General features: G+C 45.7%; 16 protein-coding genes, 8 long non-coding RNA genes and 2 other non-coding genes across 30 annotated transcripts in view; 11 read left to right on the top strand and 15 right to left on the bottom strand.

Annotated features, from left to right (window-relative positions):
* Window positions 1-3879, bottom strand: part of LOC134201664 (uncharacterized) — a 6347-nt gene extending 2468 nt beyond the window's left edge. For both annotated transcript variants that reach the window (XM_062676907.1, XM_062676908.1), the window contains exons 1-3: window positions 2776-3879; window positions 2291-2404; window positions 1-2092 (exon numbers count right to left, since the gene is read on the bottom strand). The exon at window positions 1-2092 is cut by the window's left edge. In XM_062676907.1, coding sequence (XP_062532891.1) covers window positions 1-2092; window positions 2291-2404; window positions 2776-3020 — 2451 coding nt within the window. In that variant the 5' untranslated portion in view covers window positions 3021-3879. The remainder of the gene's footprint in view (window positions 2093-2290; window positions 2405-2775) is intronic.
* Window positions 3880-141571: 137692 nt separating this feature from the next.
* LOC134201722 (activity-regulated cytoskeleton associated protein 2-like) lies at window positions 141572-142787 on the top strand. Its single transcript, XM_062676969.1, has 2 exons — window positions 141572-142402; window positions 142758-142787. The coding sequence occupies exons 1-2, from the start codon at window positions 141572-141574 to the stop codon at window positions 142785-142787; spliced, it is 861 nt and encodes a 286-aa protein (XP_062532953.1).
* Window positions 142788-145761: 2974 nt separating this feature from the next.
* Window positions 145762-145834, bottom strand: TRNAK-CUU (transfer RNA lysine (anticodon CUU)). The gene has a single exon. It is a non-coding gene; the product is annotated as a tRNA-Lys (tRNA).
* A 1856-nt stretch (window positions 145835-147690) lies between these two features.
* LOC134201769 (uncharacterized) lies at window positions 147691-148713 on the bottom strand. Its single transcript, XR_009977028.1, has 2 exons — window positions 148537-148713; window positions 147691-148048 (listed from the first exon to the last, which is right to left on the bottom strand). It is a non-coding gene; the product is annotated as an uncharacterized LOC134201769 (long non-coding RNA).
* A 397-nt stretch (window positions 148714-149110) lies between these two features.
* LOC134201772 (uncharacterized) lies at window positions 149111-151822 on the top strand. The gene is made up of 4 exons (XR_009977031.1): window positions 149111-149443; window positions 149692-149776; window positions 150262-150536; window positions 151300-151822. It is a non-coding gene; the product is annotated as an uncharacterized LOC134201772 (long non-coding RNA).
* Window positions 151823-151996: 174 nt separating this feature from the next.
* LOC134201771 (uncharacterized) lies at window positions 151997-153580 on the top strand. The gene is made up of 2 exons (XR_009977030.1): window positions 151997-152413; window positions 152924-153580. It is a non-coding gene; the product is annotated as an uncharacterized LOC134201771 (long non-coding RNA).
* A 6485-nt stretch (window positions 153581-160065) lies between these two features.
* LOC134201721 (uncharacterized) lies at window positions 160066-160773 on the top strand. Its single transcript, XM_062676968.1, has one exon. It carries the CDS (start codon window positions 160066-160068, stop codon window positions 160771-160773), a length of 708 nt encoding a protein of 235 aa, XP_062532952.1.
* A 5862-nt stretch (window positions 160774-166635) lies between these two features.
* LOC134201720 (craniofacial development protein 2-like) lies at window positions 166636-167232 on the bottom strand. The gene has a single exon (XM_062676967.1). The coding sequence runs from the start codon at window positions 167230-167232 to the stop codon at window positions 166636-166638; it is 597 nt and encodes a 198-aa protein (XP_062532951.1).
* A 27665-nt stretch (window positions 167233-194897) lies between these two features.
* On the bottom strand, window positions 194898-195629 carry LOC134201719 (uncharacterized). Its single transcript, XM_062676966.1, has one exon. The coding sequence runs from the start codon at window positions 195627-195629 to the stop codon at window positions 194898-194900; it is 732 nt and encodes a 243-aa protein (XP_062532950.1).
* Window positions 195630-299600: 103971 nt separating this feature from the next.
* Window positions 299601-306884, bottom strand: LOC134201718 (uncharacterized). Its single transcript, XM_062676965.1, has 3 exons — window positions 306829-306884; window positions 305890-306219; window positions 299601-299802 (listed from the first exon to the last, which is right to left on the bottom strand). The coding sequence occupies exons 1-3, from the start codon at window positions 306882-306884 to the stop codon at window positions 299601-299603; spliced, it is 588 nt and encodes a 195-aa protein (XP_062532949.1).
* Window positions 306885-309254: 2370 nt separating this feature from the next.
* Window positions 309255-312248, bottom strand: LOC134201717 (uncharacterized). Its single transcript, XM_062676964.1, has one exon. The coding sequence runs from the start codon at window positions 312246-312248 to the stop codon at window positions 309255-309257; it is 2994 nt and encodes a 997-aa protein (XP_062532948.1).
* A 38148-nt stretch (window positions 312249-350396) lies between these two features.
* Window positions 350397-354169, bottom strand: LOC134201716 (uncharacterized). Its single transcript, XM_062676963.1, has 3 exons — window positions 352706-354169; window positions 350739-351287; window positions 350397-350579 (listed from the first exon to the last, which is right to left on the bottom strand). Exons 1-3 carry the CDS (start codon window positions 354167-354169, stop codon window positions 350397-350399), a joined length of 2196 nt encoding a protein of 731 aa, XP_062532947.1.
* Window positions 354170-380889: 26720 nt separating this feature from the next.
* On the bottom strand, window positions 380890-382143 carry LOC134201715 (uncharacterized). Its single transcript, XM_062676962.1, has 3 exons — window positions 382026-382143; window positions 381598-381981; window positions 380890-381008 (listed from the first exon to the last, which is right to left on the bottom strand). Exons 1-3 carry the CDS (start codon window positions 382141-382143, stop codon window positions 380890-380892), a joined length of 621 nt encoding a protein of 206 aa, XP_062532946.1.
* A 17354-nt stretch (window positions 382144-399497) lies between these two features.
* On the bottom strand, window positions 399498-405815 carry LOC134201714 (uncharacterized). The gene is made up of 4 exons (XM_062676961.1): window positions 405751-405815; window positions 402973-403089; window positions 400752-400944; window positions 399498-400655 (listed from the first exon to the last, which is right to left on the bottom strand). The coding sequence occupies exons 1-4, from the start codon at window positions 405813-405815 to the stop codon at window positions 399498-399500; spliced, it is 1533 nt and encodes a 510-aa protein (XP_062532945.1).
* Window positions 405816-419563: 13748 nt separating this feature from the next.
* Window positions 419564-420259, top strand: LOC134201713 (uncharacterized). Its single transcript, XM_062676960.1, has one exon. It carries the CDS (start codon window positions 419564-419566, stop codon window positions 420257-420259), a length of 696 nt encoding a protein of 231 aa, XP_062532944.1.
* A 63974-nt stretch (window positions 420260-484233) lies between these two features.
* LOC134201630 (uncharacterized) lies at window positions 484234-485315 on the top strand. Of its 2 annotated transcripts, XR_009977003.1 has the most exons (3): window positions 484766-484780; window positions 484864-485111; window positions 485216-485315. It is a non-coding gene; the product is annotated as an uncharacterized LOC134201630 (long non-coding RNA). The 2 variants fall into 2 exon arrangements; XR_009977002.1 differs by having other exon boundaries at window positions 484234-485111.
* Window positions 485316-535459: 50144 nt separating this feature from the next.
* On the top strand, window positions 535460-1123447 carry LOC134201789 (uncharacterized). Of its 2 annotated transcripts, none has more exons than XM_062677020.1 (2): window positions 535460-536384; window positions 1122476-1123447. In XM_062677020.1, the coding sequence occupies exon 2, from the start codon at window positions 1122580-1122582 to the stop codon at window positions 1123144-1123146; it is 567 nt and encodes a 188-aa protein (XP_062533004.1). In that variant the 5' UTR covers window positions 535460-536384; window positions 1122476-1122579; the 3' UTR covers window positions 1123147-1123447. The 2 variants fall into 2 exon arrangements, with proteins under 2 accessions (XP_062533004.1, XP_062533005.1); XM_062677021.1 differs by lacking the exon at window positions 535460-536384 and adding an exon at window positions 742739-743321.
* Window positions 688500-695786, bottom strand: LOC119630432 (uncharacterized). The gene is made up of 3 exons (XM_062676958.1): window positions 695731-695786; window positions 694792-695121; window positions 688500-688701 (listed from the first exon to the last, which is right to left on the bottom strand). The coding sequence occupies exons 1-3, from the start codon at window positions 695784-695786 to the stop codon at window positions 688500-688502; spliced, it is 588 nt and encodes a 195-aa protein (XP_062532942.1).
* LOC134201712 (von Willebrand factor A domain-containing protein DDB_G0267758-like) lies at window positions 699320-700288 on the top strand. Its single transcript, XM_062676957.1, has 2 exons — window positions 699320-699541; window positions 699764-700288. The coding sequence occupies exons 1-2, from the start codon at window positions 699347-699349 to the stop codon at window positions 700286-700288; spliced, it is 720 nt and encodes a 239-aa protein (XP_062532941.1). The 5' UTR covers window positions 699320-699346.
* On the bottom strand, window positions 970675-971916 carry LOC134201806 (putative uncharacterized protein DDB_G0285119). The gene is made up of 2 exons (XM_062677026.1): window positions 971244-971916; window positions 970675-971154 (listed from the first exon to the last, which is right to left on the bottom strand). The coding sequence occupies exons 1-2, from the start codon at window positions 971886-971888 to the stop codon at window positions 970828-970830; spliced, it is 972 nt and encodes a 323-aa protein (XP_062533010.1). The 5' UTR covers window positions 971889-971916; the 3' UTR covers window positions 970675-970827.
* Window positions 978513-979743, bottom strand: LOC134201768 (uncharacterized). 2 transcript variants are annotated; one of them, XR_009977026.1, is made up of 4 exons: window positions 979639-979743; window positions 979191-979298; window positions 978960-979096; window positions 978513-978743 (listed from the first exon to the last, which is right to left on the bottom strand). It is a non-coding gene; the product is annotated as an uncharacterized LOC134201768 (long non-coding RNA). The 2 variants fall into 2 exon arrangements; XR_009977027.1 differs by lacking the exon at window positions 978960-979096 and having other exon boundaries at window positions 978513-978792.
* On the top strand, window positions 987228-988390 carry LOC134201814 (uncharacterized). Its single transcript, XR_009977071.1, has 2 exons — window positions 987228-987435; window positions 987634-988390. It is a non-coding gene; the product is annotated as an uncharacterized LOC134201814 (long non-coding RNA).
* On the top strand, window positions 990977-996507 carry LOC134201711 (uncharacterized). Its single transcript, XM_062676956.1, has 7 exons — window positions 990977-991337; window positions 991812-991903; window positions 992237-994175; window positions 995031-995088; window positions 995131-995288; window positions 995718-995831; window positions 996491-996507. The coding sequence occupies exons 1-7, from the start codon at window positions 990977-990979 to the stop codon at window positions 996505-996507; spliced, it is 2739 nt and encodes a 912-aa protein (XP_062532940.1).
* On the top strand, window positions 1000172-1001555 carry LOC134201816 (uncharacterized). Its single transcript, XR_009977073.1, has 2 exons — window positions 1000172-1001040; window positions 1001145-1001555. It is a non-coding gene; the product is annotated as an uncharacterized LOC134201816 (long non-coding RNA).
* LOC134201817 (uncharacterized) lies at window positions 1001558-1002987 on the bottom strand. The gene is made up of 3 exons (XR_009977074.1): window positions 1002597-1002987; window positions 1002203-1002354; window positions 1001558-1001830 (listed from the first exon to the last, which is right to left on the bottom strand). It is a non-coding gene; the product is annotated as an uncharacterized LOC134201817 (long non-coding RNA).
* Window positions 1103562-1103657, bottom strand: Mir2772a-2 (microRNA mir-2772a-2). The gene has a single exon (NR_107362.1). It is a non-coding gene; the product is annotated as a microRNA mir-2772a-2 (primary transcript).
* Window positions 1123448-1153433: the final 29986 nt, after the last annotated feature.

Genomic DNA, 1153433 nt, shown 5'->3' with positions numbered 1-1153433 from the left:
TTCATATTTGTTAAATAATTTTTTTAAATTCTCATTGGTTATTTGTGGGTCATCATTCTGTTGTTCATTAAATATTTTTAAGTATTCTTTAATATTTTCCAGGTCCTGATCATGCTGCTGTAAAAACCTTTCCAAATGTAAATTCTGCAAAGCAAGAGAGAGTAAAGGATGAATTTTTCTGCATCGATTAAAGTGTTTTCCACTTAAAAACGAACTGATAGAACCACTGGCCAAAATTTCGCTATCTATAAGAATATTTGTTAACCCAGATCCACTTATAAATTTCCCGATAGCTTTCATGAATGATAACATTATGTGGAAAGGTCCAAAATTAATAAAAAGTTTTTCGAATTCATCCTCCGCACTCTGTATCCGTAAAGCAATCTTGGCCATGGCTAAATCGTAAGTAACGCTGAAGAAATCTTTTTGACATTCTGAAGCGATTTGCAAACTTCTACGCATCGTCTCTTTTACAACAGCTGGATCCGTGGGTGAATTATTAATTTGCGTTAAATACTCAATCTTTTGAATTCTACTGTCATCTTTTAAAATTTTGGCATTATATCCTACCCACATTGGCGTGTTTGAAATTTTTAAGTTATGGGAAAGTACCCATGTAAAATGCCTATGTTGAAAATTAATTAAATTTTGTGGTTCTTCAGGTGACGCTACACTACTACGCCAAAATTCTGGACGTCGTTGCTTCGCGTACAGTATATTTTCAAATGACTGTTCCTCAAACGAACGTTTTCTACGGCCAGCCAAATCACGAACATTACTTGAAGAATTCCGTTCAGCTTCTGTAGATGCATCGTTCCTTTTGATGATGTTCAATTCTTCTTCTGTAGGGATATTTTGATAAATGATACCCACTGTATCATGTAAGGTATTTTTACCAGAGCTTGTCTCTACATATCTGTCGTAATTATCCCACGCTACTCCAGATGATAATATAGAAGTTCGTTGAATGCTTGTTGGACATAATTGATTATTAGAAACACAACAGTATGCAGCAGACGTCTCCAATTCCAGTATACTTGGATAGGTGATGCAGTATCCTTGCCTGCTTAATATATCCACGACTTTTTTGCTTCCTGTGAGACTTTTTATGGTTATACCCAATAAAATATGCTTTCGCGGTTTAATATAACCTCTTGTAATGCTGTAGATAGAGTCCTGCGAAAAAGATGAAGACAATCTCCGAACCCGATCGCAGCTTTCTTTGCCAATACCGCTTAAAGCAGTAGTCCAAAATATATCTAACCATTTTGGAACATCGCACTCTCCTTCATTTAATACTTCACTGTCGATGAAATCTGTTAAAGGTTTTTTTTTTATTCCCAATATATTTTTTCGATATTTCAAGGCGAAATCTTTTGCTTCTTGTTCAAATAATATATCATTAATTTCTTCATCATCGATTGTTTCAATATCGATTTCAGATGATATAAAAAATTGTTGATTTGAAATATTGACCAATGATATTTTGTGTTTTAATTGAGTTTGTATATAGTCCTTGAGAGCTTGATTGCTAAATGTGGTAGCTTCTAAATTTGCGTGTTCATAAATTTCTTTTACAAATTCAGCATAACAATATTTCAAGTGAGCTAATGACATCACTCGTCGATTTGTAATAACTTCTTGCTGAATATAATTAATCAAGCGTTCTCTGGCAATTTTATGGCCATCTCGTTTCGTGGCCCAATCATTAGTTGGAGGTGGATTCATTTTCCTTTGGTATTTGGCAAAATAATTGACATTACATATATTATGATACGCCAAAAAAGTATCGTTAACAGAGTTATTTTCTTCTTGAATTTTCCGTAACATTTCTATATCGCCCAGTTCTGTAGAATAATTTTTAATTTTTTCTAGAAAGGGTATTTTGTTTTTAATTTTACGACAGTATATTTGTCGCCCTTTACGTTTTTTATTGACTTTTTGACAAAAAAAGCATTTCTTTGCTAACTCATCATCTCCAAAACTTTGTACTTCCGTTTCACAATCTACATTGTCCTCCTCAACAGTATTCTCCAAATCTTCAATATTACTGGTTTCATCATTAATTAATATCGAACTCTGGTCAATATTTCTGTAATTATGCAAAACAATTTTATAATTAAAAAATAAATAAATAATTTCAAGAAGCTTTTTAGAGATTTGTACTTTTACAGAAACAATAATTGAAAAAAAATTGTAATGGCATCATTTAAAAGAGTAGATTCAGATGAACTTGTTTTTAAAAATGAACAATTACTAACAAATAAAAAAAATTATTTAATTAACTAACCGTGAAGTGCCTGGCAATGGGTCCGGTTCTACATTTTCAGCAGACGTTAAAGATATCGAAGAATCAATGATTCCAGTAGATTGAGACGCTGATGATGTTGAAGCTGGCTCAGTGCTGTGTATGAGAAATTATTAAAAAAAAATTAAAAATTGTTTATTTGAGAAACATGCAAATAAATACAGTGTCTACATAAATATCACATAGAATCATCGATATTGAAAAAATTATCCCATATTAAATTAATATTTAGTCAAATAGTCATACAAAAACATAAATTTAAATGACAAAAAATTTAATAAGAAAATATTTAAAATATAATATACTATCAAAAATTATTGTTTAAAGAATGTAACAATAATACAATGCTACAATAGAATGTTACAATGCTAATGCTCGATTTCACATAATTACGTAAAAATATGAACTTAATAAATTATGTTTCAATTATTTTAAAAATAAAGTAAGTAAATATTCGATCGACTTACCTTTCATAAGACAAATATTTAGATTTCACTCGAAATTCTTTGTAACAAGAGGAATGATAACCTATTACTTCGTCATTCCAATTTTCAGGCAATATAACATCTCGATATTTATGTTGATGATGCTTTCGAGCAGATAGAAAAGTTTTGCAAGAAAGCCAAAAGTCTTTATTAAATTTCTTCACTTTTTCTCTTTTCTCTCGAAAAGTAGAGTTTTCACATAACGAATTACACAAAAAACACTCCATAATTATTTTGCAGCACAAAAAACATTTCTTGAAATTATTTATCAAGATAAAATAAAACACGTGGTCGACTGAGAAAATGTTTGCAGGCTTATGGTCAACACTAACGTGGGATACCTAATACGCAGTAAGCAATGCTCTGCGCATGCGTACCGCCGTACCGGTGTGACTCAGCTGTAGTAGCAAAATACAGAAACCCAAGCGGCACAACTTTTTTTTTGTTAATTTTTTGTTGAATTTACATTGACGATTATTAATTTTTTAATTTCTTTAAAATTTTTGAAAATAATCAAATCGACATATTTTATCATTGCTACCTCTGTTAGCTACCATCATTGAGAATTTTCGCATAGGAAATAGTTGGGCGACTCATCGAAACGAAGCTATTCACGAAGATTCAGCTTGATAGTAATTATTTTTACATCAAGGATCTGTACTACTACTTTTGAGCGTAGGACCAGGATAACGTACCGCGCAATTTGTAGGACAATATGTCTGTTAAATTACATAAATATTAACTAAGTAAAAAAAAAAAAATCAGCTGGTTAGTAATCATTTATGATGACCTTGTTATCGATACATGTCGGAAAGAGGGGACTCTTTGATCAAACCATAGATTTTGTAGGACAAATATTTTTTCGAATAATTTAGATAATTGTCTTGAGATTTAACAAAAAAAAATTCAGTTAGTAATAAATATTTGAGAATCATCAAATCAACATATTTTATCCTTGCTACCTCTGTTAGCTACCACAATCGAGAGTTTCGTATAGGAAATTATTGGGCGTCTCATCAAAATAAAGCTACTCACGGAAAATTAGCTTGATAGTAATCAAGTGCAAAAATGGGCGGTGGATCCTGGACTATTAGAGCTCTTCAAAATGTCGCAAGGACAAAGAGAGAAGACGGAGATCTTCGTTGCCAGAGCACGAGCCCTACTAGCTCGACTCCCACCTGGTGACCTTAGTGAGAAAGTTCAAATTGATATGCTTTACGGCCTTCTACACCGTCGTGTTCGTAAAAAATTAAGAAGAGACGAAATAACTTCATACGACACGTTATTAAAGAAAACGCGCCATATCGAGGACTCCATCTACGAGACCAGTCCGCCTGAATTTATTCATCATCCTCAGCGAGCGACGCCACGTTCATCGGGTAGTACCGTAGGCGAAGTTCCCACCGGTGCTTCGACTTCGCAGCATACATACGCGCGGATGACGCCGCGGAAAATATTCAACTCGGGCGCGGCTGGCGGCCCGCCACGCGACGACAGCGCTGCGCCGAGCACCGTTCGAGTCCCCGCGCCTCGCTACACGAACACTGATAATGTATCATCTACGTCGATTGTTAAAAGACTGTTCTGTGTTTATTGCAAAAAGTACGGACATATTCGTGATGAGTGTTTAAAATTAGCGTCAAAAACGAAATTCGACAACGAAAATACGCAAGCTGTATCCTCGTGTTACGGGTGTGGTACCAAAGGTGTTACTCGGTCTCAGTGTACAAAGTGTAACGCAAGTTATTACGCCGTCGACGCTGCACGGACCCGATCAGTCACATCCGATTTACCTATTGGTAAAGTAAATACACAGCTGTCAAGTTCAGTGAACTCTATTCATCGCGGCAGCTCGTTGCATACAGCTTGCACTTCAAACACCGTAAAGTCGTCCATTTATATTAATAATCGTAAACAATGTTTTGTTGATAATGAAAATAATTATTATCCTACCGATTTTAAGGCGATTCTTCCTCCGCGCTTTTTCGGTACTGATAACAAGGTTAGACTTCAAAATTATTCTAGACTTAATCATAATATAAACAATAATATTAGTTCTAGGAATAGGCCCCTGATGCGTTACTCGAGTGGTACCGAACCAAAACATAGTTATTCCGAGGTACCAAGTGGCCGCGATAGGGTGGGTGACCATGATGAACGAAAATAGTGTGACCATGGAAAACGTCGGACATTTTTCGACGATTAATTCTAATGTGAAAAGTGTTGCCCAGAGTAACTCTACTGAGCACCAGGTTAGGTTAAGACCAATTTTAAGTGTTCAAATTTTAGGTATACGAGGTAATGCTTTGTTGGATACGGGAGCTAAGAGTAGCGTTACCGGTGCGTTGCTTTATGAATTGCTGTTAAAGCATAACCATCCGTGTGAGGAAACCAGGCGTCGGGTGAGGCTTGCAGACGGTTCCGCGCGCACCCGCCGAGTTTTGCTCACTACTCTAGAAGTAAGGATAAGTCCCGAAAGGTCAGAAACCCTTGAATTTACTGTTTTTCCAGATGCTCAAAATAATGAAACTTTGCTTGGCATGGATTTTTTGGTGGCGGCAGGTATTGTGCTTGACTTTGCTTCATCCACTTGGCATTTTTCGGGAAAACGGGTTACCTATCCAATTGAATATGAGTGCCCTAAGCCATGCATGTTTGCTTCTACTGCTGACTTCCTGCGTGATGATAAGGGTTCTATGCTTGGCTCCGATGAACGGCAGCAGCTATCACATTTATTGCAGCAGAATGGAGACATCTTTAGGGTGGGGGGAGCCCCAACCCTTTACGCCGAGCACCACATTGATACCGGTGATCATCCGCCTATATCGGTACCGCCGTATAGGCTCACTCCTGTGCTTCAACAGCGAGGAGAGCTTCTCGCAATCGATTTGTTCGGGCCACTGCCAGAAGGAGAGCAGGGGGAGCGATGGGTACTCCTGGTAGAGGATGTAGCTACAAGATGGGTAGAACTCTACGCACTTGTTGATGCCACCGCCGTGGCTTGCTCCCGAGTCCTACTGGAAGAGTATTTCCTTCGTTATGGCTTGCTTATGCGTCTAGGGGTGTAACACGTAAGTTCATGCCACGACGGGATGGCCCGTATCGCGTAGTAAAAATAGTTAGTCCTACAACGTACTTCATAGCAGACTTGTCAAACAATGTCATCGGCAAGTATCACACCGCGGATTTAACCCACTCTCCGTCAAATTCAAGTACGGATCCAATTATGCCAAAGAGGCAAAGAGGAAGGCCGCCGCGTCTTCAGACTAACAGTCCCAAGTTGGACTCGGGACGCGTTCCCAACTTGGAGGGGGAGTATGTAACGCAACGTTCCGTTTCGCGGGGCAACAGCAGCCAAAGAGAATGTGACTCAGGTCCGTGCCGCGACGACCCACCCCGCGCTACCCGCGCCCGCGCATCTGTTGCATCATTCGCACCCCCAATTAGTGCGCGCCAGACTTTGAAGCAGAATACACGCGTCCCCGGTCGATACCGGAACTGACAACCCGAGAGTCTCATGCCAGTCGGGCACCTAACATTAAAACACTAATTAATTGAGCGTTTCATTAGCTTTTAAGCTGAGTGACTACATATTTATAATTTATTTTTAATTAGTAATAAATGAGCAAAAAATAATACTTAACAAAAAGATATGAAATCCGAACAAAAACAGTTTCACTGTAAAAAATTGCGCCAAGTCCACGTTTATAAAACTCATCTCAATAACATTTGCACTTTACAAAAAAAAGAAGACTTCAATAGCTTTCATTCTCTACAAAAATATGTGAAATACAAAAAAATACCAAGAAACCGTCATAAAGATGAAAAAATTAAAAAAAAAATGTTGAAAATTTAAAAATAAAAAAAAAAAAATTTTATCGTACTTGGCGCGCGTCATTGAGTACCCCAAAATTTTTCGGAAGAATTTCAACCCGAGAAAAAAACCATTTTGCTTTAATATACAGTGAAAGCTGAAAAAGTTACCCAGGTTATCTTTTTCGCTCTTGTTAGCGTTTTATGAGAAATTGAGACAGAACTACGGTAATTTTCAACAGCTCTCACTATATACCTATGGGCTATTATATGCCAAATCGACCACTTTTGCGTTCGACCCCTTTAGATTCAGCTGAAACTTTATTATTCTTTTCTACCCTTTGAAAAACATCTTTGAGAATTTTTTCAAATGTTTTGAAGCCAACGTATACATACGTATCGACTCGTAAGTAGCTTGTATTTGTATAAGCGAACACGAGAGGGTGTTTAGTTCAAATCATAAAAGATGAGTGGGAAATGAAAAAAATTCAAATAACATACGTATGAGATGTCGATTTTACTTAACTTTTGTAAAACTTATTATGAAATAATAATTCATTAATTACATTTATGCATTTCATAGGTTGACCTACTTATAAATTTCTAAACATTGAAAGGATGTTCATTTATCCTGAAAATTTTGGGGTACTCAATGACGCGCGCCAAGTACGATAAAATTTTTATTTTTTTATTTTTAAATTTTCAACAATTTTTTTTTAATTTTTTCATCTTTATGACGGTTTCTTGGTATTTTTTTGTATTTCACATATTTTTGTAGAGAATGAAAGCTATTGAAGTCTTCTTTTTTTTGTAAAGTGCAAATGTTATTGAGATGAGTTTTATAAACGTGGACTTGGCGCAATTTTTTACAGTGAAACTGTTTTTGTTCGGATTGAAATTACAATAAAAGGAACTGTTTAACATCAATTTCTTATCACAGAGTAATTAGTTGATGATCAGTAGGTAAATAGTCATATTTGCGCCGACACGGCCATACTGACAGGCGGTGCGCGCTCTGCACCAGCCGCCCATGTATGGTGTATTACCAGAGAGTTCTTGGAGTCCATCTGAAACAATGGAATGTCTGTTTCTGAGATTGGTATCTGTGTACCTTTTTATGTTACTTTGAAAGTAACTTATTTTGTGTAGTTTTATATTGTGACGTACACTGTGGTACTTATGTAGTGAACGTACACTGTGGTACTATGTAGTGGACGTACACTGTGGTACTTATGTAGTGGACGTACACTGTGGTACTTATGTAGTGGACGCACACTGTGGTACTTATGTAGTGGACGTACACTGTGGTACTTATATAGTGGACGTACACTGTGGTACTTATGTAGTGGACGTACACTGTAGTACTTATGTAGTGGACGTACACTGTGGTACTTATGTAGTGGACGTACACTGTGGTACTTATGTAGTGGACGTACACTGTGGTACTTATGTAGTGGACGTACACTGTGGTACTTATGTAGTGGACGTACACTGTGGTACTTATGTAGTGGACGTACACTGTGGTACTTATGTAGTGGGCGTACACTGTGGTACTTATGTAGTGGGCGTACACTGTGGTACTTATGCAGTGGGCGTACACTGTGGTACTTATGTAGTGGGCGTACACTGTGGTACTCATGTGGTGGCGTACACTGTGGTACTCATGTGGTGGCGTACACTATGGTACTCATGTGGTGGCGTACACTGTGGTACTCATGTGGTGGCGTAATTTTATTAATCAAAAATAAAAACTTATCCTTATGCCGATTGTTGATTTTGTTGTTCGACCATCCTGGTTTGTGAAGTAGATGGTAGAGGTTCATCGGCTGATGCTGGTGGGTAGTCTTCTTCCGCCGATACGGTTATCTGGTCTCCAGGTTGTTGCTCAGCGGAGGCGGCATGTGATCCCACTTGGGCGGTGCGCGCTCTGCACCAGCCTCGTTGATTCTCGTAGGTTTTCTTTGATTCCCATTAATCTGCAGGAATAAAAAGTTTCTCTGAGTAGCGCATCTGTTATACTTGCGTTACTTGTAACTATGTAAGTTTGAGACTATTAATGCGATTTTATTGTAGGGTTCTCGGAGGTTTTCGTAGATTTCTCGGAGGTTCTCGTAGATTTCTCGGAGGTTCTCGTAGATTTATTGAAGGTGGGATAAGAATGTGTAAGGTGTTGTTCGTTGTGTAAGGATATCATGGTCTTCAGATGAATTTTGTGGTGAAATTTTAGTAATCAAAAATAAAAACTTATCTTTTGTATTCATTGATCAGTTGATTGTTGATTCCGTCGCTCGACCATGCTGATTTGTGAAGCAGACGGTACAGGCTTATCGGCTGATGCTGGAGGGTAGTCATTATCCGCCGATACGGTTATCTGGTCACCAGGTTGTTGCTGAGCGGAGGCGGCGTGTGATCCCGCTTCTGATGACGGAGTAGGGACGTTTGTATTGTTTGTAAAAAGTGTGACGTCAGCACCGCTGACGTCGCGGTCATTACTTTCTTGACGAATGACTCATGTTTGGGTTTCCGAAACAAAACTTCACGAGAACTTCACGAGAACTTCGTATATTGCACGAGAAGCATAACAACGTTACAGAGATATCCGTATAGTACAACGGCTCGGACATGAATCAGTCAGTGCTAGACAGCACGGCCGTATTTATGGGGCTTCGTACCCGTGAGCGTGTTGACACGTTTTAAACACGTGAGCGTGTTTACACGTTTTAAACACGTGAGCGTGTTTACACGTTTTAAACACGTGAGCGTGTTTACACGTTTTTCAAACACGTGAGCGGGTTTACACGTTTTTCAAACACGTTTTAAAGTATTGTGTAAAGTATTGAAATTACAATAAAAGGAACTGTTTAACATCAATTTCTTATCACAGAGTAATTAGTTGATGATCAGTAGGTAAATAGTCATATTTGCGCCGACATATATAATTTAGGAACCAGAAGTACCGTAGAATTAAATAAAATTTCGCAACCTCAAAAAACCGTTCTGCTTACAGTAAACACAGTGGGTAGTCTAGCGCTCCGTTTACAACGGGATTTTTTAACGGAACTTGGCGCCAGTTTCTACCGAATCTGTGGATAAAATTTCGCAACCTCAAAAAACCGTTCTGCTTACAGTAAACACAGTGGGTAGTCTGGCGCTCCGTTTACAACGGGATTTTTTAACGGAGCTTGGCGCCAGATTCTACCGAATCTGTGGATTTCAGATGTTTCAGTCAAATAACTTAGATCCTAAGTTAGAAAATCAATGTAGACAAATTCTTGGATCTTTATTAATGTATGCTGTTTTATGTACTAGACCTGATTTATGTCCTAGTGTAGGATATTTAAGTCGTTTTCAAAATTGTGCAAATGAAGCACTGTTAAAAGCTCTAAAGAGAGTGCTCAGATATGTAAATGCTACACTTGACCTAAAGCTGACTTTCAATAGTAATGAAAGTACTGATTTGATTGGATATGTTGATTCTGACTGGGGAAGCGATATTAATGATAGAAAGTCAACATCAGGATATGTGTTTAAATTATTTAACACGTTCGCTGCATTACGAGATCTATCAGATCTCTTGCAGGACTTTTGTGTTGTGCGTTGAATATAATCGTGTTGTTTCACTCCTTGCGGGAGGATCTAACGTGTAAAGTTCTTTAAGTATGAGTACGACAAATATACATATTTGCTTCCTACTTAAAGCTGAATTCAAGGACATTAAAAAAGAAATTAGAGATGGATTAGGTCCCTAACGCACAGTACTGTAATTATATTCATTCCTTGCGTTAGGAGATATGTCGGTACTCGTGGAATCGTAGGCCTCGTAGACGCAAGAGAGCGAGGGTGGGCGGCGCGGGCGCTGCGTGACTCGTTTTAGTGTTGTCCTAGCATCGACGTGGGAGCTTTCGCGCACGTTTTGGAAATAACACTCGCGTATATACCTACGTGTTGATTATTTTTGATAAACAATGAGTTCTTTTAAAAGAAAAAAGTGTAAAAAATTCTATTTATTTTGGTGAGATTTCTAACAAAAAATCAAAGCCGGATTATACTGCTGCATCGTCCAGTAAAATAAAAATTTTGGAAAATGTTCAAATTTACAGGATTCCCCGAAGGAAGATGTACTGATCATATTTTCCAACGTGGCGACAAAAAAAGACGTTGTGTGGGTTGTTACGAAAAATTACGATGCACATTAAACAGCACTGACACTTCTAAAAAAACTAAACGAATTCTTACCATATGCGCGCAATGCAAGCAATCAATGTGCTTGCATGTTTTAATGAAAAACACTTTGCATAATTAATAAAACTATTTCAATCGACAACTGAAATATTATTTTATTCCCATCACTACTTACTACACATATTGAACTATCTTCGGTTGCGGTACGAGATACAATCGATATCAATTTTTTTTTTGGTATTTATAGTTTATTCAAATGTCATAACTGCGTGCGAACCTAGCAAAATATAAATCAATAGGCTATCTTTCATCCACAAAAACTTCAAAGTATATGTCATTGTTTTTTTGGAAGATATAAATTATTTTCAAAACTGTATCTTTAGGAGAATGATTAGGTCTCAAACGCACCAAAGGGTGGGTAAGTTTCGAGATCTTTTAGGTCTCCAAAGCACCAGCTGAAAGTTCTTTGATAATAATGGCGCAGTGAACGTGTTAATTGTCCTATTATGTGGTCATCTAGGAAGCAACCTACTGTTAGTTTGTCATCTTCTGAGGCAGAACTAAAAGCTCTGAGTTCTGCAGTTGTTGAGGCTTGTTGGCTTAAAAATATTTTAAAAGATTTTGAGATTTCTGTTTGTCCTATCACTATCTTTGTAGATAATCAGGCAGCCATAAATATTGGAAATAATCCTGAGAATAATAAAAGAGTAAAACATGTCGATATTAAGTTTAATTTTATTAAAGACAAAATTGACAGTAATATTGTAGTTCTGAAATTTATTAAAACAGATTGTCAATTAGCTGATTTCTTTACAAAGTCTTTACCTGTAAGTAAATTTAATAACTTTAGACATCTATTAGGTTTAATGTGAGTGAATGTTAAATGTATTTTAAATTAATAGTTATAAGTTAAGAATAACCATAGAATAAGATCTAAATAAGAGAGACCTTCTTTGTATTAGTATTAGCAGTCTACTATTACAGCCTGGCCACGGGACATTCGCCGATACGAATATTCGCGCGGTGCGAACGGCGAAGCGTCTAGCGACTAAAATAAGCGCATAGAAATGTACCTAACAAGCCACACGCACCGGCGACCGGCGAAGCCATAGTTTATACACTTAATATTATATGGCGAAGCGACCGGCGAAATGTACCGAGCGAATCGCGCGGGCGACTTACGATCAGGGCTGTCAGATGTAAAATTAAGATAATAGTATACCACCTTTAAAAAAGTAGTACATTTCGTAGTTTTGAATAAAAACAATAGTACACATCAAAAATATTTTTTACTATACATAATTACATATGCTTTTTATACAATACATTGCTTGTCATTTTAGCCATCATTTCTTTACTTGGTTTAAAATTAGCACATTTACCTGCTTCATTTAAAACATGTTGTTTGGCCAGCAAGGTACCATTGACTGATTAGGCTGCTAAATTAAAATATAAAAAAAAACACTGACAATAGTACAAATTATCACCGAATCCGCAATCACTGCAACAGAGTGTGTAGGGATGCACAACGCCAGCATATCCATAGTGCTATCGAAAATGGTGATCCAGCTAGAGTCTGGAAATTTCTTAAATCACTGGGGATTGGAAAATTACAACATGACTCTCATCTATCACATTCAAGTATTGATTTATTAAATCAACATTTCTGTGCGTCATCCCTTTATGACGGGACAATTAAATCTAATACATTAAATCACATTTTATCTCTTCCGATCCCAAATTGTTCTCCATTTGTTTTTAATCACCTAACGGCTTGTGATGTTAAGCGGAGCATATTATCCATAACTTCCAATGCTGTTGGAAGTGACTGTGTGGCCCGTAATATGATCCTTCCTATCCTAGACCAAATCCTTCCCATTATTTGTCATATCCTGAATGAATCATTATCTAGCGGCATCTTTCTAAAGGCTTGGAAAGAAGCGCAGATTACACCACTGCCAAAAAAGCCGAATCCTACATCCTTTTCAGAATACCGTCCAATTTCCATTCTACCATTTCTTTCAAAGGTTTTAGAACGCCTGATTCACAACCAGCTCAGTGAGTTTCTTACGAGAAACGAGCTTTTAAACCCTTATCAGTCCGGCTTTCGTCCTGGCCATGGCACAGTCACAGCCCTGGTGCATATTACGGATGCCATCAGATTTGGCATGGAGAGTGGGAAACTGACGGTGTTGGCATTGCTAGATTTCAGTAATGCTTTTGGCACCGTTGATTTCGACATACTTCTAGCCATCCTTAGCTCCATTAACATATCTCCAACCGTGGTTGATTGGTTTCGCAGTTACCTGTCTGGTCGCCGACAGCGTATTCACTGTGAGAATGTTTATTCTTCATGGTGTGAAACGCACGTAGGTGTACCGCAGGGTGGCGTTTTATCTCCTTTACTCTTTTCAATTTTTATAAATTTTATTTCTTTACAACTTACTTCTTCCTACCACCTGTACGCAGATGATCTACAGATATATACGCAAACTTCTTTACCAGAGCTGACCAACGCGATAAAGATCCTGAACAATGACTTATCGATATTGTCCCGTTGGAGTAAGTCTCATGGATTGAGGGTGAACCCGTCAAAGACACAGGTCATTGTTGTCGGTAGTTCAAGAATGTGTTCGAAAGTTATATGGTCGCAGCTTCCGGCTATTTTATTTGACGGCGCACAAATTCCTATCAGCGATACTGTGAAAAATTTGGGTATCTTAATTGATAAAAACCTTTCATGGAACGCACAAATAAAAGAGGTTAGCCGGAAGGTGTTTGCATCAGCTGGATAGTTGAGACGGTTACGAAATTTTCTTCCAACTGCCACTAAAACTGCGCTTGCACAGTCTTTACTTTTTCCAATTCTTGACTACGCTGATTCCAGCTATCCGGATCTAACCGAAACACAACTTGATAAACTTGAGCGGCTTCAAAATTTCTGCATAAGATTCATATTTGGGTTACGGAAATATGATCATATATCTGAATTTCGCACTAAGCTCAAGTGGTTATCAATTCGCCTTCGCCGCAATACTCATGTCCTTTCATTACTATACTGTACTCTCTTTAACCCCCATACCCCTACATATCTCAAAGAACGTTTCGAGTTCCTAGGTGATACGCATAATTTTTCTCTGAGATCATCGGATAACCTGAGACTGAAAATGCCGGTGCATTCAACATCGTTCTTTGACAATTCATTCACCGTCCAGGCGGTTCGATTGTGGAATGCTCTGCCGGATGCAGTGAGAAGTGCTCCAACTTTAAACTGTTTTAAAAGAATGGTGAAGGAACACTACTTATCTGCTTAGTGCTGTTTGTTGCATCATTATAATTTCCATACTGTTGATTTATTATGTGTGTGTAAGTATATTAGTATGTATTGTATGTAAGTATGTATATTAGTATATATTATATTATGTAAACGGTATATATCTGTTTATTATATGTATATATTTTCTACAATAATGTATTGTATATGGTACACCGCAACATACCTGCTATATTTTTTATATTTTACAGAATTTCTGTAAATTAAACGGTTGTCTGGAAGAGATCGCTTTTAGCGATAAGACCGCCTATTGTACATATGTGCTTTTTGACTGTTTTTGTTTTTGAATGTAAATTGTGTTGGTGTGCAATAAAGTGTATTCTCTCTCTCTCTCTCTCTCTCTCATTGATACTTTCATTGGATAAACTATTTCTAATTTTAGTGAAAATTGGGATATCGACTTATACTCTTCAAAATGTCTATTAACATCGCCCCAAAAGTTATCAGGGCTTGTTGTCAAATTAATCTTTTTATGTATTGTATTTGGCAGATTTCGCCATTCTTTATCAATTTTTTGCATCTCATTCTCATTGCCTACAATTCGAGGGACCAATATCATCAAAGGCTGTAGGGATGGGATCTTATTTCTGTATGAGTTAGATAGGTATTGCATTTGTGGGCAGTAAGCATTGCAATTTTGATAAAATAGGGTCATTTAAATCATATCGCAAAAAGTCTCCAACCAAATATAAAATATCATCCTTCCACAGACTACTAAGTGAACATAAGCCATAGACCATAGACCATAGACTTAGATGTTGACGAAGCGAGTTCGTTCGTTCTCTAACTGTATGTTGTTAACTACTTATATACTGTTACTGTAAATGTTTCCAAATATAGTATAAACTAGAATTTTTAAACATTTAAATAAAAGACAGCTAGGTTTTAAAAAGTAGTATTTTAGCCGTACGACTTTCGTATTGCGATTGTACAAGGAAAAAAATTTGAAATAGTCGTACAAATACTATTTAAATGGTACATCTGACAGCGCTGCTTACGATGCGGCGGGCGAGCAAAACAAATGCATGAATAAGGACGGCGCGAGCCACGGAGTCGAGCGGTAGTCGCGGCGAATAGTACAGTGATTAAATGAGTTTAGTTGTTTTCGCCGCGAAAAATGAACGCCGAAATTTTTATATTTTATATTTTTTATTTATTTTATATTTTTAAACTCGTCGTGGCCTAACGCATAAGACGTCCGGTGCAATCGTGTTGAGCGATGCACCGGTAGTCGAATATCAGGCGGGTACCAATTTTTGTAATGAAATACGTACTCAACAAATTTTAATGTTCACGATTGATTTCCACGGTGAAGGAATAACATCGTGTAATAAAAATGAAACCCTCAAAATTATAATTTGCGTAATTACTGGTGGTAGGACCTCTTGTGAGTCCGCGCGGGTGGGTACCACCACCCTGCCTATTTCTGCCGTGAAGCAGTAATGCGTTTCGGTTTGAAGGGTGGGGCAGCCATTGTAACTATACTTGAGACCTTAGATCTTATCTCAAGGTGGGTGGGGCATTTACGTTGTGGACGTCTATGGGCTTCAGTAACCACTTAACACAATTGAGAGTCAAGGAATTATTCGAGCTCCTGTGGAATTAGATGAAGAATCTCTTTTAGTAAATTTAAAAGCTACATGCACAATACTCGGAGTAAAAAGATTTTTCAAAAAACAAGAAAATGGAAGTGACAAGCCACTGCAAACTGTGCTGGTTACATTTTTGACATCTAGCCATCCTGATCATGTCACATACGAGCATATTTGGATGCCTGTTTCGGATTATATTAGACCTGTGTTACAGTGCTTCAAATGCTACAAATTTGGACATGGAAGTGGTGCCTGTAAAGCCACTCAAGTTTGCTCTATTTGTTCAGGCAATCATTTTTATAGGGAGTGCAGCACTCCCAACATCTTCAAGTGCTCCAACTGCAGTGGGCCACATTCTGCAGTTTCTTACTCTTGCTCAGTAAAGGCAGCCAAGGTTGCTGAAGTAAAAAATAAGATTATCGGCAAGCAAACATCATACGCAGCGATACTAAAGAATCCTGTTATTAAGAACCCCGTGACCTCTTCTGGCATACCTATATCTGCAAAGACCCCTCAAGGTAGGGCTTTAATTTCAGACATTATCAATTCAGAAATTGTCCTCAGAACCATTACAAAAACTTTAATAGAATTGTTAAAAAAAAAGGATTCTAAATCCCCTTCTGGACCTATATCTACTCAATTAATTACAGAAATGCTAGTAACAAATTTTACATCATAAATTATGGTTAGTTCTACTCAATCTTATATGCATAATTCTGTTGGTCAGTTTAATATCATTCATTGGAACTCTAGAAGTTTATTTCCTAAATTAGATCAACTTAAAGATTTCCTCAGTAAACTTGACAAGTGTGTTGATATGATTTTATTCAATGAAACCTGGTTAACTTCACATAAAATCATCAAATTACCTGGATTTAATGTTATAAGAAGAGATTCCAACCACCCACATGGTGGGGTTGCTATTGCATTACGCTCTAAGTATAAATTTAAAATAATAGACACAATTTCTCAATATCATTTTCAAAATATCTTAATTACAGTTCACATTAATAATTTTTCTTTTGACATTCTATGTGTTTACATTCCTCCACCACCAAATGGTAAGTTCACTATTAATTTATTGAAAGATTCATGTTCTAAATTTGTTTCAAATAATTATTTAATAATTGGTGACTTCAATGCACATCATGCTTCCTGGAGTTCAAGAGTCAATGATAGAAGAGGTAAAGCCCTTCATGATTATGTGGAAAGTTCTGAGTTAGTTTGTTTAAATGATGACACAATCACAACCTTTGCTCCATTTGGTCAACAAGGAAATGTATTGGATCTAGTATTCGCTTCCCCTGCTCTTAGCTCTAGTTGCACAGTTTCTGTCCTTGATGATTTGCTCAGTAGTAATCATTTCCCACTACTTATTGAAGTCTTTAACGATGCTTTTCTTCCTTTCCTTCCTTCCTTTGGCCCGACCACCTCTTCAATAAATCAAGTTGATACACTAGATAATACCTCTTTAGCTAACATAAATTTTAATAAGATTGACTGGTCAAAGTTTAATAAGTTATGTGAAAGTGAGTTTTCAAGTTTTAGCTTCGCTGATAACCCTCTTGAAAATTATAATATGTTTTTGAGTATTTTACATGACATATTAATGACTTTTGACAAAAAGTGTTACTCGCACAAAAAACGGAATTGTTCCAAAGCTGTTCCTTGGTGGAATGCTGATTGTGACCGCGTAGTTTTACAAGCCAAAGTTGCTTTATTATCGTACAAGCATTATCCAAATATGGAAAACTATATTATTTTCAAAAAGCTGGACGCTTTGAAGAAAACGTTTATATGAAATAAAACGTTCAAGCTGGATGAATCTTTGTTCATCATTCAATCGAATGACTTCGAGTAAAATTATTTGGGATCACATTCGTAGATTTAAACACGCTAAACTCAATAATATTTCTTCGTCTTCAAGTTTCTTTCAAAATCCCGCTAATGCATCTTTGTTTTTGGACTCGATAACTGGTTCTGAGAATGAAATTTCCGAATCTAAGTTACAAGATTTTTTTAACAGCCACGGAAAACCGGAGGCTCAATGGATGGGAGACCCATTCTCTATGGGCGAATTTGCGACTGCGTTAGAAAATAAAAAGGAAACCTCCCCTGGTCCTGATTTCATCCCTTATAAAGTAATCAAAAATCTTCCCCAGTACGCCAAGGAAATTTTATGTCAAATAGTTAATGATCTTTGGCAAAACAACTGTATTCCTCCGATTTGGAAAACTCAACATGTAGTACCGATTTTAAAACTTTACAAGGATCCCAACTGTATCAATTCCCACAGACCCATTTCTTTAACTTCTTGTTTTTCGAAAATTTTCGAAACTATTGTGGCATCATCCTGCCACGGCTACCTGAGTGCGGACCTGCGCGCAAAAATCAGGTGATGCGTGCGCGCGCCAATCAGGAGCCAACGCGCGGTCGCGTTATCGCAGGTGACGCCGGGCTGCTGCACCAGCAGTCCGCCACAAAGCCTCGTACTGATCGCGCGTTTCTCTCTCATTATTGTAAATTCATATATTTGTTAATCGTTTGTTTTGTGTCTCGTTAATTTGTTAATAATCTGTAGTGTATCGTGTTGTCGTAATATATATCTATTTCTCGTATTGTTTCGTTTAATTTACCGACATCGTTTGCTTGTGGTCGGACGCCGTTCGGGTTCGATTCCTGGACGTATCGACAGTTAGTGGGTTTATACCTGAATATAACCCGCTACAATTGGTGACCCCGACGTGATCACGGGTGCATCATGGCTTCCAAAAAAGATAAGAGCAGCGCGTCAACAAGTGAAGATACCGGCGGTAGCGGAGAAAACACAGGGCCGTACTCAGAGGTGAGCCGAGTGTCTGTACGAGTGCCGCCCTTCTGGCCTGAAGAACCGGAGGTGTGGTTTGCGCAAGTCGAAGGCCAATTTGCCCTCGCTGGCATAAATAGCGACAGCACCATGTACCACACGGTGTCATCACAGCTCAACCAGGAGTACGCTAGGGTGATGAAAGACATCCTAACTGCACCACCGCTTATGGATAAATACAAAACGTTTAAAGAGCAGCTAATCCGTCGGATAACCGTGTCCAGAGAAAAAAAAACGCTACAGTTGCTGCAACACGAGGAGCTGGGAGATAGAAAGCCGAGCCAATTCCTACAACATCTACAGTACTTGGCCGGACCGGACATTCCGAGCGACTTTCTACGGACGGTGTGGACCAGTCGGTTACCTGTAAACATACAGACTGTTGTAGCATCACAACCAAAGCTGGACCTCGAAGGCGCAGCCGAGCTTGCCGACCGCATCGTGGACATAGTGCAGCCGTCAACACCAGTAATAGCCAGTGCCGGATCAAGGACTACTTCGACAAGTACACCCAGTTCTACATTAGAGCTACGCATAGAAGCGCTGTCGAGGCAAGTAGAAGCACTTGTAAATATACAGAGCCGCCGTGGCAGACAGCATGGAAGACGCGACACCCGTTCCAGGTCAAACTCGCGCCACATACGCTCCAGGTCCAGAACTCAAACACGGCAACGACCAGACGACCATCCACACTGCTGGTACCACTTTGAGTTTGGAGATAAGGCAAAGAAGTGTAGACAGCCGTGCAGCTACGCCTCGGAAAACTCCAAGGGAAACCGCTAGTGGCCTCAACCGGTTGTCCCGCGCCATCAGGCCGAATCTTCGTCGTAGAGCGAAAAAGTAAGGTGCAGTACCTGGTCGATACAGGGTCGGACTTATGCGTTTACCCACGTACAGCAATACGAATTCCTGTACAAGCCAAAACAAAATACGAATTATACGGGCACGTTAACTTACACTTGGACCTAGGCCTTCGAAGAGACTTCCGATGGCGTTTCGTCATAGCTGATGTATCAAAGCCGATTATTGGCGTAGACTTTCTCAGCTTTTACAACCTGCTCGTCGATTGCAGAAACAAAAGGCTACTCGACGGACTCACATCACTTTTTGTCACAGCACCACACCGGGGACGGATCGACGAACTACAATCCGTTCGCACAGTACTGAGCCATGAAGGTACGAAATACCACGACCTATTACGCCAGTATCCAGATATTACTCGTCCAGCTGGTAAACACGTTGATCCCAAGCATACCACGGTGCATCATATAAGAATAACCCCGGGTCCGCCAGTAACCAGCCGCCCGCGACGTCTTGACCCAGAGAGACTCCAAATTGCTAAAAAGGAATTCGAAGAAATGCTACAGAACGGCACCGCTCGAAGATCCGAAAGTTCGTGGTCCTCTCCTCTTCACCTCGCACGTAAGAAGGACGACGGCTGGCGACCGTGCGGCGACTACAGGGCACTCAACGCTCGCACTATACCAGACAAATACCCTGTTAGAAATATTCAGGACTTCACATACCAGCTGGCAGGTAAGACGATATTCAGTACTGTGGACTTAATAAAGGCTTATAATCAGATACCAGTTCATCCTAACGACATCAAGAAGACGGCAATAACAACACCATTCGGCATGTTCGAATTTCCGTTCATGACGTTCGGACTTCGGAATGCCGCGCAGACATTCCAACGTTTCATGGATGAGGTACTCAGAGGCTTAGACTTCGCCTTTGTCTTCTTAGATGACATTTTGGTATATTCGTCATCCGAAGAAGAGCATCGCCAACATTTAAAAAAACTATTCCAGCGTCTTCAAGAGTACGGTGTTCTAATCAACGTTGCTAAATGCCACTTCGGCAAACCAGAAGTCACATTTTTGGGATTCCACGTATCTTCTGCCGGAATACGCCCGCTCGAATCGAAGGTGCAAGCCATTTTAGATTTCCCCTTCCCTGCAACGATTAAAGAGCTTCGACGCTTTTTAGGTATGATCAATTTTTACAGAAAATTTCTACCAAAACCCGCAGAAATTCAGGCACCACTTAACGCGCTGCTATGTGGAGAAAAGTGCAGAGGGAAACAGCCGATTGAAGCGACCCCAGCGCTACAGCAAGCTTTCGAGAACTGTAAACATTGCTTATGTCAATCCGCTCTTTTAGTACACCCGAACGTGAACGCTGAACTAGCCATCCAGACTGATGCCTCAGATAAGGCTATCGGAGCTGTGCTCCAGCAACGAACGACAAAAGGTTGGGCACCATTAGCTTTTTTCTCCAGGAAACTAACGTCATCCCAGAAGAGGTACAGTCCGTACGACCGAGAACTGCTAGCAGTCTTTTTTTTTTTTTTTTATGATTGAAAGTTTACTGGTGGCCCGAAGGCCTTTCCAGTTTCACCAGGACAGGTGGGCGAGCAAAGGCTCAGCCAAGAGGGGTGGGATTTGCTAACAACTGCCCGAGCGCCTCCGAAGGAGACCTAACAACTCAAGAGCAATTGTTTCGCGAATGAATCTACTACCGGATCGGAATCGCGACCCGCTGAGAAGATCCGGCGAGAAACTCAGTGGGCTGATGCATGGGTTAGGTTGCACGTCGACCTCTTTGTCGAGTTCGACGAGTACGGTTACCGGGGCCCCTAAGCCTGCCCCTAGTATTAGAGCTGAAGGCATCTAATGCAAAGGTTATTGGATCTGATGGATCCGTAAGGACGTGTCTAGGGCGTCGACGGTGACTGGCTCCTGCATGATCAGGATTCGGAGAGTAGTCAGCGGCGGCAACGATAAGGCGATTATCATGACGCATAGCCTTATCGAAGTATCGTTCCGACGCTGACTTCATGTATTTCCGAATTGATTCGAGGCCCAGGTCGTCGTGTAGGTCAACGTTCCTCACGAACCACGGAGCGCCGACAGCTAACCTGCAAAAGCGGGATTGTAGGGATTGGAGGGTGTCTATGTGTGTGCGGGCCGCGTGAGCGAACACCACACTCGCGTAAGTCATGACGGGCCTTATGCAAGTTTTGTAAAGTGTCACCTTGTTCCGAAGGGACATTTTACTCCGCTTACAGATCATGGGGTAGAGTCTACCGAGAATAAACGCGGCACGGTCACGGACTGATTTTATATGCGGGCGGAATGTCATCGATGCATCCAGGGTAACGCCCAGGTACTTGACCTTCCTGGCCCAGGGTATGGGTTGTCTAAAGAGAGTAATCGGGGGTGTGAGATTCCTCCTCCTAATCCGGGAGGAAATCCGTGTGGAGCTTCCCCTCTGAAATAGCACCGCAGTACTTTTCGCTGGGTTGATGTCTATGCGCCATTTTCGGAACCACTGTCCTAGGGCTAGGGCTGCGCTCTGAAGCTTCTTCGCGATTAGGGACTTATTTCTACTAGAATAGTAAACAGTCGTGTCGTCGGCGAATAAAGCTAAATGGGTCGGCGGCGACCGGGGAATATCGTTGACGAATAAGCTAAATAGGAGGGGTGAGAGGACAGAGCCTTGCGGGACTCCAGCTGTGAGAGGTCGTGGGGAGGAGCGGGTTCCCTCGACTCGATATCGAAAAGAGCGGTTCGACAAGAAGTCCCGTATGATGAGCACGAGACTATCCGGCACGCCCATGTTGAATAGTTTGAAAATCAAACCATTGTGCCAGACTTTGTCGAACGCTTTTGCGACGTCGAAGAAGAGAGCTCCCGTGTATAACGGTTTTGGTCGATTAAGCCCCACAAGAATGTGCTCCGTGAGGCGGTGCACCTGTTGAACGCATGAGTGATTTGTACGGAATCCGAATTGTTCATCGATGAGAATGCCCTTGGATGAGACGAAATCTCTGAGGCGCTTGTAGAGCAGACGCTCATACAGTTTGCCTAGAGACATGAGGAGGCTAATCGGGCGATAGCTCGTCGGATGATTTTTTGGTTTACCGGGTTTATGTATGCCGATAACGTCCGCTTCTTTCCACACCGCGGGAAAGATACAGTTCGCCATAGCGGCATTGAAAATAGATGCCAACATCACGATGAGTTGGACGGGTAGAAGTTTAATAACGCGGTTAGATATACCGTCGGAACCGGGAGCCTTGCGAGGATGTAGGTCTTTGATCAAGTCTTTAACTTCCATCGGGGTGACGGGTGGTAACGCATCCGAGGGTGGCAAGGAGGGTCTGCGTTCTACCTCACTGTCTACTAATTCTACATGAACAGGGTCCACGGATTGAGTGCTGGGCGTGCACTGGGTTTGCAATGTATCGGCCAGCAGCTCGGCTTTTTCGTCATCATCAAAGGCCGCGAGTCGGCCTGAGGGGTCTACGAGGGGGGGCATAGTTACTACCGTATCCGATTTGAGAGTACGAGCTAAGCGGTAGTAAGACCTTTGGGAGGGCGCGAGTCCTTCTAAGAAATCAGACCATCTGGCATCTCGGACTTCGGCGATGCGAGACTTTACGTCGCGTTGTAGGGCACGCATTCGAATACGATTTTCCGCGGTAGGATACCTGTCGTAGGCGCGTATCGAGGCGTTCTTAGCTCTAAGGAGTTCCCTAATATCGTCGGACAATTTGAAGCGGTGAAGGAAGTCCTCCGCTACAACTTGTTTCGATGACCTATCTAATGTCGAGGTGATGTGTGATGTTAAGATGTCTATGGCTTCAGCGGTATCCTGAGGAGATGGGGTAGAGTCCGGGTTAAACGGGAGCGATGGTGGATCAGATTCAGCCATGCTGATGCCCAGCGTGTGCCAATCCACCACAGTGCTCGTGACGGGAACGGAATCGGGAGCGCGACCGAGCTTCATGACGACGGGACGGTGGTCTGAATCTAACTCTGAAACTACTTCGATCGAGTGTAAGCGCAGAGTTACGTTTTTTAATAACGCTATGTCGAGTATATCCGGGCGATGCGCGATATTTAGCGGGTAGTGAGTCGGGGTTAACGGAGCGACGATATCGAAGGCGAGATCATCGACTAACGCGTCAAGCCGCCTGCCATTCGGGGTTGTGGTGTGTGAGTTCCACCTGATGTGTTTACAATTTAGGTCGCCCGCCAGAATGACAGAGCTCCCCATACCGAGCAGCGCTTGAATATCACTGCTTAGAACGATCTTATCCGGTGGAAGATAAACGGACGCGATAACGATCGGCGCGTGTCCCGTCAGTGAGATTCGGCACACTGATGCTTCGATATTAGCGAGCGCGGGAGGATCGAGCGGGACGCAATGCAGGGCTCTTCTATAGTAAATAACGGTACCACCACCACGGGCAGAGAGCCTGTCGTTCCTGACCATGTTATAGTTCGCGATTTTAGGGTCACGGCGCGCGGGCTTAAGTAGGGTCTCCTGCACTAAGAAAATGTCAATTTGATGGTCACGCAAAAAATCACAAACCTGATCACGTTGATTTGCGAGACCGTAAGCGTTAAAAAATCCTATTGTTACGGATAAGGGTTTTATTCTACTAATGTACGCCATTGATTACCGGCGGAGTGAGGGGAGGACGTACGTATTTAACGACGCGTATACGTCAGCGTATTCTTGCACAACGGCGATGAAATGTTGTGCAGTGGAGGCGGCGCGAATGGCGTCACCCAAAGCGTTAACACGCTCAAAGTTGATCGACTGAAAAAAGTCGATCGCTAGAGCGAGATTTTCGGACGCGGTCGGAGGGCAGGTCGCGGGGGAGGGACGTATCGCGGGGGTGGGACGAGTCGCGGGGGAGAGAGTTGTAGCCGTGTTCGTGTACGGCAACGGTTTAGCCCAAGCCGAGACGCTGGGCACCGACGCCGGCACGAAAGCAGGCTTAGCCTTCGGCACAGAGGGTACCGTGGCTTTGATGTCTGGGCCGGAAGCTCGGAGGCGGTTTTGACGGGCGACGCGGCGATTTATTTTTGGAGCTCGGGGGCATCCACGGTAGTTCGCGGGGTGACCTTGTGTTCGGCACAGGACACAGCTAGGCGGTTCCGTCGCGGTTTTTTGGTCGCGAGCGCAGAGGGCCGTGGCGTGATCGCCCAAACATTTAACACATCGGGGGCGCGCGTGACAGTTACGGGAAGAGTGCCCGTACAGTTGGCAGTTATGGCACTGACTAGGAGTGCCTTTTTTATGGGGGACTTCGACGGCAATACCGGAGAGCCTACAGACGGTCCGAATGTTAAAAATTTGCTTACCCTCGGGGGTAGGCTGGAGGGCGACTAAAACCATATTGTATGGCTCCCTACCGCGGCCGGTGTGCATGCGGTGCACAGAATTTACTGGTAGGCCTTGTTCTATCAGATCTGCCTTGACGAGATCGGCATCTAGCTCCTTCGGGATTCCACGTATGACATCGCGGAGTTCGCGCTCCTCCTGGAGCGTATAAGTGTGGAAACTTATACGCTCCTTTCGGAGGTAACTTGAGAGGGCCCTATGGTCGTCGGGTGTCGTTACTTTTATTTGAATCCCGTTGGCGAGATTACGGGCGCTGGCAAAATTAATATTTTTGGCCTTAAGGGCCAGGGAAACTCGGTCCCAAGCTGCCTTCTCTTGAAGGATAGCCGGGGGAGGGGTCTGAGTTTTAGATTGCGCCACCGGTCGCGGCGACGGAGTGGCACGGGCTGGAGGCGCAACGGGAGTCTGAGGGCGGGGGCGCGACGTGTTCGCGGCTTTGCTAATTTTAGCGGCCGCGAGAGCTCGAGACTCCGCGGCACGCTTCTTACCCTTTTGTACCAGGGTGAATCCATCCGTCGATGAGGCGGGGGCGAGGTCGACCTCCATCTCCGAGTCAGAGTCGGAGGACGAGGTGGCGGGCGCAGGTGACCTACAAGCAGGAGTTTTGGAGGGCGCGACGGAGGCCGCGGATGATCGCGCTGCTGGAACGGTGGCCACGGCGGACGACGCAGTAGTTTTACTCGCCAGTATAGGCGACGCGGGAACGGCAGGCACGACGGAGGCTGCGGTGCTCGATGTAGACGCTTTGCACGCAGGTACAGGCGACGCAGGAGCAGCGAGCACGGCGGAGTCTTCGAGAGAGCTCGCAGTGTGATTGGCCTTGAAAGCTAGAAACTCTGAGGCGAGCTGTGGGTGACGAAGTCGGAGGAATTCCACGAATACAGCGTCCATGATCGCTGAGTACCCAGGTGGGGCGGCCCCGGGTCTTGAAAACACTCGCCTTGCGGCGAGGCCCCAACTTCTCGGACCTGAGCGGTTCTATTGAACACAGGTGGCAATGCGGCGCGATTACTACAGGACAAAGAAAAAGCACAACAAAACAGAAATTACAAAAAGAAGCAAAACAAATAAATACTTGCAGGAAAACACTTTGTCGGCAAATGTTCCACGAACACAAAAATAACTAAAACAAAACAAATAAAAGCTTCCAGGAAACACACTTGGTCGGCAGATGTATCACGAACACAGGCCGCGCGAACAATGGCCGGGCTAACAAAAGCCGGGCGAACAAAGACCGGGCGATCGAGTGGACGATGAGCACGTCCGCACGTGACGGGTGCCTCTATCGGAATGCTAGCAGTCTACCAAGCGATACGATACTTCAGATACATGGTAGAGGCAAGGACATTCGCCGTGCTCACGGACCATAAACCGTTGACTTATGCCTTCACCACACGTCGAGACAGCTGTTCACCACGACAATACAGGTACTTGGACTACATTTCCCAGTTCTCAACCGACATCCGCTACATTCCTGGCAAAGACAACGTAGTCGCTGACACTCTTTCCCGCATCGAAGAGGTAGGAGCTGCGACGCTAGAGTACCAGTCCCTCGCCCAAGCTCAGAAAACCGATGCCGAACTCAATAACCTCATCCGAGAAGGCTCAAGTCTCACACTCAAAAGTGTTAGAGTACCCGGCACAGATGTCGACGTGTACTGCGACGTGTCAACATCAGTTCCACGACCATACATCACTGAGCAATTCCGAAGACAGGTATTCCATAATCTGCACAACCTCAGTCATCCGGGTAGGAAGGCTACAGTCAAGCTCATCACCGACCGCTTCGTATGGAAAGGCATACGCAAGGACTGCAGCAAATGGGCGAAGGAGTGTCAGAAATGTCAACGCTGCAAGGTGCATAAACACACAGCAGCACCTTTGTCCGAGTTTAAACTACCTACTGCTCGTTTTCGTCACGTACACATGGACATTATCGGACCTTTACCTATTTCTGATAGTTACAGGTTTTGTCTTACGCTTGTTGACCGTCACAGTAGATGGCCCGAGGTAATTCCCCTGCGCGACATCACCGCAGAGACCTGCGCCAGCGCCTTTGTCGCTGGCTGGGTCGCCCGCTTCGGCTGCCCAGAACACATCACGACCGACCAGGGTAGGCAATTTGAATCTCACCTGTTCAAAGCTATTGCTACCCTTTTTTTTTTTTTTTTCTCGGGTAGAGGGCCGAACCTCCTACGAGGTCCCCGCGCAAAAGGGGCGCGCGGGGTATGTGATACTCAACGATCTGCATGGTGTTGTGAGCAGACCGCGGGCCCAAGGATTTTAGAGCCCACCCACTAAACGACTCCCCTGCACTGTTACACCCGACGTCCGATCCCCTCCGAGGTCAGAACCCGGATGAGGTAGGGGGGCTACCGCGGTCAACACTACAACCAGACGGCGCGGCTCACCCCAAGGACGCCCAGCCGACGGAGCCTTCGAGGCGACTCGAAGGCTCTGAAACGTCGGCCGTCTCGGTACGGCAGCCCGTCGGGCCGCCCAGACGGTGCCGCTGGTGTCCCGGAATACCCCGCTGGACCAGAACCAGCCTGCCGGGTCGGGACGCGATACACCGTCGACCGGTCGCTCTAATCACTCCACGGCAGCGCGCTAGAGTGCTGGTAGCGCGCCGCGCGGCCTCACCCCCTCAGGTCGCCCCTTGACCTTCACCGGGGGGAGGCCGCCACCTACAGGGGCCGGGACGTACGGGCGTATTCCCGCCTCCGGCCCCCGGCTCGACGGCGACGGATCGGTGCGGAAAGGGAAGAGCTCTCCCTCTCTCGCTCCGCCGCCTCCTTCTGCGATATGGTGGACTCGCAGAAGTCGAGCATCGCCTTCCAGGACGCGTCGCTGCCGAGCATCGTAGCCACGACGCGCGGCAGCGAGAGGTCCTCTCCTATGACCGCGACGAGGGCGGCGCGTTGCTCGTCGAATCCAGAGCAACGCGCCAGCGTGTGTTCCGCTGTGTCTTCCTCGTCGCGGTCCGCGCAGTGGTGGCACTGCGCCGTCGGTTCCCTTCCGGCTATCTTATGCAAGTACCGGCCGAAACATCCGTGGCCGGTAAGCATCTGCGTCAGCCGGAAGGTGAGGCATCCGCGGTCGCGGCCCACCCAGTCCGCGAGAACCGGGCGGACCGCCTCGACGGTACGGAGGCCGGCCGATGGGTCCGCCAAGCGGCGAGACCACGCCTCCAGCACGGACCGCCGAGATTGGAGCCTCCGCGCTCGAACTACTCCTTCGCCGGGACGCCCTTCCCCCCTAGAGCGAAGGTCGCTACGCCACCGGTAATCGGCAGCGAGCGCCTCCGCCTCCAGGTCCCAGGGTGGCGCCCCGGCGAGCAAGCACGCCGCCTCGAAGGAGACGGTGCGGTATCCTCGGATCGCCCTGACCGCGATCGCGCGCTGCGGACGTCGCAGCGCCGCGATGTTCTTGCGGGTCAGGGCGTGGCACCATACGGGAGCCCCATATAGTGCCATCGACCGCACCACCCCCATGTAGAGGCGGCGCGCCACCTGATCGGGACCCCCGACGTTTGGAAGCAGCCGGCTCAAAGAGCCGGCCGTCGCCATCAGTCGAGGGCCCAACTTCTCAAAGTGAGCGCAGAAGTTCCACCGACCGTCCAGTTCGAGGCCGAGGTACCGAAGACCGGTCACCCCGACCCCGACGCGGACGCCTCCGATCACGAGGTGGGCGCCCAGAGGCGGCGCTCGTCCCGGCCCGTGAAACAACAGGGCCTGGGTTTTGTCGAGCGCCACCTCGAGCCCCAACCGTCGGATCCTAGTGACGACGTGTGCCACGCCTGCGCACGCCAGACGGGCAGACTCCCGGTAGTCCCTCCCCGGAGCCACGACCAACGTGTCGTCGGCGTAACATATTACGCTCAGCCCGGGAAGGGGACACCGTACGACACCCCGCAGGACCCAGTCGTAGCCGATGTTCCACAGCAGGGGGCCCAGGACGGACCCCTGCGGAACACCGCGCTCGACGGGGAAGCGGTACATCGCCCCACCGTGTCCGATGCACTGGATCGACCTGCCCTCGAGATAGGAGCCGATCAGTCGGCGGAGATATGCGGGGACGCCGTGATACTCCAGCGCCCCCGCGATCACCGACCAGGGCAGGGTGTTGAAGGCGTTCCTTACGTCTAAGGATAACGCCATCGCCACCCCGCCCCGGGAAACGGCTTCGTCGGAGAGGGCACGCACGCGCAGTATCGCGTCGATCGTCGAGCGACCCTCTCTGAAGCCGTATTGTTCCGCCGAGAGATCGGGACCCGTCTCGGTCAGGTGCCGGACGATGCGGGCCGCGACGATCCTCTCGAGCATCTTGCCCGCTTTACTGGTGGTAGGACCTCTTGTGAGTCCGCGCGGGTGGGTACCACCACCCTGCCTATTTCTGCCGTGAAGCAGTAATGCGTTTCGGTTTGAAGGGTGGGGCAGCCGTCGTTACTATACTTGAGACCTTAGAACTTGTATCTCAAGGTGGGTGGCGCATTTACGTTGTGGATGTCTATGGGCTCCAGTAACCACTTAACATCAGGTGGGCTGTGAGCTCGTCCACCCATCTAAGCAATAAAAAAAAAAAAAAAAAAAAAAAAAAAAACACGATGGGGCGATAGCCCGCGGGTGAGTCCGCGGGGCGCCCGTCCTTCCGCAGAAGGACCAGTCTGCCCGTCTTCCATTTCGACGGGAACCGTCCCGACTCGAGGCACGCTTCGAAAAGCCCCCCGAGCCGGTCCCCTAGGGCCTCGAAGGCCAAGCTCCAGACCCGGCCGTGAACGCCGTCAGGGCCGGGGGCCGCGTCCTTCGCTCTCATTCTGGACACGGCCGCATGGATCTCCGCCCCCGTGATAGGGGGAGGGGGCTCCTCGGCAGCAGGAACGCTCGGGGGACGCGGCGGCGTGCCCCACGTGGTGTCCATCTGGGGGGGTCAAAGTCCCCCCCCGCTGCCGGCGGGAAAAGCGCGGAAACTATTTCCCGCAGCTGCCGAGGCTGGAGCCGCTCGGTCACCGGGAGCGCCCACGGCTGCAGTTTCCTGCGAACCATCTTGTATGGGCACCCCCAGGGATCTTCGTCGAGCGACTCCAGGAGTCAAGGTGGGGGAGCTTCGGAGTACATATTCCGGAACTCGCTCTGTATGGGCGCGGTGCCCCGTACAGACAGCCACTCTACTGGCTACGCCTGCACAGGGAAAGCCCGCTGACACGCCCGGTAGGCTACGCGTGGGGTGGGTCATTGCCCACGTGCAGTTGCAGGAAGCTCGACCATGGCGATGCCTTCGATGTTTCGGCACCGGGCACGGCCTCGCCAAGTGCTCGTCAGCTGTTGACCGCAGCGGACTATGTTTCCGGTGCGGCCAATCTGGGCACAAGGCTGCTTCCTGCACTGCCGCCATGCCACACTGTGTATTGTGCGACGCGGAGAAGCGGCGGGCCAACCACCGGGTTGGTGGCCCAGCATGTCATTTTACCTCTTTCTCATCCAAGAGGAGGAAGGGTAAAATAAATAAAAAGAACTGCCGGACTTGTCGCTGCCGACTGTCGTGGCTACGATGCTCGGCAGCGATGAGTCCTGGAAGGCGATGCTCGACTTCTGTGAGTGCACCATCTTGCAGAAGGAGGCGGCGGAACGAGAGAGGGAGAGCTCATCCCTCTCCGCACCTATCCGTCGCCGCCGAGCCGGGGGCCGCAGAAGGGCTTTTGTCCGACTTCGGCCCCTGTAAGAGGCGAACTCCCCCCGGTGAAGGTCAAGGGGCGACCTGAGGGGGTGAGGCCGCGCGGCGCGCTACCAGCACTCTTCCATATTGGCCGGGGCAGGTGGCAGTGGGCGGGGCTGGGGGGTCGGGGCCGGTTTGGCGGCGTTGACGCCCCCCTTCTTCTTGGTCCGGCTCCTGCCGGGCCCCGCCTTCGCAGGCTGGGACGGGGCAGGAGCGGACACCGGTTTAGATGCAGGGGCCGTGGGTGCCGGCGCCCCCGCAGCCGCGGGCTTAGGTGCAGCCGCAGCGGGAGCTCGCGCGGGTGTAACCTTCTTCTTCCCGCTGTATGTTTTGGCAGCGGGCTGCACACTCCTGCGGGGTGCCGGCACAGGCGCGCTTCCCTTAGCCTCGTGAGCGAGGGGCGGTCTCGCGCGCTCCACCTTGGAGCTGCGCGCCTCCTGTATGAGGAGCTGCCGCCTCAGCTCCTCGACCTCAGTGAGGCCTTCTGCTTCGGGCGGAGGAGGGACATTCCCACCACCTCCCATGGTCCCACCAACCTTGCGGTTATTAGGACCGAAGCATGAACTTCACGGCACCAAGGTACCGATCGGTTCTACAAACTAACACCGTCCCCTTCACTCCACTAGCATTCTCCCCGTTCTGGGGCTGCTAAGGATTTTAGGAAGATATGGCAATGGCAATAGGAGCAAAAACGGACAACATTTGGTTAACTTCGGTTTAGAAAACAAACTAAGTATCTTGAATAGTTTCTTTAAAAAGAAAAAGAATAAGAAATGGACGTGGACCTCCCCAAATGGACTCTTTAAAAATGAAATCGACTACATTATGACCAATAAACCAAAAGTTTTTAAAGATCTATCAGTTTTACATAATTTAAATTTTAATTCGGACCATAAAATGATACGTGCAACGTTACGAGCGTCACATACAAAGAAAAGTCGAAGGCTGCAAACTGGATTGACTCCCTATGTGGACATTAAAAATAACTTAGAGATAATGAACAATTTAAAAGAATTTCTAGAGAGAAGAGAACAAAAGGAATACAATAAAACAATTGAGGCGACATACTGCTATTTTGTAAATACTCTCAAAACTGTTGCTCGAAAAGTGTCTACAAATAATAAATCCATACTATCTACCGAAACTATTATATTACTTAAAGAAAGAAAATTGCTTTTACAAGGCAATAAAGACAAAGAAACACGAAAAGAGATCGCAGAAATAAGTAAAAATATCAACAAAAATATCAGGAAAGACAGAAAACAAAAAAGGGCAAATACTTTCCAATATCATATTAAGAAAACAGGCGGAGTGAAGAAAGCGTTTAAAGAACTAGAATCGAAAAAGAATTGGATGCCAAATATTAAGGACAGACAAGGAAGAAGTACTACAAAAAGATCAGAAATATTAAATATTGCTACGCAATACTATAAGGAGTTGTACACAAGCAAAAATAAAAAACCTGCCACGACTACGACAGAAGACATGCAAGATACTGAACCTATACCACCTATTCTAAAAGAAGAAACAGAAAGAGCTATCACTACGCAGAAGTTAGGAAAAGCGCCCGGTCTTGATCAAATTACCAATGAACTTCTCAAAACATTCATGCCGGCAATAGTCCCTAAACTAAGCAATTTGTTTAACGAAATTATAACAGCAGAAGTCATCCCAGAAGACTGGGTGAGATCAGTGATAGTTTTGTTGCACAAAAAAGGAGACAAAAGAGACATTAACAATTATAGGCCAATAAGCTTAATGTCTAATATATACAAGATCTTTTCTAAAATACTATTGTTTAGACTAACTATTACCCTTGACGAAAACCAGCCAAAAGAGCAAGCTGGATTTAGGAGCAATTTCTCGACCATTGACCACATACACGTCCTACGCCAGATACTTCAGAAATATAGAGAATACAACAAAACATATTATTTGGGTTTTGTAGATTTCAACAAGGCGTTTGATTCCTTGGAACACCACTACATATGGGAATCATTAGAACAACAAGGGGTCCATAAAAAGTACATACGTATCCTAAAAAATATTTATGGGAAAAGCACAGCACAAATAAAACTTGAAAAATTAGGTGAAGAGTTCCCAATAGAAAGAGGCGTCCGTCAAGGTGATCCTATTTCGCCGAAAATATTCTCAGCAGTGTTGGAGTTGATCTTTAGGAAACTGGATTGGGATAATTTCGGACTTAACGTGAACGGAGACAAACTCAGTCATTTGAGATTCGCTGATGATTTAATACTTTTCTCCGAATGCCCGATGATTTTGGAAAGAATGCTACAACAATTAGCAGATGAAAGTGCAAATGCAGGGCTTACTATGAATATAACAAAGACAAAAGTAATGAGCAATTCCTCACAAAAAAACGCTATTGCAGTTAACAATCAAGAGTTAGAATACGTAAGTGAATACGTTTATCTGGGCCAATTAGTATCACCGACAGAGAGCATGCAGAAAGAAATAGAAAGAAGAATAGCAAACACTTGGAAGAAATTTTGGTCATTGAGTGAAGTAATGAAAAATAAGGAAATGCCTATGGCGGAGAAACGAAAAGTCTTCAATGTTTGCATACTGCCATGTCTTACATACGGATGCCAGACATGGGCCTTAACTGAAAAACAACAAAATAAATTGAATATATGTCAGAATGGGATAGAGAGAAGCGTATTGGGAGTAAGAAGAAGGGATAAAATAGAACTAAAAAAGATCAAAGGAGAGACTAAATTTGGAAAAGTTCAATCAATATGCAGAAAATTAAAATGGCGCTGGACGGGACATATGATGAGAAAAAAGAAAGAAAAATGGACCAGAATAATAACGGAATGGTACCCTAGAGAAAACAAAAGAATCAGAGGAAGACAGCCGAAGCGATGGGAAGACGACTTGAAGCAAGTAGCTGGGCCAGAATGGTTACGTACAGCAAAGGACAGAAGCAAATGGAAATCCTTAGAGGAGGCCTTTGTCGAAAGACAAGCTGTTAAGAGGAGAGATAAGCCGAATGCCGAGATATGTTTTAGTATAAGTTAATTTTATAGTTTTCTTACCTCTATTGTTATCATTTTATATTTAGTTAAATAAGTTAAGCTCTAACAGCAATAAAGGCTAATTTATTTATAAAAGACTTTATCCGGAGAACTCTGCTAATGCTGACTTTAAAGTATTTGTCGAAGCAACCAATAAGGACAGACAGGGCAACAAGAGCCCTATTTACATAAACCACGTTTTTGCAACGGAAATTAAAGGTTTTTTTTTTTTTGTATGATTGTAAGTTTACTGGTGGCCCGAAGGCCTTTCCAGTTTCACCAGGACAGGTGGGCGAGCAAAGGCTCAGCCAAGAGGGGTGGGATTTGCTAACAACTGCCCGAGCGCCTCCGAAGGAGACCTAACAACTCAAGAGCAATTGTTTCGCGAATGAATCTACTACCGGATCGAAATCGCGACCCGCTGAGAAGATCCGGCGAGAAACTCAGCGGGCTGATGCATGGGTTAGGTTGCACGTCGACCTCTTTGTCGAGTTCGACGAGTACGGTTACCGGGGTCCCTAAGCCTGCCCCTAGTATTAGAGCTGAAGGCATCTAATGCAAAGGTTATTGGATCTGATGGATCCGTAAGGACGTGTCTAGGGCGTCGACGGTGACTGGCTCCTGCATGATCAGGATTCGGGGAGTAGTCAGCGGCGGCAACGATAAGGCGATTATCATGACGCATAGCCTTATCGAAGTATCGTTCCGACGCTGACTTCATGTATTTCCGAATTGATTCGAGGCCCAGGTCGTCGTGTAGGTCAACGTTCCTCACGAACCACGGAGCCCCGACAGCTAACCTGCAAAAGCGGAATTGTAGGGATTGGAGGGTGTCTATGTGTGTGCGGGCCGCGTGAGCGAACACCACACTCGCGTAAGTCATGACGGGCCTTATGCAAGTTTTGTAAAGTGTCACCTTGTTCCGAAGGGACATTTTACTCCGCTTACAGATCATGGGGTAGAGTCTACCGAGAATAAACGCGGCACGGTCACGGACTGATTTTATATGCGGGCGGAATGTCATCGATGCATCCAGGGTAACGCCCAGGTACTTGACCTTCCTGGCCCAGGGTATGGGTTGTCTAAAGAGAGTAATCGGGGGTGTGAGATTCCTCCTCCTAATCCGGGAGGAAATCCGTGTGGAGCTTCCCCTCTGAAATAGCACCGCAGTACTTTTCGCTGGGTTGATGTCTATGCGCCATTTTCGGAACCACTGTCCTAGGGCTAGGGCTGCGCTCTGAAGCTTCTTCGCGATTAGGGACTTATTTCTACTAGAATAGTAGACAGTCGCGTCGTCGGCGAATAAAGCTAAATGGGTCGGCGGCGACCGGGGAATATCGTTGACGAATAAGCTAAATAGGAGGGGTGAGAGGACAGAGCCTTGCGGGACTCTAGCTGTGAGAGGTTGTGGGGAGGAGCGGGTTCCCTCGACTCGATATCGAAAAGAGCGGTTCGACAAGAAGTCCCGTATGATGAGCACGAGACTATCCGGCACGCCCATGTTGAATAGTTTGAAAATCAAACCATTGTGCCAGACTTTGTCGAACGCTTTTGCGACGTCGAAGAAGAGAGCTCCCGTGTATAACGGTTTTGGTCGATTAAGCCCCACAAGAATGTGCTCCGTGAGGCGGTGCACCTGTTGAACGCATGAGTGATTTGTACGGAATCCGAATTGTTCATCGATGAGAATGCCCTTGGATGAGACGAAGTCTCTGAGGCGTTTGTAGAGCAGACGCTCATACAGTTTGCCTAGAGACATGAGGAGGCTAATCGGGCGGTAGCTCGTCGGATGATTTTTTGGTTTACCGGGTTTATGTATGCCGATAACGTCTGCTTCTTTCCACACCGCGGGAAAGATACAGTTCGCCATAGCGGCATTGAAAATAGATGCCAACATCACGATGAGTTGGACGGGTAGAAGTTTAATAACGCGGTTAGATATACCGTCGGAACCGGGAACCTTGCGAGGACGTAGGTCTTTGATCAAGTCTTTAACTTCTATCGGGGTGACGGGTGGTAACGCATCCGATGGTGGCAAGGAGGCTCTGCGTTCTACCTCACTGTCTACTAATTCTACATGAACAGGGTCCACGGATTGAGTGCTGGGCGTGCACTGGGTTTGCAATGTATCGGCCAGCAGCTCTGCTTTTTCGTCATCATCGAACGCCGCGAGTCGGCCTGAGGGGCCTACGAGGGGGGGCATAGTTACTACCGTATCTGATTTGAGAGTACGAGCTAAGCGGTAGTAAGACCTTTGGGAGGGCGCGAGTCCTTCTAAGAAATCAGACCATCTGGCATCTCGGACTTCGGCGATGCGAGACTTTACGTCGCGTTGTAGGGCACGCATTCGAATACGATTTTCCGCGGTAGGATACCTGTCGTAGGCGCGTATCGAGGCGTTCTTAGCTCTAAGGAGTTCCCTAATATCGTCGGACAATTTGAAGCGGTGAAGGAAGTCCTCCGCTACAACTTGTTTCGATGACCTATCTAATGTCGAGGTGATGTGTGACGTTAAGATGTTTATGGCTTCAGCGGTATCCTGAGGAGACGGGATAGAGTCCGGGTTAAACGGGAGCGATGGTGGATCAGATTCAGCCAGGCTGATGCCCAGCGTGTGCCAATCCACCATAGTCCTCGTGACGGGAACGGAATCGGGAGCGCGACCGAGCTTCATAACGACGGGACGGTGGTCTGAATCTAACTCTGAAACTACTTCGATCGAGTGTAAGCGCAGAGTTACGTTTTTTAATAGCGCTATGTCGAGTATATCCGGGCGATGCGCGATATTTAGCGGGTAGTGAGTCGGGGTTAGCGGAGCGACGATATCGAAGGCGAGATCATCGACTAACGCGTCAAGCCGCCTGCCATTCGGGGTTGTGGTGTGTGAGTTCCACCTGATGTGTTTACAATTTAGGTCGCCCGCCAGAATGACAGAGCTCCCCATACCGAGCAGCGCCTCGATATCACTGCTTAGAACGATCTTATCCGGTGGAAGATAAACGGACGCGATAACGATCGGCGCGTGTCCCGTCAGTGAGATTCGGCACACTGATGCTTCGATATTAGCGAGCGCGGGAGGATCGAGCGGGACGCAATGCAGGGCTCTTCTATAGTAAATGACGGTACCACCACCACGGGCAGAGAGCCTGTCGTTCCTGACCATGTTATAGTTCGCGATTTTAGGGTCACGACGTGCGGGCTTAAGTAGGGTCTCCTGCACTAAAAATATATCAATTTGATGGTCACGCAAAAAGTCAGAAACCTGATCACGTTGATTTGCGAGACCGTAAGCGTTAAAAAATCCTATCGTTACGGATATGGGCTTTATTCTACTTATATACGCCATTGATTACCGGCGGAGTGAGGGGAGGACGTACGTATTTAATGACGCGTATACGTCGGCGTATTCCTGCACAACGGCGATAAAGTGTTGTGCAGTGGAGGCAGCGCGAATGGCGTCGCCCAAAGCGTTAACGCGCTCAAAGTTGATCGACTGAAAGAAGTCGATCGCTAAAGCGAGATTTTCGGACGCGGTCGGAGGGCAAGTCGCGGGAGAGGGACGAGTCGCGGGGGCGGGACGAATCGCGGAGGAGGGAGTTGTAGCCGTGTTCGTGTACGGCAGCGGTTTTGCCCAGGCCGAGACACTGGGCACCGCCGCCGGAACGAACGCTGGCTTAGCCTGCGACGCAGAGGGTGCCGAGGCTTTGATGTCTGGGCCGGAAGTTCGGAGGCGGTTTTGGCGGGCGACGCGGCGATTTATTTTAGGGGCTCGGGGGCAACCACGGTAATTCGCGGGGTGACCCTGTGTTCGACACAGGACGCAGCTAGGCGGTTCCGTCGCGGTTTTTTGGTCGCGAGCGCAGAGGGCCGTGGCGTGATCGCCCAAACACTTAACACATCGGGGGCGCGCGTGACAGTTACGGGAAGAGTGCCCGTACAATTGACAGTTATGGCACTGGCTAGGAGTGCCTTTTTTATGGGGGGCTTCGATGGCGATACCGGAGAGCCTACAGACGGTCTGTGTGTTGAAGATTTTCTTACCCTCGGGGGTAGGCTGGAGGGTGACTAGAACCATATTATATGGCTCCCTACCGCGACCGGTGTGCATACGGTGCACAGAATTCACTGGAAAGCCCTGTTCTAACAGATCGGCCTTGACGAGCTCTACATCTAACTCTTTAGGGATTCCGCGTATTACAACGCGGAGTTCGCGCTCCTCCTGGAGCGTATAAGTATGGAAACTTATACGTTCCTTACGGAGGTAAGAAGAGAGGGCCCTATGGTCGTCGGGTGTTTGAACCTTAATTTGAATGCCGTTCGCGAGGTTACGGGCATTCGTGAAATTTATATTTTTGGCCTTAAGGGCCAGGCAAACTCGATCCCAAGCTGCCTTCTCCTGAAGGATAACCGGGGGAGGGGTCTGGGTTTTATTTTGTGCCACCGGACGCGGCGACGGAGTGGCACGGGCTGGGGGCGCAACGGGAGTCTGAGGGCGGGGGCGCGACGCGTTCACGGCTTTGCTAATTTTAGCGGCCGCGGGAGCTCGAGACTCCGCGGCACGCTTCTTACCCTTCTGTACCAGGGTGAACCCATCCGTCGATGAGGCGGGGGCGAGGTCGACCTCCATGTCCGAGTCAGAGTCGGAGCACGAGGAGGCGGGTGCAGGCGACCTACGAGCAAGTGTAGGTGTTTTAGAGGGCGCGACGGAGGCCGCGGATGATCGCTCAGCTGAAACGATGGTCACGGCGGACGACGCAGCAGCTTTTCTCGCCAGTATAGGCGACACGGGAGCGGCAGGCACGACAGAGGCTGCGGTGCTCAATGCAGAAGCTCTGCACGCAGGTACAGGCGACGCAGGAGCAGCGAGCGCGGCGGAGTCCTCGAGAGGGCTCGCAGTGTGATTGGCCTTGAAGGCCAGAAACTCTGAGGCGAGCTGTGGGTGGCGAAGTCGGAGGAATTCCGCGAATACAGCGTCCATGATCGCTGAGTACCCAGGTGGGGCGGCCCCGGGTCTTGAAAACACTCGCCTTGCGGCGAGGCCCCAACTTCTCGGACCTGAGCGGTTCTATTGAACACAGGTGGCGATGCGGCGCGATTACTACAGGACAAAGAAAAAGCACAACAAAACAGAAATTCCAAAAAGAAACAAAACAAATAAATACTTGCAGGAAAACACTTTGTCGGCAAATGTTCCACGAACACAAAAATAACTAAAACAAAACAAATAAAGGCTTCCAGGAAACACACTTGGTCGGCAGATGTATCACGAACACAGGCCGCGCGAACAATGGCCGGGCTAACAAAAGCCGGGCGAACAAAGACCGGGCGATCGAGTGGACGATGAGCACGTCCGCACGTGACGGGTGCCTCTATCGGAATGGGCAATGCAAGGTGCTACCTTATCTCCATTATTGTATAATATATACACTAGTGAAATCTGCAACTTTATAGATAATGTAAATAATAATGTAAATATACTACAATTTGCTGATGACATCGTTTTGTATAGTAGTGACTATAATTTACAAGTAGCAATAGACAGTATTAATGTAGCTTTATCCCAATTGTTCTATTATTACAACGACATTCTACATTTAAAAATTCATTCCGATAGAGGCACCCGTCACGTGCGGACGTGCTCATCGACCACTCGATTGCCCGGCCTTTGTTCGCCCGGCTTTTGTTAGCCCGGCCGTTGTTCGCGCGGCCTGTGTTCGTGGTACATCTGCCGACCAAGTGTTTTTTTTTTTTTTTTCTGGAAGTTTTTAATTGTTTTGTTTCCTTTTGTTATTTCTGTGTTCGTGGTACATCTGCCGACAAACTGTCTTCCTGGAAGTGTTTAATTGTTTTGTGTCTTTTTGTTATTTCCGTTTTGTTGTGTTTTTTTCTTTGTCCTGTAGTAATCGTGCCGCATCGCCACCTGTGTTCAATAGAACCGCTCAGGTCCGGGAAGTTGGGGCCTCGCCGCAAGGCGAGTGTTTTCTAAGACCCAGGGTAGCCCCACCTGGGCACGTAGCCATCATGCACGCTGTATTTGCGGAATTTCTCCGGCTTCGCTACCCAAAGCTCACTTCCGAGTTTCAGGCCTTCAAGGCCGATCACACCGCGAGCCCTCTCGTGGACTCCGCCGAGCTCGCTGCTCCTGCGTCGCCTGTACCTGCGTGCAAAGCTTCTGCATCGAGCACCGCAGCCTCCGTCGTGCCTGCCGTTCCCGCGTCGCCTATACTGGCGAGTAAAACTGCTGCGTCGTCCGCCGTGGTCACCGTTCCAGCAGCGCGATCATCCGCGGCCTCCGTCGCACCCTCCAAAACACCTACTCGTAGGTCACCTGCGCCCGCCTCCTCGTCCTCCGACTCTGACTCGGAGATGGAGGTCGACCTCGCCCCCGCCTCATCGACGGATGGATTCACCCTGGTGCAAAAGGGTAAGAAGCGTGCCGCGGAGTCTCGAGCTCCCGCGGCCGCTAAAATTAGCAAAGCCGCGAACGCGTCGCGCCCCCGCCCTCAGACTCCCGTTGCGCCTCCAGCCCGTGCCACTCCGTCGCCGCGTCCGGTGGCACAAAATAAAACCCAGACCCCTCCCCCGGTAATCCTTCAAGAGAAGGCAGCTTGGGAACGAGTTTCTCTGGCCCTTAAGGCCAAAAATATCAATTTCACGAATGCCCGTAACCTCGCGAACGGCATTCAAATTAAGGTTCGAACACCCGACGACCATAGGGCCCTCTCTTCTTACCTCCGTAAGGAGCGTATAAGTTTCCACACGTATACGCTCCAGGAGGAGCGCGAACTCCGTGCCGTTATACGTGGCATCCCTAAAGAGTTGGATACCGAGCTCGTTAAGGCCGACCTTCTCGAACAAGGCCTACCGGTTAACTCCGTACACCGCATGCATACAGGCCGCGGAAGGGAGCCATATAATATGGTTCTCGTCGCCCTCCAGCCTACCCCCGAGGGTAAGCAAATATTCAACATCCGAACGGTCTGTAGCCTTTCCGGAATCGCAGTCGAAACCCCACACAAGAAAGGCACACCTAGCCAGTGCCATAACTGCCAATTATACGGGCATTCTTCCCGTAACTGTCACGCGCGCCCCCGATGCGTCAAGTGCTTAGGCGATCACGCCACGGCCCTATGCACTCGCGATCAAAAAACCGCGACGGAACCGCCTAGCTGCGTCCTGTATCGAACACAGGGTCACCCCGCAAATTACCGCGGATGCCCCCGAGCCCCTAAAATAAATCGACGCGTCGCCCGCCAAAACCGCCTCCGAGCTTCCGGCCCAGACATCAAAGCCTCGGCACCCTCTGTGTCGCAGGCTAAGCCAGCGTTCGTTCCGGCGCCGGTGCCCAGTGTCTCGGCCTGGGCGAAACCGCTGCCGTACACGAACACGGCTACAACTCCCTCCTCCGCAATTCGTCCCGCCCCCGCGACTCGTCCCTCTCCCGCGACTTGCCCTCCGACCGCGTCCGACAATCTCGCTTTAGCGATCGACTTCTTTCAGTCGATCAACTTTGAGCGCGTTAACGCTTTGGGCGACGCCATTCGCGCTGCCTCTACTGCACAACACTTTATCGCCGTTGTGCAAGAATACGCCGACGTATACGCGTCATTAAATACGTACGTCCTCCCCTCACTCCGCCGGTAATCAATGGCGTATATAAGTAGAATAAAGCCCCTATCCGTAACGATAGGATTTTTTAACGCTTACGGTCTCGCAAATCAACGTGATCAGGTTTCTGACTTTTTGCGTGACCATCAAATTGATATCTTTTTAGTGCAGGAGACCCTACTTAAGCCCGCGCGCCGTGACCCTAAAATCGCGAACTATAACATGGTCAGGAACGACAGGCTCTCTGCTCGTGGTGGTGGTACCGTCATTTACTATAGAAGAGCCCTGCATTGCGTCCCGCTCGATCCTCCCGCGCTCGCTAATATCGAAGCATCAGTGTGCCGAATCTCACTGACGGGACACGCGCCGATCGTTATCGCGTCCGTTTATCTTCCACCGGATAAGATCGTTCTAAGCAGTGATATCGAGGCGCTGCTCGGCATGGGGAGCTCTGTCATTCTGGCGGGCGACCTAAATTGTAAACACATCAGGTGGAACTCACACACTACAACCCCGAATGGCAGGCGGCTTGACGCGTTAGTCGATGATCTCGCCTTCGATATCGTCGCTCCGCTAACCCCGACTCACTACCCGCTAAATATCGCGCATCGCCCGGATATACTCGACATAGCGTTATTAAAAAACGTAACTCTGCGCTTACACTCGATCGAAGTAGTTTCAGAGTTAGATTCAGACCACCGTCCCGTCGTTATGAAGCTCGGTCGCGCACCCGATTCCGTTCCCGTCACGAGGACTGTGGTGGATTGGCACACGCTGGGCATCAGCCTGGCTGAATCTGATCCACCATCGCTCCCGTTTAGCCCGGACTCTACCCCGTCTCCTCAGGATACCGCTGAAGCCATAGACATCTTAACGTCACACATCACCTCGACATTAGATAGGTCATCGAAACAAGTTGTAGCGGAGGACTTCCTTCACCGCTTCAAATTGTCCGACGATATTAGGGAACTCCTTAGAGCTAAGAACGCCTCGATACGCGCCTACGACAGGTATCCTACCGCGGAAAATCGAATTCGAATGCGTGCCCTACAACGCGACGTAAAGTCTCGCATCGCCGAAGTCCGAGATGCCAGATGGTCTGATTTCTTAGAAAGACTCGCGCCCTCTCAAAGGTCTTACTACCGCTTAGCTCGTACTCTCAAATCGGATACGGTAGTAACTATGCCCCCCCTCGTAGGCCCCTCAGGCCGACTCGCGGCGTTCGATGATGATGAAAAAGCAGAGCTGCTGGCCGATACATTGCAAACCCAGTGCACGCCCAGCACTCAATCCGTGGACCCTGTTCATGTAGAATTAGTAGACAGTGAGGTAGAACGCAGAGTCTCCTTGCCACCCTCGGACGCGTTACCACCCGTCACCCCGATGGAAGTTAAAGACTTGATCAAAGACCTACGTCCTCGCAAGGCTCCCGGTTCCGACGGTATATCCAACCGCGTTATTAAACTTCTACCCGTCCAACTCATCGTGATGTTGGCATCTATTTTCAATGCCGCTATGGCGAACTGTATCTTTCCCGCGGTGTGGAAAGAAGCGGATGTTATCGGCATACATAAACCCGGTAAACCAAAAAATCATCCGACGAGCTACCGCCCGATTAGCCTCCTCATGTCTTTAGGCAAACTGTATGAGCGTCTGCTCTACAAACGCCTCAGAGACTTCGTCTCATCCAAGGGCATTCTCATCGATGAACAATTCGGATTCCGTACAAATCACTCATGCGTTCAACAGGTGCACCGCCTCACGGAGCACATTCTTGTGGGGCTTAATCGACCAAAACCGTTATACACGGGAGCTCTCTTCTTCGACGTCGCAAAAGCGTTCGACAAAGTCTGGCACAACGGTTTGATTTTCAAACTATTCAACATGGGCGTGCCGGATAGTCTCGTGCTCATCATACGGGACTTCTTGTCGAACCGCTCTTTTCGATATCGAGTCGAGGGAACCCGCTCCTCCCCACGACCTCTCACAGCTGGAGTCCCGCAAGGCTCTGTCCTCTCACCCCTCCTATTTAGCTTATTCGTTAACGATATTCCCCGGTCGCCGCCGACCCATTTAGCTTTATTCGCCGACGACACGACTGTTTACTATTCCAGTAGAAACAAGTCCCTAATTGCGAAGAAGCTTCAGAGCGCAGCCCTAGCCCTAGGACAGTGGTTCCGAAAATGGCGCATAGACATCAACCCAGTGAAAAGTACTGCGGTGCTATTTCAGAGGGGAAGCTCCACACGGATTTCCTCCCGTATTAGGAGGAGGAATCTCACACCCCCGATTACTCTCTTTAGTCAATCCATACCCTGGGCCAGGAAGGTCAAGTACCTGGGCGTTACCCTGGATGCATCGATGACATTCCGCCCGCATATAAAATCAGTCCGTGACCGTGCCGCGTTTATTCTCGGTAGACTCTACCCCATGATCTGTAAGCGGAGTAAAATGTCCCTTCGGAACAAGGTGACACTTTACAAAACTTGCATAAGGCCCGTCATGACTTACGCGAGTGTGGTGTTCGCTCACGCGGCCCGCACACACATAGACACCCTTCAATCTCTACAATCCCGCTTTTGCAGGTTAGCCGTCGGAGCTCCGTGGTTCGTGAGGAACGTTGACCTACACGACGACCTGGGCCTCGAATCTATCCAGAAATACATGAAGTCAGCGTCGGAACGGTACTTCGATAAGGCTATGCGTCATGATAATCGCCTTATCGTAGCCGCCGCTGACTACTCCCCGAATCCTGATCATGCAGGAGCCAGTCACCGTCGACGCCCTAGACACGTCCTTACGGATCCCTCAGATCCAATAACGTTTGCACTAGACGCCTTCAGCTCTAGGAGTAGGCTTAGGGATCTCGGTAACCGTACTCGTCGAACTCGACAAAGAGTTCGCCGTGCAACCTAACCCATGAATCAGCTCGCTGAGTTTCTCGCCGGATCTTCTCAGCGGGTCGCGATTCCGATCCGGTAGTAGATTCATTCGCGAAGCAGCTACTCTTGAGTTGTTAGGTCTCCTTCGGAGGCGCTCGGGTAGCTGTTAGCAAATCCCACCCCTCCTGGCTGAGCCTTTGCTCGCCCACCTGTCCTGGTGAAACTGGAAAGGCCTCCGGGCCACCAGTAATCCTTCAATCATAAAAAAAAAAAAAAAAAAAAAAAAAAAAAAAAAAAAAAAAAAAAAAAAAATTAATCCATCCAAGAGCAATGTAATATTCAGCAAGGATACACCAATCTATAATGTCATTTATAATGGTGAAATTATAAACAAGGTTACCAGTAAAAAATTTTTGGGAATAATAATAGACCAGAAATTAACTTTTGAAATTAACTAATCACATATTAATCATATTTCCAAAAATGCTTTAAGAGGTCTTAATGTTATGAAATGTCTTGCTGGAGTATCATGGGGTGCAGATCCCAAAATACTGTCTTTAATATACAAATCGATTGTCAGAAGCCATTTTGATTATAGCTCTCTAGCTTATTTGAATAGCCCACATGCAAGTAAACTTGATATATTACAGAACAGAGCTTTGAAAATAATATCCGGTGCAATGTGCTCAACTCCCATAAGGGCCATGGAAGTTGAGACAAAAGTTATGCCATTAATCTTGAGACGTCTCTTACTTGCACACAGATACTGTCTCAAATTACCAACTTCTAATAATAAGCAAATAGTTCAAAAAATTGCACCATACCTAGACATCACTCCTCCTTCATTATTAACTGGAATAACCCTTAACAAATATACACCACCTTTGTCCATAATATATCTGGAAATAGATAATAAGTATAAAAAGATCAGTAAACAGTCCCTTTGGCCATATTACTCTAATAGTTATCACTCCATTTCATATCCAGTAAATATAATCCCAAGTACAATTAATAGCAATTCTGATATGATTCAGTTCTTGTCACAAAATACATATTACACTATATATACTGATGGCAGCAAAGGGAATAATTATGTGCATGCAGCATTTTATGATTCAAAGGCTAGGTTTTCTCAAAGCTTTGTTTTGAATGAATCTTGTTCCATTTTTACTGCAGAGGCTTATGCTGTTTATCAAGCCTTACTGCGAATTACTGTGGTTAATAGCTGTAAAAACTTTTTAATAATAACAGATTCTTTAAGCCTGCTAGAGAGTTTAAGTAATATATCTGTAAATTATAAAACTAATTACGTCTTGTATATTATAAAAGAGCTTTTGTATAAATATCATCATAAGAATGTAAATATAACATTTATGTGGGTTCCTTCACATAGAGGCATAACGGGCAACGAAAAAGCTGACAAAGCTGCACGCGAGGCTATAAACAGTATTGACGTTACAGACTCATTACTCGTACCTTTCACTGACTATTTTCTAAATATTAAAGAAAACATTTACACTCTGTGGACGGAATTGTGGAAGAAAGATCAGGAAAACAAGGGAAAGTGGTATGGAAGTATCCAAGATAACCTGCCTGTTAAACCATGGTATGACAAATTGAAAACTAGTGAAAGTCGAGATTTCATCACAACAATAAACAGATTGAGATTTGGCCATAATACTGCGCCGTCACACCTAGCAAGACTTGGCATTATTTCAAATAACCAATGTATACACTGTCAAGCAGAAGAAGGGATGATCCATCACATTATTTTCGATTGCCAAAGTTTCTTAATTCAAAGACTTGTGCTGGCTAGTGAACTTAGTGATACCAATGCATTTAAGTGTGTCTCTTGCTCCCGCCCGCTGCCACTTAACTTTTTACTAAAAGATCCAACATCCTATAAACCTATTTATAATTACATAAAAAATACAATTCAAACAATTTAAATGACAAAATTTAGTGAAGTGAAGTGTAGTGACCCCAAAGTAATGAACGTTTTCCAAATAAGATATGACCTAAAGGTCTCTGTCACCAGGTCATAAAATAAAAAAAATAAAATAAAATGATGAAATGTTGTTTTGATAAATATCACAAAATGAAGGGTAGACTCCGTAACGCCACAGTATAAAATGGCGGTACGTGGACAGAGTCGTGGCATTCCGTGTCAGACAGTCATTCCGTCCGTCTCAGTCAGTGAATCTCTGGCAGTCAGTCAGTCAGTCAGTCAGTCGGTCTGTCGGTATGTGCAACGAAACTGTCGGTTTATCCTGTCATTGTGAAAGTTGTGTGTGGTGAGTTTCAATAATTATTATTCAAAAAGTTTTAATGACTAAACTGAGTTCAACCAAATACGAGTGATGACGGAAACTACCGCTCAGCCATCCCTGACGTGAGCCAACATCAGAAGTGAGATCAGGACTCTACTCTCACTGGCGTGACGTGTTTGAACATGTTCGAAGTACAGCAAAAAAACATGATGCAGATCAGAATACTAGTAGTGGTACGCCACAAGAGCATGAATGCAGCATACGTAAGTCGTGTAATAACGTCTCTGTTACCTCGATGGAAGATCTGAGCCACGAAGAAATCGTCACATCTTACGTTCTGGCTCATGTTGCCCAGTTTGACTGTCGACTTCATCACATGGCATTTACTAGCGGAAATACAACACGTAACAAGCTATTGCAAGAAATGAAACTTCGATCGCAATAATGGATCTGTCATGACGAGTGGGTAGTTCCGACACGAATCGTTTTTAAGCCAATGACTGCTAGAGTTACATGGCACTAGTGCAGTAAACCAGGACATGAGACTGTGAATTGTCGCTGAAACTTTAGAATCTACTAGATTCAATACCAATAACACTACACGTTCGATGACTTCGGGCTCCAGCAAGCAAGCAAACAAGAAAGCAAGCAAGTTTCCGTGGGGAAGAAAAATTGACACATCTGAAGTCGTCGTGACCTATAAGATAAGACGTCCGGTGCGTTCGTGTCTGGCGATGCGGCGGTGTTCGGGTTCCGCTGGCGGATGCAGGTTTTTCCGGTGAAGTGCGTGCTTGTGCGTACTTGACAAGTGTTCGCGGTTGGCTTCCTCAGTGTGGGAGTAACATCGTGTAGGAGAGGTGGAACCCGTAAAATTGTAGTTTGCGTGGTGGCTGGTAAGATTTGTTGCGGTAAGAAGTTTGCATGGTGGTAAAATGTCTTGTGAGTCTGCACAGGTAGCTGGAGGTGAGACTTCCGCGGTCGCGGCCCACCCAGTCCGCGAGAACCGGGCAGATCGCCTCGACGGTACGGAGGCCGGCCGACGGGTCCGCCAAACCACGAGACCACGCCTCCAGCCCGGACTGCCGAGGTTGGAGCCTCCGCGCTCCGGCCGCACTTGCGCTAGGGCGCGCCGCCTCGTAGGAGACTGTGAGGTATCCTTGAATGACTCTGACTGCGATCGCGCGCTGCCGGTGTCACAGCGCGGCGACGTTCTCGTGGGTAAGGACGTGGCACCAGACGGGTGCTCCGTATAGGGCCATCGACCGCACGGATACCATCACCCTGCCTATTTCTGCCGTGAAGCAGTGGTGTATTTCAGTTTGAAGGGTGGGGCAGCGGTTGTAACTATACTGAGACCTTAGAACTTCTATCTCAAGGTGTGTGGTGCGTTTACGCTGTGGATGTCTATGGGTTCCAGTAACCACTTAACACAAGGTGGGCTGTGAGCTCGTCCACACATTAAAACGAAGAGCGTAATCAAACGAAATTAGATCCGAAGTTTAAAGGGCCGTTTAAAGTAGTCTAAGTATTGGATGGTGACCGTTACACATTGAAAGCGTTAAATTCAAAACGTACTTACAAATACCCACACGATAGGCTAAGAAAAATGCCAGCAGGTCACATACCAGTCGAGGTTGATGTAAATGATGATGATGAAGAGCAAGCTTAAATTGGTGAAAACTCGAGTAAGGATAGTCTATCGGCCGTATTGTGTTCGACCGTACCAGTAGCTATTACGTAGTCGTAGCCCGGTAGAAATCGGTGTCTCTTGAGGCAACTCAAGTAGTCCGTGGGTGCGCGGTGCGCGTTTGGCTCTGGCGGAGGTCGGGGTCTGTAAAGGCCATCGTGTGTAGTCAGCGGGTGATGCACACGGGCGATCCACGCTGTTGTTTTGACCAAAACTTTACGGAACAAATCCTTTGCGATGGTTTATTGCTTACTCATTTTTATGTCATGTACTACCCGATAGTTTTTTTAATCGGTTCAGTGAGATTGAGCATTCAACGAAATAAGCACTTAAATCTAGTGTGTCCTTATTCGAAGCCCACACTTGCGTTATTGATGACCAAGCTCGCGATAAGCTCATGGAATTGTTCTTGACAAGAAGTGCTAGAAGCCGTACATCTTTTTAAAATTGTTCTACCATAAGAATAACAGAGGCGAGCCCCTTCGAATTCTTAATAGTTCGCGTGCCATATCCCTAAAGGTTTTTACTTAAAATGATACTGAAAGTAAGAGATTAACTTTGACGAGACCAGAACATTGGAAAGTTGCTTTAACTGGTAATAGAACCTATGATTACATAAGGATGCTCGTTGAAATGAAGATAGATGGCTTTAACTGGTAATAGAACCTATGAATACATAAGGTTACCTCTAAGCAGTGCTACTGACGAGACTGATCAGTGAGGTGAGAGTATCTCCATCGATTGGTGCAGCGGAGACCTGGGTCTCAATGGAGACTATTGTTGTGTTGGTCTAGTAATGACCTTGACTCTATATTGTGAAGTGATGTGTATTGGTTTTATCATTTGTTTTAATGATAATGTGGGTGGCAATGTCACTAGCTGCGCCGGCAGCCAGGCCAGGAGCGTTCTATACGATTTTGTTGACACTAGTGATGTAGAAGATGTAGGATCAAATGACCACGATACAACTGACTGATTAAAGTAAGGATTTTGTTGTCCTATTTTGTGTGATTAGTATTCAGAACAGTATTCGGTGTCATTTATGACTGGTAATTGAACACATCGCTCGATTTAGGTGATGTGTTCGTTTTATTGCCGGATGGAGGCATTGCGATATGTTTTATGGTTGAAGTGGGTACTGGATGGAAGTTCCACTTGCGTGCCGGATGGAGGCATTAGTGTTTTGTGTTGAAGTTGGGTACCGGATGGAGGTCCCACTTATTTGCCGGATGGAGGCAATAAGTAGTCAAGAGCTACTCGATGGAGGTGGCACTTGAATTGGGTTATCGTCACTCTATATAGGTGGCATGAGTTACTCTCAGTAGATGGAAGTAATTGTAACGATAGTTTGTGGCTGATACATAATACTGATGAAATACTGCTCAGATTGAGTTGTTTTGTAATAACTCGGGTTTCTTTATTGAGCATTAATGAAAATTTTCAGTTGTAAAGTGTATCACTAATAATTAGGTAATTAAGTTATCTACTCACACAGGTTAACATAGTCTGTTAAAGATCTTGTTGAGAGCTAACGTTATGGTTTGTAATGAAAGGAATCCCAATCCTCAATCGTGAATGAATCAGGAGTGGCCGAGACGAAACCTGTTTGATATTGTAAAAGGTTGTTTTCCTTGCAGGAGCGTCACACAGGGACGTGTGACGTGTCAGAATGGCCGTGTCGTGGATAACGACTTTTAGTTGTCGTGGATAACGACTTTTAGTAATATTAAGACGGTGGTTTTGATTATTATTTGAAATGATGAAATGTTGTTTTGATAAATATCACAAAACGAAGGGTAGACTCCGTAACGCCACAGTATAAAATGGCAGTACGTGGACAGAGTCGTGGCATCATTCCGATTCACGCACCCGCCGCGCGCTGACGTGCCCATCGACCGTTCGATCGCCTGACCTCGGTTCGGAGCACATCTGGCGTCTAAGTGCTTTCTCGGAAGTGACTACCTGTGTTAATTGCGTCGCATCGCCGTCTGTGAGCGGGCGGACCCCTAAATTCCTAGAATTCGTTCGGTAACTTAGTGGCTCGTTTTCAAGCAGACGACTGTGTGCTGTAATTAATTGCGATTATTATAATTTTGGGGCCTCGCCGTAAGGCGAGTGTGCTTAAAGTCCCGGGGTAGCCCCCCCTGGGCACGTGATAATGGAGTCCACGATCGACCTGTTTGCGGAATTCCTCCGCCTGAGGTACCCGTCGTTATCGTCGGAATTTTTAGAATTTAAGACCAATCACGCCGCGAACTCGCCCGCGGCCTCCGTCGCACCCGCCGCTCCCGTGTCCCCGATACTCGCGAGGAAAACTCCTGTGCCGACCGTTGCGGCCTCGGTTGTATGTATACTCATTTACATATTCTAATTTAGCTGTGTTGTAAGGTTTGATAGGGACTTTTTTGTAGTTTGTCATCAGCTTTGTTTTGTTTGTGTTCAATGATAGTCCAACTTTTTCACTTTCACATACAAGTTGCTCAATCATTTTTTGTAAAGTTTCTGGATTTTCGCTTATAAGTATGAGGTCGTCGGCAAATCTCAGATGATTTAGTAACACTCCATTAATATTAATACCGTAATCGTCCCATTCGAGCTGACGAAACACATGTTTTAGGGTTGCAGAGAAAAGTTTGGGTGAAAGGGGGTCTCCCTGTCTAACTCCTTTTTTGATGTGAAAGTGTTCTCCTAGCTTTTCTGTCCGTATTCTTGCTTTCATGTTTTCGTATATGTTTTTCAATAGACGGATGTACTTATTATGGACTCCTTGTAAAGCAAGCGCTTCATTCTGAATTTTTTTCTTCTTCTTTGCTTAAAGTAGGTGTTATTGATTGGTCATCGTAGAACTCTCGATAGAAATCGGTCGCGGTTTGGAGTATGTCACTTCTTTTCGATTTATGTTTTTTTGTCTTGTGGTGTGTTACGTTATTTATCCAAGTTGTATATTCTTGGAGTTCTTTCCATGCCTTCTTGAGCCCACCTGATTTATCTATATGAAGTTGTAATGTCTCTGTTCTTAATTTTTGTTTGTGCTTTCGTATTTCTAAGTTTATATTTTTACTAATTTTTGTTATCTCTTGCTTGTTGTTCTGTCTATTACTAAATAGAAGGCTCCTCTTTCTTATTAGGTCCCTTGCTATTGGTCCTAATCTATCTTTTGGTGTGTTTTCTCTTTCTAGCTGTTTGTTGATTTCTTTTAATACGTTTTCCAGAGTATTATATTTTTCTTGTGTCGTTTTCAGTTCTTTAATTGGTCGTAGCTTTATTTCTAAAGATTTTAATATATGATTTGGTACTGGTAGTATGATTGGCAGCTTTCTATTTTTTATAAATTTTCTTTGGTTTTTTGGTTGAAACATATGAAGGTGGCCTCGTAGTAATCTGTGATCTGTGTTAAAATTAAATCTGTTGAGAACTTCCACGTTTAAGAAAAGTTTCGGTTTATTTGTTGTAATAAAGTCAATTTCGTTTCTTGTTATGCCATCAGGAGATTGCCATGTCCATTTTCTTAGAAGATTTCTTTTATAGAAACTATTCATTACAGTTAAGTTATTCTCTGCCGCGTAGTTTATCAACCTTTGTCCATTATCATTTCGTTTGCCTATTGTGTAGGGTCCTATTATTTTATCTTCGTTTTTTCTCCTCTGACCAATTTGGCTATTAAAATCTCCCATTACAATAATGGTTTTGTATAAATTCTCCATTATTTCATTTAAGCTTTTGTAGAATTCGTTTTTAGTCTCTTTCTTTGCTGTTTCTGTAGGAGCGTATATCTGAACAATTGAAGTCGGATTTTTGTAGCCAGGAAGAGTGATATTTAAAATTGCTATTCTATTTGACACTCCTTTAAACTCTATTATATTGTTTTTAAGATATTTCTTAACCAAGAATCCCACGCCATATATTCCTGGTTATTCATTTTTGTAATATGTATAATATGTATTCATCATGTTCTTCAATTTTTTCAGCCGACCGTCTGACATCACTTATGCCGAGGATATCCCAATTGATGTGATTCAAAGCTTGTTCCAGTTCTAATAATTTTTCCTTCGATTTTAATGATCTAGTATTTAGTGTTGCTATATATATTCTATGTTTTCTATCCTTTGTATTTGCTTCATTTAACGTCTGGTTTTTAGTTGGATTTGGATTAGAGTCGAAATTTTCGAGATCTTGGGGGTAGTGGTCGGTAACCCCGCGGTGACCAGCCGTACTGGGGTTTTCATTATATGTATTGGATGGTTTTTCTATTCTAGTTGCGATTTCGTTACCGGTGTCTGTTAATTCCTATGATTTAAATTGTTTTTCATTGAAAGAGGATGATCTTGCCCTCATATATTCGAATGCATTGGTTTTGTGTAATTTTGGTGGTGCAATAATATGTTCCGAGTTTTTGGTGTGTGTAGGTGTATGCATGATATTAGGTGATGTCGAGGTTTCTCGCTTTCTTTTTTCGACATCCGACGTATCTCTTAAAATTATTTTATTGTTTCGAATGAATGCGTCTTTTCCATTTTGTTTTTCTTGTTTGAGTTGTTCTTGTAAGTTTTTGCGTAATTCTATTGTTTCTTTTGAAAAATCTTCTGTGATATAAGCATGTTTCGGCATTTTCATCTTATTTTTAAATATTTCTAGTTTCTTTAGAAATTACGTAAAAGATATGAGTATTGGTCTCACTTTTTCCTCATCATGCTTCTTTCCTAGTCTATAGTAGTTATTTATCTCATAGGAGTTGGTCACGCGCGGATTAGTAATGGGATGCTAATGAATTATTGGGATGGCGCCACCTTTGGAGTTTGTCAGTAACTAATTACCGCGACTATCCAAAGCGGGGTTCTACCCGATCGATCACGCTTTACCGCTAGCTGCCTAGATGGCGGCACTTGTATATTGTGTGGTGCTTGTGCTTATGAAAAGCTACGTGAGCTTCGTCACCCCCTCCCGCCGCCCGCGTGCATCCATCGCCGACGCCCGCACATCAGTCACTGGCAAGGTCTACAGGTGAGTGCAAGTTCTTTTAATTTATTGCCATTTTATTGCTGCTTCCGTGTAATCATTCGCCCGCCCGCTCGCTTATGTGTATTTAATTTATATCTTTAGTTTGATTACTAGCTTTTGTTTACCGCTATATAGTTTTACCGCTCCGCTAATTATAAGTGACAAACATTTGTCACATACCGCTTAGGACGGCTATTTACACGCCTTTCTACAACCCCGCTTTATATGCTCCCGCCGCAGGAGGGCTATTTACACGCCCCCTTGCTACCCCATAGTTTGGTCCTGCGAGCCTGGATTAGATCCAGCTTAAATTTTAATTAAAATTAGAATTAATTTATGATTACCCCCATTCGCCATTTTGTTACTGTATTGTATTGTATGTAAAAGTTAATTATATTCATCGCTATTAATAATAACTCGTAACCGCATATTGAATTATATTTATTAACGTAGTTCATTTAGTGTTATTTTTTAGTCAGTTATTTCATAACTTCATTATGGAAAATAGACAACTAAAGAAACTTATCGCGAAGAATAATTTAGTATTTGCACAAATTAATGATTTATATAATAAATCAAAAAATATTTCGGAGTTTGATTCGGAATTAATCGAAACTTTTCTTGCCGAATCAGAATCGATTGATGACATGCGTGTTAGATTTGAAAGCAATTTGGATGATATCAATGATTTAAATTTAAAGCAAAACCCCGAAGTTGAGCCTGAATACGCAGCTTTATCGTCTTTTGACACGTTATATAATTACGTAAGACGCGCTCGTAACAAAATTACAATTGGTAATTCGTCAAATGTAATGAGAACTACCGCCGCCATAAATGTAACATTGCCAACAATTTCACTTCCTTCCTTTGACGGACGCTCTCTTGAAGGATGGGAAACATTTTACCAGGCTTTTAAAGCTAACATTCACGATAACCCGCAACTGTCTGATGCGCAACGTGTGCAGTATTTAATGGGCAAATTAACACATAGTGCATTAAAGTTAACCGCTGGTATAATACCCACAGGTGAAACTTATAATATTATTTGGTCGAATCTAATTAGTAAATATCAGGATAAACGAGCTTTAGGATGTCATTATCTGAATAATATATTAGATTTAAAAAATTGTTCACCTACCGCAAATAGTTTAAATATGTATATTGAAAAAATTTCATCTTCGATTGCCGCTTTAAAACAATTAAATTTACTTGATTTGACTGATTTTATTTTATTACAATGCTCACTGAGAAGGTTGGATCCTCAAACTTTACATTCGTTTGAAGCATCGGTTCGTGGTATTGAAATACCCACAACTGAAATGTTTATTAAATTCATACAGGATCAGATAAAAATATTAGAACGCTCTGCACCGAAGTGTAACATAGAGAAATCTAAAAATCACAAATCGTTTATTTCTAGTAGTTATAATGACCCAGTCCGCACTGAAAGGGTTAACAAACCGGTTTCGTTATCTACGTGCGATCTTTGCTCGAGCTCGCACCACACGCAGTTATATCGTTGTAATGAGTTTAAAAATATGATTTCACCGCAAGCACGTTATGATTTTATTAAATCGCACAAGGGTTGCATCAATTGTTTAAGCTTATCGCATACATTAAAAGCATGTCAATCAAAGTTAACATGCAATAATTGTAAGAAATATCATCATACTTTGTTGTGTTTTGGTAATAAACGGGCGAATCGAAAAAGTAAAAGCGTACCCAGTCCATCGAATGACTACGCTGATATGGACAGGCAGGTCAGTCGGTCGCAGGTACATGGAATTCCGAGTGATGCCGCGCGGCCCGATTACGGTCGGTCCCAGGTTCAATCTCAACCTGTTGTTCAGAGTTACGATCATCATGATGCCGCTTCGAATACTTGTTTACACTCTAACAGAACGATACAACAACAAAATAATACGACCGCTACCACGTTGACTCACAGTTCGGAAATAAAATCGAATAGTAATATTTTATTATCAACCGCTCAAATATACGCTCACTCGAATAAAGGGGAACGTAAAATAGTTAGATCTTTAATAGATAATGGTTCCCAAAATAATTTAATAACTGTCAATTGTTGTAAATTACTTAAATTACCGATTATACCTTTAAATAATTCTTATATTAGAGGTATTGGATTAACCGCTCGCCCGATTCACGGATATGTTTATTTAAATATTGAATCTAGATTTTCTCCTAATAAATATTATATTCACGCTTTAGTAGTAGACTGTATTACAGATAAATTACCCGCTTATTTTATAAATTCCTCAAATATGAATCATATACGTAATTTACCGCTTGCCGATTCAAATTGGAACGTTCCAGGTGTGATTGATATGGTGTTAGGTGCTCAGTTATTTCCATATATATACTTAGGTAATCGTATAGATACTGGCTCACTAGCGCCACCTGCCGTAGAAACAACCTTCGGTTATGTTCTTATGGGTGACGTACCTGAAGTGAGTTACACCGGCATTATGAAACCGCAACATGATAATTTTTCTGTTATAAATGATAATAATACCTCTTTGTGACTATCTAGTACAGTTTATATTGATAATCCACCCGCTTTCGAAAATACTAAAATTCATTCTGCATTCACTTTAAATAAAACTTTTTCATCTATAACGCATAAAGACCTTGAGTCATTTTTACATAAATTTTGGGAATTAGAGGAGATTCCTCATGAGCGTCATCTTAGCCCTGAGGAAGCCGAGTGTGAAAACAAATATATTTCTACAATTACCCGCGATAATGATGGCCGATATACGGTTGAGTTACCATTTAGTAGAAATCCCGCCGACCTGGGCAAGTCTTATACTGTTGCTCACCGCCGTTTTCTTTCGCTCGAACGTAAGTTTGTTCAATTACCCTCACTCCGCGATGATTACGATATCGTTATACAGGATTACATTAGTAAAGGTTATTTAACTGAAATTAACGACACCGCTAAGGAAACCGATAACGGTTATTATATACCGCACCATGCAGTTATCCGCCCAAGCAAGACTACCACTAAACTACGTGTAGTTCTTGATGCTAGTGCTAAAACATCTAGTGGACTGTCACTTAATGACGTCTTGCATACTGGTCCAAATTTACAGGCAGACTTATTTTTGCTTTTACTACGCTTTCGTTTGTTCCCTGTGGCACTGTGCGCTGATGTGGAACAAATGTACTTACGCATTAGGGTGACCACAGACCACCATAAATATTTAAAAATATTGTACCGCTTTAAAAATGATAAACTTCGCATTTTCGCTTTTAACTGTCTGCCCTTTGGTTTAAAGTCATCACCTTATTTAGCAATGCGTACTATACGTCAATTAGCATCAGAAGAATGTTATCGTTATCCGGAAGCCGCTAGTGTAGCTGAGTCTCAATTATATATGGATGATCTCGTCACATCCCTACACGAAGATATTTCAGCTATCAAACTATCGAAACAACTAATTTCACTCTTTAAATCAGGAGGTTTTAATTTAACAAAATGGGCAAGTAACTCCACTGCCTTTCTTAATAGCCTTCCAGAAACGCACCGCTCTTCTGTAAGCTTCTCTGATGATGCTAATAATACCATGAAAGTTTTAGGCCTTGCGTGGCTTCCCGCTAATGACTCATTTTTTATGACGAGCTCAAACACTAATGAAAAGTGCACTAAAAGAACAATATTATCTTTAGTCGCACGCTTGTTCGACGTGCTTGGTTTAGTTGCTCCAGTTATACTGTTCGCTAAATTGCTTATTAAGGAACTCTGGAATTCTAAAATAGACTGGGATGATACACCTCCAGATACAATTATTTACCGCTACTCTTCACTAGTGAAAGAGCTTCCATTGCTTTCAACTATCGCAATACCGCGCCATATTGGAGTTTTTAAAGACTGTGAAGTAAATATTGTTGCATTTTGTGATGCAAGCTTGAACGCTTACGGTTGCGTTGTTTATTTACACATTACAGATCCCACAGGAGATATTACTTTAAGATTATTGTGCTCAAAATCAAAGGTTTCTCCGGTTAAGATAACTACATTAGCTCGCCTTGAGCTTTGTGCCGCTCTTGTTTTGTCAAAATTAGTTAAACTTATTTATAACGCTTATAATTCTTTACATCCTATCACCGCTATATACGCTTTCTCAGATTCTACAATTGCTCTTTCTTGGATTAAATCTTCCCCGCATAGATGGTCAATATTTGTAGGAAACCGCATCGCTCAAATTCAGGAGAATTTATCACCTGACCGCTTTTTTCATATTAATGGTAAGGAAAATCCTAGCGATTGTGTGTCACGAGGTCTTTTACCGTCACAAATTATTAATAACTCGCTTTGGTGGCAGGGTCCTTCTTGGGCCTGCTATCCTATTTCACAATGGCCTATTGAACCTTTTGTACCTTGTAAATCTGGAAGTGACATACCTGAAATGAAAAAATCTGTAACACTTACCGCTTTAACTGTTGTCGAAGATTCCCCAATATATCAACTTGGGTTGAGAATTTCGTCATGGTCAAAACTTCTTCGCTGTGTTGTTTATGTACTTCGATTTATAAGAAAATTACCGCGAAACAAGTTTGTAACCGCATTCGATTTAAATACTGCTGAGAAAGCTATTATTCGAGCTCTTCAAGCTAAATATTTTGGTCATGATATTGCCAGCATTAGAAAATTAGATTTACCTTCGAAAAATATTCGTAAACTTAGTCCATTTATTGACGAAGATGGAATTTTACGTATTCAGGGTAGACTTTCGAACTCTGATTTATCGTTTGAAAAGCAACACCCCGCTTTATTGCCAAAACACGATCACATAATAAATATTATTGTTGATTATTTTCATAATACAAACTTGCACACCGGTCCGGACCTTTTGATGTCCATTATTCGTCAACGCTTTTGGATATTGTCCGCTAGAAACGTTATAAGAAAAAGAGTGCATATGTGTAAATCATGTTTTCGTGTATCACCTTCACACCCAACTCCCATGATGGCTGACCTTCCGTCAAGCCGTGTAATGGAGGCCAAAGCTTTCTGTCACACGGGAGTAGATTACGCGGGCCCATTTAAGATAACGCTTGTACGCAAACGTGGTCATCATTCACAAAAGGCTTACATTTGCCTGTTCGTATGCTTAACGACAAAGGCTATACATATTGAGTTAGCCTCGGATTTGTCAACGGACTCATTTCTTGCCGCTTTCAAACGTTTTATATCTCGTCGAGGTCCAGTTTCTTTCATGTATTCAGATAATGGCACTAATTTTGTTGGCGCAAAGGCTCAGTTAGATGAAATGTACAAACTTCTAGTTTCAAATAATTTTATATCCGCATGGAATGATGAATTAACTAAATACCGAATCATTTGGAAGATGATCCCACCTCGGGCTCCACATTTTGGAGGTTTATGGGAATCAAACATTAAATCCGTTAAAACTCATTTAAATAGAGTAATAGGCGCACAAATTCTCACTTGCGAAGAGATGTTGACTGTGTTGAATCAAATAGAATGTCTTATGAATTCCAGACCTTTATGTCTTTTATCCGCAGATCCCAACCCCGAAATTCTCACACCCGCACATTTTTTGATGTCCACTCCTTTGCAGTATTTACCCGCGTCTGAATTGTCCGCAAATCAGATGAGTCTAACTAATCGCAAAGCGTTGTTAGATAGTTTGGTTAATTCCTATTGGAGGAAATGGAGATTAGAGTACCTGCATACGTTGCAAGTCAGACAGAAGTGGTGTACATCAGATAACCCCGTGAAGGTTGGGACAGTAGTTCTTATTCATCAAGATGACATTCCACCGCTCCGCTGGCCACTTGGCGTTATACAAGAGGTGTATCCGGGTGCCGATAACATTATACGCGTTGCTTTGGTAAAAACGAAATCTGGATTTCTTAAACGTCCAGTTGTAAAATTATATCCGCTACCGCTAGAATAAATTAGAGTACCGCATGTCATCAACCGCTTCAACTCTACTCGTAAACATTCATGATGGCTTATTATTAATTAAAATTTGTTTCTTTTCAAATAACTTCCCGCTATTTAAGCTTTATGCTTCCTATCTTAGTATCTTTATATATTTGTTGAAAGTCCTGCGAACTTTCAAGGCGGGCAGGATGGTCACGCGCGGATTAGTAATGGGATGCTAATGAATTATTGGGATGGCGCCACCTTTGGAGTTTGTCAGTAACTAATTACCGCGACTATCCAAAGCGGGGTTCTACCCGATCGATCACGCTTTACCGCTAGCTGCCTAGATGGCGGCACTTGTATATTGTGTGGTGCTTGTGCTTATGAAAAGCTACGTGAGCTTCGTCACCCCCTCCCGCCGCCCGCGTGCATCCATCGCCGACGCCCGCACATCAGTCACTGGCAAGGTCTACAGGTGAGTGCAAGTTCTTTTAATTTATTGCCATTTTATTGCTGCTTCCGTGTAATCATTCGCCCGCCCGCTCGCTTATGTGTATTTAATTTATATCTTTAGTTTGATTACTAGCTTTTGTTTACCGCTATATAGTTTTACCGCTCCGCTAATTATAAGTGACAAACATTTGTCACATACCGCTTAGGACGGCTATTTACACGCCTTTCTACAACCCCGCTTTATATGCTCCCGCCGCAGGAGGGCTATTTACACGCCCCCTTGCTACCCCAGGAGTTGATATCAACATTTAAACCTTTCATGATTTCTTTTATTAAATTAAACAGTTCTTGTCGATTATTTTCTATTTCTTTTATGCCGTGTAGAATCAGGTTATTTTTCTTACCTTTGTTTTCTAAGTATCTTGCTTTGTCATTCAACTTCTGTACCTCGTTCTTAAGATACTTATTTTCTTCCAATATTGGTTTTATTTTGTCGTCTATATTGCGCATGATACTGTCGGTTACACTCTGAGTAATCGTTGCAGTTTGTTTATCAAGTTCCAATTTCATCATCTGGAATAGTTTTGTCATATCCTCTGACATTTTGATCGAAGCCATCGTGATGTAAACAACTGTTTTGGTTTGTGTAGATTGGAACGTAATTTGCTAGTTGCGTTGGCACCACTGGGTGTCGTTGACGTTTTTCACTTTTTAAAGTCGTGACAGATTCTGCGTTTGATCTAGTTGTCAGTTGATATTTATTTATTTCTACCCTCAATGGAAATCTCAATGTGTATGTGTACCGTAATACAATCGATGTTAAAAGGTGCTTTCTTTTAGTTTTTTTGGTGTTTTCTTTTAGTTTTTCTTGGTGTTTTCGTCAATCTTCCTTTCCAAGTTTTTGTTATGTGATACACGTTTTATATTCGTTGGTTTTCACTGTGGTATGTAATAAAAACTGGGAGCACTATAACGTACACTGTTGTCCTTTTGACAGCCGGAAATATATAATTTATAAGTACCTTTACCTAAATAACTACAAAAAATAATACTTAACAAAAAGATATGAAATCCGAACAAAAACAGTTTCACTGTAAAAAATTGCGCCAAGTCCATGTTTATAAAACTCATCTCAATGACATTTGCACTTTACAAAAAAAATAAGACTCATTTCAATAACTTTCATTCTCTACAAAAAGATGTGAAATACAAAAAAATACCAAGAAACCGTCATAATGTTGAAAAAATAAATAAAAAATTGTTGAAAATTTAAAAATTAAAAAAAAATTTATATCGTACTTGGCGCGCGTCATTGAGTACCCCAAAAATTTTCGGAAGAATTTCAACCCGAAAAAAAAACCATTTTGCTTTAATATGCAGTGAAAGCTGTAAAAAGTTACCCAGGTTGTCTTTTTCGCTCTTATTAGCGTTTTATGAGAAATTGAGACAGAACTATATATACCTAGTCAGGTCATAAATTCTGTCACATGTTTAATGTAAAATAATTGAAACAAGTTTATTCATTATGTAACCATTCATATACCAAAATGAACTTAACAAAACATAGATTCTTATGACACTAAAGTTTATTCAAAATGACCTCCGTGATTTTGAATACAGGCCTTCAATGTGCGCGGCCAGTCGTCTATCGCAGCACGAACGAGGTCCATGTCAATATCGGCGGCTGCCTTAATCAAGGATGTCTTGAGTGACTCCAAATTGGGATGAGGCTTTGAGCACGTCTTTTCCTCCAAGTGTTGCCATATCTTGTAATCTAACGGATTCAAATCTGGACTGGAGGAGGGCCAGTCTTCGTGCCGGATGAAGTCGATTTCACACGCCGCCAGCCAGTCTTGTGTGCTCTTCGCTCTATGAGCTGGCGCCGAATCTTGTTGGAATACCCAGTGCCTGTTATTGAACATGGTATGAGAAACAGGTTCCACAAGGTTCGTCAGGACTGTATTTTGATACACAACTGCATTCGTTTTTACACCTTTCTCACAAAAATGTACCTCTGTTAAGCCCCAATAAGAAACTCCCAACCATACCATGAGCGAGGATAGAAAATGACCTCGTCGGACACGCGGAATACGATTGCTCGCTTCTTCACTACTGTGTGCGTACACCTTATCATTTTGTTTGTTGTAGCTCTCTTCTACGGTAAAAATTTTTTCATCCCAAAAAAGTATTTCCCGATATTTTTTTCCCGCGTACCGCTTCAACAAAGCGCGGCATCTCTTCAGTCAAAGGGCCATTAGACGAGCATTCAAACGATGTCCTGTTTTTCTTCGATATGCCCGAAGCCCTAAGTCTTCATTTAACACCCTTTTCACCGTGGTTCTGCTTAACCCCATCTGAAGGGCCAACAGTTTCTGCTTACGTTTGGGATTTCTTTGAATTCGCGCCTTCACAGCTTTTATCACTGCTGGAGTCCTAACAGACCGAGGGCGACCACTTCTTGACCTGTCATCTACACTAGAGTCTTCATTGTATCGTTTGATGGTACGATAAACGAATCTTTTGGTTATATTCAAATTTTTCAGTATGTTAAAAATTTAAATTGGCGCGTAGCCGCAACGATGCAACGCAATAACTGCAACACGGTCTTCTTTAAGCGTCCACTCCATATTTAAAAATGAGTAAAATTCTAAAAGTTATACATTTTTATTTTCATGAACAATTCGAAATTCGAATTCAATAAACTTTTTTGTGGCCAGCATTCTAAAAGAAAAAATTTGTGACAATACTTATGACCTGACTAGTTATATATGTCGTGGATAACGACTTTTAGTTGTCGTGGATAACGACTTTTAGTAATATTAAGACGGTGGTTTTGATTATTATTTTAAATGATGAAATGTTGTTTTGATAAATATCACAAAATGAAGGGTAGACTCCGTAACGCCACAGTATAAAATGGCGGTACGTGGACAGAGTCGTGGCATTCCGTGTCAGACAGTTATTCCGTCCGTCTCAGTCAGTCAGTCAGTCGGTCTGTCGGTATGTGCGACGAAACTGTCGGTTTATCCTGTCATTGTGAAAGTTGTGTGTGTTGAGTTTCAATAATTATTATTGAAAAGTTTTATTGACTAAACTGAGTTGAATCGAATACGAGTGATGACGAAACTACCGCTCAGCCATCCCTGACGTGTGCCAACATATATATATGTCGTGGATAACGACTTTTAGTTTTTGGAGTTTACTCCTTTAGAATCGATTTACATATATAGGCCCGGGGTATGAAAATTATGGGGACCAAAATCGTACTAGCATGTCACACGAAATGCGTTATGCGCCTGATTGGCTCCTGATTGCGTGATGCGTGCGCGCGCCAATCAAAATCGTACTAGCATGTCACACGAAATGCGTTATGCGCCTGATTGGCTCCTGATTGCGTGATGCGTGCGCGCGCCAATCAAAATCGTACTAGCATGTCACACGAAATGCGTTATGCGCCTGATTGGCTCCTGATTGCGTGATGCGTGCGCGCGCCAATCAGGAGCCAACGCGCGGCCGCGTTATCGCAGGTGACGCCGGGCTGCTGCGCCGGCAGTCCGCCACAAAGCCTCGTACTGATCGCGCGTTTCTCTCATTATTGTATTTTCATATATTTGTTAGTCGTTTGTTTTGTGTCTCGTTAATTTGTTAATAATCTGTAGTGTATCGTGTTGTCGTAATATAGAACTATTTCTCGTATTGTTTCGTTTAATTTTTTATATCCAGTAAACTCCAGTCGTGCGTCGGAGCGGACACACACACTTTTTTGGAGTTTACTCCTTTAGAATCGATTTACATATATAGGCCCGGGGTATGAAAATTATGGGGACCAAAATCGTACTAGCATGTCACACGAAATGCGTTATGCGCCTGATTGGCTCCTGATTGCGTGATGCGTGCGCGCGCCAATCAAAATCGTACTAGCATGTCACACGAAATGCGTTATGCGCCTGATTGGCTCCTGATTGCGTGATGCGTGCGCGCGCCAATCAAAATCGTACTAGCATGTCACACGAAATGCGTTATGCGCCTGATTGGCTCCTGATTGCGTGATGCGTGCGCGCGCCAATCAGGAGCCAACGCGCGGCCGCGTTATCGCAGGTGACGCCGGGCTGCTGCGCCGGCAGTCCGCCACAAAGCCTCGTACTGATCGCGCGTTTCTCTCATTATTGTATTTTCATATATTTGTTAGTCGTTTGTTTTGTGTCTCGTTAATTTGTTAATAATCTGTAGTGTATCGTGTTGTCGTAATATAGAACTATTTCTCGTATTGTTTCGTTTAATTTTTTATATCCAGTAAACTCCAGTCGTGCGTCGGAGCGGACACACACACTTTTTTGGAGTTTACTCCTTTAGAATCGATTTACATATATAGGCCCGGGGTATGAAAATTATGGGGACCAAAATCGTACTAGCATGTCACACGAAATGCGTTATGCGCCTGATTGGCTCCTGATTGCGTGATGCGTGCGCGCGCCAATCAAAATCGTACTAGCATGTCACACGAAATGCGTTATGCGCCTGATTGGCTCCTGATTGCGTGATGCGTGCGCGCGCCAATCAAAATCGTACTAGCATGTCACACGAAATGCGTTATGCGCCTGATTGGCTCCTGATTGCGTGATGCGTGCGCGCGCCAATCAGGAGCCAACGCGCGGCCGCGTTATCGCAGGTGACGCCGGGCTGCTGCGCCGGCAGTCCGCCACAAAGCCTCGTACTGATCGCGCGTTTCTCTCATTATTGTATTTTCATATATTTGTTAGTCGTTTGTTTTGTGTCTCGTTAATTTGTTAATAATCTGTAGTGTATCGTGTTGTCGTAATATAGAACTATTTCTCGTATTGTTTCGTTTAATTTTTTATATCCAGTAAACTCCAGTCGTGCGTCGGAGCGGACACACACACTTTTTTTTTTTTTTTTTTTTTTATGTTTGAAAGTTTACTGGTGGCCCGAAGGCCTTTCCAGTTTCACCAGGACACGTGGGCGAGCAAAGGCTCAGCCAGGAGAGGTGGGATTTGCTAACAGCTACCCGAGCGCCTCCGAAGGAGACCTAACAGCTCAAGAGTAGCTGCTTCGCGAATGAATCTACTACCGGATCGGAATCGCGACCCGCTGAGAAGATCCGGCGAGAAACTCAGCGGGCTGATGCATGGGTTAGGTTGCACGACCTCTTTGTCGAGTTCGACGAGTACGGTTACCGGGGTCCCTAAGCCTGCCCCTAGTATTAGAGCTGAAGGCATCTAATGCAAAGGTTATTGGATCTGATGGATCCGTAAGGACGTGTCTAGGGCGTCGACGGTGACTGGCTCCTGCATGATCAGGATTTGGGGAGTAGTCAGCGGCGGCAACGATAAGGCGATTATCATGACGCATAGCCTTATCGAAGTATCGTTCCGACGCTGACTTCATGTATTTCCGAATTGATTCGAGGCCCAGGTCGTCGTGTAGGTCAACGTTCCTCACGAACCACGGAGCCCCGACAGCTAACCTGCAAAAGCGGGATTGTAGGGATTGGAGGGTGTCTATGTGTGTGCGGGCCGCGTGAGCGAACACCACACTCGCGTAAGTCATGACGGGCCTTATGCAAGTTTTGTAAAGTGTCACCTTGTTCCGAAGGGACATTTTACTCCGCTTACAGATCATGGGGTAGAGTCTACCGAGAATAAACGCGGCACGGTCACGGACTGATTTTATATGCGGGCGGAATGTCATCGATGCATCCAGGGTAACGCCCAGGTACTTGACCTTCCTGGCCCAGGGTATGGGTTGTCTAAAGAGAGTAATCGGGGGTGTGAGATTCCTCCTCCTAATCCGGGAGGAAATCCGTGTGGAGCTTCCCCTCTGAAATAGCACCGCAGTACTTTTCGCTGGGTTGATGTCTATGCGCCATTTTTGGAACCACTGTCCTAGGGCTAGGGCTGCGCTCTGAAGCTTCTTCACGATTAGGGACTTATTTCTACTAGAATAGTAAATAGTCGTGTCGTCGGCGAATAAAGCTAAATGGGTCGGCGGCGACCGGGGAATATCGTTGACGAATAAGCTAAATAGGAGGGGTGAGAGGACAGAGCCTTGCGGGACTCCAGCTGTGAGAGGTCGTGGGGAGGAGCGGGTTCCCTCGACTCGATATCGAAAAGAGCGGTTCGACAAGAAGTCTCGTATGATGAGCACGAGACTATCCAGCACGCCCATGTTGAATAGTTTGAAAATCAAACCATTGTGCCAGACTTTGTCGAACGCTTTTGCGACGTCGAAGAAGAGAGCTCCCGTGTATAACGGTTTTGGTCGATTAAGCCCCACAAGAATGTGCTCCGTGAGGCGGTGCACCTGTTGAACGCATGAGTGATTTGTACGGAATCCGAATTGTTCATCGATGAGAATGCCCTTGGATGAGACGAAATCTCTGAGGCGCTTGTAGAGCAGACGCTCATACAGCTTGCCTAGAGACATGAGGAGGCTAATCGGGCGGTAGCTCGTCGGATGATTTTTTGGTTTACCGGGTTTATGTATGCCGATAACGTCCGCTTCTTTCCACACCGCGGGAAAGATACAGTTCGCCATAGCGGCATTGAAAATAGATGCCAACATCACGATGAGTTGGATGGGTAGAAGTTTAATAACGCGGTTAGATATACCGTCGGAACCGGGAGCCTTGCGAGGACGTAGGTCTTTGATCAAGTCTTTAACTTCCATCGGGGTGACGGGTGGTAACGCATCCGAGGGTGGCAAGGAGGCTCTGCGTTCTACCTCACTGTCTACTAATTCTACATGAACAGGGTCCACGGATTGAGTGCTGGGCGTGCACTGGGTTTGCAATGTATCGGCCAGCAGCTCTGCTTTTTCGTCATCATCAAAGGCCGCGAGTCGGCCTGAGGGGCCTACGAGAGGGGGCATAGTTACTACCGTATCCGATTTGAGAGTACGAGCTAAGCGGCAGTAAGACCTTTGGGAGGGCGCGAGTCCTTCTAAGAAATCAGACCATCTGGCATCTCGGACTTCGGCGATGCGAGACTTTACGTCGCGTTGTAGGGCACGCATTCGAGTACGATTATCCGCGGTAGGATACCTGTCGTAGGCCCGTATCGAGGCGTTCTTAGCTCTAAGGAGTTCCCTAATATCGTCGGACAATTTGAAGCGGTGAAGGAAGTCCTCCGCTACAACTTGTTTCGATGACCTATCTAATGTCGAGGTGATGTGTGATGTTAAGATGTCTATGGCTTCAGCGGTATCCTGAGGAGACGGGGTAGAGTCCGGGTTAAACGGGAGCGATGGTGGATCAGATTCAGCCAGGCTGATGCCCAGCGTGTGCCAATCCACCACAGTCCTCGTGACGGGAACGGAATCGGGAGCGCGACCGAGCTTCATAACGACGGGACGGTGGTCTGAATCTAACTCTGAAACTACTTCGATCGAGTGTAAGCGCAGAGTTACGTTTTTTAATAACGCTATGTCGAGTATATCCGGGCGATGCGCGATATTTAGCGGGTAGTGAGTCGGGGTTAACGGAGCGACGATATCGAAGGCGAGATCATCGACTAACGCGTCAAGCCGCCTGCCATTCGGGGTTGTGGTGTGTGAGTTCCACCTGATGTGTTTACAATTTAGGTCGCCCGCCAGAATGACAGAGCTCCCCATACCGAGCAGCGCCTCGATATCACTGCTTAGAACGATCTTATCCGGTGGAAGATAAACGGACGCGATAACGATCGGCGCGTGTCCCGTCAGTGAGATTCGGCACACTGATGCTTCGATATTAGCGAGCGCGGGAGGATCGAGCGGGACGCAATGCAGGGCTCTTCTATAGTAAATGACGGTACCACCACCACGGGCAGAGAGCCTGTCGTTCCTGACCATGTTGTAGTTCGCGATTTTAGGGTCACGACGCGCGGGCTTAAGTAGGGTCTCCTGCACTAAAAATATATCAATTTGATGGTCACGCAAAAAGTCAGAAACCTGATCACGTTGATTTGCGAGACCGTAAGCGTTAAAAAATCCTATCGTTACGGATAGGGGCTTTATTCTACTTATATACGCCATTGATTACCGGCGGAGTGAGGGGAGGACGTACGTATTTAATGACGCGTATACGTCGGCGTATTCTTGCACAACGGCGATAAAGTGTTGTGCAGTGGAGGCAGCGCGAATGGCGTCGCCCAAAGCGTTAACGCGCTCAAAGTTGATCGACTGAAAGAAGTCGATCGCTAAAGCGAGATTGTCGGACGCGGTCGGAGGGCAAGTCGCGGGAGAGGGACGAGTTGCGGGGGCGGGACGAATCGCGGAGGAGGGAGTTGTAACCGTGTTCGTGTACGGCAGCGGTTTCGCCCAAGCCGAGACACTGGGCACCGGCGCCGGAACGAACGCTGGCTTAGCCTGCGACACAGAGGGTGCCGAGGCTTTGATGTCTGGGCCGGAAGCTCGGAGGCGGTTTTGGCGGGCGACGCGGCGATTTATTTTCGGGGCTCGGGGGCATCCGCGGTAATTTGCAGGGTGACCCTGTGTACGACACAGGACGCAGCTAGGCGGTTCCGTCGCGGTTTTTTGATCGCGAGTGCAGAGGGCCGTGGCGTGATCTCCTAAACACTTGACGCATCGGGGGCGCGCGTGACAGTTACGGGAAGAATGCCCGTATAATTGGCAGTTATGGCACTGGCTAGGTGTGCCTTTCTTGTGTGGGGTTTCGACGGCGATTCCGGAAAGGCTACAGACCGTTCGGATGTTGAATATTTGCTTACCCTCGGGGGTAGGCTGGAGGGCGACGAGAACCATGTTATATGGCTCCCTTCCGCGACCTGTGTGCATGCGGTGTACGGAGTTAACCGGTAGGCCTTGTTCGAGAAGGTCGGCCTTGACTAGCTCGGCATCCAACTCTTTAGGGATGCCACGTATGACGGCACGGAGTTCGCGCTCCTCCTGGAGCGTATACGTGTGGAAACTTATACGCTCCTTACGGAGGTAAGAAGAGAGGGACCTATGGTCGTCGGGTGTTCGAACCTTAATTTGAATGCCGTTCGCGAGGTTACGGGCATTCGTGAAGTTGATATTTTTGGCCTTAAGGGCCAGGGAAACTCGATCCCAAGCTGCCTTCTCTCGGAGGATTACCGGGGGAGGGGTCGGGGTTTTATTTTGTGCCACCGGACGCGGCGACGGAGTGGCACGGGCTGGAGGCGCAACGGGAGGAGTCTGAGGGCGGGGGCGCGACGCGTTCGCGGCTTTGCTAATTTTAGCGGCCGCGGGAGCTCGAGACTCCGCGGCACGCATCTTACCCTTTTGTACCAGGGTGAATCCATCCGTCGATGAGACGGGAGCGAGGTCGACCTCCATCTCCGAGTCAGAGTCGGAGGACGAGGAGGCGGGCGCAGGTGACCTACGAGCAGGTGTTTTGGAGGGCACGACGGAGGCTGCGGATGATCGCGCTGCTGGAACGGTGGCCACGGCGGACGACGCAGCAGTTTTACTCGCCAGTATAGGCGACGCGGGAACGGCAGGCACGACGGAGGCTGCGGTGCTCGATGCAGAAGCTCTGCACGCAGGTACAGGCGACGCAGGAGCAGCGAGCGCGGCGGAGTCCTCGAGAGGGCTCGCAGTGTGATTGGCCTTGAAGGCCAGAAACTCTGAGGCGAGCTGTGGGTGGCGAAGTCGGAGGAATTCCGCGAATACAGCGTCCATGATCGCTGAGTACCCAGGTGGGGCGGCCCCGGGTCTTGAAACACTCGCCTTGCGGCGAGGCCCCAACTTCTCGGACCTGAGCGGTTCTATTGAACACAGGTGGCAATGCGGCGCGATTACTACAGGACAAAGAAAAAGCACAACAAAACAGAAATTACAAAAAGAAACAAAACAAATAAATACTTGCAGGAAAACACTTTGTCGGCAAATGTTCCACGAACACAAAAATAACTAAAACAAAACAAATAAAAGCTTCCAGCAAACACACTTGGTCGGCAGATGTATCACGAACACAGGCCGCGCGAACAATGGCCGGGATAACAAAAGCCGGGCGAACAAAGACCGGGCGATCGAGTGGACGATGAGCACGTCCGCACGTGACGGGTGCCTCTATCGGAATGACCACGGAGCTCCGACGGCTAACCTGCAAAAGCGGGATTGTAGAGATTGAAGGGTGTCTATGTGTGTGCGGGCCGCGTGAGCGAACACCACACTCGCGTAAGTCATGACGGGCCTTATGCAAGTTTTGTAAAGTGTCACCTTGTTCCGAAGGGACATTTTACTCCGCTTACAGATCATGGGGTAGAGTCTACCGAGAATAAACGCGGCACGGTCACGGACTGATTTTATATGCGGGCGGAATGTCATCGATGCATCCAGGGTAACGCCCAGGTACTTGACCTTCCTGGCCCAGGGTATGGATTGACTAAAGAGAGTAATCGGGGGTGTGAGATTCCTCCTCCTAATACGGGAGGAAATCCGTGTGGAGCTTCCCCTCTGAAATAGCACCGCAGTAGGAACAGTTATTTAACGAGGCAAGACGTGTTGTTTGTGAAGAGTGTGTCGATCTTTTCTCAGATATTGAGAACATTTGGTCGCCTTTAATTTATTATTTATCAGACAATGAAGAATTGTAACCTGTGCAAGATCCAATTCAGTGATGGTGTTCAATGCGGTACGTGCAAGAAGCATTTTGACTTCGGATGCGCTAATATTACAGAAGCTGGATATAGAAAACTGGGCCCCGAAAGAAGGGCGGCATGGAAGTGTTCTGCTTGCAGAAACCCTTCGCAAGCGGTTGCTTCACAGGCCAGCCCAGTCTCTCCAGTTCAGGGCTTAGTGACGCTAGAAATGATCCACGCTGAATTATGCGGCGTCAAAACGAAACTAAATAGTTTATCTCTGCTGCATCAGGAAGTAATAAATATACATGAAGAACTGTCATTGCTGCGTGAGTCCGTCACTCAAAACATAGAAAAGGTATCTGAGTGTGACGCTAGGCTTATTGAGATTGAAAGCAAGCTCCCAGTGATTGAGCGTACTCAGTCGTCTGTTGAATGTCTCGAATCAGCGATGCGGAAAATGCAGGGAAAGATCAAGGGCGTCCCTGTAAGGAAGAACGAAAACCTTTTTACAATCGTCGAGAACATCTCCCAGGGGCTGGGCGTGTCCTTTTCCAGGGCTGACATGTTACGAGGGTACCTACATTTGGATCGGCTGACAAACTTATCATACTAAACTTCCACAATAGGTACACAAAGGAAGATTTTGTCGCCGCTGCTCGTGCACTAAAATTTCTTAATGCCCAGGACATTGGTTTTACTGTTTCTAATCGTATCTTCGTGAATGACCACCTGACTAGTGATTCGAAGCAACTTCTCACAAAAGTGAAAACATGGGCCAAAAACAAGAATTTTAAGTACATTTGGGTTAAGTTCTGTAAGATCCATGTGCGAAGATCTGACTCGTCTCCGGTTATTATAGTACATACAGAGGCAGATTTAAACAAATTGACTTAGCTTGTGTCTTATTATTACTTTTTGTATTCTGTATTAGTTTCTATAGTAACTTTTTGTTGCAAATTCACGTATCACTGAACGTAGGTTATGTACACTTATTAATTATAATCGTGGTCCAAATGTTTACAACACATGTTGTTATTCACTGGCCGGCGCCTCGCCTTTTGCCGCTATTGTTCTCATATCTCGTTGCTTGTCTGTTTGAGGTTGTCATTACTGACATATATTTGTCTTGCTTTCACGAATGTATTGCATATCTACTACTTATTAACGCTGATCTAGTGTGTCAGGGGTTTATTGGTACTTGTTATATTCTTCGACTATTTTTATACTACCTACAATTTAATTTAATTTACTATTTTCACTTTTACTATTTAATGTCTAGAAATTACCACAGCGTAATATTAATTTTACTTACTATGTTATTAACTATTTTCTTACAATGGACAATGAATCAGTCCTGAATAGTATTCATATCTACTACCAAAATGTTCGTGGACTTCGGACGAAAGTTCTTGAGTTTAGCCGTAACCTGCTATTGTGTTCTTATGATGTGATTATTTTAACTGAGACTTGGTTGACTGATGGCATCTTAGATAGCGAATTATTTAATGAACATTATACAGTTTGGCGTAGGGATAGGAACAGTGACCTTACGGGTCAATCTCGGGGTGGCGGTGTTTTGATTGCGACTCGTAAAGATTTAAAAGTTAGTTTGCAGCCGTCATTTAACTCATCGGTTGAAGATTTGTGGGTTACACTCATCGTTAAGTTGAAACGTGAAACTATTAAACTGCATATATGTGTATTATACTTATGCAAACAGGGTTCTAGGGTTTCTTTCTCTGAACAATTAACTAATTATCTTACGAAACTCACCAACATTGTTTTGGATAATTCACTTGATAAATTCCTACTTGTTGGTGATTTTAATCTGAGCGGCATTACGTGGCTGCCGTCTAATCTTGGTTACTTTACACCTTATAATGCTCGTAGTAGTGATGAATTATTGCTTGTGGATGAAATGCATATTCACGACTTTGCTCAGTACAGTGGGATAACTAATAAGGATGATAGGATTCTGGATCTAGTATTTTCAAATGAATCATTGGTTGTGAGTAAGTGTGTTGATCCAATGGTCCCGATTGATCCGTATCATGAGGCTCTTGGTATTACGTTCAAATGTATTGAACTTGTAACTCTAAGAACTGCACCGCGCACTAACTATCGATTCAATAAAGGTGATTATTTGTCAATTAATAGAGAGCTTAATAATATTGACTGGTGTGTTGAGTTTCAGTCAAGATCTTTGGAGGGCTGTACTGATTATTTTTATGAGACAGTTAACGACTTTAAAGAGAGATATGTACCATCTCTCGTGACTGGCTCTGATCATTACCCAGTCTGGTATTCAGCTGCTCTTAAAAAAGCTATCAAAGAAAAATATAAATATAAACGTAAATATTCAAACTATGGAAATAAATCTGATCTAAACTCTTTTAATGTGCTTCGGGACAGGGTTAGAGTACTGGAAACTAATTGTTACAATGATTATATTGACTCTCTTGAAATTTCAATAGGAAATGATCCTAAAAAGTTCTGGTCTTACGTTAAATCAAAGTCTAAGTGTAATTCAATGCCAGGATCTGTCTCGTATACTGCAACAAGGGCAGCCGGCGAGTCAGTTCCCGCCGCGGCTATTGTCGAGCCGCAGGGCGGGACAGACGAGGGAGCGATGGACGTAGCCCCGTAATGGGTTGCGTCCACCGCTTCCTCCAGTGCAATGTGAACCACTCCGCCAGGGCACAGGATCTCCTCGTCCACACCATGGCGGAGTGGTCAATCGACGTCGCTGTCGCCGCGGAGCCGTACTTCGTCCCCACCGACCAGGACTGCTGGATGGGGGACGTCGACGGCTCCGTGGCCATCGTACTAAGACAGTCCGCGGCGTTACCCCCCTTGGATATGGTGGCCAGGGGACCCGGGTACGTCGCGGCTAGGATCGACGGGACCGTCGTGATCGGGGCGTACTTTTCTCCGAACAGGAGCCTCGCTGAATTCGAACGGTTTCTGGGCGGGCTCGAGGCGCTTTTACACCGCCTCGGGTCCCGCCCAGTCATCGTCGCGGGGGACCTCAATGCCAAGTGTACGGCTTGGGGCTCCCCCCGCACGGATTCGCGAGGCGAGGCCCTTTCGGAGTGGGCGATCGCGACCGGCCTCTGTCTCCTAAACAGAGGCACGGTCGCGACTTGCGTGCGGTGGAACGGGCAATCTCACGTGGACGTGACGTTCGCGTCCCCGTCCGCCGTGCGCCGCACCCGCGGCTGGCGCGTACTCGAGGGGGCAGAGACGCTCTCGGACCACAGATACGTCCGATTCGAGCTCTCCGCCTCCTCCTTGTCGTCGTCGTCAGCCGCAGGCGCCCGCGGCGAGGAGGAGCTCCCGCAAGGTGCGCCCCGTTCGTTCCCCAGGTGGGCCTTGAAACGGATGAACAAGGAGTTGCTGATGGAGGCGGCCGCTGTTGCTGCGTGGGCGCCAAAACCCGCGCGGCTCGCGGACGTGGATGCGGAGGTCGACTGGTTCCGGGGCACCATGGCAAACATTTGCGATGCCGCCATGCCCCGGGTCGGCCCCCGAGCACCACGTGGGGGTGCGTTCTGGTGGTCGCCCGAGATCGCAAGACTCCGAGAGGAGTGCGTGAGGGCGCGCCGCCGGAGCGCACGCCACCGCCGCCGCCGTCGTCGCGACGCTGCGTTCGCGGAGACGGCGGCCCAGCTGCACGCTGACTGTCGTCAAAAGCAGACGGCGCTGCAGCTGGCCATCGGCGAGGCCAAGAACCAGAGCATGAAGACTCTCCTGGAGTCGCTCGACGAAGATCCCTGAGGGCGCCCATTCAAGATGGTTCGCAGGAAACTGCAGCCGTGGGCGCTCCCGGTGACCGAGCGGCTCCAGCCTCGGCAGCTGCGGGAAATAGTTTCAGCGCTTTTCCCGCCGGCAGCGGGGGGGGACTTTGAGCCCCCCCAGATGGACGCCACGTAGGGCACGCCTCCGCGTCGCCCCAGCGTTCCCGCTGCCGAGGAGCCCCCTCCCCCTATCACGGGGGGATCCATGCGGCCGTGTCCAGAATGAGAGCGAAGGACGCGGCCCCCGGCCCTGACGGCGTTCACGGCCGGGTCTGGAGCTTGGCCTTCGAGGCCCTAGGGGACCGGCTCGGGGGGCTTTTCGAAGCGTGCCTCGAGTCGGGACGGTTCCCGTCGAAATGGAAGACGGGCAGACTGGTCCTTCTGCGGAAGGACGGGCGCCCCGCGGACTCACCCGCGGGATATCGCCCCATCGTGTTGCTGGACGAAGCGGGCAAGATGCTCGAGAGGATCGTCGCGGCCCGCATCGTCCGGCACCTGACCGAGACGGGTCCCGATCTTTCGGCGGAGCAATACAGCTTCAGAGAGGGCCGCTCGACGATCGACGCGATTTTGCGCGTGCGTGCCCTCTCCGACGAAGCCGTATCCCGGGGCGGGGTGGCGATGGCGTTATCCTTAGATGTAAGGAACGCCTTCAACACCCTGCCCTGGTCGGTGATCGCGGGGGCGCTGGAGTATCACGGCGTCCCCGCATACCTCCGTCGACTGATCGGCTCCTACCTCGTGGGCAGGTCGATCCAGTGCATCGGACACGGTGGGGCGATGTACCGCTTTCCGGTCGAGCGCGGTGTTCCGCAGGGATCTGTCCTGGGCCCCCTGCTGTGGAACATCGGCTACGACTGGGTCCTGCGGGGCGTCATTCGGGGTCCCCTCCCCGGGCTGAGCGTAATTTGTTACGCCGACGACACGTTGGTCGTGGCTCCGGGGAGGGACTACCGAGAGTCTGCCCGTCTGGCGTGCGCAGGCGTGGCACACGTCGTCACTAGGATCCGACGGTTGGGGCTCGAGGTGGCGCTCGACAAAACCCAGGCCCTGTTATTTCACGGGCCGGGACGAGCGCCGCCTCTGGGTGCCCACCTCGTGATCGGAGGCGTCCGCGTCGGGGTCGGGGTGACCGGTCTTCGGTACCTCGGCCTCGAACTGGACGGTCGGTGGAACTTCCGCGCTCACTTTGAGAAGTTGAGCCCTCGACTGATGGCGACGGCCGGCTCTTTGAGCCGGCTGCTTCCAAACGTCGGGGGTCCCGATCAGGTGGCGCGCCGCCTCTACATGGGGGTGGTGCGGTCGATGGCACTATACGGGGCTCCCGTATGGTGCCACGCCCTGACCCGCAAGAACGTCGCGGCGCTGCGACGTCCGCAGCGCGCGATTGCGGTCAGGGCGATCCGAGGATACCGCACCGTCTCATTCGAGGCGGCGTGTTTGCTCGCCGGGACGCCACCCTGGGACCTGGAGGCGGAGGCGCTCGCTGCCGATTACCGGTGGCGTAGCGACCTTCGCTCTGGGGGGGAAGGGCGCCCCGGCGAAGGAGTAGTTCGAGCGCGGAGGCTCCAATCTCGGCGGTCCGCGCTGGAGGCGTGGTTTCGCCGCTTGGCGGACCCGTCGGCCGGCCTCCGTACCGTCGAGGCGGTCCGCCCGGTTCTCGCGGACTGGGTGGGCCGCGACCGCGGATGCCTCACCTTCCGGCTGACGCAAATGCTTACCGGCCACGGATGTTTCGGCCGGTACTTACATAAGATAGCCGGAAGGGAACCGACGGCGCAGTGCCACCACTGCGTGGACCGCGACGAGGAAGACACAGCGGAACATACATTGGCGCGTTGCTCTGGATTCGACGAGCAACGCGCCGCCCTCGTCGCGGTCATAGGAGAGGACCTCTCGCTGCCGCGCGTCGTGGCTACGATGCTCGGCAGCGACGCGTCCTGGAAGGCGATGCTCGACTTCTGCGAGTCCACCATCTCGCAGAAGGAGGCGGCGGAGCGAGAGAGGGAGAGCTCTTCCCTTTCCGCACCGATCCGTCGCCGTCGAGCCGGGGGCCGGAGGCGGGAATACGCCCGTACGTCCCGGCCCCTGTAGGTGGCGGCCTCCCCCCGGTGAAAGTCAAGGGGCGACCTGAGGGGGTGAGGCCGCGCGGCGCGCTACCAGCACTCTAGCGCGCTGCCGTGGAGTGAATAGAGCGACCGGTCGACGGTGTATCGCGTCCCGACCCGGCAGGCTGGTTCTGGTCCAGCGGGGTATTCCGGGACACCAGCGGCACCGTCTGGGCGGCCCGACGGGCTGCCGTACCGAGACGGCCGACGTTTCAGAGCCTTCGATTCGCCTCGAAGGCTCCGTCGGCTGGGCGTCCTTGGGGTGAGCCGCGCCGTCTGGTTGTAGTGTTGACCGCGGTAGCCCCCCTACCTCATCCGGGTTCTGACCTCGGAGGGGATCGGACGTCGGGTGTAAGAGTGCAGGGGAGTCGTTTAGTGGGTGGGTCCTAAAATCCTTGGGCCCGCGGTCTGCTCACAACACCATGCAGATCGTTGAGTCTCACATACCCCGCGCGCCCCTTTTGCGCGGGGACCTCGTAGGAGGTTGGGCCCTCTACCCGGAAAAAAAAAAAAAAAAAAAAAAGGATCTGTCTCGTATAACAATGTGATCTCAAGTTCGGCTGAGGGAGTCTGCAGTGCATTTTCTAACTATTTCCAAACTACTTTTCTTGACTGTGATATCTCTGTTAATCTGACACCTAGAGTAGCCGATGAGCATTTTACCGCAACTTCTCACTTAAACAACATCTACTTGGACCAAGCCGAAATACATAAGTTAATTCTTAATCTTGATCTATCTAAATCAGCTGGTCCAGACCAGTTGCCTGCCAGATTTATCGTTGGTAGCTCTGATGGCATAGTTTTGCCAATATACCTTCTTTTTAAGCGTTCTTTACATGAGTGCACTGTTCCAGCAATATGGAAATCGGCCTTTATTACCCCAGTACATAAGAAAGGCTCTAAGTTCGAGGTTACCAATTACAGACCAATTTCCAAACTTTGTATTATTTCAAAAATATTTGAACGTGTTATTTATACTCAAGTATACGCGGCATTGCAAAATGTATTTAATTCAACTCAGCATGGATTTCTAAAAAATAAATCGACTGTTTCTAATTTAGTTATCTTAAATGATTATCTTACTGATGCCATGCATAGTGGTAAACAGGTTGATGTAATTTATACAGATTATAGCAAGGCGTTTGACAAAATTAACCATTCTATTCTGATTTCAAACGTGGGAATCTGTGGCAACTTATTACGATGGTTTATATCATATCTTGAGAAGAGGTCGCAAGCAGTCGTGATCAACAATTATATTTCTGCTTGGGTACCTATTCCCAGTGGCGTGCCTCAGGGTTCGTTACTGGGGCCCTTGCTTTTTATTATTTTCATTAACGACATCACTAAGTGCTTTCAATTCTCACGCCTTCTCTGCTTCGCTGATGACATGAAAATTTTTATGAAGGTTGCTTCCATCAATGATGACAAGTTAATGCAATCTGATTTAGATCGTCTTTGTCATTATTGTTAACTAAACAAACTTGATCTTAATCCAACTAAATGTCATGTTGTTACTTACACTCGAAAAATCAACCAAATAGCCTACAAGTATAAACTAAATGAACATGAACTAATTAAACTTAATAGTACACGTGACTTAGGTATTGTTCATGACAGCAAACTCACATTCGATGAACACGTTAACACTATAGTGACTAAAGCCTCTAAAATGCTTGGATTTGTTATGCGTAACTCTCAACATTTTCGTAAAGCTAAAACTATTAAAATACTATACTGTACTTTTGTTCGCAGTCACTAGAATACGCTTCACAAGTTTGGAATCCTCGATATAATATCTATATAGAACGAATTGAAAGAATTCAGCGTAAATTTATAAAGTACCTTTGTTTTAAATTAAATATTGCCTATAACTCTAATAATTATGATAACCTTTGTAAAAAACATCATCTACTTCCTCTTTACTTGCGGCGTGAGGTTTGCGACATTATATATTATTTAAAGATCGTTAAAGGTTTGGTGGATTGCCCGGAGCTCTTATCCAAAGTTGACTTCAATGCACAGAGAATATCTTTAAGGCATCGAAATCTAATTTCTTTGCCACTAGCTTCCACTAACTATAGGCAAAACTCATTCTTTTTACGTGTTGGTGGTGACCTCAACAGACTTGGCAGGTTCTTAGATATTGACCCATTTTATTCCTCTATCACAGGACTTAGACGTCAGCTTAGTGCCCGATTTTTCGTGGGCGATGAGGGGGCAGAGGGTGCGGGGCCATGTGCCGGTGATGTGTAGCACAACAGTTTTTAATTAATTTGTGACATTTATACATAAGTGTACATTTAAATTAGTCTGGTGTTTTCCTCCATTCCTTATGTTGTTTCTTGCTTGCTGATTGTTTTTAATTTTTTTTGTTTCTATGCTTTTGTTTCTCTAGTATTTTTAATTTGTTTATATTGGTGAGAACCTTTAATTGGCTTTTTGTTTCTATTGTTTGTTATATTATTAACTTTGTTAGTTGGCTGTTGGTTCTCCTTGTATTAAATAAATAAATAAATAAATAACTAAAAAAAAAGTACTTTTCGCTGGGTTGATGTCTATGCGCCATTTTCGGAACCACTGTCCTAGGGCTATGGCTGCGCTCTGAAGCTTCTTCGCGATTAGGGACTTGTTTCTACTGGAATAGTAAACAGTCGTGTCGTCGGCGAATAAAGCTAAATGGGTCGGCGGCGACCGGGGAATATCGTTAACGAATAAGCTAAATAGGAGGGGTGAGAGGACAGAGCCTTGCGGGACTCCAGCTGTGAGAGGTCGTGGGGAGGAGCGGGTTCTCTCGACTCGATATCGAAAAGAGCGGTTCGACAAGAAGTCCCGTATGATGAGCACGAAACTATCCGGCACACCCATGTTGAATAGTTTGAAAATCAAACCGTTGTGCCAGACTTTGTCGAACGCTTTTGCGACGTCGAAGAAGAGAGCTCCCGTGTATAACGGTTTTGGTCGATTAAGCCCCACAAGAATGTGCTCCGTGAGGCGGTGCACCTGTTGAACGCATGAGTGATTTGTACGGAATCCGAATTGTTCATCGATGAGAATGCCCTTGGATGAGACGAAGTCTCTGAGGCGTTTGTAGAGCAGACGCTCATACAGTTTGCCTAGAGACATGAGGAGGCTAATCGGGCGATAGCTCGTCGGATGATTTTTTGTTTTACCGGGTTTATGTATGCCGATAACGTCCGCTTGTTTCCACACCGCGGGAAAGATACAGTTCGCCATAGCGGCATTGAAAATAGATGCCAACATCACGATGAGTTGGACTTGTAGAAGTTTAATAACGCGGTTGGATATACCGTCGGAACCGGGAGCCTTGCGAGGACGTAGGTCTTTGATCAAGTCTTTAACTTCCATCGGGGTGACGGGTGGTAACGCATCCGAGGGTGGCAAGGAGGCTCTGCGTTCTACCTCACTGTCTACTAATTCTACATGAACATGGTCCACGGATTGAGTGCTGGGCGTGCACTGGGCTTGCAATGTATCGGCCAGCAGCTCTGCTTTTTCGTCATCATCGAACGCCGCGAGTCGGCCTGAGGGGCCTACGAGGGGGGGCATAGTTACTACCGTATCCGATTTGAGAGTACGAGCTAAGCGGTAGTAAGACCTTTGGGAGGGCCCGAGTCCTTCTAAGAAATCAGACCATCTGGCATCTCGGACTTCGGCGATGCGAGACTTTACGTCGCGTTGTAGGGCACGCATTCGAATACGATTTTCCGCGGTAGGATACCTGTCGTAGGCGCGTATTGAGGCGTTCTTAGCTCTTAGGAGCTCCCTAATATCGTCGGACCGAATATCGAATTTGAAGCGGTGAACCGCTTCAAATTTCCTGAAGGAAGTCCTCCGCTACAACTTGTTTCGATGACCTATCTAATGTCGAGGTGATGTGTGACGTTAAGATGTTTTTTTTTTTTTTTATGATTGAGAGATTACTGGTGGCCCGAAGGCCTTTCCAGTTTCACCAGGACAGGTGGGCGAGCAAAGGCTCAGCCAGGAGGGGTGAGATTTGCTAACAGCTGCCCGAGTGCCTCCGAAGGAGACCTAACAACTCAAGAGCAATTGCTTCGCGAATGAATCTACTACCGTATCGGAATCGCGACACGCGACACGCTGAGAAGATCACGTTAAGATGTCTATGGCTTCAGCGGTATCCTGAGGAGACGGGGCAGAGTCCGGGCTAAACGGGAGCGATGGTGGATCAGATTCAGCCAGACTGATGCCCAGCGTGTGCCAATCCACCACAGTCCTCGTGACGGGAACGGAATCGGGAGCGCGACCGAGCTTCATAACGACGGGACGGTGGTCTGAATCTAACTCTGAAACTACTTCGATCGAGTGTAAGCGCAGAGTTACGTTTTTTAATAACGCTATGTCGAGTATATCCGGGCGAAGCGCGATATTTAGCGGGTAGTGAGTCGGGGTTAACGGAGCGACGATATCGAAGGCGAGATCATCGACTAACGCGTCAAGCCGCCTGCCATTCGGGGTTGTGGTGTGTGAGTTCCACCTGATGTGTTTACAATTTAGGTCGCCCGCCAGAATGACAGAGCTTCCCATGCCGAGCAGCGCCTCGATATCACTGCTTAGAACGATCTTATCCGGTGGAAGATAAACGGACGCGATAACGATCGGCGCGTGTCCCGTCAGTGAGATTCGGCACACTGATGCTTCGATATTAGCGAGCGCGGGAGGATCGAGCGGGACGCAATGCAGGGCTCTTCTATAGTAAATGACGGTACCACCAACACGAGCAGAGAGCCTGTCGTTCCTGACCATGTTATAGTTCGCGATTTTAGGGTCACGGCGCGCGGGCTTAAGTAGGGTCTCCTGCACCTAAAATATATCAATTTGATGGTCACGCAAAAAGTCAGAAACCTGATCACGTTGATTTGCGAGACCGTAAGCGTTAAAAAATCCTATCGTTACGGATAGGAGCTTTATTCTACTTATATACGCTGAGGTGTGGGGCCTAGATGTTGTTGATTAAAACACGTATTGTCTGTGCGACGACTTTAATTATACTGAACTGACTTACACACTACACCACAGGGGTACAAGAAAAAAAAGAAAAAAAAAATCTAAACATTTATTTTTTTTTTTACATAAATCATCTTAAGAAAAACATATTATAGTAGTACATAGTGATTACTCTTAAATCTTAATGCTAAAATTCAATTAATGCTAAACATATTAAACATTATCTTTAAACAGCTTGGTTCTATTTTTATGCACAACTTCTATCTTATTGTTTTTCATAATTTTTACATTAGGTTCTAAATCTTCAATTACAGTAAATGGGCCGATATATCTAACTTTGTTGCAGGTTCATTTTTCAACAATATTAAATCATTTTTCTTATATAATACCTGATTTTTATTTTTGTCATAAGTACATTTTCTTACTTGTTTATTTTGTAACAAATTATTTCTAGCGTCTCTCTGTGCAACTTGCAAACGATACCTTAATTCTAAACTATAGTTATCTGGATTATACAAAGGTTCAACGTTTTTACTTATTCTACTCGGAATTTCACAAGGTTTCCCAAAAACTAACTCATATGGAGCATATTTTGTAGAAGAATGTACAGTGTTATTAAAAGCAAAACACCAGAATGGAAGCCAGTGGCTCCAAGTTTCAGAAAATTGGTTACATTGTATTCTCAGATATGCACCTAAATGTTTGTGTGCATTCTCAAGAGAACCTATTGATTCATGATGGTATGAAGTTGAATTTAATTTTTCAATCCCCAAAAGAGTACAGACTTCTGTCATAGTAGATGACATGAACTCTGTTCCTTTGTCAGTGGCTATCTGTTTCGGTATTCCGAACCTTAAAATAAAATTGTTAACAAATGCTCTAGCTACGGTTACAGTTTCCTTATTTTGAAGAGGGTATGCCTCAACGAATTTAGTTAATTCGCACTGTAATGTAAGTATATAACTATTATTATCTATATCTTTATCCAATGGACCAACTAAATCTAAGAAAACTTTTTCAAAAGCATACGAAGCTGTGGTTGTTATTACCATAGGCTCCTTAGTATTTCTTGAATGCTTTGAAAATTGACATTTATCGCATTTACTTACAAATTCTCTAACATCTTTCTCCATTTCTGGCCAGTAATATTTCCTCTTTATGTTATTAATCCTTCTGCGCACACCAGCATGACCACTTGTGGGCAGTAAATGATAGTCATTAATAATAAACCTTTTATCATTTTCGTCATTAATTCTTTCAACACCTCGCAAAATACAAATGCGTGGACCGGTCCACATTTCGTCATTTTTAATCTCGTCTACTAAGTCTTTAATAAATAACGCGTTATTATTTCCTTTTATTATACATATTTTATCTACGTCGACGTTTTTACAAAATAGACTTAATTTCTTCACAAAAACGGCTCGCGTGTATTGCGCTTTGAAATTAAGGTTAATGTATAACGTTTTCTTACTTTGAGAAAATGCAAAACACTCGGTTTCTACATTTATATTATTTTGTTTCTTTAATCTACTGATTTCCTTTCCTTCTGCTAAAACCATCTCGACAGCGTCACTCGGTATCCGCAACAATTCCACAACTTTCGGGTGATCAGTCCGATTGTCCGTGTCATTGCTATTGATATGAGTTTCTGTATCATCCTCCACGTCGCTTATTTTTTTCTTTTGTGCTCTAGTCATTAGGCAATATTGTTTACGACATAAATTATTTAATGGAATAGTTATCTCGGCAAATTTTTTAATAAACTTTCTATAGTAGTTACAAAATGCAACAAAGCGTTTTACTTCATCTGTATTTTTAGGCTTAGGGGGTAATTCTCAACTATTTTAATTTTGTTTTTATCAGGTAAAATTCCTTTTGCTGATACTGTATGACCTAAATATAATAATTCTTGTTTTAAAAAATTACATTTATTGGGATTTAATTTTAAATTTACCTTTCGAAGTCTTTCAAAAACATTAATTAAATTTTTATTATGACTTTCTAAATTTCGTCCAAAAATTACAAGATCATCAAGATAGATAAAACATTTCTCATAGTTTAATCCTGACATAGCTATAGTCATAGCTCTTGAAAAAGAACTAGGGCTGGTTTTAAGACCCATTGGCATTCTTTTCATCTGGTATTGTCCCGTATTAGTTGTAAATGCCGTAAGTTTTCTAGACTCTGGACTCAAGGTCACTTGGTAATATGACTGGCTTAGGTCTAAATGACTAAAATAAACTGCACCGGAAAGAGATTCTAAAATTTCCGTTATATTAGGCAATGGGAATTTATTGTCTTGAATAATTTCATTTAATTTACGGTAATCAATAATTAATCTCCACTTTTTATTAGTATTGTCGGACTTTTTTGGTACAAGTAAAATAGGACTTGACCATTCACTTTGAGTTTCTTCTATAATATCGTCTTTTAACAATTGCTTAATTTGTTTACCTATTTCTGGTTTTTGACTATTAGGTAATCTATATGGTTTTGTATAAATAGGATTGGCATTTGATTTTAAATAAATGTTATGTTCGTATGCATTAGTAGTTGTAAGCTTATCTCCTGGTAAATAAAATATATCGCTATACTTGGAACAAATGGTTTCTATAGTCGTCCGTTCTGTAAAGTGTAAATGATCTAAGTTCAAGGCTGATAACAAAGTACTAGCTCGATCTGCATTCGACTTACATGCAGTAAATTGACAGATTTGATATTCATTTAACGAATGTACTTCTGACTGAAAAGTTGGTATAGTAATTAGTTCCTCACCGGTATTCAATATTTTAATCGGTATAATACTATCTACAGGTTTAACTATTAAAGCTGCTAAGTACAAATTTTCTTGTAGTTGTTTTGGTAAAACAACGATATCATGGTTCAATCTATTATTCTGTAATTGTATATAATGGATTGATTCACTCCTAGCAGGTACAGTCAGACAGTTAAAAGAAATAGTAGGTGTCGTATAAAGTGATACGGTACACTCATGTACATTACGTAATTTTAATATATTATTTTCTAAGTCAATATGTGAATCAAAATTTGATAAAAAGTCTAGCCCAAGTATTCCTTCTGATTTACAGGGTAATTTATCAAACCAATAAAATTTATGATTAAAGCAAGTTCCATTTTGATCATATAAAGATAAATAAACAAATCCTTCAGATTGAGTTTTCCCCCACTACCATTTATTTCGATGTTGTCTTTAAATAGTGGAATTTGTTCCATTAATACTCTCTTGGTAACTGCTGAAATCGATGCTCCAGTATCTACTAGCCATGTACATTTGTTATTATTAACATTAAAATGAGCGTATCTAACATTTTCATTACAAGTCAGAATATTAAAATATTTAACACCGAAAAAACTGATTTTCATTTTCTAATTTTTCTTTTTGTGTTTCCGTATTGCCACACAATTGAACCGGAAACATTCTATGTTGTAAACTTCTAGGATTTCCTCTACCACGATAATATCTTGTTGATGAATAATTATAATTATTTCCCCTGTTATTACTTGTTCCACGGTAATATCCACCACGAGAATTATTATTGAAATGTTCTTGCTTAAAATTATTATATTTATTAACTGTGGCATAATTACCATATCCGAATGGTTTTTTGAGACTAAAATTGTTCTTGTAATAATTAGTTCGACCTCCTCTGTTATTATATCTGTTATTTGACCTACCTCTCATGTTGAAAATATTGCTAGATGATGAAGGTTGAGCCAACTCCTCCTCTTCCGCTGCTCGCACCGCGTCTTTTAGGTCCAAATAGTGGTGCGTGCTGAAATAATAGTACTTAATCGCCTATTTCTTAACCCATCAGAAAATCTTTTGATTGCAAGTTTTTCATTTATAGGTCTTAGTATTTCACATGCTTTTTCGTTACCGTCAGCTTGTGCGATAGTCAGGCCTATGAATAATTCTGATAATTTATTTCCATATTCGCTAATAGACATATTATTTTGACTTAAGTTATTTATTTGAGAAAGCATTGAATTTGCAGATTTTTTTGTAAGCAAATAAGATTTCATGTCTTTTACGAGACTTTCTATATCATTATATTCACTTTTTAATTTTAACTTAGCACATTTAGTAAGTCTGGTTTTTAACACGAAAGATATTAGTAACTTTACTTGATCTTTATTTTTTAAGCAATCACTATAATATAATTCCGTAGTGTCAATAATTTTTTCTGTTATTTCTTCAGAACCATCCATTATAGGAATTAATGATGTTGCCGTTCTTATCTCAAAGGTTTCCATTTTGTCAAAATTATTATATTTTAAGTTCGATTCAGTACTATAAGTAAGAATTTTTGAGTAAGATTTGTTTTACATTTTCTTCCATAAATTTTAATTGAGATTAAAATATACGCACTAATTATAAACTAAACTTAAAGTTCATTAAAAAAAACCGTGACGGAACCTTGTTCTGGAATCGTAGTAAGTAGCACACAAAACACAACCATAGCACTTTTAGCTTTATAGCTCACAGAAAAAAAAAAGATAATAAAAAAAATTATAATAATAAAAGCACTACACATCCTCAACTCCTTCTCCTTCGCCATGGATCCTTTTGGACAGCCGCATACGCATTCTTCTTATAAACTCAGTATTAATTCTTTTATCTATCCATTTCTTCTGTTTGTCCAGTACTTTTTTCATAAGTACAGCGAAAATCATAAGTATTATTATTCCCAAGGCCAACAGCAATATGATGTTGTTCCTCTCGATATGAGACTCTATCATAGTATTTTCTCCAACAATCACCTCTTTATCTCTTGCTTATTGTTTCCGTTGCCCATTGTATATAATTTTAATATAAAATTTCTGTTGATCGTCTTCAAACGACGTTGTCGGTGCAGTGGTTGGCGTCATTCTCTTTGTTTTAAAACTTTTATAATTCAAAAATATTAACTTCGTACACTGAGGCACACAGGAATTCGCTGATCTCGCGTATTAGTCCGTCGCGCCGTCGCCCGGTACCTGTCGCGAAACCCGATACCTAGGTGATTGCGCAAGGCAGGGTCACCATGAGGTGTGGGGCCTAGATGTTGTTGATTAAAACACGTATTGTCTGTGCGACGACTTTAATTATACTGAACTGACTTACACACTACATACATTGATTACCGGCGGAGTGAGGGGAGGACGTACGTATTTAATTTTTGGCGGGCGCGGTTTTGGCGGGCGACGCGGCGATTTATTTTCGGGGCTCAGGGGTATCCGCGGTAATTTGCGGGGTGACCCTGTGTTCGACACAGGACGCAGCTAGGCGGTTCCGTCGCGGTTTTTTGATCGCGAGTGCATAGGGCCGTGGCGTGATCGCCTAAGCACTTGACGCATCGGGGGCGTGCGTGACAGTTACGGGAAGAATGCCCGTATAATTGGCAGTTATGGCACTGGCTAGGTGTGCCTTTCTTGTGTGGGGTTTCGACTGCGATTCCGGAAAGGCTACAGACCGTTCGGATGTTGAATATTTGCTTACCCTCGGGGGTAGGCTGGAGGGCGACGAGAACCATATTATATGGCTCCCTTCCGCGGCCTGTGTGCATGCGGTGTACGGAGTTAACCAGTAGACCTTGTTCGAGAAGGTCGGCCTTGACGAGCTCGGCATCCAACTCTTTAGGGATGCCACGTATAACGGCACGCCATTCCGATAGAGGCACCCGTCACGCGCGGACGTGCCCATCGACCACTTGATCGCCCGGCCTTTGTTCGCCCGGCTTTTGTTAGCCCGGCCATTGTTCGCGCGGCCTGTGTTCGTGGTACATCTGCCGACCAAGTGTTTTTTTTTTGGAAGTTTTTATTTGTTTTGTTTCTTTTTGTTATTTCTGTGTTCGTGGTACATCTGCTGACAAACTGTTTTCCTGGAAGTATTTGACGGCGTTAACGATATTTATGTTATATAGCACGTGCAATAGGAGTGACTCACACAAGCTAGGTGCGCCGGCCGTGTCGTTCCACTCGTAAACAACAGCTTACATCAGAAGTGAGATCAGGACTCTACTCTCACTGGCGTGACGTGTTTGAACATGTTCGAAGTACAGCAAAAAAAAACATGATGCAGATCAGAATACTAGTAGTGGTACGCCACAAGAGCGTGAATGCAGCATACGTAAGTCGTGTAATAACGTCTCTGTTACCTCGATGGAAGATCTGAGCCACGAAGAAATCGTCACATCTTACGTTCTGGCTCATGTTGCCCAGTTTGACTGTCGACTTCATCACATGGCATTTACTAACGGAAATACAACACGTAACAAGCTATTGCAAGAAATTAAGGCAAGTGCAAATCTCAAGTGAAACTTCGATCGCAATAATGGATCTGTTATGACGAGTGGGTAGTTCCGACACGAATCGTTTTTAAGCCAATGACTACTGCTAGAGTTACATGGCACTAGTACAGTAAACCAGGACATGAGACAGTGAATTGTCGCTGAAATTTTAGAATCTACTCGATTCAATACCAATAACACTACACGTTCGATGACTTCGGGCTCCAGCAAGCAAGCAAACAAGAAAGCAAGCAAGTTTCCGTGGGGAAGAAAAATTGACACATCTGAAGTCGTCGTGACCTGTAAGATAAGACGTCCGGTGCGTTCGTGTCTGGCGATGCGGCGGTGTTCGGGTTCCGCTGGCGGATGCAGGTTTTTCCGGTGAAGTGCGTGCTTGTGCGTGCTTGACAAGTGTTCGCGGTTGGCTTCCTCAGTGTGGGAGTAACATCGTGTAAGAGAGGTGGAACCCGTAAAATTGTAGTTTGCGTGGTGGCTGGTAAGATTTGTTGCGGTAAGAAGTTTGCATGGTGGTAAAATGTCTTGTGAGTCTGCACAGGTAGCCGGAGGTGAGACTTCCGCGGTCGCGGCCCACCCAGTCCGCGAGAACCGGGCAGATCGCCTCGACGGTACGGAGGCCGGCCGACGGGTCCGCCAAACGACGAGACCACGCCTCCAGCACGGACTGCCGATATTGGAGCCCCCGCGCTCCGGCTGCACTTGCGCTAGGGCGCGCCGCCTCGTAGGAGACTGTGAGGTATAATTGAATAACTCTGACTGCGATCGCGCGCTGCCGGTGTCGCAGCGCGGCGACGTTCTCGTGGGTAAGGACGTGGCACCAGACGGGTGCTCCGTATAGTGCCATCGACCGCACGGGTACCATCACCCTGCCTATTTCTGCCGTGAAGCAGTGGTGTATTTCGGTTTGAAGGGTGGGGCAGCGGTTGTAACTATACTGAGACCTTAGAACTTCTATCTCAAGTTGTGTGGTGCGTTTACGCTGTGGATGTGTATGGGTTCCAGTAACCACTTAACACAAGGTGGGCTGTGAGCTCGTCCACACATTAATACGAAGAGCATAATCAAACGAAATTAGATACGAAGTTTAAAGGGCCGTTTAAAGTAGTTGAAGTATTGGATGGTGTCGATTTAATTTTGACTCTCACACATTCGCTTAAGGCTCGAGCTGCTACTTGCCTCACAAAAATACAGTCTGGTAAAATATCCTGGCCTACTATTAAAGAGATGCTGACAAAATTATCTAATGATGCAAGACCACTTCGACCTGGTTATTAAATTTGAAATGGAAAGCAAAAAGGGACCAGCTGAAGCCGGTATCCGGCTATGGCAACTTATAAAGAAGATTCCCGACGCTAATGTGCCAGAACAAATAGCCACCGGATTTGTTATATCAATACTGTCGCAGTGTGATGAAAGAATCCGTCGGGAATTGAACTCTGTCGTTATTACCACAAAAAAATCGTCTATTTCACACATTACGTGGCTTTACCCTCAAAAGAAAAAACGAAGATCCTGATAAAGAACCAAAACGCTCTCGAAGTTTTTTTCCGTGGAAGCTGCCATTTCTGCGGAAAACCTGGGCATCGTGCCGAAGGGTGTTGCGACAGATACTGCTCTCAAACTTTTTTCGATATTCCAGCAAAACCTGAACAACCTCCTCATCCGTGGGCACCCGGCTCTCGCCTGCAAGTCAGCTGTTACGTGTGCGGTGATGTGAGTCATGTAGCTTCTGGGTGTTCCATGCGCTACAAGAAGAAAAACGACACTGCTCCAGGTGCTGTGGCAGGTGCAACCAGAGACGTCAACGTGTGTTCCAGAGCTTCAGTGTGTTACAGATAAGTGGTTTTGGCTTCCCCTTTATGTTCCATTCAGGGTCAGAATGTAGTCTTATAAAACAAAGTCATAGTAATTTATTCAATGGTAAGCGGTTTCATGAACAAGTCACTCTTTGATCTGAAAGTAACTTAGACCAATCATGATGGCAAGAGCACTTAGGGGATATTCAACTCGCCCTTAATAGTGCACGTTGTCGAGTAACAGGGTTTACTCCAATAGAATAGACGTTTGCCGTTCAGGGTAGTTCACTTGAAATATCTTAAAGTTTCAACAGAGTGATAATCCCTCTAGATTAGATCTTGATTTAGCACGGTCGAAGACCGGCGAAAACATAAAAAAAGGGCACAAACAGAAGCTTGGTTTAGTCGAGGCAAAGCTAAAGTCAAACTCTTTTCCGCTGGGGATTTTGTTTTCGTAAGTTGACCGAAAATGTAAAGGTCCCTTCAACATTACTGCAGTTTTTGGAAAACGATAGGTATAAATTGAGACATGTAAATAGTTCTAATAGAGTGTACAAATTTCCCCATAAAAACTTACGTGAAATACCTCGAGGCCCGTCAGGCCTACTAGAAATTTCTGAAAATTATATGACGTGACGGCGTACACAGATGGGTTAATTAATCTTGTTCATGAAACTGATCTTAATGATGACGACTCTATCACTGGCAATAGAAACGACATTTTTGTTCGCAAATAGCGATACAACAAACATAGTCTGTGGGTAGTGATACAATGTCTGTAAGCTCAGGCACCTCAGGTGCAGGTGTTGGAAATGTAGAAAACGATGGTCGGTCTCGCACTATTTCTGAAGAAATTCCGTATAAATGTTCTGGTTTAATAAATGTTTTAACAAACGCTACCGTACACGCAGATTAAAAAAAAAAAAAAAAAGAAGAGAATTGTATGTGGCTAGAGAGATGTTAATCCGGACTAGCAAAAAAAAAAAAAGAAAAAAAAAAAAAAGTGTGAAGTCATTGAAGGGTCTGTCCGGTCCAATGGCTTGGCTTGATTTTCATCCAGATTAGCCACAACAATTAGCTACAGGGATTGCGATTCGGTCTAGCATTATCCGGTCCAGTTCGAAAAACTGAAGGGATAACAATTCAGGTCTAAAAGGGACATACTTACATACCTGAAGAGTTTTAAATGAACTGGCCCAGGTATGTAAGCAGTCTGAAGGTTATTTATAGCCAGTATAGGATTTTCTGAAGAATTATGGGAACCGAACCGTACTAGATTGTTAATATCATAGACTACGTTTTAAGTTGCATCCGTTAATGTCAGGATGAACGAACACGTTTGTTGTTCACAGACATACCATAAGAATGCGCGCACGAGGACGAGCGCACGTCAGTATGGCCGTGACGGCGTTAACGATATTTATGTTATATAGCACGTGCAATAGGAGTGACTCACACAAGCTAGGTGCGCCGGCCGTGTCGTTCCACTCGTAAACAACAGCTGCAACAGAAGTGACTCATAAGCCAGCTGCGCCGGCTAGTATAAAAAGGCGGAACGTGCCTTGAAATGAACATTCGTTGGACTGCGCTTGCCTGGTGCACTTACTATATCGTTGTTACGTTGTGTGATTCAGTGACTGTTGTACGTACTGGTTAAAGTTGGACAAGTGTTAAAGTGAATTGTTAAGATAACATATTGTTGATTAAATCAGGAATCAAAAAGTGACATCGTTTTACTTGGTGTTCAACAAGATAATGTCTACCTTCAAGCTTACATATTTATTTGTTTTGTTTCTTTTTGTTATTCCTGTTTTGTTGTGTTTTTTCTTTGTCCTGTAGTAATCGCGCCGCATCGCCACCTGTGTTCAATAGAACCGCTCAGTTCCGAGAAGTTGGGGCCTCGCCGCAAGGCGAGTGTATTCAAAGTCCCGGGGCAGCCCCACCTGGGCACGTATCCATAATGGACGCTGTCGTCGTGGCCTAACGGATAAGACGTCCGGTACATTCGTGTTTAGCGATGCATCGGTGTTCGAATCCCGCTGGCGGGTACCAATTTTTGTAATGAAATACGTACTCAACAAATGTTCACGATTGATTTCCACGGTGAAGGAATAACATCGTGCAATAGAAATGAAACCCGCAAAATTATAATTTGCGTAATTACTGGTGGTAGGACCTCTTGTGAGTCCGCCCGGGTAGGTACCACCACCCTGCCTATTTCTGCCGTGAAGCAGTAATGCGTTTCGGTTTGAAGGGTGGGGCAGCCGTTGTAACTATAATTGAGACCTTAGAACTTATATCTCAAGGTGGGTGGCGCATTTACGTTGTAGATGTCTATGGGCTCCAGTAACCACTTAACACCAGGTGGGCTGTGAGCTCGTCCACTCATCTAAGCAATAAAAAAAAAATAAAAAAATAAAAAAAAAATTCGCGGAATTTCTCCGGCTTCGCTACCCAAAGCTCACTTCCGAGTTTCTGGCCTTCAAGGCCGATCACACAGCAAGCCCTCTCGTGGACTCCGCCGAGCTCGCTGCTCCTGCGTCGCCTGTACCTGCGTGCAAAGCTTCTGCATCGAGCACCGCAGCCTCCGTCGTGCCTGCCGTTCCCGCGTCGCCTATACTGGTGAGTAAAACTGCTGCGTCGTCCGCCGTGGCCACCGTTCCAGCTGTGCGATCATCCGCGGCCTCCGTCGCGCCCTCCAAAACACCTGCTCGTAGGTCACCTGCGCCCGCCTCCTCGTCCTCCGACTCTGACTCGGAGATGGAGGTCGACCTCGCCCCCGCCTCATCGACGGATGGATTTACCCTGGTACAAAAGGGTAAGAAGCGTGCCGCGGAGTCTCGAGCTCCCGCGGCCGCTAAAATTAGCAAAGCCGCGAACGCGTCGCGCCCCCGTCCCCAGACTCCCGTTGCGCCTCCAGCCCGTGCCACTCCGTCGCCGCGTCCGGTGGCACAAAATAAATCCCAGACCCCTCCCCCGGTAATCCTTCAAGAGAAGGCAGCTTGGGATCGAGTTTCCCTGGCCCTTAAGGCCAAAAATATCAATTTCACGAATGCCCGTAACCTCGCGAACGGCATCCAAATAAAGGTGCAATCATCTGATGACCATAGGGCCCTCACCTCTTACCTCCGTAAGGAGCGTATAAGCTTCCACACTTATACGCTTCAGCAGGAGCGCGAACTCCGCGTTGTAATACGCGGGATCCCTAAAGAGTTAGATGTAGAGCTCGTAAAAGCCGACCTGTTAGAACAAGGCCTACCAGTGAATTCTGTGCACCGTATGCACACTGGTCGCGGTAGGGAGCCATATAATATGGTTCTAGTCGCTCTCCAGCCTACCCCCGATGGTAAGAAAATCTTTAACACACAGACCGTCTGTAGGCTCTCTGGTATCGCTGTCGAAGCCCCCCATAAGAAAGGCACTCCTAGCGAGTGCCATAACTGTCAATTGTACGGGCACTCTTCCCGTAACTGTCACGCGCGCCCCCGATGCGTCAAGTGTTTAGGCGATCAGGCCACGGCCCTATGCACTCGCGATCAAAAAACCGCGACGGAACCGCCTAGCTGCGTCCTGTGTCGAACACAGGGTCACCCCGCAAATTACCGCGGATGCCCCCGAGCCCCGAAAATAAATCGCCGCGTCGCCCGCCAAAACCGCCTCCGAGCTTCCGGCCCAGACATCAAGGCCTCGGCACCCTCTGCGTCGCAGGCTAAGCCAGCGTTCGTTCCGGCGGCGGTGCCCAGTGTCTCGGCCTGGGCGAAACCGCTGCCGTACACGAACACGGCTTCAACTCCCTCCTCCGCGATTCGTCCCGCCCCCGCGACTCGTCCCTCTCCCGCGACTTGCCCTCCGACCGCGTCCGACAATCTCGCTTTAGCGATCGACTTCTTTCAGTCGATCAACTTTGAGCGCGTTAACGCTTTGGGCGACGCCATTCGCGCTGCCTCCACTGCACAACACTTTATCGCCGTTGTGCAAGAATACGCCGACGTATACGCCTCATTAAATACGTACTTCCTCCCCTCACTCCGCCGGTAATCAATGGCGTATATAAGTAGAATTAAGCCCCTATCCGTAACGATAGGATTTTTTAACGCTTATGGTCTCGCAAATCAACGTGATCAGGTTTCTGACTTTTTGCGTGACCATCAAATTGATATCTTTTTAGTACAGGAGACCTTACTTAAGCCCGCGCGCCGTGACCCTAAAATCGCGAACTATAACATGGTCAGGAACGACAGGCTCTCTGCCCGTGGTGGTGGTACCGTCATTTACTATAGAAGAGCCCTGCATTGCGTCCCGCTCGATCCTCCCGCGCTCGCCAATATCGAAGCATCAGTGTGCCGAATCTCACTGACGGGACACGCGCCGATCGTTATCGCGTCCGTTTATCTCCCACCGGATAAGATCGTTCTAAGCAGTGATATCGAGGCGCTGCTCAGTATGGGGAGCTCTGTCATTCTGGCGGGCGACCTAAATTGTAAACACATCAGGTGGAACTCACACACCACAACCCCGAATGGCAGGCGGCTTGACGCGTTAGTCGATGATCTCGCCTTCGATATCGTCGCTCCGCTAACCCCGACTCACTACCCGCTAAATATCGCGCATCGCCCGGATATACTCGACATAGCGTTATTAAAAAACGTAACTCTGCGCTTACACTCGATCGAAGTAGTTTCAGAGTTAGATTCAGACCACCGTCCCGTCGTTATGAAGCTCGGTCGCGCTCCTGATTCCGTTCCCGTCACGAGGAATGTGGTGGATTGGCACACGCTGGGCATCAGCCTGGCTGAATCTGATCCACCATCGCTCCCGTTTAACCCGGACTCTACCCCGTCTCCTCAGGATACCGCTGAAGCCATAGACATTTTAACGTCACACATCACCTCGACATTAGATAGGTCATCGAAACAAGTTGTAGCGGAGGACTTCCTTCACCGCTTCAAATTGTCCGACGATATTAGGGAGCTCCTAAGAGCTAAGAACGCCTCAATACGCGCCTACGACAGGTATCCTACCGCGGATAATCGTACTCGAATGCGTGCCCTACAACGCGACGTAAAGTCTCGCATCGCCGAAGTCCGAGATGCCAGATGGTCTGATTTGTTGGAAGGACTCGCGCCCTCCCAAAGGTCTTACTACCGCTTAGCTCGTACTCTCAAATCGGATACGGTAGTAACTATGCCCCCCCTCGTAGGCCCCTCAGGCCGACTCGCGGCGTTCGATGATGACGAAAAAGCAGAGTTGCTGGCCGATACATTGCAAACCCAGTGCACGCCCAGCACTCAATCCGTGGACCCTGTTCATTTAGAATTAGTAGACAGTGAGGTAGAACGCAGAGCCTCCTTGCCACCCTCGGATGCGTTACCACCCGTCACCCCGATGGAACTTAAAGACTTGATCAAAGACCTACGCCCTCGCAAGGCTCCCGGTTCCGACGGTATATCCAACCGCGTTATTAAACTTCTACCCGTCCAACTCATCGTGATGTTGGCATCTATTTTCAATGCCGCTATGGCGAACTGTATCTTTCCCGCGGTGTGGAAAGAAGCGGACGTTATCGGCATACATAAACCCGGTAAACCAAAAAATCACCCGACGAGCTACCGCCCGATTAGCCTCCTCATGTCTCTAGGCAAACTGTATGAGCGTCTGCTCTACAAACGCCTCAGAGACTTCGTCTCATCCAAGGGCATTCTCATCGATGAACAATTCGGATTCCGTACAAATCACTCATGCGTTCAACAGGTGCACCGCCTCACGGAGCACATTCTTGTGGGGCTTAATCGACCAAAACCGTTATACACGGGAGCTCTCTTCTTCGACGTCGCAAAAGCGTTCGACAAAGTCTGGCACAACGGTTTGATTTTCAAACTATTCAACATGGGCGTGCCGGATAGTCTCGTGCTCATCATACGGGACTTCTTGTCGAACCGCTCTTTTCGATATCGAGTCGAGGGAACCCGCTCCTCCCCACGACCTCTCACAGCTGGAGTCCCGCAAGGCTCTGTCCTCTCACCCCTCCTATTTAGCTTATTCGTTAACGATATTCCCCGGTCGCCGCCGACCCATTTAGCTTTATTCGCCGACGACACGACTGTTTACTATTCTAGTAGAAATAAGTCCCTAATCGCGAAGAAGCTTCAGAGCGCAGCCCTAGCCCTAGGACAGTGGTTCCGAAAATGGCGCATAGACATCAACCCAGCGAAAAGTACTGCGGTGCTATTTCAGAGGGGAAGTTCCACACGGATTTCCTCCCGGATTAGGAGGAGGAATCTCACACCCCCTATTACTCTCTTTAGACAACCCATACCCTGGGCTAGGAAGGTCAAGTACCTGGGCGTTACCCTGGATGCATCGATGACATTCCGCCCGCATATAAAATCAGTCCGTGACCGTGCCGCGTTTATTCTCGGTAGACTCTACCCCATGATCTGTAAGCGGAGTAAAATGTCCCTTCGGAACAAGGTGACACTTTACAAAACTTGCATAAGGCCCGTCATGACTTACGCGAGTGTGGTGTTCGCTCACGCGGCCTGCACACACATAGACACCCTCCAATCCCTACAATCCCGCTTTTGCAGGTTAGCTGTCGGGGCTCCGTGGTTCGTGAGGAACGTTGACATACACGACGACCTGGGCCTCGAATCAATTCGGAAATACATGAAGTCAGCGTCGGAACGATACTTCGATAAGGCTATGCGTCATGATAACCGCCTTATCGTTGCCGCCGCTGACTACTCCCCGAATCCTGACCATGCAGGAGCCAGTCACCGTCGACGCCCTAGACACGTCCTTACGGATCCATCAGATCCAATAACCTTTGCATTAGATGCCTTCAGCTCTAATACTAGGAGCAGGCTTAGGGACCCCGGTAACCGTACTCGTCGAACTCGACAAAGAGTTCGCCGTGCAACCTAACCCATGAATCAGCTCGCTGAGTTTCTCGCCGGATCTTCTCAGCGGGTCGCGATTCCGATCCGGTAGTAGATTCATTCGCGAAGCAGCTGCTCTTGAGCTGTTAAGTCTCCTTCGGAGGCGCTCGGGCAGCTGTTAGCAAGTCGCGCCCCTCTTGGCTGAGCCTTTGCTCGCCCACCTGTCCTAGTGAAACTGGAAAGGCCTTCGGGCCACCAGTAAACTTTCAATCTGTATTGGAGTGTTGTAGGTGAAAATAAAAGAGAACTGTTCAAGTCGACAATTCGTGTAATACTCTTATAATTTAGTGTGTGCAGTTACAAATATAAGGTTAGGCGAGCTGCACACTACATCTCCCCTCTTTTAAAAAAAAATATTATTATATAATTCCTTTTTTTTTTACTTAAACTAAATTACACAAAATATTATTAAATTTCATACTTTACTAACAAAAAGCCAATAAAACAATATTTTAAGTTACAAACTTCTTTGTATTATTTTTATGAATGCTTTATTATCTTTATGCTTTATTATCTATATGCTTTATTATCCTTTAAAATTATCTACATCTAATGACCCCATTAAATCTAAACTAACTCTGTCAAAAGCAGTGGATGCCGTGGATGTGATAACCGTACGATACGTATTCTGATACTTCATTGGTCATTCCTGGCCAATAATAATACTTCCTAATATTATTTAACATTCTGTTTACCCCCGCGTGGCCACTCGTGGGTAACAGGTGGAAGTCATTTAGGATCACAGTCTTTGTGTCTTTGTCAGTAATTCTTGTCACATCTTTAATAACAAGTAACTTGGGAAAATCTTTCAAATGGCTTATTTCCTTTACAAAATTGTTTACAAGTCGTTCATAGCGCTTGCTTTTAATTATTATGAGCACGTTTATTTTGATTTGCTTGCAAAAACGTTATAATTCTCTCATTAACACACTTACGGTAGACAACGATTGAGAAGTTATAAAAATTGCTGATTTTTCAAGCACGAATTTGCAGTTACCATTATCACTAGTAAAATGTTTGAATTTTTCTATCTGTTTTAATGTATTTTTATTACAAAATAGCATCAATTGGTCGTTTGAGGATTTCCACTACTTTAGGTTGATCAGGCCTTGGAGTAGAGGATACCTCCGTAGTCATGTTATTATTGTCACAGTCAATTCGTAACCTACGAGCCTGTGCTCTTGTCATGAACGATACTACATGCTGTTGCATTTCCTTTAAGCTGTTCGATGTAATAGGTATCCGGCTCAATGCATCTGCAACTGCGTTGAGCAAAATTCACATGATTAATTATAATATTTAAATAAATATATCCCATCGACTCTAAATTACCACTAATTTCTTCTTTAACTATCTTATACTGTTGTACTAAATTCAATAAATTCTACTAAACTAGCTGCACTATCGATTAATAAATTAAGATCGATATTACTATTTTTAAGTTGACACTTAATTACACAAAAATTACTATAACTAAAAATCGAATGAGTGCACTGTTTAGGTACGAAAAAACTCTAAGTTGTCATAATTATTTGCGTTATCGTTGCGCAAGTTGTCTTGGACATTGGACTCTTGCGTATTATGCTGTACACGCTGATTATTCATCGTGCGCGTGCGGGCCCTCTCCGACGAAGCCGTATCCCGGGGCGGGGTGGCGATGGCGTTATCCTTAGATGTAAGGAACGCCTTCAACACCCTGCCCTGGTCGGTGATCGCGGGGGCGCTGGAGTATCACGGCGTCCCCGCATACCTCCGCCGACTGATCGGCTCCTACCTCGAGGGCAGGTCGATCCAGTGCATCGGACACGGTGGGGCGATGTACCGCTTTTCGGTCGAGCGCGGTGTTCCGCAAGGGTCTGTCCTGGGCCCCCTGCTGTGGAACATCGGCTACGACTGGGTCCTGCGGGGCGTCATTCGGGGTCCCCTCCCCGGGCTGAGCGTAATTTGTTACGCCGACGACACGTTGGTCGTGGCTCCGGGGACGGACTACCGGGAGTCTGCCCGTCTGGCGTGCGCAGGCGTGGCACACGTCGTCACTAGGATCCGACAGTTGGGGCTCGAGGTGGCGCTCGACAAAACCCAGGCCCTGCTGTTTCACGGGCCGGGACGAGCGCCGCCTCTGGGTGCCCACCTCGTGATCGGAGGCGTCCGCGTCGGGGTCGGGGTGACGGTCTTCGGTACCTCGGCCTCGAACTGGATGGTCGGTGGAACTTCCGCGCTCACTTTGAGAAGTTGGGCCCTCGATGATAGCGACGGCCGGCTATCTATGCGCCATTTTCTGAACGAGGGTTAACGCTGCGCTCTGGAGCTTACTCGCGATTAGGGACTTTTTTCTACTTGAGTGGTAAACGGTTGTGTCGTCAGCAAATAAGGCTAGCTGGGTCGGCGACGACCGGGGAATATCGTTGACGAATAAGCTAAATAGGAGGGGTGAGAGGACACAGCCTTGCGGGACTCCAGCTGTGAGAGATCGTGGGGAGGAGCGGGTTCCCTCGACTCGATATCGAAAAGAGCGGTTCGACAAGAAGTCCCGTATGATGAGCACGAGACTATCCGGCACGCCCATGTTGAATAGTTTGAAAATCAAACCATTGTGCCAGACTTTGTCGAACGCTTTTGCGACGTCGAAGAAGAGAGCTCCCGTGTATAACGGTTTTGGTCGATTAAGCCCCACAAGAATGTGCTCCGTGAGGCGGTGCACCTGTTGAACGCATGAGTGATTTGTACGGAATCCGAATTGTTCATCGATGAGAATGCCCTTGGATGAGACGAAGTCTCTGAGGCGTTTGTAGAGCAGACGCTCATACAGTTTGCCTAGAGACATGAGGAGGCTAATCGGGCGGTAGCTCGTCGGATGATTTTTTGGTTTACCGGGTTTATGTATGCCGATAACGTCCGCTTCTTTCCACACCGCGGGAAAGATACAGTTCGCCATAGCGGCATTGAAAATAGATGCCAACATCACGATGAGTTGGACGGGTAGAAGTTTAATAACGCGGTTGGATATACCGTCGCAACCGGGAGCCTTGCGAGGACATAGGTCTTTGATCAAGTCTTTAACTTCCATCGGGGTAACGGGTGGTAACGCATCCGAGGGTGGCAAGGAGGCTCTGCGTTCTACTTCACTGTCTACTAATTCTACATGAACAGGGTCCACGGATTGAGTTCTGGGCGTGCACTGGGTTTGCAATGTATCGGCCAGCAGCTCTGCTTTTTCATCATCATCGAACGCCGCGAGTCGGCCTGAGGGGCCTACGAGGGGGGGCATAGTTACTACCGTATCCGATTTGAGAGTACGAGCTAAGCGGTAGTAAGACCTTTGGGAAGGCGCGAGTCCTTCTAAGAAATCAGACCATCTGGCATCTCGGACTTCGGCGATGCGAGACTTTACGTCGCGTTGTAGGGCACGCATTCGAATACGATTATCCACGGTAGGATACCTATCATAGGCGCGGATCGAGGCGTTCTTAGCTCTAAGGAGTTCCCTAATATCGTCGGGCAATTTGAAGCGATGAAGGAAGTCCTCCGCTACAACTTGCTTCGATGACCTATCTAATGTCGAGGTGATGTGTGACGTTAAGATGTCTATGGCTTCAGCGGTATCCTGAGGAGACGGGGTAGAGTCCGGGTTAAACGGGAGCGATGGTGGATCAGATTCAGCCAGGCTGATGCCCAGCGTGTGCCAATCCACCACAGTCCTCGTGACGGCAACGGAATCGGGAGCGCGACCGAGCTTCATAACGACGGGACGGTGGTCTGAATCTAACTCTGAAACTACTTCGATCGAGTGTAAGCGCAGGGTTACGTTTTTTAATAACGCTATGTCGAGTATATCCGGGCGATGCGCGATATTTAGCGGGTAGTGAGTCGGGGTTAGCGGAGCGACGATATCGAAGGCGAGAACATCGACTAACGCGTCAAGCCGCCTGCCATTCGGGGTTGTGGTGTGTGAGTTCCACCTGACGTGTTTACAATTTAGGTCGCCCGCCAGAATGACAGAGCTTCCCATGCTGAGCAGCGCCTCGATATCACTGCTTAGAACGATCTTATCCGGTGGAAGATAAACGGACGCGATAACGATCGGCGCGTGTCCAGTCAGTGAGATTCGACATACTGATGCTTCGATGTTAGAAATCGCGGGGGGGTCGAGTGGGACGCAGTGCAGGGCTCGTCTATAGTAAATGACGGTACCACCACCACGAGCAGTGAGCCTGTCGTTCCTAACCATGTTATAGTTCGCGATTTTAGGGTCGCGACGCGCGGGCTTAAGCAGGGTCTACTGCACCAAAAAGATGTCAATTTGATGGTCACGCAAAAAATCACAAACCTGATCACGTTGATTTGCGAAACCGTAAGCGTTAAAAAATCCTATCGTTACGGATAGGTCGACCGGTCGCTCTATTCACTCCACGGCAGCGCGCTAGAGTGCTGGTAGCGCGCCGCGCGGCCTCACCCCCTCAGGTCGCCCCTTGACCTTCACCGGGGGGAGGCCGCCACCTACAGGGGCCGGGACGTACGGGCGTATTCCCGCCTCCGGCCCCCGGCTCGACGGCGACGGATCGGTGCGGAAAGGGAAGAGCTCTCCCTCTCTCGCTCCGCCGCCTCCTTCTGCGAGATGGTGGACTCGCAGAAGTCGAGCATCGCCTTCCAGGACGCGTCGCTGCCGAGCATCGTAGCCACGACGCGCGGCAGCGAGAGGTCCTCTCCTATGACCGCGACGAGGGCGGCGCGTTGCTCATCGAATCCAGAGCAACGCGCCAGCGTGTGTTCCGCTGTGTCTTCCTCGTCGCGGTCCGCGCAGTGGTGGCACTGCGCCGTCGGTTTCCTTCCGGCTATTTTGAAAAGGTACCGGCCAAAACAACATGGCCAAAACAACATGGCCGGTCAACATTTGCGTCAGCCGGAAGGTGAGGCATCCGCGGTCGCGGCCCACCCAGTCCGCGAGAACCGGGCGGACCGCCTCGACGGTACGGAGGCCGGCCGACGGGTCCGCCAAGCGGCGAGACCACGCCTCCAGGTCCCAGGGTGGCGCCCCGGCGAGCAAGCACGCCGCCTCGAAGGAGACGGTGCGGTATCCTCGGATCGCCCTGACCGCGATCGCGCGCTGCGGACGTCGCAGCGCCGCGACGTTCTTGCGGGTCAGGGCGTGGCACCATACGGGAGCCCCGTATAGTGCCATCGACCGCACCACCCCCATGTAGAGGCGGCGCGCCACCTGATCGGGACCCCCGACGTTTGGAAGCAGTTACGTCCACGTGGGATTCCCCGTTCCACCGCACGCAAGTCGCGACCGTACCTCTGTTTAGGAGACAGAAGCCGGTCGCGATCGCCTACTCCGAAAGGGCCTCGCCTCGCGCATCCGTGCGGGGGGAACCCCAAGCCGTGCACTTGGCATTGAATTGTATTCTGAATAATAAAGATTATCTGGTATTCATGGATTATTATACTAAATTCATTGAAGTATGTAAACTAGATAATTTGACAAGTGATTGTGTAATAGTGAACTGCAAATCTATTTTTGGAAGGCATGGCATACCATCACTTGTAGTTACAGATTGTGGTACACAGTTTACGTCAGAGAAATTTAAAGAATTTGCTTTTTATTATAAATTTGAGCACATAAAATCAAACCCAAAGCATTCTCAATCAAATGGGTTAAGTGAAAGTGGTGTAAAAATATTTAAAAATATTCTAAGAAAATGTAATGAGGATGGCTCAGACCCATACCTTGGTTTGCTAAATTATAGAAATACACCTAAACCTTATATGCCATCGCCTGCACAATTATTGTACTCTAGAAACTTAAATTCACTCATACCAGTACCTAGAAGCACACTTAAGCCTAAATTGTTTTATTGTGACAGTAAATATTATAACCATTTAAACTCTGTAAAAAAGAATTATGACAAATGTGCAAAAGAATTACCCCAATTAAAACTTCACCAAGAGGTATATTTCAAGAAAACATTAGATTCAAATTGGCAAAAAGGAAAAATTATAAAAAAATGTACTGAGCCCCGTTCTTATTTAGTAGCTGATAGTGAAGGAAAAATATACCGAAGAAACAGAAAATATATTTTAGAAAGAGTGCCAGACAGATCACCTGATACAAAAAACAATTGTAGAACAACTAAAGTAAAAAAATCATAATTTTGCTGTAGATATATATATACCTGATATTGTATTAGATAATAGCATGTGTCAGCCTTCAGCTAAATATGTTATACAAGAGCCTAGCTTAGAAAAAATAGTATGTGGAAGTAACATGGCAACCCAGGCGAGTCCAGCAAGATCACGGGAGAGAAGTAGGTCCTTGGATAGTTCTACAAATAATGCTAATCTACCTACTCCCAGCAGCAGGACCAGCAGGGGTGGCTTAAATGAACAATCTAGTAATGATAAAATAACAAGGAGTGGACGAGTAGTTAAGAAACCCACTAGATTTAAGGATTTTGTTGATATTGGCTAAATGTATTACATAATAGATAAAGGGGAGTTGTACTTTAAAAGGGGGGGATGTTTATAGGACTGGCAACACAGATAAAAATGTAACGTAAAAGATGGACGCTAAAGAAAATTAAAAATGAGTGATTTAAGTATTCAATTATAGTTTTATTATAATCAAAACAATGACTGAAACATCCACAACAAACACATCCCTATTTTAAAACCTGGAAAGCCCAGCTCTGACCCTTCTAGCTATCGGCCAATCGCTTTGTCCTGTACAATGGCTAAGATATTGGAACATTTAATCAAGAATCGTTTGGAATGGATTGTGGAAAATAGAAACATATTAGCTAAATCTCAATTTGGATTCCGAAAAGGTTTTAGTACTATGGATAGTTTAAGCATATTTGTAACAGACGTTCGTATTTCCTTCTCTAAAAATGAGTCTTTAGTAGGTGTTTTTCTGGACATATCATCTGCGTATGACAATGTTCTTCTTCCAGTGCTCAGGCAGAAAATGCTCCAGCTAAGTATTCCTGCGAAGATTGTAAACATAATTTTTAATCTCCTGTCTCCTAGATTCGTATATATTCGTGCTCCAAATTATTCTTCCTCTCCCAGACAGCTGTGGAAGGGGCTCCCCCAAGGGTCAGTCCTCAGCCCGTTACTTTACAGTATTTATACGTACGATTTAGAGCTTTCGGTTAATTCCTTTTGTCAAGTTCTACAATATGCTGATGATCTCGCACTCTACGTTTCTTCTAAGAATATTGATGAGGCCTCTTCTCGCCTAAATTCAGGTATAGGCTTGGGGTAGCAAGGGGGCGTGTAAATAGCCCTCCTGCGGCGGGAGCATATATAGCGGGGTTGTAGAAAGGCGTGTAAATAGCCGTCCTAAGCGGTATGTGACAAATGTTTGTCACTTATAATTAGCGGAGCGGTAAAACTATATAGCGGTAAACAAAAGCTAGTAATCAAACTAAAGATATAAATTAAATACACATAAGCGAGCGGGCGGGCGAATGATTACACGGAAGCAGCAATAAAATGGCAATAAATTAAAAGAACTTGCACTCACCTGTAGACCTTGCCAGTGACTGTGGTGCGGGCTTCGGCGATGGAAGCACGCGGGCGGCGGGAGGGGGGCGAAGCTCACGTAGCTTTTCGTAAGCACAAGCACTACATGCACTACGGTACATGTGCCGCCATCTAGGCAGCTAGCGGTGAAGCGTTATCGATCGGGAGCTAACACCACGCTTTGGATTAAATTACGCTCGCGGTAATTAGTAACTGACAAACTCCAAAGGTGGCGCCATCCCAATAATTCATTAGCATCCCATTACTAAATCCGCGCGTGACCATCCTGCCCGCCTTGAAAGTTCGCAGGACTTTCAACAAATATATAAAGATACTAAGATAGGAAGCATAAAGCTTAAATAGCGGGAAGTTATTTGAAAAGAAACAAATTTTAATTAATAATAAGCCATCATGAATGTTTACGAGTAGAGTTGAAGCGGTTGATGACATGCGGTACTCTAATTTATTCTAGCGGTAGCGGATATAATTTTACAACTGGACGTTTAAGAAATCCAGATTTCGTTTTTACCAAAGCAACGCGTACAATGTTATCGACACCTGGATACACCTCTTGTATAACGCCAAGTGGCCAGCGGAGCGGTGGAATGTCATCTTGATGAATAAGAACTACTGTCCCAACCTTCACGGGGTTATCTGATGTACACCACTTCTGTCTGACTTGCAACGTATGCAGGTACTCTAATCTCCATTTCCTCCAATAGGAATTAACCAAACTATCTAACAACGCTTTGCGATTAGTTAGACTCATCTGATTTGCGGACAATTCAGACGCGGGTAAATACTGCAAAGGAGTGGACATCAAAAAATGTGCGGGTGTGAGAATTTCGGGGTTGGGATCTGCGGATAAAAGACATAAAGGTCTGGAATTCATAAGACATTCTACTTGATTCAACACCGTTAACATCTCTTCGTAAGTGAGAATTTGTGCGCCTATTACTCTATTTAAATGGGTTTTAACGGATTTAATGTTTGATTCCCATAAACCTCCAAAATGTGGAGCCCGAGGCGGGATCATCTTCCAAATGATTCGGTATTTAGTTAATTCATCATTCCATGCGGATATAAAATTATTTGAAACTAGAAGTTTGTACATTTCATCTAACTGAGCCTTTGCGCCAACAAAATTAGTGCCATTATCTGAATACATGAAAGAAACTGGACCTCGACGAGATATAAAACGTTTGAAAGCGGCAAGAAATGAGTCCGTTGACAAATCCGAGGCTAACTCAATATGTACAGCCTTTGTCGTTAAGCATACGAACAGGCAAATGTAAGCCTTTTGTGAATGATGACCACGTTTGCGTACAAGCGTTATCTTAAATGGGCCCGCGTAATCTACTCCAGTGTGACAGAAAGCTTTGGCCTCCATTACACGGCTTGACGGAAGGTCAGCCATCATGGGAGTTGGGTGTGAAGGTGATACTCGAAAACATGATTTACACATATGCACTCTTTTTCTTATAACGTTTCTAGCGGACAATATCCAAAAGCGTTGACGAATAATGGACATCAAAAGGTCCGGACCAGTGTGCAAGTTTGTATTATGAAAATAATCAACAATAATATTTATTATGTGATCGTGTTTTGGCAATAAAGCGGGGTGTTGCATTTCAAACGGTAAATCAGAGTTCGAAAGTCTACCCTGAATACGCAAAATTCCATCTTCGTCAATAAATGGACTAAGTTTACGAATATTTTTCGAAGGTAAATCTAATTTTCTAATGCTGGCAATATCATGACCAAAATATTTAGCTTGAAGAGCTCGAATAATAGCTTTCTCAGCAGTATTTAAATCGAATGCGGTTACAAACTTGTTTCGCGGTAATTTTCTTATAAATCGAAGTACATAAACAACACAGCGAAGAAGTTTTGACCATGACGAAATTCTCAACCCAAGTTGATATATTGGGGAATCTTCGACAACAGTTAAAGCGGTAAGTGTTACAGATTTTTTCATTTCAGGTATGTCACTTCCAGATTTACAAGGTACAAAAGGTTCAATAGGCCATTGTGAAATAGGATAGCAGGCCCAAGAAGGACCCTGCCACCAAAGCGAGTTATTAATAATTTGTGACGGTAAAAGACCTCGTGACACACAATCGCTAGGATTTTCCTTACCATTAATATGAAAAAAGCGGTCAGGTGATAAATTCTCCTGAATTTGAGCGATGCGGTTTCCTACAAATATTGACCATCTATGCGGGGAAGATTTAATCCAAGAAAGAGCAATTGTAGAATCTGAGAAAGCGTATATAGCGGTGATAGGATGTAAAGAATTATAAGCGTTATAAATAAGTTTAACTAATTTTGACAAAACAAGAGCGGCACAAAGCTCAAGGCGAGCTAATGTAGTTATCTTAACCGGAGAAACCTTTGATTTTGAGCACAATAATCTTAAAGTAATATCTCCTGTGGGATCTGTAATGTGTAAATAAACAACGCAACCGTAAGCGTTCAAGCTTGCATCACAAAATGCAACAATATTTACTTCACAGTCTTTGGAAACTCCAATATGGCGCGGTATTGCTATAGTTGAAAGCAATGGAAGCTTTTTCACAAGTGAAGAGTAGCGGTAAATAATTGTATCTGGAGGTGTATCATCCCAGTCTATTTTAGAATTCCAGAGTTCCTTAATAAGCAATTTAGCGAACAGTATAACTGGAGCAACTAAACCAAGCACGTCGAACAAGCGTGCGACTAAAGATAATATTGTTCTTTTAGTGCACTTTTCATTAGTGTTTGAGCTCGTCATAAAAAATGAGTCATTAGCGGGAAGCCATGCAAGGCCTAAAACTTTCATGGTATTATTAGCATCATCAGAGAAGCTTTCAGAAGAGCGGTGCGTTTCTGGAAGGCTATTAAGAAAGGCAGTGAAGTTACTTGCCCATTTTGTTAAATTAAAACCTCCTGATTTAAAGAGTGAAATTAGTTGTTTCGATAGTTTGATAGCTGAAATATCTTCGTGTAGGGATGTGACGAGATCATCCATATATAATTGAGACTCAGCTACACTAGCGGCTTCTGGATAACGATAACATTCTTCTGATGCTAATTGACGTATAGTACGCATTGCTAAATAAGGTGATGACTTTAAACCAAAGGGCAGACAGTTAAAAGCGAAAATGCGAAGTTTATCATTTTTAAAGCGGTACAATATTTTTAAATATATATGGTGGTCTGTGGTCACCCTAATGCGTAAGTACATTTGTTCCACATCAGCGCACAATGCCACAGGGAACAAACGAAAGCGGAGTAAAAGCAAAAATAAGTCTGCCTGTAAATTTGGACCAGTATGCAAGACGTCATTAAGTGACAGTCCACTAGATGTTTTAGCACTAGCATCAAGAACTACACGTAGTTTAGTGGTAGTCTTACTTGGGCGGATAACTGCATGGTGCGGTATATAATAACCGTTATCGGTTTCCTTAGCGGTGTCGTTAATTTCAGTTAAATAACCTTTACTAATGTAATCCTGTATAACGATATCGTAATCATCGCGGAGTGAGGGTAATTGAACAAACTTACGTTCGAGCGAAAGAAAACGGCGGTGAGCAACAGTATAAGACTTGCCCAGGTCGGCGGGATTTCTACTAAATGGTAACTCAACCGTATATCGGCCATCATTATCGCGGGTAATTGTAGAAATATATGACGGCGTTAACGATATTTATGTTATATAGCACGTGCAATAGGAGTGACTCACACAAGCCAGGTGCGCCGGCCGTGTCGTTCCACTCGTAAACAACAGCTGCAACAGAAGTGACTCATAAGCCAGCTGCGCCGGCTAGTATAAAAAGGCGGAACGTGCCTTGAAATGAACATTCGTTCGACTGCGTTTGCCCGGTGCACTTACTATATCGTTGTTACATTGTGTGATTCAGTGACTGTTGTACGTACTGGTTAAAGTTGGACAAGTGTTAAAGTGAATTGTTAAGATAGCATATTGTTGATTAAATCAGGAATCAAAAAGTGACATCGTTTTACTTGGTGTTCAACAAGATAATATCTACCCTCAAGCCAACATATATTTGTTTTCACACTCGGCTTCCTCAGGGCTAAGATGACGCTCATGAGGAATCTCCTCTAATTCCCAAAATTTATGTAAAAATGACTCAAGGTCTTTATGCGTTATAGATGAGAAAGTTTTATTTAAAGTGAATGCAGAATGAATTTTAGTATTTTCGAAAGCGGGTGGATTATCAATATAAACTGTACTAGATAGTCACAAAGAGGTATTATTATCATTTATAACAGAAAAATTATCATGTTGCGGTTTCATAATGCCGGTGTAACTCACTTCAGGTACGTCACCCATAAGAACATAACCGAAGGTTGTTTCTACGGCAGGTGGCGCTAGTGAGCCAGTATCTATACGATTACCTAAGTATATATATGGAAATAACTGAGCACCTAACACCATATCAATCACACCTGGAACGTTCCAATTTGAATCGGCAAGCGGTAAATTACGTATATGATTCATATTTGAGGAATTTATAAAATAAGCGGGTAATTTATCTGTAATACAGTCTACTACTAAAGCGTGAATATAATATTTATTAGGAGAAAATCTAGATTCAATATTTAAATAAACATATCCGTGAATCGGGCGAGCGGTTAATCCAATACCTCTAATATAAGAATTATTTAAAGGTATAATCGGTAATTTAAGTAATTTACAACAATTGACAGTTATTAAATTATTTTGGGAACCATTATCTATTAAATATCTAACTATTTTACGTTCCCCTTTATTCGAGTGAGCGTATATTTGAGCGGTTGATAATAAAATATTACTATTCGATTTTATTTCCGAACTGTGAGTCAACGTGGTAGCGGTCGTATTATTTTGTTGTTGTATCGTTTTCTTAGAGTGTAAACAAGTATTCGAAGCGGCATCATTATGATCGTAACACTGAACAACAGGTTGAGATTGAACCTGGGACCGACCGTAATCGGACCGCGCGGCATCACTCGGAATTCCATGCACCTGGGACCGACTGACCTGCCTGTCCATATCAGCGTAGTCATTCGATGGACTGGGTACGCTTTTACTATTTCGATTCGCCCGTTTATTACCAAAACACAATAAAGTATGATGAGATTTCTTACAATTATTGCATGTTAACTTTGATTGACATGCTTTTAATGTATGCGATAAGCTTAAACAATTTATGCAACCCTTGTTCGATTTAATAAAATCATAACGTGCTTGCGGTGAAATCATATTTTTAAATTCATTACAACGATATAACTGCGTGTGGTGCGAGCTCGAGCAAAGATCGCACGTAGATAAGGATCTACCTGTGCACGAAACCGGTTTGTTAACCCTTTCAGTGCGGACTGGGTCATTATAACTATTAGAAATAAAAGATTTGTGATTTTTAGATTTCTCTATGTTACATTTCGGTGCAGAGCGTTCTAATATTTTAATCTGATCCTGTATGAATTTAATAAACATTTCAGTTGTGGGTATTTCAATACCACGAACCGATGCTTCAAAAGAATGTAACGTTTGAGGATCCAACCTTCTCAGTGAGCATTGTAATAAAATAAAATCAGATAAATCGAGTAAATTTAATTGTTTTAAAGCGGCAATCGAAGATGAAATTTTTTCAATGAACATATTTAAACTATTTGCGGTAGGTGAACAATTTTTTAAATCTAATATATTATTCAGATAATGACATCCTAAAGCTCGTTTATCCTGATATTTACTAATTAGATTCGACCAAATAATATTATAAGTTTCACCTGTGGGTATTATACCAGCGGTTAACTTTAATGCACTATGTGTTAATTTGCCCATTAAATACTGCACACGTTGCGCATCAGACAGTTGCGGGTTATCGTGAATGTTAGCTTTAAAAGCCTGGTAAAATGTTTCCCATCCTTCAAGAGAGCGTCCGTCAAAGGAAGGAAGTGAAATTGTTGGCAATGTTACATTTATGGCGGCGGTAGTTCTCATTACATTTGTCGAATTACCAATTTTAATTTTGTTACGAGCGCGTCTTACGTAATTATATAACGTGTCAAAAGACGATAAAGCTGCGTATTCAGGCTCAACTTCGGGGTTTTGCTTTAAATTTAAATCATTGATATCATCCAAATTGCTTTCAAATCTAACACGCATGTCATCAATCGATTCTGATTCGGCAAGAAAAGTTTCAATTAATTCCGAATCAAACTCCGAAATATTTTTTGATTTATTATATAAATCATTAATTTGTGCAAATACTAAATTATTCTTCGCGATAAGTTTCTTTAGTTGTCTATTTTCCATAATGAAGTTTTGAAATAACTGACTAAAAATAACACTAAATGAACTACGTTAATAAATATAATTCAATATGCGGTTACGAGTTATTATTACTAATAGCGATGAATGTAATTAACTTTTACATACAATACAATACTGTAACAAAATGGCGAATGGGGGTAATCATAAATTAATTCTAATTTTAATTAAAATTTAAGCTGGATCTAATCCAGGCTCGCAGGACCAAACTATGGGGTAGCAAGGGGGCGTGTAAATAGCCCTCCTGCGGCGGGAGCATATATAGCGAGGTTATAGAAAGGCGTGTAAATAGCCGTCCTAAGCGGTATGTGACAAATGTTTGTCACTTATAATTAGCGGAGCGGTAAAACTATATAGCGGTAAACAAAAGCTAGTAATCAAACTAAAGATATAAATTAAATACACATAAGCGAGCGGGCGGGCGAATGATTACACGGAAGCAGCAATAAAATGGCAATAAATTAAAAGAAACTTGCACTCACCTGTAGACCTTGCCAGTGACTGTGGTGCGGGCTTCGGCGATGGAAGCACGCGGGCGGCGGGAGGGGGGCGAAGCTCACGTAGCTTTTCGTAAGCACAAGCACTACATGCACTACGGTACATGTGCCGCCATCTAGGCAGCTAGCGGTGAAGCGTTATCGATCGGGAGCTAACACCACGCTTTGGATTAAATTACGCTCGCGGTAATTAGTAACTGACAAACTCCAAAGGTGGCGCCATCCCAATAATTCATTAGCATCCCATTACTAAATCCGCGCGTGACCAAGGCTATCTCCAAGACTGGCTCTCAGACCACGGTCTGTCCCTATCTATTCCTAAAAGCAAAGTGGTTGTTTTCTCTCGGTCCAGATCTTGTCCTAACGTTTCAATATCTTACGATCAACAAAATTTTTCGGTTGTAGACAATGTGAAATTTCTTGGTGTTGTATTAGATTCTAGATTAACTGGTGTCCATCATATTAATCATATTGTTAAAAAATGTGAAAAAAATATTAACATTCTGCGTTCCTTATCTGGTGTCTGGTGGGGCTGTCACCCCTATACTCAAAAACTTATGTATAACGCCTTAGTACGTAGTCACTTAGACTATGGCACTTTCCTTCTTGACCCTTGTAACAAATCTGCTATGAGTTCCCTTGACAAACTTCAATCTAAATGTCTGAGATTAATCTGTGGAGCTATGAAATCGTCACCTATTAATGCTCTTCAGTTAGAATGCGGCGATGCTCCCTTATTCCTTAGAAGACAATACTTATCTGACCGGTTCCTTTTTAAAGTCATTCAATCTCCTTATCATCCTCTTATCTCTAAACTCCATATCCTTTCTGATTATATCTCTTCTAATAAATATTGGTACCACAAGGATTATCGCTGCCTTTTCAATAGTTTTGTCAGCTATCTCCGCCTTCCTTGTCCTGTATTTCAGTATCAAAAATTTCCTCTTTTCGACATCTCTTTTAAGGCTCTTATCTTTCAGCCTCAAGTTCTTTTAGATCTCGGCATAGAAAAAAAATGTCATTCTGCAAATTCCCAGTTAAATAGATACATTGCCAAGCATTGGTCCGATTGGCTCATCATTTACACTGATGCTTCTAAGTTGTCAGACCAGGGTTGTGTTGGCTCCGCTGTCTGGATTCCCAAATACAATATGATTCTCAATTTTAAATGCCCCCCTCAAGCTTCAGTTTTCTCTGGTGAGTCCATAGCTATTCTGGAAGCACTATCATTCATTGAGTCCCATAAACTAAATAAATCTGTTATTCTTACTGATTCTAAGAGTTGTTTACAGGCTATCGTTGCTAACCAATTTAAATCAAAATCTAAATTTCCTTACATACTAAAAATTAAAAATTTACTTTTCAGCTGCCATTCTAAAGACATTGAAGTTGTCCTTGCTTGGTTGCCTGGCCACAGTGGCATTTTAGGTAATGAAACTGCAGATCTTTGTGCCAAAGACGCCACAACAACTGGCTGTATGGATCATTACAGAGTTTATTCTAATGATTTACTCCCAATAGCTAAACAACGACTGCTTTCTTCTTGGAATTCTTGTTGGCAAAAGACTAGTTTTTCTAAAGGTAAACACTACGCTGATATTCAAGGCTTTATTCCTCCCCGACCTTGGTTCTGCAACTTCAAAGATTTACATAAACGCGTTACAAGTACGATCTGTAGATTAAGGCTAGGCCATACGTGTACCCCCGTCCACCTGGCTAAGCTTCATATCAGGGATAGTTCTATTTGCGAATGTGGTCTTGACGAAGGCTCTCCAAATCACATGTTTTTCAGTTGTCCTCGTCTATCTTCCTCCCTCTATGATCTCCTTCCTCCTGATATTCCTCGCCCCATTGATCTCAAATCTCTTCTTTCCCTTGTCAACTCCCATTTCGTTTATATTCTTAGTTCATTCATTAACCAAAATAACATTAAGCTGTAGTTTGTCTGTCTTTTATCGAACTAACCCCTGTATATATATTGTGTGCGTCTTATTTGTTTTAGGTAAATCAACAGAGATCCTGTCATCAAACATTCTTAGCTACTCACTTAATTCTTAGTGAATATCTGTGACCTTGCTCGTTCACGAAGCCCGCTATAGAAAGCAGAGTATTATATACACTTGACATTGGCGAAATCTAAAAGGAAACGCCATAAACCTAAGAGATAGATAGACTAAAAATGAGATGTGTCATATTATTATACCTTTGCCATCTTGTAGTCAAGGTAGGTGTAACTGTCAATAATTAGTAACACTCACAGATCTCATAAGGACAAGTTTTCAGGGTGGAGTGTTTGAAGCAAGTGTTTTGGTTGTTTAATAATTTTCGGGTGCTTTATTGGCTTCTATTACCTGTTGATTAGCTAATTATTAGTTTTGTGTGTTTATATAAGTGTGTTGTCTTATTTGTAAGTATTATAATATAGTAGTTTAGTGTAAATAGTGTAATTATGAACGGCGTTGACCCCCCCGATCCCGGGGGAGGTTATATCCTTGACCCAACTAACTCATCAATCCCAATGGACACGGAGGTAATCCATCCTTCTAGAAAAAGGCAAACGCCTCCAAATTCTGATCATTCCTCTTTACCACCAAAGAAAAATACAGTAGCGCAAGTAATCGGATCTGTTCAATCTGTGTATACCTTACCAGAATATGACGGCAACAGAAAACGATATTTGGATCAGGATGTTGCTCCTTTTTTGATCCATGTAAGCAAAGATTGCGAGTCTTCGGCTAGTGTTACACTACGCCCAATTAAATTTGGTCACTTTTTACATCACAATAATATCAAGGACGTTGCTAAAGACGGCGTTAAACGTATCGGCCGAAACCGAGTCTCAGTACAATTTAAAACTGCTGTTGCCGCAAATTCTTTCCTAGATCACCCAGGTCTTGCTGCAGCTAAATATAATGCTATCATACCTTCGTATAATGTGACTCGCATGGGTATTGTAAGAGGCGTTCCCATAGAGTGGACCTTAGAAGAATTAGTTTCTTCCATTGAAGTTCCTGATGGCTTTGGACGTGTCATCAGAGCCCGACGGCTCAATAAAAAATCAACCGAAAACAACACTCCTATTTGGACTCCAACTCCGACAGTTGTTCTTACATTTATTGGCCAAAAGCTTCCTGATAGAGTTTACTGCTTTTTCAATTACCTCCCAGTTCAGACATATATATTACCAACAATACAATGTAATAATTGCTGCAGGTTTGGACATGTTGCTACGCAATGCGGTCAAATGCGCGTTGTTTTATCTGTGCGAAATCTCACTCTGGCATTGACTGTAATAGTTTATCTCCTATACCTACCTGTTTGTTTTGCTCTGGTAACCATAAAGCCATTGATACATCTTGCCCTGAATATTCTAGACAGAAATCTATCAAACTGGTGATGTCACAAGAAAATATTTCATACAATGAAGCATCAGTCAGGTTTCCACAAGTCAGAAGATCTTTTGCAGACATTTCTCGTACGCCTCCCCCCCCGTTTCCCACTCAATCTTCCCAAACCCTAACCCAATCTTCTCCCCACACCCAAGCCATATCCAATTCAGTCTCGTACCGTCGCACTTACTGTACCCAAAAATCCCCTCCAGCTCCGGCATCCAGTCCAGGTTATAATAGGCAAGCTCATCAAGCTATTGTTAGTACTCCCCCTTCTAGTCTCCCTAATGGGAGTGCCTATCCTTCAGATGATGTTTCTCCCAATGACAATCTCCTGGAACTCTTACTTTCTACAATTTTAAATATATTTTCCCGTTTTGGGGACTTTGAACTACCGAACAATGTCATATCTAAACTTACTGAGCTTAATAAAATTATTAAAAATGCCCAAATTCCTACAATGGAATTGTCACAGCATTCGTCACAAGAAGAATGATATCATCACCCTTATTAATAAACACAAACCTTCTATCTTTGCTGTCCAGGAGACATGGCTTAAGCCCGGATCCAACTTTAGGATCCCGGGTTTCTCATGTCTCCGGGACGATAGGTTAGATGGTTATGCTGGTTCTGCTATTTTAGTATCTAGAAATGTGATATTTAAACAAATCTCCCTTCCTTCCCACAGTAATAGCATTTTTGCTGTTGCTGTTAGAGTTAATAATATTTCTTTCCTCTCCACCTACATCCCTGAACCTAACTTAGCTATTCTCTCTGAATTAAAAACTATTTTGGAAATACTTAACGACGAAGGGAAGATCTTCCACCGAGCCGGTGATATTGCTCGGTAGACCGACGGTCCGAATGTTGTTGTTCGGAACTTGTATATATGCGCTTTATCTTGAAAATGTCGTAAGCGAGATTCAGGCATCTGTCAATTATCTTGCGTTGTATGATGGCTACCTGCCACATCACTCCCCTCCGAGACTGGAGGTCGTGTCATTTTTTAGTTAGCGTTGTCCGTGCTGAGATTAGCTTGCAAGGGCCAGTGCTGCTCGAAGCCTGCGGTGAGTCGAGGCTGAGCTTGAATGCTGCGTGCGTGTCGCCAGTGCTGCTCGAAGTTTGCAGTGAGTCGAAACTGAGCTGAATGCTGCGTGATTGTCGCCAGTGCTGCTCGAAGTCTGCGGTGAGTCGAGACTGAGCTTGAATGTTGCGTGCGTGTCGTGCGTAGTCCATGTGATGCAGAGCTGCCACGCCGGAGATGTGTGACCCCAAGCGTTGATGATCCGGTCGTGGGCTGCGATGAACTGTAGCGGCGTGATGAGGCAGTGAAGTTGCGTGCCGTAGGACCAGGAAGCGCGGTGAGTCGGCTGCGATGGTCCTGTTGAGGCTGCGGTGCTGGCTTGCTGTGGGACGACTGTCAATGACGTTTTATTTGCGAGAATGCGGGGATTGTGGTAGCCGAAATTCTTGATGCGCTGATGATGAATCAGAAGGTTGCGTGTTCAGATCACGTCGCAGGTCACCAGTTTGGAGATACTTAACGACGAAGGGAAGATCTTCCACCGAGCCGGTGATATTGCTCGGTAGACCGACGGTCCGAATGTTGTTGTTCGGAACTTGTATATATGCGCTTTATCTTGAAAATGTCGTAAGCGAGATTCAGGCATCTGTCAATTATCTTGCGTTGTATGATGGCTACCTGCCACAACTATTATTATAAGTCTTCCTCCACCTATCCTTATCCTTGGTGATTTTAATATTCACCATACATCTTGGGGTTGTTATTACTATGATTCTATTTCTTTTCCTTTTCTTGATCTCTGTGATGAACTAGATTTGTGTTTACTGAATGACGGGTCCCCTACTCGTAGAGTTCCTCCATCTCAGAATCCAAAGACTGCTGTGGACCTTTCCTTAACTTCTCCATCCTTGGCTTCTAGCCTCTCCTGGTCTGTCCTTTCTTCCACTCACGGTAGTGATCACTTTACTATCATTCTGTCAATTCCTGATTCCCTTCATTCTATTCCTACTGCTTCCCTTCCACCTCTCTTAAAATTTAATATTCACAGAGCTGATTGGTCTCAATTCAGATCTCATTTAGATCAAGAAATAATGAATATTCCTTTGATTAACCCTGTCAATGTCCTTTCTTCTTACGTATGTTTCAGAAACGCTCTTCTTTCTTCTGCTGCTAATTCTATACCTCTCAAAAACACTGCTAGATTTAAAATCCCTTCTCCCCCGTGGTGGGATTCAGAGTGCACTCAAGCTTGCCAGAACAGATCAGAGGCTGAGGATGCTTATTCGGTTGCTATGAGCTCGGAAAATTTCATCTCTTACCAGAGAATTGCAGCCAAGACTGTAAGACATTTATCAGAAAAGAAAAGATCTGGTTGGTTGCGTTTTTGCGAGGAGCTTTCTCCTTTTACTCCTCCTTCTAAAGTCTGGAAGAATATGAGACGATATCGCTGCTCTGTTCCTGCTCTTGTCATCTCATCTAACGATCCTTCTGACTGGGTTGAACATTTTTCCTGTAGGTTAGCCCCTCCTTCTGTACCTTGCTTGGAAGAAACTTTTCCCTCCACTTTACCCTGTAACCCTACTGATGATTTTGAATCTCCTTTTTCTTGGGAGGAACTTTCAGCTGCCTTGGAGCGTTTAAGTGATTCATCCCCAGAAATTGACGGGATTCCATACTCGTTTATTTCCAAAAGCAGTAACTCTGTAAAACAGGTATTCCTTTCCATTCTTAATAATATATTTTTATCTGGAACTCCACCTGACGAATGGAGGACTCAAATTATCATCCCTATTTTAAAACCTGGAAAGCCCAGCTCTGACCCTTCTAGCTATCGGCCAATCGCTTTGTCCTGTACAATGGCTAAGATATTGGAACATTTAATCAAGAACCATTTGGAATGGATTGTAGAAAATAGGAACATATTAGCTAAATCTCAGTTTGGATTCCGAAAAGGTTTTAGCACTATGGATAGTTTAAGCATATTTGTAACAGACGTTCGTATTTCCTTCTCTAAAAATGAGTCTTTAGTAGGTGTATTTCTGGACGTGTCATCTGCGTATGACAATGTTCTTCTTCCAGTGCTCAGGCAGAAAATGCTCCAGCTGAGTATTCCTGTGAAGATTGTAAACATAATTTTTAATCTCCTGTCTCCTAGATTCGTATATATTCGTGCTCCAAATTATTCTTCCTCTCCCAGACAGCTGTGGAAGGGGCTCCCCCAAGGGTCAGTCCTCAGCCCGTTACTTTACAGTATTTATACGTACGATTTAGAGCTTTCGGTTAATTCCTTTTGTCAAGTTCTACAATATGCTGATGATCTCGCACTCTACGTTTCTTCTAAGAATATTGATGAGGCCTCTTCTCGCCTAAATTCAGGCATAGGCCATCTCCAAGACTGGCTCTCAGACCTTTTTTTTTTTTTTTTTTATGATTGAAAGATTACTGGTGGCCCGGAGGCCTTTCCAGTTTCACCAGGACACGTGGGCGAGCAAAGGCTCAGCCAGGAGAGGTGGGATTTGCTAACAGCTACCCGAGCGCCTCCGAAGGAGACCTAACAGCTCAAGAGTAGCTGCTTCGCGAATGAATCTACTACCGGATCGGAATCGCGACCCGCTGAGAAGATCCGGGGAGAAACTCAGCGAGCTGATTCATGGGTTAGGTTGCACGGCGAACTCTTTGTCGAGTTCGACGAGTACGGTTACCGAGGTCCCTAAGCCTGCTCCTAGTGTTAGAGCTGAAGGCGTCTAATGCAAAGGTTATTGGATCTGATGGATCCGTAAGGACGTGTCTAGGGCGTCGACGGTGACTGGCTCCTGCGTGATCAGGATTCGGGGAGTAGTCAGCGGCGGCTACGATAAGGCGATTATCATGACGAGGCTTTCAGACCACGGTCTGTCCCTATCTATTCCTAAAAGCAAAGTGGTTGTTTTCTCTCGGTCCAGATCTTGTCCCAACGTTTCAATATCTTACGATCAACAAATTTTTTCGGTTGTAGACAATGTGAAATTTCTTGGTGTTGTATTAGATTCTAGATTAACTGGTGTCCATCATTAATCATATTGTTAAAAAATGTGAGAAAAATATTAACATTCTGCGTTCCTTGTCTGGTGTCTGGTGGGGCTGTCACCCCTATACTCAAAAACTTATGTATAACGCCTTAGTACGTAGTCACTTAGACTATGGCACTTTCCTTCTTGACCCTTGTAACAAATCTGCTATGAGTTCCCTTGACAAACTTCAATCTAAATGTCTGAGATTAATCTGTGGAGCTATGAAATCGTCACCTATTAATGCTCTTCAGTTAGAATGCGGCGATGCTCCCTTATTCCTTAGAAGACAATACTTATCTGACCGGTTCCTTTTTAAAGTCATTCAATCTCCTTATCATCCTCTTATCTCTAAACTCCATATCCTTTCTGATTATATCTCTTCTAATAAATATTGGTACCACAAGGATTATCGCTGCCTTTTCAATAGTTTTGTCAGCTATCTCCGCCTTCCTTGTCCTGTATTTCAGTATCAAAAATTTCCTCTTTTCGACATCTCTTTTAAGGCTCTTATCTTTCAGCCTCAAGTTCTTTTAGATCTCGGCATAGAAAAAAAATGTCATTCTGCAAATTCCCAGTTAAATAGATACATTGCCAAGCATTGGTCCGATTGGCTCATCATTTACACTGATGCTTCTAAGTTGTCAGACCAGGGTTGTGTTGGCTCCGCTGTCTGGATTCCCAAATACAATGTGATTCTCAATTTTAAATGCCCCCCTCAAGCTTCAGTCTTCTCTGGTGAGTCCATAGCTATTCTGGAGGCATTATCATTCATTGAGTCCCATAATCTAAATAAATCTGTTATTCTTACTGATTCTAAGAGTTGTTTACAGGCTATCGTTGCTAACCAATTTAAATCAAAATCTAAATTTCCTTACAGACTAAAAATTCAAAATTTACTTTTCAGCTGCCATTCTAAAAACATTGAAGTTGTCCTTGCTTGGCTGCCTGGCCACAGTGGCATTTTAGGTAATGAAACTGCAGATCTTTGTGCCAAAGACGCCACAACAACTGGCTGTATGGATCATTACAGAGTTTATTCTAATGATTTACTCCCAATAGCTAAACAACGATTGCTTTCTTCTTGGAATTCTTGTTGGCAAAAGACTAGTTTTTCTAAAGGTAAACACTACGCTGATATTCAAGGATTTATTCCTCCCCGACCTTGGTTCTGCAACTTCAAAGATTTACATAAACGCGTTACAAGTACGATCTGTAGATTAAGGCTAGGCCATACGTGTACCCCCGTCCATCTGGCTAAACTTCATATCAGGGATAGTTCTATTTGCGAATGTGGTCTTGACGAAGGCTCTCCAAATCACATGTTTTTCAGTTGTCCTCGTCTATCTTCCTCCCTCTATGATCTCCTTCCTCCTGATATTCCTCGCCCCATTGATCTCAAATCTCTTCTTTCCCTTGTCAACTCCCCTTTCGTTAATATTCTAAGTTCATTCATTAACCATAATAATATTAAGCTGTAGTTTGTCTGTCTGTTATCGAACTAACCCCTGTATATATATTGTGTGCGTCTTATTTGTTTTAGGTAAATCAACAGAGATCCTGTCATCAAACATTCTTAGCTACTCACTTAATTCTTAGTTAATATCTGTGACCTTGCTCGTTCACGAAGCCCGCTATAGAAAGCAGAGTATTATATACACTTGACATTGGCGAAATCTAAAAGGAAACGCCATAAACCTAAGAGATAGATAGACAGATCTCATAATCAAATAACAATATCAGAAAAAAGGATAATAGTTTGTTAGTTAGTGGAAGTAGCTAAAATGGGCAAGTGGACCTCAGTTCCTATTACATAAGGTACTAGGAAGTTTGTGATAATGAAAATTTATCACAGTGTAATATTGGTCACGCGCGGATTTAGTAATGGGATGCTAATGAATTATTGGGATGGCGCCACCTTTGGAGTTTGTCAGTTACTAATTACCGCGAGCGTAATTTAATCCAAAGCGTGGTGTTAGCTCCCGATCGATAACGCTTCACCGCTAGCTGCCTAGATGGCGGCACATGTACCGTAGTGCATGTAGTGCTTGTGCTTACGAAAAGCTACGTGAGCTTCACCCCCCCGCCGCCCGCGTGCTTTCATCGCCGACGCTCGCACGACAGTCACTGGCAAGGTCTACAGGTGAGTGCAAGTTCTTTTAATTTATTGCCATTTTATTGCTGCTTCCGTGTAATCATTCGCCCGCCCGCTCGCTTATGTGTATTTAATTTATATCTTTAGTTTGATTACTAGCTTTTGTTTACCGCTATATAGTTTTACCGCTCCGCTAATTATAAGTGACAAACATTTGTCACATACCGCTTAGGACGGCTATTTACACGCCTTTCTACAACCCCGCTTTATATGCTCCCGCCGCAGGAGGGCTATTTACACGCCCCATTGCTACCCCATAGTTTGGTCCTGCGAGCCTGGATTAGATCCAGCTTAAATTTTAATTAAAATTAGAATTAATTTATGATTACCCCCATTCGCCATTTTGTTACTGTATTGTATTGTATGTAAAAGTTAATTACATTCATCGCTATTAGTAATAATAACTCGTAACCGCATATTGAATTATATTTATTAACGTAGTTCATTTAGTGTTATTTTTTAGTCAGTTATTTCATAACTTCATTATGGAAAATAGACAACTAAAGAAACTTATCGCGAAGAATAATTTAGTATTTGCACAAATTAATGATTTATATAATAAATAAAAAAATATTTCGGAGTTTGATTCGGAATTAATTGAAACTTTTCTTGCCGAATCAGAATCGATTGATGACATGCGTGTTAGATTTGAAAGCAATTTGGATGATATCAATGATTTAAATTTAAAGCAAAACCCCGAAGTTGAGCCTGAATACGCAGCTTTATCGTCTTTTGACACGTTATATAATTACGTAAGACGCGCTCGTAACAAAATTAAAATTGGTAATTCGTCAAATGTAATGAGAACTACCGCCGCCATAAATGTAACATTGCCAACAATTTCACTTCCTTCCTTTGACGGACGCTCTCTTGAAGGATGGGAAACATTTTACCAGGCTTTTAAAGCTAACATCCACAGATTCGGTAGAATCTGGCGCCAAGTTCCGTTCAAAAATCCCGTTGTAAACGGAGCGCCAGACTACCGACTGTGTTTACTGTGAGCAGAACAGTTGTTTGAGGTTGCGAAATTTTATTTAATTCTACGGTACTTCTGGTTCCTAAATTGTATATTATATCAATCACTCACAACTTTATTTTACTCATATTAACTAGTTATATCAATTACAACAATTAATCTACTTGAAATTATTAATTTTATCACCACAAACTATGGCTCGCTCAAAAATTTCGATCCTGACTTTTTTCGATGTAAAAAGTGACATGCCACAGACTATAAATATTCGAGAATGGTAATCTACGGCCGCCAGGGTGCGCTGGAATTATTCCTATTTGTAATGGATTTTATGACCTGGTAACTGAGACCTTTAAGTCATGTCTTATTTTAATTTATATTCATATTTTTATGAAAAATGATATTATGGAGTGAAATGAAATGTGATATTATGGAGTGAAATGAAATGAAGATGATTAATTTGAGACATTAATCAAATGGGATGAAATGAAATGAGATGAGATGATATGGAATGAAATATAATCTTAGTAAAATGGTGGTGGTCATTTACTAAGATCTCAGTGGACTTTTTGGAGGAAACCGAGAAGCTACGTACAGCGACTTTGTTTAATTTTCCCACATTTGTGCACTTTCACAGATATTAAACAGTTAATAAACCACTATTATTACACATTTAAACCCGAAGAAACACTAAATAGACAAATTAAAACAAATCACACAACTTCACACCTCACGTTCCCGCCAAAAAGTCATTATTCCTACATAAACTGTAGCTTCAAGGGGATAGTTTGCAGTTCTTATTGAACGGTTTATACATTAAATAACGTTAATGTTGTTACTGTTAGTATTTTAGTTTAAGTACTGCCGAAGCAAGTACTGTTGTTACTGTTGGAGAAACAATTTTGTTTTGTAATGTAATACCGAAATACTTTACGAGATGGCGTTACAAAAAATCCCTTCCCAAAACTATAAAACCGTTGTGATTGTCTACGAATAATAAATAATATAATAACTAATATTTATTCGTAGGTGATTGTTTAAGATGCTATGAATATTTCGGTTTTGATTTCATCAAAATAACTTGAACTTTACTATTGAATTCCGAAGAAAATTCTAGTTAAGGCTGAGTTAAGTTCAGCTTTTTATTTAAGCCTCTTACTGTAGTTTTTAAATTACATTTATGTGGATTGATGTTTCAAGGCTTTCAGATTTTAATTTTAAATTCTGAAATAATTAAGAACAGCGTCATCTACCCTTCACATTTGAAACAAAATTTAATTCGGTTTAAATTTGTAAAAGTTGATGTTGATTATTATTACATTGTAACGCAGCGTTCCGTTTCGCGGGGCAACAGCAGCCAAAGGGAATGTGACTCAGGTCCGTGCCGCGACGACCCACCCCGCGCTACCCGCGCCCGCGCATCTGTTGCATCATTCGTACCCCCAATTAGTGCGCGCCAGACTTTGAAGCGGAATACACGCGTCCCCGGTCGATACCGGAACTGACAACCAGAGAGTCTCATGCCAGTCGGGCACCTAACATTAAACTGGCAGCCCAAGCGCGGGCCCTTTAACTAGTATTTCGGAGTGAATCTACGTAATTACGACACGTACTCGTCGTCAGTCACGGCGTCAATCCGATTTTCAAGACGTTGAAGAAGAAATTGGTTCAACCGCGGGACCGACGCCAACATTTACCGCAAACAACATGGCGTCATTACAAGAAAGTCAAATGGCAGCATTCGAACGCCTACTCGACCGAGTTTTTGAGCATAAAACTCAACTCGAATCATCAGCAACACCGACGTCGGAGCCGACATCGCCGCCTTCCTCGACGCCCGCTCACCATTCTGGGAACTTCGCGTCATGCACGGCGCGGTTCAGCGGAGCGCCCGGCGACTCACTCGACGGTTTCCTTGACGCGGTCGAATCATACAAAGATTGTGCTGACGTAGGACACGCCATCGCGTTACGAGGACTCTCGATGTTACTAACCGGAAATGCAGCCGTGTGGTGGCAAGGCGTTAAAGCTAGCATCACTTCCTGGGACGACGCTTTATCATCGTTACGAAGCGCTTTCGGTGATTGCAGACCGCCCCATCGAGTCTACTTAGAGCTCTTCAAAATGTCGCAAGGACAAAGAGAGAAGACGGAGATCTTCGTTGCCAGAGCACGAGCCCTACTAGCTCGACTCCCACCTGGTGACCTTAGTGAGAAAGTTCAAATTGATATGCTTTACGGCCTTCTACACCGTCGTGTTCGTAAAAGATTAAGAAGAGACGAAATAACTTCATACGACACGTTATTAAAGAAAACGCGCCATATCGAGGACTCCATCTACGAGACCAGTCCGCCTGAATTTATTCATCATCCTCAGCGAGCGACGCCACGTTCATCGGGTAGTACCGTAGGCGAAGTTCCCACCGGTGCTTCGACTTCGCAGCATACATACGCGCGGATGACGCCGCGGAAAATATTCAACTCGGGCGCCGCTGGCGGCCCGCCACGCGACGACAGCGCTGCGCCGAGCACCGTTCGAGTCCCCGCGCCTCGCTACACGAACACTGATAATGTATCATCTACGTCGATTGTTAAAAGACTGTTCTGTGTTTATTGCAAAAAGTACGGACATATTCGTGATGAGTGTTTAAAATTAGCGTCAAAAACTAAATTCGACAACGAAAATACGCAAGCTGTATCCTCGTGTTACGGGTGTGGTACCAAAGGTGTTACTCGGTCTCAGTGTACAAAGTGTAACGCAAGTTATTACGCCGTCGACGCTGCAAGGACCCGATCAGTCACATCCGATTTACCTATTGGTAAAGTAAATACACAGCTGTCAAGTTCAGTGAACTCTATTCATCGCGACAGCTCGTTGCATACAGCTTGCACTTCAAATACCGTAAAGTCGTCCATTTATATTAATAATCGTAAACAATGTTTTGTTGATAATGAAAATAATTATTATCCTACCGATTTTAAGGCGATTCTTCCTCCGCGCTTTTTCGGTACTGATAACAAGGTTAGACTTCAAAATTAGATTCCGATAGAGGCACCCGTCACGTGCGGACGTGCCCATCGACCACTCGATCGCCCGGCCTTTGTTCGCCCGGCTTTTGTTAGCCCGGCCATTGTTCGCGCGGCCTGTGTTCGTGGTACATCTGCCGACCAAGTGTTTTTCCTGGAAGTTTTTATTTGTTTTGTTTCCTTTCGTTATTTCTGTGTTCGTGGTACATCTGCCGACAAACTGCTTTCCTGGAAGTGTTTAATTGTTTTGTTTCTTTTTTTTATTTCGGTTTTGTTGTGTTTTTTTCTTTGTCCTGTAGTAATCGCGCCGCATCGCCACCTGTGTTCAATAGAACCGCTCAGGTCCGAGAAGTTGGGGCCTCGCCGCAAGGCGAGTGTTGTCAAGACCCAGGGCCGCCCCACCTGGGCACTCAGCGATCATGGACGCTGTATTCGCGGAGTTCCTCCGACTTCGTCATCCACAGCTCGCCTCAGAGTTTCTGGCTTTCAAGGCCAATCACACTGCGAGCTCTCTCGAAGACTCCGCCGTGCTCGCTGCTCCTGCGTCGCCTGTACCTGCGTGCAAAGCTTCTACATCGAGCACCGCAGCCTCCGTCGTGCCTGCCGTTCCCGCGTCGCCTATACTGGCGAGTAAAACTGCTGCGTCGTTCGCCGTGGCCACCGTTCCAGCTGTGCGATCATCCGCGGCCTCCGTCGCGCCCTCCAAAACACCTGCTCGTAGGTCACCTGCGCCCGCCTCCTCGTCCTCCGACTCTGACTCGGAGATGGAGGTCGACCTCGCCCCCGCCTCAACGACGGATGGATTTACCCTGGTACAAAAGAGTAAGAAGCGTGCCGCGGAGTCTCGAGCTCCCGCGGCCGCTAAAATTAGCAAAGCCGCGAACGCGTCGCGCCCCCGCTCCCAGACTCCCGTTGCGCCTCCAGCCCGTGCCAGTCCGTCGCCGCGTCCGGTGGCACAAAATAAAACCCAGTCCCCTCCTCCGGTAATCCTTCAAGAGAAGGCAGCTTGGGATCGAGTTTCCCTGGCCCTTAAGGCCAAAAATATCAATTTCACGAATGCCCGTAACCTCGCGAACGGCATCCAAATAAAGGTGCATTCATCTGATGACCATAGGGCCCTCACCTCTTACCTCCGTAAGGAGCGTATAAGCTTCCACACTTATACGCTTCAGGAGGAGCGCGAACTCCGCGTTGTAATACGCGGAATCCCTAAAGAGTTAGATGTAGAGCTCGTAAAAGTCGACCTGTTAGAACAAGGCCTACCAGTGAATTCTGTGCACCGTATGCACACCGGTCGCGGTAGGGAGCCATATAATATGGTTCTAGTCGCTCTCCAGCCTACCCCCGAGGGTAAGAAAATCTTTAACACACAGACCGTCTGTAGGCTCTCTGGTATCGCTGTCGACGCCCCCCATAAAAAAGGCACTCCTAGCCAGTGCAATAACTGTCAATTGTATGGGCACTCTTCCCGTAACTGTCACGCGCGCCCCCGATGCGTCAAATGTTTAGGCGATCACGCCACGGCCCTATGCACTCGCGATCAAAAAACCGCGACGGAACCGCCTAGCTGCGTCCTGTGTCGAACACAGGGTCACCCCGCAAATTACCGCGGATGCCCCCGAGCCCCGAAAATAAATCGCCGCGTCGCCCGCCGAAACCGCCTCCGAGCTTCCGGCCCAGACATCAAAGCCTCGGCACCCTCTGCGTCGCAGGCTAAGCCAGCGTTCGTTCCGGCGGCGGTGCCCAGTGTCTCGGCCTGGGCGAAACCGCTGCCGTACACGAACACGGCTACAACTCCCTCCTCCGCGATTCGTCCCGCCCCCGCGACTCGTCCCTCTCCCGCGACTTGCCCTCCGACCGCGTCCGAAAATCTCGCTTTAGCGATCGACTTCTTTCAGTCGATCAACTTTCAGCGCGTTAACGCTTTGGGCGACGCCATTCGCGCTGCATCCACTGCACAACACTTTATCGCCGTTGTGCAAGAATACGCCGACGTATACGCGTCATTAAATACGTACGTCCTCCCCTCACTCCGCCGGTAATCAATGGCGTATATAAGTAGAATAAAGCCCCTATCCGTGACGATAGGATTTTTTAACGCTTACGGTCTCGCAAATCAACGTGATCAGGTTTCTGACTTTTTGCGTGACCATCAAATTGATATCTTTTTAGTGCAGGAGACCCTACTTAAGCCCGCGCGCCGTGACCCTAAAATCGCGAACTATAACATGGTCAGGAACGACAGGCTCTCTGCCCGTGGTGGTGGTACCGTCATTTACTATAGAAGAGCCCTGCATTGCGTCCCGCTCGATCCTCCCGCGCTCGCTAATATCGAAGCATCAGTGTGCCGAATCTCACTGACGGGACACGCGCCGATCGTTATCGCGTCCGTTTATCTTCCACCGGATAAGATCGTTCTAAGCAGTGATATCGAGGCGCTGCTCGGTATGGGGAGCTCTGTTATTCTGGCGGGCGACGTAAATTGTAAACACATCAGGTGGAACTCACACACCACAACCCCGAATGGCAGGCGGCTTGACGCGTTAGTCGATGATCTCGCCTTCGATATCGTCGCTCCGTTAACCCCGACTCGCTACCCGCTAAATATCGCGCATCGCCCGGATATACTCGACATAGCGTTATTAAAAAACGTAACTCTGCGCTTACACTCGATCGAAGTAGTTTCAGAGTTAGATTCAGACCACCGTCCCGTCGTTATGAAGCTCGGTCGCGCTCCCGATTCCGTTCCCGTCACGAGGACTGTGGTGGATTGGCACACGCTGGGCATCAGCCTGGCTGAATCTGATCCACCATCGCTCCCGTTCAACCCGGACTCTACCCCGTCTCCTCAGGATACCGCTGAAGCCATAGACATCTTAACATCACACATCACCTCGACATTAGATAGGTCATCGAAACAAGTTGTAGCGGAGGACTTCCTTCACCGCTTCAAATTGTCCGACGATATTAGGGAACTCCTTAGAGCTAAGAACGCCTCGATACGCGCCTACGACAGGTATCCTACCGCGGAAAATCGTATTCGAATGCGTGCCCTACAACGCGACGTAAAGTCTCGCATCGCCGAAGTCCGAGATGCCAGATGGTCTGATTTCTTAGAAGGACTCGCGCCCTCCCAAAGGTCTTACTACCGCTTAGCTCGTACTCTCAAATCGGATACGGTAGTAACTATGCCCCCCCTCGTAGGCCCCTCAGGCCGACTCGCGGCCTTTGATGATGACGAAAAAGCAGAGCTGCTGGCCGATACATTGCAAACCCAGTGCACGCCCAGCACTCAATCCGTGGACCCTGTTCATGTAGAATTAGTAGACAGTGAGGTAGAACGCAGAGCCTCCTTGCCACCCTCGGATGCGTTACCACCCGTCACCCCGATGGAAGTTAAAGACTTGATCAAAGACCTACGTCCTCGCAAGGCTCCCGGTTCCGACGGTATATCTAACCGCGTTATTAAACTTCTACCCGTCCTACTCATCGTGATGTTGGCATCTATTTTCAATGCCGCTATGGCGAACTGTATCTTTCCCGCGGTGTGGAAAGAAGCGGACGTTATCGGCATACATAAACCCGGTAAACCAAAAAATCATCCGACGAGCTACCGCCCGATTAGCCTCCTCATGTCTCTAGGCAAGCTGTATGAGCGTCTGCTCTACAAGCGCCTCAGAGATTTCGTCTCATCCAAGGGCATTCTCATCGATGAACAATTCGGATTCCGTACAAATCATTCATGCGTTCAACAGGTGCACCGCCTCACGGAGCACATTCTTGTGGGGCTTAATCGACCAAAACCGTTATACACGGGAGCTCTCTTCTTCGACGTCGCAAAAGCGTTCGACAAAGTCTGGCACAATGGTTTGATTTTCAAACTATTCAACATGGGCGTGCCGGATAGTCTCGTGCTCATCATACGGGACTTCTTGTCGAACCGCTCTTTTCGATATCGAGTCGAGGGAACCCGCTCCTCCCCACGACCTCTCACAGCTGGAGTCCCGCAAGGCTCTGTCCTCTCACCCCTCCTATTTAGCTTATTCGTCAACGATATTCCCCGGTCGCCGCCGACCCATTTAGCTTTATTCGCCGACGACACGACTGTTTACTATTCTAGTAGAAATAAGTCCCTAATCGCGAAGAAGCTTCAGAGCGTAGCCCTAGCCCTAGGACAGTGGTTCCGAAAATGGCGCATAGACATCAACCCAGCGAAAAGTACTGCGGTGCTATTTCAGAGGGGAAGCTCCACACGGATTTCCTCCCGGATTAGGAGGAGGAATCTCACACCCCCGATTACTCTCTTTAGACAACCCATACCCTGGGCCAGGAAGGTCAAGTACCTGGGCGTTACCCTGGATGCATCGATGACATTCCGCCCGCATATAAAATCAGTCCGTGACCGTGCCGCGTTTATTCTCGGTAGACTCTACCCCATGATATGTAAGCGGAGTAAAATGTCCCTTCGGAACAAGGTGACACTTTACAAAACTTGCATAAGGCCCGTCATGACTTACGCGAGTGTGGTGTTCGCTCACGCGGCCCGCACACACATAGACACCCTCCAATCCCTACAATCCCTCTTTTGCAGGTTAGCTGTCGGGGCTCCGTGGTTCGTGAGGAACGTTGACCTACACGACGACCTGGGCCTCGAATCAATTCGGAAATACATGAAGTCAGCGTCGGAACGATACTTCGATAAGGCTATGCGTCATGATAATCGCCTTATCGTTGCCGCCGCTGACTACTCCCCGAATCCTGATCATGCAGGAGCCAGTCACCGTCGACGCCCTAGACACGTCCTTACGGATCCATCAGATCCAATAACCTTTGCATTAGATGCCTTCAGCTCTAATACTAGGGGCAGGCTTAGGGACCCCGGTAACCGTACTCGTCGAACTCGACAAAGAGGTCGACGTGCAACCTAACCCATGCATCAGCCCGCTGAGTTTCTCGCCGGATCTTCTCAGCGGGTCGCGATTCCGATCCGGTAGTAGATTCATTCGCGAAACAATTGCTCTTGAGTTGTTAGGTCTCCTTCGGAGGCGCTCGGGCAGTTGTTAGCAAATCCCACCCCTCTTGGCTGAGCCTTTGCTCGCCCACCTGTCCTGGTGAAACTGGAAAGGCCTTCGGGCCACCAGTAAACCTTCAATCATAAAAAAAAAAAAAAAAACTTCAAAATTATTCTAGAAATTCATAATAATTTAATATTATAAATATAAAATTCATAATATAAACAATAATATTAGTTCTAGGAATAGGCCCCTGATGCGTTACTCGAGTGGTACCGAACCAAAACATAGTTATTCCGAGGTACCAAGTGGCCGCGATAGGGTGGGTGACCATGATGAACGAAAATAGGGTGACCATGGAAAACGTCGGACATTTTTCGACGATTAATTCTAATGTGAAAAGTGTTGCCCAGAGTAACTCTACTGAGCACCAGGTTAGGTTAAGACCAATTTTAAGTGTTCAAATTTTAGGTATACGAGGTAATGCTTTGTTGGATACGGGAGCTAAGAGTAGCGTTGCCGGTGCGTTGCTTTATGAATTGCTGTTAAAGCATAACCATCCGTGTGAGGAAACCAGGCGTCGGGTGAGGCTTGCAGACGGTTCCGCGCGCACCCGCCGAGTTTTGCTCACTACTCTAGAAGTAAGGATAAGTCCCGAAAGGTCAGTAACCCTTGAATTTACTGTTTTTCCAGATGCTCAAAATAATGAAACTTTGCTTGGCATGGATTTTTTGGTGGCGGCAGGTATTGTGCTTGACTTTGCTTCATCCACTTGGCATTTTTCGGGAAAACGGGTTACCTATCCAATTGAATATGAGTGCCCTAAGCCATGCATGTTTGCTTCTACTGCTGACTTCCTGCGTGATGATAAGGGTTCTATGCTTGGCTCCGATGAACGGCAGCAGCTATCACATTTATTGCAGCAGAATGGAGACATCTTTAGGGTGGGGGAGCCCCAACTCTTTACGCCGAGCACCACATTGATACCGGTGATCATCCGCCTATATCGGTACCGCCGTATAGGCTCACTCCTGTGCTGCAACAGCGAGGAGAGGTTCTCGCAATCGATTTGTTCGGGCCACTGCCAGAAGGAGAGCAGGGGGAGCGATGGGTACTCCTGGTAGAGGATGTAGCTACAAGATGGGTAGAACTCTACGCACTTGTTGATGCCACCGCCGTGGCTTGCTCCCGAGTCCTACTGGAAGAGTATTTCCTTCGTTATGGCTTGCTTATGCGTCTAGGGGTGTAATACGTAAGTTCATGCCACGACGGGATGGCCCGTATCGCGTAGTAAAGATAGTTAGTCCTACAACGTACTTCATAGCAGACTTGTCAAACAATGTCATCGGCAAGTATCACACCGCGGATTTAACCCACTCTCCGTCAAATTCAAGTACGGATCCAATTATGCCAAAGAGGCAGAGAGGAAGGCCGCGTCTTCAGACTAACAGTCCCAAGTTGGACTCGGGACGCGTTCCCAACTTGGAGGGGGAGTATGTAACGCAGCGTTCCGTTTCGCGGGGCAACAGCAGCCAAAGAGAATGTGACTCAGGTCCGTGCCGCGACGACCCACCCCGCGCTACCCGCGCCCGCGCATCTGTTGCATCATTCGCACCCCCAATTAGTGCGCGCCAGACTTTGAAGCGGAATACACGCGTCCCCGGTCGATACCGGAACTGACAACCCGAGAGTCTCATGCCAGACGGGCACCTAACATTAAAACACTAATTAATTGAGCGTTTCATTAGCTTTTAAGCTGAGTGACTATTTATAATTTATTTTTATTAAGTAATAAATGAGCAAAAAATAATACTTAACAAAAAGATATGAAATCCGAACAAAAACAGTTTCACTGTAAAAAATTGCGCCAAGTCCACGTTTATAAAACTCATCTCAATAACATTTGCACTTTACAAAAAAAAGAAGACTTCAATAGCTTTCATTCTCTACAAAAATATGTGAAATACAAAAAAATACCAAGAAACCGTCATAAAGATGAAAAAATAAATAAAAAATTGTTGAAAATTTAAAAATAAAAAAATTAAAATTTTATCGTACTTGGCGCGCGTCATTGAGTACCCCAAAATTTTTCGGAAGAATTTCAACCCGAGAAAAAAACCGTTTTGCTTTAATATACAGTGAAAGTTGAAAAAGTTACCCAGGTTGTCTTTTTCGCTCTTGTTAGCGTTTTATGAGAAATTGAGACAGAACTACGGTAATTTTCAACAGCTCTCACTATATACCTATGGGCTATTATATGCCAAATCGACCACTTTTGCGTTCGACCCCTTTAGATTCAGCTGAAACTTTATTATTCTTTTCTACCCTTTGAAAAACATCTTTGAGAATTTTTTCAAATGTTTTGAAGCCAACGTATACATACGTATCGACTCGTAAGTAGTTTGTATTTGTATAAGCGAACACGAGAGGGTGTTTAGTTCAAATCATAAAAGATGAGTGGGAAATGAAAAAAATTCAAATAACATACGTATGAGATGTCGATTTTACTTAACTTTTGTAAAACTTATTATGAAATAATAATTCATTAATTACATTTATGCATTTCATAGGTTGACCTACTTATAAATTTCTAAACATTGAAAGGATGTTCATTTATCCTGAAAAATTTGGGGTACTCAATGACGCGCGCCAAGTACGATAAAATTTTTATTTTTTTATTTTTAAATTTTCAACAATTTATTTTTTATTTTTTCATCTTTATGACGGTTTCTTGGTATTTTTTTGTATTTCACATATTTTTGTAGAGAATGAAAGCTATTGAAGTCTTCTTTTTTTTGTAAAGTGCAAATGTTATTGAGATGAGTTTTATAAACGTGGACTTGGCGCAATTTTTTACAGTGAAACTGTTTTTGTTCGGATTCACGATAACCCGCAACTGTCTGATGCGCAACGTGTGCAGTATTTAATGGGCAAATTAACACATAGTGCATTAAAGTTAACCGCTGGTATAATACCCACAGGTGAAACTTATAATATTATTTGGTCGAATCTAATTAGTAAATATCAGGATAAACGAGCTTTAGGATGTCATTATCTGAATAATATATTAGATTTAAAAAATTGTTCACCTACCGCAAATAGTTTAAATATGTAGTATATTGAAAAAATTTCATCTTCGATTGCTGCTTTAAAACAATTAAATTTACTCGATTTAACTGATTTTATTTTATTACAATGCTCACTGAGAAGGTTGGATCCTCAAACGTTACATTCTTTTGAAGCATCGGTTCGTGGTATTGAAATACCCACAACTGAAATGTTTATTAAATTCATACAGGATCAGATTAAAATATTAGAACGCTCTGCACCGAAATGTAACATAGAGAAATCTAAAAATCATAAATCTTTTATTTCTAGTAGTTATAATGACCCAGTCCGCACTGAAAGGGTTAACAAACCGGTTTCGTGCACAGGTAGATCCTTATCTACGTGCGATCTTTGCTCGAGCTCGCACCACACGCAGTTATATCGTTGTAATGAATTTAAAAATATGATTTCACCGCAAGCACGTTATGATTTTATTAAATCGAACAAGGGTTGCATAAATTGTTTAAGCTTATCGCATACATTAAAAGCATGTCAATCAAAGTTAACATGCAATAATTGTAAGAAATCTCATCATACTTTATTGTGTTTTGGTAATAAACGGGCGAATCGAAATAGTAAAAGCGTACCCAGTCAATCGAATGACTACGCTGACATGGACAGGCAGGTCAGTCGGTCGCAGGTACATGGAATTCCGAGTGATGCCGCGCGGTCCGATTATGGTCGGTCCCAGGTTCAATCTCAACCTGTTGTTCAGAGTTACGATCATCATGATGCCGCTTCGAATACTTGTTTACACTCTAAGAAAACGATACAACAACAAAATAATACGACCGCTACCACGTTGACTCACAGTTCGGAAATAAAATCGAATAGTAATATTTTATTATCAACCGCTCAAATATACGCTCACTCGAATAAAGGGGAACGTAAAATAGTTAGATCTTTAATAGATAATGGTTCCCAAAATAATTTAATAACTGTCAATTGTTGTAAATTACTTAAATTACCGATTATACCTTTAAATAATTCTTATATTAGAGGTATTGGATTAACCGCTCGCCCGATTCACGGATATGTTTATTTAAATATTGAATCTAGATTTTCTCCTAATAAATATTATATTCACGCTTTAGTAGTAGACTGTATTACAGATAAATTACCCGCTTATTTTATAAATTCCTCAAATATGAATCATATACGTAATTTACCGCTTGCCGATTCAAATTGGAACGTTCCAGGTGTGATTGATATGGTGTTAGGTGCTCAGTTATTTCCATATAACTAGTCAGGTCATAAGTATTGTCACACAGTAAAAACTTTTCTTTTAGAATGCTGGCCACAAAAAAGTTTATTGAATTCGAATTTCGAATTGTTCATGAAAATAAAAATGTATACTTTTAGAATTTTACTCATTTTTAAATATGGAGTGGACCCTTAAAGAAGACCGTGTTGCAGTTATTGCGTTGCATCGTTGCGGTTACGCGCCAATTAAAATTTTTAACATACTGAAAATTTTGAATATAACCAAAAGATTCGTTTATCGTACCATCAAACGATACAATGAAGACTCTAGTGTAGATGACTGGTCAAGAAGTGGTCGCCCTCGGTCTGTTAGGACTCCAGCAGTGATAAAAGCTGTGAAGGCGCGAATTCAAATAAATCCCAAACGTAAGCAGAAACTGTTGGCCCTTCAGATGGGGTTAAGCAGAACCACGGTGAAAAGGGTGTTAAATGAAGACTTAGGGCTTCGGGCATATCGAACAAAAACAGGACATCGTTTGAATGCTCGTCTAATGGACCTGAGACTGAAGAGATGCCGCGCTTTATTGAAGCGGTACGCGGGAAAAAAATATCGGGAAATTCTTTTTTCGGATGAAAAAATTTTTACCGCAGAAGAGAGCTACAACAAACAAAATGATAAGGTGTACACACACAGTAGTGAAGAAGCGAGCAACCGTATTCCGCGTGTTCAACGAGGTCATTTTCCATCCTCGCTCATGGTATGGTTGGGAGTTTCTTATTGGGGCTTAACAGAGGTACATTTTTGTGAGAAAGGTGTAAAAACGAATGCAGTTGTGTATCAAAATACAGTCCTGACGAACCTTGTGGAACCTGTTTCTCATACCATGTTCAATAACAGGCACTGGGTATTCCAACAAGATTCGGCGCCAGCTCATAGAGCGAAGAGCACACAAGACTGGCTGGCGGCGCGTGAAATCAACTTCATCCGGCACGAAGACTGGCCCTCCTCCAGTCCAGATTTAAATCCGTTAGATTACAAGATATGGCAACACTTGGAGGAAAAGGCGTGCTCAAAGCCTCATCCCAATTTGGAGTCACTCAAGACATCCTTGATTAAGGCAGCCGCCGATATTGACATGGACCTCGTTCGTGCTGCGATAGTCGACTGGCCGCGCAGATTGAAGGCCTGTATTCAAAATCACGGAGGTCATTTTGAATAAACTTTAGTGTCACAAGAATCTATGTTTTGTTAAGTTCATTTTGGTATATGAATGGTTACATAATGAATAAACTTGTTTCAATTATTTTACATTAAACATGTGACAGAATTTATGACCTGACTAGGTATATACTTAGGTAATCGTATAGATACCGGCTCACTAGCGCCACCAGCCGTAGAAACAACCTTCGGTTATGTTCTTATGGGTGACGTACCTGAAGTGAGTTACACCGGCATTATGAAACCGCAACATGAAAATTTTTCTGTTATAAATGATAATAATACCTCTTTGTGACTATCTAGTACAGTTTATATTGATAATCCACCCGCTTTCGAAAATACTAAAATTCATTCTGCATTCACTTTAAATAAAACTTTCTCATCTATAACGCATAAAGACCTTGAGTCATTTTTACATAAATTTTGGGAATTAGAGGAGATTCCTCATGAGCGTCATCTTAGCCTTGAGGAAGCCGAGTGTGAAAACAAATATATTTCTACAATTACCCGCGATAATGATGGCCGATATACGGTTGAGTTACCATTTAGTAGAAATCCCGCCGACCTGGGCAAGTCTTATACTGTTGCTCACCGCCGTTTTCTTTCGCTCGAACGTAAGTTTGTTCAATTACCCTCACTCCGCGATGATTACGATATCGTTATACAGGATTACATTAGTAAAGGTTATTTAACTGAAATTAACGACACCGCTAAGGAAACCGATAACGGTTATTATATACCGCACCATGCAGTTATCCGCCCAAGTAAGACTACCACTAAACTACGTGTAGTTCTTGATGCTAGTGCTAAAACATCTAGTGGACTGTCACTTAATGACGTCTTGCATACTGGTCCAAATTTACAGGCAGACTTATTTTTGCTTTTACTCCGCTTTCGTTTGTTCCCTGTGGCATTGTGCGCTGATGTGGAACAAATGTACTTACGCATTAGGGTGACCACAGACCACCATAAATATTTAAAAATATTGTACCGCTTTAAAAATGATAAACTTCGCATTTTCGCTTTTAACTGTCTGCCCTTTGGTTTAAAGTCATCACCTTATTTAGCAATGCGTACTATACGTCAATTAGCATCAGAAGAATGTTATCGTTATCCAGAAGCCGCTAGTGTAGCTGAGTCTCAATTATATATGGATGATCTCGTCACATCCCTACACGAAGATATTTCAGCTATCAAACTATCGAAACAACTAATTTCACTCTTTAAATCAGGAGGTTTTAATTTAACAAAATGGGCAAGTAACTCCACTGCCTTTCTTAATAGCCTTCCAGAAACGCACCGCTCTTCTGAAAGCTTCTCTGATGATGCTAATAATACCATGAAAGTTTTAGGCCTTGCATGGCTTCCCGCTAATGACTCATTTTTTATGACGAGCTCAAACACTAATGAAAAGTGCACTAAAAGAACAATATTATCTTTAGTCGCACGCTTGTTCGACGTGCTTGGTTTGGTTGCTCCAGTTATACTGTTCGCTAAATTGCTTATTAAGGAACTCTGGAATTCTAAAATAGACTGGGATGATACACCTCCAGATACAATTATTTACCGCTACTCTTCACTTGTGAAAGAGCTTCCATTGCTTTCAACTATAGCAATACCGCGCCATATTGGAGTTTCCAAAGACTGTGAAGTAAATATTGTTGCATTTTGTGATGCAAGCTTGAACGCTTACGGTTGCGTTGTTTATTTACACATTACAGATCCCACAGGAGATATTACTTTAAGATTATTGTGCTCAAAATCAAAGGTTTCTCCGGTTAAGATAACTACATTAGCTCGCCTTGAGCTTTGTGCCGCTCTTGTTTTGTCAAAATTAGTTAAACTTATTTATAACGCTTATAATTCTTTACATCCTATCACCGCTATATACGCTTTCTCAGATTCTACAATTGCTCTTTCTTGGATTAAATCTTCCCCGCATAGATCGTCAATATTTGTAGGAAACCGCATCGCTCAAATTCAGGAGAATTTATCACCTGACCGCTTTTTTCATATTAATGGTAAGGAAAATCCTAGCGATTGTGTGTCACGAGGTCTTTTACCGTCACAAATTATTAATAACTCGCTTTGGTGGCAGGGTCCTTCTTGGGCCTGCTATCCTATTTCACAATGGCCTATTGAACCTTTTGTACCTTGTAAATCTGGAAGTGACATACCTGAAATCAAAAATCTGTAACACTTACCGCTTTAACTGTTGTCGAAGATTCCCCAATATATCAACTTGGGTTGAGAATTTCGTCATGGTCAAAACTTCTTCGCTGTGTTGTTTATGTACTTCGATTTATAAGAAAATTACCGCGAAACAAGTTTGTAACCGCATTCGATTTAAATACTGCTGAGAAAGCTATTATTCGAGCTCTTCAAGCTAAATATTTTGGTCATGATATTGCCAGCATTAGAAAATTAGATTTACCTTCGAAAAATATTCGTAAACTTAGTCCATTTATTGACGAAGATGGAATTTTGCGTATTCAGGGTAGACTTTCGAACTCTGATTTACCGTTTGAAACGCAACACCCCGCTTTATTGCCAAAACACGATCACATAATAAATATTATTGTTGATTATTTTCATAATACAAACTTGCACACTGGTCCGGACCTTTTGATGTCCATTATTCGTCAACGCTTTTGGATATTGTCCGCTAGAAACGTTATAAGAAAAAGAGTGCATATGTGTAAATCATGTTTTCGAGTATCACCTTCACACCCAACTCCCATGATGGCTGACCTTCCGTCAAGCCGTGTAATGGAGGCCAAAGCTTTCTGTCACACTGGAGTAGATTACGCGGGCCCATTTAAGATAACGCTGGTACGCAAACGTGGTCATCATTCACAAAAGGCTTACATTTGCCTGTTCGTATGCTTAACGACAAAGGCTATACATATTGAGTTAGCCTCGGATTTGTCAACGGACTCATTTCTTGCCGCTTTCAAACGTTTTATATCTCGTCGAGGTCCAGTTTCTTTCATGTATTCAGATAATGGCACTAATTTTGTTGGCGCAAAGGCTCAGTTAGATGAAATGTATAAACTTCTAGTTTCAAATAATTTTATATCCGCATGGAATGATGAATTAACTAAATACCGAATCATTGGAAGATGATCCCGCCTCGAGCTCCACATTTTGGAGGTTTATGGGAATCAAACATTAAATCCGTTAAAACCCATTTAAATAGAGTAATAGGCGCACAAATTCTCACTTACGAAGAGATGTTAACTGTGTTGAATCAAATAGAATGTCTTATGAATTCCAGACCTTTATGTCTTTTATCCGCAGATCCCAACCCCGAAATTCTCACACCCGCACATTTTTTGATGTCCACTCCTTTGCAGTATTTACCCGCGTCTGAATTGTCCACAAATCAGATGAGTTTAACTAATCGCAAAGCGTTGTTAGATAGTTTGGTTAATTCCTATTGGAGGAAATGGAGATTAGAGTACCTGCATACGTTGCAAGTCAGACAGAAGTGGTGTACATCAGATAACCCCGTGAAGGTTGGGACAGTAGTTCTTATTCATCAAGATGACATTCCACCGCTCCGCTGGCCACTTGGCGTTATACAAGAGGTGTATCCAGGTGTCGATAACATTATACGCGTTGCTTTGGTAAAAACGAAATCTGGATTTCTTAAACGTCCAGTTGTAAAATTATATCCGCTACCGCTAGAATAAATTAGAGTACCGCATGTCATCAACCGCTTCAACTCTACTCGTAAACATTCATGATGGCTTATTATTAATTAAAATTTGTTTCTTTTCAAATAACTTCCCGCTATTTAAGCTTTATGCTTCCTATCTTAGTATCTTTATATATTTGTTGAAAGTCCTGCGAACTTTCAAGGCGGGCAGGATGGTCACGCGCGGATTTAGTAATGGGATGCTAATGAATTATTGGGATGGCGCCACCTTTGGAGTTTGTCAGTTACTAATTACCGCGAGCGTAATTTAATCCAAAGCGTGGTGTTAGCTCCCGATCGATAACGCTTCACCGCTAGCTGCCTAGATGGCGGCACATGTACCGTAGTGCATGTAGTGCTTGTGCTTACGAAAAGCTACGTGAGCTTCGCCCCCCTCCCGCCGCCCGCGTGCTTCCATCGCCGAAGCCCGCACCACAGTCACTGGCAAGGTCTACAGGTGAGTGCAAGTTCTTTTAATTTATTGCCATTTTATTGCTGCTTCCGTGTAATCATTCGCCCGCCCGCTCGCTTATGTGTATTTAATTTATATCTTTAGTTTGATTACTAGCTTTTGTTTACCGCTATATAGTTTTACCGCTCCGCTAATTATAAGTGACAAACATTTGTCACATACCGCTTAGGACGGCTATTTACACGCCTTTCTACAACCCCGCTTTATATGCTCCCGCCGCAGGAGGGCTATTTACACGCCCCCTTGCTACCCCAAATATCACTTACTTACTTTAACAGTGAAGGAAAACATTGTGATGAAACCTGCACACCTAAATGTTCTTAGGATTTTCTTAGGTGTGTAATCCACCAACCAGCACTAGACCAGCGTGGTGGACTAAGGCCTAAAAACCCTCTCAATGGTAGTGGAGGTCAGTGTCCAGCAAGGGGATATATTATATGGGCTGATGATGATGACTAGGAAGTTACATACTACTAATACTACTACTATAGTACACATATAATGTTATATATTTACAAACTATAAGTTTGTTGGGTACCTAGAAATTGCTAACATTATTTCATATTTCCAGATGTCCAGCCACTTCAAAATAGGTGTAGTAATGACAAAGCTATCCAAGTAGCTCCAGCACAGGAACACAAAGGCAAGGCAAGTGTGTATTGCCACATCACCCCTTAATATATCTGAAGCAAGTACAAGTAAACAATCAGAACCAGCAAAAAGAAAACTGTTGTTCCTGAGGACAAATTTGACAGTGATGAGTCAAATGCACCAGCAACAGAAGGATCAACTGTTGACCTTGAACTAGAATTTTTGGACAAGTGTTTATAAATACTTAAAAGTTTTTTGTGTTTGATTTTTAAAGTACACATTTTTCTATTTTTAGTTGAATCCAAATAATTGAGTTTATTTCTTGTGTTTGTAGTAAACTTTTGAAATCTACACTCTTTTGGTATATTTTGTAATTTTAAATTAAGACACAAAATACTAAAAACTGAAAATAATGTAGCCAGTCCTAAGCCTGGTAAAAGCATGAAGGAAAGTTTTTTTGATATTTTTATTTTCATGTTCTTTTTATTACTTTAAAATCATATTATAAATTGATATCAGAAAACCAACCGTATAACGTTGACTTAAATCTATATCTACTACGATATTATATCAGCGTATCGTTTCAAATCTCAAATATCATGAATCGAGAAAATCTACTAGCTTCCGTCAATATATAGATTCAATATCCGATATTGATACTCAATATATAGATGCGATTCGATACGCGGCAAAACCGATATTACCCACTCCTACTTCAGACTATACTGACTATAGTCTTATAGTTAAAAATGAATGTGTTAACAACTTTATCTAAAGTGAAAAATAAACCACGTTTATATATTGGTCTTCCACAAGAATTATATTTCATAATAGGCTTGATTGAGAAACATACAAATGTTTCTGAACAAAATATTATATTATGTTTGATGAGAATAAAATTAAATAGAACATTCTCTCAATTGGCTGATGATTTCGATATATATGTAAGTCAAGCAAGCAATATATTTTTCAACAAACTCCCAGAAATTGCAAATGTAATATCACCCCTTGTTAGAGTATAAAAAAAACAATACAATAAATATATATGCAGGAAGGATAATTGATGTCAACTTGGTGGAAAATAGAAAGTTTTTAGATAGTTTGCCACCTACAAGACTCATTAATTAAATAAGTAATCCTTACTTATAAATAGGAATTTTTGTAAGTATTTTCACTCTTCATTCAAAAACTACTGAACAGATTTTAATAAGACTTCTATGCTGGTCTTCTATGGCTAGCAACTCATTATTATTTTGATTCTGTTTTCCACAAATGTGCTAAATATGGGCTTATATATATGAAAAGGAATAAAGATTAATGTTATGTAACCTTTGTACCTGTATGTTAAGAATATTTTTTTAAATAAAACATATTTAAATTGAAATATTATTTTTATTAAATCACATTCACTTTATACACATCAATATTTTGTACTCCCTAAAAGGAAAATAGGTATGAAGATTTTTTTAAGTATTTAACATTACATTTTTGTTTAAGATTAGAAAAATGTTATTCTTCCAAAAAGAAACTACATTATCTAACAACTGTGCAACTTACTCGGGATCAAAATCAATACTAATTATAGTGACCTGATTATTTTTTTCAAAGTTGCTGTTTGCTACACAAAAGTAGTAAGTTTTACTTTTAGCACAATACGTATGCATTTGAACTTGTGCATAATATCTTTCTTAAATTTTTTTTGTCTTTTTATTTATGGAAACATAGCATTACTCACTTGCTTTTTTGTAGATCTATCAAAAAAAACATAATTTATGATTTTTTTTAGCACAGTGGGCAATACCCTATTATTCATATTAATTATATACGGTGATGCGAAAATTATTTATTTACTGAATTATTTAAGAATGATAGGCATAATATAATATTTTAATACACTAACTTTGTTTATAATTTTTAATCTATTATTTAAAAATAAGTTATCTTTAATATTTTTAATTTTGTGATTTATGGGGTGGTCACAGTCATTATTATAAAAATAGAAATTTTGAGGATATACAAATGTTTAATACAGATTATTTTGATAATCGAAATAAATGCATATCAATCCAAATTCATATTTGAACTATGAAAATTATATGGTATATAAACAGAAATATATTTTATAATTATAATGTGTAACGTGCGGAACCGAAATATATAAAAAAATCCTCGCACGCTAAGCGGAACCCTAAAGTGTCGACCAACGCCGCGCGACCGACACCTGCGCAGGATTCGTAAAAATGCGGTCGGTGAGTTTCGAAAAATTTGAATAACGCGCATGCGCCGGTCGCTGCACAAATTTATTAATTTAAAACTATCTTACCTTGTTGTACCTTAAGTTGTAACGATTAAATAAATGATTAACATTAAATTGGCGCCTAACTAGTGGCCGTCATCGTATTTAAGTCGACGCGTACATAAATACTTACCCACTAGAAATTTCGAGAAGTACCTGAAAAATGCCGCCGCGAAAAATACGCCAACAGACGGATGACAATAGTGATTCTGGTGATGAAAAGGTGGACGCAGTGCCCTCGCCAGCACCAGTGCTCATGTCCGGGGATCAGCTGTCCTCGCTCCTGGCCGCCTTCTCAAAGTCGCAGGCCGAGGCGAACCGACAACTCGTCGAGTCCCTGTGGGCATCACATGGTTTGGGAAGTGGATCGAAGTTCACCACCCCGATAGTGTCACCGTCCCCGACGCCAACAAGTAACATGGCTAAATGCACCGCGCGTTTTGATGGCGTCGCTCGCCATCCGGAGGCCGTTGAAGCGTTTATCGACTCTGTGGAGGTGTACAAGGAGTGTGCGTGCGTCTCCGACGATATCGCATTGCGTGGACTACCAATGCTCATGGAAGGCGAAGCAGCCATATGGTGGAGAGGGGTCCGGAACGAAGTGTCCTCGTGGCCCGACGCTCTCAAAAGGTTACGAGCTATGTATGGTGTACCACGCCCTGCACATAAAGTTTTTCGTGACGTGTTTTCGTCTGAGCAAGGTGATGAGCTTGCTGACAGTTTCATAGTGAGGATACGTGCTATGCTGTCCAGATTGCCGTACCAGCTACCAGAGGAAGCCAGGTTAGACATAATCTACGGTCTACTTCATAAACGGATAAGGAAAAGACTACCGAGAGATGGTGTGAGCGACATAGAAACACTCATAGAGAAGTCGCGCATGGTGGAGGAGTCACTTGTGGAGTGCACGGCTGCCCTCAACATTCCGCCGCAGCCACACAAGTCGTTACCTACGGTGTTCAGCGAACGCAGCTCCGCGCCTGACGTGACAAGTGTGAGATCGCCGAGACCTGCCGGCGTTGCCGCTGCGCTAGTGCGCTCCTCCGTTGCTGTTGCACCGTCGTCGCTACCTCAACCGTCCCCATCCCCGCGTAGTGTGAAAAGCGAAACATTGGTTAAAAAGCTATTTTGTGTGTATTGCAAATCGCGTGGACATGTCCGTGATTCTTGTAACAAAATTAGTGAAAACAAATCTGTATCTTGTTATGGTTGTGGTGAAAAAGGTTTTATTAAAAGTAACTGTCCAAAATGTAACAATATTCCTAGCAATATTCAGAGTAATGTTATTAATAGAAACTCGCACGTTAAGGACAATGTATTCTATTCTGTAAATGTAAACACTTTCTCAGATTCACATTGTAATGATAAACATTTTGTAAGTCGACCTATATTGCATATAGGTATAATAACCGGCAAACTTCTTGAGCAAATGACCTTGACTGCGCAGAACCGAATTTTAGATCACTTTGGTGGTGAGGGTGAGGCGCAACGGCAGGGGAAATCGTATCGAGCGCGTTATTGGTAGATCAGTCGAACCTTGCGTCCCGCACCGCGCCCTCGTTTCACTTGCTCCTAAAAGTACGCTTGCGTACAGTGAAAAGTCTATCGTTATTAATCGTTAAGTTATTTGTTATAATTGCTTGTTGACTTTGTTGCCATTGCTATTTGTTGAGTGTTTGTTGATTTTTTATAAAAAATACACTATGCCGCGACAAACTGGTGTAGTATTCAAAAGAAAGGGTAGAAAATTTGTGTACGTCGTATATTGCTTCATTATAAAACAGGGGAAGAATGATATGGAAAAAGTAAAACAGACTTCGGAAGCAACAAAAACTGCTACTGTACTGTTAGGTGCATTATTAACGAAGCTAAAGGCTCTGGCTTGCTCGCCGTGTTTCGGACTCCGGGTAAGAAAAGATCAGGGAAGAAGAAAGTTACCGGAATGGATAGTTTCGTTCAATCTGTAATAAAAAGATGTAATCATAATAACTACATAACAAGCAGCGAAACTCCGTACCGTAGAAAGGCTTCGAAAATTTTAAAGAAGATATAAATTTTAATGGCTCGGTATGAAGTTTACGACGAATTATGAAAGAGCTAGGCTTCAGATGAAAAAAAAACAGAAAATAATCGGAAGCTGGTAATTGAAAAAAGTTACATTCGATTACTACGAATCGAATATCTTCAAAAAATAATTAATTATAGACAAAAAAGTAGACCGAACAGACCGAGTTGTAAACTACACCGATGATCCTATGTCGACTCATCACGATGATAGGAACTCGGGTGATAAAAACAGTGATGATGATGGTCAAGATTATGATAACGAAAAAAAAATTACAAATACCAACTTCGCTTCAACTGAACCAAGACCTGGCAACAGCTCTAGTTTTGACTTAATAGAAGGAATATCTATTTTACCCCAAGATTAAATTATTACAATTATTAACCTATATTTTTTGTTGATGTTCTCATAAATATATAAATAAATACATATGTTAATTTTAATAATTTAATTGCATTATGACGCAGAGTAAATAATGTTTTTGCACGTGAGTGTACCATGCGCAAACTTACCCCCACTACGTCAACAAATGCTCAAGAAGTTTGCCGGCTATTATATACAGGGTTATAATGGGACTGCTTTGTTAGATACCGCCGCACGGCGTAGTATCGCGGGTTACACACTCTACGCGCTTTTTCAACGTTTAGGTATGAAGTTTCGCACTGAAAATATGTCGGTGAGACTCGCGGATGGTACCACTCGGAACACTAAGATATTATTAACACATGCAGACGTTGAATTAAGTTCAGTATGTATACCTATTGAGTTTATTATATTCCCCGATTCTCAGAATAATGAAACCTTGTTAGGAATAGATTTTATTTTGAAGGCACGATTAATAATTGATTTCTCTTCTATGACTTGGCGCTCGGCTGATCAGCCCCGGGACATTCACCCTTTGTCATGTGAAAATTCACGTGACCCCATAAGTTGCGCTTCTATAAACTTGTTGCGCGAGGATGAAGGCAAATTCTTATCGGAGTCGGAAAAGGGGCGTCTGGTGGATTTACTAGGTGAATATACTGATGTTTTCAAGGAAGTCGGTGAGCCGACTCCTTTTTCAGAGCATCGGATCGACACCGGCGACCACCCTCCTATCGCTGTACCTCCGTATCGTGTCACGCCGGCGAGGAAAGAGGTCATGCGCGCCGAGCTCGACAAGATGCTAGCAGAGGATGTGATCGAGGAATGTGAGTCTGCGTGGTCCGCGCCGTGTGTCTTGGTGCCGAAACCTAACGGTACGTATAGGTTTTGTGTTGATTATAGGAAACTGAATGCGGTCACCAAGACCGATTCCTATCCCATGCCTCGAATTGATGAACTTCTTCAGTCTACCAATGGAGGTTGCGTTATGAGCTCGTTGGATCTTCGGAGCGGGTACTGGCAGGTTCAAACCCTGGACAGAGATAAAACTGCTTTTAGTACACCCTTTGGTACCTTTCGTTTTAAGCGTATGCCTTTCGGCTTGAAGAACGCACCGGCAACCTTTCAGAGACTGATTGATCGGTTTCGATCGGGCTCTTCTCTCCAGGAGGTAGCTATCCTGGTGTATCTCGACGATATTTTAGTGATATCAGAAAATATTGATAAGCATTTTTCAGATCTCCGTGCGGTGTTTGACCGGTTCCGCCTGTTCAAGCTGCGAGCCAATAGGGACAAATGCGCTTTTGCCCGGGAGCAAGTCAAATACCTTGGTCACGTGATCTCGAGGTCAGGTATATCTCCGGACAGAGACAAGGTAAGCGCTGTGTTGGATATGAAGGAACCTACATGTCTCCGACAACTTCGTACTTTTCTCCAGACGTGCTCGTGGTTTCGTAAGTTCATTCCGAACTTTGCGAAGATAGCCGAACCTCTCACACGATTGACCAAAAAGAGTCAGCCTTGGATTTGGGGCCTGGAGCAGGGTGATGCCTTCAAATCTCTTAAGAGGCTACTGACGACGTCTCCGATTTTGGTACAGGCAGACTATACTAAGCCTTTCATCCTTAGGACTGACGCGAGTGATTATGCTCTAGGTGCATGTTTGCTCCAGGGGGAGTCATCCAATGATGAGCGTCCCATTGAGTACGCCAGTCGTCTTCTGACATCGGCGGAGCGCAACTATTCGACGACCGAACGGGAGGCGCTCGCTGTCGTCTGGGCTGTGGAGCGATTCCGAGGCTACATCGATGGACATCAGGTGCACGTTCGTAGTGACCATCAGCCCCTGAAATGGTTGTTTTCAGTAAAGTCACCGAGCGGCAGGTTAGTTCGCTGGGCTATGAAGCTTCAAGCTTACGATTTGGCGCCCAACGTGGGGCTCGAACCCACGACCCTGAGATTAAGAGTCTCATGCTCTACCGACTGAGCTAGCCGGGCTAGCTGAACGAGGCTATCTCCTAACTCAAGGCGTTCTATACCGCTACGCCGAAGATTCTGAGTCTGAGGAACCTCAGCTAGTCGTACCAGAGAGCTTGCGTGGCAAGGTCATGTTCGAGTGTCATGACTCGCCCACAGCCGCTCACGGGGGGATTCAAAGGACCATTCATCGTATCACCCAACGATTCTATTTTCCAGGTTTGAGACGCTATGTTACTGAGTATTTGAAAACGTGTATAGAGTGCCAGCGGTACAAGCCGTCTAACTTTAAGCCAGCGGGACTACTCCAGACTCCAGTTCCAGCTCAGCGGTTTGAAGTTATTGCAGTGGATCTTTTCGGGCCTTTACCTAAAGGACCCTGCGGTGAGAGGTGGATCCTGATAGTCGAAGACACCGCCAGTAAGTAGGTTGAGCTGTTCGCTCTCATTGATGCCACTGCCGAGGTATGTGCAAAAACCCTCGTTAATGAAGTCTTTATGAGATTCGGAGTGCCTCGCCGGATGATTTCCGACAACGGAGTTCAATTTGTGGCCGATGTCATGCAAAAGGCTATGTTTGTTTTAGGGGTAAAACAAAATCTCATTCCTCTTTATCATCCCGAAGCCAATCCGGTTGAGCGGAAGAATCGGGACTTAAAGGCTCATCTTGCCATATTGCTTGAAGGCCGTCACCAGCAGTGGCCTGAGGTACTGTCGTTCGTCCGATTCGCTTTTAATAGTTCCGTCTGCACGTCAACCGAGCAAACGCCAGCTTATCTTACCTTTGGTCGTGAGCTCCGATCTCCAATATCCGCTCAGCTTGATCTTCGCGCCGTCGTAGAGTCCGAGAACTTTGTCCCCCAGATAAGCCCATACTTGTCCAAGCTTGCCGAGACCATCTCGACCGCTAAGGAGAATATTGAACATCATCAAGATATTCAAAAGACGCGCGCTGATCTAAGGCGCTGTGAACCTTACCAGTTTGCAGAAGGGAATCTCGTACTGATGAAGACCCACGTACTTAGTAATGCTAGTAAGGGTATTACGTCGAAGTTTAATCCTAAGCGGGATGGGCCATATGTGATTTCAAAAAAGGTGAGTCCTATTTCCTACCTTCTAGCATACGAGTCGTCGGGCGAAGTTTTTGGTAAGTATCATGTCTCGGATTTGCGACCTTATCATGCGAGGGAGGATGTATGTCCCGAGCCTGTGATTCCCAAGCGCCGCCGGGGTCGACCGCGTAGGGTGGTGGAGTAGACTGGGTCTCATTCCGCGTTGTTTGTTTGACCAGTCAAGTATTTCTCGCCAGGTCAAAAGGGGGAGTGTGTAACGTGCGGAACCGAAATATATAAAAAAATCCTCGCACGCTAAGCGGAACCCTAAAGTGTCGACCAACGCCGCGCGACCGACACCTGCGCAGGATTCGTAAAAATGCGGTCGGTGAGTTTCGAAAAATTTGAATAACGCGCATGCGCCGGTCGCTGCACAAAATTATTAATTTAAAACTATCTTACCTTGTTGTACCTTAAGTTGTAACGATTAAATAAATGATTAACATTAAAAATGATTATTTATTCCATGCAGTGTCGGTTAGAGAAGCTGTGCAAACTAGAATAAATTCTAATAAAGAATAAGAATAAACTTTGAAGAGAAGAAGAAAAGAGCTTTCTTCGAAGCTCAATTCTACAAGGTATTCAATCAGATAGCTATCTATCTCTGTCTTTCCTGTATGAAATTTTGGTATGTCGAAATCTTGGATAAATCCAGCAAAGCTAAATAAAGTATTTACCTAAAAAATATGTTTATGCTTAAAGTCACCTGTTTATGTTATTCGAAAATATTAACCAATTTTTCAATCGAAGATTAAAACAACATTAATACTGAGAATGAATATTTATTTATAAAATACACATATATGTTTTGACCACAAATTTTGCACGATAATTTAAGTTAATATTCATTAATATTAATTTAAATAAATATTAATTAATCTTCTTCTATAACTCATAGTCAACTGTTGATCCTTCTGTTGCTGGTGCATTTGACTCATCACTGTCAAATTTGTCCTCAGGAACAACAGTTTTCTTTTTGCTGGTTCTGATTGTTTACTTGTACTTGCTTCAGATATATTAAGGGGTGATGTGGCAATACACACTTGCCTTGCCTTTGTGTTCCTGTGCTGGAGCTACTTGGATAGCTTTATCATTACTACACCTATTTTCAAGTGACTGGACATCTGGAAATATGAAATAATGTTAGCAATTTCTAGGTACCCAACAAACTTATAGTTTGTAAATATATAGGATTATATGTGTACTGTAGTAGTAGTAGTATGTAACTTCCTAGTCATCATCATCAGCCCATATAATATATCCCATTGCTGGACACTGGCCTCCACTACCATTGAGAGGGTTTTTAGGCCTTAGTCTACCACGCTGGTCTAGTGCTGGTTGGTGGATTTCACACCTAAGAAAATCCTAAGAACATTTAGGTGTGCAGGTTTCATCACAATGTTTTCCTTCACTGTTAAAGTAAGTAAGTGATATTATACTGTGATAAATTTTCATTATCACAAACTTCCTAGTACCTTATGTAATAGGAACTGAGGTCCACTTGCCCATTTTAGCTACTTCCACTAACTAACAAACTATTATCCTTTTTTCTGATATTGTTATTTGATTATGAGATCTGTGAGTGTTACTAATTATTGACAGTTACACCTACCTTGACTACAAGATGGCAAAGGTATAATAATATAACACATCTCATTTTTAGTCGTCTCTTCAATCTCCTTGACAATAGTGAGTCTTTGCCGTTTCACAAATGCAGGCCGAGGTTCACTTTGGTGAATTTTCGTTTTCTATCTGCCCGACAATCGAATTTGGATGGTAAACAGTTTGGTTTCATTCAAATTCATTTGATGGAGCCTTGTCTTGTATTGCATATAATTCTCCATGTCGTTTTCCAGCTAAAACATGAAATAATTTTCCAACACTTTCAATACCTACATAACCTATAACAAAAAATTAAAATGTTATTTTACTAATGTTAGGAATATAATTGTGTAAAAAAGTTATTATAATGTATACCTACATTATCTCTTGAAAGATAAATAATGAACATATTTACTTTTTTCTTTTTTTTTTCTTTTTGGACCCAACACCAAGTGTTATTTGCCACTTTCAAAATAAAGTTTAGGAAGCAAAAATCAAATCAGAAAATATAAGTTAGATAAGGTTTAGGCAGGAAAATTGGATTAGGATTAATTTAATTAGGAAGAATAAATAATATATATAATTATAATTTTAGGTTAGAACTGTTGAGGAATAAGATCATAATTTTATAAATAACTGGGTCTACTGTATGTAATAAATAAGGTACAGATATAGGAAAAGGAATACTAAGTGATGATAAAGAACTATATAGAAGTGAATGATCAAAAAGGGGACATGAAAGAATAATGTGATTTAAATCGCCAATGTCCGCACCGCATTCACACTTACTGCTATCCAGCACTCCGATCGTCGCTAGATGTGCCGGACTACACGTGTGGCCTAATCTCATCCGTATCAAACTGGAAGTCTCGTGGCGTTTAAAATTATATTTGTAGAACCATGGTTTGGAAGGAATGGTTGGTTGTACCCTTCGGTAATATTTCGCTTTAACGCCATTATACCACTGTGCACTCCAAGCATTATTCAAATAAGTTTTAGGGAGGCTAACTAAATCATGACTATAATTTTTGAAACAATAAATATCACCACAATTGATAGCCTCGTTTGCAATTCTATCAACTATTTCATTTCCTTTAATTCCGCAATGGCTAGGTATCCATACAAATGAGACTGTAAGATTTTGATCCATACATTTCATTAACAGGTTTCTGCAGTCTAAGAGAATATGGTAAATCGGTTGAGATTTAAAAGGAAATTTTGCAAGAGCCTGTAAAGCACTCTTTGAATCGGTTAGTATTAAAGTTTTCTTTAGTTTAAATATCAAAATGTATTCTATGGCCTTGTATATTCCAAAACATTCACCAGTGAACACTGATGTTTCAGATGGTAATTTTATCTTTTCAACTATTTTTGATTGCGAATGATAGACTCCTACACCAACACAACCTTGAGGGTGTTTGGAAGCATCTGTATATATATGGTTATAGTCATTCCAATCTTGGTCTATTACAAAATTAAAGTTAGTATTTGGTTGGGGTTGATACTTAGAAACACCCATGTCAAGATGAATATCCGGTTTTAAAATCAATGCCATATAGTTTACACAAAATAGAGGGAAATTAAGAGAGTGATGAGTTGGAGTTTGAATAGACAAATATTTTCTGTAGCTAATTATTAAACATGGTAACTGTTTATGTTTCCAAAATGAAGAGGATTCTATGAGTTCATTTAAAGTTTTAAGTTTGGTAATAATGTGATTATTTTGAATTTGTAGGGATTTGAAAACGAACTTATCAGATAAATATTGACGTCTCAAATGAAGAGGAGGATCAACACATTCTACCTGTAATGCTGTAACAGGACTAGATTTCATGGCTCCAGTGATAATTCTGAGTGATTTAGACTGTATAGAGTCTAGTTTTTTGAAAGCATTCACATCCCCTGGTTGAAGTAAAAAAGTACCATAATGTAAAACTGATCTTACTATGGCATTATATAAAAGTTTTAAATTGAATGGGTGGGCACCCCACCATACACCGGCAAGAGAACGTAAGATATTCATATTACTCAAACACTTGTTTGTAATGTAATTACAATGCTGAATTCCATTCAATTTTGAATCTAAAATTAAACCTAAAAATTTAACATGACTATTTACAGAAATTAATTCATTCTCATACAATATATTAATTGGAGGAAGAGAACGTTTTCTAGAGAATACAACAATAGAACTTTTGGAGGCAGAAAGGGAAAGCCCATTAGTATCTAACCAAGATTTAAGAGTTAGAAATTAATTCCTAAGGGATAAGCAAGCAAGCTTTATTGCAAGTGTACATAAGGAGGTCATCAGCATATTGAAGAATTCTTACTTGATTTCCAAGGGTCTCTTCCAAATCACAAGTGTATATATTGTACAAAATTGGACTTAACACAGATCCTCGAGGGAGACTTCTCCATAAAGTTCTAGATTGTTGTGAATCTGAGGAGGTAGAGTTTAAAATGATAGTTTGATTTGACATTATAGTAATAATCAAGTTAGCTAGTCTAACAGGAACCCTTATTTTCTGTAGTTTGAAAAGGAGTGTAGGAATATGTACATTATCATATGCAGCGGAAATATCCAGAAATCCAGCTACAATAGATTCTGAGTTTGAGAAAGCTACCAAAATATCCACTATAAAGAGAGCAAGATTGTCCATTGTGCTTTTACCCCTTCTAAATCCGTTTTGACTGTCACTGAGTAAACTGTTACTTTCCACAAACCATTCCAGTCTAATTTTAATTAAATGTTCTAAAATTTTCAACATTACAGATGAGAGAGCTATGGGTCTGTACGACAATACATCCGATGAAGATTTACCAGGCTTGAGAATGGGTAAAATAATTTGTTTTTTCCATGACTCTGGGATAACACATGTAATGAACATAGAATTTATAAGGTTGAGGTAATATGTGAGACTAGAATCACTCAAATGGGCAAAGAAAGAATAAGGAATCTTATCATCACCTGAAGCAGAGTCCTTAAGATTCGAGATTACCCCCTTCAGTTCATTAAATGAAAAAGGTAAATCAAAATCTGAAACTGGATCTGAACATGAGAAAGGAAGGACAAACGGGATAAGAGCTAAACATTCTTCTGGAACATAAGGGGGAGCTAATTTATCAAGAAACTTGTCAGCCAGATCATAAGGCAAGTCTTTGACTGTATTTTCTTTATATGCAGATCTAAATCTTCTTATTTGGTTCCATACTTCAGAAGGTGAGATATTAGGACAAATCGAAGCACAAAATTTTTTAAAACCTTCTCGTTTCTTTTTTAATAAAAGATTCCGAGTACTATTTAGAATATCAAAATTTTCTGTAATAGTTTCTTCTAAATATAATAATTCGGCTGCCTTTCTCTCCTTTACCGCCTGAGTGCACTCCCGGTCCCACCAAGGAGGAGAAGGAATAAAAACACCAGAAGGGCTTTAAGAAGGGAAAACTTCATCAGCTGTTTATATAAAAGCAGAAGCTAAAATTTTTGCTTGTGCATCGGAATCTAAGTTATTAATATTTTCACAGTTGGCAAGTTTAATATCCAAACGCGATTGAAACGTTTTCCAATCCTCATCTGTTACTTGAGATAGATTGTACTTTATTGTAGACTTATGTTTAGAATGATCCTTAATTACTATGTTATTGTGTGAAAATGAAATAATAATAGGATAGTGGTCACTTCCATAACTTAATTTTAATGTTTCCCAGGTCAAAGATGGCACCAGAGATGGGGAGGAAATAGATATATCAGGAGCACTAACAATTTGATCAGGACCAGTTCTACGAGTTGGACTTCCGGAATTTAAAATACACAAATTCTGTTCATTAACAAAATCAAGAATTATATCTCCAAATTCATTAGATATTGAGCTTCCCCATGTTTGATGGTGAGCATTAAAATCACCCATTATTATGATTGGTCTAGGAAGATTTAAAATAATAGTTATAAACTCTTTGTAAATCTCTACAGAAGGGTGGGGAATATATACACTAACTATACATATATTATTTACAATTACCGCAATAATGGATAAACCAAAACTATGATCAGGTATATCTACAAGTTTAAAGCTAAGAACACTATTTACAAGAAGAGCAACACCACTGTACCCGTCAATACGATCTTCACGGATACAGGTATATCCTTTGATTTTGAAAGGATATATACTTTTCAACCATGTTTCCTGTAAAGAAACTATGATTGGAGAGTGTTTATTTATTAAGTGAATGAGATCAGACTTTTTACTTAGAATACTTCGACAGTTCCACTGAATCATCTTTTTTATTTGTGGAGCCATTGTATGTTTTGTTTAAAATTTGTCTTATGATATCAGCTGCGTTGGACGGTGTAGCGTTATTAGGAGCAAGTAAATTAATAAGAGCAATAATTATTTCAGCCACAGGAGATTCGGAATTTTCATTAAATTTTAAAGCACAGCCATTAGAAGGAGATGGAGCATCGTAATCTCTTGTAAGATTTCTATGGGCCCTTTGATCAAAACCTTTATCACCTTTAAAGGGAGATCGAGGTTTCATAAAAACTGTTTTTTTATATGACGATGGACTTTTACTGGCAATTACTGGGCTGGGGGCAATAGATTCATGAAACGTTGAATGATTCTTACGATCCGATGGAATTGAAGAAAGAACATCAGCATACGATTTATACACTGGAGGATGAAGTTTACATGCTTCCAAGTATGACACACAACTGTTCGCCATTGTCTGCTTTATGGCCCTTTGTCTTTCAAATTCTGGACATTTCTTATTTATAGCAAAGTGTAAGCCGTTACAAAGACAACAGGAAACATGTTCCTCCTCTACATTACAAGAATCTCCTGTATGATCTTGACCACATTTAAAACAACGCGGTTTCGATCTACACTGAGCTCTAACATGACCGAATCTACAGCAATTAAAACATTGAACTGTAGGATAAATGTACAAATCAACTGGTAATGATGTAAAACACATATATACTCTTTTAGGTAAAACCTGTCCATCAAATGTTATTACCACGGATTCTGTGTCAATAAAAGTTTTATTGTCATTTACAGTGCTTTTTCTTCTTAATCTCCTAATTTTTAGGATTTTTCCGCAGCCTAACGGAACACTGATGTTATTAATTATTTCTTCTTCCGACCATTCTGTAGGAATATTTCTAACGATACCCATGCGAGTAACTTGAAAGGTAGGAATGAATGCTTTATATTTATTCTTTAAAATATCTAAATCCATGAAATTGTTAGCCGCATTAAAATTTTCAAATGTTAGTGATAGCCTGTTTCTACCAATTCTCTTCAGACTGCCATTAACAATATTTTTAATAGAATAATTTTTCAAAAATTTGCCAAAAGAACTTGGGTGCAAAATGGTATTGTCATTAGATGCCTGTATTTGTTTTTGAATGTGAATGACGTAAGGGGCAGCATCCGAGTCACAATATTTATGTCTTCCTATAAATCTAGGACTGGCATCATTACTTTCCATTTGAGTCGGATGATTAGGAAATATATTAGTAGACACTGGATCATGAACAGAGCTATTAATGTTTAAGGCTTTATTAGGACCACTTTCCTCACATTGGCACTGGCAGACGGTGTTGCCTTTCGAGTCACACTTGCTCCTTTTCCTATTGCAGTGTCTACAAATTCTGCGAGATGCACGTTTGCGATTTACAGATGTTTGATGTCCGGAGTAATCGGTATCTACAGTAGAATCGTCATGCTCGACAACAACATTATGCGCCACTGCGGGCACTGACGATAAGTCACATTCGTCATTTACTTGTAAAATATTAAAACTATTAGAAGCAAGAGTCCCCCGGGATCTCCCGGGGGGTCCATTTTACGAAACAAGGTCAAAAAGACTTACCCGACGACGAAATTAAATACACTAAATAAAGAAAAATTAAATATATATAAAAATATGTATAAACTTATCCTAATCCAACTATACGATAATTTAAAAAATTTTTAAATAAAAAAACACGACCGCCAAATTTTATGCTTCCCGCGCTTTTTCAACATATTTACTTAAAAAAACCTTCATAACGATAAGTAGGAGGATGGAAAAAATGTATTTGGTCTAACTTTACGCCAATGCACATTATTTCATTTATTTATTTTTTAATTTTTTTAATTAAAACTGTATACCAATTAATTGCTCCTTCAGGATTTATATTTGTTTTTTTTTTCACGATTAAAACCGCATAGAAAGTTTAGGCATTATAGTTGACGCATGCGCAGTACACATATTTTGCAATTTTTGCATACATTTATTCAACTAATAAAAATAGTAAATTAAACAAAAAACGAGTAATTTCGAAAGAGAACAAACGTGTTTTATATAAGAACAATCAAAATTGGATATTTACGAGTCATTAAGGATGAAAAGATATAAAAAATTGCATTAGGGAGGCTAACTTTTAGGTATATTTTTAAATATTTTTTTAAAATAAATAAATGCAGAACAAACAATTATTAACAGTGAACAATCAAGAACAAATGATGAACAAACGAATTAATAGAAAATAAGTATATAACGTCGTTAACGATATTTATGTTATATAGCACGTGCAATAGGAGCATAGATTATACACTTAATATCTTGAATAGGAGTGACTCACACAAGCCAGGTGCGCCGGCCGTGTCGTTCCACTCGTAAACAACAGCTGCAACAGAAGTGACTCATAAGCCAGCTGCGCCGGCTAGTATAAAAAGGCGGAACGTGCCTTGAAATGAACATTCGTTGGACTGCGTTTGCCTGGTGCACTTACTATATCCTTGTTACGTTGTGTGATTCAGTGACTGTTGTACGTACTGGTTAAAGTTGGACAAGTGTTAAAGTGAATTGTTAAGATAACATATTGTTGATTAAATCAGAAATCAAAAGGTGACTTCGTTTAACTTGGTGTTCAACAAAATAATGTCTACCCTCAAGCTTACATATACAATAGGAAAAAAAATTTTTTTTGAGGGGCTAACTTCATTCACCTGTAGGAAACCTATGGAAATGAAACGTCAACAAAAAATTCGTGCCATTGTGACGTCATCTGGCCACAAAACATGGCGGTTTTAGTGCTGCCCAGAAGATTTTAATGTTAGTAGGTTTTATCGATAAACGTTCTTGGCTCATTTTATTATAAATATTGTTGAGTGAATGTATTTGTAGAATTTATACTTTAATAGGAAGTAAGTATATTGTTATGTGCAAAGATGATGTGATTTAGATATTATGTGAAATCTAAGACGAGTTCGTGCTTCAAATTTGCCAAGTAAACGATATGACGATTTTTAAAATTTGCTACACTGATTTTATAAAGTTGTCGTTTGCTGCAAAACATAAAGATATGGCGTAGTACAGTGCCATCTGCCCATTTCTAGCATGCTGAATGTCATCGTATTTTGAGTACGTGTTTTTCTTAGACTATTACAATCTATTTTAATTGTTTTGCTGACTCTAAAGTCCGTAACACACTGCCGCAGCGCACCTCAAGGAAGGTACGCCGCACCATTAAACTTATCAAGGGACCGCCTGATAAAAAAAACACCTACAGAACATTTATTCGTTAATAAAATTACAAACGTCATTCCTTGTGACTTCCTCTCTAAAATCACTTAATTATTAAATATTTAACGAGTTGACAATAGTGTTTCTTGAGATCCTATAAAATATGTTTTAATTATTATTTTTGTATGTTTTAAGCATGATAAAATAAGAAATTTTATTTAAGCAATCATATTAAATCGATATCAAAGTCAATAAATAATGTACAACCCAAAACAGACGGCCGAACTGACGTGACAATGACATTTGGCGCGCTAAACATGGCGGATTTTCGGCCTCATTAGACGGAGACGGAGACATTTACGTATATTTTTGTTTCATTTTATGTACGCACTGAAATACTGTTATATTGTTTTCCTGCGAGTTAAAATGCTGAGTAAGAACGAGATAGATATATGTTTATGTATGTGCCTTCAAAATGGGTGCTATTTATATAAGCAATTGTACGTACAGAACAATATGTCGTGTCCCTACTATATAGGTCTATGGTGCCAAGATAATTGTGACGTTGACATTGACATTCCCCTTTTACTAGAGGAATCCGTGGTGTAATCGATTACACCAAATCGATTATTTATATACTTAGAGAATCGTGGCACAACTACAATGGCGGTAATTCAAAATAATAATATCGTTAACTGGCAGCATTAAATATAACATGAAAGGTTAGTTTTGCATTTTTATATTAATGTAGCTACACCATAAAAAAACTCAAAAGTACCAAATCGGGTTTTTCATGTTATATTTAAGATTGCCAGTTGAAAATATTTTGAATTGCCGCAGTTGCCGACATAATTTCGGGTCATAACTAAATGACACAGTTATTTATTTCTTTTCATGATTTTTGTTAGTAGATTTTGGTGCTTTAAGTAACGTTATTCAATGAGATTTATGTTTATAGTCTGACCAGCGAATCATGGCACAACTAAATAACGGTAATTCAAAATATCTTCAATTGGCAACATTAAAGATAACATAACACGATTTGATACATTTGTGTTTTTCTATGGCATAGTCACATTAATATAAAAATGCAAAACTACCTTTCTTTCTATATTTAATGTTGTCAGTTGTAGATATTTTGAATTGCCGCCATTGTAAGTAGTTGTGTCACGATTCGATGGCCATACTCTATTTAAATTGATTATAATACCTTTAAAAACAGACATTAATTATCCTCAAACAAAGGAGTATTATTTATTTTTAAGACTATCGATTTCCACTAAATCGATCCTATTTTAGGGATGCTCTAATTCTAATCCGCACGTTTGTGGAGCTAGTTATATTGAAATAAGTGTTGCAGAGGTTTACAAAGATTGTTTAAAAACAAAAAATAGAATTCCTTATTTTCTACACTGGGCCATTGCCAATAAAGCTAAGATTTCAATAGATTAACCAAGCAAAATAGACGAATTTTTTGGTACATATCCCATTCGTATAAAGATGGGTTAATACCGATATTTGTCAATATTAGCGAATACTAATATATTCATGATGTAATATTATAATACCTTAACGAATACGTGAATATCCTGATATCTTAATATACTTCGATAAAACGGGTAAACGAGTTAAACTTAATACGGTATTCGTGAAATAAGTTAATGATTATTAATACACTTAATACGGTATTCGTTACCGTATTAAGTTTAACTCGTTTATCCGTTTTATCGAAGGATATTAAGATATCAGGATATTCATGTATTAGTTAAGGTATTATAATAATATAAAAATGAAATGCTGTTAGTTAGTCTCACTAAAACTCGAGAACGGCTGGACCGATTTGGCTAATTTTGGTCTTGAATTGTTTGTGGAAGTCCAGAGAAGGCTTAAAAGGTAAAATAAATATGAAAATGCTCGGAATGAAATAAAAATAACAATTTTGTTTTTCCTTTGATTGTCCCCCGTCGGACGGATTTCTTTTGTTTGTTTTAAGTTTATTATAGACAAAAGCTTAGGTCTTTTATTTATCGATTGAGGCACTACGAAGTCTGCCGGGTCAGCTAGTTAAAAATATAAATAGTATATTGTATCTAGGAATTTGACTTCATCTAAATATTTTACAAGTAATATTATGTACATTAAAATGAATATTATTATTAAATCAGAATTTGGTCAACATTGTACATTAATATAAACAACAAGTTAGTAATATTATTTATTTCTTATTGGTGCATAAAAACATCAGCTTTTTTACTTTTTCTACCGAAAGCCTGTTACGTCGGTCAGAAATGATTTTACCAGATTTTGAAAAAATCCTCTCACATGGTACTGAGGTGGCTAGTGGGTACACAACAGTTATAATATTATAATCCACGAACTGTTAGAAAGTCATTTCGATTCAAAAATCAAACTTTTATTTAAATATTGAAAAGTCCTTAGAAGATAATTAAATACCACCGCAAAAATATATTGTCATCATAATTTATTACGTAAAAACACTTACCGTACCTACTTTCGTTTTTCAAATCATCGTTTTAAAACCAACTAATTCAAAGGAAACAGAAAATAAAATTAAAATAATGAAAATAAAGCTCACCGATTTTATTCCAATAAATATAAAAATGCATTATTTTGCCTTGAGTAGAATCTTTAGTTGAATTAAGAAATGAAAGTTCAAACATTAAAAAGTAATGCATTTAAAAATTCCCACTAGCATCTTTGACATGTAAAATGTTGAATTAAAAAATAGTCCTTAAACTCATAATGATATGTACTTATTTTCATTGCTCAATATGTAAACATGTAGTTTATCTCGCTTACTCTTAGCGCATGCAGTATTGTTATGAATGTGATAGACAGATATCCGCGAGACACGTACGGCGTATGCCAGTATATTTTCGAGTGATAGATACAACCCGACCGATGTGAGTTGGCTAATATTATGAATAGAGTGAATACGGAATATTAGCATATCAGAATTCGACGGATTACCGATACATGAATATAGTAACCGGCAAACTTCGTGAGCAAATGACCTTGACTGCGCAGAACCGAATTTTAGATCACTTTGGTGGTGAGGGTGAGGCGCGACGGCAGGGGAAATCGTATCGAGCGCGTTATTGGTAGATCAGTCGAACCTTGCGTCCCGCACCGCGCCCTCTTTCCGCTTGCTCCCAAAAGTACGCTTGCGTACAGTAAAAAGTCTATCGTTATTAATTGTTAAGTTATTTGTTATAATTGCTTGTTGACTTTGTTGTTATTGCTATTAGTTGAGTGTTTCTTGATTTTTTATAAAAAATATACTATGCCACGTCAAACTGGTGTAGTATTAAAAAGACAAGCTAGAAAAATGGTGTACGACGTATATTGCTTTCTTAAAAAGCAGGGAAATAATGATATGGAAACGGTAAAAGAGACTTCAGAGGCAACAAAAACATCAGTCAGTACTGTTAGGCGTATTATTAATGAAGCGAAGGGCTCTAACTTGCTCGCCGTGTTTCGTACTCCAGGTAAAAAAAGATCAGGGAAGAAGCAAGTTACCGGAATTGATATTTTCGACCAATCTGCAATAAAAATATGTATTCATAATTATCATATAACAAACAGCGAACTTCCTACCGTCGAAAGACTTCGTAAAAAATTGAAAGAAGATATAAATTTTAATGGCTCGGAACGAAGTTTACGACGAATTATGAAAGAGCTAGGCTTCAGATGGAAAAGAACAGAAAATAATCGGAAGCTATTAATTGAAAAAAGTAATATTCGACTACTAAGGATCGAATATCTCCAAAAAATAATTAAATATAGGCAAGAAGGAAAACCGATAGTGTACACCGATGAGTCCTATGTCGACTCATCACACGCAAGTGGTATGTCGTGGTCAGATGGATCAACTGGGGGTTTAAAAAAACCAATTTCGAAAGGACAGCGTGTAGTAATAGTGCATGCTGGCTCCGAAGATGAATTTGTTCCCAATGCCCTTCTTTTGTTTAAAGCTGGCACAAAATCTGGTGACTACCACGATAACATGAACTATTTGAACTACGAAAAATGGCTGCGTTGTCAATTGCTACCAAATCTGCCACCAAATTCCGTTATAGTAGTCGACAATGCGTCATATCACAATAAACAGTCTGACCCCGCCCCAACTGCCAATGCCAAAAAAGTCTATATGAAGAAATCGTTACAAGAAAAAGAAATTCCATACGATGAAAACATGTTGAAACCCCAGCTTTTTAGCTTGATTAAAGCACATAAGGAACAACACAAAACATACAGCATTGATAAAATTTTATCAAACCACAACCATTCAGTGCTTCGCTTAGCTCCATACCATCCAGACCTCAACCCAATTAAAATGGCTGGGGCAGCTATTAAAGGGTATGTCAGTAGCAAAAATGTCAACTGGAGCACTGGCAAAGTAATAGAGCTAGTGAAGGAAAAGGTTGCGGCGATGGGTGCTCCGGAATGGGGTAGATTATGTCAAAAGATAAAAGAGATTGAGGCGGAGTATGTAAAAAGTGATCATGTGGTAGATTTAGTCACTGATGAGTTTGTAATTTTTGCTGACGATGATTGCGACACGGATGAAGAAAGTAGTGATGATGATGATGGTCTTGATTATGATAGCGAAAAAACAATTACAAATACCAGCTCAGCTTCAGCTGATCCAAGACCTGGCACCAGCTCTAGTTTTGACCTAATGGAACGAATATCTATTTTACCCCTAGATTAAATTACTACAATTATTAACCTGTATTTTTTGTTCATGTACTAATAAATATATAAATAAATACATATTATGTTGTTTTTAATAACATAATAACATTTTTGTACGTAATTGTACGATGCGCGAACTTACCCCCACTACGTCAAATAATGCTCAAGAAGTTTGCCGAGTATTATACAAGCTGTATTATGAATATCTTCCTCCTCCTCCTTCAGTCGATCGCTCATTGCTGAGCATCGTGATGCGCCCGCCTGTGACCTTTTTTTGTAATTTGTAGCCACTTATGTCGGTCTGTGGCACAGTGAAGTGCGTGGCTCAGTCTCATGTCCAGACACTCAGACACTTGGTCACTCCATCTTTTTCGGCTACGACCTCTGGATCGTCTTCCATCCACTTTACCCGTCACTATGAGTCTCTCCAGGTTGTCAGAGGGTTTTCTTGCTATATGACCAAAGTATTGGAGCACTCTATATAGACATTTGGTGGATAGCCTCTGGTCAACTTTTAGCTCGTTGAGGATGGAAGCGTTCGTCCGGAAAGCCGTCCAAGGGATGCGCAACATGCGCCGCCAGCACCACATCTTAAACGCGTCTATGCGACGCCTATCAGACTCTTTCAAGATCCAGGTCTCAGCCCCATACAAAAAGATTAAGAAAACGAGCGTCTCAACAATTTGCACTTTCGTCTTCTTGAGTATGTTTCGATCTCTCCATATTTTGTTTAGCTGGCTCATAGCGGATTTGGCCATTCCGATGCGTCGCCTTATTTCGATTCCGATCCACCTCTATTGGAAATAATCGAGCCGAGGTACACGAAAGTCTTGACGATGTCGTATTGGCCAAGAATATTACTCTCGTTAAGGGTGCCGTATTTATCCACGATCATGATCTTTGTTTTGGACTGGTTGATCTTTAGTCCCATTTCCTCGCTAACTATAACCAGACGTCGCAGCAGCTCCTCCATTTCCTCTTCTGATGACGCCACTAATGTGGTATCATCAGCGTATCGTAAGTTCGAGATCTTTACGCCCCCAACTGTGACGCCACCATCCCACTCCTCTAGGGTTTTGCGCATTATGTATTCGCCATAGATGTTAAAAAGTATGGGCAAGACGATGCAACCCTGGCGCACTCCTTTCTCAAATCGGAACTCTCTTGATTGTGCTGGGCCGATCCGTACCGATCCCCGTCCCGACAGGTACAGGGCTCTCATCAGCTTAATCAGATGCATGGGAACGCCCATGTCCTTAAGCACGTACCATAAATGCTTCCAACTAACGCAGTCAAAGGCTTTTTGGTAGTCGACGAAGCATAGAACGGCCGGGATGTTATACTCATAGCACTTTTCTATGATAAGCCTTACGTTGAGTATCTGTTCGCGAGTACCCTTTCCCTTAACAAATCCTGCTTGTTCTTGTGGAATTTGCCAGTCTAGGAAGTGTCTAAGCCTTGAGTTAATGACATGCAGCAGTACTTTGCTAGTGTGTGATATCAGGGCAATCGTTCTATAGTTGTCACACCTCCTGGTAGTGCCTTTTTTGTGTAATGGCAGTATCGCAGAGTGAGTCCAATCCTTCGGCCATTCACAGCTTCGCCATATTGAGTTGCATAAGTCTACAAGTTTCGCAACTCCCTTCTCTCCGAGGCCCTTCAAAACTTCGGCGGTAATATTATCGATGCCGACTGCCTTATTTGGTTTCAATTTTCCAATAGCGGCAGTTACTTCTGTGTATATAATATCCGGCTCCAGCTCCATGTTGTGTATATTGCATCCTTCCAGAGGATCAGAACCATCCATAGCGTGCTCAAGATGATACAAATCAGCGCAATATTCACTCCATCTCTCTGCAACTTTATCGATCTCCGTGATGATTTCCCCATCTCTATTCTCAATTGCCCACGACTGAGCGTTAAACTGTCGTGTTAATAGTCTTACTTTTTTAAAAAGATCCGCTGTTTGATATTTTTGCGCGTGTTGTTGTACTTCTGCACAAATACTCGTGAAGAAGCAGTTTTTGTCCTTCCTACAAAGTCTTTGGATGTCTTTGCACAAACTTCTGTACGTTGCCTTTTCGGCGGGTGTTGTAAGACCATTTGCTTTGAGTTTCCTTCTTTCATCAATGATGGTCCAAGTATCCTCACTAATCCAGCCTCTCTTTTTACCTTGTGGTTTCCGTCGCTGTTTGATACATTCAACAGCTTCGCTGATATGTCTTTTAAAGACCAGCCACTGCTGTTCAGTTGTGTGCTCCGCTACGTCTTCTGTCCTTAGAGTGGACTCTGTTATATGCTGGAAGTATTCTATCTCCCCGCTTGAAAGTCTTAATGGCTTTTTTGGTGGCTGTCTAGGTGATTTAAGACGGACGCGCACCTCCGCCATCAGCAGTTGATGGTCGCTACCGCAGTCTGCACCGGGTAGGGTCTTGGTGTTAATTATGCTCGATCTCCGTCGGAGGGTCGTCGTATCCCTTTGCAGGGGCACGGAGCGGGCCTCGGGGAAACCCCTCTGCCCGGGCATGTAACTCCCTGCCTAATAAGACAGGGGTGATGCGCTGCTGGATGGACTATCAGGCAGGCGTGATGATGATAGTGGGGTCGGCTTCTTTCTTCGTCTCTTCACTCTTCTCTTCTTTTCTTCTTCTTCCTTTCATCCTTTCTTCTTTTCTTCTTTCTTCCCTTCTTCCTGGGGCGGCTGCTGCTCTCCTCCATATATATGTATATATATTTTTTTTTTTTTTTTTTTTTTTTTTTTTTTTTTTTTTTTTTTTTTTTTTTTTTGTTTTTTTTGATATAATTCTTGGTGCCGGTTGAGGTCTAACGGCCGGTCGGGCAGCGTTAGCCGGTGCCATCAGTGTGGAGGCTGCTGGATTCGACTCCACTAGGTTGGGCTGCCGTAAGTGTAAGGTGGGAGTTGGGGCGAGAATTGGGGCTTGGGACGATTTCCCTTTGCCCTTGCCCTTACTTGATACGACTCTAGCGGCCGGAACTTGAGTCGAAGTTGCTTGAGATGGTGTTGGTACTGCAGGAGCTGGAGGCCTCCGGGCGCGCGGCACCGGTGGTACGGGAGGGGGGACGGTAACACCCAACATCCTCGCCCTCCTGCGGTAGGCCACGCACCGTTTGTCAACGGCTGCGTGGTCCTTTCCGCAGTTGGCGCAGGTGAAGGGCCCCTCCCTTGGCCTCGGGCAGTCCGCCACGATGTGCTCACCCGCACAACGCACACAGCGGACCGCTCGGTGGCAATTGGTGGAGGCGTGACCGAAGGCCTGGCAGCGGTGACACTGCGCCGGCCCACGGCTTGGCCGCCATCCCTCAACTGACACCCCCGGCAGGTACAGCAGTTCTTCAACTGCGTACAAGCGGGCGAGGCCTTCCTTAGAGAGGTGGTCGAGGGTAACGTAAAATACGCACCCCGGCCTCCCTCTCTTAGCCCGTATGCATCGGGCATAGCGAGCCGGAAACCCCAGCTCCTTCAAGGAATTTGTGATTTCTGCCGCGTCGGTGTCGGCAGGTAGTCCGCGAATAGCCACCCTTGTCGGGATGTCCTCCTCCAACGCGTAGCAATACCATTTGATGGCACTGTCCGCTGAGGAGGCCCCGGCAAGGTAGGCCTGGACCACTCTATATTCCTCTGCCGACGCTGGCAGAAATCTGAACCCTGTTCCGTAAGGGCGCACGGAGGGTGCCCTCCCCAAGCGCTCCCTGATGGCCGCCATATGGCGGGACCAATTTGGGAGCACTTCCACCATAATAGGTGGATGACGGCGGGGCTCCTCTTTAGTGCGCGACCTATTTGGGGCAGTGGAACTCTGGTGGGTGTGTTGTTGGTGTTGTTGGGTGGGTACGGGTCGCGTGGCTGCTACAGTCGCGTATGAGGTAGAGGGGACTGGTGAGGGGTTTGGGATAGGGATTGGTTTGGAATTGGAGACGGAGGGTTCAAGGTCCATGTACCTAGTCGATTCTAGGTTGCCCACCATGCAGCCTGTGGTGGGGGCACCTCTTGGCCTATCCGTTGGAATGGGGGAGATGGTAGGAGAAGGAGACCGAGGAGGCGTACGCAGCTGCTTGGCTGGTGGGCTCTCCACTGTCCCTAAACACTTCCTCGGCTTGGGAATTGGTTTGGAGGGGGGAGAGGACTCCACCCTCGAAGAGGAGGTACGCGAGGGGTTGGATGTCTTGTGTTCTGTGTCGGTGTCTGCCTCTATTTCGGACGTTTCGTAAGAGGAAGTCGTCGCCTCGCTGTCGTCGTCCTCGTCGTCCTCGACTAAGGATTTGGACGAAGGTCCAATACGGGGTCGTTTATCTACACCCTCTGCAGAACTTCGGTCGGACTCAGACCTGGCCTTCTTTCGCGGCCGAGAGGTCCCAGAGTTATCGGCCGGTAAGGGAAAGAAACTTTCCCCCGGACCGATCCTCGGAGACTCCTGGGCCGCGACCGAGGGCCCGGGCTTGTTGTCCGATGAAGTGTCTTGTTCAGGGCGGACGGGTACAGGGCGGTACATTGATGTACTCGCTATCACTTGAAGTCCCTTTTGAGACGGACCGGGTGTGCTGATGGTTGGGGGTGGTTTCCCCCCCGACATGATTTAGCCGTACCTGTGGTCGGTCACAGCGACTGTCGGTACATCCGTACTGCTACTTGCCTCAGACGGCCGACCCACTATCTCGTTAGGGTTCCTAGCAATATGTATTGTACGTGAGTATACTAATGTGTACTAATTTAATTAAACTAATATTAACTGTAAATAAGAAAATAGGACTGAAACTAATACTAATAAAAATAAAAAGAATAACTTACAGTTGGGCGCGACCAACGCTGCAGTCTCCCGTCGCGACCGGCTACCCGAGTTGCACGTAAATAAGCAAGAAGTGAAATAAAAACACAAACTTACCCTTAAGGGCTCCAACTCGATCGGAATAAATGCTAAATGATAATTAATTACTATTGGATAATGAAAACTACTACTATAATCTAATAAAAATAAAGGAAGAAAAAGAAAAATTACGATTCCACCCCAACTTAAAGTAAGACGGGGATGGAATGCTAGTAACTAGACTAATTAATTTAATTTAAAATCATACAAAATATAATATCAACCGGCAACGACGGGATAACCCACAGTACGTTACGCAATAATTATATAATTAGTTACAAAAAAAAACAAATTAAATAAAACAAGAACAAAAGAGCTATGAATGAGCAGAACGACTAAGGTGACCACTTAAGAAAGTCAGTCGGTTCGTCAGTAAGCAAATACGTAGAATATTGAAATTTGTAATTCATAAAATATTAAAGCAAAAGAGGGTATAATTAAAACTAAGTTAATAATTGCAAAAATCTGCCACAGTGGCGCTAGTAAGCGGTTTATTCTTAACTACCCTATAAAAATGAAAACTATAAATGAATTTAGTATGAATTAAATAAAATCTTAGGTTAATTATTAAAAAATGGGAATTAAATTAAATAACATAACAACTATAAACAACTATGATAACAAGTGTAAGGACAATACTATTGACCTAAGAGCGGAACTAAGTACGGGGTTCCCGACGCCGCCGCGATCCACCACCATGGTTCAGCTTACGCGGGTTTAATAGCAGCCCCTCCTAACCCCGGAGGGTAGGGGAGGACTGGGAACGGACACAGATGGCCAGACTCGAAGGCGCTAACGTAACTCGATTTTTATTCTTAGAATAAAATGAGTACGCAGCTTCTCCAGGCTGATCGACAACTACCCGCAATTAACTGATGTTAAAATGAAAGTGTCGAACAACTCACCTGGTCCCGGGTCCTGCGTTACGTTGCTCGGAACGTCTCCGCGCCGACACAACACCGCTAGATTCGCAACACACACGCTTTGGGCACACACTATCCGCACAGCACAACACAGTAGGGGCCTCGTAGCACTGGTGTCCCGGGCGATCTTTTTTCGCTCGATCTCCATCTTTGGTCAACAGTTATAAAATCTATTTGATTCCGGTATCGGTCACCTGGCGATTTCCATGTGTATAGTCGGCGTTTGTGATGCTGAAAAAATGTGTTGGTGATTGCGAGGCTGTTTCCGACGCAGAACTCCAGGAATCGTTCACCTCTATCGTTACGCGTTCCGAGTCCATAGTGCCCCACAGTTTTCCGCAGATGATCGTCTCTGCTAGTGTCGCCAATTTTCGCATTCCAGTCACCCTGCACGAAAAGCATTTCACGGCGTGGTAAAGCATTAATGCAGTCTTCCAGTGTCCCATAAAAACTGTCGGTTTCTTCTTCTGAAGACTGAGCCGTTGGTGCATATACTTGGACAATATTTATAGGTAGTGGATTTCCTCTAAGTTTAATAGTCATAATACGATCACTGATAGCGTTGTATCCAAGGACCGCATATTTAAACGTCTGTGAAACTATGATGGCCACCCCGTTCTGGCTTTTACTTTCGTGACCTGAGAAGTAGAATGTATTTCCTTCCGCCATTGTGAAGTGTCCTGAGCCCTTGACATGTGTTTCTTACAGTCCAAGTATAGTCAACCGACGAGTGATCATCTCCTTTTCGACGATTTCCAGTTTTCCCTCCTGTACTAGACCTCTTACGTTCCATGCTCCAATTCGGTGTGGATGTCGGGTCGGAAGCTTTCTCTTATGGTCATCAGTAGCATTTGCAGTCGTCCGGGCCTGATGCCGAGCCCGTACGGTGCCTTCGGTAGCCAATTTCACACGCGATGACCCGGGTATCACCGAGCGCCGATTGTCAGTCGGATCATCCGACCTCGCATATTCATTTACTGTACTCATCATTTAAGGTCGGGACATTCTCTAGGGAAATAGTCGTAGTGGTTTCCCTTTGCCTTCTACGCCAGGTTTTTTTGAAGATTTTTAGTTCTTCTAGGCCCCTGTAGCCTCTCCAAAGTGAGTTTCCCCAGTTTGGGGGTCGGGTTATCAGAATCCGCCGCCCGAAACTCGGCGTTGTCAAGCTCGTTTTGCACCACCCGGAGGACACGTGCAGGGTATTGAAGGTATTTCCTGCGGACGCGAGCGACTCCATCCTCCTGAATATCTTAATGAATACTAATATATCGGACTCACCCTTACATTCGTATAACGCTTAGGCCCAAAATGGGGTTTCTCCTTTAAGAAAATTAATTCAAGCAATATTATAAAAAGTTTTAATAGCCTTAATGTAAAAAATACAGCTGACTTGTGGGGAATATCAGTAAGGTTTTGAAGTATGTAATAGACATTATTGCTCCTCATCTTGTTAGTATTTTTAATGATTGTATTAGGTGTGGTGTATTTCCTGACTTAATGAAACATAGTAAAGTGATTCCTCTTTTTAAATCTGGTAGTACTGATGACCCCTCTAACTATAGATCTATTTCAGTACTCCCTACGTTGAGTAAAATATTTGAAAAAATTATTTTGACACAACTTTTAGAACATTTTAATTCAAATAACCTGCTTCTTAATAAACAATTCGGGTTTACCAGGGGTCGCTCTACAACTGATGCAGGTGCTTATCTAGTCAAAAATATTTTTAAATCTTGGGAGGAATCGCATGATTGTCTTGGAATTTTCTGTGACTTATCCAAAGCATTTGACTGTGTTGAACATGAAACATTGGTGAGGAAACTACATCACTATGGTATTAGGGATGGTGCATTGGAACTTATTACTTCCTATTTATCAGGACGGATACAAACAGTAGATGTGAAAGGTAATAGATCTTCAGGCACCTTGTTGAAAATGGGTGTACCTCAGGGTTCCATTTTAGGTCCTTTTTTATTTCTAATATATATAAACGATTTACCTAGTTTTATTGAGTCCCGACACGAGGTCGTATTATTCGCAGATGATACATCTTTATTATTTAAAATTAAACTTTTTGTGTTGTCCAGCTGGAGCACTGGGTATGAATACTCCAGAGGGTCCCACAAACAAGTTCGAAAAGGAATGGTAGCGAGCGAGGTGCGGACGTATTCTCGTGTGTATGCTTCGGTGGTTGCGGGTGAACTGTCGGCGCACGAAAAGGGGCGCACGCGGCTTGCCAAAGCGAAAGCCCTTCGGTCGCTACTCTTTGAGTCGCGCCGGGAGCCGACAACGAGAGTCCCTGATTGGTCGCGGCGCGCGATCAGACGCGGCTGCCGACGCGGCAGGCCTTAGGGTTGCTATAAACGACAATTACAAGTTTAAGACGAAGTGAATGATGCGATTTCGTGTGTGGTTCATTGGTTCCGTATCAATAACCTATTATTGAATAGTAAGAAAACTAAATGTATTAAATTTACTTTAAAATGTATTAAACCATCTTTAAATGTGAGACAAGTGGATAGTGATGTAATTGTTTCTGAGGAATCATTGGAGCTTGTTGAGTCAACCGTATTTCTTGGTATAACAGTGGACTCCAAACTGCAATTGGGACCTCATATCATAAATTGGCGAGTAAGCTCAGCTCTGCAGCATACGCAGTAAAAAAAATTTGAATGTTAACAAACGCGGACACGGCTCGTTTAGTTTACTTCAGTTACTTCCACAGTGTCATGTCCTATGGCATTTTGCTATGGGGCAATGCGGCCGATGTAGAAATGATATTTATTCTGCAGAAAAGAGCTATACGTGCTATTTATAACATGCACTCAAGGGAATCCCTGAGGGAGAAATTTAAAGAAATTAAAGTTCTCACTATGCCATCCCAGTACATTTTTGAAAATTTGATGATGTTCGTAAACATATTGAGGAGTTTCCTAAAAAGTCAGACATACATAATAGAAATACTAGGAACAAACACAAGCTTGTTGTGCCGATGAGTAGGTTACATAAGATACGAAATTCATTCGGAAGTTTGTCTGTGCGCCTGTACAACAAAATCCCACAAGATGTTCAGAACCTACATATACATAGGTTTAAGAAAACTATTAAAGAACATCTGTGCAATAAAGCTTACTATAAAGTCAATGATTATCTAGAAGATTGCACAAAGTGGGAATGAGTTGCTCGCTCCGGGCATTTCAATATTGTAGTAATTGTTATAATACTCATTGAAAAAAATTCATATTTAAAAAAAAATCTAATATTAAAAAATTAATAAATAATAATTTCTTATTAAAAAAAAAAGATGCCCGCTGAGTTTCTTGCCAATTCTTCTCAGGACGGAAGCTAGTTCTTGTGAATTGGCGGTAGTTCTTTTGACGTTCAACAAGTATGTACTTTCATTTATGTTGAATAAAAAAAATTTTGTTGATTTGATTTGATTTGATTTAATATGGTCTGCCGTGCTAAGACCCGTTCTGAAGCCAGCTTGCTCTATCGGCTGGTGTGAATCAATGCTGGAGGATATTCTTTCAAGTAGGCAGGAGGCAAATAATTTATATAAACAGGGCATAAGGCTAATCGGGCGGTAATTCCCTATGTCAGCTGGATTACCTTTTTTATATAGTAATATAATCTCAGACTCCCTCCATAGCTGTGGCACAGTTTCTTCTTCAAGTATTTTGTTCCATAAGATGGTGATTGGTGTCAATAGTAAGGTTCTAGCTAACTTGATGTATTCGTTGGTAATTCCATCTGGTCCTGGGCTCTTTTCTGACTTAAGTTTCTTTACTTGTCTTAAGACTTCAGACTCGGAAAAGTGTTGTACAGATGAGGTATTAGTATGACTATAGATATCTTTTTTCCTCAGTGGATTAATGTCTGGTTGACTGTATAATTTAGTGTAAAATTTGGTAGCTATATTTATAATCTCTGTTCGGGATTTACTATTCCGGACGGCCACCGCTCCGGTTTCGGCCACCACGTGTGATTTTTAGACTTCTTACTCGTTGAAACGTGGTGGCTCGAGTATTGCCGCAGTGGCTGTCGCGGAACGGGTGCTGGGATTGGTTCGAGGAAAATAACGAAGGCTTCAGTATGGCGTTCACACGGTCCTCGTGGCTTGACCGGCGCAGGGCGTAGGAGCGAGTCTCTTCTTGTTCGGTTGGCTCTCTCCTCTTCTTCTGGAGAGGTCTTGACTCGCCGGCTCGCTGTCTCGAACTGAATTTGCAGTCGTGGGGTCGTCGCGTCCCCTTGCGGGGGCGCGGAACGGGCCTCGGGGAAACCCCTCTGCCCGGACATGTAGCTCCCTGCCTAATAAGGCAGGGGTGATGCGCTGCTGGATGGAGTATCAGGCAGGCTTGAAGATGTGTGTGGGGTCGACTTCTTTCTTCGTCTCCTTCTTCACTCTTCTCTCCTCTTCTCTTCTTTCTTCTTTCCTCTTCATTCTTCCCTTCTTCCGGGGGCGGCTGCTGCTCTCCTCCATATTTTTTTTTTTTTTTTTTTTTTTTTTGTTTTGTTTGTTTTTTTTTTGGTTTTTTTTTTTTTTTTTTTGGTTTTTTTTTTTTTTTTTTGTTTTTACAATTTCATCTTAACCTAACTTAACCGAGAGTAAGCCTAACTTAATCTAACTTACATCTAAGTGACGGCAGCGCGCCGTTCCTGCACTCCGTGGAGTGCCGGGACAGCGCGCGCCGTCACACCTAAACTAATCCTAATCTAACTTAACCTAACATAACCTAGCTAACCTAATATGGGGGAGAGAGCGAATCCGCACTCCACGCTACAGTCCTCTCCCCCTCTCCCCATCGTTATACAATATTGATGGGGGGGAGGACTGTAGCGGGTAAGAACACCCCATCCCAAAAGGGGGTGGGGGGTGGGGTCAAAGCCCCTCATGGAAATGAGGCTGCACCTACGGGGTGCAGCCGCGGTCCCCATACGGGGGACCCGCCAAACGGGCAAGAGGCGTGGGGCTAGAGGCTGATGAAACTCAGCTCCGAGAGGGGCGCTCATAGGTCCTCCCCGGCCTCACAGCCGGCGAAGAGCTTTATCTCCGAACGATCGTCGGGGGTACCAATAGCTCCCGCGGCAACGCCGTACCATCCGGTGGTCTGGCGTGCAGCGGGGCTATGTTGTGGAGATGCTCATGGGGCCCGTTTTCGGCTCGCTCGTACATATTACGGGCGAGCCTAGTCACAAACTCCACGAGCGACTCCACACCTAGGTCCCGGGCAATAACGTCATTTCTGACGTACTGCCCGGCCCCGACGATAATGCGGAGGGAAAGACTCTGCTGGGCCTGCAACCTAGATCGCTGGGACGGCGACAACAGGTGATACCAGGCCACAGCAGCGTATGTGAGGCGGGAACGGACGTATGTCTTGTAAATGGCGAGTTTGGTCCTGGTCGGAAGCCCGGACGCAAACACCGGCCGCAACAAGAACCTGGCCGCGCGAGTCTGACCGATGACTCGGTTGACGTGCGCGACCATGCTCAAGGAGCGGTCGATGTCGCATCCGAGATACCGGACCGTGGTCCTAAACTCGACATTCACACCTCGGAGGCTGAGTTTCTTTGGGACGACTCTGATACGGACCGGACCGTAGAGTAAGGCCGCGGTCTTTCCCACATTGACCGCGACTCTCCAACGGTCCAGCCACTGGGGCAGTAAATCCAAAAGCCTCTGCATCCTCATAATGGCTGCAGAGGGGAACGGAGAGGACGAGAAGTAGGCCGAGTCGTCAGCGAACAAGGCCAACTTCACGTCCTCCTCCCACGCCCGAAGGTGACCCTCCAGGGTGGGGATGTCGTTGGTGTAGAGGGCGTATAGGATAGGTGATAGGACACTACCCTGGGGAACCCCGGCCGTAATGGGACGCACGGAAGACCGTGCGCCCTCGACCGCGACAAAGAAGGTTCTGCCCTCCAGATACGACCCGAGCAGTCGCACGTGAGCGTGCGGTAGGCCCGCGTCCCGCAGCTTGTGGACCAGCCCCTCGTGCCACACACGGTCGAAGGCCTTCTCGATATCGAGAAGGACCGCGACCGTGTATTGGCCCGAGTTTCGCCGGTCTGCCAAGTGATGCAGGACACGGGTCAGTTGCAGAGTCGTCGAGTGGCCGCTTCTAAAGCCGAATTGCTCCGGCCTGAGGAGAATATACGGCGATATTCTCCTCAGGAGCAGCCGCTCGAACAACTTGCCCACGTGCGAGAGCAAGGTAATCGGTCGGTAACTGGAGGGCTTTCTCCTGTCCTTGCCGGGTTTGGGCAAGACGATGATCTTGCCCAGTTTCCAAGTTCCAGGGAAGTGTCCTACCCGGAGAATGGAATTAAACAATCGTGTCATTGCTGACACGATTGAGGGAGGGAGGTTTTGCAAGGCGAGGGGAGGAATACCGTCCTCGCCGGGGGCTTTGCGCCTCTTCATCAACTTGATGAGGAGGCGCACCTCGCTGGGGGTGACTAAGTCGTCATCTCCCAGCTCGACTCCCGGCGATTCCGGTTTGAGGAATTGGATTACACCCTCTGACACCTCACGATGGAATGCAACCATCGAGGGTGCAGAGACATTCGGAGTGAACTGCCGCTCCAGCGAGTTGGCCAGGACTTCGGCACGAGCCAACGGTGTAAAACACCGTCTTCCCCCCTCGTCCTCCAAGGGGCAAGTGGGGGAAGGCTTGTTGGTGAGCCGGCGACAGATGCGGTGAAGGGGGGCCATCGTACGGTCGTCGGACGCGTCCAACAGTCCCCCCTCCCAGGAATCACCCCGGTAAGTCCGCATCTTAGTCGCCAGCTCACCCTCAAGTCGGTTAAGCTCGCGCTTAATCCTGGGACACCTAGATGTCGCCCAGAGCCTCCTCAGTGCCCTCTTCCGACGAATTAACGTCTTGAGGTGCACCGGGAGTTCCGCTCTGGGCCCCCCGCTGGGTACCAGAGTCGTCACTTGGTCCAGGGCTCCCCTGATTGTGTCGACGAGACGGGAAGCCGCCGTGTCGACCTCATCAGAGGTAGACGGGTCTTGAAACAAGGATTGGTCGGCCAGCAGTCCCGTAAAGGACTGCCAGTCGACCCTAGGCCTGAGAGGGGATGTCGCGACCCGAGTGAGCCCCAAACCCACCGTGACCAAGATCGGTAGGTGAGGGGTACTCAGGTCGTACAGTGCCTCTATCGCTAGAGGGCACCGTAGCCCCTTGTGAACACACACGTCCAATACGTCCGGTTGGTACCGGGCCAACGTTGGAACGTGGGTGGGTTCGTTGGGGCCGACCACGCAGTAGTCCCCCCTTTCGGCATCCTCGTACAATCGCCTTCCGGGCGGCGTGATGATTCGGGAGCCCCAAGCGACATGTTTCGCATTGAGGTCCCCGACCACCAAGGCCGGATGGCGATCATGGTTCAAGGCCCGTCTAATATCGTCCTCGACAAAATCAGGACCCGGGGGTCGATACGCGGCATAAATCCGCAATTCGGCCCCCGGTACGTGGACCCTCACCCCGACCGTTCTGGTAGAGGCGAAGGTCAGTAGCTCAAGCTCCTCGTGCACCACGTCCCTCCTGACGAGCGCCGCAGTGCCCCTGAACGGGCGCCCGCTGGAGGTCAGTTCGTCCCGTCGGTACACGAAGTAGTTGGGCATCCTAAAATCTTGTCGAGGTTTGAGCTTGGTCTCGCCCAGGAGGATAACCTGCGGGTCATACTCCTGGGCGAGTCGGATTAACTCCGACCTTCGGGACCCTATCCCGTCGGGGTTCCAATAGATGATGCGCAGCTCCTGGCTAGCCATTGAGCTGCGCAATCATCCGGTAGAACCCCGCGAGCAAGGCCCCGAAGGGACTGGCTCCCGAGGCGATCTCTCGGATTACTCCGGAGATCACCTCGGACAGTTTCTCCCACAGGGAGAGGAGCCAGGCAGCGAAGCCGGCAGGCTGCGTGTCCTGTCGGCCACTGCGCCGCTCTCTCTGCGGGCGGGGTGGTAATGGGGGCTGTGAGTCGCCCAGAGTGATGTTGACGTTCTGGGGCGGGTCGCTAGCTGTCGTCTCCATTGGGCATGGAGGTTCGGTAGCTGGCTCAACTTGGCCTTCTCTCAGGGCAGCTGCTTCTTCCATTGTTTTTTTTTTCTTTACTTTGGCTTTTAATTTTTTTTTCTTATTTTTTTTTTGAGTTTTTGTTATTGTTTTTGTACTAGTTAGGGCAGCTTGTAGATTGGGTGCTGCTCTGGAACGAGGGGCAGGTCGCGGCTTTATAGCCTGTCGCTGCGTGTTTGCTTCTGCCATCAGGGTGGCCGCTGTTGGGTTGGCCTCCACAGTGGCAGGTTGCTCTATAACCGGAGGGAGAGTAGGGGGTTGAGAGGTCTTCCCCTTGCCCTTACCCTTCAGAGATGGGCGTGGACCGAGACGTGGAGCGGGGGTAGGGGCTTGACTGGCACGCGTCGCTGCTTGCGGTACGGGGGGAGGAATAGCGACCCCCATCATCCGCGCCCTCCTGCGGTAGACCACACACCGCTTGTCAGTAGCGGCGTGGCCCTTCCCGCAGTTGGCGCAGGTGAGGGGTCCCTCCCTTGGCCTCGGGCAGTCCGCCACGATGTGCTCGCCCGCACATCGCACACAGCGGACCGCTCGGTGGCAGTTGGTGGAGGCGTGTCCGAAGGCCTGGCAGCGATGGCACTGCGCCGGTCCTCGGTTCGGACGCCATCCCTCAACTGACACCCCCGGCAGGTACATCAGTTCTTCAACCGCGTACAAGCGGGCGAGGTCATCCTTCGAGAGGTGGTCCAAAGTTACATAAAAGACGCAACCTGGCCGCCCTCTCTTGGCCCGTATGCACCGCGCGTAGCGAGCCGGAAACCCTAGCTCCTTCAGGGAGTTTGTGATTTCCGCCGCGTCGGTATCGGCAGGCAGTCCACGAACAGCCACCCTCGCCGGGATCTCCTCCTCCAACGCGTAACAATACCATTTAATGGCATTGTCAGTGGAAGAGACCTCGGCGAGATAGGCCTGGACAACCCTATATTCCTCTCCCGACGCGGGCAGAAATCGGAACCCTGTTCCATAAGGACGCACAGATGGGGCCCTCCCCAAGCGCTCCCTTAAGGCCGCCATATGGCGGGGCCAATTGGGAAGCGCCTCGACCATAATAGGGGGGTGACGGCGGGGGACCTCACTGGTACCAGACTTACCTGGAGCAGGGGGTTTAGATTGTTTTTTGGTGGGAATGAGTTGCTTGGCTGCCATAGCAGCGTATGAAGTTGAGGGGGTCGGGGACACGGCTGTACCGGTCGTGGGTTTGGAGTGTTCGAGGTCCATGTACCTTGTTGATTCAAGGTTGCCCACTGTGCAGCTTGTAGTGGGGGCACCTCTACGCGAGACTGGTGGAATGGGTGAGATTGGAGGGGAGGGAGACCGAGGAGGCGTGCGCAGCTGTTTGGCTGCTTGAACTTCCGCCGTCCCTATACGCTTCCTCGGCTTGGGAGTTGGTTTGGGGGGGGGAAGGGACTTCACCCTCGATGAGGAAGAACGAGAGGATTCGGTTGAATCGGTCTCGGATTCTGATTCGGTCGATTCATGAGAAGAGGACGTCACCTCAGTGTCATCGTCCTCATCATCCTCAATGATAGATTTGGACGAAGGTCCAATACGTGGCCGTTTATCCATCGCCTCGGAAGAACTCCGGTCGGACTCGGACCTGGCCTTCTTCCGCGGCCGAGGGGGCCCCGAGCGATCCGTCAACGGGGGAGACGAAGCTTCCTCCGGACGAATCCTCGGAACCTCCTGGGCCGCGACCGAAGACCCGGGCCGTTCGTCCTTTCCGGAGTCCGGTTCCGGGCCGATAGGTTGGGAGCGATGGGCGAAAATTCCCGCCATCGCTTGACGTCCCTTACGGGACGGGCCGGGTGTGCTGATGATGGGGGGAGATGACCCCCCAGACATGATGTTGCTAGTCTTATTAGCTTTTATGTTTGATCATCAGGTCCCACTCGGTTCCTATGCACATCAACAAAAAACAAAAAAAAAGCAGGAAAGCAGTTGTATCTTGCAGTGACCGACTTCGGCTGTATTAGCTATGGATTACTTACTAGAGAGAATGTACAAGTAAAAAAAAAAATAAAATAAAAATAAAGATAAAAATAGTAGTGGAGTGATGTAATTTTATTCTAATATGATCCAATACTAATACTGCCATTCATTAATTAATATGGTTCACTAACCCTCAGTCTCAGCACCCATGACATACCAGTGGGATTCATAAATTAAAATTAAAAATATATTGAAAATGAAAATGCAAATATACAAACTAATTCTATGTTATATAACTAAAGAGGGTAATTTGTTAATGTCTATGTCTATAGTGTACAAGGGTGCGATACCATCCAGTAGGGGACACTAACTTCAGCGTTGGCATCAAATCAATACCCCCGGACCGACCGGCGGCAATCGGACAGGGTGCCCCGGACTTTGGAATCCAGAAAATAATTTTTCGGGTTCGCAAAGGAACCTTGGCCCCCAGGCCGGCAGCCCCCGATCGCTCGGATGTTTGGAGTTCAAAACCCTGTTCTAATTATGTTAAAAGAAAAATACTAAGGCTACTTAAATAAGGAAAAATAATAATCATAAAACAAAGGGAAACAAATAAACGTACCAGACCACTGGGTCAGTCAGGGATGGTAACTAAGACTATAAGGAAGGAAATTATTAAAATATTATGCTACAACTATTGTACAACTATTAAACCTATTAATAAACAAATAATTAGTATAAAGAACTAGACAACACTAAAGTTACTAAGAAACATATTATGGCTAGTATAAGAACAGAAGGGAAACTTATGATTGTGGGGGCCGTCTGTCGGTACTACAATTTGTAAATTACCAGTTTATTGTAAAATTTCAATTGATAGAAAAAATATTAAACTTAATGGGGGTAGATGTAAAAAATTTTGAACTGCAATATAGAAATATTTTGCTAGGAAGTACAACGTTTCCCATTGGTTGGTAGCTCACGACACTATCTTATTGAGACTTTTATAAAGAACCTTACGGAAAAGAATAATTTAACACTATAATTACGATGAAATATACAAAATTGAAGACAAAATTTACAAATATTAGTTACTACAGCTACAACAACCTATACCCGACTGGGTCCCGACACCAACATTCCCTTGCGGGGCTAATAATTAGCAGACCGGGTTTAGCTACAGTCCCGCCTAGCCCCGAGGGGTAGGACAGGACTGGGAGTAGACACGGGAGGCCAGACCCTATTGGCGCTAACGTCCGCCGATTTTATTATTAAATAAAATGGTGACGCAGCTATACAGGCTGGACGACACCCACCCGTATTTAACTAATGTTAGGAAGAAGTGTCAATCCACTTACCTGTTCCCGGGTCCTGTGTACTGTTGTCCGGAACGTCTCCGCGCCGTAACAACTACACTAGATAGCACACTCTCACGATTTGGGTTCAACAAATTGTACAGCACAACCAATTTGGATCCTCTGCGCACTGGTGTCCCGGGCGAATTTGCAGCGAGGTAGGCCCTCTATTTATGGTCGCCCACGCGCACTCGTCCAGCGCTATTATGAGTCCGAGCACGGTGGGCGTCTATTGTTCTCTCGGCCGCCTCGCTCGCCTATTGTTTGCCTGGTCGCTCCATTAGCGCTCGCCCGTATTGTGACTCGCTCCCGCGTTCCCACGCCAAATTAAAGACCACGAGGACCAATCTTTATTTTCAAACAAAATATTTACAAAGTTACTTGTTTCCATGTTTAACTATCTATTTACATTTTTATGCTAACTTATTTTTAACGTACTGTCTATTTGGCTATTCTTTATTTCTATTTATTCTCTGTTTTATGTCAACTTATTTCTAACATAACTATTTATTACGGACATTTTCTATAACTATTTTTACGTATCTATTTATTTGTTATTCTAAAACTATTTCTAACTTTTCTAAATGTCCGTCGGGAACAACTATGATTTTTATGTTCGTCGCGAACATCCTCCCGACCGACCGATTAGTCTCCTCCCAGCGATAGGCAAAATTTACGAACGGCTCCTTCGGAAACGCCTCTGGGACTTCGTTACCGCGAATAAAATTCTAATAGACGAGCAGTTTGGATTCCGCGCCAAACACTCGTGCGTACAACAAGTGCACCGCCTCACGGAGCACATCTTAATAGGGCTAAATAGGCGAAAACAAATCCCGACCGGCGCCCTCTTCTTCGATGTAGCGAAGGCGTTCGACAAAGTCTGGCACAACGGTTTGATCTACAAACTGTACAACATGGGAGTGCCAGACAGACTCGTGCTCATCATACGAGACTTCTTGTCGAACCGTTCGTTTCGATATCGAGTAGAGGGAACTCGTTCTCGTCCCCGTCATCTGACTGCCGGAGTCCCGCAAGGCTCCGCACTCTCCCCGTTACTATTTAGTTTGTATATCAACGATATACCCCGGTCTCCGGAGACCCATCTAGCGCTCTTCGCCGATGACACGGCTATCTACTACTCGTGTAGGAAGATGTCGTTGCTTCATCGGCGACTCCAGACCGCAGTAACCACCATGGGACAGTGGTTCCGGAAGTGGCGAATAGACATTAACCCCACGAAAAGCACAGCGGTGCTATTCAAAAGGGGTCGCCCTCCGAATACCACTTCGAGCACCCCACTCCCCAATAGGCGCGTAAACACCTCCGCCGTTAGCCCCATCACTCTCTTTGACCAGCCCATACCGTGGGCCCCGAAGGTCAAATACCTAGGCGTCACCCTCGACAGAGGGATGACATTCCGTCCCCACGTAAAAACGGTACGCGATCGCGCCGCGTTTATACTAGGACGACTCTACCCAATGCTTTGTAGACGAAGCAAACTGTCCCTCCGTAACAAGGTAACCCTCTACAAAACTTGCATACGCCCCGTCATGACGTATGCAAGCGTAGTGTTCGCTCACGCGGCCCGCACCAACTTGAAACCCCTTCAGGTTATACAATCCCGATTCTGCAGGATAGCCGTCGGAGCACCATGGTTCCAGAGGAACGTGGACCTCCACGATGACCTGGAGCTCGACCCCGTCAGTAAGTATCTACAGTCGGCATCGCTGCGCCACTTTGAGAAGGCGGCACGACATGAGAACCCTCTTGTCGTGGCCGCCGGAAACTACATACCCGATCCTGTAGACCGTTTGGTAAACCGTCGACGTCGCCCAAAGCACGTCATCACGGATCCTCCTGATCCATTAACGGTGCTTTTAGGCAATACAAGCACCGGTCACCGTCCTCGCCGAACCCGTCGCTTGCGACGAAGGGCTCGACGAGCGAATTAACCCACAGACACAGCCCACTGAGTTTCTCGCCGGATCTTCTCAGTGGGTCGCGCTTCCGATCCGGTGGTAGATTCTGCGAAGCACTGCTCTTGCTAGGGCGGTGTTAGCAATTCTCCGGTTTGAGCCCCGCGAGCTCACCTACACAAGCTAGGGTACGCTGAAATAGCCTCTCAAGGCTATCAGCATAGGTAGGAAAAAAAAAAAAAAACATCCTCCCGCCGTGCAGCGTCGTTCACGTCGTTGCATCCTCCTTGGTGAGCGGCGGTCATCGTGGGCAGCACGATAATCTTCTTCGCCGGGCGTCGCAGGATACCGCCGGCGGTGCGCACGTCGACCACTCGAGTGATGCCGTCGGCCCCCGGGTAAACCTCCTGGATGATCCCACGTGGCCAGGTGTTCCGTGGGAGCGTTCCTTCTGCTATTATCACGACGTCGCCTATCTTCAGGGCGGGCCCGCGGCTGTGGGGCTCCCGCCGGTTCTGCAGGTCGGGCAGGTACTCCCGGAGCCAGCGACTCTAGAACACATCTGCCAGACGTTGAGCTGCGCGCCAGTGTGCGCGCCCTATGAGGTCGGCGTCGTCAAACTTGCCCGGCACGGGGACTCGCGCTGGGCCTCCCAGCAGGAAGTGGTTCGGTGTCAGAGGGTCGGGGTCGTCGGCGCTCACCGATACGTGGGTGAGAGGTCGGCTGTTCACTGTGAACTCTGCCTCTGCCAACAGAGTGTGAAATATTTCGGGCGTCGGGTGCCTCGGCTGCTCCGTGGCCGAGAGCGCGGCCTTTACTGCCCGTACCATTCTTTCCCAGGCGCCGCCCATGAAAGGCGCGCCCGGTGGGATGAAGCGCCATTGTATAAGCCTTAAGCTTGCTTCATGCTTGGTCGCCTTGTCCAAAGCTTGGCGCAGCTCCTTGTCGGCACCTCGTAAATTGGTGCCGTTGTCGCTCCATATTTCCGTCGGAGCTCCCCGGCGCGCGATCATGCGCCGGAGTGCCATCACCGCTGAGTCCGTGCTGAGGCTCGCTGCCGGTTCTAAATGTACCGCACGCATAGTGAGACATGTGAAGATGGCCACATAGTGCTTCTGGGTGCTTCTGCCGGTGGTAACTTGATAGGGCCCGAAGTAATCGAGGCCCACGTATGTGAATGGTCGCCGATGGTGTGCCAGTCTGCTCGGTGGGTGATCGCCTGTGGCTGGACGCGGTGGAGTGTCCTTGCGGATACGACACGGAAGACAGTTGTGGATTACGCTCCGTGTCACTGGGCGTAGGCGTAAGACCCAGTACAACTGTCGGCACTCGGCGATCGTAGCTTCGGTTCCGGCGTGGTGCATCTTTCTATGGATGAAGTCTATCATCAGTCTCGTTTCGCGTCGGGATCCGTCTAGCACGAGAGGCGAGGTGATGACGTCAGCTCCCTCTATGTTGCCGATGCGTCCGTTTATTTTCAATATCCCGTCCGTGTAAGTTACGGACAAGTTTCGCAGTCGGCTCGCTGGGGATACTTGTTTCCCTCGTTGGAGCGCCAAAATCTCTTCCTCGAAGGCCGCCCGCTGGCTCTGTTGCCAAATGAGCGTCTCGGCTCGTCGCAGTGTGTCGGCGTCTAAAGTCTTCCATTGAATGACTGCTTGCTCTGGGGTCCGCGGTGTGTTCAGCGGGGTCTTCGAAGTCGTCTTCTTTCTATTTCTCTCCCACGTCGGGTCCGAGCGCGGGTTCCGTCTGGTCCTCTTGTAATAAGTGCGCTCGCGACTTCTGCGGCATAGGTCGACGAATTGCAGTATTCGCCCCGTTGCACGCAGGTACTTTTCCCATTTCGAAAAGCGTCTCGGGCCCGGGATCGCTTCGCCGAGGCTCTCTCTGCTCACGGCGAGCGTCGCGCACTTCTCTTCGCCCGTCTCTTCTGCCCTTTTTGCAGTCCGTTGTACGGGCCAATCATCCGGATGCCGTCTCAGGTATTCCGGGCCTATGAACCAGCGGTGGTTTCCTTCAAAGCCGACGGGTATTTCTCTTGTGGCGTCGTCGGCGACATTTTCCTTTGTGGGGACCCAGCGCCATTCCTCCACATTGCTGTTCTCTTCTATCGCTGCAATGCGGTGAGCGACGAACGGTCTATACGACCTCGACCCCGTTCGTAGCCAGGTCAGTACGGTGGCGCTGTAAGTCCAGAACACTCTCGCGTCTGGTTTTCTATCGTGTTCTTCTGTGACAGCCGCGGCCATGCGGCTGCCCATGACGGCGGCTTGTAGCTCGAGGCGCGGTATCGAGGTGAGTTTCAGGGGCGCGACTCGGGCTTTGGCGAGTACGAGGGAGGTCCTGATCTCCCCGTCGGGCATTTCGGCGCGCCAGTATAACGCGGCGGCGTAGGCAGACTCACTGGCGTCTACGTATGTGTGGAGCTGGAGGTTGGCGGCGTCTGAGTAGCCGGGATAGCAGCGCGGCACTGAGACATCGCGCAGGCGTCTTAAGTGGTCGATCCACTCTCTCCATATCGCGCAGAGGTCTTCATCGAGGGGGGAGTCCCACGCCGTCCCTCGGCGCCACGTTTCTTGTAGGATCTTCTTCGCTCCGACAGTGACTGGTGATGCGATGCCTTGGGGATCGTAGACGGACATCATTATTCGCAGAGCCTGTCTCTTCGTAGGCCCGCTGCTCTCCAAGACTTCCTTTGGGATTCGCGCCATGTCCAGATTGAAGGCGAGGACGTCTTCAGCAGGTCTCCACACCAGGCCAAGTACTCGTTCTATTTCCGTTCCATCGGACAGCGTCACACTTGTAGGTGGGGCTTCGTCGGTCATGTGGCACCGTACCTCCTCGTTGTTCGAGGTCCATTTGCGTAACTCGAAATGGCCTTGCCATGCAATTCGGGACAATCTTGTGGGATGTGCCCCGGCTTCTGACATGCTGCGCATTTCCTCTCTTCCTTCGCTTGCGTGGTGTGCGTCCTCTGAGGCGTGTTCACCATCTTCCGCCGACCGCTGGTGTTCTCCACTCTCGTCTCTGGTTCCGGCTGTGCGTATGGGCTGCACAGGTCCGCCTCGCGCTGTAAGAAGCGCGACAGCTTGACGAGGTCCGGTTCTCCCGCCGGTTGAGTCGCTGAGAATTCGAACCAGCGGTGGCGTAGAGTGGACGGCAGCTTCTCTGATGTGATGTTGGTGAGCTCCGGGTTGTACATATAATGTACGCGGTCGAGGGCCCTCAGAGCGGCGACGACGTTGTTCACCTTATTCGCGAATACGCAGATGTCCCTCGGTGTGTCCGTGCAGCGTGGCAGCGCGCGCAGTCGTTCCAGCTCCGTTGCGGCGATTGCTTCTGGACGTCCGAAGCGCGATTCTAGAGTCCGCATGATCTCGGCGGGCTCGGTGTAATGCAGCAACAAGTTTTCGACCGCTTCTCTTGCTCTTCCTCTTAACGTACGCCGAAGTCTCGCAGTGTTCTCTGCGGCGCTGAAGCTGTCCGCTGATTCGGCGTAGGCGACCTTGAAGGAGAGCCATTCTTGGTGCGATCCACTGTACACTGGAAGCTCCCCGTAGTACCGATGCGATGGTCCGGGCCTGGCTTGGCGGGCGGCCGTCGCGATGGCAGCTGCTAGTTCGGCGATGTCGCTCTTCGGTGCGACAGGTACGGCAATCGGTGCCGCGGCAGGGGCCGGTAGCTTCAGCTGTTCTATTGGTGCGGGAAGTTCCAGTTGCGGTTGCTCGATGGTGGCTGGTGATCCGTGTGTTGGCTGCATTACTGTTTCTTCGACTCCGTGTAGCGCGATCGATCGTTGTTGACTGAGCCATGTATCGATGCGCTGTGATTGCTCGTTCTCGTCCTCCGTGAGTGTTGTGCGCGCATCTTCCTCCTCTTCAACGAGCGCTTCGGCTTCTAATGTTGAGATGCGGGCGGCGGCGAGCTCTGCTTGGAGTCGGGCTTGTTCTTCCTTGGCGCGGAGATGCTCTTCTTTGAGGCGCGCCATAAGCAACAGCCGTTGTGACTGTTGACTCGACTTTCTCGAAGATCCTCGTACTGGTGGCGCCATCCCGTCGCGGAGTGTGGAGCCTTCTTCTGTCGTCGAGATTTTGGCAGCGGCGTCCGTGATGTGGGACCCGTGTACAATCGGATTGGCCGTGAGCGCTGACTCTTTTCTGTTCTGGCTCGCGGATACGACGCTCTCCGTTGCTGCGTCGCCTGAAGTGGTTGCCGGTGTCGCGGTGCTGGGAGGTCTGACCACTCGACGACAGACCCCGCTGTTCGGTCCCGTTGGCGACGCCGGCGAGTATTGCGTAGGCAATATATGGCGGGAGGGGGGCATCGCTTGTGAGCCCCGCGGCACTCCCGGACACTTTTCCACTTGGGAGGAGGGTGCCGCCATCGGTGGCGGTCCCTGCGTCACTCCCGAACGCGGCGCGGTTAACTGGGAGGAGGTTGCCGCCAACGGTGGCGGTCCCTGCGTCACTCCCGAACGCGGCGCGGCCGTCACAGCTCGTTGCTGTGCGTCTTGCGATGTTGAGCCCGAGACAGCTTCGTTGCCGGGCCGGTCAAGGCGCGACGACCTCATCTTCTCGGACCGTGTGAGCACCATTTCTTCTATCTTCAAATTTCGATTTTCTTCGGTCTTCCCCAAATGAATCCGGCTCTCGAAGGACCAATATTCCGGACGGCCACCGCTCAGGTTTCGGCCACCACGTGTGATTTTTAGACTTCTTACTAGTTGAAACGTGGTGGCTCGAGTATTGCCGCAGTGGCTGTCGCGGAACGGGTGCTGGGATTGGTTCGAGGAAAATAACGAAGGCTTCAGTATGGCGTTCACACGGTCCTCGTGGCTTGACCGGCGCAGGGCGTAGGAGCGAGTCTCTTCTTGTTCGGTTGGCTCTCTCCTCTTCTCTTCTTCTGGAGAGGTCTTGACTCGCCGGCTCGCTGTCTCGAACTGAATTTGCAGTCGTGGGGTCGTCGCGTCCCCTTGCGGGGGCGCGGAGCGGGCCTCGGGGAAACCCCTCTGCCCGGACATGTGGCTCCCTGCCTAATGAGGCAGGGGTGATGCGCTGCTGGATGGTGTTTTGTAGGCTTGAAATTTGAAGTGGGCGCGACTTTATTCTTCTCTCTTCGCTTCTTTCTTCCACTTCTTCTTCCTCTTCTTTCTTCCCTTCTTCTTCCGGGGGCGGCTGCTGCTCTCCTCCATAATTTTTTTTTATTTTTGTTTTTGTTTTTTTTTTTTTTTTTTTTTTCCTGTACTATTTACAATTTCATCTTAACCTAACTTAACCTAAAGTAAACCTAACTTAATCTAACTTACATCTAAGTGGCGGCAGCGCGCCGTTCCTGCACTCCGTGGAGTGCCGGGACAGCGCGCGCCGTCACACCTAAACTAATCCTAATCTAACTTAACCTAACATAACCTAGCTAACCTAATATGGGGGAGAGAGCGAATCCGCACTCCACGCTACAGTCCTCTCCCCCTCTCCCCATCATTATACAATATTGATGGGGGGGAGGACTGTAGCGGGTAAGAACACCCCTTCCCAAAAGGGGGTGGGGGGTGGGGTCAAAGCCCCTCGTGGAAATGAGGCTGCACCTACGGGGTGCAGCCGCGGTCCCCTTACGGGGGACCCGCCAAACGGGCAAGAGGCGTGGGACTAGAGGCTGGTGAAACTCAGCTCCGAGAGGGGCGCTCATAGGTCCTCCCCGGCCTCACAGCCGGCGAGGAGCTTTATCTCCGAACGATCGTCGGGGGTACCAATAGCTCCCGCGGCAACGCCGTACCATCCGGTGGTCTGGCGTGCAGCGGGGCTATGTTGTGGAGATGCTCATGGGGCCCGTTTTCGGCTCGCTCGTACATATTACGGGCGAGCCTAGTCACAAACTCCACGAGCGACTCCACACCTAGGTCCCGGGCAATAACGTCATTTCTGACGTACTGCCCGGCCCCGACGATAATGCGGAGGGAAAGACTCTGCTGGGCCTGCAACCTAGATCGCTGGGACGGCGACAACAGGTGATACCAGGCCACAGCAGCGTATGTGAGGCGGGAACGGACGTATGTCTTGTAAATGGCGAGTTTGGTCCTGGTCGGAAGCCCGGACGCAAACACCGGCCGCAACAAGAACATGGCCGCGCGAGCCTGACCGATGACTCGGTTGACGTGCGCGACCATGCTCAAAGAGCGGTCGATGTCGCATCCGAGATACCGGACCGTGGTCCTGAACTCGACATTCACACCTCGGAGGCTGAGTTTCTTTGGGACGACTCTGATACGGACCGGACCGTAGAGTAAGGCCGCGGTCTTTCCCACATTGACCGCGACTCTCCAACGGTCCAGCCACTGGGGCAGTATGTCCAAAAGCCTCTGCATCCTCATGATGGCTGCAGAGGGGAACGGGGAGGACGAGAAGTAGGCCGAGTCGTCAGCGAACAAGGCCAACTTCACGTCCTCCTCCCACGCCCGAAGGTGACCCTCCAGGGTGGGGATGTCATTAGTGTAGAGGGCGTATAGGATAGGTGATAGGACACTACCCTGGGGAACCCCGACCGTAATGGGACGCACGGAAGACCGTGCGCCCTCGACCGCGACAAAGAAGGTTCTGCCCTCCAGATACGACCCGAGCAGTCGCACGTGAGCGTGCGGTAGGCCCGCGTCCCGCAGCTTGTGGACCAGCCCCTCGTGCCACACACGGTCGAAGGCCTTCTCGATATCGAGGAGGACCGCGACCGTGTATTGGCCCGAGTTTCGCCGGTCCGCCAAGTGATGCAGGACACGGGTCAGTTGCAGAGTCGTCGAGTGGCCGCTTCTAAAGCCGAATTGCTCCGGCCTGAGGAGAATATACGGCGATATTCTCCTCAGGAGCAGCCGCTCGAACAACTTGCCCACGTGCGAGAGCAAGGTAATCGGTCGGTAACTGGAGGGCTTTCTCCTGTCCTTGCCGGGTTTGGGCAAGACGATGATCTTGCCCAGTTTCCAAGTTCCAGGGAAGTGTCCTACCCGGAGAATGGAATTAAACAATCGTGTCATTGCTGACACGATTGAGGGAGGGAGGTTTTGCAGGGCGAGGGGAGGAATACCGTCCTCGCCGGGGGCTTTGCGCCTCTTCATCAACTTGATGAGGAGGCGCACCTCGCTGGGAGTGACTAAGTCGTCATCTCCCAGCTCGACTCCCGGCGATTCCGGTTTGAGGAATTGGATTACACCCTCTGACACCTCGCGATGGAATGCAGCCATCGAGGGTGCAGAGACATTCGGAGTGAACTGCCGCTCCAGCGAGTTGGCCAGGACTTCGGCACGAGCCAACGGTGTAAAACACCGTCTTCCCCCCTCGTCCTCCAAGGGGCAAGTGGGGGAAGGCTTGTTGGTGAGCCGGCGACAGATGCGGTGAAGGGGGGCCATCGTACGGTCGTCGGACGCGTCCAACAGTCCCCCCTCCCAGGAATCACCCCGGTAAGTCCGCATCTTAGTCGCCAGCTCCCCCTCAAGTCGGTTGAGCTCGCGCTTAATCCTGGGACACCTAGATGTCGCCCAGAGCCTCCTCAGTGCCCTCTTCCGACGAATTAACGTCTTGAGGTGCACCGGGAGTTCCGCTCTGGGCCCCCCGCTGGGTACCAGAGTCGTCACTTGGTCCAGGGCTCCCCTTATGGTGTCGACGAGACGGGAAGCCGCCGTGTCGACCTCATCAGGGGTAGACGGGTCTTGAAACAAGGATTGGTCGGCCAGCAGTCCCGTAAAGGACTGCCAGTCGACCCTAGGCCTGAGAGGGGAAGTCGCGACCCGAGTGAGCCCCAAACCCACCGTGACCAAGATCGGTAGGTGAGGGGTACTCAGGTCGTACAGCGCCTCTATCGCTAGAGGGCACTGTAGCCCCTTGTGAACACACACGTCCAATACGTCCGGTTGGTACCGGGCCAACGTTGGAACGTGTGTGGGTTCGTTGGGGCCGACCACGCAGTAGTCCCCCCTTTCGGCATCCTCGTACAATCGCCTTCCGGGCGGCGTGATGATTCGGGAGCCCCAAGCGACATGTTTCGCATTGAGGTCCCCGACCACCAAGGCCGGATGGCGATCATGGTTCAAGGCCCGTCTAATATCGTCCTCGACAAAATCAGGACCCGGGGGTCGATACGCGGCATAAATCCGCAATTCGGCCCCCGGTACGTGGACCCTCACCCCGACCGTTCTGGTAGAGGCGAAGGTCAGTAGCTCAAGCTCCTCGTGCACCACGTCCCTCCTGACGAGCGCCGCAGTGCCCCTGAACGGGCGCCCGTTGGAGGTCAGTTCGTCCCGTCGGTACACGAAGTAGTTGGGCATCCTAAAATCTTGTCGAGGTTTGAGCTTGGTCTCGCCCAGGAGGATAACCTGCGGGTCATACTCCTGGGCGAGTCGGATGAGCTCCGACCTCCGGGACCCTATCCCGTCGGGGTTCCAGTAGATGATGCGCAGCTCCTGGCTAGCCATTGAGCTGCGCAATCATCCGGTAGAACCCCGCGAGCAAGGCCCCGAAGGGACTGGCTCCCGAGGCGATCTCACGGATCACTCCGGAGATCACCTCGGACAGTTTCTCCCACAGGGAGAGGAGCCAGGCAGCGAAGCCGGCAGGCTGCGTGTCCTGTCGGCCGCTGCGCCGCTCTCTCTGCGGGCGGGGTGGTAGTGGGGGCTGAGTGTTATCCGGTTCTGGTATCTGTAATGGCGTGGTACTTACTTGGTTCTTTCCCTGGTTGATCGGTGCAGAGGAAGTGGGGATAGCCTCGGATTCGAGGACCTCCATTGGTTCCTCTTCCACCATAGGGGCCGTTCTCTCTTGGTGTACTATTGGGGGATTGGCGGCTAGTTTTAGTGCCCGCTTTTTTTCCTTAGTTTTTTGTTTTTTCTTTTTATTTTTGTTTTTTGTTTTTAGGGGGTTGGTTCGTGTTACGGGTTGGGGTCTGGCAGCCGGTCTCATGTCATTAGCCGGTGCCATCAACGTGGAGGCAGATGGAGCCGCTTCCACTACGTTGGAACGTTGAGCTGGTATGGAGAGAGTTGGGGCTTGGGTCGATTTCCCTTTACCCTTACCCTTGATTGAGACAGCCGGCGGGGCTGGGACTTGATTAACGGCTGCCGATGATGGCACTGGCCGTAGTGGTGGTACTGCGGGAGTTTGGGATCCCCGGGCACGCGGTGCCGGTGGCACAGGGGGAGGGACGGTAACTCCCAACATCCGCGCCTTCCTGCGGTAGACCGCACATCGTTTGTCAACGGCGGCATGGTCCTTCCCACAGTTGGCGCAGGTGAAGGGCCCGTCCCGAGGCCTCGGGCAGTCCGCCACGATGTGATCACCCGCACATCGAACGCAGCGGACCGCTCGGTGGCAATTGGTGGAGGCATGACCAAAGGCCTGGCAGCGATGACATTGCGCCGGCCCACGGTTTGGTCGCCATCCCTCAATTGCCACCCCCGGCAGGTACAGCAGTTCTTCAACTGCGTACAAGCGGGCGAGGCCTTCCTTGGAGAGGTGGTCAAGGGTTACGAAAAATACGCAACCCGGCCTCCCTCTCTTTGCCCTTATGCACCGGGCGTAGCGGGCCGGGAACCCCAGCTCCTTTAGGGCGTTTATGATTTCTGCCGCGTCGGTGTCAGCGGGCAGGCCTCGAATCGCCACCCTCGCGGGGATGTCCTCCTCTAACGCATAACAGTACCACTTTACGGCGCTGTCCGCGGAGGAGGCCCCCGCGAGGTAGGCTTGAACCACCCTGTATTCTTCTGCCGACGCGGGCAGAAATCTAAACCCTGTTCCATAGGGTCGCACAGACGGGACCCGCCCCAAGCGCTCCCTTATGGCTGCCATGTGGCGAGACCAGTTCGGGAGCGCTTCCACCATAATAGGTGGGTGGCGGCGGGGTGCCTCGTTAGCACGGATCCCTCCTGGAGCAGGGGACTTGGTTAACTCTGGTCTATGAGTCGTGGTCGATGGCTTTTGAGTTGCTGCTATTGCAGCATAGGAGGTGGAAGGTACTGGAGATGGAATGGGATTGGGTGTAATTTTAGGGTGGGAGGCGGTAGACTCAAGGTCCATATATCTAGTTGATTCTAGATTGCCCACCGTGCTGCTTAAGGTGGGGGCACCCCTACGTCTAACCGACGGAATGGGAGAAATGGCTGGAGAAGGGGACCGAGGAGGAGTACGCAGCTGTTTTACTGGGTGGACCTCCACCATCCCTAGACTCCTCCTAGGTTTAGGAATTGGTTTCTTTTTTGGGGAGGTTCTTTCCACACTCTTAGAGGTGGAGTGGGACGAGACTGAGGATTCGCTGTCGTAAGAGGACGAGTCCTCGGACGAGGTTGTGTCCTCGTTGTCCTCAGCCTCGTCCCCCTCCATCTCGCTTAAGGATTTAGATGACGGTCCTATCCGGGGGCGCTTATCTTTTGCCTCGGAAGAGCTCCGGTCGGACTCGGACCTTGCCTTCTTGCGCGGCCGAAGGGACCCCGAGCAATCTGCCGGTAAGGGAAAGAAACTTGCCCCCGGACCGATCCTCGGTGACCCTCGGGCCGCGCCCGAAGGACCGGGCCGGTCGTCCGTTCCGGTGCCTAGTTCCGGGCGAGCAGGTAGGGAGCAAAAAGCGGGTGAGCCCGCTATTGCCTGATGTCCCTTTCGGGACGGACCGGGTGTGCTGATATTGGGGGGAGGTGACCCCCCAGACATGATGTTGCTAACTTATTAACTGGTTGTTTTTATCATCAGGTCCCAGTCGGTTCAGTTGCAGTGTTAAAGGAGGTTTTTTTTTTTTTTTTGTTGTGGTAGCCGAATTCGGCAGTGGACACAAAAGCAGTAATAATATGAATATATGAATAGAATTAACTTAGAAATTTAATAAAATTTTGTTTTAATTTACTACTTGCCTAAAATTAATTAACTACTTTCTAATGCTACCACCCCCACCGTCGTTCTTCACCTTCTGTCAACGTCCATGGCCCGTCAGCGGACTTGGTAGTTAAAAATAACAAAGTTAAATAAAAATAACAATAAGATAAAAGAATAAAATAAAATGGATTGAAACGATTGAAGATGGTAGTTAATGTTAAGCAAATGATTTGGTGTGAATAGTTACTAATGTATTTTATTCCAAAGCATGATATCGTTCCATGTGGAATAACACTATTCCTGGATCGATAGAGATCACTTTATCCTAGTTGTGATAAATACTTGGACGCCTAACTTAATGAGTAATTTTGTAATAATTAATTTATAAATTGCAATTAAAACAAAGCCGCAATATTGGCCAAAGACGGCGACAGAACGATTAAGAAAAACAAAAACAACAAGTATATACAGATACTAGCAACTATCTTCAAATAACCTAAATGAATGCTACTGAAACTATAACTAATATAAAGAGAAAATAAGCAAAATAAAAATTTACAATCAATTATTAGGTGGAGGTTTACCACTGTGGGTGCCGTCTATCGGTACCACAACTATCAAATAATCTAATAATATTTACAATTAAAGACATAGAAAAAATTAAGGCAAATGAGGGTAGAACTAAAAAAAATATTAACTAGGCTATTGTAAAAATTTTGTAGAAAGAACAACGCTTCCTATTGGTTGACGGACTAGCGTCACTATTGTATCAAGAAGTTTTGAAGAAACTACTTGCGGACTTTATTGATTAAAACTAAGAAAAAATACAGAATTACAAGCTAATTTAAAACGTTAATATACTATTATGTACAGGCAAACTAACTAAACACTACTTACCGCTCCCGACTAGTTCCCGACACTACCGTTCCCTTGCGGGGCTAATAATCAGCAAATCGGGTTTAGCTTCGGTCCCGCCTAACCCCAAGGGGCAGGACAGGACTGGGAATAAACACAGGGGGCCAGACTCTGGTGGCGCTAACGTCCGCCAATTTTATCAACAAATAAAATGGTGACGCAGCTACACAGGCTGGACGACACCTACCCGTATTAGACTAATGTCTAGGAATAAAAAGTGTCAATCCACTTACCTGTTCCCGGGTCCTGTGTACTGTTGTCCGGAACGTCTCCGCGCCGTAACAACTACACTAGATTGAACACTCTCACGTTTGGGTTCGACAAATTGTACAGCACAACCAATTTGGATCCTCTGCGCACTGGTGTCCCGGGCGAATTTGCAGCGAGGTAGGCCCTCTATTTATGGTCGCCCACGCGCACTCGTCCAGCGCTATTATGAGTCCGAGCACGGTGGGCGTCTATTGTTCTCTCGGCCGCCTCGCTCGCCTATTGTTTGCCTGGTCGCTCCATTAGCGCTCGCCCGTATTGTGACTCGCTCCCGCGTTCCCACGCCAAATTAAAGACCACGAGGACCAATCTTTATTTTCAAACAAAATATTTACAAAGTTACTTGTTTCCATGTTTAACTATCTATTTACATTTTTATGCTAACTTATTTTTAACGTACTGTCTATTTGGCTATTCTTTATTTCTATTTATTCTCTGTTTTATGTCAACTTATTTCTAACATAACTATTTATTACGGACATTTTCTATAACTATTTTTACGTATCTATTTATTTGTTATTCTAAAACTATTTCTAACTTTTCTAAATGTCCGTCGGGAACAACTATGATTTTTATGTTCGTCGCGAACAGTATCTATTCTACATTTATTCATGTCCGTCGCGAACATTTACATTTATTAGTGCCGGCCTGTAGTGATGGGATCCAGATTTTTAATTTATTTAATTCTTGTCGACCTTTCTTAGCAGATCTTGATTTTTCAAGGTGCTTTTGTATTATGTTTGTCCTATAGATATCGTAACATTTTCTTATTTCTTTGTTAGTTAGTTTATAAAGTGATTTTAATTTTTCCCTGTCTATTTTATTCAATTTAGATTTGTTTTGTAGTTTGCTCCTTTCTTTTATAAGTTCTAGCACTTCCACTGACAAGATTCTGCTCTTTTTTGGCCTTTTTATTCCTTTCAAACTTTCCTTTATACATTTTACGATTCGTAATACGTACGTACGTCGTAATAAGTTCTGGTATGTAGCTCTTGAGGTTTTTGAGGTATATTTCTTGTTCGGCTATACTTTTTAGGTTTGTTGACACACTACAGAAATTGCGTCTATTTTTCTTTGTTGATTTTAGGTGAATTGTAGTTCTTAATAATCTGTGGTCTGATCCAAACGAAAAAGATGATAGTACTTCGTATTTAGAAACTATGTTAGGAATCGTGGTCATAATATAATCTATTTCATTTCTGGTATTCTTTTTTTTTTTTTTATTGCTAGATGAGTGGACGATCTCACAGCCCACCTGGTGTTAAGTGGTTACTGGAGCCCATAGACATCCACAACGTAAATGCGCCACCCACCTTGAGATACAAGTTCTAAGGTCTCAAGTATAGTTACAACGGCTGCCCCACCCTTCAAACCGAAACGCATTACTGCTTCACGGCAGAAATAGGCAGGGTGGTGGTACCCACCCGCGCGGACTCACAAGAGGTCCTACCATCAGTAATTACGCAAATTATAATTTTGCGGGTTTCATTTTTATTACACGATGTTATTCCTTCACCGTGGAAGTCAATCGTGAACATTTGTTGAGTACGTATTTCATTAGAAAAATTGGTACCCGCCTGAGGGATTCGAACACCGGTGCATCGCTTCAACACGAATTAACCGGAGGTCTTATCCGTTAGGCCACGACGACTACTATATCTTCTTGCGACGAGTTTTCAGTTGGGGCATATGCCTGGATAATTGCGAGACGTATCTTTTCTAGCACGATTTCTAGTTTGGGGCTTACGACAAAGGGAAGATCTTCCACCGAGCGGGTGATATTGCTCGGTAGACCGACGGTCCGAATGTTGTTGTTCGGAACTTGTATATATGCGCTTTATCTTGAAAATGTCGTAAGCGAGATTCAGGCATCTGTCAATTATCTTGCGTTGAATGATGGCTACCCGCGACATCACTCCCCTCCGAGACTGGATGTCGTGTCATTTTTAGTTAGCGTTGTCCGTGCTGAGATTAGCTTGCAAGGGCCAGTGCTGCTCGAAGCCTGCGGTGAGTCGAGGCTGAGCTTGAATGCTACGTGCGTGTCGCCAGTGCTGCTCGAAGTTTGCAGTGAGTCGAAACTGAGCTGAATGCTGCGTGATTGTCGCCAGTGCTGCTCGAAGTCTGCGGTGAGTCGAGACTGAGCTTGAATGTTGCGTGCGTGTCGTGCGTAGTCCATGTGATGCAGAGCTGCCACGCCGGAGATGTGTGACCCCAAGCGTTGATGATCCGGTCGTGGGCTGCGATGAACTGTAGCGGCGTGACGAGGCAGTGAAGTTGCGTGCCGTAGGACCAGGAAGCGCGGTGAGTCGGCTGCGATGGTCCTGTTGAGGCTGCGATGCTGGCTTGCTGTGGGACGACTGTCAATGACGTGCTTTTATCTGCGAGAATGCGGGGATTGTGGTAGCCGAAGTTCTTGATGCGCTGATGATGAATCAGAAGGTTGTGTGGGAATCACGTCGGGGTCACCAGTTTGTGAAGATATACGACAAAGGGAAGATCTTCCACCGAGCGGGTGATATTGCTCGGTAGACCGACGGTCCGAATGTTGTTGTTCGGAACTTGTATATATGCGCTTTATCTTGAAAATGTCGTAAGCGAGATTCAGGCATCTGTCAATTATCTTGCGTTGTATCATGGCTACCCGCCACACTAGTATGCACACTCTCTCAGATATACCAATGAATGATATGATATTTTCCTTGTGTATCTTCTTGATTAGGAAGCCTACCCCGTGTAGTCCTTTGGTTTGGCCTATGTGGTACATAATGTATTTGTCATCTTCGATTATCTTTTCACCAAAGCGGCGGACTTCGCACAGTCCTATTACATCGTGGTTGATGCCTTGTAACGCTGCCTTAAGCTCTATAAATTTTAATTCGGAAGCTAATGATTTTACATTGAAGGTGCAGATATTGAAGGTGCTGAAGGTATTGTTCTTTAAAGTGGTTTCCCTTAGTGGGTTTTGGTCGAACTCTCCCGCGGTGACCGGCCGTATTGGGAGATGATATGTGGGTGTGGGAGTTCTAGTGTTGATTGCTATTTTGCATTATCCTTGGAAGTCTTTGTTTGGTTTTGAGGTGCTTCTTTCTGGGCGAATACTAGTTTGGGCGTCTGTGTTATGTAGCTTTTCATGTTCCTCGCTTTGGTTTTCTTCAAAGGTTGTTTTTCAACGTGTTGAGTTTCTTGGCTAGCAGTCATAGGTGTCTCCGGGGATTCGGAAAGGTATCTCTTGTTTGGTTGATTGCGGGGAGAATGTTTTTTATTCAGTATGATAAGTTTGTCATATCTTATAATTGCTCTATTTCCTGCTTCTTTTTCTCTCTCTAACTGGGCTTGCAACTCTTTGCGCTTTTTTAAGATTTCAATTGGATAGTCTTCTTTTATGTAGTATGCGGTTTTTTGTAAACAATATTTGTCTTTCTGAATTTTTAGTTTTAATCCTAATGTGTTGAACGTTATTACTACTGGTCTGGTCTTCTCTCCCTTTTTTCCCAACCTACGTACTGCTTCAATGCTGTTAGTTTCGCAGGATACTTTAAAATTTGTATTTATTATGCTGATTATCATTTCTTCAAGTTCGTGGTATGAGTTTTCGCGCTCTTCTACACCAAACATGACCAAGTTTTTGCGTCTAGACTGTCTTTCTAAGTTGTTCATCTTTCTATTTTGTTCTTCAATTTTTTGTTCTAAAAGCTCGTTTTTTAGTTCTAAGCTGCTAAACTTCTCGGTAAGGCTGTTAAATATTATGTTTTTGATGTCTTCCTTCATCTTTACCATATCTTCTTTTTGTTGTTTTATGTCTTGTTGCAAATTCAAGAACATGTCTTTTATTTCTTCCATAATTTTTATTTTTTATGTTATTTTTTATTTTACTGAACTCTATTGGAAACGTACAGTACTTTTTCTTCCACTCATTAAGTAGTGTCGTTGTTTGTCACTAGATGGCAAGTTAGAATTTAACAAGGGGTTTGTCTCAGTTGTTTTGACAAAGCACACTAGATGTCGCTTATCAGTGTTTTTTTGGTCGTTGAGATTATAATTTAAAGGCGGAAATTGTCTTCCACTTAGATATTTTTCTTTCACTTACATACACGTAGGGATAGTAGATATAATATTCGTATGAGATGTCCCGGGGTTTTCGCGTACTTTGAACATCCCTTTGGTGGACCGTATTTATGCACCTTTGTTTGAATTTTGGTGGTGTATTCTCTGTTCCATATGTTTTCGGGATAGTCTTAACACCGTTCATAGTGTTACGCGGTGAGCGGTTTTGTAGTTTTAAAAAAAAACTTTATTTTAATATACACTGAATTTATTTATCCTTTACAAAAATCTGATGTTACACGGACAGAGTTACGATGTTATGAGCTTGAAGATTGATGACGAACTCCTCAGTTTCAAGGAGAAAGAGAATTTATACATGAATAGTATTTACTAAACAATTAGTAAATGAGTCATTTAGACTATGAACCGTATTGGTAAACATATTTAGAATCTTACGGGTTCTAAATATGTTTACCAATACGGTTCATTCGGACACAATTAGTAAATGACGGAATTTTACCAATTTTACCAATGTGTGTTAACTAATGTTCTAATTCCAAACGAATATCTGATGTAAAGTAAACAATATACATATGATTTAGTAACATGAGGAAATAAGTATGTTATATAGTAACAATGATTTAGAACTTAAGAACTAAGAGTTAGAGTACATTATGTGTTTATGAGAATTGATATATGACTTAGGTACTAGTGTGAGGGGCATAACATAACAATAGACTCTTGCACATTTCTCACTTTTATAAAGCACACAATCGTTCATAAATGTATTTAATTACGAGCACGACACTGACAACAGCACAGTCTGACTACCCACCCACCCCTCCTACTCGCGAGCTATAGGGCTCTGTAAATTTGGCCCCCCTTTTTTTATTTTTAATTATTTGTTCGTCGTTTGTTCGTTAATGTTCGAATGTAAAAATTGTTTGTTCTTCTTTTGTTTATTTATAATTAATTAAACAAATGATCACCGTTAAGTGAGCCTCCCTTACTAGCTATCTTTATTTTTATCGCTCAGATTAATTCATTTTGATCAATTATCGTTTGTTCGACGACTATTGGTGATTGTTCGATCATAAAAACAATTAAATTCCCAATTATTAATTATTTTATATTAATGTAATACCGAAATACTTTACGAGATGGCGTTACAAAAAATCCCTTCCCAAAACTATACAACCGTTGTGATTGTCTACCGAATAAATAATATTTATTCGTAGGTGATTGTTTAAGATGTTATGAATATGACGGCGTTAACGATATTTCTGTTTAGCACGTGCAATAGGAGTGACTCACACAAGCCAGGTGCGCCGGCCGTGTCATTCGACTCATAAACAACAGGTGCAACAGAAGTGACTCATAAATAAGCCAGCTGCGCCGGCCAGTATAAAAAGGCGGTACGTGCCTCGCAATGAACATTATCGTTATCGGTTTAATTAAATTAAACAATTAAATTATTACATTTATTCCAAATTATTAAACATAGATACATTAATTAATTTCTTTTACTTTTTTCTTTATTCTGATTTTATTTTACTTTTGTTTTATTTAGTCGTTGTATTCAGTGGTCTTCAACCGTAGTTGCCGTAGTCAACACTGCATTATCCCCGTCCTATTACTCATTTTTCTTTCTTCTTCTCGCATTGGGGCCGAGAGGGACCTGATGACCACAAATAAATAATAAGGTAGCAACATCATGTCTGGGGGGTCACCTCCCCCCACCATCAGCACACCCGGTCCGTCCCGAAAGGGACATGAGGCAATGGTGGGTTCACCCGCCTATTGCTCCCTACCTGCTCGCCCGGAACAAGGCACCGGAACGGACGACCGGCCCGGTCCTTCGGGCGCGGCCCGGGGGTCACCGAGGATCGGTCCGGGGGAAAGTTTCTTTCCCTTACCGGCAGATTGCTCGGGGTCCCTTCGGCCGCGCAAGAAGGCGAGGTCCGAGTCCGACCGAAGTTCTGCAGAGGGTGTAGATAAACGACCCCGTATTGGACCTTCGTCCAAATCCTTAGTCGAGGACGACGAGGACGACGACAGCGAGGCGACGACTTCCTCCTATGAAACGTCCGAAATAGAGGCAGACACCGACACAGAACACAAGTCATCCAACCCCTCGCGTACCTCCTCTTCGAGGGTGGAGTCCTCTCCCCCCTCCAAACCAATTCCTAAGCCGAGGAAGTGTTTAGGGACAGTGGAGAGCCCACCAGCCAAGCAGCTGCGTACGCCTCCTCGGTCTCCTTCTCCTACCATCTCCCCCATTCCAACGGATAGGCCAAGAGGTGCCCCCACCACAGGCTGCATGGTGGGCAACCTAGAATCGACTAGGTACATGGACCTTGAACCCTCCGTCTCCAATTCTAAACCAATCCCTATCCCAAACCCCTCGCCAGTCCCCTCCACCTCATACGCGGCTGTAGCAGCCACGCGACCCGTACCCACCCAACAACACCAACAACACACCCACCAGAGTTCCACTGCCCCAAATAGGTCGCGCACTAAAGAGGAGCCCCGCCATCATCCACCTATTATGGTGGAAGTGCTCCCAAATTGGTCCCGCCATATGGCGGCCATTAGGGAGCGCTTGGGGAGGGCACCCTCCGTGCGCCCTTACGGAACAGGGTTCAGATTTCTGCCAGCGTCGGCAGAGGAATATAGAGTGGTCCAGGCCTACCTTGCCGGGGCCTCCTCAGCGGACAGTGCCATCAAATGGTATTGCTACGCGTTAGAGGAGGACATCCCGACAAGGGTGGCTATTCGCGGACTACCTGCCGACACCGACGCGGCAGAAATCACAAATTCCTTGAAGGAGCTGGGGTTTCCGGCTCGCTATGCCCGATGCATACGGGCTAAGAGAGGGAGGCCGGGGTGCGTATTTTACGTTACCCTCGACCACCTCTCTAAGGAAGGCCTCGCCCGCTTGTACGCAGTTGAAGAACTGCTGTACCTGCCGGGGGTGTCAGTTGAGGGATGGCGGCCAAGCCGTGGGCCGGCGCAGTGTCACCGCTGCCAGGCCTTCGGTCACGCCTCCACCAATTGCCACCGAGCGGTCCGCTGTGTGCGTTGTGCGGGTGAGCACATCGTGGCGGACTGCCCGAGGCCGAGGGAGGGGCCCTTCACCTGCGCCAACTGCGGAAAGGACCACGCAGCCGTTGACAAACGGTGCGTGGCCTACCGCAGGAGGGCGAGGATGTTGGGTGTTACCGTCCCCCCCCCCGTACCACCGGTGCCGCGCGCCCGGAGGCCTCCAGCTCCTGCAGTACCAACACCATCTCAAACAACTTCGACTCAAATTCCGGCCGCTAGAGTCGTATCAAGTAAGGGCAAGGGCAAAGGGAAATCGTCCCAAGCCCCAATTCTCGCCCCAACTCCCACCTTACACTCACGGCAGCCCAACCTAGTGGAGTCGAATCCAGCAGCCTCCACATTGATGGCACCGGCTAACGCTGCCCGACCGGCCGTTAGACCTCAACCGGCACCAAGAAACCTATCAAAAAAAAATTAAAAAAAGAAAAAAAAGAAAGAGAAAGCAAAAGAGAGAAAGCGAGCGCAAAGATTAGCCGCCAATATCCCACCCACCCCAGTAGAGAGAATGACTCCAACTCCAATTCCTGTGCCAATGGAGGTCACAGAAGCAATGCCCCCCCCTACAATCAATACAACACCAACACCAATTACAATCCACGCTCAGCCCCAAGAAAATTCGGTCGACGTGGGCATGACTCAGCCCCCACTACCACCCCGCCCGCAGAGGGAGCGGCGCAGCGGCCGACAGGACACGCAGCCTGCCGGCTTCGCTGCCTGGCTCCTCTCCCTGTGGGAGAAACTGTCCGAGGTGATCTCCGGAGTGATTCGAGAGATCGCCTCGGGAGCCAGTCCCTTCGGGGCCTTGCTCGCGGGGTTCTACCGGATGATTGCGCAGCTCAATGGCTAGCCAGGAGCTGCGCATCATCTACTGGAACCCCGACGGGATAGGGTCCCGGAGGTCGGAGCTCATCCGACTCGCCCAGGAGTATGACCCGCAGGTTATTCTCCTGGGCGAGACCAAGCTCAAACCTCGACAAGATTTTAGGATGCCCAACTACTTCGTGTACCGACGGGACGAACTGACCTCCAGCGGGCGCCCGTTCAGGGGCACTGCGGCGCTCGTCAGGAGGGACGTGGTGCACGAGGAGCTTGAGCTACTGACCTTCGCCTCTACCAGAACGGTCGGGGTGAGGGTCCACATACCGGGGGCCGAATTGCGGATTTATGCCGCGTATCGACCCCCGGGTCCTGATTTTGTCGAGGACGATATTAGACGGGCCTTGAACCATGATCGCCATCCGGCCTTGGTGGTCGGGGACCTCAATGCGAAACATGTCGCTTGGGGCTCCCGAATCATCACGCCGCCCGGAAGGCGATTGTACGAGGATGCCGAAAGGGGGGACTACTGCGTGGTCGGCCCCAACGAACCCACACACGTTCCAACGTTGGCCCGGTACCAACCGGACGTATTGGACGTGTGTGTTCACAAGGGGCTACAGTGCCCTCTAGCGATAGAGGCACTGTACGACCTGAGTACCCCTCACCTACCGATCTTGGTCACGGTGGGTTTGGGGCTCACTCGGGTCGCGACATCCCCTCTCAGGCCTAGGGTCGACTGGCAGTCCTTTACGGGACTGCTGGCCGACCAATCCTTGTTTCAAGACCCGTCTACCCCTGATGAGGTCGACACGGCGGCTTTCCGTCTCGTCGACACCATCAGGGGAGCCCTGGACCAAGTGACGACTCTGGTACCCAGCGGGGGGCCCAGAGCGGAACTCCCGGTGCACCTCAAGACGTTAATTCGTCGGAAGAGGGCACTGAGGAGGCTCTGGGCGACATCTAGGTGTCCCAGGATTAAGCGCGAGCTCAACCGACTTGAGAGGGAGCTGGCGACTAAGATGCGGACTTACCGGGGTGATTCCTGGGAGGGGGGACTGTTGGACGCGTCCGACGACCGTACGATGGCCCCCCTTCACCGCATCTGTCGCCGGCTCACCAACAAGCCTTCCCCCACTTGCCCCTTGGAGGACGAGGGGGGAAGACGGTGTTTTACACCGTTGGCTCGTGCTGAAGTCCTGGCCAACTCGCTGGAGCGGCAGTTCACTCCGAATGACTCTGCACCCTCGATGGCTGCATTCCATCGCCAGGTGTCAGAGGGCGTAATCCAATTCCTCAAACCGGAATCGCCGGGAGTCGAGCTGGGAGATGAGTCCCGAGTCACTCCCAGCGAGGTGCGCCTCCTCATCAAGTTGATGAAGAGGCGCAAAGCCCCCGGCGAGGACGGTATTCCTCCCCTCGCCCTGCAAAACCTCCCTCCCTCAATCGTGTCAGCAATGACACGATTGTTTAATTCCATTCTCCGGGTAGGACACTTCCCTGGAACTTGGAAATTGGGCAAGATTATCGTCTTACCCAAACCCGGCAAGGACAGGAGAAAGCCCTCCAGTTACCGACCGATTACCTTGCTCTCGCACGTGGGCAAGTTGTTCGAGCGGCTGCTCCTGAGGAGAATATCGCCGTATATTCTCCTCAGGCCGGAGCAATTCGGCTTTAGAAGCGGCCACTCGACGACTCTGCAACTGACCCGTGTCCTGCATCACTTGGCGGACCGGCGAAACTCGGGCCAATACACGGTCGCGGTCCTTCTCGATATCGAGAAGGCCTTCGACCGTGTGTGGCACGAGGGGCTGGTCCACAAGCTGCGGGACGCGGGCCTACCGCACGCTCACGTGCGACTGCTCGGGTCGTACCTGGAGGGCAGAACCTTCTTTGTCGCGGTCGAGGGCGCACGGTCTTCCGTGCGTCCCATTACGGCCGGAGTTCCCCAGGGTAGTGTCCTATCTCCTATCCTATACGCCCTCTATACCAATGACATCCCCACCCTGGAGGGTCACCTCCTGGCATGGGAGGAGGACGTGAAGTTGGCCTTGTTCGCTGACGACTCGGCCTTCTTCTCGTCCTCTCCGTTCCCCTCTGCAGCCATTATGAGGATGCAGAGGCTTTTGGATTTACTGCCCCAGTGGCTGGACCGTTGGAGAGTCGCGGTCAATGTGGGAAAGACCGCGGCCTTACTCTACGGTCCGGTCCGTATCAGAGTCGTCCCAAAGAAACTCAGCCTCCGAGGTGTGAATGTCGAGTTCAGGACCACGGTCCGGTATCTCGGATGCGACATCGACCGCTCTTTGAGCATGGTCGCGCACGTCAACCGAGTCATCGGTCAGGCTCGCGCGGCCATGTTCTTGTTGCGGCCGGTGTTTGCGTCCGGGCTTCCGACCAGGACCAGACTCGCCATTTACAAGACATACGTCCGTTCCCGCCTCACATACGCTGCTGAGGCCTGGTATCACCTGTTGTCGCCGTCCCAGCGATCTAGGTTGCAGGCCCAGCAGAGTCTTTCCCTCCGCATTATCGTCGGGGCCGGGCAGTACGTCAGAAATGACGTTATTGCCCGGGACCTAGGTGTGGAGTCGCTCGTGGAGTTTGTGACTAGGCTCGCCCGTAACATGTACGAGCGAGCCGAAAACGGGCCCCATGAGCATCTCCACAGCATAGCCCCGCTGCACGCCAGACCACCGGATGGTACGGCGTTGCCGCGGGAGCTATTGGTACCCCCGACGATCGTTCGGAGATAAAGCTCCTCGCCGGCTGTGAGGCCGGGGTGGACCTATGAGCGCCCCTCTCGGAGCTGAGTTTCACCAGCCTCTAGTCCCACGCCTCTTGCCCGTTTGGCGGGTCCCCCGTAAGGGGACCGCGGCTGCACCCCGTAGGTGCAGCCTCATTTCCACGAGGGGCTTTGACCCCACCCCCCACCCCCTTTTGGGATGGGGTGTTCTTACCCGCTACAGTCCTCCCCCCCATCAATATTGTATAACGATGGGGAGAGGGGGAGAGGACTGTAGCGTGGAGTGCGGATTCGCTCTCTCCCCCATATTAGGTTAGCTAGGTTATGTTAGGTTAAGTTAGATTAGGATTAGTTTAGGTGTGACGGCGCGCGCTGTCCCGGCACTCCACGGAGTGCAGGAACGGCGCGCTGCCGCCACTTAGTTGTAAGTTAGATTAAGTTAGGTGTACTTTAGGTTAAGTTAGGATAAGACTAAATTGTAAATAATAGTATAGGGAAAAAAAAAAAAAAAAAAAAAAAAAAAAAAAAAAAAAAAAAAAAAAAAAAAAAAAAAAAAAAAAAAAAAAAAAAAATTGAGGAGAGAGACAGCCGCCCCTGAAGAATGAAGAAAGAAGAAGAAAGAAGAAGAACAAGGAAGAAAGAAGAGTGTCGAAGAAAGAAGCCGACCCCACACATAACATCACGCCTGCCTGATAGTCCATCCAGCAGCGCATCACCCCTGTCTTATTAGGCAGGGAGTCACATGTCCGGGCAGAGGGGTTTCCCCGAGGCCCGCTCCGCGCCCCCGCAAGGGGACGCGACGACCCTCCGTCCGCAATGAACATTCGTTGGACTGCGTTTGCCTGGTGCACTTACTATATCCGTGTTACGTTGTGTGATTCAGTGACTGTTATACGTACTGGCTAAAGTTGGACAAGTGTTAAAGTGAATTGTTAAGATAACATATTGTTGATTAAATCAGGAATCAAAAAGTGACTTCGTTTTACTTGGTGTTCAGCAAGATAATGTCTACCCTCGAGCTTATAAATATTTCAGTTTTGATTTCATCAAAATAACTTGAGCTTTACTACTGAAATCCGAAAAAAAAACGAATTAAGGCTGAGTTAAGTTCAGCATTTTATTTAAGCCTCTTACTGTAGTTTTTAAATTACATTTATGCAGATTGATGTTTCAAAGCTTTCAGATTTCAATTTTAAAATCTGAAACAATTAAGAACAGCGTCATCTACCGTTCACATTTGAAACAGAATTTAATTTGGTTCAATTTGTAAAAGTTGATGTTGATTTAAACTAATAAATTGAGCGTTTCATTAGCTTTTAAGCTGAGTGACTATAATTTATTTTTATTCTATTGTCTATTTTTATTAAGTAATAAATGAGCAAAAAATAATACTTAACAAAAAGATATGAAATCCGAACAAAAACAGTTTCACTGTAAAAAATTGCGCCAAGTCAACGTTTATAAAACTCATCTCAATAACATTTGCACTTTACAAAAAAAATAAGACTTCAATAACTTTCATTATCTACAAAAAGATGTGAAATACAAAAAAATACCAAGAAACTGTCATAATGTTGGAAAAATAAAAAAACGATCACCTACGAATAAATAGAAGACGACTATGATTTATAAACGTTATTTAGTGTTTGAACTAGCATATATATTAAAGGTAAGTCTCAGTTGTTATTGGTTTTAATGTATTTGATTAAATAAAAATACATGTAAAAATCTGTTGTTTTTGAGGATATTGGGGACGTCTTAGGTATAAATAACAACGAAAAAGGGGTCAATTGGGATGAGAATACGTGATATGGAAACGACCTAAGTATAAATAGGTACAGGTTTGTAGGGTTGTCTATGTAGTTATAACAATATTTTTTAAATTTGTTGGTAAAAATTTGGTTTATTCGAAGCGAAATTGGGAATAAGTCTTTAGTTGAAATAGATAATCAATTTAATATAAGTAAGTCGATTTTGCAGAGACATGTAACAAGATCAATGAAATCTCAAGGTGGACAAAAATGTCTAAGTAATACTTAATAAAATATTTTATATTTGTTCAGAGTGGGGGTATTCATCTGATTAATCCATGGAATAACCGACACACCAAATCTATTAACCCAGATAGAAAAATCAGCCCCTAAGTACTTACCAAGAACGGAGAAATATAAACCGTTTCTAAGAAAGCCCACTATATATGTATAAATAAGTATATATATATATATATATATTGTTGTTAATGCACTGTCGATTGCACCTATAATTGAGGTGATGTCTGCCATGTACTTTTGTCAGTTTTTCAAATTTTTTTATTGATGATCACTTTGTTGGTGCAACTAAATAAATAAATAAATTAAAACTATATATAAAAATAAAAGTAGTGCCAACCCTAGCAAATTTCTCATTTCGTCCCAATTAACCGCAATTTTCGGGTAAATAGGGATTACACCTATTTTTGCATTTTTTGCTTAAACTGGAATGTTAGTTGCATAATTTTAAATTAGACAACAAAGATGCCGCCAAGACTCAATCATTTTGATCCTGATATAGCATTATATACATCAACAACTACCTTAAAATTGGTCATAAAGTTGGAATTTGTCCCTAATCGCCCCATTTTACGGTACATACCAATCAATTGCTCCTTCAGGATTTATATTTGTTTTTTTTTCTCTCGATTAAAACCGCGTAGACGGTACAAAGTTTAGGCATTATAGTTGACGCATGCGCAGTACACATATTTTGCATACATTTATTCAACTAATAAAAATAGTAAATTAAACAAAAAACGAGTAATTTCGAAAGAGAACAAACGTGTTTTATGTAAGAACAATCGAAAATGAATATTTACGAGTCATTAAGGATGAAAAAATATTAAAAATTGCATTAGAGGGGCTAACTTGTAGGTATATTTTTAAATATTTTTTTTAAATAAATAAATGCAGAACAAACAATTATTAACAGTGAACAATCATGAACAAATGATGAACAAACGTATTAATAGAAAATAAGTATAAAATAGGAACAAAAAATTTTTTTGAGGCGCCAGGTCATAAAGCTTGGTCTACGCAGTCTTGGTTGGAAACGATCGTTTCGGACTTCATCAGAACTGAAGACTGGTCGTCGTCTAGTCCCGATCTTAATCCGCTGGTTTATGATTTATGGTCAGTTTTAGAGAGTACGGCTTGCTCTAAACGCCATGATAATTTGGATAGTTTGGCCTCAAAGTTTAAAGGACTGTATGGATACCACTGGATACCAATGGAGGCCACTTCGAATAAGCTTTTTATACTTTAAATTGTTTTATATTTATGTATTAAACTAACAGACTGTAAAAGTAATAAATGTTATTTGCCATAGTTTTTTTTTTTGTTTTCCTTTGTAACAGTATTTATGGCCAGACTAAGTATAACTTAGTTCTAATTCCTGATCGACTACAAAAGGTCAAACAAACGAAATTAATTATTGTTCGGTTTGTTAATTAACCGTGTTTAGTTTTCTAACTACATTTTTTATTATATTTCTATTAACCCAGTAGACCCAATGAGTAAATGTTTTTTCTTTTGCATTTAAAAATGAAACGATGCAAAGCCAACTGTTTTTAAAATAAGATAAAAATCAAAATAAAAGATAAATTCTTTAAAATGAATACGAGTATCCGTCAAAGGGAAAATAAACGAAGTCCTGGAACGTTTCATCTTTCTGGAAAGAATAACTAAATATACATCTAAAACAGGGGACACCAATAAGTTTCGCTCGAGATCTGTTTTAAGAAATAAAATGATAATTGCGGTCCGCACATTTTATAGATTTTTTTATTATTAAACAAACCTAAATACGGAAATAAAAATAATATTTTTTTACATATCTATGTCGGCGCGTGTTTTTATAAACCATTAGTTCATGACTAATAAAGATGGGACGACAAGCAACACGTGCAAGTATGTCGGCGCGTGTTTTTATAAACCATTAGTTCATGACTAATAAAGATGGGACGACAAACAACACGTGCAAGCATTCATCGAAAACAACACGTGCAAGATAAGAGTCGTAAACAACATCGTCCCACCACGATACCTTGCTATAAAAACGCTCCGTTGTTGTCTCTCGAGCTCAGCGCTCCCGATTCCGTTCCCGTTACGAGGACTGTGGTGGATTGGCACACGCTGGGCATCAGCCTGGCTTAATCTGATCCACCATCGCTCCCGTTTAGCCCGGACTCTACCCCGTCTCCTCAGGATACCGCTGAAGCCATAGAGATCTTAACGTCATACATCACCTCGACATTAGATAGATCATCGAAACAAGTTGTAGCGGAGGACTTCCTTCACCGCTTCAAATTGTCCGACGATATTAGGGAACTCCTTAGAGCTAAGAACGATCGATACGCGCCTACGACAGGTATCTTACCGCGGAAAATCGTATTCGAATGCGTGCCCTACAACGCGACGTAAAGTCTCGCATCGCCGAAGTCCAAGATGCCAGATGGTCTGATTTGTTAGAAGGACTCGCGCCCTCCCAAAGGTCTTACTACCGCTTAGCTCGTACTCTCAAATCGGATACGGTAGTAACTATGCCCCCCCTCGTAGGTCCCTCAGGCCGACTCGCGGCGTTTGATGATGACGAAAAAGCAGAGCTGCTGGCCGATACATTGCAAACCCAGTGCACGCCCAGCACTCAATCCGTGGACCCTGTTCATGTAGAATTAGTAGACAGTGAGGTAGAACGCAGAGTCTCCTTGCCACCCTCGGATGCGTTACCACCCGTCACCCCGATGGAAGTTAAAGACTTGATCAAAGACCTACGTCCTCGCAAGGCTCCCGGTTCCGACGGTATATCCAACCGCGTTATTAAACTTCTACCCGTCCAACTCATCGTGATGTTGGCATCTATTTTCAATGCCGCTATGGCGAACTGTATCTTTCCCGCGGTGTAGAAAGAAGCGGACGTTATCGGCATACATAAACCCGGTAAACCAAAAAATCATACGACGAGCTACCGCCCGATTAGCCTCCTCATGTCTCTAGGCAAACTGTATGAGCGTCTGCTCTACAAACGCCTCAGAGACTTCGTCTCATCCAAGGGCATTCTCATCGATGAACAATTCGGATTCCGTACAAATCACTCATGCGTTCAACAGGTGCACCGCCTCACGGAGCACATTCTTGTGGGGCTTAATCGACCAAAACCGTTATACACGGGAGCTCTCTTCTTCGACGTCGCAAAAGCGTTCGACAAAGTCTGGCACAACGGTTTGATTTTCAAACTATTCAACATGGGCGTGCCGGATAGTCTCGTGCTCATCATACGGGACTTCTTGTCGAACCGCTCTTTTCGATATCGAGTCGAGGGAACCCGCTCCTCCCCACGACCTCTCACAGCTGGAGTCCCGCAAGGCTCTGTTCTCTCACCCCTCCTATTTAGCTTATTCGTTAACGATATTCCCCGGTCGCCGCCGACCCATTTAGCTTTATTCGCCGACGACACGACTGTTTACTATTCCAGTAGAAATAAGTCCCTAATCGCGAAGAAGCTTCAGAGCGCAGCCCTAGCCCTAGGACAGTGGTTCCGAAAATGGCGCATAGACATCAACCCAGCGAAAAGTACTGCGGTGCTATTTCAGAGGGGAAGCTCCACACGGATTTCCTCCCGGATTAGGAGGAGGAATCTCACACCCCCGATTACTCTCTTTAGACAACCCATACCCTGGGCCAGGAAGATCAAGTACCTGGGCGTTACCCTGGATGCATCGATGACATTCCGCCCGCATATAAAATCAGTTCGTGACCGTGCCGCGCTTATTCTCGGTAGACTCTACCCCATGATCTGTAAGCGGATTAAAATGTCCCTTCGGAACAAGGTGACACTTTACAAAACTTGCATAAGGCCCGTCATGACTTACGCGAGTGTGGTGTTCGCTCACGCGGCCCGCACACACATAGACACCCTCCAATCTCTACAATCCCGCTTTTGCAGGTTAGCCGTCGGAGCTCCGTGGTTCGTGAGGAACGTTGACCTACACGACGACCTGGGCCTCGAATCTATCCAGAAATACATGAAGTCAGCGTCGGAACGGTACTTCGATAAGGCTATGCGTCATGATAATCGCCTTATCGTTGCCGCCGCTGACTACTCCCCGAATCCTGATCATGCAGGAGCCAGTCACCGTCGACGCCCTAGACACGTCCTTACGGATCCATCAGATCCAATAACCTTTGCATTAGACGCCTTCAGCTCTAACACTAGGAGCAGGCTTAGGGACCCCGGTAACCGTACTCGTCGAACTCGACAAAGAGTTCGCCGTGTAACCTAGCCCATGAATCAGCTCGCTGAGTTTATCGCCGGATCTTCTCAGCGGGTCGCGATTCCGATCCGGTAGTAGATTCATTCGCGAAGCAGCTGCTCTTGAGCTGTTAGGTCTCCTTCGGAGGCGCTCAGGTAGCTGTTAGCAAATCCCACCCCTCCTGGCTGAGCCTTTGCTCGCCCACCTGTCCTGGTGAAAGTGGAAAGGCCTCCGGGCCACCAGTAATCCTTCAATCATAAAAAAACCATCAGGTGGGCTGTATGCTCGTCTGCCTACAAGGGCAATAAATAAAAAAGGTTATTATTATTGTTCGAAACCAATCCGTTAGTTTTTGAATTTTTACCATGGCAACACGGGTCGCGATTTGACATCTGTCACTTTGTCTTGCTTCTCGAACGGGACGGTACCTGTATATTGACGGTCTACGCTAAAGTATTGTATCATCGCTAATCCTTATCCATTCCTGCCCTATACCCTTCTCCCTAAGTGATACGGCGTGAGAAGACGAAGGCATCGGTTCCGGTGAGTGATTGCATGATATTTTGCTAAAATAGTACATACGGCTCCGCGAATCGCGGCACATGTCAGACGCGCACCTCGTACTGGTTTCCGGAGCCCTAGGCTGCCACGAGGTCGCTGGGTTCGAATCGAACAATTAGATTATGATTAAAACAGCGAAACATATGCATCTTTCCGTTGCAATTTCAAGTAGAAGTAGGTAATAATTGATTACTTAGATTTAATTATAGGTATTACAAATTATAAAATTTGTTTGATCATTTTAATGCAGAAACCATCGATATTTCCAGAATAAAATGACAGTCCTATCAGAAACGACACACCCGTATCGGAAATTGGTCTGGTCAAAACAGAGAGATAGACCGACAAAAATTGCTTATTCGAAATTTGACGTTTGCAATTAACCAGCTTTCAAAGGCATTCATTTCAAAATCACAAACAAATTGTTGCTTTTCACATTACTTATGCAGTACCTCGCCTTTATTAATTCGAAATGATATTTTGTTTTCCCAATTTCATTATGTTTTCTTTTTTTTTTATTGCTTAGATGGGTGGACGAGCTCACAGCCCACCTGGTTTTAAGCGGTTACTGGAGCCCATAGACATCTACAACGTAAATGCGCCACCCACCTCGAGATATAAGTTCTAAGATCTCAGTATAGCTACAACGGCTACCCCACCCTTCAGGCACACATCACCATAGTCGATCATGGGGAAGACCAAAGTTTGAACGAGCATTGTCTTGGTCTCGGGCGGAAGGAAATTCTTCTGGCGGTAAAGCATACGGAGTGTAAGTGTAACTCGCTGACACACGGAGATGACCTGGGCTCGCCAACTCAGGCTGGAGTCAATAAGTAGGCCTAGGTCCTTTACAACTGAACACCAGTTGATGGTTGAGCCATCATATATAACCGATGGGACATATGCCATATCCAACCGATACAACAAGCGTTGACTTCCAACAATAATAGCCTGACATTTGGCGGGATTCACGCTTATGCCGAAACTGTCAGACCAGGATTTAATGTAGGACAGGTCGTTATTTATTTTACCAACTGCCGAAGACACACTATCGACTCCAGCCTGAGCATAAAGCTGCAAATCATCGGCATATAGATGGTACGCACATTGAAGATTATCGGTAATGAGATTAATAAAAATTGAAAATAGTAGAGGAGAAAGAATGCCGCCTTGAGGAACGCCAGAGTGCAGATCACACCAACTAGACGAAGACTCATTGATGTGTATCGACTGCTGACGACCTCGAAGATAGGACGAGAACCAATCCAATGCTCCAGATGACATCCTAAGATGGGAGAGAATGGATAAGAGGATGTCGTGATTGACGTTATTAAAAGCGTTTGAGAAGTCTATCAGAACCAATACCGTAACCTTTGTGTCCTCCATACCTGCTCTAATATCGCCAATCACTTTAAGGAGTGCGGTAGTAGTGCTGTGGCAAGGTCTGAAACCGGACTGCAATGTACTCAACAAATGCTGTGAATGAATAAAGTTGGACAGTTGTTTGTGCGCACAAGCTTCTAAAACCTTAGATATGAAAGGAAGTATGGATATAGGTCGGAAGTGAGTAACAAGGGTAGGATTCGGTATTTTAGGAAGAGGAATGACATAAGCCTTACGCCATTGGGAGGGAAACATGTTGGTACTAAAGGAGAAATTAATGATGTGGGTTATGGTGAGAATAAGATGGTCTAAAGCTGTGGTAATCATGCGACGGGTGATTTTGTCATAACCAACAGCATTAGATCTAATGGATAGGATAATCTTTTTAATATCATCTGAAGTCATTGGAGAAAATTGGAAGGGGTCAATGTCTGGTTTAGGTAACCCAGCTATAAATTCAATAGTGAGACTTTTGACTTGATGATCAATGCCGGCAGATGCGCTGAAATGCCTGTTAAGGTCATCTAAGCCAATGGTCCCCTGGAAGTCTTTATTCTTCTCCCTACCAATACCCAGAGTCTTAAGGAACTTCCAGATATTCGCTGAAGAAGCGGAGGTTATATTTTCGAGAATATGGCGGAGCTTAGCGTTCCGTACCATCTGATTACACCGATTCCTCGCAACCTTAAATGATGTCCAGTTTTCCTCCGTGCGGCGTCTCCTGAATTTTGCCAAGGCCCGATCCCTACGCTTCATCGCCATCCGAACCTCACTCGTCATCCAAGGTGCTGGAGGACGTTTCAACTTGAATTTCCTGACGGGAGCATGAGTGTCATAAAGTGCCAGGAGTTGAGCGGTAAATATAGTCACCTTGTCGTCAATAGATGTAGCTGCCGTCAGTTCATCCCAACTAATTTTAGCAGCATCCTCACAATGCGACCAAAACAACGCACGCGCAAAACTTTAGGCTTGGATTTGGGAGGTTTAAGGACATAGGATAAGTAAATGAGGTCATGATGGGATAAACCAGGAGCAGGAAACTGACCGTGAGAATGAACAAGATCGGGAGTGGAAGTGAGTATTAGGTCAAGCCAGTTATCCTCTCCTTCAATGTTGTGGTGAGTGACTTGTAAAGGGAGGATGTGTAAACTAACTGACTCAACAAGGTCAAGGAGTTTTCGTGAACGAGTGGACAAAGGGACAAGGAGGTCGGTGTTGAAGTCTCCCATGATGATGTGGTGTGCGTAATCCGACCCTAAAGATTCCAGAATTGAGTCAAGACTGGAGAAGTAATCAACAGAGGGAGGACAATAAACCACACCAAGTAAAGTTTTGACTCCCTTGACCCAAACCTCAAGGAAAAGGTATTCAGCGGAATTGGAACTCGTGGAAGAGGAAGAGGCTATGACTTTATAAGAAAAGGAGGATTGGAGATAGATAGCCACACCACCCCCTCTCCTGTCCACCCGATCATTTCGGATTAGAATAAATCCAGGTAGGGGGTATGCGGCGGAAGGAAGATGAGGTTTGAGCCAGCTCTCAGAAATAAGGACGGCGTGCACGTTAGCGTCGGTGAAAGTTACATCTAGTTCACTGTAGTGACTTGCTATACTTTGTGCGTTTATATGACAAACGTTAAAAGTAACGCGATTTTCAAGATTAAACTTACCACGTATCAGTTCTCCAGTAGTAGCAACCATCGAGCAAAAGCTGTCATCACTGCTAGTAGAGGAAGTAGATTCATTAGCAGAGTAAAAAGAGTCATCATCTGTATTCATAATAAATTAATAAAATTATTTAAATTTAAATATATGTATATGTATTAAAGTAAAATAAATATGTATATATTTATTGAAATAATACTTCAAAATAAATATAATATATTGATATGGCGCAGATAATAAATAAAAATATACTACTGTTACGTGTTCGATCACACTCTGCACCACCCGCCAGCTAACAACATACAGTAATAACAAAAGTAAATGTTACATAAAAACAAAAAGTAAAACTTATAACATAAAACAATAAATTAATGTGAAATGGAACGTAACATTAATATCACTCTAATGTCAAAATGAAAGTGACATAGAAAAGAAAGAGAGAGAAGAACAAAAAAAATACAAATAAAAAGTGGGTAGAGAAAAAAGAACAGGCAACCAATAACAATTAAATATGAAAACATGCTAGTTGACGCTCGACGATATTTTACGGCTTACGCGTTTTTAAGTCCGAGCGCGATGTTTCGGCCGCCCCGTGATTTCTTACTGCCGACGACGATAACTCTGCTGTCTTGGGAAACTTAGTTATTAAGTTGTTTAGTTCATCGACAGTGGTGACCTTGATTCGGCTTCCATCCGGGACTTTAACAACAATAATGCCGTCCTGAGTCCAGCAAGATCGCATACCAAAATACTGCCGACTTTTGCTAAACACAGTTTGTCGTGACTTTGTCAAAAACTCCTTTATGGATGCAGTTGAGCCTTTCAGCCTGGACTTGGCTCGCCAGACATCTGACCTGTGGCTTACATTCGCAAACCTAACCAGTATAGGCCGATGATGCTCTCTGTTCGGTGTCCCAATGCGATGACAAACTGTGATAGACGAGGTTGTGATCTCCTTCGGCGACATGGTGCCGTTCACCAGCGACAACACGGCCTGTGTGCAGTTCTCATTGTCAGCCTCAGGAACTCCGAGAAATAACAGCGCTTTTCTACGATGCCTGGTCTCCAATGCGTCCACCATGTTAGCGCACTCCAAGATTTGTTGCCTCAGCAGCCGAAGCATACTTAGCATGAACTCCTTAAAAGTCCTGAACTCTTCAGCAACTCGAGCCACAGTATCCTTGGCAGTGCCCCCAGTGTGTAGTTGTGCTTCTAGTTGGGCCACCCGCTTCGAGAAACTGTCCTCCAAATTCTTTTGTGCACTTTGGATGTCTGTGAGTGTTGACATAGCGAGTTTTGTATACCTCAGTGATTTTTCTCGAGAACGTGATGAGTGTTATAGTTTAGTGCTGGCAGAAGGTGCAGAGCAGGATCATACACCGTTGCTCAAATGTGAGTACATGGAATGCACTGTCTGTACTACAAAATACACAACTTTTACGAGTAAATTTACAATTTAAAAAGAACAATTTCAAATTCTAACAGAAAACACGTGTACTCGATACACCGACCACAGAAAAAAAAAACTGTACTACTGTACTGTGTAGTGAAAAAAAAAATAACTGTAGGTATTTCGTTTACAATTGGACGCATATTATTTTTTGTTCGTTTTTATATACGAATCCGAAACGAAATTTTTAAAGACTGAAATGGTAGACTCCTGTCGTGAAATCAGATGTAGTCCGGACGACGCAGACGTGTGCGGGATCCGAGAAGAGGGTTCCGGTTACCGCGTTAAATTGTTTAGAAATGAGTGTGAACTAATAAAGTACGGTTGCGATGTAGACTACGGAAAAGGTATGTAGTGACGTATTCAAGGGCTTAATTTCTGTTTTTGACTCAATGTGCGCTACTAAACACACGCGTCACGCTTTATTGGACATACTTTAATTTAGCTTTGATCCGATCTCTGCTTGCCAAACTTCAGTCAGGCCAGAATGAAGATTTCCTGAAATTTTCATCGAAGTACGCGTATACAAAATGATTTTATTTCTAAAATAGGGTTAACGCCTTTTTTTTATTGCTTAGATGGTGTAACGCTAGAAAATTGAAATTTTTTTTTTAAATTAACGCCATCTAGCGTATACGTGGCGCAGTGTGGGGAAATAATATAATTATGAAACACTGCTTAGTGCTCTTACTCGTCACAGCATGGCGCGATTGTGCTATCTTGTCTGTGGTTCGAGGGTGAGATTGGCACAGCACTATAGGCGGAACATTCGAGAACCGTAAGACTATTCGTTTAAAAGGACAAGTCACTTTGTCCGAAGCCTTTTTCAATCAACATCTCCCGAGCTGCAGTGCAAGTTTTGTTACGTATTTACCAAAGTCAATTTAACACTTCCTTGGTGTATTTTTATTCAACCAGGGTAAGTGTTTCATAATTTATTCTCCACACTGTGTCCACAACCTTTATCTAAATAGAAGTTAACACCACTTTGTCTTGTCGTGTAGGTCCTAATAACTGGTACATTACATGTTCATCAGTTAGGGTGCGGTGTGTGACTTTATTATCACCTTCGAGATCCCGCAGTACCTTTCTGCGTGGACGCTGCCGGAAGCGAGGTGCTCTGGCTAGGCGATCCAAGAAAGTACTTGACTACCGTAGAACAAGAAACACACTTGCATACACAACCTGGCTCGGATCCAGCAACCCCAGTTGCGGGGAAGCAATCCAGTGAACGTTCATCGTCCATTTGTGAACCGAACTGGTGATACCGTCTTTGTTTATAGTATTGTTATTTTAAATCTCACTTTCATTGAATACTTTCTCGTGTGTTCGGTATACCTACCGACACACATTTAACAAGGATACCTTACCACTAACTTAATCTGTGTGAACAATTATAATTATTAAAGCTGTATTAATTTGTAGTGAATAAACTCAAGTGTAATAGATTGTAATTGTTTCATTTATTGGCGTGAGTCTCCCAGAGCGGTAAGTGGTGGCGCCCTGAGATCCTCCTCACAGAGTCTCCTGTTCACCGGTTGTCTACCGGTGGTGACGTGTCAAGAAGTGGTGCTCGACCCATAGACCACCTTTTGGGGAATGACGCGACTGGGCCTCATGTAACATCGGCATACCAGGGACACCCTTAGACACAGACACGTTATAATGGGTGGACGAGCTCACAGCCCACCGGGTGTTAACCTATAGACATTTAAGACGTAAATGCGCCACCCACCTTGAGATGTAAGTTTTAAGGTCTCAGTATAGTTACAACGGCTGCCCCGCCCTTCAAACCGAATCGCATTACTGCTTCACGGCAGAAATAGAAATTTCTCCGTGGTTCGTGAGGAACGTTGCCCTACACAAAGACCTGGGCCTCGAATCAATCCAGAAATACATGAAATCAGCGTCGGAACGGTACTTCGATAAGGCTATGCGTCATGATAATCGCCTTATCGTTGCCGCCGCTGACTACTCCCCGAATCCTGATCGCGCAGGAGCCAGTCACCGTCGACGCCTTAGACACGTCCTTACGCATCCATCAGATCCAATAACCTATGCATTAGACGCCTTTAGCTTTAACACTAGGAGCAGGCTTAGGGACCCCGGTAACCGTACTCGTCGAACTCGACAAAGAGTTCGCCGTGTAACCTAGCCCATGAATCAGCTCGCTGAGTTTATCGCCGGATCTTCTCAGCGGGTCGCGATTCCGATCCGGTAGTAGATTCATTCGCGAAGCAGCTGCTCTTGAGCTGTTAGGTCTCCTTCGGAGGCGCTCAGGTAGCTGTTAGCAAATCCCACCCCTCCTGGCTGAGCCTTTGTTCGCCCACCTGTCCTGGTGAAAGTGGAAAGGCCTCCGGACCACCAGTAATCCCTTTATCTTAAAAAAAATATAGAAATTTAGAGGCGACTGAATTTTGAAGGCGATATCTTACACAATACTTTATGATATACCGGTTATTAATCAGAAGGTATTGTCATCAACCTCCTTCCACCAGATCTGATAGAGTAACCTCACAAAATTTTCCTACGTACATACTTATCTCTGGTAGTTAGAACGGCTTAGTCGTCGTGGCCTAATGGACAAGACGTCTGGTGCATAAGTGTTGAGGCGATGCACCGATGTTCGAATCTCAGGCGGGTACCAATTTTTCTAATGAAATACGTACTCAACAATTGTTCACGATTGACTTCCACGGTGAAGGAATAACATCGTGTAATAAAAATCAAACCCGCAAAATTACAATTTGCGTAATTACTGGTGGTAGGACCTCTTGGGAGTCCGCACGGGTAGGTACCACCACCCTGCCTATTTCTGCCGTGAAGCAGTAATGCGTTTCGGTTTGAAGGGTGGGGCAGCCGTTGTAACTATACTTGAGACCTTACAACTTATATCTCAAGGTGGGTGGCGCATTTACGTTGTAGATGTCTATGGGCTCCAGTAACCACTTAACATCAGGTGGGCTGTGAGCTCGTCCACTCATCTAAGCAATAAAAAAAAATAAAAAAAAACGTAGTGTTATGAACGCGCACGAGTAAAAAGTAGAAGAAAAGATCTTCCTGGCTGTTTTTGCGGCAAAACGCATTCCACTTTTAACGAGTATATATTATATGTACTTAGTCTGGCCATAAATACTGTTACAATTAAAAATAAACAAAATATTACATTTGAATTTGGAATCTGTCATTTTTATATGATTGCTCATTGAGTTTTCTCATTTTGGCGCCAATACATTGTACAATAGTTTGCGATATTAAAATGGAGTGGGGTGATAAAGAGAACCGAATCGCTGTGATTGCATTACACAAAGTAGGTATGGAGCCAAATGCAATTTTTAAAACTCTCCATACGCTTGGTATTAGTAAAATGTTTGTGTATCGGGCTATTAATAGATGCAATGAGACCTCTTCTGTTTGTGACAGAAAAAGATCTGGCAGTCCACGTAATGTTCGTACGAAAAAGGTGGTCAAAGCAATAAGGGAAAGAATTCGAAGACATCCTGTCCGAAAGCAAAAGATTTTATCTCGGGAGATGAAGATAGCACCTAGAACCATGTCGAGTATTTTAAAAGATGAGTTAGGACTTGCAGCATATAAAAGACGTACTGGTCATTTCTTAACTGATAATTTAAAAGAGAATAGGGTGGTAAAGTCGAAACAACTACTGAAGCGGCAAAGGGAGGTCATAGAAAAATTTTGTTTACGGATGAGAATTTTTTTACAATTGAGCAACATTTTAACAAACAAAATGACCGTATTTATGCTCAAAGCTCTAAGGAAGCTTCCCAATTAGTCGACAGAGTGCAACGTGTGCACTATCCGACTTCAGTGATGGTTTGGTGGGGTATTAGCTATGAAGGAGTGACTGAGCCATACTTTTGTGAAAAAGGTATCAAAACATCAGCACTAGTGTATCAAGATACCATTCTTGAGAAAGTAGTGAAGCCCCTTAACAACACCACGTTCAATAATCAAGAATGGTCCTTCCAGCAAGACTCGGCGCCAGTTCATAAAGCTCGGTCTACGCAGTCTTGGTTGGAAACGAACATTCCGGACTTCATCAGAGCTGAAGACTGGCTGTCGTCTAGTCCCGATCTTAATCCGCTGGATTATGATTTATGGTCAGTTTTAGAGAGTACGGCTTGCTCTAAACGCCATGATAATTTGGAGTCCCTAAAACAATCCGTACGATTGGTAGTGAACATTTTTCCCATGGAAAGAGTGCGTGCTTCTATTGATAACTGGCCTCAACGTTTAAAGGACTGTATTGCAGCCAATGGAGACCACTTCGAATAAGCTTTTTATACTTTAAATTGTTTTATATTTATGTATTAAACTAACACACTGTAAAAGTAATAAATGTTATTTGCAATAGATTTTTTTATTTTTTTATTGTAACAGTATTTCGTCATGATCGTAGAATAATGTCGGATTTGAAAAAAAATCCAAAATCCACTTTTTACCATATTTGGATACTACATTGTCTAAATATTATTGCCACATTTAAAAAAAAATTACATGTATTTTAGATTTCAAATTAAGCAGTCGGTAAAATGACGGATTTGATAGACGCTCATAGTAAAATGACGCTTGTGCATAATCGTCTCTACGCGACGTGCGCCCGGCCCTCCCACTCCTGACGTATCCACGCAGCCGACATTGTTCCTCGAAGTTGCCCACGCGTTGTCTTCAGATTCAATTTTTCTTAAGCATTTACACTAGATTACCTCATTTACCTGTTTATTAAGTATTACGTACCTAGCTTTCTTACGTACCGTCTTAAAAGGTGTGTCACAATGAAACCAGGACGATCAAAGCTTTGTTAAAACTGGTGGAAGAAAGAAGCAAAAATGCACAAATTACGAATTTTACTCATGAAGAGTGCACTGATGAGGAGGACTGTATACCACTGACTCCAGGTAGGTTAATCAATTATGTATTAACATCTGGTATTATTTAATTTTTGTGTTAAAACCATATTTTCTAAAGTAAATGATTATAGTATCGGTTCTGACTATCTGTCGGTTTTCTACGGAAAACTGTAAATCGTTTAAAATTTTTATTTACATAAAAATAATGTTGGCTATCGGATTATACATTATTCTGTTAAGTTTGTGTTATATTTAAAAAAAAATGGAATTTTAAAATTATATGTAACTCTACTACATTTTTCTATGGACATAATAGTGACGGGTGATCACAACCGACGTTATTCAATGAACATGTTTTTTTATCTAATAGTCGTATCTGACCATCCCACTTTGTTCTTTGCACTAAATTCAGATCCAGCTTTCTTCTACTTAAAAAAAATGATTATTTGTATATACTTAGGATTATTTTTTTAAAAAATAATCCTATGTGAGTAATATTTTACCTGTATAAATAAAAAGAAGTAAATTGTTTTATTTCTGTACTTTCGAATCTTTTTGTTCTGAATCAACTTAAGGGTGTAAAACCAATCATCTTAGGCGTAAACGTTGACTTGTGATATTAAGAATTTATATTTTTTACATACTGATATGTTTTCAGAATGCCATTCACCATTACCTCCGGGAGCACGCCATGCAATAGCAAAAATGAACGACGTTTATGAGAATGTCTTTGCAGACGATGTACACCGAGCAAACGAAAGTATTACAGATGAAAATAGGAACCTAAACATACCATCCTCTACTTGTTTTCTTAGAGAAAATCACTTTATCAAAAAAAATTCCTCACCAGATTTACTCTCGTCACAAAATCAACATGCCGTATCCCTAAATATAAGCGCAGCTTTAAGCCCTTTAAATACCTCTACCTTGATATCAGATCTATCACCTTTCCCACAACCGATTAACCGATTGCCATTACCAGTAAAAAGCCATTGTGAAGTCTGTAACGATTTTTTTGTTGCACTCATGATGATGCGGACTATAGCAACTGTCCTTCAATCAACACAGTTGTGTCCTCATGCCAGTCGTGTCCTCCAGTGCCTCGTATTCGATGTAGAGGTAAAAAATGTGTCCGAAATTACGATGATTGGAAAGAAGTTACTAGAAAGCGCTTGAAAATGCTGGGAAATAATACTCCTCCAAAAAGGGCATTTTTGTTCCTTCAAAAACTATGGGTAGGCCTTGCGCGTGTAAAAATAAATGTTACACTATGTTGACCCTCGAAGAAAGACAGGGTGCATTTGATAAGTTTTGAGAATTAGGTGAATGTGAGAAACAATGGTTGCATGTTGCGAATTATACTACAAAACGGCAAAAGAATCATCAATAACAGAGGATTGTAAAATCATGTTTTGAAGTACATATTCGATTAGCGAAAGGTTAGTTCGGACAGCTTGGGATAAGTATGACGGAAGCACTTTGATTGAAGAAGACATGAGAGGGAAACATAAAAATCATAATCGGATTGTTGACGATGAAATGGTAATGTGGGTTTGCACCCACGTTAAATCATTTGTACCAGTAGAGTCGCATTATAGAGCAGCGTCCAAATGGTGGTATTTAAGTGACTTGGGGGGTGACTTCAGCATCGGTCGGATATTCAATTTATACAAAGAATTGTCTGAACTCCAGCCTTAGACAAAGCTTATGTAGGTCTAATTCCAATCAGTAATGATAAATTTAACAATCTTAATAGTCTTTGCAGTTCCTCAATAATACCCACGAAATATCATAAAATTTTCAGAAGTTTAACTCATGGACGTAATGTTACTGATGCTGGTAATGAATCCGACTGAATAATTGTGCAGTAGGGTTTTATAATTTTATTTACTTTATTGTTATTATTTTGATCTATGAAGTTGTGATTTTTAAGTTTTTTTTCATTTTAATTAATGTTTTTTCTTTTTTTATAATTTTTATAATTTTAAAATGATTAGTATTGAAATTTTTGGTTTAGTAATTTACCAAAAAATAAGTAATCACATCCAAATAAAGTCAACATTATAGTCTGCTTAGTCTATATAGTAATAAAAGAATACTATTGATAATAAATACTTAATTTAACTTATTATTATATTCATTATTTTTAAAGCACATGCTATTTTTTGTAATGTCAAATATATCATAATTTTGTTTTTTTCTTTTCAAAAGTTGATGATCGGACTATTTCAGTTTTTTGAGAAACTTTTAAATGTTTCTTTAACTATTTTAATAACATTATTATGTAAGGCTTGTTATGATATAGCAACATACTTATTGTTTAGCATTGGAGAATTTTTTATATTGTTCGTTTGGAACTTTTACTCCTGGGGTGGGTGTTTGATTAATGTTGAGATCTATATTCTCGTATGTGTAGGTACTTATGTATTGACATGTCAATTATTATGCTGTGGTTTGAGCCGTGGACTATTAATACTGTTGGTTAATTATTTATATGATCTATTTTTTCTCTCTCTCTCTAATGGCTAATTTAAAGATTTTTTACCAGAACGTTCGTGGTTTACGTAGTAAAACTAATTTATTTTATAGAAACATTATTTTATGTGATAATGATATTTCCACAGATTCGGTAGAATCTGGCGCCAAGTTCCGTTCAAAAATCCCGTTGTAAACGGAGCGCCAGACTACCGACTGTGTTTACTGTGAGCAGAACAGTTTTTTGAGGTTGCGAAATTTTATTTAATTCTACGGTACTTCTGGTTCCTAAATTGTATATTATATCAATCACTCACAACTTTATTTTACTGATATTAACTAGTTATATCAATTACAACAATTAATCTACTTGAAATTATTAATTTTATCACCACAAACTATGGCTCGCTCAAAAATTTCGATCCTGACTTTTTTCGATGTAAAAAGTGACATGCCACAGACTATAAATATTCGAGAATGGTAATCTACGGCCGCCAGGGTGCGCTGGAATTATTCCTATTTGTAATGGATTTTATGACCTGGTAACTGAGACCTTTAGGTCATGTCTTATTTTAATTTATATTCATATTTTTATGAAAAATGATATTATGGAGTGAAATGAAATGTGATATTATGGAGTGAAATGAAATGAAGATGATTAATTTGAGACATTAATCAAATGGGATGAAATGAAATGAGATGAGATGATATGGAATGAAATATAATCTTAGTAAAATGGTGGTGGTCATTTACTAAGATCTCAGTGGACTTTTTGGAGGAAACCGAGAAGTTACGTACAGCGACTTTGTTTAATTTTCCCACATTTGTGCACTTTCACAGATATTAAACAGTTAATAAACCACTATTATTACACATTTAAACCCGAAGAAACACTAAATAGACAAATTAAAACAAATCACACAACTTCACACCTCACGTTCCCGCCAAAAAGTCATTATTCCTACATAAACTGTAGCTTCAAGGGGATAGTTTGCAGTTCTTATTGAACGGTTTATACATTAAATAACGTTAATGTTGTTACTGTTAGTATTTTAGTTTAAGTACTGCCGAAGCAAGTACTGATGTTACTGTTGGAGAAACAATTTTGTTTTGTAATGTAATACCGAAATACTTTACGAGATGGCGTTACAAAAAATCCCTTCCCAAAACTATAAAACCGTTGTGATTGTCTACGAATAATAAATAATATAATAACTAATATTTATTCGTAGGTGATTGTTTAAGATGCTATGATTATTTCGGTTTTGATTTCATCAAAATAACTTGAACTTTACTATTGAATTCCGAAGAAAATTCTAATTAAGGCTGAGTTAAGTTCAGCTTTTTATTTAAGCCTCTTACTGTAGTTTTTAAATTACATTTATGCGGATTGATGTTTCAAGGTTTTCAGATTTTAATTTTAAATTCTGAAATAATTAAGAACAGCGTCATCTACCCTTCACATTTGAAACAAAATTTAATTCGGTTTAAATTTGTAAAAGTTGATGTTGATTATTATTACACTGTAACGCAGCGTTCCGTTTCGCGGGGCAACAGCAGCCAAAGGGAATGTGACTCAGGTCCGTGCCGCGAAGACCCACCCCGCGCTACCCGCCCCCGCGCATCTGTTGCATCATTCGCACCCCCAATTAGTGCGCGCCAGACTTTGAAGCGGAATACACGCGTCCCCGGTCGATACCGGAACTGACAACCCGAGAGTCTCATGCCAGTCGGGCACCTAACATTAAACTGGCAGCCCAAGCGCGGGCCCTTTAACTAGTATTTCGGAGTGAATCTACGTAATTACGACACGTACTCGTCGTCAGTCACGGCGTCAATCCGATTTTCAAGACGTTGAAGAAGAAATTGGTTCAACCGCGGGACCGACGCCAACATTTACCGCAAACAACATGGCGTCATTACAAGAAAGTCAAATGGCAGCATTCGAACGCCTACTCGACCGAGTTTTTGAGCATAAAACTCAACTCGAATCATCAGCAACACCGACGTCGGAGCCGACATCGCCGCCTTCCTCGACGCCCGCTCACCATTCTGGGAACTTCGCGTCATGCACGGCGCGGTTCAGCGGAGCGCCCGGCGACTCACTCGACGGTTTCCTTGACGCGGTCGAATCATACAAAGATTGTGCTGACGTAGGACACGCCATCGATGTTACTAACCGGAAATGCAGCCGTGTGGTGGCAAAGCGTTAAAGCTAGCATCACTTCCTGGGACGACGCTTTATCATCGTTACGAAGCGCTTTCGGTGATTGCAGACCGCCCCATCGAGTCTACTTAGAGCTCTTCAAAATGTCGCAAGGACAAAGAGAGAAGACGGAGATCTTCGTTGCCAGAGCACGAGCCCTACTAGCTCGACTCCCACCTGGTGACCTTAGTGAGAAAGTTCAAATTGATATGCTTTACGGCCTTCTACACCGTCGTGTTCGTAAAAAATTAAGAAGAGACGAAATAACTTCATACGACACGTTATTAAAGAAAACGCGCCATATCGAGGACTCCATCTACGAGACCAGTCCGCCTGAATTTATTCATCATCCTCAGCGAGCGACGCCACGTTCATCGGGTAGTACCGTAGGCGAAGTTCCCGCCGGTGCTTCGACTTCGCAGCATACATACGCGCGGATGACGCCGCGGAAAATATTCAACTCGGGCGCGGCTGGCGGCCCGCCACGCGACGACAGCGCTGCGCCGAGCACCGTTCGAGTCCCCGCGCCTCGCTACACGAACACTGATAATGTATCATCTACGTCGATTGTTAAAAGACTGTTCTGTGTTTATTGCAAAAAGTACGGACATATTCGTGATGAGTGTTTAAAATTAGCGTCAAAAACGAAATTCGACAACGAAAATACGCAAGCTGTATCCTCGTGTTACGGGTGTGGTACCAAAGGTGTTACTCGGTCTCAGTGTACAAAGTGTAACGCAAGTTATTACGCCGTCGACGCTGCACGGACCCGATCAGTCACATCCGATTTACCTATTGGTAAAGTAAATACACAGCTGTCAAGTTCAGTGAACTCTATTCATCGCGGCAGCTCGTTGCATACAGCTTGCACTTCAAACACCGTAAAGTCGTCCATTTATATTAATAATCGTAAACAATGTTTTGTTGATAATGAAAATAATTATTATCCTACCGATTTTAAGGCGATTCTTCCTCCGCGCTTTTTCGGTACTGATAACAAGGTTAGACTTCAAAATTATTCTAGACTTAATCATAATATAAACAATAATATTAGTTCTAGGAATAGGCCCCTGATGCGTTACTCGAGTGGTACCGAACCAAAACATAGTTATTCCGAGGTACCAAGTGGCCGCGATAGGGTGGGTGACCATGATGAACGAAAATAGTGTGACCATGGAAAACGTCGGACATTTTTCGACGATTAATTCTAATGTGAAAAGTGTTGCCCAGAGTAACTCTACTGAGCACCAGGTTAGGTTAAGACCAATTTTAAGTGTTCAAATTTTAGGTATACGAGGTAATGCTTTGTTGGATACGGGAGCTAAGAGTAGCGTTACCGGTGCGTTGCTTTATGAATTGCTGTTAAAGCATAACCATCCGTGTGAGGAAACCAGGCGTCGGGTGAGGCTTGCAGACGGTTCCGCGCGCACCCGCCGAGTTTTGCTCACTACTCTAGAAGTAAGGATAAGTCCCGAAAGGTCAGAAACCCTTGAATTTACTGTTTTTCCAGATGCTCAAAATAATGAAACTTTGCTTGGCATGGATTTTTTGGTGGCGGCAGGTATTGTGCTTGACTTTGCTTCATCCACTTGGCATTTTTCGGGAAAACGGGTTACCTATCCAATTGAATATGAGTGCCCTAAGCCATGCATGTTTGCTTCTACTGCTGACTTCCTGCGTGATGATAAGGGTTCTATGCTTGGCTCCGATGAACGGCAGCAGCTATCACATTTATTGCAGCAGAATGGAGACATCTTTAGGGTGGGGGGAGCCCCAACCCTTTACGCCGAGCACCACATTGATACCGGTGATCATCCGCCTATATCGGTACCGCCGTATAGGCTCACTCCTGTGCTTCAACAGCGAGGAGAGCTTCTCGCAATCGATTTGTTCGGGCCACTGCCAGAAGGAGAGCAGGGGGAGCGATGGGTACTCCTGGTAGAGGATGTAGCTACAAGATGGGTAGAACTCTACGCACTTGTTGATGCCACCGCCGTGGCTTGCTCCCGAGTCCTACTGGAAGAGTATTTCCTTCGTTATGGCTTGCTTATGCGTCTAGGGGTGTAACACGTAAGTTCATGCCACGACGGGATGGCCCGTATCGCGTAGTAAAAATAGTTAGTCCTACAACGTACTTCATAGCAGACTTGTCAAACAATGTCATCGGCAAGTATCACACCGCGGATTTAACCCACTCTCCGTCAAATTCAAGTACGGATCCAATTATGCCAAAGAGGCAAAGAGGAAGGCCGCCGCGTCTTCAGACTAACAGTCCCAAGTTGGACTCGGGACGCGTTCCCAACTTGGAGGGGGAGTATGTAACGCAACGTTCCGTTTCGCGGGGCAACAGCAGCCAAAGAGAATGTGACTCAGGTCCGTGCCGCGACGACCCACCCCGCGCTACCCGCGCCCGCGCATCTGTTGCATCATTCGCACCCCCAATTAGTGCGCGCCAGACTTTGAAGCAGAATACACGCGTCCCCGGTCGATACCGGAACTGACAACCCGAGAGTCTCATGCCAGTCGGGCACCTAACATTAAAACACTAATTAATTGAGCGTTTCATTAGCTTTTAAGCTGAGTGACTACATATTTATAATTTATTTTTAATTAGTAATAAATGAGCAAAAAATAATACTTAACAAAAAGATATGAAATCCGAACAAAAACAGTTTCACTGTAAAAAATTGCGCCAAGTCCACGTTTATAAAACTCATCTCAATAACATTTGCACTTTACAAAAAAAAGAAGACTTCAATAGCTTTCATTCTCTACAAAAATATGTGAAATACAAAAAAATACCAAGAAACCGTCATAAAGATGAAAAAATTAAAAAAAAAATGTTGAAAATTTAAAAATAAAAAAATAAAAATTTTATCGTACTTGGCGCGCGTCATTGAGTACCCCAAAATTTTTCGGAAGAATTTCAACCCGAGAAAAAAACCATTTTGCTTTAATATACAGTGAAAGCTGAAAAAGTTACCCAGGTTATCTTTTTCGCTCTTGTTAGCGTTTTATGAGAAATTGAGACAGAACTACGGTAATTTTCAACAGCTCTCACTATATACCTATGGGCTATTATATGCCAAATCGACCACTTTTGCGTTCGACCCCTTTAGATTCAGCTGAAACTTTATTATTCTTTTCTACCCTTTGAAAAACATCTTTGAGAATTTTTTCAAATGTTTTGAAGCCAACGTATACATACGTATCGACTCGTAAGTAGCTTGTATTTGTATAAGCGAACACGAGAGGGTGTTTAGTTCAAATCATAAAAGATGAGTGGGAAATGAAAAAAATTCAAATAACATACGTATGAGATGTCGATTTTACTTAACTTTTGTAAAACTTATTATGAAATAATAATTCATTAATTACATTTATGCATTTCATAGGTTGACCTACTTATAAATTTCTAAACATTGAAAGGATGTTCATTTATCCTGAAAAATTTGGGGTACTCAATGACGCGCGCCAAGTACGATAAAATTTTTATTTTTTTATTTTTAAATTTTCAACAATTTTTTTTTTAATTTTTTCATCTTTATGACGGTTTCTTGGTATTTTTTTGTATTTCACATATTTTTGTAGAGAATGAAAGCTATTGAAGTCTTCTTTTTTTTGTAAAGTGCAAATGTTATTGAGATGAGTTTTATAAACGTGGACTTGGCGCAATTTTTTACAGTGAAACTGTTTTTGTTCGGATATGTCTTAGTGAGACATGGTTAATGCCGGGTATTTATGACTCGGAGTTGTTTGATGAGCGTTTTGTTGTTTACCGTTGCGATCGGAACTATAACTCTCGAAATGGTTCTTTGGGTGGCGGGGTACTTATTGCTGTGCGTAGAGGAATTACCGTTTTTAATTTAACCTGTCTCCCTTCCAACAGAAACCGATCAGCTGATATTATTTTGATAAAAATAAATATTAAGCACAATAACGTTAGTAAACTAATCCATCTTTACTGTTGCTATTTTCCTCAATGTTCCTCTAAGTTTGAAGATGAAATTGGTTTTTTTGAGGATATTTCTGACACAATTATTACTAATTCCGGTGACGAATTTTTGTGCATCGGCGATTTCAATTTATGGAATGCTTCTTGGGAGCTGATCGGTGTTGATGGACCTGCTAGACTCTTGAATGGTGATCGGTGGGACTCACTTGTCTTTGGTCTTTCTAATTTTTTAGCTTTTAATAGTTTTAAACAATTTAATTCGATTTCTAATATAAATAAAAGATGCTTAGATTTAGTAATAAGTAATTGTGCTTGTAAGGTTGTTCGTTCGTCCCTTCCTCTTGTATCTGAGGATGATCATCATCCAGCCTTAGATATTCAGATTCAGGGGTTAGACGTGAGACCCCTACGTTCTCCTGGCCGGTCCATATTGCTTTTCCATAAAAGTGACTACTCTATTATTAACGAGGAACTTTCGAAAACTGATTGGAAACAATCTTTTATGAATTTAGATGTCGACATGGCCGTGGGCAAGTTTCATGAAATCTTAGACAAGATTATTTCTGATAATGTGCCTGTGAAGGTCGTAAGAGGTAACTCCAATTTCCCTTACTGGTACTCCTCTGCTTTAATCAAGTTGATTAAAGAAAAAAGAAAATTTCACAGGAAATGGAAATGTTCCCGAGGGACCTGGGCGGGCCCCCCGGCGCGCACTCTGCGTGGCCAGGGGCTCCGTCTGTGGGGGAGTTTTGCTGGACTTCCACCGGGCGCGTCCGTAGGTGGCGGATAACGGGATCCTCTGGGAACAGTCCCACTCCCAGAGGTATCGTTCGGTCTTTTTCGTTGCAAGGATTCCTAGGTGTTAGGTAGGTAGGTTAGGTGTAGGGGTAGGGTAGCCTAGTTAGGCTTTGCAACGAAAGAGATCGGATGACGCGGACCAAAACCAGCAGGGGGAGTTGCGGGCTCTCCACGCCCTTCACTCACTGAAGGGCGTTCCTCCTGGAGACGCTCGGGCTCCCTCTCTTTTCCCCTTTCTTCCCCCTTTTTGTTTTTCTTCGGGTCACGTCCGACCCGTTTCGGACGTAACCCATGGGAGATGGTGGGCCACTTTTGGCCTTCCTTTCGATGGAGAAGTGAGCCGGCGTTGCTTACGCATCTTCCGGCCGCTGGTCGCCATGTCCCCGGCTTCGGCTACAGGGGCACGCCCTCCAGAGAGGGGTACCGGTATACCGGCGTGGCTTCGTCGTTGTTGCTCTTTTGAGCGTCGGGCGGTGGTCTGCCGTGTTGCTCGTTGCACTCGGCGGGACGCCGGCCAATCCGTAATCCTCACTGTGTGGGGGACGGGGGCACGGGCCGCGAGGCACGGGGCCGCGAGGACGTAAACCTCTTTAAAAAATGCCCCAATCCTAAGCTCTGTTGCCCGGCGATGGGATGAATGGCTGGAGGGAGTCCAGTCCCGAGGGTACCAACCAGACCCCAGGGGACCGACCCCTGGTTAAACAAAAAGGAATAATGAAGAAATGGCAACTGTTAAAAATGTATTACCCCAGGAGGGTACCTCCCGCTCTGGGGGGGAGAATCCCTCCGTGCGGTCGAGCGATCGGCCGCACGCTGCCCCACCGTTTCTGGGGGGGGCAAACACTGCCAAGACGAAGGGGGCGACAACACGGGTCGCGTAAGGGACAGAGTCCCAACCGTGCTTTTGGAGAGGTGTGACAGCTTGTTCTCGCTGCACTCGGCGCGAAGCTCCGTGAGGGGCGACGCATCCAGTGGGCGGGAGACACCGGCGCTGTTCACCGACACTCGACAGCGGACTCGGCGGAAGCGGAAATCGGCCCGACAGCCGGCGTCCTCCGCTCTGTCCGACTCGTTGGAAGGAGAGCCTGCCAGCGCCAAGTACATGGCGTTGGCGGAAGGGCCGGCGGTTGCTGCGGCGCCGCCCGCCACAGATTGTGACGCAGTCTCTTCTCGCGGACTGGCTGCTGCCTCCTCGGCGCAGTCCAGGGCCGCCTGCCGTGAGGCAAGAGAAAAAACAAAAATCGGAGAGGTCGCGCGTTTGGAACGCTACCTAACCGAGGTGGGTCCCTCTGACCCCCTCCGAGCATTCGAGGTGGTTGGGAAATTAGTTTCCGCAGTCGTAACAACATCCGGCGGTGGACTCAAGGACGTGCGGGCCTTAAAATCCGGAGCGGCCACCCTAGAAGAGCGTATGAAGGAAGTGGTAGACCGCACCACAACGACGGAGACGGCGGGCTTGCGGCAGGAAGTGGCCCTGCAGCACGCCCGCCTCGAGAAACTCTCGAACGAGAATGGCAAACTTCGGGCGGAGAATGGGCAGCTGCGAGTGGACATGGCCGAGTTGAGGACCATGGTTGCCGACCTCATCGAGCGGCAACGCAGCTCGGCCCCTGCCCCTCCTCCGCCCGAAGCGGAAGGCCTCAGTGAGGTGGACGAGTTGAGGCGGCAGCTCCTCATACAGGAGGCGCGCAGCTCCAAGGCGGAGCGCGCGAGACCGCCCCTCGCTCACGAGGCTAAGGGAAGCACGCCTGTGCCGGCACCCCGCAGGAATGTGCAGCCCGCTGTGAAAACATACAGCGGGAAAAAGAAGGCTACACCCGCGCGAGCTCCCGCTGCGGCTGCACCTAAACCCGCGGCTGCGGGGGCGCCGGCACCCACGGCCCCTACATCAAAACCGGTGTCCGCTCCTGCCCCGTCCCAGCCTGCGAAGGCGGGGCCTGGCAGGAGCCGAAACAAAAAGAAGGGGCGGACCAACGCCGCCAAACCGGCACCGACCCCCCAGCCCCGCCCACTGCCCCCAGCCCCGGCCAACATGGACGAGGCCTGGACGACGGTGGTGCGGCGAGGGCCCAAAAAGGTTGCGGCGCCTGTCGCGCCGCGCCCCGAGCCCGCCCCTACGGCCGCCGCTCCCCGCCAAGAGAGTCGAGCGGAGCCTAGGGGCCGAACTGGACGAAGGAGGCCGCGCGCCCCGCGGTCGGCTGCAGTAGTCGTGGAGCTGCTGCCGGCCGCCAAAGAACGGGGCATCACGTACCACGACGTGATGACCCAGGCGCGCGGCGGCGTAAATGTGGACGCCCTCGGCGTGGAGGGTGGCCTGAAGGTCCGGCAGACGGCCAACGGGGCCCGCCTGGTAGAATGCCCCGGCGCGAATTCTAGCGCCGCGGCAGAAAAACTGGCGGTCCGTCTGCGGGAAATCCTGCCGGACCCCGAGGTGGTGCGCATCGCGCGGCCCGTAAAAATGGCGGAGGTGAAGATTACGGGCCTCGACGAGTGCGCCACGAAGGAGGAGGTCGCCGCGGCCATCGCGTCGCAGGGCAACTGCGCCCTCGCCGACGTCAAAGTCGGGGAGCTCCGGGCGACGTACTCCGGAACCCGGACGGCGTGGGCACGTTGCCCCATCGCAACGGCGAACCTCCTGGTCACCCCTCCACAGGGTCGGCCTTCGGACAGCCCAGGATGGCTGCGCGTGGGCTGGGTAGTGGCCCACGTGCAGCTGCAGGAGAGCAGGCCGTAGCGCTGTCTTCGGTGCTTCGGCACCGGCCACGGCCTCGCCAAGTGCCCCTCGACCGTGGACCGCAGCGACCTGTGTTTCCGCTGATGCCGCCATGCCCCGGGTCGGCCCCCGAGCACCACGTGGGGGTGCGTTCTGGTGGTCGCCCGAGATCGCAAGACTCCGCGAGGAGTGCGTGAGGGCGCGCCGCCGGAGCGCACGCCACCGCCGCCGCTGTCATCGCGACGCTACGTTCGCGGAGACGGCGGCCCGGCTGCACGCTGACTGTCGTCAAAAGCAGACGGCGCTGCAGCTGGCCATCGGCGAGGCCAAGAAGCAGAGCATGAAGACTCTCCTGGAGTCGCTCGACGAAGATCCCTGGGGGCGCCCATACTTAATAATTAATTATGTTCGCATTGTCTATTTTAATATGTGACAGACTGTTCAAGTATACCAGAAATAGTGTAGGTCCAAGAATGCTACCCTGGGGTACTCCGAAGGAAACCGTAGAAAAGTCACTGATGTGGTCTCCTACCTTATACATTGTCTTCTACCTGTGAGGTAACTTGAGAACCAATTAAGGCAAAGTCCTCTAATTCCAGTGTTTTCTAATTTGCGCAGAAGGATGGGAACTGAAACGGTATCGAAAGCTTTTGCTAGATCAAGAAAGACACCCAGGCAGCATCTGCCCTCCTCGATATATTTACAAACAGAGTTAGTGAGAAGGCAGACTGCTTGCTCGGTTGATTTGTGCTGGCGAAAGCCATATTGCTGCTCTGAGATTAGGCGATTAGATTCCAAGAATGCTGTTAATTGTTTGTTTACGATTTTTTCAAGAAGCTTAGAAAATGAGGTGAGTAGGGATATGGGCCTGTAGTTTTTTGGATGATCGGAATTGCCTCCTTTGTGGATAGGGATAACCAAAGCTTCTTTCCAGGTTTCCGGAAAAACGCCCGATGAGAGACTCAGGTTGAATATTCTAGTCAATGGGGTTAAAATAAGAGTTTTAATACGTTTTATGAGGTAATTTCCGATTTTGTCTAATCCTGGAGCGCTTTTGGTATCTAGTTGTTGGAGTATTTCCACTTTCGGGTAGCGACATGGTAAGCGGGCGGTCTTCGTAACTCAATAAAACCAGAAATGAACTCAGAGCGCATATTACGCAGGAGCGCTCCGTCTGACACGGCGACTCGCTCGCTTCTGAGCTCGAGAGAGAAGAAGGGTCGTCGTACCCCCTGTCGGGGGCACGGAACGGGCCTCGGGGCAAACCCCACTGCCCGGGCTGAAACTCCCTCCTGCCACACAGGGCAGGGGTGATGTGGGTCGGCGGAGCGAGAGAGGGAGAGCTCTTCCCTTTCCGCACCGATCCGTCGCCGTCGAGCCGGGGGCCGGAGGCGGGAATACGCCCGTACGTCCCGGCCCCTGTAGGTGGCGGCCTCCCCCCGGTGAAGGTCAAGGGGCGACCTGAGGGGGTGAGGCCGCGCGGCGCGCTACCAGCACTCTAGCGCGCTGCCGTGGAGTGAATAGAGCGACCGGTCGACGGTGTATCGCGTCCCGACCCGGCAGGCTGGTTCTGGTCCAGCGGGGTATTCCGGGACACCAGCGGCACCGTCTGGGCGGCCCGACGGGCTGCCGTACCGAGACGGCCGACGTTTCAGAGCCTTCGATTCGCCTCGAAGGCTCCGTCGGCTGGGCGTCCTTGGGGTGAGCCGCGCCGTCTGGTTGTAGTGTTGACCGCGGTAGCCCCCCTACCTCATCCGGGTTCTGACCTCGGAGGGGATCGGACGTCGGGTGTAAGAGTGCAGGGGAGTCGTTTAGTGGGTGGGCTCTAAAATCCTTGGGCCCGCGGTCTGCTCACAACACCATGCAGATCGTTGAGTCTCACATACCCCGCGCGCCCCTTTTGCGCGGGGACCTCGTAGGAGGTTCGGCCCTCTACCCGAAAAAAAAAAAAAAAAAAAAAAAAAAAAAAAAAAAAAAAAAAAAAAAAAAAAAAAAAAAGGGGTGATGTGGGTGCAAGATGATATACGACGGGAGGCTGTTCGTTATGCGCGTCTCGGCGCACTACATCGACAAAAGAATATATACATAAACATAATACGATGGGCTTGAATGGCTCCAGGAATGACGCCCGGCAGCAGGATCCTCCGGCGTCGTGTTGTCCTCTATTTTTTTTTTTTTTTTTTTCCCCTTACTAACTAACTACAAGCTAACTAAAACTAAACTACACTACTATTTACACGGGGACAACAGTCAGCGGGTACGAGGGTCCCGCCACCGGCCCCATGCCGAGGCCCCACCTCTACAAACCAGAGGGGGAGCCTCGGCACTAGCTAAGGCGCTCACCCGCTCAGGGCTCCCCAGAAGGGGAAGTCCGTCACGGGGAGGGGCCGACTTAAAACACTCCCCAAACGGGGGAGTGGTCCACCCTCGGGGGTGGAAAATGGGTCCCCATAGGGGGGCACCCCAACAATGTGGGGGGAAGTGACGAGTGTGGACAGCTCAGTCCCATGGGGGCACTCATTATGAGCACTCCCATATCACTCCGGTTAAGCCGACTATCTTACCATAGAAGGGGGTTCCAGTAGCTCCCTTGGTAGCGCCAGACCATCAGGTGGTCTAGCGTGCAAGGGAGCTAAATTGTGGAGATGCTCGTGGGGTCCACCGTCAGCCCGCTCGTAAAGATTACGAGCTAGCCTCCGGATGAACTCCTCGAGCGACTCCACATCCAGATCCCGGGCGATTACGGCATTACTGACGTAACGCCCTGCTCCGACTATCGTGCTGTTAGAATTTAAACTAGGAACTTCTTTTTAAAAAACACTTTTAATACTCCCTAGACTAAATTTATAGTATTTATAGGGAAAGTGAGGAAAACTCGGTATACGTCCCACTCCGATGAAAGTCTGACCCGAACTGCTTTAAAAAGCTAGCTAGAAATCATCATCGGTGTTAGCGATGCGTTAAATATAAAATTGGAGCTGTGATTAGTATATTTGGTGTGTGTTTGTTTGTATGGTGAATTCGTTTTGTTAGGACAAGTTAACAAAAGTTTTAGCTTAGTTTTAAATTAACAAGATTTGTAAGAGGGAGTGCGCGGGGTTCAACGAGAGGTGAGGGGGCCTCGGACCGATGACCTGAGGCGAACGAAGTCAGTGCTGTGACCAAAGCAACGAACGCCGCGCGCTTCCTAACCACTAAAGTTTTGTCATCCGACGCCACTATAGATAATAAATATTTTTCTCACTAAAACCTCTGTTAGTGCATTCCACGAACCTGCGAACCAACATAAATTACAATTGGTCCTACGACCCGGATCGCGAATGTTCTTCACGCCACCGCAAAAGAAAAAAATGGTAAATACCCGCAGTACCGCCAACAAACAAAGAAAAATTGACGATGAGCATGATGCAAAAAGTTCTTGTGCCGCGAGTGCAGTGAAATCGGAACGAACCGAAAAACAAAATCCGCCTTCACTAGCATCACGTCAGTCAGTCAGGTCCAAGAAAATGTCATCATCAAAATCAATACAAATCCAGAAAAAGAAACTGGAACTAGAAGCAGCTCAGGCGAAGGCGCGTATTCAAATGGAACTCATTGATCAAAAGTTAGCGGCGGATCTAGCAGAACTCGAAGAAGAATACAGTCCACCATCAGAAACATCGGAGAAAAACAACGGCGGTGATATAGAAAAATGGTTAGAGCGTAGTCAACAGGAACTGCAGCAGGCCACTAAGCTCAACAGTGATAAACACAAGTCACACTCAAGCCCGGCCGACAACGACGCAGTTCAACAACTCACGAGCGCATTCAAAGAGCTTATGACGTCCTCCGCCATCCAGCAAAATACTAAGCTGCTTAGTCGTCTCAGCACTCCAAAAGAACTCCCTATCTTCAGCGGAGACCCAACAGAATGGCTTCATTTCGAGCAGGCCTACCTGGAATCGACTGAAGTCTGCAACTTCAGCGATAAAGAAAACCATTGGCGGTTACGAAAGTGTTTACGAGGTACCGCACAAGAAGCCGTCGCCGGCTTACTTATCAGTGGTGCTTCTCCTGCAGAAATAATTTCCACTTTAAAACTACAGTTCGGAAACGCGGACGTCATCCTATCTCGCATCGTGGTAGACGTAAAGAAGATGAACCCACTGCCTACGGACTACCACAAAGAAATAGTACCCTTTTCAGGCAAAGTGAAAAATTACGTGGCCGCTGTACGAGCCCTTGGTCGCCAAGAGTACCTGCAAGGCATGGAAGTGGCTAACATTATCTTATGCAAGCTACCCACGACCCTGCTCACCAAGTGGACAGATTATAGTTATCCGCTTATCACAGCTGAATCGCCGAAACCTAGACTAGAGGTGCTGTCAGATTTCCTCACCGAAGAAGCTGTAAAAGTATCAACCTGTAGTGCTACTTTATTGCAATCTAGGACGGACAATTTCAAACGTAAACTTTATGATAAAGTGAACAATATACAAACAATTTTAGTGCAAGACGGACAAAGTGTACAAAAATGTGGTTATTGTCGTACCGGTAGCCATAAATTAACTGAGTGTAAAAAATTTAAAAAATCACTAAGAAAGGACAGATGGTTCCATGTGAAGCGTTACGGCATTTGTTATAAGTGTTTATTAGCGCATCATCGCAGGGAAACGTGCTCCGCTCCAAGCTGTGACGCAAGCAATTGTGGACAATCGCATCACCGCTTACTGCATTATGTGCCGAGTCGAACCGACACTCAATCTGTATCAGCAGCACAATCTGAAACGCCACCTGAAACTGAAGTTCAGTCTGAAATAGTAACAAATATTAATATCAGCTGTTCCGTAATGTTAAAAATTGTGCCTATAAACATTCACGGACCGAACGGAATTGTTAGCACGACCGCCTTGCTCGACGATGGCTCGACTGTGTCGTTGATTAACGCTCCGCTGGCATTACAAGTGGGACTGCGCGGCCGCCACGAACGTCTTCGTGTGCGCGGCGCGTGGAACGACACTGAACTAGTGTGCGATGCGCAGCTAGCAAAGGTGACACTGTGTAGTAAGTGTAGTACCGATGACAAGATGTTTACAATCGATGCGCGGATTGTCGGAGAGTTAAACCTACCACAAAGTTTGCCTACAGTAAATGTTAAAAAATATATGCACCTAAATGACATCAGCCATAACTTATGCACCACAACACAATTGCATCCGCAAGTTTTAATTGGACAAGATAATTGTTACCTCCTGTTACCTCTGGAAATGAGAGTGGGTAAGCCCAATGAACCCTGTGCCACCCGGACTCCTCTGGGTTGGTGCCTCCATGGAAGAGTACCTAATGCTTACCTACCTAATTCTGCGGCACGTCACACTTCATTGTTTGTCTCCAGTGACGTCATAGAATCTGAATGTACTTTGCGAGAGATCCACGAGGAGGTGCGAAGGTCGTTCTCAATCGAGTCCATGGGCGTGTCTGGCAAACCAAGACAGAACTCGGAAGATTTACGCGCTGTTGAAATTTTAGAACGAACCTCCACTCTCGTCAATTGTCAATGGCACGTTGGCTTACCTTGGCGGGATGAGGAGTGTACGATGCCGGACTCGTACCTAACAGCTCTCCGTAGACTAAAAGGAGTCGAACAAAAATTAAAAAATAACAAAGAATATGCAAAAAGATACGAAGAACGAATACGACATTTATTTGAAAATGATTTCGCAAAAAAACTGATGCTCAAATGTTACACCGCTGAAAACTTGGTATTTACCTCATTTTGGTGTCGATAACCCGAACAAAAAGAAACTGCGCTTAGTGTTTGACGCCGCGGCCAAAACAAATGGTTTGTTCCTGAATGATTACTTATTGAAAGGGCCCGACCTACTAATGTCATTATTCGGCATCATGTTGCGATTTAGAGAAAATCGAATAGCCGTTTCTGGAGATATTAAAGATATGTTTCTCAAAGTAAAAATTCGACCAGAAGACCAGGATGCCTTCCGTTTTTTATATAGAGAAGAACCGGAGGGAAATTTAACACTTACGTTATGACGTCATTAATTTTTGGTGCTAATTGTTCGCCATATATAGCTCAGTTTGTAAAAAATAAAAACGCTCAGCGGTATGAGTCATCAATGCCCGCTGCTGCTTCCGCCATATATAGAAGTCACTATATGGACTATATGGATGATTACATAACCGAAGCGGTATTCCAGAATGGTTGAAATGGATTTATCTTCTGGAATCATTAAAAGATGTGAGTTTGCCGAGGTACTATCCGGCTGCTACCATACGAGTGAATGAGACGAATAATGAAACCCTTCTGCTATCATCCTCATACAACGCGATTTCAAGGACTACGGCTACGAACAATGCTACGAGCGTAGCACATGTCGAATCCGCTACGAATACTGCACAGCTACAATAATAATTGTGGAGACGATTACAGTGGAGTTGTAACTCGAACTGGCTATAGAAACTTACAGATGCATATATTTTGCGATGCGTCTAACAAAGCATACTGCGCCGTCGCGTACTGGAGATGTATTGACGACGAGTTTAACATACGCGTAGCATTCATTGCGAGCAAATCTCGAGTTGCAGGAAACAAACCTATTACCATCTCACGTTTGGAGCTTCAAGCCGCCATCTTAGCGGCAAGACTAGCGGACTCAGTCACTAGAGAACATATTATAAAGCCTGAGCAACGAATATTTTGGAGCGACTCGACGACAGTGCTGCAATGGATAAGAAATGATGCTCGCGACTATAAAGTTTATAAACATATGCAAGAAACTTACCTTTGAGTTCGACGATACTATGGAGAAAGCTGAAATAATGTTACTGAAAAAATCACAAGCTGAATCGTTTAAAAAAAAAAAGAGTTAACTGAAATAAAAAACAGTGGATATGTATCAAAAACAAGTAATATACTTACCTTGTCCCCTTACTTAGACGAGTATGGAGTTATACGAGTCGGTGGCCGCATCGGTGCTGCTACTGGCATTCTACCTGAATCAAAAAACCCTATTATACTAGACGGAAGAAGCTACATTGCTAGATTGATCGTGAAATATTATCATTATTACTACGAACACGGAAATCAAGAAACAATAGTAAATGAAGTCAAACAAAGATACTGGATCACAAGACTGAGACCTACCGTTAAACATATAACATCTAAATGCTCATTTTGTAGAATAAGAAAATCTAAACCAGAAGTACAAAGAATGGGTGACTTACCTGGCGCGCGAATGGCCCATCAGCAACGACCTTTTACTTATTGCGGCGTGGATTTATTTGGTCCCATGGAAGTCACGGTAGGAAGACGCCGCGAAAAAAGATACGGCGTCCTGTTTACGTGCTTGACGGTACGAGCTATTCATCTGGAACTAGTTAATAATCTTACCGCGGACTCATTTATTATGGCATTACGAAGGATGGCCGCAAGACGTGGATGGCCACAATATATGTACTCCGAAAATGGAACAAACTTGCGAGGAGCGAATACGAAACTGAAGAAGTCTATAAAAAATCTAGACGAAGATGTGTTGAAAGATAAGGCTTCCAATCACGGAATCAAATGGACCTTCATACCGCCCGCGAGTCCCCACTGGGGTGGAGCATGGGAATTTTAACTAGATCGGTCACGCGCATCGCTCGATTACGAGTTGAGAGTGAGTGCTGCTGAGGCAGCACTGGGGTGGGGCGTGTTAGCGATGCGTTAAATATAAAATTGGAGCTGTGATTAGTATATTTGGTGTGTGTTTGTTTGTATGGTGAATTCGTTTTGTTAGGACAAGTTAACAAAAGTTTTAGCTTAGTTTTAAATTAACAAGATTTGTAAGAGGGAGTGCGCGGGGTTCAACGAGAGGTGAGGGGGCCTCGGACCGATGACCTGAGGCGAACGAAGTCAGTGCTGTGACCAAAGCAACGAACGCCGCGCGCTTCCTAACCACTAAAGTTTTGTCATCCGACGCCACTATAGATAATAAATATTTTTCTCACTAAAACCTCTGTTAGTGCATTCCACGAACCTGCGAACCAACATAAATTACAATCGGGAATAAATGCTGATATTGATGTTTGGTAAGCATTATTGTATGCTATGTAGGGATATAACAACCCCCCGTTTAAGATGAAACTTATAGGTTTTTGAAAATAAGTTTCAAGTAGATATCCGAATTCTCGGAATTGGAATTTCTTTCATTTCTTGGACTTCATCTAATGCACTATCGGGCTTAGTTTTGTTTAGGAAAGTAGGACATTTACCGAATCTTTTACATAACCTATAAAATACAAAAAACATGAATAACATAAGTAAACAATAGGTAATAATAGGACAGTGCGAATCGTATTGTATAATTGGGTCAGGCGTATTCACAATATTATCAATGTTCGTCATTAATTGATGATTTGAAACACTTCCAAGTTTTTCTAAATGCATATCGTACAATTTTAAAGGTTCTAACTTCTGTTTGATTGACATATATTTCTTTAAATCACAACAAGGGTCATTGATAAGATTAAAATCAGAAATTACGGACTTAGTCGTTATGTTATAGCTAGGTTTGTAAATAAATTCCTTATCTCTACAGTACGCCTTACATTCCGGTTGGAGAACAATAACACCTGTACCTAGTAACTTATATTCTGAGATGCTCGAATTACAAACGATAGTGAGTTTGGTTGGTTCTGTTTGAACAAATAACCATTTATTACCTTTCAACTCCTGCCAGGTACTGATATGACCGTTAATTAGTCTAGTGTTGCATTGTTGCGGTAATTTGTTTATAATTTTACAGAGTATCTCTGTCTCACAGATGGGTACATCCTGAATAGACTGAACAAGAGAATCAATATTGTTACATATATAAACATTGTTCATATTCATTTTAGTGCACTTGTTTAAATCGATAGGGCAAACATATGTTGATTTATCTTTACTAATAGCTATATGATTACAATGGGGTACAATGAGAGCAAATGAGTTAGGGTTTCGCATATCATGCGGAATCGGTACCGGAATTGACTTATTATATAAGTCAATTCCGGTATATATTCTACCTTATATACTAACGGGACCTTAATGACAAATATTATCTTATGATCTATAAAATAGCAAGTCGTTTTAACTATGTCCATTAATACATGAATATTATCTAGGCTTAAACTAATAGGAAGTTCGCTATTTAAATCTTTTACATTGTTTGATAACTCTTTATAGAGCTGCGAAGGAGTTAATACAGAGGGATGAATAGTATGGCTCTTAGCAAACATTATAGCATTTATTATGTCGTCTAGTTCAAATGACAATGTGAGTAAACTGGACGATAATTCATTATACATTTCATTCAATTTTGATTCTATATATAGCTCTTTAGGGATATTAGATATGTTATTAAATACAGGAAAAAGATTTTCAATTGCAGTTCCCATTCGGGCTTCGTTAATCTTAATTATTTTAAAAGTTTCATTATAATTACGTAATGCGGTATCTGTTAACAAAATATTTTCCTTAATTATTGACGACAGTCTCTTATCATTATTATCTAAGTATTTAATTGCGGCATTATATTTGATCGAGTCGTCCTCATCCATAGTACCAATTATATGTTTAAAAACGGTACCTACACCGGCAAACCATGCAGATCTCTTGTTTCTATCTGATATCAAATGTGATATGGAACTGTAATCTCTAGTGATGTCATCGAGACGTGATGCCAAAGGTTGCAGGAAGTTATGACATTTTGAAGTACTTAATTCATTTTGCTGGCAAAAGAACCTAGTAGTACTAAGAGCTGTTTTTATATTTTCCAAGTGAGGTTGAATGTATTGACGTCAATTGGGACTAAAACGTGAAGGTCGTTGTTAGAAATCTTCAACGTTCCCATGGGATCAAAATATATACCCGTGGTATCTTTCATGGGTTCTACTCGTCTATCAGCATCAGCTTTGATATGAGTGAGGCACGTTGCTGCGATTCTGAAATTATATTTTATACTCTAAGCATTTAACTAAAATAGAAATAACCTAATCTTATTTAATATAATACGAAAGACTAAAATAATTAATTATTTGTTTCGGCTAACTTCAACTCATCGTAGTGATACTTGACATGCCTACGATTCATCAAAATTGTTAATGTGTTGTTTCCGTTTATACGAATTACTTTAAAAGGTCCCTTCCGAGGGCGATAATGCTTTGCGCAATCTCAGACGGTTTTTCACATATACCATATCGCCTATTTTGTATTTCGCTGGCTTTGCGCGTTTGTCATAGTAAGATTTTGACACTGATTTTGATCTCAGAATGTTTTCTATGGCTTTTTCTCTGGAAAATCGTAAACGCTGTTGTAACACTCTGACATAGCTATTATAAGTGGATTCCAGAGAGGAATCATAGATGGAAGAAGGTATGATTGCTTTATGGCCAAATACTAATTCATAAGGAGTAAAATTTGTTGTACAATGGACAGTTGTGTTGTATGTTAACATAGCGGTATAAACATATCTAGGCGAATTACTTTGGTTTTCATCTACAATGGATTTGAGGTACTCCTTAAGGGTTGAATGACTCCTTTCGAGAGCTCCCTGTGTCTGCGGATGATATGGTGTTGACCAAAGTTGTTTAATTTTTAAGAAACTACAAGTCTGTTTAAATAATTCCGCTGTGAAATTCGATCCTTGATCAGTAATTATTATTTTAGGAATTCCGAATTGGGTGATAAAATGAATAAGGCACTCGGATGTTTCTTCCGCAGTGCAATTAGAAATTGGATAAGCCGCTGAAAACTTTGTAAGGTCATCTTGTAATGTGAGAATGAACCTTAACTTGTTAATTCCGACCTCAGGTAGGGGGCCCACGATATCAAGAGCAACCCGTTCAAATGGTTGTGTTGATGTTGATGTGATTTGCATCGGGGCTCGGTTGGTTTGACGCAATGCTTTATTGGCTTGACAGGATTCACATTTATGAACGTAATTTTCAACATCTCGCTTCATATTTCGCCAGTAGTATTTCTCCTGAATCCTTTTTAACATCCTGTTAGAACCTAAGTGGCCTGATATGGGAATATCATGATTTTCTCTCAATATTTTTGTGATTTCAGTCATTGCTGGATACATGATTGTGTTCTTATATATATGTATTGTTATGTTGGTAGCATTAAATAGGTATGTATGCTTGAGGGTAGATATTATCTTGTTGAACACCAAGTAAAACGAAGTCACCTTTGGTTTCTGATTTAATCAACAATATGTTAACTTGACAATTCACTTTAACACTTGTCCAACTTTAACCAGTACGTACAACAGTCACTGAATCACACAACGTAACAACGATATAGTAAGTGCACCGGGCAAACGCAGTCGAACGAATGTTCATTGCGAGGCACGTACCGCCTTTTTATACTGGCCGGCGCAGCTGGCTTATTTATGAGTCACTTCTGTTGCACCTGTTTGTGAGTCGAACGACACGGCCGGCGCACCTGGCTTGTGTGAGTCACTCCTATTGCACGTGCTAAACAGAAATATCGTTAACGCCGTCACGGCCATACTGACGTGCGCTCGTCCTCGTGCGCGCATTCTTATGGTATGTCTGTGAACAACAAACGTGTTCGTTCATCCTGACATTAACGGATGCAACTTAAAACGTGGTCTATGATATTAACAATCTAGTACGGTTCGGTTCGCATAATTCTTCAGAAAATCCTATACTGGCTATAAATACTGACTGCTTATATACCTGGGTCAGTTCATTTAAAACTCTTCAGGTATGTAAGTATGTCCCTTTTAACTTTATCTCTTCAGTTTTTCGAATTGGACCGAATAATGCTAGACCGGATCGCAATCCCTGTAGCTAATTGTTGTGGCTAGTCCGGATGAAAATCCCTATAGCCAAGCCATTGGACCGGACAGACCCTTCAATGACTTCACACTTTGTTTTTCTTTTTTTTTTTTTTTTTTTTCTTTGCTAGTCCGGATCAACATCCCTTTAGCCAAGTCGTTGGACCGGATACACCCTTCAACAACCTACATTTTTTTTTCTCTTTTTTTATTTTTTTTTGCTAGTCCGGATTAACATCCCTTTAGCCAAGTCATTGGACCGGATACACCCTTCAATGACTTACAATTCTTTTTTATCTTTTTTTTTAATTTTTTTTTTTCTTCATTTTTTTCTCTCTTTTTTTTTCACTCTGCGTGTACGGTAGCATTTGTTGAAACATTTCTTAGACTAGAACATTTATACGGACTTTCTTTAGAAATAGTGCGAGACCGACCATCGTTTTCTACATTTCCAACACCTGCACCCGAGGTGCCTGACCTAACAGACATTGTATCACCACCCACAGACATAGTATCGCTATTTGCGGATAAAAATGTCGCTTCTATTGTCAGTGATAGAGTCGTCATCATTAAGATCAGTTTCATGAACAAGATTAATTAACCCATCTGTGTACGCCGTCACGTCATCGTCACTATAATTTTCAGAAATTTCTAGTAGGCCTGACGGGCCTCGAGGTATTTCACGTAAGTTTTCATGGGGAAATTTGTACACTCTATTAGAACTATTTACATGTCTCAATTTATACCTATCGTTTTCCAAAACTGCAGTAATGTTGAAGGGACCTTTACATTTTCGGTCAACTTACGAAAACAAAATCCCCAGCGGAAAAGAGGTTGACTTTAGCTTTGCCTCGACTAAACCAAGCTTCTGTTTGTGCCCTTTTTTTATGTTTTCGCCGGTCTTCGACCGTGCTAAATCAAGATCTAATCTAGAGGGATTATCACTCTGTTGAAACTTTAAGATATTTCAAGTGAACTACCCTGAACGGCAAACGTCTATTCTATTGGAGTAAACCCTGTTACTCGACAACGTGCACTATTAAGGGCGAGTTGAATATCCCCTAAGTGCTCTTACCATCATGATTGGTCTAAGTTACTTTCAGATCAAAGAGTGACTTGTTCATGAAACCGCTTACCATTGAATAAATTACTATGACTTTGTTTTATAAGACTACATTCTGACCCTGAATGGAACATTAAGAGGAAGCCAAAACCACTTATCTGTAACACACTGAAGCTCTGGAACACACGTTGACGTCTCTGGTTGCACCTGCCACAGCACCTGGAGCAGTGTCGTTTTTCTTCTTGTAGCGCATGGAACACCCAGAAGCTACATGACTCGCATCACCGCACACGTAACAGCTGACTTGCAGGCGAGAGCCGGGCGCCCACGGATGAGGAGGTTGTTCAGGTTTTGCTAGAATATCGAAAAAAGTTTGAGAGCAGTATCTGTCGCAACACCCTTCGGCACGATGCCCAGGTTTTCCGCAGAAATGGCAGCTTCCACGGAAAAAAACTTCGAGAGCGTTTTGGTTCTTTATCAGGATCTTCGTTTTTTCTTTTGAGGGTAAAGCCACGTAATGTGTGAAATAGACGATTTTTTGTGGTAATAACGACAGAGTTCAATTCCCGACGGATTCTTTCATCACACTGCGACAGTATTGATATAACAAATCCGGTGGCTATTTGTTCTGGCACATTAGCGTCGGGAATCTTCTTTATAAGTTGCCATAGCCGGATACCGGCTTCAGCTGGTCCCTTTTTGCTTTCCATTTCAAATTTAATAACCAGGTCGAAGTGGTCTTGCATCATTAGATAATTTTGTCAGCATCTCTTTAATAGTAGGCCAGGATATCTTACCAGGCTGTATTTTTGCGAGGCAAGTAGCAGCTCGAGCCTTAAGCGAATGTGTGAGAGTCAAAATTAAATCGACACCATCCAATACTTCAACTACTTTAAACGGCCCTTTAAACTTCGTATCTAATTTCGTTTGATTATGCTCTTCGTATTAATGTGTGGACGAGCTCACAGCCCACCTTGTGTTAAGTGGTTACCATAGACATCCACAGCGTAAACGCACCACACACCTTGAGATAGAAGTTCTAAGGTCTCAGTATAGTTACAACCGCTGCCCCACCCTTCAAACCGAAATACACCGCTGCTTCACGGCAGAAATAGGCAGGGTGATGGTACCCGTGCGGTCAATTCAATCATACCTCACAGTCTCCTACGAGGCGGCGCGCCCTAGCGCAAGTGTAGCCGGAGCGCGGGGGCTCCAATATCGGCAGTCCGTGCTGGAGGCGTGGTCTCGTCGTTTGGCGGACCCGTCGGCCGGCCTCCGTACCGTCGAGGCGATCTGCCCGGTTCTCGCGGACTGGGTGGGCCGCGACCGCGGAAGTCTCACCTCCGGCTACCTGTGCAGACTCACAAGACATTTTACCACCATGCAAACTTCTTACCGCAACAAATCTTACCAGCCACCACGCAAACTACAATTTTACGGGTTCCACCTCTCTTACACGATGTTACTCCCACACTGAGGAAGCCAACCGCGAACACATGTCAAGCACGCACAAGCACGCACTTCACCGGAAAAACCTGCATCAGCCAGCGGAACCCGAACACCGCCGCATCGCCAGACACGAACGCACCGGACGTCTTATCTTACAGGTCACGACGACTTCAGATGTGTCAATTTTTCTTCCCCACGGAAACCTGCTTGCTTTCTTGTTTGCTTGCTTGCTTGCTGGAGCCCGAAGTCATCGAACGTGTAGTGTTATTGGTATTGAATCGAGTAGATTCTAAAATTTCAGCGACAATTCACAGTCTCATGTCCTGGTTTACTGTACTAGTGCCATGTAACTCTAGCAGTAGTCATTGGCTTAAAAACGATTCGTGTCGGAACTACCCACTCGTCATGACAGATCCATTATTGCGATCGAAGTTTCACTTGAGATTTGCACTTGCCTTAATTTCTTGCAATAGCTTGTTACGTGTTGTATTTCCGTTAGTAAATGCCATGTGATGAAGTCGACAGTCAAACTGGGCAACATGAGCCAGAACGTAAGATGTGACGATTTCTTCGTGGCTCAGATCTTCCATCGAGGTAACAGAGACGTTATTACACGACTTACGTATGCTGCATTCACGCTCTTGTGGCGTACCACTACTAGTATTCTGATCTGCATCATGTTTTTTTTGCTGTACTTCGAACATGTTCAAACACGTCACGCCAGTGAGAGTAGAGTCCTGATCTCACTTCTGATGTATGCTTGAGGGTAGATATTATCTTGTTGAACACCAAGTAAAACGAAGTCACCTTTGGTTTCTGATTTAATCAACAATATGTTAACTTGACAATTCACTTTAACACTTGTCCAACTTTAACCAGTACGTACAACAGTCACTGAATCACACAACGTAACAACGATATAGTAAGTGCACCGGGCAAACGCAGTCGAACGAATGTTCATTGCGAGGCACGTACCGCCTTTTTATACTGGCCGGCGCAGCTGGCTTATTTATGAGTCACTTCTGTTGCACCTGTTGTTTGTGAGTCAAACGACACGGCCGGCGCACCTGGCTTGTGTGAGTCACTCCTATTGCACGTGCTAAACAGAAATATCGTTAACGCCGTCAGGTACATTATTATATTATATATTTTAACATAGGAATGACTATCGAATGGGTTACTAAAATCTGTTATGCTAAATTCTGACACGTTTTTTGACAATAAATAAGATTTCAAATTTTTTAAGCTTTTAAATATGTCGTCATATGTAGTTTTATCATAGTGGTATACTTTAACAAAGAGAAAATAGTGAAGAATGTCATTTGTTTCTGATATCAAAGGTGAGTATAAAGTTCTTTCTGCTGCAAGTAATTCTTTAGGATCAGGTATATTACCGATAATTTCAGGCACATAGCGGTTTGATTCATCGAGATCAATGGATGTAGGTATTACGATATGTTTTAATTTAGTCTTTAAAAGATTTTCATTATGTTCGAGTATTTTAGTGTCAAATATAACTGATTTGTTGTTTATTGATTTCAGACATTTGGAGTATGTGTCGTCATCGGTATCTTCCACAGATTGTGGAGTAGGGATATCGAAATCTTCCGGAAGCTCTAGGCTATCTGGTAGGACGAAATCATCGGGTAAATCTAATTCTGGTAAGTCATTGTTTATAGAGTCTAAGTTTGGAAAGGGTTCAACAGGAGAGATTTCCTCGTTACGTACTTGATTAGGATTAATATCTATATTTTCGGGAATTGGCATTGAGATGTCATCATTTTGTTGTAGAGGATTCATTGGATAGCGTGATAAAGCGTCTGCATTAGTATTTGTCTTACCTCTTCTATATTGAATTTCATAGTCAAATTCTTCTAGCTTGAGACGCCAACGGATAAGCCAGGACCCTGGATCTTTGCAATTAAAAAGCCAGTTGAGAGGTTTGTGGTCTGTTATTATTTTGAATTGACGACCAAAGAGATAAGGACGAAAAATTTTAGTTCCGTAAATTATAGCCAAACATTCTTTCTCAGTGACACTGTAGTTAGTTTCGGCTTTGTTTAGTGTCCTTGACGCGAAGGCGATTGGTTGATCTTTTCCAATATCACCCTGTGACAAAATAGCAGAAATCGCGTAATTAGAAGCATCACAAGTTAAGATGAATGGTTTTGTGAAATCGGGATAGATAAGGACTGGTGCTGTAACTAGTTTTTCTTTCAGTTGTTCGAAAGCTAGCTGTTGTGTATTGGTCCAGTTGAAAGGGACATCCTTTTTCAGGAGAACAGTGAGAGACTTTGCATATTTGGAAAATTCAGGTATGAATCTTCGGTAGTATGAGGCTAAGCCCAGGAAAGATTTTATATCTTTAGCCGACTTTGGTACTGGGAATTGCATTACCGCCTTTATTTTATCTGGATTTGGTTTAACGCCGTCATTGCTAATGACATGACCTAGGTAAGCAACTTCTTTACGTAAAAACTCACATTTATCGGGCTGAAGTTTGAGCTGGAATTTTTTTAGTTTTTCAAAGACAAGGGTTAGTTTTTCTATGTGTAAGGGTAGATCTGACGAGTACACGACTATATCGTCGAGATAAACAAAGCAGTGTACGCCTTGTAAGCCGGATAAGACTGTATTCATTGTTCTCTGGAAGGTTGCAGGGGCATTTTTCAAGCCAAACGGCATCCGGTTAAACTGAAAGTGACCATGGGGGACACTGAACGCTGTTTTCGATGCGTCTGCGGGGGACATTTTGAATTGGTGAAAACCGGAAGCGAGGTCTAATGTTGTGAAATATTTACTTTGACCCAATTGATCTAATATCTCATTAATTTGGGGAATGGGATAATTTTCACCGATAGTGATATCGTTCAGTTTTCTGTAATCTATTACTATCCTCCATTTCTTTTTACCACTAGCATCTTCCTTTTTTGGTACTATCCATATTGGGGAAGACCATGGAGATTTAGATGGTTTGATAATTTGTTGGTCTAGCATCTTGTTTATTTGAGAGTTAATTTCTTCTTTATGGATTTCTGGGAAACGATATGATTTTACATTTATAGGTTGGGAGGAATTAGTTTTAATCTCGTGTTGTATAACATCTGTACACGTTAATTGATCTCCTGGTAAATGGAATATATCAGCGTATTGAAAACATATTTCGTTAAGGTAGTACAATTCTTCTTGGTTCAAATGAGATGTTCTTAGAAGATCGGATAACTGGTTACATCTTTCGATACTGTTAGTAGATTGGTCATGTTGGATTGTATTGTACTCGGTTAGGTCAATCGGTGCTAAAGTAAGCATTAGATTAGCGTTTAAATACACTTGTTCATCAGACACATTGAGAATTGTCAAATTTATTCTATTATTGTTTTTTACTTTAACTACACAATTGGAAACGAGGAGGGAATCGCAAATGTGTTGGTCTACTATGATTCCTTCTTTCAGTTCTGGATTTTTCACAGAGCACTCTATTAGGGTTTCAGTGCGAGCATGAATAATATAGGATGGCTCATCGAAGGACAGTTTGACGTTAATATTATTTATTTCTAGGCAATTCGTTTGATAGTTAATACGACACTGATATTTGATGAATAAATCATTTCCAATTATGCCGTCATAGGGCAAGTCTACGTTATCAAATACGTGGAAAGTATGACTGATTTTTAAATCATCATTGAATTGTAAGGGTAAGTCAAAACAACCTACACTCTTTAAAGTATCATTTTTGGAATCAATTCCTTTCACTTTCACAATGTTTTCTTTTAATTCTTGGGAATTAATTATGCTTTTCTTTTTCAGGACACAGATGGATGCTCCAGAATCCATTAAAAATGTTAATGGGTTTTTGTTTATAGGTGTTTGCAATTGAACGTAAGGTAAGTATCGTTTTTGCGTTAGGATTTCGTAAACTTCCCGTACCTGGGCGGGCCCCCCGGCGCGCACTCTGCGTGGCCGGGGGCTCCGTCTGTGGGGGAGTTTTGCTGGACTTCCACCGGGCGCGTCCGTAGGTGGCGGATAACGGGATCCTCTGGGAACAGTCCCACTCCCAGGGGTATCGTCCGGTCTTTTTTGTTGCAAGGTTTTTTTTTTTTTTTGCGTGGGCGGGAGGAAATCCTCATGGATACCCAAGGGCCCGGGCCAAAGGGCATGCCCGACTCCACTGAGGAAGTGTCTCAGTGACTTACGGACTAAGACTTACGGACTAAAACCTCCCTCCTAGTTATCTGTCCCTTTTCATTATGGGACAACCTTTATTCCTGTGTTAGTCATTAGCCATTATTATTATTATTATTATTATTATTATATATATATATTATTTTTTTTTTATATTATTTATTATTATTATTTTTTTTTTTGTTAATAATAATAATAATAAAACATTTATTTCAGAAAAAATCCATAAAATAATAATAATACAATAGTCAGCACACAAACAGTTCAACAATACAAATAGAAAATGAACAATATACTAATTCAATTAATTAAATATACAAAGGAAATGAATTAGAAACACATAATTATATCAATACAGTAGTAACCACTCTATGTCAATATTAGCTATCATTATGTCAATCAGTCAATTAATTTGGAGAAAAAATAAAATAAAAAAGAAAATCATACACATTTCAATATTTTACTCTTCATTAGAAGAGTAAAATAATAATAAGGATATGTCAGTCTTGTCCGGTAATTATACACATCCATTTATGTTGGATCGGACAATCAGCGCGAGAAGCAATCATCCCGAGGATGCCATTACTACTGTCTCTCACTCGTCTTAAAAAAGAGGCAACCTTTTTTCGGATTATAGCTTGATAGCCATCCGTCCGGGCATCAGCAAACATTTGCGACGCACTGCAGTAGGGAGGCAGCCGCAATAGCACCCTGAAGATGTTGTTATACTGAACGCGCAGGACCCTGGCAGCCCGCTGAGTATGATTCACCCATAGACTGCTCGCGTAAAACGATTGGCAAAATGCCTTAAACAAAGAAATTTTTACTGGGGAGGAGCACCGAGCGAATCTACGGGCAACCATATTTCCTCGGACCGCCAATGCCCTGCGCTCCCGCTCCAAATCTGCGTCATCGGACAAATCATCCGTTACAATGTGGCCCAGGTACTTAAAACTGGTCACTCTCTGCAGTTCCTCATCATATTCATATCATATTCATATCATATTTAATTGAAGGAACACAAACTGGAACAGGTGCACCTGACTTACCCTTGAAAAGCAGAACTTTACTTTTTGCTTTACTGTAGGTCAGTCCATGCTCCCCAGCGTAGGTCTCGCATATAGCCAACATCTTACGAATAGCACCTACCGATGGTCCCAGCAGCACCATATCGTCCGTGTAGCTAATATTATTGACGCATACACTATCAATATGACAACCGGTATGAGTGCTGCTGAGCTCACCGATAAGGTCATTTATGTACAAGTTAAATAACAAAGGAGAGGTCAGCCCCCCCTGCTTCACGCCACACTCCATGCCATATGGCCCGGACAAAGCTCCCGCCCATCTCACCTGGTTCCGCTGGCAGTGGTACCATTCCTGTAACACTGATATGACCTCAACCGGTACACCCGCCCTGCCCAGTTTGTCCCAAAGCTTATCATATAGGACTGTGTCAAACGCCTTAGACAAGTCTAGGAAGCACGCGTATACCGGTGTTTTCCTGTCCGTATAGTACTGAACAGGTTGCTTAAGACATAATATCGCACTTTCAGTGGAAAGCCCATTTCTGAAACCGAACTGGGCTTCATGCAGTTTAATATGTTTGTTAAGAATGTTATTAAGCAAGCCGTCCAACACCTTGGCTAATATGGTCGCAAGAGAGATGGGTCGATAGTTATTCATATCCGAAACGTCCCCAGTTCTGTTCTTAATAATTGGAATCACTATAGTTTTAGTAAGTTCCTCTGGTAAGTAACTATGGCAAAGGCAGAGATTATAAAACAAGGATAGGACGCGTAGCAGGTGGACTCCAGCATGCCTAAGATGCTCGATGCTGAGACCATCATATCCAGGGGATTTACCTCTATGCATGCTGTTAATAACTCTTTTAACCTCCTTCGATGTAAAACTGATATCCCTTTTCTGGATGATGGTTCCAGCAACGGGCGACCGAAACACACCAGTATTACGCTGCGGTGTCACCTTGAAGTGTTTACTAAACGCATTTGCAATCAAGTGATGGTCAAAAATACCATTCATACTCACAGGAAGGCCAGGTTTCTGGTTAAATTTTCCGGTATCTTTCCAGAACTGTGGGAAATTATTAGCGGAATGATGGGATGCAAGTGAATCCATTTTAATTTGTTCCTGCCTATCCTGGCACCATCTTAACTTCTGCTTAAACAACTTCCTACTTTCTACCATGTCAACATACGTCTGACCATTCTTAGGCTTGCCATCCAGGCCAAAAACCTCGACCTGGCCTCCCTATGGTAGCTTACAACATACTTGTTCCATCCCGCAACATAACCACCCCTCCTTCGAGGCTTGACCCTTTTACAAGTAGCTGTTGCTGCATCCGACAACGTAGTGACCAGTCTTAAGTACATATTTTTTATTAATAACTTGTGCTCAGCATTGGAGCACATTCCATCACAGCAACTACTCATTTCCATCGGAAAATCAATTTCTCGCAGTTGAGCACAACATAGTTTGTTATATTTCCGGATTTGCTCAGCCGTACGTTCACCGCCGTTAATGATATGGAATAAAAATTATGTAAAAAATTGAATTACAATCAATTAGAATTAAAATTAGAATTAAATTAGAATTAAACTTAAAGTAACATTTATGGGTCCCAAGTCCAGGCCCCCGGACAGAGACGTTTACGTTATCATCACATTCTTCATTCATTATTAATCTATAGCGTATTTCATTATACTATTATTTCTGTTGTTGGCAATTTTTATACTGTTTATAGCGAATTTCAGGAACGCTTCTCTAGTACTGTCGTCCTCGATAATACTGGAGAAGTTTTGAGTGTCCATGGCAAAGTCCAAGATCTGTTCTGTTTCTATGCGTCTAAATCCGAATCTAGGACATTCTGTTAGAATGTGGAGGACAGTTTCACAGACCCCGCCATCACACTCACAGTAGGGATTGCTTCTGAGTTTGAACCTAAATAGATATTCGCCGAACCCACCGTGTCCAGTTAAGAAAGAGCTGTGCTATGATGTTGTTAACTTTCATTTTACTAAGTATCTTGTCGGCGCGGCGAACATCTACAAAGAACATCTTTGTAGTCATTCCCGTCGTTTCCTCAGTATATCTTTGTTGCCATTTGTCTATGGTGGTTTGCCTTAGTGTGTGTCGTACATATGATAGTGGGATTCCATCGTATTTTGGTGCCTGTTTGTTAGTTAAGGCTGCTTTTTTTGCTAGTTCGTCAGCTCTTTCATTGCCTGGTATCCCGGCGTGAGCCTTTATCCAGAACAGGTTTGCTGTCTTGTTCATATTGGCCAAGTTCCTCATGGTGGTTTGTATATTGAAGATTAATGGGTGAGTAGTGTTGGTGTTAATGATGGCCTGCAGCCCAGATCTCGAGTCACTAATGAAGTTGACTACTTTATGTTGTGATTTTGCTATCATCATTAGTGCTTCTTGTATTGCGACTATTTCCGCCTGGAAGACTGAGTTGTACGGGTTTAAACGGAAGCTTTTGGATTTCCTCTCTTCCCCCTGTTCCCACCAAGTTGCAGCTCCACCGACTCTTCCTTCTAGTTTACTCCCGTCGGTATAAATGGTCGGGGTTTTGTTTGTTACCTCTATCAGCTCTTCTTGGGTTTGTAATATCTTGAAGTGTAGGTCATCTCTACTGGCTGGATGGGGTAGTCTATATATGCTTGTTCTCTTTTCTATAGGTCTACCTGGTAGCATGGGGATCGGCGAGCCATTTTTGATTTTGTATAGCTCAGCAGCCTCCGCTATCCGGAGGTCGAGCGGTAGGATTCTTCCCAAAAGGAGCACTGATGTGTATGAGGCTGTCCTGTGAGCTTTCGATATTTTGATGGCGAATATCCTGGATAGATTGTCTAGTTTACGCCTAATGTACTCTCTGTTCGTAGCGATTGCCCATGAACTTGCTGCGTATAGCATAATGGGCGCTATGACTGCCGTGTATATAATTCTTATGATGTCGGGGTTCAGTCCCCAAGTTGCTTTTGCCGCTTGGGCTATTGCCTTATAGATATTTAGGGCTTTTCCTGTGATTCGTTCCAGATGGGGTCTAAAGTTTAGATTTCTGTCCTAGGTTAAACCCAGGATTGTCATCTTATCGGCCAATTTGATCGGAGTGTTGTTAAGGTAGAAACTAGGCTGGTCGTATTTTAGTTTCTTCGTAAAAATGACGGCTTGTGTTTTGTGATCGGCAAACTTCATTTTGTTGGTCCTTCCCCAGTTGGCTATCTTTTCCAGAGCTGTGTTGACTTTGTCGTTCAGCTCGGTAGTACAGTCCGCTGATGCTACAATGACAATATCGTCCGCGAAGGCCTGTATGTGTGCGTCCAGATGTTTCACTTCGGCCAGGAGTGGATCCAGCTGCAGGTTCCACATCAAAGGGCCACAAGTGGAGCCTTGGATGCAGCCCCTTTCTGTGTATCGGATTACTGTACATCCCGCATACTGGAGGTTGATTTTTCGATCACGCAAATAGTCATCGATGACCAGCCAGATTTGCGGGCTCCTCCTCCTTTAGTCGTTTCATTATCGCTGGCCACCAGGTGTTGTCAAATGCCCCTTCAATGTCAAAGCTCACCATAGCCACAATTTTTTTGTGTTGGTTCACATTTTGGGTCACCAGGTTCGTGAGTCTGTATAGCGCATCCTCAGTGCTTTTTTGGGGTCGAAAGCCGTATTGCCTATTACTGAGGTGGTTTCCATTTCCCAGGGTCCACTGGAGACGGTTGACTAGGGCCTTCTCAAAAACCTTGCCCAGTACTGGGAGCAGGCCTATAGGTCTCTATGATTTGGGAGTAATATATGATTCTTTCCCTGGTTTCCTGAGGATCCTTATGGTGGCTTGCTTCCAAATCTTCGGGAAGATTGTGAGGGTCAGACATTGATTCAGGATGGTGAGGAATATAGTTGTGTTTGCTTCTATCGCCTTGATGCAAATGTCTGATGTGAAGCCATCATAGCCTGGAGCCTTTTTCGGGCTCATATTTTCGATTACCGTTTGTATTTCTTTCGGTGTGAACGGCTTTTCTTTAAATGCTGGGTCCTTCTCTTCGATCATTTTCTTCCTCCATGCAGCTATCTCCTCTCGTATGCGGTGATGTTCTTCGTTTTCGATATCGTTGCAAGGATTCTAGGTGTTAGGTAGGTAGGTTAGGTGTAGGAGTAGGGTAGCCTAGTTAGGCTTTGCAGCGAAAGAGATCGGATGACGCGGACCAAAACCAGCAGGGGGAGTTGCGGGCTCTCCACGCCCTTCACTCGCTGAAGGGTGTTCCTCCTGGAGACGCTCGGGCTCCCTCTCTTTTCCCCTTTCGTCCCCCTTTTTTGTTTTTCTTCGGGTCACGTCCGACCCGTTTCGGACGTAACCCACGGGTGGTGGTGGGCCACTTTTGGCCTGCCCTTCGATGGAGTAGTGAGCCGGCGTTGCTTACGCATCTTCCGGCCTCTGGTCGCCATGTCCCCGGCTTCAGCTACAGGGACACGCCCTCCAGAGGGGAGTACCGGTATACCGGCGTGGCTTCGTCGTTGCTGCTCTTTTGAGCGTCGGGCGGTGGTCTGCCGTGTTGCTCGTTGCACTCGGCGGGCCGCCGGCCAACCCGTAATCCTCACCGTGTGGGGGACGGGGGCCGCTGCCGCGAGGCATGGGGCCGCGAGGACGTAAACCTCTTTAAAAAATTCCCCAATCCTAAGCTCTGGTGCCCGGCGATGGGATGAATGGCTGGAGGGAGTCCAGTCCCGAGGGTACGAACCAGACCCCAGGGGACCGACCCCTGGTTAATAAAAAAGGACAAAATGAAATATGGCACATGTACAAAAGTTATTACCCCAGGAGGGTACCTCCCGGTCCGCGGGGGGAGAATCCCTCCGTGCGGTCGAGCAATCGGCCGCACGCTGCCCCACCGTTTCTGGGGGGGGCAAACATTGCCACGACGAAGGGGGCGACAGCACGGGTCACGTAAGGGACAGAGTCCCCACCGTGCGCCTCGAACGCTGCGAGAGTCTGATCTCGCTCTACTCGGCGCGGAGCTCCGCAAGGGGCGACGCGTCCAGTGGGCGGGATAGTTACCCCCCTTGGATATGGTGGCCAGGGGACCCGGGTACGTCGCGGCTAGGATCGACGGGACCGTCGTGATCGGGGCGTACTTTTCTCCGAACAGGAGCCTCGCCGAGTTCGAGCGGTTTCTGGGCGGGCTCGAGGCGCTTTTGCACCGTTTCGGGTCCCGCCCTGTCATCGTCGCGGGGGACTTCAATGCCAAGTGCACGGCTTGGGGTTCCCCCCGCACGGATGCGCGAGGGGAGGCCCTTTCGGAGTGGGCGATCGCGACCGGCCTCTTTCTCATAAACAGAGGTTCGGTCGCGACTTGCGTGCGGTGGAACGGGCAGTCTCATGTGGACGTGACGTTCGCGTCCCCGTCCGTCGCATGCCGAACCCGCGGCTGGCGCGTACTCGAGGGGGCGGAGACGCTCTCGGACCACAGATACGTTCGATTCGAGCTCTCCGCCTCCTCCTTGTCGTCGTCGTGGTCGCCGTCTTCGGTGTCAGCCGCGGGCGCTCGCGGTGAGGAGGAGCTCCCGCAAGGTGCGCCCTGTTCATTCCCCAGGTGGGCCTTGAAAAGGATGGATAAGGAGTTGCTAATGGAGGCGGCCGCTGTTGCTGCGTGGGCGCCAAAACCCGCGCGGCTCGCGGACGTGGATGCGGAGGTCGACTGGTTCCGGGGCACCATGGCAAACATTTGTGATGCCGCCATGCCCCGGGTCGGCCCCCGAGCACCACGTGGGGGTGCGTTCTGGTGGTCGCCCGAGATCGCAAGACTCCGCGAGGAGTGGGTGAGGGCGCGCCGCCGGAGCGCACGCCACCGCCGCCGCCGTCGTCGTGACGCTACGTTCGCGGAGACGGCGGCCCGGCTGCATGCTGACTGTCGTCAAAAGCAGACGACGTTGCAGCTGGCCATCGGCGAGGCCAAGAAGCAGAGCATGAAGACTCTCCTGGAGTCGCTCGACGAAGATCCCTGGGGGCGCCCATACAAGATGGTTCGCAGGAAACTGCAACCGTGGGCGCTCCCGGTGACCGAGCGGCTCCAGCCTCGGCAGCTGCGGGAAATTGTTGCGGCACTCTTCCCGCCGGCAGCGGGGGGGGACTTTGAGCCCCCCCAGATGGACGCCACGTGGGGCACGCCTCCGCGTCGCCCCAGCGTTCCCGCTGCCGAGGAGCCCCCTCCTCCTATCACGAGGGCGGAGATCCATGCGGCCGTGTCCAGAATGAGAGCAAAGGACGCGGCCCCCGGCCCTGACGGCGTTCACGGCCGGATCTGGAGCTTGGCCTTCGAGGCCCTAGGGGACCGGCTCGGGGGGCTTTTCGAAGCGTGCCTCGAGTCGGGACGGTTCCCGTCGAAATGGAAGACGGGCAGACTGGTCCTTCTACGGAAGGACGGACGCCCTGCGGACTCACCCGCGGGCTATCGCCCCATCGTGTTGCTGGACGAAGCGGGCAAGATGCTCGAGAGGATCGTCGCGGCCCGCATCATCCGGCACCTAACCGAGACTGGTCCCGATCTTTCGACGGAGCAGTACGGCTTCAGAGAGGGCCGCTCAACGATCGACGCGATTTTGCGCGTGCGTGCCCTCTCTGATGAGGCCGTCACCCGGGGCGGGGTGGCAATGGCGGTGTCCTTGGACATAAGGAACGCATTCAACACCCTGCCCTGGTCGGTGATCGCGGGGGCGCTGGAGTATCACGGCGTCCCCGCGTACCTCCGCCGGCTGATCGGCTCCTATCTCGAGGACAGGTCGATCGTATGCGTCGGACACGGTGGGGCGGTCTACCGCTTCCCCGTCGAGCGCGGTGTTCCGCAGGGGTCTGTTCTGGGCCCCTTGCTATGGAACATCGACTACGACTGGGTCCTGCGGGGCGCCCTATGGGGTTCCCTCCCCGGGCTAAGTGTCGTCTGCTATGCTGACGACACGCTGGTCGTAGCCCCGGGGAGGGACTACCGGGAGTCTGCCCGTCTGGCTTGCGCAGGTGTGGCAAACGTCGTCGCAAGGATCCGACGGTTGGGGCTCGAGGTGGCGCTCGAAAAAACCCAGGCCCTCTTATTTCACGGGCCGGGACGGGCGCCGCCTGCGGATGCCCACCTCGTGATCGGAGGCGTTCGCATCGGGGTCGGGGTGACCGGTCTCAGGTACCTCGGCCTCGAACTGGATGGTCGGTGGAACTTCGGCGCTCACTTTGAGAAGTTGGGCCCTCGACTGATGGCGACGGCTTCTTCCAAACGTCGGGGGTCCCGATCAGGTGGCGCGCCGCTTTTGGGGGTTGGTGCTTCCCGCTTCCGTAGGTTTAACCCGCGATTCCCTACAAGTGACCCCAGGGTGGTGCTAAACGGGAGCCGAAAACATAACCGGTGGTAGGACTTAGTCCGACTGGCTGGCGACCACCCTCCAACTAGAGTCCGCCGCCAAATAGCCTAGCTGTGTTCCGGCGTGTGGGTTGGAGAGCCAGTTCTATCCCTTCCCTTTCCCCTTCCTTGTTGTGGGTGAGTCTTGGTGACGCCTGGAACTTGCGGAGCAGACGTGCGTGCGAACTCACGGGGCGTGATTGTTTGACGGGGGTATAGGGAGACCCAGTGAAACGGTACCCGCTGCCGCCCGCCGGTCGGTAGGGGACCTGAACCCGGGTGTCTCTACTAAACTCCGCCCCGGGAAGCTGTCCCGCCAACCGGTGTAAAATTCTGTCGTGTGGTCGTCGTGCCGGAGTCGGAGACCGGAGTGGATCCCGGCGATCGCACGCAGAGTGGACTGGGGGCCCTTCCATGCCCTGCGTCAGTCTCTCACGCAACCCGTGGTCGAGCACGTACTATGTTCCGCGCTTCATTCAGGTGTTGCCTCGATCTCACCTCTAACATCCTACCTCTCCTTATCCTACTCTCCGGAAATATAACAACTTAATTAATGAAGTCGAAAAAAAAGAAAAGGGTTTTACAGGCGGCTCCCCATTCCACATTTAATGTGGATTTCAGCAATGTCAGGGGCCTACATAGCAACCTTGACGCCGTACACCACCACCTTGAGACGGCGCAGCCTGCCCTGCTTTTTTTAACGGAGACGCAGATATCTGCTCCGGATGATACCTCATACCTTGAATACCCCGGCTACGTATTGGAGCACAACTTCCTGCGTAAAGCCGGGGTGTGCGTATTCGTCCGGGCTGATGTCTGTTGTCGCCGTCTTCGGGGCCTCGAACAACGGGACCTGTCCCTCTTGTGGCTGCGCGTAGATCACGGGGGCCGTAGCCGAATCTACGCGTGCCTGTACAGGTCCCACAGCAGTGATGCAGGTTCAGCTCTGTTTGAGCATGTGCAAGAGGGGACTAACCGCGTGCTTGAGCAGTACCCATCTGCGGAGGTGGTGGTTCTTGGAGACTTTAACGCTCACCACCAAGAGTGGTTGGGGTCCAGAACCACTGACCTCCCGGGTCGGACTGCCTACGATTTCGCCTTGGCCTACGGCTTCTCCCAGCTGGTGACACAGCCCACCCGTGTCCCAGATATCGAGGGGCACGAGCCTTCTTTGTTGGACCTTCTGCTGACCACAGATCCGGCCGGATACAGTGTGGTGGTCGACGCTCCGCTTGGATCGTCTGATCACTGCCTTATTCGTGCTGCCGTACCACTCTCTCGTCCTGATCGTCGAACGACGACCGGGTATCGAAGAGTTTGGCGGTATATGTCAGCAGATTGGGATGGATTGCGTGAATTTTACGCATCCTACCCATGGGGGCGGTTCTGCTTTTCCTCTGCTGATCCTGACGTCTGTGCGGACCGTCTTAAAGACGTGGTGCTCCAGGAGATGGAATTGTTTATTCCCTCCTCTGAAGTGCCCGTTGGGGGTCGCAGCAGACCCTGGTATAATAATGCCAGCAGGGATGCTGCACACCTCAAGCGGTCCGCATACGTGGCATGGGATAATGCCAGGAGACGTCGGGATCCTAACATCTCAGGGGAAAGGCGGAAATATAACGCCGCTTCCAGGTCCTACAAGAAGGTTATTGCCAGGGCGAAATCGGAGCACGTTGCTAGAATTGGCGAGCGACTGAAGAGCTATCCCTCTGGGAGCCGTGCTTTTTGGTCGCTCGCCAAAGCTGCAGAAGGTAACTTTTGCAGGTCTAGTCTCCCACCACTACGCAAGTCCGATGACAGTCTGGCCCATAGTGCGAAAGAGAAGGCTGACCTTCTGGTCAAACTCTTCGCCTCGAACTCGACTGTGGACGACGGGGGTGCCACACCACCGAACATCCTCCGGTGTGATAGTTCCCTGCCGGAGATCTGCTTTACACAGTGTGCAGTCAGGCGGGAACTCCGACTCCTGGACGTCCATAAGTCGAGCGGGCCAGACGGCATCCCTGCAGTGGTTCTGAAAACGTGCGCCCCTGAGCTGACGCCTGCGCTAACGCGTTTGTATCGCCTCTCTTATTGCACTAACAGGGTTCCGTCTTCATGGAAGACTGCCCCACGTCCACCCTATCCCCAAGAAGGGTGACCGGTCGGACCCATCGAGCTATAGGCCTATCGCGATAACTTCCTTGCTTTCCAAGGTGATGGAGCGAATAATTAATATACAACTCCTGAAGTATCTGGAGGATCGCCAGCTGATCAGTGACCGACAGTACGGTTTCCGTCACGGTCGCTCAGCTGGCGATCTTCTTGTATACCTTACTCACAGGTGGGCTGAAGCCTTGGAGAGCAAGGGCGAGGCTCTTGCTGTGAGCCTTGATATCGCGAAGGCCTTCGACAGGGTCTGGCATAGGGCACTTCTATCGAAGTTACCATCTTACGGAATCCCCGAGGGTCTCTGCAAGTGGATCGCTAACTTTTTGGATGGGCGGAGCATCACGGTCGTTGTAGACGGTGACTGTTCTGATACCATGACCATTAACGCTGGCGTTCCACAAGGCTCGGTGCTCTCCCCCACGCTTTTCATCCTGTATATCAATGACATGCTGTCTATTGATGGCATGCATTGCTATGCGGATGACAGCACGGGGGATGCGCGATATATCGGCCATCAGAGTCTCTCTCGGAGCGTGGTGCAAGAGAGACGATCAAAACTTGTGTCTGAAGTGGAGAACTCTCTGGGGCGAGTCTCCGAATGGGGTGAATTGAACTTGGTTCAATTCAACCCGATAAAGACACAAGTTTGCGCGTTCACTGCGAAGAAGGACCCCTTTGTCATGGCGCCGCAATTCCAAGGAGTATCCCTGCAACCTTCCGAGAGTATCGGGATACTTGGGGTCGACATTTCGAGCGATGTCCAGTTTCGGAGTCATTTAGAAGGCTAAGCCAAGTTGGCGTCCAAAATGCTGGGAGTCCTCAACAGAGCGAAGCGGTACTTCACGCCTGGACAAAGACTTTTGCTTTATAAAGCACAAGTCCGGCCTCGCATGGAGTACTGCTCCCATCTCTGGGCTGGGGCTCCCAAATACCAGCTTCTTCCATTTGACTCCATACAGAGGAGGGCCGCTCGGATTGTCGATAATCCCATTCTCTCGGATCGTTTGGAGCCTCTGGGTCTGCGGAGGGACTTCGGTTCCCTCTGTATTTTGTACCGTATGTTCCATGGGGAGTGCTCTGAGGAATTGTTCGAGATGATACCAGCATCTCGTTTTTACCATCGCACCGCCCGCCACCGGAGTAGAGTTCATCCATACTACCTGGAGCCACTGCGATCATCCACAGTGCGTTTCCAGAGATCTTTTTTGCCACGTACCATCCGGCTATGGAATGAGCTCCCCTCCACGGTGTTTCCCGAGCGCTATGACATGTCCTTCTTCAAACGAGGCTTGTGGAGAGTATTAAGCGGTAGGCAGCGGCTTGGCTCTGCCCCTGGCATTGCTGAAGTCCATGGGCGGCGGTAACCACTCACCATCAGGTGGGCCGTATGCCCGTCTGCCTACAAAGGCAATAAAAAAAATAAAAAAAAAAAAAAAAAAAAAAAAAACAAAAAAATGGGGGTGGTGCGGTCGATGGCACTATACGGCGCGCCCGTATGGTGCCAGGCCCTGACCCGCAAGAACGTCGCCGCGCTGCTGTCTCCTTCGAGGCGGCGTGCTTGCTCGCCGGGGCGCCACCCTGGGACCTGGAGGCGGAGACGCTCGCTGCCGATTACAGGTGGCGTAGCGACCTCCGCTCTAGGGGGGAAGGGCACCCCGGCGAAGGAGTAATTCGAGCGCGGAGGCTCCAATCTCGGCGGTCCGTGCTGGAGGCGTGGTCTCGCCGCTTGGCGGACCCGTCGGCCGGCATCCGTACCGTCGAGGCGGTCCGCCCGGTTCTCGCGGACTGGGTGGGCCGCGACCGCGGATGCCTCACCTTCCGGCTGACGCAAATGTTGACCGGCCATGGATGTTTTGGCCGGTACCTTTTCAAAATAGCCGGAAGGGAACCGACGGCGCAGTGCCACCACTGCGCGGACCGCGACGAGGAAGATACAGCGGAACACACGCTGGCGCGTTGCTCTGGATTCGACGAGCAACGCGCCGCCCTCGTCGCGGTCATTGGAGAGGACCTCTCGCTGCCGCGCGTCGTGGCTACGATGCTCGGCAGCGACGCGTCCTGGAAGGCGATGCTCGACTTCTGCGAGTCCACCATCTCGCAGAAGGAGGCGGCGGTGCGAGAGAGGGAGAGCTCTTCCCTTTCCGCACCGATCCGTCGCCGTCGAGCCGGGGGCCGGAGGCGGGAATACGCCCGTACGTCCCGGCCCCTGTAGGTAGCGGCCTCCCCCCGGTGAATGTCAAGGGGCGACCTGAGGGGGTGAGGCCGCGCGGCGCGCTACCAGCGCTCTAGCGCGCTGCCGTGGAGTAAATAGAGCGACCGGCCGACGGTGTATCGCGTCCCGACCCGGCAGGCTGGTTCTGGTCCAGCGGGGTATTCCGGGACACCAGCGGCACCGTCTGGGCGGCCCGACGGGCTGCCGTACCGAGACGGCCGACGTTTCAGAGACTTCGATTCGCCTCGAAGGCTCCGTCGGCTGGGCGTCCTTGGGGTGAGCCGCGCCGTCTGGTTGTAGTGTTGACCGCGGTAGCCCCCCTACCTCATCCGGGTTCTGACCTCGGAGGGGATCGGACGTCGGGTGTAAGAGTGCAGGGGAGTCGTTTAGTGGGTGGGCCCTAAAATCCTTGGGCCCGCGGTCTGCTCACAACACCATGCAGATCGTTGAGTCTCACATACCCCGCGCGCCCCTTTTGCGCGGGGACCTCGTAGGAGGTTCGGCCCTCTACCCGAAAAAAAAAAAAAAAAAAAAAGGATTTCGTAAACTTTATGTTTCATCTCGGTATTGTTAATATCGCATATTTTGTTAGGGGTTTGGTCACCCTTCAAATTGTCTTTATGACTGGAATAATTCGGATATTATTTATGGGACTGGCTACCCTGTTGCGCGGCCCTATTATTAGAGAGATTCAGACTTTCCTTATGGGACTGGCTACCCTGTTGCGCGGCCCTATTATTAGAGAGATTCAGACTACTTTTAAGGCCCTACTTTTAATATAAACGGCATCGTTTTTTTCGGAAGAGACTTGTCCCGTCCGACACCTACACGGGACATCTGTTAGTTTAAATAAGCGTTATTGCTTGGAATGTCTATTTCATCTCGTCCTTCATCTTCATAATCATTAGTGAAATGCACACGGGGACCGCTAGGTTTGAAATTTGTTTCTCTAGAAGTGGACGCCTGCGGTTGAGAAGGAGTAAAAGGTCGGGACCCGTTTGAAAATCTCTTATTGTTATATTCACGAAGTCTGCAATTTTCAAGAATATGCCCTGGTTTTTTACAGTATCTACAGATTGAAGGGTTCCTATAGAATGAGCTTGATTGATTATTGTTGTTATTAGTAAAAGGTCTTGACGGGGGCCCATTTACTCTTTCTGTTCTCTTATTTGAATTCTCAACAAATCTTGGTTTAGAGTAATTATTACGGAATGTGAATTGCTGAATTTTTTCTTCAGATATCGCGGCATTTATGGCTTCATTTAAAGTTTTGTAGTCGCGGCATCTCACCATGTTTGCAATTCTGGGAATTAGTCCTAATAGGAATGTATGGAGGGCAAGGTCTTCCATGGCTGCTATTCTACCCCTTTTTTTTTTTTTTTTTTTCGGGTAGAGGGCCGAACCTCCTACGAGGTCCCCGCGCAAAAGGGGCGCGCGGAGTATGTGAGACTCAACGATCTGCATGGTGTTGTGAGCAGACCGCGGGCCCAAGGATTTTAGAGCCCACCCACTAAACGACTCCCCTGCACTCTTACACCCGACGTCCGATCCCCTCCGAGGTCAGAACCCGGATGAGGTAGGGGGGCTACCGCGGTCAACACTACAACCAGACGGCGCGGCTCACCCCAAGGACGCCCAGCCGACGGAGCCTTCGAGGCGAATCGAAGGCTCTGAAACGTCGGCCGTCTCGGTACGGCAGCCCGTCGGGCCGCCCAGACGGTGCCGCTGGTGTCCCGGAATACCCCGCTGGACCAGAACCAGCCTGCCGGGTCGGGACGCGATACACCGTCGACCGGTCGCTCTATTCACTCCACAGCAGCGCGCTAGAGTGCTGGTAGCGCGCCGCGCGGCCTCACCCCCTCAGGTCGCCCCTTGACCTTCACCGGGGGGAGGCCGCCACCTACAGGGGCCGGGACGTACGGGCGTATTCCCGCCTCCGGCCCCCGGCTCGACGGCGACGGATCGGTGCGGAAAGGGAAGAGCTCTCCCTCTCTCGCTCCGCCGCCTCCTTCTGCGAGATGGTGGACTCGCAGAAGTCGAGCATCGCCTTCCAGGACGCGTCGCTGCCGAGCATCGTAGCCACGACGCGCGGCAGCGAGAGGTCCTCTCCAATGACCGCGACGAGGGCGGCGCGTTGCTCGTCGAATCCAGAGCAACGCGCCAGCGTGTGTTCCGCTGTATCTTCCTCGTCGCGGTCCGCGCAGTGGTGGCACTGCGCCGTCGGTTCCCTTCCGGCTATTTTGAAAAGGTACCGGCCAAAACATCCATGGCCGGTCAACATTTGCGTCAGCCGGAAGGTGAGGCATCCGCGGTCGCGGCCCACCCAGTCCGCGAGAACCGGGCGGACCGCCTCGACGGTACGGATGCCGGCCGACGGGTCCGCCAAGCGGCGAGACCACGCCTCCAGCACGGACCGCCGAGATTGGAGCCTCCGCGCTCGAACTACACCTTCGCCGGGGCGCCCTTCCCCCCTAGATCGGAGGTCGCTACGCCACCTGTAATCGGCAGCGAGCGCCTCCGCCTCCAGATCCCAGGGTGGCGCCCCGGCGAGCAAGCACGCCGCCTCGAAGGAGACGGTGCGGTATCCTCGGATCGCCCTGACCGCGATCGCGCGCTGCGGACGTCGCAGCGCGGCGACGTTCTGGCGGGTCAGGGCGTGGCACCATACGGGCGCGCCGTATAGTGCCATCGACCGCACTACCCCCATGTAGAGGCGGCGCGCCACCTGATCGGGACCCCCGACGTTTGGAAGCAGCCGGCTCAAAGAGCCGGCCGTCGCCATCAGTCGAGGGCCCAACTTCTCAAAGTGAGCGCGGAAGTTCCACCGACCATCCAGTTCGAGGCCGAGGTACCGAAGACCGGTCACCCCGACCCCGACGCGGACGCCTCCGATCACGAGGTGGGCACCCAGAGGCGGCGCTCGTCCCGGCCCGTGAAATAACAGGGCCTGGGTTTTGTCGAGCGCCACCTCGAGCCCCAACCGTCGGATCCTAGTGACGACGTGTGCCACGCCTGCGCACGCCAGACGGGCAGACTCCCGGTAGTCCCTCCCCGGAGCCACGACCAACGTGTCGTCCGCGTAACAAATTACGCTCAGCCCGGGGAGGGGACCCCGTATGACGCCCCGCAGGACCCAGTCGTAGCCGATGTTCCACAGCAGGGGGCCCAGGACAGACCCCTGTGGAACACCGCGCTCGACGGGGAAGCGGTACATCGCCCCACCGTGTCCGATGCACTGGATCGACCTGCCCTCGAGGTAGGAGCCGATCAGTCGGCGGAGGTATGCGGGGACGCCGTGATACTCCAGCGCCCCCGCGATCACCGACCAGGGCAGGGTGTTGAAGGCGTTCCTTACATCTAAGGATAACGCCATCGCCACCCCGCCCCGGGATACGGCTTCGTCGGAGAGGGCCCTCACGCGCAGAATCGCGTCGATCGTCGAGCGGCCCTCCCTGAAGCCGTATTGCTCCGCCGAAAGATCGGGACCCGTCTCGGTCAGGTGCTGAACGATGCGGGCCGCGACGATTCTCTCGAGCATCTTGCCCGCTTCGTCCAGCAACACGATGGGGCGATAGCCCGCGGGTGAGTCCGCGGGGCGCCCGTCCTTCCGCAGAAGGACCAGTCTGCCCGTCTTCCATTTCGACGGGAACCGTCCCGACTCGAGGCACGCTTCGAAAAGCCCCCCGAGCCGGTCCCCTAGGGCCTCGAAGGCCAAGCTCCAGACCCGGCCGTGAACGCCGTCAGGGCCGGGGGCCGTGTCCTTCGCTCTCATTTTGGACACGGCCGCATGGATCTCCGCCCCCGTGATAGGGGGAGGGGGCTCCTCGGCAGCGGGAACGCTGGGGCGACGCGGAGGCGTGCCCCACGTGGCGTCCATCTGGGGGGGCTCAAAGTCCCCCCCCGCTGCCGGCGGGAAGAGTGCCGCAACAATTTCCCGCAGCTGCCGAGGCTGGAGCCGCTCGGTCACCGGGAGCGCCCACGGCTGCAGTTTCCTGCGAACCATCTTGTATGGGCGCCCCCAGGGATCTTCGTCGAGCGACTCCAGGAGAGTCTTCATGCTCTGCTTCTTGGCCTCGCCGATGGCCAGCTGCAGCGCCGTCTGCTTTTGACGACAGTCAGCGTGCAGCTGGGCCGCCGTCTCCGCGAACGCAGCGTCGCGACGACGGCGGCGGCGGTGACGTGCGCTCCGGCGGCGCGCCCTCACGCACTCCTCTCGGAGTCTTGCGATCTCGGGCGACCACCAGAACGCACCCCCACGTGGTGCTCGGGGGCCGACCCGGGGCATGGCGGCATCACAAATGTTTGCCATGGTGCCCCGGAACCAGTCGACCTCCGCATCCACGTCCGCGAGCCGCGCGGGTTTTGGCGCCCACGCAGCAACAGCGGCCGCCTCCATCAGCAACTTCTTGTTCATTCGTTTCAAGGCCCACCTGGGGAACGAACGGGGCGCACCTTGCGGGAGCTCCTCCTCACCGCGGGCGCCCGCGGCTGACGACGACGACAAGGAGGAGGCGAAGAGCTCAAATCGGACGTATCGGTGGTCCGAGAGCGTCTCCGCCCCCTCGAGTACGCGCCAGCCGCGGGTGCGGCGCACGGCGGACGGGGACGCGAACGTCACGTCCACGTGAGATTCCCCGTTCCACCGCACGCAAGTCGCGACCGTGCCTCTGTTTAGGAGACAGAGGCCGGTCGCGATCGCCCACTCCGAAAGAGCCTCGCCTCGCGAATCCGTGCGGGGGGAGCCCCAAGCCGTACACTTGGCATTGAGGTCCCCCGCGACGATGACAGGGCGGGACCCGAAGCGGTGCAAGATCACCTCGAGCCCGCCTAGAAACCGCTCGAACTCGGCGAGGCTCCTGTTCGGAGAAAAGTACGCCCCGATCACGACGGTCCCGTCGATCCTAGCCGCGACGTACCCGGGTCCCCTGGCCACCATTTCCAAGGGGGGTAACGCCGCGGACTGTCTCAACACAATGGCCACGGAGCCGTCCACGTCCCCCATCCAGCAGTCCTGGTCGGTGGGGACGAAGTACGGCTCCGCAGCGACAGCGACGTCGATTGACCACTCCGCCATGGTGTGGATGAGGAGATCCTGTGCCCTGGCGGAGTGGTTCAAATTACTTTGGAGGAAGCGATGGACGCAACCCATTACGGGGCTACGTCCATCGCTCCCTCGTCTGTCCCGCCCTGCGGCTCTTCTCGTGCCGCGGCGGGAGCTGACTCACCGGCTGCCCTTTTTGCAGCCGGCTTCTTTTTCTTTCCGCCCCTTCTCGTTTTTGTAGAGGAGGGGGCGGATTTACACGCCGGGCCCCCGGCCCGGTGGTCGGCCTTCCTTTTGGCCGCGTCGCACAAGACGCAGTGCGGCGCGGCTGTGGTGCAGGAGGCTGCCTTGTGCCCCGGTTGGCCGCAGCGGAAACACAAGCCGCTGCGGTCCACGGTCGAGGGGCACTTGGCGAGACCGTGGCCGGTGCCGAAGCACCGAAGACAGCGCCACGGCCTGGCATCCTGCAGCTGCACGTGGGCCACTACCCAGCCCACGCGCAGCCTTCCTGGGCTGTCGGAAGGCCGCCCCTGTGGAGGGGTGGCCAGGAGGGTCGCCGTTGCAATCGGGCAACGCGCCCACGCCGTCCGGGTTCCGGAATATGTCACCCGGAGCTCTCCGACTTTGACGTCGGCGAGGGCGCAGTTGCCCTGCGACGTGATGGCCGCGGCGACCTCCTCCTTAGTTGCGCACTCGTCGAGGCCCGTGATTTTGACTTCTCCCATCTTCACGGGCCGCGCGATGCGCACCACCTCGGGGTCCGGCAGAATCTCCCTCAACCGGGCCGCCAATTTTTCGGCCGCGGCGTTGGTGTTCGGGCCGGGGCACTCTATGAGACGGGCCCCGTTGGCCGTCTGCCGGACCTTGATGCCCCTCTCCACGCCGAGGGCGTCCACATTCACGCCGCCGCGCGCCTGGGTCATCACCTCGTGGTAGGTGATGCCCTTTTCTTTGCCGGCCGGCAGCAGCTCCACTACCACTGCAGCCGACCGTGGGGCGCGCGGCCTCCTTCTTCCAGTTCGGCCCCTCGGCTCCGCTCGACCCTCTTGGCGGGGAGCGGTGGCCGCAGGGGCGGGCCTGGGGCGCGGCGCAGGAGGCGCCGCCACCTTTTTGGGCCCGCGCCGCACTACCGTCGTCCAGGCCTCTTCCATATTGGCCGGGGCAGGGGGCAGTGGGCGGGGCTGGGGGGTCGGGGCCGGTTTGGCGGCGTTGACGCCCCCCTTCTTCTTATTTCGGCTCCTGCCGGGCCCCGCCTTCGCAGGCTGGGACGGGGCAGGAGCAGTCGTCTTAGTCTTCCGCTGGCCGGTGACTGGTGCTCCTGAGGGGGCGGGTTTTGGTGCCCCCGTATTTTGTTGGTTCCGCGATGGTCCAGGCTTGGCCGGAACAGCAGCCGAGGCGACCGGGCGTGCCGCAGGTGTCGCGCCTTTTGTAGGGCCGCCATACGTTCTGACGGCCACTGTTTTCCGGGGTGCTGGCACGGGCGCACTGCCTTTCGCCTCATGGGCGAGGGGCGGCCTCGCACGCTCCACCCTGGAGCTGCGTGCTTCCTGTATGAGGAGCTGCCGCCTCAGCTCCTCGACCTCAGTGAGGCCTTCTGCTTCGGGCGGAGGAAGGACAGGGGCCGAGCTGCGTTGCCGCTCAATGAGGTCGGCAACCATCGTTCGCAACTCGGCCATGTCCACTCTAAGTTGCCCATTCGCCGCCTGAAGTTGGCCATTCTCGGCCGATACTTGCTCGAGGCGGGTGTGCAGCAGGGCCACTTCCTGCCGCAAGCCCGCCGTCTCCACGGTTGTGGTGCGGTCCACAACGTCCTGCAGCCTCTCCTCCAGTGTGGCGGCCGCCGATTTCATGGCCGACACTTCGGTGCCCTTGAGGCCTCCAGTCGATTTGGCTGCAATAGTCGCAACTATTTTGCCAACTATCTGACAAGATCGGAGGGGGTCAGAGGGACCCACCAACGTCAGGGCTCTCTGTAGGCGCTCAATCTCTTCTAGCTTCCTTTCCTTTTTATTTTTCGCCTCACGGCAGGCGGCCCTGGACTGCGCCGAAGAGGCAGCGTCCAGTCCGCAAGACGACGGCTTGTCAAAGTCAGTGGCGGGCGGCGCCGAAGCAGCCGCCGGCCCTTCCGCCAACGCCATGTACTTGGCGCTGGCAGGCTCTCCTTCCGACGAGTCAGACTGAGCGGAGGATGCCGGCTGTCGAGCCGACTTCCGCTTCCGCCGTGTCCGCTGTTGGGTGCTGTCCACTAGCAGCGCTGGCGTCTCCCGCCCACTAGACGCGTCGCCCCTCGCGGAGCTCCGCGCCGAGTGCAACGAGATCAAACTCTCGCAGCGCTCGAGTAGCACGGTTGGGACTCTGTCCCTTACGCGACCTGTGCTGTCGCCCCCTTCCTCGTGGCAGTGTGTGCCCCCCCCAGAAACGGTGGGGCAGCGTGCGGCCGATCGCTCGACCGCACGGAGGGATTCTCCCCCCGCGGAGCGGGAGGTACCCTCCTGGGGTAATAAGTTCTTCACAGGTGCCATTTTTCATTTTTCCTTTTTGATTAACCAGGGGTCGGTCCCCTGGGGTCTGGTTGGTATTCTTGGGACTGGACTCCCTCCAGCCATTCATCCCATCGCCGGGCACCAGAGCTTAGGATTGGGGCATTTTTTAAAGAGGTTTACGTCCTCGCGGCCCCGTGCCTCGCGGCAGCGGCCCCCGTCCCCCACGCGGTGGGGATTACGGGTTGGCCGGCGGCCCGCCGAGTGCAACGAGCAACACGGCAGACCACCGCCCGACGCTCAAAAGAGCAACAACGACGAAGCCACGCCGGTATACCGGTACCCCCCTCTGGAGGGCGTGCCCCTGTAGCCGAAGCCGGGGACATGGCGACCAGCGGCCGGAAGATGCGTAAGCAACGCCGGCTCACTTCTCCATCGAAGGGCAGGCCAAAAGTGGCCCACCACCACCCGTGGGTTAGGTCCGAAACGGGTCGGACGTTACCCGAAAAAATAAAAAGGGGAAGAAGGGGGAAGAGAGAGGGAGCCCGAGCGTCTCCAGGAGGAACACCCTTCAGCGAGTGAAGGGCGTGGAGAGCCCGCAACTCCCCCTGCTGGTTTTGGTCCGCGTCATCCGATCTCTTTCGTTGCAAGGCCTAACTAGGCTACCCTACTCCTACACCTAACCTACCTCCCTAACACCTAAGAATCCTTGCAACGAAAAAGATCGGACGATACCCCTGGGAGTGGGACTGTTCCCAGAGGATCCCGTTATCCGCCACCTACGGACGCGCCCGGTGGAAGTCCAGCAAAACTCCCCCACAGACGGAGCCCCCGGCCACGCAGAGTGCGCGCCGGGGGGCCCGCCCAGGTCCCTCGGGGGGAGGTACCCTCCTGGGGTAATACTATTTTAACAGATGCCATTTTCATTTTTCCTTTTTGATTAACCAGGGGTCGGTCCCCTGGGGTCTGGTTGGTACCCTCGGGACTGGACTCCCTCCAGCCATTCATCCCATCGCCGGGCACCAGAGCTTAGGATTGGGGCATTTTTTAAAGAGGTGTACGTCCTCGCGGCCCCGTGCCTCGCGGCAGCGGCCCCCGTCCCCCACGCGGTGAGGATTACGGGTTTTCCGGCGGCCCGCCGAGTGCAACACGGCAGACCACCGCCCGACGCTCAAAAGAGCTACAACGACGAAGCCACGCCGGTATACCGGTACCCCCCTCTGGAGGGCGTGCCCCTGTAGCCGAAGCCGGGGACATGGCGACCAGCGGCCGGAAGATGCGTAAGCAACGCCGGCTCACTTCTCCACCGAAGGGCAGGCCAGAAGTGGCCCACCATCTCCCATGGGTTACGTCCGAAACGGGTCGGACGTGACCCGAAGAAAAAACAAAAAGAGGGATGAAAGGGGAAGAGAGAGGGAGCCTGAGCGTCTCCAGGAGAAACACCCTTCAGCGAGTAAAGGGCGTGGAGAGCCCGCAACTCCCCCTGCTGGTTTTGGTCCGCGTCATCCGATCTCTTTCGTTGCAAAGCCTAACTAGGCTATCCTACCCCTACACCTAGCCTACCTACCTAACACCTAGGAATCCCTGCAACGAAAAAGATCGGACGATACCCCTGGGAGTGGGACTGTTCCCAGAGGATCCCGTTATCCGCCACCTACGGACGCGCCTGGTGGAAGTCCAGCAAAACTCCCCCACAGACGGAGCCCCCGGCCACGCAGAGTGCGCGCCGGGGGGCCCGCCCAGGTCCCTCGGGAGGGGTCCCTAAGCCTGCTCCTAGTATTAGAGCTGAAGGCATCTAATGCAAAGGTTATTGGATCTGATGGATCCGTAAGGACGTGTCTAGGGCGTCGACGGTGACTGGCTCCTGCATGATCAGGATTCGGTGAGTAGTCAGCGGCGGCAACGATAAGGCGATTATCATGACGCATAGCCTTATCGAAGTACCGTTCCGACGCTGACTTCATGTATTTCTGGATTGATTCAAGGCCCAGGTCGTCGTGTAGGTCAACGTTCCTCACGAACCATGGAGCCCCGACGGCTAACCTGCAAAAGCGGGATTGTAGGGATTGGAGGGTGTCTATGTGTGTGCGGGCCGCGTGAGCGGACACCACACTCGCGTAAGTCATGATGGGCCTTATGCAAGTTTTGTAAAGTGTTACCTTGTTCTGAAGGGACATTTTACTCCGCTTACAGATCATGGGATAGAGTCTGCCGAGAATGAATGCGGCACGGTCGCGGACTGTTTTTATGTGTGGGCGGAATGTCATCCAGGGTGACTCCCAGGTACTTAACCTTCCTGACCCAGGGTATAGGTTGGCCGAAGAGGGTGATCGGGGGAGTGATGTTTCTCCTCCTAATGCGGGAGGAAATAAGCGGTGAGTTTCCCCTTTGAAATAACACTGCTGTGCTTTTCGCCGGTTTGATGTCTATGCGCCATTTTCGGAACCACTGTCCGAGGGCTAACGCTGCGATCTGGAGTTTACTCGCGATTAGGGACTTGTTTCTACTTGAGTAGTAAACGGTTGTGTCGTCAGCGAATAAGGCTAGCTGGGTCGGCGGCGACCGGGGAATATCATTAATAAATAAACTAAATAGGAGCGGTGAGAGAACGGAGCTTTGCGGCACTCCAGCCGTGAGTGGTCGCGGGGAGGAGCGGGTTCCCTCTACTCGATATCGAAAAGAGCGGTTCGACAAGAAGTCCCGTATGATGAGCACGAGACTATCCGGCACGCCCATGTTGAATAGTTTGAAAATCAAACCGTTGTGCCAGACTTTGTCGAACGCTTTTGCGACGTCGAAGAAGAGAGCTCCCGTGTATAACGGTTTTGGTCGATTAAGTCCCACAAGAATGTGCTCCGTGAGGCGGTGCACCTGTACCATGACATGGGGTAAATTGGGATTCTGGGGTAAATTGGGACAAACCTGCGGAAGATTCTCAAAGTACTTGTAGCACGGAATCTACCTAATTTTCTTTAAGGTAATATTTATCAATGTATAGAAGAAAAACCAAGTTAACTATGGAAGTACTAGACATGAGTTAAGTTGGTCCCAAAAATTCGTCAAATTAAATTTAAAATAGTGGTTGAAAAGTGCGTTTTAAAACAGCTTAAAGAACTTTTAAAAAAAGTAATATTATCGTTGTTTTTTCAATAAGATCACAGTTTATATAAGTTTTTAATACACCTGGAAATACCACAACAAACGGTAAGTTGCAATATTCTTATTTTAAATACAATATTTCGACAAAATAAAAAATGTATATTTTTTCCATTCTTTTTGGGGAAAATTGGGACGTATGTAGGGTAATTGGGAACGAGACTGGAAAAATTAGGGACGAGAAAACACAAAATTGGAACGCCAAAAGACAAAATAGGGATGGCTTGTTAGGGTTGTCACTGATATCTTATAATAGATTTTTTAGCCTATACTATCACTTAATTGCGTGATGTAAAGAAGGTTAATGTGTTTATCAGTTAGTTTATGTAAGTATTATAGGTAAAAGAAAAGTATATATATAATTACTTTTTTTTCGCGACATTTACCTTGTAATATCTGCCCGGTCGTATGTTCTTTGTAGCAATAAAAAAAATTAAAAGTTAAAAGAACTCAAACGAATCAAAACTTTTGTTATTTCCGAATCTATTCACGCGTCGAATCATGATTTTGTTAACATTCACAACGCACACAAAATAAAAACAGGCCTCAGATTTTAAATGTAACATTAATTAAAAATCCGAGATATCCAATTATGAGTGAGTGAATTAATTGAGTTTAGTTATTTAGCTTAGAAAGAATTTCTTTTATTTTTGTTATTATTGGCAGTAATCAGATAAAGCTGTTTTTTTATCTTATTCACCTGATATCTTACTCTTGCTCAAAGATTATTTTGAAAATGTTGATTAAATAAAATTGTATTATTGCATTTCCAGTCCTTTTGTTTTCTATTTTTTATTCTATTTTATGATTTTGGTTCAGAGTTGTGATTTTTAAGGAAATTAAATAATAATTTTCTAAAATATAACATGCACATACTTTTTTTGATCAATGTATTGTTGATTATCATTCACGTCACATCGCTTCGGAATAGAAACTAGCTTAATTTACACTATGTTGTGTATTGTGCTTAAATTATGGATTGTATTCATCATTTCGGTCCATATAAATAATTATATGGCACCTACCTATATATCGCAGTACTACGAGTTGACAACCCTTACAAATATCCCAATTTAACCCTTAACCGTGTCAATTTACCCCGAACGCTGGGTAAATTGGGACGGCCATTATTTTACCGATTATTTCTTTAAATTGAATAATTAAAATAATGTAACGGTTTTTATCACCTAGGTACGTTCAAGACTCAACTTATTTCTTTGGTTGAGCAGTGACTATTTAATTGGAACTATTTTAAAATTCAATCTGAAGGTCGATTTTGTCCCTATTTACCCCATTGTACGGTACGCATGAGTGATTTGTACGGAATCCGAATTGTTCATCGATGAGAATGCCCTTGGATGAGACGAAGTCTCTGAGGCGTTTGTAGAGCAGCCGCACATACAGTTTGTCTAGAGACATGAGGAGGCTAATCGGGCGGTAACTCGTCGGATTATTTTTTGGTTTACCGGGTTTGTGTATGCCGATAATGTCCGCTTCTTTCCACACCGTGGGAAAGATACAGTTAGCCATAGCGGCATTGAAAATAGAGAGAGAGAGAGAGAGAGAGAGTATTCTTTATTGTACACCAAAAAACAAATAAACAGTGCGATACATTAAAAACAAAAAAGTACAATTGGCGGTCTTATCGCTAAGAGCGATCTCTTCCAGACAACCATCAGGTGGACAAGAATCATTTGGAAACGAACTACGCGCGGTGTACCATTCCAGTGAAATATATATACATATATGTACACATACATATACACAGACATATCTCCGTAAATATACATACAATTAATACAAAGTATTATAATATAATAATAATTATTAAAAATAAAAATAAATAAATAAAAATTTAATTTAAATTTTGCTTCTTTACACATAAATAAGAATAAGCAATTTACATATAAAAGATACTTAAAATACCTTTGAAACATATACAATTTAAGTAGATACCAATTTCAGAAATCTACCTTATCACATATTAAATCGGTTGACTAATATTTAAAAAATGTTCCTTAATGAGGCGTTTGAACGAATTTAATGTTTCAGCATGTCGTATACGTACCGGGAGAGCATTCCACAAACGAATAGCTTGAACAGTAAAGGAATGATCGTAGAACCTTGTCGAATGCACTGGCATCATTAATTGCATGTTGTCCGTTGATCTCAGGGATATGGTATGTGTATCACGGATAAACTCAAAGCGTCTTTTGAGATAAGAAGGAGAAGAAGGATTAAATAGAACAGTATAGAGCAATGAAAGAATATGAGCATTCCGACGAAGGCGAATTGGCAGCCACTTGAGCTTAACGCGAAATTCTGAGACGTGATCATATTTTCGTAAGCCAAATATAAATCTTAAACAGAAATTTTGAAGACGCTCTAGTTTATTTAATTGTGCTTCGGTGAGATCGAGATAGCTAACATCAGCATAATCAAGGATGGGGAGAAGAAGAGATTGTGCAAGCGCAGTCTTGGTGGCAGTAGAGAGGAAATTTCGCAGACGTCTTAAGGATCCTGCAGCCGCATAAATCTTTCGACAAGTTTCTTTAATTTGTGCATTCCATGACATATGCCTATCTACAAAGATACCCAAGTTTCTCACCTTATCACTTACTGGTATTTGAACTCCATCAATTGAAATTGGGGGAATTCGCGTCCAATCAACTTTCGCAAGCCTTCTAGGTGCACCGACAATAATGACCTGAGTTTTTGTCGGATTTACTTGCAGCCCATAAGATTTACTCCAATTTGTTATACTAAGTAAGTCATTATTTACTTTGGTGCAAGCAATTCTGCCACCGGGGCTTGCATATAAAGCTGGAGATCGTCTGCATACAAGTGGTAGGAGGAAATGAGATGGTTGGAGACAGAATTAATATATATCGCAAAGAGCAATGGAGATAAAACGCCACCCTGCGGAACACCCACGCATGTGTCACACCACGAAGAAAAATTATCTTCGATGCGAACATGCTGTCGGCGACCAGACAGGTAACTACGAAACCAATCAACTACGGATGGAGATGTGTTAAGAGAGCCAAGTGTAGCAAGGAGAATGTCAATATCAACGGTGTTGAAAGCATTACTAAAGTCAAGCAATGCAAGCACCGTCAACATTCCCCTCTCCATGCCGAGCCTAATATCATCCGTGATATTTACCAATGCAGTCGTAGTACTGTGACCAGGACGGAAACCAGATTGGAAGGGATTTAAGAGATTATTTTCATAAAGGAATTCACTCAGCTGTGCATGAATAAGCCGTTCTAAAACCTTGGATAGGAAAGATAAGATGGATATAGGACGATACTCGGTTTTTTTTTTTTTTTTTATTGCCCTTGTAGGCAGACGAGCATACGGCCCACCTGATGGTGAGTGGTTACCGTCGCCCATGGACTTCAGCAATGCCAGGGGCAGAGCCAAGCCGCTGCCTACCGCTTGATACTCTCCACAAGCCTCGTTTGAAGAAGGACATGTCATAGCGCTCGGGAAACACCGTGGAGGGGAGCTCATTCCATAGCCGGTTGGTACGTGGCAAAAAAGACCTCTGGAAACGCACTGTGGATGACCGCAGTGGCTCCAGGTAGTATGGATGAACTCTACTCCGGTGGCGGGAGGTGCGATGGTAAATACGAGATGCCGGTATCATCTCGAACAATTCCTCAGAGCACTCCCCATGGAACATACGGTACAAAATACAGAGGGAACCGAAGTCCCTCCGCAGACCCAGAGGTTCCAAACGATCCGTGAGATGATGATTGAAATGATTTGGGATTAGGCTTTTTAGGCAGAGGTGTAATTTGCGCGTCCTTCCAGGCAAAGGGAAAGGTACCATTACTCAAAGAGTAATTCATGATATGCGTAATTACAGGAAGGATTTCATCAAGGATTGGTAGGATCATATTTCGGCTGAAATTGTCAGCACCGACTGCATTAGAAGTAATAGATAAGATGCTCTTCTTAACACCACAAGCCGTTAAGTGATTGAAAATAAAAGATGAATAGATGCCAACATCACGATGAGTTGGACGGGTAAAAGTTTAATAACGCGGTTAGATATACCGTCGGAACCGGGAGCCTTGCGAGGACGTAGGTCTTTGATCAGGTCTTTAACTTCCATTGAGGTGACGGGCGGTAACGCGTCCAAGGGTGGCAAGGAGGCTCTGCGTTCTACCTCACTGTCTACTAATTCTACATGAACAGGGTCCGCGGATTGAATGCTGGGCATGCACTGGGCTTGCAATGTATCGGCCAGCAGCTCTGCTTTTTCGTCATCATCGAACGCCGCGAGTCGGCCTGAGGGGCCTACGAGGGGGGGCATAGTTACTACCGTATCCGATTTGAGAGTACGAGCTAAGCGGTAGTAAGACCTTTGAGAGGGCGCGAGTCCTTCTAAAAAATCAGACCATCTGGCATCTCGGACTTCGGTGATGCGAGACTACGTCGCGTTGTAGGGCACGCATTCGAATACGATTTTCCGCGGTAGGATATCTATCGTACGCACGGATCGAGGCGTTCTTAGCTCTAAGGAGTTCCCTAATATCGTCGGGCAATTTAAAGCGGTGAAGGAAGTCCTCTGCTACAACTTGCTTCGATGACCTATCTAATGTCGAGGTGATGTGTGACGTTACGATGTCTATGGCTTCAGCGGTATCCTGAGGAGACGGGATAGAGTCCGGACTAAACGGAAGCGATGGTGGATCACATTCAGCCAGGCTGATGCCCAGCGTGTGCCAATCCACCACAGTCCTCGTGACGGGAACGGAATCGGGAGCGCGACCGAGCTTCATAATGACGGGACGATGGTCTGAATCTAACTCTAAAAACTACTTCAATCGAATGTAAGCGCAGAGTTACGTTTTTTAATAACGCTATGTCGAGTATATCCGGGCGATGCGCGATATTTAGCGGGTAGTGAGTCGGGGTCAGCGGAGCGACGATATCGAAGGCGAGATCATCGACTAACGCGTCGAGGCGCCTGCCATTAGGGGTTGAGGTATGAGAGTTCCACCTGACGTGTTTACAATTTAGGTCACCCGCCAGAATGACAGAGCTTCCCATGCCGAGCAGCGCCTCAATATCACTACTTAGAACAATTTTATCCGGTGGAAGATAAACGGACGCGATAACGATCGGCGCGTGTCCAGTCAGTGAGATTCGGCATACTGATGCTTCGATGTTAGAAAGCGCGGGGGGGTCGAGTGGGACGCAATGCAGGGCTCTTCTATAGTAAATGACGGTACCACCACCACGAGCAGTGAGCCTGTCATTCCTAACCATGTTGTAGTTCGCGATTTTAGGGTCGCGGCGCGCGGGCTTAAGCAGGGTCTCCTGCACCAAAAAGATGTCAATTTGATGGTCACGCAAAAAATCACAAACCTGATCACGTTGATTTGCGAGACCGTAAGCGTTAAAAAATCCTATCGTTACGGATAGGGACTTGATTCTACTTATGTACGCCATTGATTACCGGCGGAGTGAGGGGAGGACGTACGTATTTAACGACGCGTATACGTCAGCGTATTCATGCACAACGGCGATGAAGTGTTGTGCAGTGGAGGCGGCGCGAATGGCGTCGCCCAAAGCATTAACGCGATCAAAGTTGATCGACTGAAAAAAGTCGATCGCTAGAGCGAGATTGTCGGACGCGGTCGGAGGGCAGGTCGCGGGGGAGAGAGTCCGTGTTCGTGTACGGCAACGGTTTAGCCCAGGCCGAGACGCTGGGCACCGACGCCGGCACGAAAGCAGGCTTAGCCTTCGGCACAGAGGGTGCCATGGCTTTGATGTCTGGGCCGAAAGCTCGGAGGCGGTTTTGGCGGGCGACGCGGCGATTTATTTTAGGGGCTCGGGGGCAACCACGGTAATTCGCGGGGTGACCCTGTGTTCGGCACAGGACGCAGCTAGGCGATTCCGTAGCGGTTTTTTGATCGCGAGTGCAAAGGCTCGTGGCGTGATCGCCCAAACACTTGACGCATCGGGAGCGCGCGTGACAATTACGGGAAGAGTGCCCGTACAACTGACAGTTATGGCACTGGCTCGGAGTGCCTTTTTTATGGGGGGTTTCGACGGTTATTCCGGAAAGCCTACAGACTGTTCGTACGTTGAAAATTTGCTTGCCCTCGGGGGTAGGCTGGAGAGCGACGAGAACCATATTGTATTGCTCCCTCCCGCGTCCTGTGTGCATGCGGTTCACGGAATTGACCGGCAGACCTTGTTCTAGAAGGTCGGCCTTGACGAGATCGGCATCTAATTCCTTTAGGATGCCGCGTATGACCGCGCGAAGTTCACGCTCCTCCTGAAGCGTATAAGTGTGGAAACTTATACGCTCCTTTCGGAGGTAGCTTGAGAGGGCCCTATGGTCGTCGGTTGTCGTTACCTTAATTTGAATCCCGTTCGCGAGGTTACGGGCGCTGATAAAATTAATTTTTTTGGCCTGAAGGGCCAAGGAAACTCGGTCCCAAGCTGCCTTCTCTTGAAGGATTACCGGGGGAGGGGTCTGAGTTTTATTTTGTGCCACTGGACGCGTCGACGGTGTGGCACGGGCAGGGAGAGCGACGGGAGTCGGAGGGCGAGGGCGCGACGCGTTCGCGGCTTTACTAATTTTAGCGGCCGCGGGAGCTCGGGACTCCGCAGCGCGCTTCTTACCCTTTTGTACCAGGGTGAATCCATCTGTTGATGAGGCGGGGGCGAGGTCGACCTCCATGTCCGAGTCAGAGTCGGAGGACGAGGAGGCAGCAGGCTCGGGAGCAGGCGACCTACGGGCAGATGCAGGACGTCCGTCGGACCCTACGGAACTCGCGGATGATCGCGCCAGGGGAGCGGCGGCCACGGCGGACGACGCAGCAGTTTTACCCACTAGTATAGGCGACGCGGGAGCGGCAGGCATGGCGGACGCTGCGGTGTACGACGCGGGAGCGACGAGCACGGCGGAATCCGCGAGAGGGCTCACGGCGTGATCGGCCTTAAAAGCCAGAAACTCAGAAGTGAGCTTTGGGTGGCGAAGTCGGAGGAATTCTGTAAATAAAGCTTCCATGATGTCTGACCCAGGTGGGGCTGTCCCGGGTCTTATACACACTCGCCTTGCGGCGAGGCCCCAACTTCTCGGTACTTAGCGGTTCGATTGAATACAGGTGGCGATGCGGCACAATTACTGCAGGAAAAAGAAAGAACAACAAAAAAAAAAGGAAACAACAAAAATAAACCAAAACAAAACAAACACTTCCAGGAACACACTTTGTCGGCAGATGTGCCACGAACAAAAGCCGGGTGAACAAAGGCCGGGCTAACAATAAAACCAGGCGAACAATGGCCGGGCGATTGAGTGGTCGATGAGCACGTCCGCAGGCGGCGGGTGCTTCTGTCGGACTGACGTACGTATTTAATGACTGAACATACTCAGTATACGGAACTTCATATATTTACCGACGCATCCCAGAGCGCGTACGGTGCTTGCGCCTATATTCGCACATACAGTGATGATTCGAAAATAACAGTTCGTTTGTTATGTGCCAAAAGTAAGGTGGCTCCCTTAAAATCGATTAGTATTCCTCGTTTGGAACTTTGTGGTGCGTTGGTAGGAGCCAAGTTGTATAAAAGAGTTAGTGAGTCGCTTAGATTAAAATATAACAAAGTTTACTTCTGGACAGACTCGACGATAGTCATGGGTTGGATTAAGACATCACCAAATTTGCTTAAAACATTTATACAGAATCGAGTAACCGAAATAAATGAACTCACAGGCGACTTGGTGTGGTCACACGTAAATGGCAAGGATAACCCCGCTGACTTTAATTTTTTTTTTTTTTTTTATTGCCCTTGTAGGCGGACGAGCATACGGCCCACCTGATGGTGAGTGGTTACCGTCGCCCATGGACTTCAGCAATGCCAGGGGCAGAGCCAAGCCGCTGCCTACCGCTTAATACTCTCCACAAGCCTCGTTTGAAGAAGGACATGTCATAGCGCTCGGGAAACACCGTGGAGGGGAGCTCATTCCATAGCCGGATGGTACGTGGCAAAAAAGATCTCTGGAAACGCACTGTGGATGACCGCAGTGGCTCCAGGTAGTATGGATGAACTTTACTCCGGTGGCGGGCGGTGCGATGGTAAAAACGAGACGTTGGTATCATCTCGAACAATTCCTCAGAGCACTCCCCATGGAACATGCGGTACAAAATACAGAGGGAACCGAAGTCCCTCCGCAGACCCAGAGGCTCCAAACGATCCGTGAGAATGGGATTATCGACAATCCGAACGGCTCTCTTCTGTATGGAGTCAAATGGAAGAAGCTGGTATTTGGGAGCCCCGGCCCAGAGATGGGAGCAGTACTCCACGCGAGGCCGGACTTGTGCTTTATAAAGCAAAAGCCTTTGTCCAGGCGTGAAGTACCGCTTCGCTCTGTTGAGGACTCCCAGCATTTTGGACGCTAACTTGGCTTTGCCTTCCAAATGACTCCGAAATTGGACATCGCTCGAAATGTCGACCCCAAGTATCCCGATACTCTCGGAAGGTTGCAGGGATACTCCTTGGAATTGCGGCGCCATGACAAAGGGGTCCTTCTTCGCAGTGAACGCGCAAACTTGTGTCTTTAACGGGTTGAATTGAACCAAGTTCAATTCACCCCATTCGGAGACTCGCCCCAGAGAGTTCTCCACTTCAGACACAAGCTTTGATCGTCTCTCTTGTACCATGCTCCGAGAGAGACTCTAATGGCCGATATATCGCGCATCCCCCGTGCTGTCATCCGCATAGCAATGCATGCCATCAATAGACAGCATGTCATTGATATACAGGATGAAAAGCGTGGGGGAGAGCACCGAACCTTGTGGAACGCCAGCGTTAATGGTCATGGTATCAGAGCAGTCACCGTCTACAACGACCGTGATGCTCCGCCCATCCAAAAAGCTAGCGATCCACTTGCAGAGACCCTCGGGGATTCCGTAAGATGGTAACTTCGATAGAAGTGCCCTATGCCAGACCCTGTCGAAGGCCTTCGCGATATCAAGGCTCACAGCAAGAGCCTCGCCCTTGCTCTCCAAGGCTTCAGCCCACCTGTGAGTAAGGTATACAAGAAGATCGCCAGCTGAGCGACCGTGACGGAAACCGTACTGTCGGTCACTGATCAGCTGGCGATCTTCAAGATACTTCAGGAGTTGTGTATTAATTATTCGCTCCATCACCTTGGAAAGCAAGGAAGTTATCGCGATAGGCCTGTAGCTCGATGGGTCTGACCGGTCACCCTTCTTGGGGATAGGGTGGACGTGGGCGGTCTTCCATGAAGACGGAACCCTGTTAGTGCAATAAGAGAGGCGATACAAACGCGTTAGCGCAGGTGTCAGCTCAGGGGCACACGTTTTCAAAACCACTGCGGGGATGCCGTCTGGCCCACTCGACTTATGGACGTCCAGGAGTCGGAGCTCCCGCCTGACTGCACACTGTGTGAAGCAGATATCTGGCAGGGAGCTATCACACAGAGGGATGTTCGATGGTGTGGCACCCCCGTCGTCCACAGTCGAGTTCGAGGCGAAGAGTTTGACCAGAAGGTCAGCCTTCTCTTTCGCGCTGTGGGCCAGATTGTCATCGGACTTGCGCAGTGGTGGGAGACTAGACCTGCAAAAGTTTCCTTCTGCAGCCTTGGCGAGCGACCAAAAAGCACGGCTCCCGGAGGGATAGCTCTTCAATCGCTCGCCAACTCTAGCGACGTGCTCCGACTTCGCCTTGGCAATAACCTTCTTGTAGGACCTAGAAGCGGAGTTATATTTCCGCCTTTCCTCTGAGATGTTAGGGTCCTGACGTCTCCTGGCACTATCCCATGCCACGTATGCGGACCGCTTGAGGTGTGCAGCATCCCTGCTGGCATTGTTATACCAGGGTCTGCTGCGACCCCCAACGGGCACTTCAGAGGACGGAATAAACAATTCCATCCCCTGGAGCACCACGTCTTTAAGACGGCCCGCACAGACGTCAGGATCAGCAGAGGAAAAGCAGAACCGCCCCCATGGGTAGGATGCGTAAAATTCACGCAATCCATCCCAATCTGCTGACATATACTTCCAAACTCTTCGATACCCGGTCGTCGTTCGACGACCAGGACGAGAGAGCGGTACAACAGCACGGATAAGGCAGTGATCAGACGATCCAGGTGGAGCGTCGACCACCACACTGTATCCGGCCGGATCCGTGGTCAGCAGAAGGTCCAACAGAGAAGGCTCGCGCCCCTCGATATCTGGGACACGGGTGGGCTGTGTCACCAGCTGGGAGAAGCCGTAGGCCAAGGCGAAATCGTAGGCAGTCCGACCCGGGAGGTCAGTGGTTCTGGACCCCAACCACTCTTGGTGGTGAGCGTTAAAGTCTCCAAGAACCACCACCTCCGCAGATGGGTACTGCTCAAGCACGCGGTTAGTCCCCTCTTGCACATGCTCAAACAGAGCTGAACCTGCATCACTGCTGTAGGACCTGTACAGGCACGCGTAGATTCGGGTACAGCCCCCGTGATCTACGCGCAGCCACAAGAGGGACAGGTCCCGTTTTTCGAGGCCCCGAAGACGGCGACAACAGACATCAGCCCGGACGAATACGCACACCCCGGCTTTACGCAGGAAGTTGTGCTCCAATACGTAGCCGGGGTATTCAAGGTATGAGGCGCTCGCTCCTGGCCTTTTCATTTTTCATTATTATTATTATTTTTTTAGACTTGTTTTTTCTTTTATTGTGAATATTTCTATTTATTTAAAAAAAAGAAAATATTTGAGAAAAAACAAAAAGAAAAAAAAGCCCGCTGAGTTTGTTTCGCCGGTTCTTCTCAGGACTGTGGCTTTTTTTGGAACCGGTGGTAGAGTTAACATTGTTATTTGTATTTTGACATTCAACAAGTGTGTCATACTGACATCTAAGTTGAAATAAATGATTTTGAATTGAATTGAATTTGAATTTGAGGTATCGTCCGGAGCAGATATCTGCGTCTCCGTTAAAAAAAGCAGGGCAGGCTGCGCCGTCTCAAGGTGGTGGTGTACGGCGTCAAGGTTGCTATGTAGGCCCCTGACATTGCTGAAATCCACATTAAATGTGGAATGGGGAACCGCCTGTAAAACCCTTTTCTTTTTTTTTCGACTTCATAAATTATATTTCCGGAGAGTAGGATTAGGAGAGGTAGGATGTTGGAGGTGAGATCGAGGCAACACCTGAATGAAGCGCGGAACATAGTACGTGCTCGACCACGGGTTGCGTGAGAGACTGACGCAGGGCATGGAAGGGCCCCCAGTCCACTCTGCGTGCGATCGCCGGGATCCACTCCGGTCTCCGACTCCGGCACGACGACCGCACGACAGGATTTTGCACCGGTTGGCGGGACAGCTTCCCGGGGCGGAGTTTAGTAGAGACACCCGGGTTCAGGTCCCCTACTGACCGGCGGGAGGCAGCGGATACCGTTTCACTGGGTCTCCCTATACCCCTGTCAAACAATCACGCCCCGTGAGCTCGTACGCACGTCTGCTCCGCATGTTTCAGGCGTCACCAAGACTCACCCCCAGCAAGGAAGGGGAAAGGGAAGGAATAGAACTGGCTCTCCAACCCACATGCCGGAACACAGCTAGGCTATTTGGCGGCGGACTCTAGTTGGAGGGTGGTCGCCAGCCAGTCGGACTAGGTCCTACCACCGGTTATGTTTTCGGCTCCCGTTTAGCACCACCCAGGGGTCACTTGTAGGGAATCGCGGGTTAAACCTACGGAAGCGGGAAGCACCAACCCCCAACACCGACTTGTTGTCGAGAGGTTGTAGTTTAGATTTATTAAGAGATAGTCATTTATGGTGGTATGGCCCGTCGTTTTTACGCGAGTCATATTCAATAAACATTAAAAATTCCGATATACCGAACTGTCAAACTTTACCAGAACTAAAATCTAAGCAAGTGAGTTTAATTTCTACAAAATACGATGATTTAATTGACTTTAAGCGATTCGAATCATTTACGAAATTAAAAAGAATAGGTGCTTATGTACTTCGATTCATAAATAATACACGCGCGAAGGATAGCCGTCAAACCGGTTCCTTATCTCTTAGTGAATTGAACGCGTCACAGCGAATGCTCATTAGATTAGTGCAAATAAGGTCGTTTCCGGACGTTTATAATAACTTAATCAACAAGATTCCAATTCGAACAAATTGTAAACAATACAACCGTATTTCTAGTTTGAATGTTTTTTTTGGACGATTATAAAATAATACGAGTCGGTGGTAGACTAAGTAACGCGTCGTGTTTCAACTTCGATAAAAAACATCCTGTTTTATTATGTAGTAGACATCCTTTCACGGTTAGCTTATTTAGATACGAGCATAAGCGATTGTTACATGGCGGTCCGCAGCTAATGTTGGCTAGGTACTATGCGTGAATATTGGTGGCCGCTAAATGCTAAAAATTTAGCAAAGAGGATAATACGAGAATGTGTGATGTGTACACGTATTAAGGGTAAGACACTGACACCTATCATGGGTAACTTACCTTCTGAGCGCCTGGAACCTAGTTTTCCATTCATGAAATCAGGTGTAGACTGTAGGTGTTTCTACTATATTTATGTATATTAGTTCATATTATTTATTAATTTACATTGCACACCTACTCAATATTTAATATTATATCATATTTAATTACGTATTCTATAACACACTCTCATACAGTACATAAATACGCCAAACAATCATACATTCACAACACTACTCAAAATTATATTATTTACACAAGCATAGTCGGGCGTAACCGCTAGTATGCAGCAAAGACCCCGACTATGTATAACTGCGTACGTACTACCGGTCGTCGCCTGCGCCACGACTCGGCCGCCGCCCGCGGCCAGTCGGGTTTGATCAACGCCACGCTAACACTGTGTCAATCCTCGACTTACGATTTATTGCTTTCGTCTATTTTGTATTATTGTGTTTGAACTTGCTACCGCTTTATCTGTGCCTTCTGTACTCCATAATTTCTCCTTCTAAATATTGCTATACTATCTGTGATTGGAAATAAACTGTCCATCCAATTACGGACTCGTTATTGTGCCGCCCGGCATTGGTGACCTTACAACCACCACCAACGACTACCAAACTGGTGACCCACGACTACGAGCACCCCGGAGGAATAGATGTCGGAACCCAGCGGATCGGACACGGCGCGTTCGCAGGTAACTACACGACCACGGCGACACGTCAAGATGGCGTCGCCTGTCGGGCCAGCGTGCCCGAATACAGAACTACCCTCAACACACATCAGGATACCACCGTTCTGGCCTGAAAAACCCGAAATATGGTTTGCGCAAGTGGAAGGACAATTTGCCATCATGCGAGTGACTAACGAGACGGCAAAATTTTATCATATATTGGCCAGCCTCGATCGCAGCCGATAACGGCATTGCATTTCGATTTATTCCGCCGTATTCCCCACATTTTGGTGGTCTATGGGAGAGTGGGGTGCGATCGTGTAAGTATCACCTAAGACGCATAGTGGGTAATGCGAGATTAACTTATGAAGAGTTCACCACGGTTTTGGATGATCTAGCAATACCAAGTACAACACAAGATGAAGGGCTGGATAAATTATTAACAGTTTTTAAGAGAGCTGAAGAATACGGATTAATGTTTAACTGGAGCAAATGTTTATTCATGAGAAGAGAAATAGAGTACTTAGGCTACATCATTCAGGATAATTTCATTTTAGTGATGAGTGTGAGAAGGCTTTCTATGATTTAAAAAACATACTGTGCAGTTCGCCCGTTCTGCGTATCTATGATCCTGATTTGGTAACGGAGCTACATACAGACGCGAGCGTAGAAGGCTATGGAACTGTTTTATTACAAAAGAGCCCAAAAGACAATCAAATGCATCCGATCTATTACATGAGCAAAAAGACGACATCTATCGAAAGAAACTATCATAGTTATTACCTGGAGATATTAGCAATTGCTGAAGCTGTTAAGAAATTCCGCGTATATTTTTTAGGAATTCGATTTAAAATTATCACAGATTGTTCTGCTCTGACTAAGACGTTACAAAAGAAAGATCTACCTCCGCGTGTTGCGCGCTGGGCTCTACTTCTTGAAGAGTACAATTACGACATAGAGCATAGGCCTGGAACAAGACTTAAACATGCTGACGCGTTAAGCAGAAACCCGATTTGTATGATATTAACGGAAACAGCAGCCCGACTTAAGAAAGCACAAGACGATGATCCGCATACTAACCTTTTAAAGAAAAAGTTAGAAAAAGGACCCTATCAATATTATCTTATAGAAAGAGGAATACTTTGTAAGGAAAAAGATGGTACGAGACTTATTGTAGTTCCAAAGAAAATGCAATATGAAATCATAAGAAAGAAACACGATCATGGACATTTTGGGATAATTAAGACGGAAGAACTTGTGAAAAGAGAATACTACATAGAGAACCTGAAAAAAAAGATTAGAAAGATTATAGATAATTGTGTGGAATGTATTCTTATTTCGCATAAGAAAGGAAAGAAAGAGGGATACTTACATCCGTTGGATAAAGGAGATGTTCCGCTGGCGACATATCATATTGATCACCTCGGTCCACTGACATCAACCCATAAAAATTATAAGCACATCCTAACTGTCGTGGATGGATTTACTAAATTCACCTGGATCTACCCTACGAAAACTTTGTCCACAGAAGAGACGTTAGATAAGTTAAGAATCCAACAACAAACATTCGGCTCACCACAAAAGATTATTTCAGATCGTAACGCCGCATTTACATCGACAAATTTTCAGGACTACTGTAAAGAGGAAGGTATTACTCATTACACTATTACTACTGGACAGCCACGAGGAAATGGCCAAGTCGAGAGAATCCACCAAGTAATCATAAGCGTTTTAAGTAAGCTTAGTGCTGATGATCCGACGAAGTGGTATAGACGAATTTCAGTAGTACAACGCTGTTTGAATAGCACGTACCAGAGAAGTATTGGTATGACACCTTTTGAACTTCTTTTTGGGACAAAGATGAAAGACAAAAATGAAGATATTATGAAGCTGATAGAAGAAGAGGAAATACAAAATTACAGTGCGAAACGAAATGAACTAAGAACTAAAGCTAAAGAATCTATCAAGAAGATACAAGAGGAGAATGTCAAAAGCTACAATATAAAAAGAAAAAAGGCTATAAATTACGAAGTAGGTGACTTTTGCTATCAAGCGAACTCAATTCACCCAGGGAAGTAAGCTGTATCCAAAATTTCTGGGGCCTTACGAAGTAGTGGCTAAGAAGCACCCTTACCGGTACGCTGTAAGAAAAGTCGGCGACGGTGAAGGTCCTATTAATACTACCAGCTCGGCTGACCTAATGAAGCCTTGGGTCGTGAATGAAAATAGTTCATCTGGGTCAGATGAATGACCAGGATGGCCGTGTGGGGAGTGTTATTTTTATTACGTTTTTTCAGTTTGTTTTTTTAATATTTATTTTGTGCCTGTTGCAATGGCAACATTCTATTAGATTCACAAAGGTATAGTAGCTTAAGGTTAGAGGAGGTAGTTCAAAATTGGAATAGTTTTAGAAAGACGTGTACGAAGTGATTGTGAAGTAAAATAAAGAATTTCGCTATATTCATCCCACTTTTACTTATGAACGATCCCACATATATGTTGTTTAGGATTTTGGTCTGTCTTTTATAAAAATTGTTAAATTAATGTATGTCGGCGGCAGCGGCGGGGATGGCTAAGCGGTAGTTTCGTCATCGCTCGTATTCGATTGAACTCAGTTTAGTCAATAAAACTTTTCAATAATAATTATTGAAACTCAACACACACAACTTTCACAATGACAGGATAAACCGACAGTTTCGTTGCACATACCGACAGACCGACTGACTGACTGACTGACTGTCAGAGACTCGCTGCTGAGACGGACGGAATCACTGTCTGACACGAATGCCACGACTCTGTCCACGTACCGCCATTTTATAACTGTGGCGTTACGGAGTCTACCCTTCATTTTGTGATATTTATCAAAACAACATTTCATCATTTAAAATAATAATAAAAACCATCGTCTTAATATTACTAAAAGTCGTCAACCACGACACGGCCATTCTGTCACTTTGACGTTTGTGTATCGTTGATATTCCGAACTATTGACCCGGATGCGACACGGCCATCCTGTGTTACACACGTCCTCGTGTGTTAATCTGAAACAAAAGCCAATACCGCACAGTATCATTCACGCTCGGCCATATCTGACCACTCTACTAAAATAAAAGTCTTGTGTCATCACAAATTCTATAACGACATTGAAAGATTACACAAACGAAAATAAGTGATTTACTACTGCTGCAAGTTCTTCCCGTACAATTCATGTACACAGTAACTAAGTCATCCCTGTGACTACAAGTGTTCAATGATAGTCATCCCTGTGACTACAAGTGTTCAATGATAGTCATCCCTGTGACTACAAGTGTTCAATGATAGTTATCCCTGTGACTACAAGTGTTCAATGATAGTTATCCCTGTGACTACAAGTGTTCAATGATAGTCATCCCTGTGACTACAAGTGTTCAATGATAGTCATCCCTGTGACTACAAGTGTTCAATGATAGTCATCCCTGTGACTACAAGTGCTCAATAATAGTCATCCCTGTGACTACAAGTGTTCAATGATAGTCATCCCTGTGACTACAAGTGTTCAATGATAGTCATCCCTGTGACTACAAGTGTTCAATGATAGTCATCCCTGTGACTCACATATCAACAGTCATTGTTCTAGAGTACTTGCAGCAAGTATCACATATCGGTAAAAAGCTTTGGGGGTATGGCACGCGAATTATTAAAAGCTCAAGAGGGCTCACCCTTTTTATACGTTGGATAGAACAATTAAAAAAAAGATATGCTCCTAGCACTTCTTGTAAAGAACAATTCCATGAGCTCATGCGAGCTTGGTCAGCAATAGCGCAAGTCTGGGCTTCGAATAAGGACACACTAGATTTAAGTGCTTATTTCGCTGAATGCTCAATCTCACTGAACCGATTAAAACAACTATCGGGTAGTACATGACATACAATAGGTAAGCAATAAACCATCGCATAGGATTTGTTCCGTACAGTTTTGGGTCAAAACAACAGAAACCTTTTATGAGAACCATCGTATAAAATTGCTGAATTATGAAGCTACTACTAATAGATTTCTTGACAAGAGAGCATTCGGCACCAGAATCCAAATAAAAATAATACGACTCGCCAGATTGTTCTTATTTACCAAAATTGCCCGATATTACGCAGCTACCGGCATGTCGCTCCGCTCGGCCGGTGAATAGTTGACCCATCGAGCGCCGACAGACGGCGCTTGCGTCCCATATCTCGTATTGGCTGCAGCAATCACGTGTTGATTGCGACACGGTCTTCCTGACTGTACACGTCCTCGTGTGATGGTTAACCTACAATCAAAAACATCCACGAGAACACTTGTTCCGCTCGATCACTCCTGACTACACTTTAAGACTTAACTGTTTTAATACCATTTTAACCAAATAAAACAATAGGGTATACAAAGTTCACTATTCAGCAGCCAGAGCACGTACCACAGTCGTTCATCAAACCTCAAATTTACTCTGTACAAATCAGGCATAGCTTACAGGAACTCAGATCAAAGAAAACTTCCGAGTAAAAATATCTAACGCCACGGCTCTCCAGCCGACCAGCAATCGCAATTGCCCTCATGATGCGCATCCACAGCGTGGATCGCCCGTGTGCATCACCCGCTGACTACACACGATGGTCTTTACAGACCCCGACCTCCGCCAGAGCCAAACGCGCACCGCGCACCCACGGACTACTTGAGTTGCCTCAAGAGACACCGATTTCTACCGGGCTACGACTACGTAATAGCTACTGGTACGGTCGAACACAATACGGCCGATAGACTATCCTTACTCGAGTTTTCACCACAATTTAAGCTTGCTCTTCATCATCATCATTTACATCAACCTCGACTGGTATGTGTCATGCTGGCATTTTTCTTAGCCTATCATGTGGGTATTTGTAAGTACGTTTTGAACTTAAAGCTTTCAATGTGTAACGGTCACCATCCAATACTTCAACTACTTTAAACGGCCCTTTAAACTTCGGATCTAATTTCGTTTGATTACGCTCTTCGTTTTAATGTGTGGACGAGCTCACAGCCCACCTGGTGTTAAGTGGTTACTGGAACCCATAGACATCCACAACGTAAACGCACCACATACCTTGAGATAGAAGTTCTAAGGTCTCAGTATAGTTACAACCGCTGCCCCACCCTTCAAACCGAAATACACCACTGCTTCACGGCAGAAATAGGCAGGGTGATGGTACCCGTGCGGTCGATGGCACTATACGGAGCACCCGTCTGGTGCCACGTCCTTACCCACGAGAACGTCGCCGCGCTGCGACGCCGGCAGCGCGCGATCGCAGTTAGAGTTATTCAAGGATACCTCACAGTCTCCTACGAGGCGGCGCGCCCTAGCGCAAGTGTAGCCGGAGCGCGGGGGCTCCAATCTCGGCAGTCCGTGCTAAAGGCGTGGTCTCGTCGTTTGGCGGACCCGTCGGCCGGCCTCCGTACCGTTGAGGCGATCTGCCCGGTTCTCGCGGACTGGGTGGGCCGCGACCGCGGAAGTCTCACCTCCGGCTACCTGTGCAGACTCACAAGACATTTTACCACCATGCAAACTTCTTACCGCAACAAATCTTACCAGCCACCACGCAAACTAAAATTTTACGGGTTCCACCTCTCCTACACGATGTTACTCCCACACTGCGGAAGCCAACCGCAAACACTTGTCAAGCACGCACAAGCACGCACTTCACCAGAAAAACTTGCATCCGCCAGCGGGACCCGAACACCGCCGCATCGCCAGACACGAACGCACCGGACGTCTTATCTTACAGGTCACGACGACTTCAGATGTGTCAATTTTTCTTCCCCACGGAAACTTGCTTGTTTTCTTGTTTGCTTGCTTGCTGGAGCCCGAGGCAGTCATCGAACGTGTAGTGTTATTGGTATTAAATCCAGCAGATTCTAAAGTTTCAGCGACAATTCACCGTCTCATGTCTTAGTTTACTGCACTAGTGGCATGTAATTGTAGCAGAAGTCAGCGGCTTAAAATAATTCTTGTCGGAACTACCCACTCATCATGACAGATCCATTATTACGATCGAACTTTCACTTGAGACTTGCACTTGCCTTAATTTCTTGCAATAGCTTGTTACGTGTTGTATTTCCGCTAGTAAATGCCATGTGATGAAGTCGACAGTCAAACTGGGCAACACGAGCCAGAACGTAAGATGTGACGATTTCTTCGTGGCTCAGATCTTCCATCGAGGTAACAGAGACGTTATTATATATAATAATATATATAATAATAATAAATATATATAAAGACGGAATATCAACGATACACAAACGTCAAAGTGACAGAATGGCCGTGTCGTGGTTGACGACTTTTAGTAATATTAAGACGGTGGTTTTGATTATTATTTTAAATGATGAAATGTTGTTTTGATAAATATCACAAAATGAAGGGTAGACTCCGTAACGCCACAGTTATAAAATGGTGGTACGTGGACAGAGTCGTGGCATTCGTGTCAGACAGTGATTCCGTCCGTCTCAGTCAGTCAGTCAGTCGGTCTGTCGGTATGTGCAACGAAACTGTCGGTTTATCCTGTCATTGTGAAAGTTGTGTGTGTTGAGTTTCACTAACTATTATTGAAAAGTTTTATTTACTAAACTGAGTTCAATCGAATACGAGTGATGACGAAACTACCGCTCAGCCATCCCTGGCCCCGCCCCCGACATATATATATTATATATATATATTTATATATATACTTAATCTATTTCCTCGAATCCATATCTAACTGGTGGCTTGCGTATTCTTACAGGACGTTCACGTTTGGGTGTCACATTTTCATTGATACTCTTACCACCAGTACTACATGCTCTCTTGTCTATCGGCACAGCGGGTCTCATAGGGCTGCCACGAATAGGCGATACAGCATCCTGTGCCGGTGTGCTATTTTTTGGTGGTGAACTACTCTTCCCCGAATCGTTGACCACCGCCACTGGTTCCTCGCCACTTGTCATGGGAAATGATAGCGACTTACGTGATTGTGTTCTTAAGTCTAAATTTTGCACGATCAGTTCGGGACTTATATTTTTACGAATCGACGCAAAGGTATCAACTTTATCTATATTTTTTGTAACCCTTAATTTTAGCTGATCGACGTGCCTATGATTCTCGGTTCCAAAACTAGATCGTACACAGTAATCACGACTACCTAATTGCTTGAGGATCGTCCCAGGTACCCATTTATCCAGACCTCGATAATCCCGATACCACACCTTAGTGCCCGGCTCGAGTTGTCGCTGCACACCCCCTGCGTTTTGCTCGCTCCGCTCTTGTTGCGCGATAACTCGGGATTGCCTTTCTGGTTTTAAATTATCTAATCTCATACGGAGACTTCGACCCTGTAATATATTGGCTGGACTATCGCCGGTAGTTGCATGTTCTGTATTTCTATAGGCTAATAAAAATCTACACAGAGCTGTATCTACGTTTAAATTCTGTTTTAATGCCTTTTTAATCGCACGTTTACAAATTTTAACTGCGTTTTCAGCGGCCCCATTAGAGGCGGGATGATAGGGAGCTGAATAAATATGTTTTATGCCATTATGAATCAGAAACTTCTGAAAATCAGAGCTCGAGAAAGGCGGTCCATTGTCACTGACCGTTTGCTTTGGCAGGCCGAATTTTGACCACAAGTCCCGCAGTACCGATATAACCGCTTGTGCCGTTGTCCTCTGCATTTTAATTGCCTCTATCCATTTGGAGCATGAATCCACTACAACTAGATAAGTGACTCCACCTATGGGGCCTAAGAAGTCTAAGTGTAACCTGGACCAGGGGCGTGAGGGCCAGGGCCACGAGCGGGGCGCGTGTGTAGAAGGTGCGTCTGCGACGGCAGCACACACGGTGCAAGCGCGACATTCCGTCTCGAGCGCTTCGTCGATTCCCGGCCACCAAACGTAACTACGTGCTAGCGATTTTGTTTTTACTATGCCCATATGCGGATCATGAAGCTCCGTTATTATTTTGTTTCTGCATGAAGAGGGTATAACCACACGATGACCCCACATTATACATCCTAATTCAATATAAAGTTCGTTTTTCCTATTATAATATGGTTTTAATTCATTAATTTCTATGTCTAAGGGCCATCCGTCCCTTATATAACTTAACACGCGACTTAAGATTGGATCACTACTAGTTTGTTTTTTAAGAACATTATAATCTATTAACAGAGCTTCTGTTGAGAAGTGTAAGTAGGTTTGCTCGGGTAAGTCTGTTTCCTCGGAAGCTACGTCATTTTTTTGAGACTCGATTAACCGTGAAAGTGCATCGGCTACATTTTTATCTGTCCTAACGTACTCGATTTCAAAGTCATATGCTGTGTTGCAAATGATGTGACAATAAAAACCAGCAGCGTAACGACAAGTTCTTTTATTTGTGCAAGAATGCAGAAAAGTAGTTAGAAATGGCTGGCATGGCTTGTTTTATTAACACTATCCCCCCTTCGTTGGCTTTGGCTGGCGGCGGTGGCGGTGGCTATGGCGGAAGGGGGCGTGTTAATATGGCTTGGCGGCTTGGCTGGCGGCAGGGCATGACAGCTGACGTCACGTCCGTTACATTCGGCCATCCTGCAACAATTGCTCCCGCAATGGGGAACACACAAAAACATTTAGTTCTCAAATAAATCAATAAGGTCTTCAGTTTCGAGCTGCTCATCGGAACTACTAGCGCTATCGGACACATGGGCTATACTTTTATAGGGCTTTAATGAATCTGTTGATACCAGGCCAGTGAAGTTTTTATAACTTCGTAAACCTTTTAGATATACTTCTAATTCGATAACAATTGTTACCTACTACTTTAGTTACTACATACGGACCTGAGTACAAATCGTCTAATTTGGTATTAATCCTAGCGGCGCTACTAACCAGTTGGCGCCTGTCTCTATGATACAAAATGCCTTTTCTTATAAACATGAGCTTTTTTTTATATTAATGTTGTGTGTACTCGCTTGTTTTATCCTAGCTGCAGCTATCTTACGCCGTGCGTCAACAGTTTCTGGTTCGAGACCAGGAATCGAAACATCACATATTGACCTACCAGAGCGCGCAAAGATTAAATCACAAGGCTTGTAGCCGCTGTTACTTTTAATTGTGTTGTTTGTGCCTCAATTAATGGAGTTCACTAAATTATTTGAAGCTTCACTAGGATCAGTTGCCCGCAACACAAAATTGTATGTTTAGTTTGTTCAACCTGGCCAATTAGCGCGCGGACAAGCAATACCGTTTAACGTATGCCTAAACTGTTTATCTTCTGATATATTTTTTTAAAGTACCTACTCGTAAAAGCTTTCCCGTAGTCTGTCACCACGTGATTCGGGTATCTGGACAAACCCTATTAATATATTTTTCAATGCACGAATGGTCCCGATTAAATTTACAGTACGCGTTAGTTCAGCTATCACAAATTTAGACAACGCATCTTTCATTACGATCATGTACTGGTTGGTGCCCTTTAGATGTCCTACAGAAGGGCATCATGTTATATATTTGTACCATGCGCATAGTATCAGATGGTTTAGAGATCGGATATAGACAGTCTTCTTTTTTTTAACATAGTTATCCTTCTCATGTGTACAATAAAGACATGCTGCCACGTATTTCCTAATAAAGCGTGTCATTTTAAGAAACCAATATTGGCTTTTAATCAGAGCTAAACGATGATTTAGATCCACGTGACAAATGTCGTCATAGTGCATTTGTACAATTTTCCATTTAGCCGAAGGGACTGCGAGTCTATTTCCCTTAAAAAATTTTCGAACTAGTTCATTCATAATTATCTTTAACATCAGCGCGACTTCGTCCGCGTGGAATATAGTTCACAAAGAATGCTTTATTTTAGTACAAATTGATTAGCATAAAAAAAACGTTATAGTGAGCCAACCTTAACATATGCTATCGCGGACATTTTTTTTTTAGATCTTTTAAAGGGGTACAATTCTGTCACATTATTTTAGCGAAACTTTAACAGTTTCTGCAGCGCACGCACCGGAAGCTCTCAAAAGGGAAAATAACCCGATTTTGAAACATTACTTACTGGTACTTCGCTTGTATTGGTCTTAGCTGACCCAGTGATGGTCTTAGCGGTGCTAGCGTTATATAGCCTATAACCTTTCTCAATAAATGGGTTATTTAACACTGAAAGAATTTTTCAAATCGGACCAGCAGTTCTTGAGATTAGCGCGTTCAAACAAACAAACTCTTCAGCTTTATAATGTTAGTATAGATTGCTTTATAATCGAACTAAGCTTTTCGTCCTGACATTGCACAGTACAGAATCAATCAGTAACTAAGACGATTCACGTTCATCATGTCAACAGGATGCCTATTAAGCGCGTCTACAAATTTTCCATACGTTCACCAGGTCTATACTCAACACTAATGTCATAATCTTCTTTCAAAACTCACCATCGCGCAATGCATGGTATAATGTCGCGTTTGGTAAGCGTAGCACAAACCACAGTACAATCAGTTTCTACTATATCATGTTTACCTACTTCATAAACACGGAACCTACGTAGCGATTGTACGACCGCCAGGTTATGAGCTCTTAACTATGATACACATTCTTCCTTCCTAGTAACCCGGCTAAAATAGTATAACAGGCCGCAGTGAGTTGTCAGTTTGTTTTTGTAATAGTATACCAGAAATTCCTAAGTTACACGCATCGGTTTGTATTTCTGTAGGAAGCATAGGATTATACAGAGCTAGCACAGGTTTGAAACGTAAGCTGTTTTTCAGTTGTTCGAAATTCGCGTTTTGTTCACGGCCCCACACCCATGATTTATCTTTTTTTTTTCTTTTTAAACCAATAAACTGTCGCACACTATAAGCATTATTTGGCACAGGACACTGCGAAACGGCCGTCAATTTTTGTTGCACCCGGCTGTATACCGTCTGAAGATATTTCATGACCTAATAAGTGACTTGTTCCTCCAAGAATGAGCATTTACTCATATTTAATTTTAAGTCTCCACCATAAAATTTCCCAAGTACTTTCTCAATAATTATTGAACCTGATTTTATACCAACTGAGGGTAGATGTAAATCGTTTAAAATTGCTAGTATCTCGATCTGACCTACATTTATTTTTACCCATTTCTTTTCTACCCACAGACTCAATTATTTTATTTATTAAACGCATTTAACTACCCCACCTAGTGGAATAAGGTGGAGATAAAGAAGAAACGCATGAATACAGATGGCGCATTTGCTAAACCAAAAGGAATTCTAGTGTACTAGAAATAATGACCTTGCGGTGTAATGAAAGCAGTTGTGTGTCTGGCACAATGCTCAATTGATGGTAGCCCTGGGCTAAATCTAAACTCGTGCAGTACTGTTCGGTGGATACTTTTATATTTTACCATAGCGTTTAACGCACGATAATCAACGCATAGCCTACTGTCGCCGTTCTTTTTCTTAATAAGACCACTGGTGAAGCATGACTAGATTCAGATTATTTTATAATGCCGATGTCTAAAAGTGGCGATACACGGGCTGATCACTAGTAAGCTTAATTTGCATTTGAACTAAATTGGCAATACCTAAATCATGTGTATTCGTAGCAAAGCAATGCTTATACTGTATTTTTTTTTAATCTGAATGACTCCTAATATTTAATGGCTCCTTTTAATTTTTTTTATTTCTACCCACAAATCTCGAAATATTTGTAATGGCATGGCTATGGCAAGTAGAAATGCAACACACCTGGCTGTTTGGCTGTGGCTCCTCGCAGCTGTTGGCCCTCAGCAGGACCTCGCCCGGCGGCCACAGGATGGTCTCCGAGCCCATGTTGATGTCTTTGATGTAGCTGTCTTCGCCGTTCAGCAGCGTCGCAGGCAGGGAGAAGGAAGCTCGTAGCCGTGAATCTCGTGAAGCGCCGTGAAGCTCGTAGTGCCGCAGTGGAGTAACCACGTTGCTGCTCTTTTAGTTTCCCTCTACGTGAACCAGAATGATGGAAGGACAGGGCGGCAGGCGCTTTTGGTCCGACGACGTCGAAGTCCCTTTGATTTGATTGTTCCAGGTTCTTCATCCTGTAGCTCAAGTATCGCCTTGTGGACCTCTTTCTGAAGCAATTTTTCAACACTTTCCTCGCCAGTGAAATAGGAGCTTCATCTTCTTCAAACTTGTCAGAAGACCGAGAGATCTGAGCGTGTATATGACGTTGTTTCATTTCTTTATGCCACTTCTGATTGTTGCAAATGATGTGACAATAAAAACCAGCAGCGTAACGACAAGTTCTTTTATTTGTGCAAGAATGCAGAAAAGTAGTTAGAAATGGCTGGCATGGCTTGTTTTATTAACACTATCCCCCCTTCGTTGGCTTTGGCTGGCGGCGGTGGCGGTGGCTATGGCGGAAGGGGGCGTGTTAATATGGCTTGGCGGCTTGGCTGGCGGCAGGGCATGACAGCTGACGTCACGTCCGTTACAGCTGATAGTTTGATAGCCCAGCGTTGCCAGTTCACCACCAAAAAATAGCACACCGGCACAGGATGCTGTATCGCCTATTCGTGGCAGCCCTATGAGACCCGCTGTGCCGATAGACAAGAGAGCATGTAGTACTGGTGGTAAGAGTATCAATGAAAATGTGACACCCAAACGTGAACGTCCTGTAAGAATACGCAAGCCACCAGTTAGATATGGATTCGAGGAAATAGATTAAGTATATAGTTATAGCCTCTCTTTGTATATGCAATCGTTTGCTCGGTGTCTCCTGTCTCCACATCTTGAACATTCATTGAAGTTAATTTTGTTAACTTCCTCAATTGGCGTACGTTCCACTGCAATCGCATCCCTCTCCGCAGCTTCTAATGACAAAGCTAACGTAACTGCACGCTTATATTCTAATTTCTCCTCGGCAAAATAACCTTTGCCGTATGATTTCGCTCTTTAATCCACAAACCATTTGATCACGCAGATTTTCATCCAGCGACGAGCCGAACTCACAATTTTTTGATAATTTGTTTAATTCTGTGACGTAGTCAGCTATTGACTCATTCAGCTGCCGACGCTGTCGAAACTTGTACCTTTCCGCCAAGATTGAGGGCTTCGGTTGCAGGTGAGCTGCCAACATCGCCACAGCATTAGCATATGTTAATTGTGACGGCTTCGAAGGGCTGGCTAATGTCGATAATAAATCGTACGCTTCCTCACCCATAATGGAAATTAATGTGGGTAATTTTAAATCGTCAGTCACTTTATTCACCAAAAAGTACATTTCCAATCTTTCAACATATGAGGACCAGTTTCCACTGTTTACCGCGAATTCTTTCAACTGTCCCACCGACATTATGTTCATATAATTTTAATTAGTCCAAACAAGAAACAAACAAGCCACAAATTGATTTTTTTTTCCTCGTCGCCACTAGTAAATAATAGACACGTACGTTGCGTTCACCGTTTATTGACACACTGAAGTGAATACTTACTTACAAACATAACACATCCAATGCCTTATTTTGATATAGTTACTTTTATTGCAAAACAACATGAACGATTATAAAAGTAGCTTGCTCGTATTTAGCATTGTGTCATTTATTGATTAAAATTCAAAAAACAGTTCCGATTGCAACACCATTTGGTCCGGACGCGTTTTTGTGAAAAATTGTCGCTGCCGTCGCGAACGTGAGTTGTGAGTTGCCCGACATTGTCGTTGTCGCATTGATCGCGACATTGTTGTGCATTCTCGACGCGCTGTCGCTGGCGTCGCGACCTTGAATCTCAAAAACAGTTCGAGCTTGTTGTTGTGCACTCGTAACGCCAACTCATTATCACTCATCCATTTCATATGACGGCGTTAACGATATTTCTGTTTAGCACGTGCAATAGGAGTGACTCACACAAGCCAGGTGCGCCGGCCGTGTCATTCGACTCATAAACAACAGGTGCAACAGAAGTGACTCATAAATAAGCCAGCTGCGCCGGCCAGTATAAAAAGGCGGTACGTGCCTCGCAATGAACAACTACCGCTACTATGCCTCCCCTCATACGCCCTTCAGGCCAACCACCGGCATTCGATGACGATGACAAGGCTGAGCTGCTGGCCGATGCACTGCAAGAGCAGTGCACCACCAGCACTCAACACGCGGCCCCCGAACACACCGAGTTAGTCGACAGGGAGGTCGAGCGCAGAGCTTCCCTGCCGCCCTCGGACGCGTTACCCCCCATTACCACTGACGAAGTTAGAGACGCGATCCACAACCTCCAACCTAGGAAGGCACCTGGCTCCGACGGCATCCACAACCGCGCGCTTAAACTCTTGCCAGTCCAACTGATAGCAATGTTGGCTACAATTTTAAATGCCGCTATGACGCACTGCATCTTTCCCGCGGTGTGGAAAGAAGCGGACGTTATCGGTATACATAAGCCGGGCAAACCGACAAACGAAACATCTAGTTACCGTCCGATTAGTCTCCTCCCGACGATAGGAAAAATTTACGAACGGCTCCTTAGGAAACGCCTCTGGGATTTTGTTACCGCGAACAAAATTCTCATAGACGAACAGTTCGGATTCCGCTCTAAACACTCGTGCGTACAACAAGTGCACCGCCTCACGGAGCACATTCTGATAGGACTAAATAGGCGTAAACAAATCCCGACCGGCGCCCTCTTTTTCGACATCGCGAAGGCGTTCGACAAAGTCTGGCACAACGGTTTAATTTACAAACTGTACAACATGGGAGTGCCAGACAGACTCGTGCTCATCATACGAGACTTCTTGTCGAACCGTTCGTTTCGATGTCGAGTAGAGGGAACTCGTTCTCGTCCCCGTCAACTGACCGCCGGAGTCCCGCAAGGCTCCGCGCTCTCCCCGTTATTATTTAGTTTGTATATCAATGATATACCCCGGTCTCCGGAGACCCATCTAGCGCTCTTGGCCGATGACACGGCTATCTACTACTCGTGTAAGAAGATGTCGCTGCTTCATCGGCGACTCCAGATCGCAGTAGCCACCATGGGACAGTGGTTCCGGAAGTGGTGAATAGACATCAACCCCACGAAAAGCGCAGCGGTGCTCTTCAAAAGGGGTCGCCCTCCGAACATCACTTCGAGCATCCCACTCCGTAGTAGGCGCGCAAACACCTCCGCCGTTAGTCCCATCACTCTCTTTGGCCAGCCCATACCGTGGGTCTCGAAGGTCAAATATCTAGGCGTCACCCTCGACAGAGGGATGACATTCCGTCCCCATATAAAAACGGTACGCGACCGCGCCGCGTTTATTCTAGGACGACTCTATCCAATGCTTTGTAGTCGAAGCAAACTGTCCCTCCGCAATAAGGTAACTCTCTACAAAACTTGTATACGCCCCGTCATGACGTATGCAAGCGTAGTGTTCGCTCACGCAGCCCGTACCCACTTGAAATCCCTTCAGGTTATTCAATCACGATTCTGCAGGATAGCCATCGGAGCGCCTTGGTTCCTTAGGAACGTGGATCTCCACGATGACCTGGAGCTCGACTCATTTAGTAAATATCTACAGTCGGCATCGCTACGCCATTTTGAGAAGGCGGCACGACATGAGAACCCTCTCATCGTAGCTGCTGGAAATTACATACCCGACCCAGTAGACCGAATGGTAAACCGTCGACGTCGCCCAAAGCACGTCATTACGGATCCTCCTGATTCATTAACGGTGCTTTTAGGCACCACAAGCACCGGTCACCGTCCTCGTCGAACCCGTCGCTTGCGACGAAGGGCTCGACGAGCGAACTAACCCATAGACACAGCCCACTGAGTTTCTCGCCGGATCTTCTCAGTGGGTCGCGTTTCCGATCCGGTGGTAGATTCTGCGAAGCACTGCTCTTGCTAGGGTCAGTGTTAGCAACTCTCCGGTTGAGCCCCGCGAGCTCACCTACTAACGTTAGGGCGAAGCTGAAATAGCCTCTCAAGGCTATCAGCATAGGTAGGAAAAAAAAAAAAAAAAAACGCAATGAACATTCGTTGGACTGCGTTTGCCTGGTGCACTTACTATATCCGTGTTACGTTGTGTGATTCAGTGACTGTAGTACGTACTGGTTAAAGTTGGACAAGTGTTAAAGTGAATTGTTAAGATAACATATTGTTGATTAAATCAGGAATCAAAAAGTGACTTCGTTTTACTTGGTGTTCAGCAAGATAATGTCTACCCTCGAGCTTATATCAGAAGTGTCGGACTCACCTCCACTGCAGTCATGAAATAATTCGGCCAACAATATGATGTTTGAACAAATGTCATTATTTTCATCTGGGATGGAAGCCATGTTACAAAGAATCACTGAAAGTATGTCAGTTTATCGACCTAGCCAGAGCTCACCAACCACATTGGTCAATTTTGACCCGGATGAACCGGAGGCTGATGTTGTAAATTGGTGTACGCTGAGCGAAATGATTATCGAACAGAAGAAATTGGATGGTGTAGATTTAATTTTGACTCTCACACATTCGCTTAAGGCTCGAGCTGCTACTTGCCTCACAAAAATACAGCCTGGTAAGATATCCTGGCCTACTATTAAAGAGATGCTGACAAAATTCTCTAAACCTATGATGATGGAAGACCACTTCGACCTGGTTATTAAATTTGAAATGGAAAGCAATGAGGGACCAGCTGAAGCCGGTATCCGGCTATGGCAACTTATAAAGAAGATTCTCGACGCTAATGTGCCAGAACAAATAGCCACCGGATTTGCTATATCAATACTGTCGCAGTGTGATGAAAGAATCCGTCGGGAATTGAACTCTGTCGTTATTACCACCAAAAATCATCTATTTCGCACATTACGTGGCTTTACCCTCAAAAGAAAAAACGAAGATCCTGATAAAGAACCAAAACGCTCTCGAAGTTTTTTTCCGTGGAAGCTGCCATTTCTGCGGAAAACCTGGGCATCGTGCCGAAGGGTGTTGCGACAGATACTGCTCTCAAATTTTTTTCGATATTCCAGCAAAACCTGAACAACCTCCTCATCCGTGGACGCCCGGCTCTCGCCTGCAAGTCAGCTGTTACGTGTGCGGTGATGCGAGCCATGTAGCTTCTGGGTGTTTCATGCGCTACAAGAAGAAAAACGTCACTGCTCCAGGTGCTGTGGCAGGTCCAACCAGAGACGTCAACGTGTGTTCCAGAGCTTCAGTGTGTTACAGATAAGTGGTTTTGGCTTTCCCTTTATGTTCTATTCAGGGTCAGAATGTAGTCTTATAGAACAAAGCCATAGTAACTTATTCAGTGGTAAGCGGTTTCATGAACAAGTCACTCTTTGATCTGAAAGTAACTCGGACCAATCATGGCAACAGCAGTAAGGGGATATTCAACTCTCCCTTAATAGTACACGTTGTCGAGTAACAGGCTTTACTCTAATAGAATAGATGTTTGCCCTTCAGGGTAGTTCACTTGAAATATCGAAAGTTTCAAGAATGATAATCCCTCTAGATTAGTTATTTATTTAGCACGGTCAAAGGCCTGCGAAAACATAAAAAAAGGGCACAAAGAGAAGCTTGGTTTAGTCGAGGCAAAGCTAAAGTCAAACTCTTTTCCGCTGGGGATTTTGTTTTCGTAAATTAGACCGAAAATATAAAGGTCCCTTCAACATTACTGCACCCCGAATCCGGATCACGCAGGAGCAAGTCACCGTCGTCACCCTAGACACGTCCTTACGGATCCATCAGATCCAATAACTCTTGCATTAGATACCTTCAGCTCTAACACTAGGAGCAGGCTGAGGAACCCCGGTAACCGTACTTGTCGAACTCTACAAAGAGGTCGACGTGCAACCTAACCCATGCATCAGCCCACTGAGTTTCTCGCCGGATCTTCTCAGTGGGTCGCGATTCCGATCCGGTAGTAGATTCATTCGCGAAGCAATTGCTCTTGAGTTGTTAGGTCTCCTTCGGAGGCGCTCGGGCAGTTGTTAGCAAATCCCACCCCTCTTGGCTGAGCCTTTGCTCGCCCACCCGTCCTGGTGAAGCTGGAAAGGGCTCCGGGCCACCAGTAATCTTTCAATCATTAAAAAAAAAAAAAAAACATTACTGCAGTTTTGGAAAACGATAGGTATAAGTTGAGACATGTAAATGGTTCTAGTGTACAAATTTCCCCATGAAAACTTACGCGAAGTACCTCGAGGCCCGTCAGGCCTACTAGAAATTTCTGAAAATTATAGTGACGATGACGTGACGGCGTACACAGATGGGTTAAGTAAGCTGATCTTAATGATGACGACTCTATCACTGACAATAGAAGCGACATTTTTATCCGCAAATAGCGATACTATGTCTGTGGGTAGTGATACAATGTCTGTTAGGTCAGGCACCTCGGGTGCAGGTGTTGGAAATGTAGAAAACGATGGTCGGTCTCGCACTATTTCTGAAGAAAGTCCGTATAAATGTTCTAGTTTAAGAAATGTTTCAACAAATGCTACCGTACACGCATAGTGAAAAAAAAAGAGAGAGAAAAAAAAAATGAAAAAAAAAAAAGAAAAGAATTGTAAGTCATTGAAGGGTGTATCCGGTCCAATGACTTGGCTAAAGGGATGTTAATCCGGACTAGCAAAAAAAAAAAAAAGAGAAAAAAAAAAATTTAGGTCGTTGAAGGGTGTATCCGGTCCAACGACTTGGCTAAAGGGATGTTGATCCGGACTAGCAAAGAAAAAAAAAAAAAAAAGAAAAAAAAAAAAGTGTGAAGTCATTGAAGGGTCTGTCCGGTCCAATGGCTTGGCTATAGGGATTTTCATCCGGACTAGCCACAACAATTAGCTACAGGGATTGCGATCCGGTCTAGCATTATCCGGTCCAGTTCGAAAAACTGAAGGGATAACAATTCCGATTTAAGTTAAAAGGGACATACTTACATACCTGAAGAGTTTTAAATGAACTGGCCCAGGTATGTAAGCAGTCAGTATTTATAGCCAGTATAGGATTTTCTGAAGAATTATGCGGACCTAACCGTACTAGATTGTTAATATCATAGACCACGTTTTAAGTTGCATCCGTTAATGTCAGGATGAACGAACACGTTTGTTGTTCACAGACATACCATAAGAATGCGCGCACGAGGACGAGCGCACGTCAGTATGGCCGTGACGGCGTTTATGATATTTCTGTTTAGCACGTGCAATAGGAGTGACTCACACAAGCCAGGTGCGCCGGCCGTGTCATTCGACTCATAAACAACAGGTGCAACAGAAGTGACTCATAAATAAGCCAGCTGTGCCGGCCAGTATAAAAAGGCGGTATGTGCCTCGCAATGAACATTCGTTGGACTGCGTTTGCCTGGTGCACTTACTATATCCGTGTTACGTTGTGTGATTCAGTGACTGTTGTACGTACTGGTTAAAGTTGGACAAGTGTTAAAGTGAATTGTTAAGATAACATATTGTTGATTAAATCAGGAATCAAAAAGTGACTTCGTTTTACTTGGTGTTCAGCAAGATAATGTCTACCCTCGAGCTTATACATATATTAAATTTATTTAGTTATTCGGCGTGCAAAACAGTCTCTTTAGAGACTAAACCCCACTGCGATCACCGCTTGTTGTGGCATTCTCACAGCCCAGTGGGGCCCCACCTTCCCAAACTCTCCACCCGAATCCCAGCTGACTGCCGTTTTCACGGCATAGGCATCCCCCCCCTGCAAATCACTGCTGGCAAGTACAGCGCAGGGGGTTTAAACTCCCACTCAGGGGACTCGCCTTTCGGCGAGTTGCTTTAAGTCCCGGGGACGCCCCCCCTGGGCACAACCACCATGGCGGACGACGACCCCGCCATGTTCGTCCTTTTCGTCCGGGAGTTTTGCCCGGACATTATGACTCAATTTAGGGCTCACAAAGCCAAATTAGCATCACAGTCCCTCGCACCGTTCACCGCCGCCGCGAACATCCCCGACTCGCCGCTGTCCCCCCCCACCCCCGCGCCCGCGTCGATCGCGTCTTGCGCGGCATCAGGCTCCGGCTCCGACACCGAGTCGGAGATGGAGTTTGAGTCGGCCGCAGGCCCGGAACCCGGACCCTCGGATGGGTTCACTACCGTCGTCGCGCGCGGCAAAAAACGCGCCCGCGCCGTGGAACCGTCCACGGCGCCGAAGCAGCCCAAGGCCGCGACCGAGTCGCGACCCAAGGTCGTGGTCTCACCAGACTCCCCCCGCCGCGCAACTCCGTCGCCTAAACCCGCGCCCGTCCGTAAAATCGCCGCGCCCCCGCCCGTAATCCTACGGGAAAAATCCGCGTGGAACCGGGCATCCCAGGCCCTTGCGGCCAATAAAATAAATTACTCCCAAGCGCGTAATCTCGCGCACGGGATCCAGATTAAGGTCGCAACGCCGGGCGACCATAGGGCCCTCACCTCATACCTCCGAAAGGAGAGCATAGGTTACCACACCTATGCACTCCAGGAGGACCGCGAGCTCCGCGTAGTACCAAAGGAGCTCGACGTCGAGCTAATTAAGGAAGACCTAATTGGGCAGGCATACCCGATCATAAGTGTGCACCGTATGCACAGCGGTCGGGATAGGTTCCCGTACAATATGGTTCTCGTCGTGGTAGAACCAACCGCCGAACGCAAACGAATTGCCTCAAGCCTCCGCACCGTTTGCGGCTTATCCGGGGTCACCGTCGAGGCCCCATACAAAAAAGGCACTCCCGGGTAGTGCCACCGCTGCCAACTTTACGGCCATTCCGCACGCAATTGCCACGCGCGTCCGCGTTGCGTTAAGTGCCTCGGCGACCACGCGACAGCCGACTGCTCGCGGGTCAAGGAGACAGCGACCGAACCGCCGAGCTGTGTGTTCTGCCAAAAGCAGGGCCACACGGCCAACTACCGCGGATGCCCCAAGGCCCCGCGGAAGAGTCTGGCCAACGCGCCACCGAAAACCATCGGCCCAAAGACTTCGGCGCCCCGCGCGCCGAAACCTGCCTTCGTGCCGGCACCGGTGCCCACCGTCTCCGCGTGGGCAAAACCGCTGCCGCTCACGTTGGCAGGAAAACCACCGGCACCCCAGCCCCTGCTCGCGCCGCGCCCCGCCCCCGCGCCCGCGCCCGGTCCCGCGCCTCGCCCCGGCCCCGCGCACGCAAACGACTTCTCGATCATACGCGACTACATCGCCGCGATTAACATCGACCGCATGCGCTCTGTTAGTAGTGAGAAGGCCGAACTCTTTTTAAAAAAGGATTTATTCGACACTACACAATATTTTTAATGAATAATTAATTATAATAAAAGAATTTAGAAATAGTGAGGAAAATTGGTAAACGTCTCACTTCAATGAATATCTGACCCGAACTGAGCCTGGTATGTTCTCATGAAATCACTGTGAGAGAGCTTATGATGAGTAAGGTGTTTGGTAAGCATTAGTCTATACAGGTTAGGGATATAACAACCCCCCCGACAAGATGAAACTTATAATTTTAAATGAGTTTCAGGATGAGATTCGAAGTCTAGGAATTGGTATTTCTTCCTGTTCTTGGACTTCATTCGAGATCTCATTTGGGTGAAAAGTATTTTTTGATATTGGACATTTACCAAATTTCCTAATAATCTTATAAAACATGAAAATCAAACTTATAATAACTAAACAATATAAAAGAATGGGGTAGTGTGATCTGTACTCTATAAGAGGATCTGGTTCCGTAATTATTTTATCTATATCTGACAATACCTGAGCATTGGAGACAGTTGTAAGTTTATCTAAATTCAAATCATACAGTTTTAAAGGTTCTAATTTAGGTTCGGTTAGTTTAAATTTATATTTGTCACAACAAGAATTATCTATAAGATTAAAGTCGGAAATTACAGGAGTAGTTAATATACTATAACTAAACTTAGGGGTGAATTCCTTATTTCTACAATATGCTTTACAATCTGGTTTTAGGTTAAAAATACCGGTCCCTAACAATTTATATTCTGATACTTGAGAATCACACTCAAGGGTAAGTTTGGTAGGTACTGATTTAACAAATAACCACTTATTACCCACTAATTCTTGCCATGTGTCAATATGCCCATGAATTATTCTCGTGTCACACTGTTGAGGTAGCGTATTAACAATTTTACATAATAGTTCAGTTTCGCAAATGGGTGCATCTTGGACAGAATATGTGTCCACATTATTACATATATAGATTGAATTTGTAATTTCAGAACACGTACTTAAATCGGTTAGACATACATATGTCAACTTATCTCTACTTACAGCTATATGATTACAACGAGGAATGATCATAGCGTATGAATTTGGATGTTCCACATCGTGTGGTATAGGAACAGGTACAGACTTATAGACTAAGTATTCTGACTTATATACTAGGGGAATTTTAATAACAAAAACTATTTTATTATTAATAAAATAACATGAAAGTTGGCTCACATCGCTCAACGAGTGGATATTATCTAAACTTAAACTAATAGGCAATTCATTATCCTTATTTAAATCCTTAATGCTATGTGTTAATTCATCATAGAGTTGTTTTGGGGTTAGTATGGAGGGGTGTATAGAATGGCTTTTAGTAAACATAATCGCGTTAACAATGTCGTCTAACTTAAATGATAATGTTAGTAAACTAGAAGACAATTCGTTATAAATTTCATTCATTTTAGACTCTACATACAATTCCTTTGGTAAATTACTTATATTATTTAATACAGTTGAAAGGTTTTCGATTGCGTTACCCATTCGAGCTTCATTAATACTAATCAATTTTAGTGTATCGTTATAATTTCTCAAGGCTGTGTTTGTCATTAAAATATTATCCTTAATTAGGGATGACAATTTTTTATCGTTACTTTCTAAATGTTGGATTGCAGCATTATACCGAAACGAGTCGTTTTCATCCATGGTGCCAATCAAATGCTTAAACAATGTACCAAAGCCAGGAAACCATGCTGATCTCTTATTTCGCTCGGGTATCAGGTGTGATATTGAGTCATAATCCCTTAAGATACCCTCGAGACGGGAGGTTAAGGGTTGCAGAAAATTGTGACATTTGGAAACGTTCAGGTCATGTTGCTGACAAAGAGTTCTAGCACCACCTAAAGCAGTCCTTATGTTTTGTATATGGGGTTTGATATACCCAATATCTATGGGTACTAGGACGTGAAGGTAATTATTAGAGACTCGTAATATTCCCAAAGGGTCAAAATGAATTCCTGCACTTTCTTTAATAGGTTCTACGACATCAGTTGTTGCAACGGAGAAACTGGTCGCGATGATTCTGGAACGATAGTATATAATATCTTAAGAATTACGTTTTAAGCATGTTTAATCTCGTCATAATGGTATTTTACATGTCTTCTGTTCATCAGTATGGTAAGTGTGTTATTGCCATTGATTCGAATGACTTTATAGGGTCCCTTCCAGATGGGTGATAAAGCTTTGCGGAGCCGTAAATGATTTTTGACGTATACCATATCACCTGCTTTATACTTCATTATCTTTGTGTGTTTATCATAATATGTTTTAGATGTAGTTTTGGACTTCAGTATATTCTCTATAGCTTTTTCTCTAGAGAGGCGTAAGCGTTGTTGTAAGACTCTAACGTAACTGTTATATGTGGATTCCAAAGAAGAGTCGTAAATGGAAGATGGTATAATGGCTTTGTGACCGAAGACTAGTTCATATGGTGTGAAGTTGGTAGTAGAATGAACGGTAGTATTATAAGTAAGCATAGCCGTGTACACATAGCGAGGCCAATTGCCCTGATTTTCATCGACAAATGACTTTAAGTACTCTTTTAGAGTCGAGTGACTCCTTTCTAGTGCTCCTTGAGTTTGTGGATGGTAAGGGGTTGACCACAGCTGTTTAATCTTTAGGAAGCTGCAAGTTTGTTTAAACAGTTCAGCTGTAAAATTGGTACCCTGGTCGGTTAAAATAGTTTTAGGAATACCAAACTGACTGATGAAATGGATTAGACATTCAGATGTTTCTTCTGCTGTGGCCTGAGATATTGGATAAGCAGCTGAGTATTTTGTGAGGTCATCCTGTAGTGTTAGGATGAACTTCAATTTAATATTACCAGCTTCAGGAAGTGGGCCTACTATGTCTAAAGCGACACGCTCAAACGGCTGGGTAGACGTGGAAGTTATTTGCATTGGAGCGCGGTTCGTCTGACGCAGTGCTTTATTAGCTTGGCAGTATACGCAGCTACGGACATAATTCTCAACATCAGTTCGCATATTCCGCCAATAGTACCTTTCTTGAATTCTCTTTAACATCCTATTGGAACCCAAGTGGCCAGAAATAGGGATGTCATGATTTTCCCTTAGAATTTTGGTAATATCGCTCATAGAGGGGTACATTATGGTGTTCTTGTAAATGTGTACACTAATATTTGTATTATGAAACAGATATGATATGATATTATATATTTTAAAGAAGGCGTGACAGTCGAAAGGATTACTAAAATCAGTAATACTGAATTCGTTTATTTTTGATATTAAGAATTGTGACTTTAGGTTTTTAAGGCTTTTGAAAACGTCGTCATAAGTTGTATTGTCATAATGATAAACTTTGATAAATAGGAAGTAATATTTAACATCGTTCTTATCAATTGTTATGAATGAATATAAAGTTCTTTCTAATGCTAAGAATTCTTTAGAATCAGGGATGTTGCCAATTATTTCAGATATGTACCGATTTGACTCATCTAGGTCAATAGAGGTAGGTATTACGATGTGCTTCGAATTTGTTTTTAGAATGTTTTCGTTATGTTCTCTGATACTGGTGTCAAATGCCATTGTTTTATTATTTATAGATTTCAAGCATTTGGAGTAAGTATCGTCATCATTACAGGATTCGGAGGATGGTGGACTAGGAATATCAAAATCATCAGGGAGGTCTAAGTCTTCTGGTAAAATAAAGTCGTCTGGTAGTTGCAGGTCAGGTAGGTCATAGTTTCCAATATCAGGTTGTGATGAGCACTGAGGGGGAACTTCTTCTTCAGTTCTTGCGGGATCAGAAGTATTGCTTCTAAGAGCCGATTCTGGATGATCGTCAGGTAGCCCATTTTCTGAATGATTATCGTCTACTTGTCTTTGCAATGGATTTAATGGGTATCGAGAGAGCGCGTCTGCATTGGTGTTAGTTTTGCCTTTTCTGTACTGGATTTCGTAATTATATTCTTCCAGCTTCAAGCGCCAACGGACCAATCGTGATCCGGGATCTTTACAGTTGAAAAGCCAATTTAAAGGTTTGTGGTCGGTAATTATGGTGAACTGTCGTCCAAAAAGGTAGGGTCGGAATGTTTTAGTTCCGTAAACAATAGCTAGGCACTCCTTTTCGGTAACACTATAATTGCATTCGGCTTTATTGAGTGTTCTGGAGGCAAAGGCTATAGGTTGATCCTTACCAACTGCGCCTTGCGAGAGAATAGCTGAGATAGCGTAGTTCGACGCATCACACGTTAGAACAAATGGTTTTGTGAAGTCAGGGTATATGAGAACTGGTGCTGTTACTAATTTTTCTTTTAATAATTCGAATGACAGTTGTTGTGTGTTAGTCCAAATAAATGGGACATCTTTCTTTAAGAGGTTTGTCAATGATTTTGCATGCTTTGAAAACTCAGGTATGAACCTTCGGTAATATGACGCTAAGCCTAGGAATGATTTTATATCTTTTGCACACGTTGGCACAGGAAATTGCGTTACAGCTTTAATTTTCTCTGGGTTAGGTTTAACTCCTTCGCCACTGATAACATGACCCAAATATGCGACTTCCTTCCTTAAAAATTCACACTTATCGGGCTGGAGTTTTAAACGGAAATTTCGAAGTTTATTAAAAACTAGGTTTAACTTTTCAATGTGAGACGGAAGATCATATGAATAGATTACAATATCATCAAGATACACAAAACAGTGTATCCCTTGTAGTCCAGACAATACAGTATTCATAGTTCTTTGAAAAGTGGCGGGTGCATTCTTTAACCCAAAGGGCATCCTATTAAATTGAAAATGCCCTTGCGGTACGCTAAAGGCAGTTTTTGGTGCATCAATTGGAGACATCTGAATCTGATGAAAACCGGAAGCAAGGTCTAGAGTTGTAAAGTATTTGCTTTGGCCTAATTGGTCCAAAATTTCGTTAATTTGAGGAATAGGGTAATTTTCTCCAATAGTGATATCGTTTAACTTTCGGTAGTCGATTACGATTCTCCATCGTTTTTTCCCTGTGGAATCTTCTTTCTTGGGTACCACCCAAATAGGGGATGACCATGGGGATTTCGATGGTGTGATAATTTGTTGTTCCAGCATTTTATCTATCTGATTCTTAACTTCTTCTTTGTGTATTTCAGGAAAACGGTATGACTTGACATTTATTGGTTGGGAGGTATTTGTTTTTATTTCATGTTGTGTTACATCTGTATAGCTCAAATGGTCACCAGGTAGGTAGAAAATATCAGAATATTGCTGGCAAACTTCATTCAGGTGATACAGTTCTTCTGCGTTTAAGTGGGATGTCCGTAAGAGTTTGGATAGCTGTTGGGATCTTTGGAGGCTATTGGAAGGCGGGTAGTCTGGTATCCTTTCAATTTCGGTAAGGTTGATCGGTAATAGGGTAAGCATTAAGTTGGCCTTTAAATTAATTTTTTCATCTGACATATTTAGTATTGTTATGTTAATTCTGTTGTTGTTTTTTACTCGAGCAACACAGTTTGATACAAGAAGGGACTTAGATATATGTTGATCGAGTATAATCCCTTCTTGTAATTCGGGGTTTTTCACTGAACACTCTATCACCGTCTCTGTCCGAGGTTCGAGTGTATACGACGGTTCGTCGAAGGATAATTTTATGTTATGATTGTTTATTTCAAGGGAATTTAATTGGTAATTAATGCGGCACTTGTGTTGCATAAATAAGTCGTTACCTATGATGCCGTCGTAGGGTAAATCTATGTTGTCAAATATGTGGAAGGTGTGTGCTATTTCCAATTTCTCGTTAAACGTTAAAAGTACGTTTAAGCATCCTATACTCTTTAAGGTTTCTTTCTGGGTATCTATACCCTTGACTCTAATAGAACTATTTTGTAATTGTGTAAAGTCATTAATTTGTTTTTTACTTAGAACACATATTGACGCTCCAGAATCTACCAAGAAGGTAAGGGGTTTTCGGTTTACTGATGTATGTATTTTAACGTAAGGTAGGAATCGTTTTCGGGTGACAATTTCATATATACTTATTTCTTTTACGGGTTCGTTTTTTTGTTTACATCTAGGACCTTCTTTGTGGGGCTGATAACCCTGCGGCTTGGTTTTATTATTAAGAGGAAGACCGTGAGCTTGGGGCTGGTTACCCTGTCCATTGGTCATACTTTTAAGAAGAGGGAGACTGTGAGTTTGAGCATTTCCTGTTTGGGACTGGTTACCCTGGCGTGTAATGCTTTTTGAAATGGGATTGGCACAATTTCCAGTTCGGGGCTGGTTACCCTGTCGTACAACGTGCTCATTTAGAAGTACCTTGTTCTTATAACTGTTTAAAGAGTTGTAAAATATTTGGGTGTCGGTTTTATAGGACTTTTGACCCGGACGACACCTACGCAGGTCAGGGCTTAGTTTAAAGCGTTTGATTGGTCAACCTCATCACGTGATTCAACTATTTGAGGTTCACTTGAGTTACCATGGATATATACGTTGTCGGTAAAATTTATGCGATTTTGATTGGTTTGAGGCCATTCTTGATAATTCTGTGGTTGGTTTTGGAATCGTTTATTATTGTATTCTCTTCTACGACAATTCTCTAGGATATGGCCATCTTTTTTGCAATAACGACAGAAAAGTCTTCCACTAGTACCCGGAGTTAAGTTATTAGATTGTGCGGTATTAATTTTAGGCCGAAATTGGAACTGGGTTTGTTGAGGGTTACGACTCAAAATTGGCGGGTTTCTGAATGAAAATCCAGATGAAAACGAGGGAAACTTTTTAACAGTTGTTTGTAGAATTTTCTCTTCTGAGACAGCGAGGTTTATTGCTTCGTTCAATGTGTCAGGATCGCGGCAACGAACACCAATAGACAATTTAGGGTCTAACCCAGTGATAAATGTATATAAAGCGAGGTCTTGCATTGCAGCGACACGGCCTGCCAGTTCGCCTTTATTACGTGACGGTAAGGAGATATTTATTTCTGTTAAAAGTCTTGCTAAACATGACTCTACACGTAAGGCGTATTGGTTGACCGGTTCATTATGATTTTGTTTACAACTTTGTAGGTCAGAGAGTAATGCAGCGTAATGTTTTTTATCGCCAAACTGTGCACGTAAAAATTCCGATAATTGTTCCCACGATTCGAATTCGCGTATGGCACATACTGATTCTGCTTTACCCTCTAACTGACTTAAAATATACTTAAATAAAATAGGTTTTTGTTGTGGATTAGCTAGATTATAGGCGTTTTGACAATTTGTGAGAAATGCACTTAAATTTTCTCTGTTACCATCGAAGTTTTTAATAAACTTTAATAGAATGTTCAAATCGATTTTCTCTTCACTCTCTGATTTTTGACCTCTCTGCCTAGTCTCTTCCTTTGTAGTCATCGTAATAATTTATCTTGAATTTATTCGATACCAAATACAGGTGAGCGGATGCGCTGAGCGAGATAAGAGTTCTCGGAACTGGACAATTGTAGCGATAGCGTGAGGTGTTTGTGGATTAAAGTTTATTTAGTTGAAAGTTTATTTCACTTTTGGTTTTGTGATTTATTTGAATATACACCACCGATGGAATGTGCACATGAATTAACTTACATGTATAAGATGTTCACGAACATGTTATTTTCACTTTTCACAAATGAGAGGTGCAGAACTCACAACGGCGAATACAGCCGAAATTAGTTTTTGAATTTACAACTTTTGTACACTGTTCACACACGAAGGCGTTTCCCGGATTTTCTTTACTTAAAATCCCTTAAGCTGCCACCAAATGTTAGTAGTGAGAAGGCCGAACTCTTTTTAAAAAAGGATTTATTCGACACTACACAATATTTTTAATGAATAATTAATTATAATAAAAGAATTTAGAAATAGTGAGGAAAATTGGTAAACGTCTCACTTCAATGAATATCTGACCCGAACTGAGCCTGGTATGTTCTCATGAAATCACTGTGAGAGAGCTTATGATGAGTAAGGTGTTTGGTAAGCATTAGTCTATACAGGTTAGGGATATAACAGCTCGTTCGCCGACGCCATGCGCAGGGCGGTCACGGCCGAAGACAGGATATACGCGACGTTCGATCACATGGACGTCATTGAGTCCGTCCAGCGCACGCTGGTTTAAATTACCGGTAATCGATGGCGTACAACGCGAGACTAATACCCCATTCTTTGAAGTTAGCATTCTACAATGCTAACGGACTCGCGCGTCAGCGCGACCAGGTTTATGAGTTTCTACGCGAAAATCTCATCGACATCCTTCTGGTGCAGGAGACCTTCCTAAAGCCCTCGCGTCGCGACTCCAAAGTCGCGAATTACGTCATGGTTAGGAATGACAGACTCTTCGCCCCCAAGGGCGGGACTGTCATTTACTATAGGAGGGCCCTGCACTGCGTCCCTCTCGATACTCCCTCGCTCTTACATATCGAGGCGTCAGTGTGCCGCATCGCGCTGACGGGACACCAGCCGATCGTCATCGCATCCGTCTATCTCCCCCCTGACAAACCCCTCCTGAGCAGTGACCTCGAGACACTGCTCGGTATGGGGGACGCGGTCATTCTGGCAGGCGATCTAAATTGCCACCACACTAGGTGGAACTGCCATCGTACGAATGTGAACGGTAGGCGTCTCGACGCGTTCATAGACGACCTCACATTCGAGATATTCAACCCCCCGACCCCCACGTGCTATCCGTACAACGCCGCGCGTTGTCCGAGCACAATAGATCTGGCACTGCTGAGGAACGTAACTCTGCGCTTGCGCTCCATCGAGGCAATGTCAGAATTCGACTCAGACCACCGACCTGTCGTCATGCAGCTCGGTCGCCCACTTAACCGCGAACCAGATACGAGGACCATGGTGGATTGGAAGAAGCTGAGCACGTGCTTAGCTGACACCGCTCCACCAATCCTCCCTTGCGGCCCGGATTCAACTCCATCCCCCGAGGACACCGTCGAATCCATAAACATCTTCACTGATCACGTCTCGACGGCGATCATAAGATCTTCGAAACAAGTCGATGTGGAGGACTGCTTCCACCGCATCAGACTTTCCCCCGATCTTAGGGACCTCGTAAGAATCAGAAACGCGGCAATCCGGGCCTACGATCGATATCCCACGGATTCAAACCGGACTCGGATGCGTCGCTTACAGCGGGAGGTCAAATCCCGCTTAAGCGACGCCCGAAACGAAAACTGGGATAGTTATTTAGAAGAACTCGCGCCCACTCACCAAGCATACTGGCGACTAGCTAGGACTCTCAAGTCCGAAACTAAAGCCACTATGCCGCCTCTCGTACGCCCCTCAGGCCAACCACCGGCTTACGATGACGATGACAAGGCAGAGTTGCTGGCCGATGCACTGCAAGAGCAGTGCACCACCAGCACTCAACACGCGGACCCCGAACACACCGAGTTAGTCGACAGGGAGGTCGAGCGCAGAGCTTCCCTGCCGCCCTCGGACGCGTTACGCCCCATTACCACTTCCGAGGTTAAGGAGGCGATCGATAGCCTACAACCACGGAAAGCTCCCGGCTCCGACGGCATCCGCAACCGCGCGCTAAAACTGTTACCAGCCCAACTAATAACGATGTTGGCCACCATCTTAAATGCTGCTATGACGAACTGCATCTTTCCCGCGGCGTGGAAAGAAGCGGACGTTATCGGCATACACAAGCCGGGCAAACCGAAGAACGAAACCGCGAGTTACCGCCCCATCAGTCTCCTCCCGGCGATAGGCAAACTATACGAACGGCTCCTTCGTAAACGCCTCTGGGACTTCGTATCCGCGAACAAAATTCTTATAGACGAGCAGTTTGGATTCCGCGCCAGACACTCGTGCGTCCATCAAGTGCACCGCCTCACGGAGCACATCTTACTAGGGCTGAATAGGCGGAAACCCATCCCGACAGGAGCCCTCTTCTTCGATATAGCGAAGGCGTTCCACAAAGTCTGGCACAACGGTTTGATATACAAACTGTATAACATGGGGGTGCCAGACAGACTCGTGCTCATCATACGAGACTACTTGTCGAACCGTTCGTTCCGATATCGAGTCGAGGGAACGCGTTCCCGGCCCCGACACGTCACAGCCGGAGTCCCGCAAGGCTCCGCCCTCTCCCCGTTACTATTTAGTTTGTATATCACTGATATACCCCGGTCTCCGGAGACTCATCTGGCGCTCTTCGCCGATGACACCGCCATCTACTACTCGTGTAGGAAGAAGGCGTTGCTTCATCGACGACTACAGACCGCAGCTACCACCATGGGACAGTGGTTCCGGAAGTGGCGCATCGACATCAACCCCACGAAAAGCACAGCGGTGCTCTTCAAAAGGGGTCGCCCTCCGAACACCACGCTGAGCATCCCCCTCCCGACTAGGCGCGTCAACACCTCCGCCCCCGCCATTCGCCCAATCACGATGTTCGACCAGCCCATACCGTGGGCCCCGAAGGTCAAATATTTAGGCGTCACCCTCGACAGTAGGATGACATTCCGCCCGCACATCAAGACGGTACGCGACCGTGCCGCCTTTATACTAGGACGTCTCTACCCGATGATATGTAGGCGAAGTAAAATGTCCCTTAGAAATAAGGTGACACTCTACAAAACTTGCATACGCCCCGTCATGACCTATGCAAGTGTAGTGTTCGCTCACGCGGCCCGCACTCACTTAAAGTCATTCCAAATTATTCAATCCCGTTTTTGCAGGATAGCCGTCGGAGCCCCGTAGTTCGTCAGGAACGTCGACCTCCATGACGACCTGGACTTAGAGTCCACCAGTAAGTATATGCAGTCGGCGTCGATGCGCCACTTCGATAAAGCGGCACGACTCGAGAACCCTCTCATCGTGGCCGCCGGTAACTACATTCCCGATCCTGCGGACAGAATGGAAAGCAGTTGACGTCGCCCAAAACACGTCATCTCGGATCCTCCCGATCCACTAACGGTGCTTCTAGGTACTTCAAGCACCGGTCGCCGTTCTCGTCGAACCCGTCGCTTGCGACGAAGGGCTCGACGAGTAAATTAAATCTCAGACACAGCCCACTGAGTTTCTCGCCGGATCTTCTCAGTGGGTCGCGTTTCCGATCCGGTGGTAGATTCTGCGAAGCACGGCTCTTGCTAGGGTTCGTGTTAGCAACGTCATCAGGTTTGAGCCCCGTGAGCTCACCTACAAAAGTTAGGGTTACGCTGATATAGCCTCTCAAGGCTCTCAGCTTAGGTAGGAATAAAAAGATTAAAATTATTTTTTAAATAAATAAAGCTAACTTAGACCTTTAATATGTAAATATTTTTAGGATGACTTCAAGGTCGAAAAAGATATTAGATATGATCAATTGTAGTACAACGCCACTCGATGAGCTTCATTCCGATGAAAACCAGGCTCCGAATGAGTGTTTGCTTCAAGCTGGTCATGTGGATTGTACTAAATCTCCAGTCCATGTGAATTTATCTAACCTTAATAAGGTACCAATGACTGCACTTGAAAATGTTTCAGCCCAAAATTGTGCTGTAGATGTAGTGGTAAATATTAAGACTATTTTCTACAATCATGCCATCACGTCCATGCCAGGTCCCTCTTTATAGAGACAACAGATTTCACTTTTCCAGTTTTTCCCTTTCACGACTAGCCTTCACGTAACAAAACGACTAGCCTAAAGCTTCGTGACCGTAGCGATTTTCATAAATGAAAATATAATATTTTATTAAATACAATTATTAGAATAATTTAAGCTATTGTTGTAGATGTTATCTGATATCATCAACAAACCCGAAAACCAGCGTTATTGTGATGTCAACACCTATTTTGAGCTAGATGAACTGGCACATAAAAAATACGTCAATAGAAAAAGAGACTATGTCAATTACAATGTGTCTCCCTTAAATTCTGATGAACCAGACGCAGATTTAAGTGATCCGACGTATGACCTTCAAAACGAGATGAAGAAAGTTAAGCACGTTCCTGCCTTATTACGACGAATATCTTCTTCCAGCAGCTCATCGTCATCTAGCAGCTCCTCTTCATCGAGCTCAAGCAACTCCTCGTCGTCAAATTCCAGAAGTTCTGATTCGCTAATTGCTCACTTACAAAATACTACGTTGCCCCAAATTTCTACCTTGTCCGAAAATATTATCTTGCCCGAAAATTCTAATTTGCCTGAAAATTCGAGGTATCTTAATGCAGTAGAGGATGAAACAGAGATAAAAAAAGAGGTAGGAAACGCACTAGTGATCCAAATAAATGGAAACAAAATATTAAAAAGTTTTTGAAAAATAGAGGACAATCTTTCGTGTCTTCTAAAAGAGGACAAGTACCTGCCCGCGAACTTAAGCCACCTTGCAATGTAAAGTGTAGGCTTAAATGTTCAGAAAAATTTACATCTATTGAAAGACAAGCTATTTTTGACTCTTTTTGGGAAATGGGTGACATTGATCAGCAACGATCATTTATATATTATAGTATGTCTGACGTCAATCCTAGGTATAAATACACTAACGCTGAACGTCCGAGACAGCCCAATAAGGCTTTTCACTTTACTTTGAAAGGAAAGTTGTTGGAGAATTGTAAACATAATTTATATTATCTGTAATGTCAAAAATGGTTCACATTTTTGTTCACGTGTGACGCCACCGTCCTTCCTTTTCCTAGCGTGTTTCATCTTGTTACTGTTTGCATTAAACCGTTACATTTTTTATTCCGGAGTATTTCAACAGGTTATGGGCCGCCCCATTAACTCAAAATAGAACTGAAATTAATTTTAGTGCAAATAAATAGCAAATTAAACCAATTAGTTGTAATTGCGGCGATAAAACTCATCCGATCCAGACATAATGGCTACGTCTAACCTTCAAATTGAGAAATTAGCCGGCCGGGAAAACTATTCGACATGGAGATTTGCTATCAAATCATATTTAGAACACGAAGAATTGTGGCAATGTGTTGATCCAGGCACTGATGTCGATGTTAAGAAAGATATTAAAGCTAAGTCAAAGATCATTTTGTTGGTGGAACCGATTAATTACATCCATATCGAAAATGCAAAAACATCAAAGGAAGTATGGATAAACCTTCAAAATGCTTTTGAGGACTCCGGGCTGTCAAGAAAAGTTGGTCTATTAAAAGATTTAATAAATACTTCACTCGACAATTGCTCCAGTATCGAAGATTACGTGAATAAAATTATGAGTACCGCACATAAATTAAGAAATATTGGTTTCGACGTTGGTGACGAATGGCTTGGAACACTCATGCTGGCGGGTTTACCGGATAATTTCAAACCTATGATCATGGGTCTGGAAAGTTCCGGCATTATCATTTCATCAGATTTTATAAAAACAAAACTTTTGCAGGAAGTGAAAGTTTCAGAGTTTACTGCATTCTTTACGAAGCACAGAAATACCTCTAACAATAATTCAAAGCCAAAAGGAAAAGGCCCCCGATGTTATAACTGTAACAAATATGGACATTTTAAAAATCAGTGTACAGTGAAGAAATCTAATAATCATAACGGTTTTTCAGCAGTTTTTTCAGCGTACACCACCCTACATCAGGACGAGTGGTTTATAGATTCAGGTGCTACCATGCACATGACAAGATGCTCTGAATGGATGTATGATTTACAACCACCTCCGATTACAAAAATAATGGTGGCAAACAGTGATTCCGTCTCCGTGCAAAGTATGGGTAATGTAAACATTCAAACCAATCTATGCAAGGAAAACTGCCCTATCCAGATTAGAAATGTTTTATTTATTCCTGAGCTAAGTACAAACCTGTTATCGGTCAGTCAGTTGACAAAAAATGGCTGTAAAGTAGAATTCACTGATATGGGGTGTAACATATACAATACCAACAAGGTCCTCATAGCAACTGCCCAACTAACTAATAACATGTACAAACTCAATACTATTAAAGGCAGTGCTTATGCTGTTTCATGTAAAAGTAGGACAGATATTGTTACATGGCATAAGAGAATGGCACACTTGAATATAGCTGATGTGAAGAGGTTGGAGGTATGTGTAGATGGTATTACTATAACAAATAAAGAAATTGATGCAGTTTGTAAATCATGTTGTGAAGGAAAACAAACACGACTACTGTTTCCTCAATCTGGTTCGAGAGCAAGTACTTTACTAGAAATAATACATACTGATCTATGTGGTCCGATGGAGACACCATCAGTTGGTGGTGCAAGGTACTTTGTAACCTTTATAGATGATTATTCTCGCAAAGTATATGTGTACTTTCTAAAGAACAAAATGGATATTAAATCTGTGTTTGCACGATTTAAAAGTGAGGTGGAAAATGAGTTGGAAATGAAAATCAAAATGTTAAGAAGTGACAATGGAAAATAATATTGTAATAAAGATTTCTCTGATTTTCTAGCAGCTTCCGGCATCAAGCACCAGACCAGCGCTCCCTACACGCCTGAACAAAATGGACTTTCTGAAAAAATGAACCGTAGTCTGGTGGAGCGAGCAAAATGCATGCTGTTTGAGGCAAAACTGCAGAAAATATATTGGGCCGAAGCAGTAGCTACTGCTGCTTATATCATTAATAGATCTCCATCACGAGTTCTGGCTGAGGTAACACCTTATGAAAAATGGACTAGTAAGAAACCAAACATTTCACACTTAAGGATTTTTGGCTCTAAGGCCATGGTACATGTTCCGAAGCAAAATCGTTTGAAATGGGATCGTAAATCACAAGAATTGGTTTTCGTAGGTTACTGTGAGAACACAAAGGGGTACAGATTAATTGATCCTAATAGTAAGAAGGCAGTGATTAGCAGGGATGTGATATTTATCGAAAGTTCCATAGATAATGTCACTCGGAAACCTAGCCTAAAGCCTCAGCTTATTACTTTACCTCTCAGTTCAAGTTTAAGTCGCGCACAAAAAAGCAATGAAATATCTTTGATGCCGGTTGATGATAGCTCTCAAACAGACACTGAAAATGTCACATCAACACCTTCAAGTACTGATACTTCTTTTGACAGCTGTGTGGTGAACAGAAATGATGATGAAACTTATTATCCCAGCTCAAGTGACAGTGATAACAGTTTCGGGAGGAATATCACTCTGAGATCACATCAAAAATGTAATGAGAAAAATAATAATTTAATGTGTGTTCAGATTATAGATCCACTGACTGTCAAGGAAGCCTTGTCGGGCCCTGATGCCCAACATTGGAAACGAGCAATGGATGAGGAGTATCAGTCCTTATTGGAAAATAATACGTGGGAAATGACTTCTCTACCAGCTAACAAGCGCCCTATACCATGTAAGTGGGGGTTCAAGAGAAAGACCAATGAAAATAGAGAAATAATAAAATACAAGGCACGTCTTGTAATTAAAGGATGTTCACAAAAACCTGGAATAGACTACACTGAAGTATTTTCACCGGTAGTAAGACATGCTTCATTGAGGTATTTGTTTGCCCTGGCAGTGAAATATGATTTAAATATATGTCAGATGGATGCTGTGTCAGCTTTTCTTCAAGGTGATATTGAAGAGGAAATTTACATGATGCAGCCACCTATGTATGAAAATGGTGATAAAGTATGTCGACTGAGAAAATCACTGTATGGATTAAAGCAAGCCAGCAAGCAATGGAACAAGAAACTAGATTTTACATTGAAGCAAATGGGTTTGTTACAGTCTATATTGGATCCTTGTATTTATTACAAAATTGTCAACAATGAAAATATGGTTTTCCTAGCGGTCTATGTCGATGACCTGATCTTGTTTTCAAATAATCAAGACTCAAAGCAAGAAATCCAAGAAGAATTATATAAAAAGTTTAAAATAAAGGATTTGGGTGATATAAATTGTTGTATTGGAATACATGTAGAGAGAGACAGGCCAAGAGGCATTATTTATTTGGATCAAAGAAAGTACATTGAAGAAGTGTTAAATAAATATGGAATGTCAGATTGTAAAACTGTTAATACTCCTATAAATATGAACACAAACGTACAAAGTAAATCTGAGGAGAATAAAATCTTAAATGATATACCTTATCAAGAGATTATTGGTTGCTTATTATATGTTTCACATATCACCAGACCAGACATATGCTATGTCATAAATATGTTGAGTAAATATAACAACAACCCTGACATGCGACATTGGACTGCCCTCAAGCGCGTCATGCGCTACTTAAAAGGTACTCTAGATTATAAATTGAGTTATAAGAAAAATCTAGAGGAGACAATGACTCATGGTTACTGTGATGCAGACTGGGCAAGCGCTGAAGATGACCGGCGCTCCTGCACAGGTTACACATTCTTGTTCCAGGGAGGAACAATTAGCTGGAACTCCAGGCGACAACCTACTGTAGCACTTTCCACGACTGAGGCCGAGTACATGTCATTGTCGGCATGTGTACAAGAAGCTATGTGGCTGAAGCAGTTTCAAGAAAGTTTTTGGCCTCAGTTGAAGAATGAGGCCTTGGTGATCTATAGCGATAATCAAAGCTCCATAAATCTCTCAGGTTCTGATGGATACCATCCTAGGACCAAACATATTGATGTGAGGCATCACTATGTCCGCAAAAAGGTTCTGGAGGGGGCCATTGAGGTACGTTACATGCAGACCGACAAGATGATTGCAGATGCTCTCACTAAAGCAACATCCCACACGAAACTGGCCTTCTGCTCATCTAGGATGGGATTATGTTTAAGGGAGGATGTTGGAGAATTGTAAACATAATTTATATTATCTGTAATGTCAAAAATGGTTCACATTTTTGCTCACGTGTGACGCCACCGTCCTTCCTTTTCCTAGCGTGTTTCATCTTGTTACTGTTTGCATTAAACCGTTACATTTTTTATTCCGGAGTATTATTTCAACAAAAGTCAGTCCGTGTCTGTAAACAATTTTTTATCGGAACTCTCAATATTTCGGATCGTACTATTCGCACAGTTAAAGAAAAAACTGATAAGCTTGGCGTTCTGCAAAAAGATCGCAGAGGAAGACATGATAACCATGCCACTAATGATGAAAGTCTTATTTCGGATATAAAATCTTTCATTGATGCCATACCGAGAATAGAGTCACATTACACAAGGCAGACGTCCGGCTGCGAATATATAGATGGAGGAAAAACCACCACTGATCTTTTCAAAGATTTTACAGAAGCCCAAAAAAAAACGCAATAAGCCATTTGGTAAATATTGCACGTTTTATAAAGTATTCACAAAGCAGTACAATATATCATTTTTTTGCCCTCGAAAAGACCAGTGTGATCTATGTTTGCAGTATATAAATTCTAGCGTTGCAGAAAAAAACCAGATTCGTGAAAAATATGAGCTTCATCTAGAAGAAAAAAACCTTACTCGTCTAGAGAAATACAATGATAGATGCAAAATAAACGATAAATGTAAAGTTCTGGTTTTCGATCTTCAAGCCGTTTTACAATCACCAAGGGGAAACACATCGGCTTTTTATTATAAATCGAAATTAAATAGTTATAACTTAACTGTCACTTTTTTAAACAAGAAGGTTGATGGACAAAGCAAAGACTCAACTGATGCCAGACGCGGTGCCAATGAAATAGGCTCCTGCTTACTAGATTGTTTTAAAAGGCTCTGTCATGAATCAAGTGATAGCAATGGCGATGGCTTAAATTTGATTCTTTATTCTGATAATTGCGTGGGACAAAACAAGAACAAATATATAATAGCTCTTTATCTCTATGCATTAACACAACTTAATATAGAATCTATAACACATAAATTTTTGATCAAAGGACACACTCAAAATGAGGCCGATAATGTACACAGCCTCATAGAGAAGGCAGTTAAAAAAAACTTGAAGTGCACCACAGCCGCGCCGCACTGCGTCTTGTGCGACGCGGCTAAAAGGAAGGCCGACCACCGGGCCGGGGGCCCGGCGTGTAAGTCCGCCCCCTCCTCTACCAAAACGAGGAGGGGCGGAAAGAAAAAGAAGCCGGCTGCAAAAAGGGCAGCCGGCGAGTCAGTTCCCGCCGAGGCTATTGTCGAGCCGCAGGGCGGGACAGACGAGGGAGCGATGGACGTAGCCCCGCAATGGGTTGCGTCCACCGCTTCCTCCAAAGTAATTTGAACCACTCCGCCAGGGCACAGGATCTCCTCGTCCACACCATGGCGGAGTGGTCAATCGACGTCGCTGTCGCCGCGGAGCCGTACTTCGTCCCCACCGACCAGGACTGCTGGATGGGGGACGTCGACGGCTCCGTGGCCATTGTGTTGAGACAGTCCGCGGCGTTACCCCCCTTGGAAATGGTGGCCAGGGGACCCGGGTACGTCGCGGCTAGGATCGACGGGACCGCTTCGGGTCCCGCTCTGTCATCGTCGCGGGGGACTTCAATGCCAAGTGCACGGCTTGGGGTTCCCCCCGCACGGATGCGCGAGGCGAGGCCCTTTCGGAGTGGGCGATCGCGACCGGCCTCTGTCTCCTAAACAGAGGCACGGTCGCGACTTGCGTGCGGTGGAACGGGGAATCTCACGTGGACGTGACGTTCGCGTCCCCGTCCGCCGTGCGCCGCACCCGCGGCTGGCGCGTACTGGAGGGGGCGGAGACGCTCTCGGACCACCGATACGTCCGATTTGAGCTCTCCGCCTCCTCCGTGTCGTCGTCGTCAGCCGCGGGCGCCCGCGGTGAGGAGGAGCTCCCGCAAGGTGCGTCCCGTTCGTTCCCCAGGTGGGCCTTGAAACGGATGAACAAGGAGTTGCTGATGGAGGCGGCCGCTGTTGCTGCGTGGGCGCCAAAACCCGCGCGGCTCGCGGACGTGGATGCGGAGGTTGACTGGTTCCGGGGCACCATGGCAAACATTTGTGATGCCGCCATGCCCCGGGTCGGCCCCCGAGCACCACGTGGGGGTGCGTTCTGGTGGTCGCCCGAGATCGCAAGACTCCGCGAGGAGTGCGTGAGGGCGCGCCGCTGGAGCGCACGCCACCGCCGCCGCCGTCGTCGCGACGCTACGTTCGCGGAGACGGCGGCCCGGCTGCACGCTGACTGTCGTCAAAAGCAGACGGCGCTGCAGCTGGCCATCGGCGAGGCCAAGAAGCAGAGCATGAAGACTCTCCTGGAGTCGCTCGACGAAGATCCCTGGGGGCGCCCATACAATGAAATACATGGTTCGCAGGAAACTGCAGCCGTGGGCGCTCCCGGTGACCGAGCGGCTCCAGCCTCGGCAGCTGCGGGAAATAGTTTCCGCGCTTTCCCCGCCGGCAGCGGGGGGGGACTTTGAGCCCCCCCAGATGGACGCCACGTGGGGCACGCCTCCGCGTCGCCCCAGCGTTCCCGCTGCCGAGGAGCCCCCTCCCCCTATCACGGGGGCGGAGATCCATGTGGCCGTGTCCAGAATGAGAGCGAAGGACGCGGCCCCCGGCCCTGACGGCGTTCACGGCCGGGTCTGGAGCTTGGCCTTCGAGGCCCTAGGGGACCGGCTCGGGGGGCTTTTCGAAGCGTGCCTCGAGTCGGGACGGTTCCCGTCGAAATGGAAGACGGGCAGACTGGTCCTTCTGCGGAAGGACGGGCGCTCCGCGGACTCACCCGCGGGCTATCGCCCCATCGTGTTGCTGGACAAGGCGGGCAAGATGCTCGAGAGGATCGTCGCGGCCCGCATCGTCCGGCACCTGAGCGAGACGGGTCCCGATCTTTCGGCGGAGCAATACGGCTTCAGAGAGGGCCGCTCGACTATCGACGCAATTCTGCGCGTGCGGGCCCTCTCCGACGAAGCCGTATCCCGGGGCGGGGTGGCGATGGCGTTATCCTTAGATGTAAGGAACGCCTTCAACACCCTGCCCTGGTCGGTGATCACGGCGTCCCCGCATACCTCCGCCGACTGATCGGCTCCTATCTCGACGGCAGGTCGATCCAGTGCATCGGACACGGTGGGGCGATGTACCGCTTCCCCGTCGAGCGCGGTGTTCCGCAGGGGTCTGTCCTGGGCCCCCTGCTGTGGAACATCGGCTACGACTGGGTCCTGCGGGGCGTCATTCGGGGACCCCTCCCCGGGCTTAGCGTAATTTGTTACGCTGACGACACGTTGGTCGTAGCTCCGGGGAGGGACTACCGGGAGTCTGCCCGTTTGGCGTGCGCAGGCGTGGCACACGTCGTCACAAGGATCCGACGGTTGGGGCTCGAGGTGGCGCTCGACAAAACCCAGGCCCTGTTGTTTCACGGGCCGGGACGAGCGCCGCCTCTGGGTGCCCACCTCGTGATCGGAGGCGTCCGCGTCGGGGTCGGGGTGACCGGTCTTCGGTACCTCGGCCTCGAACTGGACGGTCGGTGGAACTTCCGCGCTCACTTTGAGAAGTTGGGCCCTCAGCTGATGGCAACGGCCGGCTCTTTGAGCTGGCTCCTTCCAAACGTCGGGGGTCCCGATCAGGTGGCGCGCCGCCTCTACATGGGGGTGGTGCGGTCGATGGCACTGTACGGCGCACCCGTATGGTGCCACGCCCTGACCCGCCAGAACGTCGCCGCGCTGCGACGTCCGCAGCGCGCGATCGCGGTCAGGGCGATCCGAGGATACCGCACCGTCTCCTTCGAGGCGGCGTGCTTGCTCGCCGGGGCGCCACCCTGGGACCTGGAGGCGGAGGCGCTCGCTGCCGATTACCGGTGGCGTAGCGACGTCCGCTCTAGTGGGGAAGGGCGCCCCGGCGAAGGAGTAGTTCGAGCGCGGAGGCTCCAATCTCGGCGGTCCGTGCTGGAGGCGTGGTCTCGCCGCTTGGCGGACCCGTCGGCCGGCCTCCGAATCGTCGAGGCGGTCCGCCCGGTTCTCGCGGACTGGGTGGGCCGCGACCGCGGATGCCTCACCTTCTGGCTAACGCAGATGCTTACCGGCCATGGTTGTTTCGGCCGGTACTTGCACAAGATAGCCGGAAGGGAACCGACGGCGCAGTGCCACAACTGCGCGGACCGCGATGAGGAAGACACAGCGGAACACACATTGGCGCGTTGCTCTGGATTTGACGAGCAACGCGCCGCCCTCGTCGCGGTCATTGGAGAGGACCTCTCGCTGCCGCGCGTCGTGGCTACGATGCTCGGCAGCGACGCGTCCTGGAAGGCGATGCTCGACTTCTGCGAGTCGGATCGGAAGGAGAGCCTGCCAGCGCCAAGTACATGACGTTGGCGGAAGAGCCGGCGGCTGCTGCGGCGCCGCCCGCCACCAATTGTGACATTTCTTCCCGCGGACTGGATGCTGCCTCCTCGGCGCAGTCCAGGGCCGCCTGCCGCAAGGCACAGAACGGGACAGAGGTAGGAGAGGTCGAGCGTCTGGAGCGTTCCCTGACGGAGGTGGGTCCCTATGACCCCCTCCGTAGATTGAACATTATCCAGAAGCTTGTGTCCGCGGTGGCGACGAAGTCGAGCGCGGGCTTAAAGGGTGATTACCTACGGGCCCTCAAATCCTCAGCCACCTCGATGGAGGAGATATTGGCTGAGGTCGTGGAGCGCACGACGAATAAGGAGAACGCGGACCTGCGGCGGGAGCTGGACCTGATGCACGCCCGCTTTGCGCAGGTTAGCGAAGAGAACGGCCACCTGCGAGCTGAAAACGGCCAAATCAAGGTCAATATGGCAGAGCTGCGCACGGTGGTCAACGACCTGGTAGAGAAGCAGCGCAGCTTGGCCCCTGGTCCCCCTCCGCCCGAAGCGGAAGGCCTCACCGAGGTCGAGGAGTTAAGGCGGCAGCTCCTTATACAGGAAGCACGCAGCTCCAGGGTGGAGCGTGCGAGGCCGCCCCTCGCCCATGAGGCGAAAGGCAGTGCGCCTGTGCCAGCGCCCCGAAAATCAATGGCCGTCAGAACTTATGGCGGCCCTAAAAGGGGCGCGACACCTGCGGCACGTTCGGCCGCCTCAGCTGCTGTTCCGTCCAAGCCCGGACCATCGGGGACCCAACAAGTCACGGGGGCACCAAAACCCGTCCCCTCAGGAGCACAAGTCACCGGCCAGCGCAAGAATCAGAAGACTGCTCCTGCCCCGACCCAGCCTGTGAAGGCGGGGCCCGGCAGGAGCCGAAACAAAAAGAAGGGGGGCGTCAACGCTGCGAAACCGGCCCCGACCCCCCAGCCCCGCCCACTGCCCCCGGCCCCGGTCAACATGAACGAGGCCTGGACGACGGTGGTGCGGCGCGGGCCCAAAAAGGTGGCGGCGCCTCTTGCGCCGCGCCCCAAGCCCGCCCCTGCGGCCGCCGCTCCCCGTCAAGAGGGTCGAGCGGAGCCGAGGGGCCGAAATGGACGAAGGACGCCGCGCGCCCCGCGGTCGGCTGCAGTGGTAGTGGAGCTGCTGCCGGCCGGCAAAGAAAAGGGCATCACCTACCACGAGGTGATGACCCAGGCGCGCGGCGGCGTGAATGTGGACGCCCTCGGCGTGGAGGGGGGCATCAAGGTCCGGCAGACGGCCAACGGGGCCCGTCTCATAGAGTGCCCCGGCCCGAACACCAACGCCGCGGCCGAAAAATTGGCGGCACGGCTGAGGGAGATCCTGCCGGACCCCGAGGTGGTGCGCATCGCGCGGCCCGTGAAGATGGGTGAAGTCAAAATCACGGGCCTCGACGAGTGCGCCACGAAGGAGGAGGTTGCCGCGGCCATCGCGTCGCAGGGCAACTGCGCCCTCGCCGACGTCAAAGTCGGGGAGCTCCGGGAAACATATTCCGGTACTCGGACGGCGTGGGCGCGTTGCCCGGTAGCAACGGCGAACCTCCTGGCCACTCCTCCACAGGGTCGGCCTTCGGACAGCCCAGGATGGCTGCGCGTGGGCTGGGTAGTGGCCCACGTGCAACTGCAGGAGAGCGAGGCCGTGGCGTTGTCTTCGGTGCTTCGGCACCGGCCACGGCCTCGCCAAGTGCCCCTCGACCGTGGACCGCAGCGACCTGTGTTTCCGCTGCGGCCAACCGGGGCACAAGGCAGCCTCCTGCACCACAGCCGCGCCGCACTGCGTCTTGTGCGACGCGGCTAAAAGGAAGGCTGACCACCGGGCCGGGGGCCCGGCGTGTAAATCCGCCCCCTCCTCTACTAAAACGAGGAGGGGCGGAAAGAAAAATAAAAAGAGGAGAGAGCCGGCTGCAAAAAGGGCAGCCGGCGAGTCAGTTCCCGCCGCGGCTGTTGTCAAGCCGCAGGGCGGGACAGCGTCGCGGCGCTGCGATGTCCGCAGCGCGCGATCGCGGTCAGGGCGATCCGAGGATACCGCACCGTCTCCTTCGAGGCGGCGTGCTTGCTCGCCGGGGCACCACCCTGGGACCTGGAGGCGGAGGCGCTCGCTGCCGATTACAGGTGGCGTAGCGACCTCCGCTCTAGGGGGGAAGGGCGCCCCAGCGAAGGTGTAGTTCGAGTGCGGAGGCTCCCCTCTCGGCGGTCCGTGCTGGAGACGTGGTCTCGCCGCTTGGCGGACCCGTCGGCCGGCCTCCGTACCGTCGAGGCGGTCCGCCCGGTCCTCGCGGACTGGGTGGGCCGTGACCGCGGATGCCTCACCTTCCGGCTGACGCAGATGCTTACCGGCCACGGATGCTTCGGCCGGTACTTGCACAAGATAGCCGGAAGGGAACCGACTCCGCAGTGCCACCACTGCGCGGACCGCGACGAGGAAGACACAGCGGAACATACATTGGCGCGTTGCTCTGGATTTGACGAGCAACGCGCCGCCCTCGTCGCGGTCATTGGAGAGGACCTCTCGCTGCCGCGCGTCGTGGCTACGATGCTCGGCAGCGACGCGTCCTGGAAGGCGATGCTCGACTTCTGCGAGTCCACCATCTCGCAGAAGGAGGCGGCGGAGCGAGAGAGGGAGAGCTCTTCACTTTCCGCACCGATCCGTCGCCGTTGAGCCGGGGGCCGGAGGCGGGAATACGCCCGTACGTCCCGGCCCCTGTAGGTAGCGGCCTCCCCCCGGTGAAGGTCAAGGGGCGACCTGAGGGGGTGAGGCCGCGCGGCGCGCTACCAGCACTCTAGCGCGCTGCCGTGGAGTGAATAGAGCGACCGGTCGACGGTGTATCGCGTCCCGACCCGGCAGGCTGGTCCAGCGGGGTATTCCGGGACACCAGCGGCACCGTCCGGGCGGCCCGACGGGCTGCCGTACCGAGACGGCCGACGTTTCAGAGCCTTCGATTCGCCTCGAAGGCTCCGTCGGCTGGGCGTCCTTGGGGTGAGCCGCGCCGTCTATTTGTAGTGTTGACCGCGGTAGCCCCCCTACCTCATCCGGGCTCTGACCTCGGAGGGGATCGGACGTCGGGTGTAAGAGTGCAGGGGAGTCGTTTAGTGGGTGGGTCCTAAAATCCTTGGGCCCGCGCTCTGCTCACAACACCATGCAGATCGTTGAGTCTCACATACCCCGCGCGCCCCTTTTGCGCGGGGACCTCGTAGGATGTTCGGCCCTCTACCCGGAAAAAAAAAAAATAGGAAATGGAAATGTTATGGTCGATTGGCCGACTATTCAAGTTTTTCTGTTCTTCGTGAAAGACAAAAAGCTTTAAAAATTTGCTGTTACAATGCACACATAACAAAGTGTGAGGATGATATCTTGAAGTGCAGTAAGCAATTTTGGAGATTTGTTAAATCCAAGAGGAGTGCTGGGGATTTTCCTAACGAATTGTTCTTAAATGATAGGTGCTCATCTGATGGTTCTGAAATATGTAATTTATTTAATGTTCATTTTGGTTCTGCCTTTTTAACTAACAATACACAGTCAGCATCATCCTTAAGTTATACCCCTGCTTCTTACGACCTTAACTGTGCAGATATTTCTTCATTTTTTATTTCGGTGGGTAAAGTCAAGCAATATTTGAAAAATCTTGATATTTCCAAGGGTGCTGGTCCGGATGGTATTCCGCCTGTTTTTTTGCGACAATGTTACGCTCAGCTGTGTTACCCTTTGCATCTTCTTTTTAATCTCTCATTATCAACTGGTGCTATGCCCCGTATTTGGAAGCGGTCGTTCGTGGTGCCAGTCTTTATGAGCGGTGATAAACATAACATAGCTAACTACAGACCAATTTCTAAAATTTGTGCCATCCCTAAGATTATAACGTGTCTGTGTCTAAGGGTGTCCCTGGTATGCCGATGTTACATGAGGCCCAGTCGCGTCACTCCCCAAAAGGTGGTCTATGGGTCGAGAGACACGGGGCCGAGTCGCACCACTTCTAGACATTCCGATAGAGGCACCCGTCACGTGCGGACGTGCTCATCGACCACTCGTTCGCCCGGTCTTTGTTCGCCCGGCTTTTGTTAGCCCGGCCATTGTTCGCGCGGCCTGTGATCGTGATACATCTGCCGACCAAGTGTTTTTCCTGGAAGCTTTTATTTGTTTCGTTTTAGTTATTTTTGTGTTCGTGGTACATTTGCCGACAAAGTGGTTTCCTGCAAGTATTTATTTGTTTTGTTTCTTTTTGTTATTTCTGATTTGTTTTGCTTTTTCTTTGTCCTGTAGTAATCGCGCCGCATTGCCACCTGTGTTCAATAGAACCGCTCAGGTCCGAGAAGTTGGGGCCTCGCCGCAAGGCGAGTGTTTTCAAGACCCGGGGCCGCCCCACCTGGGTACTCAGCGATCATGGACGCTGTATTCGCGGAATTCCTCCGACTTCACCACCCACAGCTCGCCTCAGAGTTTCTGGCCTTCAAGGCCAATCACACTGCGAGCCCTCTCGAGGACTCCGCCGCGCTCGCTGCTCCTGCGTCGCCTGTACCTGCGTGCAAAGCTTCTGCATTGAGCAACGCAGCCTCCGTCGTGCCTGCCGCTCCCGTGTCGCCTATACTGGCGAGTAAAGCTGCTGCGTCGTCCGCTGTGACCATCGTTTCAGCTGAGCGATCATCCGCGGCCTCCGTCGCGCCCTCTAAAGCACCTACACTTGCTCGTAGGTCGCCTGCACCCGCCTCCTCGTGCTCCGACTCTGACTCGGACATGGAGGTTGACCTCGCTCCCGCCTCATCGACGGATGGATTCACCCTGGTACAGAAGGGTAAGAAGCGTGCCGCGGAGTCCCGAGCTCCCGCGGCCGCTAAAATTAGCAAAGCCGCGAACGCGTCGCGCCCCCGCCCTCAGACTCCCGTTGCGCCCCCAGCCCGTGTCACTCCGTCGCCGCGTCCGGTGGCACAAAATAAAACCCAGACCCCTCCCCCGGTTATCCTTCAGGAGAAGGCAGCTTGGGATCGAGTTTGCCTGGCCCTTAAGGCTAAAAATATAAATTTTACGAATGCCCGTAACCTCGCGAACGGCATTCAAATTAAGGTTCAAACACCCGACGACCATAGGGCCCTCTCTTCTTACCTCCGTAAGGAACGTATAAGTTTCCATACGTATACGCTCCAGGAGGAGCGCGAACTCCGCGTTGTAATACGCGGAATCCCTAAAGAGTTAGATGTAGAGCTCGTCAAGGCCGATTTGTTAGAACAGGGCTTTCCAGTGAATTCTGTGCACCGTATGCACACCGGTCGCGGTAGGGAGCCATATAATATGGTTCTAGTCACCCTCCAGCCTACCCCCGAGGGTAAGAAAATCTTCAACACACAGGCCGTCTGTAGGCTCTCCGGTATCGCCGTCGAAGCCCCCCATAAAAAAGGCACTCCTAGCCAGTGCCATAACTGTCAACTGTACGGGCACTCTTCCCGTAACTGTCACGCGCACCCCCGATGTGTTAAGTGTTTGGGCGATCACGCCACGGCCCTCTGCGCTCGCGACCAAAAAACCGCGACGGAACCGCCTAGCTGCGTCCTGTGTCAAACACAGGGTCACCCCGCAAATTACCGCGGATGCCCCCGAGCTCCGAAAATAAATCGCCGCGTCGCCCGCCAAAACCGCCTCCGAGCTTCCGGCCCAGACATCAAAGCCTCGGCACCCTCTGTGTCGCAGGCTAAGCCAGCGTTCGTTCCGGCGCCGGTGCCCAGTGTCTCGGCCTGGGCGAAACCGCTGCCGTATATGAACACGGCTACAATTCCCTCCTCCGCGATTCGTCCCGCCCCCGCGACTCGTCCCGCCCCCGCGACTCGTCCCTCTCCCGCGACTTGCCCTCCGACCGCGTCCGACAATCTCGCTTTAGCGATCGACTTCTTTCAGTCGATCAACTTTGAGCGCGTTAACGCTTTGGGCGACGCCATTCGCGCTGCCTCCACTGCACAACACTTTATCGCCGTTGTGCAAGAATACGCCGACGTATACGCGTCATTAAATACGTACGTCCTCCTCTCACTCCGCCGGTAATCAATGGCGTATATAAGTAGAGTAAAGCCCCTATCCGTAACGATAGGATTTTTTAACGCTTACGGTCTCGCAAATCAACGTGATCAGGTTTCTGACTTTTTGCGTGACCATCAAATTGATATCTTTTTAGTGCAGGAGACCCTACTTAAGCCCGCGCGCCGTGACCCTAAAATCGCGAACTATAACATGGTCAGGAACGACAGGCTCTCTGCTCGTGGTGGTGGTACCGTCATTTACTATAGAAGAGCCCTGCATTGCGTCCCGCTCGATCCTCCCGCGCTCGCTAATATCGAAGCATCAGTGTGCCGAATCTCACTGACGGGACACGCGCCGATCGTTATCGCGTCCGTTTATCTTCCACCGGATAAGATCGTTCTAAGCAGTGATATCGAGGCGCTGCTCGGCATGGGGAGCTCTGTCATTCTGGCGGGCGACCTAAATTGTAAACACATCAGGTGGAACTCACACACCACAACCCCGAATGGCAGGCGGCTTGACGCGTTAGTCGATGATCTCGCCTTCGATATCGTCGCTCCGCTAACCCCGACTCACTACCCGCTAAATATCGCACATCGCCCGGATATACTCGACATAGCGTTATTAAAAAACGTAACTCTGCGCTTACACTCGATCGAAGTAGTTTCAGAGTTAGATTCAGACCACCGTCCCGTCGTTATGAAGCTCGGTCGCGCTCCCGATTCCGTTCCTGTCGCGAGGACTGTGGTGGATTGGCACACACTGGGCATTAGCCTGGCTGAATCTGATCCACCATCGCTCCCGTTTAGCTCGGACTCTACCCCGTCTCCTCAGGATACCGCTGAAGCCATAGACATCTTAACGTCACACATCACCTCGACATTAGATAGGTCATCGAAACAAGTTGTAGCGGAGGACTTCCTTTACCGCTTCGGGTTGCCCGACGATATTAGGGAGCTCCTTAGAGCTAAAACGCTTCGATACGCGCCTACGACAGGTATCCTACCGCGGAAAATCGTATTCGAATGCGTGCCTTACAACGCGACGTAAAGTCTCGCATCGCCGAAGTCCGAGATGCCAGATGGTCTGATTTCTTAGAAGGACTCGCGCCCTCCCAAAGGTCTTACTACCGCTTAGCTCGTACTCTCAAATCGGATACGGTAGTAACTATGCCCCCCCTCGTAGGCCCCTCAGGCCGACTCGCGGCGTTCGATGATGACGAAAAAGCAGAGCTGCCGGCCGATACATTGCAAACCCAGTGCACGCCCAGCACTCAATCCGTGGACCCTGTTCATGTAGAATTAGTAGACAGTGAAGTAGAACGCAGAGTCTCCTTGCCACCCTCGGATGCGTTACCACCCGTCACCCCGATGGAAGTTAAAGACTTGATCAAAGACCTACGTCCTCGCAAGGCTCCCGGTTCCGACGATATATCCAACCGCGTTATTAAACTTCTACCCGTCCAACTCATTGTGATGTTGGCATCTATTTTCAATGCCGCTATGGCGAACTGTATCTTTCCCGCGGTGTGGAAAGAAGCAGACGTTATCGGCATACATAAACCCGGTAAACCAAAAAATCATCCGACGAGCTACCGCCCGATTAGCCTCCTCATGTCTCTAGGCAAACTGTATGAGCGTCTGCTCTACAAACGCCTCAGAGACTTCGTCTCATCCAAGGACATTCTCATCGATGAACAATTCGGATTCCGTACAAATCACTCATGCGTTCAACAGGTGCACCGCCTCACGGAGCACATTCTTGTGGGGCTTAATCGACCAAAACCGTTATACACGGGAGCTCTCTTCTTCGACGTCGCAAAAGCGTTCGACAAAGTCTGGCACAACGGTTTGATTTTCAAACTATTCAACATGGGCGTGCCGGATAGTCTCGTGCTCATCATACGGGACTTCTTGTCGAACCGCTCTTTTCGATATCGAGTCGAGGGAACCCGCTCCTCCCCACGATCTCTCACAGCTGGAGTCCCGCAAGGCTCTGTCCTCTCACCCCTCCTATTTAGCTTATTCGTTAACGATATTCCCCGGTCGCCGCCGACCCATTTAGCTTTATTCGCCGACGACACGACTGTTTACTATTCCAGTAGAAACAAGTCCCTAATCGCGAAGAAGCTTCAGAGCGCAGCCCTAGCCCTAGGACAATGGTTCCGAAAATGGCGCATAGACATCAACCCAGCGAAAAGTACTGCGGTGCTATTTCAGAGGGGAAGCTCCACACGGATTTCCTCCCGGATTAGGAGGAGGAATCTCACACCCCCGATTACTCTCTTTAGACAACCCATACCCTGGGCCAGGAAGGTCAAGTACCTGGGCGTTACCCTGGATGCATCGATGACATTCCGCCCGCATATAAAATCAGTCCGTGACCGTGCCGCGTTTATTCTCGGTAGACTCTACCCCATGATCTGTAAGCGGAGTAAAATGTCCCTTCGAAACAAGGTGACACTTTACAAAACTTGCATTAGGCCCGTCATGACTTACGCGAGTGTGGTGTTCGCTCACGCGGCCCGCACACACATAGACACCCTCCAATCTTTACAATCCCGCTTTTGCAGGTTAGCCGTCGGAGCTCCGTGGTTCGTGAGGAACGTTGACCTACACGACGACCTGGGCCTCGAATCTATCCAGAAATACATGAAGTCAGTGTCGGAACGGTACTTCGATAAGGCTATGCGTCATGATAATCGCCTTATCGTAGCCGCCGCTGACTACTCCCCAAATCCTGATCACGCAGGAGCCAGTCACCGTCGACGCCCTAGACACGTCCTTACGGATCCATCAGATCCAATAACCTTTGCATTAGACGCCTTCAGCTCTAACACTAGGAGCAGGCTTAGGGACCTCGGTAACCGTACTCGTCGAACTCGACAAAGAGTTCGCCGTGCAACCTAACCCATGAATCAGCTCGCTGAGTTCTCGCCGGATCTTCTCAGCGGGTCGCGATTCCAATCCGGTAGTAGATTCATTCGCGAAGCAGCTACTCTTGAGCTGTTAGGTCTCCTTCGGAGGCGCTCGGGTAGCTGTTAGCAAATCCCACCCCTCCTGGCTGAGCCTTTGCTCGCCCACGTGTCCTGGTGAAACTGGAAAGGCCTCCGGGCCACCAGTAATCTTTCAATCATAAAAAAAAAAAAAAAAAAAAAAAACACTTCTAGACACGTCACCACCGGTAGACAACCGGTGAACAGGAGACTCTGTGAGGAGGATCTCAGGGCGCCACCACTTACCGCTCTGGGAGACTCACGCCAATAAATGAAACAATTACAATACATATAACACTTGAGTTTATTAACTACAGATTTAATGATTATAATTGTTTACACAGTATAAATTAGTGGTACGGTATCTTTGTCAAATATGTGTCGGTAGGTATACCGAACACAGGAGTAAGAATTTAATGAAAGTGAAATTAAATAACAATATTATAAACTAAGACGGTATCACCAGTGGTTCACAAAATGACGAACGATTACTGGATTGCTTCCCCGCAACTGGGGTTGCTGGATCCGAGCCAGGTTGTGTATGCAGGTGTGTTTCTTTGTTTACTGTAGTCAAGTACTTTCTGGATCGCCAAGCCAGAGCACCTCGCTTCCGGCAGCGTCCACTCAGAAAAGTACTGCGGGATCTTGAAGGTGATAGTAAGGTCACGCTCCGCACCCTAACATGTACATATAAGCTTGAGGGTAGACATTATCTTGCTGAACACCAAGTAAAACGAAGTCACTTTTTGATTCCTGATTTAATCAACAATATGTTATCTTAACAATTCACTTTAACACTTGTCCAACTTTAACCAGTACGTACAACAGTCACTGAATCACACAACGTAACAAGGATATAGTAAGTGCACCAGGCAAACGCAGTCCAACGAATGTCCATTTCGAGGCACGTACCGCCTTTTTATACTGGCCGGCGCAGCTGGCTTATTTATGGGTCACTTCTGTTGCAGCTGTTGTTTACGAGTGGAACGACATGGCCGGCGCACCTGGCCTGTGTAAGTCACTCCTATTGCACGTGCTATATAACATAAATATCGTTAACGCCGTCACGGCCATACTGACGTGCGCTCGTCCTCGTGCGCGCATCCTTATGGTATGTCTGTGACCAACAAACGTGTTCGTTCATCCTGACATTAACGGATGCAACTTAAAACGTGGTCTATGATATTAACAATCTAGTACGGTTCGGTTCGCATAATTCTTCAGAAAATCTTAGACTGGCTATAAAATATAGACTTCAGACTGCTTACATACCTGGGCCAGTTCATTTAAAACTCTTCAGGTATGTAAGTATGTCCCTTTTAACTTAGACCGGAATTGTTATCCCTTCAGTTTTTCGAACTGGACCGGATAATGCTAGACCGAATCGCAATCCCTGTAGCTAATTGTTGTGGCTAGTCCGGATGAAAATCCCTATAGCCAAGCCATTGGACCGGACAGACCCTTCAATGACTTCACACTTTTTTTTACTCTTTTTTTTTTTTCTTTGCTAGTCCGGACCAACATCCCTTTAGCCAATACAATTATTATTTTTTCTCTTTTTGTTTTTTTTTTCACTCTGCGTGTACGGTAGCATTTGTTGAAACATTTCTTAAACCAGAACAGTCATACGGAATTTCGTCAGAAATAATGCGAGAACGACCATCGTTTTCTACATTTCCAACACCTGCACCCGAGGTGCCTGAGCTTACAGACATTGTATCACTACCCACAGACATAGTATCGCTATTTGCGGACAAAAATTTTGCTTCTATTGTCAGTGATAGAGTCGTCATCATTAAGATCAGTTTCATGAACAAGATTACTTAACCCATCTGTGTACGCCGTCACGTCATCGTCACTATAATTTTCAGAAATTTCTAGTAGGCCTGACGGGCCTCGAGGTACTTCGCGTAAGTTTTCATGGGGAAATTTGTACACTCTTCTAGAACCATTTACATGTCTCAACTTATAACTATCGTTTTCCAAAACTGCAGTAATGTTTCTTTTTTTTTTTTATGATTGAAAGATTACTGGTGGCCCGGAGGCCTTTCCAGCTTCACCAGGACGGGTGGGCGAGCAAAGGCTCAGCCAAGAGGGGTGGGATTTGCTAACAACTGCCCGAGCGCCTCCGAAGGAGACCTAACAACTCAAGAGCAATTGCTTCGCGAATGAATCTACTACCGGATCGGAATCGCGACCTACTGAGAAGATCCAGCGAGAAACTCAGCGGGCTGATGCATGGGTTAGGTTGCACGTCGACCTCTTTGTCGAGTTCAACGAGTACGGTTACCGGGGTTCCTCAGCCTGCTCCTAGTGTTAGAGCTCAAGGTACCTAATGCAAGAGTTATCGGATCTGATGGATCCGTAAGGACGTGTCTAGGGCGACGACGGTGACTTGCTCCTGCGTGATCAGGATTCGGGGTGCATTAATGTTGAAGGAACCTTTATATTTTCGGTCTAAATTACGAAAACAAAATCCCCAGCGGAAAAGAGTTTGACTTTAGCTTTGCCTCGACTAAACCAAGCTTCTGTTTGTGCCCCTTTTTTTTGTTTGTTTTCGCAGGCCTTCAACCGTGCTAAATCAAGATCTAATCTAGAGGGATTATAACTCTGTTGAAACTTTAGATATTTCAAGTGAACTACCCTGAACGGTAAACATCTATTCTATTGGAGTAAACCCTGTTACTCGACAACGTGTACTATTAAAGGCGAGTTGAATATCCCCTAACTGCTCTTGCCATGATTGGTCCGAGTTACTTTCAGATCAAAGAGTGACTTGTTCATGAAACCGCTTACTATTGAATAAATTACTATGGCTTTGTTTTATAAGACTACATTCTGACCTTGAATGGAATATAAAGGGGAAGCCAAAACCACTTATCTGTAACACACTGAAGCTCTGGAACACACGTTGACGTCTCTGGTTGGACCTGCCACAGCACCTGGAGCAGTGACGTTTTTCTTCTTGTAGCGCATGAAACACCCAGAAGCTACATGGCTCGCATCACCGCACACGTAACAGCTGACTTGCAGGCGAGAGCCGGGCGTCCACGGATGAGGAGGTTGTTCAGGTTTTGCTGGAATATCGAAAAAATTTGAGAGCAGTATCTGTCGCAACACCCTTCGGCACGATGCCCAGGTTTTCCGCAGAAATGGCAGCTTCCACGGAAAAAAACTTCGAGAGCGTTTTGGTTCTTTATCAGGATCTTCGTTTTTTCTTTTGAGGGTAAAGCCACGTAATGTGCGAAATAGATGATTTTTGGCGGTAATAACGACAGAGTTCAATTCCCGACGGATTCTTTCATCACACTGCGACAGTATTGATATAGCAAATCCGGTGGCTATTTGTTCTGGCACATTAGCGTCGAGAATCTTCTTTATAAGTTGCCATAGCCGGATACCGGCTTCAGCTGGTCCCTCTTTGCTTTCCATTTCAAATTTAATAACCAGGTCGAAGTGGTCTTCCATCATCATAGGTTTAGAGAATTTTGTCAGCATCTCTTTAATAGTAGGCCAGGATATCTTACCAGGCTGTATTTTTGTGAGGCAAGTAGCAGCTCGAGCCTTAAGCGAATGTGTGAGAGTCAAAATTAAATCTACACCATCCAATTTCTTCTGTTCGATAATCATTTCGCTCAGCGTACACCAATTTACAACATCAGCCTCCGGTTCATCCGGGTCAAAACTGACCAATGTGGTTGGTGAGCTCTGGCTAGGTCGATAAACTGACATACTTTCAGTGATTCTTTGTAACATGGCTTTCATCCCAGATGAAAATAATGACATTTGTTCAAACATCATATTGTTGGCCGAATTATTTCATGACTGCAGTGGAGGTGAGTCCGACACTTCTGATATAAGCTTGAGGGTAGACATTATCTTGCTGAACACCAAGTAAAACGAAGTCACTTTTTGATTCCTGATTTAATCAACAATATGTTATCTTAACAATTCACTTTAACACTTGTCCAACTTTAACCAGTACGTACAACAGTCACTGAATCACACAACGTAACAAGGATATAGTAAGTGCACCAGGCAAACGCAGTCCAACGAATGTCCATTTCGAGGCACGTACCGCCTTTTTATACTGGCCGGCGCAGCTGGTTTATTTATGAGTCACTTCTGTTGCAGCTGTTGTTTACGAGTGGAACGACACGGCCGGCGCACCTGGCCTGTGTGAGTCACTCCTATTGCACGTGCTATATAACATAAATATCGTTAACGCCGTCATATATGTAATGTACCAGTTATTAGGACCTACACGACAAGACAAAGTGGTGTTAACTTCTATTTAGATAAATGGTTGTGGACACAGTGTGGAGAATAAATTATGAAACACTTACCCTGGTTGAATAAAAATACACCAAGGAACAGATAAATTGACTATGGTAAATACTTAATAAAACTTGCACTGCAGCTCGAGAGATGTTGATTGAAAAAGGCTTCGGACAAAGTGACTTGTCCTTTTATATTAATTGTCTTACAGTTCTCGAAAGTTCCACCTATAGTGCTGTGACAATCTCACCCTTGAACCACAGACAAGATAGTACAGTCACGCCATACAGTGTCGGATAAGTGCACTAAGCAGCGTTTCACAATTATATATTTCCCCACACTGCGCCACATATACGCTAGAGGGCGTTAATTTAAAAAAAAAAATTTTAATTTTTCTAGCGTTACAAGATGTTTGAACGTATAGTTTATGATTTTTTATTTCCATTGATTAGGCCTCATATTATAGAGCAACAACATGGTTTTATAAGCCATAGATCTACTGAGACAAACCTCTGTGAGTTTTTGGATTATGTATTGAGCTCCATGGAGGATGGTCATCAGGTTGATGTGGTGTACACGGATTATTCCAAAGCGTTCGATCGAATAAATTTTGACATTTTGATTGAGAAATTGCATGGACTTGGGGTCCACGGTGATTTGCTGCGATGGCTTGAGTCTTTTTTTTTTTTTTTTTATTGCTTAGATGTGTGGACGAGCTTACAGCCCACCTGGTGTTAAGTGGTTACTGGAGCCCATAGACATTTACAACGTAAATGCGCCACACACCTTGAGATATAGTTCTAAGGTCTCAGTATAGTCACAACGGCTTCCCTACCCTTCAAACCGAAACGCATTACTGCTTCACGGCAGAAATAGGCGGGGCGGTGGTACCTACCCGTGCGGACTCACAAGAGGTCCTACCACCAGTAATTACGCAAATTATAATTTTGCGGGTTTGATTTTTATTGCACGATGTTATTCCTTCACCGTGTAAGTCAATCGTGAACATTTGTTGAGTACGTATTTCATTAGAAAAATTGGTACCCGCCAGCGAGATTCGAACACCAGTGCATCGCTCGATACGAATGCACCGGACGTCTTATCCTTTAGGCCACGACGACTTCAGAGATCGCAGAGATCGCAGTCAGGCTGTGACTTTCAATGGTTTTTGTTCTTCATTTGCACCTGTTCCCTCGGGAGTTCCTCAGGGCTCTCATCTCGGTCCTATGTTATTTAATATATATGTCAATGACGTTTCAAATGTTTTCAAGAAATCCAAATTCATTATGTACGCTGATGACAAAAAAGTGTATAAAGTTATAAAGTCCTTAAATGACTGTTTGGAATTACAGGATGATTTGAACAACTTATTTGTTTACTGTCAAAATAACTTACTCACAGTGAATACTAATAAGTGTACTATTATAACATTCTCACGTGGAAGATCGAATATCTTGTATGACTATTCTATTATTGGTCAAACTTTGGTACGCACCACAGTTGTTCGTGATTTGGGTATTTATTTGGATTCCAGTTAAATTTTTTATTTTCATGTTAACGAAATAGTAAATAAGGCTTTTCGAATGTTAGGCTTCATACTCAGAGTTGGTAAAGACTTTAAAAGACCATCTACTTTGATTCTGTTGTACAACAGTTTTGTACGGTCTATATTGGAATATGGCTCCATCACATGGAACCCCCAATATAATATTTATATTCAGCGACTAGAAAGAGTCCAAAAAAAGTTTTTTAAGCATCTTTTATACCATTGTCGTCGCTTTAACTCTCCAGAACCGACAGAATTTGTCTCTCTAGTCGATCGCAGGCTACTGAGGGATCAAATGTTTTTATATAAAATAATAAATAACGAGATTGATTCTAGCTATCTTCTTTCCAAAATTTCATTTAAATGTAGTCGTATTTCCGCGCGTTCTAAACAGACCTTCCACATGTCCACGGCTCGAACGAAATATGCTTCTAACTCTTTTGTCCGTAGATCTTGTAGGTTGTATGATGCTAAGTTCTCTAATGCTGACATCTTTTGCTTGTCACTTGTAGCATATAGAAAAGCTATTTTGGAGTGTTTATAGGGTGATTTGGCCCGATAAGTATTGTAGTTTTATAGTGTAAGTTAATGTATAAAATGATATGTGCGTATTGTGTTGCTTTTGTTTTTTTGTAATTTAAATTTCTAAATTTCTCTTCTTGTTCACTGTCTACTTATATGTGATTTTGATTGTGGAAACATATTTGGTTATTGTTTTAGCTATATTTTTTTAAATATTGTATGTTTGTATTGTACTGTTTGTTTCCCAAATAAATAAATAAATAAATAATGTATATCACGTTGATTAAAAAAGAGTAAGACCAATTAGTCTGTGTTTTATTTAAGACATCCTAATCTGGTTATTTACTGATCACTTGCCAACCTATAATACTAAACCGCGGTTAAAATTTAAAATAATATAATATGACAAATAACATATCCGCCAAAATATTACTCTGTAAGTTAAATAGAACATGATCGTAAAGTAACTTCCGTCATTCCTTCGACAGTAAATTTCCGAGGAACAATGTCGGATAATACTGTGTGACTGTGTTAACTCCAAAGTAAAATGAAGCATGTGATTTTTCTACAAAACTGTGTAATTTTAAGTTATTATTTTTATTTTGTTTTAAAACGAATCGTTTTGTTTGCTTGTATGCCAATTTTCATAATTACAGAATTTGAATTAAAAGAGTTATGACAAAAAATCTAACATGATTATTTGAAATGGCTGCCTTGTAAAGTTTAATATTTGTCAGATCCGTCACTATTCTACGACTATGACGATTTATGGCCAGACTAAGTATAATATATATGTCGCATCCGGGTCAATAGTTCGGAATATCAACGATACACAAACGTCAAAATGACGTGTACAGAGCCCTATAAATACGGCGGTGCTGTCTAGCGCTGATTCTCATCATACGAGACTACTTGTCGAACCGTTCGTTCCGATATCGAGTCGAGGGAACGCGTTCCCGGCCCCGTCACGTCACAGCCGGAGTCCCGCAAGGCTCCGCCCTCTCCCCGTTACTATTCAGTTTGTATATCAACGATATACCCCGGTCTCCGGAGACCCATCTGGCGCTCTTCGCCGATGACACCGCCATCTACTACTCGTGTAGGAAGAAGGCGTTGCTTCATCGACGACTTCAGACCGCAGCTACCACCATGGGACAGTGGTTCCGGAAGTGGCGCATCGACATTAACCCCACGAAAAGCACAGCGGTGCTCTTCAAAAGGGGTCGCCCTCCGAACACCACGCTGAGCATCCCCCTCCCGACTAGGCGCGTCAATACCCCCGCCCCCGCCGTTCGCCCAATCACGATGTTCGACCAGCCCATACCGTGGGCCCCGAAGGTCAAATATTTAGGCGTCACCCTCGACAGTAGGATGACATTCCGCCCCCACATCAAGACGGTACGCGACCGTGCCGCCTTCATTCTAGGAGGTCTCTACCCGATGATATGTAGGCGAAGTAAAATGTCCCTTAGAAATAAGGTGACACTCTACAAAACTTGCATACGCCCCGTCATGACCTATGCAAGTGTAGTGTTCGCTCACGCGGCCCGCATACACTTAAAATCCTTCCAAATAATTCAATCCCGTTTTTGCAGGATAGCCGTCGGAGCCCCGTGGTTCGTCAGGAATGTCGACCTCCATGACGACCTGGAGTCCATCAGTAAGTATCTACAGTCGGCGTCCATGCGCCACTTCGATAAAGCGGCACGACACGAGAACCCTCTCATCGTAGCCGCCGGTAACTACATTCCCGATCCTGCGGACAGAATGGAAAGCAGTCGACGTCGCCCAAAACACGTCATCTCGGATCCTCCTGATCCACTAACGGTGCTTTTAGGTACTTCAAGCACCGGTCACCGTTCTCGTCGAACCCGTCGCTTGCGACGAAGGGCTCGACGAGTAAATTAACTCTCAGACACAGCCCACTGAGTTTCTCGCCGGATCTTCTCAGTGGGTCGCGTTTCCGATCCGGTGGTAGATTCTGCGAAGCACGGCTCTTGCTAGGGTTCGTGTTAGCAACATCGTCAGGTTTGAGCCCCGTGAGCTCACCTACTAAAGTTAGGGTTACGCTGACATAGCCGCTAGGGCTATCAGCTTAGGTAGGAAAAAAAAAAAAAGCGCTGATTCATTCGTATCCGAGCCGTCGTACAGTACGGATCTCTCTGAAACGTTGTTACGCTTCTCGTGAAATATACGCCACGCACAAAGTTCTCGTGAAGTTTTGTTTCGGAAGCCCAAACATGAGTCATCGTCGAGAACCTAATGACCGTGACGTCAGCAATGGTGACGTCACACTTTTTAAAAACATTCCTTCAGCGTTTCTCCTCCGACATATATTATTTGTATATGTGGGCGCAAACGCCACTATTGGCAATAAATAACATAATAAATATATAGTTTAGTTTATTTACTTATGGATAACGACTTTAGTAATATTAAGACATTGCTATAATTATTATTCTAAATGATAAAATGTTGTTTTGATAAATATCACAATAATGTAGGGTAGACACCGTAACGCCACAGTATAAAATGGCGGCGCGTGAACAGTGTCGTCTCAGTCTGTCTTCGGCAGTCAAGTTGGTCGGTCGGTCTGCCAGTTTTATTGATTTTTATTGCAATTATTGCAATACACTGGGCTCAACGGAATAAGAGTGATGACGAAACTGCCGCTCAGCCATTCCTGGCGCCGTCATATACCTACCCATAGAATTAATTCATTAATACCAGAGATAAGTATCTTCTTTTTCTTCACCTTATCCCACAGGTGGGGTTGGCACAGCAAAATTTTCTCTTCCATTCATTTCCAGTTATCAATTTCTTCTTTGTACCCCAATTTTATTATGTATATATGTCGGCGCGTGTTTTTATAAGCCATTAGTTCATGACTAATTAAGATGGGACGACAAACAACACGTGCAAGATAAGAATCGTAATCAACATCGTCCCACCACGATACCTTGCTATAAAAACGCTCCATTTATAACGTGTCTGTGTCTAAGGGTGTCCCTGGTATGCCGATGTTACATGAGGCCCAGTCGCGTCACTCCCCAAAAGGTGGTCTATGGGTCGAGAGACACGGGGCCGAGTCGCACCACTTCTAGACACGTGTAGTGTGCAGCTCGCCTAACCTTATATTTGTAACTGCACACACTAAATTATAACAGTATTATACGAATTGTCGACTTGAACAGTTCTCTTTTATTTCACCTACAACACTCCAATACATGGCGACCCTTAGCCAGCAGTTAAAATTTTGCAACATACGTAAAATACGAGAGTAGCTGAATAAAATATGAAGAAATATAATTATGAAGAATATTATGAAGAATAGAAATTTGTGAAGACGAGAAATAAGAGGAAAGAAGATTTTCAAATTACCGAAAATGAAAAAAAAGAAGAAAAAAAGAAACCCTCACAGAAGATTGATTTGGATGAAGCGATGAGAACAATAGAAGAAGACAGAAAAGGGTGTTGCTGCCGGGAGCCGGGAGAATGCTCAAGCCTTATGATGAGAGGATATGCAGGGCGCCGGGAGATAAATTGTACGGGTCCGAGGTGGAGCAGCTAGGAGTCAGTTCGAGTCCAATGCTGAGGAGTTCATTCACCCATGCTACGTAAGACGTCATGATCTACTTATACGTTGACAGTAAATACGTGCTTACTGCAATGTAAGTTTTTGCTGTGATATTGTAATTTTTTTTTACGTTATTTTAATGTTGTGTATTAAACGTTATTATTAAGTTCATGCGGAATTACTTTATATTTAGTTTAAGGAAATTATGTCAGAATGATAGAATATTCGAATTGTGGTACAAAAATGTCAGACTCATTTGACATCAAAACTGCAATTTCCCTGTTGCCGGTAATGAGTGGCAATATTCAGTTTAAGGAAATCTATGTCTTTCTATCCACAAGAGCAGGTGCAACTACGAGAAAACTACAGAGGTTTCTGAAGCCGAGGAGATAGCCATTTTTATAACAATAAGACAAATTATAATCGTAACTATAATTGTTATGAAAATAGTACAGGTCAACGAACTTCACATATCGTAAATCGAGGTAAACACTCAGGCGATCAGCGCCAGCGTCAGCATTTTCGCGGACGGCCGATGAATAAACAGCGTGTACAGCATAATACGCAAGAGTCCAATGTCCAAGACAACTTGCGCAACGATAACGCAAATAATTATGACAACTTAGAGTTTTTTCGGACCTAAACAGTGCACTCATTCGATTTTTAGTTATAGTAATTTTTGTGTAATTAAGTGTCAACTTAAAAATAGCAATATCGATCTTAATTTATTAATCGATAGTGGAGCTAGTTTATGTGTACTTAAGTATGAATGGTTGTCGTGACATAGGAATTTATTGAATTTAGTACAACAGGATAAGATAGTTATAGAAGAAATTAGTTCTAATTTAGAGTCTATGGGATATATTTATTTAAATATTATAATTAATCATGTGAATTTTGCTCAACGCAGTTGCAGGTGCATTGAGCCGGATACCTATTACATCCAACAGCTTAAAGGAAATGCAACAGCATGTAGTATCGTTCATGACAAGAGTACAAGCTCGTAGGTTACGTATTGACTGTGACAACAATAACATGACTACGGAGGTATCCTCTACTCCAAGGCCTGATCAACCTAAAGTAGTGGAAATCCTCAAACGACCAATTGACGGCGTTGAATTAATTCTATTTTGTAATAAAAATATATTAAAACAGATAGAAAAATTCAAACATTTTACTAGTGATAATGGTAACTGCAAATTCGTGCCTGAAAAATCAGCAACTTTTATAATTTCTCAATCGTTGTCTACCGTAAGTGTGTTACTGAGAGAATTATAACGTTTTTGCAAGCAAATCAATATAAACATGCTCGTAATAATTAAAAGCAAGCGCTATGAACGATTTGTAAACAATTTTATAAAGGAAATGAGCCATTTGAAAGATTTTCCCAAGTTACTTGTTATTAAAGATGTGACAACAATTACTGACAAAGACACAAAGACTGTGATCCTAAATGACTTCCACCTGTTACCCACGAGTGGCCACGCGGGGGTAAACAGAATGTTAAATAATATTAGGAAGTATTATTATTGGCCAGGAATGACCAATGAAGTATCAGAATACGTAAAGAAATGTAAAAGTTGTCAGATTCAAAAGCATTCCAATAGACGTACAAAGGAGCCAATGGTTATCACATCCACGGCATCCACTGCTTTTGAGAGAGTTAGTTTAGATTTAATGGGGTCATTAGATGTAGATAATTTTAAAGGATAATAAAGCATATAGATAATAAAGCATAAAGATAATAAAACATTCATAAAAATAATACAAAGAAGTTTGTAACTTAAAATATTGTTTTATTGGATTTTTGTTAGTAAAGTATGAAAGTTAATAATATTTTGTGTAATTTAGTTTAAGTAAAAAAAAAAAAGGGAATTATATAATAATATCATTTTTTTTAAAAAAAGGGGGGAGGTGTAGTGTGCAGCTCGCCTAACCTTATATTTGTAACTGCACACTACACACGTCACCACCGGTAGACAACCGGTGAACAGGAGACTCTGTGAGGAGGATCTCAGGGCGCCACCACTTACCGCTCTGGGAGACTCACGCCAATAAATGAAACAATTACAATATATATATTACACTTGAGTTTATTAACTACAGATTTAATGATTATAATTGTTTACACAATAAATTAGTGGTACGGTATCTTTGTCAAATATGTGTCGGTAGGTATACCGAACACAGGAGAAATAATTTAATGAAAGTGATTTTAAATAACAATATTATAGACTAAGACGGTATCACCAGTGGTTCACAAAATGACGAACGATTACTGGATTGCTTCCCCGCAACTGGGGTTGCTGGATCCGAGCCAGGTTGTGTATGCAGGTGTGTTTCTTTGTTCTACTGTAGTCAAGTACTTTCTGGATCGCCAAGCCAGAGCACCTCGCTTCCGGCAGCGTCCACGTAGAAAAGTACTGCGGGATCTCGAAGGTGATAAGTTCACACTCCGCACCCTAACTGATGTACATGGAATGTACCAGTTTATTCCGGACGGCCACCGCTCAGGTTTCGGCCACCACGTGTGATTTTTAGACTTCTTACTCGTTGAAACGTGGTGGCTCGAGTATTGCCGCAGTGGCTGTCGCGGAACGGGTGCTGGGATTGGTTCGAGGAAAATAACGAAGGCTTCAAGTATGGCGTTCACACGGTCCTCGTGGCTTGACCGGCGCAGGGCGTAGGAGCGAGTCTTTTCTTGTTCGGTTGGCTCTCTCCTCTTCTTCCGGAGAGGTCTTGACTCGTCGGCTCGCTGTCTCGAACTGAATTTGCAGCGAGGTAGGCCCTCTATTTATGGTCGCCCACACGCACTCGGCCAGCGCTATTATGAGTCCGAGCACGGTGGGCGTCTATTGTTCTCTCGGCCGCCTCGCTCGCCTATTGTTTGCCTAGTCGCTCTATTAGTCGCCCGTATTGTGACTCGCTCCTGCGTTCCCACGCCAAATTAAAGACCACGAGGACCAATCTTTATTTTCAAACAAATATTTACAAATTTACTTATATCTATTTTTAACTATCTCTATTTATTACGGACATTTATATTTACTATGTTTACACTCTATTTTATGTTACAACTATTTTTAACATACAGTCTATTTACGGACATTTATAACTATTTTTTCTCTATTTTAACTATTTTCTAACACAATCTATGTCCGTCGCGAACAATATCTATTCTAATCTTATATTTATTCATGCCCGTCGCGAACATCCTCCCGCCGTGCAGCGTCGTTCACGTCGCTGCATCCTCCCTGGTGAGCGGCGGTCATCGTGGGCAGCACGATAATCTTCTTCGCCGGGCGTCGCAGGATACCGCCGGCGGTGCGCACGTCGACCACTCGAGTGATGCCGTCGGCCCCCGGGTAAACCTCCTGGATGATCCCACGTGGCCAGGTGTTCCGTGGGAGCGTTCCGTCTGCTATTATCACGACGTCGCCTATCTTCAGGGCGGGCCCGCGGCTGTGGGGCTCCCGCCGGTTCTGCAGGTCGGGCAGGTACTCCCGGAGCCAGCGACTCCAGAACACATCTGCCAGACGTTGTGCTGCGCGCCAGTGTGCGCGCCCTATGAGGTCGGCGTCGTCAAATTTGCCCGGCACGGGGACTCGCGCCGGGCCTCCCAGCAGGAAGTGGTTCGGCGTCAGAGGGTCGGGATCGTCGGCGCTCACCGATACGTGAGTGAGAGGTCGGCTGTTCACGGTGAATTCTGCTTCAGCTAGCAGAGTGTGAAATATTTCGGGCGTCGGGTGCCTCGGCTGTTCCGTGGCCGAGAGCGCGGCCTTTACCGCCCGCACCATTCTCTCCCAGGCGCCGCCCATGAAAGGCGCACCCGGTGGGATGAAGCGCCATTGTATAATTCTTAAGCTCGCTTCATGCTCAGTCGCCTTGTCCATAGCTTGGCGCAGCTCCTTGTCGGCACCTCGTAAGTTGGTGCCGTTGTCGCTCCATATTTCCGTCGGAGCTCCCCGGCGCGCGATCATGCGCCGGAGTGCCATCACCGCTGAGTCCGTGCTGAGGCTCGCTGCCGGTTCTAAATGTACCGCACGCGTAGTGAGGCATGTGAAGATGGCCACGTAGTGCTTCTGTGTGCTTCTGCCGGTGGTGACTTGATAGGGTCCGAAGTAATCGAGGCCCACGTATGTGAATGGTCGCCGATGGTGTGCCAGTCTGCTCTTTTTTTTTTTTTTTTTATTGCTTAGATTGGTGGACGAGCTCACAGCCCACCTGGTGTTAAGTGGTTACTGGAGCCCATAGACATCTACAACGTAAATGCGCCACCCACCTTGAGATATAAGTTCTAAGGTCTCAGTATAGTTACAACTGCTACCCCACCCTTCAAACCGAAACGCATTACTGCTTCACGGCAGAAATAGGCAGGGCGGTGGTACCTACCCGTGCGGACTCACAATAGGTCCTACCACCAGTGATTACGCAAATTATAATTTTGCGGGTTTGATTTTTATTACACGATGTTATTCCTTCACCGTGGAAGTCAATCGTGAACATTTGTTAAGTACGTATTTCATTCGAAAAATTGGTACCCGCCTGCGAGATTCGAACACCGGTGCATCGCAACAACGAATGCACCGGACGTCTTATCCTTTAGGCCACGACGACTTAAACGACGACTCGGTGGGTGGTCGCCTGTGGCTGGACGCGGTGGAGTGTCCTTGCGAATACGACACGGAAGACAATTGTGGATCACGCTCCGTGTCACTGGGCGTAGGCGTAAGACCCAGTACGACTGTCGGCACTCGGCGATCGTAGCTTCGGTTCCGGCGTGGTGCATCTTTCTATGGATGAAGTCTATCATCAGTCTCGTTTCGCGTCGGGATCCGTCTAGCACGAGAGGCGAGGTGATGACGTCAGCTCCCTCAATGTTGCCGATGCGTCCGTTTATTTTCAGTATCCCGTCCGCGTAAGTTACGGACAAGTTTCGCAGTCGGCTTGCTGGGGATATTTGTTTCCCTCGCTGGAGCGTCAAAATTTCTTCCTCGAAGGCCGCCCGCTGGCTCTGTCGCCAAATGAGCGTCTCGGCGCGTCGAAGCGTGTCGGCGTCTAAAGTTTTCCATTGAATGATTACTTGCTCTGGCGTCCGCGGTGTGTTCAGCGGGGTCTTCGAAGTCGTCTTCTTTCTATTCTTCTCCCACGTCGGATCCGAACGCGGGTTCCGTCTGGTCCTCTTGTAATGAGTGCGCTCGCGACTTCTGCGGCATAGGTCGACGAATTGCAGTATTCGCCCCGTTGCACGCAGGTACTTCTCCCACTTGGAGAAGCGTCTTGGGTCCGGGATCGCTTCGCCGAGGCTCTCTCTGCTCGCGGCGAGCGTTGCGCACTTCTCTTCACCCGTCTCTTCTGCCCTTTTTGCAGTTCGTTGTACGGGCCAATCATCCGGATGCCGTCTCAGGTATTCCGGGCCTATGAACCAGCGGTGGTTTCTTTCAAAGCCGACGGGTAGTTCTCTAGTGGCGTCGTCGGCGACATTTTCCTTTGTGGGGACCCAGCGCCATTCCTCCACAGTGCTGTTCTCTTCTATCGCTGCAATGCGGTGAGCGACGAACGGTCGATACGACCTCGACCCCGTTCGTAGCCAGGTCAATACGGTGGCGCTGTCTGTCCAGAACACTCTCGCGTCTGGTTTTCTGTCGTGTTCCTCTGTGACAGCCGCGGCCATGCGGCTGCCCATCACGGCAGCTTGTAGCTCGAGGCGCGGTATCGAGGTGAGTTTCAAGGGCGCGACTCGGGCTTTGGCGAGTACGAGGGAGGTCCTGATCTCCCCGTCGGGCATTTCGGCGCGCCAGTATAACGCGGCGGCGTAGGCGGACTCACTGGCGTCTACGTATGTGTGGAGCTGGAGGTTGGCGGCGTCTGAGTAGCCGGGATAGCAGCGCGGCACTGAGACGCCGCGCAGGCGTCTTAAGTGGTCGATCCACTCTCTCCACATCGCGCAGAGGTCTTCATCGAGGGGGGAGTCCCACGCCGTCCCTCGGCGCCACGTCTCTTGCAGGATCTTCTTCGCTCCGACAGTGACTGGTGATGCGATGCCTTGGGGGTCGTAGACGGACATCATTATTCGCAGAGCCTGTCTCTTCGTAGGCGCGCTGCTCTCCAAGACTTCCTTTGGGATTCGTGCCATGTCCAGATTGAAGGCGAGGACGTCTTCAGGAGGTCTCCACACCAGGCCAAGTACTCGTTCTATTTCCGTTCCATCGGACAGCGTCACACTTGTAGGTGGGGCCTCGTCGGTCATGTGGCACCGTACCTCCTCGTTGTTCGAGGTCCATTTGCGTAACTCGAAATGGCCTTGCCGGTGTACTGCCCTCACCTCATTTGCGATCCTGATCGCGTCTTCGCTTGTCCGGTAACTTCCCAGGTAATCGTCCATATAGTGGTTGCGTACGATTGCGTCGGCGGCGTCCGGGTACTGCAGTCGGTACTTCTCCGCGTTGGCGTTCTTCACGTAGATGGCGGTCGCGGGTGAGCTTGTCGCGCCAAAGATTATAGATTTCATCCGGTACTCTGTAGGCTCCTGTGAAGGGTCCTCCCTCCACAAGTACCGGAGCGCGTCGCGGTCCTCGCTTCGGACGCCTATTTGCATGAACATCTCCGTGATGTCCGCTGAGACGGCGACGGCGTGCTGCCTGAAGCGCATCATCACTCCAGGCAGAGACTGCAGCAGGTCCGGGCCGGTGAGCAGGAAGTCGTTGAGGCTCTTCCCCCTGGTCTTCGCAGCGGCATCGTGCACGATGCGAATCTTGTCCGGCTTCATCGGATGTGTTACGCCGAAGTGCGGCAGGTACCAGGTTCGGTCCTTCGTCCCCGTTGACGGAGCTACTTCGGCGTATCCTTTCGCTACCAGTGCGTCCATTTGTTGCTTGTAGCGCTCTTTCAAATTTGGATCCTTCTCCAGTTTCTTCTCTACGGACGTCAGGCGATTCAGCGCGGCTTCGAAATTGTTGGGCATCTTCAGGCCCTCCTCACGCCACAGCAGTGCGGTCTCGTAGCGGCCGTCGGGTTGCTGTTGAGTGGTCTCTCGCAGGATCTTCAGCGCGCGCTCGTCTGGGTCATTCTTCGGCGTCTTGGCGGCGACGGTGAGTCCCTCGATCGCGAAGTAGTGCCTGAGGGCTTCGTCCATGTTCGCGTCGGCCGTCGTCGCGTGTGCCACGAAGTTGACGCGCTGTCTCTTGCCTCCCGGGTGTGCTCCGTGCACGACCCACCCGAGCGGAGTACGAGACGCCACTGGCTGATCGCGTCGTCCCGTCCGCATCTCCTCCGTCACCAGCAGGTGCCAGTTGTCTTGGCCGATCAGTATCTTCGGCGAGGCGTAGCTCGTTTTGAAGTGATGGCGGAGGTCGGTGAGGTGATGGCACGACGCGAGGACTTCGATGTTCAGTCGCTGTGGTGTTAATTTTAAGCCGTTGACTGTCCGTAGATTCAGTTCTTGCGGTTCCCCCGTGCGTCCGCATAACTTCAGCGGGACGCGTCGTGAGCGTGTTGCGTCTATCTTGTTGTCTCCGATGGCAGTGATGAAGAGGGGTTCAATCGGTCCTTTGGCGCCGACTCGTCTCGCGAAGTCTTCGTCAATCAGCGAGATCGTTGACCCGTCGTCCAGCAGGGCCCATGTATCTGCCTCTCCCGCCGGTCCGATGACGGTGATCGGCGCCATCTTCAGGTAGGCTGTCGCACTGCTTGCGGCCCACGTCGAGGTGACCGCCTCTTCTTTTTCTTTCGGCTTCTGCCATGCTGGCTTCTTATGCAACAGCTCGTGGTGCGTGCGTTCACAGCTGTCGACGCCGCACTTCTTCTTTTTACATACGTGTCCCCGGGACCGGAACCGTAGGCACCGGAAACACAAATTCTCGCGCTTCGCCGTATCCCAGCGCTCGCTGACGGCTGCTCTCTTGAATTCGGGACAATCTTGTGGGATGTGCCCCGGCTTCTGACATGCTGCGCATTTCCTCTCTTCCTTCGCTTGCGTGGTGTGCGTCCTCTGAGGCGTATTCACCATCTTCCGCCGACCGCTGGTGTTCTCCACTCTCGTCTCTGGCTCCGGCTGTGCGTATGGACTGCACAGGTCCGCCTCGCGTTGCAGGAAGCGCGACAGCTTGACGAGGTCCGGTTCTCCCGCCGGTTGAGTCGCTGAGAATTCGAACCAGCGGTGGCGTAGAGTGGACGGCAGCTTCTCTGATGTGATGTTGGTGAGCTCCGGGTTGTACATATAATGTACGCGGTCGAGGGCCCTCAGAGCGGCGACGACGTTGTTCACCTTATTCGCGAATACGCAGATGTCCCTCGGTGTGTCCGTGCAGCGTGGCAGCGCGCGCAGTCGTTCCAGCTCCGTTGCGGCGATTGCTTCTGGACGTCCGAAGCGCGATTCTAGAGTCCGCATGATCTCGGCGGGCTCGGTGTAATGCAGCAACAAGTTTTCGACCGCTTCTCTTGCTCTTCCTCTTAACGTACGCCGAAGTCTCGCAGTGTTCTCTGCGGCGCTGAAGCTGTCCGCTGATTCGGCGTAGGCGACCTTGAAGGAGAGCCATTCTTGGTGCGATCCACTGTACACTGGAAGCTCCCCGTAGTACCGATGCGATGGTCCGGGCCTGGCTTGGCGGGCGGCCGTCGCGATGGCAGCTGCTAGTTCGGCAATGTCGCTCTTCGGTGCGACAGGTGCGGCAATCGGTGCCGCGGCAGGGGCCGGTAGCTTCAGCTGTTCTATTGGTGCGGGAAGTTCCAGTTGCGGTTGCTCGATGGTGGCTGGTGATCCATGTGTTGGCTGCATTACTCTTTCTTCGACTCCGTGTAGCGCGATCGATCGTTGTTGACTGAGCCATGTATCGATGCGCTGTGATTGCTCGTTCTCGTCCTCCGTGAGTGTTGTGCGCGCATCTTCCTCCTCTTCAACGAGCGCTTCGGCTTCTAATGTTGAGATGCGGGCGGCGGCGAGCTCTGCTTGGAGTCGGGCTTGTTCTTCCTTGGCGCGGAGATGCTCTTCTTTGAGGCGCGCCATAAGCAACAGCCGTTGTGACTGTTGACTCGACTTTCTTGAAGATCCTCGTACTGGTGGCGCCATCCCGTCGCGGAGTGTGGAGCCTTCTTCTGTCGTCGAGATTTTGGCAGCGGCGTCCGTGATGTGGGACCCGTGTACTATTGAATCGGCCGTGAGCGCTGACTGCTTCTTGTTCTGGCTCGCGGATACGACGCTCTCCGTTGCTGCGTCGCCTGAAGTTGTTGCCGGTGTCGCGGTGCTGGGAGGTCTGACCACTCGACGACAGACCCCGCTGTTCGGTCCCGTTGGCGACGCCGGCGAGTATTGCGTAGGCAATATATGGCGGGAGGGGGGCATCGCTTGTGAGCCCCGCGGCACTCCCGGACACTTTTCCACTTGGGAGGAGGGTGCCGCCATCGGTGGCGGTCCCTGCGTCGCTCCCGAACGCGGCGCGGTTGACTGGGAGGAGGTTGCCGCCAACGGTGGCGGTCCCTGCGTCACTCCCGAACGCGGCGCGGCCGTCACAGCTCGTTGCTGTGCGTCTTGCGATGTTGAGCCCGAGACAGCTTCGTTGCCGGGCCGGTCAAGGCGCGACGACCTCATCTTCTCGGACCGTGTGAGCACCATTTCTTCTATCTTCAAATTTCGATTTTCTTCGGTCTTCCCCAAATGAATCCGGCTCGAAGGACCAATATTCCGGACGGCCACCGCTCAGGTTTCGGCCACCACGTGTGATTTTTAGACTTCTTACTCGTTGAAACGTGGTGGCTCGAGTATTGCCGCAGTGGCTGTCGCGGAACGGGTGCTGGGATTGGTTCGAGGAAAATAACGAAGGCTTCAAGTATGGCGTTCACACGGTCCTCGTGGCTTGACCGGCGCAGGGCGTAGGAGCGAGTCTTTTCTTGTTCGGTTGGCTCTCTCCTCTTCTTCCGGAGAGGTCTTGACTCGTCGGCTCGCTGTCTCGAACTGAATTTGCAGCGAGGTAGGCCCTCTATTTATGGTCGCCCACACGCACTCGGCCAGCGCTATTATGAGTCCGAGCACGGTGGGCGTCTATTGTTCTCTCGGCCGCCTCGCTCGCCTATTGTTTGCCTAGTCGCTCTATTAGTCGCCCGTATTGTGACTCGCTCCTGCGTTCCCACGCCAAATTAAAGACCACGAGGACCAATCTTTATTTTCAAACAAATATTTACAAATTTACTTATATCTATTTTTAACTATCTCTATTTATTACGGACATTTATATTTACTATGTTTACACTCTATTTTATGTTACAACTATTTTTAACATACAGTCTATTTACGGACATTTATAACTATTTTTTCTCTATTTTAACTATTTTCTAACACAATCTATGTCCGTCGCGAACAATATCTATTCTAATCTTATATTTATTCATGCCCGTCGCGAACAAGTTATTAGGACCTACACGACAAGACAAAGTGGTGTTAACTTCTATTTAGATAAATGGTTGATTACACAGTGTGGAGAATAAATTATGAAACACTTACCCTGGTTGAATAAAAATACACCAAGGAACAGATAAATTGACTATGGTAAATACTTAATAAAACTTGCACTGCAGCTCGAGAGATGTTGATTGAAAAAGGCTTCGGACAAAGTGACTTGTCCTTTTATATTAATTGTCTTACAGTTCTCGAAAGTTCCACCTATAGTGCTGTGACAATCTCACCCTCGAACCACAGACAAGATAGTACAGTCACGCCATGCAGTGTCGGATAAGTGCACTAAGCAGCGTTTCATAATTATTTATTTCCCCACACTGCGCCACGTATACGCTAGAGGGCGTTAATTTCAAAACTTAACTTAAAAAAAAACAATTTCAATTTTTCTAGCGTTACACGTTGTTGTCTCTCGAGCTCAGAAGCGAGCGAGTCGCCATGTCGGACGGAGCGCTCCTGCGTAATATACGCTCTGAGTTCGTTTCTGGTTTTATTGACTTACGAAGACCGCCCGCTTACCATGTCGCTACCCGAAAGTGGAAATACTCCAACATCAGAAGTGGGATCACCACGTGACGAACAACGGCCTAATGGCGTGTAGACCTAAGTCTAAACACCAGCGCTTGGGCTTGGTTGTTGATGCCGTGTAGGCCAGACCTTGAACACCAGCGTGTAGGCTTGGTTGTTGCAATATGAGTAATGGCGTGTAGGCCTAAGTCCGAACACCAGCGATTGAGGCTTAGTAATTCTATTTCTAATTTCTATTCCCCTTCCTCCTTTGGATGTCGTATGTTACGGACGTGTCACAATTTTATTTAAATGTTAATTTAAATTCTTACTCCGTAAAATAAAGTGCATAAAATCATAAAGTACCAGGCGACCAAAACTACAAGGAAGTGGTGTCAACAAATAATATGAGTGAGTGAGAACACAAATTCAGACAAATATACGTTTCCTTGCATCGACCCGGGTGCACTGCTCACAGCCCCGCCCACCTGCTTCTGCGACACACGGGCTTACCGGACGTACAGTGTCCAATTACATTGTACCACCTAACATGGCAGCGCAAAAAAATCTGTCACCGACTTCTATAAGCTTACACACTACCACGTCTGAACCCTTTCTCCATATACAGTCAAAAGAACAAGACCTAGGGACAGAAAAATTTGTTAACTTCAGTCGGCGCACACGACGTGGACTCGATGATGATCATTTCGAGGATCACGTGACCGAATATCCTAAATTTCTAACTGAACTGACAAAATTATTCTCCGCTTTTGAATGTAAACAAGACCGGAAATTCGATTCCTTAAAAATTAAAATGGATGATATATTAGAACAAAACAACCAGATTCAACAGTCTATTGCATTTTTCTCCAACAAGTACGACGAACTATTAGTCCGTATGTCAGCGGCGGAAAGCGAAAACAACGAACTCAAAAAACAGATTGGCACACTGCATACGAAGATTGATTTGCTAGAAAGGAATTCCCGATCTGCTATGATTGAGATAAACAATCTACCAATCTCGAAACCTGAAGATAAGAACACCTTAAGCGAAAAATTATCTAAAATTGGCACAACTATTAATTATGATATTCCAACTACCCACATTAAAAATATATACAGAGTTAAACCAAAACATCAATCTTCATCTACTGGTACCGTCATCGTTGAGTTTGATACAGCTACTACTAAAGATAATATCCTGAAAGCTTCAAGATTATATAATAAGCAGAATGGAAAGTCTAAGCTCTCGACCGCTTCTATCCAGCTGCCTGGCCCACCAACACCTATCTATATAACTGAATTTCTGACCTCTCAAGCCAAGCATCTATATTTCCTGGGGCGCAAACTTCAGAAAGAGGGAAAATGTGACAGCTGCTGGCCAAGCCACGGGAAGATTTTAATCAAGAAAACTGCTAGTTCTGTTCCGTATTGTGTAAACTCCGAAAAAGATATTCAAAATCTAATGTCTACTGCTAAATGACTAAACAGTTACGTTCAACCACTGGTTTGTCTACTTTTCCATTATTTATGTTCAAACAATTTTGTAACTTTCTTTTTTATATATAAGATATATCAGATACCCACAGACTATTACACACACATACACACACCTACACTTAATTTCACACACAAAATGATTACACATACGTCTGCATCTACAATAACATGCTATTACTTAAAACATTTATACAGCACATGCTCCCCATTCATAATATTAACATTAACATTTAAAATTAACTATCTGTACACCTATTTTTATCTGTCATATAGTTTAAGCGACTCATATATTATTACTTTATATATACCCTGGGAAAAACAAACATTATCACAATTTAACAAAGCAACAAATTATATTTTCCTCCTAATTAAACTTATAAACTTAATCTTATACTCATACAATATACAAAATTCGATACCCTTAACCATTTACACATTGATTTAGATCGAGTATCGGTGGCCGACGTAGTGACTTGTTCGATAGAAGACTGTCACCATGTTGCCAGTCTACACCAGGGTGCTCTAAAGCTCCTTAACCAAAACATTAGAAGTATAAATAGAAATTTTGATGGATTAACTACCCTTCTTGAACGTAGTGGAACGACATGGGACTTGATTATACTCACTGAATGTTGGCTACTTCACTCTCCCCCTATACCAGTTATGCAAGGTTATAATTTGGCTGCTACTAGCCGTCACCGCACTCAAAATGAGGGAGTTATAGTCTATAGCCGCACCCAGCTTCAAATATATTTTAAAGAGCCGGAAATTCATGACGCTAACTGCCTCGCACTAACGATAAACAAGGATACCGTAGTTATTGCTATATACCGCCCACCGGCTCAACAAAATTTTACATTGTTTCTAGAATCCCTTAATGAACTTTTAAAGTCTTATTCTTCTTATAAAAATATTGTCTTGGCTGGCGATATAAACATTGATATTTCCGAGAAAAATATCGATTCGCGTTCTCACGACTATCTCACGTTGCTAACTTATCACGGAATGTTACCTGCACATGAACTCCCGACCAGATTAAATCGATCATGCCTTGACCATATTATTTTAAAATCAAAAAATCATGCTTGTTGTTTGGTTGCTGATACTTCGCTGACCGACCACGACACGACACTTCTATTTCTTCATACCTCAAGCCAGTATAATAATTTAACTCAAAATAATAAAACAAGAAAATTTATTGACTATGACAAAATTAATGAAAAATTACTTCAAATTGATTTTTCCCTTTTATACAACTGCACTGACGCTAACGTAGCTACTAATTATTTTATTAACACTCTTAATACCATCATTCTTGAAAACACGAGTCTAAAAGTTGTACCACATCGCAAAAGGCTCAGAAAATTGTGGATGACTCCGGGGCTTCTGAGATGCCTCCGAAACCGGGACAACTTACACAAAAAAGTGAAAAAATATCCTAACAATGAAGTTCTTCAATTAACTTTTAAAAGATATAGGAACTACTGTACATCTCTTTTAAAAAGCGCTAAGAGCAATTATGATAGGGCCCAAATAAAAAATGCTCAAAACAATAATAAGAAGCTTTGGGAAACGATTAAAACTATAACACATACCAAAAAACAAAATACCCATGCGAACGACCTTCTCACACACGCAGGACCCGCAAACTCTATTAATACGGTCAACCATTACTTTGCCAATGTCGGTAGTTCACTAGCTCTAAATATTCATGCAAAAAAAACACACTCAAAAGTACCTATATTGTTTTCTCATTTAAGAACTTTTGCTATGCTGGAAACTGACCAATCCGAGATAGAAACCCTAATAAATAGTCTCAGAACAGACTGTGCCACTGGATCGGTATCTCTGGGATAATTCTAAAAAAATTTAAACACATCCTTCTAGCTCCAGTTACGTTTTTATGTAATCTGGCTATTTCTACTGGAGTCTTTCCCGACGTCTTTAAGCTTGCAGTAGTTCATCCGATCTATAAGGGTACGGGGGACCGACGTCTGCCGAACAATTACAGACCTATTTCTATTCTGCCAACCCTCTCAAAAATTCTGGAAAAAATTATGAACCATAGACTCATAAAATTCTTAGACAAATACAACCTTCTCTCCCCCTCTCAATATGGTTTCCGCTCTGGTATATCGACTAGCGATGCAGTTTTAAACTTAACTAATGAAATTGTCACAAAACTAGATAAAAAGAACAAAGTAATTGGACTTAGCTAAAGCCTTCGACACGATTTCTATCCCAACTCTCATAACTAAGCTTGAAGCCGTTGGGTTGAGAGGCAATCAGCTTTCTCTTTTCAGGAGCTACCTTACGGGCAGACGTCAATGTGTCAAAATCAGTGACCTTATCAGTGACGAACTCCCTATAGCATATGGAGTGCCACAGGGCAGTATTCTCGGCCCTACCCTATTTTTAATATATATAAATGACCTATGTCAACTAAATATCACAAACGGGTCTATTTACACCTATGCTGACGATACTGCTCTCGTATTTCATGGCAGTTCTTGGGAGGCAGCTTTTAGTTTTGCTCAATGTGGCCTGAACACCGTAACTGACTGGCTGTCTAAAAATCTACTGACACTGAACGTGGATAAAACTAAGTACGTCACTTTTTCCCTGTCTACGCGTGGTAAAATATCATCTTCGCCTTTTTCACTTATAGCCCACTCCTGTAACGCTCTTGGACAAACTGCCTGCGGTTGCCCCTCCCTTGCCAGGACAAATTGCATTAGGTATCTGGGTATACAGATCGATGACCTATTATCCTTTCATTCCCATATTGACGTTCTGTCGTCCAGATTACGCAAACTCACTTACATTTTTAAAAATCTGCGTCATGTTACCGACAGGAACGTACTTACACTCGTTTATTTAGCGCTCTGTCAATCAGTCACTCAGTACTGCATAGTGGCATGGGGCGGGTCTTCCAAAACACACTTTTTAAAACTTGAACGTGCCCAGAGATGTATTTTAAAAGTTGGATGGCGGCTCCCTTATAGGTTTCCTACAAATGATCTTTACAAAACCTGTAAAGTCCTTTCTGTCCGTAAATTATTTATTCTTAATCTTATTATGACTACACACTCGAAAACTCCATACGATCCGACATTGCTCGTAAGTCAGCGGCGCAGGTATGGTGTGCGTCCCACAACACTTGTTTCTACATCGTTAGCTCAACGCTTTTATGGCTTCCTAAGTAGCTTCATATACAATAAAATCAATAAGCTCATAAATATATACCCCATGACACAGACCCAATGCAAACATGCACTAACAAATTGGCTTCACGACCTAGACTACGAGCAAACAGAGAACTTACTCCAGACTGTGAAGTAATCTGCTTTTTGTTTTCGAGCCCAATTAAGCAAATAATTATTTATATTATTATATTTATATTATTTATACCTATGTAATAGTAATAATAAACACGCATAGATGCAGATACTCACACATACACAATACAACATGCATGCGCGCACACGCTCATATATACACACACTCACACTCACTCACACACACACACACACACACACACACTCACACACCCAAATACACACACATTCACACACGCACACACACGTAAAATGACCTTCTTAAAATATAACACCTAATGATCTCTCAACACTAGTCCGCATCATCTGTTCACGACTTAACCTAACCTAATCTATCTTAAGAAGGAGGGAGCCTGGAGATCAGTAATACAGGTCTTTGAACCTAGTACAGACTTCAGCTCTTTCAAAGGCTTACAAAATAAATTATAAGGTTAATTTATTTCCATTTGAATTTGTATGTACCTTGTACCTTTAAGAGAGAAATAAATAAATTATTATTATTATTATTATTATTATAAGGCGTTAAGCCTGAGCACCAGCGTCGAGGCATGGTAGCTCTTCTGACATCTTAGGGCGTTGGAGCCTGGAATCTAACTGCCAGCGTCGAGGCTTGGTAGCTCTAGATTATTAAGGCTTCCAGGCCTGAAATCTGAACACCAGCGTCGAGGCTTGGTTGTTCTGGTATTCTAGGGTTTCGAGACCTGAAATTTGAGTGCCAGCGTCGAGGCTCGGTAGCTCTTCTGACATCTTAGGGCCTTGGAGCCTGGAATCTAACTGCCAGCGTCGAGGCTTGGTAGCTCTAGATTATTAAGGCTTCCAGGCCTGAAATCTGAACACCAGCGTCGAGGCTTGGTTGTTCTGGTATTCTAGGGTTTCGAGACCTGAAATTTGAGTGCCAGCGTCGAGGCTTGGTAGCTCTTCTGACATCTTAGGGCCTTGGAGCCTGGAATCTAACTGCCAGCGTCGAGGCTTGGTAGCTCTAGATTATTAAGGCTTCCAGGCCTGAAATCTGAACACCAGCGTCGAGGCTTGGTTGTTCTGGTATTCTAGGGTTGTGAGACCTGAAATTTGAGTGCCAGCGTCGAGGCTTGGTAGCTCTTCTGACATCTTAGGGCCTTGGAGCCTGGAATCTAACTGCCAGCGTCGAGGCTTGGTAGCTCTAGATTATTAAGGCTTCCAGGCCTGAAATCTGAACACCAGCGTCGAGGCTTGGTTGTTCTGGTATTCTAGGGTTGTGAGACCTGAAATTTGAGTGCCAGCGTCGAGGCTTGGTATCTCAAATAAAGGAGTCGAGACCTGGACACTAAAAGTCGAACTCGATAGTAATTTAGTGTAATAGTTAAGTGAGATGATTTATGTGACTTCACATAAATATACTTATATTATTTTGACGCAGGGACACGTCATAAGCAGAATGGCCGTGTCGGCGCGTGTTTTTATAAACCATTAGTTCACGACTAATAAAGATGGGACGACAAACAACACGTGCAAGCATTCATCGAAAACAACACGTGCAAGATAATATACGCTCTGAGCTCGTTTCTGGTTTTATTGACTTACGAAGGCCGCCCGCTTACCATGTCGCTACCCGAAAGTGGAAATACTCCAACATGTAGACTACGATTAATTATAATTTTCTTGGCTTCATCTTTTTGAATCAATAATTCGTTCAATAATAATGTATAAAGCAAAATGAATACGTAACGCTTTCATGTAAATTAATCACGGGAATTCATTTTGTAAAATCTATAACTGAAAATAATATTATTTTTTATGTAATGAGATAATTAATTTATGTTCGGAAACAAACCTGCATATGCAAAGTCCATTACGGAAGGTAAACAAAATACAATTTCTAAAAAGATATTAAAACTTACCTTTTTACTTATTTTTAATCATATTTAAATATAAGGATTCTAATGTAAAGCGAACAAACCTTGATGGCTATCAACAGCCTTACCATAAGCCATGTATTTCCCCTTGTTATAATACTATAAAATAAAATAAAAAAGTTTTTTTATTTAATAAACACTGTTTTTTAACGCTAGAGATTCCGATCGAGATCTATGAAATAAAAATCTAGAAATTTTAATTTAATTTTGATTAGATGATAATTTGGATACTTATGCAAACATGGCGCTGTATTAAAATGTAAAAACTTGGAAGATATGATATTCGAGTGCACTTCTTTTAGTGTTTGTGTCAGGAATCAAGAAATGGCCCACCAGACTTTTGTGAAAAAAAAAACTGAAACAAAACTGTTCGTTAGTCTCGCTAAAACTCGAGAACGGCTGGACCGATTTGGCTAATTTTAGTCTTAAATTATTTGTGGAAGTCCAGAGAAGGTCTAAAAGGTAAAAAAATAAAAAAAATGTTTTTCCTTTGATGTGTCCCCCGTCGGACGGATTTTTTTTGTTTGTTTTATGTTTATTTTATACAAAAGCTTAGGTCTTTTATTTATCGATTGAAGCACTACGAAGTCTGTCGGGTCAGCTAGTAAATAAATAAATAACAATTTTTCCTCAAAGAAGTCAGCGTGGAAATATGAGCCTGAATGTATGTGGAAAAAAACAGCAAAACAAGCAACAATGTTAAATAGTTTATTGTATAACAAACAACTTGTTTATCGGATCATTAGTAACTATTTATAAATATAATCGTTAATTGATTGTAATGAAATAAGTATTGGGGATATCAAAATATCTAACTTCAACCCAAATATGAATAACTTGAGGTAGCGTGACCATCATTTAGTTTTTCTATTGTTGTAATGTCAAATGGATCGTGGTGGATATTGTACGGAAAGCTTCATAAAATACAATTCGTCGATTGTTTGTTCAACAAATTCTTAAATTGTAAATAAAGTGTCGTCCGCGTAGCAAACTACACTCAGACCCGGGAGAGGAGCCCTAAGGGCGCCCCGCAGGACCCAGTCATAGCTGATGTTCCACAAGAGAGGGCCAAGGACCGACCCCTGTGGAACACCGCGTTCGACGGGGAAGCGGAGCACCGTCCCATCGTGCCCGGTGCACACAACCGATCTATCCTCGAGGTAGGACCCGACTAGCCGACGGAGATACGCAGGGACGCCGTGATACGCAGGGACGCCGTGATCGCCCCCGCGATCACCGACCAGGGCAGGGTGTTGAACGCGTTGGCGATGTCCAGGGACACCGCCAGTGCAACCCCGCCCCGGCCGACAGCCTCATCAGAGAGGGCGCGCACGCGCATCACCGCGTCGATGGTCGAGCGGCCCTCCCTGAATCCGAACTGCTCCGCTGACAGATCGGGACCCACCCCCGTCAGGTGCTGGACGATGCGGGCGGCCACCACCCGCTCGAGCAGTTTTCCCGCCTCGTCCAGCAACACGATGGGACGATACCCCGCAGGTGAGTCCGCAGGGCGTCCCTCCTTCCTTAGTAGAACAAGTCTGCCCGTCTTCCACTGCTTCGGAAACCGTCCCGACTCAAGGCAGGCTTCAAAGAGCCGCAAGAGCCGGTCCCCAAGGGCACCGAAGGCCAAATCCCAGACCCGGCCGTGAACACCGTCAGGGTCAGGGGCCGCGTCCTTCTTCCGCATCCTTGACACGGCCGCACGAATCTCCTCCTCCGATATGCTCGGAGGGACCACCTCAGCAGGGGCATCACCATTCACGCTATCGCTATCAAAAGTAACCTACCGTTAGCGAAGTACACCAGCCATTGTATCTATTAGGCAATAACAAATAATATATTAATTAGAACGTGGTAGAATTCTATAAAACGAAGTCTTTAGGCAATAACAATAAATATATTAGAAGGTGGAAGAATTATATAAATCGAAACCTTTTTATAAATCAAAATCACAATTCCAGCTGAAAGCTGAGATGCAGTCTCCTTAAACGAGTTAGCCAGAATATAACGATGTCGATAAATAAAATAGCGAAAAAAAGTCATTTATTTAGTTCGGAAGTTCGCATAAAGCTGTTACGATGACAAGTAATAACCGACAGGAGATTGCATTGGAGGGCACGGGACGTCTTGACGAGCTTTTATGAGTAGAGGAGGGTACCGCTTATAAAACATTGCTTGCACCTTTCCAATTTTATTTCAAACAGGTAATAATGATCGGTTTGTTTTATTTAAAAAGTATTCACATCTTTTTTTTTTTTTTTCTAGGTGGGTGGACGAGCTCTAGGCCCACCTGATGTTGAGCGGTTACCAGAGCCCATAGACATCTACAACGTAAATGCCGCCACCTATCTGGATATACAAGTTCTAAGATCTCAATATAGTTACAACGGCTGCCCCAGCCTTCAAACCGAAACGCATTACTGCTTCACGGCAGAAATAGGCAAGGTGGTGGTACCTACCTGCGCGAACTCACAAGAGGTCCTACCACCGGTAAACGTGTTACACGTGTGATAACAAATGTTGAACCTCGTATACCCAAATCGAAAATGCTCGAACAAAATTTCCACAAGTGCCATGCAATATATTGAACGAATAGGAAATCAAATTTTAGATGAAATTTTACACTGTTGATTATTTGAAAGGAAATTTACGTAAACATAGTTTGTGCGTTAAGTAATTGAGTGCAGGAGTTCGGCGGTGCTCCGCTTGCATCCGGCTTCGGTCCGAATTCAATTAACGTTGCCCCCCCCTGCTGTTTCACTCTATTAAAATATCAATGGTGTACATCGTACCTGATAGTTTAATTTTATTTCGTACCAAAGCTTTTGTAGTAAACAGTTTTGTATATAAGTACGTAACAAAAGTTATTTCGCATGCTAGTAAAATACTTACCCCCGTATCTTAGGTTTTTTTTAAATATCATTTTTATCTAAAACTTTTAAGTCAACCGATTTATGTATATTAGTTATTTTTTTAATGAGAGTAGACATAAAACCTATCGCATGGCCAGATAAAAAAAAAAAAACAAAAAGAAAAGGGACAAAAATAAAAAATAAGACTATCGCCGACCGCATCACACGCATTGTACACGTACACGCCGCTTGTTTTTCATCTCAATATTTTTATGGACTTTTACTACTGTTCTATTAAATTACGAACTCTTACTGTCGATCATACTCATCGCTGCGCGAGTGGTATACCAGTTTTGTAAACAAACAATTTAGAAGAGTGCCGTCAACTCGTCACGCCGGACGCCGCCATTACGCATCGTCCATCACTCACGTTCCCAGTATTCTGCAGCCTGTAAGAAGCCAACGACGAGTTGGCAGGTACGTCTACTTCTCATTACCTAGTCTCGGCCTGCCCCTCTTTTTTGTTCACTCTTTAGTAATACTCGCCCCCGCAGAAACTTACAAAATATAGAACCAGCCCACCGCCATGGTGAAAATTTATTAAGAGTTTTTTCCCACTATATATTATAGATAAACGAACTTGAAATTATGTTTATTTTATTTCTTCCACTACGTTCGTTATCGATTTTATTTGTTTATTTTTGTCGAAACAATGAAGGTTCATAAAGCATCTTATCATCTTATACCTTTAACAATTATGTGCAGCAAACGGAACGCCCATTTGTACATATGGTTACAAATATTTAACTTTAAACTTAGGACTACGCCGTGACTTCACCTGGCAATTTATAGTCGCCGACGTCACAAAGGCAATAATAGGTGTAGATTTCTTGTCGTTTTACAATTTAATTATTGATTGCAGGAACCACCGTCTTATGGACAATAATACAACACTCGCGGCCCCGGCTTCTCCTGCCTGCCCGTCTGATGTTGTTTGTTCGGTAAAGGTACTCATTGGTGACAGCACATACCATCACATACTAAGAGAGTATCCTGACATCACCCGTCCTTCAGGTATTCATCGCACACCAACACATAATACGTTACATTACATAAATACTACACCTGGGCCACCAGTTTCATGTACACCGCGTAGGCTGGCCCCCAACAAACTAAAAATTGCAAAAGAGGAGTTTGATGCGATGCTGCGTAATGGCACAGCCAGACCCTCAAAATCACCATGGTCATCTCCGTTGCACTTGACCCCAAGAAAGACACTGGATGGCGACCTTGTGGGGACTATCGGATGCTGAACGCCAGAACAGTGCCAGACAAATACCCAATCAGACACATTCACGATTTTTCACACAGTCTATCAGGGTGCTCTGTGTTTTCCACTGTAGGAACGATACCTACTCAGTACTCGTATTGTAAAATACAAAATCGCTTGCGCTCGGTCGCAGCGACTAGTCGAGCCACGATCTGACGGCGAACGCACGCACAATTTCAACTCGGCCACCACGTCTCAATATCACGCGATCTCATATTTAAGTTTTATTTTTGTGCACCGGAAAATTTTCATTTTTGATTTATTATAATATTTAAATAAACAATTGTGAAGTGAAAAGACTTTCATTCGAACTAGAAAGAACTTGTGAACTTCAATTGGTGAGCCCGACGTGATCTGATAGAAGATGAGTCGTGAGAAGGGACAACTTCCATCGGGAAGCAGATACACTTCTGGAGATCGTACAGAAGGAGGCATGGGTGAAACCGTAGGAATCTACAAAGTTGGAGTGAAAATACCGCCATTTTGGCCCGAGGAGCCCGGATTGTGGTTTGCCCAGGTTGAGGGTCAATTTTTAATCTCCGGCATCACATCAGATGCGACGAAATTCTACCATGTTCTCGCACAACTCGACCAGCAATATGCAGCGGAGGTAAAAGATATTATTATTTCCCCACCAGCTGAAAATAAATACATAAAATTAAAAACTGAACTGACAAAAAGATTGTCGGCGTCACAAGAAAAAAAAGTCAAACAGTTATTGATGCACGAAGAATTAGGAGATCGAAAACCCTCGCAATTCCTGCAACATTTACAAACATTAGCAGGACCTAACGTACCTGATTCGTTCCTACGCACGCTATGGTCGAGCCGTCTGCCACACAATATTCAAACCGTAATAGCGTCACAAACGGATGTACCACTCGAGACTGTTGCAGACCTAGCAGATCGCATTTATGAAATCGTTCCGATACCGGTTGCACCTGTGATAGCAGCAGCTGATGGCAGTAGTATTATAAACAACATGGCAAAACAAGTTGAAGCATTAACTAAAGAAGTGGCATCATTGAAGGCACGGCTGTCTCGCAGTCCAAGTTGGCATCGGCGTAATCAGCGAAGCCAGTCTCAAGAGAATCATCGTTCTCGCTCTCGCTCTCGCTCACGATCCAGAGATTGGAATATAAGCTACTGTTGGTACCACAACCGATTTGGTGGTAAAGCCACACGATGTACAACACCTTGCAAATTCAACGCGACTTCGGGAAACGCACCCGGCAGCCAGAGGTAGCGGCTAACGGCTGCCCATCTAAGCCAGGCCGCTTATTCATTACGGATAGAAACAGCAAGTTGTCATTTCTCGTCGATACAGGATCTGACCTTTGTGTGTATCCAAGATCTGCGCTGAGTCAACCTCGTACTAAAACCGACTACCAACTCTATGCTGCAAATGGTTCTCCGATCGCTACTTACGGTTGGATCCACTTACAACTCAACATTGGTCTACGCCGCGCCTACAGATGGCGTTTCGTGGTGGCCGATGTTTCTAAACCAATAATTGGTGCTGATTTCCTCCGTTTTTATGATTTGCTCGTAGACGTGAGGAACCACCGCCTGGTCGACGGGTTGACATCTCTCTGTGCTACAGCTACACCAGAAAAAGAGGCAAATGACATTGCATCAATTAAAGTGATATCTGGCGACTCCATATATCACCAGCTATTGCGTGAATATCCTGCAATTACACGTCCAGCTGGAACCCAACGAGAAATCAAACACGGAACAGAGCACCACATCCGCACGACACCAGGTCCTCCCGTTTCCAGTCGACCGAGAAGACTTCCACCTGACCGACTAAAGATTGCGAAGCAGGAGTTCAACGAAATGCTGGCGAACGGTACGGCGCGTAGGTCCAAGAGTTCGTGGGCATCACCGCTGCACCTCGCCCCCAAAAAAGACAACGGCTGGCGACCTTGCGGGGACTATCGGGCACTGAACGCGCGTACAATCCCGGACAAATATCCAATCCGCCACATTCAAGACTTCTCGCAGCAACTAGCAGGGACGAAAGTCTACTCAAAAATTGACTTAGTTAAAGCTTACCATCAGATACCGATTCACAAGGCCGATATCCCAAAGGCAGCAATAACTACACCGTTCGGATTATTTGAATTCCCATATATGACCTTCGGACTGCGAAACACGGCACAGACCTTTCAAAGATTCGTAGACGAAATGCTTAAGGATCTGCCATTTTGTTACGGGTTCTTAGATGATATTTTACTTGCTTCTCCAGATGAGACCTCCCACCTCCAACACCTTCGACAGCTGTTTCAGCGCTTAGCAGAATATGGCATGCTCATTAACACTAACAAGTGTGAATTTGGTAAGGCTTGTATCACCTTCCTGGGCCATGAGGTAAGCGCAGAAGGCATTAAGCCGCTACCAGAAAAAGTGCAGGCAATCATGAACTACCCAACACCGACAGCAGTAAAAGAACTTCGCCGATTTTTAGGAATGTACAATTTTTACCGTCGATTTGTACCCAATGCGGCCAAATTTCAAAGTCCATTAAACGACATACTAGCTGGACCTAAAACGAAGGGAACACAGAGCATTACAATGACTCCTGAACAACAGGAAGCTTTCAATAGCTGCAAGAAAAGTCTTTCCGAAGCAGTGATGCTCGCACATCCAGGACCTGCTGCACAGTTGGCCATATTCACAGACGCGTCCGATACGTCCATGGGAGCCGCACTTCACCAAAAGTGTAAAGACAGTTGGAAGCCACTGGGGTTTTTTTCACGACGCCTCTCTTCTGCAGAAAAGAAGTATAGCCCATATGATCGTGAGCTGCTGGCTATATACAACGCAATACGCCATTTTCGCCATATGGTAGAAGCAAGACCATTCACAGTTTTTACGGATCATAAGCCCCTGTCATTTGCTTTCTCACATAATCGTGAAAAATGCTCTCCAAGGCAATTTCGGTATCTGGACTACATATCCCAATTTACAACGGATATCCAGTATATCCAAGGAAGCCAAAACGTTGTAGCTGACGCGTTCTCCCGCATAGAGGAAATTAGTCGCATTATAGACTACATCGCACTCGCAGCATCACAAGACTCGGATCTAGAATTACAACAGCTGCTACAGAAAGGTTCAGCACTAGATCTGAAGAAAATTAAAGTATCAGACTCCGACAAGGAAATTTACTGCGATATTTCCACACCAAATCCACGACCATATATGACAGTAGCTTTCAGGAAACCTATTTTTGACGCGCTTCATAAACTGAGCCATCCAGGTGCAAAAGCCACTGCAAGAATGGTTACGAGGAGGTTTATCTGGCCTGGAGCACAGAAAGATTGCAGACAGTGGGTCAGTGAATGCACAGATTGTCAGAAAAACAAAGTCCACCGCCATACCCAATCACCCACTTCTACTTTTCCTGTTCCTTCCCAACGCTTTTCTCATGTCCATATGGACATCGTGGGACCATTACCGATTTCAGGTGGCTTTAGGTACTGCCTCACGGTCATCGACCGTTTTACTCGTTGGCCTGAGGCATACCCTCTTGAAGAAATCACGGCGGAAGCATGTGCCCGCGCCTTCGTCGCTGGCTGGGTGTTGTTACACACTACTCTACAAAGCAGCTTTGCCCTAATCAGCTCGTTTACGAGCTCATTGTGTTTTTCCATTAGAGTCATCATTTTTAGCTTTCATGTAAAATCAAATCATATTGAAAACCAGTTAGAATCTGGAAGCCGTCGCGAGCATACATAAGTTTGAGAAGTCAACAATAGTGTTGTAAAATTGTGAAGTCTAATAAAAGACAGTTTAGTCGTGAAAAGTTTTTGTGATTTTTTTTAAAAAGAAGTTTGAGAAAGGCCGTGTAACAAATTGGTGTCAGAAGTGGGATACCAGAGAAGAAATCTGAGACAGACCGTCAAAGATTCTGGTATCTCGAATCCGAGCCATCAAACTTCAAGAACGACCGACAGTAAGCCTTGCCCTAAGGACAAGCCTGCGTCTAAACACAACTCAAGAGGACGACGGTAAGCCTCCGCTGTTAAGCGTGAGCCCGCTCCAGCCGCGACGTGACGCACAGAGACGACAGACCAGCTGCTTCCAATTCTAACTCACCCACCATCAATCAGCATCCAGAACATAACTACCAGCATCCTGCTCGTGACGAGGCAATGCGGTACGGCGTGCTTCTGTGAGTGCTCTACACTTCAAATTCTCCGAAAATTTTCAAACTTCCTTAATCTTAATTTTAAGTTTCTAAATTTATATTTAATTCTAACCTGTATTTCAAGTGCTATATTTGTATTCCAATTTTATCCAGCACATCATAATTCAAACCTAAATGTCAGTCAAATCGGAATCTTCAAAGAAAGGCGAAATGACGGACAAAATTACCTTATCCTTTTTAACCAAATTCATCAAAACTTATAATGGGGACAGAGAATCACTCCCCGCGTTTTTAACTAATTGTGACAATGCAATGTCCTTAGCTAGTTCGGATCAACAGCCTGTCTTATGTAAATTTATCATCTCACAATTAGAAGGAAAAGCCCAAGTCGCATGTAGTCTAAAAACGTTTACTAAGTGGACGGAACTAAAAAACTTTTTAAGATCAACCTTTGGAGAGAAAAAACACTCCATTCATTTACTTTCTGATTTGCAACATTGTAAACAATTATTAAATGAGGATGTGACTAAATTTTCCTTAAGAATTGAACAAATATTAACACGTATTCATTCTAATATTCATTATAGTTGTAAGGACGAAAGGGAGCTTCTAGGCAGAACCGCAGCCATGGAGGATCTTGCCCTTAACACATTTTTATTGGGATTAAATCCATCACTATCTAATATAGTTCGTTGTAAAAATCCAACAACCCTCAGTGACGCCATACAATATGCCATTGATGAGGAAAAAATATTCAATTTATACAAAATTAACACAAGATCCCAAAAACAATGTTCAGTCTGTAACAAAGCGGGCCATACTTCCTCAGAATGTTTTAAAAATAAAAAACCTTTTTCAAAAAACGTTTTCCAAATTCATCATCAAAATAATTTTAATAAAAATCAAAAACCTAATTCAAATAATTCTTATATTAAAACGTGTAATTATTGTAAAAGAACCGGTCACACGATTACGGAATGTCGCAAGCGTCAATTTAACGAGAATCGCCGCGAAAACGCAAATTCCGCGCAAAACGATAACTCGTATATTAGGTCTCGTGTTGCACCTGCGCAACCGTGTGAACAAGAAAATTTAAACTAAATCGGATTTCGTTGCCGTGTCCTTCGAAATCCAATCAAAATCATAAAGACACGACTTATACTAAATTTTCTAAATTCACGACTCAACCAAAAGAATTGAGTTCTTCTAAATTCATGACTCAAGTAAAAGAATTGAGTTCTCCTAACTTCACGACTCAACCAAAAGAATTGAGTTCTTCTAAATTCACGACTCAAATAAAAGAATTGAGTTCTCCTAACTTCCCGACTCAGCCAAATAAACTGAGTTCTACCAAGTTTATACCTCGACCAAAAGAGTTGAGTTCTACTAAATTCACGACTCAGTCAAAAGAATTGACGAGTTCGACTAATGATAAAGAACTAAATGATAAAATAACAAACAAAAAATTTTACTCAAATTCAAAAACCAATCAATACAATTCTAATTTTATTAATTCTAAATTCACGACTCAATCAAGACAATCGAATGATAACAAAAATCAGGGCCTTACTCAGAGTCCGGATTCAAAAAATAATTTACCTAATTCTAACTTAGTTACAAATCCTAAATCTAAACTTATGTACGAAATTAACGATTACAGTAAAAAGGTGTCTTTACCTCATATTTACTTAAATTCTAAACATGCCTCTGAAAAACTATGTTTCCTAGTTGACACAGGATCCACCATAAGTATTATAAAAGGATCAAGTTTATTAGAAGTCCCGAATCTCTCGAACGAAATCGTGAAATTAAAAGGGATTAATAGTTCAGAAAATCCTGTTGAAACATTAGGTACTTTCGAAATGGAATTTAATTTATATAACGAAACTTTTAAATACAAATTTCACCTTACAAATGACGATATTAATTTAAATAATTACGATGGAATTATTGGTAGCGATTTTTGCAATTATTTTAAATCGAACATCAATTATTTTTCTAAATCCTTATCTGTAATGAATCATTCTATTCCTATCATTTATACTCAACCAACTTATATCATTCCGGCTCGTTCCGAAGCCGTCATTGAATGCACCGTGTCAAATCACGTGCCCGAGCTTTATCGTAATAACGAAGCTCTTGTTCTAGATCATACCTTATGTGAAGGTGTTTATGTCGCTAATTGCATAGTTACGATCAAACAAAATAATAAAATAAATATTTCTATTTTAAATACTACAGAGAGCGATATCGAAGTGAAAGATTATCACGTAACGTTAACGCCTCTCGAGCGCGAATGTTTTGATTACGAATCTTGTTTTAATATTAATTCTAATGTAACTTCTAAATCTGATCGTATTAACAAAGTTCTAAGTCTTATCCGATGTTCTCATTTAAATGATGAAGAGCGTAAAGTTTTCTTAGAGTGTTGTTCACAATATACAGATATTTTTCACATCGAAGGTGAACCTTTAACTTTCACAAGTGCTATTGAGCACACCATAAATAAAGGCAACGCACCTCCTATCCACGTTAAGTCATATCGTTTTCCTGAATGTCACAAAGAGGAGGTCGATTCTCAAATTCGTAAGATGTTAGAACAAGACATCATCCGACCTTCTATTTCACCCTGGAGCGCTCCGGTTTGGGTTGTGCCCAAGAAAATGGACGCTTCCGGTAAACGAAAATGGAGAATCGTTATAGATTACCGACGCCTTAATGACGTTACCGTTTCAGAGACTTATCCGCTACCTCTTATTACAGATATTCTAGACCAGTTGGGTCATTCGAAATATTTTAGTACGCTGGATCTTACAAGCGGATTTCACCAATTACGAACCAGCGCTCAGGACGCCCCAAAAACAGGTTTTACAATTAGCACTAATTCGAGCATGTCTGGACATTACGAATTCACCAGAATGCCTTTTGGGTTGAAAAATGCCCCTGCTACTTTTCAACGTCTTATGAACACTGTTCTATCAGGTCTACAAGGCCTCCATTGTTATATTTATTTGGACGATTGTATCGTGTACAGCCAAAATCTTAACTCGCACATTACCAAATTAAAATTGGTATTCGATAAATTTCGACAATTCAAACTCAAACTCCAACCAGACAAGTGTGAATTTTTAAGACACGAAGTCACTTATCTTGGCCATATTATCACCGATAAAGGTGTTTCTCCAAATCCCGAAAAAGTCAAGACCGTTTCACAATTCCCAATTCCGAAAAATCCTAAAGAGATAAAATCATTTTTAGGCCTCATAGGTTATTCACGCCGTTTTATCGAAAACTTCTCTAAGTTAACTAAACCACTTACTTCCCTCTTGAAGAAGGATGCTGACTTCCTTTGGAACAAGGAACAGCAACACGCATTCGAATTCTTAAAAGAAAAACTAGTTACTGCCCCTCTACTTCAATATCCAAATTTTTCAGAACCTTTTAATGTTACTACAGATGCAAGTAATTACGCCATAGGCGCAATTTTATCCCAAGGTCAAATAGGCAAGGATAAACCAATAGCGTATGCATCACGTACTTTAAACAAAGCCGAAGGCAACTATTCCACCACTGAGAAAGAGCTTTTAGCCATCTTATTTGCTGTTAAAACTTTTAGGCCATACTTATACGGCAACAAATTTAAAATCGTAACAGATCACAGACCTCTTGTGTGGTTATTTAATGTAAAAGACCCCGGTAGTAGGCTTATTCGCTGGCGTCTTAAACTCGAAGAGTATGACTATGAAATAGTTTACAAGCAAGGTCGTCTTAACTCTAACGCCGATGCTTTATCTCGTTGCCCTATCAACGCTATAAATATAAATAATTTGAACAATCTTAGTTATGAAAAATATTTTAAACTTCAATTTATAAACGAACTTCCAACATCAGACACAGTTATCGAAGAATGTACTGAAAGTCTACATTTATCTAAGTTTAATACAATCGCTTGCCCAGTTTCATTAGATTTTGATTGTTCTATACCTCACTGCGAGGATATCTTAAACCAACTCGAAAATACTGAAGAGTTACTAAATTCTGAACGCGAAGTTCTTACAATTAAAAGTATTAAAAATAAAAATAAAACTTTCTACTTCTTATACACTAAAGTTCATCATTACGAAGAGACTCATTTTAGAGATATTTATAATTTATTAATTAAACTAAGAAATATGTTAATAGAGTGTGAAAATATCACAGATTTAGCATTACCAGATTTTTCAGACCCATTCTCTAAATTAAATTACACGAAAGTCTATAATATAATATCCTACGTTTTCCATAATACTAATATCAAAATACATATTTATAAAAATAAATTAATTTATCCGACTCCAATAGAAGTCCCTAAAATTTTAAAGGAAAACCACGATTCACCTATCGCTGGTCACCCAGGATCACAACGCATGTATAAGCGCATTAAAGCTATGTACTATTGGAAAGGTATGCGTTCTGATATTGAACAATATGTAAAAAGCTGCAAACTTTGTCAAATTAACAAACCTCTACGTAAATCAAATAAAGCTCCGATGGAGATCACGTCTACATCTACTAAGCCGTTTGAGCGGTTAGCCTTAGATGTCGTAGGCCCTTTGCCCGACTCAGGTTTTCAAAATTTCAAGTTTATTCTAACTTTACAAGATGATTTAACCAAATTCACGAGTGCTTACCCTATGGTTACTTCTACTAGTGAGGAGATAGCTCGTAATATCGTACATTTCATGTTATGGGGTCTTCTGTGTGAGTCTTGGTTCAGACAATATGGGGTTTAGATCCGTTACCGGAATGATTATGTCCAATTTCACACACACAGCAATTTATTACATAAAAACGATCAGAAGGAGAAAAGCGACAAGCACAAGCACAGTTGAATAGTTTACAGCAAACAGTAAGAAAAAGTCCAGGCAAAGAAGGAGACGTAAAACTATACACACTAAACATTCAACATAAACTTAGTCAATCGAGACAGGCGTGTGCGAGTAAATGTGACGTGAGCTTCGCGGTCAGAGGTCTGCGGACGACTGGCGCAGGAAACTGCGACGGCGCACCTCGCGCCGTTCACACAAAGACTTGTGAACTACGCAATCATGTGTAAGTCACCACACCACTCCCCCTCAGAGACCACCTCAGGATGGGCGATAGTAGTCTGGAAATGTGACTTTTCTACCCGATCTTGTTCTGTGAGACGAGCGCGGCGATTCCAGACTTTCTTTTTCATCATAGAGTTGCTTAGGTATTTTTTCTGTGTTGCTATCTAATAAGTAAGCTGGTTTGATCCTGTCTATGGAAACGTTGATCTCTTTTCCGTTTATTAACAGCTTGTACACTTTGTTGTCTCTGTTAATAACTTTGTAGGGGCCTTTATACGCCGGTTGAAATCCACGTTTGACTGCGTCTTCTCTGACGAATACGTGCGAGCAAGATGCAAGATCTTTGTAGATAAATATCTTCTGGGTAGAATGATGTGATGTTGGGACTGGCTGTAAATTGCTGGCAAATGACCTGATGCGGGCTGAAAAATCAGTTATATCCGTGTCATGCTTGTCAGTTTTATGACCAAAAAATTCTCCTGGTAGGCGCAGGGGTTCACCATATAGTAATTCGGCTGACGAGCACTGAATGTCCTCCTTAAAAGCACTTCTTATGCCGAGGAGCACGATTGGTAAAGTTTCGGTCCAGTTGATGTCGGCATGACATGTAATAGCAGCCTTCAGCTGCCGATGAAACCTTTCAATGAGACCATTGCATTGAGGATGGTAGCTGGTAGTTTTGCGATGTTTAAACCCTATGAATTTGGAAAGTTGTTCGAATAGTGCTGATTCAAATTGTCTGCCGCGATCAGTGACGATGTCAGTGGGACAACCAAATCGGGCAATCCATCCCGATAAGAAGGCTTTTGCTACTGATTCGGCCGTAATATCAGTCAGTGGTATAGCTTCAGTCCACCGGGTAAAACGATCAATTGCTGTTAAACAGTACTTGTAATCACCGGAAGGAGGTAACGGTCCAATGATGTCTAGATGTACATGATTGAATCTTGCTTTTGGTAAATCGAAGGTGCCTAACGGTGAGCAAACATGTCGATTTATTTTTGAGCGTTGGCAAGATAAACACGCTCTAGCCCAGTCACGGCAGTCCTTCCTGAGTGAAGGCCATACAAATCGTTCAGCTACTAGTTTAGCACTAGCCTTTGTACCGGGATGGCTTAATGAGTGCAAGCTTTCAAATATTTGTTTCCGTAAGTGCTTTGGCACCAGAGGCCTGGGAGTCGGCGTGCTGACATCGCAGTACAGTTGTTTTTGACTTCCTGGTATATTTAGCTTCACGAGTTGTAACGAAGTGTGCCGTCTTAAGAAATTCACTAGTTCAGTGTCCGTATCTTGCGCTTTGGCTAATGTTTCGAGATTGACAGGATTTTGCAGTTCTTCAACTTGACCAGCCCTGGAAAGAGTGTCAGCCACAACATTATCTTTTCCGGATATATGTTGTATGTTAGTCGAAAACTGTGATATGTAATCTAAATGTCTATACTGACGTGGACTACAGTTTGCCTTCCGCTGATGGAATGCGAAGCATAATGGTTTATGGTCAGTATAGATGGTAAAAGTTGTTGCTTCTAACCAATGCCTGAAGTATTTGATGCTCTCGTAAATTGCCAAAAGCTCTCGATCGTAAGGTGAATATTTTTGTTGCGATGGGCTTAACTTACGAGAGAAGAATGCCAGAGGTTGCCAATTTCCGTCCTTCAGCTGTTGTAATACTCCACCAATAGCAAAGTCAGACGCATCAGTCACTAAGCTCACCCTGGCATCACAGTCAGGATGAGCAAGTAAAGCTGCGTTACAAAGGCTTTTCTTACAGTCTTCAAATGACTTTAGTGAGTCCCCCGTCACCTCAATTGGATGTGATGCTTTTATAGAACCTGTCAGCAAGGAGCTTAGAGCAGCTTGAATATTTGCAGCTTTGGGGATAAATCTACGATAGAAGTTTATCATGCCCAAGAATCTTCTAAGCTGCTTAGCTGTTTTAGGGACAGGAAATTCTTTGATGGCTTGTACCTTGCTTTCCAGAGGTTTTGTTCCATTCACGTCAATATGGTAGCCAAGAAATTCTACCTCCGATGCACCGAAGACACATTTTGCAGTGTTGATGAGCATTCCATATTCTTTCATTCTGATGAAAAGCTGATGTAGGTGCTCCAGGTGCTCAGATTCATTACTGGAAAATATGAGAAAATCATCGATATAAGGGAAGCAGAAATCTAAGCCACGTGTCATCTCATCGACAAACCTCTGAAAAGTTTGACTTGCGTTTCGCAACCCAAACGTCATGTACGGAAATTCAAAGAGTCCAAACGGGGTTGTTATCGCTGTTTTTGGTATATCGTCTTCAAAAACCGGTATTTGATTAAAAGCTTTAACCAGGTCAATGGTGGAAAATACACGACAGCCAGATAGGCTATGCGCAAAGTCTTGGATATGGCGAATCGGATACTTATCTGGTATCGTGCGAGCGTTTAGCATACGGTAGTCGCCACATGGTCGCCAACCGTTCTCCTTTTTAGCAGCGAGGTGTAGTGGTGCGGACCAGGGACTCTCAGAGGGTCGCGTGGTGCCGTTAGCCAACATTGCTTCGAATTCTGATCTTGCAATCTTCAATTTTTCAGGTGCCAGTCTTCGAGGAGTACAGGCAACCGGGGGGCCTGGTGTGGTGCGGATGTGATGAACTGTGTTGTGTTTTGGTGTATGGTATATGCCTGCCGGTCGTGTTAGCTCTGGAAACTTAGAAAGCAAAATATGATATTTAGAATTGCCGGTTACGACCTTTACACTAGATATTAAACTATCAGTTACAGCAGAAGGAGCTACGGTTGACAATTTGGTACTAGAATCAATTAAAAGCTTATTGCGTATGTCTACGATAAGGTTAAAATGAGACAGAAAATCTACTCCAATGATAGCTTTAGTTACATCAGCTACTGTAAAACGCCACACAAAATTTCTACGCAAGCCTAGGTTGAGATTAAGTTCAATGTACCCGTACGTGTTAATCGTAGAACCATTGGCCGCGCATAGCTCGTATTCTGTCTTTTCCCGTCGTTGACGAAGCGCAGAGCGAGGAAAGACGCAAACATCACTTCCGGTGTCGACCAGAAACTGAAGACGTGATCTTCTATCCGTCACGAAGAGGCGACCGGTGTTTAATGGGCAATCTTCAGTCGCCATTATCGACTGCCCCGAATGTTTTCCGATGGTGTGTAATCACAGGGCTGGATACATGTCTTTGCTTGTTGACCAAATTTGAAGTGGTACCAACAAAGGGGGAACCGCTTATAGTTGGACTGGGATCTTCTCGTAGGGGTTCGCCTACGATCGTGGAGCTGCTGACGATTGCGAGAACGGGACCGGGTGTGCACTTCCATCGTTAGGGCGCTGACTTGTTTTGTTAGTTCGGTTATTTGTCGAGCCATGATTTCCAGTGCCGAGTCTTCTCTTGAAGATGTTGCTGCCACCTGAGGTGCACTAGGTGCGATGTCATGGACTCTGTCAGCCAGATCTGCCAGTTCAATGAGAGACAAAGTCATCTGAGACGCGATGATAGTTTGTAGGTTGTCTGGTAGACGGCCTGTCCATATGGACCGCAGAAAATCGTCTGGTATTGTAGGTCCAGCTAGTTGTCGTAGATGTCGTAAGAATTGTGAAGGCTTACGGTCACCTAACTCTTCTGATTGTAAAAGCTGTTTTATCTTTTTCTCTTTAGACACGGAGAGCCGCTTAATCAGTTCGCTTTTGAGGTACTCATATTTTTTGTAGCCGGTGGTGAGGTGATGACGTCTTCCACTTCAACCGCGTACTGTCTGTCCAAGTTTGAAAGCACGTAGTAAAATTTAGTTAAATCGTCAGTTATTCTTGCCATGGTAAATTGGCCTTCTATTTGACAAAACCATATTAATGGTTTTTCCGGCCAGAAAGGCGGTATCCGTACACCAACCCGAAAAAGTTCCGCTGGATTACCGGATGGATCAACGGAAATAGGTACTTCATTTTTCGATATTTTTTTGTGTGGGGTAGTTTGCGAAAGAGTTGTGTCACTATCTTCACTGCTCATTTTGCTAGAATGTTCTTCTCGGGGTCACCAGTTATGGGGTCTTCTGTGTGAGTCTTGGTTCAGACAATATGGGGTTTAGATCCGTTACCGGAATGATTATGTCCAATTTCACACACACAGCAATTTATTACATAAAAACGATCAGAAGGAGAAAAGCGACAAGCACAAGCACAGTTGAATAGTTTACAGCAAACAGTAAGAAAAAGTCCAGGCAAAGAAGGAGACGTAAAACTATACACACTAAACATTCAACATAAACTTAGTCAATCGAGACAGGCGTGTGCGAGTAAATGTGACGTGAGCTTCGCGGTCAGAGGTCTGCGGACGACTGGCGCAGGAAACTGCGACGGCGCACCTCGCGCCGTTCACACAAAGACTTGTGAACTACGCAATCATGTGTAAGTCACCACAATGTCTTTGTTCGGTTTTCCAAAAACCATTTTAACTGACCTAGGTACTTGCTTTACGTCAGAATTATTTAAACAACTAACTGAAATCTTAAAAGTAAAAGCTTTATTTGCAACTCCGTATCATCCTCAAACAAACGGAGCTCTGGAACGCTCACACGCTACTTTAAAAGAATATTTAAAGTCTTTCGTTAATGAAAATCAAAACGATTGGCATTGCTATTTATTTACTGCAATATTAGCCTATAATACTACTCCCCATTGCACTACTAATTATACTCCACACGAGTTATTATTCGGTTACAAACCGTCCATTCCAAGTTCTTTATATGAAAGCACCAGTAACACAACCTATAATGAATATATTCGCGCATTACAATATAGAATGCGTTTTAGTCGCGAAAAAGCGATACAAAATATTATTAACAGTAAAGAAAGGTCTAAGCAATACTATGATACCAATTCTCGCGAAATTTTGTATAAAGCTGGTGATATGGTATATTTAAAACACCATCATAAATTGAGAAAAGCTCTATCGCCCATATGGAAAGGCCCTTACAAAATTACTAAAGTTCCCAATAAGCATAACGTGACCCTACAAGTAGGTCGTAAACAAATTAAATATCATACCAACGATATTAAACCTGCTACAATCTAACTTCTACGTCTAAATTTATTCTATGTGTTTATTTTCAGAAATAAAGTCTACTATAAATAATTTTAATACGACTATCTACAAACTTAATCAAAACGAGATCAAATTGAATTCTCAAATAAATAAAATGAACGAAATATGTTCCCAAATTACAAAAACTGATAATCTATTATTGTACAATTCTAAGTTAAATAATTTACTTAATATTATCGAAAGTTCTCTACTAACTATTTCAAATTTTCTAGACACTACATTAAGTTCTATATTATTTTCGAAGGTTAACATCCTACACCCTAGCGTAATTAGTCCCTTAGATCTTTATAACGAATTATTTAAGCATAGCAATCAAATAAATAAAAGGTTAGACTTTCCAGTCACCCTAAATATTCAAAATATTCATTCATTGATCGATGTTTCTAAGCTTAGTTCTTATTTCTATAATAATAAAGTCATATTCGTATTACGAATTCCTTTAATAACTCCAGACAAGTTCGTTGTTTATAAAAACATACCTTTACCTACACCTCACGATGAGTCACATCGCACTTTCGCTTTAATTAAACCGTCTAACTCGTACATCGCTTTAAGTGACGATAGACTGCATTATGCTATGCTGGATAATTTTGATAATTAATTTTAAAATGATAAACAATAACTATTCTATATGTGAATCAATAACTATATACTCAAGTGTAAGTAATCCTAATTGTGAATCTAAATTATTAACAGAGGTTATTCTTTCATTGCCCTCTGAATGTATTTCTAAAATTTTATATGGTCAAATTGATATTTGGCAAAAACTACTAAATAACAAATGGATATACGTTCAATCAAATAAAAGTAAACTTACTATCAAATGTAATGATGTCATCCATGATTATTCTATCGAAGGAACAGGAATTCTTAAGTTAACAAACAATTGTATCGGTTACTCTAAGACCATTCAACTTATACCAACGAATTCTTACTCTTTTATTATTAAATCTCCTTTAAATGTAAACTTTGATATTACATCCGATGATTGTTGTAAGAGAGACATACTTAATGAAAGTTTACCACATTTGTCGCCAATCTCTATTAGCAAAATAAATCTAGATTCCTTGAAATATGCGACGCACCAAATGGACAATTTAGAAAATGAATTAAACAATATTGAGAAACAATCTCATTTTATTAAATATGGCTCATACTATTCTACGTTTACTTATATCCTTATCGTGTGTTTGTTTCTATTTTTAATGTATAAGATTTACAGATATTTTAAAAACAAAACGTCCAATTATGTATGTTGTATTCAAATATTTAACGGATGTTATAACACAAAATCAACCAATAAAAAATCTAAAGTTTCAAATTCTATCGAGATGACTGAGATACCATCCAGTGATGAAGATAAAATGTCTATACAATCTTTGCCAATTAGGCAGAAGCAGAATTATAAATCTACTATTTATAATAAGGATCAATCCTCTTCAAACAGAAATCTAAATTTCTAATTTTTTTTTTTTTTTTTTTTTTTTTTTTTTATTGCCCTTGTAGGCAGACGAGCATACGGCCCACCTGATGGTGAGTGGTTACCGTTGCCCATGGACTTCAGCAATGCCAGGGGCAGAACCAAGCCGCTGCCTACCGCTTAATACTCTCCACAAGCCTCGTTTGAAGAAGGACATGTCATAGCGTTCGGGAAACACCGTGGAGGGGAGCTCATTCCATAGCCGGATGGTACGTGGCAAAAAAGATCTCTGGAAACGCACTGTGGATGACCGCAGTGGCTCCAGGTTTTTTTTTTTTTTTTTTTTTTTTTTATTGCTTAGATGTGTGGACGAGCTCACAGCCCACCTGGTGTTAAGTGGTTACTGGAGCCCATAGACATCTACAACGTAAATGCGCCACCCACCTTGAGATATAAGTTGTAAGGTCTCAGTATAGTTACAACGGCTGCCCCACCCTTCAAACCGAAACGCATTACTGCTTCACGGCAGAAATAGACAGGGCGGTGGTACCTACCCGTGCGGACTCACAAGAGGTCCTACCACCAGTAATTACGCAAATTATAATTTTGCGGGTTTTTATTTTTATTGCACGATGTTATTCCTTCACCGTGGAAGTCAATGGTGAACATTTGTTGAGTACGTATTTCATTAGAAAAATTGGTACCCGCCTGCGGGATTCGAACACCGTTGCATCGCTATATACGAATGCACCGGACGTCTTATCCTTTAGGCCACGACGACTTTACGGAGTACGGATGAACTCTACTCCGGTGGCGGGCGGTGCGATGGTAAAAACGAGATGCCGGTATCATCTCGAACAATTCCTCAGAGCACTCCCCATGGAACATACGGTACAAAATACAAAATATAAAATAATTTAATCACTTAATAAAAATAAAAAATATACTTATATTAAACATGAATAATATTTTATATAATTTTCTAATTCTAATTTTTCTAATTCTAATTTTGAATGTTTTATACATGTTTAAACATACATTGTAATGTTAATTTTAATACTAATTCCTAACTTAATTTCATAAATATTATTAAGAACGAATTTTCAATATTTTCTGTTTTATTTTCTATTTTCAATTTAATGATTTTGTAATGACTCCTCAAATTTTATATTATTTTCGTTTAACTACGCTTCATCTTATTGAGGATGAAGCTTCGTCAAAAAGGGGGAGCTGTTACACACTACTCTACAAAGCAGCTTTGCCCTAATCAGCTCGTTTACGAGCTCACTGTGTTTTTCCATTAGAGTCATCATTTTTAGCTTTCTTGTAAAATCAAATCGTATTGAAAACCAGTTAGAATCTGGAAGCCGTCGCGAGCATACATAAGTTTGAGAAGTCAACAATAGTGTTGTAAAATTGTTAAGTCTAATAAAAGACAGTTTAGTCGTGAAAAGTTTTTGTGTTTTTTTTTTAAAAAGAAGTTTGAGAAAGGCCGTGTAACAGGTTCCTTAAAAGCGGCTTACACCGGACCACATGAGGTAGTGCAACGAGGAGACAAGGGGTTCAACCTCCTTGTCAATGGCAAAAGAGTTACAGTTTCTATAGACCGACTTAAGCCAGCCTACACACTACACGACTCAACTACACATACTAATACAGCAACAACGCATACTAACACGGACATACCAATACCCACCACCAATTCACCTACTGAGAGAAGCAACATCAGAACGACGAGGTCTGGTCGTAAAGTACGATTCCCAAACTGTTATCGCCCGTAGGACGGTCTCTGGAGGGGGGTGATGTGGCGTGTATATATTTTGTGTAGCTTTAAGTTTATTTTATTGTATAGTGTTATTGTATTTAGTCTAAAATATATTTTATGTTAAATTAAATAATATTATTTCCGGACAAGCAGTTAAATTTTATATATATATATATATATATAGTGGTGGCTACGCATCCTCGGCGCCCGCGGCCCGATGGAGCGGCTCCGCTGCCGGCCGTGCAGTTCGATCAGTTGGCTCGCCACACGGAATAGATAAATAAGGTTGGAAAGGCCTTTGCTCTAATTTTGTATTAGAACCAGTGTCGCCGCTTCATCCCCACTATTTTAATCTCTACACATACACATACTGTGATTACAAGTATTTCGCACACAACAAAAACACCCACACATAAATCTCAGGACAGATATTCGTTCGCAAACTAGCACAAAACACACACTCACACACGCAAAAAGGCAATAAAAATGTTCTTACACGCTAGTGCTTGATAAAATCGATATTCTTTATCGATAAATTATCTGATGAATGAATGGAGAAAATTAAACATGAAATAAATATTGAAAAAGAAAACTATTTTACTTTTATTAATTACAAATAGTCACTGTTCCTGGAATAAAACGTATTTGTTAAGCAGTTGGCGCTTGCTATTAATTGCGAATGAATTTTTCAAAACTAAGTGTATTCTGATTTTTTTATGGTAAAATCATTTTCAGTAAAATGTTTAGAGCAAATAGTACTCGTCTTTGTCTCCAGTTTCCTCTACCTGTCACGTCAATCCATTGTTCCCTGGCGTTAGGTTCTTTAGGAAACCTAAAATTTTTAATTTACTGCATAAGTCAAATAGCATTTTACTACGTATTATTTTTTATTTATTTTAATACGTCTTAGACAATATAGTAAATACCCGTAAATGAGAGGTCTACATGTCCCTTTATATTATAACTTCACATTAATTCAATGATAATAATTCAATAATAATAATACATATTTATTTTACTCAAAATACGTCTCACTAAGAATATACTAGGTATCATTAATTAAATATAAAATAATGCAAAAATTATCCATGTTTTCCCCACCGAATGTAGTTCCGCCTTGTCGTGGCGGTGGGGCTTAAGCGTGCGTCCCTAAAATCGCGTGCAGAGGAATCTGTGTCGGACGCCGCGACCAAGAGAACTGCGCCCAGCTCTCCGCAGCCGCCTCCGCGTTCTGCGGGGGATGCCTTGAGAGAGAGTGAGGGACCCTCTCCCCACGCCCTTTGCATTGGCAAAGTGTGGCATTTAGGGGATGAGGGGTTGGCTCTCGGGAGCCTGATGAGCCGGCGGCACTTTGGTGTCTTCCGGCTGCGGGTTGCCATGTCCCCGGCTTTGGCTACAGGGGAAAGCCTTCCAGATATGGAAGGTACCGGCTCGCCGGCGTGGCTCCACACCGCGTTGTGGGCGACGGACAGGCTTCGGCCACCGTCGGCCAAGCCGTAAACCCCAGTCATGGGGAACGGGGGCTCCTGCCTTTACTGGTCGGAGCCGCGAGGACGCAAACCTCTTCAAAAATGCCCCAATCCCAAGCTCGACATCCGGCGATGGGATGTATGGCTGGAGGGTTTCCAGTCCCGAGGGTGTCATAGATCCCAGGGGACCAAACCCCTGGTTAATAAAAAAAAAGAAATTTCATGATGATGGACAATTGTACAAAGTTAGTACCCCAGGAGGGTACCGCCCGCGAGTCGGGCGGAGAATCCCTCCGTGCTTCTACCTCAGTGGAAGCACGCTGCCCCACGTATTCTGGGGGGGGCAACAATTGCCAGGATGAAGGAGGCTGTGCGACGGGCAGCGGGCAGGGAGGTGGCAGCCGCAATAGCCGCCCAGGGGGGATGTGCCCCGGAAAGCGTGACCGTGGGCGAACTTCGCTCAGGGTACTCCGGGGCCAGGTCGGCGTGGGCGCGCTGCCCTGTGGAGGCGGCCACTTCTTTGGCCACCCCTCCACCGGGAAGATCGACGGGGGATCCGGGGAGACTGCGCGTGGGCTGGATAGCAGCCCACGTGCGTCTCCAAGAACCACGTGCCTGGCGATGCCTCCGATGCTTCAGCACGGGGCACGGCCTCGCTAGGTGCACCAGCTCGGTTGACCGCAGCGGTCTGTGCTTCCGTTGCGGTCAACCGGGCCACAAAGCCGCGTCCTGCACGGTCGCCCCGCACTGCGCTCTGTGCGCTGCGGCCGGGCGCAGGGCAAACCACCGGGCGGGAGGCAAGGCGTGTTTCCCGTCCGGTGATAACACCGAACGAATCCGGCGCCGGAAATCAAAGCGCCGGCAAAAGAGAAGGTTGGCCAGAGGAGCACTGGCCGACGTTGTAATCCCCGTTGCGGCGCCGGTGCCTGAGAGCGGGGGCAGCGGTGAAGGGGAGGGGGCGATGGATGTGGTCCAACAGTAATGGACCGCACCTATCGCTTCCTCCAAGGAAACCTGAACCACTCCGCCAGAGCTCAGGACATGCTGTCTCAGAGCATGGCGGAGTGGTCAATAGATGTGGCTGTGGTCGCCGAGCCGTACTTCGTTCCCCCGGCAAATGATTGCTGGTTTGGGGACGATGGCGGCCTGGCGGCCATAGTCATAAGAAGAGACGCGGCGATCCCCCCCCTGGCGATGGTGACCAGGGGCCAAGGGTTCGTCGCAGTGCAGCTGGAAGGGACCGTCGTGATCGGCGCATACTTCTCTCCGAACAGGCCTACCGTCGAGTTCGGGCATTTCCTGGGCAGGATCGGGGCGATTGCTCGCCGCCTCGCTCCTCGCCCAGTGATTCTCGTGGGGGACCTCAATGCGAAGTCTGTCGCATGGGGCTCCCCCCGCTCGGACGCTCGGGGTAGGCTACTGGAGAGGTGGGCGAACGCGGCCGGCCTCTGTTTGTTGAATAGAGGGTCGGTTGCGACGTGCGTGCGGTGGCAGGGCGAGTTCATTGTGGACGTTACTTTTGCGAGCCCGGCCATCGCGCGCCGTATCCGCGACTGGAGGGTTTTGGAGGGGGCGGAGACGCTGTCAGATCACCGATATATTCGGTTTGATCTCTTCGCCCGCTCCGCAGTCGCGGACGCCCACGGGGACTACCCACATGGTGCGCCCCGGTCATTCCCCAGGTGGGCATTGAAGCGCCTGAATAAGGCGCTACTGATGGAAGCCTCTACGGTGGCGGCGTGGACGCCCATGCGTCCATATCCGGTTGAGGTCGAGGGCGAAGCGGGGTGGTTCCGGGACACGATGCGACGCATCTGCGACGTATCGATGCCCCGGATCAGCCCTCGGCCTCCCAATCGCCAGGTGTACTGGTGGTCGCCCGAAATCGCGCAGCTCCGCGTGGAGTGCGTTCGGGCGAGGCGCGAGTGCGCCAGGCATCGCCGCCGTCGCTTGCCGCGGCGCAACGATCCGGTTGCGTTCGCGGTGGTGGAGGCCCGGCTGTACGGCACATTTCGCGTCGCGCAGAGGGCTTTGCAGCTGGCCATCAGAAGAGCCAAGAACCAACACATGGAGGGTCTCTTGGAGACGCTGGATGAGGATCCGTGGGGGCGACCCTATCATATGGTGCGCAATAAAATGCGCCCATGGGCCCCCCCAATCACGGAGCGTCTCCAGCCTCAGCAGTTGCGGGACATCGTCTCGGCGCTGTTCCCGCAGGAGCGGGAGGGATTTGTCGCTCCCGCTATGGACGTCCCGTCGGAAAACGGCGGCGACACCCCTGCTGAGGTGCCCCACATAACGGGGGCGGAGCTCCATGTGGCCGTGCGTAAAATGTGCGCGAAGGACACTGCGCCCGGCCCGGACGGCGTGCATGGCCGGGTTTGGGCCTTGGCTCTTGGTGCCCTGGGAGACCGACTCTTGAGGCTTTACAACTCCTGCCTCGAGTCGGGACGGTTTCCTTCATCGTGGAGGACGGGCAGACTCGTGCTGTTGAGAAAGGAGGGGCGCCCGGCGGATACTGCCGCCGGGTACCGTCCCATCGTGTTGCTGGATGAGGTGGGCAAGCTGCTGGAACGCATTCTGGCGGCCCGCATCATTCAGCATCTGGTCGGGGTGGGACCCGATCTGTCGGCGGAGCAGTATGGCTTTCGAGAGGGCCGCTCAACGGTGGACGCGATCCTTCGCGTACGGGCTCTCTCGGAAGAAGCCGTCTCCAGGGGTGGGGTGGCCTTGGCGGTGTCGCTCGACATCGCCAATGCGTTTAACACCCTGCCCTGGTCCGTGATAGGGGGGGCACTGGAAAGACACGGAGTGCCTCTCTACCTTCGCCGACTGGTGGGTTCCTACTTGGAGGACAGATCGGTCACGTGTACCGGACACGGTGGGATCGTGCACAGGTTCCCGGTCGTGCGCGGTGTTCCACAGGGGTCGGTGCTCGGCCCCCTTTTGTGGAATATCGGGTATGACTGGGTACTGAGGGGTGCCCTCCTCCCGGGCCTAAGCGTAATCTGTTACGCAGATGACACGCTGGTCGTGGCCCGGGGGGGGAGTTTTGTTGAGTCTGCTCGTCTTGTCACCGCTGGGGTGGCGCATGTCGTCGGCAAAATCAGGAGACTGGGCCTCGACGTGGCGCTCAGTAAATCCGAGGCCATGTGGTTCCACAGGCCCCGGAGAGTGCCACCTGTCGATGCCCATATCATGGTTGGAGGCGTCCGTATCGAGGTCGGGGTGCAGTTGAAGTACCTCGGCCTCATTCTGGACAGTCGTTGGACCTTCCGTGCTCACTTTCAGAACCTGGTCCCTCGTTTGTTGGGGGTGGCCGGCGCGTTAAGCCGGCTTCTGCCCAACGTGGGGGGGCCTGACCAGGTGACGCGCCGTCTCTATACGGGGGTGGTGCGATCAATGGCCCTATACGGGGCGCCCGTGTGGGGCCAGTCCCTGGCCGTGGGGGTAGCGAAGCTGCTGCAACGGCCGCAACGCACCATCGCGGTCAGGGTCATCCGTGGCTATCGCACCATCTCCTTCGAGGCGGCGTGTGTACTGGCTGGGACGCAGCCTTGGGTCCTGGAGGCGGAGGCGCTCGCCGCTGACTATCAGTGGCGGGCTGACCTTCGTGCCCGGGGCATGGCACGTCCCAGCCCCAGTGTGGTCAGAGCGCGGAGGGCCCAATCTCGGCGGTCCGTGCTGGAGTCATGGTCCAGACGGCTGGCCGATCCTTCGGCTGGTCGTAGGACCGTCGAGGCGATTCGCCCGGTTCTTGTGAACTGGGTGAATCGTGACAGAGGACGCCTCACTTTCCGGCTCACGCAGGTGCTCACTGGGCATGGTTGCTTCGGTGAGTTCCTGCACCGGATCGGAGCCGAGCTGACGGCAGAGTGCCACCATTGTGGTTGCGACTTGGACACGGCGGAACACACGCTCGTCGCCTGCCCCGCATGGGAGGGGTGGCGCCGTGTCCTCGTCGCAAAAATAGGAAACGACTTGTCGTTGCCGAGTGTTGTGGCATCGATGCTCGGTGACGACGAGTCGTGGAAGGCGATGCTCGACTTCTGCAAGTGCACCATCTCGCAGAAGGAGGCGGCGGGGCGCGTGAGAGACGCACAGACCCGCCGCCGTCGAGCGGGGGCCAGGGAGGCGGATCTCGCCCAAGCCCTGGCCCCCTAAGTGTTTCGGGTCTCCCTCACATGCCGGCCTGGGGACCGGCGAAGGGGGCCTAAGAAGACGACGTGCAAGCTGCTCTGCACGCGTTTTATGCATGAGCATCCGGGTGATGGAAGGCCGGCTATCCTCAACCCACGCTGGTTCTGACCCAGCGGGGTATTCCGTAGGATAGACCATTCTAATCGGTGCCATCTAGGCGGGCTTCGGATAGCCTGCCGACCGAGAGGGCTGGTGGTCGTGGCGCCGACGACCGCCAGTCCGGCGTCCCGAGGGGGAGGGTGATGGGAGAGATGTGCTCCGCACTAAACGCTTCACTTTCCCCCACTTGCCTTTTCATGAGTTTTGTCTCATGCGAGGTTTGGACGTTGGTTGTTGAGAGACAGGAGGTTTTAGTCGGTTCGACTCCGACATGCCCCGCCCTCCATCCCCAGTGAAGGGCGGAAGTCCGGCGATTTCCTCCTGACAAAAAAAAAAATAAAAATTTCAAATGTAAATATAGTCGAGAATTCTGTCGATGATTTTATTTCACCACATGGTCACCTCACTATCGACAAAATGCACCACGGCCAATCAGGGCAAAGGCCGAAATTACAAAGATTGAAGTGTAGAGAACGCAATGCATGTAGTACATTGGAAGCTGACTGGGTCATTGCGTTCATTGGGCGAGTACACATCGCGCAATGTATGCTATTTATAACTTGCTGCAATAATATTATTAATGTTTGGAATTTCATAATGCTCAGTATATTTTTATGTTTTAGACAAATAATATTGTAATTAAATGGTAATTTCGACTTACCGATCGAAAGATATACCTCCTCGCTCTATACTTGAGGTCTGATTTTTTGTTGTACAAGTTATAATTGCACAACACGGCACTATAATTCGGAGATCTGTTCGCCAAAGTAGTCCGAAGCGCACTAAACGCGGTGAATGAAAGAATCGGTCGAGTTATGTTTGTATAATCATAACTGTGGCACGCTTGCCCCGCCTACATTACCATTCCAACCTTATTTATCTATTCCGTGGCTCGCCACTACGGACACGCGCGACGTATATGTTTTTTTTTTTTTTTTTTTTTTTTTTTTTATGATTGAAAGTTTACTGGTGGCCCGAAGGCCTTTCCAGTTTCACCAGGACAGGTGGGCGAGCAAAGGCTCAGCCAAGAGGGGTGGGATTTGCTAACAACTGCCCGAGCGCCTCCGAAGGAGACCTAACAACTCAAGAGCAATTGTTTCGCGAATGAATCTACTACCGGATCGGAATCGCGACCCGCTGAGAAGATCCGGCGAGAAACTCAGCGGGCTGATGCATGGGTTAGGTTGCACGTCGACCTCTTTGTCGAGTTCGACGAGTACGGTTACCGGGGTCCCTAAGCCTGCCCCTAGTATTAGAGCTGAAGGCATCTAATGCAAAGGTTATTGGATCTGATGGATCCGTAAGGACGTGTCTAGGGCGTCGACGGTGACTGGCTCCTGCATGATCAGGATTCGGAGAGTAGTCAGCGGCGGCAACGATAAGGCGATTATCATGACGCATAGCCTTATCGAAGTATCGTTCCGACGCTGACTTCATGTATTTCCGAATTGATTCGAGGCCCAGGTCGTCGTGTAGGTCAACGTTCCTCACGAACCACGGAGCGCCGACAGCTAACCTGCAAAAGCGGGATTGTAGGGATTGGAGGGTGTCTATGTGTGTGCGGGCCGCGTGAGCGAACACCACACTCGCGTAAGTCATGACGGGCCTTATGCAAGTTTTGTAAAGTGTCACCTTGTTCCGAAGGGACATTTTACTCCGCTTACAGATCATGGGGTAGAGTCTACCGAGAATAAACGCGGCACGGTCACGGACTGATTTTATATGCGGGCGGAATGTCATCGATGCATCCAGGGTAACGCCCAGGTACTTGACCTTCCTGGCCCAGGGTATGGGTTGTCTAAAGAGAGTAATCGGGGGTGTGAGATTCCTCCTCCTAATCCGGGAGGAAATCCGTGTGGAGCTTCCCCTCTGAAATAGCACCGCAGTACTTTTCGCTGGGTTGATGTCTATGCGCCATTTTCGGAACCACTGTCCTAGGGCTAGGGCTGCGCTCTGAAGCTTCTTCGCGATTAGGGACTTATTTCTACTAGAATAGTAAACAGTCGTGTCGTCGGCGAATAAAGCTAAATGGGTCGGCGGCGACCGGGGAATATCGTTGACGAATAAGCTAAATAGGAGGGGTGAGAGGACAGAGCCTTGCGGGACTCCAGCTGTGAGAGGTCGTGGGGAGGAGCGGGTTCCCTCGACTCGATATCGAAAAGAGCGGTTCGACAAGAAGTCCCGTATGATGAGCACGAGACTATCCGGCACGCCCATGTTGAATAGTTTGAAAATCAAACCATTGTGCCAGACTTTGTCGAACGCTTTTGCGACGTCGAAGAAGAGAGCTCCCGTGTATAACGGTTTTGGTCGATTAAGCCCCACAAGAATGTGCTCCGTGAGGCGGTGCGCCTGTTGAACGCATGAGTGATTTGTACGGAATCCGAATTGTTCATCGATGAGAATGCCCTTGGATGAGACGAAATCTCTGAGGCGCTTGTAGAGCAGACGCTCATACAGTTTGCCTAGAGACATGAGGAGGCTAATCGGGCGATAGCTCGTCGGATGATTTTTTGGTTTACCGGGTTTATGTATGCCGATAACGTCCGCTTCTTTCCACACCGCGGGAAAGATACAGTTCGCCATAGCGGCATTGAAAATAGATGCCAACATCACGATGAGTTGGACGGGTAGAAGTTTAATAACGCGGTTAGATATACCGTCGGAACCGGGAGCCTTGCGAGGACGTAGGTCTTTGATCAAGTCTTTAACTTCCATCGGGGTGACGGGTGGTAACGCATCCGAGGGTGGCAAGGAGGCTCTGCGTTCTACCTCACTGTCTACAAATTCTACATGAACAGGGTCCACGGATTGAGTGCTGGGCGTGCACTGGGTTTGCAATGTATCGGCCAGCAGCTCTGCTTTTTCGTCATCATCAAAGGCCGCGAGTCGGCCTGAGGGGCCTACAAGGGGGGGCATAGTTACTACCGTATCCGATTTGAGAGTACGAGCTAAGCGGTAGTAAGACCTTTGGGAGGGCGCGAGTCCTTCTAAGAAATCAGACCATCTGGCATCTCGGACTTCGGCGATGCGAGACTTTACGTCGCGTTGTAGGGCACGCATTCGAATACGATTTTCCGCGGTAGGATACCTGTCGTAGGCGCGTATCGAGGCGTTCTTAGCTCTAACGAGTTCCCTAATATCGTCGGACAATTTGAAGCGGTGAAGGAAGTCCTCCGCTACAACTTGTTTCGATGACCTATCTAATGTCGAGGTGATGTGTGATGTTAAGATGTCTATGGCTTCAGCGGTATCCTGAGGAGACGGGGTAGAGTCCGGGTTAAACGGGAGCGATGGTGGATCAGATTCAGCCAGGCTGATGCCCAGCGTGTGCCAATCCACCACAGTCCTCGTGACGGGAACGGAATCGGGAGCGCGACCGAGCTTCATGACGACGGGACGGTGGTCTGAATCTAACTCTGAAACTACTTCGATCGAGTGTAAGCGCAGAGTTACGTTTTTTAATAACGCTATGTCGAGTATATCCGGGCAATGCGCGATATTTAGCGGGTAGTGAGTCGGGGTTAACGGAGCGACGATATCGAAGGCGAGATCATCGACTAACGCGTCAAGCCGCCTGCCATTCGGGGTTGTGGTGTGTGAGTTCCACCTGATGTGTTTACAATTTAGGTCGCCCGCCAGAATGACAGAGCTCCCCATACCGAGCAGCGCCTCAATATCACTGCTTAGAACGATCTTATCCGGTGGAAGATAAACGGACGCGATAACGATCGGCGCGTGTCCCGTCAGTGAGATTCGGCACACTGATGCTTCGATATTAGCGAGCGCGGGAGGATCGAGCGGGACGCAATGCAGGGCTCTTCTATAGTAAATAACGGTACCACCACCACGGGCAGAGAGCCTGTCGTTCCTGACCATGTTATAGTTCGCGATTTTAGGGTCACGGCGCGCGGGCTTAAGTAGGGTCTCCTGCACTAAGAAAATGTCAATTTGATGGTCACGCAAAAAATCACAAACCTGATCACGTTGATTTGCGAGACCGTAAGCGTTAAAAAATCCTATTGTTACGGATAAGGGTTTTATTCTACTAATGTACGCCATTGATTACCGGCGGAGTGAGGGGAGGACGTACGTATTTAACGACGCGTATACGTCAGCGTATTCTTGCACAACGGCGATGAAATGTTGTGCAGTGGAGGCGGCGCGAATGGCGTCACCCAAAGCGTTAACACGCTCAAAGTTGATCGACTGGAAAAAGTCGATCGCTAGAGCGAGATTTTCGGACGCGGTCGGAGGGCAGGTCGCGGGGGAGGGACGTATCGCGGGGGTGGGACGAGTCGCGGGGGAGAGAGTTGTAGCCGTGTTCGTGTACGGCAATGGTTTAGCCCAAGCCGAGACGCTGGGCACCGACGCCGGCACGAAAGCAGGCTTAGCCTTCGGCACAGAGGGTACCGTGGCTTTGATGTCTGGGCCGGAAGCTCGGAGGCGGTTTTGACGGGCGACGCGGCGATTTATTTTTGGAGCTCGGGGGCATCCACGGTAGTTCGCGGGGTGACCTTGTGTTCGGCACAGGACACAGCTAGGCGGTTCCGTCGCGGTTTTTTGGTCGCGAGCGCAGAGGGCCGTGGCGTGATCGCCCAAACACTTAACACATCGGGGGCGCGCATGACAGTTACGGGAAGAGTGCCCGTACAGTTGGCAGTTATGGCACTGACTAGGAGTGCCTTTTTTATGGGGGACTTCGACGGCAATACCGGAGAGCCTACAGACAGTCCGAATGTTAAAAATTTGCTTACCCTCGGGGGTAGGCTGGAGGGCGACTAAAACCATATTGTATGGCTCCCTACCGCGGCCGGTGTGCATGCGGTGCACGGAATTTACTGGTAGGCCTTGTTCTATCAGATCTGCCTTGACGAGATCGGCATCTAGCTCCTTCGGGATTCCACGTATGACAACGCGGAGTTCGCGCTCCTCCTGGAGCGTATAAGTGTGGAAACTTATACGCTCCTTTCGGAGGTAACTTGAGAGGGCCCTATGGTCGTCGGGTGTCGTTACTTTTATTTGAATCCCGTTGGCGAGATTACGGGCGCTGGCAAAATTAATATTTTTGGCCTTAAGGGCCAGGGAAACTCGGTCCCAAGCTGCCTTCTCTTGAAGGATAACCGGGGGAGGGGTCTGAGTTTTAGATTGCGCCACCGGTCGCGGCGACGGAGTGGCACGGGCTGGAGGCGCAACGGGAGTCTGAGGGCGGGGGCGCGACGCGTTCGCGGCTTTGCTAATTTTAGCGGCCGCGAGAGCTCGAGACTCCGCGGCACGCTTCTTACCCTTTTGTACCAGGGTGAATCCATCCGTCGATGAGGCGGGGGCGAGGTCGACCTCCATCTCCGAGTCAGAGTCGGAGGACGAGGAGGCGGGCGCAGGTGACCTACAAGCAGGAGTTTTGGAGGGCGCGACGGAGGCCGCGGATGATCGCGCTGCTGGAACGGTGGCCACGGCGGACGACGCAGTAGTTTTACTCGCCAGTATAGGCGACGCGGGAACGGCAGGCACGACGGAGGCTGCGGTGCTCGATGTAGACGCTTTGCACGCAGGTACAGGCGACGCAGGAGCAGCGAGCACGGCGGAGTCTTCGAGAGAGCTCGCAGTGTGATTGGCCTTGAAAGCCAGAAACTCTGAGGCGAGCTGTGGGTGATGAAGTCGGAGGAATTCCACGAATACAGCGTCCATGATCGCTGAGTACCCAGGTGGGGCGGCCCCGGGTCTTGAAAACATTCGCCTTGCGGCGAGGCCCCAACTTCTCGGACCTGAGCGGTTCTATTGAACACAGGTGGCAATGCGGCGCGATTACTACAGGACAAAGAAAAAGCACAACAAAACAGAAATTACAAAAAGAAGCAAAACAAATAAATACTTGCAGGAAAACACTTTGTCGGCAAATGTTCCACGAACACAAAAATAACTAAAACAAAACAAATAAAAGCTTCCAGGAAACACACTTGGTCGGCAGATGTATCACGAACACAGGCCGCGCGAACAATGGCCGGGCTAACAAAAGCCGGGCGAACAAAGACCGGGCGATCGAGTGGACGATGAGCACGTCCGCACGTGACGGGTGCCTCTATCGGAATGGGCGACGTATATGTCTCTAAATAACGCTGCTTCCGATTAGCTATAATTTTCTATCTAACTTCAGCTTTGTTGCTTTCTCGTGTGCTTATACTCCTTCTTGTGGTGTTGACTATTATTGTGTTTAAAAAGAACAAATAAACTGTATAAACCTGTGGGAACTATCATTCAGTTTTAACACACTACGCTAACTAAAACCACACTAGAGATATATGTGTAATTACTACAATTATCTTTGATTGTTTGTATTATAGTCGTTTTAATATTTTTGTTAGGCCTAATGTGTAAAATTCTGTATGGAAAAAGAAGTAGACGCTCCCAGGCCGAAACAGAATTCTGTACTATAACGTTTTTCATCAAATTTGATAACGATTGTGATGCTGAAATCCTTGCACCACGGGGAATTCGTTTAAGAACTGGAACGTTCTTTTTTAATTCTGATTTTTTTTTCCAAAAAGGTTTATCTGATTGTGACGGAGAAGTTATAGGGTGTGAAGGACGAATTATGGTATGATTTGAGGAAGGGTTACAGGAATGAGATATTAAGTGATCATTTTTGGGTGTTTCCGACTGATATGTATTTTGAGACCACGATTTCCTTTAAAAAGCCTCACTTGGGGACATTTTGGACATTGCAAAAAATTATCCTGAGATGCAGAAGCACCCGCTAACCCTGATGAAGAAGAGCAACCGTCTAACTGAGGGCACCTATCCATACAGATCTTTTTACAATAAACATACTACACATTTAAAATAGATAAAAAAAGTAAACTTATACAAATAATATATATAGTATGCTATATTTATAGTTGTTCCTTGCTGGATGTCTTATTGTACTCTTCAATGAAACGATTTGGCTCGTATTTACAAGTATATTAAAAGATAAAAACTGAAGAACAAATAATAATGAGGTTGAATATTGTAGTAGATAATGTATGTAATCGTTAAAGATGTATATGCGTTCGCGATCGCTTGATGAAGTGAAGCTCGGTGGTGGGCGAGAATAAAAACTTGTTTGGAGGGGGATTTAGAGATCCTTAACATCCTCCGGGGCCTTGGAAGCATTTGCTTCCAATGAAGAATCTTCTGCAGTATCCAATAGAGGACAAAGATATCGAAGTCCACGCCGATAAACGCCAGTCGAAGTTTTGATTTCGGCTACTCGCACGATATTGTCCTTTCCTGGAAATAGGTTGATGACTCGACCCGTCCGCCATTGCATCGGTGGAATATTCTCGTCCTTCAGTAGAACTAAGTCACCATTCTGGATTGATCTTGCTGGTACGCGCCATTTGTGTCTTTGCTGTAATTCGTTCAAGTACTCTAGCTGCCATCGATTCCAAAAATGTTGACGAATCTGCTCCAAGTGTTGGTATCGGCTCAATCTAGAGGTACTAAGTTGCATGTAGTTAGGTGATGGCAAAGACGTCAAAGGTCTTCCAATGAGGAAGTGTCCGGGAGTCAGAGGAGCAAGGTCATCAGGAGAGGAAGATAAGGGACATAAAGGCCTGCTATTGAGTATGGCTTCGATTTGATTAAACAAAGTAGCTAATTCTTCAAATGTGCAGTGAGTGTTATCGAGAATTCTTTTCAAATGAAATTTGGCTGATTTGACTGACGCCTCCCATAGACCCCCGAAGTGTGGTGCATATGCCGGTTGAAATTTAAAATCAATCCCTTCACTAGAAAGGAATCCACCGACGCCATCAGCATGAGAGTTCACAAATTCTGTAATCTCTTTGGATGCAGATACGAAGTTTCTGCCATTATCGCAGAAAATCTCCTTCGGCTTACCTCGGCGAGAGATAAAACGACGCAACGATAATATGAATGCCTCTTTGGTGAGGTCGCTTACGGCTTCTAAATGCAAACATTTGTATCTGAGGCAGACGAAAACGCACATATAACATTTCGATATCTTACACCCTCTACCCTTCCTATCAGTTATTAAGAAAGGTCCACAAAAATCAATACCAGCACTTATAAAGGGGAAGGCAGGATCAACGCGTTGACTGGGTAATGCGCCCATCATAGGTGCAAGCATCTTAGCACTTGCCCGCCTGCATACAATGCATTGTCTCACAGTAGCACGTGCCAGATCTCTGCCCGCTATGGGCCAGACGAACTCTCTGACAGTGGACAGTAGTAACTGTGGGCCAGCATGCAGAAGACGTAAATGTTCTTGCTGGAACAATAGTTTTGTCAATTTATGCTTCGCATGTAGTAGCATAGGATGACGTTTGTCGTAAATCTGACAAGAATAATTTAAACGACCACCTACACGTAATATACCCTTATCATCAATAAACGGGCTTAAGGAAATTAAAGGATTGTTCGGACTCAGCACGCCTTTATTATCGATTGTGGCTAGTTCAGCACTAAAACTATCCTTCTGAGCTAATCTCACTAAAGTTTCAAATGAATTGATGAGCTCATCAGGCTGCAATATACCATTCTTTCTATTGAGTTTGTTTCTGCAATTTAAAACGAATCTTAAAATATATGCACAAGCTCTTTGCAATATGCGCAAATTAGAATACCTATCAAAATGTATTAATGTCTGTATCATGTTTTTAGATGTTTTCACTAAATTAATCTTTATTTCCGGCAAATCATCAGTGGGATGGCGGTGGTTAAACAATGCTGGCCACTCATTTTTCCTTTCTTTCAAGAACTTTGGGCCGTTCCACCAAAGATCCATCTGAGGAGGTGCAGACACATCCAAACCACGTGAAGCTAAATCTGCAGGATTACACGACGTTGGCACATGACGCCACTCAGAAATGTCAGTCGATTCCAAAATAGTACCTACGCTGTTTGCCACAAAGGTTTTCAGTCTATCACATCTCATACTCAACCAGGTCAGCACAATAGATGAGTCAGTCCAAAATATTTTGTGGGAAATTGCGCATCGCAATGCGCGACACACGGCACTCACCAACTGTGCGCCCAGGACGCACGCGCATAGCTCGAGTCTTGGAATAGTCATCGGATTCACAGAAGCTACTCGAGCTTTGGAACATAACAAGCGTACGCGCACGTTGCCTTGCGCGTCGTGAGATCTGAGATAAATGCATGCTGCGTAGGCAGACTGTGAAGCATCGCAGAAGCAATGCAGCTCTGTGTTAATCGACTCGGGACATAAGACATGTCTAGGAATTCGCAAGTGTTGGATTTCAGACACGCTGCAAAGAAATGATTGCCAGGCTCTGCTTATGTCGGCGGGAACAGGTTCATCCCAATCGATTTTAGTCAGCCAAAGTCTTTGTAGTATGATTTTAGGTTTAATTGTGAATAAACTCAGCAATCCAAGAGGATCGAAAACTTTAGAGAAGAACACGGACCTCCAGCACGCCTACGTGCGACTGCTGGGGTCGTACCTGGAGGGAAGATCCTTCCTTGTCGCGGTCGAGGGCGCTAAGTCGTCGGTGCGCCCAGTCACGGCCGGAGTTCCGCAGGGGAGCGTCCTGGCACCATTCCTCTACGCTCTCTATACCAACGACATTCCCACGCTCGAGGGCAACCTCGAAGCGTGGGAAGCCGACGTGAAGTTGGCGCTGTTTGCCGACGACAGCGCCTACTTCGCGTCATCCAACTTCCCCTCTGCGGCCATTTCGAGGATGCAGAGGTTATTGGACTTACTGCCCCAGTGGCTGGACCGATGGAGGGTCGCGGTCAACGTGGGGAAGACCGCGGCTATTCTCTTCGGTCCGGTCCGCACAAGAGTCGTCCCGGGACAGCTCAGTCTCCGTGGCGCTAATGTCGAGTTTAGATCCAGCGTCCGGTACTTGGGGGTCGATATCGACCGGAGTTTGAGGATGACCGCCCACGCCATGTCGGCGTTGGCGGCCGCTCGCTATGCGAGATTCCTCCTCCGGCCGGTGTTGGCCTCCAGGTTGCCGGTCAGGACTAAGCTCGGCATTTATAAGACGTATGTCCGTTCCCGTATCACGTACGCAGCTGCGGCCTGGTATCACCTCATCCCGCAGGTCATGTCAGGTGAAGTTACAGGCCCAGCAGAATCTGGCTCTTCGCACTGTTATGTATGTATATCCCTACATAGCATACAATAATGCTTACCAAACATCAATATCAGCATTTATTCCCGATGATGATTTCTAGCTAGCTTTTTAAAGCAGTTCGGGTCAGACTTTCATCGGAGTGGGACGTATACCGAGTTTTCCTCACTTTCCCTATAAATACTATAAATTTAGTCTAGGGAGTATTAAAAGTGTTTTTTAAAAAGAAGTTCCTAGTTTCAATTCTAACATTTGGTGGCAGCGGTGGGATGCGAATATCCCAGTGTCCTTAACCCAGAAGGAACTTTATATCAAGAAACCTGTGAAGTGAAATTTATAAAAGTACTAAAGTTGCATCCAGAAGTGAAAGAAAGAAGTTTCCGGACCCGAACTCATTATACCGAGATATATATACTCTCTACTCTTCAAGTTCCTGCAACACCGTGAAGCGGTATCCAATAGTCAGGAATCCTTTTGGCACACCTGACTCTCATATCCAGCACCGAATCGACGGTGATCTCCAGTTCCTGATCTAATCGTACATGGTAAGCGTATGCCATGCATCCTGAAACTATCACGAAGAGTTCCTGTAAGCTGTTCCTGTCAGTGTTATTTTCATCACCAATTAACCTTTGTAGTTTTGTGCAATTAATATTGTTCAGTGTTATAACTTTAGACGTTTAAAAAATAGAACTATATTAATTTTAATTCATAAGAGGCAGAAACTTGATCCGAGGTCGTTCTTATCAATCGTACTTAGTCTAAACAAAGCGCGCTGTAGGTATCGCCCACGTATTCCTGGCCATTGCAAATAAACTATACAACTAATATCCCGTGGGTTGGTTTCTTTATTTAATATTTTTATAAAATTAGTGTAAAATGTCAAAATCAGATTCGAAGAAAAATGTCAGAGAGCAAAGGGTTGATGAGGAGGTTGCGTTAAATGTGGTTCTGAAATTCATAAAACCTTTTAATGGTGATAGAGAAAAATTAACAGCATTTTTAAGAAACTGCGATAGCGCTATATCTTTAACATCGCCTCAGCAGGATGATATAGTTTTTAAATACATCTTAAGCCAATTAGAAGGTAAAGCCGAAAGCGCCTGTGCAATTAAAGATTTCGAGTCATGGTCATCTCTTAAAGAGTTTCTGAAAAATCAATTCGGTGAGCGGAAACATTACGCACACCTGCTCACCGACTTGCAAGATTGTAAGCAAAGAAACCAGGAGACCGTCAATCAATTCTCCCTCAGAATAGAAACCTGCCTACAAAAACTTTTAACGGAAATAACTGTTTCTAATCCGAAAAAGAGTGAAATTGCGGGTAGAATAGCAGCCCCGAGGGACCTGGGCGGGCCCCCCGGCGCGCACTCTGCGTGGCCGGGGGCTCCGTCTGTGGGGAAGTTTTGCTGGACTTCCACCGGGCGCGTCCGTAGGTGGCGGATAACGGGATCCTCTGGGAACAGTCCCACTCCCAGGGGTATCGTCCGATCTTTTTCGTTGCAAGGATTCTTAGGTGTTAGGGAGGTAGGTTAGGTGTAGGAGTAGGGTAGCCTAGTTAGGCCTTGCAACGAAAGAGATCGGATGACGCGGACCAAAACCAGCAGGGGGAGTTGCGGGCTCTCCACGCCCTTCACTCGCTGAAGGGTGTTCCTCCTGGAGACGCTCGGGCTCCCTCTCTCTTCCCCCTTCTTCCCCTTTTTATTTTTTCGGGTAACGTCCGACCCGTTTCGGACCTAACCCACGGGTGGTGGTGGGCCACTTTTGGCCTGCCCTTCGATGGAGAAGTGAGCCGGCGTTGCTTACGCATCTTCCGGCCGCTGGTCGCCATGTCCCCGGCTTCGGCTACAGGGGCACGCCCTCCAGAGGGGGGTACCGGTATACCGGCGTGGCTTCGTCGTTGTTGCTCTTTTGAGCGTCGGGCGGTGGTCTGTCGTGTTGCTCGTTGCACTCGGCGGGCCGCCGGCCAACCCGTAATCCCCACCGCGTGGGGGACGGGGGCCGCTGCCGCGAGGCACGGGGCCGCGAGGACGTAAACCTCTTTAAAAAATGCCCCAATCCTAAGTTCTGGTGCCCGGCGATGGGATGAATGGCTGGAGGGAGTCCAGTCCCAAGGGTACCAACCAGACCCCAGGGGACCGACCCCTGGTTAATCAAAAAGGAAAAATGAAAAATGGCACCTGTGAAGAACTTATTACCCCAGGAGGGTACCTCCCGCTCCGCGTGGGGAGAATCCCTCCGTGCGGTCGAGCGATCGGCCGCACGCTGCCCCACCGTTTCTGGGGGGGGGCACACACTGCCACGAGGAAGGGGGCGACAGCACGGGTCGCGTAAGGGACAAAGTCCCAACCGTGCTACTCGAGCGCTGCGAGAGTTTGATCTCGTTGCACTCGGCGCGGAGCTCCGCGAGGGGCGACGCGTCTAGTGGGCGGGAGACGCCAGCGCTGCTAGTGGACAGCACCCAACAGCGGACACGGCGGAAGCGGAAGTCGGCTCGACAGCCGGCATCCTCCGCTCAGTCCGACTCGTCGGAAGGAGAGCCTGCCAGCGCCAAGTACATGGCGTTGGCGGAAGGGCCGGCGGCTGCTTCGGCGCCGCCCGCCACTGACTTTGACAAGCCGTCGTCTTGCGGACTGGACGCTGCCTCTTCGGCGCAGTCCAGGGCCGCCTGCCGTGAGGCGAAAAATAAAAAGGAAAGGAAGCTAGAAGAGATTGAGCGCCTACAGAGAGCCCTGACGTTGGTGGGTCCCTCTGACCCCCTCCGATCTTGTCAGATAGTTGGCAAAATAGTTGCGACTATTGCAGCCAAATCGACTGGAGGCCTCAAGGGCACCGAAGTGTCGGCCACGAAATCGGTGGCCGCCACACTGGAGGAGAGGCTGCAGGACGTTGTGGACCGCACCACAACCGTGGAGACGGCGGGCTTGCGGCAGGAAGTGGCCCTGCTGCACACCCGCCTCGAGCAAGTATCGGCCGAGAATGGCCAACTTCAGGCGGCGAATGGGCAACTTAGAGTGGACATGGCCGAGTTGCGAACGATGGTTGCCGACCTCATTGAGCGGCAACGCAGCTCGGCCCCTGTCCTTCCTCCGCCCGAAGCAGAAGGCCTCACTGAGGTCGAGGAGCTGAGGCGGCAGCTCCTCATACAGGAAGCACGCAGCTCCAGGGTGCGAGGCCGCCCCTCGCCCATGAGGCGAAAGGCAGTGCGCCCGTGCCAGCACCCCGGAAAACAGTGGCCGTCAGAACGTATGGCGGCCCTACAAAAGGCGCGACACCTGCGGCACGCCCGGTCGCCTCGGCTGCTGTTCCGGCCAAGCCTGGACCATCGCGGAACCAACAAAATACGGGGGCACCAAAACCCGCCCCCTCAGGAGCACCAGTCACCGGCCAGCGGAAGACTAAGACGACTGCTCCTGCCCCGTCCCAGCCTGCGAAGGCGGGGCCCGGCAGGAGCCGAAATAAGAAGAAGGGGGGCGTCAACGCCGCCAAACCGGCCCCGACCCCCCAGCCCCGCCCACTGCCCCCTGCCCCGGCCAATATGGAAGAGGCCTGGACGACGGTAGTGCGGCGCGGGCCCAAAAGCCCTGGAGTATCACGGCGTCCCCGCATACCTCCGCCGACTGATCGGCTCCTACCTCGAGGGCAGGTCGATCCAGTGCATCGGACACGGTGGGGCGATGTACCGCTTCCCCGTCGAGCGCGGTGTTCCACAGGGGTCTGTCCTGGGCCCCCTGCTGTGGAACATCGGCTACGACTGGGTCCTGCGGGGCGTCATACGGGGTCCCCTCCCCGGGCTGAGCGTAATTTGTTACGCGGACGACACGTTGGTCGTGGCTCCGGGGAGGGACTACCGGGAGTCTGCCCGTCTGGCGTGCGCAGGCGTGGCACACGTCGTCACTAGGATCCGACGGTTGGGGCTCGAGGTGGCGCTCGACAAAACCCAGGCCCTGTTATTTCACGGGCCGGGACGAGCGCCGCCTCTGGGTGCCCACCTCGTGATCGGAGGCGTCCGCGTCGGGGTCGGGGTGACCGGTCTTCGGTACCTCGGCCTCGAACTGGATGGTCGGTGGAATTTCCGCGCTCACTTTGAGAAGTTGGGCCCTCGACTGATGGCGACGGCCGGCTCTTTGAGCCGGCTGCTTCCAAACGTCGGGGGTCCCGATCAGGTGGCGCGCCGCCTCTACATGGGGGTGGTGCGGTCGATGGCACTATACGGCGCGCCCGTATGGTGCCACGCCCTGACCCGCCAGAACGTCGCCGCGCTGCGACGTCCGCAGCGCGCGATCGCGGTCAGGGCGATCCGAGGATACCGCACCGTCTCCTTCGAGGCGGCGTGCTTGCTCGCTGGGGCGCCACCCTGGGACCTGGAGGCGGAGGCGCTCGCTGCCGATTACAGGTGGCGTAGCGACCTCCGATCTAGGGGGGAAGGGCGCCCCGGCGAAGGTGTAGTTCGAGCGCGGAGGCTCCAATCTCGGCGGTCCGTGCTGGAGGCGTGGTCTCGCCGCTTGGCGGACCCGTCGGCCGGCATCCGTACCGTCGAGGCGGTCCGCCCGGTTCTCGCGGACTGGGTGGGCCGCGACCGCGGATGCCTCACCTTCCGGCTGACGCAAATGTTGACCGGCCATGGATGTTTTGGCCGGTACCTTTTCAAAATAGTCGGAAGGGAACCGACGGCGCAGTGCCACCACTGCGCGGACCGCGACGAGGAAGATACAGCGGAACACACGCTGGCGCGTTGCTCTGGATTCGACGAGCAACGCGCCGCCCTCGTCGCGGTCATTGGAGAGGACCTCTCGCTGCCGCGCGTCGTGGCTACGATGCTCGGCAGCGACGCGTCCTGGAAGGCGATGCTCGACTTCTGCGAGTCCACCATCTCGCAGAAGGAGGCGGCGGAGCGAGAGAGGGAGAGCTCTTCCCTTTCCGCACCGATCCGTCGCCGTCGAGCCGGGGGCCGGAGGCGGGAATACGCCCGTACGTCCCGGCCCCTGTAGGTGGCGGCCTCCCCCCGGTGAAGGTCAAGGGGCGACCTGAGGGGGTGAGGCCGCGCGGCGCGCTACCAGCACTCTAGCGCGCTGCCGTGGAGTGAATAGAGCGACCGGTCGACGGTGTATCGCGTCCCGACCCGGCAGGCTGGTTCTGGTCCAGCGGGGTATTCCGGGACACCAGCGGCACCGTCTGGGCGGCCCGACGGGCTGCCGTACCGAGACGGCCGACGTTCCAGAGCCTTCGATTCGCCTCGAAGGCTCCGTCGGCTGGGCGTCCTTGGGGTGAGCCGCGCCGTCTGGTTGTAGTGTTGACCGTGGTAGCCCCCCTACCTCATCCGGGTTCTGACCTCGGAGGGGATCGGACGTCGGGTGTAAGAGTGCAGGGGAGTCGTTTAGTGGGTGGGCCCTAAAATCCTTGGGCCCGCGGTCTGCTCACAACACCATGCAGACCGTTGAGTCTCACATACCCCGCGCGCCCCTTTTGCGCGGGGACCTCGTAGGAGGTTCGGCCCTCTACCCGAAAAAAAAAAAAAAAAAAAGGAGGGTACCTCCCGCTCCGCGGGGGGAGAATCCCTCCGTTCGGTCGAGCAATCGGCCGCACGCTGCCCCACCGTTTCTGGGGGGGGCAAACACTGCCACGATGTAGGAGGCGACAGCACGGGTCGCGTAAGGGACAGAGTCCCCACCGTGCTCCTTGAGCGCTGCGACAGCCTCATCTCGCTGCACTCGGCGCGAAGCTCCGCGAGGGGCGACGCGTCCAGTGGGCGGGAGACGCCGGTGCTCCTCGTCGATAGCGCTCGACAGCGGACTCGGCGGAAGCGGAAGTCGGCTCGACAGCCGGCGTCCTCCGCTCCGTCTGACTCCTCGGAGGGTGAGCCCGCCAGCGCCAAATATATGGCGATGGCGGAAGGGCCAGCGGCTGCTGCGGCACCGCTCGCCACCGAACGTGACACATTGTCATCACGCGGACTGGCTGCTGCCTCCTCGGCGCAGTCTAGGGCCACCTGCCGTGAAGTGAGAGAGGTTGAGCGCCTAGAGCGCTCCCTAATGGAGATGGGTCCCTCTGACCCCCTCCGAACCACAACCGCGGAGAGGGCGGGCTTGCGGCGGAAACTAGATCTGCACGCCCGCTTTGAGCAGATTGCTGCAGAAAACAGCCGGCTTCGGGCCGAGAATGGACAGCTGCGTGTCGACATGGCCGAGATGCGTACGATGTTTGCCGACCTCATCGAGCGGCAACGCAGCTCGGCCCCTGTCCCTCCTCTGCCCGAAGCCGAAGACCCCAATGAGGTCGAGGAGCTAAGGCGGCGGCTCGTCATGCTGAAGGCGAGGAGCTCCACAGTGGAGCGCGCGAGACCGCCCCTCGCCCATGAGCTGAAGAACGGTCCCCCTGTACCGGCGCCTCGCAGGATTGCAAGGGCCGTGAACACGTATGGCGGACCGAAATTATACGTGACACCCGCGACACGTCCTGCCGCTGCTGTCCCAGCAAGGCAGCTCCAGACAACGGGGGCACCAAAACCCTCCCCCTCAAGGCCTACCGGCCAGTCTAAGACCCAGGAGGCGGCTCCTGTCCCGTCCCAGCCTGCGAAGGCAGGGCCCGGCAGGAGCCGTAACAAAAAGAAAGGGGGCGTCAACTCCGCCAAATTGGCACCAACCCCCCAGCACCGCCCACTGCCCCCGGCCCCGGCAAATATGAACGAGGCCTGGACGGAGTTAGTGCGGCGCAGGCCCAAGAAGGTGGCGGCACCTGCTGCGCCGCGCCCCAAGCCTACCCCTGCGGCCACTGCTCCCCGTCAAGAGGGTCGAGTAGAGCCAAGGGGCCGAAATGGACGGAGGAAACCGCGTGCCCCGCGGTCGGCTGCAGTAGTAGTGGAGCTGCTGAAGTGGCCTAAGAAAAGGGCATTACCTACCACGAGGTGATGACCCGGGCGCGCGGTGGTGTCAACGTAGACGCCCTCGGCGTGGAGGGTGGCCTGAAGGTCCGGCAGACGGCCAACGGGGCCCGCCTGTTAGAATGCCCCGGCGCCAATTCCAGCGCCGCGGCGGAAAAACTGGCAGTCCGCCTGCGGGAGATCCTGCCGGACCCCGAGGTGGTACGCATCGCGCGGCCCGTGAAGATGGGAGAAGTAAAAATCACGGGCCTCGACGAGTGCGCAACCAAGGAGGAGGTCGCTGCGGCCATAGCGTCCCCTCGCCGACGCCCTCGCCGACGTCAAAGTCGGGGAGCTCCGGGAAACATATTCCGGTACTCGGACGGCGTGGGCGCGTTGCCCGGTAGCAACGGCGAACCTCCTGGCCACCCCTCCACAGGGTCGGCCTTTCGACAGCCCAGGAAGGCTGCGCGTGGGCTGGGTAATGGCCCACGTGCAGCTGCAGGACGCCAGGCCGTGGCGTTGTCTTCGGTGCTTCGGCACCGGCCACGGTCTCGCCAAGTGCCCCTCGACCGTGGACCGCAGCGACCTTTGTTTCCGCTGCGGCCAACCGGGGCACAAGGCTGCCTCCTGCACAACAGCCGCGCCGCACTGCGTCTTGTGCGACGCGGCCAAGCGGAAGGCCGACCACCGGGCCGGGGGCCCGGCGTGTAAGTCCGCTCCCTCCTCTACCAAAACGAGGAGGGGCGGTAAGAAAAACAAGAAGAGGAAAGAGCAGGCTGCAATAAGGGCAGCCAGCGAGTCAGTTCCCGCCGCGGCAGTTATCGAGCCGGAGGGCGGGACAGACGAGGGAGCGATGGACGTAGCCCCATAATGGGTTGCGTCCATCGCTCGCTCCAGTGTAATTTGAACCACTCCGCCAGGGCACAGGATCTCCTCGTCCACACCATGGCGGAGTGGTCAATCGACGTTGTTGTCGCCGCGGAGCCGTACTTCGTCCCCACCGACCAGGACTGCTGGATCGGGGACGTCGACGGCTCCGTGGCCATGCTAATAAGACAATCCGCGGCGTTACCCCCCTTGGATATGGTGGCCAGGGGATCCGGGTACATCGCGGCTAGGATCGACGGGACCGTCGTGATCGGGGCGTACTTTTCTCCGAACAGGAGCCTCGCCGAATTCGAACAGTTCTTGGGCGAGCTCGAAGCGCTTTTACACCGCTTCGGGTCCCGCCCTGTCATCGTCGCGGGGGACTTCAATGCCAAATGTACGGCTTGGGGCTCCCCCCGCACGGATGCGCGAGGCGAGGCCCTTTCGGAGTGGGCGATCGCGACCAGCCTCTTTCTCATAAACAGAGGTTCGGTCGCGACTTGCGTGCGGTGGAACGGGCAGTCTCATGTGGACGTGACGTTCGCGTCCACGTCCGTCGCATGCCGAACCCGCGGCTGGCGCGTACTCGAGGGGGCGGAGACGTTCTCGGATCATAGATACTTCCGATTCGAGCTCTCCGCCTCCTCCTTGTCGTCGTCATCCTCGGCGTCAGCTGCGGGCGCCCGCGGTGAGGAGGAGCTCCCGCAAGGTGCAGCCCGTTCGATCCCCAGATGGGCCTTGAAACGGATGGATAAGGAGTTGCTGATGGAGGCGGCCGCTGTTGCTGCGTGGGAGCCAAAACCCGCGCGACTTGCGGACGTGGATGCGGAGGTCGATTGGTTCCGAGGCACTATGGCTAGAGTTTGTGATGCCGCCATGCCCCGGGTCGGCCCCGTGCACCACGTGGGGGTGCGTTCTGGTGGTCGCCCGAGATCGCGAGACTCCGCGAGGAGTGCGTGAGGGCGCGCCGCCGGAGCGCACGCCACCGCCGCCGCCGTCGACGCGACGCTACATTCGCGGAGACAGCGGCCCGGCTGCACGCTGAATGTCGCCAAAAGCAGGCGGCGTTGCAGCTGGCCATCGGCGAGGCCAAGAGACAGAGCATGAAGACTCTCCTGGAGTCGCTCGACGATGATCCCTGGGGGCGTCCATATAAGATGGTGCGCAGGAAACTGCAACCGTGGGCGCTCCCGGTCACCGAGCGGCTTCAGCCTCGGCAGCTGCGGGAAATCGTTTCCGCACTTTTCCCGCCGGCAGCGGGGGGGAGCTTTGAACCCCCCCAGATGGACGCAATGTGCGGCACGCTGCCGCGTCGCCCAAGCGTTCCCGCTGCTGAGGTGCCCCCTCCTCCTATCACGGGGGCAGAGATCCATGCGGCCGTGTCCAAAATGAGAGCGAAGGACGCGGCCCCTGGCCCTGACGGCGTTCACGGCCGGGTCTGGAACTTGGCCTTCGAGGCCCTAGGGGACCGGCTCGGGGGGCTTTTTGAAGCGTGCCTCGAGTCGGGACGGTTCCCGTCGAAATGGAAGACGGGCAGACTGGTCCTGTTGAGGAAGGACGGGCGCCCCGCGGACTCACCCGCGGGCTATCACCCCATCGTGTTGCTGGACGAGGCGGGCAAAATGTTGGAAAGGATCGTGGCTGCCCGCATCGTCCGGCACCTGACCGGGACGGGTCCCGATCTTTCGGCGGAACAGTACGGCTTCAGAGAGGGCCGCTCAACTATCGACGCGATTTTGCGCGTGCGTGCCCTCTCTGATGAGGCCGTAACCCGAGGCGGGGTGGCAATGGCGGTGTCCTTGGACATAAGGAACGCATTCAACACCCTGCCCTGGTCGGTGATCGCGGGGGCGCTGGAGTATCACGGCGTCCCCGCGTACCTCCGCCGGTTGATCGGCTCCTATCTCGAGGACAGGTCGATCGTATGCGTCGGACACGGTGGGGCGGTCTACCGCTTTCCGTCGAGCGCGGTGTTCCGCAGGGGTCTGTCCTGGGCCCCCTGCTGTGGAACATCGACTACGACTGGGTCCTGCGGGGCGCCCTATGGGGTTCCCTCCCCGGGCTAAGTGTCGTCTGCTATGCTGACGACACGCTGGTCGTAGCCCCGGGGAGGGACTACCGGGAGTCTGCCCGTCTGGCTTGCGCAGGTGTGGCAAACGTCGTCGCAAGGATCCGACGGTTGGGGCTCGAGGTGGCGCTCGAAAAAACCCAGGCCCTCTTATTTCACGGGCCGGGACGGGCGCCGCCTGCGGATGCCCACCTCGTGATCGGAGGCGTTCGCATCGGGGTCGGGGTGACCGGTCTCAGGTACCTCGTCCTCGAACTGGATGGTCGTTGGAGCGTCCGCGCTCACTTTAAGAAATTGGGCCCTCGGCTGATGGCAACGGCCGGCTCTTTGAGCCGGCTCCTTCCAAACGTCGGGGGTCCCGATGAGGCGGCGCGCCGCCTATACATGGGGGTGGTGCGGTCGATGGCACTATACGGTGCTCCGGTATGGTGCCAGGCCCTGACCCGCAAGAACATCGCCGCGCTGCGACGTCCGCAGCGCGCGATCGCGGTCAGGGCCATCCGAGGATACCGCACCGTGTCCTTCGAGGCGGCGTGCTTGCTCGCCGGGGCGCCACCCTGGGACCTGGAGGCGGAGGCGCTCGCTGCTGATTACAGGTGGCGTAGCGACCTCCGCTCTAGGGGGGAAGGGCGCCCCGGCGAAGGTGTAGTTCGAGCGCGGAGGCTCCAATCTCGGCGGTCCGTGCTGGAGGCGTGGTCTCGCCGCTTGGCGGACCCGTCGGCCGGCATCCGTACCGTCGAGGCGGTCCGCCCGGTTCTCGTGGACTGGGTGGGCCGCGACCGCGGATGCCTCACCTTCCGGCTGACGCAGATGTTGACCGGCCATGGGTGTTTTGGCCGGTACCTCTTCAAGATAGCCGGAAGGGAACCGACGGCGCAGTGCCACCACTGCGCGGACCGCGATGAGGAAGACACAGCGGAACATACATTGGCGCGTTGCTCTGGATTCGACGAGCAACGCGCCGCCCTCGTCGCGGTCATAGGAGAGGACCTCTCGCTGCCGCGCGTCGTGGCTACGATGCTCGGCAGCGACGCGTCCTGGAAGGCGATGCTCGACTTCTGCGAGTCCACCATCTCGCAGAAGGAGGCGGCGGAGCGAGAGAGGGAGAGCTCTTCCCGTTCCGCACCGACCCGTCGCCGTCGAGCCGGGGGCCGGAGGCGGGAATACGCCCGTACGTCCCGGCCCCTGTAGGTAGCGGCCTCCCCCCGGTGAAGGTCAAGGGGTGACCTGAGGGGGTGAGGCCGCGCGGCGCGCTACCAGCACTCTAGCGCGCTGCCGTGGAGTAAATAGAGCGACCGGTCGACGGTGTATCGCGTCATGACCCGGCAGGCTGGTTCTGGTCCAGCGGGGTATCCCGGGACACCAGCGGCACCGTCCGGGCGGCCCGACGGGCTGCCGTACCGAGACGGCCGACGTTTCAGAGCCTTCGATTCGCCTCGAAGGCTCAGTCGGCTGGGCGTCCTTGGGGTGAGCCGCGCCGTCTGGTTGTAGTGTTGACCGCGGTAGCCCCCCTACCTCATCCGGGTTCTGACCTCGGAGGGGATCGGACGTCGGGTGTAAGAGTGCAGGGGAGTCGTTTAGTGGGTGGGCCCTAAAATCCTTGGGCCCGCGGTCTGCTCACAACACCATGCAGATCGTAGAGTCTCACATACACCGCGCGCCCCTTTTGCGCGGGGACCTCGTAGGAGGTTCGGCCCTCTACCCGAAAAAAAAAAAATAAAAGGGACCCCAGTAACCGTACTCGTCGAACTCGACAAAGAGGTCGACGTGCAACCTAGCCCATTCATCAGCCCGCTGAGTTTCTCGCCGGATCTTCTCAGCGGGTCGCGATTCCGATCCGGTAGTAGATTCATTCGCGAAGCAATTGCTCTTGAGTTGTTAGGTCTCCTTCGGAGGCGCTGGGGCAGCTGTTAGCAAATCCCACCCCTCCTGGCTGAGCCTTTGCTCGCCCACCTGTCCTGGTGAAACTGAAAAGGCCTTCGGGCCACCAGTAATCTCTCAATCATAAAAAAAAATAAAAAATGTTCAGTCCTTACGTGACGAGGGATACGTATTTCCTTTAAAAAATCTTAATGAATAAATAAATTGTTTCCAAGCTTTAGTTATGTCTGCAGAAACAGGAGTATCCCAATCAATTCTGCTTAGCCACAAATGTTGTAATAATATTTTTGATATTATGACTGCTGGTGACAAAAGTCCTAAGGGATCATATATTTGAGATATGATAGATAGCATTATACGCTTAGTTAAATTTAATTCGCAATTTTTTTTTTTTTTTCCATAGGCTCGGCAGGACCTTATTATTCTATGTAACACATTCATACCATTTCTCGCTTGTATGCTTCTCGCACTGACATGCCTCATACTATTTCTTTCTTTCATCCATCACCTTACTTTCTTAGCCGGGTGGGACTCCCGCTACTTTGACTATCTTTTATTTTTATCTCTTGGGGGAATAATTTAACTACGTATGTGACCGTTTATTGTAACCGTGGTGTTAGTACATTAATTTTTTGTTTAACAGTTTTCCAACATTGTCCAATACAATATAGCTACAATATTTTTCAACTTCTATTTTTTTACAGTACAGTGTTCAATTGTTATGTCTACAGCTTACTATATATTTCTTATTTTATTCACCGTTTATTGTAATCACTCTTACTTAATTCTTAAAATCTAGTTCTGTACAATTTTTGTTTCTTATTCTATTCAACAATATGTTTTTAGCTTATTTCTATGGTTCCTTCCGGTATTAATTCTTTATAAAAATGTCTTTTTAGTTACCTTTATTTGAACTTTGGGATAGTGACATTTTGACTCAGTGTATCTATGATTTTCATTGTTTCTTTGTCAATAGTATATATATACTCTAGTATATATACTTATTGTCATTTCTTGTTGCGAAATTATTTCTTTGGCTGTTTTCTATTTAGTCCTTTGTATACGTGTTCAGTGTTTGTTTGCCTGTGTTGATATATCCATATATATTTATTATATACTTTTATATCGGTGTGTGTGTGTGTGTTTATGTGTCATGTGTGTGCGTTCCACTGAGTGAATGGGTCATATGTATGCCGTGTTTGATCTTGCCAGGTAGTCCCACTTTTTGCGGGTTGGGCAATCGACACTGAAAGCGTTGTGATCCGTACTCCGCAACTTGGAGTGTAGACAATTGCAGCACTGAGGTTCGATTCCCGCGGCATAATCGGCGCATTTCTCGCGTAGGTGTGGGCCTCCACAGTGACTGCACCTGTCCACACTCTCGGTGCATAATTTGCGACCATGTCCGAAAGCGAGGCACTTCGTGCACTGAATGAGCGGAGACTGGTCCTCTACCCTGACTCTTTGCAGGTCCAGATAGAGGGCGCCAGCCTCCGTCATCCTCTGCCATACCTTCGCCCGTACCTGGATGACAACGTGGGGGGTCTTAGGATTTCTGGTCCTCTTTTTATATTTGATTATCAAGTCCATCTCCTCTTGTGATAGGCCCATGAAGATATCGGTGTTTTGGGCGTAAAGGGCCTTTATCATTTCATCGTCGTCGTTGTCTATAAATACGTCTTTAAGGACGACGAGTGGGTCCTTGTTCTTCATGGGCTTTACGATTAACCCCTCGCCGTGGCTTTCTATTCTCTCTCTCACCTTTTCCAGTTCAATTTCCGTGTCGCGCTATTCTTGGCCTTTCTTACTTTATTTACCTTGAGGCCAGTACCCCCAGCGTCAACCGCCTTCTTTACTCTCGCGAGTACCTCTTCGGCAGTCTCTTGATCGTCTTCAAAGGTTACCGCCATCTAATAAAGCGCCGGACGACGCCCGGGCTTGGCTGCTGCGGCGTTGGCATACGTTTTGGGGATCGTGCTACTCTCAGATATCAACCCTTTTGCAATATCGCTTATTTGCATTTGGCTTCGGCAACATCTCCGGCGACAGTGCCAACCAGATCTTCGAGACGAGCTTGCGTCCGTCCCACGACCCCCTCGGTCGATTTGCCTATTGCAACCTTGGCCTCCTCAAATCTGTTGTAAACGTATTCCACGATGTTAGCGCCTCGATCGTCGTTTGTTGAGTTAAGCTCCGCTACTTCTTTCTTCAGGTTGGCTTCCGTTTGGCTAATCCGCGTGGTTATTGCGTTTTCCATCTCTGCCAGTTTTTCCAGCAGTTTTTGTTCTTTGTCAGAAAATAAAGCTGCTGTCTGTGTACTAGTCTCGGGCGCTGCTGCTTCCAGAGTCTTCATCCGCTTACTCAACTCAAAAAGCATGCGGATACATCTGTCCGATTGTACCTCCAGGAAGGACTTGATGTCCCGTCTCATCTGAGGGTACTGCTGAACCTTTGAGGGTATATCCTCAAATGTCTTCATTACTTCCAGGAGTAGTTTGTCGCTCGGTATCTCAGCGTAGTTCTGCTGCTGCCTTCTGTACAGGTCCATATTATCAAGCGACCTTCTTTTCGTTTCCGGTCTCTTGATAAAAGTCCTGGCAGCTTCCGATACTGCCGCAGGTGAAGTAGCGGGGCTGGGAGTAGTACATTTTTTGACAGCGCCAGTTGTTGTTGGTGTACGAAACTTTGTGTGTGTGTGTGTGTGAGAGAGAGAGAGAGTGCGATGTAGTGTGTAGTGCGAGTAACGGGGAAAGTTGTCAAGTGTATAGAATGTTTGTCTGGCCCTGTATAGGGGGGTCAGTGTTAAAGTGTAAATACAGTACAACTAAGATTAATATAAGAACTAATAAAAGAAAAATATTTTTAGTCAAGGTCTAGGTAGATTTCTAAATCTACCTAAGTCTATACTACAATTTTGTGTTGTACCTTACCCGTTTTAAATCGTATCGTAAATCGTAGTCTATTCAATAACAACAACACTGCCAGATGTATCGGGTAAAATTGTTTATTAAATTTTTGAGTTTAGGTCTATTTTTCTACTAAAAACGGAGCTTTTCCAAAAATTTAAAAACGTGGAGGGTGGTTTTTAACCATGCTCTATCCACTCCTTACAACAAGATAAAATAAAGTTTTTAAGTAGCAAAAACTTTGTCAAAATTGTTTACGCGCAAATCATTCAGTCAAAGACTGTTGGTTAGGTCCCTGTAAGAAGTGTAATAAAAAACACAACAGTCTAATTCACCGTGATGACAATAGTGACGACGTCGGCTCAACCGTATCGCCGGCGCCGCAGCTTGAGTCGAGCCCACACACTGGCGGCACAGCTTCACTACACTCGCACACACATCACGGTGACATTACCACATCAGCACATCCAACACTACCTACTGTGTTGTTGTCAACGGCATTAGTCGAAATCGCAGACAACAACAACAAATATCACACAATTCGTGCACTTCTCGATAACGGAAGTCAGCATTGCTTTATCTCGCAGTCATTATGTAATCAATTAAACATTCCATTGATACAATCCTCTATTAAAATCACAGGTGTGGGTAACTCCGTAACCCAGTCCACCCAATCATGCGATGTTCAGATGCGAGCTAAAACTAATAATTATAATACGCGCTTAACTTGTATAGTTTTACCTCGTATCACTGCTCAGATACCATCGTTAACACATACACACATCAACAACATTCAAATTCCACACAACATCACGCTAGCTGATCCAGATTTTCATTCACCCGCTGATATAGACTTATTAATCGGCGCAGATAAGTTTTGGGAACTTTTAAACGACGGATTAATTCGCTTAAAACATGGTCCGTATTTACAAAACACTAAACTCGGATGGATTATTTCCGGCTCATTTTATAATAAGAAATATTCAAATTCAACGAATAAAGTTCATTATGATAGTTCACAAAACATATACACAATTAAAAACCTTTCGGGAGCTGGAATAAATTCATCCAATTCATAACAAATATACAAAAGAGGAACGCGCATGCGAAACTTTATTCTAAACCACAACAAAACGCGACGATTCGGGTCGTTTTTCCGTGCGCATTCCTTTACAAGAATCAGCTGATGCGCTCGGCGATACATTCATTATCGCTGAGAACCGATTCCATGCACTCGAGCGCAAGCTAGAACGTAGTGCGGCTAACTATAAACAAATGCATATCGATTTCGTGAATGACTACATAAGCAGACACTTTAATTATATTACTTTATATTACTTTAATACACAACGTCACATTATTTTCTACCACACCACGGTGTGTTACGAGAACACAGTACGACTACTAAGCTTCGAGGTGTATTTGATGCGAGTGTCAAATCAAGCTCAGGTAAGTCGCTTAACAATATATAACCCGATCAACAAGACTATACGCTAAAATATTTCAATCCTTCAGATTGATGTTTTCTAAAATTTTTTTTTGGACTTATTCGACTATTGTTATGGGTTGGCTTCGTATGTCACCTAGATCATTAAAACACATACCTACAACCAGAATCATTGACCACAATGATCTACCAGAATTACAATCTGACGCGACGGCAATGGTCTGTCAGTCAAACGCAGTCATTTATTGAATTTGAACGTTTTTCTTCATATAATCGATTACGGCGTGCTATTGCGTATATGTTAAGATTTGTTCATAACATTTGTACAAAATCAAAATCACAGCGGAAGTCCGGCGCGCTTTTGACGGATGAATTAGACAATGCGACTCGTTTTGGCACGAGTGGTTCAACAACAATCGTTTCCGATCATGTATGATGCACTAGTAAACAACTTACCTCTGAAACCTACGCGTAATACCTATATCATTCTTAAACATATTTTTGGACAGTGATAAAATCATTAAGTCATCAGGCAGATTAAGTAATTCAGGACTTTCTCATTTGACAAAAAATATGCATACAGCATGAACATAAACAGCTACTCCACGCGGGGCCCCAGCTGCTACTGGCTTCAATCCGTGACAGCTGGTGGCCGCTGAGAGGTCGCGATCTCGCTCGTTACACCGTACATACCTGTGTTATCTATACGCGCATAACTGGAAAACTTCTTTTTCAATTCAAATGGGTAACTTACCAAAAGAGAGACTTGAAATAGAACCATCGGGGTCAGGTTTTCCATTTTTTTAGATGTGGAGTAGATTATGCGGGGCCAATGTTTATACTCAACCGCAAAGGAAGAGGTGCTAAATTAAAAAAAATGTTACATTATTTTAATCGTTTGTTTTCTCACTCGCTCGGTATATTTGGATTTGGTCACATCATTAACGACTCAAGCGTACATACTTGCACTTAAAAGGTTCATTTCTAGACGTGGGAAACCATTTCAAATTTTCTCGGACAACGCTAAAACTTTTGTAGGTGCTATGAAGGAATTTTCACAATTCATGACGGAAAATTCCGAAGAAATTGTCTCGCTAGCAGCCAAGGACAACATTAATTTGTCTTTTATACCGCCTTATTCGCCTCATTTTGGTGGTTTATGGGAGGCGGGAGTGAAGTATTGTAAGCATCACCTACGACGAGTTGTAGGTAATTCACACTTAACTTACGAGGAATTCAGCACGGTATTAGCACAGATAGAAGCCGTCCTGAATTCCCGTCCTATACACCCAATGTCCGCAGATCCAAACGATCTTCGTCCACTCAGCCCTGTTCATTTCCTCATCGGCCGACCGTTGACCGAACCAGCCTGCAGCGACCTCACGACGACGGCATCACACCGACTGACGCGCTATGATCGAGTGGAACAAATCCGACAACAATTTTGGCAGAGGTGGTCTAAGGAGTACATATCCGAATTGCAGACGAGAACTAAGTGGAAAACGGACAAGGAAGACATCGTACCGAATACCCTGGTTCTAATCAAAGAAGACAACCTGCCGCCACTCAAATGGCGTCTTGGACGAGTGCAGCAAACATTTCCTGGCAAGGACGGCATATCCCGAGTATCTAACCTCAAAACGGCGACTGGGATTGTACAGCGGGCATACTCAAAAATCTGCCCACTCTTACATAATGCAGAGGACTACAACGAGAGTCTCACAACACACATATCGTAATCAGCATCCTGTATTTACTTCATTGGAAGCTGGAGCTTCCAAGGCGGGGGCCATATGTTTACGCATCAACTCCTCTTTCGCGAAGTCGGGAAAGACGGAGGCAGCGCGGCGCGGGAGGGGGCGGCAAACCGGCGCACCGGCGAGCTCCGCAACGCGTAGAAAACACAACCATCTTCACTTCTGAACGGGACTCAACAGCTACAAGACGCGCAATATTATGTACAATATTATTTTGCATTAAAACCAAAAAGAATTCAATAGTATTTGTAATTTAACGGCAGACTTCACAAACCACCTAAGAAACAAAACACAAAGGAAATACAGTCTGAGAACTCACAATCAAGAACACTCACAAATACAAAACAAGTTATGATAATCGTCGTCGCCGCTTATAAGATCGTCGACAAAAATGTCTTGCGTGATGACGCGCGCGATGACGTCATCATCACACTCAAGCGCAAGTTGTCTGATGCATCTCATACTCAAGTACGGCGCTGAAGCGGTTCCGTACGTCACCGTATTGAGCTGATACGTCTCTAATGGATCCGTAGGATTTTCGCGCCATAATATTAGTTGAAGTGACCGTTGGTCAGATTGAATGAGAACTTGTCTGAACATCTTTTCTACATCAGCACAAGCTACGAATTTATATTGTCGAAACCGCAACAATATAGAGAAAATATCGTTTTGTAACGCAGGTTCCGGAAATTGTATATCATTTAAGGACTTATTCGAACTAGTTACCGCACTAGCGTCAGATTTCGCGCTGGTTTGCGGTACATTACCGTCATTTTTTTTTTGGTCTTCCAATGTTATGCCCTGCAGGATATGCTTGTTCTGTAGTATTATTGCCCTTACTATATCTTCATTAGAGTTGCAGGCCATGACGTCCCTTATGACGACTAAGGGATCCCTATTTCTAACATCCTCTACTTTCAGCTTTGTTCCGGCCTCGTTGATCCTATTACTGACTCTATCCAGTTCTGTTTGTTCCCTGCATCCCAATATTACTTTCCTATCTTTAACTTTTTTAACTCTATCTATCCGGATACCCTCTTCCTTAGCGTTCACTATATTCCTTATGTCCTGCAATACTTTATCTCCTGTTTCAAGTTTAACCTCCGACGAGACAATGATGGAGTGCACCGTCGTTTCATTGTTCAGAGAGTTAAGATTTCGCAGGCCTAGCCGCTATCGCTGCATAACTGTCTTGGATTACCGTCCTCTGTTCTCTTAATTCATGGTAGATCTTTTGTAATTCGTTATTCATTCTACTGTCCTCGCGCACGCCACCAATCACCGGGTCGAGCTCAACTTCCTCCAGTTTCTTGTTCAGTTGCACTACTTTGGTTTCATGCTGCCTGATCTGACTGCTGAGGGATGCTATGCCGTCCTTTTGTTATCGGGTGGTCTTCTCCATGGCTTGATTTATGCCTCTGATGTAGCTTTCGTGCCTTTTTATTTGGGCACTTAGTGAGGCAATGGTTTTTATAACGTCCCTTCTTATTTGATGTTCTTTCTCGTCTGCGAGTGCATCTGCTTTACTTTCTAGTTGCTTATTTGTATTTGCTGGTTTGGGACCCTTCTTACGTTCCTCATCGAGTTTCTTCGAGATGTCCTTCACCAGCTTAAGCAGCTCTTCAGTAGCATTTATTGCACCATCTCTGTATTCTCTCTTCATGTTGTTGCTTTTATTTACATTTCTCTTTATATCCTCAGCCAGCCTCTTCCCTTTCCCTATGTAGTCTTCAACGATATCTTGTTCAACCACAAACGTCTTCCGCCTCGACATACCAGCCTCCGTGGACGCTTGAACCGATGGTGGATTTGGTTCAGGTTTATTAACGGGTTTTGGCTTAAGGGTTTCGTCGCCCAGGGCACCTCTAGTGTTAGTACCATCATGTGTTGCAGTCGGTACGGATACGATGGGGTCACCATCGCTGTTGACCGAGACGTCAGGGGTCGAAAAAGGTAGATTCTCGGTAGCCGGTAGCCGGTGACTTAGCGGGCGTGCGAAACATGTTTATGTAAGATGAATCGGGTGTCAAAAAGACAGATAAACCACGTCAACGCGCAAATCTAATATAATCAATGGTATGTACGAATAAACGTCAATAAATATGACCAATTTACCGAATAAATCTCAATATGTAAGCAATTAACAATTAAATAAATCAATAACTCAAAACAAATGCAACAAATATAATTAACTTCAATAATAAAATTCTATAACTTACCGCGAGGGCTCTGTATTATGGATTAGTTTGATTAGCTGTTTCGGTAATTAATTCATAAATACACACATACCACACACACAACTACCATTTTGGGCCTAAAGGGATAAATATATTTATTGTTGTATGATAATTAATAATTATTTGATGGCTGTAATTCTATAGTTCTACTATCTACTGCAGGGGGCTCTGTACTATAGATTAGTTCAACCAGTAGTGTCGGATAGGTGAACTACGTGGTGTTTGCTGTATGATGTTCTCAAACTTAATAGTTCCACCATCCGCCGTTAGAGGACTCTCCAAAATAATATACAGATTGTGTTTATGGGGGATTTCTATTCAATTTAACTATAATTGAAAGATATATTAAGGTGTTTTGTGCAGGACTATATTGCACAACGCCGTACCACACAACACTGAACAACACAAAATTAAATATCGTACAATGTTGTTCAACGTAAATATTGTATTGTTTTTTACAATTGCAACAGTCCCACCGGTGTACAATTTTCGGCCTTTTATAATTTGTATGGTAGAAATTATATTGTTTCGGTAATTAATTTGTAAATATATTTTATGCAATTACTATTCTGGGCCCAAAGGGATAAATATATTTATTGGTTTATGATAATTAATAATTAGTTCTACTATTTACCGCGGGGACTCTGTAATGTAGATTAGTTTAACTAGTGGTGTCGGATAGATGAACTACGTTGTATTTGCTGTATGTTCTCGGAGCTAATAGTTCTACTATCTACCGTTAGAGGACTCTCTAAAATAATATACAGATTGTGTTTATGGGGTATTTCTATTAAATTTAACTATAATTGGGGGTTGATATATTAAGGTGTTTTGTGTAGGACTATATTGCACAACGCCGTACCACACTATTGAGATTATGTTGATAAACAAGAATTCTTTGAACTATACGTTTTATTGTTAATAATTAATTCACACACATTTACACACCGCATACAAGATGGCAAGAAGGAAGGATATACAAAAGTGGCGCCATCTAGTGTTACACTATAAATAAGAGCAGAGCATACAGCCTAAAATCAATAAAAATTTTCCAATACTCCCACTAAATTTTATAAACAAAAATCTCGCAAATTATGCCTGCCCTTAATAGAAAATAAACTTAACTTACATAACTGACAATATTTCATCTCTTATATGTTCAAATTTAGCAACAGGCAGAGCTTTAGTAAAAATATCCGCCAGTTGATCTGAACTTTGCACATACTTAATAACAATTAACTTCCTCTTAACTTTTTCTCTAATGAAATGGAATTTAACATCAATGTGTTTTGTTTTTTTATGATAGACAGGATTATTTATTAGTTTGATTGCACTTTGATTATCAATACATAGAATAGTACAATTTTGAGTGATACCAATTTCTTTGAAAAATTGTCTTAATCATAAAACATTCTTAGCAGCTTCACAACCTGCCACAAATTCAGCTTCAGTTGTTGATAAGGCAACACAAGGTTGTTTTTGACTAGACCAAGATATAGGTCCACCATTTAACATAAAAATATAACCACTGGTTAATCTTCTTGTGTCGTAAGTCCCCAGCAAAATCTGAATCTGAATATCCAATTAAACTTTCATGACCTTGGTACTTTATACATATATTTTTTGTTTTTATAAGATATCTAATAATCCTCTTAAGCTGATTAACATGATGTATACTAGGATTATTGATGTATCTACTTAACAGATTTACTCCATATGAAATATCTGGCCTAGTTGCTGTAGATAAAAACAATAATGACCCAATGGCTTCTCTGTAAGGAAAATCAATACGCTTTGTAGACGCGAGATAAGCAACTAACGAATATTTGAAATTTGGTCGTTGCAAATGAAGGACACAGACTGCGGGAAGAAACGATAGGAAGCGGCAGTTCTGCGTTAAAGGAAGGATGCACAATACCTTTATGTAGTCCTTACTGCAGACTCGTACCACTTCGCGTGAGGAACACCAACGATTTCACTTATTTACGTATTTAACATAACAAAGACACGAAGCGCGCGCGCGGTTGTTCAGCCATATTTTTTTCGTCTCGATGTCACCACACGATCTCGCTCGCACGCGTCCGTAGGTAAAGTGCCGGAGAGGGATGGGACAGGATTTGCAAAACCAAATTAAAATGTTGCTATTTTTCGAAACCTAAAACTAACTAAGTTTTAAACCAGCGCAACCATTCCCCCGGGCTTGAAGGGACGCCTTCAAAGTATTATCTAACTAAAACGTGTATTATCTAACTAAAAAACTAAAAAGTGTATTATCTAACAAACGAATAACAATAAATTCAAATAAGTACGCTACGTTTATCTACTACTACGCTATGTTCCTACAAGAATTAAGAATCTATACTATATCTATATACAACTAACCTAAATAATATGAAAAATCTAAATGAGCTACTGGTTGGGTAGTGGGCAGAGTCGCACCACGGGACGCAAATACGATCCGATCGCTGTCTTAACCCGCCGTGCAATGCGTGTAACTCCCGTAGAGTCCGGAAACACTTCTTCCACGACACCCAAAGGCCAGTGTAGAGGAGGCGAATTATCGTTAATCAGAATCACCACCGAGCCGACGACGACTGGATCGACCGGCGTGTTCCATTTGCGGCGTGATTGCAACGTATGAAGGTATTCCCGTCTCCAGCGCTTCCAAAACGATTGAACTAATTTGTCTAGCAAATCGTGTCTAGCAAGAGTAGTTAAATTTTCATCGATTTCTTCCGCAGGCAAGCATTTCAAAGGCGTGAGATTCAAAAAATGCGCAGGAGCTAAGGCAAGCGGTTCTGAAGGATCACTAGAGAGTGTTCTACATAAAGGTCGTGTATTCATTACCGATTCGATCTGAGTGAGAACAGTACATAGCTCTTCAAATGAAAGAATTGTATCACCTATAACGCGATATAGATGAGACTTTAAGCTTTTGATATTAGCCTCCCAATTCCCGCCAAAATGGCTAGCTGTCGGTACATTTAGGGACCATTCAATGCGATTTTCAGCTAAGACGTGACCAAACTCTGTATTATGATACTTTGAACAAAGAAATTCATGAAGTTCTGAAAGCTTGCGTTTAGCACCTATATAATTCGTTCCGTTGTCCGAATAAATTCTACCCACCGGGCCTCGTCTTGATAGGAACCGCTTGAAGGCTCCCATGAAACTAGCTGTGCTTAAATCACCAGCCAGTTCTATATGTACCGCGCGCGTAGTCATGCAAACAAATAAACACACGTAAGCTTTGGTAGAACGAATACCTCGCCCACGTGTTATGGTAACCTTGAAAGGGCCAGCATAATCTGTACCCGTGTGAATGAAGGGTTTAGCGGATTGAACGACACGACAAGAACGATGATCCGCCATTTCAGGGAATGTTGGCTTAGGACGAAGTCGAAAGCAAGGCATGCATTTGTGTATCCTATTCCTAATTAAATTACGAGCAGAAAGTATCCAATACCTCTGACTTAAGAGCGCCATCAGCAGGTCAGGACCGGCGTGACAATATAATATATGATGATATTCGACAAGTAAATTCAAGATCGGATCTTTTCTCGGAAGCAAAATGGGATATTTCTCGTCGTAGCTCAAGTCAGAGTTTCTTAAACGTCCCCCTACTCTAATTACTCCATCTTTAAGAAATGGTTTTAAGTGTCGAAATGCAGGGCTACAAACTTGACCTTCCTCGAGCTTCGCGATCTCAGCGCGAAAATAAAACCGTTGAAGTTCACGAAGAATTAATAACTCAGCGAACTCATAATCCGATGCTGACATGCGATATCTGTGAGGTAACAATTTTACAAATCGACAAACGAAAACTACACTGCGCAATAGTTTAGACCAAGATGAGATACGATCTCCTAGTGATAATATAGGAGATTTTTCATTTAAAGTAGCGGCGATAAAAGTCTGTTTCTTTTCTTCCGGCGCCTCAGGCTCTACGGAAGGATTAAAAGGAACAGCAGGCCACTGCGCGACATCCAAATGTGCCCAAGGGGGGCCACTAAACCAAAGCGGGTGATTAATTATTTGGGAAGGAGTGAGGCCACGCGACAAACAATCAGCGGGATTGTCTTTACCAGACACGTGATATAGATTTTGTGGAGATAAATAGCTTTGTATCTTCGTCACTCTGTTAGCCACAAAGGTGCTCCATCGATGAGGCGATGAATGTGTCCAACAAAGTGCGACTGTTGAGTCTGAAAACGCGAATATATTGCGAAAAACAATGCGATTTTGACAAGCGACTACTACATTTTTTATGAGCTGAGCGAGTATGAGAATCGCGCAAAGCTCAAGTCTGGCGAGCGACACAACCTTTTTAGGAGAAACCTTTGATTTTGCTGTTATCAAACGTATTGTATTATCATTGTTATTTTGAACGTGAAAATATATCACCCCCCCATATGCTTTCTCACTGGCGTCCGCGAAACCTAAGAAAGTCGCGATGCTGTCGACGTTCATACCTACGTGACGTGGGATCTTTATATGAGAAAGCAAAGGAAGTTCTTCTTTGAATCGGCTCCACATTTTTACTATATCTTCGGATGGAGTGTCATCCCAGTCACAATTGCTCAGCCACAACTGCTTAATAATAAGTTTAACGAACAGGACGACCGGTGCGACAAATCCCATGACGTCCCATATTTTAGCAACACATGACAGTATTGTACGTTTAGTACAAATTTCAATCGGAGTGTCAATTTTTATACAAAATTTGTCCGACGTAGGAGACCAACACAAGCCGAGTACTTTATGCTGGTTCGACTCATCGAACTCCTTGACACCTGGCAGGCGATGCGACGGCGGGATCGAATCTAACACTACTTGTGAGTTACTCGTCCACTTCACCAGCTCGAACTGACCGGCCTTCATGAGACCTATCATCTCAGAAGCGGTCGATATGCCGATGTCTTCAGTTCGAATTGAATAAACAAAATCGTCCATATACAGGCTAGTATCAATAATTTCTCTGGCCCGCGGGTAAGCGACACCTTCATCAGCTGCCAGCTGTTTAATAGTACGCAACGCATGAAAAGGACTAGACTTAAGCCCGAAAACTACACGATTAAATTCGTAAACTTGTAATGGTTGTTGAGGAGAAAAACGATATAGAATGCGTTGAAAACGCCTGTCAGATTCTCTGACTCCAATACTCAGAAACATCTGACGAATGTCAGCGGAAAGGGCAACCGAAAACAAACGAAAATTAATAATAATATTAAATAAATTTCCTTGGAAATTTTGTCCACGATATAACAGATCATTGAGCGAAACATTAGTAGTAGTCTTACAACTACCATCGAGTACGACTCTTAATTTGGTTGTGACCTTATCTTGTCTGATTACACCATGATGCGGAATAAAATAAGAAATATCTGAACTGTCACAATCTACAGCTGAGAGATAGTTCTTCTCTAAATATTCGAGAATGATGTTGTCGTACGCTAATTTTAGTTGCGGAGAAGCTTGCATCTTTCTTTCTAAGCAGTAAAATCGATTTTCACTCGCTTGACGCGAATTACCGAGAGTGTTAACATCACCTTTAAAGGGCAAAGCCACCACGTATCGTCCGTCACTATCTCGTGTGGTAGTACTGGTATAAAACTCCTCAGACATTTTGTCCTCGGGGCTGAGTACAGACGGCACGTCTACCTCCTCTAATTCCCAAAACTTCCGAATTGTGGAGTCTAACGGGTCTCGGGTACAGCAATATGAAACGCTCTCGTTGCTAGTTACACGAACGGGAGCGTCACCAACAATAACATAACCGAGGATAGTCTCTAACGCGATCGGCGAAGCATGCGAAGGCCGTCCTTGAACCTTGTTCGATAAGAGCAGATGCGGGAAAATCGAAGCTCCAATCAACAGTTGGATCGGGCCTGGGTTAAAGTAAGTATCGTCTGCCAATGCTATGTCTTCGAAATTCGATAAAAGAAAGGCATCAACTGTGGTAGTCGGTAAACGTTCAGTAATTTTATCTACTACTAACGACTCCATAGTATAATTTACGTTACGATCGAAACGAGAATAAAATTTTATTTCTACAGAACCTTGAATTGTTTTGCTAGAACCTCCTATTCCCTTTACTACGGAACAAGCAGGTCTATTATTTATGTTCAAACCCAATCGTCGACAACAATCACGAGTGACAAAATTGCTTTGAGACGCGCCATCCAACAACGCGCGTACACAATGCTCCCTACCACGTGAATCAATAATAACTACACGTGCGGTCGCAATTAGTACCGTAGTAGGACTGCGTAAGATGCGGTTATAACCTTTCGATAAAGTGCACAGCGTTACGTCATCCGTGCTGACGCGAGCTGGAGCAATGCCCATATCATTTAAGCCTACCGAAGAAGGCATGGAGGGCCGTGCGACAGCCGATGCTCGTGTACCTGGTGACTGCGTGCGTCTAGCATTCGAATGCGCTTTACTCGCGACGGGTTCAATTCCGAAACATAATAAAGTGTGATGCTTAGAATTACATTTTTTACATAAAGAGGACGACCTACACGCGGAAACACGATGACCGCTACTTAAACAATTTATACATAAATTGTTCGATTTGACGAATTGAAACCGCTCATTCGGTTTATAACTATTAAAAACCCTACATTTATAAATGTGATCATGTTTGTCACGACACAGACTACATACCGTTGACTCAGAACTAGATGTATAAGCCTGTGTAGATGATAACTTAGAGTCAAACTGCCCTTTGTTGGCAGCCTTGGGAACTGATGACGTGCGCTCTAATACTTTTATGTGATCACGAACAAAAGACACTAGATCTACAAACAATGGTATTTCGCATCTCTTATTATTTAAGCGCTTTTTTTTTTTTTTTTTTTTTCCTACCTATGCTGATAGCCTTGAGAGGCTATTTCAGCTTCACCCTAACGTTTGTAGGTGAGCTCGCGGGGCTCAACCGAAGAGTTGCTAACACTGACCCTAGCAAGAGCAGTGCTTCGCAGAATCTACCACCGGATCGGAAACGCGACCCACTGAGAAGATCCGGCGAGAAACTCAGTGGGCTGTGTCTGTGGGTTAGTTCGCTCGTCGAGCCCTTCGTCGCAAGCGACGGGTTCGACGAGGACGGTGACCGGTGCTTGTGGTGCCTAAGAGCACCGTTAATGAATCAGGAGGATCCGTAATGACGTGCTTTGGGCGACGTCGACGGTTTACCATTCGGTCTACTGGGTCGGGTATGTAATTTCCAGCGGCTACGATGAGAGGGTTCTCATGTCGTGCCGCCTTCTCAAAATGGCGCAGCGATGCCGACTGTAGATACTTACTAAAAGAGTCGAGCTCCAGGTCGTCGTGGAGATCCACATTCCTAAGGAACCAAGGCGCTCCGACGGCTATCCTGCAGAATCGTGATTGAATAACCTGAAGGGATTTCAAGTGGGTGCGGGCTGCGTGAGCGAACACTACGCTTGCATACGTCATGACGGGGCGTATACAAGTTTTGTAGAGAGTTACCTTATTGCGGAGGGAAAGTTTGCTTCGACTACAAAGCATTGGATAGAGTCGTCCTAGAATAAACGCGGCGCGGTCGCGTACCGTTTTTATATGGGGACGGAATGTCATCCCTCTGTCGAGGGTGACGCCTAGGTATTTGACCTGTGAGGCCCACGGTATGGGCTGGCCAAAGAGAGTGATGGGGCTAACAGCGGAGGTGTTTGCGCGCCTATTAGGGAGGGGGATGCTCGAAGTGATGTTCGGAGGGCGACCCCTTTTGAAGAGCACCGCTGCGCTTTTCGTGGGGTTGATGTCAATTCGCCACTTCCGGAACCACTGTCCCATGGTGGCTACTGCGATCTGGAGTCGCCGATGAAGCAGCGACATCTTCCTACACGAGTAGTAGATAGCCGTGTCATCGGCGAAGAGCGCTAGATGGGTCTCCGGAGACCGGGGTATATCATTGATATACAAACTAAATAATAACGGGGAGAGCGCGGAGCCTTGCGGGACTCCGGCAGTCAGTTGACGGGGACGAGAACGAGTTCCCTCTACTCGATATCGAAACGAACGGTTCGACAAGAAGTCTCGTATGATGAGCACAAGTCTGTCTGGCACTCCCATGTTGTACAGTTTGTAAATTAAACCGTTGTGCCAGACTTTGTCGAACGCCTTCGAGATGTCGAAGAAGAGGGCGCCGGTCGGGATTTGTTTACGCCTATTTAGTCCTATCAGGATGTGCTCCGTGAGGCGGTGCACTTGTTGTACGCACGAGTGTTTAGAGCGGAATCCGAACTGTTCGTCTATGAGAATTTTGTTCGCGGTAACAAAATCCCAGAGGCGTTTCCTAAGGAGCCGTTCGTAAATTTTTCCTATCGTCGGGAGGAGACTAATCGGACGGTAACTAGATGTTTCGTTTGTCGGTTTGCCCGGCTTATGTATACCGATAACGTCCGCTTCTTTCCACACCGCGGGAAAGATGCAGTGCGTCATAGCGGCATTTAAAATTGTAGCCAACATTGCTATCAGTTGGACTGGCAAGAGTTTTAGCGCGCGGTTGCGAATGCCGTCGGAGCCGGATGCCTTCCTAGGTTGGAGATTGTGGATCGCGTCTCTAACTTCGTCAGTGGTAATGGGGGGTAACGCGTCCGAGGGCGGCAGGGAAGCTCTGCGCTCGACCTCCCTGTCGACTAACTCGGTGTGTTCGGGGTCCGCGTGTTGAGTGCTGGTGGTGCACTGCTCTTGCAGTGCATCGGCCAGCAGCTCAGCCTTGTCATCGTCATCGAATGCCGGTGGTTGACCTGAAGGGCGTACGAGGGGAGGCATAGTAGCGGTAGTTTCGGATTTGAGAGTCCTAGCTAGTCGCCAGTATGCTTGGTGGGAGGGCGCGAGTTGTTCTAAATAACTATGCCAATTTTCGTTACGCGCGTCGCTTAGGCGGGAGTGGACTTCGCGTTGTAGACGACGCATCCGAATCCGGTTTGAATGCGTGGGAAGCCGATCGTAGGCCCGGATTGCCGCGTTCCTAACTCTTAAGAGATTCCTAAGTTCGGAGGATAGTCTGATGCGGTGGAAGCTGTCCTCCACATCGACTTCTTTTGAAGATCTAATGATCGCGGAAGAGATGTGATCGGTAATGATGTTTATGGATTCGACGGTGTCCTCGGGGGATAGATTCGAATCCAGGCCGTAAGGGAGGATTGGCGGAGCGGCTTCGGCTAGGCACGTGCCCAGCTTATTCCAATCCACCATGGTCCTCGTAACAGTGACTGGGTTGTGAGGGCGACCGAGCTGCATAAGGACAGGTCGGTGGTCTGAGTCGAGCTCTGACAGTGCTTCGATGGAACGTAAGCGCAGAGTTACGTTCCTAAGCAATGCCAGGTCTATAGTGCTCGGACGGAGCGCGATGTTATACGGATAACATGTTGGAGTTGGGGGACCGACTACTTCAAAAGTGAGGTCGTCTATAAACGCGTCGAGACGCCTACCGTTAACGTTCGTACGATGGCAGTTCCACCTAGTGTGGTGGCAATTTAAATCGCCTGCCAGGATGACGGAGTCTCCCATGCCGAACAGTGACTCGATGTCACTGCTCAGGAGGGGCTTGTCCGGGGGGAGATAAACGGATGCGATGACGATCGGCTGGTGTCCCGTCAGCGAGATACGGCACACTGACGCCTCGATATGTAAGAGCGAGGGAGTATCGAGAGGGACAACGTGCAGGGCCCGCCTATAGTAAATGGCAGTCCCGCCTTTGGAGGCGGTGAGTCTGTCATTCCTAACCATGACGTAATTCGCGACTTTCGGGTCACGACGCGAGGGCTTCAGACAGGTCTCCTGCACTAACAAAATATCTACAAGATTGTCGCGGAGGAATTCGAAAATTTGCTCGCGTTGCCGCTCGAGTCCGTTAGCATTGTAGAATGCTAACGTAAGGGAATACGGTTTTTCTCTACCTTTTTGCGCCATTGATTACCGGTAAAGAATTTTTATAACGTGCGAGACACGGACTCGTAGACGTCCATGTGATCGAAAGCGGCCGCGAGCCGCTGTTCGGGGGTTACCGACCTACGGATAGCATCTGCGAACGATCGCAGACGGTCAAAGTTTACCGCGGTGACGAAGTCGCGCACGAGCGCGAAGTCGTTGACGACTGAGGGTTGCGGGGGGCGGTACGCGGGCGCGGGGCGAGGTGCGAGCAGGAGCTGAGGCGCGTGACGTGTCGCAGGCGGGAGCTGGGGTACGTTTTGTGTTCCCTCCTTCGTATACGGCAGCGGTTTTTTCCACGCCGAGACGGTGGGAACCGCAGCCGGTATGAAGGCTGGTTTCGGCACTGAAGGCGCCGAAGTCTTTGGGTCGACGGTTCGGGGGGCTGGGTGGTTCGGGCGTTTACGCGGAGCCCTAGGACATCCGCGGTAGTTTGCCGGGTGCCCTTGCTTAAGGCATAGGACACAGCTTGGGGGTTCCGTCGCGGTTTCCCTAACACGCGAACATTCTGTGGTTGCGTGATCGCCGAGGCATTTCACGCAGCGGGGGCGCGCGTGGCAATTACGCGCTGAGTGGCCATAGAGCTGGCACCTGTGGCACTGCCCGGGAGTACCACGTTTATGGGGGGCTTCGATGGTGACCCCGGAGAGGCCGCATATCGTTTTGAGACATGAGATTCTTTTCTTTGCCTCCGGGGTTGATTCTAGCGCGACGAGAATCATATTATACGGCTGTCTGCCGCGTCCGCTGTGCATCCGGTGCACACTAATTATTGGGAGGGACTGACCGATCAGATCCTCCTTTACGTAGTCTATGTCGAGTTCCTTGGGGACTCCACGTATCACTACGCGGAGTTCGCGGTCCTCCTGAAGAGCATAGGTGTGATAACCTATGTTCTCCTTTCGGAGGTAAGCAGAGAGGGCCCTATGGTCGCCCGGCGTTGCGACCTTAATCTGAATCCCATGCGCGACGTTACGCGCATGGGTATAATTAATTTTGTTGGCCTGAAGGGCCTGGGATACGCGATTCCACGCTGACTTCTCCTGGAGTATCAGCGGGGGCGGGACAACTGTTTTAGGCGCGGGCGCGGTTTTTGGGCGCGGCGGTGGGATTACGCGGCGGGCGGAGTCCGACTCCGGCGTTACGACTACCTGCGGTCGGGAGGCGGTCGCGGACTTGGTTTGCTTCGTCATGGAGCTCCGGGACTCCACGACGCGAGTACGCTTTTTACCGCGCGTTACAGTTTGGAACCCATCCGAGGTTCCGGGTTGAGGGCTAGTCGCGGACTCGAAGTCCATCTCCGATTCGGTATCGGAGCCTGAACTAGACGCTATTGAGGTCGCGACGGACGAAACTGACGTGATTGACGCGGGTGCGGGGGTAGCGGGGGCGGGGGCGTTAGACGCTACGGCGGCGGCGTGCGTACGTGCGCTTGAACACGGACCGGCGCACAGTGGGTCGATACTATGATTTTAGTGACTTAGGGACCAACTTTGTTTTTTTAAATTTTTCTTTATGTAGATAGATAGAGCTCGTTAATCTCAATAATAATTGTTTTGGGCAAAAATTACAAAAACTTTATAGTTTGGTCAGAAAAATGTGTTTTGTGATTTTTTTGTATGGAGCGGGTCACATTAAATTAAATTCCTGCTAAGTACCGCAAGGTCCCGCTTTGAAACTTTATTTTCCTTACACCTTGTCTTGTCTACTATCATTTGATGCTATGAACATGTGCATAAAGTTGCAACTCTGCCAAATAAATGGATCGAAAAAAATGAATAAATAGATAGAATAAAAACCTTTATATTTTTTTTCGTAAGTGCTTTTAAGTTAAATTTGATATGGAATAGTAAGTAAAAGCACGTAATGATACCCATAATTACATAATACCTAACAACAATACATTTAATAGGTCTCTAATTAAGCAATCTCTCTAAGTTTTGTATATTTTGTTTCACCATTCGATCTGTGGGCCAGAAGACAAAAGAAGATTGTGTAAAATATCCTCATTAGTCTACGTTCTACTTATTTTTCTAGAATAACAACTCTGTATATTTCCGAAAATCTTTATTGAGAGCTTCCGCTGCCTCTTCCGCGAGCTTACCTATTCGAATGGCACCAAAGTTCTTCGTTATTGTATATCACCGCCGTGAGCCAACAATTTATGGACACTGGAAGGCATATAATAACAGGGATATAAATTAACATACAATTCTGCAGTATATCTACAAAATTCGGAAAAATTGGAAAGGTCCACGCGCTCTCCAGATGCAACAGTCTGAAGAATCAAGTGAAACCTCTCTATTCAATCTTTACGTATTCCTGTTATGCGGGCTGTTCCTACTGCATCCCTGAAAAATCTTCTGGCAGTATTGCCATCATTGGTTGTTCCTACTTCTTGCTTGACAACATCTATAAGTAAACCGCATTAATTTTTAAACGCTTGCTGTATAGCGCTCTTTCTGATTGATATTTTTTCTTTGTCATCCCCCCTTGCAACCCCATTTCTCGAAGTCCAAACGATAAGACGCAAACAAAAAAAGTGTCATATAAAAATAATCTCACAGGAAACTACATACGATGAAAAAATTGTGAAGTAATTATATTTACCGATATGAAGCACTCCATGCATCTATCCAGGCATGTAAAGATGGCATTCCATGCTGGAATATTTCTTCATTATTTTCTCTTTGACAAGCAAGTGACTCCAAAAAACTCTGACGGTTTTGCTTTGCAAATATCACAGACAGCAGAAAATGTTTCTGACAAATATGAGGTTATTTTGCCGTCTATCATCGTCATGTGCTTCATTCGTCATGATGCTTCACTTCAACTTGTTTGATTTTTGATGGCTGAACTCTTTCTATTTCTTTCTGTTATGCTAGCTTTTATAATTGCCACTGTTGACTGCGTTTCTTTTGTAAGTTTAAACATTATTGGACGGCAATAAAAAGTTGATTAGGGTAGATCGTTTTCCCAAAAACTGTTCCATCAAATTTCTGAAGCCTTATAGGAACTAGACTGACCATAAAAATAGATGAATCATTAAACTCTGATTCAGTGTTCTGTTTATAATTACTTTGACCTGGGGCTCTATCAAAGCCTATTTGATTATAAGCAGTAGCTCTCTTGCTGAGTCCGAATCCGAAGTAATCACATCTAAAAGCCTATATAGCGCCAAGTTTAGTAATGCTTGCATTTTAATAGCAGCTCCTTCTTCAGTAATAATTACCTCGTCGTTCCCTGGATAACATTTGGTCTTTTCTTGCTTAATTTTATATTAAGAAGGGTATAAATCAGACCCATTTTCACTTGCTGCTTCTCTTAGCTTTATATACTGCCACTTACTTAATTTAAGTGAAACTAATAGTGCCTTATCGGGAGAATATGTACTACTTTTCACTTTACTTGTACTTAAACACTCCTTAACTTTTTCTAGATCTTCGGGGTGATTTGACTAGTGGTTCATTATTTCTCCTACATCTTCATTTCCAGTGTTTCTCAAACTATCAATTGTAGTAGCTTTCATTTCATCCGGGGATAACGAAAGCGATTGGTAAGTTTGTTCAATGCGTCTTTGTTTTTGCCTGGATCCCAATTCTTCAAAAGGTTTTCGAGGTGTAAAAGTAGATGTCGAGGCTTCTGTAGTACATTTGAAGGTGGTACATTTTCAACATCTTCAGTATTAGAAATCTCGAGCCTTTCCTGTGCAGTGTTGATAGCTTCAGGTATCATTCGTTTTCATATTGCACTTATATTTGAACAAAAGTGCGTACAGAATTTTTGGAGCTCAATACTTTTCTCTTCGGTCACGTTTATTTGATGTTGTAGGAATTGAAAGAGTTTTTTATTATCAGACAGAGACTGTAGTTGCTCTCTTAAAATCATAAATAATTCTAAATAGTTAACAAAATTATTCATTATAACGGACAAAGGAAGATCACAACACAATCACGAGATGTCAGTAGTAGTACGAATAAACGAACACTAGTTAGTATATAATAAACATGGTCACTTTATACTTCCAGAGACAAACAAATGTTTACTATATTTTCTACTACCCAGTAATGGCTGCTTAACTAGTTATCCTCATTAAATAATGTTAACGATCCTAATAATTAGAGAGATTGCTTAATTAGAGACCTACTAAATGTATTGTTGTTAGGTATTATGTAATTATGGGTATCATTACGTGCTTTTACTTACTAATCTATATCAAATTTAACTTAAAAGCACTTACGAAAAAAAATATAAAGGTTTTTATTCTATGTATTTATTCATTTTTTTCGATCCATTTATTTGGCAGAGTTGCAACTCTATGCACATGTTCATAGCATCAAATGATAGTAGACTAGACAAGGTGTAAGGAAAATAAAGTTTCAAAGCGGGACCTCACGGTACTTAGCAGGAATTTAATTTAATGTGACATACAAAAAAATCACAAAACACATTTTTCTGACCAAACTATAAAGTTTTTGTAATTTTTGCCTAAAACAATTATTATTTAGATTAACGAGCTCTATCTATCTACATAAAGAAAAATGTAAAAAAACAAAGTTGATGCCTAAGTCACTAAAATCATAGTATCGACCCACTGTGCGGCGGCGGGGCACGCGAGGCATGCCTGCGAGGCATGTTTGGCGACGGCGGCGAGAGATGCGGGGGGAGAATATTTACCAAATGAGGCCCTATAGGCTTCGAATTCGGGCGCGATTGACGGATATTTTTCCCGAATGAAGTCGATGAAAAGTTTTTCCTCCATCTTTACGTGATTTTCGCCCAGGGGGGGCGGCCCCGGGACTTAAACACGCGCTCGCCTTGCGGCGAGGCCCCTGCGTCGGTAACACTAAATTGGCCGAAGCGAATCTAGGAATTTTAGAAATTTTAGTGAATAGAATAAATAGAATAGAATTAGAGTGAATAGAACCACTGCACAGTTCCCGGGCGGCAATGCCTTGCAATTAGGCGCAGGTACAAATTCCGAGAAACACTTGGGCCACAGATGTGCCACGAACAATGATCTATTATCACCGGTAGTCACTTCCGACAAAACAATGAGCACGTCCACGCGCGTCGGTTGCTCAAATCGGAATGTTTAAGCGCTGATAGGATTCAAACGCACGGGCAGTGTCTGTGTCTAATTTTTTAAGCGCAACATGCAAAAATGTAAAATCCGATAGGTCATTGACCTTCAAGTTTTTTAAAGCGGCTACCGACGATGCGAACTTGTCCAAAAACAATTCTAAATTACTAGGCTTCGCAGAAGAGATAGGTTTGAATTCAAATAATTGATCTAAATACGCAGTAGCAGATAGACGTTTATCTTCGTATTTGCTATTTAATAAATCAAAAATTAACGAATAGTTTTCGGCGCTTGGAGTAATTCCCGCGCATATGGAACGAGCCCTGCCGGTTAATTTGCCTATCAAATAATAAAGTTTCTCAGAGTCCGTTAACGATGTATTATTATGTACGACATTTCGAAAGCTAGAGATAAACAAAGGCCAGTTTTTTATATCGCCATTGAATTCGGGAATTTCTATTGGGGGTAGTTTTGGAATCCTATGTTGACCAGCCAGCGTAACGTGATCCCCCGCTTGCGATTGTAACCTTTTGGCAGCTCGTTTCACGCAGCCTAAGAGATCTTCAAACGCCGTAAGAGGTTGATAATTAACTAAATAATCGGGATTAGCCTTTAACTCCAACAAGATTATTTTATCGAGCACACCTTCAAAATCTTCACGCAATGAATCTACTGTTTCAAAGTCGCACAAAAAAGCGTCAGCGTTGAATGACTTTGAATCCATATCTCTAACTTGGCTAGAAATGCTTTGCATGCGGGAGAATATCCTATCTCTTTTAGCATATAACATCTTTAAATTAGTATCTGAAGGTGCCATTTTAAGATAAACGTTAATAAATATTTCAAATAAACTAACGATATTCGAAGCGGCGGGTAAGGTAAACACCTACCTACGAGTACAAATTTATGCGAATAGTACAAATGTTAATAAATATTTTAGAGTAAAAAACTAAAGATAATATTCGAAGCGGCGGGTGTTTATTAGCACACAGGAATACGCTACTACCCGTCGCCTGGCGTTTCCTATCTATCGCCTTTTACGATATCCCAGGAAGAGGCGGGAGTGGTGCTATTCTACGTAAGGTACCCGACACCACACGGGGAACCTACACTGAATACCTAAACTAATGTATGCGGCCGGCTCGAGGCGTACGCTCGACCGGTGATCTAAACAAAGAAACTACTGTTTGCAATAACCGATATAATTATGAAACCAGAACGCGGGTTTTCTATCTAGGTACCTAATTTGATATTGTAAATAAGTGAATTTTAAGAAATAATGTGAACGAAAACGATATTAAAGACGAAATCAGGAAAAGCGATATTTTTTCGAAGTACCTACTTGGTACGCGGTTCTAATTATATTAGGTAAATTAGGTAAACCTAGGCAATGGTTGGCGCTGATTTAATACGAATCCGGCTCGTTTGGACCAAAAAATGTAGACGCGAGATAAGCAACTAACGAATATTTGAAATTTGGTCGTTGCAAATGAAGGACACAGACTGCGGGAAGAAACGATAGGAAGCGGCAGTTCTGCGTTAAAGGAAGGATGCACAATACCTTTATGTAGTCCTTACTGCAGACTCGTACCACTTCGCGATGAGGAACACCAACGATTTCACTTATTTACGTATTTAACATAACAAAGACACGAAGCGCGCGCGCGGTTGTTCAGCCATATTTTTTTCGTCTCGATGTCACCACACGATCTCGCTCGCACGCGTCCGTAGGTAAAGTGCCGGAGAGGGATGGGACAGGATTTGCAAAACCAAATTAAAATGTTGCTATTTTTCGAAACCTAAAACTAACTAAGTTTTAAACCAGCGCAACCACGCTTATTGTCAATATTTCTAGTTAACTGAACATTTACATCAATTGGTGTACTACTTGAGTGTGCATTATTCATATTAAATTTACTTACTAACTGTTCAAGATATTGTCTTTGACTGATACAAACAAAATTATCATCTTTTATGATTTCTAAGCCAACAAACTGATTTAAAATTAACTCTTTGATATGAAAACTCAGCTTTAAATAACTAACAATTTGATCCAAGATTGAATTGGACTGTGACATTATTAGAGCATCATCAACATACAATATTAACAAAGCTTTAATACCATTAAAATTACCAACAAATACACTGCACATCTGCCCGTGATTGAACAAAACCAAACTTTAACAGAAAATCAGTAAACTTTTGATTCCAGCAACGAGATGCCTGTTTTAAGCCATATATAGATTTATTCAATTTACATATTTTATTTGCTGGTGCTTTCACTCCATCTGGAATTACCATAAAAATATCCTCTTCTAGCTCGCCATATAAAAAGGCTGTCTTGACATCTAGTTGCCTTAAATTCCAATTATATTCAGCACAGATAGACAACAGTACTCTTATTGATTCATACCTTGTAGTAGGTGAAAAGATTTCATTAAAATCTATACCTTCAATTTGTGTGAAACCACGGGCACAAAGACGAGCTTTATATCTTTCTACTTTACCATCTTTAGTTCTTTTAATATTGAAAACCCATTTGGATGTTATAGTTCTCTGGTCTTCATTATTCACCAAACTCCAGGTGTTATTAGTACGATGAACTTCTAATTCTTCATTTATGGCCTCTAGCCACAAGTCACTCTCTTTACTATTAATCGCTTCATTGTAACTGAGAGGTACATCCAATTCCATTAAATTTGCTTCAAAAACATTATTTCTACGTGGTCGCAAATTAATATTTGAACGATCCATATCTGTAAGGTCAGTTTCTTGTGAAAGTTCATAGGTCTCATCATTTTCATCATTGGTATTATGTGAGCTGTCATCACTTTGAGTCAACTCAGTGTTATCTATCTCCTCTTTCGCATTTTGTTTAGTATCATTCAATATAAAAATTTGAGCTTCATTCTGTTTTATTTCAAGACTTTTCTGTTCATTGAAAATAACATTCCTTGATATTGTAATTCTTTTTATAATTGGATCATACATTCTATAGTTTAAATTATCATATTCAACTAACATCATTTTACAGCTTTTACTATCAAGCTTCTTTCTCAACTGATCTGGCACATGAACATATCCTTCGCATCCAAACACTCTGACATAATCTAGACTAGATTTAACACCACTCCACAACTCCATAGGTGTAATATTTGGTGTCTGACTTGAAGACATGCGGTTCAGCAAATATACAGCACAATTCACTGCTTCTGCCCAAAGATTGAGTGGTACTTTACGAGCATAAAGCATGGAATGAGCACTTTCAACAATTGTCCTAATTTCTCGTTCTGCCCGTCCATTTTGTTCAGGTGTGTAAGGGGCAGTGAGCTCATGAGAAATACCCTCACAATCAAAGTCTTTGCTTATATACTCTCCACCATTGTCAGTGTGCAATACGCGTACACTATGTGAGAACTTATTTTTAATTATTATGTTATATTTCTTGAAGCAGTTTAACACATCACATTTATTCTTTAAAAAATACACATACTTAAAACTTGTAACAGCATCTTTAAAAATAACAGCATATTTCATACCTTGTACAGAAGGTACATTGAATGGTCCACAGACATCGCTGTATACAACATCACCTGGTTGCTGTGGTCCTCTGTTTGATTTCTTGAATGGTTGACGAGCATGCTTTCCATAAGCACAACCCTCACACACAAACTTGTCACAATCTGACAAGTCAACACCAGTAATTACATCATTTTTACACATTTTCTGTATTTCATTGACATTTAAATGTCCTAGACGTTCATGCCATGTCTTAAGGTCCAATTTTTGTACTACATTACACACTGGATTTTGAAGTGTTCTGACATTTAACTCATATAGATTGTTGCTTTGTAAGGATGCACACATCACTATTTTATTGTTCTTGTATATTAAAGCATCTGTGTATTTCTTTAAAATGTTATAACCTTGTCTTGTTACTACTCCTTCAGAAAATAGGTTTCTTCTCAACTTTGGTACATAAAGAACATTTTTCAGGATACATGTCTCCCACTGTCCATTGACACACTTATCTATCAATATATTTCCTTGACCAATTACTTGTATAGCTTCTTGGTTTCCAAGTTTCAGTGGAGATCCTGTATACTCATACAATTCAGCAAAATATTCACGCTTATAACACATATGAGCTGAGGCACCGCTGTCTAATATCCATTTTGAATCATCATCACAATATTTTAAATCTGTATTTGCTACATTGAATGCTAACATATTCTTTTCTTCTTGTTGTTTCTGTTTTTGTTTTGGAGCACGGCAATCTCTTGCATAATGACCACGTTTCCCACAGTTGTAACATATAAATCGATGTGACTTCTCATTAGACTCTTCATTTAATTTTTCTTTTAATTCTGTGTTAGTTTTCTTCTTCATACTTTGTTTTGCCACTATTAAAGCAGTTTCATTATCTTCTTCTACATTCAAACTAGCTTCCTCATCTAACAGACGAGCTGTCAGATTAATTATAGTTTGATTCTTCGGATCAAGCGACATCCGAGCCTGGGACGGTTTTGGTTTTAGAAATAAAAATTTGAAAATTTGAATTCAAACCAAGTTGTCTACAAGAAACAGTTATATAAATTCTGTTTTTTTTTCTTCGGGTGACGTCGAGTGTGAACACAAGTGTCTTCGAAGTTTCCCGGTGTTTTAATTAATAATATTTGTTTAAATTGCTGTTGACTTGCGCTACTGATTCGTGTTGGTGTTGGTATATATCTGTTGTGCCGTGAGTGTAAATATATTGTGTTTGTTATATTATTAAAAGGTAAGAATCATGGATGACCCGCACGATCCCGGGGAGGTTATAAAGGACCACGTGCGCCCCACTCACAAAACTTTTCTTCTCAGATGGATATAGATCCACCCAATTCCAGAAAACGACCACCACAGTCTGAGGAAAACATTCCCCCTAAAAAAACGATTACTAATCTTTCACAAACTTCGCCGTCGATTCAGTCCACGTACACACATCCCGATTTTGTTGAACGTAAGACCCGATACTGTGAAGATGACATTGCTCCTTTTTTAGTCCACGTTAGTAAGACGGTAACAGATGTGTCTGCTGGTCCCACCTTGAAACCCATCAAATTCGGACACTTTCTATTCAGAAACAGCATAAAAAATGTAATACAGGATGGTGTGAAACGCATTGGCCGCAACAGGGTTTCAGTGGAATTTAAATCTGCTGCTGCGGCTAACGCTTTTCTAGAACACCCAGCACTTCAGCCGGCTAAATTTGAAGCGAACATCCCATCTTATAATGTTACACGAATGGGAATTGTGCGTGATGTTCCAGTAGAATGGACTTTAGAGGAGCTGGTCCAATCGGTAGAAGTTCCTGCTGGCTGCGGTGCAGTCATTAAAGCACGCCGCTTGAATAGGAAGAAAATAGAAAATAATGTCCCTACCTGGATACCTACCCAATCTGTAGTTTTAACTTTCTCTGGTCAAAAACTTCCAAATCGGATTTTCTGCTTTTTTACTTCTCTCCCAGTTGAAGTTTATGTCCTTCCCATTATCCAGTGCAACAAGTGCTGCCGATTCGGCCATATTTCAACGCAGTGCCGATCAGCCCCTCGTTGCTTTATTTGCTCCCAACCCCACGAAGGAATTACCTGCTCGAAGTCATCCCCTCTATGCCTGTTCTGTTCCGGCCCCCACTCTGCCACTGACACATCCTGCCCAGAGCACAGTCGACAAAAATCGATCAAATTAGTTATGTCACAGGAAAGCATCTCATATTTAGAAGCATCGGCTAGGTTCTCACAGGTGAGAAGATCATTTGCAGATACTGCCCGAATGACTCAATCATTTCCGTCCACGTATCCTCCGACAATCCACACTGATCTCTCTCAGCCACTCCATCCCAATTCTCAGTCCTCTTCTTATAAGAAGACTGTTAATATAGCCCGACGCCCATATTCTGCTGCCCTAAGCCCAGGCTACGATAGAGAAGCCCACTGTCGTATTGTAGATACTCCAGCCTCCACCACCCCCAATGGATGCGCTCTGTTATCTCCCAACCCCCCTCAACAAGAAAATCTACTAGAACTTCTCTTATCCACCCTCATCAACATAATTTCGAAAATGAATGATGTAGCCCTACCGAACAACGTCTATCAAAAACTGACTCAGCTGATTTCGATTTTCAACAATGTTCCCAACAATCCTACAGTGGAATTGTCGCAGCATTAGATTAAAAAAAGCTGAACTGATTTTTCTCATAAATAAGCATAACCCCTTGATTTTTGCTGTCCAGGAGTCACGCCTACTCCCGGGCTCCCGCTTCAGGGTTCCCGGTTTTGCGTGCCTCCGGGATGATAAGAACAACGGAAAATGCGGTAGCTGCATTTTAGTTTCGAGATCCATCCCATATTCCCAGATCACCCTCCCTCCACATGACAGTAACTGCTTCAATGTAGTGGCTGTTAGAGCCTTAGATATATCTTTTTTATCCGTTTATATACCTGATCCTAACATGTCCATCCTAACAAATCTATTCTCAATCATTGGTGCCCTCCCCCCTCCTGTTGCTGTATTGGGTGACTTTAACATCCACCACAGTTCATGGGGCTGTTATCAGAATGATTCCCTATCCTCCGCCTTCCTTGACCTAGTTGATGACCACAACCTCTGCATCCTCAATGACGGCTCCCCCACACGTAGAGTTCTTCCTGGCCAGAACCCAAAATCCGCTGTAGACCTTTCTCTATGCACTCCAGCCACCTCTTCGCGCCTCACATGGCTTACGCTGTGCAATACGCATGGCAGTGATCATTTTCCCATCCTTATGTCCTTTCCTGACTCCTCTAATTATATACTCCCTCCTCGCAACCCTCGACTTAAATTTAATTTGTCTAAGGCGGACTGGACCCTGTTCTCTCAGTCTGTTGACGCTCTTTTGGTTAATCTTTCCCCAGTCCCCCATGAGAACACCCATGCTGCTTACTCCATCTTTAGGAATGCTTTACTTTCAGCAGCAGAGACAGCGATTCCTACTAAAAACGCTTCTAGGGGTAAAATCCCATCACTTCCCTGGTGGGACTCTGACTGCTCTGATCTATGTAAACAACGTAAAGAAGCCGAGATGGAGTACGCGTTACACATGTCTCCAGCTAATTACATAAGTTATAAAGAAGTAGCTGCAAGGACAGTCAGAACACTATCTGAACGAAAGAGACTGGGCTGGAACATGTTTTGTGAGTCTCTTTCTCCCAGTTCCCGCCCTTCTTTGGTCTGGAATAATGTCAGGAGATTTCGCGGATCCGTATCTGTAGACCACAATTCTTCTTCGAACGACCCATCGGTTTGGATCGATTCATTCTCATGTCGACTTGCTCCCCCTTACGTTCCCACCTTAGCTGAGTCCTCTTCCCTTCCCCCTCCGCTTTCACCTACTCCTGATACTCTTGTGGCCCCTTTTTCTCTGGACGAACTAACTGCAGTTTTGGAGTCTCTTAAGGACTCGTCCCCGGGAATCGATGGAATACCTTATTCATTCATTGTCAAATGTAGCTTTACGTCCAAATTAATATTTCTAAACATATTAAATAATATTTATTCTTTAGGAATCCCTCCAGATGAATGGAAAACCCAAATAATCGTCCCTATCCTCAAGCCAGCAAAACCTAATAACGAGTCAAGTAGCTACCGTCCCATCGCCCTATCATGTACCATGAGCAAAATTTTAGAACATCTTGTTAAAAATAGATTGGAGTGCTTTGTGGAGAGTAGAGGCATCCTCCCTGCAAGTCAATTTGGCTTTAGGAAGGGATTGAGCACTATGGATAGCGTAGGTTGCCTTGCAACGGATATACGCATTGCTCTCTCTAAAAGAGAGTCCTTGGTCGGGGTTTTTCTTGACATTGCATCCGCATACGATAATGTCCTTCTTCCTGTACTCAGGCAAAAAATGCTCCAGCTGAGTATCCCAGAGAAGATGGTTAACTTCATATCTAATCTATTTTCATCCAGAGCCATTTTAATTTCTTGCCAAAATTCTTTACTTCCTCCTAGACTTCTATGGAAGGGCCTCCCTCAGGGATCAGTTTTAAGCCCTCTATTATACAACTTGTATACCTACGACCTAGAACTTTCGGTAAATTCATTCTGCAACGTACTACAATATGCGGATGATTTGGCTCTATACGTCTCAGCCAGGGACTTAGGGGATGCCTCTGCTCGCCTCAACTCCGCTATTAACTATCTCCATGACTGGTTAGGTAATCATGGTCTATCCCTTTCAGTTGAGAAGAGCAGTGTAGTGACATTTTCTCGCATGCGATCTATTCCCGACGTCATTGTCTCGTTTGATGGCAAAATATTCCCAGTGCGAAACTCAGTAAAATTTCTCGGAGTCGTTCTTGACTCGCGTATGACTGGTGTCCAACACATTAACCACATCATCAAAAAGTGCGAAAAGAACATCCATATTCTTCGCTCCCTGTCAGGCGTATGGTGGGGATCACACCCCTACACTCAAAAACTGTTATATAACGCCTTGATTCGCAGCCATTTTGATTATGGCACTCACATTCTAGAACCTTGCAATAAGTCTGCCTTAACCTCCTTGGACAGGATCCAATCAAAGTGCCTACGTATCATAATCGGAGCAATGAAGTCTTCCCCCATTAACGCCCTTCAGGTTGAATGTGCAGAACCCCCCTTGCACTTGAGGAGACAATACTTATCGGACAGATTCATTTACAAAAATTTTCAGCTTTCTAACCACCCCCTTATTTCAAAGTTACATACTCTTTCGGAACACATCTATTTCAACAGTTACTGGAATCATAAGTCCCACCCATGCCTCTTCACCAGTTTTGTTAAGTTTATCAGCCTCCCCTGTCCCGTCTATCAATGTAGGTTAAATCCATTATTCCTCACACCTTATAATGCAATTCTATACCGTCCGGACATTGTTCTAAATATCGGAATAAATAAAGATGACCCCGGTGCAAACGCCAAATTTAACTCTGTCGTCAATAGTAAATGGAACGGTTGGCATACTATGTTCACTGACGCATCAAAAATAAAAGCTGACGGCTGTGTAGGCTTCGCTGTCTGGATACCGGAGTACAAAATCATTTTAAACTTTAAGTGTCCCCCTCAAGCCTCGGTTTTTACAGGAGAGGCGCTAGCTATCCTTGAAGCCCTGATGTATATAGAATCACATAAGCTACACAACACGGTGATATTCACCGACTCTAGAAGCTGTCTACAGGCAATCCTTGCAAACCAACTCAGATCCAAGTCAAAGCTCCCTTTTGTTCTGAAAATTAAAGAAATTCTTTTTCGGTGTCACGTGTCTGGCATAAAAATCACCCTAGCTTGGATCCCGGGACATAGCGGTATAGTGGGTAATGAGGGTGCTGATCAGTGTGCTAAGGATGCCACGACAATAGGTAGTGATATTCATTACACAACCTATGCACAAGATCTAACGTCTCTAGCCAAGGCCGATCTCATATCGCGCTGGAATGAAGCGTGGAACCTTTCGAAACGCATTAAAGGCAAACATTACGCGGATGTTCAAGACTCGTTGCTCGTTCGGCCTTGGTTTTTTAAATACAGGAAAGCCAACAAGAGAGTCACGTCCACAATATGTAGGTTAAGATTAGGTCATGCTTGTACCCCGGTTCACCTAGCTAAAATAAGGGTCAAGGATAGCTCCCTATGTGAGTGTGGGCTCGACGAGGGATCAGCAGAACACATTTTCTTTAACTGCCCTAGAAGACCTTCCCTTTACGAAGTACTACCGGACATTATCCCCACACCGACGAATTTCAAATCTTTGTTGAGCCTTGTACATACAACTTTTGTAAATATTTTATGTGAATATGTTCACCAGAATAACATTAGACTATAAGTTGTTTGTCCTTACTAATCTTCTGACAATCTTTTCTGTAACATATATATATATGTATGTATATGTATATATACATATATTGTTTGTCCTGTTTTAGGTTAGTAATTCAACAGTTGATTACTTTGTAAAATAATAATAATTAAAATGTGACCTTGTGCAATCACGAAGCCCACCCAACAAAAAAAAAATCCAAACTTCACCAAAAGACATCAGCTGAGCATAATCAAAACCACAGACTATAAAACTTGACTTTGGCGAAATCAAAAAGGACCGCCATTACAAAAGAAAATGAATGAAATGAACATCCAAGCCTGCCGAACAGATCTGTACTTTGGAGGTAATGTACTCAAAATTTTAGTTACGATAGCAGTTTCACTAATAACTTCTCCACTTTCTTTAAGTTACTTAGCCAAAATTTCTACTCTAGCTATATGCTGAGCTATGCTGTCTGTCGGTGACATTTTATATTGATAGAAACGCTCATGTATCATCATTTTAGTCATCTCTGATTTTTGTTCATAAATTGACTCTAGCTTGGTCATCACCTCTAGCGCTGATTCGCAATTTTCGATGAGTATAATATATTAGTATGAGTATAATATGTATGATATGTATAATGTATAATATATATAAAAATAATATGTATAATGAGTATAATATATTTGAGTATAATATATTTCGATGAGATAAAATTTTATCCAATACACAAATTTTCGGCCTTTTATAATTTGTATGGTAGAAATTATGTTGTTTCGGTAATTTCGCATCTATCGCGGGTAGTTGCAACAGTTACATTACATTGGCTCCGATTAATTTTGCGTTTAAAATATAAATTTTCATTACATCGATATAAAGGACAATGCCCAAAAGTCGGCCAACTTCATGACAAAACTATTTGTACTTGAAAAACTATGCCTTATTTTTTCATGTTGTTTAGTTTATGTATCAACATTTCTTTCACCCTGGCATTGTTTTGTAAAAAAATAAATTACGTAATTGATAACCTCCCAAACTGAGTGCCATAGTTTTTAAATTCGCCAATAGACAAAGGGAAAATTAGCCCATACAGCCTTATAGTAAACCTTTATGCTGACAAACAAAAGAGTTGTCTGTGACTTGAACAACAAATAAAAAAAATAGCTAATGGTTATAATTCACAGACTTTTTAGTTTATTGTTGTTCAATTCAATATTTATGTATTGTAATAATAATTATTACCTATAACCATGAATTATTTAATATTTTTATATATTAATGATTCCATTAGTAAAAATCTCAATAGCCTATCATTACTCTATTCTTATTATATATAATCAGAGAGTTTTGGCAGCAACCCGAGTGAAGCGTCACTTGAAATTTTATTTTAATGTTTTTTTAATAGCTTATTGTGATGTATAATATACAAATTGGGTGTTGTTTTGTGTATTAAACGTCAATATTGAGGCATTGGAATAAAACTGTGGCTAACATAGCAGTGACTGTTTTTTTTTTTCAAGATAAAAGGTCTGCGGAAATTCACGCTCACTCAATGTGCTATTCATGAAGTTGACGTCAAAACTCCCAAAAAACTACGACAGACTAGGCTGTATAGGCTACGCTCTTTGCCTGCTTGTTGGCGAATTTAAAAACAACAACAACAATATCGTTGCCGGCGTTAGGTGAATGAAGTTAGCCCATCAAAAAAATTTTTTTTTCCTATTTTATACTTATTTTCTATTAATTCGTTTGTTCATCATTTGTTCATGATTGTTCACTGTTAATAATTGTTTGTTCTGCATTTATTTATTTAAAAAAAATATTTAAAAATATACCTACAAGTTAGCCCCTCTAATGCAATTTTTTAAATTTTTTCATCCTTAATGACTCGTAAATATTCATTTTCGATTGTTCTTATATAAAACATGTTTGTTCTCTTTCGAAATTACTCGTTTTTTGTTTAATTTACTATTTTTATTAGTTGAATAAATGTATGCAAAATATGTGTACTGCGCATGCGTCAACTATAATGCCTAAACTTTTTACGCGGTTTTAATCGTGAAAAAAAAAAACAAATTTAAATCCTGAAGGAGCAATTAATTGGTATACAGTTTAATTAAAAAAATTAAAAAATAAATAAATGAAGTAATGTGCATTGGCGTTAAGTTAGACCAAATACATTTTTTCCATCCTCTTACCTATCGTATTAAAATGTTATTTTACTAATGTTAGGAATATAATTTCGACTGTGTAAAAAAGTTATTATAATGTATACCTATATTATCTCTTGAAAGATAAATAATGAACATATTTACTTATTTGTTTATATTACCTATGTGAACTCCCTATCTTTTTTATACCTTCATAACGATAAGTAGGAGGATGGAAAAAATGTATTTGGTCTAACTTAACGCCAATGCACATTATTTCATTTATTTATTTTTTAATTTTTTTAATTAAACTGCAAATCTAAACAAAAACGTCGCGGTGACAACACTAATACGTCTGTAAAAGACGCTGCTGGTAGCAGTACCGAGTTCGTCAATATATACCCCAGGAATCGGCTTCCAGAATGCGGTAACGAAGAAAGTTTGAGTGATGTGGTTGCCACTATAAACGCAGAAGTTCAACTTGCAATCCAGCAAGCCCTACCTGGTTTTTTAACAGAGGTCACTACATCGGTCACCAGGGCAATCGAAAAAAAGTTTGCCGAGTTTGAAAACTCTGAGAAAACATTAGGTAACTTATACGACATCGTCAAAAGTTCCGCCGCCAAAAACTCAGTCACCATCAAAAAAATGCAGTCAGAGAACACCAATCTTACCATACAACTGAAATCACTACAGTCTAAACTAAATGCTATGGAAGAAGCATCCCTAAAGCAAGAACAATGGTCCAGGCTTCAGAATGTCGAAGTAGTGGGGGTTCCTGAGAGTGCTGGTGAATCACTGCCAACTATTATAAATGGTATCGCGAAGCAGCTCAACATAAAAATTTGCCAACAGGAGCTGGACTTCGTCCATCGTATTCAAGCGAAGAGATCAGTAAAAGGAGCACCTCGTAATTTAATAATCAGATTCCATAGTCGTTCAAAGAAGGATGAGGTTTTGTCAGCCGCTCGGAAATGTCATGGTTTAACCTCGAAGGATATTGGAATGCAGGGTGAGTTAAGTAAGATTTACGTAAATGAGCATTTGTCTGTACATAACAAGCAATTATTAAAAAATTGCAAGGCAAAAGCTAAAGATTTCGGTTATAAATTTGTTTGGACAAAAAACTGCCGTATCTATACAAGAAAAGCAGAAAACGCACCGTACATTCTAATATCCTGTGAGGAAGATTTGAAAAAAATATTGTAATAGTTCATTCTGTTCTAATAACAAAATATATAATTGCACTCATTGTCAATTCTTCCAAAATTAATTTTAATTCTAATGATTTTTATTTGTCGCTTGATAACAACAGTATCTACTTACCACAACATTACATTTCATACACACAATCATCTACACTTTACTTAAACACCCCTGCGCTCGTTTTGAATTATAGTGGTTATCGCGGAAAAATAACATTTTTGGTCCTCGACAATTTGATTGCTTGTTATCTTATTTTTAATAATACTATTTTTAAATATAAAGTCCCGGAAATTACCAAAAATAAATACAAATATATCATATCATTGCTGTATACAAGTACTGAATTTAAACGTAAAGAAAGGCGCGTGCAATATTGTTGATAAATTAAATTTTTTGTATCAAAATGTTCGAGGCCTAAGATCAAAAACAATAGATTTCTACTATAACATTCTAAACTCGGATCACGATATCATTTTGATCACAGAAACTTGGCTTAATGACAGTGTTTTGAATTCTGAGTTTTTTTTTTTTTTTTTATGATTGAAGGATTACTGGTGGCCCGGAGGCCTTTCCAGTTTCACCAGGACAGGTGGGCGAGCAAAGGCTCAGCCAAGAGGGGTGGGATTTGCTAACAGCTACCCGAGCGCCTCCGAAGGAGACCTAACAGCTCAAGAGTAGCTGCTTCGCGAATGAATCTACTACCGGATCGGAATCGCGACCCGCTGAGAAGATCCGGCGAGAAACTCAGCGAGCTGATTCATGGGTTAGGTTGCACGGCGCACTCTTTGTCGAGTTCGACGAGTACGGTTACCGAGTTCCCTAAGCCTGCTCCTAGTGTTAGAGCTGAAGGCGTCTAATGCAAAGGTTATTGGATCTGATGGATCCGTAAGGACGTGTCTAGGGCGTCGACGGTGACAGGCTCCTGCGTGATCAGGATTCGGGGAGTAGTCAGCGGCGGCAACGATAAGGCGATTATCATGACGCATAGCCTTATCGAAGTACCGTTCCGACGCTGACTTCATGTATTTCTGGATAGACTCGAGGCCCAGGTCGTCGTGTAGGTCAACGTTCCTCACGAACCACGGAGCTCCGACAGCTAACCTGCAAAAGCGGGATTGTAGAGATTGAAGGGTGTCTATGTGTGTGCGGGCCGCGTGAGCGAACACCACACTCGCGTAAGTCATGACGGGCCTTATGCAAGTTTTGTAAAGTGTCACCTTGTTCCGAAGGGACATTTTACTCCGCTTACAGATCATAGGATAGAGTCTACCGAGAATAAACGCGGCACGGTCACGGACTGATTTTATATGCGGGCGGAATGTCATCGATTCATCCAGGGTAACGCCCAGGTACTTGACCTTCCTGGCCCAGGGTATGGGTTGTCTAAAGAGAGTAATCGGGGGTGTGAGAAGAGAAGTGTTGAAGTCGTCGTGGCCTAACGGATAAGACGTCCGGTGCATTCGTGTTGAGCGATGCACCGGTGTTCGAATCCCGCAGGCGGGTACCAATTTTTCTAATGAAATACGTACTCAACAAATGTTCACGATTGATTTCCACGGTGAAGGAATAACATCGTGTAATAAAAATGAAACCCGCAAAATTATAATTTGCGTAATTACTGGTGGTAGGACCTCTTGTGAGTCCGCACGGGTAGGTACCACCACCCTGCCTATTTCTGCCGTGAAGCAGTAATGCGTTTCGGTTTGAAGGGTGGGGCAGCCGTTGTAACTATAATTGAGACCTTAGAACTTACATCTCAAGGTGGGTGGCGCATTTACGTTGTAGATGTCTATGGGCTCCAGTAACCACTTAACACCAGGTGGGCTGTGAGCTCGTCCACTCATCTAAGCAATAAAAAAAAAAAAAAAAGAGATTCCTCCTAATCCGGGAGGAAATCCGTGTGGAGCTTCCCCTCTGAAATAGCACCGCAGTACTTTTCGCTGGGTTGATGTCTATGCGCCATTTTCGGAACCACTGTCCTAGGGCTAGGGCTGCGCTCTGAAGCTTCTTCGCGATTAGGGACTTGTTTCTACTGGAATAGTAAACAGTCGTGTCGTCGGCGAATAAAGCTAAATGGGTTGGCGGCGACCGGGGAATATCGTTAACGAATAAGCTAAATAGGAGGGGTGAGAGGACAGAGCCTTGCGGGACTCCAGCTGTGAGAGGTCGTGGGGAGGAGCGGGTTCCCTCGACTCGATATCGAAAAGAGCGGTTCGACAAGAAGTCCCGTATGATGAGCACGAGACTATCCGGCACGCCCATGTTGAATAGTTTAAAAATCAAACCGTTGTGCCAGACTTTGTCGAACGCTTTTGCGACGTCGAAGAAGAGAGCTCCCGTGTATAACGGTTTTGGTCGATTAAGCCCCACAAGAATGTGCTCCGTGAGGCGGTGCACCTGTTGAACGCATGAGTGATTTGTACGGAATCCGAATTGTTCATCGATGAGAATGCCCTTGGATGAGACGAAGTCTCTGAGGCGTTTGTAGAGCAGACGCTCATACAGTTTGCCTAGAGACATGAGGAGGCTGATCGGGCGGTAGCTCGTCGGATGATTTTTTGGTTTACCGGGTTTATGTATGCCGATAACGTCCGCTTCTTTCCACACCGCGGGAAAGATACAGTTCGCCATAGCGGCATTGAAAATAGATGCCAACATCACGATGAGTTGGACGGGTAGAAGTTTAATAACGCGGTTGGATATCTTTGATCAAGTCTTTAACTTCCATCGGGGTGACGGGTAGTAACGCATCCGAGGGTGGCAAGGAGACTGCGTTCTACCTCACTGTCTACTAATTCTACATGAACAGGGTCCACGGATTGAGTGCTGGGCGTGCACTGGGTTTGCAATGTATCGGCCAGCAGCTCTGCTTTTTCGTCATCATCAAACGCCGCGAGTCGGCCTGAGGGGCCTACGAGTGGGGGCATAGTTACTACCGTATCCGATTTGAGAGTACGAGCTAAGCGGTAGTAAGACCTTTTGGAGGGCGCGAGTCCTTCTAAGAAATCAAACCATCTGGCATCTCGGACTTCGGCGATGCGAGACTTTACGTCGCGTTGTAGGGCACGCATTCGTATACGATTTTCCGCGGTAGGATACCTGTCGTAGGCGCGTATCGAGGCGTTCTTAGCTCTAAGGAGTTCCCTAATATCGTCGGACAATTTGAAGCGGTGAAGGAAGTCCTCCGCTACAACTTGTTTCGATGACCTATCTAATGTCGAGGTGATGTGTGACGTTAAGATGTCTATGGCTTCAGCGGTATCCTGAGGAGACGGGGTAGAGTCCGGGCTAAACGGGAGCGATGGTGGATCAGATTCAGCCAGGCTGATGCACAGCGTGTGCCAATCCACCACAGTCCTCGTGACGTGACAATTCTGAGTTATCGGACGGTAGGTATGAGGTATTTCGTCGCGACCGTGGGTCGAACGGAGGTGGTGTTATGATGCTGTGCTCCCGTCGACTGAATTAGGAGTGGGTGATATAAATCGTATATAGATTCAATATCTATATATCGCAGCAATATCGTTGAATCCGATATCGCCCCGCACGAAATCTATATATCGATATCAGCCGATACACGATATTGCTCGATGTGATGCGCATCGCCATATCGTACCGATTCGTTAATATCAGCAATATTCGTTTGGTTCGTATCGAATCGGCCAGAGTGAGTGAGCGCACGATAGGGATATCATGTGATGAATGAAACAGAAACAGGCATTATCCATACAATTGTAAACCTTATATTTAAGTCCATATGTCTGTAGATTATTCTTAGCGTATCAGCAGGATACAATTAAGGAAAGAAGTTTCAACTTTCGACCCTAACTTGAATGCAGTATAGCCTATTTGCATCGTTGAATTTAATTTCACGCGCTTTGACCTTGAACTAGAATTTTTGGACAAGTGTTTATAAATACTTAAAAGTTTTTTGTGTTTGATTTTTAAAGTACACATTTTTCTATTTTTAGTTGAATCCAAATAATTGAGTTTATTTCTTGTGTTTGTATTAAACTTTTGAAATCTACACTCTTTTGGTATATTTTGTAATTTTAAATTAAGACACAAAATACTAAAAACTGAAAATAATGTAGCCAGTCCTAAGCCTGGTAAAAGCATGAAGGAAAGTTTGTTTGATATTTTTATTTTCATGTTCTTTTTATTACTTTAAGATCATATTATAAATTGATATCAGAAAACCAACCGTATAACGTTGACTTAAATCTATATCTACTACGATATTATATCAGCGTATCGTTTCAAATCTCAAATATCATGAATCGAGAAAATCTACTAGCATCCATCAATACATAGATTCAGAAAATATATAGATTCAATATCCGATATTGATCCTCGATATATAGATACGATTCGATACGCGGCAAAACCGATATTACCCACTCCTAGACTGAATGCGCGAGCGCGTACGGAATGGCAGCGCGATCATATCGAGTACTTGTGGGTTACGGTGGACGGGCGAACAATAGGCTCGGAGCATAACTTGCATATAGCGCTGGCTTACATGGCGCCAGACCGAGCGTTCCCTTCTCGTATAAATAGCTGCCGACAATTGGTGTCTGATGTTGCCGTGTCGCTAAGGGACGATTTGTTCGTATTGGCTGGGGATTTTAATTTGTTTTATATTGTATGGGGACCTTCTGGGCCGACACATTTGAGAAAGGGTTCCATTGAATTGCAGAATGCTGGAATTGATTTAGTAAACCAGTCCTACTTCCTTGGTCTGCATCAATACAATACTTATCTAAATAACGCGGGTAATACTTTGGATCTTTTCTTTTGTAATTTTAATGTGGAGGTTGCTAAATCGGCATTTCCATTGGTTAAGGAGGATATACAACACACCACTCTAGTTATTAAGGCGACTGACATACAAGTTAAACCCTTGAAAAAGTGCTCTAGAAAGAAATATATGTTTAGAAAAGCAGATTTCGAAGTCATTACAGATGAGATACGTATGGTCGACTGGGCTAGCTTAATGGCATCAGGCACAGTTGATGAGGCTGTTGACGTTTTTTACTCTATTTTGTATCGCATAATTAACCAATTTATACCAGTTATAGATACAAGCATATTGCTTAGATGGGTGGACGAGCTCACAGCCCACCTGGTGTTAAGTGGTAACTGGAGCCCATAGACATCCACAACGTAAATGCGCCATCCACCTTGAGATACAAGTTCTAAGGTCTCATTTATAGTAACGACGGCTGCCCCACCCTTCAAACCGAAACGCATTACTGCTTCACGGAAGAAATAGGCAGGGTGGTGGTACCCACCCGCGCGGACTCACAAGAAGTCCTACCACCAGTAATTACGCAAATTATAATTTTGCGGGTTTGATTTTTATTACACGATGTTATTCCTTCACCGTGGAAGTCAATCGTGAACATTTGTTGAGTACGTATTTCATTTGAAAAATTGGTACCCGCCTGCGGGATTCGAACACCGGTGCATCGCTTCAACACGAATGCACCGGACGTCTTATCCGTTAGGCCACGACGACAAAATGTGGTATGATCGTGCCCTCATTAACTTGCTTAGAGAAAAACAGAAAGCTCATCGGCGGTGGAAACGTTATAAGAATCCATTGGATTACGATACGTTTTCAATGGTCAGAGGGAGAATGAAGGTGATGCAAAATGCCTGTTATCTTAAATATTTAGCACACTGCCAAAAAATCATTAAATGTAACCCTAAAATGCTGTGGTCATACGTTAACTCTAAACGTAAATGTAATACAGGATATCCAGGTATAATGACGTTAGACGACAAGCAGTTAACGGGTAGCGACGACATTTGTGCAGCTTTTAATTGTTACTTTAAGAGTATGTTTGCTCGGCCAACTTGTTCTAGTTCTGTGGCGGGTCAGGCATATACCGGAGTAGACTCTAATAACTTCGCAGGCACTTTCTCAGTCACGCAAAAGACAGTTTTTAAGATACTTTCAAAGGTAGATATTAAAAAAGGCGCCGGTGGCGACCTAATTCCGCCATTTTTTGTGCTAAAATGTGCTGGGCCACTGTCCATCCCCCTGTGCATTATCTTCAACCGATCAGTTTCTGAGGGAGTTTTTCCTGCAAAATGGAAAGAGGCTAGTATAGTTCCTCTCCACAAAAAAGGTACTAAATGCAAAATAGAGAATTACCGCCCCAATATCGATTTTAAATGTTTTTGCCAAATGCTTAGAGCGAGTTGTTTACGATGAAGTTTACCCAATGATAATAAAAGGAATACCAGAAGAACAACATGGTTTCGTAAAGGGTAGATCGACAACGTCAAATTTAAGCCTGTTTGTTAGCGACGTACATAGAGGCATGGGTTTTCAGTCTCAGGTTGATGTGATATATACAGATTTCGAGAAAGCCTTCGACCGCGTTGATCATATCATACTACTGCAAAAACTCCAACAGCTTGGTATACACGTGGATCTATACAGGTGGGTAAAATCATATATTTTAAATCGTAAACAAGCGGTGGTTATTGGTGGCAATCATTCGGATTTTGTATCGATCCCTTCTGGTGTGCCGCAGGGTTCCCTTCTCGGACCTTTATTTTATATAGCTTACATAAGTGACATCGGATTATGCTTTAGACATGCTCAGCATTTATTATATGCCGATGACACTAAAATCTATATGAAGGTTAATACAATTGAGGATTGCATTAAACTGCAGGAAGATCTAGACAGACTATCACTATATTACATAACTAACCGTATCACAGTCAATGTTGCAAAATGTGCACATATTCAATTCACTAGACGTAAGTCTGAATAAAGTTTATTCTGTAAAAGATTTGGGGGTTTATCTTGATTCAAAACTTACATTTAATAGTCACTGTGAATATATAGTTAATAAGGCTTACAAAAACTTAGGTTTCATAATAAGAGTAACGCGCGATTTCACTGACATTTCTTGCATAAAAGTGCTTTACTATGCTTATATCAGAAGTATTCTCGAATACTGCAGTACTGTTTGGAATCCACAATACGTGACGCACGAGCATTCCCTTGAGCGTCTCCAAATTAAATTTGTAAAATATTTGAATTTCAAAAGCAAATTAAAAATTGATGGCTACACTGAGTCATGCCAAAAACACAGCCTCATAACTCTGGCTGAGAGATGTGAGATGCAAGACATGGCTGTATTTCATGATATATGTTCTGGAAAGCTAGATTGTGTTGAACTGTCAAATAGAATACTCAACTTGAATGCCCCTGGTAAAAGAACTCGTCACACGCATCTTTTTCATATACCGTTAGAGCGCACTAACTACGCGGCTAATGATATGTCTATTAGATTACCTAAGACCTACAATAAGTTTTATTCAGATATTGATATCTTTACAACATCCAAAACTACGTTCAAAACTGCAGTTCATAAGCTTAAGTTAAGTTAAGCTAAAGGTTTGCTATTGTTTGAATCTTTAAAATATTTACAATTTGAAAAATTATAATCTTTAAAGTATTTTGGGTGTTCTACAATTAACAATCAACGTTCATAATCAATGCGAGCGTCCTTGTAAACCAACCACTTTATGCACTCACACGCACTTACACGCACACACATCGACACAACACAATCAGATTCAAACTTATTCTGCAAGTTATCATTCGACAAAATTTATCTACCTATTTAATTGCCTTACCTTTACCTTAGTTGGACTACCTGTGTTCATTAATCATGTTAACATTTTTTGGAAACATAATGTGTTTCTTTAATTGGCTCATGTTTGTGAAAACATCCTCTGTACCCTGTGTCTAGTTAAGTGCTGTTGAAACATTGTTGATTAAATAAATAAATAAAAATAAATAAATAAATTAATTTGTAAATATATTTTATGTAATTACTATTCTGGGCCCAAAGGGATAAATATGTTTATTGTTTTATGATAATTAATAATTAGTTCTACTATTTACCGCGAGGGCTCTGTACTGTAGATTAGTTTAAGTACTGGTGTCGGATAAGTGAACTACGTTGTGTTTGCTGTATGTTCTCGGAGCTAATAGTTCTACTATGCACCGCTAGAGGACTCTCTAAAATAATATAAAGATTTGGGGGTTAAAATATTAAGGTGTTTTATGTAGGACTATATTGCACAATACCGTACTGCACAACACTGTACAACAAAAATATCGCACAACACTGCACGATATAAATATTGTACTGTTTTTTACAATTGCTACAGATCCATCGGTGTTCAATTTTCGGCCTTTTATAATTAATGTGGTAGATTTGTTGTTTCAATAATTAATTTATAAATATGCTACATATATAATTATTATTTCGGGCTCAAGGGGATGATATATTTATTGTATGATCTATACTAATATTATAAAGAGGAAAGATTTGTTTGTTTGTTTGTTTGTTTCGAATAGGCTCCGAAACTACTGGACCGATTTGAAAAATTATTTTTCCATTAGAAGCCGATATTGTCCCTGTGTGTTTTAATGTTTCCGAAGCGAAGCGAGGGCGGGTCGCTAGTAATTAATAATTATTTATTAATTAGTTTAACCAGTAGTGTCGGATAGGTGAACTACGTGGTGTTTGCTGTTTGATGTTCTCAGAGCTAATAGTTCTAAGATAAATAATTGGGGGTTAATATATTAAGGTGCTTTGTGCAGGACTGTATTGTAGAATACTATGTATATATATAATATAATTTTAGCATCAGAAGTGGAATGTTATAAAAAAAGAAATTATGAAGTTAACGAACGATCCGTATAATTACAACTCAAATCATAAAATCTAACCTATACAAGTACAATCAACACGATTATTACTAAACCAATTACTGCAAACTTCTTTAATCAATTTACAAAAATAATAACGAAATAGCTTACGTGACCTTGCTAGCAACCAACACTGATTATCGCAAGTCGTCCGTGCACTGCGAGTGTAACGAGCTTTTTTTTTTTTTTTCCTACCTAAGCTGATAGCCCTAGCGGCTATGTCAGCGTAACCCTAACTTTAGTAGGTGAGCTCACGGGGCTCAAACCTGACGATGTTGCTAACACGAACCCTGGCAAGAGCCATGCTTCGCAGAATCTACCACCGGATCGGAAACGCGACCCACTGAGAAGATCCGGCGAGAAACTCAGTGGGCTGTGTCTGAGAGTTAATTTACTGGTCGAGCCCTTCGTCGCAAGCGACGGGTTCGACGAGAACGGTGACCGGTGCTTGAAGTACCTAAAAGCACCGTTAGTGGATCGGGAGGATCCGAGATGACGTGTTGTAACGAGCAGAATGTGCGGAATTATTTAAGTACCCTCCTTATATAGGTTTGCCGAGTATTCGATGACGATGATTCGGAGGCTCCTTACAATAATATATATATATGTGTATATTTATATTGTGTTATGTTTTATTTAGATTATATGTAGGGGTATTTGTACTCTACTATATACATATGGTTGGATAAAATTTTTAGGTAATTATTTGTGTGGTTTATAAATCAATTTTAGGAAGAGTTTATATATATGTCGGCGCGCGGCTTAGATCACAAAGCGCATCCGCACCCTTTGTCAGCGAGCGCCGCCGGCACACTTTTTTTTTTTTTTTTTTCCTACCTATGCTGATAGCCTTTTTTTTTTTTTTTTCCTACCTATGCTGATAGCCTTGAGAGGCTATTTCAGCTTCACCCTAACGTTTGTAGGTGAGCTCGCGGGGCTCAACCGGAGAGTTGCTAACACTGACCCTAGCAAGAGCAGTGCTTCGCAGAATCTACCACCGGATCGGAAACGCGACCCACTGAGAAGATCCGGCGAGAAACTCAGTGGGCTGTGTCTATGGGTTAGTTCGCTCGTCGAGCCCTTCGTCGCAAGCGACGGGTTCGACGAGGACGGTGACCGGTGCTTGTGGTGCCTAAGAGCACCGTTAATGGATCAGGAGGATCCGTAATGACGTGCTTTGGGCGACGTCGACGGTTTACCATTCGGTCTACTGGGTCGGGTATGTAATTTCCAGCGGCTACGATGAGAGGGTTCTCATGTCGTGCCGCCTTCTCAAAATGGCGCAGCGATGCCGACTGTAGATACTTACTGACAGAGTCAAGCTCCAGGTCATCGTGGAGATCCACGTTCCTCAGGAACCATGGTGCTCCGACGGCTATCCTGCAGAATCGGGATTGAATAACCTGAAGGGGCTTCAAGTTGGTGCGGGCTGCGTGAGCGAACACTACGCTTGCATACGTCATAACGGGGCGTATGCAAGTTTTGTAGAGAGTTACCTTATTACGGAGGGACAGTTTGCTTCGCTTGCAAAGCATAGGGTAGAGACGTCCTAATATGAAGGCGGCACGGTCGCGTACCGTTTTAATATGGGGACGGAATGTCATCCCTCTGTCGAGGGTGACGCCTAGGTATTTGACCTGCGAGGCCCACGGTATGGGCTGGCCAAAGAGAGTGACGGGGCTAACGGCGGAGGTGTTTGCGCGCCTATTAGGGAGTGGGATGCTCGAAGTGGTATTCGGAGGGCGACCCCTTTTGAAGAGCACCGCTGTGCTTTTCGTGGGGTTGATGTCGATGCGCCACTTCCGGAACCACTGTCCCATGGTGGCTACTGCGATCTGGAGTCGCCGATGAAGCAGCGACATCTTCCTACACGAGTAGTAGATAGCCGTGTCATCGGCGAAGAGCGCTAGATGGGTCTCCGGAGACCGGGGTATATCATTGATATACAAACTAAATAATAACGGGGAGAGCGCGGAGCCTTGCGGGACTCCGGCAGTCAGTTGACGGGGACGAGAACGAGTTCCCTCTACTCGATATCGAAACGAACGGTTCGACAAGAAGTCTCGTATGATGAGCACGAGTCTGTCTGGCACTCCCATGTTGTACAGTTTGTAAATTAAACCGTTGTGCCAGACTTTGTCGAACGCCTTCGCGATGTCGAAGAAGAGGGCGCCGGTCGGGATTTGTTTACGCCTATTTAGTCCTATCAGGATGTGCTCCGTGAGGCGGTGCACTTGTTGTACGCACGAGTGTTTAGAGCGGAATCCGAACTGTTCGTCTATGAGAATTTTGTTCGCGGTAACAAAATCCCAGAGGCGTTTCCTAAGGAGCCGTTCGTAAATTTTTCCTATCGTCGGGAGGAGACTAATCGGACGGTAACTAGAAGTTTCGTTTGTCGGTTTGCCCGGCTTATGTATACCGATAACGTCCGCTTCTTTCCACACCGCGGGAAAGATGCAGTGCGTCATAGCGGCATTTAAAATTGTAGCCAACATTGCTATCAGTTGGACTGGCAAGAGTTTTAGCGCGCGGTTGCGGATGCCGTCGGAGCCGGGTGCCTTCCTAGGTTGGAGGTTGTGGATCGCGTCTCTAACTTCGTCAGTGGTAATGGGGGGTAACGCGTCCGAGGGCGGCAGGGAAGCTCTGCGCTCGACCTCCCTGTCGACTAACTCGGTGTGTTCGGGGTCCGCGTGTTGAGTGCTGGTGGTGCACTGCTCTTGCAGTGCATCGGCCAGCAGCTCAGCCTTGTCATCGTCATCGAATGCCGGTGGTTGGCCTGAAGGGCGTACGAGGGGAGGCATAGTAGCGGTAGTTTCGGATTTGAGAGTCCTAGCTAGTCGCCAGTATGCTTGGTGGGAGGGCGCGAGTTGTTCTAAATAACTATGCCAATTATCGTTACGCGCGTCGCTTAGGCGGGAGTGGACTTCGCGTTGTAGACGACGCATCCGAATCCGGTTTGAATGCGTGGGAAGCCGATCGTAGGCCCGGATTGCCGCGTTCCTAACTCTTAAGAGATTCCTAAGTTCGGAGGACAGTCTGATGCGGTGGAAGCTGTCCTCCACATCGACTTCTTTTGAAGATCTAATGATCGCGGAAGAGATGTGATCGGTAATGATGTTTATGGATTCGACGGTGTCCTCGGGGGATAGATTCGAATCCGGGCCGTAAGGGAGGATTGGCGGAGCGGCTTCGGCTAGGCACGTGCCCAGCTTATTCCAATCCACCATGTTCCTCGTAACAGTGGCTGGGTTGTGAGGGCGACCGAGCTGCATAAGGACAGGTCGGTGGTCTGAGTCGAGCTCTGACAGTGCTTCGATGGAACGTAAGCGCAGAGTTACGTTCCTAAGCAATGCCAGGTCTATAGTGCTCGGACGGAGCGCGATGTTATACGGATAACATGTTGGAGTTGGGGGACCGACTACTTCAAAAGTGAGGTCGTCTATAAACGCGTCGAGACGCCTACCGTTAACGTTCGTACGATGGCAGTTCCACCTAGTGTGGTGGCAATTTAAATCGCCTGCCAGGATGACGGAGTCTCCCATGCCAAACAGTGACTCGATGTCACTGCTCAGGAGGGGCTTGTCCGGGGGGAGATAAACGGATGCGATGACGATCGGCTGGTGTCCCGTCAGCGAGATACGGCACACTGACGCCTCGATATGTAAGAGCGAGGGAGTATCGAGAGGAACAACGTGCAGAGCCCGCCTATAGTAAATGGCAGTCCCGCCTTTGGAGGCGGTGAGTCTGTCATTCCTAACCATGACGTAATTCGCGACTTTCGGGTCACGACGCGAGGGCTTCAGACAGGTCTCCTGCACTAACAAAATATCTACAAGATTATCGCGGAGGAATTCGAAAATTTGATCGCGTTGCCGCGCGAGTCCGTTAGCATTGTAGAATGCTAACGTAAGGGAATACGGTTTTTCTCTACCTTTTTGCGCCATTGATTACCGGTAAAGAATTTTTATAACGTGCGAGACACGGACTCGTAGACGTCCATGTGATCGAAAGCGGCCGCGAGCCGCTGTTCGGGGGTTACCGACCTACGGATAGCATCTGCGAACGATCGCAGACGGTCAAAGTTTACCGCGGTGACGAAGTCGCGCACGAGCGCGAAGTCGTTGACGTCTGAGGGTTGCGGGGAGCGGTACGCGGGCGCGGGGCGAGGTGCGAGCAGGGGCTGAGGCGCGTGACGTGTCGCAGGCGGGAGCTGGGGTACGTTTTGTGTTCCCTCCTTCGTATACGGCAGCGGTTTTTTCCACGCCGAGACGGTGGGAACCGCAGCCGGTACGAAGGCTGGTTTCGGCACTGAAGGCGCCGAAGTCTTTGGGTCGACGGTTCGGGGGGCTGGGTGGTTCAGGCGTTTACGCGGAGCCCTAGGACATCCGCGGTAGTTTGCCGGGTGCCCTTGCTTAAGGCATAGGACACAGCTTGGGGGTTCCGTCGCGGTTTCCCTAACACGCGAACATTCTGTGGTTGCGTGATCGCCGAGGCATTTCACGCAGCGGGGGCGCGCGTGGCAATTACGCGCTGAGTGGCCATAGAGCTGGCACCTGTGGCACTGCCCGGGAGTACCACGTTTATGGGGGGCTTCGATGGTGACCCCGGAGAGGCCGCATATCGTTTTGAGACATGAGATTCTTTTCTTTGCCTCCGGGGTTGATTCTAGCGCGACGAGAATCATATTGTACGGCTGTCTGCCGCGTCCGCTGTGCATCCGGTGCACACTAATTATTGGGAGGGACTGACCGATCAGATCCTCCTTTACGTAGTCTATGTCGAGTTCCTTGGGGACTCCACGTATCACTACGCGGAGTTCGCGGTCCTCCTGAAGAGCATAGGTGTGATAACCTATGTTCTCCTTTCGGAGGTAAGCAGAGAGGGCCCTATGGTCGCCCGGCGTTGCGACCTTAATCTGAATCCCATGCGCGACGTTACGCGCATGGGTATAATTAATTTTGTTGGCCTGAAGGGCCTGGGATACGCGATTCCACGCTGACTTCTCCTGGAGTATCAGCGGGGGCGGGACAACTGTTTTAGGCGCGGGCGCGGTTTTTGGGCGCGGCGGTGGGATTACGCGGCGGGCGGAGTCCGACTCTGGCGTTACGACTACCTGCGGTCGGGAGGCGGTCGCGGACTTGGTTTGCTTCGTCACGGAGCTCCGGGACTCCACGACGCGAGTACGCTTTTTACCGCGCGTTACAGTTTGGAACCCATCCGAGGTTCCGGGTTGAGGGCTAGTCGCGGACTCGAAGTCCATCTCCGATTCGGTATCGGAGCCTGAACTAGACGCTATTGAGGTCGCGACGGACGAAACTGACGTGATTGACGCGGGCGCGGGGGTAGCGGGGGCGGGGGCGTTAGACGCTACGGCGGCGGCGTGCGTACGTGCGCTTGAACACGGACCGGCGGCGGGGCACGCGAGGCATGCCTGCGAGGCATGTTTGGCGACGGCGGCGAGAGATGCGGGGGGAGAATAATTACCAAATGAGGCCCTATAGGCTTCGAATTCGGGCGCGATTGACGGATATTTTTCCCGAATGAAGTCGATGAAAAGTTTTTCCTCCATCTTTACGTGATTTTCGCCCGGGGGGGGCGGCCCCGGGACTTAAACACGCGCTCGCCTTGCGGCGAGGCCCCTGCGTCGGTAACACTAAATTGGCCGAAGCGATTCTAGGAATTTTAGAAATTTTAGTGAATAGAACAAGTAGAATAGAATTAGAGTGAATAGAACCACTGCACAGTTCCCGGGCGGCAATGCCTTGCAATTAGGCGCAGGTACAAATTCCGAGAAACACTTGGGCCACAGATGTGCCACGAACAATGATCTATTATCACCGGTAGTCACTTCCGACAAAACAATGAGCACGTCCACGCGCGTCGGTTGCTCAAATCGGAATGTGTGATAGCCTTGAGAGGCTATTTCAGCTTCACCCTAACGTGTGTAGGTGAGCTCACGGGGCTCAAACCGGAGAGTTGCTAACACTGACCCTAGCAAGAGCAGTGCTTCGCAGAATCTACCACCGGATCGGAAACGCAACCCACTGAGAAGATCCGGCGAGAAACTCAGTGGGCTGTGTCTAGGGGTTAATTCGCTCGTCGAGCCCTTTGTCGCAAGCGACGGGTTCGACGAGGACGGTGACCGGTGCTTGTGGTGCCTAAAAGCACCGTTAATGGATCGGGAGGATCCGTAATGACGTGCTTTGGGCGACGTCGACTGTTTACCATTCGGTCTACAGGATCGGGTATGTAGTTTTCAGCGGCCACGACAAGAGGGTTCTCATGTCGTGCCGCCTTCTCGAAATGGCGCAATGATGCCGACTGTAGATACTTACTGACAGAGTCGAGCTCCAGGTCATCGTGGAGATCCACGTTCCTCAGGAACCATGGTGCTCCGACGGCTATCCTGCAGAATCGAGATTGAATAACCTGAAGGGGCTTCAAGTTGGTGCGGGCTGCGTGAGCGAACACTACGCTCGCATACGTCATAACGGGGCGTATGTAAGTTTTGTAGAGAGTTACCTTATTACGGAGGGACAGTTTGCTTCGCTTGCAAAGCATAGGGTAGAGACGTCCTAATATGAAGGCGGCACGGTCGCGTACCGTTTTAATATGGGGACGAAATGTCATCCCTCTGTCGAGGGTGACGCCTAGGTATTTGACCTGCGAGGCCCACGGTATGGGCTGGCCAAAGAGAGTGACGGGGCTAACGGCGGAGGTGTTTGCGCGCCTATTAGGGAGTGGGATGCTCGAAGTGGTATTCGGAGGGCGACCCCTTTTGAAGAGCACCGCTGTGCTTTTCGTGGGGTTGATGTCGATGCGCCACTTCCGGAACCACTGTCCCATGGTGGCTACTGCGATCTGGAGTCGCCGATGAAGCAGCGACATCTTCCTACACGAGTAGTAGATAGCCGTGTCATCGGCGAAGAGCGCTAGATGGGTCTCCGGAGACCGGGATATATTTTGGGGATAAGCGACGAAAGGGAAGATCTTCCACCGAGCGGGTGATATTGCTCGGTAGACCGACGGTCCGAATGTTGTTGTTCGGAACTTGTATATATGCGCTTTATCTTGAAAATGTCGTAAGCGAGATTCAGGCATCTGTCAATTATCTTGCGTTGTATGATGGCTACCCGCCACATTACTCCCCTCCGAGACTGGAGGTCGTGTCATTTTTTAGTTAGCGTTGTCCGTGCTGAGATTAGCTTGCAAGGGCCAGTGCTGCTCGAAGCCTGCGGTGAGTCGAGGCTGAGCTTGAATGCTGCGTGCGTGTCGCCAGTGCTGCTCGAAGTTTGCAGTGAGTCGAAACTGAGCTGAATGCTGCGTGATTGTCGCCAGTGCTGCTCGAAGTCTGCGGTGAGTCGAAACTGAGCTTGAATGTTGCGTGCGTGTCGTGCGTAGTCCATGTGATGCAGAGCTGCCACGCCGGAGATGTGTGACCCCAAGCGTTGATGATCCGGTCGTGGGCTGCGATGAACTGTAGCGGCGTGATGAGGCAGTGAAGTTGCGTGCCGTAGGACCAGGAAGCGCGGTGAGTCGGCTGCGATGGTCCTGTTGAGGCTGCGATGCTGGCTTGCTGTGGGACGACTGTCAATGACGTGCTTCTATCTGCGAGAATGCGGGGATTGTGGCAGCCGAAGTTCTTGATGCGTTGAAGATGAATCAGAAGGTTGCGTGTTCACATCACGTCGGGGTCACCAGTTTGGGAGGCTTAAACGACGGAGGAAAAGATCTTCCACTGAGCGGGTGATATTGCTCAGTAGACCGACGGTCCGAATGTTGTTGTTCGGAACTTGTATATATGCGCTTTATCTTGAAAATGTCGTAAGCGAGATTCAGGCATCTGTCAATTATCTTGCGTTGTATGATGGCTACCCGCCACAATATCATTGATATACAAACTAAATAATAACGGGGAGAGCGCGGAGCCTTGCGGGACTCCGGCAGTCAGATGACGGGGGCGAGAGCGAGTTCCCTCTACTCGATATCGAAACAAACGGTTCGACAAGAAGTCTCGTATGATGAGCACGAGTCTGTCTGGCACTCCCATGTTGTACAGTTTGTAGATCAAACCGTTGTGCCAGACTTTGTCGAACGCCTTCGCGATATCGAAGAAGAGGGCGCCGGTCGGGATTTGTTTACGCCTATTTAGCCCTATTAAGATGTGCTCCGTGAGGCGGTGCACTTGTTGTACGCACGAGTGCTTAGCGCGGAATCCAAACTGCTCGTCTATTAGAATTTTATTCGCGGTAACGAAGTCCCAGAGGCGTTTCCGAAGGAGCCGTTCGTAAATTTTGCCTATCGTCGGGAGGAGACTAATCGGACGGTAACTAGCGGTTTCGTTTTTCGGTTTGCCCGGCTTATGTATACCGATAACGTCCGCTTCTTTCCACACCGCGGGAAAGATGCAGTGCGTCATAGCGGCATTTAAAATGGTAGCCAATATTGCTATCAGTTGGACTGGCAAGAGTTTAAGCGCGCGGTTACGGATGCCGTCGGAGCCGGGTGCCTTCTTAGGTTGGAGGTTGTGGATCGCTTCTCTAACTTCGTCAGTGGTAATGGGGGGTAACGCGTCCGAGGGCGGTAGGGATGCTCTGCGCTCGACCTCCCTGTCGACTAACTCGGTGTGTTCGGGGTCCGCGTATTGAGTGCTGGTGGTGCACTGCTCTTGCAGTACATCGGCCAGCAGCTCAGCCTTGTCATCGTCATCGAAAGCCGGTGGTTGGCCTGAAGGGCGTACGAGGGGAGGCATAGTAGCGGTAGTTTCGGATTTGAGAGTCCTAGCTAGTCGCCAGTATGCTTGATGGGAGGGCGCGAGTTGTTCTAAATAACTATGCCAATTTTCGTTACGGGCGTCGCTTAGGCGGGAGTGGACTTCGCGTTGTAGACGACGCATCCGAATCCGGTTTGAATGCGTGGGAAGACGATCGTAGGCCCGGATTGCCGCGTTCCTAACTCTTAAGAGGTTCCTAAGTTCGGGGGACAGTCTGATGCGGTGGAAGCTATCCTCCACATCGACTTCTTTAGAAGATCTAATGATCGCGGAAGAGATGTGATCGGTAATGATGTTTATGGATTCGACGGTGTCCTCGGGGGATAGATTCGAATCCGGGCCGTAAGGGAGGATTGGCGGAGCGGCTTCGGCTAAGCACGTGCCCAGCTTATTACAATCCACCATGGTCCTCGTAACAGTGACTGGGTTGTGAGGGCGACCGAGCTGCATAACGACAGGTCGGTGGTCTGAGTCGAGCTCTGACAGTGCTTCGATGGAATGCAAGCGCAGAGTTACGTTCCTAAGCAATGCCAGGTCTATAGTGCTCGGACGAAGCGCGATGTTATACGGATAACATGTTGGAGTTGGGGGGCCGACTACTTCGAAGGTGAGGTCGTCTATAAACGCGTCGAGACGCCTACCGTTGACGTTCGTACTGTTATACGGGACTTTGAAAAACTCTTTTTAAAAAAAGATTTTATTCACTTTGAAGATACAAAAATTCTACTTAGAAAGAGTGTGGCTCATAGTAACGACGCAGAGTGACTGACCTCGAGCCAACGGGGCTCTAGTATATGTTAGGCCGGAACGTGCTGCTAGAGGCACTTTTCGGTCTTAGGTAAATTAATTAATATACTAGTTAATATTATAACAGCTCCCCCTTTTAAGCGAAAACTTACGGCTTTCCGAAGTTTTCGATGATTATTTTAATATAAAGTTTTAATGGATTCTTATTCGCGGTTGGGTATTTAGTTGAATATTTTCTTGTGGGGGTGTGTTTATTTGCGTCGTGTTTTCGTTTGATTTAGATTTACGCACAAAAGCCACGCACTTTCTATGACAAAAATAATAACATATAAAAATAACAAATAGTATTACAAGTAAGTATGTGACAATGGAATGGGGTGTGCTTATCGAAATAGATTCGTTCTGAGATTTTAAATGTTTTAAGGTTTGTAGCATGTTATCAGCTCTGTTGATTATTTGGTCTAAATTATTCGATTCTAAGTTATGCAGTCCTGTAATAGATTCGGTATAATTATAATTTTCAAACACTGCTGGGTTACAACATGTATCGTTTACTAAATTGAATTCTGAGTGTATGTGACTGAATTTATATTCAGGATAACTTTTACTTATTAATTTTATGTTTTTGCAGAATCCAGTGCAGTTTGGTTTCAGGGATAATATGCCTGTTCCTGAAACTATATATTCGGTAGTTTCGTCTGTGCACTCAATGTTGAGTTTAGTGGGTTCAGATAGTGTGAAGACCCATCTATTATTATTTAAGGATTGCCATATATTGGCATGGCCGTATAAAAATTTAGTTTTACACTGTTTCGGAAGTGATTTTAAGACTTTTGTCATTATTTCTGTTTCACAGATGGGGTAGTCTTGTATATCTATTTCATCTAATTGTTTACAAATATGAGTTTCCTTATTAATAGATTTACATTTAGAAAGATTATCGAGTTTAAGATACTTCGATTTTCTCTGATTTAAGGCCACATAAGAACATGTAGGTAGTATTAGTGCAAAAGATTTGGATGTTATATTATGGGGTACTGGTATAGGTACTGTCTTATACAAAGTATAAGTATCAATGAGTACTAGAGGAATTTTAAGACTAAATATAAGCTTATTTTCTAAAATACATGTAATAATTTCCGAGAGATTTATAAGTACATATATGTTTTCTAATTCTAAACTTACAGCTAATTCCGAATATCTAGGTAGATGTTTAACATTGTTAACAAGGTCATAATACAAATCTTTGGGTGTTATGACTGATGGATGTAGTGTATTGGTTTTTGAAAACAAAATTGAGTTTATGATGTCTTCTAGTTTATAGGACAAGTTTAACATATTTGATTGAATAACATTTATCATGTCATGTATTGTAGATTTAAACAACAAGGCATTACTTGCCTTTGTTAGGTTTTTAATACTGGAAGATAGGCTTTCATTCATTTTGTTTAATTTATGTTCATTAGTGTTGATTTCAATGATGGATTCGTTGAGTGTTATAATTGCCGACTTGGAGATGAGGATATTTTCTTTTATCAAATCTAGAGTTTTTCTATTATTATCTTTAAGTATTTGAATGGCTTTATTATATCTTATAGCATCATTCTCATCCATGGTGCCTATTATATGTTTAAGAATAGTGCCGATGCCGGAAATCCACGCAGACCTCTTTGATTTACTCTGGATAAGATGAGAAATGGCGTGGTAGTCCCTTGAGATATCATTGAACATAGATAAGAGGGGCATGAACATATTCTCGCACTCTAGGTCGTCAACCACATTGTTTTTAGTACAGAAGTATCTGGCTGAATGCAAGACCGTCTGAATGTTATCTATATGGGGTTTAATGTAGTCTATGTCCATTGGTACTAATACATGTAAATAATCACTAATTATCCTAACAGATCCCGAGGGATTAAAGTAGATGCCAGGGCTTTTCGTAATTTGTTCGATATTGGTAATTTCTCGAGTGCGTGATAGGCCTTGACATGGTGCCGACAGGCTGTAAGAGAATGTATTTATTATTATTTATGTTTTTCGATAAATGTTTTTAACTTAAAGGCTACTGAGTTAATTTATACTAGAGAGGAAATAAAACTAATAAAATAGTTAATCATATTAATTACACAATCATACTTATTAGGTTTCAACTTCTGCATGTTTAATTTCATCATAATGATGTCTTACGTGTCGTCGATTTATGAGAAGGGAAAGTGTGTGGTTTCCATGTATTTTTACCACTTTGTATGGTCCTTTCCATAAGGGTGATAATGCTTTCCGTAGACGTAAGTGGTTTTTTAGATATACCATATCACCGATTTTATACGTGGAAGGGCGAGACCTTCGGTCATAATAGGTTTTGGAGTTTTCTTTTGATTTCTGGATAATTTCTAAAGCTTTATCGCGTGTTAATTTGAGGCGATGATTTAGCATTTTAACATATTCATGATAGGTACCACTAGGACTAGGATCGTAAATAGAATCGGGTAGATAGGGTTTATGGCCGAAGAGTAATTCGTAGGGTGTGAATTTTGTAGTAGTATGTACATTAGTGTTGTAGGCTAGGACATAGGTGTAAACATATTTGTGCCAGTTGGTTTGATTTTCGTTAACGTATGATTTTAAATATTCTTTTAGTGTAGAATGGCTCCTTTCCAAGGCTCCTTCTGTTTGAGGATGGTAGGGCGAAGACCATAATTGTTTGATTTTGAGGAATTCACAAGTTTTCTTAAAAAGGTCGGCGGTGAAGTTTGTACCCTGGTCTGTTAATATTATTTTTGGTATTCCGAAAAGAGATATAAAATGTATGAGACATTCGCAGCATTCTTCGGCTGAGGCATTACTAATAGGGTAGGCAGTAGAGTATTTTGTTAGGTCGTCTTGCAATGTTAATATATATTTAAGCTTAACTTGACCAGTTCCCTGGTAATGGTCCGACGATGTCTAAGGCGATGCGTTGAAATGGGGCTGTTGAACTAGAGGTTATCTGCATCGGTTGCCTGTTTATTTGTCTTAGCGCCTTATTCGTTTGACACTGTATGCACTTTTTCACATAATTTTCAATGTCTGATTTCATATTTTTCCAATGATATTTTTCCTTCATACGATTATACATTCTGGATGTGCCTACATGACCAGCGATGGGAAGGTCATGATTTTCTTTAAGGATTTTTGAAATCTCGCTAGGGACTGGAAAAACTACTGAGTTTTTGTAGATTTTAATTGTAATATCTGTGTTGTGGAATAAAAAAGCAAGAATGTTATATATTTTAGAATAAGTTGGTTTAAAGAATGGATCATTAAAGTCTGATATAGCAATATTCACTGGAATGTCCTTTTCTATAAGTAAATGATTTCGGAGATTTTGTAAGGATTTAAATAGTTGAGGGTACTGAGGAGTGTCGAAATGATATACTTTTGTGAATAAAAAATAATAAGATTTATCTTTAACATTCAGGTTAAGGAATGAATGTAAGGTTCTTTCTTCATTAAGGAATTCAGAGATATTTTCTTGGTTATTCAGGATTTCTTCAATGTATGGATTAGTTTCATCCAGGTCGATGGATGTTGGAATTACTATGATTTTTGAATCGGTTGATAGTAATGAATTTGCATGTTCGCAAATTTTAGTATTGTAAGTATGGTTATTATTTGCTAAAGTTTTCAGAAAGTCTGAATAGGATTCACAATTTGGTTCGGGACTCAGAAGGTTAATTGATGAAATTCTTGGTGGGTTTTCATCATCAATCATAGGGTTGGGAGTATTGTTAGTCGGAGGATTTATGTTATCATTGTTATTAAGATTGCGGTCACCTATTTCATTTTCAGGATTGAACGGACTGTTTGGTAGGAGATCGATATCTTGAAGGGGTTCTAGTGAAGGTAAGTTGTAATCATCAGGGTTAAAAGGACTTGACGTAAGTAAACCATCTAGAGAAAGTGTTTCAAGAGGAGGTTCACTATTAGATGAGTTAGAGTGATGTGGATTTTGTTCGGGTTCGGTTATGATTTTGAATTTTTGACCATATAGGTAAGGTCTAAAAGTTTTGCACCCATACATAATTGCTAATAATTCTTTTTCTGTAACATTGTAATTTATTTCACTTTTGTTTAAGGTCCGGGATGCGTAAGCGATTGGCTTATTTCTATTTGGATCTCCTTGCGAGAGGATAGCACTAATTGCGTAGTTAGAGGCATCACAGGTGAGGGTAAATGGTTTAGTAAAATCGGGATATATGAGGAGAGGAGGAGAAATTAGATGATTTTTGAGTGTTTCAAAAGCGAGTTGTTGTTCGTTGTTCCAAGTGAAGGTGGTATCTTTCTTTAGTAGGGAAGTTAATGATTTAGCTGTTTTTGAAAATTCTGGAATAAGCTTTCGGTAGTATGACATAAGCCCTAGGAAAGATTTTAGATCTTTCGGGCATTTAGGAACTGGAAATTCAGATACGGCTCAGATCTTAGCTGGGTCAGGTTTGACTCCTTCATCAGTGATCAGGTGGCCAAGGTACGAGACTTCCTTTCGAAGGAATTCGCACTTATCGGGTTGAAGTTTAAGATTGAATTCTCGTAGACGTTTAAATACACTTTCGAGGTTATTCATATGAGAGTCAAGGTCATACGAGTATATTACAATGTCATCAAGATACACAAAGCAGCGAGTGCCTTGCAGACCTGAGAGGACAGAGTTCATTAATCTCTGGAACGTTGATGGTGCGTTCTTGAGTCCGAATGGCATTCTTTTAAATTCAAAATGTCCTTGTGGAATACTGAAAGCGGTTTTAGGAGCATCTTCGGCAGACATTTGGATCTGATGAAATCCAGAAGCAAGATCCAACGTGGAGAAATATTTTGATTTTCCGAGTTGATCTAGAATTTCATTTATGTTGGGGATAGGATAAGAGTCACCTATAGTGATGTCATTTAGTTTCCTGTAATCGATAACAACTCTCCATTTACGCTGGCCGGAGGCATCAAGTTTCTTCGGGACTACCCAAATAGGAGCAGACCATGGAGACATTGATGGTTGTATAATGTCATCTTTAAGCATTTTCTCTATTTGAGTTTGAACTTCATGTTTGTGACATTCGGGGAATCTGTATGATTTTACATGGATAGGATCATCGGTTGTGGTTTTTATGTTATGACGTAGTACGTTAGTTGATGTCAATGGTTCACCAGGTAAGTGGAATATGTCTGAATAGTCAGAGCATATTTGGTAAAGAGAATTAGATTCTTCAAAATTTAGGTGTGATACTCGAAGTTGATTTAGGACTTCTTTAGTTCGTTGGAAGGTATTTTGGGTTTGAACGGTATTTATTGAGTATTGTTCTGAAGTTTCTTTTGAATGTAAGACAAAAGGTTCTAGTGGAATCAAAGTTATGTTGAGGTTTGAAGTTAGAGTTTTAGGAGACTCAGAGATATTTACTACAGTTAAGTTTATTCGTTTGTTTTCTTTTACTTTAACTAGGCAATTTGCGATTAGGATATCCTTTAATTGAGTTTGATCTAATACACCTGTTTAACTTCAGGGTTTGAAACGGAACATTCGATTATCATTTCTGATCTAGCAGGTATAGTATAAGTTGGTTCATTAAAACGGAGTGGTAAATATGTTTTATTTAATTTAAGTTGATTTTTAGTATAGTCAATCATGCAGCCGAAATGATTCAGCATATCTGATCCGATGATGCCGTCATAAGGCAGATGAATCTTGTCTATGACGTGGAATTTGTGATTTATTGAGTCATGGGATGAACTATTTAGTTTCATTTTTAATGTGAAATGACCCATTGTCTTTGTAGTGTTCACTTCTGGTTCGATACCCTTTAAAGTTATTTGTTCTTCTATAAGTTTGGGGAAATTTTGGAAGCAAGAGTATTTTAATAAACAGATTGCTGAACCTGAATCAATGAGTAAAGAAAGTGGGACTTCCGATATGGGTGATTCGATTATGACGTAAGGAAGTAATTTTTTTGTAGGATCGACGTTTATTTCGAATATTTTATTGGTTTCTGTTTTAGATGACTCAGCGGATTTAGTGGATTCAGTGGACTCAGTGGACTCAGGGGACTCAGTGGACTCAGTGGACTCAGTGGACTCAGTGGACTCAGTGGACTCAGGGGACTCAGTGGATTTAGGATATGTGTTTGATTTCTTATTATTAGGTGACACTATGGTCTTAGTAGGAGCAGCGTCGAATTTGTTAATATTGTGGTGCCTCGCACGACACCTATACGGGCCACCTACTCGTTTTTTGGTTTATCGTTTTCGTGTGCGTTGTCATTGTTTTCAAGTTCAGTGTAATTGTTCTCGTAATTGTTTGTGTTATTTTCGTATTCACGTTTATCAACAAAATTTACGCGTTGTGGTCTGAAACCGGAAGTAGACGGATTTTCGAATTCACGAGCACGATTTTTAAATTCTCTCTTTTTGCAATTTTCAATAGAGTGTCCGGAGGATTTACAGTATCGGCAAAAGCTATTGTTAAAATTATTATTACAGTTAAAATTATTAGGATTAGGACGATAGGTCTGTGGACGATAGGGAGTTTGATTAAAATTATCAATTCTGTTAGATTTAGAAAACCTATTTTCCGTATTTACAGGGCGTTTGTTGAACATGCTTTGTTGAATGCGCTCTTCGGAAATTGCAATATTAATAGCTTCATTGAGAGTTTTGGGAGACCTGCATCTCACAATCGTTGCTATTCGGGGATTAAGTCCCATTAAGAAGTGGTGTAGAGCCAGGTCTTCCATGGCCGCTGTCCGACCAGGGAGTTCTTTTACTTTTGTGTTCGAAAGGGAGATTTCTGTTAAAAGTTGAGATAGATATGTCTCGATTCGTAGAGCGTATTGGCCGACATTTTCTTGTGTCCCTTGTCTGCTTTCTTGAAGGTCGGTTAAAAGATGTGAGTAATGTTTACGCTCACTGAATTGAGCTTTGAGAAACTCCTTTAACTGTTCCCATGTCGAAAACTCTTTGATGGAACAGGCAATTTCTGCTTTTCCATTTAATTGGCTAAGGATATACTTGAACAATATGTGTTTCTGTGATTCTGATGCTAAATCATATGCGTTGTCGCAATTAACTAAAAACGAGTTGAGGGTATCGCGGCTACCATCGTAACATTTAACAAATTTAAACAGAGTATTTAGGTCGAGTTCGGACATAGTGAGGAATGCGGCGGTCTTTCTTGTGACACGGGGAGATAGAGTAGGCGACTTAATTTCTATGTTGCTTGCAACCTGTTCCGGTTCTGGAATTAGTAAACTTAATTTACTTTCTTCAGTTTTAGGCACTTTTGGCATAGTATTTAAATTTAAATGTAGATAGAGGAGACGGAACAAATGGCAAACTACTACAACATTACATGGATTAGAATTCAATTACAAAAATTTGACAACCCTAGTTATAAAACGCAACAATGTCCGGAGACTTACAGAGTCAGCAGTATGTAGACGGCGGATATCGGCGCGACGAACAGGAGCATTCCGCAGCGATAAGGCAGGTAACAGGTAACAATTGCTTCGGCCTTGGATTGTTCACGATGAAAATTTTTTTAATTGGCAAGATTTTACGACGCACAGCCACCAACAGAATACAGGGTCTAAAGATGTTGCAGGATGAAATAGTAGATAGATTTCTTCGCAGGAGATTAAGGTGAATGTAGTACGCGCAGATCTTTTCCAGGATTTCCACGGGATGATGAGATTGGTATGTTCAGAATACTAGTAAGTATTTTCTTTTCACTTATTTCACTTATTTATTTAGTTATTTTCACTTTTAGTCGTTTTTTTTTTTTTTTTTCACTTTTAATAGTTATTCTCACTTTTGTTTTCGGAAGACGTTCCGGGGATTTTCTTTTTCAAATCCCACCGCTGCCACCAATGTTATACGGGACTTTGAAAAACTCTTTTTAAAAAAAGATTTTATTCACTTTGAAGATACAAAAATTCTACTTAGAAAGAGTGTGGCTCATAGTAACGACGCAGAGTGACTGACCTCGAGCCAACGGTGCTCTAGTATATGTTAGGCCGGAAAGTGCTGCTAGAGGCACTTTTCGGTCTTAGGTAAATTAATTAATATACTAGTTAATATTATAACAGTACGATGGCAGTTCCACCTAGTGTGGTGGCAATTTAAATCGCCTGCCAGGATGACAGAGTCTCCCATGCCGAACAGTGACTCGATGTCACTGCTCAGGAGGGGCTTGTCCGGGGGGAGATAAACGGATGCGATGACGATCGGCTGGTGTCCCGTCAGCGAGATACGGCACACTGACGCCTCGATATGTGAGAGCGAGGGAGTATCGAGAGGGACAATGTGCAGGGCCCGCCTATAGTAAATGGCAGTCCCGCCTTTGAAGGCGGTGAGTCTGTCATTCCTAACCATGACGTAATTCACGACTTTCGGGTCACGACGCGAGGGCTTCAGGCAGGTCTCCTGCACTAACAGAATATCTATTAGGTTATCGCGGAGGAATTCGTATATTTGATCGCGTTGCCGCGCGAGTCCGTTAGCATTGTAGAATGCCAACTTAAGGGAATAAAGTTTTTCTCTACCGTTTCGCGCCATTGCCGGTAAAGATTTAAAGCGTACGGGATACGGACTCATAGACGTCCATGTGATCGAAAGCGGCCGCAAGCCGCTGTTCGGGGGTTACCGACCTACGGATAGCATCTGCGAACGATCGCAGACGGGACCACCACCTTCTTTTCCTATTCTATCCTTTATTTTATCTCGTTCTTCCTTAGACTCAAAGCCCATTATTACTTTCCTATTTTTGGCCTTTCTTACCCTCTCCACTTTTGCCCATCACTCCTTAGCATCTATAGTCCTCCTTACTCTTTCGAGCACCTCTTCTCCTGTTTCCGTCTCCACGGTCGAGGTGACCGCGACCGAGTGCAGCGTGCGCTTTTGCAGCGCCCTGTCGCTCTGGGTCGTGGTCACCCCAGCGTAGGTAGGCGTTTCTACCTTTTCCATTTTTTCGGCATGCCTTTCAATCGTCGCCTTCAGTTCTTCCATTCTCCTGCCGCTTTCCCGCATCAGGTTTGTATGCTCCTCTAAACGTGCCATGATTAGGCTTTCGTTGGAGGTAGAGGAGGGAGAGGGGGCGGAGCTGCAAGAAGGAGCATCAAACGCTCTCACTCCCCTCACCGTTGTACTTCCCTTCGTCTTGAGCTCTTTTTCAGCTTCCTTGACTAGCTCAAGTAGTCGTGTGAGTGCCTTTTCAACCCCCTCTTTTATCTCTGTCTTAAGGTTTCGTGAGGCCCTCAAATGGGCCTTCGCCTTATTCAGACAGGCTGCCGCTTCTGCTGCTCTGCTAACGTAGAATTTTTTGGGGGACTCGTCATTTCCCGTTGATGCCCTGCGCGCGGCGGTGATGTTTTCAGCTGGCTTGGTGGCCGCCTTAGTTGTTTCTGTAGGGCCTGCCTGCGTTGTCGCATTGGTCTTTGTTATTTCTGGACATGTTTTCGCAGTCAGTTCTTCGCTTCGCTCAGCGGCCTCCCACCTGTCTATACTTTTGCGAACGATCACCTTTGAAAATCCTATACTGGCTATAAATAACCTTCAGACTGCTTACATACCTGGGCCAGTTCATTTAAAACTCTTCAGGTATGTAAGTATGTCCCTTTTAACTTAGACCGGAATTGTTATCCCTTCAGTTTTTCGAACTGGACCGGATAATGCTAGACCGAATCGCAATCCCTGTAGCTAATTGTTGTGGCTAATCTGGATGAAAATCCCTATGGCCAAGCCATTGGACCGGACAGACCCTTCAATGACTTCACACTTTTTTTTTTTTTTTTTTTCTCTTTTTTTTTTTTTGCTAGTCCGGATTAACATCTCTCTAGCCACATACAATTCTCTCTTTTTTTTTTTTTTTAATCTGCGTGTACGGTAGCGTTTGTTAAAACATTTCTTAAACCAGAACATTTATACGGAATTTCTTCAGAAATAGTGCGAGACCGACCATCGTTTTCGACATTTCCAACACCTGCACCTGAGGTGCCTGAGCTTACAGACATTGTATCACTACCCACAGACTGTGTTTGCTGTATCGCTATTTGCGGACAAAAATGTCGCTTCTATTGTCAGTGATAGAGTCGTCATCATTAAGATCAGTTTCATGAACAAGATTAATTAACCCATCTGTGTACGCCGTCACGTCATCGTCACTATAATTTTCAGAAATTTCTAGTAGGCCTGACGGGCCTCGAGGTATTTCACGTAAGTTTTCATGGGGAAATTTGTACACTCTATTAGAACTATTTACATGTCTCAATTTATACCTATCGTTTTCCAAAACTGCAGTAATGTTGAAGGGACCTTTACATTTTCGGTCAACTTACGAAAACAAAATCCCCAGCGGAAAAGAGGTTGACTTTAGCTTTAAACCAAGCTTCTGTTTGTGCCCTTTTTTTATGTTTTCGCCGGTCTTCGACCGTGCTAAATCAAGATCTAATCTAGAGGGATTATCATTCTGTTGAAACTTTAAGATATTTCAAGTGAACTACCCTGAACGGCAAACGTCTATTCTATTGGAGTAAACCCTGTTACTCGACAACGTGCACTATTAAGGGCGAGTTGAATATCCCCTAAGTGCTCTTACCATCATGATTGGTCTAAGTTACTTTCAGATCAAAGAGTGACTTGTTCATGAAACCGCTTACCATTGAATAAATTACTATGACTTTGTTTTATAAGACTACATTCTGACCCTGAATGGAACATAAAGGGGAAGCCAAAACCACTTATCTGTAACACACTGAAGCTCTGGAACACACGTTGACGTCTCTGGTTGCACCTGCCACAGCACCTGGAGCAGTGTCGTTTTTCTTCTTGTAGCGCATGGAACACCCAGAAGCTACATGACTCGCATCACCGCACACGTAACAGCTGACTTGCAGGCGAGAGCCGGGCGCCCACGGATGAGGAGGTTGTTCAGGTTTTGCTGGAATATCGAAAAAAGTTTGAGAGCAGTATCTGTCGCAACACCCTTCGGCACGATGCCCAGGTTTTCCGCAGAAATGGCAGCTTCCACGGAAAAAAACTTCGAGAGCGTTTTGGTTCTTTATCAGGATCTTCGTTTTTTCTTTTGAGGGTAAAGCCACGTAATGTGTGAAATAGACGATTTTTTTGTGGTAATAACGACAGAGTTCAATTCCCGACGGATTCTTTCATCACACTGCGACAGTATTGATATAACAAATCCGGTGGCTATTTGTTCTGGCACATTAGCGTCGGGAATCTTCTTTATAAGTTGCCATAGCCGGATACCGGCTTCAGCTGGTCCCTTTTTGCTTTCCATTTCAAATTTAATAACCAGGTCGAAGTGGTCTTGCATCATTAGATAATTTTGTCAGCATCTCTTTAATAGTAGGCCAGGATATCTTACCAGGCTGTATTTTTGCGAGGCAAGTAGCAGCTCGAGCCTTAAGCGAATGTGTGAGAGTCAAAATTAAATCGACACCATCCAATACTTCAACTACTTTAAACGGCCCTTTAAACTTCGTATCTAATTTCGTTTGATTATGCTCTTCGTATTAATGTGTGGACGAGCTCACAGCCCACCTTGTGTTAAGTGGTTACCATAGACATCCACAGCGTAAACGCACCACACACCTTGAGATAGAAGTTCTAAGGTCTCAGTATAGTTACAACCGCTGCCCCACCCTTCAAACCGAAATACACCGCTGCTTCACGGCAGAAATAGGCAGGGTGATGGTACCCGTGCGGTCGATGGCACTATACGGAGCACCCGTCTGGTGCCACGTCCTTACCCACGAGAACGTCGCCGCGCTGCGACGCCGGCAGCGCGCGATCGCAGTCAGAGTTATTCAATGATACCTCACAGTCTCCTACGAGGCGGCGCGCCCTAGCGCAAGTGCAGCCGGAGCGCGGGGGCTCCAATATCGGCAGTCCGTGCTGGAGGCGTGGTCTCGTGGTTTGGCGGAACCGTCGGCCGGCCTCCGTACCGTCGAGGCGATCTGCCCGGTTCTCGCGGACTGGGTGGGCCGCGACCGCGGAAGTCTCACCTCCGGCTACCTGTGCAGACTCACAAGACATTTTACCACCATGCAAACTTCTTACCGCAACAAATCTTACCAGCCACCACGCAAACTACAATTTTACGGGTTCCACCTCTCTTACACGATGTTACTCCCACACTGAGGAAGCCAACCGCGAACACATGTCAAGCACGCACAAGCACGCACTTCACCGGAAAAACCTGCATCCGCCAGCGGAACCCGAACACCGCCGCATCGCCAGACACGAACGCACCGGACGTCTTATCTTACAGGTCACGACGACTTCAGATGTGTCAATTTTTCTTCCCCACGGAAACTTGCTTGCTTTCTTGTTTGCTTGCTTGCTGGAGCCCAAAGTCATCGAACGTGTAGTGTTATTGGTATTGAATCGAGTAGATTCTAAAATTTCAGCGACAATTCACAGTCTCATGTCCTGGTTTACTGTACTAGTGCCATGTAACTCTAGCAGCAGTCATTGGCTTAAAAACGATTCGTGTCGGAACTACCCACTCGTCATGACAGATCCATTATTGCGATCGAAGTTTCACTTGAGATTTGCACTTGCCTTAATTTCTTGCAATAGCTTGTTACGTGTTGTATTTCCGTTAGTAAATGCCATGTGATGAAGTCGATAGTCAAACTGGGCAACATGAGCCAGAACGTAAGATGTGACGATTTCTTCGTGGCTCAGATCTTCCATCCAGGTAACAGAGACGTTATTACACGACTTACGTATGCTGCATTCACGCTCTTGTGGCGTACCACTACTAGTATTCTGATCTGCATCATGTTTTTTTTGCTGTACTTCGAACATGTTCAAACACGTCACGCCAGTGAGAGTAGAGTCCTGATCTCACTTCTGATGTAAGCTTGAGGGTAGATATTATCTTGTTGAACACCAAGTAAAACGATGTCACTTTTTGATTCCTGATTTAATCAACAATATGTTATCTTAACAATTCACTTTAACACTTGTCCAACTTTAACCAGTACGTACAACAGTCACTGAATCACACAACGTAACAAGGATATAGTAAGTGCACCAGGCAAACGCAGTCCAACGAATGTTCATTTCATTTTTTTTTTTTTTTCCTACCTAAGCTGATAGCCCTAGCGGCTATGCAGCATAACCCTAACTTTAGTAGGTGAGCTCACGGGGCTCAAACCTGACGAGTTGCTAACACGAACCCTAGCAAGAGCCGTGCTTCGCAGAATCTACCACCGGATCGGAAACGCGACCCACTGAGAAGATCCGGCGAGAAACTCAGTGGGCTGTGTCTGAGAGTTAATTTACTCGTCGAGCCCTTCGTCGCAAGCGACGGGTTCGACGAGAACGGTGACCGGTGCTTGAAGTACCTAAAAGCACCGTTAGTGGATCGGGAGGATCCGAGATGACGTGTTTACGGCGACGTCGACTGCTTTCCATTCTGTCCGCAGGATCGGGAATGTAGTTACCGGCGGCCACGATGAGAGGGTTCTCGTGTCGTGCCTCTTTATCGAAGTGGCGCATGGACGCCGACTGAAGATACTTACTGATGGACTCTAAGTCCAGGTCGTCATGGAGGTCGACGTTCCTGACGAACCACGGGGCTCCGACGGCTATCCTGCAAAAACGGGATTGAATAATTTGAAATGATTTTAGGTGTATGCGGGCCGCGTGAGCGAACACTACACTTGCATAGGTCATGACGGGGCGTATGCAAGTTTTGTAGAGTGTCACCTTATTTCTAAGGGACATTTTACTTCGCCTACATATCATCGGGTAGAGACGTCCTAGAATGAAGGCGGCACGGTCGCGTACCGTCTTGATGTGGGGGCGGAATGTCATCCTACTGTCGAGGGTGACGCCTAAATATCTGACCTTCGGGGCCCACGGTATGGGCTGGTCGAACATCGTGATTGGGCGAACGGCGGGGGCGGAGGTATTGACGCGCCTAGTCGGGAGGGGGATGCTCAACGTGGTATTCGGAGGGCGACCCCTTTTGAAGAGCACCGCTGTGCTTTTCGTGGGGTTGATGTCGATGCGCCACTTCCGGAACCACTGTCCCATGGTGGTAGCTGCGGTCTGAAGTCGTCGATGAAGCAACGCCTTCTTCCTACACAAGTAGTAGATGGCGGTGTCATCGGCGAAGAGCGCCAGATGGGTCTCCGGAGACCGGGGTATATCATTGATATACAAACTAAATAGTAACGGGGAGAGGGCGGAGCCTTGCGGGACTCTGGCTGTGACGTGACGGGGCCGGGAACGCGTTCCCTCGACTCGATATCGGAACGAACGGTTCGACAAGAAGTCTCGTATGATGAGGTTCATTTCAAGGCACGTTCCGCCTTTTTATACTAGCCGGCGCAGCTGGCTTATGAGTCACTTCTGTTGCAGCTGTTGTTTACAAGTGGAACGACACGGCCGGCGCACCTGGCTTGTGTGAGTCACTCCTATTGCACGTGCTATATAACATAAATATCGTTAACGCCGTCATGTACATCTAAGTCAGTGACAGCAAGTAACCAAACCGCTATCCAATTTCGTTCTATTTCCATTCGTCGCGCACACAATAGTTCAACAAGCCGGCTGTGTTATGTCCAATGTTATTTTATTTCAAATTTAGATGTTATAAAACATAAAGAAACAAAAGACGGGACCATATGGTGCGGCGCGTGACTCATCCGCTCACCTGCATGTAAACAACATCGATATCACGTCACCGCCGCGCTATTCTATTTGTCAACAAGTTCGCTCGGTTTCTTACGGCTTAAGATAAATGTTTTATACTCTTATTCTATTGTTCCGCTTTCGATGCTGGTCAAAAATACAATTGGTTCACGAATTAGTCAAACTCATAACTTATTCTAAGACATACATAACACGCACAGCAGAAGTATGTACAGTTCTAAATTTTTTAAGTTCCTACTTAATAATACAACACACAAATGAAATAAGCCAAAAATTAAAAATGGAAATAGAAATAAAATAATTTTAAGTATACTGTTCACCCTACGAGCCCCGAGTGGTCGCTTGTCGTCGTTAGTCCTTTAACACAATCTATTCTCGAGGCGACCGGCGGCTGTGCTACGTCGGCTGCTACGCTGCTACGCTGCGCGTCTACGAGGAGTTCTACGACGATATTTCTTGTTTGTGCGGCGTAGCACTGACTGCGTTGCTTCTTACGGCCGTTTTCAATAACGTATCTGAGTTTTCGGATAGATAGCTATCTCCGAATATCAGCAAGAGCGTATCTATCCTTAGTTTGCGTTTCACAATCACGGATAAGTGCTATCTCTCTTTAACCAACAGTAGATAGCTTCTTCCCTCCGATTTATCTGAGCCTCTTGATACGTTTCGTTCTACTTCAAATACGAAACAACATCAGGATCAAGACTTATTTTATTTTATTCTAAATTATAACTATAATTTAACCAGCATATTGTAGACTATCATAAACACATTTGTTTATAACAAAAAGTAATAAAAACATATGTAGATTTTTTTAAATTGGACGTATTGCTATTTTTATCCTAGTCGAAATTATGAAACGAAACGTTTTGACAGTCCGTTTGCCAATAAGCAGTGATCAGTTTCTTTTGTTTGTTTTTCTATTGTTTACCTACTATATTAGATGATGACTTACCTCCAAAACGCTTTAAAACTTTCGTTTATAATTCTAAGTGTGCTTATAATTAAAGAGCTACAGTGAAATAAAATGAATTCTGTAAGTATCTATGAACTACATTGATAATAATAATTTTACTTTGAAAACTTTGAGTTCAAGTTTAGAAAATATATCTTTTTCAGTCAAGAAAGGCAGCACCCATGACAAAAGATGAGACGATGATTCTAGCAGAATTTGTGGCGGCGAAAAAACATTTCAATAATAAGGCAACAAATGCCACAAACAATAAATTGAAGGAGCAGGCTTGGCAAACCCTTGTAAATGATTTTAATTCGTCGATTCGTCGTTTCCCACGAACTCCATCGCAGCTTCGACTAAAATGGGAAAACTTAAAGAACGCTACGGCAACATAAGAAACAACCTTAGTAAGGTTAGTATAATTAGTTGATTGTTTGTCTCTAATAACACATTGATAAACATGATTTTTTCTTCAGGTTGCCGTAGTATTTGAAATAATTATGCTCTTTGTTACAGGCTGGAGGTGGTAAGGATTGCAGATGAAATTTTGGATAAAGCATGCACATTGTTGTAGGTCACACATAATATTTTTAACACTTTTACAGCCAAGCGGAAACAAGATGGAAGAAAAGAAATGCAAGGCTAGCATAGGGACAATACATTAGCAGAATATCTAATAGCAAAAAAGAGACTTGACTTGGAAAATAAAGAAAAGGAGATTGTTGTAGCAAAAGTTAAGTTAGATTTAGATAATTTAAAAAATTAAAAATTACTTAAAAGGAATATTAAATTTCATAAATTAAGTAGGCAATAATAATTTTATGTTCGATAGTTTTTTAAGTATATGTACAAATTCTAAATTAAATATCTTGTATGTACTAACTACCATGTAATTATCATTTTGGAAAATAAAAAATAGTCAAATTATCTTTGGAGTTTATTTTATAAATTATCTTTGGAAGCAATTATTTATAAGTACATAGTTGTATTTCAGATGTAAGTTTTGAAAAATTGTTACGAACAATTATATTATTTTCCTGTAATGTATCTGCGACTGAAATTTCTGATTCTAATTCTTCTAAATTCATACTTCTGACGATATTATGCAGCATGGCAGCTATAATAACAGCTTGCATGTTTTCTAGTTTTAATCTACTTTTCAATGATATACAGGGAGTCTTCTTTTACAAACACCAATGCATCTGAAAATTATACATTATTCGCTTAAATTATTTTACAATACAGTATAACAAGCTCTTAACTAAAAAAAAAGATTACCTCTCTATAGTATTTCTTGTTTTAATATGTGATTCATTTTAAATCGTTCCGATTGAGTATGTGGGTTAATTAATCACGTTAAAAGATAGGGTTGTGGGGATAGCCTCTATCGGCAAGCAAATAGCAATTTCCAAGTCCACCTTGTTATCAATGTTCTCTTGATATGTAGATAATTTATTATAATAGTGTCATATTAAATTCATATAAACACCTAAATATATAATATAAATAAATAAAAATATAATAATAATATAATAATAATAATAATAATAAGCCCATTTTATTTCCAAAACACAAATAGAAAAAAAGAAAAAAAGAAAAAAAACACCTTATCAAATAAAAATTACAAAATTAAATATAAACTTGTGCTTGGAACCCCATTCGGGTATAGGCCTCCTCCAGCTTTCTCCACTCTTCCCTATCCTTGGCTTTGTTTCTCCATTCTTTTCCAGTTGCTGCTATTATTTCGTCGATCCATCTGCTTCTTGGTCGTCCTCTTCTTCTTTTGCCCGCTGGTCCTTCCCATGTTGTAATTTCTAATGTCCATCTTTTATCCGTATATCTCGCAAGATGTCCTGCCCAGCGCCACTTTTGTGTCAGAGCGTACCTGAGAGCATCTATCAGCTTTGTTTTTTCTCTAATGTATTCGCTTCTTATCCTTTGTATTTTTCTTATATTCAATATGCTTCTTTCCATCGCTTTCTGACAGGTCGCTAATTTTGTTTTTATTTTTGTGTTGTAAGTCCATGTTTGGCACCCATATAAGAGAGTCGGAAGAATACAGGTATCCATCACAGTCTTTTTCAGGTGAAGAGGGAAGGACCCTTTTAGAATTTCCTTTAAGCTCCAGAATTTTCTCCAAGTTATATTGATTCGGCGTTCGACTTCTTCTTCATCGTTGTTGTCTTTAAATGAAATTAATTTTCCGAGATATATATAGCTGTTTACGTACTCTAACGGTTTTCCATACAAGCTGATTCTATCAGTACTACTGTTTGTCATTACTTTGGTTTTGTCTTGGTTCATTTTGAGACCGACTTTTTCGCTTTCCTCGCTTAAAATATTTATCATTTTTTCGAGTTTTTCGTTTGTTTCAGCGAAGAGAACGATATCATCAGCAAATCTCAAATGTGTAAGTCGCTTCCCATTTACTTTGATTCCGTTCGATGGCCAGTGTACATTTTCAAAGATAAGCTGTAGTACTGCTATAAACAGCTTAGGTGACAAAGGATCACCCTGTCTTACTCCTCGGCAGATTTTTATGTCCTCTCCCCGTTTTTCCAGTTTGACTCTGCTGATACTTCCATCATAGATGTTTTTTAATATTTTTATGTTATTATCATGAACGTGACATTTATCTAGGGCTTTCCATATGAAATTATGTACGATTGTATCGAAGGCTTTAGCATAGTCGATGAAAGCTATGTACAGTGGTCTATTGAACTCTTTATATTTCTCTATAACTTGTTGTATAACATGTACATGATCTATTGTGGAAAAACCCGAACGGAAACCTGCTTGTTCGATTGGCTGGTGTTCATCAATTTTTGGAGTCATTCTGCTTTGTAAAATTGATGTGAATAGCTTGTACATACTCGAAAGGAGGCTAATAGGCCTGTAGTTGCCTATGTCATTTGGATCTCCCTTTTTGAGCAGTAAGATTATATCGGATCTTTTCCACTGTTCTGGCACTTCCCCAGTATCGAGTACTTTGTTAAACAAGTAAGTAAGAGGGTGAACTAACAAAGTAGAACCAGTCTTTATAGCCTCATTTTGTAAACCATCGGGTCCTGGGCTTTTGTCTTGCTTCATCTTTTTAATGTGTTTGATAATTTCCTTGCCGCTTATTGGTGCTATATCAACCTTCTCCGAAGCGATTTTACAATACTTGCAATCCTTACTAGAATAATAAGCAATTGAACTCGAAGAGATGTCAACTTTCCTGCCATATAGTACTTTAAAAAATTCTGTAGCACAATTTATTACACTGTCTCTAGTTTTGGTCTCTTTGGTGCTTGTTTTTAGGGTTTGGATCCAGTTTTTGTGTGTTGTTAGCTGTTTGTATGCTCTCTTGGAACTTCTAAATTTATGTAGGTTCTCCTCTATTATTCTATTTCTATGATTTTGGTAATCTTTTTTTATGGCCTTGCTTGTTGATTTATACAAAGTACTTAATTCCTTTTTCATTTCCTCAGTTTTTGTTTTTTTTTGTACTAGTTCTGTTCGTTTTCTGAGCATATCCAGTGTATGTTTACTGAGAATTTTTCCAACAGTATCTACTTTTGGCTCCTTCTTTTTTGATGGCATGCTCTTATTAATAACATTTTCTAATGTATTGTAGTATGTTTGTACGTCGTGTTCGTCGTTTTGTGTGTTCAATTCTTGTATGTTTTCTTTTAAGTTCTGCAAATAGCAGCTAATATCTTCTTCTGTTTTGAGGGGCTTAGGTTGTGATTTAAATGTTGTTCTGCTTTCCTTTTCTTTTTTCAGCATGTATGTAACTCTGACTAGGCGATGGTCTGATCTAAATCCTAAGGCGTTGAGAACATCTAACTTCCTTATCTTTTTTGGTTCGTTCGATAGAATAAAATCTACTTGATTTTTAGTATTTTCATCGGGAGACAGCCATGTCCATTTACGATTTTTCCTGGCTTTAAAAAATGTATTCATGATCGATAGTTTGTTTTCCAAGGCATATTGCACAAGCCTTTCCCCTCTCTCGCTTCGTTTTCCGTATCCGAATTTTCCCATGACTATACTATCGTTCGTGCTTGTCTGACCTACCTGAGCGTTAAAGTCGCCGATAAGAAGAACATGTCTGCCTGCCTGGCTTAGCGCTGTTTCTAGAGTTTCGTAGAATAGGTTGATATCCTCCTCTGGTGCTCTCTCTGTAGGGGCGTAGGCTTGTATTATTGACAGTGTCGTATTGTTACATTTAATCTGCAGCATAGCCACGCGTTCGGACAGGCCTGAGAAGCTTAGTATCTTGTTTTTATGCTCTTTCTTAACTAAGAAGCCCACACCATACAAGCCTGGCGTTTCTCCTTTGTAGCAGAAGATATAATCTTCGTGTTCTTCAATATTGCATCCCATTCTCCTGACTTCTGCCAAGCCTAATACGTCTATTTTTATTTTCTGTAGCGAGTATATCAATTCTACATATCTATGTTCTGATCTTAATGATCTAACGTTGAATGTGCCAATGTTGAGAGATGTATTTTTTTCTTTTAAGTTAGCTGGAGGGTTGCAGTCTACTGCTCCCACGGTGACTGGCCGGATTGGGAGATTCAAAGATTATAGATATATAGATTATAATAATAATATATAATAATAATAATATAAATAAGGTAATATAAATAAGAAATACCTTTTCAATCGGAATGGTTAATTATAGTTGTATCATGAGTAGACCCAGGCCATCAAGCAACAACATTTTGAAACATCAATGATGCATTGCACACAAATTACACATTCAAAATACTCTTTTTCTATTTCTAAATTCCTCTCCTATATTTGAATCTGTAACACAAATATAAAATGTAGAGGTATCAGTGTGTAATAAGAATGAAGGTAAATAGCCTACCAGGTTATTGTATTAGTATATGAATGTCATTTAGGGCACCATGGGAATCCAGCAGTATTATAGAATTCCTGTTGAGTGTGATTTTGTAACACAACAAAAATTAGGTATAATTTTGCTATTGCTATAAACAAATATAAGTTGTAATAACGAGTACTTTTATGGTTAAAATTTATCTTACCTTTTTGACGTTACACTCAAATATGGTCTCATTAAATTAATCAATTCATTCACAACACCTTTGCTCAGAAATCTATAGTCAAATTCGTAATTATTGATCTTCGCCATGTAATTCAGACGATCTTTATTTTCCTAACCATATGATATCGGCCTCACTATCACTATCTGCATCACAATCCATTATCATTTGAAATAATTCCATATCACTATCATCACTGCTACAATATGCCAATATGAAGAGAAACAATTATTAAATTATAGCGATTTACTTTCGAAAGATAAATATGTAACCGGCCGATTTTGACAGATAAGCGAATGCCCATACTAGAGATAGCGCCGCCTACCGGAGAGTTACTTAAAACTCATATTGAAACGGAAGTAAGCACGATTTGTATGAGCGTTCTATCTTTAGCAGGCTATCCGTCCTCCCGACGATGGATAGATAAATCCGATAGGAACTGCTGCCCGTCGATAGGTTATTGGAACGTAAGTAAGGACAAAAATATAGATTTGTCTATCTTTAGTAACCGAAACTAGGGATAGATAGGTTATTGAAAACGGCCGTTAATGTCAATAACAAATATCGCGCCACTTTTTGAGATGGTGATATATCGTTCTCGCTCGCTCGCACTCGTTCACAATTTATGTGACGTAGCCTACGCCTTCTCCTTGTTTATTACACGTATCGCGCCACTCGTTGAAACGAAGGATGTTGTTTTCTCCCTCGCTCTCGTTGCACTTTTATGTACACAAATTTAAAAATGTTTATATCTCAGTAACTCCTGGAGATAAAAAACAAAAAATTTTCAAGAGTGTTTGGAAAGGTTCAGACTACGTTAATCACTGTGAAAAAGGGGGGGAAAAGGCTCCCTGGGCTGTCTTTGAGAATAAAAAGTGGCGTCCAATGAACAGTGGAAGGGGGACCACGTGGCCACGCCGTTTTCACTTTTCAGCGTGTATCTCCGTCGATTTCCAGTGGAAAAATCTGAGATTCGGGTGAAGGGTGCGTGGTACCTTTATCCTTCGAACTGCAGTTGAAAAACACCACCTCACAGATCTAAATCGGGCGGCGCACGCAACTTTGTGTTTTGGGCATGTAGTTTTTTGCAGTTTTTCGGTTGTAACTTTTGATCCCGTAATCTCTGGATCACGCGGTTTACACTAATGTGTTGCCCGTCACCTTCCGCTTCTTTTGACACTACTTTCACTTACTTCACATATTTGCACTTTTCACTATTTTTGCGATTTTTCGCACGCGGAGCGATGTATTGTCGTGGCGCTCGCGGTTGCGTTGCGACTGGTTAGGTTAGGTTAGGTTAGGTTCGGAGGCGCTCGCTGCGGATTACGCGTGGCGATGCGATCTCCGCTCCAGGGGGGAGCCGCGTCCTGGCGCGGTGGAAGTTCGAGCGCGGAAGCTTCAATCTCGGCGTGCCGTGCTCGAGGCGTGGTCTCGCCGCCTGGCGGACCCCGCCTATGGGCGACGGACCGTCGAGGCGATCCGCCCGGTCCTCTCGGACTGGGTGAATCGCGACCGAGGACGTCTCACCTTCCGAGCGACGCAGGTGCTCACGGGACACGGCTGTTTCGGTCGCTACCTGCACCTCGTCGCCCGGAGGGAGCCGACGCTGAAGTGCCACCACTGCAGTGGCTGCAACGAGGACACGGCGGAGCACACGCTCGCGTACTGCCCCGCTTTCGCGGAGCAGCGCCGCGTCCTCGTTGCAAAAATAGGACCGGACTTGTCGCTTCCGACCGTCGTGGCTACGATGCTCGGCAGCGACGAGTCCTGGCAGGCGATGCTCGACTTCTGCGAGTCCACCATCTCGCAGAAGGAGGCGGCGGAACGGGAGAGGGAGAGCTCTTCTTCCCTCTCGGCGCCGTGCCGCCGCCGTCGGGCCGGGGGTCGGAGGAGGGCGTTTGTCCAGCTCCAGCCCCTATGAGGAGGCAGTCTCCTCCCGGTGATGGTCACGGGGCGACCTAAGGGGGTTGAGGCTGCGCCGCACGCTACCGTCACTCTAGCGCGCTGGCACCAGGAGGACGGGACGGCGCGTCGGCGGCTGCGGACTGCGATGCGGTCCGCATTTTCGTCGTCGCTGTCGTCGCCGAACATACTGTTGAAGAGCAACCCGGTCGGCGGTGTATCGCGTTCCGACCCGGCAGGCTGGTTCTGGCCCAGCGGGGTATCCCGGAACACCAGCGGCACCGCCCGGGCGGCCTGGTAGGGCCGCCGTACCGCGGAGACTGACGTCGTTGGTCGTCGACTATCGCCTCGGCGACCCGTCGGTCGGGCGTCCTCGGGGTGGCGCCGCGTGTCTGGTTGTAGTGTTGACCGCGGGAACCCCCCTACTCTGAACGGGTTCTGACCCCGGACGGAGATCGGACGTCGGGTGTAAGAGTGCAGGGGAGTCGTTTAGTGGGTGGGCCCTAAAATCCTTGGGCCCGCGATCTGCTCTCAACACCTGCAGATCGTTGAGTCTCACATACCCCGCGCGCCCCCTAGGCGCGGGGACCTCGTAGGAGGTTCGGCCCCCGGCCCGAAAAAAAAAAAAAAAAGTTTTTTTTTTTTTTGTATTATTATATTCTCGTCCCCTGACTACACTATTCTCAGGGTTCCTTTTTGCCCTATGCTCTGTTAATACACGTTTTACTTATTCACCTAATGGAATAAATATAATATATATACCTTTATATATACCTAATATATATACCTTTTGTGGAATTAGGACGTGTTGGGGTTATATCCTATGCTTCTACACTATCTTGCTTATCCTAAATAATTTTTTCAATGCCCTTTATTTTTGTGGGCGAGTACCAAGTACTCATTATTACTATTTCACGTGCATTTTATCTACATCTTATTTTTCTAGTTATAATGCTAGTATCTACTTTATTTATTCATTAATTACTGCCAATACAATATCTTTATCTATCTTAATTCTAATTTATGTTACTCTTAGGATAAGCTTTAACTTTATTTCTTAATGGCTAGTTTACAATTATTATTTTTACTCTTATTTCTATTTGTTTCTTACTATTACTTTTTTACAGACTTTTATACAGTATTCTAGAAACTGCTCTTGTGTTTCTTTTTGGGATATTAGCTTCTGGAAATTTTCTGTTTTAATTGTTAGGCCTATTAATTGTTCTATATTGAATCTCTCAGGCCCGGATATTGGGCACTCCGTTAATATGTGTGGGATCGTCTCCGGCGTACCATCGTCACAAGGACACGCTGGGCTCTCCTTGCACCTGAACCTGGCCAGGTACTCGGAGAAGCCACCGTGTCCAGTCAGAATCTGTGTCATAACACCTGTCGGTTTAACTGTGTCTATTATTTTCTTTGCAGCTGCTGCATTAGGGAAAAATAGTTTTGTAATTCGTCGATGGATTCTTCACGAATCCGTCTTTTCACGAATGCTATAGGGCACTTATCGTATTCAGGCTTTGCTTTCTTTTTCGCTGCTTCTTTTGCCAGTTGATCGGCTCTTTCATTTCCTTCAAGTCCGTTATGAGCTTTTATCCAGTGTAGAGTAATCTGCTTTTTCTGGAGTTTAATGTTGTTTATGTTTTTAGTGATTTTTGTGACTAGAGGGTGTGTGCTGTTCCCATTTTTGAGTATATCTAGCGAAGATCTCGAATCACTGAAGATTCCAAAAGAGTCCTCAGAACATCTTAGGATCTCTTCAGTGGCGCTATTTATCGCGAATAGCTCGGCCTGAAAAACTGTGCAGCAGGACATCAGCTTCAGCTTTTTGTGTTTTTGTTCTTTTCCCTCTATCCATTTAGTATATGCTGCGCCGACAAATCCGTCAATTTTACTTCCATCTGTGTAGAGCTGGACATTGCATTTGTCTATTGCAATCTTAGTTTGCTCGTCGTTTTCCAAGTTCTCATATTCGATGATTAGTCTCTCGGCAGGGTGTTCCATCACAGTGACAGGCTCCATCCTTTCTATTTCCCAATCGCCAATTATGGCTGTGGGGTAACCCTTTCTGGCCATGTACAGGTTTGCTGCTTCTTTTACCCTAAGGTCCAGTGGCAGCAGTCCTGTCAATAAGAGCCCCGCGTTGAGGGAGATTGTACGGTATGCTCGGCAAAGTTTTTGAACGAATCCCCTCTGTACTACGCCAAGACTCTTGCGAACCGATACCCTCTCTGCAGCCGGTGCCCAGGCACTTGCCGCATACAAGATAATGGGTTCCACCACCGCGGTGTAAATCACACGGATTACCTCGGGGTGGAGCCCCCAGCTTAATTTCGCCGCCCTGGCAACCTGTTTGTAGATCTGTATGGCTTTGTTTGTTGCTGTCTTTACATGGTTGTTGAATGTAAGCTTTTTGTCTATGATCAAACCTAAAATTTTTATTTCATCGCTCATTTGTATTGTTGTACCTCCCATGTTAAGTTTTGGTGCGTCAAATTTTTGTTTGTTAGTAATGAGCATGGCTTTGGTCTTGTGGGGTGCAAACTTCAATTTGTTGTTTTTTCCCCATTTTTCAACAGAAGACAGCACTCTGTTTGCTGTCCTCTCCATGCCCAACCCTGTCTCGCCATCAAATACAAGCACGACGTCATCGGCGAACGCCTGGCAATAAACACCCTCGTTCTCCAATTTCTTCAGCAGGGGGTCCAATAGCAAATTCCATAGCAGGGGTCCGCCGATTGATCCCTGCACACATCCTATCTCAGTTTTCTTTTTACATTCGTGACCAGCATATCTAACTCCGACTCTTCTGTCTTCCAGATAGCTATCAAGAACCTTCCGCAAATTTATTGGGCAATTTTCTTCGGCTAATCTGAGTCTAATGGCAGGCCACCATGCCGAGTCGAAGGCCCCTTCAATGTCCAGCGAGACCATAGTGATGAGTTTCTTTTCCTTCAACTTCTTTCTAATATGGCTCACCAAATCGTAAAGGGCATCCTCCGTACATCTCTGGGGCATAAACCCATATTGTCTTTTACTTAATTTTGGAAGGATATGCCATTTAATTCTGTTAAATGTCATTTTCTCCAATACTTTCCCGAGTACTGGTAGAAGGCCTATCGGTCTATATGCCTTGGGGTTTGTATAATCTGTTTTCCCGGGTTTCCTCAGCACAACTACAGTGGCTTCCTTCCAAATTGTTGGAAAGCAACCCAGCTCAAGACATTTGTTCATTGTAGCTAGAAGCAGATTTGGATCTTCTGACATTATCTGCTCACAAATGTCCGCTGTGATGTGTGAATGCGATCGGCAGCGGACTCGGCGGAAGCGGAAGTCGACTCGTCGGCCGGCGTCCTCCGCTCCGTCCGATTCATCGGAAGGAGAGCCTGCCAGCGCCAAATACATGGCGTTGGCGGAAGGGCCGGCGGCTGCTGCGGCGCCGCCCGCCTCTGATTTTGACAAGCCGTCGTCTTGCGGACTGGACGCTGCCTCCTCGGCGCAGTCCAGGACCGCCTGCCGTGGGGCGATAAAAAAGCATAGGAAGCTGGAGGAGATCGAGCGCCTACAGCGATCCCTGACGGAGGTGGGACCCTCTGACCCCCTCCGAGCTTGTGGAATAGTCGGGAAAATAGTCGCGACCATTGCGGCTAAATCCACTGCAGGCCTCAAGGGCTCGGAATTGTCGGCCATGAAATCGGCGGCTGCCACACTCGAGGAGAGGCTGCAGGACGTTGTGGACCGCACCACAACCGTGGAGACGGCGGGACTGCGGCAAGAAGTGGCCCTGCAGCACGCCCGCCTCGAACAACTGGCGGATGAGAATGGCCAACTTCGGGCGGAGAACGGACAGCTCCGCGTCGACATGGCCGAGCTGCGAACAATGGTTGCCGATCTCATCGAGCGGCAACGCAGCTCGGCCCCTGTCCCTCCTCCGCCCGAAGCAGAAGGCCTCACTGAGGTCGAGGAGCTGAGGCGGCAGCTCCTCATACAGGAGGCGCGCAGCTCCAAGGTGGAGCGCGCGAGACCGCCCCTCGCTCACGAGGCTAAGGGAAGCGCGCCTGTGCCGGCACCCCGCAGGAGTGTGCAGCCCGCTGCCAAAACATACAGCGGGAAGAAGAAGGTTACACCCGCGCGAGCTCCCGCTGCGGCTGCACCTAAGCCCGCGGCTGTGGGGGCGCCGGCACCCACGGCCCCTGCATCTAAACCGGTGTCCGCTCCTGCCCCGTCCCAGCCTGCGAAGGCGGGGCCCGGCAGGAGCCGGACCAAGAAGAAGGGGGGCGTCAACGCCGCCAAACCGGCCCCGACCCCCCAGCCCCGCCCACTGCCACCTGCCCCGACCAATATGGAAGAGGCCTTTTTTTTTTTTTTTTTCGGGTAGAGGGCCGAACCTCCTACGAGGTCCCCGCGCAAAAGGGGCGCGCGGGGTATGTGAGACTCAACGGTCTGCATGGTGTTGTGAGCAGACCGCGGGCCCAAGGATTTTAGGGCCCACCCACTAAACGACTCCCCTGCACTCTTACACCCGACGTCCGATCCCCTCCGAGGTCAGAACCCGGATGAGGTAGGGGGGCTACCGCGGTCAACACTACAACCAGACGGCGCGGCTCACCCCAAGGACGCCCAGCCGACTGAGTCTGAAACGTCGGCCGTCTCGGTACGGCAGCCCGTCGGGCCGCCCGGACGGTGCCGCTGGTGTCCCGGAATACCCCGCTGGACCAGAACCAGCCTGCCGGGTCGGGACGCGATACACCGTCGACCGGTCGCTCTATTCACTCCACGGCAGCGCGCTAGAGTGCTGGTAGCGCACCGCGCGGCCTCACCCCCTCAGGTCGCCCCTTGATCTTCACCGGGGGGAGGCCGCTACCTACAGGGGCCGGGACGTACGGGCGTATTCCCGCCTCCGGCCCCCGGCTCGACGGCGACGGATCGGTGCGGAAAGGGAAGAGCTCTCCCTCTCTCGCTCCGCCGCCTCCTTCTGCGAGATGGTGGACTCGCAGAAGTCGAGCATCGCCTTCCAGGACGTGTCGCTGCCGAGCATCGTAGCCACGACGCGCGGCAGCGAGAGGTCCTCTCCTATGACCGCGACGAGGGCGGCGCGTTGCTCGTCGAAACCAGAGCAACGCGCCAATGTATGTTCCGCTGTGTCTTCCTCGTCGCGGTCCGCGCAGTGGTGGCACTGCGCCGTCGGTTCCCTTCCGGCTATCTTGAAGAGGTACCGGCCAAAACACCCATGGCCGGTCAACATCTGCGTCAGCCGGAAGGTGAGGCATCCGCGGTCGCGGCCCACCCAGTCCACGAGAACCGGGCGGACCGCCTCGACGGTACGGATGCCGGCCGACGGGTCCGCCAAGCGGCGAGACCACGCCTCCAGCACGGACCGCCGAGATTGGAGCCTCCGCGCTCGAACTACACCTTCGCCGGGGCGCCCTTCCCCTCTAGAGCGGAGGTCGCTACGCCACCTGTAATCAGCAGCGAGCGCCTCCGCCTCCAGGTCCCAGGGTGGCGCCCCGGCGAGCAAGCACGCCGCCTCGAAGGAGACGGTGCGGTATCCCCGGATGGCCCTGACCGCGATCGCGCGCTGCGGACGTCGCAGCGCGGCGACGTTCTCGCGGGTCAGGGCCTGGCACCATACCGGAGCACCGTATAGTGCCATCGACCGCACCACCCCCATGTATAGGCGGCGCGCCGCCTCATCGGGACCCCCGACGTTTGGAAGGAGCCGGCTCAAAGAGCCGGCCGTCGCCATCAGCCGAGGGCCCAATTTCTTAAAGTGAGCGCGGAAGCTCCAACGACCATCCAGTTCGAGGCCGAGGTACCTGAGACCGGTCACCCCGACCCCGATGCGAACGCCTCCGATCACGAGGTGGGCATCCGCAGGCGGCGCCCATCCCGGCCCGTGAAATAAGAGGGCCTAGGTTTTTTCGAGCGCCACCTCGAGCCCCAACCGTCGGATCCTTGCGACGACGTTTTCCACACCTGCGCAAGCCAGACGGGCAGACTCCCGGTAGTCCCTCCCCGGGGCTACGACCAGCGTGTCGTCAGCATAGCAGACGACACTTAGCCCGGGGAGGGAACCCCATAGGGCGCCCCGCAGGACCCAGTCGTAGCCGATGTTCCACAGCAGGGGGCCCAGGACAGACCCCTGCGGAACACCGCGCTCGACGGGGAAGCGGTAGACCGCCCCACCGTGTCCGACGCATACGATCGACCTGTCCTCGAGATAGGAGCCGATCAACCGGCGGAGGTACGCAGGGACGCCGTGATACTCCAGCGCCCCCGCGATCACCGACCAGGGCAGGGTGTTGAATGCGTTCCTTATGTCCAAGGACACCGCCATCGCCACCCCGCCCCGGGATACGGCTTCGTCGGAGAGGGCACGCACGCGCAAAATCGCGTCGATCGTCGAGCGGCCCTCTCTGAAGCCGTATTGCTCCGCCGAAAGATCGGGACCCGTCCCGGTCAGGTGCCGGACGATGCGGGCAGCCACGATCCTTTCCAACATTTTGCCCGCCTCGTCCAGCAACACGATGGGGCGATAGCCCGCGGGTGAGTCCGCGGGGCGCCCGTCCTTCCTCAACAGGACCAGTCTGCCCGTCTTCCATTTCGACGGGAACCGTCTCGACTCGAGGCACGCTTCAAAAAGCCCCCCGAGCCGGTCCCCTAGGGCCTCGAAGGCCAAGTTCCAGACCCGGCCGTGAACGCCGTCAGGGCCAGGGGCCGCGTCCTTCGCTCTCATTTTGGACACGGCCGCATGGATCTCTGCCCCCGTGATAGGAGGAGGGGGCACCTCAGCAGCGGGAACGCTTGGGCGACGCGGCAGCGTGCCGCACATTGCGTCCATCTGGGGGGGTTCAAAGCTCCCCCCCGCTGCCGGCGGGAAAAGTGCGGAAACGATTTCCCGCAGCTGCCGAGGCTGAAGCCGCTCGGTGACCGGGAGCGCCCACGGTTGCAGTTTCCTGCGCACCATCTTATTTGGACGCCCCCAGGGATCATCGTCGAGCGACTCCAGGAGAGTCTTCATGCTCTGTCTCTTGGCCTCGCCGATGGCCAGCTGCAACGCCGCCTGCTTTTGGCGACATTCAGCGTGCAGCCGGGCCGCTGTCTCCGCGAATGTAGCGTTGCATCGACGGCGGCGGCGGTGGCGTGCGCTCCGGCGGCGCGCCCTCACGCACTCCTCGCGGAGTCTTGCGATCTCGGGCGACCACCAGAACGCATCCCCACGTGGTGCACGGGGGCCGACCCGGGGCATGGCGGCATCACAAACTCTAGCCATAGTGCCCCGGAACCAATCGACCTCTGCATCCACGTCCGCAAGCCGCGCGGGTTTTGGCTCCCACGCAGCAACAGCGGCCGCCTCCATCAGCAACTCCTTATCCATCCGTTTCAAGGCCCATCTGGGGAACGAACGGGCTGCACCTTGCGGGAGCTCCTCCTCACCGCGGGCGCCCGCAGCTGACGCCGACGACGACGACGACAAGGAGGAGGCGGAGAGCTCGAATCGGACGTATCTATGATCCGAGAGCGTCTCCGCCCCCTCGAGTACGCGCCAGCCGCGGGTTCGGCATGCGACGGACGGGGACGCGAACGTCACGTCCACATGAGACTGCCCGTTCCACCGCACGCAAGTCGCGACCGAACCTCTGTTTATGAGAAAGAGGCTGGTCGCGATCGCCCACTCCGAAAGGGCCTCGCCTCGCGCATCCGTGCGGGGGGAGCCCCAAGCCGTACATTTGGCATTGAAGTCCCCCGCGACGATGACAGGGCGGGACCCGAAGCGGTGTAAAAGCGCTTCGAGCCCGCCCAAGAACTGTTCGAATTCGGCGAGGCTCCTGTTCGGAGAAAAGTACGCCCCGATCACGACGGTCCCGTCGATCCTAGCCGCGACGTACCCGGATCCCCTGGCCACCATATCCAAGGGGGGTAACGCCGCGGATTGTCTTATTAGTATGGCCACGGAGCCGTCGACGTCCCCGATCCAGCAGTCCTGGTCAGTGGGGACGAAGTACGGCTCCGCGGCGACAACAACGTCGATTGACCACTCCGCCATGGTGTGGACGAGGAGATCTTGTGCCCTGGCGGAGTGGTTCAAATTACACTGGAGGAAGCGATGGACGCAACCCATTATGGGGCTACGTCCATCGCTCCCTCGTCTGTCCCGCCCTCCGGCTCGATAACTGTCGCGGCGGGAACTGACTCGCTGGCTGCCCTTATTGCAGCCTGCTCTTTCCTCTTCTTGTTTTTCTTACCGCCCCTCCTCGTTTTGGTAGAGGAGGGAGCGGACTTACACGCCGGGCCCCCGGCCCGGTGGTCGGCCTTCCGCTTGGCCGCGTCACACAAGACGCAGTGCGGCGCGGCTGTTGTGCAGGAGGCAGCCTTGTGCCCCGGTTGGCCGCAGCGGAAACAAAGGTCGCTGCGGTCCACGGTCGAGGGACACTTGGCGAGGCCGTGGCCGGTGCCGAAGCACCGAAGACAACGCCACGGCCTGGCGTCCTGCAGCTGCACGTGGGCCATTATCCAGCCCACGCGTAGCCTTCCTGGGCTGTCGGAAGGCCGACCCTGTGGAGGGTCGCCGTTGCAATCGGGCAACGCGCCCACGCCGTCCGGGTTCCGGAATATGTCACCCGGAGCTCTCCGACTTTGACGTCGGCGAGGGCGCAGTTGCCCTGCGACGCGATGGCCGCGGCGACCTCCTCCTTAGTTGCGCACTCGTCGAGGCCCGTGATTTTGACTTCTCCCATCTTCACGGGCCGCGCGATGCGCACCACCTCGGGGTCCGGCAGGATCTCCCTCAGCCGGGCCGCCAATTTTTCGGCCGCGGCGTTTGTGTTGGGGCCGGGGCACTCTATAAGACGAGCCCCGTTGGCCGTCTGCCGGACCTTGATGCCCCCCTCCACGGCTGGCACGTACTCGAGGGGGCGGAGACGCTCTCGGACCACAGATACGTCCGATTCGAGCTCTCCGCCTCCTCCTTGTCGTCGTCGTCAGCCGCGGGCGCTCGCGGTGAGGAGGAGCTCCCGCAAGGTGCGCCCCGTTCGTTCCCCAGGTGGGCCTTGAAAAGAATGAACAAGGAGTTGCTGATGGAGGCGGCCGCTGTTGCTGCTTGGGCGCCAAAACCCGCGCGGCTCGCGGACGTGGATGCGGAGGTCGACTGGTTCCGAGGGAAACCATGGCAAACATTTGTGATGCCGCCATGCCCCGGGTCGGCCCCCGAGCACCACGTGGGGGTGCGTTCTGGTGGTCGCCCGAGATCGCAAGACTCCGCGAGGAGTGCGTGAGGGCGCGCCGCCGGAGCGCACGTCACCGCCGCCGCCGTCGTCGCGACGCTACGTTCGCGGAGACGGCGGCCCGGCTGCACGCTGACTGTCGTCAAAAGCAGACGGCGTTGCAGCTGGCCATCGGCGAGGCCAAGAAGCAGAGCATGAAGACTCTCCTGGAGTCGCTCGACGAAGATCCCTGGGGGCGCCCATACAAGATGGTTCGCAGGAAACTGCAGCCGTGGGCGCTCCCGGTGACCGAGCGGCTCCAGCCTCGGCAGCTGCGGGAAATAGTTTCCGCGCTTTTCCCGCCGGCAGCGGGGGGGGACTTTGAGCCCCCCCAGATGGACGCCACGTGGGGCACGTCGCCGCGTCGCCCGAGCGTTCCTGCTGCCGAGGAGCCCCCTCCCCCTATCACGGGGGCGGAGATCCATGCGGCCGTGTCCAGAATGAGAGCGAAGGACGCGGCCCCCGGCCCTGACGGCGTTCACGGCCGGGTCTGGAGCTTGGCCTTCGAGGCCCAAGGGGACCGGCTCGGGGGGCTTTTCGAAGCGTGCCTCGAGTCGGGACGGTTCCCGTCGAAATGGAAGACGGGCAGACTGGTCCTTCTGCGGAAGGACGGGCGCCCCGCGGACTCACCCGCGGGCTATCGCCCCATCGTGTTGCTGGACGAAGCGGGCAAGATGCTCGAGAGGATCGTCGCGGCCCGCATCGTCCGGCACCTGACCGAGACGGGTCCCGATCTCTCGGCGGAACAATACGGCTTCAGAGAGGGCCGCTCGACGATCGACGCGATACTGCGCGTGCGTGCCCTCTCCGACGAAGCCGTATCCCGGGGCGGGGTGGCGATGGCGTTATCCTTAGACGTAAGGAACGCCTTCAACACCCTGCCCTGGTCGGTGATCGCGGGGGCGCTGGAGTATCACGGCGTCCCCGCATACCTCCGCCGACTGATCGGCTCCTATCTCGAGGGCAGGTCGATCCAGTGCATCGGACACGGTGGGGCGATGTACCGCTTCCCCGTCGAGCGCGGTGTTCCGCAGGGGTCCGTCCTGGGCCCCCTGCTGTGGAACATCGGCTACGACTGGGTCCTGCGGGGTGTCGTACGGGGTCCCCTTCCCGGGCTGAGCGTAATATGTTACGCCGACGACACGTTGGTCGTGGCTCCGGGGAGGGACTACCGGGAGTCTGCCCGTCTGGCGTGCGCAGGCGTGGCACACGTCGTCACTAGGATCCGACGGTTGGGGCTCGAGGTGGCGCTCGACAAAACCCAGGCCCTTTTGTTTCACGGGCCGGGACGAGCGCCGCCTCTGGGCGCCCACCTCGTGATCGGAGGCGTCCGCGTCGGGGTCGGGGTGACCGGTCTTGGGTACCTCGGCCTCGAACTGGATGGTCGGTGGAACTTCCGCGCTCACTTTGCGAAGTTGGGCCCTCGACTGATGGCGACGGCCGGCTCTTTGAGCCGGCTGCTTCCAAACGTCGGGGGTCCCGATCAGGTGGCGCGCCGCCTCTACATGGGGGTGGTGCGGTCGATGGCACTATATGGGGCTCCCGTATGGTGCCACGCCCTGACCCGCAAGAACATCGCGGCGCTGCGACGTCCGCAGCGCGCGATCGCGGTCAGGGCGATCCGAGGATACCGCACCGTCTCCTTCGAGGCGGCGTGCTTGCTCGCCAGGGCGCCACCCTGGGACCTGGAGGCGGAGGCGCTCGCTGCCGATTACCGGTGGCGTAGCGACCTTCGCTCTAGGGGGGAAGGGCGTCCCGGCGAAGGAGTAGTTCGAGCGCGGAGGCTCCAATCTCGGCGGTCCGTGCTGGAGGCGTGGTCTCGCCGCTTGGCGGACCCGTCGGCTGGCCTCCGTACCGTCGAGGCGGTCCGCCCGGTTCTCGCGGACTGGGTGGGCCGCGACCGCGGATGCCTCACCTTCCGGCTGACGCAGATGCTTACCGGCCACGGATGTTTCAGCCGGTACTTGCATAAGATAGCCGGAAGGGAACCGACGGCGCAGTGCCACCACTGCGCGGACCGCGACGAGGAAGACACAGCGGAACACACGCTGGCGCGTTGCTCTGGATTCGACGAGCAACGCGCCGCCCTCGTCGCGGTCATAGGAGAGGACCTCTCGCTGCCGCGCGTCGTGGCTACGATGCTCGGCAGCGACGCGTCCTGGAAGGCGATGCTCGACTTCTGCGAGTCCACCATATCGCAGAAGGAGGCGGCGGAGCGAGAGAGGGAGAGCTCTTCCCTTTCCGCACCGATCCGTCGCCGTCGAGCCGGGGGCCGGAGGCGGGAATACGCCCGTACGTCCCGGCCCCTGTAGGTGGCGGCCTCCCCCCGGTGAAGGTCAAGGGGCGACCTGAGGGGGTGAGGCCGCGCGGCGCGCTACCAGCACTCTAGCGCGCTGCCGTGGAGTGATTAGAGCGACCGGTCGACGGTGTATCGCGTCCCGACCCGGCAGGCTGGTTCTGGTCCAGCGGGGTATTCCGGGACACCAGCGGCACCGTCTGGGCGGCCCGACGGGCTGCCGTACCGAGACGGCCGACGTTTCAGAGCCTTCGATTCGCCTCGAAGGCTCCGTCGGCTGGGCGTCCTTGGGGTGAGCCGCGCCGTCTGGTTGTAGTGTTGACCGCGGTAGCCCCCTTACCTCATCCGGGTTCTGACCTCGGAGGGGATCGGACGTCGGGTGTAAGAGTGCAGGGGAGTCGTTTAGTGGGTGGGCTCTAAAATCCTTGGGCCCGCGGTCTGCTCACAACACCATGCAGATCGTTGAGTCTCACATACCCCGCGCGCCCCTTTTGCGCGGGGACCTCGTAGGAGGTTCGGCCCTCTACCCGAAAAAAAAAAAAAAAAAAAAAAAAAGGCTCGAAGTAGAATAAACGTCGGGGGTCCCGATCAGGTGGCGCGCCGCCTCTACATGGGGGTGGTGCGGTCGATGGCACTATACGGGGCTCCCGTATGGTGCCACGCCCTGACCCGCAAGAACGTAGCGGCGCTGCGACGTCCGCAGCGCGCGATTGCGGTCAGGGCGATCCGAGGATACCGCACCGTCTCATTCGAGGCGGCGTGCTTGCTCGCCGGGACCCCACCCTGGGACCTGGAGGCGGAGGCGCTCGCTGCCGATTACCGGTGGCGTAGCGACCTTCGCTCTAGGGGGGAAGGGCGCCCCGGCGAAGGAGTAGTTCGAGCGCGGAGGCTCCAATCTCGGCGGTCCGTGCTGGAGGCGTGGTCTCGCCGCTTGGCGGACCCGTCGGCCGGCCTCCGTACCGTCGAGGCGGTCCGCCCGGTTCTCACGGACTGGGTGGGCCGCGACCGCGGATGCCTCACCTTCCGGCTAACGCAAATGTTGACCGGCCATGGTTGTTTTGGCCGGTACCTTTTCAAAATAGCCGGAAGGGAACCGACGGCGCAGTGCCACCACTGCGCTGACCGCGACGAGGAAGACACAGCGGAACACACATTGGCGCGTTGCTCTGGATTTGACGAGCAACGCGCCGCCCTCGTCGCGGTCATTGGAGAGGACCTCTCGCTGCCGCGCGTCGTGGCTACGATGCTCGGCAGCGACGCGTCCTGGAAGGCGATGCTCGACTTCTGCGAGTCCACCATCTCGCAGAAGGAGGCGGCGGAGCGAGAGAGGGAGAGCTCTTCCCTTTCCGCACCGATCCGTCGCCGTCGAGCCGGGGGCCGGAGGCGGGAATACGCCCGTACGTCCCGGCCCCTGTAGGTGGCGGCCTCCCCCCGGTGAAGGTCAAGGGGCGACCTGAGGGGGTGAGGCCGCGCGGCGCGCTACCAGCACTCTAGCGCGCTGCCGTGGAGTGATTAGAGCGACCGGTCGACGGTGTATCGCGTTCCGACCCGGCAGGCTGGTTCTGGTCCAGCGGGGTATTCCGGGACACCAGCGGCACCGTCTGGGCGGCCCGACGGGCTGCCGTACCGAGACGGCCGACGTTTCAGAGCCTTCGATTCGCCTCGAAGGCTCCGTCGGCTGGGCGTCCTTGGGGTGAGCCGCGCCGTCTGGTTGTAGTGTTGACCGCGGTAGCCCCCTTACCTCATCCGGGTTCTGACCTCGGAGGGGATCGGACGTCGGGTGTAAGAGTGCAGGGGAGTCGTTTAGTGGGTGGGCTCTAAAATCCTTGGGCCCGCGGTCTGCTCACAACACCATGCAGATCGTTGAGTCTCACATACCCCGCGCGCCCCTTTTGCGCGGGGACCTCGTAGGAGGTTCGGCCCTCTACCCGAAAAAAAAAAAAAAAAAAAAAAAGGCTCGAAGTAGAATGCTACGACATACATTTCCCATGAAGCTATTTTGACTCTTACCATCGAGATGTTGTTTGTGGTAAAGTGTGGAATCATATTTACCTCGAGGTCTTTATTAAATACGGCTTGTAGGTGTTTCTACTATATTTATGTATATTAGTTCATATTATTTATTAATTTACATTGCACACCTACTCAATATTTAATATTATATCATATTTAATTACGTATTCTATAACACACTCTCATACAGTACACAAATACGCTAAACAATCATACATTCACAACACTACTCAAAATTATATTATTTACACAAGCATAGTCGGGCGCAACCGCTAGTATGCGGCAAAGACCCCGACTATGTATAACTGCGTACGTACTGGTCGCCTGCGCCACGACTCGGCCGCGGCTCGCGGCCAGTCGGGTTTGATCAACGCCACGCTAACACTGTGTCACTCCTCGACTTACGCGTACTCTTTTGCTTCGTTACGATTTATTGCTTTCGTCTATTTTGTATTATTGTGTTTGAACTTGCTACCGCTTTATCTGTGCCTTATGTACTCCGTAATTTCTCCTTCTTAATATTGTTATACCGTCTGTGATTGGAAATAAACTGTCCATCCAATTACGGTCTCGTTATTGTGCCGCCCGGCACTGGTCACATTACAACCACCTACCAACGACTACCAAACGTTTATTGCTGTTTTTACCGTTCCCTCGTCCGTCCCATTTCTTTGGTATATTTTTACGCCTCCGTAGTCCCTCATAAAGCTTCCTCCACCGACATAGGGTTCCTGGATCATAGCAATGTCAATTTTCTCCCTGTTCGCCTCAATCATTAATTCGTCAGTTGCTAGTTTTTTGCGCTGTAAGTTAATCTGGGCTATATTTATAGGGAGGTATTTTGTTGTCTGCTGTTCGTACCTGAGCGTGCCCTTAGCAATAGGCTACAGTCGATCGGGCCAAGTCATCCCATCTTTTCCTCACCTGACAGTTCGAGTCAAAAGCGTTATGCTCTGCGTTATCTATATCTGCCTTTGTGCAATTCCTACATTTGGGTGGTACCTTGGCCAACCAGTCAGAACATTCAGTTTTCAAATGCGGACCCCCGCAATGGCTACACAGGTCTACAGATTCAACGCAAAATCTTTTGCTGTGTCCATAGCCTAGGCAGCGCGTGCATTGCACCAGAGGAGATTGTCTTCTACTTTAATCCTTCGCAGATCTATGTGCACGCTTCCTCTTCCGGTTGCTCTTTGCCAGACGGTGGGCGAGACGCTGACTACCACGTGGTTTGTGTGTGGGTTTCTCGCCCTCCGTCTGTACCGGATCACCACTCTGTCCTCTCCCTCGCAGAGGTCGCGGAAAATATCTCTATTTTGGTTCCTCAGAGCTTTAAGGATGTCCTCATCCGAATGTATGGTGAGAACACTCCTAAGCATCATTAAGGGATCCCGGTTTTCCACTTCCTCGACGTGGAGCTGAGTCTCTGCATTCTCCAACCTATTTTTTAATTTGTCCCTTTCCGCCTTGGTACCTAGGCCTATGATAACTTTTCTATCTTTTGCCTTCCTAACGTTTTTTACCTCTATCCATCCCTCTTTTGCATCTACTGCCTTTCTTACTCTGTCGAGCACCTTTTCCCCAGTCTCACATTCGTCCTTTGAGGTGATCACGACGGAGTGTAGCGTTTGCCTCATTACTTCAGGCTTCTCATTTGTAACAGCCGGCTGTATCGCGGCTACGCTGGCGTAGCTTGCTGCCGTCACTGCTGCTTTCTCCATTGCTTCCTTCAGGTCTCCCATCATTTTTTTACTCTCTTGCAAGAGCTTGGCGTGCTCCTCCATTTTGGCTACATAAGTATTCGCGTCCATTGGGCTTACCGTAAAGGTCCTATCAGTCGCTCTTTGCCCCACATCACCCGTCTTCTCTTCTTTCGATTTCCCTTTTTTCCGGTCCATTTCGGCATCCTTCACCAATTGGTAAAGTTTGTCAAGTGCCGCTGTAACCTCGATTTTTATTTCTCTTTTAATATTCCCGGAGTTGCTTAAGTGCAGCTTGGCCTTTAAAAGGCAGGCTTTTGCTTCCGCAGATCTGTCCTGGCATTGGCCTGGACTTGTTGTTTTGCCGGCTTGCGAAGTTGTTGGTTTGGTGGCTACGACAGTCTGCGGGGCTAACTTAGTTAATGATGGGATGGTTTTTCCTTTGGAGGTTTCCCATTCATCTATTCTCACGCCTATGCTGCGTCTCTCGCCACCTTCTGGGGATTTAGGGTTTCGGGGTGATTTATCACTCGTCATCGCTTTCTGGACGGGGGATCGTATTCCGAACATGTTGTTGGAGGCGTTTCAGTATTTCTAGCGATTAAACTGTTGGTACAACAACTGTCTAGTCGGATAGTGATTAAGCCCAGTTAGTTAGTATGATGCAATGTAATGTGTTATGCGAGTATATCGGGGAAAGTTGTCCTATGGCTTAAATAAATGTATAGATGTAAATGTGTAAAATGTATATGACGGCGTTAACGATATTTCTGTTTAGCACGTGCAATAGGAGTGACTCACACAAGCCAGGTGCGCCGGCCGTGTCGTTCGACTCATAAACAACAGGTGCAACAGAAGTGACTCATAAATAAGCCAGCTGCGCCGGCCAGTATAAAAAGGCGGTACGTGCCTCGCAATGAACAGGCGAACAGCGATCTAGGTTGCAGGCCCAGCAGAGTCTTTCCCTCCGCGTTATCGTCGGGGCCGGGCAGTACGTCAGAAATGACGTTATTGCCCGGGACCTAGGTGTGGAGTCGCTCGTGGAGTTTGTGACTAGGCTCGCCCGTAACATGTACGAGCGAGCCGAAAACGGGCCCCATGAGCATCTCCACAGCATAGCCCCGCTGCACGCCAGACCACCGGATGGTACGGCGTTGCCGCGGGAGCTATTGGTACCCCCGATAATCGTTCGGAGATAAAGCTCCTCGCCGGCTGTGAGGCCGGGGAGGACCTATGAGCGCCCCTCTCGGAGCTGAGTTTTACCAGCCTCTAGTCCCACGCCTCTTGCCCGTTTGGCGGGTCCCCCGTAAGGGGACCGCGGCTGCACCCCGTAGGTGCAGCCTCCGGAACCCGGACGGCGTGGGCGCGTTGCCCGATTGCAACGGCGACCCTCCTGGCCACCCCTCCACAGGGGCGGCCTTCCGACAGCCCAGGAAGGCTGCGCGCGGGCTGGGTAGTGGCCCACGTGCAGCTGCAGGATGCCAGGCCGTGGCGCTGTCTTCGGTGCTTCGGCACCGGCCACGGCCTCGCCAAGTGCCCCTCGACCGTGGACCGCAGCGGCTTGTGTTTCCGCTGCGGCCAACCGGGGCACAAGGCAGCCTCCTGCACCACAGCCGCTCCGCACTGCGTCTTGTGCGACGCGGCCAAAAGGAAGGCCGACCACCGGGCCGGGGGCCCGGCGTGTAAATCCGCCCCCTCCTCTACAAAAACGAGGAGGGGCGGAAAGAAAAAGAAGCCGGCTGCAAAAAGGGCAGCCGGCGAGTCAGTTCCCGCCGCGGCTGTTGTCGAGCCGCAGGGCGGGACAGACGAGGGAGCGATGGACGTAGCCCCGTAATGGGTTGCGTCCACCGCTTCCTCCAGTGCAACTTGAACCACTCCGCCAGGGCACAGGATCTCCTCGTCCACACCATGGCGGAGTGGTCAATCGACGTCGCTGTCGCTGCGGAGCCGTACTTCGTCCCCACCGACCAGGACTGCTGGATGGGGGACGTCGACGGCTCCGTGGCCATTGTGTTGAGACAGTCCGCGGCGTTACCCCCCTTGGAAATGGTGGCCAGGGGATCCGGGTACGTCGCGGCTAGGATCGACGGGACCGTCGTGATCGGGGCGTACTTTTCTCCGAACAGGAGCCTCGCCGAGTTCGAGCGGTTTCTGGGCGGGCTCGAGGTGCTCTTGCACCGCTTCGGGTCCCGCCCTGTCATCGTCGCGGGGGACCTCAATGCCAAGTGTACGGCTTGGGGCTCCCCCCGCACGGATTCGCGAGGCGAGGCTCTTTCGCAGTGGGCGATCGCGACCGGCCTCTGTCTTCTAAACAGAGGTACGGTCGCGACTTGCGTGCGGTGGAACGGGGAATCTCACGTGGACGTTACGTTCGCGTCCCCGTCCGCCGTGCGCCGCACCCGCGGCTGGCGCGTACTCGAGGGGGCGGAGACGCTCTCGGACCACAGATACGTCCGATTCGAGCTCTCCGCCTCCTCCTTGTCGTCGTCATCCGCGGGCGCCCGCGGCGAGGAGGAGCTCCCGCAAGGTGCGCCCCGTTCGTTCCCCAGGTGGGCCTTGAAACGGATGAACAAGGAGTTGCTGATGGAGGCGGCCGCTGTTGCTGCGTGGGCGCCAAAACCCGCGCGGCTCGCGGACGTGGATGCGGAGGTCGACTGGTTCCGGGGCACCATGGCAAACATTTGTGATGCCGCCATGCCCCGGGTCGGCCCCCGAGCACCACGTGGGGGTGCGTTCTGGTGGTCGCCCGAGATCGCGAGACTCCGTGAGGAGTGCGTGAGGGCGCGCCGCCGGAGCGCACGCCACCGCCGCCGCCGTCGTCGCGACGCTGCGTTCGCGGAGACGGCGGCCCAGCTGCACGCTGACTGTCGTCAAAAGCAGACGGCGCTGCAGCTGGCCATCGGCGAGGCCAAGAAGCAGAGCATGAAGACTCTCCTGGAGTCGCTCGACGAAGATCCCTGGGGGCGCCCATACAAGATGGTTCGCAAGAAACTACAACCGTGGGCGCTCCCGGTGACCGAGCGGCTCCAGCCTCGGCAGCTGCGGGAAATTGTTGCGGCACTGTTCCCGCCGGCAGCGGGGGGGGACTTTGAGCCCCCCCAGATGGACGCCACGTGGGGCACGCCGCCGCGTCGCCCCAGCGTTCCCGCTGCCGAGGAGCCCCCTCCCCCTATCACGGGGGCGGAGATCCATGCGGCCGTGTCCAGGATGAGAGCAAAGGACGCGGCCCCCGGCCCTGACGGTGTTCACGGCCGGGTCTGGAGCTTGGCCTTCGAGGCCCTAGGGGACCGGCTCGGGGGGCTTTTCGAAGCGTGCCTCGAGTCGGGACGGTTCCCGTCGAAATGGAAGACGGGCAGACTGGTCCTTCTGCGGAAGGACGGGCGCCCCGCGGACTCACCCGCGGGCTATCGCCCCATCGTGTTGCTGGACGAAGCGGGCAAGATGCTCGAGAGGATCGTCGCGGCCCGCATCGTCCGGCACCTGACCGAGACGGGTCCCGATCTTTCGGCGGAGCAATACGGCTTCAGAGAGGGCCGCTCGACTATCGACGCAATTCTGCGCGTGCGGGCCCTCTCCGATGAAGCCGTATCCCGGGGCGGGGTGGCGATGGCGTTATCCTTAGATGTAAGGAACGCCTTCAACACCCTGCCCTGGTCGGTGATCGCGGGGGCGCTGTAGTATCACGGCGTCCCCGCATACCTCCGCCGACTGATCGGCTCCTATCTCGAGGGCAGGTCGATCCAGTGCATCGGACACGGTGGAGTGATGTACCGCTTCCCCGTCGAGCGCGGTGTTCCGCAGGGGTCCGTCCTGGGCCCCCTGCTGTGGAACATCGGCTACGACTGGGTCCTGCGGGGCGTCATTCGGGGTCCCCTCCCCGGGCTGAGCGTAATATGTTACGCCGACGACACGTTGGTCGTGGCTCCGAGGAGGGACTACCGGGAGTCTGCCCGTCTGGCGTGCGCAGGCGTGGCACACGTCGTCACTAGGATCCGACGGTTGGGACTCGAGGTGGCGCTCGACAAAACCCAGGCCCTGATGTTTCACGGGCCGGGACGAGCGCCGCCTCTGGGTGCCCACCTCGTGATCGGAGGCGTCCGCGTCGGGGTCGGGGTGACCGGTCTTCGGTACCTCGGCCTCGAACTGGATGGTCGGTGGAACTTCCGCGCTCACTTTGAGAAGTTGGGCCCTCGACTGATGGCGACGGCCGGCTCTCTGAGCCGGCTGCTTCCAAACGTCGGGGGTCCCGATCAGGTGGCGCGCCGCCTCTACATGGGGGTGGTGCGGTCGATGGCACTATACGGGGCTCCCGTATGGTGCCACGCCCTGACCCGCGAGAACGTCGCGGCGCTGCGACGTCCGCAGCGCGCGATTGCGGTCAGGGCGATCCGAGGATACCGCACCGTCTCATTCGAGGCGGCGTGCTTGCTCGCCGGGACGCCACCCTGGGACCTGGAGGCGGAGGCGCTCGCTGCCGATTACCGGTGGCGTAGCGACCTCCGCTCTAGGGGGGAAGGGCGCCCCGGCGAAGGAGTAGTTCGAGCGCGGAGGCTCCAATCTCGGCGGTCCGTGCTGGAGGCGTGGTCTCGCCGCTTGGCGGACCCGTCGGCCGGCCTCCGAACCGTCGAGGCGGTCCGCCCGGTTCTCGCGGACTGGGTGGGCCGCGACCGCGGATGCTTCACCTTCCGGCTAACGCAGATGCTTACCGGCCATGGTTGTTTCGGCCGGTACTTGCACAAGATAGCCGGAAGGGAACCGACGGCGCAGTGCCACCACTGCGCGGACCGCGACGAGGAAGATACAGCGGAACACACGCTGGCGCGTTGCTCTGGATTCGACGAGCAACGCGCCGCCCTCGTCGCGGTCATAGGAGAGGACCTCTCGCTGCCGCGCGTCGTGGCTACGATGCTCGGCAGCGACGCGTCCTGGAAGGCGATGCTCGACTTCTGCGAGTCCACCATCTCGCAGAAGGAGGCGGCGGAGCGAGAGAGGGAGAGCTCTTCCCTTTCCGCACCGATCCGTCGCCGTCGAGCCGGGGGCCGGAGGCGGGAATACGCCCGTACGTCCCGGCCCCTGTAGGTAGCGGCCTCCCCCCGGTGAAGGTCAAGGGGCGACCTGAGGGGGTGAGGCCGCGCGGCGCGCTACCAGCACTCTAGCGCGCTGCCGTAGAGTGATTAGAGCGACCGGTCGACGGTGTATCGCGTCCCGACCCGGCAGGCTGGTTCTGGTCCAGCGGGGTATTCCGGGACACCAGCGGCACCGTCTGGGCGGCCCGACGGGCTGCCGTACCGAGACGGCCGACGTTTCAGAGCCTTCGATTCGCCTCGAAGGCTCCGTCGGCTGGGCGTCCTTGGGGTGAGCCGCGCCGTCTGGTTGTAGTGTTGACCGCGGTAGCCCCCCTACCTCATCCGGGTTCTGACCTCGGAGGGGATCGGACGTCGGGTGTAAGAGTGCAGGGGAGTCGTTTAGTGGGTGGGTCCTAAAATCCTTGGGCCCGCGGTCTGCTCACAACATCATGCAGATCGTTGAGTCTCACATACCCCGCGCGCCCCTTTTGCGCGGGGACCTCGTAGGAGGTTCGACCCTCTACCCGAAAAAAAGAAAAAAAAAAAAAAAAAAGGCGTGACGGCGCGCGCTGTCCCGGCACTCCACGGAGTGCAGGAACGGCGCGCTGCTGTCACTTAGATGTAAGTTAGACTAAGTTAGGTTTATCTTATGTTAAGTTAGGTTAAGATGAAATTGTAAATAGTACAGGGAAAAAAAAAACAAAAAAATGGAGGAGAGAGGCAGCCGCCCCAGAAGAAAGAAGAAGAAGAAGGAAGAAAGAAGAGAAGAGAAGAGTGTCGAAGAAAGAAGCCGACCCCACACATAACATCACGCCTGCCTGATAGCCCATCCAGCAGCGCATCACCCCTGTCTTATTAGGCAGGGAGTCACATGTCCGGGCAGAGGGGTTTCCCCGAGGCCCGCTCCGTGCCCCTGCAAAGGGATACGACGACCCTCCGTCGTCGCAATGAACATTCGTTGGACTGCGTTTGCCCGGTGCACTTACTATATCCTTGTTACGTTGTGTGATTCAGTGACTGTTGTACGTACTGGTTAAGGTTGGACAAGTGTTAAAGTGAATTGTTAAGATAACATATTGTTGATCAAATCAGAAATCAAAGGTGACTTCGTGTTACTTGGTGTTCAACAAAATAATGTCTACCCTCAAGCTTATATCAGAAGTGTCGGACTCACCTCCACTGCAGTCATCAAATAATTCGGCCAACAATATGATGTTTGAACAAATGTCATTATTTTCATCTGGGATGGAAGCCATGTTACAAAGAATCACTGAAAGTATGTCAGTTCATCGACCTAGCCAGAGCTCACCAACCACATTGGTCAATTTTGACCCGGATGAACCGGAGGCTGATGTTGTAAATTGGTGTACGCTGAGCGAAATGATCATCGAACAGAAGAAATTGGATGGTGTAGATTTAATTTTGACTATCACACATTCGCTTAAGGCTCGAGCTGCTACTTGCCTCACAAAAATACAGCCTGGTAAGATATCCTGGCCTACTATTAAAGAGATGCTGACAAAATTCTCTAATGATGCAAGACCACTTCGATCTGGTTATTAAATTTGAAATGGAAAGCAAAGAGGGACCAGCTGAAGCCGGTATCCGGCTATGGCAACTTATAAAGAAGATTCCCGACGCTAATATGCCAGAAAATAGCCACCAGATTTGCTATATCAATACTGTCGCAGTGTGATGAAAGAATCCGTCGGGAATTGAACTCTGTCGTTATTACCACCAAAAATCATCTATTTCGCACATTACGTGGCTTTACCCTCAAAAGAAAAAACGAAGATCCTGATAAAGAACCAAAACGCTCTCGAAGTTTTTTTTCCGTGGAAGCTGCCATTTCTGCGGAAAACCTGGGTATCATGCCGAAGGGTGTTGCGACAGATACTGCTCTCAAACTTTTTCGATATTCTAGCAAAACCTGAACAACCTCCTCATCCGTGGGCGCCCGGCTCTCGCCTGCAAGTCTGCTGTTACGTGTGCGGTGATGCGAGCCATGTAGCTTCTGGGTGTTCCATGCGCTACAAGAAGAAAAACGACACTGCTCCAGGTGCTGTGGCAGGTCCAACCAGAGACGTCAACGTGTGTTCCAGAGCTTCAGTGTGTTACAGATAAGTGGTTTTGGCTTCCCCTTTATGTTCCATTCAGGGTCAGAATGTAGTCTTATAAAACAAAGCCATAGTAATTTATTCAATGGTAAGCGGTTTCATGAACAAGTCACTCTTTGATCTGAAAGTAACTCGGACCAATCATGGCAAGAGCAGTTAGGGGATATTCAACTCGCCCTTAATAGTACACGTTGTCGAGTAATAGGGTTTACTCCAATAGAATAGATGTTTACCGTTCAGGGTAGTTCACTTGAAATATCTAAAGTTTCAACAGAGTGATAATCCCTCTAAATTAGATGTTGATTTAGCACGCTCGAAGGCCTGAGAAAAAAAAAAAAAATGGGCACAAACAGAAGCTTGGTTTAGTCGAGGCAAAGCTAAGGTCAAACTCTTTTCCGCTGGGGATTTTGTTTTCGTAAATTAGACCGAAAATATAAAGGTCCCTTCAACATTACTGCACCCCGAATCCTGATCACGCAGGAGCAAGTCACCGTCGTCGCCCTAGACACGTCCTTACGGATCCATCAGATCCAATAACTCTTACATTAGATACCTTCAGCTCTAACACTAGGAGCAGGCTGAGGAACTCCGGTAACCGTACTCGTCGAGCTCGACAAAGAGGTCGACGTGCAAACTCATGCATCAGCCCGCTGAGTTTCTCGACGGATCTTCTCAGTGGGTCGCGATTCCGATCCGGTAGTAGATTCATTCGCGAAGCAATTGCTCTTGAGTTGTTAGGTCTCCTTCGGAGGCGCTCGGGCAGTTGTTAGCAAATCCCACCCCTCTTGGCTGAGCCTTTGCTCGCCCACCCGTCCTGGTGAAGCTGGAAAGGCCTCCGGGCCACCAGTAATCATTCAATCATTAAAAAAAAAAAAAAAAACATTACTGCAGTTTTGGAAAACGACAGGTATAAGTTGAGATATGTAAATGGTACTAATAGTGTACAAATTTCCCCATGAAAACTTACGCGAAGTACCTCGAGGCTCGTCAGGCCTACTAGAAATTTCTGAAAATTATAGTGACGATGACGTGACGGCGTACACAGATGGGTTAAGTAATCTTGTTCATGAAACTGATCTTAATGATGACGACTCTACCACTGACAATAGAAGCGACATTTTTATCCGCAAATAGCGATACTATGTCTGTGGGTGGTGATACAATGTCTGTTAGGTCAGGCACCTCGGGTGCAGGTGTTGGAAATGTAGAAAACGATGGTTGGTCTCGCACTATTTCTGAAGAAAGTCCGTATAAATATTCTAGTCTAAGAAATGTTTCAAGAAATGCTACCGTACACGCAGAGTGAAAAAAAAAAAAAGAAAAAAAAAGAAAAAAAAGAAAAAAAAAAAAAAAGAATTGTAAGTCATTGAAGGGTGTATCCGGTCCAATGACTTGGCTAAAGGGATGTTAATCCGGACTAGCAAAAAAAAAAAAAGAAAAAAAAATGTAGGTCGTTGAATGGTGTATCCGGTCCAACGACTTGGCTAAAGGGATGTTGATCCGGACTAGCAAAGAAAAAAAAAAAAAAAGTGTGAAGTCATTGAAGGGTCTGTCCGGTCCAATGGCTTGGCTATAGGGATTTTCATCCGGACTAGCCACAACAATTAGCTACAGGGATTGCGATCCGGTCTAGCATTATTCGGTCCAATTCGAAAAACTGAAGAGATAAAGTTAAAAGGGACATACTTACATACCTGAAGAGTTTTAAATGAACTGACCCAGGTATGTAAGCAGTCAGTATTTATAGCCAGTATAGGATTTTCTGAAGAATTATGCGAACCGAACCGTACTAGATTGTTAATATCATAGACCACGTTTTAAGTTGCATCCGTTAATGTCAGGATGAACGAACACGTTTGTTGTTCACAGACATACCATAAGAATGCGCGCACGAGGACGAGCGCACGTCAGTATGGCCGTGACGGCGTTAACGATATTTCTGTTTAGCACGTGCAATAGGAGTGACTCACACAAGCCAGGTGCGCCGGCCGTGTTGTTCGACTCATAAACAACAGGTGCAACAGAAGTGACTCATAAATAAGCCAGCTGCGCCGGCCAGTATAAAAAGGCGGTACGTGCCTCGCAATGAACATTCGTTGGACTGCGTTTGCCCGGTGCACTTACTATATCCTTGTTACGTTGTGTGATTCAGTGACTGTTGTACGTACTGGTTAAGGTTGGACAAGTGTTAAAGTGAATTGTTAAGATAACATATTGTTGATTAAATCAGAAATCAAAGGTGACTTCGTGTTACTTGGTGTTCAACAAAATAATGTCTACCCTCAAGCTTATATATATATTGTAAAAATAATTGTCAATGTCTTACTTAGCTTAATAATAATTAAGTCGTCGCAACACACTTATTCCGGCCAAAAAAGGCTTGTTTATTTGCCCAATAGGGTCAGTCAAATATAAACCGTGCTGTCTGTACTACCCAGATAGATATGTCTTATTGAAATGTATATGTAACTTTCTATTTCTTTAAATATTTTATTTTACTTTACAGGAGCTGTACTCTGCGTATAAAAGTTTGTCTATGTTTTTTTTGTTGCAGATTTCGTCAGACTACACGAGTACTGGACTCGTCGGACGTCGGTAAGAAGTTATTTATTTATTTACTTGTGTGTGTGTGTGTGTGTGTGTGTGTGTGTGTGCGTGTGTGTGTGTGTGTGTATATTGTGGGTTGAAAGCGGTCTCAACAGATGGCGCTTCGCGCGGCGTAGCCGTTCGAATGTTCGTAAACAAAGGATCGCCTCAGCGCGCCGCGAAATTCTGTTGTTTACAAGTTTTATCAGAATTCTTGCGGCTTTATTCGTCAAAGCTTGCACTCGCCGTGAGTATTTGGGACATTCTCGCTCACGACTCGGTCGTGTGCGGACGTGCTTTCCGATCCGTTGCTCGCTTGTGATCTACGTCTCGGAACTCATAGTTGTGCGCGACAGTGTAGTGACCGTGAATCCATACCAACTGTCTTTTTCAAGGCAAAAAGGATCGCTACGATCAGGCTTTCTGTGGCACTCTCACAGGCTAGCGATCTTCCCAAACCCTCTCTTACCCCCGCTGACTGCCGTTTTCACGGCATAGGCACTCCCCCCCCCCCTGCTCCTTGCTGTCTTTACAGCACAGGGGGGTTCTCCCAAACCAGGGGACTCGCCTTTCGGCGAGTTGAACAAAAGTCCCGGGGCCGCCCCCCCCGGGCGAAAATCACGTGAAGATGGACGAAAAAATTTTCATCGACTTCATTCGGGAAAAATATCCGTCAATCGCGCCCGAATTCGAAGCCTATAGGGCCTCATTTGGTAAATATTCTCCCCCCGCATCTCTCGCCGCCGTCGCCAAACATGCCTCGCAGGCATGCCTCGCGTGCCCCGCCGCCGGTCCGTGTTCAAGCGCACGTACGCACGCCGCCGCCATAGCGTCTAACGCCCCCGCCCCCGCTACCCCCGCGCCCGCGTCAATCACGTCAGTTTCGTCCGTCGCGACCTCAATAGCGTCTAGTTCAGGCTCCGATACCGAATCGGAGATGGACTTCGAGTCCGCGACTAGCCCTCAACCCGGAACCTCGGATGGGTTCCAAACTGTAACGCGCGGTAAAAAGCGTACTCGCGTCGTGGAGTCCCGGAGCTCCATGACGAAGCAAACCAAGTCCGCGACCGCCTCCCGACCGCAGGTAGTCGTGACGCCGGAGTCGGACTCCGCCCGCCGCGTAACCCCACCGCCGCGCCCAAAAACCGCGCCCGCGCCTAAAACAGTTGTCCCGCCCCCGCTGATACTCCAGGAGAAGTCAGCGTGGAATCGCGTATCCCAGGCCCTTCAGGCCAACAAAATTAATTATACCCATGCGCGTAACGTCGCGCATGGGATTCAGATTAAGGTCGCAACGCCGGGCGACCATAGGGCCCTCTCTGCTTACCTCCGAAAGGAGAACATAGGTTATCACACCTATGCTCTTCAGGAGGACCGCGAACTCCGCGTAGTGATACGTGGAGTCCCCAAGGAACTCGACATAGACTACGTAAAGGAGGATCTGATCGGTCAGTCCCTCCCAATAATTAGTGTGCACCGGATGCACAGCGGACGCGGCAGACAGCCGTACAATATGATTCTCGTCGCGCTAGAATCAACCCCGGAGGCAAAGAAAAGAATCTCATGTCTCAAAACGATATGCGGCCTCTCCGGGGTCACCATCGAAGCCCCCCATAAACGTGGTACTCCCGGGCAGTGCCACAGGTGCCAGCTCTATGGCCACTCAGCGCGTAATTGCCACGCGCGCCCCCGCTGCGTGAAATGCCTCGGCGATCACGCAACCACAGAATGTTCGCGTGTTAGGGAAACCGCGACGGAACCCCCAAGCTGTGTCCTATGCCTTAAGCAAGGGCACCCGGCAAACTACCGCGGATGTCCTAGGGCTCCGCGTAAACGCCCGAACCATCCAGCCCCCCGAACCGTTGACCCAAAGACTTCGGCGCCTTCAGTGCCGAAACCAGCCTTCGTACCGGCTGCGGTTCCCACCGTCTCGGCGTGGAAAAAACCGCTGCCGTATACGAAGGAGGGAACACAAAACGTACCCCAGCCCCCGCCTGCGACACGTCCCGCGCCTCAGCCCCTGCTCGCACCTCGCCCCGCGCCAGCATACCGCCCCCCGCAACCCTCAGCCGTCAACGACTTCGCGCTCGTGCGCGACTTCGTCACCGCGGTAAACTTTGACCGTCTGCGATCGTTCGCAGATGCTATTCGTAGGTCGGTAACCCCCGAACAGCGGCTTGCGGCCGCTTTCGATCACATGGACGTCTATGAGTCCGTATCCCGTACGCTTTAAATCTTTACCGGTTATCAATGGCGCGAAACGGTAGAGAAAAACTTTATTCCCTTAAGTTGGCATTCTACAATGCTAACGGACTCGCGCGGCAACGCGATCAAATATACGAATTCCTCCGCGACAACCTAATAGATATTCTTTTAGTGCAGGAGACCTGCCTGAAGCCCTCGCGTCGTGACCCGAAAGTCGCGAATTACGTCATGGTTAGGAATGACAGACTCACCGCCTCCAAAGGCGGGACTGCCATTTACTATAGGCGGGCCCTGCACGTTGTCCCTCTCGATACTCCCTCGCTCTCACATATCGAGACGTCAGTGTGCCGTATCTCGCTGACGGGACACCAGCCGATCGTCATCGCATCCGTTTATCTCCCCCCGGACAAGCCCCTCCTGAGCAGTGACATCGAGTCATTGTTCGGCATGGGAGACTCTGTCATCCTGGCAGGCGATTTAAATTGCCACCACACTAGGTGGAACTGCCATCGTACTAACGTCAACGGTAGGCGTCTCGACGCGTTTATAGACGACCTCACCTTCGAAGTAGTCGGCCCCCCAACTACAACATGTTATCCGTATAACATCGCGCTCCGTCCGAGCACTATAGACCTGGCATTGCTTAGGAACATAACTCTGCGCTTGCATTCCATCGAAGCACTGTCAGAGCTCGACTCAGACCACCGACCTGTCGTTATGCAGCTCGGTCGCCCTCACAACCCAGTCACTGTTACGAGGACCATGGTGGATTGGAATAAGCTGGGCACGTGCTTAGCCGAAGCCGCTCCGCCAATCCTCCCTTACGGCCCGGATTCGAATCTATCCCCCGAGGACACCGTCGAATCCATAAACATCATTACCGATCACATCTCTTCCGCGATCATTAGATCTTCTAAAGAAGTCGATGTGGAGGATAGCTTCCACCGCATCAGACTGTCCCCCGAACTTAGGAACCTCTTAAGAGTTAGGAACGCGGCAATCCGGGCCAACGATCGTCTTCCCACGCATTCAAACCGGATTCGGATGCGTCGTCTACAACGCGAAGTCCACTCCCGCCTAAGCGACGCCCGTAACGCAAATTGGCATAGTTATTTAGAACAACTCGCGCCCTCCCGCCAAGCATACTGGCGACTAGCTAGGACTCTCAAATCCGAAACTACCGCTACTATGCCTCCCCTCGTACGCCCTTCAGGCCAACCACCGGCATTCGATGACGATGACAAGGCTGAGCTGCTGGCCGATGCACTGCAAGAGCAGTGCACCACCAGCACTCAATACGCGGACCCCGAACACACCGAGTTAGTCGACAGGGAGGTCGAGCGCAGAGCATCCCTACCGCCCTCGGACGCGTTACCCCCCATTACCACTGACGAAGTTAGAGAAGCGATCCACAACCTCCAACCTAAGAAGGCACCCGGCTCCGACGGCATCCGTAACCGCGCGCTTAAACTCTTACCAGTCCAACTGATAGCAATGTTGGCTACCATTTTAAATGCCGCTATGACGCACTGCATCTTTCCCGCGGTGTGGAAAGAAGCGGACGTTATCGGTATACATAAGCCGGGCAAACCGAAAAACGAAACCGCTAGTTACCGTCCGATTAGTCTCCTCCCGATGATAGGCAAAATTTACGAACGGCTCCTTCGGAAACGCCTCTGGGACTTCGTTACCGCGAATAAAATTCTAATAGACGAGCAGTTTGGATTCCGCGCTAAGCACTCGTGCGTACAACAAGTGCACCGCCTCACGGAGCACATCTTAATAGGGCTAAATAGGCGTAAAAAAATCCCGACCGGCGCCCTCTTCTTCGATATCGCGAAGGCGTTCGACAAAGTCTGGCATAACGGTTTGATCTACAAACTGTACAACATGGGAGTGCCAGACAGACTCGTGCTCATCATACGAGACTTCTTGTCGAACCGTTTGTTTCGATATCGAGTAGAGGGAACTCGCTCTCGCCCCCGTCATCTGACTGCTGGAGTCACGCAAGGCTCCGCGCTCTCCCCGTTATTATTTAGTTTGTATATCAATGATATACCCCGGTCTCCGGAGACCCATCTAGCGCTCTTCGCCGATGACACGGCTATCTACTACTCGTGTAGGAAGATGTCGCTGCTTCATCGGCGACTCCAGATCGCAGTAGCCACCATGGGACAGTGGTTCCGGAAGTGGCGCATCGACATCAACTCCACGAAAAGCACAGCGGTGCTCTTCAAAAGGGGTCGCCTTCCGAATACCACTTCGAGCATCCCACTCCCTAATAGGCGCGCAAACACCTCCGCCGTTAGCCCCGTCACTCTCTTTGGCCAGCCCATACCGTGGGCCTCGCAGGTCAAATACCTAGGCGTCACCCTCGACAGAGGGATGACATTCCGTCCCCATATTAAAACGGTACGCGACCGTGCCGCCTTCATATTAGGACGTCTCTACCCTATGCTTTGCAAGCGAAGCAAACTGTCCTTCCGTAATAAGGTAACTCTCTACAAAACTTGCATACGCCCCGTTATGACGTATGCAAGCGTAGTGTTCGCTCACGCAGCCCGCACCAACTTGAAGCCCCTTCAGGTTATTCAATCCCGATTCTGCAGGATAGCCGTCGGAGCACCATGGTTCCTGAGGAACGTGGATCTCCACGATGACCTGGAGCTCGACTCTGTCAGTAAGTATCTACAGTCGGCATCATTGCGCCATTTCGAGAAGGCGGCACGACATGAGAACCCTCTTGTCGTGGCCGCTGGAAACTACATACCCGATCCTGTAGACCGAATGGTAAACAGTCGACGTCGCCCAAAGCACGTCATTACGGATCCTCCCGATCCATTAACGGTGCTTTTAGGCACCACAAGCACCGGTCACCGTCCTCGTCGAACCCGTCGCTTGCGACGAAGGGCTCGACGAGCGACTTAACCCCTAGACACAGCCCACTGAGTTTCTCGCCGGATCTTCTCAGTGGGTCGCGTTTCCGATCCGGTGGTAGATTCTGCGAAGCACTGCTCTTGCTAGGGTCAGTGTTAGCAACTCTCCGGTTTGAGCCCCGTGAGCTCACCTACACACGTTAGGGTGAAGCTGAAATAGCCTCTCAAGGCTATCAGCATAGGTAGGAAAAAAAAAAAAAAAAAAAGTATTTGGTTTTACTTATAATGATTTAATTTAAGTTATTCCGCTTCCAATATTGACCAACTAACTAAAATAAGCAGTCAAACTGTTAAACTATTTTAGAACATAACAGACACAATTAAATTACTCGCAGTTCTGGATTATAATATGAAATATATAAAATAAAATAGTAAAAATTAAAATAAAATAAAAACAAAACGAAACAAAACAATAACGTCCGCTCAGTTACACACTGTCCACAATTTCTAAGTAATACAGTGATGTAGGTAATTCACATTCACACTAAAACTAATATTATTATGCACTAAATATGTACATCTAAGTCAGTGACAGCAAGTAACCAAACCAAGCATTCAATTTCGTTCTATTTCGTTCTATTCGCTATTCAATACGCTGGCTGTGTTATGTTCAATGTTATTTTACTTCAATTTTAAATGTAATAAAACTTAAAGAAACAATAGACGGGACCAGTGTGCTTAGTGCGAGTTTTGTAACGTTCTCGATAGCGAGCCAGTTTGCTCAAGTATGCAATTGGAACAGCGCCCCTAGCGGCAAACGTACCCGGTGTTATTTTGTGAGTGCGAGTTCATATTAACGTTGTGATCTCGTAAACGAATAATTTTACCGAAATGAGTACCACGAATGACATTTGTGCGAGTGCGTGTTACAAATTAGTGGATTTTAACGTTTCGATCGAGTATTTCTTTAGTAGTTCTATTTTTCCAACTAGAGAGGCAAAAGAGCCTAATCTTTTTTTATGAAAAATGGCAATATGGAGTGAAATGGATTTGATTAATTTGAAGCATTAATCAATTGGCATGGAATGAAATGAAATGAAATCAGATAATATGGGATAAAATATAATCTCAGTAAAATGGTGATTATTTACTGAGATTTTTTCAGTGGACTTTTTCGAAGACTTCGAGAAGCTACGTCCAGCGGTTTTGTTTAATTTTTTTACATTTTTGCACTTTCACAGATACTAAACAGTTAATAAACCAACGTTATTTTTTTATTGCATAGATGGGTGGACGAGCTCCCGGCCCACCTTATGTTAAGTGGTTACCGGAGCCCATAGACATCTACAACGCAAATGCCGCCTCCCACCTTGAGATATTAGTTCTAAGGTCTCAGTATAGTTACAACGGTTGTCCCACCCTTCAAACCGAAACGCATTACTGCTTCACGGCAAAAATAGGTAGGGTGGTAATACCTACCCGTGTGGACTCACAAGACGTCCTACCACCAGTAATTACGCAAATTAATTTTGCGGGTTTGATTTTTATTACACGATGCTATTCCTTTACAGTGAAAGTCAATCGTAAACATTTGATAAGTACGTATTTCATTAGAAAAATTGATAGCCGCCGGCGCACACTGTATTATTATCGAGATCTAGCAGAACTTAATTAAAAAATAGTACTCTTCTAAATATTCCTAAAACTCCCTTTATTACACAGGTGTATAACTAAATAACCGATATTAAATAAAATTAATAAGTGTGTAACACCATACAACACAGGGGAAGTCTCGAAACATAGCTTATGCGTACTAGCATGTTACGTACCCTAGTTACATGCATTTTGCTAATTCGCGATTTCGCAATTAGCAACCAGTGGCGTACGGGACTACAAATTGTCGACGCAGCAACCTCATTCCATGTTCATGGAAAAATACGCGACTGGCGTCAAGTGCTGACACTGCAGCGTCGCTATGCCGCCCGGGCCGGGGCCCGCTGGCGCCACTTCGGTACTGACATCGTCCAAGTCCACTCAATAGCATCTTAGTTTAATTAATTGTTATAATTATATTTCTATAATAAATAAGTTCATAGAATTTTGGTTTTTTTTAAACGCTACGGCTGTAGTCTACATAATTGGCGCAGTCGGTAGGATATTCGAAGCAGTGCGCGGCGCGGTAAAGAACACCAAAAATCGTTGATTCTGCCGACTCCGTATAGTCGCTGCTCGTGCTATCAAGCCCTTATCGAATACCTGAATCGTGAAGACACGGCCGGCGTAGTATCTGGAAATCGATACGCGAGAAGACCAAAATGATATATCGTATGATTCTACTGAACCTCCTGACCCGACATCTGACGACCGCACACGAGATAAAACTTGAGACCCTCGAGAACGGACCTGGACTTTTACCTTTTAAACTCGGACAGACTAGACTCGTATCCCACTATCATTCCTTTTTACAATATATAGAATTAGCTGATGTAGACAACAGACTCGACTCAGTACAAACTCAACTAAAATATTTTAAAGACCAACTAGACGAACACACTTATCTCCTTTATGAACTGCAAATAAACTACCTAACTAGCAAAATCACTAAAATCAATTCTAAAATTAACAGCCTCAAACCCAATCGTGTAAAAAGAGGTCTCATTGATGGCTTAGGTTCAATTGTTAAAAGCATTACAGGTAACCTAGACCAGTCAGATGCCGAACTTTACAGTAAAGCTATTAAAATTTTGCAAAATAATGATAATCAGCTATCATCCGAGCTTAACCAATATATTAGTCTGAACAAAGCATGGATGACCGAACATACACAGCTACTTTCCGAAATCGCAAAGAATCAGGAAAAAATTAATGTTACCTTAAGCTGGTTATTAGACAGTAAAATATATGCCGATAGTAATCTGCTTAAATATGCTAAATTTGCCCAGTTACTAGCTATCATTAGTGAAAATATTGAGGATTTATATAACGAATTATGTAGGATTGAAAATATCTTAAGTTTTATCCGTGCATCAAGCACACACCATAGTATGATAAGCATAGATACGTTAAGTAATATGACAGATAGGTTAAGAAAATTATATACGGAAAACCGTATTTTAAACGTAGATTTAAGAGAATATTATAATATTATAAAACCAGGCTATTATTATGTAGGAAAGAAAATAGTTATTGTCTTTAAATTTCCTGTAATTTCTCCGGATGAATTCGAACTATATAAATTAACCATTGCCCCTAATAAGCATCAATTAACTTTCGTCCCTCCTTATCCTTTCATCGCAACAAATAAGAAAGCGTTCATGTACATAGAGGCTGAATGCCCGAAGTACAACAGGTACTACCTCTGCGAGGAAAATATAAATCACCAGCCAAGAGATGACCCTGATTGCATCCACGATCTTATCTACAATCAAGCCATGAACACTTCATGCCAGCCAACCTCTGTTTCTTTCACTAAAGAAGCCATGGAACAACTAGACGATAAGCATTACGTCCTTATTTTTCCCGAGACCACGAAGATCGAACTTCATTGTCAACGCCTGGAGTACAGTACGCTTCAAGGAAGTTATCTCGTTACCATTCCGCAAAATTGTAAGCTGCGAACCGGACGACTAACACTAGCAAACAATAATGATCAGATCAACGGACAGCCTCTGAAAATAACTGAAATCCCGAAGGATGCAAAAATCACAGGACCCATTAGACCTCATATCAAGCTCACCTCCTTGAACCTGGAGAAAATACACCAAATCCAAGATGATATAATCCAACAACATCCTGTGGACCTGGAACAAAGTGACGTCACGAACCAAGCACTCTTTCATACGACAATACCTTTTTACGGAGCACTCTGCGGCGCAATTGTCCTAGCTGTTGTAATCGCTGTTCATCGGCACAAGTCTTGCAACATAACCCTGGAAAAGAAGCCACGCGAAGAAACCTCAAAATTCCACCCGTACGAGAGTCCAGAAGAACCCCAGAAGAAGGACCGAATTCCGGCAACATTTGCCCTCAAGATTATCAAATAGTTGCCGAGCTAAGGGGGGAGGTGTTACGTACCCTAGTTACATGCATTTTGCTAATTCGCGATTTCGCAATTAGCAACCAGTGGCGTACGTGACTACAAATTGTCGACGCAGCAACCTCATTCCATGTTCATGGAAAAATACGCGACTGGCGTCAAGTGCTGACACTGCAGCGTCGCTATGCCGCCCGGGCCGGGGCCCGCTGGCGCCACTTCGGTACTGACATCGTCCAAGTCCACTCAATAGCATCTTAGTTTAATTAATTGTTATAATTATATTTCTATAATAAATAAGTTCATAGAATTTTGGTTTTTTTTAAACGCTACGGCTGTAGTCTACATAATTAGCACGAGTGTATTGTTTAGTTTTGCTTTTTGCAGAATGCGAACAGGTCTGTTCTTGTCGTTTAAAGTGCTGTAATTGGTCATTTTTATCGTTTGTTATATCATCGAGGATACGTTAAGGTAAGTTTGAACCTTATAATATTGAAATGTTATTAATTAATAACGTTTTTGTTGTAGTCCTTGAAAAAAAAATTCTTTTTGTATTAGTGTTGACTTTTAAAAAATTATGCAAGTGTATACACCGGGAAATCACTGTTATAGCATTCTACGGTTAATGTTCTTTGAAATTTAGTTGGAATCCCTTGCTCCTATTTGCCCCGCTCATACATTTTTTTTTGTTTTCAGTGCAATGAAAAGGCGTGATATTTTTAATATATGGTTCCCAAGTAATAAAAAAAAGGTCAAAATAACCTTATAATTGAAAAAATACTATAATATTATGACATAGAGGACTGTAGAAACCCTCCACGATCACTTCAAATGTTAATAAGTAGTCTTACCGCAAAAATACAATCTAAATGGGAGAAATGTAAGCGAAAATAACAGGGATCAATCTGGATTTAATCAAACATTTCTGTTATCTTGGAGGCACAAGACATATGCCGAAGAGACAAGAAAACTTTATTTAGTACATTATTCCTGGTACTACATGCCTTCTAGTATACACAAAATCCTCGCACACTCAAAAGAAGTAATTAAAACATGCGTTTTACCTTTGGACCAATTAGCAGAAGAAGCTCAAGAAGCGAACAATAAGGAATATAGGAGGAATCGCGAGTATTTCAGCAGGAAAACAAGCACAATTAACACCAATCGAGACGTACTTAACCGATTTCTGATAGGTTCAGTGTGCTTAGTGCGAGTTTTGTAACGCTCTCGATAGCGAGCCAGTTTGCTCAAATTTGTATGCAATTGGAACAGCGCCCCTAGCGGCAAACGTACCCGGTGTTATTTTGTGAGTGCGAGTTCATATTAACGTTGTGATCTCGTAACCGAGTAATTTTACCGAAATCCGTACCACGAATGACATTTGTGCGAGTGCGTGTTACAAATTAGTGGGTTTTAACGTTTCGATCGAGTATTTCTTTAGTAGTTCTATTTTTCCAACTAGAGAGGCAAAAGTATCATGCCATAAAGCCTAATCTTTTTTTATGAAAAATGATAGGAGTGAAATGGATTTGATTAATTTGAAGCATTAATCAATTGGCATGGAATGAAATGAAATGAGATCAGATAATATGGGATAAAATATAATCTCTGCAAAATACTGATTATATACTGAGATTTTTTTCAGTGGACCTTTTCGAAGACTTCGAGAAGCTACGTCCAGCGGTTTTGTTTAATTTTTTTAAATTTTCGCACTTTCGCAGATACTAAACAGTTAATAAACCCACGTTACTTTGTTATTGCATAGATGGGTGGACGAGCTCCCGGCCCACCTAATCTTAAGTGGTTACCGGAGCCCATCATAGACATCTACAACGCAAATGCCGCCTCCCACCTTGAGATATTAGTTCTAAGGTCTCAGTATAGTTATAACGGTTGTCCCACCCTTCAAACCGAAACGCATTACTGCTTCACGGCAAAAATAGGCAGGGTGGTGATACCTACCCGTGCGGACTCACAAGACGTCCTACCACCAGTAATTACGCAAATTAATTTTGCGGGTTTGATTTTTATTACATGATGCTATTCCTTTACAGTGAAAGTCAATCGTAAACATTTGATAAGTACGTATTTCATTAGAAAAATTGATAGCCGCCGGCGCACACTGTATTATTATCGAGATCTAGCAGAACTTAATTAAAAAATAGTACTCTTCTAAATATTCCTAAAACTCCCTTTATTACACAGGTGTATAACTAAATAACCGATATTAAATAAAATTAATAAGTGTGTAACACCATACAACACAGGGGAAGTCTCGAAACATAGCTTATGCGTACTAGCATGTTACGTACCCTAGTTACATGCATTTTGCTAATTCGCGATTTCGCAATTAGCAACCAGTGGCGTACGTGACTACAAATTGTCGACGCAGCAACCTCATTCCATGTTCATGGAAAAATACGCGACTGGCGTCAAGTGCTGACACTGCAGCGTCGCTATGCCGCCCGGGCCGGGGCCCGCTGGCGCCACTTCGGTACTGACATCGTCCAAGTCCACTCAATAGCATCTTAGTTTAATTAATTGTTATAATTATATTTCTATAATAAATAAGTTCATAGAATTTTGGTTTTTTTTAAACGCTACGGCTGTAGTCTACATAATTGGCGCAGTCGGTAGGATATTCGAAGCAGTGCGCGGCGCGGTAAAGAACACCAAAAATCGTTGATTCTGCCGACTCCGTATAGTCGCTGCTCGTGCTATCAAGCCCTTATCGAATACCTGAATCGTGAAGACACGGCCGGCGTAGTATCTGGAAATCGATACGCGAGAAGACCAAAATGATATATCGTATGATTCTACTGAACCTCCTGACCCGACATCTGACGACCGCACACGAGATAAAACTTGAGACCCTCGAGAACGGACCTGGACTTTTACCTTTTAAACTCGGACAGACTAGACTCGTATCCCACTATCATTCCTTTTTACAATATATAGAATTAGCTGATGTAGACAACAGACTCGACTCAGTACAAACTCAACTAAAATATTTTAAAGACCAACTAGACGAACACACTTATCTCCTTTATGAACTGCAAATAAACTACCTAACTAGCAAAATCACTAAAATCAATTCTAAAATTAACAGCCTCAAACCCAATCGTGTAAAAAGAGGTCTCATTGATGGCTTAGGTTCAATTGTTAAAAGCATTACAGGTAACCTAGACCAGTCAGATGCCGAACTTTACAGTAAAGCTATTAAAATTTTGCAAAATAATGATAATCAGCTATCATCCGAGCTTAACCAATATATTAGTCTGAACAAAGCATGGATGACCGAACATACACAGCTACTTTCCGAAATCGCAAAGAATCAGGAAAAAATTAATGTTACCTTAAGCTGGTTATTAGACAGTAAAATATATGCCGATAGTAATCTGCTTAAATATGCTAAATTTGCCCAGTTACTAGCTATCATTAGTGAAAATATTGAGGATTTATATAACGAATTATGTAGGATTGAAAATATCTTAAGTTTTATCCGTGCATCAAGCACACACCATAGTATGATAAGCATAGATACGTTAAGTAATATGACAGATAGGTTAAGAAAATTATATACGGAAAACCGTATTTTAAACGTAGATTTAAGAGAATATTATAATATTATAAAACCAGGCTATTATTATGTAGGAAAGAAAATAGTTATTGTCTTTAAATTTCCTGTAATTTCTCCGGATGAATTCGAACTATATAAATTAACCATTGCCCCTAATAAGCATCAATTAACTTTCGTCCCTCCTTATCCTTTCATCGCAACAAATAAGAAAGCGTTCATGTACATAGAGGCTGAATGCCCGAAGTACAACAGGTACTACCTCTGCGAGGAAAATATAAATCACCAGCCAAGAGATAACCCTGATTGCATCCACGATCTTATCTACAATCAAGCCATGAACACTTCATGCCAGCCAACCTCTGTTTCTTTCACTAAAGAAGCCATGGAACAACTAGACGATAAGCATTACGTCCTTATTTTTCCCGAGACCACGAAGATCGAACTTCATTGTCAACGCCTGGAGTACAGTACGCTTCAAGGAAGTTATCTCGTTACCATTCCGCAAAATTGTAAGCTGCGAACCGGACGACTAACACTAGCAAACAATAATGATCAGATCAACGGACAGCCTCTGAAAATAACTGAAATCCCGAAGGATGCAAAAATCACAGGACCCATTAGACCTCATATCAAGCTCACCTCCTTGAACCTGGAGAAAATACACCAAATCCAAGATGATATAATCCAACAACATCCTGTGGACCTGGAACAAAGTGACGTCACGAACCAAGCACTCTTTCATACGACAATACCTTTTTACGGAGCACTCTGCGGCGCAATTGTCCTAGCTGTTGTAATCGCTGTTCATCGGCACAAGTCTTGCAACATAACCCTGGAAAAGAAGCCACGCGAAGAAACCTCAAAATTCCACCCGTACGAGAGTCCAGAAGAACCCCAGAAGAAGGACCGAATTCCGGCAACATTTGCCCTCAAGATTATCAAATAGTTGCCGAGCTAAGGGGGGAGGTGTTACGTACCCTAGTTACATGCATTTTGCTAATTCGCGATTTCGCAATTAGCAACCAGTGGCGTACGTGACTACAAATTGTCGACGCAGCAACCTCATTCCATGTTCATGGAAAAATACGCGACTGGCGTCAAGTGCTGACACTGCAGCGTCGCTATGCCGCCCGGGCCGGGGCCCGCTGGCGCCACTTCGGTACTGACATCGTCCAAGTCCACTCAATAGCATCTTAGTTTAATTAATTGTTATAATTATATTTCTATAATAAATAAGTTCATAGAATTTTGGTTTTTTTTAAACGCTACGGCTGTAGTCTACATAATTAGCACGAGTGTATTGTTTAGTTTTGCTTTTTGCAGAATGCGAACAGGTCTGTTCTTGTCGTTTAAAGTGCTGTAATTGGTCATTTTTATCGTTTGTTATATCATCGAGGATACGTTAAGGTAAGTTTGAACCTTATAATATTGAAATGTTATTAATTAATAACGTTTTTGTTGTAGTCCTTGAAAAAAAAATTCTTTTTGTATTAGTGTTGACTTTTAAAAATTTATGCAAGTGTATACACCGGGAAATCACTGTTATAGCATTCTACGGTTAATGTTCTTTGAAATTTAGTTGGAATCCCTTGCTCCTATTTGCCCCGCTCATACATTTTTTTTTGTTTTCAGTGCAATGAAAAGGCGTGATATTTTTAATATATGGTTCCCAAGTAATAAAAAAAAGGTCAAAATAACCTTATAATTGAAAAAATACTATAATATTATGACATAGAGGACTGTAGAAACCCTCCACGATCACTTCAAATGTTAATAAGTAGTCTTACCGCAAAAATACAATCTAAATGGGAGAAATGTAAGCGAAAATAACAGGGATCAATCTGGATTTAATCAAACATTTCTGTTATCTTGGAGGCACAAGACATATGCCGAAGAGACAAGAAAACTTTATTTAGTACATTATTCCTGGTACTACATGCCTTCTAGTATACACAAAATCCTCGCACACTCAAAAGAAGTAATTAAAACATGCGTTTTACCTTTGGACCAATTAGCAGAAGAAGCTCAAGAAGCGAACAATAAGGAATATAGGAGGAATCGCGAGTATTTCAGCAGGAAAACAAGCACAATTAACACCAATCGAGACGTACTTAACCGATTTCTGATAGGTTCAGTGTGCTTAGTGCGAGTTTTGTAACGCTCTCGATAGCGAGCCAGTTTGCTCAAATTTGTATGCAATTGGAACAGCGCCCCTAGCGGCAAACGTACCCGGTGTTATTTTGTGAGTGCGAGTTCATATTAACGTTGTGATCTCGTAACCGAGTAATTTTACCGAAATCCGTACCACGAATGACATTTGTGCGAGTGCGTGTTACAAATTAGTGGGTTTTAACGTTTCGATCGAGTATTTCTTTAGTAGTTCTATTTTTCCAACTAGAGAGGCAAAAGTATCATGCCATAAAGCCTAATCTTTTTTTATGAAAAATGATAGGAGTGAAATGGATTTGATTAATTTGAAGCATTAATCAATTGGCATGGAATGAAATGAAATGAGATCAGATAATATGGGATAAAATATAATCTCTGCAAAATACTGATTATATACTGAGATTTTTTTCAGTGGACCTTTTCGAAGACTTCGAGAAGCTACGTCCAGCGGTTTTGTTTATTTTTTTTAAATTTTCGCACTTTCGCAGATACTAAACAGTTAATAAACCCACGTTACTTTGTTATTGCATAGATGGGTGGACGAGCTCCCGGCCCACCTAATCTTAAGTGGTTACCGGAGCCCATCATAGACATCTACAACGCAAATGCCGCCTCCCACCTTGAGATATTAGTTCTAAGGTCTCAGTATAGTTATAACGGTTGTCCCACCCTTCAAACCGAAACGCATTACTGCTTCACGGCAAAAATAGGCAGGGTGGTGATACCTACCCGTGCGGACTCACAAGACGTCCTACCACCAGTAATTACGCAAATTAATTTTGCGGGTTTGATTTTTATTACATGATGCTATTCCTTTACAGTGAAAGTCAATCGTAAACATTTGATAAGTACGTATTTCATTAGAAAAATTGATACCCGCCGGCGGGATTAGAACACCGGTGCATTGCAAGATACGAATACACCGGACGCCTTAACCTTTAGGCCAGGACGGTCTCAAAATTACACTTATACACGAAGAAATATTAAATACGCATTAACTAAGAAACATTAAATAAACAAAATAAAACAATTCCCGCGATTTAGCTTCTCGCGATCCCTCCAAAATGTCTTTTTATCTTTTTTTCGTAGTTGTTCAATTGTAAATGAATAAATCAAAATCAAATCGAGTTTACGTTCTATACGGTGAAAAATGAAGAATTGTAAGTGTGAGTTGAGATATGCTACTCGATTCGCAGGACGTTTATTCACCGAGAGCAGCAATAATATTATTTCTCGTATATTGGTAGCACGTGATGTTTTGGCATTAGACCGTCTAAATGAAATACAACGCATTTTAACAGCATTTTAATGGGAACCAACTACTTTCAAAATTATTCGGGTAATGTCACGTGTTCAATACTATTTTGTACCTTTAGAATTAAAGTGGCTCAACCCCAAAATTCTTAGTTTCTGGTAAACTTCAATATTGTAATACAATAATTGTATTTTTTTAGTTTTTCGGTTTAAACACTTTAAGACATGCCATTTTATTTGAAAAAGACAGAAAGAGTACTTTGTCCTTTTCTAGACTAAAAGAGACTGTTTAATTTTATAAGCTGATAGAATAATATAGAAAAGAATAATAGGATACCCTCTAATCGTCACATTGGAAAAAGGTATGGCTTTATCATTTTATCATTTAAATTATTTTTTATTGCACTTATAAAACTAATTTAATTTACAATATGTAACTACATATATCTATAACTAATCCGTACTTGTCAAATTCCTCATAAATTGTCAATATTCTTAATAAAATTCCTATTAATAATATACAAGTGCAAATGTTGAGCTGCTTGCCAGAAATGATATATTAGTGTTTTGTTTTTTTGTTGTTTCCTTGTAGGCTGCCTGTAATAATCTAAATCTGTGTGAAAGGCAATAAATGATTTTATAATTATCTACTAATGGTAGTCCAGTGGTCGAATTTGACCATAATTTATTTAAATTTTAAGTTTGAACATTATTATAGTTCTATTGTCACCTTTCTATTATCATCATTTCTATAATAATCATTGCTCTATGTCGCCAAGGCTACATTATAGAAAAATAATATTAAAGACAAAAAATATTAATCTATTCTCAATTTGACCACAGATTGATAAATCAATAAACAAAAAAAGTATAAATGCATGTGTGTGTGTGTGTGTGTGTCAAATACATGGTAATGTGTGTAAGGTTTTTTTTATTAATTTAGTTTATTTTTTTATTGTTTATGCACAATTAAAAAAAAAAATTAGCAATCTGCACTACTTCTCTATATTCTCTATAAGTGTGGGAAATTTCATACTTCTCCGTCCGCGCAATTTTCGTAAAAAGTGGTACAACATTTTTGCTTCACGTATTACCTACTTAAAATGTAGGTTCTTAATAATAATACATAAGTGTTTTGAAATATAAAACTAATCTTAATTTTTTTAGTTATACCACTTCCATTCTAAGGGTGATATTTCGTACACAAACTTTGCCGTAATGGCGTAACCTTTAAAATACACGAAAACTGCCCAGCATAAACATATTTTTTTAGTAACTTTAATAGAAGTATTAGAATTAGAAGTTTATTATAGAATTTATTTAATTGTAATTACATATTTAGACATCCTTAACATAATTAATCTTGGAATAGGTAATTATTTCAGCTTTTTTTAATTAAAGAAATTATGTTTTACATAGGTTTAATCATTTACCCGTTGAACGTTTATGAAATGATTGTATTTACGGTAATAGTGTTGATGATCTTCATTAGGTGGCCCAAATATACTAAAATTATTACGAGAATCCATCCTTATTTATAAATGTGTAAAGAAGCAAAATTATTATTACATTGTTCAAATTTCTATATAATTTATAAATATAAATCTGTACGTATGTACCTGTAAATATGTATATTGCGCGCGCGTGTGTGTGTGTGTGTGTGTGCGCGTGTGTATGTGCATGTGTGTATATATTTCTATAATAGATAGGTACACAGTGTGCAATTCATTTCGAAATTATTCTTGCCCATCTAATGGTTGTCTGGAAGAGATCACTCTTAGCGATAAGACCAAGAAAGAATGTTTCACAATATTTATTCATTTTGTGTACAATAAAGAATACTCTTTCACTGGTGGTAGGACCTCTTGGGAGTCCACACGGGTAGGTACCACCACCCCGCCTATTTCCGCCGTGAAGCAGTAATGCGTTTCGGCTCGAAGGGTGGGGTAGCCGTTGTAACTATACTGAGACCTTAGAACTTATATCTCGAGGTGGGTGGCGCATTTACGTTGTAGATGTCTATGGGCTCCAGTAACCACTTAACATCAGGTGGGCTGTGAGCTCGTCCATCCATCTAAGCAATAAAAAAAAAACAACTCTATCTCACTCTCTCTCTCTCTCATCAAACAACTCTTTAAAAAAAAGCAATGATTTAATAAGAATTAAATGAAAAAGCAAAGAATTAATATGTATTTACAACTAGCTAGACGTCTATAAAATTTTCTAACCGAAAAAAGATATGTGTATAAACCATTAGAATAGATAAAACCTTAAAAAACAACATTATTCTTAAAAACGAAAGAAAAAATCTTGATATTGTATTGGTTTCACGGCAAAATTTTTAGTGACTACTTAACTTGCTTGAAAGTGAAGAAATACTCTCAAAATCCATTAATTTGCAACTCGCACTCGCACATACATTAATCGAGAGGCTCACTTCGGTAAAGCTATTCGATACATGAGACAGCAACATAAACAAACCTTCTCTCTCCCACAAAATGAGATTCATAAACTTACCACTAGGTGGCACTGATACAACCTCACACAAATTAAACATAACATTAACATCGACTGAGTAATTAAAAAAACTCGCACTAAGCACAGGTACATTACCCATTACCCGACTAATTATAAATGTGGCAGGTAGCCATCATACAACGCAAGATAATTGACAGATGCCTGAATCTCGCTTACGACATTTTCAAGATAAAGCGCATATATACAAGTTCCGAACAACAACATTCGGACCGTCGGTCTACCGAGCAATGTCACCGCTCGGTGGAAGATCTTCCCTTTGTCGTATATATCTCCCCAAACTGGTGACCCGACGTGATCTGAACACGCAACCTTCTGATTCATCATCAGCGCATCAAGAATTTCGGCTACCACAATCCCCGCATTCTCGCAGATAAAAACACGTCATTGACAGTCGTCCCACAGCAAGCCAGCATCGCAGCCTCAACAGGACCATCGCAGCCGACTCACCGCGCTTCCTGGTCCTACGGCACGCAACTTCACTGCCTCATCACGCCGCTACAGTTCATCGCAGCCCACGACCGGATCATCAACGCTTGGGGTCACACATCTCCGGCGTGGCAGCTCTGCATCACATGGACTACGCACGACACGCACGCAACATTCAAGCTCAGTCTCGACTCACCGCAGACTTCGAGCAGCACTGGCGACAATCACGCAGCATTCAGCTCAGTTTCGACTCACTGCAAACTTCGAGCAGCACTGGCGACACGCACGCAGCATTCAAGCTCAGCCTCGACTCACCGCAGGCTTCGAGCAGCACTGGCCCTTGCAAGCTAATCTCAGCACGGACAACGCTAACTAAAAAATGACACGACCTCCAGTCTCGGAGGGGAGTGATGTGGCAGGTAGCCATCATACAACGCAAGATAATTGACAGATGCCTGAATCTCGCTTACGACATTTTCAAGATAAAGCGCATATATACAAGTTCCGAACAACAACATTCGGACCGTCGGTCTACCGAGCAATGTCACCGCTCGGTGGAAGATCTTCCCTTTGTCGTATATATCTCCCCAAAATAAACATCGTTAGAAAGCTTGGCATTTCAATTAAACGCCTTAAAAAAAACCCTTGCGTGCTACCAATATAAAAGAAAAAAATATCGCTTCTCAACATGAATAAACGTCCTGCAAATCGAGTAACTCGCACTCAGTGTGCTTAGTGCGAGTTTTGTAACGTTCTCACTAGCGAGCCAGTTTGCTCAAATTTGTATGCAATTGGAACAGCGCCCCTAGCGGCAAACGTACTCGGTGTTATTTTGTGAGTGCGAGTTCATATTAACGTTGTGATCTCGTAACCGAGTAATTTTACCGAAATGAGTACTACGAATGACATTTGTGCGAGTGCGTGTTACAAATTAGTGGATTTTAACGTTTCGATCGAGTATTTCTTTAGTAGTTTTATTTTTCCAACTAGAGAGGCAAAAATATCATGCCATAGAACCTAATTTTTTTTTATGAAAAATGATAATATGGAGTGAAATGGATTTGATTAATTTGAAGCATTAATCAATTGGCATGGAATGAAATGAAATGAGATCAGATAATATGGGATAAAATATAATCTCTGCAAAATGCTGATTATATACTGAGATTTTTTTCAGTGGACCTTTTCGAAGACATCGAGAAGCTACGTCCAGCGGTTTTGTTTAATTTTTTAAAATTTTTGCACTTTCACAGATACTAAACAGTTAATAAACCCACGTTACTTTGTTATTGCACAGATGGGTGGACGAGCTCCCGGCCCACCTAATCTTAAGTGGTTACCGGAGCCCATAGACATCTACAACGCAAATGCCGCCTCCCACCTTGAGATATTAGTTCTAAGGTCTCAGTATAGTTACAACGGTTGTCCCACCCTTCAAACCGAAACGCATTACTGCTTCACGGCAAAAATAGGCAGGGTGGTGATACCTACCCGTGCGGACTCACAAGACGTCCTACCACCAGTAATTACAAAAATTAATTTTGCGGGTTTGATTTTTATTACATGATGCTATTCCTTTACAGTGAAAGTCAATCGTAAACATTTGATAAGTACATATTTCATTAGAAAAATTGATACCCGCCGGCGGGATTAGAACACCGGTGCATTGCAAGATACGAATACACCGGACGCCTTAACCTTTAAGCCAGGACGGTCTCAAAATTACACTTATACACGAAGAAATATTAAATACGCATTAACTAAGAAACATTAAATAGACAAAATAAAACAATTCACACAATTTAGCTCCTCGCGGTCCCTCCAAAATGTCTTTTCACCTTTTTTTCCTAGTTGTTCAATTGTAAATGAATAAATCAAAATCAAATCGAGTTTACGTTCTATACGGTGAAAAATGAAGAATTGTGAGTGTGAGTTGAGATATGCTACTCGCTTCGCAGGGCGTTTATTCACCGAGAGCAGCAATAATATTATTTCTCGTATATTGGTAGCACGTGATGTTTTGGCATTAGACCGTCTAAATGAAATACAACGCATTTTAACAGCCTTTTAATGGGAACCAACTACTTTCAAAATTATTCGGGTAATGTCACGTGTTCAATACTATTTTGTACCTTTAGAATTAAAGTGGCTCAACCCAAAATTCTTAGTTTCTGGTAAACTTCAATATTGTAATACAATAATTGTATTTTTTTAGTTTTTCGGTTTAAACACTTTAAGGCATGCCATTTTATTTGAAAAAGACAGAAAGAGTACTTTGTCCTTTTCTAGACTAAAAGAGACTGTTTAATTTTATAAGCTGATAGAATAATATAGAAAAGAATAATAGGATACCCTCTAATCGTCACATTGGAAAAAGGTATGGCTTTATCATTTTATCATTTAAATTATTTTTTATTGCACTTATAAAACTAATTTAATTTACAATATGTAACTACATATATCTATAACTAATCCGTACTTGTCAAATTCCTCATAAATTGTCAATATTCTTAATAAAATTCCTATTAATAATATACAAGTGCAAATGTTGAGCTGCTTGCCAGAAATGATATAATAGTGTTTTGTTTTTTTGTTGTTTCCTTGTAGGCTGCCTGTAATAATCTAAATCTGTGTGAAAGGCAATAAATGATTTTATTATTATCTACTAATGGTAGTCCAGTGGTCGAAATTTGACCATAATTTATTTAAATTTTAAGTTTGAACATTATTATAGTTCTATTGTCACCTTTCTATTATCATCATTTCTATAATAATCATTGCTCTATGTCGCCAAGGCTACATTATAGAAAAATAATATTAAAGACAAAAAATATTAATCTATTCTCAATTTGACCACAGATTGATAAATCAATAAACAAAAAAAGTATAAATGCATGTGTGTGTGTGTGTGTCAAATACATGGTAATGTGTGTAAGGTTTTTTTATTCATTTAGTTTATTTTTTTATTGTTTATGCACAATTAAAAAAAAAAATTAGCAATCTGCACTACTTCTCTATATTCTCTATGAGTGTGGGAAATTTCATACTTCTCCGTCCGCGCAATTTTCGTAAAAAGGAGTCCAACATTTTTGCTGCACGTATTACCTACTTAAAATGTAGGTTCTTAATAATAATACATAAGTGTTTTGAAATATAAAACTAATCTTAAATTTTTTAGTTATACCACTTCCATTCTAAGCGTGCAATTTCGTAAACAAACTTTGCCGTAATGGCGTAACCTTTAAAATACATGAAAACTGCCCAGCATAAACATATTTTTTTAGTAACTTTAATAGAAGTATTAGAATTAGAAGTTTATTATAGAATTTATTTAATTGTAATTACATATTGAGACATACTTAACATAATTAATCTTGGAATAGGTAATTATTTCAGCTTTTTTTAATTAAAGAAATTATGTTTTACATAGGTTTAATCTTTTACCCGTTGAACGTGTATAAAATGATTGTATTTAAGGTAATAGTGTTGATAATCTTCATTAGGTGGCCCAAATATACTAAAATTATTACGAGCATCCATCCTTATTTATAAATGTGTAAAGAAGCAAAATTATTATTACATTGTTCAAATTTCTATATAATTTATAAATATAAATCTGTACGTATGTACCTGTAAATATGTATATTGCGCGTGTGTGTGTGTGTGTGTGTGTGCGCGCGTGTGTATGTGCGTGTGTGTATATATTTCTATAATAGATAGATACACAGTGTGCAATTCATTTCGAAATTATTCTTGCCCATCTAATGGTTGTCTGGAAGAGATCACTCTTAGCGATAAGACCAAGAAAAAATGTTTTACAATATTTATTCATTTTGTGTACAATAAAGAATACTCTTTCACTGGTGGTAGGACCTCTTGGGAGTCCACACGGGTAGGTACCACCACCCCGCCTATTTCCACCGTGAAGCAATAATGCGTTTCGGTTCGAAGGGTGGGGTAGCCGTTGTAACTATACTGAGACCTTAGAACTTATATCTCGAGGTGGGTGGCGCATTTACGTTGTAGATGTCTATGGGCTCCAGTAACCACTTAACATCAGGTGGGCTGTGAGCTCGTCCATCCATCTAAGCAATAAAAAAAAATCAACTCTATCTCGCTCTCTCTCTCTCATCAAACAACTCTTTAAAAAAAAGCAATGATTTAATAAGAATTAAATGAAAAAGCAAAGAATTAATATGTATTTACAACTAGCTAGACGTCTATAAAATTTTCTAACCGAAAAAATATATGTGTCTAAACCATTAGAATAGATAAAACCTTAAAAAACAACATTATTATTAAAAACGAAAGAAAAAATCTTGATATTGTATTGGTTTCACGGCAAAATTTTTAGTGACTACTTAACTTGCTTGAAAGTGAAGAAATACTCTCAAAATCCATTAATTTGCAACTCGCACTCGCGCATACAATAATCGAGAGCCTCACTTCGGTAAAGCTATTCGATACATGAGACAGCAACATAAACAAACCTTCTCTCTCCCACAAAATGAGATTCATAAGCTTACCACTAGGTGGCACTGATACAAACTCACACAAATTAAACATAACATTAACATCGACTGAGTAATTAAAAAAACTCGCACTAAGCACAGGTACATTACCCATTACCCGACTAATTATAAATATCGTTAGAAAGCTTGGCATTTCAATTAAACGCCTTAAAAAAAACCTTGCGTGCTACCAATATAAAAGAAAAAAATATCGCTTCTCAAGATGAATAAACGTCCTGCAAATCGAGTAACTCGCACTCAGAGCTCCGCACGTTTCACCGTGAAGAGCGTACACTCGATGCGAGTCAATCGATTCCATTTTTGAAACTCGCACTAAGCCTACAGAGCTCCGCACGTTTCACCGTGAAGAGCGTACACTCGATGCGAGTCAATCGATTCCATTTTTGAAACTCGCACTAAGCCTACAGAGCTCCGCACGCTTCACCGTGAAGAGCGTACACTCGATGCGAGTCAATCGATTCCTTTTTTGAAACTCGCATTAAGCCTACTGATCCACTTCTATCTTCCAAATCAACAGTTCAAAATAGAACATGGGAGAAGAAACTTACTCGACGGAGGAAGATGGGTAGAAGGTTATGCGAATTTTTTTTAGTCTAGAATATATTTAGGGGTGTAAAATATATTTCTTGTGTATTTAGAACAAAGTTGCAGTATTAAAAATAATATTTTTAAAGAAAAAGAAATAAATGATTTTTATTAATAATTAATGTTATTTATTTATTTAGAAATACGAAATAACATCTAATATTAACATTTTATGACACGTAAAATTAAAAAAAGATAAATTCACGCAAGATTGAATTAAGTTCTGCTAGATCTCGATAATAATACAGTGTGCGGCGGGGTTAGAACACCGGTGCATCGCAAGATACGAATGCACCGGACACCTTAACCTTTAGGCCAGGACGATCTCAAAATTTCATACTTATACCCGAAGAAATATTAAGAACGCATTAACTAAGAAACATTAAATAGACAAAATAAAACAATTCACACAACTTAGCTCCTCGCGGTCCCTCCAAAACGTCTTTTCATCTTTTTTCCTAGTTGTTAAATTGTAAGTGAATAAATCAAAATCGCCGCACGCAATGTTTTGCTTGGGGGATGCACTCGCCCGACGGCTACAGTACAAGACGAGCTTAGTATAAAGCATTGAATTTAAAATAATCCTATATTAAATATTATTGGATCGAATTTAAGAAAAGAAGACTCATAAGTTATTATACAAAGAATTGAAACAATCAACAAATTTAAGATTTTCTAAACGTTCTAGCTCGTTAGTGAAAGCAAGTTCTTTTAAAAACAAAGACAGTGAACAAATACACCAAAAAATATCACAAGCTTACTTTAATAACTCATAAAATTTTGTAAATACCTTTATTATGCATTCTTTCTTAAAACTTACCAACAAATCAAATTCATATTGGATTCTTTTCATTTTTACAAAATTCAACAAATGTGCTCTCAGTGCGAGTTTGGTAAAATACATCAAATAATATAACAACTGCGCAAATCGAGTTTACGTTCTACTCGGTGAAAAATGAAGAATTGTGAGTGTGAGTTGACATAATATGCTATTCGATTCGCAGGACGTTTATTCACCGAGAGCAGCAATAATATATTTTCTCGTATATTGGTAGCGTGGTGTTTTGGCATTAGACCGTCTAAATGAAATACAACGTATTTTAACAGTATTTTAATGGGAACACGCTGCTTTCAAAATTATTCGGGTAATGTCACGTGTTCAATATTATTTTGTACCTTTAGAATTAAAGTGGCTCAACCCAAAATTCTTATTTTATGGTAAACTTCAATATTAGAATACAAGAATTGTATTTTTTTAGTTTTTCGGTTTAAACACTTTAAGGCATGCATTTTATTTGAAAAAGACAGAAAGAGTACTTTGTCCTTTTCTAGACTAAAAGTGACTGTTTAATTTTATAAGCTGACTAGCGACCCGCCCTCGCTTCGCTTCGGAAACATTAAAACACACATGAAACCAAAAAAATAAATAAAAAAAAAGTAGCCTATGTTCATCAGGGACAATGTCGGCTTCTAATGGAAAAAGAATTTTTCAAATCGGTCCAGTCGTTTCGGAGCCTATTCGAAACAAACAAACAAACAAATCTTTCCTCTTTATAATATTAGTATAGATAGAATAATATAGAAAAGAATAATAGGATACCCTCTAATCGTCACATTGGAAAACGATACGGTATGGTAATGGTAATTTTATCATTAAAATTATTTTTTATTGCACTTATAAAACTAATTTAATTTACAATATGTAACTATATTAATCCGTACTTGTCAAAGTCCTCATAAATTGTCAATATTCTTAATAAAATTCCTATTAATAATATACAAGTGCAAATGTTGAGCTGCTTGCCAGAAATGATATATTAGTGTTTTGTTTTTTTTGTTGTTTCCTTGTAGGCTGCCTGTAATAATCTAAATCTGTGTGAAAGGCAATAAATTATTTTATTATTACCTACTAATGGTAGTCCAGTGGTTGAAATTCGACCATAATTTATTTAAATTTTAAGTTTGAACATTATTATAGTTCTAAGTCTAATACATAAGTGTTTTGAAATATAAAACTAATTATCTTAAATTTTTTAGTTATACCATTTCAATTCTAAGGGTGCTATTTCGTAAAGTAAGTAAGTAGTAAGTCTGCTAAAGTAAGTAAGTAGTAAGTCTGCTAAGTAGCAGAATTCATATATCTTGGGTCGCAAATAACATCCGAGGGTGGCTGCATGGGGGAGATACGCCGAAGATCCGGAATGGCTAAAAGTGCGATGGCCAATCTCAGGAAGATATGGAAAAATCGTAGCATCCGATGTATAACCAAAGTGCGCTTGGTGCGGGCACTGATCTTTCCCATATTCCTCTACGGGGCGGAGACATGGTGCATAAAAAGCCGGGATATCAAAAAGATCGATGCCTTTGAAATGTGGGTGTGGCGGAGGATGTTGCGAATACCGTGGACTGCCATGCGAACAAACGAGTCCATACTAAGGCAGCTAGGCATCCGAAAAAGGCTCTCTTCCATCTGCCGGGAACGTGTTATGAGCTTCTTCGGACACATCATGCGGTCTCCCAGACATGAATTAGAGAAGCTCATAATTACGGGTCGAATGGAAGGCAAGCGCGCCGTGGGCAGAACACCAGCCAGATGGTCAGATCTGGCAAGAGAAGCACTCGGTGGTAGTCTGTACCATGCAGTCCATGCCACCCATGATCGGGTGCATTGGAAGTACATCGCATGTGGTCGCGATCCTCAGTAGTGAGGGAACGATATAGAAGAGATTTCGTAAACAAACTTTGCCGTAATGGCGTAACCTTTAAAATACACGAAAACCGCCCAGCATAAATTTGATTTTTTAGTAACTGCCCAGCATAAATTTGATTTTTTTTGTGTATGTATATATTTCAATAGATAGGTACACCGTCTGCAATTCATTTCGAAATGATTCTTGCCCACCTAATGGTTGTCTGGAAGAGATCGCTCTTAGCGATAAGACCAAGAATTGAACTCTTTTTTTTTTGGTTAATATTGTTCGCAGTATTTATTCATTATGTGTACAATAAAGAATACTCTATCTCACTCCCTCTCTCATCAACCAACTCTTTCAAAAAAAAAAGCAATGTTACAAGCAGTATTTACAGCTAGCTAGACGTTGATAAAATTTTCTAACCGAAAAAATATATGTGTATAAACCATTAGAATAGATAAAACCTTAAAAAACAATATTATTATGAAAAACGAAAGAAAAAATCTTGATATTGTATTGGTTTCACGAAAAAATTTTTAGTGACTACTTAACTGGCTTGAAAGTGAAGAAATACTCAACATTCCGATTTGAGCAACCGACGCGCGTGGACGTGCTCATTGTTTTGTCGGAAGTGACTACCGGTGATAATAGATCATTGTTCGTGGCACATCTGTGGCTCAAGTGTTTCTCGGAATTTGTACCTGCGCCTAATTGCAAGGCATTGCCGCCCGGGAACTGTGCAGTGGTTCTATTCACTCTAATTCTATTCTATTTATTCTATTCACTAAAATTTCTAAAATTCCTAGAATCGCTTCGGCCAATTTAGTGTTACCGACGCAGGGGCCTCGCCGCAAGGCGAGCGCGTGTTTAAGTCCCGGGGCCGCCCCCCCCCCGGGCGAAAATCACGTAAAGATGGAGGAAAAACTTTTCATCGACTTCATTCGGGAAAAATATCCGTCAATCGCGCCCGAATTCGAAGCCTATAGGGCCTCATTTGGTAAATATTCTCCCCCCGCATCTCTCGCCGCCGTCGCCAAACATGCCTCGCAGGCATGCCTCGCGTGCCCCGCCGCCGGTCCGTGTTCAAGCGCACGTACGCACGCCGCCGCCGTAGCGTCTAACGCCCCCGCTACCCGCTACCTCCGCGCCCGCGTCAATCACGTCAGTTTCGTCCGTCGCGACCTCAATAGCGTCTAGTTCAGGCTCCGATACCGAATCGGAGATGGACTTCGAGTCCGCAACTAGCCCTCAACCCGGAACCTCGGATGGGTTCCAAACTGTAACGCGCGGTAAAAAGCGTACTCGCGTCGTGGAGTCCCGGAGCTCCATGACGAAGCAAACGAAGTCCGCGACCGCCTCCCGACCGCAGGTAGTCGTAACGCCGGAGTCGGACTCCGCCCGCCGCGTAATCCCACCGCCGCGCCCAAAAACCGCGCCCGCGCCTAAAACAGTTGTCCCGCCCCCGCTGATACTCCAGGAGAAGTCAGCGTGGAATCGCGTATCCCAGGCCCTTCAGGCCAACAAAATTAATTATACCCATGCGCGTAACGTCGCGCATGGGATTCAGATTAAGGTCGCAACGCCGGGCGACCATAGGGCCCTCTCTGCTTACCTCCGAAAGGAGAACATAGGTTATCACACCTATGCTCTTCAGGAGGACCGCGAACTCCGCGTAGTGATACGTGGAGTCCCCAAGGAACTCGACATAGACTACGTAAAGGAGGATCTGATCGGTCAGTCCCTCCCAATAATTAGTGTGCACCGGATGCACAGCGGACGCGGCAGACAGCCGTACAATATGATTCTCGTCGCGCTAGAATCAACCCCGGAGGCAAAGAAAAGAATCTCATGTCTCAAAACGATATGCGGCCTCTCCGGGGTCACCATCGAAGCCCCCCATAAACGTGGTACTCCCGGGCAGTGCCACAGGTGCCAGCTCTATGGCCACTCAGCGCGTAATTGCCACGCGCGCCCCCGCTGCGTGAAATGCCTCGGCGATCACGCAACCACAGAATGTTCGCGTGTTAGGGAAACCGCGACGGAACCCCCAAGCTGTGTCCTATGCCTTAAGCAAGGGCACCCGGCAAACTACCGCGGATGTCCTAGGGCTCCGCGTAAACGCCCGAACCACCCAGCCCCCCGAACCGTCGACCCAAAGACTTCGGCGCCTTCAGTGCCGAAACCAGCCTTCGTACCGGCTGCGGTTCCCACCGTCTCGGCGTGGAAAAAACCGCTGCCGTATACGAAGGAGGGAACACAAAACGTACCCCAGCTCCCGCCTGCGACACGTCACGCGCCTCAGCCCCTGCTCGCACCTCGCCCCGCGCCCGCGTACCGCCCCCCGCAACCCTCAGTCGTCAACGACTTCGCGCTCGTGCGCGACTTCGTCACCGCGGTAAACTTTGACCGTCTGCGATCGTTCGCAGATGCTATCCGTAGGTCGGTAACCCCCGAACAGCGGCTCGCGGCCGCTTTCGATCACATGGACGTCTACGAGTCCGTGTCTCGCACGTTATAAAAATTCTTTACCGGTAATCAATGGCGCAAAAAGGTAGAGAAAAACCGTATTCCCTTACGTTAGCATTCTACAATGCTAACGGACTCGCGCGGCAACGCGATCAAATTTTCGAATTCCTCCGCGACAATCTTGTAGATATTTTGTTAGTGCAGGAGACCTGTCTGAAGCCCTCGCGTCGTGACCCGAAAGTCGCGAATTACGTCATGGTTAGGAATGACAGACTCACCGCCTCCAAAGGCGGGACTGCCATTTACTATAGGCGGGCCCTGCACGTTGTCCCTCTCGATACTCCCTCGCTCTTACATATCGAGGCGTCAGTGTGCCGTATCTCGCTGACGGGACACCAGCCGATCGTCATCGCATCCGTTTATCTCCCCCCGGACAAGCCCCTCCTGAGCAGTGACATCGAGTCACTGTTCGGCATGGGAGACTCCGTCATCCTGGCAGGCGATTTAAATTGCCACCACACTAGGTGGAACTGCCATCGTACGAACGTTAACGGTAGGCGTCTCGACGCGTTTATAGACGACCTCACTTTTGAAGTAGTCGGTCCCCCAACTCCAACATGTTATCCGTATAACATCGCGCTCCGTCCGAGCACTATAGACCTGGCATTGCTTAGGAACGTAACTCTGCGCTTACGTTCCATCGAAGCACTGTCAGAGCTCGACTCAGACCACCGACCTGTCCTTATGCAGCTCGGTTGCCCTCACAACCCAGTCACTGTTACGAGGACCATGGTGGATTGGAATAAGCTGGGCACGTGCCTAGCCGAAGCCGCTCCGCCAATCCTCCCTTACGGCCTGGATTCGAATCTATCCCCCGAGGACACCGTCGAATCCATAAACATCATTACCGATCACATTTCTTCCGCGATCATTAGATCTTCAAAAGAAGTCGATGTGGAGGACAGCTTCCACCGCATCAGACTATCCTCCGAACTTAGGAATCTCTTAAGAGTTAGGAACGCGGCAATCCGGGCCTACGATCGGCTTCCCACGCATTCAAACCGGATTCGGATGCGTCGTCTACAACGCGAAGTCCACTCCCGCCTAAGCGACGCGCGTAACGATAATTGGCATAGTTATTTAGAACAACTCGCGCCCTCCCACCAAGCATACTGGCGACTAGCTAGGACTCTCAAATCCGAAACTACCGCTACTATGCCTCCCCTCGTACGCCTTTCAGGCCAACCACCGGCATTCGATGACGATGACAAGGCTGAGCTGCTGGCCGATGCACTGCAAGAGCAGTGTACCACCAGCACTCAACACGCGGACCCCGAACACACCGAGTTAGTCGACAGGGAGGTCGAGCGCAGAGCTTCCCTGCCGCCCTCGGACGCGTTACCCCCCATTACCACTGACGAAGTTAGAGACGCGATCCACAATCTCCAACCTAGGAAGGCATCCGGCTCCGACGGCATTCGCAACCGCGCGCTAAAACTCTTGCCAGTCCAACTGATAGCAATGTTGGCTACAATTTTAAATGCCGCTATGACGCACTGCATCTTTCCCGCGGTGTGGAAAGAAGCGGACGTTATCGGTATACATAAGCCGGGCAAACCGACAAACGAAACATCTAGTTACCGTCCGATTAGTCTCCTCCCGACGATAGGAAAAATTTACGAACGGCTCCTTAGGAAACGCCTCTGGGATTTTGTTACCGCGAACAAAATTCTCATAGACGAACAGTTCGGATTCCGCTCTAAACACTCGTGCGTACAACAAGTGCACCGCCTCACGGAGCACATCCTGATAGGACTAAATAGGCGTAAACAAATCCCGACCGGCGCCCTCTTCTTCGACATCGCGAAGGCGTTCGACAAAGTCTGGCACAACGGTTTAATTTACAAACTGTACAACATGGGAGTGCCAGACAGACTTGTGCTCATCATACGAGACTTCTTGTCGAACCGTTCGTTTCGATATCGAGTAGAGGGAACTCGTTCTCGTCCCCGTCAACTGACTGCCGGAGTCCCGCAAGGCTCCGCGCTCTCCCCGTTATTATTTAGTTTGTATATCAATGATATACCCCGGTCTCCCGAGACCCATCTAGCGCTCTTCGCCGATGACACGGCTATCTACTACTCGTGTAGGAAGATGTCGCTGCTTCATCGGCGACTCCAGATCGCAGTAGCCACCATGGGACAGTGGTTCCGGAAGTGGCGAATTGACATCAACCCCACGAAAAGCGCAGCGGTGCTCTTCAAAAGGGGTCGCCCTCCGAACATCACTTCGAGCATCCCACTCCGTAGTAGGCGCGCAAACACCTCCGCCGTTAGTCCCATCATTCTCTTTGGCCAGCCCATACCGTGGGTCTCGAAGGTCAAATATCTAGGCGTCACCCTCGACAGAGGGATGACATTCCGTCCCCATATAAAAACGGTACGCGACCGCGCCGCGTTTATTCTAGGACGACTCTATCCAATGCTTTGTAGTCGAAGCAAACTGTCCCTCCGCAATAAGGTAACTCTCTACAAAACTTGTATACGCCCCGTCATGACGTATGCAAGCGTAGTGTTCGCTCACGCAGCCCGCACCCACTTGAAATCCCTTCAGGTTATTCAATCACAATTCTGCAGGATAGCCGTCGGAGCGCCATGGTTCCTTAGGAATGTGGATCTCCATGATGACCTGGAGCTCGACTCATTTAGTAAGTATCTACAGTCGGCATCGCTGCGCCATTTTGAGAAGGCGGCACGACATGAGAACCCTCTCATCGTAGCCGCTGGAAATTACATACCCGACCCAGTAGACCGAATGGTAAACCGTCGACGTCGCCCAAAGCACGTCATTACGGATCCTCCTGATCCATTAACGGTGCTCTTAGGCACCACAAGCACCGGTCACCGTCCTCGTCGAACCCGTCGCTTGCGACGAAGGGCTCGACGAGCGAACTAACCCACAGACACAGCCCACTGAGTTTCTCGCCGGATCTTCTCAGTGGGTCGCGTTTCCGATCCGGTGGTAGATTCTGCGAAGCACTGCTCTTGCTAGGGTCAGTGTTAGCAACTCTCCGGTTGAGCCCCGCGAGCTCACCTACAAACGTTAGGGTGAAGCTGAAATAGCCTCTCAAGGCTATCAGCATAGGTAGGAAAAAAAAAAAAAAAAAAAAAAAAAAAAAAAAAAAAAAAAAAAAAAAAAAAAAAAAAAAAAAAAAAGAAATACTCTCAAAATCCATTAATTTGCACATACAATAATCGAGAGGCTCACTTCGGTAAAGCTATTCGATACATGAGACAGCAACATAAACAAACTTTCTCTCTCCCACAAAATGGGATTCATAAGTTTACCACTAGGTGGCACTGATACAACCTCACACAAATTAAACATAACATTAACATCGATTGAGTAATTAAAAAAACTCTCACTAAGCACAGGTACATTACCCATTACCCGACTAATTATAAATATCGTTAGAAAGCTTGGCATTTCAATTAAACGCCTTAAAAACAAACCTTGCGTGCTACCAATATAAAAGAAAAAAATATCGCTTATCAAGATGAATAAACGTCCTGCAAATTGACTAACTCGCACTCAGTGTGCTTAGTGCGAGTTTTGTAACGTTCTCGATAGCGAGCCAGTTTGCTCAAGTATGCAATTGAAACAGCGCCCCTAGCGGCAAACGTACTCGGTGTGCGCGTTGTGAGTGCGAGTTCATATTAACGTTGTGATCTCGTAACCGAGTAATTTTACCGAAATGAGTACCACGAATGACATTTATGCGAGTGCGTGTTACAAATTAGTGGATTTTATCGTTTCGATCGAGTATTTCTTTAGTAGTTTTATTTTTCCAACTAGAGAGGCAAAAGTATCACGCCATAGAGCCTAATCTTTTTTTATGAAAAATTATAATATGGAGTGTAATGGATTTGATTAATCGATTGGCATGGAATGAAATGCAATGAGATCAGATGATATGGGATAAAATATAATCTCTGTAAAATGCTGATTATTTACTGAGATTTATTTCAGTGGACTTTTTCGAAGACTTCGAGAAGCTACGTCCAGCGGTTTTGTTAAAAAAATTTACATTTTCGCACTTTCACAGATACTTAACAAACCAACGTTATTTTGTTATTGCATAGATGGGTGGACGAGCTCCCGGCCCACCTAATCTTAAGTGGTTACCGGAGCCCATAGACATCTACAACGCAAATGCCGCCTCCCACCTTGAGATATTAGTTCTAAGGTCTCAGCATAGTTACAATGGTTGTCCCACCCTTCAAACCGAAACGCATTACTGTTTCACGGCAAAAATAGGCAGGGTAGTGGTACCTACCCGTGCGGACTCACAAGACGTCCTACCACCAGTAATTACGCAAATTAATTTTGCGGTTTTGATTTTTATTACATGATGCTATTCCTTTACAGTGAAAGTCAATCGTAAAAATTTGATAAGTACGTATTTCATTAGAAAAATTGATACCCGCCGGCGGGATTCGAACACCGGTGCATCGCAAGTTACGAATACACCGGACGCCTTAACCTTTAGGCCAGGACGATCTCAAAATTACACTTATACACAAAGAAATATTAAATACGCATTAACTAAGAAACATTAAATAGACAAAATAAAACAATTCACACAATTTAGTGAAAAAATATCCAAAATATCTTTTCACCTTTTTTTCTTAGTTGTTCAATTGTAAATAAATAAATCAAAATCAAATCGAGTTTACGTTCTATACGGTGAAAAATGAAGAATTGTGAGTGTGAGTTGAGATATGCTACTCGATTCGCAGGGCGTTTATTCACCGAGAGTAGCAATAATATTATTTCTCGTATATTGGTAGCACGTGGTGTTTTGGCATTAGACCGTCTAAATGAAATACAATGCATTTTAACAGTATTTTAATGGGAACCAACTACTTTCAAAATTATTCGGGTAATGTCACGTGTTCAATACTATTTTGTACCTTTAGAATTAAAGTGGCTCAACCCAAAATTCTTATTTTCTGGTAAACTTCAATATTGTAATACAATAATTGTATTTTTTTAGTTTTTCGGTTTAAACACTTTAAGACATGCCATTTTATTTGAAAAAGGCAGAAAGAGTACTTTGTCTTTTTCTAGACTAAAAGAGACTGTTTAATTTTATAAGCTGATAGAATAATATAGAATAGAATAATAGGATACCATCTAATCGTCACATTGGAAAAAGGTATGGCTTTATCATTTTATCATTTAAATTATTTTTTATTGCACTTATAAAACTAATTTAATTTACAATAATAATATGTAACTATATCTATACTAATCCGTACTTGTCAAAATCCTCATAAATTGTAATAAAATTCCTATTAATAATATACAAATGCAAATGTTGAGCTGCTTGCCAGAAATGATATAATAGTGCTTTGTTTTTTTGTTGTTTCCTTGTAGGCTGCCTGTAATAATCTAAATCTGTGTGAAAGGCAATAAATGATTTTATTATTATCTACTAATGGTAGTCCAGTGGTCGAAATTAGACCATAATTTATTTAAATTTTAAGTTTGAACATTATTATAGTTCTATTGTCACCTTTCTATTATCATCATTTCTATAATAATCATTGCTCTATGTCACTAAGGCTACATTATAGAAAAATAATATTAAAGACAAAAAATATTAATCTATTCTCAATTTGACCACAGATTGATAAATCAATAAACAAAAAAGTATAAATGCATGTGTGTGTGTGTGTGTCAAATATATGGTATTGTGTGTAAGGTTTTTTTATTGATTTAGTTTATTTTTTTATTGTTTATGCACTATTAAAAAAAATATATTAGCAATCTGCACTACTTCTCTATATTCTCTATAAGTGTGGGAAATTTCATACTTCTCCGTCCGCGCAATTTTCGTAAAAAGGGCTACAACATTTTTGCTTCACGTATTATTTAAAATGTAGGTTCTTAATAATAATACATAAGTGTTTTGAAATATAAAACTAATCTTAAATTTTTTAGTTATACCACTTCCATTCTAAGGGTGCTATTTCGTAAACAAACTTTGCCGTAATGGCGTAACCTTTAAAATACACGAAAACTGCCCAGCATAAACATAATTTTTTAGTAACTTTAATAGAAGTATTAGAATTAGAAGTTTATTATAGAATTTATTTAATTGTAATTATATATTTAGACATAGGTACTTAACATAATTAATCTTGGAATAGGTAATTATTTCAGCTTTTTTTTAATTAAAGAAATTATGTTTTATATAGGTTTAATCATTTACCCGTTGAACGTTTATAAAATAATAATAATAATAATAATATTTATTCAAGCCTCTTAAAATACAAACACGTACAAAAATACTTAACACTAGTATAATAATATACATGGCTTTTTTATGAGGTATACAATAACAATATTCCCTGACTTTTATGCTAGGAAAAACCTGTGTTACAAAAGTCAGTGGTTCAGTGCTAGGTCACCAGGTAAAGAAAGTTAACCAGGAAGAACGATCTGTAAGAATATAGTACGTGCGTGTGTGTGTGTGTGTGAGTTTATGTGTGTTAGTGTGTTAGTGTGTTTGTGTGTGTGTGTATGTGTGTCATACAATAAAGTATAAAATATTATTATGTATTATATTATCTATTATTATATAAAATATTAATTTAAAATTAGCTACAATAAATCAACAGTATATCATACTATATATACATCATTATACATTTTTACAACACGACTTGTTCTGTTTCAAAATAGTCTAAGTTTAAGAGCCAAGACTTCAGATTATTTTTAACGTCATACCTATTTAAGCCATCTATCTGCTGAGATATATTTACTTTATTATAAATTCTGCTACCTGACGAATAAATCTGTCGTCTGGCAAATTCCGTCCTACAAACAATAGTGTCAAAGGCCGGTTTTCGTCTCCTCGTGGAAAGTGAAGTTTCTGGCATTGATGGGAGGCAGGAGTGCTGTCGCAGAACGGACCTGTGGATAAACAGTTGTCTAACCGTCAGCACTCCTGCGTCACGATACAGTTGTCTAGTAGAGTACCCAAAAGGCTTCCCCAGCATCACCTTAAGCACTGCCCTTTGCGCTCGTTCGATATTAATAAACTTTGTCTTGCAGGCACATCCCCAAATAGGGATGCAATAAGTTATAAGCGACTCGCAAAGGGAAGTGTATACGGTAAGCAATATTTGCTTATCTGCCGAGCCTCTTAGCTTTTTAAAAATAAAAATTAAGCTTCGAATGCGCGTCGTCACAAGTTCCAGTTGATCATACCAATTGAAACAGCTATCCACCAACACCCCCAAGTATCTGATATTATCAGTCCTAGCAATCTCCGAGCAATTACATGCGGAATATCGTCCATTACATACATGGGCCTTGAGAGTAATGGAATCACGCGGGGGTTGGACAGATTTTCTGCTTGCAAATGTTAAAAATTTGGTTTTGTCAATGTTTAGAGTTAATAGGTTGCTATATATAAATGACTATATTTACGGTAATAGTGTTGATGATCTTCATTAGGTGGCCCACCCTGTGTTCAATAGAACAGCTCAGGTCCGAGATGTTGGGGCCTCGCCGCAAGGCGAGTGTTTTCAAGACCCGGGGCCGCCCCACCTGGGTACTCAGCGATCATGGACGCTGTATTCGTGGAATTCCTCCGACTTCGTCACCCACAGCTCGCCTCAGAGTTTCTGGCTTTCAAGGCCAATCACACTGCGAGCTCTCTCGAAGACTCCGCCGTGCTCGCTGCTCCTGCGTCGCCTGTACCTGCGTGCAAAGCGTCTACATCGAGCACCGCAGCCTCCGTCGTGCCTGCCGTTCCCGCGTCGCCTATACTGGCGAGTAAAACTACTGCGTCGTCCGCCGTGGCCACCGTTCCAGCAGCGCGATCATCCGCGGCCTCCGTCGCGCCCTCCAAAACTCCTGCTTGTAGGTCACCTGCGCCCGCCTCCTCGTCCTCCGACTCTGACTCGGAGATGGAGGTCGACCTCGCCCCCGCCTCATCGACGGATGGATTCACCCTGGTACAAAAGGGTAAGAAGCGTGCCGCGGAGTCTCGAGCTCTCGCGGCCGCTAAAATTAGCAAAGCCGCGAACGCGTCGCGCCCCCGCCCTCAGACTCCCGTTGCGCCTCCAGCCCGTGCCACTCCGTCGCCGCGACCGGTGGCGCAATCTAAAACTCAGACCCCTCCCCCGGTTATCCTTCAAGAGAAGGCAGCTTGGGACCGAGTTTCCCTGGCCCTTAAGGCCAAAAATATTAATTTTGCCAGCGCCCGTAATCTCGCCAACGGGATTCAAATAAAAGTAACGACACCCGACGACCATAGGGCCCTCTCAAGTTACCTCCGAAAGGAGCGTATAAGTTTCCACACTTATACGCTCCAGGAGGAGCGCGAACTCCGCGTTGTCATACGTGGAATCCCGAAGGAGCTAGATGCCGATCTCGTCAAGGCAGATCTGATAGAACAAGGCCTACCAGTAAATTCCGTGCACCGCATGCACACCGGCCGCGGTAGGGAGCCATACAATATGGTTTTAGTCGCCCTCCAGCCTACCCCCGAGGGTAAGCAAATTTTTAACATTCGGACCGTCTGTAGGCTCTCCGGTATTGCCGTCGAAGTCCCCCATAAAAAAGGCACTCCTAGTCAGTGCCATAACTGCCAACTGTACGGGCACTCTTCCCGTAACTGTCACGCGCGCCCCCGATGTGTTAAGTGTTTGGGCGATCACGCCACGGCCCTCTGCGCTCGCGACCAAAAAACCGCGACGGAACCGCCTAGCTGTGTCCTGTGCCGAACACAAGGTCACCCCGCGAACTACCGTGGATGCCCCCGAGCTCCAAAAATAAATCGCCGCGTCGCCCGTCAAAACCGCCTCCGAGCTTCCGGCCCAGACATCAAAGCCACGGTACCCTCTGTGCCGAAGGCTAAGCCTGCTTTCGTGCCGGCGTCGGTGCCCAGCGTCTCGGCTTGGGCTAAACCGTTGCCGTACACGAACACGGCTACAACTCTCTCCCCCGCGACTCGTCCCACCCCCGCGATACGTCCCTCCCCCGCGACCTGCCCTCCGACCGCGTCCGAAAATCTCGCTCTAGCGATCGACTTTTTTCAGTCGATCAACTTTGAGCGTGTTAACGCTTTGGGTGACGCCATTCGCGCCGCCTCCACTGCACAACATTTCATCGCCGTTGTGCAAGAATACGCTGACGTATACGCGTCGTTAAATACGTACGTCCTCCCCTCACTCCGCCGGTAATCAATGGCGTACATTAGTAGAATAAAACCCTTATCCGTAACAATAGGATTTTTTAACGCTTACGGTCTCGCAAATCAACGTGATCAGGTTTGTGATTTTTTGCGTGACCATCAAATTGACATTTTCTTAGTGCAGGAGACCCTACTTAAGCCCGCGCGCCGTGACCCTAAAATCGCGAACTATAACATGGTCAGGAACGACAGGCTCTCTGCCCGTGGTGGTGGTACCGTTATTTACTATAGAAGAGCCCTGCATTGCGTCCCGCTCGATCCTCCCGCGCTCGCTAATATCGAAGCATCAGTGTGCCGAATCTCACTGACGGGACACGCGCCGATCGTTATCGCGTCCATTTATCTTCCACCGGATAAGATCGTTCTAAGCAGCGATATTGAGGCGCTGCTCGGTATGGGGAGCTCTGTCATTCTGGCGGGCGACCTAAATTGTAAACACATCAGGTGGAACTCACACACCACAACCCCGAATGGCAGGCGGCTTGACGCGTTAGTCGATGATCTCGCCTTCGATATCGTCGCTCCGTTAACCCCGACTCACTACCCGCTAAATATCGCGCATCGCCCGGATATACTCGACATAGCGTTATTAAAAAACGTAACTCTGCGCTTACACTCGATCGAAGTAGTTTCAGAGTTAGATTCAGACCACCGTCCCGTCGTCATGAAGCTCGGTCGCGCTCCCGATTCCGTTCCCGTCACGAGGACTGTGGTGGATTGGCACACGCTGGGCATCAGCCTGGCTGAATCTGATCCACCATCGCTCCCGTTTAACCCGGACTCTACCCCGTCTCCTCAGGATACCGCTGAAGCCATAGACATCTTAACATCACACATCACCTCGACATTAGATAGGTCATCGAAACAAGTTGTAGCGGAGGACTTCCTTCACCGCTTCAAATTGTCCGACGATATTAGGGAACTCCTTAGAGCTAAGAACGCCTCGATACGCGCCTACGACAGGTATCCTACCGCGGAAAATCGTATTCAAATGCGTGCCCTACAACGCGACGTAAAGTCTCGCATCGCCGAAGTCCGAGATGCCAGATGGTCTGATTTCTTAGAAGGACTCGCGCCCTCCCAAAGGTCTTACTACCGCTTAGCTCGTACTCTCAAATCGGATACGGTAGTAACTATGCCCCCCCTCGTAGGCCCCTCAGGCCAACTCGCGGCCTTTGATGATGACGAAAAAGCAGAGCTGCTGGCCGATACATTGCAAACCCAGTGCACGCCCAGCACTCAATCCGTGGACCCTGTTCATGTAGAATTAGTAGACAGTGAGGTAGAACGCAGAGCCTCCTTGCCACCCTCGGATACGTAACCACCCGTCACCCCGATGGAAGTTAAAGACTTGATCAAAGACCTACGTCCTCGCAAGGCTCCCGGTTCCGACGGTATATCTAACCGCGTTATTAAACTTCTACCCGTCCAACTCATCGTGATGTTGGCATCTATTTTCAATGCCGCTATGGCGAACTGTATCTTTCCCGCGGTGTGGAAAGAAGCGGACGTTATCGGCATACATAAACCCGGTAAACCAAAAAATCATCCGACGAGCTACCGCCCGATTAGCCTCCTCATGTCTCTAGGCAAACTGTATGAGCGTCTGCTCTACAAGCGCCTCAGAGATTTCGTCTCATCCAAGGGCATTCTCATCGATGAACAATTCGGATTCCGTACAAATCACTCATGCGTTCAACAGGTGCACCGCCTCACGGAGCACATTCTTGTGGGGCTTAATCGACCAAAACCGTTATACACGGGAGCTCTCTTCTTCGACGTCGCAAAAGCGTTCGACAAAGTCTGGCACAATGGTTTGATTTTCAAACTATTCAACATGGGCGTGCCGGATAGTCTCGTGCTCATCATACGGGACTTCTTGTCGAACCGCTCTTTTCGATATCGAGTCGAGGGAACCCGCTCCTCCTCACGACCTCTCACAGCTGGAGTCCCGCAAGGCTCTGTCCTCTCACCCCTCCTATTTAGCTTATTCGTCAACGATATTCCCCGGTCGCCGCCGACCCATTTAGCTTTATTCGCCGACGACACGACTGTTTACTATTCTAGTAGAAATAAGTCCCTAATCGCGAAGAAGCTTCAGAGCGCAGCCCTAGCCCTAGGACAGTGGTTCCGAAAATGGCGCATAGACATCAACCCAGCGAAAAGTACTGCGGTGCTATTTCAGAGGGGAAGCTCCACACGGATTTCCTCCCGGATTAGGAGGAGGAATCTCACACCCCCGATTACTCTCTTTAGACAACCCATACCCTGGGCCAGGAAGGTCAAGTACCTGGGCGTTACCCTGGATGCATCGATGACATTCCGCCCGCATATAAAATCAGTCCGTGACCGTGCCGCGTTTATTCTCGGTAGACTCTACCCCATGATCTGTAAGCGGAGTAAAATGTCCCTTCGGAACAAGGTGACACTTTACAAAACTTGCATAAGGCCCGTCATGACTTACGCGAGTGTGGTGTTCGCTCACGCGGCCCGCACACACATAGACACCCTCCAATCCCTACAATCCCGCTTTTGCAGGTTAGCTGTCGGCGCTCCGTGGTTCGTGAGGAACGTTGACCTACACGACGACCTGGGCCTCGAATCAATTCGGAAATACATGAAGTCAGCGTCGGAACGATACTTCGATAAGGCTATGCGTCATGATAATCGCCTTATCGTTGCCGCCGCTGACTACTCTCCGAATCCTGATCATGCAGGAGCCAGTCACCGTCGACGCCCTAGACACGTCCTTACGGATCCATCAGATCCAATAACCTTTGCATTAGATGCCTTCAGCTCTAATACTAGGGGCAGGCTTAGGGACCACGGTAACCGTACTCGTCGAACTCGACAAAGAGGTCGACGTGCAACCTAACCCATGCATCAGCCCGCTGAGTTTCTCGCCGGATCTTCTCAGCGGGTCGCGATTCCGATCCGGTAGTAGATTCATTCGCGAAGCAGCTACTCTTGAGTTGTTAGGTCTCCTTCGGAGGCGCTCGGGTAGCTGTTAGCAAATCCAACCCCTCCTGGCTGAGCCTTTGCTCGCCCACCTGTCCTGGTGAAACTGGAAAGGCCTTCGGGCCACCAGTAAACTTTCAACCATAAAAAAAAAAAAAAAAAAAAATAGGTGGCCCAAATATACTAAAATTATTACGAGCATCCATCCTTATTTATAAATGTGTAAAGAAGCAAAATTATTATTACATTGTTCAAATTTCTATATAATTTATAAATATATATCTGTATGTATGTAGTGTAAATATGTGTGTGTGTGTGTGTGTGTGTGTGTGTGTGCTTGTGTGTGTGTGTATGTGCGCGTGTGTTTGTGTGTGTATATTTCATATATATATTTCAATAGATAGGTACACAGTGTGCAATTCATTTCGAAATTATTCTTGCCCATCTAATGGTTGTCTGGAAGATATCACTCTTAGCGATAAGACCAAGAATTGTACTCTTTTTTTTTTTATTAATATTTTTGGCAATATTTATTCATTTTGTGTACAATAAAGAATACTCTATCTCACTCTCTCTCTCTCTCTCTCATCAAACAACTCTCTAAAAAAAAGCAATGATTTAATAAGAATTAAATGAAAAAGCAAATAATTAATATGTATTTACAACTAGGTAGCTAGACGTCCCGGGACCTGGGCGGGCCCCCGATGCGCACTCTGCGTGCCGTGGGTTCCGTCTGTGGGGGAGTTTTGCTGGACTTCCACCGGGCGCGTCCGTAGGTGGCGGATAACGGGCCTCTGGGAGCAGTCATACTCCCAGGGGTATCGCTCCTTCTCTCTCGTTGTGTTATGGCGGGAGAGATTGAGCGACGTGGACCAAAACCAGCAGGGGGGGTTCTGGGCTCTCTGCGCCCTTCACCTAGTTGAAGGGTGTTTCTTCCGGGGATGCCCGGGCCCCCGACTTCTTCCTTATTATTTTGAGTTTGTTTTTACTGTCTTTTGGTTTTCTTTATATTTTTGAATTAATTTATGTTGAGTTTGTCTGTCCTTATCTTCGTTATTATTTTGTTCTTTGTGTTTTGTTTGTTTACTATCTTCACTCTTGTACTGTTGGTTACATTTTTATGTTAGATTTTGTTATATTTTCCACTTCTTTCTTTCTTTATTCTCACCCAATCCCAAGTTTTGACGCCCGGCAACGGGACGAATGGCTGGTGGGAGACCAGTCTCGAGGGCGTCCTAGGGGACCGCACCCTAGGTAAATAAAAATAAAAAAGCATGAGCATGTCCAGCCTGAAAAAGTTATTACCCCAGGAGGGTACCTCTTGCTCTGCGGGAGGAGAATCCCTCCGTGCGGTCGAGAAATCGGCCGCACGCTGCCCCTCGTATTCTGGGGGGGGCACAAGCTGTTCCGGGAAAGAGTCCGAGAAGGACGGGGAGAAAAGGAAGAGGTCCACAAGGGACGAAAGAGAAACGGTGCAAAACGAAGACCGGAGGAGAGAAAGCAGCGTTTGCTCGGAGGACAGCATGGTGGTCAGCTCCTGCTGTTCATCACCAAAGAGAACGACGCGCAAAAGGGCAAAAGGCTCGAAGAACGCAAGCTCCGACAGCAGTACCGAATCGGAGGCGTCTAGGTCAGGATCGTTGGTGTCCAGGACCAGACCATCGAAGAGAGGCCGAGGTCGTCCTCCAACGACCGGCCAATACGTGGGATTGGCGGCGGCGAAGCAGGCATACTTAAAAGCTCAACGTGAAGAGCTGGAGCTTCGCGCTGAACAGGAGGCAGTGGAAAGCGTGCACAACCTGCGTGAGAAGAGGCGCGCAGTACATTTAATATCCGGGAACATAACAGCAGATCCCGCGACTAGGCTCCAGGAGACCGCCCAGATGGCCCTTACCATCGCGGCGAAAGCGCGCAACCCGAAGGGGACGTACATCAAAGCCCTTAAGGAGATGGCCACAACAATAAAGGAGGCCACGGAAGATCTAGCTTCCAGATCGGCCAACGAGGAAACCCTGAGGCTGCAGGCACTCAGCGAGAGACAGGAGGCGGAGATCCTGCAGCTCAGGAAGGAAGTAGAGGACGTAAGAGCGGAAATGGTGCGCCTCGCTCAGACGACAGCGCAGCCCACTCCCGCCCCAACACTGCCAAACGAAGACGACGAGCGACACCTGCAGATAATCATGCGAGCAGTCGGGTCCATGCTGGACGCCCGACTCGAGGGTCTGGAGGCCCGTCTACTCCCAGAGCCTCGCTTGCGACCACCTTTGGCCGCTGACGCAAGAAGGAGGAGCAGAGAGAGCGAAATCGATCCAGACACTGCAGGTCTTGTGTCGGAGGCGACGCCGCCTTATGCGGCTCTGCCCCAGCTTGAGATCAACAAGAAAGTGAAGCCCAAGAAACAGAAGGGCAATAACAAGAAGACGACGCCGTCAGCTCCACCAGAGCCGCCAGCTCCACCCGAGCCGCGCGCATTCCCTCCGGCCCCCGCTGCCCTTACGGTCAGTTGGGCGACCGTTGCGCGTAGAGGAACACGGCCGAGAAGGGAAAAGGAGCCAGCACCGACGACCAACGCGGAAGGCCAACGAGACAGAAACCCTGCCCCGCTCAAGCCTAAGAAGAAAGGTAGAAAGAAGAGACTTCGAACTCCGCGCTCGCAGGCCGTTATTCTGAGGCTGCACCCGGAGGCCATCGAAAAGGGGCTCTCCTACCGGGAGGTGCTCGCCGAGGCGAGGGCCAGCATCGACGCCGGAGCCTTAGGGATCCCCATCGAGAAGGTCCGGTCAGCAATAACCGGAGCCAAAATACTCATAGTGAGCGGCGAGGACCAGATCGCGAAGGCCGACTTGCTGGCCGAGAAGCTCAAGGAGGTTCTCTCTTCCAAGAGAGTAACGGTGACAAGACCGATGGTGACCGCTGCAATCCGCATAAGCGGACTTGACGATTCGCTGACGGAGGAGGAGATATGCACCGAGCTTGCGCGCATCGGCGAATGCTCCATCGATGCAGTCAAGGCTGGCTCTATCAAGCCCAGATCCGGAGGAATGGGCCAGGTTCTCGTTCGTTGCCCGATAGCAGCGGCGAAGAAGATTCTTACAGTGACGAAGCTGCGCATCGGGTGGAGCGTTGTTCGCGTCCACCTGCTGGAGGCCCGGAGGCTACAATGCTTCCGCTGCCACGCGTTGGGCCATGTGGGTGCGCGGTGCCCGTCGTCGGTCGACCGCAGCCACGACTGCTACCGGTGCGGACAGACCGGCCACGTGGCATCCGGATGCACACTGGCACCGCGATGCGCCGTCTGCGCCTCCGCCGGGAAACCAGCGGACCACACTTCGGGGGGCAAGGCATGTGCAAGGCCCCCGAGAAAACCGAGGAGAGAGGACGTCGCTGCACCCGCGGCCGCACCCGTTGCTGCAGACCGAAGTCAACTCGGCGAGACGACGACTCCGATGGACGTCCAGCCTCCGTCGGGCACAAGGAAGACCGGGGCTTTATGAAGCACCGGGCATGCCGATGAACCGAGGAGGAAGTCGTGAGGAGGAGGTCGTGGACCTCGGTTCGTAGGCAGTGAAGGCGGAGCGGGTGGTGCGGGCAGAAAGCCCCCACCCGGCTCCTGCAAGGGCCGTCGATTGCTGGGTGCGGGCGCGCCCGGTGCTCGGCACTAAGGTCCTGTGGGGTGGTGGTGCGCTGTGGCTCCAGTGCGCCCCTCACGAGTCGTGGAGATGAGAGGGGGAAGAAGTCCCCGGTGGCAGATCCCGCCCAACGTAACATTGGGGTGGGAGCCGGCGAAGGCGGGCCTATGGCGCGCACATGGCGGTACCTGGGTCCCCGCCCAGCCGGAGTGGAGGAGCTCGTTGGGGTTTAGTCGGTAGTCGTTAAGCTGGGCGGGTTTGGCGAGAGCTGAACTTAGCCCAGCGCGCCTTTCTAAAGGCGTAGTCTCCGTGGACCAATTGGTTGAGGGCGCGAACCTCGGTTCGCGACTTCTTCCTCTTTCTTCCACCGGAGGCGCGGAGTCCGACATAACCCGGTCCGACCCCCGTCGGCAGGGTATCCGTAAAGACTAGGATTCCCCATCGATACCAAAAAAAAAAAAAAAAGGTAGCTAGACGTCTATAAAATTTTCTAACCGAAAAAATATATGTGTATAAACCATTAGAATAGATAAAACCTTAAAAAACAACATTATTATTAAAAAGGAAAAAACAAAATCTTGATATTGTATTGGTTTCACGGCAAAATTTTTAGTGACTACTTAACTTGCTTGAAAGTGAAGAAATACTCTCAAAATCCATTAATTTGCAACTCGCACTCGCACATACAATAATCGAGAGGCTCACTTTGGCAAAGCTATTCGATACATGAGACAGCAACATAAACAAACCTTCTCTCTCCCACAAAATGAGATTCATAAGCTTACCACTAGGTGGCACTGATACAACCTCACACAAATTAAACATAACATTAACATCGACTGAGTAATTAAAAAAACTCGCACTAAGCACAGGTACATTACCCATTACCCGACTAATTATAAATATCGTTAGAAAGCTTGGCATTTCAATTAAACGCCTTAAAAAAAACCTTGCGTGCTACCAATATAAAAGAAAAAAATATCGCTTCTCAAGATGAATAAACGTCCTGCAAATCGAGTAACTCGCACTCAGTGTGCTTAGTGCGAGTTTTGTAACGCTCTCGATAGCGAGCCAGTTTGCTCAAATTTGTATGCAATTGGAACAGCGCCCCTAGCGGCAAACGTACCCGGTGTTATTTTGTGAGTGCGAGTTCATATTAACGTTGTGATCTCGTAACCGAGTAATTTTATCGAAATGAGTACCACGAATGACATTTGTGCGAGTGCGTGTTACAAATTAGTGGGTTTTAACGTTTCGATCGAGTATTTCTTTAGTAGTTCTATTTTTCCAACTACAGAGGCAAAAGTATCATGCCATAAAGCCTAATCTTTTTTTATGAAAAATGATAATATGGAGTGAAATGGATTTGATTAATTTGAAGCATTAATCAATTGGCATGGAATGAAATGAAATGAGATCAGATAATATGGGATAATATGGGATAATCTCTGCAAAATGCTGATTATATACTGAGATTTTTTTCAGTGGACCTTTTCGAAGACTTCAAGAAGCTACGTCCAGCGGTTTTGTTATTTTTTTTTAAATTTTTGCACTTTCACAGATACTATACAGTTAATAAACCCACGTTACTTTGTTATTGCATAGATGGGTGGACGAGCTCCCGGCCCACCTAATCTTAAGTGGTTACCGGAGCCCATAGACATCTACAACGCAAATGCCGCCTCCCACCTTGAGATATTAGTTCTAAGGTCTCAGTATAGTTACAACGGTTGTCCCACCCTTCAAACCGAAACGCATTACTGCTTCACGGCAAAAATAGGCAGGGTGGTGATACCTACCCGTGCGGACTCACAAGACGTCCTACCACCAGTAATTACGCAAATTAATTTTGCGGGTTTGATTTTTATTACATGAAAGTCAGTGAAAGTGAAAGTCAATCGTAAACATTTGATAAGTACGTATTTCATTAGAAAAATTGATACCCGCCGGCGGGATTAGAACACCGGTGCATTGCAAGATACGAATACACCGGACGCCTTAACCTTTAGGCCAGGACGGTCTCAAAATTACACTTATACACGAAGAAATATTAAATACGCATAAACTAAGAAACATTAAATAGACAAAATAAAACAATTCACACAATTTAGCTCCTCGCGGTCCCTCCAAAATATCTTTTCACCTTTTTTTCTTAGTTGTTCAATTGTAAATAAATAAATCAAAATCAAATCGAGTTTACGTTCTATACTATATATCTAATTATTTGGGTAATGTCACGTGTTCAATACTATTTTGTACCTTTAGAATTAAAGTGGCTCAACCAAAAATTCTTAGTTTCTGGTAAACTCCAATATTGTAATACAATAATTGTATTTTTTTAGTTTTTCGGTTTAAACACTTTAAGGCATGCCATTTTATTTGAAAAAGACAGAAAGAGTACTTTGTCCTTTTCTAGACTAAAAGAGACTGTTTAATTTTATAAGCTGATAGAATAATATAGAAAAGAATAATAGGATACCCTCTAATCGTCACATTGGAAAAAGGTATGGCTTTATCATTTTATCATTTAAATTATTTTTTATTGCACTTATAAAACTAATTTAATTTACAATATGTAACTACATATATCTATAACTAATCCGTACTTGTCAAATTCCTCATAAATTGTCAATATTCTTAATAAAATTCCTATTAATAATATACAAGTGCAAATGTTGAGCTGCTTGCTAGAAATGATATAATAGTGTTTTGTTTTTTTGTTGTTTCCTTGTAGGCTGCCTGTAATAATCTAAATCTGTGTGAAAGGCAATAAATGATTTTATTATTATCTACTAATGGTAGTCCAGTGGTCGAAATTTGACCATAATTTATTTAAATTTTAAGTTTGAACATTATTATAGTTCTATTGTCACCTTTCTATTATCATCATTTCTATAATAATCATTGCTCTATGTCGCCAAGGCTACATTATAGAAAAATAATATTAAAGACAAAAAATCTATTCTCAATTTGACCACAGATTGATAAATCAATAAACAAAAAAAGTATAAATGCATGTGTGTGTGTGTGTGTGTCAAATACATGGTAATGTGTGTAAGGTTTTTTTATTCATTTAGTTTATTTTTTTATTGTTTATGCACAATTAAAAAAAATATATTAGCAATCTGCACTACTTCTCTATATTTTCTATAAGTGTGGGAAATTTCATACTTCTCCGTCCGCGCAATTTTCGTAAAAAGGAGTACAACATTTTTGCTTCACGTATTACCTACTTAAAATGTAGGTTCTTAATAATAATACATAAGTGTTTTGAAATATAAAACTAATCTTAAATTTTTTAGTTATACCACTTCCATTCTAAGGGTGCAATTTCGTAAACAAACTTTGCCGTAATGGCGTAACCTTTAAAATACACGAAAACTGCCCAGCATAAACATATTTTTTTAGTAACTTTAATAGAAGTATTAGAATTAGAAGTTTATTATAGAATTTATTTAATTGTAATTACATATTTAGACATACTTAACATAATTAATCTTGGAATAGGTAATTATTTCAGCTTTTTTTAATTAAGAAATTATGTTTTACATAGGTTTAATCATTTACCCGTTGAACGTTTATAAAATGATTGTATTTACGGTAATAGTGTTGATGATCTTCATTAGGTGGCCCAAATATACTAAAATTATTACGAGCATCCATCCTTATTTATAAATGTGTAAAGAAGCAAAATTATTATTACATTGTTCAAATTTCTATATAATTTATAAATATAAATCTGTACGTATGTACCTGTAAATATGTATATTGCGCGCGCGCGTGTGTGTGTGTGTGCGCGTGTGTGTGTGTGTGCGCGTGTGTATGTGCGTGTGTGTATATATTTCTATAATAGATAGGTACACAGTGTGCAATTCATTTCGAAATTATTCTTGCCCATCTAATGGTTGTCTGGAAGAGATCACTCTTAGCGATAAGACCAAGAAAGAATGTTTCACAATATTTATTCATTTTGTGTACAATAAAGAATACCTACTCTTTCACTGGTGGTAGGACCTCTTGGAAGTCCACACGGGTAGGTACCACCACCCCGCCTATTTCCGCCGTGAAGCAGTAATGCGTTTCGGTTCGAAGGGTGGGGTAGCCGTTGTAACTATACTGAGACCTTAGAACTTATATCTCGAGGTGGGTGGCGGATTTACGTTGTAGATGTCTATGGGCTCCAGTAACCACTTAACATCAGGTGGGCTGTGAGCTCGTCCATCCATCTAAGCAATAAAAAAAAAACAACTCTATCTTACTCTCTCTCTCTCATCAAACAACTCTTTAAAAAAAAGCAATGATTTAATAAGAATTAAATGAAAAAGCAAAGAATTAATATGTATTTACAACTAGCTAGACGTCTATAAAATTTTCTAACCGAAAAAAGATATGTGTATAAACCATTAGAATAGATAAAACCTTAAAAAACAACATTATTATTAAAAACGAAAGAAAAAATCTTGATATTGTATTGGTTTCACGGCAAAATTTTTAGTGACTACTTAACTTGCTTGAAAGTGAAGAAATACTCTCAAAATCCATTAATTTGCAACTCGCACTCGCACATACAATAATCGAGAGGCTCACTTCGGTAAAGCTATTCGATACATGAGACAGCAACATTAACAAACCTTCTCTCTCCCACAAAATGAGATTCATAAGCTTACCACTAGGTGGCACGGATACAACCTCACACAAATGAAACATATCATTAACATCGACTGAGTAATTAAAAAAAAAACTCGCACTAAGCACAGGTACATTACCCATTACCCGAATAATTATAAATATCGTTAGAAAGCTTGGCATTTCAATTAAACGCCTTAAAAAAACCCTTGCGTGCTACCAATATAAAAGAAAAAATTATCGCTTCTCAAGATGAATAAACGTCCTGCAAATCAAGTAACTCGCACTCAGAGCTCCGCACGTTTCACCGTGAAGAGCGTACACTCGATGCGAGTCATTCGATTCGATTTTTGAAACTCGCACTAAGCCTACAGAGCTCCGCACGTTTCACCGTGAAGAGCGTACACTCGATGCGAGTCATTCGATTCGATTTTTGAAACTCGCACTAAGCCTACAGCTCTCGGAAAGGAAACATTGTAAGTACAATCTATGTCTGTTTGCATTTAAAAATATTCAACTAGGTAAATTCTTGTGTTCATAATTAAAAGTTGTAAAATAATTATTATGACTTATTTCTCATTAAGTAAAATTCCTCTGCATACTTTCCTTCTAAAGCTACGGTTTACTCATTTGTATTTCATGTAAATTACATACACTGAAATCACACTTTCCCTTTTATTTACACCCATAACCTTGTAATTTTGACATATACAAAGATATTATAGACTAAAGATACCGCCATCTCGCGTCTGCTGGTAGAACGAAAATTGGCTCACAGATCCTTCAAAACGATTTTGCGCCTCCTGTCGGAATTGTTACGGTACAAAGAAGTAAATAAAATTTATTATCAATATTATCATTTCCACAGCACTAATATAGGTAATGATTGGTTCTTTAGTAGTTTTAAGCTAATTGTACATTTAAGCCATTGAATCTCAGAGAATCTCGACGAAAAGTTACTAAAAGTGCAAGTACGGCAAATACCCACTTAAAAATAAAAATAAAAAGTAGAATAATTTTAGAACAGAAACATTTTCTACATAGTTATAAAATCATCCCTAGCTATTAACGATAGACATTTAGCAGATATAAACTTCAAATTGAAAAAATTTATTCCATTGTAGGGTACTCTCATCGTAAGTTCTAGAAGAAAGATTTTGAGTAGAAATATGTGGTGTGTATATGTACTTATATGATTTTTGTCATTCTATACAAAAATCAAATACTAATTATAGACCTCTCGCGCTACATAGCAGAACTATTAGATTAAAAGGATAAACCACAAACACTCTTTAATAAAATAAAAGTAGGTCAATGACTTAATTAATTGCAAAAAGCCGAAAATCCCACACCAGAGTAGATCTCCACTATTCATAGATTCCATCTCTAAATTGGTCAACATAATTATATAGTATATGTCGGCGTTAAGCCAGGATTTACACACATAAGTTCTTTTACAATGAAAATACAATACAATTCTATAAAACTTTAACATTACTTGTTTACAACAAAAAGCCACGCCTGAGTTATTCAGTGGTTTTTACACAATTAGCCATTTTGTGTTGGTCATAGCAACTACAACCTTTTATACAAACAAATGTAATTACTGCGAAACAATTCAAAAAACATAGCTTAATATTCAAAATACATATTTTAGTGATTTTACATGACTCACATTTAATTTATTTTACATGTATTACTTTTAAGTAATATTAACTAACATTGTTATTATCCAGCCTAATAATAGATGGCGCCAACAACATCATTGCATAACAATTACAATACTTAATAAAATTATTAGTACTGTTAATTATAATATAAATTATTATTAATATTTATGCTTTATTCATATTTAATCATTTATACAGTCATTTGTGTTTTTAAACAATAATATAAACATTAAACATATTCACATCAAAACAGTGTCTACTAATTATTAAATATGGTAGAATAACAGTTTTGTTGCTAATAATAAATAAATATTAACATAGAATAAATTAAACTATATATTATTATGTTAATTATTGCCAACAGTGGCGTTTGCGCCCATATATATGACGGCGTTAACGATATTTATGTTATATAGCACGTGCAATAGGAGTGACTCACACAAGCCAGGTGCGCCGGCCGTGTCGTTCCACTCGTAAACAACAGCTGCAACAGAAGTGACTCATAAGCCAGCTGCGCCGGCTAGTATAAAAAGGCGGAACGTGCCTTGAAATGAACCGTCACGTCACAGCCGGAGTCCCGCAAGGCTCCGCCCTCTCCCCGTTACTATTCAGTTTGTATATCAACGATATACCCCGGCCTCCGGAGACCCATCTGGCGCTCTTCGCCGATGACACCGCCATCTACTACTCGTGTAGGAAGAAGGCGTTGCTTCATCGACGACTTCAGACCGCAGCTACCACCATGGGACAGTGGTTCCGGAAGTGGCGCATCGACATCAACCCCACGAAAAGCACAGCGGTGCTCTTCAAAAGGGGTCGCCCTCCGAACACCACGCTGAGCATCCCTCTCCCGACTAGGCGCGTCAACACCCCCGCCCCCGCCGTTCGCCCAATCACGATGTTCGACCAACCCATACCGTGGGCCCCGAAGGTCAAATACTTAGGCGTCACCCTCGACAGTAGGATGACATTCCGCCCCCACATTAAGACGGTACGCGACCGTGCCGCCTTCATTCTAGGACGTCTCTACCCGATGATATGTAGGCGAAGTAAAATGTCCCTTAGAAATAAGGTGACACTCTACAAAACTTGCATACGCCCCGTCATGACCTATGCAAGTGTAGTGTTCGCTCACGCGGCCCGCATACACTTAAAATCCTTCCAAATCATTCAATCCCGTTTTTGCAGGATAGCCGTCGGAGCCCCGTGGTTCGTCAGGAACGTCGACCTCCATGACGACCTGGACTTAGAGTCCACCAGTAAGTATATGCAGTCGGCGTCGATGCGCCACTTCGATAAAGCGGCACGACATGAGAACCCTCTCATCGTGGCCGCCGGTAACTACATTCCCGATCCTGCGGACAGAATGGAAAGCAGTCGACGTCGCCCAAAACACGTCATCTCGGATCCTCCCGATCCACTAACGGTGCTTCTAGGTACTTCAAGCACCGGTCACCGTTCTCGTCGAACCCGTCGCTTGCGACGAAGGGCTCGACGAGTAAATTAACTCTCAGACACAGCCCACTGAGTTTCTCGCCGGATCTTCTCAGTGGGTCGCGTTTCCGATCCGGTGGTAGATTCTGCGAAGCACGGCTCTTGCTAGGGTTCGTGTTAGCAACGTCATCAGGTTTGAGCCCCGTGAGCTCACCTACTAAAGTTAGGGTTACGCTGATATAGCCTCTCAAGGCTCTCAGCTTAGGTAGGAAAAAAAAAAAAAAAAAAAAAAAAAAATTAAATGAACCATTCCGACAGGAGCCCTCTTCTTCGATATAGCGAAGGCGTTCGACAAAGTCTGGCACAACGGTTTGATATACAAACTGTATAACATGGGAGTGCCAGACAGACTCGTGCTCATCATACGAGACTACTTGTCGAACCGTTCGTTCCGATATCGAGTCGAGGGAACGCGTTCCCGGCCCCGTCACGTCACAGCCGGAGTCCCGCAAGGCTCCGCCCTCTCCCCGTTACTATTCAGTTTGTATATCAATGATATACCCCGGTCTCCGGAGACCCATCTGGCGCTCTTCGCCGATGACACCGCCATCTACTACTCGTGTAGGAAGAAGGCGTTGCTTCATCGACGACTTCAGACCGCAGCTACCACCATGGGACAGTGGTTCCGGAAGTGGCGCATCGACATCAACCCCACGAAAAGCACAGCGGTGCTCTTCAAAAGGGGTCGCCCTCCGAACACCACGCTGAGCATCCCCCTCCCGACTAGGCGCGTCAATACCCCCGCCCCCGCCGTTCGCCCAATCACGATGTTCGACCAGCCCATACCGTGGGCCCCGAAGGTCAAATACTTAGGCGTCACCCTCGACAGTAGGATGACATTCCGCCCCCACATCAAGACGGTACGCGACCGTGCCGCCTTCATTCTAGGACGTCTCTACCCGATGATATGTAGGCGAAGTAAAATGTCCCTTAGAAATAAGGTGACACTCTACAAAACTTGCATACGCCCCGTCATGACCTATGCAAGTGTAGTGTTCGCTCACGCGGCCCGCATACTCTTAAAATCATTCCAAGTCATTCAATCCCGTTTTTGCAGGATAGCCGTCGGAGCCCCGTGGTTCGTCAGGAATGTCGACCTCCATGACGACCTGGACTTAGAGTCCATCAGTAAGTATCTGCAGTCGGCGTCCATGCGCCACTTCGATAAAGCGGCACGACACGAGAACCCTCTCATCGTGGCCGCCGGTAACTACATTCCCGATCCTGCGGACAGAATGGAAAGCAGTCGACGTCGCCCAAAACACGTCATCTCGGATCCTCCCGATCCACTAACGGTGCTTTTAGGTACTTCAAGCACCGGTCACCGTTCTCGTCGAACCCGTCGCTTGCGACGAAGGGCTCGACGAGCAAATTAACTCTCAGACACAACCCACTGAGTTTCTCGCCGGATCTTCTCAGTGGGTCGCGTTTCCGATCCGGTGGTAGATTCTGCGAAGCACGGCTCTTGCTAGGGTTCGTGTTAGCAACATCGTCAGGTTTGAGCCCCGTGAGCTCACCTACTAAAGTTAGGGTTACGCTGACATAGCCTCTCAAGGCTATCAGCTTAGGTAGGAAAAAAAAAAAAAAAAAAAGTGAAATGAACATTCGTTGGACTGCGTTTGCCTGGTGCACTTACTATATCCTTGTTACGTTGTGTGATTCAGTGACTGTTGTACGTACTGGTTAAAGTTGGACAAGTGTTAAAGTGAATTGTTAAGATAACATATTGTTGATTAAATCAGGAATCAAAAAGTGACATCGTTTTACTTGGTGTTCAACAAGATAATATCTACCCTCAAGCTTACATATACAATCCAAATACACATTCAACATTGACTCTGTATTAAAAAATATTAACCTGAAACAGTATTACATAAAATAATACCTCATATATATGTAGGATGGCGGAATAACGAGAAATGGATCTCACCTTATTTATTTTTTATTTTTTATACAAAGAAACAACAACATATCACTTTTACATCTTACCACCACCACACACACTAATCTTTTTTTTCTGACTACCTACTGACTTTGACAGCCCATCCACAAATTGGGGTTATCAGATTTAAATAAAATTAAATTCTAAAAAATACTCCACACGGCCGTCCTGGTTAATCATCTGACCCAGATGAATAATTTTCTTCCGACGTAACCCATGGTTTCATGAAATCAGCAGAAGAAGTCGTGTTGATTGGATCTTCTGTATTTCCAACTTTCTTCACAACATATCGGTCATTTCCTTTGTTTTTTAAGACTTCGTAAGGTCCTAGGTACTTAGGAAATAATTTACTGCCTTGAGAGAACTGCGTTTTCTTGATTGCAACTAAATCGCCAACTTTGTAAGACGTCGCTTCTTTTCTCTTTCTGTTATAATTTTTTATGTTTTCTTCTTGTATCTTCAGTAGCGATTCTTTAGCTTTTTCTCTCAGCTCTTGTCTTTTTTCTTTAAACATTTGTATTTCTTCTTCCTCTATTAACTTCTTAAGTTCATCATCGTCTTTATCTTTTATTTTAGTGCCAAAGAGTAATTCAAATGGCGTCATTCCTATGCTTCTTTGGTAGGTACCATTCAGACAGCGTTGTACTACAGACACACGGCGGTACCATTTGGTCGGATCATCAGCGCTGAGCTTGCTCAACACGGCAATGATAATCTGATGAATCCTTTCGACCTGGCCATTTCCTCTGGGTTGTCCTGTAGTAATCGTATAGTGTGTAATATTTTCATTACGGCAATACTCTTGAAATTCATTTGCAGTAAATGCGGCGTTTCGATCAGTAATAATCCTTTCTGGTGACCCGAAAGTTTGCTGTTGCAGTCTTAACTTTTCTACCGTCTCTAGAGCGGTAAGAGTCTTAACAGGGTAAATCCAGGTAAATTTGGTATAAGCGTCAACAACGGTGAGGATATACTTGTAATTTTTATGAGTAGATGTCAAAGGTCCGAGATGATCAATGTGGTATGTTGATAATGGAACATTGCCTTTGTCTATCGGGTGTAATAGTCCTTCCCTTTTACCTCTCTTGTGCGATATGAGAATGCATTCAACGCAGTTATCTATAACTTTCCTTATCTTATCTTGTAAATTCTCAATATAATATTCTCTGTTGATTAATTCTTCTGTTTTTGTAATACCAAAGTGTCCTCTCTCATGGTTTTTACGAATGATCTCGTACTGCATTTTCTTAGGTATAACAATCAATCTATTTCCTTCCTTCTCTTTGTAAAGTATGTCTTGCTGTATTATGTAATCTTGGTAATTTTCTTTCTCTAAAATTGTTTTTATTAGTCTTATTCGTTCATCTTCATTCTGTGCTTTCCTCAAACGAGCCATCGTTTCAGTGAGAATTAAACAAACTGGATGTCTACTCAAAGCGTCAGCGTGCTTCATTCTTGATCCTGGTCTGTGTTCAATTTCATAATCGTATTCTTCGAGGAGCAGAGCCCAACGGGCGACTCTCGGTGGCAGATCCTTTTTTTGCAAAGTCATTGTTAGGGCAGAACAATCGGTTACTATTTTAAAATGTATTCCCAAAACGTAAACTCGGAACTTCTTAATAGCAGCAACTATAGCTAAAATTTCTAAATAATAGCTATGGTATTTCCTCTCAGCTGGAGTCGTTTTCTTACTCATATAATAAACAGGGTGCATTAGATTGTCTTTAGGGCATTTCTGTAATAGGACAGCTCCGTATCCATCCATGCTTGCGTCTGTATGAATTTCTGTTTCATAATCGGGGTTGAAAATTTGGAGAACTGGCGATCCACATAGTATCTTCTTTAGTTCAATAAAAGCCTTTTCACATTCATCGTCAAAATTGAACTCGGCATCGTTCTTCAAAAGATTCGTTAATGGTTTTGCGATCAAAGAGTAGTTTCTTACAAACTTTCTAAAATATCCAGTGAGTCCGAGAAATGATTGTAGTAATTTTACATTGTGTGGTATTTTAAATTTAGACACCGCGGCAATCTTTTCTTTTGATGGCCGAACCTCATTATCTTTGATGACATAGCCCAGATACTCTATTTCTTTTTTCATGAAATGGCATTTCTTGTAATTAAATTGTAAACCAAATTCTGCAGCTCTTTTAAATACCTTTTCTAACTTTATCAGTCCTTCTTCTTCTGACTTTGCTGGAACAATAAGATCATCGAGATATGCCAGGACAGTGCCATTTGAGATAAGATCTTGAAAGATGTTATTGATGAATCTTTGAAATACAGATGGCGCTGTGTAGAGACCGAAAGGCATTTTAAGAAATTCGTATTGGCCTTGAGGCGTAACAAACGACGTATACTTCCTGCTATCTTTATGGACGTTAACGTGCATGAATCCATTTTTCAAATCTAGCGTCGAGTACACTTTCGCTTCCTTTAGTTTGTCTATTTGGTCTTCGATCAGTGGTAATGGGAACCGGTCTTTTATTATCTTCTTATTCAGTCTTCGGTAGTCTACGCATAGTCGGTAAGTTCCATCTTTCTTATTAGCTAGTACCACAGGGCTTGCGTAGTCAGATTTGCTTGGTTGTATTATCTCTTGTTCTATCCATTCTTTTATCTGTTCATTAACCGTCTTCATTTCCAGGGGTGAAAGTCGTCGCGGATTTTGATGTATTGGTTCGTCGTCGGTAAGTATAATCTTCATTTCAACGTTACTTTCTCTCTTTACTTTGTTAGGTTTATATTCTTCTACTATTTTTCTAATTTTGTCTGAATTTTCTGATTTAATTGTATCATTTTCATTGTAGATATTTTTCTCTTCAGTTAATAGCGTGAGATATACAATTTTTTCAACAAAAATCCCATCCGCAGTAAAATTAACTTCAAATTCTCTCAATATAGGGTTTCCCAAAATCACATTTACAGGTATGTCATTATCTTGGACAATGTAGAATGTTATATCAGCGTAACAATCATCTATTTGTATTCTTGCATTAAAGACTCCTTTTGTGTATACCTCCTTTTCAGCTATACCTGTCAAGCATATCTTAGAGTTATTTTGATTATTCAGTGCGTCTTTCGTAATCCTTTCAGCTTCAGTCATCCTAATCAAATTAACATCGCTTCCTGTGTCTATTAGCGCTATCATTTCTGTTTCATTAATCTTTATCTTCTTGTAGGGAACTTTCTCTTCTTCACTTTTATTTAGAATGTTCAGAGTCTTCTTGATTTTATTACTTGTACAGTCTGTAGATTTGTGGCCAAATTCGTTACATTTAAAACATTTGATTCCTTTTGGACAGGCAGGTGCTTGATGGTCCAAGTCGCCACAGTTGAAACACCTTTTCACATGAGTCTTCTTATGGGTTATGTGACTTGCAGACGACTGGCCAGAATGAGAAGATCTAGCAGACATCTTCTTTCTAAATCCACTATAGATGTCTAACTTCTTTTGAAATTCTTTTATGTCTGCTGCACCGTACAGAATTGCTTTATTGGCTTCAATGTCACGAATGCCATCTATGACGTATTCTATTAGCGCAGCTCAACTTTACCATGTAGGGCTAATTCTTTCATCGACAAGAAGTACTGTTGATATGTCTCGTCATTCTTCATTTTACGCGAAGCAAGTTTCTTATGTACAACTGCGCTGTTAATTTTGGGACCGAACTCTTCTTTAAGAGCATTCTTCAAGGTTGCGTAGTCTTTTATCTTTCCCATAGATCGTAAGAAAAGCTTGGCAGTTCCATCTAAGAGTCTTTTTGCGTAAATTAATTTTTCGACTTTAGTCCAATTCATGATCTGTGCCACGTCTTCGAATTCGTCAAGAAATGTCTCAATCGGGTAGGTGTCATCTCCGGTAAATATGTTCATCGACTTCTCCAAGTCTTTGAATGAAATATGCACGTCTACTTCCTGTTCCTCACCTTCAGCGTCTTGTAAGTCTTTTTTCGGCGGCATCGTGATGCTTGTATTAATCTTAGACTTCTTTAGGGATCTACTTCTAATCTTAGGGCAAAACGATGGTCTTCCTGGACTTATTAAAGTTTTATTATATCTTCAACATCAGAAAATGGACGAAAATTATCACATCAACACATCATCAAAAACTATAATTTCCGTATTTTTTTGTAATGTGGCAACATTTTTCACCAGTGTGTCGGTAAAACAATTCTTCACCTGAAGTTATCAACTTTGAATGATTCAATGTTTTTCGTCTTCAGTCTTCGATCCACTTCAAACCAATATTTTAGCCAATCCCGGACGAGCCCCCAAAAGATGTAGGATGGCGGAATAACGAGAAATGGATCTCACCTTATTTATTTTTTATTTTTTATACAAAGAAACAACAACATATCACTTTTACATCTTACCACCACCACACACACTAATCTTTTTTTTCTGACTACCTACTGACTTTGACAGCCCATCCACAAATTGGGGTTGTCAGATTTAAATAAAATTAAATTCTAAAAAATACTCCACATATATATGTTGGAGTATTTCCACTTTCGGGTAGCGGCATGGTCAGCGGGTGGTCTTCGTAAGTCAATAAAACCAGAAATGTTAACTCAGAGCGTATATTACGCAGGAGCGTTCTGTCTGATACGGTGACTCGCTCCGGGTAGAGGGCCGAACCTCCTACGAGGTCCCCGCGCAAAAGGGACGCGCGGGGTATGTGAGACTCAACGATCTGCATGGTGTTGTGAGCAGACCGCGGGCCCAAGGATTTTAGGACCCACCCACTAAACGACTCCCCTGCACTCTTACACCCGACGTCCGATCCCCTCCGAGGTCAGAACCCGGATGAGGTAGGGGGGCTACCGCGGTCAACACTACAACCAGACGGCGCGGCTCACCCCAAGAACGCCCAGCCGACGGAGCCTTCGAGGCGAATCGAAGGCTCTGAAACGTCGGCCGTCTCGGTACGGCAGCCCGTCGGGCCGCCCAGACGGTGCCGCTGGTGTCCCGGAATACCCCGCTGGACCAGAACCAGCCTGCCGGGTCGGGACGCGATACACCGTCGACCGGTCGCTCTATTCACTCCACGGCAGCGCGCTAGAGTGCTGGTAGCGCGCCGCGCGGCCCCACCCCCTCAGGTCGCCCCTTGACCTTCACCGGGGGGAGGCCGCCACCTACAGGGGCCGGGACGTACGGGCGTATTCCCGCCTCCGGCCCCCGGCTCGACGGCGACGGATCGGTGCGGAAAGGGAAGAGCTCTCCCTCTCTCGCTCCGCCGCCTCCTTCTGCGAGATGGTGGACTCGCAGAAGTCGAGCATCGCCTTCCAGGACGCGTCGCTGCCGAGCATCGTAGCCACGACGCGCGGCAGCGAGAGGTCCTCTCCAATGACCACGACGAGGGCGGCGCGCTGCTCGTCAAATCCAGAGCAACGCGCCAGCGTGTGTTCCGCTGTGTCATCCTCGTCGCGGTCCGCGCAGTGGTGGCACTGCGCCGTCGGTTCCCTTCCGGCTATCTTGTGCAAGTACCGGCCGAAACATCCGTGGCCGGTAAGCATCTGCGTCAGCCGGAAGGTGAGGCATCCGCGGTCGCGGCCCACCCAGTCCGCGAGAGCCGGGCGGACCGCCTCGACGGTACGGATGCCGGCCGACGGGTCCGCCAAGCGGCGAGACCACGCCTCCAGCACGGACCGCCGAGATTGGAGCCTCCGCGCTCGAACTACTCCTTCGCCAGGGCGCCCTTCCCCCCTAGAGCGGAGGTCGCTACGCCACCTGTAATCGGCAGCGAGCGCCTCCCCCTCCAGGTCCCAGGGTGGCTCCCCGGCGAGCAAGCACGCCGCCTCGAAGGAGACGGTGTGGTATACTCGGATCGCCCTGACCGCGATCGCGCGCTGCGGACATCGCAGCGCCGCAACGTTCTCGCGGGTCAGGGCGTGGCACCATACGGGAGCGCCGTATAGTGCCATAGACCGCACCACCCCCATGTAGAGGCGGCGCGCCACCTGATCGGGACCCCCGACGTTTGGAAGCAGCCGGCTCAAAGAGCCGGCCGTCGCCATCAGTCGAGGGCCCAATATTTCAAAGTGAGCGCGGAAGCTCCACCGACCGTCCAGTTCGAGGCCGAGGTACCGAAGACCGGTCACCTCGACCCCGACGCGAACGCCTCCGATCACGAGGTGGGCACCCAGAGGCGGCGCTCGTCCCGGCCCGTGAAAGAGCAGGGCCTGGGTTTTGTCGAGCGCCACCTCGAGCCCCAACCGTCGGATCCTGGTGACGACGTGTGCCACGCCTGCGCACGCCAGACGGGCAGACTCCCGGTAGTCCCTCCCCGGAGCTACGACCAACGTGTCGTCAGCGTAACAAATTACGCTGAGCCCGGGGAGGGGTCCCCGAATGACGCCCCGCAGGACCCAGTCGTAGCCGATGTTCCACAGCAGGGGGCCCAGGACGGACCCCTGCGGAACACCGCGCTCGACGGGGAAGCATTACATCGCCCCACCGTGTCCGATGCACTGGATCGACCTGCCCTCGAGGTAGGAGCCGATCAGTCTGCGGAGGTATGCGGGGACGCCGTGATACTCCAGCGCCCCCGCGATCACCGACAAGGGCAGGGTGTTGAAGGCGTTCCTTACATCTAAGGATAACGCCATCGCCACCCCGCCCCGGGATACGGCTTCATCGGAGAGGGCCCGCACGCGCAGAATTGCGTCGATAGTCGAGCGGCCCTCTCTGAAGCCGTATTGCTCCGCCGAAAGATCGGGACCCGTCTCGGTCAGGTGCCGGACGATGCGGGCCGCGACGATCCTCTCGAGCATCTTGCCCGCTTCATCCAGCAACACGATGGGGCGATAGCTCGCGGGTGAGTCCGCGGGGCGCCCGTCCTTCCGCAGAAGGACCAGTCTGCCCGTCTTCCATTTCGACGGGAACCGTCCCGACTCGAGGCACGCTTCGAAAAGCCCCCCGAGCCGGTCCCCTAGGGCCTCGAAGGCCAAGCTCCAGACCCGGCCGTGAACGCCCTCAGGGCCGGGGGCCGCGTCCTTCGCTCTCATTCTGGACACGGCCGCATGGATCTCCGCCCCCGTGATAGGGGGAGGGGGCTCCTCGGCAGCGGGAACGCTGGGGCGACGCGGAGGCGTGCCCCACGTGGCGTCCATCTGGGGGGGCTCAAAGTCCCCCCCCGCTGCCGGCGGGAAAAGCGCGGAAACTATTTCCCGCAGCTGCCGAGGCTGGAGCCGCTCGGTCACCGGGAGCGCCCACGGCTGCAGTTTCCTGCGAACCATCTTGTATGGGCGCCCCCAGGGATCTTCGTCGAGCGACTCCAGGAGAGTCTTCATGCTCTGCTTCTTGGCCTCGCCTATGGCCAGCTGCAGCGCCGTCTGCTTTTGACGGCAGTCAGCGTGCAGCCGGGCCGCCGTCTCCGCGAACGTAGCGTCGCGACGACGGCGGCGGCGGTGGCGTGCGCTCCGGCGGCGCGCCCTCACGCACTCCTCGCGGAGTCTTGCGATCTCGGGCGACCACCAGAGCGCACCCCCACGTGGTGCTCGGGGGCCGACCCGAGGCATGGCGGCATCACAAATGTTTGCCATGGTGCCCCGGAACCAGTTGACCTCCGCATCCACGTCCGCGAGCCGCGCGGGTTTTGGCGCCCACGCAGCAACAGCGGCCGCCTCCATCAGCAACTCCTTGTTCATCCGTTTCAAGGCCCACCTGGGGAACGAACGGGGCGCACCTTGCGGGAGCTCCTCCTCGCCGCGGGCGCCCGCGGCTGACGACGACAAGGAGGAGGCGGAGAGCTCGAATCGGACGTATCTGTGGTCCGAGAGCGTCTCCGCCCCCTCGAGTACGCGCCAGCCGCGGGTGCGGCGCACGGCGGACGGGGACGCGAACGTCACGTCCACGTGAGATTCCCCGTTCCACCGCACGCAAGTCGCGACCGTGCCTCTGTTTAGGAGACAGAGGCCGGTCGCGATCGCCCACTCCGAAAGGGCCTCGCCTCTCGCATCCGTGCGGGGGGAACCCCAAGCCGTGCACTTGGCATTGAAGTCCCCCGCGACGATGACAGGGCGGGACCCGAGGCGGTGTAAAAGCGCCTCGAGCCCGCCCAGAAACCGCTCGAACTCGGCGAGGCTCCTGTTCGGAGAAAAGTACGCCCCGATCACGACGGTCCCATCGATCCTAGCCGCGACGTACCCGGGTCCCCTGGCCACCATATCCAACGGGGGTAACGCCGCGGACTGTCTTAGTACGACGGCCACGGAGCCGTCGACGTCCCCGATCCAGCAGTCCTGGTCGGTAGGGACGAAGTACGGCTCCGCGGCGACAGCAACATCAATTGACCACTCCGCCATGGTGTGGACGAGGAGATCCTGTGCCCTGGCGGAGTGGTTCAAATTGCACTGGAGGAAGCGGTGGACGCAACCCATTATGGGGCTACGTCCATCGCTCCCTCGTCTGTCCCGCCCTGCGGCTCGTCTGGTGCCGCGGCGGGAACTGACTCACCGGCTGCCCTTGTTGCAGCCGGCTTCTTTTTCTTTCCGCCCCTCCTCGTTTTTGTAGAGGAGGGGGCGGAGTTGCACGCCGGGCCCCCGGCCCGGTGGTCGGCCTTCCTTTTAGCCGCGTCGCACAAGACGCAGTGCGGCGCGGCTACGGTGCAGGAGGCTGCCTTGTGCCCCGGTTGGCCGCAGCGGAAGCACAGGTTGCTGCGGTCCACTGTCGAGGGGCACTTGGCGAGGCCGTGGCCGGTGCCGAAGCACCGAAGACAGCGCCACGGCCTGCTCTCCTGCAGTTGCACGTGGGCCACAACCCAGCCCACGCGCAATCTCCCCGGGCTGTCCGAAGGCCGACCCTGTGGAGGGGTGGCCAGGAGGATCGCCGTTGCAATGGGGCAACGCGCCCACGCCGTCCGGGTTCCGGAGTAGGTGACCCGGAACTCCCTGACCTTGACATCGGCGAGGGCGCAGTTGCCCTGCGACGCGATGGCTGCGGCGACCTCCTCCTTTGTGGCGCACTCGTCGAGGCCCGTGATTTTGACTTCTCCCATCTTCACGGGCCGCGCGATGCGCACCACCTCGGGGTCCGGCAGAATCTCCCTCAGCCGGGCCGCTAATTTTTCGGCCGCGGCGTTTGTATTAGGGCCGGGGCACTCCAAAAGACGAGCCCCGTTGGCCGTCTGCCGGACCTTGACGCCACCCTCCACGCCGAGGGCGTCCACATTTACGCTACCGCGCGCCTGGGTTATCACGTCGTGGTAAGTGATGCCCTTTTCTTTGGCGGCCGGCAGCAGCTCCAATACGACTGCAGCCGACCGCGGGGCGCGCGGCTTTCTGCGTGCTCCTCCTCTTCCTTTTTGGCCCCTCGGCTCCGCTCGACCCTCTTGGCGGGGAGCGGTGGCCGCAGGGGCGGGCTTGGGACGCGGTGCAGCAGGCACCGCCACTTTCTTAGACCCACGCCGCACTACCGTCGTCCAGGCCTCTTCCATATTGGCCGGGGCAGGGGGCAGTGGGCGGGGCTGGGGGGTCGGGGCCGGTTTTGCGGCGTTGACGCCCCTATTCTTCTTAGTCCGGCTCCTGCCAGGCCCCGCCTTCACAGGCTGGGTAGGGGCAGGAGCAGACGCCGGTGTCTTCGGAGGGGCGGACGTTGTTGCCCTCGCAGCAGCAATCGCGGCGGGGCGTGCCGCAGGAGTTACGCCCATTTTGGTTTTGGGGCCGCCATATGTTTTGGTGGCCCTTAATACCGCGTTAGAGGTGGCGGTCGTCTTCACGATCCTGCGGAGTGCCGGTGTTGGGGCTTCTCCCTTTCTCTCGTGAGCGAGGGGCGGTCTCGCGCACTCCACGTTGGAGCTGCGTGCCTCCTGTATTAGGAGCCGCCGCCTCAACTCCTCGGCCTCATTGGCCTCTTCTGTTTCGAGCGGAGCAGATGCAGGGGCCGAGTTGCACTGCTTCTCGACTAAGTCGATCACGAGCGTGCGCATCTCAGCCATGTCGACCTTCATCTGCCCGTTCTCCTGCCGAAGACGATCGTTTTCGGCACTGATTTGGGCCAGTCGGGCGTGCAGCAGGTCCACTGTTTCCCGTAGACCCACTGTTTCCTCGTTGGTGGTGCGGCTTACCGCATTCGCCATTTGCTCCTCCAGGGAAGAGTTAGCCGATTTTAGGGCCCGCACGCAGTCGCCCTTTAGGCCCTTGGCCGATTTCTTAACTACCGCAGCCACTAATTTCTGGGCGATATCACATGTAGGGACCCACCTCGGTAAGGGAGCGCTCCAGGTGCTCAACCTCTCCGTTTTTTATAGGTTCGCTGGCCTCACGGCGGGCGGCCCTGGTTTGCGCCGAGGAGGCAGCAGCCAGTCCGCGAGAAGAACGAGTCTTTAAATCAGTGGCGGGCGATGCCGCAGCAGTCGCCGGCCCTTCCGCCAACGCCATATATTTGGCGCTGGCAGGCTCACCCTCGGACGAGTCAGACGGAGCGGAGGACGCCGGCTCCGGTGCACACTAACTATTGGGAGGGACTGACCGATCAGATCCTCCTTTACGTAGTCTATGTCGAGTTCCTTGGGGACTCCGCGTATCACTACGCGGAGTTCGCGGTCCTCCTGAAGAGCATAGGTGTGATAACCTATGTTCTCCTTTCGGAGGTAAGCAGAGAAGGCCCTATGGTCGCCCGGCGTTGCGACCTTAATCTGAATCCCATGCGCGACGTTACGCGCATGGGTATAATTAATTTTGTTGGCCTGAAGGGCCTGGGATACGCGATTCCACGCTGACTTCTCCTGGAGTATCAGCGGGGGCGGGACAACTGTTTTAGGCGCGGGCGCGGTTTTTGGGCGCGGCGGTGGGGTTACGCGGCGGGCGGAGTCCGACTCCGGCGTCACGACTACCTGCGGTCGGGAGGCCGTCGCGGACTAGGTTTGCTTCGTCATGGAGCTCCGGGACTCCACGACGCGAGTACGCTTTTTACCGCGCGTTACAGTTTGGAACCCATCCGAGGTTCCGGGTTGAGGGCTAGTCGCGGACTCGAAGTCCATCTCCGATTCGGTATCGGAGCCTGAACTAGACGCTATTAAGGTCGCGACGGACGAAACTGACGTGATTGACGCGGGCGCGGGGGTAGCGGAGGCGGGGGCGGGGGCGTTAGACGCTACGGCGGCGGCGTGCGTACGTGCGCTTGAACACGGACCGGCGGCGGGGCACGCGAGGCATGTTTGGCGACGGCGGCGAGAGATGCGGGGGGAGAATATTTACCAAATGAGGCCCTATAGGCTTCGAATTCGGGCGCGATTGACGGGTATTTTTCCCGAATGAAGTCGATGAAAATTTTTTCGTCCATCTTCACGTGATTTTCGCCCGGGGGGGGCGGCCCCGGGACTTTTGTTCAACTCGCCGAAAGGCGAGTCCCCTGGTTTGGGAGAACCCCCCTGTGCTGTAAAGACAGCAAGGAGCAGGGGGGGGGGGGGGGGAGTGCCTATGCCGTGAAAACGGCAGTCAGCGGGGGTAAGAGAGGGTTTGGGAAGATCGCTAACCTGTGAGAGTGCCACAGAAAGCCTGATCGTAGCGATCCTTTTTGCCTTGAAAAAGACAGTTGGTATGGGGTATTCACGGTCACTACACTATCGCGCACAACTATGAGTTCCGAGACGTAGATCACAAGCGAGCAACGGATCGGAAAGCACGTCCGCACACGACCGAGTCGTGAGCGAGAATGAAGTAGCCTCTCAAGGCTATCAGCATAGGTAGGAAAAAAAAAAAAAAAGTGTGCCGGCGGCGCTCGCTGACAAAGGGTGCGGATGCGCTTTGTGATCTAAGCCGCGCGTCGACATATATATAAACTCTTCCTGAAATTGATTTATAAACCACACAAATAATTACCTAAAAATTTTATCCAACCATATGTATATAGTAGAGTACAAATACCCCTACATATAATCTAAATAAAACATAACACAATATAAATATACACATATATATATTATTGTAAGGAGCCTCCGAATCATCGTCATCGAATCACATTCCGATTTGAGCAACCGACGCGCGTGGACGTGCTCATTGTTTTGTCGGAAGTGACTACCGGTGATAATAGATCATTGTTCGTGGCACATCTGTGGCCCAAGTGTTTCTCGGAATTTGTACCTGCGCCTAATTGCAAGGCATTGCCGCCCGGGAACTGTGCAGTGGTTCTATTCACTCTAATTCTATTCTATTTGTTCTATTCACTAAAATTTCTAAAATTCCTAGAATCGCTTCGGCCAATTTAGTGTTACCGACGCAGGGGCCTCGCCGCAAGGCGAGCGCGTGTTTAAGTCCCGGGGCCGCCCCCCCTCGGGCGAAAATCACGTAAAGATGGAGGAAAAACTTTTCATCGACTTCATTCAGGAAAAATATCCGTCAATCGCGCCCGAATTCGAAGCCTATAGGGCCTCATTTGGTAAATATTCTCCCCCCGCATCTCTCGCCGCCGTCGCCAAACATGCCTCGCAGGCATGCCTCGCGTGCCCCGCCGCCGGTCCGTGTTCAAGCGCACGTACGCACGCCGCCGCCGTAGCGTCTAACGCCCCCGCCCCCGCTACCCCCGCGCCCGCGTCAATCACGTCAGTTTCGTCCGTCGCGACCTCAATAGCGTCTAGTTCAGGCTCCGATACCGAATCGGAGATGGACTTCGAGTCCGCGACTAGCCCTCAACCCGGAACCTCGGATGGGTTCCAAACTGTAACGCGCGGTAAAAAGCGTACTCGCGTCGTGGAGTCCCGGAGCTCCATGACGAAGCAAACCAAGTCCGCGACCGCCTCCCGACCGCAGGTAGTCGTAACGCCGGAGTCGGACTCCGCCCGCCGCGTAATCCCACCGCCGCGCCCAAAACCCGCGCCCGCGCCTAAAACAGTTGTCCCGCCCCCGCTGATACTCCAGGAGAAGTCAGCGTGGAATCGCGTATCCCAGGCCCTTCAGGCCAACAAAATTAATTATACCCATGCGCGTAACGTCGCGCATGGGATTCAGATTAAGGTCGCAACGCCGGGCGACCATAGGGCCCTCTCTGCTTACCTCCGAAAGGAGAACATAGGTTATCACACCTATGCTCTTCAGGAGGACCGCGAACTCCGCGTAGTGATACGTGGAGTCCCCAAGGAACTCGACATAGACTACGTAAAGGAGGATCTGATCGGTCAGTCCCTCCCAATAATTAGTGTGCACCGGATGCACAGCGGACGCGGCAGACAGCCGTACAATATGATTCTCGTCGCGCTAGAATCAACCCCGGAGGCAAAGAAAAGAATCTCATGTCTCAAAACGATATGCGGCCTCTCCGGGGTCACCATTGAAGCCCCCCATAAACGTGGTACTCCCGGGCAGTGCCACAGGTGCCAGCTCTATGGCCACTCAGCGCGTAATTGCCACGCGCGCCCCCGCTGCGTGAAATGCCTCGGCGATCACGCAACCACAGAATGTTCGCGTGTTAGGGAAACCGCGACGGAACCCCCAAGCTGTGTCCTATGCCTTAAGCAAGGGCACCCGGCAAACTACCGCGGATGTCCTAGGGCTCCGCGTAAACGCCCGAACCACCCAGCCCCCCGAACCGTCGACCCAAAGACTTCGGCGCCTTCAGTGCCGAAACCAGCCTTCGTACCGGCTGCGGTTCCCACCGTCTCGGCGTGGAAAAAACCGCTGCCGTATACGAAGGAGGGAACACAAAACGTACCCCAGCCCCCACCTGCGACACGTCCCGCGCCTCAGCCCCTGCTCGCACCTCGCACCGCGGCCGGGTACCGCCCCCGCAACCCTCAGCCGTCAACGACTTCGCGCTCGTGCGCGACTTCGTCACCGCGGTAAACTTTGACCGTCTGCGATCGTTCGCAGATGCTATCCGTAGGTCGGTAACCCCCGAACAGCGGCTTGCGGCCGCTTTCGATCACATGGACGTCTATGAGTCCGTATCCCGTACGCTTTAAATCTTTACCGGTTATCAATGGCGCGAAACGGTAGAGAAAAACTTTATTCCCTTAAGTTGGCATTCTACAATGCTAACGGACTCGCGCGGCAACGCGATCAAATATACGAATTCCTCCGCGACAACCTAATAGATATTCTTTTAGTGCAGGAGACCTGCCTGAAGCCCTCGCGTCGTGACCCGAAAGTTGCGAATTACGTCATGGTTAGGAATGACAGACTCACCGCCTCCAAAGGCGGGACTGCCATTTACTATAGGCGGGCCCTGCACGTTGTCCCTCTCGATACTCCCTCGCTCTCACATATCGAGGCGTCAGTGTGCCGTATCTCGCTGACGGGACACCAGCCGTTCGTCATCGCATCCGTTTATCTCCCCCCGGACAAGCCCCTCCTGAGCAGTGACATCGAGTCACTGTTCGGCATGGGAGACTCTGTCATCCTGGCAGGCGATTTAAATTGCCACCACACTAGGTGGAACTGCCATCGTACTAACGTCAACGGTAGGCGTCTCGACGCGTTTATAGACGACCTCACTTTCGAAGTAGTCGGCCCCCCAACTCCAACATGTTATCCGTATAACATCGCACTCCGTCCGAGCACTATAGACCTGGCATTGCTTAGAAACATAACTCTGCGCTTGCATTCCATCGAAGCACTGTCAGAGCTCGACTCAGACCACCGACCTGTCGTTATGCAGCTCGGTCGCCCTCACAACCCAGTCACTGTTACGAGGACCATGGTGGATTGGAATAAGCTGGGCACGTGCTTAGCCGAAGCCGCTCCGCCAATCCTCCCTTACGGCCCGGATTCGAATCTATCCCCCGAGGACACCGTCGAATCCATAAACATCATTACCGATCACATCTCTTCCGCGATCATTAGATCTTCTAAAGAAGTCGATGTGGAGGATAGCTTCCACCGCATCAGACTGTCCCCCGAACTTAGGAACCTCTTAAGAGTTAGGAACGCGGCAATCCGGGCCTACGATCGTCTTCCCACGCATTCAAACCGGATTCGGATGCGTCGTCTACAACGCGAAGTCCACTCCCGCCTAAGCGACGCCCGTAACGAAAATTGGCATAGTTATTTAGAACAACTCGCGCCCTCCCACCAAGCATACTGGCGACTAGCTAGGACTCTCAAATCCGAAACTACCGCTACTATGCCTCCCCTCGTACGCCCTTCAGGCCAACCACCGGCTTTCGATGACGATGATAAGGCTGAGCTGCTGGCCGATGCACTGCAAGAGCAGTGCACCACCAGCACTCAATACGCGGACCCCGAACACACCGAGTTAGTCGACAGGGAGGTCGAGCGCAGAGCATCCCTACCGCCCTCGGACGCGTTACCCCCCATTACCACTGACGAAGTTAGAGAAGCGATCCACAACCTCCAACCTAAGAAGGCACCCGGCTCCGACGGCATCCGTAACCGCGCGCTTAAACTCTTACCAGTCCAACTGATAGCAATGTTGGCTACCATTTTAAATGCCGCTATGACGCACTGCATCTTTCCCGCGGTGTGGAAAGAAGCGGACGTTATCGGTATACATAAGCCGGGCAAACCGAAAAACGAAACCGCTAGTTACCGTCCGATTAGTCTCCTCCCGACGATAGGCAAAATTTACGAACGGCTCCTTCGGAAACGCCTCTAGGACTTCGTTACCGCGAATAAAATTCTAATAGACGAGCAGTTTGGATTCCGCGCTAAGCACTCGTGCGTACAACAAGTGCACTGCCTCACGGAGCACATCTTAATAGGGCTAAATAGGCGTAAACAAATCCCGACCGGCGCCCTCTTTTTCGATATCGCGAAGGCGTTCGACAAAGTCTGGCATAACGGTTTGATCTACAAACTGTACAACATGGGAGTGCCAGACAGACTCGTGCTCATCATACGAGACTTCTTGTCGAACCGTTTGTTTCGATATCGAGTAGAGGGAACTCGCTCTCGCCCCCGTCATCTGACTGCCGGAGTCCCGCAAGGCTCCGCGCTCTCCCCGTTATTATTTAGTTTGTATATCAATGATATACCCCGGTCTCCGGAGACCCATCTAGCGCTCTTCGCCGATGACACGGCTATCTACTACTCGTGTAGGAAGATGTCGCTGCTTCATCGGCGACTCCAGATCGCAGTAGCCACCATGGGACAGTGGTTCCGGAAGTGGCGCATCGACATCAACCCCACGAAAAGCACAGCGGTGCTCTTCAAAAGGGGTCGCCCTCCGAATACCACTTCGAGCATCCCACTCCCTAATAGGCGCGCAAACACCTCCGCCGTTAGCCCCGTCACTCTCTTTGGCCAGCCCATACCGTGGGCCTCGCAGGTCAAATACCTAGGCGTCACCCTCGACAGAGGGATGACATTCCGTCCCCATATTAAAACGGTACGCGACCGTGCCGCCTTCATATTAGGACGTCTCTATCCTATGCTTTGCAAGCGAAGCAAACTGTCCCTCCGTAATAAGGTAACTCTCTACAAAACTTGCATACGCCCCGTTATGACGTATGCAAGCGTAGTGTTCGCTCACGCAGCCCGCACCAACTTGAAGCCCCTTCAGGTTATTCAATCCCGATTCTGCAGGATAGCCGTCGGAGCACCATGGTTCCTGAGGAACGTGGATCTCCACGATGACCTGGAGCTCGACTCTGTCAGTAAGTATCTACAGTCGGCATCATTGCGCCATTTCGAGAAGGCGGCACGACATGTGAACCCTCTTGTCGTGGCCGCTGGAAACTACATACCCGATCCTGTAGACCGAATGGTAAATAGTCGACGTCGCCCAAAGCACGTCATTACGGATCCTCCCGATCCATTAACGGTGCTTTTAGGCACCACAAGCACCGGTCACCGTCCTCGTCGAACCCGTCGCTTGCGACGAAGGGCTCGACGAGCGAATTAACCCCTAGACACAGCCCACTGAGTTTCTCGCCGGATCTTCTCAGTGGGTCGCGTTTCCGATCCGGTGGTAGATTCTGCGAAGCACTGCTCTTGCTAGGGTCAGTGTTAGCAACTCTCCGGTTTGAGCCCCGTGAGCTCACCTACACACGTTAGAGTGAAGCTGAAATAGCCTCTCAAGGCTATCAGCATAGGTAGGAAAAAGAAAAAAAAGTCATCGAATACTCGGCAAACCTATATAAGGAGGGTACTTAAATAATTCCGCACATTCTGCTCGTTACAACACGTCATCTCGGATCCTCCCGATCCACTAACGGTGCTTTTAGGTACTTCAAGCACCGGTCACCGTTCTCGTCGAACCCGTCGCTTGCGACGAAGGGCTCGACGAGTAAATTAACTCTCAGACACAGCCCACTGAGTTTCTCGCCGGATCTTCTCAGTGGGTCGCGTTTCCGATCCGGTGGTAGATTCTGCGAAGCACGGCTCTTGCCAGGGTTCGTGCTAGCAACATCGTCAGGTTTGAGCCCCGTGAGCTCACCTACTAAAGTTAGGGTTACGCTGACATAGCCGCTAGGGCTATCAGCTTAGGTAGGAAAAAAAAAAAAAAAGCTCGTTACACTCGCAGTGCACGGACGACTTGCGATAATCAGTGTTGGTTGCTAGCAAGGTCACGTAAGCTATTTCGTTATTATTTTTGTAAATTGATTAAAGAAGTTTGCAGTAATTGGTTTAGTAATAATCGTGTTGATTGTACTTGTATAGGTTAGATTTTATGATTTGAGTTGTAATTATACGGATCGTTCGTTAACTTCATAATTTCTTTTTTTATAACATTCCACTTCTGATGCTAAAATTATATTATATATATACATAGTATTCTACAATACAGTCCTGCACAAAGCACCTTAATATATTAACCCCCAATTATTTATCTTAGAACTATTAGCTCTGAGAACATCAAACAGCAAACACCACGTAGCTCACCTATCCGACACTACTGGTTAAACTAATTAATAAATAATTATTAATTACTAGCGACCCGCCCTCGCTTCGCTTCGGAAACATTAAAACACACAGGGACAATATCGGCTTCTAATGGAAAAATAATTTTTCAAATCGGTCCAGTAGTTTCGGAGCCTATTCGAAACAAACAAACAAACAAATCTTTCCTCTTTATAATATTAGTATAGATCATACAATAAATATATCATCCCCTTGAGCCCGAAATAATAATTATATATGTAGCATATTTATAAATTAATTATTGAAACAACAAATCTACCACATTAATTATAAAAGGCCGAAAATTGAACACCGATGGATCTGTAGCAATTGTAAAAAACAGTACAATATTTATATCGTGCAGTGTTGTGCGATATTTTTGTTGTACAGTGTTGTGCAGTACGGTATTGTGCAATATAGTCCTACATAAAACACCTTAATATTTTAACCCCCAAATCTTTATATTATTTTAGAGAGTCCTCTAGCGGTGCATAGTAGAACTATTAGCTCCGAGAACATACAGCAAACACAACGTAGTTCACTTATCCGACACCAGTACTTAAACTAATCTACAGTACAGAGCCCTTGCGGTAAATAGTAGAACTAATTATTAATTATCATAAAACAATAAACATATTTATCCCTTTGGGCCCAGAATAGTAATTACATAAAATATATTTACAAATTAATTTATTTATTTATTTTTATTTATTTATTTAATCAACAATGTTTCAACAGCACTTAACTAGACACAGGGTACAGAGGATGTTTTCACAAACATGAGCCAATTAAAGAAACACATTATGTTTCCAAAAAATGTTAACATGATTAATGAACACAGGTAGTCCAACTAAGGTAAAGGTAAGGCAATTAAATAGGTAGATAAATTTTGTCGAATGATAACTTGCAGAATAAGTTTGAATCTGATTGTGTTGTGTCGATGTGTGTGCGTGTAAGTGCGTGTGAGTGCATAAAGTGGTTGGTTTACAAGGACGCTCGCATTGATTATGAACGTTGATTGTTAATTGTAGAACACCCAAAATACTTTAAAGATTATAATTTTTCAAATTGTAAATATTTTAAAGATTCAAACAATAGCAAACCTTTAGCTTAACTTAACTTAAGCTTATGAACTGCAGTTTTGAACGTAGTTTTGGATGTTGTAAAGATATCAATATCTGAATAAAACTTATTGTAGGTCTTAGGTAATCTAATAGACATATCATTAGCCGCGTAGTTAGTGCGCTCTAACGGTATATGAAAAAGATGCGTGTGACGAGTTCTTTTACCAGGGGCATTCAAGTTGAGTATTCTATTTGACAGTTCAACACAATCTAGCTTTCCAGAACATATATCATGAAATACAGCCATGTCTTGCATCTCACGTCTCTCAGCCAGAGTTATGAGGCTGTGTTTTTGGCATGACTCAGTGTAGCCATTAATTTTTAATTTGCTTTTGAAATTCAAATATTTTACAAATTTAATTTGGAGACGCTCAAGGGAATGCTCGTGCGTCACGTATTGTGGATTCCAAACAGTACTGCAGTATTCGAGAATACTTCTGATATAAGCATAGTAAAGCACTTTTATGCAAGAAATGTCAGTGAAATCGCGCGTTACTCTTATTATGAAACCTAAGTTTTTGTAAGCCTTATTAACTATATATTCACAGTGACTATTAAATGTAAGTTTTGAATCAAGATAAACCCCCAAATCTTTTACAGAATAAACTTTATTCAGACTTACGTCTAGTGAATTGAATATGTGCACATTTTGCAACATTGACTGTGATACGGTTAGTTATGTAATATAGTGATAGTCTGTCTAGATCTTCCTGCAGTTTAATGCAATCCTCAATTGTATTAACCTTCATATAGATTTTAGTGTCATCGGCATATAATAAATGCTGAGCATGTCTAAAGCATAATCCGATGTCACTTATGTAAGCTATATAAAATAAAGGTCCGAGAAGGGAACCCTGCGGCACACCAGAAGGGATCGATACAAAATCCGAATGATTGCCACCAATAACCACCGCTTGTTTACGATTTAAAATATATGATTTTACCCACCTGTATAGATCCACGTGTATACCAAGCTGTTGGAGTTTTTGCAGTAGTATGATATGATCAACGCGGTCGAAGGCTTTCTCGAAATCTGTATATATCACATCAACCTGAGACTGAAAACCCATGCCTCTATGTACGTCGCTAACAAACAGGCTTAAATTTGACGTTGTCGATCTACCCTTTACGAAACCATGTTGTTCTTCTGGTATTCCTTTTATTATCATTGGGTAAACTTCATCGTAAACAACTCGCTCTAAGCATTTGGCAAAAACATTTAAAATCGATATTGGGGCGGTAATTCTCTATTTTGCATTTAGTACCTTTTTTGTGGAGAGGAACTATACTAGCCTCTTTCCATTTTGCAGGAAAAACTCCCTCAGAAACTGATCGGTTGAAGATAATGCACAGGGGGATGGACAGTGGCCCAGCACATTTTAGCACAAAAAATGGCGGAATTAGGTCGCCACCGGCGCCTTTTTTAATATCTACCTTTGAAAGTATCTTAAAAACTGTCTTTTGCGTGACTGAGAAAGTGCCTGCGAAGTTATTAGAGTCTACTCCGGTATATGCCTGACCCGCCACAGAACTAGAACAAGTTGGCCGAGCAAACATACTCTTAAAGTAACAATTAAAAGCTGCACAAATGTCGTCGCTACCCGTTAACTGCTTGTCGTCTAACGTCATTATACCTGGATATCCTGTATTACATTTACGTTTAGAGTTAACGTATGACCACAGCATTTTAGGGTTACATTTAATGATTTTTTGGCAGTGTGCTAAATATTTAAGATAACAGGCATTTTGCATCACCTTCATTCTCCCTCTGACCATTGAAAACGTATCGTAATCCAATGGATTCTTATAACGTTTCCACCGCCGATGAGCTTTCTGTTTTTCTCTAAGCAAGTTAATGAGGGCACGATCATACCACATTTTGTCGTCGTGGCCTAACGGATAAGACGTCCGGTGCATTGCTTGTATCTATAACTGGTATAAATTGGTTAATTATGCGATACAAAATAGAGTAAAAAACGTCAACAGCCTCATCAACTGTGCCTGATGCCATTAAGCTAGCCCAGTCGACCATACGTATCTCATCTGTAATGACTTCGAAATCTGCTTTTCTAAACATATATTTCTTTCTAGAGCACTTTTTCAAGGGTTTAACTTGTATGTCAGTCGCCTTAATAACTAGAGTGGTGTGTTGTATATCCTCCTTAACCAATGGAAATGCCGATTTAGCAACCTCCACATTAAAATTACAAAAGAAAAGATCCAAAGTATTACCCGCGTTATTTAGATAAGTATTGTATTGATGCAGACCAAGGAAGTAGGACTGGTTTACTAAATCAATTCCAGCATTCTGCAATTCAATGGAACCCTTTCTCAAATGTGTCGGCCCAGAAGGTCCCCATACAATATAAAACAAATTAAAATCCCCAGCCAATACGAACAAATCGTCCCTTAGCGACACGGCAACATCAGACACCAATTGTCGGCAGCTATTTATACGAGAAGGGAACGCTCGGTCTGGCGCCATGTAAGCCAGCGCTATATGCAAGTTATGCTCCGAGCCTATTGTTCGCCCGTCCACCGTAACCCACAAGTACTCGATATGATCGCGCTGCCATTCCGTACGCGCTCGCGCATTCAGTCTAGGAGTGGGTAATATCGGTTTTGCCGCGTATCGAATCGTATCTATATATCGAGGATCAATATCGGATATTGAATCTATATATTTTCTGAATCTATGTATTGATGGATGCTAGTAGATTTTCTCGATTCATGATATTTGAGATTTGAAACGATACGCTGATATAATATCGTAGTAGATATGTTGGAGTATTTCCACTTTCGGGTAGCGACATGGTAAGCGGGTGGTCTTCGTAAGTCAATAAAACCAGAAATGTTAACTCAGAGCGTATATTACGCAGGAGCGTTCTGTCTGATACGGTGACTCGCTCGCTTCTGAGCTAAGGATTTTTTTTCTTTTTTTTTTCCTACCTATGCTGATAGCCTTGAGAGGCTATTTCAGCTTCACCCTAACGTTTGTAGGTGAGCTCGCGGGGCTCAACCGGAGAGTTGCTAACACTGACCCTAGCAAGAGCAGTGCTTCGCAGAATCTACCACCGGATCGGAAACGCGACCCACTGAGAAGATCCGGCGAGAAACTCAGTGGGCTGTGTCTGTGGGTTAGTTCGCTCGTCGAGCCCTTCGTCGCAAGCGACGGGTTCGACGAGGACGGTGACCGGTGCTTGTGGTGCCTAAGAGCACCGTTAATGGATCAGGAGGATCCGTAATGACGTGCTTTGGGCGACGTCGACGGTTTACCATTCGGTCTACTGGGTCGGGTATGTAATTTCCAGCGGCTACGATGAGAGGGTTCTCATGTCGTGCCGCCTTCTCAAAATGGCGCAGCGATGCCGACTGTAGATACTTACTAAATGAGTCGAGCTCCAGGTCATCATGGAGATCCACATTCCTAAGGAACCATGGCGCTCCGACGGCTATCCTGCAGAATTGTGATTGAATAACCTGAAGGGATTTCAAGTGGGTGCGGGCTGCGTGAGCGAACACTACGCTTGCATACGTCATGACGGGGCGTATACAAGTTTTGTAGAGAGTTACCTTATTGCGGAGGGACAGTTTGCTTCGACTACAAAGCATTGGATAGAGTCGTCCTAGAATAAACGCGGCGCGGTCGCGTACCGTTTTTATATGGGGACGGAATGTCATCCCTCTGTCGAGGGTGACGCCTAGATATTTGACCTTCGAGACCCACGGTATGGGCTGGCCAAAGAGAATGATGGGACTAACGGCGGAGGTGTTTGCGCGCCTACTACGGAGTGGGATGCTCGAAGTGATGTTCGGAGGGCGACCCCTTTTGAAGAGCACCGCTGCGCTTTTCGTGGGGTTGATGTCAATTCGCCACTTCCGGAACCACTGTCCCATGGTGGCTACTGCGATCTGGAGTCGCCGATGAAGCAGCGACATCTTCCTACACGAGTAGTAGATAGCCGTGTCATCGGCGAAGAGCGCTAGATGGGTCTCGGGAGACCGGGGTATATCATTGATATACAAACTAAATAATAACGGGGAGAGCGCGGAGCCTTGCGGGACTCCGGCAGTCAGTTGACGGGGACGAGAACGAGTTCCCTCTACTCGATATCGAAACGAACGGTTCGACAAGAAGTCTCGTATGATGAGCACAAGTCTGTCTGGCACTCCCATGTTGTACAGTTTGTAAATTAAACCGTTGTGCCAGACTTTGTCGAACGCCTTCGCGATGTCGAAGAAGAGGGCGCCGGTCGGGATTTGTTTACGCCTATTTAGTCCTATCAGGATGTGCTCCGTGAGGCGGTGCACTTGTTGTACGCACGAGTGTTTAGAGCGGAATCCGAACTGTTCGTCTATGAGAATTTTGTTCGCGGTAACAAAATCCCAGAGGCGTTTCCTAAGGAGCCGTTCGTAAATTTTTCCTATCGTCGGGAGGAGACTAATCGGACGGTAACTAGATGTTTCGTTTGTCGGTTTGCCCGGCTTATGTATACCGATAACGTCCGCTTCTTTCCACACCGCGGGAAAGATGCAGTGCGTCATAGCGGCATTTAAAATTGTAGCCAACATTGCTATCAGTTGGACTGGCAAGAGTTTTAGCGCGCGGTTGCGAATGCCGTCGGAGCCGGATGCCTTCCTAGGTTGGAGATTGTGGATCGCGTCTCTAACTTCGTCAGTGGTAATGGGGGGTAACGCGTCCGAGGGCGGCAGGGAAGCTCTGCGCTCGACCTCCCTGTCGACTAACTCGGTGTGTTCGGGGTCCGCGTGTTGAGTGCTGGTGGTACACTGCTCTTGCAGTGCATCGGCCAGCAGCTCAGCCTTGTCATCGTCATCGAATGCCGGTGGTTGGCCTGAAAGGCGTACGAGGGGAGGCATAGTAGCGGTAGTTTCGGATTTGAGAGTCCTAGCTAGTCGCCAGTATGCTTGGTGGGAGGGCGCGAGTTGTTCTAAATAACTATGCCAATTATCGTTACGCGCGTCGCTTAGGCGGGAGTGGACTTCGCGTTGTAGACGACGCATCCGAATCCGGTTTGAATGCGTGGGAAGCCGATCGTAGGCCCGGATTGCCGCGTTCCTAACTCTTAAGAGATTCCTAAGTTCGGAGGACAGTCTGATGCGGTGGAAGCTGTCCTCCACATCGACTTCTTTTGAAGATCTAATGATCGCGGAAGAGATGTGATCGGTAATGATGTTTATGGATTCGACGGTGTCCTCGGGGGATAGATTCGAATCCGGGCCGTAAGGGAGGATTGGCGGAGCGGCTTCGGCTAGGCACGTGCCCAGCTTATTCCAATCCACCATGTTCCTCGTAACAGTGGCTGGGTTGTGAGGGCGACCGAGCTGCATAAGGACAGGTCGGTGGTCTGAGTCGAGCTCTGACAGTGCTTCGATGGAACGTAAGCGCAGAGTTACGTTCCTAAGCAATGCCAGGTCTATAGTGCTCGGACGGAGCGCGATGTTATACGGATAACATGTTGGAGTTGGGGGACCGACTACTTCAAAAGTGAGGTCGTCTATAAACGCGTCGAGACGCCTACCGTTAACGTTCGTACGATGGCAGTTCCACCTAGTGTGGTGGCAATTTAAATCGCCTGCCAGGATGACGGAGTCTCCCATGCCGAACAGTGACTCGATGTCACTGCTCAGGAGGGGCTTGTCCGGGGGGAGATAAACGGATGCGATGACGATCGGCTGGTGTCCCGTCAGCGAGATACGGCACACTGACGCCTCGATATGTAAGAGCGAGGGAGTATCGAGAGGGACAACGTGCAGGGCCCGCCTATAGTAAATGGCAGTCCCGCCTTTGGAGGCGGTGAGTCTGTCATTCCTAACCATGACGTAATTCGCGACTTTCGGGTCACGACGCGAGGGCTTCAGACAGGTCTCCTGCACTAACAAAATATCTACAAGATTGTCGCGGAGGAATTCGAAAATTTGATCGCGTTGCCGCGCGAGTCCGTTAGCATTGTAGAATGCTAACGTAAAGGAATACGGTTTTTCTCTACCTTTTTGCGCCATTGATTACCGGTAAAGAATTTTTATAACGTGCGAGACACGGACTCGTAGACGTCCATGTGATCGAAAGCGGCCGCGAGCCGCTGTTCGGGGGTTACCGACCTACGGATAGCATCTGCGAACGATCGCAGACGGTCAAAGTTTACCGCGGTGACGAAGTCGCGCACGAGCGCGAAGTCGTTGACGACTGAGGGTTGCGGGGGGCGGTACGCGGGCGCGGGGCGAGGTGCGAGCAGGGGCTGAGGCGCGTGACGTGTCGCAGGCGGGAGCTGGGGTACGTTTTGTGTTCCCTCCTTCGTATACGGCAGCGGTTTTTTCCACGCCGAGACGGTGGGAACCGCAGCCGGTACGAAGGCTGGTTTCGGCACTGAAGGCGCCGAAGTCTTTGGGTCGACGGTTCGGGGGGCTGGGTGGTTCGGGCGTTTACGCGGAGCCCTAGGACATCCGCGGTAGTTTGCCGGGTGCCCTTGCTTAAGGCATAGGACACAGCTTGGGGGTTCCGTCGCGGTTTCCCTAACACGCGAACATTCTGTGGTTGCGTGATCGCCGAGGCATTTCACGCAGCGGGGGCGCGCGTGGCAATTACGCGCTGAGTGGCCATAGAGCTGGCACCTGTGGCACTGCCCGGGAGTACCACGTTTATGGGGGGCTTCGATGGTGACCCCGGAGAGGCCGCATATCGTTTTGAGACATGAGATTCTTTTCTTTGCCTCCGGGGTTGATTCTAGCGCGACGAGAATCATATTGTACGGCTGTCTGCCGCGTCCGCTGTGCATCCGGTGCACACTAATTATTGGGAGGGACTGACCGATCAGATCCTCCTTTACGTAGTCTATGTCGAGTTCCTTGGGGACTCCACGTATCACTACGCGGAGTTCGCGGTCCTCCTGAAGAGCATAGGTGTGATAACCTATGTTCTCCTTTCGGAGGTAAGCAGAGAGGGCCCTATGGTCGCCCGGCGTTGCGACCTTAATCTGAATCCCATGCGCGACGTTACGCGCATGGGTATAATTAATTTTGTTGGCCTGAAGGGCCTGGGATACGCGATTCCACGCTGACTTCTCCTGGAGTATCAGCGGGGGCGGGACAACTGTTTTAGGCGCGGGCGCGGTTTTTGGGCGCGGCGGTGGGATTACGCGGCGGGCGGAGTCCGACTCCGGCGTTACGACTACCTGCGGTCGGGAGGCGGTCGCGGACTTCGTTTGCTTCGTCATGGAGCTCCGGGACTCCACGACGCGAGTACGCTTTTTACCGCGCGTTACAGTTTGGAACCCATCCGAGGTTCCGGGTTGAGGGCTAGTTGCGGACTCGAAGTCCATCTCCGATTCGGTATCGGAGCCTGAACTAGACGCTATTGAGGTCGCGACGGACGAAACTGACGTGATTGACGCGGGCGCGGAGGTAGCGGGGGCGGGGGCGTTAGACGCTACGGCGGCGGCGTGCGTACGTGCGCTTGAACACGGACCGGCGGCGGGGCACGCGAGGCATGCCTGCGAGGCATGTTTGGCGACGGCGGCGAGAGATGCGGGGGGAGAATATTTACCAAATGAGGCCCTATAGGCTTCGAATTCGGGCGCGATTGACGGATATTTTTCCCGAATGAAGTCGATGAAAAGTTTTTCCTCCATCTTTACGTGATTTTCGCCCGGGGGGGGGGGGCGGCCCCGGGACTTAAACACGCGCTCGCCTTGCGGCGAGGCCCCTGCGTCGGTAACACTAAATTGGCCGAAGCGATTCTAGGAATTTTAGAAATTTTAGTGAATAGAATAAATAGAATAGAATTAGAGTGAATAGAACCACTGCACAGTTCCCGGGCGGCAATGCCTTGCAATTAGGCGCAGGTACAAATTCCGAGAAACACTTGGGCCACAGATGTGCCACGAACAATGATCTATTATCACCGGTAGTCACTTCCGACAAAACAATGAGCACGTCCACGCGCGTCGGTTGCTCAAATCGGAATGTTGACCTAAGGATTTTTTTTTTTTTTTCCCTACCTATGCTGATAGCCTTGAGAGGCTATTTCAGCTTCACCCTAACGTTTGTAGGTGAGCTCGCGGGGCTCAACCGGAGAGTTGCTAACACTGACCCTAGCAAGAGCAGTGCTTCGCAGAATCTACCACCGGATCGGAAACGCGACCCACTGAGAAGATCCGGCGAGAAACTCAGTGGGCTGTGTCTATGGGTTAGTTCGCTCGTCGAGCCCTTCGTCGCAAGCGACGGGTTCGACGAGGACGGTGACCGGTGCTTGTGGTGCCTAAGAGCACCGTTAATGGATCAGGAGGATCCGTAATGACGTGCTTTGGGCGACGTCGACGGTTTACCATTCGGTCTACTGGGTCGGGTATGTAATTTCCAGCGGCTACGATGAGAGGGTTCTCATGTCGTGCCGCCTTCTCAAAATGGCGCAGCGATGCCGACTGTAGATACTTACTAAATGAGTCGAGCTCCAGGTCATCGTGGAGATCCACATTCCTAAGGAACCATGGCGCTCCGACGGCTATCCTGCAGAATTTTGATTGAATAACCTGAAGGGGCTTCAAGTTGGTGCGGGCTGCGTGAGCGAACACTACGCTTGCATACGTCATAACGGGGCGTATGCAAGTTTTGTAGAGAGTTACCTTATTACGGAGGGACAGTTTGCTTCGCTTGCAAAGCATAGGGTAGAGACGTCCTAATATGAAGGCGGCACGGTCGCGTACCGTTTTAATATGGGGACGGAATGTCATCCCTCTGTCGAGGGTGACGCCTAGGTATTTGACCTGCGAGGCCCACGGTATGGGCTGGCCAAAGAGAGTAACGGGGCTAACGGCGGAGGTGTTTGCGCGCCTATTAGGGAGTGGGATGCTCGAAGTGGTATTCGGAGGGCGACCCCTTTTGAAGAGCACCGCTGTGCTTTTCGTGGGGTTGATGTCGATGCGCCACTTCCGGAACCACTGTCCCATGGTGGCTACTGCGATCTGGAGTTGCCGATGTAGCAACGACATCTTCCTACACGAGTAGTAGATAGCCGTGTCATCGGCGAAGAGCGCTAGATGGGTCTCCGGAGACCGGGGTATATCATTGATATACAAACTAAATAATAACGGGGAGAGCGCGGAGCCTTGCGGGACTCCGGCAGTCAGATGACGGGGGCGAGAGCGAGTTCCCTCTACTCGATATCGAAACAAACGGTTCGACAAGAAGTCTCGTATGATGAGCACGAGTCTGTCTGGCACTCCCATGTTGTACAGTTTGTAGATCAAACCGTTGTGCCAGACTTTGTCGAACGCCTTCGCGATATCGAAGAAGAGGGCGCCGGTCGGGATTTGTTTACGCCTATTTAGCCCTATTAAGATGTGCTCCGTGAGGCGGTGCACTTGTTGTACGCACGAGTGCTTAGCGCGGAAGCCAAACTGCTCGTCTATTAGAATTTTATTCGCGGTAACGAAGTCCCAGAGGCGTTTCCGAAGGAGCCGTTCGTAAATTTTGCCTATCGTCGGGAGGAGACTAATCGGACGGTAACTAGATGTTTCGTTTGTCGGTTTGCCCGGCTTATGTATACCGATAACGTCCGCTTCTTTCCACACCGCGGGAAAGATGCAGTGCGTCATAGCGGCATTTAAAATTGTAGCCAACATTGCTATCAGTTGGACTGGCAAGAGTTTTAGCGCGCGGTTGCGGATGCCGTCGGAGCCGGATGCCTTCCTAGGTTGGAGATTGTGGATCGCGTCTCTAACTTCGTCAGTGGTAATGGGGGGTAACGCGTCAGAGGGCGGCAGGGAAGCTCTGCGCTCGACCTCCCTGTCGACTAACTCGGTGTGTTCGGGGTCCGCGTGTTGAGTGCTGGTGGTGCACTGCTCTTGCAGTGCATCGGCCAGCAGCTCAGCCTTGTCATCGTCATCGAATGCCGGTGGTTGGCCTGAAGGGCGTACGAGGGGAGGCATAGTAGCGGTAGTTTCGGATTTGAGAGTCCTAGCTAGTCGCCAGTATGTGACCTAAGGATTGTACAGCAGCTCTTTTTATAGTCAGCAAGTATGCCGGAAACTCGCGCCATCAAAGGGTGCCGCTGCGGTGTGTGATCCGAGCCGCCCGCCACGAACGTTGAAGTGTGCCGGCGACCCGCACCATCAAAGGGTGCCGCTGCGGTGTGTGTTCTAAGCCGACCGCCACGAACGTTGCAAGTGTACCGGTGACCGGAGCCGTCAAAGGGTGCCGGTGCGCTCTGTGATCCAAGCCGCCTGCCGTTGATCGTTGCAAATATGCCGGTGACCCGAGCCATCAAAGGGTGCCGACGCCCTCTGTGATCCAAGCCGCCTGCCGTCGACCGTTGCAAGTGTGCCGGCGGCGCTCACTGACAAAGGGTGCGGATGTGCTTTGTGACCTAAGCCGCGCGCCGACACGGCCATTCTGCAATTGACGCGTCTCTGCGGCATTAGTCCTGTAATGATAAATTACTTGAATCTTGGTAGTGGTACTTAAGTTGGGTATCGACACCATACATTGTAACAACTAAGCCTCCACGCTAGTGTTCAAAGTATGGCCTCAACACCATTGATAATTTTGCAACAACCAAGCCTCCACGCTGGTGTTCAAAGTTAGGCCTACACGCCATTACTCGTATTGCAACAACCAAGCCTACACGCTGGTGTTCAAACTCTGGCCTACATGCCATCAACAACCAAGCCTCCACGTTGGTGTTCAAACTTAGGCCTACACGCCATTACTCATATTGTAACAACCAAGCCTACACGCTGGTGTTCAAAGTCTGGCCTACACGGCATCAACAACCAAGCCCAAGTGCTGGTGTTCAGACTTAGGCCTACACGCCATTACTTATATTGGAACAACCAAGCCTACACGCTGGTGTTCAAACTCTGGCCTACACGCCATCAACAACCAAGCCTCCACGCTGGTGTTCAAACTTAGGCCTACACGCTGGTGTTCAAACTCTGGCCTACACGCTGATGTTTAAAGTCTGGCCTACACGGCATCAACAACCAAGCCCAAGCGCTGGTGTTCAGACTTAGGCCTACACGCCATTACTAATATTGCAACAACCAAGCCTACGCGCTGGTGTTCAAAGTCTGGCTTACATGTCATCAATAATATTGGAACAACCAAGCCTCTTCGCTGGCGTTCAAAGTTACAAAGAGAATCCTCATTCCAAAAATTGTATCTCATTGATCTCTTCTAATGGAAATTCATACGCCGACACGGCAATCTCATTCTGTTTTCCATAGTTTGGAGCTGCTTGTAATTTTCATGGGCTACTTTTGGGTCCACGTTCTGTGATTTTCTTGACCTCGTATCGGTCATTAGGAAGGACCTTCTTTATCTCGTAACCCCCGAACTTTTTGACTTACTTTGGTTCCCAACCGGAAGGGTTAAATCGTATTGACCCTAGTCAATTCCTTTCATTTTTGCTTTAGTGCTATCAAATTTAGCTTTAGTTTTCTCTGCCCGTTCGGTCATCCTTTCAGACACTATTTTACAGAAAATTTAGGATTAACTCTCATTTTCTTCATCAATAATTGAAATTAGCTCCATTCCATAGGTGCTTTCCCAGTTGCTTTGGATAGGTACTGTACAGTTAATAGCAAGTTGTGTTCCCAGTGATCCTGCTGAATATTACTAATGACAGTGAGTCCATCTTTAATGATGCGGAAAATTCTTTTGGCCTGGCCGTTTGATCTATTCGTGTATGCTACGATGTGGTGCAGTGTAATGCCGTACTGTTTACAGTATTGTTTATATTAGGACACGAATGCACCATTACCATCAACGATTATCCTCTTGAGAGTTCCAAAAAGAAATACAAATGTTGCAAGGCCGATTCTTGACTTTTCTTAGTAGCATGCTTTAATAAAACAATTTGGAAAAGGCAACAACCGTACAAAGACGTATTCTTTTTCAGGTCCACTCAATTTCCCAGAGATATCTACGTGAATTGTCTGTGCTGTGCCTGAAGTACTTTTCATAGTTTTACAAACCACGCAATTGTCTATGAAGCTGCGAACTTTTGAGCTCAATTTGTCAGACCAGAAGTGTTCTTTGAGTTTTTCGAGTGCTTTCTCCCAGCCAAAGTGTTTTAAAACTTTGTGGTAATTATTTATGATACTCCATTGGTAGCATTGTGGTACCGCTTTTAGAGTCTTGGTTCTTCCATTCTCCAGCTTAACTTTTTGGCACAAAACTTCGTCTCTGATTAAGTATTCAGTGTTTTTATTGCCGTTGTTCTTGATATCATTGATTAGGCTACTTAAAAAGGATCTCTGTACTGTTTCATTACTAACCAGTCTTTATCCAAAGTCAAGTTAAGGGTTTTCTGGGTAATATGGTTCTTACTAAAACAATTGACGTGTTTTAGTCTTTCTCTTTTACGATACTTGACATCAAAGTTAACATTTTGCAGAAAAGGCCACCACCGATGCACACGTGGCAGTAGTTCTTGCATATATCGAAAGGTTTTCAAAGCATTGCAGTCTGTGACAACAGTGAGCTTTCTGTCGTATAAAAAGTTACATAAAGGTTTTATGGATCTTACAACAGCCACAGTCTCCAATTCATATGAGTGATAGTTGGATCAGCATCACTTGCATCTGTATGAAGTTCAATTGGTACGCCCTCTTTGAACATGGTATGAAGCAGCGCGCAGGTACGGTAATCGATTATGTTTAATCTTGTTGCTTCGTGAGAGGCAGTCCATATCCATTTCGTTCCTGATTTTTTCAATTCCCGTAGTGGTGCCATTCGGCCCAAAGTACTTAGTACAATCTTTGTAAAGTTTCTTCTACCAATCTTCCAAGCATAAGGAGGCTATCCAAGTAAATCAGAGTCGCTTCTTCTATCAGTACTTTTAGTGAATTTCTGGTATACGAACGGGGCATTATGTAGAAGTAGAGTATTTTTATTTCTACTAGTTCATTTTGTAGGGCCGCTGTTCCACAACATTATTTAAATGAAATATTCAGTTCCCCAGAGGTCACTTTGTTTGTCGAAAGCCTTTCTCTGATGATTTCACTGAACTGAAAACAATAATTTGTAAGTGATTAGTGGTCTAGCTCAACACAAAATTCAAGACAAATGAAAATATCAATAATGTGCACTCAGATTAATTAATTGTGCGTGAGAGTAAGTCGGGACTGGACAGATTCCTTTCAAACACTTCGATGTATTTTTTCTTTGTCCCGAAAGCCACAATACAGATTTCTATGGCAGAAAAATCTGCCTCGCTCTTCCAATTTGTTTTGTTCAGTCTTTATCATGAAGGCATTAATATGTGCCTTAGTCTCAGTACTCCGTCATAGATTCACTCTTTTACTGTGTTGTTCGTCAGCAATTCTTTTAAAACATCTTTCTGTAGTGTGTCGAGTCCCTTTACAGTAGGAACACTCCTTAATGGATGGTACCGGCGAATCTCTTGATGAGAAAGAAGCTCCTGATCCTGATGCTGAAAACGTTCCACGTCGAATTGCATTTTCCGGGCAATATCCAGCAAAATGACCTGTTTTTCCACAAACATGACAAGTCAAGTTGGATCTATCACGATTAAAGTTCAAACGAGGTTGCTTACTGAACTCAGTCGGTTTAGTTGGTATATTCTTTCGTTTGCGAAACGTTTTGGCTATAGCAATTAACTCCGGAACAGTATTTGACTTGCTATTGAGCAGTTCTGTATGAATCCGTTCATCTCCAATGCTCCCAATGACAAATTCTACTGCATCCTGTTCCGTTGGATGAGGTTTTACTATCCTTTTGAACATACGCCACACGTTTGAAATAAAATCTTGAATGTTTTCTGCCTCGTCAATGGTGTAATTTCTATAACTCAGAATATCTGCAAAGTACCTGGATTCGGGTTCGAAAGTTTGCAACATGTCATCCCGCATTTCCGTCCAGGTTGTTGTCCTTAGGAGGCTACTATCTGCCCATGTCTTTGCACGACCTTTTAATACACTTGCTGCTTTTAATCGTACCTCATGATCTCGAAGTCCATATTCTGCTTGAGTACGTGTAATAAGATCTACCCAATCGTGTACATCGGTACTAGAATCGGGGTCATATGTAGGAAAATAAACGTCGGCAATGCGCACTCGCGTATTTTTTTCTGATTTCATGGTGCCGATCATTTCAGTCAAGGTTACGCGATGATCGTAAGACAGTTGAGTCATCATATCGTTCATCGTGGTTTTAAATGCGTCTGCCATAGCTTGAATTACGTCATTAGGCCGTTGTTCGTCACGTGGTGTTCCCTCTTCTGATGTTGGAGTATTTCCACTTTCGGGTAGCGACATGGTAAGCGGGTGGTCTTCGTAAGTCAATAAAACCAGAAATGTTAACTCAGAGCGTATATTACGCAGGAGCGTTCTGTCTGATACGGTGACTCGCTCGCTTCTGAGCTAAGGATTTTTTTTTTTTTTTTCCTACCTATGCTGATAGCCTTGAGAGGCTATTTCAGCTTCACCCTAACGTTTGTAGGTGAGCTCGCGGGGCTCAACCGGAGAGTTGCTAACACTGACCCTAGCAAGAGCAGTGCTTCGCAGAATCTACCACCGGATCGGAAACGCGACCCACTGAGAAGATCCGGCGAGAAACTCAGTGGGCTGTGTCTATGGGTTAGTTCGCTCGTCGAGCCCTTCGTCGCAAGCGACGGGTTCGACGAGGACGGTGACCGGTGCTTGTGGTGCCTAAGAGCACCGTTAATGGATCAGGAGGATCCGTAATGACGTGCTTTGGGCGACGTCGACGGTTTACCATTCGGTCTACTGGGTCGGGTATGTAATTTCCAGCGGCTACGATGAGAGGGTTCTCATGTCGTGCCGCCTTCTCAAAATGGCGCAGCGATGCCGACTGTAGATACTTACTAAATGAGTCGAGCTCCAGGTCATCGTGGAGATCCACATTCCTAAGGAACCATGGCGCTCCGACGGCTATCCTGCAGAATTTTGATTGAATAACCTGAAGGGATTTCAAGTGGGTGTGGGCTGCGTGAGCGAACACTACGCTTGCATACGTCATGACGGGGCGTATACAAGTTTTGTAGAGAGTTACCTTATTGCGGAGGGACAGTTTGCTTCGACTACAAAGCATTGGATAGAGTCGTCCTAGAATAAACGCGGCGCGGTCGCGTACCGTTTTTATATGGGGACGGAATGTCATCCCTCTGTCGAGGGTGACGCCTAGATATTTGACCTTCGAGACCCACGGTATGGGCTGGCCAAAGAGAGTGATGGGACTAACGGCGGATGTGTTTGCGCGCCTACTACGGAGTGGGATGCTCGAAGTGATGTTCGGAGGGCGACCCCTTTTGAAGAGCACCGCTGCGCTTTTCGTGGGGTTGATGTCAATTCGCCACTTCCGGAACCACTGTCCCATGGTGGCTACTGCGATCTGGAGTCGCCGATGAAGCAGCGACATCTTCCTACACGAGTAGTAGATAGCCGTGTCATCGGCGAAGAGCGCTAGATGGGTCTCCGGAGACCGGGGTATATCATTGATATACAAACTAAATAATAACGGGGAGAGCGCGGAGCCTTGCGGGACTCCGGCAGTCAGTTGACGGGGACGAGAACGAGTTCCCTCTACTCGATATCGAAACGAACGGTTCGACAAGAAGTCTCGTATGATGAGCACGAGTCTGTCTGGCACTCCCATGTTGTACAGTTTGTAAATTAAACCGTTGTGCCAGACTTTATCGAACGCCTTCGCGATGTCGAAGAAGAGGGCGCCGGTCGGGATTTGTTTACGCCTATTTAGTCCTATCAGGATGTGCTCCGTGAGGCGGTGCACTTGTTGTACGCACGAGTGTTTAGAGCGGAATCCGAACTGTTCGTCTATGAGAATTTTGTTCGCGGTAACAAAATCCCAGAGGCGTTTCCTAAGGAGCCGTTCGTAAATTTTTCCTATCGTCGGGAGGAGACTAATCGGACGGTAACTAGATGTTTCGTTTGTCGGTTTGCCCGGCTTATGTATACCGATAACGTCCGCTTCTTTCCACACCGCGGGAAAGATGCAGTGCGTCATAGCGGCATTTAAAATTGTAGCCAACATTGCTATCAGTTGGACTGGCAAGAGTTTTAGCGCGCGGTTGCGAATGCCGTCGGAGCCGGATGCCTTCCTAGGTTGGAGATTGTGGATCGCGTCTCTAACTTCGTCAGTGGTAATGGGGGGTAACGCGTCCGAGGGCGGCAGGGAAGCTCTGCGCTCGACCTCCCTGTCGACTAACTCGGTGTGTTCGGGGTCCGCGTGTTGAGTGCTGGTGGTACACTGCTCTTGCAGTGCATCGGCCAGCAGCTCAGCCTTGTCATCGTCATCGAATGCCGGTGGTTGGCCTGAAAGGCGTACGAGGGGAGGCATAGTAGCGGTAGTTTCGGATTTGAGAGTCCTAGCTAGTCGCCAGTATGCTTGGTGGGAGGGCGCGAGTTGTTCTAAATAACTATGCCAATTATCGTTACGCGCGTCGCTTAGGCGGGAGTGGACTTCGCGTTGTAGACGACGCATCCGAATCCGGTTTGAATGCGTGGGAAGCCGATCGTAGGCCCGGATTGCCGCGTTCCTAACTCTTAAGAGATTCCTAAGTTCGGAGGACAGTCTGATGCGGTGGAAGCTGTCCTCCACATCGACTTCTTTTGAAGATCTAATGATCGCGGAAGAGATGTGATCGGTAATGATGTTTATGGATTCGACGGTGTCCTCGGGGGATAGATTCGAATCCGGGCCGTAAGGGAGGATTGGCGGAGCGGCTTCGGCTAGGCACGTGCCCAGCTTATTCCAATCCACCATGGTCCTCGTAACAGTGACTGGGTTGTGAGGGCGACCGAGCTGCATAAGGACAGGTCGGTGGTCTGAGTCGAGCTCTGACAGTGCTTCGATGGAACGTAAGCGCAGAGTTACGTTCCTAAGCAATGCCAGGTCTATAGTGCTCGGACGGAGCGCGATGTTATACGGATAACATGTTGGAGTTGGGGGACCGACTACTTCAAAAGTGAGGTCGTCTATAAACGCGTCGAGACGCCTACCGTTAACGTTCGTACGATGGCAGTTCCACCTAGTGTGGTGGCAATTTAAATCGCCTGCCAGGATGACGGAGTCTCCCATGCCGAACAGTGACTCAATGTCACTGCTCAGGAGGGGCTTGTCCGGGGGGAGATAAACGGATGCGATGACGATCGGCTGGTGTCCCGTCAGCGAGATACGGCACACTGACGCCTCGATATGTAAGAGCGAGGGAGTATCGAGAGGGACAACGTGCAGGGCCCGCCTATAGTAAATGGCAGTCCCGCCTTTGGAGGCGGTGAGTCTGTCATTCCTAACCATGACGTAATTCGCGACTTTCGGGTCACGACGCGAGGGCTTCAGACAGGTCTCCTGCACTAACAATATATCTACAAGATTGTCGCGGAGGAATTCGAAAATTTGATCGCGTTGCCGCGCGAGTCCGTTAGCATTGTAGAATGCTAACGTAATGGAATACGGTTTTTCTCTACCTTTTTGCGCCATTGATTACCGGTAAAGAATTTTTATAACGTGCGAGACACGGACTCGTAGACGTCCATGTGATCGAAAGCGGCCGCGAGCCGCTGTTCGGGGGTTACCGACCTACGGATAGCATCTGCGAACGATCGCAGACGGTCAAAGTTTACCGCGGTAACGAAGTCGCGCACGAGCGCGAAGTCGTTGACGACTGAGGGTTGCGGGGGGCGGTACGCGGGCGCGGGGCGAGGTGCGAGCAGGGGCTGAGGCGCGTGACGTGTCGCAGGCGGGAGCTGGGGTACGTTTTGTGTTCCCTCCTTCGTATACGGCAGCGGTTTTTTCCACGCCGAGACGGTGGGAACCGCAGCCGGTACGAAGGCTGGTTTCGGCACTGAAGGCGCCGAAGTCTTTGGGTCGACGGTTCGGGGGGCTGGGTGGTTCGGGCGTTTACGCGGAGCCCTAGGACATCCGCGGTAGTTTGCCGGGTGCCCTTGCTTAAGGCATAGGACACAGCTTGGGGGTTCCGTCGTGGTTTCCCTAACACGCGAACATTCTGTGGTTGCGTGATCGCCGAGGCATTTCACGCAGCGGGGGCGCGCGTGGCAATTACGCGCTGAGTGGCCATAGAGCTGGCACCTGTGGCACTGCCCGGGAGTACCACGTTTATGGGGGGCTTCGATGGTGACCCCGGAGAGGCCGCATATCGTTTTGAGACATGAGATTCTTTTCTTTGCCTCCGGGGTTGATTCTAGCGCGACGAGAATCATATTGTACGGCTGTCTGCCGCGTCCGCTGTGCATCCGGTGCACACTAATTATTGGGAGGGACTGACCGATCAGATCCTCCTTTACGTAGTCTATGTCGAGTTCCTTGGGGACTCCGCGTATCACTACGCGGAGTTCGCGGTCCTCCTGAAGAGCATAGGTGTGATAACCTATGTTCTCCTTTCGGAGGTAAGCAGAGAGGGCCCTATGGTCGCCCGGCGTTGCGACCTTAATCTGAATCCCATGCGCGACGTTACGCGCATGGGTATAATTAATTTTGTTGGCCTGAAGGGCCTGGGATACGCGATTCCACGCTGACTTCTCCTGGAGTATCAGCGGGGGCGGGACAACTGTTTTAGGCGCGGGCGCGGTTTTTGGGCGCGGCGGTGGGGTTACGCGGCGGGCGGAGTCCGACTCCGGCGTCACGACTACCTGCGGTCGGGAGGCGGTCGCGGACTTGGTTTGCTTCGTCATGGAGCTCCGGGACTCCACGACGCGAGTACGCTTTTTACCGCGCGTTACAGTTTGGAACCCATCCGAGGTTCCGGGTTGAGGGCTAGTCGCGGACTCGAAGTCCATCTCCGATTCGGTATCGGAGCCTGAACTAGACGCTATTGAGGTCGCGACGGACGAAACTGACGTGATTGACGCGGGCGCGGGGGTAGCGGGGGCGGGGGCGTTAGACGCTACGGCGGCGGCGTGCGTACGTGCGCTTGAACACGGACCGGCGGCGGGGCACGCGAGGCATGCCTGCGAGGCATGTTTGGCGACGGCGGCGAGAGATGCGGGGGGAGAATAGTTACCAAATGAGGCCCTATAGGCTTCGAATTCGGGCGCGATTGACGGGTATTTTTCCCGAATGAAGTCGATGAAAAGTTTTTCCTCCATCTTTACGTGATTTTCGCCTGGGGGGGGCGGCCCCGGGACTTAAACACGCGCTCGCCTTGCGGCGAGGCCCCTGCGTCGGTAACACTAAATTGGCCGAAGCGATTCTAGGAATTTTAGAAATTTTAGTGAATAGAATAAATAGAATAGAATTAGAGTGAATAGAACCACTGCACAGTTCCCGGGCGGCAATGCCTTGCAATTAGGCGCAGGTACAAATTCCGAGAAACACTTGGGCCACAGATGTGCCACGAACAATGATCTATTATCACCGGTAGTCACTTCCGACAAAACAATGAGCACGTCCACGCGCGTCGGTTGCTCAAATCGAGCTAAGGATTGTACAGCAGCTCTTTTTATAGTCAGCAAGTATGCCGGAAACTCGCGCCATCAAAGGGTGCCGCTGCGGTGTGTGTTCTAAGCCGACCGCCACGAACGTTGCAAGTCCATTCCGATTTGAGCAACCGACGCGCGTGGACGTGCTCATTGTTTTGTCGGAAGTGACTACCGGTGATAATAGATCATTGTTCGTGGCACATCTGTGGCCCAAGTGTTTCTCGGAATTTGTACCTGCGCCTAATTGCAAGGCATTGCCGCCCGGGAACTGTGCAGTGGTTCTATTCACTCTAATTCTATTCTACTTGTTCTATTCACTAAAATTTCTAAAATTCCTAGAATCGCTTCGGCCAATTTAGTGTTACCGACACAGGGGCCTCGCCGCAAGGCGAGCGCGTGTTTAAGTCCCGGGGCCGCCCCCCCCGGGCGAAAATCACGTAAAGATGGAGGAAAAACTTTTCATCGACTTCATTCGGGAAAAATATCCGTCAATCGCGCCCGAATTCGAAGCCTATAGGGCCTCATTTGGTAATTATTCTCCCCCCGCATCTCTCGCCGCCGTCGCCAAACATGCCTCGCAGGCATGCCTCGCGTGCCCCGCCGCCGGTCCGTGTTCAAGCGCACGTACGCACGCCGCCGCCGTAGCGTCTAACGCCCCCGCCCCCGCTACCCCCGCGCCCGCGTCAATCACGTCAGTTTCGTCCGTCGCGACCTCAATAGCGTCTAGTTCAGGCTCCGATACCGAATCGGAGATGGACTTCGAGTCCGCGACTAGCCCTCAACCCGGAACCTCGGATGGGTTCCAAACTGTAACGCGCGGTAAAAAGCGTACTCGCGTCGTGGAGTCCCGGAGCTCCGTGACGAAGCAAACCAAGTCCGCGACCGCCTCCCGACCGCAGGTAGTCGTAACGCCAGAGTCGGACTCCGCCCGCCGCGTAATCCCACCGCCGCGCCCAAAAACCGCGCCCGCGCCTAAAACAGTTGTCCCGCCCCCGCTGATACTCCAGGAGAAGTCAGCGTGGAATCGCGTATCCCAGGCCCTTCAGGCCAACAAAATTAATTATACCCATGCGCGTAACGTCGCGCATGGGATTCAGATTAAGGTCGCAACGCCGGGCGACCATAGGGCCCTCTCTGCTTACCTCCGAAAGGAGAACATAGGTTATCACACCTATGCTCTTCAGGAGGACCGCGAACTCCGCGTAGTGATACGTGGAGTCCCCAAGGAACTCGACATAGACTACGTAAAGGAGGATCTGATCGGTCAGTCCCTCCCAATAATTAGTGTGCACCGGATGCACAGCGGACGCGGCAGACAGCCGTACAATATGATTCTCGTCGCGCTAGAATCAACCCCGGAGGCAAAGAAAAGAATCTCATGTCTCAAAACGATATGCGGCCTCTCCGGGGTCACCATCGAAGCCCCCCATAAACGTGGTACTCCCGGGCAGTGCCACAGGTGCCAGCTCTATGGCCACTCAGCGCGTAATTGCCACGCGCGCCCCCGCTGCGTGAAATGCCTCGGCGATCACGCAACCACAGAATGTTCGCGTGTTAGGGAAACCGCGACGGAACCCCCAAGCTGTGTCCTATGCCTTAAGCAAGGGCACCCGGCAAACTACCGCGGATGTCCTAGGGCTCCGCGTAAACGCCTGAACCACCCAGCCCCCCGAACCGTCGACCCAAAGACTTCGGCGCCTTCAGTGCCGAAACCAGCCTTCGTACCGGCTGCGGTTCCCACCGTCTCGGCGTGGAAAAAACCGCTGCCGTATACGAAGGAGGGAACACAAAACGTACCCCAGCTCCCGCCTGCGACACGTCACGCGCCTCAGCCCCTGCTCGCACCTCGCCCCGCGCCCGCGTACCGCCCCCCGCAACCCTCAGACGTCAACGACTTCGCGCTCGTGCGCGACTTCGTCACCGCGGTAAACTTTGACCGTCTGCGATCGTTCGCAGATGCTATCCGTAGGTCGGTAACCCCCGAACAGCGGCTCGCGGCCGCTTTCGATCACATGGACGTCTACGAGTCCGTGTCTCGCACGTTATAAAAATTCTTTACCGGTAATCAATGGCGCAAAAAGGTAGAGAAAAACCGTATTCCCTTACGTTAGCATTCTACAATGCTAACGGACTCGCGCGGCAACGCGATCAAATTTTCGAATTCCTCCGCGATAATCTTGTAGATATTTTGTTAGTGCAGGAGACCTGTCTGAAGCCCTCGCGTCGTGACCCGAAAGTCGCGAATTACGTCATGGTTAGGAATGACAGACTCACCGCCTCCAAAGGCGGGACTGCCATTTACTATAGGCGGGCTCTGCACGTTGTTCCTCTCGATACTCCCTCGCTCTTACATATCGAGGCGTCAGTGTGCCGTATCTCGCTGACGGGACACCAGCCGATCGTCATCGCATCCGTTTATCTCCCCCCGGACAAGCCCCTCCTGAGCAGTGACATCGAGTCACTGTTTGGCATGGGAGACTCCGTCATCCTGGCAGGCGATTTAAATTGCCACCACACTAGGTGGAACTGCCATCGTACGAACGTTAACGGTAGGCGTCTCGACGCGTTTATAGACGACCTCACTTTTGAAGTAGTCGGTCCCCCAACTCCAACATGTTATCCGTATAACATCGCGCTCCGTCCGAGCACTATAGACCTGGCATTGCTTAGGAACGTAACTCTGCGCTTACGTTCCATCGAAGCACTGTCAGAGCTCGACTCAGACCACCGACCTGTCCTTATGCAGCTCGGTCGCCCTCACAACCCAGCCACTGTTACGAGGAACATGGTGGATTGGAATAAGCTGGGCACGTGCCTAGCCGAAGCCGCTCCGCCAATCCTCCCTTACGGCCCGGATTCGAATCTATCCCCCGAGGACACCGTCGAATCCATAAACATCATTACCGATCACATCTCTTCCGCGATCATTAGATCTTCAAAAGAAGTCGATGTGGAGGACAGCTTCCACCGCATCAGACTGTCCTCCGAACTTAGGAATCTCTTAAGAGTTAGGAACGCGGCAATCCGGGCCTACGATCGGCTTCCCACGCATTCAAACCGGATTCGGATGCGTCGTCTACAACGCGAAGTCCACTCCCGCCTAAGCGACGCGCGTAACGATAATTGGCATAGTTATTTAGAACAACTCGCGCCCTCCCACCAAGCATACTGGCGACTAGCTAGGACTCTCAAATCCGAAACTACCGCTACTATGCCTCCCCTCGTACGCCCTTCAGGCCAACCACCGGCATTCGATGACGATGACAAGGCTGAGCTGCTGGCCGATGCACTGCAAGAGCAGTGCACCACCAGCACTCAACACGCGGACCCCGAACACACCGAGTTAGTCGACAGGGAGGTCGAGCGCAGAGCTTCCCTGCCGCCCTCGGACGCGTTACCCCCCATTACCACTGACGAAGTTAGAGACGCGATCCACAACCTCCAACCTAGGAAGGCACCCGGCTCCGACGGCATCCGCAACCGCGCGCTAAAACTCTTGCCAGTCCAACTGATAGCAATGTTGGCTACAATTTTAAATGCCGCTATGACGCACTGCATCTTTCCCGCGGTGTGGAAAGAAGCGGACGTTATCGGTATACATAAGCCGGGCAAACCGACAAACGAAACTTCTAGTTACCGTCCGATTAGTCTCCTCCCGACGATAGGAAAAATTTACGAACGGCTCCTTAGGAAACGCCTCTGGGATTTTGTTACCGCGAACAAAATTCTCATAGACGAACAGTTCGGATTCCGCTCTAAACACTCGTGCGTACAACAAGTGCACCGCCTCACGGAGCACATCCTGATAGGACTAAATAGGCGTAAACAAATCCCGACCGGCGCCCTCTTCTTCGACATCGCGAAGGCGTTCGACAAAGTCTGGCACAACGGTTTAATTTACAAACTGTACAACATGGGAGTGCCAGACAGACTCGTGCTCATCATACGAGACTTCTTGTCGAACCGTTCGTTTCGATATCGAGTAGAGGGAACTCGTTCTCGTCCCCGTCAACTGACTGCCGGAGTCCCGCAAGGCTCCGCGCTCTCCCCGTTATTATTTAGTTTGTATATCAATGATATACCCCGGTCTCCGGAGACCCATCTAGCGCTCTTCGCCGATGACACGGCTATCTACTACTCGTGTAGGAAGATGTCGCTGCTTCATCGGCGACTCCAGATCGCAGTAGCCACCATGGGACAGTGGTTCCGGAAGTGGCGCATCGACATCAACCCCACGAAAAGCACAGCGGTGCTCTTCAAAAGGGGTCGCCCTCCGAATACCACTTCGAGCATCCCACTCCCTAATAGGCGCGCAAACACCTCCGCCGTTAGCCCCGTCACTCTCTTTGGCCAGCCCATACCGTGGGCCTCGCAGGTCAAATACCTAGGCGTCACCCTCGACAGAGGGATGACATTCCGTCCCCATATTAAAACGGTACGCGACCGTGCCGCCTTCATATTAGGACGTCTCTACCCTATGCTTTGCAAGCGAAGCAAACTGTCCCTCCGTAATAAGGTAACTCTCTACAAAACTTGCATACGCCCCGTTATGACGTATGCAAGCGTAGTGTTCGCTCACGCAGCCCGCACCAACTTGAAGCCCCTTCAGGTTATTCAATCCCGATTCTGCAGGATAGCCGTCGGAGCACCATGGTTCCTGAGGAACGTGGATCTCCACGATGACCTGGAGCTTGACTCTGTCAGTAAGTATCTACAGTCGGCATCGCTGCGCCATTTTGAGAAGGCGGCACGACATGAGAACCCTCTCATCGTAGCCGCTGGAAATTACATACCCGACCCAGTAGACCGAATGGTAAACCGTCGACGTCGCCCAAAGCACGTCATTACGGATCCTCCTGATCCATTAACGGTGCTCTTAGGCACCACAAGCACCGGTCACCGTCCTCGTCGAACCCGTCGCTTGCGACGAAGGGCTCGACGAGCGAACTAACCCATAGACACAGCCCACTGAGTTTCTCGCCGGATCTTCTCAGTGGGTCGCGTTTCCGATCCGGTGGTAGATTCTGCGAAGCACTGCTCTTGCTAGGGTCAGTGTTAGCAACTCTCCGGTTGAGCCCCGCGAGCTCACCTACAAACGTTAGGGTGAAGCTGAAATAGCCTCTCAAGGCTATCAGCATAGGTAGGAAAAAAAAAAAAAAAAGGCTATCAGCATAGGTAGGAAAAAAAAAAAAAAAAAAGTGTGCCGGCGGCGCTCGCTGACAAAGGGTGCGGATGCGCTTTGTGATCTAAGCCGCGCGCCGACATATATATAAACTCTTCCTAAAATTGATTTATAAACCACACAAATAATTACCTAAAAATTTTATCCAACCATATGTATATAGTAGAGTACAAATACCCCTACATATAATCTAAATAAAACATAACACAATATAAATATACACATATATATATATTATTGTAAGGAGCCTCCGAATCATCGTCATCGAATACTCGGCAAACCTATATAAGGAGGGTACTTAAATAATTCCGCACATTCTGCTCGTTACAACACGTCATCTCGGATCCTCCCGATCCACTAACGGTGCTTTTAGGTACTTCAAGCACCGGTCACCGTTCTCGTCGAACCCGTCGCTTGCGACGAAGGGCTCGACCAGTAAATTAACTCTCAGACACAGCCCACTGAGTTTCTCGCCGGATCTTCTCAGTGGGTCGCGTTTCCGATCCGGTGGTAGATTCTGCGAAGCATGGCTCTTGCCAGGGTTCGTGTTAGCAACATCGTCAGGTTTGAGCCCCGTGAGCTCACCTACTAAAGTTAGGGTTACGCTGACATAGCCGCTAGGGCTATCAGCTTAGGTAGGAAAAAAAAAAAAAAAGCTCGTTACACTCGCAGTGCACGGACGACTTGCGATAATCAGTGTTGGTTGCTAGCAAGGTCACGTAAGCTATTTCGTTATTATTTTTGTAAATTGATTAAAGAAGTTTGCAGTAATTGGTTTAGTAATAATCGTGTTGATTGTACTTGTATAGGTTAGATTTTATGATTTGAGTTGTAATTATACGGATCGTTCGTTAACTTCATAATTTCTTTTTTTATAACATTCCACTTCTGATGCTAAAATTATATTATATATATACATAGTATTCTACAATACAGTCCTGCACAAAGCACCTTAATATATTAACCCCCAATTATTTATCTTAGAACTATTAGCTCTGAGAACATCAAACAGCAAACACCACGTAGTTCACCTATCCGACACTACTGGTTAAACTAATTAATAAATAATTATTAATTACTAGCGACCCGCCCTCGCTTCGCTTCGGAAACATTAAAACACACAGGGACAATATCGGCTTCTAATGGAAAAATAATTTTTCAAATCGGTCCAGTAGTTTCGGAGCCTATTCGAAACAAACAAACAAACAAACAAATCTTTCCTCTTTATAATATTAGTATAGATCATACAATAAATATATCATCCCCTTGAGCCCGAAATAATAATTATATATGTAGCATATTTATAAATTAATTATTGAAACAACAAATCTACCACATTAATTATAAAAGGCCGAAAATTGAACACCGATGGATCTGTAGCAATTGTAAAAAACAGTACAATATTTATATCGTGCAGTGTTGTGCGATATTTTTGTTGTACAGTGTTGTGCAGTACGGTATTGTGCAATATAGTCCTACATAAAACACCTTAATATTTTAACCCCCAAATCTTTATATTATTTTAGAGAGTCCTCTAGCGGTGCATAGTAGAACTATTAGCTCCGAGAACATACAGCAAACACAACGTAGTTCACTTATCCGACACCAGTACTTAAACTAATCTACAGTACAGAGCCCTCGCGGTAAATAGTAGAACTAATTATTAATTATCATAAAACAATAAACATATTTATCCCTTTGGGCCCAGAATAGTAATTACATAAAATATATTTACAAATTAATTTATTTATTTATTTTTATTTATTTATTTAATCAACAATGTTTCAACAGCACTTAACTAGACACAGGGTACAGAGGATGTTTTCACAAACATGAGCCAATTAAAGAAACACATTATGTTTCCAAAAAATGTTAACATGATTAATGAACACAGGTAGTCCAACTAAGGTAAAGGTAAGGCAATTAAATAGGTAGATAAATTTTGTCGAATGATAACTTGCAGAATAAGTTTGAATCTGATTGTGTTGTGTCGATGTGTGTGCGTGTAAGTGCGTGTGAGTGCATAAAGTGGTTGGTTTACAAGGACGCTCGCATTGATTATGAACGTTGATTGTTAATTGTAGAACACCCAAAATACTTTAAAGATTATAATTTTTCAAATTGTAAATATTTTAAAGATTCAAACAATAGCAAACCTTTAGCTTAACTTAACTTAAGCTTATGAACTGCAGTTTTGAACGTAGTTTTGGATGTTGTAAAGATATCAATATCTGAATAAAACTTATTGTAGGTCTTAGGTAATCTAATAGACATATCATTAGCCGCGTAGTTAGTGCGCTCTAACGGTATATGAAAAAGATGCGTGTGACGAGTTCTTTTACCAGGGGCATTCAAGTTGAGTATTCTATTTGACAGTTCAACACAATCTAGCTTTCCAGAACATATATCATGAAATACAGCCATGTCTTGCATCTCACATCTCTCAGCCAGAGTTATGAGGCTGTGTTTTTGGCATGACTCAGTGTAGCCATCAATTTTTAATTTGCTTTTGAAATTCAAATATTTTACAAATTTAATTTGGAGACGCTCAAGGGAATGCTCGTGCGTCACGTATTGTGGATTCCAAACAGTACTGCAGTATTCGAGAATACTTCTGATATAAGCATAGTAAAGCACTTTTATGCAAGAAATGTCAGTGAAATCGCGCGTTACTCTTATTATGAAACCTAAGTTTTTGTAAGCCTTATTAACTATATATTCACAGTGACTATTAAATGTAAGTTTTGAATCAAGATAAACCCCCAAATCTTTTACAGAATAAACTTTATTCAGACTTACGTCTAGTGAATTGAATATGTGCACATTTTGCAACATTGACTGTGATACGGTTAGTTATGTAATATAGTGATAGTCTGTCTAGATCTTCCTGCAGTTTAATGCAATCCTCAATTGTATTAACCTTCATATAGATTTTAGTGTCATCGGCATATAATAAATGCTGAGCATGTCTAAAGCATAATCCGATGTCACTTATGTAAGCTATATAAAATAAAGGTCCGAGAAGGGAACCCTGCGGCACACCAGAAGGGATCGATACAAAATCCGAATGATTGCCACCAATAACCACCGCTTGTTTACGATTTAAAATATATGATTTTACCCACCTGTATAGATCCACGTGTATACCAAGCTGTTGGAGTTTTTGCAGTAGTATGATATGATCAACGCGGTCGAAGGCTTTCTCGAAATCTGTATATATCACATCAACCTGAGACTGAAAACCCATGCCTCTATGTACGTCGCTAACAAACAGGCTTAAATTTGACGTTGTCGATCTACCCTTTACGAAACCATGTTGTTCTTCTGGTATTCCTTTTATTATCATTGGGTAAACTTCATCGTAAACAACTCGCTCTAAGCATTTGGCAAAAACATTTAAAATCGATATTGGGGCGGTAATTCTCTATTTTGCATTTAGTACCTTTTTTGTGGAGAGGAACTATACTAGCCTCTTTCCATTTTGCAGGAAAAACTCCCTCAGAAACTGATCGGTTGAAGATAATGCACAGGGGGATGGACAGTGGCCCAGCACATTTTAGCACAAAAAATGGCGGAATTAGGTCGCCACCGGCGCCTTTTTTAATATCTACCTTTGAAAGTATCTTAAAAACTGTCTTTTGCGTGACTGAGAAAGTGCCTGCGAAGTTATTAGAGTCTACTCCGGTATATGCCTGACCCGCCACAGAACTAGAACAAGTTGGCCGAGCAAACATACTCTTAAAGTAACAATTAAAAGCTGCACAAATGTCGTCGCTACCCGTTAACTGCTTGTCGTCTAACGTCATTATACCTGGATATCCTGTATTACATTTACGTTTAGAGTTAACGTATGACCACAGCATTTTAGGGTTACATTTAATGATTTTTTGGCAGTGTGCTAAATATTTAAGATAACAGGCATTTTGCATCACCTTCATTCTCCCTCTGACCATTGAAAACGTATCGTAATCCAATGGATTCTTATAACGTTTCCACCGCCGATGAGCTTTCTGTTTTTCTCTAAGCAAGTTAATGAGGGCACGATCATACCACATTTTGTCGTCGTGGCCTAACGGATAAGACGTCCGGTGCATTCGTGTTGAAGCGATGCACCGGTGTTCGAATCCCGCAGGCGGGTACCAATTTTTCAAATGAAATACGTACTCAACAAATGTTCACGATTGACTTCCACGGTGAAGGAATAACATCGTGTAATAAAAATCAAACCCGCAAAATTATAATTTGCGTAATTACTGGTGGTAGGACTTCTTGTGAGTCCGCGCGGGTGGGTACCACCACCCTGCCTATTTCTTCCGTGAAGCAGTAATGCGTTTCGGTTTGAAGGGTGGGGCAGCCGTCGTTACTATAAATGAGACCTTAGAACTTGTATCTCAAGGTGGATGGCGCATTTACGTTGTGGATGTCTATGGGCTCCAGTTACCACTTAACACCAGGTGGGCTGTGAGCTCGTCCACCCATCTAAGCAATATGCTTGTATCTTTAACTGGTATAAATTGGTTAATTATGCGATACAAAATAGAGTAAAAAACGTCAACAGCCTCATCAACTGTGCCTGATGCCATTAAGCTAGCCCAGTCGACCATACGTATCTCATCTGTAATGACTTCGAAATCTGCTTTTCTAAACATATATTTCTTTCTAGAGCACTTTTTCAAGGGTTTAACTTGTATGTCAGTCGCCTTAATAACTAGAGTGGTGTGTTGTATATCCTCCTTAACCAATGGAAATGCCGATTTAGCAACCTCCACATTAAAATTACAAAAGAAAAGATCCAAAGTATTACCCGCGTTATTTAGATAAGTATTGTATTGATGCAGACCAAGGAAGTAGGACTGGTTTATTAAATCAATTCCAGCATTCTGCAATTCAATGGAACCCTTTCTCAAATGTGTCGGCCCAGAAGGTCCCCATACAATATAAAACAAATTAAAATCCCCAGCCAATACGAACAAATCGTCCCTTAGCGACACGGCAACATCAGACACCAATTGTCGGCAGCTATTTATACGAGAAGGGAACGCTCGGTCTGGCGCCATGTAAGCCAGCGCTATATGCAAGTTATGCTCCGAGCCTATTGTTCGCCCGTCCACCGTAACCCACAAGTACTCGATATGATCGCGCTGCCATTCCGTACGCGCTCGCGCATTCAGTCTAGGAGTGGGTAATATCGGTTTTGCCGCGTATCGAATCGTATCTATATATCGAGGATCAATATCGGATATTGAATCTATATATTTTCTGAATCTATGTATTGATGGATGCTAGTAGATTTTCTCGATTCATGATATTTGAGATTTGAAACGATACGCTGATATAATATCGTAGTAGATATAGATTTAAGTCAACGTTATACGGTTGGTTTTCTGATATCAATTTATAATATGATCTTAAAGTAATAAAAAGAACATGAAAATAAAAATATCAAACAAACTTTCCTTCATGCTTTTACCAGGCTTAGGACTGGCTACATTATTTTCAGTTTTTAGTATTTTGTGTCTTAATTTAAAATTACAAAATATACCAAAAGAGTGTAGATTTCAAAAGTTTAATACAAACACAAGAAATAAACTCAATTATTTGGATTCAACTAAAAATAGAAAAATGTGTACTTTAAAAATCAAACACAAAAAACTTTTAAGTATTTATAAACACTTGTCCAAAAATTCTAGTTCAAGGTCAAAGCGCGTGAAATTAAATTCAACGATGCAAATAGGCTATACTGCATTCAAGTTAGGGTCGAAAGTTGAAACTTCTTTCCTTAATTGTATCCTGCTGATACGCTAAGAATAATCTACAGACATATGGACTTAAATATAAGGTTTACAATTGTATGGATAATGCCTGTTTCTGTTTCATTCATCACATGATATCCCTATCGTGCGCTCACTCACTCTGGCCGATTCGATACGAACCAAACGAATATTGCTGATATTAACGAATCGGTACGATATGGCGATGCGCATCACATCGAGCAATATCGTGTATCGGCTGATATCGATATATAGATTTCGTGCGGGGCGATATCGGATTCAACGATATTGCTGCGATATATAGATATTGAATCTATATACGATTTATATCACCCACTCCTAATTCAGTCGACGGGAGCACAGCATCATAACACCACCTCCGTTCGACCCACGGTCGCGACGAAATACCTCATACCTACCGTCCGATAACTCAGAATTGTCACGTCACGAGGACTGTGGTGGATTGGCACACGCTGTGCATCAGCCTGGCTGAATCTGATCCACCATCGCTCCCGTTTAGCCCGGACTCTACCCCGTCTCCTCAGGATACCGCTGAAGCCATAGACATCTTAACGTCACACATCACCTCGACATTAGATAGATCATCGAAACAAGTTGTAGCGGAGGACTTCCTTCACCGCTTCAAATTGTCCGACGATATTAGGGAACTCCTTAGAGCTAAGAACGCCTCGATACGCGCCTACGACAGGTATCCTACCGCGGAAAATCGTATTCGAATGCGTGCCCTACAACGCGACGTAAAGTCTCGCATCGCCGAAGTCCGAGATGCCAGATGGTTTGATTTCTTAGAAGGACTCGCGCCCTCCAAAAGGTCTTACTACCGCTTAGCTCGTACTCTCAAATCGGATACGGTAGTAACTATGCCCCCACTCGTAGGCCCCTCAGGCCGACTCGCGGCGTTTGATGATGACGAAAAAGCAGAGCTGCTGGCCGATACATTGCAAACCCAGTGCACGCCCAGCACTCAATCCGTGGACCCTGTTCATGTAGAATTAGTAGACAGTGAGGTAGAACGCAGTCTCCTTGCCACCCTCGGATGCGTTACTACCCGTCACCCCGATGGAAGTTAAAGACTTGATCAAAGATATCCAACCGCGTTATTAAACTTCTACCCGTCCAACTCATCGTGATGTTGGCATCTATTTTCAATGCCGCTATGGCGAACTGTATCTTTCCCGCGGTGTGGAAAGAAGCGGACGTTATCGGCATACATAAACCCGGTAAACCAAAAAATCATCCGACGAGCTACCGCCCGATCAGCCTCCTCATGTCTCTAGGCAAACTGTATGAGCGTCTGCTCTACAAACGCCTCAGAGACTTCGTCTCATCCAAGGGCATTCTCATCGATGAACAATTCGGATTCCGTACAAATCACTCATGCGTTCAACAGGTGCACCGCCTCACGGAGCACATTCTTGTGGGGCTTAATCGACCAAAACCGTTATACACGGGAGCTCTCTTCTTCGACGTCGCAAAAGCGTTCGACAAAGTCTGGCACAACGGTTTGATTTTTAAACTATTCAACATGGGCGTGCCGGATAGTCTCGTGCTCATCATACGGGACTTCTTGTCGAACCGCTCTTTTCGATATCGAGTCGAGGGAACCCGCTCCTCCCCACGACCTCTCACAGCTGGAGTCCCGCAAGGCTCTGTCCTCTCACCCCTCCTATTTAGCTTATTCGTTAACGATATTCCCCGGTCGCCGCCAACCCATTTAGCTTTATTCGCCGACGACACGACTGTTTACTATTCCAGTAGAAACAAGTCCCTAATCGCGAAGAAGCTTCAGAGCGCAGCCCTAGCCCTAGGACAGTGGTTCCGAAAATGGCGCATAGACATCAACCCAGCGAAAAGTACTGCGGTGCTATTTCAGAGGGGAAGCTCCACACGGATTTCCTCCCGGATTAGGAGGAATCTCTTTTTTTTTTTTTTTTTTATTGCTTAGATGAGTGGACGAGCTCACAGCCCACCTGGTGTTAAGTGGTTACTGGAGCCCATAGACATCTACAACGTAAATGCGCCACCCACCTTGAGATGTAAGTTCTAAGGTCTCAATTATAGTTACAACGGCTGCCCCACCCTTCAAACCGAAACGCATTACTGCTTCACGGCAGAAATAGGCAGGGTGGTGGTACCTACCCGTGCGGACTCACAAGAGGTCCTACCACCAGTAATTACGCAAATTATAATTTTGCGGGTTTCATTTTTATTACACGATGTTATTCCTTCACCGTGGAAATCAATCGTGAACATTTGTTGAGTACGTATTTCATTAGAAAAATTGGTACCCGCCTGCGGGATTCGAACACCGGTGCATCGCTCAACACGAATGCACCGGACGTCTTATCCGTTAGGCCACGACGACTTCAACACTTCTCTTCTCACACCCCCGATTACTCTCTTTAGACAACCCATACCCTGGGCCAGGAAGGTCAAGTACCTGGGCGTTACCCTGGATGAATCGATGACATTCCGCCCGCATATAAAATCAGTCCGTGACCGTGCCGCGTTTATTCTCGGTAGACTCTATCCTATGATCTGTAAGCGGAGTAAAATGTCCCTTCGGAACAAGGTGACACTTTACAAAACTTGCATAAGGCCCGTCATGACTTACGCGAGTGTGGTGTTCGGTCACGCGGCCCGCACACACATAGACACCCTTCAATCTCTACAATCCCGCTTTTGCAGGTTAGCTGTCGGAGCTCCGTGGTTCGTGAGGAACGTTGACCTACACGACGACCTGGGCCTCGAGTCTATCCAGAAATACATGAAGTCAGCGTCGGAACGGTACTTCGATAAGGCTATGCGTCATGATAATCGCCTTATCGTTGCCGCCGCTGACTACTCCCCGAATCCTGATCACGCAGGAGCCTGTCACCGTCGACGCCCTAGACACGTCCTTACGGATCCATCAGATCCAATAACCTTTGCATTAGACGCCTTCAGCTCTAACACTAGGAGCAGGCTTAGGGAACTCGGTAACCGTACTCGTCGAACTCGACAAAGAGTTCGCCGTGCAACCTAGCCCATGAATCAGCTCGCTGAGTTTCTCGCCGGATCTTCTCAGCGGGTCGCGATTCCGATCCGGTAGTAGATTCATTCGCGAAGCAGCTACTCTTGAGCTGTTAGGTCTCCTTCGGAGGCGCTCGGGTAGCTGTTAGCAAATCCCACCCCTCTTGGCTGAGCCTTTGCTCGCCCACCTGTCCTGGTGAAACTGGAAAGGCCTCCGGGCCACCAGTAATCCTTCAATCATAAAAAAAAAAAAAAAAAAAAACTCAGAATTCAAAACACTGTCATTAAGCCAAGTTTCTGTGATCAAAATGATATCGTGATCCGAGTTTAGAATGTTATAGTAGAAATCTATTGTTTTTGATCTTAGGCCTCGAACATTTTGATACAAAAAACTTAATTTATCAACAATATTGCACGCGCCTTTTTCTACGTTTAAATTCAGTACTTGTATACAGCAATGATATGATATATTTGTATTTATTTTTGGTAATTTCCGGGACTTTATATTTAAAAATAGTATTATTAAAAATAAGATAACAAGCAATCAAATTGTCGAGGACCAAAAATGTTATTTTTCCGCGATAACCACTATAATTCAAAACGAGCGCAGGGGTGTTTAAGTAAAGTGTAGATGATTGTGTGTATGAAATGTAATGTTGTGGTAAGTAGATACTGTTGTTATCAAGCGACAAATAAAAATCATTAGAATTAAAATTAATTTTGGAAGAATTGACAATGAGTGCAATTATATATTTTGTTATTAGAACAGAATGAACTATTACAATATTTTTTTCAAATCTTCCTCACAGGATATTAGAATGTACGGTGCGTTTTCTGCTTTTTTTGTATAGATACGGCAGTTTTTTGTCCAAACAAATTTATAACCGAAATCTTTAGCTTTTGCCTTGCAATTTTTTAATAGGTAATTGCTTGTTATGTACAGACAAATGCTCATTTACGTAAATCTTACTTAACTCACCCTGCATTCCAATATCCTTCGAGGTTAAACCATGACATTTCCGAGCGGCTGATAAAACCTCATCCTTCTTTGAACGACTATGGAATCTGATTATTAAATTACGAGGTGCTCCTTTTACTGATCTCTTCGCTTGAATACGATGGACGAAGTCCAGCTCCTGTTGGCAAATTTTTATGTTGAGCTGCTTCGCGATACCATTTATAATAGTTGGCAGTGATTCACCAGCACTCTCAGGAACCCCCACTACTTCGACATTCTGAAGCCTGGACCATTGTTCTTGCTTTAGGGATGCTTCTTCCATAGCATTTAGTTTAGACTGTAGTGATTTCAGTTGTATGGTAAGATTGGTGTTCTCTGACTGCATTTTTTTGATGGTGACTGAGTTTTTGGCGGCGGAACTTTTGACGATGTCGTATAAGTTACCTAATGTTTTCTCAGAGTTTTCAAACTCGGCAAACTTTTTTTCGATTGCCCTGGTGACCGATGTAGTGACCTCTGTTAAAAAACCAGGTAGGGCTTGCTGGATTGCAAGTTGAACTTCTGCGTTTATAGTGGCAACCACATCACTCAAACTTTCTTCGTTACCGCATTCTGGAAGCCGATTCCTGGGGTATATATTGACGAACTCGGTACTGCTACCAGCAGCGTCTTTTACAGACGTATTAGTGTTGTCACCGCGACGTTTTTGTTTAGATTTGCAGTTTAATTAAAAAAATTAAAAAATAAATAAATGAAATAATGTGCATTGGCGTTAAGTTAGACCAAATACATTTTTTCCATCCTCCTACTTATCGTTATGAAGGTATAAAAAAGATAGGGAGTTCACATAGGTAATATAAACAAATAAGTAAATATGTTCATTATTTATCTTTCAAGAGATAATATAGGTATACATTATAATAACTTTTTTACACAGTCGAAATTATATTCCTAACATTAGTAAAATAACATTTTAATACGATAGGTAAGAGGATGGAAAAAATGTATTTGGTCTAACTTAACGCCAATGCACATTACTTCATTTATTTATTTTTTAATTTTTTTAATTAAACTGTATACCAATTAATTGCTCCTTCAGGATTTAAATTTGTTTTTTTTTTTCACGATTAAAACCGCGTAAAAAGTTTAGGCATTATAGTTGACGCATGCGCAGTACACATATTTTGCATACATTTATTCAACTAATAAAAATAGTAAATTAAACAAAAAACGAGTAATTTCGAAAGAGAACAAACATGTTTTATATAAGAACAATCGAAAATGAATATTTACGAGTCATTAAGGATGAAAAAATTTAAAAAATTGCATTAGAGGGGCTAACTTGTAGGTATATTTTTAAATATTTTTTTTAAATAAATAAATGCAGAACAAACAATTATTAACAGTGAACAATCATGAACAAATGATGAACAAACGAATTAATAGAAAATAAGTATAAAATAGGAAAAAAAAATTTTTTTGATGGGCTAACTTCATTCACCTAACGCCGGCAACGATATTGTTGTTGTTGTTTTTAAATTCGCCAACAAGCAGGCAAAGAGCGTAGCCTATACAGCCTAGTCTGTCGTAGTTTTTTGGGAGTTTTGACGTCAACTTCATGAATAGCACATTGAGTGAGCGTGAATTTCCGCAGACCTTTTATCTTGAAAAAAAAAAACAGTCACTGCTATGTTAGCCACAGTTTTATTCCAATGCCTCAATATTGACGTTTAATACACAAAACAACACCCAATTTGTATATTATACATCACAATAAGCTATTAAAAAAACATTAAAATAAAATTTCAAGTGACGCTTCACTCGGGTTGCTGCCAAAACTCTCTGATTATATATAATAAGAATAGAGTAATGATAGGCTATTGAGATTTTTACTAATGGAATCATTAATATATAAAAATATTAAATAATTCATGGTTATAGGTAATAATTATTATTACAATACATAAATATTGAATTGAACAACAATAAACTAAAAAGTCTGTGAATTATAACCATTAGCTATTTTTTTTATTTGTTGTTCAAGTCACAGACAACTCTTTTGTTTGTCAGCATAAAGGTTTACTATAAGGCTGTATGGGCTAATTTTCCCTTTGTCTATTGGCGAATTTAAAAACTATGGCACTCAGTTTGGGAGGTTATCAATTACCTATGTAATTTATTTTTTTACAAAACAATGCCAGGGTGAAAGAAATGTTGATACATAAACTAAACAACATGAAAAAATAAGGCATAGTTTTTCAAGTACAAATAGTTTTGTCATGAAGTTGGGCATTGTCCTTTATATCGATGTAATGAAAATTTATATTTTAAACGCAAAATTAATCGGAGCCAATGTAATGTAACTGTTGCAACTACCCGCGATAGATGCGAAATTACCGAAACAACATAATTTCTACCATACAAATTATAAAAGGCCGAAAATTTGTGTATTGGATAAAATTTTATCTCATCGAAATATATTATACTCAAATATATTATACTCATTATACATATTATTTTTATATATATTATACATTATACATATCATACATATTATACTCATACTAATATATTATACTCATCGAAAATTGCGAATCAGCGCTAGAGGTGATGACCAAGCTAGAGTCAATTTATGAACAAAAATCAGAGATGACTAAAATGATGATACATGAGCGTTTCTATCAATATAAAATGTCACCGACAGACAGCATAGCTCAGCATATAGCTAGAGTAGAAATTTTGGCTAAGCAACTTAAAGAAAGTGGAGAAGTTATTAGTGAAACTGCTATCGTAACAAAAATTTTGAGTACATTACCTCCAAAGTACAGATCTGTTCGGCAGGCTTGGATGTCGCTTGATCTGAAGAATCAAACTATAATTAATCTGACAGCTCGTCTGTTAGATGAGGAAGCTAGTTTGAATGTAGAAGAAGATAATGAAACTGCTTTAATAGTGGCAAAACAAAGTATGAAGAAGAAAACTAACACAGAATTAAAAGAAAAATTAAATGAAGAGTCTAATGAGAAGTCACATCGATTTATATGTTACAACTGTGGGAAACGTGGTCATTATGCAAGAGATTGCCGTGCTCCAAAACAAAAACAGAAACAACAAGAAGAAAAGAATATGTTAGCATTCAATGTAGCAAATACAGATTTAAAATATTGTGATGATGATTCAAAATGGATATTAGACAGCGGTGCCTCAGCTCATATGTGTTATAAGCGTGAATATTTTGCTGAATTGTATGAGTATACAGGATCTCCACTGAAACTTGGAAACCAAGAAGCTATACAAGTAATTGGTCAAGGAAATATATTGATAGATAAGTGTGTCAATGGACAGTGGGAGACATGTATCCTGAAAAATGTTCTTTATGTACCAAAGTTGAGAAGAAACCTATTTTCTGAAGGAGTAGTAACAAGACAAGGTTATAACATTTTAAAGAAATACACAGATGCTTTAATATACAAGAACAATAAAATAGTGATGTGTGCATCCTTACAAAGCAACAATCTATATGAGTTAAATGTCAGAACACTTCAAAATCCAGTGTGTAATGTAGTACAAAAATTGGACCTTAAGACATGGCATGAACGTCTAGGACATTTAAATGTCAATGAAATACAGAAAATGTGTAAAAATGATGTAATTACTGGTGTTGACTTGTCAGATTGTGACAAGTTTGTGTGTGAGGGTTGTGCTTATGGAAAGCATGCTCGTCAACCATTCAAGAAATCAAACAGAGGACCACAGCAACCAGGTGATGTTGTATACAGCGATGTCTGTGGACCATTCAATGTACCTTCTGTACAAGGTATGAAATATGCTGTTATTTTTAAAGATGCTGTTACAAGTTTTAAGTAAGGTAAAAGCACTAATGCTAGACACTTTAAGGACAAATCAAACTTCATTCTCAGTTATCAAATGTATTTATCAAAAATTATATTAAATCTTTTTTTTTACTGTTAGAGCTACATTTAGAGATCAATTTTTTCATATAAAATATTTCAATACTGTTGTAGTTTCTACAAAAAATTACAAACTTGTTAGTTCTGCCATAGACACTAAAAGATGACAGCATCGAAAATCAAATCCACCAAAAGTTGACATCAGTTGGCACTAATAATAGACACGACTTTAACGTTAGTTTTATTATAAACAATTATAATCAATCTTAAGATCATCAACTATTTACTTAACGCTATCTTGTAAATTATCTTTTCATATTGGAAACCCTTGTTTGACCATAGCTTTTACCCATGTTACGAGTATTTTTTCTCGTTCTTTCCCTTGACTTTATTTAATAAAATTACTCGTGGAACTCCAAATTTCTTTGCCGCAGTAGCTGTCGGAACGCCCCGCCTCATACCCTGGACCAGGAAGGTCAAGTACTTGGGAGTCACCCTGGATGCATCCATGACATTCCACCCACATATAAAATCAGTCCGCGACCGTGCCGCTTTTATTCTCGGCAGACTACCCCATGATCTGTAAGCGGAGTAAAGTGTCCCTTCGGAACAAGGTGACACTTTATAAAGCTTACATAAGGCCGGTCATGACTTACGCGAGTGTGGTGTTTGCTCACGCGGCCCGCACACACATAGACACCCTCCAATCCCTACAATCTCGTTTTTGCAGGTTAGCAGTCGGAGCCCCGTGGTTCGTGAGGAACGTCGACTTACACGACGACTTGGACCTCGAACCGATCAGAAAATACATGAAGTCCGCGTCGGAACGTTACTTCGATAAGGCAATGCGTCATGGTAATCGCCTTATCGTTGCCGCCGCTGACTACTCCCCGAATCCTGACCACGCAGGAGCCAGTCACCGTCGTCGCCCTAGACACCTCCTTACGGATCCATCAAATCCAATAACCCTTACATTAGACGCCTTCCGCTTTAACACTAGGAGTAGAGATCCCGGTAATCGTACTCGTCGAACTCTGCAAAGAGTTCGACGTGCAACCTAACCTAAGCGTCAGCCCGTTGAGTTTCTCGCCGGATCTTCTCAGCGGGTCGCGATCCCGATCCGGTAGTAGATTCATTCGCGAAGCAGCTACTCTTGAGTTGTTAGGTCTCCCTTGGAGGCGCTCGGGTAGCTGTTAGCAAATCCCGCCCCTTCTGTCCTTGTGAAACTGGAAAGGCCTCAGGGCCACCAATAAACCCTCAAACATATATATTCTTTTATGGCTTCTTCAATATTGGCTTCAGAGTATTGAAACATCTGACCCTTTACTGGCGGCATCGTGCTCGAAACTTAAGCTGAAATTAATTGATACTAATAGTTGACATCTAGTATACCCTAATAGTTGACACTGTCTTCGTTTAGTTAGACTAGTGTAAAATGAACGAAACTCAGATTGAAACTTTTGTTTTACAACATAAAGGCTGAATTTGAAGAAAATTAAGCTAACAAATTCAGTTCGATGTAACCCTAGTAGAAGACACACGTGTCATCTTTTAGGTTTTGATTCATTTTTGGTACTAATAGTAAACACCACTTAAAATTTGTACAAAAACAAACCAAAATAACAAGGAAATGGTCCTAATAAGTCAATAATTTCATACATTTATAATATCGAAACCAACAGTAGCCAATAATTATAAATATAAGACAAAATCATACCTGTTAAAAGTCAGATGGCTTAAGGAAAATGCTAAGAATTACGCGCAAAACGTCAATCTGCTCACATTGTTTGTTGTCAACTGATGCCATTTTGAAATTTGCTTCTAACACTGTACGCAAGCTTTTGAGAATGTATCATACATGGTACTAGGTGTCTTTAACATCAATAGCAATGTTATTTAAGTGTTTAGTTTCCTTATTAGAATATTTTTTTTTAAAGTGTCATCTTTTAGTTCAATGTCCAGCATTAGTGCTTTTACCTTATGTGTTTTTTATAAAGAATAAATGTGATGTGTTAAACTGCTTCAAGAAATATAACATAATAATTAAAAATAAGTTCTCACATAGTGTACGCGTATTGCACACTGACAATGGTGGAGAGTACATAAGCAAAGACTTTGATTGTGAGGGTATTTCTCATGAGCTCACTGCCCCTTACACACCTGAACAAAATGGACGGGCAGAACGAGAAATTAGGACAATTGTTGAAAGTGCTCATTCCATGCTTTATGCTCGTAAAGTACCACTCAATCTTTGGGCAGAAGCAATGAATTGTGCTGTATATTTGCTGAACCGCATGTCTTCAAGTCAGACACCAAATATTACACGTATGGAGTTGTGGAGTGGTGTTAAATCTAGTCTAGATTATGTCAGAGTGTTTGGATGCGAAGGATATGTTCATGTGCCAGATCAGTTGAGAAAGAAGCTTGATAGTAAAAGCTGTAAAATGATGTTAGTTGAATATGATAATTTAAACTATAGAATGTATGATCCAATTATAAAAAGAATTACAATATCAAGGAATGTTATTTTCAATGAACAGAAAAGTCTTGAAATAAAACAGAATGAAGCTCAAATTTTTATATTGAATGTTACTAAACAAAATGCGAAAGAGGAGATAGATAACACTGAGTTGACTCAAAGTGATGACAGCTCACATAATACCAATGATGAAAATGATGAGACCTATGAACTTTCACAAGAAATTGACCTTACAGATATGGATCGTTCAAATATTAATTTGCGACCACGTAGAAATAATGTTTTTGAAGCAAATTTAATGGAATTGGATGTACCTCTCAGTTACAATGAAGCGATTAATAGTAAAGAGAGTGACTTGTGGCTAGAGGCCATAAATGAAGAATTAGAAGCTCATCGTACTAATAACACCTGGAGTTTGGTGAATAATGAAGACCAGAGAACTATAACATCCAAATGGGTTTTCAATATTAAAAGAACTAAAGATGGTAAAGTAGAAAGATATAAAGCTCGTCATTGTGCCCGTGGTTTCACACAAACTGAAGGTATAGATTTTAATGAAATCTTTTCACCTACTACAAGGTATGAATCAATAAGAGTACTGTTGTCTATCTGTGCTGAATATAATTGGAATTTAAGACAACTAGATGTCAAGACAGCCTTTTTATATGGCGAGCTAGAAGAGGATATTTTTATGGTAATTCCAGATGGAGTGAAAGCACCAGCAAATAAAATATGTAAATTGAATAAATCTATATATGGCTTAAAACAGGCATCTCGTTGCTGGAATCAAAAGTTTACTGATTTTCTGTTAAAGTTTGGTTTTGTTCAATCACGGGCAGATGTGCAGTGTATTTGTTGGTAATTTTAATGGTATTAAAGCTTTGTTAATATTGTATGTTGATGATGCTCTAATAATGTCACAGTCCAATTCAATCTTGGATCAAATTGTTAGTTATTTAAAGCTGAGTTTTCATATCAAAGAGTTAATTTTAAATCAGTTTGTTGGCTTAGAAATCATAAAAGATGATAATTTTGTTTGTATCAGTCAAAGACAATATCTTGAACAGTTAGTAAGTAAATTTAATATGAATAATGCACACTCAAGTAGTACACCAATTGATGTAAATGTTCAGTTAACTAGAAATATTGACAATAAGCGTATTGATTTTCCTTACAGAGAAGCCATTGGGTCATTATTGTTTTTATCTACAGCAACTAGGCCAGATATTTCATATGGAGTAAATCTGTTAAGTAGATACATCAATAATCCTAGTATACATAATGTTAATCAGCTTAAGAGGATTATTAGATATCTTATAAAAACAAAAAATATATGTATAAAGTACCAAGGTCATGAAAGTTTAATTGGATATTCAGATTCAGATTTTGCTGGGGACTTACGACACAAGAAGATTAACCAGTGGTTATATTTTTATGTTAAATGGTGGACCTATATCTTGGTCTAGTCAAAAACAACCTTGTGTTGCCTTATCAACAACTGAAGCTGAATTTGTGGCAGGTTGTGAAGCTGCTAAGAATATTTTATGATTAAGACAATTTTTCAAAGAAATTGGTATCACTCAAAATTGTACTATTCTATGTATTGATAATCAAAGTGCAATCAAACTAATAAATAATCCTGTCTATCATAAAAAAACAAAACACATTGATGTTAAATTCCATTTCATTAGAGAAAAAGTTAAGAGGAAGTTAATTGTTATTAAGTATGTGCAAAGTTCAGATCAACTGGCGGATATTTTTACTAAAGCTCTGCCTGTTGCTAAATTTGAACATATGAGTCATTATCAAAGGTGGCAATCTGTGCATTTGGACAAAAAAATGTTATTGATATGTCAATACAGATTGATTTGAATATAATCGTCTCCTTCAAAGAATACGGTTCAAAACCTGCATTAAATAAAGGTTAATACTTAACCTGTTATTTATCTAAGATGTCGTTCAGAAGAGTTTTGTGACTGCCAATGGAATACAAAGTCAATAATTCGTTTTTCTGATTTACCAATAATTTTCCAAAAGTCACATTGCCGGCTTTGTTAATAGTCGACTCATATAAGAGATGAAATATTGTCAGTTATGTAAGTTAAGTTTATTTTCTATTAAGGGCAGGCATAATTTGCGAGATTTTTGTTTATAAAATTTAGTGGGAGTATTGAAATTTTTTTATTAATTTTAGGCTGTATGCTCTGCTCTTATTTATAGTGGAACACTAGATGGCGCCACTTTTGTATATCCTTCCTTCTTGCCATCTTGTATGCGGTGTGTAAATGTGTGTGAATTAATTATTAACAATAAAACGTATAGTTCAAAGAATTCTTGTTTAACAACATAATCTCAATAGTGTGGTACGGCGTTGTGCAATATAGTCCTACACAAAACACCTTAATATATCAACCCCCAATTATAGTTAAATTTAATAGAAATACCCCATAAACACAATCTGTATATTATTTTAGAGAGTCCTCTAACGGTAGATAGTAGAACTATTAGCTCCGAGAACATACAGCAAATACAACGTAGTTCATCTATCCGACACCACTAGTTAAACTAATCTACATTACAGAGTCCCCGCGGTAAATAGTAGAACTAATTATTAATTATCATAAACCAATAAATATATTTATCCCTTTGGGCCCAGAATAGTAATTGCATAAAATATATTTACAAATTAATTACCGAAACAATATAATTTCTACCATACAAATTATAAAAGGCCGAAAATTGTACACCGGTGGGACTGTTGCAATTGTAAAAAACAATACAATATTTACGTTGAACAACATTGTACGATATTTAATTTTGTGTTGTTCAGTGTTGTGTGGTACGGCGTTGTGCAATATAGTCCTGCACAAAACACCTTAATATATCTTTCAATTATAGTTAAATTGAATAGAAATCCCCCATAAACACAATCTGTATATTATTTTGGAGAGTCCTCTAACGGCGGATGGTGGAACTATTAAGTTTGAGAACATCATACAGCAAACACCACGTAGTTCACCTATCCGACACTACTGGTTGAACTAATCTATAGTACAGAGCCCCCTGCAGTAGATAGTAGAACTATAGAATTACAGCCATCAAATAATTATTAATTATCATACAACAATAAATATATTTATCCCTTTAGGCCCAAAATGGTAGTTGTGTGTGTGGTATGTGTGTATTTATGAATTAATTACCGAAACAGCTAATCAAACTAATCCATAATACAGAGCCCTCGCGGTAAGTTATAGAATTTTATTATTGAAGTTAATTATATTTGTTGCATTTGTTTTGAGTTATTGATTTATTTAATTGTTAATTGCTTACATATTGAGATTTATTCGGTAAATTGGTCATATTTATTGACGTTTATTCGTACATACCATTGATTATATTAGATTTGCGCGTTGACGTGGTTTATCTGTCTTTTTGACACCCGATTCATCTTACATAAACATGTTTCGCACGCCCGCTAAGTCACCGGCTACCGAGAATCTACCTTTTTCGACCCCTGACGTCTCGGTCAACAGCGATGGTGACCCCATCGTATCCGTACCGACTGCAACACATGATGGTACTAACACTAGAGGTGCCCTGGGCGACGAAACCCTTAAGCCAAAACCCGTTAATAAACCTGAACCAAATCCACCATCGGTTCAAGCGTCCACGGAGGCTGGTATGTCGAGGCGGAGGACGTTTGTGGTTGAACAAGATATCGTTGAAGACTACATAGGGAAAGGGAAGAGGCTGGCTGAGGATATCAAGAGAAATGTAAATAAAAGCAACAACATGAAGAGAGAATACAGAGATGGTGCAATAAATGCTACTGAAGAGCTGCTTAAGCTGGTGAAGGACATCTCGAAGAAACTCGATGAGGAACGTAAGAAGGGTCCCAAACCAGCAAATACAAATAAGCAACTAGAAAGTAAAGCAGATGCACTCGCAGACGAGAAAGAACATCAAATAAGAAGGGACGTTATAAAAACCATTGCCTCACTAAGTGCCCAAATAAAAAGGCACGAAAGCTACATCAGAGGCATAAATCAAGCCATGGAGAAGACCACCCGATAACAAAAGGACGGCATAGCATCCCTCAGCAGTCAGATCAGGCAGCATGAAACCAAAGTAGTGCAACTGAACAAGAAACTGGAGGAAGTTGAGCTCGACCCGGTGATTGGTGGCGTGCGCGAGGACAGTAGAATGAATAACGAATTACAAAAGATCTACCATGAATTAAGAGAACAGAGGACGGTAATCCAAGACAGTTATGCAGCGATAGCGGCTAGGCCTGCGAAATCTAACTCTCTGAACAATGAAACGACGGTGCACTCCATCATTGTCTCGTCGGAGGTTAAACTTGAAACAGGAGATAAAGTATTGCAGGACATAAGGAATATAGTGAACGCTAAGGAAGAGGGTATCCGGATAGATAGAGTTAAAAAAGTTAAAGATAGGAAAGTAATATTGGGATGCAGGGAACAAACAGAACTGGATAGAGTCAGTAATAGGATCAACGAGGCCGGAACAAAGCTGAAAGTAGAGGATGTTAGAAATAGGGATCCCTTAGTCGTCATAAGGGACGTCATGGCCTGCAACTCTAATGAAGATATAGTAAGGGCAATAATACTACAGAACAAGCATATCCTGCAGGGCATAACATTGGAAGACCAAAAAAAAAATGACGGTAATGTACCGCAAACCAGCGCGAAATCTGACGCTAGTGCGGTAACTAGTTCGAATAAGTCCTTAAATGATATACAATTTCCGGAACCTGCGTTACAAAACGATATTTTCTCTATATTGTTGCGGTTTCGACAATATAAATTCGTAGCTTGTGCTGATGTAGAAAAGATGTTCAGACAAGTTCTCATTCAATCTGACCAACGGTCACTTCAACTAATATTATGGCGCGAAAATCCTACGGATCCATTAGAGACGTATCAGCTCAATACGGTGACGTACGGAACCGCTTCAGCGCCGTACTTGAGTATGAGATGCATCAGACAACTTGCGCTTGAGTGTGATGATGACGACATCGCGCGCGTCATCACGCTAGACATTTTTGTCGACGATCTTATAAGCGGCGACGACGATTATCATAACTTGTTTTGTATTTGTGAGTGTTCTTGATTGTGAGTTCTCAGACTGTATTTCCTTTGTGTTTTGTTTCTTAGGTGGTTTGTGAAGTCTGCCGTTAAATTACAAATACTATTGAATTCTTTTTGGTTTTAATGCAAAATAATATTGTACATAATATTGCGCGTCTTGTAGCTGTTGAGTCCCGTTCAGAAGTGAAGATGGTTGTGTTTTCTACGCGTTGCGGAGCTCGCCGGTCCGCCGGTTTGCCGCCCCCTCCCGCGCCGCGCTGCCTCCGTCTTTCCCGACTTCGCGAAAGAGGAGTTGATGCGTAAACATATGGCCCCCGCCTTGGAAGCTCCAGCTTCCAATGAAGTAAATACAGGATGCTGATTACGATATGTGTGTTGTGAGACTCTCGTTGTAGTCCTCTGCATTATGTAAGAGTGGGCAGATTTTTGAGTATGCCCGCTGTACAATCCCAGTCGCCGTTTTGAGGTTAGATACTCGGGATATGCCGTCCTTGCCAGGAAATGTTTGCTGCACTCGTCCAAGACGCCATTTGAGTGGCGGCAGGTTGTCTTCTTTGATTAGAACCAGGGTATTCGGTACGATGTCTTCCTTGTCCGTTTTCCATTTAGTTCTCGTCTGCAATTCGGATATGTACTCCTTAGACCACCTCTGCCAAAATTGTTGTCGGATTTGTTCCACTCGATCATAGCGCGTCAGTCGGTGTGATGCCGTCGTCGTGAGGTCGCTGCAGGCTGGTGCGGTCAACGGTCGGCCGATGAGGAAATGAACAGGGCTGAGTGGACGAAGATCGTTTGGATCTGCGGACATTGGGTGTATAGGACGGGAATTCAGGACGGCTTCTATCTGTGCTAATACCGTGCTGAATTCCTCGTAAGTTAAGTGTGAATTACCTACAACTCGTCGTAGGTGATGCTTACAATACTTCACTCCCGCCTCCCATAAACCACCAAAATGAGGCGAATAAGGCGGTATAAAAGACAAATTAATGTTGTCGTTGGCTGCTAGCGAGACAATTTCTTCGGAATTTTCCGTCATGAATTGTGAAAATTCCTTCATAGCACCTACAAAAGTTTTAGCGTTGTCCGAGAAAATTTGAAATGGTTTCCCACGTCTAGAAATGAACCTTTTAAGTGCAAGTATGTACGCTTGAGTCGTTAATGATGTGACCAAATCCAAATATACCGAGCGAGTGAGAAAACAAACGATTAAAATAATGTAACATTTTTTTTAATTTAGCACCTCTTCCTTTGCGGTTGAGTATAAACATTGGCCCCGCATAATCTACTCCACATCTAAAAAAATGGAAAACCTGACCCCGATGGTTCTATTTCAAGTCTCTCTTTTGGTAAGTTACCCATTTGAATTGAAAAAGAAGTTTTCCAGTTATGCGCGTATAGATAACACAGGTATGTACGGTGTAACGAGCGAGATCGCGACCTCTCAGCGGCCACCAGCTGTCACGGATTGAAGCCAGTAGCAGCTGGGGCCCCGCGTGGAGTAGCTGTTTATGTTCATGCTGTATGCATATTTTTTGTCAAATGAGAAAGTCCTGAATTACTTAATCTGCCTGATGACTTAATGATTTTATCACTGTCCAAAAATATGTTTAAGAATGATATAGGTATTACGCGTAGGTTTCAGAGGTAAGTTGTTTACTAGTGCATCATACATGATCGGAAACGATTGTTGTTGAACCACTCGTGCCAAAACGAGTCGCATTGTCTAATTCATCCGTCAAAAGCGCGCCGGACTTCCGCTGTGATTTTGATTTTGTACAAATGTTATGAACAAATCTTAACATATACGCAATAGCACGCCGTAATCGATTATATGAAGAAAAACGTTCAAATTCAATAAATGACTGCGTTTGACTGACAGACCATTGCCGTCGCGTCAGATTGTAATTCTGGTAGATCATTGTGGTCAATGATTCTGGTTGTAGGTATGTGTTTTAATGATCTAGGTGACATACGAAGCCAACCCATAACAATAGTCGAATAAGTCCAAAAAAAAATTTTAGAAAACATCAATCTGAAGGATTGAAATATTTTAGCGTATAGTCTTGTTGATCGGGTTATATATTGTTAAGCGACTTACCTGAGCTTGATTTGACACTCGCATCAAATACACCTCGAAGCTTAGTAGTCGTACTGTGTTCTCGTAACACACCGTGGTGTGGTAGAAAATAATGTGACGTTGTGTATTAAAGTAATATAAAGTAATATAATTAAAGTGTCTGCTTATGTAGTCATTCACGAAATCGATATGCATTTGTTTATAGTTAGCCGCACTACGTTCTAGCTTGCGCTCGAGTGCATGGAATCGGTTCTCAGCGATAATGAATGTATCGCCGAGCGCATCAGCTGATTCTTGTAAAGGAATGCGCACGGAAAAACGACCCGAATCGTCGCGTTTTGTTGTGGTTTAGAATAAAGTTTCGCATGCGCGTTCCTCTTTTGTATATTTGTTATGAATTGGATGAATTTATTCCAGCTCCCGAAAGGTTTTTAATTGTGTATATGTTTTGTGAACTATCATAATGAACTTTATTCGTTGACCAGTTCCGCGCGAGTGGTCACTGCGGACGCGCGTGCCTCGCTCTGTTCGACCCGTAATCGTGTTTTTTATTTTATTCGCGCGGCAAGTACATAATAACGTTATCGCTGTGAATTAACATAACTAGGGTAACTCCTGGTAACAGGAGACCCTTTAAATAATGTATCCAGCATCAACGTCACAAAATCCACCAATGTCACAACCACCCACAAAGTTACAATCAGCACCCAACGCATCAAGCTATGCCAATGTAACATCATCAACATGTTTCCCCAAGAAAGACCAAGCTATCATATTGGACTCCATTGATGGAATAACACTCAGGGAGTACCTTATTGCCTTATCCTCTATAACACCTACGGCATCTATACGGTTTATATCTCGCATCTCGAATGCACGTATATGTATTTATATGGACTCCAAAAAAACAGCAGATAATTTGATAGAAGAAAAGAAAAATATAACCATAAAAAATAATATTGTACAAATTAAACCCCTGATCACAAGAAATAAAAGAATTGTTTTGTCAAACGTGTGTCCCGTCATACCAAATTATGTCATAGAAGAAAAATTTCAAGAAATTAATATAAAAATGATGTCACCGTTAACATTCATGAAAATAGGTGTGACTGATCCAGGATTTTCTCATATATTAAGTTTCAGAAGACAACTGTATATTAGCCCAGATGATGAAAAACGCCTCCCAGAATCATTTCAAATAACATTTGAAGGGACCAATTACTGGATTTATACATCTACTGATGCTCTAAAATGTTTTAACTGCAATACACTCGGCCATCTAGCCAAAAATTGCCCTCAAACTATAATAAATATTCAAGACTACCCCCAAGCAACGGACACACAAAAAGCTAAAGAAATAAATGAAACATTTAATACAAACGATGATCTTATACTCGCTCGACCCCATACTGACTCTGTTTGCCCCGCATCGACGACGCACGATTTCCTACAACCATCCCAGATAAACTTAAAAGGTAAAAAACGAATACATTCACCAACAATAACCGAATCATCAAAAACTGAAATCTCAAAACAGCATACACAAGAAGATGACTCTGATAGAATGGAGCTTGAGACGGATGAAACGAGCAGCATTATATCGCTAGAAGATATAGAAATCCAAACAAAAACGAAGAAAAAATTAAAGAAGACAGACCCTAGAACTGACGAAGAAATTTGGAAAAATATTGAAGACCATATGACGGAATTAAATAACGAAAATTCATTCCCTATTAATTTAGATCAATATATTAGTTTATTAGATAGCTCTCGAGGGAAACAAAATATTAAAGAATTGGTGTATTCATATACAGATGATATTAAAGAACTCATTAAAATGTGCAACAAATTACACTGTAAAATGAACAAAAGTTTAAAAAATAGATGCTCACGTTTATCAAGGAAATTACATGAAATGTTGAATCCTGTCCCTAACATAACTTCGAACAAAGATCAATAAATACATAATATTATTAATTTATCTGTACTACAAATTTAAATATTTTTGTACTATTTATATAATTGGAATGGATATTTTACAGTGGAACGTAAATGGCTACTTCAGAAGATTCGAAAATATAAAACTATTGTTAAATCGTTTACGTCCAACTTGCATTTGTCTACAGGAAACAAATTTCACTTCTGATAAATGTGCCTCCCTATCAGAATACGAACATTTCTACAAAAATCGAATGCAAAGTAGTAGGGCTAGCGGTGGAGTAACTATTTTTATTAAGCCTCATACAATTCCAGAAGAAATAACTATAAACACAAATTTAGAAGCAGTAGCGATAAAAGTTAAATTTCCGTTACCTATTACATTATGCAATATTTATCTTCCCAATAGTAATCCGATCAACAAACAAGATTTAAATGACCTCGTCAGTCAACTTCCATCTCCTTTTATAATTCTAGGAGATTTTAACAGTCACCATTTTTATTGGGGCTCAGACAAATGCGATACCAGAGGTAGAATAGTTGCAGAATGGCTCGATCAACATGATAACGTATTTTTATTAAACAACGGACAGCCTACCCATTTTGATAGCAATACAGGTCGCACAAGTATTATAGATTTAACTTTGGCTTCACAAAATATAACATCATATTTTGAATGGAATGCCTTAGAGGATTTGTATGACAGTGACCATTTCCCAATTTTAATTAAATCTCAATTTTTTTATGATACCGAATCAAGTAATATCAGAGTACCCAAGAAATGGATATTTGATAAAGCAAACTGGTCCATGTTTAGTAAAGAGGTTGAGTTACATATTAACGAATTGACACCTTTACGTCATACACCTGACTATTCTGTCAATGACATTATTAAAAAGTTCACTGAAACCATTCTTAAGGCAGCTGACAAATCAATACCGAAGACATCTGGTACCCAAAAAAAAAATAATTTGCCGTGGTGGAATGAAGATTGCAAAATAGCAATTAAAGAAACAAAAAAAGCTCTTAAACTTTTTAAACGACACGCTACAAGTGACCCTAATTCAGTGTATAAAATTGAATATAAGAAAAAGAGAGCATACTACAGAAGACTTATTAAAGAAAATAGAAAGAAGTATTGGGAAAATTGGGTATCGTCTATTAACAGTAAGACTCCCATTGGGGATGTATGGAAAAAGATCCAAAAACTAAAGCACCGCAACACTAGATTCAACAATATTGTGCTCGAAAATATCGATGGAACATTTACATCCAACCCCATTAAAACCTCAAACCTATTAGCTAAAACCTTCGCAGCTAATTCTAGCTCGAATAATTACGATGACCAATTCATTGAATATAAGACCAAACAGGAAATTGATTCAAACTTTAATGTAGATAATAATTCCAACCCAATTAACAGAGAAATATCAATGCAAGAATTGTTACTGGTACTTTCTCAAATTGGCAATTCTAGTCCAGGGCCAGACAATATATCAAATATTATAATTCAACACTTGCCAAGCAGAGGACTTGACTATTTACTTCAGTTATATAATTATATATATAAGAAACAGGTATTTCCTGACAGCTGGAGAGAAGCCTTAGTAGTTCCAATATTAAAACCAGGAAAAATATCAATTTTACAATCTAGTTATAGGCCCATATCCCTAACATGTAATCTATGCAAAATACTTGAAAAAATTATAAGTAAAAGAATCAGATGGTATGTAGAATCGAATAAGTATCTTTCACCGTTCCAGTATGGATTTCGTCAATTTCGATCAACAGTGGACCATTTAATGAATATTGAAAGCGAGGTACTTGATAGCCTTGCAAATGATAATTATATTGTTATAGTAGCACTAGATATTGAGAAAGCCTATGAAATGGTTTGGAAACACAGAGTTTTAAAAGTATTACAAGACATTGACATTAATGGAAATGCCCTAGCGTTCGTCAGAAACTTCCTTTCAGAAAGAACAATAAAAGTAAGAATTAATGATACAATCTCTAACCCTATTCCTACAGAAAATGGTCTGCCTCAAGGATCTGTACTCAGTGTGATTCTATTTTTACTGGCTATTAACGATGTTCTTTCACATATTGAAAAACCAGTTAAAGGTTTTTTGTTTGCCGATGACCTAACCATGACTTGTAGTGGTAGAACATTAAATCCTACATTAAAACTTATTCAAAATACTCTAAATAATCTTCAGGAATGGTCTAAAAAATCTGGCTTTAAATTTTCGAAAATTAAAACTGAATTTATGATAGTGTCCAAAAAGAAAGACAGAAATAGAAATATATTATTAACTTTAGATGAACATAGTATTAAAGAGGTAAATAACTTAAAAATATTAGGATTAATTTTTGATAAAAAAATGTCTTGGAATTCACATATAAATAAACTTAAGTCTGAGTGCTATAAAAGGTTAAACATAATAAAGGTTTTATCATCAACAACATGGGGATCCGACAGTAAATGTTTGATTAATACGTATCGCGCTTTAATAAGACAAAAAATTGATTATGGCTCTGTGATTTATGATTCTGCAAAAAAATGTTCACTTGATGCCTTGGAAAGCATACAAAACACCGCTCTTCGACTGAGTATTGGTGCGTTCAAAACAAGCCCGATTAAGAGCATCTTAGCTGAAGCTGGAGAAATGCCACTAGGACTTAGAAGAAAGGAACTTGTAATTTCATATGCTATAAACATACTGTCTCAACCTGAAAATCCAACATACTATTACTACAATAAAACAACAGCCGTAGATACAGAATACGAACTTCAACCTCATTTACTGCAGCCTTTACGAATCAGAGCATCCAAATATTTAAACGAACTGAATCTTAAAATCCCAAAAATCTTTACTAAGAAACTACTCTCATCTGGTCCATGGGAAAACTTTGAATTCCCCATTAACCTTGAACTAGCTAAAAACAAAAAAGACGACACTCCTCAAGACATATATAAAAACTCATTCTATGAAATTAATAGTAGATATACTGGTTGTAACATTTTCTATACTGACGGGTCAGTTATGAACGGAAAATCAGGATGTTCAGTAGTGACTGGTGATAATTGTTATCGATATAAACTAGGAGATTTTAATTCCATTTTTAGTTGTGAAGGGATAGCTATTCTCAAAGCTTTGGAGTTGATACATAGTGAATCTAATACAAATAAGTTTGTAATATATACTGATTCAAAATCATGCTTGACAGCGTTACAAAACACAAATAATACGAACACTCTCATTAAAGAAATCCAGCAAAAAATGATAAATATGCTTAAAAATAACTACAAATTCGAAATTATATGGGTTCCGAGTCATCAAGGGATAGTTGGCAATGAAAAAGCAGATAGTGAAGCGAGAAATGCAATTAATGAGAATGAAAGGCATATAAATAAATCAACTCCAGTGGAATTACAAAAATATTTCAAACGTAAAATTAAAGTGAATTGGGATCATTATTGGAAAACAGACAACACAACAACGTTATTTAATATTAGAAAATCGATTTTTGACAAATCTCCTATTTCATACACCAGTAGAAAAGACCAAGTCGTTATCACCAGATTGCGTATTGGGCACACAAATATGACACATATCCATTTAATCACTAAAACAGATAGAAACAAATGCAAGTGTGGACACGACCTTACTGTTTTGCATCTATTAGTAGAGTGTACAGCATTTGACAATGAAAAAAGACTATGTAAAGTTCCTAATAACTTGAAAGACTGTCTAAATCAGGATGGATGTCTGCAAACCATAAATTTTTTGAAAATGTTAAATGTTTATAAACTAGTGTAATCTACTGTATTATGTAATGTAAATAGCCAATAGTGGTCGCTAATGACCTGAGATGTTAAAAAGCGACCTAAAATAAATAAATAAATAATAAATTTATTCGTTGAATTTGAATATTTCTTATTATAAAATGAGCCGGAAATAATCCATCCGAGTTTAGTGTTTTGTAAATACGGACCATGTTTTAAGCGAATTAATCCGTCGTTTAAAAGTTCCCAAAACTTATCTGCGCCGATTAATAAGTCTATATCAGCGGGTGAATGAAAATCTGGATCAGCTAGCGTGATGTTGTGTGGAATTTGAATGTTGTTGATGTGTGTATGTGTTAACGATGGTATCTGAGCAGTGATACGAGGTAAAACTATACAAGTTAAGCGCGTATTATAATTATTAGTTTTAGCTCGCATCTGAACATCGCATGATTGGGTGGACTGGGTTACGGAGTTACCCACACCTGTGATTTTAATAGAGGATTGTATCAATGGAATGTTTAATTGATTACATAATGACTGCGAGATAAAGCAATGCTGACTTCCGTTATCGAGAAGTGCACGAATTGTGTGATATTTGTTGTTGTTGTCTGCGATTTCGACTAATGCCGTTGACAACAACACAGTAGGTAGTGTTGGATGTGCTGATGTGGTAATGTCACCGTGATGTGTGTGCGAGTGTAGTGAAGCTGTGCCGCCAGTGTGTGGGCTCGACTCAAGCTGCGGCGCCGGCGATACGGTTGAGCCGACGTCGTCACTATTGTCATCACGGTGAATTAGACTGTTGTGTTTTTTATTACACTTCTTACAGGGACCTAACCAACAGTCTTTGACTGAATGATTTGCGCGTAAACAATTTTGACAAAGTTTTTGCTACTTAAAAACTTTATTTTATCTTGCGTAGATAAATTTAAAAATGCATTACATGAATAAAGCCCATGATTTGCGTTGCACATGCTACAAGGACGCGATCGCTTATTCGAATTTGACTGCCTATTTTCGTTGTTTTGTGTGGATAAATAAGAGTAACTGTGTGAGTTTGATGGTTGTATTTTAATGTTAGTATCAGGCGCAGGTTTAGCGTGAGATACTTTTATTGTCTCCAACACGTCGGCTTTGTCTCTTAGAAATTTAATTAAATGCGATAATGTTATCTTAGAATTTGACTCTGACTTCTGAATGTCGCTTTTATGAAGTTCCCATTCGCGTTCTGTCGACACATCTAATTTAGAAACCATTATGTAAACTATTAAAGTATCCCACATGTCAGTAGGTTCACCTAAGGTTTTAAGCGCACGAATATTTCTCAAAACACTGTCAATAAGTTTGCGTATAAGCGCAGATGATTCTTTGTTTATAACCTGCATAGAAAACAGCGCTTTGACATAATTATGCACGAGTAAACGATTATTATTATATCTATTTTGCAATAGATCCCACGCAATCACATAGTTTTCAGCAGAAAATTCTAATAATTTTATAACCTGCAGTGCGTCACCGGTGAGACTTGAACGTAGGTAATGAAACTTTTGAATGTTATCCATATCAGGTGAATTATGGATTAAAGAACTAAACGTGTCTCTAAATTCAAGCCAATTATCATAATTTCCATCAAAGGAGGGTAAAGAAATGGTGGGTAGTTTTATGCATGATTTCTTTGTGGAGCTCGATTTCTCACTTTTATTATTTAAGATACATTTAGCTTTGGCCACAATAGAATAATATTGATTTTCAAAAGATTCTCTGACAAGTAACTCATTCTCTAATTGAAGATCAGATACCGTCATATCAATGTCATCTTGAATATCAGAAAATTGTTCGAAAAGCTGTTCGATTTTTTGTATACGAACTTGCAATTCCGATTTTTGCAAATCAGTTAATGTGGAAATATCAAGTGCCTCGACAAATTTCGAGAAAAAAGTGAGCTTGCCTTTTAAAACACCTCGCCTTTTAACTAAATCTTTCACTATTTCCTCATCATCTTCCATCGAATGTTGCTTCCTTTTGGTCATTTTAGTGGTTTATGGGAAACAAAGGTAAAAACTCACGATTATTTCACCGGTACGACGAACTGCACGAATTGTTCACGTTTGCAGGTAGATTGCACACCGTGTTCACGTATTCGAAAATTTACTGGAATTGATTTAAAATTACGGTATTAGCACCGACGAGCACAGGATTGGGTTTGGATAAAAGGAAATACTGGCCTGACCGTATTGATGCTGGTATTCTTGAGTATCATCGGCGTCGAAGGACCATGTTCTTGATTGTGAGTTCTCAGACTGTATTTCCTTTGTGTTTTGTTTCTTAGGTGGTTTGTGAAGTCTGCCGTTAAATTACAAATACTATTGAATTCTTTTTGGTTTTAATGCAAAATAATATTGTACATAATATTGCGCGTCTTGTAGCTGTTGAGTCCCGTTCAGAAGTGAAGATGGTTGTGTTTTCTACGCGTTGCGGAGCTCGCCGGTCCGCCGGTTTGCCGCCCCCTCCCGCGCCGCGCTGCCTCCGTCTTTCCCGACTTCGCGAAAGAGGAGTTGATGCGTAAACAGTGAGAAAACTTCTCAAATATTACATTCCGGGTGTTTTCCTTTACGAAAATGGAAATTTAATTTAGACATTTCGCAGAATAAATCAGCAGAGCATTTTATAGGCGAACATGCACAAACTAAAACACTAGGGTGAGTCTGCTGGCAGCCACGACCGCGAGCGCCACGTTTTTTTTTCCACGCTCCGCAACTTAAAATTACGAAAAATGGTTTTTTCGCGCGAAGATACAAGTGTGTAGTATCAAAATACGCGTCTCAGTGAGAGGAACACAACCGAGAAAACCGCTTGGAAATAAGTGAAAGTGAGAGAAAGTTGTGGTTCAAAAACAACATTTTTTGTATGTTTTTGTGATACGCTGACAAAACCAGATCGACGACCCCCCACTTTTTTGGGGTCTAAATAATCGTCTCGTCGAGCCCTACCTTCTGGACTATATTCGGGATTTTTCCGGTGGAAAACAGCCCGTGTAATCCCGAATTTCTGATAACCACGTGTTACCGAGATCGACTCCTAGAACATCTGGACAGGCGTGTGGCACACCAATAGAAGCGTCTTGGCAAGACGAGTCTTTTGACACCTGGATCATCGAGATCAGACAACCCGGGACAAAACAGTGACGCATTAAAGGTCGGAAAAATTTTGAAAATCTTTGGTGTCATTTTCCAGCTAAAGTAAATCGACAACCCCCTTTTTTTCTTTTGGTACTATAAAGTAGACCCCTTAAACTCAAATTCCTTAAATTTTTAGATTTTTTGGTTGTGTAGTTTATTAAAATATTAATTTGGAATAGTGTACTAAATAATTAGCTTAATATATATGGAGTTACACCCCCCTATCGATAATATTTTAAAACCTAATTTTGTTAAAAGTGTTCAAAAACAGACCTCTGAAGAGAGTCTAAATTTATTTTTCTAATTAATCTAGTTATTTTATACAAACAAGGCTTTTTGCGGTTGGGCGGGAAAGTGACACTAAAGCAAACCCCTTTGAAGAGGGTGAAAAAAACACGGCGCGCAGATTATAATATAAGAATAGTATAGTTTAGGTCATAAGGAACATATTACTTTTTAAATGGTGAAATTTGGACAATCTTTCGAATCGCGATCTTCGTTAGCATCTTTGTTTGCATCAGAGTTCAGCCGCAAATTGAGGCTGTCGCGGAGATCGCGATCTGAAAATCTACTTTTTAAATAATAACAAATCCGAGTTTTTTTTGTAAGGAGTGGATAGAGCATGGTTAAAAACCACCCTCCACGTTTTTAAATTTTTGGAAAAGCTCCGTTTTTAGTAGAAAAATAGACCTAAACTCAAAAATTTAATAAACAATTTTACCCGATACATCTGGCAGTGTTGTTGTTATTGAATAGACTACGATTTACGATACGATTTAAAACGGGTAAGGTACAACACAAAATTGTAGTATAGACTTAGGTAGATTTAGAAATCTACCTAGACCTTGACTAAAAATATTTTTCTTTTATTAGTTCTTATATTAATCTTAGTTGTACTGTATTTACACTTTAACACTGACCCCCCTATACAGGGCCAGACAAACATTCTATACACTTGACAACTTTCCCCGTTACTCGCACTACACACTACATCGCACTCTCTCTCTCTCTCACACACACACACACACAAAGTTTCGTACACCAACAACAACTGGCGCTGTCAAAAAATGTACTACTCCCAGCCCCGCTACTTCACCTGCGGCAGTATCGGAAGCTGCCAGGACTTTTATCAAGAGACCGGAAACGAAAAGAAGGTCGCTTGATAATATGGACCTGTACAGAAGGCAGCAGCAGAACTACGCTGAGATACCGAGCGACAAACTACTCCTGGAAGTAATGAAGACATTTGAGGATATACCCTCAAAGGTTCAGCAGTACCCTCAGATGAGACGGGACATCAAGTCCTTCCTGGAGGTACAATCGGACAGATGTATCCGCATGCTTTTTGAGTTGAGTAAGCGGATGAAGACTCTGGAAGCAGCAGCGCCCGAGACTAGTACACAGACAGCAGCTTTATTTTCTGACAAAGAACAAAAACTGCTGGAAAAACTGGCAGAGATGGAAAACGTAATAACCACGCGGATTAGCCAAACGGAAGCCAACCTGAAGAAAGAAGTAGCGGAGCTTAACTCAACAAACGACGATCGAGGCGCTAACATCGTGGAATACGTTTACAACAGATTTGAGGAGGCCAAGGTTGCAATAGGCAAATCGACCGAGGGGGTCGTGGGACGGACGCAAGCTCGTCTCGAAGATCTGGTTGGCACTGTCGCCGGAGATGTTGCCGAAGCCAAATGCAAATAAGCGATATTGCAAAAGGGTTGATATCTGAGAGTAGCACGATCCCCAAAACGTATGCCAACGCCGCAGCAGCCAAGCCCGGGCGTCGTCCGGCGCTTTATTAGATGGCGGTAACCTTTGAAGACGATCAAGAGACTGCCGAAGAGGTACTCGCGAGAGTAAAGAAGGCGGTTGACGCTGGGGGTACTGGCCTCAAGGTAAATAAAGTAAGAAAGGCCAAGAATAGCGCGACACGGAAATTGAACTGGAAAAGGTGAGAGAGAGAATAGAAAGCCACGGCGAGGGGTTAATCGTAAAGCCCATGAAGAACAAGGACCCACTCGTCGTCCTTAAAGACGTATTTATAGACAACGACGACGATGAAATGATAAAGGCCCTTTACGCCCAAAACACCGATATCTTCATGGGCCTATCACAAGAGGAGATGGACTTGATAATCAAATATAAAAAGAGGACCAGAAATCCTAAGACCCCCCACGTTGTCATCCAGGTACGGGCGAAGGTATGGCAGAGGATGACGGAGGCTGGCGCCCTCTATCTGGACCTGCAAAGAGTCAGGGTAGAGGACCAGTCTCCGCTCATTCAGTGCACGAAGTGCCTCGCTTTCGGACATGGTCGCAAATTATGCACCGAGAGTGTGGACAGGTGCAGTCACTGTGGAGGCCCACACCTACGCGAGAAATGCGCCGATTATGCCGCGGGAATCGAACCTCAGTGCTGCAATTGTCTACACTCCAAGTTGCGGAGTACGGATCACAACGCTTTCAGTGTCGATTGCCCAACCCGCAAAAAGCGGGACTACCTGGCAAGATCAAACACGGCATACATATGACCCATTCACTCAGTGGAACGCACACACATGACACATAAACACACACACACACACCGATATAAAAGTATATAATAAATATATATGGATATATCAACACAGGCAAACAAACACTGAACACGTATACAAAGGACTAAATAGAAAACAGCCAAAGAAATAATTTCGCAACAAGAAATGACAATAAGTATATATACTAGAGTATATATATACTATTGACAAAGAAACAATGAAAATCATAGATACACTGAGTCAAAATGTCACTATCCCAAAGTTCAAATAAAGGTAACTAAAAAGACATTTTTATAAAGAATTAATACCGGAAGGAACCATAGAAATAAGCTAAAAACATATTGTTGAATAGAATAAGAAACAAAAATTGTACAGAACTAGATTTTAAGAATTAAGTAAGAGTGATTACAATAAACGGTGAATAAAATAAGAAATATATAGTAAGCTGTAGACATAACAATTGAACACTGTACTGTAAAAAAATAGAAGTTGAAAAATATTGTAGCTATATTGTATTGGACAATGTTGGAAAACTGTTAAACAAAAAATTAATGTACTAACACCACGGTTACAATAAACGGTCACATACGTAGTTAAATTATTCCCCCAAGAGATAAAAATAAAAGATAGTCAAAGTAGCGGGAGTCCCACCCGGCTAAGAAAGTAAGGTGATGGATGAAAGAAAGAAATAGTATGAGGCATGTCAGTGCGAGAAGCATACAAGCGAGAAATGGTATGAATGTGTTACATAGAATAATAAGGTCCTGCCGAGCCTATGGAAAAAAAAAAAAAAATTGCGAATTAAATTTAACTAAGCGTATAATGCTATCTATCATATCTCAAATATATGATCCCTTAGGACTTTTGTCACCAGCAGTCATAATATCAAAAATATTATTACAACATTTGTGGCTAAGCAGAATTGATTGGGATACTCCTGTTTCTGCAGACATAACTAAAGCTTGGAAACAATTTATTTATTCATTAAGATTTTTTAAAGGAAATACGTATCCCTCGTCACGTAAGGACTGAACATTTTTTATTTTTTTTTATGATTGAGAGATTACTGGTGGCCCGAAGGCCTTTTCAGTTTCACCAGGACAGGTGGGCGAGCAAAGGCTCAGCCAGGAGGGGTGGGATTTGCTAACAGCTGCCCCAGCGCCTCCGAAGGAGACCTAACAACTCAAGAGCAATTGCTTCGCGAATGAATCTACTACCGGATCGGAATCGCGACCCGCTGAGAAGATCCGGCGAGAAACTCAGCGGGCTGATGAATGGGCTAGGTTGCACGTCGACCTCTTTGTCGAGTTCGACGAGTACGGTTACTGGGGTCCCTTTTTTTTTTTTTTTTCGGGTAGAGGGCCGAACCTCCTACGAGGTCCCCGCGCAAAAGGGGCGCGCGGTGTATGTGAGACTCTACGATCTGCATGGTGTTGTGAGCAGACCGCGGGCCCAAGGATTTTAGGGCCCACCCACTAAACGACTCCCCTGCACTCTTACACCCGACGTCCGATCCCCTCCGAGGTCAGAACCCGGATGAGGTAGGGGGGCTACCGCGGTCAACACTACAACCAGACGGCGCGGCTCACCCCAAGGACGCCCAGCCGACTGAGCCTTCGAGGCGAATCGAAGGCTCTGAAACGTCGGCCGTCTCGGTACGGCAGCCCGTCGGGCCGCCCGGACGGTGCCGCTGGTGTCCCGGGATACCCCGCTGGACCAGAACCAGCCTGCCGGGTCGGGACGCGATACACCGTCGACCGGTCGCTCTATTTACTCCACGGCAGCGCGCTAGAGTGCTGGTAGCGCGCCGCGCGGCCTCACCCCCTCAGGTCACCCCTTGACCTTCACCGGGGGGAGGCCGCTACCTACAGGGGCCGGGACGTACGGGCGTATTCCCGCCTCCGGCCCCCGGCTCGACGGCGACGGGTCGGTGCGGAACGGGAAGAGCTCTCCCTCTCTCGCTCCGCCGCCTCCTTCTGCGAGATGGTGGACTCGCAGAAGTCGAGCATCGCCTTCCAGGACGCGTCGCTGCCGAGCATCGTAGCCACGACGCGCGGCAGCGAGAGGTCCTCTCCTATGACCGCGACGAGGGCGGCGCGTTGCTCGTCGAATCCAGAGCAACGCGCCAATGTATGTTCCGCTGTGTCTTCCTCATCGCGGTCCGCGCAGTGGTGGCACTGCGCCGTCGGTTCCCTTCCGGCTATCTTGAAGAGGTACCGGCCAAAACACCCATGGCCGGTCAACATCTGCGTCAGCCGGAAGGTGAGGCATCCGCGGTCGCGGCCCACCCAGTCCACGAGAACCGGGCGGACCGCCTCGACGGTACGGATGCCGGCCGACGGGTCCGCCAAGCGGCGAGACCACGCCTCCAGCACGGACCGCCGAGATTGGAGCCTCCGCGCTCGAACTACACCTTCGCCGGGGCGCCCTTCCCCCCTAGAGCGGAGGTCGCTACGCCACCTGTAATCAGCAGCGAGCGCCTCCGCCTCCAGGTCCCAGGGTGGCGCCCCGGCGAGCAAGCACGCCGCCTCGAAGGACACGGTGCGGTATCCTCGGATGGCCCTGACCGCGATCGCGCGCTGCGGACGTCGCAGCGCGGCGATGTTCTTGCGGGTCAGGGCCTGGCACCATACCGGAGCACCGTATAGTGCCATCGACCGCACCACCCCCATGTATAGGCGGCGCGCCGCCTCATCGGGACCCCCGACGTTTGGAAGGAGCCGGCTCAAAGAGCCGGCCGTTGCCATCAGCCGAGGGCCCAATTTCTTAAAGTGAGCGCGGAAGCTCCAACGACCATCCAGTTCGAGGACGAGGTACCTGAGACCGGTCACCCCGACCCCGATGCGAACGCCTCCGATCACGAGGTGGGCATCCGCAGGCGGCGCCCGTCCCGGCCCGTGAAATAAGAGGGCCTGGGTTTTTTCGAGCGCCACCTCGAGCCCCAACCGTCGGATCCTTGCGACGACGTTTGCCACACCTGCGCAAGCCAGACGGGCAGACTCCCGGTAGTCCCTCCCCGGGGCTACGACCAGCGTGTCGTCAGCATAGCAGACGACACTTAGCCCGGGGAGGGAACCCCATAGGGCGCCCCGCAGGACCCAGTCGTAGTCGATGTTCCACAGCAGGGGGCCCAGGACAGACCCCTGCGGAACACCGCGCTCGACGGAAAGCGGTAGACCGCCCCACCGTGTCCGACGCATACGATCGACCTGTCCTCGAGATAGGAGCCGATCAACCGGCGGAGGTACGCGGGGACGCCGTGATACTCCAGCGCCCCCGCGATCACCGACCAGGGCAGGGTGTTGAATGCGTTCCTTATGTCCAAGGACACCGCCATTGCCACCCCGCCTCGGGTTACGGCCTCATCAGAGAGGGCACGCACGCGCAAAATCGCGTCGATAGTTGAGCGGCCCTCTCTGAAGCCGTACTGTTCCGCCGAAAGATCGGGACCCGTCCCGGTCAGGTGCCGGACGATGCGGGCAGCCACGATCCTTTCCAACATTTTGCCCGCCTCGTCCAGCAACACGATGGGGTGATAGCCCGCGGGTGAGTCCGCGGGGCGACCGTCCTTCCTCAACAGGACCAGTCTGCCCGTCTTCCATTTCGACGGGAACCGTCCCGACTCGAGGCACGCTTCAAAAAGCCCCCCGAGCCGGTCCCCTAGGGCCTCGAAGGCCAAGTTCCAGACCCGGCCGTGAACGCCGTCAGGGCCAGGGGCCGCGTCCTTCGCTCTCATTTTGGACACGGCCGCATGGATCTCTGCCCCCGTGATAGGAGGAGGGGGCACCTCAGCAGCGGGAACGCTTGGGCGACGCGGCAGCGTGCCGCACATTGCGTCCATCTGGGGGGGTTCAAAGCTCCCCCCCGCTGCCGGCGGGAAAAGTGCGGAAACGATTTCTCGCAGCTGCCGAGGCTGAAGCCGCTCGGTGACCGGGAGCGCCCACGGTTGCAGTTTCCTGCGCACCATCTTATATGTACGCCCCCAGGGATCATCGTCGAGCGACTCCAGGAGAGTCTTCATGCTCTGTCTCTTGGCCTCGCCGATGGCCAGCTGCAACGCCGCCTGCTTTTGGCGACATTCAGCGTGCAGCCGGGCCGCTGTCTCCGCGAATGTAGCGTCGCGTCGACGGCGGCGGCGGTGGCGTGCGCTCCGGCGGCGCGCCCTCACGCACTCCTCGCGGAGTCTCGCGATCTCGGGCGACCACCAGAACGCACCCCCACGTGGTGCACGGGGCCGACCCGGGGCATGGCGGCATCACAAACTCTAGCCATAGTGCCTCGGAACCAATCGACCTCCGCATCCACGTCCGCAAGTCGCGCGGGTTTTGGCTCCCACGCAGCAACAGCGGCCGCCTCCATCAGCAACTCCTTATCCATCCGTTTCAAGGCCCATCTGGGGATCGAACGGGCTGCACCTTGCGGGAGCTCCTCCTCACCGCGGGCGCCCGCAGCTGACGCCGAGGATGACGACGACAAGGAGGAGGCGGAGAGCTCGAATCGGAAGTATCTATGATCCGAGAACGTCTCCGCCCCCTCGAGTACGCGCCAGCCGCGGGTTCGGCATGCGACGGACGGGGACGCGAACGTCACGTCCACATGAGACTGCCCGTTCCACCGCACGCAAGTCGCGACCGAACCTCTGTTTATGAGAAAGAGGCTGGTCGCGATCGCCCACTCCGAAAGGGCCTCGCCTCGCGCATCCGTGCGGGGGGAGCCCCAAGCCGTACATTTGGCATTGAAGTCCCCCGCGACGATGACAGGGCGGGACCCGAAGCGGTGTAAAAGCGCTTCGAGCTCGCCCAAGAACTGTTCGAATTCGGCGAGGCTCCTGTTCGGAGAAAAGTACGCCCCGATCACGACGGTCCCGTCGATCCTAGCCGCGACGTACCCGGATCCCCTGGCCACCATATCCAAGGGGGGTAACGCCGCGGATTGTCTTATTAGCATGGCCACGGAGCCGTCGACGTCCCCGATCCAGCAGTCCTGGTCGGTGGGGACGAAGTACGGCTCCGCGGCGACAACAACGTCGATTGACCACTCCGCCATGGTGTGGACGAGGAGATCTTGTGCCCTGGCGGAGTGGTTCAAATTACACTGGAGGAAGCGATGGACGCAACCCATTATGGGGCTACGTCCATCGCTCCCTCGTCTGTCCCGCCCTCCGGCTCGATAACTGCCGCGGCGGGAACTGACTCGCTGGCTGCCCTTATTGCAGCCTGCTCTTTCCTCTTCTTGTTTTTCTTACCGCCCCTCCTCGTTTTGGTAGAGGAGGGAGCGGACTTACACGCCGGGCCCCCGGCCCGGTGGTCGGCCTTCCGCTTGGCCGCGTCGCACAATACGCAGTGCGGCGCGGCTGTTGTGCAGGAGGCAGCCTTGTGCCCCGGTTGGCCGCAGCGGAAACAAAGGTCGCTGCGGTCCACGGTCGAGGGGCACTTGGCGAGACCGTGGCCGGTGCCGAAGCACCGAAGACAACGCCACGGCCTGGCGTCCTGCAGCTGCACGTGGGCCATTACCCAGCCCACGCGCAGCCTTCCTGGGCTGTCGAAAGGCCGACCCTGTGGAGGGGTGGCCAGAAGAGTCGCCGTTGCGATCGGGCAACGCGCCCACGCCGTCCGGGTTCCGGAGTAGGTTGCCCGGAACTCCCCGACTTTTACGTCGGCGAGGGCGCAGTTGCCCTGCGACGCTATGGCCGCAGCGACCTCCTCCTTGGTTGCGCACTCGTCGAGGCCCGTGATTTTTACTTCTCCCATCTTCACGGGCCGCGCGATGCGTACCACCTCGGGGTCCGGCAGGATCTCCCGCAGGCGGACTGCCAGTTTTTCCGCCGCGGCGCTGGAATTGGCGCCGGGGCATTCTAACAGGCGGGCCCCGTTGGCCGTCTGCCGGACCTTCAGGCCACCCTCCACGCCGAGGGCGTCTACGTTGACACCACCGCGCGCCCGGGTCATCACCTCGTGGTAGGTGATGCCCTTTTCTTAGGCCACTTCAGCAGCTCCACTACTACTGCAGCCGACCGCGGGGCACGCGGTTTCCTCCGTCCATTTCGGCCCCTTGGCTCTACTCGACCCTCTTGACGGGGAGCAGTGGCCGCAGGGGTAGGCTTGGGGCGCGGCGCAGCAGGTGCCGCCACCTTCTTGGGCTTGCGCCGCACTAACTCCGTCCAGGCCTCGTTCATATTTGCCGGGGCCGGGGGCAGTGGGCGGTGCTGGGGGGTTGGTGCCAATTTGGCGGAGTTGACGCCCCCTTTCTTTTTGTTACGGCTCCTGCCGGGCCCTGCCTTCGCAGGCTGGGACGGGACAGGAGCCGCCTCCTGGGTCTTAGACTGGCCGGTAGGCCTTGAGGGGGAGGGTTTTGGTGCCCCCGTTGTCTGGAGCTGCCTTGCTGGGACAGCAGCGGCAGGACGTGTCGCGGGTGTCACGTATAATTTCGGTCCGCCATACGTGTTCACGGCCCTTGCAATCCTGCGAGGCGCCGGTACAGGGGGACCGTTCTTCAGCTCATGGGCGAGGGGCGGTCTCGCGCGCTCCACTGTGGAGCTCCTCGCCTTCAGCATGACGAGCCGCCGCCTTAGCTCCTCGACCTCATTGGGGTCTTCGGCTTCGGGCAGAGGAGGGACAGGGGCCGAGCTGCGTTGCCGCTCGATGAGGTCGGCAACCATCGTGCGCATCTCGGCCATGTCGACACGCAGCTGTCCATTCTCGGCCCGAAGCCGGCTGTTTTCTGCAGCAATCTGCTCAAAGCGGGCGTGCAGATCTAGTTTCCGCCGCAAGCCCGCCCTCTCCGCGGTTGTGGTTCGGAGGGGGTCAGAGGGACCCATCTCCATTAGGGAGCGCTCTAGGCGCTCAACCTCTCTCACTTCACGGCAGGTGGCCCTAGACTGCGCCGAGGAGGCAGCAGCCAGTCCGCGAGATGACAATGTGTCACGTTCGGTGGCGAGCGGTGCCGCAGCAGCCGCTGGCCCTTCCGCCATCGCCATATATTTGGCGCTGGCGGGCTCACCCTCCGAGGAGTCAGACGGAGCGGAGGACGCCGGCTGTCGAGCCGACTTCCGCTTCCGCCGAGTCCGCTGTCGAGCGCTATCGACGAGGAGCACCGGCGTCTCCCGCCCACTGGACGCGTCGCCCCTCGCGGAGCTTCGCGCCGAGTGCAGCGAGATGAGGCTGTCGCAGCGCTCAAGGAGCACGGTGGGGACTCTGTCCCTTACGCGACCCGTGCTGTCGCCTCCTACATCGTGGCAGTGTTTGCCCCCCCCAGAAACGGTGGGGCAGCGTGCGGCCGATTGCTCGACCGAACGGAGGGATTCTCCCCCCGCGGAGCGGGAGGTACCCTCCTTTTTTTTTTTTTTTTTTTTCGGGTAGAGGGCCGAACCTCCTACGAGGTCCCCGCGCAAAAGGGGCGCGCGGGGTATGTGAGACTCAACGGTCTGCATGGTGTTGTGAGCAGACCGCGGGCCCAAGGATTTTAGGACCCACCCACTAAACGACTCCCCTGCACTCTTACACCCGACGTCCGATCCCCTCCGAGGTCAGAACCCGGATGAGGTAGGGGGGCTACCACGGTCAACACTACAACCAGACGGCGCGGCTCACCCCAAGGACGCCCAGCCGACGGAGCCTTCGAGGCGAATCGAAGGCTCTGGAACGTCGGCCGTCTCGGTACGGCAGCCCGTCGGGCCGCCCAGACGGTGCCGCTGGTGTCCCGGAATACCCCGCTGGACCAGAACCAGCCTGCCGGGTCGGGACGCGATACACCGTCGACCGGTCGCTCTATTCACTCCACGGCAGCGCGCTAGAGTGCTGGTAGCGCGCCGCGCGGCCTCACCCCCTCAGGTCGCCCCTTGACCTTCACCGGGGGGAGGCCGCCACCTACAGGGGCCGGGACGTACGGGCGTATTCCCGCCTCCGGCCCCCGGCTCGACGGCGACGGATCGGTGCGGAAAGGGAAGAGCTCTCCCTCTCTCGCTCCGCCGCCTCCTTCTGCGAGATGGTGGACTCGCAGAAGTCGAGCATCGCCTTCCAGGACGCGTCGCTGCCGAGCATCGTAGCCACGACGCGCGGCAGCGAGAGGTCCTCTCCAATGACCGCGACGAGGGCGGCGCGTTGCTCGTCGAATCCAGAGCAACGCGCCAGCGTGTGTTCCGCTGTATCTTCCTCGTCGCGGTCCGCGCAGTGGTGGCACTGCGCCGTCGGTTCCCTTCCGAATATTTTGAAAAGGTACCGGCCAAAACATCCATGGCCGGTCAACATTTGCGTCAGCCGGAAGGTGAGGCATCCGCGGTCGCGGCCCACCCAGTCCGCGAGAACCGGGCGGACCGCCTCGACGGTACGGATGCCGGCCGACGGGTCCGCCAAGCGGCGAGACCACGCCTCCAGCACGGACCGCCGAGATTGGAGCCTCCGCGCTCGAACTACACCTTCGCCGGGGCGCCCTTCCCCCCTAGATCGGAGGTCGCTACGCCACCTGTAATCGGCAGCGAGCGCCTCCGCCTCCAGGTCCCAGGGTGGCGCCCCAGCGAGCAAGCACGCCGCCTCGAAGGAGACGGTGCGGTATCCTCGGATCGCCCTGACCGCGATCGCGCGCTGCGGACGTCGCAGCGCGGCGATGTTCTTGCGGGTCAGGGCCTGGCACCATACCGGAGCACCGTATAGTGCCATCGACCGCACCACCCCCATGTAGAGGCGGCGCGCCACCTGATCGGGACCCCCGACGTTTGGAAGCAGCCGGCTCAAAGAGCCGGCCGTCGCCATCAGTCGAGGGCCCAACTTCTCAAAGTGAGCGCGGAAATTCCACCGACCATCCAGTTCGAGGCCGAGGTACCGAAGACCGGTCACCCCGACCCCGACGCGGACGCCTCCGATCACGAGGTGGGCACCCAGAGGCGGCGCTCGTCCCGGCCCGTGAAATAACAGGGCCTGGGTTTTGTCGAGCGCCACCTCGAGCCCCAACCGTCGGATCCTAGTGACGACGTGTGCCACGCCTGCGCACGCCAGACGGGCAGACTCCCGGTAGTCCCTCCCCGGAGCCACGACCAACGTGTCGTCCGCGTAACAAATTACGCTCAGCCCGGGGAGGGGACCCCGTATGACGCCCCGCAGGACCCAGTCGTAGCCGATGTTCCACAGCAGGGGGCCCAGGACAGACCCCTGTGGAACACCGCGCTCGACGGGGAAGCGGTACATCGCCCCACCGTGTCCGATGCACTGGATCGACCTGCCCTCGAGGTAGGAGCCGATCAGTCGGCGGAGGTATGCGGGGACGCCGTGATACTCCAGCGCCCCCGCGATCACCGACCAGGGCAGGGTGTTGAAGGCGTTCCTTACATCTAAGGATAACGCCATCGCCACCCCGCCCCGGGATACGGCTTCGTCGGAGAGGGCCCTCACGCGCAGAATCGCGTCGATCGTCGAGCGGCCCTCCCTGAAGCCGTATTGCTCCGCCGAAAGATCGGGACCCGTCTCGGTCAGGTGCTGAACGATGCGGGCCGCGACGATTCTCTCGAGCATCTTGCCCGCTTCGTCCAGCAACACGATGGGGCGATAGCCCGCGGGTGAGTCCGCGGGGCGCCCGTCCTTGCGCAGAAGGACCAGTCTGCCCGTCTTCCATTTCGACGGGAACCGTCCCGACTCGAGGCACGCTTCGAAAAGCCCCCCGAGCCGGTCCCCTAGGGCCTCGAAGGCCAAGCTCCAGACCCGGCCGTGAACGCCGTCAGGGCCGGGGGCCGTGTCCTTCGCTCTCATTTTGGACACGGCCGCATGGATCTCCGCCCCCGTGATAGGGGGAGGGGGCTCCTCGGCAGCGGGAACGCTGGGGCGACGCGGAGGCGTGCCCCACGTGGCGTCCATCTGGGGGGGCTCAAAGTCCCCCCCCGCTGCCGGCGGGAAGAGTGCCGCAACAATTTCCCGCAGCTGCCGAGGCTGGAGCCGCTCGGTCACCGGGAGCGCCCACGGCTGCAGTTTCCTGCGAACCATCTTGTATGGGCGCCCCCAGGGATCTTCGTCGAGCGACTCCAGGAGAGTCTTCATGCTCTGCTTCTTGGCCTCGCCGATGGCCAGCTGCAGCGCCGTCTGCTTTTGACGACAGTCAGCGTGCAGCTGGGCCGCCGTCTCCGCGAACGCAGCGTCGCGACGACGGCGGCGGCGGTGGCGTGCGCTCCGGCGGCGCGCCCTCACGCACTCCTCTCGGAGTCTTGCGATCTCGGGCGACCACCAGAACGCACCCCCACGTGGTGCTCGGGGGCCGACCCGGGGCATGGCGGCATCACAAATGTTTGCCATGGTGCCCCGGAACCAGTCGACCTCCGCATCCACGTCCGCGAGCCGCGCGGGTTTTGGCGCCCACGCAGCAACAGCGGCCGCCTCCATCAGCAACTCCTTGTTCATTCGTTTCAAGGCCCACCTGGGAAACGAACGGGGCGCACCTTGCGGGAGCTCCTCCTCACCGCGGGCGCCCGCGGCTGACGACGACGACAAGGAGGAGGCGAAGAGCTCAAATCGGACGTATCGGTGGTCCGAGAGCGTCTCCGCCCCCTCGAGTACGCGCCAGCCGCGGGTGCGGCGCACGGCGGACGGGGACGCGAACGTCACGTCCACGTGAGATTCCCCGTTCCACCGCACGCAAGTCGCGACCGTGCCTCTGTTTAGGAGACAGAGGCCGGTCGCGATCGCCCACTCCGAAAGAGCCTCGCCTCGCGAATCCGTGCGGGGGGAGCCCCAAGCCGTACACTTGGCATTGAGGTCCCCCGCGACGATGACAGGGCGGGACCCGAAGCGGTGCAAGATCACCTCGAGCCCGCCTAGAAACCGCTCGAACTCGGCGAGGCTCCTGTTCGGAGAAAAGTACGCCCCGATCACGACGGTCCCGTCGATCCTAGCCGCGACGTACCCGGGTCCCCTGGCCACCATTTCCAAGGGGGGTAACGCCGCGGACTGTCTCAACACAATGGCCACGGAGCCGTCCACGTCCCCCATCCAGCAGTCCTGGTCGGTGGGGACGAAGTACGGCTCCGCAGCGACAGCGACGTCGATTGACCACTCCGCCATGGTGTGGATGAGGAGATCCTGTGCCCTGGCGGAGTGGTTCAAATTACTTTGGAGGAAGCGATGGACGCAACCCATTACGGGGCTACGTCCATCGCTCCCTCGTCTGTCCCGCCCTGCGGCTCTTCTCGTGCCGCGGCGGGAGCTGACTCACCGGCTGCCCTTTTTGCAGCCGGCTTCTTTTTCTTTCCGCCCCTTCTCGTTTTTGTAGAGGAGGGGGCGGATTTACACGCCGGGCCCCCGGCCCGGTGGTCGGCCTTCCTTTTGGCCGCGTCGCACAAGACGCAGTGCGGCGCGGCTGTGGTGCAGGAGGCTGCCTTGTGCCCCGGTTGGCCGCAGCGGAAACACAAGCCGCTGCGGTCCACGGTCGAGGGGCACTTGGCGAGACCGTGGCCGGTGCCGAAGCACCGAAGACAGCGCCACGGCCTGGCATCCTGCAGCTGCACGTGGGCCACTACCCAGCCCACGCGCAGCCTTCCTGGGCTGTCGGAAGGCCGCCCCTGTGGAGGGGTGGCCAGGAGGGTCGCCGTTGCAATCGGGCAACGCGCCCACGCCGTCCGGGTTCCGGAATATGTCACCCGGAGCTCTCCGACTTTGACGTCGGCGAGGGCGCAGTTGCCCTGCGACGTGATGGCCGCGGCGACCTCCTCCTTAGTTGCGCACTCGTCGAGGCCCGTGATTTTGACTTCTCCCATCTTCACGGGCCGCGCGATGCGCACCACCTCGGGGTCCGGCAGAATCTCCCTCAACCGGGCCGCCAATTTTTCGGCCGCGGCGTTGGTGTTCGGGCCGGGGCACTCTATGAGACGGGCCCCGTTGGCCGTCTGCCGGACCTTGATGCCCCTCTCCACGCCGAGGGCGTCCACATTCACGCCGCCGCGCGCCTGGGTCATCACCTCGTGGTAGGTGATGCCCTTTTCTTTGCCGGCCGGCAGCAGCTCCACTACCACTGCAGCCGACCGTGGGGCGCGCGGCCTCCTTCTTCCAGTTCGGCCCCTTGGCTCCGCTCGACCCTCTTGGCGGGGAGCGGTGGCCGCAGGGGCGGGCCTGGGGCGCGGCGCAGGAGGCGCCGCCACCTTTTTGGGCCCGCGCCGCACTACCGTCGTCCAGGCCTCTTCCATATTGGCCGGGGCAGGGGGCAGTGGGCGGGGCTGGGGGGTCGGGGCCGGTTTGGCGGCGTTGACGCCCCCCTTCTTCTTATTTCGGCTCCTGCCGGGCCCCGCCTTCGCAGGCTGGGACGGGGCAGGAGCAGTCGTCTTAGTCTTCCGCTGGCCGGTGACTGGTGCTCCTGAGGGGGCGGGTTTTGGTGCCCCCGTATTTTGTTGGTTCCGCGATGGTCCAGGCTTGGCCGGAACAGCAGCCGAGGCGACCGGGCGTGCCGCAGGTGTCGCGCCTTTTGTAGGGCCGCCATACGTTCTGACGGCCACTGTTTTCCGGGGTGCTGGCACGGGCGCACTGCCTTTCGCCTCATGGGCGAGGGGCGGCCTCGCACGCTCCACCCTGGAGCTGCGTGCTTCCTGTATGAGGAGCTGCCGCCTCAGCTCCTCGACCTCAGTGAGGCCTTCTGCTTCGGGCGGAGGAAGGACAGGGGCCGAGCTGCGTTGCCGCTCAATGAGGTCGGCAACCATCGTTCGCAACTCGGCCATGTCCACTCTAAGTTGCCCATTCGCCGCCTGAAGTTGGCCATTCTCGGCCGATACTTGCTCGAGGCGGGTGTGCAGCAGGGCCACTTCCTGCCGCAAGCCCGCCGTCTCCACGGTTGTGGTGCGGTCCACAACGTCCTGCAGCCTCTCCTCCAGTGTGGCGGCCGCCGATTTCATGGCCGACACTTCGGTGCCCTTGAGGCCTCCAGTCGATTTGGCTGCAATAGTCGCAACTATTTTGCCAACTATCTGACAAGATCGGAGGGGGTCAGAGGGACCCACCAACGTCAGGGCTCTCTGTAGGCGCTCAATCTCTTCTAGCTTCCTTTCCTTTTTATTTTTCGCCTCACGGCAGGCGGCCCTGGACTGCGCCGAAGAGGCAGCGTCCAGTCCGCAAGACGACGGCTTGTCAAAGTCAGTGGCGGGCGGCGCCGAAGCAGCCGCCGGCCCTTCCGCCAACGCCATGTACTTGGCGCTGGCAGGCTCTCCTTCCGACGAGTCGGACTGAGCGGAGGATGCCGGCTGTCGAGCCGACTTCCGCTTCCGCCGTGTCCGCTGTTGGGTGCTGTCCACTAGCAGCGCTGGCGTCTCCCGCCCACTAGACGCGTCGCCCCTCGCGGAGCTCCGCGCCGAGTGCAACGAGATCAAACTCTCGCAGCGCTCGAGTAGCACGGTTGGGACTCTGTCCCTTACGCGACCCGTGCTGTCGCCCCCTTCCTCGTGGCAGTGTGTGCCCCCCCCAGAAACGGTGGGGCAGCGTGCGGCCGATCGCTCGACCGCACGGAGGGATTCTCCCCCCGCGGAGCGGGAGGTACCCTCCTGGGGTAATAAGTTCTTCACAGGTGCCATTTTTCATTTTTCCTTTTTGATTAACCAGGGGTCGGTCCCCTGGGGTCTGGTTGGTACCCTTGGGACTGGACTCCCTCCAGCCATTCATCCCATCGCCGGGCACCAGAGCTTAGGATTGGGGCATTTTTTAAAGAGGTTTACGTCCTCGCGGCCCCGTGCCTCGCGGCAGCGGCCCCCGTCCCCCACGCGGTGGGGATTACGGGTTGGCCGGCGGCCCGCCGAGTGCAACGAGCAACACGGCAGACCACCGCCCGACGCTCAAAAGAGCAACAACGACGAAGCCACGCCGGTATACCGGTACCCCCCTCTGGAGGGCGTGCCCCTGTAGCCGAAGCCGGGGACATGGCGACCAGCGGCCGGAAGATGCGTAAGCAACGCCGGCTCACTTCTCCATCGAAGGGCAGGCCAAAAGTGGCCCACCACCACCCGTGGGTTAGGTCCGAAACGGGTCGGACGTTACCCGAAAAAATAAAAAGGGGAAGAAGGGGGAAGAGAGAGGGAGCCCGAGCGTCTCCAGGAGGAACACCCTTCAGCGAGTGAAGGGCGTGGAGAGCCCGCAACTCCCCCTGCTGGTTTTGGTCCGCGTCATCCGATCTCTTTCGTTGCAAGGCCTAACTAGGCTACCCTACTCCTACACCTAACCTACCTCCCTAACACCTAAGAATCCTTGCAACGAAAAAGATCGGACGATACCCCTGGGAGTGGGACTGTTCCCAGAGGATCCCGTTATCCGCCACCTACGGACGCGCCCGGTGGAAGTCCAGAAAAACTCCCCCACAGACGGAGCCCCCGGCCACGCAGAGTGCGCGCCGGGGGGCCCGCCCAGGTCCCTCGGGGGGAGGTACCCTCCTGGGGTAATACTATTTTAACAGATGCCATTTTCATTTTTCCTTTTTGATTAACCAGGGGTCGGTCCCCTGGGGTCTGGTTGGTACCCTCGGGACTGGACTCCCTCCAGCCATTCATCCCATCGCCGGGCACCAGAGCTTAGGATTGGGGCATTTTTTAAAGAGGTGTACGTCCTCGCGGCCCCGTGCCTCGCGGCAGCGGCCCCCGTCCCCCACGCGGTGAGGATTACGGGTTTTCCGGCGGCCCGCCGAGTGCAACACGGCAGACCACCGCCCGACGCTCAAAAGAGCTACAACGACGAAGCCACGCCGGTATACCGGTACCCCCCTCTGGAGGGCGTGCCCCTGTAGCCGAAGCCGGGGACATGGCGACCAGCGGCCGGAAGATGCGTAAGCAACGCCGGCTCACTTCTCCACCGAAGGGCAGGCCAGAAGTGGCCCACCATCTCCCATGGGTTACGTCCGAAACGGGTCGGACGTGACCCGAAGAAAAAACAAAAAGAGGGATGAAAGGGGAAGAGAGAGGGAGCCTGAGCGTCTCCAGGAGAAACACCCTTCAGCGAGTAAAGGGCGTGGAGAGCCCGCAACTCCCCCTGCTGGTTTTGGTCCGCGTCATCCGATCTCTTTCGTTGCAAAGCCTAACTAGGCTATCCTACCCCTACACCTAGCCTACCTACCTAACACCTAGGAATCCCTGCAACGAAAAAGATCGGACGATACCCCTGGGAGTGGGACTGTTCCCAGAGGATCCCGTTATCCGCCACCTACGGACGCGCCCGGTGGAAGTCCAGCAAAACTCCCCCACAGACGGAGCCCCCGGCCACGCAGAGTGCGCGCCGGGGGGCCCGCCCAGGTCCCTCGGGAGGGGTCCCTAAGCCTGCTCCTAGTATTAGAGCTGAAGGCATCTAATGCAAAGGTTATTGGATCTGATGGATCCGTAAGGACGTGTCTAGGGCGTCGACGGTGACTGGCTCCTGCATGATCAGGATTCGGTGAGTAGTCAGCGGCGGCAACGATAAGGCGATTATCATGACGCATAGCCTTATCGAAGTACCGTTCCGACGCTGACTTCATGTATTTCTGGATTGATTCAAGGCCCAGGTCGTCGTGTAGGTCAACGTTCCTCACGAACCATGGAGCCCCGACGGCTAACCTGCAAAAGCGGGATTGTAGGGATTGGAGGGTGTCTATGTGTGTGCGGGCCGCGTGAGCGGACACCACACTCGCGTAAGTCATGATGGGCCTTATGCAAGTTTTGTAAAGTGTTACCTTGTTCTGAAGGGACATTTTACTCCGCTTACAGATCATGGGATAGAGTCTGCCGAGAATGAATGCGGCACGGTCGCGGACTGTTTTTATGTGTGGGCGGAATGTCATCCAGGGTGACTCCCAGGTACTTAACCTTCCTGACCCAGGGTATAGGTTGGCCGAAGAGGGTGATCGGGGGAGTGATGTTTCTCCTCCTAATGCGGGAGGAAATAAGCGGTGAGTTTCCCCTTTGAAATAACACTGCTGTGCTTTTCGCCGGTTTGATGTCTATGCGCCATTTTCGGAACCACTGTCCGAGGGCTAACGCTGCGCTCTGGAGTTTACTCGCGATTAGGGACTTGTTTCTACTTGAGTAGTAAACGGTTGTGTCGTCAGCGAATAAGGCTAGCTGGGTCGGCGGCGACCGGGGAATATCATTAATAAATAAACTAAATAGGAGCGGTGAGAGAACGGAGCTTTGCGGCACTCCAGCCGTGAGTGGTCGCGGGGAGGAGCGGGTTCCCTCTACTCGATATCGAAAAGAGCGGTTCGACAAGAAGTCCCGTATGATGAGCACGAGACTATCCGGCACGCCCATGTTGAATAGTTTGAAAATCAAACCGTTGTGCCAGACTTTGTCGAACGCTTTTGCGACGTCGAAGAAGAGAGCTCCCGTGTATAACGGTTTTGGTCGATTAAGTCCCACAAGAATGTGCTCCGTGAGGCGGTGCACCTGTACGCATGAGTGATTTGTACGGAATCCGAATTGTTCATCGATGAGAATGCCCTTGGATGAGACGAAGTCTCTGAGGCGTTTGTAGAGCAGACGCACATACAGTTTGTCTAGAGACATGAGGAGGCTAATCGGGCGGTAACTCGTCGGATTATTTTTTGGTTTACCGGGTTTGTGTATGCCGATAATGTCCGCTTCTTTCCACACCGTGGGAAAGATACAGTTAGCCATAGCGGCATTGAAAATAGAGAGAGAGAGAGAGAGAGAGAGTATTCTTTATTGTACACCAAAAAACAAATAAACAGTGCGATACATTAAAAACAAAAAAGTACAATTGGCGGTCTTATCGCTAAGAGCGATCTCTTCCAGACAACCATCAGGTGGACAAGAATCATTTGGAAACGAACTACGCGCGGTGTACCATTCCAGTGAAATATATATACATATATGTACACATACATATACACATACATATCTCCGTAAATATACATACAATTAATACAAAGTATTATAATATAATAATAATTATTAAAAATAAAAATAAATAAATAAAAATTTAATTTAAATTTTGCTTCTTTACACATAAATAAGAATAAGCAATTTACATATAAAAGATACTTAAAATACCTTTGAAACATATACAATTTAAGTAGATACCAATTTCAGAAATCTACCTTATCACATATTAAATCGGTTGACTAATATTTAAAAAATGTTCCTTAATGAGGCGTTTGAACGAATTTAATGTTTCAGCATGTCGTATACGTACCGGGAGAGCATTCCACAAACGAATAGCTTGAACAGTAAAGGAATGATCGTAGAACCTTGTCGAATGCACTGGCATCATTAATTGCATGTTGTCCGTTGATCTCAGGGATATGGTATGTGTATCACGGATAAACTCAAAGCGTCTTTTGAGATAAGAAGGAGAAGAAGGATTAAATAGAACAGTATAGAGCAATGAAAGAATATGAGCATTCCGACGAAGGCGAATTGGCAGCCACTTGAGCTTAACGCGAAATTCTGAGACGTGATCATATTTTCGTAAGCCAAATATAAATCTTAAACAGAAATTTTGAAGACGCTCTAGTTTATTTAATTGTGCTTCGGTGAGATCGAGATAGCTAACATCAGCATAATCAAGGATGGGGAGAAGAAGAGATTGTGCAAGCGCAGTCTTGGTGGCAGTAGGGAGGAAATTTCGCAGACGTCTTAAGGATCCTGCAGCCGCATAAATCTTTCGACAAGTTTCTTTAATTTGTGCATTCCATGACATATGCCTATCTACAAAGATACCCAAGTTTCTCACCTTATCACTTACTGGTATTTGAACTCCATCAATTGAAATTGGGGGAATTCGCGTCCAATCAACTTTCGCAAGCCTTCTAGGTGCACCGACAATAATGACCTGAGTTTTTGTCGGATTTACTTGCAGCCCATAAGATTTACTCCAATTTGTTATACTAAGTAAGTCATTATTTACTTTGGTGCAAGCAAGAGGCAATTCTGCCACCGGGGCTTGCATATAAAGCTGGAGATCGTCTGCATACAAGTGGTAGGAGGAAATGAGATGGTTGGAGACAGAATTAATATATATCGCAAAGAGCAATGGAGATAAAACGCCACCCTGCGGAACACCCACGCATGTGTCACACCACGAAGAAAAATTATCTTCGATGCGAACATGCTGCCGGCGACCAGACAGGTAACTACGAAACCAATCAACTACGGATGGAGATGTGTTAAGAGAGCCAAGTGTAGCAAGGAGAATGTCAATATCAACGGTGTTGAAAGCATTACTAAAGTCAAGCAATGCAAGCACCGTCAACATTCCCCTCTCCATGCCGAGCCTAATATCATCCGTGATATTTACCAATGCAGTCGTAGTACTGTGACCAGGACGGAAACCAGATTGGAAGGGATTTAAGAGATTATTTTCATAAAGGAATTCACTCAGCTGTGCATGAATAAGCCGTTCTAAAACCTTGGATAGGAAAGATAAGATGGATATAGGACGATACTCGGTTTTTTTTTTTTTTTTTATTGCCCTTGTAGGCAGACGAGCATACGGCCCACCTGATGGTGAGTGGTTACCGTCGCCCATGGACTTCAGCAATGCCAGGGGCAGAGCCAAGCCGCTGCCTACCGCTTGATACTCTCCACAAGCCTCGTTTGAAGAAGGACATGTCATAGCGCTCGGGAAACACCGTGGAGGGGAGCTCATTCCATAGCCGGATGGTACGTGGCAAAAAAGACCTCTGGAAACGCACTGTGGATGACCGCAGTGGCTCCAGGTAGTATGGATGAACTCTACTCCGGTGGCGGGAGGTGCGATGGTAAATACGAGATGCCGGTATCATCTCGAACAATTCCTCAGAGCACTCCCCATGGAACATACGGTACAAAAGACAGAGGGAACCGAAGTCCCTCCGCAGACCCAGAGGTTCCAAACGATCCGTGAGATGATGATTGAAATGATTTGGGATTAGGCTTTTTAGGCAGAGGTGTAATTTGCGCGTCCTTCCAGGCAAAGGGAAAGGTACCATTACTCAAAGAGTAATTCATGATATGCGTAATTACAGGAAGGATTTCATCAAGGATTGGTAGGATCATATTTCGGCTCAAATTGTCAGCACCGACTGCATTAGAAGTAATAGATAAGATGCTCTTCTTAACACCACAAGCCGTTAAGTGATTGAAAATAAAAGATGAATAGATGCCAACATCACGATGAGTTGGACGGGTAAAAGTTTAATAACGCGGTTAGATATACCGTCGGAACCGGGAGCCTTGCGAGGACGTAGGTCTTTGATCAGGTCTTTAACTTCCATTGAGGTGACGGGCGGTAACGCGTCCAAGGGTGGCAAGGAGGCTCTGCGTTCTACCTCACTGTCTACTAATTCTACATGAACAGGGTCCGCGGATTGAATGCTGGGCATGCACTGGGCTTGCAATGTATCGGCCAGCAGCTCTGCTTTTTCGTCATCATCGAACGCCGCGAGTCGGCCTGAGGGGCCTACGAGGGGGGGCATAGTTACTACCGTATCCGATTTGAGAGTACGAGCTAAGCGGTAGTAAGACCTTTGAGAGGGCGCGAGTCCTTCTAAAAAATCAGACCATCTGGCATCTCGGACTTCGGTGATGCGAGACTTTACGTCGCGTTGTAGGGCACGCATTCGAATACGATTTTCCGCGGTAGGATATCTATCGTACGCACGGATCGAGGCGTTCTTAGCTCTAAGGAGTTCCCTAATATCGTCGGGCAATTTGAAGCGGTGAAGGAAGTCCTCCGCTACAACTTGCTTCGATGACCTATCTAATGTCGAGGTGATGTGTGACGTTACGATGTCTATGGCTTCAGCGGTATCCTGAGGAGACGGGATAGAGTCCGGACTAAACGGAAGCGATGGTGGATCACATTCAGCCAGGCTGATGCCCAGCGTGTGCCAATCCACCACAGTCCTCGTGACGGGAACGGAATCGGGAGCGCGACCGAGCTTCATAATGACGGGACGATGGTCTGAATCTAACTCTAAAAACTACTTCAATCGAATGTAAGCGCAGAGTTACGTTTTTTAATAACACTATGTCGAGTATATCCGGGCGATGCGCGATGTTTAGCGGGTAGTGAGTCGGGGTCAGCGGAGCGACGATATCGAAGGCGAGATCATCGACTAACGCGTCGAGGCACCTGCCATTAGGGGTTGAGGTATGAGAGTTCCACCTGACGTGTTTACAATTTAGGTCACCCGCCAGAATGACAGAGCTTCCCATGCCGAGCAGCGCCTCAATATCACTACTTAGAACAATTTTATCCGGTGGAAGATAAACGGACGCGATAACGATCGGCGCGTGTCCAGTCAGTGAGATTCGGCATACTGATGCTTCGATGTTAGAAAGCGCGGGGGGGTCGAGTGGGACGCAATGCAGGGCTCTTCTATAGTAAATGACGGTACCACCACCACGAGCAGTGAGCCTGTCATTCCTAACCATGTTGTAGTTCGCGATTTTAGGGTCGCGGCGCGCGGGCTTAAGCAGGGTCTCCTGCACCAAAAAGATGTCAATTTGATGGTCACGCAAAAAATCACAAACCTGATCACGTTGATTTGCGAGACCGTAAGCGTTAAAAAATCCTATCGTTACGCATAGGGACTTGATTCTACTTATGTACGCCATTGATTACCGGCGGAGTGAGGGGAGGACGTACGTATTTAACGACGCGTATACGTCAGCGTATTCATGTACAACGGCGATGAAGTGTTGTGCAGTGGAGGCGGCGCGAATGGCGTCGCCCAAAGCATTAACGCGATCAAAGTTGATCGACTGAAAAAAGTCGATCGCTAGAGCGAGATTGTCGGACGCGGTCGGAGGGCAGGTCGCGGGGGAGAGAGTCCGTGTTCGTGTACGGCAACGGTTTAGCCCAGGCCGAGACGCTGGGCACCGACGCCGGCACGAAAGCAGGCTTAGCCTTCGGCACAGAGGGTGCCATGGCTTTGATGTCTGGGCCGAAAGCTCGGAGGCGGTTTTGGCGGGCGACGCGGCGATTTATTTTAGGGGCTCGGGGGCAACCACGGTAATTCGCGGGGTGACCCTGTGTTCGGCACAGGACGCAGCTAGGCGGTTCCGTAGCGGTTTTTTGATCGCGAGTCAAAGGCTCGTGGCGTGATCGCCCAAACACTTGACGCATCGGGAGCGCGCGTGACAATTACGGGAAGAGTGCCCGTACAACTGACAGTTATGGCACTGGCTCGGAGTGCCTTTTTTATGGGGGGTTTCGACGGTTATTCCGGAAAGCCTACAGACTGTTCGTACGTTGAAAATTTGCTTGCCCTCGGGGGTAGGCTGGAGAGCGACGAGAACCATATTGTATTGCTCCCTCCCGCGTCCTGTGTGCATGCGGTGCACGGAATTGACCGGCAGACCTTGTTCTAGAAGGTCGGCCTTGACGAGATCGGCATCTAATTCCTTTAGGATGCCGCGTATGACCGCGCGAAGTTCACGCTCCTCCTGAAGCGTATAAGTGTGGAAACTTATACGCTCCTTTCGGAGGTAGCTTGAGAGGGCCCTATGGTCGTCGGTTGTCGTTACCTTAATTTGAATCCCGTTCGCGAGGTTACGGGCGCTGATAAAATTAATTTTTTTGGCCTGAAGGGCCAGGGAAACTCGGTCCCAAGCTGCCTTCTCTTGAAGGATTACCGGGGGAGGGGTCTGAGTTTTATTTTGTGCCACTGGACGCGTCGACGGTGTGGCACGGGCAGGGAGAGCGACGGGAGTCGGAGGGCGAGGGCGCGACGCGTTCGCGGCTTTACTAATTTTAGCGGCCGCGGGAGCTCGGGACTCCGCAGCGCGCTTCTTACCCTTTTGTACCAGGGTGAATCCATCTGTTGATGAGGCGGGGGCGAGGTCGACCTCCATGTCAGAGTCAGAGTCGGAGGACGAGGAGGCAGCAGGCTCGGGAGCAGGCGACCTACGGGCAGATGCAGGACGTCCGTCGGACCCTACGGAACTCGCGGATGATCGCGCCAGGGGAGCGGCGGCCACGGCGGACGACGCAGCAGTTTTACCCACTAGTATAGGCGACGCGGGAGCGGCAGGCATGGCGGACGCTGCGGTGTACGACGCGGGAGCGACGAGCACGGCGGAATCCGCGAGAGGGCTCACGGCGTGATCGGCCTTAAAAGCCAGAAACTCAGAAGTGAGCTTTGGGTGGCGAAGTCGGAGGAATTCTGTAAATAAAGCTTCCATGATGTCTGACCCAGGTGGGGCTGTCCCGGGTCTTATACACACTCGCCTTGCGGCGAGGCCCTAACTTCTCGGTACTTAGCGGTTCGATTGAATACAGGTGGCGATGCGGCACAATTACTGCAGGAAAAAGAAAGAACAACAAAAAAAAAGGAAACAACAAAAATAAACCAAAACAAAACAAACACTTCCAGGAACACACTTTGTCGGCAGATGTGCCACGAACAAAAGCCGGGTGAACAAAGGCCGGGCTAACAATAAAACCAGGCGAACAATGGCCGGGCGATTGAGTGGTCGATGAGCACGTCCGCAGGCGGCGGGTGCTTCTGTCGGACTGACGTACGTATTTAATGACTGAACATACTCAGTATACGGAACTTCATATATTTACCGACGCATCCCAGAGCGCGTACGGTGCTTGCGCCTATATTCGCACATACAGTGATGATTCGAAAATAACAGTTCGTTTGTTATGTGCCAAAAGTAAGGTGGCTCCCTTAAAATCGATTAGTATTCCTCGTTTGGAACTTTGTGGTGCGTTGGTAGGAGCCAAGTTGTATAAAAGAGTTAGTGAGTCGCTTAGATTAAAATATAACAAAGTTTACTTCTGGACAGACTCGACGATAGTCATGGGTTGGATTAAGACATCACCAAATTTGCTTAAAACATTTATACAGAATCGAGTAACCGAAATAAATGAACTCACAGGCGACTTGGTGTGGTCACACGTAAATGGCAAGGATAACCCCGCTGACTTTTATTTTTTATTTTTTTTTTATTGCCCTTGTAGGCGGACGAGCATACGGCCCACCTGATGGTGAGTGGTTACCGTCGCCCATGGACTTCAGCAATGCCAGGGGCAGAGCCAAGCCGCTGCCTACCGCTTAATACTCTCCACAAGCCTCGTTTGAAGAAGGACATGTCATAGCGCTCGGGAAACACCGTGGAGGGGAGCTCATTCCATAGCCGGATGGTACGTGGCAAAAAAGATCTCTGGAAACGCACTGTGGATGACCGCAGTGGCTCCAGGTAGTATGGATGAACTTTACTCCGGTGGCGGGCGGTGCGATGGTAAAAACGAGACGTTGGTATCATCTCGAACAATTCCTCAGAGCACTCCCCATGGAACATGCGGTACAAAATACAGAGGGAACCGAAGTCCCTCCGCAGACCCAGAGGCTCCAAACGATCCGTGAGAATGGGATTATCGACAATCCGAACGGCTCTCTTCTGTATGGAGTCAAATGGAAGAAGCTGGTATTTGGGAGCCCCGGCCCAGAGATGGGAGCAGTACTCCACGCGAGGCCGGACTTGTGCTTTATAAAGCAAAAGCCTTTGTCCAGGCGTGAAGTACCGCTTCGCTCTGTTGAGGACTCCCAGCATTTTGGACGCTAACTTGGCTTTGCCTTCCAAATGACTCCGAAATTGGACATCGCTCGAAATGTCGACCCCAAGTATCCCGATACTCTCGGAAGGTTGCAGGGATACTCCTTGGAATTGCGGCGCCATGACAAAGGGGTCCTTCTTCGCAGTGAACGCGCAAACTTGTGTCTTTAACGGGTTGAATTGAACCAAGTTCAATTCACCCCATTCGGAGACTCGCCCCAGAGAGTTCTCCACTTCAGACACAAGCTTTGATCGTCTCTCTTGTACCATGCTCCGAGAGAGACTCTAATGGCCGATATATCGCGCATCCCCCGTGCTGTCATCCGCATAGCAATGCATGCCATCAATAGACAGCATGTCATTGATATACAGGATGAAAAGCGTGGGGGAGAGCACCGAACCTTGTGGAACGCCAGCGTTAATGGTCATGGTATCAGAGCAGTCACCGTCTACAACGACCGTGATGCTCCGCCCATCCAAAAAGCTAGCGATCCACTTGCAGAGACCCTCGGGGATTCCGTAAGATGGTAACTTCGATAGAAGTGCCCTATGCCAGACCCTGTCGAAGGCCTTCGCGATATCAAGGCTCACAGCAAGAGCCTCGCCCTTGCTCTCCAAGGCTTCAGCCCACCTGTGAGTAAGGTATACAAGAAGATCGCCAGCTGAGCGACCGTGACGGAAACCGTACTGTCGGTCACTGATCAGCTGGCGATCTTCAAGATACTTCAGGAGTTGTGTATTAATTATTCGCTCCATCACCTTGGAAAGCAAGGAAGTTATCGCGATAGGCCTGTAGCTCGATGGGTCTGACCGGTCACCCTTCTTGGGGATAGGGTGGACGTGGGCGGTCTTCCATGAAGACGGAACCCTGTTAGTGCAATAAGAGAGGCGATACAAACGCGTTAGCGCAGGTGTCAGCTCAGGGGCACACGTTTTCAAAACCACTGCGGGGATGCCGTCTGGCCCACTCGACTTATGGACGTCCAGGAGTCGGAGCTCCCGCCTGACTGCACACTGTGTGAAGCAGATATCTGGCAGGGAGCTATCACACAGAGGGATGTTCGATGGTGTGGCACCCCCGTCGTCCACAGTCGAGTTCGAGGCGAAGGGTTTGACCAGAAGGTCAGCCTTCTCTTTCGCGCTGTGGGCCAGATTGTCATCGGACTTGCGCAGTGGTGGGAGACTAGACCTGCAAAAGTTTCCTTCTGCAGCCTTGGCGAGCGACCAAAAAGCACGGCTCCCGGAGGGATAGCTCTTCAATCGCTCGCCAACTCTAGCGACGTGCTCCGACTTCGCCTTGGCAATAACCTTCTTGTAGGACCTAGAAGCGGAGTTATATTTCCGCCTTTCCTCTGAGATGTTAGGGTCCTGACGTCTCCTGGCACTATCCCATGCCACGTATGCGGACCGCTTGAGGTGTGCAGCATCCCTGCTGGCATTGTTATACCAGGGTCTGCTGCGACCCCCAACGGGCACTTCAGAGGACGGAATAAACAATTCCATCCCCTGGAGCACCACGTCTTTAAGACGGCCCGCACAGACGTCAGGATCAGCAGAGGAAAAGCAGAACCGCCCCCATGGGTAGGATGCGTAAAATTCACGCAATCCATCCCAATCTGCTGACATATACTTCCAAACTCTTCGATACCCGGTCGTCGTTCGACGACCAGGACGAGAGAGCGGTACAACAGCACGGATAAGGCAGTGATCAGACGATCCAGGTGGAGCGTCGACCACCACACTGTATCCGGCCGGATCCGTGGTCAGCAGAAGGTCCAACAGAGAAGGCTCGCGCCCCTCGATATCTGGGACACGGGTGGGCTGTGTCACCAGCTGGGAGAAGCCGTAGGCCAAGGCGAAATCGTAGGCAGTCCGACCCGGGAGGTCAGTGGTTCTGGACCCCAACCACTCTTGGTGGTGAGCGTTAAAGTCTCCAAGAACCACCACCTCCGCAGATGGGTACTGCTCAAGCACGCGGTTAGTCCCCTCTTGCACATGCTCAAACAGAGCTGAACCTGCATCACTGCTGTAGGACCTGTACAGGCACGCGTAGATTCGGGTACAGCCCCCGTGATCTACGCGCAGCCACAAGAGGGACAGGTCCCGTTTTTCGAGGCCCCGAAGACGGCGACAACAGACATCAGCCCGGACGAATACGCACACCTCGGCTTTACGCAGGAAGTTGTGCTCCAATACGTAGCCGGGGTATTCAAGGTATGAGGCGCTCGCTCCTGGCCTTTTCATTTTTCATTATTATTATTATTTTTTTAGACTTGTTTTTTCTTTTATTGTGAATATTTCTATTTATTTAAAAAAAAGAAAATATTTGAGAAAAAACAAAAAGAAAAAAAAGCCCGCTGAGTTTGTTTCGCCGGTTCTTCTCAGGACTGTGGCTTTTTTTGGAACCGGTGGTAGAGTTAACATTGTTATTTGTATTTTGACATTCAACAAGTGTGTCATACTGACATCTAAGTTGAAATAAATGATTTTGAATTGAATTGAATTTGAATTTGAGGTATCGTCCGGAGCAGATATCTGCGTCTCCGTTAAAAAAAGCAGGGCAGGCTGCGCCGTCTCAAGGTGGTGGTGTACGGCGTCAAGGTTGCTATGTAGGCCCCTGACATTGCTGAAATCCACATTAAATGTGGAATGGGGAACCGCCTGTAAAACCCTTTTCTTTTTTTTTCGACTTCATAAATTATATTTCCGGAGAGTAGGATTAGGAGAGGTAGGATGTTGGAGGTGAGATCGAGGCAACACCTGAATGAAGCGCGGAACATAGTACGTGCTCGACCACGGGTTGCGTGAGAGACTGACGCAGGGCATGGAAGGGCCCCCAGTCCACTCTGCGTGCGATCGCCGGGATCCACTCCGGTCTCCGACTCCGGCACGACGACCGCACGACAGGATTTTGCACCGGTTGGCGGGACAGCTTCCCGGGGCGGAGTTTAGTAGAGACACCCGGGTTCAGGTCCCCTACTGACCGGCGGGAGGCAGCGGATACCGTTTCACTGGGTCTCCCTATACCCCTGTCAAACAATCACGCCCCGTGAGCTCGTACGCACGTCTGCTCCGCATGTTTCAGGCGTCACCAAGACTCACCCCCAGCAAGGAAGGGGAAAGGGAAGGAATAGAACTGGCTCTCCAACCCACACGCCGGAACACAGCTAGGCTATTTGGCGGCGGACTCTAGTTGGAGGGTGGTCGCCAGCCAGTCGGACTAGGTCCTACCACCGGTTATGTTTTCGGCTCCCGTTTAGCACCACCCAGGGGTCACTTGTAGGGAATCGCGGGTTAAACCTACGGAAGCGGGAAGCACCAACCCCCAACACCGACTTGTTGTCGAGAGGTTGTAGTTTAGATTTATTAAGAGATAGTCATTTATGGTGGTATGGCCCGTCGTTTTTACGCGAGTCATATTCAATAAACATTAAAAATTCCGATATACCGAACTGTCAAACTTTACCAGAACTAAAATCTAAGCAAGTGAGTTTAATTTCTACAAAATACGATGATTTAATTGACTTTAAGCGATTCGAATCATTTACGAAATTAAAAAGAATAGGTGCTTATGTACTTCGATTCATAAATAATACACGCGCGAAGGATAGCCGTCAAACCGGTTCCTTATCTCTTAGTGAATTGAACGCGTCACAGCGAATGCTCATTAGATTAGTGCAAATAAGGTCGTTTCCGGACGTTTATAATAACTTAATCAACAAGATTCCAATTCGAACAAATTGTAAACAATACAACCGTATTTCTAGTTTGAATGTTTTTTTTTGGACGATTATAAAATAATACGAGTCGGTGGTAGACTAAGTAACGCGTCGTGTTTCAACTTCGATAAAAAACATCCTGTTTTATTATGTAGTAGACATCCTTTCACGGTTAGCTTATTTAGATACGAGCATAAGCGATTGTTACATGGCGGTCCGCAGCTAATGTTGGCTAGGTACTATGCGTGAATATTGGTGGCCGCTAAATGCTAAAAATTTAGCAAAGAGGATAATACGAGAATGTGTGATGTGTACACGTATTAAGGGTAAGACACTGACACCTATCATGGGTAACTTACCTTCTGAGCGCCTGGAACCTAGTTTTCCATTCATGAAATCAGGTGTAGACTGTAGGTGTTTCTACTATATTTATGTATATTAGTTCATATTATTTATTAATTTACATTGCACACCTACTCAATATTTAATATTATATCATATTTAATTACGTATTCTATAACACACTCTCATACAGTACATAAATACGCCAAACAATCATACATTCACAACACTACTCAAAATTATATTATTTACACAAGCATAGTCGGGCGTAACCGCTAGTATGCAGCAAAGACCCCGACTATGTATAACTGCGTACGTACTACCGGTCGTCGCCTGCGCCACGACTCGGCCGCCGCCCGCGGCCAGTCGGGTTTGATCAACGCCACGCTAACACTGTGTCAATCCTCGACTTACGATTTATTGCTTTCGTCTATTTTGTATTATTGTGTTTGAACTTGCTACCGCTTTATCTGTGCCTTCTGTACTCCATAATTTCTCCTTCTAAATATTGCTATACTATCTGTGATTGGAAATAAACTGTCCATCCAATTACGGACTCGTTATTGTGCCGCCCGGCATTGGTGACCTTACAACCACCACCAACGACTACCAAACTGGTGACCCACGACTACGAGCACCCCGGAGGAATAGATGTCGGAACCCAGCGGATCGGACACGGCGCGTTCGCAGGTAACTACACGACCACGGCGACACGTCAAGATGGCGTCGCCTGTCGGGCCAGCGTGCCCGAATACAGAACTACCCTCAACACACATCAGGATACCACCGTTCTGGCCTGAAAAACCCGAAATATGGTTTGCGCAAGTGGAAGGACAATTTGCCATCATGCGAGTGACTAACGAGACGGCAAAATTTTATCATATATTGGCCAGCCTCGATCGCAGCCGATAACGGCATTGCATTTCGATTTATTCCGCCGTATTCCCCACATTTTGGTGGTCTATGGGAGAGTGGGGTGCGATCGTGTAAGTATCACCTAAGACGCATAGTGGGTAATGCGAGATTAACTTATGAAGAGTTCACCACGGTTTTGGATGATCTAGCAATACCAAGTACAACACAAGATGAAGGGCTGGATAAATTATTAACAGTTTTTAAGAGAGCTGAAGAATACGGATTAATGTTTAACTGGAGCAAATGTTTATTCATGAGAAGAGAAATAGAGTACTTAGGCTACATCATTCAGGATAATTTCATTTTAGTGATGAGTGTGAGAAGGCTTTCTATGATTTAAAAAACATACTGTGCAGTTCGCCCGTTCTGCGTATCTATGATCCTGATTTGGTAACGGAGCTACATACAGACGCGAGCGTAGAAGGCTATGGAACTGTTTTATTACAAAAGAGCCCAAAAGACAATCAAATGCATCCGATCTATTACATGAGCAAAAAGACGACATCTATCGAAAGAAACTATCATAGTTATTACCTGGAGATATTAGCAATTGCTGAAGCTGTTAAGAAATTCCGCGTATATTTTTTAGGAATTCGATTTAAAATTATCACAGATTGTTCTGCTCTGACTAAGACGTTACAAAAGAAAGATCTACCTCCGCGTGTTGCGCGCTGGGCTCTACTTCTTGAAGAGTACAATTACGACATAGAGCATAGGCCTGGAACAAGACTTAAACATGCTGACGCGTTAAGCAGAAACCCGATTTGTATGATATTAACGGAAACAGCAGCCCGACTTAAGAAAGCACAAGACGATGATCCGCATACTAACCTTTTAAAGAAAAAGTTAGAAAAAGGACCCTATCAATATTATCTTATAGAAAGAGGAATACTTTGTAAGGAAAAAGATGGTACGAGACTTATTGTAGTTCCAAAGAAAATGCAATATGAAATCATAAGAAAGAAACACGATCATGGACATTTTGGGATAATTAAGACGGAAGAACTTGTGAAAAGAGAATACTACATAGAGAACCTGAAAGAAAAGATTAGAAAGATTATAGATAATTGTGTGGAATGTATTCTTATTTCGCATAAGAAAGGAAAGAAAGAGGGATACTTACATCCGTTGGATAAAGGAGATGTTCCGCTGGCGACATATCATATTGATCACCTCGGTCCACTGACATCAACCCATAAAAATTATAAGCACATCCTAACTGTCGTGGATGGATTTACTAAATTCACCTGGATCTACCCTACGAAAACTTTGTCCACAGAAGAGACGTTAGATAAGTTAAGAATCCAACAACAAACATTCGGCTCACCACAAAAGATTATTTCAGATCGTAACGCCGCATTTACATCGACAAATTTTCAGGACTACTGTAAAGAGGAAGGTATTACTCATTACACTATTACTACTGGACAGCCACGAGGAAATGGCCAAGTCGAGAGAATCCACCAAGTAATCATAAGCGTTTTAAGTAAGCTTAGTGCTGATGATCCGACGAAGTGGTATAGACGAATTTCAGTAGTACAACGCTGTTTGAATAGCACGTACCAGAGAAGTATTGGTATGACACCTTTTGAACTTCTTTTTGGGACAAAGATGAAAGACAAAAATGAAGATATTATGAAGCTGATAGAAGAAGAGGAAATACAAAATTACAGTGCGAAACGAAATGAACTAAGAACTAAAGCTAAAGAATCTATCAAGAAGATACAAGAGGAGAATGTCAAAAGCTACAATATAAAAAGAAAAAAGGCTATAAATTACGAAGTAGGTGACTTTTGCTATCAAGCGAACTCAATTCACCCAGGGAAGTAAGCTGTATCCAAAATTTCTGGGGCCTTACGAAGTAGTGGCTAAGAAGCACCCTTACCGGTACGCTGTAAGAAAAGTCGGCGACGGTGAAGGTCCTATTAATACTACCAGCTCGGCTGACCTAATGAAGCCTTGGGTCGTGAATGAAAATAGTTCATCTGGGTCAGATGAATGACCAGGATGGCCGTGTGGGGAGTGTTATTTTTATTACGTTTTTTCAGTTTGTTTTTTTAATATTTATTTTGTGCCTGTTGCAATGGCAACATTCTATTAGATTCACAAAGATATAGTAGCTTAAGGTTAGAGGAGGTAGTTCAAAATTGGAATAGTTTTAGAAAGACGTGTACGAAGTGATTGTGAAGTAAAATAAAGAATTTCGCTATATTCATCCCACTTTTACTTATGAACGATCCCACATATATGTTGTTTAGGATTTTGGTCTGTCTTTTATAAAAATTGTTAAATTAATGTATGTCGGCGGCAGCGGCGGGGATGGCTAAGCGGTAGTTTCGTCATCGCTCGTATTCGATTGAACTCAGTTTAGTCAATAAAACTTTTCAATAATAATTATTGAAACTCAACACACACAACTTTCACAATGACAGGATAAACCGACAGTTTCGTTGCACATACCGACAGACCGACTGACTGACTGACTGACTGTCAGAGACTCGCTGCTGAGACGGACGGAATCACTGTCTGACACGAATGCCACGACTCTGTCCACGTACCGCCATTTTATAACTGTGGCGTTACGGAGTCTACCCTTCATTTTGTGATATTTATCAAAACAACATTTCATCATTTAAAATAATAATAAAAACCATCGTCTTAATATTACTAAAAGTCGTCAACCACGACACGGCCATTCTGTCACTTTGACGTTTGTGTATCGTTGATATTCCGAACTATTGACCCGGATGCGACACGGCCATCCTGTGTTACACACGTCCTCGTGTGTTAATCTGAAACAAAAGCCAATACCGCACAGTATCATTCACGCTCGGCCATATCTGACCACTCTACTAAAATAAAAGTCTTGTGTCATCACAAATTCTATAACGACATTGAAAGATTACACAAACGAAAATAAGTGATTTACTACTGCTGCAAGTTCTTCCCGTACAATTCATGTACACAGTAACTAAGTCATCCCTGTGACTACAAGTGTTCAATGATAGTCATCCCTGTGACTACAAGTGTTCAATGATAGTCATCCCTGTGACTACAAGTGTTCAATGATAGTTATCCCTGTGACTACAAGTGTTCAATGATAGTTATCCCTGTGACTACAAGTGTTCAATGATAGTCATCCCTGTGACTACAAGTGTTCAATGATAGTCATCCCTGTGACTACAAGTGTTCAATGATAGTCATCCCTGTGACTACAAGTGCTCAATAATAGTCATCCCTGTGACTACAAGTGTTCAATGATAGTCATCCCTGTGACTACAAGTGTTCAATGATAGTCATCCCTGTGACTACAAGTGTTCAATGATAGTCATCCCTGTGACTCACATATCAACAGTCATTGTTCTAGAGTACTTGCAGCAAGTATCACATATCGGTAAAAAGCTTTGGGGGTATGGCACGCGAATTATTAAAAGCTCAAGAGGGCTCACCCTTTTTATACGTTGGATAGAACAATTAAAAAAAAGATATGCTCCTAGCACTTCTTGTAAAGAACAATTCCATGAGCTCATGCGAGCTTGGTCAGCAATAGCGCAAGTCTGGGCTTCGAATAAGGACACACTAGATTTAAGTGCTTATTTCGCTGAATGCTCAATCTCACTGAACCGATTAAAACAACTATCGGGTAGTACATGACATACAATAGGTAAGCAATAAACCATCGCATAGGATTTGTTCCGTACAGTTTTGGGTCAAAACAACAGAAACCTTTTATGAGAACCATCGTATAAAATTGCTGAATTATGAAGCTACTACTAATAGATTTCTTGACAAGAGAGCATTCGGCACCAGAATCCAAATAAAAATAATACGACTCGCCAGATTGTTCTTATTTACCAAAATTGCCCGATATTACGCAGCTACCGGCATGTCGCTCCGCTCGGCCGGTGAATAGTTGACCCATCGAGCGCCGACAGACGGCGCTTGCGTCCCATATCTCGTATTGGCTGCAGCAATCACGTGTTGATTGCGACACGGTCTTCCTGACTGTACACGTCCTCGTGTGATGGTTAACCTACAATCAAAAACATCCACGAGAACACTTGTTCCGCTCGATCACTCCTGACTACACTTTAAGACTTAACTGTTTTAATACCATTTTAACCAAATAAAACAATAGGGTATACAAAGTTCACTATTCAGCAGCCAGAGCACGTACCACAGTCGTTCATCAAACCTCAAATTTACTCTGTACAAATCAGGCATAGCTTACAGGAACTCAGATCAAAGAAAACTTCCGAGTAAAAATATCTAACGCCACGGCTCTCCAGCCGACCAGCAATCGCAATTGCCCTCATGATGCGCATCCACAGCGTGGATCGCCCGTGTGCATCACCCGCTGACTACACACGATGGTCTTTACAGACCCCGACCTCCGCCAGAGCCAAACGCGCACCGCGCACCCACGGACTACTTGAGTTGCCTCAAGAGACACCGATTTCTACCGGGCTACGACTACGTAATAGCTACTGGTACGGTCGAACACAATACGGCCGATAGACTATCCTTACTCGAGTTTTCACCACAATTTAAGCTTGCTCTTCATCATCATCATTTACATCAACCTCGACTGGTATGTGTCATGCTGGCATTTTTCTTAGCCTATCATGTGGGTATTTGTAAGTACGTTTTGAACTTAAAGCTTTCAATGTGTAACGGTCACCATCCAATACTTCAACTACTTTAAACGGCCCTTTAAACTTCGGATCTAATTTCGTTTGATTACGCTCTTCGTTTTAATGTGTGGACGAGCTCACAGCCCACCTGGTGTTAAGTGGTTACTGGAACCCATAGACATCCACAACGTAAACGCACCACATACCTTGAGATAGAAGTTCTAAGGTCTCAGTATAGTTACAACCGCTGCCCCACCCTTCAAACCGAAATACACCACTGCTTCACGGCAGAAATAGGCAGGGTGATGGTACCCGTGCGGTCGATGGCACTATACGGAGCACCCGTCTGGTGCCACGTCCTTACCCACGAGAACGTCGCCGCGCTGCGACGCCGGCAGCGCGCGATCGCAGTTAGAGTTATTCAAGGATACCTCACAGTCTCCTACGAGGCGGCGCGCCCTAGCGCAAGTGTAGCCGGAGCGCGGGGGCTCCAATCTCGGCAGTCCGTGCTAAAGGCGTGGTCTCGTCGTTTGGCGGACCCGTCGGCCGGCCTCCGTACCGTTGAGGCGATCTGCCCGGTTCTCGCGGACTGGGTGGGCCGCGACCGCGGAAGTCTCACCTCCGGCTACCTGTGCAGACTCACAAGACATTTTACCACCATGCAAACTTCTTACCGCAACAAATCTTACCAGCCACCACGCAAACTAAAATTTTACGGGTTCCACCTCTCCTACACGATGTTACTCCCACACTGCGGAAGCCAACCGCAAACACTTGTCAAGCACGCACAAGCACGCACTTCACCAGAAAAACTTGCATCCGCCAGCGGGACCCGAACACCGCCGCATCGCCAGACACGAACGCACCGGACGTCTTATCTTACAGGTCACGACGACTTCAGATGTGTCAATTTTTCTTCCCCACGGAAACTTGCTTGTTTTCTTGTTTGCTTGCTTGCTGGAGCCCGAGGCAGTCATCGAACGTGTAGTGTTATTGGTATTAAATCCAGCAGATTCTAAAGTTTCAGCGACAATTCACCGTCTCATGTCTTAGTTTACTGCACTAGTGGCATGTAATTGTAGCAGAAGTCAGCGGCTTAAAATAATTCTTGTCGGAACTACCCACTCATCATGACAGATCCATTATTACGATCGAACTTTCACTTGAGACTTGCACTTGCCTTAATTTCTTGCAATAGCTTGTTACGTGTTGTATTTCCGCTAGTAAATGCCATGTGATGAAGTCGACAGTCAAACTGGGCAACATGAGCCAGAACGTAAGATGTGACGATTTCTTCGTGGCTCAGATCTTCCATCGAGGTAACAGAGACGTTATTACACGACTTACGTATGCTGTATTCACGATCTTGTGGCGTATCACTACTAGTATTCTGATCTGCATCATGTTTTTTTTTTTTTTTGCTGTACTTCGAACATGTTCAAACACGTCACGCCAGTGAGAGTAGAGTCCTGATCCCACTTCTGGTGTCGGCGGCAGCGGCGGGGATGGCTAAGCGGTAGTTTCGTCATCGCTCGTATTCGATTGAACTCAGTTTAGTCAATAAAACTTTTCAATAATAATTATTGAAACTCAACACACACAACTTTCACAATGACAGGATAAACCGACAGTTTCGTTGCACATACCGACAGACCGACTGACTGACTGACTGACTGTCAGAGACTCGCTGCTGAGACGGACGGAATCACTGTCTGACACGAATGCCACGACTCTGTCCACGTACCGCCATTTTATAACTGTGGCGTTACGGAGTCTACCCTTCATTTTGTGATATTTATCAAAACAACATTTCATCATTTAAAATAATAATAAAAACCACCGTCTTAATATTACTAAAAGTCGTCAACCACGACACGGCCATTCTGTCACTTTGACGTTTGTGTATCGTTGATATTCCGAACTATTGACCCGGATGCGACATGTATGACTATATATGAGTTGAGCTTATTTTTGATAAATTACCACCTTGAATTTTTGGAACGATTTGTTGTTATTGGGAGTTAGATCTGTTTTATATAAAAGTATTTTAAACATCCTAGTAAATAATAGACACGTACGTTGCGTTCACCGTTTATTGACACACTGAAGTGAATACTTACTTACAAACATAACACCTCCACCCTTATTTACTACACATTATAAGCACAATATATACTTAATCTATTTATAGATATATATATGTCGCATCCGGGTCAATAGTTCGGAATATCAACGATACACAAACGTCAAAGTGACAGAATGGCCGTGTCGTGGTTGACGACTTTTAGTAATATTAAGACGGTGGTTTTGATTATTATTTTAAATGATGAAATGTTGTTTTGATAAATATCACAAAATGAAGGGTAGACTCCGTAACGCCACAGTTATAAAATGGTGGTACGTGGACAGAGTCGTGGCATTCGTGTCAGACAGTGATTCCGTCCGTCTCAGTCAGTCAGTCAGTCGGTCTGTCGGTATGTGCAACGAAACTGTCGGTTTATCCTGTCATTGTGAAAGTTGTGTGTGTTGAGTTTCACTAACTATTATTGAAAAGTTTTATTTACTAAACTGAGTTCAATCGAATACGAGTGATGACGAAACTACCGCTCAGCCATCCCTGGCCCCGCCCCCGACATATATATATTATATATATATATTTATATATATACTTAATCTATTTCCTCGAATCCATATCTAACTGGTGGCTTGCGTATTCTTACAGGACGTTCACGTTTGGGTGTCACATTTTCATTGATACTCTTACCACCAGTACTACATGCTCTCTTGTCTATCGGCACAGCGGGTCTCATAGGGCTGCCACGAATAGGCGATACAGCATCCTGTGCCGGTGTGCTATTTTTTGGTGGTGAACTACTCTTCCCCGAATCGTTGACCACCGCCACTGGTTCCTCGCCACTTGTCATGGGAAATGATAGCGACTTACGTGATTGTGTTCTTAAGTCTAAATTTTGCACGATCAGTTCGGGACTTATATTTTTACGAATCGACGCAAAGGTATCAACTTTATCTATATTTTTTGTAACCCTTAATTTTAGCTGATCGACGTGCCTATGATTCTCGGTTCCAAAACTAGATCGTACACAGTAATCACGACTACCTAATTGCTTGAGGATCGTCCCAGGTACCCATTTATCCAGACCTCGATAATCCCGATACCACACCTTAGTGCCCGGCTCGAGTTGTCGCTGCACACCCCCTGCGTTTTGCTCGCTCCGCTCTTGTTGCGCGATAACTCGGGATTGCCTTTCTGGTTTTAAATTATCTAATCTCATACGGAGACTTCGACCCTGTAATATATTGGCTGGACTATCGCCGGTAGTTGCATGTTCTGTATTTCTATAGGCTAATAAAAATCTACACAGAGCTGTATCTACGTTTAAATTCTGTTTTAATGCCTTTTTAATCGCACGTTTACAAATTTTAACTGCGTTTTCAGCGGCCCCATTAGAGGCGGGATGATAGGGAGCTGAATAAATATGTTTTATGCCATTATGAATCAGAAACTTCTGAAAATCAGAGCTCGAGAAAGGCGGTCCATTGTCACTGACCGTTTGCTTTGGCAGGCCGAATTTTGACCACAAGTCCCGCAGTACCGATATAACCGCTTGTGCCGTTGTCCTCTGCATTTTAATTGCCTCTATCCATTTGGAGCATGAATCCACTACAACTAGATAAGTGACTCCACCTATGGGGCCTAAGAAGTCTAAGTGTAACCTGGACCAGGGGCGTGAGGGCCAGGGCCACGAGCGGGGCGCGTGTGTAGAAGGTGCGTCTGCGACGGCAGCACACACGGTGCAAGCGCGACATTCCGTCTCGAGCGCTTCGTCGATTCCCGGCCACCAAACGTAACTACGTGCTAGCGATTTTGTTTTTACTATGCCCATATGCGGATCATGAAGCTCCGTTATTATTTTGTTTCTGCATGAAGAGGGTATAACCACACGATGACCCCACATTATACATCCTAATTCAATATAAAGTTCGTTTTTCCTATTATAATATGGTTTTAATTCATTAATTTCTATGTCTAAGGGCCATCCGTCCCTTATATAACTTAACACGCGACTTAAGATTGGATCACTACTAGTTTGTTTTTTAAGAACATTATAATCTATTAACAGAGCTTCTGTTGAGAAGTGTAAGTAGGTTTGCTCGGGTAAGTCTGTTTCCTCGGAAGCTACGTCATTTTTTTGAGACTCGATTAACCGTGAAAGTGCATCGGCTACATTTTTATCTGTCCTAACGTACTCGATTTCAAAGTCATATGCTGATAGTTTGATAGCCCAGCGTTGCCAGTTCACCACCAAAAAATAGCACACCGGCACAGGATGCTGTATCGCCTATTCGTGGCAGCCCTATGAGACCCGCTGTGCCGATAGACAAGAGAGCATGTAGTACTGGTGGTAAGAGTATCAATGAAAATGTGACACCCAAACGTGAACGTCCTGTAAGAATACGCAAGCCACCAGTTAGATATGGATTCGAGGAAATAGATTAAGTATATAGTTATAGCCTCTCTTTGTATATGCAATCGTTTGCTCGGTGTCTCCTGTCTCCACATCTTGAACATTCATTGAAGTTAATTTTGTTAACTTCCTCAATTGGCGTACGTTCCACTGCAATCGCATCCCTCTCCGCAGCTTCTAATGACAAAGCTAACGTAACTGCACGCTTATATTCTAATTTCTCCTCGGCAAAATAACCTTTGCCGTATGATTTCGCTCTTTAATCCACAAACCATTTGATCACGCAGATTTTCATCCAGCGACGAGCCGAACTCACAATTTTTTGATAATTTGTTTAATTCTGTGACGTAGTCAGCTATTGACTCATTCAGCTGCCGACGCTGTCGAAACTTGTACCTTTCCGCCAAGATTGAGGGCTTCGGTTGCAGGTGAGCTGCCAACATCGCCACAGCATTAGCATATGTTAATTGTGACGGCTTCGAAGGGCTGGCTAATGTCGATAATAAATCGTACGCTTCCTCACCCATAATGGAAATTAATGTGGGTAATTTTAAATCGTCAGTCACTTTATTCACCAAAAAGTACATTTCCAATCTCTCAACATATGAGGACCAGTTTCCACTGTTTACCGCGAATTCTTTCAACTGTCCCACCGACATTATGTTCATATAATTTTAATTAGTCCAAACAAGAAACAAACAAGCCACAAATTGATTTTTTTTTCCTCGTCGCCACTAGTAAATAATAGACACGTACGTTGCGTTCACCGTTTATTGACACACTGAAGTGAATACTTACTTACAAACATAACACATCCAATGCCTTATTTTGATATAGTTACTTTTATTGCAAAACAACATGAACGATTATAAAAGTAGCTTGCTCGTATTTAGCATTGTGTCATTTATTGATTAAAATTCAAAAAACAGTTCCGATTGCAACACCATTTGGTCCGGATGCGTTTTTGTGAAAAATTGTCGCTGCCGTCGCGAACGTGAGTTGTGAGTTGCCCGACATTGTCGTTGTCGCATTGATCGCGACATTGTTGTGCATTCTCGACGCGCTGTCGCTGGCGTCGCGACCTTGAATCTCAAAAACAGTTCGAGCTTGTTGTTGTGCACTCGTAACGCCAACTCATTATCACTCATCCATTTCATATGACGGCGTTAACGATATTTCTGTTTAGCACGTGCAATAGGAGTGACTCACACAAGCCAGGTGCGCCGGCCGTGTCATTCGACTCATAAACAACAGGTGCAACAGAAGTGACTCATAAATAAGCCAGCTGCGCCGGCCAGTATAAAAAGGCGGTACGTGCCTCGCAATGAACAACTACCGCTACTATGCCTCCCCTCATACGCCCTTCAGGCCAACCACCGGCATTCGATGACGATGACAAGGCTGAGCTGCTGGCCGATGCACTGCAAGAGCAGTGCACCACCAGCACTCAACACGCGGCCCCCGAACACACCGAGTTAGTCGACAGGGAGGTCGAGCGCAGAGCTTCCCTGCCGCCCTCGGACGCGTTACCCCCCATTACCACTGACGAAGTTAGAGACGCGATCCACAACCTCCAACCTAGGAAGGCACCCGGCTCCGACGGCATCCACAACCGCGCGCTTAAACTCTTGCCAGTCCAACTGATAGCAATGTTGGCTACAATTTTAAATGCCGCTATGACGCACTGCATCTTTCCCGCGGTGTGGAAAGAAGCGGACGTTATCGGTATACATAAGCCGGGCAAACCGACAAACGAAACATCTAGTTACCGTCCGATTAGTCTCCTCCCGACGATAGGAAAAATTTACGAACGGCTCCTTAGGAAACGCCTCTGGGATTTTGTTACCGCGAACAAAATTCTCATAGACGAACAGTTCGGATTCCGCTCTAAACACTCGTGCGTACAACAAGTGCACCGCCTCACGGAGCACATTCTGATAGGACTAAATAGGCGTAAACAAATCCCGACCGGCGCCCTCTTTTTCGACATCGCGAAGGCGTTCGACAAAGTCTGGCACAACGGTTTAATTTACAAACTGTACAACATGGGAGTGCCAGACAGACTCGTGCTCATCATACGAGACTTCTTGTCGAACCGTTCGTTTCGATGTCGAGTAGAGGGAACTCGTTCTCGTCCCCGTCAACTGACCGCCGGAGTCCCGCAAGGCTCCGCGCTCTCCCCGTTATTATTTAGTTTGTATATCAATGATATACCCCGGTCTCCGGAGACCCATCTAGCGCTCTTGGCCGATGACACGGCTATCTACTACTCGTGTAAGAAGATGTCGCTGCTTCATCGGCGACTCCAGATCGCAGTAGCCACCATGGGACTGGTTCCGGAAGTGGTGAATAGACATCAACCCCACGAAAAGCGCAGCGGTGCTCTTCAAAAGGGGTCGCCCTCCGAACATCACTTCGAGCATCCCACTCCGTAGTAGGCGCGCAAACACCTCCGCCGTTAGTCCCATCACTCTCTTTGGCCAGCCCATACCGTGGGTCTCGAAGGTCAAATATCTAGGCGTCACCCTCGACAGAGGGATGACATTCCGTCCCCATATAAAAACGGTACGCGACCGCGCCGCGTTTATTCTAGGACGACTCTATCCAATGCTTTGTAGTCGAAGCAAACTGTCCCTCCGCAATAAGGTAACTCTCTACAAAACTTGTATACGCCCCGTCATGACGTATGCAAGCGTAGTGTTCGCTCACGCAGCCCGCACCCACTTGAAATCCCTTCAGGTTATTCAATCACGATTCTGCAGGATAGCCATCGGAGCGCCTTGGTTCCTTAGGAACGTGGATCTCCACGATGACCTGGAGCTCGACTCATTTAGTAAGTATCTACAGTCGGCATCGCTACGCCATTTTGAGAAGGCGGCACGACATGAGAACCCTCTCATCGTAGCTGCTGGAAATTACATACCCGACCCAGTAGACCGAATGGTAAACCGTCGACGTCGCCCAAAGCACGTCATTACGGATCCTCCTGATTCATTAACGGTGCTTTTAGGCACCACAAGCACCGGTCACCGTCCTCGTCGAACCCGTCGCTTGCGACGAAGGGCTCGACGAGCGAACTAACCCATAGACACAGCCCACTGAGTTTCTCGCCGGATCTTCTCAGTGGGTCGCGTTTCCGATCCGGTGGTAGATTCTGCGAAGCACTGCTCTTGCTAGGGTCAGTGTTAGCAACTCTCCGGTTGAGCCCCGCGAGCTCACCTACTAACGTTAGGGCGAAGCTGAAATAGCCTCTCAAGGCTATCAGCATAGGTAGGAAAAAAAAAAAAAAAAAAAACGCAATGAACATTCGTTGGACTGCGTTTGCCTGGTGCACTTACTATATCCGTGTTACGTTGTGTGATTCAGTGACTGTAGTACGTACTGGTTAAAGTTGGACAAGTGTTAAAGTGAATTGTTAAGATAACATATTGTTGATTAAATCAGGAATCAAAAAGTGACTTCGTTTTACTTGGTGTTCAGCAAGATAATGTCTACCCTCGAGCTTATATCAGAAGTGTCGGACTCACCTCCACTGCAGTCATGAAATAATTCGGCCAACAATATGATGTTTGAACAAATGTCATTATTTTCATCTGGGATGGAAGCCATGTTACAAAGAATCACTGAAAGTATGTCAGTTTATCGACCTAGCCAGAGCTCACCAACCACATTGGTCAATTTTGACCCGGATGAACCGGAGGCTGATGTTGTAAATTGGTGTACGCTGAGCGAAATGATTATCGAACAGAAGAAATTGGATGGTGTAGATTTAATTTTGACTCTCACACATTCGCTTAAGGCTCGAGCTGCTACTTGCCTCACATAAATACAGCCTGGTAAGATATCCTGGCCTACTATTAAAGAGATGCTGACAAAATTCTCTAAACCTATGATGATGGAAGACCACTTCGACCTGGTTATTAAATTTGAAATGGAAAGCAATGAGGGACCAGCTGAAGCCGGTATCCGGCTATGGCAACTTATAAAGAAGATTCTCGACGCTAATGTGCCAGAACAAATAGCCACCGGATTTGCTATATCAATACTGTCGCAGTGTGATGAAAGAATCCGTCGGGAATTGAACTCTGTCGTTATTACCACCAAAAATCATCTATTTCGCACATTACGTGGCTTTACCCTCAAAAGAAAAAACGAAGATCCTGATAAAGAACCAAAACGCTCTCGAAGTTTTTTTCCGTTGAAGCTGCCATTTCTGCGGAAAACCTGGGCATCGTGCCGAAGGGTGTTGCGACAGATACTGCTCTCAAATTTTTTTCGATATTCCAGCAAAACCTGAACAACCTCCTCATCCGTGGACGCCCGGCTCTCGCCTGCAAGTCAGCTGTTACGTGTGCGGTGATGCGAGCCATGTAGCTTCTGGGTGTTTCATGCGCTACAAGAAGAAAAACGTCACTGCTCCAGGTGCTGTGGCAGGTCCAACCAGAGACGTCAACGTGTGTTCCAGAGCTTCAGTGTGTTACAGATAAGTGGTTTTGGCTTTCCCTTTATGTTCTATTCAGGGTCAGAATGTAGTCTTATAGAACAAAGCCATAGTAACTTATTCAGTGGTAAGCGGTTTCATGAACAAGTCACTCTTTGATCTGAAAGTAACTCGGACCAATCATGGCAACAGCAGTAAGGGGATATTCAACTCTCCCTTAATAGTACACGTTGTCGAGTAACAGGCTTTACTCTAATAGAATAGATGTTTGCCCTTCAGGGTAGTTCACTTGAAATATCGAAAGTTTCAAGAATGATAATCCCTCTAGATTAGTTATTTATTTAGCACGGTCAAAGGCCTGCGAAAACATAAAAAAAGGGCACAAAGAGAAGCTTGGTTTAGTCGAGGCAAAGCTAAAGTCAAACTCTTTTCCGCTGGGGATTTTGTTTTCGTAAATTAGACCGAAAATATAAAGGTCCCTTCAACATTACTGCACCCCGAATCCGGATCACGCAGGAGCAAGTCACCGTCGTCACCCTAGACACGTCCTTACGGATCCATCAGATCCAATAACTCTTGCATTAGATACCTTCAGCTCTAACACTAGGAGCAGGCTGAGGAACCCCGGTAACCGTACTTGTCGAACTCTACAAAGAGGTCGACGTGCAACCTAACCCATGCATCAGCCCACTGAGTTTCTCGCCGGATCTTCTCAGTGGGTCGCGATTCCGATCCGGTAGTAGATTCATTCGCGAAGCAATTGCTCTTGAGTTGTTAGGTCTCCTTCGGAGGCGCTCGGGCAGTTGTTAGCAAATCCCACCCCTCTTGGCTGAGCCTTTGCTCGCCCACCCGTCCTGGTGAAGCTGGAAAGGGCTCCGGGCCACCAGTAATCTTTCAATCATTAAAAAAAAAAAAAAAACATTACTGCAGTTTTGGAAAACGATAGGTATAAGTTGAGACATGTAAATGGTTCTAGTGTACAAATTTCCCCATGAAAACTTACGCGAAGTACCTCGAGGCCCGTCAGGCCTACTAGAAATTTCTGAAAATTATAGTGACGATGACGTGACGGCGTACACAGATGGGTTAAGTAAGCTGATCTTAATGATGACGACTCTATCACTGACAATAGAAGCGACATTTTTATCCGCAAATAGCGATACTATGTCTGTGGGTAGTGATACAATGTCTGTTAGGTCAGGCACCTCGGGTGCAGGTGTTGGAAATGTAGAAAACGATGGTCGGTCTCGCACTATTTCTGAAGAAAGTCCGTATAAATGTTCTAGTTTAAGAAATGTTTCAACAAATGCTACCGTACACGCATAGTGAAAAAAAAAGAGAGAGAAAAAAAAAATGAAAAAAAAAAAAGAAAAGAATTGTAAGTCATTGAAGGGTGTATCCGGTCCAATGACTTGGCTAAAGGGATGTTAATCCGGACTAGCAAAAAAAAAAAAAAAGAGAAAAAAAAAAATTTAGGTCGTTGAAGGGTGTATCCGGTCCAACGACTTGGCTAAAGGGATGTTGATCCGGACTAGCAAAGAAAAAAAAAAAAAAAAAAGAAAAAAAAAAAAGTGTGAAGTCATTGAAGGGTCTGTCCGGTCCAATGGCTTGGCTATAGGGATTTTCATCCGGACTAGCCACAACAATTAGCTACAGGGATTGCGATCCGGTCTAGCATTATCCGGTCCAGTTCGAAAAACTGAAGGGATAACAATTCCGATTTAAGTTAAAAGGGACATACTTACATACCTGAAGAGTTTTAAATGAACTGGCCCAGGTATGTAAGCAGTCAGTATTTATAGCCAGTATAGGATTTTCTGAAGAATTATGCGGACCTAACCGTACTAGATTGTTAATATCATAGACCACGTTTTAAGTTGCATCCGTTAATGTCAGGATGAACGAACACGTTTGTTGTTCACAGACATACCATAAGAATGCGCGCACGAGGACGAGCGCACGTCAGTATGGCCGTGACGGCGTTTATGATATTTCTGTTTAGCACGTGCAATAGGAGTGACTCACACAAGCCAGGTGCGCCGGCCGTGTCATTCGACTCATAAACAACAGGTGCAACAGAAGTGACTCATAAATAAGCCAGCTGTGCCGGCCAGTATAAAAAGGCGGTATGTGCCTCGCAATGAACATTCGTTGGACTGCGTTTGCCTGGTGCACTTACTATATCCGTGTTACGTTGTGTGATTCAGTGACTGTTGTACGTACTGGTTAAAGTTGGACAAGTGTTAAAGTGAATTGTTAAGATAACATATTGTTGATTAAATCAGGAATCAAAAAGTGACTTCGTTTTACTTGGTGTTCAGCAAGATAATGTCTACCCTCGAGCTTATACATATATTAAATTTATTTAGTTATTCGGCGTGCAAAACAGTCTCTTTAGAGACTAAACCCCACTGCGATCACCGCTTGTTGTGGCATTCTCACAGCCCAGTGGGGCCCCACCTTCCCAAACTCTCCACCCGAATCCCAGCTGACTGCCGTTTTCACGGCATAGGCATCCCCCCCCTGCAAATCACTGCTGGCAAGTACAGCGCAGGGGGTTTAAACTCCCACTCAGGGGACTCGCCTTTCGGCGAGTTGCTTTAAGTCCCGGGGACGCCCCCCCTGGGCACAACCACCATGGCGGACGACGACCCCGCCATGTTCGTCCTTTTCGTCCGGGAGTTTTGCCCGGACATTATGACTCAATTTAGGGCTCACAAAGCCAAATTAGCATCACAGTCCCTCGCACCGTTCACCGCCGCCGCGAACATCCCTGACTCGCCGCTGTCCCCCCCCACCCCCGCGCCCGCGTCGATCGCGTCTTGCGCGGCATCAGGCTCCGGCTCCGACACCGAGTCGGAGATGGAGTTTGAGTCGGCCGCAGGCCCGGAACCCGGACCCTCGGATGGGTTCACTACCGTCGTCGCGCGCGGCAAAAAACGCGCCCGCGCCGTGGAACCGTCCACGGCGCCGAAGCAGCCCAAGGCCGCGACCGAGTCGCGACCCAAGGTCGTGGTCTCACCAGACTCCCCCCGCCGCGCAACTCCGTCGCCTAAACCCGCGCCCGTCCGTAAAATCGCCGCGCCCCCGCCCGTAATCCTACGGGAAAAATCCGCGTGGAACCGGGCATCCCAGGCCCTTGCGGCCAATAAAATAAATTACTCCCAAGCGCGTAATCTCGCGCACGGGATCCAGATTAAGGTCGCAACGCCGGGCGACCATAGGGCCCTCACCTCATACCTCCGAAAGGAGAGCATAGGTTACCACACCTATGCACTCCAGGAGGACCGCGAGCTCCGCGTAGTACCAAAGGAGCTCGACGTCGAGCTAATTAAGGAAGACCTAATTGGGCAGGCATACCCGATCATAAGTGTGCACCGTATGCACAGCGGTCGGGATAGGTTCCCGTACAATATGGTTCTCGTCGTGGTAGAACCAACCGCCGAACGCAAACGAATTGCCTCAAGCCTCCGCACCGTTTGCGGCTTATCCGGGGTCACCGTCGAGGCCTCATACAAAAAAGGCACTCCCGGGTAGTGCCACCGCTGCCAACTTTACGGCCATTCCGCACGCAATTGCCACGCGCGTCCGCGTTGCGTTAAGTGCCTCGGCGACCACGCGACAGCCGACTGCTCGCGGGTCAAGGAGACAGCGACCGAACCGCCGAGCTGTGTGTTCTGCCAAAAGCAGGGCCACACGGCCAACTACCGCGGATGCCCCAAGGCCCCGCGGAAGAGTCTGGCCAACGCGCCACCGAAAACCATCGGCCCAAAGACTTCGGCGCCCCGCGCGCCGAAACCTGCCTTCGTGCCGGCACCGGTGCCCACCGTCTCCGCGTGGGCAAAACCGCTGCCGCTCACGTTGGCAGGAAAACCACCGGCACCCCAGCCCCTGCTCGCGCCGCGCCCCGCCCCCGCGCCCGCGCCCGGTCCCGCGCCTCGCCCCGGCCCCGCGCACGCAAACGACTTCTCGATCATACGCGACTACATCGCCGCGATTAACATCGACCGCATGCGCTCGTTCGCCGACGCCATGCGCAGGGCGGTCACGGCCGAAGACAGGATATACGCGACGTTCGATCACATGGACGTCATTGAGTCCGTCCAGCGCACGCTGGTTTAAATTACCGGTAATCGATGGCGTACAACGCGAGACTAATACCCCATTCTTTGAAGTTAGCATTCTACAATGCTAACGGACTCGCGCGTCAGCGCGACCAGGTTTATGAATTTCTACGCGAAAATCTCATCGACATCCTTCTGGTGCAGGAGACCTTCCTAAAGCCCTCGCGTCGCGACTCCAAAGTCGCGAATTACGTCATGGTTAGGAATGACAGACTCTTCGCCCCCAAGGGCGGGACTGTCATTTACTATAGGAGGGCCCTGCACTGCGTCCCTCTCGATACTCCCTCGCTCTTACATATCGAGGCGTCAGTGTGCCGCATCGCGCTGACGGGACACCAGCCGATCGTCATCGCATCCGTCTATCTCCCCCCTGACAAACCCCTCCTGAGCAGTGACCTCGAGACACTGCTCGGTATGGGGGACGCGGTCATTCTGGCAGGCGATCTAAATTGCCACCACACTAGGTGGAACTGCCATCGTACCAATGTGAACGGTAGGCGTCTCGACGCGTTCATAGACGACCTCACATTCGAGATATTCAACCCCCCGACCCCCACGTGCTATCCGTACAACGCCGCGCGTTGTCCGAGCACAATAGATCTGGCACTGCTGAGGAACGTAACTCTGCGCTTGCGCTCCATCGAGGCAATGTCAGAATTCGACTCAGACCACCGACCTGTCGTCATGCAGCTCGGTCGCCCACTTAACCGCGAACCAGATACGAGGACCATGGTGGATTGGAAGAAGCTGAGCACGTGCTTAGCTGACACCGCTCCACCAATCCTCCCTTGCGGCCCGGATTCAACTCCATCCCCCGAGGACACCGTCGAATCCATAAACATCTTCACTGATCACGTCTCGACGGCGATCATAAGATCTTCGAAACAAGTCGATGTGGAGGACTGCTTCCACCGCATCAGACTTTCCCCCGATCTTAGGGACCTCGTAAGAATCAGAAACGCGGCAATCCGGGCCTACGATCGATATCCCACGGATTCAAACCGGACTCGGATGCGTCGCTTACAGCGGGAGGTCAAATCCCGCTTAAGCGACGCCCGAAACGAAAACTGGGATAGTTATTTAGAAGAACTCGCGCCCACTCACCAAGCATACTGGCGACTAGCTAGGACTCTCAAGTCCGAAACTAAAGCCACTATGCCGCCTCTCGTACGCCCCTCAGGCCAACCACCGGCTTACGATGACGATGACAAGGCAGAGTTGCTGGCCGATGCACTGCAAGAGCAGTGCACCACCAGCACTCAACACGCGGACCCCGAACACACCGAGTTAGTCGACAGGGAGGTCGAGCGCAGAGCTTCCCTGCCGCCCTCGGACGCGTTACGCCCCATTACCACTTCCGAGGTTAAGGAGGCGATCGATAGCCTACAACCACGGAAAGCTCCCGGCTCCGACGGCATCCGCAACCGCGCGCTAAAACTGTTACCAGCCCAACTAATAACGATGTTGGCCACCATCTTAAATGCTGCTATGACGAACTGCATCTTTCCCGCGGCGTGGAAAGAAGCGGACGTTATCGGCATACACAAGCCGGGCAAACCGAAGAACGAAACCGCGAGTTACCGCCCCATCAGTCTCCTCCCGGCGATAGGCAAACTATACGAACGGCTCCTTCGTAAACGCCTCTGGGACTTCGTATCCACGAACAAAATTCTTATAGACGAGCAGTTTGGATTCTGCGCCAGACACTCGTGCGTCCATCAAGTGCACCGCCTCACGGAGCACATCTTACTAGGGCTGAATAGGCGGAAACCCATCCCGACAGGAGCCCTCTTCTTCGATATAGCGAAGGCGTTCCACAAAGTCTGGCACAACGGTTTGATATACAAACTGTATAACATGGGGGTGCCAGACAGACTCGTGCTCATCATACGAGACTACTTGTCGAACCGTTCGTTCCGATATCGAGTCGAGGGAACGCGTTCCCGGCCCCGACACGTCACAGCCGGAGTCCCGCAAGGCTCCGCCCTCTCCCCGTTACTATTTAGTTTGTATATCACTGATATACCCCGGTCTCCGGAGACTCATCTGGCGCTCTTCGCCGATGACACCGCCATCTACTACTCGTGTAGGAAGAAGGCGTTGCTTCATCGACGACTTCAGACCGCAGCTACCACCATGGGACAGTGGTTCCGGAAGTGGCGCATCGACATTAACCCCACGAAAAGCACAGCGGTGCTCTTCAAAAGGGGTCGCCCTCCGAACACCACGCTGAGCATCCCCCTCCCGACTAGGCGCGTCAACACCTCCGCCCCCGCCATTCGCCCAATCACGATGTTCGACCAGCCCATACCGTGGGCCCCGAAGGTCAAATATTTAGGCGTCACCCTCGACAGTAGGATGACATTCCGCCCGCACATCAAGACGGTACGCGACCGTGCCGCCTTTATACTAGGACGTCTCTACCCGATGATATGTAGGCGAAGTAAAATGTCCCTTAGAAATAAGGTGACACTCTACAAAACTTGCATACGCCCCGTCATGACCTATGCAAGTGTAGTGTTCGCTCACGCGGCCCGCACTCACTTAAAGTCATTCCAAATTATTCAATCCCGTTTTTGCAGGATAGCCGTCGGAGCCCCGTAGTTCGTCAGGAACGTCGACCTCCATGACGACCTGGACTTAGAGTCCACCAGTAAGTATATGCAGTCGGCGTCGATGCGCCACTTCGATAAAGCGGCACGACTCGAGAACCCTCTCATCGTGGCCGCCGGTAACTACATTCCCGATCCTGCGGACAGAATGGAAAGCAGTTGACGTCGCCCAAAACACGTCATCTCGGATCCTCCCGATCCACTAACGGTGCTTCTAGGTACTTCAAGCACCGGTCGCCGTTCTCGTCGAACCCGTCGCTTGCGACGAAGGGCTCGACGAGTAAATTAAATCTCAGACACAGCCCACTGAGTTTCTCGCCGGATCTTCTCAGTGGGTCGCGTTTCCGATCCGGTGGTAGATTCTGCGAAGCACGGCTCTTGCTAGGGTTCGTGTTAGCAACGTCATCAGGTTTGAGCCCCGTGAGCTAACCTACAAAAGTTAGGGTTACGCTGATATAGCCTCTCAAGGCTCTCAGCTTAGGTAGGAATAAAAAGATTAAAATTATTTTTTAAATAAATAAAGCTAACTTAGACCTTTAATATGTAAATATTTTTAGGATGACTTCAAGGTCGAAAAAGATATTAGATATGATCAATTGTAGTACAACGCCACTCGATGAGCTTCATTCCGATGAAAACCAGGCTCCGAATGAGTGTTTGCTTCAAGCTGGTCATGTGGATTGTACTAAATCTCCAGTCCATGTGAATTTATCTAACCATAATAAGGTACCAATGACTGCACTTGAAAATGTTTCAGCCCAAAATTGTGCTGTAGATGTAGTGGTAAATATTAAGACTATTTTCTACAATCATGCCATCACGTCCATGCCAGGTCCCTCTTTATAGAGACAACAGATTTCACTTTTCCAGTTTTTCCCTTTCACGACTAGCCTTCACGTAACAAAACGACTAGCCTAAAGCTTCGTGACCGTAGCGATTTTCATAAATGAAAATATAATATTTTATTAAATACAATTATTAGAATAATTTAAGCTATTGTTGTAGATGTTATCTGATATCATCAACAAACCCGAAAACCAGCGTTATTGTGATGTCAACACCTATTTTGAGCTAGATGAACTGGCACATAAAAAATACGTCAATAGAAAAAGAGACTATGTCAATTACAATGTGTCTCCCTTAAATTCTGATGAACCAGACGCAGATTTAAGTGATCCGACGTATGACCTTCAAAACGAGATGAAGAAAGTTAAGCACGTTCCTGCCTTATTACGACGAATATCTTCTTCCAGCAGCTCATCGTCATCTAGCAGCTCCTCTTCATCGAGCTCAAGCAACTCCTCGTCGTCAAATTCCAGAAGTTCTGATTCGCTAATTGCTCACTTACAAAATACTACGTTGCCCCAAATTTCTACCTTGTCCGAAAATATTATCTTGCCCGAAAATTCTAATTTGCCTGAAAATTCGAGGTATCTTAATGCAGTAGAGGATGAAACAGAGATAAAAAAAGAGGTAGGAAACGCACTAGTGATCCAAATAAATGGAAACAAAATATTAAAAAGTTTTTGAAAAATAGAGGACAATCTTTCGTGTCTTCTAAAAGAGGACAAGTACCTGCCCGCGAACTTAAGCCACCTTGCAATGTAAAGTGTAGGCTTAAATGTTCAGAAAAATTTACATCTATTGAAAGACAAGCTATTTTTGACTCTTTTTGGGAAATGGGTGACATTGATCAGCAACGATCATTTATATATTATAGTATGTCTGACGTCAATCCTAGGTATAAATACACTAACGCTGAACGTCCGAGACAGCCCAATAAGGCTTTTCACTTTACTTTGAAAGGAAAGTTGTTGGAGAATTGTAAACATAATTTATATTATCTGTAATGTCAAAAATGGTTCACATTTTTGTTCACGTGTGACGCCACCGTCCTTCCTTTTCCTAGCGTGTTTCATCTTGTTACTGTTTGCATTAAACCGTTACATTTTTTATTCCGGAGTATTTCAACAGGTTATGGGCCGCCCCATTAACTCAAAATAGAACTGAAATTAATTTTAGTGCAAATAAATAGCAAATTAAACCAATTAGTTGTAATTGCGGCGATAAAACTCATCCGATCCAGACATAATGGCTACGTCTAACCTTCAAATTGAGAAATTAGCCGGCCGAGAAAACTATTCGACATGGAGATTTGCTATCAAATCATATTTAGAACACGAAGAATTGTGGCAATGTGTTGATCCAGGCACTGATGTCGATGTTAAGAAAGATATTAAAGCTAAGTCAAAGATCATTTTGTTGGTGGAACCGATTAATTACATCCATATCGAAAATGCAAAAACATCAAAGGAAGTATGGATAAACCTTCAAAATGCTTTTGAGGACTCCGGGCTGTCAAGAAAAGTTGGTCTATTAAAAGATTTAATAAATACTTCACTCGACAATTGCTCCAGTATCGAAGATTACGTGAATAAAATTATGAGTACCGCACATAAATTAAGAAATATTGGTTTCGACGTTGGTGACGAATGGCTTGGAACACTCATGCTGGCGGGTTTACCGGATAATTTCAAACCTATGATCATGGGTCTGGAAAGTTCCGGCATTATCATTTCATCAGATTTTATAAAAACAAAACTTTTGCAGGAAGTGAAAGTTTCAGAGTTTACTGCATTCTTTACGAAGCACAGAAATACCTCTAACAATAATTCAAAGCCAAAAGGAAAAGGCCCCCGATGTTATAACTGTAACAAATATGGACATTTTAAAAATCAGTGTACAGTGAAGAAATCTAATAATCATAACGGTTTTTCAGCAGTTTTTTCAGCGTACACCACCCTACATCAGGACGAGTGGTTTATAGATTCAGGTGCTACCATGCACATGACAAGATGCTCTGAATGGATGTATGATTTACAACCACCTCCGATTACAAAAATAATGGTGGCAAACAGTGATTCCGTCTCCGTGCAAAGTATGGGTAATGTAAACATTCAAACCAATCTATGCAAGGAAAACTGCCCTATCCAGATTAGAAATGTTTTATTTATTCCTGAGCTAAGTACAAACCTGTTATCGGTCAGTCAGTTGACAAAAAATGGCTGTAAAGTAGAATTCACTGATATGGGGTGTAACATATACAATACCAACAAGGTCCTCATAGCAACTGCCCAACTAACTAATAACATGTACAAACTCAATACTATTAAAGGCAGTGCTTATGCTGTTTCATGTAAAAGTAGGACAGATATTGTTACATGGCATAAGAGAATGGCACACTTGAATATAGCTGATGTGAAGAGGTTGGAGGTATGTGTAGATGGTATTACTATAACAAATAAAGAAATTGATGCAGTTTGTAAATCATGTTGTGAAGGAAAACAAACACGACTACTGTTTCCTCAATCTGGTTCGAGAGCAAGTACTTTACTAGAAATAATACATACTGATCTATGTGGTCCGATGGAGACACCATCAGTTGGTGGTGCAAGGTACTTTGTAACCTTTATAGATGATTATTCTCGCAAAGTATATGTGTACTTTCTAAAGAACAAAATGGATATTAAATCTGTGTTTGCACGATTTAAAAGTGAGGTGGAAAATGAGTTGGAAATGAAAATCAAAATGTTAAGAAGTGACAATGGAAAAGAATATTGTAATAAAGATTTCTCTGATTTTCTAGCAGCTTCCGGCATCAAGCACCAGACCAGCGCTCCCTACACGCCTGAACAAAATGGACTTTCTGAAAAAATGAACCGTAGTCTGGTGGAGCGAGCAAAATGCATGCTGTTTGAGGCAAAACTGCAGAAAATATATTGGGCCGAAGCAGTAGCTACTGCTGCTTATATCATTAATAGATCTCCATCACGAGTTCTGGCTGAGGTAACACCTTATGAAAAATGGACTAGTAAGAAACCAAACATTTCACACTTAAGGATTTTTGGCTCTAAGGCCATGGTACATGTTCCGAAGCAAAATCGTTTGAAATGGGATCGTAAATCACAAGAATTGGTTTTCGTAGGTTACTGTGAGAACACAAAGGGGTACAGATTAATTGATCCTAATAGTAAGAAGGCAGTGATTAGCAGGGATGTGATATTTATCGAAAGTTCCATAGATAATGTCACTCGGAAACCTAGCCTAAAGCCTCAGCTTATTACTTTACCTCTCAGTTCAAGTTTAAGTCGCGCACAAAAAAGCAATGAAATATCTTTGATGCCGGTTGATGATAGCTCTCAAACAGACACTGAAAATGTCACATCAACACCTTCAAGTACTGATACTTCTTTTGACAGCTGTGTGGTGAACAGAAATGATGATGAAACTTATTATCCCAGCTCAAGTGACAGTGATAACAGTTTCGGGAGGAATATCACTCTGAGATCACATCAAAAATGTAATGAGAAAAATAATAATTTAATGTGTGTTCAGATTATAGATCCACTGACTGTCAAGGAAGCCTTGTCGGGCCCTGATGCCCAACATTGGAAACGAGCAATGGATGAGGAGTATCAGTCCTTATTGGAAAATAATACGTGGGAAATGACTTCTCTACCAGCTAACAAGCGCCCTATACCATGTAAGTGGGGGTTCAAGAGAAAGACCAATGAAAATAGAGAAATAATAAAATACAAGGCACGTCTTGTAATTAAAGGATGTTCACAAAAACCTGGAATAGACTACACTGAAGTATTTTCACCGGTAGTAAGACATGCTTCATTGAGGTATTTGTTTGCCCTGGCAGTGAAATATGATTTAAATATATGTCAGATGGATGCTGTGTCAGCTTTTCTTCAAGGTGATATTGAAGAGGAAATTTACATGATGCAGCCACCTATGTATGAAAATGGTGATAAAGTATGTCGACTGAGAAAATCACTGTATGGATTAAAGCAAGCCAGCAAGCAATGGAACAAGAAACTAGATTTTACATTGAAGCAAATGGGTTTGTTACAGTCTATATTGGATCCTTGTATTTATTACAAAATTGTCAACAATGAAAATATGGTTTTCCTAGCGGTCTATGTCGATGACCTGATCTTGTTTTCAAATAATCAAGACTCAAAGCAAGAAATCCAAGAAGAATTATATAAAAAGTTTAAAATAAAGGATTTGGGTGATATAAATTGTTGTATTGGAATACATGTAGAGAGAGACAGGCCAAGAGGCATTATTTATTTGGATCAAAGAAAGTACATTGAAGAAGTGTTAAATAAATATGGAATGTCAGATTGTAAAACTGTTAATACTCCTATAAATATGAACACAAACGTACAAAGTAAATCTGAGGAGAATAAAATCTTAAATGATATACCTTATCAAGAGATTATTGGTTGCTTATTATATGTTTCACATATCACCAGACCAGACATATGCTATGTCATAAATATGTTGAGTAAATATAACAACAACCCTGACATGCGACATTGGACTGCCCTCAAGCGCGTCATGCGCTACTTAAAAGGTACTCTAGATTATAAATTGAGTTATAAGAAAAATCTAGAGGAGACAATGACTCATGGTTACTGTGATGCAGACTGGGCAAGCGCTGAAGATGACCGGCGCTCCTGCACAGGTTACACATTCTTGTTCCAGGGAGGAACAATTAGCTGGAACTCCAGGCGACAACCTACTGTAGCACTTTCCACGACTGAGGCCGAGTACATGTCATTGTCGGCATGTGTACAAGAAGCTATGTGGCTGAAGCAGTTTCAAGAAAGTTTTTGGCCTCAGTTGAAGAATGAGGCCTTGGTGATCTATAGCGATAATCAAAGCTCTATAAATCTCTCAGGTTCTGATGGATACCATCCTAGGACCAAACATATTGATGTGAGGCATCACTATGTCCGCAAAAAGGTTCTGGAGGGGGCCATTGAGGTACGTTACATGCAGACCGACAAGATGATTGCAGATGCTCTCACTAAAGCAACATCCCACACGAAACTGGCCTTCTGCTCATCTAGGATGGGATTATGTTTAAGGGAGGATGTTGGAGAATTGTAAACATAATTTATATTATCTGTAATGTCAAAAATGGTTCACATTTTTGCTCACGTGTGACGCCACCGTCCTTCCTTTTCCTAGCGTGTTTCATCTTGTTACTGTTTGCATTAAACCGTTACATTTTTTATTCCGGAGTATTATTTCAACAAAAGTCAGTCCGTGTCTGTAAACAATTTTTTATCGGAACTCTCAATATTTCGGATCGTACTATTCGCACAGTTAAAGAAAAAACTGATAAGCTTGGCGTTCTGCAAAAAGATCACAGAGGAAGACATGATAACCATGCCACTAATGATGAAAGTCTTATTTCGGATATAAAATCTTTCATTGATGCCATACCGAGAATAGAGTCACATTACACAAGGCAGACGTCCGGCTGCGAATATATAGATGGAGGAAAAACCACCACTGATCTTTTCAAAGATTTTACAGAAGCCCAAAAAAAAACGCAATAAGCCATTTGGTAAATATTGCACGTTTTATAAAGTATTCACAAAGCAGTACAATATATCATTTTTTTGCCCTCGAAAAGACCAGTGTGATCTATGTTTGCAGTATATAAATTCTAGCGTTGCAGAAAAAAACCAGATTCGTGAAAAATATGAGCTTCATCTAGAAGAAAAAAACCTTACTCGTCTAGAGAAATACAATGATAGATGCAAAATAAACGATAAATGTAAAGTTCTGGTTTTCGATCTTCAAGCCGTTTTACAATCACCAAGGGGAAACACATCGGCTTTTTATTATCAATCGAAATTAAATAGTTATAACTTAACTGTCACTTTTTTAAACAAGAAGGTTGATGGACAAAGCAAAGACTCAACTGATGCCAGACGCGGTGCCAATGAAATAGGCTCCTGCTTACTAGATTGTTTTAAAAGGCTCTGTCATGAATGCAATGATAGCAATGGCGATGGCTTTTTACTGCGATATTTCCACACCAAATCCACGACCATATATGACAGTAGCTTTCAGGAAACCTATTTTTGACGCGCTTCATAAACTGAGCCATCCAGGTGCAAAAGCCACTGCAAGAATGGTTACGAGGAGGTTTATCTGGCCTGGAGCACAGAAAGATTGCAGACAGTGGGTCAGTGAATGCACAGATTGTCAGAAAAACAAAGTCCACCGCCATACCCAATCACCCACTTCTACTTTTCCTGTTCCTTCCCAACGCTTTTCTCATGTCCATATGGACATCGTGGGACCATTACCGATTTCAGGTGGCTTTAGGTACTGCCTCACGGTCATCGACCGTTTTACTCGTTGGCCTGAGGCATACCCTCTTGAAGAAATCACGGCGGAAGCATGTGCCCGCGCCTTCGTCGCTGGCTGGGTGTTGTTACACACTACTCTACAAAGCAGCTTTGCCCTAATCAGCTCGTTTACGAGCTCATTGTGTTTTTCCATTAGAGTCATCATTTTTAGCTTTCATGTAAAATCAAATCATATTGAAAACCAGTTAGAATCTGGAAGCCGTCGCGAGCATACATAAGTTTGAGAAGTCAACAATAGTGTTGTAAAATTGTGAAGTCTAATAAAAGACAGTTTAGTCGTGAAAAGTTTTTGTGATTTTTTTTAAAAAGAAGTTTGAGAAAGGCCGTGTAACAAATTGGTGTCAGAAGTGGGATACCAGAGAAGAAATCTGAGACAGACCGTCAAAGATTCTGGTATCTCGAATCCGAGCCATCAAACTTCAAGAACGACCGACAGTAAGCCTTGCCCTAAGGACAAGCCTGCGTCTAAACACAAACTTCAAGAACGACCGACAGTAAGCCTTGCCCTAAGGACAAGCCTGCGTCTAAACACAACTCAAGAGGACGACGGTAAGCCTCCGCTGTTAAGCGTGAGCCCGCTCCAGCCGCGACGTGACGCACAGAGACGACAGACCAGCTGCTTCCAATTCTAACTCACCCACCATCAATCAGCATCCAGAACATAACTACCAGCATCCTGCTCCTGACGAGGCAATGCGGTACGGCGTGCTTCTGTGAGTGCTCTACACTTCAAATTCTCCGAAAATTTTCAAACTTCCTTAATCTTAATTTTAAGTTTCTAAATTTATATTTAATTCTAACCTGTATTTCAAGTGCTATATTTGTATTCCAATTTTATCCAGCACATCATAATTCAAACCTAAATGTCAGTCAAATCGGAATCTTCAAAGAAAGGCGAAATGACGGACAAAATTACCTTATCCTTTTTAACCAAATTCATCAAAACTTATAATGGGGACAGAGAATCACTCCCCGCGTTTTTAACTAATTGTGACAATGCAATGTCCTTAGCTAGTTCGGATCAACAGCCTGTCTTATGTAAATTTATCATCTCACAATTAGAAGGAAAAGCCCAAGTCGCATGTAGTCTAAAAACGTTTACTAAGTGGACGGAACTAAAAAACTTTTTAAGATCAACCTTTGGAGAGAAAAAACACTCCATTCATTTACTTTCTGATTTGCAACATTGTAAACAATTATTAAATGAGGATGTGACTAAATTTTCCTTAAGAATTGAACAAATATTAACACGTATTCATTCTAATATTCATTATAGTTGTAAGGACGAAAGGGAGCTTCTAGGCAGAACCGCAGCCATGGAGGATCTTGCCCTTAACACATTTTTATTGGGATTAAATCCATCACTATCTAATATAGTTCGTTGTAAAAATCCAACAACCCTCAGTGACGCCATACAATATGCCATTGATGAGGAAAAAATATTCAATTTATACAAAATTAACACAAGATCCCAAAAACAATGTTCAGTCTGTAACAAAGCGGGCCATACTTCCTCAGAATGTTTTAAAAATAAAAAACCTTTTTCAAAAAACGTTTTCCAAATTCATCATCAAAATAATTTTAATAAAAATCAAAAACCTAATTCAAATAATTCTTATATTAAAACGTGTAATTATTGTAAAAGAACCGGTCACACGATTACGGAATGTCGCAAGCGTCAATTTAACGAGAATCGCCGCGAAAACGCAAATTCCGCGCAAAACGATAACTCGTATATTAGGTCTCGTGTTGCACCTGCGCAACCGTGTGAACAAGAAAATTTAAACTAAATCGGATTTCGTTGCCGTGTCCTTCGAAATCCAATCAAAATCATAAAGACACGACTTATACTAAATTTTCTAAATTCACGACTCAACCAAAAGAATTGAGTTCTTCTAAATTCATGACTCAAGTAAAAGAATTGAGTTCTCCTAACTTCACGACTCAACCAAAAGAATTGAGTTCTTCTAAATTCACGACTCAAATAAAAGAATTGAGTTCTCCTAACTTCCCGACTCAGCCAAATAAACTGAGTTCTACCAAGTTTATACCTCGACCAAAAGAGTTGAGTTCTACTAAATTCACGACTCAGTCAAAAGAATTGACGAGTTCGACTAATGATAAAGAACTAAATGATAAAATAACAAACAAAAAATTTTACTCAAATTCAAAAACCAATCAATACAATTCTAATTTTATTAATTCTAAATTCATGACTCAATCAAGACAATCGAATGATAACAAAAATCAGGGCCTTACTCAGAGTCCGGATTCAAAAAATAATTTACCTAATTCTAACTTAGTTACAAATCCTAAATCTAAACTTATGTACGAAATTAACGATTACAGTAAAAAGGTGTCTTTACCTCATATTTACTTAAATTCTAAACATGCCTCTGAAAAACTATGTTTCCTAGTTGACACAGGATCCACCATAAGTATTATAAAAGGATCAAGTTTATTAGAAGTCCCGAATCTCTCGAACGAAATCGTGAAATTAAAAGGGATTAATAGTTCAGAAAATCCTGTTGAAACATTAGGTACTTTCGAAATGGAATTTAATTTATATAACGAAACTTTTAAATACAAATTTCACCTTACAAATGACGATATTAATTTAAATAATTACGATGGAATTATTGGTAGCGATTTTTGCAATTATTTTAAATCGAACATCAATTATTTTTCTAAATCCTTATCTGTAATGAATCATTCTATTCCTATCATTTATACTCAACCAACTTATATCATTCCGGCTCGTTCCGAAGCCGTCATTGAATGCACCGTGTCAAATCACGTGCCCGAGCTTTATCGTAATAACGAAGCTCTTGTTCTAGATCATACCTTATGTGAAGGTGTTTATGTCGCTAATTGCATAGTTACGATCAAACAAAATAATAAAATAAATATTTCTATTTTAAATACTACAGAGAGCGATATCGAAGTGAAAGATTATCACGTAACGTTAACGCCTCTCGAGCGCGAATGTTTTGATTACGAATCTTGTTTTAATATTAATTCTAATGTAACTTCTAAATCTGATCGTATTAATAAAGTTCTAAGTCTTATCCGATGTTCTCATTTAAATGATGAAGAGCGTAAAGTTTTCTTAGAGTGTTGTTCACAATATACAGATATTTTTCACATCGAAGGTGAACCTTTAACTTTCACAAGTGCTATTGAGCACACCATAAATAAAGGCAACGCACCTCCTATCCACGTTAAGTCATATCGTTTTCCTGAATGTCACAAAGAGGAGGTCGATTCTCAAATTCGTAAGATGTTAGAACAAGACATCATCCGACCTTCTATTTCACCCTGGAGCGCTCCGGTTTGGGTTGTGCCCAAGAAAATGGACGCTTCCGGTAAACGAAAATGGAGAATCGTTATAGATTACCGACGCCTTAATGACGTTACCGTTTCAGAGACTTATCCGCTACCTCTTATTACAGATATTCTAGACCAGTTGGGTCATTCGAAATATTTTAGTACGCTGGATCTTACAAGCGGATTTCACCAATTACGAACCAGCGCTCAGGACGCCCCAAAAACAGGTTTTACAATTAGCACTAATTCGAGCATGTCTGGACATTACGAATTCACCAGAATGCCTTTTGGGTTGAAAAATGCCCCTGCTACTTTTCAACGTCTTATGAACACTGTTCTATCAGGTCTACAAGGCCTCCATTGTTATATTTATTTGGACGATTGTATCGTGTACAGCCAAAATCTTAACTCGCACATTACCAAATTAAAATTGGTATTCGATAAATTTCGACAATTCAAACTCAAACTCCAACCAGACAAGTGTGAATTTTTAAGACACGAAGTCACTTATCTTGGCCATATTATCACCGATAAAGGTGTTTCTCCAAATCCCGAAAAAGTCAAGACCGTTTCACAATTCCCAATTCCGAAAAATCCTAAAGAGATAAAATCATTTTTAGGCCTCATAGGTTATTATCGCCGTTTTATCGAAAACTTCTCTAAGTTAACTAAACCACTTACTTCCCTCTTGAAGAAGGATGCTGACTTCCTTTGGAACAAGGAACAGCAACACGCATTCGAATTCTTAAAAGAAAAACTAGTTACTGCCCCTCTACTTCAATATCCAAATTTTTCAGAACCTTTTAATGTTACTACAGATGCAAGTAATTACGCCATAGGCGCAATTTTATCCCAAGGTCAAATAGGCAAGGATAAACCAATAGCGTATGCATCACGTACTTTAAACAAAGCCGAAGGCAACTATTCCACCACTGAGAAAGAGCTTTTAGCCATCTTATTTGCTGTTAAAACTTTTAGGCCATACTTATACGGCAACAAATTTAAAATCGTAACAGATCACAGACCTCTTGTGTGGTTATTTAATGTAAAAGACCCCGGTAGTAGGCTTATTCGCTGGCGTCTTAAACTCGAAGAGTATGACTATGAAATAGTTTACAAGCAAGGTCGTCTTAACTCTAACGCCGATGCTTTATCTCGTTGCCCTATCAACGCTATAAATATAAATAATTTGAACAATCTTAGTTATGAAAAATATTTTAAACTTCAATTTATAAACGAACTTCCAACATCAGACACAGTTATCGAAGAATGTACTGAAAGTCTACATTTATCTAAGTTTAATACAATCGCTTGCCCAGTTTCATTAGATTTTGATTGTTCTATACCTCACTGCGAGGATATCTTAAACCAACTCGAAAATACTGAAGAGTTACTAAATTCTGAACGCGAAGTTCTTACAATTAAAAGTATTAAAAATAAAAATAAAACTTTCTACTTCTTATACACTAAAGTTCATCATTACGAAGAGACTCATTTTAGAGATATTTATAATTTATTAATTAAACTAAGAAATATGTTAATAGAGTGTGAAAATATCACAGATTTAGCATTACCAGATTTTTCAGACCCATTCTCTAAATTAAATTACACGAAAGTCTATAATATAATATCCTACGTTTTCCATAATACTAATATCAAAATACATATTTATAAAAATAAATTAATTTATCCGACTCCAATAGAAGTCCCTAAAATTTTAAAGGAAAACCACGATTCACCTATCGCTGGTCACCCAGGATCACAACGCATGTATAAGCGCATTAAAGCTATGTACTATTGGAAAGGTATGCGTTCTGATATTGAACAATATGTAAAAAGCTGCAAACTTTGTCAAATTAACAAACCTCTACGTAAATCAAATAAAGCTCCGATGGAGATCACGTCTACATCTACTAAGCCGTTTGAGCGGTTAGCCTTAGATGTCGTAGGCCCTTTGCCCGACTCAGGTTTTCAAAATTTCAAGTTTATTCTAACTTTACAAGATGATTTAACCAAATTCACGAGTGCTTACCCTATGGTTACTTCTACTAGTGAGGAGATAGCTCGTAATATCGTACATTTCATGTCTTTGTTCGGTTTTCCAAAAACCATTTTAACTGACCTAGGTACTTGCTTTACGTCAGAATTATTTAAACAACTAACTGAAATCTTAAAAGTAAAAGCTTTATTTGCAACTCCGTATCATCCTCAAACAAACGGAGCTCTGGAACGCTCACACGCTACTTTAAAAGAATATTTAAAGTCTTTCGTTAATGAAAATCAAAACGATTGGCATTGCTATTTATTTACTGCAATATTAGCCTATAATACTACTCCCCATTGCACTACTAATTATACTCCACACGAGTTATTATTCGGTTACAAACCGTCCATTCCAAGTTCTTTATATGAAAGCACCAGTAACACAACCTATAATGAATATATTCGCGCATTACAATATAGAATGCGTTTTAGTCGCGAAAAAGCGATACAAAATATTATTAACAGTAAAGAAAGGTCTAAGCAATACTATGATACCAATTCTCGCGAAATTTTGTATAAAGCTGGTGATATGGTATATTTAAAACACCATCATAAATTGAGAAAAGCTCTATCGCCCATATGGAAAGGCCCTTACAAAATTACTAAAGTTCCCAATAAGCATAACGTGACCCTACAAGTAGGTCGTAAACAAATTAAATATCATACCAACGATATTAAACCTGCTACAATCTAACTTCTACGTCTAAATTTATTCTATGTGTTTATTTTCAGAAATAAAGTCTACTATAAATAATTTTAATACGACTATCTACAAACTTAATCAAAACGAGATCAAATTGAATTCTCAAATAAATAAAATGAACGAAATATGTTCCCAAATTACAAAAACTGATAATCTATTATTGTATAATTCTAAGTTAAATAATTTACTTAATATTATCGAAAGTTCTCTACTAACTATTTCAAATTTTCTAGACACTACATTAAGTTCTATATTATTTTCGAAGGTTAACATCCTACACCCTAGCGTAATTAGTCCCTTAGATCTTTATAACGAATTATTTAAGCATAGCAATCAAATAAATAAAAGGTTAGACTTTCCAGTCACCTAAATATTCAAAATATTCATTCATTGATCGATGTTTCTAAGCTTAGTTCTTATTTCTATAATAATAAAGTCATATTCGTATTACGAATTCCTTTAATAACTCCAGACAAGTTCGTTGTTTATAAAAACATACCTTTACCTACACCTCACGATGAGTCACATCGCACTTTCGCTTTAATTAAACCGTCTAACTCGTACATCGCTTTAAGTGACGATAGACTGCATTATGCTATGCTGGATAATTTTGATAATTAATTTTAAAATGATAAACAATAACTATTCTATATGTGAATCAATAACTATATACTCAAGTGTAAGTAATCCTAATTGTGAATCTAAATTATTAACAGAGGTTATTCTTTCATTGCCCTCTGAATGTATTTCTAAAATTTTATATGGTCAAATTGATATTTGGCAAAAACTACTAAATAACAAATGGATATACGTTCAATCAAATAAAAGTAAACTTACTATCAAATGTAATGACGTCATCCATGATTATTCTATCGAAGGAACAGGAATTCTTAAGTTAACAAACAATTGTATCGGTTACTCTAAGACCATTCAACTTATACCAACGAATTCTTACTCTTTTATTATTAAATCTCCTTTAAATGTAAACTTTGATATTACATCCGATGATTGTTGTAAGAGAGACATACTTAATGAAAGTTTACCACATTTGTCGCCAATCTCTATTAGCAAAATAAATCTAGATTCCTTGAAATATGCGACGCACCAAATGGACAATTTAGAAAATGAATTAAACAATATTGAGAAACAATCTCATTTTATTAAATATGGCTCATACTATTCTACGTTTACTTATATCCTTATCGTGTGTTTGTTTCTATTTTTAATGTATAAGATTTACAGATATTTTAAAAACAAAACGTCCAATTATGTATGTTGTATTCAAATATTTAACGGATGTTATAACACAAAATCAACCAATAAAAAATCTAAAGTTTCAAATTCTATCGAGATGACTGAGATACCATCCAGTGATGAAGATAAAATGTCTATACAATCTTTGCCAATTAGGCAGAAGCAGAATTATAAATCTACTATTTATAATAAGGATCAATCCTCTTCAAACAGAAATCTAAATTTCTAATTTAATCACTTAATAAAAATAAAAAATATACTTATATTAAACATGAATAATATTTTATATAATTTTCTAATTCTAATTTTTCTAATTCTAATTTTGAATGTTTTATACATGTTTAAACATACATTGTAATGTTAATTTTAATACTAATTCCTAACTTAATTTCATAAATATTATTAAGAACGAATTTTCAATATTTTCTGTTTTATTTTCTATTTTCAATTTAATGATTTAATGATTTTGTAATGACTCCTCAAATTTTATATTATTTTCGTTTAACTACGCTTCATCTTATTGAGGATGAAGCTTCGTCAAAAAGGGGGAGCTGTTACACACTACTCTACAAAGCAGCTTTGCCCTAATCAGCTCGTTTACGAGCTCACTGTGTTTTTCCATTAGAGTCATCATTTTTAGCTTTCTTGTAAAATCAAATCGTATTGAAAACCAGTTAGAATCTGGAAGCCGTCGCGAGCATACATAAGTTTGAGAAGTCAACAATAGTGTTGTAAAATTGTTAAGTCTAATAAAAGACAGTTTAGTCGTGAAAAGTTTTTGTGTTTTTTTTTTAAAAAGAAGTTTGAGAAAGGCCGTGTAACAGGTTCCTTAAAAGCGGCTTACACCGGACCACATGAGGTAGTGCAACGAGGAGACAAGGGGTTCAACCTCCTTGTCAATGGCAAAAGAGTTACAGTTTCTATAGACCGACTTAAGCCAGCCTACACACTACACGACTCAACTACACATACTAATACAGCAACAACGCATACTAACACGGACATACCAATACCCACCACCAATTCACCTACTGAGAGAAGCAACATCAGAACGACGAGGTCTGGTCGTAAAGTACGATTCCCAAACTATTATCGCCCGTAGGACGGTCTCTGGAGGGGGGTGATGTGGCGTGTATATATTTTGTGTAGCTTTAAGTTTATTTTATTGTATAGTGTTATTGTATTTAGTCTAAAATATATTTTATGTTAAATTAAATAATATTATTTCCGGACAAGCAGTTAAATTTTATATATATATATATATATAGTGGTGGCTACGCATCCTCGGCGCCCGCGGCCCGATGGAGCGGCTCCGCTGCCGGCCGTGCAGTTCGATCAGTTGGCTCGCCACACGGAATAGATAAATAAGGTTGGAAAGGCCTTTGCTCTAATTTTGTATTAGAACCAGTGTCGCCGCTTCATCCCCACTATTTTAATCTCTACACATACACATACTGTGATTACAAGTATTTCGCACACAACAAAAACACCCACACATAAATCTCAGGACAGATATTCGTTCGCAAACTAGCACAAAACACACACTCACACACGCAAAAAGGCAATAAAAATGTTCTTACACGCTAGTGCTTGATAAAATCGATATTCTTTATCGATAAATTATCTGATGAATGAATGGAGAAAATTAAACATGAAATAAATATTGAAAAAGAAAACTATTTTACTTTTATTAATTACAAATAGTCACTGTTCCTGGAATAAAACGTATTTGTTAAGCAGTTGGCGCTTGCTATTAATTGCGAATGAATTTTTCAAAACTAAGTGTATTCTGATTTTTTTATGGTAAAATCATTTTCAGTAAAATGTTTAGAGCAAATAGTACTCGTCTTTGTCTCCAGTTTCCTCTACCTGTCACGTCAATCCATTGTTCCCTGGCGTTAGGTTCTTTAGGAAACCTAAAATTTTTAATTTACTGCATAAGTCAAATAGCATTTTACTACGTATTATTTTTTATTTATTTTAATACGTCTTAGACAATATAGTAAATACCCGTAAATGAGAGGTCTACATGTCCCTTTATATTATAACTTCACATTAATTCAATGATAATAATTCAATAATAATAATACATATTTATTTTACTCAAAATACGTCTCACTAAGAATATACTAGGTATCATTAATTAAATATAAAATAATGCAAAAATTATCCATGTTTTCCCCACCGAATGTAGTTCCGCCTTGTCGTGGCGGTGGGGCTTAAGCGTGCGTCCCTAAAATCGCGTGCAGAGGAATCTGTGTCGGACGCCGCGACCAAGAGAACTGCGCCCAGCTCTCCGCAGCCGCCTCCGCGTTCTGCGGGGGATGCCTTGAGAGAGAGTGAGGGACCCTCTCCCCACGCCCTTTGCATTGGCAAAGTGTGGCATTTAGGGGATGAGGGGTTGGCTCTCGGGAGCCTGATGAGCCGGCGGCACTTTGGTGTCTTCCGGCTGCGGGTTGCCATGTCCCCGGCTTTGGCTACAGGGGAAAGCCTTCCAGATATGGAAGGTACCGGCTCGCCGGCGTGGCTCCACACCGCGTTGTGGGCGACGGACAGGCTTCGGCCACCGTCGGCCAAGCCGTAAACCCCAGTCATGGGGAACGGGGGCTCCTGCCTTTACTGGTCGGAGCCGCGAGGACGCAAACCTCTTCAAAAATGCCCCAATCCCAAGCTCGACATCCGGCGATGGGATGTATGGCTGGAGGGTTTCCAGTCCCGAGGGTGTCATAGATCCCAGGGGACCAAACCCCTGGTTAATAAAAAAAAAGAAATTTCATGATGATGGACAATTGTACAAAGTTAGTACCCCAGGAGGGTACCGCCCGCGAGTCGGGCGGAGAATCCCTCCGTGCTTCTACCTCAGTGGAAGCACGCTGCCCCACGTATTCTGGGGGGGGCAACAATTGCCAGGATGAAGGAGGCTGTGCGACGGGCAGCGGGCAGGGAGGTGGCAGCCGCAATAGCCGCCCAGGGGGGATGTGCCCCGGAAAGCGTGACCGTGGGCGAACTTCGCTCAGGGTACTCCGGGGCCAGGTCGGCGTGGGCGCGCTGCCCTGTGGAGGCGGCCACTTCTTTGGCCACCCCTCCACCGGGAAGATCGACGGGGGATCCGGGGAGACTGCGCGTGGGCTGGATAGCAGCCCACGTGCGTCTCCAAGAACCACGTGCCTGGCGATGCCTCCGATGCTTCAGCACGGGGCACGGCCTCGCTAGGTGCACCAGCTCGGTTGACCGCAGCGGTCTGTGCTTCCGTTGCGGTCAACCGGGCCACAAAGCCGCGTCCTGCACGGTCGCCCCGCACTGCGCTCTGTGCGCTGCGGCCGGGCGCAGGGCAAACCACCGGGCGGGAGGCAAGGCGTGTTTCCCGTCCGGTGATAACACCGAACGAAACCGGCGCCGGAAATCAAAGCGCCGGCAAAAGAGAAGGTTGGCCAGAGGAGCACTGGCCGACGTTGTAATCCCCGTTGCGGCGCCGGTGCCTGAGAGCGGGGGCAGCGGTGAAGGGGAGGGGGCGATGGATGTGGTCCAACAGTAATGGACCGCACCTATCGCTTCCTCCAAGGAAACCTGAACCACTCCGCCAGAGCTCAGGACATGCTGTCTCAGAGCATGGCGGAGTGGTCAATAGATGTGGCTGTGGTCGCCGAGCCGTACTTCGTTCCCCCGGCAAATGATTGCTGGTTTGGGGACGATGGCGGCCTGGCGGCCATAGTCATAAGAAGAGACGCGGCGATCCCCCCCCTGGCGATGGTGACCAGGGGCCAAGGGTTCGTCGCAGTGCAGCTGGAAGGGACCGTCGTGATCGGCGCATACTTCTCTCCGAACAGGCCTACCGTCGAGTTCGGGCATTTCCTGGGCAGGATCGGGGCGATTGCTCGCCGCCTCGCTCCTCGCCCAGTGATTCTCGCGGGGGACCTCAATGCGAAGTCTGTCGCATGGGGCTCCCCCCGCTCGGACGCTCGGGGTAGGCTACTGGAGAGGTGGGCGAACGCGGCCGGCCTCTGTTTGTTGAATAGAGGGTCGGTTGCGACGTGCGTGCGGTGGCAGGGCGAGTTCATTGTGGACGTTACTTTTGCGAGCCCGGCCATCGCGCGCCGTATCTGCGACTGGAGGGTTTTGGAGGGGGCGGAGACGCTGTCAGATCACCGATATATTCGGTTTGATCTCTTCGCCCGCTCCGCAGTCGCGGACGCCCACGGGGACTACCCACATGGTGCGCCCCGGTCATTCCCCAGGTGGGCATTGAAGCGCCTGAATAAGGCGCTACTGATGGAAGCCTCTACGGTGGCGGCGTGGACGCCCATGCGTCCATATCCGGTTGAGGTCGAGGGCGAAGCGGGGTGGTTCCGGGACACGATGCGACGCATCTGCGACGTATCGATGCCCCGGATCAGCCCTCGGCCTCCCAATCGCCAGGTGTACTGGTGGTCGCCCGAAATCGCGCAGCTCCGCGTGGAGTGCGTTCGGGCGAAGCGCGAGTGCGCCAGGCATCGCCGCCGTCGCTTGCCGCGGCGCAACGATCCGGTTGCGTTCGCGGTGGTGGAGGCCCGGCTGTACGGCACATTTCGCGTCGCGCAGAGGGCTTTGCAGCTGGCCATCAGAAGAGCCAAGAACCAACACATGGAGGGTCTCTTGGAGACGCTGGATGAGGATCCGTGGGGGCGACCCTATCATATGGTGCGCAATAAAATGCGCCCATGGGCCCCCCCAATCACGGAGCGTCTCCAGCCTCAGCAGTTGCGGGACATCGTCTCGGCGCTGTTCCCGCAGGAGCGGGAGGGATTTGTCGCTCCCGCTATGGACGTCCCGTCGGAAAACGGCGGCGACACCCCTGCTGAGGTGCCCCACATAACGGGGGCGGAGCTCCATGTGGCCGTGCGTAAAATGTGCGCGAAGGACACTGCGCCCGGCCCGGACGGCATGCATGGCCGGGTTTGGGCCTTGGCTCTTGGTGCCCTGGGAGACCGACTCTTGAGGCTTTACAACTCCTGCCTCGAGTCGGGACGGTTTCCTTCATCGTGGAGGACGGGCAGACTCGTGCTGTTGAGAAAGGAGGGGCGCCCGGCGGATACTGCCGCCGGGTACCGTCCCATCGTGGACATCCACGGACGCCGTGGAAGGCGATGCTCGACTTCTGCAAGTGCACCATTTCGCAGAAGGAGGCGACGGGGCGCGTGAGAGACGCACAGACCCGCCGCCGTCGAGCGGGGGCCAGGGAGGCGGATCTCGCCCAAGCCCTGGCCCCCTAAGTGTTTCGGGTCTCCCTTACATGCCGGCCTGGGGACCGGCGAAGGGGGCCTAAGAAGACGACGTGCAAGCTGCTCTGCACGCGTTTTATGCATGAGCATCCGGGTGATGGAAGGCCGGCTATCCTCAACCCACGCTGGTTCTGACCCAGCGGGGTATTCCGTAGGATAGACCATTCTAATCGGTGCCATCTAGGCGGGCTTCGGATAGCCTGCCGACCGAGAGGGCTGGTGGTCGTGGCGCCGACGACCGCCAATCCGGCGTCCCGAGGGGGAGGGTGATGGGAGAGATGTGCTCCGCACTAAACGCTTCACTTTCCCCCACTTGCCTTTTCATGAGTTTTGTCTCATGCGAGGTTTGGACGTTGGTTGTTGAGAGACAGGAGGTTTTAGTCGGTTCGACTCCGACATGCCCCGCCCTCCATCCCCAGTGAAGGGCGGAAGTCCGGCGATTTCCTCCTGACAAAAAAAAAAAAAAAATTTCAAATGTAAATATAGTCGAGCATTCTGTCGATGATTTTATTTCACCACATGGTCACCTCACTATCGACAAAATGCACCACGGCCAATCAGGGCAAAGGCCGAAATTACAAAGATTGAAGTGTAGAGAACGCAATGCATGTAGTACATTGGAAGCTGACTGGGTCATTGCGTTCATTGGGCGAGTACACATCGCGCAATGTATGCTATTTATAACTTGCTGCAATAATATTATTAATGTTTGGAATTTCATAATGCTCAGTATATTTTTATGTTTTAGACAAATAATATTGTAATTAAATGGTAATTTCGACTTACCGATCGAAAGATATACCTCCTCGCTCTATACTTGTGCAGGACGAAATAGGGTTTTAAATAGTTTTATCAAACAAATAGAATTAATATAGTTCATAAGTAATTACGTAACATAAATGTATAATCTTAAGTTATTTTATAGTCAATATGTTAGTGTATCAGATCAGAGAATGTAAATAGACCAATAGGAACGATTTGTGGAGCGCTTTCACTACGGTAACATACAGATCAAGGGACCCCCGAAAGTGGCGCGTCGATAGCGCGTCGCGAGATGGGGTACTGAAATAAATATAAAAGGATGGCCATTTATAGGCAAAAACAGTTCCCAGTGAATCTTCGACAAAGAACCATCAGCAAGATAGAAACAGTTCTCAGCAGATAATCAAGACAGTACAGTTATCAGAAAACCACCAGTGAATCAGCTACCAGTGAACCAGACAGTTACCTGTGAAACCTCGCTACAGAAGCCGAAACCCATCGAAAGAAACAGCCGTCTTCTACCAGCGCACAAACAGACAGCAGAAAATATTATTACACGACTCGGAAACAGCCATACAGACCGGGTCGTGTACATTTCATGGTCCATTCGAGCCGGATAGAGGACACATTTCATGGTCTATTCGAGCCGGATCGAAGAAAATTTCATTATTCTTTCGAGCTGCGGGTAAAGGATACATTTTGAAAAAAGGAAACTGGAACAATGCCGATAACGCGGTCAACAGGAAGAGGTCGGATCGAAACTAAACAATCGCCGCCCTCAGAAACCACAGCTACAACACAGAGCATGTGGACAGAAACAACCGCGAATACCGTCATGAGTCTGGTAGCCCCCACAACAGAATCATCGTGCGCAACAGCCAACACGGAAGCCACGACGAAACTCGCAGAGAAACCTGGGAACTCAAAAACAGAGGCCGTCAAACAGTATATAGTCAAACAGAATGACGTGCCAACAAAACAGCGCGCCGGTACAGTCAAAACTGACCGGTCGCGAAACAGAAAAAAACAGAAGATAGCCAAAGCTAGAGAAGAGCTCGCCCGCCTACAGGTGGAGTTAGCAGCCGCCCGATTGGCCACGCTCGAAGCTGGATCTGATGACGAAAACAGCGAATCAGAATACAGTAAGTCAGAACTCGACGAAAGAGTGGGCACGTGGTTGGAAACCCAACCCACAAAAACGGAAAATCACGACCGACATAAGGAAACACCGGCGGGAGCCTGCGACAAACAAGACTTCTCAGATCTAACCGCAGCAATAACACTCGCCGTCAAAGCCGCCCGCGAACCAAGATACACAGAATTGCCATTATTTAATGGAAATCACCAAGACTGGCTATCCTTTCGTGCAGCCTATCACGAGACGATGAATTCATTTACAAAAACAGAAAATATAAACAGACTCAGAAGGAACCTGAAAGGAAGGGCAAAGGAAGCCGTTGACGGATTACTTATAACAAATGCTGATCCGTCCGACGTCATAAGAAGTCTAGAAGCGCGATTCGGAAGACCGGAAACGATAGCCATAACGGAGTTAGACACGCTACGAGCTCTGCCAAGACTAACAGAAACACCAAGAGACATTTGTATATTCTCCAGTAAGGTGACCAACGCCGTAGCTACGCTTCGTGCATTAAATTGCACACATTACTTATATAATCCGGAAACTACCAAAACAATGTTAGAAAAACTCACACCAACACTGCGTTACCGATACTACGACTTCACCGCGGTACAACCGAAGGAGGATCCGGATCTGATTAAATTTGAAAAATTCATGAAAAGAGAAGCCGAACTGTGCAGCCCTTATGCACAGCCCGAACAGGCGGGGCACTACTCGCAGCCCGCACAACACAACAGACGCACACAGAACGTGCACATAGTCAGTGAGAAGCCATCACGAGCTAAATGTCCGGTATGTAGCAACACTGAACACACCACAACAGGCTGTTACATCTTCAAGAAGGCAGACTCAAACACAAGATGGGACATCGCTAAGAATAAACACCTGTGTTTCCGATGTCTTAAGTATAGAAATAAAACCCACAACTGTAAACCGAACACGTGTGACATTAATGATTGCAAATATACTCACAACAAGATGCTACACTTCGACAGAAAAATTGAAAAAACAGACAAGAGTGACAAGGAAACAACAGAGAACATTAATTCCGCTTGGACCGGAAAACAGAAACAGTCCTATTTGAAAATAATACCAGTTCAAGTACAAGGACCGATAGGCACGGTTGATACATACGCGCTGCTTGACGATGGATCAACGGTGACACTCATAGACGAAATCATTTGCAAGAAGACTGGAATAACAGGACCAATCGATCCGTTACACATACAGGCGATTAACAACATAAAATAAACGGAAACAAGGTCAAGAAGAGTCAACCTCACGCTCAGAGGCCTCAACAGTCGAAAAGAAATAATACAAGCGAGAACAGTTAACGACCTACAAGTAACAGCACAAAAAATACCAAAGGAACAGATAGATGAGTATTCGCACCTACGAGACATCAGTGACATCATCACGTACGAGAACGCGAAACCTGGAATCCTGATTGGCCAAGACAACTGGCACATGTTACTAACTTCAAAAGTTAGACGAGGCAACAGGAATCAGCCAATAGCGTCACTGACACCTCTAGGCTGGGTACTGCATGGAGGTCGCACTCGTACCCTAGGCCACCACATAAACTACATAAATCATGCTAGCGAAACCCAGGAAGATGATAAAATAGAAAATCTGGTAAAACAGTATTTCGCTATGGATGCGCTATGCATCACACCAAGAAAACCAAAAACAGACCCAGAGGAACAGGCGCTTCGCATCCTCAACAGCAATACAGTCCACACAACAGATGGAAGATACGAAACTGCTCTGCTCTGGAAAACAGATAATGTCAGTCTACCAGACAACTACAATAACTCGTTAAAGCGACTGATAAATATAGAAAACAAACTCGATCGTAATCCGGAACTGAAACAGAAATACACAGAACAGATGGAAGCACTCGTCGCGAAACGCTACGCCGAGCTCGCTCCGAAAACAAAAACAGAGAACAGAACGTGGTATCTACCTCACTTCGCCGTCGTGAACCCTCTGAAGCCGGAAAAACTCCGAGTTGTCCACGACGCCGCCGCCAGAACAAGAGGGGTAGCTTTAAATGATATGCTGCTTAAGGCACCGGACCTACTCCAATCACTACCAGGAGTGATAATGCGATTCAGACAGCATAATATAACAGTAATAGCAGACATCAAAGAGATGTTCATACAAGTAAAATTGAGACCTGAAGACAGAGACGCGCTCCGTTATCTCTGGCGCAAAGATCAGCGAGATGACAAGCCCCCAGAAGAAAACAGAATGACCTCGTTGATCTTCGGGGCGTCAAGTTCTCCTTCCACAGCAATATATGTAAAGAACTTGACCGCCCAGAAACAAGAAGCCACGCACCCGGAGGCGGCAGTCGCAGTACAGAACAGACACTACGAAGACGACTTCTTAGACAGTTTTAAAGGTTTAAAAGTTGCAGTGCACATAACTACAGACTTTCGTCGAAAACACGAAAGAAAGCCGACCTCGAAGACCTTCTGGACCGACAGTAAGATAGTGTTGAGATGGACAAGAACGGGATCACGCTCGTACAAACCGTACGTTACCCAACGCCTGACAGCTATAGAGGACAGTTCAACAATAAACGGGAGGCGATGGTTTTCCACGAAGCACAACTTAGCCGACGACGTGACCCGAAACGTCCCAATGCCATACCAAAATGAACATAGATGGTTCAGAGGGACAGAATTCCTACGCCAACGAGAGGACTCCTGGCCGACGGAATCGGCGTCAGAAACTACAGAACCGACGGGTGAAGTAAATATAGCAGCTGCAGCACCGGCGGGAGCCTCATGGCCGAGGCGTCGCCATGAAAAGTGGAAGTGCCAGTCACGAAATACACACATGCGAGGGAAAAGTGATAGCGACATATCCAGGTCCCGACAACGTGGGGCGCACCGTAGACATCAGAACCAAGGGTGGAGTTCTACGGAGACCAGTACGAAAACTACTGATCCTGCCCATCGAAGAAGACCATCCTGCACCGAGAAATAATGCGAGGGACTCGCACGGCGGGAGTAATGTGCAGGACGAAATAGGGTTTTAAATAGTTTTATCAAACAAATAGAATTAATATAGTTCATAAGTAATTACGTAACATAAATGTATAATCTTAAGTTATTTTATAGTCAATATGTTAGTGTATCAGATCAGAGAATGTAAATAGACCAATAGGAACGATTTGTGGAGCGCTTTCACTACGGTAACATACAGATCAAGGGACCCCCGAAAGTGGCGCGTCGATAGCGCGTCGCGAGATGGGGTACTGAAATAAATATAAAAGGATGGCCATTTATAGGCAAAAACAGTTCCCAGTGAATCTTCGACAAAGAACCATCAGCAAGATAGAAACAGTTCTCAGCAGATAATCAAGACAGTACAGTTATCAGAAAACCACCAGTGAATCAGCTACCAGTGAACCAGACAGTTACCTGTGAAACCTCGCTACAGAAGCCGAAACCCATCGAAAGAAACAGCCGTCTTCTACCAGCGCACAAACAGACAGCAGAAAATATTATCACACGACTCGGAAACAGCCATACAGACCGGGTCGTGTACAATACTTGAGGTCTGATTTTTTGTTGTACAAGTTATAATTGCACAACACGGCACTATAATTCGGAGATCTGTTCGCCAAAGTAGTCCGAAGCGCACTAAACGCGGTGAATGAAAGAATCGGTCGAGTTATGTTTGTATAATCATAACTGTGGCACGCTTGCCCCGCCTACATTACCATTCCAACCTTATTTATCTATTCCGTGGCTCGCCACTACGGACACGCGCGACGTATATTTTTTTTTTTTTTTTTTTTTTTTTTTTTTTTTTTTTTTTTTTTTATGATTGAAAGTTTACTGGTGGCCCGAAGGCCTTTCCAGTTTCACCAGGACAGGTGGGCGAGCAAAGGCTCAGCCAAGAGGGGTGGGATTTGCTAACAACTGCCCGAGCGCCTCCGAAGGAGACCTAACAACTCAAGAGCAATTGTTTCGCGAATGAATCTACTACCGGATCGGAATCGCGACCCGCTGAGAAGATCCGGCGAGAAACTCAGCGGGCTGATGCATGGGTTAGGTTGCACGTCGACCTCTTTGTCGAGTTCGACGAGTACGGTTACCGGGGTCCCTAAGCCTGCCCCTAGTATTAGAGCTGAAGGCATCTAATGCAAAGGTTATTGGATCTGATGGATCCGTAAGGACGTGTCTAGGGCGTCGACGGTGACTGGCTCCTGCATGATCAGGATTCGGAGAGTAGTCAGCGGCGGCAACGATAAGGCGATTATCATGACGCATAACCTTATCGAAGTATCGTTCCGACGCTGACTTCATGTATTTCCGAATTGATTCGAGGCCCAGGTCGTCGTGTAGGTCAACGTTCCTCACGAACCACGGAGCGCCGACAGCTAACCTGCAAAAGCGGGATTGTAGGGATTGGAGGGTGTCTATGTGTGTGCGGGCCGCGTGAGCGAACACCACACTCGCGTAAGTCATGACGGGTCTTATGCAAGTTTTGTAAAGTGTCACCTTGTTCCGAAGGGACATTTTACTCCGCTTACAGATCATGGGGTAGAGTCTACCGAGAATAAACGCGGCACGGTCACGGACTGATTTTATATGCGGGCGGAATGTCATCGATGCATCCAGGGTAACGCCCAGGTACTTGACCTTCCTGGCCCAGGGTATGGGTTGTCTAAAGAGAGTAATCGGGGGTGTGAGATTCCTCCTCCTAATCCGGGAGGAAATCCGTGTGGAGCTTCCCCTCTGAAATAGCACCGCAGTACTTTTCGCTGGGTTGATGTCTATGCGCCATTTTCGGAACCACTGTCCTAGGGCTAGGGCTGCGCTCTGAAGCTTCTTCGCGATTAGGGACTTATTTCTACTAGAATAGTAAACAGTCGTGTCGTCGGCGAATAAAGCTAAATGGGTCGGCGGCGACCGGGGAATATCGTTGACGAATAAGCTAAATAGGAGGGGTGAGAGGACAGAGCCTTGCGGGACTCCAGCTGTGAGAGGTCGTGGGGAGGAGCGGGTTCCCTCGACTCGATATCGAAAAGAGCGGTTCGACAAGAAGTCCCGTATGATGAGCACGAGACTATCCGGCACGCCCATGTTGAATAGTTTGAAAATCAAACCATTGTGCCAGACTTTGTCGAACGCTTTTGCGACGTCGAAGAAGAGAGCTCCCGTGTATAACGGTTTTGGTCGATTAAGCCCCACAAGAATGTGCTCCGTGAGGCGGTGCACCTGTTGAACGCATGAGTGATTTGTACGGAATCCGAATTGTTCATCGATGAGAATGCCCTTGGATGAGACGAAATCTCTGAGGCGCTTGTAGAGCAGACGCTCATACAGTTTGCCTAGAGACATGAGGAGGCTAATCGGGCGGTAGCTCGTCGGATGATTTTTTGGTTTACCGGGTTTATGTATGCCGATAACGTCCGCTTCTTTCCACACCGCGGGAAAGATACAGTTCGCCATAGCGGCATTGAAAATAGATGCCAACATCACGATGAGTTGGACGGGTAGAAGTTTAATAACGCGGTTAGATATACCGTCGGAACCGGGAGCCTTGCGAGGACGTAGGTCTTTGATCAAGTCTTTAACTTCCATCGGGGTGACGGGTGGTAACGCATCCGAGGGTGGCAAGGAGGCTCTGCGTTCTACCTCACTGTCTACAAATTCTACATGAACAGGGTCCACGGATTGAGTGCTGGGCGTGCACTGGGTTTGCAATGTATCGGCCAGCAGCTCTGCTTTTTCGTCATCATCAAAGGCCGCGAGTCGGCCTGAGGGGCCTACAAGGGGGGGCATAGTTACTACCGTATCCGATTTGAGAGTACGAGCTAAGCGGTAGTAAGACCTTTGGGAGGGCGCGAGTCCTTCTAAGAAATCAGACCATCTGGCATCTCGGACTTCGGCGATGCGAGACTTTACGTCGCGTTGTAGGGCACGCATTCGAATACGATTTTCCGCGGTAGGATACCTGTCGTAGGCGCGTATCGAGGCGTTCTTAGCTCTAACGAGTTCCCTAATATCGTCGGACAATTTGAAGCGGTGAAGGAAGTCCTCCGCTACAACTTGTTTCGATGACCTATCTAATGTCGAGGTGATGTGTGATGTTAAGATGTCTATGGCTTCAGCGGTATCCTGAGGAGACGGGGTAGAGTCCGGGTTAAACGGGAGCGATGGTGGATCAGATTCAGCCAGGCTGATGCCCAGCGTGTGCCAATCCACCACAGTCCTCGTGACGGGAACGGAATCGGGAGCGCGACCGAGCTTCATGACGACGGGACGGTGGTCTGAATCTAACTCTGAAACTACTTCGATCGAGTGTAAGCGCAGAGTTACGTTTTTTAATAACGCTATGTCGAGTATATCCGGGCAATGCGCGATATTTAGCGGGTAGTGAGTCGGGGTTAACGGAGCGACGATATCGAAGGCGAGATCATCGACTAACGCGTCAAGCCGCCTGCCATTCGGGGTTGTGGTGTGTGAGTTCCACCTGATGTGTTTACAATTTAGGTCGCCCGCCAGAATGACAGAGCTCCCCATACCGAGCAGCGCCTCAATATCACTGCTTAGAACGATCTTATCCGGTGGAAGATAAACGGACGCGATAACGATCGGCGCGTGTCCCGTCAGTGAGATTCGGCACACTGATGCTTCGATATTAGCGAGCGCGGGAGGATCGAGCGGGACGCAATGCAGGGCTCTTCTATAGTAAATAACGGTACCACCACCACGGGCAGAGAGCCTGTCGTTCCTGACCATGTTATAGTTCGCGATTTTAGGGTCACGGCGCGCGGGCTTAAGTAGGGTCTCCTGCACTAAGAAAATGTCAATTTGATGGTCACGCAAAAAATGACAAACCTGATCACGTTGATTTGCGAGACCGTAAGCGTTAAAAAATCCTATTGTTACGGATAAGGGTTTTATTCTACTAATGTACGCCATTGATTACCGGCGGAGTGAGGGGAGGACGTACGTATTTAACGACGCGTATACGTCAGCGTATTCTTGCACAACGGCGATGAAATGTTGTGCAGTGGAGGCGGCGCGAATGGCGTCACCCAAAGCGTTAACACGCTCAAAGTTGATCGACTGGAAAAAGTCGATCGCTAGAGCGAGATTTTCGGACGCGGTCGGAGGGCAGGTCGCGGGGGAGGGACGTATCGCGGGGGTGGGACGAGTCGCGGGGGAGAGAGTTGTAGCCGTGTTCGTGTACGGCAACGGTTTAGCCCAAGCCGAGACGCTGGGCACCGACGCCGGCACGAAAGCAGGCTTAGCCTTCGGCACAGAGGGTACCGTGGCTTTGATGTCTGGGCCGGAAGCTCGGAGGCGGTTTTGACGGGCGACGCGGCGATTTATTTTTGGAGCTCGGGGGCATCCACGGTAGTTCGCGGGGTGACCTTGTGTTCGGCACAGGACACAGCTAGGCGGTTCCGTCGCGGTTTTTTGGTCGCGAGCGCAGAGGGCCGTGGCGTGATCGCCCAAACACTTAACACATCGGGGGCTCGCGTGACAGTTACGGGAAGAGTGCCCGTACAGTTGGCAGTTATGGCACTGACTAGGAGTGCCTTTTTTATGGGGGACTTCGACGGCAATACCGGAGAGCCTACAGACAGTCCGAATGTTAAAAATTTGCTTACCCTCGGGGGTAGGCTGGAGGGCGACTAAAACCATATTGTATGGCTCCCTACCGCGGCCGGTGTGCATGCGGTGCACGGAATTTACTGGTAGGCCTTGTTCTATCAGATCTGCCTTGACGAGATCGGCATCTAGCTCCTTCGGGATTCCACGTATGACAACGCGGAGTTCGCGCTCCTCCTGGAGCGTATAAGTGTGGAAACTTATACGCTCCTTTCGGAGGTAACTTGAGAGGGCCCTATGGTCGTCGGGTGTCGTTACTTTTATTTGAATCCCGTTGGCGAGATTACGGGCGCTGGCAAAATTAATATTTTTGGCCTTAAGGGCCAGGGAAACTCGGTCCCAAGCTGCCTTCTCTTGAAGGATAACCGGGGGAGGGGTCTGAGTTTTAGATTGCGCCACCGGTCGCGGCGACGGAGTGGCACGGGCTGGAGGCGCAACGGGAGTCTGAGGGCGGGGGCGCGACGCGTTCGCGGCTTTGCTAATTTTAGCGGCCGCGAGAGCTCGAGACTCCGCGGCACGCTTCTTACCCTTTTGTACCAGGGTGAATCCATCCGTCGATGAGGCGGGGGCGAGGTCGACCTCCATCTCCGAGTCAGAGTCGGAGGACGAGGAGGCGGGCGCAGGTGACCTACAAGCAGGAGTTTTGGAGGGCGCGACGGAGGCCGCGGATGATCGCGCTGCTGGAACGGTGGCCACGGTGGACGACGCAGTAGTTTTACTCGCCAGTATAGGCGACGCGGGAACGGCAGGCACGACGGAGGCTGCGGTGCTCGATGTAGACGCTTTGCACGCAGGTACAGGCGACGCAGGAGCAGCGAGCACGGCGGAGTCTTCGAGAGAGCTCGCAGTGTGATTGGCCTTGAAAGCCAGAAACTCTGAGGCGAGCTGTGGGTGACGAAGTCGGAGGAATTCCACGAATACAGCGTCCATGATCGCTGAGAACCCAGGTGGGGCGGCCCCGGGTCTTGAAAACACTCGCCTTGCGGCGAGGTCCCAACTTCTCGGACCTGAGCGGTTCTATTGAACACAGGTGGCAATGCGGCGCGATTACTACAGGACAAAGAAAAAGCACAACAAAACAGAAATTACAAAAAGAAGCAAAACAAATAAATACTTGCAGGAAAACACTTTGTCGGCAAATGTTCCACGAACACAAAAATAACTAAAACAAAACAAATAAAAGCTTCCAGGAAACACACTTGGTCGGCAGATGTATCACGAACACAGGCCGCGCGAACAATGGCCGGGCTAACAAAAGCCGGGCGAACAAAGACCGGGCGATCGAGTGGACGATGAGCACGTCCGCACGTGACGGGTGCCTCTATCGGAATGGGCGACGTATATGTCTCTAAATAACGCTGCTTCCGATTAGCTATAATTTTCTATCTAACTTCAGCTTTGTTGCTTTCTCGTGTGCTTATACTCCTTCTTGTGGTGTTGACTATTATTGTGTTTAAAAAGAACAAATAAACTGTATAAACCTGTGGGAACTATCATTCAGTTTTAACACACTACGCTAACTAAAACCACACTAGAGATATATGTGTAATTACTACAATTATCTTTGATTGTTTGTATTATAGTCGTTTTAATATTTTTGTTAGGCCTAATGTGTAAAATTCTGTATGGAAAAAGAAGTAGACGCTCCCAGGCCGAAACAGAATTCTGTACTATAACGTTTTTCATCAAATTTGATAACGATTGTGATGCTGAAATCCTTGCACCACGGGGAATTCGTTTAAGAACTGGAACGTTCTTTTTTAATTCTGATTTTTTTTTCCAAAAAGGTTTATCTGATTGTGACGGAGAAGTTATAGGGTGTGAAGGACGAATTATGGTATGATTTGAGGAAGGGTTACAGGAATGAGATATTAAGTGATCATTTTTGGGTGTTTCCGACTGATATGTATTTTGAGACCACGATTTCCTTTAAAAAGCCTCACTTGGGGACATTTTGGACATTGCAAAAAATTATCCTGAGATGCAGAAGCACCCGCTAACCCTGATGAAGAAGAGCAACCGTCTAACTGAGGGCACCTATCCATACAGATCTTTTTACAATAAACATACTACACATTTAAAATAGATAAAAAAAGTAAACTTATACAAATAATATATATAGTATGCTATATTTATAGTTGTTCCTTGCTGGATGTCTTATTGTACTCTTCAATGAAACGATTTGGCTCGTATTTACAAGTATATTAAAAGATAAAAACTGAAGAACAAATAATAATGAGGTTGAATATTGTAGTAGATAATGTATGTAATCGTTAAAGATGTATATGCGTTCGCGATCGCTTGATGAAGTGAAGCTCGGTGGTGGGCGAGAATAAAAACTTGTTTGGAGGGGGATTTAGAGATCCTTAACATCCTCCGGGGCCTTGGAAGCATTTGCTTCCAATGAAGAATCTTCTGCAGTATCCAATAGAGGACAAAGATATCGAAGTCCACGCCGATAAACGCCAGTCGAAGTTTTGATTTCGGCTACTCGCACGATATTGTCCTTTCCTGGAAATAGGTTGATGACTCGACCCGTCCGCCATTGCATCGGTGGAATATTCTCGTCCTTCAGTAGAACTAAGTCACCATTCTGGATTGATCTTGCTGGTACGCGCCATTTGTGTCTTTGCTGTAATTCGTTCAAGTACTCTAGCTGCCATCGATTCCAAAAATGTTGACGAATCTGCTCCAAGTGTTGGTATCGGCTCAATCTAGAGGTACTAAGTTGCATGTAGTTAGGTGATGGCAAAGACGTCAAAGGTCTTCCAATGAGGAAGTGTCCGGGAGTCAGAGGAGCAAGGTCATCAGGAGAGGAAGATAAGGGACATAAAGGCCTGCTATTGAGTATGGCTTCGATTTGATTAAACAAAGTAGCTAATTCTTCAAATGTGCAGTGAGTGTTATCGAGAATTCTTTTCAAATGAAATTTGGCTGATTTGACTGACGCCTCCCATAGACCCCCGAAGTGTGGTGCATATGCCGGTTGAAATTTAAAATCAATCCCTTCACTAGAAAGGAATCCACCGACGCCATCAGCATGAGAGTTCACAAATTCTGTAATCTCTTTGGATGCAGATACGAAGTTTCTGCCATTATCGCAGAAAATCTCCTTCGGCTTACCTCGGCGAGAGATAAAACGACGCAACGATAATATGAATGCCTCTTTGGTGAGGTCGCTTACGGCTTCTAAATGCAAACATTTGTATCTGAGGCAGACGAAAACGCAAATATAACATTTCGATATCTTACACCCTCTACCCTTCCTATCAGTTATTAAGAAAGGTCCACAAAAATCAATACCAGCACTTATAAAGGGGAAGTCAGGATCAACGCGTTGACTGGGTAATGCGCCCATCATAGGTGCAAGCATCTTAGCACTTGCCCGCCTGCATACAATGCATTGTCTCACAGTAGCACGTGCCAGATCTCTGCCCGCTATGGGCCAGACGAACTCTCTGACAGTGGACAGTAGTAACTGTGGGCCAGCGTGCAGAAGACGTAAATGTTCTTGCTGGAACAATAGTTTTGTCAATTTATGCTTCGCATGTAGTAGCATAGGATGACGTTTGTCGTAAATCTGACAAGAATAATTTAAACGACCACCTACACGTAATATACCCTTATCATCAATAAACGGGCTTAAGGAAATTAAAGGATTGTTCGGACTCAGCACGCCTTTATTATCGATTGTGGCTAGTTCAGCACTAAAACTATCCTTCTGAGCTAATCTCACTAAAGTTTCAAATGAATTGATGAGCTCATCAGGCTGCAATATACCATTCTTTCTATTGAGTTTGTTTCTGCAATTTAAAACGAATCTTAAAATATATGCACAAGCTCTTTGCAATATGCGCAAATTAGAATACCTATCAAAATGTATTAATGTCTGTATCATGTTTTTAGATGTTTTCACTAAAAATCTAATCTTTATTTCCGGCAAATCATCAGTGGGATGGCGGTGGTTAAACAATGCTGGCCACTCATTTTTCCTTTCTTTCAAGAACTTTGGGCCGTTCCACCAAAGATCCATCTGAGGAGGTGCAGACACATCCAAACCACGTGAAGCTAAATCTGCAGGATTACACGACGTTGGCACATGACGCCACTCAGAAATGTCAGTCGATTCCAAAATAGTACCTACCCTGTTTGCCACAAAGGTTTTCAGTCTATCACATCTCATACTCAACCAGGTCAGCACAATAGATGAGTCAGTCCAAAATATTTTGTGGGAAATTGCGCATCGCAATGCGCGACACACGGCACTCACCAACTGTGCGCCCAGGAAGCACGCGCATAGCTCGAGTCTTGGAATAGTCATCGGATTCACAGAAGCTACTCGAGCTTTGGAACATAACAAGCGTACGCGCACGTTGCCTTGCGCGTCGTGAGATCTGAGATAAATGCATGCTGCGTAGGCAGACTGTGAAGCATCGCAGAAGCAATGCAGCTCTGTGTTAATCGACTCGGGACATAAGACATGTCTAGGAATTCGCAAGTGTTGGATTTCAGACACGCTGCAAAGAAATGATTGCCAGGCTCTGCTTATGTCGGCGGGAACAGGTTCATCCCAATCGATTTTAGTCAGCCAAAGTCTTTGTAGTATGATTTTAGGTTTAATTGTGAATAAACTCAGCAATCCAAGAGGATCGAAAACTTTACATGAATCTGATAAAATTGATCTTTTGGTAGGAATATTTTTTGTAATTTTGTAATTGCTAGGAAAGCTAATGTAATCTTCGTTGGGGTTCCAGCCTATCCCTAAGGTATGTGACGATGAACTAATTATGAGTTCACGTTGAACAGACTGCGGCTCGATCAAGAGAGATGGTATATTTGAACGGTACTTACGTAGATTGAAACAGCCGGCTGCTAATGTACTCTCTACGGTTTTTTTAATATAATGTAGCTCAGTCTCACTGTCACTTCCGGTGAGCATGTCGTCCACCAGGAAGTCGTTCTGAATAATATTTTTAATTTTAGGTTCACAAGAGTCCTCGCCCAACTGCCACAAACAACGTGTGCTCAGGAAACTTGAACTAGAAAGGCCATAGGTAACTGTATTGAGCCGCAGTGATCTCAGTGCCTCCGTACTTGTATCACGCCAAAGTATCATTTGCAAATCGCGGTCATTGTTTTGTATTTGTACTTGTCGGTACATCTTTTCTATATCAGCTGATATTACGTAGGTGTATTGACGAAATCGAAGCAAAATGTTAAAAAGTTTATCTTGTATATTTGGGCCAACCATTAATAAATCGTTTATGGAAAATCCAGATGTTGTCTTCGCACTACCATTAAATACGACGCGCAGCTTGGTTGATTCGCTAGATGGTTTCAGTACCGCGTGGTGAGGTATAAAATAAGATTGCCGAGGAATCAATATCTCCGACTCAGACAAATGGCCTAGCACAGAGTATTCATGTATAAACTGCGAATATAAATTTTTAAGGTCACTGTTTTTTGACAAACGTCTCTCCAATGACAAGAACTGGTTTCTAGCTAGTGTGAATGAGTCGCCTAAGCAAGTGGGCTCTGAAACTAACGGCAATCTCACACAAAACCTGCCTTCATCATTACGATATGTGTTAGCAACGTAATGATTTTCACATTCTATTTCTTCGTCTGTTTTGAGGGAATCGTATTGAGGTACTTGCTCAACTTCCCAAAACTTAGCTAGTTGCTCATTAAGAGACCTATTTGAAACTCTCGACTCGCGCGATTGAATAAAAGCATAATTACAATGTACAGAATTCTTGTGATTGTTTTGATTGGTTGAGATTGGACCAGATAATATCCAACCTAGTTTGGATTTATGCATAACGGGCTTGTTGGTTCCTAAAGAAATTTGTCGCGGTTCAATTAAAGTCCAAAAAATATCGGCTCCTATTAGTAAATCAATAGGTGCCGAATAATTGAATTTAGGATCTGCAAGTTTTAAATGATATGGAAGTTGTATTTCTGAAATATCTACTGTCTTATTAGGTAGGTTGGTTGTAATTTGAGGCAGCACTAAACATGAAGTTTCAATATTATAATCGTTACACTTTGAGGCCAACACTATGTTGCAACGATTCAACGACTTCAAGCATGTGTTTTGATTACCAATCCCTATAATGTTTAATTTAGTCGGTAAAGAACTTAACTGTAATTTCAATTTTAAATTCTCTGTAATAATGGACGACTGACTGCCGCTGTCTAGAAGTGCACGAGCCGTGACATGATGTCTTGTGTTTGGATTGTATATTTCGACCATCGCCGTTGAAAGAAGTACATTTGATTTGGAACCCACTGACATACTGACAGCGCTAGTGCACGTAGCCTGCTCACCCTCAGACCCCGCCTCGGTTGTCGAGCTTTGTGCTTGAACGTTGGATATATTTGCAGCCTGAGAATTATCCCTATGTAGTAGGGTGTTGTGAAATAATTTGCAAATGTAACAAGGACCTAACCTACATTGTTGTACTGAATGCCCCTTGCGTAGGCAGTTAAAACATAGTCTTAACCTCACCACCCCGGCGGTCCTGTCAGCGATTGATTTTGCCAAGAAGGTCGCACAATCATATAAGCGATGATCACCACCGCACAGGACGCATATGGAAGTCGACGAGGAGGAGGATTGGCCAGCTGAAATCACAAATGATCTTGTTTGAGGCCGTTGACCTTTGCTCAAATCGAAGGAATTTAGCGGACGTTTATTAATTGAAGCGCGCTCTGTCCTATTCAATTGTATTGATTCCAAAATATCGGCTCGAGCTTTCAGGAAACAAAAAAAATCTTTAAGAGAAGGTGATCTCTTGAAATTGCTCCTGTGCTCCTCCCACTTAAAATTAGTGCTACTATCGAGTTTTGAAGTGACCAGATGTATTACTAGCGTATCCCACGACGCCGTTGGTTCGCCCAGGGTGTTGAGAGCCCGTAAGTTTTTCGAAATGTGATCGATTAAAAATTTTAAATCTTTAGATGAATCGCGAGACACGGGCTGAAGGTTACAGAGCGAGTTTAAATGATTGCTTATCAGTTGCTTTTCGTTGTTGTATCTCTCGCAAAGAAGTTGCCAGGCTTCATCATAATTGGCAGAACTAACTTCGAGATTGCTGATGACGTGAGCAGCCTCTCCTTCAAGATAAGAGTTGAGGTAATGAAATTTATGTACTGATTCAATTCTGTTGTTGCTGTGGATCAATGAAGTAAAAGTGTCTCGAAATTCTAGCCATTTAAAGTAAGTGCCGTCAAAGTTCGCAATTTTTATAGTAGGCAATTTGAAGCCTGATATATTATTATGTTGACTTGGGTTTGAACAATTGGAACAAATCTCAGAATTTGCGGGCCTAAAGTCCTCGCGTTGCGTCTGATTAGCCTCCAAAAATAATTGAGTTTTTGCGATAAGTGATGAAAAATCTGTCTCAATATCATCTCTTATATCTAGTTCAGCTTCTAGATTAGCAGTGTTCATTATTTCTATCTGCGTCTGCAATTCATCAAACTTAGAAAACATATCTCTCAAACTTTCATATCTTTGATTAAGCATACACAAATCAACCTGCAAGGCCGGCTGCGTTTCTGAGATCTTATTAAATAAATTTTTATATTTAGTAATACGACCCTTGACGGAACTACGACGAGCGTTGAGTTCTTTTAATGTGCTTACTGTGCTTGCACTGGGGACATCTAGTTTAAGACTCCCGATTGGCGAGATAGATCTCTCAGTATGAGACATAATGGCAAAGTAATGAGCAATACAAAATTGACAGCAAACGAGAAAAATAAATAAAATTAAAATAGAATGTTACGTAAATTATGCAATCCGGTCAATGCCCTCAATTAACAATGGGTCAAGGTCAGCGCAGTGTCTTATAAAGTGTAGTCGGCCAGATGCGGGAACGAACGGCTTTGAAATGACACACGTAGTGCGACACGAAGCGTTTACTGGAATGCAGAAATTGAACTATTCAAAACAAATGTTATGATTAAATGAATGCGTATGATGAATAATTTAATGTTAAATTTTTACGCTTGTTATTAAAGAATTATTTCGAAATGTATTGTAACAACTCGTTGTACTGCAATCTCAGCGTTAACAAAATGTAATATTATAATAATTTGTTGTATTTAATGAAGTATTGATTACGAAATGATATTTGACTTTACTAATGTGTAATAATCAACTTTTGACTGTATTTCACTCTTAGTTATTAAGATGGAGGTAGTTTGTTAAAGTTTAAAGTACATTAAGCTAACTTTCGTTCGAGTCTAAGGCCTATGGATGAATTTATGGATGATTTATGATGAGAATAGATATAAATCAGGAATGGACACTTCCCTGCTGTTTGATGTTGATCACGTTGATCACGTCGGGGTCACCAATGTTCCTTGCTGGATGTCTTATTGTACTCTTCAATGAAACGATTTGGCTCGTATTTACAAGTATATTAAAAGATAAAAACTGAAGAACAAATAATAATGAGGTTGAATATTGTAGTAGATAATGTATGTAATCGTTAAAGATGTATATGCGTTCGCGATCGCTTGATGAAGTGAAGCTCGGTGGTGGGCGAGAATAAAAACTTGTTTGGAGGGGGATTTAGAGATCCTTAACAATAGTATAGTAGCTATATCTAGAATGTATATAAATAGTTAGCTCAACAGACGTTAGTCCGCCCTCGTAAAAAAATAATATTAATAATAGAAATGTGGGGCTTTCCTTAAAATCTGTTCCTAGTGAGCGTTCATGACTTGAAATGAACAACGATGCTCAGTTTCAATTCAATCGGACATAAATCTTCGGAGGTCTTGTGATGAGTGAGCCAGTGGTACCCCGCTTACATATATACCGCGCCACGTCGACCAGTGTCCTCTTCTCGTCCGGGGATTATGAGGAGGATCTTGAAGATCTCACTCAAATAGGTTAAAGAATGAAGAAATGTTGGTTGATATGTATGCACTTTAACGTAGGTGAAGTTCCATCTTGAGTCCAATTTACTTTTTTATTTATTTCACTTTAAACATTATAGCAATATTTATAATATTGCGAATCCGCAATTAATATACGAAAATAATATATTGCGAAATATAATAATATAAATAATATAATATAAATATAATATAAATCATTTATTACTTAACAAAAATAGACAATAGAATAAAAATAAATTATAAATAGTCACTCAGCTTAAAAGCTAATGAAACGCTCAATTAATTAGTGTAATAAGAATCAACATCAACTTTTACAAATTTAAACCGAATTAAATTCTGTTTCAAATGTGAACGGTAGTTTTTTTATTTTTTTTATTGCTTAGATGAGTGGACGAGCTCACAGCCCACCTGATGTTAAGTGGTTACTGGAGCCCATAGACATCTACAATGTAAATGCGCCACCCACCTTGAGATACAAGTTCTAAAGTCTCAGTATAGTTACAACGGCTACCCCACCCTTCAAACCGAAACGCATTACTGCTTCACCTCAGAAATACACCACGACTCACAAGAGGTCCTACCACCAGTAATTACGCAAATTTTAATTTTGCGGGTTTGATTTTTATTACACGACTAGCGACCCGCCCTCGCTTCGCTTCGGAAACATTAAAACACACATGAAACAAAAAAAAAAAAATAAAAAAAAAATTAAAAAAAGTAGCCTATGTTCATCAGGGACAATGTCGGCTTCTAATGGAAAAAGATTTTTTCAAATCGGTCCAGTAGTTTCGGAGCCTATTCGAAACAAACAAACAAACAAATCTTTCCTCTTTATAATATTACTAGCGACCCGCCCTCGCTTCGCTTCGGAAACATTAAAACACACATGAAACCAAAAAAAAAATAAAAAAAAATAATAAAAAAGTAGCCTATGTTCATCAGGGACAATGTCGGCTTCTAATGGAAAAAGAATTTTTCAAATCGGTCCAGTAGTTTCGGAGCCTATTCGAAACAAACAAACAAACAAATCTTTCCTCTTTATAATATTAGTATAGATATATATATATATATATATATAATATTATATATATAATATATATTACACGATGTTATTCCTTCACCGTGGAAGTCAATCGTGAACAATTGTTGAGTACGTATTTCATTAGAAAAATTGGTACCCGCCTGAGATTCGAACATCGATGCATCGCCTCAACAATTATGCACCAGACGTCTTATCCATTAGGCCACGACGGCTACTATGACGCTGTTCTTAATTATTTCAGATCTTAAAATTGAAATCTGAAAGCTTTGAAACATTAATCCGCATAAATGTAATTTAAAAACTACAGTAAGAGGCTTAAATAAAAAGCTAAACTTAACTCAGCCTTAATTAGAATTTTCTTCGGAATTCAGTTCAAGTTATTTTGATGAAATCAATACTGAAATATTCATAACATCTTAAACAATCACCTACGAATAAATATTATTTATTATATTATTTATTATACGAATAAATATTATTTATTCGTAGATAATCATAACGGTTTTATAGTTTTGGGAAGGGATTTTTTTGTAACGCCATCTCGTGAAGTATTTCGGTATTACATTACAAAACAAAATTGTCCCTCCAACAGTAACAACAGTACTTGCTTCGGCAGTACATATACTAAAATACTAACTGTAGACGCGAGATAAGAAAACTAACGAATATTTGAAATTTGGTCGTTGCAAATGAAGGACACAGACTGCGGGAAGAAACGATAAGAAGCGGCAGTTCTGCGTTAAAGGAAGGATGCACAATACCTTTATGTAGTCCTTACTGCAGACTCGTACCACTTCGCGATGAGAAACACCAACGATTTCACTTATTTACGTATTTAACATAACAAAGACACGAAGCGCGCGCGCGGTTGTTCAGCCATATTTTTTCGTCTCGATGTCACCACACGATCTCGCTCGCACGCGTCCGTAGGTAAAGTGCCGGAGAGGGATGGGACAGGATTTGCAAAACCAAATTAAAATGTTGCTATTTTTCGAAACTTAAAACTAACAGTTTTAAACCAGCGCAACCACTAACAGTAACAACATTAACATTATAATATAATGTATAAACCGTTCAATAAGAACTGCAAACTATCCCCTTGAAGCTACAGTTTATGTAGGAATAATGACTTTTTGGCGGGAACGCGAAGTGTGAAGTTGTGTGCTTTGTTTTATTTTGTCTATTTAGTGTTTCTTCAGGTTTAAATGTGTAATAATGGTGGTTTATTAACTGTTTAATATCTGTGAAAGTGCACAAATGTGGGAAAATGAAACAAAGCCGCTGTAAGTAACTTCTCAATTTCCTCCAAAAAGTCCACTGAGATCTTAGTAAATGACCACCATTTTACTGAGATTATATTTCATTCCATATCATCCCAGGTGATTAATGTCTCAAATTAATCATCTTCGTTTCATTTCACTCCATAATATCATTTGTCATAAAAATATGAATATAAATTAAAATAAGACATGACTTAAAGGTCTCAGTTACCAGGTCATAAAATCCATTAAAAATGTAGGAATAATTCCAGCGCACCCTGGCGGCCGTAGATTACCACTGAAGTAGGAAACGTATGGAAATGAAACGTCAACAAAAAATTCGTGCCACTGTGACGTCATCTGGCCACAAAACATGGCGGTTTTAGTGCTGCCCAGAAGATTTTAATGTTAGTAGGTTTTATCGATAAACGTTCTTGGCTTATTTTATTTTAAATATTGTTGAGTATGAATGTATTTGTAGAATTTATACTTTAATAGGAAGTAAGTATATTGTTATGTGCAAAGATGATATGATTTAGATATTATGTGAAATCTAAGACGAGCTCGTGCTTCAAATTTTCCAAGTAAACGATATGACGATTTTTAAAATTTGCTACACTGATTTTATAAAGTTGTCGTTTGCCGCAAAACATAAAGATATGGCATAGTACAGTGCCATCAGCCCATTTCTAGCATGCTGAATGTTATCGTATTTTGAGTACGTGTTTTTCTTAGACTATTACAATCTATTTTAATTGTTTTGCTGACTCTAAAGTCCGTAACACACTACCGCAGCGCACCTCAAGGAAGGTGCATCGCACTACCGCACCGCACGCAAATTTTAAACTTATCAAGGGACCGCCTGATAAAAAAAAACACCTACAGAACATTTATTCGTTAATGAAATTACAGACGTCATTCCTTGTGACTTCCTCTCTAAAATCACTTAATTAATAAATATTTAACGAATTTACAATAGTGTTTTACTCACTGCGGAATAAAACTATTTTATTTAAATAGTTCCGACATTTTGTCGGTAGCCTTTTTCCCGAAATATCTAAACAGAATGTCTAAATATGTTTTGATGACATATTTTAAAGAGGTATTTATGATTAGTGTCATGATGAATAGATTCCGACCGAAAAATGGTGTCCGATATTTCGGATTCAAATATATTAAGTGTTATCTGTATTATATGTTATCTGTGTTATCTATGTTATCTGTGTTATAGTATATATATATGTTATATGTTATATTAAGTATATATGTTATATTATATCTATGTTTCGGATGAGGGCTCCATAATGAATTTAAATATATATAGATAATAGTTTTGGGGCATCGACTTTCTTGAGATCCTATAAAATATGTTTTAATTATTATTTTTGTATGTTTTAAGAATTATAAAATTAGAAATTTTATATAAGCAATCATATTAAATCGATATCAAAGTCAATAAATAATGTACAACCCAAAACAGACGGCCGAACTGACGTGACAATGACATTTGGCGCGCTAAACATGGCGGATTTTCGGCCTCATTAGACGGAGACGGAGACATTTACGTATATTCATGTTTCATTTTATGTACGCACTGAAATACTGTTATATTGTTTTCCTGCGAGTTAAAGTGCTGAGTAAGAACGAGATAGATATATGTTTATGTGTGTGCCTTCAAAATGGGTGCTATTTATATAAGCAATTGTACGTATAGAACAATATGTCGTGTCCCTACTATATAGGTCTATGTAGATTACCATGTATTCTCGAATTATTTATAGTCTGTGGCATGTCACTTTTTACATCGAAAAAAAGTCAGGATCGAAATTTTTGAGCGAGCTATAGTTTGTGGTGATAAAATTAATAATTTCAAGTAGATTAATTGTTGCAATTGATATTACTAGTTAATATCAGTAAAATAAAGTTGTGAGTGATTGATATAATATACAATTTAGGAACCAGAAGTACCGTAGAATTAAATAAAATTTCGCAACCTCAAAAAACCGTTCTGCTTACAGTAAACACAGTCGGTAGTCTGGCGCTCCGTTTATAACGGGATTTTTGAACGGAACTTGGCGCCAGATTCTACCGAATCTGTGGATCAAATTAATCATCTTCATTTCATTTCACTCCATAATATCATTTTTCATAGGTAAAAATATGAATATAAATTAAAATAAGACATGACTTAAAGGTCTCAGTTACCAGGTCATAAAATCCATTAAAAACGTAGGAATAATTCCAGCGCACCCTGGCGGCCGTAGATTACCATGTATTCTCGAATTATTTATAGTCTGTGGCATGTCACTTTTTGCATCGAAAAAAAGTCAGGATCGAAATTTTTGAGCGAGCTATAGTTTGTGGTGATAAAATTAATAATTTCAAGTAGATTAATTGTTGCAATTGATATTACTAGTTAATATCAGTAAAATAAAGTTGTGAGTGATTGATATAATATACAATTTAGGAACCAGAAGTACCGTAGAATTAAATAAAATTTCGCAACCTCAAAAAACCGTTCTGCTTACAGTAAACACAGTCGGTAGTCTGGCGCTCCGTTTACAACGGGACTTTTGAACGGAATTTGAACCCAGATTCTACCGAATCTGTGGATAACGGAATCTTTGAATATAATATACAATTTAGGAACCAGAAGTACCGTAGAATTAAATAAAATTTCGCAACCTCAAAAAACCGTTCTGCTTACAGTAAACACAGTCGGTAGTCTGGCGCTCCGTTTACAACGGGACTTTTGAACGGAACTTGAACCCAGATTCTACCGAATCTGTGGATAACGGAATCTTTGAATATGATTTTGACCCCCTTCAAAACGTCGGATTATCTCGAAATTTGGTATACTTATTAAGAACCGACGAAAATTAAATATTAAAAAAAATAATTGAAATTCAACTAAAAAATAAAAAATTAAAACCGTGTTTTATTTTATATTGTATTATAATATTTTTATAGAGTTCAGGCAACCCCCGACCGAGAGCCAGCGCTAAAACTATAAAAACGATCCCTTGCCTGCGCCTTTGCCTCTTTTTTGTGCGTGGTGTTCGTGTGTGCGGTTCTTGTTGAAACATGTTTGGGACTTGTGTAATTTTAACAGTTTTCGTTAATAGTAAATTGAAATCATTTTGTTAAAAGTTTTGTTAATTCAGTGAAATATAATTAGGCCAGTTCTGTGTTATTTATTTCTTTTTGTTAACTACCTCACTTCTGGTCGATAATAGTAGTAAATTAATATATATTATATATATGTGGCGGGTAGCCATCATACAACGCAAGATAATTGACAGATGCCTGAATCTCGCTTACGACATTTTCATGATAAGCTTGCATATATACAAGTTCCGAACGACAGCATTCGGACCGTCGGTCTACTGAGCAAATATCACCCGCTCGGTGGAAGATCTTCCCTTTGTCGTATATCTCTCCAAACTGGTGACCCTGACGTGATGTGAACACGCAACCTTCTGATTCATCATCAGCGCATCAAGAACTTCGGCTACCACAATCCCCGCATTCTCGCAGATAAAAGCAAGTCATCGACAGTCGTCCCACAGTAAGCCAGCATCGCAGCCTCAACAGGACCATCGCAGCCGACTCACCGCGCTTCCTGGCCCTACGGCACGCACCTACACTGCCTCATCGCGCAGCATTCAAGCTCAGATTCGACTCACCGCAAACTTCGAGCAGCACTGGCACTTGCAAGCTAATCTCAGCACGGACAACGATAACTAAATATGACACGACCTCCAGTCTCGGAGGGGAGTGATGTGGCGGGTAGCCATCATACAACGCAAGATAATTGACAGATGCCTGAATCTCGCTTACGACATTTTCAAGATAAGCTTGCATATATACAAGTTCCGAACAACAACATTCGGACCGTCGGTCTACCGAGCAATATGACCCGCTCGGTGGAAGATCTTCCCTTTGTCGTTAAGCTCCCCAAATATGAAGTATATCATTTTGACGCAGGGACGCGTCATGAGCAGGATGGCCGTGTCGGCGCGTGTTTTTTTATAAACCATTAGTTCATGGCTAATAAAGATGGGACGACAAACAACACGTGCAAGCATTCATCGAAAACAACATGTGCAAGATAAGAGTCGTAAACAACATCGTCCCACCACGATACCTTGCTATAAAAACGCTCCGTTGTTGTCTCTCGAGCTCAGAAGCGAGCGAGTCGCCGTGTCGGACGGAACTCTCCTGCGTAATATACGCTCTGAGTTCATTTCTGGTTTTATTGAGTTACGAAGACCGCCCGCTTACCATGTCACTACCCGAAAGTGGAAATACTCCAACATCAGAAGTGGGATCACCACGTGACGAAAAACGGCCTAATGACGTAATCACGTGACGAAAAACATCCCATCTGTGTCCGTTCCCAGTCCTCCCCTACCCTTCGGGGTCAGGAGGGGCTGTTATTAAACTCGCGTAGCTGAACTATGGTGGTGGTTTGCGGCGGCGTCGGGAACCCCGTATTTAGTTCCGTGCTTAGGTTAATAAGATTAGTCCTTATATAGTTCTATTGTTATTTGTCATTTTCTAATTTAATTGCTCTTTTCCTTTTTATTCATACAATTAACCTAAGATTTAATTAAATTTATTATTAGTAGTAATTAGTAATTATTATTATAGGGTAGTTAGTTCCAACTGCCCACTAGCGCCACTGTGGCAATTTATGTACAGTTAAATTATTTTTTTTAAGAGATTTTATGACCTGGTAACTAAGACCTTTAAGTCATGTCTTATTTTACTTTATTTTCTTAATTTTATGAAAAATGATAATATGGAGTGAAATGAAATGAAGATGATTAATTTGAGACATTAATCAACTGGGATGAAATTTAATGAAATGAGATGATATGGGATGAAATATAATCGCAGTAAAATGGTGGTCATTTACTGAGATTTTTTCAGTGGACTTTTTGGAGGAACCCGAGAAGTTACGTCCAGCAGCTTTGTTTCATTTTCCCACATTTGTGCACTTTCACAGATATTAAACAGTTAATAAACCACCATTATTACACATTTAAACCTGAAGAAACACTAAATAGACAAAATAAAACAAATCACACAACTTCACTCCTCGCGTTCCCCGTACAATTAAATTAGTTATAAATTTAGATAAACCCTCCATAACTTTAATTTTTTTTTTTAGTAAATTACAAATTGTGTTTTTAGTAAATTCCGTATGACCTTTACTGGTAAACCGACCGACTTTCATAAGTGACCATTTTAGTAGTAGTTCAGTCCAGTTTTACTTATTATTAGTTTATAATTTTGTGATCTTTTTCTTTCGCTTTCCACGGGACGTACTGTGGGTTCTCCCGTCGTGGCCGGTTGATTTTATTTTATTTTTATTATCATTAATTTTTTCTTTTCTATTAATTATTAATTTAATTTTCTCATATTTATTAAATTAATTAGTTTAGCTGATAGTATTCTATCCCCCTCTTATTTAAAGTTGGGGTGGAATCCTAGTTTCTTTTTACTACTAGTTTTTTATTTTTTTTATATAAGCCGATCGAGTTGGAGCTCCTGAGGGTAAGTTAGTTTTGTTTGTTTTATTTACTGTTCTTTTAATAGTTGTTTTACCCACGTACAACTCGGCAAGCCGGTCGCGGAGGGTGCCTGAGCGTGGCTCGGGCCCATTAGTTAGTTCCTACCTTGCACACTTCCATTCGTTTTCATATATTAATTCTAGTTGACTAATTTAATTATAGTATACCTACGTAATAAGGTGAGTCGGTCGTTTGTCACCAATAGTAAGTAGTACGGATGTACCGGCAGCCGTAGTGGCCGTTCATAGTTCGGCCAAATCATGTCGGGGGGGAACCCACCCCCAACTATCAGCACACCCGGCCCGTCTCATAAGGGACGACAGGCAATGCCGGAAGTTCATATACCAACACCAACACCTGCAATCCGTATGGCCCCGATGGGACCCGGTGCGGGCAGTTCGTCCGGGCCTTCGGCCGCGGTCACCCCTAAGGATCGTTCCGGTGGAAAGTAACTTGGCGGTGTCCGGTCTACCGCAAAAAGGCCAGGATGATGGGAGTAACCGTCCCTCCTCCTGCGCCAACGGTGCCTCGACCCGGGAACACAGCTCTTCCCTCTGTAGCTCCCATTCCGAAGGGGAAGGGGAAAGGGAAAGGGAAATCCTCCCAGCCCCAACCCCCTCCCCCGTCCTCACCCATCCCCTCCGCCGTGTCAGTGGAGGCCAATTCATCTGCGGCAACGCTGATGGCAGAGGCCAACGCTCCGCGGCGGGGTATACCTATTCCTACCCCACGTGGTTCACAAGCTGCAAGTAGACCGCCCCACTCGAAAAATAGCGCCCCAGCCCGTGCTGGAATACAAGCCCTTCCGATATCAGGTCCGAAAACAAAAAAAAATCGACTTAAAAAGTTAAAAAAAAAACAAAAAAAGAGAGCTCAACGGGATGCAGTGGTGAGTGCTCCTGCTGCACCGGCTCCCGCATTTTCGACAACAATGGAGGTGGACGTAAACCCCCCAATCGACCCAACTTCGCAACCGAACTTACAATCGGGAACGACTCCACTGCCCCAGGCTCAACAAGCCATCTCGGGCACATCTCAGCCTCCTCTCCCCCCCCGCCCACAGCGCGAGCGGCGCAGCGACCGACAGGCACCGCAGCCTGCCGGGTTCGCTGCATGGCTACTCGGATTGTGGGAGAACTTGACCGAGGTGATCTCCGGAGTAATCCGTGAGATCGCCTCGGGTACCAGCCCCTGGGCTATCCTGTCGGGGTTCTACCAGTTGATGGCGAGGCTCAATGGCTAGCCAAGAGCTTCGCATCATCTATTGGAACCCCGACGGGATAAAGTCCCGGAAAAACGAGCTGCTTGTTCTCGCCCGGGAGTACAACCCAGAGGTTGTGCTCCTGGGCGAGACCAAGCTACGTCCTCAGGATGCGTTCAGGATTCCAAACTACTTCATGTACCGACGTGACGAGCTTACCCCTGCCGGGCGGCCGTTCAGGGGCACTGCGGCCCTCGTCAGGCGGGACGTGGTGCATGATCAGTTGGATTTGCTGTCCTTCACATCGACAAGGTCGGTCGGTGTGAGGGTACACACCTCGGGGGGAGATATGCGGATTTATACCACGTATAGACCCCCGGGGCCTGAATTTCACCCTGAGGACATAAGACGGGCCCTGAATCACGACAGCCGCCCAGCTCTGCTGGTCGGGGACCTCAACGCGAAGCACGTCGCGTGGGGCTCCCGACTTAACTCAGCAGTGGGCAGGCGGCTGTTAGAAAATGCCGATAGGGGCGACTACTCCGTGGTCGGCCCCGACGAACCCACACACATCCCGACCGCCGCGCGCTATCAGCCCGATGTGCTGGATGTGTGTGTGCACAAGGGGCTACGTTGCCCCGTAACGATCGAGGCACTGTACGACCTGGGTACCCCACATCTCCCTATCCTGGTGACACTGGGAATGGGGCTCACCCGGGTTGCGACCTCGCCCCTACGACCGAAGATCGACTGGGAGCTCTTTAGAGGACTTGTCCACTCGTGGACGAGAGGGGCAACCGATGCTTCTCGGCTCAGGCCCGCGCCGATATCCTGGCCGAAATGCTGGAGCGGCAGTTCGCTCCAAATGACTCTGCACCCTCAGAGGCCGCATTCCACCAATCGGTGGAAGAGAGCGTAGCAAGCCTACTCTCCTCCCCGGTGCCACCGTTGGGAGATGGTGATCTCATCACTCCCAACGAATTGCGCCTCATCGTCAAGCGGATGAAGAGGCGCAAGGCGCCGGGCGAGGACGGTATTCCCTCCCTCGCTTTTTTCCACTTCCCTGAAACGGTCGTGTCATATATGACACGGCTGTTCAACTCCATTCTGTCCACAGGACACTTCCCGGGAATTTGGAAATTGGGCAAGGTTATCGCCTTGCCCAAACCCGGCAAGGACAGGAGAAATCCCTCCAGTTATCGTCCGATCACGCTGCTGTCGCACGTGGGCAAGTTGTTCGAGCGGCTGCTGCTGAGAAGGGTGTCGCCGCACATCCTTCTCAGACCCGAGCAATTCGGGTTTCGTAGCGGTCACTCGACAACGCTGCAATTGGTCCGCGTTATGCATCACTTGGCGGATCGGTCCAACGCGCGCCAGTACACGGCCGCAGTCTTTCTCGACATCGAGAAGGCCTTCGACCGTGTCTGGCATGCGGGACTGATCTACAAGCTGTTGCAGAACACGGACCTCCAGCACGCCTACGTGCGACTGCTGGGGTCGTACCTGGAGGGAAGATCCTTCCTTGTCGCGGTCGAGGGCGCTAAGTCGTCGGTGCGCCCAGTCACGGCCGGAGTTCCGCAGGGGAGCGTCCTGGCACCATTCCTCTACGCTCTCTATACCAACGACATTCCCACGCTCGAGGGCAACCTCGAAGCGTGGGAAGCCGACGTGAAGTTGGCGCTGTTTGCCGACGACAGCGCCTACTTCGCGTCATCCAACTTCCCCTCTGCGGCCATTTCGAGGATGCAGAGGTTATTGGACTTACTGCCCCAGTGGCTGGACCGATGGAGGGTCGCGGTCAACGTGGGGAAGACCGCGGCTATTCTCTTCGGTCCGGTCCGCACAAGAGTCGTCCCGGGACAGCTCAGTCTCCGTGGCGCTAATGTCCGCGGGGGGAGAATCCCTCCGTGCGGTCGAGCGATCGGCCGCACGCTGCCCCACCGTTTCTGGGGGAGGGCACACACTGCCACGAGGAAGGGGGCGACAGCACGGGTCGCGTAAGGGACAGAGTCCCAACCGTGCTACTCGAGCGCTGCGAGAGTTTGATCTCGTTGCACTCGGCGCGGAGCTCCGCGAGGGGCGACGCGTCTAGTGGGCGGGAGACGCCAGCGCTGCTAGTGGACAGCACCCAACAGCGGACACGGCGGAAGCGGAAGTCGGCTCGACAGCCGGCATCCTCCGCTCAGTCCGACTCGTCGGAAGGAGAGCCTGCCAGCGCCAAGTACATGGCGTTGGCGGAAGGGCCGGCGGCTGCTTCGGCGCCGCCCGCCACTGACTTTGACAAGCCGTCGTCTTGCGGACTGGACGCTGCCTCTTCGGCGCAGTCCAGGGCCGCCTGCCGTGAGGCGAAAAATAAAAAGGAAAGGAAGCTAGAAGAGATTGAGCGCCTACAGAGAGCCCTGACGTTGGTGGGTCCCTCTGACCCCCTCCGATCTTGTCAGATAGTTGGCAAAATAGTTGCGACTATTGCAGCCAAATCGACTGGAGGCCTCAAGGGCACCGAAGTGTCGGCCATGAAATCGGCGGCCGCCACACTGGAGGAGAGGCTGCAGGACGTTGTGGACCGCACCACAACCGTGGAGACGGCGGGCTTGCGGCAGGAAGTGGCCCTGCTGCACACCCGCCTCGAGCAAGTATCGGCCGAGAATGGCCAACTTCAGGCGGCGAATGGGCAACTTAGAGTGGACATGGCCGAGTTGCGAACGATGGTTGCCGACCTCATTGAGCGGCAACGCAGCTCGGCCCCTGTCCTTCCTCCGCCCGAAGCAGAAGGCCTCACTGAGGTCGAGGAGCTGAGGCGGCAGCTCCTCATACAGGAAGCACGCAGCTCCAGGGTGGAGCGTGCGAGGCCGCCCCTCGCCCATGAGGCGAAAGGCAGTGCGCCCGTGCCAGCACCCCGGAAAACAGTGGCCGTCAGAACGTATGGCGGCCCTACAAAAGGCGCGACACCTGCGGCACGCCCGGTCGCCTCGGCTGCTGTTCCGGCCAAGCCTAGACCATCGCGGAACCAACAAAATACGGGGGCACCAAAACCCGCCCCCTCAGGAGCACCAGTCACCGGCCAGCGGAAGACTAAGACGACTGCTCCTGCCCCGTCCCAGCCTGCGAAGGCGGGGCCCGGCAGGAGCCGAAATAAGAAGAAGGGGGGCGTCAACGCCGCCAAACCGGCCCCGACCCCCCAGCCCCGCCCACTGCCCCCTGCCCCGGCCAATATGGAAGAGGCCTGGACGACGGTAGTGCGGCGCGGGCCCAAAAAGGTGGCGGCGCCTCCTGCGCCGCGCCCCAGGCCCGCCCCTGCGGCCACCGCTCCCCGCCAAGAGGGTCGAGCGGAGCCGAGGGGCCGAACTGGAAGAAGGAGGCCGCGCGCCCCACGGTCGGCTGCAGTGGTAGTGGAGCTGCTGCCGGCCGGCAAAGAAAAGGGCATCACCTACCACGAGGTGATGACCCAGGCGCGCGGCGGCGTGAATGTGGACGCCCTCGGCGTGGAGAGGGGCATCAAGGTCCGGCAGACGGCCAACGGGGCCCGTCTCATAGAGTGCCCCGGCCCGAACACCAACGCCGCGGCCGAAAAATTGGCGGCCCGGTTGAGGGAGATTCTGCCGGACCCCGAGGTGGTGCGCATCGCGCGGCCCGTGAAGATGGGAGAAGTCAAAATCACGGGCCTCGACGAGTGCGCAACTAAGGAGGAGGTCGCCGCGGCCATCACGTCGCAGGGCAACTGCGCCCTCGCCGACGTCAAAGTCGGAGAGCTCCGGGTGACATATTCCGGAACCCGGACGGCGTGGGCGCGTTGCCCGATTGCAACGGCGACCCTCCTGGCCACCCCTCCACAGGGGCGGCCTTCCGACAGCCCAGGAAGGCTGCGCGTGGGCTGGGTAGTGGCCCACGTGCAGCTGCAGGATGCCAGGCCGTGGCGCTGTCTTCGGTGCTTCGGCACCGGCCACGGTCTCGCCAAGTGCCCCTCGACCGTGGACCGCAGCGGCTTGTGTTTCCGCTGCGGCCAACCGGGGCACAAGGCAGCCTCCTGCACCACAGCCGCGCCGCACTGCGTCTTGTGCGACGCGGCCAAAAGGAAGGCCGACCACCGGGCCGGGGGCCCGGCGTGTAAATCCGCCCCCTCCTCTACAAAAACGAGAAGGGGCGGAAAGAAAAAGAAGCCGGCTGCAAAAAGGGCAGCCGGTGAGTCAGCACCCGCCGCGGCACGAGAAGAGCCGCAGGGCGGGACAGACGAGGGAGCGATGGACGTAGCCCCGTAATGGGTTGCGTCCATCGCTTCCTCCAAAGTAATTTGAACCACTCCGCCAGGGCACAGGATCTCCTCATCCACACCATGGCGGAGTGGTCAATCGACGTCGCTGTCGCTGCGGAGCCGTACTTCGTCCCCACCGACCAGGACTGCTGGATGGGGGACGTGGACGGCTCCGTGGCCATTGTGTTGAGACAGTCCGCGGCGTTACCCCCCTTGGAAATGGTGGCCAGGGGACCCGGGTACGTCGCGGCTAGGATCGACGGGACCGTCGTGATCGGGGCGTACTTTTCTCCGAACAGGAGCCTCGCCGAGTTCGAGCGGTTTCTAGGCGGGCTCGAGGTGATCTTGCACCGCTTCGGGTCCCGCCCTGTCATCGTCGCGGGGGACCTCAATGCCAAGTGTACGGCTTGGGGCTCCCCCCGCACGGATTCGCGAGGCGAGGCTCTTTCGGAGTGGGCGATCGCGACCGGCCTCTGTCTCCTAAACAGAGGCACGGTCGCGACTTGCGTGCGGTGGAACGGGGAATCTCACGTGGACGTGACGTTCGCGTCCCCGTCCGCCGTGCGCCGCACCCGCGGCTGGCGCGTACTCGAGGGGGCGGAGACGCTCTCGGACCACCGATACGTCCGATTTGAGCTCTTCGCCTCCTCCTTGTCGTCGTCGTCAGCCGCGGGCGCCCGCGGTGAGGAGGAGCTCCCGCAAGGTGCGCCCCGTTCGTTCCCCAGGTGGGCCTTGAAACGAATGAACAAGGAGTTGCTGATGGAGGCGGCCGCTGTTGCTGCGTGGGCGCCAAAACCCGCGCGGCTCGCGGACGTGGATGCGGAGGTCGACTGGTTCCGGGGCACCATGGCAAACATTTGTGATGCCGCCATGCCCCGGGTCGGCCCCCGAGCACCACGTGGGGGTGCGTTCTGGTGGTCGCCCGAGATCGCAAGACTCCGAGAGGAGTGCGTGAGGGCGCGCCGCCGGAGCGCACGCCACCGCCGCCGCCGTCGTCGCGACGCTGCGTTCGCGGACACGGCGGCCCAGCTGCACGCTGACTGTCGTCAAAAGCAGACGGCGCTGCAGCTGGCCATCGGCGAGGCCAAGAAGCAGAGCATGAAGACTCTCCTGGAGTCGCTCGACGAAGATCCCTGGGGGCGCCCATACAAGATGGTTCGCAGGAAACTGCAGCCGTGGGCGCTCCCGGTGACCGAGCGGCTCCAGCCTCGGCAGCTGCGGGAAATTGTTGCGGCACTCTTCCCGCCGGCAGCGGGGGGGGACTTTGAGCCCCCCAGATGGACGCCACGTGGGGCACGCCTCCGCGTCGCCCCAGCGTTCCCGCTGCCGAGGAGCCCCCTCCCCCTATCACGGGGGCGGAGATCCATGCGGCCGTGTCCAAAATGAGAGCGAAGGACACGGCCCCCGGCCCTGACGGCGTTCACGGCCGGGTCTGGAGCTTGGCCTTCGAGGCCCTAGGGGACCGGCTCGGGGGGCTTTTCGAAGCGTGCCTCGAGTCGGGACGGTTCCCGTCGAAATGGAAGACGGGCAGACTGGTCCTTCTGCGGAAGGACGGGCGCCCCGCGGACTCACCCGCGGGCTATCGCCCCATCGTGTTGCTGGACGAAGCGGGCAAGATGCTCGAGAGAATCGTCGCGGCCCGCATCGTTCAGCACCTGACCGAGACGGGTCCCGATCTTTCGGCGGAGCAATACGGCTTCAGGGAGGGCCGCTCGACGATCGACGCGATTCTGCGCGTGAGGGCCCTCTCCGACGAATCCGTATCCCGGGGCGGGGTGGCGATGGCGTTATCCTTAGATGTAAGGAACGCCTTCAACACCCTGCCCTGGTCGGTGATCGCGGGGGCGCTGGAGTATCACGGCGTCCCCGCATACCTCCGCCGACTGATCGGCTCCTACCTCGAGGGCAGGTCGATCCAGTGCATCGGACACGGTGGGGCGATGTACCGCTTCCCCGTCGAGCGCGGTGTTCCACAGGGGTCTGTCCTGGGCCCCCTGCTGTGGAACATCGGCTACGACTGGGTCCTGCGGGGCGTCATACGGGGTCCCCTCCCCGGGCTGAGCGTAATTTGTTACGCGGACGACACGTTGGTCGTGGCTCCGGGGAGGGACTACCGGGAGTCTGCCCGTCTGGCGTGCGCAGGCGTGGCACACGTCGTCACTAGGATCCGACGGTTGGGGCTCGAGGTGGCGCTCGACAAAACCCAGGCCCTGTTATTTCACGGGCCGGGACGAGCGCCGCCTCTGGGTGCCCACCTCGTGATCGGAGGCGTCCGCGTCGGGGTCGGGGTGACCGGTCTTCGGTACCTCGGCCTCGAACTGGATGATCGGTGGAACTTCCGCGCTCACTTTGAGAAGTTGGGCCCTCGACTGATGGCGACGGCCGGCTCTTTGAGCCGGCTGCTTCCAAACGTCGGGGGTCCCGATCAGGTGGCGCGCCGCCTCTACATGGGGGTAGTGCGGTCGATGGCACTATACGGCGCGCCCGTATGGTGCCACGCCCTGACCCGCCAGAACGTCGCCGCGCTGCGACGTCCGCAGCGCGCGATCGCGGTCAGGGCGATCCGAGGATACCGCACTGTCTCCTTCGAGGCGGCGTGCTTGCTCGCCGGGGCGCCACCCTGGGATCTGGAGGCGGAGGCGCTCGCTGCCGATTACAGGTGGCGTAGCGACCTCCGATCTAGGGGGGAAGGGCGCCCCGGCGAAGGTGTAGTTCGAGCGCGGAGGCTCCAATCTCGGCGGTCCGTGCTGGAGGCGTGGTCTCGCCGCTTGGCGGACCCGTCGGCCGGCATCCGTACCGTCGAGGCGGTCCGCCCGGTTCTCGCGGACTGGGTGGGCCGCGACCGCGGATGCCTCACCTTCCGGCTGACGCAAATGTTGACCGGCCATGGATGTTTTGGCCGGTACCTTTTCAAAATAGCCGGAAGGGAACCGACGGCGCAGTGCCACCACTGCGCGGACCGCGACGAGGAAGATACAGCGGAACACACGCTGGCGCGTTGCTCTGGATTCGACGAGCAACGCGCCACCCTCGTCGCGGTCATTGGAGAGGACCTCTCGCTGCCGCGCGTCGTGGCTACGATGCTCGGCAGCGACGCGTCCTGGAAGGCGATGCTCGACTTCTGCGAGTCCACCATCTCGCAGAAGGAGGCGGCGGAGCGAGAGAGGGAGAGCTCTTCCCTTTCCGCACCGATCCGTCGCCGTCGAGCCGGGGGCCGGAGGCGGGAATACGCCCGTACGTCCCGGCCCCTGTAGGTGGCGGCCTCCCCCCGGTGAAGGTCAAGGGGCGACCTGAGGGGGTGAGGCCGCGCGGCGCGCTACCAGCACTCTAGCGCGCTGCTGTGGAGTGAATAGAGCGACCGGTCGACGGTGTATCGCGTCCCGACCCGGCAGGCTGGTTCTGGTCCAGCGGGGTATTCCGGGACACCAGCGGCACCGTCTGGGCGGCCCGACGGGCTGCCGTACCGAGACGGCCGACGTTTCAGAGCCTTCGATTCGCCTCGAAGGCTCCGTCGGCTGGGCGTCCTTGGGGTGAGCCGCGCCGTCTGGTTGTAGTGTTGACCGCGGTAGCCCCCCTACCTCATCCGGGTTCTGACCTCGGAGGGGATCGGACGTCGGGTGTAAGAGTGCAGGGGAGTCGTTTAGTGGGTGGGCTCTAAAATCCTTGGGCCCGCGGTCTGCTCACAACACCATGCAGATCGTTGAGTCTCACATACTCCGCGCGCCCCTTTTGCGCGGGGACCTCGTAGGAGGTTCGGCCCTCTACCCGAAAAAAAAAAAAAAAAAAAAAGGGTAGAATAGCAGCCATGGAAGACCTTGCCCTCCATACATTCCTATTAGGGCTAATTCCCAGAATTGCAAACATGGTGAGATGCCGCGACTACAAAACTTTAAATGAAGCCATAAATGCCGCGATATCTGAAGAAAAAATTCAGCAATTCACATTCCGTAATAATTACTCTAAACCAAGATTTGTTGAGAATTCAAATAAGAGAACAGAAAGAGTAAATGGGCCCCCGTCAAGACCTTTTACTAATAACAACAATAATCAATCAAGCTCATTCTATAGGAACCCTTCAATCTGTAGATACTGTAAAAAACCAGGGCATATTCTTGAAAATTGCAGACTTCGTGAATATAACAATAAGAGATTTTCAAACGGGTCCCGACCTTTTACTCCTTCTCAACCGCAGGCGTCCACTTCTAGAGAAACAAATTTCAAACCTAGCGGTCCCCGTGTGCATTTCACTAATGATTATGAAGATGAAGGACGAGATGAAATAGACATTCCAAGCAATAACGCTAATTTAAACTAACAGATGTCCCGTGTAGGTGTCGGACGGGACAAGTCTCTTCCGAAAAAAACGATGCCGTTTATATTAAAAGTAGGGCCACGCCACAGGGTAACCAGCCCCACAAGGAAGGTCTGAACTCTATTAAAAGTAAGACCACGCCACAGGGTAACCAGCCCCACAAGGAAGGTCTGAACCTTATTAATAGTAAGGCCACGCCACAGGGTAACCAGCCCCACAAGGAAGGTCTGAACATTTCCAAAAGTAAGACTACGCCGCAGGGTAACCAGCCCCATAAGGAAAGTCTGAATCTCTCTAATAATAGGGCCGCGCAACAGGGTAGCCAGTCCCATAAGGAAAGTCTGAATCTCTCTAATAATAGGGCCGCGCAACAGGGTAGCCAGTCCGATAAATAATATCCGAATTATTCCAGTCATAAAGACAATTTGAAGGGTGACCAAACCCCTAACAAAATATGCGATATTAACAATACCGAGATGAAACATAAAGTTTACGAAATCCTTTTTTTTTTTTTTTTTTTTTCGGGTAGAGGGCCGAACCTCCTACGAGGTCCCCGCGCAAAAGGGGCGCGCGGGGTATGTGAGACTCAACGATCTGCATGGTGTTGTGAGCAGACCGCGGGCCCAAGGATTTTAGGGCCCACCCACTAAACGACTCCCCTGCACTCTTACACCCGACGTCCGATCCCCTCCGAGGTCAGAACCCGGATGAGGTAGGGGGGCTACCGCGGTCAACACTACAACCAGACGGCGCGGCTCACCCCAAGGACGCCCAGCCGACGGAGCCTTCGAGGCGAATCGAAGTCTCTGAAACGTCGGCCGTCTCGGTACGGCAGCCCGTCGGGCCGCCCAGACGGTGCCGCTGGTGTCCCGGAATACCCCGCTGGACCAGAACCAGCCTGCCGGGTCGGGACGCGATACACCGTCGGCCGGTCGCTCTATTTACTCCACGGCAGCGCGCTAGAGCGCTGGTAGCGCGCCGCGTGGCCTCACCCCCTCAGGTCGCCCCTTGACCTTCACCGGGGGGATACCGCTACCTACAGGGGCCGGGACGTACGGGCGTATTCCCGCCTCCGGCCCCCGGCTCGACGGCGACGGATCGGTGCGGAAAGGGAAGAGCTCTCCCTCTCTCGCTCCGCCGCCTCCTTCTGCGAGATGGTGGACTCGCAGAAGTCGAGCATCGCCTTCCAGGACGCGTCGCTGCCGAGCATCGTAGCCACGACGCGCGGCAGCGAGAGGTCCTCTCCAATGACCGCGACGAGGGCGGCGCGTTGCTCGTCGAATCCAGAGCAACGCGCCAGCGTGTGTTCCGCTGTATCTTCCTCGTCGCGGTCCGCGCAGTGGTGGCACTGCGCCGTCGGTTCCCTTCCGGCTATTTTGAAAAGGTACCGGCCAAAACATCCATGGCCGGTCAACATTTGCGTCAGCCGGAAGGTGAGGCATCCGCGGTCGCGGCCCACCCAGTCCGCGAGAACCGGGCGGACCGCCTCGACGGTACGGATGCCGGCCGACGGGTCCGCCAAGCGGCGAGACCACGCCTCCAGCACGGACCGCCGAGATTGGAGCCTCCGCGCTCGAATTACTCCTTCGGCGGGGCGCCCTTCCCCCCTAGAGCGGAGGTCGCTACGCCACCTGTAATCGGCAGCGAGCGTCTCCGCCTCCAGGTCCCAGGGTGGCGCCCCGGCGAGCAAGCCCGCCGCCTCGAAGGAGACAGCAGCGCGGCGACGTTCTTGCGGGTCAGGGCCTGGCACCATACGGGCGCGCCGTATAGTGCCATCGACCGCACCACCCCCATTTTTTTTTTTTTTTTTTTTTTTTTTTTTTTTGTTTTTTTTTTTTTTTTTTTATTGCCTTTGTAGGCAGACGGGCATACGGCCCACCTGATGGTGAGTGGTTACCGCCGCCGATGGACTTCAGCAATGCCAGGGGCAGAGCCAAGCCGCTGCCTACCGCTTAATACTCTCCACAAGCCTCGTTTGAAGAAGGACATGTCATAGCGCTCGGGAAACACCGTGGAGGGGAGCTCATTCCATAGCCGGATGGTACGTGGCAAAAAAGATCTCTGGAAACGCACTGTGGATGATCGCAGTGGCTCCAGGTAGTATGGATGAACTCTACTCCGGTGGCGGGCGGTGCGATGGTAAAAACGAGATGCTGGTATCATCTCGAACAATTCCTCAGAGCACTCCCCATGGAACATACGGTACAAAATACAGAGGGAACCGAAGTCCCTCCGCAGACCCAGAGGCTCCAAACGATCCGAGAGAATGGGATTATCGACAATCCGAGCGGCCCTCCTCTGTATGGAGTCAAATGGAAGAAGCTGGTATTTGGGAGCCCCAGCCCAGAGATGGGAGCAGTACTCCATGCGAGGCCGGACTTGTGCTTTATAAAGCAAAAGTCTTTGTCCAGGCGTGAAGTACCGCTTCGCTCTGTTGAGGACTCCCAGCATTTTGGACGCCAACTTGGCTTAGCCTTCCAAATGACTCCGAAACTGGACATCGCTCGAAATGTCGACCCCAAGTATCCCGATACTCTCGGAAGGTTGCAGGGATACTCCTTGGAATTGCGGCGCCATGACAAAGGGGTCCTTCTTCGCAGTGAACGCGCAAACTTGTGTCTTTATCGGGTTGAATTGAACCAAGTTCAATTCACCCCATTCGGAGACTCGCCCCAGAGAGTTCTCCACTTCAGACACAAGTTTTGATCGTCTCTCTTGCACCACGCTCCGAGAGAGACTCTGATGGCCGATATATCGCGCATCCCCCGTGCTGTCATCCGCATAGCAATGCATGCCATCAATAGACAGCATGTCATTGATATACAGGATGAAAAGCGTGGGGGAGAGCACCGAGCCTTGTGGAACGCAGCGTTAATGGTCATGGTATCAGAACAGTCACCGTCTACAACGACCGTGATGCTCCGCCCATCCAAAAAGCTAGCGATCCACTTGCAGAGACCCTCGGGGATTCCGTAAGATGGTAACTTCGATAGAAGTGCCCTATGCCAGACCCTGTCGAAGGCCTTCGCGATATCAAGGCTCACAGCAAGAGCCTCGCCCTTGCTCTCCAAGGCTTCAGCCCACCTGTGAGTAAGGTATACAAGAAGATCGCCAGCTGAGCGACCGTGACGGAAACCGTACTGTCGGTCACTGATCAGCTGGCGATCCTCCAGATACTTCAGGAGTTGTATATTAATTATTCGCTCCATCACCTTGGAAAGCAAGGAAGTTATCGCGATAGGCCTATAGCTCGATGGGTCCGACCGGTCACCCTTCTTGGGGATAGGGTGGACGTGGGGCAGTCTTCCATGAAGACGGAACCCTGTTAGTGCAATAAGAGAGGCGATACAAACGCGTTAGCGCAGGCGTTAGCTCAGGGGCGCACGTTTTCAGAACCACTGCAGGGATGCCGTCTGGCCCGCTCGACTTATGGACGTCCAGGAGTCGGAGTTCCCGCCTGACTGCACACTGTGTAAAGCAGATCTCCGGCAGGGAACTATCACACCGGAGGATGTTCGGTGGTGTGGCACCCCCGTCGTCCACAGTCGAGTTCGAGGCGAAGAGTTTGACCAGAAGGTCAGCCTTCTCTTTCGCACTATGGGCCAGACTGTCATCGGACTTGCGTAGTGGTGGGAGACTAGACCTGCAAAAGTTACCTTCTGCAGCTTTGGCGAGCGACCAAAAAGCACGGCTCCCAGAGGGATAGCTCTTCAGTCGCTCGCCAATTCTAGCAACGTGCTCCGATTTCGCCCTGGCAATAACCTTCTTGTAGGACCTGGAAGCGGCGTTATATTTCCGCCTTTCCCCTGAGATGTTAGGATCCCGACGTCTCCTGGCATTATCCCATGCCACGTATGCGGACCGCTTGAGGTGTGCAGCATCCCTGCTGGCATTATTATACCAGGGTCTGCTGCGACCCCCAACGGGCACTTCAGAGGAGGGAATAAACAATTCCATCTCCTGGAGCACCACGTCTTTAAGACGGTCCGCACAGACGTCAGGATCAGCAGAGGAAAAGCAGAACCGCCCCCATGGGTAGGATGCGTAAAATTCACGCAATCCATCCCAATCTGCTGACATATACCGCCAAACTCTTCGATACCCGGTCGTCGTTCGACGATCAGGACGAGAGAGTGGTACGGCAGCACGAATAAGGCAGTGATCAGACGATCCAAGCGGAGCGTCGACCACCACACTGTATCCGGCCGGATCTGTGGTCAGCAGAAGGTCCAACAAAGAAGGCTCGTGCCCCTCGATATCTGGGACACGGGTGGGCTGTGTCACCAGCTGGGAGAAGCCGTAGGCCAAGGCGAAATCGTAGGCAGTCCGACCCGGGAGGTCAGTGGTTCTGGACCCCAACCACTCTTGTTGGTGAGCGTTAAAGTCTCCAAGAACCACCACCTCCGCAGATGGGTACTGCTCAAGCACGCGGTTAGTCCCCTCTTGCACATGCTCAAACAGAGCTGAACCTGCATCACTGCTGTGGGACCTGTACAGGCACGCGTAGATTCGGCTACGGCCCCCGTGATCTACGCGCAGCCACAAGAGGGACAGGTCCCGTTGTTCGAGGCCCCGAAGACGGCGACAACAGACATCAGCCCGGACGAATACGCACACCCCGGCTTTACGCAGGAAGTTGTGCTCCAATACGTAGCCGGGGTATTCAAGGTATGAGGTATCATCCGGAGCAGATATCTGCGTCTCCGTTAAAAAAAGCAGGGCAGGCTGCGCCGTCTCAAGGTGGTGGTGTACGGCGTCAAGGTTGCTATGTAGGCCCCTGACATTGCTGAAATCCACATTAAATGTGGAATGGGGAGCCGCCTGTAAAACCCTTTTCTTTTTTTTCGACTTCATTAATTAAGTTGTTATATTTCCGGAGAGTAGGATAAGGAGAGGTAGGATGTTAGAGGTGAGATCGAGGCAACACCTGAATGAAGCGCGGAACATAGTACGTGCTCGACCACGGGTTGCGTGAGAGACTGACGCAGGGCATGGAAGGGCCCCCAGTCCACTCTGCGTGCGATCGCCGGGATCCACTCCGGTCTCCGACTCCGGCACGACGACCACACGACAGAATTTTACACCGGTTGGCGGGACAGCTTCCCGGGGCGGAGTTTAGTAGAGACACCCGGGTTCAGGTCCCCTACTGACCGGCGGGCGGCAGCGGGTACCGTTTCACTGGGTCTCCCTATACCCCCGTCAAACAATCACGCCCCGTGAGTTCGCACGCACGTCTGCTCCGCAAGTTCCAGGCGTCACCAAGACTCACCCACAACAAGGAAGGGGAAAGGGAAGGGATAGAACTGGCTCTCCAACCCACACGCCGGAACACAGCTAGGCTATTTGGCGGCGGACTCTAGTTGGAGGGTGGTCGCCAGCCAGTCGGACTAAGTCCTACCACCGGTTATGTTTTCGGCTCCCGTTTAGCACCACCCAGGGGTCACTTGTAGGGAATCGCGGGTTAAACCTACGGAAGCGGGAAGCACCAACCCCCAAAAGCGGCGCGCCACCTGATCGGGACCCCCGACGTTTGGAAGAAGCCGTCGCCATCAATCGAGGGCCCAACTTCTCAAAGTGAGCGCCGAAGTTCCACCGACCATCCAGTTCGAGGCCGAGGTACCTGAGACCGGTCACCCCGACCCCGATGCGAACGCCTCCGATCACGAGGTGGGCATCCGCAGGCGGCGCCCGTCCCGGCCCGTGAAATAAGAGGGCCTGGGTTTTTTCGAGCGCCACCTCGAGCCCCAACCGTCGGATCCTTGCGACGACGTTTGCCACACCTGCGCAAGCCAGACGGGCAGACTCCCGGTAGTCCCTCCCCGGGGCTACGACCAGCGTGTCGTCAGCATAGCAGACGACACTTAGCCCGGGGAGGGAACCCCATAGGGCGCCCCGCAGGACCCAGTCGTAGTCGATGTTCCATAGCAAGGGGCCCAGGACAGACCCCTGCGGAACACCGCGCTCGACGGGGAAGCGGTAGACCGCCCCACCGTGTCCGACGCATACGATCGACCTGTCCTCGAGATAGGAGCCGATCAGCCGGCGGAGGTACGCGGGGACGCCGTGATACTCCAGCGCCCCCGCGATCACCGACCAGGGCAGGGTGTTGAATGCGTTCCTTATGTCCAAGGACACCGCCATTGCCACCCCGCCCCGGGTGACGGCCTCATCAGAGAGGGCACGCACGCGCAAAATCGCGTCGATCGTTGAGCGGCCCTCTCTGAAGCCGTACTGCTCCGTCGAAAGATCGGGACCAGTCTCGGTTAGGTGCCGGATGATGCGGGCCGCGACGATCCTCTCGAGCATCTTGCCCGCTTCGTCCAGCAACACGATGGGGCGATAGCCCGCGGGTGAGTCCGCAGGGCGTCCGTCCTTCCGTAGAAGGACCAGTCTGCCCGTCTTCCATTTCGACGGGAACCGTCCCGACTCGAGGCACGCTTCGAAAAGCCCCCCGAGCCGGTCCCCTAGGGCCTCGAAGGCCAAGCTCCAGATCCGGCCGTGAACGCCGTCAGGGCCGGGGGCCGCGTCCTTTGCTCTCATTCTGGACACGGCCGCATGGATCTCCGCCCTCGTGATAGGAGGAGGGGGCTCCTCGGCAGCGGGAACGCTGGGGCGACGCGGAGGCGTGCCCCACGTGGCGTCCATCTGGGGGGGCTCAAAGTCCCCCCCCGCTGCCGGCGGGAAGAGTGCCGCAACAATTTCCCGCAGCTGCCGAGGCTGGAGCCGCTCGGTCACCGGGAGCGCCCACGGTTGCAGTTTCCTGCGAACCATCTTGTATGGGCGCCCCCAGGGATCTTCGTCGAGCGACTCCAGGATAGTCTTCATGCTCTGCTTCTTGGCCTCGCCGATGGCCAGCTGCAACGTCGTCTGCTTTTGACGACAGTCAGCATGCAGCCGGGCCGCCGTCTCCGCGAACGTAGCGTCACGACGACGGCGGCGGCGGTGGCGTGCGCTCCGGCGGCGCGCCCTCACCCACTCCTCGCGGAGTCTTGCGATCTCGGGCGACCACCAGAACGCACCCCCACGTGGTGCTCGGGGGCCGACCCGGGGCATGGCGGCATCACAAATGTTTGCCATGGTGCCCCGGAACCAGTCGACCTCCGCATCCACGTCCGCGAGCCGCGCGGGTTTTGGCGCCCACGCAGCAACAGCGGCCGCCTCCATTAGCAACTCCTTATCCATCCTTTTCAAGGCCCACCTGGGGAATGAACAGGGCGCACCTTGCGGGAGCTCCTCCTCACCGCGAGCGCCCGCGGCTGACACCGAAGACGGCGACCACGACGACGACAAGGAGGAGGCGGAGAGCTCGAATCGAACGTATCTGTGGTCCGAGAGCGTCTCCGCCCCCTCGAGTACGCGCCAGCCGCGGGTTCGGCATGCGACGGACGGGGACGCGAACGTCACGTCCACATGAGACTGCCCGTTCCACCGCACGCAAGTCGCGACCGAACCTCTGTTTATGAGAAAGAGGCCGGTCGCGATCGCCCACTCCGAAAGGGCCTCCCCTCGCGCATCCGTGCGGGGGGAACCCCAAGCCGTGCACTTGGCATTGAAGTCCCCCGCGACGATGACAGGGCGGGACCCGAAACGGTGCAAAAGCGCCTCGAGCCCGCCCAGAAACCGCTCGAACTCGGCGAGGCTCCTGTTCGGAGAAAAGTACGCCCCGATCACGACGGTCCCGTCGATCCTAGCCGCGACGTACCCGGGTCCCCTGGCCACCATATCCAAGGGGGGTAACTATCCCGCCCACTGGACGCGTCGCCCCTTGCGGAGCTCCGCGCCGAGTAGAGCGAGATCAGACTCTCGCAGCGTTCGAGGCGCAAGGTGGGGACTCTGTCCCTTACGTGACCCGTGCTGTCGCCCCCTTCGTCGTGGCAATGTTTGCCCCCCCCAGAAACGGTGGGGCAGCGTGCGGCCGATTGCTCGACCGCACGGAGGGATTCTCCCCCCGCGGACCGGGAGGTACCCTCCTGGGGTAATAACTTTTGTACATGTGCCATATTTCATTTTGTCCTTTTTTATTAACCAGGGGTCGGTCCCCTGGGGTCCGGTTCGTACCCTCGGGACTGGACTCCCTCCAGCCATTCATCCCATCGCCGGGCACCAGAGCTTAGGATTGGGGCATTTTTTAAAGAGGTTTACGTCCTCGCGGCCCCATGCCTCGCGGCAGCAGCCCCCGTCCCCCACACGGTGAGGATTACGGGTTGGCCGGCGGCCCGCCGAGTGCAACGAGCAACACGGCAGACCACCGCCCGACGCTCAAAAGAGCAGCAACGACGAAGCCACGCCGGTATACCGGTACTCCCCTCTGGAGGGCGTGTCCCTGTAGCTGAAGCCGGGGACATGGCGACCAGAGGCCGGAAGATGCGTAAGCAACGCCGGCTCACTACTCCATCGAAGGGCAGGCCAAAAGTGGCCCACCACCACCCGTGGGTTACGTCCGAAACGGGTCGGACGTGACCCGAAGAAAAACAAAAAAGGGGGACGAAAGGGGAAGAGAGAGGGAGCCCGAGCGTCTCCAGGAGGAACACCCTTCAGCGAGTGAAGGGCGTGGAGAGCCCGCAACTCCCCCTGCTGGTTTTGGTCCGCGTCATCCGATCTCTTTCGCTGCAAAGCCTAACTAGGCTACCCTACTCCTACACCTAACCTACCTACCTAACACCTAGAATCCTTGCAACGATATCGAAAACGAAGAACATCACCGCATACGAGAGGAGATAGCTGCATGGAGGAAGAAAATGATCGAAGAGAAGGACCCAGCATTTAAAGAAAAGCCGTTCACACCGAAAGAAATACAAACGGTAATCGAAAATATGAGCCCGAAAAAGGCTCCAGGCTATGATGGCTTCACATCAGACATTTGCATCAAGGCGATAGAAGCAAACACAACTATATTCCTCACCATCCTGAATCAATGTCTGACCCTCACAATCTTCCCGAAGATTTGGAAGTAAGCCACCATAAGGATCCTCAGGAAACCAGGGAAAGAATCATATATTACTCCCAAATCATAGAGACCTATAGGCCTGCTCCCAGTACTGGGCAAGGTTTTTGAGAAGGCCCTAGTCAACCGTCTCCAGTGGACCCTGGGAAATGGAAACCACCTCAGTAATAGGCAATACGGCTTTCGACCCCAAAAAAGCACTGAGGATGCGCTATACAGACTCACGAACCTGGTGACCCAAAATGTGAACCAACACAAAAAAATTGTGGCTATGGTGAGCTTGGACATTGAAGGGGCGTTTGACAACAACTGGTGGCCAGCGATAATGAAACGACTAAAGGAGGAGGAGCCCGCAAATCTGGCTGGTCATCGATGACTATTTGCGTGATCGAAAAATCAACCTCCAGTATGCGGGATGTACAGTAATCCGATACACAGAAAGGGGCTGCATCCAAGGCTCCACTTGTGGCCTTTTGATGTGGAACCTGCAGCTGGATCCACTCCTGGCCGAAGTGAAACATCTGGACGCACACATACAGGCCTTCGCGGACGATATTGTCATTGTAGCATCAGCGGACTGTACTACCGAGCTGAACGACAAAGTCAACACAGCTCTGGAAAAGATAGCCAACTGGGGAAGGACCAACAAAATGAAGTTTGCCGATCACAAAACACAAGCCGTCATTTTTACGAAGAAACTAAAATACGACCAGCCTAGTTTCTACCTTAACAACACTCCGATCAAATTGGCCGATAAGATGACAATCCTGGGTTTAACCTAGGACAGAAATCTAAACTTTAGACCCCATCTGGAACGAATCACAGGAAAAGCCCTAAATATCTATAAGGCAATAGCCCAAGCGGCAAAAGCAACTTGGGGACTGAACCCCGACATCATAAGAATTATATACACGGCAGTCATAGAGCCCATTATGCTATACGCAGCAAGTTCATGGGCAATCGCTACGAACAGAGAGTACATTAGGCGTAAACTAGACAATCTATCCAGGATATTCGCCATCAAAATATCGAAAGCTCACAGGACAGCCTCATACACATCAGTGCTCCTTTTGGGAAGAATCCTACCGCTCGACCTCCGGATAGCGGAGGCTGCTGAGCTATACAAAATCAAAAATGGCTCGCCGATCCCCATGCTACCAGGTAGACCTATAGAAAAGAGAACAAGCATATATAGACTACCCCATCCAGCCAGTAGAGATGACCTACACTTCAAGATATTACAAACCCAAGAAGAGCTGATAGAGGTAACAAACAAAACCCCGACCATTTATACCGACGGGAGTAAACTAGAAGGAAGAGTCGGTGGAGCTGCAACTTGGTGGGAACAGGGGGAAGAGAGGAAATCCAAAAGCTTCCGTTTAAACCCGTACAACTCAGTCTTCCAGGCGGAAATAGTCGCAATACAAGAAGCACTAATGATGATAGCAAAATCACAACATAAAGTAGTCAACTTCATTAGTGACTCGAGATCTGGGCTGCAGGCCATCATTAACACCAACACTACTCACCCATTAATCTTCAATATACAAACCACCATGAGGAACTTGGCCAATATGAACAAGACAGCAAACCTGTTCTGGATAAAGGCTCACGCCGGGATACCAGGCAATGAAAGAGCTGACGAACTAGCAAAAAAAGCAGCCTTAACTAACAAACAGGCACCAAAATACGATGGAATCCCACTATCATATGTACGACACACACTAAGGCAAACCACCATAGACAAATGGCAACAAAGATATACTGAGGAAACGACGGGAATGACTACAAAGATGTTCTTTGTAGATGTTCGCCGCGCCGACAAGATACTTAGTAAAATGAAAGTTAACAACATCATAGCACAGCTCTTTCTTAACTGGACACGGTGGGTTCGGCGAATATCTATTTAGGTTCAAACTCAGAAGCAATCCCTACTGTGAGTGTGATGGCGGGGTCTGTGAAACTGTCCTCCACATTCTAACAGAATGTCCTAGATTCGGATTTAGACGCATAGAAACAGAACAGATCTTGGACTTTGCCATGGACACTCAAAACTTCTCCAGTATTATCGAGGACGACAGTACTAGAGAAGCGTTCCTGAAATTCGCTATAAACAGTATAAAAATTGCCAACAACAGAAATAATAGTATAATGAAATACGCTATAGATTAATAATGAATGAAGAATGTGATGATAACGTAAACGTCTCTGTCCGGGGGCCTGGACTTGGGACCCATAAATGTTACTTTAAGTTTAATTCTAATTTAATTCTAATTTTAATTCTAATTGATTGTAATTCAATTTTTGACATAATTTTTATTCCATATCATTAACGGCGGTGAACGTACGGCTGAGCAAATCCGGAAATATAACAAACTATGTTGTGCTCAACTGCGAGAAATTGATTTTCCGATGGAAATGAGTAGTTGCTGTGATGGAATGTGCTCCAATGCTGAGCACAAGTTATTAATAAAAAATATGTACTTAAGACTGGTCACTACGTTGTCGGATGCAGCAACAGCTACTTGTAAAAGGGTCAAGCCTCGAAGGAGGGGTGGTTATGTTGCGGGATGGAACAAGTATGTTGTAAGCTACCATAGGGAGGCCAGGTCGAGGTTTTTGGCCTGGATGGCAAGCCTAAGAATGGTCAGACGTATGTTGACATGGCAGAAAGTAGGAAGTTGTTTAAGCAGAAGTTAAGATGGTGCCAGGATAGGCAGGAACAAATTAAAATGGATTCACTTGCATCCCATCATTCCGCTAATAATTTCCCACAGTTCTGGAAAGATACCGGAAAATTTAACCAGAAACCTGGCCTTCCTGTGAGTATGAATGGTATTTTTGACCATCACTTGATTGCAAATGCGTTTAGTAAACACTTCAAGGTGACACCGCAGCGTAATACTGGTGTGTTTCGGTCGCCCGTTGCTGGAACCATCATCCAGAAAAGGGATATCAGTTTTACATCGAAGGAGGTTAAAAGAGTTATTAACAGCATGCATAGAGGTAAATCCCCTGGATATGATGGTCTCAGCATCGAGCATCTTAGGCATGCTGGAGTCCACCTGCCACGCGTCCTATCCTTGTTTTATAATCTCTGCCTTTGCCATAGTTACTTACCAGAGGAACTTACTAAAACTATAGTGATTCCAATTATTAAGAACAGAACTGGGGACGTTTCGGATATGAATAACTATCGACCCATCTCTCTTGCGACCATATTAGCCAAGGTGTTGGACGGCTTGCTTAATAACATTCTTAACAAACATATTAAACTGCATGAAGCCCAGTTCGGTTTCAGAAATGGGCTTTCCACTGAAAGTGCGATATTATGTCTTAAGCAACCTGTTCAGTACTATACGGACAGGAAAACACCGGTATACGCGTGCTTCCTAGACTTGTCTAAGGCGTTTGACACAGTCCTATATGATAAGCTTTGGGACAAACTGGGCAGGGCGGGTGTACCGGTTGAGGTCATATCAGTGTTACAGGAATGGTACCACTGCCAGCGGAACCAGGTGAGATGGGCGGGAGCTTTGTCCGGGCCATATGGCATGGAGTGTGGCGTGAAGCAGGGGGGGCTGACCTCTCCTTTGTTATTTAACTTGTACATAAATGACCTTATCGGTGAGCTCAGCAGCACTCATACCGGTTGTCATATTGATAGTGTATGCGTCAATAATATTAGCTACGCGGACGATATGGTGCTGCTGGGACCATCGGTAGGTGCTATTCGTAAGATGCTGGCTATATGCGAGACCTACGCTGGGGAGCATGGACTGACCTACAGTAAAGCAAAAAGTAAAGTTCTGCTTTTCAAGAGTAAGTCAGGTGCACCTGTTCCAGTTTGTGTTCCTTCAATTAAATTATATGATGAGGAACTGCAGAGAGTGGCCAGTTTTAAGTACCTGGGCCACATTGTAACGGATGATTTGTCCGATGACGCAGATTTGGAGCGGGAGCGCAGGGCATTGGCGGTCCGAGGAAATATGGTTGCCCGTAGATTCGCTCGGTGCTCCTCCCCAGTAAAAATTTCTTTGTTTAAGGCATTTTGCCAATCGTTTTACGCGAGCAGTCTATGGGTGAATCATACTCAGCGGGCTGCCAGGGTCCTGCGCGTTCAGTATAACAACATCTTCAGGGTGCTATTGCGGCTGCCTCCCTACTGCAGTGCGTCGCAAATGTTTGCTGATGCCCGGACGGATGGCTATCAAGCTATAATCCGAAAAAAGGTTGCCTCTTTTTTAAGACGAGTGAGAGACAGTAGTAATGGCATCCTCGGGATGATTGCTTCTCGCGCTGATTGTCCGATCCAACATAAATGGATGTGTATAATTACCGGACAAGACTGACATATCCTTATTATTATTTTACTCTTCTAATGAAGAGTAAAATATTAAAATGTGTATGATTTTCTTTTTTATTTTATTTTTTCTCCAAATTAATTGACTGATTGACATAATGATAGCTAATATTGACATAGAGTGGTTACTACTGTATTGATATAATTATGTGTTTCTAATTCATTTCCTTTGTATATTTAATTAATTGAATTAGTATATTGTTCATTTTCTATTTGTATTGTTGAACTGTTTGTGTGCTGACTATTGTATTATTATTATTTTATGGATTTTTTCTGAAATAAATGTTTTATTATTATTATTATTATTATTATTATTATTAACAAAAATAATAATAATAATAATAAATAATATAAAAAAATAATAATATATATATATAATAATAATAATAATAATAATAATGGCTAATGACTAACACAGGAATAAAGGTTGTCCCATAATGAAAAGGGACAGATAACTAGGAGGGAGGTTTTAGTCCGTAAGTCACTGAGACACTTCCTCAGTGGAGTCGGGCATGCCCTTTGGCCCGGGCCCTTGGGTATCCATGAGGATTTCCTCCCGCCCACGCAAAAAAAAAAAAAAAACCTTGCAACAAAAAAGACCGGACGATACCCCTGGGAGTGGGACTGTTCCCAGAGGATCCCGTTATCCGCCACCTACGGACGCGCCCGGTGGAAGTCCAGCAAAACTCCCCCACAGACGGAGCCCCCGGCCACGCAGAGTGCGCGCCGGGGGGCCCGCCCAGGTACGGGAAGTTTACGAAATCCTAACGCAAAAACGATACTTACCTTACGTTCAATTGCAAACACCTATAAACAAAAACCCATTAACATTTTTAATGGATTCTGGAGCATCCATCTGTGTCCTGAAAAAGAAAAGCATAATTAATTCCAAAGAATTAAAAGAAAACATTGTGAAAGTGAAAGGAATTGATTCCAAAAATGATACTTTAAAGAGTGTAGGTTGTTTTGACTTACCCTTACAATTCAATGATGATTTAAAAATCAGTCATACTTTCCACGTATTTGATAACGTAGACTTGCCCTATGACGGCATAATTGGAAATGATTTATTCATCAAATATCAGTGTCGTATTAACTATCAAACGAATTGCCTAGAAATAAATAATATTAACGTCAAACTGTCCTTCGATGAGCCATCCTATATTATTCATGCTCGCACTGAAACCCTAATAGAGTGCTCTGTGAAAAATCCAGAACTGAAAGAAGGAATCATAGTAGACCAACACATTTGCGATTCCCTCCTCGTTTCCAATTGTGTAGTTAAAGTAAAAAACAATAATAGAATAAATTTGACAATTCTCAATGTGTCTGATGAACAAGTGTATTTAAACGCTAATCTAATGCTTACTTTAGCACCGATTGACCTAACCGAGTACAATACAATCCAACATGACCAATCTACTAACAGTATCGAAAGATGTAACCAGTTATCCGATCTTCTAAGAACATCTCATTTGAACCAAGAAGAATTGTACTACCTTAACGAAATATGTTTTCAATACGCTGATATATTCCATTTACCAGGAGATCAATTAACGTGTACAGATGTTATACAACACGAGATTAAAACTAATTCCTCCCAACCTATAAATGTAAAATCATATCGTTTCCCAGAAATCCATAAAGAAGAAATTAACTCTCAAATAAACAAGATGCTAGACCAACAAATTATCAAACCATCTAAATCTCCATGGTCTTCCCCAATATGGATAGTACCAAAAAAGGAAGATGCTAGTGGTAAAAAGAAATGGAGGATAGTAATAGATTACAGAAAACTGAACGATATCACTATCGGTGAAAATTATCCCATTCCCCAAATTAATGAGATATTAGATCAATTGGGTCAAAGTAAATATTTCACAACATTAGACCTCGCTTCCGGTTTTCACCAATTCAAAATGTCCCCCGCAGACGCATCGAAAACAGCGTTCAGTGTCCCCCAAGGTCACTTTCAGTTTAACCGGATGCCGTTTGGCTTGAAAAATGCCCCTGCAACCTTCCAGAGAACAATGAATACAGTCTTATCCGGCTTACAAGGCGTACACTGCTTTGTTTATCTCGACGATATAGTCGTGTACTCGTCAGATCTACCCTTACACATAGAAAAACTAACCCTTGTCTTTGAAAAACTAAAAAAATTCCAGCTCAAACTTCAGCCCGATAAATGTGAGTTTTTACGTAAAGAAGTTGCTTACCTAGGTCATGTCATTAGCAATGACGGCGTTAAACCAAATCCAGATAAAATAAAGGCGGTAATGCAATTCCCAGTACCAAAGTCGGCTAAAGATATAAAATCTTTCCTGGGCTTAGCCTCATACTACCGAAGATTCATACCTGAATTTTCCAAATATGCAAAGTCTCTCACTGTTCTCCTGAAAAAGGATGTCCCTTTCAACTGGACCAATACACAACAGCTAGCTTTCGAACAACTGAAAGAAAAACTAGTTACAGCACCAGTCCTTATCTATCCCGATTTCACAAAACCATTCATCTTAACTTGTGATGCTTCTAATTACGCGATTTCTGCTATTTTGTCACAGGGTGATATTGGAAAAGATCAACCAATCGCCTTCGCGTCAAGGACACTAAACAAAGCCGAAACTAACTACAGTGTCACTGAGAAAGAATGTTTGGCTATAATTTACGGAACTAAAATTTTTCGTCCTTATCTCTTTGGTCGTCAATTCAAAATAATAACAGACCACAAACCTCTCAACTGGCTTTTTAATTGCAAAGATCCAGGGTCCTGGCTTATCCGTTGGCGTCTCAAGCTAGAAGAATTTGACTATGAAATTCAATATAGAAGAGGTAAGACAAATACTAATGCAGACGCTTTATCACGCTATCCAATGAATCCTCTACAACAAAATGATGACATCTCAATGCCAATTCCCGAAAATATAGATATTAATCCTAATCAAGTACGTAACGAGGAAATCTCTCCTGTTGAACCCTTTCCAAACTTAGACTCTATAAACAATGACTTACCAGAATTAGATTTACCCGATGATTTCGTCCTACCAGATAGCCTAGAGCTTCCGGAAGATTTCGATATCCCTACTCCACAATCTGTGGAAGATACCGATGACGACACATACTCCAAATGTCTGAAATCAATAAACAACAAATCAGTTATATTTGACACTAAAATACTCGAACATAATGAAAATCTTTTAAAGACTAAATTAAAACATATCGTAATACCTACATCCATTGATCTCGATGAATCAAACCGCTATGTGCCTGAAATTATCGGTAATATACCTGATCCTAAAGAATTACTTGCAGCAGAAAGAACTTTATACTCACCTTTGATATCAGAAACAAATGACATTCTTCACTATTTTCTCTTTGTTAAAGTATACCACTATGATAAAACTACATATGACGACATATTTAAAAGCTTAAAAAATTTGAAATCTTATTTATTGTCAAAAAACGTGTCAGAATTTAGCATAACAGATTTTAGTAACCCATTCGATAGTCATTCCTATGTTAAAATATATAATATAATAATGTACCTGACGGCGTTAACGATATTTCTGTTTAGCACGTGCAATAGGAGTGACTCACACAAGCCAGGTGCGCCGGCCGTGTCGTTCGACTCACAAACAACAGGTGCAACAGAAGTGACTCATAAATAAGCCAGCTGCGCCGGCCAGTATAAAAAGGCGGTACGTGCCTCGCAATGAACATTCGTTCGACTGCGTTTGCCCGGTGCACTTACTATATCGTTGTTACGTTGTGTGATTCAGTGACTGTTGTACGTACTGGTTAAAGTTGGACAAGTGTTAAAGTGAATTGTCAAGTTAACATATTGTTGATTAAATCAGAAACCAAAGGTGACTTCGTTTTACTTGGTGTTCAACAAGATAATATCTACCCTCAAGCATACATCAGAAGTGAGATCAGGACTCTACTCTCACTGGCGTGACGTGTTTGAACATGTTCGAAGTACAGCAAAAAAAACATGATGCAGATCAGAATACTAGTAGTGGTACGCCACAAGAGCGTGAATGCAGCATACGTAAGTCGTGTAATAACGTCTCTGTTACCTCGATGGAAGATCTGAGCCACGAAGAAATCGTCACATCTTACGTTCTGGCTCATGTTGCCCAGTTTGACTGTCGACTTCATCACATGGCATTTACTAACGGAAATACAACACGTAACAAGCTATTGCAAGAAATTAAGGCAAGTGCAAATCTCAAGTGAAACTTCGATCGCAATAATGGATCTGTCATGACGAGTGGGTAGTTCCGACACGAATCGTTTTTAAGCCAATGACTACTGCTAGAGTTACATGGCACTAGTACAGTAAACCAGGACATGAGACTGTGAATTGTCGCTGAAATTTTAGAATCTACTCGATTCAATACCAATAACACTACACGTTCGATGACTTCGGGCTCCAGCAAGCAAGCAAGCAAACAAGAAAGCAAGCAGGTTTCCGTGGGGAAGAAAAATTGACACATCTGAAGTCGTCGTGACCTGTAAGATAAGACGTCCGGTGCGTTCGTGTCTGGCGATGCGGCGGTGTTCGGGTTCCGCTGGCGGATGCAGGTTTTTCCGGTGAAGTGCGTGCTTGTGCGTGCTTGACATGTGTTCGCGGTTGGCTTCCTCAGTGTGGGAGTAACATCGTGTAAGAGAGGTGGAACCCGTAAAATTGTAGTTTGCGTGGTGGCTGGTAAGATTTGTTGCGGTAAGAAGTTTGCATGGTGGTAAAATGTCTTGTGAGTCTGCACAGGTAGCCGGAGGTGAGACTTCCGCGGTCGCGGCCCACCCAGTCCGCGAGAACCGGGCAGATCGCCTCGACGGTACGGAGGCCGGCCGACGGGTCCGCCAAACGACGAGACCACGCCTCCAGCACGGACTGCCGATATTGGAGCCCCCGCGCTCCGGCTACACTTGCGCTAGGGCGCGCCGCCTCGTAGGAGACTGTGAGGTATGATTGAATAACTCTGACTGCGATCGCGCGCTGCCGGCGTCGCAGCGCGGCGACGTTCTCGTGGGTAAGGACGTGGCACCAGACGGGTGCTCCGTATAGTGCCATCGACCGCACGGGTACCATCACCCTGCCTATTTCTGCCGTGAAGCAGCGGTGTATTTCGGTTTGAAGGGTGGGGCAGCGGTTGTAACTATACTGAGACCTTAGAACTTCTATCTCAAGGTGTGTGGTGCGTTTACGCTGTGGATGTCTATGGTAACCACTTAACACAAGGTGGGCTGTGAGCTCGTCCACACATTAATACGAAGAGCATAATCAAACGAAATTAGATACGAAGTTTAAAGGGCCGTTTAAAGTAGTTGAAGTATTGGATGGTGTCGATTTAATTTTGACTCTCACACATTCGCTTAAGGCTCGAGCTGCTACTTGCCTCGCAAAAATACAGCCTGGTAAGATATCCTGGCCTACTATTAAAGAGATGCTGACAAAATTATCTAATGATGCAAGACCACTTCGACCTGGTTATTAAATTTGAAATGGAAAGCAAAAAGGGACCAGCTGAAGCCGGTATCCGGCTATGGCAACTTATAAAGAAGATTCCCGACGCTAATGTGCCAGAACAAATAGCCACCGGATTTGTTATATCAATACTGTCGCAGTGTGATGAAAGAATCCGTCGGGAATTGAACTCTGTCGTTATTACCACAAAAAATCGTCTATTTCACACATTACGTGGCTTTACCCTCAAAAGAAAAAACGAAAATCCTGATAAAGAACCAAAACGCTCTCGAAGTTTTTTTCCGTGGAAGCTGCCATTTCTGCGGAAAACCTGGGCATCGTGCCGAAGGGTGTTGCGACAGATACTGCTCTCAAACTTTTTTCGATATTCTAGCAAAACCTGAACAACCTCCTCATCCGTGGGCGCCCGGCTCTCGCCTGCAAGTCAGCTGTTACGTGTGCGGTGATGCGAGTCATGTAGCTTCTGGGTGTTCCATGCGCTACAAGAAGAAAAACGACACTGCTCCAGGTGCTGTGGCAGGTGCAACCAGAGACGTCAACGTGTGTTCCAGAGCTTCAGTGTGTTACAGATAAGTGGTTTTGGCTTCCTCTTAATGTTCCATTCAGGGTCAGAATGTAGTCTTATAAAACAAAGTCATAGTAATTTATTCAATGGTAAGCGGTTTCATGAACAAGTCACTCTTTGATCTGAAAGTAACTTAGACCAATCATGATGGTAAGAGCACTTAGGGGATATTCAACTCGCCCTTAATAGTGCACGTTGTCGAGTAACAGGGTTTACTCCAATAGAATAGACGTTTGCCGTTCAGGGTAGTTCACTTGAAATATCTTAAAGTTTCAACAGAGTGATAATCCCTCTAGATTAGATCTTGATTTAGCACGGTCGAAGACCGGCGAAAACATAAAAAAAGGGCACAAACAGAAGCTTGGTTTAGTCGAGGCAAAGCTAAAGTCAACCTCTTTTCCGCTGGGGATTTTGTTTTCGTAAGTTGACCGAAAATGTAAAGGTCCCTTCAACATTACTGCAGTTTTGGAAAACGATAGGTATAAATTGAGACATGTAAATAGTTCTAATAGAGTGTACAAATTTCCCCATGAAAACTTACGTGAAATACCTCGAGGCCCGTCAGGCCTACTAGAAATTTCTGAAAATTATAGTGACGATGACGTGACGGCGTACACAGATGGGTTAATTAATCTTGTTCATGAAACTGATCTTAATGATGACGACTCTATCACTGACAATAGAAGCGACATTTTTATCCGCAAATAGCGATACTATGTCTGTGGGTGGTGATACAATGTCTGTTAGGTCAGGCACCTCGGGTGCAGGTGTTGGAAATGTAGAAAACGATGGTCGGTCTCGCACTATTTCTAAAGAAAGTCCGTATAAATGTTCTAGTCTAAGAAATGTTTCAACAAATCCTACCGTACACGCAGAGTGAAAAAAAAAGAGAGAAAAAAATGAAGAAAAAAAAAAATAAAAAAAAAAGATAAAAAAGAATTGTAAGTCATTGAAGGGTGTATCCGGTCCAATGACTTGGCTAAAGGGATGTTAATCCGGACTAGCAAAAAAAAATAAAAAAAGAGAAAAAAAAATGTAGGTTGTTGAAGGGTGTATCCGGTCCAACGACTTGGCTAAAGGGATGTTGATCCGGACTAGCAAAGAAAAAAAAAAAAAAAAAAAGAAAAAAAAAGTGTGAAGTCATTGAAGGGTCTGTCCGGTCCAATGGCTTGGCTATAGGGATTTTCATCCGGACTAGCCACAACAATTAGCTACAGGGATTGCGATCCGGTCTAGCATTATTCGGTCCAATTCGAAAAACTGAAGAGATAAAGTTAAAAGGGACATACTTACATACCTGAAGAGTTTTAAATGAACTGACCCAGGTATATAAGCAGTCAGTATTTATAGCCAGTATAGGATTTTCTGAAGAATTATGCGAACCGAACCGTACTAGATTGTTAATATCATAGACCACGTTTTAAGTTGCATCCGTTAATGTCAGGATGAACGAACACGTTTGTTGTTCACAGACATACCATAAGAATGCGCGCACGAGGACGAGCGCACGTCAGTATGGCCGTGACGGCGTTAACGATATTTATGTTATATAGCACGTGCAATAGGAGTGACTCACACAAGCCAGGTGCGCCGGCCGTGTCGTTCCACTCGTAAACAACAGCTGCAACAGAAGTGACTCATAAGCCAGCTGCGCCGGCTAGTATAAAAAGGCGGAACGTGCCTTGAAATGAACATTCGTTGGACTGCGTTTGCCTGGTGCACTTACTATATCCTTGTTACGTTGTGTGATTCAGTGACTGTTGTACGTACTGGTTAAAGTTGGACAAGTGTTAAAGTGAATTGTTACGATAACATATTGTTGATTAAATCAGGAATCAAAAAGTGACATCGTTTTACTTGGTGTTCAACAAGATAATATCTACCCTCAAGCATACATACCTATTTAATGCTACCAACATAACAATACATATATATAAGAACACAATCATGTATCCAGCAATGACTGAAATCACAAAAATATTGAGAGAAAATCATGATATTCCCATATCAGGCCACTTAGGTTCTAACAGGATGTTAAAAAGGATTCAGGAGAAATACTACTGGCGAAATATGAAGCGAGATGTTGAAAATTACGTTCATAAATGTGAATCCTGTCAAGCCAATAAAGCATTGCGTCAAACCAACCGAGCCCCGATGCAAATCACATCAACATCAACACAACCATTTGAACGGGTTGCTCTTGATATCGTGGGCCCCCTACCTGAGGTCGGAATTAACAAGTTAAGGTTCATTCTCACATTACAAGATGACCTTACAAAGTTTTCAGCGGCTTATCCAATTTCTAATTGCACTGCGGAAGAAACATCCGAGTGCCTTATTCATTTTATCACCCAATTCGGAATTCCTAAAATAATAATTACTGATCAAGGATCGAATTTCACAGCGGAATTATTTAAACAGACTTGTAGTTTCTTAAAAATTAAACAACTTTGGTCAACACCATATCATCCGCAGACACAGGGAGCTCTCGAAAGGAGTCATTCAACCCTTAAGGAGTACCTCAAATCGTTTGTAGATGAAAACCAAAGTAATTCGCCTAGATATGTTTATACCGCTATGTTAACATACAACACAACTGTCCATTGTACAACAAATTTTACTCCTTATGAATTAGTATTTGGCCATAAAGCAATCATACCTTCTTCCATCTATGATTCCTCTCTGGAATCCACTTATAATAGCTATGTCAGAGTGTTACAACAGCGTTTACGATTTTCCAGAGAAAAAGCCATAGAAAACATTCTGAGATCAAAATCAGTGTCAAAATCTTACTATGACAAACGCGCAAAGCCAGCGAAATACAAAATAGGCGATATGGTATATGTGAAAAACCGTCTGAGATTGCGCAAAGCATTATCGCCCTCGGAAGGGACCTTTTAAAGTAATTCGTATAAACGGAAACAACACATTAACAATTTTGATGAATCGTAGGCATGTCAAGTATCACTACGATGAGTTGAAGTTAGCCGAAACAAATAATTAATTATTTTAGTCTTTCGTATTATATTAAATAAGATTAGGTTATTTCTATTTTAGTTAAATGCTTAGAGTATAAAATATAATTTCAGAATCGCAGAAACGTGCTTCACTCATATCAAAGCTGATGCTGATAGACGAGTAGAACCCATGAAAGATACCACGGGTATATATTTTGATCCCATGGGAACGTTGAAGATTTCTAACAACGACCTTCACGTTTTAGTCCCAATTGACGTCAATACATTCAACCTCACTTGGAAAATATAAAAACAGCTCTTAGTACTACTAGGTTCTTTTGCCAGCAAAATGAATTAAGTACTTCAAAATGTCATAACTTCCTGCAACCTTTGGCATCACGTCTCGATGACATCACTAGAGATTACAGTTCCATATCACATTTGATATCAGATAGAAACAAGAGATCTGCATGGTTTGCCGGTGTAGGTACCGTTTTTAAACATATAATTGGTACTATGGATGAGGACGACTCGATCAAATATAATGCCGCAATTAAATACTTAGATAATAATGATAAGAGACTGTCGTCAATAATTAAGGAAAATATTTTGTTAACAGATACCGCATTACGTAATTATAATGAAACTTTTAAAATAATTAAGATTAACGAAGCCCGAATGGGAACTGCAATTGAAAATCTTTTTCCTGTATTTAATAACATATCTAATATCCCTAAAGAGCTATATATAGAATCAAAATTGAATGAAATGTATAATGAATTATCGTCCAGTTTACTCACATTGTCATTTGAACTAGACGACATAATAAATGCTATAATGTTTGCTAAGAGCCATACTATTCATCCCTCTGTATTAACTCCTTCGCAGCTCTATAAAGAGTTATCAAACAATGTAAAAGATTTAAATAGCGAACTTCCTATTAGTTTAAGCCTAGATAATATTCATGTATTAATGGACATAGTTAAAACGACTTGCTATTTTATAGATCATAAGATAATATTTGTCATTAAGGTCCCGTTAGTATATAAGGTAGAATATATACCGGAATTGACTTATATAATAAGTCAATTCCGGTACCGATTCCGCATGATATGCGAAACCCTAACTCATTTGCTCTCATTGTACCCCATTGTAATCATATAGCTATTAGTAAAGATAAATCAACATATGTTTGCCCTATCGATTTAAACAAGTGCACTAAAATGAATATGAACAATGTTTATATATGTAACAATATTGATTCTCTTGTTCAATATATTCAGGATGTACCCATCTGTGAGACAGAGATACTCTGTAAAATTATAAACAAATTACCGCAACAATGCAACACTAGACTAATTAACGGTCATATCAGTACCTGGCAGGAGTTGAAAGGTAATAAATGGTTATTTGTTCAAACAGAACCAACCAAACTCACTATCGTTTGTAATTCGAGCATCTCAGAATATAAGTTACTAGGTACAGGTGTTATTGTTCTCCAACCGGAATGTAAGGCGTACTGTAGAGATAAGGAATTTATTTACAAACCTAGCTATAACATAACGACTAAGTCCGTAATTTCTGATTTTAATCTTATCAATGACCCTTGTTGTGATTTAAAGAAATATATGTCAATCAAACAGAAGTTAGAACCTTTAAAATTGTACGATATGCATTTAGAAAAACTTGGAAGTGTTTCAAATCATCAATTAATGACGAACATTGATAATATCCACAGATTCGGTAGAATCTGGCGCCAAGTTCCGTTCAAAAATCCCGTTGACGTTGTAAACGGAGCGCCAGACTACCGACTGTGTTTACTGTGAGCAGAAGAGTTTTTTGAGGTTGCGAAATTTTATTTAATTCTACGGTACTTCTGGTTCCTAAATTGTATATTATATCAATCACTCACAACTTTATTTTACTGATATTAACTAGTTATATCAATTACAACAATTAATCTACTTGAAATTATTAATTTTATCACCACAAACTATGGCTCGCTCAAAAATTTCGATCCTGACTTTTTTCGATGTAAAAAGTGACATGCCACAGACTATAAATATTCGAGAATGGTAATCTACGGCCGCCAGGGTGCGCTGGAATTATTCCTATTTGTAATGGATTTTATGACTGAGACCTTTAAGTCATGTCTTATTTTAATTTATATTCATATTTTTATGAAAAATGATATTATGGAGTGAAATGAAATGAAGATGATTAATTTGAGACATTAATCAAATGGGATGAAATGAAATGAGATGAGATGATATGGAATGAAATATAATCTCAGTAAAATGGTGGTGGTCATTTACTAAGATCTCAGTGGACTTTTTGGAGGAAACCGAGAAGTTACGTACAGCGGCTTTGTTTAATTTTCCCACATTTGTGCACTTTCACAGATATTAAACAGTTAATAAACCACTATTATTACACATTTAAACCCGAAGAAACACTAAATAGACAAATTAAAACAAATCACACAACTTCACACCTCGCGTTCCCGCCAAAAAGTCATTATTCCTACATAAACTGTAGCTTCAAGGGGATAGTTTGCAGTTCTTATTGAACGGTTTATACAATAAATAACGTTAATGTTGTTACTGTTAGTATTTTAGTTTAAGTACTGCCGAAGCAAGTACTGTTGTTACTGTTGGAGAAACAATTTTGTTTTGTAATGTAATACCGAAATACTTTACGAGATGGCGTTACAAAAAATCCCTTCCCAAAACTATAAAACCGTTGTGATTGTCTACGAATAATAAATAATATAATAACTAATATTTATTCGTAGGTGATTGTTTAAGATGCTATGAATATTTCGGTTTTGATTTCATCAAAATAACTTGAACTTTACTATTGAATTCCGAAGAAAATTCTAATTAAGGCTGAGTTAAGTTCAGCTTTTTTATTTAAGCCTCTTACTGTAGTTTTTAAATTACATTAATGCGGATTGATGTTTCAAGGCTTTCAGATTTTAATTTTAAATTCTGAAATAATTAAGAACAGCGTCATCTACCCTTCACATTTGAAACAAAATTTAATTCGGTTTAAATTTGTAAAAGTTGATGTTGATTATTATTACACTGTAACGCAGCGTTCCGTTTCGCGGGGCAACAGCAGCCAAAGGGAATGTGACTCAGGTCCGTGCCGCGACGACCCACCCCGCGCTACCCGCGCCCGCGCATCTGTTGCATCATTCGCACCCCCAATTAGTGCGCGCCAGACTTTGAAGCGGAGTACACGCGTCCCCGGTCGATACCGGAACTGACAACCCGAGAGTCTCATGCCAGTCGGGCACCTAACATTAAACTGGCAGCCCAAGCGCGGGCCCTTTAACTAGTATTTCGGAGTGAATCTACGTAACTACGACACGTACTCGTCGTCAGTCACGGCGTCAATCCGATTTTCAAGACGTTGAAGAAGAAATTGGTTCAACCGCGGGACCGACGCCAACATTTACCGCAAACAACATGGCGTCATTACAAGAAAGTCAAATGGCAGCATTCGAACGCCTACTCGACCGAGTTTTTGAGCATAAAACTCAACTCGAATCATCAGCAACACCGACGTCGGAGCCGACATCGCCGCCTTCCTCGACGCCCGCTCACCATTCTGGGAACTTCGCGTCATGCACGGCGCGGTTCAGCGGAGCGCCCGGCGACTCACTCGACGGTTTCCTTGACACGGTCGAATCATACAAAGATTGTGCTGACGTAGGACACGCCATCGCGTTACGAGGACTCTCGATGTTACTAACCGGAAATGCAGCCGTGTGGTGGCAAGGCGTTAAAGCTAGCATCACTTCCTGGGACGACGCTTTATCATCGTTACGAAGCGCTTTCGGTGATTGCAGACCGCCCCATCGAGTCTACTTAGAGCTCTTCAAAATGTCGCAAGGACAAAGAGAGAAGACGGAGATCTTCGTTGCCAGAGCACGAGCCCTACTAGCTCGACTCCCACCTGGTGACCTTAGTGAGAAAGTTCAAATTGATATGCTTTATGGCCTTCTACACCGTCGTGTTCGTAAAAGATTAAGAAGAGACGAAATAACTTCATACGACACGTTATTAAAGAAAACGCGCCATATCGAGGACTCCATCTACGAGACCAGTCCGCCTGAATTTATTCATCATCCTCAGCGAGCGACGCCACGTTCATCGGGTAGTACCGTAGGCGAAGTTCCCGCCGGTGCTTCGACTTCGCAGCATACATACGCGCGGATGACGCCGCGGAAAATATTCAACTCGGGCGCCGCTGGCGGCCCGCCACGCGACGACAGCGCTGCGCCGAGCACCGTTCGAGTCCCCGCGCCTCGCTACACGAACACTGATAATGTATCATCTACGTCGATTGTTAAAAGACTGTTCTGTGTTTATTGCAAAAAGTACGGACATATTCGTGATGAGTGTTTAAAATTAGCGTCAAAAACGAAATTCGACAACGAAAATACGCAAGCTGTATCCTCGTGTTACGGGTGTGGTACCAAAGGTGTTACTCGGTCTCAGTGTACAAAGTGTAACGCAAGTTATTACGCCGTCGACGCTGCACGGACCCGATCAGTCACATCCGATTTACCTATTGGTAAAGTAAATACACAGCTGTCAAGTTCAGTGAACTCTATTCATCGCGACAGCTCGTTGCATACAGCTTGCACTTCAAACACCGTAAAGTCGTCCATTTATATTAATAATCGTAAACAATGTTTTGTTGATAATGAAAATAATTATTATCCTACCGATTTTAAGGCGATTCTTCCTCCGCGCTTTTTCGGTACTGATAACAAGGTTAGACTTCAAAATTATTCTAGACTTAATCATAATATAAACAATAATATTAGTTCTAGGAATGGGCCCCTGATGCGTTACTCGAGTGGTACCGAACCAAAACATAGTTATTCCGAGGTACCAAGTGGCCGCGATAGGGTGACCATGATGAACGAAAATAGGGTGACCATGGAAAACGTCGGACATTTTTCGACGATTAATTCTAATGTGAAAAGTGTTGCCCAGAGTAACTCTACTGAGCACCAGGTTAGGTTAAGACCAATTTTAACTGTTCAAATTTTAGGTATACGAGGTAATGCTTTGTTGGATACGGGAGCTAAGAGTAGCGTTGCCGGTGCGTTGCTTTATGAATTGCTGTTAAAGCATAACCATCCGTGTGAGGAAACCAGGCGTCGGGTGAGGCTTGCAGACGGTTCCGCGCGCACCCGCCGAGTTTTGCTCACTACTCTAGAAGTAAGGATAAGTCCCGAAAGGTCAGTAACCCTTGAATTTACTGTTTTTCCAGATGCTCAAAATAATGAAACTTTGCTTGGCATGGATTTTTTGGTGGCGGCAGGTATTGTGCTTGACTTTGCTTCATCCCCTTGGCATTTTTCGGGAAAACGGGTTACCTATCCAATTGAATATGAGTGCCCTAAGCCATGCATGTTTGCTTCTACTGCTGACTTCCTACGTGATGATAAGGGTTCTATGCTTGGCTCCGATGAACGGCAGCAGCTATCACATTTATTGCAGCAGAATGGAGACATCTTTAGGGTGGGGGGAGCCCCAACCCTTTACGCCGAGCACCACATTGATACCGGTGATCATCCGCCTATATCGGTACCGCCTCGCTCCGACGCACGACTGGAGTTTACTGGATATAAAAAATTAAACGAAACAATACGAGAAATAGTTCTATATTACGACAACACGATACACTACAGATTATTAACAAATTAACGAGACACAAAACAAACGACTAACAAATATATGAAAATACAATAATGAGAGAAACGCGCGATCAGTACGAGGCTTTGTGGCGGACTGCCGGCGCAGCAGCCCGGCGTCACCTGCGATAACGCGGCCGCGCGTTGGCTCCTGATTGGCGCGCGCACGCATCACGCAATCAGGAGCCAATCAGGCGCATAACGCATTTCGTGTGACATGCTAGTACGATTTTGATTGGCGCGCGCACGCATCACGCAATCAGGAGCCAATCAGGCGCATAACGCATTTCGTGTGACATGCTAGTACGATTTTGATTGGCGCGCGCACGCATCACGCAATCAGGAGCCAATCAGGCGCATAACGCATTTCGTGTGACATGCTAGTACGATTTTGGTCCCCATAATTTTCATACCCCGGGCCTATATATGTAAATCGATTCTAAAGGAGTAAACTCCAAAAACTAAAAGTCGTTATCCACGACATATATATATGTTGGCACACGTCAGGGATGGCTGAGCGGTAGTTTCGTCATCACTCGTATTCGATTCAACTCAGTTTAGTCAATAAAACTTTTCAATAATAATTATTGAAACTCAACACACACAACTTTCACAATGACAGGATAAACCGACAGTTTCGTCGCACATACCGACAGACCGACTGACTGACTGACTGAGACGGACGGAATAACTGTCTGACACGGAATGCCACGACTCTGTCCACGTACCGCCATTTTATACTGTGGCGTTACGGAGTCTACCCTTCATTTTGTGATATTTATCAAAACAACATTTCATCATTTAAAATAATAATCAAAACCACCGTCTTAATATTACTAAAAGTCGTTATCCACGACAACTAAAAGTCGTTATCCACGACATATATAACTAGTCAGGTCATAAGTATTGTCACAAATTTTTTCTTTTAGAATGCTGGCCACAAAAAAGTTTATTGAATTCGAATTTCGAATTGTTCATGAAAATAAAAATGTATAACTTTTAGAATTTTACTCATTTTTAAATATGGAGTGGACGCTTAAAGAAGACCGTGTTGCAGTTATTGCGTTGCATCGTTGCGGCTACGCGCCAATTTAAATTTTTAACATACTGAAAAATTTGAATATAACCAAAAGATTCGTTTATCGTACCATCAAACGATACAATGAAGACTCTAGTGTAGATGACAGGTCAAGAAGTGGTCGCCCTCGGTCTGTTAGGACTCCAGCAGTGATAAAAGCTGTGAAGGCGCGAATTCAAAGAAATCCCAAACGTAAGCAGAAACTGTTGGCCCTTCAGATGGGGTTAAGCAGAACCACGGTGAAAAGGGTGTTAAATGAAGACTTAGGGCTTCGGGCATATCGAAGAAAAACAGGACATCGTTTGAATGCTCGTCTAATGGCCCTTTGACTGAAGAGATGCCGCGCTTTGTTGAAGCGGTACGCGGGAAAAAAATATCGGGAAATACTTTTTTGGGATGAAAAAATTTTTACCGTAGAAGAGAGCTACAACAAACAAAATGATAAGGTGTACGCACACAGTAGTGAAGAAGCGAGCAATCGTATTCCGCGTGTCCGACGAGGTCATTTTCTATCCTCGCTCATGGTATGGTTGGGAGTTTCTTATTGGGGCTTAACAGAGGTACATTTTTGTGAGAAAGGTGTAAAAACGAATGCAGTTGTGTATCAAAATACAGTCCTGACGAACCTTGTGGAACCTGTTTCTCATACCATGTTCAATAACAGGCACTGGGTATTCCAACAAGATTCGGCGCCAGCTCATAGAGCGAAGAGCACACAAGACTGGCTGGCGGCGTGTGAAATCGACTTCATCCGGCACGAAGACTGGCCCTCCTCCAGTCCAGATTTGAATCCGTTAGATTACAAGATATGGCAACACTTGGAGGAAAAGACGTGCTCAAAGCCTCATCCCAATTTGGAGTCACTCAAGACATCCTTGATTAAGGCAGCCGCCGATATTGACATGGACCTCGTTCGTGCTGCGATAGACGACTGGCCGCGCACATTGAAGGCCTGTATTCAAAATCACGGAGGTCATTTTGAATAAACTTTAGTGTCATAAGAATCTATGTTTTGTTAAGTTCATTTTGGTATATGAATGGTTACATAATGAATAAACTTGTTTCAATTATTTTACATTAAACATGTGACAGAATTTATGACCTGACTAGGTATATATAGTTCTGTCTCAATTTCTCATAAAACGCTAATAAGAGCGAAAAAGACAACCTGGGTAACTTTTTACAGCTTTCACTGCATATTAAAGCAAAATGGTTTTTTTTTCGGGTTGAAATTCTTCCGAAAATTTTTGGGGTACTCAATGACGCGCGCCAAGTACGATATAAATTTTTTTTTAATTTTTAAATTTTCAACAATTTTTTATTTATTTTTTCAACATTATGACGGTTTCTTGGTATTTTTTTGTATTTCACATCTTTTTGTAGAGAATGAAAGTTATTGAAATGAGTCTTATTTTTTTTGTAAAGTGCAAATGTCATTGAGATGAGTTTTATAAACATGGACTTGGCGCAATTTTTTACAGTGAAACTGTTTTTGTTCGGATTGTGAATACGCCTGACCCAATTATACAATACGATTCGCACTGTCCTATTATTACCTATTGTTTACTTATGTTATTCATGTTTTTTGTATTTTATAGGTTATGTAAAAGATTCGGTAAATGTCCTACTTTCCTAAACAAAACTAAGCCCGATAGTGCATTAGATGAAGTCCAAGAAATGAAAGAAATTCCAATTCCGAGAATTCGGATATCTACTTGAAACTTATTTTCAAAAACCTATAAGTTTCATCTTAAACGGGGGGTTGTTATATCCCTACATAGCATACAATAATGCTTACCAAACATCAATATCAGCATTTATTCCCGATTGTAATTTATGTTGGTTCGCAGGTTCGTGGAATGCACTAACAGAGGTTTTAGTGAGAAAAATATTTATTATCTATAGTGGCGTCGGATGACAAAACTTTAGTGGTTAGGAAGCGCGCGGCGTTCGTTGCTTTGGTCACAGCACTGACTTCGTTCGCCTCAGGTCATCGGTCCGAGGCCCCCTCACCTCTCGTTGAACCCCGCGCACTCCCTCTTACAAATCTTGTTAATTTAAAACTAAGCTAAAACTTTTGTTAACTTGTCCTAACAAAACGAATTCACCATACAAACAAACACACACCAAATATACTAATCACAGCTCCAATTTTATATTTAACGCATCGCTAACACGCCCCACCCCAGTGCTGCCTCAGCAGCACTCACTCTCAACTCGTAATCGAGCGATGCGCGTGACCGATCTAGTTAAAATTCCCATGCCCCACCCCAGTGGGGACTCGCGGGCGGTATGAAGGTCCATTTGATTCCGTGATTGGAAGCCTTATCTTTCAACACATCTTCGTCTAGATTTTTTATAGACTTCTTCAGTTCCGTATTCGCTCCTCGCAAGTTTGTTCCATTTTCGGAGTACATATATTGTGGCCATCCACGTCTTGCGGCCATCCTTCGTAATGCCATAATAAATGAGTCCGCGGTAAGATTATTAACTAGTTCCAGATGAATAGCTCGTACCGTCAAGCACGTAAACAGGACGCCGTATCTTTTTTCGCGGCGTCTTCCTACCGTGACTTCCATGGGACCAAATAAATCCACGCCGCAATAAGTAAAAGGTCGTTGCTGATGGGCCATTCGCGCGCCAGGTAAGTCACCCATTCTTTGTACTTCTGGTTTAGATTTTCTTATTCTACAAAATGAGCATTTAGATGTTATATGTTTAACGGTAGGTCTCAGTCTTGTGATCCAGTATCTTTGTTTGACTTCATTTACTATTGTTTCTTGATTTCCGTGTTCGTAGTAATAATGATAATATTTCACGATCAATCTAGCAATGTAGCTTCTTCCGTCTAGTATAATAGGGTATTTTGATTCAGGTAGAATGCCAGTAGCAGCACCGATGCGGCCACCGACTCGTATAACTCCATACTCGTCTAAGTAAGGGGACAAGGTAAGTATATTACTTGTTTTTGATACATATCCACTGTTTTTTATTTCAGTTAACTCTTTTTTTTTTTAAACGATTCAGCTTGTGATTTTTTCAGTAACATTATTTCAGCTTTCTCCATAGTATCGTCGAACTCAAAGGTAAGTTTCTTGCATATGTTTATAAACTTTATAGTCGCGAGCATCATTTCTTATCCATTGCAGCACTGTCGTCGAGTCGCTCCAAAATATTCGTTGCTCAGGCTTTATAATATGTTCTCTAGTGACTGAGTCCGCTAGTCTTGCCGCTAAGATGGCGGCTTGAAGCTCCAAACGTGAGATGGTAATAGGTTTGTTTCCTGCAACTCGAGATTTGCTCGCAATGAATGCTACGCGTATGTTAAACTCGTCGTCAATACATCTCCAGTACGCGACGGCGCAGTATGCTTTGTTAGACGCATCGCAAAATATATGCATCTGTAAGTTTCTATAGCCAGTTCGAGTTACAACTCCACTGTAATCGTCTCCACAATTATTATTGTAGCTGTGCAGTATTCGTAGCGGATTCGACATGTGCTACGCTCGTAGCATTGTTCGTAGCCGTAGTCCTTGAAATCGCGTTGTATGAGGATGATAGCAGAAGGGTTTCATTATTCGTCTCATTCACTCGTATGGTAGCAGCCGGATAGTACCTCGGCAAACTCACATCTTTTAATGATTCCAGAAGATAAATCCATTTCAACCATTCTGGAATACCGCTTCGGTTATGTAATCATCCATATAGTCCATATAGTGACTTCTATATATGGCGGAAGCAGCAGCGGGCATTGATGACTCATACCGCTGAGCGTTTTTATTTTTTACAAACTGAGCTATATATGGCGAACAATTAGCACCAAAAATTAATGACGTCATAACGTAAGTGTTAAATTTCCCTCCGGTTCTTCTCTATATAAAAAACGGAAGGCATCCTGGTCTTCTGGTCGAATTTTTACTTTGAGAAACATATCTTTAATATCTCCAGAAACGGCTATTCGATTTTCTCTAAATCGCAACATGATGCCGAATAATGACATTAGTAGGTCGGGCCCTTTCAATAAGTAATCATTCAGGAACAAACCGTTTGTTTTGGCCGCGGCGTCAAACACTAAGCGCAGTTTCTTTTTGTTCGGGTTATCGACACCAAAATGAGGTAAATACCAAGTTTTCAGCGGTGTAACATTTGAGCATCAGTTTTTTTGCGAAATCATTTTCAAATAAATGTCGTATTCGTTCTTCGTATCTTTTTGCATATTCTTTGTTATTTTTTAATTTTTGTTCGACTCCTTTTAGTCTACGGAGAGCTGTTAGGTACGAGTCCGGCATCGTACACTCCTCATCCCGCCAAGGTAAGCCAACGTGCCATTGACCATTGACGAGAGTGGAGGTTCGTTCTAAAATTTCAACAGCGCGTAAATCTTCCGAGTTCTGTCTTGGTTTGCCAGACACGCCCATGGACTCGATTGAGAACGACCTTCGCACCTCCTCGTGGATCTCTCGCAAAGTACATTCAGATTCTATGACGTCACTGGAGACAAACAATGAAGTGTGACGTGCCGCAGAATTAGGTAGGTAAGCATTAGGTACTCTTCCATGGAGGCACCAACCCAGAGGAGTCCGGGTGGCACAGGGTTCATTGGGCTTACCCACTCTCATTTCCAGAGGTAACAGGAGGTAACAATTATCTTGTCCAATTAAAACTTGCGGATGCAATTGTGTTGTGGTGCATAAGTTATGGCTGATGTCATTTAGGTGCATATATTTTTTAACATTTACTGTAGGCAAACTTTGTGGTAGGTTTAACTCTCCGACAATCCGCGCATCGATTGTAAACATCTTGTCATCGGTACTACACTTACTACACAGTGTCACCTTTGCTAGCTGCGCATCGCACACTAGTTCAGTGTCGTTCCACGCGCCGCGCACACGAAGACGTTCGTGGCGGCCGCGCAGTCCCACTTGTAATGCCAGCGGAGCGTTAATCAACGACACAGTCGAGCCATCGTCGAGCAAGGCGGTCGTGCTAACAATTCCGTTCGGTCCGTGAATGTTTATAGGCACAATTTTTAACATTACGGAACAGCTGATATTAATATTTGTTACTATTTCAGACTGAACTTCAGTTTCAGGTGGCGTTTCAGATTGTGCTGCTGATACAGATTGAGTGTCGGTTCGACTCGGCACATAATGCAGTAAGCGGTGATGCGATTGTCCACAATTGCTTGCGTCACAGCTTGGAGCGGAGCACGTTTCCCTGCGATGATGCGCTAATAAACACTTATAACAAATGCCGTAACGCTTCACATGGAACCATCTGTCCTTTCTTAGTGATTTTTTAAATTTTTTACACTCAGTTAATTTATGGCTACCGGTACGACAATAACCACATTTTTGTACACTTTGTCCGTCTTGCACTAAAATTGTTTGTATATTGTTCACTTTATCATAAAGTTTACGTTTGAAATTGTCCGTCCTAGATTGCAATAAAGTAGCACTACAGGTTGATACTTTTACAGCTTCTTCGGTGAGGAAATCTGACAGCACCTCTAGTCTAGGTTTCGGCGATTCAGCTGTGATAAGCGGATAACTATAATCTGTCCACTTGGTGAGCAGGGTCGTGGGTAGCTTGCATAAGATAATGTTAGCCACTTCCATCCCTGGGGGACCGGCTCCTGGAGCTATTTAATGGTTGCCTGGAGTCGGGACGGTTTCCGTTGCTCTGGCGGACGGGCAGACTTGTGTTGTTGAGAAAGGAGGGGCGCCCGGTGGATACAGCCGCCGGGTATCGTCCTATCGTACTGCTGGACGAGGCGGGAAAATTGCTGGAGCGTATTCTGGCTGCCCGCATCGTTCAGCACCTGGTCGGGGTTGGACCTGACCTGTCGGCGGAGCAGTTCGGCTTCCGGGAGGGCCGTTCGACCGTGGATGCGATACTTCGCGTGCGGGCCCTCTCGGACGAGGCTGTCTCACGGGGTGGGGTGGCGCTGGCGGTGTCTCTTGACATCGCCAACGCATTTAACACCCTGCCCTGGTCTGTGATAGGGGGGGCACTGGAGAGGCATGGAGTGCCCCTCTACCTCCGCCGGCTGGTTGGCTCCTATTTGGAGGCCAGGTCGGTCGAATGTACCGGGTACGGTGGGACCCTTCACCGTTTTCCGGTCGTGCGTGGTGTTCCACAGGGGTCGGTTCTCGGACCCCTCTTGTGGAACATCGGGTACGACTGGGTGCTGAGGGGTGCCCTCCTCCCGGGCCTCCGTGTTATTTGTTACGCGGACGACACTTTGGTCGTGGCCCGGGGGGATGATTATAGAGAGTCTGCCCGTCTCGCCACAGCGGGAGTGGCCCTCGTCGTCGGGAGGATAAAGAGACTGGGCCTCGACGTGGCGCTCAGTAAATCCGAGGCCTTGTGGTTTCACGGGCCGCGGAGAGCGCCACCTGTCGACGCCCACATCGTGGTTGGGGGCGTCCGGATAGGGGTCGGGGTGCAGTTAAGGTACCTCGGCCTCGTGTTGGACGGCCGGTGGGCTTTTCGTGCTCACTTTGCGGAGCTGGTCCCCCGGTTAATGAGGACGGCCGGTTCTTTGAACCGACTGCTCCCAAATATCGGGGGGCCGGATCAGGTTGTACGCCGCCTCTACGCTGGGGTGGTGCGATCGATGGCCCTGTACGGTGCGCCTGTATGGGCTGAGCCGCGCAATCGGGCTACTATGGCTCGGTTCCTGCGCCGGCCGCAGCGCACCGTTGCTATCAGGGTCATCCGTGGATATCGCACCGTCTCATTCGAGGCGGCGTGTGTGTTGGCGGGGACGCCGCCATGGGAGTTGGAGGCGGAGTCGCTCGCTGCCGACTATCGGTGGCGCAGTGAGCTTCGTGCTCTGGGCGTGGCGCGTCCCTCCAAAAGTGAGCTGCGGGCGCGGAAGGCCCATTCTCGGCGGTCCGTGCTCGAATCGTGGTCGAGGCGGTTGGCCAACCCCACGTGGGGTCTACGGACCGTCGAGGCGGTTTACCCAGTGTTTTATGACTGGGTGAATCGTGGCCGAGGACGCCTCACCTTCCGTCTGGTGCAGGTGCTGACTGGGCACGGATGCTTCGGAAAGTACCTGCACCGGATAGGAGCTGAGCCGACGACGAGGTGCCACCATTCTGGACACGACCTGGACACGGCGGAGCATACGCTCGCTGTCTGCCCCGCATGGGAGGTGCAGCGCCGTGTCCTTGTCGCAAAGATAGGACCAGACTTGTCGCTGCATGGCGTCGTGGCGTCGATGCTTGGCGGCGACGAGTCTTGGAAGGCTATGCTCGACTTCTGCGAGTGCACCATCTCGCAGAAGGAGGCGGCGGGGCGAGTGAGGCAAAGCTCTCCTCACTACGCAGAAACCCGCCGCCGCCGAGCAGGGGGTCGGGACCGGGGTCCCGTCCGTAACCCGGCCCCCTAAGGGCTTCGGGCTCCACCCGCTTTGTGCGGGGAGCAACCTAGGCGTGGGGCGGCGTGGTAGGTCGCGTTCCCCCGACCGCTCCGGGGGAAGGTGTAGCGCGGCGCTATCAATCGGGCTCTTGGCCCGTCGACCGAGGGAACCGGCGGTCGTGTTGCTGGCGGCCGCCGGTCCGGCGTCTGGGGGACGGCGGGATGGATGTAATGTGCACTGCGTAAACCCTGTCCCGCCGTCTCAATAGCTCCGACTGGGTTCCCACCCGGTCCGGGGTAGGGCGCCGGCTGTGAGCGGCAGGAGTTTTTAGTGAGGTTCGACTCCCACATACCCCACCTGCTGTGCGGGTCGGGATCCGGCGATTTTCTCCTGTGGAAAAAAAAAAAAAAAAAAAGCCACTTCCATGCCTTGCAGGTACTCTTGGCGAGCCATGCCCCGGGTCGGCCCCCGAGCACCACGTGGGGGTGCGTTCTGGTGGTCGCCCGAGATCGCAAGACTCCGCGAGGAGTGCGTGAGGGCGCGCCGCCGGAGCGCACGCCACCGCCGCCGCCGTCGTCGCGACGCTACGTTCGCGGAGACGGCGGCCCGGCTGCACGCTGACTGTCGTCAAAAACAGACGGCGCTGCAGCTGGCCATCGGCGAGGCCAAGAAGCAGAGCATGAAGACTCTCCTGGAGTCGCTCGACGAAGATCCCTGGGGGCGCCCATACAAGATGGTTCGCAGAAAACTGCAGCCGTGGGCGCTCCCGGTGACCGAGCGGCTCCAGCCTCGGCAGCTGCGGGAAATAGTTTCCGCGCTTTTCCCGCCGGCAGCGGGGGGGGACTTTGAGCCCCCCCAGATGGACGCCACGTGGGGCACGCCTCCACGTCGCCCCAGCGTTCCCGCTGCCGAGGAGCCCCCTCCCCCTATCACGGGGGCGGAGATCCATGCGGCCGTGTCCAAAATGAGAGCGAAGGACACGGCCCCCGGCCCTGACGGCGTTCACGGCCGGGTCTGGAGCTTGGCCTTCGAGGCCCTAGGGGACCGGCTCGGGGGGCTTTTCGAAGCGTGCCTCGAGTCGGGACGGTTCCCGTCGAAATGGAAGACGGGCAGACTGGTCCTTCTGCGGAAGGACGGGCGCCCCGCGGACTCACCCGCGGGCTATCGCCCCATCGTGTTGCTGGACGAAGCGGGCAAGATGCTCGAGAGGATCGTCGCGGCCCGCATCGTCCGGCACCTGACCGAGACGGGTCCCGATCTTTCGGCGGAGCAGTACGGCTTCAGAGAGGGCCGCTCGACTATCGACGCAATTCTGCGCGTGCGGGCCCTCTCCGATGAAGCCGTATCCCGGGGCGGGGTGGCGATGGCGTTATCCTTAGATGTAAGGAACGCCTTCAACACCCTGCCCTGGTCGGTGATCGCGGGGGCGCTGGAGTATCACGGCGTCCCCGCATACCTCCGCCGACTGATCGGCTCCTACCTCGAGGGCAGGTCGATCCAGTGCATCGGACACGGTGGGGCGATGTACCGCTTCCCCGTCGAGCGCGGTGTTCCGCAGGGGTCTGTCCTGGGCCCCCTGCTGTGGAACATCGGCTACGACTGGGTCCTGCGGGGCGTCATACGGGGTCCCCTCCCCGGGCTGAGCGTCATTTGTTACGCTGACGACACTCTGGTCGTGGCTCCGGGGAGGGACTACCGGGAGTCTGCCCGTCTGGCGTGCGCAGGCGTGGCACACGTCGTCACCAGGATCCGACGGTTGGGGCTCGAGGTAGCGCTCGACAAAACCCAGGCCCTGTTGTTTCACGGGCCGGGACGAGCGCCGCCTCTGGGTGCCCACCTCGTGATCGGAGGCGTCCGCGTCGGGGTCGGGGTGACCGGTCTTCGGTACCTCGGCCTGGAACTGGATGGTCGGTGGAACTTCCGCGCTCACTTTGCGAAGTTGGGCCCTCGACTGATGGCGACGGCCGGCTCTTTGAGCCGGCTGCTTCCAAACGTCGGAGGTCCCGATCAGGTGGCGCGCCGCCTCTACATGGGGGTGGTGCGGTCGATGGCACTATACGGCGCGCCCGTATGGTGCCACGCCCTGACCCGCCAGAACGTCGCCGCGCTGCGACGTCCGCAGCGCGCGATCGCGGTCAGGGCGATCCGAGGATACCGCACCGTCTCCTTCGAGGCGGCGTGCTTGCTCGCCGGGGCGCCACCCTGGGACCTGGAGGCGGAGGCGCTCGCTGCCGATTACAGGTGGCGTAGCGACCTCCGCTCTAGGGGGGAAGGGCGCCCCGGCGAAGGAGTAGTTCGAGCGCGGAGGCTCCAATCTCGGCGGTCCGTGCTGGAGGCGTGGTCTCGCCGCTTGGCGGACCCGTCGGCCGGCCTCCGTACCGTCGAGGCGGTCCGCCCGGTTCTCGCGGACTGGGTGGGCCGCGACCGCGGATGCCTCACCTTCCGGCTAACGCAGATGCTTACCGGCCATGGTTGTTTCGGCCGGTACTTGCACAAGATAGCCGGAAGGGAACCGACGGCGCAGTGCCACCACTGCGCGGACCGCGACGAGGATGACACAGCGGAACACACGCTGGCGCGTTGCTCTGGATTCGACGAGCAACGCGCCGCCCTCGTCGCGGTCATTGGAGAGGACCTCTCGCTGCCGCGCGTCGTGGCTACGATGCTCGGCAGCGACGCGTCCTGGAAGGCGATGCTCGACTTCTGCGAGTCCACCATCTCGCAGAAGGAGGCGGCGGAGCGAGAGAGGGAGAGCTCTTCCCTTTCCGCACCGATCCGTCGCCGTCGAGCCGGGGGCCGGAGGCGGGAATACGCCCGTACGTCCCGGCCCCTGTAGGTGGCGGCCTCCCCCCGGTGAAGGTCAAGGGGCGACCTGAGGGGGTGAGGCCGCGCGGCGCGCTACCAGCACTCTAGCGCGCTGCCGTGGAGTGAATAGAGCGACCGGTCGACGGTGTATCGCGTCCCGACCCGGCAGGCTGGTTCTGGTCCAGCGGGGTATTCCGGGACACCAGCGGCACCGTCTGGGCGGCCCGACGGGCTGCCGTACCGAGACGGCCGACGTTTCAGAGCCTTCGATTCGCCTCGAAGGCTCCGTCGGCTGGGCGTCCTTGGGGTGAGCCGCGCCGTCTGGTTGTAGTGTTGACCGCGGTAGCCCCCCTACCTCATCCGGGTTCTGACCTCGGAGGGGATCGGACGTCGGGTGTAAGAGTGCAGGGGAGTCGTTTAGTGGGTGGGCTCTAAAATCCTTGGGCCCGCGGTCTGCTCACAACACCATGCAGATCGTTGAGTCTCACATACCCCGCGCGCCCCTTTTGCGCGGGGACCTCGTAGGAGGTTCGGCCCTCTACCCGAAAAAAAAAAAAAAAAAGGTACTCTTGGCGACCAAGGGCTCGTACAGCGGCCACGTAATTTTTCACTTTGCCTGAAAAGGGTACTATTTCTTTGTGGTAGTCCGTAGGCAGTGGGTTCATCTTCTTTACGTCTACCACGATGCGAGATAGGATGACGTCAGCGTTTCCGAACTGTAGTTTTAAAGTGGAAATTATTTCTGCAGGAGAAGCACCACTGATAAGTAAGCCGGCGACGGCTTCTTGTGCGGTACCTCGTAAACACTTTCGTAACCGCCAATGGTTTTCTTTATCGCTGAAGTTGCAGACTTCAGTCGATTCCAGGTAGGCCTGCTCGAAATGAAGCCATTCTGTTGGGTCTCCGCTGAAGATAGGGAGTTCTTTTGGAGTGCTGAGACGACTAAGCAGCTTAGTATTTTGCTGGATGGCGGAGGACGTCATAAGCTCTTTGAATGCGCTCGTGAGTTGTTGAACTGCGTCGTTGTCGGCCGGGCTTGAGTGTGACTTGTGTTTATCACTGTTGAGCTTAGTGGCCTGCTGCAGTTCCTGTTGACTACGCTCTAACCATTTTTCTATATCACCGCCGTTGTTTTTCTCCGATGTTTCTGATGGTGGACTGTATTCTTCTTCGAGTTCTGCTAGATCCGCCGCTAACTTTTGATCAATGAGTTCCATTTGAATACGCGCCTTCGCCTGAGCTGCTTCTAGTTCCAGTTTCTTTTTCTGGATTTGTATTGATTTTGATGATGACATTTTCTTGGACCTGACTGACTGACGTGATGCTAGTGAAGGCGGATTTTGTTTTTCGGTTCGTTCCGATTTCACTGCACTCGCGGCACAAGAACTTTTTGCATCATGCTCATCGTCAATTTTTCTTTGTTTGTTGGCGGTACTGCGGGTATTTACCATTTTTTTCTTTTGCGGTGGCGTGAAGAACATTCGCGATCCGGGTCGTAGGACCAATTGTAATTTATGTTGGTTCGCAGGTTCGTGGAATGCACTAACAGAGGTTTTAGTGAGAAAAATATTTATTATCTATAGTGGCGTCGGATGACAAAACTTTAGTGGTTAGGAAGCGCGCGGCGTTCGTTGCTTTGGTCACAGCACTGACTTCGTTCGCCTCAGGTCATCGGTCCGAGGCCCCCTCACCTCTCGTTGAACCCCGCGCACTCCCTCTTACAAATCTTGTTAATTTAAAACTAAGCTAAAACTTTTGTTAACTTGTCCTAACAAAACGAATTCACCATACAAACAAACACACACCAAATATACTAATCACAGCTCCAATTTTATATTTAACGCATCGCTAACACCGATGATGATTTCTAGCTAGCTTTTTAAAGCAGTTCGGGTCAGACTTTCATCGGAGTGGGACGTATACCGAGTTTTCCTCACTTTCCCTATAAATACTATAAATTTAGTCTAGGGAGTATTAAAAGTGTTTTTTAAAAAGAAGTTCCTAGTTTAAATTCTAACAGCACGATAGTCGGAGCAGGGCGTTACGTCAGTAATGCCGTAATCGCCCGGGATCTGGATGTGGAGTCGCTCGAGGAGTTCATCCGGAGGCTAGCTCGTAATCTTTACGAGCGGGCTGACGGTGGACCCCACGAGCATCTCCACAATTTAGCTCCCTTGCACGCTAGACCACCTGATGGTCTGGCGCTACCAAGGGAGCTACTGGAACCCCCTTCTATGGTAAGATAGTCGGCTTAACCGGAGTGATATGGGAGTGCTCATAATGAGTGCCCCCATGGGACTGAGCTGTCCACACTCGTCACTTCCCCCCACATTGTTGGGGTGCCCCCCTATGGGGACCCATTTTCCACCCCCGAGGGTGGACCACTCCCCCGTTTGGGGAGTGTTTTAAGTCGGCCCCTCCCCGTGACGGACTTCCCCTTCTGGGGAGCCCTGAGCGGGTGAGCGCCTTAGCTAGTGCCGAGGCTCCCCCTCTGGTTTGTAGAGGTGGGGCCTCGGCATGGGGCCGGTGGCGGGACCCTCGTACCCGCTGACTGTTGTCCCCGTGTAAATAGTAGTGTAGTTTAGTTTTAGTTAGCTTGTAGTTAGTTAGTAAGGGGAAAAAAAAAAAAAAAAAATAGAGGACAACACGACGCCGGAGGATCCTGCTGCCGGGCGTCATTCCTGGAGCCATTCAAGCCCATCGTATTATGTTTATGTATATATTCTTTTGTCGATGTAGTGCGCCGAGACGCGCATAACGAACAGCCTCCCGTCGTATATCATCTTGCACCCACATCACCCCTGCCCTGTGTGGCAGGAGGGAGTTTCAGCCCGGGCAGTGGGGTTTGCCCCGAGGCCCGTTCCGTGCCCCCGACAGGGGGTACGACGACCCTTCTTCTCTCTCGAGCTCAGAAGCGAGCGAGTCGCCGTGTCAGACGGAGCGCTCCTGCGTAATATGCGCTCTGAGTTCATTTCTGGTTTTATTGAGTTACGAAGACCGCCCGCTTACCATGTCGCTACCCGAAAGTGGAAATACTCCAACAACTAGATACCAAAAGCGCTCCAGGATTAGACAAAATCGGAAATTACCTCATAAAACGTATTAAAACTCTTATTTTAACCCCATTGACTAGAATATTCAACCTGAGTCTCTCATCGGGCGTTTTTCCGGAAACCTGGAAAGAAGCTTTGGTTATCCCTATCCACAAAGGAGGCAATTCCGATCATCCAAAAAACTACAGGCCCATATCCCTACTCACCTCATTTTCTAAGCTTCTTGAAAAAATCGTAAACAAACAATTAACAGCATTCTTGGAATCTAATCGCCTAATCTCAGAGCAGCAATATGGCTTTCGCCAGCACAAATCAACCGAGCAAGCAGTCTGCCTTCTCACTAACTCTGTTTGTAAATATATCGAGGAGGGCAGATGCTGCCTGGGTGTCTTTCTTGATCTAGCAAAAGCTTTCGATACCGTTTCAGTTCCCATCCTTCTGCGCAAATTAGAAAACACTGGAATTAGAGGACTTTGCCTTAATTGGTTCTCAAGTTACCTCACAGGTAGAAGACAATGTATAAAGGTAGGAGACCACATCAGTGACTTTTCTACGGTTTCCTTCGGAGTACCCCAGGGTAGCATTCTTGGACCTACACTATTTCTGGTATACTTGAACAGTCTGTCACATATTAAAATAGACAATGCGAACATAATTAATTACGCTGACGACACTGTCATAGTTTTTCACGAGTCCTCCTGGGAAAGGCTCCAAACTACAACACAAAAAGGCCTTCAAGTAGTTGCTGACTGGTTAAATAAAAATTTACTGACTATAAATCCATCAAAAACAAATTACATCTGCTTTCACAAAACAGTTAAATCAGCCCCACCTCCAAACTTATCTCTAGCGATACATTCTTGCCAAAAAAACAATTTCCTTACACCAATTCTTCCGTGTGATTGTCCGGAAATACTTAAAGTTAGTTCCACTAAATACTTAGGCATCACTATCGATGAAAAACTTACATTTAAAGAGCATATAGGCTCTACTACTTCTAAAGTCCGGAAATTAATTTTCTCCTTTAAGTTGCTCCGAGACGTAGTAAGTATAAACATATTGAAATCCATCTACCTCGCCCTATGTCAATCCATACTCTCATACTGCATCCTGGCCTGGGGCGGAGCAGCCACTTCTCATTTAATTACCCTTGAAAGAGCTCAGAGAGCAGTATTGAAAACTATTTTAAAGAAACAATTTCGGTATCCCACAGACACTCTCTTTAAAGAATTTGGAGTCCTGAGCGTGAGAAGAATATTTATCCTTAGGGCAGCCCTTGATTACCACAGAGAAGTTCCTAAAATTACCAACATCAAAGTTCTTGCTACAAAACGCACTCCTATAATCCCGACGCCCTCAGTTAGGACGGCTTTTGCTCGTCGTTTTAGCTCCTACATGAAACCTTACTTATATAACAGACTCAATAAAAAATACAAAATTCTTAACCTAAATTACGAAGAAGTTAAAAGAAAGTTAATAAAAGAACTGCTTAATTGGTCCTACTCTTTTTCGGAGGACTTTCTGAAATGCATTAAGTAACCCTAAACACGTACTTATGGTAAAAATCATTACACCTGTTCCTTTTCTTTTTATATATATGTGTATGTGTATGTACATATATGTATATGTGTGTGTGTGTATATATATATGTATAATATTTCCCTTAACTATTTTGATTTACTTGTATATTCAGCACCGTTATACTAGTTTTAAGATACTCCTGTAAAAAAACTCTCCACGAGACAGGCAGTGCCTAGTGTGGAGAGTTTTTAGCAAACTGTTATGTGTAAATGTATCAAGGTTAATAAATAAATTATTATTATTATTATTATTATATATATATCTCATGTTTATATATTGTATATTATTGAATCCAAATTTATAACATTCAATAGTTATGTGGAGTAAGCCCACACAATTATCGATATTTTTATTTTCCATCACTAAAATTTATGTTAATCTTTCCTAACTGAGTGCGGTCCGAAGTTCACAGACCCCTCAATTTCTTTTACCTACAGATTCTAAATACACCAACCCTCAGATGTACGCTTTAAGGTTTAAGTCAATAAATTCATAGTTAATTAATAATGTACCAAAAATACATACATCTTTTTTATAGATTTAACAAAAAAAGCGTTTTAGTTTCTTAAACGTTTCGGGATCTAATACGCCCCGTAACGCCATTATGACGGTTTTCATGCGAGGTCCTAAGCACCCGTACTGCAGGAATGGAAAGAATTCAAAAATTAGACCCGCCCTCAACGTGTTAAGCCGTAGCAGTTGGTCTACGCGTTAGCTACAAGTTGAAATATCCGTAGCACTTATGTAGGCTTAGTAGACAGTCGGTGGACTCGGCGATGTCGGACAGCCTGCGGACCGTTGGGGCTATTCAGCCGGATCTCGAATCTCGGGACCAGGACGCCTCGTCTTCCGGCTGGTGTAGTTGCTTTTCGAGCATGATTAATTCGAGAATTAATTCGTCTGCACTGATGCCGTTATGCACCTTAAAACATAGGACGAACTCGCAATTCTACTGTAAAGCGGATGCGGATTCATGAGCATATAATAATACTTCTGAAGAGATTCTGTAAAAATTACACGATTTTATAGTATTCGAATATTCGCATTCTGAATCTAGAAACTGTGGTTTATTAATATAAGTCCCCAACAAAACAAAGCGAATCAAGAATTGCATAATGAATTTCGATAACAGAGGAATTATAACATACTAGCTGACCCGGCAGACTTCGTAGTACCTCAATCGATAAATAAAAGACCTAAACTTTTGTATAAAATAAACTTAAAACAAACAAAAGAAATCCGTCCGACGGGGGACACGTCAAAGGAAAAACAAAATTGTTATTTTTATTTAATTCCGAGCGTTTTCATATTTAAGTATCTACCTTTTAAACCTTCTCTGGACTAACACAAATAATTCAAGACCAAAATTAGCCAAATCGGTCCAGCCGTTCTCGAGTTTTAGCGAGACTAACGAACAGCAATTCATTTTTATCATTTATAAAAATGAATTGCTGTTCTGAAAGGTTGTTAAGAGAGTGTTAACTATGAATGTGGAAGGATTTAGAGGAAGAGGTAGACCTAAGAAGAAATGGATGGATTGTGTGAAAGACGATATGGGTAGGAGGGGAGTGAGCGAAGGAATGGTATATGATAGAAGAGTATGGAAAGAGAAAACATGTTGCGCCGACCCCAGGTGACTGGGAGAAGGGCAGGATAATGATGATGATGATATATATATGTCGTGGATAACGACTTTTAGTAATATTAAGACGGTGGTTTTGATTATTATTTTAAATGATGAAATGTTGTTTTGATAAATATCACAAAATGAAGGGTAGACTCCGTAACGCCACAGTATAAAATGGCGGTACGTGGACAGAGTCGTGGCATTCCGATTTGAGCAACCGACGCGCGTGGACGTGCTCATTGTTCGTTCGATTGCCCGACCTCGGTTCGTGGCACATCTGGCGTCCAAGTGTTTTGTCGGAAGTGACTACCGGTGATAATAGATCATTGTTCGTGGCACATCTGTGGCCCAAGTGTTTCTCGGAATTTGTACCTGCGCCTAATTGCAAGGCATTGCCGCCCGGGAACTGTGCAGTGGTTCTATTCACTCTAATTCTATTCTATTTATTATTCACTAAAATTTCTAAAATTCCTAGAATCGCTTCGGCCAATTTAGTGTTACCGACGCAGGGGCCTCGCCGCAAGGCGAGCGCGTGTTTAAGTCCCGGGGCAGCCCCCCCTGGGCAGTGCGAAGAAATGGAGTTTTCTCCAACCAACACACTGCTCGCGGAATTCTTAAGCGAGAAATACCCGGCCCTCGAATCAGAATTTTTAGCTTACAAAGCTAAACGCGCCGTGAACTGTTCTGCCGTGCCCGCCGCGCCCGCCGTTTCCGCCACGCCTGCCATTCCCGCGTCCCCTGCAAGCGCGCGCAAAACTCCCGCGCCGTACACCGCAGCCTCCGTCGCGCCCAGCACACCCGTGTCCCCCATACTGTCGCGAAAAACTCCCGCGTCTACCGCGGCAGCTTCCGTTCTACCTCAGCGATCGTCTGTGGCCTCCGTCGCGTCCGCCGCTCCCGCGCCTTCCTCCTCGTCCTCCGACTCTGACTCGGATATGGAGGTTGACCTCGTTCCCGCCTCATTAACAGATGGATTCACTCTCGTGCAAAAGGGTAAGAAGCGCGCCGCGGAGTCCCGAGCTTCCGCGGCCGCTAAAATAAGCAAAGCCGCGAACGCGTCGCGCCCCCGCCCTCCGACCCCCGTCGCTCCCTGTCCCCGTGCCACGCCGTCGCCGCGCCCGGTGGCACAAACGAGAAATCAGGCCCCTCCTCCGTTGATTCTTCAAGAGAAGGCTGCTTGGGACCGTGTCTCCCTGGCCCTTAAGGCCAAGAACATAAATTTTGTCAGTGCCCGTAACCTCGCGAACGGGATACAGATAAAAGTAGCAACACCCGACGACCATAGGGCCCTCTCAAGCTACCTCCGAAAGGAGCGTATAAGTTATCATACGTATACGCTCCAGGAGGAGCGTGAGCTCCGTGCAGTCATACGTGGCATCCCCAAGGAGTTAGATGCCGAGCTCGTAAAGGCCGACCTACTCGAACAAGGCCTACCCGTAAACTCCGTGCACCGCATGCACACAGGACGCGGGAGGGAGCCATACAATATGGTTCTCGTCGCCCTCCAGTCTGCCCCCGAGGGTAAGCAAATCTTTAACGTCCGAACGGTCTGTAGGCTTTCCGGGATCACCGTGGAAACCCCTCATAAAAAAGGCACTCCGAGCCAGTGCCACAATTTTCAGTTGTACGGGCATTCTTCCCGTAATTGTCACGCGCGCCCTCGATGCGTCAAGTGTTTGGACAATCACGCCACGACTCTTTGCACTCGCGATCAAAAAACCGCGAGGGAACCACCTAGCTGCGTCCTGTGTCGAACACAGGGTCACCCCGCGAATTACCGTGGATGCCCCCGAGCCCCTAAAATAAATCGCCGCGTCGCGCGCCAAAACCGCCTCCGAGCTTCCGGCCCTGACATCAAAGCCACGGCACCCTCTTGCCGAAGGCTAAGCCTGCCTTCGTGCCGGCGCCGGTACCCAGCGGCTCGGCCTGGGCTAAGCCGTTGCCATACACGAACACGGCTGTAGCTCCCTCCCCCGCGATTCGTCCCGCCCCCGCGATACGTCCCTCCCCCGTGATTCGTTCCTCCCCCGTGATTCGTTCCTCCCCCGCGACCAGCACTCCGACCGCGTCCAACAATCTCGCTCTAGCGATCGACTTTTTGCAGTCGATCAACTTTGAGCGTGTTAATGCTTTGGGTGACGCCATTCGCGTTGCCTCCACTGCACAACATTTTTTACAAGATTTTTTAACAAGATTTTTTAACGCTTACGGTCTCGCAAACCAACGTGATCAGGTTTGTGATTTTTTGCGTGACCATCAAATTGACATCTTTTTGGTGCAGGAGACCCTGCTTAAGCCCGCGCGCCGCGACCCTAAAATCGCGAACTATAACATGGTTAGGAACGACAGGCTCACTGCTCGTGGTGGTGGTACCGTCATTTACTATAGACGAGCCCTGCACTGCGTCCCACTTGACCCCCCCGCGCTTTCTAACATCGAAGCATCAGTATGCCGAATCTCACTGACTGGACACGCGCCGATCGTTATCGCGTCCGTTTATCTTCCACCGGATAAGATCGTTCTAAGCAGCGATATCGAGGCGCTGCTCGGCATGGGAAGCTCTGTCATTCTGGCGGGCGACCTTAATTGTAAACACGTCAGGTGGAACTCGCACACCACAACCCCGAATGGCAGGCGGCTTGACGCGTTAGTCGATGTTCTCGCCTTCGATATCGTCGCTCCGCTAACCCCGACTCACTACCCACTAAATATCGCGCATCGCCCGGATATACTCGACATAGCGTTATTAAAAAACGTAACTCTGCGCTTACACTCGATCGAAGTAGTTTCAGAGTTAGATTCAGACCACCGTCCCGTCGTTATGAAGCTCGGTCGCGCTCCCGATTCCGTTCCTGTCGCGAGGACTGTGGTGGATTGGCACACACTGGCCATCAACCTGGCTGAATCTGATCCACCATCGCTCCCGTTTAGCCCGGACTCTACCCCGTCTCCTCAGGATACCGCTGAAGCCATAGACATCTTAACGTCACACATCACCTCGACATTAGATAGGTCATCGAAGCAAGTTGTAGCGGAGGACTTCCTTCACCGCTTCAAATTGCCCGACGATATTAGGGAACTCCTTAGAGCTAAGAACGCCTCGATCCGCGCCTACGATAGGTATCCTACCGTGGATAATCGTACTCGAATGCGTGCAATACAACGCGACGTAAAGTCTCGCATCGCCGAAGTCCGAGATGCCAGATGGTCTGATTTCTTAGAAAGACTCGCGCCCTCCCAAAGGTCTTACTACCGCTTAGCTCGTACTCTCAAATCGGATACGGTAGTAACTATGCCCCCCCTCGTAGGCCCCTCAGGCCAACTCGCGGCGTTCGATGATGATGAAAAAGCAGAGCTGCTGGCCGATACACTGCAAACCCAGTGCACGCCCAGCACTCAATCCATGGACCCTGTTCATGTAGAATTAGTAGACAGTGAGGTAGAACGCAGAGCCTCCTTGCCACCCTCGGATGCGTTACCACCCGTCACCCCGATGGAAGTTAAAGACTTGATCAAAGAACGTCCTCGCAAGGCTCCCGGTTCCGACGGTATATCTAACCGCGTTATTAAACTTCTACCCGTCCAACTCATCGTGATGTTGGCATCTATTTTCAATGCCGCTATGGCGAACTGTATCTTTTCCGCGGTGTGGAAAGAAGCGGACGTTATCGGCATACATAAACCCGGTAAACCAAAAAATCATCCGACGAGCTACCGCCCGATTAGCCTCCTCATGTCTCTAGGCAAACTGTATGAGCGTCTGCTCTACAAACGCCTCAGAGACTTCGTCTCATCCAAGGGCATTCTCATCGATGAACAATTCGGATTCCGTACAAATCACTCATGCGTTCAACAGGTGCACCGCCTCACGGAGCACATTCTTGTGGGGCTCAATCGACCAAAACCGTTATACACGGGAGCTCTCTTCTTCGACGTCGCAAAAGCGTTCGACAAAGTCTGGCACAATGGTTTGATTTTCAAACTATTCAACATGGGCGTGCCGGATAGTCTCGTGCTCATCATACGGGACTTCTTGTCGAACCGCTCTTTTCGATATCGAGTCGAGGGAACCCGCTCCTCCCCACGACCTCTCACAGCTGGAGTCCCGCAAGGCTCTGTCCTCTCACCCCTCCTATTTAGCTTATTCGTCAACGATATTCCCCGGTCGCCGCCGACCCATTTAGCTTTATTCGCCGACGACACGACTGTTTACTATTCTAGTAGAAATAAGTCCCTAATCGCGAAGAAGCTTCAGAGCGCAGCCCTAGCCCTAGGACAGTGGTTCCGAAAATGGCGCATAGACATCAACCCATCGAAAAGTACTGCGGTGCTATTTCAGAGGGGAAGCTCCACACGGATTTCCTCCCGGATTAGGAGGAGGAATCTCACACCCCCGATTACTCTCTTTAGACAACCCATACCCTGGGCTAGGAAGGTCAAGTACCTGGGCGTTACCCTGGATGCATCGATGACATTCCGCCCGCATATAAAATCAGTCCGTGACCGTGCCGCGTTTATTCTCGGTAGACTTTACCCCATGATCTGTAAGCGGAGTAAAATGTCCCTTCGGAACAAGGTGACACTTTACAAAACTTGCATAAGGCCCGTCATGACTTACGCGAGTGTGGTGTTCGCTCACGCGGCCCGCACACACATAGACACCCTTCAATCCCTACAATCCCGCTTTTGTAGGTTAACTGTCGGGGCTCCGTGGTTCGTGAGGAACGTTGACCTACACGACGACCTGGGCCTCGAATCAATTCGGAAATACATGAAGTCAGCGTCGGAACGATACTTCGATAAGGCTATGCGTCATGATAATCGCCTTATCGTTGCCGCCGCTGACTACTCCCCGAATCCAGATCATGCAGGAGCCAGTCACCGTCGACGCCCTAGACACGTCCTTACGGATCCATCAGATCCAATAACCGTTGCATTAGATGCCTTCAGCTCTAATACTAGGGGCAGGCTTAGGGACCCCGGTAACCGTACTCGTCGAACTCGACAAAGAGGTCGACGTGCAACCTAACCCATGCATCAGCCCGCTGAGTTTCTCGCCGGATCTTCTCAGCGGGTCGCGATTCCGATCCGGTAGTAGATTCATTCGCGAAACAATTGCTCTTGAGTTGTTAGGTCTCCTTCGGAGGCGCTCGGGCAGTTGTTAGCTAATCCCGCCCCTCTTGGCTGAGCCTTTGCTCGCCCGCCTGGCCTGGTGAAACTGGAAAGGCCTTCGGGCCACCAGTAAACTTTCAATCATAAAAAAAAAAAAAAAGTCGTGGCATTCCGTGTCAGACTGTCATTCCGTCCGTCTCAGTCAGTGAGTCTCTGACAGTCAGTCAGTCAGTCAGTCGGTCTGGCGGTATGTGCAACGAAACTGTCGGTTTATCCTGTCATTGTGAAAGTTGTGTGTGTTGAGTTTCAATAATTATTATTCAAAAGGTTTTATTGACTTTTAATAAACTGTGTTCAATCAAATACGAGTGATGACGGAAACTACCGCTCAGCCATCCCTGACGTGTGCCAACATCAGAAGTGAGATCAGGACTCTACTCTCACTGGCGTGACGTGTTTGAATATGTTCGAAGTACAGCAAAAAAACATGATGCAGATCAGAATACTAGTAGTGGTACGCCACAAGAGCGTGAATGCAACATACGTAAGTCGTGTAATAACGTCTCTGTTACCTCTATGGAAGATCTGAGCCACGAAGAAATCGTCACATCTTACGTTCTGGCTCATGTTGCCCAGTTTGACTGTCGACTTCGTCACATGGCATTTACTAGCGGAAATACAACACGTAACAAGCTATTGCAAGAAATTAATGCAAGTGCAAATCTCAAGTGAAACTTCGATCGCAATAATGGATCTGTCATGACGAGTGGGTAGTTCCGACACGAATCGTTTTTAAGCCAATGACTACTGCTAGAGTTACATGGCACTAGTGCAGTAAACCAGGACATGAGACTGAGAATTGTCGCTGAAATTTTAGAATCTACTAGATTCAATACCAATAACACTACACGTTCGATGACTTCGGGCTCCAGCAAGCAAGCAAACAAGAAAGCAAGCAAGTTTCCGTGGGGAAGAAAAATTGACACATCTGAAGTCGTCGTGACCTGTAAGATAAGACGTCCGGTGCGTTCGTGTCTGGCGATGCGGCGGTGTTCGGGTTCCGCTGGCGGATGCAGGTTTTTCCGGTGAAGTGCGTGCTTGTGCGTGCTTGACAAGTGTCCGCGGTTGGCTTCCGCAGTATGGGAGTAACATCGTGTAGTAGAGGTGGAACCCGCAAAATTGTAGTTTGCGTGGTGGCTGGTGGTAAGATGTCTTTTGAGTCTGTACAGGTAGCCGGAGTTGAGACTTCCGCGGTCGTGGCCCACCCAGTCCGCGAGAACCGGGCAGATCGCCTCGACGGTACGGAGGCCGGCCGACGGGTTCGCCAAACGACGAGACCACGCCTCCAGCACGGACTGCCGAGATTGGAGCCCCCGCGCTCCGGCTGCACTTGCGCTAGGGCGCGCCGCCTCGTAGGAGACTGAGGTATCCTTGAATAACTCTAACTGCGATCGCGCGCTGCCGGCGTCGCAGCGCGGCGACGTTCTCGTGGGTAAGGACGTGGCACCAGACGGGTGCTCCGTATAGTGCCATCGACCGCACGGGTACCATCACCCTGCCTATTTCTGCTGTGAAGCAGTGGTGTATTTCGGTTTGAAGGGTGGGGCAGCGGTTGTAACTATACTGAGACCTTAGAACCTCTATCTCAAGGTGTGTGGTGCGTTTACGCTGTGGATGTCTATGGGTTCCAGTAACCACTTAACACAAGGTGGGCTGTGAGCTCGTCCACACATTAAAACGAAGAGCGTAATCAAACGAAATTAGATACGAAGTTTAAAGGGCCGTTTAAAGTAGTTGAAGTATTGGATGGTGACCGTTACACATTGAAAGCTTTAAATTCAAAACGTACTTACAAATACCCACATGATAGGCTAAGAAAAATGCCAGCATGACACATACCAGTCGAGGTTGATGTAAATGATGATGATGAAGTGCAAGCTTAAATTGTGGTGAAAACTCGAGTAAGGATAGTCTATCGGCCGTATTGTGTTCGACCGTACCAGTAGCTATTACGTAGTCGTAGCCCGGTAGAAATCGGTGTCTCTTGAGGCAACTCAAGTAGTCCGTGGGTGCGCGGTGCGCGTTTGGCTCTGGCGGAGGTCGGGGTCTGTAAAGACCATCGTGTGTGGTCAGCGGGTGATGCACACGGGCGATCCACGCTGTGGATGCGAGTGAGTCTCTGACAGACAGTCAGTCAGTCTGTCAGTCGGTCCGTCGGTATGTGCAACGAAACTGTCGGTTTATCCTGTCATTGTGAAAGTTGTGTGTGTTGAGTTTCAATAATTATTATTCAAAAGGTTTTATTGACTTTTTATAAACTGTGTTCAATCAAATACGAGTGATGACGGAAACTACCGCTCAGCCATCCCTGACGTGTGCCGACATATATATATATATAAATATATATAGATTTAATGTAATAGCTTACAATTATCAGAATGAAACATTTTCAAACCATTGGTTCAAACCCTTTGGGTTGTTTTGCGAAAATCGATTTTTCATTGTAAGAGTAAAGACATAGCAAATCCCTTTGAGCAAGTTTTTTTTGAAAATAACAAAATCAGTACTGGCCTTATAGTCAACCTGTCCATTACAATATTCGGGAACGACGCGGAGTTACGAGTATAACTGGACGCTTTGATAATTTGATTTTTCACTGCGTCAAAATTTTTTAACATGCACTCGCTCAGGCCTGTGTGTTTGGAATATATTTGATATGATTTAAAATTAAGTACAATAAGTATCTATAATTTAAAATAGATTTTGGCAGATGGCAAGTAACAGTATTTACATTTTTCCTATATCAGAAGACCACACCGTGCAGCCTAATATTTTATTTTATATATTGTTTATAAATACCGAAATCATCTGTTTCATATAAAGTAAAATTTATGAAACTGTTTAAAATATTGTACTTAAATAAGAGTTTTTGAAACAAAAAATAATAATATATGGATACATGTACATTACAAAAAAAAAGAAACTGCATAATAATTCAAATACACAGGCCACATTTGAACAAAAGGAGTCTGATGATCGAATCCAGTTATTGAGTTTAAGCTAAAAGCTGTTGTTGTTAGTTTTTGCTATTCATGCATAAATTCCTAGTATACGAAAATATTTTACTACACGAAAATCTGTTTGAGTGAAGAGTTCCCATAAACGACTTAAGTCTTTTCTGTCTGTCTGTTTTGAGATTAGTATATAGACATGTTTTTTTTTTTTTTTATTGCTTAGATGGGTGGACGAGCTCACAGCCCACCTGGTGTTACTGTTTGAAAGTACTTTGTATTTACGTTATTATTTTTCCACTTCGTGTTTTACTTACTGGTGGTAGGATGTCTTGTGAGTCCGCATGGGCAGGTACCACCGCCCTGCCTATTTTTGCCTCGAAGCAGTATTGTGTTTCGGTTTGATGGACGGGGCGGCCGTTGTAACTATACTTGAGACCTTAGAACTTATATCTCAAGGTGGGTGGCGCATTTACGTTGTAGATGTCTATGGGCTCCAGCAACCGCTTAACACGAAGTGGATCGTGAGTTCGTCCACCCACCTAAGCAATAAAAAAAATACTGTGTATAATATTAAAAACGCGTCATAAAAAATCTAAAGGTAAGGTTAATCAGGTTTCAGCTAGTACAATGAAGTACAAAATATACTTTACCGCCCGTAGTTTGAGAAGGACCTAGTAATTAATTTCCGCCCTTTTATGCAAGTTTCAATTTCGCCGAGCACCTCTCACCCTAGCGTTATGCTGCTTTCAGACTACGCTATACTATAGTGCCATATAGTATAGCAGCGTATACTTAACCAATAATATATAGTACAGTACAGTGTGAACGTTTTATTTATTTATTTATTGCTTAGTTGCTTATGCTATTAAATAGTGTAGAAATCAATAATAAATTACAGTTTCCGAAGCGAAGCGAGGGCGGGTCGCTAGTATACTATATGCTATTATATTATAGCGTAGTTTGAAAGCAGCTTTAGATGGCCGTTGTCGTCTGGAACATTGCTTGATTACATGCAAAGCGTTCAACTTGGCTAATTAAAAACATTGAAAAAGAAATCAAGAAAGGCTTGTTTGAAGTTTGCCCGATTTTTATAAAGTTGAAATATTAGCTTAATAGTCACTTTAATTTTTGTTTTTAATCTATATGTCTTTGTGATTTAAAGGAGAAAATAACCGATATAAAGGCATAAACATACCTGTAATATTAATTTTTGTTTTTAAACACTTTTGATTAATTTTGCAACATTTTTTTATATCGATGTAAATATAAATAATTTGGTACATTTATCACAAAGTCATAATTAGGATCTCCTTTACATGTGAACAAAAGAATACTTACATGCATTTATATACATGTGCCATATTACTGACTTATTCTATTTTTACATAAACACACTATTATAAATTCATCCCACAAATCCTTGATACGACTACTAGATACATTCTAAATTTACATTCATAATGAGTTGTTAATTTCGAAACTTGTTAAGTTGGTATATTTTTCTTTTCTTTACTGTTTGTTCATTTTGCTTTGAATAATTGCAATGGTAGCTTTATATTTGTTAGTTAAATTTTATAATGTGATAAGTTCTATCACTTTACTCGAATTAATCAAATCTCCTAATCTATACGTATAAGTATATTTAAATAAAGTATTAAGTATGTATTTAAGCTATAAGTATTTACACGCGAATTATGTAGACTACAGCCGTAGCGTTTAAAAAAAACCAAAATTCTATTAACTTATTTATTAAAGAATTATAATTATTACAATTAATTAAACTAAGATGCTATTGAGTGGACTTGGACGATGTCAGTACCGAAGTGGCGCCAGCGGGCCCCGGCCCGGGCGGCATAGCGACGCTGCAGTGTCAGCACTTGACGCCAGTCGCGTACTTTTCCATGAACATGGAATGAGGTTGCTGCGTCGACAATTTGTAGTCACGTACGCCACTGGTTGCTAATTGCGAAATCGCGAATTAGCAAAATGCATGTAACTAGGGTACGTAACACCTCCCCCCTTAGCTCGGCAACTATTTGATAATCTTGAGGGCAAATGTTGCCGGAATTCGGTCCTCCTTCTGGGGTTCTTCTGGACTCTCGTACGGGTGAAATTTTGAGGTTTCTTCGCGTGGCTTCTTTTCCAGGGTTATGTTGCAAGACTTGTGCCGATGAACAGCGATTACAACAGCTAGGACAATCGCGCCGCAGAGTGCTCCGTAAAAAGGTATTGTCGTATGAAAGAGTGCTTGATTCGTGACGTCACTTTGTTCTAGGTCCACAGGATGTTGTTGGATTATATCATCTTGGATTTGGTGTATTTTCTCCAGGTTCAAGGAGGTGAGCTTGATATGAGGTCTAATAGGTCCTGTGATTTTTGCATCCTTCGGGATTTCAGTTATTTTCAGAGGCTGTCCGTTGATCTGATCATTATTGTTTGCTAGTGTTAGTCGTCCGGTTCGCAGCTTACAATTTTGCGGAATGGTAACGAGGTAACTTCCTTGAAGCGTGCTGTACTCCAGGCGTTGACAATGAAGTTCGATCTTCGTGGTCTCGGGGAAAATAAGGACGTAATGCTTATCGTCTAGTTGTTCCATGGCTTCTTTAGTGAAAGAAACAGAGGTTGGCTGGCATGAAGTGTTCATGGCTTGATTGTAGATAAGATCGTGGATGCAATCAGGATCATCTCTTGGCTGGTGATTTATATTTTCCTCGCAGAGGTAGTACCTGTTGTACTTCGGGCATTCAGCCTCTATGTACATGAACGCTTTCTTATTTGTTGCGATGAAAGGATAAGGAGGGACGAAAGTTAATTGATGCTTATTAGGGGCAATGGTTAATTTATATAGTTCGAATTCATCCGGAGAAATTACAGGAAATTTAAACACATTAACTATTTTCTTTCCTGCATAATAATAGCCTGGTTTTATAATATTGTAATATTCTCTTAAATCTACGTTTAAAATACGGTTTTCCGTATATAAATTTCTTAACCTATCTGTCATATTACTTAACGTATCTATGCTTATCATACTATGGTGTGTGCTTAATGCACGGATAAAACTTAAGATATTTTCAATCCTACATAATTCGTTATATAAATCCTCAATATTTTCACTAATGATAGCTAGTAACTGGGCGAATTTAGCATATTTAAGCAGATTACTATCGGCATATATTTTACTGTCTAATAACCAGCTTAAGGTAACATTAATTTTTTCCTGATTCTTTGCGATTTCGGAAAGTAGCTGTGTATGTTCGGTCATCCATGCTTTGTTCAGACTAATATATTGGTTAAGCTCGGATGATAGCTGATTATCATTATTTTGCAAAATTTTAATAGCTTTACTGTAAAGTTCGGCATCTGACTGGTCTAGGTTACCTGTAATGCTTTTAACAATTGAACCTAAGCCATCAATGAGACCTCTTTTTACGCGACTGGGTTTGAGGCTGTTAATTTTAGAATTGATTTTAGTGATTTTGCTAGTTAGGTAGTTTATTTGCGGTTCATAAAGGAGATAAGTGTGTTCGTCTAGTTGGTCTTTAAAATATTTTAGTTGAGTTTGTACTGAGTCGAGTCTGTTGTCTACATCAGCTAATTCTATATATTGTAAAAAGGAATGATAGTGGGATACGAGTCTAGTCTGTCCGAGTTTAAAAGGTAAAAGTCCAGGTCCGTTCTCGAGGGTCTCAAGTTTTATCTCGTGTGCGGTCGTCAGATGTCGGGTCAGGAGGTTCAGTAGAATCCTGTAACAATCGGAAGTCTTTATGTGCACGTTTAAGTCGGGATTTAGCAATAGGGCCTCGTTTTTTCGATGTGTAGATATGAATTGGTAAGTCTGCTAGCACTCTATCTTGAGTGTACCTCGGGGCTGTTTTTTGTCGGGCTGCTATCGGGTTTTTAATGAAAACTTGTTGGTTAGGTTGGTACGTTGCTTCTGGTTCGCGGTTCTTATTTCTATTTTCAATGAGAGATGTACGGTTAGCAAGTGAGGTTTCATTTATGAGTTCATAAACTGTAGTCATTTGAGCTTTATGTGATTCCATGTACTGTTGCAGTAAATGGGCTGTTATGTCAATGTCGAGAGGGTCTCTAGGGTCAAAGTGTCCCGTTATGATGTCAAAAGGGCGACATTTGGTGAAACTGTGGACTGAACTGTTGTAAGCTAATATTGCATAAGGCATTAAGTTTATTACAGGTTCATTTTTATGTTGTAAGCAAAGTATGCGAAGGTGTTCTAGCAAGGTTGAATGGAATCTCTCTACATTGCCATTGTCATTAGGTGTATGTGCTAGGGTTTTATGATGATTTATTTTGTGAAGTCGTATGAATTCGGAAAACAATTGGTTTGTGAATTCTGTACCATTATCAGTTACTATCGTTAAAGGTAGACCATGATGCGTGCCGAACTGCAATAGACCCTGTAATACGCTAATTGCTGTGCCGTCTCTCAACAGGTAAGCCTGTCCGTACTTAGAGAATACGTCAATAAATGTCAGGTATTTTTCGGATTGGGCGGTGAACAAGTCTATATGAACTATTTCGAAGGGTTTCTTCGGGGGTGGTACTATGCTAAACTGCTGTTTAATGGGTGCGCGATCGTATTTAGCTTGTCCGCATATAGTACATTCGTTTATGAATTTTGTAATTTGATCTTTCATTTTCGGCCAGTAATATTTTCGCGAAAGAGCTAAATAACACTCGTTTATTCCGCGATGGTTAGTTTTTCCATCGTGATAGTGGCTTATTATTTCTTGTTGCCGAAGGTACTCCTTCACATTTTCTAATTCGACCTTTGTGAGTAGGAGGTGCATTGCCGAATTTCTGAACGTGTCTTGAATTATGGGTATAATGTCGTACATGCTTAATGTTGGATTAATAAGGAGGCCAGTTTTTACTTTAGGATTAACGAATTCTTTAATGGCGTTTATGATGTCATCTCTTAAGTTTGATTGAGAAACTTGTATAGATATGCGAGTGTGCGTTTCAAATGGCTTACTGACAACGGGTCGTTTTTTGATGTCTCCGACCACTGTTATGCATATTTGCTTATAGAATTTATTCAGTGGTTCGTCGGTTATGGGGACCTCTAATATGGGGTTTTCATTACTGGTATGAGCTGTGGCGGTGGTTGAACCAGTGACTGAGGGTGGTTTTTCTGACGGGTTCGCTATCATGGAACTTACATCTTCGTTATGTATCTCTACTCGCGAGAGGGCGTCGGCGTTTGTATTAATTTTGCCCTTTTTATAGACGATGGTGTAGTCATACTCGCTAAGTTTAAGTCGCCACCTGGTCAAACGTGAGTTAGGCTCTTTAAGGTTCATAATCCACTGCAGTGGTTTATGGTCCGTTATTATTTTAAATTTTCGGCCAAATAAATATGGTCTAAAGTATTTGGTGGCCCACACGATTGCTAGTAATTCTTTCTCGATTGTACTGTAATTCATCTCGCTTTCATTTAAGGTACGTGAGGCGTAACATACAGGTCTATCGGAGCCTATGGGGCCCTGTGACAATATAGCTCCTAAAGCCACATTTGATGCGTCAGTTGTTAAAATAAATTCTTTTGTAAAATCAGGGTACTGTAATATTGGGTCGTTAGTCAAAAGTTGCTTACACTTTTCGTAACAGTCTATGTAGTCTTTACTAAGGGTTATAGTCCGTCCTTTCTTTAAGCACTGTGTGAATGGTTTCGTTATTTTAGCAAAGTCGGGTATAAATTTTCGATAATATCCTATAAGTCCGAGGAATTGCTTAATTTGTTTTGTGGTTTTTGGTATCGGGTACTTTTGTATGGTGGCAATTTTGTCGGGATTAGGTTTAATTCCTTCGTTGCTAATTATATGACCTAAGTAGGCTGTTTCTAATTTTAAAAATTCTGATTTGTCCATCTGTATTTTGAAGTTGGACTCACGAAGTCTCTGAAACACTTTTTCGAGGTTAACAAGATGTTCTTGTAAAGATGTGCTAAAAACGATGATGTAATCAAGATATACTAGGCATATAACGTTTTGAAGACCTTTCAAGACGTTATCCATAACTCTTTGAAATGTAGCCGGAGAATTTTTTAATCCCATCGGCATTCTTAAAAATTCAAAATGTCCGTGCTCTACATTGAACGCTGTTTTTGGGATGTCTTCAGGGTTCGTCTCCACTTGGTAGAATCCGCTTGCCAGGTCCAGGGTTGTGAAATACTGGCACTTACCTAATTTATCTAGAACGTCGGATATGTTTGGTATCGGATATTTGTCGTCGATAGTTTTTTCATTTAGCTTACGGAAGTCTACTACTAATCTCCATTTTTGTTTTCCAGATGCATCTGCCTTTTTAGGCACGACCCAGATAGGCGAGCTCCATGCTGAGTCAGAGGGTCTTATTATATTTTGTTGCAGCATCTTAGAAATTTGATCTCTAACCTCCTCCCGGTGGATAAAAGGATAGCGATAGCTTTTTGTATAGATCGGAATTTCATCGGTCGTCCTAATGTGGTGTTTTATTTTATTAGTAAAGGTGAGCGGTTCACCCTCAAGATAGAATACGTCAGCGTACTGCGAGCAGAGGTTAATTAAATTCATTTTTTCCTCCCCATTAAGGTGATCAGTACGTAATCGCGATAAGACCTGATCAACGCGACTACGACTTTGTTCGGTACGGCTGCACTCGATATTAAACGTTAACGCTTCTATGGGGCGGTCCATTGAAAATATCATGTCGTTATGCGATGTGTTTTCGACTTCAATTATACCACAGTTTTTAACGACTGTCGTGATGCATTCGTTCACCACACAGTTGTTCAGATATTGCTGCGGGATATAGACTTCGCCGTCAGATGAATTTATTGGTACTCTAACTAGTTTACTAGAGTTAGCCGGTACGATGTCTTCGTACAGGTTAACGTTGCGAGAATTGAACATTTCAATAGGGTTGGTAGAATTGTCTGTAATCAGTAAGTTGTCTTTAAGGTCGATTCTAGATTTCCATTTAGTCAGCAAGTCTAAACCAATAAGTCCGTCAAAAAAGTTGTGGAAATCGTAGACAAACAGTTTAATAGGTCCCGCGTCGTTGAATTCTGAGAAAGCTGGTATAGTGATAGAATAAGATGATTTGCGCCCGTGTCGATTAATATGTTTAGAGGTGGATTTTTAATTTTTAGGTACGGTAACTGGCGTTGAGTTTGTAAATTTAATTCTATTTTAACAGTTTTAATGGGGGGCTCACGGGAAAATCCTGATCCGAATGACTAGTAGAGGGTTGCGCTTCGGCTCCTATACTACTTATTTCGTTAACTTTATTTTCGTTTGGTGGGCAGTCATTTATTGTAGGGTCGTAATAGTCGTATATTTCATAGTTATTATAGTCCGCGTCATAGTTAGTGTAATCTGTATAATAGTTACGGTCATAGTCGTGGGTATAGTAGTCATTGTCGGGGTAGTAATAACCGTCATTATTGTAGCATTCGTTAATGTTCATCTCTCTTGTTTTAAAATAATTTGTTGGAGGTGGGTTACCTGACTTACTCCAATCATGACCTGTGAGTGGAAGTTGTTTTGCCACGTAGTGACTAATACCACTCATAGGTCTCGGTCCCTGGTTCCTCTGAGGTAGCCTAAATAAGTTGCTACGGGGGTTGTAGTTTGGTGGGTGCGATGCGAACATTTGCTGCGTGCGTGATGGCATGTTAGGCATGCGCTGAGGGGCGTTAAATTTGAAAGCAGGTTTCCAGTGGTTATTAGGTCCTGGTGGTGGCTGTCGCTCCCAGCTCGGTCCTGGGTTCGGTCCGAATGAAAGCGGTTTCGGCATTGCTACCGGAAACATAGGTGGTATTTTTACAGGTGGTGTCGGTGTAGGCTGAATAAGGTTGCGCCGTTCAGAGGTGAACCCGTTTCGCTGTTGTAGATACATTATGTTAAGTTCTTCCTGTACAAATTCCAGAGCCTTTTCAATGGAGGTCGGTCTCATGCAGCGTATGCGAGATCCCAAGGGTTCCTTGAGGCCTCGAACAAATGCTTGCATTGTTAGCTTTTTATACAAGTCGCGTTTTGCCTCGATGGTTGTGGCAATACTTTCGTGTAAAGTTACGTATGTCATGAGAGTGCTGAATAGGGTCTGGCATTTGTCGTAAAACTCCTGGGGGCTACTGTTTCCCTGTGTTAGTAAGGAGAGCTCATTGTATAAAGCGGTCTCATCTCTTTGGTCTGAAAAATTATTAATAAGGGCAGTACGGATACCTAACCAGTTCTCTGGTATGCCATTTGAATTTATGGTCCTGGCGGCAGGACCAGTTATTTTATTTAATATACCGTTTATTAAGCTGAGGTTATTTAATTCGTTGCCAGGATCTGTTCTTATATACTGCGTGACGATTTGGTCACAAATTCTGATAAACCTAGTCAGTATGTTCGGATTGCCGTCGAACTCTGTCACTGGGCGAAGGGCCTTGTAGATTTGGTCCGGGTCTACGGCCATTTCTAATTTATAACTTACGTTAATATCTAAATTTCTATTTAAATCGACGTCTCTCTGTCTACTACTAATCTGCCTTGAGGAGACAGATTTTTCACCGTAATTCTTCGGATGAAAAATTTTGGATTTGGATTGACAAGGAGGCAACACAAAAAGAAGGTTCAAGTACTTACATACGATATATCATTTTGGTCTTCTCGCGTATCGATTTCCAGATACTACGCCGGCCGTGTCTTCACGATTCAGGTATTCGATAAGGGCTTGATAGCACGAGCAGCGACTATACGGAGTCGGCAGAATCAACGATTTTTGGTGTTCTTTACCGCGCCGCGCACTGCTTCGAATATCCTACCGACTGCGCCAATTATGTAGACTACAGCCGTAGCGTTTAAAAAAAACCAAAATTCTATTAACTTATTTATTAAAGAATTATAATTATTACAATTAATTAAACTAAGATGCTATTGAGTGGACTTGGACGATGTCAGTACCGAAGTGGCGCCAGCGGGCCCCGGCCCGGGCGGCATAGCGACGCTGCAGTGTCAGCACTTGACGCCAGTCGCGTACTTTTCCATGAACATGGAATGAGGTTGCTGCGTCGACAATTTGTAGTCACGTACGCCACTGGTTGCTAATTGCGAAATCGCGAATTAGCAAAATGCATGTAACTAGGGTACGTAACACACGCAAAAACACACACACGGACGCACACGCACACAAACACAGGCACACACGCACACACAAACACAGACACAATTAATATAACTGAGACTTCAGTTTTGTCTCGAGATGGGTAGCGGTATTCAGGTGGTAATGTTCACAGTCTACGGGCAACGGCAACCATTGAACAGCACGTCTACAGCGACAATACTATTTCGATCAAAAATTCTTTAAATTCAAATCTCATTAATTTATTTTCACTTATTCAATTATTATTTTCAGCTGTGTTTTTTTTTTAATTGATTAGATGGGTGGACGAGCTCATAGCCCACCTGGTGTTAAGTGGTTACTGGAGCCCATAGACATCTACGACATAAATGCGCCACCCACCTTGAGATATAAGTTCTAAAGTCTCAAGTATAGTTACAACGGCTGCCTCACCCTTCACACCGAAACGCATTACTGTTTCACGGCAGAAATAGGCAGGGTGGTGGTACCTACCCGCGCGGACTCTCAAGAGGTCCTGCCACCAGTAATTACACAAATTATAAATTTGCGGGTTTTTAATTTTTAATACACGTGTTTATATACTAGTGAAAATAATTAAAAAACTGAAATGCTTTGGCCATATAATATAAACCATTTATTAGTCTTGTTACTAAATTTACGGAATTGAACGAACAAAATAGTTGCCGTCGGGGTTGTTTGCCAGACGATCTTGCATTAGCACCGTCCGCCTGAAATGATTTGATTTTGCGTGTTATATATACAGGGTGTCCCAGAAAGAATGGATAATCCTAAAACACCTCATAGTAGAGCTATTAGGGACTCAAAATAAAAATAAAGTATATTTCTTCGGTAGTACCCAAATTAAAAATAAAGAAAAAATACCAAATTTCATGATGATAAATTTAAGTTCAAATTAACTTTTATAAAAAATTTCACTAGCTGATCATACGATTTTTTGCATATTCCTTAGTATAGTCTATGTAGAATATTATAACACCAAAAGCCCATGGATTTAATTTATTTGTAGCTGTTGTATATTCCAAAAATACACAGCAATATGGAAAATATATTTTTGTTTTAAATACGTTATTTGGGTACTACCTGAGTTTTTTTTTTGTCCCCAATAGTTCTACTACGAGGTGTTTCAGGATTATCCATTCATTCTGAGACACCCTGTATAATAGGCCGAGAGTTTATGTCCTAACGCTACATTCGACAACGTTCAAATATATAAATGGAGAGTTCTCCAGAGTTCAGGAGTTACTTTTAATGTAGTGCTTTCAATTATTAGTTCACAACGAACTGCCGGGTTCACAAGTTTTTTACTTCGCTTCACTTATTTGTATAATACTTTGTTACTAAAGTAAATTCAAACGTGAACAGAATACAGTTTATTTTATCATTCGAAGTGCCGCTTTCAAGGTTCTACTATTGAATTCTTGCTGTTTTTTTCAACGATATTAATAGATTTAATGCTCACTGCACTGTGAAGTCTCTAGTTGGCTTAATCTAACGAAGTGGAAGGGTTTATTGTGAGTAAAGTATAAGTTCCTTATTGAAGCTTCCTTATTAGCGATTTCATTATTCACGGATTAAAAAAATGCTATCCAATTACTGTGTTTGCTTTAAAATTATTTATTCGCGGATCTAATCCGTACATCGGTACATACACATTGATAAAAATGATTCAATTACTTAAGTATCCCACCGAATATCCTTTGTAAACGCGTTTTTCTCTCTTCAAGGTTTCCGTATTCGCGGCATATTCACGAAACGTATACGTATATACGAATAAAGAGCTTTTTTTCTACCTATGCTGATAGCCTTGAGAGGCTATTTCACTTCGCTTCGTCTTGACGTGTAGGTGAGCACACGGGGCTCAAACCGGGGCTTGGCTAACACTGGCCCTAGCAAGAGCAGTGCTTCGCAGGATCTACCACCGGAACTCTCAGATCTCCGAAACTCAAACCTGCCTATTTTTGCCATGAAGCAGTAATGCGCTTCGATTTCAAGTATGGGGCAGCCGTTGTAAGTATACTGAGGCCTTAGAACTTATATCCAAGGTTGGTGGCGCATTTACGTTGAAGATGTCTATGGGCTCCAGTAACCACTTAACACCAGGTGGCCTGTGCGCTCGTCAACCCATATAAGAAAAAAAAAACTCAGTTGACTGTGTCTATGGGTTAATTTACTCATCGAGTACTTCGTCGCAAGCGACGGTTTCGGCGAGGACGGTAACCAGGGGGCTTTTATTGTACTAAGCCGATTATGAGGCGCTCTGAAATATTCGAGTATCAATTTAAATTTGTTTTCTAGAATCAGTAATTTTCGGTGTATGCTTTACTCGTATGTTAACTACACAATAAGAGCTGATCGATTTCTAAAAATATTTGTTTACTTAATACCTACAGATTTTTTTTCAAGTTAGTTTAATGATTCGCTTTCACTGTCGCGTTATACAAAACAACACATTTGTAGAAAAATCCAAAAACATTATCCGCTAGTGGTGGTACTATACCAAAAATATTATGTGAAGTGACAAAAACGTGTGTAGAAAGTCAACTGAAACCTATAAAAATAAACTTGATAAATTAATCTTGATAAATCAACTAGGTAGGCAGCGGCTTGGCTCTGCCCCTGGCATTGCTGAAGTCCATGGGCGACGGTAACCACTCACCATTAGGTGGGCCGTATACTCGTCTGCCTGCAAGGGCAATAAAAAATTTTGAAAAAGCTTTTCAACATTGTTGAGAATATGTTTCATGTTTATTTCGACGTGACAAAAGCTACGTACTTTTGCGCGAGGCTTAAATAATATTTCCGAAAATTCAAATGTATGTAGTTATTAGTAAATATAAAACCGTTTTCGCAATTCGAGTTTGAGAACGATACAATATGTCCCCGAGCGGCACTATTGTATAAATAAATGTCCGTGGGCAGGAATTACACCGCTTAAGATCAGCATTGTTGTTCGAAGAAAACAAACACCTGTTGAGTTTTATTTTGTATACTGTCGATATTGTGCTATTGCGTTTCATTTCAAATCGAATTTTAATGCTTTTCTGTTACCGTAAAATTAATTTTATTGAAGTAAAAGATCTTTAGTCGTCGTGGCCTAAAGGATAAGACGTCCAGTGCATTCGTGTTGAGCGATGCACCGATGTTCGAATTCCAGGCGGGCACTGTTACACACTACTCTACAAAGCAGCTTTGCCCTAATCAGCTCGTTTACGAGCTCATTGTGTTTTTCCATTAGAGTCATCATTTTTAGCTTTCTTGTAAAATCAAATCGTATTGAAAACCAGTTAGAATCTGGAAGCCGTCGCGAGCATACATAAGTTTGAGAAGTCAACAATAGTGTTGTAAAATTGTGAAGTCTAATAAAAGACAGTTTAGTTGTGAAAAGTTTTTGTGTTTTTTTTAAAAAGAAGTTTGAGAAAGGCCGTGTAACAAATTGGTGTCAGAAGTGGGATACCAGAGAAGAAATCTGAGACAGACCGTCAAAGATTCTGGTATCTCGAGTCCGAGCCATCAACTTCAAGAACGACCGACAGTAAGCCTTGCCCTAAGGACAAGCCTGCGTCTAAACACAACTCAAGAGGACGACGGTAAGCCTCCGCTGTTTGGCCCGGACGGCGTCCATGGCCGGGTTTGGGCCTTGGCTCTTGGTGCCCTAGGGGACCGACTCTTGAGGCTTTATAACTCCTGCCTGGAGTCGGGACGGTTTCCTTCATCGTGGAGGACGGGCAGACTTGTGCTGTTGAGAAAGGAGGGGCGCCCGGCGGATACTGCCGCCGGGTACCGTCCCATCGTGTTGCTGGATGAGGTGGGCAAACTGCTGGAACGCATTCTGGCAGCCCGCATCATCCAGCATCTGCTCGGGGTGGGACCCGATCTGTCGGCGGAGCAGTATGGCTTCCGAGAGGGCCGCTCAACGGTGGACGCGATCCTTCGCGTGCGGGCCCTCTCGGAGGAGGCCGTCTGCGGGGGTGGGGTGGCCTTGGCGGTGTCGCTCGACATCGCCAATGCGTTTAACACCCTGCCCTGGTCCGTGATAGGGGGGGCGCTGGAAAGACACGGAGTGCCCCTCTACCTTCGCCGGCTGGTCGGCTCCTACTTGGAGGACAGATCGGTCACGTGTACCGGACACGGTGGGGTCGTGCATCGGTTCCCGGTCGTGCGCGGTGTTCCACAGGGGTCGGTACTCGGCCCTCTTTTGTGGAATATCGGGTATGACTGGGTGCTGAGGGGTGCCCTCCTCCCGGGCCTAAGTGTAATCTGTTACGCAGACGACACGCTGGTCGTGGCCCGGGGAGGGAGCTTTGCTGAGTCTGCACGTCTTGCCACCGCTGGGGTAGCGCATGTCGTCGGCAAAATCAGGAGATTGGGCCTCGACGTGGCGCTCAGTAAATCCGAGGCCATGTGGTTCCACAGGCCCCGGAGAGTGCCACCTGTCGATGCCCATATCGTGATTGGAGGCGTCCGGATCGGGGTCGGGGTGCAGTTAAAGTACCTCGGCCTCATTCTGGACAGTCGTTGGACCTTCCGTGCTCATTTTCAGCACCTGGTCCCTCGTTTGTTGGGGGTGGCCGGCGCGTTAAGCCGGCTTCTTCCCAACATCGGGGGGCCTGACCAGGTGACGCGCCGTCTCTATACGGGGGTGGTGCGGTCAATGGCCTTATACGGGGCACCCGTGTGGGGCCAGTCCCTGGCCGTGGGGGTAGCGAAGTTGCTGCAACGGCCGCAACGCACCATCGCGGTCAGGGTCATCCGTGGTTATCGCACCATCTCTTTTGAGGCGGCGTGTGTACTGGCTGGGACGCCGCCTTGGGTCCTGGAGGCGGAGGCGCTCGCTGCTGACTATCAGTGGCGGGCTAACCTTCGTGCCCGGGGCGTGGCGCGTCCCAGCCCCAGTGTGGTCAGAGCGCGGAGGGCCCAATCTCGGCGGTCCGTGCTGGAGTCATGGTCCAGGCGGCTGGCCGATCCTTCAGCTGGCCGTAGGACCGTCGAGGCGATTCGCCCGATTCTTGTGGATTGGGTGAATCGTGACAGAGGACGCCTCACTTTCCGGCTCACGCAGGTGCTCACTGGGCATGGTTGCTTCGGTGAGTTCCTGCACCGGATCGGAGCCGAACCGACGGCAGAGTGCCACCATTGTGGTTGCGACTTGGACACGGCGGAGCACACGCTCGTCGCCTGCCCCGCATGGGAGGGGTGGCGCCGTGTCCTCGTCGCAAAAATAGGAAACGACTTGTCGTTGCCGAGTGTTGTGGCATCGATGCTCGGCGACGACGAGTCGTGGAAGGCGATGCTCGACTTCTGCGAGTGCACCATCTCGCAGTAGGAGGCGGCGGGGCGCGTGAGAGACGCACAAGCCCGCCGCCGTCGAGCGGGGGCCAGGGAGGCGGATCTCGCCCAAGCCCTGGCCCTCTAAGTGTTTCGGGTCCCCCTCATATGTCGGTCTGGGGCCCGGCGAAGGGGGCCTAAGAAGACGACGTGCAAGCTGCTCTGCACGCGTTTTACGCAAGAGCATCCGGGTGATGGAAGGCCGGCTATCCTCAACCCACGCTGGTTCTGACCCAGCGGGGTATTTCGTAGGATAACCCATTCAAACCGGCGCCATCTAGGCGGGCTTCGGACAGCCGACCGAGAGGGCTGGTGGTCGTGGCGCCGACGATCGCTGGCCTGGCGTCCCGAGGGGGAGGGTGATGAGAGAGATGTGCTCCGCACTAAACGCTTCACTTTCCTCCCTTTGCCTCTTCATGAGTTCTGTCTCATGCGAGGTTTGGACGTTGGTTGTTGAGCGACAGGAGGTTTTAGTCGGTTCGACTCCGACATGCCCCACCCCCCATCCCCAGTGGAGGGTGGGAGTCCGGCGATTTCCTCCTGACCAAAAAAAAAAAAAAAAGCCTCCGCTGTTAAGCGTGAGCCCGCTCTAGCCGCGACGTGACGCACAGACACGACAGTCCAGCTGCTTCTCCAATTCTAACTCACCCACCATCAATCAGCATCCAGAACATAACTACCAGCATCCTGCTCCTGACGAGGCTATGCGGTACGGCGTGCTTCTGTGAGTGCTCTACACTTCAAATTCTCCGAAAAATTTCAAAGTTCCTTAATCTTAATTTTAATTTTCTAAATTTATATTTCATTCTAACCTGTATTTCAAGTGCTATTTTTGTATTCCAATTTTATCCAGCACATCATAATTCAAACCTAAATGTCAGTCAAATCGGAATCTTCAAAGAAAGGCGAAATGACGGACAAAATTACCTTATCCTTTTTAACCAAATTCATCAAAACTTATAATGGGGACAGAGAATCACTCCCCGCGTTTTTAACTAATTGTGATAATGCAATGTCCTTAGCTAGTTCGGATCAACAACCCGTCTTATGTAAATTTATTATCTCACAATTAGAAGGAAAAGCCCAAGTCGCATGTAGTCTAAAAACGTTTACTAAGTGGACGGAACTAAAAAACTTTTTAAGGTCAACCTTTGGAGAGAAAAAACACTCCATTCATTTACTTTCTGATTTGCAACATTGTAAACAATTATTAAATGAGGATGTTACTAAATTTTCCTTAAGAATTGAACAAATATTAACGCGTATTCATTCTAACATTAATTATAGTTGTAATGACGAAAGGGAGCTTCTAGGCAGAACCGCAGCCATGGAGGATCTTGCCCTTAACACATTTTTATTGGGATTAAATCCATCATTATCTAATATAGTTTGTTGTAAAAATCCAACAACCCTCAGTGACGCCATACAATATGCCATTGATGAGGAAAAAATATTCAATTTATACAAAATTAACACAAAATCCCAAAAACAATGTTCAGTCTGTAACAAAGCGGGCCATACTTCCTCAGAATGCTTTAAAAATAAAAAACCTTTTTCAAAAAACGTTTTCCAAATTCATCACCAAAATAATTTTAATAAAAATCAAAAACCTAATTCAAATAATTCTTATATTAAAACGTGTAATTATTGTAAAAGAACCGGTCACACGATTACGGAATGTCGCAAGCGTCAATTTAACGAGAATCGCCGCGAAAACGCAAATTCCGCGCAAAACGGATAACTCGTATATTAGGTCTCGTGTTGCACCTGCGCAACGGTGTGAACAAGAAAATTTAAACTAAATCGGATTTCGTTGCCGTGTCCTTCGAAATCCAATCAAAATCATAAAGACACGACTTATACTAAATCTTCTAAATTCACGACTCAAATAAAAGAATTGAGTTCTCCTAACTTCACGACTCAACCAAAAGAATTGAGTTCTTCTAAATTCACGACTCAAATAAAAGAATTGAGTTCTCCTAACTTCACGACTCAACCAAAAGAATTGAGTTCTTCTAAATTCACGACTCAAATAAAAGAATTGAGTTCTCCTAACTTCACGACTCCGCCAAATAAACTGAGTTCTACCAAGTTTATACCTCGACCAAAAGAGTTGAATTCTACTAAATTCACGACTCAGTCAAAAGAATTGAGTTCTACTAATTTAAATGATAAAATAACAAACAAAAAATTTTACTCAAATTCAAAAACCAATCAATACAATTCTAACTTTATTAATTCTAAATTCATGACTCAATCAAGACAACTGAGTACTACGATATCGAATGATAACAAAAATCAGGGCCGTACTCAGAGTCCGAATTCAAAAAATAATTTACCTAATTCTAACTTAGTTACAAATCCTAAATCTAAACTTATGTACGAAATTAACGATTACAGTAAAAAGGTATCTTTACCTCATATTTACTTAAATTCTAAACATGCCTCTGAAAAACTATGTTTCCTTATTGACACAGGATCCACCATAAGTATTATAAAAGGATCAAGTTTATTAGAAGTCCCGAATCTCTCGAACGAGATCGTGAAATTAAAAGGCATAATAGTTCAGAAGATCCTGTTAAAACATTAGGCACTTTCCAAATGCAATTTAATCTATATAACGAAAGTTTTAAATACAAATTTCACCTTACAAATGACGATATTAATTTAAATAATTACGATGGAATTATTGGTAGCGATTTTTGCAATTATTTTGAATCGAACATCAATTATTTTTCTAAATCCTTATCTGTAATGAATCATTCTATTCCTATCATTTATACTCAACCAACTTATATCATTCCGGCTCGTTCCGAAGCCGTCATTGAATGCACAGTGTCAAATCACGTGCCCGAGCTTTATCGTAATAACGAAGCTCTTGTTCTAGATCATACCTTATGTGAAGGTGTTTATGTCGCTAATTGCATAGTTACGATCAAACAAAATAATAAAATAAATATTTCTATTTTAAATACTACAGAGAGCGATATCGAAGTGAAAGATTATCACGTAACGTTAACGCCTCTCGAACGCGAATGTTTTGATTACGGATCTTGTTTTAATATTAATTCTAATGTAACTTCTAAATCTGATCGTATTAACAAAGTTCTAAGTCTTATCCGATGTTCTCATTTAAATGATGAAGAACGTAAAGTTCTTTTAGAGTGTTGTTCACAATATACAGATATTTTTCACATCGAAGGTGAACCTTTAACTTTCACAAGTGCTATTGAGCACACCATAAATACAGGCAACGCACCTCCTATCCACGTTAAGTCATATCGTTTTCCTGAATGTCACAAAGAGGAGGTCGATTCTCAAATTCGTAAGATGTTAGAACAAGACATCATCCGACCTTCTATTTCACCCTGGAGCGCTCCGGTTTGGGTTGTGCCCAAGAAAATGGACGCTTCCGGTAAACGAAAATGGAGAATCGTTATAGATTACCGACGCCTTAATGACGTTATCGTTTCAGAGACTTATCCGCTACCTCTTATTACAGACATTCTAGACCAGTTGGGTCATTCTAAATATTTTAGTACGCTGGATCTTACAAGCGGATTTCACCAATTACGATTCGAGCACTAATTCGAGCAGGTCTGGACATTACGAATTCACCAGAATGCCTTTTGGGTTGAAAAATGCCCCTGCTACTTTTCAACGTCTTATGAACACTGTTCTATCAGGTCTACAAGGCCTCCATTGTTATATTTATTTGGACGATTGTATCGTGTACAGCCAAAATCTTAACTCGCACATTACCAAATTAAAATTGGTATTCGATAAATTTCGACAATTCAAACTCAAACTCCAACCAGACAAGTGTGAATTTTTAAGACACGAAGTCACTTATCTTGGCCATATTATCACCGATAAAGGTGTTTCTCCTAATCCCGAAAAAGTCAAGGCCGTTTCACAATTCCCAATTCCGAAAAATCCTAAAGAAATAAAATCATTTTTAGGCCTCATAGGTTATTATCGCCGTTTTATCGAAAACTTCTCTAAGTTAACTAAACCACTTACTTCCCTCTTGAAGAAGGATGCTGACTTCCTTTGGAACAAGGAACAGCAACACGCATTCGAATTCTTAAAAGAAAAACTAGTTACTGCCCCTCTACTTCAATATCCAAATTTTTCAGAACCTTTTAATGTTACTACAGATGCAAGTAATTACGCCATAGGCGCAATTTTATCCCAAATTCAAATAGGCAAGGATAAACCAATAGCGTATGCATCACGCACTTTAAACAAAGCCGAAGGCAACTATTCCACCACTGAGAAAGAGCTTTTAGCCATCTTATTTGCTGTTAAAACTTTTAGGCCATACTTATACGGCAACAAATTTAAAATCGTAACAGATCACAGACCTCTTGTGTGGTTATTTAATGTAAAAGACCCCGGTAGTAGGCTTATTCGCTGGCGTCTTAAACTCGAAGAGTATGACTATGAAATAGTTTACAAGCAAGGTCGTCTTAACTCTAACGCCGATGCTTTATCTCGTTGCCCTATCAACGCTATAAATATAAATAATTTGAACAATCTTAATTATGAAAAATATTTTAAACTTCAATTTATAAACGAACTTCCAACATCAGACACAGTTATCGAAGAATGTACTGAAAGTCTACATTTATCTAAGTTTAATACAATCGCTTGCCCAGTTTCATTAGATTTTGATTGTTCTATACCTCACTGCGAGGATATCTTAAACCAACTCGAAAATACTGAAGAGTTACTAAATTCCGAACGCGAAGTTCTTACAATTAAAAGTATTAAAAATAAAAATAAAACTTTCTACTTCTTATACACTAAAGTTCATCATTACGAAGAGACTCATTTTAGAGATATTTATAATTTATTAATTAAACTAAGAAATATGTTAATAGAGTGTGAAAATATCACAGATTTAGCATTACCAGATTTTTCAGACCCATTCTCTAAATTAAATTACACGAAAGTCTATAATATAATTTCCTACGTTTTCCATAATACTAATATCAAAATACATATTTATAAAAATAAATTAATTTATCCGACTCCAATAGAAGTCCCTAAAATTTTAAAGGAAAACCACGATTCACCTATCGCTGGTCACCCAGGATCACAACGCATGTATAAGCGCATTAAAGCTATGTACTATTGGAAAGGTATGCGTTCTGATATTGAACAATATGTAAAAAGCTGCAAACTTTGTCAAATTAACAAACCTCTACGTAAATCAAATAAAGCTCCGATGGAGATCACGTCTACATCTACTAAGCCGTTTGAGCGGTTAGCCTTAGATGTCGTAGGCCCTTTGCCCGACTCAGGTTTTCAAAATTTCAAGTTCATTCTAACTTTACAAGATGATTTAACCAAATTCACGAGTGCTTACCCTATGGTTACTTCTACTAGTGAGGAGATAGCTCGTAATATCGTACATTTCATGTCTTTGTTCGGTTTTCCAAAAACCATTTTAACTGACCTAGGTACTTGCTTTACGTCAGAATTATTTAAACAACTAACTGAAATCTTAAAAGTAAAAGCTTTATTTGCAACTCCGTATCATCCTCAAACAAACGGAGCTCTGGAACGCTCACACGCTACTTTAAAAGAATATTTAAAGTCTTTCGTTAATGAAAATCAAAACGATTGGCATTGCTATTTATTTACTGCAATATTAGCCTATAATACTACTCCCCATTGCACTACTAATTATACTCCACACGAGTTATTATTTGGTTACAAACCGTCCATTCCAAGTTCTTTATATGAAAGCACCAGTAACACAACCTATAATGAATATATTCGCGCATTACAATATAGAATGCGTTTTAGTCGCGAAAAAGCGATACAAAATATTATTAACAGTAAAGAAAGGTCTAAGCAATACTATGATACCAATTCTCGCGAAATTTTGTATAAAGCTGGTGATATGGTATATTTAAAACACCATCATAAATTGAGAAAAGCTCTATCGCCCATATGGAAAGGCCCTTACAAAATTACTAAAGTTCACAATAAGCATAACGTGACCCTACAAGTAGGTCGTAAACAAAGTAAATATCATACCAACGAAATTAAACCTGCTACAATCTAACTTCTACGTCTAAATTTATTCTATGTGTTTATTTTCAGAAATAAAGTCTACTATAAATAATTTTAATACGACTATCTACAAACTTAATCAAAACGAGATCAAATTGAATTCTCAAATAAATAAAATGAACGAAATATGTTCCCAAATTACAAAAACTGATAATCTATTATTGTATAATTCTAAGTTAAATAATTTACTTAATATTATCGAAAGTTCTCTACTAACTATTTCAAATTTTCTAGACACTACATTAAGTTCTATATTATTTTCGAAGGTTAACATCCTACACCCTTTTTTTTTTTTTTCTCGGGCCGGGGGCCGAACCTCCTACGAGGTCCCCGCGCCTAGGGGGCGCGCGGGGTATGTGAGACTCAACGATCTGCAGGTGTTGAGAGCAGATCGCGGGCCCAAGGATTTTAGGGCCCACCCACTAAACGACTCCCCTGCACTCTTACACCCGACGTCCGATCTCCGTCCGGGGTCAGAACCTGTTCAGAGTAGGGGGGTTCCCGCGGTCAACACTACAACCAGACACGCGGCGCCACCCCGAGGACGCCCGACCGACGGGTCGTCGAGGCGATAGTCGACGACCAACGACGTCAGTCTCCGCGGTACGGCGGCCCTACCAGGCCGCCCGGGCGGTGCCGCTGGTGTTCCGGGATACCCCGCTGGGCCAGAACGAGCCTGCCGGGTCGGAACGCGATACACCGCCGACCGGGTTGCTCTTCAACAGTATGTTCGGCGACGACAGCGACGACGAAAATGCGGACCGCATCGCAGTCCGCAGCCGCCGACGCGCCGTCCCGTCCTCCTGGTGCCAGCGCGCTAGAGTGACGGTAGCGTGCGGCGCAACCTCAACCCCCTTAGGTCGCCCCGTGACCATCACCGGGAGGAGACTGCCTCCTCATAGGGGCTGGAGCTGGACAAACGCCCTCCTCCGAACCCCGGCTCGACGGCGGCGGCACGGCGCCGAGAGGGAAGAAGAGCTCTCCCTCTCCCGTTCCGCCACCTCCTTCTGCGAGATGGTGGACTCGCAGAAGTCGAGCATCGCCTGCCAGGACTCGTCGCTGCCGAGCATCGTAGCCACGACGGTCGGAAGCGACAAGTCCGGTCCTATTTTTGCAACGAGGACGCGGCGCTGCTCCGCGAAAGCGGGGCAGTACGCGAGCGTGTGCTCCGCCGTGTCCTCGTTGCAGCCACTGCAGTGGTGGCACTTCGGCGTCGGCTCCCTCCGGGCGACGAGGTGCAGGTAGCGACCGAAACAGCCGTGTCCCGTGAGCACCTGCGTCGCCCGGAAGGTGAGACGTCCTCGGTCGCGATTCACCCAGTCCGAGAGGACCGGGCGGATCGCCTCGACGGTCCATCGCCCGTAGGCGGGGTCCGCCAGGCGGCGAGACCACGCCTCGAGCACGGCACGCCGAGATTGAAGTTTCCGCGCTCGAACTTCCGCCGCGCCAGGACGCGGCTCCCCCCTGGAGCGGAGATCGCATCGCCACGCGTAATCCGCAGCGAGCGCCTCCGCTTCCAGGTCCCAGGGAGGCGTCCCAGCTAGCACGCACGCCGCCTCGAACGAGACGGTGCGGTATCCACGAACCGCCCTGACCGCAATCGCGCGCTGCGGACGTCGCAACGCCGCAACGTTGTCGCGGGTCAGGGCGTGGCACCACACGGGAGCCCCGTACAGTGCCATCGACCGCACCACCCCCGTGTAGAGGCGGCGCACCACCACGCCAGGCCCCCCGACGTTCGGCAACAGCCGACTCAGCGAGCCGGCAGCCGCCATCAATCGGGGACCTAATCTCTCAAAGTGAGTGCGGAAGCTCCAACATCCTACACCCTAGCGTAATTAGTCCCTTAGATCTTTATAACGAATTATTTAAGCATAGTAATCAAATAAATAAAAGGTTAGACTTTCCAGTCACCCTAAATATTCAAAATATTCATTCATTGATCGATGTTTCTAAGCTTAGTTCTTATTTCTATAATAATAAAGTCATATTCGTATTACGAATTCCTTTAATAACTCCAGACAAGTTCGTTGTTTATAAAAACATACCTTTACCTACACCTCACGATGAGTCACATCGCATGGTTACGCGCGGATTTAGTAATGGGATGCTAATGAATTATTGGGATGGCGCCACCTTTGGAGTTTGTCAGTTACTAATTACCGCGAGCGTAATTTAATCCAAAGCGTGGTGTTAGCTCCCGATCGATAACGCTTCACCGCTAGCTGCCTAGATGGCGGCACATGTACCGTAGTGCATGTAGTGCTTGTGCTTACGAAAAGCTACGTGAGCTTCGCCCCCCTCCCGCCGCCCGCGTGCTTCCATCGCCGAAGCCCGCACCACAGTCACTGGCAAGGTCTACAGGTGAGTGCAAGTTCTTTTAATTTATTTCCATTTTATTGCTGCTTCCGTGTAATCATTCGCCCGCCCGCTCGCTTATGTGTATTTAATTTATATCTTTAGTTTGATTACTAGCTTTTGTTTACCGCTCCGCTAATTATAAGTGACAAACATTTGTCACATACCGCTTAGGACGGCTATTTACACGCCTTTCTACAACCCCGCTTTATATGCTCCCGCCGCAGGAGGGCTATTTACACGCCCCCTTGCTACCCCATAGTTTGGTCCTGCGAGCCTGGATTAGATCCAGCTTAAATTTTAATTAAAATTAGAATTAATTTATGATTACCCCCATTCGCCATTTTGTTACAGTATTGTATTGTATGTAAAAGTTAATTACATTCATCGCTATTAGTAATAATAACTCGTAACCGCATATTGAATTATATTTATTAACTTAGTTCATTTAGTGTTATTTTTTAGTTAGTTATTTCAAAACTTCATTATGGAAAATAGACAACTAAAGAAACTTATCGCGAAGAATAATTTAGTATTTGCACAAATTAATGATTTATATAATAAATCAAAAAATATTTCGGAATTAATTGAAACTTTTCTTGCCGAATCAGAATCGATTGATGACATGCGTGTTAGATTTGAAAGCAATTTGGATGATATCAATGATTTAAATTTAAAGCAAAACCCCGAAGTTGAGCCTGAATACGCAGCTTTATCGTCTTTTGACACGTTATATAATTACGTAAGACGCGCTCGTAACAAAATTACAATTGGTGATTCGTCAAATGTAATGAGAACTACCGCCGCCATAAATGTAACATTGCCAACAATTTCACTTCCTTCCTTTGACGGACGCTCTCTTGAAGGATGGGAAACATTTTACCAGGCTTTTAAAGCTAACATTCACGATAACCCGCAACTGTCTGATGCGCAACGTGTGCAGTATTTAATGGGCAAATTAACACATAGTGCATTAAAGTTAACCGCTGGTATAATACCCACAGGTGAAACTTATAATATTATTTGGTCGAATCTAATTAGTAAATATCAGGATAAACGAGCTTTAGGATGTCATTATCTGAATAATATATTATATTTAAAAAATTGTTCACCTACCGCAAATAGTTTAAATATGTTCATTGAAAAAATTTCATCTTCGATTGCCGCTTTAAAACAATTAAATTTACTCGATTTAACTGATTTTATTTTATTACAATGCTCACTGAGAAGGTTAGATCCTCAAACGTTACATTCTTTTGAAGCATCGGTTCGTGGTATTGAAATACCCACAACGGAAATGTTCATTAAATTCATACAGGATCAGATTAAAATATTAGAACGCTCTGCACCGAAATGTAACATAGAGAAATCTAAAAATCATAAATCTTTTATTTCTAGTAGTTATAATGACCCAGTCCGCACTGAAAGGGTTAACAAACCGGTTTCGTGCACAGGTAGATCCTTATCTACGTGCGATCTTTGCTCGAGCTCGCACCACACGCAGTTATATCGTTGTAATGAATTTAAAAATATGATTTCACCGCAAGCACGTTATGATTTTATTAAATCAAACAAGGGTTGCATAAATTGTTTAAGCTTATCGCATACATTAAAAGCATGTCAATCAAAGTTAACATGCAATAATTGTAAGAAATCTCATCATACTTTATTGTGTTTTGGTAATAAACGGGCGAATCGAAATAGTAAAAGCGTACCCAGTCAATCGAATGACTACGCTGATATGGACAGGCAGGTCAGTCGGTCGCAGGTACATGGAATTCCGAGTGATGCCGCGCGGTCCGATTACGGTCGGTCCCAGGTTCAATCTCAACCTGTTGTTCAGAGTTACGATCATCATGATGCCGCTTCGAATACTTGTTTACACTCTAAGAAAACGATACAACAACAAAATAATACGACCGCTACCATGTTGACTCACAGTTCGGAAATAAAATCGAATAGTAATATTTTATTATCAACCGCTCAAATATACGCTCACTCGAATAAAGGGGAACGTAAAATAGTTAGATCTTTAATAGATAATGGTTCCCAAAATAATTTAATAACTGTCAATTGTTGTAAATTACTTAAATTACCGATTATCCCTTTAAATAATTCTTATATTAGAGGTATTGGATTAACCGCTCGCCCGATTCACGGATATGTTTATTTAAATATTGAATCTAGATTTTCTCCTAATAAATATTATATTCACGCTTTTGTAGTAGACTGTATTACAGATAAATTACCCGCTTATTTTATAAATTCCTCAAATATGAATCATATACGTAATTTACCGCTTGCCGATTCAAATTGGAACGTTCCAGGTGTGATTGATATGGTGTTAGGTGCTCAGTTATTTCCATATATATACTTAGGTATTCGTATAGATACCGGCTCACTAGCGCCACCTGCCGTAGAAACAACCTTCGGTTATGTTCTTATGGGTGACGTACCTGAAGTGAGTTACACCGGCATTATGAAACCGCAACATGATAATTTTTCTGTTATAAATGATAATAATACCTCTTTGTGACTATCTAGTACAGTTTATATTGATAATCCACCAGCTTTCGAAAATACTAAAATTCATTCTACATTCACTTTAAATAAAACTTTCTCATCTATAACGCATAAAGACCTTGAGTCATTTTTATAAAATTTTGGGAATTAGAGGAGATTCCTCATGAGCGTCATCTTAGCCCTGAGGAAGCCGAGTGTGAAAACAAATATATTTCTACAATTACCCGCGATAATGATGGCCGATATACGGTTGAGTTACCATTTAGTAGAAATCCCGCTGACCTTGGCAAGTCTTATACTGTTGCTCACCGCCGTTTTCTTTCGCTCGAACGTAAGTTTGTTCAATTACCCTCACTCCGGGATGATTACGATATCGTTATACAGGATTACATTAGTAAAGGTTATTTAACTGAAATTAACGACACCGCTAAGGAAACCGATAACGGTTATTATATACCGCACCATGCAGTTATCCGCCCAAGCAAGACTACCACTAAACTACGTGTAGTTCTTGATGCTAGTGCTAAAACATCTAGTGGACTGTCACTTAATGACGTCTTGCATACTGGTCCAAATTTACAGGCAGACTTATTTTTGCTTTTACTCCGCTTTCGTTTGTTCCCTGTGGCATTGTGCGCTGATGTGGAACAAATGTACTTACGCATTAGGGTGACCACAGACCACCATAAATATTTAAAAATATTGTACCGCTTTAAAAATGATAAACTTCGCATTTTCGCTTTTAACTGTCTGCCCTTTGGTTTAAAATCATCACCTTATTTAGCAATGCGTACTATACGTCAATTAGCATCAGAAGAATGTTATCGTTATCCAGAAGCCGCTAGTGTAGCTGAGTCTCAATTATATATGGATGATCTCGTCACATCCCTACACGAAGATATTTCAGCTTGTTGGGACTTCCTTTTCCTTATTCCTTCCTCAATCCCCTATCCACGCCATCTGTTGACACTACAAGAAAAACTATGCGCGTATGAAAATGGCGCGAAGTGTGTAAAAAAAAAACTAAAACACGGTGCCGGTGCAAAAACAATAAAATTGTGATTTGTTGATCAATCAGCACATATAACTCTCGCCAGTGAGAAAATATAATAGTGCATCAACGAAATACAGAGTGAGTCCTAAAACTTATCCTTTTTCCAGTCCCAAACATCTAAATTCAAAACATATTTAGTGGTCCGTTTCGAGCGCGAATAACCTATGGTAACTAGGGGCATATTCGTTAGAAAACTCTAGTTCTACATTTCATTTCGCTTTAATCTTATCCTAATAACAATATAACTATAATTTATAATATTATTTTACTATTTAAAGCATAAAATAACAATATATTTTTTATAAATCTCGAGTGACGTAGGTAGTTCAAAAAATTTATCGGTTGTAAAAATAGCATTCATTTGAAACATAATTTTTGTATTCAGATTCAAATTATATTAAAATTTGTATTGTTACTATAATTTACGTATTCTATAATGTCAGAACTCAAATTAAAACTCCTAACAAGTCAGCGTGAATATGTTTTTAAGGACATACAAATACTTTATAACTTATCACAACAAATTGCATCAGATTCGTCAAAATTATCTCAATTCAATGTTCGATACAAACGTCTAGATGTTTTACGGCAAGAATATTTAGATCTAACTAATCAAATAAATGCGTTAAAACTTGAAATTAATCCTAAAGACAAAATCGATATGCAAGTTGTTAAGGCATTTGACGACATGTATTACGCGATATCGGAAGCGTCTAACGCCGACCCCGGCAACGCCGGCGCACCCGCGTCGCATTACGTCTCACCCAAGCCGTTTGGTCAGCAAGTACGTTTACCAAAAATTAATTTAATCAAGTTTGATGGTAGAATTGAGCAATGGCGGACTTTTTATGATACATTTACGTCGCTTGTACACGAGAATGAAAATATTACAGCAATTGAGAAATTTCATTATTTAATATCGTGTCTATCGGGTGCTGCTTTATCGATTGCCAAAGGGGTACCTGTTACATCTGATAATTATCAAATAGTTTTCGACGCACTAGTGGGTCGATTTGAAAATAAAAGGTTATTAGCTACATGTTATTTAGACAAAATTATACAATTTCAGCAATTGAAAAGTTCTAACATTAATGATTTATTGACATTAAATAATTTATTATATGAAAGTGTCAATGCCCTCAAGGCAATAAACATTCCCAATCTTGGTGAATTTATATTATTCTATTTGGCGTCCCGTACTTTAGACAGTGACACTCGTAAAAGATTTGAATCACAGTTACAGGAAAATTCAAATAACCTACCTACTATAAACGACTTACTAACTTTTTTACAAAACTATGTTAAAATACTAGAGGTTAGTGAACCAAGCTCGTCATCTGTTGTACGTATACAACAAACTAATAAACAACTCACAAATTATAAGAGTGCACCTCGCAATGAATGTTTTTCTAAAAAACTTTATTTGAAATCAACATCATTGCCCGTTAATTCAAATATATCTTCAAGTGTCAACACCGGCGCACCGTGTAGCTGTTGTGAACAACAACATAATCTATATAAGTGTCCTAAATTTCAAGCTTTAGGCATACAAGACCGGCTTAATTTAGTGACATCAAAATCTTTATGTAAAAACTGTTTACGCCAAAATCATAACATTAACAAATGTTATTCAAAATTAAATTGTTCTACTTGCGGACAACGACATCATACGCTTCTCCATGAGGTCAATACAGCTGTGAGTGGCATGGTCACAGTTGACGTACGCCCGGACGAGATCACACGTAATCCCACCTTCGAGTCTAGCACTGCAGCCTCCACTAATGCGTATGTGGGCTACAGTCGCTCGGTGGTTCTTTTGGGTACTTGTGTAGTTCGCGTTCGTCATCTTCGCAGTACTAATCAATCATTTCTTGTACGTGCGTTGATTGATAGTGGTGCTCAAGATTGTTTCATTACCAAGTCATGTTGTCAACGTTTGGGCTTACCATTACGTCGCTGTCCATTAACCGTAGTTGGTCTAGGTCAAAATGCTGTACATCACGTGACTGGAGTTACTTCTTGCACTGTACTTTCTCGTACTTCAGAAAATCCTCATTTCAACATTAATCCTATCGTAGTAAATACTATAACGAGTAAAATGCCTGCTACAAACTTACCTAGTAATCTTCGTGAATCTTTTAAACATCTGGTCCTCGCTGATGAGAATTTTGATAAACCATCAAATGTAGATTTACTACTCGGCGCAGAACTGTTCCATAGTATTTATGACGGTCAACGCGTTCAGCCCAGTCATGATCTACCGGTAGCTTTACACAGCGTATTTGGTTGGGTCATTACCGGTAAAATTGATACAAACCATTTACCTCCGCCAACAATATCTTCTCTCTTAGCATCCACACGTTCTCTGGACGAGGGACTCAAGCGATTCTGGGAGATCGAAGAACCTCCAAATCAGGTTATTTTAAACCCTGAAGATATTAAATGTGAACAAATGTACTCAAATCTAACGTATCGTAATCCCGACGGCAGATATGTTGTACCTATGCTTCTCAAAGAACCTATCAGTCAACTAGGCGATTCTTTCAACCAATCTTTCTCTCGGCTCGTTAACCTAGAACGACGCCTTGATCGAAACTTAGAGTTGAAAAAAGAGTACACCGCCTTTATGCGCGAATACAAGTTGTTAGGGCATATGGAGCTTAGCGGTGACTCGAATAAAATCGGGCAGTATATAATTCCTCATCATTGTGTCATTCGCCCGGAAAGTACAACGACTAAACTTAGGGTTGTATTCGATGCTAGCGCCAAAACTACCAATGGCAAATCTCTTAACGATCTTGTATATACTGGTCCAAAACTTCAAAACGATATAGGAGATATACTTACAAAATTTCGGTTGCATGCTGTTGTTTTTACTGCCGACATCAGTAAGATGTATCGAAACATCGAACTCAGGCCAGAAGACCGAAGATGGCAGCATATACTTTGGCGCGATTCTCCTTCTGATCCTGTAACTGAGTATGAGCTGAAAACGGTAACCTACGGGGTTACGAGTTCCCCTTATCTGGCAATACGTACTCTGCATCAATTAGCCTCTGACTACGAAAAAGAGTGGCCCTTAGCTGCTGCTAGTCTTCGTCATGATACTTTCATGGATGACATCACCGTTGGTGCTACATGTATTGAAACTGCACTGAAACATAGAGAAGAGTTAATACAAATGTTAGCGCGTGCTAAGTTCGAATTACGTAAATGGAGTAGCAACTCACCCGAATTCCTCACCCAGATACCAACGGAACATTGTCAAGTTCCAAAAACATTTTGTGATGAAAAACAAAAACAAAGTATCAAGATTCTTGGAGTCCAATGGGATCCAGCTGATGATAACTTCACTTATGCTTTATCAGAACTCGCTCCAGGGAATACAAAACGTGCTATTCTATCAAACGTCGCCAGAATTTATGATCCACTCGGATGGTTGGCCCCAATGGTTCTAATAGCTAAGCTTACCTTACAAGAACTATGGCGCCTTCAGCTTGACTGGGATGAAACTGTACCGTCAGATATGTTGTCTCAGTGGCATCTATTTACATCTGAGTTTCACTATCTGAAGGATTTTAAAATTCCTCGACTAATTGTACTTCCTCATTCAAAATCATACGAACTTGTAGGTTTTTGTGATGGATCTACCAAGGCTTATGGTTGTTCTGTGTACTTACGTATCACTACCGACACTGAAATTACATCTCACTTGCTTATTGCAAAATCTAAAGTAGCTCCATTAAAAGTTCTTACTGTCAACCGATTGGAGTTATGTAGTGCTGTATTACTAGCAAAAATATTGAAGCATATTAGTAATTTACTAAATGAAACTCAAACCTCAAACATAACAATTTCAAAGATATGGGCATTCACTGATAGCTCGACTGTACTATCATGGCTGCAAACAGCACCTCATCGTCTTAAAACTTTCGTTGCACACCGTGTCGTGAAGCTGTTAGATAATTTGTCTGTCGAAAATTGGTATCATGTGCCAACGTATGATAATCCAGCAGATTACTGCAGTCGTGGTCTTACCTGCTCTCAGCTTGTGGCTTGCTCCACTTGGTGGACAGGACCCAAATGGATAATCTCGAATTCTTCTACATGGCCGGTGTCTGAAAAATTACCTTATTTAAAGGAATTAGCCGAAGTAAAATCCAGCTTCTTGTGCCATGTTCTTTTGGAATCTTCTAACAATAGTATTCTAACTCAGTTAATTGAGAAGTACTCTTCATTGTTGAGGCTACAACGCATCTTTGCCTGGTGTCGACGTTTTATTGCAAACGCAACTCGTCCGCCAGAAAAACGTATCAAATCTTTTTTAACTTTTACAGAACTAGAAGACTCTCTCTTTACCATTGTAAAACATGTTCAATCTCTTACATTCGCTAGCGAAATTAGTGCCATTAAAAGTGGAAAATCTTGTTCTCGCACTATAATAAAGTTAGCGCCAATTCTAGATCAACGGGGTCTGTTACGAGTGGGGGGACGATTAAAAAATGCAAACTTGCCAAAATCAGCTATAAATCCGTTATTGTTGCCAAAAACCTCCCATTTTTCTCTGATTATTATTGATTATTACCATCGTTTATTTCTACACTGTGGACCTCGTGCTTTACAATCTTTAATTCAAAGAAAATTTTGGATCCTAGGTATTCGTAATCTTATTAGATCGCGGCTTTCAAAATGCGTCACCTGTTTCAAAGTAAATCCTATACCCCTTCAACCTGTAATGGGTGATCTTCCCTCTATCCGAGTTCAAGCAGCTCGTTGCTTTCAAAATATAGGTGTCGACTTTGCAGGACCTTTTATCGTGAAAGAAAGTCGCAGACGAAATGCCAAAACATATAAAACTTATGCCTGTATATTTGTCTGTCTAGCGGTTAAGGCAATTCACATTGAATTGGTAACTGAGCTCTCCACCTCGGCCTTTATTGCTGCTCTAGATAGGTTTGTATCCCGTCGTGGTTTATGTAGTACTATTATTTCGGACTGTGGTTCGAATTTCGTGGGTGCTAAACGCTATCTTAGCGAGATGCATCAATTAATGCTAAGTAAGAATCTTGAAGTTGAGTCTATTTTGATAAACCGAGGAATCCAATGGAAACTAAACCCTCCAACCGGAAGTCATTTTGGAGGTATATTTGAAAGTGGGGTAAAATCGATGAAGTATCACCTGAAACGGGTAATCGGAAGTCAAATATTAACCTTTGAAGAGCTAACAACAATTCTTACCAAAATCGAAGCTATTCTCAATTCACGACCATTAATTTCGGTATCTTCTGACCCTAACGAGGTAGACGTATTGACACCTGGGCATTTCTTGACAGGGAGCCCTCTAGTGAGCTTACCCGAGCCTCTCCTTGCTGATATACAAATGTCAGTTCGTTCTAGATGGCAGATGTTACAAAAGCTAACTCAACGTTTTTGGTGTGTCTGGCATTTGGATTATCTTCATACATTACAGCAACGCGCTAAATGGTTTAAACAACACGGTAACGTTAAGCTGGGAGATATAGTTATGATCGTGGATCAAAACCTTCCACCGTTGGAATGGCGTATCGGCAGAATTAGCATAATTCATCCCGGTTCTGATGGCGTAGTACGGGTTGTCACTGTCCAAACAGCTCACGGTCTGCTGCGCCGACCAGTTACAAAGTTGTGTCCTTTGCCAATTCACGAAAACTTGTAACCTTTATAATTTACTTTATACTATTATCTAATTTAATATAATAGTTTATTTATTCACATAATTATTATTTTTATCTTAATTATTACTTTATTCTTACCATATTATTATCTCTAATTCACTAGGTACCTTAGTTACCACAGCTTATTATCTTATTAAAATCTTTTGAAATCCTCCAATGATTTCAAGTGGGGGGAAATGTTGGGACTTCCTTTTCCTTATTCCTTCCTCAATCCCCTATCCACGCCATCTGTTGACACTACAAGAAAAACTATGCGCGTATGAAAATGGCGCGAAGTGTGTAAAAAAAAAACTAAAACACGGTGCCGGTGCAAAAACAATAAAATTGTGATTTGTTGATCAATCAGCACATATAACTCTCGCCAGTGAGAAAATATAATAGTGCATCAACGAAATACAGAGTGAGTCCTAAAACTTATCCTTTTTCCAGTCCCAAACATCTAAATTCAAAACACAGCTATCAAACTATCGAAACAACTAATTTCACTCTTTAAATCAGGAGGTTTTAATTTAACAAAATGGGCAAGTAACTCCACTGCCTTTCTTAATAGCCTTCCAGAAACGCACCGCTCTTCTGTAAGCTTCTCTGATGATGCTAATAATACCATGAAAGTTTTAGGCCTTGCATGGCTTCCCGCTAATGACTCATTTTTTATGACGAGCTCAAACACTAATGAAAAGTGCACTAAAAGAACAATATTATCTTTAGTCGCACGCTTGTTCGACGTGCTTGGTTTGGTTGCTCCAGTTATACTGTTCGCTAAATTGCTTATTAAGGAACTCTGGAATTCTAAAATAGACTGGGATGATACACCTCCAGATACAATTATTTACCACTACTCTTCACTTGTGAAAGAGCTTCCATTGCTTTCAACTATAGCAATACCGCGCCATATTGGAGTTTCCAAAGACTGTGAAGTAAATATTGTTGCATTTTGTGATGCAAGCTTGAACGCTTACGGTTGCGTTGTTTATTTACACATTACAGATCCCACAGGAGATATTACTTTAAGATTATTGTGCTCAAAATCAAAGGTTTCTCCGGTTAAGATAACTACATTAGCTCGCCTTGAGCTTTGTGCCGCTCTTGTTTTGTCAAAATTAGTTAAACTTATTTATAACGCTTATAATTCTTTACATCCTATCACCGCTATATACGCTTTCTCAGATTCTACAATTGCTCTTTCTTGGATTAAATCTTCCCCGCATAGATGGTCAATATTTGTAGGAAACCGCATCGCTCAAATTCAGGAGAATTTATCACCTGACCGCTTTTTTCATATTAATGGTAAGGAAAATCCTAGCGATTGTGTGTCACGAGGTCTTTTACCGTCACAAATTATTAATAACTCGCTTTGGTGGCAGGGTCCTTCTTGGGCCTGCTATCCTATTTCACAATGGCCTATTGAACCTTTTGTACCTTGTAAATCTGGAAGTGACATACCTGAAATGAAAAAATCTGTAACACTTACCGCTTTAACTGTTGTCGAAGATTCCCCAATATATCAACTTGGGTTGAGAATTTCGTCATGGTCAAAACTTCTTCGCTGTGTTGTTTATGTACTTCGATTTATAAGAAAATTACCGCAAAACAAGTTTGTAACCGCATTCGATTTAAATACTGCTGAGAAAGCTATTATTCGAGCTCTTCAAGCTAAATATTTTGGTCATGATATTGCCAGCATTAGAAAATTAGATTTACCTTCGAAAAATATTCGTAAACTTAGTCCATTTATTGACGAAGATGGAATTTTGCGTATTCAGGGTAGACTTTCGAACTCTGATTTACCGTTTGAAACGCAACACCCCGCTTTATTGCCAAAACACGATCACATAATAAATATTATTGTTGATTATTTTCATAATACAAACTTGCACACTGGTCCGGACCTTTTGATGTCCATTATTCGTCAACGCTTTTGGATATTGTCCGCTAGAAACGTTATAAGAAAAAGAGTGCATATGTGTAAATCATGTTTTCGAGTATCACCTTCACACCCAACTCCCATGATGGCTGACCTTCCGTCAAGTCGTGTAATGGAGGCCAAAGCTTTCTGTCACACGGGAGTAGATTACGCGGGCCCATTTAAGATAACGCTTGTACGCAAACGTGGTCATCATTCACAAAAGGCTTACATTTGCCTGTTCGTATGCTTAACGACAAAGGCTATACATATTGAGTTAGCCTCGGATTTGTCAACGGACTCATTTCTTGCCGCTTTCAAACGTTTTATATCTCGTCGAGGTCCAGTTTCTTTCATGTATTCAGATAATGGCACTAATTTTGTTGGCGCAAAGGCTCAGTTAGATGAAATGTATAAACTTCTAGTTTCAAATAATTTTATATCCGCATGGAATGATGAATTAACTAAATACCGAATCATTTGGAAGATGATCCCGCCTCGGGCTCCACATTTTGGAGGTTTATGGGAATCAAACATTAAATCCGTTAAAACCCATTTAAATAGAGTAATAGGCGCACAAATTCTCACTTACGAAGAGATGTTAACGGTGTTGAATCAAATAGAATGTCTTATGAATTCCAGACCTTTATGTCTTTTATCCGCAGATCCCAACCCCGAAATTCTCACACCCGCACATTTTTTGTTGTCCACTCCTTTGCAGTATTTACCCGCGTCTGAATTGTCCGCAAATCAGATGAGTCTAACTAATCGCAAAGCGTTGTTAGATAGTTTGGTTAATTCCTATTGGAGGAAATGGAGATTAGAGTACCTGCATACGTTGCCAGTCAGACAGAAGTGGTGTACATCAGATAACCCCGTGAAGGTTGGGACAGTAGTTCTTATTCATCAAGATGACATTCCACCGCTCCGCTGGCTACTTGGCGTTATACAAGAGGTGTATCCAGGTGTCGATAACATTATACGCGTTGCTTTGGTAAAAACGAAATCTGGATTTCTTAAACGTCCAGTTGTAAAATTATATCCGCTACCGCTAGAATAAATTAGAGTACCGCATGTCATCAACCGCTTCAACTCTACTCGTAAACATTCATGATGGCTTATTATTAATTAAAATTTGTTTCTTTTCAAATAACTTCCCGCTATTTAAGCTTTATGCTTCCTATCTTAGTATCTTTATATATTTGTTGAAAGTCCTGCGAACTTTCAAGGCGGGCAGGATGGTTACGCGCGGATTTAGTAATGGGATGCTAATGAATTATTGGGATGGCGCCACCTTTGGAGTTTGTCAGTTACTAATTACCGCGAGCGTAATTTAATCCAAAGCGTGGTGTTAGCTCCCGATCGATAACGCTTCACCGCTAGCTGCCTAGATGGCGGCACATGTACCGTAGTGCTTGTGCTTACGAAAAGCTACGTGAGCTTCGCCCCCCTCCCGCCGCCCGCGTGCTTCCATCGCCGAAGCCCGCACCACAGTCACTGGCAAGGTCTACAGGTGAGTGCAAGTTCTTTTAATTTATTGCCATTTTATTGCTGCTTCCGTGTAATCATTCGCCCGCCCGCTCGCTTATGTGTATTTAATTTATATCTTTAGTTTGATTACTAGCTTTTGTTTACCGCTCCGCTAATTATAAGTGACAAACATTTGTCACATACCGCTTAGGACGGCTATTTACACGCCTTTCTACAACCCCGCTTTATATGCTCCCGCCGCAGGAGGGCTATTTACACGCCCCCTTGCTACCCCATCGCACTTTCGCTTTAATTAAACCGTCTAACTCGTACATCGCTTTAAGTGACGATAGACTGCATTATGCTATGCTGGATAATTTTGATAATTGTAAAATGATAAACAATAACTATTCTATATGTGAATCAATAACTATATACTCAAGTGTAAGTAATCCTAATTGTGAATCTAAATTATTAACAGAGGTTATTCTTTCATTGCCCTCTGAATGTATTTCTAAAATTTTATATGGTCAAATTGATATTTGGCAAAAACTACTAAATAACAAATGGATATACGTTCAATCAAATAAAAGCAAACTTACTATCAAATGTAATGACGTCATCCATGATTATTCTATCGAAGGAACAGGAATTCTTAAGTTAACAAACAATTGTATCGGTTACTCTAAGACCATTCAACTTATACCAACGAATTCTTACTCTTTTATTATTAAATCTCCTTTAAATATAAACTTTGATATTACATCCGATGATTGTTGTAAGAGAGACATACTTAATGAAAGTTTACCACATTTGTCGCCAATCTCTATTAGCAAAATAAATCTAGATTCCTTGAAATATGCGACGCACCAAATGGACAATTTAGAAAATGAATTAAATAATATTGAGAAACAATCCCATTTTATTAAATATGGCTCATACTATTGTATTGGAGTGTTGTAGGTGAAAATAAAAGAGAACTGTTCAAGTCGACAATTCGTGTAATACTGTTATAATTTAGTGTGTGCAGTTACAAATATAAGGTTAGGCGAGCTGCACACTACACCTCCCCTCTTTTAAAAAAAAAATGATATTATTACATAACTACTTTTTTTTTTTTTTTTTACTTAAACTAAATTACACAAAATATTATTAACTTTCATACTTTACTAACAAAAATCCAATAAAACAATATTTTAAGTTACAAACTTCTTTGTATTATTTTTATGAATGCTTTATTATCTTTATGCTTTATTATCTATATGCTTTATTATCCTTTAAAATTATCTACATCTAATGACCCCATTAAATCTAAACTAACTCTCTCAAAAGCAGTGGATGCCGTGGATGTGATAACCATTGGCTCCTTTGTACGTCTATTGGAATGCTTTTGAATCTGACAACTTTTACATTTCTTTACGTATTCTGATACTTCATTGGTCATTCCTGGCCAATAATAATACTTCCTAATATTATTTAACATTCTGTTTACCCCCGCGTGGCCACTCGTGGGTAACAGGTGGAAGTCATTTAGGATCACAGTCTTTGTGTCTTTGTCAGTAATTGTTGTCACATCTTTAATAACAAGTAACTTGGGAAAATCTTTCAAATGGCTCATTTCCTTTATAAAATTGTTTACAAATCGTTCATAGCGCTTGCTTTTAATTATTACGAGCACGTTTATTTTGATTTGCTTGCAAAAACGTTATAATTCTCTCATTAACACACTTACGGTAGACAACGATTGAGAAATTATAAAAATTGCTGATTTTTCAGGCACGAATTTGCAATTACCATTATCACTAGTAAAATGTTTGAATTTTTCTATCTGTTTTAATGTATTTTTACTACAAAATAGCATCAATTCAACGCCGTCAATTGGTCGTTTGAGGATTTCCACTACTTTAGGTTGATCAGGCCTTGGAGTAGAGGATACCTCCGTAGTCATGTTATTATTGTCACAGTCAATACGTAACCTACGAGCCTGTACTCTTGTCATGAACGATACTACATGCTGTTGCACTTCCTTTAAGCTGTTGGATGTAAAAGGTATCCGGCTCAATGCATCTGCAGCTGCGTTGTGCAAAATTCATATGATTAATTATAATATTTAAATAAATATATCCCATCGACTCTAAATTACCACTAATTTCTTCGATAACTATCTTATCCTGTTGTACTAAATTCAATAATTTCTTATGTCGCGACAACCATTCATACTTAAGTACACATAAACTAGCTCCACTATCGATTAATAAATTAAGATCGATATTACTATTTTTAAGTTGACACTTAATTACACAAAAATTACTGTAACTAAAAATAGAATGAGTGCACTGTTTAGGTGCGAAAAACTCTAAGTTGTCATAATTATTTGCGTTATCGTTGCGCAAGTTGTCTTGGACATTGGACTCTTGCGTATTATGCTGTACACGCTGATTATTCATCGGCCGTCCGCGAAAATGCTGACGCTGGCGTTGATCGCCTGAGTGTTTACCTCGATTTACGATATGTGAAGTTCGTTGACCTGTACTATTTTCATAACAATTATAGTTACGATTATAATTTGTCTTATTGTTATAAAAATTGCTGTTTCCTCGGCCTCGGAAACCTCTGTAGTTTCCGCGTTTAACGTTTTGGTTAGTTCTAAATTGCATAACCTGCTCTTGTGGGTGGAAAGACATAGATTGCTCGTCTACAGCAGCTGTAATAGCTTCAGATAAGGACGCAAATTGTCGCGAGGCAATGATAGTGCTGAGCCGTCTGTCGGCCAAACCATCGCTAAATCTTTTAATTGCAGTCTTCTCGTTGAGGGGACGCAATACCTCATATGCGTCGCGCTTCTCGTTAGCCTGAGCAATCGTGAGATTTACGAACAACTCCTCAATCTCAGAACCAAATTTTTCTATAGTCCTACGACCTTGAGTAACTCTAAATAATTGGGTTTGTAATGCTACAGCCGATTTTTTCGGTAACACATAAACGCGAATATCTCCTACCAAACTTTCGATGTCAGCATACTTAGCTTTAAGGCGCAGTTTTGCACTAGGTGAGAGACGTGTTTTTAATACGAAATCTATTAATTTACTTTTACTGTCATCATTGATGAGCGAACTATAAAAAAGAATACCATCGATAAGTTGATTTGTCACCTGCTCCTGGCCATTCATTACCGGCAACAGGGAAATTGCAGTCTTAATATCAAATGAGTCTGACATTTTTGTAGCACAATTAGAATATTCTATCATTCTGACATAATTTCCTTAAACTGAATATAAAGTAATTTCGCATGAACTTAATAATATCATATAAAATTAATATAATAAACAAAAACATTATAATAACAACAAAAAAATTACAATATCAGAGCAAAAACTTACATTGCAGTAAGCACGTATTTACTGTCAACGTATAAGTAGGTCATGACGTCTTACGTAGCATGGGTGAATGAACTCCTCAGCATTGGACTCGAACTGACTCCTAGCTGCTCCATCTCGGACCCGTACAATTTATCTCCCGGCGCCCTGCATATCCTCTCATCATAAGGCTTGAGCATTCTCCCGGCTCCCGGCAGCAACACCCTTTTTCTGTCTTCTTCTATTGTTATCATCGCTTCATCCAAATCAATCTTCTGTGAGGGTTTTTTTTTTTTTTTTCTTTTTTTTCATTTTCGGTAATTTGAAAATCTTCTTTCCTCTTATTTCTTGTCTTCACAAATTTCTATTCTTCATAATATTCTTCATAATTATATTTCTTCATATTTTATTTAGCTACTCTCGTAATTTATATATGTTGCAAAATTTTAACTGCTGGCTAAGGGTCGCCATGTATTGGAGTGTTGTAGGTGAAAATAAAAGAGAACTGTTCAAGTCGACAATTCCTGTAATACTGTTATAATTTAGTGTGTGCAGCTACAAATATAAGGTTAGGCGAGCTGCACACTACACTATTCTACATTTACTTATATACTTATCGTGTGTTTGTTTCTATTTTTAATGTATAAGATTTACAGATATTTTAAAAACAAAACGTCCAATTCTGTATGTTGCATTCAAATATTTAACGGATGTTATAACACAAAATCTACCAATAAAAAATCTAAAGTTTCAAATTCTATCGAGATGACTGAGATATCATCCAGTGATGAAGATAAAATGTATATACAATCTTTACCAATTAGGCAGAAGCAGAATTATAAATCTACTATTTATAATAAGGATCAATCCTCTTCAAACAGAAATTTAAATTTCTAATCTAATCACTTAATAAAAAAAAAAATTAAAAAAAAATTTATACTTATATTAAACATGAATAATATTTTACATAATTTTGTAATTCTAATTTTTCTAATTCTAATTTTGAATGTTTTATACAAGTTTAAACATACATTGTAATGTTAATTTTAATACTAATTCCTAACTTTAATTTCATAAATATTTTTAAGAACGAATTTTCAATATTTTCCGTTTTATTTTCTATTTTCAATTTAATGATTTTGTAATGACTCCTCAAATTTTATATTATTTTCGTTTAACTACGCTTCATCTTATTGAGGATGAAGCTTCGTCAAAAAGGGGGAGCTGTTACACACTACTCTACAAAGCAGCTTTGCCCTAATCAGCTCGTTTACGAGCTCATTGTGTTTATCCATTAGAGTCATCATTTTTAGCTTTCTTGTAAAATCAAATTGTATTGAAAACCAGTTAGAATCTGGAAGCCGTCGCGAGCATACATAAGTTTGAGAAGTCAACAATAGTGTTGTAAAATTGTGAAGTCTAATAAAAGACAGTTTAGTTGTGAAAAGTTTTTGTGTTTTTTTTAAAAAGAAGTTTGAGAAAGGCCGTGTAACAGCAACAATTTTTCAAATGAAATACGTACTCAACAAATGTTCTCGATTGACTTCCACGGTGAAGGAATAACATCGTGTTATAAAAATCAAACTCGCAAAAATATAATTTGCGTAATTACTGGTGGTAGGACCTCTTGTGAGTCCGCACGGGTAGGTACTACCACCCTGCCTATTGTAGCCGTTGTAACTATACTAAGACCTTAGAACTCATATCTCAAGGTGGGTGGCGCATTTACGTTGTAGATGTCTATGGGCTCCAGTAACCATTTAACACCAGGTGGTCTGTGAGCTCGCCCACGCATATAAGCAATTAAAAAAAAATGAAGTGTTTAGTTTCATTGGTTTTTCTATGCCCATATTTATGGGTATCAAGCTGCTGGAACGCATTCTGGCAGCCCGCATCATCCAGCATCTGGTCATGGTGGGACCCGATCTGTCGGCGGAGCAGTATGGCTTCCGAGAGGGCCGCTCAACGGTAGACGCGATCCTTCGCGTGCGGGCCCTCTCGGATGAGGCCGTCTCCGGGGGTGGGGTGGCTTTGGCGGTGTCACTCGATATCGCCAATGCGTTCAACACCCTGCCCTGGTCCGTGATAGGGGGGGCGCTGGAACGACACGGAGTGCCCCCCTACCTTCGCCGGCTGGTGGGTTCCTACTTGGAAGACAGATCGGTCACGTGTACCGGACACGGTGGGATCGTGCACCGGTTCCCGGTCGTGCGCGGTGTTCCACAGGGGTCGGTGCTCGGCCCTCTTTTGTGGAATATCGGGTATGACTGGGTGCTGAGGGGTGCCCTCCTCCCGGGCCTGAGTGTAATCTGTTACGCAGACGACACGTTGGTCGTGGCCCGGGGGGGGAGTTTTGCTGAGTCTGCCCGTCTTGCTACGGCTGGGGTGGCGCATGTCGTCGGCAAAATCAGGAGATTGGGCCTCGACGTGGCGCTCAGTAAATCCGAGGCCATGTGGTTCCACAGGCCCCGGAGAGTGCCACCTGTCGATGCCCATATCGTGGTTGGAGGCGTCCGTATCGGGGTCGGGGTGCAGTTGAAGTACCTCGGCCTCATTCTGGACAGTCGTTGGACCTTCCGTGCTCACTTTCAGAATCTGGTCCCTCGTTTGTTGGGGGTGGCTGGCGCGTTAAGCCGGCTCCTTCGCAATGTCGGGGGGCCTGACCAGGTGACGCGCCGTCTCTATACAGGGGTGGTGCGATCAATGGCCCTATACGGGGCGCCCGTGTGGGGCCAGTCCCTGGCCGTGGGGGTAGCGAAGCTGCTGCAACGGCCGCAACGCACCATCGCGGTCAGGGTCATCCGTGGTTATCGCACCATCTCTTTCGAGGCGGCGTGTGTACTGGCTGGGACGGCGCCTTGGGTCCTGGAGGCGGAGGCGCTCGCTGCTGACTATCAGTGGCGGGCTAACCTTCGTATCCGGGGCGTGGCACGTCCCAGCCCCAGTGTGGTCAGAGCGCGGAGGGCCCAATCTCGGCGGTCCGTGCTGGAGGCATGGTCCAGACGGCTGGCCGATCCTTCAGCTGGCCGTAGGACCGTCGAGGCGATTCGCCCGATTCTTGTGGATTGGGTGAATCGTGACAGAGGACGCCTCACTTTCCGGCTCACGCAGGTGCTCACTGGGCATGGTTGCTTCGGTGAGTTCCTGCACCGGATCGGAGCCGAGCCGACGGCAGAGTGCCACCATTGTGGTTGCGACTTGGACACGGCGGAGCACACGCTCGTCGCCTGCCCCGCATGGGAGGGGTGGCGCCGTGTCCTCGTCGCAAAAATAGGAAACGACTTGTCGTTGCCGAGTGTTGTGGCATCGATGCTCGGCGACGACTAGTCGTGGAAGGCGATGCTCGACTTCTGCGAGTGCACCATCTCGCAGAAGGAGGCGGCGGGGCGCGTGAGAGACGCACAAGCCCGCCGCCGTCGAGCGGGGGCCAGGGAGGCGGATCTCGCCCAAGCCCTGGCCCTCTAAGTGTTTCGGGTCCCCTTCATATGTCGGTCTGGGGACAGGCGAAGGGGGCCTAAGAAGACGACGTGCAAGCTGCTCTGCACGCGTTTTACGCAAGAGCATCCGGGTGATGGAAGGCCGGCTATCCTCGACCCACGCTGGTTCTGACCCAGCGGGGTATTCCGTAGGATAGACCATTCTAACCGGCGCCATCTAGGCGGGCTCCGGATAGCCTGCCGACCGAGAGGGCTGGTGGTCGTGGCGCCGACGACCGCCGGTCCGGCGTCCCGAGGGGGAGGGTGATGGGAGAGATGTGCTCCGCACTAAACGCTTCACTTTCCCCCCTTTGCCTTTTCATGGGTTCTGTCTCATGCGAGGTTCGGACGCGAGTTGTTGAGCGACAGGAGGTTTTAGTCAGTTCGACTCCGACATGCCCCGCCTTCCATCCCCAGGGGAGGGCGGAAGTCCGGCGATTTCCTCCTGACCAAAAAAAAAAAAATATTTATGGGTATCAGGCAGGTACATGTTGCAAAAAAGTTGCACTGTCGTCCAGTCAAACAACAATAATGAATAACATAACAACGTGATTGCTGTCAGCCCAACTCGAGAATTGAAGTCGAAGTTCTAATTGTATTTTTATCAGCTATGCTCCATGTGAATGTACTCGTGTAGACTCACCTACCTACGTTACGCATAAAGAGCTCTCGATCGTTAGCAACCATGAACTCAACTCCCCTTATTTACGTACATTCATATCTATATATTAATACGTGAAGCAAAAACTTTGTACCCCTTTTTACGAAAACTGCGCGGACGGACCGGGTTATGTCAGACTCCGGCGCCTCCCGAGAGGAAGAAGGGGAGAAGAGAAGGGCCGACCCTAATTTCTCACAGGAGACTATGCCTTGAAAAAGGCGCGCGAAGCAATTGCCCCGCAGAACCAACTACCGACTAAACCCCATCCAGCTCCACCACACCGACTACACGAAAAATCGGAGTTAATCCTGAGCAAATTGTTTTTTTTGACTTGTTTTTTCGTTTATTTGTAAATATTTTTACTTATTTAAAAAAAAAGAGATTATTTGAGAAAAAACAAAAAAAAAAGCCCGCTGAGTTTGTTTCGCCGGTTCTTCTTAGGACTGTGGCTTTTTTTGGAACCGGTGGTAGAGTTAACATTGTTATTTATATTTTGACATTCAATGTTATGCGGGATTCTCTGGAATGGCGTTCTTTGTCTGATTCATGTGGCCTAATTTTTTTTCACATTTAAGCTTAAAACATATTTTTACGAAAGATGATAACCTAAGATACAATGTCTGAAAAAGGCACACTTTTTGATAAAATGTAAAATGGTTTCAGATTTATTAAACTTTAAAATTTTGGGGCCATATGAATCAGAATTAGGGATAGAAATGAAATTCTAGTTAGAAAAATCAGTCAATTATTTATTAAAATCACAGTAAATGCACACGATGCTTATCATAACATCTAAATCTAGTCAATCACAGCATGATATCGCACTTGACAATATCAATTATCACAATATTTGACGTTATTAGGACTGCTGCGAAATTTACAGGTATGACTTGTTACAGGCGTAACGTGCCGCCAATGTAACGTTTCATTAACAATATGTGTGACTTTCTGATTAATATGGTATTTTTACCGTATGAATCAGGCACATATCAATCAGAATTTTGCCCGTTAACATCGATAAATCATCACACGTATGCAATTAAGGATTGTTATTTATACATGTTGGAGTATTTCTACTTTCGGGTAGAGACATGGCAAGCGGGCGGTCTTCGTAAGTCAATAAAACCAGAAATGTTAACTCAGAGCGTATATTACGCAGGAGCGTTCCGTCTGATACGGCGACTCGCTCGCTTCTGAGCTCGAGAGACATTCCGATAGAGGCACCCGTCACGTGCGGACGTGCTCATCGACCACTCGATCGTCCGGTCTTTGTTCGCCCGGCTTTTGTTAGCCCGGCCATTGTTCGCGCGGCCTGTGTTCGTGGTACATCTGCCGACTAAGTGCTCTTCCTGGAAGTTTTTATTTGTTTTGTTTCCTTTTGTTGTTTCTGTGTTCGTGGTACATCTGCCGACAAACTGTTTTCCTGGAAGTGTTTAATTGTTCTGTTTCTTTTTGTTATTTCCGTTTTGTTGTGTTTTTTCTTTGTCCTGTAGTAATCGTGCCGCATCGCCACATGTGTTCAATAGAACCGCTCAGGTCCGAGAAGTTGGGGCCTCGCCGCAAGGCGAGTGTTTTCAAGACCCGGGGCCGCCCCACCTGGGCACTCAGCGATCATGGACGCTGTATTCGCGGAATTCCTCCGACTTCGCCAGCCACAGCTCGCCTCAGAGTTTCTGGCCTTCAAGGCCGATCACACCGCGAGCCCTCTCGTGGACTCCGCCGAGCTCGCTGCTCCTGCGTCGCCTGTACCTGCGTGCAAAGCTTCTGCATCGAGCACCGCAGCCTCCGTCGTGCCTGCCGTTCCCGCGTCGCCTATACTGGCGAGTAAAACTGCTGCGTCGTCCGCCGTGGCCACCGTTCCAGCAGCGCGATTATCCGCAGCCTCCGTCGTGCCCTCCAAAACACCTGCTCGTAGGTCACCTGCGCCCGCCTCCTCGTCCTCCGACTCTGACTCGGAGATGGAGGTCGACCTCGCTCCCGCCTCATCGACGGATGGATTCACCCTGGTACAAAAGGGTAAGAAGCGTGCCGCGGAGTCTCGAGCTCCCGCGGCCGCTAAAATTAGCAAAGCCGCGAACGCGTCGCGCCCCCGCCCTCAGACTCCCGTTGCGCCTCCAGTCCGTGCCACTCCGTCGCCGCGTCCGGTGGCACAAAATAAAACTCAGACCCCTCCCCCGGTAATCCTCCAAGAGAAGGCAGTTTGGGATCGAGTTTCCCTGGCCCTTAAGGCCAAAAATATCAACTTCACGAATGCCCGTAACCTCGCGAACGGCATTCAAATTAAGGTTCGAACACCCGACGACCATAGGGCCCTCTCTTCTTACCTCCGTAAGGAGCGTATAAGTTTCCACACGTATACGCTCCAGGAGGAGCGCGAACTCCGTGCCGTCATACGTGGCATCCCTAAAGAGTTGGATGCCGAGCTAGTCAAGGCCGACCTTCTCGAACAAGGCCTACCGGTTAACTCCGTACACCGCATGCACACAGGTCGCGGAAGGGAGCCATATAACATGGTTCTCGTCGCCCTCCAGCCTACCCCCGAGGGTAAGCAAATATTCAACATCCGAACGGTCTGTATCCTTTCCGGAATCGCCGTCGAAGCCCCACACAAGAAAGGCACACCTAGCCAGTGCCATAACTGCCAATTATACGGTCATTCTTCCCGTAACTGTCACGCGCGTCCCCGATGCGTCAAGTGTTTAGGAGATCACGCCACGGCCCTCTGCACTCGCGATCAAAAAACCACGACGGAACCGCCTAGCTGCGTCCTGTGTCGTACACAGGGTCACCCCGCAAATTACCGCGGATGCCCCCGAGCCCCGAAAATAAATCGCCGCGTCGCCCGCCAAAACCGCCTCCGAGCTTCCGGCCCAGACATCAAAGCCTCGGCACCCTCTGTGTCGCAGGCTAAGCCAGCGTTCGTTCCGGCGCCGGTGCCCAGTGTCTCGGCTTGGGCGAAACCGCTGCCGTACACGAACACGGCTACAACTCCCTCCTCCGCGATTCGTCCCGCCCCCGCGACTCGTCCCTCTCCCGCGACTTGCCCTCCGACCGCGTCCGAAAATCTCGCTTTAGCGATCGACTTCTTTCAGTCGATCAACTTTGAGCGCGTTAACGCTTTGGGCGACGCCATTCGCGCTGCCTCCACTGCACAACACTTTATCGCCGTTGTGCAAGAATACGCCGACGTATACGCGTCATTAAATACGTACGTCCTCCCCTCACTCCGCCGGTAATCAATGGCGTATATAAGTAGAATAAAGCCCCTATCCGTAACGATAGGATTTTTTAACGCTTACGGTCTCGCAAATCAACGTGATCAGGTTTCTGACTTTTTGCGTGACCATCAAATTGATATCTTTTTAGTGCAGGAGACCCTACTTAAGCCCGCGCGCCGCGACCCTAAAATCGCGAACTATAACATGGTCAGGAACGACAGGCTCTCTGTTCGTGGTGGTGGTACCGTCATTTACTATAGAAGAGCCCTGCATTGCGTCCCGCTCGATCCTCCCGCACTCGCTAATATCGAAGCATCAGTGTGCCGAATCTCACTGACGGGACACGCGCCGATCGTTATCGCGTCCATCGGATAAGATCGTTCTAAGCAGTGATATCGAGGCGCTGCTCGGCATGGGGAGCTCTGTCATTCTGGCGGGCGACCTAAATTGTAAACACATCAGGTGAAACTCACACACCACAACCCCGAATGGCAGGCGGCTTGACGCGTTAGTCGATGATCTCGCCTTCGATATCGTCGCTCCGCTAACACCGACTCACTACCCGCTAAATATCGCGCATCGCCCGGATATACTCGACATAGCGTTATTAAAAAACGTAACTCTGAGCTTACACTCGATCGAAGTAGTTTCAGAGTTAGATTCAGACCACCGTCCCGTCGTTATGAAGCTCGGTCGCGCTCCCGACTCCGTTCCCGTCACGAGGACTGTGGTGGATTGGCACACGCTGGGCATCAGCCTGGCTGAATCTGATCCACCATCGCTCCCGTTTAACCCGGACCCTACCCCGTCTCCTCAGGATACCGCTGAAGCCATAGACATCTTAACGTCACACATCACCTCAACATTAGATAGATCATCGAAACAAGTTGTAGCGGAGGACTTCCTTCACCGCTTCAAATTGTCCGATGATATTAGGGAGCTCCTTAGAGCTAAGAACGCCTCGATACGCGCCTACGACAGGTATCCTACCGCGGAAAATCGTATTCGAATGCGTGCCCTACAACGCGACGTAAAGTCTCGCATCGCCGAAGTCCGAGATGCCAGATGGTCTGATTTCTTAGAAGGACTCGCGCCCTCCCAAAGGTCTTACTACCGCTTAGCTCGTACTCTCAAATCGGATACGGTAGTAACTATGCCCCCCCTCGTAGGCCCCTCAGGCCGACTCGCGGCGTTTGATGATGACGAAAAAGCAGAGTTGCTGGCCGATACATTGCAAACCCAGTGCACGCCCAGCACTCAATCCGTGGACCCTGTTCATGTAGAATTAGTAGACAGTGAGGTAGAACGCAGAGTCTCCTTGCCACCCTCGGATGCGTTACCACCCGTCACCCCGATGGAAGTTAAAGACTTGATCAAAGACCTACGTCCTCGCAAGGCTCCCGGTTCCGACGGTATATCCAACCGCGTTATTAAACTTCTACCCGTCCAACTCATCGTGATGTTGGCATCTATTTTCAATGCCGCTATGGCGAACTGTATCTTTTCCGCGGTGTGGAAAGAAGCGGACGTTATCGGCATACATAAACCCGGTAAACCAAAAAATCATCCGACGAGCTACCGCCCGATTAGCCTCCTCATGTCTCTAGGCAAACTGTATGAGCGTCTGCTCTACAAACGCCTCAGAGACTTCGTCTCATCCAAGGGCATTCTCATCGATGAACAATTCGGATTCCGTACAAATCACTCATGCGTTCAACAGGTGCACCGCCTCACGGAGCACATTCTTGTGGGGCTCAATCGACCAAAACCGTTATACACGGGAGCTCTCTTCTTCGACGTCGCAAAAGCGTTCGACAAAGTCTGGCACAACGGTTTGATTTTCAAACTATTCAACATGGGTGTGCCGGATAGTCTCGTGCTCATCATACGGGACTTCTTGTCGAACCGCTCTTTTCGATATCGAGTCGAGGGAACCCGCTCCTCCCCACGACCTTTCACAGCTGGAGTCCCGCAAGGCTCTATCCTTTCACCCCTCCTATTTAGCTTATTCGTTAACGATATTCCCCGGTCGCCACCGACCCATTTAGCTTTATTCGCCGACGACACGACTGTTTACTATTCCAGTAGAAACAAGTCCCTAATCGCGAAGTAGCTTCAGAGCGCAGCCCTAGCCCTAGGACAGTGGTTCCGAAAATGGCGCATAGACATCAACCCAGCGAAAAGTACTGCGGTGCTATTTCAGAGGGGAAGCTCCACACGGATTTCCTCCCGTATTAGGAGGAGGAATCTCACACCCCCGATTACTCTCTTTAGTCAATCCATACCCTGGGCCAGGAAGGTCAAGTACCTGGGCGTTACCCTGGATGCATCGATGACATTCCGCCCGCATATAAAATCAGTCCGTGACCGTGCCGCGTTTATTCTCGGTAGACTCTACCCCATGATCTGTAAGCGGAGTAAAATGTCCCTTCGGAACAAGGTGACACTTTACAAAACTTGCATAAGGCCCGTCATGACTTACGCGAGTGTGGTGTTCGCTCACGCGGCCCGCACACACATAGACACCCTTCAATCTCTACAATCCCGCTTTTGCAGGTTAGCCGTCGGAGCTCCGTGGTTCGTGAGGAACGTTGACCTACACGACGACCTGGGCCTCGAATCTATACAGAAATACATGAAGTCAGCGTCGGAACGGTACTTCGATAAGGCTATGCGTCATGATAATCGCCTTATCGTAGCTGCCGCTGACTACTCCCCGAATCCTGATCATGCAGGAGCCAGTCACCGTCGACGCCCTAGACACGTCCTTACGGATCCATCAGATCCAATAACCTTTGCACTAGACGCCTTCAGCTCTAGGAGCAGGCTTAGAGACCTCGGTAACCGTACTCGTCGAACTCGACAAAGAGTGCGCCGTGCAACCTAACCCATGAATCAGCTCGCTGAGTTTCTTCTGAGATCTTCTCAGCGGGTCGCGATTCCGATCCGGTAGTAGATTCATTCGCGAAGCAGCTACTCTTGAGTTGTTAGGTCTCCTTCGGAGGCGCTCGGGCAGCTGTTAGCAAATACCACCTCTCCTGGCTGAGCCTTTGCTCACCCACCTGTCCTGGTGAAACTGGAAAGGCCTCCGGGCCACCAGTAATCCTTCAATCATAAAAAAAAAAAAAAAAGCTCGAGAGACAACAAGTCTCGAGAGACACAGTCGCGGTGTTAACACGCAAACGTAGTGTGCTCTCTGTGTTTATTTAATTATTTTTTTAAAGTATTGTGTATTTTTACATTTTAAATGTGTATATAGTGCATAAATAACTCCTGCTCACTGATTTTATCATCTATCCTGTTCCGGCTACCTGGCATTGCTGCCAAGATACATCATTGATATTCACAATGGATACGCAACTTTCAAGTAACCTAGAACAACTCGAAAAATTATTTGCCTCTCGAATGGGGGCCTACGAGGATAAGCTCAAAAAGGTGGCGAGTGATTCTAAAACATTGCATCCAGACTTCACGGCACTCTCAAAGGACTTTAACGAGTTTAAATCGTTTGTAATGGCTACTCTGTCAAACATCAAAAGTCAATTAGAATTAATCTCATTAGGCTTGGATCGGCATGAAACTTGTATGAGGAGGAAGGTTCTGTTGATACATGGAATACCAGAAAAACAAAACGAAAATCTTCATAGCACCGTTCTTGCATTGACCAACGACCAATTGAAATTGACAGATTTTAAAACTGATTGTGTTAGTGTTTGTCACAGACTTGGCGCCTCGCAGGGTAAACCTCGCCCAGTGTTAGTAAGATTTATGAATATCGAGTCACGTCAGGCAGTATGGGACAACAAGACTTCTTTAAAGGGCACGGGCGTCACTATTTCTGAGTTCCTTACGAAAATAAGGCATGGTGTATTTTTGTCAGCCCGAAAGCATTTTGGCGTTCAACGCTGTTGGTCAGCCGACGGTAAAATAGTGCTAGTTCTACCTGATAAATCGCGTTATAAGATTGAATCTATGAATGAACTACAGGCCCTTATAAAGAAATACCCAATAATATGTACTGACACGGTAGAATCAGCAGTGCAAGGGAAGCAGTCTACACCAAAACCTGCGGACGCGCATGTGAAGACGATAACTAAAATGACCAGAAAAGGCCGGCGCTGAAATTGATGTTTTAAGATAAATGGCATAACAATTTTATTATTTCTACTCCTATACCAACGGTACATAGTCGCTTATTGTATTTTACTGTTGTGTCTTGTGCTTGAACATTTTGTTTGTTATGTTTTATTCTATTTTGACACTAATTCACTACGTAATTTGTTTTGTTAGCCATTTTATTGTTATAAACGAACATATCCTTAAGTTAACCAAAATTTAACTAAATCTGTCATTGTTTGTTTACATGTTACTACATGAGTCGTCTATTATCAAAGGCGGCAATCTGACTTTTGGACAATGATTGGTAAATCAGAAAAACGAATTATTGACTTTGTATTCCATTGGCAGTCACAAAACTCTTCGGAACGACATCTTAGATAAATAACAGGTTAACTATTAACCTTTATTTAATGCAGGTTTTGAACCGTATTCTTTGAAGGAGACGATTATATTCAAATAAATCTGTATTGACATATCAATAAAAATTTTTTGTCCAAATGTACAGATTGCCGCCTTTGATAATAGACGACTCACATATTTGATGATATTTGTCCAGTTGGCTATGTTTTTCTTAGCAGGTTGGTAGCACTGAGGAGTAACTTATCCATAGATTCTTCGCTTTAGTTGTGACCATAGACTATACCTTAATATTTGTAATTTTTGGCATTGGCGTATAAAACGCTCAGCCTACAACAAATATCCATAGATTAATTTCTGATATTATCTAGTATAGTGTTGCTTATTTTAATATGCTCTTTTTCTAAAAAAATATATTTATGAACACATTTGCAAGTCACTGTCTACACTGAGTTATTCTTTTGTTAACATGTAAGTTAATTCATTGATGTTAATGTATCTATCTACACGTCTAAATCTGTGTAATTGATACATGTTAAAAAATCTCTTCCAGGTTTATTGATTGATCAGTTGAGCCGGGAGTTAATTGCTAGTTTATTGATTAAGTGTAATATTATATACATGTTTATTTGTTTTTAGTTTACCTATTATATTAATTGTATTATTTTCATTTTGTTATATTATATTAATAGTGTATGTTATTTAAGTATTATTATTATTATTATTATTATTGTTATTAAGTTACCATATTATTATGAATAATAATTTATTTAGTTATGAAACATTTTTCTCCTGCTCTTCGTCTGAAAGCAGTTTTTTGAGTGCTGATGATGGCAATGATTCATGTATGTTAATACATCTGCACGATGAGATTTCTGCTGAACTATCCTCCTTCCCTAACAACCTAAATATTGCACATGTAAATGTTCAAAGTATTCCGCGTCATTATTCAGATCTTCTGGCATCTATTAGCAGCAATACTCTTGACGCTTTACTGATTTCTGAATCATTTCTTAAACCATCCATTCCATCAGTTCAATACGCAATTCCCGGCTTTGTATTAATTCGTAATGACAGAGTGGGCAAAGGTTGTGGAGGCGTAGCAATCTATTTGCGAAGCGGGATCGAGTTCAGAATTGTAAGTGTGTCTCCATCTCAATATTCTGAATCCGCTGAACATCTTTTAATCGAATTGACACTGCATTACACTAAAATTTTACTAGGTGTTTTTTTTTTTTTTTTTTTACAGCCCGAGGGACCTGGGCGGGCCCCCCGGCGCGCACTCTGCGTGGCCGGGGGCTCCGTCTGTGGGGGAGTTTTGCTGGACTTCCACCGGGCGCGTCCGTAGGTGGCGGATAACGGGATCCTCTGGGAACAGTCCCACTCCCAGGGGTATCGTCCGATCTTTTTCGTTGCAAGGATTCTTAGGTGTTAGGGAGGTAGGTTAGGTGTAGGAGTAGGGTAGCCTAGTTAGGCTTTGCAACGAAAGAGATCGGATGACGCGGACCAAAACCAGCAGGGGGAGTTGCGGGCTCTCCACGCCCTTCATTCGCTGAAGGGTGTTCCTCCTGGAGACGCTCGGGCTCCCTCTCTTTTCCCCTTTCTTCCCCCTTTTTGTTTTTCTTCGGGTCACGTCCGACCCGTTTCGGACGTAACCCTTGGGAGATGGTGGGCCACTTTTGGCCTGCCTTTCGATGGAGAAGTGAGCCGGCGTTGCTTACGCATCTTCCGGCCGCTGGTCGCCATGTCCCCGGCCTCGGCTACAGGGGCACGCCCTCCAGAGGGGGGTACCGGTATACCGGCGTGGCTTCGTCGTCGTTGCTCGTTTGAGCGTCGGGCGGTGGTCTGCCGTGTTGCCCGTTGCACTCGGCGGGCCGCCGGCCAACCCGTAATCCTCACCGCGTGGGGGACGGGGGCCGCTGCCGCGAGGCACGGGCCCGCGAGGACGTAAACCTCTTTAAAAAATGCCCCAATCCTAAGCTCTGGTGCCCGGCGATGGGACGAATGGCTGGAGGGAGTCCAGTCCCAAGGGTACCAACCAGACCCCAGGGCACCGACCCCTGGTTAAACAAAAAGGAAAAATGAAAATGGCATCTGTTCAAAAAGTATTACCCCAGGAGGGTACCTCCCGCTCCGCGGGGGGAGAATCCCTCCGTGCGGCCGAGCGATCGGCCGCACGCTGCCCCACCGTTTCTGGGGGGGGCAAACACTGCCACGAGGAAGGGGGCGACAATACGGGTCGCGTAATGGACAGAGTCCCAACCGTAGTAATTGAGCGCTGCGAGAGCTTAATCTCGCTGTACTCGGCGCGGAGCTCCGCAAGGGGCGACGCGTCTAGTGGGCGGGAGACGCCAGCGCTGTTTGCCGAATGCGATCGGCAGCGGACTCGGCGGAAGCGGAAGTCGGCTCGTCGGCCGGCGTCCTCCGCTCCGTCCGATTCATCGGAAGGAGAGCCTGCCAGCGCCAAATACATGGCGTTGGCGGAAGGGCCGGCGGCTGCTGCGGCGCCGCCCGCCTCTGATTTTGACAAGCCGTCGTCTTGCGGACTGGACGCTGCCTCCTCGGCGCAGTCCAGGACCGCCTGCCGTGGGGCGATAAAAAAGCATAGGAAGCTGGAGGAGATCGAGCGCCTACAGCGATCCCTGACGGAGGTGGGACCCTCTAACCCCCTCCGAGCTTGTGAAATAGTCGGGAAAATAGTCGCGACCATTGCGGCTAAATCCACTGCAGGCCTCAAGGGCTCGGAATTGTCGGCCATGAAATCGGCGGCCGCCACACTCGAGGAGAGGCTGCAGGACGTTGTGGACCGCACCACAACCGTGGAGACGGCGGGACTGCGGCAAGAAGTGGCCCTGCAGCACGCCCGCCTCGAACAACTGGCGGATGAGAATGGCCAACTTCGGGCGGAGAACGGACAGCTCCGCGTCGACATGGCCGAGCTGCGAACAATGGTTGCCGATCTCATCGAGCGGCAACGCAGATCGGCCCCTGTCCCTCCTCCGCCCGAAGCAGAAGGCCTCACTGAGGTCGAGGAGCTGAGGCGGCAGCTCCTCATACAGGAGGCGCGCAGCTCCAAGGTGGAGCGCGCGAGACCGCCCCTCGCTCACGAGGCTAAGGGAAGCGCGCCTGTGCCGGCACCCCGCAGGAGTGTGCAGCCCGCTGCCAAAACATACAGCGGGAAGAAGAAGGTTACACCCGCGCGAGCTCCCGCTGCGGCTGCACCTAAGCCCGCGGCTGCGGGGGCGCCGGCACCCACGGCCCCTGCATCTAAACCGGTGTCCGCTCCTGCCCCGTCCCAGCCTGCGAAGGCGGGGCCTGGCAGGAGCCGGACCAAGAAGAAGGGGGGCGTCAACGCCGCCAAACCGGCCCCGACCCCCAGCCCCGCCCACTGCCACCTGCCCCGGCCAATATGGAAGAGGCCTGGACGACGGTAGTGCGGCGCGGGCCCAAAAATGTGGCGGCGCCTCCTGCGCCGCGCCCCAAGCCCGCCCCTGCGGCCGCCGCTCCCCGCCAAGAGGGTCGAGCGGAGCCGAGGGGCCGAACTGGAAGAAGGAGGCCGCGCGCCCCGCGGTCGGCTGCAGTGGTAGTGGAGCTGCTGCCGGCCGGCAAAGAAAAGGGCATCACCTACCACGAGGTGATGACCCAGGCGCGCGGCGGCGTGAATGTGGACGCCCTCGGCGTGGAGGGGGGCATCAAGGTCCGGCAGACGGCCAACGGGGCTCGTCTTATAGAGTGCCCCGGCCCCAACACAAACGCCGCGGCCGAAAAATTGGCGGCTCGGCTGAGGGAGATCCTGCCGGACCCCGAGGTGGTGCGCATCGCGCGGCCCGTGAAGATGGGAGAAGTCAAAATCACGGGCCTCGACGAGTGCGCAACTAAGGAGGAGGTCGCCGCGGCCATCGCGTCGCAGGGCAACTGCGCCCTCGCCGACGTCAAAGTCGGAGAGCTCCGGGTGACATATTCCGGAACCCGGACGGCGTGGGCGCGTTGCCCGATTGCAACGGCGACCCTCCTGGCCACCCCTCCACAGGGGCGGCTTTCCGACAGCCCAGGAAGGCTGCGCGTGGGCTGGGTAGTGGCCCACGTGCAGCTGCAGGATGCCAGGCCGTGGCGCTGTCTTCAGTGCTTCGGCACCGGCCACGGTCTCGCCAAGTGCCCCTCGACCGTGGACCGCAGCGGCTTGTGTTTCCGCTGCGGCCAACCGGGGCACAAGGCAGCCTCCTGCACCACAGCCGCGCCGCACTGCGTCTTGTGCGACGCGGCCAAAAGGAAGGCCGGCCACCGGGCCGGGGGCCCGGCGTGTAAATCCGCCCCCTCCTCTACAAAAACGAGGAGGGGCGGAAAGAAAAAGAAGCCGGCTGCAAAAAGGGCAGCCGGTGAGTCAGCTCCCGCCGCGGCACGAGAAGAGCCGCAGGGCGGGACAGACGAGGGAGCGATGGACGTAGCCCCGTAATGGGTTGCGTCCATCGCTTCCTTCAAAGTAATTTGAACCACTCCGCCAGGGCACAGGATCTCCACGTCCACACCATGGCGGAGTGGTCAATCGACGTCGCTGTCGCCGCGGAGCCGTACTTCGTCCCCACCGACCAGGACTGCTGGATGGGGGACGTCGACGGCTCCGTGGCCATTGCGTTGAGACAGTCCGCGGCGTTACCCCCCTTGGAAATGGTGGCCAGGGGACCCGGGTACGTCGCGGCTAGGATCGACGGGACCGTCGTGATCGGGGCGTACTTTTCTCCGAACAGGAGCCTCGCCGAGTTCGAGCGGTTTCTGGGCGGGCTCGAGGCGCTTTTACACCGCCTCGGGTCCCGCCCTGTCATCGTCGCGGGGGACCTCAATGCCAAGTGTACGGCTTGGGGTTCCCCCCGCACGGATTCGCGAGGCGGGGCCCTTTCGGAGTGGGCGATCGCGACCGGCCTCTGTCTCCTAAACAGAGGCACGGTCGCGACTTGCGTGCGGTGGAACGGGGAATCTCACGTGGACGTGACGTTCGCGTCCCCGTCCGCCGTGCGCCGCACCCGCGGCTGGCGCGTACTCGAGGGGGCGGAGACGCTCTCGGACCACAGATACGTCCGATTCGAGCTCTCCGCCTCCTCCTTGTCGTCGTCGTCAGCCGCGGGCGCCCGCGGTGAGGAGGAGCTCCCGCAAGGTGCGCCCCGTTCGTTCCCCAGGTGGGCCTTGAAAAGAATGAACAAGGAGTTGCTGATGGAGGCGGCCGCGGTTGCTGCGTGGGCGCCAAAACCCGCGCGGCTCGCGGACGTGGATGCGGAGGTCGACTGGTTCCGGGGCACCATGGCAAACATTTGTGATGCCGCCATGCCCCGGGTCGGCCCCCGAGCACCACGTGGGGGTGCGTTCTGGTGGTCGCCCGAGATCGCAAGACTCCGCGAGGAGTGCGTGAGGGCGCGCCGCCGGAGCGCACGTCACCGCCGCCGCCGTCGTCGCGACGCTACGTTCGCGGAGGCGGCGGCCCGGCTGCACGCTGACTGTCGTCAAAAGCAGACGGCGTTGCAGCTGGCCATCGGCGAGGCCAAGAAGCAGAGCATGAAGACTCTCCTGGAGTCGCTCGACGAAGATCCCTGGGGGCGCCCATACAAGATGGTTCGCAGGAAACTGCAGCTGTGGGCGCTCCCGGTGACCGAGCGGCTCCAGCCTCGGCAGCTACGGGAAATAGTTTCCGCGCTTTTCCCGCCGGCAGCGTGGGGGGACTTTGAGCCCCCCCAGATGGACGCCACGTGGGGCACGCCGCCGCGTCGCCCGAGCGTTCCTGCTGCCGAGGAGCCCCCTCCCCCTATCACGGGGGCGGAGATCCATGCGGCCGTGTCCAGAATGAGAGCGAAGGACGCGGCCCCCGGCCCTGACGGCGTTCACGGCCGGGTCTGGAGCTTGGCCTTCGAGGCCCTAGGGGACCGGCTCGGGGGGCTTTTCGAAGCGTGCCTCGAGTCGGGACGGTTCCCGTCGAAATGGAAGACGGGCAGACTGGTCCTTCTGCGGAAGGACGGGCGCCCCGCGGACTCACCCGCGGGCTATCGCCCCATCGTGTTGCTTACCTTACCGTTACCTTTAACTCTTTCTTAAGCTGGAATGAGCAGGTTAACAATGTTAGCAGCAAAGTTAACTTTGCATTCCATTCACTCAAATGTCTCCAATATTTTTTGCCTTTGGAAACTAAAATTTATCTTGCCCAAAGTCTCATTTTACCCATTTTGGACTACGCTGATGCTTGCTATTTGGATGCCACTGAGGAGCTTCTCAATAAGCTTGAGCGTTTGCAAAATTTATGCATCCGTTTTATTTTTGGTCTCAAAAAATATGATCATATTTCTGAATTTCGCAAAAAGCTCAAGTGGCTCCCAGTCCGTTTCCGCAGAAATACTAGAATGTTGTGCTTCCTATTTAATATCCTACATAATCCTAACTACCCACAATATTTACGTGATCGCTTTACCTATGCCCGTCCCTCCCTTGCTCCTTGTAGAACACACATTAAAACTCTCCTCAAATGCCCTGTTCATAAAACACATGCTTACGCAAAATCATTTTCTGTACAAGCAGTTGTACTTTGGAATTCCCTCCCTCCAAGCATACGAGCGTGCAAAACCATAGCAGCGTTCAAGAAATCTGTTAAAGAACATTATTTATCCTTACCATCTTAAATAAAGTATATATATATTTGTATAATGTATTATAATACAAAGTAAGTATATGTGTGTATGTTATATATATATATATATATGTGTGTGTGTGTGTGTGTGTATTTGTATGTATATATATTGTTTTGTATCTTGTTATATGTATATATTATTATATGTAATGTTTACTGTATGCACTAGGTTTGTGTTCCTAATTCTTCTTTCCTTTTGCGGGCCTACTGGAAGAGATTTCAGCATGAAATAAGTAGTGCCCTTGTACTCTGTATCCTTATTGACGTGTCTTTTCTAACAGCTGTGTGTACAAAATATATTAAATAAATAAATAAAAACAACGGATCGTTTTTATAGCAAGGTATCGTGGTGGGACGATGTTGTTTACGACTCTTATCTTGCACGTGTTGTTTTCGATGAATGCTTGCACGTGTTGTTTGTCATCCCATCTTTATTATTCACTAGCGACCCGCCCTCGCTTCGCTTCGGAAACATTAAAACACACATGAAACCAAAAAAATGAGCTCGTCCACACATCTAAGCAATAAAAAAAAAATTAAAAAAAAAAAAAAATTTAAAAAAAGTAGCCTATGTTCATCAGGGACAATGTCGGCTTCTAATGGAAAAAAAAAATTTCAAATCAGTCCAGTAGTTTCGGAGCCTATTCGAAACAAACAAACAAACAAATCTTTCCTCTTTATAATATTATATAGTATAGATGAACCAATGGTTTATAAAAACACGCGCCGACACGGCCATACTGCTCATGACGCGTCCCTGCGTCAAAATGATATACTTCACATAAATCATCTCACTTAACTATTACACTGAATTACTATCGAGTTCGACTTTTAGTGTCCTGGTCTCGACTCCTTTATGTCATTTGAAATACCAAGCCTCGACGCTGGCACTCAAATTTCAGGTCTCGAAACCCTAGAATACCAGAACAACCAAGCGTCGACGCTGGTGTTCAGATTTCAGGCCTGGAAACCTTAATAATCTAGAGCTACCAAGCCTCGACGCTGGCAGTTAGATTCCAGGCTCCCACGCCCTAAGATATCAGAAGAGCTACCATGCCTCGACGCTGGTGCTCAGGATTAACGCCTTATAGAAATAGAATTACTAAGCCTCAATCGCTGGTGTTCGGACTTAGGCCTACACGCCATTACTCATATTGCAACAACCAAGCCTACACGCTAGTGTTCAAAGTCTGGCTTACACGCCATCAATAATATTGGAACAACCAAGCCTCTTCGCTGGTGTTCAAAGCTAGGCACACAAAGAGAAGCCTCATTCCAAAAATTGTAGCTCTTCTAATGGAAATCCATACGCCGACACGGCAATCTCATTCTGTTTTCCATGGTTTGGAGCTGCTCGTAATTTTCATGGGCTACTTTTGGGTCCACGTTCTGTGATTTTCTTGACCTCGTATCGGTCATTAGGAAGGACCTTCTTTACCTCGTAGCCCCCAAACTTTTTGACTTACCTTGGTTTTTTTTTTTTTTTATTGCTTAGATGGGTGGACGAGCTCACAGCCCACCTGGTGTTAAGTGGTTACTGGAGCCCATAGACATCTACAGCGTAGACGCGCCACCCACCTTGAGATACAAGTTCTAAACTCTCAGTATAGTTACAACGGCTGCCCCACCCTTCAAACCGAAACGCATTACTGCTTCACGGCAGAAATAGGCAGGGCGGTGGTACCTACCCGCGCGGACTCACAAATCCTACCACCAGTAAAGTCCTACCACCAGTAAACCCTTAACCCTTAAGTTTAACCCTTTCGGTTCGGAACCAACGTTGAAACGTATTGACCCTAATCAATTCCTTTCATTTTTGCTTTAGTGCTATCAAATTTAGCTTTAGTTTTCTCTGCCTGTTCGGTCATCCTTTGAGACACTATTTTACGGATGCCTGATCCAAATTGTTTTATTGAAGTATGCTACTACGAAAAGTCAAGGTTAATCTCTTGTTTTCAGTATCATTTAAAGTAAAAAGCTTTGGGGGTATGTCACGCGAATTATTAAAAGCTCAAGAGGGCTTATCCTTTTTATACGTTGGATAGAACAATTCCATGAGCTCATTGCGAGCTTGGTCAGCAATAACGCAAGTCTGGGCTTCGAATAAGGACACACAAGATTTAAGTGCTTATTTCGCTGAATGCTCAATCTCACTGAACCGATTAAAACAACTATCGGGTAGTACATGACATAAAAATGAGTAAGCAATAAACTATCGCTAAGGATTTGTTCCGTACAGTTTTGGTCAAAACAACAGACCCTTTATGAGAACTATCGCATAAAATTCCTGAATTATGAAGCTACTACTAATAGATTTCTCGACAAGAGAACATTCGGCACCAGATTCCAAATAAAAATAATACGACTCACCAAATTGTTCTCATTTACCAAAAATATCCGATATCACGCAGCTACCGGCACGTCGCTCCGCTGCTGCGTTGCTCGCGGCCGTCGATGACATCGCGCCATCAATTTGCCTCTGCGGCAACTCGTGGCAATGTTTTTGCTTAGATGGGTGGACTATGGACGAGCTCACAGCCCACCCGGAGCTATGTAGTTATTGGACCCCACAGATATCCACAACGCAAACGCGTCATCCACCCCCATGTTACAAGTTCTAAGGTCTCAGCATAGCTACAACCGCTGCCCCACCATTCAAACCGAAATACACCACTGCTTCACGGCAGAAACAGGCAGGGTGATGGTACCCCCCGAGGGACCTGGGCCCCCCGGCGCGCACTCTGCGTGGCCGGGGGCTCCGTCTGTGGGGGAGTTTTGCTGGACTTCCACCGGGCGCGTCCGTAGGTGGCGGATAACGAGATCCTCTGGGAACAGTCCCACTCCCAGGGGTATCGTCCGGTCTTTTTCGTTGCAAGGATTTCTAGGTGTTAGGTAGGTAGGTTAGGTGTAGGTGTAGGGTAGCCTAATTAGGCTTTGCAACGAAAGAGATCGGATGACGCGGACCAAAACCAGCAGGGGGAGTTGCGGGCTCTCCACGCCCTTCACTCGCTGAAGGGTGTTCCTCCTGGAGACGCTCGGGCTCCCTCTCTCTTCCCCCTTCTTCCCCCTTTTTGTTTTTCGGGTCACGTCCGACCCGTTTCGGACGTAACCCACGGGTGGTGGTGGGCCACTTTTGGTCTGCCCTTTGATGGAGAAGTGTGCCGGCGTTGCTTACGCATCTTCCGGCCGCTGGTCGCCATGTCCCCGGCTTCGGCTACAGGGGCACGCCCTCCAGAGGGGGGTACCGGTATACCGGCGTGGCTTCGTGGTTGTTGCTCTTTTGAGCGTCGGGCGGTGGTCTGTCGTGTTGCTCGTTGCACTTGGCGGGCCGCCGGCCAACCCGTGATCCTCACCGCGTGGGGGACGGGGGCCGCTGCCGCGAGGCACGGGGCCGCGAGGACGTAAACCTCTTTAAAAAATGCCCCAATCCTAAGCTCTGGTGCCCGGCGATGGGATGAATGGCTGGAGGGAGTCCAGTCCCGAGGGTACCAACCAGACCCCAGGGGACCGACCCCTGGTTAATAAAAAAACGAAAATAATGAATAATGGCACTTGTAAAAGATTTATTACCCCAGGAGGGTACTGTTACACGGCCTTTCTCAAACTTCTTTTTAAAAAAACACAAAAACTTTTCACAACTAAACTGTCTTTTATTAGATTTCACAATTTTACAACACTATTGTTGACTTCTCAAATTTATGTATGCTCGCGACGGCTTCCAGATTCTAACTGGTTTTCAATATGATTTGATTTTACATGAAAGCTAAAAATGATGACTCTAATGGAAAACACAGTGAGCTTGTAAACGAGCTGATTAGGGCAAAGCTGCTTTGTAGAGTAGTGTGTAACAGCTCCCCCTTTTTGACGAAGCTTCATCCTCAATAAGATGAAGCGTAGTTAAACGAAAATAATATAAAATTTGAGGAGTCATTACAAAAATCATTAAATCATTAAATTGAAAATAGAAAATAAAACAGAAAATATTGAAAATTCGTTCTTAATAATATTTATAAAATTAAAGTTAGGAATTAGTATTAAAATTAACATTACAATGTATGTTTAAACTTGTATAAAACATTCAAAATTAGAATTAGAAAAATTAGAATTAGAAAATTATATAAAATATTATTCATGTTTAATATAAGTATAATTAATTTTTTTTATTAAGTTATTAAATTAGAAATTTAGATTTCTGTTTGAAGAGGATTGATCCTTATTATAAATAGTAGATTTATAATTCTGCTTTTGCCTAATTGGCAAAGATTGTATAGACATTTTATCTTCATCACTGGATGATATCTCAGTCATCTCGATAGAATTTGAAACTTTAGATTTTTTATTGGTTGATTTTGTGTTATAACATCCGTTAAATATTTGAATACAACATACAGAATTGGACGTTTTGTTTTTAAAATATCTGTAAATCTTATACATTAAAAATAGAAACAAACACACGATAAGGATATAAGTAAATGTAGAATAGTATGAGCCATATTTAATAAAATGAGATTGTTTCTCAATATTATTTATTTCATTTTCTAAATTGTCCATTTGGTGCGTCGCATATTTCAAGGAATCTAGATTTATTTTGCTAATAGAGATTGGCGACAAATGTGGTAAACTTTCATTAAGTATGTCTCTCTTACAACAATCATCGGATGTAATATCAAAGGAGATTTAATAATAAAAGAGTAAGAATTCGTTGGTATAAGTTGAATGGTCTTAGAGTAACCGATACAATTGTTTGTTAACTTAAGAATTCCTGTTCCTTCGATAGAATAATCATGGATGACGTCATTGCATTTGATAGTAAGTTTACTTTTATTTGATTGAACGTATATCCATTTGTTATTTAGTAGTTTTTGCCAAATATCAATTTGACCATATAAAATTTTAGAAATACATTCAGAGGGCAATGAAAGAATAACCTCTGTTAATAATTTAGATTCACAATTAGGATTACTTACACTTGAGTATATAGTTATTGATTCACATATAGAATAGTTATTGTTTATCATTTTACAATTATCAAAATTATCCAGCATAGCTTAATGCAGTCTATCGTCACTTAAAGCGATGTACGAGTTAGACGGTTTAATTAAAGCGAAAGTGCGATGTGACTCATCGTGAGGTGTAGGTAAAGGTATGTTTTTATAAACAACGAACTTGTCTGGAGTTATTAAAGGAATTCGTAATACAAATATGACTTTATTATTATAGAAATAAGAACTAAGCTTAGAAACATCGATCAATGAATGAATATTTTGAATATTTAGGGTGACTGGAAAGTCTAGCCTTTTATTTATTTGATTACTATGCTTAAATAATTCATTATAAAGATCTAAGGGACTAATTACGCTAGGGTGTAGGATGTTAACCTTCAAAAATAATATAGAACTTAATGTAGTGTCTAGAAAATTTGAAATAGTTAGTAGAGAACTTTCGATAATATTAAGTAAATTATTTAACTTAGAATTATACAATAATAGATTATCAGTTTTTGTAATTTGAGAAAATATTTCGTTCATTTTATTTATTTGAGAATTCAATTTGATCTCGTTTTGATTAAGTTTGTAGATAGTCGTATTAAAATTATTTATAGTAGACTTTATTTCTGAAAACAGACACATAGAATAAATTTAGACGTAGAAGTTAGATTGTAGCAGGTTTAATTTCGTTGGTATGATATTTAATTTGTTTACGACCTACTTGTAGGGTCACGTTATGATTATTGTGAACTTTAGTAATTTTGTAAGGGCCTTTCCATATGGGCGATAGAGCTTTTCTCAATTTATGATGGTGTTTTAAATATACCATATCACCAGCTTTATACAAAATTTCGCGAGAATTTGTATCATAGTATTGCTTAGACCTTTCTTTACTGTTAATAATATTTTGTATCGATTTTTCGCGACTAAAACGCATTCTATATTGTAATGCGCGAATATATTCATTATAGGTTGTGTTACTGGTGCTTTCATATAAAGAACTTGGAATGGACGGTTTGTAACCGAATAATAACTCGTGTGGAGTATAATTAGTAGTGCAATGGGGAGTAGTATTATAGGCTAATATTGCAGTAAATAAATAGCAATGCCAATCGTTTTGATTTTCATTAACGAAAGACTTTAAATATTCTTTTAAAGTAGCGTGTGAGCGTTCTAGAGCTCCGTTTGTTTGAGGATGATACGGAGTTGCAAATAAAGCTTTTACTTTTAAAATTTCAGTTAGCTGTTTAAATAATTCTGACGTAAAGCAAGTACCTAGGTCAGTTAAAATGGTTTTTGGAAAACCGAACAAAGACATGAAATGTACGATATTACGAGCTATCTCCTCACTAGTAGAAGTAACCATAGGGTAAGCACTCGTGAATTTGGTTAAATCATCTTGTAAAGTTAGAATAAACTTGAAATTTTGAAAACCTGAGTCGGGCAAAGGGCCTACGACATTTATTTATTTATTTATTTATTTATTTATTTAATTAGTCTACTTACAAATTAACAGTATAAACCAAAACATTTGTAAGGTATTAATAATTAGCTTAAGTAATTCCTGACAACAAAAATAAATCGCTGCAAACCATCATGGAATATATCCATTTCCGGAGCATAAGCTAGCAAGCCATTGAGTAGCGAGACAGCACGATGCGTCGGGGAGTTAGCGGTGTGCTGCGTACGCGCGTGCGTAGTACTAAGAAGCTGCCGCTGGCGACGCACCCCTCCACACATACATCCGCGCATGTAGCCATCAGGCACATATAACGACACTGATTCCAGTGCAGTGGAGTTATCAATTTTGTTATGCAATAGCTGATAATAATGCACCACAAGAGTCATCTTCCGTCTGAGCTCAAGAGTATCTAATCCGACCATACCAGTCACATAAAGTGATGGATACAAGAACGGATAGTATCCATACATTTTCTTGAATAGGAACCTGCAAAATTTTTTATGTAGTTTTTCCAGCATTAGCTTTTGAACTGCTTCGCGAGGATCCCACACGAGTGCGTTATATTCAAGACTACTTCGCAAATAGGCATCGTACAGCATAACAATCACACGATGGCCTACAAAGTCGTGCGTCTGACGAATTATGAACCCGAGCAGACCACTACCCCTTTTACATATATTTTGTATGTGATCTTTAAACGTTAGCTTGGAATCGAAAATAACTCCCAGGTCACGTATAACTGCCACATGATTCAAAATGACTCCAGATAAATGGTATGGAAACAACACGGGCGACCGTGACCGGCTGTAAGCAACGACCTTGCATTTATTAGTATTAAAATGCAAGCGGTTACGCTCTCCCCATTCTGCAACCCGAGTAATGTCGCGTTGCAAAGCATGGCGCTCAGCATCACACCCGACCCCAACGTACAGCTTAAGATCGTCAGCAAACATAAGACACTTGGTCCTCTCACTGAGAATAGAAGATAGATCATTTATCATGATTAAAAACTGAGTGGGACCAAGGTTACTACCCTGACTGACCCCTGATCTTGTAAAATAAGTTTTAGATTTGAAACCCGCTAACTCAACATGCTGAGACCTATCAGAGAGATAAGAAGAAAATAATTTGAGGAGTTTTGGGGTAAATCCGAATGAAGCAAATTTCATCAACAATACGTCATTATCGACACGGTCGAAGGCTTTTTCAAAGTCTAAGTATACAGCGTCGACTTGTTTCCCTGCATCCATTTCAGCAGCAACATAGTTGACGAAATTAATATGGTTAGTTGCCGTAGATCTACCAGCTCGAAAACCATGTTGACTGTCAGTCAATTGGTTCCGGATCTGCGCACTAACATGTTTATTAATAATGGACTCAAATATCTTTGCAAATACTGATAATACTGCGATGGGTCGATAGTTTTTCACATCTGTGCGGTCACCACCCTTGAAGACCGGAGTTACTCTAGTGTGCTTCCACGTAGATGGATATGTGGACATTCGGAGTGAGAGATTATAAATATGTAGTAGTGGTACACTAAGCACACTTATACAATCCTTAGCCAAAAAGGAAGGGATACGATCTGGACCTGATGCGGAGAACGGCTTAATGCGCTTCACAGCACAGCGCAGGTCGGAATTATCTACAGTCAATAAAGCTACTCGAGCACTGGAACAAAACTGTGATGTTATTGCTGCACTATGCTGGGCCTCAGTTGGATCTAATTTGGGTTCATCGGCTAAGAAAACTGAACTGAAGTAAGTTGCAAATGCATCTGCCGCGTATTGTCCTTCCACAGGTTTTCCCAAGTAATCATAATATTTATTACAATTATGCCTACTTTGTCGCTTATCTTTAATAAACTTCCAAAATATTTTTGGATTATCACCGATGTCTCTCTCTATACTCAACAAATATTTTTTATACGCTGTCTCGATCAGATATTTTATTCTACTCCTATAATATTTAAACAATTCTAAATTTACTTCTTTTCCCTCAGCTTTGTACCTTTTGTGGTTAAAATGTTTGAATCTTAAGTTTTGTATTATTTCGGAAGTAAACCAAGTTGGGTATTTATTGGTTTGATTTGTTACTATGCAACGTTTGGTCGGCACACAGTAGTCGATTATAGAGTATAATTTGTTATAAAATGTATTAAGAGCGATGTTGACATCTGTCTCAGAAACAATGTCACTCCAATCAATCTCAGCAAAAGATGCATATAGTACATTAATATCAGCTTTACGAAAATTCCATTGGAAGCCGCTATCCAGTACGTAGGCTGGATCGGATGATAGAGGGAGGGAGGGCATGCCGGCGCCGACACAGCTCCGCCTGCTAGGCCATCGCACGGATACTTCAAGCGTCGGATGATAGCAGTCCTCCGGCACGAGAGCACCGATTCCCCTCACAACACAGACACGTTCTCTGTGTAGTCCACTCAAAACGAAATCCAAGATACCTCCATGATGATTTGGAATAGTATTAAATTGCGTTAATTTACAAAAATTTAAGAAATATTCGAATTGCTCGCGTACATAGGTAGACACAGAATTTAAATTGAAATCACCAATAACAACTACTTCCACCGGTGCAAGTTTACAAATAGCATTTTCGATGGTTTGTAACACATGTATATACTCCATATTATTATAATTAGGCGGTAAGTATACTACACAACAGAGAAACTTAATATTTTTATAAGTTATTAATACAAATAAAACCTCCTGCGCCGCCGTGAGACCATCAATATTAGTAATACGGCGTGAGGAGAAAGTGTCGCGAACAGCGAGCAAGACGCCACCCGCGCCTGCATCGTTAGCACGATCCTGTCGATAGACAGTATATCCCCTAGGGAACAGCTCTCCATCATATACCGAACTAACAAGAAATGTCTCGGTAACAGCTATCAAATGTGCATTCGTATTCAAAAGTGATTTTTTAAATAAACTTAACTTAGATCTAAGACCGCGTACATTTTGATATAAAATATACACTGAAAACGATTTACCAATATTTTTTGTATTTTTAAATGTCGCTGGGCTTACGAAATCCCCGCCGCCATGGCTTAATGCAAATATCCTCTGGCCAATTTGCCGAAGACATAACCAAACCCTCCATTTTAACGGGAACGCTTATTTTGAAAGAGGCGTATTTACCGCGAGGTTTTAGTGACTCGACTATACATACATCTTGTTTACAAATCTGCGTAAGGTGATCGCGAATGATGTCATCGGTAGTTCCCTCCTTAACAAAATAAAGGTGTAAATACTTCCATCTCTCAGCAGCCTCGATGGTCATAGTTCCGGGCGTGGCCGTTCCTTTGAGTACATTAGCTGGTGGACCTCGGGAACGACGCGACTTAACCTCAACCCACTTTTCATTGAGTGTTCCAGATTGAACCTCAGCTGTCCCGGATGAAAGCGATAGTTGCGCTTTAGTGACGTTGTGATGGGTAACAGGGGCATCCGATGAAGGTTGATCCAGTGGCTTGTCATGCAAAGTGCAAACGGAATGTGCGGCAGACGTAGGAAATACTGTTGTCGCACTCGTTGTCCCTTTCTTGCGTCCAGATGCCATCGCTGTGATTGCTGACACGGCCCGAGTACGAGCCAATCGAATCGGTACTTTCTGCTTATTTGTTAACGCAGGAACAGAAATATCACTATCTTTGTGGGTACTTGTGTCATCGGCAACAGTAACCGATGTATTTGTTGTCATAGCCAGCACCTCACATTGATTTTTGATGATCGTATTTTGTTCAGAAATAACACGCTCTAACCGCTCGACTTTAGTAACCAAATCACTGACCACTTGGTGTAACTCGCGAACAGTTTCTTCAATGCGTAACGAAGCCATTTTCTTATTATTATTTTTTTTTTTTGAGAAATACGAAAGTCACTATAACACGTCTATACTCGACCGACCCGACATCTAAGGCTAACCGCTCAAACGGCTTAGTAGATGTAGACGTGATCTCCATCGGAGCTTTATTTGATTTACGTAGAGGTTTGTTAATTTGACAAAGTTTGCAGCTTTTTACATATTGTTCAATATCAGAACGCATACCTTTCCAATAGTACATAGCTTTAATGCGCTTATACATGCGTTGTGATCCTGGGTGACCAGCGATAGGTGAATCGTGGTTTTCCTTTAAAATTTTAGGGACTTCTATTGGAGTCGGATAAATTAATTTATTTTTATAAATATGTATTTTGATATTAGTATTATGGAAAACGTAGGAAATTATATTATAGACTTTCGTGTAATTTAATTTAGAGAATGGGTCTGAAAAATCTGGTAATGCTAAATCTGTGATATTTTCACACTCTATTAACATATTTCTTAGTTTAATTAATAAATTATAAATATCTCTAAAATGAGTCTCTTCGTAATGATGAACTTTAGTGTATAAGAAGTAGAAAGTTTTATTTTTATTTTTAATACTTTTAATTGTAAGAACTTCGCGTTCGGAATTTAGTAACTCTTCAGTATTTTCGAGTTGGTTTAAGATATCCTCGCAGTGAGGTATAGAACAATCAAAATCTAATGAAACTGGGCAAGCGATTGTATTAAACTTAGATAAATGTAGACTTTCAGTACATTCTTCGATAACTGTGTCTGATGTTGGAAGTTTGTTTATAAATTGAAGTTTAAAGTATTTTTCATAACTAAGATTGTTCAAATTATTTATATTTATAGCGTTGATAGGGCAACAAGATAAAGCATCGGCGTTAGAGTTAAGACGACCTTGCTTGTAAACTATTTCATAGTCATACTCTTCGAGTTTAAGACGCCAGCGAATAAGCCTACTACCGGGGTCTTTTACATTAAATAACCACACAAGAGGTCTGTCGACGATCTGTTACGATTTTAAATTTGTTGCCGTATAAGTATGGCCTAAAAGTTTTAACAGCAAATAAGATGGCTAAAAGCTCTTTCTCAGTGGTGGAATAGTTGCCTTCGGCTTTGTTTAACGTGCGTGATGCATACGCTATTGGTTTATCCTTGCCTATTTGACCTTGGGATAAAATTGCGCCTATGGCGTAATTACTTGCATCTGTAGTAACATTAAAAGGTTCTGAAAAATTTGGATATTGAAGTAAAGGGGCAGCAACTAGTTTTTCTTTTAAGAATTCGAATGCGTGTTGCTGTTCCTTGTTCCAAAGGAAGTCAGCATCCTTCTTCAAGAGGGAAGTAAGTGGTTTAGTTAACTTAGAGAAGTTTTCGATAAAACGGCGATAATAACCTATGAGGCCTAAAAATGATTTTATTTCTTTAGGATTTTTCGGAATTGGGAATTGTGAAACGGCCTTGACTTTTTCGGGATTAGGAGAAACACCTTTATCGGTGATAATATGGCCAAGATAAGTGACTTCGTGTCTTAAAAATTCACACTTGTCTGGTTGGAGTTTGAGGTTGAATTGTCGAAATTTATCAAATACCAATTTTAATTTGGTAATGTGCGAGTTAAGATTTTGGCTGTACACGATACAATCGTCCAAATAAATATAACAATGGAGGCCTTGTAGACCTGATAGAACAGTGTTCATAAGACGTTGAAAAGTAGCAGGGGCATTTTTCAACCCAAAAGGCATTCTGGTGAATTCGTAATGTCCAGACATGCTCGAATTAGTGCTAATTGTAAAACCTGTTTTTGGGGCGTCCTGAGCGCTGGTTCGTAATTGGTGAAATCCGCTTGTAAGATCCAGCGTACTAAAATATTTCGAATGACCCAACTGGTCTAGAATATCTGTAATAAGAGGTAGCGGATAAGTCTCTGAAACGGTAACGTCATTAAGGCGTCGGTAATCTATAACGATTCTCCATTTTCGTTTACCGGAAGCGTCCATTTTCTTGGGCACAACCCAAACCGGAGCGCTCCAGGGTGAAATAGAAGGTCGGATGATGTCTTGTTCTAACATCTTACGAATTTGAGAATCGACCTCCTCTTTGTGACATTCAGGAAAACGATATGACTTAACGTGGATAGGAGGTGCGTTGCCTGTATTTATGGTGTGCTCAATAGCACTCGTGAAAGTTAAAGGTTCACCTTCAATGTGAAAAATATCTGTATATTGTGAACAACACTCTAAAAGAACTTTACGTTCTTCATCATTTAAATGAGAACATCGGATAAGACTTAGAACTTTGTTAATACGATCAGATTTAGAAGCTACATTAGAATTAATATTAAAACAAGATCCGTAATCAAAACATTCGCGTTCGAGAGGCGTTAACGTTACGTGATAATCTTTCACTTCGATATCGCTCTCTGTAGTATTTAAAATAGAAATATTTATTTTATTATTTTGTTTGATCGTAACTATGCAATTAGCGACATAAACACCTTCACATAAGGTATGATCTAGAACAAGAGCTTCGTTATTACGATAAAGCTCGGGCACGTGATTTGACACTGTGCATTCAATGATGGCTTCGGAACGAGCCGGAATGATATAAGTTGGTTGAGTATAAATGATAGGAATAGAATGATTCATTACAGATAAGGATTTAGAAAAATAATTGATGTTCGATTCAAAATAATTGCAAAAATCGCTACCAATAATTCCATCGTAATTATTTAAATTAATATCGTCATTTGTAATGTGAAATTTGTATTTAAAAGTTTCGTTATATAGATTAAATTCCATTTGGAAAGTACCTAATGTTTCAACAGGATTTTCTGAACTATTAATCCCTTTTAATTTCACGATTTCGTTCGAGAGATTCGGGACTTCTAATAAACTTGATCCTTTTATAATACTTATGGTGGATCCTGTGTCAATAAGGAAACATAGTTTTTCAGAGGCATGTTTAGAATTTAAGTAAATATGAGGTAAAGACACCTTTTTACTGTAATCGTTAATTTCGTACATAAGTTTAGATTTAGGATTTGTAACTAAGTTAGAATTAGGTAAATTATTTTTTGAATCCGGACTCTGAGTACGGCCCTGATTTTTGTTATCATTCGATTGTCTTGATTGAGTCATGAATTTAGAATTAATAAAATTAGAATTGTATTGATTGGTTTTTGAATTTGAGTAAAATTTTTTGTTTGTTATTTTATCATTTAGTTTTTTATCATTAGTAGAACTCGTCAATTCTTTTGACTGAGTCGTGAATTTAGAAGAACTCAACTCTTTTGGTCGAGGTATAAACTTGGTAGAACTCAGTTTATTTGGCTGAGTCGGGAAGTTAGGAGAACTCAATTCTTTTATTTGAGTCGTGAATTTAGAAGAACTCAATTCTTTTGGTTGAGTCGTGAATTTAGAAGAACTCAATTCTTTTGGTTGAGTCGTGAATTTAGAAGAACTCAATTCTTTTGGTTGAGTCGTGAATTTAGAAGAACTCAATTCTTTTGGTTGAGTCGTGAAGTTAGAAGAACTCAATTCTTTTATTTGAGTCATGAATTTAGAAGAACTCAATTCTTTTGGTTGAGTCGTGAAGTTAGAAGAACTCAATTCTTTTGGTTGAGTCGTGAATTTAGAAAATTTAGTATAAGTCGTGTCTTTATGATTTTGATTGGATTTCGAAGGACACGGCAACGAAATCCGATTTAGTTTAAATTTTCTTGTTCACACGGTTGCGCAGGTGCAACACGAGACCTAATATACGAGTTATCGTTTTGCGCGGAATTTGCGTTTTCGCGGCGATTCTCGTTAAATTGACGCTTGCGACATTCCGTAATCGTGTGACCGGTTCTTTTACAATAATTACACGTTTTAATATAAGGATTATTTGAATTAGGTTTTTGATTTTTATTAAAATTATTTTTATGATGAATTTGGAAAACGTTTTTTGAAAAAGGTTTTTTATTTTTAAAACATTCTGAGGAAGTATGGCCCGCTTTGTTACAGACCGAACATTGTTTTTGGGATTTTGTGTTAATTTTGTATAAATTGAATATTTTTTCCTCATCAATGGCATATTGTATGGCGTCACTGAGGGTTGTTGGATTTTTACAACGAACTATATTAGATAGTGATGGATTTAATCCCAATAATAATGTGTTAAGGGCAAGATCCTCCATGGCTGCGGTTCTGCCTAGAAGCTCCCTTTCGTCCTTACAACTATAATGAATGTTAGAATGAATACGCGTTAATATTTGTTCAATTCTTAAGGAAAATTTAGTAACATCCTCATTTAATAATTGTTTACAATGTTGCAAATCAGAAAGTAAATGAATGGAGTGTTTTTTCTCTCCAAAGGTTGACCTTAAAAAGTTTTTTAGTTCCGTCCACTTAGTAAACGTTTTTAGACTACATGCGACTTGGGCTTTTCCTTCTAATTGTGAGATAATAAATTTACATAAGACGGGTTGTTGATCCGAACTAGCTAAGGACATTGCATTATCACAATTATTTAAAAACGCGGGGAGTGATTCTCTGTCCCCATTATAAGTTTTGATGAATTTGGTTAAAAAGGATAAGGTAATTTTGTCCGTCATTTCGCCTTTCTTTGAAGATTCCGATTTGACTGACATTTAGGTTTGAATTATGATGTGCTGAATAAAATTGGAATACAAAAATAGCACTTGAAATACAGGTTAGAATGAAATATAAATTTAGAAAATTAAAATTAAGATTAAGAAACTTTGAAATTTTTCGGAGAATTTGAAGTGTAGAGCACTCACAGAAGCACGCCGTACCGCATTGCCTCGTCAGGAGCAGGATGCTAGTAGTTATGTTCTGGATGCTGATTGATGGTGGGTGAGTTAGAATTGGAGAAGCAGCTGGACTGTCGTCTCTGTGCGTCACGTCGCGGCTGGAGCGGGCTCACGCTTAACAGCGGAGGCTTACCGTCGTCCTCTTGAGTTGTGTTTAGACGCAGGCTTGTCCTTAGGGCAAGGCTTACTGTCGGTCGTTCTTGAATTTTGTGTTTAGACGCAGGCTTGTCCTTAGGGCAAGGCTTACTGTCGGTCGTTCTTGAAGTTTGATGGCTCGGATTCGAGATACCAGAATCTTTGACGGTCTGTCTCAGATTTCTTCTCTGGTATCCCACTTCTGACACCAATTTGTTACACGGCCTTTCTCAAACTTCTTTTTAAAAAAACACAAAAACTTTTCACAACTAAACTGTCTTTTATTAGATTTCACAATTTTACAACACTATTGTTGACTTCTCAAATTTATGTATGCTCGCGACGGCTTCCAGATTCTAACTGGTTTTCAATATGATTTGATTTTACATGAAAGCTAAAAATGATGACTCTAATGGAAAACACAGTGAGCTTGTAAACGAGCTGATTAGGGCAAAGCTGCTTTGTAGAGTAGTGTGTAACAGTACCTCCCGCTCCGCGGGGGGAGAATCCCTCCGTGCGGTCGAGCGATCGGCCGCACGCTGCCCCACCGTTTCTGGGGGGGGCAAACAATGCCAAGACGTAGGGGGCGACAGCACGGGTCGCGTAAGGGACAGAGTCCCCACCGTGCGCCTCGAGCGCTGTGAGAGCTTGATCTCGCTGTACTCGGCGCGGAGCTCCGTAAGGGGCGACGCGTCTAGTGGGCGGGAGACGCCAGCTCTGTTTGCTGATTGTGTTCGGCAGCGGACTCGGCGGAAGCGGAAGTCGGCTCGTCAGCCGGCGTCCTCCGCTCCGTCCGACTCCTCGGAGGATGAGCCTGCCAGCGCCAAATACATGGCGTTGGCGGAAGGGCCGGCGGCTGCTGCGGCGCCGCCCGCCACTGATTGTGACGATAGTCTTCCTCGCGGACTGGCTGCTGCCTCCTCGGCGCATTCCAGGGCCGCCTGCCGTGAGGCAAGAGGAAAAATAAAAATAGGAGAGGTCGAGCGCCTGGAGCGCTCCCTGACGGAGGTGGGTCCCTATGACCACCTCCGAGCATTCGAAATAGTGAAGGACATGGTCGCCACCATAGCTACAAAATCGGCCAAGGGATTAAAGGGCGACTACGTGCGTGCCATGAAGTCGGCAGCCGCCACCTTGGCAGAGCGCATGGAAAGGATAGTAAGCCGCACAACAAATGAAGAGACAATGGACCAACGCAAGGAGCTGGATCTGATGCACGCCCGCCTTGAGCAAGTGTCAGAAGAGAATGGCCATCTTCGGGCGGAGAACGGACAGCTCCGCGTCGACATGGCCGAGCTGCGAACAATGGTTGCCGATCTCATCGAGCGGCAACGCAGCTCGGCCCCTGTCCCTCCTCCGCCCGAAGCAGAAGGCCTCACTGAGGTCGAGGAGCTGAGGCGGCAGCTCCTCATACAGGAGGCGCGCAGCTCCAAGGTGGAGCGCGCGAGACCGCCCCTCGCTCACGAGGCTTAGGGAAGCGCGCCTGTGCCGGCACCCCGCAGGAGTGTGCAGCCCGCTGCCAAAACATACAGCGGGAAGAAGAAGGTTACACCCGCGCGAGCTCCCGCTGCGGCTGCACCTAAGCCCGCGGCTGCGGGGGCGCTGGCACCCACGGCCCCTGCATCTAAACCGGTGTCCGCTCCTGCCCCGTCCCAGCCTGCGAAGGCGGGGCCCGGCAGGAGCCGGACCAAGAAGAAGGGGGGCGTCAACGCCGCGCGCCCCGCGGTCGGTTGCAGTGGTAGTGGAGCTGCTGCCGGCCGGCAAAGAAAAGGGCATCACCTACCACGAGGTGATGACCCAGGCGCGCGGCGGCGTGAATGTGGACGCCCTCGGCGTGGAGGGGGGCATCAAGGTCCGGCAGACGACCAACGGGGCTCGTCTTATAGAGTGCCCCGGCCCCAACACAAACGCCGCGGCCGAAAAATTGGCGGCCCGGCTGAGGGAGATCCTGCCGGACCCCGAGGTGGTGCGCATCGCGCGGCCCGTGAAGATGGGAGAAGTCAAAATCACGGGCCTCGACGAGTGCGCAACTAAGGAGGAGGTCGCCGCGGCCATCGCGTCGCAGGGCAACTGCGCCCTCGCCGACGTCAAAGTCGGGGAACTCCGGGCGACGTTCTCCGGAACCCGGACGGCGTGGGCGCGTTGCCCGGTAGCAACGGCGAACCTCCTGGCCACCCCTCCACAGGGTCGGCCTTCAGATAGCCCAGGATGGTTGCGCGTGGGCTGGGTAGTGGCCCACGTGCAGCTACAGGATGCCAGGCCGTGGCGCTGTCTTCGGTGCTTCGGCACCGGCCACGGCCTCGCCAAGTGCCCCTCGACAGTGGACCGCAGCGGCTTGTGTTTCCGCTGCGGCCAGCCGGGGCACAAGGCTGCATCCTGCACGACAGCCGCGCCGCACTGCGTCTTGTGCGACGCGGCCAAAAGGAAGGCCGACCACCGGGCCGGGGGCCCGGCGTGTAAATCCGCCCCCTCCTCTACAAAAACGAGGAGGGGCGGAAAGAAAAAGAAGCCGGCTGCAAAAAGGGCAGCCGGTGAGTCAGCTCCCGCCGCGGCACCAGAACAGCCGCAAGGCGGGACAGACGAGGGAGCGATGGACGTAGCCCCGTAATGGGTTGCGTCCATCGCTTCCTCCAAAGTAATTTGAACCACTCCGCCAGGGCACAGGATCTCCTCGTCCACACCATGGCGGAGTGGTCAATCGACGTCGCTGTCGCTGCGGAGCCGTACTTCGTCCCCACCGACCAGGACCAGGACCTGCTGGATGGGGGACGTCGACGGCTCCGTGGCCATTGTGTTGAGACAGTCCGCGGCGTTACCCCCCTTGGAAATGGTGGCCAGGGGACCCGGGTACGTCGCGGCTAGGATCGACGGGACCGTCGTGATCGGGGCGTACTTTTCTCCGAACAGGAGCCTCGCCGAGTTCGAGCGGTTTCTGGGCGGGCTCGAGGCGCTTTTGCACCGCCTCGGGTCCCGCCCTGTCATCGTCGCGGGGGACTTCAATGCCAAGTGCACGGCTTGGGGTTCCCCCCGCACGGATGCGACGGATGCGAGAGGCGAGGCCCTTTCGGAGTGGGCGATCGCGACCGGCCTCTGTCTCCTAAACAGAGGCACGGTCGCGACTTGCGTGCGGTGGAACGGGGAATCTCACGTGGACGTGACGTTCGCGTCCCCGTCCGCCGTGCGCCGCACCCGCGGCTGGCGCGTACTCGAGGGGGCGGAGACGCTCTCGGACCACAGATACGTCCGATTTGAGCTCTCCGCCTCCTCCTTGTCGTCGTCGTCAACCGCGGGCGCCCGCGGTGAGGAGGAGCTCCCGCAAGGTGCGCCCCGTTCGTTCCCCAGGTGGGCCTTGAAAAGAATGAATAAGGAGTTGCTGATGGAGGCGGCCGCTGTTGCTGCGTGGGCACCAAAACCCGCGCAGCTCGCGGACGTGGATGCGGAGGTCGATTGGTTCCGGGGCACCATGGCAAATATTTGTGATGCCGCCATGCCCCGGGTCGGCCCCCGAGCACCACGTGGGGGTGCGTTCTGGTGGTCGCCCGAGATCGCAAGACTCCGCGAGGAGTGCGTGAGGGCGCGCCGCCGGAGCGCACGCCACCGCCGCCGCCGTCGTCGCGACGCTGCGTTCGCGGAGACGGCGGCCCAGCTGCACGCTGACTGTCGTCAAAAGCAGACGGCGCTGCAGCTGGCCATCGGCGAGGCCAAGAAGCAGAGCATGAAGACTCTCCTGGAGTCGCTCGACGAAGATCCCTGGGGGCGCCCATACAAGATGGTTCGCAGGAAACTGCAGCCGTGGGCGCTCCCGGTGACCGAGCGGCTCCAGCCTCGGCAGCTGCGGGAAATTGTTGCGGCACTCTTCCCGCCGGCAGCGGGGGGGGACTTTGAGCCCCCCCAGATGGACGCCACGTGGGGCACGCCGCCGCGTCGTCCGAGCGTTCCCGCTGCCGAGGAGCCCCCTCCCCCTATCACGGGGGCGGAGATCCATGCGGCCGTGTCCAGAATGAGAGCGAAGGACGCGGCCCCCGGCCCTGACGGCGTTCACGGCCGGGTCTGGAGCTTGGCCTTTGAGGCCCTAGGGGACCGGCTCGGGGGGCTTTTCGAAGCGTGCCTCGAGTCGGGACGGTTCCCGTCGAAATGGAAGACGGGCAGACTGGTCCTTCTGCGGAAGGACGGGCGCCCCGCGGATTCACCCGCGGGCTATCGCCCCATCGTGTTGCTGGACGAAGCGGGCAAGATGCTCGAGAGGATCGTCGCGGCCCGCATCGTCCGGCACCTGACCGAGACGGGTCCCGATCTTTCGGCGGAGCAATACGGCTTCAGAGAGGGCCGCTCGACTATCGACGCAATTCTGCGCGTGCGTGCCCTCTCCGACGAAGCCGTATCCCGGGGCGGGGTGGCGATGGCGTTATCCTTAGATGTAAGGAACGCCTTCAACACCCTGCCCTGGTCGGTGATCGCGGGGGCGCTGGAATATCACGGCCTCCCCGCATACCTCCGCCGACTGATCGGCTCCTACCTCGAGGGCAGGTCGATCCAGTGCATCGGACACGGTGGGGCGATGTACCGCTTTCCGGTCGAGCGCGGTGTTCCGCAGGGGTCTGTCCTGGGCCCCCTGCTGTGGAACATCGGCTACGACTGGGTCCTGCGGGGCGTCATTCGGGGTCCCCTCCCCGGGCTGAGCGTAGTTTGTTACGCCGACGACACGTTGGTCGTGGCTCCGGGGAGGGACTACCGGGAGTCTGCCCGTCTGGCGTGCGCAGGCGTGGCACCCGTCGTCACCAGGATCCGACGGTTGGGGCTCGAGGTGGCGCTCGACAAAACCCAGGCCCTGTTGTTTCACAGGCCGGGACGAGCGCCGCCTCTGGGTGCCAACCTCGTGGTCGGAGGCGTCCGCGTCGAGGTCGGGGTGACCGGTCTTCGGTACCTCGGCCTCGAACTGGACGGTCGGTGGAGCTTCCGCGCTCACGTTGAAAAATTGGGCCCTCGACTGATGGCGGCGGCCGGCTCTTTGAGCCGGCTGCTTCCAAACGTCGGGGGTCCCGATCAGGTGGCGCGCCGCCTCTACATGGGGGTGGTGCGGTCTATGGCACTATACGGCGCTCCCGTATGGTGCCACGCCCTGACCCGCAAGAACGTCGCGGCGCTGCGACGTCCGCAGCGCGCGATTGCGGTCAGGGCGATCCGAGGATACCGCACCGTCTCATTCGAGGCGGCGTGCTTGCTCGCCGGGACGCCACCCTGGGACCTGGAGGCGGAGGCGCTCGCTGCCGATTACCGGTGGCGTAGCGACCTCCGCTCTAGGGGGGAAGGGCGCCCCGGCGAAGGAGTAGTTCGAGCGCGGAGGCACCAATCTCGGCGGTCCGTGCTGGAGGCGTGGTCTCGCCGCTTGGCGGACCCGTCGGCCGGCCTCCGTACCGTCGAGGCGGTCCGCCCGGCTCTCGCGGACTGGGTGGGCCGTGACCGCGGATGCCTCACCTTCCGGCTGACGCAGATGTTGACCGGCCATGGGTGTTTTGGCCGGTACCTCTTTAAGATAGCCGGAAGGGAACCGACGGCGCAGTGCCACCACTGCGCGGACCGCGACGAGGAAGACACAGCGGAACATACATTGGCGCGTTGCTCTGGATCGATGAGCAACGCGCGGCCCTCGTCGCGGTCATAGGTGAGGACCTCTCGCTGCCGCGCGTCGTGGCTACGACCTAGGTGTCGTGGCTACGTCGTGGCTAGGTGGCGGCCTCCCCCCGGTGAAGGTCAAGGGGCGACCTGAGGGGGTGAGGCCGCGCGGCGCGCTACCAGCACTCTAGCGCGCTGCCGTGGAGTGATTAGAGCGACCGGTCGACGGTGTATCGCGTCCCGACCCGGCAGGCTGGTTCTGGTCCAGCGGGGTATTCCGGGACAACAGCGGCACCGTCTGGGCGGCCCGACGGGCTGCCGTACCGAGACGGCCGACGTTTCAGAGCCTTCGATTCGCCTCGAAGGCTCGCCGCGCCGTCTGGTTGTAGTGTTGACCGCGGTAGCCCCCCTACCTCATCCGGGTTCTGACCTCGGAGGGGATCGGACGTCGGGTGTAAGAGTGCAGGGGAGTCGTTTAGTGGGTGGGCTCTAAAATCCTTGGGCCCGCGGTCTGCTCACAACACCATGCAGATCGTTGAGTCTCACATACCCCGCGCGCCCCTTTTGCGCGGGGACCTCGTAGGAGGTTCGGCCCTCTACCCGAAAAAAAAAAAAGTGATGGTACCCGTGCGGTCGATGGCACTATACCGTCTGGTGCCACGCCCTTACCCACGAGAACGTCGCCGCACTGTGACGCCGGCAGCGCGCGATCGCAGTCAGAGTCATTCAAGGATACCTCACAGTCTCCTACGAGGCGGCGCGCCCTAGCGCAAGTGCAGCCGGAGCGCGGGGGCTCCAATCTCGGCAGTCCGTGCTGGAGGTGTGGTCTCGTCTTTTGCCGGACCCGTCGGCCGGCCGTAGAGGCGATCTGCCCGGTTCTCGCAGACTGGGTGGGCCGCGACCGCGGAAGTCTCACCTCCGGCTACCTGTGCAGACTCACAAGACATCTTACCACCAGCCACCACGCAAACTACAATTTTACGGGTTCCACCTCTACTACACGATGTTACTCCCACACTGCGGAAGCCGACCGCGAACACTTGTCAAGCACGCTCAAGCATCCACTTCACCGGAAAAACTGGCATCCGCCAGCGGGACCCGAACACCGCCGCATCGCCAGACACGAACGCACCGGACGTCTTATCTTACAGGCCACGACGACTTCAAATGTGTCAATTTTCTTCCCCACGGAAACTTGCTTGCTTTCTTGTTTGCTTGCTTGCTGGAGCCCGAAGTCATCGAACGTGTAGTGTTATTGGTATTAAATCTAGCAGATTCTAAAGTTTCAGCGACAATTCACAGTCTCATGTCCTGGTTTACAGCACTAGTGCCATGTAACTAGCAGTAGTCATTGGCTTAAGACGATTCGTGTCGGAACTACCCACTCGTCATGACAGATCCATTATTGCGATCGAACTTTCACTTGAGACTTGCACTTGCCTTAATTTCTTGCTATAGCTTGTTACGTGTCGTATTTCCGCTAGTAAATGCCATGTGATTAAGTCGAGAGTCAACTGGGCAACATGAGCCAGAACGTAAGATGTGACGATTTCTTCGTGGCTCAGATCTTCTATCGAGGTGACAGACGTTATTACAAGACTTGCGTATGCTGCATTCACGCTTTTGTGGCTTACCATTGCTTAAATTGATAAGCGTCGCAGCAAGAATTTCGCATCATAACGAGCGAGAAATAAGTCGCAAATGCCTCCATGTGACACCTACGTGTGAAAGCCGCGACAAAATGATAAGGCACCTGCCTTTCAGGGCCCCACTGAAGACTACAATGAGCTATGCACCATCCAGTAGACGTTCATCGAGGTGCATATCAACCGTAGCGCACCAAGTACATGGATCGGCATCTGTCTGTTCCCGATGAATTTCTGGTTACTGGTATTCTGATCTGTATTCTTTCCTTGTCCCGAAAGCCACAATACAGATTTCTATGGCAGAAAAATCTGTCTCGCTCTTCCAATTTGTTTTGTTCAGTCTTTATCATGAAAGCATTAATATGTGACTTAGCCTCAGTATTCCGTCATAGATTCACTCTTTTACTGTGTTGCTCGTCAGCAATTCTTTTAAAACATCTTTCTGTAGTGTGTCGGGTTCCTTTACAGTAGGAACACTCCTTAATGGATGGTGTAGGCGAATCTCTTGATGAGAAAGAAGCTCCTGATCCTGATTCTGAAAACGTTCCACGTCGAATTGCATTTTCCGGGCAATATCCAGCAAAATAACCTGTTTTTCCACAAACATGACAAGTCAAGTTGGATCTATCACGATTGAAGTTCAAACGAGGCTGTTTATTGAAGTCAGTCGGTTTAGTTGGTATATTCTTTCGTTTGCAAAACGTTTTGGCTATAGCAATTAACTCCGGAACAGTATTTGACTTGCTATTGAGCAGTTCTGTCCGAATCCGTTCATCTCCAATGCTCCCAATGACAAACTCTACTGCATCCTGGATTCGGGTTCGAAAGTTTGCAACATGTCATCCCGCATTTCCATCCAGGTTGTTGTCCTTAGGAGGCTACTATCTGCCCATGTTTTTGCACGACCTTTTAATACACTTACTGCTTTTAATCGTACCTCATGATCTCGAGGTCCATATTCTGCTTGAGTACATATAATAAGATCTACCCAATCGTGTACATCGGTACTAGAATCGGGGTCATATGTAGGAAAATAAACGTCGGCAATGCGCACTCGCGTATTTTCTTCTGACTTCATGGTGCCGATCATTTCAGTCAAGGATTATGCGATGATCGTAAGACAGTTGAGTTATCATATCGTTCATCGTGGTTTTAAATGCGTCTGCCATAGCTTGGATTACGTCGTTAGGCCGTTGTTCGTCACGTGGTGTTCCCTCTTCTGATGTTGGAGTATTTCTACTTTCGGGTAGAGACATGGTAAGCGGGCGGTCTTCGTAAGTCAATAAAACCAGAAATGTTAACTCAGAGCGTATATTACGCAGGAGCGTTCCGTCTGATACGGCGACTCGCTCGCATCTGAGCTCGAGAGACAACAACGGAGCGTTTTTATAGCAAGGTATCGTGGTGGGACGATGTTGTTTACGACTCTTATCTTGCACGTGTTGTTTTCGATGAATGCTTGCACGTGTTGTTTGTCGTCCCATCTTTATTAGTCATGAACTAATGGTTTATAAAAACACGCGCCGACATACATAGGTTTCTGTGCCCCAATGGCATTATATTTCCCGCAGATTCAAGTTTGAAAACCATTTACCTTAATTATAAAAACGAACATACTAATCAGAAACACGGGTGTACCAAGGCTATATGAATCAGATATTTACCTTTATATCTCCGCAACGACACGAACCAGCCACACGTCACGTCGCGACCACGTCAGCCGAGCCACTGGCTACCGCCAGCGCGGGGAGGGGTCGCCTGATGTTTCGTATTTAGCTGGGTACTTTCGAGTGAAGCGCGTGAATATGAATCAGACTTTTGTGCCGGACACTCGTTATTTTTTTATTTATAAATAAACAATCGTAAATATTAGTACCATTTTTTTTTGGTGTAAAGAAACAACTAATATTCTTTCGTATTAATTATAATTCACATCAATTTATGAATAAGAAATAATGTTATTGTTACTAATGTTCAAGAAACTGGGTTACGGACCCACCATATTAATCAGAAGAACTACTTTTAAATATTTTTTTGAAATATTTAAATAAATATTATTAAAAAAAAATAACTTGTGCAAGATAGGCAATAGTCTGAGGTATGTTTTAAAATTAATTGCAGACTGATTTGTCAGTTAGTTACAAAAATAAACCTCAAGACATCGAAAATTTAGGGTTCGGAGAATCACTCTTATACTGACATCTAAGTTGAAATAAATGATTTTGTTTGAATTGAATTTGAATCAAATTGAAATACGTAATTTTCCTATCTCTTGGAAAATTTGTTTCAGATTTCCTAACGTCATCTAGGGGCACCGTTAGTTGTGGGTACTCAATCTAATTAAGGTGCAGGGGGGTTTGTTGTTCCGAGGGATTACGAGGCTTCGTCGGAACGTATCCGTTGTGATATCCGCCTGTGAACGATCTCCGGAGTGACAAACATACAATTCTCACTCCATTTACATTCAAGCTGCCGTGATTGCTTTTGCGTCTACCGGTATCGTGTTATTTGTATAAATTAAAATAAGACATGACTTAAAGGTCTCAGTTACCAGGTCATGAAATCCATTAAAAATGTAGGAATAATTCCAGCGCACCTGGCGGCCGTAGATTACCATGTATTCTGGAATTATTTATAGTCTGTGGCATGTCACTTTTTACATCGAAAAAAAGTCAGGATCGAAATTTTTGAGCGAGCTATAGTTTGTGGTGATAAAATTAATAATTTCAAGTAGATTCATTGTTGTAATTGATATGACTAGTTAATATCAGTCGGTGCTCGGCCCCCTTTTGTGGAATATCGGGTATGACTGGGTACTGAGGGGTGCCCTCCTCCCGGGCCTAAGCGTAATCTGTTACGCAGACGGCACGCTGGTCGTGGCCCGGGGGGGGAGTTTTGCTGAGTCTGCTCGTCTTGCCACCGCTGGGGTGGCGCATGTCGTCGGCAAAATCAGGAGATTGGGCCTCGACGTGGCGCTCAGTAAATCCGAGGCCATGTGGTTCCACAGGCCCCGGAGAGTGCCACCTGTCGATGCCCATATCATCGTTGGAGGCGTCCGTATCGAGGTCGGGGTGCAGTTGAAGTACCTCGGCCTCATTCTGGACAGTCGTTGGACCTTCCGTGCTCACTTTCTGAACCTGGTCCCTCATTTGTTGGGGGTGGCCGGCGCGTTAAGCCGGCTTCTGCCCAACGTGGGGGGGCCTGACCAGGTGACGCGCCGTCTCTATACGGGGGTGGTGCGATCAATGGCCCTATACGGGGCGCCCGTGTGGGGCCAGTCCCTGGCCGTGGGGGTAGCGAAGCTGCTGCAACGGCCGCAACGCACCATCGCGGTCAGGGTCATCCGTGGCTATCGCACCATCTCCTTCGAGGCGGCGTGTATACTGTGCACCTGCGTGAGCCGGAAAGTGAGGCGTCCTCTGTCACGATTCACCCAGTTCACAAGAACCGGGCGAATCGCCTCGACGGTCCTACGACCAGCCGAAGGATCGGCCAGCCGTCTGGACCATGACTCCAGCACGGACCGCCGAGATTGGGCCCTCCGCGCTCTGACCACACTGAGGCTGGGACGTGCCACGCCCTCCATCCCCAGTGAAGGGCTGAAGTCCGGCGATTTCCTCCTGACAAAAAAAAAAAAAAAAAAAGTTAATATCAGTAAAATAAAGTTGTGAGTGATTAATATAATATGCAATTTAGGAACCAGAAGTACCGTAGAATTAAATAAAATTTCGCATCCTCAAAAAACCGTTCTGCTTACAGTAAACACAGTCGGTAGTCTGGCGATCCGTTTACAACGAGATTTTTGAACGGAACTTGGCGCCAGATTCTACCGAATCTGTGGATCAAATTAATCATCTTCATTTCATTTCATTCCATAATATCATTTTTCATAAAAATATGAATATAAATTAAAATAAGACATGACTTAAAGGTCTCAGTTACCAGCTCATAAAATCCATTACTAATGTAGGAATAATTCCAGCGCACCCTGGCGGCCGTAGATTACCATGTATTCTCGAATATTTATAGTCTGTGGCATGTCACTTTTTACGTCGAAAAAAAGTCAGGATCGAAATTTTTGAGCGAGCTATAGTTTGTGGTGATAAAATTAATAATTTCAAGTAGATTAATTGTTGTAATTGATATAACTAGTTAATATCAGTAAAATAAAGTTGTGAGCGATTGATATAATGTACAATTTAGGAACCAGAAGTACCGTAAAATTAAATAAAATTTCGCAACCTCAAAAAACCGTTCTGCTTACAGTAAACACAGTGGGTAGTCTGGCGCTCCGTTTACAACGGGATTTTTTAACGGAACTTGGCGCCAGATTCTACCGAATCTGTGGATTTGATAAGCATATTGTATCTGCACAATGATTTTTATTATATTTAATAAAATAATACTATCAATCAATCAATCAATCGAAATCAATTTTAGTATTGTGACGGCTCTTGATCATTTCACTCTAACGATTTCTTGTCATTTCAGAACAAATGCGTCGTTTTTTTATTTCAAAGATTAATTAGTAAATGTTGGTGCAACAATAAGCTATGTTTTTTTTTGTAATCCGCTAACGAAGAGCAGAAAATGTATATAATATTGTTACGCGCTGGGGTTCGGGATAAATAAAAATTCTACCGGAGTACAACTTAAAACTATATTAGCACTCAGAGCACTTAGAACACGTCACCAACACTAAAATTCTCAATTCCCTGCTTCCGCTCGAGTAGAGTATTGTGTGTTTCCATATCTGACTGTTGTCCTGCGTCTGCGTTATACTCCTCGACCGCTCTAGATGTTACTAGATCCTTCGATTTTCGTTCGGCTATTCGAATCCGTTGCTCTTACCGGCGTAACAATATCTTCGTATTCCGAAATCAGCTATAGCCATTATTAATCACTAGATATTATTAATCACCATTAATCACCACATAGATATTATTAATCGGCCATTATTAATCACTAGATATTAAATAACCGATACTGAGGAAATGTCGTAGAATAGAACATAAATACGGTTGTAGGGGAACACGAAGCTCCCAAAAACGAATAGTGCTAGTGATATATAAATTAATAATTAGAATCCGAGGCTTTGGAGCTCAATCTCAAGATTATCCATCGTCAGGTATCGACTGGGGGAGGGGTATTTGGGTACTGCGACATGAGTCACATACAACCTCAAGTTTTAGCATGCCTGGTAACGAATACAAGAATCTTTCTGAGGACCCAATAAAATAAATAAATAAACCCAATAAAACAAATGCTTTCCGGATATCCGCTTAGCACCGAATGCTATACTAACAAGTCGCACAGCATATCTCGCGCAGCTTGTGCTGGCATTGAAGTGGTAGGACAAAACATACTTGTGGCGTAATATTATTTTGCTAGTTGTTGGAACTGAGAAAAGCATATTTTAATTGCTTCACTCCGAAACTCCCTGTTACACTTTTGATTATTCACACTCGTGTTTTCAATACAGATCGATGAACAATATTCACAAATTTTCGTTTATGACACAGGCACCGTGCGTGTTTATATTTTACCGCCATTTTTTCTTTCTATTTTATTTTCTTGAGGTGCACGTAGTTTCGCTTGGGCAGCCAACAGATGGCGTAGGTCGAGGATTGAGAAAGGAATCAGGAAAATGATCTCGCAAAATAGCATGATAAACATAGCCTATACGTTACTTTAAGTAGTTGCCAAGCTATAAGTAATTTATTAGCACTTAGAATCAGAGCCACTTGCTCCTTGGGTGAACTAAAATAAATAGTACTCGAAATCATAATCTTGTCAATAATCATATTTAAAATTAAAATGTTTTATTAATATTCCTAATGCTTAAATAATATTAAAGCATTTTTTCTCATCCCATTAAATCAAATCAAATCAAATCAAATCAAAAATTTTTTTTTTATTCAACATAAATGAAAGTACATACTTGTTGAACGTCAAAAGAACTACCGCCAATTCACAAGAACTAGCCTCCGTCCTGAGAAGAATTGGCAAGAAACTCAGCGGGCATGTTTTTTTTTTTTTTTTTAATAAGCAATTATTATTTATTAATTTTTTAATATTACATTTTTTTTTTAAATATGAGTTTTTTACAATGAGTATTATAACGTAACAATTACTACAATATTGAAATGCCCGGAGCGAGCAACTCATTCCCACTTTGTGCAATCTTCTAGATAATCATTGACTTTATAGTAAAGTTTATTGCACAGATGTTCTTTAATAGTTTTCTTAAACCTATGTATATGTAGGTTCTGAACATCTTGTGGGATTTTGTTGTACAGGCGCACAGACAAACACCCGAATGAATTTCGTATCTTATGTAACCTACTCATCGGCACAACAAGCTTGTGTTTGTTCCTAGTATTTCTATTATGTATGTCCGACTTTTTAGGAAACTCCTCAATATGTTTACGAACATACATCAAATTTTCAAAAATGTACTGGGATGGCATAGTGAGAACTTTAATTTCTTTAAATTTCTCCCTCAGGGATTCCCTTGAGTGCATGTTATAAATAGCGCGTATAGCTCTTTTCTGCAGAATAAATATCGTTTCTACATCGGCCGCATTGCCCCATAGCAAAATGCCATAGGACATGACACTGTGGAAGTAACTAAAGTAAACTAAACGAGCCGTGTCCGCGTTTGTTAACATTCTAATTTTTTTTACTGCGTATGCTGCAGAGCTGAGCTTACTCGCCAATTTATGAATATGAGGTCCCCATTGCAGTTTTTTTTTATTCTTTATATTAATATATAGTTAATTAGCTTCGGTTGATAAGATAACAGATTGTTGAAGAATTTCATATTCCTAAACTTATATCTAAAATATCCTTTCTTCTTCAGCCGCCCCATGCGCTGCAGGGTCCTGACGAGAGGCAGGAATCGATACAAGCTGCTCAGCTCATCGCCCAGGCAAAACAAAAATGTAGACTCAATGTAATCTGGAAAATGTAAACATCGATATTTAGCTCTCCGAGTTTCGTTCAGTATTAAACACACAAACTTAATTGAAAAACATGACGTCAAAAGTTTCGAAGCGCGCCCTTTTATATTTTGTTTTGCAGTTACGAACAACTCGAAAATTCAAACATCAGGTTTTCCGTGAAATCATATTTGATAGTTTGACGCACGACAAAGGAATGATCCAGTGCTACAAACGTGAATGTTAAATAAAAAAAGTATTTTATCATATTTCGTGAGCGCTTGCATCACAGCCCGGCACATGAAAATTCCCGATGAGTTTTCTTTATTTCGCTAAAGTTTCTGGTTTTTGGATGATATTAAATGCAAGAGTGCAAATAAATAAAAGCAAAAAATTCCAAATCCAGCCTCATTTATAGACACGCCTTCGAAGTCTAATGTAACGTTTAAAAAAAAATGGATTTTATACAAGATTTTTAAACAATAATTGGCGTGTAACTGTAATTTTAAAAATTGCATAAAAATCGAAAGATCGGAATGGTCTGATATAAAGTACACGTTTAAAAATAAATGCGAGATTAAAATCCAGAAGTGTTTTTTGTTTTCTTCAAATAAATCACGTACGAATCGCGAAATTAGAAATTTTAAAACTGCGTTTATTAATTCTAGAATGCAGCAAAAAACATCCAGTCTCATTTATAGACACACCTCGGAAAACAGTCAAAGCTCTATTCCCACGCCGCGAGTAAATAAAGAATGTTCGCCGTCTGTTTATTTCGTTTTCTGGAAAAATCCCTACAGAGATCTGTCTGTTTTTCGTAGCTTACATATTTGTAGTTTATGACCAGAGTCAGAAGTGAGCCTTTGGTAATAAAATTGTTAAACTTGCTTAATGTTTAAATTTAAAAGAAAGGCGTTTTCAAAGACTTTTCTAGAAAATGTAGACATCTTCCGTTATACTAAGAATATTCTTATTCAATAAATAAGTTTGGTGTCGTGATAGAGCGGCGGAATATTTTTACCTAGAAATAAAAGCAATTCAAACTGTATAGTTTATAAGAGAATGGTGCACTTAATTTAAACTATCTATACTTTCATACTAATTTATTTCTCAGACGGCTCACCTTCTGTTAAGTGGTTACCGGAGCCCATAGACATCATCAATATAACATCAACAACATCAATATAAAAGCCACCACCCACCTTGGAGCATCAGTTGTAAATCTCAGTACAACGGCTGCCCACCAATAAAAACCAGACCGCATTACTACTAGAAATACGCAAGGTGGTGGTACCTACTCGTGTGGTAGTGCGCCACGTGGCCTCGCCCCTTCATATCGCCCCATAACCCTCACCAGGGGGAGAAGGCCTCCTCCAGTGGCCGGAGCCGGGGTCACAAGACGCCCTACCACTAGATATTACGTAAACTATATTTTCTCGAGGGTTTGATTTTTCTTACGCAATGTTATTTCTTCATTACGGAAGTCATTCATGAACATGTCGTCTTCTCGCATTAAAACTGTACAATTTCAAAACTTACTAATTTTACAGCTGAGTGTTTTATGTATGTGATATTTTTAATATTAATCATCTTTGTAACATTTATTTTAATTTTATAACAGTTACATTATCTGTCTTTTAAAGTAAGATAAAATTATGTGTTAATTTTGTTAATAGTAGTCAAAACATAGGTAAACAAAAAAAACTAAACTACGCTCTTTTGGCCGTATTTATGAGAAAAATACTGGTGATGCCAAATGATTCCGCAAAGTTAACTCAATTTCGAATATATTTGGAAATTGTACACTTTTAATGCGAAAAGACGATGTGTTAAGTATTAGAAATATTGCTGCCTTCCTCTACACCGGGATTTATGAATGCTTCGGGCGTTTTATCCTGAAAAGGCAAAGGTACCATACAGCCTAATCTTTTATATATATTTTTTATATATAACAAAGGTAATATGAAGTGAAATGAAGTTGATTAATATGAAACATGGCATGAAATTAAATGAGATGAGATGAGATGATATGGGATGAAATATAATCGCAGTAAAATGGTGGACATTTACTGAGACTCTTTCAGTGGACTTTTTGGAGGATCCCGAGAAGCTACGTTCAGTGGCTTTGTTACATTTGCCCACATTTGTGGACTTTCACAGATATTAAACAGTTAATAAACCATCGTTGTTACGCATTTAAACCTGAAGAAACACTAAATAGACAAAATAAAATAAATCACACAACTTTACTCCTCGCGGTCCAGCCAAAATTCTTCATCGGGAACTCAATTTTTATTGATCGATGGCTTTAACATAGACAGGAATACAAACTGACGATCTATTGACATCACAGAATAAGATCTTTGAAACGAAATTGAAATATAATCTATTAAACAAGGTCCCAAAGCCGAAAAGTAGGCCAATGTACTTACTACTAGATACAAAGCTTAAAGCAACGCTCTTTTGCGAAACTAATCTTAATTAGTTGTAATTTAAATAAATATAAAACTTACAAACAACAAAACAACGCTGAAATACGCGTTGGTGTGAATTACATCCTTCCCGAAAATACACAACCTTTGAGAAAAACTAATGAGAATTCTATGTTTTTTTTTCTCATAACAGACGAAAACTAACACGCTATTGATATGTAAAATATCCGCACGTTCCCTGGATGAAAATTTCAGTGTTTCGTATGCAAAAATGTGAAACAAATTTTCCATTGGAAATTTTGAATGCCTTACGAGAGCTACTACACTAGAGCGTAGTCCTCTCTCTAATTAAATACTTCCTACATACTACAAATCTCTTCGACTACAATATTAATTAGTTATATGCTGTATGATTTTAATAAGTTTGTGAGATATTTGCTGCGTTGTGGTGATTTGCTTCTTGCGTATCATTATGACATTTTTGTAATAAAGTAAAAGTGTAAAAAGGGAATTTTGTTTTTAAATTTGTACATAATTGATGTTGTTTTCATTAAATAATTCCGCAGCATCTACGAGACGTCTTGAAAATTCACGAGGTGTTTTAAATAATTGTTCTTCGAAAATAACTTGTAACTATGGTTTTCTTTTAATTATAAATATAATACCGTATTTTCTTTCAAACCTTAGCTTTGGTACAAAAATATATTTGCAAAAACTATCTCCATAAAACATATAAATAAAAAAATTCAATGTTTTTTTTCTTAAGGAATTATCACTATTAAACTATAAATTTTATAAGCCTATATTATATGCAATATTTACTAATCTTTTGCGCAAGTAACCAAAATATTATCTACTTCAAATTGAGTTTCTAAAATAAATATCTGATAAATAAAATTCATTCGTTTGCACCGGAATGAAAACTGCTAGGACTAGGAAACAAATTCAGTCGAATATTCGTCGAGCCAAAGGAGCGAATTCATTTATGAGTCACTCAATGGTGAAATATCCGTTTGACACGTAGAATCCCTTTTTTGAACGGTCCACTGAACATACTCACTTTGAAAAGTGTGAAAAATGCACGACAGGAACGCGGTGACAAACTTTTTTCCAGATTTTTTTGTTATTGATCATTCGTGCTTTGTTAATTTGTCTCTACTGAATTAGGGTAGCGTTATTGAGTCACTTAGTATTTCGGGAAATTGGCAAACAATTAACAATTAATTTTTTTACTGGTGGTAGGACCTCATGTGAGACCGCGCGTGTAGGTACCGCCAGCCTGTCTATTTCTGCCGTGAAGCTGTAATGCGTTTCGGTTTGAAGGGTGGGGCAGCCGTTGTAACTATACTTGAGACCTTAGAACTTATATCTCAAGGTGGGTGGGGCATTTACGTTGTAGATGTCCATGGGCTCCATTAACCACTTAACACCAGGTGGGCTGTGAGTTCGTCCATCCATATAAGCAATAAAAAAAATACAATACAAAGTACTCACACTGCGACATCTATGATAACACGATGCCAAAGTAGGATAATGATAGTGATCTTCAGAGATATTCTTCGGTATTTTTACCCAAGGTTCAAACACTTTAACTGGACCCGCGTATTTTATCAGCATCCTTCTTGAAGTTTCGTTCAACTCTTTTTCAATTTCTCTCATAGGCATATCAAAAATATGTGTAGCAGCAAAGAAATTGTTAACTGTTTCATTAATATTGTTACCGCCAAATAGGGCAGCGTTTACAACAAATAGTTTTCCATTTCCATTTTTTTTTGTCTCGATAATTTTTAGAACCTATGCTGTCTATTATGTGTTTAGGATCGTTGGTAAGGTTTAGTTTATTTTCTTGGCTTATATTAGGAATAATTACATTACAAATATTCTCTTCGACTACTTCAAGCTTCAAATCATTTTCGCAATTAAATTTCATAAAGTGACAAGTATTTTCGAAAAGTATGACCTTGAACCCGGAACCGTTTTGTCGTAAAGCACACACTGACTTAGAATCTTCATTACAATCAATATTAAAACAATTATTTGAAATATTTTTGTTGAGTAATTGTTTTTCTGCGAATTTGTTTATTTTATTAAAATCCTCGCTAAAGGCTTTTTTGCAGATTTCTATATTTATTAATCTGTAAGCTGCAAAAGAAGGCAATGTTATCAAGCAAATTAAGGATTAAGGATTTTATGATAGGATTAAAGATTAGCTTCTCCGGCTGTTTTTATCAAACAAAACTCATACAGTAAAAGTCCGTAGGTTTGTTTATTTACTCGTATTCATTGTATTCTCTCGTTGTTTTTAATCTTGAGTTAAAACTTACGTTTTACTTAAATTAGTACACTTAAGTTAAATTTTAGTTAAAACTTTGTACAGATTTTTGGCATTGCTAAAAGGCATTTGATATCTAACGTATGAATAATGCCCGTAAGTAGTTTAAAAAAAATGGACGTATTGATATTGTTCGAAACCAATCCGTTAGTTTTTGAATTCTTACCACGGCAACACGGGTCGCGATTTGACGGTGCCGTCGCGATTTGACATCTGTCACTTTGTCTTGCTTCTCGAACGGGACGGTACCTGTATGTTGACGGTCTACGCTAAAGTATTGTATCATCGCTAATCCTTATCCATTCCTGCCCTATACCCTTCTCCCTAAGTGATACGGCGTGAGAAGACGAAGGCATCGGTTCCGGTGAGTGATTGCATGATATTTTGTTAAAATAATACATACGGCGCCGCGAATCGCGGCACATGTTCGACGCGCACCTCGTGCTGGTTTCCGGAGCCCTAGGCTGCCACGAGGTTGCTGGGTTCGAATCGAACAATTTCTGGTAGCAGAGCGTGGTTAGATTTCTGAAATCTATAGTAATTACCACGAATGTAAAATTTTTTACGTCTAACCTCACTTAATTTTGTTACTAGTCAGCAGAAGTAGTGTAGGCATAGGGTTCGGTTCTGTTTAAACTATCATTCTTAGTGTGTTTCTATCCACCTGGTTAAGAAAATTAGTGAGTAGTAATAGTTAGTAATAGTAAGACTGATTTATTAGCTTCCACTGCGCATAGCTAACTAATTGTACGTGAGTTGGACAGCTGTGCTGGCTGAGTTTATGACCTAGCACACAGCTGCTACAGTGGTCAGCTATTTTCATACTATTACTACAGATTTATGTTAATTCTGCTCATCATAGCAGTAGATTACCACATCTATTTAAGCATAATTGTGTGTAACAATCTGAATGTTATTACAGTTTGGGTTTATAATTTATTATTAATTTGTGTATGATTGTAGCTCACTTCCTACTTATATTTTAGTATAATTGAGCTGCAACACATTTGTAATTGAATATAACTGGAGTACTTGTTGAACTTGTAGTAGTAGATTGCTGGTTGGGCCCTGTTTGGAGACTAGCTTAGTTATAGTCCAGAGGCCAACGGTGTATGAGTGTCATTTCAAAACTTATACCAGCAATTTGCTATTATATATATTTTTTGTTATTTGTTTTAATTTGTTCTAAATTTAAATTACTTGTTTGAATTTGTGGTAGTGGATTGCTGACTGTGGGCCCTGCTTGGTGACTGGCTTTGGTATAGTCCTGAGGCCATCAGTGTTTGAAAATTAATTGAAGTCCAGGGAAGGTTTAAAAGGTGAGAAAACATAAAAAAGCTCGGCATTTTATATAAAAACAAACAATTTTGTTTTTCCTTTGATGTGTCCCCTTGATATGTCTTTTTTTTATCGATTGAGGCACTACGAAGTCTGTCGGGTCAGCTAGTACCTACCAAATAAAATGCACCTTTAATTACAAAAATAAATGTCGCGTAGGTATTCAAATCAAATCAAATCAAATCAAAAAAGTTTTATTCAACATAAATGAAAGTACATACTTGTTGAACGTCAAAAGAACTACCGCCAATTCACAAGAATTAGCCTCCGTCCTGAGAAGAATTGGCAAGAAACTCAGCGGGCATGTTTTTTTTTTTTTTTTGAAATATTAAATAATTTTTTTTAATATTAGATTTTTTTAAATATTCATTTTTACAATAAGTAATTATAACATAACAATTATTACAATATTGAAATGCCCGGAGCGAGCAACTCATTCCCACTTTGTGCAATCTTCTAGATAATCATTGACTTTATAGTAAAGTTTATTGCACAGATGTTCTTTAATAGTTTTCTTAAACCTATGTATATGTAGGTTCTGAACATCTTGTGGGATTTTGTTGTACAGGCGCACAGACAAACACCCGAATGAATTTCGTATCTTATGTAACCTACTCATCGGCACAACAAGCTTGTGTTTGTTCCTAGTATTTCTATTATGTATGTCCGACATTTTAGGAAACTCCTCAATGTGTTTACGAACATACATCAAATTTTCAAAGATATACTGGGATGGCATAGTGAGAACTTTAATTTCTTTAAATTTTTCCCTCAGGGATTCCCTTGAGTGCATGTTATAAATAGCACGTATAGCTCTTTTCTGCAGAATAAATATCAGAACAGAACCGCCTAGCTGCGTCCTGTGTCGAACACAGGGTCACCCCGCAAATTACCGCGGATGCCCCCGAGCCCCGAAAATAAATCGCCGCGTCACCCGCCAAAACCGCCTCCGAGCTTCCCACCCAGACACCAAAGCCTCGGCACCCTCTGTGTCGCAGGCTAAGCCAGCGTTCGTTCCGGCGCCGGTGCCCAGTGGCTCGGCCTGGGCGAGACCGCTGCCGTACACGAACACGGCTACAACTCCCTCCTCCGCGATTCGTCCCGCCCCCGCGACTCGTCCCACCCCCGCGATACGCCCCTCCCCCGCGAATTTCCCTCCGACAGCGTCCGACAATCTTGCTCTAGCGATCGACTTCTTTCAATCGATTAACTTTGAGCGCGTTAACGCTTTAGGTGACGCCATTCGCGCTGCCTCCACTGCACAACACTTCATCGCCGTTGTGCAAGAATACGCTGACGTATACGCGTCGTTAAATACGTACGTCCTCCCCTCGCTCCGCCGGTAATCAATGACGTACATAAGTAGAATAAAGCCCCTATCCGTAACGATAGGATTTTTTAACGCTTACGGTCTCGCAAATCAACGTGATCAGGTTTGTGATTTTTTGCGTGACCATCAAATTGACATTTTTTTGGTGCAGGAGACCCTGCTTAAGCCCGCGCGCCGCGACCCTAAAATCGCGAACTATAACATGGTTAGGAACGACAGGCTCACTGCTCGTGGTGGTGGTACCGTCATTTACTATAGACGAGCCCTACACTGCGTCCCACTCGACCCCCCCGCGCCCTCTAACATCGAAGCATCAGTATGCCGAATCTCACTGACTGGACACGCGCCGATCGTTATCGCGTCCGTTTATCTTCCACCGGATAAGATCGTTCTAAGCAGCGATATCGAGGCGCTGCTCGGCATGGGAAGCTCTGTCATTCTGGCGGGCGACCTTAATTGTAAACACGTCAGGTGGAACTCGCACACCACAACCCCGAATGGCAGGCGGCTTGACGCGTTAGTCGATGATCTCGCCTTCGATATCGTCGCTCCGCTAACCCCGACTCACTACCCGCTAAATATCGCGCATCGCCCGGATATACTCGACATAGCGTTATTAAAAAACGTAACTCTGCGCTTACACTCGATCGAAGTAGTTTCAGAGTTAGATTCAGACCACCGTCCCGTCGTTATGAAGCTCGGTCGCGCTCCCGATTCCGTTCCCGTCACGAGGACTGTGGTGGATTGGCACACGCTGGGCATCAGCCTGGCTGAATCTGATCCACCATCGCTCCCGTTTAGCCCGGACTCTACCCCGTCTTCTCAGGATACTGCTGAAGCCATAGACATCTTAACGTCACACATCACCTCGACATTAGATAGGTCATCGAAGCAAGTTGTAGCGGAGGACTTCCTTCACCGCTTCAAATTGCCCGACGATATTAGGGAACTCCTTAGAGCTAAGAACGCCTCGATCCGCGCCTACGATAGGTATCCTACCGTGGATAATCGTACTCGAATGCGTGCCCTACAACGCGACGTAAAGTCTCGCATCGCCGAAGTCCGAGATGCCAGATGGTCTGATTTCTTAGAAAGACTCGCGCCCTCCCAAAGGTCTTACTACCGCTTAGCTCGTACTCTGAAATCGGATACGGTAGTAACTATGCCCCCCCTCGTAGGCCCCTCAGGCCAACTCGCGGCGTTCGATGATGATGAAAAAGCAGAGCTGCTGGCCGATACACTGCAAACCCAGTGCACGCCCAGCACTCAATCCATGGACCCTGTTCATGTAGAATTAGTAGACAGTGAGGTAGAACGCAGAGCCTCCTTGCCACCCTCGGATGCGTTACCACCCGTCACCCCGATGGAAGTTAAAGACTTGATCAAAGACCTACGTCCTCGCAAGGCTCCCGGTTCCGACGGTATATCTAACCGCGTTATTAAACTTCTACCCGTCCAACTCATCGTGATGTTGGCATCTATTTTCAATGCCGCTATGGCGAACTGTATCTTTCCCGCGGTGTGGAAAGAAGCGGACGTTATCGGCATACATAAACCCGGTAAACCAAAAAATCATCCGACGAGCTACCGCCCGATTAGCCTCCTCATGTCTCTAGGCAAACTGTATGAGCGTCTGCTTTACAAACGCCTCAGAGACTTCGTCTCATCCAAGGGCATTCTCATCGATGAACAATTCGGATTCCGTACAAATCACTCATGCGTTCAACAGGTGCACCGCCTCACGGAGCACATTCTTGTGGGGCTTAATCGACCAAAACCGTTATACACGGGAGCTCTCTTCTTCGACGTCGCAAAAGCGTTCGACAAAGTCTGGCACAATGGTTTGATTTTCAAACTATTCAACATGGGCGTGCCGGATAGTCTCGTGCTCATCATACTGGACTTCTTGTCGAACCGCTCTTTTCGATATCGAGTCGAGGGAACCCGCTCCTCCCCGCGACCTCTCACAGCTGGAGTCCCGCAAGGCTCTGTCCTCTCACCCCTCCTATTTAGCTTATTCGTCAACGATATTCCCCGGTCGCCGCCGACCCATTTAGCTTTATTCGCCGACGACACGACTGTTTACTATTCTAGTAGAAATAAGTCCCTAATCGCGAAGAAGCTTCAGAGCGCAGCCCTAGCCCTAGGACAGTGGTTCCGAAAATGGCGCATAGACATCAACCCATCGAAAAGTACTGCGGTGCTATTTCAGAGGGGAAGCTCCACACGGATTTCCTCCCGGATTAGGAGGAGGAATCTCACACCCCCGATTACTCTCTTTAGACAACCCATACCCTGGGCTAGGAAGGTCAAATACCTGGGCGTTATCCTGGATGCATCGATGAAATTCCGCCCGCATATAAAATCAGTCCGTGACCGTGCCGCGTTTATTCTCGGTAGACTCTACCCCATGATCTGTAAGCGGAGTAAAATGTCCCTTCGGAACAAGGTGACACTTTACAAAACTTGCATAAGGCCCGTCATGACTTACGCGAGTGTGGTGTTCGCTCACGCGGCCCGCACACACATAGATACCCTTCAATCTCTACAATCCCGCTTTTGCAGGTTAGCCGTCGGAGCTCCGTGGTTCGTGAGGAACGTTGACCTACACGACGACATGGGCCTCGAATCAATTCGGAAATACATGAAGTCAGCGTCGGAACGATACTTCGATAAGGCTATGCGTCATGATAATCGCCTTATCGTTGCCGCCGCTGACTACTCCCCGAATCCTGATCATGCAGGAGCCAGTCACCGTCGACGCCCTAGACACGTCCTTACGGATCCATCAGATCCAATAACCGTTGCATTAGATGCCTTCAGCTCTAATACTAGGGGCAGGCTTAGGGACCCCGGTAACCGTACTCGTCGAACTCGACAAAGAGGTCGACGTGCAACCTAACCCATGCATCAGCCCGCTGAGTTTCTCGCGGGATCTTCTCAGCGGGTCGCGATTCCGATCCGGTAGTAGATTCATTCGCGAAACAATTGCTCTTGAGTTGTTAGGTCTCCTTCGGAGGCGCTCGGGCAGTTGTTAGCAAATCCCGCCCCTCTTGGCTGAGCCTTTGCTCGCCCACCTGTCCTGGTGAAACTGGAAAGGCCTTCGGGCCACCAGTAAACTTTCAATCATAAAAAAAAAAAAAAAAAAAAAAAAAAAAAAAAAAAAAAAAAAAAAAAAAAAAAATATCATTTCTACATCGGCCGCATTGCCCCATAGCAAAATGCCATAGGACATGACACTGTGGAAGTAACTGAAGTAAACTAAACGAGCCGTGTCCGCGTTTGTTAACATTCTAATTTTTTTTACTGCGTATGCTGCAGAGCTGAGCTTACTCGCCAATTTATGAATATGAGGTCCCCACTGCAGTTTGGAGTCCACTGTTATACCAAGAAATACGGTTGACTCAACAAGCTCCAATGATTCCTCAGAAACAATTACACTACTATCTACTTGTCTTACATTTAAAGATGATTTAATACATTTTAAAGTAAATTTAATACATTTAGTTTTCTTACTATTCAATAATAGGTTATTGATACGGAACCAATGAACCACACACGAAATCGCAGCGTTACACAGAATTAAGCGAAATGTCACTTAAATAGTATTTTAACCCTCGAAATAATAATACTTACTTTAAATTAAATTAAGATACTGAAATTGAGATTTAGAGAAATATATTTTGAAAGTTTCTCTAAGAGTTGCATCCCGGAAGGATTTTTAATAACACCTCAAGAAATCACAAGAGACGTGGAGTGGTTTGTAATTTTCTTTGAAAACCGAAGAAAGACCCTTTAATAGCTAACGAACACGTAACTTAATATTCCTAGTCCATTTGGTCGTTTGTCTTTAAAGAGCCGTCTGAGTAATTCCAACATTGTTCTCCATTCTCGACTCTGCCTTTATCTCTAAATATAATAATACGACACTTGAAGAAAGAGTCACGTTATATTAGTTTTCGTTTCCCGTAGTTCATTTATTTTGCTTTCACGATTTTCCTTTGCGCTTAAGCATGTTTTTTATTTGATCCAACTGTAGCTCGAGCTATTGGAGACATCCGCATGTCTATGCTGTGAACTGCTAGTAGTTGAAGTCGTCGTGGCCTAAAGGATAAGACGTAGGTTGAATTCGTATCTAGCGATGCAACGGCATCGGTATATCACGCTAATATCACAATCGTTTTACTTGGAGTCTACAAACACACAATTTCAACTCAACCTGATAAACAACTGGCAAACGCATATATGATACGGCCCGGACAAAAAAAAGCTTGAAGCGGTAATTTTTTGTTCTAACGCAGTAATCGTGTTAGTAATAGTAGTAGTATACAATGTTGCCCTGAGCGCTTTCTATTTCGCAATTATTCCTACATCCACATATAACACCTATTCTTATATTAGTAGGTGGTCATAAGTATACTGTAAAAACTGAGACCTTAGAACTTAAGGCTCGAGGTAGGGGCGGTATTTACGTCGTAGGTGTCTATGGGCCCCGGTAACCACCTAACACCGGGTAGACCGTGAGCTCGCCCACCCACATAAGCAATAAATAAATATATAATAAAGTAAGTCCCGGCTGTTGGGTATTATTTTTTTATTACCACCAGTAATTACGCAAATTATAATTTTGCGGGTTTCACTTTTATTACACACGTAGCCAACATTTCTTCTGTTTTAGTCACGGAATAATGGTGCGTTCCAATTTAAAGGGTGAAACGACCGTATTACAATATTAATGAATGTTCTGCTTCTCTGCTAAATATATGATTTATATTATATTAATACGTGAAGCAAAAACTATGTACCCCTTTTTACGAAAATTGTGCGGACGTAGGAATATGAAATTTCCCACACTTGTAGAGAATAATCGAGAAGGAGTGCAAAATGTTTTTTTTTTTTAAATTATGCATAAAAAATACATTAAATCAATAAATAAAAAACATTACACACATTACCATAATTTGACCCAACAAATACTCTTTGTTTAATGTCAAATTTTTGTTACCTATTGCTTGTCTCATTTAAGCCACCTAAGCAATTCACAGACGACAGCCTTGCAACAGCAACATTCAAGATCAGACACGTAATATACACGAATCTCTAATACACAATATTATAAAATGGTAAACAAATTTCGTCTGCGTTTCTCTGCATGCGAATCTCCTGAAAAGCGCAACGAATTTACACGTCGAAATCGATTAGAAATGACGATCTGAGTTTGCTAAGGTTGCTAACTGTTCTTAGCCGAAATCCATAAAGGAGAAGATTGCCAATGGTACCCTAAGTAATTCGTAACCTCGACTTAATATCTCGTTTAATATAAATAAATAATAGCTTAAAAAAACTAACAAAATACGCTTTTATAGAAAATCCAACTAAAAAGTAGAAAATAAATTTTAATAGTTTTGAATTAAAAATAGGGTAAGAAAAAATTATTTTATTGTAAAAAAGCGTGGGCTGCTTTTCAGGATATTATCAAAATAACCCTTCTACTCATATCTGTTCATAAAATATTTATACTGATACCATGTACCCCACGCTTTTTTTTTACTATAAAATCATTGTTTCGTACACTATTTTTAATTCAATTTTATTAAAATGTATTTTTTATTTTTTAGTTGAATTCCAATTATTATTTTTTAATATTGAATTGTCATCGGTCCTTAATCAGTATCCTAAATTTCGAGTTAATCCGACGTTTTCAAGGGGGTCAAAATCATGTTCAAAGATTCCGTGACAAACATACATACGTCTGAAGCTAATAAAAGCTTAAAAACAAGAGATCCCAGCATCGCATGACCTGCCAATATATATTTTAGAGGGTAGGTCGGGCCGTAATTAGATTTTCACCAGCTCGCAACGAGAGGACTGATTGAAGAATTACTGGTGGCCCGGAGGCCTTTCCAGTTTCACCAGAACAGGTGGGCGAGCAAAGGCTCAGCCAGGAGGGGTGGGATTTACTAACAGCTACTCGAGCGCCTCAGAAGGAGACCTAACAGCTCAAGAGCAGCTGCTTCGCGAATGAATCTACTACCGGATCGGAATCGCGACCCGCTAAGAAGATCCGGCGAGAAACTCAGCGAGCTGATTCATGGGTTAGGTTGCACGGCGCACTCTTTGTCGAGTTCGACGAGTACGGTTACCGGGGTCCCTAAGCCTGCTCCTAGTGTTAGAGCTGAAGGCGTCTAATGCAAAGGTTATTGGATCTGATGGATCCGTAAGGACGTGTCTAGGGCGTCGACGGTGACTGGCTCCTGCGTGATCAGGATTCGGGGAGTAGTCAGCGGCGGCAACGATAAGGCGATTATCATGATATGCATGATATGATAAGGCGATATAGCTACGAGATGCACCCTGTGATTGGCCAGTTAAGCTTTTCAATCCCGCGACTGTCTGAACCGCCAGAAGAAAAACGGCACACTCTTGTTACTTCTGCGCCAAGAGAAGACTCAGTTATATTATTATTGGCTAGTCGTGTTTCGTCATGGTCAAAGTTATTACGTTGCGTGGTATATGTTTGCCGCTTTGCTAATATGTTACTACAGCAGCGGTACATAGTCGCCTCTGACTTTTATAAGGCAGAGCTTATTGTTCTTCGTGAACTGCAACGAGCGCATTTCGTTTCAGAAATTAGCAGCCTAGAGGCCAATAAACCTTGCAGGCGTCCTTTTCAAAATTTGAAGCCTTTCTTACAGGATGGACTCATCCGAGTAGGTGGTCGTTTGAGTCAGTCCAACTTAGGATTTGATCAAAAACACCCCATAGTTTTACCGCGTAAGGGCCACATCCTTGATTTACTGGTCGATTATTATCACAAACTTCACTGTCATGCTGGTCCCGATTTATTGATGTCAATACTTAGACAAAGATATTGGATACTTTCCGCACGTAATTTGATTCGCTCAAGGGTACATAAATGTGTGCCCTGTTATAGACTTCGTCCGCGTCCCATCGCACCTGAAATGGCTGACCACCGTTCTTGTCGCGTTGTACAAACCGCTAAACCTTTCGTGCATACTGGTACAGACTTTGCTGGACCCTTTAAGGTCACCATCTCACGTGGTCGGGGTATTCGTTCATCGAAAGCATATGTTTGTCTTTTCGTGTGTAAGACTACTCGTGCTGTTCATATGGACCAGAGACTCGAGAACTCCGATTCAGACTCCCTAATCACACCTTTATCAAGAAGATCCTTAATAATTTCTCTAACGCGAAGTTTTTCGCTAAATGATAATTTGTAAGGTCTGTAAACAATAGGAGTTTCATTGCTGAGTCGAATTTGCATGGATCCAGTTGTAACAGTACCGGCCGCGGTACCAGTTATAAGGTATTTTGAAAATTTTCGTACCAAAGCTAATAATTTATTTTTTTCTTCACCTGTTAATGAAGTATTCACGGTAGGGATTGAATTAAGTTCAGTTGTCTCAGCAGTAAAAACCTTTTCTACCCGAGTTAAGCGCTGTATGCCCTTTTTCCTAATATACGTGACACCTTCCCGATTCAAAACGTCAGTACCGATTATGACTGGGGTATTCATGAACTTGTCACTAACAATTGGAAAGTCTATTTCTAGTGTAATTTCGGGAAACTCAACTGTCAAAGTAGTAAAATAGCGAGATTCAGTGTCACAGTCACCAATTCCTCGTAACACGCAAAATGAGGGTACTCGTTTACATTGAAAATGTTTTACAATTGATTCAGACATAAGCGAGACTGTGGATCCACTATCTATCAGGATATCGACTGGTACACCCTGTACGATCGCAGTAGCTATATCATTTTTTCTATAGTCATTTACAGTATCACGGCAAAAATTCACGTTAGATTTTCCACGAGCTTCAGAACGCTGCTTAAAGAAACACTGCTCTACTTTATGGCCCAGCTTTTTACAAAAAGAACAAGGTTCAGGCTTCTGCACAGAGGAGCTGGCAGCGGGTACAGATGTAAATCTATCATTCACAGTCGGCGAACGTTTTCTCGTTCGCTTAGGGCAATTCACTTGTCTATGGCCAAATGATCCACATACGTAACAACCGGTTCTACTAGAACTATGCTCTCTTTTACGTGATGAGAATTGTGTATTATGAAAACGACCAGCGACAGTGCGAGTATTATGATTTGTTTTTGTTTGAGGTGTAGGTTTTACATATATGGAGAAAAACTCAACTAAATCGTTAGGCAATAACCTCGCGTTTGTAGCGGCCGCACGAATTTGTGGATCAACGATACCCCGGATCACTATTGCTGAAACTAATTCGTCACTAAGTCCATTTACTATACGAAGACGCAATAAAGATCGCCTAACATATTCCGCGTATGTAGGATAGTTGTTGGAATCGGTTTTCATAACATCAAAAAGGATATTTGCAACATCTACCCGACGGGGACACAACGGCTTAAGCTCGCGTTTAAAATTAGACCAGCTACAGTCATTGGTGACCCATTCATTTAACCACACACGAGCATCGCCTTTAAGGCAATTACCAATATGAGATAAGCACTCCCTATCGGTCCACCTATAAATGGCACGTGCATGATCAACTTCATCACACCAAACATTAATATCATTAAAATCGGGATCAAAGTTTGATATATAAATATGGTTCGGCCTTACCAGATTCAATTCATTAATTTCGCTTACAATTTTACCGGCTACCTCGGCAGCGACGCAATCGTCAGCGGAAACTCGTGGAACCGGCGTAGGCACCAATGCCGGTGTCGTGCTTTGCTCAGAAGCCAGAACCACGCACGGCACCACAGCACTGCTCGCCGATCCCGATGACTCCACCGCAGGCTGCCTCTCAACAACAGTCGCTATACCAGACCTTGAATTGTCTTCCAACGCATTCAGGCGAGATACAATCGCTTGAAGTTGTTGGTACAGTCCAGGATTCGGAGAACGTTCACGTGTTTTACTATTTTTACCTCTACCTGTACTTGACTTTGACATTTCGACTTTGTTTTAGAACAATGTTTCAGAATAGCACAGTAGGCTTAAGGATCACACAAAGCTATGAAAACTTTATGCGTATCCCACTTCTGATATTATCAACACCCTAACTTTACTATTAAAAAAAAATATAAACGATATAACTTAGACAGAAATCACTTTAATTATAACCAACAATGTAAATTAACTAAGGTTAACAAAATGCAACTAAATCTTGACAACAACTAAACTTTGACAATAATAACTTTGAATAATAAAATACAACGATTGTGCAACGATGTGAACGTCCGTCCGTTCCGACTGCCGCAAGCAAAAGAGAACGATGTCTTGTGCCAACGCACCTCGAGCCGAGACGCGCCCCTCCAACAACATCTCGCCACGCGCCTTCCCGACATCACACCATCCTTGACGTCACTTAGGCCACGCCTCCAATGTCATCATCATCTTCTAACAATATATTCTTCTTTTAAATGAATACATACGTAATTTGTTTGAATAAATTATGGTTATTAATAACTTATTTGATTTTTACACAGTATATAGCTGCGTACAATAAATCATAATGTTCTAAGAAACTAACCAAGGCCTTTGTATAATAGGTTGGGGAAAAAGTCTTTAAGCATTATAGTATGTATGAACTTGTAATAAAATATCTTTTCCTATAGATACTATTTGTATCTGACTGGTTTTGGTATTATTAAAAGTTTAAATTTTAAAGAAGATAATTCCAAATTCAAATTAGGAAAATGTGTGATTTTTATTTATTTTTCGTACTGTCAAGATGAGTGAATCTAATGAAGAAATTCGATACATTTTAAAATTTTAGCTAATACTAGTAGGTGAGCTCACGGGGCTCAAACCTGATGACACGAACCCTAGCAAGAGCCGTGCTTCGCAGAATCTACCACCGGATCGGAAACGCGACCCACTGAGAAGATCCGGCGAGAAGCTCAGTGGGCTGTATCTGTGGGTTAATTTACTCGCCGAGCCCTTCATCGCAAGCGACGGGCTCGACGAGAACGATGACCGACTCATTGACCGAGACCGCTTAGAGCTGCCTTTATTTGGTCCGCCCATCGTAACGTTTATCTGCCGCGCGGTCTTGTACCCTCAATCATGCCCTGCACCACAAGGCCCTCGTCTGAGTCGTCACCCTGTCACGGCACAGTCATGTCCGAAGAAAGTGTCAACGAGTGCACAAGAAAGGTACGCGCAGAATGTCTATGTCTTGTGAAGTGCACCACCACTAGAATTGATGACCACGATCACTCCGTCAAGAGTGCAAAAGACTATGAAGAAAAAATATGCCATTCAACACAACGAAACAAGCATAGGGAATTCCGAATAGAAGCATCCGTAGACCGGTTGTGTCCAAGGGAAGTCGCCTGTTAATACAATTATTGAAACATTCAATAATCATTCGTGCGGCTTTCATGTAATTTCTCTGTCAGCGACAATATACCAGGTACGAAACATCAGTTAATAGGACTAGCGTTGAAACAGTGACGATAAATTTATATCGATAATTGGACATCACACGTGCAGTTTTTTAATTTGCCTTAGTTACATTTACACATATTTAATTTTTGTCATGGACGGATGGACGAATTTGCGGAGACCATGGACATCGAAACGTAAATCCGCCACTCGCGTTGAGACTTGAGGCCTGAGTCTCAGTTGTACAATATAACGGCTGTTCCACGCTTCAAACCGAAATGAATTATTGATTCGTGGCAGAAATAAGCAGAGTGATGGTACCTGCTCCCAAAACTCCCGAACGCCAGTAAAATATTTTTAAGTAAACCATGTTACATTTGATAATGAATTTCTTCTTTTGGTGAGTCAGTCAAATATTATCAGGAATTTCCGCTAAATGTCTTTGTCATCTGACGACAATCTGCGGCAAAATAAAGCTGATATTACGAAAAACAAATCGAAACCTAATTAAAGATTATATTGAAAACTTTGAAAAAACTCAAGAGGATTTTGCGATTTTTTTTTTTTAAATGTGCGACGTGAATTTTTATTCATAGTCCGACATTAAAGTTTGGACATATCAACAACATACGTAGATTCATAAATACAGCGAGCCCCGGGCGAGGATGCACCTCACGGTTACCATGGCAACCCCAGGGTCGCTAGCTCGCTCGGTCTTTGTGATGCAACTCTATAGCAAAATTAATTTTAAGTACTCTGCGAACCTTTTACAATTTATCAATTTTATTCCATTCAATAAAGGTTTTCTGCTTTCTGATATATCTATTTGTTCACGGGTTTCATAGTGTGGACCGGGATAAAAAAAGCCTTTTGCGTTGAATATTTTTGTGATTTATTGTTTGGGAATTATTAGACACAAAGAGATCTGCGATATGCGAGTCCGACAAAATATGATTTTGTGTTATTCAAGAACAGGAAAGATTTTAGGCGCTTAAGTACGTGAGATTATGTTATTTTCTCAGAACAATTAAGAGCCAATTAGAATTGCTACAAATAATTATTTTGTGCGCTTGAAATAAGATAAATTGTAAATAATCAGAGAGTATTAAGATTTTTTTATTGCTTAGATGGGTGGACGACCTCACAGCTCACCTGGTGTTAAGTGGATACTGGAGCTCATAGACATCTATAACGTAAATGCCGCCTCCACCTTGAGATATGAGTTCTAAGGTCTCAGTATAGTTACAAGTTACAACGGCTGTCCCATCCTTCAAACTGAAACGCATTACTGCTTCACGGCAGAAATAGGCAGCGCGGTGGTGCCTACCCGCGCGGACTCCCAAGAGGTCCTACCACCAGTGATTACGCAAATTATAATTTTGCGGGTTTGATTTTTATTACACGATGTTATTCCTTCACCGTGGAAGTCAATCGTGAACATTTGTTGAGTACGTATTTCATTAGAAAAATTGATACCCGCCTGCGGGATTCGAACACCGGTGCATCGCTACAGACGAATGCACCCGACGTCTTATCCTTTAGGCCACGACGACTACTTATTAGTTGATTACGAAATTTACATAATAAGATTTATTGATTTTGTTTCCGATGTTGTTGTTGATGTTTGTTTGTTTGATATTGTTGTTCCTTATCACTGCCCTCTACGTTGAGTATCTATGCTTTTTTCCTACCTAAGATTAGAGGGCCATGCCAGCTTAACCGAGCGAGAGTATGCTTCGTAAATTCTTTCATTATTCTGTTTTGTTATTTTGTGTTCAAAACTAAACTTGACTAGACTTGCCTTAAGTTAGACAGAGATTAACTACAGATACTTGAGGCTCAAGTTCTAATTGTGTTGAAATAACGACTCTCTTACCAAATCGATTGGTTTGCTTTGCGAGAGCTCGGGAGTAGGTACGGTGGAATCAATACATCGATATTCTTCATCAGTAGAACTGATGAAGTTATAGGGTTGGTTGAGAAAATACGAACATAGCTACGGGTTTTTTATATTGATTCATGAACATTTCAAAAATCTCCCAGTGTTGTTAAGGGTGTTCAATAAAAAGACGTTGATGCGTATAACTTAATGAAATTTTATTAAATGTTATTTTATTTTTCGACGTAGTTACCTTTTAAATTTATAGACTTTGTACATCTTTTTTCTAAGATTAAAATTAACCTTAAAAAAAAATCTTCTTAATTCCTTTAAAAATCGTGTACCGCTGTGACTACTGTTTCATTATCTTAAAATTCATGGCCCTTGAGATGTTGCTATAACCGCGTAAATAGGTAGAAATCACTAGGAGCTAAGTGCGATCAATTTAGAGGACATTCCATCAATTCAAATCTAGCTTCTTGAACCAAAATTTTGACTTGTATGCAGTGGCGTTATCTTGGTGAAACAAAACAACTTTAGCGGGCATGCAACGCTGTTGCTTGTGTATCTCCTTAAGAAACTTTGTTATTTTTCCTGCGTACAAAGTCCCAAATAGTGGCTCCATGATTAAGGTATCCGAGCATTACCACTCCTTGGCAGGCCAAGAAAAAACAGCTCATAATCTTACCGGCGGATGGAATCGCCTTAAAGTTGGCGAGTTGGAAAAGATGCTCTCTTCTAAGTCATGGACTGTCTTTTTCGTTTTCAAGTTATAATAATGAAGCCATGTTTCGTGAATAGTCATTAATCGAGCCAAAAATCGGTCAAGATCTTGCTGTAACAAACTTTTTCATATCAATCAGATTCGGTCGCCGGCTCGAAAAAAATAGGTTCGCTATGCTTATAAACGTGTTTTTTTAGTTTTTTAAGTAACGTTTATATGTGAGGTTCTCGGACGACAAACACGACGTTGGTATTATACAGAGTTTGGGTGTGTTGAATATTATGGACACTTCCTACAGACATCTTCATTTATTCTGGTATAAAAAAAAACAGTAACACGACGATCCGCCAGGACAATGTTTTCAACTATTTTAATCATTTCTTCAGTCACTATCGATGTAGGGCGTCCCGTGCGGGGGGTTCGTCGTTAATAGAAGTTATTTTGCGCTTGAACTCAACACACAACACCCAACCGTAGAATATGGTGGAGAACGAGCCCCTAATATTGCTCTCGAGTCTTGCTTTACCAGTTCCGCAGTCAAAATAAAATTTTATCCATTTTTAACGACACGTTTCAACATGACGCAAACAAATTAATTCAATTTTTCAAAAACAAAAGATAATTAATTGCTTTTTTTTAATATATAAGTAATGTCTGAACTATGCCTGCCAGTATTTTTTTCTTTCCAAAGAAAATTGTATCGCATTTTCACTATTTATTGAACACCCCTCGTAAGTATTAACCGGAGCCCAGACACCCAAAGATAGCTTGTCCTGTACTATCACACCCTTCATAGGGGTACGCGTGACCGCTTCGCCGCAAATTTGTATGACTTATGGAATATTTAGACATTGTAAACCCCGTAACGCAATTATAATAGGTCGTCTCTATCATGGAGAAAGACTTCTGCAATATCGAGACTTTGTTTTGATGGTTTTTTTTGTTTTTTTTTTTGTTCGGTGTTTAAATACATCCAAATTGGTTGCGCTGGTTTAAAACTGTTAGTTTTAAGTTTCGAAAAATAGCAACATTTTAATTTGGTTTTGCAAATCCTGTCCCATCCCTTTCCGGCACTTTACCTACGGACGCGTGCGAGCGAGATCGTGTGGTGACATCGAGACGAAAAAATATGGCTGAACAACCGCGCGCGCGCTTCGTGTCTTTGTTATGTTAAATACTTTTGGGTGTCAGACTTAAATTAAACAGGCCAATTTTGTTCACACTCTGCTTTATTTTGCTAGTTGTACATTGATGCGTTTTGTTCTTGATTCATTCAGAAGAAGAAGAAGGGTCGTCGTACCCCCTTTCGGGGGCACGGAACGGGCCTCGGGGCAAACCCCACTACCCGGGCTGAAACTCCCTACCACATAGGGCAGGGGTGAAGTAGATGCGGGGAGGACTTGGGGAAGGTACGCTGTTCGCAATGTGCACGGCTGCACTACATCGACAAAACATATATACTTATACATAATACGATGGGCTTGAATGGCTCCAGGGATGACGCCCGGCAGCAGGATCCTCCGGCTTCGTGTTGTCCTAAAATTTTTTTTTTTTTTTTTTCCTTACTAACTAACTACAAGCTAACTAAAACTAAACTACACTACTATTTACACGGGGACAACAGTCAGCGGCTACGAGGGGCCCGCCACCGGCCCCATGCCGCGGCCCCGCCTCTACAAATCAGAGGGGGAGCCGCGGCACTAGTAAGGCGCTCACCCGCTCCGGGCTCCCCAGAAGGGGAAGTCCGTCACGGGGAGGGGCCGACTTAAAACACTCCCCAAACGGGGGAGTGGTCCACCCTCGGGGGTGGAAAATGGGTCCCCATAGGGGGGCACCCCAACAATGTGGGGGGAAGTGACGAGTGTGGACAGCTCAGTCCCATAGGGGCACTCATTATGAGCACTCCCATATCACTCCGGTTAAGCCGACTATCTTACCATAGCCGGGGGTTCCAGTAGCTCCCTTGGTAGCGCCAGACCATCAGGTGGTCTAGCGTGCAAGGGAGCTAAGTTGTGGAGATGCTCGTGGGGTCCACCGTCAGCCCGCTCGTAAAGATTACGAGCTAGCCTCCGGATGAACTCCTCGAGCGACTCCACATCCAGATCCCGGGCGATTACGGCATTACTGACGTAACGCCCTGCTCCGACTATCGTGCGAAGAGCCAGATTCTGCTGGGCCTGTAACTTCACCCGCGTGACCTGCGGGATGAGGTGATACCAGGCCGCAGCTGCGTACGTGATACGGGAACGGACATACGTCTTATAAATGCCGAGCTTAGTCCTGACCGGCAACCTGGAGGCCAACACCGGCTGGAGGAGGAATCTCGCGTAGCGAGCGGCCGCCAACGCCTTATTGGCGTGGGCGGTCATCCTCAAACTCCGGTCGATATCGACCCCCAAGTACCGGACGCTGGATCTAAACTCGACATTAGCGCCACGGAGACTGAGCTGTCCCGGGACGACTCTTGTGCGGACCGGACCGAAGAGAATAGCCGCGGTCTTCCCCACGTTGACCGCGACCCTCCATCGGTCCAGCCACTGGGGCAGTAAGTCCAATAACCTCTGCATCCTCGAAATGGCCGCAGAGGGGAAGTTGGATGACGCGAAGTAGGCGCTGTCGTCGGCAAACAGCGCCAACTTCACGTCGGCTTCCCACGCTTCGAGGTTGCCCTCGAGCGTGGGAATATCGTTGGTATAGAGAGCGTAGAGGAATGGTGCCAGGACGCTCCCCTGCGGAACTCCGGCCGTGACTGGGCGCACCGACGACTTGGCGCCCTCGACCGCGACAAGGAAGGATCTTCCCTCCAAGTACGACCCCAGCAGTCGCACGTAGGCGTGCTGGAGGTCCGTGTTCTGCAACAGCTTGTGGATCAGTCCCGCATGCCAGACACGGTCGAAGGCCTTCTCGATATCGAGAAAGACTGCGGCCGTGTACTGGCGCGCGTTGGACCGATCCGCCAAGTGATGCATAACGCGGACCAATTGCAGCGTTGTCGAGTGACCGCTACGAAACCCGAATTGCTCGGGTCTGAGAAGGATGTGCGGCGACACCCTTCTCAGCAGCAGCCGCTCGAACAACTTGCCCACGTGCGACAGCAGCGTGATCGGACGGTAACTGGAGGGATTTCTCCTGTCCTTGCCGGGTTTGGGCAAGGCGATAACCTTGCCCAATTTCCAAATTCCCGGGAAGTGTCCTGTGGACAGAATGGAGTTGAACAGCCGTGTCATATATGACACGACCGTCTCAGGGAAGTGGAAAAAAGCGAGGGAGGGAATACCGTCCTCGCCCGGCGCCTTGCGCCTCTTCATCCGCTTGATGATGAGGCGCAATTCGCTGGGAGTGATGAGATCACCATCTCCCAACGGTGGCACCGGGGAGGAGAGTAGGCTTGCTACGCTCTCTTCCACCGATTGGTGGAATGCGGCCTCTGAGTGTGCAGAGTCATTTGGAGCGAACTGCCGCTCCAGCATTTCGGCCAGGATATCGGCGCGGGCCTGAGCCGAGAAGCATCGGTTGCCCCTCTCGTCCACGAGTGGACAAGTCGGGGCAGGCCGATTTGAGAGCTGGCGACAAAGCCGGTGGAGGGATACTGAGGAGTGGTCCTCGCGGGCCTCCTCGATCCTCTCCTGCCAGGCATAGCCCCGGAAGGTGCTAATCTTTGTCGCCAGCTCCGCTTCCAGCTCATTAAGCTCGCGCTTTATCCTGGGACAACGAGTTGTCGCCCAGAGCCTCCTCAAGCCCCTCTTCCGGCGAATAATCGCCTTCAGATGGGCCGGGAGTATGCCTCTGGGCCCGCCGCTGGGCACAAGAGTCGTCGCCTGGTCGATCGCTCCCCTGATGGAGTCAACAAGGCGGATTGCCGCATCGTCGACCCCATCAGGGGTGTTGGGGTCCTGAACCACGGGAAGGTCGACTAGTCGTCTCTTAAAGAGCTCCCAGTCGACCTTCGGTCGTAGGGGCGAGGTCGCAACCCGGGTGAGCCCCATTCCCAGTGTCACCAGGATAGGGAGATGTGGGGTACCCAGGTCGTACAGTGTCTCGATCGTTACGGGGCACCGTAGCCGTCGGGGCCGACCACAGAGTAGTCGCCCCTATCGGCATCTTCTAACAGCCGCCTGCCCACTGCTGAGTTAAGTCGGGAGCCCCACGCGACGTGCTTCGCGTTGAGGTCCCCGACCAGCAGAGCTGGGCGGCTGTCGTGATTCAGGGCCCGTCTTATGTCCTCAGGGTGAAATTCAGGCCCCGGGGGTCTATACGCGGCATAAATCCGCATATCTCCCCCCGAGGTGTGTACCCTCACACCGACCGACCTTGTCGATGTGAAGGACAGCAAATCCAACTGATCATGCACCACGTCCCGCCTGACGAGGGCCGCAGTGCCCCTGAACGGCCGCCCGGCAGGGGTAAGCTCGTCACGTCGGTACATGAAGTAGTTAGGAATCCTGAACGCATCCTGAGGACGAAGCTTGGTCTCGCCCAGGAGCACAACCTCTGGGTTGTACTCTCGGGCGAGAACAAGCAGGTCGTTCTTTCGGGACTTTATCCCGTCGGGGTTCCAATAAATGATGCGCAGCTCCTGGCTAGCCATTGAACTGCGCAATCATTCGGTAGAACCCCAACAGGAGCGCCCCGAAGGGACTGGCTCCCGAGGCGATCTCGCGGATTACTCCGGAGATCACCTCGGACAATTTCTCCCACAATGTGAGCAACCAGGCAGCAAAACCGACAGGCTGGGAGGCCTGCCGACCGCTGCGCCGCTCGCGCTGTGGGCGGGGGGGGAGGGGGGGCAAATTATTTATGTTGGCAGTAGTGGTTGCATCGGCCGAATGGGCCGAAGGCAATGGTTGGCTTGGTATCGTATGGGCCGGAGTGGAGTTTTCTGTGACCTCCATGTTCTCTGGGTCAGTTGGTTGTGGTGCAGAGCTCTGCACTGTAGGCACCGGAATGCCTCCGTTTGCATTCTCCCGTTCCTCTCTTTTAATTATTTTCCGTTTCAGTTTTTTCCTCCTGTTTTTTTCCCTTTTTTTGTTTAGGGTCGTAATGCCGCTAGTCGGACGGGATATTGTGGGAGCACCAGCAGAAGTGCGACCACGGGGAGCAGGAGTAGGTTGGACTTTCTTTGACTGCCGTGGCGGGTTGGCCTGTGCCATCAGCGTAGACGCCGATGGCAATGCCTCCACCACCACCGCAGACGGAGCGGGGTGGGAAGGGGGAGGGGGCTGGGAAGTTTTCCCTTTCCCCTTCCCCTTCCCTTTTGCTACAGGTACTGAAGCCGGAAGAGCTGTACTCCCGGCTCGAGGCGCCTGTGGGGCAGGAGGAGGGACGGTTACTCCCATCATCCTGGCCCGCTTGCGGAAGACCGCACACCGTCTGTCGACGGCGGCGTGGTCCTTCCCGCAGTTGGCACAGGATAACGGGCCGTCCCTCGGCCTCGGGCAGTCCGATACGATGTGCTCCCCGGCACACCTTATGCAACGGACCGCACGATGACAGTTGTAGGAGGCGTGTCCGAAGGCCTGGCAGCGATGACACTGCGCAGGCCCTCGGATTGGACGCCATCCTTCGACCGTCACCCCCGGCAGGTACAGCAGTTCGTTGACTGCGTACAAGCGGGCGAGGTCGTCCTTCGAGAGGTGGTCCTGATTCATTCAAAATTGCTTTGGACTTCTTATACTAATTTTTACACACAACGCTACCGCGATGTAATTTTGTTGGCCTGTGACATCTATTGACGACATTTGTCAACTGTTGGGTTTAAACTTAACAATATTTTAATGGTGTGCAATATAAACCTCATATTTAATAATAATTCTTAATATGTACAGGACTCTATATAATCATATAAATAATCATAAACCTTACACTCTATATAATCATATTAATATAAATAATCATAAACCTTACAGCTCGGCCATCCTACCTAAAGCGAGACCCTTCGCTTTGAGATCAAGAAAAAAAACAAAATATATATGTTGCAAACAAAACAAAAAAAAATAAAAAAATTTGGCAATTAATTATACACTAGGTTGATATATGACCCCGAGGGACCTGGGCGGGCCCCCCGGCGCGCACTCTGCGTGGCCGGGGGCTCCGTCTGTGGGGGAGTTTTGCTGGACTTCCACCGGGCGCGTCCGTAGGTGGCGGATAACGGGATCCTCTGGGAACAGTCCCACTCCCAGGGGTATCGTCCGGTCTTTTTCGTTGCAAGGATTTCTAGGTGTTAGGTAGGTAGGCTAGGTGTAGGAGTAGGGTAGCCTAGTTAGGCTTTGCAACGAAAGAGATCGGATGACGCGGACCAAAACCAGCAGGGGGAGTTGCGGGCTCTCCACGCCCTTCACTCGCTGAAGGGTGTTCCTCCTGGAGACGCTCGGGCTCCCTCTCTTTTCCCCTTTCTTCCCCCTTTTTTGTTTTCTTCGGGTCACGTCCGACCCGTTTCGGACGTAACCCATGGGAGATGGTGGGCCACTTTTGGCCTGCCTTTCGATGGAGAAGTGAGCCGGCGTTGCTTACGCATCTTCCGGCCGCTGGTCGCCATGTCCCCGGCCTCGGCTACAGGGGCACGCCCTCCAGAGGGGGGTACCGGTATACCGGCGTGGCTTCGTGGTTGTTGCTCTTTTGAGCGTCGGGCGGTGGTCTGTCGTGTTGCTCGTTGCACTCGGCGGGCCGCCGGCCAACCCGTAATCCTCACCGTGTGGGGGACGGGGGCCGCTGCTGCGAAGCACGGGGCCGCGAGGACGTAAACCTCTTTAAAAAATGCCCCAATCCTAAGCTCTGGTGCCCGGCGATGGGATGAATGGCTGGAGGGAGTCCAGTCCCAAGGGTACCAACCAGACCCCAGGGGACCGACCCCTGGTTAATCAAAAAGGAAAAATGAAAAATGGCACCTGTGAAGAACTTATTACCCCAGGAGGGTACCTCCCGCTCCGCGGGGGGAGAATCCCTCCGTGCGGTCGAGCGATCGGCCGCACGCTGCCCCACCGTTTCTGGGGGGGCACACACTGCCACGAGGAAGGAGGCGACAGCACGGGTCGCGTAAGGGACAGAGTCCCAACCGTGCTACTCGAGCGCTGCGAGAGTTTGATCTCGTTGCACTCGGCGCGGAGCTCCGCGAGGGGCGACGCGTCTAGTGGGCGGGAGACGCCAGCGCTGTTCGTAGACAGCACTCGACAGCGAACGCGGCGGAAGCGGAAGTCGGCTCGACGGCCGGCGTCCTCCGCTCCGTCAGATTCGTCAGAGGGTGAGCCCGCTAGCGCCAAATATATGGCGTTGGCGGAGGGGCCGGCGACTGCTGCAGCGTCGCCCGCCACCGATTGTAACATGATATCTTCCGGCGGACTGGCTGCTGCCCCCTCGGTGCAGACCAGGGCCGCCCGCCGTGAAGCCCAGGAAAAATCAATTGGAGAGGTTGAGCGCCTAGAGCGCTCCCTACTAGAGGTAGGTCCCTCTGACCACCTCAGAGCCTTTGAGGTGGTCGGAAAGCTTATGACGGCGATCGCCACAAAATCCAGCGCTGGTCTGAAGGGCGACTATTTGCGGGCCCTTAAATCTGCATCTGCCACCCTAGAGGAGCGACGAAGAGAGGTGGTGAACCGCACTACGACGACGGAGACGGCGGCCGTGCGACAGGAGTTGGACCTGATGCACGCCCGCTTCGACCAGGTATCGAACGAAAATGACAAACTTCGAACGGAGAATGGGCAGCTGCGCGTGGACATGGCCGAGTTGAGCACCATGGTTGCCGACCTCATCGAGCGGCAACGCAGCTCTGCCCTTGTCCCTCCTCCGCTAGAAGCGGAAGGCCTCAGTGAGGTCGAGCAGTTGAGGCGGCAGCTCCTCATACAGGAGGCGCGCAGCTCCAAGGTGGAGCGCGCGAGACCGCCCCTCGCTCACGAGGCTAAGGGAAGCGCACCTGTGCCGGCACCCCGCAGGAGTGTGCAGCCCGCTGCAAAAACATACAGCGGGAAGAAGAAGGTTACACCCGCGCGAGCTCCCGCTGCGGCTGCACCTAAACTCGCGGCTGCGGGGGCGCCGGCACCCACGGCCCCTGCATCTAAACCGGTGTCCGCTCCTGCCCCGTCCCAGCCTGCGAAGGCGGGGCCCGGCAGGAGCCGGACCAAGAAGAAGGGGGGCGTCAACGCCGCCAAACCGGCACCGACCCCCCAGCCCCGCCCACTGCCCCCGGCCCCGGTAAACATGAACGAGGCCTGGACGACGGTGCCCAAAAAGGTGGCGGCGCCTCCTGCGCCGCGCCCCAAGCCCGCCCCTGCGGCTGCCGCTCCCCGCCTAGGGGGTCGAGCGGAGCCGAGGGGCCGAACTGGACGAAGGAGGCCGCGCGCCCCGCGGTCGGCTGCAGTGGTAGTGGAGCTGCTGCCGGCCGGCAAAGAAAAGGGCATCACCTACCACGAGGTGATGACCCAGGCGCGCGGCAGCGTAAATGTGGACGCCCTCGGCGTGGAGGGTGGCCTGAGGGTCCGGCAGACGGCCAACGGGGCCCGCCTGGTAGAATGCCCCGGCGCGAATTCCAGCGCCGCGGCAGAAAAACTGGCAGTCCGTCTGCGGGAAATCTTGCCGGACCCCGAGGTGGTGCGCATCGCGCGGCCCGTCAAAATGGCGGAAGTGAAAATTACGGGCCTCGACGAATGCGCCACCAAAGAGGAAGTCGCCGCGGCCATTGCGTCGCAGGGCAACTGCGCCCTCGCCGACGTAAAAGTTGGGGAGCTCCGGGAAACATATTCCGGTACCCGGACGGCGTGGGCGCGTTGCCCGGTAGCAACGGCGAACCTCCTGGCCACCCCTCCACAGGGTCGGCCGGCTGATAGTCCAGGGAGACTGCGCGTGGGCTGGGTAGTGGCCCACGTGCAGCTACAGGATGCCAGGCCGTGGCGCTGTCTTCGGTGCTTCGGCACCGGCCACGGCCTCGCCAAGTGCCCCTCGACAGTGGACCACAGCGGCTTGTGTTTCCGCTGCGGCCAGCCGGGGCACAAGGCTGCATCCTGCACGACAGCCGCGCCGCACTGCGTCTTGTGCGACGCGGCCAAAAGGAAGGCCGACCACCGGGCCGGGGGCCCGGCGTGTAAATCCGCCCCCTCCTCTACAAAAACGAGGAGGGGCGGAAAGAAAAAGAAGCCGGCTGCAAAAAGGGCAGCCGGTGAGTCAGCTCCCGCCGCGGCACCAGAACAGCCGCAAGGCGGGACAGACGAGGGAGCGATGGACGTAGCCCCGTAATGGGTTGCGTCCATCGCTTCCTCCAAAGTAATTTGAACCGCTCCGCCAGGGCACAGGATCTCCTCGTCCACACCATGGCGGAGTGGTCAATCGACGTCGCTGTCGCTGCGGAGCCGTACTTCGTCCCCACCGACCAGGACTGCTGGATGGGGGACGTCGACGGCTCCGTGGCCATTGTGTTGAGACAGTCCGCGGCGTTACCCCCCTTGGAAATGGTGGCCAGGGGACCCGGGTACGTCGCGGCTAGGATCGACGGGACCGTCGTGATCGGGGCGTACTTTTCTCCGAACAGGAGCCTCGCCGAGTTCGAGCGGTTTCTGGGCGGGCTCGAGGCGCTTTTGCACCGCCTCGGGTCCCGCCCTGTCATCGTCGCGGGGGACTTCAATGCCAAGTGCACGGCTTGGGGTTCCCCCCGCACGGATGCGACGGATGCGAGAGGCGAGGCCCTTTCGGAGTGGGCGATCGCGACCGGCCTCTGTCTCCTAAACAGAGGCACGGTCGCGACTTGCGTGCGGTGGAACGGGGAATCTCACGTGGACGTGACGTTCGCGTCCCCGTCCGCCGTGCGCCGCACCCGCGGCTGGCGCGTACTCGAGGGGGCGGAGACGCTCTCGGACCACAGATACGTCCGATTTGAGCTCTCCGCCTCCTCCTTGTCGTCGTCGTCAACCGCGGGCGCCCGCGGTGAGGAGGAGCTCCCGCAAGGTGCGCCCCGTTCGTTCCCCAGGTGGGCCTTGAAAAGAATGAATAAGGAGTTGCTGATGGAGGCGGCCGCTGTTGCTGCGTGGGCACCAAAACCCGCGCAGCTCGCGGACGTGGATGCGGAGGTCGACTGGTTCCGGGGCACCATGGCAAATATTTGTGATGCCGCCATGCCCCGGGTCGGCCCCCGAGCACCACGTGGGGGTGCGTTCTGGTGGTCGCCCGAGATCGCAAGACTCCGCGAGGAGTGCGTGAGGGCGCGCCGCCGGAGCGCACGCCACCGCCGCCGCCGTCGTCGCGACGCTGCGTTCGCGGAGACGGCGGCCCAGCTGCACGCTGACTGTCGTCAAAAGCAGACGGCGCTGCAGCTGGCCATCGGCGAGGCCAAGAAGCAGAGCATGAAGACTCTCCTGGAGTCGCTCGACGAAGATCCCTGGAGTCGCTCGACGAAGATCCCTGGGGGCGCCCATACAAGATGGTTCGCAGGAAACTGCAGCCATGGGCGCTCCCGGTGACCGAGCGGCTCCAGCCTCGGCAGCTGCGGGAAATTGTTGCGACACTCTTCCCGCCGGCAGCGGGGGGGGACTTTGAGCCCCCCCAGATGGACGCCACGTGGGGCACGCCTCCGCGTCGCCCCAGCGTTCCCGCTGCCGAGGAGCCCCCTCCCCCTATCACGGGGGCGGAGATCCATGCGGCCGTGTCCAGAATGAGGGCGAAGGACGCGGCCCCCGGCCCTGACGGCGTTCACGGCCGGGTCTGGAGCTTGGCCTTCGAGGCCCTAGGGGACCGGCTCGGGGGGCTTTTCGAAGCGTGCCTCGAGTCGGGACGGTTCCCGTCGAAATGGAAGACGGGCAGACTGGTCCTTCTGCGGAAGGACGGGCGCCCTGCGGACTCACCCGCGGGCTATCGCCCCATCGTGTTGCTGGACGAAGCGGGCAAGATGCTCGAGAGGATCGTCGCCTCCCGCATCGTCCGGCACCTGACCGAGACGGGTCCCGATCTTTCGGCGGAGCAATACGGCTTCAGAGAGGGCCGCTCGACTATCGACGCAATTCTGCGCGTGCGGGCCCTCTCCGACGAAGCCGTATCCCGGGGTGGGGCGGCGATGGCGTTATCCTTAGATGTAAGGAACGCCTTCAACACCCTGCCCTGGTCGGTGATCGCGGGGGCGCTGGAGTATGACGGCGTCCCCGCATACCTCCGCCGACTGATCGGCTCCTATCTCGAGGGCAGGTCGATCCAATGCATCGGACACGGTGGGGCGATGTCCCGCTTCCCCGTCGAGCGCGGTGTTCCGCAGGGGTCTGTCCTGGGCCCCCTGCTGTGGAACATCGGCTACGACTGGGTCCTGCGGGGCGTCATACGGGGTCCCCTCCCCGGGCTCAGCGTAATTTGTTACGCTGACGACACGTTGGTCGTAGCTCCGGGGAGGGACTACCGGGAGTCTGCCCGTCTGGCGTGCGCAGGCGTGGCACACGTCGTCACCAGGATCCGACGGTTGGGGCTCGAGGTGGCGCTCGACAAAACCCAGGCCCTGTTATTTCACGGGCCGGGACGAGCGCCGCCTCTGGGTGCCAACCTCGTGATCGGAGGCGTCCGCGTCGGGGTCGGGGTGACCGGTCTTCGGTACCTCGGCCTCGAACTGGACGGTCGGTGGAACTGCCGCGCTCACTTTGAGAAGTTGGGCCCTCGACTGATGGCGACGGCCGGCTCTTTGAGCCGGCTGCTTCCAAACGTCGGGGGTCCCGATCAGGTGGCGCGCCGCCTCTACATGGGGGTGGTGCGGTCGATGGCACTATACGGGGCTCCCGTATGGTGCCACGCTCTGACCCGCAAGAACGTCGCGGCGCTGCGACGTCCGCAGCGCGCGATTGCGGTCAGGGCGATCCGAGGATACCGCACCGTCTCATTCGAGGCGGCGTGCTTGCTCGCCGGGACGCCACCCTGGGACCTGGAGGCGGAGGCGCTCGCTGCCGATTACCGGTGGCGTAGCGACCTTCGCTCTAGGGGGGAAGGGCGCCCCGGCGAAGGAGTAGTTCGAGCGCGGAGGCTCCAATCTCGGCGGTCCGTGCTGGAGGCGTGGTCTCGCCGCTTGGCGGACCCGTCGGCCGGCCTCCGAACCGTCGAGGCGGTCCGCCCGGTTCTCGCGGACTGGGTGGGCCGCGACCGCGGATGCCTCACCTTCCGGCTAACGCAGATGCTTACCGGCCATGGTTGTTTCGGCTGGTACTTGCACAAGATAGCCGGAAGGGAACCGACGGCGCAGTGCCACCACTGCGCGGACCGCGACGAGGAAGATACAGCGGAACACACGCTGGCGCGTTGCTCTGGATTCGACGAGCAACGCGCCGCCCTCGTCGCGGTCATTGGAGAGGACCTCTCGCTGCCGCGCGTCGTGGCTACGATGCTCGGCAGCGACGCGTCCTGGAAGGCGATGCTCGACTTCTGCGAGTCCACCATCTCGCAGAAGGAGGCGGCGGAGCGAGAGAGGGAGAGCACTTCCCTTTCCGCACCGATCCGTCGCCGTCGAGCCGGGGGCCGGAGGCGGGAATACGCCCGTACGTCCCGGCCCCTGTAGGTGGCGGCCTCCCCCCGGTGAAGGTCAAGGGGCGACCTGAGGGGGTGAGGCCGCGCGGCGCGCTACCAGCACTCTAGCGCGCTGCCGTGGAGTGAATAGAGCGACCGGTCGACGGTGTATCGCGTCCCGACCCGGCAGGCTGGTTCTGGTCCAGCGGGGTATTCCGGGACACCAGCGGCACCGTCTGGGCGGCCCGACGGGCTGCCATACCGAGACGGCCGACGTTTCAGAGCCTTCGATTCGCCTCGAAGGCTCCGTCGGCTGGGCGTCCTTGGGGTGAGCCGCGCCGTCTGGTTGTAGTGTTGACCGCGGTAGCCCCCCTACCTCATCCGGGTTCTGACCTCGGAGGGGATCGGACGTCGGGTGTAAGAGTGCAGGGGAGTCGTTTAGTGGGTGGGTCCTAAAATCCTTGGGCCCGCGGTCTGCTCACAACACCATGCAGATCGTTGAGTCTCACATACCCCGCGCGCCCCTTTTGCGCGGGGACCTCGTAGGAGGTTCGGCCCTCTACCCAAAAAAAAAAAAAAAAGGTTTATATATGACGTATAACATTTTTTTAACATTTTTTTGCTACAAATACTAAGTACATACACATATCTATCGCTAAATCGTTTCCATGGTTTTAAGTTCTATCAAAATAATAATTAAAATAACAATTTCTTTCTTAAGTAACTAAATGTCCAACATAAACTGAGTAATCAAGTATCTAATTAATCACTGTCATCGACACTATTACTAGATTCATCAGACTCCAATTCTCTACAGAGCGACATCCAAGCCTGAATCTTATCAATAGATACAACTGCTTCATACCTTCTACATTTTTTGCGATTCATTGGTGTATCTTCTACCACGAACCTATCATTGGGAGGAACCTTTAGTATAGGATAAGGGCCTTGGTACTTAACAGAGAGCTTTTGAGATTTTCCATCGAGCGGAACCTGCCTTGCTAAGCGTACTAAATCCCCTTCTTGGTACTGCCTCGCTGGTTTCCTATGCTTATTAAAATTGACTGCATCTTTAACTTGTTGCCGTTTTATTTTTTTACTAGCCTGTTGTCTGACTTCCGCCAATTCCTCAATGGGAGTCTTACTTAGGGTGTCATTGATTACCGTACTAAGTATGCCTTCCGTTCTACTAATTATGTTAAATCCAAATAGTAGCTCAGAGGGGCTCTTTTGGGTAGTTTTATGTCGAGCTGTGTTCATACCAACCTGTATATCAGTGATGTGGTTGTCCCACGACTTGTCGTCGCCGCCGTGACTGGCTGTCGATAGAGCATCTAGAATCGTTCGATTAAACCTTTCTACTTGCCCGTTTGCTCGAGGCGTTGCAACGGCATTTACAATATGTTTGATCCCGTAAGAGGTCGTAAAATCTTGAAACGCCTTACTGGTGAAACTCGTACCTTTATCTGTAATGAGACGAGTAGGAACGCCAAAATAACTTACATGGTCTTTTAGTACTCGCACGGTCGTACTGGATTTGGTGTTCCTAACCGGGGTTATATTGACGAATTTTGTAAACCCGTCAACGAGAACGAACAAATAACAATTGCCTTTCTTGCTTTTAACAAACGGTCCCAAATGGTCCGCGTGGACTGTGTGGAACGGCACGCTCACCTTTTCGATTGGGTGGAGCTCTCCTTCTCGTTTACCACCTGGAGCTTTGTGGTACGCGCACTCAAGGCAGGAGGTAACATACTTCCGGACGAAACGCCGCATTTTCGCGAACCAATAATGGCCTCGGATGCGCTGTAGGGTTCTTTCAAAACCACAATGGCCAACGTCATCGTGGTTCATTTTTAAAATTTGCCAGCGTACACTTTTGGGTACCAGCCATTTTATTTCGTCACCTACCACGCGGTAAACACGATCATTCTTCAGTCTGTAGTTTTTGTGTATGTCCGCTACCTCCGCCGATGAAGGGTCAGAGAGAATCCTTTTGATTTTATTTATCTCGTCATCTGCAGTTTGTACCGTCGCAATCCAGTCCTGTTCGATTTGCTGTATTTGTAAAACATCTAGTACGTGTGTATTACCTGAAGAAGAATTTACTGGGTTTCTGCTTAGGGCATCCGCGTGTGCCATGCTAACACCAGGCCGGTACTCGATTGTACAGTCGTACTCCTGAAGTTGGACCCACCATCTAGCTATGCGAGGTATCAAGTCACGTTTAGTTAGAGTGGACCTGAGTGCATTGCAATCGGTCAAAATTTTAAATGGTATTCCCACTAAATAAACCCTAAACCGATTGAGAGATGCAATGACCGCCAAAGTTTCGAGCTCGTACGAATGAAACTTGCGTTCGTCAGCGGTAGTTTTCCTGCTGAAATAGGAAACTGGTTGCAATGCACCATTACAGTTACGCTGCAATAAAATACTCGCTAGGCCTTCTTTGCAAGCGTCCGTGTGTAGCTCGGTTTCGGACTTAGGGTCGTATAGAGCTAGCACCGGTCGCTCCACCAGAGCGCTTTTAGTGCCTGTGAACGCCTGATCCTGTTCGGGTTTCCAACTCCAGTTAGCGTCCTTCTTCAGTAAATCCGTTAACGGTGCAGTTATCGTTGCATACCCCTTTATAAAACGTCTGAAGAACCCAGACAGACCCAGAAATTGGCGCAATTCGTGCTGATTGGTAGGTGTCGGGAATTTTGAGACGGCTTCAGTTTTTTTACTACCTGGGCGGATACCATTAGCACTCACTTCAAACCCTAGAAAGTCTATGACATTCAAAAAGAAATGGCACTTACTTAATTTCAGTGTGAGTCCGCCTTTCTTCAGAAGCTGTAGAACTTCGCCTAGTCTTTGGATGCCTTCTCTAAAATCCTTGGATGGTATCAGTATGTCATCCATGTAGACAACAGCATATTTAATTTGGGCCTCCTTTAATATTTTATGGATTGTCCTTTGGAACACAGATGGTGCATTAACTAGTCCGAAAGGCATGCGGTTGTATTCATACTGCCCATCAGGTGTTACAAAAGCAGTTTTACTACGGGAGGCCTCGGCGACTGGTAGGGGGTAGTGTTCCTTTTTGGTCTTTCTATTTAGAGCTCGATAGTCCACACACAATCGTTTCTCACCATTCTTTTTTTGTACCAGGACTATAGGACTTTTTTTTTTTTTTTTTTTTTTTATTGCGTAGACTGGCATATGATGAAGATGACTCCCTTGCTATACCATTATCTACCATCTCCTTAACCATGTCTCTTACCAATTGTCGCTCAGTATGTGACATACGGTATGGGCGATACACGACTGGTTCCGTGTCGTTAAGGTCGATCACCATCTCAGTGATGTTGGTAAACCCAAGGTCCTTGAGACCACTGGAGAAGCAATCGCTATACTGAAGTAATAACTTTTGTAGTTCTTCGCGTTGCTGTTTTGTTAGCTCAGGATTGCAACTGATCTCTTCATCCAGTCCCCTATCGGTAAAAACGCTACAAGATTGGAAAAAAGGTGTTGGATGCGTATTACGCAGTGCTCGTGTTAAGAGAGTGTCCTTCTTTATACAAACCTTGTTTGACGAGGCATTATAAATTAAAAGCGCTGTGCGACTGTCTTTTATCTCGTACGCACCGGGAAAAAGGTAGTACTCTTTTCCTTCAGCACCCCTTAACGAGCCATGGACGTAGATGCTACCGTTTTCCTGCCCATCAGCATTAACAATTATGGGACGTACAACGTTACCACCTACTTCCGTGTCATCTTCCACTATGAGTCTTATTTTAGTACACGCGAGTCTTTCAAATACGATATTAGTCGGAGTCTTAGTCATTATAATATCAGGCTTCTCTGTAAAGGAATGTCCAAGTAATGCTGAGTAACTTAGTACATAATCTTCTACTACATATATTTCAATAGTTTCTTTTAACCCTTGAACTTCTACACTCACGGTAGCTACACCTAAAGGACAAGTGAGGTTTCCTCCTATTCCTCTTAATACCGGCATACCTTCCCTCACATCGACATTCAGGTTCAACTCCTTAGCGGTACTCTGTCTAATTAACGAACATTGACTCCCTAAATCTACATGACACTTGACCCTTGAGTTGTTAATCTTTATATCCAGTATATATTTATCAATAGCGCGATCATCGACAGTTACATTAGATTGTGTACAATTACTTGTTTTTGTACATTATTTTTATCTAAGGCCTGACTATCGTCTTTATTAATCGGAGTTTTATTTTTAAAACAATTAATCGCCTGATGACCAATCCTCCCGCAGGTCGTACACTTCACGATAGGTTTTGTACATTTAAAACTAGGGTGACCTATTTCGTTGCAATTGAAGCAACGGATTCCGTTATTACTAGGGCCCGCCCTGCTCGTGCCAGATTGATTTGTTTTTTTCAGGTTGGCATCGTTACTGGAGTCACGAACTTTGCCTACCTTCACGGTTCTAAAGTATTTGAGCACTTGCTCAGGTTGCTTAAATTGAGCGGCTTGAGCACCCACTTTAACGGCACGATCTTCAGCCCCGTACAGCAAACAGTCTACCGCTTCCTTGCCATAAATTTTGCAACGATTTAACAAGTTAATTTTCGCATAATAGTAATGTTCAAGCGACTCACCGTATCTAACTGTTTTTGCTAACATTTTATGCAATAACTCAGTATAGTCCTCGCTTTGGGGAAAAGATTCTATAAGTTTTTGTTTCCACTCAGTCCATGTAAATAATAGGCTAGATAAGCCCTGATACCAAGTTTTAGCGACACCAGAAAGCTTGGGCAAGGAATAGTGGATAATTTCCCTGTCTTGCCACCCATATATGTGAGCACATTCTTCCACTTTCGTCAGCCAAGTAAGAATAGTTTGTTCCTTTGCCATTGGGTCAAATTCGGGGATAACATTTGTGTTGAACGTAAGTTTGGGCTTATCTGAACCTTTTATTTTGTCAAAAATATTCAAGAATTTATCTACTAATACCTTTGTATCTGAACCATCGTCCTCCTTACCACGCTTAAGCTTGCGCGGAAGCTGCGGTGACCCCATATCAGATCCTGAAGAGGAAGACGCATGCCATCTCCTCTGTCCTGTTCTTGTTCTTGTTTTCCGTCTCCCTCTTTCGTACTCGTCCCTGTCATCAGAGCCGCTTGATTGTTGCCTGCTCGACCGCTGCTTACGCGATCGTCGTTCACACGATCGCTTTCCACGCAACCGTTCTCTTCGAATCATCGCGTCCTTGTCCATTTTATCCAATGGTACCGATTGCTCTATGCTCGAGCTCCTCCTCCTAATTCTTTCCTTTCGACCTACATCCTCAACCTCGGATGCTCCATGCTCTATCCTCGAGCTCATCCTCCTAATCCTTTCCTGTCGACCTACATCCTCAACCTCGGATGCTCCATGCTCTATCCTCGAGCTCATCCTCCTAATCCTTTCCTGTCGACCTACATCCTCAACCTCGGATGCTCCATGCTCTATCCTCGAGCTCATCCTCCTAATCATTTCCTGTTGACCTACATCCTTAGCCTCGGATGCTCCTTGGTCACTCCCATGTGTTAGTCCTTCCCCTCGACTAAGCACATGGGCTCCTTTCATCATTAAGCCACTTCCTTTTACTAGACGAGCACTAGACCCTTCCCCTCGGCTAGTGTCGTCCTCCATGTCACAGTTGAGCGTAACTGAAACTTACATTATTGAGTTTAGAATGATGAAAATTATAAGCTGCTTTAATCGGGTTTAATAATTGCAAAGAGTAGAATAGGGTTATTTAAATGGCACAATATCGGGTACATTCTGAAAAGCTAGAAGAGGAATTTGTTAAATACACTTCTCGCGGAACGCGGAAAAGAAAAGAGAATAAACTTTGTTATGCATGTTCATTTATCGAAAAAATAATAATCATGTATTTCCAATGACCTGACGCAATTATGTAACCATTTAAACCAGTTTGCAATAAAGAGTGTCGTTAGATTCTAATAGGACAGATAAAACCGTTAACTTTTCATCACCACGCGAATAAAACGGTAGGTGGGTAGAATTAATATGTTGTTTTAAGTTTTAACTATTTCAAATAACATGAAATGTAAAACTGATATTAACTGATAGATTTACTAAATATTAAGTCTATACTATAATCGTCATTGATAGTTTATTCAACCCAACGCACATGTGAAATTTACGTGGATTGATTGTTCGTTCGGTGCGTTTGCACAAAAACGGTTACAAGGCAATAATGAAAAAAACGACTTCAACGCAGGTTATAACGAGAAGAGGAGAGAAACAAAGAAAAATTTTCATAAAAAAAAAATTAATCACAACCACCAGTCAATCAATCAAGCAAGCAATAATCATTTCCAACATCAGTGAATCACATGTAAATAATTAAAATAACTTACGTTTTTCCGAGCCGTGGACGTAGTAAGGGTAGTTTTCTAGAGCCTTATTTATCCCGCTTCTGACCTTTTAGGTGTCAGACTTAAATAAAACAGGCCAATTTTGTTCACACTCTGCTTTATTTTGCTAGTTGTACATTGATGCGTTTTGTTCTTGATTGATTCAAAATTGCTTTGGACTTCTTATACTAATTTTTACACACAACGCTACCGCGATGTAATTTTGTTGGCCTGTGACATCTATTGACGACATTTGTCAACTGTTGGGTTTAAACTTAACAATATTTTAATGGTGTGCAATATAAACCTCTTAATTAATAATAATTCTTAATATGTACAGGACTCTATATAATCATATAAATAATCATAAACCTTACACTCTATATAATCATATTAATATAAATAATCATAAACCTTACAATACGTAAATAAGTGAAATCGTTGGTGTTTCTCATCGCGAAGTGGTACGAGTCTGCAGTAAGGACTACATAAAGGTATTGTGCATCCTTCCTTTAACGCAGAACTGCCGCTTCTTATCGTTTCTTCCCGCAGTCTGTGTCCTTCATTTGCAACGACCAAATTTCTAATATTCGTTAGTTTTCTTATCTCGCGTCTACATTTTTTGGTCCAAACGAGCCGGATTCGTATTAAATCAGCGCCAACCATTGCCTAGGTTACCTAATTTACCTAATATAATTAGAACCGCGTACCAAGTAGGTACTTCGAAAAAATATCGCTTTTCCTGCTTTCGTCTTAAATATCGTTTTCGTTCACATTATTTCTTACAATTCACTTATTTACAAATTAACATTTGTACTATTCGCATAAATTTGTACTCGTAGGTAGGTGTTTACCTTTCCCGCCGCTTCGAATATCGTTAGTTTGTTAATTTGAAATATTTATTTTACGTTTATCTTAAAATGGCACCTTCAGATACTAATTTAAAGATGTTATATGCCAAAAGAGATAGGATATTCTCCCGCATGCAAAGCATTTCTAGCCAAGTTAGAGATATGGATTCAAAGTCATTCAACGCTGACGCTTTTTTGTGCGACTTTGAAACAGTAGATTCATTGCGTGAAGATTTTGAAGGTGTGCTCGATAAAATAATCTTGTTGGAGTTAAAGGCTAATCCCGATTATTTAGTTAATTATCAACCTCTTACGGCGTTTGAAGATCTCTTAGGCTGCGTGAAACGAGCTGCCAAAAGGTTACAATCGCAAACGGGGGATCACGTTACGCTGGCTGGTCAATATAGGATTCCAAAACTACCCCCAATAGAAATTCCCGAATTCAATGGCGATATAAAAAACTGGCCTTTGTTTATCTCTAGCTTTCGGAATGTCGTACATAATAATACATCGTTAACGGACTCTGAGAAACTTTATTATTTGATAGGCAAATTAACCGGCAGGGCTCGTTCCATATGCGCGGGAATTACTCCAAGCGCCGAAAACTATTCGTTAATTTTTGATTTATTAAATAGCAAATACGAAGATAAACGTCTATCTGCTACTGCGTATTTAGATCAATTATTTGAATTTAAACCTATCTCTTCTGCAAAGCCTAGTAATTTAGAATTATTTTTGGACAAGTTCGCATCGTCGGTAGCCGCTTTAAAAAACTTGAAGGTCAAAGACCTATCGGATTTTACATTTTTGCATGTAGCGCTTAAAAAATTAGACACAGACACTGCCCGTGCGTTTGAATCCTATCAGCGCTTAAATAATAAGGGATGCGAAATACCATTGTTTGTAGATCTAGTGTCTTTTTTTCGTGATCACATAAAAGTATTAGAGCGCACGTCATCAGTTCCCAAGGCTGCCAACAAAGGGCAGTTTGACTCTAAGTTATCATCGACACAGGCTTATACATCTAGTTCTGAGTCAACGGTATGTAGTCTGTGTCGTGACAAACATGATCACATTTATAAATGTAGGGTTTTTAATAGTTATAAACCGAATGAGCGGTTTCAATTCGTCAAATCGAACAATTTATGTATAAATTGTTTAAGTAGCGGTCATCGTGTTTCCGCGTGTAGGTCGTCCTCTTTATGTAAAAAATGTAATTCTAAGCATCACACTTTATTATGTTTCGGAAATGAACCCGTCGCGAGTAAAGCGCATTCGAATGCTAGACGCACGCAGTCACCAGGTACACGAGCATCGGCTGTCGCACGGCCCTCCATGCCTTCTTCGGTAGGCTTAAATGATATGGGCATTGCTCCAGCTCGCGTCAGCACGGATGACGTAACGCTGTGCACTTTATCGAAAGGTTATAACCGCATCTTACGCAGTCCTACTACGGTACTAATTGCGACCGCACGTGTAGTTATTATTGATTCACGTGGTAGGGAGCATTGTGTACGCGCGTTGTTGGATGGCGCGTCTCAAAGCAATTTTGTCACTCGTGATTGTTGTCGACGATTGGGTTTGAACATAAATAATAGACCTGCTTGTTCCGTAGTAAAGGGAATAGGAGGTTCTAGCAAAACAATTGAAGATTCTGTAGAAATAAAATTTTATTCTCGTTTCGATCGTAACGTAAATTATACTATGGAGTCGTTAGTAGTAGATAAAATTACTGAACGTTTACCGACTACCACAGTTGATGCCTCTCTTTTATCGAATTTCGAAGACATAGCATTGGCAGACGATACTTACTTTAACCCAGGCCCGGTCCAACTGTTGATTGGAGCTTCGATTTTCCCGCATCTGCTCTTATCGAACAAGGTTCGAGGACGGCCTTCGCATGCCTCGCCGATCGCGTTAGAGACTATCCTCGGTTATGTTATTGTTGGTGACGCTCCCGTACGTGTAGCTAGCAACGAGAGCGTTTCATATTGCTGTACCGGAGACCCGTTAGACTCCACAATTCGGAAGTTTTGGGAATTAGAGGAGGTAGACGTGCCGTCTGTAATCAGCTCCGAGGACAAAATGTCTGAGGAGTTTTATACCAGTACTACCACACGAGATAGTAACGGACGATACGTGGTGGCTTTGCCCTTTAAAGGTGATGTTAACACTCTCGGTAATTCGCGTCAAGCAAGTGAAAGTCGATTTTACTGCTTAGAAAGAAAGATGCAAACTTCTCCGCAGCTAAAATTAGCGTACGACAACATCATTCTCGAATATTTAGAGAAGAACTATCTCTCAGCTGTAGATTGTGACAGTTCAGATATTTCTTATTTTATTCCGCATCATGGTGTAATCAGACAAGATAAGGTCACAACCAAATTAAGAGTCGTACTCGATGGTAGTTGTAAGACTACTACTAATGTTTCGCTCAATGATCTGTTATATCGTGGACAAAATTTCCAAGGAAATTTATTTAATATTATTATTAATTTTCGTTTGTTTCCGGTTGCCCTTTCCGCTGACATTCGTCAGATGTTTCTGAGTATTGGAGTCAGAGAATCTGACAGGCGTTTTCAACGCATTCTATATCGTTTTTCTCCTCAACAACCATTACAAGTTTACGAATTTAATCGTGTAGTTTTCGGGCTTAAGTCTAGTCCTTTTCGTGCGTTGCGTACTATTAAACAGCTGGCAGCTGATGAAGGTGTCGCTTACCCGCGGGCCAGAGAAATTATTGATACTAGCCTATATATGGACGATTTTGTTTATTCAATTCCAACTGAAGACATCGGCATATCGACCGCTTCTGATATGATAGGTCTCATGAAGGCCGGTCAGTTCGAGCTGGTGAAGTGGACGAGTAACTCACAAGTAGTGTTAGATTCGATCCCGCCGTCGCATCGCCTGCCAGGTGTCAAGGAGTTCGATGAGTCGAACCAGCATAAAGTACTCGGCTTGTGTTGGTCTCCTACGTCGGACAGTTTTTGTATAAAAATTTACACTCCGATTGAAATTTGTACTAACGTACAATACTGTCATGTGTTGCTAAAATATGGGACGTCATGGGATTTGTCGCACCGGTCGTCCTGTTCGTTAAACTTATTATTAAGCAGTTGTGGCTGAGCAATTGTGACTGGGATGACACTCCATCCGAAGATATAGTAAAAATGTGGAGCCGATTCAAAGAAGAACTTCCTTTGCTTTCTCATATAAAGATCCCACGTCACGTAGGTATGAACGTCGACAGCATCGCGACTATCTTAGGTTTCGCGGACGCCAGTGAGAAAGCATATGGGGGGGTGATATATTTTCACGTTCAAAATAACAATGATAATACAATACGTTTGATAACAGCAAAATCAAAGGTTTCTCCTAAAAAGGTTGTGTCGCTCGCCAGACTTGAGCTTTGCGCGATTCTCATACTCGCTCAGCTTATAAAAAATGTAGTAGTCACTTGTCAAAATCGCATTGTTTTTCGCAATATATTCGCGTTTTCAGACTCAACAGTCGCACTTTGTTGGACACATTCATCGCCTCATCGATGGAGCACCTTTGTAGCTAACAGAGTGACGAAGATACAAAGCTATTTATCTCCACAAAATCTATATCACGTGTCTGGTAAAGACAATCCCGCTGATTGTTTGTCGCGTGGCCTCACTCCTTCCCAAATAATTAATCACCCGCTTTGGTTTAGTGGCCCCCCTTGGACACATTTGGATGTCGCGCAGTGGCCTGCTGTTCCTTTTAATCCTTCCGTAGAGCCTGAGGCGCCGGAAGAAAAGAAACAGACTTTTCTCGCCGCTACTTTAAATGAAAAATCTCCTATATTATCACTAGGAGATCGTATCTCATCTTGGCCTAAACTATTGCGCAGTGTAGTTTTCGTTTGTCGATTTGTAAAATTGTTACCTCACAGATATCGCATGTCAGCATCGGATTATGAGTTCGCTGAGTTATTAATTCTTCGTGAACTTCAACGGTTATATTTTCGCGCTGAGATCGCGAAGCTCGAGGAAGGTCAAGTTTGTAGCCCTGCATTTCGACACTTAAAACCATTTCTTAAAGATGGAGTAATTAGAGTAGGGGGACGTTTAAGAAACTCTGACTTGAGCTACGACGAGAAATATCCCATTTTGCTTCCGAGAAAAGATCCGATCTTGAATTTACTTGTCGAATATCATCATAAATTAAATTGTCACGCCGGTCCTGACCTGCTGATGGCGCTCTTACGTCAGAAGTATTGGATACTTTCTGCTCGTAATTTAATTAGGAATAGGATACACAAATGCATGCCTTGCTTTCGACTTCGTCCTAAGCCAACATTCCCTGAAATGGCGGATCATCGTTCTTGTCGTATCGTTCAATCCGCTAAACCCTTCATTCACACGGGTACAGATTATGCTGGCCCTTTCAAGGTTACCATAACACGTGGGCGAGGTATTCGTTCTACCAAAGCTTACGTGTGTTTATTTGTTTGCATGACTACGCGCGCAGTACATATAGAACTGGCTGGTGATTTAAGCACAGCTAGTTTCATGTGAGCCTTCAAGCGGTTCCTATCTAGACGAGGCCCGGTGGGTAGAATTTATTCGGACAATGGAACGAATTATATAGGTGCTAAACGCAAGCTTTCAGAACTTCATGAATTTCTTTGTTCAAAGTATCATAATACAGAGTTTGGTCACGTCTTAGCTGAAAATCGCATTGATTGGTCCCTAAATGTACCGACAGCTAGCCATTTTGGCGGGAATTGGGAGGCTAATATCAAAAGCTTAAAGTCTCATCTATATCGCGTTATAGGTGATACAATTCTTTCATTTGAAGAGCTATGTACTGTTCTCACTCAGATCGAATCGGTAATGAATACACGACCTTTATGTAGAACACTCTCTAGTGATCCTTCAGAACCGCTTGCCTTAACTCCTGCGCATTTTTTGAATCTCACGCCTTTGAAATGCTTGCCTGCGGAAGAAATCGATGAAAATTTAACTACTCTTGCTAGACACGATTTGCTAGACAAATTAGTTCAATCGTTTTGGAAGCGCTGGAGACGGGAATACCTTCATACGTTGCAATCACGCCGCAAATGGAACACGCCGGTCGATCCAGTCGTCGTCGGCTCGGTGGTGATTCTGATTAACGATAATTCGCCTCCTCTACACTGGCCTTTGGGTGTCGTGGAAGAAGTGTTTCCGGACTCTACGGGAGTTACACGCATTGCACGGGTTAAGACAGCGATCGGATCGTATTTGCGTCCCGTGGTGCGACTCTGCCCACTACCCAACCAGTAGCTCATTTAGATTTTTCATATTATTTAGGTTAGTTGTATATAGATATAGTATAGATTCTTAATTCTTGTAGGAACATAGCGTAATAGTAGATAAACGTAGCGTACTTATTTGGATTTATTGTTATTCGTTTGTTAGATAATACAACTTTGAAGGCGTCCCTTCAAGCCCGGGGGAATGGTTGCGCTGGTTTAAAACTGTTAGTTTTAAGTTTCGAAAAATAGCAACATTTTAATTTGGTTTTGCAAATCCTGTCCCATCCCTCTCCGGCACTTTACCTACGGACGCGTGCGAGCGAGATCGTGTGGTGACATCGAGACGAAAAAATATGGCTGAACAACCGCGCGCGCGCTTCGTGTTTTTGTTATGTTAAATACGTAAATAAGTGAAATCGTTGGTGTTTATCATCGCGAAGTGGTACGAGTCTGCAGTAAGGACTACATAAAGGTATTGTGCATCCTTCCTTTAACGCAGAACTGCCGCTTCTTATCGTTTCTTCCCGCAGTCTGTGTCCTTCATTTGCAACGACCAAATTTCAAATATTCGTTAGTTTTCTTATCTCGCGTCTACACAAATCAAGTGAGGATGAAATTATTTATTAATAGGGCCCGGTCGTAAACCCCAAATAAATCCAATACTAATGGCAAATTAGTGAAGACATGACGGCTCTTAGATGTTTCACGTTGATAGTTTTCCACGAATTAGTTTACATTTAAGACGCGTCTGATATCGATGCTTCGGCAATCTTCGGACGCGCTCTGCGACGGTTAGAACATGTGGGTAAGTAAAGGAATAGGAAATAGTCGTTGCAAATGGTTTTGGGGAAATCCAAATATACAAATATTTACTGGTGGTAGGACCACTTTTGTGAGTCCGCACGGGTAGGTACCACCACCCTGACTATTTCTGCCGTGAAGCAGTAATGCGTTTCGGTTTGAAGGGCGGGCAGCCGCTGTAACTATACTGAGACCTTAGAACTTATATCTCAAGGTAGGTGGCGCATTTACGTTGTAGATGTGTATGGGCTCCAGTAACCACTTAGCACCAGGATGGCTGTGAGCTCGTCCATCCACCTAAGCAATAAAATAAAAAAATATAATATATCGAACATCAACTGTGAATTTGGTAATTGTATTGTATATTTGAATGTATGCCGGTAGGAAGATCCTATCTCTGATGCTCCATAGATCTGTGGATATGATGACTATTGCCTTAAGACTTACATGTTTCCCGTTTCGAGCCATTAAAACACGAACACTGGTTTTTGTACATAACTAGGTCAAAATTTAAAAACGAATTTTTGAGACAACATTTATTATGACACCGATTATATTGTAACACCAACAAAATAAATACTTATTAATAGCTAAATGTAAAAATGGTTTGAATTCGAAAACTAGACATTTTATAGAGAATTTGCTACAGTAAAATAATATGGTAAAATTCAATACGTAATTTCTCAAATACACGAAATCCCTGTATTTTTTTTATAATAACTGTAATACATATTATATAACAAACAGGATACGTGAGGGAACCCTTCTCGAAGTCAAAGAGCATTAACTGGTAGTTGATCATTGTGAGGCAACGTCAAAAATAGCGAGTAAAATATAATTTACTCTTCGATGAAATAGAAATTTTATGCAGAAGGTTTGCTAAAAATAGCTCAAACGCCACCGAAGGAGGACGAATAGCTCAAGGCTTCGCGAGTGCATTTTCGAGCGATGTCCAGTTTCGGAGTCATTTGGAAGGCAAAGCCAAGTTGGCGTCCAAAATGCTGGGAGTCCTCAACAGAGCGAAGCGGTACTTCACGCCTGGACAAAGGCTTTTGCTTCATAAAGCATAAGTCCGGCCTCGCGTGGAGTACTGCTCCCATCTCTGGGCCGGGGCTCCCAAATACCAGCTTCTTCCATTTGACTCCATACAGAGGAGGGCCGTTCGGATTATCGATAATCCCGGTCTCGCGGATCGTTTGGAACCTCTGGGTCTGCGGAGGGACTTCGGTTCCCTCTGTATTTTGTACCGTATGTTCCATGGGGAGTGCTCTGAGGAATTGTTCGAGATGATACCGGCATCTCGTTTTTACCATCGCACCTCCCGCCACCGGAGTAGAGTTCATCCATACTACCTGGAGCCACTGCGGTCATCCACAGTGCGTTTCCAGAGGTCTTTTTTGCCACGTACCATCCGGCTATGGAATGAGCTCCCCTCCACGAGCGCTATGACATGTCCTTCTTCAAACGAGGCTTGTGGAGAGTATTAAGCGGTAGGCAGCGGCTTGGCTCTGCCCCTGGCATTGCTGAAGTCCATGGGCGACGGTAACCACTCACCATCAGGTGGGCCGTATGCTCGTCTGCCTACAAGGGCAATAAAAAAAAATAAAAAAAAGGCCCTCTTGAGTCCGCACGGGTAGGTACCACTGCCCTGCCTGTTTCTGCCGTGAAGCAGTAATGCGTTTCGGTTTGAAAGGTGAGGCAGCCGTTGTAACTATACCGAGACCTTAGAACTTAAATCTCAAGCTGGGTGACGCATTCACGTTGTAGATGTCTATAGGCTCCAGTAACCACTTAACACCAGGTGGGCTGTGAGCTTGTCCACTGATCTAAGCAATAAAAAAAAATAACTTTGCAATACTATTCATATTTTTTACTTTTAAGGTCAAGTTATTACATTCCAATTTAGTATAATAATTTATACTAAATTAGATTATAATAATTAGGTCGAAAAAGTCGTAAACGGAAAGGTTTTCATTTACACAAATCTTCACCTTCATACTTCGCGAATTGTTTTATTACAATCAAACGTCATTTGTCTGATCACAGTCCATTAAAAATATAATTGATTTCATCTGCTATTAGTAAACACACATGCCTGGAGTAATTGCATTTACCCCGCCTGTTATGCACAATGTTGTCCTTATTTTTAAATTAATACAACATTCATAAAACCACTTCAACTTCGTGTGTCGTTCCCTTGCATCATGTATTTGTTATAAATACATAAAAAAAAACCTAAGCACTGTTAATTTTAAATAAGAATTATAAAAGTAACAACAAAAAACTCACGTATTTCCATGAATTACAGACTACCTTAAAAATACGAAGTACGTAATAAATTGAATATATATTCCACAGACTAGATATAGACTAGATATACTCGTTAAAATACTCGTTAAAAATGACACAGTAAACAGGTTCACAGACATGTAAATATTAATTTTATTAGTAAAGACTTAATTTTAAAAGATATTATACTTACTACTGCACAGACAAAATATTTCTCATATGTAACACATTAAATATCATTTCCAATTACTTATTTAAATTAATGATCAAAGGTTTTATATACTTAGAAAGAATAGAAAATGAACATGGACACTTCAAATACTGATAAAGTACATACATGAGAATCGTAATTTTGTCTCGATCGGATAAATAAAATTTGAATTTATAATTATTACTTAAAAAATGTATTAATATTCTAACACTGTTTACAGGATTCACCAAGAAAGAACCAAGATCATAAACGTTTCAAAACATTAAAATATTTAGAAAACAATATCTACTTTATTCTGATATATCAGTACACGCAAGGAAAAACATTTATTACCACATTTATTACCACACAAAGAATTAGTAAGCGAAAATTACTCGATAGATGCTCGTTTTTTTTCATGATTAAACCTATTTCAGTTAAATTTCCATTTCTGTTTTTACTTGAATACGCATGTAAAGAAAAACCTTCATAATCTAAAACTCTTTAGTTTTCTAAAAAGGATTTTTCTTATATGTCATTAAGTGAAGTTTGACATTCAGTAAAAAGAAAGTTTAGTTTGTTTAAAAATATTAATTTTATTACATTAAGGGCTGTTTAATGTTGTTTTCTCATTATACACATAACTGAAAAAGCAATTAAGTCTTTTATTGTTTATTTATTCTGGAGTACCCAATATCATTATACGCATATCCGCTGTATTGTTAGATTTTTAAGTTGTTTTACCTGTTCTTCTAAGTCGGATCAGGTGTTTCGCATTTCAAGCACAACTTTACGCAGGCACACAAACACAGACACAACCACTGTCTAAAGACATGTAAACATTCCAAATACTCGCTACCGGAGAATACAAATCAATATTGCATTCCAGTTATACATTACCTTTGACCATTTTAATTATGTGCTTACCACAACCTATAGCAGTCCGCTTTTCATTCCGATAGAGGCACCCGTCACGTGCGGACGTGCTCATCGACCACTCGATCGCCCGGTCTTTGTTCGCCCGGCTTTTGTTAGCCCGGCCATTGTTCGCGCGGCCTGTGTTCTTGGTACATCTGCCGACTAAGTGCTCTTCCTGGAAGTTTTTATTTGTTTTGTTTCCTTTTGTTGTTTCTGTGTTCGTGGTACATCTGCCGACAAACTGTTTTCCTGGAAGTGTTTAATTGTTCTGTTTCTTTTTGTTATTTCCGTTTTGTTGTGTTTTTTCTTTGTCCTGTAGTAATCGTGCCGCATCGCCACCTGTGTTCAATAGAACCGCTCAGGTCCGAGAAGTTGGGGCCTCGCCGCAAGGCGAGTGTTTTCAAGACCCGGGGCCGCCCCACCTGGGCACTCAGCGATCATGGACGCTGTATTCGCGGAATTCCTCCGACTTCGCCACCCACAGCTCGCCTCAGAGTTTCTGGCCTTCAAGGCCGATCACACCGCGAGCTCTCTCGTGGACTCCGCCGAGCTCGCTGCTCCTGCGTCGCCTGTACCTGCGTGCAAAGCTTCTGCATCGAGCACCGCAGCCTCCGTCGTGCCTGCCGTTTCCGCGTCGCCTATACTGGCGAGTAAAACTGCTGCGTCGTCCGCCGTGGCCACCGTTCCAGCAGCGTGATCATCCGCAGCCTCCGTCGTGCCCTCCAAAACAACGACTCGTAGGTCACCTGCGCCCGCCTCCTCGTCCTCCGACTCTGACTCGGAGATGGAGGTCGACCTCGCTCCCGCCTCATCGACGGATGGATTCACCCTGGTACAAAAGGGTAAGAAGCGTGCCGCGGAGTCTCGAGCTCCCGCGGCCGCTAAAATTAGCAAAGCCGCGAACGCGTCGCGCCCCCGCCCTCAGACTCCCGTTGCGCCTCCAGCCCGTGCCACTCCGTCGCCGCGTCCGGTGGCACAAAATAAAACCCAGACCCCTCTCCCGGTAATCCTCCAAGAGAAGGCAGCTTGGGATCGAGTTTCCCTGGCCCTTAAGGCCAAAAATATCAACTTCACGAATGCCCGTAACCTCGCGAACGGCATTCAAATTAAGGTTCGAACACCCGACGACCATAGGGCCCTCTCTTCTTACCTCCGTAAGGAGCGTATAAGTTTCCACACGTATACGCTCCAGGAGGAGCGCGAACTCCGTGTCGTTATACGTGGCATCCCTAAAGAGTTGGATGCCGAGCTCGTTAAGGCCGACCTTCTCGAACAACGCCTACCGGTTAACTCCGTACACCGCATGCACACAGGTCGCGGAAGGGAGCCATATAACATGGTTCTCGTCGCCCTCCAGCCTACCCCCGAGGGTAAGCAAATATTCAACATCCGAACGGTCTGTAGCCTTTCCGGAATCGCCGTCGAAACCCCACACAAGAAAGGCACACCTAGCCAGTGCCATAACTGCCAATTATACGGGCATTCTTCCCGTAACTGTCACGCGCGCCCCCGATGCGTTAAGTGTTTAGGAGATCACGCCACGGCCCTCTGCACTCGCGATCAAAAAACCGCGACGGAACCGCCTAGCTGCGTCCTGTGTCGTACACAGGGTCACCCCGCAAATTACCGCGGATGCCCCCGAGCCTAGAAAATAAATCGCCGCGTCGCCCGCCAGAACCGCCTCCGAGCTTCCGGCCCAGACATCAAAGCCTCGGCACCCTCTGTGTCGCAGGCTAAGCCAGCGTTCGTTCCGGCGCCGGTGCCCAGTGTCTCGGCTTGGGCGAAACCGCTGCCGTACACGAACACGGTTACAACTCCCTCCTCCGCGATTCGTCCCGCCCCCGCAACTCGTCCCTCTCCCGCGACTTGCCCTCCGACCGCGTCCGACAATCTCGCTTTAGCGATCGACTTCTTTCAGTCGATCAACTTTGAGCGCGTTAACGCTTTGGGTGACGCCATTCGCGCTGCCTCCACTGCACAACACTTTATCGCCGTTGTGCAAGAATACGCCGACGTATACGCGTCATTAAATACGTACGTCCTCCCCTCACTCCGTCGGTAATCAATGGCGTATATAAGTAGAATAAAGCCCCTATCCGTAACGATAGGATTTTTTAACGCTTACGGTCTCGCAAATCAACGTGATCAGGTTTGTGATTTTTTGCGAGACCATCAAATTGATATCTTTTTAGTGCAGGAGACCCTACTTAAGCCCGCGCGCCGTGACCCTAAAATCGCGAACTATAACATGGTCAGGAACGACAGGCTCTCTGCTCGTGGTGGTGGTACCGTCATTTACTATAGAAGAGCCCTGCATTGCGTCCCGCTCGATCCTCCCGCGCTCGCTAATATCGAAGCATCAGTATGCCGAATCTCACTGACTGGACACGCGCCGATCGTTATCGCGTCCGTTTATCTTCCACCGGATAAGATCGTTCTAAGCAGTGATATCGAGGCGCTGCTCGGCATGGGAAGCTCTGTCATTCTGGGGGGCGACCTAAATTGTAAACACGTCAGGTGGAACTCACACACCACAACCCCGAATGGCAGGCGGCTTGACGCGTTAGTCGATGATCTCGCCTTCGATATCGTCGCTCCGCTAACCCCGACTCACTACCCGCTAAATATCGCGCATCGCCCGGATATACTCGACATAGCGTTATTAAAAAACGTAATTCTGCGCTTACACTCGATCGAAGTAGTTTCAGAGTTAGATTCAGACCACCGTCCCGTCGTTATGAAGCTCGGTCGCGCTCCCGATTCCGTTCCCGTCACGAGGACTGTGGAGGATTGGCACACGCTGGGCATCAGCCTGGCTGAATCTGATCCACCATCGCTCCCGTTTAACCCGGACTCTACCCCGTCTCCTCAGGATACCGCTGAAGCCATAGACATCTTAACGTCACACATCACCTCAACATTAGATAGATCATCGAAACAAGTTGTAGCGGAGGACTTCCTTCACCGCTTCAAATTGTCCGATGATATTAGGGAACTCCTTAGAGCTAAGAACGCCTCGATACGCGCCTACGATAGGTATCCTACCGTGAATAATCGTATTCGAATGCGTGCCCTACAACGCGACGTAAAGTCTCGCATCGCCGAAGTCCGAGATGCCAGATGGTCTGATTTCTTAGAAAGACTCGCGCCCTCCCAAAGGTCTTACTACCGCTTAGCTCGTACTCTCAAATCGGATACGGTAGTAACTATGCCCCCCCTCGTAGGCCCCTCAGGTCGACTCGCGGCGTTCGATGATGACGAAAAAGCAGAGCTACTGGCCGATACATTGCAAACCCAGTGCACGCCCAGCACTCAATCCGTGGACCCTGTTCATGTAGAATTAGTAGACAGTGAGGTAGAACGCAGAGTCTCCTTGCCACCCTCGGATGCGTTACCACCCGTCACCCCAATGGAAGTTAAAGACCTGATCAAAGACCTACGTCCTCGCAAGGCTCCCGGTTCCGACGGTATATCTAACCGCGTTATTAAACTTCTACCCGTCCAACTCATCGTGATGTTGGCATCTATTTTCAATGCCGCTATGGCGAACTGTATCTTTCCCGCGGTGTGGAAAGAAGCGGACGTTATCGGCATACATAAACCCGGTAAACCAAAAAATCATCCGACGAGCTACCGCCCGATTAGCCTCCTCATGTCTCTAGGCAAACTGTATGAGCGTCTGATCTACAAACGCCTCAGAGACTTCGTCTCATCCAAGGGCATTCTCATCGATAATAATAATAATAATAATAATAATTAACATTTATTCCAAACACAAATTAAGTACAAAAAATAAATAAAAAAGATAACAAAAATAACGAGGCTTGGAAATGGTTACCGGCTCAGCAATGCCTAACAGTATCGAGACAATCGGTACTGCGGCGCTGATCTTCCGCCGGCACCTGCGGAGTGACGCGCACACCAGCATCAGACCGACCAATACACATCATTGTAAAATATATTAAAAAATAAAAAGAACATGAATAATAAAAAAATAAAAAAAAAACAGTTATGAATAGGACAACAAAATGACATTATTAAATTAATTAAATAAAAATTGCAGTTGCAAAGCACAATTGATTATAGTACGGAGTAATTATATTTGATATTTTCGAATTTTTCTTGTATATTCAAAAGATATACTTTTAAATTTGTTTTAAAGGACCTTAGCGTTCTCTGGTGCCGGATAGGTGGAGGAATATTGTTCCAGCATTTAGAGGCCAAGTAGCGGAAGCTGCCTCTAAAAGCAGCAGAGCAGTGTCGAGGAGTCGCAAACACTTGGGAGCGTTGTCGCGATTGCCAACCGCCATCTCCTAAATAAGTCAACTTAAGATATAAATAATTCGGCGTTTGCAATTTTACGACTCCAAATAATAAACAAGCAAAATGCAACTTCCTTCTCAACTTTAAATTCAACATTTTGCTTTGATTAATTATCGGCGTAACATGGGATCGTGGTGGGATGCTAAAGCAAAATCTCATGCATGCATTCTGTACTCTCTGTAATATGCGCCCAGTTGAATTAAGTAATCTTGGTCCGTATACCACGTCCGCATAATTCAGTTTCGAGAGAATCAGTGTCTCAACGAGTTGAATCCGAAGTTTTTCACTGAGATAATTGCGGATGCGGTACAGGACCTTCAAGCGATAGAAGCAGTGGCGGACCATCTCAGTGACATGCTTCTTAAACCGGAGACCTGCGTCCATCAGTAGGCCCAAGTTACGCACCTCATATACTCTCTCAATGGGGTCATTTCGAATATTTAACCCATTGAAAGGTTGTGATGGAAGCTTAGACAATCGAGATTCATTTCCAAACACAATATATTTAGTCTTGCTGGGATTTAAGAAGAGTGAGTTCTGTTCCGACCAATTCGCCACACTATTTAGGTCCCCTGTAAGTTTCTCAATGGCCATTGTAAACTCGGATATCTTAAAAGAGATGTACAGTTGAATGTCATCAGCATATATATGGTACTGACAATGATTGATATGACCAACAATATCTGCGCTGTAAAGGATAAATAGTAAAGGGCCCAGGATCGAACCCTGTGGTACACCATTAATGACGTTAGCCATGTTGGATCGAACATTACCCTCACCGCGACGAATTTCCACCAATTGCGATCGTTCAGTCAGATAACTTGAGAACCAACGAATGGTATCCGCACTTAAGCCATAGAAACTCAATTTGGCAAGAAGAAGGTCAATGTTCAAGCTGTCGAATGCTCGAGAGAAGTCCAGAAGTACCAGAACCGTACACATACCCCGATCCTGTGCAGCAAGGATATTATCCGTCACATCTAAGAGAGCAGTTGCAGTACCACGCGATCTCCGGAATCCGGACTGATACTTTTTTTTTATTTTTTTTTTATTGCTTAGATGGGTGGACGAGCTCACAGCCCACCTGGTGTTAAGTGGTTACTGGAGCCCATAGACATCTACAACGTAAATGCGCCACCCACCTTGAGATATAAGTTCTAAGGTCTCAGTATAGTTACAACGGCTACCCCACCCTTCAAACCGAAACGCATTACTGCTTCACGGCAGAAATAGGCAGGGCGGTGGTACCTACCCGTGCGGACTCACAATAGGTCCTACCACCAGTGATTACGCAAATTATAATTTTGCGGGTTTGATTTTTATTACACGATGTTATTCCTTCACCGTGGAAGTCAATCGTGAACATTTGTTAAGTACGTATTTCATTCGAAAAATTGGTACCCGCCTGCGAGATTCGAACACCGGTGCATCGCAACAACGAATGCACCGGACGTCTTAGCCTTTAGGCCACGACGACTTCAATATGTTATGTTTCTCGAGATAGTCCGTCAGCTGTGAAGATATTACTTTCTCTAGAATTTTAGACAAGCATGGCAATATACTGATGGGTCGGAGGTCACTGAGTGTCATGGCATTAGGTTTCTTAGGAACAGGACGAACCACAGCAGTCTTCCAAGTGTAAGGAAATATCGATGTATTAATTGACATATTAACAAGATTGGTGACAGAAGTAAGACTGTAGGGCAATGTCATACACAACATTTTAAGCGAAATATCATCAACACCCAGAGCATCCGACTTCAGTTGTTGCAAGATCTGCAATACAGTACATTCCTTTACCCCGGACAGATTAAATTGTGTATCAGAGTAACGATGAGAGTTAAAATAGTTAGTATTGGATATAATAGAAGAACAATTGATTACATTAGGAATTTTCAAAAAATGATCATTAATTTGTTTAGCATCGTTAAAAATTAATGGTAGTTCATGGTCTACAGGAGGTAAAATATTTGTTTTCAAATTTTTCCATAGGATAGAGGGATTATGAATCTTATTGTTAATGTTAAAATTAAAATAAGCCTTTTTCTCACTTTCTAGGGCTTTTTCCACCAACGACTTAAGGTCCTTATAATAATTCAGACAGACGATGAACAATTCGGATTCCGTACAAATCACTCATGCGTTCAACAGGTGCACCGCCTCACGGAGCACATTCTTGTGGGGCTTAATCGACCAAAACCGTTATACACGGGAGCTCTCTTCTTCGACGTCGCAAAAGCGTTCGACAAAGTCTGGCACAACGGTTTGATTTTCAAACTATTCAACATGGGTGTGCCGGATAGTCTCGTGCTTATCATACGGGACTTCTTGTCGAACCGCTCTTTTCGATATCGAGTCGAGGGAACCCGCTCCTCCCCACGACCTCTCACAGCTGGAGTCCCGCAAGGCTCTGTCCTTTCACCCCTCCTATTTAGCTTATTCGTTAACGATATTCCCCGGTCGCCGCCGACCCATTTAGCTTTATTCGCCGACGACACGACTGTTTACTATTCCAGTAAAAACAAGTCCCTAATCGCGAAGAAGCTTCAAAACGCAGCCCTAGCCCTAGGACAGTGGTTCCGAAAATGGCGCATAGACATCAACCCAGCGAAAAGTACTGTGGTGCTATTTCAGAGGGGAAGCTCCACACGGATTTCCTCCCGTATTAGGAGGAGGAATCTCACACCCCCGATTACTCTCTTTAGTCAATCCATATCCTGGGCCAGGAAAGTCAAGTACCTGGGCGTTACCCTGGATGCATCGATGACATTCCGCCCGCATATAAAATCAGTCCGTGACCGTGCCGCGTTTATTCTCGGTAGACTCTACCCCATGATCTGTAAGCGGAGTAAAATGTCCCTTCGGAACAAGGTGACACTTTACAAAACTTGCATAAGGCCCGTCATGACTTACGCGAGTGTGGTGTTCGCTCACGCGGCCCGCACACACATAGACACCCTTCAATCTCTACAATCCCGCTTTTGCAGGTTAGCCGTCGGAGCTCCGTGGTTCGTGAGGAACGTTGACCTACACGACGACCTGGGCCTCGAATCCATACAGAAATACATGAAGTCAGCGTCGGAACGGTACTTCGATAAGGCTATGCGTCATGATAATCGCCTTATCGTAGCCGCCGCTGACTACTCCCCGAATCCTGATCATGCAGGAGCCAGTCACCGTCGACGCCCTAGACACGTCCTTACGGATCCATCAGATCCAATAACCTTTGCACTAGACGCCTTCAGCTCTAGGAGCAGGCTTAGGGACCTCGGTAACCGTACTCGTCGAACTCGACAAAGAGTTCGCCGTGCAACCTAACCCATGAATCAGCTCGCTGAGTTTCTCGCCGGATCTTCTCAGCGGGTCGCGATTCCGATCCGGTAGTAGATTCATTCGCGAAGCAGCTACTCTTGAGTTGTTAGGTCTCCTTCGGAGGCGCTCGGGCAGCTGTTAGCAAATCCCACCCCTCCTGGCTGAGCCTTTGCTCGCCCACCTGTCCTGGTGAAACTGGAAAGGCCTCCGGGCCACCAGTAATCCTTCAATCATAAAAAAAAAAAAAAAAAAGTCCGCTTTTCATTCCATCTAAACGTCAATAAGACAGCACCCTCATTCTTTAAGCCTTAGTGATGTAACTCTAACCCTACCTCTCTATTTTATCTTAATCTCTGACGTGAGAGTCGGAGAGAAAAAAAACCGGCTCAATCAATTTGTTTTCATACCTTCAGGTAATTATGATTTAGACAATACAGACTTAGAAGTTGCCACTGGCACCTATTCAATGAATGAAGCGAACAGGAACGAATCGAAAATGAAAATCAAAAGTGAAAAGCTTTTGCTTGCTTCTCGTTCGTTTTTAACTTAAAGCTAACTTAGACCTGTCAAAATCAAAGTTCTTAACAATAGCACGTAAGTCTTGCGCACGCACAATACAGCGGTCTACCGCTTAAAACTAATTATTATTTAACACAGACATCGAATACAACATTAAATACATTAAGCATACTACGAACTATGAAATATTTTTATGAGATCATTTCTGATACTAGAATCAATAACAAGCTACGCCTACTTTTAACGCACAGTTAATTAAAATCCTCAGATGTCACGTCCTCAATCTGCAACTTGATCTAGCCAGTATTCACGATATCATCGCGAAGTAATCACAAATATTTCGGATAATCTTCATAATTTACAACACAAAATATTTTGACGTAAATCGGCATCTGATTTTTAGGCAAAAATAACGCATTGACGTAAGGAATAGAGTATCATATCAACTGCCTTGCAACTGAAGCATTATATCAAAATCCCTTCGCTCATCTTTTTAAAACGCCATCCTTTTGCGACCATTACTTCTTAGTGTTAATCAATTTAATTGCTTGATACAGAATTGTTCTCATCTAATTAAATTGAGAAATGTATACTTTAAACACAGCTAATTTTAATATTAAAGATACAATCCTATTGAAAGTTCCATATAACGACGAACACAGAATAAAACTGATGGTATTATTGATCTTTACAGTCCGAAATCATAATCTCTATCATATTATCTCAATCTCAATCTATAATTCCATTAAATGAACTTGTTTTTAAGTCGTTTTCCCAAAACTTTGACACCATAACTAATTTAACTACTTTAATGAAGATTAAAGATCCCTATAAAGTGTTTTACACGTTCAAAGGTTTATTAATTGTTAACACGCAAAGCCTTTTGATTATATTTATATGACTTGCCTGACAACAATTTAAAATAGTTTTTTTTTTTTTTTTCAAAGCTTATTCTACTGAGAAGACCGATACTTTGGTATATATCCCATAGGTATGTGACGGCGTCAAATCCCAAAATATTAGTACAGATACATTATGTAAATTTGAAACTACATAATATACACCGAATAAAATGTATGGTTACATTAAGCCCACTAAAATCCCCTTAAGTTTCCAAGGTTGAAGCTCACAGCCATATAATTGTGGCTAATAACTAACACAGGGATAAAGGTTGTCCCATAATAAAAAGGGACAGATAACCAGGAGGGAGGTTTTAGTCCGTAGGTCACTGAGACACTTTCTCAGTGGAGTCGGGCATGCCCATTGGCCCGGGCCATTCCGATAGAGGCACCCGTCACGTGCGGACGTGCTCATCGACCACTCGATCGCCCGGTCTTTGTTCGCCCGGCTTTTGTTAGCCCGGCCATTGTTCGCGCGGCCTGTGTTCGTGATACATCTGCCGACCAAGTGTTTTTCCTGGAAGCTTTTATTTGTTTTGTTTTAGTTATTCTTGTGTTCGTGGAATATTTGCCGACAAAGTGTTTTCCTGCAAGTATTTATTTGTTTTGTTTCTTTTTGTAATTTCTGTTTTGTTGTGCTTTTTCTTTGTCCTGTAGTAATCGCGCCGCATTGCCACCTGTGTTCAATAGAACCGCTCAGGTCCGAGAAGTTGGGGCCTCGCCGCAAGGCGGGTGTTTTCAAGACCCGGGGCCGCCCCACCTGGGTACTCAGCGATCATGGACGTTGTATTCGCGGAATTCCTCCGACTTCGCCACCCACAGCTCGCCTCTCGAGGACTCCGCCGCGCTCGCTGCTCCTGCGTCGCCTGTACCTGCGTGCAAAGCTTCTGCATTGAGCACCGCAGCCTCTGTCGTGCCTGCCGCTCCCGTGTCGTCCACTGTGACCATCGTTACAGCTGAGCGATCATCCGCGGCCTCCGTCGCGCCCTCTAAAACACCTACACTTGCTCGTAGGTCGCCTGCACCCGCCTCCTCGTGCTCCGACTCTGACTCGGACATGGAGGTCGACCTCGCCCCCGCCTCATCGACGGATAGATTCACCCTGGTACAGAAGGGTAAGAAGCGTGCCGCGGAGTCCCGAGCTCCCGCGGCCGCTAAAATTAGCAAAGCCGCGAACGCGTCGCGCCCCCGCTCTCAGACTCCCGTTGCGCCCCCAGCCCGTGCCACTCCGTCGCCGCGTCCGGTGGCACAAAATAAAACCCAGACCCCTCCCCCGGTTATCCTTCAGGAGAAGGCAGCTTGGGATCGAGTTTGCCTGGCCCTTAAGGCCAAAAATATAAATTTCACGAATGCCCGTAACCTCGCGAACGGCATTCAAATTAAGGTTCAAACACCCGACGACCACAGGGCCCTCTCTTCTTACCTCCGTAAGGAACGTATAAGTTTCCATACTTATACGCTCCAGGAGGAGCGCGAACTCCGCGTTGTAATAAGCGGAATCCCTAAAGAGTTAGATGTAGAGCTCGTCAAGGCCGATCTGTTAGAACAGGGCTTTCCAGTGAATTCTGTGCACCGTATGCACACCGGTCGCGGTAGGGAGCCATATAATATGGTTCTAGTCACCCTCCAGCCTACCCCCGAGGGTAAGAAAATCTTCAACACACAGACCGTCTGTAGGCTCTCCGCTATCGCCGTCGAAGCCCCCCATAAAAAAGGCACTCCTAGCCAGTGCCATAACTGTCAATTGTACGGGCACTCTTCCCGTAACTGTCACGCACGCCCCCGATGTGTTAAGTGTTTGGGCGATCACGCCACGGCCCTCTGCGCTCGCGACTAAAAAACCGCGACGGAACCGCCTAGCTGCGTCCTGTGTCGAACACAGGGTCACCCCGCGAATTACCGTGGTTGCCCCCGAGCCCCTAAAATAAATCGCCGCGTCGCCCGCCAAAACCGCCTCCGAGCTTCCGGCCCAGACATCAAAGCCTCGGCACCCTCTGTGTCGCAGGCTAAGCCAGCGTTCGTTCCGGCGCCGGTGCCCAGTGTCTCGGCCTGAGCGAAACCGCTGCCGTACATGAACACGGCTACAACTCCCTCCTCCGCGATTCGTCCCGCCCCCGCGACTCGTCCCGCCCCCGCGACTCGTCCCTCTCCCGCGACTTGCCCTCCGACCGCGTCCGACAATCTCGCTTTAGCGATCGACTTCTTTCAGTCGATCAACTTTGAGCGCGTTAACGCTTTGGGCGACGCCATTCGCGCTGCCTCCACCGCACAACACTTTATCGCCGTTGTGCAAGAATACGCCGACGTATACGCGTCATTAAATACGTACGTCCTCCCCTCACTCCGCCGGTAATCAATGGCGTATATAAGTAGAGTAAAGCCCCTATCCGTAACGATAGGATTTTTTAACGCTTACGGTCTCGCAAATCAACGTGATCAGGTTTCTGACTTTTTGCGTGACCATCAAATTGATATATTTTTAGTGCAGGAGACCCTACTTAAGCCCGCGCGCCGTGATCCTAAAATCGCGAACTATAACATGGTCAGGAACGACAGGCTCTCTGCTCGAGGTGGTGGTACCGTCATTTACTATAGAAGAGCCCTGCATTGCGTCCCGCTCGATCCTCCAGCGCTCGCTAATATCGAAGCATCAGTGTGCCGAATCTCACTGACGGGACACGCGCCGATCGTTATCGCGTCCGTTTATCTTCCACCGGATAAGATCGTTCTAAGCAGTGATATCGAGGCGCTGCTCGGCATGGGGAGCTCTGTCATTCTGGCGGGCGACCTAAATTGTAAACACATCAGGTGGAACTCACACACCACAACCCCGAATGGCAGGCGGCTTGACGCGTTAGTCGATGATCTCGCCTTCGATATCGTCGCTCCGCTAACCCCGACTCACTACCCGCTAAATATCGCACATCGCCCGGATATACTCGACATAGCGTTATTAAAAAACGTAACTCTGCGCTTACATTCGATCGAAGTCGTTTCAGAGTTAGATTCAGACCACCGTCCCGTCGTTATGAAGCTCGGTTGCGCTCCCGATTCCGTTCCTGTCGCGAGGACTGTGGTGGATTGGCACACACTGGGCATTAGCCTGGCTGAATCTGATCCACCATCGCTCCCGTTTAGCTCGGACTCTACCCCGTCTCCTCAGGATACCGCTGAAGCCATAGACATCTTAACGTCACACATCACCTCGACATTAGATAGGTCATCGAAACAAGTTATAGCGGAGGACTTCCTTTACCTTAGAGCTACCTCCTTAGAGCTAAGAACGCCTCGATACGCGCCTACGACAGGTATCCTACCGCGGAAAATCGTATTCGAATGCGTGCCTTACAACGCGACGTAAAGTCTCGCATCGCCGAAGTCCGAGATGCCAGATGGTCTGATTTCTTAGAAGGACTCGCGCCCTCCCAAAGGTCTTACTACCGCTTAGCTCGTACTCTCAAATCGGATACGGTAGTAACTATGCCCCCCCTCGTAGGCCCCTCAGGCCGACTCGCGGCGTTCGATGATGACGAAAAAGCAGAGCTGCTGGCCGATACATTGCAAACCCAGTGCACGCCCAGCACTCAATCCGTGGACCCTGTTCATGTAGAATTAGTAGACAGTGAGGTAGAACGCAGAGTCTCCTTGCCACCCTCGGATGCGTTACCACCCGTCACCCCGATGGAAGTTAAAGACTTGATCAAAGACCTACGTCCTCGCAAGGCTCCCGGTTCCGACGGTATATCCAACCGCGTTATTAAACTTCTACCCGTCCAACTCATCGTGATGTTGGCATTTATTTTCAATGCCGCTATGGCGAACTGTATCTTTCCCGCGGTGTGGAAAGAAGCGGACGTTATCGGCATACATAAACCCGGTAAACCAAAAAATCATCCGACGAGCTACCGCCCGATTAGCCTCCTCATGTCTCTAGGCAAACTGTAGGAGCGTCTGCTCTACAAACGCCTCAGAGACTTCGTCTCATCCAAGGGCATTCTCATCGATGAACAATTCGGATTCCGTACAAATCACTCATGCGTTCAACAGGTGCACCGCCTCACGGAGCACATTCTTGTGGGTTTTAATCGACCAAAACCGTTATACACGGGAGCTCTCTTCTTCGACGTCGCAAAAGCGTTCGACAAAGTCTGGCACAATGGTTTGATTTTCAAACTATTCAACATGGGCGTGCCGGATAGTCTCGTGCTCATCATACGGGACTTCTTGTCGAACCGCTCTTTTCGATATCGAGTCGAGGGAACCCGCTCCTCCCCACGATCTCTCACAGCTGGAGTCCCGCAAGGCTCTGTCCTCTCACCCCTCCTATTTAGCTTATTCGTCAACGATATTCCCCGGTCGCCGCCGACCCATTTAGCTTTATTCGCCGACGACACGACTGTTTACTATTCCAGTAGAAACAAGTCCCTAATCGCGAAGAAGCTTCAGAGCGCAGCCCTAGCCCTAGGACAGTGGTTCCGAAAATGGCGCATAGACATCAACCCAGCGAAAAGTACTGCGGTGCTATTTCAGAGGGGAAGCTCCACACGGATTTCCTCCCGGATTAGGAGGAGGAATCTCACACCCCCGATTACTCTCTTTAGACAACCCAACCCCTGGGCCAGGAAGGTCAAGTACCTGGGCGTTACCCTGGATGCATCGATGACATTCCGCCCGCATATAAAATCAGTCCGTGACCGTGCCGCGTTTATTCTCGGTAGATTCTACCCCATGATCTGTAAGCGGAGTAAAATGTCCCTTCGGAACAAGGTGACACTTTACAAAACTTGCATTAGGCCCGTCATGACTTACGCGAGTGTGGTGTTCGCTCACGCGGCCCGCACACACATAGACACCCTCCAATCTTTACAATCCCGCTTTTGCAGGTTAGCCGTCGGAGCTCCGTGGTTCGTGAGGAACGTTGACCTACACGACGACCTGGGCCTCGAATCTATCCAGAAATACATGAAGTCAGCGTCGGAACGGTACTTCGATAAGGCTATGCGTCATGATAATCGCCTTATCGTTGCCGCCGCTGACTACTCCCCGAATCCTGATCACGCAGGAGCCAGTCACCGTCGACGCCCTAGAGACGTCCTTACGGATCCGTCAGATCCAATAACCTTTGCACTAGACGCCTTCAGCTCTAACACTAGGAGCAGGCTTAGGGACCTCGGTAACCGTACTCATCGAACTCGACAAAGAGTTCGCCGTGCAACCTAACCCATGAATCAGCTCGCTGAGTTTCTCGCCGGATCTTCTCAGCGGGTCGCGATTCCGATCCGGTAGTAAATTCATTCGCGAAGCAGCTACTCTTGAGCTGTTAGGTCTCCTTCGGAGGCGCTCGGGTAGCTGTTAGCAAATCCCACCTCTCCTGGCTGAGCCTTTGCTCGCCCACGTGTCCTGGTGAAACTGGAAAGGCCTCCGGGCCACCAGTAATCTTTCAATCATAAAAAAAAAAAAAAAATGGCCCGGGCCCGGGGTATCCATGAGGATTTCCTCCCGCCCACGCGAAATAAAAGCTATATACTTGTAATACGTTCGTAATATGATCGAGCTTGTGGATATATATAACATACATATATGTACCAATAGATAAATTTGTCATTCGACCTCACACTTCGACTTTTAAATTCCAAGCCCATGCCAATAACACAAGTCCAAGTAAGAAAAAAAACAAATATCATGCATCGGATACACTTGATAAAAACGCAAATTAGACTTTGTCTTTCCTCCACTCAAAAACGAGCCATGTTTCTAACACCCTTCTTCGTGTTTTTCTATGAAAAGAATCACATTAAAAATCTCGTATTATAACGAGCAAGTTCGATACATTGACGTCAGAGTTCCTTCCATAGTCACGCCAAAGGCTTCTTCCGATCACAAAACGAACTGTTTGAAACATTCATACACTTTTCTTTTGAGTTGATAATACAACTTCACAACAATCGTCACTAATCAAATACCTAGGGCAAAATACGATATTCTAACATTTTGTACTAAATTTGATCCGCTAATATTTGAAGTTTAAAGTTAAAAGTTTACATACTATGCAGATAAAGTATTTCACCTCGATTCTCGGAAAAGAAATCGTTATTAGTTACTTTATTGTTAATTATTTATTGTTATTGTTAATTAGTCATTTGACAAACGCGTTACGCTTGTCAAGTGACTTACTTAATTGCTGACAAGATATGCACATTTCTAGTATCGGATAATTGCTGGTAAAAAAAAATTAAAATCTTAAACAAAAATCATTGATAGCTGTTTATTTATATGAAAACATATTAAAGGCTAATTTTATGAAAAAACGCTACTACTACCAATCTAAATGATGAAAACGTCCTAAGGACTGGAACCCACCAAAAAGTTACGTGGGAGCAACGCGTGTCCGCGCTGGTGGATTCCGACACGAGACCATTTCAGCAATTTCAAAAATTTTGCTGAAAATGCTCTATATAGCGTATTTTAAAGCTTTTCCCCAGTCATTTCGCAATTCGCATTGCTTCTTCACTTACAATCTAAAAATAAAACGCTCGGCTTAAGCCACCAAACATCCGAGCTTATCTTGTCTATTTACATTTTGAAGGGATATAAGATTGCTTTTTAGCGCATTCTGCGGAAAAATGGGAAAAATATTTGCTGAAGTGAAAACAATTCCTGAAAAGACAGGTGGCACTGTTTGAGATTCTTAATCAAGACTATTATTATACTATATTTAAAACACGTTCGATCTGAGGCTCCCTTGACATACGAAAAATAAATGCACTCAGCGAAACTTTCCAATTTACAAAAATATACTTTACTAGCGACCCGCCCTCGCTTCGCTTCGGAAACATTAAAACACACATGAAACCAAAAAAAAAAAATAAAAAAATAAATAAAAAAAGTAGCCTATGTTCATCAGGGACAATGTCGGCTTCTAATGGAAAAAGAATTTTTCAAATCGGTCCAGTAGTTTCGGAGCCTATTCGAAACAAACAAACTAACAAATCTTTCCTCTTTATAATATTAGTATAGAGTATAGATATAGATATAGAGCCTACAAGATCTTCTTGAAAATATAATATGTGCCAAAAGTAGGTACTAAATTTGTATTTTTTTTTCTAATTTTTTTTCTTTTGTTTTTTTTTTTGTTTTTTTTTTGTTTTTTTTTGTTTTTTTTTTATGTTTTTTTTGTATCTACAGACATTTATAAATCTGAAGTTAAAACAACATCTATCTATAAACTACTTTTTTTTTTAATTTTTTTTATATTTTTTTTTATTCCACTACTGTTATATAGCTAGCTTTCTGTCTCTGTCTATCGATTGTGTGTTTTAATATTACACGTCAAGATTCGGTGTGACAATGGCTAAACGTATGAATTTGTTGTAACCACTCACACACCATATATGAGTCGTCTATTATCAAAGCCGGCAATCTGACTTTTGAACAATATTGGTAAATCAGAAAAACGAATTATTGACTTTGTATTCCATTGGCAGTCACAAAACTCTTCGGAACGACATCTTAGATAAATAACAGGTTAACTATTAACCTTTATTTAATGCAGGTTTTGAACCGTATTCTTTGAAGGAGACGATTATATTCAAATCAATCTGTATTGACATATCAATAACATTTTTTTGTCCAAATGCACAGATTGCCACCTTTGATAATAGACGACTCATATCGCCCTTCAATAATATCACAACCAAAGCCTCCTGTGAAGTATTAACGACTATTAACTTTACAAAGTGTCAATTCAAATCAATTTTCCATTAAAATATTATGTTATTATAACGTTTTTTTTTTTTCAAATATATGAAAGTCTACTAACTACCCATGTATTTACTACTTATTTATAATGAACTTTTAGGCACAGATATCAATGTTGAAAAGTTTTAGAAAAAAATTGAATCGAATTCTGTTGAATCTAATAAAATTCACTTAATAAAATTGCCATGACCGCGAAATTTTAAAATATTCGAATTATTAGAAATAATAAAATGAACCACGGAATAGATAAATAAGGTTGGAATGGTAATGTAGGCGGGGCAAGCGTGCCACGGTTATGATTGTACAAACGTAACTCGACCGACTCAGTCATTCACCGCGCTTAGTGTGTTTCGGACTACTTGGGCCAACAGATCTCTGCTTTATAATGCCGTGTTGTGCAATTATAACGTGTAAAACGAAAAGTGAGACCTCAAGTATAGAGCGAGGAGGTATATCTTTCCATCGGTAAGTCGAAATTACCATTTAATTACAATATTATTTGTCTAAAACATAAAATATACTGATCATTATGAAATTCCAAACATTAACAACATTATTGCCTCAAGTTATAAATAACATACATTGCGCGATGTGTACTCGCCCAATCAACGCAATGACCAAGTCCGCTTGCAATGAATTACATGCATTGCGTTCTCTCACTTCAATATTTGAAATTTCGGCCTTTGCCCTGATTGGCCCGACGCTAGTTCGATAGTGAGGTGACCTGTTAATGTTATGTTATACGGTTAAATAAAATCATCGACAGATTTCTCGACTTTACATTTGACATGGATAATTTTAGTATTTTTATATTTAATTAATGATACCTAATATATTCTTAGTTAGACATATTTTGAGTAAATTAAATATTATTATTATTGAAATATTATCATTGAATTAATGTGAAGGTATAATATAAAGGGACATGTAGACCTCTGATTTACGGGTATTTACTATATTGTCTAAGACGTATTAAAATTTAAGTAAAATGCTATTTGACTTATGCAATAAATTATAAATTTTAGGTTTCCTAAAGAACCTAACGCCAGGGAACAATGGATTAATGTGACAGGTAGAGGAAACTGGATGCCGACAAAGACGAGTACTATTTGCTCTAAACATTTTACGGAAAATGATTTTATCATAAAAAAATTAGGCTATAGGTACTTAAAACCAGGGGCAATCCCAACACAAAAAATTGTTCAGATTTGTTCAAGTTCTTTGGTAAGTTCTTTGGTAATTGCGATAGTGCTCAGGTTACCTAATACGGTCAAACCTGGGTAAGTGAGAACTGGATAAGTGAGAAAACTCTATAAGTAAGAGTAATAGCCAGGACCAGTCATTTTAGGCTCCCAAAACCTCTATTAGCGAGAAACAGAAACCTTCGTAAGAGAGAGTCGTTTTTCCCTCATGGACCTCCGTAAGTGAAACTGCTACTTATCTATACCTCTATAAACGACAGTCGAGCTTTAATTATTTATATTATTTAGGAGGAACAAATAAAAAAACAAATTACAAATTTAACATCTGCTATTTTATGACTCATTCTTAACTTTCGTGGAACTTCTACCATTGGTTTTGTATTGTTTTCTCGTCAATATTGAACCTATTCTATTTCATGGAACTAAATAACGTTGTTATTTTGTCGCATTCTTTTCGAATGGACACGTGTTTGTCGGACTAATTGATTGCAGAACAAAACTTTCCTCCGCAATTGATTACCGATAAACCGACAAACAGGACGGTACACAGGCACACGTGTTCAGAAGTTCCACGAAAGTTAAGAATGAGTTCTATTCTCACTTACCCAAGTTTGACTGTATTATATCTTGTTATATTGTTTTGGCTTGCTCTTGTCAAGTCTGCATTTCAAAATATTTTATGCTATTTTTAATTTTAGGATTTGCAAGAACAGGCGTCAACGTCAGTTTTGTTAACACCAAAAAAAGATAAATCTTTAAAAAGAAAAGACACTGAAGTAAGTAAATACCAATAAAGAATGGTCAAGAATCGTTTCATAGTTGTTTTTTTAAAGATTGATGTCATGCATAAAGCTTCTATGTTCTTCTCCTAAATATAATTTTAATCAGTCTCACGTCCGTCATCATAACACTTTTTATGTACAGAGACTGAGTTATCCTTATATTTTATTAATTTGTAGGAAAACTTAATGTCATCTTCAAATGCAACCACTCCTAGGAAAAGAAAGCTACAAAATATAATTATTAACAAAGAATCTATAATAATGAAACAGAGATTGAAGATAAGAAATATACAAGCACAAAACCGAAGACTGAAAAAAAAAATTAATAAAATGCAAGATGTTTTAAGTGATCTTCAAGAAAAATTTTTTTTGCAGGACGAAGATATATCTGTTCTGAAAAATTTAAATGTTAAGGTATGTTATATATTAGACGTGGCCTTATAAAAATAGCAGAGATATAAAGATTATTATTATTATTATTATTTTATTCACAGGTACAAGAACTGACAAGTCGTATGATCGCAAAAAATACTGGTGGCGGGCCATCTAAGCAAAAATATAGTCCAGCTCTGCGTAGTTTTGCGCTAACACTTGACTATTATTCGCCAAAGGCTTATGAGTACATACGCAAAACATTTGATACCTGCCTTCCGTGTCGCCGTACGCTCCGAAAATGGTACCAAAATATGGGAGGCGATCCTGGTTTTACTTCAGAATCCATTGAGGCGTTAAAAATAAAAGTGAAAAGCACCAAATATCCCATTATTGCAGCCCTTTCCTTAGATGAAATGGCTATACGGCGTCGTATAGAATGGGATGGAAAAAAAAAACTTGGACATGTTGATATTGGCAGTGGCATTGAAGGAGATCATGTAGGAATAGCCAAAGAGGCTCTGGTGTTTCTAGTGACGGGCATAAATTGTAATTTTAAGGTTCCTGTTGGATATTTCTTAGTTGACGGAATAAACGGAAGACAGCGCGCTGACTTAATTATACAATGTTTGGAAAATATTGCAGAAACAGGCATAAAAATAATTTCCCTGACTTTTGATGGATGCGCTGCAAACATGGCAATGATGAAATGCTTTAACTGTTCGATCAAAGACAAAAAAAAATCTTTTCCACACCCGTCAACGAATGATCCAGTATTTGTAGTTCTAGACCCTTCACATATGATAAAATTAATCCGTAATGCTTTTCAATGCTATAACACATTTTTAGATAAAGACGGCAATACTATAGAATGGCGATTTTTAGAGCAATTAAATAACCTTCAAATGAAAGAGAACTTTCATTTAGCGAACAAGCTTCGTTATGTTCATGTTAATTTTCAAAATAATAAAATGAAAGTTAAGCTTGCAACACAATTGTTCAGCCTAAGTGTAGCAGACGCTATAGACTTTTGTCGTGACCAATTAAATCTGCCTACATTCAAAAATAGTGAAAGCACCACATTTTTTTTGAGGATTATTAATAACATGTTTGACATTTTTAATTCCCGAAACACATATGAATATAACTTCAAAAAGGCTAACTGAAGCGAACGCTGCAATGCTGCTTAACTATCTAGACATGGCGACGACATACCTATCCGAGTTGAGAACACAAGAGGGAACTCTTTTGACAAATAGCTTACGTAAGACTGGGTTCATTGGTTTTATTGGATGTGCTGCAGCTGTTAAACATTTTTATGAAACATTAATATGTCCCGGCGCTCTGAATTTTATGCCATTTTACAAACTAAGTCAAGATCACCTTGAAATGCTTTTTGGTAACATAAGGTCACATGGCGGAGGCAACAATAACCCCACGGCCCGCCAGTTCAAAGCAGCATACAAAAAACTCTTAGTTTACATAGACTTAAAAGCTCTCGATAATGGAAATTGTACTGCGCTTGAACACATTTCAATTCTTGATTGTGCATCATCTCCTGTGGCACGGATTAATAGATCCATACGAAGGATTGCGGTTGAAGATGATGACGATGATAATGATAATAATAACGAAGAGGATATTAACGAATTTTTTAATACTATCTAGATTTTAGCAATCAAATCATTAGTCATATTGCAGGATACATAGCGCATATTTTAATTAAAAAATTAGATTGCGATATATGCATTGGAGCACTACTGTCCAATAGCATAAACGAAGAACATAAATTTATAGTGGCTAAAGATAAGGGTGGCTTGATAACAAGATAAATCCGTCAAAAGATTTGATACAGATCTGTAAAATATCAGAATCTGTTATCAAAGTTTATACGGAAACCCTACGTAATATAAATAAAAAAATGTTAGTGACAAAAATTATGCGTAGCTTTGTAGGTAGTGAAATATTTAAGAACATAATTTATCATCAAATTGGCCAATACCCTACAGCAGACCACGTCACAGACCTCACAAAGCAATAATTGAAAAATATATTAACGTGAGATTACACTTTATTTTGAAAAATTCATTCGCAGTTAATAGTAAGCGCCAACTGCTTAATAAATACATTTTATTTCAGGGACAGTGATTATTTGTATTTAATAAAAGTAAAATAGTTTAAATATTTATTTCATGTTTCATTTTTCCTCAAACATTCATCAGATAATTTATCGATAAAGAATATCGACTTTATCAAGCACTAGCGTGTATGAACATTTTTATTGCCTTTTTGCATGGGTGAGTGTGTATGCCTACGGAAGTTTAGTGCGAATATCTCCCCTGAGATTTATGTGTGGATGTTTTTGTTGTGTGCGAAATGATTGTAATCATAGTCTACGTATGTGTTGAAATTAAAATAGTGGGGGTAAAGCGGCGACACTGGTCCTGATACAAATTTGGAGCAAAGGCCTTTCCAACCTTATTTATCTATTCCGTGAAATGAACACACGCAAGTTAAAGTTTGTTTTAATTATAAATCTTTTTAACTTAATAATTTTCTCTGAATGCAAAACAAGTTATTGAACGTTGATTTTTATAATAATAATAATAATAATTTATTTATTTCTCTCTTAAAGGTACAAGGTACATACAAATTCAAATGGAAATAAATTAACCTTATAATTTATTTTGTAAGCCTTTGAAAGAGCTGAAGTTTGTACTAGGTTCAAAGACCTGTATTACTGATCTCCAGGCTCCCTCCTTCTTAAGATAGATTAGGTTAGGTTAAGTCGTGAACAGATGCTGCGGACTAGTGTTGAGAGATCATTAGGTGTTATATTTTAAGAAAGTCATTTTACGTGTGTGTGCGTGTGTGAATTTGTGTGTATTTGGATGTGTGTGTGTGAGTGTGTGTATATGTGGGCATGTGCGAGCATGCATGTTGTATTGTGTATGTGTGAGTATCTGCATCTATGCGTGTTTATTATTACTATTACATAGGTATAAATAATTTTTTGCTTAATTGGGCTCGAAAACAAAAAGCAGATTACTTCACAGTCTGGAGTAAGTTCTCTGTTTGCTCGTAGTCTAGGTCGTGAAGCCAATTTGTTAGTGCATGTTTGCATTGGGTCTGTGTCATGGGGTATATATTGATCAGCTTATTGATTTTATTGTATATGAAGCTACTTAGGAAGCCATAGAAGCGTTGAACTAACGATGTAGAAACAAGTGTTGTGGGACGCACACCATGCCCACGCCGCTGACTTACGAGCAATGTCAGATCGTATGGAGTTTTCGAGTGTGTAGTCATAATAAGATTAAGAATAAATAATTTACGGACAGAAAGGACTTTACAGGTTTTGTAAAGATCATTTGTAGGAAACCTATAAGGGAGCCGCCATCCAACTTTTAAAATACATCTCTGGGCACGTTCAAGTTTTAAAAAGTGTGTTTTGGAAGACCCGCCCCATGCCACTAGACTTGCGCAAAACATCACTTCCCAATGTAATGTGATATGACATCACTTTTACAGACAGGTGATATTACTCGAAAACATTACACATCACTCTTAACATTACTCGGTGCGTTCAATAGATACTGTGACGACGAATACATTGTATCTATACACCCGAATCATTACCTAAGTGATGTGTATCAACACATTACAGTAGTGTATTACAATACAAAGTATGAACTTTGTATTGTAATACACTGTTATATTACTTGACAGAGATTGACTTACTTAATAATATAATAATTTTATTTTTTACTTAATATAATTTATTGTGGGATGAACGGATTTCATATGGCGACTTAGACTGCAAATTGAGCTCGACAATAATGTTAATATACGAGAGCAGTAGATGCATTGTTTCGGCGCGATATCCTCAAAGTGCATCCAAGGAGGACTGTACTTTCATTTAGACGCCGTTATTTCTTTCACTTATTAAACACGCATTAAAACAAATAATAAAACTATCTTCAAACAAGTGCTTAAGTAATTCAAATCAAACACAAAAATTAATATGAAATATTACTAAACAATTACGAGCGACTAGCGATTTTACAAAAGTTGCGAATAAAAAATTAAGAAGTACTTGCGGGAAACTACCGGCTGGCCGCATGAAAAATATAAACACAAATACCTATATTAAAATTCAGACGTACCATAGGTATAAAAATGTACCTAGCGGCCAGGACATACGGTTCCAAATCACTAGGAATAATTCCGTGTCGCTTGCTCATTTATTTTGCGTCGATCGGTCTGTCTCGCTCGCTCGGTTCCGTTCGTGTATTAAGCAACATTACACGACAAAGAAAGAAACATGTTGGGTGATGGTGTGATGTTTGTTTCCTTCGCGTAATGTGTGATGTTGCATTACATCGTAGAGTAATATTACCCGAGTAATATCACTCGCATTACTTACACATGTCTACATGCCACTATGCAGTACTGAGTGACTGATTGACAGAGCGCTAAATAAACGAGTGTAAGTACGTTCCTGTCGGTAACATGACGCAGATTTTTAAAAATGTAAGTGAGTTTGCGTAATCTGGACGACAGAACGTCAATATGGGAATGAAAGGATAATAGGTCATCGATCTGTATACCCAGATACCTAATGCAATTTGTCCTGGCAAGGGAGGGGCAACCGCAGGCAGTTTGTCCAAGAGCGTTACAGGAGTGGGCTATAAGTGAAAAAGGCGAAGATGATATTTTACCACGCGTAGACAGGGAAAAAGTGACGTACTTAGTTTTATCCACGTTCAGTGTCAGTAGATTTTTAGACAGCCAGTCAGTTACGGTGTTCAGGCCACATTGAGCAAAACTAAAAGCTGCCTCCCAAGAACTGCCATGAAATACGAGAGCAGTATCGTCAGCATAGGTGTAAATAGACCCGTTTGTGATATTTAGTTGACATAGGTCATTTATATATATTAAAAATAGGGTAGGGCCGAGAATACTGCCCTGTGGCACTCCATATGCTATAGGGAGTTCGTCACTGATAAGGTCACTGATTTTGACACATTGACGTCTGCCCGTAAGGTAGCTCCTGAAAAGAGAAAGCTGATTGCCTCTCAACCCAACGGCTTCAAGCTTAGTTATGAGAGTTGGGATAGAAATCGTGTCGAAGGCTTTAGCTAAGTCCAAGAATATACCAATTACTTTGTTCTTTTTATCTAGTTTTGTGACAATTTCATTAGTTAAGTTTAAAACTGCATCGCTAGTCGATATACCAGAGCGGAAACCATATTGAGATGGGGTGAGAAGGTTGTATTTGTCTAAGAATTTTATGAGTCTATGGTTCATAATTTTTTCCAGAATTTTTGAGAGGGTTGGCAGAATAGAAATAGGTCTGTAATTGTTCGGCAGACGTCGGTCCCCCGTACCCTTATAGATCGGATGAACTACTGCAAGCTTAAAGACGTCGGGAAAGACTCCAGTAGAAATAGCCAGATTACATAAAAACGTAACTGGAGCTAGAAGGATGTGTTTAAATTTTTTTAGAATTATCCCAGAGATATTATCCGATCCAGTGGCACAGTCTGTTCTGAGGCTATTTATTAGGGTTTCTATCTCGGATTGGTCAGTTTCCAGCATAGCAAAAGTTCTTAAATGAGAAAACAATTTAGGTACTGTTGAGTGTGTTTTTTTTGCATGAATATTTAGAGCTAGTGAACTACCGACATTGGCAAAGTAATGGTTGACCGTATTAATAGAGTTTGCGGGTCCTGCGTGTGTGAGAAGGTCGTTCGCATGGGTATTTTGTTTTTTGGTATGTGTTATAGTTTTAATCGTTTCCCAAAGCTTCTTATTATTGTTTTGAGCATTTATTATTTGGGCCCTATCATAATTGCTCTTAGCGCTTTTTAAAGGAGATGTACAGTAGTTCCTATATCTTTTAAAAGTTAATTGAAGAATTTAATTGTTAGGATATTTTTTCACTTTTTTGTGTAATTTGTCCCGGTTTCGGAGGCATCTCAGAAGCCCCGGAGTCATCCACAGTTTTCTGAGCCTTTTGCGATGTGGTACAACTTTTAGACTCGTGTTTTCAAGAATTATGGTATTAAGAGTGTTAATAAAATAATTAGTAGCTACGTTAGCGTCAGTGGAGTTGTATAAAAGGGAAAAATCAATTTGAAGTAATTTTTCATTAATTTTATCATAGTCAATAAATTTTCTTGTTTTATTATTTTGAGTTAAATTATTAAAAAGTTGACTTTGAGTTTAAAATTATGTTTTGAGAATTTTAACTTTCTTTTAATCTGTTTTGTACCAAAATCTTCATAAGTATGCTGGAGCTTTATTGTGATGTAAATCGGGTTCCAAAAATATTTGCAGATTTTTTTTTTTTAATTTGAACTTCACTCATTTTAAATGTCCTTAGATTTTCTAGTTAGTAAATTCATTTATATATTTTTTATAGTACTGATTTAAATGAACACTGTTATAATTTACATACAATAACACGTTTTTTATTAGAATATCAGAATTTGCTCATTTCTACTAGACGTTAACATTCGAGTAACATTACAATACTCAACACTGACAACTTAGTAGAGTGACGTCATAATTAGTTACAAAGCGTCACGACACTATATGTAAAAACGAAAAAGTTAAATACAGGTTATAGAATTAGTGCCAGATTTTTGCCTCTCAATCTGTTATTTACACGTACATTTTTGGACGGCCAATGAAGGCAAGCCAAAGGTTGCAATGATCCTAATCAGGGTTCACGTGAGCACCAACAACAACCACACATTATCTGCTCTCTCCTCTAACTCAAATATATTTTATGGAAACTCAAACTATTGTACATTGCTTGTATTATTGCAAGCATAATTATCCATCTGATTATAGAAACCCATTGCATTTTGTGACGAATTAAACCTCGGATCGACTGAGTTTTGGTGTCTTATCATGTGTGAATACGATGATTCTGTCACCGCCGTAACATTATTGTATTGATTATAACGGTCGGAGTAATTACCAATGTGAGGCATTGCGTTATTGCACGGATTGAAGCTTTGACGAGGGCGACCATGGCCACCATATCGGAGAGAAGAATTGTTATTGTTGGAGTTATAAACTTCTTGTGAACTTCTTCTACCGGAGCCTTGTTTCTGTTGGGAATTCTACAAACAAAACAGAACACTACAATCACCTGATTAAAAATTCATCATATTTGGTAAAATTGACAAAATCATTATGGTTGTTTGTTTACCTGGTAAGAGTAATCCATTGAACCCTGCGTGTTGTAATATGGCCTATTAACCGATTCAGTTTGATTCTGCGGTAGCTGGAAATTGTTTTGGTTTTGCGGAAGTGGTTGCGATGAATTAATTTGAATATTTTGTGCAGGAATAGCGGGGAAATTAGTAATCGCACTTGCAAAATTTTTCTGCGGCATGACTGCCTGGATATGTGGCATTGCGAAAGGAGTCTGACGTGGTGCAACGATCTGAGATGGTTGTTGTACGGTATTGGTGTTTTGATTTGTTTGCTGCGAATAATTATATTGTTGGTTAGGTCGACAAATTATTGAATGCACGTCTTGTGAAGGACAGTGCGGCTGGGAGACGCTCTTGAGCTGAACTTGTAGAGCAGGTTCGTTTGTCTGCGTACTAACAGAAGATGAATAGCCACCATCGTTTACTGATGTCGTAAGTTGGAAAGTAGGGGGGTTTAGAATTGTTCTTATTTCAATATTTGGAACAGTCTCTGTTGATTTATTTGCAACAAGCGGCTGCTGACGGGTTTTATTTTTTGACTCCAAATACTCCTGGAGGCATACTTTTAATAGCTCTATAAGTTTCAGTACATCGACTCCTGCTAAATTAAGTTTTTCCAGAATGATTTCTGTCGGCATACTCTCTACTTCGTTCGCTACTATAATGTGACCCTTTGTTAAAATTTTCAGCAAAAGCCCGATAAAGCTTTTGTTTGCTTCGCTCTGATCTTCTAAGATTTTCAATACATTAGGATCAAGGTTAGGTGTACCGCCGTCATAATCATCGTCCAGTAAATCAATAGTTTCTGAAGTATCTTCATAGTTTCTTTGAATTTTAGAGTTATTATTGACATCACTATCTTTGTTGGCCAATAACGAAGATAAACTTGATATCGTTATATTGCTGGCCCTTAGAGATGCGATAAAGTTTTTCTCTTCATCATTTACAATAATATTGTCATCGGTGATGGTTTCAGCATCTTTGGTTTTTGTTAAATTAAGTGCGTTAACACTTAAATTTTCATTAGCACTTTTCCCTGCCGATAAATTAATGGCATCATTTTGTAAAACAGTACAATTTAAAGGCAGTTCGTTAGACTTTTTCGGGTCTTCAAATTTAGTTTGCGTGATTTTAACATTTGGATTTATTTTGTATTTTTCTCTCAGTGCTACTACTGGATTATATGGCAGTTTAAATTTGGGTTGTTCATAAGGTATGCAAAATTTTGGTAAGCCGGCGTCGTTGATTTTGGTATTTTCTAGTGCTATTTCTTTATTGGTGTTCATAAGATGTGGATATTTACCGCCAACGATTGTACTTGTGCGATAAATATTGTCAAAATGTTCATCATCATTTTGTGGATTTTCTATGATAGCATAATCCATGTTTGGTTTATTCGGTTTATTGGTTCGCTGTTTCTTAGCTTTCGATAGTTCATAATCGGGATCACTGTCTATGTATGGAAGGGATTTCCCTTTAAGTCCTCTAGACATCTTTTTCTTTTTATTCTCTAAGTACTTTTCGTATCTATAACAAGAACATAAATATCCAAATCTCTGTATTGAAAATAATAGACTTAATTTAAAGGCTAATTTTTGCTACCCGAATTCATCATCTCGAAGGACCAATATTTTATACTTAGTATAATGTAGCATTGCTTCGATTTTCGCGAGTCGTAAATGTGATTAAAACTACTTTTACTTAAGTGTTAAGTTTATTTAGGTAACGTAAAGTGTACTTTTTAGTATTAGTAGTAATAAGCAGCTACTTAGTTGTGCCTCCGGCAATTCCAGTGTGCATAAGCAATGGAAATCAATTCTTAAAAGGGACATATATATATACGTATACTTGGACAACTTATAGCAAATGCAGCAAATATTTTAGTAAAATGTACTTACATTTCTATCGGAAGCGAAACAGGCAAAGACTGTTTTTCGCTGTTTTTCTCAAGAGAAGAACCTAAATGTTAATGTAAATTCGTTACCTCGTTATCGTTTTTACTTGATTGTTCGGTGGCATTCAGCCGTTTCGACGATCTTAAATTTTTTCGGCAACCTAATACTTTAGTAGCACTTTCGATCTTTTCTCCCCTTCTCTTTCTTTTCATCATTAAACGAAAAAAAAAAACAAAATAATACTATATCTATTTAAATTTACAGAAGCAAACTGAATAACATTTCTTACAGAGCGCCTGGATGAAGATTTTAAACTTTTATGCGGAGTGAGGTCGCGATCGCTCTGTCTCTGGACGACACGAGAATGTACTGCCTTTGTGAGAGGTCCGGAGCGACTGCCGAGTATCTTTTGACTCGTGTTGTTCTCAGAGAGGCCGGCCCTAACCGCTATCAAACTATCCGACCAATCTGAGGGCAATGCGCGCGCCGCCACCCTTTTCCAACTTTGAATTCACCTGGAATTACCAGGAACCCTATCGAACTAGTTTGCGTAGCTGTATATGCATTGTAGTAATTCATTATATGCAATATTACCAATCGATTGAGGCTCCTGCTGCACTGTGCCTAGAATTCTGGGAAGGACGTCACAAAATTTTCAATACGGCAGTCAGACTTTTTTTAGTTTTTGAGCTTAAATCTAATTTCTTATCAGAATAGCGATCAACTGCAATAAGTATTTTAACACTTATAACATATTTAAGTTATAGTAATATGATTTTATGATATAATAATATGATTTTCCTCTCGCAGGTCTGCTGGAAGAGATTTCTCAAAGAAATAAGCAGTGCCTTTGTACTATTTCTCTGTACTATGTCTTGTTTTCTGTGTGTACATAAATAAATAAATAAAAAAAAATAAAAAAAAATTATAATTAATTCTCAAAGCTACACAATGATTTTCTTGTTGAACTCGTCCAATAAAAAAGCTTCGGGAGATTTCGATCTATTTTTAGAACACGGTAGGTACCAAATATTAGTATAAGCACTTTCGTAGCAGAGGTTTAATAAATTTACAATTGAATTAGTGCAATTATTGAAGTCACCAAAAAACAACTGTAAAAAACCAATCCAAAATATAAACCTAAAAAAAAGTATGATTCTCGAAAATTATAATAAAAAAAACGGAATTTATTTACGAAATGTACTTTTAAGATGAATTTTAGAATTAAAAATTATAAAAATAAATAAGGTTGCTTACTATATCTGTCCTGCTCTGAACGACACAACACCCGTGTTTGGCTTCGTGAAACCGACTGAAGCTGAAGACTGATCTAATGAAAGCGCTGAAACAATCTATGTACGGGTTTCGAACATAACGGATCTATCTGCAGGATGTGTACGATGCAGTTTACATAAAGCGCTCAAAAACAAGCTTGCTCTACGTCTGCTAATGGAAAACTGAAATACTCTAGTAATCACTCAATTATTTAGAGATAAGGTCTAATAGATAGTGGTTTTTATTTTGTGATGTTCTTAACACGTAAAGGCGTTTTTTCGTATACATATTATGTATAATCGTTTTATTGCAGATTACATTTATTGTATTATATTAATACGGTCTCATAGGTTAGGAACTGAAATATATTTTTTGGAATTTGGAGCGCTATGACATGTGCTTCTTCCGAAGAGGCTTGTGGAGAGTACTTAATGGTAGTCAGCCGCTAGGCTCTGCCCCCAGCATTACTGAAGTTTTTGTTTTATTGCTTAGATGGGTGGACGAGCACACAGCCCACCTGGTGTTAGGTGGTTACTGGAGCCCAGGGACATCTACACCATAAATGCGCCACCCACCTTGAGATATAAGTTCTAAGATCTCAGTATAGTTACAACGGCTGCCCCACCCTTCAAACCGAAACACATTACTGCTTCACGGCAGAAATAGACAGGGCGGTGATACCCACCCGCGCGGACTCACAAGAGGTCCTACCACCAGTAATTACGCAAATTATAATTTTGCGGGTTTCATTTTTATTACACGATGTTATTCCTTCACCGTGGAAGTTAATCGTGAACATTTGTTGTGTAACCATTCACGGTAGGTAACCACGACGGTAACCATCAGGAGGGCCTGGTGGGGCCAATAAGGTATAGGGTATGCCAATAAAAAAAAAGAATACTTACTATATAAGAGCGTATTTACGTTCTTGTATGTTCGTTTCATTTTTCTTGCTATAGATAGCATAGTCCATTATAATAGGTGATAGCCGTACTCAATACGGTTCCGACACCAAGCTGCGTTTACCGATGCAAAGATTGAGGTTGAGGTTTTTTAATACGCTTTTATTAACTTCAGACGTATGTATGTTTGTAACGGAATCTTTGAACATGATTTTGACCCCTTCAAAACGTCCGATTAACTCGAAATTAGGTATATTTATCGAAATTTGGTATACTTATTAAGGACCGATGAAAATTAAATATTAAAAAAAAATTGAAATACAACTAAAAAATTAAAAATAAATAATAGTTTGAAAAACTAACTAAATACGCTTTTATAGAAAATCCAACTAAAAAATAGAAAATAAATTTTAATAAATTTGAATTAAAAATAGTGTAAGAAAAAATTATTTTATTGTAAAAAAAGCGTTTCCGAACCACGTACTAACAATTAAGGAATATTCATGGCAGTATCAATACACAATACAATAAAAATATAATAAAACAGTAGAATCCGATGTGTCTCTGTGCATTGAGGACAACTAATATAGAAACTTATAATAAAGACGTTGCTTTTTGTTTGTTTGTTTATTTGTCCACATCCCCGGATATACGGAACAAATTTTATGTAATTTTCGGGGGTGGACAGAGATTATAGCTTGCAGAAGAATCTAGGGTTGTTCCATTAAATTCAGCCTTGCGATTCTGTAAGCGTTGTTTAACAAACTCGCACGTGAATTTGGTGTGAGTTTTCAAATTGGCATTCTGTAAATTTCATTGTAGTGACGAATCTACACTAGCGCCCCTCGCGGGAGATCAGAAGTGAATTGAATTAGCAAGCGTGAGTTTTTTTACAATGTATGAGTTGACGTTTGAAACGGCATTCTGTAGTGCAAATCACGTCTAATTTCGATAAGAACTTCGCATCGCAACATCATTTTATTTGTCAAATCAAAAGTTAGTGTTTTAAGTGTTTGTTGTGAGTGAGAATATACGAAAACGTAATAAACCACTGTTAATTATAAAAAAAATACTCTTATTTACCAAAATTGCAATTTAGAATAACTTTATTCTTCATCGATATTTTATGGAGTGTATGTTTTTATTGAAAACATTGTTGAAAGAGGCTGACGCTACGGATCAGCGTGAAATGCGTCGAAAAGCCTACGAAATTCACAATTTATCACTTTTAACTTGAGATGACGACTATGTAAAAGTATAAAGAAAGTGTATAGATTGTCGAAGGATCTAAGAAGCAGTTAGGATGTGAATTACACCCTTTCATGAAGACCACTAAAAGTCAGTGAAAAGGACTTTCAACTCTTCTAAAGGTAGGTACTCCACGTGGTAAGATTGTGTCTTTATGTATAAAATAGGTACTTTATAACATATTAGTAAAGTTTGCCCATTTGTTTATATCCAACTCTCCCATTATTGTAAAACAATACCCCTAAACCAATCTACCAAAAATATCCTGAAAGAATACATATTAGATTCTCTAATAACTATGTGTATTGTATAATGAAAATTTCTTATTTTCAGTTATTGTGCACCTTGTTATTTTTGGTCAATTGAAGTTACCAAAGAAATCATAAAAGAAAATATAAGAACATATTTGTCCCAGACATCCCAGCGTACATCTGAGGTTGTAGAGGCTCTGAACAACCCAGCAACTATATATAAATATTTAAGATTCCCACAGAATGCTCAATAATGGCAAAAGTTGAAGGAAAAGCGAAGAAAAAAGAAGGTGGTTTAAGCTAAATAAAAAAATTTTTTCTTCATAAAAAATTACCAATATTAATACATTAATATTGGTAATTTTTTATGAAGAAAAATTTTTTTTACAATTACAATGCTAAATATTGCAGTTTTTATGAAAAATTTAGAATCCTTTGGGTTATTGGGTGTATTGATGGGAAATTGGTGGCCTTAAAAAGATCTGCTACCAATAAAAAATGGTTTTACTGTCGCAAAGAATATCATGCAAGAAATGTACAATTTGTAAAGCTATTAATATTTTTCGAAATTCTGATAATATATGTAATCCATAAACGAAATGTGTATTAAGAACCTAAGTATTCAGATTGTATTCATTTCAGTGAAATTGTAATTGTGTATATTGCTATAATTTATTGTGAAATTTAGTATTTATCTTAAATAAACTTTGAGTTATAATGAAAACAAAATAAAATCTACTAGATTAGTCAACGACAGCAAGTAATGACCATTATAATTATTTAACATCTTTTCGGGCTTTCTGTATATGCTCAACGTTCCAACCTTATGACACCTTTTACTATATTTTTTTTCATTGTTTAGATCGGTGGACGAGCTCCCAGCCCACCTGGTGTTAAACGGTTACTGGAGCCCATAGACATCTACAACGTAAATGCGCCACCCACCTTGAGATATTAATTCTAAGGTCTCAGTATAGTTACAACAGCTGCCCCACCCTTCAAACCGAAACGCATTACTGCTTCACAGCAGAAATAGGCGATAATGCTATGCTATGCTAGCTAATACCTGCTAATAATAGCTAGCTAATGCTAATACGGAGGAAGATAGTCCTGAAGCTTTGTAGCACCGCCTTCATACCACTGCCCATAACTCAGTGGAAAAAACAATAGGTATGTTAAAGAGTAGATTCAGGTGTTTGCTGATCTATAGGGTGCCAATTTACCACCCTGATAAGGTAGCAAAAATAGTTGTTGCGTGTTGTGTTTTGCACAACATTTGCAATTGTGCAGAGCTGCCAGTTCCCATGATCTCAGATGATGAGATTACATGTACATTAAGGTGGTCACGTTGAATTACTTTGTTAAATTCTACTAATTAGCTTACTTATAGTGTGAAGTAACTTCAAATATAAATTAATGATTTATAAAAATAGTTTTATTATAGTTTTATTCAATAGTTATCTATACTAATATTATAAAGAGGAAAGATTTGTTTGTTTGTTTGTTTCGAATAGGCTCCGAAACTACTGGACCGATTTGAAAAATTCTTTTTCCATTAGAAGCCGACATTGTCCCTGATGAACATAGGCTACTTTTTTTTTTTTTTTTTTGTTTCATATGTTTTAATGTTTCCGAAGCGAAGCGAGGCCGGGTCGCTAGTATACAATAATTTTGAAATTTGTTTGCATCAGTAACTTATGTGGAAATACAGGTTTAAAATTGCTAGCTGCATGTGCTAATTCCACCAACAGTTCATCCTTCTTGCAGATAGTCGACTATTCATTCCCCCATGGTTGTAAGTTTCATTAAGTTATATATGGTACTGTGTTCAAAAATGCTTTGGACGACACACATATGAACACCCTGAATCTTCACCTGCAGTTCCTCTATCCACAAAATTCTCTTAGTAATTTGAGTACACTCTGCTTTTCATTGTAAAAGTGGTGAAATAGCAGGTCAGGTGTTGAGGTGCTGAAAAAAATAATAAATTTATTTAAAAACAAGGTTAGTTAAAAAAACCCTGTTTACAATACATGCAACAAAATGTTTTTATTAACAAGTAACAGCATTATACACAAATCAATGTCGCTAATATGGTTGTTCAATGAATAGGTACTTTGACCTGAATAAACACTTACATATTAATCCAATCTCTTGACTAAAATGTGAGACCTACTGTGGCTGGAGCTACTAGTAGTACCATCACAATAAGTAAAAGTTACTTGCATTTAGTTAGAGGAGGATGACTGCAAAATAGGTGATTCTTGATGCAATGCTAAAAAGGCAATAAATATTAATTTTTAAAATGCAAGTTTTGTTTAGGTTATTTATATATATTTATTTAAGATAATTAGGTATAACATACATACCTGTATGTTTGGGATTGTTCCAATACTGATACATTTTCCGAGTTGGCAATAAATTCTCCTTACAATATTCTGATGATGTGGATTAGTATTTTCAATCTGTTGCAGTTCCTTAAATATAATAAAATAGGTTATGCCTAAATTTTGTTCATCTATTTTAAACGGAGTATGTAGCCTTTAGCCTACATAATGTCTGTTTAGTCAATACTCTGGCACTGCCTGCCACCCCTGTACCAGTATGCACACCCTTTACCATAGATCAGTCACCCCTGCATCAATAAAAACATTCCAACATCATCCAACTTGCAATACCTAAATTGTTAATGATTTGATTTATTTAATTCAAAATAATTTTTTTCTTGGTGAATTTGAGATACAAATAAATTAACTTCATGCCCTGTTAAAATAGAACATCAATAAAATAGATGTTAACATGTCCTAAATATCTCACCCGGAATGGATCTTAACTGACAAGAGAGTTTAGTTCCTATATTTTTTTAATATCCTTGTTCTCTTATTGAACATGTTGAGATTCGATTAATCCTTTTGTTTCGCTAGCTTTAACCCAAAACGTTTATCAATGCCTCTATTTGCGCCAATGTCGGATGAGAAGAACGCTCGTCAAATCTGTTGGTAATATATTTAAATTTTACATTAAAAAACGAATAGAAACATTGATAGCCTCAAAACTAACTTTTACTTACCTCATAATTTTTATTTAACGTTAAATTCACTCACAAAGTAACAACAAATCTAGAAAAAGCAAAATAAAAACTTCCGACCGCTCGAGATTGTTTTGAACTTGAACACAAAATTTTATTTTTTAATTCTGGTATTCGCATGTGCACGCAAAGGAACTTAGCGTACAGCCAGAAATTACAATGAATATCATAAATATATGACTTTTAATTTTCTTTTTAGATATATTAGATGTGGTTTAGACACCAAAGCTTAAATTCATAGTATTTTTAAGAAAATACTATGAATTTAATATAATATAGAATATAAGAAAAACTGAAACCGGTAAGCTTCGATTTACATTTGCGTGTATACGGCTATCCCTAGTAGTATTATAAACAAACTTCGTTGTCACTTCACTTCGCTCGAGGCAGGGTAATTAAGATTAGTGTTTACAGAATGCCAAATCAAGGTCATTCCATTGCGAATGCGAAGTGATGGAGAATTTCGTAGTGAGATGCGAGTTCTTGTTTGAATTTTAGAGAATCGCAAGGCAGATCTTGAAAAATAAAGTTATAGCCATTTCAAAATCTTCGGGATTCACTTTTTTTTGAACCTATTCTAGATTCGCCGAATCAGTAGGAAATTAACCAATAGACACAGTCCACTGAGTTTCTCGCCGGATCTTCTCAACGGGTCGCGATTCCGATCCGGTAGTAGATTCATTCGCGAAGCAATTGCTCTTGAGTTGTTAGGTCTTCTTCGGAGGCGCTCGGGCAGTTGTTAGCAATCCCACCCCCCTGGCTGAGCCTTTGCTCGTCCACCTGTCCTGGTGAAACTGGAAAGGCCTTCGGGCCACCAGTAATCTTTCAATCATAAAAAAAAACTTTAAGACAACTATAGCAACCCTAAGGCCTGCCGCGTCGGCAGCCGCGTCTGATCGCGCGCCGCGACCAATCAGGGACTCTCATTGTCGGTTCCCGGCGCAATTCAAAGAGTAGCGACCGAGGGGCTTTCCTTTTGGCTAGCCGCGCGTGCGCCTTTACCAGTGTTGCCAACTTAGCCCTTTCGGGGCTAGATCTAGCCCTTTTTCTGTCTGTTTAGCCTCCATAATAATGATTTAGCCTCTAGCCCCAAATTTAGCCCTAAATTATCATATGTCAATGACCATAATCATAGACACGCCTAAGAACGAAACGAAATGAAATTTTAACAGAAAAGCCTAGCAAAAACTAAACGCACTCACTTTCATTCTATGTGGGGATTTCCCGTATCTACTATATCGTTCCTGTCTCCTGTTTTACATCTATTTCATTCAGTATTTGAAATCATTCTGTTTGGAGTTTTGATTGTGTTATGTTATGTGAAAGTAAATTTATATGTTAGTGACAATGAACGTTCCAGCAAAAAAGAAAACTAAGTACGCACAATATTATAGAGTAGAATGGGAGAAAGAGCCATCATTTAAAAAATGGTTAAATCCAGTTATTGGAAACGATACAAAAGCAATGTGCATTTATTGCAAAATAGAATTCACAGCAAAATTATATGAATTAAAACGATATTCCGAGTCGAAAAAGCATATTGAAAAATTAAAGCCCTTTTCGTTGGGCCAGAGAACGATTTCTGTAGAAAAAATAGAAAGCAAAGCCGATGTAGTACATAATGCAGAAGCACTGATTTCGCTCTTCATTGCAGAACATGCAGCTATTTCGGGAGTTGATCATCTTAGTCAAATGTGTGCAAAAGCTTTTCCAGACTCCAAGGTTGCGTGCGGTTTGCAACTTCATCGCACCAAATGTGGTGAAATAATAAGAAATGTGTTAGGACCCCATTTCAAATCTACGTTGAGAGAGGATATTGGTGATACCAGCTACAGTCTCGAAATCGACGAGTCAACAGATATTTCAGTTCAAAAATATTTGGGTATCGTTATCAGATACTTTAGTACTTTCATGAATAAAATAATGACAACTTTTCTGGCAATTTCGGAGTTAGAAACTGCTGATGCGAGAGGTATTGCCAGTGCAATAGTGAAAACAATTGAAGACATTGGTTTAAAACTTCAGAATATGGTAGGGCTGGGAACCACTGAAGTAGGAAACCTATGGAAATGAAACGTCAACAAAAAATTCGTGCCACTGTGACGTCATCTGGCCACAAAACATGGCGGTTTTAGTGCTGCCCAGAAGATTTTAATGTTAGTAGGTTTTATCGATAAACGTTCTTGGCTTATTTTATTTTAAATATTGTTGACTATGAATGTATTTGTAGAATTTATACTTTAATAGGAAGTAAGTATATTGTTATGTGCAAAGATGATGTGATTTAGATATTATGTGAAATCTAAGACGAGTTCGTGCTTCAAATTTTCCAAGTAAACGATATGACGATTTTTAAAATTTGCTACACTGATTTTATAAAGTTGTCGTTTGCCGCAAAACATAAAGATATGGCATAGTACAGTGCCATCAGCCCATTTCTAGCATGCTGAATGTTATCGTATTTTGAGTACGTGTTTTTCTTAGACTATTACAATCTATTTTAATTGTTTTGCTGACTCTAAAGTCCGTAACACACTACCGCAGCGCACCTCAAGGAAGGTACGCCGCACCATTTGAATCACTCTCACTTGAGAGTGATTCAAATTTTAAACTTATCAAGGGACCGCCTGATAAAAAAAAACACCTACAGAACATTTATTCGTTAATAAAGTTACAAACGTCATTCCTTGTGACTTCCTCTCTAAAATCACTTAATTATTAAATATTTAACGAGTTGACAGTAGTGTTTTACTCACTGCGGAATAAAACTATTTTATTTAAATAGTTCCGAAGAGATTTTGAAGTCGTCGTGGCCTAAAGGATAAGACGTCCGGTGCATTCGTGTGTAGCGATGCACCGGTGTTCGAATCCCGCAGGCGGGTACCAATTTTTCTAATGAAATACGTACTCAAGAAATGTTCACGATTGACTTCCACGGTGAAGGAATAACATCGTGTAATAAAAATCAAACCCGCAAAATTATAATTTGCGTAATCACTGGTGGTAGGACCTCTTGGGAGTCCGCACGGGTAGGTACCACCACCCCGCCTATTTCCGCCGTGAAGCAGTAATGCGTTTCGGTTCGAAGGGTGGGGTAGCCGTTGTAACTATACTGAGACCTTAGAACTTATATCTCATGGTGGGTGGCGCATTTACGTTGTAGATGTCTATGGGCTCCAGTAACCACTTAACACCAGGTGGGCTGTGAGCTCGTCCACCCATCTAAGCAATAAAAAAAAAAAAAAAAAGATTTTGTCGGTAACCTTTTTCCCGAAATATCTAAACAGAATGTCTAAATATGTTTTGATGACATATTTTAAAGAGGTATTTATGATTAGTGTCATGATGAATAGATTCCGACCGAAAAATTGTGTCCGATATTTCGGATTCAAATATATTAAGTGTATAATCTATGTTTCGGATGAGGGCTCCATAATGAATTTAAATATATATAGATAATAGTTTTGGGGCATCGACTTTCTTGAGATCCTATAAAATATGTTTTAATTATTATTTTTGTATGTTTTAAGCATGATAAAATAATAAATTTTATATAAGCAATCATATTAAATCGATATCAAAGTCAATAAATAATGTACAACCCAAAACAGACGGCCGAACTGACGTGACAATGACATTTGGCGCGCTAAACATGGCGGATTTTCGGCCTCATTAGACGGAGACGGAGACATTTACGTATATTCATGTTTCATTTTATGTACGCACTGAAATACTGTTATATTGTTTTCTTGCGAGTTAAAGTGCTGAGTAAGAACGAGAAAGATATATGTTTATGTGTGTGCCTTCAAAATGGGTGCTATTTATATAAGCAATTGTACGTATAGAACAATATGTCGTGTCCCTACTATATAGGTCTATGCTGGGAACTGACAATGCTAGTGTCATGGTAGGCATAAATAATGGGGTTTACCAAATATTAAAAGAAGAATATGGCTTACACCATTTGATTTTGGTAAGATGCGTATGTCATTCTCTGCAACTTGCAGTCAGCCATGCGTCTGAGAAAACGATACCGCGCAATATAGAGTTTCTAATAAGAGAAACTTATAATTGGTTTTGTTTATCACCTTCGCGTCGACAAGAGTATGCAAACATATATGCAACAATAAATTGTGGTAAGCAGCCATTAAAAATACTGAAGAGGTGTGCTACTAGATGGCTTTCCATAGAACCTGCCGTGCAACGAATTCTGGAACAATGGGATGAGCTAAGGCTTTTCTTTGAAATTGCTAAAAGTAAAAATAATTGCTTTACTGCCGAAATGTTATTTACTATATATTCTGATCAGCACATTAAGGTATATTTGATTTATATAAAATCTATACTCGCACAAGTACAATACGCGTTGAAAGCATTTGAAGGCCAAAATAGTGACCCAACCAAGCTGTTGAAATCTTTAGTAAACTTGCTAGAAGTACTATGCAACAAACTTGTAACTCCTGGAAGACAACAGTATTTTGATATTTTCAAAGATAACATTGCCAGTTATATAGATCCGATGCCGTACCTGGGTTATAATTTTGAAAAATCTGTTGAAATATACAACTCTGACCAGAAGCAGTTGATCAGGAAGCGTTGCGTTGATTTCACCGTTAAGCTGATCAAAGAATTGCAGCAACGACTTCCAGATAACATAAAAACGCTTCAAAATATGAACATAATGAGCGTTGACCATGTTTTGAAATCAGAAAAGGGCCTAGAAATAATTACACTAGCGGAACACTTCGGCTTATATGCTGATACAATCGATAAAGTTGTTGCGCAATGGAGAAACATACATAACCACAAATGGGAAAATACCAGCGATACTATAACATTTTGGCGCGAAGTATCGCTTTATAGGGACGCGGGAAATGATAATCCATACAAGGAACTAAGCTCATTAGCGTTCACAATGCTGGTAATGCCACACTCTAACGCCGACGTCGAGAGGGTATTCAGCACGATGAATGTAATTAAAAACAAATTACGAAACAGAATGAACTTTGATACCCTGAATAAAATACTACAGATACGAATTGGCCTTAAAAGTTTTAATCAAAGTTGCTGCAAATATGAAATCCCGAAAGACGTCACCAAAAAAAATGGATCTAAAGAAAAATATAGATTTAAATTGAGTAAGACTGCGGGCAATGAGCCTGAGCCGCAACCGTCAACGTCGTCAGCACAAGAAACCCTTCACGACGAATTTGACTCAGATTCAGAAGAAATGCTGCTTCGAGTACGTTTTCTTTTCTATTTAGAATATTGTTATAATTTTTGTTATTAATTAATATGTTTATACAATATTTGTACACAGTAAGTAATAAATTATATTAAATATCATAAATATCAACTCTTTCTATTAAGTTTTATTAATTATTTAGCAATTTAGCTCTTATTTTAAATTTTTCGGCAAATCTAGCCCTTTTTGACGTTTGATTTAGCCCACAATCCTAATACTAAGTTGGCAACACTGACCTTTACTGGCGCCGACAGTTCACCCGCAACCACCGAAGCATACACACGAGAATACGTCCGCACCTCGCTCGCTACCATTCCTTTTCGAACTTGTTTGTGAGACCCTCTGGAGTATTCATACCCAGTGCTCCAGCTGGACAACACAAAACAACTATTTTTTTGTATGAAAACTAGCGACATCTTGTAGGAGATGCCCCTAAGCTGTTGTTAAAATTAACGCATTTAATTATTGTATAACTAAACACAGTAAACTAAAAAAATAATAAATCATACAAGTCTTTATTTGTTATAGAGAAATTGATTAAATTTAATCAATTTGTGGTTCCTGAAAATTTACAAAATCCTTTATTAAAAATAAAATATAGAATAGGTAATATGTTACTACCATCTACAGGAGCAATGAGCAACTAATCGAATCGAAGCCATCTATGTTAGAAACATAAAATTGTGTCTATGGTTAAAAGAAATAAATATACTCTATGGAGTCTGTCGAACAAACGCAGCACGAGTGGTTTTATTTTATATTACATTCAACGATATATTACCATATATGGTGGTCCATAAGTCCTTTGATATGAAAAAAAATTTATTAAAATAAAACTAATTACATTATGAATTAAATTTTTATTTACATAAAAAGCTTAAAAAACGGGAATTATTTTTTGAAAATAACATCTCCTAAATGTAATCCGTTGCGATCACGGCACTCTTGCAAACGACGTCTAAAATTGTCGATGACTGCGCGGCACGTCACTGCTGAAATGCTTGTCATTTCTCTGCGGATGTTTTCTTTTAGGGCCTCAATTGACCGCGGGTTTGTGTCGTATACTTTAGCCTTAAGGTAGCCCCACAAAAAAAAATCCATCGGGGTCAGATCTGGACTACGTGGAGGCCAAAATGTCTCCTCTCTTAGAGATAACTTTGCCAGGAAAAAGTTGACGGATAACGGGCATAGCAGTGTTAGAGGTGTGAGAAGTGGCCCCATCCTGTTGAAACCACGTCCTGGCATTAAAGCCTGAAAAGTTTTGCAATTCTGGTATGAAAAACTCTTCGATCATAGCCACATATCGCTCCGACGTAACAGTAACTGCGCGCCCTCTGCCATCCTCAAAGAAGTAAGGCCCTAGGATACCATGGGCTGACATAGCGGCCCAAACAGTCACTTTCGGACTATGTAAGGGCTTCTGATGCTTAAGTTTTGGATTGATGGGGCTCCAATAGCGGCAATTTTGTTTACTAACATGCCCGTTAAGATGGAAATGAGCCTCGTCAGAGAACATTATGTTATTGAAGGAAGTAAACCGATTCAACATTTCATTCGCATAATTTTGTCTTTGAATACCGTCAGTTTCCTTTAATTCTTGAACCAACTGAATTTTGTAAGGGTGCATATGTAAATCTTTCTTCAAAATCCGTTGTAACGATGTCCTGGATACGTTTAATGCTCTGGCGCGCTTACGAGTTGACTATGTCGGATTTTCGCGAATAGACTGTGTCACTGTGTCTATGTTTTGTTCCGTACGTGACGTCCTTGGGCGACCCAACCGCGGTTTATCTAACGTCGAACCGGTCTCCTCGAACTTAGCAACCCAGTTCTTAATCGTTTGAAGAGTTGGAGTGTCGTCAAAGTTGTGTAAACCTTTGTGTTCTCGAAATTTACGCCGCGCAACGGTTGCCGAATTGTCGTTTTTATAAAACTCGCGCACACAAAACGCACGGTCCGCTCCGGTAAAACGCTCCATCGCGACTAAATTCCCAGAAACCGAAGTTACTCCCCCCGCTTCCCCTGCACCGCTCACGCGCGCCCTGTTCGTTTTATTCAAATTTTACTTTTCAAACTTCGATCAATAATACTACTAGATTCGCGATTAGCGCTTCAAAAGCGGCCCGAAAAATAAGACCACAAATAAATTTGTGGTCTTATTTCAAATTAGTATGGTCCAATCATAGCCAACACTAAGACGTCAAAACGCTGCAATGCGCGTTCAAAAACTGAGTAAAAAACCACCGTAACACCAAGGTTTTGGAAGGAATATCTTTTTTTGGTAAATTTATATTATTAAGTGTTTTTCATAAAATAATAAACACAATTATATTGTAAATAAAACACAATTTACGAATATTGTAATTGTTTGGCCAATGTTTGCAACAAGGCACCAACTATTGTAACAAACATCACCTATTCTTGGACAGGGAATGCATAGAGTAGTTTTGTTATTTTATAATGTTATTTTTGTTTGTAGATTTCCTAGTAGCCCCTTGTCGCTGTGCACAATGGATATATATTGTCGCGAAAGAAAGAGGAGAAGAAATATAGAACTCTTATAAAAATTCTAGAATTGTTCAATGGTGGTGGCAAATCAATGCAAAAAAGTATTAAAAAAACTTTATATGTATGTGTAAATATTTTAAGCGTATATGCTGAAAAGGATTTGTTTTCTGGGGGAAACGAACACAGCCATAAAATAAGCCTAAATTAAACTGATTATAGAAAAATTCATTGATATAAGATTACATTATATTTGTAAAAAAGAAACCGCTCATATAAAAATGACTTCTAAAAGACAGCTTTATAACAAACTGAATCTGTTTAAAGGTAATTAAACCTACATTATTGTTTTAATTACTTCTGTATAAAGAATACGTGGAAAACATGTTTCGTGTTTCCTTTCATATTTTTTTTACTTTATTCAATTTTATTTTTTATCACCTATTTGTTGTAATAGCGGCAATGTAAAATATTATCTACTACTTTTTTGAATCGGTCAAAAATAGTTGCGACCATACAAAACAAACCTAAAACAAATATGTATATTCTGCAACTCTATGTCTTTCAATACTTACTGTGTTCTGAGCATTGAAATGTAATACCAAGAACTACATCTAGTTCCACAATACAATAAGCACGAAATTTTAAACAAATATTTTTAACCTTATAAATTAGGCTTTAAGTATCATTTTAGAATAAATATTTTTGTACTGATGACTTTTTATGTTCAAGTGACATTTTAAATTTATTCCATAATATTATTTTTCTGACGAAAGGACCTAAGTACATATATTTTGCAATGGTAATTAAACTTTATGTTTAAGTATTAAGGTTTATAATAAACTGAAGTCGTTAACATTATTAAACTTTTTTCTAAGAAATGAAGATGTTTTCGTGTCTACAAACGTGGCCACTGGAGCGTCTTATTTTTGTTCCTGATCCGTAATCTAGTACTATTATTGATCGAAGTTTTCAAAGGACTTATGGGCCACCCTGTATAATATAATAATTGTAACCTAAACTATGCCTTTTCCCCAAGCAGTAAAGTGCAGTTTAGATTATTTTAACATTCACTTACGACCTTACGCCATGAATGACAGAAAAAGATAGTTTTTTACAATAACTTTTATTCCAAATTTAACCTTATCTCCTTAAAAATAAAGCAAAAATTTACACGCATAGTGTAGACGCGAGATAAGCAAACTACGAAATATTTGAAATTTGGTCGTTGCAAATGAAGGACACAGACTGCGGGAAGAAACGATAAGAAGCGGCAGTTCTGCGTTAAAGGAAGGATGCACAATACCTTTATGTAGTCCTTACTGCAGACTCGTACCACTTCGCGATGAGAAACACCAACGATTTCACTTATTTACGTATTTAACATAACAAAGACACGAAGCGCGCGCGCGGTTGTTCAGCCATATTTTTTTCGTCTCGATGTCACCACACGATCTCGCTCGCACGCGTCCGTAGGTAAAGTGCCGGAGTGGGATGGGACAGGATTTGCAAAACCAAATTAAAATGTTGCTATTTTTCGAAACCTAAAACTAACTAAGTTTTAAACCAGCGCAACCACATAGCATTTTACTTACGCCCTTTTAAACTTACGATATTAAGACTTTACTGCTCCGAACAGAGTATTACGGAGTCGCACTTTATACTTTTTTTGTAAGAATATTTTGAGTAATTTATTTTTTATTATGTTTTTTTAATTCATATACTTTCAATTTTTTCAATTTAATTCCTTATGATTAACAACAAATATTGTATAACTATAGATAATTATACCTGAGTTAGCTATATTGTACCTTGCACATCGGTGGGGAAAATAGATAAGAGCTTTTTAAATCACAACAATATAATCCCCATCAAATTGTTTTATTTATTAAATACATGTCAGATTCGGTAAAATGGTCTGCACAAACCACACTGAAGCAATTAGGTTTGAAATAATCGTCGCTTCTTTTTTCTTTTATTACTCTGTTATTAAATCTGTAAAAATGCAAAAACAAATTCCAGTTTACAGACTTCACTTCGCCGTCTGTTGTACAGACGTCTGTTGCATTCGTATCTGATCTAGCGATCCACGGGATGTTCGAATCCCAGGCGGGTACCAATTTTTCTAATGAAATACGTACTTAACAAATGTTCACAATTGACTTCCACGGTGAACGAATAACATCGTGTAATAAAAATCAAACCCGCAAAATAATTTGCGTAATTACTGGTTGTAGGACCTCTTGTGAGTCCGCACGAGTAGGTACCATCACCCCACTTATTTCTGCCGTGAAGCAGTAATGCGTTTCGGTTTGAAGGGTGGGGCAGCCGTTGTAACTATACTTGAGACCTTAGAAGTTATATCTCAAGGTGGGTGGCGCAAATGCGCAAATAGCAGCGTAAATACGCTATAGATGTCTATGGGCTCCAGTATAACCACTTAACTCCAGGTGGGCTGTGAGCTCGTCCACCCATCTAAGCAATAAAAAAAATAAAAAAATAAAAAATTATGTGACTCCACTACACTTGTTCTGAAATAGCCCTATTTCATCCTTGTCTTGCATGTAACCGTTATTATGTGTGCGAAAGAAATAACTGCGAAGCAAAATAATAGGATTTAATTTCTTGAAGTACTAATTTGGTAAGAATAACTGATTTATTTCAAATATTTATCACTATCTGTTAATAAAAATTATAAAACTTACCAAAAATACTAAATTTCATGTTGTTTTCTCTTTATAAGCGTGTTTTTTACATCTTTTTACAGCGCATTTTAGAATCGTTCCACTCGACGGTCGGCGTGACACTGACGGCAAAACAGTGCTTAATATGAATCTAAGCACAGTTTTGTTTGGTTACTTTTGACGCCTTTACGCGGGATCTAGTGGTAATATATCGATGATTACATTAAATAGATTCATAGCTAACTAGGCAAACAAGGACTTTAACATGGTCCTTCGACCACGACGTGAAACCAACGCATAAAGAAACCAGTTTACCAAGTGGTGCAACAAGAAAACGGTGCGACATACATTGCCGGCGAATTTTGCGAAACGCCATTTTGTTTTGCCCGGCAACGCCGTGAACGCCGCGTGCTATTTTTCATCGACACGAAAGCAAGCAAGCACTCCATCCATACATTAACGCTGTGATTACCGCGTTCTTTCAAGTTATACAGTGAAACTAATACTATCTGCATTTTCAAAGTACTACTGCGTATACGCAGGTGTAAGGCAAATATTCGTGCAGGTTATGTTTGCTACTAGGTGCAATTATTGTGATTGTGAATTATTTGAACAAGTCGCGGCAATCATATCATGGCAGAGGACAAAGAAGATGTACGGCGACTCCTCGCCAAGCGAGCTGCCTTTAAAGGGAACATAACCCGCATGCAGAACAGGGTGGCAACAAGCGCGCTCGATGACGCGTCCCTGCAAATGCTCCTTCTCATGGAGGAGAAGACGCTTACTGCTTACAACGAGTATGAAAATATAAATATAGAACTTGGAGATTTAGCGGAGGATCCTGATGTAACGGAGACGAGTTACCTGGAGTGCCTATCGGGCATACGAACACTTTTAGCAAGTTTACAAAAGCGAAGCGCTGCTGTCCCGACTGCGACTTCAGGTGCTGTTACTAAACTAAAATTACCACAGGTAGAGATGCCTGCTTTCCGGGGTATGTACTCTGAGTTTAGGCCCTTTATTGAAATGTTTACAGCCTTTATTGATAGTAATAAAAATTTAAGCGATATTCAAAAATTTTTCTATCTAAGAAACTTTCTTAAAGGTGAAGCCTACGACCTCGTTAAAAACTTGCCAGTGGTAGGGTCTAGCTACCAAGAAGCTCTAACCATACTCACAGAGAGGTATGATAAAAAACACAAAATTATTAATGAGCACATATGTGCACTGTTTGACATGCCTGCCTGCAATAAAAGTAGCGCTGCCTCGCTACGGTCATTAATATCGGTAGTAAAACAAAATTTAGCTGCGTTAAAAAATCTGGGAGAACCTGTTAACAAGTGGGACAGCATACTTGTATGTATGCTGACTAGAAAAATAGATGCCTCTACTCGCAATGCATATCACCTTGCTCTGGCTCAGCCTCAACCAATATTAACTACTAATAATGATCTCATACAATTTCTAGAAGCGAGAGCTTTAGCTCTTGAATCTGACGAGACGGCGCATACACCAGCCACTGTGATTTCAACGGGTAAGGTTGCAGCTAATGTGATCAATGTAAGGGAATCAAATTGCATTTTCTGTAGTAAGCCGCATAAGTTATATACATGTCCTAGTTTCATGCTAGCTTCAGTAAAAGACAGGTTAGCCTTTGTCCACAGCAAAAAACTATGTAAAATCTGTTTAAATGCCCACTCGAACAAGTGCAAGTTCCATTTTAGATGTGCCAGATGCAAGATGGGTCATAATAGCTTATTACACAATAGTGAGTATGAAACGCGAAACTCAGAACCCATGACTAGTTCTAATGTTGTAAATATGAGTGCGAGTGAGTTGAGCAAAAGGACCCAGGTCCGTCTGCCGACTGCAAAGGTCAAATTGATCTCACAGAATGGGGAAGAAATTAGAGTAAAGGCGCTGTTAGATTCAGCCAGCCAATCATCCTTTATAACCTCTAGCGTTGCCAGAGCAATAGGTAAGCAACCAATACCTAACCACATTGATGTGGTTGGTATTGCAAATACTGGGAAGACAATCAGACATGCTCTGCAATTAGATATATTCTCATGTGCTTACCCTTATAAAGTGAGGGCTAATCTCCTGTTGGTTGATCAGATAACATCAAAATTGCCACAACACCACATTAACTTAGCAAAATTAAAATTGCCAAGCAATATTAAACTAGCCGATGATTCTTTCAATATCACAAGTGATATAGGTATCTTACTTGGTGCTGATGTATTTTTCCAGGCACTGTTGCCACAGACTGAGTGCATACAACTGACACAGGACGAGGATAAAGGTGATGCTGCACAACCATCACTCTTACACACTCAGTTTGGTTACATAGTAGCAGGTAGTGTCCCTGATTCATATATTCAGAGTTCTGCTGTTGCTCTATTCTGTCGGGAATGTGAAACTGACATAAGCGACACCATAGCTAACTTTTGGCAATCTGAAAAAGAACCTGAGAAATTTGTGGAACATACCTCAGAACAACAATATGTTGAGAAGCATTTCACCAATACAGTCAAGTTAGAAAACAACCAGTTTGAAGTTTCAATGCCACTAAAGCTACCTCTTTGTGATATGAACAATGCCTTAGGTGAATCACTTGGTCTAGCATTAAAAAGATTCTTGAATCTCGAAAATAAACTGCAAAAAGATAAACCATTACAAAAAGAGTACAAAAGCTTTATTCACGAATACCTTGAATTAGGCCATGCCTCAATTGTAGACATTACTCTCTATGATCTATCAAAAGATCCAGTCTATTATTTTGCACATCATGCAGTGATAAAGCAAAATGCAATCACAACTAAATTAAGAACTGTATTTGACGGTTCCATGAAAACTAATAATAAAATTTCTTTGAATGATCTGATGTGGAATGGACCTATAGTCCAACAAGAGTTGTTTGACATTTTGTTGTTATTCAGACTTCATAAATACTTCTTTGCCTGTGATATCAGGCGTATGTTCCGCAATTTAATCATAGAAAAAAGCCAAAGGTCTTTGCTCAACATTCTCTGGAGAGACAGCCCGGATGAGCAACTTAAATGCATTCAGCAATCAACCGTTCCCTATGGACTGAAGTGCTCATCATGGCTGGCTACTCGCTGCTTACTGGAGCTAGCAACCAGATTCGGTGAACAATATCCGCTAGCTGCTCCTGTTCTGTTAAATTCAACCTATGTTGACGATGTGCTTCATACAGATGATAGTTTAGCAAAGATTATTGCAACAAAAGCACAGCTGATTGAATTGCTGAATAAAGGAAATTTCCAGTTGCATAAGTGGTCAGCTAATCACAAGGCAATCTTGGCAGAAGTACCAGAGCAGCATCAGAACTCAGGGGATTTAGAGTTCAATAATGACATTAAAACTTTAGGTTTAAAATTTTGTATACAGCAAGATTCATTCATAATTACTTGCCCTCCAGCTTGTGATATTCCTAAAACAAAAAGGCAAATATTGAGCTATATCAGTAAATTTTATGATCCAATGGGAATTGCGGGGCCTATTTTGGTTCAAGCCAAAGTAATAATGCAAAAATTATGGACTGAGGTCGCTATATCATGGGATACGGTCCTTCCCACTAAACTACAGGATGAATGGTTGCAATTTTACAATAGTCTACAGCAGATGGCGCAGATATCAGCACCTAGAAATGTGTGTCCAGAAAATAGTAAAATTGTTCAAATTATTGGATTTTCTGATGCTGCAATAGCTGCCATGGGCTGTGCAATCTATTTACGAGTTGTTGACAACCAAGGAAGGACCACCGTGTCATTACTATGTTCAAAGTCAAAAATTGCGCCTAAATCAAGTAAGATGTCAATTCCGCGTTTAGAGTTAAATGCTGCACTACTTTTAGCAAAATTGAGTGCCAGAGTACATGGTACATTAAGTAAAAAGATAAAGATTGATAATGTCCACTTATATAGCGACTCACAAGTAGTTTTAGCATGGCAAAAGACCGACCCGGTAATCCTCAATGCATATGTTGCAAATAGAATCAAAATCATCAATGACCTCACAATGTCTTTCAAATGGGCATATGTAGCAAGTGATTCAAACCCAGCAGATTTTCTGACAAAACCTTATGCCCCTACAGAGCTACAATGTAACCAACTGTGGTGGTCAGGCCCGTCTTTCTTGAAAGACTCAGATTATCAATTTGATGAATTTAATCACAAATCAACAAAAAACTTACCAGAGGTAAAGGACTCTGCAAGTGAAAAATTGGTGTGTGCAGCATCACAAGAAAGACCTAAGTCCTTTCTAGATTTATTAATAGAAAAATATTCTAACCTTGACAAACTTGTCAATGTTTTAGCATACATACTCAGGTTTAGTAACAATACCAGGCCAGGGTCAAATAAAATAAAAGAAAACTTTATTATGTATGCAGAGGCAAGTAAAGGGTTGCATTTATTAATTAAAAATGAGCAGGAAAGATATTTCCCGAGCGATATGGCTTTATTGCAGGCAGGCAAGCCAGCATCATCATATTTAAAATCTCTGAACCCATTTATTGATGCTGAAGGTATCCTGAGAGTAGGTGGTAGGCTTCAACATTCTGCGCTGCCATACAGCCACAAACATCAAATTATTTTGCCTAAAGAATCCACTGTGACTCATCTTCTGATTCAAAATGAGCACCTTAAATTGTTACACTCAGGTCAGAAGTTAGTTTTAAGTAGCTTGCAACAACGTTATTGGATTGTTAATGGTTTAAGGTTAGTGAAGAAGTTTCTTCATAGATGTATGACCTGTTTCAGGCATAAAGGTGTAACTGCTAAACAACTGATGGGATCATTACCTGCGGACCGAGTAAATATTAGCAGATGTTTCAAAAAGATTGGACTTGACTTTGCAGGGCCTGTGGCAGTTAAACAATCTAGAATAAGAGGTGTTATAACATCTCATGCCTACTTATGTTTGTTTGTATGCTTTGTAACTCATGCCTGCCACATTGAACTTTTATCAAGTCTAGAAACTCATACATTTATCGCTTCACTAAAACGGTTTATAGCCAGACGTAATGTCCCATCTGAGATTTATTGTGATAATGCTGGCACCTTCAAGGCAGCTAATACTCACCTGTCAGAACTTTATAAGCTTAACAGCTCAAAAACCCACCAGGCACAGGTGCAAACAGCAGCTTCCAAATTAGGTATAAATTTAAAATTTGTGCCATGTTATTCACCAGTTTTTGCTGGACTTGCAGAAGCAGCAGTAAAAAGCACTAAAACATTGTTAAAAAGAGTGCTTGGTTCGCATGTGTTAACATATGAAGAATTATATACTGTTTTAGTTCAAATTGAGGGCATCTTAAACTCAAGACCAATAACTCCAATGTCAACAGATACTGAGGATTTGTCTTACTTGACACCGGGTCACTTCCTAACAGGTGCACCTCTCAACTGCATCCCTGAGCAAGATTTCACCAACATACCGGAAAATAGACTCAGTTTCTGGAGTAAATGCACTGCAATGCAGCAGCACTTTTGGAGATATTGGTCAAAACATTATTTAAATGTATTGCAAAATCGCCCTAAATGGAAAGATAGCCAACCTAATGTAAAGGTAGGTGCCTTAGTAATTTTGAGAGAGCTAGCTACCCCTCCAATGACCTGGCCAATGGCACGAGTAACCCAAGTCTTTGAGGGGGCAGATGGCCTAGTACGGGCCTTAGAAGTTAAAAAGGCCAATGGAAGAGTGCACCGAACCTCGATTACAAAAATTTGTATACTTCCACTAGAATAAGAAAAATTAAAATAAATTAAAATCTTGTAATATACCTAAAATAGTTCTAGTATGTTCTTAATTAGCCAGGTATTCGTAAATTATGTAAATAGAGTTAAGTTAAATAAAATTAATAAGATCCTAGTTACCCAGGTATCCTACAATTTTGCTATTGTTTAATTAAAGAACTTCTAGTATATCTGCGATTGATATAAGGTGGGAAATTTAGTTAGTTTAAGTTTCTATGTATGAATTCTAATATAAACATATTGTAGATTAGATTGATCTATGTTACTACATTATTACAAACTATTGTAACAATTATTATTTAAAATTTTCATATATACATAAATCTTTATTAATGTTTATTTGGAAGTGTCATTTCTATTTAAGAGTCTTACACTCAATAATGTTCGAACATATTTGTTTTTATTATGTACAATTTCTTAAAGTTTAATACAACATGCAATAGGTATTACGATAAAATTTACAGTCCACTCTAGAAGCAGATATCATGCAGTTAATAAAATACATTAAAGTTAAACTCTATTGTACTTGTATACTTTGTTTAAAATGAATATTGTCACCTCATCTCTTGTGGGGGAATATGTTAGAAACATAAAATAGTGTCTATGGTTAAAAGAAATAAATATACTCTATGGAGTCTGTCGAACAAACGCAGCACGAGTGGTTTTATTTTATATTACATTAAATAGATTCATAGCTAACTAGGCAAACAAAGACTTTAACAATCTAGTGGTCGACGCCCGTGAACATTTTTTTTGAGTGCTTGAGTTGCTTATCTATAACTTATTTATGTGTATTATCTATGCCCAAAATTAAATGTACCTTTTTTTTTTATTGCTTAGATGTGTGGACGAGCTCACAGCCCACCTGATGTTAAGTGGTTACTGGAGCCCATAGACATCTACAACGTAAATGCGCCACACACCTTGAGATATAGAGCCATATAGTTCTAAGGTCTCAGTATAGTCACAACGGCTGCCCCATCCTTCAAACCGAAACGCATTACTGCTTCACGGCAGAAATAGGCGGGGCGGTGGTACCCGTGCGGACTCACAAGAGGTCCTACCACCAGTAATTACGCAAATTATAATTTTGCGGGTTTCATTTTTATTACACGATGTTATTCCTTCACCGTGGAAGTCAATCGTGAACATTTGTTGAGTATGTATTTCATTAGAAAAATTGGTACCCGCCTGCGGGATTCGAACACCGGTGCATCGCTTCAACACAATGCACCGGACGTCTTATCCGTTAGGCCACGATACCTAATATCTAATTACTGGTGGTAAGGAGTATTTAACGTAAGTCGGTACGAGTACCGCTATCCTGCCTAGTTCCGTCGTGAGAGTTATGTTTTCAGTTGAGACAGCCATTAATAATGGCTATAACAATATACAAATAGATCGACCTAGCATTAACGTTGTCATGTCTATAAGCATTTTTTTCCTTCCTAATAACTATTAGTAGTAGCCTAAGAGGCTATTCCAATTTCGCGCGGACCGGTAGGCGAGCTCGCGGGCTCAATCTGAGAGAATTGCTAACACTAGCCCCTAGCAAGAGCAGTGCTTCGCAGAATCTACTACCGGATCGGAATTGCGACCCACTGAGAAGATCCGTGAAGAAAGACACTCAGTGAGTTGTGTTTAAGGAGCCTATAAGCAACTAGCAAACACTTAACCTCACTCGTCATTACAAAAAAGACTGAAGTGACAAACCGAAAGCTATCACTTCACAGGAGGAAGTCTCAAGATAGTTAAATAAACCAGCATTTAAGAAAAACTCTTGATGAATAATCGACGTTTACTTTGATGTTAGAGTTACCAACATAAATAATCTCCAAAATTCCTCCGAAATACCCGTTGGCATACAAATATACAACCCCTAATATATTAATTCATATATTCATAAATACTTACTTATTATTTTATAAACTTTTCCATTATTTAAGTAGTATTATCCCTGTGTTTTGTAACATAATTCCACGAGGTGAGAGAGTGCTCTGAAGGATTAAAATGGTACCTTCATCTTTTTTTGCCATCGGACCACTTGAAGTTGTGGCGGGTAGCCATCATACAACGCAAGATAATTGACAGATGCCTGAATCTCGCTTACGACATTTTCAAGATAAAGCGCATATATATAAGTTCCGAACAACAACATTCGGACCGTCGGTCTACCGAGTCAATATCACCCGCTCGGTGGAAGATCTTCCCTCCGTTGTTAAGCTTTTCAAACTGGTGACCTGCGACGGAACAATCGCAACCTTCTGATTCATTATCAGCGCATCAAGAACTTCGGCTACCACAACCCCCGCATTCTCGCAGATAAAAGCAAGTCATCGACAGTCGTCCCACAGCAAGCCAGCATCGCAGCCTCAACAGGACCATCGCAGCCGACTCACCGCGCTTCCTGGCCCTACGGCACGCACCTACACTACCTCATCGCGCAGCATTCAAGCTTAGTCTCGACTCACCGCAGACTTCGAGCAGCACTGGCGACAATCACGCAGCATTCAAGCTCAGTTTCGACTCACCTACTAAAGCTAAGACTAAAGCGCATATATATAAGTTCCGAACAACAACATTCGGACCGTCGGTCTACCGAGCAAATATCACCCGCTCGGTGGAAGATCTTCCTTTCGTCGTTAGGACTCCCAAAAAGTAATTGCTCATAAACTTATCCTCCGGCTCTGGAATGAGAACCAACAATAGGCCATGATTTGCCCATGGTATTAATTATGTCTACGAGCAACAGCGATCATCACCATTATGATTATCTTTTATTGCTTAGATGGGTGGACGAGCTCACAGCCCACCTGGTGTTAAGTGGTTACTGGAGCCCATAGACATGAACAACGTTAATACCTCCACTCACTTTGAGATATGAGTTCTAAGGTCTCAGGTATAGTTACAACGGCTGCCCCACCCTTCAAACCGAAACGCATTACTGTTTCACGGCAGAAATAAGCGAAGTGGTAGTACCTACCCGTGGGGACTCACACGCTCGACTACCTTCGGAAGGATTAAAAAAATCATATACGTTTGTGTAATCATTCGAAGCTATCACAGAACAAATCCAAATGATACGCGACCGACAAACTTTTCCCCAAGTACTAAGTCCGTACCTATTACTGTCATATCGACGCCCCCGGAGAATAAAATGGTAATATGCTATTACCACCTTTTTAATGGTTTTGTATTTTCGACATCTGTAGGTCGATATACACCTACTGATTTTTTAAAAATTTTTTTTTCGAAAAACTCGTCCAGTTGTAACAGTTTTTATTTTTATCCTCCGGAAGTCATGTAACAACTTTAACCCATAAAAACATCGTAGTCGTTCACTACGGAACGAACATATGTCTCGATAAATCGGTAAGGCGTTAGGTATACCCTTTTATTCACGTAAATAAATTGATAACTCTTTTCAATAACACGCTTTACCTAAATTAGTTCGGTAAGTTTTGAACGGTAAACGTATATTATACTGCTTTATTATTGACATAATTTTCGATACTATTTCACGTAAACACATATTACAATATTCTTTATGAATTTAAACTCAAGTATTAACGTGATACTTTTTTTTTCTCTTTCAATTAATAGAGAATCGGTTATTATTGTCTTTTTCGCTCGAATTTCGACAGGTTATTACAAGTTGCAATGAGCGGGCGATCAGACCATGCACATTATTGAATCATTGCGTTATTTGACGTCGTGTGACGCGACGGTATTCTATTGCTTACTAACATTATTTTGGTGATAATTATAAATTAACTATGGAATATCGCTATAAAGGATTACGAGCCAGAAGAATTCTTAAAATGGTAGAATGGGAAAGTGGTAAGTGGTTTTTTTCAACTAGTATATGTCGGCGCAAATATGACTATTTACCTACCTATTATAAAAATAATAATGATTCAATGTGATAATCGGATAATCTGGTCATCAACTAATTACTCTGTGTTTGTTAAGATGAAAAACTGATGTAAAAACAGTCCTGTCAAAACTTGTAAACACGCTGACGTGTACCAAGCCCTATAACGGCCGTTTTCAATAACGTATCTGAGTTTTCGGATAGATAGCTATCTCCGAATATCAGCAAGAGCGTATCTATCCTTAGTTTGCGTTTCACAATCACGGATAAGTGCTATCTCTCTTTAACCAACAGTAGATAGCTTCTTCCCTCCGATTTATCCGAGCCTCTTGATACGTTTCGTTCTACTACAAATACGAAACAACATCAGGATCAAGACTTATTTTATTTTATTCTAAATTATAACTATAATTTAACCAGCATATTGTAGACTATCATAAACACATTTGTTTATAACAAAAAGTAATAAAAACATATGTAGATTTTTTTAAATTGGACGTATTGCTATTTTTATCCTAGTCGAAATTATGAAACGAAACGTTTTGACAGTCCGTTTGCCAATAAGCAGTGATCAGTTTCTTTTGTTTGTTTTTCTATTGTTTACCTACTATATTAGATGATGACTTACCTCCAAAACGCTTTAAAACTTTCGTTTATAATTCTAAGTGTGTTTATAATTAAAGAGCTACAGTGAAATAAAATGAATTCTGTAAGTATCTATGAAGTACATTGATAATAATAATTTTACTTTGAAAACTTTGAGTTCAAGTTTAGAAAATATATCTTTTTCAGTCAAGAAACGCAGCAACCATGACAAAAGATGAGACGATGATTCTAGCAGAACTTGTGGCGGCGAAAAAACATTTGAATAATAAGGCAACAAATGCCACAAACAATAAATTGAAGCAGCAGGCTTGGCGAACCCTTGTAAATGATTTTAATTCGTCGATTCGTCGTTTCCCACGAACTCCATCGCAGCTTCGACTAAAATGGGAAAACTTAAAGAACACTACGGCAACATAAGAAACAACCTTAGTAAGGTTAGTATAATTAGTTGATTGTTTGTCTCTAATAACACATTGATAAACATGATTTTTTCTTCAGGTTACCGTAGTATTTGAAATAATTATGCTCTTTGTTACAGGCTGGAGGTGGTAAGGATTGCAGATGAAATTTTGGATAAAGCATGCACATTGTTGTAGGTCACATATAATATTTTTAACACTTTTACAGCCAAGCGGAAACAAGATGGAAGAAAAGAAATGCAAGGCTAGCATAGGGACAATGCATTAGCAGAATATCTAATAGCAAAAAAGAGACTTGACTTGGAAAATAAAGAAAAGGAGATTGTTGTAGCAAAAGTTAAGTTAGATTTAGATAATTTAAAAAATAAAAAATTACTTAAAAGGAATATTAAATTTCATTAATTAAGTAGGCAATAATAATTTTATGTTAGATAGTTTTTTAAGTATATGTACAAATTCTAAATTAAATATCTTGCATGTACTAACTACCATGTAATTATCATTTTGGAAAATAAAAAATAGTCAAATTATCTTTGGAGTTTATTTTATAAATTATCTTTGGAAGCAATTATTTATAAGTATATAGTTGTATTTCAGATGTAAGTTTTGAAAAATTGTTACGAACAATTATATTATTTTCCTGTAATGTATCTGCGACTGAAATTTCTGATTCTAATTCTTCTAAATTCATACTTCTGACGATATTATGCAGCATGGCAGCTATAATAACAGCTTGCATATTTTCTAGTTTTAATCTACTTTTCAATGATATACAGGGAGTCTTCTTTTACAAACACCAATGCATCTGAAAATTATACATTATTCGCTTAAATTATTTTACAATACAGTATAACAAGCTCTTAACTAAAAAAAAAGATTACCTCTCTATAGTATTTCTTGTTTTAATATGTGATTCATTTTAAATCGTTCCGATTGAGTATGTGGGTTAATTAATCACGTTAAAAGATAGGGTTGTGGGGATAGCCTCTATCGGCAAGCAAATAGCAATTTCCAAGTCCACCTTGTTATCAATGTTCTCTTGATATGTAGATAATTTATTATAATAGTGTCATATTAAATTCATATAAACACCTAAATATATAATATAAATAAATAAAAATATAATAATAATATATAATAATAATAATATAAATAAGGTAATATAAATAAGAAATACCTTTTCAATCGGAATGGTTAATTATAGTTGTATCATGAGCAGACCCAGGCCATCAAGCAACAACATTTTGAAACATCAATGATGCATTGCACACAAATTACACATTCAAAATACTCTTTTTCTATTTCTAAATTCCTCTCCTATATTTGAATCTGTAACACAAATATAAAATGTAGAGGTATCAGTGTGTAATAAGAATGAAGGTAAATAGCCTACTAGGTTATTGTATTAGTATATGAATGTCATTTAGGGCACCATGGGAATCCAGCAGTATTATAGAATTCCTGTTGAGTGTGAATTTGTAACACAACAAAAATTAGGTATAATTTTGCTATTGCTATAAACAAATATAAGTTGTAATAACGAGTACTTTTATGGTTAAAATTTATCTTACCTTTTTGACGTTACACTCAAATATGGTCTCATTAAATTAATCAATTCATTCACAACACCTTTGCTCAGAAATCTATAGTCAAATTCGTAATTATTGATCTTCGCCATGTAATTCAGACGATCTTTATTTTCCTAACCATATGATATCGGCCTCACTATCACTATCTGCATCACAATCCATTATCACTTGAAATAATTCCATATCACTATCATCACTGCTACAATATGCCAATATGAAGAGAAACAATTATTAAATTATAGCGATTTACTTTCGAAAGATAAACATGTAACCGGCCGATTTTGACAGATAAGCGAATGCCCATACTAGAGATAGCGCCGCCTACCGGAGAGTTACTTAAAACTCATATTGAAACAGAAGTAAGTACTATTTGTATGAGCGTTCTATCTTTAACAGGCTATCCGTCCTCCCGACGATGGATAGATAAATCCGATAGGAACTGCTGCCCGTCGATAGGTTATTGGAACGTAAGTAAGGACAAAAATATAGATTTGTCTATCTTTAGTAACCGAAACTAGGGATAGATAGGTTATTGAAAACGGCCGTAAATACGGCCGTGCTGTCTAGCGCTGATTGCCCGGGACACCAGTGCGCAGAGGATCCAAATTGGTTGTGCTGTACAATTTGTCGAACCCAAACCGTGAGAGTGTGCTATCTAGTGTAGTTGTTACGGCGCGGAGACGTTCCGGACAACAATACACAGGACCCGGGAACAGGTAAGTGGATTGACGCTTCTTCCTAACATTAGTTAAATACGGGTGGGTGTCGTCCAGCCTGTATAGCTGCGTCACCATTTTATTTAATAATAAAATCGGCGGACGTTAGCGCCAATAGGGTCTGGCCTCCCGTGTCTACTCCCAGTCCTGTCCTACCCCTCGGGGCTAGGCGGGACTGTAGCTAAACCCGGTTGCTAAGTACTTGGTTAGATTAGGGACCCCGATATCGGGAACCAGGTAAGTCTTATAGCCGATTCAGTTTTTGTTCTTTAATAAGTAGTGTAAATAAGTAGTGTAAATAGTCAAATTATTATAAATTCAATAGATTAACTTTCCACAAATTTATCAGTTACATTAAAGTCGTGTGATTGTACGAGCCAATGAGAGGCGAGTACGGCAGGAATTCGTAGTTCCATAATCACACCAAGAATTTATTTCTATCTACCCCCAAAACATTAATTTTCTTTTTCGTTATTATTTCATAGTTTCATTCTAAGTTAGTTTGCTTTTTCGAACCGACCGACGACCCACACCTTCATAAGTCTTCATTTATAATAACCACATCTATCTTGTTTAATTATATATTAGTTAGTCTAAATAATTATGTTGCAATTATATCGTTACTGGACGAATCTTCGCAATTTTAATTTATGTTCACAAAACTTTTCATTTCACTAAATTGTAAAATATTGTAGTAAATTTTAAATTTGTTTGTTTGATTTGTTTGATTTTTTTTTTTTTATTATTATCTTAGATTATTTTAGATTACTAAAAACTATATTGTTTAAGAGCATAGTTGTTATTTTGTTACCGTGCTATTGCGATTGATTCGGTCAGTGATGCTGTAATGGCATACGGATTATCCCTTTTTCTTTTTATTTCATATTATATAGCACATAGTTTATGTAAATAGAATACCAATAATAACCAGACATACTGTAAATATTTATTCATTTAAACCGGTCGCGTCGATTTCGATCACATAGTTATACCTACAAATTATAATTCAATTTAAGTTAACGGATATGACAATTTGGGACCGGACGTCGGTGGAATCTTGAGCCAAGACTTCGAAATCATGTCTGGGGGGTCATCTCCCCCCATTATCAGCACACCCGGCCCGCCCCGTAAGGGACGCCAAGTGACAGCGGGTTTATTTACCCAACACGCCCCATCTATTCGCCCGGAACTGGGCCTTGGAACGGACGAACGACCCGGGCCCTCAGTCGCGGCCCAGGGGTCTCCGGGGATCGGTCCGAAGGAAACTTCTTTTTCTCCGTTGACCGATCGCTCTGGGCCCCCTCGGCTGCGAAAGAAGGCCCGATCCGAGTCCGACCATAGCATTTCCGAAGCCCAAGATAAACGACCCCGGATTGGACCCTCGTCCAAATCGATAATCGAAGCGGATGAGGATGGAAATAGTGAGGAGACATCCTATGAGACAACGGATTCGGAATACGAGTCCGATGCAACTCACTCTTCTCACTCTTCCTCCTCGAGTAAGGAGTCCCCGCCCACCCGAAAGCCCATCCCTAGACCGAGGATGTGTGTCGAGACGGCTGTGGCTGCAGCAGCTAAGCAGCTGCGTACACCTCCTCGGTCTCCCTCCCCTCCAATCTCACCCATTCCACCAGTCCCGCGTAGAGGTGCCCCCACTACAAGCTGCACAGTGGGCAACCTTGAATCAACAAGGTACATGGACCTCGAACACTCCAAACCCACGACCGGTACAGCCGTGTCCCCGATCCCCTCAACTTCATACGCTGCTATGGCAGCAAAGCAACTGGTTCCCACCAAAAGACAATGCAAACCCCCTGCTCCAGGTAAGTCTGGTACCAGTGAGGTCCCCCGCCGTCACCCCCCTATTATGGTCGAGGCGCTTCCCAATTGGCCCCGCCATATGGCGGCCTTAAGGGAGCGCTTGGGGAGGGCCCCATCTGTGCGTCCTTACGGAACAGGGTTCCGATTTCTGCCCGCGTCGGGAGAGGAATATAGGGTTGTCCAGGCCTATCTCGCCGAGGTCTCCTCCACTGACAATGCCATTAAATGGTATTGTTACGCGTTGGAGGAGGAGATCCCGGCGAGGGTGGCTATTCGTGGACTGCCTGCCGATACCGACGTGGCGGAAATCACAAACTCCCTGAAGGAGCTAGGGTTTCCGGCTCGCTACGCGCGGTGCATACGGGCCAAGAGAGGGCGGCCAGGTTGCGTCTTTTATGTAACCTTGGACCACCTCTCGAAGGATGACCTCGCCCGCTTGTACGCGGTTGAAGAACTGATGTACTTGCCGGGGGTGTCAGTTGAGGGATGGCGTCCGAACCGAGGACCGGCGCAGTGCCATCGCTGCCAGGCCTTCGGACACGCCTCCACCAACTGCCACCGAGCGGTCCGCTGTGTGCGATGTGCGGGCGAGCACATCGTGGCGGACTGCCCGAGGCCAAGGGAGGGACCCCTCACCTGCGCCAACTGCGGGAAGGGCCACGCCGCTATTGACAAGCGGTGTGTGGTCTACCGCAGGAGGGCGCGGATGATGGGGGTCGCTATTCCTCCCCCCGTACCGCAAGCAGCGACGCGTGCCAGCCAAGCCCCTACCCCCGCTCCACGTCTCGGTCCACGCCCATCTCTGAAGGGTAAGGGCAAGGGGAAGACCTCTCAACCCCCCACTCTCCCTCCGGTTATAGAGCAACCTGCCACTGTGGAGGCCAACCCAACAGCGGCCACCCTGATGGCAGAAGCAAACCCGCAGCGAAAAGCTATAAAGCCGCGACCTGTCCCTCGTTCCAGTAATAAGGCAGCATCCAACTTACAAGCTGCCTTAACTACAACTACAACAAAAACTCAAAAAAAAAATAAGAAAAAAAAAATAAAGGCCAAAGAAAAAAAAAAAAAAAAGGAATGGAAGAAGCAGCTGCCCTGGGAGAAGGCCAAATTGAGCCAGCTACCGAACCTCCATGCCCAATGGAGACGACAGCCAGCGACCCGCTCCAGAACGCTAACATCACTCTGGGCGACTCACAGCCCCCATTACCACCCCGCCCGCAGAGAGAGCGGCGCAGTGGCCGACAGGACACGCAGCCTGCCGGCTTCGCTGCCTGGCTTCTCTCCCTGTGGGAGAAATTGTCCGAGGTGATCTCCGGAGTAATCCGAGAGATCGCCTCGGGAGCCAGTCTCTTCGGGGCCTTGCTCGCGGGGTTCTACCGGATGATTGCGCAGCTCAATGGCTAGCCAGGAGCTGCGCATCATCTATTGGAACCCCGACGGGATAGGGTCCCGGAGGTCGGAACTGATCCGACTCGCCCAGGAGTATGACCCGCAGGTTATCCTCCTGGGCGAGACCAAGCTCAAACCTCGACAAGATTTTAGGATGCCCAACTACTTCGTGTACCGACGGGACGAACTGACCTCCAGCGGGCGCCCGTTCAGGGGCACTGCGGCGCTCGTCAGGAGGGACGTGGTGCACGAGGAGCTTGAGCTACTGACCATTGCCTCTACCAGAACGGTCGGGGTGAGGGTCCACGTACCGGGGGCCGAATTGCGGATTTATGCCGCGTATCGACCCCCGGGTCCTGATTTTGTCGAGGACGATATTAGACGGGCCTTGAACCATGATCGCCATCCGGCCTTGGTGGTCGGGGACCTCAATGCGAAACATGTCGCTTGGGGCTCCCGAATCATCACGCCGTCCGGAAGGCGATTGTACGAGGATGCCGAAAGGGGGGACTACTGCGTGGTCGGCCCCAACGAACCCACACACGTTCCAACGTTGGCCCGGTACCAACCGGACGTATTGGACGTGTGTGTTCACAAGGGGCTACAGTGCCCTCTAGCGATAGAGGCACTGTACGACCTGAGTACCCCTCACCTACCGATCTTGGTCACGGTGGGTTTGGGGCTCACTCGGGTCGCGACATCCCCTCTCAGGCCTAGGGTCGACTGGCAGTCCTTTACGGGACTGCTGGCCGACCAATCCTTGTTTCAAGACCCGTCTACCCCTGATGAGGTCGACACGGCGGTTTCCCGTCTCGTCGACACCATCAGGGGAGCCCTGGACCAAGTGACGACTCTGGTACCCAGCGGGGGGCCCAGAGCGGAACTCCCGGTGCACCTCAAGACGTTAATTCGTCGGAAGAGGGCACTGAGGAGGCTCTGGGCGACATCTAGGTGTCCCAGGATTAAGCGCGAGCTCAACCGACTTGAGGGGGAGCTGGCGACTAAGATGCGGACTTACCGGGGTGATTCCTGGGAGGGGGGACTGTTGGACGCGTCCGACGACCGTACGATGGCCCCCCTTCACCGCATCTGTCGCCGGCTCACCAACAAGCCTTCCCCCACTTGCCCCTTGGAGGACGAGGGGGGAAGACGGTGTTTTACACCGTTGGCTCGTGCCGAAGTCCTGGCCAACTCGCTGGAGCGGCAGTTCACTCCTAATGTCTCTGCACCCTCGATGGCTGCATTCCATCGCGAGGTGTCAGAGGGTGTAATCCAATTCCTCAAACCGGAATCGCCGGGAGTCGAGCTGGGAGATGACGACTTAGTCACTCCCAGCGAGGTGCGCCTCCTCATCAAATTGATGAAGAGGCGCAAAGCCCCCGGCGAGGACGGTATTCCTCCCCTCGCCCTGCAAAACCTCCCTCCCTCAATCGTGTCAGCAATGACACGATTGTTTAATTCCATTCTCCGGGTAGGACACTTCCCTGGAACTTGGAAACTGGGCAAGATCATCGTCTTGCCCAAACCCGGCAAGGACAGGAGAAAGCCCTCCAGTTACCGACCGATTACCTTGCTCTCGCACGTGGGCAAGTTGTTCGAGCGGCTGCTCCTGAGGAGAATATCGCCGTATATTCTCCTCAGGCCGGAGCAATTCGGCTTTAGAAGCGGCCACTCGACGACTCTGCAACTGACCCGTGTCCTGCATCACTTGGCGGACCGGCGAAACTCGGGCCAATACACGGTCGCGGTCCTCCTCGATATCGAGAAGGCCTTCGACCGTGTGTGGCACGAGGGGCTGGTCCACAAGCTGCGGGACGCGGGCCTACCGCACGCTCACGTGCGACTGCTCGGGTCGTATCTGGAGGGCAGAACCTTCTTTGTCGCGGTCGAGGGCGCACGGTCTTCCGTGCGTCCCATTACGGCCGGAGTTCCCCAGGGTAGTGTCCTATCACCTATCCTATACGCCCTCTACACTAATGACATCCCCACCCTGGAGGGTCACCTTCGGGCGTGGGAGGAGGACGTGAAGTTGGCCTTGTTCGCTGACGACTCGGCCTACTTCTCGTCCTCCCCGTTCCCCTCTGCAGCCATCATGAGGATGCAGAGGCTTTTGGACATACTGCCCCAGTGGCTGGACCGTTGGAGAGTCGCGGTCAATGTGGGAAAGACCGCGGCCTTACTCTACGGTCCGGTCCGTATCAGAGTCGTCCCAAAGAAACTCAGCCTCCGAGGTGTGAATGTCGAGTTCAGGACCACGGTCCGGTATCTCGGATGCGACATCGACCGCTCTTTGAGCATGGTCGCGCACGTCAACCGAGTCATCGGTCAGGCTCGCGCGGCCATGTTCTTGTTCCGGCCGGTGTTTGCGTCCGGGCTTCCGACCAGGACCAAACTCGCCATTTACAAGACATACGTCCGTTCCCGCCTCACATACGCTGCTGTGGCCTGGTATCACCTGTTGTCGCCGTCCCAGCGATCTAGGTTGCAGGCCCAGCAGAGTCTTTCCCTCCGCATTATCGTCGGGGCCGGGCAGTACGTCAGAAATGACGTTATTGCCCGGGACCTAGGTGTGGAGTCGCTCGTGGAGTTTGTGACTAGGCTCGCCCGTAATATGTACGAGCGAGCCGAAAACGGGCCCCATGAGCATCTCCACAACATAGCCCCGCTGCACGCCAGACCACCGGATGGTACGGCGTTGCCGCGGGAGCTATTGGTACCCCCGACGATCGTTCGGAGATAAAGCTCCTCGCCGGCTGTGAGGCCGTAAGGGGTGCAGCCTCATTTCCACGAGGGGCTTTGACCCCACCCCCCACCCCCTTTTGGGATGGGGTGTTCTTACCCGCTACAGTCCTCCCCCCCATCAATATTGTATAACGATGGGGAGAGGGGGAGAGGACTGTAGCGTGGAGTGCGGATTCGCTCTCTCCCCCATATTAGGTTAGCTAGGTTATGTTAGGTTAAGTTAGATTAGGATTATAGGATTAGTTTAGGTGTGACGGCGCGCGCTGTCCCGGCACTCCACGGAGTGCAGGAACGGCGCGCTGCCGCCACTTAGTTGTAAGTTAGATTAAGTTAGGTGTACTTTAGGCTAAGTTAGGATAAGATAAAATTGTAAAAAAAAAAAAAAAAAATTATATATGGAGGAGAGCAGCAGCCGCCCCAGGAAGAAGGGAAGAAAGAAGAAAGAAGAAAAGAAGAGAAGAAATGAAGAAAGAAGATGAAGAAGAAGAAATGAAGAAAGAAGATGAAGAAGAAGATGATGAAGAAGTGAAGATAGTAATCGTCCCACCACTCACCTCGAGCCTGTGTACAGTCCATCCCGCAGTGCATCACCCCTGCCTAATAGGCGGGGAGCTACAAGTCCGGGTAGAGGGGTTTCCCCGAGGCCCGTTCCGCGCCCCCGCAAGGGAACGCGACGACCCCACGAGCGCTGATTCTCATTCCGATTTGAGCAACCGACGCGCGTGGACGTGCTCATTGTTCGTTCGATTGCCCGACCTCGGTTCGTGGCACATCTGGCGTCCAAGTGTTTTGTCGGAAGTGACTACCGGTGATAATAGATCATTGTTCGTGGCACATCTGTGGCCCAAGTGTTTCTCGGAATTTGTACCTGCGCCTAATTGCAAGGCATTGCCGCCCGGGAACTGTGCAGTGGTTCTATTCACTCTAATTCTATTCTATTTATTCTATTCACTAAAATTTCTAAAATTCCTAGAATCGCTTCGGCCAATTTAGTGTTACCGACGCAGGGGCCTCGCCGCAAGGCGAGCGCGTGTTTAAGTCCCGGGGCAGCCCCCCCTGGGCAGTGCGAAGAAATGGAGTTTTCTCCAACCAACACACTGCTCGCGGAATTCTTAAGCGAGAAATACCCGGCCCTCGAATCAGAATTTTTAGCTTACAAAGCTAAACGCGCCGTGAACTGTTCTGCCGTGCCCGCCGCACCCGCCGTTTCCGCCACGCCTGCCATTCCCGCGTCCCCTGCAAGCGCGCGCAAAACTCCCGCGCCGTACACCGCAGCCTCCGTCGCGCCCAGCACACCCGTGTCCCCCATACTGTCGCGAAAAACTCCCGCGTCTACCGCGGCAGCTTCCGTTCTACCTCAGCGATCGTCTGCGGCCTCCGTCGCGTCCGCCGCTCCCGCGCCTTCCTCCTCGTCCTCCGACTCTGACTCGGATATGGAGGTTGACCTCGTTCCTGCCTCCTTAACAGATGGATTCACTCTCGTGCAAAAGGGTAAGAAGCGCGCCGTGGAGTCCCGAGCTGCCGCGGCCGCTAAAATAAGCAAAGCCGCGAACGCGTCGCGCCCCCGCCCTCCGACCCCCGTCGCTCCCTGTCCCCGTGCCACGCCGTCGCCGCGCCCGGTGGCACAAACGAGAAATCAGGCCCCTCCTCCGTTGATTCTTCAAGAGAAGGCTGCTTGGGACCGTGTCTCCCTGGCCCTTAAGGCCAAGAACATAAATTTTGTCAGTGCCCGTAACCTCGCGAACGGGATACAGATAAAAGTAGCAAGCGGTAGGCAGCGGCTTGGCTCTGCCCCTGGCATTGCTGAAGTCCATGGGCGACGGTAACCACTCACCATCAGGTGGGCCGTATGCCCGTCTGCCTACAAAGGCAATAAAAAAAAAAAAAAAAAGACCATAGGGCCCTCTCAAGCTACCTCCGAAAGGAGCGTATAAGTTATCATACGTATACGCTCCAGGAGGAGCGTGAGCTCCGTGCAGTCATACGTGGCATCCCCAAGGAGTTAGATGCCGAGCTCGTAAAGGCCGACCTACTCGAACAAGGCCTACCCGTAAACTCCGTGCACGGCATGCACACAGGACGCGGGAGGGAGCCATACAATATGGTTCTCGTCGCCCTCCAGTCTACCCCCGAGGGTAAGCAAATCTTTAACGTCCGAACGGTCTGTAGGCTTTCCGGGATCACCGTGGAAACCCCTCATAAAAAAGGCACTCCGAGCCAGTGCCACAATTGTCAGTTGTACGGGCATTCTTCCCGTAATTGTCACGCGCGCCCTCGATGCGTCAAGTGTTTGGACAATCACGCCACGACTCTTTGCACTCGCGATCAAAAAACCGCGACGGAACCACCTAGCTGCGTCCTGTGCCGAACACAGGGTCACCCCGCGAATTACCGTGGATGCCCCCGAGCCCCTAAAATAAATCGCCGCGTCGCGCGCCAAAACCGCCTCCGAGCTTCCGGCCCTGACATCAAAGCCACGGCACCCTCTGTGCCGAAGGCTAAGCCTGCCTTCGTGCCGGCGCCGGTGCCCAGCGGCTCGGCCTGGGCTAAACCGTTGCCGTACACGAACACGGCTGTAGCTCCCTCCCCCGCGATTCGTCCCGCCCCCGCGATTCGTCCCGCCCCCGCGATACGTCCCTCCCCCGTGATTCGTTCCTCCCCCGCGATTCGTTCCTCCCCCGCGTCCGACAATCTCGCTCTAGCGATCGACTTTTTTCAGTCGATCAACTTTGAGCGTGTTAATGCTTTGGGTGACGCCATTCGCGCCGCCTCCACTGCACAACACTTCATCGCCGTTGTGCAAGAATACGCTGACGTATACGCGCCGTTAAATACGTACTTCCTCCCCTCGCTCCGCCGGTAATCAATGGCGTACATAAGTAGAATAAAGCCCCTATCCGTAACGATAGGATTTTTTAACGCTTACGGTCTCGCAAATCAACGTGATCAGGTTTGTGATTTTTTGCGAGACCATCAAATTGACATCTTTTTGGTGCAGGAGACCCTGCTTAAGCCCGCGCGCCGCGACCCTAAAATCGCGAACTATAACATGGTTAGGAACGACAGGCTCTCTGCTCGTGGTGGTGGTACCGTCATTTACTATAGACGAGCCCTGCACTGCGTCCCACTCGACCCCCCCGCGCTTTCTAACATCGAAGCATCAGTATGCCGAATCTCACTGACTGGACACGCGCCAATCGTTATCGCGTCCGTTTATCTTCCACCGGATAAGATCGTTCTAAGCAGTGATATCGAGGCGCTGCTCGGCATGGGAAGCTCTGTCATTCTGGCGGGCGACCTTAATTGTAAACACGTCAGGTGGAACTTGCACACCACAACCCCGAATGGCAGGCGGCTTGACGCGTTAGTCGATGATCTCGCCTTCGATATCGTCGCTCCGCTAACCCCGACTCACTACCCGCTAAATATCGCGCATCGCCCGGATATACTCGAGATAGCGTTATTAAAAAACGTAACTCTGCGCTTACACTCGATCGAAGTAGTTTCAGAGTTAGATTCAGACCATCGTCCCGTCGTTATGAAGCTCGGTCGCGCTCCCGATTCCGTTCCCGTCACGAGGACTGTGGTGGATTGGCACACGCTGGGCATCAGCCTGGCTGAATCTGATCCACCATCGCTCCCGTTTAGCCCGGACTCTACCCCGTCTCCTCAGGATACCGCTGAAGCCATAGACATCTTAACGTCACACATCACCTCGACATTAGATAGGTCATCGAAGCAAGTTGTAGCGGAGGACTTCCTTCACCGCTTCAAATTGCCCGACGATATTAGGGAACTCCTTAGAGCTAAGAACGCCTCGATCCGCGCCTACGATAGGTATCCTACCGTGGATAATCGTACTCGAATGCGTGCCCTACAACGCGACGTAAAGTCTCGCATCGCCGAAGTCCGAGATGCCAGATGGTCTGATTTCTTAGAAAGACTCGCGCCCTCCCAAAGGTCTTACTACCGCTTAGCTCGTACTCTCAAATCGGATACGGTAGTAACTATGCCCCCCCTCGTAGGCCCCTCAGGCCGACTCGCGGCGTTGGATGATGATGAAAAAGCAGAGCTGCTGGCCGATACATTGCAAACCCAGTGCACGCCCAGCACTCAATCCGTGGACCCTGTTCATGTAGAATTAGTAGACAGTGAGATAGAACGCAGAGCCTCCTTGCCACCCTCGGATGCGTTACCACCCGTCACCCCGATGGAAGTTAAAGACTTGATCAAAGACCTACGTCCTCGCAAGGCTCCCGGTTCCGACGGTATATCTAACCGCGTTATTAAACTTCTACCCGTCCAACTCATCGTGATGTTGGCATCTATTTTCAATGCCGCTATGGCGAACTGTATCTTTCCCGCGGTGTGGAAAGAAGCGGACGTTATCGGCATACATAAACCCGGTAAACCAAAAAATCATCCGACGAGTTACCGCCCGATTAGCCTCCTCATGTCTCTAGGCAAACTGTATGAGCGTCTGCTCTACAAACGCCTCAGAGACTTCGTCTCATCCAAGGGCATTCTCATCGATGAACAATTCGGATTCCGTACAAATCACTCATGCGTTCAACAGGTGCACCGCCTCACGGAGCACATTCTTGTGGGGCTCAATCGACCAAAACCGTTATACACGGGAGCTCTCTTCTTCGACGTCGCAAAAGCGTTCGACAAAGTCTGGCACAATGGTTTGATTTTCAAACTATTCAACATGGGCGTGCCGGATAGTCTCGTGTTCATCATACGGGACTTCTTGTCGAACCGCTCTTTTCGATATCGAGTCGAGGGAACCCGCTCCTCCCCACGACCTCTCACAGCTGGAGTCCCGCAAGGCTCTGTCCTCTCACCCCTCCTATTTAGCTTATTCGTTAACGATATTCCCCGGTCGCCGCCGACCCATTTAGCTTTATTCGCCGACGACACGACTGTTTACTATTCCAGTAGAAACAAGTCCCTAATCGCGAAGAAGCTTCAGAGCGCAGCCCTAGCCCTAGGACAGTGGTTCCGAAAATGGCGCATAGACATCAACCCAGCGAAAAGTACTGCGGTGCTATTTCAGAGGGGAAGCTCCACACGGATTTCCTCCCGGATTAGGAGGAGGAATCTCACACCCCCGATCACTCTCTTTAGACAACCCATACCCTGGGCCAGGAAGGTCAAGTACCTGGGCGTTACCCTGGATGCATCGATGACATTCCGCCCGCATATAAAATCAGTCCGTGACCGTGCCGCGTTTATTCTTGGTAGACTCTACCCCATGATCTGTAAGCGGAGTAAAATGTCCCTTCGGAACAAGGTGACACTTTACAAAACTTACATAAGGCCCGTCATGACTTACGCCAGTGTGGTGTTCGCTCACGCGGCCCGCACACACATTGACACCCTCCAATCTCTACAATCCCGCTTTTGCAGGTTAGCCGTCGGAGCTCCGTGGTTCGTGAGGAACGTTCACCTACACGACGACCTGGGCCTCGAATCTATCCATAAATACATGAAGTCAGCGTCGGAACGGTACTTCGATAAGGCTATGCGTCATGATAATCGCCTTATCGTTGCCGCCGCTGACTACTCCCCGAATCCTGATCACGCAGGAGCCAGTCACCGTCGACGCCCTAGACACGTCCTTACGGAACCATCAGATCCAATAACCTTTGCATTAGACGCCTTCAGCTCTAACACTAGGAGAAGGCTTAGGGACCTCGGTAACCGTACTCGTCGAACTCGACAAAGAGTTCGCCGTGCAACCTAACCCATGAATCAGCTCGCTGAGTTTCTCGCCGGATCTTCTCAGCGGGTCGCGATTCCGATCCGGTAGTAGATCCATTCGCGAAGCAGCTACTCTTGAGCTGTTAGGTCTCCTTCGGAGGCGCTCGGGTAGCTGTTAGCAAATCCCACCCCTCCTGGGTGAGCCTTTGCTCGCCCACCTGTCCTGGTGAAACTGGAAAGGCCTCCGGGCCACCAGTAATCCTTCAATCATAAAAAAAAAAAAAAAAACAGTGCCAACAGAAGAGAGCATCATAACACACATACAACTATTTCCAGCAAAAGAAGAACACCATGTCAGAAAATCTTCCAAAAGAAAGTATTTATGCGAAACTTTAAATATTTCAAAAATGTACCGATTATACACAGACTGGTTCAAAGAACAGACAGACGCACGCTATTGTGATGTGAAGATGGCTACCAAAAGACAGTATGAGAGTATCTTTAATACAAAGTTTAATTATTCTTTTTTTCATCCTAAGAAAGATTTATGTGGCACTTGTACGCTTTATGAATAAGCTGAAGGCGAGCACAAGGAATCATTAAAAGATAAATACACAAAGCATATACATAATAAAGAACGAATTCGTGAAATCAAAAATTCAGAAAAGAGTAATCTTGATTCAAACTCCACTCTAGCTATTTTTGATTTAGAAAAGGTTTTAGGCGTACCTCAATCAGAGGTAGGTAGGTAGGAGAGGTATATTTCACTATAAACGGAAGTATCCCGTTTATAACTTCACTGTTTTTGATGCTTCAAGAAAGAAAGGATACTGTTACATGTGGCATTTGCAAATTGCTAAAAGAGGATTAATAGAGATAGGTAGCTGTCTTTATAATTTCATTGAAGAACAATATCATAAACAAATAAATAAAATTTCATTTTATTCTGATGGTTGCACAGGACAGAATAAAAATAGATTCGTGTTTGCCCTTTATCTGTTTGCTGCTAATAGGTTCAAGCTAGAGATTATTCATCGTTTCTTTGAATCTGGCCATAGCCAAAATGAAGGTTATTCTATGCACGCATGCATAGAACGAGCGATGAAAAATAAACAAATTTATACACCTGATCAATTATACGGAATAGTTATGAATGCTAAGCAAACCGGTGAAAAATACCAAGTCAAGGAAATGAGACAAACTGATTTTTATGACATAATTTCATTTATTACTGGACAGAATTGGTTGAATGATGCAGAAGGTAACAAAATATATTGGTCAAAGATCAAGGAAATTAAAGTGGCCTCCACAAACCCACAATCTGTTTACTTTAAGTATGATTATGATGACGACTTTACTGAAATGAATATAGGGTTAACATCAACTAAAAACATTAGAAAACGAAAATCTGCCTCTACCGCAGCAGCTTCATCTATCGCCGATGCGGTCTTACAGCCAGCCTATGACGGTCCAGTTTCAATTTCAAAAGCTCTGCACGAAGATCTATCAAGTCTTTGTAGGATAAATGCCATACCTCTCCATTACCACAGTTTTTACAATTCGTTGAAAAGTACAAATAGTACTGAAGCCGTTTTAGGTGAGGATGACTTTGAAAGTGAGAGCAATGAAGCAGACTGATTGATTTTTTATAACTAAGACTGATTGATGCTAATCTAAATTCTAGTGATTACTGCCTATTGTAACAATTGTGATTTATCTAAATAAAGATTATGTTTATTATAATCTCTTGTTTTTTTAAAACTTATATTTGCAATGTGTACCGAGTCATTTTCTATAAAATAAATAATGTGAAAAGCGTAGAAAGGCACCCACCAATTACCCAACAGTGGTTTAACAGTAACAGTTACAGTAATTTATAATAAAAATTCATAAACATTACATAACATTACGATGTTAACGTTGAATGCATTTATACAAAAACAAAGTTGTTATATAGCTATATGAAAAAAGACAGTTGTAACTTTTACAAGAACAAAATCGTATTGGATTATTACAATTACATTTCATTCATGAAAGTACTGTAGGAAAATATCGTAATATACGGTTATGGTTTTCATTATATTACAACTTTACGAGAATAAAACGGTTATATGCCGTTACTTAGCATATACCTAAATATAAAATCAGTATTATATATTTTTTATAATAACTTCAAAAGTATACATTATATTTTATTTTTTTCTATAGCCACTTATTAAGAAAAAAATTATGAATATAATGGTATATCATATGACAATTTAGGTCGGTTACTTTATGAGTTAAAACAGAATAACAGTTTTTTGCTCGTCCTGTAAAATTTACTTTTGTCTATTACAATTTTATTCCCCGGGGGCGTCGATATGCATATGTAACGTCATCCGACATGCGTCCCGCAATAATTCAATTTAAATTCGGTCCATGGCACTCACGGGAGCGTTTCAAGCCTTATTCATTTAGCTATCGACAATTTAAAACTCTGTTAGGGCTTTTGCTGTACTAAAATTTTCCAAATGTGATTAAAGTTCTGTTAAATAAATGTAACAATGTTTTATTTTCAACGGCTGCAAACTAGAACCCTGCAGCTTCAAAAATCCCTCCTGTTTGATGGTTGTAAAAACGCGCGAGACACTAATAAGACAACGAAGGTTACAAATGCCATATACTCGTAATATAATTTAACAAAGATACTAATTTCATATGTAAAGAAAGTTCTTTATTATTTAAAAATCTTTAGTTTTTTTTTTTTGTTTTTTTTTTCAGTGGCATTCAGTGTCATGGAGTGAAGTTTGTGATTCAGTAAAAAGAGAGTTCAGTATAAGAAACAAATACTGATTTGGCTTAAAGGACTTTGTTTCCAAGCCAGTAAAATTTATAAAAAAAAAAGAGTTCAGTTTTGTGTATAGTTTAATTCTGTTTACAGTTTAATTTTTAATATTAATTTTTAAAGAAATTTAAGGGCTTTAAAGGTTGTTTTCTTATTATATCACAGAAAACACAATTAAGTACTTTATTGTTTATTCATTCTGAAGTACTCCATATCACCACTATTGTTAATTAATGCATTCTCTGTGCAACTTACCGTGACTGAAACCGAAAAGGCTCAGCGTATGTGATGAACATTAAACATTGCTGTTTTGGGATGTTCATATTTCTCGAAGCTCCAACGCAACGTCTGCCCGTCAGGTCGTTGACCCGCACATCAGCTGTTTGTTAGGTGACAAAAACATCTACCTACATGTTTATATGCAAAGACAAAACTGTTTACAACCTTTTTTCCTATTTTTTACCTTTTTTTTAAATATTATTAATAAATAAATATGAATATTGTTTACTATAATGATAATAAAAACAAGACATTCAACATAAAAGTACAAAGGGTCCTACCGTTAAAAACGATAAATTCTAGACAACCACCGAGTGAAACATCTAAGGATACATAATATTAAATGCGGTTTACTTACTATCGCCGTGTACTATAATGTTAATAGAAAAATAAGAAATGTAATAAATAAAATGAATTTAAGCCTTGATGAATCTGTTATTAAGGTCGAATTTCGAATCGCATATTTATTCAATGTTATTTACTAGTACTACCTTCAAATGTTTTTTTTTTCTCTACCTATGCTCTGTATGCTTAGTGTGAGTTTTTTAACGTTCTCGATAGCGTAAAAGTTAGCTCATATTTGTATGGAATGGGATCGTTTGCCGCTAGGGGCGCTGTTCCAACTGCATACAAAATTGGGTTTACTTTTACGCTATCGAGAACGTTAAGAAACTCGCACTAAGCACACCGGTAGCCTAAGAAGCTATTCCAGCTACGCTCTGTCTGCCCTAATAAGAGCAGTGCTTCGCAGAATCTACCACCAGATCGGAATCGCAACCCACTGAGACGATCCGGCAAGAAACTCAGTGGATTAGCTACTTGGCACGTCAAACGCTTCGTCGTAATCTACAAGCTCGACGAGGAGTATACACGTAATTTTCCTGAACAATTTTGCTTAATACTGGTATTTCATTTGACATAAAATGACTACATTATATTAATAGATGAAAAAATAAAAAATTCGCATAGCATTATAGGACGCATTAAAATATTAAGAACTAGGTGTTGTGCCAGCAAAGTTAAATTTCGCAATCGAAAAACTACTCTACTGCTACTAATTTAACTAACTAACACTTTTTTATCCGATTTCCACCCACCTTGAGATATAAGTTCTAAGGTCTCAGTAGTATAGTTACAACGGCTGCCCCACCCTTCAAACCGAAACGTATTACTGCTTCACGGCAGAAACAGGCAGTGCGGTGGTACCGATCCGCGCGGACTCACAAGAGGTCCTACCACCAGTAGTATGTTCACCGATTTCTTCGTCATTCGTGAATCGATTTTGAACACAAACTATCGTTACAATGACTTCCATCTAGTGAGAGTAACTCATGCCACCTATATCGAGTGACGATAACCCAATTCAAGTGCCACCTCCATCGAGTAGCTCTTGACTACTTATTGCCTCCATCCGGCAAATAAGTGGGACCTCCATCCGGTACCCAACTTCAACACAAAACACTTATGCCTCCATCCGGCACGCAAGTGGAACTTCCATCCAGTACCCACTTCAACCATAAAACACATCGCAATGCCTCCATCCGGCAATAAAACGAACACATCACCTAAATCGAGCGATGTGTTCAATTACCAGTCATAAATGACACCGAATACTGTTCTTTACTAATCACACAAAATAGGACAACAAAATCCTTACTTTATCAGTCAGTTGTATCGTGGTCATTTGATCCTACATCTTCTACATCACTAGTGTCAACAAAATCGTATAGAACGCTCCTGGCCTGGCTGCCGGCGCAGCTAGTGACATTGCCACCCACATTATCATTAAAACAAATGATAAAACCAATACACATCACTTCACAATATAGAGTCAAGGTCATTACTAGACCAACACAACAATAGTCTCCATTGAGACCCAGGTCTCCGCTGTACCAATCGATGGAGATACTCTCACCTCACTGATCAGTCTCGTCAGTAGCACTATATGTAATCATAGGTTCTATTACCAGTTAAAGCAGGTTCTATAACCAGTTAAAGCCATGTATCTTCATTTCAACAAAATTCAACATCAAATTTTCTGGTCATCAAATTTTCCAATGTTCTGGTCTCGTCAAAGTTAATCTCTTACTTTCGGTATCATTTTAAGTAAAAACCTTTAGGGATATGGCACGCGAACTATTAAGAATTTGAAGGGGCTCGCCTCTGTTATTCTTATGGTAGAACTATTTTAAAAATATGTACTAGCACTTCTTGTCAAGAACAATTCCATGAGCTCATCGCGAGCTTGGTCATCAATAACGCAAGTGTGGGCTTCGAATAAGGACACACTAGATTTAAGTGCTTATTTCGTTGAATGCTCAATCTCACTGAACCGATTAAAACAACTATCGGGTAGTACATGACATAAAAATGAGTAAGCATCGCAAAGGATTTGTTCCGTAAAGTTTTGGTCAAAACAACAGACTCTTTATGAGAACCTTCGCATAAAATTCCTGAATTATGAAGCTACTACTAATAGATTTCTCGACAAGAGAACATTCGGCATCAGATTCCAAATAAAAATAATACGACTCACCAAATTGTTCTTATTTACCAAAATTGCCCGATATTACGCAGGTACCGGCACGTCGCTCCGCTCGGCCGGTGAATAGTTGACCCATCGAGCGCCGACAGACGGCGTTTGCGTCCCATATCTCGTATTGGCTGCAGCAATCACGTGTCGATTGCGACACGACCTTCCTGATTGTACACGTCCTCGTGTGATGGTTAACCTACAATCAAAAACATCCACGAGAACACTTGTTCCGCTCGATCACTCCTGACTACACTTTACGACTTATCGGAAAATTTAAAGTCATCAAAGCTTTAAACTGTTTTAATAACATTTTAACCAAATCAAACAATAGGGTATACAAAGTTCACTATTCAGCAGCCAGAGCACGTACCACAGTCGTTCATCAAACTTCAAATTTACTCTGTACAAATCAGGTATAGCTTACAGGAACTCAGATCAAAGAAAACTTCCGAGTAAAAATATCTAACGCCACGGCTCTCCAGCCGACCAGCAATCGCAATTGCCCTCGTGATGCGCATCCACAGCGTGGATCGCCCGTGTGCATCACCCGCTGACTACACACGATGGTCTTTACAGACCCCGACCTCCGCCAGAGCCAAACGCGCACCGCGCACCCACGGACTACTTGAGTTGCCTCAAGAGACACCGATTTCTACCGGGCTACGACTACGTAATAGCTACTGGTACGGTCGAACACAATACGGCCGATAGACTATCCTTACTCGAGTTTTCACCACAATTTAAGCTTGCTCTTCATCATCATCATTTACATCAACCTCGACTGGTATGTGACCTGCTGGCATTTTTCTTAGCCTATCGTGTGGGTATTTGTAAGTACGTTTTGAATTTAAAGCTTTCAATGTGTAACGGTCACATTCCAATACTTCAACTACTTTAAACGGCCCTTTAAACTTCGGATCTAATTTCGTTTGATTACGCTCTTCGTTTTAATGTATGGACGAGCTCACAGCCCACCTGGTGTTAAGTGGTTACTGGAACCCATAGACATCCACAACGTAAACGCGCCACACACCTTGAGATAGAAGTTCTAAGGTCTCAGTATAGTTACAACCGCTGCCCCACCCTTCAAACCGAAATACACCACTGCTTCACGACAGAAATAGGCAGGGTGATGGTACCCGTGCGGTCGATGGCACTATACGGAGCACCCGTCTGGTGCCACGTCCTTACCCACGAGAACGTCGCCGCGCTGCGACGCCGGCAGCGCGCGATCGCAGTCAGAGTCATTCAAGGATACCTCACAGTCTCCTACGAGGCGGCGCGCCCTAACGTAAGTGCAGCCGGAGCGCGGGGGCTCCAATCTCGGCAGTCCGTGCTGGAGGCGTGGTCTCGTCGTTTGGCGGACCCGTCGGCCGGCCTCCGTACCGTCGAGGCGATCTGCCCGGTTCTCGCGACCTGGTTGGACCGCGACCGCGGAAGTCTCACCTCCGGCTACCTGTACAGACTCCCAAGACATCTTACCACCAGCCACCACGCAAACTACAATTTTGCGGGTTCCACCTGTACAACACGCTGCGGAAGTCAACCGCGAACACTTGTCAAGCACGCACAAGCACGCACTTCACCGGAAAAACTGGCATCCGCCAGCGGGACCCAAACACCGCCGCATTGCCAGACACGAACGCATCGGACGTCTTATCTTACAGGTCACGACGACTTCAAATGTGTCAATTTTCTTCCCCACGGAAACTTGCTTGCTTTCTTGTTTGCTTGCTTGCTGGAGCCCGAGGCAGTCATCGAACGTGTAGTGTTATTGGTATTAAATCCAGCAGATTCTAAAGTTTCAGCGACAATTCACCGTCTCATGTCTTGGTTTACTGCACTAGTGGCATGTAATTGTAGCAGAAGTCAGCGGCTTAAAATAATTCTTGTCGGAACTACCCACTCGTCATGACAGATCCATTATTGCGATCGAACTTTCACTTGAGACTTGCACTTGCCTTAATTTCTTGCAATAGCATGTTACGTGTTGTATTTCCGCTAGTAAATGCCGACGTAAATGTAAATGTACGTAAATGTAAAAAGTAAATGTCGACGAAGTCGACAGTCAAACTGGGCTACATGAGCCAGAACGTAAGATGTGACGATTTCTTCGTGGCTCAGATCTTCCATAGAGGTAACAGAGACGTTATTACACGACTTGCGTATGCTGCAATGACTTCTGATGTTGACTCACATCAGGGATGGCTGAGCGGTAGTTTCCGTCATCACTCGTATTCGATTGAACTCAGTTTAGTCAATAAAACTTTCCAATAATAATTATTGAAACTCAACACACACAACTTTCACAATGACAGGGTAAACCGACAGTTTCGTTCCACATACCGACTGACCGACTGACCGACTGACCGACTGACCGACTGACCGACTGACCGACTGACCGACTGACCGACTGACCGACTGACCGACTGACCGACTGACCGACTGACCGACTGACCGACTGACCGACTGACCGACTGACCGACTGACCGACTGACCGACTGACCGACTGACCGACTGACCGACTGACCGACTGACCGACTGACCGACTGACCGACTGACCGACTGACCGACTGACCGACTGACCGACTGACCGACTGACCGACTGACCGACTGACCGACTGACCGACTGACCGACTGACCGACTGACCGACTGACCGACTGACCGACTGACCGACTGACCGACTGACCGACTGACCGACTGACCGACTGACCGACTGACCGACTGACCGACTGACTGACTGACTGACTGACTGACTGACTGACTTACTGACTGACTGACTGACTGACTGACAGAGACTCACTGACTGAGACGGACGGAATGACTGTCTGACACGGAATGCCACGACTCTGTCCACGTACCGCCATTTTATACTGTGGCGTTACGGAGTCTACCCTTCACTTTGTGATATTTATCAAAACAACATTTCATCATTTAAAATAATATTATATGCCAAATCGACCACTTTTGCGTTCGACCCCTTTAGATTCAGCTGAAACTTTATTATTCTTTTCTACCCTTTGAAAAACGTTTTTGAGAATATTTAAAATTTTTTGAAGCCATCGTATGCATACGTATCGACTCGTAAGTAGTTTGTATAAGAAGCTTCAGAGCGCAGCCCTAGCCCTAGGACAGTGGTTCCGAAAATGGCGCATAGACATCAACCCAGCGAAAAGTACTGCGGTGCTATTTCAGAGGGGAAGCTCCACACGGATTTCCTCCCGGATTAGGAGGAGGAATCTCACACCTCCGATTACTCTCTTTAGACAACCCATACCCTGGGCCAGGAAGGTCAAGTACCTGGGCGTTACCCTGGATGCATCGATGACATTCCGCCCGCATATAAAATCAGTCCGTGACCGTGCCACGTTTATTCTCGGTAGACTCTACCCCATGATCTGTAAGCGGAGTAAAATGTCCCTTCGGAACAAGGTGACACTTTACAAAACTTGCATAAGGCCCGTCATGACTTACGCGAGTGTGGTGTTCGCTCACGCGGCCCGCACATACATAGACACCCTCCAATCTCTACAATCCCGCTTTTGCAGGTTAGCCGTCGGAGCTCCGTGGTTCGTGAGGAACGTTGACCTACACAACGACCTGGGTCTCGAATCTATCCAGAAATACATGAAGTCAGCGTCGGAACGGTTATGCGTCATGATAATCGCCTTATCGTTGCCGCCGCTGACTACTCCCCGAATCCTGATCACGCAGGAGCCAGTCACCGTCGACGCCCTAGACACGTCCTTACGGATCCATCAGATCCAATAACCTTTGCATTAGACGCCTTCAGCTGTAATACTAGGAGCAGGCTTAGGGACCTCGGTAACCGTACTCGTCGAACTCGACAAAGAGTTCGCCGTGCAACCTAACCCATGAATCAGCTCGCTGAGTTTCTCGCCGGATCTTCTCAGCGGGTCGCGATTCCGATCCGGTAATAGATTCATTCGCGAAGCAGCTACTCTTGAGCTGTTAGGTCTCCGTCGGAGGCGCTCGGGTAGCTGTTAGCAAATCCCACCCCTCCTGGCTGAGGCTTTTGCTCGCCCACCTGTCCTGGTGAAACTGGAAAGGCCTCCGGGCCACCAGTAATACTTCAATCATAAAAAAAAAAAAAAAAAACCTAAACCCCGTAATGATAAACCGACGGATTGGATTTCAAAAGATAGTAAGGCTCAAGGTTGGATTGTTTTCCATATTGAACAGAGTATAATTGCACATCTACCTACTGCCACTACGTCTGCTGAGATGTGGACGAAATTAAATAACATCTATGAAAAGAAATCGTCCACATCCTTGCACCTTGAGCAACAGAAGTTTTATTCGCTCAAATACGATACTGATGTTTCTCTATTTTTCTCAAAAATAGAAGAGGTAAGAGCTAATATTCTCCAGTTAGGCGATGATATATCTGACAAGATGGCAATCACCAAGGTACTTATGTCATTACCAGAAAAATACCGCCATTTTATCGCAGCTTGGGAATCAGTCCCTACAGAAAATCAAACTGTAGGAGAATTAATGGCAAGATTGTTGATTGAGAAAGAACGCAATATGTCTGTTTCAACAATTAGTGAAGCTATATCAGATACAGAGTGTGTAGCACTTGCAACAACTACTAAGAAATTTAACGAGATAAAGTGTTTTGGTTGTGGCAAGATGGGCCATTATAAAAAGGATTGTCGAGCTAAGTTGCAATGTTTTTATTGTAGAAAATATGGCCATTCTATTAAAATTTGCAGACTACGGCTAAATAAAGAGAAAATCAAAGATGTTAGTAAAGGTACCGAGTCAAACAAGAAGATTAATGCATTCACAACAATTATGAAGAGCAAAGAAACTACCCAAGACTGGTTGGTTGACACCGGGGCAAGCGAACATATGTGTTTTCAGAGAAGTTTATTTTGTGATTTTGAAGAGTATGAATCTTACCAGTCAGTAATAGTTGGTGATGGCAGAGAACTACAGGTTATTGGTAAAGGAAAAGTGATCCTTAAAGCTTTTGATGGACAGGAATGGATTGATACAGCTCTGCATAATGTGTTGTACGTTCCCAAACTGACAATTAATTTATTTGCTGTAAGAAGTGTCATAGACAGAGGATATAAAATGGAATTTGAAAAGGATCATTGTGAGATAAAGAATAAGGAAAGAAAAGTTGTGGCAACAGGGTATAGAGAGAACAAATTGTATGTCATGTGTTTCAGTTATGATTCTAATCCTATTGCTAATATAGCCATAGCAGTAGAAAGCTTACAGATCGGGCATGAGCGCCTAGGGCACCAAAACTTTCAGTATGTCAAGGAGTTTTTAAATAAAAATGGAATTAAATATAAAAACAATATAGTAATATGCAATGCTTGTATGGAAGGTAAAATGCACAGACTACCGTTTCAGAGAAGTGATACTATTTCAAAGAGCCCATGTCAGTTAATACACATGGATGTTTGTGGACCTATGGAGGTTGAGTCCTTGGGAGGTTCTAAATACTTTTTATTAATCAGAGATGATTATTCCATTATAGAGATGATATTAGAAATATACAGATTCGTATATTTCTTAAAACAAAAGAGTGAAGTCCCTGACAAGATTAAAGAGTTTATAAATTTGGCTGAACAAGATACCGATGCAAAGGTAAAAGTTGTAAGAACTGATAACGGAAGTGAATTTATTAATGCAACAGTTAAAGAGTTATTTAAGGAAAAAGGCATAAGACACCAGACATCTACAGCATATACACCGGAACAAAATGGTAAAATAGAAAGAGACAATAGGACAGTGGTAGAGGCAGCTCGAGCTATGATAATAAGTGCAAAATTACCCAAGGAGCTGTGGGCTGAAGCAGTCAACACTGCTGTCTATATTCTTAACAGAACAGGACAGTCATGAGAAAGGCAAGTCACCTTTTGAATTATGGTTTAAAAAGGCTTACACTAATTTGGATAACTTAAAAGTGTTTGGTCAAAATGTGTATGTGCATATACCGAAAAACCTAAGAAGAAAGTGGGACTCTAAAAGTAAAAAGGGTTGTTTTGTCGGTTATGATGAAAACGTAAAAGGTTTTAGAGTTTATTTCGCTGATTCAGCCACAATAGATAAAAAGAGATGTTATTTTTGAGTCACCTAAAAAGGAAGAATTATTCAGTGAAATACTAAAAGACACCTTTGAAGAAGAAATGAAAGAAAATGTAAATGATGAAGAGGAAGAATATTATACAGATATATCTAGTGATACAGAAGAAAACGGAAACGAAGAAAAGAAAGAGTTACCAGAAAAGAGAGAAAAGAGAAAACCTATCTGGTTACAAGATTATGTCACAGAAATTAGCTTTATGTGTATATTAAATGAACTAAAACTTATAATGAAGCTATTAACAGTGAGAATAGTGAAAAGTGGAAAAAAGCCATGAAAAAGGAATTGGAAGTTCTAAAAGAAAATGATACCTTTTTTTTTTTTTTTCGGGTAGAGGGCCGAACCTCCTACGAGGTCCCCGCGCAAAAGGGGCGCGCGGGGTATGTGAGACTCAACGATCTGCATGGTGTTGTGAGCAGACCGCGGGCCCAAGGATTTTAGGACCCACCCACTAAACGACTCCCCTGCACTCTTACACCCGACGTCCGATCCCCTCCGAGGTTAGAACCCGGATGAGGTAGGGGGGCTACCGCGGTCAACACTACAACCAGACGGCGCGGCTCACCCCAAGGACGCCCAGCCGACGGAGCCTTCGAGGCGAATCGAAGGCTCTGAAACGTCGGCCGTCTCGGTACGGCAGCCCGTCGGGCCGCCCAGACGGTGCCGCTGGTGTCCCGGAATACCCCGCTGGACCAGAACCAGCCTGCCGGGTCGGGACGCGATACACCGTTGACCGGTCGCTCTATTCACTCCACGGCAGCGCGCTAGAGTGCTGGTAGCGCGCCGCGCGGCCTCACCCCCTCAGGTCGCCCCTTGACCTTCACCGGGGGGAGGCCGCTACCTACAGGGGCCGGGACGTACGGGCGTATTCCCGCCTCCGGCCCCCGGCTCGACGGCTCGACGGCGACGGATCGGTTCGGAAAGGGAAGAGCTCTCCCTCTCTCGCTCCGCCGCCTCCTTCTGCGAGATGGTGGACTCGCAGAAGTCGAGCATCGCCTTCCAGGACGCGTCGCTGCCGAGCATCGTAGCCACGACGCGCGGCAGCGAGAGGTCCTCTCCTATGATCGCGACGAGGGCGGCGCGTTGCTCGTCGAATCCAGAGCAACGCGCCAATGTATGTTCCGCTGTGTCTTCCTCGTCGCGGTCCGCGCAGTGGTGGCACTGCGCCGTCGGTTCCCTTCCGGCTATCTTGAAGAGGTACCGGCCAAAACACCCATGGCCGGTCAACATCTGCGTCAGCCGGAAGGTGAGGCATCCGCGGTCGCGGCCCACCCAGTCCGCGAGAACCGGGCGGACCGCCTCGACGGTACGGATGCCGGCCGACGGGTCCGCGGCGAGACCACGCCTCCAGCACGGACCGCTGAGATTGGAGCCTCCGCGCTCGAACTACACCTTCGCCGGGGCACCCTTCCCCCCTAGATCGGAGGTCGCTACGCCACCTGTAATCAGCAGCGAGCGCCTCCGCCTCCAGGTCCCAGGGTGGCGCCCCGGCGAGCAAGCACGCCGCCTCGAAGGAGACGGTGCGGTATCCTCGGATGGCCCTGACCGCGATCGCGCGCTGCGGACGTCACAGCGCGGCGACGTTCTTGCGGGTCAGGGCCTGGCACCATACCGGAGCACCGTATAGTGCCATCGACCGCACCACCCCCATGTATAGGCGGCGCGCCGCCTCATCAGGACCCCCGACGTTAGGAAGAAGCCGGCTCAAAGAACCGGCTGTCGCGATCAGCCGAGGGCCCAATTTCTTAAAGTGAGCGCGGAAGCTCCAACGACCATCCAGTTCGAGGCCGAGGTACCTGAGACCGGTCACCCCGACCCCGATGCGAACGCCTCCGATCACGAGGTGTGCATCCGCAGGCGGCGCCCGTCCCGGCCCGTGAAATAAGAGGGCCTGGGTTTTTTCGAGCGCCACCTCGATCCCCAACCGTCGGATCCTTGCGACGACGTTTGCCACACCTGCGCAAGCCAGACGGGCAGACTCCCGGTAGTCCCTCCCCGGGGCTACGACCAGCATGTCGTCAGCATAGCAGACGACACTTAGCCCGGGGAAGGAACCCCATAGGGCGCCCCGCAGGACCCAGTCGTAGCCGATGTTCCACAGCAGGGGGCCCAGGACAGACCCCTGCGGAACACCGCGCTCGACGGGGAAGCGGTAGACCACCCCACCGTGTCCGACGCATACGATCGACCTGTCCTCGAGATAGGAGCCGATCAGCCGGCGGAGGTACGCGGGGACGCCGTGATACTCCAGCGCCCCCGCAATCACCGACCAGGGCAGGGTGTTGAATGCGTTCCTTATGTCCAAGGACACCGCCATTGCCACCCCGCCCCGGGTTACGGCTTCATCAGAGAGGGCACGCACGCGCAAAATCTGTTGAAATTTATATCTAAATAATCAACATTAAATACTGCTAAGTACCGACATCTGTTGTCACTAATGTGAAACTAACCTATATTGGTATTTGTGTGTTTTATCTGTGTATGTTTTTTGAATGAATAAAAACCAGTTCTCATTTGAATCTCAACGTGCTAGTTTTATTAGAGGTTATGGGCCCAGAATTACGTGTTTTTTCCGTCAAGAACTTGCAAGTTAATGCTGTATAAGTTTGTGTGGACTGAGAATACACTGTGCCGGTGAAAATGAGTTCGAATTACGTTGTAAGCGTGCCAAAATTAAAAGGTCGCGAGAACTACCAGGAGTGGGCTTTCGCCGCGGAGAATTTTCTAATACTGGAAGGTACTTCGGACTGTATCAAAGTCACGAATCCAGATGAAGCCGCAGCCGATACGAAAACCAAGGCAAAATTGATTCTAACGATTGACTCGTCGCTATATGTACATATCAAGGATGTCGAAAATACGAAGAAACTATGGGAAAAATTAAAGCATTTATTCGATGATTCAGGATTTACTAGAAGGATCAGCTTGTTGAGAACTTTGATATCAATTCGTCTTGAAAATTGTACATCTATGACGTCCTATGTTACTCAGATCATAGAAACGAGCCAAAAATTGAGTGGATCGGGCTTTCATATTAATGATGAGTGGGTAGGATCATTGCTTTTAGCTGGATTATCTGAAAAATATTCGCCAATGATAATGGCGATTGAACATTCGGGCATTAATATAACGGCCGACGCCATTAAAACAAAATTGATGGACTTGGAGGAAGACAGTGGCGACGTTAGCGGAGCATTTGCGAGTTATCGAAAAAAGTATGGCGCCAATACCGGAAGAACTCGGACGTCAACATCAATGTCAAAACAAAAAGTAATCAAATGTTACAAATGTAAACAAACGGGACACTATCGTAATCAATGTCCTAATGATGTAAAAGATTCATCAAATAACAAATTCAGTGAACGTAAACAAACAAATACGTTCAGTGCCGTGTTCCTAAATGGTTGTTTTTCGAAGAATGATTGGTACATTGATTCAGGTGCTGGTGGCCATTTGACAGCGAATGAACATTGGATTACAAATGTGTCGAACAATCATACAGTCCAAGAAATTGTTGTTGCGAATAAAGAAAAAGTGTCTGTCAAGTGCTCTGGTGATGTGAGATTAACAACATTGACAGATAACTGTGAGTATGATGTGGTTGTTGAAGGAGTATTATGTGTACCTAGTTTGACCACGAATCTCATCTCCGTAAGTCAATTGATTGCAAAAGGCAACAAGGTCCTGTTTAAAGATGATGGCTGTCAAATATTTAATAAGTGTAATGAGCTAGTTGCTACAGCTTGCTTATTAAATGGAGTTTATAAGTTGAGAATACCTGAAAGGCTGGCTGCAATGGTAACCTCGAGTGAAATTTGGCATCGTCGGCTTGGTCATGTCAACAGTAACTATTTAAGTAAAATGCAGAAAGCTGTGGAAGGTCTTACACTTGATAGAAAGGTAGAAATATCAAAGTCATCATGTATAGTCTGTTGCGAAGGGAAACAAAATCGCTTACCTTTTCCACATAATGGAAATAGAAGTGATGATCTCCTGCAGATAATACATACGGATGTATGTGGGCCATTCAAGAATGTGTCGCTTGGTGGTTCCAGATATTTTATTTTATTCATTGATGACTATAGTTGCTACATCTATATTTATTTTTTGAAAAACAAAAGTGAAGCTTTTGAATGTTTTCAAAGATACAAAGCTGAGGTGGAGAATAAATTAAACAGAAAAATTAAGATTCTTAGAAGCGACAATGGGAAAGAATTTGTGAATAAAGAGTTTGATAATTATTTAAGTAAAGCAGGAATAGTTCATCAGAAAAGCAATCCATACACACCAGAACAGAACGGCTTGGCAGAGAGATTTAATCGTACTGTGGTGGAAAAGGCAAGGTGTCTGCTCTTTGATGCTAAAATGGACGAAAGCTTTTGGGCTGAAGCAGCCAATACTGCTGTATACTTACAAAATAGGATAGTGGTGGAAAATTTGAATGAAACACCTTTTGAGATGTGGAATGGAGTAAAGCCAGATATTAGCCACTTAAGGGTATTTGGAAGTATAGTGATGATGCACATTCCAAAAGAGAAGCGCCTCAAATGGAATAAAAAGGCTGTAAAAGGGATTCTAGTTGGTTTCCCAGAGGATGTAAAAGGTTATCGAGTCTACAATCCAAGCACTAAGGATATCACAACAAGCCGTGATGTGATCATTATAGAAAATGCCAAACAAACAGAAAGTGTAGTCCAGATTGAGGAAACTGAACAATCACAATCCAGTGAGGATTCAGTGGGAGACACATCGTATGAAACAGGAAGTGAAATTTTTCATGATGATAATGATGAGACTTATGTACCAGATGATTCTTCTGATGACAGTGTGGAAAGTGTTGTGAGTCTTAAAAGAAGTTATTCCTCTAGGCAAAGAAAGAAGCCGGATAGGTATAGTTATTCTAATATGTGTTTAGAAAGTAGTGTTATTCAAAATGTTTGTGAACTTTCACTTGATGAGGCTCTAAAAGGACCAGATAGGGAACAGTGGTTAGAGGCAATAAGGGACGAATTACAGTGTTTTGAAGATAATGATGCTTGGGAACTTACTGATGCACCTAAAGACAGTACTATAGTTAAATGTAGATGGGTTTTGTGTAAGAAATATGATAGTGAAAGTAAGGTTAGGTTCCGTACCAGACTTGTAGCTAAAGGTTTTTCCCAGAAACAAGGAGTAGATTATAAGGAAACCTTCTCGCCTGTTGTTAGACATACAACATTACGACTTTTGTTTTCACTATCAGTCCAATTAGATCTTGATGTTACACATTTAGACGTAAAAACTGCTTTTTTAAATGGTAACTTAGAGGAGACTATATACATGCAAAAACCTGTAGGTTTTAATTCCCCAGATAACTCTAAGAAAGTGTTAAAACTTAATAAAGCCATCTATGGCTTAGAACAGGCGTCCAGGGCCTGGAACAAAAAGGTAGATAGTTGTTTAATTGAAAATGGTTATAAGAAATCTAAATTAGAACATTGTATGTATACAAAGAAAATTGGAAATATGGTAACTATAGTGGCCCTTTATGTCGATGATTTTTTTATTTTTTCAAATAATAAAAAGGATACTAATAGACTGAAGGAAATATTGTCAAATAAATTTAAAATTAAGGACTTAGGGCAAGTAAAACAGTGTCTTGGGATGAATGTTAAATTTGATAAAAAGGAAGGGTCTGTTACTTTAAATCAAGAAAGTTATATTGAGAGTTTATTAGAAAAATTTCAAATGGCAGACTGTAAGACTGTTGAAACTCCAATGGAGACTAAGTTAAATGTAAACACTGGTCAAAATGTGACTAAACAAGTGCCCTATCAGCAGCTTATAGGTAGCCTAATGTACCTGTCGGTCTTAACCAGACCAGATATAACTTACTCTGTAAGCTATTTAAGCCAGTTTAATATTAATCATACTGATGAGCATTGGCATTATGCTAAGAGGATTTTAAAATATTTAAAAAGGACTAAATCATTTGGTATTAAATATTGTAAGAATGGAAATAAAGAAATTAAAGGTTTTGCTGATGCTGATTGGGCAAACAATACATATGATAGACGGTCATATACTGGTTATTGTTTTTTGTTATCCAATGGAGTAATATCCTGGGAATGTAAGAAACAAAAAACAGTAGCTCTTTCAAGCTGTGAAGCTGAATACATGAGTATTTCAGAAGCATGTAAAGAAATCACAAATAAAATGTATACTTTAAGTTTGTTTAATGACAATCAGAGTGCACAGAAGTTGTCGATGAATCCAGTATTTCACAAACAATCTAAGCACATAGATGTGAAATATCATTTTGCCAGAGAGTGTGTTTCAAATAATATAATAAAATTATACTATTTGTCGACTGCTGACATGCCCGCTGACTTGTTTACTAAAAGTTTGTGTGCTAAGAAACATTATGCCTTTATGGAGTTGTTAGGATTGGTGATTGTGTAAAATGTTACCTAATATTTTTTATAAATGCTTATGGTTATGATTATTAGATATAGTGGGAGTGTTGAAATTTATATCTAAATAATCAACATTAAATACTGCTAAGTACCGACATCTGTTGTCACTAATGTGAAACTAACCTATATTGGTATTTGTGTGTTTTATCTGTGTATATTTTTTGAATGAATAAAAACCAGTTCTCATTTGAATCTCAACGTGCTAGTTTTATTAGAAAATCGCATCGATCGTTGAGCGGCCCTCTCTGAAGCCGTACTGCTCCGCCGAAAGATCGGGACCCATCCCGGTCAGGTGCCGGACGATGCGGGCAGCCACGATCCTTTCCAACATTTTGCCCGCCTCGTCCAGCAACACGATGGGGCGATAGCCCGCGGGTGAGTCCGCGGGGCGCCCGTCCTTCCTCAACAGGACCAGTCTGCCCGTCTTCCATTTCGACGGGAACCGTCCCGACTCGAGGCACGCTTCAAAAAGCCCCCCGAGCCGGTCCCCTAGGGCCTCGAAGGCCAAGTTCCAGACCCGGCCGTGAACGCCGTCAGGGCCGGGGGCCGCGTCCTTCGCTCTCATTTTGGACACGGCCGCATGGATCTCCGCCCCCGTGATAGGGGGAGGGGGCACCTCGGCAGCGGGAACGCTCGGGCAACGCGGCGGCGTGCCCCCTGTGGCGTCCATCTGGGCGGGCTCCAAGTCCCCCCCCCCCCGCTGCCGGCGGGAAGAGGGCTGCATCAATTTCCCGCAGCTGCCGAGGCTGGAGCCGCTCGGTCATCGGGAGCGCCCACGGTTGCAGTTTCCTGCGAACCATCTTGTATGGGCGCCCCCAGGGATCTTCGTCGAGCGACTCCAGGAGAGTCTTCATGCTCTGCTTCTTGGCCTCGCCAATGGCCAGCTGCAACGCCGTCTGCTTTTGACGACAGTCAGCGTGCAGCTGGGCCGCCGTCTCTGCGAACGCAGCGTCGCGACGACGGCGGCGGCGGTGGCGTGCGCTCCGGCGGCGCGCCCTCACGCACTCCTCACGGAGTCTCGCGATCTCGGGCGACCACCAGAACGCACCCCCACGTGGTGCTCGGGGGCCGACCCGGGGCATGGCGGCATCACAAATGTTTGCCATGGTGCCCCGGAACCAGTCGACCTCCGCATCCACGTCCGCGAGCCGCGCGGGTTGTGGCGCCCACGCAGCAACAGCGGCCGCCTCCATTAGCAACTCCTTATCCATCCGTTTCAAGGCCCACCTGGGGAACGAACGGGGCGCACCTTGCGGGAGCTCCTCCTCACCGCGGGCGCCCGCGGCTGACGCCGAAGACGGCGACGACGACAACGACAAGGAGGAGGCGGAGAGCTCGAATCGGACGTATCTGTGGTCCGAGAGCGTCTCCGCCCCCTGGAGTACGCGCCAGCCGCGGGTTCGGCATGCGACGGACGGGGACGCGAACGTCACGTCCACATGAGACTGCGCGTTCCACCGCACGCAAGTCGCGACCGAACCTCTGTTTATGAGAAAGAGGCTGGTCGCGATCGCCCACTCCGAAAGGGCTTCGCCTCGCGCATCCGTGCGGGGGGAACCCAAAGCCGTGCACTTGGCATTGAGGTCCCCCGCGACGATGACAGGGCGGGACCCGAGGCGGTGTAAAAGCGCCTCGAGCCCGCCCAGAAACCGTTCGAATTCGGCGAGGCTCCTGTTCGGCGAAAAGTACGCCCCGATCACGACGGTCCCGTCGATCCTAGCCGCGACGTACCCGGGTCCCCTGGCCACCATATCCAAGGGGGGTAACGCCGCGGACTGTCTTAGTACGATGGCCACGGAGCCGTCGACGTCCCCGATCCAGCAGTCCTGGTCAGTGGGGACGAAGTACGGCTCCGCGGCGACAGCGACGTCGATTGACCACTCCGCCATGGTGTGGACGAGGAGATCCTGTGCCCTGGCGGAGTGGTTCAAATTACTTTGGAGGAAGCGATAGACGCAACCCATTACGGGGCTACGTCCATCGCTCCCTCGTCTGTCCCGCCTTGCGGCTCGTCTGGTGCCGCGGCGGGAACTGACTCGCCGGCTGCCCTTGTTGCAGCCGGCCTCTCCTTCCTTTTATTTTTATTTTTCTTTCCGCCCCTCCTCGTTTTGGTAGAGGAGGGGGCGGACTTACACGCCGGGCCCCCGGCCCGGTAGTCGGCCTTCCTTTTAGCCGCGTCGCACAAGACGCAGTGCGGCGCGGCTGTGGTGCAGGAGGCTGCCTTGTGCCCCGGTTGGCCGCAGCGGAAACACAGGTCGCTGCGGTCCACGGTCGAGGGGCACTTGGCGAGGCCGTGGCCGGTGCCGAAGCACCGAAGACAACGGCCACGGCCTGCTCTCCTGCAGTTGCACGTGGGCCATCACCCAGCCCACGCGCAGTCTCCCTGGACTATCAGCCGGCCGACCCTGTGGAGGGGTGGCCAGGAGGTTCGCCGTTGCTACCGGGCAACGCGCCCACGCCGTCCGGGTACCGGAATATGTTTCCCGGAGCTCCCCGACTGTGACGTCGGCGAGGACGCAGTTGCCCTGCGACGCGATGGCCGCGGCGACCTCCTCCTTCGTGGCGCACTCGTCGAGGCCCGTGATTTTGACTTCACCCATCTTCACGGGCCGCGCGATGCGCACCATCTCGGGGTCCGGCAGAATTTCTCGAAGCCGGGCCGCCAGTTTTTCGGCCGCGGCGTTCGTGTTTTCGCCGGGGCACTCCAAAAGACGAGCCCCGTTGGCCGTCTGCCGGACCTTGACGCCACCCTCCACGCCGAGGGCGTCCACATTTAAGCCACCGCGCGCCTGGGTCATCACGTCGTGGTACGTGATGCCCTTTTCTTTGGCGGCCGGCAGCAGCTCCACTACCACTGCAGCCGACCGCGGGGCGCGCGGCCTCCTTCGTCCAGCTCGGCCCATCGGATCCGCTCGACCCTCTTGGCGGGGAGCGGCGGCCGCAGGGGCGGGCTTGGGGCGCGGCGCAGGAGGCGCCGCCACCTTTTTGGGCCCGCGCCGCACCACCGTCGTCCAGGCCTCGTTCACGTGGCCGGGGCCGGGGGCAGTGGGCGGAGCTGGGGGGTCGGTGCCGGTTTGGCGGTATTGGTCCTCCCCTTCCCCCTTTGTAGGGCCGCCATAAGTTCTGACGGCCACTGTTTTCCAGGGTGCTGGCACGGGCGCACTTTCCTTTCGCCTTTCGCCTCATGGGCGAGGGGCGGCCTCGCACGCTCCACCCTGGAGCTGCGTGCTTCCTGTATGAGGAGCTGCCGCCTCAGCTCCTCGACCTCAGTGAGGCCTTCTGCTTCGGGCGGAGGAGGGACAGGGACCGAGCTGCGTTGCCGTTCGATGAGATCGGCAACCATTGTTCGCAGCTCGGCCATGTCGACGCGGAGCTGTCCGTTCTCCGCCCGAAGTTGGCCATTCTCATCCGCCAGTTGTTCGAGGCGGGCGTGCTGCAGGGCCACTTCCTGCCGCAAGCCCGCCGTCTCCGTTGTTGTGGTGCGGTCTACCACTTCCTTCATTCTTTCTTCTAGGGTGGCCGCTCCGGATTTTAGGGCCCGCACATAGTCACCCTTGAGTCCACCGCCGGATGTCGTGACGACTGCGGAAACTAGTTTCCCGACCACCTCGAATGCTCGGAGGGGGTCAGAGGGACCCACCTCGGTTAGGTAGCGTTCCAAACGCGCGACCTCTCCGGTTTTTGCTCTTGCGGTTGCGGCTCTTGCCTCGCGGCAGGCAGCCCTGGACTGCGCCGAGGAGGCAGCAGCCAGTCCGCGAGAAGAAATTGTGTCGCAATCGGTGGCGGGCGGCGCCGCAGCAGCCGCCGGCCCTTCCGCCAACGCCATGTATTTGGCGCTGGCAGGCTCACCCTCCGAGGAGTCGGACGGAGCGGAGGACGCCGGCCGACGAGCCGACTTCCGCTTCCGCCGAGTCCGCTGCCGAACACAGTCAGCAAACAGAGCTGGCGTCTCCCGCCCACGAGACGCGTCGCCCCTTGCGGAGCTCCGCGCCGAGTAGAGCGAGATCAAGCTCTCACAGCGCTCGAGGCGCACGGTGGGGACTCTGTCCCCTACGCGACCCGTGCTGTCGCCCCCTACGTCTTGGCATTGTTTGCCCCCCCCCAGAAACGGTGGGGCAGCGTGCGGCCGATCGCTCGACCGCACGGAGGGATTCTCCCCCCGCGGAGCGGGAGGTACCCTCCTGGGGTAATAACTTTTGTACATGTGCCATATTTCATTTTGTCCTTTTTTATTAACCAGGGGTCGGTCCCCTGGGGTCTGGTTGGTACCCTCGGGACTGGACTCCCTCCAGCCATTCATCCCATCGCCGGGCACCAGAGCTTAGGATTGGGGCATTTTTTAAAGAGGTTTACGTCCTCGCGGCCCCGTGCCTTGCGGCAGCGGCCCCCGTCCCCCACGCGGTGGGGATTACGGGTTGGCCGGCGGCCCGCCGAGTGCAACGAGCAACACGACAGACCACCGCCCGACGCTCAAAAGAGCAACAACGACGAAGCCACGCCGGTATACCGGTACCCCCCTCTGGAGGGCGTGCCCCTGTAGCCGAAGCCGGGGACATGGCGATCAGCGGCCGGAAGATGCATAAGCAACGCCGGCTCACTACTCCATCATAAAAGGGCAGACCAAAAGTGGCCCACCGTTCCCATGGGTTACGGCCGAAACGGGTCGGACGTGACCCGAAGAAAAACAAAAAGGGGGAAGAAAGGGAAAAAGAGAGGGAGCCCGAGCGTCTCCAGGAGGAACACCCTTCAGCGAGTGAAGGGCGTGGAGAGCCCGCAACTCCCCCTGCTGGTTTTGGTCCGCGTCATCCGATCTCTTTCGTTGCAAGGCCTAACTAGGCTACCCTACTCCTACACCTAACCTACCTCCCTAACACCTAAGAATCCTTGCAACGAAAAAGATCGGACGATACCCCTGGGAGTGGGACTGTTCCCAGAGGATCCCGTTATCCGCCACCTACGGACGCGCCCGTTGGAAGTCCAGCAAAACTCCCCCACAGACGGAGCCCCCGGCCACGCAGAGTGCGCGCCGGACCGCCCGCACCCGCCCAGGTCCCTCGGGAAAAGAAAATGATACCTGGAATAGAGAAATAAAAGTACCTGAAGACAAGAGAGTAATAGATAGCAAATGTGTCTATAAAATAAAACAAGACAATGAAGGTAACATAACCCAGTACAAGGCTCGTTTAGTTGCCAGAGGTTTTCAACAGGAAGACATATTTGAAGCCTATGATTTGTATGCACCAGTAGCTAAAATTTCTACTTTCAAGATTTTAATGGCTTTGGCTAGTAAAATGAAATTACCAGTCCATCACATGGATGTAAGGAGTGCTTTCCTGTATGGAGATATACAGGAAGATGTTTATATGAGACTACCACTTGGATGTGATGACAATGTAAGTGTTGTGAAATTAAACAAAAGTATATATGGACTAAAGAAATCACCCAAGTACTAAGAAAGGGTTTAGTAGATCTGAAAATGATTTTTGTCTTTATTGTAAAGTAAATTGTGAATATAAAATTTGTAAATATCAACTCGTTCTACATCACTTAATATGCATAACCGCGGTCCTACTCTTTTATTATTCTCTTTTATCTCTTCTAATAGTTTCTTAACAAAAATATTATTATCTTTATTTTTCAATATGTATATCTCTTCTAACTTTAACGAATTGCAAAATGCATCTAATTCTCTCACAAATGCGTCTCGCGTCATTTGCGATTGAGAGTTTAGAAATTTTACATAAATAGTTTTCTCATTATCCACATAACAAAATATCTTATTTTCATTTAATGTCTTTCCCATTTTCCTTAATTTATCTAATTTACTTGCATTAATAAATCTTAATTCAACTGATTCCTTTGGCTTAATATGAGTATTCACGGCTCTCGGTTGATCAGGCCTCGAGTCTGTGTTTACTATATCTACCGCAGAATCAGGTTTATTTAGTTTTTTCGCTTGTGCTCTAGTCATTACGTTTACTACACTCTCATGCACTTCTTTTAAATCGTCTATAGTGATCCTTGACAGCGCATCTGCAGCTACATTGTCAGATCCCTTAACATATTCTACCTCAAAATTATATTCTTCTAATGTTAATCTAAATTTCATGAGCCTACTTGAAGGATCTTTCATATTGAATAGATAATAATAGATTAATTTTGGGGGTAGGTGTCAAAAGTGAAACAAGTGCTTTAAGTTTGAAAATTAAAATTAATTCATTTTATTTACATTATAAAGATTTTGTGATCCTTTTGTGTGTCATTAAGTATACCTAGTCAGGTCATAAATTCTGTCACATGTTTAATTTGAAATAATTGAAACAAGTTTATTCATTATGTAACCATTCATATACCAAAATGAACTTAACAAAACATAGATTCTTATGACACTAAAGTTTATTCAAAATGACCTCCCTGATTTTGAATACAGGCCTTCAATCTGCGCGGCCAGTCGTCTATCGCAGCACGAACGAGGTCCATGTCAATATCGGCGGCTGCCTTAATCAAGGATGTCTTGAGTGACTCCAAATTGGGATGAGGCTTTGAGCACGCCTTTTCCTCCAAGTGTTGCCATATCTTGTAATCTAACGGATTCAAATCTGGACTGGAGGAGGGCCAGTCTTCGTGCCGGATGAAGTCGATTTCACGCGCCGCCAGCCAGTCTTGTGTGCTCTTCGCTCTATGAGCTGGCGCCGAATCTTGTTGGAATACCCAGTGCCTGTTATTGAACATGGTATGAGAAACAGGTTCCACAAGGTTCGTCAGGACTGTATTTTGATACACAACTGCATTCGTTTTTACACCTTTCTCACAAAAATGTACCTCTGTTAAGCCCCAATAAGAAACTTCCAACCATACCATGAGCGAGGATGGAAAATGACCTCGTTGGACACGCGGAATACGGTTGCTCGCTTCTTCACTACTGTGTGCGTACACCTTATCATTTTGTTTCTTGTAGCTCTCTTCTACGGTAAAAAATTTTTCATCCGAAAAAAGAATTTCCCGATATTTTTTTCCCGCGTACCGCTTCAACAAAGCGCGGCATCTCTTCAGTCAAAGGGCCATTAGACGAGCATTCAAACGATGTCCTGTTTTTCTTCGATATGCCCGAAGCCCTAAGTCTTCATTTAACACCCTTTTCACCGTGGTTCTGCATAACCCCATCTGAAGGGCCAACAGTTTCTGCTTACGTTTGGGATTTCTTTGAATTCGCGCCTTCACAGATTTTATCACTGCTGGAGTCCTAACAGACCGAGGGCGACCACTTCTTGACCTGTCATCTACACTAGAGTCTTCATTGTATCGATTGATGGTACGATAAACGAATCTTTTGGTTATATTCAAATTTTTCAGTATGTTAAAAATTTTAATTGGCGCGTAACCGCAACGATGCAACGCAATAACTGCAACACGGTCTTCTTTAAGCGTCCACTCCATATTTAAAAATTGAGTAAAATTTTAAAAGTATACATTTTTATTTTCATGAACAATTCGAAATTCGAATTCAATAAACTTTTTTGTGGCCAGCATTCTAAAAGAAAAGTTATTACTGTTTGACAATACTTTTTTTTTTTTTTTTTTATGATTGAAAGATTACTGGTGGCCCGGAGGCCTTTCCAGTTTCACCAGGACACGTGGGCGAGCAAAGGCTCAGCCAGGAGAGGTGGGATTTGCTAACAGCTACCCGAGCGCCTCCGAAGGAGACCTAACAGCTCAAGAGTAGCTGCTTCGCGAATGAATCTACTACCGGATCGGAATCGCGACCCGCTGAGAAGATCCGGCGAGAAACTCAGCGAGCTGATTCATGGGTTAGGTTGCACGGCGAACTCTTTGTCGAGTTCGACGAGTACGGTTACCGAGGTCCCTAAGCCTGCTCCTAGTGTTAGAGCTGAAGGCGTCTAATGCAAAGGTTATTGGATCTGATGGATCCGTAAGGACGTGTCTAGGGCGTCGACGGTGACTGGCTCCTGCGTGATCAGGATTCGGGGAGTAGTCAGCGGCGGCAACGATAAGGCGATTATCATGACGCATAGCCTTATCGAAGTACCGTTCCGACGCTGACTTCATGTATTTCGGGATAGATTCGAGGCCCAGGTCGTCGTGTAGGTCAACGTTCCTCACGAACCACGGAGCTCCGACGGCTAACCTGCAAAAGCGGGATTGTAAAGATTGGAGGGTGTCTATGTGTGTGCGGGCCGCGTGAGCGAACACCACACTCGCGTAAGTCATGACGGGCCTAATGCAAGTTTTGTAAAGTGTCACCTTGTTCCGAAGGGACATTTTACTCCGCTTACAGATCATGGGGTAGAGTCTACCGAGAATAAACGCGGCACGGTCACGGACTGATTTTATATGCGGGCGGAATGTCATCGATGCATCCAGGGTAACGCCCAGGTACTTGACCTTCCTGGCCCAGGGTATGGGTTGTCTAAAGAGAGTAATCGGGGGTGTGAGATTCCTCCTCCTAATCCGGGAGGAAATCCGTGTGGAGCTTCCCCTCTGAAATAGCACCGCAGTACTTTTCGCTGGGTTGATGTCTATGCGCCATTTTCGGAACCACTGTCCTAGGGCTAGGGCTGCGCTCTGAAGCTTCTTCGCGATTAGGGACTTGTTTCTACTGGAATAGTAAACAGTCGTATCGTCGGCGAATAATCGGCGGCGACCGGGGAATATCGTTAACGAATAAGTTAAATAGGAGGGGTGAGAGGACAGAGCCTTGCGGGACTCCAGCTGTGAGAGATCGTGGGGAGGAGCGGGTTCCCTCGACTCGATATCGAAAAGAGCGGTTCGACAAGAAGTCCCGTATGATGAGCACGAGACTATCCGGCACGCCCATGTTGAATAGTTTGAAAATCAAACCATTGTGCCAGACTTTGTCGAACGCTTTTGCGACGTCGAAGAAGAGAGCTCCCGTGTATAACGGTTTTGGTCTATTAAGCCCCACAAGAATGTGCTCCGTGAGGCGGTGCACCTGTTGAACGCATGAGTGATTTGTACGGAATCCGAATTGTTCATCGATGAGAATGCCCTTGGATGAGACGAAGTCTCTGAGGCGTTTGTAGAGCAGACGCTCATACAGTTTGCCTAGAGACATGAGGAGGCTAATCGGGCGGTAGCTCGTCGGATGATTTTTTGGTTTACCGGGTTTATGTATGCCGATAACGTCCGCTTCTTTCCACACCGCGGGAAAGATACAGTTCGCCATAGCGGCATTGAAAATAGATGCCAACATCACGATGAGTTGGACGGGTAGAAGTTTAATAACGCGGTTGGATATACCGTCGGAACCGGGAGCCTTGCGAGGACGTAGGTCTTTGATCAAGTCTTTAACTTCCATCGGGGTGACGGGTGGTAACGCATCCAAGGGTGGCAAGGAGACTCTGCGTTCTACCTCACTGTCTACTAATTCTACATGAACAGGGTCCACGGATTGAGTGCTGGGCGTGCACTGGGTTTGTAATGTATCGGCCAGCAGCTCTGCTTTTTCGTCATCATCGAACGCCGCGAGTCGGCCTGAGGGGCCTACGAGGGGGGGCATAGTTACTACCGTATCCGATTTGAGAGTACGAGCTAAGCGGTAGTAAGACCTTTGGGAGGGCGCGAGTCCTTCTAAGAAATCAGACCATCTGGCATCTCGGACTTCGGCGATGCGAGACTTTACGTCGCGTTGTAAGGCACGCATTCGAATACGATTTTCCGCGGTAGGATACCTGTCGTAGGCGCGTATCGAGGCGTTCTTAGCTCTAAGGAGTTCCCTAATAATAATAATAAAATAAAATAAAATAAAAAGCCTTTTATTTCGTACAAGTGACATAAAAAGTGACAAAAACAAAAAATTAATGCAATTCCTAACTAATAAAATTAAATACTGTATCTGTTGTATAATATTAGGTATTATTTCCCACTTGCAAGAACCCCTCCTCGGGTAAAGGCCTCCTCCAAGGATAGCCAATCTTCTCTGGATTGCGCAATTTTAATCCAATTTGTAGTTGCTACTTTCTTTATATCATCTTCCCATCTAGTATATGGTCTTCCCCTCTTTCTTTTTCCTAGTGGACCCGTCCATGTTGTTACCTTTTTTGTCCATCTCTGGTCCTGAAGGCGTGCAACATGTCCAGCCCATTGCCATTTTAAAGTTAAAGCTTGAACTAGTACATCAGTTGCTTTGCTAATTTTTCTGATTTTTGAGTGACGGATTTTCTGTATTTTCTTTAAATTTAGCATACTACGCTCCATTCCTCTTTGGCATGTGACTATTTTGTTTTTTATATTGTTACTAAACGTCCATGTTTGACATCCGTATAATAAGCAAGGCAGAAGGCAAGAATTTAGAACTTTAGTTTTGAGATTAGTAGGCAGGTTACTCTTGAATATTTCTCTTAGACTCCAATATTTGTTCCATGTCAGTTGTACTCTACGGTTTACTTCTAGGTCATTGTGATTTCCGTTGAACCCTATTTGTTTGCCAAGGTATGTGTATACTTCTGTGTACTTCAGAGGTTCAAGGAGTTCCCTAATATCATCGGACAATTTGAAGCGGTGAACATTCCGCAAATGTGAAGCCTTGATCATGAAGGGCCCAGCGAAGTCCGTACCAACTCCAGAAAATGGCCTGATCTTCTTCACTCTGTCTGGGGGCAGATCTCCCATCTGAGGCTGCATCGTAGAAGCCTTAAGCCGATAACAGGGTAAACACCGGAACAGGACGCTCCGAACCGTACGACGCCCCGACAGAATCCAAAATTCCCTCTGGAGGGATGCCAACAGCGCATTGCAACCGGAATGCGAATTTGCGATGTGGCGATCCATCACCAACAGGTCAACTAACTGGCTCTTCTTGGGAAGTAAAAGAGGATGGCGCGCCGAATAAGGTAAATTGGAGTTACTTAATCTACCTCCCACTCGAATCAACCCCTGGCCGTCTACAAAGGGGCTAAGACGAGCGATAGCTCCACGAAGCTTAGGGCGCTCAGTCCTTAGCGCCTTCAATTCTGAATGAAAGCTGGTGGCTTGCACAACTTCAATTAATTTCAGCAGCGCCTTCTTCCGCTCGATGGGACACACAACAGGTGTCATATTGCGTTGAGACACCGACAAACGACAATTCCGAATAAACCTCAAAATCCAGGCGGTAACCTTAACCAGCTTGTCCAAGGAGCTATAACGGTTGATGAGCAGATCCAAATCCAACCCCTGAATCACTCCTCGATCCTCGAACTGCGCCGGTGCAGCCACGAGACCTGCAGGAACTCCTATGCGAGAGGAAGGCCACTGAGAAGCCTTCATGGTGAGCCACTGGGGACCCCACCATAACTGATGATCAACTATTTCCGATGCTAAGCATCCCCGAGAAGCGCAGTCCGCCGGATTGAGCTCACCAGGCACGTGTCTCCATGTTAGAGGGACCTCAGAACCTTGAATCTGGGAGACACGGTTGGCCACGAAAACTTCAAGTGTATGAACCGAAGCCTTCAACCAGCACAACACTATCTGGCTGTCTGTCCAAGCATAGACAGTGTTTTCTAAATCAATAACCGACCGTAAACTAGTAGCTGTATGGTTTAACAACCTAGTCAACAGAGCGGCACCAGACAACTCGAGCTTCGGAATCGTCATGCGTGTCCGAAGCGGAGCGACCTTACTCTTCGCTAACACCAACCGTATATCAACCCTTCCAGTTGAAGAAACCGTTCGCAAGTATACCGCAGCTGCGAATCCACGTTCCGAGGCATCCGAAAACCCGTGGAGAGACGCCTTGTATTTGCCCGCAGGAACCAGCTTCCGAGGTATTGACACGTGGTTAATATCAGGAAGAGACGAGCAAAAGTTCAACCAATCCTTCAATAGGTCACCAGCAATCCCCTCGTCCCATGACAGGTTAGCAGACCACAGTCGCTGCATGAAGCACTTTAAGAGAAAAGTGACAGGAGCGATCCAACCGTTTGGATCGAAGGTTCGAGCAATTGTGGAAAGCACCGTTCGCTTAGACCATACCTTTGGAGTGTCCAACTCCACCCGATAGGTAAATTCGTCTTGAATCGGACGATATTGAATCCCTAGGACCGACAGCATGTTAGGGTTATCGACATTCTCGAAAAGATGGGGATCCTGTTGAAACTCCGTTGGCAAACCAGTCAACAACTCAGGACAGTTAGACAGCCATTTTCTCAACTCGTACCCGCCCCTGCTCAAAAGGCGGATCAGTTCATCCTTGCGTGATAAGGCCTCTTCGACACTGTCGGCGCCCGTACATACGTCATCGACATATAGGTCCCGTTCCAAAATGTCCGCAGCACGAGGGTAGTGCAACCGTTCCCTCACTGCCAGCTCCCGCAAAGAACGAACCGCTAAATATGGACTCGACCGCAACCCGTAAGTGTTCGTGTTCAGTTCATAAATTTTTATGGGCTCATCTGAGCTTTCACGCCAGAGAATGAGTTGATACCGCCTATCCTCCGGATGAATCACCGTTTGCCTGAACATCATACGGATGTCTGCCACGAAAACGATTTGGTGCCTGCGGAAGCTCGTCAGTATGTCTGAAATGTCCCGGTTCAGCTTTGGACCCGAATGGAGACACTGATTTAACGAGACGCCGGAGGAGGTCGTGACCGAACCGTCAAACACGACCCTAATTTTACCGTTAGGAGTTTTCAAAACCGCATGATGAGGCAGGAAACAGTGCTCCGTAGCACTCCAATCTACCTTGGAAACCGACATGTGACCTAAGGATTCATACTCCCGCATAAACTCTACATATTTCTGCCGGAACACCGCGTCGCGCCTCATGCGTCTCTCCATTGACAAAAGTCTAGTCTCTGCTGCCTTCCTCGAACTGCCTAGCAGTGGGCGATTCGCCCGAAAAGGAAGTCTTAACAAGAACCGGCCCGAATAGAGACGACCCGTATTATTCTGGTAAAACAGCTCACATTCCTCCTCATCCGGGTTAACTCGATAAGCTGTAGGAGGTTCTTCTAGTTCCCAAAACCGTTGGACTACTTCCGAAAGTGTAGACCCGACCAGAAAATTGTCCGATTTCCTCGCAGCGACCGGCCGGAACGCAGGACCCAACAATACATGCCCTAATTTTGTGTCCATTGCAACCAAACCCTCCGCATGAAGAACGCGCTTCCCAGTCAGGAGCAGCTTCCCTAGTACATCCGCCCCAAGTAGTACGTCTACTGGCCCCGGTGTGTCAAACTTGGGGTCCGCTAGCCGTAAGTCTGAAGTCAATGACCGTATGTAACTGTTTACCTTCACCGGAGGGTGACGACCTATCACCTCAGGCATCACCAAAGCTGAGACTCTAAACTGTAAGCGAGGGCTAGGATTCGATGAGAAAATAAATGAAGTGTGACCGATCACGTCCGAAACTCTAACATTGCCCACTCCACGAATAGAATAAGAAGACTTGTAAATAGGATTGCCCAACCGTACTGCAAGGTTGCTCGACATAATACTGCCCTGTGCGCCGGAATCCAACAGAGCTCGAGCAAACACAGTGTTGCCATCCGAATCCAACACCCGAACAGAAGCGGTAGGAAGTAAAACAGCTTCTGGGGCTGGGGCAACACTGCAGTGAGCGGCAATTTCCTAGCGGGGGCCCGGGTCCCCGCTATCCCAGTCGGCACGCGACGGAAGGTCGTAGCGTGCCAGCGGATCCCACGCTCCCACATAAGGCTCTCGTTTCCCGTCCCGCCTCATATACCTCCGCGTACGATGGCCAAACGGGCCAAACACTGGAGGGAGTCGCTCCAGCGTCGGCCGCTCCCTCAGCGGAGGGGAAAACCGTACTTCTGAGGGAGGGGGAGACGAGTGAGCAGGGCTACTCGATCCAGCAGGCGAACACGGCCCCGCACGGGGGGACAACGTGGCCACCCCGGCGTAGCTAGTGGGCATCCGCTGGCACCCGCCCGCAGTACCTAACCCGGCGCCTCCCTGCGAAGCCTCTTTCCGAGGGTCCACGCCGCCGAATTGGCGAGGGCTACGACCGGTGCGCTCACCGGTCGGCGAGACTGGATGACTGCGTCCGGATGACCTCGGAGTGGCGGCAGACCCCAGACACAGGAGGGCATGGTGCCGACCGTCGCAATTAGGGCACAATTGTGGCTGTGGACAGACGCTCGCCGTGTGCGGCCCAAAACAAAAAAAGCACCATCGCCGCTGGGCAACGATGTTGCGTCTACCCCTGATGCGCGTCGACCGGAACCTCGGACAGGCGGCTACGTCGTGCCCGCTCTCATGACAGAAGGCACACCGTGGGCCTCCCACCGCTGCCATGAGCGCAGTCAGTCGTTGAGACGGCCCCCTCTTATCCCCTCTCCCTCCCCTCTGAGCAACCGAAACGGCGTGGCCGGAAGCCGGCACACGCGACCCAGAGGAGGAGGGCGATGGCATAATCTCGTGTCGGCGACTTTCGGCTTCTAAAAACGCCAGCAGACTGGCCAGGGTAGGCAGTTCGTCCCTACCTGCGTTGTCCTGCTGCTCGAATCGAGTGAGCACCTCAACCGGCAGCCTACCTGCAACAATATAAAAGAGCAGATATGACCATTGGTCTACTGGTAGACCCAAATTGCCCAAGGCCTTAGTGGCCACCGTAACTGGATTCAGTACCTCGGCTCTGATATCGGAAGCCCGAGAAAGTTTGGGTATCGCAAACAGCCTGGCCAGCTGAGCGTCTACCAACCGTCGTTGATTTTGATATCGGTCGAACAGGATCTGGCGTGCGACCGCATAATTGTCGTTGGTGATAGGCAAGTGTGCCACCAATTCACCAGGTTCACCTCGCAGAGCACCCCGAAGCTGAGCCATCTTATAAGAGGCAGTCAAGTCCGACCGACCATGGACCAGGCTGTCAAACAAATTTATAAAGCCGACCCACTCGTTCAGATCACCGTAGAAGATCGGCAGGTCGATGGAGGGGAGGCGTGATATGACGCCTGACGAAGTTCCCGAACCTCCATTACCACCGGATGACGACTGCTTCTTAACATCGGCCACCCGTTGCAGAATGGCATCAGCGTACTCCTGACACTGGTCCCCGTCAAGACCGATGGCATGGATCACCTCCTTCTCCACTTCGGACCCCAAAGCAACGAGGTCAGACAACCGATCGTACACTACCTCCAACCGTTCGTGCACCTGAGACGCCCTATCGAGCAATGCCGCATCCCTATCTGTTCTGTCAACCAAAGCATGAGCTGATGCGAACCATCGGAGCTCACTAGTCACCTTCTCGCGAATGTAGGACACCGACATGTTACTTGCAGTTTACAACCAGACCAAAAAAAAAATCAAAAAAAATTTCAAAAAAAAATTCAAAAAAAAATCAAAAAAAAATTAAAATTCAAATAACAAAAAAAAATTACAAAGGAATTATTTAAAGGAGTGTATGAGTGAGCCCACCAAAATATTCCTACTCCTAAGTATTTAGGTAACCTAGACCTCACCACTGTACCAAGGACACCCCAACAAATAAGAACAAACTTAAAATTAAAAGTTATAAGATAGAAAATTGCTGATACCAGATTTTGAGTTGCAAACTAAACTCAAGCACACCTGGCCTCTAGACTATAACTAGAAGCTAGTCACCAAGCAGGACCCAATCAACAATTTACTATCACAAAGTATTCACACCGTTTAACGGGTAAGTCAAATAACAAATTAAAATTAAAAATTAATTATATGATAGCAAATTGCTGATAAAAATTTGTGAATTAATTTTCAAACACTGATGACCTCAGGACTATACCAAAGCCAGTCACCAAGCAGGGCCCACAGTCAGCAATCCACTACCACAAATTCAAACAAGTAATTTAAATTTAGAACAAATTAAAACAAATAACAAAAAATATATATAATAGCAAATTGCTGGTATAAGTTGGTATAAGTTAGACGTAAAAATTTTTACAATTCGTGGTAATTACTATAGATTTCACAATTCTAACCACGCTCTGCTACCAGAAATTGTTCGATTCGAACCCAGCGACCTCGTGGCAGCCTAGGGCTACGGAAACCAGCACGAGGTGCGCGTCGAACATGTGCCGCGATTCGCGGCGCCGTATGTACTATTTTAACAAAATATCATGCAATCACTCACCGGAACCGATGCCTTCGTCTTCTCACGCCGTATCACTTAGGGAGAAGGGTATAGGGCAGGAATGGATAAGGATTAGCGATGATACAATACTTTAGCGTAGACCGTCAATATACAGGTACCGTCCCGTTCGAGAAGAAAGACAAAGTGACAGATGTCAAATCGCGACGGCACCGTCAAATCGCGACCCGTGTTGCCGTGGTAAGAATTAAAAAACTAACGGATTGGTTTCGAACACTAGGTATATATGCATTTTGGCAATATTTACATGATTTAAGCCAATAAAAATACCACCTGCCAGCACCCCTTGAAACAGAAACATAGCTATGTCGCAATTATCTGCGATTGAGGTTGCTCAAAGAAACTTGGAAGAGTGCTTCACGAAAAGAATGGCCGATCTTGAGGCACAGCTTCATGCTGGAGGGCCTGCGAAGGATACAGTCTCCAAGGTTGCGGAGGAATTCCGAACATTCCGGGAACTTATATTCTCTATGTTGAAACTTCTTCGACAGCAGATTGGTGAGTGCACTCGACTGGTTGATGCGATCGAGACCAGACCGAGAAAAGTTTATAATCACGGGTCGCGATGCAATATTTTATTACAACTTCGATATCAGATTTAGTTAATTTATTTAAATATTGTTATTGCACATTTACTTTTAGCTTGCACTTTTCTTTTTTTTTTCGCACTTTACACTTTTATTAATTTTACGCACATTTTATTTACCGCACAATTGTATTTTTTCGCTCTAAATCATTTCATTTATTGTTGCTTAAACTTCTTGATCAATTTTCAACTTCTCCTCTGGTCTCGGAATTCGTGGTTGGTACTTGTCGGCGACGATACCTAAACGTGCGGGGCACGCGGAAGCGGAGCGCGGGGAGACCCGGAACAAAACGTGAAGACGGACAGACGCGACACAGACGCGTGCGCAACACCAACATAAGCAATAAGCCGCAGACTTAATGTCAATCGAATATATAATATAAAATTGTAAAAAGCAAAGTACATAATAAAAGCATAAAAATATAATTATATGATTTTGTTCAATTCCTGGACAAAAATTGGCGACCGTGACAGGACGAACGTGAACAACGGATTTAATATAATATCTCAAGCAACCAGCTGGACCCTAAGTAAACCAGTGGACCATCATGGAGAGATTCCAACACCAGGGGAGTAGCTCTGTCCTTTCCTTTTATTCGTAAATGTCCCTCTTTAATTTGTGTTGAGAGTTTCTTTTCTTTTTTTTTTCTCTGCGGGTATGTGCAACTTTTGTTTCGCGTGCATTTTGGTGTCGAATATTCGTTCTTTTACATGAGTACCTGAGTGCTTATAATTATACGTTTAATGTGTTTAACTATCTTCATTGCGTACGTTTTAACTTTGCTTAAATATTAAATAAATTGTTTTCTTAATTTCAAACAATATTTAATGCTACAAGTGAAATGCTTACCGGCCGCTGCGCTCCGGTGTTGCGAGTGAGCATTGTCGTCGTGCACTGTGATACGCACGGTGCTGCACTGTGTCTGCCGCACTGCGCGGCGCCGTGTCTTGCAGTGTCTACGCACCTTGCGCCTGACGAGTCTATTTGAATCGGTTTGATGCACATTTACTTTGTTTAGCTCATTAAGTACGCTTCAATAAAATGCCTCAAGATCAAGATATGTTGTCTGGTGGTAGCTCTGAGGTTAAGAAAATGAAAGAGTTAATTAGATCACGCGGGACTATTAAAGGTCGTTTGACACGATTTAAGGATTACGTTTCAGCTTTTAACGTTACTAATCATGAGGACATTAGTGATTTAAAGTTTAGAGAATTGAAATTTCGTTTAGACAAAATTGAGAATTTATTGTTTGAGTTTGATGAAGTTCAGTCTCAGATTGAAATGTTGTCATGTACCGAAGATGATATAGATAGTTTCGAAAACTTATACTATGCTACATTATCTTTAGCTCAACATATACTTGAGTCGCGTCGTAACGCACGAAACGAAAAAGAGGGGAGCCTTCACTCAGCTCGCTCGGCATGCTCAAATAGTTGTAGTCATCATAATTTGAGCAACATTAAACTCCCTACCATAAAATTACCTACATTTGATGGAAATTATCTAAAATGGCTAGAATTTAGGGATACATTTGATTCTTTAATTCATTCGAATGAAACTATATCTATCATAAAATCACTTGAGTTTAGCTCAAAAAATTACACTATAGCTTGGAACTTAATATGTGAACGTTATGATAACAAAAAGATTCTTATTAATAACCACTTAAAGGCGTTATTTGAAATAGAATCAATCACAAACGAGTCTCACAGAGCTATTCGATTTCTTATTGATCATGTCTTAAAAAACTTGAGGGCTCTTAACACTTTAGAACAGCCTACTGACAAATGGGATATTTTCATTATATACTTGGTGTCAACTAAACTAGATTCAATTACTTTTAGTAAATGGGAGGAACATAAAAATACCTTTAACAACTTACCTGAGCTATCAGACTTTATAACATTTTTACGTAATCGCGCTGATATTCTTGAAACAATGGCAGTAAGCAGAAGTGAGAAACACGAAAATAAATTCAATTTGTATAAGAATAATTATAAAAAATCTGAGCCGAAAATTAAAGAATATTACCATAATAAAACAACCAAAAGCTTTGTGACTTCTGCCAATACCAACTTTTCTAGGTCGTGTTCATTTTGTAATCAGCAACATCGGATCATAGATTGCCCTTCATTTAAGCAATTATCACCTGAAAAGAAATGTGTTGAGGTCTCTAAATTAAACCTCTGCCTTAACTGCTTGCGAAGAGGACACGCATCAAATGAGTGTCGACTTTTAGGTACCTGTAAAATCTGTAGAAAGAAACATAATACATTGTTGCATGTGGATAGTCCCACACTTGAAACAAATACTTCACTAAGTCATTGCAGTTACGTACCTGTATCTCTGCCTGCTAAATCTGCTGGTCAAGTTCTTCTTGGCACCGCCTTAATAGAAGTTATAAATCCTGAAAATAATAATACTTACCTTGTTCGTGCTTTACTTGATGCGGGCAGCCACGGAATAGATAAATAAGGTTGGAAAGGCCTTTGCTCTAAATTTGTATCAGGACCAGTGTCGCCGCTTTACCCCCACTATTTTAATTTCAACACATACGCAGACTATGATTACAATCATTTCGCACACAACAAAAACATCCACACATAAATCTCAGTGCAGATATTCGTTCGCAGACTAGCACTAAACTTCCGTAGGCATACACACTCACCCATGCAAAAAGGCAATAAAAATGTTCGTACACGCTAGTGCTTGATAAAGTCGATATTCTTTATCGATAAATTATCTGATGAATGTTTGAGGAAAAATGAAACATGAAATAAATATTTAAACTATTTTACTTTTATTAAATACAAATAATCACTGTCCCTGAAATAAAATGTATTTATTAAGCAGTTGGCGCTTACTATTAACTGCGAATGAATTTTTCAAAATAAAGTGTAATCTCACGTTAATATATTTTTCAATTATTGCTTTGTGAGGTCTGTGACGTGGTCTGCTGTAGGGTATTGGCCAATTTGATGATAAATTATGTTCTTAAATATTTCACTACCTACAAAGTTACGCATAATTTTTGTCACTAACATTTTTTTATTTATATTACGTAGGGTTTCCGTATAAACTTTGATAACAGATTCTGATATTTTACAGATCTGTATCAAATCTTTTGACGGATATAACAAGCCACCCTTATCTTTAGCCACTATAAATTTATGTTCTTCGTTTATGCTATTGGACAATAGTGCTCCAATGCATATATCGCAATCTAATTTTTTAATTAAAATATGCGCTATGTATCCTGCAATATGACTAATGATTTGATTGCTAAAATCTGAGATAGTATTAAAAAATTCGTTAATATCCTCTTCGTTATTATTATCATTATCATCGTCATCATCTTCAACCGCAATCCTTCGTATGGATCTATTAATCCGTGCCACAGGAGATGATGCACAATCAAGAATTGAAATGTGTTCAAGCGCAGTACAATTTCCATTATCGAGAGCTTTTAAGTCTATGTGAACTAAGAGTTTTTTGTATGCTGCTTTGAACTGGCGGGCCGTGGGGTTATTGTTGCCTCCGCCATGTGACCTTATGTTACCAAAAAGCATTTCAAGGTGATCTTGACTTAGTTTGTAAAATGGCATAAAATTCAGAGCGCCGGGACATATTAATGTTTCATAAAAATGTTTAACAGCTGCAGCACATCCAATAAAACCAATGAACCCAGTCTTACGTAAGCTATTTGTCAAAAGAGTTCCCTCTTGTGTTCTCAACTCGGATAGGTATGTCGTCGCCATGTCTAGATAGTTAAGCAGCATTGCAGCGTTCGCTTCAGTTAGAGCCTTTTTGAAGTTATATTCATATGTGTTTCGGGAATTAAAAATGTCAAACATGTTATTAATAATCCTCAAAAAAAATGTGGTGCTTTCACTATTTTTGAATGTAGGCAGATTTAATTGGTCACGACAAAAGTCTATAGCGTCTGCTACACTTAGGCTGAACAATTGTGTTGCAAGCTTAACTTTCATTTTATTATTTTGAAAATTAACATGAACATAACGAAGCTTGTTCGCTAAATGAAAGTTCTCTTTCATTTGAAGGTTATTTAATTGCTCTAAAAATCGCCATTCTATAGTATTGCCGTCTTTATCTAAAAATGTGTTATAGCATTGAAAAGCATTACGGATTAATTTTATCATATGTGAAGGGTCTAGAACTACAAATACTGGATCATTCGTTGACGGGTGTGGAAAAGATTTTTTTTTGTCTTTGATCGAACAGTTAAAGCATTTCATCATTGCCATGTTTGCAGCGCATCCATCAAAACTCAGGGAAATTATTTTTATGCCTGTTTCTGCAATATTTTCCAAACATTGTATAATTAAGTCAGCGCGCTGTCTTCCGTTTATTCCGTCAACTAAGAAATATCCAACAGGAACCTTAAAATTACAATTTATGCCCGTCACTAGAAACACCAGAGCCTCTTTGGCTATTCCTACATGATCTCCTTCAATGCCACTGCCAATATCAACATGTCCAAGTTTTTTTTTTTCCATCCCATTCTATACGACGCCGTATAGCCATTTCATCTAAGGAAAGGGCTGCAATAATGGGATATTTGGTGCTTTTCACTTTTATTTTTAACGCCTCAATGGATTCTGAAGTAAAACCAGGATCGCCTCCCATATTTTGGTACCATTTTCGGAGCATACGGCGACACGGAAGGCAGGTATCAAATGTTTTGCGTATGTACTCATAAGCCTTTGGCGAATAATAGTCAAGTGTTAGCGCAAAACTACGCAGAGCTGGACTATATTTTTGCTTAGATGGCCCGCCACCAGTATTTTTTGCGATCATACGACTTGTCAGTTCTTGTACCTGTGAATAAAATAATAATAATAATAATAATCTTTATATCTCTGCTATTTTTATAAGGCCACGTCTAATATATAACATACCTTAACATTAAAATTTTTCAGAACAGATATATCTTCGTCCTGCAAAAAAAATTTTTCTTGAAGATCACTTAAAACATCTTGCATTTTATAAATTTTTTTTTTCAGTCTTCGGTTTTGTGCTTGTATATTTCTTATCTTCAATCTCTGTTTCATTATTATAGATTCTTTGTTAATAATTATATTTTGTAGCTTTCTTTTCCTAGGAGTGGTTGCATTTGAAGATGACATTAAGTTTTCCTACAAATTAATAAAATATAAGGATAACTCAGTCTCTGTACATAAAAAGTGTTATGATGACGGACGTGAGACTGATTAAAATTATATTTAGGAGAAGAACATAGAAGCTTTATGCATGACATCAATCTTTAAAAAAACAACTATGAAACGATTCTTGACCATTCTTTATTGGTATTTACTTACTTCAGTGTCTTTTCTTTTTAAAGATTTATCTTTTTTTGGTGTTAACAAAACTGACGTTGACGCCTGTTCTTGCAAATCCTAAAATTAAAAATAGCATAAAATATTTTGAAATGCAGACTTGACAAGAGCAAGCCAAAACAATATAACAAGATATAATACAGTCAAACTTGGGTAAGTGAGAATAGAACTCATTCTTAACTTTCGTGGAACTTCTGAATACGTGTGCCTGTGTACCGTCCTGTTTGTCGGTTTATCGGTAATCAATTGCGGAGGAAAGTTTTGTTCTGCAATCAATTAGTCCGACAAACACGTGTCCATTCGAAAAGAATGCGACAAAATAACAACGTTATTTAGTTCCACGAAATAGAATAGGTTCAATATTGACGAGAAAACAATACAAAACCAATGGTAGAAGTTCCACGAAAGTTAAGAATGAGTCATAAAATAGCAGATGTTAAATTTGTAATTTGTTTTTTTATTTGTTCCTCCTAAATAATATAAATAATTAAAGCTCGACTGTCGTTTATAGAGGTATAGATAAGTAGCAGTTTCACTTACGGAGGTCCATGAGGGAAAAACGACTCTCTCTTACGAAGGTTTCTGTTTCTCGCTAATAGAGGTTTTGGGAGCCTAAAATGACTGGTCCTGGCTATTACTCTTACTTATAGAGTTTTCTCACTTATCCAGTTCTCACTTACCCAGGTTTGACCGTATTAGGTAACCTGAGCACTATCGCAATTACCAAAGAACTTACCAAAGAACTTGAACAAATCTGAACAATTTTTTGTGTTGGGATTGCCCCTGGTTTTAAGTACCTATAGCCTAATTTTTTTATGATAAAATCATTTTCCGTAAAATGTTTAGAGCAAATAGTACTCGTCTTTGTCGGCATCCAGTTTCCTCTACCTGTCACATTAATCCATTGTTCCCTGGCGTTAGGTTCTTTAGGAAACCTAAAATTTATAATTTATTGCATAAGTCAAATAGCATTTTACTTAAGTTTTAATACGTCTTAGACAATATAGTAAATACCCGTAAATCAGAGGTCTACATGTCCCTTTATATTATACCTTCACATTAATTCAATGATAATATTTCAATAATAATAATATTTAATTTACTCAAAATATGTCTAACTAAGAATATATTAGGTATCATTAATTAAATATAAAAATACTAAAATTATCCATGTCAAATGTAAAGTCGAGAAATCTGTCGATGATTTTATTTAACCGTATAACATAACATTAACAGGTCACCTCACTATCGAACTAGCGTCGGGCCAATCAGGGCAAAGGCCCAAATTTCAAATATTGAAGTGAGAGAACGCAATGCATGTAATTCATTGCAAGCGGACTTGGTCATTGCGTTGATTGGGCGAGTACACATCGCGCAATGTATGTTATTTATAACTTGAGGCAATAATGTTGTTAATGTTTGGAATTTCATAATGATCAGTATATTTTTATGTTTTAGACAAATAATATTGTAATTAAATGGTAATTTCGACTTACCGATGGAAAGATATACCTCCTCGCTCTATACTTGAGGTCTCACTTTTCGTTTTACACGTTATAATTGCACAACACGGCATTATAAAGCAGAGATCTGTTGGCCCAAGTAGTCCGAAACACACTAAGCGCGGTGAATGACTGAGTCGGTCGAGTTACGTTTGTACAATCATAACCGTGGCACGCTTGCCCCGCCTACATTACCATTTCAACCTTATTTATCTATTCCGTGCGGGTAGCCAATCATCATTTATCACAGAACAGTTGAAAGAACAAATGGGACTTATTGGTAGGAGCATGGATACGTTATGCGTATCTGGTATAAATAATTGTAAAACGTCCATATCTAATAGTTGTAATTTGACTATAAAATCACGTGTTAATAATTTTAGTGCACCTCTTAAATGCTTAGTTGTTCCGAAAATAACGGGCTTGTTGCCGAATACATCAGTAGATGTAACGAACCTTAACTTGCCCCAGCATATCCAATTAGCGGATCCTAAGCTCTTCCGCCCATCAGATGTTGACTTATTATTAGGCGCCGAAATATTCTTCGAGTTAATGTTACCTAATCAAATAAAATTAGGATCTGCAAAACCGGTTCTTCAGGAATCTAAATTAGGCTGGATTGTAGCAGGTCCTCTTTACGGTAGTGATCTGAACGAGAGCAGACAGGTGCACTGTAACTTCACTAAAGATATCAGTGATCAGCTGACAAGGTTTTGGAGTCTTGAAGAAGTTCCATCCTCAAAACCTCCTATGTCTGCTGACGACGAATTTTGTGAACGCTACTTTACTGCAACCACCAAGCGTCTTGAAGATGGTAGATTTTCAGTATTTATTCCATTCAAAGAATCCCCTGAAGTAGCACTAGGTGATTCGTTCTTTATTGCAAAAAAGCGTTTCTTGAGCCTTGAGAGAAAACTTAATAAAGACCTTAATTTAAAGAAGGAGTATTGTGCCTTTATTAATGAATATGAACAGTTGGGTCACTTAAATGAAATAAGCAAACCTCAATTTGGTTATTTTGTGCCTCATCATGCTGTAATTCGCCAGAATAGCGAAACAACTAATCTTCGCGTTGTCTTTGATGGCTCCGCGAAGACTTCATCTCATAAATCCCTTAATGATATCCAACACGTTGGTCCTGTAGTGCAGGATGAGCTATTTAACATCCTGATTCGATTCCGTCAGCATAAGTACGTCTTGTCTGGAGATATAAAAAAAATGTAGGCAGATCATGGTTGACGAGTCGCAAAGGCATCTCCAGCTTATTCTGTGGAGAAATGATGAAAGCATGCCTCTTAAAACGCTACAGCTGAATACTGTAAGTTACGGGATGGCTAGCTCACCATATTTGAGTACTAGATGTCTCCTTGAACTGGCAAACAAATGCTCGGATCCTGTGGTATCTCAGATACAGAACTTCATTGCTTCGTGGATGCATCGCAGGATGCTTACGCGGCTTGCGTGTATTTGCGTTCTATAAACAGTGATGGTAATATTAATACCAATTTGCTTTGCGCAAAGACACGCGTAGCTCCCTTGAAGCCTACTACTATCCCGAGACTCGAACTGTGTGCTGCTCTTCTAGGAGCACGCCTTACAACCAAGGTCAGTGAGGCACTGCGTTGTAAAGTAATTGGTAAAACGTTTTGGTCTGATTCGACAATAACATTAGGGTGGATTAAAACTCAACCAAAACTTTTAAAAGCATTTGTTTGCAACCGGGTTAGCGAAATCCATGAGTTGACGGAACGTGAAGCGTGGAGGCATGTGCCTACCGACGTTAATCCAGCAGATATGGCCTCAAGAGGGATTGATCCCAACTTGTTAGTCGAGTCTGCATTGTGGTGGAACGGCCCGGGGTTTCTCTTGAAGCCTAAATCCGAATGGCCACAGAACCTGAATGCTCCTAAAGACCTACCTGAAATAAAGGCACTTCACACCCAAAGAGAGGATCACAGATTAATAAAATTTGAAAATTATTCAAACTATTTAAGACTTAAACGAATGCTCGCATACGTATTCCGGTTCATCAACAATTGTAAAAACCCTACTAATAGAACAACTGGTTCTCTTAATGAAACTGAACTTCATCAATCTCTTACATTCCTTCTTAAAACCGCTCAGCAAGACTCCTTTGGCTGTGAGATAACTGCACTTAACAAAAATAAATCGCTTAAATCTAAATCTGATATTTTGCAGTTATCTCCCTTTATTGATGCTACGGGGCTGCTACGAGTAGGTGGTCGCTTAAAACATGCTAATCTTAAATATGACACAAAGCATCCAATTATGCTGAGGTCCAATCATCATCTAACCAAAATCATGATGTTGAATGAGCACCTACGATTGTTTCATGCGGGCCCTCAATTGCTTCTTAGTTCTTTTAGAGAACAGTACTGGCCCATTGGCGGTAGAATGCTTGCTAGAAGTATAGTCCGAAAATGTATTACGTGTGTTAGGATGAAGGGTAAGACCATGGAGCCGTTGATGGGTAATCTGCCTAAGGCAAGGGTGACTGAATCATTCACTTTTCAGTTCACGGGAGTTGATTTTGCTGGTCCTTTCATGATCGCGAGTAAAAAGGGCCGTGGCAGTAGAACAATAAAATGCTATTTGTCTATCTTCATTTGTTTCGCTACGAAAGCTGTTCACCTTGAAACGGTCAGTGACCTCACGACCCAAGCTTTTATTTCTTACCTCAAGAGGTTTATCTCCAGACGAGGTAGGCCACATTATATTTACTGTGATAATGGCAAAAACTTTGTTGGAGCGAGCAATGAGTTGAGCAGGGTATTGCGATCAGACTTAAATTCTATAACCGATTTTGCGGCTGATAGGGGCATAAGATTTGTTTTTAGTCCTCCTTATTCTCCAACGTTCGGTGGACTTTGGGAAGCGGGCGTGAAAAGCGCAAAATTTCACCTTAAGCGTATAGCGGGAAATATAAGTCTCACATACGAGGAGTTGAATACTCTCTTTACACAAATTGAAGCGATCCTCAACTCCCGCCCCTTAACTCCTTTATCAGCCGACCCAAATGATCTTTCTCCCTTAACCCCAGGGCATTTCCTGATTGGGCGGCCACTGACGTCGCTACCTGGTTCGCAAGGGACTGACATGAAAATTCGTACCAGATACCAGTTGGTCGAACAATTGCGACGCCATTTCTGGGAGAGATGGAGGAAAGAATATCTGGCTGAATTGCAACAGCGCACAAAATGGCGTACTCTACAGACAAACTTAAAAGAAGGTGATCTGGTAGTCTTCAAAGAACCCAACTTACCACCACTAAAGTGGAGACTTGGTCGAGTTCAGCGACTTTATCCTGGAGATGACGGAGTAGTCAGAGTCGCTAATTTTAATACTTATCGAGGCATCGAGCGACGAGCCATAAATAAGATCTGCCTTCTACCTACTGCAGAAGATTCTGAAATTTTGGAAGATGCAGCTGTCCTTCCAAAGGCGGGGAGGATGTCGGCGACGATACCTAAACGTGCGGGGCACGCGGAAGCGGAGCGCGGGGAGACCCGGAACAAAACGTGAAGACGGACAGACGCGACACAGACGCGTGCGCAACACCAACATAAGCAATAAGCCGCAGACTTAATGTCAATCGAATATATAATATAAAATTGTAAAAAGCAAAGTACATAATAAAAGCATAAAAATATAATTATATGATTTTGTTCAATTCCTGGACAGTACTGACGACGAAAAATCGATCTTCTCGTGGCTGAACGGTTTATCCATTTTACATGCCATTTTTTGTATAATTTGTATACAAAGTACAATGCACGATCAGTGTCTCTTCTTTAGAGTTTTGGGCACCCATTGTCAAAATTATTTATTATAACGCGTGTTCGAAACCAATCCGTTAGTTTTTGAATTCTTACCACGGCAACACGGGTCGCGATTTGACGGTGCCGTCGCGATTTGACATCTGTCACTTTGTCTTGCTTCTCGAACAGGACGGTACCTGTATATTGACGGTCTACGCTAAAGTTGTGTATCATCGCTAATCCTTATCCATTCCTGCCCTATACCCTTCTCCCTAAGTGATACGGCGTGAGAAGACGAAGGCATCGGTTCCGGTGAGTGATTGCATGATATTTTGTTAAAATAGTACATACGGCGCCGCGAATCGCGGCACATGTTCGACGCGCACCTCGTGCTGGTTTCCGTAGCCCTAGGCTGCCACGAGGTCGCTGGGTTCGAATCGAACAATTTCTGGTAGCAGAGCGTGGTTAGATTTGTGAAATCTATCCACAGATTCGGTAGAATCTGGCGCCAAGTTCCGTTCAAAAATCCCGTTGTAAACGGAGCGCCAGACTACCGACTGTGTTTACTGTGAGCAGAACAGTTGTTTGAGGTTGCGAAATTTTATTTAATTCTACGGTACTTCTGGTTCCTAAATTGTATATTATATCAATCACTCACAACTTTATTTTACTCATATTAACTAGTTATATCAATTACAACAATTAATCTACTTGAAATTATTAATTTTATCACCACAAACTATGGCTCGCTCAAAAATTTCGATCCTGACTTTTTTCGATGTAAAAAGTGACATGCCACAGACTATAAATATTCGAGAATGGTAATCTACGGCCGCCAGGGTGCGCTGGAATTATTCCTATTTGTAATGGATTTTATGACCTGGTAACTGAGACCTTTAAGTCATGTCTTATTTTAATTTATATTCATATTTTTATGAAAAATGATATTATGGAGTGAAATGAAATGTGATATTATGGAGTGAAATGAAATGAAGATGATTAATTTGAGACATTAATCAAATGGGATGAAATGAAATGAGATGAGATGATATGGAATGAAATATAATCTTAGTAAAATGGTGGTGGTCATTTACAGGGTGGCCCATAAGTCCTTTGAAAAGTAAAATTTGAATAAAACGAACAGGGCGCGCGTGAGCGGTGCATGGGAAGCGGGGGGAGTAACTTCGGTTTCTGGGAATTTAGTCGCGATGGAGCGTTTTACCGGAGCGGACTGTGCGTTTTGTGTGCGCGAGTTTTATAAAAACGACAATTCGGCAACCGTTGCGCGGCGTAAATTTCGAGAACACAAAGGTTTACACAACTTTGACGACACTCCAACTCTTCAAACGATTAAGAACTGGGTTGCTAAGTTCGAGGAGACCGGTTCGACGTTAGATAAACCGCGGTTGGGTCGCCCAAGGACGTCACGTACGGAACAAAACATAGACACAGTGACACAGTCTATTCGCGAAAATCCGACACAGTCAACTCGTAAGCGCGCCAGAGCATTAAACGTATCCAGGACATCGTTACAACGGATTTTGAAGAAAGATTTACATATGCACCCTTACAAAATTCAGTTGGTTCAAGAATTAAAGGAAACTGACGGTATTCAAAGACAAAATTAGGCGAATGAAATGTTGAATCGGTTTACTTCCTTCAATAACATAATGTTCTCTGACGAGGCTCATTTCCATCTTAACGGGCATGTTAGTAAACAAAATTGCCGCTATTGGAGCCCCATCAATCCAAAACTTAAGCATCAGAAGCCCTTACATAGTCCGAAAGTGACTGTTTGGGCCGCTATGTCAGCCCATGGTATCCTAGGGCCTTACTTCTTTGAGGATGGCAGAGGGCGCGCAGTTACTGTTACGTCGGAGCGATATGTGGCTATGATCGAAGAGTTTTTCATACCAGAATTGCAAAACTTTTCAGGCTTTAATGCCAGGACGTGGTTTCAACAGGATGGGGCCACTTCTCACACCTCTAACACTGCTATGCCCGTTATCCGTCAACTTTTTCCTGGCAAAGTTATCTCTAAGAGAGGAGACATTTCCTGGCCTCCACGTAGTCCAGATCTGACCCCGATGGATTTTTTTTTGTGGGGCTACCTTAAGGCTAAAGTATACGACACAAACCCGCGGTCAATTGAGGCCCTAAAAGAAAACATCCGCAGAGAAATGACAAGCATTTCAGCAGTGACGTGCCGCGCAGTCATCGACAATTTTAGACGTCGTTTGCAAGAGTGCCGTGATCGCAACGGATTACATTTAGGAGATGTTATTTTCAAAAAATAATTCCCGTTTTTTAAGCTTTTTATGTAAATAAAAATTTAATTCATAATGTAATTAGTTTTATTTTAATAAATTTTTTTTCATATCAAAGGACTTATGGGCCACCCTGTACTAAGATCTCAGTGGACTTTTTGGAGGAAACCGAGAAGCTACGTACAGCGACTTTGTTTAATTTTCCCACATTTGTGCACTTTCACAGATATTAAACAGTTAATAAACCACTATTATTACACATTTAAACCCGAAGAAACACTAAATAGACAAATTAAAACAAATCACACAACTTCACACCTCACGTTCCCGCCAAAAAGTCATTATTCCTACATAAACTGTAGCTTCAAGGGGATAGTTTGCAGTTCTTATTGAACGGTTTATACATTAAATAACGTTAATGTTGTTACTGTTAGTATTTTAGTTTAAGTACTGCCGAAGCAAGTACTGTTGTTACTGTTGGAGAAACAATTTTGTTTTGTAATGTAATACCGAAATACTTTACGAGATGGCGTTACAAAAAATCCCTTCCCAAAACTATAAAACCGTTGTGATTGTCTACGAATAATAAATAATATAATAACTAATATTTATTCGTAGGTGATTGTTTAAGATGCTATGAATATTTCGGTTTTGATTTCATCAAAATAACTTGAACTTTACTATTGAATTCCGAAGAAAATTCTAGTTAAGGCTGAGTTAAGTTCAGCTTTTTATTTAAGCCTCTTACTGTAGTTTTTAAATTACATTTATGTGGATTGATGTTTCAAGGCTTTCAGATTTTAATTTTAAATTCTGAAATAATTAAGAACAGCGTCATCTACCCTTCACATTTGAAACAAAATTTAATTCGGTTTAAATTTGTAAAAGTTGATGTTGATTATTATTACATTGTAACGCAGCGTTCCGTTTCGCGGGGCAACAGCAGCCAAAGGGAATGTGACTCAGGTCCGTGCCGCGACGACCCACCCCGCGCTACCCGCGCCCGCGCATCTGTTGCATCATTCGTACCCCCAATTAGTGCGCGCCAGACTTTGAAGCGGAATACACGCGTCCCCGGTCGATACCGGAACTGACAACCAGAGAGTCTCATGCCAGTCGGGCACCTAACATTAAACTGGCAGCCCAAGCGCGGGCCCTTTAACTAGTATTTCGGAGTGAATCTACGTAATTACGACACGTACTCGTCGTCAGTCACGGCGTCAATCCGATTTTCAAGACGTTGAAGAAGAAATTGGTTCAACCGCGGGACCGACGCCAACATTTACCGCAAACAACATGGCGTCATTACAAGAAAGTCAAATGGCAGCATTCGAACGCCTACTCGACCGAGTTTTTGAGCATAAAACTCAACTCGAATCATCAGCAACACCGACGTCGGAGCCGACATCGCCGCCTTCCTCGACGCCCGCTCACCATTCTGGGAACTTCGCGTCATGCACGGCGCGGTTCAGCGGAGCGCCCGGCGACTCACTCGACGGTTTCCTTGACGCGGTCGAATCATACAAAGATTGTGCTGACGTAGGACACGCCATCGCGTTACGAGGACTCTCGATGTTACTAACCGGAAATGCAGCCGTGTGGTGGCAAGGCGTTAAAGCTAGCATCACTTCCTGGGACGACGCTTTATCATCGTTACGAAGCGCTTTCGGTGATTGCAGACCGCCCCATCGAGTCTACTTAGAGCTCTTCAAAATGTCGCAAGGACAAAGAGAGAAGACGGAGATCTTCGTTGCCAGAGCACGAGCCCTACTAGCTCGACTCCCACCTGGTGACCTTAGTGAGAAAGTTCAAATTGATATGCTTTACGGCCTTCTACACCGTCGTGTTCGTAAAAGATTAAGAAGAGACGAAATAACTTCATACGACACGTTATTAAAGAAAACGCGCCATATCGAGGACTCCATCTACGAGACCAGTCCGCCTGAATTTATTCATCATCCTCAGCGAGCGACGCCACGTTCATCGGGTAGTACCGTAGGCGAAGTTCCCACCGGTGCTTCGACTTCGCAGCATACATACGCGCGGATGACGCCGCGGAAAATATTCAACTCGGGCGCGGCTGGCGGCCCGCCACGCGACGACAGCGCTGCGCCGAGCACCGTTCGAGTCCCCGCGCCTCGCTACACGAACACTGATAATGTATCATCTACGTCGATTGTTAAAAGACTGTTCTGTGTTTATTGCAAAAAGTACGGACATATTCGTGATGAGTGTTTAAAATTAGCGTCAAAAACTAAATTCGACAACGAAAATACGCAAGCTGTATCCTCGTGTTACGGGTGTGGTACCAAAGGTGTTACTCGGTCTCAGTGTACAAAGTGTAACGCAAGTTATTACGCCGTCGACGCTGCAAGGACCCGATCAGTCACATCCGATTTACCTATTGGTAAAGTAAATACACAGCTGTCAAGTTCAGTGAACTCTATTCATCGCGACAGCTCGTTGCATACAGCTTGCACTTCAAACACCGTAAAGTCGTCCATTTATATTAATAATCGTAAACAATGTTTTGTTGATAATGAAAATAATTATTATCCTACCGATTTTAAGGCGATTCTTCCTCCGCGCTTTTTCGGTACTGATAACAAGGTTAGACTTCAAAATTAGATTCCGATAGAGGCACCCGTCACGTGCGGACGTGCCCATCGACCACTCGATCGCCCGGCCTTTGTTCGCCCGGCTTTTGTTAGCCCGGCCATTGTTCGCGCGGCCTGTGTTCGTGGTACATCTGCCGACCAAGTGTTTTTCCTGGAAGTTTTTATTTGTTTTGTTTCTTTTTTTTATTTCGGTTTTGTTGTGTTTTTTTCTTTGTCCTGTAGTAATCGCGCCGCATCGCCACCTGTGTTCAATAGAACCGCTCAGGTCCGAGAAGTTGGGGCCTCGCCGCAAGGCGAGTGTTGTCAAGACCCAGGGCCGCCCCACCTGGGCACTCAGCGATCATGGACGCTGTATTCGCGGAGTTCCTCCGACTTCGTCATCCACAGCTCGCCTCAGAGTTTCTAGCTTTCAAGGCCAATCACACTGCGAGCTCTCTCGAAGACTCCGCCGTGCTCGCTGCTCCTGCGTCGCCTGTACCTGCGTGCAAAGCTTCTACATCGAGCACCGCAGCCTCCGTCGTGCCTGCCGTTCCCGCGTCGCCTATACTGGCGAGTAAAACTGCTGCGTCGTTCGCCGTGGCCACCGTTCCAGCTGTGCGATCATCCGCGGCCTCCGTCGCGCCCTCCAAAACACCTGCTCGTAGGTCACCTGCGCCCGCCTCCTCGTCCTCCGACTCTGACTCGGAGATGGAGGTCGACCTCGCCCCCGCCTCAACGACGGATGGATTTACCCTGGTACAAAAGAGTAAGAAGCGTGCCGCGGAGTCTCGAGCTCCCGCGGCCGCTAAAATTAGCAAAGCCGCGAACGCGTCGCGCCCCCGCTCCCAGACTCCCGTTGCGCCTCCAGCCCGTGCCAGTCCGTCGCCGCGTCCGGTGGCACAAAATAAAACCCAGTCCCCTCCTCCGGTAATCCTTCAAGAGAAGGCAGCTTGGGATCGAGTTTCCCTGGCCCTTAAGGCCAAAAATATCAATTTCACGAATGCCCGTAACCTCGCGAACGGCATCCAAATAAAGGTGCATTCATCTGATGACCATAGGGCCCTCACCTCTTACCTCCGTAAGGAGCGTATAAGCTTCCACACTTATACGCTTCAGGAGGAGCGCGAACTCCGCGTTGTAATACGCGGAATCCCTAAAGAGTTAGATGTAGAGCTCGTAAAAGTCGACCTGTTAGAACAAGGCCTACCAGTGAATTCTGTGCACCGTATGCACACCGGTCGCGGTAGGGAGCCATATAATATGGTTCTAGTCGCTCTCCAGCCTACCCCCGAGGGTAAGAAAATCTTTAACACACAGACCGTCTGTAGGCTCTCTGGTATCGCTGTCGACGCCCCCCATAAAAAAGGCACTCCTAGCCAGTGCCATAACTGTCAATTGTATGGGCACTCTTCCCGTAACTGTCACGCGCGCCCCCGATGCGTCAAATGTTTAGGCGATCACGCCACGGCCCTATGCACTCGCGATCAAAAAACCGCGACGGAACCGCCTAGCTGCGTCCTGTGTCGAACACAGGGTCACCCCGCAAATTACCGCGGATGCCCCCGAGCCCCGAAAATAAATCGCCGCGTCGCCCGCCGAAACCGCCTCCGAGCTTCCGGCCCAGACATCAAAGCCTCGGCACCCTCTGCGTCGCAGGCTAAGCCAACGTTCGTTCCGGCGGCGGTGCCCAGTGTCTCGGCCTGGGCGAAACCGCTGCCGTACACGAACACGGCTACAACTCCCTCCTCCGCGATTCGTCCCGCCCCCGCGACTCGTCCCTCTCCCGCGACTTGCCCTCCGACCGCGTCCGAAAATCTCGCTTTAGCGATCGACTTCTTTCAGTCGATCAACTTTCAGCGCGTTAACGCTTTGGGCGACGCCATTCGCGCTGCATCCACTGCACAACACTTTATCGCCGTTGTGCAAGAATACGCCGACGTATACGCGTCATTAAATACGTACGTCCTCCCCTCACTCCGCCGGTAATCAATGGCGTATATAAGTAGAATAAAGCCCCTATCCGTGACGATAGGATTTTTTAACGCTTACGGTCTCGCAAATCAACGTGATCAGGTTTCTGACTTTTTGCGTGACCATCAAATTGATATCTTTTTAGTGCAGGAGACCCTACTTAAGCCCGCGCGCCGTGACCCTAAAATCGCGAACTATAACATGGTCAGGAACGACAGGCTCTCTGCCCGTGGTGGTGGTACCGTCATTTACTATAGAAGAGCCCTGCATTGCGTCCCGCTCGATCCTCCCGCGCTCGCTAATATCGAAGCATCAGTGTGCCGAATCTCACTGACGGGACACGCGCCGATCGTTATCGCGTCCGTTTATCTTCCACCGGATAAGATCGTTCTAAGCAGTGATATCGAGGCGCTGCTCGGTATGGGGAGCTCTGTTATTCTGGCGGGCGACGTAAATTGTAAACACATCAGGTGGAACTCACACACCACAACCCCGAATGGCAGGCGGCTTGACGCGTTAGTCGATGATCTCGCCTTCGATATCGTCGCTCCGTTAACCCCGACTCGCTACCCGCTAAATATCGCGCATCGCCCGGATATACTCGACATAGCGTTATTAAAAAACGTAACTCTGCGCTTACACTCGATCGAAGTAGTTTCAGAGTTAGATTCAGACCACCGTCCCGTCGTTATGAAGCTCGGTCGCGCTCCCGATTCCGTTCCCGTCACGAGGACTGTGGTGGATTGGCACACGCTGGGCATCAGCCTGGCTGAATCTGATCCACCATCGCTCCCGTTCAACCCGGACTCTACCCCGTCTCCTCAGGATACCGCTGAAGCCATAGACATCTTAACATCACACATCACCTCGACATTAGATAGGTCATCGAAACAAGTTGTAGCGGAGGACTTCCTTCACCGCTTCAAATTGTCCGACGATATTAGGGAACTCCTTAGAGCTAAGAACGCCTCGATACGCGCCTACGACAGGTATCCTACCGCGGAAAATCGTATTCGAATGCGTGCCCTACAACGCGACGTAAAGTCTCGCATCGCCGAAGTCCGAGATGCCAGATGGTCTGATTTCTTAGAAGGACTCGCGCCCTCCCAAAGGTCTTACTACCGCTTAGCTCGTACTCTCAAATCGGATACGGTAGTAACTATGCCCCCCCTCGTAGGCCCCTCAGGCCGACTCGCGGCCTTTGATGATGACGAAAAAGCAGAGCTGCTGGCCGATACATTGCAAACCCAGTGCACGCCCAGCACTCAATCCGTGGACCCTGTTCATGTAGAATTAGTAGACAGTGAGGTAGAACGCAGAGCCTCCTTGCCACCCTCGGATGCGTTACCACCCGTCACCCCGATGGAAGTTAAAGACTTGATCAAAGACCTACGTCCTCGCAAGGCTCCCGGTTCCGACGGTATATCTAACCGCGTTATTAAACTTCTACCCGTCCAACTCATCGTGATGTTGGCATCTATTTTCAATGCCGCTATGGCGAACTGTATCTTTCCCGCGGTGTGGAAAGAAGCGGACGTTATCGGCATACATAAACCCGGTAAACCAAAAAATCATCCGACGAGCTACCGCCCGATTAGCCTCCTCATGTCTCTAGGCAAGCTGTATGAGCGTCTGCTCTACAAGCGCCTCAGAGATTTCGTCTCATCCAAGGGCATTCTCATCGATGAACAATTCGGATTCCGTACAAATCATTCATGCGTTCAACAGGTGCACCGCCTCACGGAGCACATTCTTGTGGGGCTTAATCGACCAAAACCGTTATACACGGGAGCTCTCTTCTTCGACGTCGCAAAAGCGTTCGACAAAGTCTGGCACAATGGTTTGATTTTCAAACTATTCAACATGGGCGTGCCGGATAGTCTCGTGCTCATCATACGGGACTTCTTGTCGAACCGCTCTTTTCGATATCGAGTCGAGGGAACCCGCTCCTCCCCACGACCTCTCACAGCTGGAGTCCCGCAAGGCTCTGTCCTCTCACCCCTCCTATTTAGCTTATTCGTCAACGATATTCCCCGGTCGCCGCCGACCCATTTAGCTTTATTCGCCGACGACACGACTGTTTACTATTCTAGTAGAAATAAGTCCCTAATCGCGAAGAAGCTTCAGAGCGTAGCCCTAGCCCTAGGACAGTGGTTCCGAAAATGGCGCATAGACATCAACCCAGCGAAAAGTACTGCGGTGCTATTTCAGAGGGGAAGCTCCACACGGATTTCCTCCCGGATTAGGAGGAGGAATCTCACACCCCCGATTACTCTCTTTAGACAACCCATACCCTGGGCCAGGAAGGTCAAGTACCTGGGCGTTACCCTGGATGCATCGATGACATTCCGCCCGCATATAAAATCAGTCCGTGACCGTGCCGCGTTTATTCTCGGTAGACTCTACCCCATGATATGTAAGCGGAGTAAAATGTCCCTTCGGAACAAGGTGACACTTTACAAAACTTGCATAAGGCCCGTCATGACTTACGCGAGTGTGGTGTTCGCTCACGCGGCCCGCACACACATAGACACCCTCCAATCCCTACAATCCCTCTTTTGCAGGTTAGCTGTCGGGGCTCCGTGGTTCGTGAGGAACGTTGACCTACACGACGACCTGGGCCTCGAATCAATTCGGAAATACATGAAGTCAGCGTCGGAACGATACTTCGATAAGGCTATGCGTCATGATAATCGCCTTATCGTTGCCGCCGCTGACTACTCCCCGAATCCTGATCATGCAGGAGCCAGTCACCGTCGACGCCCTAGACACGTCCTTACGGATCCATCAGATCCAATAACCTTTGCATTAGATGCCTTCAGCTCTAATACTAGGGGCAGGCTTAGGGACCCCGGTAACCGTACTCGTCGAACTCGACAAAGAGGTCGACGTGCAACCTAACCCATGCATCAGCCCGCTGAGTTTCTCGCCGGATCTTCTCAGCGGGTCGCGATTCCGATCCGGTAGTAGATTCATTCGCGAAACAATTGCTCTTGAGTTGTTAGGTCTCCTTCGGAGGCGCTCGGGCAGTTGTTAGCAAATCCCACCCCTCTTGGCTGAGCCTTTGCTCGCCCACCTGTCCTGGTGAAACTGGAAAGGCCTTCGGGCCACCAGTAAACCTTCAATCATAAAAAAAAAAAAAAAAACTTCAAAATTATTCTAGAAATTCATAATAATTTAATATTATAAATATAAAATTCATAATATAAACAATAATATTAGTTCTAGGAATAGGCCCCTGATGCGTTACTCGAGTGGTACCGAACCAAAACATAGTTATTCCGAGGTACCAAGTGGCCGCGATAGGGTGGGTGACCATGATGAACGAAAATAGGGTGACCATGGAAAACGTCGGACATTTTTCGACGATTAATTCTAATGTGAAAAGTGTTGCCCAGAGTAACTCTACTGAGCACCAGGTTAGGTTAAGACCAATTTTAAGTGTTCAAATTTTAGGTATACGAGGTAATGCTTTGTTGGATACGGGAGCTAAGAGTAGCGTTGCCGGTGCGTTGCTTTATGAATTGCTGTTAAAGCATAACCATCCGTGTGAGGAAACCAGGCGTCGGGTGAGGCTTGCAGACGGTTCCGCGCGCACCCGCCGAGTTTTGCTCACTACTCTAGAAGTAAGGATAAGTCCCGAAAGGTCAGTAACCCTTGAATTTACTGTTTTTCCAGATGCTCAAAATAATGAAACTTTGCTTGGCATGGATTTTTTGGTGGCGGCAGGTATTGTGCTTGACTTTGCTTCATCCACTTGGCATTTTTCGGGAAAACGGGTTACCTATCCAATTGAATATGAGTGCCCTAAGCCATGCATGTTTGCTTCTACTGCTGACTTCCTGCGTGATGATAAGGGTTCTATGCTTGGCTCCGATGAACGGCAGCAGCTATCACATTTATTGCAGCAGAATGGAGACATCTTTAGGGTGGGGGAGCCCCAACTCTTTACGCCGAGCACCACATTGATACCGGTGATCATCCGCCTATATCGGTACCGCCGTATAGGCTCACTCCTGTGCTTCAACAGCGAGGAGAGGTTCTCGCAATCGATTTGTTCGGGCCACTGCCAGAAGGAGAGCAGGGGGAGCGATGGGTACTCCTGGTAGAGGATGTAGCTACAAGATGGGTAGAACTCTACGCACTTGTTGATGCCACCGCCGTGGCTTGCTCCCGAGTCCTACTGGAAGAGTATTTCCTTCGTTATGGCTTGCTTATGCGTCTAGGGGTGTAATACGTAAGTTCATGCCACGACGGGATGGCCCGTATCGCGTAGTAAAGATAGTTAGTCCTACAACGTACTTCATAGCAGACTTGTCAAACAATGTCATCGGCAAGTATCACACCGCGGATTTAACCCACTCTCCGTCAAATTCAAGTACGGATCCAATTATGCCAAAGAGGCAGAGAGGAAGGCCGCGTCTTCAGACTAACAGTCCCAAGTTGGACTCGGGACGCGTTCCCAACTTGGAGGGGGAGTATGTAACGCAGCGTTCCGTTTCGCGGGGCAACAGCAGCCAAAGAGAATGTGACTCAGGTCCGTGCCGCGACGACCCACCCCGCGCTACCCGCGCCCGCGCATCTGTTGCATCATTCGCACCCCCAATTAGTGCGCGCCAGACTTTGAAGCGGAATACACGCGTCCCCGGTCGATACCGGAACTGACAACCCGAGAGTCTCATGCCAGTCGGGCACCTAACATTAAAACACTAATTAATTGAGCGTTTCATTAGCTTTTAAGCTGAGTGACTATTTATAATTTATTTTTATTAAGTAATAAATGAGCAAAAAATAATACTTAACAAAAAGATATGAAATCCGAACAAAAACAGTTTCACTGTAAAAAATTGCGCCAAGTCCACGTTTATAAAACTCATCTCAATAACATTTGCACTTTACAAAAAAAAGAAGACTTCAATAGCTTTCATTCTCTACAAAAATATGTGAAATACAAAAAAATACCAAGAAACCGTCATAAAGATGAAAAAATAAAAAAAAAATTGTTGAAAATTTAAAAATAAAAAAATTAAAATTTTATCGTACTTGGCGCGCGTCATTGAGTACCCCAAAATTTTTCGGAAGAATTTCAACCCGAGAAAAAAACCGTTTTGCTTTAATATACAGTGAAAGTTGAAAAAGTTACCCAGGTTGTCTTTTTCGCTCTTGTTAGCGTTTTATGAGAAATTGAGACAGAACTACGGTAATTTTCAACAGCTCTCACTATATACCTATGGGCTATTATATGCCAAATCGACCACTTTTGCGTTCGACCCCTTTAGATTCAGCTGAAACTTTATTATTCTTTTCTACCCTTTGAAAAACATCTTTGAGAATTTTTTCAAATGTTTTGAAGCCAACGTATACATACGTATCGACTCGTAAGTAGTTTGTATTTGTATAAGCGAACACGAGAGGGTGTTTAGTTCAAATCATAAAAGATGAGTGGGAAATGAAAAAAATTCAAATAACATACGTATGAGATGTCGATTTTACTTAACTTTTGTAAAACTTATTATGAAATAATAATTCATTAATTACATTTATGCATTTCATAGGTTGACCTACTTATAAATTTCTAAACATTGAAAGGATGTTCATTTATCCTGAAAAATTTGGGGTACTCAATGACGCGCGCCAAGTACGATAAAATTTTTATTTTTTTATTTTTAAATTTTCAACAATTTATTTTTTATTTTTTCATCTTTATGACGGTTTCTTGGTATTTTTTTGTATTTCACATATTTTTGTAGAGAATGAAAGCTATTGAAGTCTTCTTTTTTTTGTAAAGTGCAAATGTTATTGAGATGAGTTTTATAAACGTGGACTTGGCGCAATTTTTTACAGTGAAACTGTTTTTGTTCGGATAGTAATTACCACGAATTGTAAAAATTTTTACGTCTAACCTCACTTAATTTTGTTACTAGTCAGCAGAAGTAGTGTAGGCATAGGGTTCGGTTCTGTTTAAACTATCATTCTGCTGACCTAGGTCAGGTCGTTTAGTGTGTTTCTATCCACCTGGTTATGAAAATTAGTGAGTAGTAATAGTTAGTAATAGTAAGACTGATTTATTAGCTTCCACTGCGCATAGCTGACTAATTGTACGTGAGTTGGACAGCTGTGCTGGCTGAGTTTATGACCTAGCACACAGCTGCTACAGTGGTCAGCTATTTTCATACTATTACTACAGATTTATGTTAATTCTGCTCATCATAGCAGTAGATTACCACATCTATTTAAGCATAATTGTGTGTAACAATCTGAATGTTATTACAGTTTGGGTTTATAATTTATTATTAATTTGTGTATGATTGTAGCTCACTTCCTACTTATATTTTAGTATAATTGAGCTGCAACACATTTGTAATTGAATATAACTGGAGTACTTGTTGAACTTGTAGTAGTAGATTGCTGGTTGGGCCCTGTTTGGAGACTAGCTTAGTTATAGTCCAGAGGCCAACGGTGTATGAGTGTCATTTCAAAACTTATACCAGCAATTTGCTATTATATATATTTTTTGTTATTTGTTTTAATTTGTTCTAAATTTAAATTACTTGTTTGAATTTGTGGTAGTGGATTGCTGACTGTGGGCCCTGCTTGGTGACTGGCTTTGGTTTAGTCCTGAGGCCATCAGTGTTTGAAAATTAATTCACAAATTTTTATCAGCAATTTGCTATCATATAATTAATTTTTAATTTTAATTTTGTTATTTGACTTACCCGTTGAACGGTGTGAATACTTTGTGATAGTAAATTGTTGATTGGGTCCTGCTTGGTGACTAGCTTCTAGTTATAGTCTAGAGGCCAGGTGTGCTTGAGTTTAGTTTGCAACTCAAAACCTGGTATCAGCAATTTTCTATCTTATAACTTTTAATTTTAAGTTTGTTCTTATTTGTTGGGGTGTCCTTGGTACAGTGGTGAGGTCTAGGTTACCTAAATACTTAGGAGTAGGAATATTTTGGTGGGCTCACTCGTACACTCCTTTAAATAATTCCTTTGTAATTTTTTTTTGTTATTTGAAATTTTTTTTTTATTTTTTTTTGATTTTTTTTGATTTTTTTTTTGAATTTTTTTTGAATTTTTTTTTTGGTCTGGTTGTAAACTGCAAGTAACATGTCGGTGTCCTAAATTCGCGGGAAGGTGACTAGTGAGCTCCGATGGTTCGCATCAGCTCATGCTTTGGTTGACAGAACGGATAGGGATGCGGCATTGCTCGATAGGGTGTCTCAGGTGCACGAACGGTTGGAGGTAGTGTACGATCGGTTGTCTGACCTCGTTGCTTTGGGGTCCGAAGTGGAGAAGGAGGTGATCCATGCCATCGGTCTTGACGTGGACCAGTGTCAGGAGTACGCTGATGCCATTCTGCAACGGGTGGCCGATATTAAGAAGCAGTCGTCATCCGGTGGTAATGGAGGTTCGGGAACTTCGTCAGGCGTCATATCACGCCTCCCCTCCATCAACCTGCCGATCTTCCACGGTGATCTGAACGAGTGGGTCGGCTTTATCAATTTGTTTGACAGCCTGGTCCATGGTCGGTCGGACTTGACTGCCTCTTATAAGATGGCTCAGCTTCGGGGTGCGCTGCGAGGTGAACCTGGTGAATTGGTGGCACACTTGCCTATCACCAACGACAATTATGCGGTCGCACGCCAGATCCTGTTCGACCGATATCAAAATCAACGACGGTTGGCAGACGCTCAGCTGGCCAGGCTGTTTGCGATACCCAAACTTTCTCGGGCTTCCGATATCAGAGCCGAGGTACTGAATCCAGTTACGATGGCCACTAAGGCCTTGGGTAATTTGGGTCTACCAGTAGACCAATGGTCATATCTGCTCTTTTATATTGTTGCAGGTAGGCTGCCGGTTGAGGTGCTCACTCGATTCGAGCAGCAGGACAACGCAGGTAGGGACGAACTGCCTACCCTGGCCAGTCTGCTGGCGTTTTTAGAAGCCGAAAGTCGCCGACACGAGATTATGCCACCACCCTCCTCCTCTGGGTCGCGTGTGCCGGCTTCCGGCCACGCCGTTTCGGTTGCTCAGAGGGGAGGGGGAGGGGATAAGAGGGGGCCGTCTCAACGACTGACTGCGCTCATGGCAGCGGTGGGAGGCCCACGGTGTGCCTTCTGTCATGAGAGCGGGCACGACGTAGCCGCCTGTCCGAGGTTCCGGTCGACGCGCATCAGGGGTAGACGCAACATCGTTGACCAGCGGCGATGGTGCTTTTTTTGTTTTGGGCCGCACACGGCGAGCGTCTGTCCACAGCCACAATTGTGCCCTAATTGCGACGGTCGGCACCATGCCCTCCTGTGTCTGGAGTCTGCCGCCACTCCGAGGTCATCCGGACGCAGTCATTCAGCCTCGCCGACCGGTGGGCGCACCGGTCGTAGCCCTCGCCAATTCAGCGGCGTGGACCCTCGGAAAGAGGCTTCGCAGGGAGGCGCCGGGTTGGCTACTGCGGGCGGGTGCCAGCGGATGCCCACTAGCTACGCCGGGGTGGCCACGTTGTCCCCCCGTGCGGGGCCGTGTTCGCCTGCTGGATCGAGTAGCCCTGCTCACTCGTCTCCCCCTCCCTCAGAAGTACGGTTTTCCCCTCCGCTGAGGGAGCGGCCGACGCTGGAGCGACTCCCTCCAGTGTTTGGCCCGTTTGGCCATCGTACGCGGAGGTATATGAGGCGGGACGGGAAACGAGGGCCTTATGTGGGAGCGTGGGATCCGCTGGCACGCTACGACCTTCCGTCGCGTGCCGACCGGGATAGCGGGGACCCGGGCCCCCGCTAGGAAATTGCCGCTCACTGCAGTGTTGCCCCAGCCCCAGAAGCTGTTTTACTTCCTACCGCTTCTGTTCGGGTGTTGGATTCGGATGGCAACACTGTGTTTGCTCGAGCTCTGTTGGATTCCGGCGCACAGGGCAGTATTATGTCGAGCAACCTTGCAGTACGGTTGGGCAATCCTATTTACAAGTCTTCTTATTCTATTCGTGGAGTGGGCAATGTTAGAATTTCGGACGTGATCGGTCACACTTCATTTATTTTCTCATCGAATCCTAACCCTCGCTTACAGTTTAGAGTCTCAGCTTTGGTGATGCCTGAGGTGATAGGTCGTCACCCTCCGGTGAAGGTAAACAGTTACATACGGTCATTGACATCAGACTTACGGCTAGCGGACCCCAAGTTTGACACACCGGGGCCAGTAGACGTACTACTTGGGGCGGATGTACTAGGGAAGCTGCTCCTGACTGGGAAGCGCGCTCTTCATGCGGAGGGTTTGGTTGCAATGGACACAAAATTAGGTCATGTATTGTTGGGTCCTGCGTTCCGGCCGGTCGCTGCGAGGAAATCGGACAATTTTCTGGTCGGGTCTACGCTTTCGGAAGTAGTCCAACGGTTTTGGGAACTAGAAGAACCTCCTACAGCTTATCGAGTTAACCCGGATGAGGAGGAATGTGAGCTGTTTTACCAGAATAATACGGGTCGTCTCTATTCGGGCCGGTTCTTGTTAAGACTTCCTTTTCGGGCGAATCGCCCACTGCTAGGCAGTTCGAGGAAGGCAGCAGAGACTAGACTTTTGTCAATGGAGAGACGCATGAGGCGCGACGCGGTGTTCCGGCAGAAATATGTAGAGTTTATGCGGGAGTATGAATCCTTAGGTCACATGTCGGTTTCCAAGGTAGATTGGAGTGCTACGGAGCACTGTTTCCTGCCTCATCATGCGGTTTTGAAAACTCCTAACGGTAAAATTAGGGTCGTGTTTGACGGTTCGGTCACGACCTCCTCCGGCGTCTCGTTAAATCAGTGTCTCCATTCGGGTCCAAAGCTGAACCGGGACATTTCAGACATACTGACGAGCTTCCGCAGGCACCAAATCGTTTTCGTGGCAGACATCCGTATGATGTTCAGGCAAACGGTGATTCATCCGGAGGATAGGCGGTATCAACTCATTCTCTGGCGTGAAAGCTCAGATGAGCCCATAAAAATTTATGAACTGAACACGAACACTTACGGGTTGCGGTCGAGTCCATATTTAGCGGTTCGTTCTTTGCGGGAGTTGGCAGTGAGGGAACGGTTGCACTACCCTCGTGCTGCGGACATTTTGGAACGGGACCTATATGTCGATGACGTATGTACGGGCGCCGACAGTGTCGAAGAGGCCTTATCACGCAAGGATGAACTGATCCGCCTTTTGAGCAGGGGTGGGTACGAGTTGAGAAAATGGCTGTCTAACTGTCCTGAGTTGCTGACTGGTTTGCCAACGGAGTATCAACAGGATCCCCATCTTTTCGAGAATGTCGATAACCCTAACATGCTGTCGGTCCTAGGGATTCAATATCGTCCGATTCAAGACGAATTTACCTATCGGGTGGAGTTGGAAAATCCAAAGGTATGGTCTAAGCGAACGGTGCTTTCCACAATTGCTCGAACCTTTGATCCAAACGGTTGGATCGCTCCTGTCACTTTTCTCTTAAAATGCTTCATGCAGCGACTGTGGTCTGCTAACCTGTCATGGGACGAGGGGATTGCTGGTGACCTATTGAAGGATTGGTTGAACTTTTTCTCGTCTCTTCCTGATATTAACCACGTGTCAATACCTCGGAAGCTGGTTCCTGCGGGCAAATACAAGGCGTCTCTCCACGGGTTTTCGGATGCCTCGGAACGTGGATTCGCAGCTGCGGTATACTTGCGAACGGTTTCTTCAACTGGAAGGGTTGATATACGGTTGGTGTTAGCGAAGAGTAAGGTCGCTCCGCTTCGGACACGCATGACGATTCCGAAGCTCGAGTTGTCTGGTGCCGCTCTGTTGACTAGGTTGTTAAACCATACAGCTACTAGTTTACGGTCGGTTATTGATTTAGAAAACACTGTCTATGCTTGGACAGACAGCCAGATAGTGTTGTGCTGGTTGAAGGCTTCGGTTCATACACTTGAAGTTTTCGTGGCCAACCGTGTCTCCCAGATTCAAGGTTCTGAGGTCCCTCTAACATGGAGACACGTGCCTGGTGAGCTCAATCCGGCGGACTGCGCTTCTCGGGGATGCTTAGCATCGGAAATAGTTGATCATCAGTTATGGTGGGGTCCCCAGCGGCTCACCATGAAGGCTTCTCAGTGGCCTCCCTCTCGCATAGGAGTTCCTGCAGGTCTCGTGGCTGCACCGGCGCAGTTCGAGGATCGAGGAGTGATTCAGGGGTTGGATTTGGATCTGCTCATCAACCGTTATAGCTCCTTGGACAAGCTGGTTAAGGTTACCGCCTGGATTTTGAGGTTTATTCGGAATTGTCGTTTGTCGGTGTCTCAACGCAATATGACACCTGTTGTGTGTCCCATCGAGCGGAAGAAGGCGCTGCTGAAATTAATTGAAGTTGTGCAAGCCACCAGCTTTCATTCAGAATTGAAGGCGCTAAGGACTGAGCGCCCTAAGCTTCGTGGAGCTATCGCTCGTCTTAGCCCCTTTGTAGACGGCCAGGGGTTGATTCGAGTGGGAGGTAGATTAAGTAACTCCAATTTACCTTATTCGGCGCGCCATCCTCTTTTACTTCCCAAGAAGATCCAGTTAGTTGACCTGTTGGTGATGGATCGCCACATCGCAAATTCGCATTCCGGTTGCAATGCGCTGTTGGCATCCCTCCAGAGGGAATTTTGGATTCTGTCGGGGCGTCGTACGGTTCGGAGCGTCCTGTTCCGGTGTTTACCCTGTTATCGGCTTAAGGCTTCTACGATGCAGCCTCAGATGGGAGATCTGCCCCCAGACAGAGTGAAGAAGATCAGGCCATTTTCTGGAGTTGGTACGGACTTCGCTGGGCCCTTCATGATCAAGGCTTCACGTTTGCGGAATGTTAGGTTAATTAAGGCTTATCTGTGCGTCTTTGTCTGTCTTTCAACCAAAGCTGTACATCTTGAAGTTGTTGCCGACCTTACAACTGAAGCCTTTATTGCGAGCTTGGATAGATTTGTGTCCCGTCGAGGTTTACCCGAATTGATACGCTCCGATAACGGAACGAATTTTGTAGGTGCGGACCGTTACTTGCGGGATGTAGTAAATTTCTTGAACAATAACCAGGTGGATATTGAAACGGCCCTCTCTCGTCGCGGTATTCGGTGGACCTTCAGTCCTCCAGGATGCCCCCACTGGGGTGGAATTTTCGAGGCAGTAGTAAAATCGGCTAAGACTCACTTGATGCGCGTGATAGGGCAAACCTCGCTTACCTTTGAGGAGTTAACCACGGTATTTTGTAAAATTGAAGCGGTACTTAATTCACGGCCGTTGTGCCCGCTCAGTTCAGACCCGAATGACTTGGAGTCGTTAACTCCAGGCCATTTCTTGATAGGACAGCCACTCAATGCGTTGCCGGAGTATCCCCTCTCGGATATCAAGCCTGGACGGTTGAGGCGATACCAGATGTTGCAGCAGATGTCCCAAGATTTTTGGAAACGTTGGTCCCTTGAGTATTTACATCTGCTCCAGCAGCGCTTTAAGTGGACGGATAGAACCAGTCCCCCTCACGTCGGTGACCTTGTGTTGGTTAAGGATGCTAACCTGCCGCCACTGCTTTGGCGTAGGGGGCGCATTGTTAATCTGTTTCCCGGTAAGGATGGGACCCCTCGGTCTGCAGAGGTTCTGGTCGGGGACTCGGTTCTCAAACGAGCGGTCACAACGTTGTCCCGGCTGCCAGTTGATTAAGGACAGGTAGGGGACCTGTCCGGGCGGGTGACTGTTCGAAACCAATCCGTTAGTTTTTGAATTCTTACCACGGCAACACGGGTCGCGATTTGACGGTGCCGTCGCGATTTGACATCTGTCACTTTGTCTTGCTTCTCGAACGGGACGGTACCTGTATATTGACGGTCTACGCTAAAGTTGTGTATCATCGCTAATTCTTATCCATTCCTGCCCTATACCCTTCTCCCTAAGTGATACGGCGTGAGAAGACGAAGGCATCGGTTCCGGTGAGTGATTGCATGATATTTTGTTAAAATAGTACATACGGCGCCGCGAATCGCGGCACATGTTCGACGCGCACCTCGTGCTGGTTTCCGTAGCCCTAGGCTGCCACGAGGTCGCTGGGTTCGAATCGAACAACGCGTGATATGACAAAATAATAAAGTTTCATTGCATTCATTGTCACAACATTGAACAAAAGTTTTAATAGTCTTACATTCGCGGCGCGCAAGATGACTCCGTCGGCAGGGTCGCCATATAAGGTGTTGCGTCGGAGGTATTTATTTGTAATCAAACCAACGAGAGTCCGAATAATACTCTGATTTATTTGATACACACTTAGTTTATATAGGATTACACTTACGATTACATTAGGTAGGTTAACATAGATTATAAAGAATGTTTCATACATCACATATTGTTTGTCGATGACATATTGATTATGGGGACTAATGATAAGGTGGTACATAATTTAAAACTTTATTTGAGTAATATTTTCTCTATGAAAAACCTAGGTCATGTAACTAACTATTTAGGTATTCATGTTAATACCATTTGCAAAATGGTATTATTAAAATGTCACAAAACCATTACTTAAAACAAATTTTAAAGAAATTCAATATGTGCGAGTCAAAACCTATGTCTACCCCAATGGAATTTAAATCCGAACAAAAACAGTTTCACTGTAAAAAATTGCGCCAAGTCCACGTTCATAAAACTCATCTCAATAACATTTGCACTTTACAAAAAAAAATAAGACTCAGTAGTCATCGTGGCCTAAAGGATAAGACGTCCGGTGCATTCGTATGTAGCGATGCACCGGTGTTCGAATCCCGCAGGCGGGTACCAATTTTTCTAATGAAATACGTACTCAACAAATGTTCACGATTGACTTCCACGGTGAAGGAATAACATCGTGTAATAAAAATCAAACCCGCAAAATTATAATTTGCGTAATCACTGGTGGTAGGACCTCTTGGGAGTCCACACGGGTAGGTACCACCACCCCGCCTATTTCCGCCGTGAAGCAGTAATGCGTTTCGGTTCGAAGGGTGGGGTAGCCGTTGTAACTATACTGAGACCGTAGAACTTATATCTCGAGGTGGGTGGCGCATTTACGTTGTAGATGTCTATGGGCTCCAGTAACCACTTAACAGCAGGTGGGCTGTGAGCTCGTCCACCTATCTAAGCCATAAAAAAAAAAAAAAATTTCAATAACTTTCATTCTCTACAAAAAGATGTGAAATACAAAAAAATACCAAGAAACCGCCATAAAGTTGAAAAAATTAAAAAAAAAAATTGTTGAAAATTTAAAAATAAAAATTTTTTTTTTATCGTACTTTGCGCGCTTCATTGAGTACCCCAAATTATTTTAGGATAAATGAACATCCTTTTAATGTTTTTTTTTTTTTTTTTTTATTTTTTTTTTTTTTTTTTGTTTTTTTTTTTTTTTTTTATTTTTTTTCTTTTTTTTTTTTTTTCTCTTTTAATGTTTAGAAATTTATAAGTAGGTCACCCTATGAAATGCATAAATGTAATTAATGAATTATTATTTCATAATAAGTTTTACAGTTAGGTAAAATCGACATCTCATACGTATGCTATTTGAATTTTTTTTATTTCCCACTCATCTTTTACGATTTGAACTAAACACCCTCTCGTGTTCGCTTATACAAACACAAACTACTTACGAGTCGATACGTATGTATACGTTGGCTTCAAAACATTTGAAAAAATTCTCAAAAATGTTTTTCAAAGGGTAGAAAAGAATAATAAAGTTTCAGCTGAATCTAAAGGGGTCGAACGCAAAAGTGGTCGATTTGGCATATAATAGCCCATAGGTATATAGTGAGAGCTGTTGAAAATTACCGTAGCTCTGTCTCAATTTCTTATAAAACGCTAACAAGAGCAAAAAAGACAACCTGGGTAACTTTTTCAGCTTTCACTGTATATTAAAGCAAAATGGTTTTTTCTCGGGTTGAAATTCTTCCGAAAATTTTTGGGGTACTCAATGACGCGCGCCAAGTACGAAATTTTTTTTTTTTTTTTTTTAATTTAATTTTCAACAATTTTTTTTTTTAATTTTTTCAACTTTATGGCGGTTTCTTGGTATTTTTTTGTATTTCACATCTTTTTGTAGAGAATGAAAGTTATTGAAATGAGTCTTATTTTTTTTTGTAAAGTGCAAATGTTATTGAGATGAGTTTTATAAACGTGGACTTGGCGCAATTTTTTACAGTGAAACTGTTTTTGTTCGGATTTCATATCTTTTTCTTAAGTATTATTTTTTGCTCATTTATTACTTAACAAAAATAGACAATAGAATAAAAATAAACTATAAATAGTCACTCAGCTTAAAAGCTAATGAAACGCTCAATTAATTAGTGTAATAATAATCAACATCAACTTTTACAAATTTAAACCGAATTAAATTCTGTTTCAAATGTGAACGGTAGATGACGCTGTTCTTAATTATTTCAGATTAAAATTAAAATTAAAATCAGATTTCAGATTTTAAAATTAAAATCTGAAAGCCTTGAAACATCAATCCGCATAAATGTAATTTAAAAACTACAGTAAGAGGCTTAAATAAAAAAAATTACATGTGTGCAATTCACACGTGGTAGAAGTGAAACCTTCCAAAATTAAAATACAATTATCCTAAACGTCTTAAGTATATGTAAAATTTTGTCATTAGTAAATAATTGTAAGGTAGCGCCCTCTGTGAATTGATATTTTAATTTCACGTATAATCCTACATTAAAATTCACTACAAGAGCTTTCTCATACACACGTTAGTATTAAAAAATCTCATAGATGGCGCTGTATTAAATAGTATGTATATTTCTGTCTCATTCTTTGCTGGCTTCATCCTACATATTTTTGTATTTATGTCTCATAGCTGTCGTTTTTTCCGTTGCATCCGGTTTGAAATCACAACGATTCTAAAGAAGTTTTCACTTCAAAAGCTGACCTCAACTCAGCCTTAATTAGAATTTTCTTCGGAATTCAGTAGTAAAGTTCAAATTATTTTGATGAAATCAAAACCGAAATATTCATAGCATCTTAAACAATCACCTACGAATAAATATTATTTATAGTATTATTTATTATACGAATAAATATTATTTATTCGTAGACAATCTCAACGGTTTTATAGTTTTGGGAAGGGATTTTTTGTATCGCCATCTCGTGAAGTATTTCGGTAATACATTACAAAACAAAATTGTCCCTCCAACAGTAACAACAGTACTTGCTTCGGCAGTACATATACTAAAATACTAACAGTAACAACATTAACATTATATAATGTATAAACCGTTATTGAACGGTCTTCTTATTGAAGAACTGCAAACTATCCCCTTGAAGCTACAGTTTATGTGGAATAATGTCTTTTTGGCGGGAACGCGAGGTGTGAAGTTGTGTGATTTGTTTTAATTTGTCTATTTAGTGTTTCTTCGGGTTTAAATGTGTAATAATGGTGGTTTATTAACTGTTTAATATCTGTGAAAGTGCACAAATGTGGGAAAATGAAACAAAGCCGCTGTACGTAACTTCTCGGTATCCTCCCACCTGTCGATGCCCATATCGTGGTTGGAGGCGTCCGTATAGGGGTCGGGGTGTAGTTGAAGTACCTCGGCCTCATCCTGGACAGTCGTTGGACCTTCCGTGCTCGCTTTCAGAACCTGGTCCCTCGTTTGTTGGGGGTGGCCGGCACGTTAAGCCGGCTTCTGCCCAACGTCGGGGGGCCCTGACCAGGTGACGCGCCGTCTCTTTAAGGGGTGGTGCGATCAATGGCCCTATACGGGGCGCCGGTGTGGGCCCAGTCCCTGGCCGCGGGGGTGGCGAAGTTGCTACAACGGCCGCAACGCAACATCGGCGGTCAGGGTCATCCGTGGTTATCGCACCATCTCCTTTGAGGCGGCGTGTGTACTGGCTGGGACGCCGCCTTGGGTTCTGGAAGCGGAGGCGCTCGCCGCTGACTATCAGTGGCGGGCTGACTTTCGTGCCCGGGGCGTGGCGCGTCCGAGCCCCAGTGTGGTCAGAGCGCGGAGGGCCCAATCTCGGCGGTCCGTGCTGGAGTCATGGTCCAGGCGGCTGGCTGATCCTTCGGCCGGTCGTAGGACCGTCGAGGCGATTCGCCCGGTCCTTGTGGATTGGGTGAATCGTGACAGAGGACGCCTCACTTTCCGGCTCACGCAGGTGCTTACTGAGCATGGTTGCTTCGGTGAGCTCCTGCACCGGATCAGAGCCGAGCCGACGGCAGAGTGCCACCATTGTGGTTGCGACTTGGACACTGCGGAGCACACGCTCGTTGCCTGCCCCGCATGGAAGGGGTGGCGCCGTGTCCTCGTCGCAAAAATAGGAAACGACTTGTCGTTGCCGATTGTTGTGGCATCGATGTTCGGCGACGACGAGTCGTGGAAGGCGATGTTCGACTTCTGCGTGTGCACCATCTCGCAGAAGGAGGCAGCGGGGCGCGTGAGAGACGCGCAAGCCCGCCGCCGTCGAGCGGGGGCCAGGGAGGCCGATCTCGCCCAAGTCCTGGCCCTCTAATTGTTTCGGGTCCCTCTCACATGTCGGTCTGGGGACCGGCGAGGGGGGCCTAAGAAGACGACGTGCAAGCTGCTCTGCACGCGTTTTACGCAAGAGCATCCGGGTGATGGAAGACCGGCTATCCTCGACCCACGCTGGTTCTGGTCCAGCGGGGTATTCCGTAGGATAGCTCACTCTAACCGGCGCCATCTAGGCAGGCTTCGGATAGCCTGCCGACCGAGAGGGCTGGTGGTCGTAGCGCCGACGACCGCCGGTCCGGCGTCCCGAGGAGGAGGGTGATGGGAGAGATGTGCTCCACACTAAACGCTTCACTTTCCCCCCTCTGCCTCTTCATGAGTTCTGTCTCATGCCAGGTTTGGACGTTGGTTGTTGAGCGACAGGAGGTTTTAGTCAGTTCGACTCTGACATGCCCCGCCCTCCATCCCCAGTGGAGGGCGGAAGTCCGGAGATTTCCTCCTGACCAAAAAAAAAAATCCTCCAAAAAGTCCACTGAAAAAATCTCAGTAAATGACCACCATTTGACTGCGATTATATTTCATCCCATATCATCTCATTTCATTAAATTTCATCCCAGTTGATTAATGCCTCAAATTAATCATCTTCATTTCATTTCACTCCATATTATCATTTTTCATAAAATTAAGAAAATAAAGTAAAATAAGACATGACTTAAAGGTCTTAGTTACCAGGTCATAAAATCTCTTAAAAAAAATCTCTTTTCTTAAAAAAAAAAAAACATCGAAAAAAAGTCAGGATCGAAATTTTTGAGCGAGCTATAGTTTGTGGTGATAAAATTAATAATTTCAAGTAGATTAATTGTTGTAATTGATATAACTAGTTAATATCAGTAAAATAAAGTTGTGAGTGATTGATATAATATATGACGGAGTAGGGACGTCCGTATTGTTTGTAAAAAGTGTGACGTCAGCACCGCTGACGTCGCGGTCATTACTTTCTTGACGAATGACTCATGTTTGGGTTTCCGAAACAAAACTTCACGAGAACTTCACGAGAACTTCGTATATTGCACGAGAAGCATAACAACGTTACAGAGATATCCGTATAGTACAACGGCTCGGACATGAATCAGTCAGTGCTAGACAGCACGGCCGTATTTATGGGGCTTCGTACCCGTGAGCGTGTTGACACGTTTTAAACACGTGAGCGTGTTTACACGTTTTAAACACGTGAGCGTGTTTACACGTTTTTCAAACACGTGAGCGGGTTTACACGTTTTTCAAACACGTTTTAAAGTATCCACAGATTCGGTAGAATCTGGCGCCAAGTTCCGTTAAAAAATCCCGTTGTAAACGGAGCGCCAGACTACCGACTGTGTTTACTGTGAGCAGAACAGTTTTTTGAGGTTGCGAAATTTTATTTAATTCTACGGTACTTCTGGTTCCTAAATTGTATATTATATCAATCACTCACAACTTTATTTTACTGATATTAACTAGTTATATCAATTACAACAATTAATCTACTTGAAATTATTAATTTTATCACCACAAACTATGGCTCGCTCAAAAATTTCGATCCTGACTTTTTTCGATGTAAAAAGTGACATGCCACAGACTATAAATATTCGAGAATGGTAATCTACGGCCGCCAGGGTGCGCTGGAATTATTCCTATTTGTAATGGATTTTATGACCTGGTAACTGAGACCTTTAGGTTATGTCTTATTTTAATTTATATTCATATTTTTATGAAAAATGATATTATGGAGTGAAATGAAATGTGATATTATGGAGTGAAATGAAATGAAGATGATTAATTTGAGACATTAATCAAATGGGATGAAATGAAATGAGATGAGATGATATGGAATGAAATATAATCTTAGTAAAATGGTGGTGGTCATTTACTAAGATCTCAGTGGACTTTTTGGAGGAAACCGAGAAGCTACGTACAGCGACTTTGTTTAATTTTCCCACATTTGTGCACTTTCACAGATATTAAACAGTTAATAAACCACTATTATTACACATTTAAACCCGAAGAAACACTAAATAGACAAATTAAAACAAATCACACAACTTCACACCTCACGTTCCCGCCAAAAAGTCATTATTCCTACATAAACTGTAGCTTCAAGGGGATAGTTTGCAGTTCTTATTGAACGGTTTATACATTAAATAACGTTAATGTTGTTACTGTTAGTATTTTAGTTTAAGTACTGCCGAAGCAAGTACTGTTGTTACTGTTGGAGAAACAATTTTGTTTTGTAATGTAATACCGAAATACTTTACGAGATGGCGTTACAAAAAATCCCTTCCCAAAACTATAAAACCGTTGTGATTGTCTACGAATAATAAATAATATAATAACTAATATTTATTCGTAGGTGATTGTTTAAGATGCTATGATTATTTCGGTTTTGATTTCATCAAAATAACTTGAACTTTACTATTGAATTCCGAAGAAAATTCTAATTAAGGCTGAGTTAAGTTCAGCTTTTTATTTAAGCCTCTTACTGTAGTTTTTAAATTACATTTATGTGGATTGATGTTTCAAGGCTTTCAGATTTTAATTTTAAATTCTGAAATAATTAAGAACAGCGTCATCTACCCTTCACATTTGAAACAAAATTTAATTCGGTTTAAATTTGTAAAAGTTGATGTTGATTATTATTACACTGTAACGCAGCGTTCCGTTTCGCGGGGCAACAGCAGCCAAAGGGAATGTGACTCAGGTCCGTGCCGCGAAGACCCACCCCGCGCTACCCGCGCCCGCGCATCTGTTGCATCATTCGCACCCCCAATTAGTGCGCGCCAGACTTTGAAGCGGAATACACGCGTCCCCGGTCGATACCGGAACTGACAACCCGAGAGTCTCATGCCAGTCGGGCACCTAACATTAAACTGGCAGCCCAAGCGCGGGCCCTTTAACTAGTATTTCGGAGTGAATCTACGTAATTACGACACGTACTCGTCGTCAGTCACGGCGTCAATCCGATTTTCAAGACGTTGAAGAAGAAATTGGTTCAACCGCGGGACCGACGCCAACATTTACCGCAAACAACATGGCGTCATTACAAGAAAGTCAAATGGCAGCATTCGAACGCCTACTCGACCGAGTTTTTGAGCATAAAACTCAACTCGAATCATCAGCAACACCGACGTCGGAGCCGACATCGCCGCCTTCCTCGACGCCCGCTCACCATTCTGGGAACTTCGCGTCATGCACGGCGCGGTTCAGCGGAGCGCCCGGCGACTCACTCGACGGTTTCCTTGACGCGGTCGAATCATACAAAGATTGTGCTGACGTAGGACACGCCATCGATGTTACTAACCGGAAATGCAGCCGTGTGGTGGCAAGGCGTTAAAGCTAGCATCACTTCCTGGGACGACGCTTTATCATCGTTACGAAGCGCTTTCGGTGATTGCAGACCGCCCCATCGAGTCTACTTAGAGCTCTTCAAAATGTCGCAAGGACAAAGAGAGAAGACGGAGATCTTCGTTGCCAGAGCACGAGCCCTACTAGCTCGACTCCCACCTGGTGACCTTAGTGAGAAAGTTCAAATTGATATGCTTTACGGCCTTCTACACCGTCGTGTTCGTAAAAAATTAAGAAGAGACGAAATAACTTCATACGACACGTTATTAAAGAAAACGCGCCATATCGAGGACTCCATCTACGAGACCAGTCCGCCTGAATTTATTCATCATCCTCAGCGAGCGACGCCACGTTCATCGGGTAGTACCGTAGGCGAAGTTCCCGCCGGTGCTTCGACTTCGCAGCATACATACGCGCGGATGACGCCGCGGAAAATATTCAACTCGGGCGCGGCTGGCGGCCCGCCACGCGACGACAGCGCTGCGCCGAGCACCGTTCGAGTCCCCGCGCCTCGCTACACGAACACTGATAATGTATCATCTACGTCGATTGTTAAAAGACTGTTCTGTGTTTATTGCAAAAAGTACGGACATATTCGTGATGAGTGTTTAAAATTAGCGTCAAAAACGAAATTCGACAACGAAAATACGCAAGCTGTATCCTCGTGTTACGGGTGTGGTACCAAAGGTGTTACTCGGTCTCAGTGTACAAAGTGTAACGCAAGTTATTACGCCGTCGACGCTGCACGGACCCGATCAGTCACATCCGATTTACCTATTGGTAAAGTAAATACACAGCTGTCAAGTTCAGTGAACTCTATTCATCGCGGCAGCTCGTTGCATACAGCTTGCACTTCAAACACCGTAAAGTCGTCCATTTATATTAATAATCGTAAACAATGTTTTGTTGATAATGAAAATAATTATTATCCTACCGATTTTAAGGCGATTCTTCCTCCGCGCTTTTTCGGTACTGATAACAAGGTTAGACTTCAAAATTATTCTAGACTTAATCATAATATAAACAATAATATTAGTTCTAGGAATAGGCCCTTGATGCGTTACTCGAGTGGTACCGAACCAAAACATAGTTATTCCGAGGTACCAAGTGGCCGCGATAGGGTGGGTGACCATGATGAACGAAAATAGTGTGACCATGGAAAACGTCGGACATTTTTCGACGATTAATTCTAATGTGAAAAGTGTTGCCCAGAGTAACTCTACTGAGCACCAGGTTAGGTTAAGACCAATTTTAAGTGTTCAAATTTTAGGTATACGAGGTAATGCTTTGTTGGATACGGGAGCTAAGAGTAGCGTTACCGGTGCGTTGCTTTATGAATTGCTGTTAAAGCATAACCATCCGTGTGAGGAAACCAGGCGTCGGGTGAGGCTTGCAGACGGTTCCGCGCGCACCCGCCGAGTTTTGCTCACTACTCTAGAAGTAAGGATAAGTCCCGAAAGGTCAGAAACCCTTGAATTTACTGTTTTTCCAGATGCTCAAAATAATGAAACTTTGCTTGGCATGGATTTTTTGGTGGCGGCAGGTATTGTGCTTGACTTTGCTTCATCCACTTGGCATTTTTCGGGAAAACGGGTTACCTATCCAATTGAATATGAGTGCCCTAAGCCATGCATGTTTGCTTCTACTGCTGACTTCCTGCGTGATGATAAGGGTTCTATGCTTGGCTCCGATGAACGGCAGCAGCTATCACATTTATTGCAGCAGAATGGAGACATCTTTAGGGTGGGGGGAGCCCCAACCCTTTACGCCGAGCACCACATTGATACCGGTGATCATCCGCCTATATCGGTACCGCCGTATAGGCTCACTCCTGTGCTTCAACAGCGAGGAGAGCTTCTCGCAATCGATTTGTTCGGGCCACTGCCAGAAGGAGAGCAGGGGGAGCGATGGGTACTCCTGGTAGAGGATGTAGCTACAAGATGGGTAGAACTCTACGCACTTGTTGATGCCACCGCCGTGGCTTGCTCCCGAGTCCTACTGGAAGAGTATTTCCTTCGTTATGGCTTGCTTATGCGTCTAGGGGTGTAACACGTAAGTTCATGCCACGACGGGATGGCCCGTATCGCGTAGTAAAAATAGTTAGTCCTACAACGTACTTCATAGCAGACTTGTCAAACAATGTCATCGGCAAGTATCACACCGCGGATTTAACCCACTCTCCGTCAAATTCAAGTACGAAATCCAATTATGCCAAAGAGGCAAAGAGGAAGGCCGCCGCGTCTTCAGACTAACAGTCCCAAGTTGGACTCGGGACGCGTTCCCAACTTGGAGGGGGAGTATGTAACGCAACGTTCCGTTTCGCGGGGCAACAGCAGCCAAAGAGAATGTGACTCAGGTCCGTGCCGCGACGACCCACCCCGCGCTACCCGCGCCCGCGCATCTGTTGCATCATTCGCACCCCCAATTAGTGCGCGCCAGACTTTGAAGCAGAATACACGCGTCCCCGGTCGATACCGGAACTGACAACCCGAGAGTCTCATGCCAGTCGGGCACCTAACATTAAAACACTAATTAATTGAGCGTTTCATTAGCTTTTAAGCTGAGTGACTACATATTTATAATTTATTTTTAATTAGTAATAAATGAGCAAAAAATAATACTTAACAAAAAGATATGAAATCCGAACAAAAACAGTTTCACTGTAAAAAATTGCGCCAAGTCCACGTTTATAAAACTCATCTCAATAACATTTGCACTTTACAAAAAAAAGAAGACTTCAATAGCTTTCATTCTCTACAAAAATATGTGAAATACAAAAAAATACCAAGAAACCGTCATAAAGATGAAAAAATTAAAAAAAAAATGTTGAAAATTTAAAAATAAAAAAAAAAAAATTTTATCGTACTTGGCGCGCGTCATTGAGTACCCCAAAATTTTTCGGAAGAATTTCAACCCGAGAAAAAAACCATTTTGCTTTAATATACAGTGAAAGCTGAAAAAGTTACCCAGGTTATCTTTTTCGCTCTTGTTAGCGTTTTATGAGAAATTGAGACAGAACTACGGTAATTTTCAACAGCTCTCACTATATACCTATGGGCTATTATATGCCAAATCGACCACTTTTGCGTTCGACCCCTTTAGATTCAGCTGAAACTTTATTATTCTTTTCTACCCTTTGAAAAACATCTTTGAGAATTTTTTCAAATGTTTTGAAGCCAACGTATACATACGTATCGACTCGTAAGTAGCTTGTATTTGTATAAGCGAACACGAGAGGGTGTTTAGTTCAAATCATAAAAGATGAGTGGGAAATGAAAAAAATTCAAATAACATACGTATGAGATGTCGATTTTACTTAACTTTTGTAAAACTTATTATGAAATAATAATTCATTAATTACATTTATGCATTTCATAGGTTGACCTACTTATAAATTTCTAAACATTGAAAGGATGTTCATTTATCCTGAAAATTTTGGGGTACTCAATGACGCGCGCCAAGTACGATAAAATTTTTATTTTTTTATTTTTAAATTTTCAACAATTTTTTTTTAATTTTTTCATCTTTATGACGGTTTCTTGGTATTTTTTTGTATTTCACATATTTTTGTAGAGAATGAAAGCTATTGAAGTCTTCTTTTTTTTGTAAAGTGCAAATGTTATTGAGATGAGTTTTATAAACGTGGACTTGGCGCAATTTTTTACAGTGAAACTGTTTTTGTTCGGATTGAAATTACAATAAAAGGAACTGTTTAACATCAATTTCTTATCACAGAGTAATTAGTTGATGATCAGTAGGTAAATAGTCATATTTGCGCCGACACGGCCATACTGACAGGCGGTGCGCGCTCTGCACCAGCCGCCCATGTATGGTGTATTACCAGAGAGTTCTTGGAGTCCATCTGAAACAATGGAATGTCTGTTTCTGAGATTGGTATCTGTGTACCTTTTTATGTTACTTTGAAAGTAACTTATTTTGTGTAGTTTTATATTGTGACGTACACTGTGGTACTTATGTAGTGAACGTACACTGTGGTACTATGTAGTGGACGTACACTGTGGTACTTATGTAGTGGACGTACACTGTGGTACTTATGTAGTGGACGCACACTGTGGTACTTATGTAGTGGACGTACACTGTGGTACTTATATAGTGGACGTACACTGTGGTACTTATGTAGTGGACGTACACTGTGGTACTTATGTAGTGGACGTACACTGTGGTACTTATGTAGTGGACGTACACTGTGGTACTTATGTAGTGGACGTACACTGTGGTACTTATGTAGTGGACGTACACTGTGGTACTTATGTAGTGGACGTACACTGTGGTACTTATGTAGTGGGCGTACACTGTGGTACTTATGTAGTGGGCGTACACTGTGGTACTTATGCAGTGGGCGTACACTGTGGTACTTATGTAGTGGGCGTACACTGTGGTACTCATGTGGTGGCGTACACTGTGGTACTCATGTGGTGGCGTACACTATGGTACTCATGTGGTGGCGTACACTGTGGTACTCATGTGGTGGCGTAATTTTATTAATCAAAAATAAAAACTTATCCTTATGCCGATTGTTGATTTTGTTGTTCGACCATCCTGGTTTGTGAAGTAGATGGTAGAGGTTCATCGGCTGATGCTGGTGGGTAGTCTTCTTCCGCCGATACGGTTATCTGGTCTCCAGGTTGTTGCTCAGCGGAGGCGGCATGTGATCCCACTTGGGCGGTGCGCGCTCTGCACCAGCCTCGTTGATTCTCGTAGGTTTTCTTTGATTCCCATTAATCTGCAGGAATAAAAAGTTTCTCTGAGTAGCGCATCTGTTATACTTGCGTTACTTGTAACTATGTAAGTTTGAGACTATTAATGCGATTTTATTGTAGGGTTCTCGGAGGTTTTCGTAGATTTCTCGGAGGTTCTCGTAGATTTCTCGGAGGTTCTCGTAGATTTATTGAAGGTGGGATAAGAATGTGTAAGGTGTTGTTCGTTGTGTAAGGATATCATGGTCTTCAGATGAATTTTGTGGTGAAATTTTAGTAATCAAAAATAAAAACTTATCTTTTGTATTCATTGATCAGTTGATTGTTGATTCCGTCGCTCGACCATGCTGATTTGTGAAGCAGACGGTACAGGCTTATCGGCTGATGCTGGAGGGTAGTCATTATCCGCCGATACGGTTATCTGGTCACCAGGTTGTTGCTGAGCGGAGGCGGCGTGTGATCCCGCTTCTGATGACGGAGTAGGGACGTTTGTATTGTTTGTAAAAAGTGTGACGTCAGCACCGCTGACGTCGCGGTCATTACTTTCTTGACGAATGACTCATGTTTGGGTTTCCGAAACAAAACTTCACGAGAACTTCACGAGAACTTCGTATATTGCACGAGAAGCATAACAACGTTACAGAGATATCCGTATAGTACAACGGCTCGGACATGAATCAGTCAGTGCTAGACAGCACGGCCGTATTTATGGGGCTTCGTACCCGTGAGCGTGTTGACACGTTTTAAACACGTGAGCGTGTTTACACGTTTTAAACACGTGAGCGTGTTTACACGTTTTTCAAACACGTGAGCGGGTTTACACGTTTTTCAAACACGTTTTAAAGTATTGTGTAAAGTATTGAAATTACAATAAAAGGAACTGTTTAACATCAATTTCTTATCACAGAGTAATTAGTTGATGATCAGTAGGTAAATAGTCATATTTGCGCCGACATATATAATTTAGGAACCAGAAGTACCGTAGAATTAAATAAAATTTCGCAACCTCAAAAAACCGTTCTGCTTACAGTAAACACAGTGGGTAGTCTAGCGCTCCGTTTACAACGGGATTTTTTAACGGAACTTGGCGCCAGTTTCTACCGAATCTGTGGATAAAATTTCGCAACCTCAAAAAACCGTTCTGCTTACAGTAAACACAGTGGGTAGTCTGGCGCTCCGTTTACAACGGGATTTTTTAACGGAGCTTGGCGCCAGATTCTACCGAATCTGTGGATTTCAGATGTTTCAGTCAAATAACTTAGATCCTAAGTTAGAAAATCAATGTAGACAAATTCTTGGATCTTTATTAATGTATGCTGTTTTATGTACTAGACCTGATTTATGTCCTAGTGTAGGATATTTAAGTCGTTTTCAAAATTGTGCAAATGAAGCACTGTTAAAAGCTCTAAAGAGAGTGCTCAGATATGTAAATGCTACACTTGACCTAAAGCTGACTTTCAATAGTAATGAAAGTACTGATTTGATTGGATATGTTGATTCTGACTGGGGAAGCGATATTAATGATAGAAAGTCAACATCAGGATATGTGTTTAAATTATTTAACACGTTCGCTGCATTACGAGATCTATCAGATCTCTTGCAGGACTTTTGTGTTGTGCGTTGAATATAATCGTGTTGTTTCACTCCTTGCGGGAGGATCTAACGTGTAAAGTTCTTTAAGTATGAGTACGACAAATATACATATTTGCTTCCTACTTAAAGCTGAATTCAAGGACATTAAAAAAGAAATTAGAGATGGATTAGGTCCCTAACGCACAGTACTGTAATTATATTCATTCCTTGCGTTAGGAGATATGTCGGTACTCGTGGAATCGTAGGCCTCGTAGACGCAAGAGAGCGAGGGTGGGCGGCGCGGGCGCTGCGTGACTCGTTTTAGTGTTGTCCTAGCATCGACGTGGGAGCTTTCGCGCACGTTTTGGAAATAACACTCGCGTATATACCTACGTGTTGATTATTTTTGATAAACAATGAGTTCTTTTAAAAGAAAAAAGTGTAAAAAATTCTATTTATTTTGGTGAGATTTCTAACAAAAAATCAAAGCCGGATTATACTGCTGCATCGTCCAGTAAAATAAAAATTTTGGAAAATGTTCAAATTTACAGGATTCCCCGAAGGAAGATGTACTGATCATATTTTCCAACGTGGCGACAAAAAAAGACGTTGTGTGGATTGTTACGAAAAATTACGATGCACATTAAACAGCACTGACACTTCTAAAAAAACTAAACGAATTCTTACCATATGCGCGCAATGCAAGCAATCAATGTGCTTGCATGTTTTAATGAAAAACACTTTGCATAATTAATAAAACTATTTCAATCGACAACTGAAATATTATTTTATTCCCATCACTACTTACTACACATATTGAACTATCTTCGGTTGCGGTACGAGATACAATCGATATCAATTTTTTTTTTGGTATTTATAGTTTATTCAAATGTCATAACTGCGTGCGAACCTAGCAAAATATAAATCAATAGGCTATCTTTCATCCACAAAAACTTCAAAGTATATGTCATTGTTTTTTTGGAAGATATAAATTATTTTCAAAACTGTATCTTTAGGAGAATGATTAGGTCTCAAACGCACCAAAGGGTGGGTAAGTTTCGAGATCTTTTAGGTCTCCAAAGCACCAGCTGAAAGTTCTTTGATAATAATGGCGCAGTGAACGTGTTAATTGTCCTATTATGTGGTCATCTAGGAAGCAACCTACTGTTAGTTTGTCATCTTCTGAGGCAGAACTAAAAGCTCTGAGTTCTGCAGTTGTTGAGGCTTGTTGGCTTAAAAATATTTTAAAAGATTTTGAGATTTCTGTTTGTCCTATCACTATCTTTGTAGATAATCAGGCAGCCATAAATATTGGAAATAATCCTGAGAATAATAAAAGAGTAAAACATGTCGATATTAAGTTTAATTTTATTAAAGACAAAATTGACAGTAATATTGTAGTTCTGAAATTTATTAAAACAGATTGTCAATTAGCTGATTTCTTTACAAAGTCTTTACCTGTAAGTAAATTTAATAACTTTAGACATCTATTAGGTTTAATGTGAGTGAATGTTAAATGTATTTTAAATTAATAGTTATAAGTTAAGAATAACCATAGAATAAGATCTAAATAAGAGAGACCTTCTTTGTATTAGTATTAGCAGTCTACTATTACAGCCTGGCCACGGGACATTCGCCGATACGAATATTCGCGCGGTGCGAACGGCGAAGCGTCTAGCGACTAAAATAAGCGCATAGAAATGTACCTAACAAGCCACACGCACCGGCGACCGGCGAAGCCATAGTTTATACACTTAATATTATATGGCGAAGCGACCGGCGAAATGTACCGAGCGAATCGCGCGGGCGACTTACGATCAGGGCTGTCAGATGTAAAATTAAGATAATAGTATACCACCTTTAAAAAAGTAGTACATTTCGTAGTTTTGAATAAAAACAATAGTACACATCAAAAATATTTTTTACTATACATAATTACATATGCTTTTTATACAATACATTGCTTGTCATTTTAGCCATCATTTCTTTACTTGGTTTAAAATTAGCACATTTACCTGCTTCATTTAAAACATGTTGTTTGGCCAGCAAGGTACCATTGACTGATTAGGCTGCTAAATTAAAATATAAAAAAAAACACTGACAATAGTACAAATTATCACCGAATCCGCAATCACTGCAACAGAGTGTGTAGGGATGCACAACGCCAGCATATCCATAGTGCTATCGAAAATGGTGATCCAGCTAGAGTCTGGAAATTTCTTAAATCACTGGGGATTGGAAAATTACAACATGACTCTCATCTATCACATTCAAGTATTGATTTATTAAATCAACATTTCTGTGCGTCATCCCTTTATGACGGGACAATTAAATCTAATACATTAAATCACATTTTATCTCTTCCGATCCCAAATTGTTCTCCATTTGTTTTTAATCACCTAACGGCTTGTGATGTTAAGCGGAGCATATTATCCATAACTTCCAATGCTGTTGGAAGTGACTGTGTGGCCCGTAATATGATCCTTCCTATCCTAGACCAAATCCTTCCCATTATTTGTCATATCCTGAATGAATCATTATCTAGCGGCATCTTTCTAAAGGCTTGGAAAGAAGCGCAGATTACACCACTGCCAAAAAAGCCGAATCCTACATCCTTTTCAGAATACCGTCCAATTTCCATTCTACCATTTCTTTCAAAGGTTTTAGAACGCCTGATTCACAACCAGCTCAGTGAGTTTCTTACGAGAAACGAGCTTTTAAACCCTTATCAGTCCGGCTTTCGTCCTGGCCATGGCACAGTCACAGCCCTGGTGCATATTACGGATGCCATCAGATTTGGCATGGAGAGTGGGAAACTGACGGTGTTGGCATTGCTAGATTTCAGTAATGCTTTTGGCACCGTTGATTTCGACATACTTCTAGCCATCCTTAGCTCCATTAACATATCTCCAACCGTGGTTGATTGGTTTCGCAGTTACCTGTCTGGTCGCCGACAGCGTATTCACTGTGAGAATGTTTATTCTTCATGGTGTGAAACGCACGTAGGTGTACCGCAGGGTGGCGTTTTATCTCCTTTACTCTTTTCAATTTTTATAAATTTTATTTCTTTACAACTTACTTCTTCCTACCACCTGTACGCAGATGATCTACAGATATATACGCAAACTTCTTTACCAGAGCTGACCAACGCGATAAAGATCCTGAACAATGACTTATCGATATTGTCCCGTTGGAGTAAGTCTCATGGATTGAGGGTGAACCCGTCAAAGACACAGGTCATTGTTGTCGGTAGTTCAAGAATGTGTTCGAAAGTTATATGGTCGCAGCTTCCGGCTATTTTATTTGACGGCGCACAAATTCCTATCAGCGATACTGTGAAAAATTTGGGTATCTTAATTGATAAAAACCTTTCATGGAACGCACAAATAAAAGAGGTTAGCCGGAAGGTGTTTGCATCAGCTGGATAGTTGAGACGGTTACGAAATTTTCTTCCAACTGCCACTAAAACTGCGCTTGCACAGTCTTTACTTTTTCCAATTCTTGACTACGCTGATTCCAGCTATCCGGATCTAACCGAAACACAACTTGATAAACTTGAGCGGCTTCAAAATTTCTGCATAAGATTCATATTTGGGTTACGGAAATATGATCATATATCTGAATTTCGCACTAAGCTCAAGTGGTTATCAATTCGCCTTCGCCGCAATACTCATGTCCTTTCATTACTATACTGTACTCTCTTTAACCCCCATACCCCTACATATCTCAAAGAACGTTTCGAGTTCCTAGGTGATACGCATAATTTTTCTCTGAGATCATCGGATAACCTGAGACTGAAAATGCCGGTGCATTCAACATCGTTCTTTGACAATTCATTCACCGTCCAGGCGGTTCGATTGTGGAATGCTCTGCCGGATGCAGTGAGAAGTGCTCCAACTTTAAACTGTTTTAAAAGAATGGTGAAGGAACACTACTTATCTGCTTAGTGCTGTTTGTTGCATCATTATAATTTCCATACTGTTGATTTATTATGTGTGTGTAAGTATATTAGTATGTATTGTATGTAAGTATGTATATTAGTATATATTATATTATGTAAACGGTATATATCTGTTTATTATATGTATATATTTTCTACAATAATGTATTGTATATGGTACACCGCAACATACCTGCTATATTTTTTATATTTTACAGAATTTCTGTAAATTAAACGGTTGTCTGGAAGAGATCGCTTTTAGCGATAAGACCGCCTATTGTACATATGTGCTTTTTGACTGTTTTTGTTTTTGAATGTAAATTGTGTTGGTGTGCAATAAAGTGTATTCTCTCTCTCTCTCTCTCTCTCTCATTGATACTTTCATTGGATAAACTATTTCTAATTTTAGTGAAAATTGGGATATCGACTTATACTCTTCAAAATGTCTATTAACATCGCCCCAAAAGTTATCAGGGCTTGTTGTCAAATTAATCTTTTTATGTATTGTATTTGGCAGATTTCGCCATTCTTTATCAATTTTTTGCATCTCATTCTCATTGCCTACAATTCGAGGGACCAATATCATCAAAGGCTGTAGGGATGGGATCTTATTTCTGTATGAGTTAGATAGGTATTGCATTTGTGGGCAGTAAGCATTGCAATTTTGATAAAATAGGGTCATTTAAATCATATCGCAAAAAGTCTCCAACCAAATATAAAATATCATCCTTCCACAGACTACTAAGTGAACATAAGCCATAGACCATAGACCATAGACTTAGATGTTGACGAAGCGAGTTCGTTCGTTCTCTAACTGTATGTTGTTAACTACTTATATACTGTTACTGTAAATGTTTCCAAATATAGTATAAACTAGAATTTTTAAACATTTAAATAAAAGACAGCTAGGTTTTAAAAAGTAGTATTTTAGCCGTACGACTTTCGTATTGCGATTGTACAAGGAAAAAATTTTGAAATAGTCGTACAAATACTATTTAAATGGTACATCTGACAGCGCTGCTTACGATGCGGCGGGCGAGCAAAACAAATGCATGAATAAGGACGGCGCGAGCCACGGAGTCGAGCGGTAGTCGCGGCGAATAGTACAGTGATTAAATGAGTTTAGTTGTTTTCGCCGCGAAAAATGAACGCCGAAATTTTTATATTTTATATTTTTTATTTATTTTATATTTTTAAACTCGTCGTGGCCTAACGCATAAGACGTCCGGTGCAATCGTGTTGAGCGATGCACCGGTAGTCGAATATCAGGCGGGTACCAATTTTTGTAATGAAATACGTACTCAACAAATTTTAATGTTCACGATTGATTTCCACGGTGAAGGAATAACATCGTGTAATAAAAATGAAACCCTCAAAATTATAATTTGCGTAATTACTGGTGGTAGGACCTCTTGTGAGTCCGCGCGGGTGGGTACCACCACCCTGCCTATTTCTGCCGTGAAGCAGTAATGCGTTTCGGTTTGAAGGGTGGGGCAGCCATTGTAACTATACTTGAGACCTTAGATCTTATCTCAAGGTGGGTGGGGCATTTACGTTGTGGACGTCTATGGGCTTCAGTAACCACTTAACACAATTGAGAGTCAAGGAATTATTCGAGCTCCTGTGGAATTAGATGAAGAATCTCTTTTAGTAAATTTAAAAGCTACATGCACAATACTCGGAGTAAAAAGATTTTTCAAAAAACAAGAAAATGGAAGTGACAAGCCACTGCAAACTGTGCTGGTTACATTTTTGACATCTAGCCATCCTGATCATGTCACATACGAGCATATTTGGATGCATGTTTCGGATTATATTAGACCTGTGTTACAGTGCTTCAAATGCTACAAATTTGGACATGGAAGTGGTGCCTGTAAAGCCACTCAAGTTTGCTCTATTTGTTCAGGCAATCATTTTTATAGGGAGTGCAGCACTCCCAACATCTTCAAGTGCTCCAACTGCAGTGGGCCACATTCTGCAGTTTCTTACTCTTGCTCAGTAAAGGCAGCCAAGGTTGCTGAAGTAAAAAATAAGATTATCGGCAAGCAAACATCATACGCAGCGATACTAAAGAATCCTGTTATTAAGAACCCCGTGACCTCTTCTGGCATACCTATATCTGCAAAGACCCCTCAAGGTAGGGCTTTAATTTCAGACATTATCAATTCAGAAATTGTCCTCAGAACCATTACAAAAACTTTAATAGAATTGTTAAAAAAAAAGGATTCTAAATCCCCTTCTGGACCTATATCTACTCAATTAATTACAGAAATGCTAGTAACAAATTTTACATCATAAATTATGGTTAGTTCTACTCAATCTTATATGCATAATTCTGTTGGTCAGTTTAATATCATTCATTGGAACTCTAGAAGTTTATTTCCTAAATTAGATCAACTTAAAGATTTCCTCAGTAAACTTGACAAGTGTGTTGATATGATTTTATTCAATGAAACCTGGTTAACTTCACATAAAATCATCAAATTACCTGGATTTAATGTTATAAGAAGAGATTCCAACCACCCACATGGTGGGGTTGCTATTGCATTACGCTCTAAGTATAAATTTAAAATAATAGACACAATTTCTCAATATCATTTTCAAAATATCTTAATTACAGTTCACATTAATAATTTTTCTTTTGACATTCTATGTGTTTACATTCCTCCACCACCAAATGGTAAGTTCACTATTAATTTATTGAAAGATTCATGTTCTAAATTTGTTTCAAATAATTATTTAATAATTGGTGACTTCAATGCACATCATGCTTCCTGGAGTTCAAGAGTCAATGATAGAAGAGGTAAAGCCCTTCATGATTATGTGGAAAGTTCTGAGTTAGTTTGTTTAAATGATGACACAATCACAACCTTTGCTCCATTTGGTCAACAAGGAAATGTATTGGATCTAGTATTCGCTTCCCCTGCTCTTAGCTCTAGTTGCACAGTTTCTGTCCTTGATGATTTGCTCAGTAGTAATCATTTCCCACTACTTATTGAAGTCTTTAACGATGCTTTTCTTCCTTTCCTTCCTTCCTTTGGCCCGACCACCTCTTCAATAAATCAAGTTGATACACTAGATAATACCTCTTTAGCTAACATAAATTTTAATAAGATTGACTGGTCAAAGTTTAATAAGTTATGTGAAAGTGAGTTTTCAAGTTTTAGCTTCGCTGATAACCCTCTTGAAAATTATAATATGTTTTTGAGTATTTTACATGACATATTAATGACTTTTGACAAAAAGTGTTACTCGCACAAAAAACGGAATTGTTCCAAAGCTGTTCCTTGGTGGAATGCTGATTGTGACCGCGTAGTTTTACAAGCCAAAGTTGCTTTATTATCGTACAAGCATTATCCAAATATGGAAAACTATATTATTTTCAAAAAGCTGGACGCTTTGAAGAAAACGTTTATATGAAATAAAACGTTCAAGCTGGATGAATCTTTGTTCATCATTCAATCGAATGACTTCGAGTAAAATTATTTGGGATCACATTCGTAGATTTAAACACGCTAAACTCAATAATATTTCTTCGTCTTCAAGTTTCTTTCAAAATCCCGCTAATGCATCTTTGTTTTTGGACTCGATAACTGGTTCTGACAATGAAATTTCCGAATCTAAGTTACAAGATTTTTTTAACAGCCACGGAAAACCGGAGGCTCAATGGATGGGAGACCCATTCTCTATGGGCGAATTTGCGACTGCGTTAGAAAATAAAAAGGAAACCTCCCCTGGTCCTGATTTCATCCCTTATAAAGTAATCAAAAATCTTCCCCAGTACGCCAAGGAAATTTTATGTCAAATAGTTAATGATCTTTGGCAAAACAACTGTATTCCTCCGATTTGGAAAACTCAACATGTAGTACCGATTTTAAAACTTTACAAGGATCCCAACTGTATCAATTCCCACAGACCCATTTCTTTAACTTCTTGTTTTTCGAAAATTTTCGAAACTATTGTGGCATCATCCTGCCACGGCTACCTGAGTGCGGACCTGCGCGCAAAAATCAGGTGATGCGTGCGCGCGCCAATCAGGAGCCAACGCGCGGTCGCGTTATCGCAGGTGACGCCGGGCTGCTGCACCAGCAGTCCGCCACAAAGCCTCGTACTGATCGCGCGTTTCTCTCTCATTATTGTAAATTCATATATTTGTTAATCGTTTGTTTTGTGTCTCGTTAATTTGTTAATAATCTGTAGTGTATCGTGTTGTCGTAATATATATCTATTTCTCGTATTGTTTCGTTTAATTTACCGACATCGTTTGCTTGTGGTCGGACGCCGTTCGGGTTCGATTCCTGGACGTATCGACAGTTAGTGGGTTTATACCTGAATATAACCCGCTACAATTGGTGACCCCGACGTGATCACGGGTGCATCATGGCTTCCAAAAAAGATAAGAGCAGCGCGTCAACAAGTGAAGATACCGGCGGTAGCGGAGAAAACACAGGGCCGTACTCAGAGGTGAGCCGAGTGTCTGTACGAGTGCCGCCCTTCTGGCCTGAAGAACCGGAGGTGTGGTTTGCGCAAGTCGAAGGCCAATTTGCCCTCGCTGGCATAAATAGCGACAGCACCATGTACCACACGGTGTCATCACAGCTCAACCAGGAGTACGCTAGGGTGATGAAAGACATCCTAACTGCACCACCGCTTATGGATAAATACAAAACGTTTAAAGAGCAGCTAATCCGTCGGATAACCGTGTCCAGAGAAAAAAAAACGCTACAGTTGCTGCAACACGAGGAGCTGGGAGATAGAAAGCCGAGCCAATTCCTACAACATCTACAGTACTTGGCCGGACCGGACATTCCGAGCGACTTTCTACGGACGGTGTGGACCAGTCGGTTACCTGTAAACATACAGACTGTTGTAGCATCACAACCAAAGCTGGACCTCGAAGGCGCAGCCGAGCTTGCCGACCGCATCGTGGACATAGTGCAGCCGTCAACACCAGTAATAGCCAGTGCCGGATCAAGGACTACTTCGACAAGTACACCCAGTTCTACATTAGAGCTACGCATAGAAGCGCTGTCGAGGCAAGTAGAAGCACTTGTAAATATACAGAGCCGCCGTGGCAGACAGCATGGAAGACGCGACACCCGTTCCAGGTCAAACTCGCGCCACATACGCTCCAGGTCCAGAACTCAAACACGGCAACGACCAGACGACCATCCACACTGCTGGTACCACTTTGAGTTTGGAGATAAGGCAAAGAAGTGTAGACAGCCGTGCAGCTACGCCTCGGAAAACTCCAAGGGAAACCGCTAGTGGCCTCAACCGGTTGTCCCGCGCCATCAGGCCGAATCTTCGTCGTAGAGCGAAAAAGTAAGGTGCAGTACCTGGTCGATACAGGGTCGGACTTATGCGTTTACCCACGTACAGCAATACGAATTCCTGTACAAGCCAAAACAAAATACGAATTATACGGGCACGTTAACTTACACTTGGACCTAGGCCTTCGAAGAGACTTCCGATGGCGTTTCGTCATAGCTGATGTATCAAAGCCGATTATTGGCGTAGACTTTCTCAGCTTTTACAACCTGCTCGTCGATTGCAGAAACAAAAGGCTACTCGACGGACTCACATCACTTTTTGTCACAGCACCACACCGGGGACGGATCGACGAACTACAATCCGTTCGCACAGTACTGAGCCATGAAGGTACGAAATACCACGACCTATTACGCCAGTATCCAGATATTACTCGTCCAGCTGGTAAACACGTTGATCCCAAGCATACCACGGTGCATCATATAAGAATAACCCCGGGTCCGCCAGTAACCAGCCGCCCGCGACGTCTTGACCCAGAGAGACTCCAAATTGCTAAAAAGGAATTCGAAGAAATGCTACAGAACGGCACCGCTCGAAGATCCGAAAGTTCGTGGTCCTCTCCTCTTCACCTCGCACGTAAGAAGGACGACGGCTGGCGACCGTGCGGCGACTACAGGGCACTCAACGCTCGCACTATACCAGACAAATACCCTGTTAGAAATATTCAGGACTTCACATACCAGCTGGCAGGTAAGACGATATTCAGTACTGTGGACTTAATAAAGGCTTATAATCAGATACCAGTTCATCCTAACGACATCAAGAAGACGGCAATAACAACACCATTCGGCATGTTCGAATTTCCGTTCATGACGTTCGGACTTCGGAATGCCGCGCAGACATTCCAACGTTTCATGGATGAGGTACTCAGAGGCTTAGACTTCGCCTTTGTCTTCTTAGATGACATTTTGGTATATTCGTCATCCGAAGAAGAGCATCGCCAACATTTAAAAAAACTATTCCAGCGTCTTCAAGAGTACGGTGTTCTAATCAACGTTGCTAAATGCCACTTCGGCAAACCAGAAGTCACATTTTTGGGATTCCACGTATCTTCTGCCGGAATACGCCCGCTCGAATCGAAGGTGCAAGCCATTTTAGATTTCCCCTTCCCTGCAACGATTAAAGAGCTTCGACGCTTTTTAGGTATGATCAATTTTTACAGAAAATTTCTACCAAAACCCGCAGAAATTCAGGCACCACTTAACGCGCTGCTATGTGGAGAAAAGTGCAGAGGGAAACAGCCGATTGAAGCGACCCCAGCGCTACAGCAAGCTTTCGAGAACTGTAAACATTGCTTATGTCAATCCGCTCTTTTAGTACACCCGAACGTGAACGCTGAACTAGCCATCCAGACTGATGCCTCAGATAAGGCTATCGGAGCTGTGCTCCAGCAACGAACGACAAAAGGTTGGGCACCATTAGCTTTTTTCTCCAGGAAACTAACGTCATCCCAGAAGAGGTACAGTCCGTACGACCGAGAACTGCTAGCAGTCTTTTTTTTTTTTTTTTATGATTGAAAGTTTACTGGTGGCCCGAAGGCCTTTCCAGTTTCACCAGGACAGGTGGGCGAGCAAAGGCTCAGCCAAGAGGGGTGGGATTTGCTAACAACTGCCCGAGCGCCTCCGAAGGAGACCTAACAACTCAAGAGCAATTGTTTCGCGAATGAATCTACTACCGGATCGGAATCGCGACCCGCTGAGAAGATCCGGCGAGAAACTCAGTGGGCTGATGCATGGGTTAGGTTGCACGTCGACCTCTTTGTCGAGTTCGACGAGTACGGTTACCGGGGCCCCTAAGCCTGCCCCTAGTATTAGAGCTGAAGGCATCTAATGCAAAGGTTATTGGATCTGATGGATCCGTAAGGACGTGTCTAGGGCGTCGACGGTGACTGGCTCCTGCATGATCAGGATTCGGAGAGTAGTCAGCGGCGGCAACGATAAGGCGATTATCATGACGCATAGCCTTATCGAAGTATCGTTCCGACGCTGACTTCATGTATTTCCGAATTGATTCGAGGCCCAGGTCGTCGTGTAGGTCAACGTTCCTCACGAACCACGGAGCGCCGACAGCTAACCTGCAAAAGCGGGATTGTAGGGATTGGAGGGTGTCTATGTGTGTGCGGGCCGCGTGAGCGAACACCACACTCGCGTAAGTCATGACGGGCCTTATGCAAGTTTTGTAAAGTGTCACCTTGTTCCGAAGGGACATTTTACTCCGCTTACAGATCATGGGGTAGAGTCTACCGAGAATAAACGCGGCACGGTCACGGACTGATTTTATATGCGGGCGGAATGTCATCGATGCATCCAGGGTAACGCCCAGGTACTTGACCTTCCTGGCCCAGGGTATGGGTTGTCTAAAGAGAGTAATCGGGGGTGTGAGATTCCTCCTCCTAATCCGGGAGGAAATCGTGTGGAGCTTCCCCTCTGAAATAGCACCGCAGTACTTTTCGCTGGGTTGATGTCTATGCGCCATTTTCGGAACCACTGTCCTAGGGCTAGGGCTGCGCTCTGAAGCTTCTTCGCGATTAGGGACTTATTTCTACTAGAATAGTAAACAGTCGTGTCGTCGGCGAATAAAGCTAAATGGGTCGGCGGCGACCGGGGAATATCGTTGACGAATAAGCTAAATAGGAGGGGTGAGAGGACAGAGCCTTGCGGGACTCCAGCTGTGAGAGGTCGTGGGGAGGAGCGGGTTCCCTCGACTCGATATCGAAAAGAGCGGTTCGACAAGAAGTCCCGTATGATGAGCACGAGACTATCCGGCACGCCCATGTTGAATAGTTTGAAAATCAAACCATTGTGCCAGACTTTGTCGAACGCTTTTGCGACGTCGAAGAAGAGAGCTCCCGTGTATAACGGTTTTGGTCGATTAAGCCCCACAAGAATGTGCTCCGTGAGGCGGTGCACCTGTTGAACGCATGAGTGATTTGTACGGAATCCGAATTGTTCATCGATGAGAATGCCCTTGGATGAGACGAAATCTCTGAGGCGCTTGTAGAGCAGACGCTCATACAGTTTGCCTAGAGACATGAGGAGGCTAATCGGGCGATAGCTCGTCGGATGATTTTTTGGTTTACCGGGTTTATGTATGCCGATAACGTCCGCTTCTTTCCACACCGCGGGAAAGATACAGTTCGCCATAGCGGCATTGAAAATAGATGCCAACATCACGATGAGTTGGACGGGTAGAAGTTTAATAACGCGGTTAGATATACCGTCGGAACCGGGAGCCTTGCGAGGATGTAGGTCTTTGATCAAGTCTTTAACTTCCATCGGGGTGACGGGTGGTAACGCATCCGAGGGTGGCAAGGAGGCTCTGCGTTCTACCTCACTGTCTACTAATTCTACATGAACAGGGTCCACGGATTGAGTGCTGGGCGTGCACTGGGTTTGCAATGTATCGGCCAGCAGCTCGGCTTTTTCGTCATCATCAAAGGCCGCGAGTCGGCCTGAGGGGTCTACGAGGGGGGGCATAGTTACTACCGTATCCGATTTGAGAGTACGAGCTAAGCGGTAGTAAGACCTTTGGGAGGGCGCGAGTCCTTCTAAGAAATCAGACCATCTGGCATCTCGGACTTCGGCGATGCGAGACTTTACGTCGCGTTGTAGGGCACGCATTCGAATACGATTTTCCGCGGTAGGATACCTGTCGTAGGCGCGTATCGAGGCGTTCTTAGCTCTAAGGAGTTCCCTAATATCGTCGGACAATTTGAAGCGGTGAAGGAAGTCCTCCGCTACAACTTGTTTCGATGACCTATCTAATGTCGAGGTGATGTGTGATGTTAAGATGTCTATGGCTTCAGCGGTATCCTGAGGAGATGGGGTAGAGTCCGGGTTAAACGGGAGCGATGGTGGATCAGATTCAGCCATGCTGATGCCCAGCGTGTGCCAATCCACCACAGTGCTCGTGACGGGAACGGAATCGGGAGCGCGACCGAGCTTCATGACGACGGGACGGTGGTCTGAATCTAACTCTGAAACTACTTCGATCGAGTGTAAGCGCAGAGTTACGTTTTTTAATAACGCTATGTCGAGTATATCCGGGCGATGCGCGATATTTAGCGGGTAGTGAGTCGGGGTTAACGGAGCGACGATATCGAAGGCGAGATCATCGACTAACGCGTCAAGCCGCCTGCCATTCGGGGTTGTGGTGTGTGAGTTCCACCTGATGTGTTTACAATTTAGGTCGCCCGCCAGAATGACAGAGCTCCCCATACCGAGCAGCGCTTGAATATCACTGCTTAGAACGATCTTATCCGGTGGAAGATAAACGGACGCGATAACGATCGGCGCGTGTCCCGTCAGTGAGATTCGGCACACTGATGCTTCGATATTAGCGAGCGCGGGAGGATCGAGCGGGACGCAATGCAGGGCTCTTCTATAGTAAATAACGGTACCACCACCACGGGCAGAGAGCCTGTCGTTCCTGACCATGTTATAGTTCGCGATTTTAGGGTCACGGCGCGCGGGCTTAAGTAGGGTCTCCTGCACTAAGAAAATGTCAATTTGATGGTCACGCAAAAAATCACAAACCTGATCACGTTGATTTGCGAGACCGTAAGCGTTAAAAAATCCTATTGTTACGGATAAGGGTTTTATTCTACTAATGTACGCCATTGATTACCGGCGGAGTGAGGGGAGGACGTACGTATTTAACGACGCGTATACGTCAGCGTATTCTTGCACAACGGCGATGAAATGTTGTGCAGTGGAGGCGGCGCGAATGGCGTCACCCAAAGCGTTAACACGCTCAAAGTTGATCGACTGAAAAAAGTCGATCGCTAGAGCGAGATTTTCGGACGCGGTCGGAGGGCAGGTCGCGGGGGAGGGACGTATCGCGGGGGTGGGACGAGTCGCGGGGGAGAGAGTTGTAGCCGTGTTCGTGTACGGCAACGGTTTAGCCCAAGCCGAGACGCTGGGCACCGACGCCGGCACGAAAGCAGGCTTAGCCTTCGGCACAGAGGGTACCGTGGCTTTGATGTCTGGGCCGGAAGCTCGGAGGCGGTTTTGACGGGCGACGCGGCGATTTATTTTTGGAGCTCGGGGGCATCCACGGTAGTTCGCGGGGTGACCTTGTGTTCGGCACAGGACACAGCTAGGCGGTTCCGTCGCGGTTTTTTGGTCGCGAGCGCAGAGGGCCGTGGCGTGATCGCCCAAACATTTAACACATCGGGGGCGCGCGTGACAGTTACGGGAAGAGTGCCCGTACAGTTGGCAGTTATGGCACTGACTAGGAGTGCCTTTTTTATGGGGGACTTCGACGGCAATACCGGAGAGCCTACAGACGGTCCGAATGTTAAAAATTTGCTTACCCTCGGGGGTAGGCTGGAGGGCGACTAAAACCATATTGTATGGCTCCCTACCGCGGCCGGTGTGCATGCGGTGCACAGAATTTACTGGTAGGCCTTGTTCTATCAGATCTGCCTTGACGAGATCGGCATCTAGCTCCTTCGGGATTCCACGTATGACATCGCGGAGTTCGCGCTCCTCCTGGAGCGTATAAGTGTGGAAACTTATACGCTCCTTTCGGAGGTAACTTGAGAGGGCCCTATGGTCGTCGGGTGTCGTTACTTTTATTTGAATCCCGTTGGCGAGATTACGGGCGCTGGCAAAATTAATATTTTTGGCCTTAAGGGCCAGGGAAACTCGGTCCCAAGCTGCCTTCTCTTGAAGGATAGCCGGGGGAGGGGTCTGAGTTTTAGATTGCGCCACCGGTCGCGGCGACGGAGTGGCACGGGCTGGAGGCGCAACGGGAGTCTGAGGGCGGGGGCGCGACGTGTTCGCGGCTTTGCTAATTTTAGCGGCCGCGAGAGCTCGAGACTCCGCGGCACGCTTCTTACCCTTTTGTACCAGGGTGAATCCATCCGTCGATGAGGCGGGGGCGAGGTCGACCTCCATCTCCGAGTCAGAGTCGGAGGACGAGGTGGCGGGCGCAGGTGACCTACAAGCAGGAGTTTTGGAGGGCGCGACGGAGGCCGCGGATGATCGCGCTGCTGGAACGGTGGCCACGGCGGACGACGCAGTAGTTTTACTCGCCAGTATAGGCGACGCGGGAACGGCAGGCACGACGGAGGCTGCGGTGCTCGATGTAGACGCTTTGCACGCAGGTACAGGCGACGCAGGAGCAGCGAGCACGGCGGAGTCTTCGAGAGAGCTCGCAGTGTGATTGGCCTTGAAAGCTAGAAACTCTGAGGCGAGCTGTGGGTGACGAAGTCGGAGGAATTCCACGAATACAGCGTCCATGATCGCTGAGTACCCAGGTGGGGCGGCCCCGGGTCTTGAAAACACTCGCCTTGCGGCGAGGCCCCAACTTCTCGGACCTGAGCGGTTCTATTGAACACAGGTGGCAATGCGGCGCGATTACTACAGGACAAAGAAAAAGCACAACAAAACAGAAATTACAAAAAGAAGCAAAACAAATAAATACTTGCAGGAAAACACTTTGTCGGCAAATGTTCCACGAACACAAAAATAACTAAAACAAAACAAATAAAAGCTTCCAGGAAACACACTTGGTCGGCAGATGTATCACGAACACAGGCCGCGCGAACAATGGCCGGGCTAACAAAAGCCGGGCGAACAAAGACAGGGCGACCGAGTGGACGATGAGCACGTCCGCACGTGACGGGTGCCTCTATCGGAATGCTAGCAGTCTACCAAGCGATACGATACTTCAGATACATGGTAGAGGCAAGGACATTCGCCGTGCTCACGGACCATAAACCGTTGACTTATGCCTTCACCACACGTCGAGACAGCTGTTCACCACGACAATACAGGTACTTGGACTACATTTCCCAGTTCTCAACCGACATCCGCTACATTCCTGGCAAAGACAACGTAGTCGCTGACACTCTTTCCCGCATCGAAGAGGTAGGAGCTGCGACGCTAGAGTACCAGTCCCTCGCCCAAGCTCAGAAAACCGATGCCGAACTCAATAACCTCATCCGAGAAGGCTCAAGTCTCACACTCAAAAGTGTTAGAGTACCCGGCACAGATGTCGACGTGTACTGCGACGTGTCAACATCAGTTCCACGACCATACATCACTGAGCAATTCCGAAGACAGGTATTCCATAATCTGCACAACCTCAGTCATCCGGGTAGGAAGGCTACAGTCAAGCTCATCACCGACCGCTTCGTATGGAAAGGCATACGCAAGGACTGCAGCAAATGGGCGAAGGAGTGTCAGAAATGTCAACGCTGCAAGGTGCATAAACACACAGCAGCACCTTTGTCCGAGTTTAAACTACCTACTGCTCGTTTTCGTCACGTACACATGGACATTATCGGACCTTTACCTATTTCTGATAGTTACAGGTTTTGTCTTACGCTTGTTGACCGTCACAGTAGATGGCCCGAGGTAATTCCCCTGCGCGACATCACCGCAGAGACCTGCGCCAGCGCCTTTGTCGCTGGCTGGGTCGCCCGCTTCGGCTGCCCAGAACACATCACGACCGACCAGGGTAGGCAATTTGAATCTCACCTGTTCAAAGCTATTGCTACCCTTTTTTTTTTTTTTTTCTCGGGTAGAGGGCCGAACCTCCTACGAGGTCCCCGCGCAAAAGGGGCGCGCGGGGTATGTGATACTCAACGATCTGCATGGTGTTGTGAGCAGACCGCGGGCCCAAGGATTTTAGAGCCCACCCACTAAACGACTCCCCTGCACTCTTACACCCGACGTCCGATCCCCTCCGAGGTCAGAACCCGGATGAGGTAGGGGGGCTACCGCGGTCAACACTACAACCAGACGGCGCGGCTCACCCCAAGGACGCCCAGCCGACGGAGCCTTCGAGGCGAATCGAAGGCTCTGAAACATCGGCCGTCTTGGTACGGCAGCCCGTCGGGCCGCCCAGACGGTGCCGCTGGTGTCCCGGAATACCCCGCTGAACCAGAACCAGCCTGCCGGGTCGGGACGCGATACACCGTCGACCGGTCGCTCTAATCACTCCACGGCAGCGCGCTAGAGTGCTGGAAGCGCGCCGCGCGGCCTCACCCCCTCAGGTCGCCCCTTGACCTTCACCGGGGGGAGGCCGCCACCTACAGGGGCCGGGACGTACGGGCGTATTCCCGCCTCCGGCCCCCGGCTCGACGGCGACGGATCGGTGCGGAAAGGGAAGAGCTCTCCCTCTCTCGCTCCGCCGCCTCCTTCTGCGATATGGTGGACTCGCAGAAGTCGAGCATCGCCTTCCAGGACGCGTCGCTGCCGAGCATCGTAGCCACGACGCGCGGCAGCGAGAGGTCCTCTCCTATGACCGCGACGAGGGCGGCGCGTTGCTCGTCGAATCCAGAGCAACGCGCCAGCGTGTGTTCCGCTGTGTCTTCCTCGTCGCGGTCCGCGCAGTGGTGGCACTGCGCCGTCGGTTCCCTTCCGGCTATCTTATGCAAGTACCGGCCGAAACATCCGTGGCCGGTAAGCATCTGCGTCAGCCGGAAGGTGAGGCATCCGCGGTCGCGGCCCACCCAGTCCGCGAGAACCGGGCGGACCGCCTCGACGGTACGGAGGCCGGCCGATGGGTCCGCCAAGCGGCGAGACCACGCCTCCAGCACGGACCGCCGAGATTGGAGCCTCCGCGCTCGAACTACTCCTTCGCCGGGACGCCCTTCCCCCCTAGAGCGAAGGTCGCTACGCCACCGGTAATCGGCAGCGAGCGCCTCCGCCTCCAGGTCCCAGGGTGGCGCCCCGGCGAGCAAGCACGCCGCCTCGAAGGAGACGGTGCGGTATCCTCGGATCGCCCTGACCGCGATCGCGCGCTGCGGACGTCGCAGCGCCGCGATGTTCTTGCGGGTCAGGGCGTGGCACCATACGGGAGCCCCATATAGTGCCATCGACCGCACCACCCCCATGTAGAGGCGGCGCGCCACCTGATCGGGACCCCCGACGTTTGGAAGCGGCCGGCTCTTTGAGCCATCAGTCGCCATCAGTCGAGGGCCCAACTTCTCAAAGTGAGCGCGGAAGTTCCACCGACCGTCCAGTTCGAGGCCGAGGTACCGAAGACCGGTCACCCCGACCCCGACGCGGACGCCTCCGATCACGAGGTGGGCGCCCAGAGGCGGCGCTCGTCCCGGCCCGTGAAACAACAGGGCCTGGGTTTTGTCGAGCGCCACCTCGAGCCCCAACCGTCGGATCCTAGTGACGACGTGTGCCACGCCTGCGCACGCCAGACGGGCAGACTCCCGGTAGTCCCTCCCCGGAGCCACGACCAACGTGTCGTCGGCGTAACATATTACGCTCAGCCCGGGAAGGGGACACCGTACGACACCCCGCAGGACCCAGTCGTAGCCGATGTTCCACAGCAGGGGGCCCAGGACGGACCCCTGCGGAACACCGCGCTCGACGGGGAAGCGGTACATCGCCCCACCGTGTCCGATGCACTGGATCGACCTGCCCTCGAGATAGGAGCCGATCAGTCGGCGGAGATATGCGGGGACGCCGTGATACTCCAGCGCCCCCGCGATCACCGACCAGGGCAGGGTGTTGAAGGCGTTCCTTACGTCTAAGGATAACGCCATCGCCACCCCGCCCCGGGAAACGGCTTCGTCGGAGAGGGCACGCACGCGCAGTATCGCGTCGATCGTCGAGCGACCCTCTCTGAAGCCGTATTGTTCCGCCGAGAGATCGGGACCCGTCTCGGTCAGGTGCCGGACGATGCGGGCCGCGACGATCCTCTCGAGCATCTTGCCCGCTTCGTCCAGCAACACGATGGGGCGATAGCCCGCGGGTGAGTCCGCGGGGCGCCCGTCCTTCCGCAGAAGGACCAGTCTGCCCGTCTTCCATTTCGACGGGAACCGTCCCGACTCGAGGCACGCTTCGAAAAGCCCCCCGAGCCGGTCCCCTAGGGCCTCGAAGGCCAAGCTCCAGACCCGGCCGTGAACGCCGTCAGGGCCGGGGGCCGCGTCCTTCGCTCTCATTCTGGACACGGCCGCATGGATCTCCGCCCCCGTGATAGGGGGAGGGGGCTCCTCGGCAGCAGGAACGCTCGGGCGACGCGGCGGCGTGCCCCACGTGGTGTCCATCTGGGGGGGTCAAAGTCCCCCCCCGCTGCCGGCGGGAAAAGCGCGGAAACTATTTCCCGCAGCTGCCGAGGCTGGAGCCGCTCGGTCACCGGGAGCGCCCACGGCTGCAGTTTCCTGCGAACCATCTTGTATGGGCACCCCCAGGGATCTTCGTCGAGCGACTCCAGGAGTCAAGGTGGGGGAGCTTCGGAGTACATATTCCGGAACTCGCTCTGTATGGGCGCGGTGCCCCGTACAGACAGCCACTCTACTGGCTACGCCTGCACAGGGAAAGCCCGCTGACACGCCCGGTAGGCTACGCGTGGGGTGGGTCATTGCCCACGTGCAGTTGCAGGAAGCTCGACCATGGCGATGCCTTCGATGTTTCGGCACCGGGCACGGCCTCGCCAAGTGCTCGTCAGCTGTTGACCGCAGCGGACTATGTTTCCGGTGCGGCCAATCTGGGCACAAGGCTGCTTCCTGCACTGCCGCCATGCCACACTGTGTATTGTGCGACGCGGAGAAGCGGCGGGCCAACCACCGGGTTGGTGGCCCAGCATGTCATTTTACCTCTTTCTCATCCAAGAGGAGGAAGGGTAAAATAAATAAAAAGAACTGCCGGACTTGTCGCTGCCGACTGTCGTGGCTACGATGCTCGGCAGCGATGAGTCCTGGAAGGCGATGCTCGACTTCTGTGAGTGCACCATCTTGCAGAAGGAGGCGGCGGAACGAGAGAGGGAGAGCTCATCCCTCTCCGCACCTATCCGTCGCCGCCGAGCCGGGGGCCGCAGAAGGGCTTTTGTCCGACTTCGGCCCCTGTAAGAGGCGAACTCCCCCCGGTGAAGGTCAAGGGGCGACCTGAGGGGGTGAGGCCGCGCGGCGCGCTACCAGCACTCTAGCGCGCTGCCATGGAGTAAATAGAGCGACCGGTCGACGGTGTATCGCGTCCCGACCCGGCAGGCTGGTTCTGGTCCAGCGGGGTATTCCGGGACACCAGCGGCACCGTCTGGGCGGCCCGAAGGGCTGCCGTACCGAGACGGCCGACGTTTCAGAGCCTTCGATTCGCCTCGAAGGCTCCGTCGGCTGGGCGTCCTTGGGGTGAGCCGCGCCGTCTGGTTGTAGTGTTGACCGCGGTAACCCCCCTACCTCATCCGGGTTCTGACCGGAGGGGATCGGACGTCGGGTGTAAGAGTGCAGAGGAGTCGTTTAGTGGGTGGGCCCTAAAATCCTTGGTCCCGCGGTCTGCTCACAACACCATGCAGATCGTAGAGTCTCACATACCCCGCGCGCCTCTTTTGCGCGGGGACCTCGTAGGAGGTTCGGCCCTCTACCCGAAAAAAAAAAAAAAAAAAAAAAAAGGGGCGGGCTTGGGGCGCGGCGCAGGAGGCGCCGCCACCTTTTTGGGCCCGCGCCGCACTACCGTCGTCCAGGCCTCTTCCATATTGGCCGGGGCAGGTGGCAGTGGGCGGGGCTGGGGGGTCGGGGCCGGTTTGGCGGCGTTGACGCCCCCCTTCTTCTTGGTCCGGCTCCTGCCGGGCCCCGCCTTCGCAGGCTGGGACGGGGCAGGAGCGGACACCGGTTTAGATGCAGGGGCCGTGGGTGCCGGCGCCCCCGCAGCCGCGGGCTTAGGTGCAGCCGCAGCGGGAGCTCGCGCGGGTGTAACCTTCTTCTTCCCGCTGTATGTTTTGGCAGCGGGCTGCACACTCCTGCGGGGTGCCGGCACAGGCGCGCTTCCCTTAGCCTCGTGAGCGAGGGGCCGTCTCGCGCGCTCCACCTTGGAGCTGCGCGCCTCCTGTATGAGGAGCTGCCGCCTCAGCTCCTCGACCTCAGTGAGGCCTTCTGCTTCGGGCGGAGGAGGGACATTCCCACCACCTCCCATGGTCCCACCAACCTTGCGGTTATTAGGACCGAAGCATGAACTTCACGGCACCAAGGTACCGATCGGTTCTACAAACTAACACCGTCCCCTTCACTCCACTAGCATTCTCCCCGTTCTGGGGCTGCTAACATCACCCACATTCTTCGTCGCCAGGCAGTCCTCGTGATTCGCGCGCAGTGCGCGCCGTGTGCCATGTATGCGCGAACTCGCGCAAGAGCCGAAAATTTTTCTCGTCCCTGACCAGGTCCGCGTGGTAAACTGGGCCCACCTCAGACCGCGAGATTCCATCGAGCATCCTGCCCCGGATTTCATCATAGAGAGGACACTCCCACAGGACATGGTCCCTGTCCTCCTCAACCGCCCCGCAGTCACAAGCATGCCCCTCCCTCAGTCGCATATCCGCCAACCGCTTATTGAAGATCCCATGTCCCGTGAGGATCTGCGAGGTCTGATAGTCCGGCTCTATCCACGTTGCCTTCTTCCTGTCCGCAACATCGGGAAAGAACTTGTACAGTTCCCTCCCCTTACCCTCAGACACCCACCTGTCCTGCCAAACTACCAAGACATCGCCGTCGATCCGCCGTCGTCTCTCCGCCGCCAACTCCCGCGCCAATCCTTCGCACTCCCGCATCCTCCGTCCAGCACGAGTCACCTCCAGGTCCGCCGGCAGGACGCCCGCCAACACCGGCAAAGCAGCCGTGCTGCACGAACGGTAGGCCTTTGTTAGCAGTGTCAACGGCGGGCGCTGCGTCCTAAGCAGCACGCTGCGCACGACGTGCACAGCAGCCCGCAAATACCATACGGCCGCCGCATAGGTAAGGGTTGTAACATAAGTGCCCATGTACAAGACACGCAAAGCCCTATATCGCAGCCCCCAAGCCGAAGCCGAAACTCTAGACATCCTGCCGAAGCACCTGCTCGCCCTCTCGCCAATGGCCGCCGCATGCGGCGCGAAAGAGAGGCAATCGTCGAAGACGACGCCCAACACCGTCACCTGGTTCTCGAACCGAATGACATGACTGCCGTACCGGACTATAGGGGGACGCTGAAACTTTCCCCTCAGCATTATGCATCGGGACTTCGCCGGGGCAAAATCGAGCTTATTCCTGCTCGCCCACCCCTCTGCGAGTCCTAGCACGGCGTGCGCTCTCCTCTCAAGCTGCGCCCGTGAGTCACCCCTAACCAGTACCGTCACGTCATCGGCATAGGCGACCATCTCTGTTCCCTCTACCCCCTGCGGCAAGGCGAGCAGGTCATCCATCAGAACGTTCCAGAGCGTCGGCCCGAGCACTGAGCCCTGCGGACAGCCCATCGTGGACACCTTCCATTCCGCACATTCCCCCGCGACAACGGCAATACGGCGTCCGCGGAAATAGTCCGTCAGCATCCGATAGATGTTGGGCGGACAGTTCCGCTTGGCCTTCACCATTATCATGGGCCACCACGCGTTATCGAAAGCTCCACTGATGTCCAAGAATATGGCCATTACGTACTTCTGCTCCGAGGCGCGCGACACGTCCAGCAGAGTTCGCAGCGCCGTCACCGTTGAGCGTCCAGGAGAGAACCCGTGCTGGCGCGGACTAATACTTTGGGTGAGGCCAGGAGCACACTGCAATAATACCTTCTCCAAGATCTTTCCCAGGACCGGCAGCAAGGTGACCGGGCGATACGCCTTAGGGTCCGTTAAGGGCCTGCCATTCCCCTTTGGCAGAACAAGTAGGCGGCCATCCTTCCACACCGGCGGGAAGGTCCCCTCCACAACGCACCGTGCGTATACGGCCACGAACTCGGCCTCAGCAGCCGGAAGTGCCTTTTTGATAATGCGCGCCGTTAAACCGTCGATGCCCGGTGCGGTATTCTTCAGTGAGCCAATTATGGCACGAAGGGAGTCTTTGCTCAGCGGGTCTGCGTCCCGCCCGGATGGGGGGAGCGCGGCCATGATACGCACCCGCGCATGGTACGGAGTGTCACGAGACATATAGTCATCCGGACACAGCGCCCACACCAAGGTGCGCACGGCCCCACTCACATCATCCGAGCACCGCCCCGCATACTCCACCCCGTTAACCACATTAGTTGGTGCGCGTCGCCTACCACTCGCCGTCCGATACGCTAGTCCCCACGGGTCACGGTTTCCCCCTTCAGCGATCTCCCGGTAAAAGGCGGTCTCAGCGTCATGCATCGCTCTTCGATACTCGCGCCTGCGGTCGCGGAAGACTCTCCCAGACTGCTCCTCTTCCTCACCCCCTGTTCGGCGGGCCTTTTGCCATCGACGCCTAGCCCTACCCTGGGCTACCCTAAGCTTATCGAGTACTGGGGTCCACCACTCATAACCCCTGTCAGTTCTATCTGCTTTCAGTGATCCTAAGCATTCTCCAGCGGTGCGAGTTATAACCCCGGTAAATTTTTCGCAAAGGGCAGCCACAGGTTCCTCGAGGTCCAGACTCCCCATTCGCTCATGGATACGCGATCTGAAGAGGTCCCAATCCACCCCACGGTCCCGGTACCGACGCAGTGCGCACGGCTCGCCCGGCCTCAAATCGCTCCGCGCCTCCTCGTCCTCGTCCCGCTCCCCTGTTGTACCGCCCCCCACCCCAAACACAATGAGCCGGTGATCGCTCGATGATTCATTAGTTACACGCCATTCAGACACGCGTACTCCCCGCGTAGACAGTGTGACATCGACATAAGATTCTCCGTTCGCCGTACTGAAGGTCGGCAGGTGGCCATCCGCGTTATGGACGACCAACCGCCTCGCCCCAATGAAATCCTCCATCTTGGCGCGGCGGTCAGCCACTTCCTGACCCCGACCGACGTAGTGCCTGGGCAGCGAGTGCCACAATGGCGAGTGGGCATTAGTGTCTGCGCAGATAACGACCCGAGCCCCCCGCAGCCGGTCAAGAATATTCCCGAGCCGGTGCAGGTATGGGTCAATAGGGTCACTATACTGGAAGTACGCAGACACCATATATAAGTCCCACCCCCCAATGTGCACTACCGTTATATGTGTGCTGCTAAGGTGGTGCAGAACCGCGCAGGGGAGCACCCTATTGCGGATATACACACCCGCCTTGGGGTGTGCTCCACATTGGGCTAGGAACCCGACCATGGAATATTGTTCCTGTACAAGAACAATATCCAGGCCGAGATCCCGTGCAATGGAGGGTAGCTCCCTCGTCGCATCCTCTGCACCACCCAGATTGATTTGGCCAATACGAAGTCGGGGCCTAATATCCATACTCGACCTGATTTAGGAAGCGCTCCTCCGCATGCCGGCGCGCCGGACAGTCGCGCGAGGCCGTCGGGTGCATAGCCTCGCGACGGAATCGCCGGCAGGTCGCACAGCACGCGGAGGCTGCCTTACAGGCCTCCATTCGGTGGCCATCCTCTCCACATCGGCCACAGGTGGCCTCCTTGGCCCGGCAAAATTTCTCCGGGTGACCATATTGCTGACATTTATTGCAGCAGGTCACCCGGACAAAGTCCGTGACCTCACAGGCGACCCACCCCACATACACTCTGCCAATCTTCACGAGGGCGTCCCTGATACGAGGGGAGGCGTTAAACACCACAGTAGTGTTGTTGGATTGTCGCCTCCCCTTTTTGAACGCCCCCGTGAGCTCCGCTCGTACCCTAGTGAGGGGCCACTCCTCCGGGTCGAGGTTCTGGCTAGCCAGGCACTCGATTACCTCCTCGAAGGAGGGGTCGCCCTCCACGCCATTGACAGCTACTAAGGGCTGTCGGCGCCTGGGTTCGGTGACTCTCAGTGATGGCGGGGCAGCATTTCTAAGCTTGACTGCGGCCGCGGGGGACGTGGTCTGCACCACTACCCCCGCATTCCCAACCTTCCTTACGCTCTGTATTCCAATAGCCATTGACTTAGGGTCAATGGCCTTTTTTACCTCTTTCTTTGTGTCCTCAGCTGTCTTCAGTTCCGCATTGCCCTCGGACGGGTAGAATGCCAAGGAAGGCCCCTGAGAGGCCCCAATGGACCTCGGGACCCCACCAGGGCCCGTCCTGAGGACAGTGGCGAAGGTCGCAGGCCCAGTCCCAGACCCGGCCGCCGCACCAGCAGCCATCGAAGGCGCCACGGAGTCACGCCGTGCAGAGGCCTCTGCCGAGCGGAGCCTTTCGACCACCAGCTCCTTATCAGAGAGCTGGATCCCGAGGGCCCCAACTACGGCCAGGATATCGCGACCGAGTTCGGAGATTAGATTGACCTCCGACTTATTGAGCTTAGATGCCGCCGTCGCCACCGACATGATCCCGCGCACCGCTCGGTTTGCCCGCTCGAGCAGCTCCAGCCTCCCCTGCGCTGCTACATCAAGGGGTCCAGTCGGAGCCCCCGACGCAACAGGAATGGGGAAGCTAGGGACACCAGCCACTGGGTCAACCGGGGTGACAGGCGCCGAGGACGACAGTCCAGAAGCAACCGGGATATGCAGGCCGGTCCTCCGGCCTTTGGCACTCACAGCCGCTCCCGCTCTAACCCCCCGGGGGGCCGGCGGCGGCATAGGCGCCGGCAGAGGTGCAGTCAGTCCCCTAGGCGGCGAGCGCGCCAAAGAGACCCGAGGGGAAAATAGCTCCCTCTCCTCCTCCGACATTGCTCCAAATTATATTTACTAACACGCAAAGATATTCACACACGCACACGAACACAAACACAAACACAAACCAACGTCACTGTCGCATCCTCAAGTGTCACTATCACAAAATGGCGGCTACCGCCCACAGCAAATCATAAAACGTCACTATCGCACACTAGTGTCACTGTCACAGACCTAAATGGCGGGTCCGCCCTCACGCAAATCGGCCGTCTCACACGCAATCCAATATGGACACCGACCTATATGGACCGGCACCCAAGAGGAAGCGAGAGGGGCCGACTCCACGTCGAGCTAAACTCCGCCTTCGCACTCGCCACACCGCTCACACAGCAATATGGCCGCAGCGTCTTATGACTTAAACCTCAAGCCGAAACGAGAGGGTCCGATACACCAATAGAAACACAATACACTTAAATGACGGAAAATAAAGAAATAACGGAACGCACGTCTGTCCTCGACCAAGGCCGACGACGAAGGCGGAGGAGGGACAGGGGCCGAGCTGCGTTGCCGCTCGATGAGATCGGCAACCATTGTTCGCAGCTCGGCCATGTCGACGCGGAGCTGTCCGTTCTCCGCCCGAAGTTGGCCATTCTCATCCGCCAGTTGTTCGAGGCGGGCGTGCTGCAGGGCCACTTCTTGCCGCAGTCCCGCCGTCTCCACGGTTGTGGTGCGGTCCACAACGTCCTGCAGCCTCTCCTCGAGTGTGGCGGCCGCCGATTTCATGGCCGACAATTCCGAGCCCTTGAGGCCTGCAGTGGATTTAGCCGCAATGGTCGCGACTATTTTCCCGACTATTCCACAAGCTCGGAGGGGGTCAGAGGGTCCCACCTCCGTCAGGGATCGCTGTAGGCGCTCGATCTCCTCCAGCTTCCTATGCTTTTTTATCGCCCCACGGCAGGCGGTCCTGGACTGCGCCGAGGAGGCAGCGTCCAGTCCGCAAGACGACGGCTTGTCAAAATCAGAGGCGGGCGGCGCCGCAGCAGCCGCCGGCCCTTCCGCCAACGCCATGTATTTGGCGCTGGCAGGCTCTCCTTCCGATGAATCGGACGGAGCGGAGGACGCCGGCCGACGACCCGACTTCCGCTTCCGCCGAGTCCCCTGTCGATCGCATTCGGCAAACAGCGCTGGCGTCTCCCGCCTACTAGACGCGTCGCCCCTTGCGGAGCTCCGCGCCGAGTACAGCGAGACTAAGCTCTCGCAGCGCTCAATTACTACGGTTGGGACTCTGTCCATTACGCGACCCGTATTGTCGCCCCCTTCCTCGTGGCAGTGATTGCCCCCCCCAGAAACGGTGGGGCAGCGTGCGGCCGATCGCTCGGCCGCACGGAGGGATTCTCCCCCCGCGGAGCGGGAGGTACCCTCCTGGGGTAATACTTTTTGAACAGATGCCATTTTCATTTTTCCTTTTTGTTTAACCAGGGGTCGGTCCCCTGGGGTCTGGTTGGTACCCTTGGGACTGGACTCCCTCCAGCCATTCATCCCATTGCCGGGCACCAGAGCTTAGGATTGGGGCATTTTTTAAAGAGGTTTACGTCCTCGCGGCCCCGTGCCTCGCGGCAGCGGCCCCCGTCCCCCACGCGGTGAGGATTACGGGTTGGCCGGCGGCCCGCCGAGTGCAACGGGCAACACGGCAGACCACCGCCCGACGCTCAAACGAGCAACGACGACGAAGCCACGCCGGTATACCGGTACCCCCCTCTGGAGGGCGTGCCCCTGTAGCCGAAGCCGGGGACATGGCGACCAGCGGCCGGAAGATGCGTAAGCAACGCCGGCTCACTTCTCCATCGAAAGGCAGGCCAAAAGTGGCCCACCATCTCCCAAGGGTTACGTCCGAAACGGGTCGGACGTGACCCGTAGAAAAACAAAAAAGGGGAAGAAAGGGGAAAAGAGAGGGAGCCCGAGCATCTCCAGGAGGAACACCCTTCAGCGAATGAAGGGCGTGGAGAGCCCGCAACTCCCCCTGCTGGTTTTGGTCCGCGTCATCCGATCTCTTTCGTTGCAAAGCCTAACTAGGCTACCCTACTCCTACACCTAACCTACCTCCCTAACACCTAAGAATCCTTGCAACGAAAAAGATCGGACGATACCCCTGGGAGTGGGACTGTTCCCAGAGGATCCCGTTATCCGCCACCTACGGACGCGCCCGGTGGAAGTCCAGCAAAACTCCCCCACAGACGGAGCCCCCGGCCACGCAGAGTGCGCGCCGGGGGGCCCGCCCAGGTCCCTCGGGCCTGGTCGGCACCTGCCATCACACAACGACGGCCTACCACCCCGCAGCCAACGGCCTTGTCGAAAGGCTACACCGACAACTCAAAGCAGCCGTCATGTGCCACGCCAACCCACGATGGACCGAAAGTCTTCCCATGGTACTTCTGGGCATCCGCAGCGCCTGGAAAGATGACATCCAGGCATCCGCAGCAGAACTGGTCTACGGTGAGCCTCTCCGCTTACCTGGACAGTTCTTCAACACATCCGCAACACCCCCAGGAGACGACAACGACCTGGCTTATCGACTACGCGGACATATGAACAAACTTGCCCCTCGACCGACTACATGGCACAGCGAAAACCGAACCTTCTACGTGCCTAAGGACCTAAACATGACATCCCATGTGTTCCTGAGGCAAGGACCCCTCCGAAAGTCGCTCGAACCACCATACATTGGCCCCTACAAAGTCTTAAGAAGAGGATCGAAATCGTTCGACATTGAGGTAAATGGCAAACAATTAACCGTCACCATAGATCGCCTAAAACCTGCCTATATCACGCGAGACGATGGCAAGAGAGAAGACAAACAGAAGACCAGCGAGGCGAGCGAAGAACATCAGCGTCCAGTACAAAAGACGAGAAGCGGCCGTACAGTCACCTTCCCGGACTACTATCGACCGTAGCTATCGGTCTCGGCGGGGGAGTACTGTGGCATCATCCTGCCACGGCTACCTGAGTGCGGACCTGCGCGCAAAAATCAGGTGATGCGTGCGCGCGCCAATCAGGAGCCAACGCGCGGCCGCGTTATCGCAGGTGACGCCGGGCTGCTGCACCAGCAGTCCGCCACAAAGCCTCGTACTGATCGCGCGTTTCTCTCTCATTATTGTAAATTCATATATTTGTTAATCGTTTGTTTTGTGTCTCGTTAATTTGTTAATAATCTGTAGTGTATCGTGTTGTCGTAATATATATCTATTTCTCGTATTGTTTCGTTTAATTTACCGACATCGTTTGCTTGTGGCCGGACGCCGTGCGGGTTCGATTCCTGGACGTATCGACAGTTAGTGGGTTTATACCTGAATATAACCCGCTACACTATGTTAAAAAACAGGTTAGAGTGGTTTACTGAAAATAACAACTTAATACCAAGTACTCAATACGGATTTCGTAAAGGTAAAAGTACGATAGATAACTTAAGCTGTTTGATTGGCGATATTAAAAATAACTTCCATAATAATCAATTTACATTAGCGGCATTTTTAGATATTAAAGGGGCTTTTGATAATATAGATCATTCCTACCTTATTAAAAGTCTACATTCTTTAGGCTTTCCAGGACATGGTCTGTTCTGGCTGTACAATTTTCTGAACAAGCGCTCTATGTTTTTGAAAATTAAATCTAGTTTATTTGGTCCTAAAATTTCTACTAAAGGCTTTATTCAGGTATTGCCTTGATCTCACCTCTAGCATCCTACCTCTCCAAATCCTTACTCTCCAACTAAAATTAATAATAATATGAAAGTCGACAAAAGAAAAAGAGTTTTTTCGGCGGATCCCCATTCCACGTTTAATGTGGATTTCAGCAATGTCAGGGGCCTACACAGTAACCTTGACGCCGTACATCACCACCTTGAGACGGCGCAGCCTGCCCTCTTTTTCCTGACTGAGACGCAGATATCTGCCCCGGACGATACGTCGTACCTCGGATACCCCGGCTACGCATTGGAGCACACCGTCCTGTGTAAAGCCGGGGTGTGCGTGTTTATCCGGGAGGATGTCTGCTGTCGTCGGCTTCGGGGCCTCGAGCAACGGGACCTGTCCCTCTTGTGGCTACGCGTGGACTATGGGGGCTGTACCAGAGTCTACGCTTGCCTGTACAGGTCTCACAGCAGTGATGCGGGGTCAGCTCTGTTTGAGCATGTACAAGAGGGGACTGACCGCGTGCTTGAGCAGTACCCATCTGCGGAAGTGGTGGTCCTTGGTGACTTTAACGCTCATCACCAGGAGTGGTTGGGGTCCAGAACCACTGACCTCCCGGGTCGGGCTGCCTACGATTTCGCCTTTTCCTACGGCCTCTCACAACTGGTGACACAGCCCATCCGTGTCCCAGACATTGAGGGGCACGAGCCTTCTTTGTTGGACCTTCTGCTGACCACTCACCCAGCTGGATACAGTGTGGTGGTCGACGCTCCACTTGGATCGTCTGATCACTGCCTTATCCGTGCTTCCATACCACTCTCTCGTCCTAGTCGTCGAACGACGACCGGGTTTCGAAGAGTTTGGCGGTACAGGTCAGCAGACTGGGATGGAATGCGTGAATTTTACGCATCCTACCCATGGGGGCGGCTCTGCTTTTCCTCCGATGATCCTGACGTCTGTGCGGACCGACTTAAAGACGTGGTGCTTCAGGGAATGGAATTATTCATTCCTTCTTCTGAGGTGCCCGTTGGGGGTCGCAGCAAACCCTGGTATAATAAAGCCAGTAGGGATGCTGCACGGCTCAAGCGGTCTGCATACGTGGCATTTAATGTTGCTAGGAGATGCCGGGATCCTGATATCTCGGAGAAAAGGCGGAAATTTAACGCCGCCTCTAGGTCCTATAAGAGGGCTATTGCCAAGGCGAAGTCGGAGCACGTTGCCAGAATTGGCGAGCGACTGAATAGCTATCCCTCTGGGAGCCGTGCTTTCTGGTCGCTAGCTAAGGCTGCAGAAGGTAACTTCTGCAGGTCTAGCCTTCCACCACTGCGTAAGTTCAATGACAGTCTGGCTCATAGTGCGAAGGAGAAGGCTGACCTTCTGGTCAAGCTCTTTGCCTCATACTCGACTTTGGATGACGGGGGAGCCACGCCGCCCAACATCTCCCGGTGTGACAGCTCCATGCCTGAGATTCGCATCAAACAGCGTGCGGTCAGGCAGGAGCTTCGGCTTCTTGATGTCCATAAGTCGAGTGGGCCAGATTGCTTCGATCAGTGCAGCGGTGAGTATGTTGAGTCGCTCCAACTCTCAGCTGAACTGAAAGTCAAACTTTCTGAGGCACATGATTGTATCTCTAATTTACAGTTAGAGATAATAAATCTAAAAGCCCAAAAAACACAGAGCCTGTACTCGGAACTGATCGAGAGTGAACCAGCTTCGGGAACAGTGATCACCACTTCTGAGTGTGACATACCTACAATAGATTTGACTGGTGGTGACTCCGATAGTACACATTCCTCTCGATTAGTTCTTAGTAAGAAAAAGTATAAGAGATATTCTAAGTTAAATAAGTTTATAAATAAAACGGAGCAAGTATTAAAACCTAGAAAATCTATTAATTATATAAAAACTATATGCAAAGACCGAAATGCACTGCGTACAAAACTAAATACTTCACTTGAAGAATTACAACATGTTCATCACAATCATGAGTTAGAAATAGAAAAGTTAACTTCACAAATAAATTCGTTGAAAACTGATTTGGACAATGTAACAAAAAATTATGAATATGCTCAAAAAGACATATGTGAACATATATCGGTGATGGATAGCCTGCTAGATTTGTGTAATAATAATAAAGAGCGATTTGAATCTCTGACATTACAATATGCTAATTGTAAATGCCATTGCTCTATATCAGGTTCTCCAGTACCAGACTGTTCCAATAGTCAAAATCAATTTTCTAGTTCTACCTCTAAGCCCGTTGTAAACAATATAATGAAACCTGCGCTTACTAAAAACATTATTAAAATATTCAGTGATGAACTAGGGAAAAATATGGGTGTAGCGCTGAATGATCTGTGTTTGGGACAATCTGTCATAAATTATTGTATGCCTGGGGCTTCATGTACCCACATACTCAATAAAATTTTAAATGTGACTCATTGCCCTAACACAACAATAATCATAATGATTGGGAGAAGGGGAAATGCAGATATAAGAGATATAAAATATCAAATAAATCAATTATTAACACTACAGGTGAAAAAGATCATCATGTTTGCATTTCCATTCATTCAGAGTATGCCAGCAGAAAATAAAATCAGACATTGCATTAATGATTTCATGCAGACAATTTCTAATGTTAATAATTATTATGTCATGACACCATGCAAATCAGAAAATATATTTTATACTATTGACATTAATTGCATGATAAAAAATAAATGTATTATTATGACAAAACCTAACAAATTCTATTTAGGTAGCTACAATTTTAGACAAGTAGCAAACTCGCTACATTATTTTTTACACATTTATCTAGCCATGAATTTGGCTAATCAACCTACTGCTTCTTTTGAGCAGAAAAAAAATATGACATCTATTAATTTGGAATCCGTTCCAAGTACTTTAAATTAATTACTAAGACAACAGAGTTTACCTCTTGCAGTAAATATGATTTATTTGGACACAGCCCATCAACAAATAATATTTCTTTGAAAACAACTGTGATCAACCTGGTGCATCAGAACTTACAAGGTTTGATGGGTAAAGAACTTGAAATTGATTTGTTCCTAGATTATAATAAAGTCAATGTTCTATGTGTTACTGAACATTGGCTTAAAAAATATGAATTAAATTGTAATTTTAAAAATCACCAGGTTGTAAGTTCCTTCTGCAGAGAGAATGCTATACGAGGTGGCTCACTGATCATTGTTAATAAAGATTATAAATGTAAGGAACGTAGAGACATTGTGAGCCTCTCTGTGGAACGGATTATTGAAATGGCATGTGTAGAGCTTGAGCGATTCATTGTTGTAAGTGTGTACAGGCCCCCGAATTCGTTATATGATTTTTTTGAAAATATAATGGAACGTGTTTTATTAAAGCTTTCTGTTTCTAATAAACATGTTTTTATTTGTGGTGATTTTATATAAATTTATTAGAAAGAATACAAATGCCACTATTAGACTCAGAACATTGTTAAAATCATATAACCTTAGCAATCTATTTTCAGAGCCCACAAGAATAACTAGCACATCGGCAACGTGTATAGATAATATTTTCACAAATGTAAAACCTTTACATAAATGCATTATTAATCATTTAAGTTCAGACCACAGTGGACAATTCTTATCTTTTAAAATTAAATCTGTTTCAGATGTTAATAGTACAAGAAAGCTACCGTTTGTTCCTATTAATATTAGACGTTTGGAGAAGCTTAGAGGTAAAGTTTTGGCAAAAATTCCGAATGTTTGTTATAGTGAAGATCCTAATGTTCATTACATGGATTTATTTAATGTTATTAATTCTGAATTTAGTGCCATCTTTACTTCTAAAACTCTGATCTTACATAATAAAAGATCATTCAATGAATGGGCGACTGTTGGAATTCACAAAAGTAGGCAGAGATTATACGATCTCTATCATGAAAAATCATATAATCATAATAAGTCATTTCATGAGTATGTCTCTAAATATTCCAAGCTGTTTAAAAAAGTCTGTACATTGGCCAAGTCATTGCACTTAGGCAATCCTATAAAAAATGCACCTGACAAAATTAAAATGACTTGGAATATCATTAATAGGGAGACTGGGAATGTCAGAAACAGCAATGCTGAATTAACTTTAAAAATCAATAATCGAATAATAACTTCTCATCAAGAAGTGGCCAGTGCCTTTGAGCACTACTTTGCTGATATCCCAGCTTCTACCACAAAATCTTTAATTTCATCTCCTACCGTCGCCGAATCATTACTGCAAAATCATGTTGATAAATGCAGTGTTAACTTTAAGTTCACAAATATTGATATAAAGGACATAATTGATAATTTCAAGCTCATTAATATTAAGAAAACTGGTGATTTATGGGGAATTTCAATTAATGTTATAAAATCCATTATTGATATAATTGCACCTTACCTTGCTACAATATTTAATGACTGTATTGATGGTGGTGTGTTTCCTGATCTAATGAAATATAGTAAAATAATACCGTTATTTAAATCTGGTAGTACTTTTGACCCCTCTAACTTTAGGCCCATTTCAGTACTACCAACATTGAGTAAAATTTTTGAAAAAATTATTCTGGAACAACTTTTGAACCACTTCAATTCCAATAACCTGCTTCATAACAAACAATATGGATTCACTAGAGGTCGTTCAACTATTGATGCAGGTGTAGATCTCATTAAAAATATTTTTCAGGCTTGGGAAGAGTCGCATAATGCCCTTGGGGTTTTCTGCGACTTATCTAAAGCTTTTGATTGTGTTGAGCATAATACATTGTTGAGGAAATTACACCATTATGGTATTAGGGGCGTTTCATTAGAACTTATTAAATCTTATTTATCCGGAAGAATCCAAAAGGTAGACGTTAAAGGAACGAGATCTTCCGGTGTCTTACTTAATATGGGTGTTCCTCAGGGTTCCATATTGGGTCCCTTCCTATTTCTTGTATATATCAATGATTTACCTAAGTTTATTGAAACCCGTCACGAGGTCGTATTATTCGCTGATGATACATCATTATTGTTTAAAATTAAACGACATTTGGAAGATTATGACGATGTGAATGATGCTATCTCGCGCGTGGTACATTGGTTTAGTGTTAATAATCTGTTATTAAATAACAAAAAAACAAAATGTATAAAATTTACCACACCTAATGTTAGACAAGTTGACACTAATATTACTGTAAGTGGAGAGACACTGGAGCTTGTGAATTCGACAGTTTTTCTTGGTATAACAGTTGATTCTAAGCTGCAGTGGGGTCCTCACATATGCAAGTTAGCGAGTAGGCTTAGTTCTGCAGCGTTTGCGGTAAAAAAAATACGAATGTATATTAATGAAGATACGGCACGCTTGGTTTATTTTTGTTATTTTCATAGTGTTATGTCCTATGGCATTTTGCTATGGGGCAATGCTGCCGATGTCGAAACGATTTTCATCCTGCAGAAGAGGGCTATTCGTGCTATTTATAATATGCACCCGAGGGAATCCTTGAGGGACAAGTTTAAGGAAATCAAAATTCTAACTTTAGCGTCCCAATACATTTTTGAAAATTTATTGTACGTGCGTAAAAACATTGAAGAATTCCCCAGAGTCTGCGATTTGCACAATGTGAACACTAGGAACAAACATAGGCTTGCGTTGCCGGCGGCTCGAATTAAGAAAATAAGCAACTCTTTTAGGGGGCTGGGTGTACAGCTTTTCAACAAGATCCCACTAAACGTTCAACTACTACCTGTTCATAGATTTAAGAAAACTGTTAAGGAACGTTTGTGCAACAAGGCATATTATAAAGTTAAGGATTATTTACTAGATGGCACTACGTGGGAATGAGGCGCTCGCTCCTGGCCTTTTCATTTTTCATTATTATTATTATTTTTTTAGACTTGTTTTTTCTTTTATTGTGAATATTTCTATTTATTTAAAAAAAAGAAAATATTTGAGAAAAAACAAAAAGAAAAAAAAAAGCCCGCTGAGTTTGTTTCGCCGGTTCTTCTCAGGACTGTGGCTTTTTTTGGAACCGGTGGTAGAGTTAACATTGTTATTTGTATTTTGACATTCAACAAGTGTGTCATACTGACATCTAAGTTGAAATAAATGATTTTGAATTTGAATTTGAATTTGAATTTGCATCAACGCAGTGGTTCTAAAAACATGCGCCCCTGAATTGACACCCGCGCTAACGCGTCTATATCGCCTCTCGTACAATACCAACAGGGTTCCGTCTTCATGGAAGACTGCTCATGTCCACCCTATCCCCAAGAAGGGTGACCGGTCAGACCCCTCGAATTACAGACCTATCGCGATAACTTCCTTGCTTTCCAAGGTGATGGAGCGAATCATAAACATCCAACTTCTTAAGTATCTTGAGGATCGCCAGCTGATCAGTGACCGGCAGTACGGTTTCCGTCATGGCCGCTCAGCTGGCGATCTTCTTGTATACCTCACACATAAATGGGCTGAAGCCTTGGAAAGCAAGGGCGAGGCTCTCGCTGTGAGCCTTGACATTGCGAAGGCCTTCGACAGGGTCTGGCATAGGGCACTTCTATCGAAGCTTCCAGCATACGGGATCCCTGAGGGACTCTGCAAGTGGATCGCTAGCTTTTTGAATGGACGGAGCATCGCAGTTGTAGTCGACGGCTGCTGCTCCGATACCATGACCATCAACGCTGGTGTTCCACAAGGTTCGGTGCTCTCCCCCACGCTTTTCATACTGCATATCAATGACATGCTATCTATTGATGGCATGCATTGCTATGCGGATGACAGCACGGGGGATGCGCGATATATCGGCCATCAGAGTCTCTCTCGAAGCGTTGTACACGAGAGGCGATTAAAACTTGTGTCTGAAGTGGAGAACTCTCTGGGGCGGGTCTCCAAGTGGGGTGAACTGAATTCAGTTCAGTTGAACCCATTGAAGACACAGGTTTGCGCGTTCACTGCGAAGAAGGACCCTTTTGTCATGGCGCCGGAATTTCAAGGAGTATCCCTGCAGCTTTCCGCGAGTATCGGGATTCTGGGGGTCGATATTTCGAGCGATGTCCAGTTTCGGAGTCATTTGGAAGGTAAAGCCAAATTGGCCTCTAAAATGTTGGGAGTTCTCAACAGAGCGAAGCGATATTTCACGCCTGGACAGAGACTTGCGCTTTATAAAGCGCAGGTCCGACCTCGCGTGGAGTACTGCTCTCACCTCTGGGCCGGGGCTCCCAAATACCAGCTACTTCCATTTGACTCCATACAGAAACGGGCTGTTCGGATGGTCGATAGTCCTGCTCTCGCGGATCGCTTGGAACCTCTGGGTCTACGGAGGGACTTCGGTTCTCTCTGTGTTTTATACCGGATGGTCCATGGGGAATGTTCTGAGGAATTATTCGCGATGATTCCCTCATCTTCTTTTTATCATCGCACCTCCCGCCATCGGAGCAGAGTTCATCCATATTATCTGGAACCGCTGCGTTCATCGACAGTGCGTTTCCAAAGATCTTTTTTGCCACGTACCATCCGGCTTTGGAATGAACTCCCCTCCACGGTGTTTTCCGAGCGCTATGACATGTCCTTCTTCAAACGAGGCTTGCGGAGAGTTCTTTATGGTAGGCAGCGGCTTGGCTCTGCCCCTGGCATTGCTGACGTCCATGAGCGACGGTGACCACTTACCATCAGGTGGGCCGTATGCTCGTCTGCCTACAAAGGCAATAAAAAAAAAAACTCCTCAAGGTTGCGTTTTATCACCTCTCATATTCATACTTAGTTTAGTATGTTTCATAAAGAAAATTCCAAATTCTGTAAAACATTTATTTTTTGCTGACGATCTTGTTCTCTATGTAAACTGTAATGATATTAAAAGTGGTGAATCGGTTATGAATAGTTGTTGGCGTAATATTTACGATTTACTTACAAATTCCCTAAAACTTGAGGTCAATATTTCCAAAAGTTCTGCAATTTTATTTTCCCAAAATGGATTGCATTACCCTAAAGTTTTATACAATTATGATATTATTCCTGCTCAATCTTTCGTAAAATATGTTGTCTTTCTCTAGATTTTGATCTTTCATGGAAAACTCATATTGATGTTATTTGTAAAAGAGCTGAATTAGGTTTGAATATATTAAAATCGCTAACTGGAGTAAAATGGGGAGCTGATCCCTAAGTTTTAAAAACAATTTACATTGCAACAATCCGAAGCCATTTCGATTATGGCTGTATGTTCTTTTCGAACGCAAATTTTTCTATTCTTAGGAAATTAGATATTGTGCAAAATAGAGCATTACGAATAATTACTGGTGCTATGATGTCGTCTCCAATTAATTCCTTGGAAGTTGAGGCTGGTATTGTTCCTCTATTCATACGAAGAAGTTTTATAATAGATAATTATTGCCTTAAGCTTATTAGCCGTGATAATCAAGTAACTTATAGGTATTTGAAGTATGCAAATATTCCAAATTATAATTTAATTCCGCCTCCTAATTCTTCATCCATATCCAGTGCCATAACCTACTTGAATTTTGAATTTCCGGATGTGGTATTTTGGTCTTCCCTATTGCCTTGTTTCCAATATAACTTTCATGACATGTTGAGAGGTGTGGCTGTTGATCTAATCAAGTTTAAATCTAAAAATGATTTTCTGGAGTTCCTTGAAGATAAGACTGATTTTGTTAAAGTGTATACAGATGGCTCTAAAACTAAAGATAGAACTAGTTTTGCATTTTTTGATTCGTCCATGAACATAGGATCAGTTTATAAATGTAGCAATTTTTTCTCTGTTTTTTCGGCTGAAGTACTAGGTATTATATATGCTTTAGAGCACATTCGAGTCAATTACTCTGCAGGGGACAAAATTATCTGATTCAATGAGCGCCTTGCAAGCTCTTAAAAATAAATGTATTAGTGCATCTGTAAATTATTTAATTTATAAATTAAGAAGTTGTTTGAGTTTTTTGTATTTCAGAAATATATTTATTGAATTTTGCTGGGTGCCAGGTCACTCTGGTATTGTGGGTAATGAATTTGTTGATAAATTAGCCAAATCTACAAAAGATATAAATATTTCCGATTTTAAAGTTCCGTACTCAGATTTAGTTTATTCAATTAAACAAAATATGATGAAACGTTGGTCTAATTACTTGTCTAAGTCCAGAGAAACGAAAGGTAAATGGTTAGCTGAAATAGTCCCAGTACCTAGTACTAAATCTTGGTTTGATAATTTTAGATTCTTCCCGGGAAGAGCCTTTATATCGATTATTTGTAGATTACGTATAGGCCACGGCCATTTTCCGGCGCATCTTTTTAGACTAAAGTTAAGTGAATCAGCTGCATGTACTTATTGTAACTCTGATATGTGTGATCTAGATCATATTTTTTTTAATTGTCCTGAATTCAATCAACAGAGATTATTGTTTACTGCATTATGTAAAGATACAGGCTTAAAATCTATTCCTAATTCCATTCAAGGTATTTTAAAGCTTCCACAACTATTCTCAATAGTGTATAATTTTGTACTTCACACTATAGGACGACTATGAATGTATAATTCATGAATGTATCATAGGTCTCCTGCTTATGTGCAAGTTTAATTATTATTTTTATAACGACTCATGTTCTTTTTTTGTTGTTTGTTGAAAGAAAACTTGTAATTTTTTAGTTTTTTATAGTAAGTTTTTGCAATTCATTTTGTCATTAATTTGTTGTTTTCAATGACTTGTAATTGTTTCTTGGTTTGGTTTGTTTCTTTTATTTGTGTTTTTATTGTAAGTTCTACTTCATGTTTTTTTTTTTTTTTGTAAAATTAGTTTAAGCTGATGGCCGTGTTGCCAATGCTTTCAATAAAAAAAAAAAAAAAAAAACATTGTGAAAAATTTCATTGTAAAGTCTACAGAACTTTTTACCGCCGAAAATACTTAAGACGAAAAAAAAATTTGACTTTTTGGCGGGAAGTCAAACCTATTAGGCGGAATTTTTTGAAAGAAAATTTTCACAAATTGTTTTTACCAGGAAATTGGAACCAGGCATATAATCTCACTATTTATAGGTGAGCTTCAACATGAGGGGCAAGTGCAAAAAGCGCAAAGCCAACGACCTACATCAAGATGTGGCAAGTGTCGACGACTCAGATACTTCGACCGATACTGCTGAAACCGATAAGTATACCATTTATAAATCGGAAAATTACTGCCGTCAGTATCCAGAAGATGGGTGTAATTTTGAATATATTGTAATATATGAAAGTTCCGAAACCAGGCCAATAGGCGACAGAGACCTCATGTCCCTTGGCGCTTCGTTGAAACGAGGCAACAAGGGCATAAAAAGATTTAAAAGAATAAACAAATACAAAATCGGAGCTATATTCGAGCGGCCAGGGTTAGCTAATAGTGCCCTATATAATGCCAAAACATTAAAGGACCTGCACCTAAAAGCATCAATTCCCGCTTTACTCACTGAAACTACTGGTGTAATCCGAAATGTTCCCACTTATATGTCGAACAAAAACATATATAATGGATTATCAAGTTCCAGAGATGTAGTTTCCGTGCGTCGACTTATGCGTCGAGGCCGCGATGAGGACAGCAAATCGTGTTTGCTGCCCACCCAAACAGTTGCCTTAACTTTCGCCTGCCCTACATTACCAGACAGTGTTGATATAGATTCATGGTACTTCGAGGTAAGCCTATACATTCCACCAGTTAGCCAATGCCTGCGTTGTCTACGCTACGGTCATATCGGCAAATTTTGTAAGAATTCGCAAAAATGCACCATCTGCGGTGAAGAACACCTATACAGAGACAGCCCTAAAGATCCCAAGGAAGCCATTTGTGTTCACTGCAGTGGCAATCATATAGCAATTTCTTCAGATTGCCCTATTAAGAAAAGAAAAAATTGAAGAAAATAAAACTAAATACCAAAAAGTTGCATACGCCGATTTATTCAATGAGAAGTCTTTTCCAATATTAAACAAGTCTAAACCAACTGATAATATAAAAAACCTCCTACAGTGCGATGACTTTGTAAACTTACTTATTTCTTCTATTATCAAAATAATATCTCTCAACAAGTCTGACGAAACGCCTGTTACTTCTGCAGGCATCAAAAGCATTCTATTAGATACTTTCAGTACAAACAAAAACAGAAATAAACTTAAAACCAGTTAATTTTTTTATGGACCACTTGAACATAATTCAGTGGAATGCTCAAAGTCTATCTAGTAATAAACATGCTTTTACATATTTTCTTTACAATAATGATATATGACGGTGTAGGGACCGCCGTGATGTTTTTAAAAAGTGTGACGTCACCATTGCTAACGTCACGGTTATTAATTGGTTGACGAATGACTCATGTTTGGGTTTCCGAAACAAAACTTCACGAGAACTTCACGAGAACTTCGTATATTGCACGAGAAGCATAACAACGTTACAGAGATATCCGTACAGTACAACGGCTCGGACACGAATCAATCAGTGCTAGACAGCACGGCCGTATTTATGGGGCTTCGTATCCGTGAGCGTGTTGACACGTTTTAAACACGTGAGCGTGTTTACACGTTTTTCAAACACGTGAGCGGGTTTACACGTTTTTCAAACACGTTTTAAAGTATTGAAATTACAATAAAAGGAACTGTTTAACATCAATTTCTTATCACAGAGTAATTAGTTGATGATCAGTAGGTAAATAGTCATATTTGCGCCGACACGGCCATACTGACAGGCGGTGCGCGCTCTGCACCAGCCACCCATGTATAGTGTATCACCAGAGAGTTCTTGGAGTCCATCTGAAACAATGGAATGTCTGTTTCTGAGATTGGTATCTGTGTACCTTTTTATGTTACTTTGAAAGTAACTTATTTTGTGTAGTTTTATATTGTGACGTACACTGTGGCACTTATGTAGTGAACGTACACTGTGGTACTATGTAGTGGACGTACACTGTGGTACTTATGTAGTGGACGTACACTGCGGTACTTATGTAGTGGACGTACACTGCGGTACTTATGTAGTGGACGTACACTGTGGTACTTATGTAGTGGGCGTACACTGTGGTACTCATGTGGCGGCGTACACTGTGGTACTCATGTGGTGGCGTACACTGTGGTACTCATGTGGTGGCGTACACTGTGGTACTCATGTGGTGGCGTACACTGTGGTACTCATGTGGTGGCGTACACTGTGGTACTCATGTGGTGGCGTACACTGTGGTACTCATGTGGTGGCGTACACTGTGGTACTCATGTGGCGGCGTACACTGTGGTACTCATGTGGTGGCGTACACTGTGGTACTCATGTGGTGGCGTACACTGTGGTACTCATGTGGTGGCGTACACTGTGGTACTCATGTGGTGGCGTAATTTTATTAATCAAAAATAAAAACTTATCCTTATGCCGATTGTTGATTTTGTTGTTCGACCATCCTGGTTTGTGAAGTAGATGGTAGAGGTTCATCGGCTGATGCTGGTGGGTAGTCTTCTTCCGCCGATACGGTTATCTGGTCTCCAGGTTGTTGCTCAGCGGAGGCGGCATGTGATCCCACTTGGGCGGTGCGCGCTCTGCACCAGCCTCGTTGATTCTCGTAGGTTTTCTTTGATTCCCATTGATCTGCAGGAATAAAAAGTTTCTCTGAGTAGCGCATCTGTTATACTTGCGTTACTTGTAACTATGTAAGTTTGAGACTATTAATGCGATTTTATTGTAGGGTTCTCGGAGGTTTTCGTAGATTTCTCGGAGGTTCTCGTAGATTTCTCGGAGGTTCTCGTAGATTTATTGAAGGTGGGATAAGAATGTGTAAGGTGTTGTTCGTTGTGTAAGGATATTATGGTCTTCAGATGAATTTTGTGGTGAAATTTTAGTAATCAAAAATAAAAACTTATCTTTTGTATTCATTGATCAGTTGATTGTTGATTCCGTCGCTCGACCATGCTGGTTTGTGAAGCAGACGGTACATGCTTATCGGCTGATGCTGGAGGGTAGTCATTATCCGCCGATACGGTTATCTGGTCACCAGTTTGTTGCTGAGCGGAGGCGGCGTGTGATCCCGCTTCTGATGACGGTGTAGGGACCGCCGTGATGTTTTTAAAAAGTGTGACGTCACCATTGCTAACGTCACGGTTATTAATTGGTTGACGAATGACTCATGTTTGGGTTTCCGAAACAAAACTTCACGAGAACTTCACGAGAACTTCGTATATTGCACGAGAAGCATAACAACGTTACAGAGATATCCGTACAGTACAACGGCTCGGACCGAATCAATCAGTGCTAGACAGCACGGCCGTATTTATGGGGCTTCGTACCCGTGAGCGTGTTGACACGTTTTAAACACGTGAGCGTGTTTACACGTTTTTCAAACACGTGAGCGGGTTTACACGTTTTTCAAACACGTTTTAAAGTATTGAAATTACAATAAAAGGAACTGTTTAACATCAATTTCTTATCACAGAGTAATTAGTTGATGATCAGTAGGTAAATAGTCATATTTGCGCCGACATATACATATTGCTTTAATTTCTGAAACATGGTTAAAAAAATTTAATATCAAAGGTTACAAAATAGAAAGATTAGATATTGGTAGCAACCATAATGGTGTTGCTGTACTTATAAAAAATAATTTAAACTATATTAGATTAAATACATTACATGATGATTCTTTGCAGAACATAGCTATTAGATTACAGTTCAACAATGAAGAAATCTCTATTGTTAGCTTCTATAGTCCTACTTCAGCTGCCTCGCAAAATTTTACTTATATACATATCAATAATTTGATTGATTCTCTTCCAAAGCCCTTGCTATTGGCAGGTGATTTTAATGCTCATCATACGATGTGGGGTTGCACTTCGAATAATGGTCGTGGTACAACACTACATAATATTATTGAAGATAGTGATCTTTGTATACTCAATGATGGACAAGCCACCACTGTGGGTTCCCACAAATGGCGTCCCAATGCATTAGATCTCACAATTGTTTCATCATCACTATCACGTCTATCACTTCGTTGCAACTGGTCTGTTCACAATGATCCCATGGGCAGCTATCACTTGCCAACTGTCACTAGCATCTTGTTCAGCTATTCTGAAAATACAAATAACAAAGCAAGTCAGGGTAATTTTTCCAAACCAAGCTACATAAATGTTGACTGGTTCAAGTATAAACAAATTGTTGACTCCAAAATTTTAGATCACACTTTCGATTTTTCCGATCCCATTCTTTCATACACCATTTTTTGTAATATTTTATTGGAAAGTGTCAAAGATGCTAACATGAAACCAAAAAACATAACCTTATCACACAACACAAATCACAAAAAAAGGCTATGTCTACCTTGGATTTTAGGCTGTATGCTCTGCTATTATTTATAGTGTAACACTAGATGGCGCCACTTTTGTATATCCTTCCTTCTTGCCATCTTGTATGCGGTGTGTAAATCCGAACAAAAACAGTTTCACTGTAAAAAATTGCGCCAAGTCCACGTTTATAAAACTCATCTCAATAACATTTGCACTTTACAAAAAAAAGAAGACTTCAATAGCTTTCATTCTCTACAAAAATATGTGAAATACAAAAAAATACCAAGAAACCGTCATAAAGATGAAAAAATAAAAAAAAAATTGTTGAAAATTTAAAAATAAAAAAATAAAAATTTTATCGTACTTGGCGCGCGTCATTGAGTACCCCAAAATTTTCAGGATAAATGAACATCCTTTCAATGTTTAGAAATTTATAAGTAGGTCAACCTATGAAATGCATAAATGTAATTAATGAATTATTATTTCATAATAAGTTTTACAAAAGTTAAGTAAAATCGACATCTCATACGTATGTTATTTGAATTTTTTTCATTTCCCACTCATCTTTTATGATTTGAACTAAACACCCTCTCGTGTTCGCTTATACAAATACAAACTACTTACGAGTCGATACGTATGTATACGTTGGCTTCAAAACATTTGAAAAAATTCTCAAAGATGTTTTTCAAAGGGTAGAAAAGAATAATAAAGTTTCAGCTGAATCTAAAGGGGTCGAACGCAAAAGTGGTCGATTTGGCATATAATAGCCCATAGGTATATAGTGAGAGCTGTTGAAAATTACCGTAGTTCTGTCTCAATTTCTCATAAAACGCTAACAAGAGCGAAAAAGACAACCTGGGTAACTTTTTCAGCTTTCACTGTATATTAAAGCAAAATGGTTTTTTTCTCGGGTTGAAATTCTTCCGAAAAATTTTGGGGTACTCAATGACGCGCGCCAAGTACGATAAAATTTTTATTTTTTTATTTTTAAATTTTCAACAATTTTTTTTTTATTTTTTCATCTTTATGACGGTTTCTTGGTATTTTTTTGTATTTCACATATTTTTGTAGAGAATGAAAGCTATTGAAGTCTTCTTTTTTTTGTAAAGTGCAAATGTTATTGAGATGAGTTTTATAAACGTGGACTTGGCGCAATTTTTTACAGTGAAACTGTTTTTGTTCGGATTTCATATCTTTTTGTTAAGTATTATTTTTTGCTCATTTATTACTTAATAAAAATAAATTAATTATAGTCACTCAGCTTAAAAGCTAATGAAACGCTCAATTAATTAGTGTTTTAATGTTAGGTGCCCGACTGGCATGAGACTCTCGGGTTGTCAGTTCCGGTATCGACCGGGGACGCGTGTATTCCGCTTCAAAGTCTGGCGCGCACTAATTGGGGGTGCGAATGATGCAACAGATGCGCGGGCGCGGGTAGCGCGGGGTGGGTCGTCGCGGCACGGACCTGAGTCACATTCTCTTTGGCTGCTGTTGCCCCGCGAAACGGAACGCTGCGTTACATACTCCCCCTCCAAGTTGGGAACGCGTCCCGAGTCCAACTTGGGACTGTTAGTCTGAAGACGCGGCCTTCCTCTCTGCCTCTTTGGCATAATTGGATCCGTACTTGAATTTGACGGAGAGTGGGTTAAATCCGCGGTGCGATACTTGCCGATGACATTGTTTGACAAGTCTGCTATGAAGTACGTTGTAGGACTAACTATCTTTACTACGCGATACGGGCCATCCCGTCGTGGCATGAACTTACGTGTTACACCCCTAGACGCATAAGCAAGCCATAACGAAGGAAATACTCTTCCAGTAGGACTCGGGAGCAAGCCACGGCGGTGGCATCAACAAGTGCGTAGAGTTCTACCCATCTTGTAGCTACATCCTCTACCAGGAGTACCCATCGCTCCCCCTGCTCTCCTTCTGGCAGTGGCCCGAACAAATCGATTGCGAGAACCTCTCCTCGCTGTTGAAGCACAGGAGTGAGCCTATACGGCGGTACCGATATAGGCGGATGATCACCGGTATCAATGTGGTGCTCGGCGTAAAGGGTTGGGGCTCCCCCCACCCTAAAGATGTCTCCATTCTGCTGCAATAAATGTGATAGCTGCTGCCGTTCATCGGAGCCAAGCATAGAACCCTTATCATCACGCAGGAAGTCAGCAGTAGAAGCAAACATGCATGGCTTAGGGCACTCATATTCAATTGGATAGGTAACCCGTTTTCCCGAAAAATGCCAAGTAGATGAAGCAAAGTCAAGCACAATACCTGCCGCCACCAAAAAATCCATGCCAAGCAAAGTTTCATTATTTTGAGCATCTGGAAAAACAGTAAATTCAAGGGTTACTGACCTTTCGGGACTTATCCTTACTTCTAGAGTAGTGAGCAAAACTCGGCGGGTGCGCGCGGAACCGTCTGCAAGCCTCACCCGACGCCTGGTTTCCTCACACGGATGGTTATGCTTTAACAGAAATTCATAAAGCAACGCACCGGCAACGCTACTCTTAGCTCCCGTATCCAACAAAGCATTACCTCGTATACCTAAAATTTGAACACTTAAAATTGGTCTTAACCTTACCTGGTGCTCAGTAGTTACTCTGGGCAACACTTTTCACATTAGAATTAATCGTCGAAAAATGTCCGACGTTTTCCATGGTCACCCTATTTTCGTTCATCATGGTCACCCTATCGCGGCCACTTGGTACCTCGGAATAACTATGTTTTGGTTCGGTATCACTCGAGTAACGCATCAGGGGCCTATTCCTAGAACTAATATTATTGTTTATATTATGATTAAGTCTAGAATAATTTTGAAGTCTAACCTTGTTATCAGTACCGAAAAAGCGCGGAGGAAGAATCGCCTTAAAATCGGTAGGATAATAATTATTTTCATTATCAACAAAACATTGTTTACGATTATTAATATAAATGGACGACTTTACGGTGTTTGAAGTGCAAGCTGTATGCAACGAGCTGTCGCGATGAATAGATTTCACTGAACTTGACAGCTGTGTATTTACTTTACCAATAGGTAAATCGGATGTGACTGATCGGGTCCGTGCAGCGTCGACGGCGTAATAACTTGCGTTACACTTTGTACACTGAGACGGAGTAACACCTTTGGTACCACACCCGTAACACGAGGATACAGCTTGCGTATTTTCGTTGTCGAATTTCGTTTTTGACGCTAATTTTAAACACTCATCACGAATATGTCCGTACTTTTTGCAATAAACATAGAACAGTCTTTTAACAATCGACGTAGATGATACATTATCAGTGTTCGTGTAGCGAGGCGCGGGGACTCGAACGGTGCTCGGCGCAGCGCTGTCGTCGCGTGGCGGGCCGCCAGCGGCGCCCGAGTTGAATATTTTCCGCGGCGTCATCCGCGCGTATGTATGCTGCGAAGTCGAAGCACCGGCGGGAACTTCGCCTACGGTACTACCCGATGAACGTGGCGTCGCTCGCTGAGGATGATGAATAAATTCAGGCGGACTGGTCTCGTAGATGGAGTCCTCGATATGGCGCGTTTTCTTTAATAACGTGTCGTATGAAGTTATTTCGTCTCTTCTTAATCTTTTACGAACACGACGGTGTAGAAGGCCGTAAAGCATATCAATTTGAACTTTCTCACTAAGGTCACCAGGTGGGAGTCGAGCTAGTAGGGCTCGTGCTCTGGCAACGAAGATCTCCGTCTTCTCTCTTTGTCCTTGCGACATTTTGAAGAGCTCTAAGTAGACTGGATGGGGCGGTCTGCAATCACCGAAAGCGCTTCGTAACGATGATAAAGCGTCGTCCCAGGAAGTGATGCTAGCTTTAACGCCTTGCCACCACACGGCTGCATTTCCGGTTAGTAACATCGAGAGTCCTCGTAACGCGATGGCGTGTCCTACGTCAGCACAATCTTTGTATGATTCGACCGCGTCAAGGAAACCGTCGAGTGAGTCGCCGGGCGCTCCGCTGAACCGCGCCGTGCATGACGCGAAGTTCCCAGAATGGTGAGCGGGCGTCGAGGAAGGCGGCGATGTCGGCTCCGACGTCGGTGTTGCTGATGATTCGAGTTGAGTTTTATGCTCAAAAACTCGGTCGAGTAGGCGTTCGAATGCTGCCATTTGACTTTCTTGTAATGACGCCATGTTGTTTGCGGTAAATGTTGGCGTCGGTCCCGCGGTTGAACCAATTTCTTCTTCAACGTCTTGAAAATCGGATTGACGCCGTGATTGACGACGAGTACGTGTCGTAATTACGTAGATTCACTCCGAAATACTTTTTTTTTTTTTTCCTACCTAAGCTGAGAGCCTTGAGAGGCTATATCAGCGTAACCCTAACTTTAGTAGGTGAGCTCACGGGGCTCAAACCTGACGATGTTGCTAACACGAACCCTAGCAAGAGTCGTGCTTCGCAGAATCTACCACCGGATCGGAAACGCGACCCACTGAGAAGATCCGGCGAGAAACTCAGTGGGCTGTGTCTGAGAGTTAATTTACTCGTCGAGCCCTTCGTCGCAAGCGACGGGTTCGACGAGAACGGTGACCGGTGCTTGAATTACCTAAAAGCACCGTTAGTGGATCGGGTGGATCCGAGATGACGTGTTTTGGGCGACGTCGACTGCTTTCCATTCTGTCCGCAGGATCGGGAATGTAGTTACCGGCGGCCACGATGAGAGGGTTCTCGTGTCGTGCCGCTTTATCGAAGTGGCGCATGGACGCCGACTGCAGATACTTACTGATGGACTCTAAGTCCAGGTCGTCATGGAGGTCGACGTTCCTGACGAACCACGGGGCTCCGACGGCTATCCTGCAAAAACGGGATTGAATAATTTGGAATGATTTCAAGTGTATGCGGGCCGCGTGAGCGAACACTACACTTGCATAGGTCATGACGGGGCGTATGCAAGTTTTGTAGAGTGTCACCTTATTTCTAAGGGACATTTTACTTCGCCTACATATCATCGGGTAGAGACGTCCTAGAATGAAGGCGGCACGGTCGCGTACCGTCTTAATGTGGGGGCGGAATGTCATCCTACTGTCGAGGGTGACGCCTAAATATTTGACCTTCGGGGCCCACGGTATGGGCTGGTCGAACATCATGATTGGGCGAACGGCGGGGGCGGGGGTGTTGACGCGCCTAGTCGGGAGAGGGATGCTCAGCGTGGTGTTCGGAGGGCGACCCCTTTTGAAGAGCACCGCTGTGCTTTTCGTGGGGTTGATGTCGATGCGCCACTTCCGGAACCACTGTCCCATGGTGGTAGCTGCGGTCTGAAGTCGTCGATGAAGCAACGCCTTCTTCCTACACGAGTAGTAGATGGCGGTGTCATCGGCGAAGAGCGCCAGATGGGTCTCCGGAGACCGGGGTATATCGTTGATATACAAACTGAATAGTAACGGGGAGAGGGCGGAGCCTTGCGGGACTCCGGCTGTGACGTGACGGGGCCGGGAACGCGTTCCCTCGACTCGATATCGGAACGAACGGTTCGACAAGTAGTCTCGTATGATGAGCACGAGTCTGTCTGGCACTCCCATGTTATACAGTTTGTATATCAAACCGTTGTGCCAGACTTTGTCGAACGCCTTCGCTATATCGAAGAAGAGGGCTCCTGTCGGAATGGGTTTCCGCCTGTTCAGCCCTAGTAAGATGTGCTCCGTGAGGCGGTGCACTTGATGGACGCACGAGTGTCTGGCGCGGAATCCAAACTGCTCGTCTATCAGAATTTTGTTCGCGGATACAAAGTCCCAGAGGCGTTTACGAAGGAGCCGTTCGTATAATTTGCCTATCGCCGGGAGGAGACTGATGGGGCGGTAACTCGCGGTTTCGTTATTCGGTTTGCCCGGCTTGTGTATGCCGATAACGTCCGCTTCTTTCCACGCCGCGGGAAAGATGCAGTTCGTCATAGCAGCATTTAATATCGTGGCCAACATCGTTATCAGTTGGGCTGGTAACAGTTTTAGCGCGCGGTTGCGGATGCCGTCGGAGCCGGGAGCTTTCCGTGGTTGTAGGCTATCGATCGCCTCCTTAACCTCGGAAGTGGTAATGGGGGGTAACGCGTCCGAGGGCGGCAGGGAAGCTCTGCGCTCGACCTCCCTGTCGACGAACTCGGTGTGTTCGGGGTCCGCGTGTTGAGTGCTGGTGGTGCACTGTTCTTGCAGTGCATCGGCCAGCAACTCTGCCTTGTCATCGTCATCGTAAGCCGGTGGTTGGCCTGAGGGGCGTACGAGAGGCGGCATAGTGGCTATAGTTTCGGACTTGAGGGTCCTAGCTAGTCGCCAGTATGCTTGGTGAGTGGGCGCGAGTTCTTCTAAATAACTATCCCAGTTTTCGTTTCGGGCGTCGCTTAAGCGGGATTTGACCTCCCGCTGTAAGCGACGCATCCGAGTCCGGTTTGAATCCGTGGGATATCGATCGTAGGCCCGGATTGCCGCGTTCCTAACTCTTACGAGGTCCCTAAGATCGGGGGAAAGTCTGATGCGGTGGAAGCAGTCCTCCACATCGACTTGCTTAGAAGATCTTATGATCGCCGTCGAGACGTGATCAGTGAAGATGTTTATGGATTCGACGGTATCCTCGGGGGATGGAGTTGAATCCGGGCCGCAAGGGAGGATTGGTGGAGCGGTGTCAGCTAAGCACGTGCCCAGCTTCTTCCAATCCACCATGGTCCTCATATCTGGTTCTCGGTTGACTGGGCGACCGAGCTGCATTACGACAGGTCGGTGGTCTGAGTCGAGTTCTGACATTGCCTCGATGGAGCGTAAGCGCAGAGTTACGTTTCTCAGCAGTGCCAGATCTATTGTGCTCGGACGACGCGCGGCGTTGTGCGGATAGCACGTGGGGGTCGGGGGGTTGAATATTTCGAATGTGAGGTCGTCTATGAACGCGTCGAGACGCCTACCGTTCACATTCGTGCGATGGCAGTTCCACCTAGTGTGGTGGCAATTTAAATCGCCTGCCAGGATGACCGCGTCCCCCATACCGAGCAGTGTCTCGAGGTCACTGCTCAGGAGGGGTTTGTCAGGGGGGAGATAGACGGATGCGATGACGATCGGCTGGTGTCCCGTCAGCGCGATGCGGCACACTGACGCCTCGATATGTAAGAGCGAGGGAGTATCGAGAGGGACGCAGTGCAGGGCCCTCCTATAGTAAATGACAGTCCCGCCCTTGCGGGTGGAGAGTCTGTCATTCCTAACCATGACGTAATTCGCGACTTTGGGGTCGCGACGCGAGGGCTTTAGGAAGGTCTCCTGCACCAGAAGGATGTCGATGAGATTATCGCGGAGAAACTCATATACTTGATCGCGCTGACGCGCGAGTCCGTTAGCATTATAAAATGCTAACTTTAAGGAACGCGGTTTTTCCCTACCGTTGTTCGCCATTGGTTACCGGTATTTAACCCAGCGTACGCTGGACGGACTCGATGACGTCCATATGGTCGAACGTCGCGTGTAGGCGGTCTTCGGCCGTGACCGCCCTGCGCATGGCGTCGGCGAACGAGCGCATGCGATCTATATTTATCGCGGCGATGTAATCACGCACGATTGAAAAGTCGTTAACGGCTGGCCGGGCGGGGCCGGGGCGAGGCGCGGGACCGGGCGCGGGGGCGGGGCGCGGCGCGAGCAGGGGCTGGGGTGCCGGTGGTTTCCCTGCCAGCGTGAGCGGCAGCGGTTTTGCCCACGCGGAGACGGTGGGCACCGGTGCCGGCACGAAGGCAGGCTTCGGCGCACGGGGCGCCGAAGTCTTTGGGCCGACGGTTTTTGGAGGCGCGTTGGCCAGACGCTTCCGCGGGGCCTTGGGGCATCCGCGGTAGTTGGCTGTGTGGCCCTGCTTTTGGCAGAGCACACAGCTCGGAGGTTCGGTCGCGGTCTCTTTGACCCGCGAACAGTCGGCTGTCGCGTGGTCACCGAGGCACTTTACGCACCGCGGACGCGCGTGGCAGTTGCGCGCGGAGTGGCCGTACAGCTGGCAGCGGTGGCACTGCCCGGGAGTGCCTTTTCTATATGGGGCCTCGACGGTGACCCCGGATAAGCCGCAAACGGTGCGGAGGCTTGAGGCAATTCGTTTGCCTTCGGCGGTTGGTTCTAACGCGACGAGAACCATATTATACGCGAATTTGTCGCGCCCGCTGTGCATTCGGTGCACGCTTACAATCGGGTACGCCTGCCCGATGAGGTCCTCCTTGACCAGCTCGACGTCGAGCTCCTTAGGTACTCCGCGTATTACTACGCGGAGCTCGCGATCCTCCTGGAGCGCATAAGTGTGGAAGCTTATGCGCTCCTTTCGGAGGTGGGCTGTCAGCGCCCTGTGATCGTCCGGTGAGGCCGTTTTTATCTGTATGCCGTGCGCGATGTTACGCGCATGGACGACGTTAACGTTTTGTGCCTTACAGGCACGGGATACGCGATCCCACGCGGTCTTATCTTGTAAAATTACCGGCGGCGGCGCGGGAATTTTGCGGACGGACGCGGGTTGGGGTCGCGGCGACGGGGTTGCGCGGCGAGGGGAGTCGGGTGAGACCACGACTTTTGGCCGCGACGCGTTTGCGGCCTTGGATTGTTTTGGCGCCGCGGACGGTTCCACGGCGCGGGCGCGTTTCTTTCCGCGCTTGACGGTTTGGAACCCATCGGAGGTTCCGGGTTCGGGGCTGGCGGCCGACTCGAACTCCATTTCCGACTCGGAGTCGGAGCCGGAGCTCGATGCGCATGACGCGATCGACGCGGGCGCGGGGGTGGGGGGCGACATCGGCGAGTCGCGGAGTACCGGCGCGGGAGGCGACAGCGGAGAGTCTCGGATTATCGCGGCGGCGGCGGACGAATCGTCGGGGTTCGATGCTAGCGTGGCCTTGTAGGCCTCAAAACGGGACATGATGTCCGGGCATATTTGTTGTACGAATTGCGCGAATAGCGCGCTGTTCGCGTTATTCATGGTTGTTCTGTGCCCGGGGGGGGCGTCCCCGGGACTTAAGGCACACTCGCCGAAAGGCGAGTCCCCTGAGTAGGAGTTCACCCCTTGTGCTTTACCAGCAACAAAGGGGGGGAGTGCCTTTGCCGTGAAAACGGCAGTTGGCTGGGGATTGGGGTGGAGTTTGGAAGGTGGGGACCCCACTGGGTTGTGAGTGCCACAACAAGCGGTGATCGCAGCGGGGTTTTTAGTCTTTAAAAAGACTGTTTTGCTCGCCGAATAATATAAATAAATTTAATAATATGAGATGAGTGAAATGATAGTGAAGTTGGCGTTTCGAATGCACAACTCAAGTACAAACTGTTTTCACAACTCAAGGTCGCGACGCCAGCGACAGCGCGTCAAGAATGCACAACAATGCCGCGATCGGTGCGACAACGACAATGTTGGACAACTCGAGACTCACGTTCGCGACGGCAGCGACAATAATTTGCAAAAACGCGTCCGGACCGAACGGCGATGCAATCGGAACTCCCGAAATACTAGTTAAAGGGCCCGCGCTTGGGCTGCCAGTTTAATGTTAGGTGCCCGACTGGCATGAGACTCGGTTTGTCAGTTCCGGTATCGACCGGGGACGCGTGTATTCCGCTTCAAAGTCTGGCGCGCACTAATTGGGGGTGCGAATGATGCAACAGATGCGTGGGCGCGGGTAGCGCGGGGTGAGTCTTCGCGGCACGGACCTGAGTCACATTCCCTTTGGCTGCTGTTGCCCCGCGAAACGGAACGCTGCGTTACAGTGTAATAATAATCAACATCAACTTTTACAAATTTAAACCGAATTAAATTTTGTTTCAAATGTGAAGGGTAGATGACGCTGTTCTTAATTATTTCAGAATTTAAAATTAAAATCTGAAAGCCTTGAAACATCAATCCGCATAAATGTAATTTAAAAACTACAGTAAGAGGCTTAAATAAAAAGCTGAACTTAACTCAGCCTTAATTAGAATTTTCTTCGGAATTCAGTAGTAAAGTTCAAGTTATTTTGATGAAATCAAAACCGAAATATTCATAGCATCTTAAACAATCACCTACGAATAAATATTAGTTATTATATTATTTATTATTCGTAGACAATCACAACGGTTTTATAGTTTTGGGAAGGGATTTTTTGTAACGCCATCTCGTATAGTATTTCGGTATTACATTACAAAACAAAATTGTTTCTCCAACAGTAACAACAGTACTTGCTTCGGCAGTACTTAAACTAAAATACTAACAGTAACAACATTAACGTTATTTTATGTATAAACCGTTCAATAAGAACTGCAAACTATCCCCTTGAAGCTACAGTTTATGTAGGAATAATGACTTTTTGGCGGGAACGCGAGGTGTGAAGTTGTGTGATTTGTTTTAATTTGTCTATTTAGTGTTTCTTCGGGTTTAAATGTGTAATAATAGTGGTTTATTAACTGTTTAATATCTGTGAAAGTGCACAAATGTGGGAAAATGAAACAAAGCCGCTGTACGTAACTTCTCGGTTTCCTCCAAAAAGTCCACTGAGATCTTAGTAAATGACCACCACCATTTTACTGAGATTATATTTCATTCCATATCATCTCATCTCATTTCATTTCATCCCATTTGATTAATGTCTCAAATTAATCATCTTCATTTCATTTCACTCCATAATATCATTTTTCATAAAAATATGAATATAAATTAAAATAAGACATGACTTAAAGGTCTCAGTTACCAGGTCATAAAATCCATTACAAATAGGAATAATTCCAGCGCCCTGGCGGCCGTAGATTACCATTCTCGAATATTTATAGTCTGTGGCATGTCACTTTTAACATCGAAAAAAGTCAGGATCGAAATTTTTGAGCGAGCCATATTTTGTGGTGATAAAATTAATAATTTCAAGTAGATTAATTGTTGTAATTGATATAACTAGTTAATATTAGTAAAATAAAGTTGTGAGTGATTGATATAATATACAATTTAGGAACCAGAAGTACCGTAGAATTAAATAAAATTTCGCAACCTCAAAAAACTGTTCTGCTCACAGTAAACACAGTCGGTAGTCTGGCGCTCCGTTTACAACGGGATTTTTGAACGGAACTTGGCGCCAGATTCTACCGAATCTGTGGATGTGTGTGAATTAATTATTAAAAATAAAACGTATAGTTCAAAGAATTCTTGTTTATCAACATAATCTCAATAATTACAACAGTGTCTTATATAGGGGCAGTCCGGAGCCCATAGACATCTACAACGAAAATGCCGCCACCTACCTTGAGATATGAGTTCTAAGATCTCACTTTTACTGGTACAACGGCTACCCCACCGTTCAAACCGAAACGCATTACTGCTTCACGGCTGATATAGGCAAGGTGGTGGTACCTACCCGTGCGGACTCACAAGACATTCTTTCAACATAGACTTTTTACTAGTTTATTGTCACTTATACTATGTAGTACTAGTCATTATTTACTAGTTTATGATCCTATGACACTATATGTGACAACAAACCACAGACACCTAAAACACCAAATACCTTTTCGGTATCGGTCATCTGCAGGAACTTGTTGGTTTTAATCTTCTCTAATTGCTTCTCCTTGTCTCGTTGTCTTTTAGCTCGTTTCTGTTGTAATTTCCTCTCTTTCTCTTATTCCAGAGTCTCGGGAGTCACCGGGCCGGGAATGTGCGACTGAAATTAGACCACCAAATTATGTAAATAGCTATGAGAGATTTAAAATTTTCAATGCAACCTATAAAAAGCGAAGAGGTAAATTTTCTGTTTGTTATATGTGTGTATATAACATTGTTTGTTTAACTGATTGACTGTTCGGTAGGCAGCGGCTTGGCTCTGTCCCTAGCATTGCTGATGTCCATGGACAACGGTAACCACTCACCATCAGGTGGGCCGTATGCTCTGTTGAAATTAGAAAGTTGAACCCTACTTTATAGTCTATTGGTGTGATGAGTATATCTCTAGTTTATACATTAAGATAATCTATGTAAGTCTGTGATTCCGTTTCCGGGTCTTAGATAGAACGCTCTCAATTAAAACTACGTGTTATAAAACTGCGATACTTTCATTTAATTCAACAGGTTATGGGCCCAGGCCACCTATTTTTATTAAAAGTAAAGTAAAGTATAGTGAAAAGTGTAAAATTTCAAAATTCATTACAAAACACTAGTTCAGTATAATCTCAAAACTCGGCACGTGTTTTCTTAATCAGCAAAAATGTCGTCAAATAATACGATGGCACTGATTGAAAAGCTGACTGGAAGGGAAAACTATCCTACGTGGAGATTTGCAGTGCAAACCTATCTCGAACACGAAGAATTATGGAGTTGTGTCACCGCGAAAGACAATGAAACAATTGATCCCAAACTTGATACAAAAGCTAAGTCAAAAATTATCTTACTAGTACATCCAATCAATTATGTACATAATAATATGTCGGCGCGTGTTTTTATAAACCATTAGTTCATGACTAATAAAGATGGGACGACAAACAACACGTGCAAGCATTCATCGAAAACAACACGTGCAAGATAAGAGTCTTAAACAACATCGTCCCACCACGATACCTTGCTATAAAAACGCTCCGTTGTTGTCTCTCGAGCTAAAGGACACTTCCCGGGAATTTGGAAATTGGGCAAGGTTATCGCCTTGCCCAAACCCGGCAAGGACAGGAGAAATCCCTCCAGTTACCGTCCGATCACGCTGCTGTCGCACGTGGGCAAGTTGTTCGAGCGGCTGCTGCTGAGGAGGATGTCGCCGCACATCCTTCTCAGACCCGAGCAATTCGGGTTTCGTAGCGGTCACTCGACAACGCTGCAATTGGTCCGCGTCATGCATCACTTGGCGGATCGGTCCAACGCGCGCCAGTACACGGCCGCAGTCTTTCTCGACATGAGAAGGCCTTCGACCGTGTCTGGCATGCGGGACTGATCCACAAGCTGTTGCAGAACACGGACCTCCAGCACGCCTACGTGCGACTGCTGGGGTCGTACCTGGAGGGAAGATCCTTCCTTGTCGCGGTCGAGGGCGCCAAGTCGTCGGTGCGCCCAGTCACGGCCGGAGTTCCGCAGGGGAGCGTCCTGGCACCATTCCTCTACGCTCTCTATACCAACGATATTCCCACGCTCGAGGGCAACCTCGAAGCGTGGGAAGCCGACGTGAAGTTGGCGCTGTTTGCCGACGACATCGCCTACTTCGCGTCATCCAACTTCCCCTCTGCGGCCATTTCGAGGATGCAGAGGTTATTGGACTTACTGCCCCAGTGGCTGGACCGATGGAGGGTCGCGGTCAACGTGGGGAAGACCGCGGCTATCCTCTTCGGTCCGGTCCGCACAAGAGTCGTCCCGGGACAGCTCAGTCTCCGTGGCGCTAATGTCGAGTTTAGATCCAGCGTCCGGTACTTGGGGGTCGATATCGACCGGAGTTTGAGGATGACCGCCCACGCCAATAAGGCGTTGGCGGCCGCTCGCTACGCGAGATTCCTCCTCCGGCCGGTGTTGGCCTCCAGGTTGCCGGTCAGGACTAAGCTCGGCATTTATAAGACGTATGTCCGTTCCCGTATCACGTACGCAGCTGCGGCCTGGTATCACCTCATCCCGCAGGTCACGCGGGTGAAGTTACAGGCCCAGCAGAGTCTGGCTCTTCGCACGATAGTCGGAGCAGGGCGTTACGTCAGTAATGCCGTAATCGCCCGGGATCTGGATGTGGAGTCGCTCGAGGAGTTCATCCGGAGGCTAGCTCGTAATCTTTACGAGCGGGCTGACGGTGGACCCCACGAGCATCTCCACAACTTAGCTCCCTTTCACGCTAGACCACCTGATGGTCTGGCGCTACCAAGGGAGCTACTGGAACCCCCGGCTATGGTAAGATAGTCGGCTTAATCGGAGTGATATGGGAGTGCTCATAATGAGTGCCCCCATGGGACTGAGCTGTCCACACTCGTCATTTCCCCCCACATTGTTGGGGTGCCCCCTTATGGGGACCCATTTCCCACCCCCGTTGGGTGGACCACTCCCCCTTATGGGGAGTGACTACACGTCGGTCCCTCCCCGCGACGGCCTTCCCTCTTTGGGGAGTTCTTAGCGGGGGAGCGCCAAACTAGTGCCGCGGCCCCCCCTCTGATTTGTAGAGGTGGGGCCGCGGCATGGGGCCGGTGGCGGGCCCCACGGTGCTGACTTGTTCCCGGCTTGTAGATATTGTAAATAGTTAGTAGTTTATAGTTAGTATAGTAGTCTAGTTTTAGTTAGTCATAGTTAGTAGATAGGAAAAAAAAAAAAAAAAAAAAAATCCAAGCATCGCCATCTCGCAGAAGGAGGCGGCGGAGCGAGAGAGGGAGAGCTCTTCCCTTTCCGCACCGATCCGTCGCCGTCGAGCCGGGGGCCGGAGGCGGGAATACGCCCGTACGTCCCGGCCCCTGTAGGTGGCGGCCTCCCCCCGGTGAAGGTCAAGGGGCGACCTGAGGGGGTGAGGCCGCGCGGCGCGCTACCAGCACTCTAGCGCGCTGCTGTGGAGTGAATAGAGCGACCGGTCGACGGTGTATCGCGTCCCGACCCGGCAGGCTGGTTCTGGTCCAGCGGGGTATTCCGGGACACCAGCGGCACCGTCTGGGCGGCCCGACGGGCTGCCGTACCGAGACGGCCGACGTTTCAGAGCCTTCGATTCGCCTCGAAGGCTCCGTCGGCTGGGCGTCCTTGGGGTGAGCCGCGCTGTCTGGTTGTAGTGTTGACCGCGGTAGCCCCCCTACCTCATCCGGGTTCTGACCTCGGAGGGGATCGGACGTCGGGTGTAAGAGTGCAGGGGAGTCGTTTAGTGGGTGGGCTCTAAAATCCTTGGGCCCGCGGTCTGCTCACAACACCATGCAGATCGTTGAGTCTCACATACCCCGCGCGCCCCTTTTGCGCGGGGACCTCGTAGGAGGTTCGGCCCTCTACCCGAAAAAAAAAAAAAAAAAAAAAAAAGGACAGCAGCCGGCGCCGGGGTGACTCCTCCGCGGGCATCACTCCGCCCAAGAGAACCAAGCCCATCGTATTATGTATAAGTATATATGTTTTGTCGATGTAGTGCAGCCGTGCACGCTGCGAACAGCGTACCTTCCCCAAGTCCTCCCCGCATCTACTTCACCCCTGCCCTATGTGGTAGGGAGTTTCAGCCCGGGTAGTGGGGTTTGCCCCGAGGCCCGTTCCGTGCCCCCGAAAGGGGGTACGACGACCCCTTCTTCTTCTTCTTCTCTCGAGCTCATTCCGATAGAGGCACCCGTCACGTGCGGACGTGCCCATCGACCACTCGATCGCCCGGCCTTTGTTCGCCCGGCTTTTGTTAGCCCGGCCATTGTTCGCGCGGCCT

This window comes from Bombyx mori, chromosome W (genome assembly GCF_030269925.1).
Source record: "Bombyx mori chromosome W, ASM3026992v2".
NCBI lineage: Eukaryota > Metazoa > Arthropoda > Insecta > Lepidoptera > Bombycidae > Bombyx > Bombyx mori.
The sequence above is the reverse complement of the archived record's forward strand: the minus strand, read 5'-3'. Positions and strand labels throughout refer to the sequence as shown.

Coding starts and splice junctions, on each gene's coding strand:
- LOC134201715 (XM_062676962.1), bottom strand. CDS start 382,143: ATGGCAAGAATAACTGACGATTTAACTAAATTTTACTACGTGCTTTCA. Junction 381,982..382,025: donor ACCGGCTACAAAAAATATGA/GTACCTCAAAAG, acceptor CCGTGTCTAAAG/AGAAAAAGATAAAACAGCTT. Junction 381,009..381,597: donor TCGTCAGCAGCTCCACGATC/GTAGGCGAACCC, acceptor TTGCTTTCTAAG/TTTCCAGAGCTAACACGACC.
- LOC134201789 (XM_062677020.1), top strand. CDS start 1,122,580: ATGTGCCACGCCAACCCACGATGGACCGAAAGTCTTCCCATGGTACTT.
- LOC134201711 (XM_062676956.1), top strand. CDS start 990,977: ATGGCAGAGGACAAAGAAGATGTACGGCGACTCCTCGCCAAGCGAGCT. Junction 994,176..995,030: donor AAAAATTGCGCCTAAATCAA/GTAAGATGTCAA, acceptor TGTTACACTCAG/GTCAGAAGTTAGTTTTAAGT. Junction 995,089..995,130: donor TGGATTGTTAATGGTTTAAG/GTTAGTGAAGAA, acceptor GACCTGTTTCAG/GCATAAAGGTGTAACTGCTA.
- LOC119630432 (XM_062676958.1), bottom strand. CDS start 695,786: ATGGTTTTCGGTGGCGCGTTGGCCAGACTCTTCCGCGGGGCCTTGGGG. Junction 695,122..695,730: donor GGGGCCTTGGGGCATCCGCG/GTAGTTGGCCGT, acceptor TTTTTCCCGTAG/GATTACGGGCGGGGGCGCGG. Junction 688,702..694,791: donor GACAGCGGCGAGTCAGGGAT/GTTCGCGGCGGC, acceptor TGGCGTTACGAG/TGCACAACAACAAGCTCGAA.
- LOC134201722 (XM_062676969.1), top strand. CDS start 141,572: ATGCCGCCGCGAAAAATACGCCAACAGACGGATGACAATAGTGATTCT. Junction 142,403..142,757: donor CCGCGCCTGACGTGACAAGT/GTGAGATCGCCG, acceptor ACACTTTCTCAG/ATTCACATTGTAATGATAAA.
- LOC134201720 (XM_062676967.1), bottom strand. CDS start 167,232: ATGGCGGAAGGAAATACATTCTACTTCTCAGGTCACGAAAGTAAAAGC.
- LOC134201716 (XM_062676963.1), bottom strand. CDS start 354,169: ATGCCCAACAATTTCGAAGCCGCGCTGAATCGCCTGACGTCCGTAGAG. Junction 351,288..352,705: donor CTGTGGAGGAATGGCGCTGG/GTCCCCACAAAG, acceptor AGAAGCACACAG/AAGCACTACGTGGCCATCTT. Junction 350,580..350,738: donor GGCGCGCAGCACAACGTCTG/GCAGATGTGTTC, acceptor GGGATCATCCAG/GAGGTTTACCCGGGGGCCGA.
- LOC134201717 (XM_062676964.1), bottom strand. CDS start 312,248: ATGCTGGAACAACAAATTATCACACCATCGAAATCCCCATGGTCATCC.
- LOC134201719 (XM_062676966.1), bottom strand. CDS start 195,629: ATGAAGGAAGACATCAAAAACATAATATTTAACAGCCTTACCGAGAAG.
- LOC134201721 (XM_062676968.1), top strand. CDS start 160,066: ATGAACTATTTGAACTACGAAAAATGGCTGCGTTGTCAATTGCTACCA.
- LOC134201712 (XM_062676957.1), top strand. CDS start 699,347: ATGATCAATTGTAGTACAACGCCACTCGATGAGCTTCATTCCGATGAA. Junction 699,542..699,763: donor ATTGTGCTGTAGATGTAGTG/GTAAATATTAAG, acceptor CTATTGTTGTAG/ATGTTATCTGATATCATCAA.
- LOC134201718 (XM_062676965.1), bottom strand. CDS start 306,884: ATGGTTTTCGGTGGCGCGTTGGCCAGACTCTTCCGCGGGGCCTTGGGG. Junction 306,220..306,828: donor GGGGCCTTGGGGCATCCGCG/GTAGTTGGCCGT, acceptor TTTTTCCCGTAG/GATTACGGGCGGGGGCGCGG. Junction 299,803..305,889: donor GACAGCGGCGAGTCGGGGAT/GTTCGCGGCGGC, acceptor TGGCGTTACGAG/TGCACAACAACAAGCTCGAA.
- LOC134201713 (XM_062676960.1), top strand. CDS start 419,564: ATGAAGGAATTTTCACAATTCATGACGGAAAATTCCGAAGAAATTGTC.
- LOC134201806 (XM_062677026.1), bottom strand. CDS start 971,888: ATGCCGACAGAAATCATTCTGGAAAAACTTAATTTAGCAGGAGTCGAT. Junction 971,155..971,243: donor CAATGGATTACTCTTACCAG/GTAAACAAACAA, acceptor TTTTGTTTGTAG/AATTCCCAACAGAAACAAGG.
- LOC134201714 (XM_062676961.1), bottom strand. CDS start 405,815: ATGGTCCAGGCTTGGCCGGAACAGCAGCCGAGGCGACCGGGCGTGCCG. Junction 403,090..405,750: donor CCGCAGGTGTCGCGCCTTTT/GTAGGGCCGCCA, acceptor TAACACTGACAG/GAACAGCTTACAGGAACTCT. Junction 400,656..400,751: donor ATGATAAGGGTATATTACGT/GTAGGTGGTCGT, acceptor CTATTGTTCCAG/CAAGAACATTTACGTCTTCT.